General features: G+C 42.6%; 4 protein-coding genes and 14 long non-coding RNA genes across 45 annotated transcripts in view; 7 read left to right on the top strand and 11 right to left on the bottom strand.

The window, feature by feature from the left end:
* Positions 1–20,701, top strand: part of LOC310706550 (disks large homolog 5-like) — a 26,032-nt gene extending 5,331 nt beyond the window's left edge. Inside the window, exons 2-9 of one of the 7 annotated variants that reach the window (XM_083502752.1) lie at positions 5,683–5,952; positions 10,802–10,961; positions 11,867–12,004; positions 13,245–13,428; positions 17,313–17,521; positions 18,242–18,554; positions 18,985–19,100; positions 19,926–20,701. In XM_083502752.1, the coding sequence (XP_083358878.1) occupies positions 5,754–5,952; positions 10,802–10,961; positions 11,867–12,004; positions 13,245–13,428; positions 17,313–17,521; positions 18,242–18,554; positions 18,985–19,086 (1,305 nt within the window). In that variant the 5' untranslated portion in view covers positions 5,683–5,753 and the 3' untranslated portion in view covers positions 19,087–19,100; positions 19,926–20,701. Of the gene's footprint in view, positions 1–3,140; positions 3,695–5,294; positions 5,953–10,801; positions 10,962–11,827; positions 12,005–13,244; positions 13,429–17,312; positions 17,522–18,241; positions 18,555–18,984 lie in introns of those variants that run through there. The other 6 variants (XM_083502750.1, XM_083502747.1, XM_083502748.1 and 3 more) reach the window with 6 other exon arrangements.
* Positions 20,702–24,072: 3,371 nt separating this feature from the next.
* LOC310706580 (disks large homolog 5-like) lies at positions 24,073–46,313 on the top strand. Its single transcript, XM_083502851.1, has 7 exons — positions 24,073–24,228; positions 31,150–31,320; positions 32,499–32,695; positions 33,245–33,388; positions 35,076–35,203; positions 42,225–42,334; positions 45,862–46,313. The coding sequence occupies exons 1-6, from the start codon at positions 24,074–24,076 to the stop codon at positions 42,288–42,290; spliced, it is 861 nt and encodes a 286-aa protein (XP_083358977.1). The 5' UTR covers position 24,073; the 3' UTR covers positions 42,291–42,334; positions 45,862–46,313.
* Positions 33,316–35,066, bottom strand: LOC310706753. The gene is made up of 2 exons (XR_014526148.1): positions 34,453–35,066; positions 33,316–34,082 (listed from the first exon to the last, which is right to left on the bottom strand). It is a non-coding gene; the product is annotated as an uncharacterized lncRNA (long non-coding RNA).
* Positions 46,314–50,541: 4,228 nt separating the features above from the next.
* On the top strand, positions 50,542–106,298 carry LOC310706711. The gene is made up of 3 exons (XR_014526101.1): positions 50,542–51,497; positions 51,717–52,089; positions 105,840–106,298. It is a non-coding gene; the product is annotated as an uncharacterized lncRNA (long non-coding RNA).
* A 1,712-nt stretch (positions 106,299–108,010) lies between these two features.
* LOC310706661 lies at positions 108,011–110,260 on the top strand. The gene is made up of 3 exons (XR_014526024.1): positions 108,011–108,125; positions 108,595–108,721; positions 110,140–110,260. It is a non-coding gene; the product is annotated as an uncharacterized lncRNA (long non-coding RNA).
* A 9,475-nt stretch (positions 110,261–119,735) lies between these two features.
* Positions 119,736–125,266, bottom strand: LOC310706657. Its single transcript, XR_014526017.1, has 3 exons — positions 125,178–125,266; positions 124,675–124,776; positions 119,736–119,993 (listed from the first exon to the last, which is right to left on the bottom strand). It is a non-coding gene; the product is annotated as an uncharacterized lncRNA (long non-coding RNA).
* Positions 125,267–126,343: 1,077 nt separating this feature from the next.
* KCNMA1 (potassium calcium-activated channel subfamily M alpha 1) lies at positions 126,344–684,332 on the top strand. 15 transcript variants are annotated; one of them, XM_083502377.1, is made up of 32 exons: positions 126,344–127,690; positions 267,945–268,112; positions 376,106–376,167; positions 439,457–439,550; positions 442,373–442,484; positions 466,763–466,838; positions 473,717–473,792; positions 476,067–476,237; positions 477,918–478,009; positions 500,360–500,470; positions 503,903–504,008; positions 505,548–505,630; positions 509,747–509,816; positions 511,410–511,565; positions 522,576–522,685; positions 533,356–533,424; positions 537,276–537,287; positions 546,118–546,204; positions 548,304–548,380; positions 561,496–561,669; positions 594,805–594,901; positions 616,093–616,216; positions 620,642–620,866; positions 622,843–623,035; positions 650,327–650,440; positions 651,435–651,518; positions 653,247–653,377; positions 657,564–657,758; positions 662,548–662,666; positions 664,353–664,577; positions 667,264–667,292; positions 677,134–684,332. In XM_083502377.1, exons 1-32 carry the CDS (start codon positions 127,334–127,336, stop codon positions 677,286–677,288), a joined length of 3,954 nt encoding a protein of 1,317 aa, XP_083358503.1. In that variant the 5' UTR covers positions 126,344–127,333; the 3' UTR covers positions 677,289–684,332. The 15 variants fall into 15 exon arrangements, with proteins under 15 accessions (XP_083358503.1, XP_083358501.1, XP_083358505.1 ...); XM_083502379.1 differs by lacking the exons at positions 477,918–478,009; positions 561,496–561,669 and adding an exon at positions 478,103–478,194 and having other exon boundaries at positions 126,349–127,690; XM_083502380.1 differs by lacking the exon at positions 561,496–561,669 and having other exon boundaries at positions 126,349–127,690; positions 677,137–684,332.
* On the bottom strand, positions 352,840–376,099 carry LOC310706665. 2 transcript variants are annotated; one of them, XR_014526028.1, is made up of 5 exons: positions 375,017–376,099; positions 370,917–371,003; positions 370,319–370,365; positions 360,223–360,633; positions 352,840–353,153 (listed from the first exon to the last, which is right to left on the bottom strand). It is a non-coding gene; the product is annotated as an uncharacterized lncRNA (long non-coding RNA). The 2 variants fall into 2 exon arrangements; XR_014526029.1 differs by lacking the exons at positions 352,840–353,153; positions 360,223–360,633 and adding an exon at positions 366,988–367,130.
* On the bottom strand, positions 442,491–451,305 carry LOC310706695. Its single transcript, XR_014526076.1, has 3 exons — positions 451,092–451,305; positions 447,002–447,283; positions 442,491–443,021 (listed from the first exon to the last, which is right to left on the bottom strand). It is a non-coding gene; the product is annotated as an uncharacterized lncRNA (long non-coding RNA).
* LOC310706905 lies at positions 485,315–487,421 on the bottom strand. The gene is made up of 2 exons (XR_014526240.1): positions 487,099–487,421; positions 485,315–486,986 (listed from the first exon to the last, which is right to left on the bottom strand). It is a non-coding gene; the product is annotated as an uncharacterized lncRNA (long non-coding RNA).
* On the bottom strand, positions 502,482–525,547 carry LOC310706691. 2 transcript variants are annotated; one of them, XR_014526071.1, is made up of 3 exons: positions 525,312–525,547; positions 520,376–520,466; positions 502,482–503,733 (listed from the first exon to the last, which is right to left on the bottom strand). It is a non-coding gene; the product is annotated as an uncharacterized lncRNA (long non-coding RNA). The 2 variants fall into 2 exon arrangements; XR_014526072.1 differs by lacking the exon at positions 525,312–525,547 and adding an exon at positions 523,874–524,054.
* Positions 602,462–699,650, bottom strand: LOC310706629. Of its 6 annotated transcripts, none has more exons than XR_014525955.1 (7): positions 699,453–699,650; positions 698,742–698,844; positions 694,903–694,977; positions 672,838–672,955; positions 660,938–661,077; positions 628,770–628,847; positions 602,462–602,585 (listed from the first exon to the last, which is right to left on the bottom strand). It is a non-coding gene; the product is annotated as an uncharacterized lncRNA (long non-coding RNA). The 6 variants fall into 6 exon arrangements; XR_014525956.1 differs by lacking the exon at positions 602,462–602,585 and adding an exon at positions 616,278–616,560; XR_014525957.1 differs by lacking the exon at positions 602,462–602,585 and adding an exon at positions 622,812–622,908.
* On the bottom strand, positions 666,023–672,828 carry LOC310706777. Its single transcript, XR_014526171.1, has 2 exons — positions 671,636–672,828; positions 666,023–671,602 (listed from the first exon to the last, which is right to left on the bottom strand). It is a non-coding gene; the product is annotated as an uncharacterized lncRNA (long non-coding RNA).
* Positions 699,651–745,089: 45,439 nt separating the features above from the next.
* Positions 745,090–792,206, bottom strand: LOC310706771. Its single transcript, XR_014526166.1, has 3 exons — positions 792,188–792,206; positions 792,020–792,053; positions 745,090–745,268 (listed from the first exon to the last, which is right to left on the bottom strand). It is a non-coding gene; the product is annotated as an uncharacterized lncRNA (long non-coding RNA).
* Positions 792,207–809,582: 17,376 nt separating this feature from the next.
* LRMDA (leucine rich melanocyte differentiation associated) overlaps positions 809,583–1,023,885 on the bottom strand; it is a 724,603-nt gene continuing 510,300 nt past the window's right edge. Inside the window, 2 exon segments of the mRNA XM_083502973.1 lie at positions 809,583–812,176; positions 929,377–929,461. Coding sequence (XP_083359099.1) covers positions 812,097–812,176; positions 929,377–929,461 — 165 coding nt within the window. The 3' untranslated portion in view covers positions 809,583–812,096.
* On the bottom strand, positions 895,887–900,396 carry LOC310706757. The gene is made up of 2 exons (XR_014526152.1): positions 899,790–900,396; positions 895,887–896,028 (listed from the first exon to the last, which is right to left on the bottom strand). It is a non-coding gene; the product is annotated as an uncharacterized lncRNA (long non-coding RNA).
* On the top strand, positions 973,339–977,679 carry LOC310706745. Its single transcript, XR_014526138.1, has 3 exons — positions 973,339–973,369; positions 973,944–974,009; positions 977,628–977,679. It is a non-coding gene; the product is annotated as an uncharacterized lncRNA (long non-coding RNA).
* Positions 979,889–987,924, top strand: LOC310706642. Its single transcript, XR_014525990.1, has 3 exons — positions 979,889–980,009; positions 986,560–986,642; positions 987,692–987,924. It is a non-coding gene; the product is annotated as an uncharacterized lncRNA (long non-coding RNA).

The following is a 1,023,885-nucleotide window of genomic DNA, read 5'->3' as shown; positions in this document are numbered from 1 at the left end:
GTCCAACAGTATTAGCAATTTCTACAGGCAGAGTGGGCTCTTAGTTATATGCCCCACTTGCCCAGGCAGTTAACCCTGCAGTGTCTCTCAAAGATTCATTGATATATCTGGAGAGTGACATACCTCCGCTTTTGCTCATTCACCATCAGTAGTACAGGGTGGCTGAATAGTGCTGTACTGTGCTTAAAGTCCAAGAGAAACTGCAGAGATGGCACTCCTGGCATGCTGGCCTCCCTAAGCCCCTGAGCAAGCTAATATCTGACACTTCATAACTGTCTTTGAAAAGAAGCCTTCTCATTCAAAATTGAAAGCACATATTGCACAGTTGAACATTATTTTTGAACATTCCATATATTGATGATGTTTCCTGGCCAGGTTGTATATTGCATAGGTTTTCTGGACTGTCTAGACAAGCTGGGAGCTGGGGACACAATTATACAGTAGTTGCGCTCCTTGCTCCTGGGCCGTGTCCAGAAAGTGGGGGGGGGATGAGTCTTCAGACCCCTGGGCTCTCACTTGTGGGGCGCCTCAGGGTTCCATCCTCTCCCCCATGCTTTTTAACAGCTACATGATGCCGCTGGAAGAGATCATCAGGGGGTTTGGGCTGGGTGTCCAATATGTGGATGATACACAGCTCTACCTCTCTTTTAAATTGGAATCAGTGAAGGCACTGAAGGTCCAGTATGAGTGCCTGGAGGTGGTTGGAGGATGGATGGTGGCTAATGGATTGAGGTTTAATCCTGACAAGACAGAAGTACTGTTCTTGGGGGACAGGGGGCGGGCAGGTGTGGAGGACTCCCTGGTCCTGAATGGGGTAACTGTGCCCCTGAAGGACCAGGTGCACAGCCTGGGAGTCATTCTGGACTCACAGCTGTCCATGGAGGTGCAGGTTAATTCTGTGTTCAGGGCAGCTGTCTACCAGCTCCATCTGGTATGCAGGCTGACATCCTACCTGCCCGCGGACTGTCTCATCAGAGTGGTGCACGCTCTAGTTATCTCCCACTTGGACTACTGCAATGCACTCTACGTGGGGCTACCTTTGAAGGTGATCCGGAAACTATGGTACAACTAATCCAGAATGCGGCAGCTAGACTGGTGACTGGGGATGGCTGCCAAGACCATGTAACACCGGTCCTGAAAGACCTACATTGGCTCCCAGTACATTTCCGAGCACAATTCAAAGTGTTGATGTTGACCTTTAAAGCCCTAAACGGCCTCGACCCAGTATACCTGAAAGAGCATCTCCACCCCCATCGTTCTGCCCGGACACTGAGGTCCAGCACCGAGGGCCTTCTGGCGGTTCCCTCACTGCGAGAAGCAAAGCTACAGGGAACCAGGCAGAGGGCCTTCTCTGTGGTGGCACCCACCCTGTAGAACGCCCTCCCATCAGATGTCAAAGAGATAAACAACTACCTGACATTTAGAAAACATCTGAAGGCAGCCCTGTTTAGGCAAGTTTTTAATGTGTGACATTTTAACGTATTTTTAATCTTTGTTGGAAGCCGCCCAGAGTGGCTGGGGAAACCCAGCCAGATGGGTGGGGTACAAATAATAAATTATTATTATAATTATTATTTTATTATTATTTCTTACTGCCTTTCTCTAGCTAAAATTACTGACATTGAAAGGCCTGTGTGTCCTTCTGGTTTGTTGTTTGAAATTTCCAATTCATATCATTAAAATGTGTCCCTTGGTTGAATAATTGTCCACAAAATACCTAGCATGAGGATCTTAATCTCAGGGTTGTGGGTTCAAGCCCCACATTGGGTGAAAGTTTCCTGCGTTGCAGGGGGTTGGGCTAGATGACTAGTGGTCCCTTCCAACCTACAGTTCTATGATTCATTTAGTCTGAGGCTGTGCAATCAGCAGAAAAAGAGGTGTCAGTCCTCTGTACTGGTTTGTATTTTCACAAAAGAGCCCTGGGTGCAATAGAGGCATTGCATTAGTAGTGGACAGCATGGGTGGTGGTGGAGATGCATACATGACTCCTCTTGCAGCTGTATAGGTGCTATTTACCTGCGGTGGGTGGCTTTAAGGCAGTGGCAAGGTCGGTGCAGTGCAAATACACTGGCCATGTCAGTCCAGTACTTATGTTTGTGCATTTGCTCTGTGCCATTCTCACCGCACCCTTGCCCCCTGCCCTGCGGAGTGTGCGTGGGTGTGATGTGGCAACATGAGAACGGGCCTTTTCTGTCGTGGCTCCCTGACTGTGCAATGCTCTTCCCAGGGAGGCTCACCACGCGCCATCATTACATATCTTTAGGCATCAGGGAAAAACATTTGTCTTTATCCAGGCCTTTGGCCACTAAATAACATAGGGCCTGTTAAAGGTAAGGGGAAAGTTAATATTATTATTTTATTATTAAGCTGCCTATTACAGTGGTACCTCGGGTTAGGAAGCCCAACCGTATTAATAGTAGTAGGCTGACCTTGCCTTGTTCCATAGAGTTACTAGCAACCGCTGCAGTGGAAGTTTATGTATGCCACTGTATGCACTTTTTACGTGATGATGCCATGGCTGAGCCAGATCTTAATTGCACAGGTGGGAAATTGCATGGGTGAGCATGAAGCCTTATTATGCCTTAAATACCCCATCTCCTTTTAATTTCCATTTTGTTTGAAGATAATTTCAATAAAAGTGATAATTGCTGCAGTGCAGCAATCTAATGGAGAAGCACTTGAAGCACATGATAATATGAAATGTAATAGTGGATGCAATGTTAAGTTTTAAAAATGATGCTCCCTGATGACTGCCCTTCAATCATAATAAAAAAAGCATCAGGCAATTAACTTGAAAGGCACAGGCAATTGAGTGATCCCAATTAGGTTATATTGCATTGGAGTAAATGTGTGTGTGTTTTAAAGGGGCAGTTATTGTAAACAAAGCTACTTGGAGACTGTACCCAAGGTTTAAAAGTACCTTGCTTTTTTCAGTGCTGTTACTGGGGGTTTTTCAACCCTTCTTGACTGTTTCCACATTCAGGGTTAAAAAAGAACAAGGACAGCATAGCTTTCTTCTTCAATACAGCCAGTTCAACAATATCAACAGCAAAAGAATAAAATAAATCCTACTAGAGACTTAACACAAATTCAGCAAATCAAAGTGTAGCATTATTATTTTTTAATGAAAATACAGGTTGCTGTAATCCTGCCACACTGAATAAGCTGCCAGTTATTAAAAAGTGATTCCCATAGAAATTAGACACCTGAAGTAGTTGGCTGCCTGTGTGGTGAGGAATTTGTTTGCCACCATCTTTCCCAATCCAGGGAAGAGGCACAATTCACGTACAATTACAATTAGCTCCTCATTGGCTGCATCCCAACGGTGGGATTTTGCTGCTCACATCCCTTGATTTCTAAATTAAATGGCTCAAAGGAAAAATAATAAATGTTTCCCAGAAAAGGGAATAAAGATGAGGTGTGTGCCTATGTGTTTCCCCCCCAATAGTTTGCCAAAGATTTCCCTTGAATGCATTCTTGCTTCAGAGTTTCCCAACCTCGCAGCCAGTGACAGATTGTGCTGTGAGTAGAATTGAAAGCTAACTGTTAAAACTCAAATGTTTTTAAAAGACAACAGCAAGCCCTGGCCCCTTGCTAACGTGACTGTTGGAACCAACAGCCATTTGGCTCCTCCCCTTTCCAGAGCATTCTTCAACGACTATTTCACTTGTTCATCCCATAACAGATGAAAGAGGTTGGTACCTGCTTTCCTGTTCCTGACTCATTCCTTTCTCCCCTTTTTTGGTATTATGTCATTTAGGAGCAGCTGGCATGGTGTGCAAATGACCTGTCACATATTAATTTAATTGATTGTTCTGTCCTATGGACTCAAGACAACTTGCAGCAGTTCTCCCCACCCCACCCCATAAATTTGTAATAGTTCTGTCCCAAACAGGCTTGCGATCTAAGGAAATCGAATGGTTGGGGAATGAAAGAGGTCAGATAAATGAAAATCACATAAACATAAAAAAACCAAGAGCTGCAAAACCAATTAGTCCAATACCGATCCAAAGGACAAGTCCTTTTTGTAGGCAACCACCTGTTGGTGGGGTCTGTGTACCTCTGATACAGTGTTAAGACCAGTGCTAATAGCTGTAGGTGCTGTTACAGAATTAATAATACTGTGGGTGGGCTGGTTGCCTGGAGGTGACAGTTTGAAATGACTAGATGCGTGGTTCTCAAACTTGGGGCGCCACTGGTCCTGCCAGCTAGGGGTGATGGGAGTTGTAGTCCAACAACAGTTGAAGACCCAAGTTTGAGACTCAAGACTCTCATCTGAGTAGGGCTGGGATGCCCATTGAGTAAAAGAACTATGTCTCGTGTGAACCAGTTTTAATAGTGCTGTGTTCCCATGATATGTGGCTTTCAGAAGGTGGTAGGCACTGCCAGATTACACAGGCATTGCAGTAATCCAACCTTGAAATCACCAATGCCACTGAAGCTATCTGGGCCTCCAGTGACAGGTAGATCAAGGTGCACCCCCCCCCAAAAAAAAAACTGTGCAGGAAACTGTCACTCACATTACCCCTGTCTTGCCAGAATTCAAGTTCAGCTTATTTTCCGTCATCAATAATAATAATAATAATAATAATAATAATAATAATAATAATAATAATAATTTATTATTTATACCCCGCCCATCTGGCTGGGCCTCCCCAGCCACTCTGGGCGGCTTCCATGAAACCAAAAATACAGTAAAATCACACGTTAAAAACTTCCCTGAACAGGGCTGCCTTAAGATGTCTTCTGAATGTCAGGTAGTTGTTTATCGCTTTGACATCTGCTGGAAGGGCGTTCCACAGGGCGGGCGCCACTACCGAGAAGGCCCTCTGCCTGGTTCCCTGTAGCTTTGCTTCTCGCAATGAGGGAACCGCCAGAAGGCCCTTGGCGCTGGACCTCAGTGTCCGGGCAGAATGATGGGGGTGGAGACGCTCCTTCAGGTATACTGGACCGAGGCCGTTTAGGGCTTTAAAGGTCAGCACCAACACTTTGAATTGTGCTCGGAAACGTACTGGGAGCCAATGTAGGTCTTTCAAGACCGGTGTTATATGGTCTCGGCGGCCGCCCCCAGTCACCAGTCTAGCTACCGCCTTCTGGATTAGTTGTAGTTTCCGAGTCACCTTCAAAGGTAGCCCCACGTAGAGTGCATTGCAGTAGTCCAAGCGGGAGATAACCAGAGTATGCACCACTCTGGTGAGACAGTCCGCAGGCAGATAGGGTCTCAGCCTACGTACCAGATGGAGCTGGTAAACAGCTGCCCTGGACACAGATCCATCCCACCACTGCCTCTAGTCTTTGGCCCAGGTTTTGCACAGCCTCTCCTGATTCAGACGTTATGAAGAAATAGAGCTGTGTGTCATCAGCACACAGATGGCATCTTGCCCCAAAACTCCTAATCACCATTCCCAGTGGCTCTTTGTAATTGGGGATAAAGGAGATGGTTCTTTGATTGACAATAGGAATATACGTTCCTTGACACCCCCACCCCAAGCTAGTATGCTGCTGTTTTGAGTAACCAGGTGAGCTAGGTCAAGGTCACTCTAGAAATAATAAATGGGTTTATGTTGTTCAGTCACTGTATTGCAGAAAACAGTCTGAATTAACTAGAGTGAGAGAATATCCCAGGTCCTTGTGTCTAGGGCTGCAGTCTAAGCTTTGTTTTGTTAATTTGCTGGATTTCAGAAATGAAGGATCAGCTGTGAATGTCTTCACCCATACTGGTACAGAACACAGGGTGAAGTTTTCTACTGAAAATGGGTCTTTGTCAGAGTTTGGGGCGCGGTGGCACCAAAGCTACAGCAACGTGTTCAGGGAGAGGTGAATGGGTATATTTCTTTGATGACGAGTCACAGCAGGAACTTGATCCACAGTGTGTGCATGGTCTCCATCCACCTGCAGAACAGACCTCCACTCAGTTAAGTAGAAAAGCTGGTTCAGAAACCAGACCTTCAGGTGAGCTGCCCTCCTTTTCATATTTTAAGTGCTGCTTGTTTTACATGCCCATTTGTCATGCCTCTTTTTTAAAACAACAACAACTAAAACTTTTTAAAAACTGAGATTAGGGGCTTCCTATGCCTCAGTGATGTTACAGTCATTTTTTTTCCTTCCAAAAGCTTGTTTTCATTACAGTGGTACCTCGGGTTACATACGCTTCAGGTTACATATGCTTCAGGTTACAGACTCCGCTAACCCAGAAATAGTACCTCAGGTTAAGAACTTTGCTTCAGGATGAGAACAGAAATTGTGCTCCGGCAGCGCAACAGCAGCAGGAGGCCCCATTAGCTAAAGTGGTGCTTCAGGTTAAGAACAGTTTCAGGTTAAAACGGACCTCCGGAACGAATTAAGTACTTAACCGGAGGTACCACTGTATATTCTATAGAACAGGGGTGGGGGACTTGGATCACCTCAACAAATTGGATCCCTCGGTCCCCAGCCTGCCATGGACCAGCTTTGACTAGAAGGCAGGGCCACCCCCTGTCAATCACACAATGTTGTAAAGATGTCAGGTGATTGACACCTATCAGAGTTCAAAGGGGTGTGTGTCTTGTTGCAACAGTTGGCCAGCTCATGGGCAATTATAGCCACCCTCTTTGAAGGTGTGCTTCCAGCATCAATCAGCTCATTGGCAGAGAGAGTGAGAGAGAGCACCCACTTTCTAAGGAGAGGGTTGCTCCGTTAGCTCAAAGTAGCTTGCTAAAATGGGGTGTGGGTGTGTGCTGTTTTAGCATGAAATTTCAATGTAAACTACTTCAAAACACAGCCCTGGTGCACTCAGTTCCCATGGTTCTTCCTGTCAGTTCCAACCAGCTGATTTCTCCTTTGCAAGCAGAGCTTTCCAACAGCACCAATCAGGATTTAAGCTCCTGGTTGTTCCTTTGTAGCCACATTTATACCTGCCCCGCATCTGATGTCGAACAAGAGTGAACGTTAATTCTTAATACCCCTATTTGCACGAGGGTTGAGTTCCTGGTCATTGCACGCATTGGCAGACTTTGTGGGCCAAATTGAGGCTTGTGCTGTGCCTCTGGGCCAGAGGTTCCCCAGCCCTGCTATAGAACCATGGTTTTTCTCAGATCTTCAGCAAAGAAGAGGTGTTCCCTTGTGAATTAGGAAACTTAAATTCAGCTGCCTTGTCAGTTTTGCCCTGAACTTATCCTGAAAAAGGGAAATGTTATTTTACACCAACCACTGTGACTAAATCCAAGTACAGTGGTACCCCGCAAGACGAATGCCTCGCAAGACGGAAAACCCGCAAGACGAAAGGGTTTTCTGTTTTGGAGGCGCTTCGCAAGACGAATTTCCCTATGGGCTTGCTTCGCAAGACGAAAGCCCATAGGGAAATCTCCGGGGACCTGTTTTAAATTGCTGGCGGTCGGGAGCAAAGACTTTCACCCACAGCCGGCCTTCAGAAGAGGTCCTGGACCTCTTCTGAAGGCCGGCGGGGGGCAAAAGTCTTTGCTCCCCCCCCCCTGCCTTCCCGGGACAGCGGAGACTTCTCCGCTGCCCCGGGCGATCTTAAAATGCTGGCGGGCGGGAGCGAAGCGTTCGCTCCCGACCCCCAGCATTTTAAAATCTCCCCGGGACAGCAGAGACTTCTCTGCTGTCCCGGGCGATCTTAAAATGCTGGCGGGCGGGAGCGAAGCGTTCCCTGCCGACCCCCAGCATTTTAAAATCTCCCCGGGACAGCAGAGAAGTCTCTGCTGTCCCAGGGAGATTTTAAAATGCAGACGGGCGGGAGCGAAGCGTTCGCTGCCAACCCCCAGCATTTTAAAATCTCCCTGGGACAGCAGAGAAGTCTCTGCTGTCCCGGGGAGATTTTAAAATGCTGGGGGTCGGCAGCAAACGCTTCGCTCCCGACCCCCAGCATTTTAAAATCTCCCCGGGACAGCAGAGACTTCTCTGCTCTCCCGGGGAGATTTTAAAATGCTGGGGGTCGGCAGCGAACGCTTCGCTGCCGACCCCCAGCATTTTAAAATCTCCCCGGGACAGTGGAGGCTTCGCTCCCGCCCGCCAGCATTTTAAAATTGCCCCGGGACAGCGGGGGCTTTTAAAATGCTGGCGGTCGGCAGCAAAGCCCTCCTGTCCCCGGAGCTTGCGGGGCGGGAGGTGGGGAGAAGGGCTTTTCTTCCCCCCGCCAGCCTTCAGAACAGCCTTCTGAAGGCTGGCAGTGGGAAGAAAAGCCCTTGTCCCCCCCCCCAGCCTTCAGAAGAGGTCGGGGGACAGACTGTCCCCGGACCTGGTCTGAAGGCGGTTACCCTAGGAACGCATTAATTGATTTTCAATGCATTCCTATGGGAAACCGTGCTTCGCAAGACGAAAAACTCGCAAGAAGAAAAAACTTGCGGAACGAATTAATTTCGTCTTGCGAGGCACCACTGTAGTTCACCTTCTCTACTTCTGTGCAAGACCAGAGGCAAAGGTTTCCGTTACATCTGATAGTGAAAATGTACTTGTGTTTTTTTATATATTTTTATTTATCCTTTTCTTATCCGAACAAGATTGAACTTTAATTCTTAAGGCCCCAGTTTGCACAGGGGCTGAGTTCCAGGTCATTGCATGCATCAGCAGAGTGCACATAAGCTCACCCCATTATGCCACATCCCATTCCTCCCCTCTTCATCTCTCTTCCACGTTCGAAAGCGGCACCTGCGTGCACGGTTGTGCATGCTTTGAATGTGTGGAAAATGGGAGTTTCCTGGACCTGATATCCCAAGCACCAATAGCAAGAGGCTTTGGACAAACTTGGTAGCAGTTGAGCTATGCCCTGCTGCTTAGTGGTTCACAAGGAGCCTTGGCCTGCTGTACTCTGCCTTTTTCTAAGTTTTACTCTCTGCTAATGAGATGCGAAGAGCAATTCTTTTATGCATATATCTTCCCCCACTGTTGTGTGCCTCACCCCTGACCCTTGCATAAGTAGTTTTTTAATCACATCGTTCTGACATTCTGATAGAAATGGCGGGAAGAAGGACTCTTGTTTTGCATTTAGGAGCCAAGGTCACACAGGGAGGTACCTTTCTTTAGGAGCAAGAACCCCTGCAACTCTTTCCAAGGTTCTCTGATGCCCGCCAGCCCATATGGCCTTGCACTTCCCTTGCTAGCCATGTGTTGTAACTGCAGGCACCTCTCAATAGGAATACAAGGCTGAGGCAGCCGACACCACAAATGCCCATGAACTGTAATCACAGTGGCACAGATTACAGTCACAGAAGTTCAGGTTACAAGTCAGCTGCATTTTTTCCAGTGGAAGAGGGCCTTACATACAATCCGCCACGCACAAATTGGTCTTCCAAAAAATGGTGGTCCTTACATCATGTGTTCCACCTAAAGCACACCTGGTGCAACTGAAAGCCCTTGATGAGTTGCATCGGGTGTGCTTGAGACAACACCAGTTGTATTTGTGCTGTTGCGAGGAATTCCATTCAAGGGGTTGAATAACAGTGAGGCTGGAGAAGCTGCTTTTTCAGCTGAATTTAGAGAAACCACTTGAAGCATCCGTTGTGTTGAGCTATTTCAATTGCTTTGGTTTGATTTGCTCATTGCAAACAGCTGAAAGTATGTAAATGTTGATAATAACCCTGCTTTGCAAAGGGAATTGAATAATTTCAATTGCAACTGTAGTTCCAGATTTTCCAGGTTTGTGATGAGGGTTGTCTTGGAAATGATGGTTCCCCTGCATACGTCATGAGGGAATGCCAAATCATATAAAAGTGGCTGGAGGATCTAGTCCTTGTCGAAATCTCAGGTTACACATAACTTGCTCCATTATAGCTATATTTCAGAGTGAGTAGTACCAAGCGTTCAGTGTAAGATTTCAGGCTGTTTCCCAATGAGTTGCTTGCTTTCCACGCTGACAAGCTCATTTATCAAGCAGTTTTTTTGACGATATATTTACATTGTTGTCATCAAAATATTCAGCAACGTTAAATTTGGACAACAAACAGTAGTTTCTTCAGTAATACTCTTATCAAAATTAAATTCCAAAAATCTTGCACCAACTGACATTCCCAACATAAATGATATGTATATAGTTTATTGCAATCCTCCCCCCAAAATTAGGTGATATAGAAGAAAGCATTTTTGACATGTGCAAAGGAGTGCAATACTGTCTATGTAGTACAGGCAACCCCTGATTTGTTCGGGGGTTGCATTTCAGGTCATCACACGTGATGGAGGAGCCCTTTTCTTGCTGCTTCCAGGGTTCCTGCAGTTCATGCATGCACAGTCATGCATGGTTAGAACTTGCGCAAAATAGTTGTTGCTTGTAATTTTAAGGAGTTTCCTCTAAGGAAACTGGAAACATATGTTAAGGGTCACGGTTCCCAAAGTTTATTCCTTGGGAAGAATTTGTGTGCCAATGTCAACTGATCAGGATGTCACCAGCACTCCACAAATCAGCATTGGTGACCTCACGCTTCAGTAGGTAGACTACCTACTTTTTTCACTGTGTTGATGGGACACATCCCAGTTAGATGAATGAGCCTACTTTGGTGGCTAGAGTGGAAACTAGCCTAGAAACTTGACAGCAGTTCTCAATATGTTGTGTTTAGATAACTGATTTTAGGGGATAACAAATCAACAAACCCAATTGTTTGTGGAAGCATTGTGGATAGCACCCCAAATGTGTGCACTTGACCACAAGTCTGTCTTCATTGCAGACATGCATGATCCTGGCAAATTTACCATTCATTTCCTTTGGTAGCTTGTTCACATTCCCCCTTTTCCTGGCAAACAGATAGCTTGGTTTTTTGAAAATGCTCTTGTCTAACCCCCTAACTCTGTGCTTGTTTGTGTTTGGCAACAGGTACAACGGATAAACCATCATCACCACCCGCTGCAGTAACCGATGTGAGGCAAATGAATGAGAAACCGGAGACCATTTTGTTTCAGCCATGCCAGGAGCGGGATGAGTTGAGGAAGCGTCTTGCACTGTCGTCTCCTGGGTCAACCTTTGATGACTGCAGGTAAAAGACTGAACGGTCACATGAGGGTATATTCCCAGGTCTAATGCATGTGCACTTGGGCATGGGTCTTTGGCTCTTTTCCACGGCACAGCTGTTTGAGTTGGGTGGGGGGCAGCTAAGGATGCCTAGTATGGCTCAGTCAGAGAGCATGAGACGCTTAATCTCAGGGTTGTGGGTTACAGCCCTGTGTTTGGCAAAAGATTCCTGCATTGCAAGGGGTTGAACTAGATGACTCAGTCTTTGTTAGCTAGTGAAGTTATCTTTGCAAATTACGGTACTTACACCACCAGTGGCCAACTCCATGTGGGCACAGAGGATGCTTAATGTATTCTTTTTGTTTCATATAAAGTAACCTTTATAGGAGGGTGCATGTTTTCTTTCACTTTAATACAATGGTACCTCAGGTTAAGTACTTAATTCGTTCCGGAGGTCCGTACTTAACCTGAAACTGTTCTTAACCTGAAGCACCACTTTAGCTAGTGGGGCCTCCTGCTGCTGCTGTGCCGCCGGAGCCCAATTTCTGTTCTCATCCTGAAGCAAAGTTCTTAACCTGATGCACTATTTCTGGGTTAGCGGAGTCTGTAACCTGCAGCGTATGTAACCTGAGGTACCACTGTACAGTGGAACCCCTATTGTCAAACGTCTCGGGAGCAACTACTTCCATTTTCGAACATGCCTCTGAAGCCGAACGGCTTCCAAGGCGCATTTCTCTCTTTTCTCAATGGGGCTTGCCAACCGCCCCATTGAGCCTCGGTTGTTGAGCATTTCGGAAGCCAAACTGGCTTCTGGAATGGATTATGTTTGGCAACCGAGGTTGCACTGTACTTAAAATGTTTGATGTGTATACACGTGAATTTTATGCTAAGGTCATGCTCATCTGATATCTATCCTGGTGGGCCGCCTAGCCACAAGCCAAACCATGACTCTGAAAGGCTGAAGATTCAGTGCATGAAGTCAATGCCCGATCTGCAGTCTCTACAGAACCAACACACCAAAGCGCTAAAAAGATGTGAAGAATCTGCTAAGGAGGCTGATTTCTATCAGTAAGTAAAGGCACACAGCATATGCACACGGATGCATTTTGGTTTCCTTTTACCATAACTACGTGTCTGTTAAGCTGCCTTAGATCTTCATGTTCGAAGGTCCTTCATAGCTTTTTTCTTATCCCCAGCTTCAGTCAACTTTTAAAATGGCATCATTTTAACATCAATAGAGAGATAATGTTCAGAGCTTTTGGTTGCAGATTTAGGATTAGTTTTAAAAAATCTTTGAAGACAGAGAGCCAGTTTCTGAAAATTATGGTGGGGAGTATAAGCTTAGCTTGGTGTGGAATGAATCGAGTTTAGCAGCTGTTGGGTGACCTCCTCTTCAGCGATTTGATGATACTTGTCCCCTGCTTCCCCCTTTCAGAACCCTGCTTTCACTAGTTCCAAGTTGGAGTCCAGTGCAGTAAATGATACTGCCAAGGAGGATTCTCTTAAGGGCAATTAGGTATCAACAAAATTCACCACACCAAGCAACAGTGCAAAATCTGGTGGTTTCTAATGGTGGATATTTCTTAATTTTTTAACTTCTTTATCAAATTGGAGGAGATGACACTACACATACTAATTTCTGTATTTGATAGTGTATAATGGGGGTGACTGGTGGGACGCGGGTGGCGCTGTGGGTAAAACCTCAGCGCCTAGGACTTGCCGATCGCATGGTCGGCGGTTCGAATCCCCGCTATGGAGTGAGCTCCCGTCGTTCGGTCCCAGCTCCTGCCTACATAGCAGTTCGAAAACACCCTTAAGTGCAAGTAGATAAATAGGTACCACTTTATAGCGGGAAGGTAAACGGCGTTTCCGTGTGCTTTTCTGGTGCCGGTTCGCCAGAGCAGCTTCGTCACACTGGCCATGTGACCCGGAAGTGTCTGCGGACGACGCCGGCTCCCGGCCTCTAGAGTGAGATGAGCGCACAACCCTAGAGTCTGTCAAGACTGGCCCGTACGGGCAGGGGTACCTTTACCTTTAATGGTGGTGACTAAACTATGATCCTCCAGAGAGTCTTGGAACACAACTGATGCATGCTGATGGGGAGCCCAACAACATCTGGAGAGACACAGCTGTATAGAATTAATAAACTCCTCTGAGTCCGGAGGATTTGCTGTATTTGTGGTGGTTCTTTTATGGCTTAACGGGGATGCTTACTCGATAAAGCAACGTTGCTTTTCCACGTTTTCTAAAATGGCTTTTTAATTGCCATTGGAGCATTTTTATATGTACGTTTCTAATATCTGTACAGTACACTGCACAGTCGTCAGCTGAGTGACCAGTCGCAGGTGGAGGAGGACATGGACACTTTGAAGTGGAAGAACAACCAGTTGGTACGAGAGCGTGATCACCTCCAGCAGTCATGTGAGGAAATGAAGAGACTTCATGATGAGGATCTGAAGGATATAACAGACCTGCGCAGTCTGCTGCAGCAGGTAGCCTTTGCTCTGTTTTTGCTTCCTGAGTTCAGCTTCTCGTTTATTTTCTATTCTCTTCCCGCTCCCACTGATTTCTCAAGTGTTTCGGGGGGCACTTCAGAAAAGTGTCTCTTCCATTCCATTTCTTTAATATGCAGTGCTTATTTCTTTTCTTTAATTTCCATAGAGGACCAACCCCCCCCCCCAAAAAAAAACCCCAGCATCTGTGATGTCAACTGCATGTAGAAGACCAAAAGGGAATATTGCAGGTTTCATATCAGAGATGTGAAGGATGATGGGAGCTGTAATCCAACAATATCAAGAGGGTGCCACATTGACTGCCCCTACTACATAGGGGTGTTTTCTAAGTCAAGTGTGGGTAGCTTGAAACCTTGAAATCCCTCTCCTTTCACAGCCTTGAAAACGTATTTTGAATGCAGCCTACAGGTATCTTTAAGAGAGCCTAGGCTTATTCATTTCTTCTTTAACCCTGCCGTCCTTGTATAGCATCCATTTGTCAACACGTGGAGCTGTGTTTTTGTCAACCCATGTAGTTTCAAAGGCTTTTTCAGATATTACTCAATACTAGATGCAGAAAAGGCTTTTGACAGAATATATAAAGAATTCATGGGGTTTGTATTACGTAAATTTGGTTTCCCTATAGAATACTGTAATTGGATTAAAATGATTTATAAAAACCCAACGTCCCGGATTGTTACAAATGGAAGAATTTCGAATTTGATTAGTTTAAATCAATTATTATTTAATCTGTGCCTGGAACCATTAACAAGAGCAATAATTCAGGATGAGTATATCAAGGGTGTAAAACACAACAAAGATAATTACAATATTGTATTATTTGCTGATGATATCCTTTTATTTATTACAAAACCAGAAGGCACAATTCCAAAAATTATGGAGAAAATAAAAACCTTTGGCAGAATATTGGGATATTCTATAAATTGGACAAAATCAGAGATTTTACCAATTGGGCCAGGGGCTGCATTGTATAGAAACCATCAATTTCGGATGTTCAAAGGCTTTATTAAATACTTTGTTAAATTGACTTCATCAGATATGTACCAAATTGTAAAATTAAATGTGAATCAAGTTATAAATGAGATTACTTTTGATATTGAAAGGTGGGGAACTCTAAACCTTTCCCTTTGGGGAAAGGTTAATGTCCTCAAAATGAATGTTGTTCCAAAGCTTTTATACATTCTTAGAGGATTACAAATACATATTCCCAAATTTTACTTCCAAAAAATAAATCAACTGTGGGGTACAAAGCCACCAAAAATATCACCACATAAAATGCAACTTCCAACTAAGGAAGGTGGCTTTGGTCTCCCAAATCTGGAACTATATCACTAGGCCTACCTGCTGAGTAAGACTAATGATTGGAGAGCTAGCAGGAATCCCAATTGGGCTACTCTCGAATATAGTGTCTTTGAACCTCTTGAAGGGTGGACTAAACTCGGCTCTAATTTTATGAAATATCCTATAATTCTGGAGACTATTAAAGCACCTATAAAATTTGGATGAATATAAATAAAAATAATAAGGAGGACCCCTATCAGCATGAGAAATTAACAACATGAGCCAACCCAAAATAAAAAATTGGAAATCAAGTAATAATTTGGCAAAATTGGATGAAAAAAGGTATTTTGACATTGAATCAATTAACTGAAGAAAATTACAAATTTGTGGAATATAAGACTTTGCAAGTAAAGTATGGATTAACTAGTGAAACACAATGGCAACACATCCAATTGAAACGTATGTTGGAAAGGCAGTTTGGCCCTGACGCTATAGCAGCATCAGAAACACCCCTGCTGCTACAAGATTTAATTTCTGCAACAAAAACAAAAAACTCTACACTTGCACTATATAAAACACAACTCAACCGGAAGAAATATGATTTCAAATATGGTAGACAAAAATGGAGTGAAGAGTTAGGGGTACAGATAACAGATGATATATGGGAGTCAAGTATAACATCAACAGAAATAGCCTCTATGAATCTAAGACTAAGACTTATTCAGCAGAAAATAATCTTCAGAGTCCACTGGACTCCAGCAAAACTTTACCAAAAGAAAATAACAAATGCAGACAACTGCTGGAGATGTGGAAGTAAAAATGCAAACTTAGTACATATGATGATTAACTGCCCGATGATAAGATCATTTTGGTGCGAGATGAAGATATATATAGCAAGAGTAATAAAAAGAAATTGTTATTTAGAGGAATTGAATTTAATTCTAAATTATATACTGGAAACGTGGGAGATTACAAGGGGTCAAAAAAAATGGTTGTACCGTGCCATATTAGAAGCAAAAAAACTTGTTTTGAAGAATTGGAAGAGCCACAAAAAGATTCCATTGAGCACATGGATTGACAATATGGACAGACTAGCCACATATGAACGAATTGCATGTCGACGCAAATTAAGAATAGATAAATATGAAGAAATCTGAAAGAAATATTTAAGCGATAAGGCGGACGGTGGTGGGAAGTAGGGGGATGAGAGTTGGGGAAATATTGTTTAAAAGGTGTAGTCATAGGTATATCAGTACTCAAATCTGAAATGTTAAATTGTGTTATTAGTGTTATTGTGGTTTTTGTTGTATGTGTTTTTTGTGGTTGTTATTTGTATTGAAAAAATGATTAAATAATAATAATAAAAACCGGCAAAGGGTTCTTTTGCTCTGAGTAGTTTATGAGCACTCTCTGGAAATAGATGCATGCCTACCAATTGACCCCAATAAACGTGTATTAACATTGACAGGGCCATAAAAACAAGTGTTTGGAAAGCAATCCATTCTCCCTTTGTTGAGAATATATTTTAATGGTCTTAGCTTAATTTTGAGCATTACGCATCTATAATAGGGCTGCAATGGACATTGTAACTGGTGTGCCACCTTGTGGTAGACTTAAACAGAACTGCAGTTGCATTTTGTCTCATAATAGTGGACAGTAGATCAAAGAAAGGAGGAGCTTGGGGCCGGGGGGGGGGATGATTTTGCCATTCAGACTTAGAAGGACACAGTGGGAGAAGATCCATTTTCAGGAGACACCTTTGGGCGGGGTGATATATTGGGAGAAAGCCCCGTGAAGAGACATTGGATTAAAAGTGTCAGAAATCAATAGAAGGGAAGGGGAGAGTATATTATTTTCAAGGAAAAATCAGTAACTGTGTCAGGCAGGGCAGACACTTCATCTTGCTGTCTGCTTTGATGCCCTGTATAGTTTTACATCTTAACATGTACATTACATACATGAGAGGTGTTCTGGGCCTTCTGGTGTCCAAAAGGTATTTAATCAATGATCATATGCTAATAAATTGAGTATAAATCCCAGTGATCATGGAAAGCTAAATCTCTTAAGAGCAGCCACTTGTATACATATGGAGAGATTTCTTTTCAGAAGGGGAGGGAATATGCTGCACAAAGTCTGGGTACTGTTAACTGCTGTTTGTGTTCCTTCCTGGATGTTATGGGCCCTTTTCATTCCTGGAATTCCTCTCCTTCCATTCTATGCTGGAGGTTTTTTTAAGGAGAAAACTGACATTAAATCTAAAAAGGTTACTCGGTTTGTCCAAGAACTTATTCAGCTTTTTACATGAGCAGAACCATGTGTTGTGCCATGAAACCAGCTTTTCAAAGCCCTGAGGATTCTGTACAGTCTCTTTGGAATGCAGCACTAGCAGCTATTTTCCTTCTGCTCACAGTTCTTTGGCTCTAAGCATGTTGTGATTTTTTAAATATGTTACCTCGTCAGCTCTTTTGAGGGCCCTAGTGAGCAGAAAATAAAACCTCCCTGTGTTTTCCCCCTCCTGTTTACAATATGACTGAAGTTTATCTGCCAGGAATTATTATTCAGAATATCTTCCGTTATTCCAGGTAATGAAGCAGAATGGGTCGTCGCAGACACTCAGTAAACCCTACAATAAAGCAATGGCCAAGCTGGAGGGCGTGAAGAAGGATTACGACGCACTGAGGAAGCGGTACAAAGAGAAGATGGCGAGCTACAATACTGATCTGAGCCGATTAGAGCAGAAGGAAGGCGAAAACAGGCGACTCCAGAAGCAGATTGACAAGCTGAACAGAAGGTAGAAGATACTTTGGCCAGAAAGCCATTTCATGTTTTTGTTTTTTACTAGAACAAACTTGACACTCAAGTTACCTCTCTGAACTTTCCTGGCTTTAGTCATGGTTTTTCTGCTTGCTCCCTAGTGACCAAAAATCGAACAAACAAAGTTGACCTGACTGAGTAGCCACATTTTGTTCATGTGTTTGCTCCAGTCACATATAAAGTGCTGTGTATGTGTGCCTGTGTGAGGGCTGCATCCCATGATGCAAAAAACTTTTGTGCCCACACCTTCTCTTTCTCTTCTCTGGAGCACATTTGGGGGAGAGATGTGGAGGTAGAGAGGAAACTGCAGTCCTGCTGCAGAAGTGGATTTCTGCTTGCACGGCGTTCAATATAATTTTATGTTTCCCATGTCTAAGTAGAAACATCATACGTGGGTGAACTATTCCCCTCCCCTGCACCATGGTTTGCGAAGTGAAAGGAGCTCATCTCCTTTCACCAACATTTCTTTTATAATGAGATGAGAACCACTGCTTCTCTCCCCCCTTTCGCTCCCACATTGAAATGTGATCAGGGCAGTAATGTGACAAAGAAAACATGGCTGACTCTCCCACTTCTTATTTAGTCCTTTACACAGTTTAGTTTGGTGTGTAAAAGAGGAAGGAAGCTTTCATAGGGCCCCCTTTCTCTTACAAGTGGTGAAAGGACTTGCTGTGACTCTCCTCCCACCACTCTTTAGGTTTGGGACCGTGCAGCAGGAACTGAGCAAGGCCACTGCCCAAAACAAGGAGCTACAGAGAGAGATTGAGCGGATGCAGGCAGAAGTGACAAGGCTTAAGACAACGCAGCTGAAAACAGTGAAGGTTGCACAGAAGTTCAAGGAAGAGAGGGACGCCATTTTCACCGAGTATTGTCTCATCATGAGCGAGAGGGACGAAGTCCTCAATGAAATGGATAGGCTGGATACAGAGTTGGAACTTGCCGAATCCAAATTGAAAAACATGTACTCAGAGAAAAGAGTGGCTAGTGAGGAAATGGAAGCCTTAAGACAGGTATGGTATTGTATGGCACTTGCTCTGGCCAGAAAGAGTTGTTCAAACCTAGTGGTGTTGACTGTGTAACTCTGCGAGTTTCTAGACCAGCCTTCCTCATCCCGGTGCCCTCCAGATATTTAGAACTACAGCTGGCAAAACAAAAGTCTTAAGTATTATTGCCCTCTATGCCAATCATCCCTTGGTCAGAATTAACTTCTCTGATTTCTCTATTATTATTTTGGGGCTGCACAGTGTTTCAGTTTTTTATGCAAGCAGATATGTGTTGCAGCTTTAAAGATATTTGCTAGTTGCATCTAATGCATGCTTTGTGCTGTATTATTCCTTATGCATGGCATAGGCTTTCAAAAATTCAGTGTGTTTTCATTAACAGAAAGACTTTCTTGTACACTTAATGTACCTCCAATGATGGATTTTTATTTTATTTCAGGAGCTGAACTCGGTGAAGGAAGAGAGAGGTGTGGTTAGGAAGAAAAAGACAGAAGCCATCATCCAGGTAGGGTTAGCTCATGGAATGATAGTGTACAGTTGAGATGCCCAGTTACAGTGGTACCTTGGGTTACAGACACTTCAGGTTACAGACTCCGCTAACCCAGAAATAGTACCTCGGGTTAAGAACTTTGCTTCAGGATGAGAACAGAAATTGCATGGCGGCGGCAGTGGGAGGCCCCATTAGCTAAAGTGGTACCTCAGGTTAAGAGCAGTTTCAGGTTAAGAATGGACCTCCAGAATGAATTAAGTTCTTAACCTGAGGTACCACTGTATTTGCTAGGGGCTGCACCCCTGTTGCATTCAGCTGAAACTGTTCTCAGAATGGCAGTCCTGAACTAGGGGAAGAAAACAATAGGCAGTAATGTTGGCTTTGTTTTTAAGAGGGAAAATAGTGCAGCTGCAATATGAAAATAAGGACCACATTAGCTACTGGTGATTCGTGTGTGCTCCATGCATGTATGAGTGGTGTGTGTTTGTAGCTAAAGACAGCAATTTCTCGATAATACAGGGATGGGAAGGGTCCTATTTTTAAGAATAAAAAGGCTATATGGAGCAAGGAGTGCAGAACCCTTTCTTCAAATGTTTTCTCCCTCCCAGCTGAGCACAGTTCCAATATGTGAGCTCAGCTGAGGAGGAAAGCATTCGGGAGAAGGATAGCAGGGAGGGGACAATGGTGCCCCACTCCTTACCCATACATTCCTTTTGGTTTTTTATTCTTTAAAAAAAGATGTCCCCCATGATTGATATATCTCCATATAACTACCAGGGAATGCAGTTGGATTTTTCTCTGTAGTAAGTAAACTTGTTCCGGAGGAGCACTTTATATTGCTTACAGCAGAAATCTTGCACATCTCTTGTGAAATTCTGGTCCTAAAGGAGTTTTCCCCTTTGTGCCCCGAGGAGGAGTCCCAGCTGCTGCTTCCTCCTTCTCCTCACCTACCGCCCTGTCGCTGTTGATTTCTGGCCAAGCCCTTTGGAGACGAGAAAGAGGACCCGTGCCGCCGCCACTAATGCCATTTGCCATGCAGACTGCTTCCGCGAAGTGGTATGACTGAAGGGACTACGGCTTTATTGAATTTTGTGTTGAAGACAGTAAAGATGTTAATGTAAATTTTGAGGAATCCAAACTTTCGTTCAGTTGTCTTGGAGGAAACAATAACTTCAAGCATTTAAATGAAATTGATCTTTATAATTCAATTGATCCAAATGAATCCAAGCATAAAAGAACTGACAGATCTGTCTTATGTTGTTTATGAAAAGGAGAAAAGGGTGTCTTCAGGGTATGTTCCACTAATTTTCAATGCTGTTCATTTTGTTGTTTTTAATCACTAGTTAGTGTTCAAGATATCCTAGTTAAAACTAGCAATTCCTTTTGAAACTTAAAATGAGTAAAGCCCATACATTTGTATGTTTGTTCCTCAAAGCTCTTACATCTCACTAGGGAGGGATTAGAGCCTAGAGGTTGTTGCTTGCCAATCTGTACATTTAGACCAAATTGTATTTGCACTGTTAGTATGAAAGCGAGTGGCAAAATGTTAATACACTATATGATCTTCTTTTGGGTGTGTTTGTTGTTGTTTTTTGACCAGTTTGTGTTCAGAGCAGTGGGGATTTTTTTTATGTCTACATTATTTCTAATAAACTGTTGAAGACTCCATGACTGTCAATTGGCTGGCTGGCTGTAACTTCATGTATTCTTACTATTTGTTGCAATGGAATACTTAATTTCTAGTCGGAATAAAAGTGGGGGATTATTTCATCTGTTTGAAGTAGGAAAATTCTAATATTCCCAAGCAAGTCTTTTTTTTTTAAAGGATCTGTAAGTTGTGGGTACACTGACAGTTTAAAGGAAAAAAATGTTGTGATTTGACTAAAATAAAAGCAAGTTTTGACTTCCTTTTTTTAAAAAAAGGTAGGTTCTTCCAGCAACTTGCAGTATAGGACAAAAGGAATAAAAATACCATGGACGCCAAAGTACCAGAGGACCATCATAGGCTCCAGTAGGGGTAATATATATTTATATTATTTCTTTCTTGGAAATTAGTGCATAAATGGAGAGTTCGGCATTCTAGCTAGTAGATTTTTGTCAATGTTTAAAGCAGGGCACCATCCCTGCTTTGTGTGGGGGGGTCACATTTGGAAATCTAAGAAACTATCATGGGCACCACAACATAGCCCTTTTGCAGAAGAAAAACACAATAATGGGATGAGAATAGCCTCCTCCTCGAAGCACCAGGTAAAACACCCATGCATGCCCCCTTAACAAATACCACACAGGCGCAAAGAGAGGCGACCCCCAAAACAAGCCAGACCCTGATTTATTTATTTTTTAATTGAGAGGGTTAGGAGGGGGGCTCCAGGGGGAGTCTGAAGGTACCACTGTGTACATTGGGCAGTCCATGTTTTGAGCAAGGACATGCCCCCACCCCATATTTCTAGTGCATGCATATTAAAAGCATTCTCTCTTGCCCCCTCAACCTCTCAGTGTTAGTATGAAATTTTCCATGATATCCTAGTGGTAGGGTAGTCTTTAAATAGTGCATGTAATTGAACATTTAGGTGTTGTTCTTGTTGGAAGCCCACTATTAAAAACACTTGGAAGCCAACGTAAAGGGATGGTGTGACTTCCCTGGTAACTTTTGCAACACACCCAACTGCCATGGCTGCTCCTGTGCTGTTCTATACAGGTTCACTGTCTCATTCCGAATGTAGCAGCCCCAGCCTGGTAACCCCACCGCAGTCACCGCTTAACCTGGAGACCTCATCCTTCGCCAGTAGCCAGTTGCAGAACTCACTTTCCACCCTGCCCAGGTGAGCCCAGTGTCTGTAGGGCAACATCAAAAAGACAAGTAAGTTATTCTGTAAATGTCTTAAGTAGGGCTAGTTGAAATAGCAGTTAAATGTGTAAATGGAAAAAATAGAAAAGGAAAGGGGGTGGGAGAAATGTGCTAAGTACAGAAACTGCTGCCTTTTAGACCAGTAGCCTTCAGCCTTTTTTTCAAGCTGGGACTTGCCTTTGACCCCAATCTGCAAAATTTGACTGATTGTCCCCCACCCCACCCCAGTCCCTGCTATCTGTGCTACCTTTCTGCTCCTCTCTTCCATGTCCCCTGGCTGTCCTTGTGCCCCCAATATTTCTGCTTTGCATTCTGCTTTTGTCTGCTAGGGGAGAGCAGCTGATCACAGAATAAGCAAGATGCCAGTCACTTCAGCTGCTAGCCAGGACCAGGATAGATCTATAGGCTGCAGGGGCAGTCATCCTTAAGCTTTCGGAGCAGGATGTGGATGAAAATCTAAGCACCCATTTAAGTATCTAAATATCTGAAACTGTTTAGATATAATGCAGTTGATCAGCTTTTAATTTTTCTGGTATTCTTCTTCCTTCCTCTAACTTGAGCTCCCGGCTAGAACCCATGAGCAGCCATTCCATTCCACAAGGCAGCGGAGCTGCAACCCTTGACAGCCATTCCATAACTGATACTGTGAACGAACAGGATGAAGGGATCACAATTCTTCCATCCAAGCAGACCACCCCAGCCACCAGTCCTCGCAATTCAGTCAGGTAACCTGCTTCCTCATTTTCCCCCTCTCTCTCTTTCTCTCTCTGCGTCTGTGGGGGTGGGCAGCTGCTCTATATTCTAGGCTGATTAAAGGGGAGTAGGGTTGAAAGCTGAGTGCCAGATTTAAAAGCAAGGGCTCCACTTCTACAAGGAGCTTGGTCCTCACTTTGGCCTTCTCTGGGGCCAAGCAATTCAGCACGAGGGAGTGGGAGTTCCCAAGAGGAACACTGAATTTGGATCCATGGTGGTAGTGCTATTTTTCTAGAAAAACAGGTGCTGGAACTCACCATGAATGCCTCCCTTATTCTTTTATAATGGCAACGGTGCCCACCTGAGAGGTGCTGGTAATGAGTTCTGACAAGTTCTGGCTGGAAAAAAAGCCCTGCATGGTGGAAAGGAGTTGATTCCTTCCTGCCAAATAATGCCACAGAGAACTCAAATTGGGGCAGCTGGGACATCTTTGTGGCCGCTCTTGCTGAGAGCTGAGAGATAGCAAGGGAACGGGGGTTAAGGACTGGCTGGAGCTGAGGGTTTGGAGGAGCAGTGTCTGATGAGGATCAGCTTGTCAAACAGGCCTTGGGTGTCTTCTCTTCTTCCCTTGCCATTGAAAGGAATTCTGTAGACACCAGCAAGAGGACACCTGAACCTAGAACAGTTACCATTAAGAAGTCCCAAGTGGAACTCGGAATCCAGATCTGTGGTGGAAACCTACATGGTTTTTTTGTGTCCGATGTAGAAGATGACAGCCCTGCCAAAGGACCTGATGGGCTGGTGCTTGGAGACATGATACTTGAGGTAAGCAGTAGATATAAAAGGAAGGTGGTTGGTGGTTCAAACACTTGCAGAATCTGTGGATGCAAAAACACATCCATAGTTTCCCCCATGAAAGGAAAAGCAGCTTGGGTTCGTTTGTTTTTTTAGTAGACAAAAATGATTAACAAGGAAAGGGGAAATCATCCCCTGTATTCTTCCTCTTTTCACGCACCCACATAATAAAATACCACATGGAAAAATAATCATACAACTACATATGATACGTAGTCTGGCCCTCAAATATTCTAGTGTTGATGAGGATGGTTTAGATAAGCAGGAAATCTATTAGGTCTTGGCTGGAAAATGTACAAAATTTAAGGTGGAACGTCAGCTGAGACCAGCAAGGATACTTAAGATTCAGAGCAGTGATGCTTGGACGAAATATGGCCTAGACATTCTCCAATGAATGACAGTTCTTAAAACTTGTGCTGCCCAGCTGTATTTTTGGATTTGGGTTGCCATTTCCCCAATTTCCTATTAGCGAAGACGCTGTGTTCTTAATGCAGTGTGAATGTATTCCCCCTCTTTTGGCATAGTCAGATTCTCTAGTCCCACATAACATCATTTTCATTGTTTGGTTTGTTGGACACATGCATCTGATTGGAGATCTCAAGTGTTTTTGTTTCTTCTGCCCCCCCCCCCCCCCCCCGCAGTATGGATCCGTTATCTGTTGACATGCGGAACAAAACAGCCAAAGAAGCTTATCTTGAAATGCTCAAGCCAGGTGAAAATGTTAGAATAAAAGCTCAGTATAGAATAGAAGAATTCAATAAGATCAAAGAGTTACCCGGAGATGGATTCTATGTCAGGTATGTAAAAGTTCAATTGGTAAACTAGGAGACTATTCATCTGCTACAACTGTGGGCTAATTCACACAGATATGAACATCTCTTGAACTTTCAGCACTTGATGGCTTGCAGATGAACATGTAAATGGGCTGCATTGAAAGCATTGTCTACATTGTGTTTGAACTGACTATAGGGAACAGGACAGCACTGTCTCCAGTGCAATGGTAAATCTGCAATGGTTTATTTATACATAAAAGTTGTCACTTGATGCTATAGTCAACAGAAGCGAGCACGCACCTGTGATGGGAAGATGAGCTACTTGTGCATAAAATCCTAGTCCCTCAGAGTTTGGCTAAGTCCGCAAACCTCTGTGTGTAACGGAGCCCCTTAAGCATGGCTCCGTCAGTCACTGGCAGATTCCGACAGTGGTTGCTTCTGGAATCTCTTCCAACATAAAAGCTCCTTGACGGAAATGCGTCTCCTGGACTCACGACGCGACAGTCTCCAGCGCGGAGTGGGTGTCCCTATAGGAGGTCCTGAAACCTCCCCACTACCTTCGCTGGAAGTGTCTCGGAGCCATCCCTCCCGCTCACTTTCCCTCGGAGCTCCTTCTCTCCCCCTGCTGGTTCCCTCTTCAGCTGCTGAGTCTCTCCCAGCCTCTGTGAGCCCTTCCACCTCCTGTCCCTCCGATGGCAGTTCCCTGACATCCACCTCCCCTCCAGGGCCCCCTTCACCCCCCCGTCTCCTCCTCTATGGGCGGTGAGGAGGCGAAGCCCCGGAAAGAACCTCCTTCATCTTCCAATGTCTCGAACATTTCTCTCCACCGGTTGCTGTTCCTAGTCTCCAAGTACTCCTCCTCATCGGAGTCTACTCCTCCTTCCAACTCCGAGCCCATGAATCCCTCCAACTCCTCCTCCTCGTCGGTGGTGCCCAGGTATTCCCTCCGGAACCTCGCTACAGGCTGAGGTTTCCTTGGGAACCTTTGATGCAACATTTCTATTAAGATCTCGTCATTAACATCCTCTGCCATTACCCAAGTGTTTTCTGACTCCGGTTCCTCTTCCCATGCTACCAGGTACTCCACCTGGTTACCCTTCCACCTGGAGTCGATGATTTCCGCCACATGGCTGCTGCGTTCCCTTTCTTCTATGACTGGCCCACTTGGGGACAGCCCTTCACGTCCCCCTGTATACGGCGACAGTAACGACCTGTGGAACACTGGGTGCAGTTTCATGTGGTTGGGTAACCGGAGCCTGAAAGCCACTGGGTTGACCTGTTGAATGACTTCAAATGGTCCCAATCTCTTGGGTCTCAATTTCTTACAACCCCCTTTGAATGGCAACCCTTGGGTTGACAGCCACACCTGATTCCCCACTCTTATGGTTTCATCTTCCCTTCTGTGTTTGTCGGCCTGCCTCTTATATTCTTCCTTGGCTCTTTCTAAGTTGAGTTGGAGCTGACGATGGATCGCTTCCATCTCTTCTACAAACTGCTCGGCTGCGGGGACGCTCCATCTCTCCCCTCCTCCCCCGGGAAACGCCCTGGGATGACACCCATAATTAGCCAAAAAGGGGCTCATCCCTGTGGACACATTCTCCGCATTGTTGTAGGCAAATTCCGCCAGTGCTAACTTCTCTACCCAATCATTCTCTCTATCATTGACATAACACCTCAGGTATTGCTGAAGGATCCCGTTTCCTCTGTCTGAGACCACCCTCAAGGGGGCGCCATGCAACCTGAAAATGTGCTCTACAAACAATTTCGCTGTCTCTTCCGCCGTGACAGCATGCGAGCAGGCTACAAAGTGGCACATCTTTGTTAATAGGTCTACTACGACCATGATGGCGGTTTTCCCCTTGGACTTCGGCAGATCGGTCATAAAATCTATTGACACCGCCTCCCATGGTCGTTCTGGTGTGGGTAACGGTTCTAATAACCCTGCCGGCGCCCGCCTCTCCCCTTTGGCTCGCTGGCATTGGTCACACCCTCTTACATACTCGCGTACATCTTCCCTCACCTTGGGCCACCAAAATTCCCTGGTGACCAACCACGTGGTTTTGTGTTGCCCAAAATGCCCCGCTGTGGGGCTGTCGTGCAACTGCTTGAGTACTCTCCCCCTCAATTCTCCTTCGGGTATATACAGTGCCCCTTTGTAATACAATGCCCCATTTCTCTCCTCAAAACCTCCGGGTTTCTCCCCCTCCCTCCTAAGACCTCTGAGCTTATCCTGGGCGTATTCATTTTCCGTTCCCTCTACCAGTTCTCTTTGCCCCACCAATGCCGCCCCACACACCCAGTGATCCTCTGGGATGATATGTCTCTCTTCGGGTGCTCCCTCCCCCTCCAAATATTCAGGTTTGCGTGAGAGAGCGTCCGCCCTAACGTTTCTGGGCCTGGCATGTAACAAATTTCAAAGTGGAATTTGGAGAACTCCTGGGCCCATCTCACTTGCCGTTGGTTGAGTACTTGTGCCGTTCTCCAATACTCTAGGTTCTTGTGATCAGTGCACACTTGCACCTTATGTTGTGCGCCAACTAGTAAGTGCCTCCATCTCCGGAACGCTTCGTGAATGGCGAGTAGTTCTCGGTCATACACCGTGTAGTTTCTCTCGGATTTGTTCAGCTTTCGCAAGAAAAAGGCACACGGTCTCCACTCCGACTTCTTCCCAGGCTGCAGAAGCACCGCCCCTACCGCCCGGTCTGATGCGTCCGTTTCTACTCTCATCGGTTTTTGTAAATCCACATGCAGGAGCTGCTCTTCAGAAGCGAACGCTCTTTTCAGTTCCTCAAATGCTCGCTCCGCCTCCGCCGTCCAAACAAATTTCTTCTTGCTGCTGAGACAGTCAGTGATGGGAGCCGTCAAGTGGGCAAAGTTCCTGATGAACTTCCGATAGAAGTTGCCAAACCCCAGAAATCTTTGCACATCCTTCTTCGTTTTCGGTGTCTTCCATTCCAGCACCGCTTGGACCTTGCTTGGATCCATGGCCAGTCCCTTGTCTGACAAGCGGTACCCCAGGAAGTCCACCTCCTTGGTATGAAACTGACACTTCTCCAGTTTCACCCACAACTGGTTGGCTTGCAGCTTGCTCAACACTTCCCTGACGTCCCTCACATGCTGCTCCTCATTCTCTGAATATACCAACATGTCATCTAAGAAAGCCACGCAGTTCTTGTAGAGCAGAGGTCCTAGGACGTGGTTCATAAAGGATTGAAAACACGCTGATCCTGCTTGTAGACCGAAGGGCATAACGAGATATTCAAAAGCCCCCAGAGGGGTGAACATGGTGGTTTTCCATTCATCCCCCTTCCTCATTCGGATCAGGTTGTACGCCCCCCTCAGGTCCAGTTTCGTGAAAATCTTTCCCTTCCTCACCCTTGTCAAAATGTCATCAATTCTGGGCATAGGGAAGGCTACTGGTTCTGACAGGGCATTCACGGCCCGGTAATCCACGACAAGCCTGGGTTTGTCTGTGTTTTTTTTGTCCACAAAAAACACTGGGCTGCCCCCCACCGCTCTGGACTCTCTGATGAAACCTCTCTTCAGGTTTTTGTCAATGAACTCCCTTAACTCCTGCATTTCCCTGTCTGACATGGCGTACAGCTTGCCTACTGGGAGTTGGGCCCCAGGGAGTAAATTGATTTGACAGTCAAAGGGTCTATGCGGAGGTAGTTTGTCTGCTTCCCTTTCACTGAAGACGTTGCTCAGGTCGGCGTACTGTCGTGGCACCTTCTCCTTGTCCTTAACTTCCGTCCCTGCTAGAGTGGCTCTGGCCCCTTCCGGAGCCTCCCCCTCTTTGCAGTGTTCTAGACAATGTGCTGACCCAAAGGAGACCACTCTCTGATGCCAGCCCACTAGCGGATCATGTAGCGCTAGCCAGCTCATCCCCAGAATAATGGGAGCTCCTCCCAAGGTAGCCGCATTAAACGCTATCAGTTCGGTGTGTCTTGCCACCCTCATTATCATTGGGATGGTCTGTTGGCTCACTTCTCCCCCCAACAGCTCCCTCCCATCGATCGTGGTCACCTGCAAGGGGTTACTTAAGGGGATAGTCTGTATCTGGTGTTCAGCCGCAAACTCCTTACTCATGAAATTACAGGAGCTGCCTGAGTCCAATAGCGCCTTTATCTTTAGTGGGTGTCCGTTTGGCAGCTCTAGCAACACCTCTATCACCAGGGCGGGTCTAGGAGGTTCCGGCGTGGGCACTTTCATTGCTCTTTGGCCTGGCTGCTGTGCCCCGACGGTGGCAGCCAGGCGTTGGCTTTTACTTGCTCCAGGACTTCTTCCTCCTTCTCCCCAACAGCTCCCGCCATCCCTTGCCATTACTTTCTTTGGGGGCAGACTCTGGCAAAGTGACCTGGCTGTTGGCAGAGATAACATTTCTTGGCGCCCTTTCCCTCCTTCTTCCGCTCCTCACTGGGTTTTGAAACTGCGCGCGCGCGCGCTGTTCCAATTTCCATCGGCTCTCCTGGCGGGAACGGCGGCTCTGGAATCTCTGGTATGCGGAACTCCTTCCAACGTTCCCCCTTCCCGCCGCTCCAAAGCCCTCGCCTCCTGGCGTGCTCCTATGGTCAGCGCGGATTTGGTCAGCTGGTCCATAGACTCTGCCCTGGGCGCCCGGGAAAGTTCGTCTTTCACCTCCGAAGAAAGCCCTTCTTCAAACAGCATTTGTATGGGTTCCGCTGCTCGATCCCACCCCAATTTATGGATCAACATGGTAAACTCAGTCCAGTACTCACGGACAGATCGGCTCCCCTGTTTACAAGCCATTAACTGCCTGCGCACCACTCCCTGCTCAATATCGCTGGAAAACATCAGGTCCATGGCACGAAAAAACTTCCTCGTGTCCTTGAGGATGTCATTATTAACTGCCATCAGGGGCCTAACCCAGTCTTTCGCCCCCCCTTCGAGGTGTCCAATCACGAAAGCCACTCACGATTCCTCGTCGGGAAAGTCATCAAACTGCAGATTGAGGGCATATTGCATCTCTGTCCTAAAGGCATGATAGTTCCTGGGCTCCCCCCCAAATTTCTGCACCAATCCTGGCACCTTTCTGGCGAGCGGGGTGGTTTTTCCCTTTTCTGCATCCTGAGCCCTCCTCTCCTCGAGCCTCGCCGTCTGCAGCGCTAGCTGGACCTCCAACAACCTGTACCTTTCTTCCAGGCTTGGACCTGCTCCAGCTCCTCCTGCTTCTCCAGTTCCGGCTGGGTTGCTTATGATGCCCTTTCCTGCACAAGTTGCTTTCAGGGACTGTCGGAATGCTGTGATGGGAAGATGAGCTACTTGTGCATAAAATCCTAGTCCCTCAGAGTTTGGCTAAGTCCGCAAACCTCTGTGTGTAACGGAGCCCCTTAAGCATGGCTCCGTCAGTCACTGGCAGATTCCGACAGTGGTTGCTTCCGGAATCTCTTCCAACATAAAAGCTCCTTGACGGAAATGCGTCTCCTGGACTCACGACGCGACAGTTTCCAGCGCGGAGTGGGTGTCCCTATAGGAGGTCCTGAAACCTCCCCACTACCTTCGCTGGAAGTGTCTCGGAGCCATCCCTCCCGCTCACTTTCCCTCGGAGCTCCTTCTCTCCCCCTGCTGGTTCCCTCTTCAGCTGCTGAGTCTCTCCCAGCCTCTGTGAGCCCTTCCACCTCCTGTCCCTCCGATGGCAGTTCCCTGACAGCACCCCACTTTTATGAATACAGCTCAAGAACACAACTACAAAATTGGCATCAAAAGTTCAGCCACAATAAGGCAAACTGTATTTATGGTGATTCCATACTTCCTTTTCGACGAATTTAATAATCTCCCCTTAGTTACCTGAAGGATGGATATCCTATGATTAGGGAAGTGGGCCTTAGGCTCAGCACAGCCCTGTTAAGGATTCTTGAATGATTCCATAGCCTATAAAATTGAGTATTATTAATCTACCTCCCAGAGGTAGATTAATTACAATCGGGGGGACTCAAATGCACAGTGCAAGGATAGAAGCGGGAAGAGTAAAGGCTTAATTACTATGCAAGCGACTGAAATTTTCTACGCAACAGTAAAAACAGAAGCTCATTGTAATGGGAATTGGGGTTGCTTGTGCGTAAACTGCAAACTGCTCCAAGCTAGCCGTGTAGCTAAAACTTTCCCCGGTTGACAGCCCTTGAAACGCGACTGTCTTAGTCACTGGCAGAATCCGTCAGTGGGCAGGACCTAAATTTGTGCCAACATAGGAGTTGTTTGACTCCAAGTCTCTGCCTAGATTCCCTGCGTGGAAGCCTTCTGCGCAGCGTGGGCGTGCCAAGCGGAGGTCCTGTGCTCTCTCCGCTGATTTCACTGGAAGAGTCTCTGAGCCTCCCCTCCGCCTTGCTCTCGGCTTCCCCTTTCTCCCTGGTGTCCCCTGGATTTCTTTCCCCCGTGGGAACCCTCTCTCTCTCCTTGCTAGTTCCCTCCCCTGCATCACTGGAGCGACTTTTCTCTCCTCTTCCCTCTGATGGCAGTTCCCTGACACTCATGGACCCCGTTTGGGTTCCAGGGCAAAGTTTGAAAACAGGAACACCTACTTCCAGGTTTGCAGCGTTCGGGTTCCAAGTTGTTCGGAAACCGAGGAAGGGGCAAGCGGAATATAAAATGGAAGAATGGTATAAAGAGATGAGGGATATTGCTATTAATGATAAATTAACACGTGCCATTAAGGTAAGACAGGAAATATGCAGGAGAAATGATTTGAGGAGATATGGAGGGTGTTTGCAGAATTTGTACTGTTAAAATGGAAAGGGGTCAAACCATTGCAAGAGGTGTTGAAATTTTGTGAGGTTGGATAATTACAATGGAATGGTCTCGGTGGTGGGGTGCACATTTTTATTCTTATTTATTTACGATAATTATTTTGTCAAAAAAATAAAGAAAAATAAAATTTAAAAAACTAAATAAAATAAAAAGGGTCTCTTTATTTCTCTCTTTTTACAGGGCACTTTATGACCGGATGGCAGAAGTGGAGCTGGACTTGAGCTTCAAGAAGGATGACATTTTGTATGTCGATGACACTCTACCGCAGGGGAACTTTGGCTGCTGGATGGCGTGGCAGCTGGATGAAAACGCCCAAAAGCTGGAAAGAGGACAGATTCCCAGCAAATACATGTAATTAAATCTCTGAGATACAAATGGCGTTTGCCTCATTGCTAAAAGCGGGCAGTTACGATGAAGTATGAACAAAAGCCAAGCATTTTGTTCTTCAAAGCCTTGCTGTTAATGTTGGAGGGGGTATTGAGTTTCCCAGTAAAGTTACTTGAGAGAGGTGGCATGTTTTAATAACTCTCAATTAAAGAAACTATTCCGTCAAGTCATTTTTAGTGCTGCCGATGGTTGCCTACTTCCTAAAAATGGAAAGGACTTTGTTTTTGTGCTTTTATTCCGGGACAGCCTAAGTGGCTTCCCGTCGTCATGCCGCAGCACTTTTAGACAAGGATGGATGGCATCCATATTTAATTTTGGTCCTTGGGTTGGAACATAAGAGAACACCACATTTTCCCCTTTAATCCACCAAATTAATGCTTGCTTTTTAATAAACATCAAGGAGATTAAGATCAAGGGACAGAATTGGGCACTGCTGCCTCAGCTAAGATCCTGATGTCATGGTGTATATGCAGCCAATTGGTGGAGGGGGATGTCCCTCATTCTGGCTGCCAGCTTATACATTTTTTGGTTTTCACTCACTCTCAGGTCTTTGACTTGATCATATCATTCTCTTTCTCCCTCTTTGCAATAGCATTTCACCAACCTTCTCACTTCATTTCCCTCCATCTTACCTTGGAACTGTAGAATCATGGGGTTCTAGTGTGGCCATACCTGCTCTCCTCTTTTGTATGGGACTCCATTATTCTTACTATTTTTTAATTCTTCACTTTGTGCTTCAAGTTTCTATACCTACCCACTTAGATGACCACCACACACTGAACAGAAGCTCATTATTTGACTTAGGTTGGGCATCTGAGGTTGGGCTCATGGTTTGGCTTCCTCCAGACAAACCATGAGCAGGGAGTCTTAATTACAGCTCATGGTTTGTCTGTAGTGAGACATGCCACAAGCCTAGGTTGGGTGCAGAGGCCACAGTCTTCACCCCAGGAATCCTTGTGTTTGCTCGATCGTGGTAAGTCATGGCTTGGGTTAGCTCAAAACCAAACGTACGTCCTCAAGTCAACTACAAATGACCATATAGTGAGGCCTGATTCAAGATCCATCGTTGGTTTTACTGCTACCTGTATTCTGTTCAAGAGCATTTCAGATTTTGCCTGATTAAGCCCACAATCTCTTTGCAGGATGGAGCAGGAGTTCTACAGGAGGCACAGCATGTCCGAAGCTAAAGATGAAAACAGCTCTGCAAAGACATCATCGGCAGCAGCTCGGAGGTCGTTCTTTAGGAGGAAGCACAAGCACAAACGTAGCGGGTCCAAAGATGGAAAGGAACTGCTAGCCCTTGACACCATCAGCACAGACTCCATCCCTTTTTTGGATGGCAAGTGTCTTAACCGAATTTGCTTAGCCCACAACATAATTATCTAGGTTTATTTGCACATTGGTAAAGAGGGCGTATGACTTTGGGTTTCAGAACAAAACAAAACAGAGGAGTTGAGGCAAGGGTGAGCGGGGGAGAGTCAGCCTGCCATATCCACTGCATGTTCAAAGTTGTTCAGGGCCAGCCAAATGCCATGTATCCCATGTCCCACTCTCTCACACATTTAATCTTTTACATACAAGACTGTCCCATAACCCTTCTTAAAGTATATTTCCACATGTCCCTATAAATCTGCTATTAACAGTAGCTAAGAAGTAGGGGTTTGGATTATTAGCTATAGAATGTGGAGTTTCTCCAGTTGTTCCCAATTATCTTTTTCTGTATTACCTGTTCAGGCTTTTTTTTAAAAAAAAAATTTCAGATTCACAATTTTCAGACAGCGACTGTCCCACACCTCAGTTACCTTCACTATCATGGGCCCTTGAGCTGTTGCATTATTTTCTTTATTTATTTTCCTGATCATGCAAGCAACTCTCCATTTCTCTCCAGATTCTGTAAACCTTGCTTATCAACGAGTCCAGAAAGTGGACTGCACGTCTCCCAGGCCTGTGCTTATTCTAGGGCCATTACTTGATGCTGTGAAGGACATGCTAGTCAAGGAATCTCCAGGAAAATTTGGTCGGTGTCCTCTAGGTAAATATGCCAGCACTTGAAGGTCCTCTAGTAACAAAACGTTGGTCTCCAGAGGGAGCAGTAGAAAAACAATGGTTGCTTAGGTGTTATGGGTAATTCAGGTGACACACACCCTCTATCGGCAAGACTTCCCTTCTAAAATACCTCTTTTCCTTTGCCCATTTGGCCATTGTGCTGCTCTGCGTTCTCAGGTATTCTTTCCTCCTCTCCCTCTTCAGCTTATAATTCTTCCTTCTTTCTTTCCTCTAAGTCTCTTCTCCTTACTGTACTATTCTCCCCTACAGCACACAGAGGAAACAAACCACAATACCCAGTTTAGTGTTATCTCCGAACCAGAGATTGTTGTTGTTTTTCACTCCCAACAAACTTGGATCAGTAATCTAAGAACAAGCATGGGCTATGTATTGTTGGGAGGGAAACAAATAATGATCCCTGGTTTGGGACAGAGCACTTGATCCAAGAGTCGTATTTTGTTTCTTTCCAGTGTGTATAGGGAAGAGACAGGCCAGAAAGACTCAATTGTGGGAAATTGCTAAATATGAGTTTTGAACAATGCCATTACCTTCTTGTTTTCAATTCAAAAGGAAAGTAAATACAAGCCATGATGGCAATCATCAGCCAAGGTACAAGTGCTGCTTCACACTCCTGGTTAAGCAGAAGTACCGAGTGATGGTGCAGCGCTTAGCATCACAGTCTCCCTTCCCTGGGACGCGGGTGGCGCTGTGGGTTAAACCACAGAGCCTAGGACTTGCCGATCGGAAGGTCGGCAGTTTGAATCCCCGCGATGGGGTGAGCTCCTGTTGCTTGGTCCCTGCTCCTGCCAACCTAGCAGTTCGAAAGCACGTCAAAGTGCAAGTAGATAAATAGGAACCGCTCCAGCGGGAAGGTAAACGGCGTTTCCGTGCGCTGCTCTGGTTCGCCAGAAGCGGCTTAGTCATGCTGGCCACATGACCCGAAAGCTGTACACTGGCTCCCTCGGCCAGTAAAGCGAGATGGGCACCGCAACCCCAGAGTCGGCCACGACTGGACCTAATGGTCAGGGGTCCCTTTACCTTTACCCTTACCTCCCTTCCCTCCTGTGCAATTTATTAAACTTTATCTGCTTGCTCCTTTGGGGAGAGCTCTTCCTGACAGCTATGCATGCAGCCTGGAAATCCTCATTTGACAGCACAGACTCATTAAACAGTTGTCCCGGCCTGGATTTATTAAAGCATGGGTTTATGAAGCAGTTGTCATGCTACAGAGCCAACTGGGCAACTGCTGCAACAGCCTCCTTGCTTTCCCCCAAGACTGTGTGTGGTCCTACATTGAATGAGACAGGAGAGACAACAACAGTGCTGCTTCCCCCCCACACCTGGCAATTTTCTCTGCTTTCTCTCTGTCGTAATGTAACATCCCTCTTCCCTGCCCCATTCTAGAAGGGGGGGAAACATCATGGTATTAGCTTGTGCAAATATTGCATTGTGGGGAATGTGCAGCTGTGGGTGCATATTCCTTGATGATCCAGTTAAACCCTTCAGTAGACATAAGGCCAAATGATTGCTTTTAACTGGTTTAAATATTAGTGTGCTTTATATATATACTGTACATGTGCAAAGGAAAACTTGGGTCTGAAGCATCCGAATGCCGCCTTCCTGTGAAAGTAAAAATGAATAAACCATTCTTTGTTTTTGTTCTTCCAAAACAGAAGTGATGAAAGCTTCTCAACAAGCCATCGAGCGGAGTGTGAAAGACTGTTTATTCATAGATTATAAATGTAGGAGTGGACATTTCGATGTGACAACTGTTGCCTCAGTAAAGGAGATAACAGAGAAGGTACTTCTCTCTCTCTCTCTCTCTCTCTCTCTCTCTCTCTCTCTCTCTGGTAGCTTTATTTTTTTCTCTTAAAAAAGGCAGCCACCCACAGTTCTGCTGTAGCTAAACTAGTTTGGGCCTGCCAGCTTCTTGAGTGGGAGACAGTCTGGAACCACACAAAAACTTACCTGAACTCTTTGGAGAAGAGGCAACGCACAAGCAGATAGAAATACAGCCCTTTCCCAATTATGTTTACTTTCTTATATTTAAAAACTGGGTTGATGTGCTGTTTTGATTCTGTAATCCCTAGATTAAAGTGGCTAAGTAGGTGAGCCAGCAAGTCTTGTGTTTCAGTCTAACATTGAGTGTTGTTGACTTCCAGAGCACATGGCAGTAAGTTTCCATGGCACACTGGACAGAATGAAGAACTTACTATCCCTGTTCTTCAGCTTACACTTCACGGGCCAAATTTGATGCAACATGGCAGCCAATATTATCATTATTTAACAACACTTAAATAGTATGGGATTGTAATAAACCTCAAAGCCATTTGTTGTTCGCATGCAATTTACTTGCTGCCCTTCATCGTAAGATCTCAGTGTGGTTCACAGAATAAAATACAGGATAAAAACAAGTAAATAAATAAATCAAAACAGTAAAACTGTTATGTACTAAGTTGAATAGGATCCAAACTGCATCAGTCTGATTGGTCCTAGAACAATAGGATCCAAAATGCAGCAGTCTGATTGGTCCTAGAACAATAGGGTCCAGAATGCAGCAGTCTGATTGGTCCTAGAACAATGCAGCAGTATGATTGGTCAGCAGGAGCCACCCAATCCAGCTCCAGATAGAAGTGAATCCACAACCTGATTGGCCTACAGGAGAAGTCCGGAATTAGCCAATCACGTGCAGCCCATTGTGTAAATAATGTATGTAAAGCAGATATTTTGAGGGGACTTTCATTCCTCCTCACCACTATGAGCTGAATAAAGAGCATGAAATCACTTTGCGACTGTGAGTATATTTCACTGGCGAAATATCCCAGAATCCCACGAAGGTGGGATTCCGCTGAGCTGACTGCCACACACAGCACTGCAGCAGCACCACCTGCCACACCGCTGCCTCGCACCGTGTATCCAGGCTTCAGCTCCGGGACACAAGGAACTCAGAATGGCAACTGACAGCAGCTTCTCGCCGTTCAACCCAGCATCTGGAGACTGGGAAGCGTACGCCTCCCGTTTCACCTTCCTCCTAGAAGCCAAAGGGGTCACCGACGAAGAAGATGCCAAGAAGAGAGCGATATTCTTCAGCGTCTGCGGAGAGGAGACATTTGAAATCGCCTGGGCTCTCCGTGCGCCTGAAGACATCGCTACTGTTCCATACAAAACAATAATGGAACAGCTGAAGGGGCACTTTTCGCCGCAGCCCTCCGCAAAAGGGTCCTCACAGCCCTACACGAGACACACCCAGGGGTAGTGAGAATGAAGGCCCTTGCCAGGAGTTATGTGTGGTGGCCGGGGATCGACGGAGAGATAGAGGCCTGGGTCAAACACTGCCAGGCCTGCCAATAATCCTGCCCAGATCCCCCAAGGGCCCCAGTCCAGTCCTGGGAGTCCGCCCGAGCACATAGGCGCCGACTCCATGGGGCCTGAGGGGGCCCGAGCCCCCTCAAAAATTCGTTTGGGGGGGCTCAGCCCCCCCAATAATCTCGGGCGGCGGTGGGCGTGTCCGCGGCTTTTATAGGGCGCCCGGCGCGCACCAGCTCGATAACGGGCACCGGCAACCCCATTGAGCAGCGCCGGCTCCCCCGGGAGGGCCATCCCCCCGTGCCGCTGATCGCCAACACCGCCGACGCTGTGGCTGCCCGAGCCCGACCCGGAGCCTGAGCCCGAGCCCAAGCCCGTCAGGAAGGAAGGAAGGAAGGAAGGAGAAATGGGGAGGGAGACGAGGGAGGAAAATTGCGCGCAGGGTGAAGAAAGGAGAAGGGCGAACGAGACGAGCTTCCAACCCAAAAAAGGGCTGGGAGGATGAAGGATCGGGAAAGAAAGCGACGCCTTCCCCGCCCGCGACGTCGCCCGCTTGTCATTGGCAGCGCAGCGGGCGCCCAGAGGGGCTGGGCACCGGCGCAGGGCCGCTCCGCAGCCGCGGAGGACAGCTGTGCGGCTAGCAAGGTGCGCCGCGTAGAGCGCGGCCCTTGTGTGGCCCGGTGGCCAGGCAAGCTCGGGCGGGGACCCCCATGCAAATCTAAGATGGGAGAAGAGGGCAGAGCAAAGGGGGTCCCTTCCCCAACCTCCGGCTCTGAGACTTCCCTGCGCCCCAGAAAAGCGAAAGGATTTTCTCTTCTTTTTTTTTATAAATATTTTATTAAGTTTTCAAATACAAAGTTAGAAACATACACTGAAGAAAAAAGTAAAAGAACAAGAAAAAGAAAAAGAAGAAAAGAAAACCAACCATTCAACACATTTTTTATATAACTAACTGGACTTCCTCGCATCTCCCTTACCCTGCATTCTTTATAATAAAGATATCAGCAAATTATGACCTTGTTTCGTACCTTATTTTGTACTTTTCAAATACTATACCTCTAAATTTAACATACTTTTCATCAGTTACTTATATCTTAAATTAAACATAGTATTACCTTAGATTTTGACCTTTTCTTACTTAAAATATAATTTCCTGTTTCCCAAATCTAATTGCTGAAGCTATAGTTTCCGAATCGTGTAAATTTTTAACATTCATACAACTTATATTGTTTTTGTAAATAGTCCTTAAATTTTTTCCAGTCCTCTTCCGTTGTTTCTTCTCCCAAATCTCGGATTCTGCCAGTCATTTCAGCCAGTTCCATGTAGTCCATCAATTGCGTCTGCCACTCTTCCAGTGTGGGCAAATCTTGTGTCTTCCAATATTTTGCAATAAGTATTCTTGCTGCTGTAGTTGCATACATAAAGAAAGTTCTATCCTTCTTTAACACTTTCTGGCCAACAATGCCCAAGAGGAAGGCCTCTGGTTTCTTGGGAAAGGTATACCTAAATACCTTTTTTAACTCATTATAAATCATTTCCCAGAAGGCCTTCACTTTTGGACAGGTCCACCAGAGGTGAAAGAATGTCCCTTCAGCCTCCTTACATTTCCAACATTTATTATCAGACAGGTGATATATTTTTGCAAGCTTGACTGGGGTCATGTACCACCTATAAATCATTTTCATAATATTTTCCTTTAAGGCATTACATGCCGTGAATTTCATTCCGGTGGTCCATAACCTTTCCCAATCCTCAAACATGATGTTATACCCAATATCCTGAGCCCATTTTATCATGGCTGATTTGACTGTCTCATCCTGAGTGATTTTCTCTTCAACCTGCCCTCCATCCTCTTGCAGAAAACTCTTTGCCTGCCCTGCCCGTATCTCGTTTTTGCTTTTTAATTCCACACACGCACCCTTCGAACTTCGTGGCAATCGGGCGCGCGGGTGCGTTTCCTAAGAGAGTGAGGACCCCCGCCTCCTCCCCACCTGCTCCCTCGCCAGCCAGCCAGCCGTACGCCCTAGCCGGAGAGCCCCGGCCGTCCCCGTCGCGCAATCGGCTGGATCTCCCTTCAGCAGGCCGTGCTCACAACTCGGCCCAGGGACCCCCAGCAGCGGATCTCCGGCTCAGCTGAAGAATCTGGCAACAAGCCCCCTCCTCCCCAATCGCTCCGCCGAAATACGCTCCAAAACCCCCCAGATAGGCCGCCGGCCGCCAAGTCTAGTGGCGCCCTGAGCGAGGGTCTCTCCCCAACACCGCCACCTTGAACTGCGTTCTCCCGGCTACCCGAGTGAACCAGCGGCAGGACCCCGGTATGGGCCCCCCCAATATTTTTTATAAGTCGGCGCCCCTGCCCGAGCATCATGGTCACGCCTGCATGTGGACTTCGCTGGCCCCTTTCAGGGGAAAACATTCTTCATAGTGGTGGACTCCTACACCAAATGGCTGGAAGTCGCACTGGTACCATCCACTTCCACGTCCGCAGCCATCCGGGTACTACGCAGGCTGTTTGCAACCCACAGGCTCCCTGACACTCTCGTCTCAGACAACGGGACCGTATTTACGTCAGGAGAATTCCAAACCTTCACAGCGCAGAACACCATCCGCCACATCCGTTCGGCGCCATTCCACCCTGCCACCAATGGCCAAGGAGAACGCATGGTGCGGACCACCAAGGACACCCTCCGCCGCATGATGCAAGGGGATTGGGAGTACCACCTTGCCACATTCCTTCTAGCATAGCACAGCACCCCCAGCCCAACAACTGGCTGGAGCCGCACTGAACTACTAATGGGTCGGCGCCTTGCAATCAGATTGGACCGCCTTCACCCCGATAGAGCTCAGGATGAGGTAGTGGTGGGGGAAGGCAGGAATCCCAGAACCTTCGTGGCCTAGGATCCAGTGTACGCAAAGAATTTTGGGGCAGGCCCAGCATGGGTACCCACCACAGTCACCAGGGTCACTGGCCCCGTGTCGTACGAGGTGCTAACGGATGGGGGGCAATGCTGGCGCCGCCACTGCGACCAGATACGGCGACGATTCCCGGGAGAAAACCAGGAGGAGGACAGGTCAGAGGAGTCCCAAGGAAACAGTGGGGGAATGAGGCCCATAGAACAGGAGGGGCCAGCAGGAGAGGCAGAATCAGTAAATACAGAGAGGCCGCAAGGCCGAAAGGACACCGGAACCAAAACCACGACTGAGCGAGCTGGTTGCACCAGACCAAACGGCCCCATCACAGCCAGCATCCTTGGAACACGAGCCAGAACCTGAACCAGGGAACACCCCAGGCCGCAACGCACACGTAGGCCGCCGGCGTACCTCAAGGACTATGAATGCGACCTCCCGGGCAGGACTGGAACTTAGAGGGGAGGGGTGTTATGTACTGAGTTGAATAGGATCCAAACTGCATCAGTCCGATTGGTCCTAGAACAATAGGATCCAAAATGCAGCAGTCTGATTGGTCCTAGAACAATAGGGTCCAGAATGCAGCAGTCTGATTGGTCCTAGAACAATGCAGCAGTATGATTGGTCGGCAGGAGCCACCCAATCCAGCTCCAGATAGAAGTGAATCCACAACCTGATTGGCCTACAGGAGAAGTCCGGAATTAGCCAATCACGTGCAGCCCATTGTGTAAATAATGTATATAAAGCAGATACTTGGAGGGGACTTTCATTCCTCCTCACCACTATGAGCTGAATAAAGAGCATGAAATCACTTTGCGACTCTGAGTATATTTCAAAAACAATACCCCCCTTCCCACAGATACAATTAAAAGGCAGTAGAATATTAATCTCAGGTGAGGAATGGGAGGTTTCTGCTGCTTCTATCAGGAAGAGCACACATCCAAGCTCCCCACCTCCTCTCTCCATGTCCCATTGCTACAGGAACTTTTATCTCAGGCCAGCTCTGCTACTGGCAGTAAACTAAGCTGATGAGAAAAGTGCTTTTAGGCCATTTGGAAGTTTCAGGTCTGCTCACCTGAGCGCAACTTCCATGGTAAAAAAGCATTCCCTGCCCACCCCACTAATGGAGACGTATGTTTAAATAAGAACGTGCCGCTTGCCTCCATCACAACTAGCTTGGGCATAAGTAAATTTGCTATGGTGTTCAGGTTCTGCATTTGGACATCCCAAAGGCATCTGGCTGGTCACTGCGAGACGCTGGGCCTTTGATCCAGCAGGCACCCCTTCCGTTGTTAATTGGGCAGATGGGAAAGACGGCTTGGGGAGAGGCAGGTTAGAGAATATTAGGCCGGTGATGAGTGTAAAGTCAGGTGTTTGCACTTCCTGGCTCCTTCTGTTGGTATATTTAAATAGTACAGGAACTGTTAGAGAGAGATAGAGGACAGGGTGTTGGTGGTGGAGGGATGGAAATTGAAGGATAGCCAAGCGAGAGAGTGAGAAGTCGCATGGGGGAAGCAAAAAGTACAGAAATACAGAACGTGAATAGGAATGCAACCAGAATGGTGTCTCAGAGCAGTGCTAGAAACAGAGCTATGCTATATAAATAATATATGCTTGGTAAAGGGTGGGGTTTTTTCCATATGAGGTCTACAGATTTGCATTGGATTATATTCATATATAATCATTTGTGGCTACTATTTTTAATGCTTTTAAAATGCCTCGAGGCCAAGGTGTACTGTACAATAATTGCATTAAGAACAGGCCCCCCGGGATTTGCGAAGAAAAGTAAGGCAGTTAGGAAGGGAACAGGGAGAAGCCGGGTCAGCACCATAGAAGCTGTTTAAACCAGGGGTAGCCAGCAAGGTGCCCGTCAGATGTTCCCTGCCAGCGTGATATTTAAACCCTTGCAAGGAGGGAGAGGTGCAAAAGTCAGGAGGCATTGGAGAGAGAATGAAGACGTGAAAATTGAACAAGTACCCCAAGGTTTTGGCAAGATGAAACTGCCAGTGTGGCAGAGGGAAAAGAGAGGGAAGAGATCTCTGTACAGAAGAAGTAACTTTGAAAAGTGGCTCTGATAAGAAAACAGGAATCCAGGCCCAGGTGGAGTGACAGAGGCAAGCCAGCTTTGGGAGCCAAGTGGCAACCACTGGGCTTTGTGGGGCAGCTGCACTCACACTCCATATATCCACCTTGCACAACCATTTTCAACGCTTGCTTCCTTACAATCATGCTTCATAAAAGATAACTGAAATTTAGGATTTTAAGCAACATTTATATATGATGTTTCCTATATATAAAGGTTTTGGACCGCCATCCAGCGCCCTAAGGGTGCTTTCTGGTCACAGTTGACAGCACTGCCTCTGTGTAGGTGCCTGTTGATTAAGGCAGATTGCCTTGCCAGTTGCAGCAGATCAAAGGTTAGCTGCTCCTGCTGCTGAAGTGTATCAAGCAACCTTCCTATACTGGACACCAGATGGCGCTCTGCACACACCATTGTATATCTATGCTGATTAAAACGGGCTGCAAATCTGTTTAGCTCCCTAATGGATTGCCTTGTGTCCCCTGAAAAATTAAGCATTTAACGAGCTTTTTCTACATTTCTGTGTTAGAGAGCAAAAAGACCCTGTCTTTCTGAGGGACAAAGTTACTCAGAAACATTCCAAAGAACAGTTTGAGACTGCTAAGAAGATAGAACAGGAATATAACAAGTACTTCACAGGTTTGTATGCCAAAGGAAACAATAGCAAAGTGGAAGGCTGGCTTCTGATTCCTCTAGCTGGGTCGTGTTTACAGTGGTACCTCGGGTTAAGTAGTTAATTTGTTCTGGAGGTCCGTTCTTAACCTGAAGCACCACTTTAGCTAATGGGGCCTCCTGCTGCTGCTGCGCTGCCAGAGCACGATTTCTGTTCTCATCCTGAAGCAAAGTTCTTAACCCGAGGTACTATTTTGGGGTTAACAGAGTCTGTAACCTGAAGCGTATGTAACCCGAGGTACCACTGTATCTGTGTGTGTATTTTTTTGCAACAGCATTCCCCCCCCTTAGCAGTCACCTGTGTGTAGATCACAGCATAGCACCTGCTTCCCTATAACAACCAGAAGACTTATAAATCATCCCTTTAGTACTAAGCATATTCTATTTCAAAGAAAGGGAACAATCAATAAGTCTGTGTTACATGCTAGGATTTCCCGAATGGTCAGCTCAAGGGATAGGAAACCCAGCAATGTCGGGTGCTAAAAGCTGGCAGAAGCTTCTGGGAGGAGTGGGGGGCAGAGGTTGCAGCTGCCCAGTCTGATCCAGGTAAGCTGCAGTGATGCTACAGTTGGGAGAATGGTGCCATAGCTGTTTCCAACTACACAGGTTGCTGCTGCAAACTGGACCTGCCAGCCCCTGCTCAGTCACTTAGGCACTTGACTATGTCCAAGGGACAGCCTGTGCAACATTTTAACGCAAGACCCTTTTCCAATATTAGCAAGTGAGGACTGCAAGCAGACTGCGGAAGACACTGTGGTGAATGGCTAAGTAGCATTTTACTTGGTTTGAAGAACAAAGCCATTCTGTCTGTTGGTCTGTATCCTGATTTCTCTGATTGCTTGGGACTGTGTGGTTGGTTCATATGCACAGTACAAATCACTATTTTTTAAAAGAATGTAGTCCCTGCCCTCAAGCTTACAACCTTAAAGGACATATCACAAAAGGAAAAGGGGTCGGGAAGGAGGGAGGGAGGAGGAAATAAGCAAGTTCAGGGTCTTGGGTGTCCAATTTTGCCAGAATTCTCAGTAGATGTAAGAACCTACCCAGAGACACTGGACTCCAGTTGGTCTCACAAAAGTAATACTTCACCTCCCAGAGCTCAAAACAATTTTGCAGATGACAAAATCAACCAATAAGTATGATTTTATTTTTTTCTCTCTGGAGGTGGTTCCATTTTCTGTTTGCCCATCACTCCTATGATTCCCCCCGCCCCCCTTTTACGGCTGTCTGTTGACATGCTTCTGGAAGTTTGAGGGGAATTCCCCTCCTCCTCCAAGGTTTAGGGGTGGTGACTACTCTCTCAGCCCCAAGCACTAGCTTGCCCCCCTTCCCTCAAGAAGTACAAAAAGTTCAGTTTCCTGGTAGAATTAGAGATAAGCTGAGGGAGAAACAGGGAACTTCATTTATGCATGCACATCTACTGTGGGATCCTACTAGGGTGTCTCAATGGCATGTTCCCTCTCTGCCTTGGCAATCAGTGGGATTTATGCAGTGGAGACGTGCTAAATAGTCAGGTTTTTTGGATAGCAGCAAGATTATTGGATGGAGTAACCCTGCAACACTTTGCTTGAGAAGCAGGCTTTGCAATAGGCCAATGTATCCTTATTATAGACTCTTGCTGTGTTGGTATTTTTCTGCACTGATACTGCTGTGGTAGAACAGCAAAGCAACTATGACAGGCTTTGATCATAAATGCAGTTTTAACTGTTTAACTCTGAATCCCCCAGAATGGGGTGGTAGGAAATTCCTGGCAATCTCCCCTTGTGCTTTGGATGCTTTGCCTTGCAAATCCAACTTGAATGTCCCTAAAAGCATTTAATAGGCTCTAACTGAGCACCAGTGTTTTGTGTTTTGTGTTAACTTGATCCCTTGAATAAGCCTGCCAGTTATTTTTTTTATTACTATTATTATTATTATTATTATTATTATTATTATTATTAACCAGTCATGCCTGATTTATTAACGAAACCCATAAACGGCCATCTTCTTCTATTTGTAAATAGTGGCTTGTTGCTACGGCCATCATCTCTTTGTATATTTCTGCCTTGCTACTAAACTTAGCCTTCTGTTCAGCCATGAAGGTTTATTATGCTATAACAGGGGTCCCTCTAACCATATTTAGATTTAATATGTAAACTTTGTCACCTGATGCCACTGAAAATAGCTTTTGGAGGGCTCAGTAACAAAACAGTTGTCTTAGAGGATCATACTCGTGGGGCCTGGCTGCTTTCTCCTCTTGCCATGTTTTTGTTAGCTGTATTGCAGCAGCAAAGGCTTTCTTAGCAGGAATGAAGGTTCTCAGAAGCTTGGCTGCTTCAACACTGATTTCTTTTGCTAACCACAAAAAGAACTCTGCTTCCACAAACGGTAAAGAAAAGTGAAAGCCAGAAAGCCCAGTTCCTTTCTCCTTTCCCAAAGCTTAATGGGAGTTACGAAAAGAGATGCCCCCTTATCTTAGGCCTCTCCCTGGGTCACTCTCAAAACTAGTCCCCTGAAAGGAACAACACGCAGTTTCAGTGCCCTGAAAAATTTACATCTTAAGTGTCTCTCTGTGTGTCTCTGCTTTGCCGTTTGTCTCTCTTCTAAGAAGCCAGACGCCATTGCTGAAGCCTCCCTCTTCCCCACCCACCTCCCTGATGTCTTGTTTGTGATCTCTTGTGGCTGTATCTGCATAAGTGCTTCAGTGACAAACTGATACCATGGCCTATGAGAAGCATAGCTGAGCATGCCTGAATGCCATTAAAGATGCTAAGAGTTGGGTCCTACAAATTCCACCATCAAACCCAAAGGCCATACAGTGGTACCTTGGGTTACATACGCTTCAGGTTACAAACTCCGCTAACCCAGAAATAGCGCTTCAGGTTAAGAACTTTGCTTCAGAATGAGAACAGAAATCATGCTCTGGCGGCAGCAGGAGACCCCATTAGCTAAAGTGGTGCTTCAGGTTAAGAACAGTTTCAGATTAAGTACAGACCTCTGGAACGAATTAAGTACTTAACCCGAGGTACCACTGTACAATGAGAACGCATAGAGAGGCACACTCTGTATGCACCTTCCTTCATTTTCCTGATTCCTGGACCACATCAAGAGTGAGGTCTAGTTCATATACCTTCTGGTGGAGATGCTTATAGGTAAACAGGCAGTGAAGGTGCTATCACGCTCCCTCCTTTCGCAGCATCAGTTCCTGTTGCCAAAGAGGCAGGCCACTTTTTGAACTGATAAGTGACAACAGGTGAGAAACCAAACAAAGCCCAACTGACATGCCTGGTTCTCTGCAGGTTGTTGTGAGGATAAGGGAGGGTGTCCTTCATATGACCACCTTGAGCTCTTAGGAGAAAGGGTGGAACATCATCAACACCAAAAAGGGGGGTATTAATCCCCCTTCCTTTTTGTTGATTCAGTGTGTTTTGATTTCTTGGTGCTAGTGCAAATTCAGCTCCCCCCGGTAAACAAGCATGCTGATTGATTGGTGTGTGTGATCCTTCTTTTCACAGGGATTGTCCAGGGAGGCCCTCTTTCGATCATTTGCACTCGGATCATGACAACAGTTGATCAAGAACAAAACAAGGTCCTGTGGATTCCTTTTTCATAAGACTGATGCTGCAAGCAACCTGTTCTGATTCCCCTATCCCAGTCTTTATTTTATCACATTTAGGTAGTCTATGTAACTGGAAACTTACATTGCTCAAGCTTTGTTCTTTTGGTGTGTAATAGCCATAGAGATTTTTATTTAATTAGAATTGCAGCCTCTATTATAGGGATATGACAACCTCTAGTGTGGTCCTGTAACTTGTTAGTTTTGCCACTGTCGAAAAATGTGTCTGTTTTGTTTTGTTTTTTAATTTTTGTTACAGTATATTTTCTGAACTAAAAAAAGTCACTGTATGAAAACAAAAAAAGTTAAAGAAACTGAGTATTGTGTTAAAATAAAGGTCAATTTCTATAACTTGACTTGTATGGAAGTGTTGCATAAATCCCTCTCTGACTCCGTTGTTCAGTTTACTACTATCAAGCAGGTTACAGAATTAAAACAATTTCACAGACATTTGAAATGGTTATTTTACAGTGAGATTCCAAATTGCATTTTGTTGCTAGAGTTGCAATTACCCATGAAGCATAATGACTCCAAAAGAAAATTCAGAGTAAAGCTTGCTTCAGTTTTGATACCACTGAATTTAAAAGATCCAACTTGAGATACCACTCTTTGTGCCCTTCCCATTTAACAAAATACTACATTTTGAGTATCAGTGGTAAACATTTGCCTGATGGAAATTGGGCTTGGTAGATTGTCCTTTTTCTTTCCAGTGTAAGAGGCATTAGGCAAAACGTAAAAATTCTACTACCTCAGCCCTGCAGATTTGGAGTCCTAAACTATGACTTTCCAATGCCCAGTTTGGAAATGGGAGTGCTTTATAAGCTTTTCTCAAGCTAATGTGGGTCAAGCTGACAAAGAAAACAATTTCCCCAAGTTAAGAGAAGGCTTAAAATGGAAAGCCACTGGTTGGGGTTGGGGGTACATATTTTGGACCATGCAAGGGCTTAATTGGATCTGATTTCAGGTATCTTGGGAGAGAAAGAATGTGTTATGAATGCACACTTTATGAAGCAACCTAGCATTTCTTCAGCTACTGAAATATTTGAATAGCTGTCTCCATCCTCTCCCTGGTTAATAATCTGCATGATTTTGTTTTGGTGATCATACTGAAAGATGGCCATAAATTCCACTTAATGGCTAAGTGAAATATTTTCTGCTATTATATGGGGCATGTGGTTCTCTCAAGGAATGAGGTGGTTTTTGTAATTCTAAAAGGAATGCACTTTGACTTGACAAAATGACAGAACTATGGTGGACACTGCAATGAGTTGCATAATTGTTTAGCTAAAACTAACATAGCTAGAAGCTCTCTGATACATTAGATGGATTAATTTATTTCTCCTCCACAGCTTTAGGATCAGATTAAGGGATTCACACACCCATGTTTTAATCTTCTCTTTATTGTTCTTTACAGGGGTATTTGAAATATTATTGAGTAAATGTCCGCTGTAATTTCATTTATTTGTAGTCAACAGTCCTAGTGTACTGAAGAAGATAATTAAGTAATTCGTACTGACTGAAGAAGATAATTAAGTAATTCCAGTAAGTTTAGCCAATGTGGTGCCTTCCAGGTATTTTTGCCCTAGAATTCCTGTCAGTCTCAGTATGGGCAATGATTGGGGATGCTTGGGGCACATAAAGATGAAAATAGTTGATTATCTGTAACTTTTGCTATTCAGGTGGGTGATTTAGGCCTTTACATATCCTGGCTAGGGCATCCCTAGCTAGTGCACTATTCTGCTAGTGCATGATGGAACTGGGAGGGAAAAGGGTTAGCTCCACCCCTTCATTCAATGCAAGAAAGGTTATTGCACATCTACAAGACCAAAGGAATTGGCTAGTCTTCATCGCTTCCTAGAAGGCGCTTCCTGCGAAGGTACAAAGAGTCCTGCCTTACACTGTGAGCCTTCCGTTCTTACTTCCTGGCCAGGACCACCAAAACCCACTTGTGGGGACATCTCTACTTTCAGCCACAGCATACCTTGTTATTGTTTTCCTTTTAATGCTCAAGAAAAAAATTCTCAGGTTACAGAATTCAGGTGATTTGGCAAACTGTGTGTGGGGGGGGGTGCATGCACGCACATGCAGATCAAACATCTCCCAGATTTAAGGATGATCAGTATGTATGGAACTTTGAATGCATTTGAGTATAAGACATATTGCCTGAAAATTCCTACGCAAGCCATTTCAACCTCTTCCCCAACCCCCCATTCAGAAGCGTTTTGAACTGCCTTTTGCTCATGTCATGTTGAAACTATGACTCCCAAGTACTGCCAGAATAAGTTACAACAACTGCATATAGGCCTGTGCTTCTTAACAATACCAAATAGCAGTGTTCGAAGCTGAATCCCAGAGACACAGTCATGTCTGAAAGCTGTCAAACCTGAACATTAGTTCAACTACTGACTTTCAAAATCAGTATGTGATGCAACCTCTGGGGGGGGGGGAGTCAATTTCACAGATGAAAGCCCCTTCCTTGCTTTTCTGTTCAAGGTTGCTATATCTCTACTCTTTATTGTTGACTCTTTAATAATAATAATAATAATAATAATAATAATAATAATAAATTTTATTTATATCCCGCCCTCCCCAGCCGAAGCCGGGCTCAGGGCGGCTAACAACAATAGAACAGTATAAAAGTATAACATAAACAACACTCTAAAATCATTCATTATAAAATTATTTAATTCAGGCCACTGGCAACCATTGGGCCAGAGCTCCGCGAAGATTGCCGGGGGAGGGAATCAGGCTGTGCCCTGGCCAAAGGCCTGGTGGAACAGCTCTGTCTTGCAGGCCCTGCGGAAAGATGTCAAGTCCCGCAGGGCCCTGGTCTCTTTGTAAACTTTCTGCAGTAAATTGCATCTTCATGATAAGCAAATGTTCTGATGTTATGGTCTGGTGTTATGCTTCTTAAGATATGAGTGTGTTCTTGAGAATGCAAGTGTGGCCGACACCACAAAATGGCCATTCTCACCAAAGTGGTAAATGTATGGGCTGCATACGTCAGAATACAGATATAATCTCTCATAATAGGGTGACACCCTCTTCACCCTGCCCCACTTCAAAACAATTCCTGCACACAGAAAGGTAGCATGTTTGAAAGAAGGCAGGGCTAAAACCCTTCTTGTTGAAATGCTAGTTTTCTACGTGCAGATTATTATTATTTTTAATTTGTAGAGAGGCCTCCATCTGAGCTCATTTTATACATTTTGAAGCGACGTTAGCCTAGAGTCAGCTTTGCCACCTCCCAAATAAATAGGACCACGAGGTCATGTCAGATAGCTGCAGTTATTAAAAAATATATATTTTAAAAAATTAAGGGAGCAGCCAGATTGAAAACCTAAGCCGGTCTGAAGGTTTCACTTCCACAAAGTAATCTAGGAAGTGAACAGTTCTGAGAAAGATTAGAATACTTTCTTACAAATCCCAAGCCCTTTGAGACATGACAGTGCTTGAAATTCCTTAGTTTGATAGCCCTTTCAGATCTGTAGTGCACACACATCAATCATATTTAATGGATGAGATGTCATTCCCCTCCATCCATGCTCACAAACCAGGCTTTTCTCACAGGGGCCATAAACTCAGAAGTGGGATATGCAGACTGCTATTGCTACTGCTAGCCATCACCAAGTAGCACACACAGGTTTCTCAAACTTCAGCTTCCTGCTGTGATTGCTCTGCAGCTTGTGTTTCCTTTCTGGTGATGACTCATCAGGTCATCAAAATGGAAAATGGCAGCTCATCGAAATGGAAAAACACCAGCCTTCTCTTGACGCTTTTGCTGTAGTGGAACCTCTTGCCTAAGGTAAACTTCTCTTTACAGCATTTAAAATACAGAGCATTCAAACACAGCATTTTATGTACATTTAAACTTTCATACATAGGGCAAACTGCTACCAGGTGATCTCTGTGCAAGATGAATAAATGGAAACAAATTATGCATTAAGAAAAGTAACACAGAAAATACTGTTTTCATCTTCCTGGCCCTTCAGCTACAGGAGTCTTTTGTTTCCCCTTCATTCAGAAGGGTGACTTGGCAACACAAAACGACTAATTTATAGCATAGGTCATTTATGAGTGTTTGTTGTAAAAAGTTGTTGTTTAAAAGCTCAGTAGAATAAAATATTACATAGATAGAGGAGTAGGCTTTGGCCTAGAAAAGTTTATACCAGAATGGAAACAGTGGCTGAAGCCTCACAGACTCTTTGTTACTGTTTTCCATGGAGACTGAGAGAGACAGAAACACACCACATGGACAAAATGGTTAACTGCCTGTAAAATATGTTGAATATCCTGTTTATATTTCATATTATGGAGGCTCTTGGCTTCCCTAATTCAGCCTTATTTACAACTTTGCCATCTGCTAGGCCCAGCTGAGGCCTTTAATGTCAGTTGCTCCAATGAGGGTAAGTGGAGCCAGAATCAAGGGCTGAAGCCACCTTTTGAGGCCTACAGGCCCTTTTAAGACACCTAATAAACCAAGCAATACTTGTGAATGGGAACAAAACCCCAACAAAACATGGAAATGGTAGTCATGACACAACAGGGGGGGGGGAGTGTTGTGCTGCAGCTGCCTTTTAGCCCTCACAAGTTCCCTCATTCTCCAAAATTTAGCAGGGTCTGATGAAGATGATTTTGACTGAGACAAGAAGGCATTTCTGAGTAGGCCTCAGACACAGCCGATAGTCACAGATGTTTGGGGGGAGGCACATTTTCTCTCGTGAGCCACATTCTGAGGGCCACATGCCTGTGGCAGCTGGGGCCAGAGGTAGAAATGGGTAGAGCTGTGGTTCCCATGCCCCACAGAAGGGCAATTTGATTTTTAAGGGGAGCAATTTGAGAATGAGGTAAACCAAGTTAATGGCCTTTTAGGCTTCCTCCGTGTGAATAGGAGTTCACTTTTTGAATAATAAGAATTACATGTCACTGGGGGAGTGGGGGCATCGGGATTTTAGAGATGCAAAGGTGGGGCATGGCAAAAAAATGGGCTGGGAATGGAATCACTGGGGTAGAGCAGAAGATACAGCTTTTGCATTTCTACACTAGCTTACATTCCAGCCATGGGGAAAAAATCACTAAATTTACAAACACATAACACACAAGCAACAAGGCAGGCAGGGAGCACAATCCCAGTTCAAAAGCACCATCTAGCCAGGCAAAAACACTCAAACAAGGAGAGATGCAGGGTCTGTGACAGGTGTTGCCTGTCACTGTATAATAAATATTGCTCCCCCATTGCCGTTTCACCACAGATCCAGGCCTTGCCAGCACCTGAGGTTTGACTTTAAGATAAAAAACAGAGGAATAGGTACTAAGTCCTTCAGATGCTCTGTCCACCTGTGGTGTTTGCCCCAGTTCTGCAGTCTTGGGTGCAAAGAAGCCCCCCTGGATGAAAAACCTGCTTTTTGCAACTTGGGCCACTCAACAGGGATGACAAATTTCTGGTCTGCATGCTTGCCGCTAGCTCAGAGGCTTACCGGAGCCACCAGCAAATTGCAGCCTTTTCAAAAAATTCAAGCCACATGGACAATTGTGGTGCGTGAGATGCTTCACAAGAAATCCGGCAGTGGGGTGTGTGGGAGAGCCGGGAATGAGATTTAGAAGATGTTGGGTGGAAGGAGAGGCTGGGGTTTGGGGCAAGAGGAGGACCATACAGGAATTGGGCCAATTCAACCCTGAGCCTTGAGTTTGGGGTTAGAGTGGTCCTCCAGATGTCCACAGGGGAACTGACTTTCCTCCTCGGCTTTCTTTTAGGACATTTGGGGACAGCTGGCCTCCATCTCTGAACATTTTCCACTCCATCTCTCCAGCCTTGTGAAGCCAGAATTATCCATGCTGGTTTTACCAGGACAAGGTAGCAACAAGGCAATCAGAGTTGTGGCCAGGACGTCACATAAAGATACTGAAGATTGAACATTGTAATGCAGAACACAAGGCAGTTGTGGGAGGCAATGAGGCAAATCCTTCGCTGACAAAACAAAAACATCATCCAAAGCATCGTGTTGAAACTGATAATGTGTTACGGTGCAGCACATGCATCTAGCCGCCGGAGAACCAAGTTGCTGACGACAGTCCTAGCAAACACGGTGTGTGCAGCAGATACTTTGAAAAGGAACAGAAGCTCCTGGTAAGAATACTAATGAAACTGAAATAGAGATACTTCACGGACAGAATAGTTTCTTGGGCACATCTCATTCTGCTAGTGAGCCGTGATGCACTGAGTGATTAAACCATTATTAGATACACAAGAAGTTATGATAAACTGAGATGCTCATGTGAAGAGAGGTGGGAAGGTGGGAACCCTGAGGTTTACCAAGCAATGTGCAAATGAACGGAAGCGGCAGTGGTTGCCGTATGTTGTGGTGCAGAAAACTTCTCTAATGATAGCAGTTAGGTCCAGAGGCTGTGAAGCATGGCTAAATGCATTCAGGAAGAGCACACATCACATTTGGGTGGGAAATTAATGAGCTGCTCTTCATGTGCAAGGGGGAAGGCATTAGGGAGCTGAATTAAAAGATAAAGCATTGGAGCAGCTTTCAGCTGGGTTCTGGTTGTGCTCACATCCTCTTTAATTAGAGGCAGGCAGCCGTATGAGAAATGCAGCAGCACCTTCCAAGCCTGAACTTTAATAAGCGGAGGGTCGTCGAGAAGAAACTGAATGGGCCATGCTTGCAGGCAGCCAGGCTCCAAATTTGCAGCCACTTACCATTTCAGAACCTTCAGATACTCTGCTTTAGTGTTGGGGATTATCCTTGCATTGAAGCCGGTAATGACTTTAAATAACATTATTGAGAAGTTTTTTTTAAAAAAAGGTAACAATTGGAGGAAGAAGTTTGAGAGGGTGACGATTGCCACTAAGTGTCAGAGAGGCATCTACTGAATGTTGCTATCAAGTTGGTTGTCTGTTGTTTAAGGAGAGGGTGTCCTGTGGCTGCTGAGAACTCATCTCCTCACTTGCCTAGCAGTTGAACTTACCACACACGCTGGCTGGAGGCTCCAGCATCATTTTAGGATTTTAAAAGTCCCATGCTGGTGGGCCCCAATATGAAATTTAAGGGAGCATCATTTTAAAAGTGTTGAACTGTGCCCTGGAGATCAGCAGGCACCGTTGCTCATTTCCCAGCTTTGTGTTGTGGATTCTTAGGCCCCATCTGCAGTATATATGTAAAGCGGTATCATATCGTTTTAAACAGTCAGTTACTTGCCCTTGAAAGAATTCTGAGACCTGCAGTACCATCACAAAGCTACAGTTCTCAGAGTTTCCTAGGACTGGAGATTAGGATTAGAGATTGTTGAACCGGTCTGAAAATTGTAGCTCTGTGAGGAGAATAGGGGTCTCCTAACAGCTCACAGCACATAGCTGTCAATGTTTCCCTTTTTAAAGGGAAATTCCCTTATTGCAAATAGGATTCCTCGCAAGAAAAGGGAAAAGTTGACAGCTATGTCAAATCACCCTTCACAAACTGCAGCTCTGGCCCCTCTTCCCCCCTTTTCTTCCTAATGTACCCTAATGTCTCAACAAATGAAACTGACCTATGGAAAAGGTATTGAAAAAAGAGATATTGTGCATACATCTGTAAACCAAGAAATCTTTAATAATAATAATAAAAACAAACTGCAGCTCCCAGAATTATTTGGAGGACACCATGGCTATTTAAAAGAGCCACTGCAGGATTGTTCTAGGAAGTGCATACAATGCTGGACAAAGCATTTAACTACTTCAGCCAGCAGTAACTTGGTGGTTCTCATGATTATTTAATTGCATTGCCTGTTTTTCCTTGACTAGCCTAGTTAGCTATTGAGACTGTTTTCTCAAGTCTAGGAAGGCTTTGCAGCTTGAGCATTTTCCAGAGTGGGGAAGAACCATAGCTCAGTGGTAGAGCACATGCTGTACATGCAGAACATCTCATGTTCAATCGCCTCCATAGCAAGCAACTATTAAAGTTGCACTCAGCTCCATTCAGGACAAGGATTTGGCAGTCCTTTTTGGTTCCCCAGCTTATTGTTGTGATTGCTGACACACCGGCATTTTGTATTGAAACGACAAAGAGTCTTGTGGCACCTTAAAGACTAACAAATTTATTGTGATGTGATAATAAAAAAGGTAAAAGGTAAAGGACCCCTGAATGGTTATGTCCAGTCAAAGGTGACTACGGGGTTGTGGCACTCATCTCGCTTCAGGCCAAGGGAGCCAGGCGTTTGTCCACAGACAGCTTTCTGGGTCATATGGCCAGCATGACTAAACCACTTCTGGCGCAATGGAACCCCATGACAGAAACCAGAGCACACGGAAACACCATTTACCTTCCCTTACCTATTTCTCTAATTGCAATGACGTGCTTTCGAACTGCTAAGTTGGCAGGAGCAGGGACAGAGCAACGGGAGCTCACCCCATTGTGGGGTTTCGAACCGCCAACCTTCTGATCAGCAAGCCCAAGAGGCTCAATGGTTTAGACCACAGCGCCACCGTCCCATTGTGATGTAGCATTTGTGGACTACAGTCCACTATGTATCTGTGCCAGAAATGAAATGAGGAAAAGGACAGTAGTACAGACATCCTGGCATCATTAAAACAATGAACACGTCTAGTGCAAGAAAAGCCCATTGTGCCACAAGTGAGAGCATTGCCTCTCTTGATGTGTTGTAATACAGTGGGTTTCCCTGTATTACAAAGGTTCCCTTTGAAATGCCATTGCTCCTGGATGGTCAGTCACACAGAGTCCTGCAAGGCAAGGGGTCAACAATGGTCTGAAGGGATTGGGCTGCTTTTGAGTAGCTGTGGATCAGAAAGTACACCAACATGCTTCAGAAGTTTAGCCAAATGGGAGCGATAGATAGAGGAGTTAACCCACTCGTGGAGGAAGAGGGGCCGGGGGGAGCGCACCACCCCTGGCACCACGATCCCGGTGGAGTGCCATCACGGGTGTCCCCCCCCACACGCTGGGTGTCATGCCCCCGCAGGCGGTGCGTCACTTCCCCAAGACGTGCGCCAGCCATGCCCCCGCCTGCTCTCCGCCCCTGGTGCCGAAGCATAAAGCTCTGCCACTGAGTTAACCTCCTGTTTTGGACCAAAAACATAAGCCTGTGCTTATGTGGCTACTCCTTGCCAAATGGCAGCTGTTGCTGCAATAATGCCCATTAGCAGATAGGAAACTTAATTGGCCAGTGATTCATTGTGCTTCGTGCTTGTGAGGAAAAGAGGTGGGCTTTTTTAAGAAAGAAAATAAAACATTTCCCATAACCGGGGCTTTTTTCCCAGCTGGAACTTGTTGGAACACAGTTCCGTCACCTCTCAGGTGGGTGCCATTGCCATTCTAAGAGAACAAGGGAGCTGTTCATGGTGAGTTTCAGCACCTCTTTTTCCAGAAAAAAACAGCACTGCCCATAATTAAGCTTGTGCTATAGCTAACATTAGTTTTGAAATGTGGAAGGAGCAAAAGGAAATTTATCCTCCATAGCTTTAAATCACATTCGGAGCACATTTTCTCCAAAGAATCCTAAGCACTATAGTTTGTTGAGCTCTGTGAGGGGTAAGCTACAGTTCCCAAGATTCTTTGATGGAACGTGCTTTGAATGTGCTTTAAAGCTCAAATCTGTGAGTGTAACACAATAATAGCTTTTACTAAGCCAACCAACATGCCACAGACTAGTGTGCAAGCTTTTAAGATTAATATATAAATATAAAATAGAGAGAAAGCTTTTTGCCAATTTTGTGACATTTCAATGTGCCTAATAAAGGTATTGCTCTAATTTGGACTTTCGTTTTTCCCCACCTTGGGGGTCAACAAGGCTACATTTATTCTAATTCTGTGATGTGGAATACATGAACCGTTTAATGCAGAATTATAACCTGTTCTTTATATTCCCATAATGTCTACTTCAGTCAGCAGTAGCTTGGTCTATCTCAGATTGGCTTCCTCTTAACTAGTTTAGATAGTTTCTAAGAGGAACTGACAATCTCACTAAGATCGGTCTACCAACATTCATTAGTCATCATAGCTAAATGGAACCCCGTGATCAGTAGTAGTGTACGTCTGAATATCATCTATTAAGTATGGCCAACGGAGAAATGGGTTGTTACTTCTGGAACAGTCACTAGCAAGGCAGGAATGTATCTGGTTGGCTGTGGTTGGATTTAGATATATGTCTGGCCCAAAACAGGAGGGGTTTAACTCATCTATCTCCACTCACCCCCAATTTCTTAGCTACAGAACCCCTTCTTCCTCTTGGCTAGGAGGAGTATAGGATTGGAACCCACACTTACATTGACCAAGTCTGGGTTGTTTTTTCAGCTGAAACTTGCTGGAACTCATTTCCGGTGCCTCTCAGGTGGGTGCCATTGCTATTATAAGAGAACATGGAGAGTTCCAGCATCTCTTTTTCTAGAAATATAGCACTGGACAAAGGTACAGTAAAAATACCAGTTTTAACTCATCGAGCCAAACGTTTAGGACTTGCTTCTGCAGCAGCTACTAATCTCCAACAAATTAGTAACTGGGAAGACAAAATACTTGGGCAAAATTTGCTGTTGTGAATCAGTGCTGTAGATAACAGCAAGCTAGGTCTTGTAATGTTAATAGGTCTCTGTGACATATCTCCTGCCTGGTGCATTTGTGATGGAAAACGAATCCCCCTTCAGTCAGATGAGAGTAGACTTGGTCACAAAATTCTTTCCTTTCACAGTCATACCTTTCCTTGACACCCTGCCAGTTGGTGTTGTGATCTTATGGGCTTTCTGCATACTTTAAAAATGGCATACATTGAGTTTTCTGGCCTCTGCTGTTGGCTTTTGCCTTATAAGGATTAGCACGTCTTTGCTCTCTCTCACTCTTTTGTTTAGGATCCCCAGCTTCAAAACAGTCCATATCTGGCTTTGTGTTGACCTGCAGCACTTGAACTAATGGACATTCACATAAACAGTGTACTGGGTTTTGTGTGCACATTAACAACTTGTTTGAAATTTGTTGGCCCTTAAACTTTTAACCTCAGACTCAGTTTTTTAGTGTGTTTTTAAAGTCTGGAGATTCAAGGAACACTGCTTCATCCCACGTGGATGATTAGGCTGCAATTCGAGCCCTGGTTATCTGGGAGTAAGCTCCAATGAATTCCTAGAATAGAATCACAGAATTGTAGAGTTAGAAGGGACAATGAGGGTCATCTAGTCCAACCCCACGCAGGAATCTTTTGCCCAATGTAGGACTTGAACCCATGACTCTGAGATTATGAGTCTCATGCTCTACTGACTGAGCCATCCATCTTGGGTGATTTATTTCTGAGCAGACATAGTTAGGATGGTGCTGTAAATTATCTAGTCTTCTCTGCAGGACCTTTGCGTGTCGAGGTCCCCAAGACACCCCCAATAAAACACATTATTTTTGTTTAAGGTTCTTGGCATAATTTTGGCCACAACTTTATTAAATTACAAGCAATGTGAGTGGTTGCTTAGGCATTAGTTGTGACTATCTGACCCCGCACGGGGACAGTCTGACATTCGCACGCCTGCGAAGTCAGAAAAGGGGTGTCTTGCTAGCCCCCACTGCAACACGTGCTCTCCATGAAGGAGAACATGCTTTATTAGGAGGACTAGCAAGTTTCTGGGATTTGTTTGCTGATAATTGCACTCCAGGTTGTCAGTTTCTGAGTATCAACAGCTGTATGAGAAATGCAGTTTCTCCTAAGCCAGGCAGAGCTGTCCTAGCTACAGCTAAAGTTTACTCACTGGTCCTCTTTGGAAGTGTGTAGTCCACAACCACCATGAGCAACAACAGAACGTTCCAGAATGCTGGAGAGTTAGCTTGTTGTAGGAGTGGAAATCTGGATTTACTGCATTTTAACATGTATCCACATTGCTTATATTCGAAGCATGATAGCCCAGTATCTGAGCTGAAGTTACAGAAGCAGTAAAAGCACAATATCTGTCAATCGGCATTTGTGGGAGGATTCCTTCCGCTCTCCTTGACTTGAGAATTGCTAGCTCTTGCAAAAGAAGCTTCTTGCCTGACTAAGCTGTTTCCTGAACTCTGCAAGAAAGAACTGGCTAAAGGATGCTTGAGTTAAGTTTAAAGTTATCTCCCTTCATGCATTCAAGCACAAGTGGAGCCATGCTGGCCAGTGTTGATGGGAGTTGTAGTCCACAACATGTGGAAGACAAGAGGTGAAAGAAGCCTGCTGTCTACATTGTATAATAATGTGCATTCAATACTTCTTGACCCAGGCTGAGTCTGTAACTGGAAATGGGGTTTTCCAACTCTTGTGCAAATAGAGACCATATATATATATATATATATATATATATATATATATATATATATATATATATATATGCTTTCGTAGATTTTCACGGGTGCAGGAATGCAGGTTTTGGTGTCTTCGGGTGTCTTCCCGTGTAAGAGTTGGGGTGTCTAGGCGACGTTTCGACGAGGTCTCACTCGTCATCTTCAGGCTGGTGCTTACGGCTTCTTGTTACTGGAACAGAGCAGGATCTCAGTGTTTGAGTTCCTATAAATACTGTTGAGGGGGTGTGGTGTATAGCCTCCAACGTTCTGGGCAGAGAGGAAGTTCCCAGGTTAGTGTGCCTTTTCTTCTTTTGTTCCTTAATTACTTGAGGGATATCTTGAGTGATTTCTTGAGTGATATTCTGAGTACCACTTAGGAGGGTCATTAAGTGTGGATTAGTTGCTAAAGCTTTCGTGTCTTGACCTCTTGAGCTTGTGAAGAGTTTTTCTGAGAAGATGGCTGTACTGCACTTAGTTGTGCTCTGGCTTGGCTTCGTGTATAGGGGCGAGCTGTGGTTTTGTGCCCTGTGCCAGCCAGATCTGTGTAGGGATTGCAGGGGGGTGCAGCATCCGGAGGTGCCACTATGGTTTGGCTACTGGATGGTGTCTGTAATTTATCTGTGGAGAGGGTCTGGGTTTGGGTCTGGTGTGGTTGATTGGTGATGGCGTTCTGTGTGCCTCTGGTTCTGGTGTCGGTTTTTGTGGGGAGGGCTAATTTCCAGATGTCTGGCAGGCGGGACGTGTCGTCACGCTTGTTCATGTTGTGAGGGTGTTTCTCTATCTCGATGGCTTCCATGATTATTCTCTTGTGGTGATGTTCCATGTTAAAGAAGCTAATCCAAAAAGAAACACCCCCCAAAAACCAAGACACAGAAGAAACAATGGCATGGCCCTCCTTCCTTATATCAAGGGCACTACAGATAAAATTAGCAAAATCCTCCATAAACACAATATCAAAACAGCCTTTTGCACCAACCAAAAAATAGCCAATATCCTCAGAAACCCCAAAGATAAAATCCAGTTGGAAAACCAAGGGGTCTATGAAATACCCTGCAAAGTCTGCCCAGCCACGTACATTGGACAAACAAACAGACGAATAAATGCACGTATCGCAGAACACAAGAATGCCGTCAAAAAAGAAGAAAAAACTTCCTCTCTTTTCCAACACATGAAAGAAACAGGACACGAAATTAATTTTGCAGATTCCAAATTGCTCTTTAACATGGAACATCACCACAAGAGAATAATCATGGAAGCCATCGAGATAGAGAAACACCCTCACAACATGAACAAGCGTGACGACACGTCCCGCCTGCCAGACATCTGGAAATTAGCCCTCCCCACAAAAACCGACACCAGAACCAGAGGCACACAGAACGCCATCACCAATCAACCACACCAGACCCAAACCCAGACCCTCTCCACAGATAAATTACAGACACCATCCAGTAGCCAAACCATAGTGGCACCTCCGGATGCTGCACCCCCCTGCAATCCCTACACAGATCTGGCTGGCACAGGGCACAAAACCACAGCTCGCCCCTATACACGAAGCCAAGCCAGAGCACAACTAAGTGCAGTACAGCCATCTTCTCAGAAAAACTCTTCACAAGCTCAAGAGGTCAAGACACGAAAGCTTTAGCAACTAATCCACACTTAATGACCCTCCTAAGTGGTACTCAGAATATCACTCAAGAAATCACTCAAGATATCCCTCAAGTAATTAAGGAACAAAAGAAGAAAAGGCACACTAACCTGGGAACTTCCTCTCTGCCCAGAACGTTGGAGGCTATACACCACACCCCCTCAACAGTATTTATAGGAACTCAAACACTGAGATCCTGCTCTGTTCCAGTAACAAGAAGCCGTAAGCACCAGCCTGAAGATGACGAGTGAGACCTCGTCGAAACGTCGCCTAGACACCCCAACTCTTACACGGGAAGACACCCGAAGACACCAAAACCTGCATATATATATATATATATATGCTTTCGTAGATTTTCACGGGTACAGGAATGCAGGTTTTGGTGTCTTCGGGTGTCTTCCCGTGTAAGAGTTGGGGTGTCTAGGCGACGTTTCGACGAGGTCTCACTCGTCATCTTCAGGCTGGTGCTTACGGCTTCTTGTTACTGGAACAGAGCAGGATCTCAGTGTTTGAGTTCCTATAAATACTGTTGAGGGGGTGTGGTGTATTCTGGGCAGAGAGGAAGTTCCCAGGATAGTGTGACTTTTCTTCTTTTGTTCCTTAATTACTTGAGGGATATCTTGAGTGATTTCTTGAGTGATATTCTGAGTACCACTTAGGAGGGTCATTAAGAGTGGATTAGTTGCTAAAGCTTTCGTGTCTTGACCTCTTGAACTTGTGAAGAGTTTTTCTGAGAAGATGGCTGTACTGCACTTAATTGTGCTCTGGCTTGGCTTCGTGTATAGGGGCGAGCTGTGGTTTTGTGCCCTGTGCCAGTCAGATCTGTGTAGGGATTGCAGGGGGGTGTAGCATCCGGAGGTGCCACTATGGTTTGGCTACTGGATGGTGTCTGTAATTTATCTGTGGAGAGGGTCTGGGTTTGGGTCTGGTGTGGTTGATTGGTGATGGTGTTCTGTGTGCCTCTGGTTCTGGTGTCGGTTTTTGTGGGGAGGGCTAATTTCCAGATGTCTGGCAGGCGGGACGTGTCGTCACGCTTGTTCATGTTGTGAGGGTGTTTCTCTATCTCGATGGCTTCCATGATTATTCTCTTGTGGTGATGTTCCATGTTAAAGAGCAATTTGGAATCTGCAAAATTAATTTCGTGTCCTGTTTCTTTCATGTGTTGGAAAAGAGAGGAAGAATGCCGTCAAAAAAGAAGAAAAAACTTCCTCTCTTTTCCAACACATGAAAGAAACAGGACACGAAATTAATTTTGCAGATTCCAAATTGCTCTTTAACATGGAACATCACCACAAGAGAATAATCATGGAAGCCATCGAGATAGAGAAACACCCTCACAACATGAACAAGCGTGACGACACGTCCCGCCTGCCAGACATCTGGAAATTAGCCCTCCCCACAAAAACCGACACCAGAACCAGAGGCACACAGAACACCATCACCAATCAACCACACCAGACCCAAACCCAGACCCTCTCCACAGATAAATTACAGACACCATCCAGTAGCCAAACCATAGTGGCACCTCCGGATGCTACACCCCCCTGCAATCCCTACACAGATCTGACTGGCACAGGGCACAAAACCACAGCTCGCCCCTATACACGAAGCCAAGCCAGAGCACAATTAAGTGCAGTACAGCCATCTTCTCAGAAAAACTCTTCACAAGTTCAAGAGGTCAAGACACGAAAGCTTTAGCAACTAATCCACTCTTAATGACCCTCCTAAGTGGTACTCAGAATATCACTCAAGAAATCACTCAAGATATCCCTCAAGTAATTAAGGAACAAAAGAAGAAAAGTCACACTATCCTGGGAACTTCCTCTCTGCCCAGAATACACCACACCCCCTCAACAGTATTTATAGGAACTCAAACACTGAGATCCTGCTCTGTTCCAGTAACAAGAAGCCGTAAGCACCAGCCTGAAGATGACGAGTGAGACCTCGTCGAAACGTCGCCTAGACACCCCAACTCTTACACGGGAAGACACCCGAAGACACCAAAACCTGCATATATATATATATATATATATATATATATATATATATATATGTCAGGGAACTGCCATCGGAGGGACAGGTGGTGGAAGGGCTCACGGAGGTTGGGAGAGACCCAGCAGCGGAAGCAGGAACCAGCAGGGGGAGAGGTGGGTCTCTGAGGGAAAGCGAGCAAGAGGGAGGGCTCAGGGACACGTCCAGCGAGAACAGTGGGGAGGTTTCTGGACCTCCCATAGGGAGACCCACTCCTCGCCGGAAACTGTCACGCCGTGAGTCCAGAAGACGTGTTTCCGTTAAGGAGCTTTTATGTTGGAAGCGATTCCGAAAGCAGCCACTGTCGGAATCTGCGAGTGACTAGAGGAGCCATGTCTGAGGGGCTCCGTCACAGACAGAGGTTTGTGGACTTGAACAAACTCTGAGGGACTACGATTTTACGCACAAGCAGCTCATCATCCCATCACAATATATAACCTGAATGTTGCTAACTTGTGTATCCTAAATCAGGATATTCACTGGTGCCAGAAGTGTGTGTCGTCCCTCTTTCTCTTTGAAAGGTAGCCCTCTGAAGCAAGCTGGCCAGGCTTTCACTGCTCCATATGAAATCAGCTGCCTGTCTGACTAGCTCTCTTCCATAAGAGGGAATTTTATGCTGTGAGTTCAGTAGCATAAAATCAGGGGTGGGAAAACCATGGTTTTTAAACATTGTTGGACTCCAATTCTCATCAGCCCTAGCCAGCATGGCCAATAATCAGGATTATGGGAGTTGTAGCCTAGGAGGGCCACAGCTTCCCCATCATAGAAGATGGTGTGTTCCTGATTCCCTTCTGACAGTGTATCCTTATTCCTGTCGTCCTGCTAGAAGCTATCAGTGGGGTGTTCACACACAGATGCCTTTATATCAGGCTCCTTTGTAGATCTGAAATGTTGCATGCGGGGTCATTAAACCCTTTTGTAAATCCCAAAGTCCTAACTTCTTCAAGTATTTAGTTCATTTAGACTGGAATGAAATAGGAGGAGCTGACATATGAGAAATGTTAGATAAACAAGATTCACCCCATGAAGAGACCCTGGTGGCAACATCTTGCTATTTTTAAACTTGAGAACACGCAACTTAATTTATATATGTAGTCTTTCCTCCTTTTCAGGGGGCAGGGGGAGAGGGAGATGTCCTGGATCTATTACAAATGTCAGAGCAGAGTCAGCCAAGGTTGTCTTTTCAAAATTCTGCCATTATGGTATTTTTAGCAGTGGTTACATTCATCAGTTCACCTTGCAGCTTCTTATGTTGCACATAATTATCACTGCAGTTATTAAGACTTGTGGGGAAGGAGGTGGAAACGTCTATTTTTGAGTGTGGTTCCAAGCATACAGATAATTCGGAGGGCTGCCTCAGCAATCGTGCTCCATTCTCAGGCGAGGGAGATCTTGCTTGCTTTATTAAGTTCCTCTTAACTGGAGGTGCCAAAACGGTTGCTAGGACGTTGGATACACAAAGTACATGTTCTACCAAAAGCCTAGCAGGGCCATCACTAGTCATCAGTTGGCGCTTTGGATGTGGAGAGTCTCATGCACAGCTGAGGGCCAAAATAGATGTGCTGTTGATGGCGTTCACGCAGTTAACATGGCACATTTTCCATTATGTAAATAACAGCCGCAGGGAAGCCTGAGCATCTTTACGGCTCTGGGAGTATCGGTTGTTGTGAGTTCCAGCTTGTTTTCCCATGGAACAAAGACTGCAAACAAATATTTGCAATGTCCATTACATGTAACACACAGGAACTAGATAATGGATACAACCCGTTATCCAGATCTAGACTTTGACCCTTCACAGCATCGTCCAGTCATTTATCTATTTCTCTCTATTCCTCTCTGATAACCCAGAAGAACCAGAGCTGTCATTGTTCCACAAGCCCCATACCTTCAAATTTGGGGTAAATCTGGTAATCCCAGATTTCAATGCCATGCTAGTAAAGCAGCCTCTAGCTATTGGTGCAGGATAACAGATTTAAATCAATAACCTTTAGTAAGCCTTTTTGTAAAACTGCTGTGCAATTCCAGCCCTCTTTTACATATCCTTCATCTGAAGGTATCTGAAGAAGTGTGCATGCACACGAAAGCTCATCCCAATAACAAACTTAGTTGGTTTCTAAGGTGCTACTGGAAGGAATTTTTTTATTTTATATCCTTCATCTGTGAATCTTAGGGATCTTAGTTATAGGATCGTGACCAAGTGCATTTGCATTGCTCATGGATGATTGGTAATAGAGTTTATTTGCACCTGCTTAATGTTACTTAATGTTAGTAATTGACATATTAGGAATTTAAAGTACAGTACTTGGTGCCAGCATTTTAAAAAGTTAAAAATAACAGCCCCAGATGCTCTGTAGAACAGGACTCCAAATAACATTTCCCAAACAAGAGGACAAAAGTTTTAGATGACTGAACTGCAGAAAATTGACTAATGAAATAGACCTAATGTGTTTAGTGGGAATTTTCTAGCACTCAAAACAATTACTTAACCATCTCTCTCTCGGCTTGTAAAAAGAAATTTATATTGATGGCATAAAAATTGCTGATACATTTTACCTCCTCCTAATCAAATAAATAGCATTTTCTCTCCAGGAAAAATGGTTAATCAGGAATAAGAGACGAATGCAGCCCACCTTGCACTGCAATCACTTCAGATTCAATAAATTAAGTACCACTAGGACAGATTAATATTTGCATGGCAGCCTCTTTGGAAGAGACTCTGCAGAGCTTTTTAATCAGCACAGGGCCTTCCTTTCTTCATGGTGAATTGGTGCCCTGACTGGCCGCCCTGTTTTACTCAACCAGCTGCCCTGCCTGTACGCATATAAAGCAGGAGGGTGGGGATAATTGTTCTGGGTAGTTTCCTATCACTTGTGCTCCTCTTTTGAAGTAAAAGTAAGACAGTCACACCCTCTTATGGGAACTGGGCCAACGTGTGAACCACAGGTGTGTCTGCCCCCATCACATTTAGTTTGGGCTGGCGTGATGTCTCCCATTCCTCCATCACATGGGAACAATCCCTCCAGTACTGTGCTTTTCAGTAGAGCTGGTTCGTCCATTTGGCAGTGAGTCACAGGAGTCATGGGTGATAAATAAATCAGAAGAATGAGCCTTCAGTTTCACAGTCATTTCTTAATATCAGCTCATTTGCATTATAGGTCTTGGAGAGTCTTGGAGATCTTTGTTTTTCCAACACGCCATTTCTAAATTGAATAGATTTAATTGCAGTTCAAGACTGGGCTTGCATTCAAAATATGATTCTTCTGTCCACCCTTTCCAAATATGCGTGTCTTCAGGCCAAAAGAAATTAACTGCAATAGTGTTAACGCTAGTTACTACCGCTGGTAATAACTAAATAACCTATCAGTGTTCAGGTCAGGATTGTTGGTATGCTAGCAATAATAAATTATAACTTGCACATCAGTCCAGCTTTTATCATGTGGAGCAGGCTTTCTGAGTGTTTATTCCCCCCCTTTTTTTTATAGAAAACAGCTTTGTGGACCTGCTTGGTCAAAAAACCAGATCTTAAATTGTGAGCACAGGAAATAAGGTTTTTTCAGTGGTGGCCCCATAGCTAAGGATCTCCCTGCTTAAGTAGTATGATTCCACTCACACGCATACACCGGCATTTTCTTATAAGTGAGCTCTGAAATAGTTTTTATTTCTATCTTCCTTTGACTAGATGTGTGACTTCATTACCCTTCTTCAATGCATGGGAGTTAGGGTTTTTGTATATTTTTGGCTGGCTTGAAATGAAATGGTCTTACTGTTCAAATATTTTAAGAATGAGAATGGTGGTGTTCGTTTTAAAACATTTTTATTGTATGTTGCTTTGGGAAGCTATATGATAGACTAGAAGATTACAAGGGAGCTCCTTAAATAAAACATAAATAAATAACTCTAGATGAATTGGGGATACTAATGATCCGGCAATATATATGTATCCAAAGCGAGATACCGTATTTTTCGCTCTATAACACGCACCTGACCATAACACGCACATAGTTTTTAGAGGAGGAAAATCCGTAGGCATGCCACCCGTACGCATTCCCTCCATAACACGCACAGACATTTCCCCTTACTTTTTAGGAGGAAAAAAGTGAGTGTTATGGTGCAAAAAATATGGTAGTTAGATTGCCACTGATCAGCTGTGTAGGAAGGGACGCAGAGGAAGGGAGCAGAGATTCAGTACCTCTCTTTGTCCTTTCTACCAAACAGGTGATTCCAGCTTTCTTGATTCACCTGTTTTGTGTGCTCTGTTCTGGCTATTTGCACGTGTGCTTTGTTCAATCAGGCCACAGTGTTTACCAAATAAGCCTGATTAAATAAGATGTATTGGCATTAAACTGCATGTAAGTTAGTTAGATATTTTTATCTGACAGCTCTGGCAGTTACTTGTACCAGCTTTTCATTTTGTGACCTCAAAGCCCAGCATTTGTGATGTCAGCAGTGATGTCAGCAATACAGTCTTGGAAGAAGTAGATGATCCCCCCCCCCCACCCAGCTGATTTCTGTGCCTCAAGACTGCACTTCCAGGAGGTTGGCACATTCAAGAGTGGACTTTGGTGCCCTGTGTGAGGCCAAATTTTGGCACCCCCAAATGGATCTTCTCAATTGTGGGTCTTCTCAATTTTGTTCCCCATAGGCTGGGTGCCCTGTGCGGGGGAACCACCCGCACCACCCTAAATCTGGCACTGGGCACATTGGTTCATAAATATTAGAGACTTACACATATGAAAGAGATATCTGCACCATTGGAGTGACAAGAAGATAGAAATGGTCACCATGAAAGGAGGAAGGAGCTGAAAAGCTAGGTAGATGATAATAGGCATCACTGCTTGTTGTGAATATGCTCATACACCACTTTCAGGAAATGGGTTTGGCAGAAGTTCTTGACTTCAATTCCCAGCATCTCCAGGTAAGGCTGGAAGAGCCACAGTCAGTCAGCATAGAGACAATACTGAACTATATCAATCAATACTGTAATTCTGAGCCAGACCATTGATCGATAAAGCTCAGTATTGTCTTTGCGTGCTTCCAATGTTCCTTTGGAAGCGAAGGCTCTATCAAACCACATTCAACAGCTTTAAAAACAGTGTCATCTCCATCCCAAGCTGACATGCTGAATAAAAAGTGTTATGCGTGTCGATTATGGTGGTACCACAAGGACTATGGGCTGTTTACAGATGCTTTTCATATAGGAGCATGGGTGAGTTGTTTAGTGTCTGATGAAGCCACAGGCATGCAGTTATTAAGCTATTTGTTTAATCTGACAAAGATTGTGGCTCAACTTGCCATCGCTCAGCTGACTTTCGGAAGCTGGTAGTGATCAGGTAAACAGAGATTGAGAAATGTGGCAAGACAATAACAATGATGGGGGTACCACAGATTCAAGAACTATCACTTTGTAATCCACATCTTACTCTGAATTCAAAACAAGTGAGTCAACTCACTGGGTGTTTGAGAGACAGGGTGGGGTGATGTCTGTTGTGTCAGTCCAGTTACCCCTTTCTTTTGAAAAGAGAATGGTGCTTACCAGAAAGTATGGAGTGAGAACTTTAGCTGTAGTGGCTTATTGTCTCATTAAACTGCAGTAAATGGCAAGCCTTTAGAAGCGAGATAGAAATGTCTTTTTCAATGTCCTGCTAGCACCGCCTCCCATCCTTGGCAGCTGGCCATTTTGACAGCCCATTGCGTTTCTTTGAGGCTCAGCAGTCCAGGTTCTGAACCTGTCACCAGAGGTCTTCCCCTCCATTTATATCCTGTGTCACACAGAGTTAGAAATAAATTGTATTAAATAACTCCTGTCCCTGCATTGGGCAACACATCGATTTGCTCCTGCTGGTCTCAGATAACCCCTAGACACCAAATCATCACAGATGGGAATTGCTTGGCTAGGACAAGTCTGTACTTCCTCTGTGTCCCTGAGTTAGGTAAAGGTAAAGGGACCCCTGACCATTAGGTCCAGTCGTGACCGACTCTGGGGTTGCGACGCTCATCTCGCTTTATTGGCCGAGGGAGCCGGTGTACAGCTTCCAGGTCATGTGGCCAGCATGATTAAGCCGCTTCTGGTGAACCAGAGCAGCACACGGAAACACCGTTTACCTTCCCGCTGGAGTGATACCTATTTATCTACTTGCACTTTGACGTGCTTTTGAACTGCTAGGTTTTGCAGGAGCAGGGACCAAGCAACGGGAGCTCACCCCATCGCAGGGATTCGAACCGCAACCTTCTGATCGGCAAGTCCTAGGCTCTGTGGTTTAACCCACAGCACCACCCGCGTCCCTGGTGATGTCGACTTCTGCTCAAAAAAATTCTAACATCCAGCCCCAAATTTTATGCTGATGATTGGGCTCAGGGGCAAATAATAATCATAAGAAATGTCCTGGTCAATTTTTCTCCCCTGATCAGTTGGCAATCTTACCTGCCCTTTTAACCAGTGTTTTGGCCCACTCTTTGATAGAACCTCTTCAGTGCATCGAGGGGTGGAGCTACCTGCCCCAGCACCCAAAGCGGTGCAGGGGTGGGGCTAGCCGTCTGCTGCCTGCACCATGAAGGTGGGGGGGGGGCGCTGCTAGCTGCTCGTGGCAGCATCATCCCTAGTGGCCCGCCGCCCGCACAGCGAGTGGGGTGGGCAGCAATGTCACTCGCCCTCACGGCTGACACCCGGTGCGGAGCGCACCCCCCGCACCAGCCTTCCACAGCGAGTGAGTGCATCACACTATCAACATTAGCAAATAAGTTAAGACATGTGAAATAAGAGCAGGTCTTGTCTATCATTTGACAGATTATGCAAGCAAAAGGAATTTTTTTATTTAGGCAACAACAATAGAATGCAAATACCTCCCAGAGGTGATTTTGTGTTTCATTAGTGATCATTATGCATGCTTACGAGACCTCTTGAAATAAGTATCTGCACAATTAATAGAACAAAACGGCTCTTGCAGCAATATATTAAAACCTGAGAACTGCTTGCAAAAATATGTACCTTAGTCAATGCTGCAGACAAGAATGTGGCTTTTAGGCAAAAGCCGCACTAACATTCTGAAGAATTTTTGTGAGGATTCTTTTTGACAAATGCAACTTGATGCAGAAATGCCTATGAAATATCCTAAGCAGACTTGGGCAAGTCACTGTATCTCAACCTAGCCTCTGTTGCAGGGTGATTTTGAGGATAAAATGGAGCAAGGATCAAGCCACCCTGATTTTCTTGAATGAATGCAACCTCATAAATTTACAAAATAGTTTAGGATGTTCTTCAGAGAGATAAGCACACCATGCAAAATGCAGCAGAGGTAATAGATATGCTGATACACTGTCGGAGGCAAGAAACTGGTTCAGGATCAAGAGCCACATCAGAAATATTATTGTGAAACAACTTATATGCATAGTGTGACAGGTATATAAATATTGTAGAAGGAATGTGAAATGTCTACCAACTGTACCTGTAATTAATTAAGTAGATTTGCATATATCCATTAACATGACGTGTGTCAAACTATAAATGCTTTGCCTTCTTTGTACAACAATATTTTTTTAAATTCGGAATGCATTAGCATTAAATAATGAGAGATGATCACCCTGAATGCTGGCTTTTAAAATACATTTCCTGGTTTCCAGCCCTTTAGCAATTATTGCTATCATATACTTTCATGCTTCCCAGTTGCTTAAGCCACGAGAAGTTTCAGGGTCAGAACTCTCTGGGTTTAGGGATGCTTTGAGTAAGGAAGAGCACTGAAGACTTCTGATGAGCATGGCAAATATATAAGTAGAAAATATAAGTAGTGGCAGAGAGGCCCTGTACCCCCCAAATACATTCAGCTTACGCCATTTCATAGCTTTTTCTCACATTCTGCTTCTCCTCAACAGCAGGCTGCTTATTCAAACAGGTACACGCTTCTGCTGCCTCCTCATCTGAGTGTGTGTGTTGGGGGGGACTCTCTGATAGGTGATCAGAGGCAGATTTAGGGCAGTGCAACTGGTTCTGCCACCAGCCTCTGAGCCTAGAGGGCACCCAAATATGACGTAGTGAATTGAGCAGAATGGAAGGTGAGAGGTAGATGTTTGCCAAATTGTGACCTTGCATAGGGAGCCACAGAAATGTAAAGGTCCATCGTCCGCCTCTCAGGTTACCTTATTCCAACACATGGAGATCATCTCATCTGTTTCCCATTAAAGGAACAACAGCTCTCATCCCAGGATATTAAATCACAACTTGCCTAACAAAGAAAATGGTTTGCCAACTGCTGCCATGCCATTTTGAAATGTATCTCCCCAGCCATGAGGGCTAGGGAATTTTTAAGAAGAAAGAGGCCCTTTGGGACCGACACACGAGAAATGCCTTGGAGGTTGCCTGTTCCCCAAACTAACAAGGAGATCAATGTGAAATTGACATGTTTTTGCCCTGTAATCAGTCCTGTGATGCATGTCAGTTTTCTAGACTGTAATCATTTCCATCAAATACAATATTTTGTTCCTCATTAATTACAGGGCCCCAGGGAAATGGATTGGAAGTCTAAAGTTATGTTGATTTTCTGCAGCCACCAGTAGCTTATACAGTGGTACCTCGGGTTACATATGCTTCAGGTTACATACGCTTCAGGTTACAGACTCCGCTAACCCAGATATATTACCTTGGGTTAAGAACTTTGCTTCAGGATGAGAACAGAAATCATGCAGTGGCGGCGCGGCGGCAGCAGGAGGCCCCATTAGCTAAAGTGGTGCTTCAGGTTAAAAACAGTTTCAGGTTAATAACAGACCTCCAGAACAAATTAAGTTCTTAACCCGAGGTACCACTGTACACTGCAATCAGTTTCTTTGAAGAATTCAAGCTTTCTTCTTTATCCTGGGCCTTTTTTTCCACAGAAGGCATCAACCTCACAACAACGACCACCACCATCATCTAGGCATGCCCACCTAGCAGCCTTTTCTCTTTCTTCCTATTTAAATGTGAAGATTTAAAAACAAAAACCTCCCTGCCTCGGTTCTAAATTACAGCTCCACATAGCTCTTGTTGCCAAGGCAACTGGTCAATGCTCACTTTTAAGAATTACAGAAAGAGTAACCTGGTTTCCCAGAATATTGAATTCCTTCACACTTCTCTATACCTTGCCAGTTTAGTTGATTAGAGGAAATTACTGCCCCTTCTCAGGTACCCGAAAGCTCCATAATAGCCTTCTTTTACTCTGACCCGTCTTACTTACATAACACCTGAGTGAAGGATGAAAGCAGCAGTGTTGTGTATTTTGCAAATGGGCTGTACTGTATATAAAATACACTCATTCTATCGGAACTCACCAATACCTTGGCCATGGGTAGGGATAGGTAAAGGTAAAGGGACCCCTGACCATTAGGTCCAGTTGTGGCCAACTCTGGGGTTGCGGCGCTCATCTCGCTTTACTGGCCAAGGGAGCCGGCGTTTGTCAGCAGACAGCTTCTGGGTCATGTGGCCAGCATGACTAAGCCGCTTCTGGCGAACCAGAGCAGCACACGGAAACGCCATTTACCTTCCCGCTGGAGCGGTACCTATTTATCTACTTGCACTTTGACGTGCTTTTGAACTGCTAGGTTGGCAGGAGCAGGGACCGAGCAACAGGAGCTCACCCTGTTGCGGGGATTCGAACCGCTGACCTTCTGATTGGCAAGTCCCAGGCTCTGGGATAGTCAGTGCTTTTTTCTGGGGGGACGTAGGGGTACGCATACCCCTAAACATTTTGTGAATCTAAGTTAGGCCTCATTGAGGGGCAGTATTTCAATACGAGTAGGAAAATGCGAGCACCCCTAAACAACACTGGGGACAGTCTCCTTCCAACAACACCTGCAGCCAAGCTGGTTGCTCTGCTTTTCTTTGGGGCACAGCAGCAAGGCCGAGAGGTCTTGTCACCTGGGCAAGCCAGGACCTCCATGCACACTGCCCAGGCTTGTGCCCTGGACAGGTCACTTTGCTGTTGCTGCAGAAACAATTCAGGAGGCAGCAGTTACAAGTTACCAGTCTTTGAAACCACACCAGGTGCTGTGATTCTCCAGTGGTTTGACTTCACCCTTGGAGGCAGACTCCATTGTCTCTCGAGACAGATGGATGCCAACATGAGCCAACACTAGCTCAGTCAGTAGAGCATCAGACTCAATCTCAGAGTCGTGGGTTTGAGCCCCACGTTGGGCAAACGATTCCTGCATTACAGGAGGCTGGACTTGATGACCCTTGTGGTCCCTTCCAATTCTACAATTTTGTGAATCTATGAATGTTGGTTGGGATCCCCACCACTCTCCCAGGGAGGACGCTTCTAAACAAACCAAACACTTTTCATTTTCCAAATTCAAAATCTTGCCACCGATTTTACTCCTTTGTCTTTCCCCCAAATATTTATTTAACATGGAAGGCGAGGCAGTGTGCATAGAATCCCCAGCTGGTCTCCTAATCCAGGCACTGACCAGTCCCGGACCTGCTAAGCTTGAGCAAGGTGGCTGCATCAGGTGTCCCCAGGCCATACCTTTCCAGGACACTATTCCTCATCTGAATCAACTAATTGCACCAGCCAAGGTTATATAGCAGGCGGAACCAAATGCATCTTCACAACTAGAGTTTAGGTGGAACAGGAAGAATAAAAGGACTCTTAATATGAGAATTACCTGACGGTTGTGCTTCACATGGGCTCGTGTGACTACAGTGGAATACTAATCCCAGGTGGCAATGACATTTTTATTCACAGATAGCAATCTGCATTTCAGAAAGTGATATTTAATACGGTGCTTCTGGCAACAGATTGTTCTCCAGTGTTTCAAGAATATGCTTATTTTTGAGGAGTCCCGTCATGCTGTTCACATTCCTTCCAAGAATAAAGTCTTCAGAATTAGCATGGTATTTATATCTTATTCCCAGAAATAGGGGCCCCTTCTCTCTTGCATACAGCACTCCATAATATTTGATGTGAAATTCTTAGACCTTGAGTAGCTTAGAGAATTTATAGTTCAGTTCTCCAAGGACCGGGGCAGGATACAGAAACCCAGGAGTGGGGCCTTTTCAGTCCTTGGCATGAGTCTTTGGTGCAACCTTGTTGTGGGTATATTTTTCCAACCTTAAATGTTTCCACTTTCGGAAATGCATTGTTTCATAAAATTAATCAGCATCACAAGGAATTGACACAATACAAGTCAAACTGGGCAGCTGGAATGGATGCTAGTCAAATCTAAAATCGAAGTGATAATTAACTTTGACAGACCATATAGTTATGTGCCTAGCTCTGGAGGCATGTTAAAATTAATATATTAACGGAGCCTTCATTTCCCTCCCTTAAAATCTGAATAATGTAAGGGAAGTGTATGTTATTGAGCTGTCATGTCTTAAAATATTTAAAAGTATTCTGATGAAAATAATTCCCTATTGCATTTTATTCAACTCCCCTCCCCCAAGCTAATATTTCAGCTAAACTACTTTTGGCTATTGGAAAAAGAAATTACATAGTTTTGCAGCAAATCTTTTAATAACTTTAGTAAACAATGATGATAATTTAAATAGAAATACCACACATCACACCCTAGTGGGGAAACCTGACCAGGTGATCACATGCTTGCTTAGTCCTCTGTCCTGGTGTTGTCTGTCAATGGGCATCTTTAGCTTCACTCCCTTCTTTAAACAGGACTTGGATGGGATAGCAAGAAAACTTAATATACAAATAGGAGAATATAAAAGTCATGTTCCTACCATAGGACAAGCACCTGGCCAGTGAAGCATTTTCATCTACAAGCCTATGGATTTTACTTTTGAGGCAGTGGAATCAATATCTTTTAAGAATGAAAGGCATATATTAAAAGGGGAAGGCCTTTCTACTTTAAAACTTTCTACTGAATCACCCAGATTTGTTAAATGACGCTTTTATTATGAGAAAAGTCCTTAGCACCATGCATTGACAGTCAGAAATGTGAATCTTGCAATAACTGAGAAGTACAGTTGCAAAGAAACTGTCATGTGTGGAAAGAGTTGAAGAGGGGAAAGTGGGTTAATTGTTTTTGTATTTCTCGATGACCTTGAAACTTTACCAGCTTCATGTGATTTGATTCACAGATTTGCCATCTATTGGGCATAGACCACAGATTGATCCAAATGGGAACGAATGTCTTTAAGCGGCACTCCCAAGGAAGGGGAGCAAAAACTTAAAGTGGCTGATCGCCTCATCCAACACCCTGCTGGGTTCTTGCCCTCAAGGCAGACACAAGACCCAATCAGCACTGTAGTTCCCCTCTGACCTTTTCTGAGTTTTTATTTTCTTAAAGGATTTAGCTGCTGCTAAATGGGAGATAAACAATGCCAGTTCCAAGATTGGAATTGGTTTTCGCACTGGTTTAGGAGTGTGTGAGAGGAATGGGAAGGCACTGGATCCTTCAGATCCAAACGTTTTTCACTGGCCTGCATCTGACACAATCTCAGTAAATTCTCTGCATGGCCCCCTTGCAGTCCTAGTGACAACAGAGTTTTGGTGTTGGTAGAGCAAAAATTGCAGATGCAGCAGGAAGTGGGTTATCCTGGATCTCCTGCTCCCAAAGTCAGAATCCCCTTTCTGCCCTCAGAGAGGGAGATCCAATGCTTCCTATGGCTTCTGAGATGCCCCAAGGCACAGGAAATTTCCCCCATAGTTTTGGTGCTCCAGTATCAGATCCCCAGGGGCTAACACACCCAGGAATCAAAATAGCATGTAATATAGCCTCCATGGTCAAAGACAACAGGGATCATATTGTGCTATAAACTTGACTTGGATCAGTGGGTTACATTATCCAATAGCATCTAGAATAAATTTTAAATAATCAAAATGAATGTGATGCCACACTTAATTTATGTATCGATTACAAATATTCCTATTTTGCACATATCAATAAGCTTTTTATTGCCTTTAGATGGAGCACACAACATCCCATATATTTGTTAAACACATGATTCCAATTTCCTGTCGAAGAAGGAGGCTTTAATTTTCCAAATTTCTTGCTATCCAAGGTTCTCATGTCTCCAGACTACATCCTCAGCCAGCATTCTCATATGAAACACCAGCCTGGGCAATACGAGAACACCTTTCTCCATTGACAGGGTGGACAACCCTTAGTTTCAAACTTATTTATAATTTTGCTAACTTTCTACCATCTCTACCTCTACCCGAGAGACATAGAATATCCCACACCATTAACACAACTTTAACCTGTATGCATATTAAAAAAATGAAATAATTTGACATAAAGTCAAAGGGCATATGAGGCCACCAGGTTGCTGAAACTAACCAGATTTGGGGCTGATCAATGCCTGGGTGGGTGACATTTTGGGAACCTTGGGTTCCATGAGGGAAGGGGAAAAGGTGGATATAAATGTAAGAAAATAAAAATAAACTCAACATTGTTGTATACGTGTTTTTGTGAAACACATGGTCAGTTAATCAAATCTCTATGTTTGAGCAATGAATACACAAGCAAGTACGGTAGTTTTTGCCCCCTTTTGTTACTTTTGAGAATCATATGGACCTCTTGACATGTCCTACTGACACCTCCTGCAATTGAAACATAAACTGGTTCTAAATGTAGTCCTTTTGCCGTCAGTGCATCCAAAAAGTCCACCATAGTAGAGGATCTACTTTGTTGACCAATGCTGCCCAAGCCAACTCATGATCCTGGGGTCAGCAGTCACTCTAAGCTAGTTTGTTTACTTCCTTGCACTAGGGGAGGTCCAAAATCGAAGCAAACCGTGCACATGGCCCATGCACTGTAAGGTTCTTGGCTTATCACTGCATGTAGACATGCCAACTATGTTGTACTCTTGTGTTGTGTGTCAATGCTGGACAGAATTTATTGTCTGTATCAGCTTGTTTCCGGAGACAGACCTAAAACGTGCAGACAAAATAGTATGGATAATGCTTCCCATCTGTATGGAATCTTATCCTCGCCTGGGGGAAATGGATTAGTCACACCCTGTTGATTGCCCAAAATATTGTTTTACAATGCTGTAAATTCAGTCTAGCCATCGGCAAAGGGACAGAAGACCTATCATCACTTGCCATTAGTGAAATCAGGTGCTGCTTAGCTATCTCTATGACAAGCATATGCTGATTTCTATGCCTAGGTGAATGCCAAGTTATTTTGATTATGACACTCCCATAAATTAAAAAAAAACTTGGGGAACAAGTGCTGACCCACACCCTGTCTCTCCACCCTCAACATAAGTTTGTTTTTTTTGTGGGGGGTGAGTGGGTTTAAGGCTATGTAAGTTGTGTTGATATAAATAAAAGCTTAACAAAAAGATTACTTTAAAAAGTGCATAGTTACAGGTAGGTAGCAGTGTTGGTCTGCCGCAGTCGAAACAAAATAAAAAAAATCCTTCCAGTAGCACCTTAGAGACCAACTAAGTTTGTTATTGGTATGAGCTTTCGCGTGCATGCACGAGATATCTGAAGAAGTGTGCCTGCACACGAAAGCTCATACCAATAACAAACTAACGGTAGTTGGTCTCTAAGGTGCTACTGGAAGGAATTTTTTTTATTTTGTTTTTAAAAGAGTGGAGATAAATTTAAACTAATTTTTTTTGAAAACATTTATTTTTCAAACTACTGTTTGCTTTGTTCATTAAATTTATTGGTTCTATGTGATGATTCTCCTATGAAGAAAATGCCAAGAAATATAACCAAAATATACCCCTTAGTTTTAAAGGGAATAGCTTTTTAAATTTAACAAAGCCTATTCAGGCTGCAATGCTCTACCTGCTTACATGGGAGTAAGTCTTATTGAACTCAGTGAATCTTCTGCATCTGTCTCACTGTTTGATAATATAGATATACTGTACAGGTTTTGTATATTTTTGGATGCATTGTATATAACGGTAAGGAGACTAATAATTCAATTGTTATGTGTATGTTTTATATTTATTAATAGTAGTTAAAGTAGTACTATTGTTGTACCCTAGAAAAATAATATTTCTTAGTCAATTTCCTAAAATTAAATTAACCAGGGCATCTTTGAATATCCTCTTGTTTCTTATTTCTGGACCTATCCTCAAACAGAAAGATCATCCTTTTTAAATGGCATTTCCCTGCCTGCACTTATCACTGGGTACTTATAGTTTCCTATAAGAAAGTAAGAGCTGCAGCCTGATACATTGGAACAGACTATATTAAACTATAAATTGGTAATTAATAGCATGACATTTGGACATTTTTTCCAGTGGCAACTAATGAAAAATATGAACCCAAAGCCCTTTTAAAAAATATATTATCATATGCCAATTCTATTTTTGCAAATACTATCATAGAATTCTGGAAAAGTAACATATTTGTTGCACATTTTAAGCAAATATTTATGGTATATAGAGTGCAGTCCTGTACATCAGAAACAAATCCCACTGAGTTCGCTGGGACTTATTTCCAAATAACTTGGTGTATATTGCAGCCATAGTGACATTAAAGTTGCTGTTGCTTTATAATTGCAATTACAATTCTTATTCTAGAAATTAACATGGTGTATTATCAGGTTACTGTACAGGAAGTTGAAGCCTTTTGCTTTGCTTTGCTTTGCTTTGCTTGCAGAAGCAGCCAAAGAATATTAACATTCTGAAGGAGAACATGCAATTGATTGCTTTTATTATGCATAATGCTACAGTTCATTGAAGATAAATTTGTTCTCGCAAAGCCAGAAGACTCCATGCACGCTGGCCTCACAGGATCTGGAAGTGTCCTCAGACTGTACTAGGCACCACTTCATGAGGAGCCTCTGGCTCTGTGGGGTGGCAGTTTTGTGCCTCTGAATATCAGCTGGTGGGAATCACAACTGGGAAGAGTGCTCTTGTTTCCTATTTCTGGGCTCCTCATGGACATCCGGTTGGCTATGTAAGAACAAAATGCTGGACCTGAGGGGCCTTGGACCAAAACCATCAGCACTCTTGTGTTACTATGTTTGATGATATAAATGATATACCCTCCAACATGCCACAGAGGAAAATCGGGATGCACGTCTTTTGGGGCCATGGTCCCATGCAAGTTGGGTGACTCAAGTAAGAGTGTAGCCCCCAAAATGCTCGTATTTCACTGAACTGTCCTCTGCACACACTCAGATAACACTGTCACCTATTCCAGCACCCACTTTACTCTCCTGGACCATGTACATAGCTGTGCTAAGAGAATCATAGACTCATAGGACTGCAGAGTTGGAAGGCACCCGCCCCCCGCCCCGCCGAGTGTCATCCAGCCCAACCTGTTGCAAGGCCCGAATCTCCAGTTTTCCCTGGCAGGATGGGTTTCCTGGAGGCTGAGAGCACATGCTCTCTCCTTAAAGCCAGCCCTAAGCTTCAGATTGGCCATTATTGAGATTTCAAATCTGTTGTCTCCCACCCCTGCTTCCCTACCTGCAAGAGAAAAAAATATGGTCCTCAGGGAGAAAATCAACTTGCTTGCAAAGAAATGATAATGCAGTACCACCCACCAGTCCTCTGCTAAATCCAAAGCCTGTTGTGGCTGCTAAGTTTTCCCCAGGAGGTGTGGGGGGTGTGCCCGCGCCCCCATTTAATGGAATCTCAAAACTACATGCAATGTGTCATTTTGGACTTTAATAGATCCTGCTCGTGCAATTTATTCCGATGATATGGGAAACAGGAGGTCAGAGACTTTCACTGTCAAAGATCAGGTTCCAAGGGACTTCTGGAAATGGTTTCCTTGTTCATGGAAAGTGTTAAAAGGTCTTGTTCAGCTACACCCACCAGCAGCCGTTCTGTAATAACTCACCATGTGCACTAGCCTCCCATGTTAAGCTTTACAAATAATAACCGTGAGCCAAGATAGCTAGCAGAAAGCCATTATGTTAGGCTTCGAGGAAGGCAGAATTTCTGATTTACTGCTGCCTTCTGGGAATCTATGGTTCAGGAGGTCTGAATTCTTGCCCTTGTGCAGGGCAAAAGTCATCATTTCTTGGCAAAGTTGCTGAGGATGTGAATTAGAATAACACAGATTCTTAATCTTGAAACTCCAGGCAGGGGAATTAATCCTCAGGGCAAGCTTATCCCTGGGGAGGCAGGCAGAAGCATTAGGATTTCCTGGCACTCTTACAGGTTTTGGTATGCCTGACCATAAAAACAGATCATCCCTGCTGGATAAACCCCTACGATCTCAGAACACTGAAAGAGATAAGGAAGAGAGAGAAAATTAGCATACAACTAACCTATAATGACTTTGCATGACTCTGTCCTAAAATTAGCAACCTCTAAGGAAGGAAGTAATGGCTTTATCCATATATAAAGTCTCCTCTGTTTACAAGTCAAGGAAGGATTTCTTTATCTCCCCCTGCAGGCTCAGCCTGAGGGCATGGAAACAGGTTGCTTTGAGGAAAAAGCTGGCAAACCTGCTAAAAATGGGAATCTGCAAGGGTTGTGCTGAATGTGTGCCTCTTTCCAATGTAGAACGATGGAAGAAAAATGTCAGTGGCAGCCCAGTTCAGAAGGCAACACATAACAAAGGCATCCTGTTAATTAATCTAGAATAAATTTTCTAACTTCTCATCACCCTTTAGCCACCCTAAGTATTCCAGGTCTCCCAAAACTCAGACCCTGCTGTGTGGACATAGCCAACAAGATATGTTTCCATCCTGGAAGATCAGTGATGGAGTCTGGTGTTGAGATTTGACAGAGTTCTGGGGTGCTTAGTGGAAGCAGCGAGTAACACAGCTGGCCAGTTAGAAAAGCCTGTCTGATGGAGCCTGAAAGACATGGTGGGATGTAGAAAATATCAAGAACACTAAAGGAAAGCAGAAAAGAAAGAGCCCATCTCCTTGGTTCTAGCTTCTCACTCTGAGACCCATTTTTCCAAACACCCTAAGAAGAACACTAGAAATTAAATCCCGAGAGCTGGCAAGCCAACTAGAAATGTTCGTAGAAGCCCTGTACTTGGGGAACAATGAATGTGTGTAGCGGGTAGAAGCAGGTTTGTGGGGGCAGATTCCAGACCTCTCACTTCTCCTTGTTTAGTTGGCCACACATGACATGACATGAGCAGACCTTACACAAGTACAAACTTAGAGGGATAGATTGATCTGCACAATGGGACCCTGCCAGGTCCCTGGTCATGTTTACGGAGTCGACACACATATTTATGTACTATTCATGCAACCAACTGAATGTGCATAGTAGATAGGTAGCCGTGTTGGTCTGCCATAGTCAAAATAAAAAATTCCTTCCAGTAGCACCTTAAAGACCAACTAAGTTAGTTCTTGGTATGAGCTTTCGTGTGCATGCACACTTCTTCAGATACCAATACCAGTATCTGAAGAAGTGTGCATGCACACGAAAGCTCATACCAAGAACTAACTTAGTTGGTCTTTAAGGTGCTACTGGAAGGAATTTTTTATTTTGAATGTGCATAGTTTGGGTTGGAGCTTGCTACTGCAATCCTGCTCCCCCACTTAATCCCATACACTTGGTGTATTCTGACTGACCAAGCAAATAGAGCTAGGGGCTCTATATAGCCAATGTGTGTAATCTGATAGCACCTGGGAAGGACTTAGCCTGCGATCTCTACCTTGGAAATAGTGATGATCACATTTCAAGGTGTTAAGTGTCCATGCTCTATTGTGCCATAGTCTTAAGGTAGTGGAAGTCTATTGGTTGGAGTAGCCTAGTATGGGGACTATGCTCCTTGGTCCCAAATCGATAATACCATGTGCTGCAAGGCAGGTCTGAACCTGCTGGCTTCCTCACTTCCCATTTTGCTGGCTTGGGCGGGTAAGGATCCATTTGTACCCGACTATTTTCTCTTTCCAGTGCCTCCATATGATTAGAAGTATGGCTTGTGTCTGCTCATTCCACTCATCTCAAAGATCAATGACCTTGGCATAGGAGCAAGGAGTGCCACTATTGTTCTCTGGCAGGCTTACTGGGTTAAAGTCAAGAAATATACTGCAAGATTTAATTGTGTTAAAGTGCTGCCTATATAGGGGAGTGATTTATAGTTCTGGAATTTTTCTGGGAACATTGGTGGGGTTTTCCATCTTAAGAGTGATCAGAAAGTTTAACTAAATGTCACATACTGCCAAGCAACTCCTTTCTGGCTACAGTACTGTTGCATGAGGAGAATGAACTCAGTAACCCCATTGCTGCTGCTGCTGTTTTTAAATGAAAACCTAACAATTCTCAGGAAGACTCTTCTGCTCTGGGGACCCCTGCCTTCTGGGGCTGGATGGGCTGGGGCCTTTTTGACAGTGGTGTACCCCATCATGAGAATTCCTGCTCCAGAGATAGTAAATTACCATGTACTATCTTTTAGAGACAAGAGACAAGAAAAGATGTTCCATATTCACCCAGGCATTTTGATGGATGATATGTGACTGGGAATTCTGCAACATGCCCAGAAGTACAGCTTCGAAACTCAAAAGCTGCGCCAAGGAGAGTTAAATTGTGCAATTCTATCATTCATGCAAAGTAAACATTTTTCCTTCCTTTGCATCATTCTGCATTGCTGTGAATCGGCCAAACAAGGGGAGTAAAAATGAGTTCTGCAAGATGTTGAAACCTATTTATTTATTAGTTAATAAAAATTTATATATCACTTGATTGCAGGAAAACCCCCACAAAGCGGTTTACAAAAAGGATAAAACAATAAAGTTATCACTAAAAAATTACAGCCATAATTTAAAACATACAGAAAGTTAAAACCACAATAGAATAAACAAATTAAAACTCATACAAACGTCCTAAACTTCTAGGTAGGTTTGTCTAAATAAGTATGTTTTTAGCAAGTGGTGAAAAGAACACAGGGAAGGCACCTGCCTGGTATCAGTATTCTACCTCCAATTATTGACCGTATTCAACTAGCATGGCCGAGATGTTTCTAAGCACTTATCTGCTACCATGGTGTCTCTAAACTTCCTTTTTTAAAAAAGAAAGTAAGTTGAAATTCACAGGAAGCTGAATTCCACATCCTAATATCACAATTGTTTTTCCATGCTCCCTCTACATTGTTTTTCCATGCTCCCTCAGCATAAGCACAGTCCTGGCTAAGGGCAATAAACCAGTACAATCACACGCCCTAGCTATTTGACTAGAATTACAAAAGATTTCAGAAATAACAACTCTTGCTATATAAGGGAGACCAAAGCAACGCAACAGATGTACTCTTTGGTAACTAGGCTGGGCTGGGGGGGGGGGATGGAAACAAACATCTTTTTACACCCTCCTGCCCATTTTCTGTGTTCCCTCTGCACACCGTGAGATGTAAAGCACAGCCCCTCGTGTGGGTGAGCTTTTCAGAAATCCTGAAGAAATGTCAGCACGCAAATCCCACTGAAAGAAAAAGAGGGATTTGTTTTCCTGATTCGTTCCTTTAAAACCCCCCTGTGGTATACTGGAGGTGGCACAGCTGGAAGAGTGGCAGCAGTAAACCATGGTGCAATTTCACCTCTGTGGGCTTCACAGCATTTGACCCAGCAGGAGAGTTCGGCAGAATCTGGAAGGTGATTTGCAGAGCGTTCCAATATTAATTATTGCCCATCTACTCCCTGCATGTGGTTAGGATCTCAGCAGCAGTGACAATTTCTTCCTGAAGTTAATATGCCTAAATAAGCCTTTCCCCTCTTTTCAGAGCTAAAACAAATGCTCATTCATTAAGCAAATCAAACAATGACAAACAACCATTATTGCCTGCTAGCTTTTAGTTCTGCTGAAGTAGACATCTTGGCAAATGGCTTCCCTCTCTCTAATCACTTTTAAATTCTTTTGAAGAGGAATTGGGATTTCATGGCATGGGCATTGCTCTCAAACGCTGACTTTTTAGTGGGGGATGAAAAACCCAATGCATGAGAGAGGGGTACCCTTCCCCAGGATTATATAGAAAGCTGGCAGTCCCTGAAAGTACTTCAGAGCACACAGGGCTAACCCAAGACATGTTGGCACCTGAGGTGAACCACAAAATGACGCACCCCCTTCCCCGCCAAAGAAGAAGGGGTATGTGAAGATCTACATCAGCAACAAGGATGGAATAAAGATCTACATTGGGGTCTGCTACCTCTGTGAAGCCTCCTGCCCAAGGCAGTCACCTAACCTTGCCTCATGGATGGGTTGGGCTTGAAAGCACATATGGGCAGTCTGTGACCCTCAGATCATCTCCCCTCTGCCCAGCTGATTTGTGCTGGTGTAGCAGGAGAACCCTTGCTCTTCCTGGGTCCAGCCAATCAGACTCAAGAGACAGGAGGAGAGAGTCCAAGATTCTTTATTTCAGCTGTACAGCGAATAGACTCAGGGGGATCACTCCCTAAAGAACTAAGACTCCGCCAAGCAGCGTTTATGGGGCCTTTTCATAACAAATGTAACAAACATCTTATAACAAATCCATATCACAAAGTGCTCTTGAAAATCTATTCTGTTTGAGGAAGGGCCTCTGCCTGAGACCCTGGAGACCTGCCAATACCAACCAAAGCTTAGATCCTGCCTCCAACTCTCCTCTTGGCTTGCCTGCATTTTCCTCCTTGCCCTTTGTATTCTTCTGGTTCTTGGTTCTTTGTCAAAGTGTGCTTTTCGGTTTTGCATCGTCATGCTTTTTCTCTTGGTATTTATTCTTTTACCTTCTGATATTTGTTCAATTGATCCCCTTCCTCTTTCTGAAAGCAACTGTGGAGTCATTTATTTCAGCCAGCCCACGCCTGATTGTTTTTGGCCTTCTCTTCCTTCCAATTTATTACTTTATTTCCCCTTTCATTTCTCATACTCAATTGCCTAAATTAGATTAGAGGCCCATTTGGCAGGTCAGACTGTTTCTCCATCTAACCCCATCTTGTCTACTTAAGGGGTGGGGAGCCTCAGGCCTGGGAGCTGAATGCAGCCTCCCCACCTTCTCTAGCAGGATCTCAGGACTCTTTTCATGTTGCGAACGGGCCTCCATAATGGATCCTGTACCACTGTACATATAAAGCACAGCTCTGCTATTGAAAAATGAGGTACTACTCCGTTGCAATATAGGAAAAACACTTATTAAGGGGTCTAAAAAATTACTACAGATTTTCAGTTACTATATATTCAGAAACAAATGCTTCCCCTCTCCATTACAATTCCACCTTTTTGTATTTTAATAGGGTAGATGATACTAAAAAGACTTTTAGGTTTTGTTCTTGAGGTAATATTGATGATAGCATTACTCTTAACTTTGTCCTTTATTGTGGGAGATGACAGAAACAAGGATATATTATGGTGAAACGCTTGGGGACTTAAAGCCTTAAAGCCTTCCCTGAAAGCTGGAGGCTTTCCTTGTTGTTTTTTGTTTATTTGATGTAGTCCTTTTCTGGCAGGTATTGCAAGGCTGAGATTTCACCTTTTAAGGCTTTGTGAGCAGCACCTCGAGAATCCAAATTACTTAGGCTTCTTCAGCTGAAAAGAATTCTAAGGATGGCAAAGACTCCTTTGAAGGCTCTCAGTATGAAAGATGTTAGTGCCTAAAGGATAGGAGACACAAAAGTAAGGAAAAGCTGGACCTCCTTAGGCTGCGTATGCAACTTTTACAGAATGCTTCATCAAGCAGAGTGGAAAGGATGCTGAACCGACTAAATGGCTCCGATCCAAAGAGCTACCTTGGTTGTGTTATGTAGGATACAGTTATTTTAAATGTTAAACTTGAATTAGAAGTCCCTAGCATGGCTGGTATTCAATTTGAAGGGGGCAGACTTTCTGCTCTGTGTGGAAACACTTGTTTTAAGGATGCACAGGCAAGATGCTTAAATGAGCAGCTACTGCAGAACTCCAGATGCTATTTGATGACACTAGTTATGTGGATTCATTTCAATCTGGTTTCCAGCCCAGATTCTAGCTCTTGAAACAACTTTGTGTAGATGATGACCAGCACTGAGAGAAGGACAGGGGAGCCCAACCATGATCCTTCTCCTGGTCCTCTCAGCAGTTTCTGAAGCAATCAACCTTGATACTCATTTTTGATAAAATGTGTGATCAAATTGGGGGCACTGTGCTTCAGTGGTGGTTCCATGCCTATGTAGGTGGCTGTTTCCACAAGGTAGTGCTGGGGGACTATTATTGTTCTGCCCATGCTATGGTGAGCCTCAAGGCTCTATCTCATCCCCCATGCTGTTTAGCATCTTCATGAAACATTTGTGTGAGGTCCTCTGGAGTGTTGGAGTGTGGGCTCATCGTTACACTAATGATACCCTACTCTATTTCTCCTTTTTACTGCATTTTTACAGAATTCAGGCAAAACACCAGCAGTGCTAAATTTGTAAATTTACTATAGATAATTGACTACTGGAGGTCCGTTCTAATAAGAAGGAGAGTCTGCTGGTAGATGGTCTAGGTATGCCAGGAAAATGATGTGTGGCTTGCATTGGATGGGTATGTCCTCCCCCTGCAAGTCCATGTTCATAGTCTGGGGGTGCTATTAGATCCAGCCAAATCTTTGGTGGCTCACGGCGTTTCCGTGTGCTCTGGTTTCCATCATGGTGTTCTGTTGCATCAGAAGCTGTTTAGTCATCCTTATCACATGACCCAGAAAGCTGTCTGTGGACAAACGCCGGCTCCTCAGCCTGAAAGCGAGACGAGCACTGCGACACCCTTGACAGGACTTAACCATCCAGGGGTTCTTTACCCTTTACCTTTTACCTTACCACCAACTAGGGCTAGTGAACCAACTAAAGCCTCTTCTGGACAGCCTGCTCATAGCTAGCCCAGGACCGAGGGTGCCAAACACTCCCATGAAGGTGGCCTGAATTTCCCCCCCTTGAGCCACACAACCTGAATTCTCCTAAGCCAAACTTCTTTTAAAAAGTCTGAGTGCAAAATACTGTCCTCGGCCTAATTTCATGCAAATTGCATGGAAGTGGAGAAGGAATTAAGAAAATGTCAGGAAGAGATGAATGGCAGGCAGCAGGAAGAGTCAGGGGAAAAGAATAATGCCCATATTTGGTTCTAGCACCACCCACTGCTAGATCGAACCACTCCCACAGCTTTCACTGGCTCCGCCCACAGCTAGGGTGTGCCCCCCCCCCATATCATCCGCAAGAGAAATGTTCCCCACCCCTGGGCTTCAGCATATTACTGCCAGGATATAGCCTTTCGTTTTTCTGTCACAGCCTTTCCTAGGATCTTGAAAGGCAGGAGCTTCAAATGTGATAAGAGACTGATATTTAGTGTTAGGTTAGGAGCTGCCTCTCTTTGTGCCTGTAATACTTTTGGAAAGTCAAGAAGCTTCTGCAACAGATGGCATTGCTTCTAACATAAGCCCAGCCTAGGTAGCTTAGGGGATTTGGTAATGGGATATGGATAGGCAACCTGCCTTTTTCCAGTGTCATTGGTTTACAACTGGTCCAGATATATTGGTTATCTGAATGTTATTAACATTGTAGCATTGTAGCATTGGCACACAATAGCTTATTTACACTTACCTGGAGAATGAGGGCAACTGTTTAGCATGCTCTGGAGAGCCCTGGGCGTCCTCAGTGATAAAATCGGTAAAGAAAGAGAAGCTTTCTTGAAAGACAGCTTGCATACAACTTCTATCTTTCCCTGTTTCCCCCCCTCCCCCAAACTGACTAAAAACCGAATGCCTTTCCTTGTAGGGGAGCTGCTCCACCCCTTTGATCCTTTGCTTGCATTTTTCTATGATATCCTTTTTGAGATGGGTTGATCAGAATGGTACACAGTGTTCCAAAAATCAGCAGCACTAAAGATTCGTATAAGGACATTCTTGCGCTGCAAGTTCCTGCTGTAAAGTGTGCATCTGCATTTTTCACTTGTTGAAGTTTTTTTAGGAGCAGGCTTGGATTAGAGGGCCAAGACCTGCAGCAAGGTTCTTAAATATACTCAACACTGAAATAGTACAGTGTTGTTGTTGTTGTTTGTGTATCAAATTGCTGCGAGTACTTTTTAAAAGGAGGAACAAATGCATGTGGTCAAATTCCCTCCTGGCAGCCTGGCATATATTATAATACATGGTCACTGCAAAGCCTTTCAAAAAAGGTTAATGTTTGAAATTTTGCTGATTGGCACATGGACCTTTTGAGTTGATGGAGCATTGTGTCCCATGTGCAGGTGGGACTGGAGGTGATGCTAATACACAACCAAACTGAAACAGCTCCTTCTTCCTCTACCTCTTTGCACAAGCATAATGGGGATCTCTGGAGGTTTTGCTGAGACAGTTCAGTTGGTAGAGCATTGTTGTTGTTGTTTAGTCGTTTAGTCGTGTCCGACTCTTCGTGACCCCATGGACCAGAGCACACCAGGCACTCCTGTCTTCCACTGCCTCCCGCAGTTCGGTCAAACTCATGCTGGTAGCTTCGAGAACACTGTCCAACCATCTCGTCCTCTGTCGTCCCCTTCTCCTTGTGCCCTCCATCTTTCCCAACATCAGGGTCTTTTCCAGGGAGTCTTCTCTTCTCATGAGGTGGCCAAAGTATTGGAGTCTCAGCTTCAGGATCTGTCCTTCCAGTGAGCACTCAGGGCTGATTTCCTTCAGAATGGATAGGTTTGATCTTCTTGCAGTCCATGGCACTCTCAAGTCTCCTCCAGCACCATAATTCAAAAGCATCAATTCTTCGGTTATCAGCCTTCTTTATGGTCCAGCTTTCACTTCCATACATGTATGGTAGAGCATGGGACTCCTTAATTTCAGGGTTGTGGGTTCGAGCCCCACATTGAGCAAAAAATTCCTGCATTGCAGGGGGTTGGATTGGGTGGCCCTTGCAAAGCAATGCATTCCCTCTCCTTCCTTGGTACTTTTATTCCTCTCTGCCTCCCTGCTCTGTCCTCTGACATTCCTGTGATGGTGCTCCTGCTAAATGCGACTTGGGCGGGCAGCAAGATTGTCCATCAGTAGAGCATGAATCACCTGGAAAGGCTATAAGGAGCATTATTGCTCTTTAAGGCCAGACACTGTCTGATCTTACCAACTGTGTGCAGCTTTTACCTGAGAAAATCTATTCCCTTTCAGCCGGTAAGTTGGTAATATGCTTGTATTGATTTTCAGTTCTCGACTGAGTTTCATTGGTCTTGCACTGATGGCTTAACACCAGTGGGAAGCTGATACTATATTCTTTTCTGCTTTGTTTCTCACAGATTAAGCTACTAATGATGAACAAATCCTGGCTAAAATCTACATGTTCACAGCGTTTCAATAAGGGCATAATAAGAGCCATGCTATATTAAACGATCCATCAATGAACCCTAAAAGCAGAGCATAAAACAACAACTTTCTTTGTGGCTTGCTCCAGCACCCAGTATACTGCCTCTGAATATGGGCTTTCCATTTTTCTATCGTAGCTAAATTTATCTTATGGCGAGTTTGAGACTCCGTTATTAGCATTAATGTTGTCAACATGATGCAGGAAACGCTCCCTGTAAAATCCAGCAGAAGCACCCGTTCACTAAAGTGATGCATTCCAGCTTTAGCCAAACATTTGCTTTGCGCCAAAAATAAGGCCCTAAAGACACGTCACTTACAAATACAGAGTGGGAAGGGACCCTGAGGATCATGTAGTCCAACCCCCTGCAATGCAGGAATATGCAGCTGTCCCATGCGGGGCTCAAACCTGCAGCCTTGGCATCATCACCACCACCCTCTAACCAACTGAGGTTGGCATGTGCAGCACATGCTTTGTGGCTGTGTTCTCCATGGGAAAGTACCTTTGGAAGGGGAAGGGGGATCAGAAAAGAAGGAAGAGAAAGGGAACACTTGGGGAAGGGTTCGTAGCTCAGTGGTTGAGCATCTGCTTGGCATGCCTGTTGCTGATTCAGCCCCCAGCATTTCCAGAAAGGGCTGAGAGAAACCCCAAGGAGCTAGATGAACTAATAAGTCAGCTTCCTATGTTCCTAGCCCTTTTGCTGCTCTACCACTTCTCTGGTCAAAATGGTCTCTGACCACTTGGCCTCTCCCTCTGGCATACGTTGCACCATGGAGGATGGAGTGAGCTTGTTTTCTCCTGCTCTGGAGGGTAGGACTTGAACCAATGGCTTCAAGATACAAGAAAGAAGATTCCAACTAAACATCAGGAACAGCTTTCTGACAGTAAGAGCCGTTCAACATTGGAATGGTCTCCCTTGGAGGTTGTGGACCTCCTTCCTTGGAGGTTTCTAAGCAGGGTGAAATATACTCGGAGTCGAGAGTGGATTTCATGCTCTTTATTCAGCTCATAGCGGTGAGGAGGAATGAATGTTTCCCCAAAATATCTGCTTTATATACATTATTTACACAATGGGCTGCACGTGATTGGCTAATTCCGGGATTAGGCCAATCAGGTTGTGGATTCACTTCCACCTGGAGCTGGATTGGGTGGCTCCTCCGGACCAATCATACTGCTGCATTGTTCTAGGACCAATCATACTGCTGCATTCTGAATCCTATTGTTCTAGGACCAATCAGACTGCTGCATTTTGGATCCTATTCAACTCAGTACATAACACCGGGGCTGGGTGTCCATCTGTCATGGATTCTTTAGCTAAGATTCCTGCATTGCAGGGGGTCAGACTAGATGACCCTTGGACCTTCCTTCCAACTCTACAATTATATGAATCTAAGGACTCCACCCAAAGATTCCTAGAAGCTGTTGTTTGTTTATGGAAAAGTGGAAGGAGAGGGATAATTTGTTTTTATTTCCAGGAAAGCAAATAAAGGGAGCCATAGCAAGTGGTTAATAGCTGCTTCAGTGAGAGGCCCCTTCCTCGACTATGTGTTTTGCTTAGCAATGTGCTTTTATGGTTCTCCCTGCGCCCATAATGGCCAGGAACTTTTAAAATGAAAGCTGAGATTCTCCAGATCATTCTCAGTTTGGCATATTTGTATGATTTCAGGTGGCACACCGGCAGTTCTGCAGATTTTCACAGCTCTCATATATAAGTAGCCTGCGTAATATGGGAAGCAATTTCATTCATAACCTCAAAATACTTTGGCTCCAAGACATGCGGAGCACCATTTGCTTGCTTCATGTCCTGCACTGAGTTTTCCTTGCTGGTTTGGGGTGTTCAGTCTTCATCAGCATTTTCTCTGTTTTCCTTTTCCACCCCTTTTTCCAACCAAAAGGAATATTCCTATTTCTCTGCAATGAAAGTCCTGCGCCATCTGCCCTGTGGCTTTGACCCAGATATCGACTTTATCCCCTTCAAGATATGACAGTGTTGGGAAATTTATGTACCACTTTTAGCCTCGGTCTCCAACTTGCACCATAAACTATAGCAACTACAGCATAAAATGTGCCTCGAGTTAACGACAAGAGATGGTGCTGAAAGTTTCAGATAAAGACACCTTCCCCCTTACTACTTCTTACATTTTATTAAAAATCACTGAGAAGAACAGCAGCTTCCCTTGAAGTAAGGTAAAGGGAAAGGGACCCCTGACCATTAGGTCCAGTCGTGGCCGACTGGGATTGCGGCACTCATCTCGCTTTATTGGCCGAGGGAGCCGGCGTACAGCTTCCGGGTCATGTGGCCAGCATGACTAAGCCACTTCTGGCGAATCAGAGCAGCTCACAGAAATGCCGTTTACCTTCCCGCTGGAAGGTATTTATCTACTTGCACTTTGATGTGCTTTTGAACTGCTAGGTTGGCAGGAGCTGGGACCAAGCAACGGGAGCTCACCCCGTCACGGGGATTCGAACTGCCGACCTTCTGATCGGCAAGTCCTAGGCTCTGTGGTTTAACCCGTGTCCCCCTTCCCTTGAAGTATGCAATGCAAAAAGAGTTTCCTTGGAATTTGATGAGAAGCTAGGCATTACGCCATTATTTTTGCAATCGTTTTTCCTGAACTCAAAGCTGTGACGGTGGGAGAGAAAGTGCAGGTTAGATAAATTGTCTGTTGGGGTGGATTTGCAGAAAAAGTTGTTCTAAGTCAGTAAAGTGAATAAAATACAGACTCAACAACACAAAAGATGCAATATGTGCTAATAGAAGAAAGGGGGAAACAAAACACCATTTTTGATGAATGGAATTTTCCTCTGAGGCTTCTCTAAGAGCCTGGCTGTAAGTAATATACTGTACAGTACCTGTAATGTGGAACTGTTGACTTTATCCCCGTCTCTCTCTCTATTTTCAATAACATAAAAGCAACATATGGGTGGAATCCACACACATATAAAAACCATTTCAAAAATGCTTTTTTAAAAAGCCTTTTTAAAAATACATTGAATTTTCCATAAGGCTCACTATCTCCATCTAGTGTCACATTGTATATTGCACTTAAAATGTTTTATTTGCAGCTGAAATAAATTAAAAACTTAAAAAATTGTCCAGTAGCACCTTAAAGGTAAAGGGACCCCTGACCATTAGGTCCAGTCGCAGACGACTCTGGGGTTGTGGCGCTCATCTCACTTTACTGGCCGAGGGAGCCGGCGTACAGCTTCCAGGTCATGTGGCCAGCATGACTAAGCCGCTTCCAGCAAACCAGAGCAGTGCACGGAAACAGCATTTACCTTCTCGCTGGAGCAGTACCTATTTATCTACTTCCACTCTGATGTGCTTTCGAACTGCTAGGTTGGCAGGAGCAGGTACTGAGCAATGGGAGCTCACCCCGTCATGGGGATTCGAACCGCCAACCTTCTGATCAGCAAGCGCTAGGCTCTGTGGTTTAACTCACAGCGCCACCCGCGTCCCATAGTAGCACCTTAGAGACCAACTAAGTTTATTTTGGGTATAAGCTTTAGTGTACATGCACACTTCTTCAGATACCACACTTAAAACGTTTTATTTGCAGCTGTATAGCTGAGTCCATGGAGATGCTTGACTGGAAAAGCAGATTTCCTTTAAATATTTGGTACTTTACATATTTTGGTACTTTCCTATACTAGTGACATTCTAGCAAAGGGGTCACCAATGTCTTTGAGCTTGTGGGCACATTTGCAAAATCGAGAAACTGTTGTGGGCACACACATCGTGACCAAGGACACAGTAGTCTATTGCTTACAACAGAATGCTTTATTCAAGCTTAATTTAAGCAGGGGGTGGGGGAGCCTGCAGGCACCAGGGAAGGCCTCTGTGGGCACATGTACTTCTGTGGGCACCAGGTTAGCGGCTCCTGAAAAACAAGTATGTGTTCCCAGATAGCTCAGTTGGTAGAGCATGAGACTCTTAATCTCTTGTTGCAATCCTGAGCATAGTTTGCTTGAAAGCAGGAGATGGGTTAGACACAGCATATCGCTTGGTATAGCTGTTCCTGGACTGTACAACTTCAGAATTTAGACTGGGAGAGAGATGCTCACAATCTGTGCTTTCCAGAATACTCTATATGACAATTTAAACTAGGGAACCTGTGGCACTGATGGGCTATAACTGCCATCAGCCCCAGCCCAGCCAATGGTCAGGGATGATGGGAGTTGTAATCTGACAACATATGGAGAACCTTGGGGTGTTTCTTTAGCCATTGGAGCAGAATATGCAATCTGTTTTGCTTGCAGCCAACTAGCAGTGCTGCATTGTAAGTGACTCAAAGACGTCAAGACTTTCAAAAACTCAGGGGCTGCAAGGTAGGCCAGAATGGAAACCTATTGTGAAAGTCATGGTGCCAAGCTCTTTGGCCAATCTGGCACCAGATTCATAAGGCTTATTGTTTGGCCAGTACCTGAAGCCCAAGTCATAGCTGATTGAAGCCTACACCCCCTGTCTGAAACCTGCAGAGCAGTTGCCGGTCAATGTAGTTAATAGATAGATAGGCCAGTCACCTGATTTGGTATAAGACAGGTTCTTATCCTGAGCATGTTACTAAAATGATGTATCAACTGCAATGACTACTTGTCCATTTCAAGAGAGCCATTTCCCTGTATAGGGAAGCTTTTAATGTTTGATGTATTACAGTATTTTAATATTATTATTTTTGGAAGCTGCCCAGAGTGGCTGGGGAAGCCCAGCCAGATGGGCAGGGTATAAATAATGAATTATTATTATTATTATTTCAAGAGAACCAGGAGCAGGGAACCTGTGGCCCCTCCAGATCTTGTTTAACTACAACTCACATCATTCCATTGCTTCCTGGGGCTGATAAGAGTCAGAGAAGACAGATATGACACAATAAAACAGCTCGCTTCACTGTGACTGCACTGCAAATGAGCCTTCATGCCTAAATTAGATTGGCCTGTGTGCCCCCAATCCCCTTTACTGCCGCAACCTTTGCTGCCTCCCCTCTGCTCTGGTTGGTGAAAACTGACGTGGCTTCCTGCAGGTAGTTGCTTGAGACTGGAAGTTTCCTACACACTTGACTGCAGGCTGCTTTGTTAATGTTCTCCTATTGCAGAAGGAAGTAGCAGCAATGAAGGTGAAAAAAAGAGCAGGACTGACAAGTTGAGCCACTGCTCCGTTTGATGGGATGCTTGTCTGTCAGTTCAGCCGTGAAGACAGATTGGCAGTGCATCTGACAAATGCCCTTCTGAGCCTCCTTTTAATATTATGTCCGCCGATGTCTTAGACTCCGGGGCATCAGGCCGTGCAACTGGGTATCCTTGACCTCTTCTAAATTGTGGTCCAATTAAAGAACTTGGACATCATCCACAGGAACACACACTTTCCCTCTGTCACTGGGAAGCAATGCAAGAGTTCTCTGGCATTTCAGCGAGGGAACAGTTGCGCATAGCAAAGCCCTTGCTCGTCCCATAGTTTTGCCATCCACTTTAGGCATCTGGTAGTTAACAGCTGTTTCTCGGGTGGCATGGAAAGGGATATGGAGGCAAAACCTCCCCTAGCCTGAATTCTCCTTCAAGGGAAAAAGTCTTGCTCTAGAGGCAATTAACAGCTTACGTGTCCTGCACAAGGCACACCAGGAATTTCACACTCGGAGAAAGCCAAAGATGTCTTGACAGTGAAAGCTGGCTTGGACCAGTGCTTGCCTGAAACAATATGCCAGTCTGTCGCGCGGCAGTTAGAGGAATGGGTATGCCTGAAATTGACCAGCTACTGAGTGACAATAGGGTATTAAATGAAGCAGTTATTGCACAAGGCAATGTGTGTTTTGTGTGCCGGTGACAAGCTCCCCATTTTCCAAGTGGCAAACCAGGGATGGAAAACCTGTGGCCAGCCAGATGTTGCTAGACTGAAACTCCATTCATCCCTGATCATTTGAGGTGCTGGCTGGGGTTGATGAGAGTTGAAGTGCAGCCATATCTGGAGGGCTACAGGTTCCCCACTCCTGAAGTACAGCCACTACACTTGTGAAAAGAGGGTACCCAGACACTTGCAGAGGTGTGTGTGTGTGTGTGTGTGTGTGAGAGAGAGAGAGAGAGAGAGAGAGACCTGTTTATCTGCAGATGAACAGACTGAGCATGGGAAGCAAGGCAGGTAACGGCAGCAAAGCAGCGTTAGTTTTGCCAAGAGCACAGGGCCAACCCTTTGTTGTCTTCATATTTACCCAGGCTTTTTAAACAGTTGCTGCTGGTGCGGTTTTAGCAGACTGCATTGTTTTCCTTATTGTTTTCCTGTCATCACGAACAGTCTTGGGAACTTACACAATGAAGGGTGAAATAGATATAATATTTAATAAAATAAGGCTGCGTCCTCCTGCCAGCTTGCAAAACCCTGCCTCCTTCCCTGTCCACATTTTGCTTTCTTTCTCTGTAAAGGTAAAGGTAAAGGGACCCCTGACCGTTAGGTCCAGTCGTGGCCGACTCTGGGGTTGCAGTGCTCATCTCACTTTATTGGCTGAGAGAGCCAGCGTACAGCTTCCAGGTCACGTGGCCAGCATGACTAAGCCACTTCTGGTGAACCAGAGCAGTGCACGGAAACACCGTTTACCTTCCCGCTGGAGCGATACCTATTTATCTACTTGCACTTTGATGTGCTTTCGAACTGTTAGGTTGGCAGGAGCAGGGACCGAGCAATGGGAGCTCACCCCGTCACAGGGATTCGAACCGCCGACCTTCTGATCAGCAAGCCCTAGGCTCTGTGGTTTAACCCACAGCGCCACCAGCGTCCCTTTCTTTCTCTGTAGCCCACTCCAATACAAACATGCCAGTCCCTACAAAACAGGGGTGAGCCCAGCTTCAAAGCCATGAACCAGAACTCTGCTGGAGCCTGGAAAGCTCACTTGGTTAGAGTGTGGTGCTGATAATGCCAAGGTTGCAGGTTTTATCCCCTTATGGTACAGCTGCATATTCCTGCACTGCAGGGGGTTGGACTAGATGATCCTCAGGACCCTTTCCAACTCTACAGTTGTATGATTCTTCATGCATCTGACAAGGTTGGCTCTAGTCTAGTTTATGCCATTGTAAGCTGCATGGTACCATAGGCCTCCTTGCTGTCTGAGCTCAAAGAGCAGCTGCTGCGCAACTCTGTGGAATTTCCCCACACTGGCCCACTTATTCATTTGGGTACGTGGAAGAAGTTGTCCTTTTTGCTCACTGTTGATTTTATAATGGGCTTAATTAGATCCTGGAGGAAGGGAAAGCAAAATAAACATGACATAACAAAACGAATCCACAGTACAGGGCGTCTCCTCATATTTTGGCAAAGTCAATTCTTGTCACCTAAGCAGATAATCCTTTTACGCACCTCATTGCCTATAGCATGGCAATGCCAATAAGAGTATGAGCTGGCTGGATTCTAGAAATGTTGATATCTTGGCTGGGTAACCTTTTGGCTTGTCTGATTCCACCCTTTGTAGGAATGTGACCCACCTGCATTAATTCACACCTGTTGTCATGCTGGCAGCTGTTTGCTGAATGCGATTTGTCTAAAATTTGTTCAGACAGTCTTTTCCTCACCCATATAGGGTATGATCACATGTAAACCCTTTAGACTCATGATGCACATAACTTAATGGATACTCCATGTACTGAAGCAGTATACCTTTGAATATCAGGTGCTGAGGACAAACAACAGGGACAAACTACCACACCATGCTCTGGCTGGACCACTGTTGAAAATGGACTACTGAACAAGATAAATGGTGGTCTGATCCATAGCCTATATTATCTTATAAAGTAGGACCATATAATAGCCTGACTCAGTAGAAAATAGCTTCAGTTTGTATAATCATAGATTTAAATATATATCTGCATCTTTATTTATTTATTTCATAAAATGTACATAATGCTGGATTGTAGGAAAAAACCCTCAAAGAGGTTTACAGTACAACAAAGATAAAAAAATAAGATTATCACTAAAAAAAAGTTACAACCATTATTTAAAACACGTAGAAAGTTAAAACCACAATAGAATAGACTAAAAGAAACTGAAACTCATATGAAATTTCTAAACATCTGAGTAGGCTTGTCTAAATAAGAATGTCTTCAGCAGGTGCCAAAAAGAATTCAATGAAGGCGCTTGTCCGATATCAAGAGGCAGGGAGTTCCAAAGTGTCAGTGCTGTCACACTAAACAATCAAGTTCTTACAGATGGGGTGCAGGTATTATGTGGCACCTGTAAAAGTGCCCATTCCGCTGATCGAAGCGGTGGAGTGGGCACATTGGGTAAAGCAATCTCGTAGGCAAACTTAATCGATGGATGGACTGTGAAACCTTTATTAGGTGGCCTTCAGCCTTGGGTCTCAGAGCAAGTAAATCAACAAGGGATAAAAAACTGGTTTCATTTTCAATCCAAGTAAGCTATGATTATTAGAATTAAGAAAACATGCCACTGAATTTAACAGCTGCTGGCACAAGTGGGGAGAGTCTTGTTGAACTCGGGTCCTGATTACAGGCTTCTCATGGGCACCCAGTTGAACCTTGTGAGAATAGGATGCTGGACCACATGGGCCTTTTAAGTTCTTTGAATGTCAACATCCATATCTTCATGCACACCCTCAAGCTTAATCCCCATTCCTAGTCTTCTTTTTGGCTTTAATGCACTTTACAGTTCAGCTAGGGACGCGGGTGGCGCTGTGGGTTAAACCACAGAGCCTAGGACTTGCCGATCAGAAGGTTGGCAGATCGAATCCCCATGACGGGGTGAGCTCCCGTTGTTCGGTCCTTGCTCCTGCCCACCTAGCAGTTCGAAAGCATGTCAAAGTGCAAGTAGATAAATAGGTACCACTCCGGCGGGAAGGTAAACAGCGTTTCCGTGTGCTGTTCTGGTTCACCAGAAGCGGCTTAGTCATGCCGGCCACATGACCTGGAAGCTGTACGCTGGCTCCCTCAGCCGGTAAAGCGAGATGAGCTCCGCAACCCCAGAGTCGGTCACGACTGGACCTAATGGTCAGGGGTCCCTTTACCTTTAGAGTTCAGCTGGCTCACTATTAACTATCAGAAGTATTAGGGTGAACCAGATTTTTAAAGAGGGGACAAGAGTCCTTATCTGGAAAGCTCTCCCTGACAGGTGACTTCATAGCTAACAAGGGATAGATGAATGAAGCTGAGTTAAAAAAAGAGAAAAGATAAATGACTGACGTTTAGCAAATGTTGGATGACTGAAGTCAAATCATCGACAAGTGAACTGGCATGCTATGCTTCCGGTAATACCTTTTGAAGCTGACAATGGGGCAGGTGGTGGGAGAAATCTAACTCACACTTTTCCTTTCCCATTTTCATTCTGATTCTAAGTGTGATGTAGTACTAGTTCAAACATGAGATGAACACTTGGGTCTTTTTTCTTTAGACAGATTTACTAGCATATGTGCTGGAAAGCTTGTTTTCTTACTATTTCCTGCTGCCTTAAAAACCCTATAGATTATGATAATGCCAAACAAGACACGGGAAACTATCCAAATATATTTAAATCTGTACAGGGATAAGCACTGGCTTTCAATATTACCTACATTATGTTTCTGGTTCTGTAGTAAATACCCTGTTCAAATTTGGGGCAAACCATTTATTATTTCTAATACTGTAGGAGGAAGAAGGGGGAGATTTAAACATACTGCACATTTATATAGTATATATATTTTAAACAAAACTGTGGATGCCCAAACTGGAAGTAGACAATTGATCTTTTGGTTGGGAAAGCCAGAGGTTTGAGGCTTTGGTACATATCTAATGGTTCTAGCAGGCACCACAATGAAAACAAGATATCTGCACATTCCTCCTGCAAGAAAGGGGCTCAAAGTATATTCCTGAAGTTATTTGTACATTATTCAGGTGTAGGAAGATTATTTATTTATTTACTAAATCTATGTCCTATCCTTCTTCCCAAAGGAACTCAGGGGAGGCCAACAAGTGATAAAACAATGAAAACACCAGGGCAGACACAGACTGGGAAAGGTCTTCAGTGCCTATCTGAAGCACTGCACAGATCCAGACCTGCTTGGTTTTTGCATGGTTGCGCCACCATGTGTTTTTGGAATGTGCCCTAGGGCCCCACACAAAGCTTATTTGGAGTGCACATATTGACTAAGCCTGCTCCGAGATGATTGGTACCCAAGTACCAGAGCTTTGTCTGTTCTTCAGTAGAGAAGATGAAAAACAGCTGGTACCATGTCCCTGCTAGGAAATTTGGGTGAAGGGAAGTTCATTCCCAAAGCACACTAAATCACATTTCAGAGGCTGCATTTTTATGAGATCCAGAGATTGGCTGTTTCTGGTAAGACTGGCTTTAATGGTCTCTGAATGACTTCTGATCCGCGGTAGTGGAAGGAAAATCACCCTAAACCTCTTTTAAGTCTGTTCCTGTGAATTCATGGGGGGATAGTTAGCTGCCTACACTTTCAAATGGTTTGAAGAATTGAAGCCCTCTCTCACTTGCAGGGCTGTGTATTATTTGCTGCATATTTCTCAGCCTGGGAGCTGACAAGTTGTATTTCATTGTGCACCATAAAATAGGAAGTCTGAACCTTTGGGGAAAGTTAATCATCACTTCAGAAACTGCAGTTCTATCTAGGCATCTAGGCAGATGGTATCTCGGCAGCTCAAAGAGATTAAAAGAGGACACTCATTGACCGCAGGCTTGTGGTTTAAGAGTAAAGATGGACAGGCATTCCCAGGCCCCTTCTGTATTATACATTTAAAGCAAGATCATTCCACTTTAAGCAGTCTTTGCTTTTCCCAGAAATTCCTACGAATTTGCTGTGTGTTGCTGTGTGTTGTTAGGAGAGCCTCACAGTGCTACAATTCCCAGGGTTCCGTGTGGAGAATTATTGATAGTTAAACTACTCTAGGAATTGTAGCTCAGAGAGAGACCCCAAAACAAGCAAGAGACCAATAAGTATAACAGGTACCAGCTAAATCAGTCTTCCCCAACCTGGTCCCCTCCAGATATTGTTGAGCTACAACTTCTGTCAGCCTTGGGCAGCATGGCCAACAGTCATGAACCAGCACAACATTGGCAGGGCTACGATAAGACACTGCCTAATAAATAAATATCAAAGAGGAAACAGAAACAGAGAGGGATTCCTGAGGAGTCCCCAACCAGGAAGGGGTAGGGAGAAGCATGAAAACACAACGTACTTATTTGCCCTCAACCTTTCTTCCACCAACCAAACAATAGGTTGGTCAACCTGTTCTCCTGCTTCTGTACCACACTGGAACTTCAAATCCAACTTTCCATTCCTGACCACAAGGCAAGAGAGCAGACAGGAAAGGGGTGGCCAAAAGCAGTTCCTGGGGAAGGTAATGAAAAAGAAGGCAGGGAACTCTTCAGTTGAGAGAGAGTTGTCCTCCCTCCAATTCCCTGGTGCCATGATGTTCTCCTTGATGCCAAGGCTCAGATAATGGTTCAGTACCTACAGACCTGCCTCTACTGCCCTGGGCACTCATGAGGGCTTGGGAAAGTGTGAATACTGCACCACAATACTGCTACAGCTTGGGGAGGGATTTTGACCCTTCATATTTTTCTGTATTGGTAGAGGGTTTTCATAGAATCATAGCATTGGAAATGACTCCCCCCTACGGCCATCTGGTCCAACCTCCTGCAATGCAGGAATCTCAACACGCGGTTCCCCATCCAATTCAAAACCACACCAGACCCTGCTTAGCTTTGCAAATGTGTGCTAGCATTTTAATAGCTGCCCCGCTAGTTTTCTTCTCCCCTGCAGAGCGCCCTTCCCCAGCTTTGAAGTAAGAATATAAGAAAAGCCCTGCTGGATCAGGCCAAAGACCCATCTATTCTAGGATCCTCCATCATGTCATGGATCAGATGGCGAAGGGGCCTATGTACCTGTGTGAATGCCCACCTGTGTGTGTGTGCATGCACACATGCAAGAGTGTGTGTGGGGGGGGGAAGAGTGGGGTTACCACATGCACCGTATAGCATGTGGTCCCCAGAGGGTTGGCCAAAGACAGAACGGATCCCAGGTTGTGCTGTCTGTGGTCTCTGTGCCCTTTGGAAGTCACCTTATAGCATTCCTTATTCCCCCATTATAAATAAGGATTTGAAAACTACTAGTTCCATAGTGAAAAGGAGTGGGTTGGTTAGATGAGAGGTATTAAAGGAAATAATCTGTATTCCTGACAGGTTAGTAAAATGGTTCAGAACACTTTGTCCTTTTATATATATACGGTATATATATAGAGAGAGAGAGAGAGAAGGAAAAACATTGCCTCTGTACCACTGCCAATGTCACCAAGACCTTGAGTACATCTGTCATTCAAGTGACGGCGAGACCTGTTAAACTTCTCCAGAAAGTCCTCTAAACTTTTGCCTTAGTGACTTGGTGTGACTTGCAGACAAGATTGTATATCCCAATATGAACCCACGTAGTAGGACATAAACATTAAAAAACACATGTCTTAAGAATTTCGTTCTGTATAGTTCCTGTAACTTCTGAAATCACAGTTGCCGTAGTGCAGGACAAGTGGTGATGTTTGAAACCTGAGCAGGCAGAGCCTGATGAACCTGCTGTGACCAAATGTGGCACCTAGAGAATCTGGCAGATTGGAGGTGGAGCCAAGTGCGGCACACGGGAAGTTGGGGTGGAGCCTGAATAGAACCTGGTGGCTTGTGGGTGGAGACTTGCAGAAAATGGTGTGCCTGGGCCTGGCAGAACCTTGAATTCATTGGCATTTCAGAACCCAATGTTTTATAATTGCAATATTTCACTGGTCAGACAAATCAAATACTGAACTGATAAGTGCTCAGATAAGGATAATCAGAATTTGTTTTGAAAGTCAAGTTTGCCTTTATGGGCATAGCCAGAGGGACAAGGGGGCAGCTGCCCCCCAATCATAAAAATGCTTAACTAAAATTAGAAATAATCAGAATATTTGGAATTGAAATGCTCACTGAGTTCACTTGGATGATATTGTGGCGCTTTCTAGTGACACAACTGGAAACCTGACTGAGCAATAGGCGTGGCTTCTGCAAACTGCCCAATTGTGTCACAGGTAGCTCGGTTCTGGAACAGGACAGGTGGGTGTCCTTTCCCCCTCCCCGCCGATATAAATCCTGACCGTGCCCATGTTTGCCTTCATAAGATGACATAGGCAATTTATGTCTTTGGATTTTTAATGTTTTAAATATAGAACTAAAACAAAACTTGAGTGACAGCTGATGTAGCAAAACAGAGCAAATTTATTATTTATTTACATAAATAAATCTGTGTTGATGATGCTTGGAATAGTTATTACAACACAAAGACACATCCCTGCCTGGAAGAGCTTTAGGATCAAAAACTGGCTGGCCAGTCGTCCTCCCTTCCATGACTTGCTGAACATATAGTTTGTACGGCATCGTTGGCAAGTGTGTTAGAGATCTGGCAGGTGTGACCCTGTGTGTCCCCCCCCCCCCATCCCACACACAAAGAGTGCTTGTTTGAACATCGCTACTAGGAGACGTTGTGATGGCTGGCGATGTGTGTGCAGCAATGACCCTAGAGTTGTGTTTACAACAGTGTTTTCTGTGTTTACCTTTATTATCTTGCACACATTTATTTGAGCAAATTGCAGTTGGGGGATGCCCGCTGGACAAGACGTTAAGAGGTTTGTTTTCTGGAAAGCATCTTGTTCATTTTATTTTCTTCGGAGGTTGTTTCCTAGTTGATTATAACTGCCTGAATTCTTGTGAAATGCAATTGGCTTTTACTCTCGCACTTTAATTTAGTCATTGTTTATTGCTGCATGGTTAAATTTAACGTTGACTGCTTATCTGCAAGTCTACCATTACTTTAATGTGAAGGGGGGTTGTTTATATAATAACATCAAATTGGTATGTGTGGGATATTTGGCAAGAAGTAAACTGAGGCGAGAAATGGAGGTAGGAATTGGAGTGTAGCAAGCCTGCACCCATGGAGGAAATGTATGTCTTTTGCTGGATTCTGCTTTTAAAAATCTAAATAAAACAATCCCACCACCCCCAAGATATATATTAGGAAAATTCTCTTGAATGAGACCATGATGCAGAGTATGCTGCAATAGTGTGGTAACCCTGTGGACTGCCAGTTTTTGAAGGAAAATCACTGCAAGGAAGCACTCTATGAATAATAAACTGCAGATCAGAGGGTCACATTCCCAGTAAGCAGGGAAGTGTATTTGATTGGCAAAAATGTCAATTCCACCAAACCAACCTCAATCAGGCATCAGCACTGTTATTATTATATTTATTCATCTGATACTTCATACAAATCTACAGCCTTGTTCCTTGAAGATGAGGAATAGAATCATAGAATTGTAGAGTTGGAAGGGACCCTGAGGACCACCTTAGTCCAAACCTCTGCAATGCAGGAATATGCAGCTGTCCCATAGGGGGATCGAACCTGCAACCTTGGCATTATCAGCACCATGCTGTAACCAACTGAGCTATCAAGCTGATCACCCCAGGGTCATGACACTCCTGCGCCCATCAACCACCTTCAAAACACCTCACCATCCAATCCCCTTTCCAGTGTGCCAGCCTTTCACAGTTTACATGCCAAACCCCCTTTACTGGCATTGCTGCTGCCCCTTCACCAGCTGCCCGCCTTACCAGCTTGTCTTCGCCCCACCCAAATCCCATAACCAGCTTTCCACTTGTCCCCTGAATCCTTTCCAAAATCCCACCACCTGCCCAAACAATTTCTCCCACCCTCATCCTGCCAGTCCCAAACATCCATGTAATCCAAGGATCTGTTGACCCAAGGCTACCTCTTCCATTCGTTCTTCCCTCCCCTTGACTGCTAATGCTGACAAATTGCACATGCTGCCCCAGGTCTTTTTTAAATGAGTTTTCATGGCAGGGGCATGAATTCAAAGGGGCACTTTAGAATCATGGAATTGTAGAGCTGGAAGAGACCACAGGGGTCACCTAGTCCAATGCAGGAATCTTTTGTCCAATGTGGGGCTCAAGCCCACACGTCTCATGCTCTACAAACTGAGACACCCCAACAGTTGTCTTTAAAATCAGGCAAAAGGGCATTTTTAATCTTCATTTTAAATAATTAAACACAGTTCTATATAAAAAGAAACTTCATGGAAGAAATATATTTTAATAGTAATTGATGGCAGTTTAAAGATACTTGGCTTCTAAAACTTGTTCAGAACTCCAAAAGATTTTTTTTAAAAATTATTTAACACAATCCCACTCAGCATAAATCTCTAGAACAGACTGATATTATCTCCTGTCTTGGGTTGGGGGAAAAAAAGGGCAACAGCAGGCCAGGGATCTAATGCAAGGCAAGGAGGGGACTAGGAATTCAGAGCGTGTTGCTGATTAGAGTGGACGCTCGGGTTGCAAACATAATCCGTGTGGGAAGCATGTTCGCAACCCGCAGCGTTCGCAACCCGCAGCGCCGTATCTGCGCAAGTGCGGGTCGCGATTCGGTGCTTCTGTGCATGCGCAAAGTGCAATTTAGCACTTCTGCACATGTGCAAGCATTTGGGTGCACATTTGTCCTAGTATACATACAGTGGTACCTCTTGTTAAGAACTTAATTCATTTCAGAGCTCCCATTATCCCTGGCCATTGCTTCCTGGGACTGATGGAAATTGAAGTTCAGCTTAGCAGGCTCTCCACAGCCTCTGCCCTCAACCCAATGTAATGTCATATGTGTACCATACATTTAAAGCACATTACTTCCTCTGGAGAATCCTGGGAGCTGCGCAGGGCTATGATTCCCAGCCCCCCCATACAAATTACATTCTCAGTGTTTTTTGCTGGAAGCAACACACTTTGAATGTGTGGTGTGGACCCAAATCATGCTGATATTGGTGTTTAGGTGAGCTGTGCAATGTCAAATGCTAAAAGACGTGCAAAACTCTGAGCCTTGGACTTCCACAAAGCGTTTGATGAAGTACTTCACCAAAGACTCCTGAGTAAGCTTAGTGTTCGTTCTGTACATTTCCACTTCTTTCTGTAGTGGCAGCAGCAATAGACAGCAAATAATTGTTTATGATGTCTGCTAATCAGACTTGACAGTCCCAGGCACCCAGCCTTGCCCGAGGTTTTGTAACAGAGTGAAGCTGCTGGTGTACTGAGCCAGTGCAGATGGGGAAGCTCTGGCACTGAAATACTCCAAGGTCTAATTTCTTTGCGTATCTTTATCCAGCTTGCCAATCATAAATTGGCTTCTAACGTGGCTCATGACAATTTAAAGAACAACAACAACAATACAAGTAGCAATGCATTTGGAACAAATATGCTGGGGATGGGATGGGGGTTCCTAACTGGGTGGGGTTGCATCTGCTTTGGCCCCGTGTGCCCTGCCCTCTCAATAAGCACCTTGGCCACTGTCTCCCCTTGGACTCTTAATTGTTCAAGCCTGTGGTCTCTGGAATCCACTTCTGCAATCCACTGCTGCACACCTCTCAGATGCACTTGCTTTGGCTAATGTCTGGAGCCTCAGGGTTATGTTGGGAAAAGGAGGAGAAATGCCAATGGATTTTATGTATTGGTGCTTATTTATTATATCTCCATCCCACTTTCCCCCCAAGGAGGTGAACGTGGCATACATGGTTCTCCCCAATCCAGTTTCCTCCTTAAAACAACCCTGCGAGGCGGACTCAGAGACAGTGGTCACTCAGTGAGCTTCATGGCCGAATGGGGATTTCAACCTTGGTTAAATTTCCTTCTGTTCTCTGGAGAGGTTTTGAGCTACTGTTTCCTGCCTTTGGGTTGGGGCAGGTTATACTTCCCAATTAATAAATAAATATCCCTTGCAGGTTTATGACCTGATTCCTTGGGTATGGCTTGATTCCTATTGGATACTTTATGGGTAGCCCATAAAGGCATCAGCTAGTCTGTAAATAGATGGATTACAGACTTTGCTATGTTTACATTCTGGTTTTTTTAAATAGATATTTATTAAAATTTCAGGAATTATATACAAAAAACAAACAAAACACAGACAAAGAACAAGTATAATTTCCGTCCCTTATTTTCTTATCCTTACTTCGCTGACCTCCTCCTACCTCCCCTTTCTGTATTCCAATTTCAAAATATTTATTCAGCAAGTCCTCTCCCTTAATTTCATTTAGTTTTAACCATTCCTTTCTTTTAACTTAAACATTACTGCTATAAACCACTTAGCTTCTAAACCATCATCATTCTAACATTTATTAATTTTGCCGTGTTTCTCAACCCTTTCTTCATCTTTGGTAACCTTATTTTCATTTGGTTTAGTTCATTTAAAAAAGAAAAATCCAGTTTTACCTTATCCAAACTTAATCATCGAACTCATACCTCAGTTCATATTCTTAAAACATTTTTTCTAAGGTCGACCAAGGTTCCCTTCCACGAATTTCCCAGTTTACATAGCAATAATATAAGAAAATGAAAACAACAAAATAAATTATAATTATGACCCCTTTGGATTCCCCAACTCCTCCCCCCTTCCCGGTTTCAGCCCCCCAAAATGTCCATCAGTCTTAATCTATTATCAGCCTGGAGATCTCACGTCCGAGGCACTGGATTATCTTTCAGATCCTCTCTGCCGGTCTTTTTGATAGACCTTAATATTAAACACCAAATCTATGTTTACATTCTGAAACTGTTGAGTGATTTTGAAAGAGCTACCTTTCCCCTCAATCTAGTGAACTACTTTTAATGACATGGGCCAGTGCTGTGTTTTTTGGCATTCTGGACACTAGCAATGAATGTTAACATAGTGCATCTGCATTAGCACAACCAAACACCTTAACCTGCCCCAGCTGCAACAAAACATATCTTTCCTGTATCTGTCTCTACAGCCACAGCAAGCACATCAACCTCCCAACAGTTCGACTTCACTTCTAAATGTGCACTCCTCCATTGTTTCCCAAGACAGATGGATGCCAACCAACTCAAGAGTGGCTGGGTATGGCCTGCACAGCGATCTAACAATTGATTTTAAACAAGGCTGCTGCCTGGAAGTTTGTGTGTCACAGTGGGGATTGGGGAGAGAGGTTTTTATTTTAATTTGGCCATTAAAAAAGAAAGACATTTAAACATCTACAGCTGGCTGGCAAAATGACTTCTCAGAGTGTTGCTGTTTTGTTTTGTTTGTAGGGGGTAGGATTGAAGCTGATTAGCTGATGCTAATTTAGGCAGATGCTAATACTATCTGCTTTTGAATTATGGTGCTGGAGGAGACTCTTGAGAGTCCCATGGACTGCAAGAAGTTCAAACCTCTCCATTCTTAAGGAAATCAGCCCTGAGTGCTCACTGTAAGGACATATCCTGAAGCTGAGGCTCCAATACTTTGGCCACCTCATGAGAAAAGAAGACTCCCTGGAAAAGACCCTGCTGTTGGGAAAGATTGAGAGCACAAGGAGAAGGGGACGACAGAGGACGAGATGGTTGGACAGTGTTCTCGAAGCTACCAGCATGAGTTTGACCAAACTGTGGGAGGCAGTGGAAGACAGGAGTACCTGGCGTGCTCTGGTCCATGGGGTCACGAAGACACGACTAAACAAAAAATACTATCTGCAGGTATGCTTGCTTCTCACTTACTGAACCTGCAAACAGAATTTACTATAAATGCCACCATATGTATCCAGTCCTCTTGAGCTGATTTGTTGCAGAGAAATCCTTGATGATGAGCCTTAACTGCTTCCCAAGCATACATACATCATCAGAATGGGAGCCAGATACTGCATTGTATCTCTCTTCTATACTACTTGAAAGCTTAAGTTCAGCAGTTAGGGCAGGACCCCTACCCTAAGTTCCTACCCCAGCCCTAAGTTCTCACCATCTGACCATGCCCAAAGCCTATCCAAATGGGTTCTAAGATCAGCTGACCAGGTCAACCACCTGATTCACAGCAGTCTCACAAGGATACCGGCCATGAGGAAGACTGCCCCAAGAATGTGCTACCTTCCAGGAAAGCGATCTTCAGGTATGTTTACACAACTGTAGGTAAAAACAGATTTACACTATGAAGTCATGTTGATTTTACACCACTCTGCGGTATAAGATTCCCCACCCCCACCCTGAACCCCTGAAAACTGTAGCTTGGTGGGGCTGCGCTGTTAGAGATCTCTAGCCTTCTGTGCAAAGTTATAGCTCCCAGGCTTCTGCACTGGAAAGGGAATTATTATGGAACCAGTTTACATCCGTGGTGTGGATGTGTTCTAATTGTAACCAAATACAATTCTGCAAGACAAATCTTGAGGAAATGAACAATAACAGCACTTACTATGCTCCTTTGTAGCTCCCATTCATTTCAATGGGACTCATGCGGAAGAACTTACCACACTTTCCTTGCTGTTTCCCCTCCATTGCAGTGTTTTGACATCATATCAAAACCTATGTGGCTTTCCTAAACTATTCTACTTTTCTGTAAGAGAGCTGTTAAGTTACATCACAAGTCAAGGAGTTCTTCCTGAGTATGTAGAGAGGTTTTCCATTTACTGACATTCTTGCTGATCCTCTCTTTCCATGATCAAAGTGGAAAATCTTCAAGAGTTATTTTCCACGGGATCAACTCTATCGGCTGTTTGTAGCTTATTAAAATGCAATCCAATCTCTTGCTGAATGTCACTTAGCTGCTGGTTTCAGTGTAACAGAATCTAGCTGCTTCCACCATTTCTTAATCTTATGCTGGTACAGTATTCAGTCTATACTGGAAAGGTGACCTAATATCAGCCTTGCAAACATTTTGTTGATCCTGTAGTACAGGGACTGCTACTGAAGCAGCTGCTTTAGCTTCAGCGATGAGGGTAGAATTTCAGTACTGGACAAACGCCATCTCAAAACAAAATCTAGAGGTCTTCCTAGAAGATGTTTGAGATCTGGTGAACCTCTAAAGCAGGGGTGGCAAACTTGGGGAGAGGATTCCACCTCACCTGCTAAGTTGCTCAAGGGCCAGATCTGTGGCATGTGACTAGTTGTGACCTCACAAATGCCCTTTGTTACATAAGCACAGTCCTGCTGTGCCTTTCCTTTGAGAGTTATGCTCTCCTCATCAGTAACCTGTACCAGCAAGGCTACAGCTTCTCTCTCACCCATTCCTTGGTCTGTGGCCCAGTGAAGTGTTGGTTCGTGAGATTATTGAGGTGCAAAGAGGGGGTTCCAGTGGAGCTTTGAGAGCTACCTAGCCATTGGAATATTGGAGTTCTTGTACTATTTTAAGTCAATGTATTCTAATGAAAAGGGGAGGGGGTCTTTTTTAGACAGATGATTTCTCATAATACCTTTACAGTGGTACCTCAGGTTACATACACTTCAGGTTACATATGCTTCAGGCTACATATGCTTCAGGCTACAGATTCCGCTAACCCAGAAATAGTGCTTCAGGTTAATAACTTTGCTTCAGGATGAGAACAGAAATCGTGCTCCGGCAGCACAGCGGCAGCAGGAGGCCCCATTAGCTAAAGTGGTGCTTCTGGTTAAGAACAGTTTCAGGTTAAGAATGGACCTCCAGAACAAATTAAGTACTGTACTTAACCTGAGCTACCACTATATTCCTTTTTTATTGTTTATTTCCTACAAATTCCCATCTGCTATTTTCTTTACCTTTCCTAGCTGACAGCAAAAAGGACATGGCCTTACTGAGAAATGACGAAACTGGTTGACTGTATGTTTCCTGAATCCTGGGGTTGTTGTTTTTTAAGAGGAAGATACTATTGTCTCTGCAGAACCCCAGCAGGAGGTGAAAATTAAGTTTGCTGATAACCTAGGATTAGTGTGCTGATCTTTACATTAAGTATTAAGAGCTCAGAATATTTACCAATGCCTTCCTGGACTCCTTTGAGATAAGGAATTGTACCAGGGTGAAAACAGTTCATTGAGGGGCATATTTTATATCAAGTTATGCCTACCTGACTGATCTGCAGTAATAAACTACAGGAAAAAATCAGACTGACATATGCTATTACAGGGGGCTGCTAATAAGTACTAGGAAAAAGTGCAGGCACCAAGGACCATCTTAAAATAAACCTTCTCCTCCTCTCTTACATGAAAGGAAATGCCATTTGGAAGATGATACCTGTTCCAGCATACACATTAGGACCTGGGAGACCAGGGTTCACCACTGAGCCATGGAGTTCACTGGGTTACCTTAGCCAGGCATTGTCTCTTAGCCAGGCATTGTCTCCTGGTGAGCTCTGACTGGGGAAAAAAACCCTAGTTGTGAGAATAAAAATGGAGGGGGAGTTGTGGAGAGAACTTTGTACACCAGTTTGAGCTCCTTGGAAGAAAGGGGGCCTAGAAACAGTGGCGTAGCGTGGGTTGTCAGCACCCGGGGCAAGGCAAGTAATTTGCGCACCCTAACCCGTGGATTTGCGCCCCCTAATCTGTGGATTTGCGCCCCCTAACCCTAACCCCCAGATGTTGCGCCCGGTGCGGCCGGCCCCCCCTGCACCCCCCACGCTACACCACTGCCTAGAAAGGTAGGAAAGGAAAGGAAACAAACAAACAAACAAACAAACAAACAAACAAACACTAAACACAAAGGATGCTTCTTGCTTCAGAACTATTGTTTTGGTATGTGCAAATATAACTAACTGAGTCACTGACTTGGCATGTTTATCTAGAAGTCCCATTAGGTTAAGTCATGCCACTTACTCCCAAGGAACTGGGCGCATATAATTTCACTGTGAACTCATACACTTGATTGACTGAGAGTTCTTTAATCAAGTGATAGCTCTAAGCATTTGTTGTTGCTGTTGTTTTGTACTGGCTCGTGTTGTCCCCCCCCCCCCATGCAGCTTTGAGGAGTAATGGACTGACAGCAGGCTCAGAAGAATAATGAACTCTCCCAAGTTCAAAATGGGTTGAGGATGGCTTCCAGAGTTCATTTATTACAGAAGCCTCTGGCAGTGGGGGAACTCCAATGGCACAAAGGTGGAGAGATCAAGCTTCCCATGCACAAAGTGCTTGGCCAGAATCTGAGTTTAAGAGTCTCAGGAAGCAGATTCAAACTATCTTTTGAAAAAAAAGCAGGCAAGCAAACTTCAAGATTTGCATTTGGACAACCTTGGAGAAGTGCTACTAACCATTCCTTCATTGCAGGGGGTTGGACTAGATGACCCTCAGGTCCCTTTCAACTCTACAGTTCTATGATTCTAGGAGTAACAAGTACGAGTTACAATGGTCAGACCCCATAAGAAGGCAGCTTCCTATGTTCACAGGTAACTCACCTGGTTCAGGAAGAAAGTCATGACAGGAAGAAACCCTGACTGTCAATAACTTTGAGGCACCATTTGGGGAACACAATTTGAAGAACAAAACAGATATGCAAAATGAAACCAAACAATTCAGGGGCAATGATATGCCAGCCAAATAAAAGCTCAAATAGGTCAATTCTTCTAGAAATTGACTTGAGTATTCAGATCATTTGAGATGGAACAAATATTGCTGCCCCACATGCCACCTTTCTCCCTCAGAACCGATTTTTGGTGTCAGGCAGCCGTGAATACTTCAAAAACACCTAGACGGAGAAATTAATCTATCTTGCAGAGCATATTACTACATTAAGCCCATGTCTGATACAGCAAATAATGCAGCACTGTAAAGCTGAGACTTCTTATAACGATTCTCTCCCTCCCTTTGTAGAAGCACTCCAGTGCAATGGTTTTATAAGAACAGTTTTATGGATGGTTTGGTAGAGCTGAGTTTGAGAAATAGAAGTTTTCACCTTCCACCCTGCAACCCACGTGGATCTCAGAAGCAGGGCTGTACTACTGGAAAGCTCACTCAGTGGCTAAAAGGCATGGCAAGTGGGAAGTCTCACATTTTGCTTTGAGTTGTGGGGTGATAAAGGACTTATTTCACCCTTAAATAGCAAGTATTAACTGGGTCAAGATCCACCCCAACAATTTTTGGTACTCTGAAACAGTGCAATTCTAGACATGTCTCCTCAAAAGCAGGGATGGATGAATCAATCTGTCAGTTTCAGTTTCTCTCAGCTTCTCATTTTTCCAGTCTAAAGTTCAGCTTGCCACATTTCCACATCAGTTTGCATTTAAACAAAAAAACAAAAAAAAGACCCATTGAAAACAGGCATTTCGGTGCACATTTGTCCTAGTATACATACAGTGGTACCTCTGGTTAAGAACTTAATTCGTTTCAGAGCTCCCATTATCCCTGGCGATTGCTTCCTGGGACTGATGGAAATTGAAGTTCAGCTTAGCAGGCTCTCCACAGCCTCTGCCCTCAACCCTTTCCCAACCTTCATGCTTTCTAGAACAAACAAGCAAGAAGCCATGCAGCCATGGCTCCCTGCAAGTGAACTGAATCTCTCTAAAAGAGATTTTATAGCTTGCATATATGCTAACCCAAAGAGTGCATGATCCTTCTTGTAAGGAAACCAAGTTATTTCTTTTTAAGTTGTTTGGAACCTTTTTTCATATTTGTTTTACTGCCAGCAGATGGAGACTCGTTTGCTGCAACTTCTGGAAAAATTCACTTACCGGTATTTGGAAAGCTAAATGTCTGTGATTTATTCTAGCCTAAGTATTTCCACGGAGAATATTTGTTTAAGGTGGATGAGGGCAGATGTAAAATCTAAGCAAATTTTGATATGCTTGGATGAATTGCCATTGGAGAGTAGGAATCTCTCTTCCAAATGTGTCTCTCCAACAGAAAGCAGATGATCTCATAAAATTTCTGCACCCAGTTGAACATGCAGAATGTACTAACTTGGAGGTTTGCTAACATAAAGGTCACACTGAACAAATTAATATAACATTTTACAGTGGTACCTCGGGTTAAGAACTTAATTCGTTCTGGAGGTCTGTTCTTAACCTGAAACTGTTCTTAACCTGAGGTACCACTTTAGCTAATGAGGCCTCCTGCCACCGCCGCACCGCCACTGCACGATTTCTGTTCTCATCCTGAGGCAAAGTTCTTAACCCAAGGTAATATTTCTGGGTTAGCGGAGTCTGTAACCTGAAGAGTCTGTAACCCGAGGTACCACTGTTTTGCCAAATATATGGCTCCCCAAGAGATTCTGTTGAATCTCCTCTCTCAGCTCCGCTACACAAACCCCCAAGAATCACCTCTCAACTCTCATCCCTTTGTTTGCTGTAAGAAAGTGCCTCTACATTACAGCAATCATTGCAGCAATCACTACACAAGGAGACTGAGCAATATCTCAGATGCCAGCGCTCTTCTGGCGTGAAGCACAGGCCAACTTTGAAGCTGTGGTGTTATGAAAGGAAAGACAACTCATTGCAAAGAGCATTATCTGAAGCACTACAATAGCAGCTATGTAACTGCATATTGTAGGATGTAGTGAGTGAATTGTGCAACAATTAAAAATATTGTTAAAATTTGCTCACTTGCCGTATGTGTTTGGATTCTCTACTGGCTGAAGGTAGATAAATAATAGTTGGCACTATCTGTACAGCAACATTACTTCCTGCTTAAGAAGGTGGCAGTGGGAAAACATGGTGGGAGAGATAAGGTAATAGAAAATAAACCGGAGGTGGTGACTTTGGATGACATTTCGCTCAGCAAACGAGACTGCTTGGCTTGCTGTGCTGCAGCTTAATACGATTTCTTGCAATGATTCTGGAATATAAAATGTAGCCACGTCTGCTAAGATCCCATTGTGATAACCTTAATTAAAAATACATTGTAATCATACATCACAGAGATGCATGCTCATAAGAGAATTTAATCCAAAGCTACCTGCAACCTTTCCAGCTGAGATCACCAACCATCAAAAGTGTGATTTCAAAATTGGACCACAGTCTACCGTGTGTGATAATTGACAGAATCATTCCCCCCCCCAACTCTCTCCTGCTCCTTCATTTTTCTGCCTGTGCATCAAATCAAGAAATGTAATGGGTGCTCTCTGACCCCAGAACAGGGGCTCTCATGCTAGCAAATGGGTGAATTTTAACATTACACAACAGAGGAATCTGGTGCAAAAGTTGTGCTAGCAGACATTTGTGGCGTAACAGATGGTGCACTCTGTTGTGCAACGAAGTCACAACGACCTGCCTATTAGTGTTCTTGCACAATGTTCCACTGATAAAGCATTTTGCCACTGGAACAAGTTTTCTGCTAAGTGACTTCAGCTTGGTGCTATATTGGATAGAACCCATGGGGGAAGGGTTGTAATTTTTATTTCCCCATCGGTTAATGGTCCTCACAAGCTGAAATACGATGTTATAGTCTCACAAGCTTCACTTTGGAAATGATTGTGTCAGATACGGTGTTCTCAGACTTTCTTCTCAAACTTGATCATTTCCTCTTCCTCAAGGGAAGAGAAGCAAAATTTCCTCAAGCTTCACCAAGATCAGGAACTTAGAAAAGAATGACATCTCAGTTGTTATATTCTGCTCATACTCGGGAACAATCAGATCCAAATACATAGAATCAGGGCTTCACAATGGTTAATCAGCATGTTCCAATATGAATGTGAATGAATGAAACAAGTGAAGTGTCTCTGAAAAAGAAAAGGTCTCTTAGTCTAGTGGGCTTGAACCATTTCAAATGTCAGGGTCAGGGATTATGTTCTTCCACATAAATGATAGCATAAAGATACTTCCACATGGAAAACTAGAATGTCAAACTAGTCTAGAACCCTTCTCTCTAACATTGGTTTTATTTGGTGCAGGGGCATTTTGTATGGAGAAGCATTTTATCACATGACATTCCCACCCACTGAATTTGAAGTGGTATACACCTGAAACAAGGGATGCGGGTGGCGCTGTGGTCTAAACCACAGAGCCTAGGGCTTGCCGATCAGAAGGTCAGCAGTTCAAATCCCTGCGACGGGGTGAGCTCCCGTTACTCGGTCCCTGCTCCTGCCAACCTAGCAGTTCGAAAGCACGTCAAAGTGCAAGTTGATAAATAGGTATCGCTCCAGCAGGAAGGTAAATGGCGTTTCCGTGCGCTGCTCTGGTTTGCCAGAAGCGGCTTAGTCATGCTGGCCATATGACCTGGAAAAACTGTCTGCGGACAAACACCAGCTAATGGCAAGATGAGCACGCAACCCCAGAGTCGTCCACGACTGGACCTAATTGTCAGGGGTACCTTTACCTTTACACCTGAAACAGGTTGACTACTTCAGTGAGAACCCAGACACACAGCAGTACTGGACAGCACTGCAATATTTGGAATAGTTTTCTGGGAGAAAAAGGTCAGGAGGTACAAAATTTGTACCTTCTTCTAGCACCTCTCAATATTTCAAAGAGAGACTCGTTTCACACTTCGAGAGCCATAACTATTGTTCACCCAGAAACTAATGCCCTTCACATGCATGGTCTCTGTGTGTGTCAATTAGCACTGTTAATCCATGCCTTTGACTGAGAGCAAAGGTAGCCAGATGTTGTAGGCATACAGCTCTCATCATCCCTGACCACTGGCCATGCTGGTTGCGGCTGATGGGAGTTACAATCCAACACCACTTCAAAAATAAAAAAGGCAGTTACCTCGTTGCTGTCTGGGAGTGGGAATGAACACAAGAGATGGTACCCAGATTCCTAATCAAATCAAATCATGTGGAAGTGTTCAGTGAAGAATTGCCTGCTCTCTGTGCCAGCTGCTGTTTCAGGAGGAGTGGTGATTGAGAAACAGAATGTTCTGTGAATGGGAAAGGATAGGCCAGGATCTCAGCAGCTCTACCTTCACACTTGGGAGCTTGGCGGGTGAATGATAAAGAAGGAGAGGGGAAATGGAGAAAGGAGGAGTAGATTACCCAATTGCCTTCCCATACTTTCACTTTCTCGCACATTTCTGTTTCCTAAGTTCCCTCTAGAACCCTTTTTCCTCTGTGGGAAGTGTAGAATCCCACCCAGAGAAATTACGGTAGTTATTCCATTGGACGAAGTCTTCTGTGTTTGTCCCCCCAAAATAAAATAAAAAATACTATTATAGATTCAGCTGTTCCTTAATAGTTCTAGCCTGGTTTCTACTATGACAAGACACAATTCCTCCCAAAAAAATCCCATGTTACAATCTTGTTTCATACTCATATTTATTCCTCTTACTGCATTTACTTCTACTGCGGCATGTGTTTCTATTGCTATGATTCTTTAGAAAATCAATACTGACAGGAGATGAAGTGAATTTCACCCCCCTTCCTATTAGCAGCTTTGCAGACAACCAGCTATGTTTCAGAGGTGTTCCTAGGTAAGCTAGAGGTGTATTAAACAAACAAGTTAAATGTTTTCAACATCAGGTCTCTCACATTCTAAATATTTTTTTTTTAAATTTATATTCTCTTAAAACATCCCCAATTGCTTCCATTTACGTTAAGTGCCTAATGCAGGGGTTCACAACCTGCAGCCATCTGACTAATTCCATGCAACCCTTGGTCTAAACTGCAAGTAAACTATCAGTTCAGACCTCTGGAAAGAGTGATATGACTCTCTCCTGGCAGTATGCTGAGTGGGGGTGAATAGGGGGTGAAGAGAAAGAGAGAAAACAGGGTGGCCTAGAGGGAAGAGGAGTGGCTCTGTCTACCAAAGGCTTCAGTCCTATCCACGACCAACATTCAGCCCTTACGGGGGGGGGGGATTGTCTAGCCATATCTCAATTACTAAGCTTCAATTGACTACAGTACTTAAAACAGTGAGTCATTACTACTCATGAAATTTTCTGAAATTGCACATATTTTCAGTATGGTAGTCAAAACTTATTGCAGAGTTGTGCAATGTGCAGGCTAGTAGGAATAATAATAATAATAATATCAATCTGCAGGTACTTTGGGTTCCAAGTTTATATCTTGCCATCCTTAATAATAATTATTGTTATGATGCATTTTTCTGGTGATCGATTTTTAAATGCAAAAATCGTCATTACATGGGGTTCAAAAACATCCATGAAAAACCCCTCCCTCCCACTCGTTCACATTTTTCACACCCATTGTTGCCCTGATCTGCTGCTACCTTGCTATCATTTTTTATGTGAAAGCGCATTGTTTACACTCTTTTTTTTATATCAGCTCTTTTACTATGTAATAATCTGTATGGTGATGCACCATAAAATATGACTTTTAAATATCTGTGAGTTTTTAATTGCCTTCTGTACCTTTTGAATGCCCCACCCAAATTACCCCAGATTTGCAAAATCTGTCCCACACTCCAGTTTGATTCAGAAAAAGTCATAATATATCCATGTATATGGCATTTTGCAGAGTCCTATAAGCTTCTCTTCCAAATCAGGTTATTGTCTAATTGCATTATTTACTGCTGCACCTGGGTATAATTTCAGTGGCTCCACCTTCTGGTTTAGTTCAAATCTGAAATAAGAGAAAGGACTGCTACTATGTTGAAACATCATGACCATTATTTTGTTTATCAGACTTCTTCCTTCCTTTTGTATTTTTCTTTCCTACTTTTCATGTCAGGGCCAGGCAGTCCAATCTTATGTGTGTCTACTCAGTAAGTCAGTTAAGTGTGTGAGGGATTTGCGGTGCAGCGGACTTTCATGGTTTATCAGCCTAATTGCTCTATCCCTACCCTGCTAGCTATGCTCAAAATTTTCTCCTAGTTATCACATGGCTTGCAACTCTAGGAGTATCTTGGGCTTTAAACCACAGCTACTTTTGGGTTTCTGATCACCCTCTTTAACTGCTGTTTCTTTCAGGTCTCTTAGTGATTCATCTTTCCTTGTGTCTGCTTTTATCTGCTGCATTTGTGTTAGCTAATGGAAATGCCTGAGCAATTAAATCTGCATACGCTTTTGTTTCACTTTCTAAGACCTTTTCTGACTTCACATGGCAAATTACTGCCCTAGACTATGGTAATGCCACTGCGGTATACATAAATTTATTTAGCGCATGTTGCAACCCAATTCTACAATTGCAGCTTATTCTTAACTTGCCGTTTGTTCATTGCCTTTGTAAAAAATGGGTTGTGGTCTATTGCCACAATCGCCATCTAGCCTTATATATTAACTACAGAACATTTATTTGCCACTGCTATGTTAAGGGCACCAGCCTTTTCTGTGATGGTGCATGGGTTGAAATCTTTATGGATGCACCTGAAGTATAAAATTTTATTATGGCTTTTGCATTAGCTTCTCTTTTAAGGCATTCCTGCCTTCTTGAACTGTGTTCGAATTCATTTTATTTTTGATCAACTTTTCTGAACAGTACCATCTAGGCTGTTGTTTTCATGGTGATGTGATTTCACAGTGTAACGGAGGATGAGATCAAATATGACAAAGGGCAGTATACAAGCAAATAGGTTGATAAATTACCGGTATATTTGCTCAGATAATTGATAGCTTCTAGAAACCACGGGCAGTCATTCATTGACTGGGATTTGGCATTCTCTTGATGGTTCAGTGCTATCCCTTTTCACTCCTCTGGGTGAAATGGTTTCTCCCCCAAATGCCATTAAGTAACTTCTCCAAATATAACATGTTGCCAAATTGGGGGGGGGGGGAATCCCGAAAGCTGCAGCAGAGCAATATTTTTAAAACTGAAATGTCACAAAGTAGTGCGCAAGATTTCTCTTTAGGCTGGATTTCAAAATACAGGTAAAGGGTGGGGCAAAGGGGTAGATAGGAAACACCAGCCACAAATGTCTACAAATGTTGGGGCATCAGCACCATGACTAGATTTTATCACATACACAGCCAACCTGAAGAACAGTTCTGGAGCACTTGAAATCATGCTCACTACTTGGTGACATTTCAGCTGGTCCTAATAAAGGTATTGTCCTGCTGCAGCATTTGGATTTTCTCCAAACACATTCCTCTCGGTTTAATTTCCTAATTGGATTTCAAAACAACCTAAGCTTCTTTTATCGTGTTTCTCTTTACTGAGTTCTCCCACGGCCGGGAGGTGTTTCCCTGGGATGACATTATGTGCGTTCTCTGGGGTGGCCAGTGACCTCAACAGCACTTACTGCATCTGGTTAGCTCTGCTTTAAAATTGTCTCGTAACGCGTACGGCACCTGTCCACACGACCAATCAGCAGGATTACCACCTTGTTTCCCCGGATGATGTGCTCACATTGCTCATGTTGTAGGTCTGTGTAAGTACAGAAGCATCCACCGTACCACAGGCGGTCAGGTGGCTTAAGCTTAATTTGGTATGCTCTAACCTCCCGTTGGGACACGGGTGGCGCTGTGGGTTAAACCACAGAGCCTAGGACTTGCAGATCAGAAGGTCGGCGGTTCGAATCCCCGCGACGGAGTGAGCTCCCGTTGCTCGGTCCCTGCTCCTGCCAATCTAGCAGTTCGAAAGCATGTCAAAATGGGAAGGTAAACGGCATTTCCGTGCGCTCCTCTGGTTCGCCAGAAGCGGCTTAGTCATGCTGGCCACATGACCCGGAAGCTGTACGCTGGCTCCCTCAGCCAATAAAGCGAGATGAGTGCCGCAACCCCAGAGTCGGTCATGACTGGACCTAATGGTCAGGGGTCCTTTTACCTTTAACTTAACCTTCCATTGGAGTGTTGATTTGCACCAGGTCATAGCAGCCAACTCCTAGAGCCCACAATAAAATATTTGAGCCCTCCCCCAAGTTAGTGGGCATCACCATTCAAATGATGTGTGTGAACTGTGTCTTGTGATTGATAATGCAAGTCAGGGCTTACCTGGCCCCCTCCATATTTTATTCAAGATGGCACCCTACACCACGTACTTCCTCTGGCTGAGGTCATATTAGGTAAAGGAGATCAATATTGCCATGTGCGGGGAGTGGGGTGCAGGCAGCACTTTGTGCATATATTTATTTATTACATTTATATCCTGCCTTCTCTCTTATCCTTGCAACAATCCTGTGATGTAGGTTAGCCCGAGAGATAGTGATTGGTCCAAGGTGAGTTTCATAGCTGAGTAGGGATCTAATTTACTTAGGGCTGTCCTGTGTTATGTATTTTAGCGCATAAAAAAGAGTAATAATCACATTTTCTCAGCCCTAGCCTGACACTCTAATCACCAAACCACACTGCCTCTCAAGTGAGGAGGCATCAATTTGTGCCATTATGCTTTTGTTTTCAAATGATAACTGAAAATTTAGGGAAGGAGCTGGCATGGTTATGACCCTGGTTATTCAGCAAGACTAATGAATACTTACTGGACAGAAGAACAAATAAATTGATATTATGTTTCTTCATGAGGCTTCTATTTATAGAATAAATATTTATTTATACATTAAAAATGTGTTCTAAAGCAAATATTAATGTTAATATGTGCTATCTTAGATTGGTATTTTCTCCACAACATCCTGGAGTTTATATGATCCAAGAAACAGCTTTTGCAACTTTTAGCTTGACAGTATACAGGACTGCATTTTGAGAAATATTCTTTAAATCCACTGTGGAATTTTTCTGTACACAGAATATCCACAAGAGGGAACTCTAAAGATGAGTTCTTTCCTAACCCTTTCAATGCATCCCAACGTGCTTTTGAATGGGCAGAATGAAATGCAAAACTCATCCTATTTTTTGAACACATGCAGCGATACTATTTTTAAAATCATCCAGCTCTTCTGACATTCAGTAAGAGAATTAAGGTATGTAGGCTTGCAAGAACCCAGGAAACTGACCTATTTGCTCTTGTTCCCCATTGCAGAGCAGTCAGCCTGAGACAGTGCTCAACTCCTAGTTTGAGTTCAGTATTTTTAGCCTGGATAAGAGGCGACTGAGAGGAGATATGATAGACATCTTCAAATATCTAAAGGACTGTCACATGAAGACAGAGCAAGCTAGTTTTTTCTCCTGCTCCGGAGGATGGGACATAAGCCAATGGATTCAAGTTACAAGAAAGGAGCTTTCTATTAAGGGTCAGGTAGAACTTTTGTGGACTCTCCTTCGTTTGAGGTTTTTAAGAAGATGTTGGAAGGCCATCTGCCATGGATTCCTTAGTTGAGATTCCTGCATTGTCGGGGGTCAGACTAGAAGTCTCTAGAGGTCCCTTCCAACTCTACTGTTCTATGATTCATCATGTTGGCAAAGATACCAACAAAGTAGGTGGCTTTTCGGTTCCCTGGGCACATTAGCACTGCTTAGCTACACTGCGAAAAAAAGGAGCAACAGAGAGAAGATAACAGAGAATTTGGTGGAGGACAGTGCATGAAAGAAAGCAGGACAAACTCACATTAGGAAGCTCTAAATTAATTCTAGCATGGCAGAGCTGTGCCCTGCACGCACATTTGACAGATGCCATATTGCACTTAGCACAGAGGAACCGTGTTCTTTGTAGCAAGGAACCAGACCATTCTTCAAACAGTGGTGTGGGGCCCACAAGCTCCCCTTCCCAGTCAATCCCTCCCCTGTCACAGCTGGTCAAGCTCTTTAAACAAAAGCTGGTGCCAGGCATTAAGAGCTAAATAAGGTATGGAGCAAACATTGCTTGGATGCTGTTGGGACATGATGCACAACGTATCAAGGGAGAATTATTATATTGATATGAGATCTTTCAGCAGGGCTCTCAGGTGCCAGGTAACATGGCCACCCCAGATTTAGTTTAATGATGGATCCATTCAGGATATGTGGCACTTAAGACACCAGAAGAGCCTTGCTGGATCAGACAATAAAAGGTCTAGCATCTCATCTAACATTCTTTCCCCAACAGTGGTCTCTGGGAAGCCCACAAACAAGGCATTAAGGCTGTGTCCCTCCTCCAGCAACTGGTCCTCAGAGGTACACTGCCTCAGATCATGAAATATCCATTTAATTATCATTACTAATAACAGTTGGTTCCCCTTTTAAGCCATCTGGGTCAGCGGCACCATATCTTGCAGCAGCAAATTAAATAAATAAATTGTGCCTTCTTTGACTGCCTTGAGAATAGTTCAGCCTGAGGCCCAAAGCCCTAAATACTTGTTATAGTGCCTTTGCGACATTCCCATAACTTCATGGGCTCTGAACTTCTGCATGTGCAGTGACTTGGCTATTGCACCCTAAGGCACTTAATTGTGAAACAGCAATGATTCAGTTACATCCCGAGTATATTGTAAGTAGAAACGTGGATGTTTCTACTGGTTTTATAGTTTCTAGAGTCTAATTTATTTGAATGCTTCTGCATCTAGTTAACATTACTATTTTAAGACATCAGCCAGGTACTGTATTTGAACCCCCAGTCTGGATAGGTAATTTGAGCGTAGCCATATTAGAGTATAAAATGATTTTTCATAATATTAATGCAGAGACTCACATGAGAATAATTATTTTATTCAATTGCTGAAGGGGGGAGAGGAAGAGCTGAGCAAAGCACATTGGCAAACCTCCATGGGAATCTAAAAGAATGATTGAGAAACATTTTTCCATTGTTCACTGGGCTCTCAGCTGAGCCTGATCTCAATACTTCATGGTTTAAGATTTTATGTTTGTAGAAAATAAAGATGGGGAAAACTATTTTACCAATTATCAACTATATATGCCTCTTGTGCGCTTTCATGGCAGATTTAATAGGATTGTTCATCTGTAATATCTGAAGTGCTCAGATGCTACTTAATTGGCAATGAATAATTACTTTGGTAGAGCTCAACCTAGCCAAAGCTAAGCGCTTCCCAAGCTACAGTCTTTCTTGGGAATAAGCCTCAATGAACACAGTAGGGCACGCTTCAGAGTGAGCACCAGGGTTTAAATTAGAAGGATTTAGACTAGACGCTGGGAAGAACCATGCAACTGACTGCCTCCGAAGGTGGCAGACTCTCCTTCATTTGAGATCTTGAAACAGAGGCTGGATGTCCACCTGTCAAGCATGAGGGGGTTGTGGGTTTCCTGCATTGACAGGCGTTGGTTTAGATGAGCTTTGAGGACCCTTTCCAAGCCTACAGCTCCATGATTCAAATGCTTTAAACGTTAATGTGGATTATGGCTGTCTTGAAGCAGCTTTGAACTGAAAAGAAGAGAATCAATAGAAATATGAGGTGATGAAGTTTGCACCCCACCCTTCATCAAAGGAGCTCCATAGTTTGTGTGAGGGAGATTTCACAATGTGTGTGCTATTTCATCCCAGTTACATTTGTTTATTTAAAGAGCATAAAACCATCATTAAAATAGTCAAGGCTTTCCTTCCGCCACTGCTGCCAGTCTAAAGAAGCCCTTGTGAAACCAACACCACTTGTGAAGTTCCCCAGTCTTCCTGCTGTCTTGTTTCGCTCTTGCTTCTTTTGCCCCTTTTTAAATAGTGGCTGGAGTGAGTGAGCTGCCTTTGCCTTTCTGCCATGCACAACTGCATGGCAGATTAGATAGTGTACAGCCTCTGCTGAACAGGGCTACCAGGTTACTACCATGTCAATTTAAAACGAAAATTGTCATCCCGGAAGCCACATTCAAGGATTATAAAAGCAATGCCCTTTTGTCTACTTGCTGCTAAAATGTCCTTGGAGCTGAAGGAGCAGAAGTAGAAGGGACCTAGTTTAATGGCTGGTTATTAATTCACAGTTTATCTCCTTGCATTCCTCTTTTATTGATTCTCAGTCCTAGGGCTCATTAACTGGTGCAGAGGAGAGAGAATGCTCTAGAAATCCTGTAAGTTGGGTCAGCTTTCAGTGTATCAGGGTGGGGTGGTGCTCATTTAGAATGTTAGCCTTATTGGGATTTGCATGTTGTTGTTTTAAAAATCTTGAAATGTTTCTGAGTTGTGTCCTGCACAATCTTATGCCTGTCCTGCTGTGTTTAATGGGCCAGGTGAGTATGCATAGGACTGCAGCTTTATAATGTAATCCAATGGACATCTACTCAGAAGTACACTCCCATTGAATTCAATGGAATTTGCTCTCAAGTTATTGGGTATAATATGGCAGCCACAGAGTTTGAAAATGGTGCGATCAGTTTTGAGTTTTTATGATAGAAGGGCAGAAATATCTAATAAGTGCAGCGCTTCCCAAAACGTGGACTGTGGACCACAAGAATTCACAAGCTTCATTCAGGTGGTTCATGACTTGTCTGTAAAAATACAATTTAGAAGCCAAATCATAGAACATCTAGCACAGTGTGTTACAACGGCTACAACAGGCAGAAAACTCGTTGGGTTATCCGTCAAGACCCTCAGTAATTTTCAAGTGGGCCATGGGTGGGGGTGGAGTTTGGGAATCATTGCAATAACATACCTAATACCAAATTAAACATTAGTTAATTTTTGGGAAAGGCTGGCCCAAACCAGAAGCCCTGCATTTTAAAGTTTACAATGGTACCTCGGGTTACATACGCTTCAGGTTACATACACTTCAGGTTACAGACTCCGCTAACCCAGAAATAGTGCTTCAGGTTAAGAACTTTGCTTCAGGATGAGAACAGCAATCGTGCTCTGGCGGCGCGGCAGCAGCGGGAGGCCCCATTAGCTAAAGTGGTGCTTCAGGTTAAGAACAGTTTCAGGTTAAGAACGGACCTCCAGAACGAATTAAGTACTTAACCTGAGGTACCACTGTATTTGGCTTTCCTTTTCTTTTTGTATGGTCAGTCTTAAAAGTCCTCGCATTGCTGCTCCTTGTCAGCCACTGCTGCCCTACTGGTGTGTCACACTGTCCAAGAGAGCTGAATGACACCCCCCACCCCCCAAAAAACCCACCAAACCAAAAGCAGAAAAATGGGGAAAAGTTTTTAAATTCTGGGATTTAAATTCAAAATCTAAACATGAATTTTAACACAAGCGTTTCACTGTTCTTTTAGACTTGTGAATATTATTCTGATTTTGACAAGCTGCTGAACACCAGATGCTATTGCATGACAGCTATCAATTCATACCAAGGCTATTATCCACCATCTCCACACCCTCTGGGCATGGGAGTTTACTGCTGGCAACTCCATTTCCTACCAATAGCCCTTCTAGGAGTGGTGAGCTGGACATCCTGAATGGTATACATAAAGGACCGACATACATAAGGCCCCAGTTATCCTTACTATTTTTAAGTAGTAACAGTAGGTTGCAGTCGCAGTTTATATATCCTGCCCTTTGTCATAGACCCAGTATAAGTTGCAACATCATAACCATAATGCATACAATATGTAATGAAAAAAAGAGACGTCCCCCCCTCACACCAATAACCTGCTCCTTCTCTGCAAGTGCAGCCCCATTCAGAATAGGCCACCTCACCACTTCCTTGACCCAGGAACCACCACTCTGTAGGATCTCTATCTTGTCAAAATTCAGCTTCAGGTTATTGACCCTCAGCCACACCATTATTATCTAAGACCTGTCTTAGATGATGACAGAAAAAGAGCTGGGTGTCATCATAGTCCCATTATTGAAAAAGGGTAGAGATGAATGGTTCCTTTTGCTAAAACAGCTCCTCTCTACCTGTTCACAATTTCAAAGGCATCACAGCCTTATTAGCTCAGCAACATTATGGGTACCACTATTAGTTGTACTCTAATGAGGCATGCGGGGACATGGGTGGCGCTGTGGTCTAAACCACTGAGCCTAGGGCTTGCCGATTGGAAGGGCGGCGGTTTGAATCCTCTCGACGGGGTGAGCTCCCGTTGTTCGGTCCCAGCTCCTGCCAACCTAGCAGTTTGAAAGCACATGAAAATGCAAGTAGATAAATAGGTACTGCTCTGGAGGGAAGGTAAACGGCGTTTCTGTGTGCTGCTCTGGTTCGCCAGAAGCAGCTTAGTCATGCTGGCCACATGACCCGGCAGCTGTCTGCAGACAAACACTGGCTCCCTCAGCCTATACAGCGAGATGAGCGCACAACCCCAGAGTCCTTTGTGACTGGACCTAACAGTCAGGGGTACCTTTACCTTTACCTTTAATGAGGCATGCTACTGTAAAGTCATGTGATTGGCTCACGATGCAATTCCTTGGAAGTAAGTCCCCTTGAATTCAATGGACTTTACTTCTGAGTAGACCTGCATAGAAGGGAACAAAACAAACTGAGTCAGGGTTGCTGGCAGGATGTGCAATCTCATGGGCAGTTGACCCATAGAAATGAATGGGATTTCAGTGGGGATTGTGCAGGAGAACCCCTCACTGGATTGCACTCCCTGTCTGCGTGGGGGGGGGGGGGAAATTAGATAATATTATTTTATTTTTCACAATAATTCGAAAGGGAACACTGTAAAAGCCCCAAGTGGCTGACAGCTTAGGCGAAAGAAAAAACAACCCGGTGACAGATGCCAAAATGGACACCACTTGTGTCATAGGTTAAGTAACGATTATTTTATAATGGTGGCTTTATGCAGGAGCTATAAACATATGACGAACAGGAGAGCATGTCCGTCAGTGCACAGCCGGACTCGGCGGTGTTTACCGCTGGAGAGAGGGAGCGAGAGGATGGATCTGCCTAGATCTCTGCGGATGGCGCGGAGGGACGCGTGTGCAAATGGTCTCCAGGCGCACTGGCTTTTGCGCTTTGGGAATTCCGCGCGAGGGGAGACTCGGGCTGAATCCAGTCGCTGTGACGTTGACAATGGGCTTTACTTTCTCCTGGAATTCTCCTCCCCTCCCCCTGCATGTCATGTAGGTTTCATTGCCGGGCTGCTTCTGTTGCATTTTGGGATTAAGTCAGTCTCTCTCTCTCTCTCCCCCACCCTGCTGTCTGTGCCAATTTTAAAACCACGAGCCATATTCACGGAGATGTTTTTTGTTAAAAAAAATCCTGGTGGGTGTTTCGCTTTAAAAAAGAGAGCGACAAAAGCCCGCACAAAACAAAACACCCCCCCCCCTCGCATCACGAAGCACCTGTTTCTGCAACTCAACCCTGGCACAAGATCCGGCTCGCTGCTTTCGTTCATTTTCCCAGAACCCACGGCCTCCTTCCCTGCCCTCAGCCAAAGATTGATTTCAGATCTGGGCCGCGATAAAGAACAACAACAACGCCAACCATCCCAGCCGAACGCTGGGTTTTAAGAGCAGCCTTTAATCGGCGGGGATCGTGTCCCTCTCGGGTTGCCCCCTATGTCTCATTGCTCCTCCGATGGAGAACGAAGGAAAACAGAGAAAGAATGAATGGCAAACAGGCGAGCCAGGGTGCGGGGAGGCCGATTTCTACCGCCTTTCCTTCTTGCCATTTGGGGTCCTTCCTCCCCGGCCCGACCATTAGGCATGCAAGTCACTGAGATCTGCTGAGAAAAAGAGAGCGGCTGGGAAAACATCGGTGTATTGGGACTCCAACCGTATTAGCGAGGGGGGGGGGGGAGTGAGCGAGAGAAGAGAGTGACAGCCAGTGCGTCACGCCATTCAGCAAGTGCCAGGATCGCGCAGGGTTTTTTGCGCGTCCCTCTTGCGCCGCCGCCTCCACGGCCCTTCGAATTGCTCCGCGTCCAAGCAACGCGCGGAGCCCTTCGCCTTCTCTCTCTGTGTGGTGCGAGGAGGACTTGTTGAAGCGGCAGGTCACACGGGCCGCCTGCATTTTGGCTCCTCCCGCCGCTGCTGCGCCGCTACCTGTAAAGCGCGTCGCTCTCTCGCTCGCCTCCATCTGTTCGAGGCAGCCTCCGAGAAGCGCGCAGGGCCGTTTGGGAGGAGGCGAGGGGGAGCTTGGAGAGAGCCCCGAGACCAGGCAGCAGCTTGGCCCGGCAGGAGCCGTCCGTGCTCGGCCTCCAGCCGTGAGAGGAGCCCCTTCTTCTTCTTGGGGAGCCGAAGCCGCCGCCGCCTCCTCCTCAGCGGCCGAATCACAAGGCGCCGCTTTCCTCCCGCGCGCCCGGCGAGTCTCTTACGCCAGCTGCCCGGGAAGCTGAGGCGCGCAGCAACGGCGGGCTGGGCGCGTTGCTAACGGGTGGCGAGGAGGAGGCGGCCGTGTAGCAGCAGCAGCAGCAGCAGCAGCCGAGGATGGCAGGCAAGGCGGCGGCCGCCGCAGCGACGACGCAAGCCCGGCTGGGCGAGTGGAGGAGGCTGAATTAGGAGAGAGGAAGGGGCTGGACTTGCCGGAGGGAGACGCCGAACGAGCAGGGCTGCGTGGGCTCACTCTCCGGTCGGTGGAGAGAGAGAGAGGGCGCGACTGACGAGGGGTCGCTCTCCGCCTTGGCGCTCAAATCGTGAGGCGACCAAGGGACGAATCCCGGATCTCGGCCGGGACCTGCGCGCGTCTGCCCGCCTTCTCCCCTTCGTGGCGGGCGTCGTGAGGTGCCGGCGCGAGGGGTGGCTGCTGGCTTGATTTCGGGGAGGGGGGTGGGGGGAAGGGGGAGCCGCTGATTTGGCCACCGGGAGGAGGCGGCGGCGGCGGCGCCTTTATTTCCCGCTCGGTTCCCTCGCGCCGGAATCTTGGAAGGCGGCGGCGAGGGCGCCAGAGCGAGAGGTGCCGAGCGGCGGCCGCCTGCCTGGACGTGCGCTGAGGCTCGGCTTGCGCGCCTCCCCGCCGAAGAGCAGCGCTATGGCTGGGGATGGGCTTGGCCGAGGGCGCTGGCGGCGGCAGCAGCAGCAGCGGGAGCTCCCCGGGGCCCCGGCGGCGCGCCCTGCCCGCTGTTAGCCATGGCAAATGGCAGCGGCGGCGGCGGAGGAGGCGGCGGCGGCGGCGGCTCCAGCGGCTCCAGTAGCTACTACTCGGGAGGAGGCGGCGGCGGCGGCAGCGGCGGCATTAAGATGAACAGCCCCATCAGCGCCAGCAGCAACCTGAACGCGGACTCCTCCTCGGCGCCCGCCAAGGCGATCAACGCGGTCATCATCCCCATGACCATGGAGGTCCCCTGCGACAGCGGGCAGCGCATGTGGTGGGCCTTTCTGGCCTCGTCCATGGTCACCTTTTTCGGGGGACTCTTTATTATCCTGCTCTGGAGGACCCTCAAGTACCTGTGGACCGTCTGCTGCCACTGTGGGGGCAAGGAGAAGGTAACGTTTCTCTTCCCGGGTTCTCCCGCTTGAGGGCCGCTTCACACGTTGCCTAGTGCGGGGCTGGAAGCTGAGGTCGTGCAAAGCGCGCACATCGTGTGTCTTGCAGTTGTCTTCTCCAGGGAGCTGCGAATGGCCGTGGAGTGGGGGGAAGGTGAGGGTTTACACCTGCAGAATGTGTGAAGCGGCCCTTCTATCCCTGGTGTTATTTGCAACTCATTTCAGGGAAACTTACAAATAAACTGTATGTTAAGATTGCAACCGTGCAGCTGGAGCCTTTGCGTGTTGACAGGGAAATGGGTCCCAGTGAGTTCAGAGGCTTCATTCTTGAGGGCATCTGCTTAGGAGAGCAAGTGCTTTTGAATGTCACATGCAGCTCAGTCCTTGGAAACTGCAGCCTTAGTCCCAAGTAAACTGCAAGGGATGGGAAGATTCATTTTCTTTCCTTCACTTCTTTTAGTCCTTTCTGATTTACTGTGTCCCTTCTCCATGTTTTCCCCATGCTCCTTTGTTTACTATTCTCTTCATTTCCCCCTTCCATTTTCCCTTTCTTCCTCTTCTGATACTGTTTTCCATATATTGAGTTTTAGCGTTAATAGAAGTCATAGTAACATCAAAGGTTTATTGTTACTCTAACACAATGACAGTAATTCAACCTCCTGCCTTCTAACCATCATCAGTTCAGCAAGAGTTCTTGTGTGTTTGCTGCCCCAGGTTGCCTCTTGCTTCTTTGGTACTAGGAGAGCAGTGGGCCTTTGTTGTTGTTGCTGCATGAAAAGTTAAATAAATCCCCAAAAGGCAATAGCCTCAGATTCTGGATAAAATTGTGTCGGCCAGCAGTTCAGTAGTGGTCATGGGTGAGCTGAGGTTCAAAGCTTGAGACTTCTTTTGTCTGAAGTGGACAGGGAGTCTTCAGAGCAGTGGTGGTGGTTCCTCTTTTCCTTGTTGAATGATGGCTTCAGCTACTCCTCCCCACCTCACAGGCTGAGAAGGAAACGTTCCTTGGCAGTAATAAACTTGCTACCCAATTTGCTCTATTATTGCTGCCAGGTCTCTCTTGCACTCCGATGGGTTTGACTTTCTAACGGCAAGTACTGTCGATTTTGCTATGTCCAAATCACATTTTGTTTGGTTTAGCCATAGGTGGTAACAAATCAATGGATAAACTAGCTAACAACATGGATTCGGTGGCCCCCAAAGTTACAAATGGTAACTCAGAATATGTATAATCCAATTCAAGAGTTTTACTGCCCATTCATGTTAGATCTAATGACAGTGAATGCGTTTTGGTGAGGAAAGGGGGAATTCGGGATTTGCCATTTGCAATACTTGCCACAAGTGATGGCAGACTGTGAAAATAGATGTAAACAGAACACAAAGAAGACATTTAAATGGGTGAATATTCCTGAAACAATCACACACTGCCCACCCCTTCTCGTTCACCCCTGTTTCTTCCCATTTAATCAAAATCTTGCTCCCTGTAAGGTCAGAATTCAAACTGAGCCACTCTGTATGGCTCTTTCCCGCCTTCTTTGTAAGCAGAATCCATGTGGAATTGTCATCTGCCATGGAGGGAGAATCCCATAAGCACTGTAGAGGCAGAAACATTATAGCTTGCCAGAAGTATTGTTGTGGAAGAGACCTGGCCACATTGCCCCCCTTAAGGTGACTGCTGAAAACTGTCAAGTAAAATAACTGAGCAATAGGTGGTGGGAGGAAACAGGTCTGAATCTACACACAAATGTCGATGGAGCCAGGATTTTGAGATCTCACCCTCTCTGAAATCCATGGGATCCTTGCCCATTGCATTCCATTAACTCAAGACATTTGGGATTTCGGCTGTCCGAAAACACATTTTGGGCAGAATCCTGTGAGGAGTTACTTCCATGCAAGCTCCGTTGAAAGAAGCAGAGAGCTACAGAGGAGCGAAGGCTTCCCACAGGATTGTGCTGATTGATTTCAGTGGGCCGAATATTTTGTGGTCTCTCCAGTTACTTTGGGTGCAAGCCCCCCATTGATTTCAATGGAATTTACTTCTGCATTTGTGTGTTATGCTCCCATACTTGGGCTACAGCCGACCTAGGATTGGTCTTGGAAATATTGTCCCTGATCCAGAGGAAGCTTCTCACTCCTGAGACCCACTGAAATGGCAGCTCACAACTAACTTGTGCTGTTGATTTCAGTGGGACGGAAGCACAACTAGGACTGCAGTCCTAAACCACACTTATTAGGGAGGAAGCGCATGGAACACAGTGATTATTAGCTTTCTGTAGACTTGCAAAGGATTGCTATGTAAATTTCTCTGGACTGGGTCAGTCAGTGGCTATCCTGTGCATAGTTGGGTTACTCCTATCCCATTGACTTTGGTAGGATTTAAGCAGCCTCATTTTGTTCAGGATTGTAGCCCTAGTCCCATGATGTACAGACACCGCCTCTAGAGCCCTCTGCCCTCCACTTGAGCAAAAGAAGTCCCATACCACTTACGCAAAACAAGCCATACTGAGCCATGAGCTACAGTGAGCAAGTCAGCCAGCCGCTGCGTTTTGCTGCCCGACTCCATCTCCTGCTCACTGGCTGTAGGTCTCTGCTGCTGTGAGACTAGAAGTAAAAAAATAAGACTGGAAAACCAACACCTGCAGAAAATCCACACCTCTCACCAATGTTTCATGTGTTATACCAGTGATGCAGAACCTTTGGCCCTCTGGATGTTGCTTAACTACAGCTCCCATCAGCCTCTGCAAGCATTGCCAATGGCCGGGGGTGATTGGAGTTTCAGTTCAGCAACATGTGGAGGGCCAAAGGTTCTCCATCAAATCTGGCAAATGATGGAACATGGTATAAGCAAGATTTCTTGGTTCGTGCTACTTCTGTTCCCCGTACACCTGAGGGCGATGGGGGCGACCACTGCTGAAAGGTGAAATGATAACAAAGTTGTCTCAAGGCAGCTTATTTTTCATATATATTTGTGTGAACCTGTTGACTTGGCTAATCGTTATCCTTCTGCATTGGTGACACTCTCTTGGTTGTCCCTCCCTGGGTCCATTAGCACATGCATGCCATTGCCAGATGTGCAGCTCGGCATGTGAATGGACTCAGTTGCATTTGAGATGTGAAACGTCTCCTTTCTCATCAAGTGATGAGCAGATATGTGTGAATCAGCCCAGTGAATGTGAGCAGCGCCAACCCTGCCATCTCCCTTCCTCCTCAACCTTTAGAGGCCCACTAAAACCTGGAGCATGTCAGCTTTGGCAAAACATCCATCAAGAAAAAGCTCAAGAGGGACGTCTCAGGGAAGCAAAGTGTTGCCTCTTCACTGCCAACTTCCTGTAAAGGGATGACTCGACTCTTGCTAAGGACTTTAACATCATGCCAACTTTTTCGTTCTCACCCCCCTCCCACTTCCCCTTTGCTTAATACATAGCCTGATGAAGATTTCTGGAGAACTCAAAACCTTGATTGTTATTTTGTGATGCTTGGGTAGGTCCTAATAAATATATTTCCCCACTGTGGATTTGAGATTCTTGTCAAGGCAAACAGTGAAGCCAACAGCCATTTCCTGCTCAGTGGGATTACTCCAAACGATGTGTAATGTGGCTTACAGCTGCCTTGTTAGGATTTCCCCTTCCAGTTTTATGTATAGCTACCCAGAAGGTAAAATATGCTTCAAATGCCATCCCATTTTGAAGGTTAGGAAACAGAGTATAATGAGGATCCCCACCCACCCACCCCAGTCCTTGTAAGAATGCTTTTAAGCTAAAACAGTGTTAATGCTCTATATTTGCTAACGTGGCATCTGACAGGCTATTTGGACCCTCCAAAATAGGCCAGCAGCTGGAGTTTCTCCCTTCCCCTTTTCACATTTTTCGGATTACGAATGGAAGAATAGATCTGCTTCAGCTATTCCTGGCACCCAGCTACACAAAAAGCACCCAAACCTTTTAAATATATATGGTTGCTAGGTTGCTGTCATGATTTGACATTCAGCTATCGGCTTCCCCTCCATCCCCCAAGATATGGCATAACCTGGCTGGGCAAACGTGGATTCATTTTTATTTTTAATTTGAAAGTGGTGATGAAGTAGGGATGTATGTGTCTCTGTGTGATGACAGAAATAACACTGCTATGCTGAGAATTATGAATGCAACCTTGAGAAAGTTAGGTGCATCTAAATCCCATCAAAATAGGTGGGGGATCAAGTATGCTTTATGCATTGCATCTTGTGCAATTACTTACTAATTTCTGAATTGGTTTTTTTTTTGGGGGGGGGGAGGGTGTAGTTAGGTCATAGAATGCTCAGAGTTTCCTAAAAGCACCTGTGATCTTCCAGCAGACGAATTGCTATCATTTCAAACTGGTTTTACTCTGGAAAGGATGCTATCATAAGCTATGGGGTAATTTGAAGCTTTAAAATTCATTTTGACTTGCTAAGTAAATAACGGCAATAGCCTTTTCCTGCTGAAGAGATTCTTTTTGTGGAGGGGAAATGGAAATGTGAGTTTTTGGAAAGGAAGATTTGTTGGGGCTGTAACACTCGTCTCTATTTATATGATGACAAATGTATATTTTTGAAGAGAACTGGCTCCTCAGAAAGGAAAGCCAAATAGCTAGATAGGTCTGAAGGAGTTCTCTCTCTCTCTCTCTCTCTCTCTCTCTCTCTCTCTCTCTCTATGTTCAAAGGTAAAGGTAATGGGATTGCGGCGTTCATCTCACTTTATTGGCCGAGGGAGCCGGCGTACAGCTCCCGGGTCATGTGGCCAGCATGACTAAGCCACTTCTGGCGAACCAGAGCAGCACACGGAAACGCCGTTTAGCTTCCCACCGCAGTGGTACCTATTTACAGTATCTACTTGCACTTTGATGTGCTTTCAAACTGCTAGGTTGGCAGGAGCAGGGACCGAGCAACAGGAGCTCACCCTGTCATGGGGATTCGAACTGCCGACCTTTTGATCGGCAAGCCCTAGGCTCTGTGGTTTAACTCACAGCGCCACCCGCGTCCCTCTCTCTATGTTTATATATATTAATAAATATATTCAAGTGCTGTCCTTTGTTTGTTGCAAGAAACATATTTAAGGAAGTCCAGAAGTCAACAAATACCCATAAATTGTTTGGAGATGATTATCAGCACTACCTATATTTCCTTTGAGCACCTGATCCCAAAGTTACAGAACTGGACAAAGTACCTATAGTTCTTCTGTGGGTTGCCAGGTCATCCTGCCAGGTCATCCTTGTGGACTCAGTTGTAGGATCAAGTTTCCACCCTTTGAATGTCCAGCAGTATTAGCAATTTCTAGAGCCAGAGTGGGCTCTAAGTTATATGCCCCACTTGCCCAGGCAGTTAACCCTGCAGCATCTCTCAAAGAGTCGTTGATAAATCTGGAGAGTCACACATCTCCACTTTATCTCATTCACTATCAGTAGTACAGGGTGGCTGAATTGTGCTTTACTGTGCTGTGCTTAAAGTCCAAGAGAAACTGCAGAGATGGCACTCCTCCTGGCATGCTGCCCTTCCTAAGCCCCTGAGCAAGCTAATAGCTGACACTTCATAAACTGTCTTTGAAAAGAAACCTTCTCATTCAAAACTGAAAGCACATATTGCGCAGTCAAACATTATTTTTGAACATGCCATATATTGTTGATGTTTCCTGGCCAGGTTGTATATTGTGTAGGTTTCCTTACTGCCTTTCTCTAGCTAATATTACTGACATTGAAAGGCCTATGTGTTCTTCTGGTCTGTTGTTTTAAATATACATTTCATATCATTAAAATGTGTCCCTTGGTTGAGTAATTGTACACATTTACAAAATACATGGCTGTTGGGTTGTCTTCATATCACCAAAACTTGATTTGTTTTCTTCTTCTTCTAACTCTCCTTCGCCACTGTTCAGCAACATGAGCTTCAGACCAGTATTGGTTGCAGAATGCCTAGTATGCTTTCATGCATTCAGTTTCCTCTCTTGTGAGAGCTCTTTTCTCTAATTTTCTGAATGCTCCATCTTCTCAATATGTTAGAAAGCCCCAACCAGGGCCCTTTAACATTAGGCAAATTGAGGCATGCACCTCTGGCAGTGTTTTGGGGTGTCATTAAAAATCAGGAAATTATATTATTTCATTTATTGTTGTTGTATTTTTTTTGGCCATTAAAGGGGCTACACAAATCCCCGCTTATTTGATTTTCTGCCTTGTTACTGCCCAAATAACTTGTTTAGCTGTGCATACTTTGCACCTTAAGGTTTCTGATGCCATGGTATAATGGAAAGGGAAGAAAGGGAGGAGGGGTAAGGTTTATTTCCAACAGGGGATGGAACAAAGCAAAAACTTTCACTATATTTAGGAACGGTTGGCCCTCCAATGTGTGAAAGGAAATACAAAGTAGGTGAAACAAAAAATAAAAATAAATAAGATTGCTCACTCCTGGGTGACACCCCTTGCTTTCAATCCCACACATCTTAGTTATGTGAGGGTTGGTTTCCGCCGTGTGGAGAAATGATTTTATGCCTGGGAGCAAACAAATTCAGATCTGTGAGTGTCTGTCTGGCAGAGGGTAGAGGAAAGCAAGTGGGAGATTTTCAAAGACACCTGGATTTTCTAAACAGAGTTGTACTTTTAAGGGTATATGTTGGGGCAGGGAGCATATTCAACAATACAAACCTCTTTATAAGCTTTATATTAATGTAACTATCATGGCTCCCTCTACAGAATTTCCCCAACAATTCCTGGAGAGGTGCTAATAATTCCGTGGTGTTGTAGTAGTTGCAGTTTTTGTCATTAGTTAGTTAGTGTCACCCTTCATCTTTAGATCTCAGGGGGGTTCACAGCATAAAAAAATACGTGATAAAAACAGCTCTCATAATCCCCAGGCAGTATGTGCCTAATGGTCAGGGATGATAGAAACTGCCGTCTGAAACATCTGGAGGGCAGCAGGTGGAGGAAAGCTGACTGGGATTTAAGGCACTGCTTCCATACAAGAGGAAGAAGCAGATCAGCCAAAGAAGACCCACATTATCCATTGCTGAGCTGCACCATTTCAGATTGCGAGTGTGTCTGTGGGAAGATGTCAAATGCTTGAATCTCTCCCACATAAAATTCTCCTCCTTGCAAATCACACAAATGAACATACTAGAGAGAAAAAAGAAAGAGAGAAGTTCTGGCCATTTCCCTGGCAAAGCATGCTGGTATTGTATACAGTGTGGGTTTTTATATTATTATTAAAGGAGGCATCATTTTGAACATAAGGGCCTAGTTCCCATGACTTTATTCTCACTGCATGCTGCATCTGGAGATTAGTAGTTGATTAATCTTCCCCTGTTTGCTTTTACTAAATACAGCTATAGTGAGGGAAAGGAACTGCTAATTGGACTTCACATGCAACCTGGAGGCATTTTAACACTTCCCTCCCTGCACTGTTGTCCCAATCCCTTCCCTCCTCACCCATTTATTACATTTTGCTGGTGGGTGGAATGCAGTTGCCTGCATTATCATTTCTTCTCAAATAGCAGCTTGGGGGTATGTGGTTTAGACTGGCACAATAGGATGGGGAAACAGAGTTGAAAATCCCTAAGCCACTTCCCTGTTCAAATTAGCAGCCTCTCTTTCCTTGTGGCTGCATTAAGTTTAAGGATAGACAGAAGATAAACCATTGGTGTGGTATAACATGTAGTTTGGTTCTCACTGAGAGGTGATAAACCTTTGTCTGGAAGTACCACTTCAAACTGCAGGTGGGAGCTCACATAACTGAGCGTTCCTTCCTACAAAAGCAAAAAAGAAACCCAAATTTTTCTTGAACATTTAAAAAACAACAATTAGTATGTTGGGGAGGGGGGAAGAATCTACACAGCCATTCTATGTGCAGGGGCCCCCTACCCCTTGTATAGAGAAGTATTCAATTGTTTGAATCCCTACTTGTAGCTGGGTTAGGGTTAGTCAGCAGAGCAGAGTAATATATATATAACTAGTGATTTCTCTATTAAAGATAAGAATTGAATGATTAATGTCAGTTTTTAAAAGTACAGTATAACTGTGCAATTTTAAGATGTACTGGTTGCTTGTATGATCTAGGGAGAGATATGTATTGTGTTTGATGTTCTTCCCTTAACTTGGGTCCTGGTTTGTATCTAAAAATGGGGGGGAAATATTGGGGAATTAGATGAATTCTTATTCATGGGTTGTTGCTCATGACATTGCGATATAAAGTGTATAAATGCAAGGAATAGCATATCAGATGGCCCATAATCATTCTAATTGTGAGCTTGGGTGATCACATGATCACCCAGGCTGAAGGCAGCCCTGTTTTGGGAAGCTTTTAATGTTTAATAGATTATTGTATTTTAATATTCTTTTGAAAGCTGCCCATAGTGGCTGGGGAAACCCAGCCAGGTGGGCGGGGTATAAATAAATTACTACTACTACTACTACTACTATTATTATTATTATTATTATTATTATCTGTTTGGAAGCAAAACAGGACTACCCAAAAGTAAGCAAATGGTTTCTACCTGGGTATCATTGGTATGCAGAAGTACACACACCTGTAAATTAAAAGAAAAATAAATTTTACCCCAAAGGACTTATGCACTGGCAGGATTTACAGAAAACTGATGGCGGTGGATTGAAGAGATAAGAAAACAGTAGATTAACTTGCCTCTACTGTCATGCCAGAAGCGGCTTAGTCATGCTGGCCACATGACCCGGAAGCTGTACGCCAGCTCCCTCGGCCAGTAAAGCGAGATGAGCGCCGCAACCCCAGTCGTCCCTTTACCCTTTACCTTTACTGTCATGCCACAACTTCCCCTTACTGTGTAGTAATCAAATGCTCAGGTTCACAACTAGTTGTCAGCCCTAAATCTGATCCCACTAATATAGCACAGCAGAGGAAAGGCCTCAAGGTGGGAGGGAAAGGGGGAAAGCCCCCTCCTCACATTCCAGGCATGTGGTTGAAGGTCCCATAAAACACTGCCCGTTTGTACTATTTATGTTCATTCTGCACTGTGGAGTTGGACGTTTTGGCATTGGAAGGAGATGTCTGCGGTTACTGGTTGATTCCATAATCGTCTGAATTTCTTGTGATGTTTCCAGCAGGTCTGTTTGCACTGCACCTTCAGAACCCAGGTCAGGGTGACCTGAGGCGCACCTGACTCTGCTTGTGGCTTGGACCTGCAATGTCCTGGAGTCTTTCCAGTCTTCTGGATAATGTTGGCGGCATCTGGAGTTGATCCAACGTTGCCTTGCTTCAACCAGGCTGTGGGCACAATAAGGTGCTAAAGCCCCACCCTTACCTTAAGTCACTTGATAGCAGTTAACCATTGAAATGGCATGGACACAGTTTGCCCTTATGTAGTAAAGCCCAATACCTTGGCTTGAAGATTGTTTATTTACTTATATCGCAGACCCTCCAAGTGTCCCTGTTTTCCAGGGACAGTTCCTGCGTTGCAGAAGATGTCTGGGTTTATGTTTTGAACTTGGAATACCCTGCTTTTCCTTAGGATGTTATCCCTATTTTAATTGGAGAAATGTTGGAGGGTATGGAGTTACCCAACCTGCCACCCGTATATAGGGATTTGTTTTCATAGTTAATGTTTTATTATGGTTTTATGTATGTTGCAAGCCACCCAGAATGACTGGGACAACCCAGTCAGATGGGCAGGGTATAATAATAATTATAATTATTTGAATAGGACATCCTTATTTTCACTGGAGAAATGTTGGGCAGCATGATATTGGGGTTGGGGGATATGTGGCCCTCCAAAGGTGGCTAAACTACAACTCCCATCATTGTGAGCATTGACTGGGGATGCAGCTGATTGGAACTAGAATCCAGCTACATTTTATTTGTTTTTTGCAGGGAGGAAAAACTTTGGCTGTGTGGTAATCTTGTTGTTCCCCTTGTGTTCCCCTTGCTGGATGCATGTTAGAAGAGTACTTATCTGTGGCCCTCTTGATGTTATTGGACTACAACTCCCATCATCACCGGCAATTTGCCATTGTGGTTGGGCCTGATGAGAGTTTGTCCAACAATATCTAGAGGCTGGTCCATTAGGGTGAATGGGGCACTATCCCACCAGCTTCAGTCAGGCTCCACCTGCCTGTCTTCTTAAAACCAGTTGGGGTTTGGGGTGGCACTGGTTGTCAGCTTCTTCCCCCTTAGTCTCTGTGTTGCCCCTTGCAGAACTCAGCAGGGAAGAGGATGGCTCTTTCTGTCATTGGCTCTGGTGCCCCCTACAGTTGGGCACCCTGCTTTCTAGTCTTAATGGGCAACAGCCACCACTGTTTGGAGGGCCCCAGATTCCCCATCCCAGGCTTATCACATCTTCCTTTTCTGTCAGCACAGGCTAAATAGTACTACAGCTGAATCAAACAGCAAAGCAGGTGAGGATTGTGCATGGCAGTGCCCCTCTTGAATTTGGTGTGATGTGGCAACATGAGAACGGGCCTTTTCTGTGGTGGCTTCCTGACCATGGAATGCTCTTCCCCGGGAGGCTCACCAGGCGCCATCATTACATATCTTTGGTCACCAGGCAAGAACATTTCTCTTTACTCAGGCCTTTGACCACTATATAACATAAAGGTAAAGGGACCCCTGACCATTAGGTCCAGTCATGGCCGACTCTGGGGTTGTGGCGCTCATCTCGCTTTATTGGCCGAGGGAGCCGGCGTACAACTTCCGGGTCATGTGGCCAGCATGACTAAGCTGCTTCTGGCGAACCAGAGCAGCACATGGAAACGGCGTTTACCTTCCCGCTGGAGCGGTACCTATTTATCGACTTGCGCTTTGATGTGCTTTGGAACTGCTAGGTTGGCAGGAGCAGGGACCGAGCAACAGGAGCTCACCCTGTCACGGGGATTTGAACCGCCGACCTTCTGATCGGCAAGTCCTAGGCTCTGTGGTTTAACCCACAGCGCCACCTGCGTCCCTATTAAATAACATAGGGCCTGTTAAAGGTAATGGGGGCAGTTATTATGATTATTTTATTATTACTCTGCCTATTACTATGCTTTGTATAATTTTTTTATGCTCTGTAAAATGTTTTTAATGTTGTAAATCACCCTGGGATCTTTTGATAAAGGGTAATATATAAATTTTGTACTACTACTAATAATAGACAGTTTATTAAGTCATTTATTATATTTATGTATTTAACACATTACTTTTTTTTTAAAAAAAGAAATGTATCAAGGACTGGGTTCTTTATTGACCTATCAGATTTTATGCTATGCCAGCCTTGTGAATCGTAGAAGACCACCTGTATTGCTATCCAAAGTAGAACGGAGATTCTCTCCACTATGAATGTTGGAAGGTGGCCAGCAAGCTTGCAGCTAGACATTTTGGGGCACTTTGGGGAGATCCCTTGTCAGTCAATGTGAAGCAGCAAAAACCTAAATTGGATACATTTACAGTCTTTCAGAGTGCAAACCGATCTCAAAAGTAAGTCTCATGGACGGCTCGGTATAGAATTGCAGCTTAAATGTATCGATAGAACCTGAATTAGATTTCAAGTACCAGGTGTCAAAACGCATGCTCAGGTGCCCTAGGGTGACTGATCACTGGCTGGGCATCCATTTTCTCCTCCCGTTTCCCCCTTCCTTTACCTGAGGCAAATTCATTGTTTCCAGTGGACTCACAGTGCACTAATGTTGACCTAGCTCCAGATTTTCCCATCCCCTGGTCATATTTTGTTGCTGCTGAAGTTAAGGAAGAAAGGAAAACTAACACTGAAGAAGGGTAAAGACAAAGTTTATTTAACCCAGAGAGATAATCGTAGAGTTGGAAGGCCTGAGGGTCTTCTAGTCCTCCATTTCAGGAATATCAACTAGATCATACATGACAGATGGCTATCCAACCTCTGCTTAAAAACCTCCAGGGAAGAAGCATCTACCTCTTGTGAGACTGATCAAACAGATATTACTGTCAGAAAGTTTGTCCTGATATTTAGTCAGAATCTCAGTTCTTGTAACTTGAAACCATTGGTTTGGGTCCTGGTCTCTGGAGCAGGACAAAACAAGCTTGTTCCATCCTCCATATGACAGCCCTTTAGATAGGATATGTTGTCATTGGTGCATATATATAGAGAGAGGGGGGCAGAACTATCAAGAGAGCCACCTCTGCAGATCTCAACACCCGAGAGAGTCTGTAGGAAGGAAACAGTATTTCAGATATTGGGGACCTCAGTTGGATTTGGAAGGATGGTGGGCTTTTATGAAAATAAGTTCAGTCAATGAAGGGTTAATTTTATTCAGGCCCAGAACAAGCTCATAGAATTGAAGAGTTGGAAGGGAACCTCAGGTCATCCCTGCAATACAGGTATCTTTTGCTCCATGTGAGGCTCGAACACACGACCCTGAGATCTACCGACTGAGCTGCTCTATTGACTGATCTCTACTGACTGAGCTGGCCTTTCCTTGCAACTTCCCCTCTCCCGTCCCTTGAAAGGCATTTGGGTGACTGCATATTTTCTCTTATATCACACTTTCATGTGGAGAGAGAGGGAGAGAGACATGAAAATTGAGGAAGGCAGTCTAGTATATTTCTATTTTCTCACTGGCTTTGACTCTGGAGGCCAGCAGTACCCTTAAATGCATGAGGCTTAATATAGAATCTCTCCAAGTGCCAGTGGGCATCATGCACATTTGCCCAAACCCAACTCTGAACCACGTGGCAGCTGTTTCTGTGAAAACAGATGTTTTGGGGAGTCGTCTTGACCCGCCTTTGATTCAAATTACAGGTGGTCTTAGGCTGGAATAACCAAAACATGAAATGAATAACCTTCTATGTTGGTTCTCAAATGAACTAGCCTACTTATTTTGGTTAAAGCTTTCAAGAAAGCGCCAGGGTATTTTAAACATTTTAAAAATGGGTTTCTTAGGGGGTCCATGGCTCAGTGGCAGAAAACATTTTTTGCAAGCAGGAGGTCACTGGTTCAGCTCTTGGCATCTTCAGTGAAAGAACTGTAAGTTGTAGGAGCAGTACAAAGGATGGTCGCTAAAATGCTTCCCAAAACGAAACAAAACACCAAACCTCAAGCAAACATCAAGCATAACAAAGAGAGCACTAGAAATCTCAGTCCTTTACCACCTCAGGAACTGGTCTCTAGAGCCCCTATTCAAGACCTGGGCTGGAACTGTTCCAGCCCTTTGTGAACTGGAATATATGTAAAACATGGACGTGACTCAAACACTACAATGACCTCTGCCTTAGACTTTGAGTAATTGTTGCTGAACGTTGGAGTACACAAGAGTGGACTACATGTTCCAATGTTCTGACTGTAAATTGTAGCTTCGTATAGCTTGAATGCACCAGTATGCCATCAGGAGCACAAATATGCATACTTTCACAATACATCGAATGTCTGGAGCCCACAATACTTGGGGATTGTTGTTATTGTTTGACAGATGCGCATTTCAGAATGGTTACCTGGGCTTATTCATACATGAACATTGCTCCATGTTTCATCTGTTGATGATTCATATTGAGAACTGCTTTCATTGGAAGGAAATGTATTGTGCTTTATATAATGAGCTGATATTTTGTCTGAGGTGTTGTGATAGGGAGTGAATGTTTTCAGCTGCCTCATCCGATATTTGGTGTTGTATCCATCAATCAACCAAGCCTTCACATATTCATTTACCTCACTAAGCTTGCCAAATGTAATTAGCTGGCTGGATCTTATAAATGTATTAGAAATACTTTAAAAATTGTATTTTTTAAGAAGGTTAGTATGTACTGTGTGGTCACAAAATACATATTTGCTCTAAGTGAACTCCAGCTATTCACCAAGAAAAGATGAAATCTGAACTTTGTGCAGATTATTGCAAATCCAAAAATCTAGCATGTCTTACTCTGCTGATGTTAGTCACAGGAAGGAGGTATGACTTATGCAGAATGTTATAACCTTGTCCCCCCTCCCAACTACTGGAAAGTCTCTCTCTGGCTTTTGAGGTTTCACAGAGCATTGCTCTTATATGTTTGCAATTGTCTTTGAAGTTAAATGGAATAGATTTTTTTTTCTCAGCAAGCCTTTCCAGCTAAAATGACAAGCAGCACTAGAGAACACATCTCAGTCTCGGACAGTGGTTTCTGTTCCCAGTCTTGTAGGTAAAAGTAGGGAAAGAGATCAATATATTCATCTTCCTGTGGCTGAAAATGCTGCAGGTGGTGGCTGTCTGCAGGAGGTGAAGGAGAAAAGGCAGATGTTTTCATCTGACCCCAGGTGCTGCCTTGGTTGCATGAAAAGGTTGAGAAAAGTGAGAAAGTCACAGGATAGAAGGTGATAAAGAGGGAAGAAAAGACTGGTGGAACAGGGATATGTATCTATGGGCAGCTGGGTATGAGACTGGGCACGTTGAAGGCAAAAACCTATGACTAATTCATACGTATGTGTACAACACTGGAGTGCTCTTTATGCAGGCCATCATCACCTGATATTCCCGTCATCAAGTGATGAACATTTGCGAGAGAACCATCCCACCAAATAAAGAAGAAAGACTGAGAGGGAAAGAGGCTGCCTAAGTGCTGTGGGTGATTCAGCCAGAGTGGCGGGTGGGCGGGCTTAGGATGTGCCCAGTGGAGGCTTTTCCTGAGATATGACGGCATTTGGGCTTGCAAAATATTTCACCCACTTACCAAGGCTGGCTTTCCCACTCAAGCCAAGAGCCAAATGCTCTCTGCTATGCAATCAAATAATGGATACAAATACGTAAATGTAATTGTAATGTTCTCTGGTCTTTCAATGAGTCAGGTACCAGCCAGCCTGCAAGAGATGAAGCAACCGTGTTTACGCCTCTCACTCCTATCTGTGACAGTTTACAACCAGCTGCCTCCCTGTTCATTTATCTTTTCTCCTGCCTCACAGGGAATGTTGCCTCTCCAATTGCTTAGCCATTTAATAGCACGCAGAGGGAAAAAAAGAATACCTGAGTTACACCAGTGAAGCATGTTGAATGAAACAAATCCATTTTATTCTCCATACTACTAGTCAAATTATGATGCAGAAAGATGATGCAAACTATCCTATTTGCTGAAGGATCACAGAACAGGAGCCTCATGTAGCCACTGGAGTTTTTGATTCCTGGAGCAAAATATCACAACACTAAATAGGTTTCTTAGGGGCAGGGGGAAGCCATGTAAACCTGGGAGGAAAAAGTAAGGAAAGAAAAACATTGTTGCTCAGTCCAGGTAAATATATATAGCAGTAAATATATAGCCGTAAATTACAGTGGTACCTCAGGTTACAGACGTTTCAGGTTACAGACGTTTCAGGTTACAGACTCCGCTAACCCAGAAATAGTACCTCAGGTTAAGAACTTTGCTTCAGGATGAGAACAGAAATCACGCAGTGGCGGCGGGGTGGTGGCGGCAGGGACGCCCCATTAGCTAAAGTGGTACCTCAGGTTAAGAACAGTTTCAGGTTAAGAACGGACCTCCAGAATGAATTAAGTTCTTAACCCGAGTTACCACTGTAATGGAATGCAACTTCCTTACATTTTTGTGTGTGCTTACGGCTGTGAAGTTAGGCCTGAAAATGTGTAGGCAAGATCTGCTAAAATCTCAGAAGCTCCAGGGGTTGCGGAACAAGGTTTTCAGTGGTTGAAGGCAGGATTTCAATGCCCTGTGTAGTGCCTACCTGCTCCCCATGATTAGCAGAACCAAAATCAATGGTGGAATATAAGATGTACATGTACTTAACTTGCATAACTTATGCAGGTTACAGAAACTGGCCTTTTGAAGCATAAGATTATTCTTATTACATTTATATCCCACCTTTCCTCCAGGGAGCTCGAGGTGGCATACACAACTTATCCTCTCTCTATCTTATCCTCACAACAACCCTGCAAAGTAGGTTTGGCTGAGAGATGTTGACTGGTCTGAAGTCATCCAGTGAGCTCCATGGCCAATGGATTTGAACCCCAGTCCCCCAAATCCTAGTGCAGTATGCATACTGGATCTGAAGTGCAGAATTCAAAACTTTTTTTCAAAGAGCCCTGCCACTACAGCTTTAGCTCTGAGCAGCGCAAACAGGAATTTGGCACAAGAAGCGCCAAGCTCTACTGCTCATGTTGATCCTACTAGCTTGTTTGGAGTAGCAAGAGGATTGGTGCAGTCCCCTCGTGGTTTGCAGGGATCAGGTGCACCAATGCAAAGCTTTGCAGGAAATCTTAACAGCATCAGAGCAATACAGGGCTTGAGTGTCTCTTGGGACTTATTGGGTAGGAGATTGTAGAACTGCTCAGTTTCCCTGTCTTATATATCAGTCTGGGGTGTGTGTGCTTGTTTGTTTGTGGGTGTATAGTTGAACATTAGCACCAATTATTATAGACAGACCAGAAACGGTGATGTTTTTCTTTTTATTTATTATGCCACATTTCATTTTTAAAAAGAGTCATTTACAAAATATATAAACAACATCAAAACAGTGAATTCAAACCAGCAAAACAGTCCTATTAAATAGGGGCAGAACCAGCACATCAAACAGAAATTAAGACAGGCGATATCCAAAATTGAAAGTCCAATAAAAAACAACAGCCTTAAACTACTGGAGAGACAGCAGGAAGAAAACTGAAAGACCCTCTCTTGGGAGAGAGTTCTAGACTAGAGCATCAGAGTCAGAGTGTGCCACACTCTTTGTAGTCTCCTCTACAGGACATCCTTAGGAGACCTTGAATGCTGGACAAGGAGGAGAAATTCCCTGAAATAATCAGGACCTCAGCTGTTTAGGGTTTTAAAAATCAGGTCCAGCAGCTTGAATTGGTCCTGCAAGCCAGTGCAAGCTGCTTCAAGATAGGTGAAATAGGAGAAGACCGGGCGACACATTGTCAGTAGGATTGTAGCCTTAAGTAGTTAAACCAGGCCAATATGGTGCTCTCTCTCTCTCTCTCTCTCTCTCTCTCTGTGTGTGTGTATTTTGCCTAACAGCTTTTCTTCATGGTTCCTTTTCCCCCTGGCTCAGGTTTTTCTGCTCTTCTGTACTTTAATGGCCAAGCGAAATCAACCATACTCACCTACTTGTGGTACAACGCTGAGGCATGCTGCGAGAGATGTGAATCTCTACCATGTCAGGATGCAAATTACCGTATTTTTCGCTCTATAAGACACACCAGACCATAAGACGCACCTAGTTTTGGAGGAGGAAAATAAGAAAAAAAATATTCTGAATCTCAGAAGCCAGAACAACAAGAGGGATCGCTGCACAGCAAAAGCAGAGATCCCTCTTGCTGTTCTGGCTTCTGGGATAGCTGCACAGCCTGCATTAACTCCATAAGACACACACACATTTCCCCATACTTTTTAGGAGGGAAAAAGTGAGTCTTATAGAGCAAAAACTATGGTAATTTTAGTTTGGGTGCAGATAGGGTTGGCGGGATAATGCACTTTTAACTTGGGATGGTATCTGCAAAATTATCTCCACATTCCCTGAAATAGTTAAGCTGAAATTAAGGAGGGTTTATTGAGGGTTGGCCATGAGACTTGGTTCTTCTAGTTCATGTTGCGATAGCAGAGCACATGCGCTGTGTGTGCAGATCAATCCGTGGTCTTTATTTATTTCTTTAATTTGCTTGTATACGACTTAATACTTAAGACAATCTCTGTGTGGCTGTCCAGTTAAAAGGATGTTGGAGAGATGGGAGAGTCCTCTGCCGAAGACTGCCAGGCAGAGTAGCACACATTATAAGAGATGGTGGAGCCATCACAGATACAGGATGATGTAAGCAGGGATACGTCTTATTCCTTGACTGGACGTCTATTGATGGTTCACCTAAGGTCATGGGTAGGCAAACTAAGGGCCGGGGGCTGGATCCGGCCCAATCGCCTTCTAAATCCGGCCTGCAGACAGTCCAGGAATCAGCGTGTTCTCACATGAGTAGAATGTGTCCTTTTATTTAAAATGCATCTCTGGGTTATTTGTGGGGCATAGGAATTCGTTCATTATTATTATTTTTTTCAAAATATAGTCCAGCCCTGACAAGGACTGAGGGACAGTGGACTGGCCCCCCGCTGAAAAAGTTTGCTGACCCCTGCCTAAGGAGCATTCAGCCTCTGCATATTGAACATAGCTCTGGTCTGAGGAATTCTCACAGTAAACGCTCAGCTGGTACTAATACTTCTATTACTGCTGCTACTATTTACTGAATTTATTTGCCACTGCCCACAAATAAATCTCAAAGCAACTTCAAAAAGATCCTGGGAACTGCGGGATGCTGAAAATTGTCTGTTGAAGATTCCCAGATCTGCTGTTTCAGTGCTCCCCGTGGTAAGGGGATAAAATCAATTTAAGTCTATAGCGTAGATATGCTCAGAGTTTCTCTGGGCAAGGTCCATGACATCCCAGCTGCAGAAAAAAAGCAACTGAAACAATTCCCTTGACTCCCCAGAGTCGCTGTACTTGCTCCCATTAGTTTGGTCTGCTACATACATCCTTAAACCCTCCTGATGCATCTCACAGCTTTACTTCATCTTCCCAGAGATTCAGACAGGAAGAAAAAGGGCCCCTCAAAGTTTAGCAATGACAAAATCACAATGCAGCCAGAGGTTTCACCATCTGCAGTGCTGTAGGGCAGTGGGATTCTGTCCAGAATCACAGGGCTTGCCATCAACCGCCAGCCAATTATATCCAGGTTTCCATTCGCAGAGGGTACCGATCGTGCTCCCAGCCAGTGGCAAAGGGCTGCTTTCCAAGAAATGATGCCAACCTAGGCCAACATTCTATATGCCGTACAAGCTTTTTCTTAATTCAACACAGACTCCCACAAGCTAGACTTTAGGGTTGAACATTTAATTCACATCTAGCTGTGAATGCATATTCCGACCCCCACCCCCAAATCATGGGAACTAGAGTTTACCCCTCAGAGATCTACAGTTCCTAGCACCATTAACAAACTGCAATTCTGAGGATTCTGTGGGAGAAATGAGACGCTTTCGGTGCGCTTTAAATGTATGGATTGATACACTGTATCAATGCCATTCTTAAAAAATGCATAGCAGTTAGACTACAGTATGTTTCTGCAAATTCCCTAAAACCCTGCAAATCCATCACCCATACCAATGTGATATTTTTCTTCTTCAGGTTTAATGTTTTCATTTGTCATTCCCCTCTGCGTGTTGCATGCCGCCTGCATCCTAAGGGGTTAAGTTTCTTAAAAAAAGTTTCAGCTTTGAAGTGCACAGGCCACTGAAGAACCGAATAACCTGGCTTTTAGATTTCAGAAGGATTTCAGTTTTCAACGGCAGGTCTTGTTGGCAGGGCTATTCTTAGCCCTTTTAAGCAACACATGTTCTCCCCAGCTACCATTTGTGAATGCGGTATTCTGTTCTTAAAAGGAAAATCTCTCAGAGCATCAGCTAGGCTCTCTTGCTATAACCAAGAAAGGACAACAGCAGGAGGCCTGTCCATTGGAGACTGGACCTGAGTCAACGGCTATTAATCACAAAGAATCATTCGTAAAATGTATCTTTTGCCTGGACCTTGCTGCCTTGTGATTCTAGGGGAGGGGATGGGTGAGAGAGAACAGGTGATGTGTTGGGAGCCAAAATAAACACTAAATCCGCTAGTTTTCCTTAAATGTCCTTGTGCGACAGATGGCAGGCTGATTTTGTTTAACGTGTCAAGGCAGCATCTATAAAAGCAAACGAGGTTTCTTTAACAGTCTGACGGAAGGAACTTGGTGTTGCTTCCGTTTAAGGGAGAGGTAAGGATTCTTTCCCAGTTCTGAGGGCCTCTTTCCCTCCTCCACAATCTTCCAGGGGCCATATGCTGATGGTGGGCGGAGCCAGAGACAAACAGTGGGCAGAGCAAGGATCATCTACACCCCCATTGTCCAGCCCGGATACTGAGGTCCAGCTCTGACGGCCTTCTGGTGGTTCCCTCCCTGTGAGCAGTAAAGTTACAGGGAACCAGGCAGAGGGCCTTCTTGGTAGTGGCGCCCTCCCATCAGATGTCAAGGAAATAAACAACTACCTGAATTTTAGAAGACATCGGAAGGCAGCCCTGCTTAGGGAAGTTTTTAATGTTTGATGTTTTATCGTGTTTTTAATATTCCCTTGGGAGCCGCCCAGAGTAGTTGGGGAAACCTAGGGCAGGGTATGTATGTATGTATGTATGTATGTATGTATGTATGTATGTATGAATGAATAGACTTACCATCACACAGTAAGCTACACTCCAGCCAGGCAAAAGTCAGAGGTTTCTGCATGTGCACACGCACAAACATCCACAAACACATTGTCTATCCAGGCAAGCAAGAAGCATTACCACAGTTCAATAAAACAGGGCAAAAACGCTTGAAGAGAGTGTGGAGCTGGGCCAATAAGCTGTGTGAGGTGAGGTGGTTTAGGATGAGAGATAGCAACCACCCAAAAGTCACCCTGTTTGTTTCATGTCTAAATGTAGAATTTGAACCCAGGGCTTCCCACTCTTAGTCCGACACCAGAACCTCCACACTACGCTGGCTCTCATGGTTTATGTGGTGGGTTTTTCATGCAGTTGCAACTTTAGCATTCAGTTTTTATTCTAATGAACCTTTCCGTATAACTCAAACCAGCTCACCATTCCTCCCTCTCAGGAATTTTCTGTGGTTTATTTGTTGAAGTAGCTGTTACAGCATATGCATATGCATAAATTGTAACATAATTGTTACACTTACTGAATTAGGAGCCCTAGGGACGTTTGCTTCTTCTGCTCGGCATTGAAATGCAAGCAAGATAAGAGCAAGATGAGAGCAATGTAGAGCAGAGAATTAGCTAGTATGCAACGCTAGAAAGAGGATGTTGAATCTAATGTAATCAGACCTGGATTAGGAATTGAATATCTCAAGTAGTGATGCTTTTCTAGGTCATCCATTATGTACCTACCCCAACCTTCTCTCCATTCTTCCAGTCTCCAAGTGGACTTTGGATTTAGCCCTTGGGATCCTTTCTCCTCTGTGCACCTTTCCCTTCTGATGCATTCAGAGGCAGCTCACTCCTTAATGCTGCAAATTTCTGCTCTTCAGGTGCATGGAGTGAGGGAGGGACAAAAGGTTTTACCTTCCAAAGCAGTGAATGCCCAACTTAAATGGAAAAGGAATTTCCATGTATGAAAAGCAATTTACATGTACAAATTGGTATGGCTAATTTTACCCAACAACTCCCTCCTCCCCTCTCACACACAAACACAAACAAAACTCACTGCACCCACCTCACAATATCATGTGTTTGGCGAGTGAGCGTCATTTGGGGAAAGTGGCCCCTCAAGCCAAATTGGGCCACTTTGGCCCACAGGTCAGAGATTCTCCACCCCTGCTGCAAGTTATAAAGACCTCCAAGCAGTGCAGTATACTGCCCACTACCAACTTCCCATGTTTCCTTCCTACTAAATTCTCACAATTTCTTGTCTACTGAATAAATTCAGTCTTTGTCAAACTATTTTTGAGATTATTATTTTTTGCTTCCTTAATTTTTTAAAAAATATATATATACAAACTTTGGGGTCCCCCCAAGCCATGCAGTTATCTCCCTCCTGTTTTGTTGTGGCCCCATTTGGGCTTCAGTTCTGCTGGTATCCTCCACCGAATTTGCCATCAGAAAGTGGTACACTTTCAGGGTACACAGAACATCTCACAGCAACACAGGCAGGTCATTGTCTAGAGCAGCCTTTCTCAACCTTGGGTCCCCAGGTGTTGTTGGACTACAACTCCCATCATCCCTAGCTAGCAGAACCAGTGGTCAGGGATGATGGGAATTGTAGCCCAACAACATTTGGGCACTCAAGGTTGAGAAAGGTTGGTCTAGAGCAGGGCTTCCCAAACCTGGATCTCCAGCTTTTTTTTGGAGGACTACAATTCCCATCATCCCTGATCACTGGTTCTGCTAGTTAGGGATGGTGGGAGTTGTAGTCAACAGCAGCTGGAGACCCAAGTTTGGGAAACACTGGTCTAGAGGATAATTACAATATACATTTGCATAGTTTTGGGGGATGAAGGCAGACGTGGGGTGTGTGGGAGAGTACTGAGGTGTAGATGGTTGTAAATGCTGTAAGCGAGCACAGGATTGCAGCCCTATACTTTCAGAATGGGGCTGTAATTCAGGGGTTAAGCCCTTGGTATATTTGATTTTAAATGTCCTTAGGTAGTAGGGCTAGGCAAGGTGGATCAATGGCCTGATTGTTCATATGAATCAACTTCATATGTTCAATAGCAATTGTTGGTGAAGATTTGGGAGAAAGGTGGAAAGTGAGCAAGAGGTTACAAAATAAGCTACAGGGGATTTCTAGGCTGAAGAGGCAGTGAGGGAGAACGGGCAGAATTATTATTATTATTATTATTATTATTATTATTATTATTATTATTATTAGAAGGGGACCTTTGTTCAGCTCAGGAAGGTAGAGCTGGAGGAGCAATTGTCACAGGCAAGAATATATCGGCCAGATGATGGTGGTGATGATATAACACTATCTGGTCATCGTTAGGTGGTCAAGCGTGCTATGCCCTCCCTCTCATTTTTTTTAATAAAAAGTATGTAGACATAAAACATAACAGCCAACTTAATAGCAAACCATAAACTAAATCCAAAAGCTCACAGCAGCAGACAGTTTGTTAATGGTTATTTCAAGAATCGATAATGTTTCTCCAGCTTCTATTAGAAATATTGATATTCCCATATCATTCTCTGGTTTCTCTAATACAAGTTAATTTCTCCCCCTACGTCTTCAGTATACAAAATTATAGACATCCATTCTTTCTCCCTGACCCTTGTGGGATTGCGAACTCCTTCCTCTTCTTCTCTTGTGCAGGCATTTCCCATTTAACTTCAGAGGTTAGCATTATAGCTGTGCTAGCTTTTTAGCCAACTAATCCAAACCACAGTTTGGAAACCTGTTTCTATCCATAAGTAGCAAAGTGCTTTGCCAGGGTTTCATAGAAGTGTGCTGTTGGATGATTTAGTGGAAGAACAACAGGCAAGTCCCATTGTAGAATAAATGCATCTCACCGTTTTTGATCCTGTTTGACTTGCTAAAATTGGGCTTGGCCCCTTTGTGTAGTAATAATGCACACTGGCCATCAGCAGAGATCCATCAAGTTACCCTCTTTTTAATATATAATTATTATTATTAGAAATGGGCTTAGGAAGTGAACAAGATAAAATATTATTGATTTTAAATTTTAAAAGGCTATTTAAAGCCGTTTAAAACGTTACTGATTGTGGGACTTCCCAGGGTGGCATTTTAATGCTGTTCATGAAACCAAATTTCCTCACTCACTCCCCCAAGAGTTGCAAAGAGTCAAAGACAGATGGCCTTGGCTCTTTTATGGGACATGCGTATCTCAGACACCAGGGTAAATGACAAGTTGCCAGCCCAACCATTGGGCAAAATGAGGTATCTGCCTTGGGCAGCAGATTTTAGGCACCATTGAAATGTGTCAAAAATGGTCACTTATTTAATTTATCATCACTGTGTCTGGCACTGCTGAAAGGGTTGGCACCTCCTTTCCCACTCTACCCTGCCATAAGATGCCTGTGTTTGTCAGCTTTTCCTGGCAGGTAGAAATTCAGTAAGTGACATTTCCCATTGCTGTACCTCCAGGGGCGACAGCTGTTTGTCACATGAACCTGGCCAGGAAAAATGGAAAAGTGGCAACCAATGGGAGGGAGACTCATTTGAATTTTTCGCCTCAGGCATAGAGATGTTTTTGGGCTGGCTCTGATAAGGAGCATTGGCTCAGCCATGTGCATTAGGAACTGGGAAGATTGCAGGAGCTCGATGAGTTCAGAAACATCATTTGATATATGGCTCAACAGGATAATGTGATATAGCCCATCTAAGTTGCCTTATTAAAAAAAAAACAAGCAAGCATATTGCCTCTGCATATCACTTAACTAACTGCTTTAACTCTCCCCATCTTAATGGCCCAACCATTTTTTTAAAAAAAGGATTGATTCTATTTCCAATGAAATACTGAGGTTGTCAGAGCCTTAAAAGCCCTATAATTTGCGTAGCCAAGAGGCAATTAAGTTACACATCCATTTCCTCTCCCCATTTTTCTCCTTTGGTTTGCTTAAAAGTGCCGTTCTCTTGATTTCATAAGGCCCAGTGGCTTGAACGGCTTACAACACCTAAGTAGTATTCAGTTGCTAGGCCACTGTCTTAAGCTGGAGTTGGTGCATTAACAGTGCAGTCTGCTGGGTGTACATGGAAGGTAATATTCCTTGTGAGGCTCTCTGGGATTCCACTGGTGAAGTGGAATCCTGGGGATCAACTCCAGTTGCGTGTGCACCTGCATGTACAAGCCCTGTTTAGGCATTCAGCTAGAAATGAGCATCAGGGTTGTGTCTGCTGCTTCCACTGCTGCCCTCTATGCATTCAAGGGTCCCATGCACACAGAACCTATTGCACAATCCATACTTTGAAAAAGAGAGAGAAGTGTACGGATTGTGCACACAGAAGCCTGCACATGCCTCCTTGAGTGCACTGAAACTGGAAACAAGACCAGCAGGCAAAACACTTCTTCATTTCTAGCCAAATGAAGACCTGAATGAGTCATTGAATTTTTACTTCTCCTATGCACCCTCCTGCCAGTACAGACATAAATTAATGGGGCAGAAATGAATGGGGCCATTTTAGTTGTCAGGAGAGCTCCTCTGTGCATGCACGAGAACCCTCATTCTTACAGCAGATAACCAGATCATGGCATCGCAAGCAGACTGTCAAGCCCTGCATAACATATCCTCTTTTGCAAGAAGATTGAAAAGAGGCGCTTATCTGCCTTGTAGAGCAGAATGCCACTTATGGGAACATTCAGCCAGAAAAGGCTCAAGGTGGATTTTTACCTTGTCCCAAAATGTTCTTAGGGCAGTGCAGCCTGTACATTTTGCAATGAGTCACACATGCAGGCCGCAGGCTGCAGCTATAGTTCATAAGTTGTCTGGTGCTGAACCAAGCAGAGGATGATCAGCAGAAGGACCCAGCATCCTCCATGCTCCTATTCTTCCCCTCCACTCTATTTTATTCCTTTCTCTAACTAAATGATCAAAGAAGGCTGGGCCAGACTATTGGTCCAACTATAATCCAGTGGTACTCTATTCTGACCCGCAGTGGCCTTCCAGGACCATGGGCAGCACTCTCTCCCTGCCTTGCATTCATAAGATCAATTGATTTATTTTAACTGAGAATGCAACGGATTGACCCCAGAAGTACCCAGATGCAAAGCATATGCTCTGCCACAGAGCTATGCCCCTTCCCTTTGTCATACATTCCCCAAAGAATCCTGAGAACTGTGGTTTGTTAAAGGTGCCGAGAGTTGTTAGGAGACCCCTATTCCCCTTGCAGATCTACAATTCTTGGAGTGGTTTAACAGCCACTCCCTCTTTTCCCAGAGAATTGTAGGTCTGTGAGGGAAGTACTAACCACTCTCAGAACCTGTATCAAACTACAGTTCCCAGGATTGGTTTTTGTTGGGGGGGGGGGGGAGGAACCATTGCTGCTTGTGAACCAGCATTCATTTAGACCCACCAGATGTCTTGCAAGCAGTAAGGGCTTATTTCACTTTAGGCCTTGAGTGCCAACAGTGCTGTCTTCTAAGGCCACCTCTAATTCCATTTCTGTCTGAAGCATGATTCTCGACAGCATGATGCAGATCCATTCAGCGTGCAGGAACTCCCTTCTCAACTCCTCTCTCAGCCCCTACTTTTCAGGGATGGGACCAGGAGATGGCGCACCAATCCCCCTTCTGCCACCAGTGTATTACAGGCAGTTTATGGGTTCTTTTTCCCCCATCAGTAAAACTTATTTGATGCATTTCATTTCATTTATGAATCTCTTCCCATGAAATGTTTCAATGTGATTTAGCCCTGAAAACAACAGCAGTATTAAATGTATTCAAAGTAAAGGGCTGCCATTAGGGAACACCTGGTGGCCAGAGTGTCTTAGGGCTCTCTGAGTTCTGCTGAGCAGAGGATATGCCATTTCCTCCTTGCTTAAGTCCACATGGGGTTCTAAGCTGCATGACTCCAATTAAAAAGCAGTGGAAGTCAAGCAGATAAAACCCCCAGTCCATTTTCATCATTCAAGAGGCATAAGGTGGTGGTGGCTGCTTCTGCCAGGATTGCGAGTACAGTGAAGGGAATGATTTGCTTGCTAAGGCTTCAATCCTAAGTATTCTGACTTTAAAGTAGGTCCCACTGAACATAGTAAATGTTTCTGGGGATGGACTGTAAACGTTAGCACCTGTCTGTTGGCCCAGGTTGGTTCCTGGTTCCCCCATCACAGTAGTTTTCAAACTTCCCACTTTTAGGAAACCCTTCCACATTAACTTTACTGTCAAGGATGCCCTGCATATAAGCCACAGAACCCTCTGTTTTTGCAGAGAATTATGCGGCAAATTCTTGTTGGCAAATTCATATTGCATTACTGCCGCTGAGTCAACTGAGATCAGCAGTCTTTGAGGGAAATTTGGTCAGCAGTACTGATCTCCTTTTTGGGGAAGCCTTGATGAGGTACTCTCACAATTCTCCAGAACATACCATATTTTTCCGTGTATAAGACTAGGTTTTCTTCCTAAAAAAATAATTTCCAAAATTTGGGGGCGTCTTATACATACATGGGGGCCATATCCCCCCATTTTATTAAAGTGGAGTCCCAAAAAATAGGGGTCGTCTTATACATGGGGACATCTTATAGATGGAAAAATATGGTAGTTTGAAAACCACTGCAATATATTAAGAACACTATTCTCTAGTCTACTGAGACTGCTCCTAGTCATTTCACTAGAAAGGCTTAGCAATGGAAATTTAATCATAACTGGAGACTAGAGGAGATGGACATGGATCTGCTTTGTTGAGGTTCTTGAACCAGACAGTTCTGAGACAGTTGGCTGAAGCCCATGAAAGCATGTAAAGCTATTTTTAAGGCCACAAAGATCTTTGCTGTTTTTGCAGAGAGATAAAAGGGTTTCAGCATGCTGGGTTTTCTGCAACATCTATTCATGTGGTTACAGTGACGTAGGGTGGGGGTGCAGGGGGGGCCGGCCGCACCGGGCGCAACATCGGGGGGTTAGGGTTAGGGGGCGCAAATCCATGGGTTAGGGGGCGCAAATTACTTGCCTTGCCCCGGGTGCTGACAACCCACGCTACGCCACTGTGTGGTTATGCCCTTTTCAGCATAACTACCAGTTTGAAATGAGCCCAGCCACCTTAAATGTGGTGATTTCACAGAGGTGATGCATGTATTTGTGTGCTTCCTCTGGAGAAAAACAACCTCACTTTTTCAATGGCCCAGTTTGCATGCAAGACTATACCAAATCACAGCCAATGTTTGTTTTTGGCTGGCCAATCAGGGTTTGTCTGGGGGAGACAAACCACAACCTGGGTTGGGACATGATGTTAAGCTAAACCATGGGTTGGGTTTGGGTAACACAGCAGCAGGAGGAGGACAGGGGGAAGAAGAGGAGCAATCATGATTTATGCTGTGAGTTCCCCCACATATACATATTCACACCTAGCCATGGTTTGGCTAAGCATTACACAGAATGTCTCTGACTTACTTTGACAAACTGTGACACTGTGAATCTTCAAGCCATCCCTGTTTGGGGGGTCACTTGTGGGCCTTATTCCTGACTTAGAATTCTGATGAATCCTCTTAGTTTTCCATTCATTCTTAAAACCATCACTCTCCTTCAGGCATAGACTATAAAAAAAATTCATGATGCATTCTGGCACAAAGCCATTATTCCAGGGCCAAATTCTCCACCTTTATCATCCCCTGCATTGTAAGTCTTGTGTCACAGTGAGCTCCCAGCACTGAAGATAATCTTTTAGGATATAACAGTGAATTCTGTCTATGGACTTTCCGATTCAATCTCCCACCCTCCCTGGACTTTGAACACAGATGAAAGATGCTCAGTGTTAAAGATGGGAAATGCAAAATACTTTCCTTCCTTCAGCTAAATCTGTGAAGAGGCAAAATACCAAACATAGGCATTTAAATGTGCCTTGAAATGGCTGTTTCATAGCCCTACAAATATTGGAACATTTTATTTTTAGCCTATAAGAAGCTTGAAGGCCAGCTAGGCGATTATAGGATGTTTAAATCCAAATTTTCGTCCCAGCATTTTGAAACTAACCTTTTTATTATTTTCCCAATGAAGTGTACCCATTACGGAAAGCAATAATATATTTCTCCTGCAGTCTAAAAGGAAGTAGCCTGAAGCAAAATATGGCAAAATAGGGGGGTAGTCTGTTGGAAATGTTTATTTTCCAAGATATGCACTTTGTCAGTGGTGGGTGGGATGGAGGGTCTTATTTGAATGTATATACCAGGCATAGGCAAACTCAGCCCACCAGATGTTTTGGGACTACAACTCCATCATCCCTAGTTAACAGGACCAGTGGTCATGGATGATGGGAACTGTGGTCCCAAAACATCTGGAGGGCTGAGTTTGCCTATTCCTGGTATATACAGTTATTAGGACTTTGAACACTAAAGGAAGACCACGATGAACTTACAACAATTACTATCATAGCACATTCACAGTGGATGTGGTCTATGGCCTGGATAAGCACACTATAGACTTTATTGGAACTTTATTTAGCTCAACCACACCTTCCTCTGTATGTAATGCAGTAACTAAACTCAGTATAACAAGCTAATGCTTAGTTGAATTTTATTGCATGGAACTACACTTCAGTAAATAATGTGCCAAAGGTCTTATACCAAATGAATACAAATAATTAATTACAGCTGGTTCCAGGGATGAATTGTGTACCTATGAGAACTTTAGCTCTTCATCAACACACACACTGATTTAAGTTCCAAATGTGTTGAAGTGCGTTGTCTTCTTTTTTAGTTGTTATGTTTACTTGGTCTCCTAAAATGTTTACATGAATTGAATGAGGGGTATCAGCTTTTTCCTCCAAGAACTGTCCCTTCCCCCGGCACTCCACTGGCCTTATGATGGAGATCTGCACGGATGTTTCCCAAAACATGTCTGTGAAATATGTGGTGTCAGCAACAGATATTCCATTATTGCCAAACCTCTGCAGTTTAACATTGAAATACAGGCCATGTAATATTTTGTACCCTTATGTACCACCTTTCTTTTTACAAGAAAACCCAAGGAAGTTTACAACAAATTCAGAATTAGACTGTAACAACCATGAAATACATTCTCCAGAATGTCTCATTTGGATTCTGTTGAAGGACAACTTTTGACTACCTCAAGAAAATAAGCTTAGAAAAGGGAGTATAAAAGCCATCAGTCCAGCTCCTCCAAATTAATTAAATTTATTTTGACTAAAGGATGGTGAGGTCACTTGGCCCTCTCTGTGTGCCAGTGACTAATGTTGCTCGTTGCAGGAAAATTCCACTCCAGCAGTTCTGGCCACCTGGAATGAGAGCAGCACTGTAAGGAGAAACAACTTGGTTGGACGCTGCACTTTGACTTCAGTTCTTTCCCGCAACGATGACAGTATTCTGCCCAGGAAAGTAGCGCTGCGCTCAGTTTTATGCGCTTCCTAGCCTCAGATTAATGACAGTTCTGCGGCACTCTTTGGAACCTCAGATATCTTACTAACAAATAGAGCTTGGGTTTTGTAAGCATGCACACAAATTTTTGGCTACTCCTAAAAGCCCCCCTCCCTAATCCAAATATGAACTTGGTTCAAGCATGTGAAGAGAAAAGGAATTCTCACAGCCCCACATTCCATTCCAGGTGTAGTTTGGCTTGCTGCATACTGGATTGCTCACCTCTGCTTTGATGTAAACATTGCTCAGTTGTTGGAATATGAGGCTCTTAATCTCAGAGTTGTGGGTTCAAGCCCAACATTGGCTGAAAGATTCTTGCATTGCAGGGGGTTCCATCTCTACAATTCTGTGATTCTATGTCCTCAGTCTTAACTATGAGCCGTTAAAAAAATGATCCAATTTATAGTTCTTTGTAGAATTTGGGTTGTCTTGGGCTAGGTGTGTCCATCAAATTTCACCTTTCTGGGTGGTGTTGAAATACCTTAGCCATTTTGAGGGAGAGATGTATAAATGTTGAGGTGCCTTGGACCAGACATGCTTTTATTTCATGATGACCTGCCTGCTTGCAGGGGCCATCCCAAACATCTTTGCATGTCAGGAGTTGGGAACAAGATTTGGCAGGCATTCCCCACCAGCTGCTTGGATTGGTGGGCAAGCCCTCCCACCTGTCAATCAACCACCTGACATCACAATGATGGCAGATGAGTCAGCTTAAATGGAAAGAGTGGAGAGCGCACTTAGAGGGAGACCCAATAAAGCCAAGTGTTTTCCACTCATCACCCTTGTTGCATTAAGTGCTCTGTGTAGGTGTTTTGTTGAACATCATTTTCTGCTGTGTTTTAACTGCATGGTAGCCTGCATGAGTCTTTGGCCATTTGAACTTAGAACTTAATTACTACTTGACAGTCACTTACAGATGAAGGCAGAGCAGGAGTTCAAGTGTTTTTAAAGAAGAAGCAGGTTGCCTAAATTATGAAATAGAGACTTGGCCTGAAGACAAGCAGGGCCAGTAAAAAGGTTGGGAACCCTTTAGATGCAAAATGTTTTCATAATTATTATTATTTTATTACACCTGTATTCCAGCTTTCCTTCAGAAGCTCAGGGCATTTTATCACATCAACTATCTGTGATTTGGAAGATGCTGAGTTTATGTTGACTAGTCCAAGATCACTCACTGAGTTTCATTCTTAAACAGGGATTACTCTGTCCACTGCACTGTGCTGATCTCTCAAGTATAGATTTTATGTAATGCTGCCACCATTTCACTAGGCAAGGGTGTGTCACTAGGCAAGGGTGTGTGAGTAGTGTGATAGGCAGAAATCCAGTAGGTACTGCTTTCTCCATCACTGGAGGGGAAGAAGAGTTGTACCTACTGAATTTCGACATGTGACGCCACTGTTAAAGATAAATAGCCTGTGTCAGGAACAGGGGAAAGTAACCTACCAGAAATCCATGGGAAATAGTATCTGCAGTTGGCTTGTAGACTTTTAAGTCAGATTCACAAATGAAGAATTGTGGCTTCCCTTCTGTAGCTTGTTGGGATGATAAAGCTTTTAACTTTTCTTAGCCTAATTTTAAATACACTACTAGATTTTAATGGATTATTGAATATTGCTTTATTTGATATAAGTTGTTTATTTTAAAGTTATTGTGATTTTTTTGTATGGGATTGGATTGTTATTATTAATTTTTGACATTTTATTATGTTTTAATATGTGTTGGGGGCCCCCAGAGTGGCTGGGGCAACCCGGCCAGATGGGCGGGGTATAAATAAAAATATATATTATAAATTATTATTATTATACAAAGCTGGGGAATGCTTAACTTTTTAAAAATATACATCTCAAGTTTCAAGCTAGGTGGAAAGTTTAACAAGTCTGTCAGCAGATACTGTATCAGGGATTCTGCATTTTATATCTTCTCTTTGAAACAAGATGCATATTTAGCTATCTCAGGATTAGAAGAGGCTTTGGCTTGTCAACCCAGCTTTTAAATTGAGAACCATTTGAACTGGAGACTGCAAACTTTCAGCTTTGCTTCGCAATTTGTGTTGCCTGTTTGCTTTTGGTGTTAATCATGCTTGGGGCTTTGGAAGTCACTCTAGCGATAAACATTTGGTAAGGAAAGATTGCTCATCCGTTGTATATGTCTAGCTTTGGTGTGGAGAAACCTACTTGTTTATCCTAGACAAATTTATGGAGGGTAAGACTCTCAGGGGCTGGCTGTGATGTCTATGAGCTACCTCCCCTGTCTGGGGCAGCCTGCTGCTGAATGCCAGCTGGTGGAAATTGCAAGTTCAGCTGTGCTCAAGGGGGGCTTCCCATGGACATCTAGTTGGCCACTGTGAGAGCAGGATGCTTGATGGACCATTGGTCTGATCCAGCAGGGCTCTTCTTATGTTCTTAAATATTTAATTTGAGAGCATTGGTATACTAATGCATTTCATAATGAGTGCAATACATGGAGCAGAGAATGACAAAACTCTTTCCATCTCAAGGCAAGCAAGAGACTCACTTTGGGGTGGAATTCTCATTCAAGAAGAAACTGCCCACTCCTTCCCCACCTCCCAGAGATGTTATGCAGCTCTGCTATCAATTTTCCATAGCCTGGACTAGTACAGTGTGCTGCAAATACAGTGGTACCTCAGGTTAAGTACTTAATTCGTTCTGGAGGTCCGTTCTTAACCTGAAACTGTTCTTAACCTGAAGCACCACTTTAGCTAATGGGGCCTCCTGCTGCTGCTGTGCCGCCAGAGCACGATTTGTGTTCTCATCCTGAAGCAAAGTTCTTAACCCGAGGTACTATTTCTGGGTTAGCGGAGTCTGTAACCTGAAGCGTATGTAACCTGAAGCATATGTAACCCGAGGTAGCACTGTACAAAACAAGAACTCTAAATAAGTGCCTAGCCAGCAACTAAAGCACACAATCTCATCCACAGACTACACATCCCATCACAGAATATATATATATCATCAAGGAATTAAGCATTTGCGCTTACCCATTTGATTTAATAGTTTACCTAAGGAATGTAATTTACCCTCCACTAGGGAGGCTAAGATTAGTTCCAAGGACACTGAGTGAATCTTTCAGAGAAGTGATTCAAGTCTTATACAGAACAAATTTGCCAAGGAAAGTGTAGCTATAAGATAGGTCAACTTCAGACATATACTTTTGGTCATAAAATGAAACGTGTAAACCCAGAAGCAAGATCGTTGGGGCCTAGTAAATCGGGTCAAACTTTTCATTTCAAGACCTGGTCATTTTAATGTAGAACTCCCATACTAGTTTTGCCGGTCTACCCATTTCCCAACACCTTGGAGAAACAGTAGCCCTCTGCTGCAATATTGCTGTAAGAATAATGCACACGGGAGTGGTTTTAAATGCTGTAATTTATTGGGATAATAGTGAGATAGAGCCATACAAAAATAGGAAGCAAAAGTTAATGCTCAAAAAAGAAGTCTGATGTGACCCTTAATCTGCCCTGGAGTTGTTATTTTCATAGAATGGGTGGCCTCTACCTCCTGTTCCTGTAAGCCTTGGTGATTTTTATTTTTATTTTTACAAAAAAAGTAGCAAGCCTACCTAGGATCAAAGCGTCAAACTTCCTTCAGTACAGGCTTTTAAAGTTGTAATTGGAGAATCCCAAAGAACAACAGACTTCTCTGAGCCAAAGCCTCCATCCTTCCAGGTCCTTGAACCTCTGATGGGCATTTGCTTCTCACTCTTCAAAGTCAGGACTGCTGAGAAAAAGAAAGCATCCCTGCGGGAGGAACTGATGGGAAATGCAAGTTCCTGACTCAGAGTTCTATTGCATTCTTCTTCCAACTTCTAGAAACAGCACTTACAATTTAGAAAACTCTCTCTCTCTCTCTCTCTCTCTCTCTCTCTCTCTCTCTCTCTCTCTTTCTCACTCACCCACCTCTACCCACCCACCCATCCATCCAGTATGCTTCCTTTCTCCAACAGAGAAAATATGAATTTGATAAGAGACTGAGTGAGTAGGCCTGTTTTGCCTTGCATGGCGATTGCATGTGATTAAAAGAGAGATGCAACAATACGACCGACATACAGAGGCCTTACAGAATATTCTCTGTGGAGTTTGTTCTATATTTGGGACTCTGGTATGACAGTATGTGTTGTCAGAGCTTTCCATGCGTCTCAAGCACCATGACCGGAGTACCACGACTTTATAGTCTGACAAAACACACAAAGCAACAAGGCTTGGAAAACATGCTCTGATGGTTAGCAGAGCTCTAGAGCAAAGACTCATTTCAGGAAGGGGCTTCATCTAGGGAAAAAGGCAACAGAGTCATAGGCATTTGACAGTTTTTTTGATCAGGGATCGGTGGGCGATTTGTGTTCCAGACTGCTGACAGCAGCCATTTTGTGTGAAGGGAGACAAAGAGGCAGCTGATGTTCATGGCATAACATACAGTGAACGTCTTGTAGATCTGAGAATCCCAGATCTCCACAGATGGCCAGATGAAGATGTGCCTCACAGAGAAGAACACATTATGCACTTAGAACACGAACTCCAAAATAGATGAAGGACTGTGTGTACAAGGTGTTTTTTATTATTTAATGTGAATGGAGAAGTAGTGCTGGAACTGGTGACGACAACGAAAACACCACCAGTTTCAGTTACAAACATTCTTCCCTTACCGTTGAATAACTTGCTTGCCTACTCTTCATTTCAGCGAATGGACCATCAGTCCAGAAATTTAACCCAACACATTGCATCAAGTGGTGGGTTCTTGTGAGCCGTAATTTAGTGCTAAGCACCCAGACCAAGAGCCTAACAAACTTATGCCAAGGGTGCCTCAAGACAGTCACTAATTTCAACAGCATACCAACAAATTCCGGTTGTGCAATTGGGAGTTGAACCCTCTTCCCCAAAACATTGGACTTTCCACAATAAGGAAAGTGGTAGCAAAATGCAGTGGAAAGTGTGAGATGGCTGCCCTTGGGGAAAATGCAGGCAATTTTGATTTAAATGTAGGATCTCGGGGGGTGGGGTAGGGTGGGGTGGACTATTCTCCTGGGCTCCTGTCCGCTGCTCCTTTCCCCACCCCCAAAGTTTCCCACTTCAGTCTTTGTACAAGAAATTGCCTGTATTCCAGACAGAGAGGAGCTCACTATGGTGCCAGCTAGCAGGCAGGCATCAGTGGCTCACCAGAGCCTGCCTTTGATGTCAGCCCAGGCACATGAAGTAATTGAGAATATTTTGAGTTTTGCAGTGATTCTCAGGAAATAAAAGGACTTACTGACTGATACCCCTTTGGCATGTGCAAAGTGCCCTTTCCTTTAATTTCTACAAAGGCCCCACACTTCTGGGATTAAGGGGAAGATCTTCCTCACTGGATAAATAGGACATTTCCCCTGGATGCCCATCCTAGGCAAATCCAGCGTTCTGTGCATGTGTTGCAAATCCGCAGCTCCAGTTGAGAACCACCTTTTAAAGCCCATAGTCCCAGTTTGCCACTTTGCCCATTGCGCTTGGCAGGATTTGAGTCAGGAGGACTGGGGGAAGTGGCAGCTTAGGAAAGAGAAAGAGGTGGCATTTCCTTGGGTGGGTAGGGGAGCGAGATGGAGAGCCCACTTGGCCAATTCCAACTATACATGTACAGTATGTTGGTGCAAGGAGGGAACCCAGCTTCGAGCTATTCCCATGCAGAGCAGACAAATTCCTACAGCTTGGCCTAAATTCCCTGCATGTCAGAGGAGGAGACACATGTACTATGATTCCGATTGCCTGCCTGAATGATGATTTTCTCTCTCGCTGAAATGAGAAGTTAAGAAATGAACAATTCTATCTCTTATTTATATATTCATAGAAAAATGTCACATCAGAATAGTGAGCCGCTGAGTGGATTATCATAAGCATCATTTGTAATGTAGCTGTCTTGACTATTAGCGGATGAAAATATCTTTGATTTTTATCTTCCCTTGAAAGCTAGACCTGTGCTCAATAACACTGTTTTGTTCATCAGAATGTAGCTTCTGTTCACCTTCAGGAAGTATGTGATTTTTGCATACCAGCTGCAGTGTTATCACGTTAAGCCAAATTTGAGAAAGCCAGGGTTTCTGTTGTTAAAGGCTCTTTCTCAGGGATCTTAGCGCTTGCTCTAGGGATTAGAAGAGGACATGTAGGGTCTGGTCAGGCCTTGTAAAGTGCAGAGATGCTGATGAAATGTAACTCTTAGATTGCAGGGAGAACCTATGCACCAACACTACTCAGAAGCATGGTGTGCTGGTATAACATGTATACATGCCTGGAGATTTGTATACTAAATGCAAATAAATGTAAATAAGTTGTAGTTATGATTGAAGATTCATATATTACAAGTACCAAAATGACATTTGCTCTGCATATTTCCATATACTTTCATTGTGGTGACAAACCCATTTCTGTAGGTTTGAGACTGTTTTGAGCTCTTGTTTTGTTTTACAACCAAGTGGCAAATGCATTTTACTAAATAAATAAATAGAAAGCTTCCTTGTGCTGCAGCAATGAAACTGCTGGCACATTTGCAAAGCTAAGCAGGGTCTGGTATGGTTTCAAATTGTATGGGGGACCACATGTTGAGATTCCTGCATTACAGGGGGTTGGACTAGGTGACTGCTGGGGTCCCTTCCAGCTTTACAATTCTATGATTCTATTGAAAAAAAAATACATTGGCCTATTGTCTTCACCAACTGGCTGTGTCTCTCCATGGGCAGGAGTCTTTCCCGGGAGATGCCAAGGAGTGAAACTGGGATCTTTCGCATACATAGCATGTGTTCTGTTGTCACTGGATTTCAGCCCTTCCTCCTGTTATACAAATAGTCCGGTAGGAAACCAGCTGAATTTCATGTGCTCAGCTCTCACAGTTTGGTGCCTGTCCCCAGTATAACAGTGGCAGAGTGTTCTCTTCTTTCTAGATAAACAAACTCAGTGGTCAGTTGAATTCCACCTTTATGAAATCATGTACAGTTTGATGCAGACTTTCCCCTATTTTTTTATATATTTAAAAAATGCCAAGATGGAAAAAGCCATCGTGACTTGGCAACATGAGAAAAGTTAAGAATGAATGGGCATTCACTGGTGAGTCACCAAGGGCTCCACCAACAGACTGTGTATCACCCTGTTGTCACCTTCTTGAAGTAAATGAGTTGACCTAATAAGGACCAGATCTTCAACCGGGATACATAATTTGTCTCCAGATGCTCATTTATGCAAACCCAGAATGAGATTATGCCACGTTTGCACCATACCACTTCAAACAGTCTCGCATATACACCCATGCATATGCAGAATAATAAGCAGGGTAGGTGAGGTGGTGCATTGCGTGATCAAAGCAAGTCCCTGGGTAGAGCTGGGCTTAGCACAATTCTTGCCACTGGCCCCTCCTGCCCCAAAGCTCCTTGTCGCTTCCTTGGGCTTCTGGTGCTTCCTGCAGTCACCTTGCAGGTGGCCTTGCTCCCCACACATCAAATGTTCAAACAGACATCCTTCCTTTCCCAGACTTGTCCCAGACAGGCATTTGATTTACAACAATCTCATCTGCAGCATCGGAGGAGTGAAACTGCTAACAGGCTTCCCCCAAATAATTCTGGGAGGTGTAGTTAAGGGTACTGAGAGTTGTTAGGAGACCTCCTATTCATCTCATAGAGCTACAGTTAGCAGAGTTCCCTGTAAAGTAGGATTGATTGCTAAACCACTCTGTTTGTTGTAGCTCTTTGAGGGGAAGAGGGCAATCCTAACAATTCTCAGCACCCTTCCACAGCTACCAGAATTAATGGGGGGAAGCCGTGACTTTTTAAAGTAATATCTGAGTGCACTAAATGTATGTAGAATTTCAATTAGTTTTCCATATCCTGTCACTAGTGGGTATGACATAGCCATGTGGGCTGGGAAGGGCACATTCTGTATATAATGAAAAAATTTCCCCCCCCGTTGACTTTTAAAATAAATCATTTAGTGTATGCTAAAGTGCTTGCTTATTTAGGTGCTAGTAAGTGATTACTTTAATAACTCTTTTTTGTTTTGTTTTTAAGTCAACCACGTGATTTGAAAGGTTGGCAAAAATCAACATGGCATTAAAATGACCCTAGTTGTAAAAGCAGTGTGATTTTAAATTTGCAGTAAAACAGGTGCTTTTGCACAAATTTTCACACAGCATTTTATTTTTTTAAGGCAGAAATTTGAGTCGGCGCCAATTTTAAAATGGCACATGGTTAAATAGAACTGGCACAAATAGTGGAGGTGTGCAAAAATAGATGCATAACAATGAGTCTACCCACCTGATACATCACTCCACGTGCCAAAGCACGGCACTGAGGTGATTTATATTTACAGACATTGCACCACTATTCTGTGTCGTCCCCTCCCCAAATAGTTGAATTTTCTGTGATCCGAAAATAGGCGAAAGGTCAAAAACATGGGAGAATGGCAATTGGATAGCAATGTCATGTAGATATATATTTCATATTGAATGGAGTGCTGATTATTTACAGGAAAAACATCAAGGGAGTAAAAAAAGAAGTCATAAATATATCAGCAGGTGTCAACATCGCTCTTCCTTGGCCACCAACTAAAATGTGGCACAGCCAATTCTTGTTTACTTATTTTGCTTCCTGGGTGAGATGACGATTAGAAGGAAGCATCTGTTTCATTTGTCCTAAATTGTCCCACCCTTCAGCTTCATTGGATGAGAGAGGAAGAAAAACATGTATATTTGCGTACACACACACACACACACAGAGAGAGAGAGAGAGAGAGAGCGCGCGCGAGCGAGCTAGCCCCCTGTAGCTATGGCTCTGACTTCTGTCCACTTTCTCTAGAGCAGGGGTAGGCAACCTAAGGCCTGGGGGCTGGATGCGGCCCAATTGCCTTCTCAATCCGGCCTACGGATGGTCTGGGAATCAGCGTGTTTTTATATGAGTAGAATGTGTCCTTTCATTTAAAATGCATCTCTGGGTTATTTGTGGGGCATAGAAATTTGTTCATTTCCCCCCCCCCCCCAAATAGTCTGGCCCACCACATGGTCGGAGGGATGGTGGACCGGCCCACGGCTGAAAAAGGTTGCTGACCCCTGCTCTAGAGTCTTGAAGATGCTCTCGCTTCTAGAACTGGATGTACCAATGAATATATGAAGACTGTTGCTCTGGCTTTCCTTCTCGGATTAGTGTAGAATGATGCATGGAGGGTGTTGTTGATTGCCACGAAATTTAAGGCGTTGCTTTTGGAAATTGTGATTCTTGTGGCACTCCAGCCTATAAATTGTGTTATGTTTCAAGCCTGAAATGGCATATTGTAAAGAAGTGTTTCAGTGCAATTAACTTAATTACCTAGTGAGGACAGACTGTACAGCCAGAAACTGATAGCAAGCAAATAAATGTAAAAGGTGTACTCAGAAAATATAATCAGGCAGCTATCCAATAAGTCAGCTCACCATGTTGCAAATGTCTCTAAAAGCAGTATAAGCAAAGGCTGTTAGAATATGTCTTGTAGACTTTTGCTTTGTTTGTTCTGAACTTATGCAAATCCACCAAGATTTTTATGGAAAAACAAGTCAGTATCCCTGGTAATTTGTGGAGGAAGGAATAGACAGCTCGGCATTATTGTCCACCCAACCTAGAATAGTTTTAGGACTCTAGAAGAGCTATATCCTAGGACAGCTTTGCTGAATATTCCTTCTATGTTTTTGCAGGGACAGCTGTCAGTTTCAGCCTCCAACAGCTTCCAAAGAGATCACAGTGGGGATAAGGTTTTGTGGCTTTCTGCTTCCCCATGCTGTCCTCTTAAAAAATGAGAGGCCTAGACTGCAATCTGAACACTGCTTACCTGGCCACAAGCCCCATTGAATTCAGTGGGACATTTCTGAGTAGATATGGTTAGTAATTGTTTGTGCTTATGTAGCATTTACAGTTGGCTAATATTCCATTTTTTTCCAATAAATCTTGATGGCAAAGGTGCTTGGTTGGTCTAATTCCCTCCTACTCTCCTCCAAATCATGGCCTCTGGGTAGCATAATACATTTGTTGAATGAATGAATGAACTTGATGTATTCATACTGTGTTTTATTGAGGCGTGTGGATAGGGTGGTGCTGTGGTCCAAGCCACTGAGCCTGTTGGGCTTGCTGATTGGAAGTTCGGCAGTTAGATCCCTGCAACAGGGTGAGTACCATTGCTCGGTCCCTGCTCCTGCCAACCTATCAGTTTGAAAGCACGCCAGTGCAAGTAGATAAATTGGTACCGCTGTGGCAGGAAAGTAAATGGCAATTCTGTGTGCTCTGGTTTCTGTCACGGTATCCCTTTGTGCCAGAAGCGGTTTAGTCCTGCTGGCCACATAACCAGGAAAGCTGTCTGTGGAGAAACAATGGTTCCCTTGGCCTGAAAAGCGAGATGAGCGCCGCAACCCCATAGTCACCTTTGACTGGATTTAACCGTCCAGGGGCTTTACCTTTACCTTTTTATTGAGGCACAATGAATTAATTGTATTGCCCCTTAGGATACTTCCTGCTGAAGGCCTATGTTTAGAAACCTACCAGGCTGGGTGAATTAGCAAGTTTCCACAAATAACACACAAGTGGCCTAGGTTCATATATGAAGAACACACAGTTGCATGAGCAGGTAACCATAAAAGGAAATATATAAATAGGCTATATCTCTGAAACCCAATTAACAACCTGGGTGCTGTACTCTTTCTCTTGTTGCTAGTGGTGACAGACAGGGAGTAGGTGGAGCCAGAGCCAATGAAAGGCAGAACCAGGTGAGGAGACAGGTGAGGGCTACCTGAGGGTGATTCTCCATTTGTCCTCATAGACCAACCTCCACTGCTTGAGGCCCACATTTCAGGGATGTGGGCATGTCATTCAACACAGTGGTTTCCAAACTGTGCTGGGGTTCCTTGGTTGCTTACCTGGGGTTCCTCAGTGAGAAGTAAAGTAATGGCAGATAAGCATTCCTGGATAATTGTGTGCCTACCATTGCTGATCATCCTCTGGTTGTCTTTTTAGTTTGCATAGCGGCACAGTGAGGCCAGCTGACCATGTGAACCTAGAGCAGAAGCTCCCAAACTGTGGTCTGTGAACCATACATGATCTGCGAGCTTTATAAAAATACAGTTACAAAAAAAAAAAAAAATCACACAGTATCTACAACAGTGCATTTCAATTGCTACAACAGACAGAAAAAATCGTCAGCCAGGACCCAATTTTCAAGTGGTTTGCAGGGAGGGGGCAAGATTAGTAACCACTGTCCTAGGATATAGTTAAGCAGTTGCTTTTTCTTTTAAAGAAAGTAGTTAAGTTAAACTTAGCATACATTTCATATATTAGTTTTTAATAAATTAATTGTGAGAGATAACTTTTTATATCAGATGCGTAGGTAAAAATGTGTTGGATCGTAAGGTACTCCTATATACTTATGGTCTTAATGGCTTAGTTTTGACATCACACTAAACAAAACCATGGTTGAATGTGAGTGTGTGGGCTCCAGGAAGGAGATCGCAACTGCTTTTCTCAACCAAGGAGGAGAAAAGCATTTGCAGTCTCCTTCCTGGAATTTTCCATCTGTTTTAGCTCTCTGCAGGCTAACCAAGAGCTGTAACCAGTGCTTACCCTATGGCTTATGGCATGCTGTTTGCCCATGAGTCTGGGCTTGGATGACACACTAAACCAAAGTATGGTTTAGCTCAGGGCGATGCAGCAGCAAATGGATTAAGAAAGAGCGAAGCAACTGCAATCTCCTCTCCAGAAGCCTGCAGATTAATGCTAAGCCATTGTTTGACTCTGCATGACAGGCAAATGAGGCAAGCAGGTTTTTATTTTATTTTATGATGAGTGTATGGAGAAAAGTGTTGGGTATCTTCTGTTTGATAATAGATAACAAAGCAAGTGTCCTTCAAGATGAATAACCTGGCCACTTCGAGAGCTTTAGTCTTGTTTTAAATGTATTTGTTGCATTTGTGTTTTTAACTGTTTTTAATTATCTTTTGTGTAAATAACATTGAGACAGCGGTTCAGAAGGTGTTAAAATAATAATGAAACTACGCTTTATAATACTATTTTCCTGACTTTATTCATCCCATTGAATACTACTGTTTTCTTTTTCTCTGAAGAATTTCTACCCCACTTTCCTAGCTATAATCATGAAGGTGGCTTAAAGAATAATTTGCAGAACCTAGCAAGACTAAGACAGACATGTTAGGTCCTGCTAGACAGTCACCATTAGGAGAAAAAATAAATCACTAATTAGATAATTTCCTGGCTTTGGGGAAAATAATCATTTTAAGCAAGACCACTGCGCTGGTTATTTCAGTTTGCTCTCTTTTGGGTCATCTCGCTCTAAATCGCCTTGACCCACTTGCCAGATGTGATGAGCTCCAGAAACCTTGTGCTAATTATTTTGGCCTGGTTTTCTAAGCTGGTTACAGTTTATAGCTGTGCCAACAAGAACTGGGAGATTATTATGGTTATTATTTATTCAAACATGCTGTGCAGACAGGCTTTCTTCACATACTGTCTGCCAACTTCTGTTGACTTTGAAATGTCTTCATTCTCCTGCTTCCTCTTTTCTGTTCTATTCCTTCTCCGAATCCGTTTTCATTCCTTTTCCCTATTTGGGTAACTTTATACCTAAACCGTATCCTCCAAAGCACAGCCGTACCTTTCTTCCCTCACTGTTTCTTACCATTGTACTTCTTAACTCCTCAGGGGTGCCAACTTGAATAAAATATTGTGGGAGCCCAGGTAAACCCCACCCTGGTTAATCATTCACATGACACAGTGCACAGACACCAATTGAATGGGAATGCCCATCAACTTTGTGGGGGCTCGACCCCCTCAAATATTTTTTGAAGACCCCACAGCCCCTAGGAGTTGGCTTCTGTGTAACTCCTGGTTCCTTCCATTCATGTGTTGAGTTTACGTGCCTGTGTAAAACTAACCTCCATTCTGGCATTCTCCAACCGCTCCCCCCATTCCATTATCTTTTGGAGGGTGGCAACACAAGAACGGGGACTTCTCTGCAGTGGCCCCCCATTTGTGGAATGCTCTCCCCAGGGAGGATCGGTTGCCTCCTTCATTATACACCTTTAGGGAGGCTTGCCTGGCATCTTCACTACAGGCGAAAATGTTGGGTTGATTGACATCCGGTGCCCTTTTAAAATGTGTTGTGGAAGGGGGGGGGAATTATTGGGTTGTCTTTGTTTGTATTATGTATTTCCTGTTTCTTGTGGTTTTATGTCGTGAACCACCCTGAGATCTACGGGAATAGGGTGGTATACAAATTTTAATAATAATAAAATAAACCCCTCTGTCCTTCTTTCCTTTGACTGTCTAGCCCAGGGGCACCCTGCAAATGTTTTAGACTATGGACTCAGTTAGATATGGTAAAGAAAAAGCGATTTATATGTGTTGTATGTGCGATGTAACATTGTGCCAGCAGATGGCGACGTGGAGTCCCATTTTTCTCTACCTGTTTTTCCTGTTTCAATTTACAACGCTTTGAACTGGAACACTTCTTTGATGTGTCTTAGATCCGGCCTATGACTCCCAGCGTCCTCTGACCATGGGTAATGCTGGCTCGGGCTGCTGGGATTTTGGAGCCTATAACATCTTGAAGGTCCCAGGTTGGCTACCCCTGGCTTAATCTCATTAGATTGTAAGACTCAGGGCTGGGGCAGCGACTTGTGCAACTCTGACAGCACTTGGCAAAAATGGCAGGTCAGTCATGCTGGAGGCAGAAGAGCTTCACATTGCCCTGACTTGCTGCAGCCATAGGGGAAAATCAGTGGGGGGTTAAGTGGAGAGTAATCCAAACTATTCCCCCCCCCGCTGTTTAAATTGGAACCAAAGCCAAACAAATAGTAATTGTGCCGCACATCCTGAATCTGAAACCGAGCCAAAACAGGATTTCACTACTGTTGTAAAATAAAGACAGGTCAGCTCCCCGCTGAGAGGAAGAGCTGCAGTTCAGCAGCCCATCCCATGCGTTGCACGCAAAAGGTCGTAGGTTTAATTCCTGGCATGGCTAGGCAGGGCTGAGCTTGCCTTCTGTCTGAAACCTTGGAGAGTCACAGCCAGTTTGTGCCGACAGTACTGAGCTAGGTGGACCAGTGGTCTGATTTGGCCATCCTGTGTTCCTAAGAGTGACACATTCCTGCCCCCTATTCATTGTCTCTCTCCCAACCCACCTTCAACTATTTGTTTCTGAAATTGCCTCCTTAAAATCCCACAAAGCAAGCATTCTCCCTGGGCTTTCCTGCACTCTCAGCCTAACCTCATCAGTGATGTGCCTGGAAATAAGAAAATAATTATTATGGGGCCCCAGCATGTGGTGCCAGTTCTTCTGCTGTAAGACAGCAGAATGGCAGCCTTTGTTACCAACTCATACAAACTGCAAAACAAGTGAAAGTAGAGTGACCAGAGGCAAAGGTTCCTGCACCTTTAACCATTGTGTAGAAGAGGGAATTCCAGCAGGTAGAACACCCATATGCTGAAATCCCTTTTTCTGTACAGGAGCCCTGTCCTCTTTTGCACCAACCCCCCCACCCCCGCCCCAGTGGAAGCCTCCATATGGGTCAAATGTGATGTTTCTATTGTCCAGATCTAGGAAACCTTGACATTCTGTTTGGCAGACTGGGTGGCCTCTATTAAGGGAATTCCAAGCAATCAAGCTTTCTGGAAAGTGTGTGTGAAATGGAGGCTATTTACAGACACCACCAAATTTATAAGGGTGCTTTTTCAGAAGGCATTTGATTGCATCTCTCCCCCCCCCAAAGAATGCTTTGTTTCTTCCCCTTAACTCTTGTAGTTTAATATAGCTTTATTCAGATTGTGGCCTTACTAATTATATCCCTACTATGTGCAGATATAAATAGGTTGACTGGCGCTGGAGCAGTTGCCATCCTTGCTCTTTTCCACTCTACTAATTTGGTTCACGGGGAGAATTCTCCATGCTGCAGTTTGAACCAGGAAAACAGAAGCGCTTTTTTATTATCTCTCATCTGTTTTGACTATCTACTTAACAGCTTCCAGGCTTTGCAGGGAAAACCCCTCTGTACAGAGACTCAAGACAGAACTAGAGGTGGTGTTTGACATGCAGCTGCTTCCAAAAATGTCAGCCTATGTGAAGCTTCCCCTTTCTGGTTTAGTCAGCCTTGCCTCTTGCATCTCCCTGCATTATCCAGACCTTGGTTCACATCAATAGCTATCTGTGGTTGGGAAACGAAGGGAACTTGCATGGGCTGATATGACTGTCTGGTACAGAGTGGGGATGGGTGGGATTTGACCTGGCATATTTCAGTAGCATCTCTGAGGCAAAACAACAGCAACAAGAACAACAAGAACAACACTAATATTCATACCCTGCTCATCTGGCTGGGTTGCCCCAGCCAGTCTGGGTTGCTTCCAATACAAAAAAAGCACTGCTAATCTAATATGTTGCAGAATCCAACCAACCAAAGCTTGGCTATAATGTTTCTTTGGGTTTGTGGGGAGATCTGTTTCTCTCCATATTCATATATTCCTGCCCTTCATAAAGATGGGTTTTGATCTGTCGTCTTTGCAGCTGTACAAGTGGCATCGCACAGCTTCCCGTGACGGTATAATTACACTTTTACACTCCTTGATCAGGGGCAAAACTAGGCTTTATTTAATTATCTGTGGATCTCTGTATGTGTGACTATTGTTGTCCCAGCGTAGCTATGACAAGGTTCTGACGCTACTGAATTCTTCAGAATATGTCTGGGAAACATTTACAAGAAATAAAAGAAACTAGGTACAATTCCTGTGTAAACCATTTGCGATCTCATACAACTCCCTGCCTTTTGATTAGGATTTGTACAGAATAAATTCCTAGAAGATTGTGCCTAGGCAATCCTTTTGCTCCTTGCTGGGACAATCTGCCCAGCAGTGGTGTTGGAATCAACATGTCCTGTGTTTTTCTGCTTGACTAAGGGTGGTCCCAATAAGTCCTCCTTCAAAAGGGCTTGAGAGCCTATAAAGCTTTTCAAAGATAACTGGGAGCTGAAACATGTTCAGCTAGAGATGAAACTGTTTCCAGATGGATTCTTGCACTTTGGTCAAACACCAGAAGCTTGCATGTAAAACAGTGGCGTTTAAATTTCTTAGATGCATCTCTGTCCAAAGAGTAGGACATGTGCAGCTAAGAGCGCAATCCTATATTCATTTACCCATTTACTCCTAATGAGTTCAGCGGGACTTACTCCCACATAAGTGGATACAGGATTTTAGCCTGAGAGGCAGTTAGTTCATGCCATGTCTGTAATTGGCTGATATGCACATTGAGCTGCCCATGCAGATGCTCTTATAATTGTGAGCAGTGCAGTTTTGGAAAAGGGGACTTGATACCTTTCATGAACAGTGGGTCCTCCAAAACTATAAATTCTATTCGCAGAAAACGATATGGATCTTCCATGACCATGTAGAGCCCCGTTGTGAGTAATTAAACGCCCCTGTTGGCTCCTCCTCTGGTTTCTACTGCTAGAACTGAGAGTGTGAAACTATTTGCCCTCTTGGGAGTTTTATCCTTACAGCTCCTACTACTAAACATGCTGTGCTTATCTTGGCTGGCTTGATGCAGACAGGCAGAATATGAATGTGGGCATCCACCCCTCCACTCCCGAAATGGCCTTTGCAGCTGCACCCTAATGATGATTTGCTTTGTAAAGTGCTATGCACATAGAAGGCACTATAAGGGGGAAAAAACCCCCACATACACCCATAATCATAATGGCTACAATAATCTGAAACAATTTACAATTGTTTGCTTTTGAGGTGCATGTCATACACCTCATATCTTACCGGAGTTTGAGGCTCCAGGAAGCAAACAGTTAAATGTCTGATGCTAGTACTAGGATTGGGGCTCAGTGCCTCATGCTCCCCAACCTAGATGAGGCAACTCGTACAGATGGTATGTTCTCTCCATCCGTCTTTGACTTTTTTTGCTGCTCTGTTCAAAGTGAGTACTGCTAGGAGGTGGGTAATTCTCATGGTCTCAGGACCCTGGCAAATGCCCAGCCTTGCTATCTTCTGATTCATAGAATCATAGGAAGGAATCCCGAGGATCATCATCTAGGCCAACCTTCTGCAATGCAGGAATCTTAGCTAGTTCATACATGACAGGTGGCTATCCAATCTCTGCTTAAAAACCACCAAGGAAGAAGAGCCCACCAACTCTTTTGGGAGTCTGTTCCACTGTTGAACACCTCTTACTGTCAGGTAGTTCTTCCTGATGTTTAATTGAAATCTCATTGCTTGTAACTTGAATCCATAGGTTTAGGTCCTAACCTAGCAGGAGAAAATAAGCTCACTCCATCCTCCATGTGAAAGCCCTTTAGATGTTGGAAGATGGCTATTATATCTCCTCTCAGTCTCCTCTTACCCAGACTAAACATACTCGGCTCCTTCAACCGTTCCTCATAAGGCATGGTTTCTAGACCCTTGATCATCTTGGTTAGCCTCCTCTGCAGCTTGTCAATATCCTTCTTAAATTGTGGTGTCCAGAAATGGACACTGTATACCAGGTGTGGTCTGAAGCTGGCTTCGTATGCTGCAAATATTTTCTGAATCAGGCCGGAAGGTGGAATTGAAGTTCTCTAGGCTAGAATTCATTTGGGTCTGCCTAATATGTACTTTTAACTAAGTTTTTTTGTTTTTCCACACCCATGTCACAAACAGCTTTTGAGTTCCCCTTGACTTGCTATGTGGCAACCCTGCTGCCTGAGAAGGAGACATCCATAGTCCCCTTGGACATGTGAAAGTATTTCCACAGTTCTTGAGGTCCTGCGTTCTGCATATGACACTGTGGGGAAAACACCATTGTTTAGACAGCAAGTTCCTTTTTTAAAATGTATTTCTATTAAAGATTTTCTTGATTTACAAAAGTATGTGCAATGTCTCTCTCTCATATTCCCCCCCATGTAACATTTTTACAAATCAGTTTCATTTGCTGAGATATTAGGAAGAAAAGGGGGAAAGAGGTGGGGGGGAGAAGATGGGGGGTCAGGTGACAATGTTTCTATTTTACTTAATATATGTAGGGTTTGGTGTCAGGGTTGCTTGTGCAGGTTCTTTGCTGTTCACTTGTGCTCCTTTGGTGGTGAGAGAGGTTGGGGTGGACCTAGGGTGTGGTTGTTCATCTGGGGTTGGCTGTGGTGGTCTTTGTTTTCGTGTGTGAGTGGGGTGGGTGGGTGTTTTGGATCAGGTTAGCCATATTGATTTGTATGTTGTTGGTGGATTTTTGTCATTGTCTTGTTGGGCTGTGTGTGTGATAAAGGGGAGCCATACCAGGGCGAAGGCGTCTTCTTCTATTTGTCCCCATGTCAGTTTCAGTTTATTGGTTAATTTTTCTAGTAAGGCTGTTTCCCATACTATTTGGTACCATTGGTTCATGCTTACTCCTGACAGGCCTCTCCAGTGTCTGGTTATGATGTTTCTGGCTGCTGAAAGTAGGTGGATTATGAGTTCTTTGTGGTGTAAGTGGTCATTATTGTCTTGGAAGATGTTTAGTACAGCAAGTTCTTTTTGATTGGCAGGAGGCTATTGCCAGGAAGTGCTCTCAAAGAGAACAGATAATGCCACCTTGGCATTTTTAACTTCCAGAGTACAATAGAGCAGAGTGTGGAAAATGCTAGGCCACAACAATGCTGGCATTTGACATAAGGCCAAGGTGGAAGGGCTGCTTTAACCTTAAGGTTTTGGTGTCCTTAAGGGTGGCAACGTGAGTGACAGAGTAGCACTCCTTTGCAAGCCATAGTGAAATGTATAGGACTGCACAAAGTTCCATTTCAACAGAGTATGTGCAGATGGAAACTCAATAGTAGACTGTCTTCCCTTGTCTGCTTTAGGGCTGAAGAGACAATAAACTCCAACTTGTGCCCTTGACCTGCCAGATTTCTTTAGTGTCTGCCTTTAACCATTCAAATTTTGCTTAGCAAATCTCCTTGACTACATTAAAAAGGGCCAGTAGTTTGGAGAACCTATTGTAGGAAACTGGTTATACTACAGCTCAGTTTGGACATCATATCAAACTATGGTTTGCACTAACTATGATTTAGAACCCAAGCCAACATTTGAGCTTCTAAATATGCTACCATTTAGAGCTGTTTGCTGATTTAATGTTTGCCTTCTCAGAGTTTCATCCTTTGGGTTCAGTGGGCTCTGAAGGCTGAACATTTACTATAATGAAGGTTTGTCAATTCTGACATTAAACCACATTTGGCACAAATCATGGTTTGCAAACTCATTTAAAAGCCTGGTTTCTGATCGAATTTCCCACCTGATCCCAGACTGTGCTTTGCGAGTGCAGACGTTGCAACAAACCACAGTTTGACCTGACATCTAAACTAAGCTAACAGTTGTTAGAGAAAGCCAAGAACCTAGATCAGTGGCCCATCTAGTTATCAGGGACTGGACACCAGAGGAGGAATGGTGGAGGCAGCCCCCCTCCTCCTCCTGAACCTTCCTGAGAAGAGGAGGGCAGTATAGAATTACAACAGTGGTTTACAGAAGGTCATGAATGTGAGACAGAAAAGGGGGAAAGCTAGGAGATAATGGAAGGGGGGGGGAGCAGCAGAGCCAGAGTATCTGGCTGGCACTTTATCATTAGAAAGCATTTCTGACCACCCCCTTCTCCTAGAACCCAGCGTGCATTGAGAGTAGTAGAACAGAAAGCTCAGAGGCAGAAAGCACAGATTAGCTGGTGCAGGGAAGACGTACAATAGGAGAGGCGGAAGGGGTGTGTGTGCTTTACTTGGAGCAACGCCATTATCTAGGAGAGATGGCATTTCTACATTGTCTCTCTGTAATACTGAATAATAAAAGACCTGGTAAGAACTCTTCTTTTTTTATCTGCTTCTTGGCTGCCACCATGGGAGGGATCGGATTTTCTGAAGCCTGACACTAGTCCAGAATCTTGCTCTTGCAGTGGCTGCCCAGATGCTCGTGGGAAGTCCACAAGCATGATTTGAGCACATGAGCACGTTTCGCTCCTGTGGTTTCCAGCAACTGAAATTCAGAAGCATTGCTGCCTCCAACAGTGGAGGCGGAAGATAGCCATCATGACTAGTAGCCATTGATGGCGCTCTCCTGCACTGATTTGTCTAATCCTCTTTTAAAGCCATCTAGATTGATGGCCATCATTGCTTCCTGTGGAAGTGAGTTCCATAGTGTAACTGTGTACTGCATGAAAAAGATAAATTTCTTTTATCTACCCTGACTCAACATTCAGCTTCACTGGATGTCCAGTAAGTTTCCCTGTGTCATTGCATCTCGATCAACATGCACCCAGCACTACCTACCAGGCCGTCTGGGTGACGGGTAATATCTGCAACATTTGGGTCAGGCAGGCAATTCACATTGCAGTCCGTACGCCCACCACATCCCTAACTATCTTCTAGTGATCAAATAATCCACTACCACAATCCACCCACCCACCAGAGAATTATCCTCAGCACAAGAGGACAGATGGAATTCGTCCCTCAAGGAATGTGCTTTCTAAGGGAATTTCCTCTCCCTCAATACCTAATATGTATCCTAATCCTTAGGACACTTTTGTCCTTGTTCCCATAGCAGTGTAAATGTCAAAAACCCTAAAATTTTAAGATGAAATTATTTCTCCATTGACTTCAATTTTACAATTCCTCCCCCTTTTACTGCTTTGCTTTCCTTTCCTTGGTAACTCAAGCTGCTTCTCCAGTTTGCTGGCAGTGTGGGCGTGAGAAAGACATCTGTGTACGCTAGTTAGCATGGGAGTCTGGGGAAAAAAACATGCTAAGAAGGTAGGCAAAGAAAGACTGCAGCAGCATGAGGCAATCCGCAGGCTGCCTGCTTAGTACAGTTCCAACATAATCTTCCGTGGGCACCTCCCTCTGTACAAATGGTGGCCACCAGGAATAAGCCAGATCACAGTTAATAAGTCAGCTGTCATGTCCCATAGAAATGTAGGTAACATGGTGGCCAGAGGCCAACATGGAAAGATATGCAAGTTGCCACATAGGAAGCATTTAGATCCAGGACAGGACCAATACACTGTGTGTGTGTGTGTGTGTGTGTGCGCGCGCGCGCGCGTGCGCGTGCAGCAACTCTGGAACCTGAAAAGCATAGTACAGTCCCATTGGCCTTTCCCCCTCTGTGGCCCAGAAGGTACACAAACATTCAAATCTGGCTGGTTCTGAAAGATGTGAGCTTTCCTGGGTTTCCCAGGAGGGTGTGCTAAGCACAATCAGTGCCAGGTTGCAGCTGGGCAACAAGAAGCAAAAGGAACCCAGGCCAGCCAACAGACTTAGTCCTGACACCGTCCATGTTCATATAATTAGTATATTCATCAATACCTGTTTCTTTTCAGTGGCTATTTGTTGTCCAAAAATTTCCCAGGGATTCTGCAGTCTTTGAAAATGCCTCTCAAAGAGCACACACAAAAGCAACACAAAGCTTTAAAGCCACCTCTAAGGGTTACAGTGTCCACAGGGACGAGAAATGTTGTTTTCCGTTTTGTCCCCGTTTGGGAAATTTAGCATCCTGTTATTCATTTAATTAAACTGGTTCCTATAAATTAATCAGGGTCAATTGTGTTTATGTATGCCAATAATTCATTTAGAGGCCATTATACGACGAACAGCTAAATAAATATATTTATTTAGAAATCAATTATAGAAATTACATGTTGCATACAGAGATGGAGGCTGATGGCTTTAGTACAGCAGTTTATGTCAGATTAATTGTAGAGAGTTATAATAAAGCAATGGTTATTTGCAGTGAATGGCAGGGAACACCCCTGTTTCCGGGGGGTGGAGAGGGAAACAGTGTGAATTAATGATGCATTTATATGTTGCAATAGTATCCTGAGAGGATTTGAGACTCGTATATGGCAGTACTCTTGTAATTTCTATTTTATAGGTGTAATATACAAAGACCATCTCCCCCTATTTTTTATTGCACATGAAGGACACGATTCAGTGAAAAGTTCTGCTGTGCAAGCCACATTGAAATGAATGCATGTCATGTTAAAGCAATATGCTTGACAGCCATCCCAGCACCTTGGAAGTCAGGCACAGGTTTACTTCTTCCTATTCAGCTATGGAAGAGACAGAGCCAGAGAAGCTGCCTGGATAGCTCAGCTTGTAGAGCATGAGACTGTTAATCTCAGGGTCATGGGTTCGAGCCCCACGTTGGGCAAAAGATTATTGCATTGTGGGGGTTAGACCAGAATACCCTCGTGGTCCATTCCATCTCTAAAATTCTAGGATTCTAAGATCACCCCTGCAATAGCTATTGATTAAAGTGATCCAACCAATCACCTTTCCCGTGCTCTGTCTTATGGTGCACCTTAATGAAAGCATTCACCAATTCTTGTAAGCCTTACAGAGTAAAGCATGATAGTTCTAAACTGGAGGCCTAGGCTGTTTACATCCAGTATTTTTGTCCCGCTTAAAGGCAATTCACTGAGTGCTTGAATCACCTATGCCAACAATCCTGTCCCCGCATTAAGAGTGCCCTCCTCCATTCCATCTGCCAGAGAGATTAAAATGGGAACTGATGGGCATGGAGCAAGCTCTCTGAAAGTGTTTGCCCATGCTCTCTCCAGCTGGTTTCCCTAACTCTTCCCTCATTTGCCTCCTTCATGTGCCTGTCTGCTTGCATGCAAGTGAGGAAGCAGACAGGTTTTCTGTGTGATCTCCTGTGGTTAACCCCCCCTCCATTTTTAGTGTATGTGGATTTTATTCATGTTTTAAATTGTTTTTATTATGTTGCTTTGTTTTCTTAAGTCCCTTTAAATGACAGGGGAGGTTGGATAAATTAGTGAAATGGAAATAAATGGATTGTGGTGGCCCTAGGATAGCCCCTGATTGTGGCGCAGACAGGGAGGACGAAATTTGTCTTGAGTATGATTCGTGAGAAATTAGATACATGTTAAGTACACTTTCAACCCCTCCTAAGAGGGCCTTACAGATGCATCTTTAAATTTGTGGCACCAAAGACAAAAAGGAATGCCTAAGGTATTGCTGCAGGCCACCCCAATCCCTGCTGATCCATGCATGGGCTTCCCAGGGGTCTTAGCCCTCCACCAAGGTCTGTGCTCCTTTGGAGAATTTAAGACAGGGCTTTAAGAAATGCGATTTATTCACGTACTTACACCTGAATTTAGATAGAGGGAGTCCAGATTTTACAGCATGGTCATCTCAAGAGAGGCTTGTTCTCCACAGCAATGCAGCACTTGCGTCCAAGGCATCTCCTCCAGCCTGCCTTCAGCCAGCCTTCCCAATATGGACCCAGCCTTTTCCTAGCTATTCCAAGCCTCATGCCAAAGGCCCCAAACTCTCCTGCTTACCCTGGCAACTGTCCAGATCCCCAGTGTCTGTCCACACCTTATGGCAGTGGGAAAGGACAGTTCCCTTCATTGCCAATGGCCCTCAGTGGCCTTGCAATGTTTCTTAATGGCCCTAGCTTGACCAGGTCCTTTTTGCACAGGGTAGCCCAGCAATTTCTCTGCAGCTTGTATTTCTCCCTTTATTAATTTCTAGGTTTTGGGGGGACCCCCACCCTGTAAACATATAATACTATTAAGTTTCTTTAGGCAACAACATTGCTAACCACCACAGTATCTGCATTTGAGAAGTTACCTTTATCTCCTTCATCCTGCTGTGTTGGATTACAGAAGCATGCACAATTTGTACTACTTGCAACATTTTATATTTTAGCATGGGGCCAAAGGTTAAAATGTGGAAAACTGGATTATAGATTTGGTTGCAAAGGGTTCTATGCTAGTAGCTGTGGCAGCTCCAGTAAAGGCAATGCTTAATTTGTTTCAGTGTAACTGATACTAGAATTACGTGCTGTGTATTGGAAAATTCTGCCTTCACTTGCCTGCTTGTATTATTGATGCCTTCTTTTCAGAGATACAAAAGAAAGGACCCAATGCCTACTTCTAAAAACAGCTCCTAATCATTTGATTATTGCTGTTACGTTAGGCATTAAAGACATAAAAGGCAAATTTCATCTTGAGAGTAAGCGCAGAAGGATCACCGGGCTTATTAGCAGCACTCACGTGTGCGTAGCTGTATCTGAGGACTGAATTTGGCTTCTTGCCTAAGGTTTCAGTAGATCATCATGTAGCTAGGGCTGTGAGCTAACAGATCCATTCTTTATTTACCGCAGGCGAACACAATGAGAGTAACGTTTCATTGAAGCTTCGTTACGTAAAGCCTCTTTGAATAATAGTGTACAAGGATTTTTCTCTGGAAGGCTAAAAATGAAGACATGCCAGAAGGATGGAATCAAGGCCTGTTTTAAAATGGAGCAGCAGCTTTTGAAAAGTAGCACCTTTTAATAGATGATGAATAAGAACATGAAAGCACATTTCCAAGAGAAGTTAGGTTTTCCCCCCTCGTAGCCTTTAGTTCGTCACCTCTGCCCCCACCTCTGACCCAAGCTGAAATGAAACCTAGAAAAACAAGATGAGATGTGCAGATATTTCCAGCCATCCAGATTATATTCCTAAATGGAAGTTACAGGCAAAGGACACCTATTGCCCATTAAGCTCTTTTCCTTTCAAGCTGAGCTAGTGCAAGAGAACTCCCTCCTTGGTTTGGGCCCCAAAGCTTTGCTTCATTGCTCCCATTTGAGCAACTGATTTAATAAAGTCTGAATTCAGCTCTTTATCTTATATGGCTTCATAAATAGTATAGAAAACATTGATTTGGAAAGGAATAATAATTGCCAAACAAAGATGAAGTTTAAAACCGAATGTTCATAAGTAGCGGAGAAAAACAAAGGGGATGCTGTCACATCAGGACTAGTGAAATGGTTAAGGGGAAGTAATTTCAGTTAATTCAGATATAATTACCCATATACAGCCTAATGAACTGTGGAGAATTCTCTCTCCCCCCCCCCAACTCCATGATTGTCCTTGGAGAGGAATTGGATGTGGGCATTAGCTGTTCCTGGAGACAGACATACTGAGAATCGTCTTCAGGATCATATGCATCTCTAGCTGCTTCTCTGCTCCCACCTGCTCCTTTCACAAATGGAGAAGCATACAAATGAATTGAAGATCCAGTGGTTTCTTAACTTGGTGATCTTCCCAGACCATGGAAAAGAAAACCTTCTTTAAAGCAGGGAGGGGATAACTCCTCCCAGATTACAAGGGTTCCTGTGTTCAAATAATCTCCTATTCAGTTATTTATCTCTAAGTGCAGGAACCAAAGCATGAGTAAGGAAGCACCATGGAGTTATTAAATTGTGGTATATCACCCCACATGTGGGTCAGCTAGCGGCTGTTTGCCCGCCATCATTCAATCCCATAAGAGCAATTGTGAGAGAGAAACTAGCGCTATCATCCCTGTTGCCTTCCAGGTACCTCAATTGTTTCTCATTTTGAGGAATGCCACTCATCTTATTGCCTCTTGACAGGCCAAGTAAATCCAGGATCTCATCACTCTCACTGCTGACAATAGTTTGCTTCAGAAATGAAGGCGCTTGCTGTGGAGGTGGAGGGGGGGGGATGAAAATGTGGGGTGAGGTTCTCAAATGAAAAGATCAGCAATGGCAGAATGACTTCCCTGAAAGACAACTTGCTTTGCAGCAGATCATCTATCTCCTAATATGCACAGCTGCAGAGGCATGCCATTTTAATTCCCCGTAATGCCCCAGGACGTCACCATGTTGAGGGAGATTGTGGGGACTCAAAATGGCACCTCAGACTCCTCTGCCCATTGTGAAGGGTTCAGGCAATACAGCCTTGGGCACTGCCAGGTTATTATTAGAGTCCCAGCAGCTGCCTGAGGTTGGCTTATGCTGATGGCTGGGCCAGCTAGCATCCTCTGCAAGACACTGTTATTGTGTGGAAAGTTCAAGGTTTCTTCAGGAGGCAGGTTGATGTGGAAATGGCACCTTGAAGCTAGAAGGTTTTCACAATGTTGATATAAAGGTCAATACAGATGGCATACATTTATTCCGGTTTTGACATCCATGCCCAAGCTCCTGCCAATATAGGTTGACTTCTGAATCACTTGGTGAGGCAATAGAATACCGGAGGATGCCAATGGCTATTACTTTGAATTTCAGCCTTGCAATTCATTGCACACATCATCTTGGATGAGCTTAGCATTGTCGGATTAGAGCATTTCAGCCACTGAAATGGTTTCAAGTTACAGAAACCATTCTAAAGGTATTGAGATAGAGCACTTTTCGTCCAGTGTCTTATTGCAGTCTGTACTGTCCTGTAAAGTGGGTCAGCAAGCGCCTATATAGCACATAGGGAGCTGGAGAAGTTTGGCTTACCTAAGCCCCCTAGTGCATGCATTCTGGAGGTGAATTTGAACTGTGAGCTTTCTGAATTGCAGTTCAGTCAGTCTGAGAGCCACTATACTGCACCAGATCTGTTGGATGGTGCCAGCGTTTCTCTGGGAGATTCTGGCAGAGTTTCTGATGATGCTTGAGGTTCATAATTGCGACACTGACAAATTCAGCATTCCCCAACCTAGTTCCTTTCAGATGTTTTGAACTTAAACCCCCATCAGCCTCAACCAACTTGACTCTGTTGACTAGAGCTGATGGAAGCTGTAGCCCAAAATATCTGGAGGGCACCAGGTTGAGAAGAGTGGTCTCATGGAAATACCTTGCTCTCCTCAAAACATTGTCTTATGTGCAAATTACATGTCAGATCATTCACAACATCACAGTGGACTTTGAAATTCAAATTGGAATGTGTTTAGAGCTGATCCATAAGTATGTCTGTGGCAAATGTTTGAAGAAAAGACAACAACTGTGCAAAACACATTTCTTTCCACATTGGACACACACACACACACACACACACACACACAAGGGGGGGGGGGTTGTAAACCACAGTTCTTGTCCCTGCAGTAGGTATGATAAACTTCATGAATTAAATCCTGAGCAGAAAATAGTTTTCTCCAACTCCCTTGCCATTTTGCCTCTTTCCCTACTTAGATAGTTATATAAATCTAAAAAAAGGTCACAAGATCCTACCAAGATACTCATTTTCATGTAACAAAAAACCCAGAAACTTCAGTGTCTGTCATGGGCATTGTTGTTGTTTAGTCGTTTAGTCGGGTCCGACTCTTCGTGACCCCATGGACCAGAGCACACCAGGCACTCCTGTCTTCCACTGCCTCCCGCAGTTTGGTCAAACTCATGCTGGTAGCTTCGAGAACACTATCCAACCATCTCATCCTCTGTCGTCCCCTTCTCCTTGTGCCCTCCATCTTTCCCAACATCAGGGTCTTTTCCAGGGGGGTCTGCTCTTATGAGGTGGCCAAAGTATTGGAGCCTCAGCTTCAGGATCTGTCCTTCCAGTGAGCACTCAGGGCTGATTTCCTTCAGAATGGATAGGTTTGATCTTCTTGCAGTCCATGAGACTCTCAAGAGTCTCCTCCAGCACCATAATTCAAAAGCATCAATTTTTCGGCGATCAGCCTTCTTTATGGTCCAACTCTCACTTCCATACATCGCTACTGGGAAAACCATAGCTTTATGGTCATGGGCACTAGCTATTACTAATATCATTATTGTGATAATTATGATGTGGGGAGCGGTAGTACCTCTGATAGGGGACACATCATTCTCTTTGGTCCCCACCCTGCACTCAGCTCTCACCTATGGCTCTGGCAGTGGCCACACCCCGGGAAATGGCTTTGACTCTATGGTTAAACCAGGTGCCGGTAGCCGATGGGTCTCGGCGAGTTAGGGACTTCCCCTACAAGCTCTTCGGTGTAATGCCTGACAACTGCCCTGGCCTGGCCTGAGCCCTGCTTAAGCTGGGCGTGCTCACAGAATTCCTTACCATGTGCTGAGGGTGTGGCTTATCCGCAGGTGAGTCAACGTGGAAAGGTAGGCAGTTTGTAAATCACATTTAACACACTTGCTACTTTTATGTAGCTGTACAAGCCTTGTGTAAACACCCCACCACCAAGCCAGTATGAATTTCCCCCAGCCAGTAGCAGGTGTCCAGGGCAAGAGGTGACACATCAATAATTCCCGTTTGACAGTGATTCAGTTATCCATACAGGTCGTCCCCATCTCCCCTCACCAGAGGCACACTATTCTCTTTCTCCCAATCCTTTTTTGCTGATTCATTCGACATCTCCCTCTATCCTGCTTGCTTGTATATATATAAAAAATGCTCTGCACTAATTTGAAATTTAATATAGGCAAAGGCCTGGGATCATGCCTTGAAGAAATGCAGTGGCTGTAGCTTGTTGGCAGCAAGCCTGCACCTCAGCGCCAGTTTTATGGGTTATTGATTGGCTTACGACATGCAGTGCGGTTCCTGTTCTCAAAGCAGACTGTAAGCCAGGCAAGCATCTAGGCTTAGACTTTGTTTTTAATTAATGTTGACAACCTATTGTGTACTTGGTGGTGGGGTTGGGCTTGAATCGGTGGTGCTGGTTTCCCAGGTTTGGGACCATTCTTCAATCATCGGCTTAAATTAGGTTAGTGGACTGTAATACACTGGAGTTGTTAACTTAATTATCCTCATAGGGGAAACTTAGGGGAGGGGAGTGGGGGACATGAGTCAGTAGCAGAATATTTTGCCTAATGAAAGATACCAAGCATCTCTGAATGGGAGGGCAGGGGCAGACTTTGGTCTTTCACATTTCAGTGGCACCCTTAAAAGGCCAAAATTTGGCAACACTGACACCCCCCACCTCTCGCCTTTTGTTCAATTCACTATGTCATAGTTGCAACGCCCTATTGGTACCCTGTAGGCTCAGTGTCCAGTGCGGTGGAACTGGTTGTGCTGCTCAAAATCCACCTCTGGGGAGAGTGGCTAACTGCCCCTGAGGAGGATTTTGATTCACCCCCTCAAAATAAAGTAGTTCCTGTGCACTATGAAGGAGCCTAGCAGGCCACAACCCATGTCTTGTGGTTATGGGTCACAGGTTGTACACAAGCAGGTATAGGAATCATAAATCGTTTTAGGGCCAAATCAAAATAACCCCCCGAGCTCTTTGCAAGAGAAAGAGAATGTGTTTAAAAAGCAAAAAACAAAACCTAGCACCCAGCCAAATTTTACTTTTAGAACCGATTCTGCAAAAGGCAGTATAAAATAATACATTGGAAGCAGTGTCACCAGGGTGGACGATAAGAAGCTTTCGAATGAAGCAGAACTCTTCCTCAGGGTGGATGCTCAGAACAAAATTGGAAAAGGCAGGCATGAGATGTTTCTCGGTGAGAGCCCCGTTCTAAGTGTTTCCTGCAGTTTACTTCAGTCCCAATACGGTGATGGAGGATGCTGTCGCAGTCTAATTAGGTTAAAGGACAGTACATGGAGATTATTTGCAAAACAGATAAAAGTCATAGCAACTTGGGGAAGGAATGGGGAATAAAGCCTGAAGTAAACATTGGTGATGTGCGTCTGTCTGCCAGTGCATCCCTTCGCTGAGCAGCCACGGTGTTGCTAAAGCCTGGAGAGGGAAAGGGGCTGAAAGAGGGGAGGGTTGTTTCCTGTCCGTGGTCATGACTCAAGGAATAGGATCTGTGAAGAGAAGACACTTTCCATAGCAATGACTTTTCAACCCCCTCGTAGCGACATGTCGGCACATGACCTTTGGGCTCTGCAAATTTGATTGCATAACAAATATTGACTTTTTTTAGACAGTCAGATTATCCTCATGTGAAATGAAATGGCTAAAATGAAATCATGGGAGCATGTTGCACATATATTATGCATATTCGCATACATGCAAATAGGAGAACTATAAAGGGTAAGGCAGAATTTCAGAAGCAGGACTTGTGGGGCATGCATGACTTTTCGCCAGTAACATGCATGCAGGTTATGCGAGGCAGAAAACTTTGCATTGAACGAAGGTCATTCAAAAGCAGTGTGGCTTCTTTTTCTGTCTTCAGCTAAATTGAATTCTTGGTGCACGAGTTCGATCATTTTTGTAGCTTCCATTTTTTATTGTGGTATACGCATGCATTTGAAGGCGCTGCATAGATAGCGTACGGTTTTATTCATTTTGCAATGTATAATTTTTGGCTGATGGTGGGATTTTTTTTAAAAAAAAAGAATATAGAAGAGCTGCTTGTGTTTGGCAAGATGAACTGAACTGAACAGTATCCTTCTTCAAGTGGAATATGAATTCTTTGTATTTACAAGCAAAAATTGTTACATGTATTCCTCGACTGTTTCCACCATGGGGTGAACATCAGGGTGAAGATTATATCGTAGGTGGTCTACCCATTTTTAACACATGCCTGACTTCTTTGGTTAGCTGAAAATGAAGAACAGTAAAAGTGGACGTGTACTACTGAGGATGGGGGAGGGAGGGAGTTCCCAAACTGGTATAATCTAGTGCAACACCGTAAAGCATAGTTAATTTCAAAATCAACATTTTGTAGTGTTCTAGAGAATTCTCTTTTCAGTCCCCATGTATTTGATCATGTAGAGCAGTGTTCTTCAACCTAGGTCCTCAGATGTTGTTGGACTACAACTCCCATTATCTCTAGCTATGCCTAATTTTGCTGGGTATGATAGGAGTTGTAGTCCAACAACAAGGGGATCCAACCCTTCAGAATACTCACTTACAGTGTGTGTATGCAAGCTGTAGCCAGCATTTTTTGGGGGGGGTGAGGTCACATGTTTAAAATAATTTAGTGCATTAAATGTTAAAAATGTAGGTAGGTAAATTCAATGTACATAAATACGGCCTGCATGTTTTTCTTTATATCTCTGTAAACATAGGTGCTAGAGGCTTAGGTTTTTTAAAACGGAAATTAAGAAAATAAGCCTGGAATATGCCCATTAGAACCTAGCCCCTACAGGTCATCCCATAAAAGATATTGGATCAAGTTGGGAATTCACTTAATAATAAAAAAGCTTCCACACTTGCTTTCTAACAAATGCTCTATTCTATACACACTTTCCTGGGAATCAGTTCCACTGAGCTCAGGGGGAAGTACTTATGAGTAGACATGTATAAGACAGCACTGTAAGTTAGAAGGTGAGGCTTGCTTATTCTCCTGGTTAATTTTTATAACTTTGAAAGGAGGCACAGGAGTATAAGATGGGGTGCATTTGATTTTAAAATTTTGAAATAAGTTACAGATTCCATCCCTCATACCGCATGTGGTCTGATGGTAATTGCAGAGTGGGTTAGTCATACAATCATCGCTGCAGCTTGCGCACACCCAGCAATTTCCTTCCCCAGATGCTATAGATGTGGCTATCTGTTTTGGCTTTGTGTTTGGTCAGGGTGGGGTAGGGAGAGCTATTCATTCTGCTTAAGTCAACTGTCTGGCAATGGAACCCTTGACATTTAGTTCATGTTGCATGCAGAAAGGAAAGCCACAGCATTTGAGCATGATATATGGGTGTGCCTGTCCACATAATTACTTTTGCTTGGGGGCCAAGTTGTTCATTTCAGTACTGTTCATAGTTCTTTCCTTATGTACATGGGATGTGTATTACAATTAATGCTTTTCTGTTTTATGTCCAAAACCATTTACAGTATTTGCAAAATGGTGCAAATAGTTGCATTTTGTGGTTATTTTTAAAAGATTGCACATTATCTCAGTATTTTATTTATATCGATTTATATAGTCATTATCCAAACTTTCATAAGCTATATCTGGGTTTTTTAAAAAAATCCAGGCCTTCATATATCCATTTGTGGAAGGAAGGCCCTAGTGTTGGAGTTAGTGGATTATGTTTGTATGCCCTTCCAGTCTTGCAGTACCTGTGATTTACTGAACTCAAGTTAAACCCCATGCCTAGCACTGGGAGATGGTGGGAAGACATTGTTAATTAGATTAAGGCAGCATTTCTCTCTGCCAGTCCAGTGCTGCTACATGTTGCTGGCGTGTATTTGAATGCCAGATTCATTGCAATAAACAGGTCATCAAGGAAAACTATATGGAACTCACAAGACCACAAATGGTTATTAGGTGCAATTATAGCTGCTGTTTGTAAGCTAAGATAATCATATGCATAATTAAGAATTATGCAGGAGGGGCTCGGGGTGCTGCCGGAGGTAGTCGAGAGAGAAAAATACCTCGTCTTTTCTTTGTTTGGTCTTTTATGGCAAGGTAGAGCTACTCTGAGATTTTCTTCTGCTAAGGATTCACTTTTGCAATCAGAAGACTGTACATGGATTTAACTGATTTAATAATTCCCTTTCTTCAGGGAATGTTCTTTGAGGCTATCTAGGGATCCATAACAAATAATTCTCAGCATACACACCAAACTATGGTTCCCAAGGAGGGGAAAACCAAGACAGTGAAACTGGCACAAGCCCGTTTGCAGGGCAGATTTGCCAACTCTGACACTAAGAAGCAACTGCCCGCTGCCTCTCATGGAGACATAACATGCAGTCCAGGATAGGGCTGCCAGCTTTGTTTTTACGAGTAAAGCTCCAGCAGAAATGCTTGCCATGTCTCTTTCCACCCCATTTATTTATTACTGTATTTATTATTACATTTATACCCTGCCTTTTCCTCCCAAAGAGACTAGGGCAGCATTCCATTTGAGTCCCATTGCTTGCCCTCCTCCCCTAGCTGTTGTGGGGGTAAAATGAAAGTCTCTCTTGCTTCAGCGGATGGGGAGGAGGGTCAGCAGTGGGACTCGAGACCGGCCAAGACAGTGGCTGTTGCATCATATTGTGGAAACAGCCTTGTAAAAGAAAAACCCACAAAAGATTCCATATACTTAATGCTGGTAATTTACAGCTTGGAAGTAAAAGATTCAAATGTAGAAGAAGATGATTACCAGGTGAATGAGTGGCTGTTTACAGCCCCATGTAAAAGGCAAAGGCATATCTTCTGGGTTTTAGCTATGCAACAACCTTAGGCCATATCTATTAATGTTGTTGAGAGTTTTTGATTGACTTTTGCACCCAGTCAGGGCTTGGTGGTAGAACTTCTGTTGCGCATGCAAAACACCCCAAGTTCAGTTCTCATCATCTTGGGGTGGGGGCTAACGGGGGGGGGGGCTGCTTAAACCCTGGCAAGCCACTGTCAGTCTGTGTCACACATAGCTGTCAAGTGTCCCTTATTTGAAGGGACAGTCCCTTATTCCAGCGCCATGTCCCGCTGCTATCCCTTATCGATGGATGACCCTTAAATGTCCCTTAAATTTCAAAGGAAGCAGCTCCTCTCCCTCCCTCCCTGCCGCCCAGGGAGGAGGGAGGCTCCACCTGTGTTTCTTGGCTGTGTTGCTCACCCAATAAGAAGTCTAAGAACGACTGGGGGGGTGGAGCTTGCATGCCTTGTGTGTGGCTAGTTAATGCAAGCTGAAGGGTTTTTTGAATGCTGGACGCCATTTTGTTGCACGTGCTGCTGCAAACTTTGCAGTGCAAAGCCAGGCCGGGGAGCCATCTTAAGTTGAGGCTGCATAGGCCTTGTGGTGCATGTGGTTCAGATTCTATTCAGTTGAACCTCTGGTTACAAAGTTGGTTGGACAGTGTTCTCGAAGCTACCCAGCATGAGTTTGACCAGACTGCAGGAGGACAGGAAGACTGGAGTGCCTGGAACTGGTGAGGCTGCAGGTCCCTTATTTTGGCTGCTTGTCCCTTATTTTCAAATCTGTTGACAGCTATGGACTCTGTGTAGAATACATATAATACTGAGTTAGATGAACTGATGGTCTGGCTCAGTAATAAGACAAGTTTCCTAATGCCTGGATAGCTCAGTTGGTGGGAGCGTGGTGCTGATAACACCAAGGTTGCAGGTTTGATCCAGGGAGTTGGACGAGAAGGGTACTTTCTGACTCTACAATTCTATGATTCCTTTGTTTCTACTGCAGCCGGCCATTATAGAAGGGGAATTGAAAGATCATAGTTAATACCCTTTTTCTGTATTCTTGAAAGTCTTTGCTGATCACTAGAGGTAGATGAGAGAGCAGATCCTGATGCTCAGTGGCATTACCTCAGATAAATTAAATTTAGTATTATTATGACTTAATGGATTGGTTAGTCTTTAAGGTGGCACCGAACTCATTGTTTTTATTAGAAGGAAAATAATTTTGTGGTTTTGGTTTGTGTCCATCTATTGGACCCCTCCTCACCACACACAAATGTTTAAGAGTGAGGGGTATGTTGAGTTCTCAGGTGGAAAGGCAAGGTATCTGTTCAGGACTTGCTCCCAGGTAGGGCTGTGAGGAATGCTGAGTCATTGTTCTCTGTGATATGCACCTGTTCTGGTTGACGAGGAGGAGCTGAAGGCCTCTTGGCAGTTAGCAGCTCTCAGAATCGGTAAGTGGACCTCAGTAGCACTAGTACAGGTATTTTAGCAGGAAGCAAAATGTTAAGAGGGGATTTTCTGTAGAGAGATAGCAGAGGCAAGCAGTGGGGGTGTGGGTGTGGAGAGAGTACAGAGTCCTTTACACACACACACCATTACTATGGTACACAAACGCACTTGAGAAATGTTGAGAGCTAATTCTGCTGCCCTGAAGGCTTTATTATAATCTTCAGCAAAAGCAGTTTGGAGTTGGAATATGCATAATGGGGAAGAGGAAACAAGCCTCCATCTAAAAATACCAACACTTTGTTCAAGGCTGGGAGTTTACAGTGCCTGAGACACTAGGGCTTTTCTTTTTCCTTCAGGCATGATGCGAAAGTTCGTTCCCCCTGCCTTGGTGAGGATGAGATTTGTCACAAAATGAGCTTTTTGGACACCTGCAGCGGGCATTCAGAATACAGCTTCTGTACATTCTGTTTTCCTTAATGGCCACTGATAAGATTTGCCCTCCAGAAGATTGCCTAATGCTGCTTTGAAGTCGTCACCACGAGACGTTCCACAGAGCTAGTCTCCTCCAACCAGCTCTGTCGCTCTGTGGCGTTAGGTTTTTAAAGGCTATTTCCCTTTTATTTATGCAGTGAACTAATTAAACTGCATCTGCTGATTCTGGCACCCTGCCGTTCAGCCCTAAAAACCACCTGGATGCTTCCAAAGAACTGCTCTTGAAATATATCTTACATGCTTCCTAATTTTTTGAAAGGCTCTCGCACGGTTCTGCAGAGATCAAGATGTATTATTCAGAGAGGTTTGATTCTGGAATTTAATGGCATTTGAACATTAACCGAACGTGCTTCAGGCAGAAGATGGTGTAAAATGAATGGTTGGTGACTAGAGACAACTTAATAGAGCATATTACTGAGTATCTCAGCACCCTTCCACCATTCCTATTTGGCAGTCCTGGATGACGCAGTGATACCACTGTGGGGTTGCAAGTAGGGAGTCATATTCATTTGCCGTCAGATCGCAGGCAGAATGGGATGGATTTCCTATAGGACATATGTGCCACCACCGAGAAGGCCCCAGCTTGTGACATAGCTAATTTCACTTGAATAAAAGAGGAAACATGGAGATGCCTCTTCTGCTGATTTGTGTGAATGAGGAGGCACAAGTAGCTACTAGTCATGTTGGTAGTGTGCTACCTCCAGGATCAGGTTGGCTTTTGATCAGATCCAGGAGATCTTTTCACCAGGCTTTAAATAAACTTTTCAGTATTGAAATAACATGCACCAGCCCTTTTGAGTTGGAAGCATATTGACAGCCAGTACAGTGAGTGTGTGTATCAGGGCACAGTGCTCCACCCAGCTTGCCCTCTTTAAAAGGTGAGTGGCAGGACCCTGTATTAGCTCCATCTCCCTAATTATTTTCAAGGGTGGCCCCATACAGAATGTGTTACAGTAATCAAGAGGGAGGTTATCAGAGCATGATTGACTGAGGTATTATGATAACTTATCAGTAAGTGGGAATTGCAGTTCATTGATTTATTGCAGGACATGGTATTCCCTTTCGTTCATGCGTTCATTCATTCATCTTGTCTGGTAGAGGTATCTGTGCACAATATACGTGCCTGTGGCATCGATTGAGAAGTGAGTATGCAATATATTATTGCTGCTTGCCACTTTTAAAAGGTATAATCATTTCCCTCTTGCAGTATCTGTACAACAAAGGTCAAGCAACTGAAGAGGTGATAACACAATTGTGTACTTGGATGTCACTTACATTTGTTGACTGGATCTGGGTGAGTTTCCCCCCAGAACCAATGGATGTCTGCCTCATATTGCTGAATCTGGTATTTTTTCCATAGGGATCAGTTCCTAAAGGAATTGGTCTCTTTTAGCAAAATCAGAAGACACACCTACTCTGGTGGCACCTTGAATACACTTGTTGCTCAGCTATGCTTTTGGAATCACTCCCTGTGGAAGAAACCAGATTTAACCTTGCGATGTGGCAATCCATTAGACTCCTGAAGAACATTGCCAAGATGCAGGTTTTGTGCTGCATCTTCAGGGTGCCACAAAATCCTCTCTTGGTTTTGCTCCAAGACTGCAGCAATCCTAACCTCACTTACCTGGGAGTAAGCCCCACTGAATTCAAATACGCTTATTTCTGAGTAGGTACGGCGAGGATTTCAGTGTGCACAAACAAATCTGAGAGGTTGCCATTTTGCCATCAAGAGAAACAACTTTGCTAGTGATAAACTGTGTGTCTGAGTCATTTGAGGCAGGTAGGCGTGTCGAGACCATTTCAGAAAAGGGGAGGGCAGAGAGGATCAGAATGCTCATCCCGTTCCAGCTGCATAAATTGTCTTCATCACTTAACTTGTCTCTTTGTTAAATTGCAGCACTGGCATAGGGGAAACTGTGTCATGCCAACTTGGCTTCCCCTTTCAGAAATCCCTGAATGATAATACATTATCTCAAAATAACTTCTGAGAGACATGGAGAAGATTAAAAAAATGGGTGGATGTGTTGTGGGATGGAATAGAAGAGATGCAGTCCTAGTGATTTGAATTTATAGTGTCCAGCTGAAGTAGCAGGTCATAAATAATACAGAATTTATCTCCCCCTGCAAGACTTAAGCAGCCACCTTAACAAATAAAATACATCTATTTCATTTGGTACACAAACAAGTCATAAATACTGGCTGTCAAAGTGACTTTAAATTCCCTTCCACCATTTTAGTGCCTTGTTTTATTTTATGTTTTGCCTTCAAAACCAAACTGGTGGGCTAGACTTCCCTGAGTAGCTGTAAGAGCCCTATGCTATAGATAAGTGATTGAAAGGCAAACTGCTTCATCTAACTAATGGGAGCATTAGAAAACATTTATTGGAAATGGCATACAGTGGGTGGTTTTTGTTTGTTCTTAAAAAACAGATTTATGAACTGTAAGATGTCATATGAAATTGTATTTACATCCTGGAGTTTGGCAGGTGGTACAAAAAAATAATGAGGACGGATATTATCCTCTATTAAATGATATAGCCTTAGGGTCATTTATACATTAATTTTAATTTCTTCTAAGAACCTATTAATTCTATAACCATAACATTTTGTGTTAGACCCGCTGGGTCTTTAATAAAATAAAATTCTTCCCTACACAAACAGAGCAAGTTACCAATTAGTTGTAAACCTGCCAGAACGATAAAGGTCAGCCTGAATTTCACCATTCTTAGCAGGTTGTGGCAAATGAAGGGGCCAAACACTTATCAAATTAAAATTCCAGCTGAGTGATTGTCGCTGGTGCTGAGCTGTAACGCTATGCACATGTTCACTAATGTGTCTCATGTGGTTGGTGGCTGCTGGGCACTGTCAAATGTGAACACATGCTCACTACTATGTAATATAGACAGTTGCCTCTTAGGCTAGTTTTAATCAGAAACATGTGGAGAAGAGGGATCTATCCATGTGTCATTGCACATGCGCAGCGTCTTAAACCTATTAGGCTATACATTCATGGCTGGCATACCAGGGCTCCATAGCCCACTGGTGTGGGCATTGTGCTGGTGTGGCAATATGGCACCCATAAATGAGATGCCAAGCGCATACAGTGGTACCTCAGGTTACAGACGCTTCAGGTTACAGACTCCGCTAACCCAGAAATAGTACCTCAGGTTAAGAACTTTGCTTCAGGATGAGAACAGAAATCGGGTGGCGGCGGCAGCTGCAGGAGGCCCCATTAGCTAAAGTGGTACCTCAGGTTAAGAACAGTTTCAGGTTAAGAACGGACCTCTGGAACAAATTGTTCTTAACCCGAGGTACCATTGTATAATGTGGTGCATTCCACTGGGTGTGTTTATTGTCGGCAAAATTGGAGAGTAAAATCAAATTAACAATTTTTTTTCCTGGAGAGAAGAGAAAAGAATGCATGTGCTCAGAGGCACTTAGTCCAAAGTGCCAACATTTTCAGCAACAAAGGTTGACAAAACCATGAGAGATATATTTGTGGAGGGAATTTTGAAAGGACTACAAAATGAGCTTTTTAGTGGTGGTTAGGCATGAAAGAAAAACACCAAAGGCACAGTAGAGAGGTCTGCTATGCCATTTGGGGCTGTGCAGGAGATTATCTATTTTACTTTCGAGACTTCAGTGGGCTGCTAATGAATACACAGTCTAGATGTTCACCTTTTTTGATGCCTTTGTTTCCCTTAGTTGCTGCTTCCTTCTTGGTACAGGCACATGATAGCAAATTTTCACCACTCACGGGAACCTTCCGCAACTTGATGCCCTCCAGACATTTTGGGCAACAGCTCACATCAGCTCCAGTCAGTATAGCACCAATAGGAGTTGTATTCCCAAACATCTGGAGGGTACCTGGGGAGGACTGAGAATTTTGCAGCAACATAGGGAGGCTGCAGCATGAAGAGAGAACAGGCACCGGAGAGTACGCTATAAACAGGGTGATGTCACAACACTATGCAGCCAATCAGACTTAGCTGCATGATGACATCACCAAGAGAGCATTTTAAATAAATAAATGGCCCCCAAAGTCAAAATACTACTACAAAAAGCAAGGCATTTTGGGCACTGCTGAAAAGCTCAGCAGAATACAGTCATTTTTAGCTCAGGACGACTCTTGCCACATGGTTTCATTTCATTTCCGTTCTGACAACTTTTAAGAGGGGGATACTTTTACAGTCACTCCCTACTCCCTGTACATAAATGCTTGAGGCTCCCATGAAGATTCCTTGTACCTGGTAAGACATCCTGCCAATTATGTTAGAACAGTAAAGTATTACATTAACCTTGTTGCAAATTGGGTATGTACTAGGCCAGCAAAGATTTCACAGTAACGTATTGCAACTTTGATTTAATTTCTAGATGCACTGAGGATTTTGTAAACTGCTTTCTTCTTGTAATAAACATACACTGACAAAAGCAGGAGGCATTGCTCATGTTAAGTTGATTCCATCTTGTCCTGCCTCCCTTCTGACTAATCCTGTAATTTTCCACATTCCTCCACCCCTCCCCTTGTGGATAGTGATTATACGTTGCAAAAATGGAAAGGGCAGTTACCCTTAACAACTTCTAGCTTGGGATGAATATACTGTACATGTTTGTATATTCTGGTAAGCGATGAATGATTTTATTTTGGGCAAGTCCAATATTTATAGGTAGTTAGGCCATATGTATACAATAGACTCACTTGATGTTTATGCACAGTGCCCTGATTTTCCTACTAACTGAGAAGTGTTGGTTATTTAGCTTTAGCACATATTAGGTTCCTGCCCTCGAGTATGCACGATCTCATGGAAAATACAATATAAAGTACACCAAATGCTTATTTCTGCCCTAATCACTGAAATCATTAGACCACAGCTGGACCCACTACTGTCTCCTTGAAACCATGCACACATGCAGACTTGAGGGTGATCACACAAAGGGGAAAGAGTTAGTAAACATCACGAACTCTCAGGTGTGTTGAGCAACTATCATTTATTAACTTGAAACTGATGCTTTTGAATCTCCCCCAATGCCAGCATTTAGATTGGGTGGGGAACTGGATCTGGCCACTTCTCTTACCCCATGTGGGCCCAATTCATCAAGTTGGTGGAGCTGCCCACCCAACACTCAACTGATGTCACAATGATGTCAGGTGATGGGGTGCTCTGAAGTCACAACAATCTTCAAAGCACCATTCAGAGCTCGCAAAGAGCCTTGCATGGTGCTTTGAAGTTCTGTCAATCAGCTGACTATTGGTACTTCAAAGCACCAAACAGTGTTCTTGGCTTGGGGCTTGCAAAGAGCCCTTCAGCTTTGAAGCATTGCCCATCAGTTGACTATTCTCTCTTAAAGGCACTGAGCAGGGCTTTTTACAAGGCAGAATGTGTTTGCAGTGAGCCCAGTTTGGCTGTTTGCAAGCCCTTTAAAGGGTCAGCTGGCTGCAGAGTAACACAGCAAATCCCAGGGAGCTGGATATTAATGCCTATCTGTTGACTTCAAGTTCTGCTTTCTGCTGAGATCAGCTCTGCTACAGAGTCCTCCATAGGGCAGGTTAAGGTCCTATTCACTCCCCCACTATCAATAACTATAATATTCCAATTTTGAATTTGTGCTGCGGAAACATAGCTTTGGAAATCATTCATTCTCCCCTTGTATTTTCAAGGTTCCCAATCATAGGGAGACTTTAAGTTTGTTCAGCCAAATTTTCTTACAAAACCCCTTTTCACCTTGCCACTCAGTGGAAGCAAGCTGGGAATGAGGCATGGGTGGGGACATGGTGGCAGTTTTGCAAAAAGCTATTTACCATATGACCACTTAAACCTAGGTTATGGGCACCTTAAAGATTACAAAGCTGAAAATGAATTGTGTATATTATGAACTCCAGCTAAAATCTGACTCATGTCATAGCAAAGCGGGGGTGGGGGGGGTGGGAGCTGCTGTGCGCCAGCCAACCCAATGGTGGAGGTATAAGGCACCATTGTGGCACCCAGGCATCTTCACTTGGTCGCAAGTGGCCAATAGACAGGTGCAAAATGCGCCTGGTGCCTGGCTAATTTTGAACACTGCATCGTGGGTGGTGGCAACATAAATGTCCCCATCTCACTTTATGCCCTCATGCTTTCTTTGAGGACCTGAACACTGACAGTGTGTCTTTGTCTCTGTGTTGAATTGAGCCTATTTATCAAAACAGTTCTCCTGAGGCTAACTGGAGTAGGAATGGAATTAAATGTGGTGTTGGTTGAGCAGCTCAGCCCCCTCACATCCAGTGGTCAGGCACATATACACATTCTTTATTATAGTCTAACGACCCACTAAAACAATTTTGAAAGCAAGATACAGGGGAAACATTGCTAGGCAGTCATTGTGTTTTATCCAGAGCATGTTGATTTCTAATTCTTATTACCTTCAAGAGGAATTTTGTCACAGCCAGGGCTGCTGAGCTGCAACTCCCACCAGTCCAAAAAAGCATGGCCAGGGCCCAGGGTTTGTGGGAGTTTTTGTTCAGTAACATCTATAAGGCCAAAGGTTTCCCACACTTGTCCTGTCTTACACTATTCCAGAGGAACCACCAAACATCCAGAGATTTTTGGAGACCGCAGGGGGCTGCAATGTTGAAAGGGGAGCAGACATCTGTATTCTGCAAGTGAAACTCTGTTCTCAGAAATCTGGACCCAGTCTGCTTCCTTACAGTTAAAAGAACTGGGCAAAACATCTTTGCTGTATCTTGATTTCAGATTGAAAAGGCTGCTGAGGACTGAGTTGGTTGTTGTTTTAGCAGGCCTAGCTTACATAGGCTGCCAGTTGCCCATTCAAAATGTTGGTGCAGTTGGCAGGAGGTTTGATAATCAAGCTGTGTATATTTTGCTCCTGTATATCTAATTCCTTTATTTTCACTCTTTGCTTTTCATAAACCCGTGACCTCAGATATGTCTTGTGGAATAAATAAGTCACAATCAGGAAATCCTGTGCTTTGAGAAGCACTTGGATAAAGAAGATTTTTCTTCATGAGTAATTCTGCAAGATCAAGATTTATCTAGATGCAAAGGATGACTCATTCCTTTTAGGTCTGGGCTTCAGTGTTTTCCTGTGCCTACTTTCTCCACACATTTCTCTTGCCTCCAAGCAGCAAGCACCACATTGCACCTCATGTGGGTTTGCCACCTTTGTGACAAATCTCAGCCACACTCAAGTAACTAAATGTCCTTGAGGCAAGGCCAGATGTCAGCTTTGTAAACTTAAGGGCTTGGATTATGCATCCTTCCGATTATTAAAGTGAATGCTGCAATTTGTAGACACTCTATGCTGAAAGTTTATTTAAAAAATTTGTTTGCCATTTGTATTCTGTATTTTAACCTTTCATCTTATATGCAAGCTGCTTTATCAGTCTTTCTCCTACCACCAACCTCACATAAATTAGAATTAAAATAGCAACATCCAAAAGCTCCTAAATTACTTTCTGAGTAAGCAGTGCTAGCTTTTACCAGGAATTAGGAGAAATCCTTTCAACAGCGTAGGATGCACTGTGTGCTGTTTCCTCCTCTACCCTTGGACTAACTCAACACCTAAGGTGCCAAGTTTGGACTGCTTTGTAATGATTCCCTCCCCCCTGTTAAAAAAGAAGAAATGGCTCAGAATTTTTCTCATGCAAACCATGGGTGATGCACCCACCTCTACTTTTTAGCAAATGGTTCACAAGCATTACAACATCAGACAAGCATAAACTGGGAATTTTTAGTTGAGCAGAAAGAGTTATTTTCTGCAGTGTAAAGAAGTATGTGCCTGTGATCTGTAACAAAAGGGAGCTGAATTATTCAAGTGCTGGTGTCTCTAGGGAGCAGCAGATATTGTGGCGTTAACTGATTGCTTTGCATATGGAATATCTAAAGTTAGCAATAGACAGAACTTCATTAGCATCTCCTGTGATTTAGAGGGAGTTGAGACATCCTTGTAATCATAGGAGTATACTCAAGGTGGCAGTTTTGTATATATTAAGTGGCTGAGATGTGAGAGGCGAAAACGCTATAATTTTTAAGTCATTTCAGCTTCATATAATAAATGGCTAGCCCAATTGAACTACCCTCTCTTGTCTCGCTCAAAGGATCTCTCAAATGATGGTGTTTCCTGCTTGGCAGGGGGTTGGACTCGATGGCCCTTGTGGTCTCTTCCAACTCTATGATTCTATGATTCTATGAAATAGAGCTTTGGCCTAACCTTGGGAGCCTTGTAGAAACCTTTCTGCATCAGGTCACAGCCCCAGATGTGGTCTACAAGAGAGGTGGCCATGGTTGTATTGCCAGATGTTGACTGACTGACTCGTTGTTTCCTTCTTTCTGGGCCTTTCCTTTCTGTCTTCCTTTGTTTTTGCTCTTGATAGCCCTGACTTCCAGATGCTGACATGCATGTCATTCATTTTGTCACTTGTGTAACTACAATGGTACCTCGGGTTAAGTACTTAATTTGTTCCAGAGGTCTGTTCTTAACCTGAAACTGTTCTTAATTTGAAGCGCCACTTTGGCTAATGGGTCCTCCTGCTGCTGCCATGCCGCCAGAGCATGATTTCTGTTCTCTTTCTGAAGCAAAGTTCTTAACCTGAGGTACTATTTCTGGGTTAGCGGAGTCTGTAACCTGAAGCTTCTGTAACCTGAAGCATATGTAAACCGAGGTACCCCTGTACAGTAATTCTCAAAATGTATTATTTGTATCAATGGGGATTCCACTCCACCATAGTAGGTAGGATTTTCCCTTCAGTTTATCTGTGCAGATACTTGGGTCTGGTAACCAGCCTTCAATGTCAAAAAACTCTTTGTGTGTGTGCACGCACACACACACACGAAATTGTGTTAAGATTTATTTCATTTGTGTCTATGTGTGTAATAAATGTTTGTGCCGGTGTAATATCCCAGAAGGATGGTCCAGCAGATTAGAGGATTTCTGTGCATATTGCAGGAACTGTGCCAACAGAAGCTTGCCTCTGAATCCTAGCCAGGTGTTTTTTTTTTTTTTTTGTTATCCCTGCTGTTTCTTCGCTCCCTTCCCTAGCCCCCAGTTGGCTTGGATCATATTCGACCATTTAGGACAAGCGTGCCTTGTAGTATCTGCACTGTTTTGAAGATAATGGTACCTCAGATGGGTGGCTCCATTGGGTCACGATTTGCATACAATGATTGCAGGAACAACATGGCCACTCAGCAGCCTGAAGTTGCTGTCAAATGCTGTGTTTTAATCCTGCTGGTACATATGTCCTGCCCCCTAGGGTTGTCATATTCCGAATGGGGCATTCCTAGCTTGTGTGTGAGAGAGAAATTATTTGGGTTTTCAAATGCTGGATTTTATTTGCTTTAAACAAAAAAAGAGAGAGAAGCTAAAAAGATACATTTCAATCTGTAAGCTCACCGTTGTTTTAAATATAAAGTGGCCCATTATCTCTGTTACAACCCATTAATTATTGTTCCTGTTATGATAGTATAGAACTATTGGCTTATTCAATGGCATATACTCTCTTTTTTTGGTACCTGTTTTCTTTCTCATTTTTTTTACAAGGGGGTTTTCAGATTATTATTGTTGTTGGATTTTGTTGGCACAATTTGCTAGAATTGCCAGTCTTGGGCTTCCAGCTTTTTTCCTTTAAGTGTAAATAAATTAAATGTTGTGGAGTAGATGGTAGATGCACCATGCATCTTGAATGCTAGGACAGTGTTATTAGCCAGCCTGGTATAGTAGCGTCAGACTTGGACCTGGAAAACCAAGGTTCAAATCACCACTCAGTTGTGAAGCTCGTTGGGTGATCTTGGGCCAGTCACTAACTCACTGCCTAACCTACCTTACAGGGTTGTTGTGAAGACAAAGCAGGGAGGAGGAGAGCCATGCAGAACACCTTAAGTTCCTTTGATGAAAAGCTGGAACTTATTATTGGTTGTTGTTGGCATCTGTCTGTCTCGAGAGACAATGGAGAGCTGTGCCAAGGGTGAAGTCAAACCACTGTGTTAGCAGCACCAAAATGACCTCCTTGGGATGCAAGTTTGGGCAGTTTGTATTGAGGTCCTGGGCTGCTCGGATGATAAGACCCCCCTCTTGGCCTCACTGATGGGGTCCAAAGGAAAGCAGGGCAATACGTGTAGCACCAGATTGGCTGCAGGAGTTGTCAGAAGGAGGCGTACAAGGTGCCACCCAAACGTCTTAAGGACTCCACTCTAGATTTGCATATGGTTTACTCCTTAGTCTTTTCTTCTCCTGAAGATATCTGACAAGGCAATGGAGGTTCAGAATCACAGTCTACCTTTTCCTAGATTGGCCACCTTCCCAAGTTGATGTGCCCCATCTGCCCCCTATAAAAAAGCCAGAACACAAATGTAAGAATAAAACAAATAAGATGCCATGCAGGGTGTGGCTTGACATTTCATATGCTGCTGTGGGAAGTGGGATTCATTTTTAACTGTTGATGGTAGGGCAATTATGCTTGGTATACCTTTACTCAGAAGATCAGGCACCCTCTTTCTTTTTCAGTTGGTTCAAGACCGGCTGATGCAAAATAAATGAACCCAGAACATAGAATTGTAGAATTGTAGAGTTGGAAGGGACCATGAGGATCATCTTGTCCAGCTCACTGCAATGCAAGTGTGGGGCTCAATCCCACAACCCTGAGATTAAGAGTCTTACACTGTTCCTACTGAGCGATTCCTCAGCACCAACAGCTGGCAGTGCCTAATGGGGATAGGAAATGATGGGGTAGTGAGAATGGGGGTTCAATAACTAGAGGAGGGTGACATCCTGGTTTTCTTCTGTGAAATGTTGGAAGGGTGTGTGATTCCTGTGTTGCTGGAGAGGTGCAATGATATTTGTGTCTGCTTTGGCCACTCCTGCAGAGAATACCATTGTGACAGCATGAATACTTGTTTGGGCTCTAAATAGTATCCAGTATATTATGATCCACCATTGATGACGAAACTGAAGGATAAGCTGGGTGATTTTGAACGCCGTCAAAAGCAGCCATGCGCCTGGCAGCTGCTAGTGTGTTAGCTGCACTGTAGGGCCTGCTTAACCTAGATAGTAATCCAGACAGCTACTTCTGTTACGCCCAGCTTCATGGCTGTAGTATTCAGTGAGGCCAGTGCCATTCATAGAGCCCTTTTTAAGGAAATGTGAGACTGGAAGAGCTTGCAGTGAAACTTAATTGGGGCTGAGTCAAAACAGGCTGCCCCAGATTAGAACCACAGCTGTCAACGTTTCCCTTTTTTAAAGGGAAATTCCCTTATTCTGAATAGGATTCCTCGCAAGAAAAGGGAAAAGTTGACAGCTATGATTAGAACAAGAAATAGAACTGAGAGTAGCAGTATACAAAACTATCTCATAATGGAAAAAACCAAACAAATCCAAGTTAAAGTATAGCTGAGACATTACATTACAGCTGAGCATTTGTTTGTTTGTTTATTTAATGTATATCCAACTCCTCCAAGGAGCCCAGAGTATTATATATGATTTTATTATTACAACAACCTTGTGTGGTAGGTTAGGTTGAGACATAGTGAGTGGCCCAGCCTAATGAGCAGAGTATTGATTTGAACCCAGATCTCTCTGGTCCTTGTCCAACACTTTCCTTGGTGTTGAAAAACATAAATAAAGAATGGACACCAGGTTATACCCCTAATTGGCAGCATCACAGAGAAGGCTGTTTTGCTAATCACTGTCCCTCTTTCTTCAGAGGGAGCTTAGAGAAAAGTCTCTGAATACTATTTTAATGTTTGGACAAGTTACTACGAGAGAATGTGGCCCTTCCAGCTCTTGAGTTCTGAATGTAAGAAACAGCACCACAAATTGTGTTTTGGAATAGACTAGGAGCCATTATGCAACTGGTGAGGATATCATCCACAAGACTAGTCCTAGTTAGGAATCCTAGCTGGTGTGTTTTGCACCAACTGAGGTGTCCAAATAGTTCTCAAGGGTAGTCCCAGGACCTTACAGTACTCCATGGGATTTCTCCCCTCAACTGGCCATTATTTCTCAAGCCTCAATTTGTACCCCTCCTCTTGTATAGTCAGAATTGCCTGGGATCTTTTTCTGCTGTAAGGAAACAGGCCCAAGTTGCCACACATTAATCTCCCTAAAGTTATGCTAATCCTTATTTATAACCTAACGCAGGTCCCTGAACACACATCACACGGCACACATTAATCTATATACATACCCATGCTAAGTATTTCCTACTTTGGTGTTATACCACGGGGGAGATTAATGCCATCGCAAGAGAAGAGCGTCTGTTGCTATCAATGGAATGGAGAAATGTGGCGTTCAGACACCACTCAAAGGCATCTTTTATCTCTTTAAAATGCATGTTAGGTTTGTCAAGGAGAAATCGGTGTTTGATTTGCATTTTGTGGTGATGACCACAGATCAATAGGAAGGATTGACTGTCATGAGTCCACAGCATAACCATAAAGCAAAGCAGGTGAGAAGTTTCAAGTTACAACAAACATTTTCCCTGCCATTTTTGGTGCCTTCTATGGGAGTGCTTTACTGCAACTCCAAGGAATGAAGAAGCAGAACAACTTGGCCACTTGTTACCCAGTGCAGGATTCTCACAACAGCCCTATGAGGTGGGCTGAGATGCAGTTTGAATCTGGATGTTCTGCAGTGAGCATCCTGGCTGAGGATGAACTGGAGCCTTAGTCATCCTTCCCAGTTGCTTAACACCATCCATCACAACAAGCTTTCAATTACAGACTGTGCAGCAAGCAATGAATCTTCAGAGAAGCAATAGATTTTGGGTTGTTATTCGGTTAACTTTTACTCAGAGAAGCAAATGCATTGAATTTAATGGACCCTAAAGTAGTCATTTAGGGATGCGGGTGGCACTGTGGTCTAAACCACAGAGCCTAGGGCTTGCCGATCAGAAGGTCGGTGGTTCAAATCCCCACGACGGGGTGAGCTCCTGTTGCTCGGTCCCTGCTCCTGCCAACCTAGCAGTTCGAAAGCACAAAGTGCAAGTAGATAAATAGGTACCACTCCGGCAGGAAGGTAAACGGTGTTTCGTGTGCTGCTCTGGTTCGCCAGAAGTGGCTTAATCATGCTGGCCACATGACCTGGAAGCTGTACACCGGCTCCCTCAACCGGTAAAGCGAGATGAGCACCACAAGCCCAGAGTCATCTGCGACTGGACCTAATGGTCAGGGGTCCCTTTACCTTTACCTTTTAAATTAGTCATGGCCATTAATTCCAATGGGTCTGTTCTGAGTATTAGCTGAATACAACGCTTTATTTTGTTCATTTGGGCATATGACACACCATTAAGTCTTGCCCAGGAATCCACACTTTCTCGTGCCCAAGTGGTCATGTGAATCTTGACCACTTTACGTTAGTGTTATTGTTATTTTAGGTATTGGCATTTAAGTAAGAAATACAAAGGACCTCAGCTCCCCAAGTGCAAGGAGTGCAAATGTACCCAGTCTTCTTGATGCAAAATTCTTCACAATTAAATGCTTCCAGACACTCATACTAACAGAGGTTGGCCAAATAATATTTCTCTGACACCCCTCCCTCCTCTTTTTCTTGAGTCAGTGCCAAGTTGAAACTATGGGACCCAGACCCACATTTAGACCTGGATTCAAGTTCAGGATCCCCAGTGTTTAGTGGCTTGTGCTGTGGTGGAAAAATGGAGCCTGCAGTGAAAAAGCAGGAAAGTCCAATATTTATTCCATGTATGACCAATAAACAAGATTCACATTTCCTGCCAGTTGCAGAGGATGGTGTTGCAAGCCCCCATTCCGTCTATGTTTTTAATAAAACTTTCAGGTCTGCGTCCACAGACAGCTCCCATTTAGGGGTAGAAACCTAACCATGCTTCCTTAGAAGTAAGTCTTGCTGAGACTTGCTCCCGGGTAAGTGGGGTTATGGTTGCGGCCTAAGCTGGAGTCCATGCCGCCAAAACTTGAGATTTCTCATTTAGGCCCTGAAAAATCAACATGAGAGCAATATCTATATCAAACTTTAACCTCCTTGTAAGGATAAGGCAATTGAGGATAATCAAGGGTGCGTTTTCTCTTAGAAGCACAGAAACATTTCGTTGCAACATAAGTGCTTTGGATGAAGTCTCTCTCCCTTCCTCGACTTCTCTCACTTTACTTTATAATGCATAAGTGGGATGCTTTAAATGGGAAATGTTGCCTTTCTTTGCTTGCTTATGACCAGCTGTTGCTAAGAGATGTTCGCACATATTTGTTGTGAGAGCTGAGAGTGCATCTAGGTTCCTGTGCAGATTCTGAGATCAGAGTCTTTGGTGACTGCATAGTCAGTGAGAGGGAGTCCTTGTACCTAAGGTTTTCACCCTCACAGTAGGAAAACCTATTGTTAGTTGAAGGCTTGCCCCATGGTCTTGTTTTTTTAATCCAACCTTGTAAATAAGTCCATGTAAGTTACTAGCCAAAGTTTTCTTTTGTGTGTGTATGTCTGTGTTTTTACTACCCACCGGCTAGATACAGCCATTTATGGCACATTGACAGTTCCGTTATCTCCCACATCTATTTCCAAGCCTGGTGTAATCCTTTGGAATTAATACTTTATACAGAGAAGGTGTGCCAAGTGTGATAATACAAACATTTCACATAGTGTTTTTGCTATGAAGATTTTATTTTACACCCACTAGCAGTACTTGAATATAGTTTATCTGGGTGTTAGGGCTGATTAATGTTGCCTTGATCACTTTAAAAGAGTGCCCAGTTGTCAAGAACAAAACTTGCTTGGAGTTTTTAAAGCAGAGGTTGGATGGCCACCTGTCATGTATGAATTCTTGTTGAGATTCCTGCATTGGACCAGATGACTCTTCCAGCTCTATGAGTCTATGATTCTGTGATTCTTATTTCACATATATGCCTTTCTGAGCTTCTTGGAGGAAGGTATGATACAAACAAACAAAGTGTAAAAGAATAAGACCTGTGTTAAAGAATGAAAATGAGGTGTGTACACATTAGTACATTAGTAGTGTGTTACATGAAAAGCCAAATCTCATGTCAACTCCCAGTTATATCTCCTTTTTTGGACCACCCACCCTCACTGACAGCAGTCATGTGAATAACCAAAGAATTACAGAATCATGCAGCCCACTAGGTGTTTAGCATTTGGCTCCGGACAAGCTCTTCACATTTTAGAAGGCAAGCATACATCAACATCAAAGAGTAATTAGCAATATTGCTGTTAATGCTGTAATCGATTCATTGAAGGGTACACCATTCTGCATCGAGCAGAATCTCCCCCCCCCCCATGTTCCTGGACTACAATTTCAGGCATCCATGACCATATTATTCTATTATATTAATATTAAAGTGGTAATTTTGGGTAGAAATTCAGATTCTTCTGGGGGGGGGGGAATCCTAGCATATGGAAGCCTTGCTCAAGAACAGATGGCAAAATCTTTCTTTAGAATTTGAGCAAGAATCCTGTGAACAATTTTGCATTTATGAAGCTCAGCAAAGACTGCATTTTTCTTAAATGAGAGTAATCCTCAGGAAAGTCAATTGCATCTGAAGGGCCACAGATTCCCCACTTTTGCTCCAAAGTTTGCTACTGAATTTCACCGAACGAGAAAAGACAAGGTGAATGTGGAGGTTTCAGCTTAGCAATCCAGTTATCAAGGAAGCAACATATTCAGATACGAGTCACGAAATTTCTTAGAAGAAGTTGCCCAGTGCTTAGGTACCTCCAGGTTTCTCCCTAAAGCAAAATGTTGATGCAGGTTCCTGCGTTGCAACAAAGAATAACTTCCATAATACTGATTACATTTCTCAGTATGCATCTGTACTTCCCTAGTTATATCCAGGATTTGGCACTGAGAAAATGGCTCACTGAGCACAGTAATATGGCTGGGAAAAGAATGGAGGGGGAGAAATTTGTGCCAACTTAGAAGGGGAAGCAGATAGGATAGGGGAAGTGCTGAATCAAGTTTTGAGCAGTTCCTCATAATACAGGGTCCAGCAGACTGGGGGAAAGGAAGATGAGGTATAGTTCTGGTATTTGTACAGCCAGTCCTGAATATGCATCATACACAAAATTTATAAGCCACAATTCTCTCTCCCTACTTGTTTTCATTTCTAACTGCTTCTTACCAACCTTTTGTAAGGTCATATAAAGACAAAAGGGTAAGGAACTCTTTTTATGATTGAATACCCGTGAGATGTACAGAAAAAAACAAGTTTGATTCCCACCTAGAATTTAGGTTGTGTTTCAAATAACATGAAAGCCTTGCAATGGATTTTGAGTGCACCAATTTTTTGGGGTCTAACGATACAGAAAGGGAGACCTATTGAAAAATGCCTTTTGCCAGAGAATAGAAATGGCCTTGTAACCTTGTCGGTGTGACTTCTAGAAGCCTGTTAAGAGGCATTGTGGAAGGATGGGGGTAGTTAAGATGTAATATTGTACATTTAAAACTTTCCAGTGAGCATTTTTTTAGCCTTCATCTGCTGCACAATTTTAGAATCACCTGTTGTTTGCAAGGCATTTTTTAAAATAATAAAAATCCACTCCCCAGGACAAATTGTAGAATCAAAGTGATGTTTCTCAAACTTGTGTCACCAGCTATTGCTGGACTACAACTCCCATCATCCCTAGCTAGCAGGAACAGTGGTCAAGGATGATGGGAGTTGTGGTCCAACAACAACTGGGGACACACATTTGAGAAACAGTGTTCTGGGAAAGCCTCGCTTCTTGATATTGAGATAGAAAACCAAATGTGTAGGGAAAGGGGGGGAGAGAGAGGGGTGGCAATGGAGCTTGTCAGCAGTCGGAAATCAAGCTTGAATTCTAGTCTAGACGGTAGAATACTATTGTTGGTGCTGTGAAGTCTGCTGACAGATCCCTTCCCCATTCGTTATCATTTGCTAGGGATTCAGACACCAAGCCTTTTGTCCGAAAGAGGGCTCCAAGTCGACACTGTCAACACTCGCAGGTGATAATGTGATCCCTTCCCTGTGTAACTCTTTCTATGGCATTTCCTGTCAGACAACCGAACCACTCTGATTAATGAGAGTGATGTTGCAGCTATTGATTGATGGTATCCATTACTTGATAAGCGGCAAGTCAGGCCTGTCTACCAAACCCTTTCATGTAGTACTTATGTCTAGAAAATTAAACACTATAATGTCATCAAATGCCAGTTGCACCTGCTGGGCCTATTGCTTTCTGCTTGGAAACAGTTTGTAGTGAAACAACATCCTGGGTCAGCTTGCCGTGTCACCACCAACACCACAAGTTGCGATATCCAGCCATCATTGTATACCTTATACCCCACGTTGCAATGGTTTTCATGACTTCATGCTTAACAAAAGCAAGCTCTTAGGCTTAGAAAGCTCAGGTGTTGAATGCACAAGCAATTTGAATCGGATTAAAAGACAAAGGATATGATCAACGCCTTCATATAATGTATCTCTTGCTTCGGTCTGTGGGTGAAGGACTATAGTATTTGAAACCTCCCCAACAAAATATTACCTTAGCAAATGCCCAGCTGGCTTTGTCATGGAAAATGTTCGTTTTGAGGAACAGTTACACACACACACACACACACACACACACTATCGTATTTTTCGCTCTATAAGACGCACCAGACCACAAAACGCACCTAGTTTTTGAAGGAGGAAAACAAGAAAAAAAATATTCTGAATCTCAGAAGCCAGAACAGCAAGAGGGATTGCTGCTTTCACTGCGCAGCGATCCCTCTTGCTGTTCTGGCTTCTGTGATAGCTGTGCAGCCTGCATTCGCTCCATAAGATGCACACACATTTCCCCTTACTTTTTAGGAGGGAAAAAGTGAGTCTTATAGAGCAAAAAATACAGTATATGTTATGTATACAGGGCTTTTTTTCAGCTGGATCTCGCTGGAACTCAGTCTTGGCATCTCTCAGGTGGGCACCATTGCCATTCTAAGAGAACAAGGGAGGTGAGTTCATGGTGAGTTCTGGCACCTCTTTTTCTAGAAAAACCAGCACTGTAAATATATAAATAAATAAATACATGCATTTGGGGAGCTTTCAACCATGCAAGTAGGCAATCTGAGTGAGGATGTCCAAAAATGGGGCTGGGTAAAGAAGTCCTCTCCCACTCCTCCATAACGTAAAGTAAAACAGACATTGGCAGCAAGCAGAGCACACGAACAGGTCCTGTGCACTACTGAATCTCACATGGCTGTGCAGAATGAGGTGCAAGGACTGAGATGCTGGCTCAGTGGAGCCACTTGGGCTGCTGCAGTGATGTTGCTAGCCCACCAAGATCCATTGCATTGCCACAAACAGAGATGTGACTGCACACATGCTGGTGGATCGCAAAAGCTGAGCACAAAGCTGTTGCGTATATCAGTAAACGAATAGAGAACTGAAGCATGGGGAAAGATTGGAGAATTCAGGCCACCACAGACCATCTATGATGAAATATTAAAAAGGTGGCATCGTGCAGAAGGATAGTCCCGCAATCCCCTATAGTTCTGGCAGTGCAATCTGTTCTTTGCTTCACAGCCAAGTTATTTTCCAGGTCCTGGTGTCAGAATGGTGTTTCATGGTTTTGAACCCCACAAAATGCATGTAAAGGTAAAGGGACCCCCGACCATTAGGTCCAATCGTGACCGACTCTGGGTTTGCGGCGTTCATCTCACTTTATTGGCCGAGGGAGCTGGCGTACAGCTTCCGGGTCATGTGGCCAGCATGACTAAGCCGCTTCTAGCGAACCAGAGCAGCGCACGGAAATGCCGTTCACCTTCCCGCCGGAGCGGTACCTATTTATCTACTTGCACTTTGACGTGCTTTCAAACTGCTAGGTTGGCAGGAGCTGGGACTGAGCAATGGGAGCTCACCCCGTCACGGGGATTTGAACCGCCGACCTTCTGATCGGCAAGTCCTAGGCTCTGTGGTTTAACCCACAGTGCCACCCGCGTCCCATACAAAATGCATAAGACATGCTAAAGATAAGAGGTTAGAATCCCTTGCTATTTGTACTCTGAAACTGGTAATGGAGCAGTATTTTTGATCTGACATCCCCTCTCACAAGTGACCTGTTTTCAAACATATCTTTCAATGTGCCCTTAACATAATTGCTGTGGGTGGTAGCAAGGGATTGCCCCCCTCCCGCCAAAAAAATGGGAAGGGAAGAGCATTATCTAACCATGCCCCCACCTCACACAGAGTCTATTTTGTAACCATTCCCTGACGTAATATTTAGAATGAACCAGTCGCCTGCATATTCCCCCGATTCCAATCTTCCCAGTCAGTGAATGGATAATTTATCTTCTAAAATTAGTTTCTCATGGGTTTTAAGGTGGGGAATCATTTGGAATTTACATTAAAGGTTGATAGAAAGGTCATTCATTGCCCTTCTTTCTCTTTCAGCAGGTGGAAATAGAGGCCTTTCCTAGATTAATTTCATTTTGTATCCATTGATTCCCAGAAACTTCGGCAGAACTTTTCCTGTATCTACTTTGAGCGCCCAATAATAAAGACATTGGGAAAGTAGCAAAATAAATCATTGTTTTTGTTGTAATGATGAAGTTCTTATGAGAGCTTATGTTCTTATAATGACTTTCTACTGAATTTGAGGCTTCTGTTGAAATTGATAAAAGTTGTGCCGACTTTCAAATGCCTGTTGAAAACTTGTTTGTACCACCAGGTCTGTGCAGGCAGTTAGGAGTACAAGCCTCACAATGGTAAAGTGGCGTTTATTTTTAATTTATTTTTTATGATTTTATTGTTTGGTTTTATTTTTTTTTAGGTTGTGGTAAACTGCTGTGATAGATCTTTATGATACAGTGGTATATACTGTACATATTTTGAAATAAATAAATAATAAGCCAAATTATTCTTATGTGGCATAAGGTGATTAGGATTTAGACAGGCATTCATACCCCACTTTTCAAGATAAACGCCTCTACATAAAGACAATTAAAACAGTTTGAGCACAATTAAAACATTTAGAAACACAACGGTTAATGTTAATGAGTCTGGTAAAAACATCTCAGTTATAAATAGCTTCCCAAAACTTAGAGGCCTTCCAAGTGTGTCTGAAGGTAAGAGGAGAGAGAGCTTGGTGATTTCCTTGCAAATGAATTCCACAACTGTGGGGCCACCACTGAAAAGTCCAATGTTATTAGCCAATGGTGGGACTGGAAGCAGGGCCTTCACCATTAATATTTAAACTTGAGTAGGTTCATGTGGGCGAAGGTCCTTATGATAGCCTTTAAATCCCTACAGTTTAGCACCAAGTTAACAGCAAGTTTCATCACTGTAAGGCAGCCACTGTGAATATATTTGTGCTTGTGAGAATGGTTATAGCCTTCTTCCCAACATGCTATTATTCTATCTGAAGGAATTTTATTTTGTGGGGGTGCTTTTAAACACACACCTTCAGCCAGAAGAGATACAGTCCTGGAAAAGCTTTGGTGATTGATTCTGCTCAGTGGTATTTAGCACTGATGGCCTGCCATGGCCTCATGTATGGACACATCACAGGGATGTAGTGAGATGATGATACAGGCACAAATGTACTCTGTGGCTGCAGTTTTACACCCAGGGAGAAAGCCCAGTTTTACTCAGTGTGGCTTATTTTTAGTTGACACATTCAGGATTGCACTACACATTAACCATAACACTTTAAAATGCAACGTAGCATAACCATTCACTACGGTGTCCTCTGAAGTGTGTAGATCAAAATGTCCAATAAATGTAATGCTTTATTGTTTCCAGTATTGTTTAGGGACTCCTTAACCCCCCCCCCCAAGCTGTAACATAATTGCTTTATGTTTGAATGCTTGCATTAATGGAGATTACCTCAGATTTTTGCATTAAAATTTCAGTTTGTGTTAATTACTTAAAGATTTAAATGCTGTCTTTCAAAACAGGGGACTTATGAAAGTGGCTTACAATTAATGCATATTTTTAAAAGATTGTTTGTAAAATTAAAACTAGCCAGAAGCAGCAGGATAAAAATAAAATCTTAATTTCTTACATTTCTTAATTTTTAAAAACATAAAGCAGAACCAGTTTAAAGATCTAGCTCAATCTTATTTTTAACCAAAGAAACATAAAAAATATATATTCAAGGCTTATTTAAAAGCAAACATCGAAGGAGCCAAGCATGATTCTGTTGGGAAGGAATTTCATAAGATTATGATCTGTTTGAACAAAATTTACCAGAGAGGAAGCAATAAAAGTGTATACATATAGTCATATAAAAGTTTAGGTAACAACCTACATTGATGTACAAGGGTGTAGATTTCCTCTATTATTCTTTCACCCTTGCTTATTGCACTTTACTGTGTCCAGCTGCACAGGGACAATTATGTGGGTCATAGAAGATGATTAACGTCTTCTTGAGACTCATAATGGATCATTTGATGGAGGTGGTCATGACTCAGATGACCTTGGCAAATACTGACCAGTAGCCGGAGCTCCCCTTTTGAGCAAAGGGCTGGAGCAGTCAGTTGCCACCCAACTCTAGCTGTTTTTGTATGAAACTGAATTCTTAGGTTCATTTTGATTTGGCTTCCATCCCACTTTTGGAAGCCTTGGTTGCCAAGATAGAAAGCCTACTCCAAATTCTTTGTGCTAGGTTCTCGAGGAGAAGGCCAGGAGGAGTGAGAATGCTAGTTTTTCCAGTACTGTCTGTGGCTTTCAGTGCCATTTTCTATGTAGCAGGTATCAAGTATGAAGGGTGAGAATTGGAGGATCCACACTCTGATGGCTCCATTCCTATTTAAACAATTGATTCCAGAAGCTGTTCTGCCCTATGGCATTTCTGCTATAGGGATCTAGGACGCTCCACCTCACCTTCAGTGTGGTGTAGTGGTTAAGAGTGGAGGTCTTGTAATCTGGGGAACCGGGTTCGCGTCTCCGCTCCTCCACATGCAGCTGCTGGGTGACCTTGGGCCAGCCACACTTCTTTGAAGTCTCTCAGCCCCACTCACCTCACAGAGTGTTTGTTGTGGGGGAGGAAGGGAAAGGAGAATGTTAGCCGCTTTGAGACTCCTGAAGGGGAGTGAAAGGCGGGATATCAAATCCAAACTTCTTCTTCTTCTTAATCTTTAAATGACTGTCATATAATATGAGATAATAGTTGAACACTGTTAATGTGTGGTTCTAAATCATGGAGGTGCACAAGTACCACAGGCTCCCTGCTACAGATGTTCACCCTCAAGCATGTGGAGGGTGGCAGGGAGGAGGGCTGGCGAATGCATCTCTGTTCTCCCTCACGCAGTGCTATTCATACAGGGGAACTGAACACCCAAATATGGCTTCGGATTTCTAGATATGTTTAGGCCTTGCCAGTTATTAAAGACCCTCACTCTACTCCCCATTTGTTTCAAGGTGCCATTCACAGTGCTGGTTCAAATTAATTAAACTCCTAAAAAGCTTAAGACCACAGTATTGGAAGGACTATCTACCTCTGTGAGATCCTGGCCTCTGGTTTAAGTCAGCATTGGAGACCTGACTCTGGGGGTTCCACCTTCTGAGATAATGTGGGTGGCCTTTCTTATTGCGGTACCTCAGTACAATAGAAGGACCTGCCCTCCGACATTGCCCAATGATGAATTTGATTGTTTTCCAGCATCAGGCCAAGACATGGTTGTCTTCCCTGATATTTAATATATATTGAGAGCTCTTAATGTCTTTTGAATGGCTCTTAGTGGTCTGGTGGTTTCTAATAGTTATGAAATGAACCTGCTGCTGTTCTTTTAAAGTGTGTGTACACACCTGCATGTGACTGCGTTTTAACTTATATTAGCTGGCAAGGTGATTTTTTTTCCTTTTGTTAAATAGTGTGGAATTCTACATGTCAAGGTGATTGTTCCATCAGTGGGCACAGAACAATCTCCCTCCCCCCTGCTCCCCATGTTGTTCTGGGTTTTTTCTTTACCTCCAGAACTGATTGTATGTGCAGGGGGCAGAGGGAAAGCCTCGTTTTTCTGGCTCCCACAAGTACAACTGTCTAGTTGAATCTGACCCTTAGGGTGGTATTCAAATAAGTTTCAACAAACTTAGTTGAATACTTTCACTTTCAGGATGTTTCTAGATGTGCCTGTTAATTGGGACAACTTATTGAATTAACTAGCCACTCAGATTCATGTTCCTTTTTGAGAATCTGTGGTAGGCTAAAAATGCAGGGGACAAGGTCTTGAATAAATATGGATATAATTTGTGTGTATGGCTTTAATGATCCCAAACGAGTTTTCCCTATCCACTTTTCAGAAATAATTTAACCCGGTCTTCTATCTTCCCTCTTTTACTTCAAGTTCATGATGCTTTCTGCTCTAGCTTATTATTCTTACTCAAATACATATCCTCCTCCCCTTCCCAGTTGGGAGATTATCCCATTTTATCCTCACAAGACTGTGAGGAAGGCTAGGCTGAGAGAGCATGATTGGTAGTTCTTGCAGCCTAACCAATGTATCACTTTTTATCTCAGCTGCCTGAAGCACAGAGATGACATAGTAGGTATTTTCATGCATGCCTAGGAAAGGGTGAAGCTCTGAGGGACAGCCAATCTGAGCCACAGCATGACATAATAAAGGATGAAGGAATCATTTATAAAATGCCTACTGAGACCCATGTCAACTTTCTTATTTCCTATGCCATCGGACTCTCCTACTGAGCATTGCTCTCTGACCACCCAAAAACTCATGTCTGGACATGTCCTTTTCTGCATATTGGTGCTCGCATTTGGCAAATTAGAATATATGCACCGGATGTTATATATGCAGTTGCTAGCATTATGCAACTCAGTGGGAATATGAAGATTTTGTAGGCACACATTCAAATCTATGTGTAGGTAGCGTGAAGTTTTTAATTGCTACACACAAGTACTAGCACTTTTTACATTTTAAGCACAAATGTGTGGGTGCACAAAATTAATAAAGAGATTGATTATGTGTGCACAGGGGTTCTTTTTGCTGTCACATGGGACCTTATTGGATAGCTTGAACATAATTCCAATAGTTGTGCCTTCTGAATAGCGATGCCGATACTTCAAAGAGTATTTGTATAACACCAACATTTGCAATAGGCTGATTGGCCTGGTTTGCATATCAACTATGCCAAATTATGGCTTACTGAAATCGCATGGATGAACTCCAAAGAGGAGCTCACAGTGGCTTTGTTCCTCTTCAACCTTTTCTTCTCCTGTGATGAGCTAAATTAAGGTTTGTCTTAACGTGTTATCTGATCTTGGTCTTGTGGTTAAGCCCTCTCCACACTAACCACAAACTGTAGCTGTGGTTTGTACTCAGCTACAGATCCTGGTTAGCTATGTGAGAGCTCAGTCATAAGCTTGGGTTCAGATGAGCTAACCTTAGCTTAGCTCAGTGCAGCAAGAGAGTAAAAAGCATGAGGAAGTAGCAAAGTACCTGAGTGCTGGACACCCACAAGTTTGAATTGTCCCCATAAGCCATTTCTTGGCTTACTGTGATGTGTGAACCTGACTTTTAAAATGCATTTAGGTCTCTCTCTCTCTCTCTCTCTCTCTCTCTCTCTCTCTGTGTGTGTGTGTGTGTGTGTGTGTCCCCAAATGGAGCATCAGTAATTTTGTAGAGGGAAATAAATAGCACTTTAAATCAAGCAAAATAGGAACATTTCTCCTTTTTATATATAGTATCTTTCACCTGTAGTTTCACCAGAGAGCAAAAACAGAGATGCCAAAGAAGAGTACTGGTAGAATCTTGTCCTAAGTGGGCATTTTATTTTATTCCACAGTCCAATGGCATTTTGCTGCCTGTTTGCTTTTGGAATAAACTCACAAGTTTATTATGTGGGGAACGAAGTCATAGTTTAAATTCCTTGTTAGCTGAATGATGCATTGAGTCTGAAGGATAAGATTGAATTAAGCTGTGTAGTTTCCTTAGTTATGCCACCAACTACTAAAGGCGGGGAACATGGTTTTAAAAGCATTCTTTATGCACCACTAATGGTGCATCCAATTAAAAATAAATTAAAATGTAAATCTCTGCTGACTGCCTGGATTTTTTTTAAGTTCCCTTCTCGGGCCTCTGCAAGTACTTGAGCAAATTAATTAAATATGTGCTGAACTGAGTACCAAGTGAAGTTCACCCATCTGAGAACACGACATCCACTTACCTCTGTCACTCCTTCATGCTTGTCAAATGATGGATCTATTTTGAGACCAACAACATAAAAAAAGAGAGATGAAAAGTAAGGCTGATTTGAACTAGATAATCTTTTTGCAATTATTCCATTCTCCCTTCTCCCCTCAGTGTTACTCTCTTGGGTGTCATGATAATATTGTTAAATGACATTTACAGAAAACATAAAGGGCATTCCTGCTGGATCAGACTTGTATAAGTAGATATGTAACAGAGCAGGTAAGAAAATAACTAAGAAACTTAATTTGTTTAGATATGTACATAAACCTAGTTGTCAAAGTTCCATCATGTCACACTCTGGTCAAGACGTCAAACTTGGAATTTTGTTCTGTTCTGGCCATAGCCAGGGGCTTGTAAGATGATACAAAGACCTCAATAAATTGAAATGGTCATATTTCATCCCATGAGTAGTTCATCATTCAGAAGCAGTTCATCGGAGGAGGAGGAAGCAGGGCAGGCTAGACGATCAGTCAGATTTGGGCTGCAGGACCTTGGACAGTTCCAAGCCCTTCAACTTGCTCCAGCAATGGCCTGCACCTAATCTAACTCTTATGTGTTGGTGCAGGTTCTGAAGTCCAGCCTGGCCATTCCTGAGTGGAATAGTGTTTTCTTAAAGGCATCATGCCTTGCACTCATGTGATGTTTCATGCTCTCTTGGTGAGTCCTTGGGTGTCTCTCACAATGGGTGGGTGCCTGGGTGCCCCCCCTCTCTCTCTCTCTCTCTCTCTCTGTGTGTGTGTGTGTGTGTGTGTGTGCATTTCAAGAGGCTCCTCCTGGCTTTGGGGTTTGTTACGGGTGATATGTCTTCCTTAACCTACAACATTCCTCTCTGAACTAGGCTGATGTTTTGGGTGGCTATGTGGGTCTCTTTGCATGGTCCAGCTGAAGGATCTTCTATTGCTGCTGGACTCAACATCCCAGCTGCTGGAATCAACATTCCTCTTGGAAGCGTCAGCACCACTGTCACCCCACTTTCCCCTCTTATCTTTCCCTGCAATATTCTTCACCACTGCAGTAGTGCTGACAGAGCTGTGGCTTCTCTGTGAAAAGGGGGGGGGGAGACCTTCTGGGTCAGGGATTCTGGGCAAGATGGCCAGCAGAATGCTTGTCCCGCCACCAGTTTTCTGTAGCAGCTAGACAGACTTTTTAGGGGTGCGTGCGTGCGTACGTGTGTGTGTGTGTGTGTGTGTGTGTGTGTGTGTGTGTGTGTAAAATCAAAGTTTAAAGTGATGCAGGCATTTTCTGTGCCACCTCAGCAAAGCATGCATACGAAGGACCCCCATGGCTCTTTCTCAGAGCCCAGGGGGAGGTCTTCTTCTTCTTCTTCTTCTTCTTCTTCTTCTTCTTCTTCTTCTTCTTCTGCGATCACTCATAGCTGAGTAAGATTGTCTTCCATATACATGGTTTTCACAGTGAGTCCATAAGTGACTGTGGAGGCCAATTCTGGCAGGCAGGTGGAGGCAGGTGGCTAACTGGCCACCATGGTTGGAAGCTGAGTTTGGCTCACAAGCGTCATGCTTGCATTTCCACACAAGACCCTGTGGTAAGTGACCAGGTGCAATGTTGGGGCAGTGAGAGGATCTTCTGAGGCCTGGAACTCTTGGCCAATGCCTGACCTGGCTTGCTGCAGGTGCCAGATCTGCACAGCCACTTTGCACTGATCAGTATTACCATCCAGGTGTAGCATCATACTCTCCTTGGGGTCCAGTCTCATCCACTGAGTGGGGCCATGACTACTGGACCTGTGCAAATGGGGTTATGAAAATAGGAACAGGCTTGGTTCTCAGTGGCTCAGGACATCAAGGATGGAAACAGGTTTAGTCCCCAGCGGACATCTTTTTCCTCTTACATTTAGATCCCTTTCATTGCTCTGCAGAAGAGTACTTGGGAACACTGTCATGGTGAAAGGCAAATATGCCTATAATGATGTTGGGCTTTTTCTTTATTTCTGCGCGTATATATATCCAGTGCTTTATTGGCATTGCACTTCTGATACGCTTTAGCTTGGGTATAATGGAAGTAGAGAACTGGCGGTGGGACAGTGTGTCTTCGTGTGAAACAACACAAAGTTCATTCATTCATTTCTTTCTTTCCGGCATTTATAGGCCACTTCTTACTATAAATGTACTCAAAGCAGTTTACAAAACAATCAGTGAAACAGTGCAACAGTCAAATGATGTGGTATTTAAAATGATAAAAACCAAAGGTAGAAATGTGAAATAGGCCTAACGCAACTTACTTAAAATGCTTGCTGGGATAGTCAAACACCTGAAGTTCAACAGGGAGGAGACATGTCTGGCCTCAGTTGGATTTCTGTAGAATTGCATCACTTTTGTGGGCACACAACACTAGCAAGTCTACTGGCAAGTATGAAAATACTCGCATCGTTTCACGAACCCATTATTTTATGTGTATTTTCATAGTTTTTTTTTTGAGAGAATGGTGAGCATCTGAATAACTGCCCCTCCCCCCGGGCTGTATCCCAATCTCTTGCCCGTGGAATGGATGTTTCATCATTATCTTTGAATGTAGACTATAATATAAAAGCTAAACTTCAGCTGGGGCCTGCATTTCAGTGATCAATTGGACCAAATGTGAGCTTTATCCTATCTCAAGTGGCAGATTGACAAATAAATAACCCAGATCATTTCAGAGGACATTCTGAATTCTCAACTAATTAATACATTATTATGCTTTGTGGACGGAGGTGCAGTTCATCAATGAATCGCCTTAGCTAGCCAAGAAGAAATGGAAGGGGGTGGGAAGGGGATTCAGTATAGCCACTGCAAGGCTTAAAGGAAAAAAAGCCCTCATGCAGGGTGCTGGTGATGTCTGGGAAGTGACATGAGATTATAGAGATAAATCGGACAGTCTGGAGCATTCCCAAGGCACAAGGCCAGAGAGGATTATGGGGCAGAAAGGCAAGGTCTAATGAGAAAAAAATACATGGGCAGAGATGCATTCACAACAACAGCTGAATTTTAAAATATATTGGAAGCAGTTTTGCTTTTGAATATGTGAACTTTGCTCTCAGAATTGTTTTCTCTGGGCATTTCTCAGAAAGTGGTGTACACTTAGCACAGGGCCTCTTCACGCAGCCTTGCAAACAAGAATGCAAAGCTACTAACGCACAATGTTTGTTTTTCACTGCGCTGCCTGCCTATGCATATTGTAACCATTTTCTAGCTACTGATGTGCCTCAAGAAGAAGAACAAAACATACTGCTCCTATTCCAAGTTACAAGAAGGCTTCCTGCCTGATTGCCCCGAGGATGTACTCACTCATAGTAAGCCAACAGGCAACTGACTATTTGCAAGCCTATATTCATGCTGCTGAATATGATTTTCTAGCAATTGGCTAGATATGCTTCCTGTAAGGCTATCTCAAAACTCTAAGACGCCATACTGTGAATATTAATAGTTTGTAAAAAGAAGAAGAAAAATTTAGATTTTAGATAACAGAGCCTTTAAAAAATGTAGATATAATGCCCACAAGACCGTTGAAATTAGAGAAACTTTAGTTCCAACTAAGGCTACAGTCCTATACATACTTCTATGGTAGTTGGAAGGACATGTCAACTTCAGTTCTGTCAGTTTCTCATTTAATTCAAATTGCAAATTTGTCTTTAAATATGAACTGAATTGAATTTGCCCCCCTTCCCTAGCTGGAAGTAGGTCTCGTTGACCTAAGTAAGGCTTACACCTGAGCAGAGCTGCACAGAAAGTCTTATTCCACTGCTTTCAAATGCCGCAATTAACTTTTGCTGGCTTGTCCCCCTCAACTCAGTTGATTGAGGATGGGAATCCTTCAACGTGTTGTATCACTATGGGAACAATTTTCAGAACAGATTAGCCAGACTGGAAGATATAGATCAGCAGAGCTTTATAGTGGAGCTTATTTAAGTAACCCGCCAAACACATTTTAAATGCACTTGACCCCTTCCCCTGCTTCACTGGTTTGCCCTTGCAATCCCACCCAGCCAGGCTTATTGTCAGGCATGGAGCCTCATTTGTGACTATTGGCTGCAAGACTGTATGTGTGCGTGAATTGCATTTCCTCAGGCTTTTCCCCCCAGAAAAACTACATACAGATAAAATAAAATGTTGCTGGGTCGCAGGAGGAGTGACAAGAGAAAAGCAGGACAAGGGTTAAGCACCTTCTTCTTGCTGATTCTCTTCTTCAATTGCTTCCAGCTCCTGCATTCACTTTATTTCATATACCGGTATTTATTTAGGAATTGCCTCCCATAAGACACCCTGAAACGATTTGCAATAATACCGTTATACACACACACAGGCACACACACACAGTTAAAAGCATTGCCCATACATCATGTGGAATGGACCTTCCAATAGAATGGTGTCTGTAGGTTGCCCTCTCCTGCAGAAAGCAGTGAACAGTAGTAGGGGATGAAGCAATTTCTTACATATCCTGGTCCCAAGCTGTATAGACCTTTGGGTACCAATACCAGGACCTAGAGTCTTGATTGGTAATTTCCAACCAAAAATGCTTTGGGGCATCCCAGGTTTGTTGTGGAATGTGCAGCTCTGGCTTTCCATCTTTGCCACATAGAAAAGTGAATGTCAAGCCAATGGAAGATGCCTTGCCTTTACTACAATGCAAAGCATGCTAGCTAGGTAGTCGCTTCCGTGTGGGATAATTTTTATAGCAAAAGGTTTTTTTCTAGCTGGTATCCTGATATCTATTGGATGTTTAATAAGCTGTCACGATTTCTATAAATCACTCTGCCTACTCAGTGACCAGTTAACATAATTATTCTAATGAGGGAATAGCTTTGAGGATAATTGTAGTCTCTAGCTTTATTAATTGCTCGTGGCTAACAGAGCTCACTTTGGTTCAGTTTCAGCCCCTCTCCCTGAAGCCCGAACCAGCTAGAAAGCAGGGCTTTCTGACATGCTGTTCCAATTTTTCTATAGCATGCAGGAACCTAAGCAATCCCCATTTTTCCCCTGCCCAAGAAAAACCCTGGCATGAGTAAGCCTCTCCCCAGATTGCAAGCAGAGGCAACCTGGGACATGAGGCTCAATTGCTTGAGGCTGCTGACTTATCACAGCTGCATCCCATTCTGCCTTTTTTGTGTGTGCTTTTGACTGAGAGATGCTTTTGCTCCATGAGAGAGCCACAACCAATTAAAATATATTGTGGTAGGTGAATCTGTGGCCTGACTCATTTTAAGGCAGCTTCATACATTTAAATACATTGACATTGTATGTGTGCAGGGGGTGTTTGTGTGTTGGGGGAAATGTCAAAATCCCTGGGGAGTTGGGCATTTAGTGTCTCCTGTCTCATGCTGTGGATTGTCCGTCCAGCAGAGATTCGGCAGGCATCCTGACTTTTAACTTCCAGGTGTCTCTTGAACCCGTGTTTTTTTTTTTAATGCTGACAGGCCTGTGCAGTTGCTTAACGCTTTATTGAGTAGCCTGTCATTTTAATGGTTTCTAACTGTTTTTATATTGCTGAACGTCACTCTGACAATTTATGAGAGGGTGGTACATAAATGCTTTTATTAATAAATAAAACAAATCAAGTAAAATACCAGTAAGAATTGGTATTTTGAGAACGCAGCTGCAAGGACATGGGATATTTATTTATTATTAATTAAACATGTTTCTCATAAAAGGTTCTGGGAACTGCAGTTTGTTGTGGGTGCTGATAATTCTGTCTTAAGAAACCCTGGTCCCATTCTCTTCCTTATATAACCACAGTTCCCATGGGAGATGGAATGACTGTTGAACTAGGGTGAATCTGTAATTTTACAGATGTAAAATTAGAGATTTTACAGGTACACACAAAAAATGCATTATTTCCTCTATGACACACTCATTCAATAACCTGCTTTGTGTTAGGAATTCATGAGTAATGCCATTAATTTGCATCTAGGATAACAGATCCTGGTTGTGGGAAGGTCGTTTTGATTCTGCTTATTTATTTGTTGACATTTTTGCTCTGTGCCATTTTGAGGAATGGCAGCAGTTTGATCTAATAACAATAATTGTGGAGAAATCTGTATTTAAAACAGCATCCTCTCGAACTGAAATTATGCATTCTTTAATTATTTCTAGCAGCATTCCATGTGGAATATACACAGCTAATTTTTTTTAATTTACATTTTTACGTTCCAGGTCTGACCTATCTAAATGTGTTTTAAAGGGAGGAAATTCTGCCTTATGAGGAGATAGATGCCAGAATGGCCTAGTTCTTTCACAAAGAGAATTTGAAAGTAGCTAAATGGCTTTGACAGAAGGTGAAGAGGGCAAGTAGAGGGAGCCTCATCCTGCCTTCCTTGAGGGCTTTTGAAAAAAACCCAGAAGGTTCAGGGTGGCTGAAATTCCCCAGTTTAAGACTTGCACGTCAATCTACACCAAACATGTAAACATTCTTATACCACCTTAACAGTCATGGCTTCTCCCCCCCCCCCCAGTACTGGGAACTGTAGTTCGTTGATGGTACTGAGCTTTAATAGGAGACAACCCCCCCCCCCCCGACAGAGCTACAGTTCCCCGCAACCTTAACAAACTAACAGTATTCCAGGATACTTTGGTGGGGGAAGCTATGACTGTCAAGGTTGTATAAAGACTGCTTTGCATGTACTGTATGGTGTACTGTAGATGTGGGCATCACATGAGTAAGAGTCACAAGACAAAAGATGACCTCTCCCTTTGTCTATCCCTCCCAAACAATCCACATATTCCCTTGTTCTTCCCACTCCCTCACTCAAGCCCTGCTCTTTTCCTTCCTTTTGCAGTGCAAGATTGTTAGCTTTTGCTAGGGGGGAAAGGGAATTAGGTTCAAGTGTACGCAGAGGCAATGGAACAAGTAAAGTCCAACGCCACATCCTGATTTATTGAGTAGATGCTAGTTATCCTGTATTTGGGGAGGGGGGGGGGACAGAGGAATGGAGAGAAAATGCACATATCTGGGTTGTTTGGGCCCCTCCAGGCTGCTGTTTTATTGTGGGTATTCTGCAACCTGCTCTTGACACAATAATAGTGTTTCTTCTGCTTCTGGTTTGCTCTGTGATGCTTCCACTTTAATTGCTCTTTGATGGGCCCATTTGTGGCATAAAATGTGACAGCATTTCAACAGCAAGTTTCACTATATGCCCTGGCTGGAAATGAAGCACTGTGACACCCCCCCCCCCCAAAAAAGCCCATCCAAAAACATTTGCAGCCACAAATCATATTGAAAATGGGGTCACATCTGGACACCCTGATACCATCATAAGCACAAATAATAAGGAATGCACAGAAAGGGATCTAAATAGATACAACTGTCCTCTTTTCAGACTTTTCAAGTATTCAGGACTCCTGATACACAATAATAATAATAATAATAATAATAATAATAATAATAATAATAATATATTTATACCCCACCCATCTGGCTGGGTTTTCCCAGCCACTCTGGGCGGCTTACAGGACATATAAAAACATCAAACATTAGAAACTTCCCGATTTAGGCTTGCCTTCAGATGTCTTCTAAAAGCCGTATAATTCTTTATCTCATTTTCATTATTATTATATTGACATCTGATGGGAGGGTGTTGCACAGGGAGGGTGCCACTGCCAAGAAGGCCCCTCTGCCTGGTTCCCTGTAACTTCACTTCTCACAGTGAGGGAACTGCCATAAGAGTTGGAGGAAGACCTCAGTGTCCAGGCTGAGTGATGAGGGTGGAGATGCTCCTTCAGGTATACTGGGCCGAGGCCGTTAGGGTTTTAAAGGTCAGCACTAACACTTTGAATTGTGCTTGAAAACATACTGGGAGCGAGTGAAGATCCTTTAGGACCAGTGTTAAATGGTCCCGAAGGCTGCTCCCAGTCACCAGTTTAGCTGCTACATTCTGTATTAGTTGTAGTTTCTGAGTCACATTCAAAGGTAACCCCATGTAGAGCGCATTGCAGTAGTCCAGACAGGAGATAACCAGAGCATGCACCTCTCGGGTGAGACAGTCTGCAGGCAGGCAAGCCAGTCTACCAGATGGAGCTGGTAGACAGCTGCCCGGGACACTGAAATGACCTACGTCTCCATGGACAGCTGTGAGTCCAAAATGACTCACAGGCTGTGCACCTGGTCCTTCAGGGACACAGTTACCCCATTCAAGACCAGGGAGTCCCCCACACTACTTCTGTCTTGTCAGGATTCAGCCTCAATCTGTTAGCCGCTATCCATCCTCCAACCGCCTCCAGACACTCACACAGGAAATTCACTGCCTTTACTGGTTCCGATTTAAAAGAGAGGTAGAACTGGGTATCATCCGCATACTGATGAACACCCAGCCCAAATCACCTGATGATCTCTCCCAGTGACTTCATATGTTGAAACAATTTAATATGCAACTGTTTTCTAGTTAGTTGAAATGCCGTAGCCATTTCAGAGTGCAGCTTGTTAAATGAAATGTGGGAACGGTTGAGGAGGAATACATTGTCCCTGTTACTCATTCCCCATGAATAAGAGAAATATTTGTGGTTTTCAGGACAGTCCAAGCTTGCACATTTCCTGGATAGGTGTCCCAAGATGGCTCAGAATAAGGCTGCTTTAATCTAGCCCTGGAGCTGTTGATATAATTGCCTGCCTGTAGCAATGTTTTCTCATTTGGCTATTATCTGTACTGGAATTTGACCACTAAACAAGCTTTTTCTGAAAGCGGAGATGTATGCGCTGGGTTCATTCCTTAAAGGGTTGTTCATAGTTGAGTGGAAGAACTGCTTTCAGATATGTTCATTAATGATATACTTCCAAAAGGGTTTTTAGTTTAGTTGCATTAATAATGGTCATCAAATAGGCATTTTGTTGCACATGTGAGTATTTGCATTTGATTTTTGATTTATTTATTTTTAAGCCTGGAAATGTATCAGAAAAAGAATCAGGCATGACATTGTAAGGTGACTTAGGGCCAATCTAAGGAGTATAATGTTCTTTTGGTGGTTTTTAATCTTATCTCCACTAGTCAATCCTCCGCCTGGTTGCTTTTCTCCTGTGGACTTTTTGGATCTCCTCCCCGTAAGATTATTATTATTTAAATAAGCCACCAACTCATCAGAAAAATCATGGTGGTGTACAGTAGAATAATCAAAACACCTTAAAAACATTACATACAGATCAAATGACAAGCAATGAATCAAATAAATTATCTAAAAATGCTTGGTGAAACAAAAACATTTTCAGTAAGTGATGGAATATCAAAAGTGTAGAGGCCTGTATGATTGCTCCATAGGGACAGTATTACTGGGGCAGTTACTGGTACCATTATGCTGAAAGGTGATTCATGTTGAAAGTGCTTTTTTTATTTATTAAAAAGTGGCCAATTTGACTCTTAGAAGCAGTAATGTGCAGTGAAAAATTGCGGAAACAGTCCAGCTCCATGGGTTCTTCCCAAGTTGCTAGTACCTGGCAAGATCTGGTATTTGGATCATTTTAATATGCATGCCATCCAGAGTGAAAGATCAAAGATTCCACACTGAGTTCTCACATCAGATTTTTCATCTAAATGCAATTTTTCCACATGAAAATCTGTATTAAGGTGTTAATTTTTGACAGATGTTCTGATAGGGATTTTCCTCATTCGCTTGCACAACTTAAAAAGAATTATCTGGATTCCTAGCAAGTGGATCTGTACTCCCCCCTCCCCCGTCCCCCTATCTCTTTTACCTGACAGGCTATTAAAGATAAGATTGATGGGAAGATAAACTTTGTACTGAAGGTTCAATCAGTGTGATTGTTAGGACTGTCAGAAACCAGATAGTAACAAGGAATGCCATGTTTTGCTGAATTTGCTCAATAAGTGGAGATAATGCTTGAAAGGGGTTTTATAATTAATTTGTTAGTGATGCACTGTGAGAAATATATTGATTGGGCTAATTTACTCACCCTGTGAATGTGAATTTGGGTGCACAAGAGTCATTGTGAAATGCATTGGATGGAGCTTCAAAGACAGAGAAGCTTCTAAAAGTCACATTTTTGACAGAAGCAAGATACTGGACAGGGTGTCGTGCTGTGTCAGGCTATCATTCCAATGAGTTTACTGAAAAAAAGGTATATAGGCATGATTCAATACAGCCAAGGAGCTTTCAGCATGCATTTTTGTAAAGAAAGGTCTATGCTACAAGGTCTATGCTATGTTTTAACAGTCATGTGCTTCCCCCCAAAGGATCCTGGGAAGTGTAGTATGGTAAGAATTCTGTGGTTTATTCATTTATTTCCATACCACTTCCTACCAAACATCACAAACCAATTTAACAATAAAAGCTTCAGCAAGGAGTGGGGTGGGGGGGAACCCATATATAAATGCAATACAAACAATGTGGTTAGAATGAATATTGGGCTAGGACCTGGGAGATTAGAGTTCTAATCCCCACTTCAGCCATGAAACGCGTTGGGTGACCGTGGGTCACCATCTCATAGCCTAACCTGTTATTCAAAGGGTGGTGGTGAGGATAAAATGGGGCAAGGAAGACTGACATGTGCCCCCTTGAGCTCCTTGAAGGACAGGTGGGATGGAACTGTCATAAACAAATAAAACAGAGCCACTTCATGTTATAGGGATAATTAAAAGGATTTAATATATGAAAAACAATTTCAAATCCCATGCAGATATACTGGGAGAAAAAAAAATCCACTGTTGCAAAAGGAAGGTCTTCAAAAGATGTTCCCAAGGCAGTGGAGACAGCACCTGCCTGATTGCAATCGGAGGGTGTTGCAAAGGGTGGCTGCTGCCAAGCTGAAGGCTAATTTCCAACATGGTACAGAACAGACCTCCTGATAAGTTGGTATCTGGTATTAGAGACCCCTAGGCCACTCCTTCTCCCTACTACTCTGTCTCTGAAATCCAGTTCCCTTTGGAGAGGGAATGGATATTACAAACCAGTTTTGGTTTAGCAGGTGCTTATTGAGCTGCTTTCTCTCTGACATCTTTAGTCCATGACTAAATAGAACCTCCTGATTCGGAGACAATAATGCATCTCCAGATGTTGCTGGAGGTCAAACAGCAGGGTAGGGCTCTTGCCTTCATGTCTTGCTTGCAGGCCTAAAGAAATCAGGCCTCAAACAGGATGTTGGCCTAGGAGGGCCCTTGGTCTCATTACACTCCTGTGGATGCTGCTGCTTTGCAGCGACTGAGTAACAACTACACATTGGCCTCCTGTGTTACGTAAGCAAAACCTATGGATTACACTATAAATCTTACAGAGACACATCTCTGCAGCCTAATGTACACGGTAGTTACTTCACACAGTTGTGTCAGTCTGCTTTCATCCATGTGGAATCAGCTGCTGAGATCAAAGCAAAAGGTCAACCATTTCATAAAGCCCCTTTTCTTGCAAACCATTGCATTGCAAGTCCAGCATATCTTTCCAGAAAAGTAGCAGCAGCAGCAGCAGCAGCAACCAGTGTTGCTTTGGCATGGAATCGTAGGTGGGGCCAGTTCAGGTAGCAATGATGGGTATTGTCAGTAGCTGGGGAAACTGCCAAGAGGAATGCTTATTCAGAGCTTTTCAGCCGCTGTTAAAAATAACCAGTACGTGGAAAGGCTTCCTAGGGGCCTATCTAATAGACTTGATTCATGTGTCTGTTCACTGGGGATGAGTGGATGTCCCCAGTTCCACTTTATCTCTGTTCTGTAGGTTGGCTCTGCTTCGTGTTCTGCTCTGCCTACCTTTCAGTTTAATTGCGAAAATTAATTTCAGAATTGGCTCCTGTGCTCTTTAGCAGCAATTTTCACTTCATGTCTGTGTTTTACTTACGGCCACCAATGCACGTGAGTGCAGATGTGCATTGAACAAAACGCTGCCCAAAGGGGAATGTTGGCTATCATTTGTCATGTCAAAATTCTGCTTTTGTGCAGAGTTTTTAATCAGCACACATTAGTAATCTGTAAGCGGGGAGAGGGATTTTTGTAGCAAACTGAGCAGTCTGAATCAAGTATGGAAATTGGCAAGTGTGAACAAATTGTATATCACTAACACAGTGCTGCTGCTCTAAAACCAAATAGATCATTCAGAACCTTAAAGGGCAGGTAGAAATTCAGATGGGAAGAATTTTGTAATATTTGTATTCCACTTTTCCAAATGTTGAGCTCAAAGCGGCTCGCAATAATCACAACAGCAGTAAGAACAACAAACATTTCATTCTCTATAATATCAAACACAGTAGCATATAAAGCAAGCAAGAACAACAAATTAATCAAAACAATTAATACAGTTCAATAAACAACAACAAAATGGATTAGCTGTTGGTTATCAAATGCATTGACTTTCAACACTGCAATAGGTGGAAGCTTCATTCACTGTACATGAATTCAAGCATGTTTGCTTGAAACCCTGACTGTTCACTGCAAAACCCACATGCATAGCAGAGGATGATGGGTAGCATCGCAGGATGCAGTCTCAGTTACCAAATGGTGCCGGCCAGACTGCTTGGGCTTCATTGTTGCTTCTGAAAATTTGTAGCAATGTATACAAGCTGTCTTTAGGAAAGCTCCTTACCGTTATTGAATAACTATTGTTACTATTCTAAGGAACTCGTAAGATATCCTAGGAACACAGTTGGAAAAGCACTGTTTATTATGTTGCTATTTAAGCCCTGAAAGGCCTCTGGAGCTGCTTTGCTCATGTGTCAATTTATTTTTATTTTTAAGTGGGTTAAGCAGGCCATTTTGTATCAAAACTCTGTAGCAACAGTTTTCCTAAGGAACATCTAAACAGGTGGATACATTTTAGATTTCTCCATTGTGTCTTAAGGGGAAGAATTAGAACTTTGGGAGATGATCTTTTTTCAAGTTTTGTAAACTTGTGCAGTGTTAGCTCCCTCCTCCTCACTTTCCAGGAGATCTTTCTTTGCTGCTTTGCCAAGGTAGCTACTTTAAAGTCCTAAACAGCCTTGGCCCAGTATACCTGAAGGAGCATCTCCACCCTCATTGTTCTGCCTGGACGCTGAGGTCCAGCGCCGAGGGCCTTCTGGTGGTTCCCTCATTGCGAGAAGCAAAGCTACAGGGAACCAGGCAGAGGGCCTTCTCTGTGGAATGCCCTCCCATCAGATGTCAAAGAGATAAACAACTACCTGACATTTAGAAGACATCTGAAGGTAGCCCTGTTCGGGGAAGTTTTTAATGTGTGACATTTTAATGTATTTTTAATCTTTGTTGGAAGCCACCCAGAGTGGCTGGGGAAACCCAGCCAGAGGGGCGGGGTACAAATAAATTATTATTATTATTATTATTATTATTATTATTATTATTATTATTATTATTTGCTTTGAAAACATGTCCCACCCTGGGAAAGATATCCTAGCTTAGGGGTGGGGCAAAATTGCAGTGCCTTGGATTTCCCTGACCAGGAGAGGGTCGTTTTTCAGAGCCTTGGGTTGGCTTGGGAAATTACCCAAGTTCTTTTTGGCTTTTCCTTGCCAAGGCCTGGGGGGCAGGAAAGCTCACCCCCTTCTATTCCTCTCTGGGTTGAAGCCTGGGCTCTTTGTTGATCCAGGATTCAAGTACAGTTTCATCAACAAGATGCTCAAAGGAGTCTCCCTCGCATAGTTGCTAGACAAGAGCTGTGCAGCGTGACATTTTGAGTCTGTGCTTATTTCTGCGTTTAATTGGAAGGAAGTTTTTGAGATACCTGTAAAACGGAAAGGGCTTTGATCATGTCTCCCTTCAAATATTCATGGGAAAGGAAAAACCTTTTTTTAATTTTGCAGTTGTGAATCATTGAATACAAGATCTCAGCAGTTTGTTAATTAAACCTCTCCTGTGTTGCTTTCCTGCCTGCCATTTGGCCTTGTTTATATGGACAAGAAAGGCACACCTGCTACCTGGTGCCTAAGCCCTTTTCTTTTATTTATGACACTGCAGCCTAGAATAAGCTGTTCTGTGTACTAAAAGCTGGGAGAGCAAACTAGCCTAATGAAACAATTTATTCTGATTTGGACACATTGATGGTTTGGGAGCTGCGTTGCTGCTAATTCTGATGGTAACGTATTATGGATGACAGTGAAATAATCAATATTTCTGTGATTATATATATATATTACTTTAAACATGTGCACATTGCCTCTCCATGAAAACAGAAAATAAACATTAAAACATTAAACGACAATGAAAAGAAATGGGGGGGGGACTGTCAATAAAATGCAGCACTAGTGGTAGCAGCAGCAACACAAAGTTGCAGCGGCCACTCAGCAACCCTAAGCCTTTTTTGTATCCTCTCCAAAAAAGCTGTAAGAACATGACAGCCATGGAATGCATTGGGGACGTCATTCCACCTCTTTTAATCAATTTCAGGAAAGGGACTGTGCCTTTCGCAGATGCAGAACACACATGGCAGCTGGGTTTGCATGAGGAGAAGACACCTCTGTGGTTCATGTGAAGACTTTTATGAATAATATCTTTTTAGAAAACCTAATTGCTGACCCATGCATTTGCTACAGAATTGATTAACTGTGTTCCCACTTCCAGTGAGCTACCAGGAGGCAGGCTGCAAAATTCTGAACTAGCTAGAAGTTTCTGTGCCATCTTCAAGGCTAGCCCTACACAGAGCACATTTCAGTAGACAATCCTAGATGTTACAAAAACATGGACAAGTGTGCAAATGTTCCCTTTTTGCTGAAAAGGAGCATAGTCTAGGTCAGTGTTTCCCAACCACTGTTCCGCGGCACACTAGTGTGCCGCGAGATGTTGCCTGGTGTGCCGCGAGATGTTGCCTGGAGGGAGGCGGGCGAGTCGGGCAGCGAGAGGCGGGGCGGCGGCGGCGAGGAGAGGCCGCCCAGCGCGGGGCTCTCGCCGTCTGCCTGCCTGGCTGCCTGCGAGCTCGGCGGGCAGCGCCTCCGTCCGCAGCGCCCGCCTCGCGGCTCTCATTCCCTGCCCCTGCCAAAGCTCACCCAGCCAAGCCGCGCTCTCCTTCCTGCCTCGCTTTGCTGCCTCCTCCCCCACCCCTAAAGCTTGGAGGTTCCCCGGCAAGGGGGAGGGAAAAAAATTGAAACTTACACTTTCGTGCGTCCCTCCCGGCGTGACGCTGCGCGCTGACGTCACGGGGCTGTAATGGTGGTGTGCCTCGAGATTTTTTTCATCAAACAACTGTGCCTTTGCCCCAAAAAGGTTGGGAAACACTGGTCTAGGTAATGGATAAGATTACTAAAAGGTACTTCTGGTCATCACCCACGTTGATTCATTCTAAATCAAGGAGATTTTAAATCTGGTTATATATATGGAAGGAATTTAAATCAAGTTTCCAACTTCCTAATTAATGTTTCCTAAATAACCATACACATTGATTGGTTGCTATAACAGTTAAAGTATATCACCCAGCAACCAAATAAATGGGTATAATCCAAAATATCTGCTTATGGAAACAATCAGTTTCTGTATGGTTTTCTCTGTGCACAAAAAAACACCCTTATCAAAGACCTACTTCAAAACCTAGAGGCCCGGGATTCTAATAAAATGAATTAATGACATTCTATGTCACACAGAACACTAGATCGCAAAAGTCAGTATATTTTTGACTTCTTTTTTTTGCAGATTATTTTTTTCAGGTTTTACTCAATTTGACTGCTGCAATAAGGTGGTGCCAGGAATCAAATCATGGGCTGACTTACTGAGTTGTCTGAACGTGCACTCCCCAAGTCCTGGAGCAAAAGGGGGGTTGGGTTGCTGTGTAATTCGTTTATTTATTAGCTTTACCTCCTTTTCTACCCAGTAGACTCAAAGTGGGTTGCAGAAGTGCCTTGGCACACAGTTCCAGAGTCATTGATCTGAAGACTGCAAATCCTGGCTTCTAGACTCTACTGCTCACCTCCCTGAATGCAGTGCTTTGGCCAAAGTCTCTCACTTAATTGAAATGCAGCAGTTTTATAACTTGTTTGCTGCAGTACACGTGAGACATACTCAGGTGCTCCCCAGCCCCTTTCTTTCCGATTATTGATTGCGTAGTCTGACTAGGGGGAGTTGTGATATTGCCTCATTTCATCATGTATACTGTGACATATCAAAACTGTACCTTTCTAATTTTTATTTTTGTTTTCTGAAGCAAAATGTCACTAAAGCATAAAAGCTGAATGGAAGGGTAAAAAGAAACAGAGGCGCATGAATGGAATTATATGGCTTGACCTAGTTTTTCATAACGGACTGAATGGCTGCAGTGAATGCTTTTGTAAATTGAAAAAAAATGGGAAGTGCCACTAATGTATGAATTTATATAATAAATGGAAGCTGAAGAAGTAAACCTTAACGCTGCGGTTTGACTTCACCCCCGGAGGCACACTCCATTGTTTCTTGAGACATACGGATGCCAGCAAAAAGGGTGTCCAGCTGAAAAAGAGGACAGGCCTCCTCAACCTTTAACAATTGTTAAAGAAGAGGGAGTTTCAGCCTGTGTAGCTGAATGACAAGCAAACTGGGCTGCACTATTGAAGCTGCCTCACACTGAGTCAGACCAGGTTGGACAGCATTGCCTGCTCTAAATAGTGTTGACACAAGCCTCCCAAGTTCCCAGGCTGAGGCTTTCCACATTGCTACCAGAGATCCTTTTAAACTGGAAATTGGACCATTTTCTTTGCAGGATGAAGAGTTGTTTTGATTCACAGTTGCATCTGCAGTCCTTACTTGGTAATGAGTAGATGTAGTTAGTATTAAGCTGCAGTAGGTCTGGCATAGGCAAACCAGGCCCTCCAGATGTTTTGGGACTACAATGCCCATCATCCCTGACCACTGGTCCTTATAGCTAGGGATCATGGGAGTTGAAGACCAAAAACATCTGGAGAGCCGAGTTTGCCTATGCCTGCTGTAGGTGTTCCTTTAAAAACCAACCTTGCAAAAGTATTCTCTGTCTATATCAACCTTGGGTAGTATTCTATATAAGTATACACACATACGCACACCCTCATCCTCTCTCAGGTTTATATGCAGCTTCTAAGGTACCATATCATGCAGCAGTTGAGACCAAGCCATAGGCATGGTGAAGAATTACGGGAAATGGTCATCTTTCTAATTCACAAAGGATGGAGGGAGGAAAAAACTCTGTGGAACCAGTTCTTACAATGCAGCTGTAATACCTTTGCATGCTTCTGGCAACGCTTTCATCTTTGGACTTCAAAGTAATCTGTATGAGCCACATATCACTGGGGAAGTCTTGAAACCAGCAGCCCTCAGACACATTTTATCCCTGCGTTCTGCGTGGATATATTAAATAGTGAATATACGGATTTGCCTTATGTACTGAATCAGGACATTGGTCTGCCTAGCTCAGTATTGTGTGTTTTCACTGCACATGGCAGCCAAGTCAATAGGTGGAGGTGTTTTTGTCACTTTGCTTTGTAAAGACCCTTTAAGTGGAGATGCTCTGGATTCAGCCTGGGACCTTTTGTATGGCAATAATGTGTTCTACCTCATATTCAGCCCACTCGTCTTCAGATTGTATTCATGAAGTTCCATCATGAGGCATTTCAAAAGCAAGAAGCTGTATTTATCTCACATCCTTTGTCTAAATGGCATATTCAATTCTGGTTCAGCTTAGTATCAAACCGATGGTCCAGTTATTCGAACATCCTTTTTCCAACTTAGTGGGGTAGGAGGGCTGAAAATAATGTCAATATATTTCACATCTGGCAACCAATGCACCCCTTTGGTTTTAGATGAGTTTAAAAAGCCCAGGACACAAATTTTCATGGCCTTCTAGTAGCTATGGTGGCTCATTTACCCGAAGTAGTATATTAAGTGTTAACTCTGGAAGTGTATACTTGTTTCTGACCAACAAAGACTCCTAACGTATATTTTGCTCTAAGAGGCTTTGTTTGGTCTTAATTGAGTATACACTTACAGAGTTAACACTAAATACTGTACAGCCGTACCTTGGAAGTCAGAATGGAATCCGTTCCAGAAGTCTGTTTGACTTCCAAAACGTTCAGAAACCAAAGCACGGCTTCTGATTGGCTGCAGGAAGCTCTTGCAGCCAATCAGAAGCTGCGGAAGCCCTGTCACATGTTCGGCTTCCGAAAGAATGTCTAAAAACTGGAACACTCACTTCCAGGTTTCGATCATTCGGGAGTCAAAACGTTCGAGAACTAGGCTGTTGAAAACCAAGGTATGACTGCACATTACTTCAGGTAAAAGAGCCATCATACCTGTTAGACAGCTGTGAAAATTTGCATCCCGGGCTTTTGAGACTTATCTATTCATGTACGATCAGAAACCAAAGGGGCAGATTGGTTGCCAGATCCTTTTAAGGACGTGCATACCCAGGACCTGAAAGCCTTCTGGAAAATCCTCTGGAATTTCAGATGCCTCAGCTTCTAGTGGGTGAATTCAGGGAAATGGTTAATATAGAATTTACTGCAGTACATGCACAAGTCATCTATCATTTCTCCTCCAATCCAATTCACAAAATAACTGAAATTATTAAGTAAAAGGGGGGGGGAGATTTTTATTTTAGAAATACACACACACTGTCCACCGTTGCTTGCGATCCCTCTAGCAAAGTCATGAAACAAACGACAAAACAAATGGGGGGGTGGGGTTTAAAATTGCTTGACATTCTCCATGGGAGGGCTGTGTTCCAGCAGTTCTCGTGGAATAAGAAACAGTGAATTAGTGCACACAAATGATCTAGGTTAGGTTTCTTCCATAATTTAGAGCAGTGTTTCCCAACCTTTTTTGGGCAAAGGCACACTTGTTTCATGAAAAAAATCTCGAGGCACACCACCATGCCATATGGGGAAAGGTCACTTTTTACTTATGTAAAAAAAAATAAAAAAATAGTAACAGCATAGAAGGTAATGGTTAGGTTAGCATCCCTCTTCCAAATATGCTAGGTTTTTATTTGCAGGGACTGTTCTACATGGGGAAGCATTCAGCACTGTCATTCTCCCATCTGCCATCTGAATTGGTACTATTCTGGGTCAACTTACTCTGCTGCATGTGTAGATGAAAATGGCACCAAGTGTGGGGGAGGGGGCAGAACAGGTTTCAGATACAGGATATTAAGCATACACGTACTTCAGATTGAACTGGTTGCTTGCTTTGCAAGTTTTCATTTCCCAAATGACTGCCTTGGCAAGCGCAATACCTACCAGGCTCAACGCCGGTCTCGCGCTGCCGCTTCCCGCGCTCTCAAGGACCCGGGAGGAGGAAGGCGTGAAGGGAATCCCGAAGGCGCGAAAACCTCGCGCATGCGCAGGCCTTCCGCCTGCGACAGCCCAGTAGGCCGGCCGAAGCGAGCGGCGATGGGATGTGGGAGGGAGCTCGCTCGCCGCCCCGCGTGTGCCTATGTGGGGCACGTTACAGCCCCGTGACGTCAGCGCCACGCAGGCAGCCAGGCAGGCAGACGGCGAGAGCCCCGCGCTGGGCGGCCTCTCCTCGCCGCCGCCGCCCCGCCTCTCGCCGTCCGACTCGCCCGCCTCCCTCCCACGGCACACCAGGCAACGTCTCGCGGCACACTAGTGTGCCGCGGAACACTGGTTGGGAAACACTGATTTAGAGGGACTCAGTTTACCATTCATGAAGACTTCCAAATCTTATGTTGTAGCAAGCAGGTCATTTAATTTGTTTGATTCTTTCCATATATCTACCACGATTCCTAACAGATTACTGTTTATAAATGTCTGCACACAATATTTTGCTCTTTGTGTTAAGGTCACAAAAAGGAAGATTAACAGAAGACTATGGTTTGTTTACCTTAACTCCAGTTTTCTGCATTTTAGACACCAGCCCAAATGCCTGTTGTAAACAATTCACACAGCATAACAATGGGGACACCTAATCCTCCTCTATAGCCATCTAAGGCAGCAGCTATCATCACATCTGCTGTAGGTAAATTCCATGAGTAAATATGTATTATGTGACCTATAATGTTCTTTTGTCTTGTCCTGAAGCTGCTGCCAATCAATTTAAGTGGAGGAAAGGGAAAAGAGTTGGTGTTGGTGGAGGAGAGAACTTTCTCCATGTCATTCACAATGTTTATAAATGGATCTACACAAATGTGCTTGCCACCTTTGAATTCAGTTGATTACTGTGGCAATATCTCCTGAAGGGCAGCGAGATATTTCAGATTTCCCCATGACATCGGATAGGATCAGAATGCAGCATGTAAATGGTTTTACATGTCAGCTTCCAATTACCTGATTTTAATGGTGTTGCAGATTTTTGTTCAAAGATCAGCAGTTCCACCTTTGAGTTCTTTTAAGACCAGTTGAGTGAAAGCCATTTGGCCCTGCCAACTTGTTGATTTGTAATTTGTCAATCACATCATCTTTTTTCTATAACACCATCTTTCCCTCTCTATTTGACATTGCTCCTCTGATACCTATTCTAAAAACAATGTTCTGGTGGGTTTATGTCTCCAACATCTTCCCCAGTTAGGGCCAACGTAAAGAATTCATTTATCCTCTCTGCAATGTTTGTTATTCAGTTATCTAAAAGTTGTACAGCCCTCTAGGGTGGTTTGTTTTTCTCTGATGCATTTAAAGATTTGATCTTGGGTTGTTCTTATGCCGTCAGGAATTTCCCTCTTCATATTCCTTGCCTTATCGCTGATGTGTTTGCTTTGCTAAAGCTTGTTTGTTTGTTTTCTTCATTTTGGAATAGCTTCCACTTTTGAAAGAAAGTTTTTGGGTTGTTTTTTTGAATTTGCTATTTAGACCATGTTGGCAACCTCTTAAAGGGATCTCTTTTTTTACCTGATTGTATGCATTTCTATCTAGGCCTTTATTAGTGGTTTTGAATAGAACTGCAATATTAAATCAATTCATTAAGTAGATCCATCATTTAAAAAAACACTCTGATAGACTAAAATAATAATCCCCAGGTAAACAGGCAGCAGATTTTTTTTGGGGGGGGGAGGCAATTGATATTAATAACATTCTGTTTTCTCATGCGTAATACATACCTTAAAAGTGTCTTTCCCTCCTGCAGGTGTGAAAGAAGGGGGAATATTTTTCCAATTCTGACACCTCTATTTTGATTCCTGCATCACAGGGGTTGGACTAGATGACTCTTGGTGTCCCTTCCAATTCTACAATTCTATGATTCTGTTTCCTATAACATATGCATGCATCTTCTAGAAGGTGTGCAGATTCAGTCAATTAATTAATCAAAAACTCATACATTTAAAGATTTCTATGAGTGGGTGAGCAAGCCCTGGTTTTGAATAACCTTGGAACTTTTTGGAGGGACTACAGCCTTCCTGAATCTCCTTTCAACTTCCAATTTACTAATCAGCATTTTTTTATTACCATCAACAACATTATCAGCCGCAGCATCCAATTCCTGTCTTTCAGGTCATTTTTCATTCCTGTATATGGTCACACTTCCTAAGCCTTTGGGCAACAGTTGCAACTCTAACGAGATCCTGGCACTGCTCAGTATTAAATCAAGAGTTTTCTCCCGTCTTGTTGGTTCCATGGCTATTATATGACACAGTCATTTATCGTATGTAGAAATGTTGTCCCTTTGTTATGACCTGAATGTACATTGACCCGATCAATGTGAGGATAATTGAAGTCACCCATTATCACTGTATTTCTGCTTCTGGTTGTTTCCCTGATTTCTTTCTCTGTCTTGAGATCACCCATCACTAGAGCTGTGCTCTAGAGGCCCAGTGTTTTATTCCCAGTACTGTATTTCTTTTCTCAGCTGGTTCACGCATGCATCTAGATGACCTAGTATCTCCTGACTTAAATACTGATCACTCAGCTCCCATCTAAATGTGTGAACTGATCCCCTTGAGAGGCTTGTGTTTGGAGCAATGTGAGATCGTAGGTGGTGTGCAAGTTCTGTAGCATGGGTTCTGTGATAGCTGTCAGTTACACAGGTCGTTCATCGTTTGATGCTGCAGGTCTGGTTTACGCATGCAGCAGGATGAAGTGGCAAAATGAACTGCTCTACTTCAGACTGCAGGTTTGGTGATGGTGGTGAAATCACTTTAAAAAAAATATGTTAAAAACTTTGTTTAAAAACTCATTGCAAGTAGAAAACAAGCACAAAGTGTTGGGCTTGAATACTTGTTTCTGATTAGCTGGCTTTCTGTTTGCAGGGAGGTGTTTTGCTTTTTAACAGGGAGCATTCAGGGGTGGCATCCCTCTCTTCAGCATTTCACTGCCCAAGATCCACCTCATTCTGCTACCTGCCTAGATCCATCCAAGTAGCTCCAGTAATGTGTGAAGGAGCCCTTAGATAGAATCTATGTGATGACAGCTGCAGTGTGAGAGTTGTCAGATTGCCCTCTTCTCCAGCAAAGTTATTCCCTTAGGGTATATAAGAAGCTGCATTGGTAGGTGTAAATTGCCCTTGACCTTTTCTCAACATCCAGTTCAGATTTCAAGACCTCAGATCTTTCTCTTGGGTTCTGACTGACAGTGTCATTGAACTAGCTCCCCGACCGAGGGACAGGAACGGATGCTCGCAGTCATTCTGTCTGAAAGAGACCAAAATGTACTCTTCGGAGTTCTTGCTGTCTCTTTTCTCCATTGTACTTAATCCATGAAAAGGGCTGCTTAAAAGGGAAGAACAGGAAAGTTTGTGCCCTGAGCTATTCCACTGCATTTCCTTTTAATATACCTGGAAGTGGTTAGGTTCATAGAAACATCTTCTCAGTCCTTGCATACCTATATACATAAATATCCTGGAATTAAATAGCCTTATGATAGCCATAAATAAATGTGATTGCCACCCATGGCTTTTCCATGCAGATGAAAGAAGTTCTTAGTTCAGCCCTTTCATCCCAGGGAAAAGGTATTCCTCTGGAAAGTTAATCAGAATAATATTTCTCCATCTAAATCATTTTTGACTGGTTGAACTAGTGTGTGGAAGAAAAAAAGGTCAGCTCACCTGTTACCAGGATCATTTGTGTAACCATCCTATAACAACAGAGAATTGTAAGTTGCTAGAAGAATCTCTGAAATCCTGGAATATGGGATTGGAAATTAGGCAATTAGACCAAGGGATGGGCAAATCTGCCAGTTTTTCTCGTAGTTTCTCTGTTTTTCATTCTTAAATCTTAAATTAAATTCTCGATATTCATTTGCATTCTTTTTTAAAGTCATTGAGAAAATTTACCTGCATTTTTGTGTGAATTTATCTTAGTATACACCCAGCCTCCCAGAGTGGCTGGGGAAACCCAGTTGGATGGGTGGTACATAGATATTAAAATTCTTATTCTTATTGCACATATGTCTGTGCAGTTTTGCCTAATATATACATTTTTGCAAACTGTTTTCCTCTACCCTAGTATATGCAGTTTTGTACATGTCACTTGACAGGAGAACTGAACTGCAAAATCTGGAAAAATATGAATTATGCAGGTTCACAAATGATATTATAAACTTCAAACCTGGGTGATTTGAAATAAATACTGAAGTTTTACAACCCGGGAGGTTTTCAAAAGGTCTGCTTTCTAAGGAGGCAAATCGTAGTTGTTCAAACTAAGGGCGAGCATCTTCCTCACATTTTCTTGCCAAGCTCCTCTGCCTTTGGTGCATAAAGCAAAACCTTGCCAGGAGTAGTTCATGTGCTGGTTATTTCAAGACTGGATTGCTGCAACAGTCTATGTGTGGGACTTCCCTTGTGCTTGATTGGGAAGCTGCAGTTAGTGCAGAATGTTGCAGCACGATTGCTGGCAGGAGTGAAGCCTTGTCAGCATATAACACCTGTGCTCAGAGACCTGCACTGGTTGCCAATTTGCCACTGGGCCAAGTTCAAGATGTTACTATTCATATATAAATCCCTTAACAACTTGGGACCGCTTTACCTACAAAATTGCCTTGCCCCACATTTGTCCACTAGACCACTTCAATCAGTGGAATTGGCACGGCTACATAATACCCATTCTGTTTGTGTACTAACTCCAACATTTAGTGTGGCGGTGTCTGCACTTTGGAACTCCCTGCCACTTGAGATCAAGAAGGTGCCTTCACTGTACTCTTTTCGGTGCCTGCTGTTACTGTTAAGACAAGCCAAACCCAGATGCTTAGGAAGTTGAGGTAATTTTAACCTGCTTTAGTATTTTAACTTTTTTATGTTTTAAACTATGGTTGTGAATTTTAATGTTCTATCTTTGAGGGGTTTCCCCCCCCCCCCAGTCAAGCGGTATATAAATATAATGAAACAAACAAACAAATTGCACCATAGTACTGATGGACAATTTACAGGCTAAATAGGACAAACTGGGTAAAGCTTGGATGCCTTTGTTTTCTCTAAACTGTGCTCTCTGAGGTTCTCATTCTCTCTCAAACCTAGGAAACATTACTGTGACACACTTTGAGACAGAGCTGATGTATATATATATATATATATATATATATATATATATATATATATATGCATCGAAAGATGCATTTTCAGCAAAGTAGACAGCTGAGTAGAATAAAATCGATGTTTTTGAGGGAGTTGTACAATCCATGCACTAGCCCCAAGGCGCCATCCATGCTCAAGGAGGTTTGAAATTTAAATGCATGCCTTTTCAGTCCAGTCCCATTTTGCAAACCCCTCTTTTTTTGTTTGTTTCCTCTCCACATCTCCTCCAGTGGCCCCATCCTCTGTGTCTGGAAGTGAAGTGCAAATCACTAAAAGTGTGTGTGTGTGTGTGTGTGTGTGTGTGTGTGTGTGTGGAGGGCAGGGGAGGCTGACTGTAGCAGATGAAAGTCGCTCTGCGTTTGTATGTACACAGCTTCTTTATTCTGCGAAGAGGAGGCAGGCTGTAGTCAGTGAGGAAAAATACTTTTAATATACTCAAAGGCGTTTTGGGGGCTTCCAAGCGGTGGCCTAATTTGCAGATGGGTTACTGAGATGCTACAAGCAGATAGTTAGCAACTGTTTGTTTATCAGATTTTCCCAGGAAAGGGTAAATCCAGATTAAATGGGAGAGGGGGAAATACATACTGGCATTTTGATGCCAATGATGGACTTGTAGATGTTGCAAAATAATAAAAAATGCTTATGAGGATCATCAATCCCACAATAAGGACCTGTCCAGAAGCATTGTCAGTTTACTGTTCTGTATCTTGCCCTATAACACATAGAATCATATGAATGGGAATGTAAGTATTTTCATCTGTGAAATATTAGAGGCAGACATTGTTAGTCAAACAGCAATCATAGAATCATAGTAGAGTTAGAAAGGGGACCCAGAGAGTCATCTAGTCCAGCCCCCTGCAATGCAGGAATTTCAACTAAAGCATCTTTGACAGATGGCCACCCAACCTTCTTAAAAACCTCCAAGGAAGGAGAGTCCACCACTTTCTGATGGAGTCCATTCCGCTCTGACTAAAGCACAAAGGTGCAGGTTGAACTGAGGGGTGCTGGGGCATCATCATCTTCATCATCATGATCATCATCATCATCATTTTAATTGTATGCCGCTTTTCCATAGTTAGAGGGACGTGGGTGGTGTTGTAGTCTAAACCACGGAGCCTAGGACTTGCTGATCAGAAGGTTGGTGGTTTGAATCCCCGTAATGGGGTGAGCTCTCGTTGCTCGGTCCCTGCTCCTGCCCACCTATCAGTTCAAAAGCATGTCAAAGTGCAAGTAGATAAATAGGTACCGCTCCGGCGGGAAGGTGAACGCCGTTTCTGTGCACTGCTCTGGTTCACCAGAAGCGTCTTAGTCATGCCTGGCCACATGACCCGGAAGCTGTATGCCGGCTCCCTCAGCCAGTAAAGCGAGATGAGCGCCGCAACCCCAGAGTCATCCACAACTGGAACTAATGGTCAGGGGTCCCTTTACCTTTACATTTCCATAGTTAGAACCGCACCCGAGGCAGCTTTACCTAATTACAAAAGTCATAAACAACAAACAAACAAACAAACAAACAAAACACATCAAAAAGTAGACAAGAAAAAGGAATGGTTTACACACAAATCATAAGATCTAAAAATAAAGATACAAAAAAATCAATTTCATTAACAGCAACAAAAACCTGCAACAAAAACCCCTAAACAATACCCCAGCACAGGCTCAGAGCCTTTAAAAAAATAATTGTTTTAGTGCATGCCATGTTCCCTCCCATCTGGGTTGCGGGAGTAAGTGGGAGGCTGGTGGCTGCAGCTACTGGCGAGTAAGACCCACTGGCAGCACTGCAGGGGTGTTATGTTGCATTTCGGTAAGGAAGGTGTTCTGAGAAGCTCTCTTGGGCGCCCCTGCCTTGTAATCTCAAGTGTGGTTGCATCACCTACAGTAGAGATGGAGAATACGGGTCCCTTCAGGTGCTAATGGACAGCAACTCCCAACATCCCCAGACAGCACGGCCACTTGCCAGACGTGGTGATGGGGGTTGTGGTTCAGAAACCTCTTGATGGTCCTTGACTCTTGAACTGCATGTTCAAGGAGTTTAAATACAAAGCATTTTAAATTCCATGGCAGCTGGTAAGTTCTAAATGCCCCCACTCCCCAAAACGAGAGCCCAGATCTTCTGTGGATTTGTCTTTTGGAGCAACCTCTGGCCCATCAAACTAAACACAACCCACCCAAGGGCTCAGTAGGCTTATTATCCTTGCTGACTGCCTAGGAATATTGCCATACATGGTTGAGGGATGTAATGTAGCTCATTGAGTGGACCACAAGTTGGGCAGGCTGTTGCACAGGCAGGTCAAAGCACTCGATGTCAGTAACACACTGAATTAAAAACCTTTTATTTCAGTATCTTCCTTACTAACTAAACCAGTTCTCCAAGGCAGAGGAGGACATTGTTCCCTGTCTTCCTTTTGTGTTTGGCCATGGCTGAGTGACTATTAACATATTGTTTATCTTCTCATAGTTTGCTTGGTCTCTTAGGCTCAAACTATATTTAAGTAGACTTCCATGTTCTTTTTTGTTTGCTTGCTGCCTGAGGCAGCTTAAGTGGCAATGACAAAAGGGCAAGGGGAGGTTTAACCCTTCTCTCACTGGTCCTTTTCTTGCTTGAAATCACTCTCTGGAGTTGTTTGGGAGAAGAAAGCTGCTGTGAGTGCAGATACCGTTGCTACTGAGACAAACAGCATAATAATCCCCTTCCCTGGCTACTGGGAACCCCCATCAGGACTGATGCAAACATGTGAAGGAGGAACAGAATTCTTCCTGCCTGACAGCCTGTCCCATGTGTCCAGTGACTAGACTGTGAGGGAAACTCCATGACCTAAGTTGGATTATTAGATGTACAAATGCACCTCTTTTCAGACATACCAACTGTTGTCTCTAACTAGGGTTGCATTCAGACAGCCCTTTATTCCGTTTTCTCTGTGTTTCCTTACCTGATCACTTTTGCATCTGATGTGATCTTTCACAGGACGTGAAAGCCGCTTCCGGAAATCTAGTGGGATAATAGTAATTCCCATGTCCGAATGTACCCTAAGTTCTACTCAAAGTAAACCCACTGACAGTAAGGGGCCCAAATTAGTTATGTCTGTTAATTTCAATGTGCCTACTCTGAGTATGACTCATTTGGACAAACAAGGAGCTCTGAGTCTTGGGCAGCCTTTTGTACCCTATTCTGCTTTCTGGAATTTTGCTGATGTGTCCTATCAATTGTGACTTCCCCATGAGTGAGTGAGGCAGTCAATAGTGAGGCACTTTCCATAGTTATCCATCTAAATAAAATTACATTATGCATAAAATATGTGTTTGTGTGTGATAGCTATAGATTTCACAGGCTGTTACATTTTCCCTTCAAGTACATCAGCAAATCTTTGTCTAGAGTAAATTGAACTCTATATGAAAAGAATTATGATGGATGATTGTGAAGCTACCAAAAGGCCTTTGTCTTTATAGGTATCTTGGCTTAGCCTACCACTCCCCAGAGACTCTTGTATAATCCCGAGGTATTTTTCTTTTACCTGCAGATTTGATTGCTGCCTTCTTAATATTGCCAAGTAAAGATGAGAGGCAGCTAGTGAAGCAGGATGGGAGCAAACCCTTAGAATTCAGTACCCCACCCCCACCCCCTGCCAAGTCCTGTACTTGCAGGACTTGCCATTTAAGGTATAGCCTTGTTTCTATCAAAGTGAATTGCTTTGTGGACTTCCAACTTTGTGTACATAAATGGATTCAGCAGATTTCACATGTGATCAGCCATAATTCCTGAGAAGCAAGTTCTTATGAACATAAGTGTGACTCATAGGATTCCATTTTACTGCATTATTTTGTTGACAGTAATTCATCATTTGGTTCAAATCACTGGGCATAGTGTGGGCCCGCACAAACACTTCCCACCATTTATTGATATTTTTGGGGGGGGGAGGTCATGCAGGCCTAGCTTTACAATACAGTGGTGCCCCGCAAGACGAACGCCTCGGAAGACGAAAAACTCGCTAGACGAAGTAGTTTTTCATTTTCTTAGCCGCTTCGCAAGACGCATTTCCCTATGGGCTTGCTTCGCAAAACGAAGCTTGCCCCGCAAGCTCCGGGGATAGCGGGGAAGCGCAGCGCGTCTTCCCCGCTGTCCCCGGACCTCTTTTGAAGCAAGGGGCGGCGGGGAGAAGATCGCTTCTCCCCGTTGCCAGCCCCGCAATCTCCGGGGACAGAGGGGAAGGTGCGCGCCTTCCCCTCTCTCCCCGGACCCCTTTTGAACCAAGGGGCAGCAACGGGGAGAAGCGATTCTCCCCGCTGCCCCTTCCCTTGTTTTAAACAGGTCCGGGGACAGAGGGGAAGGCGCGTGGCGAGAGCCAGTGTGGTGTAGTGGTTAAGAGCGGTAGTCACGTAATCTGGGTAACCGGGTTCGCGTCTCCGCTCCTCCACATGCAGCTGCTGGGTGACCTTGGGCCAGTCACACTTCTGTGAAGTCTCTCAGCCCCACTCACCTCACAGAGTGTTTGTTGTGGGGGAGGAAGGGAAAGGAGAATGTTAGCCGCTTTGAGACTCCTGAAGGGGAGTGAAAGGCGGGATATCAAATCCAAACTCTTCTTCTTCTTCTTCTTCTTCCCCTCTGTCCCCGGACGGTCTCCATAGGAACGCATTGATTGATTTTCAATGCATTCCTATGGGAAACCGTGCTTCGCAAGATGAAAAACTCGCAAGAAGAAAAAACTTGCGGAACAAATTAATTTCGTCTTGCGAGGCACCACTGTACGTTTTTCTTATTTAACGTGGATTGCTAATGCAAGAAGCATTTTAGATGCTCACCTCCTTTATCCTCACAGCGTCCCTGTGAATTAGGTCGTGTTAAGTTTCATTTGATATTTGGGGAGCTGAAACGGAGGACCTATCTACACTTCCTCTCCCCCCCCCACTGCTTTCCCACAGGGGCAGCCACTCTTTAGCGCTCAATCGGAGCAAACAGCAATTCAGGTTTTCCACAGTTTGCTGGGGGAAACCGCTTGGACTTGCACTTTTTAGTCACGGAACAAGCAGAAATGTGGATAAGGCCTGAGAGATGGCAGCTTGTCTAGGTATTGTGACTCTAAGGATGCTTAATGCTCCATGCCCAAGACTCGTATGGTGAAAGGCCAATGCTGCAGTGCCATCACTGGACCACACAGCATCTGAACTACTTGGGAAAGCATGTTGTGAACTGGTTTGGGGTAGTGGTTAAGAGTGTTGGGCAAGGATTGGAGAGGCCCAGGTTTGAATCCCCACTCAGTCGTGAAGCTTAGTGCCCACTGGGTGACCTTGGGGCGTTCTGTATTTCAAAGCTTTTACCCAACAGGATCCTTATGAAGATTAAATGGAGGAAGGAGGGGGAAAGCACTTTTATCTATTCACTTTATTTGATCCATGCTTAAATTTTATAAACTTTCTGTCATGTCACCTCCATTGCTGCAACTTTTCCTCCCAGGGGAACAAGTAAAATGCCCTCATTTTACCGGATCCAGGATGCCATTATGATTCATACTAGATCAAATCCACCACAGCGAGAACAGACTTGATATAGTCTTAAGGTATTTGTTCCAGAGATTAAGTTAAATAAGATGTAATTGTTACACAAGTCAGAAGCTTTGGGTGATTTAAATTGGGTGATTGGGGTTGAGAGAAAAGGGTTAAAGGTTCCCACCCCACGCAGTGTGGTCAGCCTTGTTTATGCATCTCTCTGGTCATATCTAGCTGTTCATAAGGCAGAAGAAAAACAAGACTCCCATAGATTTTCATAGTTCTGTAAATGGGGGGAGCAGAGTTGAGCATGTCAAGCAGAGGAGGGGAAAGTCAAGCTACATACAACCTGCTAAAATCCCTTTTATGACCCAGCTGAAAATCTGCTGTGCTCCTTTCCATCTGTTTAATCTGCTGAACTCTGTATTGCATGCTTTCTGCCTGCTAAATACTTTTCAACATTTCTGTAAGGAGTAGCTGGATTACAAAACAAGAATAATACCTGGTTTTCTATTCTCAAGATTGTTAGTTAGCCTGAATATATTTGTGCCTCACTTTTCTACAGAAAAATACCCCCCCCCCCACTGAAAGTGGTTAACAAATTCCAACCAACAACATTATTCAACACAGAACCTATTAAAATCATAATCACGTTTAACAGAATCATGCAAAATAAATAGTGTCAGTGGATCAAAAATGTACATAGCAAGAGCCAAAGACCTGCAGAAACAGATAAACTTCAGCTGCCCCTTAGAAGTCAAACTAAGATTTAGGCATGCAGATCTCCCCGATAGGCTGTTCCATAAGGGATACAATACTCCATCCTTAAAACAATCCTGTAAGATGGGGCAGTGCTATGATTACCACATTTGAGGCTTACAAAGGTAAAGGTAAAGGATCCCTGACAGTTAAGTCCAGTCGCGAACAACTCTGGGGTTGCGGCGCTCATCTCGCTTTACAGGCCGAGGGAGCCGGCATTTGTCCGCTCCGCAGACAGCTTTTCCGGGTCATGTAGCCAGCATGACTAAGCCGCTTCTGTCGCAATGGAACACCGAAACCAGAGCAGCACACGGAAACTCTGTTCACCTTCCCGCTGGAGCGGTACCTATTTATCTACTTGCACTTTGATGTGCTTTTGAACTGCTAGGTTGGCAGGAGCTGGGACCGAACAACAGGAGCTTACCCCATCGTGGGCATTCGTGGGGCTAATATTTGTGCATACAATTAAAAAGCTAGATACTTCCTCAGTCACTATATGTTCCCAGGTGTATGTGTGTGCCTTTGATATGTGGCACTTTGATGCATGGAGTAGAGACAAAATAATGCATTTTCTGTACCTCTTGGTTGTTTTATTCCAAAGGGATTAGGGTTTTTTGTGTGAGAAAAGGTGCCTTTGTATGGCAGGGGGCAACGGTGGCCAATTATCTATCTGTCCTCCTTCTAGCTAATCCTGGCGGCTTTTTCAAGAAATAAAGTATATATATGAATGATCACTAATGGGGCAGCCCTTCTAGGGTCAGTGTAGAGCTTGAAAAACCTTGCAAATAGATAGAGACTGTATCCTCTGTTTGTCTTCATGTTGTTAATGTTCAGAGATTCGTCGGCTGGAATGGTGTGATAACTAAAACAAGCAGAGAGTTCTTGTGAGCATCTGAATCGTTACCACTAAGTCTAGGAGGGTATAATTGATTGGTTAGACAATATAGTTACAAAAGAAAGGGATTTTTGGCTTTTATTTTTAGCAGCTAAGCAGCAGGCATAAATCTAAGCTAGTTAGCTTGATATAATTAAATACCGTATTTTTTGCACCATAACACTCACTTTTTTCCTCCTAGAAAGTAAGGGGAAATGTTTGTGCGTGTTATGGAGTGAATGCCTACGGGTGGCGGGGGGGTGGGATCTGCTGCAGTCATGAGCAGAGGATCCATGGTTCCCCTTCCTTCCCTCCTCCGTGGCTCGCTTTGAAACAGCAAAGCGGGAGAGGAGCTGCTTACACAGGTGTAAGCGACTCCTGTCTGGTTGGCTGCTTTAAACCGTGCTCTCTGTCCCTCTCTCCTCCCCACTCAGCTCGCTAAATAGCAGCAAATCTTTTCAGCTCTCTAAGCCGGGGAGGAGGGAGAGAAGCAGAGCCTGCTTGTTTTAAAGGAGCAAAGCGGGAGAGGAGAGGAGCCTTCTCCCCTTATACCCCTCTTCTGCATTATTAGCAGCATCCTTCTCCACACACCCCACGCGTGCTCCTTCTCCCCTTGAATCCCTCTTCTGCATTATTAGCAGCATCCTTCTCCACCCACCCCACGCGTGTTCCTTGTCCCTTGAGTGCTTTTCCTTCTCTCCCCACTTAAAATGTGGTTACAAAGCACGATTCACATGGATCCTCAGGATTTTTGCATTGGGCTACCCCAAACTCACCGTCAGATCACATGTCTGTGGCCACAGCATGAACCACAAAAAATCATACACCCACTGTTTCGTTTAGAATATTTTTTTTCTTGTTTTCCTCCTCTAAAAACTACGTGCGTGTTATGGTCAGGTGCGTGTTATAGAGCGAAAAATACGGTACATTTATTGCCATTGGTCTTCCTATCTGGAATTCCAAATTCCACCAGTTATGAGTAATACCTAAGTTGAGTTGAGTTTGATGTATGAAAAAACTGGGAGCTTTGCAAAAGACAGAAAAGAAAGGGAGCAATTCTGAAGCCATGTCAGCTTCAGGACCAAATTTAGAGGCAAAGTAAATGCTTCAGCTGAACGTACTCCTTACCAGTCCTGGCTGAATAGTGGAATTTAACATTCATGTGTTCAAATACGGTAGCTTGACATTGGCAGGCTGATCCATTAGTTGGGATAAATCATAAGACCTTTAACTTGCCTGTCTTTCCCCAAAACACATCTGCCTCTTATTTTAATCCCAGGACGATTCTGCCAAAGTTTCAAATCTATATGTGCATATGGATCAAAATGGAGATGGGCGATTTTTAAATTCCAGCCCCACCATCACTGATTGCCCCTGGAGCACTTTCAGATGGAGCAGTGGGGGTGGGGGGAGGTTGAAAGCACTGGAAAGTGTTTTCTTCTGAGTGTCATTGCATGCTGAAGAGGCAGGCTATTTTACAGTGCAATTTTTATTTTTATTTTATTTTAAAACTTGACCTAAAAAGCAACTTGCCTCTACAGCGACGTAAATTGATGCGGTGGAAACTTCAAAGAGCGGAAAGATGATAAATGGAATAAAGGAGAGAGAATCAAGTTCCAGGGCAGGAACAATGCCAGAGGAAGGACATTTCATGTGGTCGGCCTCTCGTGTGACAGCCATAAGTTCAGACAATGTGGCAGCCCGCAAAGAATAAGCAGGCCTGAATAATGTTAGCCAGGAATGTTCCGCCTGGTGCAGTATCAATCTTGGTGACTGGCAGACAGCATGAATTTTCTACATTGACCAGGCCTGCTATTACTTAACTGACAAGGGTTCAGAGTAGATCTATGGATTTAGGTTAGTCATCTGACCACTTAGAGCTGTTCGACAGTGGAGGTGGACTCTCCTTCCTTGGAGGTTTTTAAGCAGAGGTTGAATAAAGCATCATGAATACTTTAGTTTGAGATTCCTGCACAGCAGAGTGTTGGACTAGATCACCCTTCCAAATCTACAATTCTGTGATTCCGTGATTCTACTACCAGGAGTCACCCCTCGCCTGGAAAAGAGGTCTTTTCATTTTGCCTGTTTCATTTCAAGCCCCTGGCACTGTCCAGGTCCAGACCCAGGAACTGACCTCAAGGATCTAGGTATGGATTTGATCATTGCCACTCGGGTCCCAGCCAGACCCAGATTTCAGCATAAGTGGAGGTGTAAGGACCACTGGTGTGCATTCTACTTTTAAAACTAACTATTCAGGCATCGAATTTTAGTGAAAAAAATCAGCCAGTTGGGATGATTGGGGAATATCATGTGGGTTGTCATATCAGGCCCAGGAGAACCTGCCCTTCAATTTGGTTTTTATTTTTTATTTTGATCAAGCAGAAGTAAAAACTGTCTGCATTCAAAACTTGCACAAGCTTTAGACGACGACGAAGAAGAAAAGACAGATCAATCAAAAAGTCTAATCTTAAGATCCCATCATTAATCTCTTGCGGCAACAACATTTGGGTATTCTATGCAAATGGCACCTTTTCATTGTAGTCATCTTTATGAAGGATGAACGAGACAAATGCCTAAATGCATACCTAAGAGTATACACATGGTTTAATTAGGTCTTTTACAAATACACCATGTTCCTAGCAGAGCATTTCCAAGTTTTGGGGCATATGGAGAGCCTGTCTGATATAGCATTATGGCACTGTTATTTACGATCTATATTAAGCACTGCACAGCTGCAGTAATGGTTGTGTTAAGCAATGAAAAATCTTCCTACCAAGTGCCGCCTGCAAGAGTTAACCGATTAATCAGCGCGATAAACCAGCCAAATCTTTAATTGCTGCCTGGTTTTAAGCAAACTTCTCCAGGCATTTCTCTAAGGGACCGGACATGCCCGGCAGTCCCTACACTTTGAAAAACAATTTGCCATGTGGCACTGGGCCAGTGGCTGCTGTTTGAGAAAGCCCCCTAGGCACTTGGAGCTAATTGCAGGGTTCTTGGGATCTGTTGGTTTGAAAAGCAGTCAATTTTAAAATCAACAGATCCAAGTCACTAGCCACACAGAGGACTCTTTCTAAATTTTATTTCACCTGGTTGATGTAGGGAAATCACTGTGCTTGGACTCCAGCACTGGATTACTGTAGAGCACAGTGGAAAATTCTGAACGGAGTAACCATGGGAATAGCCAGGGTTTGTGTTGGGGAGGGCAGAAGTGAGCTATCTGTGATGCAATTGGTCAGTTAAGTTTATTGATTTATTTACTTGATGGGGGTGCAGCTGCCCCCTGCCCCCCTCCTGCCTACGCCCATGGGAGTAACTGACAATTATTCTGGCTAAAATTAATAATAATAATAAAAAAACCCACCCAGCAACATCTGTGATGATTCTGAGTAAGAAGGCTGCCCAGATTTAAGATTACAGATCACACAAGTGAGCCCAAAGTGCAACTTAATTTGGAAAAGGCAGCCTTTAAAGTACAGTGGTACCTTGGGTTACATACGCTTCAGGTTACATACGCTTCAGGTTACAGACTCCGCTAACCCAGAAATAATACCTTGGGTTAAGAACTTTGCTTCAGGATGAGAATAGAAATCGCACGTAGTGGCACGGCAGTGGTGGGAGGCCCCATTAGCTAAAGTGGTACCTCAAGTTAAGAACAGTTTCAGGTTAAGAACGGGCCTCTGGAACCAGAGGTACCACTGTAGTGTCCTTGTTGCCACTTTTGCACTTTTGCATTTAAGGTGTTGTGGGGCAATCCTCCGATTGTCCCATTGGTATCTGATACATAACCCGTTTGTTTCATTCTGCCAGGCTGACTTTGACATACAATATATATGCGTTATGCTTTGGTGCAGGCACAGAGCCTTGCGGCTGAACTCCCATCTATTCCACAGGATTGTCACCATTACTCCTGTGCCTTTAGCAGCAACTTGACATGTACAAATCTCACAGGTGATGCTTTTCCCTGGTGTGGACATTTAGGTTTGGTGAAAAGCTTCATTCACAAACGTTATGTACATTAGTTCATTGTTAAAAGCACAGGAACAAGGTCAGTAACAATGGGGCAGCCCTACCACCCAGCCCTTCTTTCTGCACTCCAGACAGTCCTTAGCTCCTCACCTTGTCTAGTCTTCACTAATAGGATAGATTTTCTGGGCACGTGGCCAGAAAGCAAATGGAAACATTTTCTAAATGGGGATTTTTTAAAAATACAAAATTACCCCTTAGCTGTGGCCCCTCTTACACTGTGGTCCTATTATTTAGCATAATGGCTTATCTAGTCCTGTTTGCAGTGAGCAGTGAATGAAATCTTGGAGCCATCATCATCATAGTCTGCCTCCAGAAAATTGGCACTTAATTTTATTTGGTATTTAATTGAGTTGGCCTGTGTACAAGCTGTTTCAGGGGAGGATTCTTGAGTTCTGATTTCAGTTTTGATACAGGACACTTCGTGCTGCCTTAGTGTTTGTCTTTTCAACATTTCCATCTCAAAGAGCGAGGGACTGTTGTGCTGCAGAGCTTATTCAGTTTTTTCTCTCCAGGTCCTTATATGGTTTCCATCTTCTGCTGATGATTGTCTGCTTCATGTTTGCAAACTGTTTTGGGTGGAATCTTTTCGTGCAGCACAGAAAAACCAAATGTCTTTTGTTCTGTTTTTCTGAAGTATAATGCCCCGATGTAATTTTTTAAAAAAATGTTTACCCGGTTTAGGGATTAAATATTTAAGAACCCAAGAAATCAAATTACCTGTCCTGTTTAAGTCCATAAGTGTAGATATTTATTTTATTAACCATGTTCATAGGCCACACTTTGAAAAAATAACCGAGGGTGGTTTTCCAACATAACATCTAAAAGTATTACACAACTTATTCGAGCCATGTAATTCTAAAGAAAAACCTGTAATCTGATATGAAGCCATTACAGATGAAGCAGATCAAACAGATTTCAGATTTTAGTCACGGTTAAAAACAGAATGACTTTTAAGTCTCTCCAAAAGCCTGCGAGAACAGGAGCTTCGTAATGTGGTAGCTACTCACCCGGTCAGAGGGGTGAACTTCATAGCTGGGGAGCCACTGCTGAAAAGATCCTATCTAATGCACAGCAGAGTGTGTCAAACCAAATGGCAAGAAAGCAAGTGGGCCTTCCTTGTGGATCTTAGGACCCAGACAAGTCTATAGAGAGATAGAGGTTATTCGGATAAGTATCTGGGTCCCATTCATCACAAAGACTTTGAATTGGGCCATCCATGGAGATGATTTGCTATCCTTTTAGTGATAGTTCATATTATGCAAAATGGTTTCCTCTGATGTGAAAACCTGGAAACGCAGCCAGTCAGAATCTTAGGTTGTTTCCAAAGGACACTTTATTCCTCAGCTCAATTCATTTCTACTGCAGTGGTACCTCGGGTTACATACACTTCAGTTTACATACGCTTCAGGTTACAAATTCCGCTAACCCAGAAATAGTGCCTCGGGTTAAGAACTTTGCTTCAGGATGAGAACAGAAATCGTGCTCCGGCAGCGTGGCAGCAGCAGGAGGCCCCATTAGCTAAAGTGGTGCTTCAGGTTAAGAACAGTTTCAGGTTAAGAATGGACCTCTGGAACGAATTAAGTACTTAACCCAAGGCACCACTGTATTAGAGTTCAGGTGGGTGAAAAGTGTTTGCCTTGACAGAGCTTGGGGATATAAGGAAGGTGAAGTTTCTGCCGTGCACCCCTTACAAAAGAAAAATAAAGCACCCCAGCCTCCCATTTTATAGGAGAACTGGGCACATGTATAAACAACAAACCTGCTCCCATCATATCTGTTTTGGTTCTCGGGGGACCAGTATAAGAGGAATAGGCTCATATTGTCATATTGCTTTTAGGGATTTCAGTATTTGAATTTATGGGATGGGTAGTCATCTGCTGAGTAGTAAAAAATGTCAATTAACTGATAATGTAGAATTGTAAAAGCCAGATGCATAACTCCCCACCCCACCCCTCAACCATGCATACTAGACAATCTTAGGGTGTATATATCACTGTCTCTCTGTAATAAATCTCTTTGTTACTTAAAGGCTCTAGATCTTTAGTTTCATTTTTAAACTCACTGATAAATTTGCTCTGCGGTGAGTAATTTGCAGTGACAGCAGGATAATTTGCTTGTTTTTCAGACAAATCTAAATTGTCTCACAACAGACCTGCTATCGTTTTAATTCCTTCGAAAGTAGTTTAGTAGGCTAGCTACATTTTAATACCTTCACTTTGGATAGACAAATTAGCAGGGCTTTTTTTCCAGCGAGAACTCTCAGGAACTCAGTTCCGGCATCTCTCGGGTAGGTGCCGTTGCCATTCTCAGAGAACGAGGGAGGTGTTCACGGTGAGTTCCAGCACCTCTTTTGCTAGAAAATCAAGCACTGCAAATAGCTGTGTTGCAACACAGACAAGGTTTAAGTGAACGCATAGGCCTGGTATAACTTTAAAATTGTATATCTTAAAAATCAATCATAGTTACAGTAGAACCAGGTGGTTATAAGCTGGTTTTAGGTCAACTCTTAGGATTCATTGTGTGCACAGTACTCGCAGACACATGTAACAGAGATCTGATGCCTTTTTTTAAAAAAAGAAGGCAAGGAAAGCCATCTTGAGAGGGATACGTTTGAAGCAGAGAAGTAGGACAAGGAAGGGAATGCTTAAGTTTTAAATTATTCACTGCTTCTACGATCCCAATGCTCTTCTGGATGCTTCTTCCCCACACAGGAGTAAACAAACATTTAGTGTGCCACAGAGGGTCTGGCAGGATGGTTCTGGTCATTTTTGGAGTGGAGAAGTAGCAGACAGGGGGAGAGTTCTGTATTTAATTTAATGAGAACGTGTATATTCCTTAATTGTTGAAACATAAAATATATATTTAAGTCATCTTTTTAAATGCCAGTAAGTGTTTTTTGTGTTTTTTTAAAAGTTAAACATCTCTTTGCTCTGTCACTGCTCCACTCCAGATGAATTGCCTCCAAAATCCTTTTCTCCCTTCAATGTTCTGTTACATCTGTTTGCACAGAACATGTGGTTTGTCTGTTAGGGCCATTTCATGCTTCATACACCCTCCTATTTGCCTCCCAGGCATATGCTCAACAGGAAATCACAGCTCTCTTACAACAGACAGATGTGTTTGCAAATATGTGTGTTGACACATTTGCATTACTTTTTTAGGTGTGCCCCCCAAACTCCCCACATAATGTATGACATGGAATCCACGACTGAAGCCATATAATGAACTGCAGGGAGAGGTCAGCAATTGCAAGGCATAAAGGGGAGCTAAGGATGCTGAGAGGAGCTTCTTTGGCTCATCAGCTGTTCAGCCGTGCACACCTGATGGAAATAAAGCTTGAGGCAGGCATGGAACTCCAGGCAAATGTTCTAATCTCCCATAGGCTGACCTATATTATCTACAGCTGTCCACACGTTTTTGACTGCCCTTGATAACCAGCCTGAATTCGTGGCTGCCCTGTGCAGCTCCTCAATTGACTTCACTGAGCTTTGAAGGCATTTGGAAGTCTGCCTCTGAAGGACAAACTCTTGCCCTTTGGCCAGCCAGGAAGGAGGCTCATCATAGCAGTTGCCGGTAAGTTGCTCTTAGGTGATGCTCAGAAGCCACTGGCTTGGAGCAGCTTTGGAACTTAGTGTCACAATAGGGAAGAGCCTCCCTGCACCTTCCCTTGATTCTGAGAACGGCAGAGGGCTCATGCGTCCAACGCTGAGCCTCTCACTTTGCATTTGCCACAGTTCACCCTGGCGGGCACATTTCTGAATCCCTAATTATCTCCAGCAAACTTCCTCCAGGTTTATTTGGGCAGTGAGTGATTGGGAACAGTGCAGACACATTACAACTACCCTGTGCCCTATATGGATGCCTGTATTTTCTTTTCACTTCCCTTTTGGTTTATTTTGCCTCTAGTGCTCGTCACAGTCTGAAGGTCTGATGTGCAGTGCACCTGCTTAAGCCATGTGCTGACAGGCATTACAAATGTGCTCTGCAAACCTACTGCTGTTTCTTTGGGTGTATTATTGCAGTAATTAGCATGATAAATAATGCAAAACATGTGGCTTTTTATAATACCCCTTTTGTAGTAGTTTTCAAATGGTTTCATTATAATGCTTCAGGAGCAGACTCGGTGAGAAGAGCCATATGGAAACAGATTTTTGATTTCCTGCTTCCAGACTTACTAATGCTCCCTCTCGCCTTCACTAATCTACCCTTGTTTTCTTATAATAATTATTATTTCCCCAAGAATCAGCCTGAAAGCTCTGCATTTCAGATCAAGACATCCATTGTGACAGGAGCTCTACAAATACTTCGCATGAGGCATTTCTTTTTGGACTCAAACCTGTAGAGATCTAGAAAAGTATATGAGATCAATTTATACCCATATGCTGTTTGAATGCCTTGACTACAGATTCTAGCCAAACCTTCTGGACTTTAGACAGCCATCAAGGGCCCATGTTGACTCTCTCTTGACCTGCTGTTGCAGAACAGAAATGTGTATGTGTGAACTCTTAAGCTGCCCATTTAATTGTTAATTAGGGGAAGACATACTTTAGGAAAATGGACCCATACCCTTATTGCCTTCTGATATTTTGCCCTACATGCATAATTGTATTGGGTCTTGCTCTGCAAAATGCAGAAGAGGAGAGTTGGAGCTTTGCTAAATCCAGCGTAAGCCACTTGAGGTCTACAAATTAGACCACAGCGTCTCAAGGATCTGTGGCGTTGCAGCTTTGGAGAACCATAGTCTCGATAAGCAGCTAGATCAGCCCAAAGCTAATCAGTACAGTGGTACCTCGGGTTACATACGCTTCAGGTTACACACTCCGCTAACCCAGAAATAGTGCTTCAGGTTAAGAACTTTGCTTCAGGATAAGAACAGAAATCGGGCTCTGGCGGCGTGGCAGCAGCAGGAGGCCCCATTAGCTAAAGTGGTGCTTCAGGTTAAGAACAGTTTCAGGTTAAGAACAGACCTCCGGAACAAATTAAGTACTTAACCTGAAGTACCACTGTAAAAGGCAGCTGGTTGAGATTTATTATTTGGGAGTGGTCCTTATCAAAAGAACAATCAGAAAAGTCATGACATGGGCGACTTCACAGACACCGTATGCTTCGAAAGAGAATGATATGTCAGCTTTCTTAAGGATGTAAAAGTGACAAAAATATCACCATTAATTATGTATCCTTACCCGTGGGAGTTTTTAAGTATTGTCAAGGCAAGCGACAATAGACATTTGCAAGAAGAATTCATGACGTTTGTGAGACAAACTTTGCCATCTTTATGACAGTGTTGCAGTTTGGGGCTAGAAAGATGGAGATAGTTAATCCTGTTGTTTCATGTTATAATCATGATCCAGAAGCCCTTTCCCTTGTGTGCCTGCATGGTTTCTTGGTGTGTTTGTGTCCATGCTCAGGGAAAATAATACCAGCAGTCAAAATTCCTTGGCCAGTTGTTGTTTAATAATAATAATAATAATAATAATAATAATAATAATGTCTGCCCCTCCCACAAGTATCACTGTTCCTTTCACATATCTCTTTGGGCACTTACCGTATTTTTTGCTCTATAAGACTCACTTTTTCCCTCCTAAAAAGTAAAGGGAAATGTGTGTGCGTCTTACGGAGCGAATGCAGGCTGCGCGGCTATCCCATAAGCCAGAACAGCAAGAGGGATTGCTGCTTTCACTGCGCAGCGATCCCTCTTGCTGTTCTGGCTTCTGAGATTCAGAATATTTTTTTTCTTGTTTTCCTCCTCCAAAAACTAGGTGCGTCTTGTGGTCTGGTGCGTTTTATAGAGCGAAAAATACGGTATATACAAAGGCTCCCTCCTCCCCATTACTCAGGCTGTCTCCATGTTTCATCTTCTCCAAGCCTACCTGTTCCCCATGTGTCTTCGGCTGCCCAAATGTTGCTCTATGAAGATGCAACACAAAGCAAGCCACCCAGGGCTGGTGTGTGTGTGGCGGGGAGGGATATAGGATAAACCAGCGGAATGGGATCTTGCCAGGTCCACCAGGAAATGCAATCCAACGAGAATTCACCTGCATAAGCTTCAAGAAATTTGTGCCCATTTTATGCTGAATTAATCATTCTGGAATGAACAACTGCCACCACCTGGCTTAATATTTGCAACCCTCATTAATTAATTTCCATAATTTGTGTCCTCATCTGCCAAAGTATTCCAGACAGTATAACATAACATAATGTTGAAATAATAATTAGACTGCAAACAATCAAGCCAGCAAAAGAACAAAAGTGCATGAAAGCTACCCAGTCAGAGTTGGAAAACAACAATTAAACAGCATTTAACAGGGATCAGAGATGTTTTAAGTATGAGTCAATTAAGTGCTCATATAAATTTGAAAATGTTTTCTGGTCTTTACTAATCAATCTGCAACAAACTGCAGAGTACTAAGGCCAGCAATGAGAGAGCCCTACTCCAAGAACCTTCCAGCTTCACTTCTTGTACCAAAAAGAGCCCAAGTGAGGCCACCTTCGCAATCCAGACCATAAGCAAACAGGAATGGAAATAATGGGAAGAAACCCGCCCCTTTCCCCATGCTACAATTGTGGGTGGGCACAAAAGGTTTCAACATAATTTGAACCTGGTTCTATACTCGGCAGCCATAATTTGTACAAGCACGAAGAAGTAGCTATAACTTTCATAAAGTAGCAAGCCAAGCTCTCCCTCCCTCATACAAAGCTGAGCAATCTCTTTGTGAACAGTAAACCATTGTCTTATGTAACACCGCTAAAGGCCACAGTAACTAGGTCCCTGAAACAATGATAGTTTCACCTTTGATTTAAATAGTGTCCTGACTTTGATCTAATTAAATACTTTTAATTCCAGCTGCAACTTTATAATTGGGTGGGAGCTTTGGGGGGATTATTTTAAGTAATGTGATCTGAATCATCTAATAAACTAGGTTTTGCAGAGAGAGTGGTGCCATCATCCTAGTTCATAAGTATCTGAACTACTTTGAGACCTGAGCCAATTTCAGATATTTGGGCCCAACAATCATGAGCTTTTTCCTGATACAGACAGCAAGTTCTGGGCTGTGGCAACTGCCCTGCCTGGCGGTCTGCAAATGATAGGAGCTAGAGCTGCACTCTGCCAAAGCTTAGCTGTCTGAATTATGCAGAGCACATTACCAAGGAGCTGAATGTCTGACCACAGCTTTAGAGACAGCCCACAATGTCCAAACAAACAAACAAATTGTAGACCACTTTTCGTCTACAATTCTAGTGGATTAAGGCTGCAATCCTAACCATGTCTGCTCAGAAGTGAGCCCCATTGAATTCAATGGGATTTCTCCCAGGTGGTTAGGCCTAATTTGACTGCAGCCTAATTTAATTTGCATTTAACATGGGGCATGGTTGTGGTTGAATACATTTCCATGTAATGTCACAGGATCAACAGTGTGCAAAGCACAAAATAACCTTCTCTGAGGGCATATTCTGACATGAATATGCATTCCTTGACGTGTGAAATTCCTGCTGAGCAGCATTGTGTTGGAGGGAATGGGGCTGATGGTTCATTCAGACGTTCAAATCACTACTTGAAACTGTTGCCACAGTACAATGAACACGGTGAAGTCCATGCAATGGATCACGAGGAACGAGGCTAGAAAGAGCCATGTGTACTTTTTTCCAGTGTCAGAGGCCGTGTGCCTTGATTTACCAGTTACTGGAAACTACAAGTGGGGAGTGTGCTATTCCACACAGATCCTGTTTTTGGACTTCTCACAGGCATCTGGTTGGCCACTGTGAGAACAGGATTATGGACTAGATGGACCTTTGGTCTGATTCAGCAGGCCTCTTCTTGCGTTACTGAAAAGAGAAGTTCAGAGCCAGCCTACCAGAATGTTTTGCTTATTCAAGTCCAACCTGTGGAGAGACGGAGCCATTTATTCAACACCTATGTTGGTACTGCACCATATTCTGGTACAGTAGAAAATACAAAATACGGAGTGTACTTCTAAAAGTGACATACTTTATTTTACCTGCAGTCTAAGCTGGAGTAATCAGAGCAATGGTGGTGATTTTGTTCCATTGAGTTATTAAGGACTATAGCCTTTCTCAAACAGGGACTATCAGTGCATCTAGAGTTTGCTTTATCAAAATGCTTGTTTGGGGTTTCATACATTCCAAATGGCTAGCAGCTTCTTACCCAGTCTTGCTAGGGAATTCTTAAAAAGCAAAATATCAGGGCAGTTTTGAAATCAATGGTTAAAATCATTGCAGTTTTGAAATTTTCAGTCTGCCATCTTGATTTAAAAATGATATCCAATCATCTCCAAGCATAGATGGAAACCTGCTCTTTGATCTCACAAACCATCATTCAAAATTTGGTTATGATATCTTAAGAGATGTCCAAATGCATAGCAAGCAGAAAAGCAACTTTCCAAATCAATGAAGTACATGGCTAAGAATTGCTGTTAAAATAGAGATGGCTCCAAGCACTTCATTTTGGTGAAATCATGCTCAAAGGGTTAAGCTTTTTCTTTTTTACCTGACAAGCAGGCGTAGGCAAACTAAGGTCTGGGGGCTGGATGTGGCCCAATCGCCTTCTCAGTCTGGCCCACGGAAGGGCTGGGAATCAGCGTGTTTTTACATGAGTAGAATGTGTGCTTTTATTTAAAATGCATCTCTGGGTTATTTGTGGGGCATAGGAATTTGTTCATTTTTTTCTTCAAAGTATAGTCTGGCCGACCACATGGTCTGAGGGATGGTGGACCGGCCCACGGCTGAAAAAGGTTACTGACCTCTGCCAAGAAACTATTCCATTAGGGTTTAGCAAGATCCACATCTTTCCATGGCCATAATCCAACACAGAGTTAGGCCCATTGGTTTTAGCTGTGTTGGATTATGGCCCATATTATTTTTTGAACTCCAGCATATATGCAGCACACAACGTTAACACACATTATGCAAACTGCAGATTTATTAATGTATTTACAGCAGTAACAACCTTTTTGCCGTCTGCAATTTGTGACAGAGGGCAACAGACACGTATTGGTACCTAGATATGCAATTCAAAGTCTGAGCTCTTTCGGAATGATAGAACCTCTCTGTCTCTCTGGACAAACTCGAAACTGACATTAGAAGTCACAAACAACTGCTGAGTGGAGATCCAGGAAGCTGAGTCACATTTCAAAACAAGTATTTTGTGTTATTGCATCACCAAATGGCCCTCACACCAGCATCAACAGCAGTCTTGGCAGGGTGAGGCATTGGCATGGTGGTACCTGTATGAAATCAAGGCTCTGAATTATTCCTATAACCATTTTCTTGATGACAGATAGTGAGCAGATGAGCTGGTTCTTCTGTTGCTGTGTTTGTGTGTGTGCTTGTGTGTAGTCCCCCTTCCCTCATATACACATTTCAGGTAAGTTTCTTTTCATGTGGAAGGATATGATATGAGCCATTTAATTCAGTTAAAGCCAAAGACAGATCCTTAATATTTAGATCAAAATAAGTACCATTAGCCAAGGCTTCATATTTTGTCCCGGAACCTTCTGCCCAACTCCTGTTACTTTGCTGGGCTGTCATGGAGCCCCCAAACATATCAAAACCTCAAATCAGCTGTCACCATATAAAAGGCAACACCCTCCCAGCAATTGTTTGCCCTCAAAGAATTGGGGGAAGATGGCAATTGAAGTGGAGGTTCCAAATAGCTGACCTTAGTTGGCTCCTTACACCCTGGGAAGTAGGGCTCCTTGAAAGTGTGACTTTCCGCCAAGTGATTGTGCATGGGATGCATGAACTAAAATCTGTTTTGGGTGCAGGTTTTCTTTAGCCGCCAAATTTGCAACCATTACATAGCCTGTGAATAATTTATAGGGGGAAAACGTTCGGTTGTTTCATCAGATGTGTTTTCCACTTGGCTCTCTGTTTCCCTTTCTGCACTGAAAAGAAGAATGTTTTTCTAGGTATCAATAATTAATCCTTTTAAACCGGGGTGTGGGGGGTGTTACAGTATGATATCTGACGTCAATGCAACCTAATAAGAACATAAGAAATTCAGAGGGAGGCTGGCGGTAACCTAGTTTGTCAGCCAGCAGCCATAGCTGTTAGGTGACATTTGTTGGTTCACTTTTGCTGCTTCTTTTTAAATCTCCATGCTAAAATCTCCATGCAAACACTTCCTTCCCCTGCCTCCTTGCACTTTCTGTGCTACCAATAGACACAGTTTTAATCTGGGTGAGCGCAGTAGACCACCTCCTCACCTGGATGGATTCCATATGTATATATTTTCTGGAACTCTCAGTGACATATGTACCTGGTGCTTTCAGCAATGTCTTAAAAACATTGTTATGGTGCTATTCAAACCTGAGATCTTATTTCTCAGCTTTAGTTTAATTGGAGCTTTCAGTTTCAGGATGAGGTCATTCCCTGTGCCAAAAGATGCAATCAGACTTGGACGCTGAATTATTTAGAGTTCCGTTTAACCGTTTGCATGTGCTCAAGCGGCAATAAACATTGCCTTGCTACCCTGTAGGCAACTGCAGCTGTTATGCAAATGGCAAATACGTAAATGTTCCACAACCTCCTAGGCTGAGGCGTTCTGAACAAAGGAAGGGTGCACTCCAGAACCATTTCCATAGAATCATAGAGTTGGAAGGGACCCTGAGGTTCATCTAGTCCAGCCCCTTGCATTGCAGGAATACACAGCTGTCCCATATGAGGATAGAACCTGCAACCTTGGTGTTATCAGCACCACCCATCAGTGTGTGTTGCTGTTGCAGACTGGAAGGAGGAGTGGCATGGTATAGGAGCTATGGCAGAGCCAATCAGATGCTCTTCTTGCCTTGCCTGCACCATAGCAAGCTCCTGTTACCTTGCCCCTCTCCTTGGCATGTGGCCATGGCGTTTGGAGCTGAGAAGGCAAGTCAGCAGCACAGTCTCTCTCCCCTGCCCCCCTTACTGGCTAATGACTACTCCATTAAGGAAAGAAATCAGGGCATGGAGGTACAGTGGTACCTCGCAAGACGAATGCCTCGCAAGACGAAAAACGCGCAAGACGAAAGAGTTTTCTGTTTTTTGAGTCGTTCCGCAAGACGAATTTCCCTATGGGCTTGCTTCGCAAGACGAAATGTCTTGCGAGTTCTTGCGAGTTTGTTTCCTTTTTCTTAAAGCCGCTAAGCCACTAATAGCCATGCTTCGCAAGACGAAAAAACCGCAAGACGAAGAGACTCGCGGAACGGATTAATTTCGTCTTGCGAGGCACCACTGTAATGGGGTTCATTGCTGAGCTTGGACCAGGAAGACCTCAGTTCAAATCTCTGCCAAGTTTACTAGCTGTCCTTGAGCAAGTTACAATCTCCCATCCTAATCTACCTCACAGGGTTGTTTTGAAGACACAATTAGACCCTCCACCCCATACCCTGGGCATTTTGCAGGAAGCTATTAAAAGAAATGCATTGGCCTTGGTCATTTTAATTCCTTTTGGATTTGCCATGGGTGTAGAATGATAGTAGAAAACTGGAGAATTAAATAAAAATCCCTTACACCTCCCCCTCCCCCAATTAACTGGATTTTTCAGGGTCTGGCACAAGCCCCCAAATGGATTCATCACTGCTTAACCAAGTATTCTGATAAACAGGCCTTTTCTCTTTCCCCATTTATAAATGTAAGAGAGACAACATCACACCAAGCGCTAGAGATATACCACCCTCCCACTTCACTCTATTTATATGTTCCTGTCATCAAGCAATTAAAATAATGAATACTTTACAAAACAACAGGTAAGCAGCCTCCATAAAGATAGTATTAGCTTAAAATGTACCTGCCATGCCTCTAAATAAGGCACCAATTAAAACTTCATTCTAGGTTTCTTGAAATGTCTCTCCCCCTCCCCCCGGGCCTGCTTCCTGGCTCATGGAAGGGCTGCAATGCCATTTACTTACGTACTTCTCTGTCTTTATATTTAAACATTTTCAAGCTGATACAACCACCACAACCAAATAGAAACCTTAAAACTTTTTTTAAAAAAATAGCTGCAACCATAGAACAAATCAAACAGTAAAAAAAAGTAGCTTCAACTTTGCTAAACCTTAACTGTCTGGGGGAAATTAAGAAGAAATCTATCTGGTACTTAAAACTCATTAAATTGGGTGTGAGGCAGACAGGCCTGGAGGGGAGTGTTCCAAAGGAAAAGATTCATTCCCCAGGCACCGTAATGCTCTTTCCCTCTGGTGAGGCTCATAACACGCAGGCAAATTCATGTAGAAGCAGGAGGTTTTTAAGGTACCTGGATCCCAGGTCATGCAGAGTTTTAAAAGTGAAACACTGGTGAAACACTTCATCTCAAAACCGATAATCTTCATGGGAAGTGCCAGCCCACCCAGAACTGTCTGAACACCATCTCCCTAGTCCGATGAAAAGGTAAAAGATAAAGGACCCCTGGACGGTTAAGTCCAGTTAAAGGCAACTATGGGGTTGCTGCGCTCATCTCGCTTTCAGACCGAGGGAGCCGGCGTTTGTCCACAGACAGCTTTCTGGGTCATGTAGCTAGCATGACTAAACCTCTTCTGGCGCACAGAGGACTGTGACAGAAACCAGAGCGCATGGAAATGCTGTTTACCTTCCCACCACAGCAGTACCTATTTATCTGCTTGCACTTCATGCATTCGAACTGCTAGGTAGGCAGGAGCTGGGACAGAGCAACAGGAGCTCACCCCGTTGCGGGGATTTGAACCGCCAGCCTTCTGATCTGCAAGCCCAAGAAGCTCAGTGGTTTAGAACCATCTGCCAACTGCACTGCTCTCTTCCCTGCATTGCACTCAAGTTTGTTTCCCTCCAATCCAATCTGTTGTGGACTATAGGCATCTACAACTTCAGCTGAAATGGATGTAAAGGAGAACTAAAACTGCCTGTCATCAACTTCAGCCTAAACCCCACACATCCTCACATAGAGACTTCATTAAACAGCAAGAGGATGGCTAATTTTTGTGTGGAATGTGTCATTCATGAATGTTGACTGCTGAATATCTGATTCATCAGATCTATATTTATCATATAATAAAGGCTATACATAATTGAAAAGGAAGCATGACTTTTATCCTTGCCACAGATGTTGATTTGTGCATGCATGCATGTGTGCGTGCGTGCACACAGAGTTTTGATTTGAATTATAATTCATTTACTCTGTATGGCAGAAATCTGCTTTGACCACAGTGCAAATGATGGTATATTTCACTTTATCAGTCAGATGCTGCCATTCATATTTCACAATGGAATGTGAACATGAGCAATCATTCTGAATCATAAATTTGTTCTAAATCTAAACAATTTGAATACACATTTGCTGCATTCTGAGCCATTAATTGCTTGTTATTCATTGTTTGCAAGCTGCTTTGGGATTTAGTTGAATGGGAATCAACATAGAAAATCAATCTCTCTATCAATCAGTCAGTCAATCAATCAATCAATCAATCAATCAATCAATCAATCAAGCAATCAGGCATTTTAAAGGCAGAAAATGCTTATTCAAACCAAATCTTACCATGCGTAGAATGCATAGATTTCATCCATCCACAGAATGTGTACCGTATTTGTTTTCACTCTAATATTCTGGATATATCCCCCCAAAAAAAATTTGGGGAGAAAGTTTGGGAAGGAGTCCAACTGTGAATAAAATGTCAATAAAACTTCAAAATCTGAAATATTAGTGTTTTGAAACTTGCAATGTAAAATTTAAAATATGGAGAAGTCAGTAACATTTCAGTGGATGCAATATTGATTTATCTGTGGAGGATGTGACAGGAATGAAGCTATGGCTTGCTGTTCCATGCTCTGAAACCTCTGGTGAGATCCAGAGCTTCCTAAAGCCCTTGGGGACATCTACAGGGGTTGAGGGATGCTGCTTACTTACACCAGGCAACTCAAATGTTTACTATGCTAGGATAGTTAATAAATATTACTGCTGTTTTGTCACCAATGCAGTGGGAGATTCCTTCGAGTTGTGGCTTTTTCTGCATCCTTGTCTTGTGGAAATCTTCAGGAAGCAGTAAAGAGTGTTAAAAACAGCATTGGGAGCTGAACTTCTCTTACCGACCTGAACAAACAAGCTACAGTATTTGGGTGGGTCCACCCCCCAACATCTTCTGTGCTGTTCATGACTGAAGCATATCGAACTTGAGTGTGGCGATGCAGTGTCCTTGCAGCAGCGCCCTGTGAGGAGGGCTGGCTGTGAATGGCAGGGGTCAGTGGTGATTCAGCCGGCATAGCACAGCAAGAATGCCTCCTCTTAATTTGCTTCTTCCTCCCTTCCTCTGGTGACTCAGTGAGGGACAGTGCTTACAGCCAGAGAGGAGTTCCTCGGATTAATCACACAGCTCCGTTTTCAGAGTGGCTCCTTGGCAACCCGGCAGCTTGCTGGAAGATTGGCAGCTCTGCATTCCCATTCTGTTTGGTGTTTAAGGTTCCACGCACTCACCCAGTGTGAGCTTCCTAGGAAAACTCATTCAGGAAACCATAAATTAAAACAACACCTGACTATCGTGCGCATTCACTGTGTGTTGCATCGTAGGTTAATTTTGTCTGTGTGCATACTTTGCATTGAGGTTTGCGTACAGGACCGTACAAATACGAGGCTGTATTGAGATTGCTGACATTCCAGGTGCCAGCTACATTGCATATGAGAACAGAGAGAGGAAACTGGCTCCTGTGCTGTCAAAAGTACCTGCTGCATCTCCCTAGCAACTTTTGAAAAACACCACTCACTGTATTTGCATAGAGCTTGGGAAAGAGAAGTGCCAACCAGGGGAGTTTTTAGGTGGGGGTCACCTTACGTTGCCCATAACTCATCATCATTTCACAGAATGGGCAGAACTCAAAGTTGAAAGCAGTGCCAGGCCTAGACAGTGCCTGAAGCACATCCCAAATGATATCTCCCTCCCTGCTAGGACCAACACTTTAGCACTGATGCACTGTTCAGACAACAGGTCCTACCATCATCTCCTCCCTGCCCCCATCACAGTGCTGCTTGTGGTTGCATTTCTGAACTTGCCATGACTGAAAGTGTGCTGTACCAAAGTTGGCATTTTGATGGCTTGACTTGGGCTTCTTTCTTTCTTTCTTTCTTTCTTTCTTTCTTTCTTTCTTGTAAGAAAGTAAGCACTTGCCATTAACAGGAATATTCTTATTTGTGTATCCCATAGAAGGCAGGCCAGTTTTCTATTTGACAGAAGAACATAATTTTCCCACTCACTGTGTGTTGTGGTGATAACTGTCGTGTGTGTGTGTGTGTGTGATAACTTATATTATTACTTTACCAAAATACAAGCATTATTTATAAAATAGACAAACAACAGGGAAGGGGGGGGGGATCCCCAGTAAAGAGGATATAAAGGCATTGGGTAACTTTACACAGAGACATTAATTGTCAGTAGTATCTTTTTAGCTTCTAATGCACTGAACTGGGAGACCGCAAACAGAGATGATGTGTTTATCTGGTACTCTGTTGCAGTTTAACCCCTGCCATTCTAACTGTTCATCTCTTTCTCTCAATTTTACAGGAGGTCCAGAAGATAACCAGCAATGGGGAGACCCAGGCAGATGGGGACTTGAAACCCACAGACGAGAAAGAAGAAGTTGTGGCAGCAGCAGAAGTGGGCTGGATGACCTCTGTTAAAGACTGGGCAGGGGTGATGATTTCAGCCCAGACCTTAACTGGCAGAGTCCTTGTGAGTTTCCCTATGCTTTCTTCAGATTTTCCATCTACTTTTTTCAGAGGGCTAGCCAATACCCCCCATTTAACAATATGGTAATTTTCACATGAACAACACTTTCTCTCTTTGGTGTCTGCTTGCTGATACATGCAGAAAATGGCCTCATGAGGACAGGCAACCAGGCTATTCCTTGATATTTAAAGTAATTAGGTGAAAAGGTTGGCCATGTGCATCCACTCTAGCTCTTGGTTCCTAAACCTATGTATTTGAGAGTTAGTTCAAATAAGAGAAATGAGATGCATCTTCCAAGTAAATATTGTTTGTATCAGGGTGCCATATTATGTGACAAACTGTCTTCAGAAAACCCTTTCCTTTCCACAGGATCCTGGTAGACTAATTTTTGCACAGGAAGTTAAAGGAGGACAGGTTTGTTCCTGTTGAAGGGAAATGTATTGTTTCTGACACCTAAGGTTATGAAAATTAACTACTAATGTCGGGGAGGTTCTGATACTCAATATAGGCATCGTTTTTGTCATAATTTTGCACCCACTTCCAGGCACAGCAAGTCTTCCCCATAATGGTGCATTTGTGCCACAAAAGCTCCAAAAGTTTCTTGTATTCAGTACTCTAGATCAGTGTTTCCCAACCTTTTTTGGGCAAAGGCACACTTGTTTCATGAAAAAAACCTCGAGGCACACCACCATTACAGCCCCGTGACGTCAGCGCACAGCGTCACGCCGGGAGGGACATGAATTGCTAGCAAATTACATAATCACCTCCTTGAGGGCTGGCTCATCTTCTCCGAAGGCAGAACCCCATTAATTAACAGCACAGACTCACACCATAGCCAAGACGAGGGGGGAAAACCTCAGTCATGCACAGTCATGCACATGTGGGGGCTAAATGAGGACGAAGACCGGGCAGAGAGCAGGGTTCAAATCACCCCACCTGGCCAGGACAATCCCTGGGTGCTCCCTTGGGCCACTAGCCTGACCCACCTCGCAGGGCTGTTGTTGCGAGGATAACACGGGGAGAACCACGCGCGCCCCCGGGAGCTCCTTGGAGGAGGAAGCGGGCGATGAATGCAATGCACGAAATATATGAGAGGCGACCAGGTTTTGCAGGTGAGGGGGCCCCGCCAGCCTCCGCTTCCAACACCCGGCGCAACGACGCCGAAGTTTCCCCCCGGGCTCGGCTCGGGAAGCAGCGCTGTTCCCCCCCGGCTCCCCTTCACCCTCCCGGCTCTCTCTGCCGCCCACTGGGGACCCCCCCTCACCTGCCAAGTCCGGAGCGCCGGTGGAAGTTGCATGCATGCATGCAGGGCGCCGCGTTGCCATTGCATTGCACTGCACTCCATGCAACGCCTGCACGCATGCATTGCCTTGCACGCCCGCCAAGGGGTCTCCCCGCGGTCCGATGCGTCCCCTCCGGCGCGGATGCAGCATTGCAAAAATAAAACCCCCCCGACGCAGCCCTACCTGGGGGGCAGCCTCCGCCTCCGCCGCTCCGCCTCCGCGGGGATCCCCGGGCTCCATCCTGCCGCCCGATCTCCGCGGGGGCGCAGGCAGGCTGCGCGGGGTCTGCGCGGAAGAGCCCCTGCCCGCCCGGCCGCCGCCGCCGCGCTCATTCCATGGCCGGGAGAAGAGCGCTTCAAACAAAACGCCCGGCCCGCCAGGCCACGCTGGGAAACGTAGTTCGCGCACCCCGCGCGGGCGCGGAGCCCAAGGGCGAGGGGACTACGGATCCCGGCAGCCCCTGCGCCGGGGACGGAGGGGGAGAGGCCGGGTGCAGGGATGGGTGGGCGAGCGAGTGAGTGAGTGGCAGCCGCCAAGCCTTGGCCGAGAGCCAGGAAGGGCCTCCCCGGAGGAGGAGGAGGAGGAGGGAGGCGCAGAGCGGGAGGGAGGGAGGGAACCCCAGGGGTCATCTAGTGACGGCGCCCCAATCGAAAATTTGACTTTTTAAAAAAACAAAAACTTTTGAATTTTTTAATTTTTCCCGCGGCACACCAGGCAACATCTCGCGGCACACTAGTGTGCCGCGGAACAGTGGTTGGGAAACACTGCTCTAGATAACTGTTATCCCTGTAGAGTTGTTAAATGGTGGGCAATAGCCAACATTAATCATACTTACAGTAGACCCACTGAAATAATAAACCTCATTACTTAAGTCTATTGATTCCAGTTGGTCTAAGTAAGACTTGGTTCGATGGAACCTTGTGAACGGAAAGAGCGCTAGTTCTATTAGGAAATTAAAAATGTGGAACATTTTTGCCTCCCTTGAGCCTGGTTCTGAGCTCTTCGCCTCCAGGGGAAAGATTTCCCTTATTTGGGTGTAAGTAATTTGGATCCAGGCCCTGTGGGAACAAGGCTCGTTTGTTATGCAAAATGAATTTAGGTAGGCTGCCTGCTAGGACACACTGCAGCCAACAGGCTAATTTGGGTTAATTGCCTAGATTTAATTGAGATTTAGAGCTAGTATTGTTAGATTTGAGTCCAAAGTGCTTATATTATGGAAGTATCATTACTGTGGACTTTTAACAGGTTTTATCATTAAGTTTCATACACCCACACCATTAATTTATTATTATTTTTAAAGAATTGTTTGCAAGTGTTATGGAGCCATTTTGAACCATGTATAGAACAGTGTGTTCTGTACATATAAGGAATCCAGTTGGCTCTATATTGATATAAGCTTAAACACCATGCAGGTAACATGGTTTTATATTTAAAATTTTATATATCAGGAACAGTCAAAGGATGTAATAAGTTTATTGGTCTCTATACACGTTGCCAGATTGTAAATTTAGTTTGGATAAATTAAAAGTAATGGGATTTAGTCTAACAAACAACAAACACTAGATGTAAATAGAATTTTTTTGTGAACAAACACCCCAAAAAGGCATGTCAATATCTTCGCCACACAAGTCGACAAGGATCTGTTTAAAAACAGCCTAGCTCTATGAGATGAGAAAAGATGAGATGGCAAATGTGGTTTTGGTTTTCTTTCTTTTTTGATAGAATATATATGGCCAATATGAATATTCTGCCTTTCATGGTTTTGTCTGTTGCAATGGTTCACTAAAAGTGGGTACAGTGTATTGACATTTGCACAGGTAGTTAGGAATTGTTGTTTTTTAAAAATTGGATCAACATTTGGGTTTGGTTGCTTTATGGCAAAGCAAAACTCAATGTGCATATTTTGCTTTATTAATATGCAATATAATTGAAAAAGATAGGAAGAAAATGTACTTAACCACACATTGTTTTTCTGTCAGTTTAGGAATGCAGCTTACTTTTAGGTAGCATTTTTGCATCCAACATTTCTGTGGACATTTCTGCCAGTGAATTTATGGGTTGTGGCTCTTTTAAGTAAAATCCCAGCTGAAACTGAGGGCATAGTTATTGAAAATCTTTTAAAGATATTTACCCGCCTCTGCTTCTTAGTGACTTAGCACGCCGTGTATTCCTGAAAGGTCTGGTCATTTCCCCTTGAAAGCCAACTGCAGAAAATTCTGTTTTATTGAGTAAAAGATTATGGCTTTTTGTAGGTCAGTTGCAGATCAAAATTAGATCAGCCAGAGTGACAGATGAAGAAATTACAGTACCTTTTCATACTGTAGGCCACAGTTTAAATCAAAATCAATCTTCCAGATTCACAATTAAATAACCTTTAGGAAGTGGTTCACTGAACACTGGTGTTGAGGGAGAAGAAATAGTAGCAATTGATTTTTGGTTTGGCGTGCTCACGCAAAGAAAGCTGTTGTGCAACTGCCGCCTAGATTTATTTGCTAAGCAAAGAAAAAAAAGTTATTAAGGTGTGGTGTGAAAATTGATCTTAAAAACAGGACTTCATTAATAGTTCTTTCTTCAAATCACCCTTTTTTCATTCTCATATGATCAGTTATTTCCTTGGAAAGGGGCTCCAATGAGGGTGGTCAGTCTCTCAATTGTGCAGCCCAGAGCTCTGCCTGCACAACTTTCCAGATTGAGTCCTTGGCCTTTTGGGTTAAGGAAGTCCCTTGCCTGAGGCCTTAGAGACTTGCTGCCAAGTAGACAGTTCTTGGCAAGATGGGCCAACGGTCTCACCCATTTAAGGCAGTACCATATGTTCAATAAGACTCGTTGTAAAAGGGCAAGAGCTTCAAAGGCTAATATTTTCAGGACCCTTTCTCTGTTGTTTTTGTCATTTTTTGCATATTGTTCAGTTTAGTATGGCTCTCATCTTAGTCTTCATGAAATGGGTTCCTACCTTCACCAATCAAAGTGTGAAAGGGTTGGTTTGGATAGCAGCACATATCTGGCAGCTAGTGAGATCTGCCTACCTTCTCGATAGCTAGCTGTGAAAGGAGTGCTCATGGAGTGAGCTAAGACATTTCTCCATCTGTGAAACAAATAACCAGTTGCATTCGTAAATGCTAGAAGAAACCAAAAGTTACCAGATCTCTTTACATCAAGTCCAGTCAAGGAGTTTCTTTTCCATAGAAAAGAAAACTTTGTAAGGCTGCAGTCTGATGCCCATTTATGCCCAATAAGGAGTCAGTGTCACTGAATCCAGAAGGACCAACTATAATAATAATAGGAATGTACATTCTGATTATATGGGACATTCTGGGAACAAATTGGAAACTGGGATGGCTTCTGTAAATCTAGGACTTTTCCTGGAAAATAGGGACACTTGGAAGGTCTGTTAGTATACCCGGGTCAAGTTGGAGAGCCTAGTATCCATCTCCAAACCTATGCTAGCTCAGTCTGCATCCCCAAAATCGAGCTGTTTTTATATCCTTTACGCACCATTCTTCATTTCTGATTTTGTGTTGGCTCAGAGTGCTGCACATGTGCAGCATAAGTTTTGGTTTCCCTGCTGGTTACTAAAGCCACAGGAACATAGGTACACCTTCATAAAAGCCCTTTGCAAAAAGGAACCTTGAAAGGCTCACAATCTCTTTGATTGTGCTTGCATGTCTTGGATCACCTGCAAACTGAAAACTGCACCAGTCTGTGCACGCACCAGTTCCAAAATTAATTCAATTTCTTTCTAAGTTAAGGCAGGCAGGCAGAACCAGAACATGGGTCAGAAGCAAACCATGGGACCAGAATGGGAGGGGGGAAAGGGAAACTGAGGATACCCATCCATCCCTATTCTCTTTCATTTCCATGTTACAAAAATTAGAAAACTTGTCAGCAGCTCAATGTGTGAAAATTATTTAAAATGTGACATCCTTTGCCTGGGCAGCTGTCAAAACCAGGAACAGTTTGTGAAAGCTAATTCGGTTCTAAATTAATCCTGAACACTTTGAAAATAACGCTGTTAAAAGAAAACAACATTTGAGATGCTCCCCTCCACCACCTAATTTGATGGTTGGAAAGAATATATTTTAACATTTCGTACATATGTTTTATGCACTATAACTTTGCTCACTGCCATGGGCTTTACATATATTTTTGTGTTATGTGGGATAGATTGCAACGGACTGTGCCTGAACCATCTTCCAGGGTTCTCAGTATATGTCTAAGGTTTCGGCTGCAGAAGTTCACTGCGATCACCTGAGAATCCTGGAAGTCACATGGCTCTGAGGGTGGAGCTCGCCAGCGCCTCCCTGTGCCCTGCCCTCTAGTTTTACGTGATTCCTGCCATGCATTGCCAACAATCCCTGGCCCTACTTCCCTTGAAATCCACCTGGTTCTTTTGAGCGTTGAGCTAGAACGTTTGCAAAAAAACGTATTCACCACATGGTCAGCTTTGTAACCTCCCGACAGTGAGCAGGTTCTAAGAGGCAAAGTTTGCCAGACCCAGCTAGTGAGCATTGGTGCCCCCTGTTACCTTCCCTCCATCACAGAAGCTTTGAGGTGGGGTTGCTTGCAAAAGTGGAAAGATCTAGCAGGAGCAGTGATAGAGGTTGGGGGTGAACCCCCTTTTGAGATGGAGCTTGACTTGAATGAGCAGAGACTTTCCCAACTGTGTTGGCCATAATTGTGAACTTGGTCAGCATCACTAAACAATGAATTAATATGCCTGCACATTGGCATTCCTGGGATGGTATCTTTGTTTGGCATAATTAAGAGCTGATTGTGGCATGACATATTACATGGTGGTAGAGAAGGGTTTACTGGGGAGCAGAACTGTAGCAACCAACTGTACAATATGCACTGATTTTGGCAAACATTTACTTACTTGTGAACTATTATTTTTAACACACTTCACCACAGTAGCTTTTGAAGTAGAGCAAGACTCGCCCCTTTCCTGCTTTTCTTCCTGTCTCTTCTTGCTCCACACACTCGAAGCTCTACCCTGGCAGGAGGAAAGTAGGAAGCTACAGTCTCTGTTGGGCATACTAGCTCAGGGTCTCTACTAGTGCAATAATTAGCTAAGGAGCTCCTAGTTTGAAATATAATCACCTGGGGGGACGGTGGATGAAATGGATGCTAATTATCCAATGGTAGGTAGTGGTTTGTATTAGGGGAAAAAAAGTCATTTTGTGGAGCAGTTTATTTTGAGCTTTAAACCTCCTCGTGGGTTGCCATGGGGATTAGGTGCAGCCATAAATCCGCTTCCTAGGTGTTCACATGTGTTAAGCTGCCTGCAAACACTTCTTCTTTCCTTGAAATTAATTTGTAGACTGAACACCTTTGCTCGGCTTGGGTCTGTTATTGATGTCCCTGGTTTATGTGCTGTGTGTGTGTGTGTGTGTGTGTGTGTGTGTGTGTGTGTGTGTAAATCGGTGGTAGCTCTCAGCAGGAGAAATTGCTCATAGCTGAATTGGAAGATATTTGCTCCAGTTTGCTTTAATCTCCCGTGACTACAGTGTGGGCTGTTCCCTAGGTTTCCATAGGGACAGGAACAATGCTTCCCGTTGGGGTTCATCAGCCACAGAATGATGATGCTACAAAGTACACAGTGTTGAGTTGGTCTCATTGGTTTCTATGGTAACTGCAGCTTCCTTTAATCCACCATCTCTCTCTCTCTTTCTCTGTTTTTTCCCCTTCCCCTTTTTGCTTCTGCACCAATATTATTGCCAAACCTATGGCGCATTTTTGGAAATTGATTTCGGGCTTGTAGGAGGTATATTCAAGCATAATTCTGAGGATGATGAAGCAGAAATATATTTTTGGCACATCTTGGGTTTGGGTTGTGTGTGTGTGTGTGTGTGTGTGTGTGTGTGCGCCTTCTCCATTCTCTTACGAAATCAAAACCAAAGTGCTACCAGACCTTCAGTAGTGCCATCTGCCTCAAATTTTATGGGATGGTCTGGATTTTTATGCACCTGACTAATGCCAGGATTTGAAAACCTATCCAACTGTGTTTGAATTTAAAAGAAAGAAAGAAAAGGATAAGAGAGGCCATGTAGATAAATAAAACTAGATGAATCATAAAATGATTCAGTATTGTCATTTCAGGATGTTATGTTGTGAAACAGAGATATAAAGCTAGAAAGATGCAATGAACGACTTATTGTACCAATCTCATCTATTAATCATACATAATACATCCATCCACATGATGTCATTTCAGGATAGCATAGTGGATGATTTATATAACTGTACTTACCAGGGGCCCACACATTTGGGCTGTGCTTGGTAGCCGAGCTAAATTTATTTTTTCGACTGGCCCTGCCTTTCTCCTGAGGATTGATGGGGAAGGGGTATCATATATGGCTTTGACTTAAGAGACTCAACAAGACTGAGGGGGAAAGCCCCCCCCCAGTTGTGAAGAGGCTCAGGAAGTAGCAAGGCTGTAAGAGAGCTGCTCCTTTTCTCCAGATCCCATGGACCTCACAGTTATGTTATAAGGAGAATCTGGCTTTGTGGAAGGTCACACCCCATAGTTGCAGTCAGTAAGTTACCAAGCAGCCTGGCAAGTTCCTGGAAGGGATTATATTTCTGTTTGCCCCTCCCCAGTCATGATCCTACCCTTGGTGGTATCATTTACCATTTTAGATGATTTTATAGGGACCAAAAATGATGCACACCTGACTCACCTAATTGGCTTCCATAGGCTGTGACCATGGCTTAGATCAGCCTTCCAAGTATTGTTGGATTCTAACTCTCATAATCCCAGAACACTGACCATGATGGGACTGATGGAAATTGGGAATCTGACAACTTCTGGAGGACATTTGGCCAGGAAAGGGTGACTTAGGTGATTTTTAAAAGGGGGTGGGGAATAGGCAAATTCTAGGAGCAAAGTTCTATTGATGGCTATTAACCATGAGAGCTGAATGGAAGCTCTGTGTTCAGAGAATATCAAATGTAGACGTCAATGAGTGAGGAAGGGCTGTTGCTAATAATAATAATAATAATAATAATAATAATAATAATAATAATAAGGTGCCACAAGAACAAAACTATTTTTAATGGAATGACATTTTTAATGGAATGACAATAATAATAATAATAATAATAATAATAATAATAATAATAATAATAATAATAATAATAATAATAATTTTATTATTTGCACCCAACCCATCTGACTTGATTTGTGCCCTGTTTCTGAGCTTACTGGAAATATTTGGTTAGTCTCTGTTGGGAACAAGGTGCTGGACTTGAGGATTCCTTAGAATGATCCAACCGAACTTTTTTTATGTTCATGCATTTTGACACAAAGTTATAGCATGCAACATGCTATGATAATCTTTAATTGGTTACAGTGTTCTGTCTTTTATTTTTAACCAGGGCCACAATGTGCAAAGCTCAGCATTAATCTCATGATTTCACCCTTTCCTTACTACTGCATATTTTCACACAGGGGAAGCTTAGCTGTGCATGCAAAAACTCCACTTACCTAAATCAAGCTGGAAAAAGATGGCTGCAGTAAGACCAAACTCTCAAGACATTTTTAAAACGCTGCTTAAGAAGGTGGTAGTATGAACATTTGAAATGGGGTGTCAGCAGAAACAAAAGCATCAAGTCCAAATCCTCCTTTTTTAAAAAAGAAAACCTTTTTAATATTTTTGTAAAAAAGAATTGTGATTTTTTAAAAAAGGAATGGGAAAAACACACCTTTCTGTTGCAAGTCTCCATTACCAGTTCAACATCTATAGCAAATGACTCCCTCTAGAGTCCAAATTGCAAAAGAATGTCATTCCATTAAAAAAATAGTTTTGTTCTTGTGGTAGCTTTTGTCCTTGGTCACATGGTAAATCCTACATTGCAAAAGGATCTGAATTGTTCTTTGAAGACTATGGCTGTGCCACAGACATTATCTGAAGGACCACTATGCCCCTTATACACTGGCCAGATCACTGTGATCACCTGGAGAATCCCTCTTGAATGCCCCACTGTGAGCTTATATTCTTTTATAGTTTCTATGGGAGCCAAGGTTTATCAGTGTAGTGGCACCAGTAATTTGGAATACTGTACTAGTTCGTATTGAAATCCTACAGGCACCCTACAACTTTGTTATTTTGTCACCTGCTGAAAACATGTTTCTTTTGCTAAGCAGTTTTAATGCGATGCATTGCTGGTCATTTGTTCTCTATTTTATGTTTTTATGAATTTTTTACTCATTTTATTGTACACCGCCATTTTTTTATATTGAGTTGGCAGTTTTGTAACATTCTTATAAATATAAACATTGTCTTATGCTTTCACATCCTGCCAGTGGGATTCCCAAAAGCATCTGTTTGTCCGCTGCTGAACTAGACAGACTTTTTGCAGGCTTCAACAGCAGGCCATCCATAGGTAGCCTTCCTCGCTGTTTCCGTTCTACCGTTAGGAAACCTAGTGCATAATAGAAATGACTACAAGAAGATGCAGCTGTCTAATTATAGAACAGTTCAGCATTGGAATGGGTTGCCAAGGAAGGCTGTGAAATCCCTTCCTTGAAAGTCTTAAACAAAAGGTGAGAGAGGCATCTTTCAAGCTTCGGCTATAGAAATCAGCAATTTGCACAAGTATGGAAATATGGAATGTAGGATCAAGGTTTTAACGTTATACATGCTTCTTTACAGCAATCAAATTTTATCATGTACCTGCTGAGAATCTTCTTTACCCAGCTGCACAGGATTGCATTTAATGTTAGTCATACTCAGAACAGACCTGTTGAAATTAAAAGACTTCCCATATCTATGGGACTGCCTCTCCTAGTATGCCCCGTGGAGGACCTTAAGGTCCATAAATAACAACACTTTGGAAGTCGTGAGCCCCAAGGAGGTTAGATTGGCCTTAACCGGGGCCAGGGCCTTTTCAGCTCTGGCCCTGGCCTGGTGGAGTGCCCTACCGCAGGAGATCAGGATCCTGTGGAATTTGACATCTTTCCACAGGGCCTGCAAGATGGAGCTGTTCCACCTGGCCTTTGGGCTGGACTCAGTCTAACCCCCCCCCCCTCATTTTTTTTTAATGGAACCCCCCCATATGGGATTTTGTATATAAATTTTTCCTCGGCTTTTTTTGCTGGCCCATATAGGACCAGCATGGATAGTTGGCCCTGGTGAATATTTTATCCCCTTTGATCTATAGGCTACCACTAAAACGAGGCTGTATTTTAAGCTGCATTTTAAGCTGTATTCTAACTTATATTTTAATCAACTGTTTGGTTTGTTTTGAATGTTTTTACTGTATTTATATTCAGTGTTAGCTGCCCTGAGCCCAGTCTTGGCCGGGGAGAGCGGGGTATAAATAATTTTTAAAAAAATTGTTGTTGTTGTTGTTGTTATTAAACTAATGTCTAGAATTTAGCTGGATACAACCCATAGTGGTTTGGGAGGGACCATGTTTTCCTTTATAGATTGCCACCCTAGAGAGATGAAGAAAAGCAAACTTTTTTGGGTGGGGGACCCAGTTGAGATTGCAGTTCTGTACACCAGGCATGGGGAATTTCTGGTCCTCCAAAGGTTGTTGGATTCGCATCAGCCTTGGCCAGCATGGTCAATGGGTGAGGGATGACGGAAACTAGAGTCCTGCAATATCTAGAGGGTCATCGGTTCCCCATTCCTGCTATACACCCCTACCTGAACTCCATGGGTCTCACATCTGAGTAGTTGGATTTCACTGTAAAAGTGGGCTAGAGGCACGTTCAGCTTAATATAGTTCTAATCAGATAATAATATCCTGGTCTTGTGACTTGGGCAAAAGCTTTTAAGTTTTTTTTTTCAAAAGAGAAATACTTTCCCGACATTATTTAATCAAGAGTTTAATCAGCTTTTAATTAAATATACTCTGAACTGAAATACTGCAGCCCTGACAATAATTGGTTCATTAAATCAGTTAAAAAACAAGGTGTGTCATCAAGACAATCTCCTGACTACAAAAAACCTCCTATTTGAAAATCAGCTGTGGAACTGATTTTCTCCTGTTGTTCTTCATTGTTAAAAAGCAAAAGCAAAAAAAGCGAGATCAGTCCATTCACAGGTGCACTTCAGTAACTTCCATTTGGCACAGTGTGTTCCATTACAAGAGGATGAAACAGCAAAGAGAAAGAAAAAACGTGTAGCTTCCGACATAAATTAATGAAAGTCTGTTGATGCAAGGTCACGGATAGCACCAAAATGGTAAAAGCTGAACTGTTCCTTTAAAAACGAAGACTTTATTGTGTTTATTTTAACAGATAAATGTAGACAGTATTCATACCATTGGACCATCTGTATTAGAAGGATATTTTAAGAGCTTGCCTCAATAGGATGTTTTGGGTAAATAATTTGAAACAACAATATACAAGCAAGGCTTTCCACGGCCTGTCATCAGTTCAATTTAGTTTAATGTGTTGGGTGGTTTTTAGATCCATTCTCATCTCAAAGCTTTGGCTTAGTTCTCATGGAAATGGTAAACGTGCCCCAGCTGTATCATTTGAAATTGCAGGTTGATAAAAATAAATAAATCCCTGTGTGTGGAAAACTAGCGTGTCAGGGAATAAGCCTGGCATGCACGTTTTTGGTTGAAATGTAACAACTGTCTTTGTTTGTTTCAGCAAGATTGTATCTGGCTTCTAACACTTTTTGAAAAAAATTAGATTTTGTTGTCTTAATTTTTTGTAATCTGTGTTTCTTTGTGCTTAAAATTACGCATTTGTGTGTTGGAAGCCTGCTTTTCCTAAATGCGGCATATAAATATAAATAAATAAACTGTAACAATAGCAATACTGGGGTTGGGGGACTCTAAGTAGCTTGCACATAGTAAACTGTCAAGGAAAGGAAAGCTTGGTAGGTTATATCACTTTATAGCTTCTGATGCCAGGTAAATGCTTTTTTTTATTTTGCTTTTTATTCTAAAATTCATTGGTGCTGACTGGCATTGCTTTGACTGCTGCAGTTATTTTTTATAATGCCACTTTATTATTTGTGTTGTGATGTTTATTGCTCTTATTGGCATTCTTCTTGCCATGGTACACCACCCAGAGCCAATCTTAAAGCAGAATAGATTCCAATTTACAGTTTGGTGGACATGATAAACTATTTTGATGAAATCATTGCTTGCAAACATTTTAGCCCTTGCAGTGTTTTGCTACACAGAGATTGAGAAATGAGTTTCAAAGTTGAGTTTCTGGAATCTCCATTCCTGAGATGAGAAGGTGTAGCCTGGAACATAAAGGGCATGGCATTGTAGATAATAATAATAATAATAATAATAATAATAATAATAATAATAATAATAATAATAATATATTATTATTTATACCCCGCCACTCTGGCTGGGTTTTCCCAGCTACTCTGGGTGGCTTCCAACAAAATATTAAAATACAATAGTCCTTCAGATATTAAAAGTTTCCCTAAACAGGGCTGCCTTCACATGTCTCCTAAAAGTCTGGTAGTTGTTTTTTCCTTTGACATCTGGTGGGAGGGCGTTCCATAGGGCAGGTGCTACTACTGAGAAGACCCTCTGCCTGGTTCCCTGTAACCTCACTTCTCGCAGTGAGGGAACCGCCAGAAGGCCCTCGGCGCTGGACCTCGGTGTCCGGGCAGAAGGATGGGGGTGGAGATGCTCCTTCAGGTATACTGGACCGAGGCCATTTAGGGCTTTAAAGGTCAGCACCAACACTTTGAATTGTGCTCGGAAACGTGGATCAGGGAAGAAGAGTTTGGCAGATGAAGTGGGGAGCCTAGCTGCTCTCCGTGGGTCACAGAGCAGAACCTGATTGACATGGGAACTGAGCTAATAGCAAAAAGCTCTTACTGAGCCAAGCAGAAAATAACTTTTCCTTCATCTTAAATTCTTCTGGGGGGCCCCTGAGGAGTAGAAAACACTGAAATGTCAGGTCAAACTCAGACTTGGCAGCCCAGTTCTTATACCTACTCACTTAATTTTCCCACAAAAAATCCCGGTTTATTTCTTGCTATTACCTTTTCAGACATTGTTTATGCAGTCAGAAAGGCCTAAAGGTTGTATTTGTAGCTGAAATGAGCCCATCAGCGTTTCCACATCAACTGGCAGGTTGCACAAATGTTTGTGTTGCAACCATGTGTGTCACATGGACTTGGGTATAAATAGCTGCAAGGAAAACAGGCGGCAACAAAAGGAGTAGGGAACCCTCTCCCAATACATATGCTAAAAAAGTTTTTTTTTTAAAAAAAAAAAATCTAGACATTTTCATTTGAATCAGATCTACAGCGAAAAGCCATTTCTTGCTGCCTTCACCCTTCCCATGCCATAAACTGCCATTAATAATTAGTCTGTCTCTATGAAGGGTATACGGAATGCCCTAAACTGTTGCTTCCCATTTTACAAAGAAGCGTATTTGCAAAACCTCACAGATGGCTTTCCCTTGAGGCGCTGTGGCCTCCTCATGCAGAGAGGAGCAGTGCTCTGACCTTGCAGTTAGCGACACTTTGTTTAATTGTTACATTACTATTTTTACTCCATTGAGCGACATGATGCCTGCGTTCTCCAGCACAAAAGTGACAAAGCTGTTGGCAAACTTGGGTGTTCTGCAACACGTATGTAACCTGAGTTGTTGGAGGGGGGAAGAGAGTTGTGCGCAAAGATGGTCAGCAGAATGTGTTGGCGAGCTCTCGGCTTCTGGCAACCTTAAACTCAATAGGGAGCAAACTAAAGATCGCTAGATAACAACAACAACAACAACAACAACAACAACAACAACAACAACAACAACTTTATTATTTATACCCCACGCGTCTTGCTGGGTTTTCCCAGCCACTCTGGGCGGCTCACAGCATATTAAAAAAATGTAAAAATTAGACATACAAAACTTCCCTAAACAGGGTTGCCTTCAGATGTCTTCTAAAAGTCAGATGGGGTGTTTATTTCCTTGACATCTGATGGGAGGGCGTCACTGCCGAGAAGCCCCTCTGCCTGGTTCCCTGTAACCTCACTTCTTGCAGTGAGGGAACTGCCAGAAGGCTCTTAGAGCTGGACCTTAGTGTCCAGGCTGAACGATGGGGGTGGAGACGCTCCTTCAGGTATACAGGACCGAGGCCGTTTCGATTAAACCCATGTAAACTGCATGCTCATTGTTAGGATCTACTCTCAGGAGGTGAAGAGGGAACTGATTCCAGGCAACAACCTGGCAATCTATGCGGTGTCTAGAGTTCCTTTGCTCATGAAATTATGTCCTACATTCTAGCCTAAGTCCTCAACGTGTGTGTGGGGGTGTGTGTGTGTGTGTGTGTGTGTGGTGTGTGTGGTGTGTGTGTGTGAGTGTGGGGGATGTCACTCTAGTTGTCCATCCACAGGGAGGAGTATTATAGTGCAATATAGATATGAACACACACATACATGGTTGAGCTATATAAATAAAGCAAGGATAGTGAACCTCAGAGGCTGGATGCAGCCCTCGCTATCTGGCCCTCAGGACTCCCAAAGGCCACACCTCCTCTCCCAGGCCACACACAGCTTTGCACCCTCCTCAAGTGTTTCTGCTTTGCTGGAATTTGTATTTGAACCCTGATAATGTTTCTTGCTTGCAGGGATGAAGGATGCAGAGGGGTGTGTGTGTGTGTGTGTGTGTGTGTGTGTGTGCACAAACAAGTTTACTGTACAAGGGTAAAATCAGTTCTTTTTTCTGGGGGGACACAAGGGTTTGCATAACCCTAAACATTTTGTGAATCTAATGGAAGAAGAAACTAATTTTTTTTTTAGTTTCTTCTCTAGGATGGTGAATCGTCAGTTCCATTGCTACCCCCGTTGGCGGCCTCATTTCCTGTCACAGTGTTTCCTGAGTCTCAGACGGAATGAGAGTACCCCTAAACACGTTTTTTAAAGAAAAAAAAGCACCGAGTAAAATTGACATTCATTGATCCAACCACTTTCGCATCTGGCCCTGGCCTCCTCTGTCATGTTCGCCCCGAAAAGTTGCCTGGAAAGGAATGCAGTAGCTGTCAAGCTCTGTGGAAAAACCAGAGAGAGACTTGATATGAAGCTAACCACATAGGTGCATATTCTTCCCCTGCTTCTGTTGCTTGTGGCCAGGTCAGTGTTTCATGGGAATAGCTATGGAATGAGGTTGCTAGCTGGTTTTTGTTGTTGTTTTTAACTGGGCTTGCTTTTGGGCCTCCCAACAGCAGAACTGCGGAAATAAGCAGGTTTTACTTCCATACTCCTGCCATTTTTGTGTATGTCTGGCGGCTGTTAAAGCTGCAGGAACAGGGCAAGTTTTGCTTTAAAAAAAAATAAAAATAGTGGCATTTCTTTCTAGGCAGATGTGAATGAGAGGTAAGTTTTTGACTGCAATATCTATCCTTCCAGCCCCTTAGGATTGGCATTACTGCAAAAGAATGCCTGCTTCTGTATGTAATTGGCCATCTAAAGTTATTTTTGGAGTGCCAGTGAGAGATGTGAGCACTTTAGAAACCATAATAATTCAGCCTAATGAATAAGTCTGCAGTCAGCACACCACACATAATATGGTATTAAGCTTACAGAACAGCCGATTCCTTTCCCCAAGTCAGCTGTTGTATGGTGTTGCCAGAGATAACTGGTGAAAGTGACAGATAGCAGAGGATAGAACGATAAATTAAAAGCTAGACTCCAAATATCATTTCAGGTATGACCTGGGATTTTCGATAATTGGGACCGCTTGCACCCCAGACGTTTACTGTGGAATAGTTTAATTTTGTTCACTTTTTTACATAGTGCTGTCATCAAGTTCTTCTGTGTTTCCTCCATGAGTCCACTGTCTGTTTTCAAACTTTGCTTTTTTTAAATTAAAGTGTGTGTGTGTGTGTGTGTGTGTGTGTGTTACAAAGCAAACAGATAAACAGGGAAAGGTACACCTGTTGTCTCCACTTTCAGTTCATAGTCTTTTTCACAGTTCGTTTACTTTTGGTGAGAGACACTTTCATCATAGACATCTTGCAGTTGGGGGCGGGTGAGATGGGGGTATTATTATTTTGTTTCATTGTCTATCATTTGTGTAGTAGGGGTTTGTGTCAGCAAACTTTGTTTGTTTTAAGAACAGAATAGAGTCAGCAGCACGTTCTCCAGAAACACACACCCTTCTTAGCCATTGGTTAGAACAAAATCAATTGCACTTGAAGGGCAAAAATATTTGAATGATTGACTGCAAGACAACTGCATCTTTAAAAGCCACTAAAGTCCTGCCAATTACACAACTGTGTGTCTGGGCAAGGCTGCTTGGGGTGCGCATGTGCACATACTGGCATCTGCGTCTGGAAGATGTGGTCGCTTTTTGGGAATGTAAAAAGTAAAGAACTTCTGGGAAATGATATATAATGAGATGAAAAAGATGTTGAATTTTTTTAAAAAACCAGAAGCATTTTTACTTGGTATTATAGGTCAGGACATTAATAGGCAAGATGTTAAATTGTTTTTATATGCAACAACTGCGGCAAGAGTGTTGTTAGCCCAGAAATGGAAACAAGAAGAAATTCCGACAAACGAAGAATGGCAGACGAAATTAATGGACTATGCAGAATTGGACAAAATGACAGGAAGGATTCGAAACCTGCGGGACCAGAGATTTACAGAAGATTGGAAGAAGTATACAGTGGTGCCCCGCAAGACGAATGCCTCGCAAGACGGAAAACCCGCAAGACGAAAGGGTTTTCTGTTTTGGAGGCGCTTCGCAAGACGAATTTCCCTATGGGCTTGCTTCACAAGAAGAAAGCCCATAGGGAAATCTCCGGGGACCTCTTTTAAATGCTGGTGGTGGGGAGCAAAGCCTTTCCCCCCCCCCGGCCTTCAGAAGAGGTCCAGGAAGGCCGGCGGGGGCCGAAAGGCTTTGCTCCCCACCGCCAGCATTTTAAAAGCAGTCCGGGATAGCAGGGAAGCGCTTCCCGCTATCGCGGACGGCTTTTGAAGGCAGGCGGGGGGGAGCAAAGACTTTCGCCCCCCGCCCACCTTCAGAAGAGGTCCTGGACCTCTTCTGAAGGCGGACGGGGGGCGAAAGTCTTTGCTCCCCCCTGCCTGCCTTCCCGGGAGAGCGGAGAAAGGCAGCGCGTTTCTCCGCTGTCCCGGACGGCTTTTGAAGGCAGGCGGGGGGGGGGGCAAAGACTTTCGCTCCCCGCCCGCCTTCAGAAGAGGTCCAGGACGGGAAGAAAAGTCTTTGCTCCCCCCTGCCTGCCTTCCCGGGAGAGCGGAGAAAGGCAGCACGTTTCTTCGCTGTCCCGGACGGCTTTGGAAGGCAGGCGGTGGGGAGCAAAGACTTTCGCCCCCCGCCCGCCTTCAGAAGAGGTCCTGGACCTCTTCTGAAGGCGGGCGGGGGGGCAAAAGTCTTTGTCCCCCCTGCCTGCCTTCCCAGGGGCTTTTACATCGCCCCGGACAGCGGAGAAGTCCTCCGCTGTCCCGGGCGATTTTAAAATGCCGCCCGCCAACATTTTAAGATTGCCCGGACAGCGGAGAAGTCCTCCGCTGTCCCGGGGTTTTTTAAAATGCTGGGGGTGGGAAGAAAAGCCCTTGTCCCCCCCCCCCCAGCCTTCAGAAGAGGTCGGGGGACAGACTGTCCCCGGACCTGGTCTGAAGGTGGTTTTCATAGGAACGCATTAATTGATTTTCAATGCATTCCTATGGGAAACCGTGCATCGCAAGACGAAAAACTCGCAAGAAGAAAAAACTTGCGGAACGAATTAATTTCGTCTTGCGAGGCACCACTGTATTATTTATTTGAAGAGCAATTGTAATCAACAAATTACGCTAGTAGGACTACAAGAAGTTTTGTACGGAAAAATATCCGAAGTGATACAAAGTAGAAAAAGATAGAGATATTGGTTATGAGTTTGAAATGTAATAGGGAAGATAAGAAATGCATACTGAGAGATTAGATTGGAAAATTTTCAGACAGGATTGATGGAAGTCAAAAATTTGAATAAGATGTAAAAGTATGTTTAATTACTGTTGAAAATGATATGTTAAAAAAAACTAATAAAAATTATATACAAAAAAAAAAAAGGAAGATGTGGTCGCAGGCTTGATGAGCCTGGCCACACCCCTTTGGGTCATTTCTTGCACATTGAGTAAGCAGGGTTTATTGCCTTGTCTGTGCTGAATTCAGTGGGTGTGAGTGTGTAGAGGTTGGTGGTGTTAAAAGGGTTGTTTTGGTTAATTTGGCTACATGGTTAAGTGGGTCACATTGTTCACAGGAAAGTGCAAGAAAGCTGAATGTTAGAGAAGGTGAGGACCCGTTGAAGGTGCAGGGCGTTTTTGGAGGTCAGCTGCTCTGAGTTGTGAGTCTCTTAGCCTGGACATGGGACATTCTTGAGGCTCCGCTTCCACAGCTCTCTGGAGTTGTGGGGCTGGGAGCATGTTGGCCAATCAGACCTCCCTGCTCACTATAAGGTTGGGCCCAGGCTTTGGAGCTTTGCCTTGTCATTCCCCTTGGAATGGGCACCTGACATGATTGAGGATCGCAGAGCCAGAGAGAAGTTTGGAGAGATAAAATCGAGATATGGAAATATGAAAATATTGATGAGAGATGAGAGGCAGGACTGAGATTTGGATATGCTTCGAGATTCAGGCTGTGGGAAGTCGTAAAATCAAGATGATAATTCGGAAGACAATTTGATTTATTTGATTTATTTATTTTTATTGGATAGTGATTTGATATGTTAATTGGATGGTTGCCATTGGGTTGATTTGGATTAATTTTATAATGAATGATTTTAGAGTGTTGTGTTGTGTTGTGTTGTACTGTTGTACTGTTTTATTGTTGTTAGCCGCCCTGAGCCCAGCTTCGGCTGGGGAGGGCGGGATATAAATAAAATGTATTATTATTATTATTATTTGTCAGGGGTTTAGGAGCAGAGGCACGGGCAAGGGAGGAAACAGAGAGCGAAGGGGAGGAGGCAGAAGAAAAGATGAGTGATGACGACGACCCGAGATCTCCTAGTCTTTCCAGTGAATCAGAGGATTCACAGAAAGGAGCACCAGTGGCCAGGGCAAGGGGGGAGTCTAGGGGGGCACCCCAGGAAGATAGAGCCAGAGGGGACTCAGGGGGGAGCAGCTGGAAATCGGGACCAGCGTCACCGCCAGGAAGCAGGGAAGAGGAAGGGAGCCAGGGGGGAAGCGCTGGCAGCTCACCACAGGAGGGAGGACATGAGTCAGGAGTGGCCACACCTCCATCGGGGAGCGAAGAAACGGTTAAGAGGAAAGTGGAAGGTTGGGCGCGCGCGCCAAGTTCAAATGCAGAGGAAGGCGGCGCAGTAAGCAGCCCCGAAAGGGAGCCAGGTCCTAAAGCCCGGCGCAAGGAGGCAGGAGGGTCCGGGTCAGCGTCAGAAGAATCCCGGAAGGAAGAAGCCCCGGGGGGTAGAGGGACCCAGAGGAGGACAGTCAGGCGGAAAAGGTGGAGCAAGGCTAGGATATTAAGTTGGTGCACACGGGGCGGAGACTCAGACGGAGCTTCGCCGATCTAGCTACTAGACGTAGAGTTGCGCGCAGCAGCGTGAGAATGGAAACTGTAATTCAATAAAGACTTTTACTTAATGATCGCTGGCTAGCGTGATCCTCTGTGAGCTAGGATCTTCAAGCAGCTCTGACAGTAAGCTCCGTCTCCCTCTTGTGGGCATCTACAGCCTCGAGGAGGGGAGAGAAACAGGTGCCTACTAGCGAGCTCACGAACGGCAGCCGACATGACGGCTGAGCAGCAGATAGAGGAACTCAGAAACGCAGTGGCACAACTGAACGCCGAGGCTCTCGCATCCAGGAAGAGAGAGGAGGAGGCAGCTGCCGCCTGCAGGGATCTCCAGGTCAGGTTAGACGTGCTGACGAAGCAGACACCCCGGCAGGAGGGGATTGGGTTGGCGAGACGGACAGGCGGGCTGGTCTCTCACTTCGATGGGAACCTGCAACAGTATCCCAACTTTAGAGCCGACGTACTGTGCGCACTGCAACTGCTGCATAAAGACTTTAGAGATGAACAAGAGAGAGTGGGGTTCATCATGTCCCATTTGCATGGGGATGCGAAAGCATGGCTACGCAATTTATGGAGAGATAAGGATCCGGCGCTCCAGAATGCAGATGCCTTTATTAAAGCGATGGATGGGTGTTTTTTATCAAGTATTGACGTGGATCTTGCACGGAAGGAGGTGCATGGGCTGAGACAAGGGAGGGCCAGCGTCAGGCAGTATCATGCCCGCTTTTTCGCCTTGGTCAGTGCCCTGGAATGGGACAGAGATTCGGCTCCTGTAAGAGACCTCTTTTGGGAGGGGCTGCACAACTCGATTAAAGATGAGATCGCGAGGGGGGAGAGACCCCGAACCACCCAGGAGGTCGTTCAGAGGGCACTGGCAGTGGGGGTGAGGCTGGAAGGACGTCCGTGGAGCAGGGACGAAGGGCGTGGAGGGCGCGAACCAGCCAGGGGCCCCTCCTTCCTTCCCAGAGAAGCAGCGCGGGCGCAATCCACGCCTCCGCCAGGAGGAGGAGCCGAACCTATGGAGGTTGGAGGTGCAAGGGCTCAGTCAGCAACCAGAGCCCTAGCACCGGCAGCAGTGAAAGCGAAGCCTCCTAGAGGGAACAGGAAGTGTTACGTCTGTGAGGAGCCAGGGCATATGGCAAAAGAGTGTCCCCAGAGGCTCCACAAGCTTACTGCAGCCTCGGCAATGGTGACTGCAGCACCGCAGCAAGGGGGACCACAGCAGGGAAACGACACAGTCTGGCTGGAGGAAGAGGCCCCGGGGCCCAGCCAGACGTGTTAGTGACGCAGTCCCCAGAGGTTTTACAGCCCGTGAACCCCCTCCCGCCCAAACCAGTGGTGAGGCTCACCGCATCTCTCCAGCTGCCCAATGGAATCACCACTGACGTGCCAATCACCATTGACTCAGGCAGCAATGCGGACTTTATAGGGCAGGACTTTGTCGACAAACACGCTATACAGTTGCTGCCGGCCACACTGCCCCTGCAGGTTGTCACGGTGGATGGCAGGGAGTTGCTAGGGGGGCAAGTGGTGAAGCAGACGCCGCCCATGGCGATGCGACTTGGAAATCACAAAGAAATCATCAGCTTCAATGTCACTCAACTATCGGATACGCCCATTGTATTGGGAATGAGTTGGCTGGACAAGCACAGCCCAACGCTGGCTTGGTACCAGAGGCAGCTGATCTTCGGCTCTTCCTTTTGTGCTGAACACTGCATCGTGCCCCGGCAGGAAGGAGAGGAAGAGGAGTCACAGCTGCTGCTAGGCACGCTGCAAGCGATTCCCCACAAGTACGCAGAATTTTTGGAAGTTTTCTGCGAGAAGGAGGCGGACAGGCTGCCCCCTCACAGACCATATGACTGCAAGATTGACCTGCTGCCGGGGGTGGCGCTGCCTAAGGGGAAACTGTATTCCATGTCAGAGGACGAGCTGCAGGAACTCAAACAGTTCATAGATCATAATTTGGAGCGCGGTTTCATCCGAGAGTCCAAGGCAGCGGGGGGCAGTCCAGTATTCTTTGTTAAGAAGCGAGACACGCCCCAAAAAAGACTGGTCGTGGACTATCGCATTTTAAACAATGGGACCAAGCCGTCGGACTTCCCCATGCCCCGAATCGACGACCTCCTGGCGAAGGTGCGGAAGGGAAAAGTGTTCACCAAGTTAGACCTGCGAGGGGCGTACAACCTCATTCGTATGCGGGAGGGAGATGAGTGGAAGACGGCCATGTTCACGCCACTGGGTACCTACGAATACAGAGTTATGCCCTTTGGATTGCAAAATGGCTCCCACGTTTTTCAAGCTTTCATGCATCACGTGTTGGCGGGACTTCTCTACAAGACGTGCGTCTGTTTCTTAGATGACATCCTGATCTTTTCGGAATCGCAGCAGGAGCATGACAGACACGTCAAGGAAGTGCTGACCAGACTAAAGCAACATAGGCTCTACGCCAAGCTGGAGAAGTGCCAATTTGACGTGACGGAGGTGGATTTTCTGGGCTACAAGTTGTCTGACAAGGGGCTCGCCATGGACAGCGCCAAGGTTCGCGCGGTATTGGATTGGAAGAGTCCACGCAACCGGAAGGAGGTCCAGAGGTTTGTCGGCTTTGCCAACTTCTATCGCAAGTTTATCAAGGGCTTCGCGATGCAGACAGCGGCCATCACAGACACGCTTAGCTCCAAGAAAAAGAAGTTCGTTTGGACAGAGGAGGCGGAGCAGTCCTTTCAGGCACTCAAGCGTCTCTTCGCGTCGGAAGAGCAGCTGCTTCACGTCAACCCCAGCAGGCCGATGAGGGTGGAGACAGACGCCTCGGACAGAGCCGTGGGGGCGGTCCTGCTGCAAAAGGACCAGCAGGGGGTGTGGCGACCGGCAGCGTTTTACTCCAGGAAGCTCAGCAAGTCCGAGCAGAACTACACCATCTGGGACAGGGAGTTGCTGGCCATTCAAGCAGCGTTCAAAGCGTGGAGGCACTTCCTGATCGGCGCCAAGCACACGGTGCAGGTTTGCACGGACCACAAGAATCTGGAGCACTGGCGCACGGCACAGTTCCTAAACCAGAGGCAGATACGTTGGGCGGAGTTTTTTGCGAACTTCGACTTCCGCATAGAGTATGTCCCGGGGGACACTAACATCATGGCGGACGCCCTCTCCCGTAAGCCACAGTATCTGGAGGACGCAACGCCAGCGGCCGCCATGCACATCTTCGCACCAACAGTATGGGCGTGCGCCGCGGCCACTGTGGACCTGGAGGCGGTGCGACGAGCGTTGCAGGATGACTCCTTCGCGCAAGCAAAGATGGCAGAGGTGCAAAGGGGCACGGCTGCGGCCGACGGTTTCCAGCTACGAGATGGTTTGCTCATCCGTAAGGGGGCCATCTACGTGCCGGGAGACGACCTTCGCGCCAAGGTGCTGCAGCAGCTGCACGACGCGCCCACGGCCGGGCACTTTGGCAAGGAGAAGACGGTGGAATTAGTAGCCAGGGATTTCTGGTGGCCTGGAATGAGAGGGGAGGTCGCAGACTACGTGGCGAGGTGTGACACCTGCCAGAGGGCCAAACCAGTGCACAAACCGCCGGCCGGACTGTTGGAACCGCTGCAAACTCCGGTCGAACCTTGGGAGAGGGTGGCCCTGGACTTTGTCACGGATCTGCCCAGCTCGAGGGGCAAGACGGCAGTACTGGTGGTGGTGGACCTGTTTTCCAAGATGGCGCATTTCATTCCGTGTGCTAAGGTGGCCACGGCGGAGCAAACCGCCAAACTGTTCATAGACCACGTGTTCAAGGTTCACGGTCTGCCACGGTCTATTCTGTCCGACCGGGGGCGGCAGTTCATCTCGAATTTCTGGCAGAAGCTGATGGGCTTCCTGAACGTCAAGATCAACCTGGCGTCGGCGAGACACCCGCAGACCAACGGGCAAGCAGAGCGGGTCAATGCCATCATGCAGCAGTACCTGAGATGTTATGCAAATCAACAGCCTGCGACGTGGGTGGATTACCTGCCGCTTGCCGAGTTCGCCTACAACAACACGAAGCACGTGTCCACGGGGGTCACGCCGTTCTTCGCCAACAACGGGAGGCACCCCAGAACCTTCCCGGGACTGGAAAGAATGGGGGAGGGGGAGCCGCAGACAGCAGATGCGTTCGCGTCGGAGCTGCAGGAAGTCCACGATCAGCTGAGGCGCCACCTGGAGCTGGCCAAACACGCATACAAGGTACAAGCGGACAAGCACAGAAGGGTTGGCGAAGAGCTCCACGTGGGAGACTGGGTTTGGTTAGCAGCCCACGCAGTGCCGGCCAGGTCGTTGGCCAAGAAGAAACTAGGGCATAAACAACTGGGGCCCTACCAAGTCGAAGAGCAGGTCAACCCGGTAGCTTTCAGACTGGCACTTCCGGAGGGTTCCAGAATGCATCCGGTATTCCACAGATCGGTGCTCACTCCCTACAAGGCACCGCACAGGTTCCAGGAACCCGGAACAGCGCCGAGTCCGGTCAGAGACAGAACAGGGCACGCGGGAGTGGCACAGAAGGAGCGCATCAACGAAGTCACGGAGATTTTGGACTCCAGATGGGGGGAAGAGGGGGTAGAATACTTTCTCGCCAAGGAGGGCACCCCGGCCAGTGCGAACAGCTGGGTGCCGGGCTACGCCTTGGACGAACCTCTCCTCAAAGACGAGTTTCATGCCCTCTTTCCCCATAGACCTATGCCAGCAGACTTTTTCGACGACTGGCTTTTCACGCCCACGCTTTCGGCCAGCACTTTCCGGGGGTTCGATTCGGACGAGGACCCGACACAAGACGTCCGTTCCCCGGAGGGGTCACCCTCGGGATCTGCATCAGAACCCTCGTATTGGTGGGACGATAGACCAGAGGAGCAGTTCCGCAGACGGTGGCTGGAAGGCCCGGGACGAGCAACACCGCCAGGAGGAAGTGAGGGAGAGACGGACATGGACGTTTTCGGGGACGACCCTGGTTTCGAGCACGGCGGCACAGAGATGGAAGCGGAGGTGACCGTTGTCGACGAGAGCAGGGAGGAAGACCCGCGAGACTTCAGAGGGAGGCCCGCCACGGGAAGCGACCGATATCCGACGTTCGTCCCTTTGCAACAGCAGCCCCCAGCTCCGGCACCGGAAGGAGGGGAGGGGGGAATGGGGGGCTTCGAGGGGGGGATGGATGTCAGGGGTTTAGGAGCAGAGGCACGGGCAAGGGAGGAAACAGAGAGCGAAGGGGAGGAGGCAGAAGAAAAGATGAGTGATGACGACGACCCGAGATCTCCTAGTCTTTCCAGTGAATCAGAGGATTCACAGAAAGGAGCACCAGTGGCCAGGGCAAGGGGGGAGTCTAGGGGGGCACCCCAGGAAGATAGAGCCAGAGGGGACTCAGGGGGGAGCAGCTGGAAATCGGGACCAGCGTCACCGCCAGGAAGCAGGGAAGAGGAAGGGAGCCAGGGGGGAAGCGCTGGCAGCTCACCACAGGAGGGAGGACATGAGTCAGGAGTGGCCACACCTCCATCGGGGAGCGAAGAAACGGTTAAGAGGAAAGTGGAAGGTTGGGCGCGCGCGCCAAGTTCAAATGCAGAGGAAGGCGGCGCAGTAAGCAGCCCCGAAAGGGAGCCAGGTCCTAAAGCCCGGCGCAAGGAGGCAGGAGGGTCCGGGTCAGCGTCAGAAGAATCCCGGAAGGAAGAAGCCCCGGGGGGTAGAGGGACCCAGAGGAGGACAGTCAGGCGGAAAAGGTGGAGCAAGGCTAGGATATTAAGTTGGTGCACACGGGGCGGAGACTCAGACGGAGCTTCGCCGATCTAGCTACTAGACGTAGAGTTGCGCGCAGCAGCGTGAGAATGGAAACTGTAATTCAATAAAGACTTTTACTTAATGATCGCTGGCTAGCGTGATCCTCTGTGAGCTAGGATCTTCAAGCAGCTCTGACATTATTATTATTATTATTATTATTATTATTATTTTATTATTATTATTTTATTTTATTTTTTTATTATTGGAAAATTAATAAACGCTCTAACAACAACAACAAAAAGGAATGGGCACCTTTTGGCTTGCCCATGATTGAAGTTAAATTAGGTTCCCACACATTTCCCCTGCAGATATATTTTGAATAAAATGTGGTCCTAATTCAACCCATCACTTGCATCTAGCCTTTTTATTGGCAGGTCCAGTTGCAAAATGAAAATACAAAGACAAACCCTTAAATTCTCCCTTTATTGGGGACTATAGGAGCTGTAGTAGCAGTTCACTTCCAAAATATGGGAATCTTATTATACTATATGAGAGAACAGAAAGGTCAAAGAACTGATCACGAAAAGTGCCTGAACACGGATTTTAAATTTAGAGGGGACTCGGATCTGCTGTTAATTAAGGTGGAAATGAAAAATGCAGACATTCTTGGAAATTAGGACTGAATTGGAGGGCTATGAGGCTTTGGGCAGAATCCAGGAAAGGTTAGTTGTAAGTCCAGTGTCATTGCTTTCATTGGCATTTAGGCATAACTATTTTTTTTAAGCTTCTGCCCATTGACTGACCGGATTCCTGCTTCTGTAGAATTGTCTAGATGCCTCATATTACTAACAAATGTGAAGCCACAGGTGTGTGTGTATGTGTATGTGTATGTGTATGTGTATGTGTATGTATGACTTGTGGACATGATCCCACTGCCTCCTCAGCCTGGTTACTGAATGCATGAAAGGGTGTTGGAAGTGGTCTTAGCTTGGTTGTTGCTGTTTTCTAGATGGAGTCATTTTCTGGTGCTTTTTGTCCATAATGAACAGCCCCTGTTCCCCTTGCTGGTCTTCTGTTCTTTAGGGTCACAGAACTGGTAGTGCATGTTTTCATGGGTGGTGGTGGCAGCCAAAATACTGGATTCAGTTTTCTTCATCTGACTTTCATCTTCCCAGTGCATATATGCCAGTTTGTATGAATGGAAAAAAGCCTTCTGGTCTTTGGGCTAGGGGTTGCTATCCTCAATTTTTTTTAACAATACAGTATTCTACTTCTTATTCATTCTTGTGTCTTGCATAATTGTGTAAAAAGGTTACTTTTTATTGTGTCAATGTCAGAAAAAAAAATAAGGTGCTTTGTAAGTGAACCTTTGGGGGGGGGGGAAATAAGTGAAAAAGGCTTTTCTAAACAGGCCACCTTTTAAATGTTTTATATATTGTTCAGTTTACAAAGACAATAATTTTTTGGGGCTGTTAAAGGTAGCTGGGCTTGCTCTTGTTTGCCTTTCAAGGCTCCCTTTTTATTAGTTCATGCTTTAAATTGTGTGCTCAGGGGAAGAAATGATTCTCTCCCCATGAATTTTTTTTCAACAGTTACAAATCCTATCAAGAGTTCTGTACATCTTTCTCGTAGTCTTTATTTCTTTGGGGTTTTTGTTTTGATGGGAAAATATGAGAGGGGAGGGTGGGAACCTGTTTCATGGGTTTAAAGATTTCAAAAACGAACTATCTATCTAAAGAATTAGATAGGGATTGGCACAGTCTCTTGGTCTTAGCCCCACACCTGCGGTATAACTGTACTACCTTACATGGTTTCAGTAATTCCAGATTGATTGATTTCATTTTTAGTTTGTAAAATTAAAATTTGCAAAAGCTTTGGAACTTCGTTGGGTTGGATCCTGAGCCTTTAGTTAAAAATTATACCCACTTCAATATGGTTCACAATACTATACAGCAGCCTTCCTTTGTCAACCTAGTGCCCTCCAGATGTTTTGGCGTACAGTTAGAACCAGTTAAGTTTTTTTAAATAAAAACAACAACCCTATCATCTAAGAATATAAAGATACCACCAGCTCTAGCAATTAAACTCTGCCTTGGGGGCTGTCCAAAGCAGGGGAACTTGGGTTTTGGGATGAGGGAGCAGCTCCCTGCACTATGGGGCTACTTCCCTTCTGAATTCTCAGATAGTTTTAGGCAAAAGATCCAGGGCCCAGGACATTATGTTGGCCTGAGGCAAAGTACAATATAGTAATAAATGTGATTAATGGTCCACCCCAGCCCCCAATATTAATGTAATATTAGATCTCCATGGTATGTCTGTTAAACTGCACAAACCTCAACATTCCCCCACTGCTGTCCAGAGGACATCCTATTGCCAGGGGTAGCATTAGGGCTGCATAGAGAAGGGAGTCTGGCTTTCATTTTGTGTTCACTTGCTTGCATTCAGAATACTTGCTGCTCCTGTGAAATAATCCCATTGATGTCAAGCTGAACGGAATTGCTTGCAGTATGGATGAAAGACAACAGCTTGATCCATGTGGAAAGGATAAAAATGTAATGATATTGTTTTCCTGATTGCAAATGATGCAATTCAAAGCAAGACCTTTTATTGGACCACAATATTGATAGACTACAGTAGCAAAGTTTTGCAGAACTTTTAAAAATAAATACGTTTGGATATATGCTCGTTGTAAACTTACTTCTCACTATCAATTGGTTGTTCTTTCAGACTTTTATGCAACCACATCAATCATAAATAAGGGAGGAGGGGAACATCAAAATGAACGTGCAGTTTATTAAACCAGCATGTATGCGCCTTGGATAATAGTGTTAATAGCGAAGCCCTACTCCAAACTTTAATTCCTCTGTGAAAGGTGTACACCATTGAGACAATTAGGCAGAATATGTGCCTTAGCCAGCTGACCTTTCTGCTGTGCTTTCCTCTGTGCTTTGAAGATGTTCATCAGTTTCCATTTTCATGCTGTGCTTACAGGCTGGACAGCTTGAGGAGGAATTAGACCTGCATGTAAATAACATAGCTATGTGATGGGGATTTGAAACGGTCTCATAACCTTCAAGGAGAGAGATGGCAAGGTTATTCTGAAACTGCTCCAAGCAGCCATCTCAAAGTTAAATATTTAGCATACCCTTGCAAAAATGCAATTGTGTAACAGGCAGGAATGTTGCAGGCTGATTGTGAATTCACCGCCTGTCTTGGAACAACAGGCAGTCAGAGGGTATCTCTTGTGGTTCATAGAGCAGTAACCCTTCCATTTGTCTCTTGGATTTTCTTTACGGACGGAGGTGAGAGGGCCAGAGTAGTTATGGCTTTGTGCTGGAACTCTTACATTATATAAAGCTACTCTGGCTCCATGTAGCATTATTTAATCCGTTATTTAATCCATCATGGCACTGAGGATCACTATCTGGCTTGCTTGTCCTCTGCAGATCTCCCCATACTGTACTCTTATCTTAAAGCCACCATATGGGATATGCTTGAAAGGCTGTTTCCTTGCTGCGAACAAGGCAAACCACTTTTCATGGTAAATTTTCGAATTTGCATTGAAAAGTGAGTTGTCTCCTCAGCATGCAGTGGAAGCTCCGAAGAAATGCTTCAGTCTTCAAGTCTTTATTATTTCCATTGTGGGCTTGGAGACCATCTGAAAGTGCCTAAAACAAATGGTCCTTGAATCATACTTTTTAGAATTACTGATCTAAATAATGTAAAATCCTCTGAGTAAGAGTTAACAGTTGTCATGCAAAGCTAGCATGAGTAGGAGACACTTAATACTGTATTTACTCGAATGTAATGCACACCTTTTTTGGTTGAATGATACCACGAAAATTAGGGTGCACATGAGATTTGATGGCACATTTATGTTCTTTGCAATAATTTCCACCATCAAAAACTTTTGATTGCATCATGCCCTGACGCTGAAAATTTAGGTTTTCTAAACCTAGTTTTTCCACCAAAAAAGCTACATTTATACATTTTTAAAAGGCATTTATAAAATCGTTTGAGTGCTGGTGTATTTTTTCCTGAAATCCCCATCATGTTATTGATCTCTGTGTAAAATTTCTAAGAGATCTGATAATTGGTTATGGAGGAAAAAAAATAAAATGCACACAAGGCCGAGGATCTCAAGAGGGACAGAAACACAGATTTCACGAAACTTTGAAGTGCTATAAAATTTGAGTTTGAGATAGAGGGGGAAAAATTAAGGGGGTTTCTTTCAACCATAAGGGAAGGGTGTGCACCAAGTTTCATCAAAATCCGAGGTGGTGGGTGGCATGACTGCGTTGAACTGACATGGAATGACGCACACTCATAATGACAATAAAGAAGGCTATCTAACTTGTTGGATGTGCACATTCGGAAAAAAGGACATAAACAGGATACTTTGCTAATATTTCCACTTTCTTCAAATTATTTTTCGGAAAGTCTGCATCTTTCCCACAATATATGCTAAATTACATTCTTAACTCATTTGGATAGAAAGGTGGGGGGGGACCTCATGAGAACTTGTGAGTGTGCTATGGAAACTGGGAATGACTGTGTCTTAACCATTCTGGGCCTCCTTTGAACAACCGGTTCTGCTGACAATGAAATGGTCTGCTTAGTAAATGTGTTCAATTAACATTGTCTTACAGAGGGAACCTTTTGTCTTGCGCTCATTGTTACGCAGAAGCATTCTTGCTCTGCAGTTTTTATTGCAGCAGGATTTCTTAATTTGCATCTTGCCACTCCTTTGACCCTATTTCAGCTGCCAGTGCCTTGGTGCTTATCACAGATGCTCACTCTATTTTGTCTTCATATGGGGGAAAATATAACCGTAGTCTTGGATTGTGAAGCTACTCTTGGCTGGCATGAAAAAGGCCAATTTATCCGCTACTGTTTCCTTAGCTCCTCTAGTGAATTTAATTTGGTATCTGGCATGTCACTACTGAAAAAGCCCTTTCCGTTATTGTGACTGCTCTGTTTTAAGCAGGAACTGAAAAGAGAACAGCAAAAGTGTCTTCTTGGTGTCACTAGGCAGGGGGTTCCAAAGCCTAGGTAGTTCCACACTAAAATATAAGGTTTTTTTACAACTGCAAAATGAGCATTATGTGGCACCTCTCTAAGAGTGCCAGTTCCTTAGATTGGAGTGGTTGAATGGGCATATGTGGGGTAACCAGGGTGGATAAAAATCAATGATTTTTTTTAAATAATAATAATCAGATTTTTAAAATTTAAATTGGATTTTTTAAATAAAATGCTTGTGGAGGAAACATCTTTCTAAAGATAGTTTTCTATTTAAGTTACATTATAGTCCAAAGGCTATTCATCAGGAAATAAGGATTTGTTTTAAGTTTTTCATGTGTGCTAAAACTCAGTCTAGGTTTTTTTGTTTTTTTTTAAACCCATTTAACTGCATCAGTTAACAAACATGGATAAAGGTAAAGGGACCCCTGACTATTAGGTCCAGTCATGGACGACTCTTGGGTTGTGGTGCTCATCTCGCTTTACTGGCCATGGGAGCCGGTGTACAGCTTCCAGGTCATGTGGCCAGCAAGTCTAAGCTGCTTCTGGCAAACCAGAGCAGTGCACGGAAACGCCGTTTACCTTCACGTCAGAGTGGTACCTATTTATCTACTTGCACTTTGACATGCTTTTGGACTGCTAGGTGGGCAGGAGCTGGGACTGAACAACGGGAGCTCACCCAGTCACGGCGATTCGAACCGCTGACCTTCTGATCGGCAAGTCCTAGGCTCTGTGGTTTAGACCACAGTGCCACCTGCGTCCCTAACAAACATGGATACATATGCTATAATGTTATTGTTTTAGTTAAATAAATTGTTTAAATTGTTATTAAGGAAATTTTTATTTTTCTCCTTCCAATAAAGTACAGCAGAAAAGTTGACCAAATATAAACAGTTAACTTAGTAAACCTCTCAATAATTTCATAATTATCTGTCTATGTATTTCTAATAGTATAGCCAAATCAGTAATTTTTTATATAACTGTAAAAACGACTCTGAAAATTTGTTATTCCAAAAACGAAACCTTCATCTGGTTGTAAAAATTAAGATTATACCATCAATAATGACTCTTTCTGTAAAAAAGAAAGATTTAAATCAAATCTTACTGACTAGTGATTTAAATCAAGTCTTAACTGACTAGTGATTTAAATCATGATTTAAATTGATTTGATTTAAATCAAATCCACCATGAGGGTTACATGATCCCACAAACAAATTGGTCCCAAGCTGTTTTGGCTTTCTGTACTAACAGCAACTCCCTTGCAGTTGGCTTGGTAGCAAATCTCAAACCAGTTCAGATTTCTGAGCAGAGGTGTTCTGTGCTGACAGGGTCTCATTCCTGTCAGCAACTGTGCTGCAGCATTCTGCACTAACTGCAGCTTCTGGCTGAAGCACAAGGGAACCCAATCATAAGAGTGGTGTTGCAATAATCCAGACTCGAAGTCGCCATTGCCTGCACCACTGTGGTCAAGCTTCTCTGGCCCAGGAATGGCCACAGCTGCTGTGCCAGTTGCAGCAGGTAGAAGGTCCTTCTAGCCACAAAGGCTTCCTGGGCTTCCTGTGACAGAGATGGACTCAGAACCCTGCCCCACAAAACTATGTATCTGCTCCTTCAGAGGGAGTGCAATCCCACACAGGGTAGGCCTTCCCTTAGGAAGTTTGTTATGGGAGGAGGCGCTTCTTCAAATGCTCTGGTCCGAAGCCATTTAGGGCATTAAATGTGAGCACCTGGTGGAAGAGAATAGAGAAGAGCAGCCAGCGAATTTTCTGGCAAGATATGACCTGTGTGAGCGGTGCCAGCAAAATCATGGCTGCTGTGTTCTGCAGTATAACTAACGCTTCCAGTTTTTCAGCCCTTCGTAGTCCAAATGGGAAGCTACCAGATAACTGTGGCCGGGGTATCTCTCTTTACAACAGGTTGCAGCTGCTGGAGTTGATAAAGCACACTCAGTACTATCAATCCTCAAGAACATGAGAAGATCCTTGCTGGATCCGGCTAAAGGCCCATATCACCCAGCACTCTTTTCCCACAGTGGCCAGTCAGATGCCCATTGTCCAGCCCACAATCAGGGCCTGAGCACAAGAAGAATCTCCCCACCCAAGATTCCCAGCAGCTGGGATTCAGAGACATATGGCCTGCAACGCTGGTTGCAGAAAGTAGCCATCATGGCAAGCATGCTATTTGTTAAGTCATTTGTGCTGCACTTAAAACATTTGTTTAGCATACAGTGGTGCCACGGGTTAAGAACTTAATTCGTTCTGGAGGCCCATTCTTAACCTGAAACTGTTCTTAACCTGAGGTACCACTTTAGCTAATGGGGCCTCCCGCTGCCACCACGCCGCCGGAGCACAATTTCTGTTTTCATTCTGAAGTAAAGTTCTTAACCCGAGGTACTATTTCTGGGTTAGTGGAGTCTGTAACCTGAAGCGTCTGTAACCTGAGGTTACTGTATAAGCATCAGCCTGGAAACAAGTTTGCTGCCTGCAGAGATCTCTTAACAGGTTTGTCTGCTAGGATCCCCAAGAACTAGCCAGGCTATCATTCTTCTCTTGGGCGCCAGTCTTCAACAAGTCTCATGTGATTTCAAAGAGAAGCCTGACAAGCCCAGTCAAAATCTCTGAAAAAGGCACTTGGAAAGATCTGTACAGTGGTAACCTTGGTTTAAGAACAGCTTAGTTTATGAACAACTTGGATTAAGAACGTTGCAAACCTGGAAATTGGTGTTTTGGTTTGTAAATTTTGCCTTGGAAGCAGAACATGTTTCACTTCCTGTTGAGTGTGTTCCATTTGTAAATTGGGTCCCCCGCTGCTATGGGAACTTTCCCCAAGCTTATTTTCTTTATGGTCTCACTCGCTCTGGGTGTCTGCTCTTTTGTGTGTTTCCCAGAAAGTCCCCGCCAAACAATAATTTCAGATTTTTCTTCCTTGTTCAGAAAAACATTGCACTGGTTTTTCTACAAGGAACAAACATAATCATACTCATAAAGACAAAGCAGAAAAATAAATGGATATAACAGGAACCAGTCTTGATATTGATGCAAACACAATGAATAAGTTAACAATACAGATACTAAAGGTGTTAGTATCGATCCCAAGGCAGGAGTTATATATTCCATATGTCCAAAGAGGCAGTTGGTAATGTCTGTTGCAGTTGTTCAGCATTAACCTGTGAAATAAAGTCCCACCATATCATGTGAAAAGGAGTCCAAATTTGTGGTACCATTAAGGGCTCTAATACGGCAGGCTCTCTTTTCTGGCAATACAGGATTCCATATATTGTTCAACCATGAAGAAATAAGATCAGAAAAAAGGTTTTCCATTTTTGTACAATTGAGTGGCACACGGCCAACAATAAATACATTAAAAGATCTTTGGACTGTGTGTCGTTTTTAGTACATTCAAACAAGGTTAAAGATACAAGTTGTGGGTTGAACTGAATAGGCTCCTTAATAATAACATAAATTTATTTGAAGCCACAAAGTTCTGAAAATCCTTTAAAAAAAAGAAAAAAGCAAGCAAGCAAGCAGGGTCACAATATGTTTTATGTGTTTGTCTCTGCATTCCACACAAATCTTGGGTGTAGCCAGGATTTTTTGTGGGGCAGGCCTTTTATAGGGGGGGCAGAACCTCAGTTTGCTATGTATTTTACTGATTTTTATTGATTTTGGGGGGCAGCTGCCCCTCCCTGCGCCCCCGGCTACGCCCATGTGTGTGTGTGTGCGCGCGCATGCATGCTCAAACCCATCTGGGTGAAAATGTCTCCAACCACAGTCTGTACAGTTCCTTTCACCTGAGGCCCGTTTGCTGTCTTGAATTTTGCAATGCTTCTTTGGATAGAACTATGCTTAACAGGTTGGTTTCATGGAACCGGCATGTTTTATGCCTTTGAATATTTTGCAAGGTGCTTGGCTGTTTAGAAGAATCTGTGTTTTAACACTTTTCCTGTTGTTCCTAGAAAAGCCAGTGGTCCGTTTTGTCACTAGATGTCACTGTTAGTAGTTTGTTTCTTATCTTAGGAGAACAGTACTGTATGCTGTCTCTAGGTGGTCTTTTTGCTTATAAGGGCCAGTGCTGTGACCCAGGGAAGTGAGGAAGACACACTAAACAATACATGGACTCCTTTCATGTGTTTCCATTCAGAGAAGTGGACTCACAATAATATATTTCAGCTGCTGGATCCTGATTTAAACTCCCTATTCCATTGAACTGACATGTACCGTATTTTTTGCACCATAACACTCACTTTTTTCCTCCTAGAAAGTAAGGGGAAATGTCTGTGCGTGTTATGGAGAGAATGCCTGCGGGTGGCGGGGGGATCTGCTGCAGTCGTGAGCAGAGGATCCATGGTTCCCCTTCCTTCCCTCCTCTGTGGTTACAAAGCATGGATCCACATGGATCCTCAGGATTTTTGCATTGGGCTACTCCAAACTCACTGTCAGATCACATGTCTGTGGCCACAGCATGAACCACAAAAATCATATATCCACTATTTCGTTTAGAATATTTTTTTTTCTTGTTTTCCTCCTCTAAAAACTACGTGCGTGTTATGGTCTGGTGCGTGTTATAGAGCGAAAAAATACGGTATTTCAGATGTACCTGGAGTTGAGAGATGAGTGCTTTAGAATGCATGAGTATCTTGTACTTGATTTTACTTAACACACAGCATAAAGGAAGATTCTGGGCACCACGTGGCAAGACAGTCTCAAATAAAGATGTGCTTTCCTAAGCCCACATTCCCAGCATGTTTGCACTTCTGTCTCAGCGATGGCAGGATACCCAAGGACATGCTGGATATAGGATTGATCTGTAAACTTGCGAAGTGATTAGCTTGGCCAGATCTGCATATTAGGTGTTTGCCGTTAAAACAGAAACAAACAAACAAAGAACTGCAGTTATGAAGACTAGAGCATCTCTTTCTAAAAACAACCTGGGAGTTCTATTAGGAGTTTCCAGCTGCAGACCATACTTCCGTGAAAGAAACTAGAACTTCAGTTGCTTGTGGCTAGTACATGTTCATTCCAGTGGTGAATGTGCTTAAGGCATTCCCAATAGAATGTTTTAGCTGCATTAAAAACAGCAACTATAACTGGGCAAGAGGTAAATTGGAATGAATCTGGCATCACTGCTACCTCTTCCCTTTTATAAATATATTAGGGAGTGCCCAGCACTGTGTGGAAAATTTTAGAAACCCCCAAATACTGTGTTTTTTTAAATGGATAGTGTAGAATTGTAGAGTTGGAAGGGATCCCTGAGAGACACCTAGTTCGAACCCCTGCAATTCAGAAATCTCAGCTAGATCATACATGACAGATGATCACCCAACCTCTGCTTATTAACCTCCAAGGAAGGGGAACCCATCACCACCTTTGAGGGAGTCTGTTGCACTGTCGAACAGCTTTTACTGTCAGAAAGTTCTTCCTGTTGTTTAGTTGGAATCCTCTTGTAACTTGAATTCATTGGAGCCCTTGCCTCGGGAGCAGGAGAAAATAAGTTTAGGCCCATCACACCAGAAATGGGGTGAAGTCACACCGAAGTAACATTTCAAAATGGTGCCTGGAATCTAATCGTTGGTGAAGATCCCCACCTTAGAAACCCTCATGCCAAGTTGGCAATGATCTATTGAGAGGAGTCTGGATCTCTGTCAAAAAACGTGCAGTCATGCCAAAGAAATGTTTCAGTCTACCATATTGATTCAAAATGGCAGCTGGTGTCCAAACTTCAGTGAAGTGTGCTGCCCCCACCTTGGGAACCTTTGTGCCAAGTTTGGTGACAGTATCTCAAGAAGCATCCAGACATTTAGGGAACAGACAAATGCGCAGATGGACAAACTATATTTCCAAAATATATAGTATATCTCCTTTTCATCATGTCTGGAAAATGTTTGCTCCAGTTGGAAGCACACTTTTGCCAAGGACCATCAGAATGATTTTTCAGCATGGCTAGAAAAGTCAAAGCCAAGGGGCACAGTGTGCAAAACTTCAGACTAAAAGTGAGGGCTCATATATGATGGAGTAGCCCTCTATACAAAAATATTTCCCATAAATAGAACATTAGGCTGTTAGGGAGAAGGCTAGGTTCTTGACACCTAGATTTCTATTCATCCGGAGGGGTGCATGCTTTCTTACATGGAAGAACGATCTGTAACATACCTGCTGCCACCAATTAACCCCCTCCCCCCAAGTGTTATTCGTGATACAGCTTTGAGTGCAGGATTTTTTTCCTGAGTTCCCATTGCACTGAACAAGGATCAGGTTGACATCTTCTCACCTTCCACCTTCCCCAGTCACTGTCAGCAGCCTGCCATAGATGCCTGTGGTGATGGGAATGAATTAAGATGTTCAAGAATGACTGTCCAATGCCTAGGTATTCTGTGTCATTTTTGCAATTCACCTGTGTGCCTTTTGAAAGGGAATTTGGAAATAGTTTCTAGGAGAATGAGAGACATTCTTCAGATAAGAACCGAGAAAATTATTTGTTTAAATCTCATAATTTACATAAGCCATGTATAATCTCAATGGGATGGGAAGTTGAGAAACTCATCAGGGGATAAAGATTAATAAAATGGGGCATTTAAATGGCAGCGTTTGTTGTACTGCACATAGATTCAGTGAGTGTGTTTTTAAAGGCGGTATATTTCACTATTAATTATTTAGACTGTGAAGAACAGAGACCAGATGGTTGTTTTTGCTTAGGCAAGGTCATAGGCATCCCTTAATCATTGCTATTTTCTGCATTTATTTTTCTTTTACATGGTAATAGGGGGGAAAAACACCTTGGTGTGTTATCACTGTGTTACCACTATTATCTGCTGGCCAACATTTCATTGTGCAAAATACAAGCTTTGGGTCAGAGACCATAATATATGAATCACCTGTTTTGTGACACAGTTAGTGCAAAGTATAGCCAGAGGATTTAATCTCATGCATGGCATGTAGTTGTGGTGACATAACCCACATGTGAAATAATCAAGATGGCTACCACTCTAAAAATAACAAATGCCATTATCTTCTGTTTGACTGATTTTATTGCATAGGTTTTTGCTTATTTTTGTAATTGTAAGTTGTTTTAAACTGTTTTTAATATTGTACTTTAATGTTGTAACCTGTCCTGGGACCTTTGGGTGGAGGATGGGTTATTATTATTATTATTACTACTACTACTACTACTACTACTACTAATAATAATAATAATATAGGAAGGCTATTTACATAAGCTGCAAAACATGCCCTTGTGTGGTCGTTGTTTTTAGGCAAAAAAAATGGTGGTGGTGGGGATTGTGTTGAAAACACCATGATTTGGAGGTATTGTGACTAGAGATCTGCAAGGAAATAAAATCATTTCTGCATTTGTGGACCTCTACCCTAAGATGCATATATGGGCATGCAGATATGCCTGTTGCAGCTATTAAAACTTCATTTATTAATGTTGGGTGCTAAAGTGTGGTTGCTACAGGGCACAACTTTATGACCTTCCAAAACATCATACTTTCCCCTATACTAGAAGAAGCAGCAGAATCAGACAAGTAAACTTCCTTGCAACACTTCCTTTCTTGCAACAACAACAAAACGATTATTATTATTTCTATACTGCCCTTCATCTGAAGATCAAGGGGTGGTTCACAGTATAAAAACATAAAAATACATACCATAATAACAAGCAAAAACAATATCCGCCCCAACATGCTGTTTAAAAGGCCATAAATAGTTTAATTAATCAAAGGCCAGGAAAAGAGGAATGTTTTTGCTTTCAAAACTCTTGAATTTATTTAACAACTTTATTGTTCTCTATGGCCACGTGTAAAAAAGAAAAGAAAAGCCATTTAAAGCTGTTACAAGGTTTCCCATTTTTGTTTAGTTTGAGGATAAGATAAACTTCCATGGTACACTGTCATAGCTGGCGCACTGATATCCTGGCCTTTTAGATCTCTCCACACCTGTAGTACACACTTCTTCTGATCATTTCAGATCCTTTAAAAAGAATGCTAGAAACTGGTTTGTTAGGACAAGCCAAAGGTACCCCATCAACTAACGCTAAGCACTGATTGCCTTCTGCCCGCCTGAGAGATAAGAATAGACAAAACTGAACGCAACACAATGCAATTTGCGGATCTGTTTGAACTCGTAATTATCCTTCAGGGTTACCATTGATATTTTGATTAGATCCCATTACAGCCCAATATGTAAGGAGGGGGTGAAAAGTATTGAGCAGGCATTATCAGCGAGTAAAAGAACAGCAGTAGGAAACTGTATTCTCAATAATCCACTGAGGATAAAGCACACCAAAGCTGAAAAATACATCAGTTTATTAATGTGCTTGCTGCTAACAGAGCATATGAAGCCAGATTCTGGCATGGTCTCACATATTTACTTTACACTCCATAGTTAAATTCTATCCCCCCACCGCCCCCAAATTATGGGGCCCCACTGTGCATTTTTGTATGAAGTTCAGCAGATCCTGCTACACCTCTCTTTTTACTCTTTAGCCTTCTGATATGGCATAGTGCAGGGGTTCCCAGACTGCGGCGCACCAGTGGTCCATGAATTTCATTAAGGTGGTCTATGGCACACCTGTGGATTTGTGGTTGAAGTTGGGGAGGTGGCACCCCCATCACATTTAATACTCACATTGTATTTTTATTGCTCCTTCTATTTCTCGCGCTCTGTTTTATTGTACTGTATTGCAATTTGAATTATGTGGAGCAAAGTAAAACGCAATCTATAAGAAATAAAAGAAGTGATAAAAATCAGTTCAAAAGCATATATCATCCAGCGCAGCATGCTGCATTTGATACAGGCAGGAAGAAAACAACAACACCGTGTTACAAGACCCTTAGCAACTCTCAAGCGGTCAGTAGGGGGGAGTTCAAGAAACACCAGATAGAGCAGCATTCCCCAAACAGATGTTTTGAAGCACAGCTTCCACCAGCATGACTGCACTGGTTGGGCTCAGCGGCGTAGCGTGAGTTGTCAGCACCCGGGGCAAGGCAAGTAATTTGCGCCCACCCAACCCCTAACCTGCGAGTTGCCGCTGGCGCTGCCGCGCAAACAACGCTGCTTGCCCGGAGGAGGATGGAGGCAGAAGCAGCCGCCGCCTGTGGCTGGGCCGAGGGGATGGCGGCGGCGGCAGGGTGCAGAGGCTGCCCATGCCCGGCCAGGCGTCGGTGGCGGCGTCGGCGCTGCTGCAGCGGCTGCTCCTCCTGCGAGCAGTGAGCGAAGCGCAGCCACAGCGACGGCGGGGGGCGCTTGTCCCTTCCCTCTGGGGCGCTTGTCCCTTCCCTCTGGACTCGCGCCCCCCCAGATGTTGCGCCCGGTGCGGTCGGCACCCCTGGCACCCCCCACGCTACGCCACTGGTTGGGCTTGATGGAAGTTGTAATCCAAAAGCACCCAGAGGGCAGCAGATTAGGAAGGCTCGGTTAGAGGGATGGATGGACAGACTTAGGGAGAGGAAGGTTTAAATCAGTATCTCTCAGCCTAATTTGGCTGTGGGACCCATGTGAAGAAGCGCGGAAAGGAACAATCATATATATGCTATCCTGAGCCCTTTAGAAGAATGCTGGGTTTATAAATAAAACCTTATGGTAAATGGGTTTAATTTTTATTTTTAAAGCAAGAAAATAAGTCAAGAGCTAAGAAACTTCAACCATCTGATTTCTGAGGATCAGGAGCGAGCCCAATTCAAAAAGCTTTGGAAAGTTTCTAAATGGTACTTAGGCTGCAGACAAAGAAAGATTCTCCATAATGGAACATCTATGTGAATGTTCTTAATTGATGCAAGATTCCTCACCATATACAGTGGTACCTTGGGTTATATATGCTTCGGGTTACATGCGCTTCAGGTTACAGACTCCGCTAACCCAGAAATAGTGCTTCAGGTTAAGAACTTTGCTTCAGGATGACAACAGAAATCGTGCTCTGGCGGCGCGGCGGCCCCATTAGCTAAAGTGGTGCTTCAGGTTAAGAACAGTTTCAGGTTAAGAACGGACCTCCGGAATGAATTAAGTACTTAACCCAAGGTATAATAATAATAATAATAATAATAATAATAATAATAATACTTGTCATTAGAGAGTTTTCATTGGGGGGGGGAGGATTGGGAACAGCTGCCTTGTGTGCTGAAGGTCTCAGTTTCAATTCTTGGCATTTCCAGTTAAAAACATCAGGTAACAGGGGATATGGAAACCTGTTGCTTGAGGTCCTGAAGAGCTGCTGTCAGTCAGAGTAAACAGCACTGGTCTGGGCAGGCAAATAGTCTCATTCAGAGTTTCCCAAACTTGGGTCCCCAGCTGTTTTTGGACTACAACTCCCATCATCCCTGACCACTGGCCCTGCTAGCTAGGGATGATGGAAGATCCTGGTCTAGTTATAAAGCAGCCCCCTATGCTTCTGGGCTTCACAAACTCTTAAGAAGTGGTCCATTTTCACATCAGGCATTGGGCACCAACACTCACAATGTACCAGGAATCCCAGTAATCTAATCTATTGCTTTCCTCACCACTGTCTGGGGCTGTCTTCCAGACTCTTTCCCATAGAGGCTTACTGGTTCTTCTGCCTACTGGTTATTTTGTTTTGTTGTGCAAGAGGAGGAGATGATTGTTCTTGTATGCAGGCCATGTGTCTGAATAACCATTAATCAGTTTCTTTCAGTTGGCTGTTGCTGAAAGATGACTGCCCAGTCTATTGGTTTCATTTTTCAGGCAGTCCCTGGGGATGACATTGCATGCTGATTGCAGGTGATGCTACGTGCCCAGGCAGAGACAGAGAGGCAGAGGAAAAAGAGAGTCCACAAAAGCATTGTTTTTTTTCAAAACTCAGAACACTAACTGAGAAATACTAGGGTGTTTTATTATTTTTTATGTTTTAATCAACATTTAGTTGGAAGGGACGTAGCTAGAATGGAACATTAGTAAAATATTGATCTCTGCGTGCTAGATAATTGGAAACCTTTTGTTCCTGTGGCAGATGAACATTCCTCTGTTTGCATGAGTGCACCTAAAAAACTGCTCAAAACGCTACATGCCCCTTTGAGCTTTTTAGCTGAGAAATCTTTCATGCCAGAAAGAACATATCAAAATCTGGGTTTCTTTAGTTCACAGTAAACTGCAGCAATCTTTTTTTCTTCTTCTCATTCTGCCCCGAAAAAACATCTGTTTCTTGCACTGTAGGTGGAAGTAAATATCAAGTTTCATTATTAGACAGGCAGACAGATGGATAGATGAAGGAAAATAAAGGCAATAGAGGATGCTGAATCAATTTGGATAACTTGAAAACTTTCCATGCTCGTGTAAATGAGTTGGGCCACTAAATGATATTCCCTAGTAGTACAGTACTTGGATCAGAAAGCCAATGCAAGGAGCCTCCTCCACGTTTACTTGTGGGAAGGAGCAAGATGGGTAGGAAAGGGCTGTGGCGGCTTCCTTCTAGTCTCATCCTGACATTGCACAGCTCCTCTGTCCCTGCTTAGCTTTATGTCCACAGATTAGCATGGGCATCAGAGATAAATAAACCTATTTGCATAGAGGTCAGTGTGCGTAGGCTTCCTTGCCTCATACATAAACATGAGGGAAGGATGGGGGAGCGGCGCATCATCATGGATGGGGCCAGAGGCACAGCCACCCAGCTCCTTTCTATGCTTCAGCCCCTTTCTATGTTGCAGCCCCTTTTTACCAGCATTGCAACACAAATAATAGATTACTGCAATGCACTTTGCATGGGGCTACCCTTGAAGACAGGCTAGAAACTGCTGCTGGTGCAAAACACTGCTGCTAGAACCCTGATAGGGTGATGATCTGGAGTCACATTGCACCACTTTTGAAGGTGTTGCATTAGCTACCTGTATGTTACTGGACCCAATTTAATATATTGACCTTAGAATTGAAAGACATGGATTACTTGGGTCCTGGATACTCGAAGGAGGGTCACTTCCAATGACATGGATCCTAAATCCTTGAGGGAGTGCCTCTTCTCCTTCGTTGTTAAGGGGAGACCCTCTATATGGTTCCACTAATACGTGAGGCTCATTGCGCGGTGATACCCAAGATACAGCCTCTTCCACGATCACACCCTGCCTATGGAACTTCCTCGCTTCTGACTTGGTGTTGCCTCCTGATGTCTTTCAACACAAATTAAAAAGTGTTTTTAATCTAATAAATTTTTATTGGGATGTATCTGCTATTGTAATGCTGTAGAGAAAGGTTTTGGTATTTGCTGCTGAAATTGTTGTTGTCTGGTGTTTTATTGTAATTGGTTTGTTTCAAGGTTGTTAAAAGTTACCTGCTCTTGGATCATGAAGGTGAGGAAGGGCAGGATATAAACCTCAGTAGAAAATAAAGGAATAATGCATGAAGGGGAGTGTGAATGGATTCGCTTGCTGCAAACTTGCAGAACTTCAGAAAAGATTGTTTACCCCACATTTTTTCTTTCTTTTTGTGGCCCAGTTTGCAAACAACAATTGAGCAGCAAGGTAATGGAAAGACTGGGAAATTCTCTGGCTGCCTCACAGTGATGGAACTACCTTCCCATAGAGATACATCAAAGTCTGAACCTAAGTAGTTCCTATTAACCTTTACCATAAAACTGACACACAGAAATCTTGTGTCACCCTGGGACAAGGCCCTTTAATCATAGGAGGCAGTTGCACTTTGAGCAGCACATACCCAGTGAAGTTTTTTGTTTAGCAGGCCCCTGGGCAAGGCACAGTTCTGACCACAGGAAAACAGTATTGGCTGCAGAAGGTATAGGGGGCAATTGGGCTGGCCAGATCTTCTCACTGAGACACGTGCTGCTCATATGGAAAATCAGGCTCTGGATCCAAGGTCTTCCAGAGCTTCATTGGTTCCTTTGGTCACTTGACTGGATTATGCATCAACCGGTAGGACTTCTAACACTGTCTAGGTTTGCTCTGCCTGCAACTCCTTCAGCCGACATGCTTCTTGGGTGATGCAGGAGAGTTCAGGTGCTGGTGACTGGCTTCTGGGAATCCAAGACCCCTGGAATGTTATCGGTGGCTTGTCCGATACTTTGGATTTTAGTGCTGATGCCCTTTGCCAGAAATTGAGGCATGTTCTTGTAAGAAGTTCCTTCCTCCTTGCAGATGGAAGGAGTAATATAAGGAAAACAAATTGCATTTCACAGCCCAAATCTGATAGACCCCCTTTCTTTCCCTTCTCCCTCTTCATTATTATTATTATTAAGCTTGCTTGTTTTTCATTAGTTTTGCTTTTTCCAGACAGAGGCATCTGGAAAGTTGCCTTTGAGTAAAATGGGGACATTGATTCAGTGGGTGATGATTTTAATGTGGTCTTTATTCCTTAATTCGTCCTATAGTATGTTGTGGTTGTTCACATCAGGTTAAGCCAAGAAAATAGATTATGGAATTTGTGTATAGTATATATAAAGATGCTAGCAGTTGGAAAGCATTTTTTTCTTTTTAATGCCAGGAAAGAATGGACTTATGAGAGAACTGACTAGTGAATGTATGAGGACAAAAATATCAGTCTGAGTTGGAAGTAATAGTCCTTTTGAGTAGAGAAGGTCGTTGTTCTATTAACAGGGAACTAATAGGGTGTTCCAAATGAATGGGTCTTATTTTCCGTTTGATGAGAGGTGGGGTTGCCAGGTGAAGCAGTGGAGATTGAAAAGAGCTTTAATCTATGTAACAAGAACCTTTGTCATAGAAAACACACCAAACAGATTAATTCATCTACAAGCTGGAATGAGAAATAATTGCTTTGAAACTTTGCTCTTCTGTCAGTAGTATCTCTCGATTTAGGAACTGAGCTTTCTTTCACACAATTCCTACAAAGCCAAACTCTATTTTTAAATTTGACACATCAAATTAGAGACTGTTTTATCATCAGTGGTATAATGATTGCACCTGTGGATAGTAACCATGGGGAAGAAATTGAATGCTCTTAGAGAATTTCATTCACTTCCTCAGTGAATACTATAGATTTCAGGAGTGTGAAAGTTGTTTGTCACTAAGCCTGAGATGGAGGCTCTACAACCTTTATTAATCACAAAAGACCTTGCACACAAGAAGAGCCACTGTGGTGTGTTCTTGTTGTTGCTAATCCACCCTAAAGTCCCAGAGTAGGTTATAACAACATAAAATGCAACATTAAAAAAATGCAATTAATTAAAATTAATGCAATTGTAAAAAAATAGGATGGGTCCTGAAAATATACACCTCAGGTATCAAAGGCCAGGGCAAAGAGATAGTACATAGTGTTGAACTTTGACTAGAAAACCTACAAATCTCCATTCAGCCATAAGGGTAATATTGGGTTACTCATGCTCAGCCTAGTCTCCTTGTTGTGAGGAGAAAATGGGAGAACCCCATGTTTTAGGTTTCTTGGAGGAAGGGCAGAATACGGAACAGAATACTAAGCACCAGAAATTGGGGGATTGTTTTCCATCTCTTGTAGTGTCAACAACAATAACTGGAGTGAATATGGAGAGCCCTTTTCTGGTGTAACAAGAGATTGAATTTTGGAGGGAGGCTAAAAGAATTCTGATATGATCAGTGAATTTTCTAGGTGACTTCGTCTACTCCCAGTGGAGAAGGCAGTGCTGATAACTAAAACCAGTATGTGGAGATTCTAGTAAGTTGTCCGGCATCATCTCTAGACAGGGCAAGGAGCCTGTAATCCTGGCGAGCCTCTGCCTATCAGTGTAAGACACTCCTGAGCTAGCAGACTGGTGCAGTCCGACTCAGTAGAAAGCAACTTCCTAGCACCCAGTGAAGCATTGGCTGAGCAGGCACTTGAGTGCATGTGTATGTTTCAGAAAGGAACAATCTAGAGATGCACATCTCTGTGGCGTAAGAAAGAGGGGGGTGGATTTCTGCGTATGTGACTATGTGGAAGCGGATGGAGCAAAAGTGGTTGAGAGTTGGGGGATTTCATCCCGTTGCTGTTCTACTTCTCCACGCTCTTTCAAATTCCTCTCAGGTACTCGTCCCCCCCCCCCATTAAACCTGAAAAATGAGCTGTGAAACCTAATGCCGGCTTGTTTCCAGAGTGCTGTTGAGTTGAGGATTTGGTTGAACTGACTTCCACAGAATGTGATGGAGTGAAGACTTATGTGCTGAATAACTGCCATGCAATCTGCACTTGTGATGTCTGAATTGCTCACCAAATATAGGAGTCCCAGTCTGGGTTTTTTTTTTTTTATTATTGCTGTCAGTTAACCCACTTGATCCTTGCAGCAGGTGTCAGATGGTGGTACCACAGCTGTCCTTAGTATAGTGGAGCTTTTCACTTCTCACACACATTTTTTTAGTCTATAGATTTGCTACATTTACATACGTAAGAAAAGACAGCCTACTGCACCCCCCTCCAACTCTGAATTTGGCATGCTCTGTTTCAAACCTTACTTTTACATTCCTCTGCTGCATCCGTCTTGCTTGAAACAGGCACATTGAAATTCCCACAGATGAGTTCGCTGGATGCAAATCTGAGAACTAAGCCACGTCTTTTGGCAATTAGTAGTAAGTGGATGGAGGCAGGAGGCACATTCTCATTTAAATAGCAAAGTTGCATTATCCCACCCCCTCCACAGACCCTGGGGAATTGCAGAGTGCAACTCTTTTGAGCTATGTGCATAATATCTTCCTAAATAACACTTTTAAAAAATAATAATAATGGAATAGCAACATTTTAGAAAATGTAAAAATAAAACTTGGGAGTTGCCTTAATATCTGCAAAGCTGGTTGGAAAGGTGACTTCTAAGGTTATCATCATTTGCGACAAGATCATTTGGCTACAAATAGCAAAATGGACCTAGAAGGCTTGTTTGACATCTCAGAGATAACCTGCTGATAATGGCATTTTTTAAAAAAAGAAAAAGAAACGAAAATCTCCTTATTTTGGAATGTGGCATATTCTTTGCACACCTCGCGAGGCAACATAAATGGTAATTTTTGCACTTTTGGTTGAGGTAGCTACGTGAGATGAATTTGTTCACAGCACTGTCCGTGTTGACACAGGCATTTTCATCGCGCAGTTACAGAAACATCAACTGAAGACTATGGAATGGGCCCTCACAGTTATAAAATAACTTTAATTCCACAGTAGATGCAATGCTTTTTAGTGGAGTTCACACATCCAACTACCGATCAAATCCCATAGGTGCCACAGGATTGTCACTGCAATTCATTCCTTAATTACCACATTGTTTTTTTAAAGGAAATCTTTTGTCCTACTTTCTGGGTTGGTTGTCAGTCATGGTCCATAGCTTTTAGTTGATTAATCCAATTATTTTAACTGATCCCTATTTCTAAGGGGTAATAATAATAATAATAATAATAATAATAATAATAATAATAATTTATTATTTGTACCCCGCCCATCTGGCTGGGTTTCCCCAGCCACTCTGGGCGGCTTCCATAGAAACAAAAAATACACTAAAATATCACACATTAAAAACTTCCCTGAACAGGGCTGCCTTAAGATGTCTTCTGAATGTCAGGTTGTTGTTTATCACTTTGACATCTGATGGGAGGGTGTTCCACAGGCGGGCGCCACTACTGAGAAGGCCCTCTGCCTGGTTCCCTGTAGTTTTGCTTCTCGCAATGAGGGAACCGCCAGAAGGCCCTTGGCACTGGACCTCAGCGTCCGGGCAGAACGATGGGGGTGGGATTGCCATATTGATTATATGTGAAACCTGTTTGTTTGTTTGTTTGCTTACTTGCTGTTTGGGATGAGGTGTTCCTCTGTGGCCGTGCACTTTCTGGTCACAATCCAGCATTCGGTGGTAGTTATAACTGAATCCTATTAAAATCAAGTGGACTTAAATTTGTCTTATCATTGGAACGTTGAGCTTGATCACAACCATTAATCCCACTATTTCAGGTCAAGAACAACAACACACATTTTCTGAATGAGAGAACTCACACGTACTTTAACATACGTATGGCACAATGCTCAGGACAAAAATGACAACAGCAAGAGCAGCAAACTGCCACTGAGACAGTGCAGGCTTAACAGTGTTTCTGTTGGTAGTTGCAGGGATACAATGCCATTGCGAACACATCTTGCAGTAGTTTCCTGCACTCTATTGGAGGCCTGGTTTGGCAGAGTGAAGGACAGTCGTGTCCAAACTTTTTCCAAAGAGGGGCTAGATTTGATGAAGTGGAGGGGCGACCAAAGGGCCGACCACAGTCGTTAACCTTTTTTAAGGATTGAAGTTGTTGAGCTTTTTTTACAATGCTGAGCCTTTTTTAGGATTTCACCTCAGGACATGTACTGCCACACGGGCCAGATTAAATCGACCAGTGGATTAGGCCCCCAAAACGGACTTTGGACATGCCTGGTTTAGGAGGAGAGCTCATGGCTGTCTATGGATTGTGCCATCTGGCTAGCAGAAAATTCTTGTTCAGTGCTTCTAGAGGAATAGGTAAATTCAAGAGCTCCTCTTCATTCCCTGGAACTCACCAGACTTGGCCACCCAAGGGAAGGGTCGCAGGGGTAGATTTTGGAAGATCCACCCCCTGCCACAAGATAGACGGGAAGTGTTCTGAAAGGTACAAATAGATACTTGTGGCTAAACATTGAATCTCTTGCCAGTCTTAAGCTATGGCTTTTACCCCCATGTGAATAACTTGTTCTGATGAGGTGGCAGCTCTTGCCTTGGGTTCCTTGCGCAGAAGTTGTTGTTAATACATGCTCAAGAAAAGACTTCATTATTTTTCTTGAGAAAAAAAGCCACTCTGATCAATAGACCTGTCCCACAGAGAAAACTAAAATAGAAATGAGACCATGCTATCAGCTGACTTTCAGATTGCATTATGCCTGAAAATTGGGAAAATATGTTCTTGAAGCAAGGCTACAGGCCACTAATTTGACTTTTTGAGTGTTGACAGATGACATGCTCCAGAGCCTTGAGGGTTTCCTCTTCTTATACATCTATGTTGAGCAGGAGAGGAGTATGTTAGTGCTCTGCCTTATTAAACAACAACAACAACAACTCTTATAAATAATGGTGTTGTGTTTCCATCACCATGGTTGGCCTTTAAAACAAACATTGGTTGCATGGGTTGAATTGGCCCTTGGGATGCTTTACAGCTGTATTCTGAATGGGTCACTGCAATATAGGGATGGTTGAATTTCACTGAAGGCAGCTCTTTTATAACTAAACGCTGATGGGCTACTGCTGTGTCATGATTCTTGGGTTTATTTTATCCTCTATTTCAAATGTCAGCATACTCAATCTGATAGGATACACATTAATTCTTCTACAATCAGACGCAACAGCTGATGTTGCATCAGTTGGTTAGGAAGAGGGTAGCACCTCCTAAAACTACTCTCTAATGGTGATAAGACAGATCCTTCCAACCTTTGTTTTTCTGTCCTTGCTAAGTTATTGCTCCCTAATTCTGTGGGTTATTTAATATTTCAATACTTTCCTTGAAAGCAGTTTTTGACTTACTGTTTAAATCAGAAATACTGAACCATCTTAGTGGAAGCTGAACCTCCATCTTCTGCCTGTCTTCAACAGAGAAGGATCTCTGTCTTTCTTTGCATACAGGTGGATGTCCTACATCTGAAAGAGAAATTGGGGATGACTAGCAGTTAAAAACATCATGGGAAGGTACAATGTTATGAAGATGGTGCAGCAACACGTTATCTAGGCAATATGAGAAATTGCTAAGCTCTTCATCATTATCAACATTTCCCCCATTGAAACTATAGCCTGTCTGACAACCATTTAAATGCTAGGAAAAAAGTTTAAATCAGAGCAATCAGGTGAGGAGCCAGATAATGAAGAAAGGCCAGGGTTCTTCACTCTGTAGGGTAGTGTTTCTGGACTACAACTCACATCATCCATAGCTAGCAGGATAATGGTTACATATTTTTTTATGCAGTCCATAATGCCATACCTTCCACTACCACCAAGAGGAAAGGGAATTATTTGGGTTCCCCTGAGTCTTAGATTCACCCCATTTGCCAGCTGCTGTGGAGCTCAGTCAGTTTCCAGGTCACTATTTGTGAGCAAGCGTGCGAAACGAAAACACCGCTCGCGTTGCACACCTTCCCACAACAATTATCTTATGGCGAGCAGAACTGGGGTGGCTGTGACTGTTAAAAAGCAAAGGACTGGTAGTGCAGACCAAATAGTAAGCCATGTGAAAGCTGCTTTAATAAATCACAATCTCCATGCATAAAACCTTCCCTTTTTGCGCATACTGCGGCTCGCTCTGCATATTGTGGATGCTCTCCAGATTACTGTTTATCTCATCTTGGGGAACTTGATGGGGAACAGGACCTACTTGAAGTGTTTCAGGGTCGCGACCATTTTAGGGGCACTGGCCCCCTAGGAGCTGTTGCACGAGGGCTAGTTCATAGAGGATTCCTCACCCCGTAATTGCCTTTGGAGGGTTTGTGGCTCCATCTGGGTGCATTTGTGAGATGGTGTTGGTGTTGGTGGTTCACACACATGATGCCTCCATACAGCTCACTGCAAGCCAGTTAGGGTGGCTCCTGCTGCCGTGATGTGGGGGCCTTCGTCACATATGAACCAGGCCAGTGTTACGGATGTTCATTAGATCATAGCCTACATACAGTCTGGAAGAGGTGCCTCAGTGCCTGTGAAAGCCTTAATTTTCTTTGGAGTCCAGTAGTGTTAAATGTCTCCTCCATGCGAAGCAACCAGAACGTGTAAATCCCGTCCATCGTATAATTTATTTGTTTTTGTGTGACTCAGTTGCTTTCCTTATGCTCCAATTAATCTCCACCTTGCACAATAATCTTTCTTCTGTCAGAACTATAAAGAGGGGAAATTATAGTTGCAATTACTCTGGATTCTATATATTATCTGTCAAACGCTTTTAAAGCTGGCTGAGTTTAATGACAGCTCGGTGAATGTGTAGTAGAATTTTCTATTATTAAAAAACAGCATTCTAACTTTTAATCTTGGGCGTAGACTTTTTAATAGCTTCAACTTTCACTGCAAATTGTGGATAGCACTCACAGAGATTCAATTTAAATAGTGTCAGGCAAGACTGATTTCTAGTATTGCTTGCAAGCTCCCCCACCCCCACCGCGCCCAATATGAAGATAAATTTTTATTTCAGTAACCAGTATTTTAAAATGACTTTACTGGAGGAGACAGAGACAAATGTATTTCCAGTTCTTCTTTATCAGGGGGGTGGCAGTGGCCGCATTCCTGCCCCCACCCACCTGACACACAGAGGTGGATTCGTTTCTAGAAGTACTGATTTCATTCCAGCTGGGCAGCGGTTGCCTCTTAGGACAGCAGTGGGCAGAAGGGTGATTGGGATCTACTTATATGCGTCTGGCTGATTTGCAGCAGATCAGAGGTTTCTGACTCCCAATTGTCTAAAGGCAGCAGCAGCTCCTGTCTCTCACAAAAAGAAAAACATAAAAAATGTGCCCAAAGAAAATTCAAGAGTGGAAGAGTTTGTGAGCTTGGTTCTGGTACTGATCACAGATTCCTGGGGTGTGCATGTGCCGAGAAGCACTCTGTCCTGCATCAAACATCTATTCATCTAAGCCACTGTGTTGCACCTGTCTCTGGTTGGTGGAGCTCTAGGTTGCAGCAAACAAACAAACAAACAAATCAGCAGATCCTGCAAGCCTGACATCTGCCCATCCCTAACTTAGTGCATCTTCACAATGCCTTCAGCTGATTTGCTGGGTGGATGGAAAAAGTACAGAATGCCCTTTTGATGTACACATGCCTCTCTTCCGCATTAGCAGTGATCAAACATTCGCACAAATATTGTGAGAGAGGCATTTTCACACAAGAAGCGCTTGCTTTTCAGTCCCTTTCGAAATGCAAATGGGAAACTCACATTAGATAGAATGCTCATTCACTTTACAAATGCCTCTCCGCTGCTTTCTCTTCCGCATCAGCAATAATCACAGTTTCTCATAAACAATGTGAGAGAAACTCAAAAGGCAATTTAAGCCCCGCAAGTGAAAATGTTCTAAGATGTATGTGTTCCATCCAGACTTGCTGTTTCCAAATCATGCCCGGCATAGACAATTAAGACAGCTGAATGAATAAAAATGAGCTGTCTAGTCACCTTCAAACTTAATGTCTAAGGCAAAACCCAGCAGTTGGTTGTTAGGAACAGTAATCAAACTGGACCATCTTCCTGGGCAGACAGACAGTTTATATTTCCAAATATTTCTTTATTGCCTGTAAGCAGTGAGTAATAGTATATGAAGTAAGCAGAATATGGAACCACCGAGGAAGACTAGATAGGGAATTACCTGGACTTTATCTGGCTTCCAAAGCTCTTCTTGGCTGTGCTGCCACCATGTGGCAACTCACCTGTAGAAGGGTCTTGTAAGGGATAGACAGCATACATACAATATATACAAGCTAGTGGTCATATCTAGTCTTATACACCCACACACCCACCCCCCCACACACCCTGTTAGTAGCTTCTCTTACAGGATCTAAGCAGTGCAGAAATGACAGTTGGGAAATAATTTTTGTGTATGCAAAGGAGGAGAGAATAGGAGAATTCTTACCACAGTGAGATCTAGGCCTTAGTAAAAATGCCAAAGAGAGGGAAAATATTAAAAAACAAAACAAAACGCCAGACATTCAGAAGGTACGGTGAGATGAATGTTGTCCCTTTTTTAAACGGCTCAGCTAAGTTAATACTGATTTGTTGAAGTCAGTTGCATGGAAATCTGCTTCAGCTTAGCGCTGCCTCATGGTGAAGTCCCAGAAGCAGTAAGTTCATCCCAAAAATTGAGGAGAAATTATGAATAAGTGGAAACAGAAACAAAGGCAAGCAAATGAGAAAATCTCTAGGGAAAGGTAGGTTGCCCATGCTGTGTGGCCCAAACCAAACTGTACCCAACTAGGGTAGGCTTTAGTACTCTGTCAAGCTTTCAAAGCTTTGGGGGGGGAGGGGAACACCACCACCACCACCAACAACAGCAAGAACAAGAACAACAACTTTATTATATGTAACACACCCATCTGACTGGGTTGCCCCAGCCACCCTACGTGGCTTTCAACACATGTAAAAACATAATGAAACATTAAACATTTAAAAACTTCAGATGTCTTCTAAAGGTTGTATAGTTTCTTATTTCTTTGGACATCTGATTGGAGGGTGCCACTACCGAGAAGGCCCTCTGCCAGGTTCCCTGTAATTTCAGTTCTCGCAGTGAAAGACCACAAGAAGGCCCTCAGCGCTGGACCTCGGTGTCCGGGCTGAACGATGGGATGGAGACACGCCTTCAGGTATACAGGGCCAAGGCCATTTAGGGTCTTAAAGGTAAGCACCAACACTTTGAGTAGTGCTTGGAAACGTACAGGGAGCCAATGTAGGCATTTCAGGACTGGTGTTATATGGACGGATCTTTCATGTCTCTGATCCCAATTTGATTAGAAACTTTATGCTTCCTTAGGCCTAATAATGACGATCAAATATTTCCCAAGTACTTTTCAGCACAAAATGTAATTTTACCATTCTTACTGCCTCTGTTGTGTGTTAGGTTAGGCTGAGAGACAATGATGTCCCTCAGATAAAGCAACAGAATGAAAGGCATTTCTATCAGAGGATTGACTACCGGTAGTTTCCTTTCCTCTGGACATTTCAGCAGCTGGAAAACATGGCACTCTGGGCAGGGTTTTAATGCGGGCTGAAAGGTTTTGTATTTCTTTTATGACAATATTTTATTTGTATTTCTTTTCCTTTCTTTTTAGATGGCTAAGTATTTGTAAGTATAGGTTCTTTTGGCAATGTTTTTTTTTTTTAATTCTGCCATTGTGATTGGTTTGTACAGTTTTTGTTCGTTCTGTATTGCTTTGAGTCCTGCTGCTATGACAACAGAGGAGCAGTACAGAAATGCCCAGCAAACAAATAAATCCAGTGAACTTCATGCTGAAAAGGGTTTTGGAATCAGGCTGCTCTACAATTCAAGGGGTATCTTTATTCAGGTTTAAGTGGGGAGGAGACCATGATTTCAGCAAGATTCACAGCAAGCTTGCTCTTGGGTATGCAAGGCTAAATTACACAGAATGCAAGCAGTAATTTTACTGTCTATTCTAATACCCAGAATCTGTTTTACATGGAATGAATGGTCCCTCAGTGTGTTGCACATGAAAGCAACATGGGGCTGCAGAGGTCAGGTCAGGTACAGGGAACCTCTGGCTCTCCAGGTGTTGTTCAATACAGTTCCCATCATCCCTGACCATGGGCCATGCTTGCTGGGGCTGATGGGACTTGTAGTTCAGCAACTTCTGTAGGGTGAAAGGTTTCCCAGACGTGGGTTAGGTGAAAACATTGGATGGGCCAAACACAGCTGTATTTTGCCTGCCGGTGCTTGGCAGTGTTATGATACCCTTTGGCATATGGGAGAAATAAATTCATTTTTTGCTCCCCAAGGGAGCAATCCATGGATTATATCCATGATGACTTAAGACATTATTTACTCTTTAGCATGGTTGCCTCTTCACTGTGATTAACTTTCATGCTGATCCAGTAAGTTGTAAATACTGTTGTGTCATGTTCATGTTAGCCATGCTCCACCCAGTTGGTATAACAGTATGGCTGAATTCCATGGGTGGATGTTTTGCATGGTACTCTGTAAGTGCAGGAACCAACCCTAGTGAAGAGATCTGGTTATGTCCCTAAAGAACCATGGATTCCTTGACCCTTAGTCCCATTGCTTCCAGCAGAACTTGAGTTGATGGAGGTTAAGTTCCATTTTCTAGCTTTCGATAGGATATCGTCATGCCACTAACTTCTGCTTGGACAGTGCCCAAGGGCTGCAGTGTGGCTCCATCTGCATTAATGAGCCATTTGATTAAGGTGCCATCTGGTTAATGTGCCATTTAGCCCAGCTACTAGATATGGGAATCCAGGCCAAGAGAACAGGACTGCAAATGCAGCCTGGCTCTGCCAACATCCACATTGCTAATATTTATAATCAGTGACACTTCCATCCTTTGGTTATCCTCTGCATAGTTCAGTCTCGCCCACGTTCCTCCTCTCCCTCCCTCCTCCTCACATGGTGTGTGCGTGCGTGCGCGTGCGCGCGCACACACACACACACACACACACACAATTTTAAATAAAGTTTCTAATAAATGTTATCCTTTCAAATGCAAGCTTTAAAAGAAGAAGAAAAATCCCACAGACTAGTTAGAGGAAGCAGGGCAGGACTGTCAGATAATATTTTGTAAGCAGAACATTTTTCAGCAATGCATCAGTTATTACATAACTACTGAAGGGAATTCCAAGGATCTGACCCCTAGGGAAAAAGACACAAAAATTGCTGCAGTCTACTGTGTTCTAAAGATAGCCATATTTACTGTTTAGGAACCAAAGAGGAAACACAGCGGAATAATACGCATATATGCATGTGTGCTATATACACGCTCCATTGAACTCAAAGGGATTTATTCTCAATATAGGACTGCAGCCCAATATGTTAATTTGGATTCTGGATTTGTAATGATCTCAGTATCTCTCAACTGCATTACTTAACTCCTTTGCTTAAGTGCCACTGTTTTTCTTCTTCTAATAAAGGTGATGTTCCCCAGTGTTACATCTGTCTGCCCCTGTTTTAACAGGAATGCAGGCTCCAGGGATTTAAAAACCTCATCATTGAAAGGGAACCTTTATGTGTTCAAGAATTCATTAAACACTGCCTGACCCCAGAAAAGCTTGTTTTGTTTTTGTTTAAATCTATCAGGAAACATTTTCAGATGTTAACTAAGCTGTCTTTGGTTCAAATATTGTCTCTTTCTTTATGCCACTGGCCTTATGGAAGCTAACTGTCTCTCAGCCCACAGTTAGTCTCTGAACGGTATGAGTTTTAGTCAGTTTATTTTCTGGGAGTAAGCTGCATTTAATAAGTAAACCTGTAATATCACTGCACTGTCGAGCAATGAATGGATTTGTTAAATCTGCATGTGAATTAAATAATAGTTCTGAAACAAAGTGGGGGGGGGGGAATACATAGTCAATGTTGTTTATACTGACTGGCAGCTGCTCTCCAGGAATTGAGGCAGGAGATATCCTCAGCCCCACATGGAGATGCTGGGGATTGAACCATGTACCAGTACATGCCAAAGATAACAAGGCCATTCTGCCTGCAAAATGTGCTCCACAATGTGCTGTGTTGTTTTCATATGAGTGTTTTAAGTGCTTTATTCTGTGGTTGGATTGGATTGTGGACATGCCATGCTGGGCTACTTCAGAGAAAGATCAGGATAAAAAAATTATAATAAATGGCTTAGGAAGACAATGGGAAACAAAGTAAAAACTGCTGTGTGCGTTCCACTTTCTATGTTTCTCTTCTGACATGGCACAAGAAGTTCATAGGCTCTGTTGAGATGCAACTCTCAAAGCACAACTCCTCTTTACCATTTGTTGATGTCATGTAATTTTCAAATGAACAAAAACAGGTATAATAATAATAATAATAATAATAATAATAATAATAATAATAATAATAGAACTTTTCATTATACCAATTGTAGATTTCAAAATCTGGAACTCCAGATTATCTACTACTCATGCTGTTGTTTAGAGCGTTCCAGTTGATCGGAGAGATTTCCATTAAGTTCATAATAATTCCATTTGGGAATTTACTAATGAGTGCTATAAAAGGGTTGCCAGTTTCTAATTTCAACAGCACCGGGTCTCTTGGGCCAGGGTCAGGGCGTTGAGCCAGGGCAGTAGAGCAAAGGAGCTCTGTGAGTGGAGCCTGGCAGAATCTGCAGCTTAGTGGCTGGTTGGCAACCCTAGTGGCATATTTATGAATATATGGAAGGGGAAACTTTGCATCATCACTAAGAGGAGCTATTGCTACCTGTTGTGGTCAATGCAACATCTGGAAGGCCACCATTTCCCCATCCCTGATCCAAAAGTTCCCAGCTCCCTCAAATGACGCCACCCTTTCTTTCTTGCTGTCCCTTTTGCAAGGGAACTACCTCCAGCCCTCTTGCTTCTTTCACCTCTCTGTTTAAAACCCATGTTTTCCTTGGTGCTTTTCGCTCCGTTCTTCGATCCACTAATCATATACTGTAACTATTCCTAGGTATATGCAACTGAAATATGCTTTCTCTGATTGCACTTGCCTGTATTTCCCTATTGTTTCCCATATGTTGGATTTTAGATTGTAAGCCTATTGGGCAGGAACTTGCCCTCTGGCACTTCGTAAACAACAATAATAACATGGTATATATTGTCAGTGCTCTCCCCCCACACTTGTTAAAAAGTGTGGCACTTGCTGTAACAACTTCATGGTGAGTACTGGCACCTATTTTTTTCTAGAAAAAAGCTCTGTATATTGTAGTCCAGGCTGCAGCTCCAGCCCGAATAATGGGCAGCTAAGACCTGGGTTGGGAGAAACCCAGTCTTTGGTCTGGATATGGTGAGTAGACAGGGCCGGCCAAAGACATTTTGACACCTGAGGCAAAGAACAAAATGGCGCCCCTCTCCCCGCTAGGGAAGAAAACATGAATGAAGATCTGCATCAGGAATGGGGGAGATAAATATCTACATGGGAATCTGCTGCCCCTGTGGAGCCTGCTGCCTGAGGCAGTTGCCTCAGCTTGCCTAATGGGTAGGCCAGCTCTGTAAGTAGGGATGGAATATTCTGAAAATCTCAGTGATTCCTTCTGCAAACTCTGATCTGCTTTGGGACTTGTGTGTTGTTCAGAGACCCTTCTCCCCCTCCCCATGGTTCTGCCCTTTTAGTGTTTCGCCCAACTCTCTCCCTTATAAACAGCTCAGCCTGTGGTCTGCTGTTGCCTGGCTCCCTGCAATTTGATTCTGCATCTGCCAGGCAAACATCAGCATGTGATTGTGGGCAGAGGAAGTTGGAGGATGTGAGCAATGGAGCAGTAAATTGTCTGCTGCTGTTCTGTGCAGTATAATAAGCACCTAGAACAGAGATTGCTTTATGGCAGCAACATCTGTTGCAAGCCATGTCTGCTTTGAGAGGGTGGGGGATGGCAACCATTGGGCACTTTCAGGCAAACAAATTATCCACAAACAAACAAAAAGGCATATAATGGCTTTATTGGCTTTCCAGTCTCTTGGAAGTGTACAACTGCGTCATGCATGTGTTTGATGAAAATATCACAGATGAAGATCTCTTCCCATACATAGCAATAAGGGCAATTGCTGAACATATGCTATTGCTCTCTTCTTTCATCCTGACAACAGCAGTGAATGTGTATAACATACTTGCATCTATTGGCTAACACATTTATCCTGGTTAGGCAGTTAGAAAAGAACTCACAAAACTGAGTCACAGAACATGAGTTTTACCTAATCCAGCATTTCAGTTTTCAGCACTAGTCGGCACAATACTCTCCAGGGTTACTTTTGCCTGGAATTTCAGGAGGAGACAGCTCTCATTTTGTCCCTGGCAATTCACCAACATCACCAAGATAATTTGCCACACCAAGTTCAGATACCCAGGGGTACAAATAACCAGAAACCTCAACAAACTATACCTCCACAATTGCAACCCCTGGTGACGACAAATCAACAAAGACTTGAGGAGATGGAACAAGACCAACTTCACCCTCTCAGACGAAATAGCCGTGATCAAAATGATCACCCTCCCAAAATTAACCTACCTATTCCAAACCCTCCCAATCTGGATTCCCCCAACCCAACTCCGTAAATAGCAGAAAAAAATTACACTCTTTATCTTCTCACACACAAAAAAACAAGATTAAACCTCATTTTTCCCTTGCCCCTTCCTTTAGACCCACAGCCTCTGATTCACCTCCTGGCTAATGCAGCTCCTGTTAACAAGCAGCTTGGTAGAATCTGTCCCTAGTCCTTGGAGGTTTCACCTTCCACTCTGCTTTTCCACAGCCCCATAGATGTCCAAGCTGTTGGAAGGTAAAAAAGAAAAACCCATCCATCCTGTAAAAGACAGGAGCAGCCTGCATAAACTGTCCCCATGAACGATGGTTCAGAACATGATCTTCCCAATGCAATTTCATGGTGTTAGAAACTGTGTGATCTTCAACTGAGTAACTGCAAGGCAAAGGCACTCATTCAGCTTGAATGAATGAATGAATGAATGAATGAATTCCAACAAGTTTAAACCCTATATTTTGATAATCCTCTGTTTCTTTTAGGTGTGCAATACTGTTGAGAATGGAGCTTTAAAGATTTATGCATTGCAGGGGTTGGACTAGATGACCCTTGTGGTCCCTCTCAGCTCTACAATTCTATGATTCTTTGGCACGAGTCTCTATATACACCATTTTGTTTATAAGCAAAAGCATCCAACAGGACTGTCATCTCGCTGCAGCCAACCTGTAACCTGCACCAGAATCATTATTAATTACATGTTGATCCTGTCCGTCCTTGAAGTAGCTCAGGGTAGTATAAAAGGGCCCTCAAATTTTATCATCTCAACAACCCTTTGAGGCAGGTTAAGCTGAGAGGTATTAACTGGCCCCAAGTTCACCCAGTGAACAACTGGCTGTGGGTGGTATTTGAACCCGGGTCTCCCAGGCCATAGACACCCTGACAACTACACCACACCGGGAATCATGGCAACTCCTTCCCTCTCCCAAGGTTATCTATTACCTCTGAATATAATTTTGTGCTGTCTACCAAACTGGACAAGTGGGGTTGTTGTACTATGGTGGATACCAGTGAGCATTCAGGACCATTCCTGACTTTCCCCTTTTGCACCTATGCATGCATTTAGACTGCCTATTAACCCCACCCTGCAGGCAGTTCACAATGGGTTTAAAACAATAAAATACACACAGCAGTCAAAAAATGTTATGAAAGCAATAAAATAAGTACAGATTTTGACATGAAATCCAACGTGAAGGACACACATTCTAAAACAGCACTTAAAACCCAGCTAAAAATAATTTGCTCCGGGGACTAAAATACATTCCATAATCGAGGCGCTACTGGTGTACAACTTGTGAGCCACCAAGCTAAATACAGTCACATATCCGTATTCCCAGTTCAGGAAGGCTGAAGCTGTTGCTTCAGCAAATGAAAAGCACATACTAGAAGGAAATGGGGGCTTCACCCCCTTCTGGCTCTCAGCCAGGCCCCGGGCAACTTCTTCCATGTGCTTCTGCATCCCCTTAAGTAGACTCACATCCTGCTAGCTGAGCTCTATGGCAGCTTGCTGTCTCCTCGGCTCCTGGGTCTCTGGGAGAGATGAGGGGGAATCTGAGAACTAACCAGGATACCAGACCTAGAGCAGGAGACCCTGGGTAACAGGGGCTGAACCCTAATGTTACTGGCCATTTTTGGCCAGTATGAGGGATCTTATTTGATAAACCTGTTTTTGCTGCCTGAGACTTAGAAGAAAAATAGATTGACAATACATGGCTGCAGGGTGGGGGTTGACTTGGTGGGTTGCAAGATGTGCAGTCCTGGTCTAAGGTGTGGGGGAAAGCCCTCCATTGTAAATCAGACTCTCTCACTGTTAAATTAAAATTGGATAGCTCCTACTCTCCACTTCCTCGCGAGCTATTTTGGTGAATAAATCAATCACTAATACAGAACTTCTATTTTAATAGCGAATTAGTGTCAGATTTGGGACTCCCGAGCCATCCAGCTTCATTGGGCAACTCAATAACCTCTCTTAGAGAATGTACACTCCATTTGTCAAACAAGCACAGAGATGGATTAGTTTGAGTGTTCGCTGACTACTTCACTTAATCTCTAATTGAGCTCTGTATCAACTAATTAAAACCACATTTTGTTGGAACCTGATGGGTTCTCTCTCTTTTAAACAAACCCTGTCCTTACAGTCCAAGGTTCCTATTAAGCACTTGATTTGAGTCTTCCCTTTATCCTTCTCAAATCTGGTGCCAATAAAGAAAACCTTGTGAAAAATGTCACCCAGTCTCCTAGAACTTGCAGAAATACCATTGGCTGGCCTGGAGGTTTGTGAGTAGGGGGTCCCAATATTGACAGGCAGCACGGGTCTCTTATTCTTGCTACGCCAGTGTTCCAGGAAGTTTTATGGAAAGCAAGATGTGTTGCTGCCCCTGTGACGCCTCTGAGATGCACCAGGGATCGTTCCTGGGAAGCCTGCCCCAAGTGCAGATGGCCCTCCCATTTGCCCGTTGTGGGCTTTTCCAGACTGTCACTATTTTTGGATGGGATTTGGTTACATACTGGCAAATTCAGGTTGCAGAGTTGATTTGGAGCTTTTAAAATGCAATAAGGAAAATGTGCTGGAAAGTCTGGGTAACATTTGCTTGGTGCAACATCATCTATGATACTGGAATTCTCCCTTTTCACTAGGTGGCTAGAAAAAATATTGATGGGGACTTGCATTAGTTCTTCACCGATGTGTGTGGGAGTATGCAAAGTGAGGTGGCTGTGCAGTTTGCCTCTCAGAAAGCTCCAGGATCCATCATTTGCCCAAACTGGCTGATCTTTATGGCTGGCCATGTAGGTTCCCATTGCTTGTCATTTGGAAGTTTCCAGGTAGTCCATGAATGAGATCAAGGTGACCCAGGGTGGGATCTACCAAACCAAATTCAACCAGACAGCTGTGTATGGAGACCCAGTTTTAACTTCCTGGGGTTGTTCAGCACTAGACAGGTAACAGTATGCATATTTGGCTCAGAGTGTTGCAGATGTGCAGGACTGGATTAGACTGAAAGTGGAGCTCCCCTTAATCATTGGCCAGTTTAAACAGTGACTCATTTCACCCTCTGCTTGCATGTGTGCCCATATAGCTCCTTGCTTGGAGCTATATTATTGATAGATGTCAGCTGAGGATCTGACCCATTGTTCTTGCCCCAAAACACATGTGCATATAATCGCATGTCATTGCATAAGGAGAGTCTTGTCCTGGAAGCATAATCTGGTTTTAGGGGGAGCTATGTAGTCATTTCAGTGGGTAGGAACTTCATTTGTGTGCACTGGCTTTTGTACAAAGTCAACAGTACTTGAGTTAATGGTGTGACAAAACTGTATAATTTGGACACTTTCCCTCTTAAAAAATAATAGAAAGGAATATTGCTTTTCTTATCCTTTTGCTTTTCTAGGCACAGGGATAAAAAAACTATGTTATGTACACAATCCAGCCAAATTGAAGTTGTAGACTGGAAAGGTGCAGGCATGTAGCTTTATCAAGCTGTCATGATTTGTCATGTCTAGTGATACATACACAATAATAAGATCACATGCCATGAGTATATTTGCCTTATCTGTCAGAAAGCAATCAAAAGGGTCAATGCATTGTTACTCATTTTTTTATTCCTCACTTGCATTGCCATTTTCTCACTGGTAGCTTTAGCGGGATATCCACATATTTCAGAGATGCACAATGTACTAAAATGGGGAAAGGGGGAAAGGAATCTTGTAGTCTAATGTTTTTGCATTGTACGTTAATCTGTGGGGTAGGTCTGGAGCCCAGACAGGTATAATTGTAGAATCTTGGCACTGGGCTTTTAAAAACTAGCTTCCAAAGAGTTGCCAACTGGGAAGAGCTCATCATATGACATAGGCCTTGTTTGTGCCAACTGTTAACTTCAGTTTCTCAAATGCTTAATGTGCTTTAAACTCTTCTGCTGACAATAGGATTACATTTCACATTTACGCATTGTGAAAAAGAGGAATCATGGGATCATAGAATTGTAGAGTTGGAAGGAACCCAAGGGTCATCTAGTCCAATCCCTTGCAATGCAGGAATCTCAACAGGAGACATGTTACTATTTAGTTTAAAAAACATAGGGTGGGATTGTTGCATGCGCAGAACAAGGTATGCTTGTGCAATGGGACTTTCCCCCTCCCCCATGCACCCCACCCCCATAAATCTGATTTGGAGGGTTGGAGAAAACCCCATAACATGTTTAGGAGTGGACACGGGAGGAGGAGAAGGTGGAAAAGTCTCATTCTGAGAGCAGACCTTGTTCCTAATGTACATACTTCACTTAGCCCTCTGTTTAATTCCACCCTTAGATTTGCATGAAATTTACATGTGCTAATTTATGTGTGTATATATATGAATAATTTAGGAATAATTGCTATGATTTAAATAGAAATACAGTGCATCCCACCACCATGGGAGAATACTTTGACCAGGAGGCTTAGTCTGCAGTCCAGGTGATAACTTCATGGGCAACTTAAAGGCACCTGCTATTCCTTCTTATGGTTCTTTTATCTTTGCACAGGAAGACGGGACAACTCCTTCAAACAGAACCCTGTCCTCTTGTGAGGGAGGGCACATGGCCACCCTAGTTATCACTGAGACTGGAGTTTTAATTAGCAGCTTACAAAAATATATACCGGTACTTAGAAAAATATGGTCATGAGAGGGACCATAGCTTAGTTGCAGGCTGCTTATTGTGCATGAAGGAGAACCCAGGTTCAATTTCTGGCACCTGAACCAAAAGGATCAGGGAGTAGGTGATGTAAAGAAACTTTATTTGTGTGAAACTCTGCAGAGCTCCTGCCAGTTCAGATTCAGATCGTTTTATTTGTACCTAATCATCAGGCCACCACAATACAAGGTTTATAACAGTGTGAAAGTAGCACTATGTGACATCAAGAGAAGTTAGCTGAGACCGAAACGAACTACAACATAAACCAACTTAAAATGCTGAATTTCTCTGGCAGATCATAACATGCCCCTTCAAAAAAAAGGAAAGATTGTTCCTCTTTTAACAAATATTAAAATGAAATATTAAAGCAGTAGAGTGGGTTGAGTTTAACTGAATCTGAAAGGTATGCAAATCAGAATAAAATTATGTAAGAACTTAATGAATCAAAGCGTAAAACAAACTTAGAATTCTAAATCTCCCTGGCAAGATGCAGCAGTCTTCCTGAAGAATTTTGTCCTCACGTTGGTTATTGCAGATAGAAAATGTGTAGTCTTCACAGATTTATATTTGCCTTGGCCAACCAGTATATAGATTGCAAGCTCATGGTCAGACCTCTCCCTAAAATTTGTCCAAAGTATTGCTTCCTCAATGCATTATATACAAAGCATTATATAATGATATGTACAAGGACTTTCCTCCTGCAACTTTTTGCTCATGTTGGGAACCCTCAGGTGGAGGAAGATCCCAATGTCCTCTACTAAAGGGACTGTGAAAGGGAGTTTGTTAAATGCTACACATGACATGAAAGACTTTACAGACCATCTGGATCTTCAGGGAAACATGTGCCCCCACTTCTTCCCAAAACAGCATAGAATCGATTGAGTCTTTGGGGAGGGGGGGAAGGAAGGTCAATGCCAGTCACAGTAAAACAATATTGGGCTAGATCAACAAATATTCTGAACTAATATAAAGCATCTAACCCAAAGCAATCTTGGCCCCCGCACCATGGGTAGCTGGGTGTGCCTACATCACAGTAAAGACACATAAGAACAGAAGAAAAGCCTTGGTGGATCAGGCCCAAGGCCCACCCAGTCTAGCATCCTGTGGCCAATCAGATCCCTTTGGGAAGCCCATAAATAGGACCTGAGAGCAACAGCCCTCTCCACTCCTGTGGTTTCCAGCAACAAGCACCCAGATGCCCATTTCCTCCAACAGTGGTAGTAGAATAATGACCATCGGGGTGGTGGCCACTGGTAGCCTTTGTCAGGAATCAAGCCTTATCAGGAGAAACTGGCCACTCTCCAGGCACCCGGCTTGATCTCCAGTTGACCTCCCTGTCTGCGTTTACCGGCAGGATACAGGCTAGGTCGCGATCGGCGATCCTCCTCAGTGTGAGAAGGACACACCACTCTTCCCTGCTCCCTGCTCCCCCCAGGGAGGGGAAAAGAGATAGACAGAAATGTATTTACATGTCTTTATTTCTGTCCTTGCAGCGTTACAGAAAACACTTCTGCTCTCATCAAACTCCAACAACCGAGAGATATTAAACTCCTCCTTCTGTACTTCCTGTACAGCTCATATTACACTCTGAGCTAATTCCGGTGCTCCGCATGAATAGACTGTCCCTCTGGTTCCCACGGTACAGTCCCAACATTCCCATCATGTTTTGCTTTCCAGCTAGCTGCAGCTCGCTGCCGCATTGCATCCATATCGTAACAGCCTTATCCTCTTTTAAAGCCATCCAAGTTGGTGGCCATCACAGCCTCTTGTGGGAGTGAATTCCATAATTTAACTATTGACACGTAGACCCCACTGTGGGGTGGTATTCGAAGGGAAGGCTGAATAGGCAGCATAAACTAGTTCATCTTGCTTGAACCCAACACCTGCTCACAGATATCCCATGGTCACCTTACCCACAAATAGATTAAATTTCACAGTTCCTAACTACACACTTGCTTGTTTCTAAAGCAAGGGGTTGGTGATGTATTCCTTCTTGTTTTAGTGAGAAGAATTGCTTTGCAGTATACTTTGGCTTCATTCTGAATTCCTGCTAGTAATGAAATACTATAGTGGCTACTTGGTTGCTTTTCGTTCTGGACATGATTAAGGTGTTGTGTTCAGTAGTGAAGTGCCTATGGCTATTCTTCTGTTTAAAAGCAAAAGAAAACCCTCATTTCCTCCTCCTCCCTCAAGAAAGTATGTATTTTGAGCAGCAGAAATTAAGTAGTCAAAAATTAGTCATAACAACTGTGCTGTGGGAACATTAATAAGGTGCAGATGAATAACTTTGTTGTTTGATAGGGTACATCCCAGTTACAGAAGACGGTAGCTTCACAATTGATTCATTTCCCAGAAATATACTCTGCAAGGTGTTGAGAGGTAATTGACCTCAGCTCCCATGTTTGCATATTTTTTTAATTGTTTAATTTGGTGTGTGATTTTGTCCAAGGAGCTAAAAATGTTTGGATTATGAAAAGATTGTGGAAAGATACAAGGATTGTAAAAGGCCCTTACGTTTACTGATGAACAAACATAAAAAATTGTATACCATATAGCAGTGCCTTTTTTTCTTAAAAAAAAAAGGTTAGGAGTACTCTCATTAAACGCTCACTTCCATCTGAGACTCAGTAAACACTGCAACAGGAAATGAGGCCTCCATCAGGAGTAGCAACAGAACTGACGATTCACCGTGCTAGAGAAGAAACTATATATATATATATATTAAAATGTTTCTTCTCCCGTTAGCTTCACAAAATGTTTAGGGATATGCGTCCCCCTGCTTCCCCCCAGGAAAAAACAAACACCACCACATAGAGTAAGGAATTCACTGTTGCCTACGTTGAGTCGTTGGAATGCACCAGTCAAATAAAGATACGCACATCATTGAAACTTGCCCATCTAGCCCAGTTTTGTCCATTCTGGCTGGCAGCAGCCCTCTGACGCCCCAGGTTTCGAGATCCCAGTCCTGCTATTTGAGATCCTTGCAGAATGCCAGAGATTTAGCCTCAGGCTTTGTGTATGCAAAACACGTGCTCTACCCATGGTAAAGAAGATGGCGACAATACTGAGCTCCCCCCCCCTTTAAAGTCTCCATTCTTTTAATTATTTTACCCATTTAAATGAGCAACAGTAATGCAGATTTGCTTGGTTTTACGTAAGATGCAAGGCGGTTCAGGAACTAACATTATTTAGAGGATATTTTCAAGGTGAAGGACAGGTAGTAATGATGCAGTGGACAGGTTTTGGATTTGAATATGGTAGATCTGTGTTGAAAATCCCTTCTCAGCCATGTAGCGGGACTTAGGCATGACAACATCTCTAGCCTGATTTTTTCACCCAGTGGAGACATTTTTGTACAACAAACAGAATTATATGATCTGTGTTTTTTTCTTTTTTAAAAAAAGATATCCAGAAGGTGATGCAGATCAAATTCTCAAAGCGAGTGCAGGAAGGATGAAGGGAGAGAACAGCTTTCTTTGACTCTTCGCGTTATTACAGTCATAAATAAAGGCCTGCAAGCTAAAACACCATCCAAGTATCAGAGAGCCGAGAAGTCCTTGGTCAGGGGCACAATCAGGGCAGCTAAGCTAGAGCTTCTGCATTTGTATTCATTTTTAGGTTTATGAAAATGTACTCATCCTTATTTATCCAGGGACTGTACAGGTAACTTGGGGGTGGAGCAAATGATTAAAATTATGAAGGCAAGCTCCTACAAACAAACATTTTAAGTCCTAAAATTATTCCATTTTGCAGAAGCATCAGAACTAATACACAATCAAATATTATACTCTAGTAAATGGGTGATCCGATACCACTGCCTAACTTATTTGAGCAGCAATTTTTCTCTCAAGAGAGAATGATGTTTGGCAGACATGGGCAATTAAAGATGTCTATAGTGGTAATTCTGCTATTTTTTCAAAAGAATCTTGGTTATAGCTATGGGAAAAATCAGTCTTGCATTTTGAGTAATGGGTTGCAATAAGAATCTATGTCATGCATCTTCTCTTTGCTCTCCTCTGCTTCTGGCTGCCATTATAGGATGTTGTAGTGAGGATGGAATACTGTTTTCTAATCAGTGCCCCAAAGATTATATATGTCTGGTACTTAGACTTAGTTTTTAGTTGCCAGAGGCAACCAGGGGAGCCACTGCTACAAAGCCGATCGGTATTGTAGGTTTTCTGCCTTCTGTTCTAAAGATGGCAAGAGACAGTTTGAACAAACAATGTAAACTGATATTTGGGCAAGCAAAGATTTACTGGGCCCTATGATAAAACGGCAGCTCAGTCCTAGGATTTGCTGCACATGCATGTTAGCGATTTAGGAAAAGAAGTCCCAACAGCCACTCCAATGCAAATGCTAAAGCTTGGAGTGTAAGGCACTGCTGTGACAAGGGCACAGGAGCAAATGGAAATTGTTAAAGGTCAAAGTGAGCAAACACACAGCAAGAAGCTAAGGGTCATAATGAAGAATATATTTCTCAACTCTGAATGGAATGTTGATCTTTAAGGGAGTGCGGAACACTGTAACATGCAAAATTAGTCTTGAAAAAATGCTCTCAAGACTGAATTTTGTTGGTTTACGTATGCTCAATTACTGGAACCTCACAACAGTGCAATCCTTTTTTCTTAGCCAGTCCCCTGCCCCTTGATCTCTTTCCAGCTTTACTTCCTCTTTCATCTCAACTGCAAGGTCATTCAGTTGTGTGAAAATGTTGAACGCCTGCCATTTTGACACGCTGAATGCCAGTTCGTACAGTGGGCTGCCAGTTTGCGGTGAGCAGCTGCACTTCCTCCTTGGCCACTCATGTAGCTGGAATTGTGTGGGGAAACATCACTGCAGATGTAGCCAGGACACAGCTATAAAGTTGCAGCAATTCTTGCTCCATGTAAGGAGCTGACCCGATATAGCTAATATTGTTGATGAATCTTAAGGCAATGAAGTATCAGCTTGTCAAATGGATTATTTTGAAATGCACCACCAGTTCTTATTGAAATCACCGGGGGGGGGGGCATTGGAATTTACATGGTGGTTTTTGAAATTCTGGTGTGAGATGTGTTCAGCTTCAACTTCATAGAATCCTCTTCAGCTCCACCTCCATATGACTGTTCTTCTCTGTTTGTCTGTCTGTCTGTCTGTCTGTCTCTCTCTGTGTCTCCATGGACATTACCCAAATGCACCATGTTTTTCTTTGCTGAGTCAAGACTTTTTCTCGGTTTTGTTTTTTGTTTATGCTAAAGAGAAGAGTTAAATAGCTGGTAGGAGAAGCACTGAACCAGCATCTGTTGAATTTTATATAAAGAGCAACTTAAATATTTAATGCATCAAATTACATTTGACAACACCTTCTCCTTGGTTTTGTGCAGATGTGTTTTGCCAGCATATTTGTCTTGCTGTGTAATTAGACAGAGGGAGGGAGAGTATGTTTTGTTGCGTGTAAAGTGTTCCTCCCTAGTTTGGAGAATTTTAACTTGGATGGCGATGATAATGATGGTTATAGAAGTGGTCAATTGCCTTACTTCCAGAATGCAGTATTTTCAAAAATATTCATTTTTTAAAACAACAACAACCCATGAACCTAACCACTGAAAATGCAAATATTTGCAAAGAATTGGGAGGAGGAAGTGGGGTGGAAGAGAGAAGAGACCAACCTTTTTTCTTGGCTAGAAATCTCAAATATCTTAACCCTGGCATATATAATTTGCTTACTGATTCTTTACATTACCTGTGGAAACTGTATTTCACTGGATCATGGGCCAGTTTCTAGTGTACCCATCACCTATCTGGTCCCCTTCCTCAAGTTTTAGACTACAACTCTCATCATCCCAGCTAGTACAGTAGCCCAAACCAAAACTACTAACAGTGCTAGTAGTCTGCTAACATTGGCTGGGGTAGTAAACACATTCCAATGACAATATTCAATGCATTTCTGGGTCTCTTTATACCGCAGCTGTTCTTTTTGTTTCTAGAAAGAAAATGTAAGTAGTAACTTTGTACAAATTACAATTAGTGACAGTGTCCTAGAAGGACCACCCTGCAGGTCTTATTGTGTGTGAATTGAACATTGAAAAGTGTGCCAGGAGTAAGTTTCTTGCCGTATAGAATTGGGTGAAGGCAAGTGAGGCATTCTAAAGCTGGAATTCTACTAATGAAGGGTAACTTAGAATATATTTATGATGTCTTTAAGTAAGCTTTTAACATTATGACACATAGGTGAACCATGGGGTTGCTAGTGGTGCTGGTGGTGTGTGTTGCAGTAGTCCATTGCTGTCAGCCCACACCTAACCTCTAGAGCCTGTTTGAAGCACTGCTGTATATCCGGATCAAATGCATCCATATGAATCTAGCTACAGGATGAAAACGTCTCTCTTGATTTGTCAGCTTGATAGCTTGATAGCTCTGTACAAGCTTGGCATCAACATTTCTTAACAATGAACCCACTCTGTTTTCATTCCACTGCTAAACTGGGAAACAATGTCAGGTGTCAAGCTTTCACTCACATTTCCCCTTGAATTATGTCAGTTGGGTGTCCTAGGATTCTCAACTTGCCAACATTTGGATGTTCAGGAGAGGGCCATGCAGGAAAAGTTTTACGCCATAATCTTTTCAATGTACTGCAGGGTGGTTGCCGCAGATAATCCAAAGCACATTGAATTCTAAACCCCTGGGAAACAGTGTTCGTTTGCTTTTAAAGACTGACCAGGTCCCTGGCTAAGATGCTTGTAATTACATTTCAACAGAGATGAAGACAAGCTGGATGAAAGAGTTATGGGGAGAATATGCACAAAAGGCATTAGGCCCCTAAGGCTTAGACTCAGCGGCGGGCGGCGGAGGGAGGGGGGTTGATGACTAAAGGCACATTCCAACCTCACTCTGCTGGTGGGGTTTTGCAGAGCCATGGCTGGATCCTCAGCCCAGCCACTCATGGTAGCCGTGGGGGTGTGGGTGTGGAAAGGAAACTTTATTATTGTGTTAGCTCCAGGCTAGCCTAGTAAATAGCATTGGATCAGGCCCCAATGCTGTTGTACAATCACTTTGGATCCAGTGGATCCCAGGCCAGCTCAGACCTGCTGCCCTCCTTGTCACCCCCCATTTCAGGACAAGCACCAGCAGCCCTCCTGCTTGCAAGTTTGGTAACTGGTAGGTGGCAGCGTTGAGCAGATGGACACCATAACTCAAACCACATATCCCAAAGGGGCTGGATTGCTCTGTAAGGAACTGGGTCAGAGCCTTGACATAAAAGGTGAGTTTTGAGGAGGGATCTGAAGAAACAGGTGGAGGCAACACCACCGTGTTTTGGAAATGATTGCAAGGTGTAGGAGGCAGCATCATGGGCAGGGCATTTTGGAATTCAAAGGCAAATAGATGTCATGAGGAGTTTTAAAGGTAAAGTATATTTGGGTGCTGCTGTGGTCTAAACCAGGGAGCCTCTTGGGCTTGCCAATTGGAAGGTCGGCGGTTTGAATCCCTGCGATGGGGTGAGCTCCCGTTGCTTGGTCCCACCTAGGTGGGCTCCTGCCCACCTAGCAGTTCGAAAGTATGTCAAAGTGCAAGCAGATAAATAGGTACCGCTCTGGCAGCAAGGTAAACGGCATTTCCGTGTGCTGCTCTGGTTCACCAGAAGTGGCTTAGTTATGCTGGCCACATGGCCCAGAAAAACTGTCTGCGGACAAATGTCGGCTCCCTCGGCCAGTAAAGCGAGATGAGCGCTGCAACCCCAGAGTCATCCACGACTAGACCTAATGGTCAGGGATACCTTTACCTTTTTATATTTGGTTTGTGCTCTCAATAGCGACCATGACACTAGTGATGATGTACAAATGGATCTCCTAGTTATGCCCACCTTGAAATTGGTTCTCCACTCACTTTCACTCTTACCTGCTCTGATCCATAGGCCACAGTTCATTTAAACCACAGCTGGAAGTTCATAACTACCTCTGTTCATTCCCACTTCTAGCCCTCACTCATTTCTTATAGTTCAGGACAAGAGTTTATAGATTTGGGCTCTCTGTGTTAACATTTGCCATATACAATCCAGTGGTGCAGGCTGTGATGCATTATTTCCTAACCAAGAAGTGAAAGAATTTAGTATCCAATGAATGACAACGTGCAGTTTAAGAGCTCAACTCACACAAGACATCGCATGAGGTGGGTGAAGGAGAAGGACTGAACGAGGAAAGTTTCCCATCGCAGAAATGAAAGAGGTTGACAGGGTTCAGTTTGCAGGACATTCCTGGCTTCTCGGTTTGACAGCTGTGTCCCCAGGCTCCCAGTGAGACAGCAAAAACTCCCAATATAGTAACCCTTGTCAATTTAAATACAGCACCAGGATGTTTTGTATTCCTGTTCAGCATCCGGACACAGCAGCTGACACCATGCATTTGGCTGTATAGATCTGATGTTCTGTGCCTTACAAATACAGAGCCTTTAATAGGAAGCTGGATGTTCAGCACTCATGAATAAATCTGGGCTCTTTTTCGGATTTGCACACATGGTGAATGAGTCTCTGATTATAATCAGAGGCATACAGAAGATTTTTTCCCCCTCCTGTGGCTCACTTTATAACTAAAGCAACATGGGGGGTTAAAAATGCAGAGCTAGGCAGATAGCAGTGCTTGTAGCTGGCATTTTGGAGGCAAGTGAGGGGGTGATTGAAAAGGCAGGAAGCTGTGGCCTGCCTGAGAGCAGCTGGTTTGGTCTTCACTCAGGCAACAAGTGGCAGAGACTGTGGAGCCAATAGTCAGTAGCTTTATAGGACCAAGTGGATCCCCAATGGCCCTGGCTGTCACTTGTTACTGAGCTGTTTGCTGCATCTGTGCCAGCTGTGTGGAACTGCAATAGGGAATAGGCAAGAAGCTGCCTCTTCTAACAAGCGGTCATAGTGGCAATGGGAGTAAGGTGTCTGGGTTCTGCTAGAGAGTCTGGTGCAAAGTCCCTTTGGATATGGTTCGCTCTCTTTATTTCTATATAATTTTGCACAATGACTCTTTCCCTTTCAGATTATTTAAATGTTTCTTTTGCTTTCATAAAGGTTTGCCATTTTTCTTGGGGCTCTGACAGACAACTTGCTCATTGGGGATTCATCCTGACTTGCTTGCACAAACCTTAGGTGGAGCATAGATTGTATCCAGGCTTCATTGTGCATTTGCTTCTGATTGGTTTCTGGGGTGCTTATGCAGACAGCAATGGAAATTCATCTTGATTTGCTTGTGGCCTGTTTGCTTGATCGTCCTGTTAAAAGGTTGTTCGTTCCACAATTTTCAAGATATTTTCCCTATAATTTTATTAACTGCAAAAAGTCTGTTTCCTTTTAAAAAGTGGATTTGTTGTACTGGGGCAACAGAGTACTTTAGTCCACTTTACTCTGGGTATCACCCACCCTCAGAAAATGAGGACGCAGGGCTCCACATGTAGCTAATGGCCACCAGAGAAGCTAAAAGAGAGAAGACAATGCATTTTATTGTAGATTTTAACCCATCACAGCAAATAAGAATAAGTCCCCATCCCAACTTTCTGGCAACCAAACAACCTTTCCTTGGCAAATTAGGGGAGAAAAGTTAGGTCCAACTGTAATGTAATTGATCCCTATGGGGAAATGTATCATTAAGCTGTATTCCTGCTAGAAACATTTCATCTGCTGCTAAATGTTTAATTCTAGGAGAAAGCAGCAGTCCGTATGAAAACACACTAGGAACTCTTAGATGCTTTTAAATCACAGTTAATGGCAACATCTTAAAAAACAGTTTACGCTTTATAACATGAGAAAGCAGCGCTGTGGGTACTGGAGATTTGAATAAATCAGGACCAATTAAAATGGGGGGTTGAGGAAGCCTGTGGAGTGATCTTCACTTCAGGCACTGCGGTAGCTCAGCTTTAGTCCTTTATGCCATCGCCATGCTCCAAAGAAGAAGAAAAAGCAAAGCAAAGCTAATATACGGTAGACACCAGGAAGTAGGGAATCTCAATCCAGGGGGAGTTTCCATAATTAGAACTAAGAAGGCTGCCCCCCACCACAAAACACTGGCTCAGTTCAAACATCAGGCCAAGCCATGGTTTGTACTAACTATAGTTTAGAACTTGAACCAGGCTTCGTAATTCCTGATGTTGTATATTAAAAAAATATATCAGTGTTTAGAGCTGCTCTGTGTTTTTTATTTTCTGTCCTCTGAGCTTTTACATTTTCAAGCTTGTTTGTATCTCAAAAGTGAAGCTGGCTCTGGAAGCTGAACAATAGGCATAATTATGATTTGTTTATCAAGGGATAGCATCAAACCAGAACTAGTACAAACCAATGTTGCAAACAAACTTCAAAGCAAGGCTTGTCAGTCTGCTTTGCCAGGCAATCACAAACCATATTGGGACTACCAAATTATAGTTAACTTTCCTTAACTATTGCTGAGTATGATGTCTGAATTGAGCCACAGTTTTGCTAATGTGCTCTTATAGCTCAACCCTGCTTGGATAAAACTAGGGACCCTTCTGTTAACTCACTGTTTCCCAAACTTTGGTCTTTAGCTGTTTTTGGACTACAACTCCCATCATCCCTAGCTTGCAGGACCATTGGTCAGGGATGATGGGAATTGTAGTTCAAAAACAGCTGGAATCCCAAGTTTGGAAAACACAGTGTTAACTGTTCGTATAAATTACCTAGCATTCATGCTGTAGAAGAAAGCAAAATCATCCAACTTTGGGTATAGTTTTGACTGGTAGCTTGTTCCCAGGTTGGTAAATATACTATTTGTATATTTGGTTTGGAAAGGATTACTTTTCTATAGTAAATAAACTATTTGAGAGAAAGCTGGACATTTACTTTTACAAAGCAGGCCCACCAAATTGGGATGCTAATTTTGCATTCAGAATCAATTGTAGCTTGCAGTCCAGCAAAAAGTGCTGCCTAGTCATCTCCAGTCATTTTTAATGGGCCTGTGACTGACTCCAGTGCTTAATGGTGTGTGCTCATAGATTTCAGTGTCAAAGTCACAGCCAAGGCGGGCTGCCCTTGCTTGTCCAGAGGAGAACCATGCAAATGCAACTATAGGAAGGTTACTGGAAGTTGTTTACTTTCCGATTTGATAGAGGTGGGAATTCTGTATATTTTTTGGGGGAAACTACTACTGAAAATCATAGCTTATTACCAGTAAAAGAATGTCACAGTTCCATTAATTTGATGTCCACAAATATAATGTGAAGCTTATTCCATTGCCATCCAATGCAGTATTCTCCCCCCTCCTGCAAGTAGTATAGTCTAGGCAGTGACCTCTAGAAATCCACATATGGGTATAAGATTGCTACTGCTTACCCTGGAAAATGATGGCTAGTCTTGTCTTTCATTACACTTAGGAGAAAAAATGAGAAAAAATACATTGTTGTTGTTGTTTAGTCGTGTCCAACTCTTCGTGACCCCCTGGACCAGAGCACGCCAGGCACTTTTGTCTTCCATTGCTTCCCACAGTTTAGTCATACTCATGCTAGTAGCTTCGAGAACATTATCCAACCATTTCGTTCTCTGTCGTCCCCTTCTCCTTGTGCCCTCCATCTTTCCCAACATCAGGGTCTTTTCCAGGGAGTCTTCTCATGAGGTGGCCAAAGTATTGGAGCCTCAGCTTCACGATCTGTCCTTCCAGTGAGCACTCAGGGCTGATTTCCTTAAGAATGGATATGTTTGATCTTCTTGCAGTCCGTGGGACTCTCAAGAGTCTCCTCCAGCACCATAATTCAAAAGCATCAATTCTTCGGCGATCATCCTTCTTTATGGTCCAGCTCTCACTTCCATACATCACTACTGGGAAAACCATAGCTTTTACTAGACGGACCTTTGCTGGCAAGGTGATGTCTCTGCTTTTTAAGATGCTGTCTAGGTTTGTCATTGCTTTTCTCCCAAGAAGCAGGCGTCTTTTAATTTCGTGGCTGCTGTCAGCATCTGCAGTGATCACGGAGCCCAAGAAAGTAAAATCTCTCACTGCCTCCATTTCTTCCCTTTCTATTTGCCAGGAGAAAATTACATTAGCCATCTTCAAATATTTGAATGATTGTCACACAGATGTTGGAGCAGCTTTGTTTTCTGTTTCTCCAGAAGGGAAAAGGCCTGAAGCAATGGGTTCAAATCTCATGGAGAAAGGGTTTTAAACTAAACATTGGAAAGAACTTTCTGGCAAGTTGTTTGACAGTGGAAGTGATGGACTCTTCTTCATTAGACAGTTTAAGCAGAGTTTGGATGGTGGATTTCCTACATTGACAGAGGGGTTGGACTTACCTTTGAGGTACCTTCGAACTCTATGATACTATTGAAATGTCAAATGACTTGTTGTTGTACATAATCTATGGTATCTAGTTAGCCAGTGAAGCCTTCTAATCATTATAGCCCCTTATCAGTTTATCGAACAAATACTCGCGGCCACATTTAACCTCATCTGATCTTTGGACTGGCTGTCTCCTCTGTGAGCTCACACGCAACACTTGACTTTTGAAGTGCTGTGTTTTCTGGAGTGACCTGGAAAATTAGTAGTGAGAAATCAGGTATATGCACGGGTGAAAGGGAAGAAGCCCCTTTCAACATGCCCAGGAAGATTGACCCCCACCTGATAACTAGAAATGGACTGGTCAAGCCTAGCAATTCTGTGCCCCTTGTGGCTAAATGATCCCAGTGAATGTAAACACTGGACATTTGGTAGCAAGGAGTATTTGTTCCATATGATGAACAAAGCAAAGAGTTTGCATGCAGAATACATCTAAAGAATTAGGTTGAGGGTTTTTCAGGAGAAGCAGAGGACTTTCAGTAATAGAGGTAGTCCGATCACTGCCACTACTAAGTTTATGGGAAAGAGGTAATGGCGAACAAAGCTGCAGGACGTGATTATCCATTCAGACATTTTTTATGTTCCTTGACATCCACAGCCTATGTAGAGCTACATGGTGTCATCATCAGCATCATTAGTCATTGTTGCTGCTGCTGCTGCTGTTTTGTACTTTTCTTGAGTAGTCTGCATACATTATTCCAGTTGGCTTTTTGACACTGCCTGCAAGAGTTGGCCAGTATTAGAATCCCTATATAGGGAGGAAGGAGGTCAGGCCAAGAGAACAGTGGCTTGCCTAACGTTACCTAGTGATCTCTAAAACTGATTTGATTAAGAGACAGAGGTGTCCTTTCATTCAATAAGTCAAATATTACAGTTTGAGTCAAATTTAATATTTGACTTTTTGTATGATATGACACTTCTGTCTCTTAATCACTCAGTACAGTCACACTAACGTTTTGAATCCTAATGCTTAGGACAGAGCAGGTTTACTTCTCTACTAGAATAATATTGTAGAAGCCATTTCTTTACAGAGACCTTGGCCAGTAAATAACGGGGGTTCTTTCCAAGAGGGTGAGAACTAGTAAATAATAGCTATGATAGGACGGTCCTTTTTATCTCAATGGATGGTTGAATTAGATTAGAATGAGCACTACACTGTCACAAAACTTGGCATACTAGATATTTCATGAGCTTAGACAAGGTTTTTATTAGTGGCAGGTGAGCTCTGCTTGGCTTGATTGTGGCACTGATGGTGTATGAAAGCTTTCTTGGACTATGTTCAGAGAAAAGGCTAATTTATTTCTGGGGGTTATCTCCCAGTTTATAATGTAGGTTCATGTGTACTGCTGCTGCTGCATGTATGTATTTTACCACTTCTCAGCACCAGCTCTGCTGAAGAGTTGCTTGGAAATTCAGCAGCCCACCTCCCTCCTCTCCAGAGCAGAAACTTACCTTCCTCACATTTGACTACAAGAAGGGTGTCTGTTTGTTATGGTTTTGATTCTGGTACTGTATGTTGCTGTCCCCAACTTTCTTCAACCCAAATATTATTGGATTACAGCTCTCATCATCTCTGACCATTGACCATGTTTACTGGGGTGCCAACTTGAATAAAATATTTGAGAGGGAGCTAAGTAAGCCCTGCTCTACATAATCAATAACATGCCCATTTGAATGACAATGCTCATCAACTTGGGGGGCAGCTCCCTCCAATATTTTATTTGGGGTGTGTGTGAAGGGACCTCGGCCCCTAGGAGTGCCTCCTATGGAAGGGAGTTGGTGTATGTTAGCACCAGATTGTGGAAGGCTGTCATAGGAAATGAATAAGATATTTATTTTACCAGCAACAATGAGTAGGAATTTTTATGTATTAAATTGTAAGCTATCTTATGCTTCTGTCAGTATTCTAGGAACACAGGAAGCTGACTGATACTGAGTCATACCACTGGTCCATTCACCTAAGTGGCTGACACACTCTGTATGCAGCCTACACACTTCTCTCTCTCTCTGGTCCCAGAGAGGGTTTTGTACTTCAAATCCTTGCTGAACCAAAATTCATTTGCAAGTTGCAATTCCAGTTGCTCTCAGTCCTGCAACTGACAGAGTAGTCTGAGTTTTGAAGTCTGGCAGCTCTCCAGCTTCTTCTCAGGTGATCTCTTCAGAAAAATCTGCATATGAATCCGTAGCTCCAACAGCTAGTCTTCAACAATTCCTGTATTCTCCTACCATGACCCACACTGTACGATGCCGCTTGAGCTTTTTTACACACAAAGCTACTTGTCAAATCTGCCCAGTAACATAGATAAGAAAGCCACCAGATTCAGCCAGGTGCATTGTGGGGCATGAGTCAGCATTACCAACCAATGAGGAATTAACCCAATTACCGCTTTCCTTAACGCACATGAGGTTTTGCTCTGTCATTGAGCTACGGCCGTTCCCGTCTCTATTCCCTTTCTCCTAAAAAGAGTTCTGTTTGAGGTATTGGAAATAATATGCACATTTATTTAAGTTCAGTCGATTCATGGTTGACTACTCACCTGTCTCTCAACCAATTAAGCAACAGAAGTCTCTTTCATCTGTTGATAGACTTGTTGTTAGTAAAGATGCACTGAATTTGCCCCCAAATACAGCTAAGGCTTATTAACAGTGACAAGAACTCAACATGCATTAAGAACCAAACTTGCCAAGGAGCATATCCATCCATCTTCCTGAGCACCGAAGAGGAGTGATAGATAAAACAGCAGGGCTTTTGCATGAGGCTCCTCAATCTGCTGAGCTCTGTGTTTTGGATTAGATGTGTTGCTTACCAGCACTGTTTATCTTGCTCAGGTACTTTCCTAAGTGAAGGTGGCATTTGCATTAGATGAAGGTCATTGCTGGGTATAAAACGTGATTACTTGTCTGCTCTAATCCACAGGCAGGTAATGCTTTTAACTCTGGCTCTTTAAGGGGCTTTCCTGCTCTCAAGATATCTAGGTCAAGATCTATTTATAAAAGCTGCCGCAAAGACATTGGGGGTTTCCAGCCAGAAAGGGTAGTTGTGATTGAAGAGACAGGCTGGCTCTTTGTTTATTTGCCATGCAGCGAAGTTGATTTTAAAGGGGCATGGCTGATGGCATTTCTTCAAAAACCTTTGCCTTTTAAAGGAATAATTTCATAGAGTTCCTTGTTTAGCTTTTATAAATCTCAGTAGGAGGCGGTGGAAGAGAGGGTCTAAGCTTTAAAACATTCACCATTTGTAATGTAGTCTTGGCTTGTTTGTTTGTGCACTGCTATGCAGGTCCATGATAACAGCTGGCACACTGCCCATTTACTTCACTGCCACCATGAAATTTCACAAATGAGGTAGGGAATATTGGGAGAGGGTTGAGAAGGAAGGCGTGGGGAGATCTTACCTCCCACCACCATGGTGGCGATTAAAGGGGGTGATGGTAAGAAAACCACCCTGCCCAGTCCAGAGTTCCCAGCGTTCTTGTACAATATGCTTGTTTTTGGAAACAGACGGCTCCTGAACTGGACAATTGGTTAATATAAGCAGGCTGTCTTTTCCTGCAGTGGATCAATGGGAATCTTTGGTCTTTGACTGCATAAAAATCTGCCACTAAACGTGTTTGCTAATCTGGGGCTCATAATCCTTGTCACATCTGGGGTTGCGCTGGAATTTATCTGTACCTTTTAGGTGCTGCATTCAAACCCTGTCTCCACAAAAGCTGGGATCCTAAGCACACTGAAGTGAGTCACACTGAACCTCAATAGGGCTTGAAGGAAACATATGTAGGACCCAGCTATAGATTGATAGAATGGCTTGTCCCAATATTGAAGAAAATTTCTAGCACTAATATATCTGGAAAAGGAAATCTATGACTCCCACACACTGGCAAGTTATAATGGGGAGGGGGTGTCCATGGAACAGGGTCATGGGGAGGTGGTTCCACAGAGCTGTGGTCATGCATAGTGATAAGCCCACACTAATGAATAATGCTTCTGTATTCTGCGCTTTCTTTGATTTTAAATTTTATTTTATAATATATTAACTTCTCGCTGTAAGCTTCCCAGAGAGCCTTTGGTTCTGGAGCGACATATAATTGTTTTAAACAAATAAGTAATGTCCAGACATGTATGTAGCAGTTTATGAATAATCAAAGCAATTCCTACACACTTTCTTGTGCCACTCACCTTACAAGAACCATGTCAGGCACATCAGTATACATATCCTTATGTTGCAAACTGCAAGAGGGAGGCCTACATAAAGCCACCTACGTGAATTTGTGCCAGAGGTGAAGTCTTTTGACTGGGGGGGGGGGCTCCTGCTGTCGACCACTCTCTTAGCCACTGTGCTACACTGCCAGCAATACATAAACAAATCTAAATACACAGGGCTTCCTTGGTTCCCATATGCTTCATCCTCTCCTGCCCCTGAAAACTTCCAGAAGCTGCTCCTATGAGAAGGTAGACACTAAGCTTACACATCTCAAATTTTAGAAGCAGAATTGTTATGCACTGAAGTTCTCACCCTGGGCCAGCAGGGGGATACTGTAGATAGTTTTCACTCAGGTCCACATATGCAAATAGGGGGACTGAAAGCGACGTTCAGTGATTGGATAGTTACAGAAAATGGTTACAGTTGCGTTGTAGTGGAGCTCTATATAAGCAGGCTGGCTGAACCCTTCAGTTCAGTTCTGTTCTGGTCTGTGAATAAACAAGAGCTGTTGAAGAATCGTTGTGTTGTCTGATATGTTCGCCCACAACTTAACAAGAATCTTCAAATAAACTTGGGGGGGGGGAACGTATCAGAGAGTGTCACAATGTAAAGGTTCGCCGTTGGACATGCCAGTTTTTGTTATGCTGTTATTTGGAGTTTTGTTTTGTTGCAGTGACATTTGAAAACTAATTAAGTATCTGGCCTCCCCCTCCTTAAGCACTGGATGCTCTTTTAGCCATATGTGGCCATGTTTTTTTAATCAAGTCCACAGAATGTTCCTATAATTAAGCTGGCTTCATTGGCATAACCTTGGAAGGGGTTTTGATGGGTAGGTAATAACCTGGTTTCCTTCCAATCAGAAATGCAGATAGAAAGATAGGGTGTTTCAGGTCTTAATGCTACCTGTTTGAGGAGGAATCCAGTCAAAAAATAAACAAATTCCAGCTCATGATTCACTCTAAAATGATATAATTTGTTTAACAGTTGTGGTTGCAAACGTTCTAAATTGATCCCACGGGAGACTGAAACATGCAGCTCACAATTTCTCCTTATCACCAAGAAACTTATAAACAGCAACAGCAACATCCCCACTGATTTCAAAATGGCTTCCTGCCAGTGCACCCCCTTTCAGAATTCTTTATCCTACAGTGTATGTATGCCATGTTGGAAAAGACTTGTTTGCCCACTTATTTTCCATAACAGCTTTTGCAATGAAAATAGCCTCGGTGCTATGTCCGTCATCCATGTTTCATGTATAAATATTCTGAAGAACGAGGTCAAAAAACATCAATGTGTTGAGTTTAGATTCCTGGAACTGGAGACATTTGAAAAAGAATCATTATAATAATTTAAAAGATTTTTAAAAGGATATGAAAACAACCCCATTAAGTAACGAAGCATTCAAATTAATTTAAACAGAGCAATATGGATTGATAATATCTTGAAATTTCAGATTCCTATGACTTATTAACAAACTTTCAGTAAATTTTTGTTATCCGCTTACCCTGTTATCCTAGATCCTTCTTAATTTGGTTAAGAAAATGCTGTTCCAAATATTTATGTATCACTGACTGATATCTGGGCTACTTGAAGATTTCCTCTTACCAGCCTTACTGCTATTAATAATGCTGAAATGTGTCCTGAATCTATCTCATTCATATCTGTCTTTAAAAATATGATAAAGAAGATTGAAGTAATATAATTGTGGAACAGAAAAAAGCCTTGAAAGTAATGCATTGAGTCAGGATCCTCTGCACATCGTGATTTCCCAGTGGAGAGCTAGAGTGATCAAAGGGCATCATGCCAGAGTCCAACAAGCAAGGAATAATGCAATAAAACAATTCTAGACAGTTCAAGCTGTTTAACCAAGACATCCAATATATGGGCAGGTGACATTATGTTTGAAGAGATATTCAGTCTCTGCCTGTAATACTGTTTGAATTGATGGCCTTAGATTTGCGAAGGCCTATTTAAATATAATTTACATAACTTTCCATGGCAGAAAGTGGCAATTTTTGAGGCTGCAAGAATGTCAGAAAACAGTGCTGCTTGAAATCTTAAGAGTGTAAACTTTTTGGGCTCTCTCTGTGTTAATGTGAAATGGTCATGTTAAAAAGCTATAATATATTATTACGAATTTCATGGACCTGACAGTCAAGTCATAGTCAAGTGACCTAGTCGGAAACTCTGCTAAAAATACTCTGTTTCCTATAGATCAGGAAAACAGAATACTGTATTTTTCACTCTATAAGATGCACTTTTTCCCTCCTAAAAAGTAAGGGGGAATGTGTGTGCGTCTTATGGAGCGAATGCAGGCTGCGCAGCTATCCCATGAGCCAGAACAGCAAGAGGGATTGCTGCGCAGTGATCCCTCTTGCTGTTCTGGCTTCTGGGATTCAGAATATTTTTTTCTTGTTTTCTTCCTCCAAAAACTAGGTGTGTCTTATGGTCTGGTGCGTCTTATAGAGCGAAAAATACGGTAATCTTATTAGTCTCAGCCAGCATGACCAATGGTAAATGGGAATTACAGAACAAGAACATTGGAAGGACCGCAGGTTGTTCAACCCCTGATGTGCAATCTTTGAAAATGTGGACCAGGGATTGCCAGCCTTTGTGGACCTGCAGGCAGATGTCAAATTCCAAGAAGTGTTGTGGGCGTCGGTCACAAAATGGTCGCCAATGTGGGTGTGACATGGCTGTTGGGGCCATGGCATAAGACAAAATTAGAAAGCGTGTAGTCATTTCTGCTCTCCCTCAAAACCACATGCAGTCTCTCTTTCACACACCACACACCCTATTTTCATCGGAGAAATATGGGAATGTATGGATTTATCCATCCCCCCAAGCCATATGAAGGCAGCCCTGTATAGGGAAGTATTTTAATGTTTAATGCTTTATTATGTTTTTATATAAGTTGGAGTGGCTGGAGCAACCCAGTTAGATGGTTGGGATCTAAATAGTAAAGTAGTAGTAGTAGTAGTAGTAGTAGTAGTAGTAGTAGTAGTTCTTCTTCTTCTTCTTCTTCTTCTTCTTCTTCTTCTTCTTCTTCTTGACTAGGACATCCCTATTTTCATCAGATAAATATTGGAGGGTATGATACGGGCTATACACAAACATGCATCTCTCTTTCTCGTTCACATACACCTCACAAATACACTTACCCCTCCCACATACAGAACAACCCTCTCTCTCCACCCAAGTGTATCATTTCCTTTCTCTCACAGACAATACATAAACCCCCCCTCCCTGTCTTTGCGCAAGTGCATCTCAATCACACATATGGAACATGCTTGAGCACATTCAGAAAGCTCCTTGATGGGTGAAACCAGTTCCTACTATTCCAACACTAGTAATAGTAATACACGAGGGCAAACAACCTGGTGTGTCTCTGCAAGTGCCAGGTTAGCGACCCATGATGTAGACACATCTGAGGACACAGCTAACGGAGTACATCACCTGCTACATAACATTTGCAGACCATTTGCAGAAACCTTCACATGGTACCTTATCCAACTTGCACGGTAACTTTTATATGCATGCTGATGAATCAGTCACTATACTGAAAGCAGGCAATTGTCCTGATGCTGTGCATTATTCATCAACTCCCTTGCCGTGCTATTACACTCCATTGCACTTGGGACAATAACTACAACCTGCTAATGTGTTCCCCGTTGTGTTGCCTTCCTGACACAACGCCTCAAGCAAATACTCCCTGTTTTCCCCTTCCTTCTCCCTTCATATGCCCCACCCAGATTCTATTCTTTCTCTGTTTTGGAACAATGAACTAAACGTTTTAGAAAGCAAATTCTAATGAGTCCCTTTGCAAAATGGAAACTCGTACAGGAAGGAGTTGCATTTATTTATTTTACTTTTCTGCTAGTTAATAAGCTTGGCTGCCCTTTGGGAGGAAGCTACTTCTGGATGACTTAACATTTTTGGTTATATAAGCAGCTGTATTTTCAAACTATCCAGCATCTGTAAAAGACAGTGAGACAGTTCTTTCTCCCTTTTTTAAAAATCGGAGCTAATGACAGGCTTAGAAACTAAAACGACAGTGTCATCAGAGCTGCATAATGCAATCTTTATAAGGGCTTATGAACCTAATTCCACTTTATTTATTTTTTATTGCTATTCCAAAATGTTTTTTTTTTAAAAAATAAATACTTACCTATGAGCAGCCAAATGACTACTTTTAAGCACTAAATGGAGTGCACGTTGCAGCAATGGGGCACTATGTCATTCCTTTGGATGTTGTTACTCCCATCTTTAATCATCCCCAGCCATTGTGGCTCCTTGTCAGGGATGATGGGAGATGTAGTCCAACAGCATCTGGAGGGCACCAGGTTGACTACCTCTGTATAAAAAGGTGCAGCCTTGCTGCTGTTGGAATGGGCTACTGTTGGAAATGAAGTTAAGCTGTGTACTCACTATACCTGTGAGCACATCTGAAGCACACACCTTTCCTCAAAGAATGCTGGGTGCTGTAGTTAATTGCTGGGAATTGTAACTCTGTGGTGGGTAAACTACATTGCCCAGAATTCTTTGTGGGAAAGAATATTGATTGATTGCATTTCATGCCCCACATTTTTTCTCCATGAGCTCAACCTGGCATACATGGTTCTCCTCCTCCTCATTTGATCCTCACCACAACCTTGTGATGTAAGTTAGAATGTACAACTGTGTGCACAGACCCCAGACCAGGTTCCAGGTAATCCAGCAGTCTGTTTTCAATAGCCGCTGTTCCGTTGCCTCTGGAAGCCCACAAAGAGAGCATTAATGAAATGGCTTTCTGTCCCTTCTAGCTGGTGTTCAAAGATATTCTGCCACTGAACACAAAGATTTAAACATTTACTGAAATAAATGGAATTTGCACAAGTGTTTAATAAGATTCAAAAGTACTTACCATTTGGCTAGCTCATGCTCAGTTTTTTAAAAAATTCATTTTTGATTCAATGAAACATAAGAAACAGAAGAAGAAGGCATATTTAAAGGCTGATTCTGATTAAAAAAGTTCTTCCTCCCTTTCAAAAAACCCCATGTGCTTTTCTTCACACCTGCCATTTCCCTATGACATTGTATTCATGTGAATCACACTCGGATCTTTTAAAAGCTGCAGCTGGCTAGCTGATTTGATTCCCAGCATTTCTGAGATGTATGGAAGAGTAGCAGAAGTTTCTAATGCTAAAACTTCTCTTTTCTTTTGTTCTATTCTGTTGCATTTGTTAGTTGCATATAGAAAAGTGGCTTTGGGATTTTCTTTTTTATTTTCTTTTTTGACATGGAATGCCTAGTGCACTTCTTTTTCTGGCAGCTCTGTGAGACCATTTGCCTTGATGAAATAGAATCCTGTCTAATGTGCTTGCCTCAGCAGGCTGCCAGTGCTTATGTTTTATTTGGCAATAAATTAATATCATTTGGTGCCAAATATAGATAAATAAATAGACAAACTGACAGCTCTGGACAAAGAAAATGCCACTTCCTTGCTTGCAATTTTTATTTAAATATTTTAAGCACCTGGTGTTGGATTAACCCTAGCTGTTTGTTTGGCGGGGGACTACTCCAACCAAACTGGACCCCTTGCTAGGATTATTAGGAATTTTCCTGGGCAGGAAGGTATTTTGGTCAGATGGCCTGCTAAAGCCTTGCTCTCAAGGAATAAGGCCTTCCTGAGTTCTGGTGTATCCCTGTGTCCTTGGTTGCCCTTCATTCCTGACTTCTGTCTTGCTCTTTGCTCCTGTTTCGTGGTTCGTCCTTTAGTCATGGCTTCTGATTTCAATGGCACTACTAGCAATGGAGAAAGAGGAGAGAGAGAGAGAGAGAGAGAGAGATTTGGAATCCTGCATCACCAACAGGAGGGGACACTTTCATCCACCAGAAGTGTCCCTTCCTCTGCTTGAATGAGTGATACGGGGCAGAAAGTTTTCCCAAACAAAAATTTCCCAGTTTGCTTTGTTTTTCCGTGAATTGTTCCCTGATCCATAAGTTCATTAGTAGCAGTGAATGGGTGTCAGGTGGCGAGCCTAGCAGTTTACTAAATGTGAGTAAAAGAAGCATGCTAAATTTGAACACCCTCCAGGGCACTGAGAAATGTTCTGATGCAAAGTACCCTTGAATTTTAATTTTCCAATTCAGCCCCCCCAACCAGAATATCCTCATATCCTACTAATGAACTGTCTCCACTCACCTACCCCTACCTGCTTCTCCTTGCCATAGAAAGCCAGGCAGCCTGCCTGATATCCAGTGTGCTACTTGCAGCAGGGTGCAGCTGGGCACGGAGGGGGAAAGAAAGTGGACCCAGAGTTAGGAGCAGGAACTTCTTGGTTGCTGCTTGCATCCACTTCCCTTGTGCATGCTTATCACGCCAGATGCCACCCTGCAGTGACCTGGCCTCATGCTGCCCCAAGGCCACAAAGGAAGTGCTGTCAGCCTGGTTTGGATCAGAATCTGCCAGGGCCACCTTCATAAACAATCAGCACTTGGCAGTCCCCAGCCAGACTCCCAGTTCCTGCCCCCATTGCTGCCAAAACACACCACTACAATGGAGCTCTGGTGCTCTTAAGTTCCTTTGTGAGGATGGTGGCAGCAGCTGCAGACCAGTGAGAAGGTGGGAGTGATGAGCCACACAACTGGCTCATTTTTAAAAAGTGCTCTTTTAGCAACGCAAGTTAGGCATTGGGCAAAAGATTCCTGCATTTGAGGGGGTGGGACCAGATGACCCTGGTGGTCCCTTAGAACTCTATGAGTCTATGTCTACTCAGAAGTAAGCCTGAGTGCAATGGGACTTTCCCCACTAGGATAAGCATTGGAGAGGTGCAAAGAAGGCCTGGCAGAGTTGAATGGAAATGTTGCACTAGGATGGCTGGATCAAAGTCTATGGAATTAGAGACACCTTTTCTCTTTGTAATTAAGAGCCCATCCTTCAGTGAATGGTCCCAGGGCAGGTTACATAAATACCACCTTTAAAACAAAACAAACCCAAAACTATTAAAATCACAAAAATACAACCATAAGCTAGCTGGTAACAAAGTTAACAAAACAGCACCCCAGAATAGCAGTGCAGCAAGGAAGGAAGACACCCATGGCTGTTGATTTCATTGTGAGGGTGGATGGCAGGAACCTAGAAGAGGAGATCCCATTCAGCTGTGTGGATATGGGATACAGTGGTGCCCCGCAAGACGAATGCCTCGCAAGACGGAAAACCCGCTAGACAAAAGGGTTTTCCGTTTTTGAGCTGCTTCGCAAGACGATTTTCCCTATGGGCTTGCTTTGCAAGACGAAAATGTCTTGCAAGTGTTCCGATTTTTTTCCGCTCCCCCCCATTCTAAGCCGCTAAGCCGCTAATAGTCTTTTAGCCGCTAATCCTTTAATAGCCGCTAAGCCTTTAATAGCCGCTAAACCGCTAATAGCGCTAATCTGCTAAGCCGCTAATAGGGTTGCTTCGCAAGACGAAAAAACCGCTAGACGAAGAGACTCGTGGAACGGATTAATTTTGTCTTGCGAGGCACCACTGTATTTTGAAGTAAGGGGCACTGATCCTAAAAGAAACAATTTTGCGTGCTCTCTTTCTGTTCCTCCATCTTGCTCCTTTCAGAGTGTCAGAACAACCTGTGACAAACACTCAGAAGCAAGCTTTGATGTTTATTACTTGGGCAATTTTTGCACTAAGAGTTCTTGTGCTCTGTGATGCTCTGCTGGCACCCCCTTGCGATCAAATGCCTCCTGAAGTGCCTCTGGTAATGAGTTTTTGTTTAGTTCCTGCCAAAGCTACATGGAACTCTCTCTCTAACACACGGAGTTACTTTGAGTGCCTGCTTTTATTTATTTTTATTTGCAGTGAGTGTGTGGAGTTCTTTTCATGATGAAAGCAGAATTTCTAACCCAGAGAAATACTGGATCTCAAATGTCCCTGAAAATGTCATTTTCTGAACTGGATGTTTCCCCTTTGACTCTCAGAGCAAGCGAGTCTTAAAATGGATGGCAGGAGGCTGTAGTAATGTTGTTTGGATTAGGCAGCTATGTAGATTTCAGATTACTCCAAGGATCAATGACTGAGCCCTTCATTATGTGGAAGAATAAGATGAGCGAGTTTCATAAACAGTCCTGCAGAACTGTAATTCATAGCAGGGTCCTATATTTGTCTACTCAAAAGCCAGTGCCATTGAGTTCAGTGTAGGCTCCCAAATATGTAGGCATAACACTTCAGTTTCAGTCTCACACAAGTAAATGCTGTGCTCACCAGTACAGAACTGAATTGACAGGCTTGCACTTAAGATTCTATTCATCTTAAAAGATTTAGTAACATGTAAATACAAAGTGGGATGCAGAATAAGAGGAGGCATAGAAATGGGGGTGGTCTGTGTGCAATGGGTAGTTGGAAGAACTGGGGAGGGAAAAGGGGTGACGGTAAAAATAAGGAGTGCAATGGGGAGTTGCAGAAAAGGAGGAGGGAGGAGGCATGGAAATGGGGCGAAAATGAAAGGGGTAGCAGAATAGAAGGGGGTGGTGGCTTTGTAATTTGGCATAAGGTCAAGAGGGTGCTTACTAGTTGCAATGTGTGGGAGGGGGAAGATGCAGGTGGCTTACCATGGTTTGGGAGCAAGGGAGGGTGGTTCTGGAAAAGGAGCAGGGAGAAGGGGGCATGGTTGATGGGGTGGGAGGTGAAAACGGACACAAAATAGGTGGGAGAAGCTGGGATGATTTCATGGCTGGGCAAGTAAAGTGTCTTGTAGGGAGGTTGGCGAGCTGAGCAAGCAGTGGGCCCAAGCGCCCCCGCCCCCATGTTGAACATATTATCAGGTTTGTCCAGCTGTTTTTTGTTTGATCAGGAATAGGGCAGTTGTAAAACACAGTCTGAGGGTGAGAGGAATTATTTGTACACATAAAGCAAAGGAGAGTTTTTGTGTGATTGTGTATGAACGCAAGGGAGGATTCAGGCCACGTCAATAAAGGACTGCCCACATTTTAATTAAAAGTACTGGAGGGCGAGTGGGGATTTGCCACACAAAGAACTGGTAGAAGTCCCCTTCACATGTTCCCATTGTGTGTGCATGGTGGGGGCTGCAGGAATGAGTGCTTTGCCTCATGGAGCTGGAGAGCAGCTTCACGAAGTGGGCTGCTTCTTCTACTCATGTGCTTTTGAACCCGTATTTCAAGGGTTCTAAAATGCATGAGGAGCCTCTAGAACTCTTCCCTTGCATATTTAGTGCACACAAAATCTGAACAGAGCTATTGCTGTGATGAGGAGGCAGGAGCACGTGGAGAGTGAAGGATTCCCTTGAGTCCAATGTGAAAGTGGATGAGGGATGTCAAAACAGAGCTGGCACAAGTACAGCAGAAAACTGGAGCCAGGGATAGCTGTCATAGCCAGAGAAGTGGTTAGGCTGAAACAAGAGAGCAAGGTCACTGGTATGATCTGGTCCACAGATTTCCTGCTTCCTGTTTTAGTGCTAAGCTGAAAATGTCTGTCATAAAAACCGAAGACACTAGATAAAAACCACCCCAAACTTAAGCGGCCTTCCCAGTCTAGCATAGACTTCCTGGTGGCATGTTGCTTAAGATTAATGATGTTTCAGTTTTGAGTGTACAGACCATTTGAAGGCAAATGTGCTTCTCAGCATGGAAACACAGAGCGTAAGTATCCAGTGCTGCAGAGCTGGCACTCTTTTTTCATAGTATTTTCGCTTCATCAAGGAAGGAATAACTCACCATTCCTTAAAAGTATTTGCTGCTTAATTTCTGTATTGGATCAGGCCTCTCTGTCCAAGGTGGAGAAGTTTCACATCCATTCCACGTGTATCAACGTGCCTACTCTTAGGGGTGTAATAGAAACAACGGCCGTGGCGCCCCATTTGCAGCTATAAGTTCACATTTGCTTCAGTAAAAACTGTGCAAGTACAGTGGTGCCTAGGGTTAAGTACTTAATTCGTTCTGGAGGTCCATTCTTAACCTGAAACTGTTCTTAACCTGAAGCACCACTTTAGCTAATGGGGCCTCCTGCTGCCACCGCACCGCCGGAGCACGATTTATGTTCTCATCCTGAAGCAAAGTTCTTAACCTGAAGCACTATTTCTGGGTTAGCGGAGTCTGTAACCTGAAGCGTATGTAACCTGAAGCGTATGTAACCCGAGGTACCACTGTATACTGAAAGGTAGGCAAAAAAAGAGAGGAAAATACCACTATGGGGAAAGCTGCTTTTCTCAAAACAAGTGAAACAATTAAGCGCCAGGTGAAGGCAGCACAGACCTCTTATTTTGCACTAACAGACAAAAGGTGGGTTAACAGCATCTAATCCAAAGTTAGAAGTGGGTGTCTCCAATTAGAGGTCAGGGCAGATACTCTTGTTTGGTTTCCAATTATGGAGGCTTTGAATGGAAGCTGGAAGCTGCCAAGCATAATGCACGCTTGCTGCTCAATGGGCTTCCTGGCTGCTGCTGAATTCCTGAATGAAATGTATAATCAGATCTCTGCACTGGCGTCAAAGGTTGTGTGTCAGTGAAGAAGCATCCCCTTAACTCCAGAGAAGGATCATGGCAACAGTGAGCTTCAGAGAAATTCACCATGGGCCACAATCTCCCTTTTAGTTTAATCAGTCTGCAAGAAAACTCACATGTTTTTGCAGTGCTCCTGTTTCTTTTAATGTGGCTTGCATCAGTGAACATGACTTGCTGGAAGATGCTCCTTTAAAATGCCAACTTAAATGCCGCTTTAATGCTTATTCTGTGTTATACCAAGATGGTTCATTTGCTCATCTACAATATCTGGTGGCAGCTTTGTAGTGTTTCAGGTGGTCTTTATCCAGGCCTACCTAGAGCTGTTGGGACCTTTTGCATGCAGTGCTCATGCACTGAGACACCATGCCTAACTTAAACCCATATATATTGCTCTATTGTAAAGAATATGGTACCAGTAATGATGATGGCAAGACACTTTTGGGACTTGATTTCCTAAAAATCCCACCTGCTTTGTTGTAATCATTATCCCTCCTCCATATACTTATATTATACTTATATTTCGAGCTTGAAATCTCTCCTGGTATTCTGCCAAGGATGTATTTTACTGGAAAGACTAAATTCTACTAAAGCTTAATTTACGAGGCAAAAATGTCAAAGTGAAACACAAAGCACTGGGCACCTGACAGCAGAATGTGAGCATGACTCAGGGCTTTTTCTTTTCTTTTTGAGGCTGTGCCATACAATTAAAAATAAAATCGATGGAATGATTTAATCTTTTTGACACCCTGATCCTAAATGCATTGGCCGTGATCCAGAGCTCTGTGTGAGCATGGATCTCTCCCTGTTTGACAGCTTTGTACTGCACAAAAGCTTTCCCCTTTCTCTTGCCATAGACAACAGTTGGAGTGCTTGACATGTGTGCATGGGGGCTGGACCACAGCCATTTGCTCTGGGATTAATTCGTTGGTTTCAGCAGAACTTACTCTATTTATAACCTGCCTTTCTCCTGTTAGGCACTTGAGAAACAACTTCATGAGATCCTATTGGGTTCAGTAAAAGTGTAGTCCTCTTGAGAGCTGGTGTAGCATGGTGTCTCTAAGAGAATGAATTGGGAACCAAGAAGTTTCTTGGTAGATTTACCTAGCAGTTAGAGAAGCCAAATTGAGTAGCTTTGCCTAGTGGTTGGTAAGGCTACCCAATTTGGCTACTATTGACTTTCCTTTTTACCTGGCATCACACCTAAAATATCTAGCTCCTTTGAAATACACGGTTTCTCTTTGTTCCTGTTTTCAATCTATTAAAGGAACCGATCTGTTTTGCCCAAGGATGGAAACAGAACTGAGTAACAGTTGGCTGCTGTATTTGCAGACATTAGGGACTCAGCCATTGTGTGTTTCTTCTTCCCAGAAGGCCATGGTGCAGCTTGGAACCTGAAACCACTTCCTTTGAATGTCTGCTAGCTCATCCCACACTCCATCTTAAAAGTTACCAGATGCAGATATGGATGCAGTAAAAAACACCAGGAACCTTTTCCCACCTCCATCTTGCCCAGGGTTTTAAGCATCTAGTTTGATTAAGAGTTCTAGGGAACACTAAACAGTAGGGAACAGTATTTTGTTATCTTTTGTATGGGCTAATAAAAAGAATATCTGAATATGGACTTTTGGAATTTTTTCTTATAGCAACATGTTTACCTTTGCTCTTTGAGATAATAAATGTGAAACAGTATGAACAACAAAACTGCTATATTATTGCTGCTGTTGTTTCATTCATAAACTTTACTACTTTTAATTTCATTTAGTAAATAGTCACAAACTGCCTCATTTCCTGGCCTTGGCAGTTAGTATTAGTTTTAATCTGGTGTTTCCAGTTGTCCGTGATATGCCGGGAAATTGATAACCCACATATTTAGCAAGTGCACCATCAGTCGTCCACAGTTTTGCTATTTTGGCAATTGATTTTCCTTGTTTAAAATGAAATCTGCCTTTCTTTTTCATCTTAGCTGACATAAATGTCACCAAAGATGCTGTGTTTACATTTCTTAGTAGAAATATTTTTCGTAATTTCTTGTTTAGCTAATGGCTACATTATGTAATTGGAAAAATGAATAATATTGAAGCTGATCATAGACTCTGAGGTTAAGAGTCTTATGATCCACTGACTGAGCTATTCTTCTAAACTCCAGGTCACATTTAGGAACTAATATAGAGATGCCGTGCAATATATAATTTCCAGATGAATTTTATTTGACGGCTTTACTGTTGTTGCCATTGAAGGAGGAGGATTTCCTCTCAACCATTTCTTGCTATTGAAGGTTAAGGGTGAAATGGCTAGAGAAGGAACAGAGAGGAAAACATTCAGCTGCTTTCTCTTCTTCTACCATCATAGTTTTAGGAACTTACCATTCAGCTGCAAGTTGTCAAGTGTACAGGGTACAACAGTCTTCCTCCAGGTCCTGTTGGTCTACAAATCCCATAATCCTTGACTATTGGCCAAGCTGGCTGGCTCTGATGGAAGTTGGGGTCCAACACAATCTGGGAAGGTACCAGGTTGAGAGAGGCTGGTGTGGTAGAGAAATAAGGTGAGAATTCCTCCACTGGTGGGACCACTGTGCCCAATGTGACTTACATTGAAATGGTTCCAGCAGCACATCCAACTCATCATTTATTCCCAACTATTGCTGTTTGTTGTCAGTGCTGGTTTGTTGCTGTAGTTTTTTAATGGAGATCACCATGGCATTTAAATCTCTGAAGCAAGCCTGAGAAATTTCACTAGTCTTATTGGATCTCCTTTGGTACCCACCAGAAAACAGGCTGAAAAAGAAGAAAAATATGAAAAGCATTTTAAAAGTCCAAGTGCTAGATATATGATTTATTCCAGGCCTAACATGTCCTGGAACAAAAATCCATCCGCTGGGGAACTATAAATAAGCAAATACAAAGTTATACAGTTATTCTACCATTATTATACCTAGCAGCCATCCCTTTTATAAGGCAATGAATTACTGGAGAAGGAAGTCCTTCGGGATGCGCTATACAAGCACAGAATCCTCTTTTTGAAGGGAGCACAAAGCCAGATTAGGTACATTAATAGTGTTCGCTTCAAGAATGCTCCATTCAAGTAAGCATTATCTTTTCTGGCACTGTCTATTTAAACATTATCAAATGGAACATTTGTTATGTTTCACCATTTACTTTTTCAGCTGTTAATGCAGCAAAGAATTAGAAGGTCATGGAAAGGTTGGAAATGACGAGATGCCGCCCTGGTTGCCTCTGGAACAATGCCATCTCCTGTCTTGCTACAAATGGGCCCCTTGGTCACTTCTAACGCTACTATGAAGTGGAAATAAGGACTTCTGATGATGGGATTTTGGGGGGGGGGGGTTTTAAAGCTTTTATATTGTTTCATTTTATTTATTTATTTATTTATTTTTTAAAAAACATTTTATTAAGGATTTTCTTGTTTTACAGAAGTAAGTGTAATGCCTCATTTTTTTCTCTCCATGTAGCATTTTTACAAATCCGTTTCATTTGTTGAGGCATTAGGGGGAGAAGAAAAAAGAAAGAAAAAAGAAAGGGGGGTGGAGAGAGGGAAGATGGATGGGGGTGGGGTCGGGTGGCGGTGTTTCTATTATGTTTAATGTATGTAGAGTTTGGTGTCAGCGTTATTTGTGTTGTTCACTTGTGTTCCTTTGGTGGTAAGAGAGGTTGGGGTTGGCCTAGGGTGTGATTGTTTGCTTGTGATTGGCTGTGGTGATCTTTGTTTTCGTGTGTGAGTGAGGTGGGTGGGTGTTTCGGATCAGGTTAGCCATATTGATTTGTATGCTGTTGGTGGGTTATTGTCATTGTCCTGTTGGGCTGTGTATGTGATAAAGGGGAGCCATACTGGGGTGAAGGCGTCTTCTTCTGTTTGTCCCCGTGTCAGTTTCAGTATTATTTCATTTTATAATGCATATAAAACAGAGGAGACTATTACAACAACAGACAAAACTTAAAAGATGGAATGTTGATGATTACTGTACACTGTAATTTGCCTGATGATGATTATTATTGCATGTATCAGTCAGCCCACGTTTTTCAAGTGTCACTAAAAAATGAAGAAAATTGATATGAAACAGCGAGTAGAAAATTCAAGATACCGTATTTTTCGCTCTATAACACGCACCAGACCATAACACGCACGTAGTTTTTAGAGGAGGAAAACAAGAAAAAAAAATTCTAAATGAAATAGTAGATATATGATTTTTATGGTTCATGCTGTGGCCACAGACATGTGATCTGACAGTGAGTTTGGAGTAGCCCAATGCAAAAATCCTGAGGATCCATGCTTTGTAACCACGGAGGAGGGAAGGAAGGGGAACCATGGATCCTCTGCTCACGACTGCAGCAGATCCCCCCCCCCCCCCCGCCGGCATTCGCTCCATAACACGCACAGACATTTCCCCATTTGAATTGTACTAATTTTTATAGGAGAAATTATTAATATAATGTATCCCATTAAGCGGTCAAGCAAAGACAAGAAGCGAAAGTCTTGGGTGGAGTTAATGCGATACTGAGAGGTTCTCTGTGTATTTACAGCATATGTCTATTGTGTGTGGCTGTGTTTGTGTCATTATTTCTCACACTGGTACTTTATTATCATTTTGTGAAGGTCAAATGTCTCCTTTCTGAAGACCCAGTGACCTCATGTTTTCTTGCTGAAAACATATCAAGAATTAGGCTGGAATTCCCTCCCTCCCTCATTACAATAGAACCCTGGGTCATCTAATGAAGCGGAAAGTTTGGAGATTCAGAACAGGCAAAAAAAAAAAAAAAAGAGGCGATAAGTTCAAAGTCAGAGTTAAGTAAAATAATATTAAACTGTGTTTTTTTTTAAGGCCTGGTAGAAGAGAAGAGTTTTCCCCCCCTGGTGGTGAAAATACATTATAGCAGGTGCCAGGCAATCCTATTTGGAGAGAACATTCCACAAATGGGGCCACCACCAAAAAAAACCCCTCACTCTTATTGCCACCCTCCGGGCTGGGTGGATGTTCTTTGGGTCCCGAAAGAATATGTGAAACTAGGGAGAGCCTGGATCAAGATACAATACAGTGGTACCTCAGGTTAAGAACTTAATTAGTTCTGGAGGTCCATTCTTAACCTGAAACTGTTCTTAACCTGAAGCACCACTTTAGCTAATGGGGCCTCCCGCTGCCGCCGCACGATTTCTGTTCTCATCCTGAAGCAAGGTTCTTAACCCGAGGTACTATTTCTGGGTTAGTGGAGTCTGTAACCTGAAGTGTCTGTAACCTGAGGTACCACTCTAAATGTTAAGGCCCTGCAGATACATGACTCAGCATCCAGGGTTTGGAGAAAAGAAAGGGGGCGGGGAAGCCCCTTACCCTGAATTGTTGAGAAAAACATTTGAGGGTCTCATGCTGGAAGCTCACCTTCTTTACTAAGCCCCTGCTGTGCTTGCTGGTTTTGTAGGGAATTAGGGAGAGTGCATTCAGCCTCATAGCAGACGGGGGAGAGCAGAACTGCTCCCATCCTCGTCGGGGATTATTGCAACTCGGATTTTAGAAGAGACATACGTGTATGTGTGTGTGTGTGCGCGAATGCGCGTGCGGTTGCTTGTATGACAAGCATTGCAGAATGTTTGAAGATGATTAAGGTAGCACACATGCACACAAAAGCTTATACCCAGAACAAACTTAGTTTGTCTCTAAGGTGCTACTGGACAATTTTTAAATTAATTTCTTCATGCATTTGCTTGGTATATGAAGTCTTAATTGTGGAAAGGCCTGGTGGGTGGGCAAGCAAACACACACAATCTGCACCTACTCTACAAACTGTGTATAGACTTTATGATGGTTTTCTTGTTCTCTTAGGCAAAGTTATCATTTTTGTCTAAAACTCTAATGAAGAGAGAAAGCTGTTTTGCGAAAAGACCTTCTAAAACTGACCTTCAGACACATTTTATTCAACTGCCTTACCAGCAGATTTCCTACTCTTAATTAGCCCACTCTCCCTTGATTAATTCAGCAATGTAGCAATTCAGTGTTTGCTATTTCAGTTATGTGATCAACAGTACACTGTAATTATTCACGACTAATTTAACTAGGGCATAGTAAATGTATCTCCTCTAGTGTTTATTTTCAAGGAGGCTTACTTACTATAAAAAATGCTTCCCTTAAGTCAGTGAGAAAGGTTTTCCCCTTTAGTAAGAACCAACGGAGTGAGCCGGTTATGGAAGAATCATTCTGTTCATACATTTTTGTTGTTTCCTTACTGAGCCTTGCTGGCTCACAGAATATGCTCTGGCTAGTGTAGAACATTAGCACCTCTCAAGACTCAGGCTTGCAGAAGGTGTTGAGTTGGCAACTGGATGGATGCCATTTGTGGATTCAGCCTGTGTGCTACTAACTCCCCTCATCCCTGATCATTGTTGTTAAAGCTCAGGCTGATGGGAGTTGGAGTGCCAACAATGTCACAGTGCCACAGACTGCCCATTCCTGCCCATATGCCACACAGGTTAGACTTGCTCACTGCCCTGAGTCGGGAAGGGACTTTGGTGTTTCCATTTCCTGAGATAAGCCCTCTTCAGATATTCATAGCTCACACAACGAGGGAACCGAAGGGGCTGGATTCCCTGGTTTTGACCCCTCTGCTACACCTCCATGAGTTTGGTCTCTCTACTGACCATGTGCTATGCATTGCAGTGCTGTGCATTATCTCAGTCGTTCGGATGCCTGGCCAAAGTCTTGGACAAAAAGTAGGCCTTCAACCAAAGACCCATTCTGCATATGTGCCAAATCTCTCTTTCTTCCCTGAGCTGTTAAAATTCTGGGGGAAATGACAGTTGATTCATAATTCATCTGAGCATTACAAGCCAGGCAGATTTGTGTTCTGTATTTGTATTCTGAACAGGGCAGTGATGAAGTTCAGCATGGAGGAAGGTGGCAAAATCCATAGAAATAAAGAGACATGTTTTGCATATCCCTTGTAGTTAATGATCTTAAATTCTGCCTGCTTTTCAGTACTTCACAGTAGTGCTGCTCATGTGATAATCAGACAAATAAAGGTTTTGGAGGGCCATCTTTACAAGTCTTGTGTAAGATTTGAGGGGTCCCTGGGCAAAGATGCCCAAAGTTGCCCAAAGTGCCCTCTGTTGATGGATTGTGGCTTTACCTGGCAGTGATGATGGATGGCAGCAGAAGCAATGCTCAGAGCAGCATTAGGTGGCTGGATCTAGCTGCCATTTAGTTCCCACAATGTTTGTAAGTGATGCTACATTTGGGGCATTGTGGGGAACAAGACCTAGCTGCCTGGTAGCCCAGGGCAAGTGTCAGGGGCCTAGTGCTAGGGATGGCAGAGACTGTGGTTTGGCCCACATCTTTCAAGTAGAGACCTTTAACCTCAGGGTAGTGAGTTGTGTTGGGCAAAAGATTCCTGCATTGCAGAGGGTTGGACTAAATGGCCTTCATGGTCCCTTCCAACACTATGATTCTATTATCTCCAACATTTGTGATACATGTCTCAGCTCGGAACATGTTCTAAAATGCATAAAAATAACACATTCAATGTGTTTAGAAAGGAATACATTGAGTTAAAATATGTATTAAAAATAAACTTTTAAATTTAAATATGTTTTATCATGATAGCACATAAAATAAAATACTTTGAATATAAAATATTTAAATATGTAGTGTGCTAAAATACATATTTTAATGCAAATCTTTTGTATTTTTTTTTAACACAACAACAACCCAGAGTTAAAGATGGAAATAGGATGGAATAGAAATGAATGAACACATGAGAAACAGTCATACACCAGAAACAGACTGATTCATTCGTCCCAACCTACCTCAGACCATGGCAGCTTGATGCCAGCTGCTGATGCCAGGCCTATATTTGGGCATTTTTTTCTCCTCCGCCATCTAGCTTTTAAACCCTACCACTGAACTTCATTTCTTTAACCAACAGTTTTAGAGGACCAACTTTCCTTCCTCGTGGTATTTCTGTTTGGAATCTTACAATGGGTTTATTTGACTGTTAGAACTGATTCTGAATATGCTCAAATCACCCAGCATCACATGGGAGGAACCCAGCATAGCTGTACTAGAGATTAGCTTTCACGCAGTTGGATTTTCCCAGCTTTCTCCTCACGCCCCTGCAAAATGTCATGCCCTTCACATATCACTTAGCTAACAAATGGCAATAATTTGGATGGAGAGGGTGGTTGTTGGAGCGTGGATAAAACAATCCACTATTAGTAAGGTCTCTACAAAGAATCGAAATCAAGAATTGTCTCTGAAAATATAATAGTAATTCTGAGTAAATTCCACATGCTCCCCCCCCCCAAGACATCCAACTTTAACTTGGGTATACAAGTTATGCATGACCCCCTTTGTCTTACATTGGTTTCATTGCAGCCAGTATATTTTCAGCCTCATCCTAAAACTCTGGAAGGGACCACAAGGGTACCCCCCCCCCCAATGCAAGAATCTTTTGCCCAATGTGGGGCTCAAACCCACAACCCTGAGATCAAGAGTCTTAAGCTCTACCAGCTGAGCTAAATGTGTTAAGCACGGCCTGCTGGATTTATTTCCAGATAAGTGTGCATTGAATATCAGCCTAAACATGCATAGAATCAAGTGTGAGCCTGAGTTTTCAAGCTGAGGCCACAGCAGTGTTATTTATAACTTGTTTCGTGAATATATTTGTTGTGAAAATTATTTTGCTTGTTTGAGTGATTGCAAAGAAGCTACTCTATCCATGTCTACAGATGATGTTTGCACAAGGAGTACAGATTCAAACTTAAATTTCTGATCATGATTATTTGCCATTTTCAAAAGCGGCAGGGTGCAGGTGGGTGTCCTGTGTGCAATAATTTCAGATAGCTTGAAAATTTGTTGCAGGGGGTCAGAACATTTTTTTTAGAAGCAATGTATATATCTTAAGCCAGTATATTTCCATGAACCTCTGGTTGAGTTTAGCAAGTGCTTAATATGGGCTTGTAAAAACCACTTACCTAGTTAAAATTGGGTAAATATTTTCTTTAGGCAGGACAGCTTTTTTTTTTTGAGGGGGGAAATGGTTTCTTTTTATGAAAATTAATCTGGGCATGTGACTATCATAGGCATGTTTCAGTGAATAAGCTAGTAAAATGTTATTGGACTCATTACTTGATTTATAAGACATAAGCTGTTGTGCTTGTTGGGGACAGCTCCCCCCCCCAAAAAAATGTGTGGAAATCTGCACAAGTTTATTCTTTCAGTGGAGTTGGGCATATTCATCTGGTCCTGTGCTGAAGGTGCTTCCTTGGGTGCCTGGAAAAGAAATTTAGCATGTTGTGGTCTACTCCTCTAAGAATTTACCACGGTTAAAGACCTGTTGAAGAACGAACAAAATTAGTGCAACATATTGTTTGCACATAAAGCTCATAATGTATAATAGGTTATTGTATTTTAGTGTGTTGTTGGAAGCCGCCCAGAGTGGCTGGGGGGACCAAGCCAGATGGGCGGCGTGTGTGTGTGTGTGTGTGTGTGTGTGTGTATATATATATATATATATATATATATATATATATATAATATTATTATTATTATAAGTAACAGCTTGTGAGACTCTTATATGGGGAAACGGTAAGGACACGTATTGGATATAGTTCAGAAATTTGAAGAGCTTTCATACATAAACCTTAACTCATACACATTAATGTACATATTCCTTCTCTCTCTCTCTCTCTCTCTCTCTCTCTCTCTCTCTCTCTCTCCCTCTCTCTCTCTTGCTCTCTCTCGCTCTCTCTTTCACACACACACACACACACACACACACACACACACACACAGACACACTCAGTGCAGAGGAGTGTTCTGACCACTAGATGGCCAGTCTAGGAGATCAGAGTGACAATGACCAAAGAGTGTAACTGTAGCATCAGATGTGTCATGTTTCTCCAAGTGGATGCAGAGTATTTGCTTCACATCTTCACTCTTAGATAGTATCTTCTGCCCAGGCTCTTATACTGTATTAAGGTTACCAGATTTTTTTCAATGAATCCAGGGACACTTTTCAACTTCAATGGATTTTGTATGGGGACTGATTTGTAAATCCGGGGACTGTCCCCGGGAAACGGGGACTTCTGGTAACCTTATCTTATATTCTTCACCCATAGCTATCAGGGGATAGGTCGCTTAGATCTCCTGTCACACCAGTAGTTGTGGGCCGTATGAGAGGATGGGATCATTGTTATGGTTACAATAGAATACAATCTGTAGAATCTTTTTCTCTCTATCAGCAACATACTCAGAAAGAATAATATGGCTATGTGCTTCTGTACTCACTATCATCAATTATACTCTGGTTGAAATGAAAGGCAGGCTAGGTCTTATTGCATTATGAAACAACTGCACTTCATTGTACTCAAGCAGAAGAACTTTATGTATGATTCCCACTGTCTTTCTGAGTTTGGATTATTTAATCTAAGTGGGGGGTTATCGGAAGTATGGGTGGAATTTTCTGAAAATCTCGACATGGAGCTTATCTGCATGGATTTTTCCATGATGGGATTTCATTGAATGGCTTTGCTAATAGTACAACAAACAACTCTTCCATATTATATCCATTATTATACACATGGTATGTATAATTTTATGTGTATATATACTCCATTTTTAAAAAGTACCCTGCATATAAACAGATGCCTACAATTAATGTAACTGTGTAAAAATACTTAGTGTTAATACTTATAAAATTATGCTGCAGAAATTTAGTCCAGCATGGGGCTTGACTCATACATATTATACATTTTTCACATGTGAATTTGGATATATAATTTTGTTTATAATTAGCTGGGCTTTTAAAAACATATAAATAAACAAATCCTGATGGCTTGGACCTAAGCAGGTGATTGATGCAAGAGGCATGACATAGTTGGGTTGGAACAGTCAGATCCCATGGACAAATCAGGTTAAAATGGATCCCTCAGACTGCATTCCTCCTGATCTACAGCTGAAAGCTGTGGCTATTGATGCCTTCAAGATGAGAGGGGTATTTCTCTTGTCAAACCATTGGACAGCAGAAGAACAATACTGGAATAGCATTTCAGTCTCTCACTTTGCCGAGATAACTCAGAAGAACTGTTGAAGCGAGATTCAGTCAGGCATAGCTTCACATGCAGCTGTAGAGTATGTATTCACCCCAAAACAGGGTTAAGACTCCAATGAAATGTTTTATGTCACCACACTGCAATTCCCAGGATCCCCTGCGAGAAGTGATGTTTGTTACATTGGTACAACTAAAATAAATTATGTAGGGCAGATACATTTCTCAGCCACTTGAAGAGGGATGTAACAAGCTTTTAAAAACCAAGTGGATTGGTAATTCAACATTACAGCAGAAACAAACTCATAGCAGGAGCAAACTATTCCAGAAAGATTTGTTTTGTTGCTAATTAAATTGCAACTTGCATTGGCAAAGCTCTCTGTACGTCTGTTGGTCTGCTCGCTAGGCATTCTCACACACAAAAAACCCTAATTAAATTCAAATACACAATCCAACTAACAGATGGGAGTGTCTTTCTTGTGGATTTGCCACTGACTAGAATGCTTCGAAAATGGGAAAGTAAATGGAAGGCTGGGCTGCATACACACTAACCTGATCGTAGCATAAACATGTAGTTTTTTTCCAATCTGGATTCATGCATGCTCATCCACATTTGAAAACCCTCCCCTTGATTAGGTTACCCATGCCTTTTCTTCCCTGCACATGCCTCAGGTAAATGAAGGAGGAAGTGGTGATTGCAATTTTGGTATATGCCCACCTATAGCGTCACTGGGCAGGAGTAGATAACCCACCCACCATTGTCAGAACCACCTACATCTGTTTTAAAATGGACATATTGAGGAGAAACGCAGACTCAAATCTGCAATGTGCTTTTATTTTCAGAGTGAAACCAGTTTCTCAAGAAGTGCTTTTCAGGGGCAAAAAAATATGCAGTAGATCTAGACTGTGTGTAGACTATGTAGGGGGGGAAACTACAACAAGTACCTAGTCTTAATGGATTCTATAATAAAATGTTGTTTGTACACAGCGTTGACATTTTTTCTGTAGATTAGCAGGGAAAGTTGAACATATAGCAGTAGAAGTACAGCATGGTCCTGTTTTTCAATTTTGCATGGAATTAAGGCCATTGAGTTGAGTGGGCTTGTGGCCAGGAAAGCGTGCATGGAATTCTACTCTACATCAACTGTCTTATGCAAGGCATACTTACCAGAAGTAAATCCCACAATATTCAATGGGGTTTACGCCCAGGTCAGTGTGCATAAGGTGGAAGGCTAGTGCTGCAGTTCTAACTCCACTTAACCTGAGAGTAAATCCCATTGAATGCAATAGGATTTAGTTTTGACCAAACATTCATAGCATCTAACCTGCTTATGTGGGCAAGAAATGTATTGCGCAGTTTCATGTAAATATCCATCCTATCAGGGTTCCATTCTTTGTGTTCCTTCCTTACCTTGCCCTTCACTTTTTCTTAGTTCTCTGCGTTATGTATATAGCACACTAAAATGAAGAAGAAATTGCTTTAATTTGCTTTCCAGACGAGCAGTTGCGCTGATCTGATGTACTGTTTTGGGTTTCTTTTCTTTTCTTTTCATGCTCTTTTTGAGAGTAGGTGTTAAACCCAATGGGGCTTGCTTCTGAGATGATAGATTCAGGACCATTTTTTAAATTCTGGATTAATTAATCCAGAACAAAATTGCCCCTGGCTCCATCTGTGATCAACTAGCTCAGCACTGCACCGGCATGCGACACCCCATGCAGATTATTTCCCAAGGGAATGCCTTCCTCAACAGTTTTGCCCACCCCCTGCCTTAGCACCTTATACTCTTCCCATCTTACTATAGGTAGATTATAAAGCCTCCACCAATGTGGTTTGGCCAGGTTCTCTGACCCTGAACCACTGAGGGTCACCTTGACCATGTCAGCAGATGTTTTCTTTGTGACCTTAGTGTTGTAGGAGCAGTCAGGTGAGCTGCCTCTCCTGGGCTGCCGAAGTATCAATTAATCATTGCAATGCACCAGAATCAACAAAAGTAGAACACCATTTCTACCTGAGAAATGGCTTTCTTCTTCTTCTTTCAGTTCACCAGTCCTTTTAGATAGCACGGCTGCTTCAGATTCTGCAAGAACAGCCTGCTCTGTCAAAATGAATAGTAAAGCATTATTCAAATGGGGGCATAAAATTAGAATGAAAGGGCTCTAATGAGGATACAAATCTGGATAGGAAGACGGCTGAATCTGTTGGCGATTGGGATTTTACAAGCATCTTTGTAAATCATTTCTACCCAGCTGACGTGCACAGAGCAGAAAAGTTGTACACCAAAGAACTAATGTTTTTCTTTCGTTAGACAAAAACAAAATAACGCAAGGCCTAGTTAGCTTTTCTGTGGACTGTGCCTTCATGGAGCTTCAGTGTACCATATATAATAACTGTTATCCCCACTTCAGAAAGTGTTATTACACAGCTGAATGATGGCTTGAAGAACAGAGGTTCTCTTTCCTTTGTTTCCCCCCCTCCATCTCTCTGGGGAGTTAACTGCTAATTATTCCCTGCCTTGTCTTGCAGTCAGTCTGCCCTCTGACAATGCATTCAGAAGCTACGCAGGCTGCAATCCTGAAACACATATGCCCGCGAAAGGAACACTGCCAAAATCAAGTCTTTTCTTCTGAGGAAATGCATTCAAGATAGCAACAGCCATTTTGTAAATGTTTTTGGCTGATAGCCAATCCAGGAGATTGTGGAAGCCATGGGACTTTTGCAGGATGAGACCCATGGGAAGGATGGGAAGAAAGAGAGGCATGCATGAGTATTTAAATATTTAAAAAAATCAGTGGGGAGCAGCAATTTCCTAAACCTACTAGTTCTGGGATTCAATGAAATGAATGGCAATAGCTCAGTGGTACGGAGAACGTCTGGTTTACATACATAAGGCCCAGGATCAGTCCCTAGCATCTCCAGTAGGACTGGGAGAAACCCCGGGCTAAGCTGGCTGACAATGATGGGAGTTGCAATTCAGCAACATCTGGGACTCAAGGTTGATGAACACTGATGTAGAAGATATTGAACTGATGGACCAGTGTTTTGGCTCAGTATATGACAGCTTCCTATGTTCCCCCTTGGCCCAAAACAGGCAGAATTTACCACAATATAAGATCCCACCACACCCACACCCTGTATTGACTATCTCTAAGTATGCCGCTTAAGGGATGTGGGTGGCGCTGTGGGTTAAGCCACAGAGCCTAGAGCTTCCTAATCAGAAGGTCAGCGGTTTGAATCCCCGCGACGGGGTGAGCTCCCGTTGCTCAGTCTCAGCTCCTGCCAACCTAGCAGTTCGAAAGCATGTCACAGTGCAAGTAGATAAATAGGTACCGCTCCGGCAGGAAGGTAAACGGCGTTTCCGTGCACTGCTCTGGTTCGCCAGAAGCGGCTTAGTCATGCTGGCCACATGACCCAGAAGCTGTACGCCGGCTCCCTCGGCCAATAAAGCGAGATGAGCGCTGCAACCCCAGAGTCGGTCATGACTGGACCTAATGGTCAGGGGTCCCTTTACCTTTAAGTATGCTGCACACACTTCTTTGCCGTTTTAACTCATTTCCTGTTTTGTGACAACATTTCAGTCTCTTCCTCATTGCATGGCTGATTTTGTCGATGGTCCCAGATAGCACCCCACAATCCCCTAGGGCTGCTTAACCATGTTTAATGACACCTTGGGGCCTGCAGGGCAGGGGCTACAGAGCTGAAGGAGTTGGCAGGGCATCCTGAGAAGTAGGCTGGTCTAGGTATAGTTGAGGAGAAGCACACATCCCTTCTCTACGTCTGTCTCCTGGTTGACCTGGTATGACCAAGGAGGATGGGTTTGTTTGCTTAAGGCAGGGGTGAGGAAATCTCAGGCCCAACAGTAAAATGCATCTTTCCGGAACTTTCTGTCCAGTGGCTGGAACTCTCACCAGTCCATGTCCACCACACACAATGCACCCCTCATTGTCCCCATGCCACACTCTCCTCTAAAGTTCATGAACCATGGTCATTTCTCTTGCTTGCCTCGAAGGGGGATAGAGATATGTGTCTGTTTTCATGGTGGAAATGTAGCCTCTCAAACAATGGCACACCCATTGTTCTACTGAAAAAGGTTCCCCACTTCAGGGCTTAAGGTATGTAGCTGCCAGGCTCCTCCTCAGGTTGTGTGCCTAAACACTTTTGTTAATGCAGACTGTTTTGTTGACAACATTTTTTAAACTTTTTTTTTTTTGAAGAAGGGAAGCATCACTGAGAAATTGTCTACTACTACTTCTCCCAAGGGAAAATGACCTGAAGGGTTCTGAGTGTGGTGGTTCAATTCTCCATTCTCTGATAGGTTCAGGGTGACCACCAGATATCAGAGAACTGATACAGTGGTACCTCGGGTTACAAACACCTCAGATTACAAATGCTTCGGGTTACAAACTCCGCTAACCCAGAAGTAGTACCTCGGGTTAAGAACTTCACCTCAGAATGAGAACAGAAATTGCGTACTGGCGGCAGTGGGAGGCCCCATTAGCGAAAGCGCGCCTCAGGTTAAGAATGGTTTTGGGTTAAGAATGGACCTCAGGAACGAATTAAGTTCGCAGCCTGAGGTACCACTGTACTGCTCTGCTGGAAGCCCCTCTTCCTATTTGCACTAGGCCCCCTAAATCCTTTCCTGGTTCATTTGTAATTCTGAGAGATTTCTGTAGGGAGAAGAAAAAAGGCAAAAACTTGATTTTAAGCATTTTATTTGTTCGGGTCAATTAAGCAAAATAGAAAATGCACATCTGACTGAGTTACTTTCCTAAGTGGTTGATTTGGCTAAGCAGTTATATAAATCCAACTAATTGATTTAGGGAGTCGAGTGGAAATATTTGTTTCAGATAGGATTCTTTTTAAGCCTTTGTAAACTCACTTGCTGCTCCTCACACTGTTCCACGTATCTTGCAATCAAAGGGGGGGGGGGGCTTGTTGCAAAGATTCACAAGGCTTTTGCGATTTTTAATGACCCTGGACAGTATTTCCTTTTGGGTTTGATTTCCGTTCCCTACCCGACCCATCCACGCCACGCATAAAGTATTGATTTTTGTTAGTCTAAGGCAAAGCTATGTGTGCTTCTCAGTCTCAGCAGCAGACAAATGGCAGAGATGTACGCAGCTGTCAAATTGGCTCTGACGTCTGTGAGATATATAAACTGTAAGGAGCTGCCTTAAACCACAGTCCATTAAGTTTGTCATGCATTCTCTGCTTTGACTGGCAGCATTGCTTCAAGGTCTTAAAGAAGAGTATTTTTTTCCAAGTCTGCCTACCTGAGATTTTTTTTTATCTGGAGAAACTGGGGTCATTGGTCTGCTAAGCATTTGCTCTCCTGCATGAGTTATGTGCCCTTTTCAGAGAGAGGCATGTACAATTCAAAACACGCTCTGGCTTGTGAAACTGGCAATTCCATATGATGATATCTCTACACCACTGGCACAAGTGGACAATTTAAACATATCAGCAAGGCAAGAGACATGCAAGATGGACACTCATGTTCCAGGCCTTTGGGCGCTTCGACCTGAGGGTATGTGACTGGGCAAAGGATATAGGCTAGTGAGAGAGACAGAGCATATTCATTTTTATAATTGATTTTAAATCCACTGGTTGAACATACGTTGTTATAAACAAAACATTTCCCCTGTGGCTTTTCTACCCCCCCCCTTCGAATATTCTATAAGCATAGCTCTGTTATTACCAAGCAGTTTTTAGCTCATTATCATCAAATCCCACATATTTTGCTTCCTTCCTCTACCAAAACAGTTTTTTAATCCTACTTCTACCCAGTGGGGAGTTAAATCTTTAGCTACAGCCTTCTTGCATCCAGCAAGAGATTACGGACCAGTATCCTGTACTTCTCTTTTACTCAGTTGTGCAAATAATTTAGCAGCTCTGCCTGTGGTATATTGATTAATGTGCACACACACACACATGCACATACGTTTTCAAAATTCTTAGTTTATTTTTTATTTAATGAAATTTATACACCGCTTGATTCTAAAAGTGCTCAAAGCAGTTTACAAAAAGATGAAACAGTAAAATCAAGGAAAAAAACCACAGCCCTACTTCAAAACATACAAAAGTCCAAAAATGAAAACAGATTAAAATTACCTCATCTTTCTCAGCACCTAGGTAGGTTTGTCTGAACAGGAATGTTTTTAGCAGAGTCTCAAACCCATAGGTGATCATGCTTATGTTTTGTCTGTGGTAAAATCTGTCCATGGTAGTAAATGTGTGGGTTAAATGTGAAACCACAAAGAAACTGTTTGTATGAAGCTTTATTTGTATAATTGCCTTCGACATTATATTATTGTGAACATAATGAAAAACAAAAAATGTAGTTGACCACTACTCTCTCCAGGAAGTAAGGACCATAAAAAGCAATCTATGGCTGCCTGTTTTATGAACAGAGTGAAACCTATCCTACATACTTCTGGTCTTTACTGTATTTGATGAAATAGTGTGGATTGGTCACTTAGACGATTACCCACAAATAACATTGTTGTTTCTTATTTACCCCACGAGGTTCCGCCCGCAACCTGTCATACCCTGTTGTGTTCTGCCCGTAATCCAATAGGCCACAAAATGGCATACAAGCCCTAGTTGGGAATCCTCTCTCAAAATGTTTAAAAGTCCTCTTGTCAACAAAGAGGTTTTCCCAAGGTGGATTAAACAGAGCAGCGAGGTGCTTTGACAGGTCTTAGTGAAAAGTGTGTTCTGCAGTTGTGGTCATATTTCTGAGAGCGCCATACCCTAGGGACCAAAAGGCTTCACTTCCTGAGAGGATACGGCCTAGAACAAAACCCCAGAGCACATAAACATCTACATAGGGGATGTCTGTATGATTCATATTAGGGCGTGGTAGACTGCCTTAGGTTGCAGATATTAGGACACCATTAAAGACAGTAAATTGTCCATTATTGTGTTTATTATTATATTGCCACCAGTGGATGCCACCTGGATTTTCTTCCTCAGGCCCACAGATATCTTTGGCAAGCTCTGGTTGTATACATTTCCAGCACTGTCCCCAGTTTTGTCAAGCGCTGCAAGCATGATTCATATTTCTGGTAAAGCATAAGGCAATTAAAATGGAACCATGAAATTTCTTGCACTGTTTTCTCATTCCTGTTTGTTTGAATAATGAATGCCTCAGCTGTGGCCCGTAAAGTGATTGCATTTTCTTCTTCTTTACTTTTGCAGGTTGTCTTAGTCTTCGCTCTTAGTATTGGTGCTCTTGTAATATACTTCATAGATTCGTCAAAGTGAGTATTTTAATACATTTCCTGTTCCCTTCCGCCCTCCCCTAAAGCAATTATGAGACTTTGTATTGCTCCATTCATCTACTTCAGCTCAAAGCTTTGTACTCATCACCTGCATACAATAAGAGAAAGGGGGGGAAACACTAACACGTGACACAGTCTCCCAGGCTTAAGTTTCAAAGATAACGGGGGAAGGTCTTATGTAATTTTTGCCATATTTTTATTTTTCATGTTTTGCTGTGGGGTGAGAGAAATAATTCCTGTTTTCAGAATATGAGGAATGTAGACACATTTTATTCTTAGAGTCAGCAGGTTAAATATTCACACACTTTTTTTTTTTTAAATGAGTACAGCATGGCATAAGACAGGAGGAGAGGGGACCTCATGGAAAATTAGATTTGTAAGAATTAAAATAATTGTATGTACCATGGACCAAATTAGACATTCTGGGTAAATGCATGGCTACAACTCAAAAATGCCACCATTGCAACTAATCCCTCCTCCTCTGCACTACCTAGTAGAACTTCCATCATATTGTGATGTTTTAACATTCCACATTTTACTGCCATTGGCAGTTAATGATGCCGAGTAGGAGCCAGGAATGTGGAACACTGTGACATCGCAACACAAGGCAAGTTCAACTGACATGAGTGGGAAGGACACAGCCATTTGCAGTATCAGCAGCACACTGTGGGCATTATCGAAGCCAAACTAGATACTGTGTTGGCATTGTCAGGCCAAACCACAATAACTAACAATAACTAGTCTGGTATTGCTAATGGAACCTAAATGTCAATGGATGAATTCTGCCATGTTGTTGTTTTTCCTGTCTCTTGTGGAATGCAGAATCCTGAAAACAATATAACATTTTATTTTATGGTTAGCAATCTCCACTGATGTCAATCAAGTAAATGTGTTTCAGAAAGTGTCACTGTTTCATCACAGTGCCTTTCTTTAGTACAGTAACTCAAAAGGAGCGCTGTGTCTTTATGTACAATTATATAATTATAATTTATCTTTGATCTAGTTAATAATCACATCTGTAGTCCCACCTGCAAGATGACCTAGCATGGCTATGGTGTTTGCCCGGAACAGCCTTCCCAAACTTGATGTCCTCCTAATGTTCTCAACTGAAAGTCCCATCTACCCCAGCTAGCACAGCCTATGATTGAGGATGATCCCTTCCAACTCTACAATTCTATGACAGAAGTTGGAGTCCAAAATATCTGGAGGGTACCTGGTTGGGGAAGGCTGTTCCAGATGATTGTGTGCACCAAATATTACTCTTAGTTTTGCTTGCTTCACACACAATCCAGCGAAAGCAAAGCAGCTCCAAGTGTTTTGACTTCAATGGGAGAGACTGAAGCAGGTGGCTAGTTCTTCCATTGAACTCAGTATTACTGCTTCAGTTTGGTTGGATCATGCCCGTTGTTTTGTAGGTTCACGCCCGAGATGTAAATGTAACAAACATGTTGCATACATGCCTCTCATATGGATGTATTTGTCAGAGAGTTAGGATTGGTTGCCCTATAATGTGCGGATGTCTGTGTGTGTGTGTCTGACAGGGTGTGCACATGTATTTCCAGATGTGGTTTGATACCCTGCCGTCTGCTGTGCAAGGCAAAAAGCAGGGGGAATTAGGTGCAAAAGCCATGGCACCTCCAGAGCATCGTGCCTCGTAGTGTTCTCCCAGAGCACCCCTCTACGTAGCCCTTGCATTGTATCAAATATTTTGTGATCTGGTTTTCATTTCAAAAGCAGCACATTCAATGCAGTTGAACAAATTACCCTCTCCCAAAATACTTGCCTTTCAGACTTGGCATCTTGACGTGAGCTGGAAATCGGTTGTTCGGGAGTGCCCCAAAAAGGCAAAACTGTTGTTGGTCTAAAACATCAACACCCTCGTGCTTAGCTTGAGGCCTCCTTTCTTCTCCCTCCTTGCTGTGCTCAACTGCATCTGTCTTCACTGCCACTTTATTCTATTGGCTATGGCAACCTACCTGATTTGAATATTTGTCTGTTATGTCATCATGTCAGATGTATAGTGACATCAGCAACAGACTGATGTTGGTCACCACAGCCCACAGGATTCATCAAGTTTGTGGCCAATGAAGCAAAAGTCACTGAGTTCAAAGGGTGGGGGGTGGCGCCAGGAAAAAAAACAGCACTTAAACAATGTGAACATGTCCACAACATATGCAAAAAAAAGTTCCCCCTCCGAGAGAAGGCATGTCAACATTAACAAAACAAAAAAAAAAAGTAACTTGAAGGTATGTAATTAGCTATGGGGTTCCCCCTCCCCCAACCACTATGGAGCATGAGGCTAGGCTGACCACTGGTTTAGCTCTGCCATGAAAGATCAGGCATTAGTCAGATATGGGATGAGCAGGATTGTGACTGGAATGGAATAGTGGTGAAATTATATCCATACCATTCCATGGGCAGGATAAGGGAATTCTCTTATAACACTGGAATGTCACAACCACCTAATATGCAGATTTAATCCATAAATGAGCATTCCAAGACCAAAAACCCCTTTCTGAGTATGGGCAGATGCAGAAGTGGCAAACACCAGTGACAATTCCAAAGACTTCCATCTCATTGACACACATAGGAAGGAGACAAAGGGAAGGAGAGAAAGAAGAATGGAAACATGCTGAACACAGGACCTCATTAGCTAACTTGGGTCTGGCTGATTCTGCAGCACGCCTATATGTGGCAGGAGGGGAAGTCTCCAATGACTAAATAAAATTGCACTTCTGTAGGAAAATGTACTTGCCTTTCTCCTGACTATTGTTCATTTTTTATGTCAGAGCTATTGTGAACTACAGCTACTTTCTTTCGATCAATGTTAATCTTTAGTCACTTTCTTTTTTAAAAAGCATTTTATTTTCACTTTTTAAACAGTATTCTTATACATTCACATCATTTTCAGTTTTTACACTGCTGGGATTATTTAGATCCCTCAGACACCCCCCCAAACCCCCACCCCTGGTTTCCAATTTTTCCCTATATATTTTTTGCACGTCATTACATTTTTCTAAAATAGTTAGTCACTTTCTGTTGTTGTGTTATCTGATGCTTTTGAAAGGAAAGAAACACAACTTGAGGTTCAGCTATTCCAAATTTACTGTTCCCGGGGCTTGCTCAGAGCGGAGAGCAGAGTGCCTAAACCATAATAACAATAATCATTTTGGCTGCAGAAAACCAGGCAGGTGGGCACCCCCAGTGCTCTGGATGCAGTGGCTGCTGGTCCATCCTCTTAAGGCTGCTGCAGAAAGGCAGCCTCCCATAGCATGTTGCGAAATATGTTCTCACACTGAGGATGCCAAAGACGATTGCTGTGGGCAGGTGGTGTGAGGCCCGTTGGAGAAGGGCTGCAGCTCATACAAACGTAAGAACAGCCCTGCTGGATCACATCAATGGCCCGTCCAGCCCAACATCCTATTTCCCAAGGTATCCAATAGCCTAATTCTCCATGAATTTGTCTAAACCCCTTCTAACACTATCCAAGTTGGTGGCCGTTGCTATATGTCACAGGAGGGAATTCCATGGTCCAGCCTTTGCTGTGTAAAGAAATTCTTCGTTTTGACTGCCCTGAATCTGCCAGCGTTCATCTTCATTGTATGACCCTGGGTTCTGGTATTATGAGAGAGGGAGAATTTTTTTTCTTAATCCACTTTCTCCACGATGCCTAATTTTATACACCTCTCACCATGTTTTCTTTTACACCCATTTTTCTTCTAAAATAACAAATCCTTAACCTTTCCTGATATGGGAGTTGCTTCAGCCTCATTATCATTCCAGTTGCCTTTGCTGAAGCCTTCTCAGCTCAACGATAGAAATGAACACCTTATTCCAAGTGTGGTTGCGCCATTGATTTGTGGTGGCGTTATAAAATTGGCAGTTTTATTTTCACTTCCTTTCTGAATGTCCCTCGGCATGGAATTCAGCTTCTTCACTGACAGAAACTCTTCCCCCCCTTTCCCCCCCTCATCTGCTGAGAAGCCCCTGAATGTTTCTCACAAGGCACCATTGCACTGTAGAAGAATTGCGTGTGTGTTCCAGGACACACACTTGTTTTATTCAGGGCACTGGCCAGACAAGTTAAACCTCATTATCTCCCATTTTGGAGTGCGTGTTTGCTCTGTTCCCAGTGGCAGCAGCTAGACTCAAATCAAGACACAGGGTTGGAGGTTTGTTTGAAGCATTTTGGCTGTACCACCTGGCTTCATTAATTGCTGCTGAGATGACAATTTATGTGTACAATTTGATAAGGTCACACAGCAGTGAAGGGTTTGCACCTAAAGATTCCTTTTAGGTCCCAACCAGATGTGATGGTCCAGTAGAAACTCATCAAACCTCCTGTTTCTGCTGCCACGTTGGAACAGCCAGAAAAGAGGATGGCAGGCCAGTTGGCTTGTGTCGTGAAAGGGTAGACTACTCCTGTGCGGGCAGCATGTCTAACTCCATTTTCAACAAACCACTTTTGTAAAATGATATGGATTCATCTCTTGTTTGGATTCTGGCCGAATCCACTGCCGATTGCACTAGAAGCTCCGGGTGTTGCTTTGTAGTACAGCAGACTTATTGCTCATAACTGAATTGTTTTGAAGAGCCTGCTTGCTTTGGAAGCCCTAGCCTGTGGGGTTTCAGAAACTCTTTGATTAAAGCATTTAATTTCCCCTCCTTCAGATAAGGAACTTTCCCTAATAATAAGAGATGCCCCTGGGATAGGTTGAACTTTATATGGGTTTCTTACTCAGTGCTTTACATCCGCTCCTAGTCTTGCTTTTCACCTTCTGAAAATAAGAGAACAGTGAATTAAAGCTCATATTAAGGGGGGGGGGAGCCATCTTGAAGAATGTCAAGCTAAGTTGCTATTGGTATCTACACACCCTTTCCTTTATGAGAGTGGGGAATTGCCATCACTAGCAACACAGAAACACTGTGCTCAGCGCTCTGGAGGGAGACAGTCCAGCTCGATTTCTCACAGTAAGGGCTGTGCAGAGGTCTATTAGGCCAGTGTACAATCAAAGTGAGTGAAATATTATCCTATTAAAATTCCCAGTGAAGTCTGCTGTTTTGTAAAGTCATGCCAAAAATTTCATGCCGGCACATTTTATCAAGTCTACATTTTTGATGGGTGAAAAACTAAAGTATGGAAAGTCAACAAGAAGGGAGAGAAAAAGCCAGGAGAAAGCAGATAAGCCAATAAAGAAGAGCACCCGTAATGGAAAATGAAAACAATAATGGAAAATGAGAACAATAATGACCAATAGAATCTTGTGCAGAAGAATGGAAGATGTGATAATTAATAAGTATGTTGCAAACACTTGGTCACGTTTAATAAACAGTAGCAAAACCATGGACTGCAAATAAAATGTTTTGAATGTGTTGCAAAGTGCAATATACAATTGTGACACTAGATGGCAACTGTGAGCTATAGCTGATTCCATGCATTTTCCAAAACAATTAGAAAAAAACAATTTTCACAAAGTTTTTAACGTATGTAGATTCCACCTATGTAGTCTTATGTGGTACAAAAGTATCACCTGCCAATGAAAAGGCAAAAAATTATGAAGTATCACAGAATGTGACAGTCTTCTTGTCCAATGACAGCAGAGGTTTCTGCCGATGGAAGGCAAGTCAGCTCACCTGTTTTCTCAGGTTGCAACCACAGGCATGCAAAATAAGGCTTAGAGCTATCTTGACTGGTACATATTCCTGCTTGTTGGCCCCTTTGATTGATGGCTGAGTACTAGGTGGCTTCTTCTGATTTGCACTACTAATTGTGAAATAGTGGAAGCTGCAGCTCCATTTCATTACGGGTTAAAATTATTTTGGAAGGGCTTTTCCTTTTTTCTGTTTCTTTGCTTTAAAATACATATTTTTATCAGTGGCTGTCTCAAGGAATCTTTTGAGTGTTTAAGAAATTCATCCATCCTTTCCAAGGCTCATTGTTGAAGTCTTTTCTTCCTTTTGTTTACCTTCCTATGGCGTTGCTCAGGTCAAAGCCAGGTTATGCATGGTACAGAATCCGATCCTACAGCTGATTAGAAGTATCATATGTCTTTTCAGCACATCTTACAGGTTATTGTAAAAAGTTACAGCTGTTCATATATGGCCCAGTGACCTTGGCCAGCAAGAACCAATCCTATTCTTTTGCCATTTATGTTTTTGTTGCAAAAGTACAGTGCTTTATATGACATCTGGGTATCCTATTAAAACATCACGTAGCATTTGACTTTGACTGATTTATGCTACGTATGTTATCTCCAGTGTTTTGCTTTGTTTGTTTGCTTTTTCCAGTATTGTGTTCTTTTTACTTTTATACCTGGAATGTGAAACCTGTGACCTCCAGGTGTTATTTGACTCCAGCTCCCATCAGCCCCAGTCAGTATGACCAGTGGTGAGAGCTGATTGAAGTTGCAGACCAGCAGCATATGGAGGACCACATACTCCCCATACCAGAGAGAGGGGCATATCCTCCATATTTTATAAGTGTTTGTTACCCACCGAGCACATGGCCAGTCCTCATTTAGATGTTTTTGGGATTATCCCTAAATTTATTTTTGTAGTTTTGCAAACCCTGTGGTTCTCTCAAGCTTGCTGCATGATGGAGCCATTTTGACTGCCTAAGGACTGGCACTCAGAGATACGTGTTGTTTTCTTTGAGTTTCTGTGCTGCTGGGACGATGCATCCCAAAACAAGAAACACTCTGCTCTATTTCTAAGCACATCTGAAGCCTATCATGTCTGATACTTTTTGCAACTCCTTTCTCCTCAACATTTTCGTATTTGGAATCTTGCATTTTGGTTCTAAGAGTGCCTTCACAAGCCTTCCTTATTCATTCCCCCCCCCCATGGGAAATGATTTAGTTATGCACACAGAATTAGTGGCATACTTCTTTACACATAAAATTGGTGCAGTGCAAACTGTAAAATATGCCTGGGTGATTTCAGAAGCAAATTTTCTGTGACAAACCATTTGTCAAAACAGGAGGATTTGCAAGGATCACTGCCTTTCAATGTGACAAAGCAAAAAATAATCACATCCCCATTATCAGCTTTCAGCAAACGTGACCTTGCTTATTTCCCACTGCCCCCCCCCCGTGACAATTTGACAGATGTAGCTTTTGGGAGACCCCAGTAGTTAATGAGTCATCTCTAGTTAAAAATAGACTTCCCCACAGCAAGGACACCCATTCCATTTTTGATGCATTTGTCACCACTGATGGAGTCATAGCACCAACTTTGCCGCATTATGGTTGGAAGTCTGAGAGGAGCCTCTCTCTCTTTGCTGTTGTTCATGATTCGAGGCAGTTCTAAAACTACTGCTTTGGCGGCTAAAGACAGACAGTGGGCAAAATGCAGTACATTTAAATAAATATAATTTATCAGTTATGTTAGCTATTGAAATTCTAACCCAGGAAACCCAGAAACTGCCACCCCAAGTCAAACTGATTTGCTAATACAAAATAAAAATCATGAGCTGGGAAAATACATACAGTATGTATGCATGCATGTGTGAGAGCAAGAGAGAGAGAGCGCTTTTCTATCTCTGTCCCTTCGTAACAGTAATGTGAGAACATTTGCAGAGGACATTTGTTGAGCAGGCCGAGGAATACTTTGCCCTTTCCCCACTCATTGCTCCTTCAGTGTGGTGTAGTGGTTAAGAGCGGTAGTCACGTAATCTGGGAAACAGGGTTCGCTTCCCCGCTCCTCCACATGCAGCTGCTGGGTGACCTTGGGCCAGTCACACTTCTGTCAGCCCCACTCACCTCACAGAGTGTTTGTTGTGGGGGAGGAAGGGAAAGGAGAATGTTAGCCGCTTTGAGACTCCTGAAGGGGAGTGAAAGGCAGGATATCAAATCCAAACTCCTCTTCTTCTTCTTCTTCTTCTTCTTCTTCTTCTTCTTCTTCTTCTTCTTCTTCTTTGCAAATATGTTTTGTGCCAGAGTTTCCATTTCTTTCCCCCCACCCTGCCGTAGCTGACTTTGAATGACTGTGAACAAGCTGATGGTAAAGGCTTGTGGAGTAGGAACCGTGGGGAAAATCCCTCCCCCTCCCCCTTCCTGCTCACCTACTAATTCCACCATCTCTGCACGACATGCATAAGCATGTTGTTCTACCTTCAGGAGGTTGCTACTCTAGCAGCACAACTGTCCAACCAAAAAGGCATCTTTGATCTACTTTGATCTTTCTGTGTAGGGCAATTCCTACTACAGATCTTCAAACTACCTTTAAGTTGACTTGGGGACAGATGGCAGCAGCCCAGGGCTAAATGCTATAAAAATACAATATATGCAAAAGCCTTTAAGGAACACCATATGTTAGAACTCCCTTTTAATGTCATAATTAAGACTGAATAGGTTTTGCATGTTCAACAGGAAAACTGAATGTGGCTATTACGATTATATGGTTTTCAATACTGGCTACATGTTATTATGTAATAAAGGCAGTGTCCTTTATAAGCAAACCATCTTGTTCAAAATACATTGGGGAATTTAAAGTCTAGCTGAATTCAATTGGGGTGGGGAGACGATCATTCTCCTTTTTGAGGTGAACAATCACGCCAAAAGGTATTGAAAGAATGTTTAATACATAATCAGGTTCTCTCAGCCCAGCCCCGGTATAGAATGGTGAAGCATGTTTTCAAAAAGGTAGATGGAAAGGCAGATACCAGCTTGCTCAGAGGGTTATTGACACGAGTCCCACAGCCCCATCAAGATCAGACATGGTGATGATTTTTAAAACCCTGACTGGCTTAGGTCCAGAATACCTTGAAAATCACCTCATCACAAGCCAGCATATTTGCTGCCTAAAAATAGGGTGAAGAGGTCCTTCTCCATGTTCTTTCTGCAGTGAAGGCTCTGTTGGGGAAGATGAGAGAAGGGGCTTCACTGTGGCCTTGCCCAAATCGTGGAACAAGGCTCGGTTACCTACTTCTCTTACAATATTTGCCATCCATACAGCAACCCTGTTTTTGTTTTACACAGGCTTTTTGTTCATCTGATAAGATAATTTTATTATCCAATGCCTCTGCTGCACCTGTTTTTATTGTGTTGTGTTTTCATAGCGTTGTTGTATTTTACTGTTGGTTTTAATAGAGTTAGCCACCTTGAATGGTGCAATTAACACTAGAAGGGCAGGGTATAAACGTTTGAATGAATGAATGAATGAAAGAATGAATGAATGAATAAATAAATAAATAAGGATCAGTGCCCTCAAAGTTCATAAACCATGGGTCATTCACCCTTGGGCAGGGTAGAATTTAGAGACTAATCTCAGCATAGAAATAACTCCATACAGCTATGCATCCCTTGAAGTCAACACACTTTCAAGTTACATATTTTTGCATAGATTGCATCCATTGTTGTGCTGTGCAACTATCATTGTCACATTATATCCCGGAACTAAATAATAATTTATGTAACTCTCGGCATATTAATATAACTCTTCGCAGATTGTCAGTGGAACACATGGGAGACATAGACTAATGGGCATAAAGCAGTTGAGGTAAAGAAAGCCTGTTGCTAAACATTATTTTTTAAATTTCAGGTGAGCTATTTCCAGGACTTAAATGGAAAAGTGTCTCTATCCTAGCTAACACTTCAAAATTTCTAATAAATAAAAAAACAAGTTCTCACATGCTTTTTTTGGAGCCTGATGTTTTAATCCCAGATGTTTTACTGCGGGAAATGCAATGTGACAGCAATGCTCCGCTGGTGCAAAGGCCCTTTTTTGTACTGTACATTAAAACTGAGGCAGATCCCGGTCACCTTATTGTGTTTCCTGTTCAGGCATTCAGGTGCATCATTAAAATATGAGAAAGTAGAAACCTTGAATGGTACCTTTAGGAATGAGTCTCCAATTAAAAAGGTAAAGGTACCCCTGCCCGTACGGGCCAGTCTTGACAGACTCTAGGGTTGTTCACCCATCTCACTCAAGAGGCCGGGGGCCAGCGCTGTCCGCAGACACTTCTGGGTCACATGGCCAGCGTGACAAGCTGCATCTGGCGAGCCAGCACAGCACACGGAAACACCGTTTACCTTCCCACCAGTAAGCGGTCCCTATTTATCTACTTGCACCCGGGGGTGCTTTCGAACTGCTAGGTTGGCAGGCACTGGGACCGAGCAGCAGGAGCGCACCCCGCCGTGGGGATTCGAACTGCCGACCTTTCAATCGGCAAGCCCTAGGCGCTGAGGCTTTTACCCACAGCGCCACCCGCATCCCGAGTCTCCAATTACTTCTATTTAAAATCAATTTCCCTTTCTAACTTGATGTGTCCCCTGGTTTGGACAGTCATATGAATACCCTGCTTAATTAGATGCCTATCTTAATTTCGTTATAAAATGGACTTCTCTCAACAGAGGGAGAAGAGGTAATAATTCATCACCTAAACATTGCAAATGCAGACATGAAGCACCCTAATTAGTATTTGGCTGATTTTGCTTTTTAACTTCATGTGTAAGCTGCTGAGAAACATGGCAGGAAAACATCTCTCTTTTTTGTTGTTGTTTAGTCATTTAGTCATGTCCGACTCTTCGTGACCCCATGGACCAGAGCACGCCAGGCACTCCTGTCTTCCACTGCCTCCTGCAGTTTGGTCAGACTCATGTTTGTAGCTTCGAGAACACTGTTCAACCATCTCGTCCTCTGTCGTCCCCTTCTCCTTGTGCCCTCCATCTTTCCCAACATTAGGGTCTTTTCCAGGGAGTCTTCTCTTCTCATGAGGTGGCCAAAGTATTGGAGCCTCAGCTTCATCATCTGTCCTTCCAGTGAGCACTCAGGGCTGATTTCCTTAAGAATGGATAGGTTTGATCTTCTTGCAGTCCATGGGACTCTCAAGAGTCTCCTCCAGCACCATAATTCAAAAGCTCTCTCTTTTATATTTAGGCAAAAGGGATACTGTCATGTTGTGGGTGTGGGTGTGTTTTCCCCTAGTTTATGACTTGACATTTCCTGCTTCTGCATTCTATAATTTCATTGTGGACCATTTCAAGTTTAACTGGATTTTGCTCATCACATGAGCAAAACCCTTGCTTGGTCTTTTCTTTCTTCCATATAACATGGAGATGGGAATCCTGTGGCCCTCGGTATGCCATTAAACTCCATTCCCCATTAGCCCCAGCCACTGGGATATTGACAGCTGGGTTCCCATAACCTCTGGAGCATCACATGTTTCCCGCCCCTAGTATGGTATAGTACCCACAATATACAGACTTCTGCCTACTTCCCCACAGTATACTGTAAAAGATTCTACCCAATTCAAAAGGAGAAGGTGAAAATTCAACAAAGGCATGCTGCTTTTGCAAGCAGCCCTGTGTGTTGTTGCACCCAAAGAAACTTGCTCTTAACAAGAACTGTTTGGCTTTTTTCTGAATGGCAGTTGAACAAATATCTGTAGCAACCTTCCAGAAGACTACAACTCCCAACAACACTACCCAGAAAGGTCAATGGTTGGGAATGATGAACAATTTATGGATGCGCCTTGCTGCATAAGGTACCCATTAAGAAAAACTGTGTGAATTAGGGATGCTGCATTAATATGCAGATTTGAGATTGTTCTTCCAGGTGTGGACAACAAGCCTGAACCCCTCTTATGTCTAATTTTATCACTGGGGGAAGGGGAAATATATCAATGCAGACACTTAAGCAAGCTAGCTTATGAATGGGGGTGTGCATTTGAATATGGATCCCATTGGAAGTAATGGACGGCATCCACATTTGGATACATTTCTGAACATACATCTGATTTATGCTGTCTGCTCCTATAAGCAAGGACACTGTGGGCGGTAGCCAAGACCAAAAGGGCAGAAAAGAAGAAAGCTCCATGGAGAGAAAGGGGCAGTTTTCACACATCCCTTGAAAGAAACAGTATATCGTGTTTTTGTGTCACACTTGTTTATAGGCGAGTAGTCTGCAGCTAGTCAAACAGACTGTGCCCCAAATAAACAGAGAGGTTATCAAGTAAATTGATAGGAGGAAAGAGAGAACTTTCACAGTGAGAGCTATTAACACTCAGCGCTTAGGTAAGTATTCTTCCACTTCCTCCTCTTTTGGCAGAGGGAAACAAACCTCCTTGCCAAGTCCAACATGCTCTCTTAGTGTCCATTGCTCCTGTGTGCCAAGTGCTACTCTCTTTCAAAAGGCAATTTAGGGGTTTTGGGGAGAAAAGCTGGGTGGGGTCAAGGTAATTAAAAATGTGGTTTTGCAGCTTTTGAAATATATTGCATGGTGTGAATGGAGTTGAGCCAGTAGGTTGTTTATTAGGCATGCTTTGCAGTTTATTTGACTAAAAGGGCAATAAATCTGTTGGTATAATCCACATGTCCTGTAACAGTATTGAGGCTAAAAAAAACCCTGAGCCTATTATTCACTTCCTAATGAACATGTGGTGCTCCCATTAATATTAAAGGCCCCTTTGCATCTGCATAAAAAAATAAAATACACTCCGAAGGGAGCATGAGGACAAGATGATGATGTTGGTGATGATTCAGTAGTAGAAGAAGCAAAATTATTAGAGAACTCTGATCTTTACTTTTAAAAAATTATCTATTTTTGCTTTTTTGCAGTTTGAGTAGTTAATGGTGCCATTTTAGTTATGATATTTATTAATGCATTCTTCAGCGATATGTGAGGTGACCCAAGAGACTGTCAGGGACAGGAGAGAGCCATGGGCAGCTGCACTTAAAACAGTATGCAGGGAGGGATGTGTTCTCAAGTACAGCAGAGTCACTGAGCTCAGGTGCTACGATTGGAACAGGAGAGACTGAGTGGTATTTGGGAGCTGGCAACGTGGGAAACAGAAGGAATGCCTGTGTTGTGACCAGGCGGAAGTCCTATCCAGAGACTTCATATTAAAGCAAAGTTTGGGGTGGTGGAGTCCAGGAACAGACTCTGGGGAGGCAAGGCAGGAGAGGGGTCCACTCCTGTTATCTGCACAATCCCTTAGATCAGGGTTTCCAAAACTTGGGTCTGAAACTGATGTTGGTTTACAACTCCCATCATCCCTAGCTAGGAGGACCAGTGGTCAGGGATGATGGGAACTGTAGTAAAAAACAAACAAACAGCTGGAGACCAAAGTTTGGGAAGCTTTGCCTTTGATGCCAAAAAAAATCGGTCTGCATGCCCTGCTGCCTGTGTGAATGGGGAAGACATCTGCACATGGAATGTGACTGCCCATCAGCGTGTCTGATTTGGGGCTGAGACATCAGGGATGTTAGAAAGACTTTCATCCACCATCATTTCCACTAATCTTCCATTTATGAGTGGGGCACATTGGTTAGCAGAAACTGGGAAAGGCTTCAAGCTGCATTGCTTCCATTTATCAGCTTAAATGAGAACTTCCACTTGGTTAAGACTTTCACCTTCTTTGAAAGGAATGATTTCCATTAGGGAAAAATGTGATTTATAGTGTTTCCCCGCCTCCTCCAGCCCATTACAATGTCCTAAGTCTTTGTGCTGTGCTAAAATCTTTGTGCGAGATGAATGACCCACAGTGGTCACGTTGTGGATTTCCTCCCGTCAAGTGTCACTTTTTTTCTCCCCAGTTAAGCGATGGAAATGGAATTATTTGAGACAGGCTGCCTTCATAAATGATTTTTATAGTAAGAAATTGCTTTTCAGTCTCAATCTCAACAGATCTAACCAGACAAGTGGGTTTCACTGGCTAAGGTGTTCTCATCACAGCTACATATTGAAGGCAGCAAGAAGGCTTTGCAAAACAGCTTATAAGCAGAGTAGCTGAAGTTGTTATTCACCAGAATGATGAGAGGACTTGCAATTGGTTTTGTGCTAGTGTTCCTCAGATAATTCCACCCCCCGTTTCACGACTTTGCCCCTTAACCGAGGAATTTCAGTAAGTCATTCTGATTATTTATTTTTATGGGGGGGGGGAGGAGTGTCCTCCCTCAAAATGGAAACCTCCCAATGTGATTTGAGTTCACTTCAGACAAATCTGGTAAAGGCCAAAGAATATATGGATTTCCCTACATACGCTGCAGGTTTTAGGAAGAATCTTCATTGTCTTCTTATTTTTTAGTCTGCCTTGCAATTTCTCGAATGTTTCACCTGTTTCCAAACTTGGGATTATTATTTTTTTCTTTCTTCAAAATTTCAGTGGCAGCTCTAACAAGAGGGGTATTTCATATGACACATTTTCCTGTGTGAACAAAACAAGAAAATGGGGACATGTCCATCCCCAGTTATGTTATTTATATTTTCATGCCTGTTTTCTCCCTACCAGACCTACCCTGAAGTGACATCTAATCTGTAGTGAGAAAAACCCTATGTGAAGCAGGTTGCACTCTCAAACTAGATATACATACCTTAAAAGCAAAACAGGCTTATTCAGGGTTAGATAGAAAGGAGGGAGGGGTGGCAGCAAACAGGCAATGCCTGTCAACAATTGTCTGTGTTTCCAGTGTTGTATTAGAAAATATTAGCCCATTAATTCCATTGCTGTATATTGATCCACACACAGAAAAACAACTCTCAGTATCAACAGCTCTGGAAAAGTGTCGTCTCTGATAAACTACAAAGAGAGTAGTTTGATCCTATGCAAGCTGGAATGTGTATTGATCTTTCAGCATCGCTCCACAGCCAGCTTTCATCAGTTTTAATAGCTGTCACTGTTTCGTGAAAAGATTTAATATGTAGATTTGCATTACTTGCATAGAAATTAAAATATGCTGCACAGGGTGATATGATGCCATGTGAATGTAGGGATTATAGAAGCTGTTACATTAGAAATGAAGAGGGGGAAGGAAGGAAGGAAGGAAGGAAGGAAGGAAGGAAGGAAGGAAGGTAGGTAGGTAGGTCTGACTTTAGGCTTAGACTGCAATACTTACTGGGGTTTTTTGTTTCTGTTTTTACAAAATACATTACATTTCTAATGCCATTTTGTCTTCTATCAAGATTGATATCTAAATGCCACGTAAGCTACCTAGTTATGTTTTTGAACCTGGGTCTCCACCCACTTCAGTTCCGGAACCAAACAGGGATGATACCAAGCAAGGACTTGGTTTGTGGGACTTTGGTGAGAGGAGGAAATGGCAAGAGCAGCCGGACCTAAAAGATACCCATGGACACTCAGTTGTCCAGACCAGGTCACATTATAAGGCTTTACTCTTATGAAAATCTTCTAGGTCATTGCTGCTGCTGCTGCCTTTCCAAATTTGCTGTATTCTGCCTTTGCCAGAGCCTATTCCTATAAACCCAGCATTGCCTTCCCTCGCTACCTAACCATTTTCATTAATCACAAAAATCCAGCATCCAGCTGAGAGCCAGGAAACCTGGTCCAGCTAACTTAGCTGGTGATACTTTAGCCTCTGTGCCCTGGGCACTGCTGGATAATAAGACCATGCCAGCTCTATGGTAATTCCCTGACAATAATGCTATTTCTATGGCTGCTAATGCTTGCAACATTGAGGTTTCCAACGAGTGCCACTACATAGAAACTGTTTCATGATCTGCCTCCCCTTTGGATAAATTAGCTTTACTCTGGAGCAGCTGCTCTATGCCCCCCACATTATATTAAAGGTAGGTTGCAGCTAGGCTTGTGGTGGATTTTCATCTGCTTCTAACAATTGCTTAGATGTAAGCTTTCATCTACCTGCAAAGCTTACTGTGTGCACCCAGATCTCAAAAGCTTAATCCCCGCACTGTGAACTAAGGACTTAGTGGCTGCTACTATATTCACTGTAAAATCAAAATTGAGTTTTTAACATTACAGAAATAGAAACATACATCCAGAGTTATTTCTAGTGATTTGTTGTTGTTTTTAGGTTCCCTGTGTGGTTTAGTGGGGATGCCTCACCATGCTTCCAAATAAGCCACCTGCATTTAATTTGAAGCAGCCATAAGTAGTGGGGGGACGACAGCGACACACAATAAGGTGTGTAGGTTAGAAAACCAAATATTAAAGCAGCAGATCCCGTTCTGGATTTAAAGGTTCCCCAGGCTTAGCTTCTGATAAAAACGGAAGTGTCATTCACTGCTGCGTTTTGCACTCTGTCCTTAAGGCTGCTGGCTCCCACTCACGCCAGCTGCCAGATCGCCCTTTCTCCTCTCCCGCCCCATCTGATGTCAGTGTGTGTTTCCCTGCGATTCTGAGACGAAAATGGTCTGATGGTATATTGCAGGAAGAAGTGGCAGAGGGCAGATCCACTCCATATATCCACAAGACTTTCAGCACATATTTAAAGCACACAAACTCCCCGCCTGCCGAATCCTGGGAGCTGTACTACTGCTACTACTAGTAGTAATTTATTTCTTATACTCTACCCATCTGACTGGGTTGTCCCAGCCATTCTGGGCAGCTTCCAACAAAAAGAAAAGTGGGGGGGATCAAACATTAAAAGCTTTCCAGAACAGGGCTGCCTTCAGATGTCTACAAAGAGTAATATAGTTGTTTAACTCATCCGCTGGGAGGGTGTTCCGCAGGGTGGGTGTGATCACTGAAAAGCCCTCCTGCCCGGTTCCCTGTAACTTCACTTCTCACAGTGAAGGAACTGCCAGAAGGCCCTTGGAAGTGGACTCCAGTGTCCAGGCTGAACGATGGGGGAGGGCATGCTTCTTCAGGTATACAAGGTCGTGGCTGTTTAAGGCTTTAAAGGTCAATGTCAGCACTTTGGATTGTGCTGGGAATTGCAGCTCTGTGAGGGGGAACCTATAGCTCCCAGGATTTTTAGGCCATGTGCTTTAAATGTGCTTTGAATGCACTTTAACTGTACAGTGTGGATCTGCCCAGAGACTCCTTCTGTGCCTTCTCCCCACAATACTGTATAACAAAGAGATCTTACTGCCATTGGCTGGGGAGGAGTGGGCTTCACTGATGTGAATCTCAATGGCACATAAGGGGCGCTGTGATGCCATCTCAAGCTGACATGTGCCTGTCTCTGAGACTGTGCTTGCTGGGGGGAAAAACATATTCTATACAACTGCAATTCCCCTTTACAATTCCTTGCATAGAGACAGGCAGCTGTAAACTAGGGGATGAAATCTTGCCTTCAGATAAACTCTGTCTTGCTGTTCTGCACCTCAACCTCTTTCCTCCAAGCTGAGATATGGGTAAAGAGCTTCCCCTTTCCACTGTGAACTGCCTGAGCTGCAATTGTGGCTCTGGAAGGGTGTATCTTCATGCTCATTGTTTGATCACATTCCCTTGTGTAGGCCATGATACAAATTGTTCTAACTGGGCCACTGAGGCACTTATAAGACAGAACTTTGCAAAACCCTTTCCAAGTTCATACTTGAAAAATTAGTTGCCCCATATACTTTCGCAGCTGAGAGAAGAAAGGCTGGTTGCTGTGCAAAGACTGACCTGTTGCTTTAGCCACAAAGGGTGGAAATATACAACTGCTTTCTCAAAAAAAAAGGGAAAAAAGCAGTATCCCCTCCCTCACACCACCCCCAATGAAGGCCTATATTCTAAATAAACAAGTTGAAGATTTGGCAGTGTGCAGACTTACTCTGTCTTATTATTATTATTTTTAGTTGGCTTTATTCTCTTCAAACTTTTTTTTTAAGACAAGGATAGTAACTGCAGAAATGAAAAGCTGAAAATAATATTGCTGTTAGCAAAAGCAGAAGAAGATAAACAACCCATTCTCCTGGGACTCTGCCACTTCCTAAGTACTGACAGGCTTACATGAGTTCTCCTCTACTTTTTTTTAAAAAAAATAGCTACTACTTTAAGTGTTTGTTGCTCTCTGATCAATTTGTATGTTGTGATGGACCTATGTTCTGGCTCAGTATAAGGCAACTTCCTGAATACATAAAATAGTACTGATGTATTCAAAGACAAAAATAAATTGTGTTTATGTGGTAGGTCGTGGAAGAATCTGAAAAGGTGGCAAAAGGTTAGATACTGAATGTCACAATCCATACTCCAGATCTATCACACACTGGCCCCATACCCCTCCTGAGCTAACGTATCTGGAGTTTTGGAGTACATTGCCAGCAATATGCTGATGACACACAACTCTAATTCTCCTTTATGTCTGCAGGTGTAGCAGTGAATGTGCTGAACTGTTGCCTTGCCTTAGTAATGGACCAGATGAAAGCCAGGAAACTGAGGCTCAGTCTAGATAAGACTGAGGCACTGTTAGTGGGTGGCTGCCTAGACCAGATGGATGGGAGGTGGCCTGCTTTTGATGGGGTTACACGCCCTAGGGACAGTCTTAACCTCTGGGTTAGATTATTGTAATGTGGAGCTGCCTCTGAAGACGGTTCAGAAACTTCAGCTAGTGCAGAATTCGGTGACCAGGTTGCTCAGTGAGGCAAGATGGTTTGAGTATATTACACCAATCCTGGCCCGACTTCGCTGGCTGCCAAACACTTTCTGGGCCCAATTCAAAGAACTGGCTTTGACCTATAAAGCCCTAAATGGCTTAGAGCCGTAATACATCAAGGACCACGTCTGAATTGACTCAGACCCTGTGACCATCATCTAAGGCCCTTTTTTTTCTCCTCTCCATGAGACAACACAAGAATGGGCCTTTTCTGCAGTGGCTCCTCATTTGTGGAATGCTCTCCCCAGCAGGGCTTGCCTGGTACCTTCACTACATATCTTTAGGCACCAGGCAAAAAAATTCCTTGGCCTTTTAAACTGGGGGGGGGGGGTATTATTTTTGTTTTTACTGTGTTATATGTTTTTGTGTTTTTCTATTGTAAACTATCCTCTCACGATCCTCTCATGAAAAGTGATATAGAAATTTAATTACTAATTACATATTTTTAGGTGCCAGGTGAAAATATTGATCTATAACCAGGCCTTTGGCAGATTAAACAATCTATGGCAGTCTATGGCTCTTTGGATGAAATATTTAAATGCATAAATAAACAAACAAACAAATAAATAAATATTCATTCAGCTCAGTGAGTGACACCCTGCAAGCCACTGTCAGGGCCTCCTTGAAGTTCTGGATTCCCCTGTGCATGTTCACAGGCTCAGCTGCAGCACTCTGTTGGTATGGAGACAAATAGTCAACACGCACCCACGCAAACACGAGGGACAGCCCATTTCACGTAACTCCAGGGGTGTGAAAGAACTAGGATATTGCAAGTAAATTTATGAGCAACATTATCACAAACTGTAATGGGGGTATTGTGCAATGCAAATAATAGCTAACCTGGAGTGAATTTGCTGTTAATTTACACCTTTCTGACTTGCCCAGTGAACTCTGTGTTTTGTTTTTCAGTAGAATGTTTAGCAGTGCTGACATAAACAGGAGTCCTCTGAGCCAAACATTAATGCCTGTGAATCACTGCTGAATATAGTTACCATTCCCATCTGCCCCATTATTTGTGTATACCATTCCATGCATAGAAATAGCACAGCGCAAATAATGCTAATAATGTTAGCAATAATACACCGGATCAGCAGTACAGGAGGGACTGTCATTTGTGCTAAAAAAACCCCAACCAAACAAACCTAATGGTTTGTCCTTTTCAAAGTATACAGTGTGATTCAATTTTCACTGCTTTGATGAAGCAAAACTAAATCTTAGAGATGTTGATAATACAATCAAGTTTTGTCTTATTCTGTGGTTTGTGAACTACTCTATATTCATGGGCATCATTCATTATTCCTAGGTTGATTTTCTTTCTCTGATTTGCCCCTAACACCCCCCTTACATCCTACTCCTTTTTCTTGGTATTGTTCCCTTTCAGGAGAGCAAAGTTGCCTCTCTAGGACATTTTACTTGAAGTGGGGCTATTCATTCAGCTTCAGTATAAGTTCAAGTCATTGTCATCACTGTTCCAGGTGTTCTGCTCTGATCATCACCACTAAGACTAGTAGGGGTGCTTAACACCAGTGCAATCATGTCACAACTGCATGGGAGTCCCTGTACCTAGGTAACTTCCACCATATGAAACATGTCTTCTATTTAAGTTGCGGTTTATCACATGAGAACTGTACTGTACAAAAGCTATTTTGTGTGCAGTTGTTCAGCTTGCACTGATGTTAATCCCCCTGCTCATCTCTGCGATGAGATTTACGACTCTGCTAAAATAACCTATGAACTTGAACATATATGAACATATGATTAGCAGGAAACAGGTTTGCTCCATGGAAAATCCCTCCATGGGAAAAGTAGGAAGGGGGCACTGCTCAGTGACATAGATAAGGCCCCATGTTCAACTCTCAGCGGTTAAAGAAGAGGTCACCAACCTTTTTTGGGCCAGTGGGCACATTTCAAATTTTGCGAAAGGACTCTGGGTGCCAGTCACAAAATGAATGCAGTGTGGTGTGTAGCATAACACAAAATGGCTGCCACATCTCAAAAGCACAAAATGGTCTGGACATGTCTCCATCATCCATGGGAAAAAGCACCTATATCGGTGACTGCTCTGCTTACTCACAAAGAAATGCTCTTTGTATCTCTCCTCTGTTCAGCATGGAAGGGATGGCTGGTGTCCAGTCCATGAAATGCGGGCTTTTTTACAAGGATGTGCTCAATGCAGGAGAGGCTGAGACAGCGCATACAGAATCCAAGAAGGAAAAGCACAGCAGTCTCCTGTATCTTGTGGACTTTTGAGGGGATATTTACTGAGAACTTTCATGGATGCCGCAAGAGGTCTTGGTGGGCACAATGGCGCATGTGGGTGCCATGTTGGTGACCCCACTGACTTAATGGATCTCTGGTAGAAATATTGGTCTGAGGTCATAGACTACTGCTGCCAGCTGGAGTAGACAGTTCCGAACAATATTCTTAATGTCAAGCCCCATAGCTCATTGGTCGAGTGCATGCTTTGCTCACAAAAGATTTTGTCCCTGGCATCTCCGCTTAAAATAATCTTAAGCCTGCTCAACAGTGGCACTAAAATGATGGAATTTCCTCCCAAGAGGACTTTACCTCATGCCTTCCATAGTAATATTTAAATGCTTGCAAAATGCAGTACTGTATTGCTGCAGAGGGTTTTGTGGGGCCTCTAATTACATTGATTTTTACTGGCTGGTTTCTTTATCCTGCCCATTTTTTCATTTTTGTTTCCCGGCTTATTTATTTCTGATCTTTGCTTTGTGGCTTTGGGCTGATTTAGTTTTGTTTTAATGTTCTTAATATTCTAATATTTTAAATATTCCTTTGTTTTATCATTGGTGTTAATGTCACCTTGGGGATTTTGTGACTCAGAAGGCTGACTACAAACACTTTTAAACACATGCAAATGAAGGAAGCCTCTACCAGTCATTGAAACATTATTGGGCTAGATGGAACAACAGTCTTGGTAAGGCTTTATCATATCATATATATCATATCATATCATGCACAAAAGGGAAAGGTATCAGCAGGTTTGGGAAACCCTAAGGTTTGCAGAAAAATCAAAAAACTTCACAGGGGCAGAGACTTAGAAGTATGGGGGGGGACAACTCAGTGGAAACTGAGCATGCTCTGTGGGCACTGACCTGCTGACTGACTGTTGAGTAGGGATGAAATTTTGGTTCTCTCGGTTTCTCATTTTTTCCCCATTCTTAAATTCAGTTGTCCACTTTTTGCAGCAATTTGTGAATTTTTCTTTTTTTAAAAAAAAAAAATCCTCATGGAAATCAAGTAGCATTTTGATGTGATTTTCTCTGAATAACCACATTTTTATGTGCATATGTACAGTATACATTTTTTGCAAGCAAATTCGCAAATATGTTGCATCTTTGTATGTTACTTGCACCGATGTCTTCATTCCTTCATCCACACATTTATATGCATCTTTGCAAAACATTGGTTGGAAAACTGTATCCGAAAAGTCAGATAAGTGCAAATTTCAAAGGATGGCTGTGTTTCAGTTAGCATATTGTTTTGGGAAGTGCAATTTTGATAGGTTTGCCTTTAAATGTGCACCAAATAAAATTTCTCTTCCATTCCTGCTGTTGAGGGTAGGGGAACTGAAAACCAGGGGTGAGGAGGAGTGGAATATTGCAAAATAGGGCATGGCTGTCTAGAATCTGGAACCCAAGCATTCCACACAGCATTTTATTGTAGTCCGTGTGTGTATAATAGCTTGGTAGCTTCCAACCTTATTTCACATAGGTGTATAAGGCTCTCATCATTAATAATTCTTGAGCCTGGTGATCTTCATGAGAATCATCTCTAAAGCTTGTGCCAATATCACCTAGTGTCCTTTGACTTTTTATCATTTTTGGCAGACCTCTTTGCTCTCCTGCACCACTGCTGTCAGCCTTAGATTTTATAGCAGTTGCAGCTGATGACAGAGGACTGCAGTTATCTACCTGGCACCTCAAGGATCATTATGAATTCCCACCAGGGTCCTACTGTCATAGAGTTTGTTGTTTTCCTCTGAGAGCTCCTGCAGTTTTAAGAATTGCATTTGAAGGAAAATGGTTGCAGTTCTGAAGTGACAGGAGAAACTGCTCCTGGTGGAATTTAACTTTCTGTGCAAACCACGTAGTGGGGATTTGGTACATTATGCATAATGTAGGAAAGCTGGGGTGGGTGGGTGTGTGTGTGGGTGTTAAACAAACCAGGCTAAATAAACTGACAGAAAAGCTAACCTTGTATTGTTGTCCATGGTGGTTTCACTGTGGTTACAAGGCAGACATGATGTTTACCAGTTTGAATGTTTTTCGGCAAGTAAACTTTGTAATTTTCTTTAAATATCCTAGTAGTGTGTGTTAAAGCTGTGCCCACAGTACAAAATTTATGTTCTGTGGAGGAGGCTTTTCACATTGCTAGGAGAAAAATAGCTGGCCAGTTTGCTGACAAGTGTGCCATATTTCCGTTTGCTTCGCTCTGTACCCGTCCTTGAATATTTCACAGCCAGGCTCTAAAACAGCTGTGACAATAGGTAGTTCACTGTCCTGAAATGCACAGAGCAACTCTAGAAATAAAGAAATAAATCACAGTATGGAACGAGAATGGACTTTCAACAATGCCCCCCCCCTGGATGTAACTGAAATGATCCTAGTGGTGTTCAGGGAGGTATTATGGGAAAGACATAACCTCTGGCTATTTAGGGAAGCACTGCCACCACAGCAAAAACATACAAGATCCTCAGGTTTTAAGGAAGGTAAGAATGGGAAGGAAACTGCTGTCAGTTTTGAGGAACAGCTATCCATCAGAAATTGGCTTTATTCTTCTGCTGCCCTGCTCTGGAAGCTGCATAAAATCCCCTCCTGTTTTGCAACCTGTGAATGGGCCTACCAAAGTGAGAGGGCATTTTTTCAGCACAGCAGCACAAAATATCTAGATATTGATGTAAACAATCCGAGGCATACACTGGAGGGGCCTGATGCGGTCATGACTAACCAGGAAAGAGATCGTAGAGCCGCTGTAGAAAGTTCGGTGAAAATATCAGCTCAGTGTGAGACAGCAGTGGGAAAGACAAATGCCAGGTTGGAGATTCTCTAAGAAAAGGGCCTGAAAATAAATTTTACAGTGTCTGACAATGTCCTCATTTAAATCTCTGGTGTGGCAGCATTCGGAATGCTGAGTGCAATCCGTGTTGTTGAGCTGGAAAAGGTGAAGGAAAGGCAGCAAGCAGAATGATCAGGACATTAATGCACCTCAGCTACCAATGATGAAAGGCCAGAACAAATTTATTTGTTTTTTGTTAGAAAAGATATGACTAAGGGGATAGATGGTACATAGTACAGAGCATGGGTGAGCAGCTCTTGTTCTGATGGGGCTGCATTCCCTTGGGGCTTACTTGTCACATGCCAAGTGTTGACTGTGGGTGGGGCTGAAGCCTGAAGTCAGCCGAAACAAAACATAAATGTGGGTGGGGACCCTTCTCTCTCCACCCCTTCCTCTCTCTCTCTCTCTCTCTCTCTCTCTCTCTCTCTCTCACACACACACACACACACACACACTCTTCCTTGACCAGCAGACTTCCAGAGGGGGAAGAGGTCATTCCTACCAGACGTCTGAAAGGATTGCTTGAAGTGAGCCTTTGAAATTGGGCTGAGGGGCACATAAAATTAGACTGAAGGCCCCAGGTTCTTCACCTGTTATGCAGAGAAAGTGGACTCTCTTCCCCCTCAATCTCTAGAGCACTAGAACTCAGAGCCATACAGTTGCACTACTGGGCATTAGATAAGAAGACAGACAAAAGAAAAGCCCTCCCTCCAGAGGTGGTGTGCCTTTGAATGCCAGCTGCCAGGAATCAGAAGTGGGAAGAGTGCTCTTGCACTCATGTCTTGCTAGGTAAAGGTAAAGGGACCCCTGACCATTAGGTCCAGTCATGACAGACTCTGAGGTTGCGGCGCTCATCTCGCTTTACTGGCTGAGGGAGCCGGCGTACAGCTTCCGGGTCATGTGGCCAGCATGACTAAGCTGCTTCTGGCAAACCAGAGCAGAGCACGGAAATGCTGTTTACCTTCCCGTTGGAGCGGTACCTATTTATCTACTTGCACTTTGACGTGCTTTCGAACTGCTAGGTTGGCAGGAGCTGGGACTGAGGAACAGGAGCTCACCCCGTCACGGGGATTCGAACCACCGACCTTCTGATCAGCAAGCCCTAGGCTCTGTGGTTTAACCCACAGTGCCACCCGTGTCCCTTTGCCACCCGTGTCCCTTTATGTCTTGCTAATGGGCTTCTAATAGGCATCTTGCTGGCCTGTCGGAAAACAAGACTCTGGACTAGATGGGCATTTGGCCTAATCCATCAGCGCCTTTTCTGTTCTTGAAATGCTTCCTCGTGATACATAATTGAGTTATGGGTTCCAGTGTTTCAATATCTGGTTATGCCACTGCCTTAGATGGCTTGAAAAGAGGATTGATAGGGGGAATCATATGTGATGAGAGGTCAAGGAGACTTCCTTTCTGCCGTGCTGAGGCTGGTGTTCTGGCCATTAAGAGAACCAGTCAGACTGCAAAAGGGACATGGCAGGGAGACTGCGCTGAGGATGCCGCGCCACTCATTGGATAAAGGTTGGCATAAGATGCAATGGGTGTGGGTTTTTTGAGGAGGCTGATCACTGAAATTCATCTGTATAATACTTTCCTCTTTTTTGTTGCTGTTATTGTTGTTGTAGCGTGGATGATTGACTACTGAATAAAGTGTTCACACCCACACCCACCCGCCCTACCTATTTCAATGAATCAATGAAGAGGTGGGAGCAGAGTGACCAGAGACAAACACCAAATAGATTATCTTTCACAAGGGTGTTTCAACTATGTCTTGCTTTATTGTCATTCTCCACTAGCAAGTGAAGCTTTCTTTCCACAAGTACAGATACGTGTTTGTTGTTGCAAGTGGAAATGCCCCCTCCCCAAAATCTGTAAATGGGACTCCCACAACCCAGTCTTTTTCTCTGTATCTGGCTTAGTTTGCTCTTGGCCTCTTGGCAAATCTCATACCCCATGTTTTGTCAGGCTTTTCAAATAATCTGTTTGGGGCTTTCAGTTTGACCTGAAAATAGCTTAATCGTTTTCGGACGTGGTACATATGCCCTAAAGAGACAGACAAATGTCTCCCTTTTAGACTTTACTAGTAAACAAAATATATTGGTATAGATATGCTCTGAGTTTACTCTAGCTCAGTTTGGGGGTGTACATTGAATCTTCAGTTTTAAAGGAGAGTTATAACATTTCCACTGGTCTGATACATCACTGGGCACAATTCAAAGTGCCACTTATTATCTATAAAGCCATGAGACCGCGTTATCTCAAAAAGTGCCTCCTTCCAGAGGAGCTTCTCCATGCATTGCATGCATCATCTGAGGCCCTGCTCCATGTTCCACCGCTTTCAGAGGTGTGTTTAGTGAGGATGTGCTGTTTAGGTTCTGAGATGGAGCCCATGGGGCAAGGCCGGTTTGCTGTTGCAGCACCAAGGAGAGCTCCTAGTGTGCAAATGGGACCCCACAAGGGCTGAAGATGGCTTTTGAGCCTCCAGCCCACCTCTCCTGTGTTCTGCCACCCTCTGGAGTCTTTTAAAGGCCTGAAGAGAGATGCTTCTCCTTGGTTCTATGGCCTGCTACCTGGTATACTTCCTGTGCCATTAAATGAGCAAGGTAGCGTGGAAGGATCTTGGACCCAGAGGAAGCTGTCTGTGAGGGTCCTAGCTCTACGGGCCCTAGGGGTGTGGGAGGCTCCTTGTTTGCCAGCCTCAGATTCAGTGGGATCCTGTTCACCAGCACCAGGCTCAGGGCCAGGAACTTAGTCCAGTCCTTCAGCTGATGACACTGTAGCCTCCAACTTGGTGCACAGGTCACTGCTGAACTCTGGAGACATGGCAGACATTTTAGAATGGGAGGAAAGAGCATAAGAAGGTAAGAAGAGCCTTGCTGAATCAGACCAAAGAACCACCTAGTTCGGATCCTGTTCCCACAGTGGCCAAAAAAATGCTTATGGGAAGCACACAAGCAGTCGCCTATGCTGTGTCTTTTATCTGTTTTAACTTCCTGATATGTTTTATATTTCTCGTGCTGCACTTGTTTTAATAATTTAATTCAGGCGTATTTAGCTTTTTTAAAATGTATTTTTATTGTATTATTATCTTTTAAATCTCTGGAAATGGCCTTGAGAACCCTTTCAGGTAGGACACATTTTCTAACAAGCCCCCACAAAAAAAAAGTGAGAGCTGGAACTGCTGAATTCTGGCAAATAACATGACAAATGTGTATGTGTGTGTGTACACACACACACACACACTTGGGAGTAAGCGCTATTGAACTCAGTTTACTTCACTTCACAGTAAAATAATAGGGTTTATCTGTAACTGCAATCCTAAGTATATTGACTAGTGAGTAACTTCTAATGAACTTATTCACTTAGCTTGTTTAGAATTGTAGGATACAAATTCAAACTGGCTGGAATCCTGTATGTTCTTGGGACTCATCCAAACTTCCTTTCACACTGCCCTTTCTAGGCACTTTCTAGGTCCATGTCTGAGCAGTTTCCCCCCTTTTTCTTTTCATCCCACTACTTTGCCCAGGAAAACCTGCTGTTTACAGTTGAATTGGAACAAACAGCAATCAGGTTTTTCACGGATTGTTTTTTGTTCAGATTCAATGGTAAAGCAAATGGGAGTCTGGATGAACCCTTTTTTAGAAGTAAGTCCAATTAAAATGAATAGGCAGTACTCCTAAGCACATACAGTTAAGATGAAAAAGTTTGTTTCAGATCAGACTACAGTATGTATCGCCAACACTCCACTTGGTGTCTAAAGATGTATTTGCAAGGCATATTCTCGCTTCAGAAAATGATAGACTTCCTGTTATGTCCTGTTTAGGACCTCTGGGAATAACCCTAAATGCCACTAAAGCCAATCAAGAGTCCAGTAACATACTTCCAAGGGACAATAGTGTTTTGAAATATATTAGTTGATTATAGCTATTAGCAGTCTCATAATGAGGGCCAAAGTGTGTGTTAGTAATATTAATAAGCTTTCACAGTGCACAAATCAGTCTGTTTATCAACTGCCTGTCTACTCTCAAGCTCCAGAAGGTCCAGATGAGCGGAAAACATCGCCATCTTGTGGTCTTGTGTTTTGAATAAAGAGGAACCCCCCCCCCCCGTATTGTCTCAATTATTAGGCTAAGTTAAACATTCATCTGCTGTGTTTTTCAGGATGAATGAGGTGCTCCTATACCCTTTTACATAGCTACATTTTTAAGATGACCATGTATTAAGAGTGCATCACTTAGACTGGAAATCATTCATACACACTTAACTGGGATTAAATCCCATTGAACTCAATTATTGCTGAGAAGACATGCGCAGAGGATTGCACCAGGACTCGATTTGGCCAGTGAGGATTTGTTGTGGACTGAATCTCTGACAACATGACAGAAATCTTGTTCATTCTTTTAGCTTTAAAGCGTTTATCTTCTCTAGGGACACTGTGAATGTAGTCATCAAAACTGATGTTTGGAACAGGGAACATTTGTTTCTTCATCAACATTCTTCAAAGTAGTCTTCAGTGTCATTGTTTTTGCTTGGTTTGATGTTGACAGAGGGCTTTGAGGACATGGCAAGACTAAGGCACTATTAGTGGGTGTTTCCCTAGTCTGGATGGCTGGAAGGTTGCCTGCTTTTGATGGGATTATACTCCCTCTGAAGGAGTGGGTACACAGCTTGGGGATACTTCTGGATCCATGGATGTTTCTTGAAGCTCAGGTGGCCTCAGTGGCATAGAGTGCCTTCCATCAGCTTTGGCTGGTGGCCCAGCTGCACCCCTATCTGGACAGGGACAGCCTAACTACTGTTGTCTGTGCTCTGGTAGCCTCTAGGTTAGATTGCTGCAATGTGTTATACATAGGGATGCCTCTGAAGACTGTTAGGAAACTTCAGCTAGTGCATACTTTGGCAGTCAAGTTGGTCACTGGGGCATGATGGTTTGAGCATATTACACCGATCCTGGCCTGACTGCACTGTCAGTTAGTTTCTGTGGCCAATTCAAAGTGCTGGGTTTGACCTATCAAGCCCGATGCATTGCTCAGGATTGCAATACCTCAAGGATGCATAAGCTCAAGGACTCACAGTGTGATGCTTGATGATAAAGGGTCTGGAAACCAAGCCGTATGAGGAATGGTTAAAGGGGCTGGTTATGTTTAGCCTGGAAAAGAGGAGATTGATAAGAAATATGATAGCCAACTTCAAATATCTAAAGGGATTACTATTACTACTACTACTACTACTACTACTACTACTACTACTATTACTATTATTAATGCAATGTAATGCAAGAGAAGGTACCCATGCTGAAAGATGGCAGCAGGAACACAAGAAGCCCTACCAATGCTGCTGGAGCACATGCCTTGGAAGCAGAGCATTAATCCTTTCAATAAGGGCTCATTTTCTCCAGGGAAGCAGAAATGAACAGATATCTCTTTGCCACCCTATATAAAATAAGAGCTTGCTAGAGCAACATTCTAGCTACTTGGTTGCCTGTTCGCTTTGCCTTCATTCCCCAATGTTCTGTCCAGGGTCCTGATATTTAATGTGTTCTCTTAGCGTAGGAGAATTGCACAGCATTCCTTGTTGTTGCTGGCCTGCTTACTGACCACTGAACCTACTTAGTGATGGTAGGCTTCAGATGCTATCTGCAGCTACTTTCATATGGCAGTGGCTTTTTAGTTCAGCAGTGGATTCATAATAGCCTGCTGCACAAAGGCTCTGAGAAGTTTCTCCATTTCAAAAGCTCTTTTCTCTCACCCTGTTGCTGCCTAAATTGTGCAGTCTCTTCACCACCATTTTCAGAATGCTTTGTTCACTTTCCATTTAAGTGTCATGTTCATGATGTGCAACGTGGAGCTTTGTTCCAGAAATGGGAGATTTAATAACAGCAACAGGTGTGACATTTGTTATCCTGCAAGCTACCTGTAGTGTGCTTCTCTAGATCCATTGAAGGAGTCTCACAAATGGGAGTTGTCTTAGGGGCATCTAGAAATCATAACCACTGAAGGGCTGGTAGTAGGGCATATGATGGCTAGGCATAATTTGTAGGGGTGGGCAAGTTTCCAAAAGCATTCATTGGACTGATTTGGAAGTAAACAGAGCTCATTCAGGGAAAATATAATCAACCTGTCAAGCACTCAGACATTCAGCATGTATGACTTGAATCCAGTCTGAATTGAACCCAGCCTTACCACCATTCTGCACCTGTGTGTTTTCATTGTACACTTTGGGATTTGAAGTATAGGAATTCAGTGCTGAATTGGGGGCACATGGAATTTTCACAGGGTTGCTACATTAATATTTATTATTATTATTATTTTACAAGTCAAGACATGATTGGATGTGTCCCTGGTGGCCTTATGAAAATCTGCATAGGATTGGGGTGTTTCAAGAACTTTCATATTGGCTGGTGGTCACTAGAATTTCCCTGTCCCAAATGGTTAAAGTCCGAATTTTGCAGTACCTTCATTACGGTGTGTTGGGTGTTTCATGTTTTTATCTTGCTCCCTGCTATGCCTTCAGGATACACAGAGAGAAATATTGACAGTTCAGCCCAGCAAGCCATACAGCGTGCACTCTGGAAAATGATGGTGCACACTGAGTGTGTGCGAGATTAGAACACATGCATAATACAGATATCCAGATAATGCATAGATGTACATATGCACTGAACCAAAATGTGTAGCTGTCCAATTTGGAATATATAATTTTTGTACTGCCTTTTTGCCAAAGCACCCAATACACTTTACAATTTAAAATACTAAAACAAACACATTGTATGAAATGTAGTGTGACGCAGTCAACTTGGGCCAATTGGTAGGCAATGGTATGTGCCTGAACTGGGTACCTGATAAACTAAATAGAGAATGCCTTTTCTAAACAAACACACACACACACACACACACACACACACACACACACACACACACACCCCTATTATTAGTTTGTTACATAAATTCCTAAAAAGTATTTTTATTTAGAACACACAGCTAGTATTACGTTGAACCCATAATAATTTCACAGGGTGATGGAGAAAGCTCCATTTTCTGTCAAGGAAGGGAGATATGCAATCAATTCTAAAAGCTGCACAGAAGAGCTTTTTGACACACATTCAGTGTTCTTTGTAGCAGTCTTTCTGATTATGCTGAGGAGATACTTTTTGCCTTTTCAGTTGTGGAAAGCTGCTGATAGTGGTTGCTTGAACTATTAATATTAAAATCTGATCCCTTAGTTGGTTGAGGAACTCAGCACCAGAGCTGCTGCTAATCAGCTTGATGAACTCTTCATAAGAAGGAGTATTGTGTAGGCTGTCTTGTGATGCTTGTTCACCTGTTCTTTGTACTCTATCTGAACAAGCAGCAACCTTTGCTTGATATACTTGGGATCACTCAGAAGTTCTACCATTGGTTTCAGTACTTTTAATGCAAACATTTCTGCAAGGACTATGTACAAGCAAGGCAGCTAAGCTTTCCTCAGGCATTGAGAGTTATGTCTAAATTCCACTTGCTGAATTTCCCAGCTAAGTGAGTTCATTCCCGAGCGAAGTTCAGGAGAAACCCTGCACATTCCCACCATTGCCAAGAATTTGGCCATATACGTTACATGCACCCTTTTAATAAAAGCATGCTTGTTTTGCATAATTTACTGTAAAGACTAGAACGTATGCCAATGTATGATAACAATGCATCACTGGTAGCTGATTCATTAAGCCCTCTGACATGGTGGTGCTATTATTGAATGCCAGGTCAGCCCATAGTCAACCATGCTTATCCATGACTTGATTGTGGATGAAGAGGCTGACTTGGCAGGTATTTCTGAGGCTTGAATGGGGAGCTAGGTGGGGGTGACTTCAGCATTACATAGGGGTGGTCACTAGGCTGGCATGGGATGTCATGGCTTCTATGACAACCATGGGACCATCTTATATGGTCATTGGTCCAACCCATCAGTCAGGGCACAACCTTGATTTTATCTTCACCCCAAGTTACAGGAGGGATGGACCAAAGATAGGAATGGTGCAATGCACACCCTTGTCATAGTTAGACCAATACCTGGTGAAATTTGAACGAGTAGTGACAGCTTTCTCCAGCAAAGGTGGTAAGCCTACTCGGAAGAACAGCCCTTGGAACTTGATGGAATGTTCCTGAATGTTCTGGGGGATTTTCCAGAGGAGAAAGCGGCCGATCCTGTCAAAAGTCTTTTCTTGCTACAGAATGGTAAAATGCTTTGTGAAGCCCAAATTGCTCCTTCATATTCTTGGAAGCTTTAGACTATTAGCTGGATGAAGACTATAGCATAAGTCTTGCACTGAAGCTGTTAATTTTACTATTTATTTCAATGATATTTCAATGTTTTTAATTTTTAAAAAACCGTTTTTATTGCTAACTTTGATATACAGTGGTACCTCGGGTTACATATGCTTCAGGTTACAGACGCTTCAGGTTACAGACTCCGCTAACCCAGAAATATTGCCTTGGGTTAAGAACTTTGCTTCAGGATGAGAACAGAAATCTTGCAGTGGCGGCGCAGCGGCAGCAGGAGGCCCCATTAGCTATGGTGGTGCTTCAGGTTAAGAATGGACCTCTGGAACGAATTAAGTACATAACCAGAGGTACCACTATATAGTGTAAACAGCTCACTGTGTTCTAGCAATACATTTTGTTTAAAAATGAAACAAAGAAACAGCTCCCCAAAGTTCTGATTTTTGCTGCACTCTTTTCTTTTCACATACTTAATCCATCGAGCATCTATGATGGACTTTTCTTTATTACTGAGCTGCAGTGACAATTTTGTATGCTTAAAATGTTTCCTAAAGAGAAAGTGTAGTTTGTTTATCATAAACCCCATTATATTTTGAGAGCCTCCTGCAGTTCCGCACAGATAAGAGCTAATGTAACATTTTTATTGCACATCTCACCCAAGATTTCATTGAAAAAATCAGTGGTGGAGGTGTCGTTTATTAGTCATTCATCTTGCAAATTGCATTTTTCACTATTTTTTAGTGGAAAAGAAAAGTAAACTGCAGTTGTCAAATGACTAAGGTCCATTCTCCTAAATCACCTCTGAATTTTGTGGAATTCTTACCAGCTGGATTCAGAAACGGGGGTTATACCACACCCATAGCAGGGTCTCCCTTGCAATGTAACAAAAATCATGACATTGGAATAGATTATTTCCTACAATTTGTGACCTTTCCAAACAGTTTTGGCTTAAAGAATTCCAACAGTACAGGAAGAAATGGAGAGGTTCATGCTGTAAATATCTGTAAACCTCTCTGATAACCTGATTGCTTGTTTGACACAGTCAGTTTCCATGAAGGTAATTCACAGTTTATCCTCATGGTAAAGAAAGCCCACTAACCTGACTTAATTACAGACAACCTTTCTTCACTATTACTACCCCATTTACTCCTAAATACCTGACAATTAGCATCTTTGTTATTTATTTGGTCACTTAGCAAGAAACAAATGGCAGCCAGGAGTCCATGATTAACAAGGGCATCTTGTTCTGTATTTCAGCTTACGCTCATTCTGATTGTGAGTGCAAATTACTGAGAAGAAGGGTGGTGACAGGTGGGAGCAGCAGCGAGGAGATTGCAGTGATCTAAGAATGCAATCCAAACCCATTAAAATCAATGAGACTTTGGAATTTGGTCATGGGAGGCTGACGATGCTTTAACCAGAGACGAAATGATACATAAAGAAAAATGCAGATCCTAGGGATGAAAAAGGAGAAGATGCTGAAACTGGTCCAGGGTTGGGTCGAGGGAGGAAGATGACCCCTAGACAGGGTAGCAGAGCAGACGGACAAGAATAGGATACTTCTGGGCCAACTTGGTGGGATGGTTATCAGAAGCACTGTTTCAAGGTGGCTGCATTCTTCCCTGCTGGCTCCTGTCCAAAGAGTAGCATTGGAAAAGTGCTCTTCAGCCCCCTGGTGTTCAACATGTGAGGTCCCACTGGACATTATTTTTTCCACAAAGTATTCATTTTGAAATCAAACCTTTATTAGGCATTATGCAAATAAAAACCGTAAAAAGGAAAATAACATGTAAAAGCCTTGAAGTATATATAAAAAGGCAGCAGTTGGCTACAAACATATATATATATATATATATACATATAAAATCAGTGGTTTTCCTTGTTAACCTGCTCCTTGGAGGACTGCAGCCAAAAACTCGGCTACCCCCGCCGTTATCCTTTGGTCAACGTCAGATAGGCAGAATCCCACACATTCACCTTGCTGGGGTTCCAGACCACCCAAAAGAGGGGACAGCATGCGTTGACGGAGCGTACTGTACAATGGGCAATGAAAGAGAATATGCTCTACAGTGTCCGGGACATTCATAGAGCATCTGCAGAATCTCTTGTTTCTAGGGATGTTTTGATATCTTCCCCAGACAAATGCTGAGGGAAAAACATTCAACCGGGCCAGCATAAAAGCCCTGCGTTGGGCTGGGATTATTAATTTAGTGACGTAATTGACTCTGCTATCTAAGATATTTAAATCATAGAATATGGGGGAGCAAATTTTGTTTACAGCTGCCATAATATTTTGTCTCTCGACATCCTTTAGTCTGGCTAAGATATTATGGAAAATGTATTGCTCATTAGAATTGTACAGGGGCTCCAGCTCGATGCCTAAAGATTCAATCTTTTTTTTGAGGTACTGATACCATCTTGATTTATAGGAGTCTTTGAGCAGATCAGCGAGCAGGCTTGATGGAGAGCAGCGAAAGTGGCAGCGTAACCAGTACTTTATTGAGGTGGACCAGGCCCAGTATTCCATTGTGTGTATGCCTATTTCTGCACACATTGTTTCATATTTGATCACAGCTGGGAGTCCAAGAATACGTCTCAGAAAGCAGGAGTGAATCTTATTTAAATCACTGTTATATGCTTGGACCCATAGCGGGATTCCATAGAATATCTGGGCTTGCACTTTTGTTTGAAATATCTGATTGGCCGCAGGAATAAATTGATTACCTTTCTGATAATAAAAACGGGCAACTGCTGATGAGGTGCACTTTGCCTGTTTTATGGCATTTGTGCGATGATTTGCCCACCCTAAATTGCTCTGGAATAAGATTCCCAGATACCTATAGGTTTTTACTTGTTGGATTTCTTGCCCTCTTATTTTCCATTTCTCTAGTTTCCAGCCGTTCGAGAAGACCAAAATTTTTGTCTTCTCATAGTTTATAGAGAGTTTATTGCATTCGCAGTAAAGGGTCAGAGAAGATATAAGACATTTCAGACCCAAGCTCGTTAATGATAGTAAGACTGCATCGTCTGCATATAATAAGAGAGGAACTGGTTTCTGATTAAGTTTAGGGGCATGTGATTCTATTTTTTGAAGATGATCTGGCAAGTCTGATAAGAATAAGTTAAATAGAAAGGGGGCAAGAATACATCCTTGTTTTACTCCTTTCGAGTTTGGGATATCTGATGAAAGGTGACCTATGGTGTTAAGTTTGACTTGACAGACATTGGAAGAGTATAGATTTTGTATTAGAATCAATAAGCGCTGATCAATTTTTAGTTCTGCGAGTTTCCTCCACAGCTTTGGACGGTCAATTGAGTCGAATGCACCACGAAAATCTACAAAAGCAGCATATATCTTAGATTGCCTTTGGGATCTATATTTTTCAACCAAATGCATAAGTATAAGGCAGTGGTCTAATGTAGAGCAACCTTTGGAGAAACCTATTTGTTCTTTCCCTGGTAAATTTAGATTTTTCATCCATGTAAGGAGTTTAGATAGAAGGTGCTTAGCGTAGATTTTCCCTACCACTGATAGTAAGCTTATCGGTCTATAGTTCCTTGGTTCTTTTGGGTCGCCATTTTTAAAGATTGGGATAATTATTGATCTTAACCATATCTCAGGTATGATCCCATCTTTGTCTATGAGAGTAAACAATTGAGCTAAGGGTTCTGCCCACCAATCTATATAGGTCTTGAATAATTCTATTGGTAGACCGTCTGGCCCAGGCGATTTCCCCGATTTGAAATTTTTAACTATCTCTCTAATTTCCACTTCTTCTACCCTTGGCCACTCCTGGAGTTTATTGATTTTATTTATAGCGGTCTCATTTCCTTTAAGTTCACTGTGTAGATTATTAAATACAGATGTAAAGTATTGGGACCATTTGGATTCTGCAATTGGTGGTTGGATTAGTTGATTTTCGGCTTTCAGTCCTCCGTACACTAGGTTCCAGAACGCTCACAAAGTATTCTGAATCTATATGAAGCCGTTGGGACCAGTCACTATGAATTTTGCAGCAAGATGTGTCAGTATGCCGATGATGTCCAGCTCTGTTCCCCCCCTTTTTATATATAAATATTTAAATACTTTTTATTCATTTTTATCTTTAGCAATTATCATCACGGATAAATCATAATCATGTATACATAGGATTCTCTGAATCCCCGGACTTCCCTCTATGGTTTCCATAGTTATTCTTTTCCAACTGTATCTTATAATGTTCTCTATATTTTCTTAATACATACTCAATTCTCACCATAGTTCTCACTACATTGCAAGTGTCTTTTAGAATCCTGCCAGTGTTTTTAATTATTTACAATGTTCTTTTAAGTAACTTAAAATTTCCCCCCATTCTTTATCAAATTTATTATCTTCTTGATCTCTGATCTTCCCGGTCATTTTTGCCATTTCGGCATAGTCCATCATCTTTATCAGCCATTCTTCTTTTGTAGGTAGTTTATCTTCCTTCCATCTTTGGGCAAGAGGCCCAGCTCTGTTTTTCCATTACTTCTGAGTCAGGAGTAGCAGTGATAATCAACTTGGGAAGGTAGACCATCTAGGAGAAGGAAAACTCTGATCCTAAACCTCTGCTGCCTTGCGGCTATACTTATTTGTGAGAAAGGCTTAAGGAGAAGCCCCACGGAAAAATCCATACCCACTGCTTTGTGGGACATCTTCAGGAGAAGGAAAAGGCTAAGGAGTAAACCCCACACAAATCCAGAGTGGAGTCCTTAACACGGTTGGATGGCTCCTTGTACTCCTCCATCTGGGCTAGCAGAATCTGGGAAAGCTTTGAGTAGAATAGAAGCATTTTATCTTTGAAAATGCTGGTCCTTCAACACTCTGGGCAATGTGGGAGGGCAGTATGCTTTGCAGTCACTACAAACTTGGAAAAGCTCGGTTTATATGCAGCCTCCTCAACTGGAGGCCTCTTGGAGAGAGGGCAGGGATGGCTGATGTAGCAGTTCTTCCAGACTTCTTCCAGCTGAAGCATCTGAAGTCCCAATCTCCAGATTCAACTGCTGATAATGTTTCTTACTTGGCCCCCAGTGTGTCTCAGGTATGTTTTGGTGGTATAGCACTTTCCAATATAGATCCCTTTGTCTTGTGTTCACTATCAACACTGGAGAGCTCAGTTGGCTAGAGCGTGGTGCTGACCATGGCAAGGTTGCAGGTTTGATCCCCATGTTGGACAACTGCATATTTCTGCATTGCAGGGGATGATCCTCAGGGTCTCTTCCAACTCTACAATTCTGTGATTCTATCAGAGGAATCCATGAAGTCCATGGGTGCCTGGGAGGCAATAAATAGTATGTTACATAAACTAGTAAAGCAGTATATAAGAGGCTTTCCTGCAGATGTCTCATTACAGATGATTTCATCCTTTCTGTCCAAGAAAACAAGTGCAGAAAGTGAGATGGTGAATTCTGCTGCAAAAGTTCATAACTATATTCATTGAGATATGTCAGTAGTGTAGTTGGAGAACAGCCTTTACCAAAGGTGTCATAGGCTTTGAAGACACTCAAACTCAGGACGCAAGGGAGAAACGTGCTAAGAGGAAGGCACGCTTGGCAAATCCACACTGTGACCAACTCCTGTCCCAAAACCAATGTCCCCACTGTGGAAGGACGTGTGGATCCAGAATTGGCCTCCACAGTCACTTACGGACTCATTGTTAAAACCGTGTTTATGGAAGACAGTCTTACTCGGCTACAAGTGATCCCCAAAGAAATACCGTTCCTGTCCTCCTTGAAAGTGTGTGTGTGTGTGGTGAGGAGGAAGGATGTTGAACCTAGATTGGAACATGAAAAGTTGAATGATGTGCTGAATGTGCTTGGCAGGTTACAGTGTCTCACATTTTGCGGCAGATATTGCATTACAGCAATCAGTAGCAGTAAACGTGGCTCCCTCCAGATCTTCTGGGACTACAGTTCCCATCATCCTTGAACACTGGGCATGTTGACTGGGACTGAAAGAAGTTGGAGTCATCAACATTTGGAGGGCACTACTGTCCTTGCAATATATTTTGGGATTTTCCCTCACATCTCTGAAAAATGGATGTGGACGTTGGGTAGGCATTTCAGTGTCAGTGAATTATGTTATAAATCTGCATACCAAGTTTCTCTGTGATCTCACAGTCATCAAGTCAGATATCAATCTGCAGTGGGGTTTCCCCCCCCCCCTCCCTGCCCTGCTGCTCCCTTCCATGGATTTCAGCCTGAGGTTCAAACCAGTGTGGTGTTCCAATTGTCTTTCCAAAATTTCAAACTTTAGCTATTGTATTATTATGTATTTCTCTCCCACCCACCCACACTTGAAAATAGGCAAGTTTGTATTTGGACTATTGACATAAAATTGTGTCCTGACCATGTATACCAAATTCATTCCAGCATCACATTATTTGACATAGACGTTGGGTTAAAGGTAAAGGTAAAGGGACCCCTGACCATTAGGTCCAGTCGTGACCGACTCTGGGGTTGCTGCGCTCATCTTGCTTTATTGGCCAAGGGAGCCGGCGTACAGCTTCCGGGTCATGTGGCCAGCATGACTAAGCCGCTTCTGGCGAACCAGAGCAGCACACGGAAACACCGTTTACCTTTCTGCCGGAGTGGTACCTATTTATCTACTTGCACTCTGATGTGCTTTCGAACTGCTAGGTTGGCAGGAGCAGGGACCGAGCAACGGGAGCGCACCCCATCACGGGGATTCGAACCGCCGACCTTCTGATCGGCAAGTCCTAGGCTCTGTGGTTTAACCCACAGCGCCACCCGCGTCCCTAGACATTGGGTTACATACAGGCAAATTATGCCAAGGGCTTCACTTAGCCTTAGCCAGTAAATCCACCAGACTAGATTGAAGGATTAAATAAACTACCAAATGGCACCTGTCTGCCAGTCCTTGTTCTGTTCATAAGAATGAACTTTTAGAGAGAAAACAGTTGCCTGGCATCTTAAAGAACAAATAAGCCCCAAGGCTCTTATATATAAGATACATGTGCATACAAGCCTTTTTTGCAGTGTACAGATGACAGTGAATTGAAAGGAATGGGTAATGGCTTGATCAAGGCCACATTGTGAAATGAGGATTAACATTCATGCTTGCCCTTAGCTATTATGAGACCAAACTGCTCCAGTTGCATTTCTCCATTCCAATCTTTTAAAATTTTAATTAAAAGAAAGAAAGAAAGAAAGAAAGAAAGAAAGAAAGAAAGAAAGAAAGAAAGAGAAAAAAAAACACTTCCTTTTGTCTGGACTCCAGAAGGCTGGGAAAACAAAAGCAATAATCTATTTTTGATTGAGTACATCATTACTGGACTCATTCAAATAATTCATCACTACCTGCCACTTAGTTAAATGGCAACAGAACAGATGTGAAAAATGCAAGGACAATTTTTACATCCTTTATATGCAGTATGTACTATGACAGATTATTCTCAGAACTGCTTCAACAGTCTTTTGTTGCTTGTCAAATGTATTGGCAATCCCAGCTCCAAAGAAAAGCAGTCTTCTTCCTAAAAAGAACAACCCCCCCCCCCCACTATGTTAAAGAGATACATTAAATCCTTTACTCCTCATTAAGGATAGTGAGGGCATTAAAGTCCAAAACGGGGGAGCTGGGTACCAGATTCTAATTACCTGCTCTCTCAAGATCCCCCCACCCCATATCTACTAGTGCCTTCCAGATGTTTTAGACTACAACTCACACCAGCCCCAGCCAGCATAGCCAGTAGTCTGGGATGATGGGATTTGTAGTCCAACAATATCTGGAAGGCGCCAGGCTAGGGGAGTCTTCTTTGGGTTTTCTGGTGTCTGCTCCAGCACAACACAGGTTCAGCTCATCAAGCTGAGGATTGGCCACTCCCTCGCATTTCCTTTTCTTTTTGGAAGCAGCCCAGTGCGCCGTCCTCGGGCGTTAACACTACAAAGCATGTGTAAGTTATGCCTACATACATAATGCCGCCAAATCAATCAGATGAAGTGCTATGATGGCGTGGAATGTTCACAAACATTCCAGCAACTCGAGGAGTAAACTGCTAGAATGTTGTATACAAGTCTCTCTGGGTTTAATGGGTCTGATTCCCAAGTAAACAGGACTGCAGCCTTAGTCACATCCTATAACGCACCATATCGCCATCGCCACCATCATAATTTTATTTGTATGCCACCTTTCCATAGTTAAAGCCATACTCAAGGCGGCTTACAAAGTGAAATATGAGCACAGAACACAACTGCCAAGTAACATACAGTATATTACACTGAATTTATAACAATGGCATGACTCCCAAGTGGCTTCCTGGCCTGAAAGATTGCTGGTGTTGACCTTCAAAGCCTTAAATCTGGGGTGGCCCACATGGTGCCCTCCAGTTTTCCTGAACTGCAGCTTTCAATACCTCTGACCATTGGCCACGCTGGCTGGAGCTGATGGGAGTTGGAGCCCAGCCAACATCAGGATGGCACCACGTTGGTTCCCATTGCTGTAAATGGTCCTGTCTTGTATTAATCTACCTGTAGATTAAGATATGCCTTCTCTGTGTGAATTGCAATGGGTGGTAACACAGACACAGGGCAATTGTGGAGCTCCCTTGGAGGGTGGAACTCACTGGAGGGTGAAATGGCCGGGTGAGAAGAAGACACAGGGAGAAAGGCAGGATTGGGAAGTGCTGAAGCTCAGTGGTAGAGCATGCAGAAGTCCCAAGTTCCAGCCCCGGCATCTCCAGGTAGAGTTGGGAATGGCCCTTTTCTGAAACTCTGGAGAACCTCTTACCATTCAGTGAAGACAATGCTGAGCTAGATGTACCAATGATCTGATCCAGTATAAGGCACCTTACAGAGTCCCCACCCCTGCTCCACAATATCGGTTTTTGGCAGCATTACGATTGAGGCCATAACTGAGATGCTACTTACAAAGAAATATTGCAAAAGTACATATCGCAAGTCCACTTTTTTGCACTTAGTATCTTTATAACTGGTCTTATCCATCCAAACCAGCCCAAAGCAATAGAACATAGAATTATGGTTACTCTAAGTCACTAATGGTGGGTGCACTGCCGTAAATGTGTTTGTGTGTGAGAGCAAGAGAAAGAGAGAATGCCAATTTTGTTTGCTAGCAGCAAAGTGTGTTCAAAGCACTATACAAACACTGCCACTCTTATTATCATTTGCCAATCCATTTCAATGGGGCTTGTGCATTATTATTATTTTTAGTAGTAGTAGTAGTAGTAGTAGTAGTAGTAGTAATAGTAACAGTAATGTTGCTGATGATGGGATTACTTCACTGTCTATGGAAATGGTGCATTGCAGATTCTTATCCAAAGGCCTTTAAGTCTAAAAACAGACATAAGGGAGACAACAGAAGAAGAGAAGATAAAGGAGAAAGAAAATGCAATTATACATGATCTGAATAGATAATGTGCAGCTGTGCTTGGTGAATATATGAATACTTACTGATATTAGAGCCACAGCAGTAATAAGGTTCAAAATTCCACCTATGAGAAAATCACAATTTCTCAGTCTACCTACCTCAAGGGGTTGTTGTGAGGGACTCCCATATATGACACCCTGAGCTGCCTGGTGATGTGTGTATTTATTACGGTAGAAAGATTCCCATCTCCCAGAAGGACTCCAGGAGAGTAAGATATAGTACAAGATAAACCAGTGAACTCAGTTGGTTAGAGCATGGTGCTGATAACAACAAGGCCGCGGGTTCAATGCATTGCAGGGTTCGATGCATTAAGTGATCCTTGAGGTCCCTATGACTCTATGATTCTATAATGATTCTTATGTCCCAAGAACTCTGTCTTAACTGAGGAAAGGAAGGGAAAGGAAATAAAGAACGCGAATTTCCATGGTAGATTATATACATCTAGTGCTAATATTGACAGGCTCTTCTTCCCTACCCACCCACTTTCTTTCACCCTCTTTTCGTGATTTTCTGGCTAATGTGCATCTGTTTGTGAGTGGCTGAAGCTGTGATTATGTATTTAGGGTTACTGCACTCTAATACAGAAAGCTAAAATGAAATTTGTTAGCAATCAGAGAGCACCTAAGTTTCTAGTGATGTGAGATGCAAGCATCCAGACTGCTGGGATGTTACATACCATATGACTCGAGGCTGGCAAAAAGCCATCAGTCCCATATTGTCTTGTAGTCTACCAAAGTGGTGCTTATTTTTCTGGGAGAGGTTCTGCTGCAGTTCTAATACTATTAGATCAAGTCCGGAAGTACAAACCACAACTACATGTCTCATCTATTCTCCCCCCTAACTATTCTCCCAACTTAGCTGTGCCCTGACATCACAGTGTTCTCTCCACCACCAAAAATAATGTACATTTCCCTATCTCTGCCCCACAGCACTATGATGTAAGGACATGATATATATGTTGTACTGGATGCTAGCTAGTCCAACAACATCTGGGGGACCCAATATTGGAAAAAAGACTGGTTTAAACAAACAAACAATTGACAAAAGGGTTCCTCAAGTACAAGAGGTTATTAACATTTAGCCTATGATTTTATTCTGGTTAGTACATTATGGGTATTATGTGCATGTAAGCATTCAGCATAGTTTTAAAGCCATGGGGTTGAGTACTAAAGCGAGTCAACTGCTTCTGCTTTTGGAGTGCTAGTCAAACTCCCACAGAGAACTTTTGTATATTTCCCAAAGGAGTGGGTGGAATAAAATGCCTGTTTCACAGAATAGCAGAAGTATATTATGTTCTTGTTTTCATCTGTATGGTGGGGGGAATAGCTTATCAAGAATGGAGAAAAAGGGGCATTGTTTGGATCATATTATAGCATTTTAATGATACCATATCTGGCATGAAAGAGGGCAATGCCACTCACACTTTGAATTTAATTGGTGTTCTGGGGCTTCATGCAAGTCTGCCAGGTTCTAGTAGGCTGGAGCGTAGATGGCTTTTGCAGGACTGGGGCTGTGGGGAAAGGAGAACCAGGTTTGAACCAGAAGGCAAGATAAAAGAGGAATAATTGGCAGGAGGGAGAAAAACTGGGTTGAGAAGCTGGATGGGGAAACAGACTGATAGGAGCTCCTCAGGGCCAGCCACCAGACTTTGTAGGTAACCATACAGGATACTGAACTTACAAAAACCTAGTGGCAGAAAAGCTTTGCAGGAGAACATGCCTATAGCACTGTGGAAGAGATCAAATTATTCTTTTCTGAACTTTTCATCCTTGGGTTGCAGACTTTCCACCCCAACTTCTCTCCCCCCCCCAACTTCAAATTAGAGGCATGCTTCACTCTTATACACCAAAGTACATGTTAAATTATTCTTGCTCAGCTCCTGAAATAGTGGGTGGACATCCTAGCAGCCAGACAGCTCAGTTGATATGACCTCCTGATGGTTTGTCCTCCTCTTTGCCCAATCGCTATGGTACCATACTTACTGGGTAATGGTGATGCCTCTGTAATTCCCTAACATGTACCAGTTGCAGGGACAAGCTGCACCAGGAAATTCTGGCATATCTTGCTGTCCTTTTCCCTCTGATCTCTATATGGTGACTTCCATGTTTATCAGTGACTTTGCTGCCCTTTTGCAGTGTTGCACTTAATATTTATAGCTTACCCTTACGCATCTTTTTCTTAAAAAAAAATCCCACTGTTTCCTGATTTTAATTAATCAGCATTTCATTTTGAAGAGAAGCATAACCTGAGGATGCCAGTGCTCTTAATCCAAGATATTACAAAGCTGCAGCAGACCAACAGTTTTACTGATGTTAATGTCTTGTTAATACCTTAGAAACCACCCCTTTGCTTGCTTGAAATTAGAACATTGGAATCAGTGGTTCTTTTCCAGGACCTTTGCAAGATATTTGGATTTATTGCAGCTTGCTGCAGACCTCTTGATGTGCTAACAACATACAAAGAGCACCCACCATTTGTAAATGGATGAGTAGAAATTATTTAACGTCATCATCAACAAAGAGGGCACCTCTTAATTTACTTGTGTTTCTTGAGAGCATCAATTTCTATCAGAATCTCTCTCTCTCTCTCTCTCTCTCTCTCTCTGTGTGTGTGTGTGTGTGTGTGTGTATGGTGGAAAACCATGTCTGTGGGTGAATCTGCAATAATTTATAGCCTTCAATTTGTTACTGCTGCTGTGAGAGATAAATGCATCCAATCTTAAAGCCTCGGGGAAATCTGCAGGTCTGCCAGAAGACACTGAATGAATAACAGAAGATTGCCCATTGTGTATGTATTTCATCTAAACAAGAAGCAATATGGAAATATATTTATATTCCTTCTCCATCCCTCTCTGTGCGGCTGATGGCCATTTTTCATAATATGGCCGTTGCATGAAGGCTGATCGAAACTACTTTCATGGTTGTTCCTCCATTTGGTGAGATGGTCATATTGCCTTGGCTTGTTGGTCTCCCCGACATGGTTGTCTTTGTTCTGCTACAAGTTGCCACCAGAAGCATTTGATTACAAACCACAAGGTGGTCACAAGTTGACTGAACGAAGCAGCTGCTAGACATGGGTGGTTTAAATAGCTCCCCCGGGGCTCCCATATCCTGAGAAGCAAGAGTTAATTCATTTAAACCCACATGCCTTGGATTAATTGAATGGTGAGTTGGACTGTAAGTGCAGACTCTTACAAGTAGTTAAGGTGCTGTCCCAAAACTTATTCCTTTCGACTGGCCCCTCTGAAGTCATTCGGACTAATGGAGAAATATCAGATTTGTAAGCCACTGACAGTTGAACTCATTCATTCTAGTGCCTTTTATACATTTTATACACATGTTTAAAAAGGAGAAATAAACACTGGTCTCACGTTTTAAAGCCTAATTTTCAATCCATCTGGTTTCCCCACCACCTCAAAAAGTATATTCCTGAATTGCAGGAAGTTGGACTAGATGATCCTCAGGGTCCCTTCCAGCTCTACAATTCTATGATTCTACATCCTAAAAATGGAGAAGGTACAGAAAAGAACACCTAAAGTGGGTCAAGTGGGGTTACCATTCATATGATGTTTAGTTTAGAGTTTAGAGACATAAGACAACACATGCAACAATATTAGCAACTCAATCAAATAAAACTGATTTGGCAGTAGGTTGAAGCACTGACAGGAGGAAGTTTGTCTTCACACAATGCATAATCAACTTATAGGATCCCTGACATATGATTTGGTGATGATTGTTAGCTTAAAGGTAAAGGGACCCCTGACCATTAGGTCCAGCCGTGGCCGACTCTGGGGTTGCGGCGCTCATCTCACTTTATTGGCCGAGGGAGCCGGCTTCCAGCTTCCAGGTCATGTGGCCAGCATGACTAAGCCACTTCTGGTGAACCAGAGCAGTGCATGGAAATGCCGTTTGCCTTCCCACTGGAGTGGTACCTATTTATCTACCTGCACTTTGATGTGCTTTTGAACTGCTAGGTTGGCAGGAGCAGGGACCGAGCAACAGGAGCTCACCCCGTTGTGGGGATTCGAACCACCGACCTTCTGATCGGCAAGTCCTAGGCTCTGTGGTTTAACCCACAGCGCCACCCGCGTCCCCGTTGATAGCTTAGATGGCTTTAAAAAGAAGTTTGACATGGAAGGTTGATCTATCAACACTAGCCATAAGAGCCAGATTGAACTGCTAAGTTTGACTGCAATATACCTCTGAATGCCAGGGGCAAACAATGTCTTGCTTATGGGCTTCCTGGAGGTATCTGGCTGGCCGCAGTTGGATGCAGAAGATAGGTGCCAAGTCTGTTTCAAATTAAAACATTTGGCTGTCGATATAGCACAGGTCAAAGCTCTTGTGGATTTTATGCCATTTGGAATTCTTTGGGAGTTGTTCTCTGCATTGACAGCAGTAACCCCTAATTGTTGTAAGTCCCCTGGTTACACCAGTTCCAGAATTCTTCCTAGCAACAAAGGACAACACACCCAAGAGCAGTGAAAGCAGAAAAAAGCACCATTTGCCAGGTACAGTCATATCAGAACAGGTCATTTCCTGTATGTTTCTGGGCCCAATTCACTAGTGTTTAAAGCCCTAAATGACGTGGGCACCAAATATCTGAAAAAGGCCACCTTTTAGGTGTTATAACCATTAGAGCAGACCTTCTTGGTAGTTCCACCGCTCTCAGAAGCTTTGGTTTGTGGTGACCTGGGAGAAGGCATTCTCTGTGGCAGCCCATAAGTTGTGGAATTCCCTCGCCAAAGAGGTGTACAGCTTTCACCATATGCTGGAAATGCATCTCTTTACCCTGGCCTAAAGTTTTGTTTTAAATTCTTGTGACCTGCTCTGGGACCTTAGGGTGATGGGCAAGTGATAAATAAATAAACAACAACGAAAACTTGGGGAATAGCTACTCCAGTTCTCATTCTCTAGATAGTCTCTAGATAACACACTTGACCCATCACAGATAGAGATGAACATTCCATTTCATTCTTTCTTTCCAGAGCTTATTTAGCATGCTGCTTCCCTTGTTAGCATAAGAACAGTGTGTTGTTATGCAGTCAGTGTTCAGCCTCAGCCAGAACTGCCTGGTAAAGTCCAGAGAACATAGCAAGGAACAAATACACCAAAGCAAGAGTTTTAAGTTAAAGCTGTTTTTTAGATGGTATCATCCACTGTGTCTGTCTATGCTTACTTTTTTTTATTGTTTTGTTATTATTCTGGTATTGTTTCTCTCTCTCTCTGGTTTTAAAATGTTCTAAGTACTTTGGACGCAGTGGAAAGTCAGAATATACATTTTCTGAAATAGGTAAATTTGACCGATGGTCATGTATTTTCTGGCATATTTAAATCATATTTATCATCTAATATAGCATTCACATAACTGCATAGGTGACCCTTCCAATATCAGCCGAAATGCACTTAGAATCACTCGAAGTTTGTTTGCAATTCACTTACAACTTTTTAATAATAAGATTGCTACTTAAAATAATATAAATTTTAGAAAACTGGCATTACAGGCAAGGCCAGAATATAGACCACAATCCACTGCGGGATGACTGACCGTGTGTTTTTTTTGTTTTGGTAGTGCAGATATTGCTTGCTGTTAGTTATTGCTGGGGTTCTTGCAAATAATATTGGACTAAGTAGACCTTTGGTACAAAAAGACAGTTCTTATGTAAGCATTTTTACTCAGGAGGGTCAGCTAACATAGATTATTTAGGGCTTACTTGTTAAGAGATCCAAAGTATGCACTGTTGCATTTTAATTGAATATGCATTGGTAGACTGTGGGGATTCTATGAGGAAAAAGTAGGCTATGCAAATTTGAAGTCAAGCCACTTCTGGTGTAGCATATAACTTACTAGATTGTGTCATTGTTCTGTTCTAAATTATGGTCTCAGCAGTAGGAGGGCTCCATTCTAAGGAGGACTTCAAGACAAAGGTTCTGATTCCAAGAATCAGAGCAAGAGTTCAGGATCCAAATATCAGCCTGGACAGTTCCATCTGTTGCCCAGGGTAGAGGACTCATAAGAACACGCTTTTCTGAGATCCTTGGAAGATGGGTGGGGAATACAAATGTGAAAGCAGAGACTTGGTTGTTTTTCCTATAACTTTGTGCTACTGTGATACCCAGCTTAAAGACACTTGTAAGCATATTCATTAAAATTATAATAACAAACAAGTAATACTCTAGCAGAACGTTAGTACCGTATTTTTCACTCTATTGGACGCAGTTTTTCCTCTCCAAAAATTGAGGGGAAATGTGTGTGCGTCCTATAGAGCGAATGCAGGCTTGTGCCATAGCCGCGCGCAACCCCTCCGGCAAGGAGAGGCTGCACGGGGCTAAAGGGGAAGCCAAAACAGCGAGCGGGATGGATCCTGCTCGCTGCCTTGCCTTCTTCCATAGCTGCGCGCAACCCCTCGGGTAAGGAGAGGCTGCACGGGGCTAAAGGGGAAGCCAAAACAGCGAGCGGGATGGATCCTGCTCGCTGCCTTGCCTTCTTCCATAGCTGCGCAAAACCCCTCTGGCAGGGAGAGGTTGTGTGCAGCCTGTACGCTGCTCTTTGGGGCTGGGGGGGGGAATAATATTTTTTTCCTTGATTTCCCCCCCTAAAAACTGGGTGCGCCCTATGGTCCGGTGCGCCCTATGGTCCGAAAAATACGGTATACAGTAATGAACATGAAAGCTGGATTTCAGCTGGCCTTGAAACAAAACCTGGGGTGGCTTGCTCCTGTACCTTTGCTAGAGGTTTGATAGAAATCAGCAGATGGAGCTGTTTATGGACTGCAGGTAAGTATAATTACCTGCTCATTGCTGTGGGTCAAGCTGCAGTTAAAAGGACAGCTACAGGGAACAGTTTGAAAGTTGGCAATCTAGATTCTGGCCATGCATTTTATCAGACTGTGTTTCTGTGCAATCCATGGGGCTTGGATATGATACAGCTTGATGGATTGTGCCCAGTGGGTTCCCATTAGTATAAGAGAAATACAATGTGCATTCAACAATTATTATGACAAATGGATGTTTTGTACTTTAGAGTGGAGATTTCTCATTTACCATCATGGCAAAGCTTCATTTTCACTGTCAGCCTTGTGCATTTTAACCAGTGAAATAAGTTATTAATAAGCTAGATGTTTGTGCTTGTATTATTTATCAGAATATGCAAGGGAAAGGAAATCCATTTTTCCTTACCCCATGCATTTAAATCTCTGTTAATGGCTTATCAGACTTGGATCTCTGTTAATGACTTTGTTAATAAAAGAGATGATTATTAGCTGCATGGCATACATTTTTCCAACAGCAGAGAATATTTGTCACCCAAAAACTATCAATAAACACACATTAACTGCTGTTCCAGCTCCTCCTTTAGATGGACTTAATGATGGAGTTTGTAACACCCAAATCATTTGCTTAAGCACATATGTGAGAACTCTGTTTTGTGTGGTGACTTTTTTGAGAATTTTCAGAAGCAATGGACCTTGCTTTGTTCTCTCTCTTACACAGTTCACACTATAATGCATAAAGAAGTTGGACTGTGACCTATGTTTGTGTCTGAATTCTTTGGCTTTACAGCAGGCTTCCCCGACCTGCTCCTCTCCAGATGTTTTGGACTACAACTGCTATCAGCCTGAGCCAGTTTGGCCAATTGTCTGGGATTATGGGAACTGTAGTCCCAAACATTTGGAGGGCAATGGGTTGGGGGAAGTCTGCTTTGGACCACAGGGTGCATTATAAGGAAGAAGCGAGAAATAATGCTTGATGCATAATGGAAGCGGTTAGGACATACATTCCTGAAAGCATTTTCAGTTTCTGGAATGTGTTTCCAGGGTGTAGTGAATATGTACTTAAACCTGCATATATATTATTCTAAAAAACCCTGTTTAAATAGCAAGCTGAATCAGGAAATGTTACTATTTTTTAATGGGCGTTATCCTTCTCCTCTGCCCCCTGCAACTGAAAATTGGCAGATACAACCCATATGTTTTCTTCACTGGATTCATGTTTACAGAATTGAAAAGTACATAATCGTAGGACTCTTTGTTTCCCCCCCAACCCCAGATGTGTGAAATAGTATTCTAAGCAATGTGTAGTTACATATATAATGCCTATGAATAGTGTATATTATATGTGTGTAGCTCGTATTATGTGTATACTGAATGCACTCAACTATTTGGCTTGCGCACCTTAGAAGTTCACAAGCATGACTTCTAAGTTACTTTGCCCCATAGCTCCTTGCCTTGCACAGCTTCAACCAGAACTGCTGGCTTTGTCAGCAGAGCTTATAATTTTATTGAATCAACTAGCGAGCACTAAGCTAACTGTATGCATGCATAGGGCTTGTAGACATACCTGTTCATGTTTGAAAGTGCTTGTATGTGTGTGTGTGGACTTGATCAAATTCAAAAGCTGTTTCTTAGTTACAGTGGAGATCCTTTTAAAAACTGAATGGATACCCTAGTTCTTGTTGAAGGTCATCTGTGATTTAACTGTGCTACAAGGGAAAGAGTTTCAAGCTGCAGGGTTCCATTGAACCGGCTGTCTAAAATTTTAATAGGTTTTTGTAACATTTTCCTGCTGGGCAAATGCTGTCCACAGACACCACTGAACTGTATGGGGCAGGTTTGGGAAACATTTGGCCGTCCAGATGTTGCTATGCTACAACTCACACTGTCCCTGTCCATTGGCCATTCTTGCTAGGGCTGATGGGAATTTTAGTCCAGTGTCAAGACGAGAGGGCCAAATATCCCCCATATCTCGTATGAAGTATAGAGTTTAGGAACCGCTAAACTGTATGTAGTGTTGTATTCAGCATGCTTGGTTTGCAGCCCTCAGAATTAATTTGTTAAAATTCTATCATAGCCTTTCTCCAAGGATTTTTCACTCTCACAACAAACCCATGAGGTATAAGGTTGAGAGATAGTGATTTGTCCAAGGAAGAGATTAAAACCTGGTTTTCCGCATCACAGCCTAGGACTCTAGCCCAGGTCTACACACTTTGTAACAGATACACATATGCTCAGGTCAAACACCATGTGCTGTGGTTTGTCAGGTACACAACCAGTTGTCCCCCCCCCCCACAAAGTCCTAGGCAGACAACTAAAACAGGAGATTTATTGTGCCCCTGGTGAGCCTCCATACATAGTTAATTCACTACTTTCAATTTAGTAGGTCATCAGTTGTGCAAGCCTGCTCTCGGAACATGGTATCACTGTCTTGCGCACTTCTCAGCATTTGGCTCAGGTCCAAAGACCTGCACTGTCAAGGATCATATAATATGGGCAGACAGTTATGAACAAAGAAGTAAAGGTGAGTTTCTGCTAGGAAGTGAGACTAAATAAGTCAAAGTGGGGAAATGCAGAGACAGTCTTTTGTATGTGTGCACATGCACACAAATATACTTGGAAATGTACACTGTTGACTGAGACTCTGATAGCACAGGAATGGCACATGATTTAAAGAAATGCACAGTGCTTTCTGAAGGGCATGCATTTTACAGATGTTCATGTGGGATTTCTTCTTTCAGTTAAGAAAAAAACATTCTGTTCACGCTGCCTCAAGATAAGTTTAAGGATTCCTATAAGGATGGGTTGCTGTTGTTCTCTTGCCAGAGAGAGAGAGAGAGAGAGAGAGAGAGAGAGAGAGAGAATCTGCTCAAGGGATTTCTGCATTTTCAAAGCAATTGTGAAAAAACCAAGTGCTAAATAAAATAAGCTCAGAATTCAGGTCTATGTGGGGCAGAGGGAAATTCTAATTCAGAAGTGCAACTGTGAAAATGAAGCCTGTGAAATATTGAAGACACATGTTTAGGCATGTGGCTTCCAGCAACCTGTTTAGTACTGGGAACCTTCCACTAAAGAGATTGTTTTCATGGCCTAGCCTGGGTGGCACCAGGGCCATGACTTGCTGTACCAGGAACCAAGTGTGAAGTGCATGTTTAGCAACCGGGTTCCCTGCAGTTGGAGAACCAGTGCCTGGAATGCGGCAAGCAAGTGATGTTGCCCTTGTTAACCAATGAAGACTTGCTAGCATTTATACCAACCCAGAGCCAGCAATCAGCCTGCTAAGCGAAAGTGAAATTAGGCACAGATTTCCTTGTAGAAGCTATAGGCATTTCAAGGATTTATAAGCAAAATGTTTCTTCCCTTGAACGTCTTGCTGGGAGCATAATGATCTTCCAAACTTTCCCATGTGATGTTTTCTACGTGTCATGTTTTCCACATAGGAGAGCTTTCGTATCATAACAGATCACCACGTGAAGTGGTTTCTGGTATGGGCACTGGGTTCTAGATGAGATCACACTGGGATAGTTCTGACTATATTTAATGCTATTTCAGTGGGGCTTACACAGGAGAACTCCACTGTGTGTGTGTGTGCTGGTGGGGAGGGGAGCCCACAGATTCTGTTTTTGTGCAAGGAATGTGCTTTGAAGTAACTTGGGAAGTACTGAGATTACACTGCTGTTATTCATTCAGGGATAAATGACTTGTGACTGCCTTTTCCAGTGTGCCCAATTTTAATTGACGTTTAAAGCTCTTCTGAGAAAGGGCTCCCGAAATACTTGCCTCTTGTGAATGGTCCTAACATTTACATAGAGTGACCACCTTTTTATAGAGTACAGCCATAGAGCGCAACATTACTGGTACTATTTACTCGTAAATACCATTCAGTATTTCAGTCATTGAGTGCAACTCCATTGACATAGCCTCACATAATATTTTTGCTGCTAGGCTATCCCACTTCAGATGGGGGAATGTTTGAATATTTCACCCATATAAAACTCATTCAAAACTAATATGATGGAGGGAAAGGTTTTAGCACTCATGATGCAAAGTTTTAAAAATAGGGTTGGGTATTCAAACATGAAATAACCACTCCTCCAACCATCAGTGTGAAAAGCTGCAGTGTATGATATTGGATAATGCGCTTCTGCACTAAGTTGTGGGATTCTGGAGATGTACAGATGAGGTGGTCAAGCAAATAACATTATCTGTGGCTTGTTGGAGTTAGTACTGATTCTTTTCAAGCTGCAGAAAGGTCATTCATCTGCTAAGGAGCAAGGAAAGCTTGAGCACCCTCTAACTTACCTTCCAGTTGGTTCAATACATTGCACATTGATACCTGCGGAAAGTAAAATGCTTTCAGATTTGGCAGGCGCTGTGCTGGGAAGCCACCTTGAAATTTATTTGTTTTAACAATTGGAGCTGTTCCTCAATTGCTTAGTAAGGTGGACGTTTTAAGAATGGGTGTGTGCTGATACCTAATCAATGCCTTGTGGTTTTTTCCTGGATTTTCAAAATGCCGTAAAAAACAACAACAAGGTCTGCTTTTGTGCTATGTACAGTGTATTTTTACATCAGTATAAACTTTACAGCCTATGTCTTCATTGCTGAAATAACCCACCTCTTTCATATCAACTCTTACCTAGGAGCCGCTCTGCAGACTCATTGATGTAGGTTCCCCCTCCCTCTGCATGGCAGCCAAAACCAAGCTGTTGGTTTCACTGCATGATGCAACCTCATATGTTGGGGGTCTTCTAAGACCAATGTAAACTTTGTCCGCATAGTGCTTGGTGCATGCCAACATGCTTATTCTAACAGCCAGTACACTGAATGCGATTCTAAGCATTAAGTGCATGAACCCAATTTGAGACCATGGATCTGTGATAACTTGAGTTTAAATTATGGCTATGATGTTTCATATTTTGATGGGACTAATGAGGCAGTCTGTCTTTCAAGTTAGACCCCTCGTTGGCCCCGCTCTCACTTGATGACTTCCTATTATTGTTGGCTAGATAGTGAATGACGTAAGCAAATATTTTAGATTTCACAGGGGGAGCAGGTGGAAGAGGAAGCATAGAAATCTTGACTCACACTAGCCCTATCTCTTCTGTACTTCATGTCTTTATATTAATCCAAATTTCATTTGCTTAGTTAGAGCCCCTTCCTAAACATCTCTGTTGCACTGAAAGTGAGATGGCTTAAAGGGAATAAATACACATCTTTGGGATGGAGTCCTGTCTTTCTCTTTTGTTCCTCTGTAAAAAGCACTTTGTTCATTGCTGGCACTATAATAAGTAAACATATGTAACATGATAAAGGTCAAATATTTTTGCCAGTTGCCAGACCTGTTATAGGCACCATGCATTCAGCTGCTGGAACTGGGAGGAGGCAATGTATGCTGTTTGGAGGTACAATGATACGAAAAGGAGAAAATAGGGAAAGAGACAGTATTGTGGTCTTTGGAATGAGAAGCAATATAGGTCCTGAAGCAAGAGAGTGGAAGCTGAGAAGTATGTAGGATCAGGTTCCATCAGAAACATGTTGAGTCCTTGAAAAAAGATGGCATTGCCATTGGTTTACTGGCCCTGCTCTTGTACAAGCCTGGTGTACAGAATGCAGCAGTAAGAATTCCCCATCACTCACATCTCCGTGCCAAGGAAAGCTTCACCTGCAACAATTCTGCCTGTCAGGCTGCTGTTAAAGGCATTGGAGGAAAGCCTGTAAAAGAATTAGCAACTGGGCCCAGTTCTTAAATCATCTCTGACCACTGACCTTGCCAGCTATAGCTGCTGAGAGTTTGAATATGCTTGAAAAGTTGTCTTAGTTTGCTTGTTACAAGTACTTGAGCAAAAACAGTCCAGTCCTTACTATAAAAGGGGGAAGGGGTCTTACTCCTTTGAATGGAATGTTTCCAGGTAAGTATACTTAAGACTACAACCTCAATCAGCAAAACAGTGTATGAGATTTGAAATGAAGAATTCACCACACAATCTGGTATGTGTTTGCTTACAAGTATGTCCTATTGTGTTCAATGAGGCTTACTGTCTAGTCACTATGTTTAAGACTGCAGTCTTCATCTCTCAACCATCCTAAAGAGCACTACATTAATTTTCTTTTTGAAAAGCCTTAGTGAAAATGCATTCTAAAAATCAGGAGGAAATGAAAAATTTACCAGCACTTTAGCAAAATGGTTCTTGATTGACTGCTGTCACTGGCTACTTTCAGATCATTGTAAGCCTCCATTTGGTACCAGAGATTGGTCACACAGCTTTTGTCTGCATTCTCTCTTGCAATGTAATAATCTGCCTGTTTTCATTTCAAGATTGATTGCTATTCTGTAGAAGCCCATGACAAATGGGAGGGAGAAAAGTGCATGTTTTAAACTTGCGAAAAGAGCTTTGAATGATGCCAGTATTTTATTGCTATCTTGAGCATGAAAATGAAAATTATGTAGATGGAAAAGATTGCAAAGGTGCAAAGAAAAACATCTTAGTCATTTGTCTTTTACAGAGGTTAGTGGAAATATTTGTTTGTTTATTTAAACATTTATACACCTCATTCTCTGTCACAAAGGCAGTCTATAATCTGCCCTAAAACCATCTAAAAGCCATCTCTCTCTCTCTCTCTCTCTCTCTCTCTCTCTCTCTCACACACACACACACACACACACACACACACTACAATAAAGCAAATACAAAAAACAACAAGAAATGTAGTCTGTAGAAATTCAAGTAAAATATAAATAGAACAGCATCATCTAATAGCTAGCCAGCTGAAAGTCTGATTCTGAGCTTATGGTTGAAGGACAACAATGACGGAATCAATGTGCATTTCAGAGCATGGATGCCAACATAGCAAAGGCATAGTCCTGTTCTTACACAGGTAATGGGTATAGTCCCATTTCACTGAATGGGAAGGAAGTGGTTTTATGCAGGATGGAGTTAGTAAAGTATAAAGGCCATTTCTTTGCTTTAAAATGTTTTCTCTTGCTTTTATTAGACAGCAGGAGAGATGGTGCTTTCTCAGTCCTCATTTAGGACAGGACCGACTAGCCTGTGGCCCAACAGATGTTGTTGGACCAGCTCTCATCACCCCAACCATTAGCCTTGGTGTCTCGATGGGAGCTGCAGCCTAAAACAGCTAAAGGGTGTCATGTTGGGGAAGGCTGCCCTATGAAATGTTTTCACCTGAGTCTCATAGCTTTCCTTTGGATAATGTGTGGAATGATGAAACCTTGCCCCCTCCATATGATTCCTTCGGGCAGGGGAAGATTACTAGTGTTATGTGGCTACTATTTTAAAGGCACTGTTTGTCACATGGCTTTCCATGGAAGCCTGGAATTCCTTGAAAACTTACCAAGGGCTCTCCAGTGAAAAGAACAGTAATAGCACATTGCCGAGAGATAGATGATCACCACTGCCAATGTTCTGCAATAGGCAGATGATGGAGCATTTTGAGTGCATTGTAAGCCATGCTTTCAGAACAAACAGGGATTCCTTGCTGGACCTCAAACTGGAAAAAAACTCCATTTTGAAAGTAGAAGACCGGAAAGATGTGTCAGATCCCTGTTTTAGTCAATGGGATCACTACAGTGAGCCTCTGTGGTTAGCAAGTAGCTTTGCCTGAGGCACGCTTTGAAGGATCTATTTGCCACAAGTTCTGCCCCCTTGCACCCCTTTTTGCATTTTAACAGCCAACGGGGATGGGTAGATCTTGCTGATGAGCTCCAGGTTAAATGACTAGTAACTCATCCTATGTGGTCTGACAGCGGAAAGAGAGTAGAGGGCTACAAGAGTTGAGCCTGAGCAAGTGCATCCGCAGCACCATACATTTAGACTTCATAGTGTTAAATTTCAGGATTTCCACTAAATTCAAGCCTGAAGAGTAAGAGATTTGACAAGTGCATCTTTTTGGTCTTACTGTTGCGCCACTGAAGACCTCAGCGCAGAATGCAGCAGCAGATGACAAAATTACATTTCCATGGAAGGCTGATACATCGTCACACACTTGCATGGTGAAAACAGTAAATCACTGTTCTGCTCCCAAGAACAATTTACTGTTCTGAATCAGCAGATGAGACAGAAGTCTATAATCAATATTTGTTTTGTTATAGCTGAGTTTTTCATGTCAGCCCCAAATTTAGTCTGGTATTGATAATAAACTGACTACCATGAAAAGAAAATATAAAATATTATTAATCAAGTTTGGCAGGCGTAGCCTTTGGCACTCAATCTATAAGAGGTCACCAAGCCTTATTGTTCAGACTCATTAGTCACTTACCTTCTCTACAGAATTAGATATATCATGTGCAACCTACATGAATCACTCTCTCTTTGTGTTCTATATATCTAATCAATCACCTAGCTTCTGGGACATTGGGTAGATTTCAATTGATGGTGTTGTGCTCATGGGAGGACTTTTGATCAAGCAGATCGGAAGAAAAGAGTAGACATACTTTTGTCAATCTGCTCCTGAGGGTGGTGGGGACAAAGTGGAAGGTGGTGTGGGAAGGAGGGAATCTGCATAAATGTCCTCGTCCATTTGTGAAGAAGAAGAGTTTGGATTTGATATCCCACTTTATCACTACCCTAAGGAGTCTCAAAGCTGCTAACAATCTCCTTTTCACTTCTTCCCCCACAACAAACACTCTGTGAGGTGAGTGAGGCTGAGAGACTCAGAGAGACGTGTGACTAACCCAACGACACCCAGCAGTTGCATGTGGAGGAGCGGGGAATCAAACCTGGTTCACCAGATTACGAGTCCACTGCTCTTAACCACTACACTACACTGGTGGATCAAAAGCCCTTTTGGGCATGCAAGGGCACCAAGTGGATTGCACCCGTTCATTCTACAATTTTTAGAGATTTGTCAGAAGTTGCACACCCTGCAGTATTGCCAACTGTTGATTCAGGCTGAGGTCCAAAGGATCATGCAGCTGGTTCTGTGTGCCCAAGTGAGCTTCCCTTGCCACATGGAAACTGAAATGACTTTCTATGGCAAAGGGAGCGTACAGTGGTACCTCGGTTTATGAACTTAATCCGTTCTGGAGGCCCGTCCTTAAACCGAAACCATTCTTAAATTGAGGTGTGCTTTCCCTAATGAGGCCTCCCGCCGCCAGTGTCCTTCCACCGTTCAGATTCCATTCTTAGACCAAGGTAAAGTTCACAAACCGGGACACTACTTCTGGTTTTGCGGAGTTTGTAAACTGAATAGTTCGTAAACAGGGCTGTTCTTAACCCGAGGTACCACTGTAGTTGCTACTCAAAGCCAGACATTTCATTGTGGTGTGTCTGTTGGGTAGGGCTCATGGATTGTTTCCTCTTTGAACTAAACAGTATTGTGATTTTTGTCATGGCCCTTCAGTGATGGAGGAGGAAGGAAAATGGCAGCATTTATAATTAAGCAGGATCATTGAGATCAAAAGGCAACTACTGGACTCATCCTGCTATAGCCACATTTGTTCAAAATAGTCCCAGCCTTACACCTCTCTCTCTCTCTCTCTCTCTCTCTCTCTCTCTCTCTCTCTCTCTCTCTCTCTCTCTTACACACACACACATACTTCTTAATTCTGTAGACAGATACACCCATGTACTTTATAGAGGTAAAAGGAATAAATATCAATGACTTCTCACTCCCTACACTGCAGACATGTGTCCTGAAATATTGGGTTGGGGCAATTGGCCGCAATCTGTGTTCTGCTATTATTACTACTATTATTAGTGTTCTTGCTGTTATTTGAACTTCTTTGTAACTATTTTTAAACAAAAAACCCTGAAAACAACTTACAAACGTACATTAAAACCAGGATACAACTAAAACAGTGTAAAAGCTAAAAAGCACCAGTTGGCTTAAGTGCATGGCTTTGGGTAAGCAAGTAGCAGAAACCATAATAGTAATAGCAGAACAGTGCATTACTCATACCATGCAAATGAATGGGCTCCAGGAGATAAACTTGCAGTCAGTCACTTTGCTCTTCCATGGGTTTTGTTTGTTACTCCCACAGCCACACTGACAAATGCTTTGGCGTAACATGTTGTCTAAATCTAGGTTTGTGGTCAAGCCATAGCCAAGGTTTATACTGGCCATTGCTTTTCACTGGGCAGCTAGATGGGTGTCTCAGATTTGGAGACATCCATAAATTCATCATTGACTTGCAAAGTAACAAATCTAGTTCTCTTGCACGATAGAATTAGAACAGAAGCAAGGAATTGAGGATAATTTGGGACCAAGACTTGTTGGAACCCAGAGGTGGCTCAGTTGTGAGGCAAGGAGAAGTAGCACATTTTGGACACCACTGGATTTTGGATTCTTTAATGTGGAGCCGAGCGGAGGAAGTGTTTATGAATATAATGGTGATGAAAAGGAAAAGCATGTTGGAGGTTTATTATATATTCATGCTATCGTTATTGTTGAATACTGCTTGTAAAACTGCTGCTACTGCTGTTTCTGCTGCTGCTGCTGCTACTCATAAATTTATTGTAGCCAAAGACCATGACAAACATATGTTAAGCGATAGTATTAATAAAATAATACAAAGCATACCTCCATAATACAGGCATACCTTGTTTTACTGTGCTTCGATTTGTTGCTCTTCACAGATATTGCTGCTTACAAGGGCATGGGCGCAGCTGCAGGCAGCCAAACTGCTTCTGTTATGCTTTGTTCTCAAGAGTGGCTACCAAGGGGGAAATTTGGTGTTTCTAATTAGTTGCAGATCCCTTCAGGATTCTGTTCAGAAGAGCTAATACCTTAGCTAACTGTTTTTCAAGGTCAAAGCACATACCCCACAAGTGTCCTGGGAAAACTGGGACATCCAAAGTTGGGGGGGTAGAGAGAGGGAGAGAAAGGCAGTCATTTTGAGTAGCATGATCTTGTGTGATTTCACAGCACTATTGCCCACCATCACCAAAAAAGGGCTGTAGTCTAAGGCTGTGCCCCAGCATAGATTTCTGGACGAAATATGGCAAAGGAGTTCTGGATGCTTTATCTAAGGCACTGCAAGTTTGTGCTTATGTAGTAACCATGTTAAAACTTCAGAGTATCCATATTCAGTCAATATGGCCTTCTAAGCATTTCTTATCAGTTAAAAAAACACCTAGTCTGAACAGCTGCTCTCCCAACACCTGCTCCACACCTGCCCTCCAGTTAAAATATATGGCTTTGAAGCCCATGTAGAAGTTAAATAGATAAAACATGTATGTTCTTTGCCTGTTTGTAGCAATTAACATTAACTGCTGAGCCAACTGGCGTTAAGACTGTTCAGACAGAAACAATCCACTGGCAAGCTCCCGCTATGCAGCAGCGAAATGAACAGAAATTGTGCAACAACATTATTATTTCCCATGGCGCTTGCATAGCAAAGCTTCCTAGTGGAACATAGACCTTGAGGAACTTTTACTCAGAGTTGATGCATTGAAATTAGTGGACTACGTTTAGTTGTGTTCATACATTTCAAAGGGTTTACTCTAAGTATTAAAAAAAAAGTTGTCTACAACCCAGTGACTTGGGTTTGATCTGGTTATGCCTGTGTGGCATCTCATACCACGGTGTTAACTGGGTATACATGTATATGTCTTTGAATTTCAGGCATCTACAAAACCATTTGGGCTTCCATTTGCAGTTAATCTTTCTCTTGATTATATATTAATGTGCTGGTGATATATCTCCTTCTTTCGCATTTGCTGTTTATCAATGCCACCTTCTGCAGTCGCCCCAATTTTCATGTTTCATTTAAGTTTTAATGACAACCCGCCCAGTCAGCACTCTTTCTAATTGTTAATTGGAATGCTGTAGAGGTTTTCAAGACTTCCCCAGCGCACTGCTAATTAATTCCCAGCAAGTTTGTAGGACGGCAGGAAGAAACTACAGAAAACCGCTGTATAGGGCCTTCTGTTTTGTGCATCTTGTCTGGGATACTGTGGTTCATTTAATAGCCCTGTTGATGCATAAATAAACAACTTATTCTGGGTTATTCATGTTATGAGTTGGGCAGGGTGGGATAGAAGGAAAGGTGATCGATTGATGTAGCTGAATTGGCCTAAAGTGGAACAAAACGAAACAAAAATACGTATTTTTTAAATTCTGCTATTCATTCAGCATTCTGTCCTCAGCTGCCTGTGAGAAACCAGGGAGCAGAACGAGAGCACAAGAGCGCACTGCCCTCCTGTGGTTTCCAGAAACTGCTATTCAGAAGCATTCCTTCCCCCAACTGTAGAGGTAGAGCATAGCCATTATGGCTAGTAGCCATTGATAGAACATCAATTTGCCCAATCTTCTTTTGAAGCCTTCCAAGTTGGTTGCCTCCACTGCCTCCTGGGCGAGCGAGCTCCATAGTTCTTGACTATGCACTGTGTAAATAAGTATTTTCTTTTAACTGCCCTAAATCTCCCAGCATTCATCTTTATTGGATGTGCACAAGTTCTAGTGCTGTGGAAGAGGGATGCATAGTTTTATAAACTTCTAGCATGTCACACCATATCCGCCTTTTCTTTAAACTTAAGAAGTTACAGGTACTGTAACCTTTTCTCATGGGGGGAGCCACTACACCCCCTCGACCTTTTCCAACTCTACAATATCTGTACTGAGGTGAAGCAACCTACTGTCAGGATCTTAAAGGCTAAGCTTGTGTTTAAGAGGTGTTTGGTATGCGATGATTGTATTTGTGGTGTCACAGCTTAGCTTTGTGTAACAGCAATCCCACGTCAGGGGTTTGCTGTAACTCTGCGCTTGTCATGGTAAATATGTACAATTAGTGTTTTGGGTTTTTTTTAGAGGAAATGTATGGAAGGCTCATTACTCCACCCTCATTGCCAAGTAATTTCCTGAAGGGAAAAGAGAGAGTGATGTCCCGTGGCAGCCATTTCACTATCCACTCTTGCCATGTGATAATTTCGACTATCACTTCGTAAACACAGGGCTGGATCCAGACTGATAGTTATGCCTAAACCCCATTGAATTCAGTGGACTCTAACTCTCAGTCTGGATTCAGCCCATAGTCTGGGAACTTGACAATAGTTACTTCCACTGCAACTAGTCCTTTGCAGAATGGTTCCATACAACTGTGCTTTTTCATGTGTTGTCTGTTTACCTTCGGTTGACTGCAGATTTCTGTGATGATGATAGTCTGGAATGAAATCAGTATGTGAAAATAAGCCCCTACCCAGTGTCTCTGACAATCTTGGACTACTAGTAGTATACCATTTTAGACTGCACAATATTGGACTACAATACTGGGGCACTTTAGACTGCAGGGGAGGGGAGGGGAAAACATGTCTGAATCATCTTCATTGACAATTCCCCTCACATATCTGAAAGGAGGCTAGCTAGAACTCATCTCCTTACTAGTTTTTGCATTGGAGAAGCTTCTGTTGGAAGGGTTGCTTTGTGGACATCAGAAGAAGCTTACAAAGCAGATGCATTAATGTCTCACACTTCTGCTTTTCCCGTTTCTGTTACAATGACAATGTGGGAGCTTGCACATTTCATCCCTTGCCAGGTCCATGGTTTTCAGATACTTGGAGGACCTGGAAGTGGGTGAGATGCCTGACTCTCATTCTGCATACTCCGGGAAAAGTGTGTGTGTGGGGGGGGACAGGACTGAAAGCAGAAGTTTTCCCCTGTTCTGGTTTCCTCAATTTTCTCTAATGTATTAAAGCAAGATTTATTTTCGGTTGCTTTGCTACCGAGACAATGTGAGATACTAACAACAATACCACAAATATACCGTTTTGTCCTTTATTTATTGCAATTGATACTCTTTCTATAAGACTTGCGTGTTTAATTATTTTGATGCAACATTTGCAAGTAGTATTTCAAAACACTGTGAATATGGCGTTGGTTGCTACCAAGTCTTCTTAGAACTGTGCGTCACTGCCCTTCAGGGAAATGTTGGCAACTATAAACATGCCTGAGGATAAAGCGGGGGCATGCTATTATCGGACTTGTTTGAGCTGCGATGTTTGCAAGTAAATGGGAACCTGGCTGCATGTGTAATACCCTCAAAATCCAGCTAATTTCCTTCCCTGCCTTCAGTTAGGTCAGCAACATTCAGAATGCACAGAACCTTGCTTGTTTAGCAATTTAGCCTTGCACCTTCAGATGTAGCGCTATACTAACTGGTATGATATATGTAGTGATTTATTTGTAAAAAGAAGAGTCATGGAATTTCTCCGTAATTGTCATTTTCCTTCCCGTTACCTCAAGCGTGTATTTTTTACATCTCCTTCCCAGAATTAAGTAACTTCTAAGCATCATTCCTGACCTCTGTATGGTTATGCTGACTGAATGGTAACTTGTCACAAATCTTGGGACATGCTACTTAACCTGGGGACTGTGATCTGCAGTCTTTCCAACCATCTCATAGGACCATCACAAATAAATCACAACACACACACACACACACACACACACGTGCATATTTTTCAATTTGCTGCAATCTGTTTTATTGAAGCATGCCACAGTACCAGTTTGTATAGAGTATGCTAGAGAGTTGGATGTGCCCCTTTTAAAAAAAAGCAAAACAAGATTTTGCAAGGCTGCCTGAGAAAGAGAGGGGAATCTGAAATCTGCATGTGAAAATTAACCCTTAGAGTCCTGCTTCTACTCCTTTAATTTATGTTGGTCTGCATTAATTCTAACAGCAGGCTATGCTCTTCTTTCTACTAGATTCATGGTACTGTATTTGTAAAGAAGCAAACAAGTATCTCCCCCAAGTTGCTAATATCCATAAGCAACTCTTTTTATATTACATTAACCAGAAAGGGGAGTGCGTAATATAAGATGGCATTAATTTGGTGGGGGCTCTTTTTAGAAAACTTTCTGAAATTGTTGGTGTTACTGATTTACAAGATGATGTTTCATCCAAAATACACAAAACTTTTTATAATGAAATCACGTTTGCTAGATTTTGGGTTGCCAGCTAATGGGGTGTGTGTGTGGCATGCTCTTGTACCTTTAGCAGCAGCTGAATCTGCAGGAATTAGCAGATGAAGCTTTTCGCATGCATAGGCACCTACTGTTGCCTGCAGAGCCACCTGCTGTAACAGGCAGAGGAACAAGACCTGCTAAAAAGTTGGCAACCCAAATTTGATGATTGAACTGTTATAGCTTTATGTACCCGGTAGAAAGAAGCCAGTTCTTTAAGGGTTAATGAGGGATTGAGGAATCCTAAGAGATTTTCCTGCTTGTCATTCCTTAAAAGTGCCTGCATGTTTCTGCTCACCTGTTGCAACTAACAGGTGAACAGTAAGAATGGCTGACAATACGAAAACAATGTTCCAAATATTATTATTTCTTTCAATGCCTGCGTGCTTTAGAAATAATGGAAGAGCCAGAAGCAGCGTATAATGACTGAATCCTGTCCATTCTCTAATCGAAATGCTAACAGTGGCCAGCTGACGTTACTTTTGCCATACTTCTGATATGCAAACTTCATTCCCTTTAGTTTACTCTGGTCTTTTTTTCTTTTCTCAAATAGCCCAATAGAATCTTGCCAGAATTTCTACAAAGATTTCACGTTACAGATAGACATGGCTTTCAACGTGTTCTTCCTGCTCTACTTCGGCTTGCGGGTAAGTGCAAATCTCCATATTGCTTGGCTTGAGGGGAGGGTGAGGTGCCACAGTGTTTTTTCCCCAGAGGCACTTGTGGGGATAACCGGGGGGGGGGGGGGGGAGCCAGCGGCCTAAAAGTGTCAAGCAGCAACATACTGCTATGGATGCACAAAAGTGTACGAAGGCCATCATAGTTGCCAGTACCTTTTGAGTAAATTGGTTTTCATGTGTGGTAGGTGGGTTTGCTTTTTATTTTTTGTTTATATTTGGGAAGCCAAGTTTGTCAAATTAAAATACAGTGGTACCTCGATTTTTGAACATCTCGGAAGTCGGAACATTTTGGTTTCCAAACGCGAAAACCCATAAGTAACTGCTTCGGTTTTCAAAAGCTTTTCGTTTGAATGTGCTTCCATATTGAGTTTTCCGTAAGTAAATGCTTCTGGAAGTAAATGCTTCAGTTTTTGAACGTTTCGGAAGTTGAACGGTCTTCCAAATGCATTATGTTCGAAAACCAAGGTACCACCGTACCACATCCATAAAGGTTTTTATAAAATAAAATAAAATAAAATAGGCTATTGCCCTTGAATGGGAAGACTTTTCTCTAGCCGTGTTGAGAACAGGAATTGCTTCAATAAACCTTTGCTCCATGATAAAGAGGTTTATGGATTTATTGTGCAACAGCAGTGCTCTCTCTCTCTCTCTCTCTCTCTCTCTCTCTCTCTCTCTCACACACACACACACACACACACACACACACACACTGTGTTTGTAGCAGATCTTACTCCATCCACCATCAGTCGCTTATAAGAATGATAATTTATACCCTGCCCATCTGTCTGCATTGCCCCAGCCACTCTGGGCAGCTTGCAACACATATAAAAGCAAAATAAAACATTGAACATTAAAAACTTCCCAAAGGTGCTTGCTGCACGCACCACAATCTCATAGCAGCAGGATACTCCTGAGATTCCAGAGTTTGCTTCCTTGGAATGAATGTCTATGAATACAACGGTGATACAGCATGGTTTTGTTTACACATATCTACAACCAGAGCATGGGATGGAGAGGCTCACTGCACTAACATTCCCAAGAGCTCTTATCCCCCGCATTGGGTTTCCTGGGAGGCCCTAAGCCTGCAACAAAGTGAAACAAGCCTTTGTGTCTCCACTTTCCAGCAGTGGTGGAGCTTCATGCTCCGGCACCGGGGGCGGAGAGCAGGGGGGCGGGGCTGGCGCACGTTCCAGGGGCGGGGCGCGCCGCCTGCAGGGGGGCAGCCACAATGGCACCCTGGGGATCGCGCTGCCGGGGGCGGTCCGCTCCCCCTGCACTCTTCTTCCTCCGCCAGTGCTTTCCAGCATCAGCTAATAGCAACAGGGAGCATTCTTCAGTACTAGGAAAAAAATATACCAGGTGGACACACCACACTTACTCTCACTTCACATTTAGAAGGTACCTGCAAATTTTGACCCATAACTTTCTTCCTAGGTGGGCTGGAAACTCCCCCCCCCCCATGAAAGCTCAGAGTCCAGGGCACCTTCCCAGGGGAACCATTGAAAGCCTTTATGGGTTGGTGGCACCTGCTACAGAGTAGACAAATTAATCCCATTGTCTGGATAGGGAGCTGCCTGGTTACTTGATACATTCTCCCCATCCACCCACCCACCCTGCCCCACCCATTCCTTTTGGTGTAACAGATATTTGTCAAAGCATATTATTATTATCATTGTCATTAAAATATTTATACCACCCTGCATCTGTAGATTTCAGGGCGATTCACACACACACAAAAACAAGACAAAAACACCAAGTACATAATAAAAATAAGAACAAAAACAAAGCAAACCAATAACCCCCTACCACTCCCACAAACACATTTAAAAGGATATAGGATGTTAGTCAGCCAAAGGCCTGGTCCCTGGCACTTAAAGGTGTATAATGAAGGTGTGAAGTGAGCCTCCCTGGGCAGAACATTCCACAAGTGGAGAGCCATTGCAGAAAAGGCCCATTTTCGTGTTGCCACTCTCCATACCTCTCACGGAGGAGGCACACGAAGAAGGGCCTCAGCTGACGATCACAGGATCCGGGTAGGCTCATATGAAGAGAGGTGGTCTCTGAGGTTCTGTGGTCCTGAGCAGTAAAGAGTTGGTGCTCAGCTCAAGTCTTATTTCATGTGAAGAATGCCATTTTAACCATTTTATTTTGTTAGCTTTTAAACATTTAAAAATTGCAAGCCAATGGAGTGTAAAGGCTTCCATGTTCAACTGAGCACTGAATTTGAACTGGAGTAAAATGTGAGAAAGGCGATTTAAGTAGTACCCCCAAAGGGTGATTTTTTGTTTGTTTGCATTGGACCAAAAATCCAAACCAGTTTTCACTTTCAACCCAAGGATAGAGGGGTGGGGGGAGGTCTAAAGGCACCAGACAGGGCCAGTCCACCCAATAGTCAGGGTGAGGGTAAGCCCCTTGCCACAGATAACACATCATACAGTTGCATGGGGGGGGGTAACCTTTCACTGCTGGGGAGTTTTTGTGTGCATGTTTGCAATTGTATCTTCATGTATTTTACATGAAAATGTATTTTACAAAGGGTTCTTCGGGTGGGAAGAGTGCACCCTTAAAAAACAGGTTTATTTTTTAAAAAAACACACGAATTAGTCAATTAATTAATGAATTAAAATGAATAAGCAGGTGTATTTTAATTAGAGGTCACGAAACAATGCCTTAATTATTGCCAAGGGACAAACAGAAAATCTGTTGTATCTTTCATAAGGAATCCCCACCCCCCCACCCCACCCCCCTACAAGAACCAGTATCCTTATCCTCTTCATTTCCCTCCCCAGTTCATAGCAGCCAACGACAAGCTATGGTTCTGGCTGGAAGTAAACTCGGTGGTAGATTTCTTCACAGTCCCTCCAGTGTTCGTTTCAGTGTATTTAAACAGAAGTTGGCTGGGTAAGTAAACAGCGTTTTTCTTAATTGTGTGTGGGTTTGCAAGATGCTGGCTACTGGTATTGCGTTCTCGATGACTTGTAATTGGCACCGAGAGAAAGGTACTGAGTCTGCCCCCTCCCTCCGAAAGAAACACAAACCGAGGCAGACTGGTGGCAACTTGGGGGGGGGGTGTTGCGCAATTTCCCCAACACACTGAAGCAAAGGGAGAGAAGCTGTAGCTGGCCCTGGTGTAAGAGAGCCTGCCTGAGGGATGGCCTCCTCTCCTGCAGGGGTGGCTCACAGCTGTCTCCTCTGCCCCTCAAAAGTTCTGCTAGACTGACCAGACCGTGATCACTGGCTGCACCTGCCTAAGCACATATAAGCAAGTCTCGCTGAGTTCCAGAGGTTTTGCAAGACAACCAGTCTAGTGAGCCGTCCATGCTTCACACAAGCAAGAAAAAGGCAGGATCAGGCCGCAGGCAGCTGAAACCTTCTCCACTGTGAGGAGGTGCAATCCTAAGCATCCTTTTTTTATCTGGAAAAGGGAATGGGCTTCCTCTGCAAGAAAGGAGAGGGGGAAAAACTGATTAGGAAATCAGTTTGCTGCCCATTATGATTCTTCATGTTGACACTTGGAGGTTTGTTGCTGTTATCAGAGGAGTTTCTCAGGTACTTCCAAGAAGCTTGCCTTCAAGTGATTCCAGAGTACAACTTCCATCAAAACCATTGCCTCCTTGCTGTGTCCCAACAATATGTTGGCATGGCAGCATGTTGGAAAATGGTAACCGGTTCCACACCAGCTTCATCACTACCACTGCTGCAGGCCTCTTTGGCTCTCAGGAGAGCTCTGAAGCAGGCGCCACTGTGTCTCTAAGAAAGACCCATTTAGGAGGTTTTGTTCCATTGGGATAAAATGGTGTCATTGACTCTGCATTCTGGAAAATGCAGACTGCTGGAACTGGCTGTTGCTGACTCCTCCTTGCATCACCAGCACCATTGTTTGGTGCCTTTTGAATTTTATTGCCCTTCAGATGCGGCTGCACTAAAAACTTCGCTTCCCTAGGCAGACACATAGTGTGCCCCTATGGTTAAACTGGCTCTGTATCTTGAACTTTAGTAGGTGAATATCTCTCCCCCCCCCCCCCAATCCCCATCACTTTATATATCTGTTTCACCTGCTAAATTTCTCTGTGAGTAAAGGTAAAGGGACCCCTGACCGTTAGGTTCAGTCGCAGACGACTCTGGGGTTGCGGCGCTCAACTTGCTTTACTGGCCGAGGGAGCCAGAGTACAGCTTCCAGGTCATGTGGCCAGCCACTTCTGGCGAACCAGAGCAGCACACAGAAATGCCATTTACCTTCCCGCCGGAGCGGTACCTATTTATCTACTTGCACTTTGACATGCTTTCGAACTGCTCGGTTGGCAGCAGCAGAGACCGAGCAACGGGAGCTCACCCCATCACAGGGATTCAAACCGCTGACCTTCTGATCGGCAAGCCCTAGGCTCTGTGGTTTAGAACACAGTGCCACCTGCATCCCAGAAAATTTCTCTGTTAGGTTGCTGTTAAAGAGAGATAATTTTATTCACTGAGCACAGAATTTTTAGCAGCTTTTTTTTTTTTTGGTAGCATCTAGTTTTGTAGTAGTAACACTGACATACAATAATAATTATGAGCTTCATAACATTAATGTTGTATTCACTAGCTTGAGGATCCGTCTTAATTCTGTTCTGCTGATTCCATAGCTGCAGATGTTAGAAGTGGCCACAAAACTTGCTTTTTCCTTTCCATCTTTATGTGGCTTAAAGAATTGTGTGCTTCTGCCATCTAGTGGCCATCCTGAGACATGACTTTGCCACCAGAAACAAACTGCTTTTATCTTTATTAAGTTGTGTAAAGCATGGAGTAGTTGCACTGACACAGCTAATTGCTTGAGACAAAGGGAATAATACTAGCAAGTTGAAATATGAGAAAGCATGTTCAGTGTATGAGGTTCATTGTAGGCTTATAAAGGGCCTGAAAAAGCCTGTGACCTACAAAACAGATTTTAGCTGACAGGTTTCTGTTCCTTTTGTTATGCTGTACTCTCAAATCCCGGTGCAAAAAGATAAAATCCCGCACAATTCTCTGCCCAGGCCTCCTGTCTATGCACATCCTGTAGCTCAGGGATCTAATCAAACATATTCCCAGTGTGTCTTAAAGTTAGGTAGGAAACGAAGAATATTTGCTGGGCTCAGGGCCGGCTTCCCACATCGGGAGGCAGAATCCAATGGGGTGGTGCCTCCATGGGCACCCTACCTGCTACTGCTGCCACTGCCAGGGCCACACAGCTGTGGCTGCTGCTTCCACAAGATCTTGTGAGATCTCACTGAACTCTCGCGAGATCTCACCAGGAGACCCTGCTGCATAACCCTGGAAAGTGAGGCTTGGGCAGGGAGAAGTGGCACCTTCCCATTTTGCCTCAGGTGGTGAAATGAGACAGGCCACCCCTGTGTGGGCGCATGCTTTAGAGAAGAGACATGGTTAACTTTGCAGTGGTGCTATCCAATATTGTCCTTGTAACCCCCCAGAGTTTGTGAGTGCAATCTCTGAAGCAGCTTTGCAAAGCCTGGTTAAGAACCAATATTGGGATAACGCGGTTAGCGTCAATGCACACCTATCAAGCTGAACTCTGGTTAAAGCCAACCACCGAAGTAAAGGGGAAATCATACCCATAAGTAGTGCCAGATCTAGGGTGGTGTGAGCAGTTCCCCCGCACAGGGCACCAAGCCAAGGGGCGCAAAATAATAACAATAACAACAACAATAAATAATTAATAATAATAAAAACAACAGGTTGTTGTTGGCATCCACCTGTCTTGAGAGACAATGGAGTGTGCTTCTGGATATGAAGTCAAACCACTGGAGAATCACAGCGCCTGCTGCGGCTGCAGACACGGGTAACTTGTAACTGATGCCTCCTGTGTTGTGACCTCTCTAAGGCACAAGCCAGGACAGCATGTATGGAGGCCCTGGGCTGCTCAAATGACAAGACACCCCCCTCTCTAGGCTGCACTGATGTGGTCAAAATGAAAGCAAAACTATACATTTGACACCAGCTTGGCTGCAGCCGTTGCCAGAAGGAGGCGTACTAGGCACCACTCAACTGTTTCAGGGACTCCACTCCAGATTTGCTTGGGGTTTACTCATTTGCCTTTTCTTCTCCCAGAGATGTGCCTCAAGGCAGTGGTTATGTGGGTACCTACTCAATATTTTGGGGGGGGCATGGGCATGGTCAGGGGCCAGCTGCCCCCCTTAATAATAACCAATACAAATCTGAGGTTCTGCCCCCTGAACAAAAGACTGCCCCCCGAACAAAAATCCTGGCTATGCCCATGGTGGGTGGTAATCAAATTTTGCCCTCTCTCAGGACGCCATAATGTCCTGAGAGACCATCACTGCCCATAATGAGGGAGCCCATGTTGTAATAAAAAAGGTAAAGGTAAAGGACCCCTGGACAGTTAAGTCCAGTCAAAGGCGACTATGGGGTTGTGGTGCTCATCTTGCTTTCAGGCCGAGGGAGCCAGCGTTTGTCCACAGACAGCTTTCCGGGTCATGTGGCCAGCATGACTAAACCACCTCTGGCGCAACAGGATGGTAACCAGAGTGCACAGAAATGCTGTTTACCTTCCCACCACAGCGGTACCTATTTATCTACTGCACTGGTGTGCTTTCAAACTGCTAGGTTGGCAGGAGCTGGGGCAGTGCTAGTCTCCTAACAACATTTTAGGGAACAGGGAACTTTATATCTTATACCATAAATTATGAGTGGCAAGCTGCTGTTTGGGTTTAAAAACAAACAACTGATATGCTTTATGCCATGTTCCCTTATGTTAGATCTCCTTACTTTTTTTACTCTTTAAACATGGAGGAATTTTGCCATGAATAAGTCTTATAAAAAGGTAAAGGGACCCCTGACCATTAGGTCCAGTCGTGGCCGACTCTGGGGTTGCGGCGCTCATTTCGCTTTATTGGCCGAGGGAGCCGGTGTACAGCTTCCGGGTCATGTGGCCAGCATGACTAAGCCACTTCTGGAGAACCAGAGCAGCACACGGAAACACCGTTTACCTTCCCGCCGGAGTGGTACCTATTTATCTACTTGCACTTTGACGTGCTTTTGAACTGCTAAGTTGGCAGGAGCTGGGACCAAGCAATGGGAGCTCACCCTGTCACGGGGATTCGAACCGCCAACCTTCGACCTTGCCGAAGTCCTAGGCTCTGTGGTTTAACCCACAGCGCCACCCGCATCCCGAATAAGTCTTATAGCCTTCAGTAAAATTAAGTGAAGTATGTGTTCAGAACAAATGCATTCATGAGTCACTTACGGACCTAGAATAGAAGGACTCTGGACTAATCCTAAACTCCAAAACACTTAGGCCAGCTGGCCTGGGATATTGAAACAGTTAGGATACTTCCTAATGAGCTAGAACAAAGACATGTGGCTACATGTAGCTCAGGACATCCTGCTTACTGGATAAATCTGAGAATGAAACATTGTTGTACCTCTTCTTCAAAGCAGGATACTCAAAGTCAGCCTCCAAAGTGGTTCAGATCTTTCCATATGACCCAGAAAACTGAAACTCAGCACACACAGCTTAGTTCGACATGCTGTGCTTATTCTGGCATCATCACACTCTTGCTCCAGCAAACCATGGGCATGCCCCCCCCACTTCTTTCCCCCCATATTGTGTCTTTGACGAGGAAGTTCGTAGCAGCCACATACATAAAAAAAGGAATCAGGCTTGTTTACACATTTTTGTCTACTTGAAGAAGCCATGGTCCGATCTGAAAAATACAAATATTTAGGTTACAAAACTGTAAAAATAAAGAAAAAATAAGTTTGCAAAACAATAATTACCATGGTAGATCAACGTGTCAGTGTCCACTTATCCCCAGTGTAAATATGACATATCGGCAAAAGTTGTAAATTGAAAGATAACTATAGCATGTACACAAAAATCGATTTCAGATTTGAAATCAGCATTGAAAAAACATATAAGAACAGTTGAAAAATCTCATGCAAAAGAAAATGGGGGGAAAATTGTTCCCCGGTATACTGTGTATCCTAAGGGAATATACATTTTTTTGCATACCTCCAACTGTACATAGATATACATGTCATTTTCAATGCTATACATGTTATGTTCAATGCTTTATAAGTCACGTACATTTATACTCATATTGTACTACTTTGGCTATGTGTTTAATTAAATATTGAATTCTTGCATTGTGAAAAACAATGGTTATGGTGAAAAGTGAAAAACATGAATTGCAAAAAAACTAGAGCTTACAGAACAAAACCAACTTCAGATATGAAATCAGCACATCAAAATTAGGTTAGAACAACTGCAGGTGTTCAATGCAACAAAAAAATTGTTCCCCAGTGTAAGTGTTACTAGGGTGGTTTATGCACTTGACAGAAGCTGCTAGATGATTATTTTCTCATCTTTGTGCATTCTTTCATATACAGTCGTACCTTGGTTTTCAAATTTAATCCATTCCGGGAGTCCATTAAACTCCTGGAACAGTTTGAAAACATGGCTTCTGATTGGCTGCAGGAGCGTCCTCTAGCCAATTGAAAGCTGTGGAAGCTGTGCCAGATGTTTAGCTTCCAAAAATCATTCGAAAATCAGAACAATCACTTCTGGTTTTCTATCATTCGGGAGCTGAAACATTCAAGTTCAAAGGTGTTCCACTTCCAAGGTTCCACTGTATAGATATGTGGCTATATCATGACCATCTACAATCTAGATATTATTTTAAAGAGTTGTTAAGAACACCTCATATCATTAATTTCAGGGATTGTTGTATAGATGTTTGTTCTGTTTTTAATTTGGCTTGTTAGATACAGTTTTTGTTCTGACATATGTTTCTGTAAAAAATCTTTGTAATAAGTAATATGGTATTTTGTTTTATATTTATTTCACCTGAAAATGTATTATAGTGTCCCAGTGGAAGGGTAATCCTGAAACAGGTCAGGTCTGAATAATAATAATAATAATAATAATAATAATAATAATAATAATAATAATTTAATTTTTATTTATACTCCACCCATCTGGTTGGGTTTCCCCAACCACTCTGGGCGGCTCTCAACAAATAATAATAATAATAATAATAATAATAATAATAATAATAATAATGCGGTAAAAGATAAAACATTAAAACCCTCCCTATACAGGGTTGCCTTCCGATGTCTTCTAAAAGTCAGATAGTTGTTTATTTCCTTGACATCTGTTGGGAGGGCGTTCTACAGGGCAGGGGCCACTATCAAGAAGGCCCTCTGCCTGGTTCCCTGTAGCTTCACTTCTCGTAGTGAGGAAACTACCAGAAGGCTTTCAGAGCTGGACCTCAGTGTCTGGGCACAATGATGGGGGTGGAGACGCTCTTTCAAGTATACTGGGCCAAGACCATTTAGGGCTTTAAAGGTCAGCACCAACAGGAGTTGCTCGTCTTTCCCCTCCCCCATCAATGTTTTAAAAAATCTAAATTGAACTAATAGAGGGTGAATTTTATGAATTACCCCTCCTCCCAGTTTATTTTGAGAATGCGCATATCAAAGATCACAGATCTAGCTCACTGGAACCTAAGCAAACAATTTCAGTGGGTGAGGGACATTAGCAAGGGGAATTAGATGCTGCAATAGCACTGTGCCAGGCTGCTCTGATTCATAGACTCATAGAATTGTAGAGCTGGAAGGGACCCTGAGGGTCATCTAGTCCAACCCCCTGCAGTGCAGGTATCTCAGCTAAATCACACACAAAAGACCACTCCTGATTAGCTTTCTTCACTTCATGAGCTTAATTTAGATAGCAGGTGTTGATTTGTTATTGCTATTCTTAAACAATTGGGTCTCAGAAATCCTTGACAGTCTACAGTGATACCTCTGGTTACATACTTAATTCGTTCCAGAGGTCCGTTCTTAACCTGAAACTGTTCTTAACCTGAAGCACCACTTTAGCTAATGGGGCCTCCCGCTCCCGCTGCACCACCGCTGTGCGATTTCTGTTCTCATCCTGAAGCAAAGTTCTTAACCCAAGGTACTATTTCTGGGTTAGCGGAGTCTGTAACCTGAAGCGTATGTGACCCAAGGTACCACTGTATGGTAAATCTCCAAAAGATTTAGATTTATAGTGTAGATCATGATCTGCATTCTGGTTGACTCCTTGCCCTGTGCATTCCACTCCACAAACAATCTAGGCAGATCTGGGTAGATTGAGAGGAATCAAATAGTAGTCATCCATTCAGGTCCCCTGTTCATGTTTCTGCAGTAGTAGTTTCAAAATACTTACATCTTTAAGATGAGATCTCTGGGTATAGGGGGGTATATCAATTAAATCAATCAACAAAATAAAATAAAATTTAAACATTTATGTGAGAACCTCTGCATATGTTTCATTTCTGTTCTGCTGTTCTTAAGACTTTGCTTGCTTTTGGCATTTGTGCTCCATACAGAAAGCACCCTTCAGAAAGAGGAGCAATGGAATGTTCTTTCTGAATACTATTTCATAATTTTACCCCAAGAGAGAGCATTAGTGGGAATAAATACAAGGAAAGATTAGAGAGCAGTTAGGCAAACTCTCTCTCTTTTCTGGAAAAAAAAAAGATTATGCAATGCTATAATCCATGAAAGTGCAGACAGCGGATTTTTGTTGTCACCAAACAGCTGAACAACCACTTGAATCCTTTAGGTGATTTAAAAAAGCTATAATGGAGAGAAAGGGACAGAGATGAATGAGAATGAAATGTCCTTTTCAAACTGTCACATATGGCACAAAAGCAGACCCTTTTCATGGAGACAAGAGGGGGGCATTATAATAATCAAAAGGGAAAGAGTAGCTAGCCAGAGAAATTCACTCCCTTTTCTTTTTGTAACTGATCTTGATTGTGTGGAAATTGGTGTCTTCCTCAATGTAAAGGTAAAGGGACCCCTGACCATTAGGTCCAGTCGTGACCGACTCTGGGGTTGCGGCGCTCATCTCACTTTATGTGGCCAGCATGACTAAGCTGTTTCTGGCGAACCAGAGCAGCGCACGGAAATGTCGTTTACCTTCCCGCCAGAGTCGTACCTATTTATCTACTTGCACTTTGACGTGCTTTCGAACTGCTAGGTTGGCAGGAGCAGGGACAGAGCAACGGGAGCTCACCCCATCACGGGGATTCAAACCGCCAACCTTCTGATCGGCAAGTCCTAAGCTCTGTTGGTTTAACCACAGCGCCACCCGCGTCCCTTCCTCAATGTAGTGCCCTTCAAATATTGTTAGACTACAGCTGCCTTCATCCCTGACCATTCCCCATGTTGGCTGGTCCAGGTGGGAGTTGTGGCACATCTGGGTTGGGCAGATGTTCTATGATGGGTCTTACAGTGGGAGGATCCGCAAGGACACTGTGACCATTGATGTTTCCCAGATTCCAGCACAATTCCATCCACTCAAGCAATCCATTAGTTCCCTCCTAAGGATCTGATCCCTGGATCAGCCCTGTGCCTTTGGGCAAAGGCCACATTTTGACCTTGTCTGTTTGGTTATCTGGACACCTTCAGAATACTTCTGCTACCCAACATCCATATTTTCCAGCCTCTTTGTTTGCTTACCTTTCCCATCACGCCTGTTTTCCCCATTGGTGTTCACCTCTATTCCCATTCTCCTGAGATTCATCCCTCTATCACCTTGTGCTCTTGCCTGCTTATGCACCAGCAGTAAGAAAAGCTGGGTAGTAATTAGTCTCTCTCTTGTATCAGTAACAGAGCACAGTACAATATGTGTTCAACTGCGAGTAAGCAGTCAGTAGTCTGACCTGAGATGGCATGTGACATGCCCCGTTTGTGACATCAGACCAGCAAAGATTGTGATGTCAGCAGAGCTAAGCCAATGGCAGCCAGAAAAACTGTGACACTTCAGCACCTGCAGCTGAATCTCTAAGGTCACAAAGAGTTTTGCAGACCTCAAGCCAGGCAGATGTCATAAAGTGACTAATAGCATTGGAGGCAGGGTCTTGGAGGAATTGTTCTCTGAGTCAGACAGTGCTGGTGTCGCTCGAAATTGCCACAAGTTTTGATTTTTTAAGAGTGAAAGTTTCTGGGCTTTTGTTTTTGTTTCATTTTGGTGGGGAGGGAGTCCAGAACCTTTATGAACCTCCTCCTGCCCTCAGTATTTTTGGTGCGCATCCTGGCATTGCTTTCCTGTCCTCTGGCTACTGAGGTACCGTATTTTTCCATGTATAAGACTAGGCTTTTCCCCTAAAAAATAATGTCAAAAATTAGGGGGCATCTTATACTCTGGGTCATCTCCCTTCATTTTCTTAAATCTGAGTCCCCAAAAATAGGGGGTGTCTTATACATGGGGGAGTCTTATAGACAGAAAAATATGGTAATTCGAGAGAAAACACAGCCCCATTCCTCAGCTATCTAGGATATCCCTGCCACATTGCACCGGCAGTTTCATTGCTCACCATGACTGCCTAGATTCAACTCTAGACCTATGTAGTAGCTTCTGCCTGACTAGTTGTGGGAAGAATGTGGTTGAGAGTATGTGTTCAGAATGTGTGTGGTAACGTAAGGTGAATAGACAACATCTGCAGCCACACACACAGGCATTCTGTCTCCCTTTCTTTTTTAACTACGGTGGTACCTCGGGTTACAAACGCTTTGGGTTACATGTTTTCAGGTTGTGGACCCATAGCTGTCAACCATTCCTTTTTTTGCGGGAAATTCCCTTATTCCAGTGCCATTTCCCACTGCTTCCCGCTGCTATCCCGGATTGTTAGATATCCCGTAGACTGTCCCCGGGATAGGTGAGGCTGCTGATCCCTTATTTTCAAATCTGAAATTTGACAGCTATGTGTGGACCTCAGGAAACCCAGAAGTACCAGAAAGGGTTGCTTCCGGGTTTCACTGCTCGTGCATGCACAGAAGCGCCAGATCGCGCCACGTGAGTGCGCAGATGCGCCACTGCAGGTTATGAACATTGCAGGTTGCAGGCATGCCTCCATCACAGATTACTTCCGCAACCCGAGGTTCCACTGTACCTTCTCCAACAGCTTGGAGCTCTCTACACTGATCACAACTGAGTTGTGATCATCGCCAGCAAAATGTTCAGCAAAGTTGCTGAAAACATGCATCTGCCTGAGGCCAGAGCTAACTAGACATGAGAGGGCAATGCTGACCACTGGTCCTGCTAGCTAGGGGTGATGGGAGTTGTAGTCTAACAACAGCTGGGGAACCCAAGTTTGAAAAACCCCGTGTATGTATGCATACATTTCAAACATTTCTATACCACCATTCATCAGATATTTCGAGGCAGTTTCCAAAATCCAAAACACGTAAAACAACACAAATATATGCAAGGCAAGAGAGTAGTGAGGAGAAGATAGGACCATACAGGTGAGAGAAGCCAAACCTTCCTCTCCATTCTGTCTTACCTTGCTGTGCTCTGTTGCTTTTTAAAGTACCGTACTTCTTCCCCAGCTTATCACCGCTACTGCAAGAAAGCTGGACTAGGCAGTGAAAACTGTTGAAGCAACTGAGTGCACGTAGATAGGGACGCGGGCTCAGGTCCCCTCACCCACACTGCTCCTTTTTATTAAAAAATAAAAAAGAAGACACGTGGATGAATTCATGTAGTTGCCCCCATCGTGTCTAGTTTGGCCCTTAAATGCTTTTGACACTGAATAGTTAACTTAACAGGCTCTAATCTAAAATGATTAAGAGTGACAGCTAGTGAACCTTCGAGTCATCTCGCATGATGCTATTGAGGAAGCAGGAGCTAAATAACTGGCCCCATTTCCACCCCTTGCTGCTTCTTGCCTCCAAACAATTCGCTCTGACGGCTGCACACTGTCATCTCCTGCTCATCCTGGGGATAGGCCTCTGGATACTCTGCGTTAATTTTCTACAGCAAAAGTGGGGAGGTCTGAGAAATTAAGCACCAGGACCTTCCTTCATTTGTTCCTGCTCCCTTGCATCTTTTGCATGCACCCCTATTTACATGGACAGGCGGGGTCCCCCCAACCCCAGGCGACTCCCGAGTGGAATAATGACTCAAGACAACGTGCTATGGGATTAAAATTGGCCACAACTTTATTAAGATTCAGATGTGGGGAGACCTTGGCTTAGGCATTGGGCGTTTATCCTTCCCAGTCCCCAGCCGGGGATCTGGGGGATATCAGGGTTATCCAGAATGTGTGGGGATTGGGCTGGCTCTGGAGAACATATGTTCAAGCAGAGAGCCCGCCCCCCCCGCCCCCCGTTTCGCCTCCGTCACAGGGGAGAGCAATGACGACCTCTCAGCCTATGGCCAATGCCTCCCCTCAAAACCCCTTTAATGGGGAACCCTGGGATCGCTGCTGCAGGGAGGGGGTCACCGCTTCACGCCCCCCACCATTTAGGGAAGATAGACTATGGATTCCGCCCAAGGCCTGAAACCATCAAAGTTGTGACGTTTTGCTACAGGAAGGCAAAACCCGCCAATGCAGGAAAATTCCTTTCTGGCCCTTCAATGGCGACCCTGACGTAGCAGTACCCTCATACTTGTGGAGAAGAGGTTAACCTGCAAAAGAAGGCTTAACTGAGGGAGGGCAGGGTGGGAGAAGCTCTGGAGCCAACTGATAATTCCCAGGTAAGATCCACCCTCTACTGTGTGGGCAGGGTGGTCCCTCCCCTTACCTGGCCCGATCCCCTGTCAACACCTCCCTCAGGTGGGATTAGGCAATTGGCTGAGGTAGGCGGAGTTCTCCAGGTATCGAGCCTGGGGAGGGCGAAGCCAGGCTGTACTGCCAGGAGCCGCATAGGGCTTCCAAAGAAAAAACACATAGGTTTGTGGATCAGAACAAGTCTCATTTTCTTTCACTCGTCAGAAACTGGAGGGACTCCCATTCCTACCACCCTGTCAATGGTCTTCAGTACTAGCAGGGTGTTAGCAGTCAGACTCTCTGTTAATAAAAAAAAAAAACCCTTGGTTTTCATTTGCCCCTCTGCTTTTTCTTAATGCCTATCTGTCACTGATTTCCTCTTTCTTCAGCTGCCTCACTACAACAGTAACCAACTGACTTCCACCTCCCTTCAGTTTTCCCTTCACATCCTATGCCCTTCTCTGGATATTGCGATATGGGTAGTGTGTCCTTCAGGACACAAAAATGGTGCCACAACTTCACACTCCAGAAAATGGTGGTATTTACAGAAAAAGACATTTGTAGCTTGGAGATCGTACAATATGCAGACACAGAAGGAATATTTTCTCAGTTGTACGTATGGAAAGGCTTTGGGGAGGGGGCCATCAGTGACCTTAGAGGGCAGAACTACTTCGCAGTGCCAGTTTTGTTTGTAAAAATAAAATAAAATTATATATGTGTGCTTGTGCGTGTGTGTGTGTGTGCGCACAAATTCCTGCAACCACCAAGCATATTGCTTGTTACTCTTCTTTTCTGAGCCCGGACAGTACTGTGCTTTATGGAAATTGGTCATTTCATATAGGTAGGAGAATGACCAGTTCTCCAGGAACACAGTTTTGCCAAAGTACAAAAGTCACATATTTGGAGCCACGAGAAAGCAGGAATTTAAACAGTTGTTCAACCATAATGAATGTTCCTTTTCATAGGAAGTTTTGATGAAGTACAAAAAAGATTTGCCGGTATTTGATTTGTGTATGCTGCTGCAAATATTTCTAAAGTTGAGCTGAGTGTTGCTATGCCAAATGCTGCTTCTAATAAATAATTTAGGCAATTATTAAGTTGATTTGAAAAGAAGAAGAAGCTACCTGCTCAGTTTTACACAAGAGGGAGGAACTTCTTGAAAAGTAGTGCTTGATTCTAATGAATAATCCCTGCAACTCATGGTTAGAGGCAGGCATCCAGCCCTGTTCAGATAAGATATAAATTGTACTATGTATGTGTCCTGAAAGTTTGGAAGGGCAAGACATAATTATTATGTTGTTGAATTCGGTTTCAATTGTGTGCATGTGTAGTTGTGATAAATTCCATTGAACTCAGTGTGAATGAACTTCAGAATAAATATGAAACAGTGTGGGCAGTTTTAAGATGTGGAAGAGCAATCATGAACCCTTAGTGACGAGGGGAGGGTTGCTGGGGGAGGTTTGGGGGGGACACGTAGAATTAGAAAATGGCTATGCAGATTGCATGGATTATAATTTGAATTTGAAAATGTCCAATTCACACTTGATTTTTTTTTTAATGCCCTGGAACATTTGCTCCTCAGCTGTTGTTGGACTACAACTCCCATCATCCCTAACTAGCAGGCCCAGTACTCAGGGATGATGGGAGTTGTAGTTCAAAAACCTCTGGTGACCCAAGGATGAGAAAGGCTGCCCTAGAGGGTGATCTGAAATAAAAGCATGTTTGCTTTACATGAATTCAGTAAATAATACTGAAAACTGCCCAGCTTGCGAAATACTGTATTTATATCTGGCATCTGTTAAATGTTACTAATAACCTTTGTGAAATGGAAAACGTTACACATAACATTTACTGCCCCACTTCATTGCTTAGACCAACAGTATTTTACCTCTTCAGATCCAAGGTTATTGTGGGTTGCTTTATCTATTTATCTATTTCTCTCTTTTTCTCCTCTCTCTCTCTCTCTCTCTCTCTCTCTCTCTCTCTCTCTCTCACACACACACACACACACACACACATCCCTAACAAAAAGGGAAAAGATGATAGTGGCACTAGTAGTGTGATTCACCAGAAGCTTGGAGGTATGGCTCTCTTGTGGGCAATAGCCCACTAACTGAAGAGGAATGCCTTAGGCCACTCATCTGAGTCCATTGTAGAAGTAGGATTGGAACTCCATTTTGATTACAGCCCAGTTTCCCAAGGTATATATCGAACCGACCCAACCACATTGCTCTAATTTGTATATCCATCCATCCATCCATCCATCCATCCATCCATCCATCCATCCTCTCCTTGTGACTAGTTCTCTGTGATTTACAGGAGATGCCTCTGGTCATCTTCATCCGAATGGTGCCTTGTAACATAATCCAGGCTTTGCCCCTGACCTTCGTCCTCCTTTCCTTCTTGACATTCTGTCCTGTCCATAGGTTAAAACCTCTCTGAAGAGCCTGGTCCTGGTTTAGGGCTATGTTGCTGGCAGCAGCCAGATAAAAATAGAAAAGTCATGCTGACGTACGACTTTCTGTGAAGCAAATGTGCTTTCCAGAAAGTTGTACTAGTTGGTGGGTGGCTTTTTAAAAAGACCTACCTCTGTTGCAAGGTTAGCTTGCTGAGAAGGAACATCTCGTTTTCCTTTACTTCCTAGCAGGGGCAGCCTTCCAGATGACATTGGACTCCAGCTCCCATCATCCCCAGTCAAAAGAACCAGTGGTCAGGGATGCTGAGAGTTGCAATCCAACAACTGAAAGGCACCATGTTGGCAATTCCTGCAATTGGAACTGCATTAAAGAAAGAAGTGGGTGTTGGTTGTCTCCGCCCAGCATATCCTGTGCCTGGCTTCACAGCCCTTCATGTGCTAAATGGTGAATTTTAGTGGTGGGGAGCCTTAGAGCCCTGATGGGGGGGGAGCTTCAGGAGTACAGAAGGCTCCCAGCTGCTGATGTTCGTAGTGTAGTGTAGGGAGGTCAGCGGGGCTGGGCAAGAGATATGCAATGGAGGGGGCATGGATAACAGACATGCGCTTGATCTCCTGCAAACAATTCTAATCACATGGGGGAGACAGGATGCCTGAGCTGTCTCTGAACAAGGATGTTTCGTTTAGCTAGAATGTTAAATAGCCACTGATAGACCTCTTTTGCTTTTGCTAACGGAAACAGATGTAAGGATAAGCAATCCTCTGAATTAGCCCAGCTTTTGGGGGTTGGGATGACAGCTTTTATGTGAAAGTGGAGATTAAGAAGAAAAAACCCCCACTGTGTTTGAATTCATAATGGATTGCATAAGCCATAGCATCTGACAGCTGTGGGGAGCCTTGTTTCTTTTCTTTTGTGCAAAACAAGCATTCATTAAAAAATAATAATTTTTCACTATCATTTTCTTAACCTGAATGGGTTGGGGTAAGGCCTTAGGTGGAAACAAGAGATTGCAAATACCATCTATCAAAACTCAATTGAATACTGTTTATTTCTAGCCACTCCTTGTTATAGCTTAAAATATTTGGTATTCCAGTTGTCGTTAACTGAGGATTAGTTGAAGGTTTCCCCCCACAACACACACACAACACACACACATCCCTCCCCAATTCATAAGGACTAAATCCTGTAAGAGTTGGCTGATTACATGACCTCTCTGCAGTGCGCAGGCTTTAACCTGAGATAGGGCATGTAATGCTGTCAAACGAACAATTTCCGTGACAACCAAATACATTTTGTGGCATTGTGGGTGGGCCTGTGGATTTGTGGATCAAAGCATCTCCTTTTTGCCGGAACGGTAATCTGTTCTGTTTTCTCCTCCTGGGGAGGACGCAGGTTGGAGGGGAAACGAAAGAAGCTTATATGGCAATATCCGGATAGGAGATGCCTTTTAAGCCCTGGGGTAGCACACAAACAAGAGGAGCATCTGCACAGCAAGTCTCTCTGCCATAGCAGTTTGGTCCCTGTTTGCGTGATGTTCTCTGCGTTTTAGAGAGCACAATTTGGGATAGAAATTTGTTCTATTTCTCCCTCTTCCAGGCACTACCTCCCCCCTCCTTTCTTTGCTTGTGCCATTTTAAAATTATTTTTGGTAACAATATCAAATTCAGAATATGCAGTCTTCCTAATTATTTCACAACTTAAAATATTCCAGCATGAGTGGCTGATTCTCAGCAACCTCTCTTCCTTTATGCTCCTTACTTTTTAGTGTGTAGTGGGGGGAAGAGACTTTACACTCCGGCAAATTTTGCCCACACCTTGGAGGAAACACCTTTTCGGGTAAATTTTGAATTCCCCTCCCTTAACCCTGAAGCTCTGCTGCGATGATTCCCAGCAAGATTTTGGTCTATCACAACCCCACAGGGGGTACACGGACGGAAACATACAAAACTACCCGGCGTCGTAAGAAGTCTCATGGAGATTTATTCAAAAATGGATACAGAGTCAAACCTGGGCATAGTGCCTCTGAAAAGGAAGAGCAAAATACGTATCGACAGACCTTGGTGTCTTGTTACAAAGTTGGCTCATACTGGGGTAAGGTATAAATTACTGAAATAGTTTATTTACTTCCTTGCCCTGCGTGATTTTGTCTGTGGTTGAATGCATGATGCAAATATTATTGTTTTCCAAGTCAGATTCCCCCCCCCACTAGTTTGTAATGCTTTTGCAAGGATGCAGTGCTTTCATCTATATGCCTAGAGACATTTTCTTAAACAGAGTCATTATCCCACCCTCCCTCCTCGTAATGTATCACCAGATAGATGGCTTTTATGTTTTTGTTCTGTAAAATGGGGGATGTGGTTTTATTGGAAGACCGGGTTTAATGGCAGAAGGGGGGGTCTGGGTGAGGGCTTGATTATTATATTTTCACAAGTATAGATCCATGAACGTTTCCCACAGTTCCTGTCATGCACCTGCTTCCTTTGTACTATAAATTAAATGCAGTTTTCTTTTGACTTTTAAGTACTGCCTTTCGCAAAGCGTTTCATGTTCTGTCTTCTATGTCATACAAACATGCAGTCAAGTGATAGAGTCCTGGCAGAAATGGAATCAAATTGGGCCTCCTAGTGGTGCAGCAATAAAACTGCTAGCACCTTTGCAAAGCTAAACAGAGTCCAGTACAGTTTCAAATTGGGTGAGGGATCCAGCATTGCAGGGGGTTGGATGACGTAACCCTTGGGTCCCTTCCAACTCTACAGTTCTATGAATCTATGAAACAAGAGGTAGGTGTTGGTGTGATCAGGGAAACTTTAAGGTTTACAGCAGCAGCAGCAGCAGCAGCAGCAGCAGAAGAAGAAGAAGAAGAAGAAGAAGAAGAAGAAGAAGAAGAAGAAGAAGTTATTCTTAGTAAACCCTAAGGAGCCTACCACTTCTTCCCCCGTGTTTGAAATTCCCCTTGTTCTACGCGCATTTTGCGACAGGGAACTTTATTAGCGTGAGCAGTTCCTGAGCTCTGGGCGCAGTACTGCGCCTAAGATTTCAGATTAAAACTGAAGAGTGGAAGGAAAGGGGGACCTTTTCTGCCCCCCCACTTCCAGCTACTGTCTGAAGACTGGAGAAGAGACCCTCTTAAGAATATTACAGGGGTGGGCAGGGGAAGGACTAGACCATGTGAAAAATGAACACAATATTTTAGCTGCCATTCATTCATTTCCAGCTTTGTATTCTTGTTTTTTTTTTAAAAAAAGGACGCTAAACATTCCGTTGTTGCCCCCATAACCTAGGTTGAAGGTGCTATTTAGCTCCTAGCTTTCATATCTCAGTTTCTAACACTGTTCTCCCCCCCCCCAAAAAAAAACCTAGTTCTATGAGGGCTGAATGCCCAGCACCCATTGAATGTTGAGTGTCAGTTGGGAAGAAGAACAGAAAAGTCCAGTGAGGGGGTTGGGGAGAGGAGAAGTTTTATCTCTTGCTGCTTCTTCAAAAATTTTAGAGTCCTAGAGGAAGAGGAGTTGGCTGGCTGGCAGGGACTCTGGACAGGGGCACTCCTACTAAGTGGAGGAGGAAATAACTCTACAAATGGAAGGGTCCAGGTCTTGTGTGTATATGGGACCTGCCTCCTGCAACAATAATGTTCAGAGAGCCAGCCTTTTCAGGATACCGTAAGCTGCAAGGAACTCGAACGTATCAATTCCTTCCTTCCGGCTCTTCCACTGTTTTCTGTTTTTGTTTTCCAGCTGATAATCAGTATTTTGTGACTCATGGAAGCCGCTCAGCAGGCTTGGTCTTCACTGGGTTGCGGGAGGCACTGAGATTTTGCTCTTTTGCATACCATGGGGCTCACTTAAGTGTGCTGAGGCCTCCCCTTGTCCTGTGGCTACTCGAGTTTTCTGTTAAGAGAAAACGATGCAGTTTCCATGTACTGGTGGTCCTAGTAACATGAGAATTAGATTGTAGCTAGAAAGGCGGTGGATATATGTCATCTTCCCATTCTCAAAGTAAAAACCAGGTATTTGCTGTGGTGGATATAAGTCCCGAAGTACCTTTCAGCATATTTGAGTATCTTCAGGAAAGTTTTTTTTAAAAAAGCAGTGGTGTAATTGTGCATGCTTTTGAGCGATTAAGCCTCATTCCCTTGTCCTCTTCAGATGGAATAGAACAACAGAGTATTCATCACTATCCCTAGGAGCAAACTCCTAGGGGCTGAGGATTACATCCGCAAGCTCCTTTAGTACCCTTGGGTGCAGCTCATCAGGCCCTGGAGATTTGAATTCATTTAAAGTAGCTAGGTGTTCCCTTACCACATCTTTTCCTATATTGGGCTGCAACTCCCACCTTGCATCGTTTATTCTGTTATCACCAGGTTGGACACTGCTTTCCTTTTGGGGGAAGACAGTCACAAAGTAGGTGTTGCGCAGTTCCACCTTCTCTCTGTCACCCAACAGCGTTTCTCCATCTTCTCCATGAAGAGGACTACTCCTTGCTTGTTTTTCCTCTAGCTTTGAACATAGCCAAATAAACCTTTGAAAGTTATATTTAACCTTTCTTGCAAGCCTGAGCTCATTCTGAGCTTTGGCCTGCCTGACCTCCCTGCAGCTGTTGGCTACTCATATATACTCTTCCTTTGTGATTTCCCCTTTCCTCCATTTATTATACAAGTCCTCCTTAAATCTCAGCTCATCTGTAAGCTCCTTATGCAGCCACACCAGGTTCTTTAGAAGCCTCCCACTTCTCTCTGTTGTTGGAATTGTTTGTATTTGTGCCTTCGGTATTCCCTTCGAAACTCCCATCCATTTTGGACTCCTGTCTATCTGAGTTTTTCTGGCCATGGGATCTCACCCAATAGTTGCTTAAGCTTTTTGAAATCAGCTTTCTTAGAGTCCAGAGTACATGTCTGACTACACCCAGCCTTCCGTTGCCTCTGTATCACAAAACTCAAGAGGACATGATCACTTCCTCCCAAAGTTCCCAGTACTTCCACTTTGTCAATCAGTTCCTCCCTGTTGCATTCTTGGCAGAATTTGAGTTCCAACAGGCACCGGGGTAGCTGAAGTCTCCCATGACTACCATTTTTCTCCTTTTTGAATGTTCAGTAATCAGCTCTAGGAAGGCATCATCCAAATCGTCAGTCTGGCTTGGTGGTCTATAGCAGACACCCACAGTAAGGTCACTGCTTCTCCTACAGTTTTTACCCATATACTTTCAATTTCCCTTCTGTGCTCAGGTCATGGATCTCTTCACAAGTGTACACATCCTTTACATATAATTCTGTTCCTCTTCCCTTCCTGTTTGGTCTATTCATTTGAATAGGTTATACCCCTCAATTTTTACATTCAATTCACGAGTCTCATCTCATCAGCTTTCAGTAATGCCTATTAGGTAATATTTGCTATCCTGTGTATGAGGCAGGGAGAGGCTGCAAATTCAAACCTGTCCTGTGTTTACTGCAGTCAACACTGTTTCTCTTCCACTACAGTTTGGCTTCTGCTAAAACATACGTTATTCATCTGACTATCCACTAAAATAATTCATTACATAGCTAACTTCAATGCATTTCAGGGGAAATAATAATAATAATAATAATAATAATAATAATAATACCAGTGCCAATGTCAATGCTGAAAATAACATTTGTGGACTAAAAAACCCCCTGACATTAGCGAATATGACTTGCATTCACTTGCATGATTTCCCTTCCTGACTTTGGGCAAGCACATAATTTGTGGCAACTCCTAACTCCTATCTCTGTTTCCAGTGGAATTCTCCAACATCCCTAGGTGTATCCCCTCAAAATTATTTTCCCATTTGCAGCTCCATTGCACTGGTCTGATACTAAGAAAATGAAATAGCATATCTGCTTTAGCAGCAAAGCATTCTGAATAGGAATAGAACTAAAGGCTGCAAAAAGATGTGTTATCTGCATTTCTGGATCAAGGCTTAGGAAAATATGAAAAGATGGGGAGGATTCTCCAGACCCACTCTTCACAGGGGACAAAACATTTGCTTTGGTCTGAAAGGAGGAGCCTGGAAGAGTTTTTCACTGATGGATTACATCTGGCAGGCAAAACCCCTGCTAAATTTCCCCTCTTCTTCTTAAGTTGGAAGAGGAAACTCTCTAATAAAAGTCTGGTCTGAGGCTGTAGGGGGCATTAGCTTGTGTTGTTTTGGACCGAACACTCTCCCCAAAAGGGATTTTTCTTTGCACTTCTAAGCATTCAGAGATACACTAGTGTTTTTTCTCAAGCTGGAGAGAATTAAAATGATCTCCAAAATGCTTCGTAGTTAATAAAACCCTCACCACCACCACCCCAAATGATAGTGTTGGAATTTTGTTCTCTTTCATATTTTGATTATTTCATCAGGACTTTCAGCTGCTGGTACAACATTTCCCTACCAACCGGGACATAGCCAAATAAAAAGTTACTGTCTGGTATTTTCAGTTTTGTAGTTGTTGTTGCATATACGCAGTTCAAACATGGCGAATTCTACTTTGCCTTTATTATAATAAAATATACCTTCTCTAAGTGATGGTAGGTTGCACTTCATGACAGTAATTGGAAGTGGTATAAACATGGAAAACATCAATGAAACATTGTTGTTTTTATTAAGCAGCTAATTTGAATGTTCTGAGCACATTTATAATAAAACCGTTTTTCATGCATACAATTATGTAAGCTTACCAGGACCCCTTTCATCTCCACTATTAAATAGAGGAATTAATTACAGCGAAATCAACTAATTATTCAAGACTAGGCTGGAAGCTTTTTCAAATATGCTTTAGGTGAAATAATGGGAATGCCTTAGGGCCTTTCTAGCTTTAGGATTTAGAGTGCTATTAAGGATATGCTAGCTTTTTGCACACAAAACTATATCCTCTGATATAGACATCTCCTGCCCACAGTTGGAGCTGAGAGGAGTATCAAAAGCAGCTGTAAGAATAACATTGGGAGGGTGTCTGCTGCTCAAAAGTTAAAATAAGAAGTTTTATTTTTAAATATCCACTGGGCACTTGGGCCTATCTAATGCAATCTCACTCTAGATCCACTAAGTGTTAGTGGAGTATGGGATGCCAGGTTCTCCCCATCCTTTCTGAAATTAGTAAATGTGGGATTTGATCAATGGATTCAGCAAGGCAGAAGAAGAAGAAGAAGAAGAAGAAGAAGAAGAAGAAGAAGAAGAAGAAGTCAAGTAAGCAAGCATTATCTGGAGACTGGCTGAGAGAGGCGCCAGCAAAGAACTAAACAGGTGATGCAAAAGTCATTACCCTGGCAAAAGCCGACACATCAGGACATTCAGTGTCCTGATTCCCTCCCCCAGCTGTGTGTTAGTTAGCAAAAGAAAATAGGGGGGGGGGGTTGTCAGGGGTTATGTCACCACAGGAAAAAATGTTCTTTTTGCATGAGGCTTGGGTTACATTTTTAGCAAGGGTTTTGGGGAAGAAAGAGGTTGGGGCCAATGCCATGCAAGTTGTGTGGAAGAGACACAGAAATGGCATTTGGGCTGTCTTTGAATCCAGTGCTGCGCTGCTGTTGAAGCATGCCACTCTTGAGACGTGTTGCCCCAAACCCTCACTCTTTATCCAGACTCAAATATGTGCAAATAGACCATATCTCATAAAGACACCACAGCCTCTGCTACTCCTCATTTTTCCCAAAAGGAACAGATGGTTAAGTGCCAAGACCCCTGGAATCTTGGATTGCTCGGCAGAAATTGGAGTGGCCTTTAAAAATAGGCACATTGCAAGTGGGATCTGCAGCAAAATGTTGCAGAAGGCAAGCTCTCCTATTTGGGGCTCTGGCCAAGCTGGACCCAGAAACTGCAAGTGAGCAGGGTGGGTAGCAGCAGTGTGTTGTAACCCCTGTGCTGCAAGGTGTGGTGGTACTGGAAGAGCCCCACCACCTCCAGTAATCCTGTGTTAGGTTGAAGCAGGGGCATTGGTCCAGCAGGGTCATCTGAGAGCACCCTGTCATGCTCTTTCTTTCTGTTTCAAAGTCTTCCCCTTCAGCCCTTGAAGTTGAGGAGTCTGAAACTAGGGTCATGGCACAGCGGTGCCCGCTTGGCAGTGGAACTCTGTTGAGGTAGAGAAGGGGTCGGCAAGGTTTTACCTGCCTGGGCTGGTCAAGTCCTGAGGAGATCTCTCCATGGGCCGGATTGTGCGTGTGTGTTTTTTCTGTCGTCTGGGCATGTGCGGCCATGATTTCTGGCGTCTGGGCATGTTCAGATGTGATTTCCTCTGCTGCACCGCACCGGTTCAGCACAGTGCGCGGGGACTCACCAAGCAGGAGGCTCGGTTCAGGGGTGGCTCATGAGCCGGTTAAACTACCCCCGTGGGCTGCTTGTTGAGGTGGGGAGCCCAAGGCTGGCAGCAGCAGTGCCCTGCAGGAGCGCGCGCACACACACACACACACACACACACCTGCAGGGGAAAAATGCTGCCAGCTCAGAGCTCTCTTCTCTGCCCTTTCCCCATCCCAGCAAACAGCAGTGGAAGGCCACCGCAACTGTCCCACCTGTTTCACATGCCACTGCAGCCTTGAACTGAATCCTTGCGTGCTGTTCTGGCATCTCTCCATGAGGAAAAGGTTGTGGTGGGGTTGGGGGGGGATAGAATGGAACACATGGACAGATACCTTTTTATTTTCCACTGCCATGCTGTCTCCCAAAGACTTTCCTGTGCCATGATATATATATATATATAGTACTAGAAAAGGTCACAAATTGCTATACAGTGGTACCTCTGGTTAAGAACTTAATGCGTTCTGGAGGTCTGTTCTTAACCTGAAACTGTTCTTAACTTGAGGTGCCACTTTAGCTAATGGGGCCTCCTGCTGCCGCCATGCTGCTGGCGTGCGATTTCTGTTTCATCCTGAAGCAAAGTCTTTAACCCGAGGTACTATTTCTGGGTTAGCGGAGTCTGTAACCTGAAGCATATGTAACCTGAAGCATATGTAACCTGAAGTGTATGTAACCCGAGGTACCACTGTATAGTTGGAAGGTCTGCGGAGTGAAAAAGGTAATAGGTTCCCTTTTCACTTATCTTGCTCCTATATAGTGCAGGGATGCTCAACTTCACCCTCTCCAGAATGCCTGTCGTAAGCTGTAAGAGTCTTAGGTTTTTACCTTCAGAAAGTTCACAGGACATTGTTTTCTTTCTCTCTCTTTTTTTGTAGACAAACAAAACTTTTCTTTCTTTCTTAATTTAAAACTTCTATATGTATGCATACCTGGAGAGTTCCCCAATTATATTGGAACTAGTACCTTATTTGTTGATTTTAACTTCCAAACTGATAATGAACTTAGATGGCTGTGTTTCTGCTGGAGCGAACGGTGGTGATACATAGGGAAAATATAATGCACCGTGATTTTCAGCAAAAGCGACACTGAGCACATAATTATGCAGTGCTCTGCACAACTGCACAAAGACACAAATTTGTCCTCTAAACTTCCTTCTTTCCTTTATAAGCTGTATAATACCCAATGTACCTTTAACTCCTGTGAGAGAGATTTGCAGCAGAATTGTTTCCTATCACCATAAGTCTCCCTTAATAATTTAAGCCTTTAATCTTTTACAGTATTTCTCTGTCCCTGTGCAGTCATCCGTAGAGTTGCTATCCATACAACCTGGCTTCACTAATAAAAATGTAATTTCTTAGAAAAATTGCATTGGCTAAAAAGTGGTAGTATAGTTTAACCTATACTAAATTAAGCCATGGTCTATTGGAGAGCCGTTAGAACTTAGGGAGTTTGTTGTGATAATGCAGAATGTGTCAACCAGAGATTTTTACGTCATAAAGTATTATCTTAATCATGAGTATGTACTTTCTGGTTCTCTTTAAAAACAGGTTTCCTGATCACTTGCCCATAATCACTCATTTTTTTCAGGAAGCTTTGGGTGGGTGGGAGTTAAGAGCTTTCAGGAATATATCATTGGAAGAACACATTATCCTCTATGCATTTTATAGTTAAAATAGTTTTAATGCATTAAGTGTTTGTATGGTTCATATTCACTTTTCTCAAAAGAAATCTATACTTTTCTGAAAATTGCTGGCTAAGCTTTGGGGCTGATCAATATGGAGCAACATTTCAGAGGTATTTGATATTCACCATGTTAGTGACTTTTGATTTCACAGCTGCCTTTGGAATTAATATAGGGATAAAATAACCTGATTATTTCTCTCTCTCTCTCTCTCTCTTTCTCTTCCCCTCTACCCTTTTGAAATTGCAGGTTTAAGATTTTTACGAGCTCTTAGGCTGATACAGTTCTCAGAAATTTTGCAGTTTCTGAATATCCTTAAAACAAGGTAAGATAAGACATTAATGTATTTCCCCTTAACCTTTTGCACAGTGATTAATTTCACAGTTTCTCGGGGCACTGAAAGGACAGGTTTAGACTCCTGTCTAATTATATGAACAAAAGTTATGCTTAAATTTCTTCAGCTGCTGCTATTCAGGTAATGGCTAGTTAATTGCTTTATCCAGAGCAGCAATCCTGGGAGTCATCTTTTCTCTACTTCACAGAAAATCCAGGGATTTACAGGACAGTCCTATGCATGTTTACTCAGAAGAGTCTTACTTTCAGTAAACGTGCATAGGATTGAATCATGAATAAATGTGGCAATTAACTGCTCTTGCTAAATTCTGTGAAATACTCTTATTTTTCACTCAGTTTCACAGCTAGTTCTGCCTTACCAAACTTAATACTGAATGGCATTCATTCATTGATTCGATTTAATTGTTTGGTGCACTTTTACCTTTGTAGAGCGCAGTTCAAAGCAAACACAGCTTAAAAGCAGTGTGGCATCACCCCTCTTCCCACATTTTCAAGGACCATTTTGTTTGTTAGATAAACCAACAGTGCAGTCTTACTCCGAATGCCCCAAGGAGAGATTTATGGAACCTTGAGAGTAGGTTAGAACTAGGTGAAGGGTGATAACCATTTGTTGCAGCCCAGTCATGCAACAGCCATTCTGCCTCATTAACATGGCACAACAAGCCTTGTGCTTGTGGTAGATGTTGCACAGGAACGATTATTATTAACTGGTAGCAGTTGAGCCTCTGTGCTTATGCTTGCAGAAGTGCTGGCATTCAGACTTCTTGCACTGATTTAACAATGGGTCTCACCCTAAATTAGTTGAACTTAGGTTCCCACTGGGAATTTATTCATGACTTAAATCCCACTTAGGTGCAAATAACTTAGTCCGGTTCCAGCACTGTGTGCTTGTTGAAACAATATTTGCCTCTGAATTATAATGACAAACATACTTTTCCTTTTGATTCTGGAGTAGATGGTTTCTCAGAGCTCTAAATATCTTAGTCTCTCTTATGTTTGTCTTAAAAGCCCTTACTGCACAACAAGTCTGACAGCAAGATTAAAACCTAGAGATTGTCTTTGTACCTTTAAATTCCCTGATACAGTTGGAGAATTCACACCTTCCTCTAGCCACTTCTTTTCGTTTTGTCTGTCCTGTCCTCTGCCTATTTGTAACACACTTAGAGTGCTGCTCCTAGAAGGGATTAATAATAATAATAATAATAATAATAATAATAATAATAATAATAATAATAATTTAAACCCCACCCATTTGAATATATAAAAAGCAACAAAACACCAAACATTAAAAACTTCCCCAAAGAGGACTTCCTTCAGATGTCTTCTAAAAGTCAGATAGTTGTTTATTTCCTTGGCATTGAACGGGAGGGTGTTCCACAGGCTGGGTGCCACTACCAAGAAGGCCCTCTGCCTGATTCCCTGTATCTTCACTTCTTGCAGTGAGGGAACTGCAGAAGGCCCTTGGAGCTGGACCTCAGTGTCCAGGCTGAACGATGGGGGTGAAGTCGCTCCTTCAGGTATACTGGGCCAAGGCCTTTAGCAAACAAATGGACATTGGGCAGGGCAGAAAGATGGAAATAGCTGCAGTTGCTAAGTTTACCACTCCAGCAGGGATTTAAAACTGTAGTAATGATTTTCAGAGTGCAACCTGTGATGCAGGGTAGAACTTTTCCCAGTGCTTTTTCTGTCCTTGGAATTTTCTCTCCATTTCATAAGTTCATTAGTAACAGTGAATGGGTGCCCATGGCATGTACAAGCTTGCGCAAGCTTGGCAGTTTCATAGTTTCTGCTTGGTTTACTAAATAGAAGTATAATAGGCATACTAAAGTAGATCACTCCCTAAGGCTGCATTCTTTTTTGGTCAATCTGATGTGGGTGAAGGTAGAGGGTGAAGCCAGATGCAAACATAGGTGGAGCAATGTATGCAAATTTTACCTTTGTCCAGTAGGGAAGATTCTACACACAATCAGACACCCTCTATCCTTGCATCCAGAAATAAAAAAACCAACAAGAGTCAGTAGTACAAGGAGTGGCCTGAAGAGAGAGGGTGTGGTCTGGGAAAAGCCCCGAGAGCCAAGTAGAGGCCAGGAGGGTCAGATTTCACCCTTTGCCTCAGGTTCCCCACCCCTGCTACAGACAGTGTTCTTCTAAGGAGAAGATTTTGCCCCTGGTTGTCTCCTATTCTGTCTCCAGTGAAGGGAGCAGATCCTCTAATGAAGACAGTCAGGTTCCTATGAGAGGTGGTGATCCCTTTAGATAACTTGGTTTTTTGCCCAGTAATAGGCTGGAAGCCATATTGTAGTTTGCAGTTGCCGTAAAGCATCTCTAGCATTTCAAAATAATATAATAATCCATCCCAATCCAACCATCCTCAAATAATTAAATAATCTAGGTATTGTACTTTTGCCAGATAACAAGCATGTAGGTGTGTCTTAAAGTGTATCAGTTTTGTTTTTGAATAACAGAAGACTTCCCTCCATTTTTGGAAAAAAGGATGGGGGGGGATCCACTGATAAGTTATGTAATAATGATTCTCCTCCCCCAAGTCCTCTAAGAACCAAATAGTGGAGCATAAGAATTTTAATGCAAAAGTGGCATTCAACTAAGTTTACTAAGAGTAGGCTTGCTAAAATTCATTAACATAGCTACCTTAAGTCCATAAATTTTCATAGGTCCACTCTGTGTGAAACCTAATTGAATATGACCCTATATTTCTAATGTATTAGTGACCCTATATTTCTAATGTATTAGTGACCCTATATTTCTAACATAGCTCTGTTCAGTTTCTTTTCTTCATAGTAAAGGGACATAAAAATTAGGACGTATCTAGTTGATCAGTCCTGTTAGCCCCTGCTTTTGACAGCAGTTACAATCTGATGTGGGGAGGCTGACGGAACCTAAAATAAAAACCTGAGAACACAGTGCAACAGCAGTGCGCGCACACATCCTGGGCAGTGTAATGACACGAGGACATGAAATTGTGCTGCACTAGGGGTTGCCAGTGTGATGCCCACAGGCAGGCAGGCACCCCAGACGCTCCCACTGGTTCCCACCAGGCACCTTGCCCACTGAAAGTAGATTCAGAAGAAGCATTCTGTTGCAGGCAATTGAATAGGTTGCAGCACGCACACAATTGTGATGTGTGCATAGTGCAAATGGTTTGCAAATGTTCCCACCAGCCCAAAAAGGTTGGTGGCCCCCTTAAACCACACACTATGGAAGGGGAGAAGTAATATCGCTTGGGGCCTTCTGTTTTCAACTATATCTGCCTGTCCCTTATCCTAGGGTGATTCCACCCATCAGGAACTGCTCGGTGACACACTGAAAAGTGCAAAACTTGGTGACATTTCTCCCCCTGCCTAAATTCCTGGACTCTTAAAGTGACTGAATAATTGACTTTTAAATAAAACCATTGATTTCCCTTCATATAAAAAAGTGTGTTTTGATCGTGGCTGGTGTAACTGAAGAGAGAGGGGCATCATTTCCTGGAGTGCCCTTTTCTCCTGTGGCTCCTCCTCCTCTTCGCTTGCACTTCAGAACACTCTTCACAAGACACTGTTTTGTAGAGTGTAGAGCCAAAGGGAGAAGCTGTGTGCATCCAGCCTGTTGAAGGATTGCTGGGGCAAACAAATTTATTTCCTGCAATCAGTGCAAGGGCCATTCATATTACTCTGTTGCTTAGAAAATCAGTTAAGCAAATCATTAAGCAAAGAGGGGGGAGACATATTATCAGCTGGTCTTTAGATTTCATGTAATTATTTTAAACATTTCCCCCCATGCTCAGATATTTCTTTAACAGATCCTTCAGGGGCCTTGTTGTTGCTAGGGCTGGATGAACCTGTCAGTTGCAGGTTCTCACAGACTGCATTCACAGAGCAGTTTACAGGTGTTCCCCACTTGCGTAGGGGTTCCATTCCTGCCACCATGTGTGTCATTGGGACACATGTGAGTGGGGATTCCCCTGTTCTGTCCCACCCCCTTTTGGCCCCAAAAGCAGCACTCGGGTTGGCTGGAGTGTGTGTGCGTTGTTAAGGGGAGTTCAAGGACTGCCAGCTGAGCGCTTGAGGCCAGAGACTTCCCTCACAGCCCCTCTTAATGGGGAACCCTGATATCACCGTCGCACAGGGGGTGAGTCACCACTTCCCCCCCTATTGATAGTCAGACTAAAAGATTTCACCCAAAGCCTAAAACTGCCACCCGCGACCGTGAAACTGCAGTCTCGCCACCCAGACTACCTACAACTGAAAAAGCACCCCACCAGGAGCCTCAAGGCCCTAGAGAGGGCATTCCCTGTTAATGTCTTATATTTTTGCTTTCACATCATGTACTAGGCAGAGGGCCTTCTCGGCAGTGGCGCCCGCCCTGTGGAACGCCCTCCCATCAGATGTCAAAGAAATAAAAAACTATCTGACGTGTAGAAGACATCTGAAGGCAGCCCTGTTTAGTGAGACCCAGCCAGATGGGCAGGGTATAAATAAATTATTATTATTATTATTATTATTATTATTATTATTATTAATTTATTAAAAGTGTTGGTGCTGACCTTTAAAGCCCTAAACAGCCTTGGTCCTGTATACGTGAAGGAGCGTCTCCACCCCCATCATCCAGCCCGGACACTGAGGTCCAGCGCCGAGGGCCTTCTGGTGGTTCCCTCGCTGCGAGAAGTGAGGTTACAGGGAACCAGGCAGAGGGCCTTCTCGGTAGTGGTGCCTGCCCTGTGGAATGCCCTCCCAGCAGATGTCAAGGAGATAAACAACTATTTTACCTTTAAAAGAAAACTGAAGGTGGCCCTGTTTAGGGAAGTTTTTAATGTCTGACACTGTATTGTTTTAATTGGTTGGAAGCCGCCCAGAGTGGCTGGGGAAACCCAGCCAGATGGGCGGGGTATTGCGTCCAGGGGAAAAAATCCATTTGCCACCCTATTCACCCAGAAAAACGTGAACATAAAGTGATGAAATGTGGAGCAGTAGACAACCATAGAGTTCTTTCCTGCTATTTTTGTGGGTGAATCATAGTGATACAGAAGGACACGTGTGCAGAAAGCATGAGAGCATGCCAATGTTGTCCAGTGATGTTTATGCTTGTGGCATACCATGGCAACATACCGATCACAGAGCCACAGTTCCATCACACAACAGATACTATAGTGTGAAAGGAACATACAGTTGTACCTTGGTTTTCGAACGCCGCTGTAGTTGAACGTTTCGTAACTCGAACGCCGAAAACTCAGAAGTAAGTACCTCGGTTTTCGAATGCGCCTCGGAAGTCAAATAGGAAACACAGCCTCCATTTTGAGTTTTCTGTATTGAGGCTTGTGTTTTGAGGCTTCCGGTTTTTGGTTTTTGAATGTTTCGGAACTCGAATGGACTTCCGGAATGGATTATGTTCGAAAACCGAGGTACCACTGTAATAAAATTAGACAGAAGCTCTAGTATAATAATCAGGAAATTATAACACAATATTCCCCAGGTTAAAACGAACCCTCTGTTACTCATTGTTTCCAGCGTTAAATCCAGTTATCCACCTTTTTGCAGCAGTTTCAATTAAAAATAAATAAATCCTCATGAACATTTGCCAGCATTGTAGTGCAAATTACTCCTAGTAGGTAGTTTTAACTAATGCACACGTTTTTTGCAATCAGTTTCCCCATTCACTATAATTTCTGTACGGTATTTCCACAAATATGTGCATTTTTATTTGCAGTTTCCACCAACAGATGCATGTCCATGCACGATGGCTGCGTCACAACATTTGGGAAAGTGAAAATTTCAAAGTATAATTGTGTTTCAGTTTATATATATATAAATATGGTGCATTCATTTTCTCATTGAAATGCAAACAAAATCAAATATCTCTCCCACCCTTACTTTTTCCCTACCTGGTCAGATAGCTGAGGTGACAGCGTTAATCAGCTGAGTGGTACAGGGAGGGAATGCAGAGGCTTAATCTGAATTCCCTGCTCCCATTTTTGAATTGCTGATCGGTGTCTCACAGTACAGTCACTGGATCAGACTAGGATTCTTTTGTTCAGCAGTCATTTGCACACAATTTATCATCCAGTGAAGGATATACATCTGTGGGTGCCTGCTTCAGTGTTCAAATGTCTTCTAGCTGGATCTCAGCAAGGAACAGTTGACAACATCCCAATAATTCACCCGGTGCTAGAAAGAACAAATCCATTACTTATTGGCACTTAAGACAGTCACCTCTGCAATTTCACCTAGTTGCACAACTGTTTTTCAGGGGTTGTTGCCCCCCCCAATGACGTATTAAACTGAATAACGTGAACAAATTTGAATTGATTATTTATGTCTCCTCGCTGCTGGTTTAAATGAGGTTTTTAGTACAACTTCAGGGGCTTAGACTGGACTCAGTCAGAATCAGAGATTGCACAGATGTCTCAAAGAGCTTAAAGAGCAGGGAAATGTTGGTGACTAATCCGTCCATCTATATTTAGAACCCTGACTGAAAAGAGAAAAGGCATCTACAGGCAGAAAACAGTTCTGCCTAAAACAGGACCTACACTGCCCCAAAATGAGCCATGAGAAGGATGCAAATGTCCGAAGCATTAGGCTGGTTCATACACCTGTGCTCTTAATAGGAACAACTGAAAAATCCATTGGTGGTTTTCGCATGTGTGAATGAGCCATTGGAGAACTTCCATATCACACCAGGGAGGGGTTTTTTTCATGGAGTTCAACAACAACACCCCCTCAAACAACAACACCACATTTAAAAAGGGGACTCAAGATTGAAGAACACTGAAGTGAAGGATGCTCAGCTAAAACATAAACTCTGAAAACATCTTGTTTGTTTCTGTCTCTCTCCCCCTTCCTTTCTTTAAACCAGTAATTCCATCAAGTTGGTGAATCTGTGCTCAATATTTATTAGCACGTGGCTGACAGCAGCTGGATTTATACATTTGGTAAGTATTTGGGTTGCTTTTTTAAGGGGGGAAAAACTTACTTGGGGATGTTCACATTGCTATTTCCATTTATGTGAAACTTGGCTTGCCCAGGCCAAAGCACTGACATAAATATAGATTAAAGAATTTTAAGAGGCATCAAGAAGCCATTTCACACTTTCTGTGATGGCTCAGGTACACAGCTGGCTGTAAAGGAGAACTGTGTTCCCCGCCCCCCCCCAGACATGTTGTGAGCATGTGCCAATAATCCACAGCCATTTGAAGATTCCTGATACATACCTCCAGATATTTTCAGGAACCTCTTTCCTCTTGGTGAGAAAAGCTGCTTGGGAAGGCAGAGGAAAGGATTAAACCTTCGCTCCCACCCTGCGGGTCCTCCCCCTCTTGGAAGCCATTACTCATTTGCACAACATCAATCCATGGGGGGTGGGGTGAGAAGACATCACAGAGCAACTAGTACTGTGCTGTTTGGTCCTAGAGGTTGAAATAATTGTATAATCACAGGAGTCTTTTACTGAGATTGCCATTAACAAAACGTAACCACTAGATGGTAGTGTTTCCTTAATAACAGCAAGAGGGGGGGGAAATGTCACCGAAGGCAATGCATGAAAAAAACACTGTGTTCTAACAAGCACTTTATATGTTACTAATATTTAAGAGAGAGGGAGAGAAAATATTTAAATGATACTTTAATTGTTATATAAATAATGCTTTAGTTTCTTCCTTAAGTCAGCGTTCAGCAATTCTTTTTGAGGCCAAGGCACAAATCACTTGAGGCACATTACTTTAACAAACATATTCCCTTGGTACGGGCTAAATAAATCTCTTGGATCCTAACGCTCTGTTGAGTCATACATGGCTGAAACTCACATATATGGAAACCTTTTCCAGCTAACAAGTTGGTGGGAATTGATTCATACGGACCATTTCCGTTCACTGAAACGCATCCCTGAGTGACAGTCACTGAATCTTTGTTGCAGCAGTGGCCCGAATGTTTCAAATCCTTCTCTGCCTCTGCAGCCCCAGAAAATCAACACCTGCTACTGCGGTGGGTGGTCAGAACTCTGGCAACGGCTCCCAGGAGATGGGAGCTGCTGCCACCCTATTCCTGCTTAGGAATTTGTGTGACTGCTCTGGTCAGTTGTGAGCAGCACAGTGGCCGATTATTATTGCACAGACAGACGGTGGACGCAGGTGTGCCAAAGTTTGCTATGGCTTGGGAAGCCCTGCAGCTCCGTGATAGAGCATTTGCTGTGTATGCAGAAGGTCTCAATTTCCATCCACAGCATCTCCAGGTAGAGCTTGGAGGGGCCTCTGCCCAAAAAATTGGGGAGCTGCTGCCCATCAGTGTAAAGAGCAATGAGCAGGATGGATTAATGGTCTGACTCAGTAATAAGGCAGCTTCTTATGGGGAAAAGTGCCTTATATTGCAGTAATAGCTCCCCCAGTTGTCTTGTGCATTAGTCATTGCACTTCCATCCTGCGCTCCTCCAGAGTTTTGAGGGTAGGGCTTGAGCCTCTGTTTTATCCTTACAGGCATCCTGTGAGATCAATTCGCCTTAGAAATAGGGATTGGCTATTCAGTGATCTTTGTGGTTGAATAGAGATTTGTGCCTGGGTCTCCCCAGTGTAAATCCAAAACCCACAACTGCTACACTTCCCTGCCTATACACACCAGTCCTGCTTTCTTAACACCTGCTATATGAAAATTCACTTATCCAAACTCAGGGAATTAGTATCTAAACCTCGCTATACACACACAGTGGATTCAGGTATCAGGACAGAGCATTATTTTCTTCCCTCATTGTTTGCCTTTTGCAGGTTGACTGAAGAACAGAGGGAGGAAGAAGAGAGGGGAGCAATCAGACAAATCAGAGGGTTGTTTTTTGCTTTGGGCGGCCAAAATTCCATAGTCGGAAACACATTAGAAATTTCCCCATAGGAATCAAGGGAATTTGTCAACTCATTATGCAAACGCTTGCTTAACAAATGATTTCCAGGGAACACATTGTGTTCAGATAGCAGGACCTGTGTATATGTAAAATCAGGGGAACACTCCTATAGTGTTCTACTGTCTTTATTTCATTCAACATCCCAACAGCCCCCTGTAATGCTGCTATTAATTGCTAGCTAGAAATAAAAGAATTTGTCTTCAGTCACCCAATGACTGCTTACCTTCATGCAACAAAGCTTTGTAAAGGGCTGTTCTGTTCTTCAGCCTTGTGGGCGTCTGTACACCTGAATCATTCATCTGCTGTTATTCTTTCATTGTAGGTGGAGAACTCAGGGGATCCATGGGAAAACTTCCAAAATAACCAAGCGCTTACATATTGGGAATGTGTTTATTTACTAATGGTTACTATGTCCACTGTTGGTTATGGAGATGTTTATGCAAAAACAACCCTTGGTCGCCTTTTCATGGTCTTCTTCATCCTCGGGGGACTGGTAAAATTCTTGTTATTTTCTGCTGGATTTTTTTCTCCTTAGTGTAGTAATTATAATAAACCGATGAGTAACAACACATTTTTATTTTTAAATAACAATAATAATGTATGCACAATTATCATTATGCAGAGCTGTTGACTTATAACTAAACTATGACTGTGGTGGTGTGCTTAAGATTATAATGCATGCAGGTACAGAATGTGCCTTAGGAGTTCTCAGTATGAACTTTCCAGTTAGCGGTTACTGGCAGTGCATTAATTTGGTGATTATGATAGCAATAATGTTAACGTTAGCTGCGGTTTCAAGAACCCTCCCCACCCTCTGTGTTCCTTCCCAATATTCCAACAAACACTGTGGCTTAGGACCACCTTTAAAGAGCCGCTTGCCCGTTCCAGACAATGGCAAAACTGTGTTCTCTTTCATTTCGACACATGGCAACCATACCAGGAGTAACATGGTACTAACTCAGGCAGTCATTGCCAATTACCTAAGAGGAGTCAGTCAAGTATGTCTCTGCTGTGCTTGAGGAGCTGAGTAAGTACGTGCTGAACGGCGAGAAGGAAAATATTTGCATAGATAGGTAGATGTACATATCTTGTATCTAATCAAATTGCCTCTTTATTTTTCTGTCAATGCTAAAGACAATGCGGCAACCGTTGCAATTTTTTGTCTTAAATTGTCTTAAACAGCACCCTTAGCATTAAGATTTTCATTCCTTAAGGTAAGTAACTTATCGACTTCAATCCACAATATATGTAATGTACATATATGCAGTCACTGAAGTATTTTTTAAAATCCTCTCACATATTTTTGTATATCTTGTATACATCTCTTTCTTGGGGATGTTGCATCTGCTAAGTGCATTATAAATGCAGTATTTCATACTCATTTATTTCCAAAAGAGGTGCCATATTTGTGTGCCAAAAAATGAGGCCAAGTTCGCTGGCAGCAGCTCTTAGAAGTATCCAGCCACAAGCAAAATGTTTGTTGGACAAAACATGGCAGATTCCATTCCCCACCATCACCCCCCCTGCTTTTACATCTTTACATGTTCTTATCAACTTTTTTAAAAGACAAACTTTTAAAAATACGTTTTAGTTACATCTTGTTCATTCTCATGTGTGTGGAGGAAAGCCTCTGCTACCATCCTGTTTTCTTTGGTAACGGGGAGGAACCCCTTGTCTTTTTTTTATAAATTAGCACCATCAGCTTAGCAATAATACATATTTTGGTTCGTTTTGTCTTGGTGGAGGTTTTTGGTTTTTTTGGCGGTGTATAATGTTTGAATATCCCCGCTTGCCCCTTTTCAGAAAGTGTTAGCCATGCAGCTGCACTTTATCACTCAGATGCCACTCTGACCTCATTTTGCTCTTGGCTTCTTCTTTTTTTTTGGTTTTTGTTTTGTGTGCCTTTCTCCCTCTTTTGACCATTTTCTTTAGTTGGCCAGACATGCATTTCTTTTGAGACCCAACATTTATGTCAAAACTTATTTGTTTTAATTTTATGGGGGGGAAAAAACCCTTTTTAAAACCTTTTTGAAGGGGATAAAAACACCTTTTGTAGATCTAAGTCTTTTGCATTTTCAGATCTTAAAGATGATATATCTTAAAATATTCATCATCCCCCTTTCTTTGGCCTCTCTTTTTAGTCTTTTCTTCTGTCTCCTATCTTCTTCCTTAGGCCATGTTTGCCAGCTACGTCCCTGAAATCATAGAGTTAATAGGAAACCGCAAGAAATATGGTGGTTCCTATAGTGCGGTTAGTGGAAGAAAGTAAGTATTCCATGAGGCTCTGCTGCCTCTGGTGCAGTAGAACACTCTCTGCATGCCATTTTCTTTTTTTGTGCTTTTGTTTCACGCATGTAGGCAATGTTTGCGCGCTACGTGCCAGAAATTGCTGCTCTCATCCTTAACCGGAAGAAATACGGAGGGACTTTTAACTCTACCCGAGGCCGAAAGTAAGTCCAAAAAGAGACGAAGACCAGGTGTGCTTGTGTGACGTTAAAAGAACCTGCCATGGTGGTGACATCTGACTCACGGACACACCCTGATATGCACTCTCTGTCTGTCTGTCTCTCTGTCTCTCTCTCCCCCACGTGCCATTTTTGTGTGTGTGTCCTGTTGACATCAAATGTCGTTTCCTCCCTAAGTGGTCACACTGCATATTAAGAGACCTGGGCCATGCTAAGGTACAAGTCAAAGTGGTTTCCCCTGTTCGATAAAGGAACTACTAGTAATGCTAGAACTCAGTTAACACAGTCTGGAAGATGACCCTGCTATTATTAATTTGAAGTCAGCATATAGGACTAAGATGTTTGTTGTGTCAAATATCTCCATGTCAGTGAGGGGTTGCTTCTGTGGCTGCTTTTTTCTGAACACTCGCATCCAAGCTAGGGAATGTTGTAAGTGAACCAGCTCCCATGTTAATGTCACAAGAGACCATATGGATCCATCTCCATTCAAGGCATTTGACAAACTAGCTTACATTTTCTATCTCTCCCTGAAAATGTGTTTCATTGGTGATAGTGGGACATACCTAAATATTTTCAAGTGACTCTGACGTTGATGTTGAGATAACTCATGCCAAAAGTACTGTCAGATGCAGCCCTTCACTGATCTGATTTTCTGCTGATAATCTAATTTTTATTTTAGTTGGGTTTTTAAAATGACCGTTATTAACAACAAGCAGAGTTTCTGAAGATTTGTCAGCAGTTCGGCCAGGAAACCAGACCACAACTTGTGTCCGTCTCCAAAACAGAATCAGTGTTATCTATAAATAGAGAATAAATACACAAATAACATCAGCACTAAAGTCCCTTTATGGGTGGCAGAAACATTTAATGATGTCATGATGTGAGTTCTACTAATTTTCAGAAATTAACTGCACTAAATTCACATCTAAGAACTATTGGTTACCGTAAGCATACTGTTAACAAGAATTTGCCTCAGAAAATCTGAACAGGGCCTTAACCTTTCCCAGTTGCACCCTGTTGTATCTTCATTCAGTCTCCTTGTTTCCTTTCGTCTTCAGTCCAATATATGTTCTGCCATTCCATAGCAAAAGATGGAAAGAGCTCGTCTGCTAACCCAACATTCAACTCACCAGTCAACAAACTAAATTCCCATTTGCTGTAGCAGATAGACCATAGAAAAGTGAACTTTCAAACTATTTCCTTTTAATGAACCTTGTTGCCGCTACTCTCAACCCACAAACCACATTTTCCCATTTTGTGGTGTCTTTTTTGAGGGGGGCGGACAGGAGGTGAGAACTACTAGCTCTGTGTCGCTTTTTGATGTGATGTGAGCATGATGATATTGGATCCATCCCTCTTTGCCTCCACATCTGACAAACTCCAAAAGACCTATGATCTTATCCTAACTCATTCCAAACTAGTACTTCTTTGCATTGTCTATGGCATTCCAGGATTTTGGAATGTCCCTCTTTAGATGCAATTTATTTAAATAGTTAAATACTGTGAGATTTTTCGCTCTCCTTTCCCTGTTGAAGCTCATGTGACGAGCCCAATCCATTGAAAAAAATGTTGAATCCTAGTGCTGTGAAGGAAGATTTCACAAGTACAAACCCTGTTAAATTCAGACATTATTTGAGCCCTGAAGTGCATGCAATTCTAAACATGAAATTTAGCTTTGGGATTGAAATGCCTCTGATAGAACTTAAAAACAGTAGGTAGAATCCTGCATAAGTGAGTTACAATAACTTCAGGCTGTTAATCAGAGACTGGGTTTTTGAATGCTCTGCTGCATTAAAACAAAAGCCTCCGCATGTGTAAAATAACATTTTCTATTACTATATAGAACTGTAGAATTGTTGAATTGGAAGGACCCCGAGGGTCATCTAGTCCAACCTTCTGCAATGCAGAAATTTATTACATATTGGAAACATAGGAGAATATTCAGAAATACGGCATTCCTTGCCTGCAATCTGTAGTAGTACAGGCCAGAATTCTATCACCTTATTCTGCACTATGAGAAGAAAAGCTATAAAGTCCAATGGAATGCCGTGACAGGATTATTTCATTGGTTACTTCGAAGTCCAATTCATTTCAACAGGACTTAATCATTCTGAACGTCTCTTCTAGTGTGTTTTTGATGTGTGTCTCACTTCTCATTTTTACAGGACTCATTGACCCAGTTTGCTCGTAATGCTAAGCCAAACTGTGGTTTAGGGCAAATGAGCAAACATAGGTTCCCAGAGACGGCATCATGTCCTCTTTCTTCCTCCTATGGTCCTCCTGCTGCTGTGTTGCTGTAATGCAAGTTAGCCTTACCTTCAAGCCTAGAGCCATTGTCTTTTCTTGCTGCAGACAAGTCATGAAGTTGTAGCCACAGGTTACATGGTTTGTCTGGGGGAGCTAAACCATGATTCCAGGTTCAGAAGTAATGCTAATCAAACCACGGTTTAGCTTACAGTAGCACCAGAGGAAGAACATAATGGTTGTGATCTTCTCCTTAGGAACCCACACATTCGCTTGCTCACACTAATGTGGTTTGGCTTAGTGTTACATGTGAAGAGGGCCAGTGTTAAAGGTTGAAGGTGTTTCATTTTTAATCTAGTTTCCCTCATTGGTAAAGGTAAAGGGACCCCTGACCATTAGGTCCAGTCGCGGACGATTCTGGGGTTGCGGCACCCATCTCGCTTTATTGGCCGAGGGAGCCGGCGTCCAGCTTCCGGGTCATGTGGCCAGCATGACTAAGCTGCTTCTGGCAAACCAGAGCAGCACATGGAAACACCGTTTACCTTCCCGCCGGAGTGGTACCTATTTATCTACTTGCACTTTTACATGCTTTCGAACTGCTAGGTTGGCAGGAGCAGGGACCGAGCGACGGGAGCTCACCCCATTGCGGGGAAATGCTGACTTTTCTTTACTCTTGAACAAGTTCAGGTCTTCATAATGCATCCAGTCAGAAATAAGCCCCTCTCAGTTTAGTAGGCCTTGTTCCCAGGGAGGAATGAATAGGATTGCAGTTGAAGTTTAAATGTTGAACAAAGTACTTTGATGTAACAGGATTATAGCGATATCTCATCCATTTACATTTTGCCCTGATAAATAGAGTTTTCAAGAAGCTAGTCTGTAAGATAAGCTATTTTGTCACTGGTACCCAGCAGTGCTCTGTTTTCTCTAAACCTAGACCTGATCTTCAAATTCCCACTTCCTGCTGATTCTTAACAACTAGCTCATAGGCTTCACTGCTAGCTTGGGGGCTTGCTTAAGTCTGTTTTGCCTCTGGGGGCTTTTGCTTTCTTTTAAACATACTCTATGTTTGTCTCCGTTCATCTGCTTCTATTTGCTTGTATATTTTGTTGACTGAAGCTGAACTCTGTCATCAGTGCACAGACTGTTCAATTTAACTTTATGCATTGTTTCCTGGTTCAAAAAACTAATTTCTAAATACTTTGGAGAAGCCCTTTGCTCACGTACATCTTTCATCAGAGCACATTAGCTTGGGAACGGCACAGTAAAAAACCATTAGCATCTTACGTTTGATATTGGTTTTGCAGTCAGTAGAACAAGATTGATGAAATGTTATGTTTGGCCAAAAATTTGAGTTTTCCTTTGGAATTCAACATTGAGAGAATGGGTTGTCAGAACCAATAAGTTTTCCATTGCATGGGATAGGAGGCATGTGGTAATAATTAGCAATATAAGTCTTTAGCTGAGCAGCTCAGCAAAGATTCTGGCAGCAAACGTAATGAGAAACTACAGTTCTGCAATTTCTAATGTCAAAAAGTTTCCAGATAAAATTGAATGCATTTGCAAAATCTGGAGCCGCTAAACTTTGTTGAAAGATGTTGCTCAGAGTCCTAAAATTATGTGTGCATTTCCTTCTCCCAGGAAGAAACATACATTAAGCTCCTTTGTTTATACATATTATTTAAGTAATATATATATATAAATTGCCATCCAGAGTTTAAAGCATAAAATAGGCTTATATGGCAGCAGGCTGCCGTTCTGAAGACAGTATAGTTTTGATCCATAATGCTTTAAGGCTGTAATACCATGCACACTTACTAGAGAATCTTCAGTGGGGTTTTACTTCTGAGTCAACAGGCATAGGTTCATTCTGCATGTTGGCATAAAAGCAGAGCTTTCCAAACTTTTTATGTCGGTGACAGACTTTTTAGACATGCATCATTTCATGACACAGTAATCCAGTTTTACTAATAAACCAGAGGTTAAACTAACCCCTTTCCAGCCCCAGAAGCAGCACAGGGAGCATTCACGCGACACACCTACACACTGCAGCCGACACACTAATATGTCACGACACACAGTTTGGAAAACTCCGGCATAAAGGCTTAGAGCAGGCCTTCACAACTCAATTACCTACCAAGCCAAATGTAGTTCAGCATTATTGTTTGGTGCTTGACAAGCACTCACTTTCTGCAGGCCATAAAATTAGAGACTCACTGAGCCTCTGGTGGACCATCCCGCATGGCTTGTGGATTGCATTCCGTCTGGTGGGACTCAAGTAATACAGACCTATGTTAGAGACTATTTTTGTCCCTATCACCAACATGATCTACAATTTGTACTGAGAGTACTTAACAGAAAGCTGATTTAGCTATGTGTTGTGAGTGAAGAAGTCTCTGATTCAAACTTTGCCTGAGCCATGAATTCACTTAGTGATCCTCAGTAAGCTGCTATCTTCCAGACTTAGTCCACTCTCATACCTACAGGATAATAATTCTGTCCAACCATATCAGCGTTGTTGTAAGAGTTATGGAAGATTATATATGAAGTATTCTGGATACACTAAAGATTCTTCATTAATAATCAGTCAACAAGAATAATAAAGGATAAGCAGGAATCCTACTAGGTGCTTGAATAGTTAAAGCCAGCAACAGGGCCCAACTTGTCCTTTAGAACTTGATGTTTTCAAATATGGAGAGAGTAGGGTGATTGGTTCACTGGCCATTGATGTCACAATGTTCCACTTCTCTGTATCCAAGGAGTCTGTTTCTTACCTAGGGGATGGGCTGTTTGTGCAGCTCTCCCAGGTGAAAGGGTTACATTTCTGTACCTCTCCTACCAATTGGTGTAGCTGTTTAGAAGGAGGAGATGGCTGGGGCAGATTCACTGCTTGTGGACATTTAGGTTCATATATAAACTACTCCACACTTTTCAGGCCTCCTTCTTGTTGGATATTGTGAAAGACTAGGTATCTTCTTGGAACAATTTGGGCAAAGTTGTGTTTGATTTGGTAGGGATTCTTTTGGTTGATTCTACTCCCTGTTTTACATCCTCATACCGTTATCTATTAGGCTTTTGTTGCCTGCTGTGAATGTTCATGATAGGCCACAATGCAGTTGTTATTGATTATTTCTGGAGTTTATGTGTTGTCAGTAGTTCTTATGAAGCGAGATATATATTAAGTCTTTGCAACTCCCTCTCAATAAATCTGAAATTTGTGACTTTTCCATCAGTGTTTCCATTGGCTCCTGAAGTGAAGCAGGGCCCCAGTCATGTTTTTGGTTAATGCAGATTCTCTCAGCTTCCAAGGCAGATCATGTAGGAATAATGAATCCCACAGTGGTGTGCCTTGAAGCATAGGATACCAGCTTGAGTGAAGCCACTACAAGTGGAGATCATGGTGATGATGGAAAATATTTTGGTCATAGGCAAATGTTCAGTATGTGCTTTGCTTTTATAAGATTATAGATTCTGCTTTTGATATCTCCTATTAAAATATGTGGTAACAAGTTCGGAAGAGTCACTGCATGAGTTCTTGGAAAGCAAGTCAGAACAGATAATCTAGCCCTAGGTGGACAACAACAGGTCTATCTGACAGCCACTGAGGCCTACCACAGTCTGTGTCCCAGATGCAGCCCAGTGGCTAAAATTGTAGCTCTTGCTTTTGCCATCTATCAGGAGAGGAGGATGCAAAGGGTATAATTGATTACCTCATTGACTGGCATATGTGGAGGATCCTGTTCAACTCGCTAAATCATAACTACTGCAGCCCTGATGCAGGGAAAGGGGGAGAGGGAAGAGTAGAGTTTGGAGTTGGCAACCTAAGACTGAAGAAAATTCTGAGAAATTCATTCAGTCTAGTCTACTTTGCAGGTTTGTTAGGATAACATATAATTACCCCAAGTACTTGCTCCTGTAAGACATAATTAATGAAATAGTATCCTGATTCAAGGTAAAGCAGCACTTTATATCCTGTCAGCCCAATGTGGAAGTAGCCCCAATAGTTTTGAAACCAGCCATTTTCTTGAGGCGGAATGTAACTGCCTCCAGTAACATTGCCAAATGGGCCCTTCTGGAATGTTTGTTTAGTTAAAGCAGGAGGTTGGAATTTCCATTGGAGAAATTATGGGATGGCATGTGTCAGAATTATACCAGACCACATTTAAGTAACAGTTTAGTTAGAAGATGCACAAGTCTGCACACTAATCCAGGCACCCATAGAGAGGCAACCACAACCTGATAACGCAAATTCACCCTGACACATGTTCCCCATCTTTGAAGTGTAAATAACAGTAGCCCACCTCAGAGAGTTGTTATGAGGATGAATGAGATTAGGGATATGCAGCACATTTGCACTCTTAAGGGCTTTTCAAGAAAAACATTTCCAATCACTACAGTCACTAGTGCTAAATGACAACCATGTTTCTCATTTCAGTTTTTATTTGTACAGCCAGTCAATGGATTTGAGTAACATGGCTGTATCTTTTCCCTTTCTTAAACCATGCCAAAAATGTGGAATGTTCGGCAACGTTTTGTTCTCTCCTTCAGTCGATTTTTCTGTCAAAATGTGTCCCTTGCATGATAAATCTTGCAAAAGGAGCTTAAGCAAGAATCAAATAAGAGCACATGCATGCAGTCAATCAAACATGAATCTGTGAGCCACACCATTGTAAATGATTTTTTTCCCGGTACATCACCCCAAAAACCTGAGTGAGTTTATTATTGAGTGAGGTGTTGAGGCCTATTTAGACCTTTGCTTCAGAGGAAAACCCTTGGTCAAAGCACACTGGGCAATCTTCCCATAATAAGTGGCTGCTTTCAAGGACTACCTTGAGGGATGCCTCCCCCTTGACTCTTTTTGGCGTTTTGTTGCTGAAAATGCTTTTAAAAGCACTAAGTAATATCAGCATTTATCCTGAGACCTCTTAAGTTTCTGTTGTATGTCTGAATGCCTTTTATTTTTAAGCTAGCTTTGGTTCTCTGCTGCGTAGCACTATGAAGACCTCTCGTTTCTCTCACGGTCCATTATTGCTTCTCAGATATTTATTTTGATTCATCTATGAGCCATAACTTACCAAATCATCAGCCTATCATGAAGAAGAAGAACAATCTGTGAGATTCCTTCAGGAAGGAAACTTAGGGACTTAATAGCAGCATTTCTCAGACATAAAAAAGAACTGAGGAGAGACAGTCAGTGTAAACGAACAGACAAACAGATAATTTAAGTTGACAAGACACCTTGGATAGATTAGACGTAGTATGTTGATTCTGAGCTATAACATGGTTTTATTTTTCTTCTACTTAGCAATTTGCCTCTAGATTTCCCATAGCCGAGGGGAAGAACTCTGTCTGAAAAGGAATAATATCATTTCCTATTAAATTGACTTGGAAGAACAGGCAAATGAAATACATTTTTATTGGAAGAGCATATGACCTAGACTACTGTCCTGTCTTGTGATCTTTTTAAATTTTCTAATAATTCCTCTGATTTTCCTAGGCTTCAAATGACGTTCCACTAAGCAATACTGTATATTGTAGCGGTGAAGACCTTGAGCTATGTGCTGTAGGTTCCCGTGCCCCAGCATAGCTATGATATTCACATTTTATCTTAAAAATGCATATTTTTACATGCATTTCAGTGTTGTTTTTTCAGCCGAGATGCACATAACAAAATTCAGAGAAGTGCAAAAACTGAGGAATAGTTGTGCTTCGGTCCACATATTAGGTCAGGAAGTGCCATTCAGGCCGCTTTACTTAGAAATGCAGACAAACGAAAACCTCACCTGTCTGTAGTATCAGTTGCTTTTTGGTAAAAGTTCACTCAAAGCACTGTACACCACATTAAAACATTGCAAAACAAAAACAATACGATCAAACTAGAATAGCAACAAATCAAATACTTAAACATCAGCAGCATGGGCAAAATTAAATAAATAATGTAGTCACAGTGGATGTGAAGGTCTCTTATATATAAACATGCTTTCACCTGTAGAATGTATACACAAAGAAGCAGAGTGTTGCAGAGTACTGGGGCCACCACATGGAGAGTCCTGTTTTCCTTGCTGTGCTTGATTTACCAGTACTTCACTAAAATGAGGGACACAGAGCAAGCCCATACAATATTGATTTAAAAGGCCTGGGAGAAACATCTCTCAGTGGAAAAGTTCCACTGAAATTAACCTCTTCAAAACCATGTGCATTCATCCACATGTTGCTTAAAGGAAAGAAGAGCCATGCTAATTTAATGTGAATACTGCTGCTTTTTAAATTATAGAAAGCTAAATTTGGATCCCTACTTATTCATGATGCTCAGGGGGTTGTCGTCTCTTAGTCTCCATAGTTGTGAGGTAAAATAAAATAGCTCTATGGGTGTTATCCAGTTGTGGCAACCCACTTGCGCAACTACCACTGTGCTAGTTCTTAGTGTAACACTAATGTTGCTGCACAGCAACTGAATCCAACGAGTGCTTTGCATTTGTGAAAGATGTTGTAACAACTCCTAGCACAATTGTTTTTATTAAGCTTCTGCACTATGACTTGCACAACCCATGTGAAAACAAAAAAATTCCTTCCAGTAGCACCTTAAAGACCAACTAAGTTAGTTCTTGGTATGAGCTTTCGTGTGCAAGCACACTTCTTCAGATACACAGTTCACAACCCATGTGAACGCTCACATTTATTGCATTAGCATTATGGTGGACATTTATTTCCTTCACCTCAAAAGAGGACAGAAATATGATACATAAATATATGGCACTTGAACAAACTGTATTTTACTTTGTCAGTATATTGTGATTCTTGACAATGCAGAAGAATAAATTCAGCAACTTTCAACAGCGACTTGGACCTTCTCCTGGTGATTTAACTGCTTACTGCAGTCTCTTTTCCTCTGAAATTCTCAAGAGAAAAGTTAGAAAACATGGGAAGGCTCTGTTTTCAACCACTCCAAGGCTTCATCTGAAGTGTTTCAGCAATAAATGCCCTTTGCATAGTTATTTCCCAGTCGCTTTACTTAACTCTGGATAAAACACTGATTAAAATAATAGTCTGCTCTCAATCCCCCATCCTCCTTCCTTGTACCTCTTTAACTACTAAATATACATCTACTGTCAAGCCTATAGACAACTTTCTCAAAATACCATACTGTGAACTTCCACTCTGATTTCTTATTATGGTTCTACATCCTGCAACTGAGAATTCCATTTATAGGCTCTCTTCTCCCCCTCCTCTCCTCTCAGAAATTGAGGGCGAATATAATGGACCTGGTATATTGATGCCCTCTCCCCCCTTAGATTAAACACCTCTTAAGAGGTGAAGTTAACACCAGTCGTTTCTCATACTGTTAAGGTTTAGACCCCACCCACCCACCCCAATCATCTTGCGGCAGGAGCCATGCGCAACTGCTGTCCCAGCATCTGTTGAGTTAATGGGGTTCAGGAAACCCAAGGGTGCCATTTCAAATTTTGATATGTGTGGCTTGTCAGGACAAAAAAACCCCACCAGCCTTTAAAAAACCAAAACATTTGTCATTACTCCAACTGATTAAAATGGACCCATACCAAATCATAAATCAATGGTAATAGATAAAAGGTAGCTCTTCAGATGTTGTTGAACCACAGCTCCCATCAAACCTGAACATGGGCCATGCTGGCTGCGGCTGAAGGGGGTTGGAGTCCAGCGGTATCTGGAGGGCACCACATTGACAACTTCTTGATTAATGTACCAGTTAAAATGGTAACCCTAGAAAAGGGTAGTCATCAGTGGTGGAAAGCTTAGTTATAACTTCAAATCATATTGCAAGCTATGCAAAGATCATAAGGCCATTTAATAGGAAAAAAACACTGTAAAATGAGGAGCAGGAGCAAAAACATTGATTGCTTAATAATAGCAGGGTGTCTCTTGTGTGTATTAACTGTTGCTTCTGGAAGCTCAAGAACTGCCGGGATTTCAAAGGATTAGAGCAGTAGACAGAAGTCTGGTTGATGCTGAAACTGCTGGTGCTGGAAGTGTGGTTTAATCCTGCGGTGTCCTATGAATCTGCTGGCTAGCATGCTGTCCTAACTGCATGTTCACAGCTGCTAACATTTTCTTTTTGGGTTTTGGTCTCAGTTCTTAATGACTAAAGATCTAGACACTGCTTGTCCACTTCATCACAGTATGTCATGCAAAAGAAAGACAGCTCACAGTTGAGACAGTGTTTGTATGTCTCAGAGCAAATGAAAGAGTATTTATCCTGGACTGAGTTTGAATTATACTGTTAAGTTTTATTGCTATAGCCTTGGTCACGAGGGGATTCCAGAAAAAAACTAGTTTGGGAAGTAGTCTGGACTACATAGGACCTTGAGACTGAAAGCTGGAGAAGCCAATGGAGTAGTGAGAAATTATTTTGGGGGCATGCCTACTACCCCTTACTATACCTTAGAGTCATCCCTGCTTGGTTAGTGCAAAAGTAGAGCTGCTACTAGAATTTTGGCTAAAGTGAAATTTGAGGTGAATTGTGGGGTTTCTAAATACATCCCTAAAGTTTTGTCTTAAAAAAAATGTTACTCAGGCAAAACTGGGTTTTTTTGGGGGGGGGGTGAACAAAGAAATAACCCTTGCAGTTAGATCAATGACATTTCTCAGCAATCTTGATTTAATTGTACAGTAGCAAATGTCATGGTACTTCCTGCTTCAATAAGGCCACTTTTTAAGTGCCAATAAATGGCTCTCACATTTCTCAAGATGGCGAAATATCCTCACTGAGCAACCTTCCTTCTGTCCCAGGGCTCTGCAGGTAATAGTCAGGATACTTGGTGAGTCTCCTGCCTCCTGGTGCTAGAACTTGCTACAGGGTCAAGGTCAGTAGAGACCAGTGAATCAGCCCAGGTGGGGCCCTGTTGGCTGCCTTGGCTTTCCAGAACTTTGGATCAGTGGCATTTATTGAGACAGGAAGGGTGAGGCACAGGGAGTTTGGCACTGCACATTGAGTTGCAGTGGAGCCAATCCTGCCACACAGTGCTGAGCTCCCCACACCTCCCCTCTCCCCCCCTCTCTCTGTAAGGGCCAGTGACCTGCTATTTTGGGAAGGTGGGAGAGCAGCCTCACAGGCTGCTAGAGGTCAAGGGGCAGGCCTAGAGCTCAAACCTGAGAGCAAACTCAAATGTGGAATATGCACACCAGCTGAGGTTCAAACTTGGGGTTTAAAATTAGAACCAAGAAATAGATTAGGACACAAAAGGAGAAGGGCTCTTGGAGAGACAAGGCTGAAAAAAAGAAAGCTTTCTCAGAGCTAATGTAGCTCTCTCAAGTGGGCTGCTTCTACACATGGCTGGTGATATGGTAGGTGTGGTCAGAAGTCCTGCAGATCTTAGGTTGGGTAAATACTTCATTCTTCTTCTAAATATCCTTGTGCAGCAGCCTTCACAAATGGTGACTGAATTGAAGACAGCCCACCAACCTTACCAGGGGCTGTTTTGTTATCAGCGATAGGCTGCAAAACAAGGTTGACACTAAGCTCCCTGGTGGGCCACTGTTGCCCTTTTTGCGTGTGAGATACCAATGCAGTCATCTAGCTCCATGTATCTGTGGGCAAGGCAGGCTTAAATTAATCCCTGTGTTTAAAAATCAAGTGTTACAACCTTTGTCCTCTTCCATGGCTGCTCCTTTAGAAATCCTAGGCAGGAAAACAGCTTGTGTGTTGTTGTTTTTTTAACAAGCTCTTCAAAGCAGTTATCTTCTGCGGTTTCTTTTGAGCATGACTTTCTATGACTTCTTACATAGGATTTGGGTTCTATTAGTCCTGTTGAAGCAATAGTCTGATCTAACTTTGGTTCAAAAATATAGAACTGTTGAAAGAATGGTGTTTCTAAGAACTTTCTTGAACCAGGTCTGACCCCCCTCCCCTCCCCACCTTAACCACCATGTAATAGAATCTAGGCCCAAGATGGTTAATCTGCCCAAGCTCAATCATACACAGCTTTTATTTATGTGAAAGAGTGTTCCATTATAGGTTTAATGGGGAAAGCAGTTATTAAGAATATTGTTCCACGCACTTAAAAAAAAACGTAATAATGATCTACGTGTGGATTTGGCCTTACGTCAGCTATGTTATACCTTGAGTTTTCTTCAAGCTTGCCAGCTCCTGGAGTGGAGAGAGAAAGAGCAGGGGAGAACCAGAGAGTGGGAGCAGAGATGTTGGACAGCCAGTAGACAAATGCACAATTAGAAAGTTAAGAAGGAAGATGCGGGGGGGTGTGTGTGTGGAGAGACTCCGACACATGTATTTGATATAAATATTGTAGTTATACAGAGACATCTAGATCAATATATGTCATATTTCATTTACTTACTTGACAAAATGAATGCAATGTGGTCAGTGGATGTTGAACAGAATCTTCAATTTACTGCCTGTGATTTAAAATGATGGGATGGCAAGGGTGACTTTTTAAGAGTTTCTTTATATTTGTTCCAAGAGAATGGATGTAATTTTCCTTGAAAATAAACAGCCAGGGGAGCTTTGCATTTTGCATTGTTTGCCTGTGAGTGCACAGAAAGGGAATATCCCACCTCAAGGATTATGCTGAGGTTCCCATTGTTTTAATTTCGAGAGTAGCTTATGTGGGCCCAACTGGTCTTTACTGTACTTTCCTTAGGGTACCTTTGGGCTTGTCACACATCTTGTTGGGGAGGGAACTGGTTTGCTAATTATGGTTGGCAAAGCTACGTACGTAGGGAAAAGAAACAAAAACAATGTCCTATTTTGTTCATATGGATTCATGCTCACTTATTCTAAAATTATACTTTCCAAACTGTTCACTGGGTTACACAAGTCTGCAGTGAAAGAAGTGTGGGCAGCAGGCAATGGAAAATAAATGAATTTAAAAGTGCAAGGCTCCTGTGTGCCCTCAATATCTACCCACAGAGGAGGCAGCCCACTGTATCTCCGCATGATGCATTGATCAGGGCTTGCAGCCACTGCAAGAATTATTGCTCTTGGAATTGCCTCCTAGAAATTGGGGGGGGGGGTATACACAAGCAAAAGATGAGAGTGGGCTCCTCTGAGGACTGGTGAGCCTTACTTGTGCATATTCTAAAAATAAACATTTGATATAATGAGTAAATGTACCTCTATTTTTAACTTGGTGTGTGTGTGTATTGTCTGTTAGAAGTTTAGAAAACCGGAATGTGCTAAATCATAGTGGTGCATCTATTGTATTAACAGTTTTAGTTTACTTTGGAGGATGGGAATTGGAATTAGTGCCATTTGACTTTGTAGACCATGTGTGCAAGCCTGATATAAAATCAGCACCCACATCACCAAACAACTATAAATAAACAATTAACTAAACTAAACTAAACTAAACTCTGCTGGTCTGGGCTAGAAGTAACTGTGGATATTCTAGTATTGGCTGAACTCCTGTTGAGAGATGGGGAACATGTGGTCCTCCAGATGTTATTGGACTCCATATCCTATCATCCCCAGTCAGCATGGCGAATGGTTAGGGATGATGGGAGTTGTAGTTCACTAACATCTAGAGAGCCACCCATATCCCTGCTCTAGCTAAACTGCAACTTTCCCACAGCATCTCAGTATTGAACTAGTGGGGTGCTGATGAGCTAGTTTCCATTCTGGGCCTGAGTTTTAGCAGTATGGTATCATGGGAAAACCCCAAACTTTGCAGCTTTGCCTTTGTTAAATGCTAATACCAGTGGGAAAGGGGGAAGCAGTCAATTCCAGAGGAATTTGGAGTAAGTTTTAAAAAGAAAAACAATAATTAACTAAAGGTCTAGTACTAATAAAGTGTTCTGAGTTAGCCCCCCCCCCCGCTCCACATATAACAAGATTACCTCAAACCAATAACTAAGAATTGTAATAAATTCCGAGAAGACAGTTTATAATTAATTATTCCATGCTAAAGAGATGCAGTGTTAAGGTCCAGCATGGAGCAGTGATTTTGGCTCCAGAATTGCATGTTAATCATCATTGAATAAATATATTTATTTGCTTGTTCTTCTCAAGCAACTCCTAGTCACCAGCCAGGTTTTCAACCTATTTGAGTCCATGGCTCCCTTGACCAACTACATTCTTTCTGCAGCACCCCTGTGGGACTCAGGAGCCCTTTTAAACTGCAACTATCAGGGCAGCGGTGGTGGTGGCAACAGCTGCAGTGAGAGGGATAGTGGAGTTCCTCTCTTCTTTGGCTCAGTGCCAGATTTAGGGCAGTGCAGTACCTTGCACAGGGCACCAAGCCAAGGGGGTGCAAACTATAGTAGTGTTACTAGTAATAATAAAACATACAAATGGGTAAAAGGTAAAGGTAAAGGTACCCCTGCCCGTACGGGCCAGTCGTGTCCGACTCTGGGGTTGCGCGCCCATCTCGCTTAAGAGGCAGGGGGCCAGCGCTGTCCGCAGACACTTCCAGGTCACATGGCCAGCGTGACAAGCTGCATCTGGCGAGCCAGCGCAGCACACGGAAATGCCGTTTACCTTCCCGCTAGTAAGCGGTCCCTATTTACTTGCACCCGGGGGTGCTTTCGAACTGCTAGGTTGGCAGGCGCTGGGACTGAGCAATGGGAGCGCACCCCACCGCGGGGATTCGAACCGCCGACCATGCGATCGGCAAGTCCTAGGCGCTGAGGTTTTACCCACAGCGTCACCCGCGTCCCTATACAAATGGGTAAACTGTACCTAAATGAATTGTTGTGAAAATAAGAAATATTTAGAGGGGATGCACCAAATTTTGTTCTCACTCAGGGTGCCATATTACCAAAGTCCGCTCCTGTTTGGTTTACATTCTCTGAAGGCCCTGGTGGCCCTTGGGAAATAGTTTTTTCAAGGGCTGCTAGCATTGCAGTAAGCCAGGAATTCTTCTCTGACTTGGTTTTTAATCTGAACTGAGAAGAATTCAGGGGTATCCTGATGCTCAGTTATCCTTTGAGGTGAAGGTCTGAGCCCCTGAAGCTCATTTATGGGCCTTGTCATAATGAGCTTTGTCAGCATCTCTAATTTCATTAAGTTGGCCTCTAGAAACATTTTGTTTTAACGAAGCTGAAGTAAGAACACTTAAGACATGAATTTTGGCATGGAACTGGGGAATCTGTAACTCTTCAGATCAGATGATTGGAACAATATGGGTTCTCCAGGGTTTCTGAAATCGTGTCCCTAATAACATTCTTTAAGCATGCAGACAATCTGGTTTTGATCTTATCTGTAGAATAAATTTCACTTATTCTAGCAAGTGAAAAGTGATTCTTTTCGATTCAAGATGACAGTCTAGAACCAGCTGATTTCTTCTTAACATTCTACTGAGCAGCTAAAGTTTGAAGTGAAGCTATTGCACACTACGAGAGCAATCTTAGCTTGGAGATCTGATGGCTGGATAGAGTTTTATGGGTTGGAAGCACCTTTCTGTTGGGGTGGGGCAGAATGATCACAGAGGAGATGGGAAGCTGCATAGGTGTAGATATTCATAGGCATAAGCAGTATGGGGTATTTCTAAGGCAGTTTGTATTTTATTCCCTTGAGAGGCCCCAGGAGCATCCCCATCAACCACTTCAGGCTGGTACTAGAGTAGTTAGTTATTCCAGTTCGTTTCAGTGGGGGGAATGTTAGATAGGTGACAGACAGAGAGAGGAGACTCCATGTTCCACCTCCTGCTTTATCCAACATGAGCTGGTAAGCTTTTGGAAGTGGTGGGTTGTATTCAGGAATCCCTGGCCAATATTTCGCTTTTGAGGCAAGCTGCTCAAAAGCTACTGGATTGGTGTACATCAGCTGCTGGCATTCCTAGATGAATCTAATCATCTGGATGAATTGGGTTGGAAATAAGTGCAGTGCTTGAGAAGGTCGTAGGAAATTCAACAAGTAGGGCTTAACAAGGTTATTATGGTGATTAAGTCATGGGTTGTTCAAAGGAAACCAGTTTTGGACTGAAGCATATGACACAGGCAGATGGCAGTGGATTGTAGGAGAGGTAAAACTAGCCAAGGATAAAATGGTAACAGAGGTCATTCACCATAGACTATAGGTTGTGTTGCTTACAGACAAGAAAACATAGAAGGCATGTATTGGAGACAGGAGGACAGCTGGAGAATGGAGGCAGTCAGGCAAGCAAGTTTTTCCTTAATGGCTACATTGACCTGCTGTGCACATCTTTGAATCGTGCCAAGTGGCATGTGGAGATCAATAGATGCTTGCTGTTAAAATGTTGTATTCTCTTCCATCATTTCCTTTTGGCAATTGAGCAGCACATGGCAAAGAGTAGTCTTCATGGTGGTGACATGGCCACATGGAGAGATTATTGTAGATTTGGTTGCATAAATTAGAAACTGTGCTGTAAGAAGGAGCTTTTAAAAAAGTAAGCCAAAACTCTGTGAGAGAGGGAAGGAGGGAGGGAGACTGGTTATAGCCAATAGGCCAGCTTTTCAGTTTCATGCTCCTTTAGGTATGGATTTGGTTTTGTGATGCTGTCAGAAAATGGGCAATCCTATGGGAATAAGAGAAGGGTGGGGCTGCTGGATGATGTCAACAGCATATAGGGGTTTTTAGTGCCATCCCTGTGCCTGCCTTTCTTATTCAGAATGTGAATGATAAGCCTTCATTGACAACTAATTTTTAACTGGAGTCATATTTTGAACCGAGCAAGGGCTGAAAGGCTTAGCAGCTTTGGTTCTGCCCACTTAACTCTTTCATAAGCCAGGAACTACTCATGGGGAACAGCAAAAAGGCTTGGGCAGAGTCCTGCTCACCTTGAAACACTGGCAAATTCGTATACCACCCTTCACCCATAGATGACAGGGCAGTTCACAACATAAAAATACAAATTGAGAACACAAAATATTTAATAAAACGAGAACAAAAACAAACCAATAAAACAAGAACAAAAACGAACTCTCCCTGTGTTGGTGGAGGAAGAAGACACCCCCACCAGAGAGTAAGGAATTTCCCCCTGCAGGAAAATAGAGGTGGCCTCGGAAATAAATAGGACACCCTCCTCCCCAAGTGACATGCACTGCTCCGCAAAGGAGGTGCTAGCTCAGGGTTCCTCAAACTTCACCCTCCAGATGTTTTGAGACTACAGTTCCCATCATCCCTGACCACTGGTTCTGCTAGCTAGGGATCATGGGAGTTGTAGGCCAAAAACATCTGGAGGGCTGAGTTTGAGGAAGCCTGTGCTAGCTCAATTTATCCTCTGCCAGTCTGCTCACTAACACTGGTCCCTCCTCCTTCCACCCTGTTGTTTCTTCCCTCCATCCTGTCCCAACCCTGCTCTTCCTTTCCGCCATGTTTCTGCCATCTGTCCATCTCTGTGCTCTTCTTCAGAGTCTTCCTGTGCTCTTTCCCCCCTACTGACTCACAATCCCTCTGTGCACCCTAACACATCCTCTGCATTAGATTATGTTAGTGGAGAAACACACATTCTGAGAGTTAATAATAAAAGCCTTGGACTTAGGCATATAGACAGAATCACTATAATGATTTTATTTTATTTTTTGAAAAAGAAACCTTCATTGGGCTAGAAAGAACTTGTTAAATATACAGGGTTTTGTTTTAACTCGTTCTTTCTGGCCCACTGAAGAAAGCAATGCTATATAAGATGTACTGTGCTATATAATGGTGCAATTTCACTGTCACTAATGACGCCACTCCAAGTAGAACCATGTTGGGTGGTGATGTTAATGAAGCCTTTGTGCTTGTTCTCGATTTATCCATTGTTCTGCATTATTATCCTCCCACCAACAAGACCCCCACAATTATTTCTCACATTCTTAGTCAAGCATTGAATTATGAAACAAGGGCAGGAGCTCATAAAGGCCCCTAATGTTAAATTACATGGATGGTGATTGCTTGCTGCCTATCTCTCATAGCTTACAGTCAGTGGTTCCCCACCACCACACAGACACATTTACTGGAATGTGTTCAGAACAATTACAAAGCAGGAGTGACCTGGATGGTCTAAATGTTACCTCTGAAAGTGCTTTGCTCATTATCTGCCACCTGCTGCCAGTTCAGCTGCCAGCTGATGAATACAGTCTTACATTGTGCACAACAAAAGGGGGAGGATTGGTGACCCTCCACGAGACTGGTGTATTGAACAGTGTGGTGCCATTGCCTTAACAAAATGAACTTAAGCCACGCTCTTTTCTGTTAATGAATACAGATTACCATTTAGGAGGTGGTAGGTTTCCAAGGGAGGCAAGTCTCAATTTTGCAAACTGGTCGCTGCCATTGTTTGGCCAAGTAGTGAGGATAATTCCCCCGTACTTTGCACCTGTTGCGGAATTGGGGAAAACATGATGGTAGTCAAATTCTCCACACCAGTTAGCATGACTGGTTCACCAGTGGGTTATATGCACACTGTAGTAGGATATCAGCAAGAGATTGTCTCTGCTCATTCCCATAGATCACCAATGAATATTGGGAGACATGTGGGAAATTAATGGCAGGAAGCATGGGAGTACAATAATTCATATGCAGCAACCTTCTGAAAACTTGTGAGGAATAAAAACGTTAGTTTAATCTGTGTTGTGATGAAAATGTCCATCCCTCAGTTGGCCATTTCAGCTCAGTCTTTGAACCAGTTTACACACTAAATAGTCAGCAAAAACTCAACACTCCGCAAAGATCATAGACTATTGTATTACTTGGAAATCAATCTCATTGATGTCAGTTGGAGTTGCCTGCCTCCCCACCCCACTGTGATCTGCAACATACTTTCTTGAAAAGAAGTTCAGCTGAAATCAAAGAAGCTTACTTCTAAGTAAAAATAATTAGGATTGAGATGTAAGGCACTGGAGGCTGTGTCATGGAACATTATAAAATGCTGTCATATTCGCTACTGTCAAATCTGATTCTTTGGTTGCTCATTTGCAATGGTATGTTAAGACTGCAATCCTAATTATGGTTACCAGGAAATGACTCCCAATGCACTCAGTGGAAATCACTGTTGTGAAAACATGTGTAAATTAAGGATTAAGCTGCAAACTATGCAGTGAATGCTTATACTACATTTAGGAACCCCTTTTTATGTTACTTAAAAGAAGAAGAAAAAGCCTTTGTAATGGAAGCCCAAAGCCCTCACTAGTCATTCCAGTCCGCCATATTCTCTGCCTCTGGAGAAAAAATATTTGTGTATAACTTAAGATCTTACTTATTTGCATGTAAAACAAAATACAGTGGTACCTCAGGTTACAAACGCTTCAGGTTACAAACTCCGCTAACCTGGAAGAGTTCCCTCAAGTTGAGAACTTTTCCTCAGGATGAGAACAGAAATCATGTGCCTGCAGTGCAGCAGCAGCAAGAGGCCCCATTAGCAAAAGCACGCCTCTGGTTAAGAACAGTTTCATGTTAAGAACAGACCTCCGGAATGAATTAAGTACCACTGTACCACTAGAGGTAACACTGTATTTGCAAGGGGATCTGTAGTCTTGCTGCGTTAGCTGTTATGTAAAGGTAAAGGTAAAGGGACCCCTGACCATTAGGTCCAGTCGTGGCTGACCCTGGGGTTGCGGCCCTCATCTCGTTTTACTGGCCAAGGGAGCTGGCGTACAGCTTCCGGGTCAAGTGGCCAGCATGACTAAGCTGCTTCTGGCAAACCAGAGCAGCGCATGGAAACGCTGTTTACCTTCCCGCCGGAGCGGTGCCTATTTATCTACTTGCACTTTGACGTGCTTTCGAACTGCTAGGTTGGCAGGAGCAGGGACCGAGCAACGGGAGCTCACCCTGTCACGGGAATTCGAACCGCCGACCTTCTGATCAGCAAGTCCTAGGCTCTGTGGTTTAACCCACAGCGCCACCCGTGTCCCTAGCTGTTATGTACGATAGGTTAAATGGCTTATCTGCATATAGAGGTGAGGAAGCTGTGACTCTCAAGGGACACAGCAGATTTCTATGTCTATGGAGCATGGTGACTAAGGATGGTTACCTGAGAGCTAGAAAGTCTCCAGTTCAAAGTTCACCATGGGGGGCGGGGGCTTCCTGCCACCTGGGGAAGTGGCCTTACCTTGCCCCTGCTAATGGGACTGCTCACAGTGCACTGGGTCCTTCCTTACGGCAAATTAAACTCACAGGAAGAAATTGAGATAGACACTGTCAGGGCTACACCTTCACGTGTTGTTGGATTCCAATTCCCTCAACCCTAACCAGCGTGGCCATTGGTCGGGGCTGATGGGAGTTGTAGTTCAGCAACATCTGGAGAGTCAATGGGTTTCCAATCCCTGATTGAGATCTTATAAATAAAGGTTGGTGATCACCAGTGCTTCCTTTTTCTAGAAAAATAGGTGCAAGTACTCACCATGAAGTTGTTACAGTAAGTGCCACACATTTTAATAACAGAAAAGAGAGGTGCCGGTACTGCATACCCTTGAGTACCCCCTGAAAGACAGAAAAGGCACCGATCCCAAAATTCTAGAAGATACACAGTTACACAGTAAAATTAAGTGCTGGGTGGAAAAAAATCCAAGGGAAAGAGGAAGGATACTTTTAAACAAGAAGCCTGGATCATGTTTTCTTTGGATAAGCATATTTTTATTGAAATTAAATTATTATTAAATTATTATTAAATTGAGGATATGGTTAAGGAATAATCACTTATTAGCTAAATAAATTTATAGTTTTAGGAAAATAGACTTTTTACATGGTGCTTACCCCAAGCATACCTTTGACCAGTGCAAGATCTGGGTTAAGACTTCAGTTCTTTTACAACTTTAGCTCTTACAATATACAGTGGTGCCTCGCAAGATGAAATTAATCCGTTCCTCGAGTCTCTTCGTCTTGCGGTTTTCTCGTCTTGCGAAGCACGGCTATTAGCGGCTTAGTGGCTATTAGCGGCTTAGCGGCTTAGCAGCTATTAACGGCTTAGCGGCTTTAAGAAAAAGGAAACAAACTCGCAAGAACTCGCAAGACGTTTCGTCTTGCAGAACGACTCAAAAAACGGAAAACTCTTTCATCTTGCGCGTTTTTCATCTTGCGAGGCATTCGTCTTGCGAGGTACCACTGTACTATAATGTAGAATAATCTCTTTTTAGCAAACAGTTTTCAGATGAAGGAACCTTTGATTATCATGGGCAATAAACCTGGTGATTGAAAGAAACCGCCAGCATCATGTTTTCTTCTTCTTTCTTCTCCTTCTTCTTTGGCGATCACTCGTAGCCGAGTAAGATTGGCTTCCATAAACACGGTTTTAACAATGAGTCTGACTGTGACTGTGGAGGCCAATTCAGGATCCACACATCCTTCCACAGTGGGGATATAGGTTCCCGGGAGGGAGTTGATCATGGTGTGGATTTGCCAAGTGTGCCTTCCTCTTAGCACGTTTCTCCCTTGTGTTCTGAGTTCAAGTGTCTTCAAAGTCCATGACACCTTTGGTAAAGCATCATGTAACCCTTTCAGCAAGCATCACTAGAAACTACTAGTTGTAGGCCAAACTCAGATCTGGTTTAAGATCAGGCTAGGTCAACAGGCATTAAACCAGAGTTCCCCTTTTTTGTGTGTAAAGAGGAATTCCTAGTTTAAACAGACCAGGTTTGAAGCACTTAAGCAAAGAGGAAAGAGGTGAAGGATGAGTGAATGGGCCATAGTTAAGCAAGCAGAATTGTTACACCCAAAAGGGCCTGTGTCTCATTATTATGTGCACATAACCAGTTGGCCTTTTACTCATAATAATCTTTTGCTAAATTAGACCGGTGAAGTATTTTGGTGTCTCTGGGCTTCTCAATGTGTCGGTATTTTCCTTTCTCTCTTTCAGGAATGAACTGGAGGCACACACCAGTAGAATGGTGCTTCTTTCCTTTCCCCCTTTCACATTTCTTTCTTTCCACAACAAAGCAGTGATTTTCCTAATTCTCTTGCGCTTGCTTGTGTTCCTGCCTGGTCGTTCCTCTCAGCAAACTTTTAACTGTGCCCTCCCTTTTTTTCCCCCTGTCCCAGGCACATAGTTGTCTGTGGCCACATAACTTTGGAAAGCGTGTCCAACTTCCTGAAGGACTTCCTGCACAAGGACAGGGATGATGTGAACGTAGAAATTGTCTTTCTGCATAAGTAAGTACAAAATTCAAACCTTCAATTACCAGCTTCAACATGCTATTTTAAATTATTTTTTTTTAAAAAAGGAAAGAAAAAATATAAAGTGAAGTTTGTCTGTCAGTTCATGTGGGACAGGAGTGAGAACCAACAATCATGGCCAGCAACCCAGTGGAACTGTGTGTGGTCTTGTACCTAGAAAGATGCTCATGAAACTTCAATAAGAAGCAAACGTTCTGTCTGTTGTGAATGTGCATTGACTCTTCAGTAGACAAGTTAAGATGGACAGGATTGTTAGAAAGTAGGAAGTTTGGAAACCACCAGCCTGCATAATATAGGGTGATACCCAAGTTTCATTCCACTTGCACAATGGCCATTCCATTAGCAGGAGTCTATTTCTTAGTGTACCACAAGAGCTGAATTCAGTGGGTGTCTCGTGCTTGCAAAATTTGTTTCACAACCTATACTGCAGAACAATGCTATAATACTTTGTAACAGTTAAGCTTACCCATTGTCCCCCCGCTTCTTAAAAATAACTATAAATATTATAATGCTTATTAAAGAGGAAATCATTCAGTGTAAGAAAACATGATTATGGCCTCAAATATACTCTATATCTTGTCATCCTATAACTCCCAAGACTTGGAACAAAAAATTCATCACTCTGTACCATGAAGTCAAAAAAACAGTCCAGCCCTAGTCATTAACAAGAGGATGACCACAAAAGGTTTTATATATTTTGCATGTATGGAAGGAATGTCAAAATTCAATCAACAGATGCAAAACTGGCTCAAATTAGTTTGTCATTCCTTATTTCAGATTATGAATTGGCCCCGGTAGTAATGCTTGAATGCATTATGAATCCAAGCATAAATTTCCCTGAGAAGTTATTCTGCAACTCGGAATGTAAAATGAGATTTTGCACATGTACAGAATGGTTTTTTGTTTTTTTAGCATAAGCCTACTTTTTGTCCATGTCTTGGAAACTAATCATTGCTCCGATGGTGCTAAACCAACAGGCTGCCTGGCTCTTAAATAACATTTTGGGGAAGTGCAGGGAATTGCTGGGGTGCTAGAAACAATAAGCTGTGCAGTCTCTAAGACCATCTGGCAAAGCCTCAGAAATCGTCCCAACCCAAATAACTTCTGGCTTAAATAAGAACCTGTTACATGCTCTCTGTTAGCCCTTCCCCCAGGTACTATTGTTTTGATATTTGGGGCTTAGGTTGAGGCTGAAACAGTTCTGAAAAATAAATTTTAAATGCAAATTGGATACTTCTGTGGAGAGCAGGTTCATACATGCATGTGCATGACTTTATTTCTCTATATTACTGTATATAAAAATGGCTGGCAATTGAATATAAGAACAGCAGAAGCATTGTACTTGAGATGATGCATTATGCTATTCAAGTTCTGTTTCTGGCTGTATCCAGCTTTGCAAGTCAATCCACAAGTTTCTAGTCCACAATATTTCTTACTAGCCCACTTGCATACACTTAAAGGTAAAGGGACCCCTGACCATTAGGTCCAATCATGACCGACTCTGGGGTTGCGGCGCTCATCTCGCTTTATTGGCCGAGGGAGCCGGCGTACAGCTTCCAGGTTGTGTGGCCAGCATGACTAAGCCGCTTCTGGCGAACCAGAGCAGCGCACGGAAACACCGTTTACCTTCCCGCTGGAGCGGTACCTATTTATCTACTTGCACTTTGACATGCTTTCGAACTGCTAGGTTGGCAGGAGCAGGGACCGAGCAATGGGAGCTCACCCCGTCACGGGGATTCGAACCGCCGACCTTTTGATCGGCAAGTCCTAGGCTCTGTGGTTTAACCCACAGCGCCACCCGTGTCCCCTTGCTTACACTTACTTAATGTTCAATCATATATGGTATTGATAGATAGGAAGGCTTCCTTCCTTCCTTCCTTCCTTCCTTCCTTCCTTCCTTCCTTCCTTCCTTCCTTCCTTCCTTCCTCTCTTCCAGTCTATGAAAGTGTCTCTTCCTGGTTCCCTGCTTGGAGGCTATCCATGATTGCCACAGGTGGTTAGATGGGTAACTAACTATTTACAAACTTCCAGAGAGGCAGAAGTGTTCCTCTCTTGCAAATATTAATGACTATGAAACAATACACACATAAAAAAGAGAGGCTGGATCTCAGATTCTCTAGACAGATTTTAATAATTCCCCATAAATGCCCTTGCCAATAGTCACGAATGCTCTAAAGTAGTTGCTGTTTGTCATGATCCTGCCATTACAATAAAATCCAACATCAGATCTGACATGTCTTCTAGAACTGACAGGGTTGTTGTTTTTCCTTTTCCTTTTTTTCAAAGCTGCTTGTAAGGCAGTTTTGACCTTTCTCTTATCAGTTAAATGCTGGGAGCAATTTTGAACCGAGTGATATCAGTGCCCTTAACAGCAGGCTACATTAAACGGGGTATAATTATCTGAGAAGTGTGGGATAAAGCAAAGTGCAAATGGCACAGTGGTGCTTTTGTTTTGTTTTTAACAGGTTAGCTCAGTTCTCATGTAACATTAAGCCAAACTTTGGCTTGGCACAAAGGAGGAAATATCTGAGCACTTAGGGGAAGGATCACGGCCGTTGTCTCAAACTGGGCTCATGGTTTATATTTCCCAGAGAAATCACAAGCAGTAAGCCATTACACAACCCACATAGGAGTAACGCCACATACTAAACCAAACCATGGCTAAGCTCACAGCAAGAGGAGCCAAACTACCCTGATATTCTCACTGGGAGTCCATTTGATTGCTCAAGTCATGCAAAGTCACAGTTTGCTTAGTATGGTCACTGTGTTACTCAAAGTGGGGAATGACTATAGAAAGGATCGCCTCAAAGCTCTGAGCATTTTAGGTTGTTCCCGTCTAGCAAGTCACCAAGGATGGCAAAGTGGAAATGGTGAGGCATTAGAGTTTCCAACTTTTGCATAAGACAGTGCTGACACCTAAAACTGTGTGTTTCAGCATAGGTAGATTGTCTCCTGTCTCGTGCTTTAAAAAAAGGGATCTAAATGCAAAGTGAGGGCATCCACAGTAACTCTCCAAATGATTGGAATTGGCCTCCTAATGAAATAAATAGTATGGACGGTCTCTTGTCCTCTGACGAAACCATCTTTTTTTTTTAAAAAAAAAGCTTTTTATAGAATGTAGGGAAATTACAATGACAACAATGCATATATTCTTCTTCTCCTATTCTTCTTTCTTTTTAAATGTTTCTGTTCTGATGACTTGCCAGATTGGACCAGTAAAATTATGGATTGTTGACAACCTTAGTAGAGATAGAAAGGAAGAGAAAATTAGAACATAAACCACTCATGGTTCCTACAGAATTGACTCCATACCTATTAAATAATTTTGTAAAATTAAGGAAAAAAACAGGAGTAATGCTCACAAACTGACTTTATTCTGCTTGTTTTGTCCTTTCTTTTTCAATTTAGTATCTCCCCTAACCTTGAGTTGGAAGCTCTTTTTAAACGACACTTCACTCAGGTGGAATTTTTTCAGGGTTCAGTTCTCAATCCGCATGACCTGGCTAGAGTAAAGGTATTGGTTTCCTTCCTTTTTTTCTACCCTTCTGTTTGGTGTCTGCATTTAACTAAGGGTCCTGCTGTACACTTACAGTTATTTTCTTTCCAGGTGGAAATATGGGATGTGTAGTTTTGTGAGGAAGGCAAGAAAATCTTAGCATCTTTACCAAACTAAACTACAGTTCCCATGATCCTTTGGGAATAGCAATGGGAGTAAAAGTGATACTGGGTTGTAGTACAGATACAACCTCGAAACAATCTGTTGGTTATTCCAACTTCAGAGGGGATCAAAAGGAACCTTTCAATTAATTATCACAGGAAAAGAGGCGGGGGACTTGATGTGCTTGTAAACTAGCAGATCGGGTATAAAGGTATGAAAGCATTTGTTATTTTCAGAATGGGTAGTGACTCCCCGCCCCCCCATGGAATAACATCAAAATATGCCTGCAGATGCCCACAGTTGAGGCAGTGTCTGAGCCAGGATGTCAATGTGAGAGGAAGCTATGGAAGCTAAAACTCTGATTGCATAGAGTTCCAGCTCCCATGGAAACCTTCATGCATAGAGGTCTGAATGTATAGATTTCCTCAGCTGTCACATCCACGTCTAATATATGGATGTCGGAGGTGAGACCAACAACATGACCCTGCTGCTTCTTTCTGTGTGTGGATTCTCTTAATGCAGATAATGTGTGAAGGAGGATCCCGTACCTCATCTATGTAAAGGCTCAGGGTTTGATGTTATGTTACCTGTTCTTTTCAGTTGCTTTCACTCCTTGGGGGTTTTCTGTTGAGGCAACACTTTCAACCGTAGATCATCCTGGCCTGCAGTAGTTTGAAAGTCCCTCTATCCCTGGACTTTTCACAACTCTTCTTCCAATTTGTGAAAACCTCAAAGAGGATTCTTCTACCTCTCCCCACAGCCATGGATATGTGTTACCCCTCCCTGCTTCCTCCCACCTGTGTTTATGGAGTTTACATCATTGGCAGAAGCGACTTGTGTGGTGGGGCAGGACCACAACACTAGCTTCCTGGCAGTGGTGTTGCTGTCGTGCACCAAGAGTGGGAGTTGCATTGGCATTTGTGCCCAATGTGTCCACACAGACCTCCCTACCATCTCTTGGTAAACGGCAGTGACACTCCTACAGTTAAATTGGTGTTGTGGCTCCACCTCACTAAGCAAGCAGTTTCTAATCCTCAGGAGTCTTCCACTTTCTGGAATGCTGTTATTGTGGAAAGGCCAGGCTTTTGAGGCCTAGTCTCCTCTGCGTGAGACAATATGGTGTTAAGAATAGAGTAGTGGAGGACTAGAGATACCCTCCTTGGTTGGCCACTGTGAGAACAGGATTCTGGACTAGATCAGCCTTTGGACTGATCCAGGAAGCTCTTCTTATGTGACTCATGTAGCTCATGGCATGGTACACCACACACACACACACACACGATTCCACAGTCTAGTGCTGGAATGAGGAGATGCCATGAAAGCTGATAAGCGTTGGAGAAAATTATTGTAAACATCAGATTGCTCTTTATGTTTGTTTTCTTCTTTGGTGTCCAGATAGAGTCAGCAGACGCGTGCCTAATCCTTGCCAACAAATACTGCGCTGACCCAGATGCTGAAGATGCCTCCAATATTATGAGGTAATTTAGAAGAGGGCATTTTGATTCAGTTTTACTCCATGAAACAAAGAAACATAGAAAGAACGGAACCAGGCCTATTATTGGGCAAGCGAGGCAACTGCCTCAGACAGCAAATGCTGAGGAGGAGGAGGAGTCGGAGTCCCTCCTGCTGTTCCCTTCCATGCCCCTTTGACCATTCCTCTCCCTTGAAGGACAGAGCTATGTTTGCTACGTGGCATGTCCTGCACCCCTCCCACCTAAATTAGCCGACCGCCTCATGCCTGGTGGAGGACTTAGAGGTAAGATTCGACTGTTAGTCCAGTCAGCTTCTGCATGTTGAATGAAGCTTCTTGCCCGCCTCAGGCAGCAAAATCTCAGAGAAGAAATACTGGGTCATGAACACAGATCTCATACTGTTTCCTTTTATATTTTCAATCTGTTTCTGAGCTCTCGGGATACGTTGGGTTAAAAGTGAGGATAATGATGGTGTTTCTCATAGCATCCTCTTCCTCTCTCTCCTTTTCAGGAATTTATTTGTTTGTTTGTTTCATAAAATTTATGTACCGCTTGATTGGAGGAAAAAGCCACAAAGCAGTTTACAAAAAATAGATAACCTTATCACTAAAAAATAAATAAATCGCTACCATAATTAAAAAACAAAACCAAACCTACAACAGAGTATGCTAAAACAAATTAAAACTCATAAAGCTTTCTAAACATCTTGGTAGGCTTGTCTAAATAAGAATGTCTTCCACAGATGCTGAACAAAATCCATCGAAGACGCCAGCCTGATAGCAAAAGGCAGGGGGTTCCAAAGTGTCAGTGCTGCCACACTAAACAATTGAGTTTTTATATAGAAAAATGGGAACTGGGCAGAACAGGAACTGCTCAGATTCCAAGTCCAACACCCTAGGCAGGAAATGCTGAGACATTCCTCTCCCTTTCCCTCTCAACATTTCATTCACTGAGGCTGCATGCTCCCAAATCTAGCACTTGCCATAGGATCACACTGTTAAAATCTACCCTTCCCTCACAAGTATCTTAGCTAATGTGGTTGCAGTTAGTTGCCTTCATTATTGCTATCACACATTTCTAGAATCTATAATGCTCCCACTAAGTGGTTCCTTCAGCATATCATAAAAATAGCACATAGACTCTTGGGAGATGCATCATTTGTGTGGTAAGCAAATCTCCCTGTCATATGAGTCTTGTAAGAAGGGTTTTTTTTATTCATAATCCATTTAGCTATGTAACAATCTGACTGGTTGGGGACATGTAACACCAGTCTCCTTCCCATAGGAAGTTAGTTCCTCCTTGCTTCTAACCTGTTGGATTTAAGCTTTATTCACAACTGAAAAATACAGCTCCCAATCTAGGTGGTACTGATTTCTAAAGAAAAAAAATGTTATGATTCATCTCAATGGCAGAAAGGTAGCAAAGCAATCACAAATGTAGGGTTATAATAAGACAGCTTTCCTTATTATTTGCATTGTGCTCATATAGATCTTATTTAATGGAACCAATCTGCCCCCTTTTTTTAAAAAAAATCCACAACAACACTAAAATGTCAGAGTGCCATTAAAAATGAACTAATGCAGTGAATTGGCCCATGTTCAGAACCAATTTTATTGGCCTGTCACACACACACACACATGCTGCAAAATGAAGGCAGAGCTATGAGAAGCAGTTTAAATTCAAGGAGCGCTGCATGGGGTGGTGCCCATTCTTCTTTATTTTATTTTTTCCTGAGTGCCATTTTGAGAGGAAGTTCTTAAGGCAGCAGTAGAATAAGTAAGAGCAGCTGCTGTTCTGATGGGGCTTGCATAGGACTATTGTAACAGCCCCAGTGTTGAAACCAACTGAGGTTGAATAGCAGCAGTGTGTCACCCATAATGGCAACAACAGCTCTGGGAATTGAACCCAGAATCTCAAGGTTGTGAGCTAGGATTTAGCCTACTAAGCTACATGGCACTGTGCTTTCTCAGGAGTCAGAGCCCTCTTCAGGAATAGGGGACTAAGAGTATGGAACTTCAAACCCTGAGGTTGGTAGGAGCCTCTGAATTCACCAGGCCTTGTATAAGTCCTATGTGTCTGGCCTTCTACCCTTGCCTCATCAACAAAATATATACATTGTGCTTATTGCGTTTCAGGCTCCAACCCCTACTCAAGCACTCGACCTCCAGAGACTGTGGGTCGGAGATCACAGTCTGGATTTGTGTATAGCCATATGTAGTTCTGGCATGGTGTGATTGATAGCTCATGCCTTCTCTTCTCCCACAAGGCAGTGTGGGGAGGTAAACCCCAGACCAGCTACAAAAGTACCACGGGTGCTTCCCTGTTCCTATTTGGGCAGTTTTGCAAATAACTTGATTAACAGCACCAACTAGGAAATAGGTGACCAAATACCTATGGCAGGGTTGGGGAACCAGCAGGGCACTCACTCAGGCATCCAATGCACAAAGAAAGTTGGCTTTGGTTTTACTCTTGGCTCACACTTCCCAGCAGAAAGCAAGCTTTGACTGTACCGCACACCAGTTGAAGCCTACTGGATCGAGTTTACCTACAGAAAGCAGGCTTTGGCTCTTAGGCCAAATCCATATTTGCTTTAAAGTACCATGCAGGGCTCTCTGCAAGCCTTGTGTGGTGCTTTGAGGTCCCAACTTTGGGATTTCAAAGTGTCCAATCATCTGACATAATTGACAGGTGGCTAGCCCCTCTTTCAAATCTGACTTGCAAGACTAGGATCTGACAAGAACCTCTGTTACTACATATAGCAACAAAGTTGTGGAATATCCCTTTCCTTGCCCCCCCCCCCCAAAAAACACAACCCTGGCTTCTTTAATTTTCCAAAGGCACATTTTAATCTGGTGGGAGAACTCTTGCTTTGATTTTAAATTATATACATAGATTAAAGAGAAATCCAGATGCAGATTAGTGAGCTTTTAAATAGATTCCATGTGTTTAATTAAAAAAAAAGTTATTGGGTGAACAGAATCCTCCTGCGTATTTGCAGAACAAACGAGTTTGATTCAATAAAATTGAATGCTTAATTAAATGCTTCAGCTAAAAAAGAGTTTAAGAAGGAGAATTAAGAGTGGGATAAATATCTTTGCAAATTGCTTCTTGCTTGTCAGAGCAAGCTATGCAACCAATTTTGTCAAGTCCATGCTTGGCTGTGGAATATAGGAGCAATACATTCCCCTCTACTCCCAGTAGCTGACTGGAAATCTTCGCTTGTGGTATTGTTACCATAAGATTTCTTTGTTTGGTGAAGGCTTTGGAGATCTATTTTGTGGGCGGGGGAAAGAAGCAAGGCAAGAGCATTCATATTCACTGCACCCCTTGGGAGCTGAACCACATTGTGAAATCATTCGTTCCTGTTCTGCCCTACATCTGGGACATTGTCCCTTAGCCATTATCTGTACTGTCACAAAATGGTCAATTCAAGGACAGGTCACAAGTCTCCTCCCCCCACCCTTTGTTTGACAGGAGCTACTATTTGTTTTCCAATGAATGTAGTATTGTGTTGCGTCTTCCTGCTTTTTAATAAAGTGGATAGAATATGTATGGATTTTTAGCCAGAACCAGAGGTTCTTGCCTCATTTTAATCATGGGATATAAATTGCAATGTACAAAATGTATTATGGATGGTGTGTATAGAGAAACACCATGTCGTATGAGTGACCCAGGCTAGTCAACAAGGGAATGGGGCCCAAACATATTGATTTATTTATTTTTTGCTAACAGTGTAGACACGACCCAACAGAGCAATAAGTTGTTACAATTCAGGGGCGCAGTGTTTGACCTGGAGCCCAGCAAGTTAGCAAGTTTGAATTTGAACTACACAGTCCTATAGAGTTTTCTGCGTGGAAATGGTGGACATAAAGTCCTGTGTTAACAATTCACAGTAGGCTGTGCAACATTTGCCCCTTTTGATCAAACCATGGTTTGGAGGGAGCCCTTAAGCCATAGTTTCCTGGTTTAGGCATTATGGAAAGCTGTATTTTAAGTAGCCACTGAAGTATACGTGAAGGAGTTATTGAACTGAAAAATATGACATCCTATTTGGCCATGGAGTCATATTTGTGGAATTGCTGTTGAGTGAAAATAACAAATGTTGGTGTATTTTCTTTTCAGAGTAATTTCCATCAAGAATTATCATCCGAAAATAAGAATAATCACCCAGATGCTGCAGTATCACAACAAGGTAATAGAAAGTCTGTGGGATGCTCATCTCCAAACTTTCTCTTGTTAACACCACACTCATAAGCCTCTCTTGTAAATTTCAGTAATGTGCAGGAAATTATGAATAAAGCTAATCTGTAACACAGTTACATTCTGATTAAGATACAGCCTTTAAGGGTGGTTACAGCCATTTTATTGCACATATTACCACCATCTACACTTACCGTATTTTTTGCACCATAACACTCACTTTTTTCCTCCTAGAAAGTAAGGGGAAATGTCTGTGCGTGTTATGGAGGGAATGCCTGTGGGTGGGATGCCTACAGATTTTCCTCCTCTAAAAACTACGTGCGTGTTATGGTCGGGTGCATGTTATAGAGCGAAAAATACGGTAATAAGTGGTAAAATCATCCTCACCACTTGGCAGAATTCTCTGAATGACCAAGTTTACTCCAGGATTTCATCCCAAGGTTACTTGGTCATTAGTATGGGTTCTCTGCAACAGTCTAACCAGTTAAAGCTTGAGGGCCTTCTCGGTTGTGGCGCCCGCCCTGTGGAACACCCTCCCACCAGATGTCAAGGAAGATTTAGAAGATATCTGAAGGCAACCCTGCTTAGGGAAGTTTTTAATGTTTGATGTTTTATCGTGTTTATCTGGGAGCTGCCCAGAGTGGCTGGGGAAACCCAGCCAGATGGGCAGTGTGTGTGTGTGTGTGTGTGTGTGTGTAGTAAAAAAAACAAGACAAAAGAGGTAACCAAGCTATTGGTTGAACTTTTCTTACTGCTAAGCGCTGTGCTGAGTGTTTCCACTCATCAGTTGTGAACGTGTGGTTAAATATGTGGCAAAATTGTAAGTACTTTTTAATGTGGTAAACCTTGATTTATCCAACTATGACAACACAGAGGATGAGACGTGAAGGGGCTGGAGCGGTACATTTCTGTTTTCCAACATTTCTCTGTGGGACAGCTAGTTGTACTAGCCAGCCAGAATATCATCCTCCTGGCCAGTTGCCTGTTAAAAGGACATCAACCAGCAATACCCTGGGTGTTCAGTGTTCTTTTCCTGTAGAGTGGTACCTTGGGTTAAGTACTTAATTCGTTCCGGAGGTCTGTTCTTAACCTGAAACTGTTCTTAACCTGAAGCACCACTTTAGCTAATGGGGCTTCCCACTGCCGCCGCGCCACTTCTGCGCGATATCTGTTCTCATCCTGAAGCAAAGTTCTTAACCTGAGGTACTATTTCTGGGTTAGCGGAGTCTGTAACCGGAAGCGTCTGTCACCTGAAGCGTATGTAACCCGTGGTACCACTGTACCGTCAATAAAATTCATTTCTTGTGCACGAAATATGACACTGTTTGGGCAGGACTCTGCATTCGGGGCCATTCTGCCCTTAGGGCAACTATTTTCAAATAAGAAAAGGCACTCTGCACATGCTCTGGTACACTCATTTATGAGTAGGGTAGAAGTGATTTTTTTAACCGAACAACTAGCAACCCTAGAGCAGTTGCCTGTTCCCCCCTCCTCTCCCCATCCTTTGTTAGCAAAATGCAGATGCAAATGTTTGGTTGGGGTTTTTTTTCTTCCTTTTTCTTTAACCTGTGTTTTTCCTTTGCAGGCCCATCTGCTAAATATCCCAAGCTGGAATTGGAAAGAAGGGGATGATGCAATATGCCTTGCAGAACTCAAGCTGGGCTTCATCGCCCAGAGCTGCCTGGCACCAGGCCTATCGACAATGCTGGCAAACCTCTTCTCCATGAGGTCATTTATAAAGGTAATGTCTCATCTTATTACAGGACATTAGCATGGGATTCAATTTGTCATGGGGCTGAGTAGAGTGCATGGCCTAAACTCAAAACAGAGAGAAATACATCAGTTCTGATGGTTAAAACATTAAACAACATATTCCAAAGGAAAATAAAACCCATAGCCTATTACAAATTGGGCAGTGGGCCAGGTTCCTTCAAAATTATGCTTTTGTTTTTGTTTGGCACATCCATGGGCATTAAAGATTGTTCAAAGTGCATTTTTAATACTTTATTTCTTTCAGATAAACCACATGTTTATCAATGTAGAAAGCCCCCACAGGTTTGTTTTATATATATATATATATATATATATATATATATATATATATATATATGCAGGTTTTGGTGTCCTCGGGTGTCTTCCCGTGTAAAAGTTGGGGTGTCTAGGCGACGTTTCGACGAGGTCTCACTCGTCATCTTCAGGCTGGTGCTTTCGGCTTCTTGTTGAGAGAAGAAGCCGAAAGCACCAGCCTGAAGATGACGAGTGAGACCTCGTCGAAACGTCGCCTAGACACCCCAACTTTTACACGGGAAGACACCCGAGGACACCAAAACCTGCATTCCTGTACCCGTGAAAATCTACGAAAACATATATATATATATATATACACACACACACACACACACACACACATATATAAAAAGTGATCTCTATCCAATCCATATGGCAACAAAGTGCCGAGAGGAAAAAAAAGACACAAAAGTTTTCCTTTCTTGGCTTCTCCACACACCCCATTTCCAACCCATCAAGTGGCCAATGGATCCCTTACCTCAAGTATAAAATACAGAACATGTGTCTGTACAAAAGCCCAAGTCTCCAACAATAATAATTCATTTATCCTCTTCAGTCAACGAGGCCCTCGAGGGTTACGTGAAAATAGTAATAAATTATAAAGCCTAATGATTCTCAAGCATTTGGAGGCGACTACAGTAGGGACTTCTCGGCTAAAACCCCACTAGTTCCCTCAGTGTTAATTTGCTCCCATTTGGTCTTTGGCTGCTCTCCCCAGATTGGGAACTTGGGCTGATTCATTTGGACAAACGGAATGCAAGGAAACAGGACGGCAGTCATGAAAGAAAGGGGACGGAATACTCTTATAATTGTTCTGCACAGCAAACATGGAGAAGCTGCCTAGAGCATAGCAGAGGTAGACAACCTTGTAGGGGCTGAGGGCCACACTCCAATGGAGGGAAGTGGCCGAGGGCTACACACCTGTGGTGGCCAAGGCCAAAGTGAACAGGAAAACCCATTTTTCTCTTCCCCCACTTTCCTCTTTATTAATCCATTCTCCTCCCTCCTCTCTTTCTTTCCCTCCTTCCCTCTCTCATTCATCTGTTCACTCATTCTCTGTCACACATACATGGAGGCTTCCACAGCCCTAGACAATCAATTTTATTAAAGCTTTTCAACCTAATATACCATAAAATTCAAACTAAAGAGAATAATATATATTTTTAAAAAGCAATATAACAGGAAAACTAAGGAAAACTAAACTTAAACTAAAGGGGGGGGAGCAAAATACATTAAGAATAATCCTCATATGATCCTCATAAAACACAAAATTATAAATATATCTATGTAGTGCTCAGTCACCATTTTATCTTAATCTCCACACACAGAGAGCTGAAACCTCCCACCTGGCAGACCTTCCTCTTCCTCAGTCTCCCACCCTAAATAGCGGTTATATACATAATTGGCTGAGAAGGAAACAGAAGTATCTCTTTTTAATCTTCCTGTTCTTTCTCTAACACTACAGATTTCTCAAAGCAGAGGTGAGGGAGGAAGTGGGGATATTTGGGCTGCAGCAGGTACCTCCAAAGGGCCACCTATGGATGGCCCTGATGTGATGTTTAGGAATGCCATAAATATATGTCCCCAAGACACACACACACACACACACACACACACACACACACACACACACAGTATATCCTGTTTTGCAAACAGGAATGCTATTATATAGAATATTTGTTTGTTTTATGCTAGGATTGCTTTAAATTCCGTAAGTTAAGAAACGGGAGTCATTCCCAGAAGATTCTCACCGGGGAATTCATATTTTTCTCCTCTTTTGTTAAAATGAAAGAAGATGGGCGAAATTATTGTTGGAGGAAAGTGGCTTACAATTCTGGTATTAAACAGAGTTGGAGATAGTAAACAGAAGAAAGCCATTTTGGACCAATCTGAAACCGAAGATAATTCTGTTGGCGAAGTAGTTCAGCATCATTCTGAAGTACCAAAATAATCAGATACTGGGGGAAGGAAGCAGGAGAGTAATACTGGGAGAACCCTGAAGTGCATATGTGCCCTTTGAAATCCCCACCCCACCTCACTTTGCACCTCTCCTTCTCAAATCACTGAAAATAACTGGATATTTTTTCATGGGAGATAATTTTTTTCATGAAATGCATCCTCTGCACCTCACTTCTGCCCTTTTCAGTTCAGGGGGTAGAGAGAAAAAGTCACAAAGAAAGTAGAAAATATGCTCACGAGCATATGGGTATCACATATTCCAAAGGGGAAGCTAACAAAACAGGCGCATCTATCTACATGCCACCACAATTCCAAAGTTTATCAGATTTATTTGTGCACATATATTTTGTTGGACCTCAATCTCATCCTGACCCAGCCCCTCTTCCACAAAGTCCAGCGCTTTGTTCTCAGGCTGCACACGCTCTACGTGGGGCTGCCTTTGAAGGTGACCCGGAAACTACAACTAATCCAGAATGCGGCAGCTAGACTGGTGACTGGGAGCGGCCACCGAGACCACATAACACCAGTCTACATTGGCTCCCAGTACGTTTCCGAGCACAATTCAAAGTGTTGGTGTTGACCTTTAAAGCCCTAAACGGCCTCGGCCCAATATACCTGAAGGAGCGTATCCACCCCCATCATTCTGCCCGGACGCTGAGGTCCAGTGCCGAGAGCCTTCTGGCAGTTCCCTCATTGCGAGAAGCAAAGCTACAGGGAACCAGGCAGAGGGCCTTCTCGGTGGTGGCACCCATCCTGTGGAACACCCTCCCACCAGATGTCAAAGAGATAACCAACTACCTGACATTCAGAAGACATATGAAGGCAGCCCTGTTCAGGGAAGTTTTTAATGCGTGACATTTTAGTGTATTTTTGGTCTTTGTTGGAAGGCGCCCAGAGTGGCTGGGGAAACCCAGCCAGATGGGCAGGGTACAAATAATTTATTAATATTATTATTATTATTATTATTATTATTATTATTATTATTATTATTATTATTATTATTCAGGATGTGTGCGCCTGCAACAAAGTGATAAAACATGCAGCACAGTTACTGTTGGTGGTGGTTGTGCTCCTGGGTTCTGCTCAGTGCCAATTCCCTGTCCTGTTCTGCATTTGTTTCAAACCTCCTGGCCTTACTCTGGATTCTTATCAGGTTTTTTTTTTTTAAAAAAAAAAGCCTGTGGGTTTTTGGGTTTTGTTTTGTTTTTAAAGGCGCCCGGCAGCAGTCAAGAATGTGATTACAATCACGAACAGGACCACAAAAACAAGAAGCAAATTTTTTTAGCATTGAAGCTTGCATGCGTTACCTCTTGATTTTGCTGGCGGAGTGTGTTGCCTCCACCCTGCTCCAGCTCTGTGGAGATAGGGGAATGGCGAGGTAGTCTCAGTTGCTCCCAGGCCATATAGAAAATGCTTCAGGTAAATAACTTTAGTGGAAATATACAATGTTAGAAGCTTGCCAGCAAAATCTGAGCAGAAGTCCTGTCATTTTTAGAAAAATAGATTGAAGTGGAGAGTTTCTGCCCCCCCCCTCGCAAGCCTGATTGCAAAGCAGGATAATACATCATAAATGTTTGATCCATCACTGACAACGGTGCATGATCAGTGGTGACATTGCACATACTTAACTGATTATGGCTTAACTTTGCAGCCAAATTATTTGTCTAAACTCTCCACAGTAAAACAAACTTAGAAAACCAAAAATGCTATTTTGCATCTGAATATTTTTCTTCTGCTTTTTTTTTTTTAAAAAAGCAGCATTCTTCATATGGAAACTCTTATTTTGCATCTAACCTGGCCAAAGGAAAACAAAGCCAAGGCAACTAAAGTACATAACATTCAATTGTGCATGATCTGAGCAATTTCTGAAAATACTTAGTGTATGTATGTGTACACACACACACACAGAGAGAGAGAGAGAGAGAGAGAGAGAGAGAGAGAGAGAGAGAGAGTTAGTAATGTGGATTTTAATATCAAAAGAAGAAATAATTAAGCAGAAGTAATTTATAGGATGTACCCACATCAGAGTTATATTACTGGTAAAATAATAAAATACTGATGAGTACAGTGGTGCCCTGCAAGACGAATGCCTCACAAGACGGAAAACTCGCTAGACGAAATAGTTTTCCGTTTTGGAGGTGCTTCGCAAAACGAATTTCCTATGGGCTTGCTTCGCAAGACGACAATGCCTTGCGAGTTCCTGCTGGTTTTTTCCCTCCCCCCCTTTTTCTAAGCCGCTAAGCCGCTTATCAGCTGATCCGATCAGCAGATAAACCGCTAAAAGCTGCTAAAAGTCGCTAATAGCACTAATAGTGCTAATCCGCTAATCCTTCAATGGGCTTGCTTCGCAAGACGAAAAAACCGCTAGACGAAGAGAATCACAGAACGGATTCTTTTCGCGAGGCACCACTGTACATAAATATGTACATATACTCAGGACTAGACAGAATTGTTGCTGTATGCGGAAATAGTATAGCAAATTAAATGCTTATCTACACTTACGTTTTGCCCCTTTCAGACAGAGGTCTGCACACTAACGCTCCGTGTCTTTTTCTTTTCTTTTGCTTTGTTTGTTTGCTGCCTTGCACTGAGCTTTCCCCACGAAAACCCACTCTTTAAAGCTGAATCGGAGCAAATGTCAATTCGGGAGTTCCACGGGTTGACGTTTGTGCTGATTGAGCTTTAAATAGCAGGTTTTTGTGGGGAAAGCTCCATAGGGCCCCCCTCAAAAAAGGTGCTTGGATACAGAACAAGTGCAGGAAAGAATGTGTGCTTAGCTGGCTTCACATGTCATATCAGCTGTGCAGGTCAGAATGCCCATTGTTGGGTCATCAACAATCAGGCATCATCTACCAGTGCCTGTGCACTGACAGGGGGCCCATTGCCAGCTCCTAGACCTCACTGGCTCTTCTGCTGCTGGTCCACCTGGTCGTGTCTGCATTTGCATTTGCCCTTTTGAGCGAGAAATCAGTGACAGGAGAATAGTTCTTGATAGCCAGGGTAAGTGAATGGGCAGCAGTGACCATCTCAGTGAGGAGGTAGATGAACTCAGGGAGAGAGCCATCCAAATTCTGGGGGAAGCGCTGCAGGCAAGTTCCTGCACATGAATGAGCCCACATGAATGGGAGTTAAGGCCATGTGTGCTGCAACTCATGGCCACATTGAACAGCTGCTCTCCCAAGGTGTTGGAGTTAACAAAATCATTATCTTCTGAACTGCCCTGAGATCTTTTGATGAAGGGTGGTGTACAGTTCTACCTCAGGTTAAGAACTTAATTTGTTCTGGAGGTCCGTTCTTAACCTGAAGCTGTTCTTAACCCGAGGTACCACTTTAGCTAATGGGGCCTCCCGCTACCGCTACACTGCCTCCGCGCAATTTCTGTTCTCATCCTGAAGCAAAGTTCTTAACCTGAGGTACTATTTATGGGTTAGGGGAGTCTGTAACCTGAAGCATCTGTAACCCAAGGTACCACTGTATATATAAATGAATTAAATTTGATTGCAAGTTGCACCTCAAAAATACCTGCTCTGTCTGAACAAACATTTATCTCCTCTGTCCTCCAAAGGAAATTCACTATTGGAACTTCCTATTGTATTGGGAAGGGCCTGAGGGTAGAAACCTGCCAAGGTGTTTAATTTCACAAGTGACAAGGATATGAAACACATCAGCTCCTTATAATGTGCACAGGCCAGATTTGTGTCTAGTCGTGCTCTGTACTTTGTACTCATCTTTTCCCTCTGAACCTTCTTGCCTTGCCCATGGTTTCACTTCATGCTGTTTCTCTGAGGTCCTAGATTCTCATGCCCTCTTTTCCCCTATGTGCATTTTTCTACACACACACACACTTTTAGTGTCATACTTTATTCCCGATTGTATCCTTTGGATCTGCTGCTTGCAGCTTGTTGTGTGTAATGAGAAAGCAATTCCACAATTTTTCTCTGATTGTTCAAACTGAACCGACACCGATTCACTGTTGAAACCAAATCGAATTGAGGAGGGGTGGGTGGGAAGAGTTTTGTTTCTCTACCAGAACCTGATGTGGCTCATATTTTCCCTCAGAGGACAGCTGATCAATAAAAGGGAACAATATCTGAACTGCTAGATGTATGTTAAAGGTAAAAGGACCCCTGACTGTTAGGTCCAGTCGTGACCGACTCTGGGGTTGCGGTGCTCATCTCGCTTTACTGGCCAAGGGAGCCGGCGTACAGCTTCCAGGTCATGTGGCCAGCATGACTAAGATGCTTCTGGCGAACAAGAGCAGCACACGGAAACGCCGTATACCTTTCTGCAAGAGCGGTACCTATTTATCTACTTGCACTTTGAAGTGCTTTCAAACTGCTAGGTGGGCAGGAGCAGGGACCGAGCAATGGGAGCTCACCCTGACAGAGGCCCACGGATATGTGTGGTGGAGTTATCACTTTGAAGAAAGGAGGAGATAAGGACAGGGAGGGACTATGCACTATTTGTAAGAAGGAAGGAGGCATGCTGTATATAGAGCGGGTTTGACGGGCTGAGGACTGGGCTAAGGGGTGCTTGGCCTAGAGGTAGGGAAGGGAAACCTGTGGCCTTTCCAGTGATGCTAGACAACAACTGGTCAACATCCCTGACCATGCTGCATGCGGCTGGTGAGAGTTGGAGCCCACAGCTTTTGATAGCTGCAGGTCCACCACCTCTGTTCTAGAACTACCTGAGCTGCTGTTCCGTCAATAATTACATAGAAGTAGAGCTGAGCTAGTTGTGGCTTATGATGTCACTGCTGCACTGTGACCTAACAACCCTGACTGGGCAACAGAAAGACAGGAAGCAGCAGAAAGACTAAGGGCTGAGTTTCACATATTAATATGAACTCATTCGCCAATTCTCAGCCTGCAGACTTTTAGCCCTGGCGAATTTACGACTGATTTGGTTAAAAGACAGAATGTAGGCTCCAGTGGTTGTCCTTGGATCTCCAAAAGTCTCATGAGACATCACCACGAAGTTTAACCGAACTGGAAAGGTTTATAAACAAAACATACATGCCTTGTGAAAAAGCACTTGGAGTACCGTGAGAAACAGACCTTCCCTTTCCTTTTATAAAGACACAATTCTGTCATTGAAGACACAAAGTCTATATTGCTTTAGCTCCATGACAGCTGATTTTCAGTACCTGAGATCTTCAATCTCTGTACAACATGGGCTAATAAAGTTGAGCCAGCAACAATGGATTTCATTTCAGAGCACAGGTTTCAGCTGTAAAACCTTAAGTTTGTTTTGCCGAATAAACTATTCAGGCACTGGGTATAAATCTCTCTCTATTAAGTACTGAAGAGCCTAAGAAAATAGATGTGCTTGTTTCTTTCAGATATCATGTGCCGCAGACCCAGGCTTTATCGCCATTTCATTGTTGTTTCTGTGGATGTGCTAGCTGTTTTAGGGTTTGATAGTTGATATATTCCTCAAAGGTTTTCATACACTTTGGAAGACGTATGACTTCAGCTTGTGAAATGACGAAGTTGAAAAAGCACTTCAGAGTAAAATTCAGCTTTTAAAAAAAATATGACGGTATGGGACAGTTTTTATGTTTCTGATGGTGGTTTTGGTGATGAAAGTGAGTAACAATCCTTCAGAAATCTTTGTAATGCTAAACTAGTTGTTGCAGTTCCGTCCTTGGCAGGAAAAGCTACTCTGCTGGGCCTCTTGGAAGCACCAGCAGATACCACCATTTTCTCCTGACCCAAAAGGTTTTAGAGAAAGGGAACATAGTGGTGGTTTTGATGGTTCACACAACCAGCTTGAGTAGCACTGTGCTCACTTTAAGAACATTAGAAGAGCCTTGCAGGATCAGACCAAAGGCCCATCTAGTCCTGCATCCTGTTTGCTCTCAAGCACTCAAACAAGGGTGCTTGCTTTTGTGAGTGTCCCTGCTTAAATGCTGACAGTATTCTAAGAATGGGGTCACCCAGGTCAAGCATCTCTCCTCCAAAATGAATGTGGCTGTGGGTCCCACTTCACTGTAGTTCCTTCCACACTGTTCTAGCAACATATATGAAATGATGAAATATTCTAGGACAGCATTTGCCAATTTGATGCCCACCAGATGTTTTGGACTATAACTCATTGTCATCCCATGCTGGCTGGGCTGCTGAGAGTTATAGTCTAAAACATCTGGAGGGCACCAGATTGGCAAAGGCTGGTCGAGGAAGTGTGCACACCTCAATTTTTGGCCAGTGGCATGACCCCTCCTTTCTTATGATCCCTCCTCTGATCCCCCCCCCAAACCACCAGGACTACACTCGCCTTTTAGGAAAGGATTAGTGTTCTGCTCCAGCTACAGTGGGATATGTTGTGCTGCAGCCTAAGCCAAGCTGTAAGTTCATGGTATTAAAGTGTGAGATAGTTGCAAGCAAGGCCAGTGTTACTCTAATGAACTCATATCAGTGACTAGAGCTGAAGGACCTGATCAGTGCATTGGAGGGAGCACAGTGGCCAGAATGGTGCCCATCATAAGTTGTTGGACTACAACTCCCATAATCCCTGACTACTGACCTTCCTGGCTTGTGGCTCATGGGTATTGTTGTCCAACATCATGTAGAGGGCATGATGTTCTCTATTCCTGGCATAAGCTGTTCTGAAATATCTGAAGGAAGAGTGGGATATTCAGGTTGCATAATAGTAACAATAATCTTGACATCTCCCCGCTAAATACTAAAATAAAGAGTAGTGTAGTTAGCAGTAGGGTTTTAACCAGAAAATCAGTAAACTGTGTGCATCTTTTGTATAAATACTATTTTAGAATTACTAAAAATTAAGTGGGGCTGAATGATCCAAGGAGAAATATGAAACTAGTTCTGAAAGGCCTTGCAGCCTTACAGTTCATTGATTTAAATCAGGTTGTTTCGAAGTAAGTATTCATAGGATTGCAATCTATCTCCAATGATGCCCTTTTTTCCACCTACAAAGGTCAAACCAAATTGTCTCTATACAAGAGAATAAATTGTGGGGTTTTATTTCTGCAGATGCTTATGTATGTTACCGATTTTCTACTGCTAATCCATTATCAGTTCAGAGGAAAATGCTTGGGTTTTTTAATTTTACTATTTTAATTTACTATTTTAATTTTACTATTGGATTTTTTTTTTTTTTACTATTTTGCCTGGACCTTATTTTGATTTGTGCTCTACATGGTAATATGGCACTTCTATTCCTTGATTGCTAGCTGTCTGACCCGTTTTGTAACCAATTACACACATGCATATCCACCACTCTGCTTTCTTTAGAACATGGAGCATTTCCCCGCCTATATTTGGACATGCCCAATCGTTGAAGCATTAGATTGAAATCGTTGAGCTGCTTCCCATAGCAAACAGTGCTCACTTTACAAGTGGTTTAGCTCTATGACCTGAAAGGCATTTGTATCTGTAGTAAGAAACCATCGTTGAAAGAGTCTTGTGTTTTGTGGAGACACACCGGCTATCACTGATGCTTTTCTGAAGCAGTTTGCCCTTGAACATGACAGTCAGATATAAGTCATTGCCTCAGGATGTTTTCAATTGATTACTGAATGGCTACAGAATTAATTTGGGCATCTTTCAGCGAGTTGCTCCAGTTCAGTGTTTTAATATCTTTGCTTGACTACTGCTGGATACATGCATTCATATTTCATATAAGGAATTTATATGTCACATACATAACAGATAGATTATTATTGGTTGATTGTTTTTAATTTATTGTCTGCCGTTCACCCTAGGGTCCCAGGGTGGGTTACAGCCATTTAAAATGCAACATTAAAATAATATTTAAAATCTACAAAAAAAATTCAATGACAAAAAATAGGGTGGGTCTATAAAATATACATCTTGCACTGGATTTTAAAAAATCAGGAAAAGGGAGAGAGATAAAACTGCTATAAATTGTTGTGCTGATTGAGATGTTTAATCTGAAACCAAGCTGGATTGGAGTTTGTTGGGGTCTCTGGCAGCCTCTGTTTACATCATGGATGTTGGGTAATATTATGTATATATAATTTGTATCGTTTTATTGGTACCGTTGCTGCAGGTTTGTCATGGCCTTTGGCTAGAATAATAAAATTATATTATTAATTATTATTATTATAAAAAACAGAAATACACACTGCTTACATGGCTTAGCCATTCCTTCATAAGACTCAACATCAATTTGCTGTTAAAAAATAATAAAAAATACATGGGTAATCCAAAAGGGGGCAGATAATATTTTCTTGTAGTAGAAAACTGAAATAGATGGAAATTTGTGTATATCTATATCTGTATCAATAGCTGGCAGCCGAATCCTATGTTGGTTTGTTCAGAAATGCATCTAATTTTACTGGGAGAAAGCACTGTGTAATATTGTAGCCTTTGTATACAAGACACATCTGAATATTTTTCTCACTAAACTTTCCAAGTTCCTCCTGCAATTCATAGGACTTAGCTTACTTTAATCTAAGGCCATTGTTCTCCAAAAGTTGCCTATATTATTATTATTATTTTTCCTCCTTGCTGACAATTATAGAGAGAACATTCAATGGAAACTTAACAGACATAATTAATTGGTAAAGCAAATAACTGAGATACCATGTTTAATTACCTCAGAATTGATTTGTTTTTAATCACCTCCATTTGTTTTTGCGGAATGTGGTTGCAAATTCTAAAACCGTCTCTCCCCACCCCCTTTTTTCTCTCTTCTCCTTGCTCTCCCCACCCCCTTTTTTCTCTCTTCTCCTTTCCAGATTGAGGAGGATACGTGGCAGAAATACTACTTGGAAGGAGTTTCTAATGAAATGTATACAGAGTATCTTTCTAGTGCCTTTGTCGGTTTGTCATTCCCTGCAGTTTGTGAGTAAGTATTTATGCAACCATTTATTTGTAAGCCGCCTTCTTCCTCTCAAACGGCACCAGAAGCTCCTTGTTCCAAACCCCAATACAGTTGTACCTTGGTTTTTGAACAGCTTAGTTCTTGCAAGGTTCTGGCTCCCGAACGCCACAAACCTGGAAGTGACTGTTCCGGTTTGCGAACTATTTTTGGAAGCCTGATGTCCGACAGGGCTTCTGTGGCTTCCCATTGGCTGGAGGAGCTTCCTGCAGCCAATCAGAAGCCGCGCTTCGGTTTCCGAACATTTTGGAAATCAAACGGACTTCTGGAGTGGGTTTCGTTCGACTTCCAAGGTACAGCTGTACCATGGGTCAGTGTTAATGCAATAGCATTGCAGGACATCTTCAAATACTAAGGTTTTTTCCCCATGTACTGTAAATGCATTTAGAATTGATGTGAAGTGGGAGTGGGTTTTTTGGAAACAGACTAACGGTAAAGGTAAAGGGGCCCCTGACCATTAGGTCCAGTCATGACCGACTCTGGGGCTGCGGGGCTCATCTCACTTTACTGGCCAAGGGAGCCGGCGTACAACTTCCAGGTCATGTGGCCAGCATGACTAAGCCGCTACTGGCGAACCAGAGCAGCGCACAGAAATGCCGTTTACCTTCCTGCCAGAGCGGTACCTATTTATCTACTTGCACTTTGACGTGCTTTCGAACTGCTAGGTGGGCAGGAGCAGGGACTGAGCAACAGGAACTCACCCCGTCACAGGGATTCGAACCGCCCACCTTCTGATTGGCAAGTCCTAGGCTCTGTGGTTTAACCCACAGCGACTACTTGTGATCTATTTCTTAGAGCTATTTCCCAAGAAGTACGACATTGCACATTTTGTAGACATACCATGAAAGCACAGAAATTGGTATGAAATTCTGCTCCCCATTTTTGATTTTTTAAAAAGGCAGGTATGTAGCTCCTATCGCTGTGAAAATGAGCTTGAAAGTGTCCATGCACATTTGTATGAGGCTTGTGAGCTGAATAGGATTTCCATGGGTCAGGTGGGGCTTGGGTTCCTTCATAACTCCCTAGCACCTCCTCCCATCAATAGCTGAAGCAGAATAAATTAAGTAAATCTAGGCAGAGGGGTATTATTTTGCAATATACACGCAGGTCGCAGAATCATTCTTTTATTTTTCCAGAATGCCGATATCTACTTACTTTAAGTCAAAGTACACAGAGGACTGGTTATACAGGATGGGATTACATGACACATTGCTTCCATTATGAACAATTATAAAAAACTGACCAAAACAAGAATAATTAGTGCCAACCTCAAGTTCAGGCTTATTTTAATTTTCATATAGGTACATTTCACAAAGAAGAGAGCTATGTTGACGGAGACATATTTAGGATACTGACATTTTCTAGGCTTTGCATTGCATATATTTTGGTACTTATAACACAGCTCGACCAAAATAATCATCTACAGAATAAAAACAGCCACATAAGCTGTTGTGCAAACACTTGGATGCTCTAGCAGGTAAATTCTATAGTGGATCTCATGCTTGCATAAGATATTGTACAAGGTCTTCTGCAAGCAGAACATCAGCCTTGGGTTTAATTTTAAACATGCAGCTATCTAGGTATAAATGTCTCTTCCATGAGTTGGTTCTGATTGTGGCTGGGCACTTACAGACTTCCATGAACTTGCAGACAAGCCTCCTGGTTTAATCAAAAGTAGGGGAATTTAACTGTTGAGTAGCTACAACCAGGTGACTGAGCTGTACACATGGTAAAAACGAAGGGTTATGATGGCAGGGGGTGGGGGGGGAGAATTGTTTATAACAATTATGTCAATAGTTGTCTTGCATGCCAGAGAGTTTATTACTATACATCATTCACAATGCCTTCAATAAAAGTGACAAACTGCATCTGTCATCTCCATCATATAATATGTGCAGTGAAAAATTTCAGGATTGTCCAATACAGTAAATCAGCTTAACATGATTAGAACTGAACTTCATTAAAAGAGCCAAATACATTTCAAGCAAAGACTTCCTCTGTGACTGTTCTTAAACTAATCTATGACCTCTTGATTCATATTAAGATACAAGAAATGGCCTCTAGCTAGTACAATAAACATATTGAATATAAACTTTATTGATTAATAATATACATACAGATACTATCAAGATATACAGTGGTACCTCGGGTTGCATACGCTTCAGGTTACATATGCTTCAGGTTACAGACTCTGCCAACCCAGAAAAAGTGCTTCAGGTTAAGAACTTTGCTTCAGGATGAGAACAGAAATAATGCTCCGGCGGCGCGGCAGCAGCAGGAGGCCCCATTAGCCAAAGTGGTGCTTCAGGTTAAGAACAGTTTCAGGTTAAGAATGGACCTCCGGAACGAATTAAGTACTTAACCCGAGATACCACTGTATACTGGAAGGCTTTGGTCAAAACTATTTTTGTGTTTTTAATGAAATTCAGTTAAATCAGTTTTTTGCTTTTCTTTTCCTTAAACGTAGTAAAGTTTAAACCATTAAGAAATATAACAGTGCGTAACCAAACAAAGCCAACACCACATTGGTGAAACGTCATTGGAGATGTCAAAGATGATGACTTGTTTGTTTTTTTGGAGACACCCAACTTACCCTTTGATCCCAACGGGACAGTAGGTCTGGTGGCCAAATGACCAACTGATATTCAGATCCAGGGGGGCAAACATTGTGTGTGATGTCATAATGCCATAATGTCAAAGCTGCGTCATAATCAGGTTACCATAGAGGCAGATGTGAGGGCATCAGGCCATATGTGTGTGTTGGGAGCAGGAAGGAAGTACCCAGACTGAAAGGTGTTGCCTAAAATAGGTTGCCAGGAAGGAACCTGTTGTCATAGTAGGGTAAATAGGTAGAGGTGCGTATTTTGAGGGATCAGATTTTCATGGAGAGAAATTGAGGCTAGAACCCAAGGAAACAGCGAATTGAACATGTTATCAGTAATGGCTCATGTTCACAATAGTGGCTGGCTGCATAACCCTTAGGTAAGTTGCATAAATGTTTTCCATTCTCCTGTGTGCTATTTATTGATCATAAGCAGTCAGGGTTGCCTCCGTCTGGCTATAGTAATAGCAGGGCCACACATAGTTTCTAGGCTTGAGCAGTTTGATCGTAGCATGCTGATTTTAGCTATGCTAGTGCTAACATAGTTTGAATATGTAGCTCAAATCATGTTCTTACTTGCAATGAAAATAAAGCACCATCTATTTCACACTGCAAGTCTTCATTCCATTTAGCCTTCAACCTACACAGACTGTGACAAACTTTGGATAAAACATTTTTATTTCCACATAAAACTGTGTTTTTGTTTTTTCAAAATTAGTAAGATGTTTCAAATACATTTACATTTCTGATGATTTGGCCATATTATTATTTTTTTAAAAAAGAGGTGTTTAATTCCTGTATTAGTAACTATTTCACTATGAGATACAGATTATCACATAGAAATCTAATTCATACTGTCAGGAAACTGACATCAGAGCAACAGGAGAAGGAGAGGCTCTCCGATTCTGCAGGAGAAGGTACCAGCACCAGGGGGAGACGCAGCTTGATAGAGGGGGAAGGAAATCAGCATAACACCAAGGATCCAGGAGAGCAAATGGGGGAAGAGGGGGAAGGGCTCCGGGATTCTTCCCTGGACATCAATGAGGAGAGCACTGGTCCTCCACTACCCACGCCCTCCCTGCGCAGGAGACTCCCGCGCAATGAGAGGCGGAGACAACTGGGTGTGAAACAGCTTTTATGCTGGGAAAGGTTTAAGAAACGCCCACAGACAGATTCTGCTAGCGACTGAGGCAGCCACGCTGAGATGGGCTGTGCAGTCAAGACGGTTTAACCCAGGCAGTTAAGCTCCCAAACGGGGACAGTTTACGCACGAGTAACTCCAAACCACCACACATACATAATAAGGTTACCACATTTTTTTCAGTGAATCCGGGGACACTTTTCAGCTTCAATGGATTTTGTATGGGGACTGATTTGTAAATCTGGGAACTGTCCCCGGGAAACGGGGATGTCTGGTAACCTTAAATTATACCATATATTTAAATTCTCATCACATAATCAAGTGAATCTCAGCAATAATATGAGGATTATAATTTTACTCTTTTTTTAGGGGGGGGGGTACTTCTGGACTCTTTAAGTTGCATGTTAACTTCATTTCCATGTAGCATCATTTCAGAGGCCTGATTCTTTCATTGTTATGAAGGGGCATGAAGATGTGAGGTATAGAAATACGTAAGATGCTTTTCTACTCATCCTTTTTCTAATCACCCCTGCCAGTGTATAAAACTGATTTGTGAGTTTATGTGCTCACCATTAGCAGGGTTTGCAGTAGTTTGCAAAGCTTGGTGCTTGGCTTATTAACGTGGTGAGCAGTCCCCGTGGCTTCATATGAATCTGAACAGAAAATGTCACCTGCTAAACATAAAATCTGAAACGATTCTTGCAACATTTTGCAGTGCAGCTAATCATGCCCCAGTGGGCCTGGTTCACGTGAAGCAAACCCACTGGGAGCAAAAGCTCAAAGCATTTTTCATTGTCAAGGCAGCTGTGCTTCCATATGGTTCTTGAAAACATGCCTACGCTATGCCTGTGTTCAGTCTACGGCTATCATTTGTACCAAGTGCTGAGGTAGAATCGATAAAGAAAGAGGCCTTTAATGAATTTTAGGAGCACCCCCAAAACATTGGCACGCTCCTGAAGTATTTGATTATCTGGAAACTTAATTATCTATTTTCTGATTTAAATTAAAGAGAGGCAGTAACTCAAACTTAACCAACATTTTAATGATAACATGATTCCTCACTTCGGGTTAATTAAAGCTCAGCGGCAATTAGGATGTGGTGCTGTATATCACCAAGCTTGGAGCATGAATATTTTCATTACAGGAAGGAATTTGTGTTTTGTTTCATGGTAACATAGAATACATTAAAATGTGCTTGTACTTGGTTCTTGAAAACAAACATAAATTGCTTGTACATATCGTTTAGTCACATGGCGGCACACCTATAATCAGCTGTTTTGATATAATATACAGAGATGGAGCACTTTAAATAGCCGTTCGTGCTTTAAAACAGTTTGTAATGGATATTGCTCTTTTATAGGGATTGATAATCCGGTTCTTAAATTGCCACCCAAAATGTTGCCTGGAGAGAAATGCAAAGCAAAATGTGCGTGTGTGTTTCTTAGGCAAAAAGTCTGAGGAATTTGAAAGGAAAGGTTCTGATTAAGCTAGCACAGTTCTCAGAGGGCTTTTCACAGGTCTCAACCTTAAAAAAAAGACGAGCAAAGAAAAGATCAGGGCCAACATGTAAATTGCAATTCAGAGCAACTCCAAGTGAAAAAGAAGTAGGGGGAAGTTCAGAGGTTTGAGCTGGCCAAACATGAAAGTGATTAAAACACTGTAGTTTTTCTCTTCTCTTTGTGAACTTTATTTAGGGACATGGACTGATGCAGCTTGTTCCTCCCTCTACTTTCCAGCATCACAGTGTATCCCTATATCACAAAGTTTGGCTGGTAATACATCACAATGTTGAAAAGCTGATATCGCCCAGCCCAAGTCTCCTCTTTTCCAGGCTAAACACACACAACTCCCTCAACCATTCCTCATATGGCTTGATTCAGACTCTTGATAATCTTGGTTGCCCTTCTCTGCACACATTCCAGCTTTTTCAGTATCCTTAAATTGTGGTGCCCAGAACTGGACACAGTATTCCAGGTGTGCTCTGACCAAGAGAGAACAGAGAAGTTAGTACTATCACTTCCCTTGATCGGGACTCTATACATCTGTTGATGCAGCCTAGAATAATATTAGCTTTTTTTTTTTTACTGCTGCATCACACTGTTGACTCATGCTAAGCTTATGGTCAATTAAGACCCCTAGATCCTTTTAACACATACTACTGGTAACACATACTACTGGTAGATCTTGTGCAGCTGGTTCTTCCTGGCCATAGAAAATCATCGTTTCTGAGAGCACTGTTGCATCATGTAACATTGATCATTTGGGATAAAGCAGATATTTTTTCCTAGGGGGCTGGATAGTAAATGCTTTCAGGAAGCTCAAGATAAAGGAATAAAAAGTGTGCCTATTCAGAGCTGTCTTAGACTGAGGACCATCACGTTATCCCTGTTGTTCAAGTCTTGTTCTTCTCCATCAACCTCATGCTGGAATTAATTACTTCCAGTTTATAAAGCTTAATTATATTTCATTTACTTTGTCAAGTGGGATATCTATGGTATCTTCTTGGAATTGAGAGGGCAGCGAATAGAAGGAGGTCTGATTATTATTTTACCCCTTCCGGTTTCCTGCTCTGAGTGGTGGTTAGGAATGGGAACTGGAATCACTTCAGAGTTTTTGTTGATGGTTTGGCGCATCTGATAAAAGGTTGCTGCCACACACAGAGTCAGAGACGTCATTTGGCTGGCTACTAACAAGGCAAAACAATACAGATAAATGATTTGCTACTTGCTGCAAGTCTTTTGCTTATCAGTTCTTCTTCACAGAACCATCCTGGGGCTTCAGTGATTTCCAATTATTTAGGTCCCTAATAAAGGCCTGCTGCACAGGGCCACACACGCTGCCTACCTGCAAACTGTTTGAGGTGAAATCAGCCGGGGCTCAGCTGAATGAATGCCTTTCTATCTACAGATATAGATTTGCAGATTGCACAACTAGATTTTTTCATAACCCCTGAAAATGTTGCATGCCCACAGCCAGTTTTCCACCATGCAAATTGGCTCTGAGTAGGAGCAAAAATTAATGTAGAAAGCCAAACTCATGGAATCATAGAATTGGAAGGAACCTGCTCCTTTCCCCTGCCAATCAAATCATATTAGCGTTTTGGCATTGGCAGAGGGTGTCCAGAGAGTTTTACAGTGTGTGTGTGTGTGTGTGTGTGTGTGTGTGTGTGTGTGTGTGTATGCATGCACATGCATGCATGCAGAAGGGTTCAGCAGTCTCTTGGGTAGTCACACTGATTTTTAGTTAGGATTAGCAATTGAGGAAGCAGAACCAATGAGGGCTTTACCTGCTACTGTTGCCTCTGCCAGTGCTTCCTCCTAACCCTTTCACGATGCAGAGAGAGAGAGAGAAGAAATGAGAGGTGTCACTGGGTTCTGCCATAGACATTATTCCCACTGGGGTCATGTATGACTATACGTGCACCTGTTCCTACAATAAATGGCACACGGGCTAAATTTCCCCACTAGTAATCCTGGGATTTGCAGTCAAATCTGAGTCTGTGGTGGAAAAATACTGTGTTCCATGTGCCTTTGGGAAAGCCCGCCTCCACTGCTGTCGCCTCCACCACCTCCCTTGTAAGGTTCATATTTTATCTTAAGGCAAGCAGAGGAGGAGGAGATAGCAGTGGTAGCCACTTCACAGTAATTATTTGAATGTTCAAACAGAACACCATGAAAACTCCGAGATCTTTTGCGATTAGTAGAAAGGCAATCACCCATTCCTAATACCAGCACTTTAAAAATTGTACTGGGTGGGGGTGGAATTGGCAAGAAAAAGACCTGTTACTAACCCCTGGCTATTTTGAACCAATTGAATTTTCTCATAGTAGAATATAGAGTGCATTAAAGTTCTTGAGCTTTGAAGTTACTCTTACTAACTTCCTGTATGGGCTGTCATAATTAAAAAACCAATTTATACTGAGAAAAGGCACTTTTGGGCTACTGTCATTACCTGTGAACCCAAGATAAGTACTGGGACTTGCAGCATACCCAGACCACATGCTCTGCCTGTGGTATTTTTTTGGGTGTGTGTGTAATGTCCCAATAAGGGGCACTGCCAAATCCCATACCAACTGGGCCTCCCACAATGAACATCTGCATCATATCTGGCTTGAGTTTTAATTCATTCACCCATATCTTGTCTTTTCACTGATGTAAGGCACCTGTTGAGCGCTTCCTTTGTCTCATCTGGCTCCATTGAAAAGGAGAAACGGGAGAAAAGGAGTAACAGAACAGAGCTTACCGATAGCACTTCTCACCAAATCTCCAGACAATTTCTCAGAGCAGTTTCATGTTGATATTAAACACAAAATTAAAAGGAGATGTTTAACATTGCAATGTGAAATATTTTTTATTTCTTACAACTTGGAAACATTATTTTCCTTTCCTTAGAGAACATGAGCCAGGACCAAAATGGGTTCCAAGTGTGCTTAATGAGGTTGAATGTGATTCTTCTTCTTCTTCTTCTTCTTCGTCTTCTTCCTCTTCTTCTTCTTCTTCTTCTTCTATTTTATAAGATCTGTACCTCAGTAGTTGGAATATAGGTGGTAACCATGAAGTCATCATTGTCTTTAAAAAATGAATAAATGATACTGAAGTTGGTTCCTAGTTCCTTATTCAACAAAAAGCTGTGTGAATAGCCTAAATGGTTTATTTGACCCAGCACCACAAAATATGTATTATAATACCCCAGATCATGCCGTTCCATCGTCTGAGAACTCTCTCCTTTGAGATGCGCCATCATTCTGTGGGACATCATTCTATTTTCAAACTATTGACGTATAGATTGTGTCAAAAAACAACAACACGCTTACTCAACACAACTGGTACCAATTCACCATTGGGGTGGCACGACTCAGGAATTATTAAAAGTGAGTGCAAGGAACCATTGATTAAAATTTCGATAGTACAATTTGAAAAATTGTTTCAAGGCCAAAGTTCAGTCCACCACCCCTGTTCTAATTGGTTGATTGAAAATTCACTCCCTAGTTCCAGTATCCTCCCTGCCCCCACTGGCATCTGAAAGGATTGATCCCTTTATACACCAGCACCAATCCTTAATTCTAGCCACCAAGTGTAAAAAGTATATGTGGGGGGGGGGGAATACTTACTTAATTGAGCTAAAATCCATGTGCTGTAAATTAATATTTTGTAGGTTCATAGGATTGGAAGGGACCACAAAGGTCAGCTGACCCAGGGGTCAGGGTAGCTGGAGGTCAGTCCTGCACAAACATAGTCCCCCTCCCCCCAAAAAACAGCACTTCAGTTTTGCTTCCCTTTTTTGATTGTAGCACCTGAGCTTGATGAGGCATGTGACCCTCACCTGTTCTGAGCCTACTCAGGCTTCAGGAATCACACACCTCCTCCCAGAGTTAATGAACCCCACCTGGCCAGCTTATGAGCTGGGCTGTGGGCCCTTGCCTGCCTCAGCCTCCTAAAGTGTCCCTTCTGCTGCTTCCTATGCATCAGAGCCTGCCGTGTTCATGGAGCCAGGGGCCCCTCTGGCTCTGGAGATGGGTCCTGCTGCTCGGGTTCCTGTGCCCTGACCCCCATCCCCTTGCCTGTTACTCTGTGAGTATTTCCTACACCAACTTCTGCTTCCCCATCCTCAGCTTGTGTGCTACACCCCTCGCCAGGATTCTCTTCCTCCTCTCTAACATCCTGCCAGTTCATGACATTTCATCACTTTGGATATTTTTCCCTGTGGTGTCAAATTAGTGAAAGGTGTTGTTTTTTATGGGAACTTCTGTCTACTGCCACATGCTAAAGTGGAGTTTTAATGCTATTGTGGTGGCAGGAATGGTTGGATTCTGTGTGTTGTTTCCTTTTCACAGTTTCCCTAATTTGTGCACTGTAGGTGGAATGGTGCACAGAAAGGGGTGACTAGCCTTTTCTTTTTCTAGTATCCTTCTATTTTCTATATGCATTGAAGTTTCCAAAATACCGATACCAGTCCATGTTTATATCTGTGTGTTCCATGATAATTGCAGGTGTTGGGATGGGGAATGATGCATTCATATTTTAGTGAACTAGGTATACAGAATGTTTCAAATCTATTTTATGTGAGTGGTAAGTTCAATAGCCCCCCAAAATAGAATAATAAATTAGAATAATTTATTTCTCTCTAGGTAGGTGGAAACAGTTGGTCCTCTGTGTTCATACTGCTGTCATTAATAAAATGTTAGCATTTCAAAAAATAGGAAAGAGTAATGTCTTCTTCTTTTTTTACTTTTTCTGAATCTTGCCATAGTACTTACATGGTGAAAAGCATTTATTAGAATTAATGTTTGCTATTGTTGGTTCCTACCTTCAAGAAGGTCCCTATTGCAGCTGCCATTAGGACAGTAAGCTGCGGAAGAGGGTGTAAAAAAACCGGGATTTTTTCATTTATGTAACCCCCCTTCATTGTGTTCCCCTAACTTTGAAACATTGTTTTCTAAAACTGGCTGCTTAGAAAATGTTTGGTCTCATATATATAAAATCAGTGGGCTTGAAACAACATAAAGATTCTTGCTTATGCATTATGTAAAGCAAGGGTAACCAATATGGCAGTCTCCAGGTGATGCTGGACTAAAGCTTCCATCATCCCTCACCACTGACTGGGAGTAGCAGGAGCTGAAGTACAGTCTCATCTAAAGGAACCAAGTTGGCTACCCCTGAACTAAATTGTGCTTGTATCAGCCATGTGGAATAATCTTCCCTTGGAAATAAGAACATGCACTGACAGCTTAGTGTTTGGCACAACGCTGTTTCGCTTACCCAACGCAGGTTTAGCCTCAACAGTGCTGTCACCTTTTACTTCCAGCCGAAATTGTGTCTTGGCAACGTTTGTAATGAAGAAGTGTTCATTTTTACCCATGATAGGGTGACTGTTTTCCTTCCTTCCTTCTGGCAGGCTGGTGTTTGCGAAGCTAAAGCTCTTAATGATAGCCATAGAGTACAAGTCGGAACAACGGGAAAGCAGGTAAGTCATTGTCGACAAAACCATTTTCCTAAGGCACCTTTGATAACTTGGCCCGCTTATATTTCTTCCTTCCTTCCCTTGAATGGATCTTCATACCTATGGAAACATTCCAAATCTCACTCATTGTGGCATCGCTGCACCAGCTCACATAACCCAACCAAATGGCTGCACCATCTCTCTTCTGACTGAGACTCCCATGAGGATGGTTGAAAGGAACAGTGATTTAATTTCTGTTGCTAAACGCGCTCTCTCTCTCTCTCTCTTTTTCCCCGCCCCAAATGCACTGCATATTTAGGAACCAAGGGTAGCAACCCTTCAGATGTTACTGAACTACAGTTCCCATAATCCCTCACCATTGGCCATGCTCTAATCCACAACATCTGGAGGGATCAGTTTTTCTACCCCTGCATAAAATGCTGCAAAAAAGAACCCCAATCTCGATGCAATCGTACATATAATTGCATCAACTTTGTTCTTTTGTTTTGGTTTGCGGTGTTTGTCAGTGTTTATCAGTATTGCAAAAGGTTCTTTTCTTTGAACTAATTCTACAGATGGTTCCGATTAGTCCTTGTAAATACACAGCTACTATAGATGTGTGTATAGTTATCAGTGAAAATAATTTATTGTAAAGATTACATGTAGCTCCATGCTAACTATTGCATAATTCACTTTGAAAGTGTCTCTTCCGACACAGTTAAACAGATTATTGAGGCCGAGGGGGACCTTGCCAAACATTTGTTTCTTAATGCTATCCAGTGATCATTTGTTCCATTGGCTCAGCTTCGTTTTTTCCATCTTCACCTTTGCAGTCCTCTTGCCTTACTTGCCCATAAGGCTTTTCAATACCACTGTCCATGGGGGACTGTAGATGCCAATGAGTTTCTTCCAAGCCAGGCTGAGAGAAGAACATCAAGGGCTTATAGAAGCCCGCCTCAAATGAGAGGCAAGCTTTTAAGACCCCTTGATTCTTTCTCTGCTCGAAGTGATATCCAGATGGGAGAAGAATTGCCAGCTTTCCTGACTGGCAAATGCTGTTTACAGCCTAAGCAAAGCCTTTACCAGACAAGGATTATGGGTGTGTTGGTCTCCAAAGTTGCCCCCCTGCCACTGTGAGCACATTTATGTGGAGAAGAGGCATACAAATAGAATGATTGAATAAATACATAATGGAGCTAGGTTGCTCCACTACCTTTCATAGGGCCAGTTTTATGAGTTGCAGGGGTGAAATCAGAGGGTGGTAACCAAAAGCTGTCCCCACATGGACAACTGCAGCATTTCCACACACCCCAAGCCCCAGGAAAAATTACCTAAGTTATCCCCCTTGGAATTTGAATAATTTCCTAGTTAAGTTGGGGAGGGGGGAACGCTATGGAAAGCTCACCTGTCTCAACCCACAATATATTGTATACAAAAGATTGTGGTGTAATCATGTCAGGTGTAGTGTTGGGATTGGTAAAATCATGGGTTTCCACATTGCTTACAGCAATGTAAACAAATAAAGATGAGGGCAACACAGAAGGAAGGAAAGAACAGGACTGAAACTATGAGAATGTGTTTGCCGCACTTGTTGGAAATGAATGTGAATGGAAGGTGACCTTTCAAACATTCATAAAGCTAAAGATGAGTGCAAAGTAAGGGAGTTCGGTTTTCTAAACAGCCCTGATTGGGTCTGATAAAGACAGCTTACCAGTTGAACTAAACTGTGCTTTCTGATAAGGTTTTACAGTGGGAATTTATTGCGCTCTTTGTTATTTCACCTGTGCACCAACCTCTCCTAGGTTCAGGGTGAACCTAGGCCAGTCATTCATTGGAAAGGAACCATCCAAAATTTGTCACACTTCCTTGGCATTTTAAACAGACAACCCACCCACCCACCCAGGAATTATTGATCTCCTACTTGGTGTCTTACCAGTTTTGCTTTTGGGTGACCTAAGTACTCTCTGAAAACACAGATTCAGCACTCTTTGTTATACTAATGTTTGGAGCAAAAACATGCACGTTTGGTCCTACGTATCTCCTGTAACACTCTCCCGACAAGTGATATGTAGAAAGGGTGTATGTGATCCCAGATGTTTGTTTTATGTTGTCAAATACTAATCTCTGTTTATTTCAAAGGGTTCCCATTTTCAAACATTCACAAACTTGAAAGTTGTTCCAGTTTCAAAATAAATATTGCCATTGAGAAGCCCCACGATGTATTTGCAAACATAAGGTCTATGCTTGATTTTGAGCAGAGTTGTTCATTAGTAGTCGAGCTGACTGTGGCTTTGCTCCCAATAATGGCATTGCTGCAGCTTTCCTGCACAATGCGGTGATGAAGTTGGTGCTGTGTGGGTTCACCAGCAGAGTCAATCTGACGCTTCTGCTGGAGAACCTGCACATCTCTGCTCCTGTCCTGTCCTGTCCAGGTGACAGGACGATGCCTCTGCCCTGCCACCCCAGCTGCTACAATATCCAATACCACATTCTCAACAATTGCTGTCATACATTACTTCGCACATCATTCAATAATTCCTGCTCTGAATATTCACAGTAATTTCCTTTGTTGCCATTTACTAACATTTGCATCAAATGTACATTTCCCACATCCTTTCTTTAGTAACACACTGGGCACTCTCTTCTTTTGAGTTAACCAGAGTGGTTTTCATGATTTTCAAAGGAAACTGGAACAAATCTTTCATCACAAAAGACAAAAAATATATATATCAAGAGCATCCTCTTGGAAATTAAGGCTAGGGTACAAAGAGCTACCTGAAGGTATACCCAAGGATTTGGGCATTTCATTGATCTTTTAAGCTTGTTTTTAAGGGAGTTTTGTGAGAATTTTAGCAGGGAATTCTTGCATAGGTGAGCATCCTGAGTTTGGGTGAATGGAACTGAGGATGGCACAGCCTGAAAGGAGCAGGCTATACCCCCAGTTTCTCCTGCCCCAAAGTTCCCGAAACATACGTTGGAGGTGGCTGCAGCAGCAGGCATTCCCAGCCCATGGCGAAGCTTCTTTTCCCATTCTAGTTAGTAGCCTAGGAAATGCCAACAATAATTTATGGCCAGTTGTGTGAACCATTAAACCAGCTCTCTGGTGACCAATGCCTTGGCATACCCTAACATTTATCAGCTGAGTAATATTAATAGAATCATTATCTGTGGTATACATATTGATTCTCCCCCTGCTCCCAATCCCACCACAGTCACTAGTATTGTGCTTCTAGACCAGAGTGTGTCACCTTCTGGTATCTCACAAGCTTAATTCAGTGGAACTTGATTGCAGGAGTATACATTTAGGGATGAGTGTTAGTATTTGATTGAAAAGGGGACTTCCAGGTGACTCTTCAGTTTAGGTCAGCTGGACCCACATTGCTGAGCTTCCCAACTGGATGGGTTCAGTTTGCTTCTTGTCTTCCTTGAGGCTCAAGGACACCATCATTTGCAACCCAACGCAGAACTGAAACATCTAATCTAAGAGCCCTGCAGAGGGAAAGTTAATCAAGCAACTAGATATTTCAGTACCCTACTAAAAACACGGTTTCCTTCCTCAAATACAACTTTGACAGTGTCTCCCCCACCCCAAACACTTTTCCTCTTTTTTTTGCAAAAGAAAGTAAGAATGGAAAGAGAATCAACACCCTTCTCTCATACACCCCATGTTTACTCCTCCGTTGAACTTTCTCCCTGTCTCTCCATTTTGTCCTCATTCTCAGCAGAAAAACCTTTTTTTCATTGAAAAAAGAAGTGCAAAACATGTTGCAGCCTGTGGAGGACTTGAAATAAAAGGGTTTTTTTGCCTTTGTTTTGGTGTCAGTTGATTTCTTACCAAAGTGTTTGATTTGCATTTTTTTTCTTGTCGTTTGCAGAAGCCGAAAGCGGTATGCCCTCTTCGTTACCTTTCCTTCCAACCTCAGCCCTACCTTCACTCCTCCTAACTTCAGGACTAACCCCTTGCCAAGAGTACAGGAAGATAACACCTTTGTCTATCTTTCTCTCCATATATATACACGTAAATATATGTATATACACGTCCAAGTGTGCATACATATATATATATATGTATCTCTATATATGAGCCCCCCCCACAGTTTCAAAGAGGAGAGAGAACTTTATAGCAACAGTTTGTTTCTTCGTTGGTTCTTGTGACTCTCGCATTAACTTCTTTGCAGGAATATACCTATATCTATATATATATACATGCACACATGTGGGTATATATACAAATGAAATTTTGATTCCAGGCTTCTATATTAAGATGCCAGAGGTGCCTAAGATTATTACAGTAGGAGAACTGCCTCTCCTGTTCCGTACTCTCCCCACCCCCTGTTTTATGTACTTCCCTTATGTTGCCACAGTGTCTGCTCCCTGTCTATTAACCTCTGCACTGCCCCATTGTCTTTGTCGTATTCACACCTTTGCTGAGAGATCCCTTGAGTCCTCCTTCAGCATCCCTGTTGTACACACAGTATTATTTCCATGTCCTAAAGTTTCACCTTCCATTAACAAAGTACAAATGTGTTGATTTTTCTTTTTGTTTACATTTTAAAGTTTGGGATGTATAACATTCAGTCGGGTTAATTGAGAACACGGCGTCACACAGAGAAACAACTATATTGTTTTATCCATGCACAGTGGATGGCTCTTTGTCCTACATGTTCATATTCATACCAACATGGGAGAGGCCATTTACTGGGACCTTTGAATGAGTTGGCTAATTTCTCCACACTTTGCACTGGCATGTTTTGCATACTACTTTTGTGGGCCGATATTCAGTGCCCCATCTCGAGCTTACATGCCATCCTGCTGTTTTGGATCTGAAATAAGTAAGGCATGAACTACCAAATCCCTTTTACTTCTCTATTGCTTCACTAGCCTGCACTTCCGAGGGTGCCCACTGGGACCTCCTCAACCTTGACATATTTTCATTGCTTCTTGCACTGCATACCCCAACCTTAGTTCTTCCTCCTTCTTCTTCCCTTCCTCTCCCTCCTGCTCCTGTTTTCGTTACATCATTCTGTGTAGTTTGTAACATTCTTTCTTTTTAGTTCTTATATCCTGTGGATTTGGAGTAGATATGCGAAAAAGAGAGGTGGCTTCCTGTCAGTTTGGCATTATTCATATGATCCAACTGCAGAGAAGTTACTGCAACACTTGGCATCTTCAAGGATCTGCAGTTGTTGCACCTCTTAATATGGCTTCTTGTTTACCAGTAATGTTAACCTCGTGGTAAAGGCATGCTTGGCAGTGTGAGGAAAGTGTGTGTGGTTTAAAAAGTGCACCGACTTGCTCCCAGAATAGAACAGCTTCGTGCTGCCTTAACGTTCATTTGTCTGCATTATGTGGCTAACCCAATTGATGACCATGAACAATTTGAATGTTTGAGAACACATTGTGTTCGACACCGTTTTACTTGAAACACATTCTTGCTAAAGGAGCAGGTGATGTAGTCTATTGGCAGTTGACATTCTTAGCAAGGACTTTTACTCCCTGGGAGCAACTCTTGCGATTGTCTGCTTTGGTGTTAATGGAGCTTCCGTATTCTGTAATTTTATGGAGCTGCCTTGTTGTCTGCATTCTCTACAGTGTCTACAGTGAATTCCCCCCCCCCTATGTATATATAAAGATGTGGAATCTGTATTAAAATTAGTCAGAGAAGCCCCAAAGAAAGAAGCAGTAGGTGGGAGACACGCAGCTCCCCAAAGAGATGTGTGTGCATGCCTCCCACACTGTTCTGCAAAAAACCGTGAGGGTAAGGGTAAAAAAGAAAACAAAAGCACACCTAGAATTCCCAATTGCTTTAAGGACCACAGTTTAAGGAGCTGTTTGCCACATTACAAGCAGGCCTTATCATGGACCAATAGGCACAGCCCATGGACCAACAAATACTTAAAAAGACAACCAATAGCAGCGGTGTTTTGACTTTGTGATAAACCTAATCAAGAACATCCCATGTCTATTAAATTAAATACAGCAATTGCAATATGATGGTGAATAATATATTTTGTTGTGATCTTAAATTGCCTGGGGAATGGTACAGCACACCTACCTTATAATGGAAGTTACTTGTACTTTTTTTTTTTTGGTTACCCATCCCATCAAAAGTTTGCTCGCTGTTCTATACAAGAGCTCAGAACATATGCACACAGGAATTGTGTGTCTTGGTGTGCATTTGGGCGTAGTAGACATTTTCTACTGACATGGAGCCAGGAGTTGGTCTTTAGCTGGAGATGCCAACTCTTTATGCAAATATATTTACTACTACTGCTACTACTACTAGCTGTCTGATATCCAGAAGTTTGGCAGGAATTGCTTTCCCCAACACTCTTTTTTTTTAATGATACATATGATCTTGCTCTAGAAAACTTGAGAAACTTACTTGGGACTCCCTGTGGTCTCTTGTCCTGGCACCATTCAGGGCTACACGCTCTTAGCTTTCCTGCTCTTCGGTGCCAAATTGATATTGGTGGTTTTCTATTTCGTGGGAAGCTGCATTTGTCAGCAGCAGATTTAGAACCTAATATATAGTTTCAAATTTGAATAGTCTGATGTAAAGACTGAGCAGATGTTTCAGTATTTAACATTTTCCAAGTTCTCGATCAGTTTCCTGCCCACTTCCAGTATATAGTACACTTAGGCATAAATCCTATGCAACAGACCTGGTGGTATGTTCAATTGAGCTAATCAGGGCTTATGTCTGAGAAGGCATGCATAGGATCACACTTTCTAAGGCTTATACACACATAATTGGCAATAAATCTCAGTAGACAAAATGGGCGCTTCTTCTGATTACACATAGATACAGTTGCTTTAGTCCAGGGGTAACCAACGTCATGCCTGTCAGATGTTAGTGGGCCACACCTTCTAGAACACACCTTCTGCCAAATGTTCTAAAAAAGAAGGCCCAGCGACAATGGGGCAAGCAGATGAGGATGTTCCACAAGTCTGACAAGGTGACTGAAAAAGCCTGTTCATTATAATTGCTTACAGAATGGTAGAAGAATGGAGAGAAGGGCCTCCAAGGTTGACTTAAGTATTTGGCTAGGTACATATAAGTGGGTATCTCTGTCCCAGACCATTTAAAGTCTTAAAGATTCTGACTAACGCTTTGAATTAGGCTCAGCAAAAAAATGGCAACTAGTGGAGATGATATAACACCAAAGTAATATGCGCTTTACACTTTGCTCGGACAAAATGCTCCAGTCCAGTTGATGTATCAGAGCACTTCTGAGTGCCCTCCTGTCAGATGTACAAGAGCCTCAGCCCTGTATACCTGAAGGAGCGTGTCCACTCCCATTGTTCAGCCTGGACACATATCTAGCTCACTGTGAGAAGTGAAGTTACAGGGAACCAGGCAGCCTTTGCTATCGTGGTGCCTACCTTGTGGAACACCCTCCAGTCAGATTTCAAGGAGATAAATAATTATACAACTTTTAGAAGACATATGAAGGGAGTCCTGTATAAGGAAGTTTTTAATGTTTGATATTTTATTACGCTTTTATATTTGTTGGAAGCCACCCTGAGTGGCTGGGACAACCCAGTCAGATGGGCAGGGCATAAATTTATTATTATTATTATTATTATTATTATTATTATTATTATTATTATTTATTAAAAGCGGGCTTTCATAGAGCATGTTACAGTAATATAACCTGGATGCTATTAGAACATAAATGACCATGCTTAGACCTGTTGGTGAACAAATTTAAGCTGGTAAAAATACTTATGGCCATTAATGCCTCCTGAGTATCCAACCATGCTAACAGACTCATGATTCTCCAGACCTCCAAACTATGAAGCTGATTCTTAAAGGAAAGTGCAAACTCCAGCCAAAACAGGGTGAACACCCTAATCTGGACCCGCAGAACCCCCAACGAACCATGCAATCTTATCTGGAATAAGGGTTCTTCTTTTCTCTTGGAGAGCCATTGATAACCTCTCCATATTGTTGTTGTTTAGTTGTGTCTGACTCTTCGTGACCCCATGGACCAGAGCACGCCAGGCACTCCTGTCTTCCACTGCCTCCCACAGTTTGGTCAAACTCTTGTTGGTAGCTTTGAGAACACTGTCCAACCATCTCGTCCTCCGCTGTCCTCTTCTCCTTGTGCCCTCCATCTTTCCCAACATCAGGGTCTTTTCCAGAGAATCTTCTCTTCTCCTGAGGTGGCCAAAGTATTGGAGCCTCAGCTTCAGGATCTGTCCTTCCAGTGAGCACTCAGGGCTGATTTCCTTCAGAATGGATACGTTGATCTTCTTGCAGCCGTGGAGCTCAAGAGTCTCCTCCAGCACCATAATTCAAAAGCATAAATTCTTCGGCGATCATCCTTCTTTATGGTCCAGCTCTCACTTCCATACATCACAGAAAACCATAGCTTTAACCATACAGACCTTTGTTGGCAAGGTGATGTCTCTGCTTTTTAAGATGCTGTCTAGGTTTGTCATTGCTTTTCTCCCAAGAAGCAGGCATCTTTTAATTTTGTGACTGCTGTAACCATCTGCAGTGATCATGGAGCCCAAGAAAGTAAAATCTCTCACTGCTTCCATTTCATCCCCTTCTATTTGCCAGGAGGGGATGGGACCAGTGGCCATGATCTTAGTTTTTTTGTTGAGCTTCAGACCATATTTTGTGCTCTCCCTTTTCGCCCTCATTAAAAGGTTCTTTAATTCCCCCTCACTTTCTGCCATCAAGGATGTGTCATCTGCCTAACTGAGGTTGTTGATATTTCTTAATTCTGATTTGGGATTCATCCAGTCCAACCTTTCGCACGATGAATTCTGCATATAAGTTAAATAAGCAGGGAGACAATAGCCTTGTTGTACTCCTTTCCCAATTTTGAACCAATCAGTTGTTCCATATCCAGTTCTAACTGTAGCTTCTTGTCCCACATAGAGATTTCTCAGGAGACAGATGAGGTGATCAGGCGCTCCCATTTCTTTAATAACTTGCCATAGTTTGCTGTGGTCGACACAAAGTCAATGAAGCAGAAGTAGATGTTTTTCTGGAACTCTCTAGCTTTCTCCATAATCCAGTGCATATTAAACGAGATCAAATAAGCCAGGAATAGTAAGGATCAGGCAGGCCCATAGTAAGCCTCACTTTGCTAAGAATTATCAGGCTTTGTAAACTGAAAAGAATCTGCCAAAATATGATACCTAAGAAATTTGTGGTTTATAGCAAGATTCTTTAGAGAGCTTTAATCTCTGCCTAGAATTGTCTAAATTGATATATTAGTTTTTTTCTAGCTCAAGACATGCCTGTGTATTGTGAAAATATCAAGAATTGATATTTCTCAACTTCAGTCCCATATTTTAGAATTCCACGTCCAGCTTTGCTTTCACAATAGATATACTGAGTGTCAACTCTCCTTGTAAGCTACTTTAGTATCGCTTTGGATCCAACATAAGTTTATCATCTCCAATAGACTTTTTAAAAAACCCCAACAACATCTCCCTTCATGAATACTTATTCAAATGTAGTCAATGTTAATCACTCATATACTTGAATATAGCAGAGGTCTGCATGCGGGGCCATAACTCACTATGGATATTCAAGACTCCTTCCCCTGAATTTTCAGATGTTTTTCTTTTTTAAAAGGATCTGTAGCTCTTTTAAATGTGAGGCTATCAGGAAAAACCTGCTGGAGAGATTCCTACTGTGCTTAATGCCTTTTCCTAGAGAAAGTTCTCTAGCTGCATTTAAAATTCATTCTTCCTTTGAAATACCTTGGGCAAGAGCCTCCAAAAGTCATTCTGGAATTTCACTTTTGGCAAACTCTATCCCTGAGTTAAATCAACTTTTGTTTTTTTACCAGCTCCACCAGGATATCCAGTACTGCTAAGTGGCAGACAAGCTTATATAACAACCTGCACTCACATTTTCTGTTTGAGTACAAAGGACCTCTCCTTTGTGGAAAAACCACCTGGGGCATTTTGCTTGTCTTATTTAAATAGTAAAAAATAAGTAGCAAAATAAAGTAAAAATCTCTTTTGGTCCCCCCCAAATTTCTTGGATGTTTTGCCCGAGTGGGAACTTCCAAATTTGATGTTTGCTTCAGGTGAAATTGAGTGGCAACTCTAATTCTACTCATTTGTTTTGTAAGAAGTTAAACCTCTTCCTGTCTTCCAGGATTCTGACCAATTAGTGCAAGTGCACTGATATGATTGGCATGTGACTGAAGCAATGATGTCATCCTTCACGGCTTTCTCTTGCATGTATTGATCAGTGAAGGAGAAGAGGCTGGATGGCTGTGCTTCCCTCACTTGTCAATTATATTAGTCAGTTCGGTCCTGGTTAGAAAAGAGAAAAGACAGTGCAGATACTGGATACTGCAGATATAGCAGTACATACGAAACTAAATCTCTGCTTCCCAACTTTGGGTGGTATCAGTACTCCTGGCACAATGCCTTTTAGCTGCACAATGAAACTTCGCCGTCCCTCCCAAATATGTTCTGGATTTCCACTCCAACAACACTCCAGAGCAGATTTAAGATGGAGGTGGGGGGCATGCAGGGAAAGGAGGAGGTGGGAAGGCTCCATTTCACAGCTAAAAGTCCTTGTATTGGTGGAACTGTCTAGTTAGATACCTCCAGTTATTTCTAGTGATCCAATGTGCTACGGAATCTCTTCCATATACTTCAAGGTTTTCCAAATATACAATTTATATCAGTATTTCTTGAGGGTGGGGGACAACAACTCTGACAGGACAATGCCAGGAAACTGTACCCTTTGTGACCTGCACTGTTTGTGCCATGTGTTCATATGTATGTGCTTTAACTGTCCTATCAGCTTCATCCCTTTAAAAACATGGTTTTCTGCCAAATTGTATTGCATGGATGTCGACTATCCTCTCACCTAACACAGACAAAGCAAAAGAATTAACATTCTTCTCACACTACTTGGAAAAATCTGAGGCTTTGCCACAAACAAAGGATAGAGTCCTAAATAGCTTAGATGGTCCAGTTTATTGATAGGGCAGGTTTCACAGACTTTCCTTAAAATGGATGAAGTGGAGTTATTGAAGGGAACCAGCTATTCTAGGAACACAAAAGTGTCACAGTGATGATGATAGTAATAGTAATAGTAGTAATAATAATACTAATACTAATAATAATAAATAATAATAATAATAATAATAATAATAATAATAATAATAATAATAATAATATCTTACCCATTGCCTATGTTCTGCCCTAGAAGAATTTGGGATTGCCTGATACTTCACAGAACAAGCTGTTCTCCTGAATACAGAAAAAAAACTTAAGAGAAAAATGATTACTGGTGTTAACACAACAGTGTTATATTAATACCCAAGCTCTCTGCTGCTGTTTATGCAAAAGTTAATGCTGGGGAGCTCCTGACCCCACCCCCTGCCATCACCAAATACATTCCTAGTGAACTTTGCATTGGAATAAGAGAACCTGGTTTCTCATGGGTGGGATTTGGGGCGGATCAGAAGGGGGATTCATGAACACCCATGCTCATCAGGATATTAGGATGCAACACCAGAGAAATTCATCCAGTCTTTAGTGTTAATAATATGCTAAAGCCACCACTTAGCATCCTTTAACACAAAGAACCAGTTATTCCTACAATATATTTCACACTAAAAAGGCATGACCATTTATCAAGTGATAAGTTACCACAGCCTGTGTGTATTCAGCTAGTAAGTCAGTTCTCTTGCTGTCCTGCAGTGAAGAGACGTTTACTCTGGCTCCATATTTCTAAGCTGATGTTGAAAGTGAGATAAAATTAAACATTGATTTGGCTTTCCAAATGTTTATATACCTACACATGATGATGAGTTACATACTCGGTAAATGGACTTCTATATTTACCCAACATCCCACCAAACCTCATGTAGTTGCAAGACCCCCTGAGCTGGCATTGTTTAGACTTATGCTGATTACTGCCTGAAACCCAAAATAATTCATTTTGATGACCATACCTGAAATTCACAGAGGTTAGCAAGGAACAATGTGATTAGATCTTTCTTCAGATCTAGCTGATTTCACCCCCGCCCCGAAAGGATGAGTAATTTATTTTTATCCATTGGCAACACATTGAAAAGGAGCTTTGGGATGGAGAAATTATTAACCATTATACTCATTTTATGTTTTCTTTAGCTACAGTAACTGGTTGTCTTGTACCATTCCCCTTGAGTATATATGTGTATTGTACTGTAAGTAATGTGATATATAGAGATAGGGGGCCCATTAATAACGTCCCTATTTCAACAGAAATTGACATGAAGAGGTAAAATGCCTGAGAAATAGAGCCTTTTCCAAGCAACTCTTTCCTTGGGAATCACTTCCTTTCACATCAATCATTATGATTTTGTCAGCCTTTAATGCAGAGCAAAAAAATCAAAGCTTTTCTGAGAGGCTCCATAGACTTTTCCTCTCCTAATTTAAGACACACAACTCCTAATGCAAGTGTTGGGAGTTAGTTGTATGATTATTGCCATTGTTTATCCTTTGAATTTTAGGTATATTTAAAATATGCTTTAGATTGGAGCCCTGGTCAGATTCGAGACCTTCAATAAAAGTAGCTTCCAGGTTTCTGACTTTGATTTTTCTCAACTAATGGGCCCCCTATCACAGAACAAAGATAAAGTAATTAGTTTGATTTCACAACTGAAAAGCAGCATGACCTCATGATGTTGTCTTCTTGGCTTTTGTTTGTTTTTTGTTTGGTTTGGTTTCGTCGGACAGTATATTAATCAATCCTGGAAACCATGTGAAGATTCAAGAGGGTACTTTAGGATTCTTCATTGCAAGCGATGCCAAAGAAGTTAAAAGGTAATACGTTGTCAGATTTTATGTTGTTCTCTAGATCTTCTCCTCCTCCTCCTCCTCCTCCTTCTTCTCCTCCTTCTTCTTCTCCTCCTCCTTCTTCAATGTGGTATATGGTGCAACTTTAAACTGTCTTAGTAAACTGTGCTGGTAACTGTCCAAGGCGTGTTCCAGAAACTAGTCCCACATAAATTTCCTTCATCTGGTGAGGAATGGAGCAAACCCTCAGCAGTGCAGATAAAAGATAGAGAAGGCCTTGCTGGTTCTGACCAAAGGCCCATGTAGTCCAGTGTTCTGTTTCTGCTGGCAGGTAATCAGATGATTCTGAAAAGCCCACAGACAGATACTGTAGTTCCAACTCAGTGGTGGCCCATGTGGTGTGGTGGAACCATGCTCCCGACATCAGCATCACTGCATAAATTCCACATCCAAATGGGGCTGGTGTGAGGCAGGACTGTGCAGGTGCCACCTGTCACCCATCCACCCCCAATTTTATTGTCACTTTGCTTCACCCTAGCCCCATCCAGGTAAGCTGGAGCAAGCACTGCCCCAACAAATGGGCCCAAGGTGGACCTCAAGGCAGCTTACGCTTACTCACATAAAAAAACCTAAAGATTTTGAAATCAGCACTAAAACAGCATACCCATTGAACATCCCCAACATTGCATTGTAAGACTAATCTGTATTATCAGGTGACACCAGCCACATGAGTCTTGAAGGGCCTTTCAGAAGAAGAACACCTTTTGTCAACCTCCTAAAGAGTATAGGGAACTGGCCTAGTGGGTCTCACTTGGGAGAGATCTCCATAAAGAGGCTACTGCAACCACAAAGCCTTGCCTGTTGTAGGACTATGTCTTAGAAATCAGAGACCCTCAAAACATGATCTCACCACATGCTCAAAGTATATGGGTGAGGAGAACCCCAAGCCCCGGCTATCTGTCACAATATAATTTAGAAATACATTGATAAATAATAGTATATTGGATCAGAAGTCCCCACTGCAAGCAGGAAGTTGCCGGTTCTCCCCTCCTTGTTTATACTTTCCTACAATAAGGTGTGTGCACGGGGATAAATAAGTGACCCCCCCCCTTTGTATGAGCAGAAGTACCTTTCGCAGAGGAGTCCTTGAGTAAAGGTAAAGGTACCCCTGCCCGTACGGGCCAGTCTTGACAGACTCTAGGGTTGTGCGCTCATGTCACTCTAGAGGCCGGGAGCCGACGCCGTCTGCAGACGCTTCCGGATCACATGGCCAGTGTGACATCGCTGCTCTGGCGAGCCAGCGCAGCACACGGAATGCCGTTTACCTTCCCGCTATAAAGCGGTACCTATTTATCTACTTTCACTTAAGTGTGCTTTCGAACTGCTAGGTGGGCAGGAGCTGGGACCGAACGATGGGAGCTCACCCCACCAAGGGGATTTGAACCGCCGACCATACGATCGGCAAGTCCTAGGCACTGTGGTTTTACCCACAGCGCCACCCGCGTCCCTAAGAGGAGTCCTTAAGCCAAGCCAAATATTCGTAAAGCATCAGAGGTGTCTGTCTAAGCACTGTAATTGCAAGAATAATTGCTATTGTCCTGCATTTGTTTCATGACAGCATCTGAATTCCTCTAAAACATTAAGCTATGTGAAACTAAGTGGAACAAATGGCCTTATATATCTTCAGCTGTCTGCTTTTTTCAAAAATAATAATAAAATAAAAATAAAAACCAGGGGGCTTTGAGCCAGCAATTCCCCTGCCAAGAACAGTGTTTTCATCTCTTGTGTGTTTGGATAATAAAGTCACTTTGGATGCTACTTTCCAAGATGAAAGCTGGATGATCTGATCCACCGTGTCATATTTATTAACCGTTCCCCCAATTATTTTCAAGTTAAATTTATTAAAAGAAGCACGAACTTGATTCACCCGGCCTTGTGTTTGAAATTAATTGTCTTGTAGCAAACATTTCCTTTTTTAAATGTCTAAACCTTTCAAAGGATTAAAGGAAATTAGTGCTGGCATGTTTCATTAATTTGGCACTTGTAGCAAGGAGGAAATGTGGGACTAATTTCATTTGTATGGATTAAGAAATGTGTCAGTTTTTCCATTCTCCCTCCCTCTCTAGGGCATTTTTTTACTGCAAGGCCTGTCATGATGACATCACAGATCCCAAAAGGATAAAAAAATGCGGCTGCAAACGACGTAAGTAATCTTCCTCCCCCCCCCCAACTAGCTTTTCTATTCTACAGAAACTGTTAAGCATTAAGGGGTCTCTTTTAAATATATTTCTACGTTTTGAATAGTGCTAGAGAGAGGCTAGGAAATCTGTACATACCAACACAGTTCATAACTGTCTCCTGCAATATCTGCTTGCATATTTTGAGATTTAAATTGTTATACTTGCGCCGTTATTAGGACTTATGTGGCATCTTAAGTTAACAAAATTTAGAGAATGATTACATTATGTATAGGTGTCAAAATGACGTATATAGGTTTAGTGTTTCCCCCCACACACACCCCTCCTGCCCAAAAACATTAATAAGGATTTCCACAGATCAGTACAATTATTGCCTGTTTGAAGCAAACACCCACCATGATTTACATGAAGGAAAATACCCTAATTTTAAATTACCTGAACACTGCACGTATTTGTTTTGTTTTGTTTTGCATATACAAATCGTGGACATCAAGCACTGATCAGAAGGAGCTGGGCAGGAAATTTAAAGAGGCTGTGTCCAGCCTTGGGAAGCAAAGCAGATCTACAATCCCCAAGCTGCTCCACAGGGACCAAACTTTGGGAAGCTCCCTAAACAAACTGTGCAAAAGCTCACTGGTGCATTAAAACCTCAGCCAGAGTCCATTTATTTATTCTAGGCTAGCAGGAATAGCTGACCTGTGTCCCGGCCGATGCTGTTGGGATTCCAGCTTGCATCGATTCCAGCCAGCCAGAGTGTTGTAGTCCAACAAAATCTGAAGGGGCACAATTTAGCCACCCCTTCGGTAAACAAGTTAATATTAGGGCCAGTTTATATAATCAGCAGAATCAAGTGATAACACTTTATGTGGACTGCAACTACATGGGCTTGCGTTTGAGAGCTGTGGGTTGCATGTTTGAATGCTTCTCACCAATAACAAAACCGTCTTATCCTTCCTATTCATGTGCTATTTTTTCCTGCACAGGTTGGGGGGTTGGGGGTTGGAAGGGGGAAAGAACATATAGGTAAAGGGACCCCTGACCATTAGGTCCAGTCGTGGCCAACTCTGGGGTTGCAGCGCTCATCTCGCTTTACTGACCGAGGGAGCCGGCGTACAGCTTCCGGGTCATGTGGCCAGCATGACTAAGCCGCTTCTGGCGAACCAGAGCAGTGCACGGAAACGCCGTTTACCTTCCCGCTGGAGCGGTACCTATTTATCTACTTGCACTTTGACGTGCTTTCGAACTGCTAGGTTGGCATGAGCAGGGACCGAGCAACGGGAGTTCACCCCGTCATGGGGATTTGAACCACCGACCTTCTGATCGGCAAGTCCTAGGCTCTGTGGTTTAACCCACAGCGCCACCCGTGTCCCGGGTGAACATAGCCCTTCTCAAAGGCTGAAGTGGTCTACTCCAAGGGAGGAGACAAAGTTTTATCGCAATTCTGCTGATCATATAAACTGCTCCTTTATATGAATACTGCAGATCATATATTTGCATCACTGCCCATACAGAAATATTATGACAGGCAGACAGATAACAGAATGACAAAGGAGAATAAACATTTTGGAGGCCAATAAGAGGAAACTAAAGAACTGGAAATTAATCCTCCAAAATGCCTTCCAGCAAAAGGTAACTCTAAAACTACAGGGAAGCCCTCAGAGGACCAAACTGTCAGCCCTTGGTATATAAGAAATAGTCTAGTGATAGCAAGCATCAGTCACTCTGGCGAATGAAAAACTGTTGGACAGATGCTGAAATAAAATGAAGTATGGCATAGAAGGAAGATGTCAGAAACATTGTCCTGAGCATGGAATCAACCAGACGGGTTGGGAAGAAGGCATGGATAGCAAAATTGGGACCCCCCCCCCGCTTTGAGTATTTTCTCACAGCACAGTCTTATTCAGTCCACTCAGAAGTTAGTCCCACTGAGTTCAACAAGACTTATGCCCAAGCAACTATATATAGCATTGCAGACTAAGAGTGGAGTTCAGCATTGCACTGCTATGAATGTTGTGTCTGTGCGAGCAGTTCAGCTTGCCAGATGGAACAATCCCACTTTCCTTCCTCCATGGGTTGTTCTGGGGCTTCTGCAAAGGGAATGTGCACAAGCAGAAGTTCTGGAGCAGCCTTTATGCTGGTAGGGCTACTTTGCTGCATCCCATCCTAAGTCTCCTTATTTCTGTGTGAGTCCATCTGCCTATGAGTCCACACATTGGCCAGAATTGCATACAACGCACCAAGTTGCATTGTTGCAATGCAAATCTAGGTCTGGAACCTGGAGGGGGAGTTGCAGGAGGAAAGCAGCCAATTCACCTTCTACCGACTGCATCTGCCCTGCAAATTTTCCATACGAAAACCCACTTTGTGGCAGCAGGGTTTGCTCACCTAACTGTGTGGTTCCAGGCACAAACCTAGTATTCAGTTGGCATCTCAACACATACGGAATATAAGTGATCCCTCATTAGAGAGCAACCTGTGCCTAATTATGCATGGCCAAATCCCATTGATTCCAATGGATGTCACCTAGAGCTGGATGTAACCGGGCCGTTACTTGTAATTTGATTAAGGCACTGCCGGTGAACCATGATACCTAAGACTGTTGAGAGTCGCTGGCAGTTTTTTGCATGCCCAGTCACAATGCATGATCATCCCTCAGGAAAGAGCCATGTGTTGGAGTTCTAAATCCCTCCAGTGAAGAGGGAGAGTGCTTGTGAATGCACTAGCTCCAACACCTGTCATCTTCTTGCCATCCCTGTTTGCCTCTGTAATGGAATGGGGATTCTGTTCCACTCATGTAGGCTACCTGTGCGATTTTGAACCCTGAAGTGTGGGGTGAATGTGCTCGATTCCACTCTTTCTTGTCACGTGAGGACTTTAGAATGCCTGGGAACCCTCTGCATGTTTGCCACAATAGCTTTGCATGCCCTAGAGCAGTGGTTCTCAACCTGTGGGTCCCCAGATGTTGTTGGACTACAGCTCCCATCATCCCTGAGCTCTGGCCTTGCTAGCTGGGGGTGATGGGAGTTGTAGTTCAACAACATCTGGGGACCAACAGGTTGAGAAAGGCTGCTCTAGAGGAATTGGGAGGGGGGGCACTTCACTCATTTCATGCTGCTCTGTGTAAGCAGAGAAGGCTCCCTACAGCAGGCCAAGAATTCTCTTGCAGGGAAGATCAGTATCCGTGGGCAAGGCTTTTTTGAAGGCTGCTTATCTGCCCTTCATGTTCTTCTCACTGAAGGACCCCTGGTAAGCTTTAAAGCAACCCCAGGGTTCACAAGAAAGCCAATGACGACACAGCTCAGTCATACTGTTGACAGCTCTTCAATCCAGCCCTCCAGCAGTGAGGCAGAGGTCTTTGTAGTCTTGCTACCCAAGATTCCAACCCTCACCCCAATAATTTCTGAGTCTGGGGGACTGTCTGTTCCGCCATTTTAAACTGTAAATTGGCAGAGGCATAGAGAAGTGTAGCACCACCTGGTGAAAGCTAGGTAAATAGTGCACGTAAATAGACGGAAGGAATATGTTTCATTTCAGTTGAATTTCAGGAGACTAGCAGTAGAGGATTGCAGGCCATGTTAGGAGAGAAGCATGTCAACAGGGACAGGAGGAATGTTGCCTACTTCTCTTCCCCCTCTCCTCTCCACTCCCCATGTCTTTCTGTGCAGCAGAATTTGACTAATCTGCTGTAAAATGTCAAATAGCTACATTAGTACTGACAATGGACTTTGTAAAGCTGCAAGATTTGGAGTTCTACACTCTCCACTCAGTTTGTCAGCTTCATTTATGGATGGCCGTGAGAGCAAACCTTTTCTTTCTCTGCCCTCCCTCTCCCACCCCACCCCCTGCCACACTTTTGCTTTTCGTAATTGATGAGCTTCATAATAAAAATTAGAAACCTTAAATGGAAATTATGCATAAAATGAAAGGGAGGCACGAGAATAAACCTGTGTGCACAGGTGAATGGAATTTGATAGAATATCTTTTTTTACATGGAAATCTTAATTATTGTGGCATTAATTACATGCAGTTTCCTGGGATAGTTGAAAGCCATGTTCTTTAATAATGCATCAGAGGTTTCACGTCCCTTCAGATGCTGTCTGAACATTAGCTTCAGTATTGTCAGGGTCTAAAAGTGAGTCTGACCTACATAGCTGTTTGTCCAAACCTGTTAAGCCTAGTATTAATAATTCAGCACAGAGCTCTGCAGTTCCACAAAGCCAGAGATAATTAGAGTAACCGTGCTTTCCTTTCACAGATATTCCCCCCCCCCCTTCTTACAACCCTCTTCTCCCTATTCCTTGAATAATCTGTAGATTTTCATGTAATGTTGTCCAAAAAGAAATTCTGCTGTGAAAATCCTGTGCTCTGGATTACTGTGGTAGCCTTTGCTTTCAGTTGTGTTCTTGCTTTAATTTCATTACAACTTTCCAGCAGAGAGCCAGTATTAATGCATGTGTACATATTGTGGTTAGAGAAACAAACCTTCATTGAGGCTGCAGTATTTAGTTGATTAATATGTGTTAGGCATCTTTTAAACTGTATATATATGTATATATAATGCAAGCTCTTACAAAAATTGCAGGTGGCACTTTAGCAGAGATGCTTCCCCCTTCTCTTGCAAGGAGGAGAACCCTCTTCTAAGATGGTGCCTGCCTGCTGAGATGCTATGAAATGTTTGCATGGATCACCTAAAAATGAACATTGTTTTTTTTCCCCCAAGCAGAACAATCGTTTGATTTATATTCAGATAATTTGGTGATTGACTTTCTTATTTAACAGAATGATCAATGAAAACTTAACACGGCTGATTCATGTAACAGAACGACAGCTCTAATGTTTATATTTGCCACAGCCAGCCTGAGATGAAAGTTGCAGCAGGGGAGGATGATATACTTACTCTTGTTTCTTCTTGTTGTATTAACCAGTTTAGTATAAATATGCAATGCTTTTCTTCCCCTCCTCCAGCCGCGATGCTTCCTTCCAAAAGGGGGCCATTGAACCCCCGAGGTACAGGTCATGTGTGTGTAGACTGATAATGTTTGAAGGAAATTGCATTAACCTGTGATAATTGACAATGTTTTGATTTATTTTTCCTCTTGCTGCCTTGGAACACGGCCCCTACTATATTTTAACTACACACTGATAGTGATCTATTGTGAGTAAAAACGGGCTCCCTGTAGCCCAGAGTGCAATCCAACCTGTCTTTCTTCCAGTAGAGAGTATTCATTTGTTCAGTATTCCAGTTCTTTTCTTTACACTTTTATGTTGCATGTAGCGGTGGCGTCTCATACCCACACCTTTCCTCATTCTTTATTGACCTTGTGGGTCAGGGCGACGTTGAAGAAAATACAGCAGTCTTTCAACTTGCTTTCCCCTGGCCTCTTCTCATTCCCAACTGTATCTCCCCTCCCCCAATTGTAAATCAAACATTTTTTTCTCAAGCTTTCCTAATTCCTTATGTATTACGAGGCTGAGAGTAATTGCCATCCCTGTTTGCAGCATGTCAGCATCCCAGATTAGGTTAATACTCGTCCCCTCCGCCCAGGAGAACCCTGGGAACTGTTTTCCTACAAGGGTCTCCAACGGAAAACCCACCAGTTCTTAGGGGTCTTTAGTGGAGGGTTGAGGGAAGCCATGTATACTGGTTTTAAACTGGTTTTAAACCAGTATACATTTGTACTGCAGAAATTTCCCTTTCCTCTGTTGTTCAGTTCTAGTTCCCAGTCAAAGATGCACAGAACGTTCGATATAAAATACCCAATGAATGACTTCCGGCATCAAACATTCAAACTTGGCAAATACTCATCTGTGCACCACTTAAGGCACCCTGATATGCTAATACAGTTGTGGTACTTGTACTGATTAGGCACCAGTTCTTCAGTAGGAAGAGGTGGTTCTAAAGTACTAATTATAAATTATTGTTGCTAAGTATTTCCCTCAGTCTGTAGACTTTGCTGAAGGAATGACAATGATCATGTGTGCATGGCCTAAGTATATTTTTAGTGGCATCCACTGTCTCCAATTTTCTTTATCACTCCCCATTGAAATGCTTTTCATACGCCCTCCAAAACACATGAGGAGCAATTCCCTGTGAGTGGTACCCACAAAGCAGGGAAGGCATTTAAATGATCCTGATCACATAGGTAGGGGCTGACTGTACCACTCTTTCCATGTTAACCAAGATTTTGCCTCAAGCAAAGTACCAATTACATGGCCAGGAACTATCACAATAAGCCACCATCTATGTGGTTGTTTAAATGTTGCTCTCAGCTATAAACCACTCATAGATAAGTAGTTCCAAGAAATGTGTAAAAGGACACCACACTGTGAAATTTATCTGGTTTCAAATATTAGCAAAAGTGAGTCCAGGTCAGTCTAGTGTACAGCATCATATGTGCATAGAGTATAGCACTGAGTGGGAGGCAGGAGGGTGGGCAGACTTACTGTAGATAGTTTGGCCTGGTGAACTTAGTCGCCTTCTTCCTGCATTTTTGTTATGTTTCAGAAAGAAAGACTAAAGAATACCTCTGTCAGAAAAAGAATGCTAGCATTGTGGAAATCCTAAATACTACATTTTCTGTAATGCATCAGAGCATAGGGCTGCTTAATTGGTTTGTAACCAATTATGTGTTAAGCAGAGAGCTGCAGCTAATTCAGGATATCAATAATAACAACAACAACAGCAATAATAATAATAATAATAATAATAATAATAATAATAATAATAATAATATATTTATAACAGGCATGGGCAAACTTGGCCCTCCAGATGTTTTGAGACTACAACTCCCATGATCCCTAGCTAACAGGACCAGTGGTCAGGGATGATGGGAATTGTAGTCCCAAAGCATCTGGGGGGCTGAGTTTGCCTATGCCTGATTTATACCCCAGCCACTCTGGGTGGCTCCCAACAGAATATTAAAAACACGATAAAAGATGAAACATTAAAAACTTCCCTAAACAGGACTGCTTTCCGATGTCTTCTAAAAGTCAGATAGTTGTTTATTTCCTTAACATCTGATGGGAGGGCGTTCCACAGCTTCCAAGCTAAACTTCTAATTAGTCTTGCGCACTTGAGGGGAGAGTTAAGTAGCGGCAGGACATGGTGTGGAATATTCTTTTAAGAAATAAAAACACCCAAGAGCCTTGTAGCACTTTAAAGGACTAACAAATGCATTATGGCACAAGCTTTCAGGGAATCAAGTCCACTCTGTCATAGGTGGGGCCTCTGTCCTCCAGAGGATGTGGGGTGCTCAGTCTAAGGAGCGGAGCCATCCTGCTGGCTTTCCTGAAATGCAACCCCTGCCCCCATTTGCAACAGGGTTGATAAGCCTCCTGATAAGCCACTTAAAAATATTTTAAAGTAGTGGAATGGAACTGCAGTTTCAAAAGGCGACACGTGTATGGACAAGAAGCCCCAATAATATGGCACTTTGCCTGGTGGGCCTCCCATCCAGCTTGAGTGCATCTTTGGCACCTCTCAAAAAGCTATTATCACATGGGGTTACTTTGTGTACTCCTGCACTTCAGTAGCCTTTAGTGATAGTGATTATGATACCCATTGTGAGGCAAGGAGGAACATAAATTTTCTGTGGTGTTAGTTCATGTTCACGGCTCGGCATTCGTGAGCAACTCAGGGATCACATTAATTAGCCAGCTTGTTCAAGATGATCAGTGATGGCTGGATAGAACCAAGATCAGGCATGGCCAGACTTGGCCCTCCAGATGTTTTGGGACTACAATTCCCATCATCCATGAACATTGGCCCTGTTAGCTAGGGATGATGGGAGTTGTAGTCCCAAAATATCTGAAGGGCCAAGTTTGGCCATGCCTGGCCAAGATCACTGCCTTGCACAGAGTTCACAAAGAATTCACTAGTATGACTTTCTGGGGTTAAATTCCCCTTGTTGATTTAATTTGGGACCAGTTGCTCAGAACTTAGCACTGTTGGATTTTGCACCACTTGAAAGATTTCCTTCTCACACATACATTTCCCTGGAGTTATATGATTTTATAGCTTTGTGACTTTATAGTTTTATGGCAGCCTTGATATTTATAACGAGCTGGCAGTTTATCAACATCCTTATTAAATTTTTTTGCAGAAATAAGACTTAACCATGGTTAGCAGGAATCATGGATCATTTGCTGCCCCAGCTCGGGTTAAGACCCAGGTGTATTTTAACACTTTGGGTTAGCTTGGCACACTAAACTCTGTCCCCAGATGGCATGTATATGTCGACTAGCCAGCACAGAGACTAGAGCACTGGGAGAGCTAACCATGTTTAAGGAGAACAAACCATATGCCATATTAGAGTTCATTTTACTTTATTAAATTATAATGATTAAATTATAATCCTAGTTTTACTCTTAAAATTAGTTTGGTTTTCTCTAGAAACACTAGTTCTGTAAAACATCATCCCAGTCAGGATCCTGATACTTGTGAATATATTTAACTCTTAAGTAATGTTCAGCAAAATCATTTCGTTACTGGCAGGGAAATAAATCCATAGTCTTTGAAAGGTATAAATTGTGTCAACTGAAATGTCAGTCCCAGTCAACAGACAAGGTCTGAATCAATCAATGAATGCACAATTCGGGTATCAAATTTTAGTGTATTCAAACATTGTTATTTGAAATCCAAACTTGTTACCTGAATATTTGGAGGAGTCAGATTTCGGCAGTCAAAATAAGATCCGTGGTGGGGCTGGCACATACCTTATTTTCAGAGGCGAGTCAAGGTGGGTAGATTTTTCTTGCCAAATCTGGTTACAAAATCCACACCCACAGCTGTTGGTGTGAGTTTATAGGGTGTTATTTTGCCAATGTTTAGATAAAGCAGGAGTGAACAGCCTTAGAGACACATGTGTCCCTCAGCCTAATTTTATGTGCCCCCCCCCAGTTGATTCCTAAAGCCCCCTGCAAGTGGCTAGGTCAGAACTTTGGTAAAACTGAACAGCAAATCAGAAGGAAGAGGGAGAAAAAGAGGGTGGAAGCAGGTGTCAGAAAGGGAGAGAAAGTTATGCTTCCTTTGACTGGCCTTGCCCACTGCTGGCTTTTAGCCCAGGGATCAGCAAGGTTTACCTCTCCTGGGCCGGTGCACTCCAGTGGAGATCCCTCCACAGGCCGGATCGCGCGCTCCTGTGATTTCCAGCACCTGTGTCTGCACAGACACATTTCCGATGCCACGGAAGTGAGTCCCCGCGCTGCACTGGCGGCTTGGTTCAGGGGCCGGTTAAATGACCCCCGTGGGCCACTTGTGCCCCATGGGCCTTAGGTTGCTGACCCCTGTTTTAGCCCCATGCACAGTCAGCATGCGGCACCCAACAGATTATCCCTAAAGGAATGCGGCACTCGACCGAAAATAATACTGCCCAACTTGCCCTAAATGATCTAAAAGTAAAGTTTTGTTCGTTCTTCCTTGCACATCAACACTCAAACTCTGATCTTGGCTAGAACCAGTACTGGCAGGCAATACATTGCTGATGCTTACTGAGTGTGGGAAAGGCAAGACTGTGGTGTGCAGAGGATTTTCAGTGGTATTTAGATTTGCAGTTTAGAATATAATTTTAGTGTAGATACTCACTTATTAATACGCATGCTACTTCCCCATGTTGTATGCTGAAGGAATATAAAAGGCAAGGAATCTAAAAAAGTTGATTGCTTTCTTAGACACCATTAATCCAAACATGCTATGAAACATTAGGAAAAGTACTATATAGTAGAATGATCAAACTGCTTCCTTTAATAACTTATATATAGCTAAGCAATTTTTGACTGCTAAGCCCTGGCAATCTGTATAATCGGAAACAGCTAACACTCTCCCTTTAATATTCTTTAAAAGCCAGAACTTTTCAAAAAAAATATAAAATTGCAGAAGGCTCAGGAAGGCTGTGGTTTCCCTGGCGTACTATGGAATAAGGGAGAAAAAGCTCTGCCTGTTGAGCACAGAGAAAAATCAATTGTCACATCCAGTTTTAAGACACGCTGCTGTATTTTTAAATTTTTAAAATATTTTTTACACAGCTGAAACTGCTGTGGGGGAACCCTTTGCTATTCTCCAGGTTGATGATCTTTTCCAACATCGCCACAAGGCAAATTAAATCAATCTAGCTGTTCCTGTAACACTACAGTTCCTTTGTGACCGTAATTTCTTTGTGAAGTTTTCCTTTGTTGTCATTTACCTCTTGCTGTGGATCATAAGAGAAGTTGAATTGAAATGACATTGTATCCATTTCAATTCATAATGGTAGTCTGGCTCTTTTCCCCCTTTCCCTTTTTTTTTTTTTACTCTACCCCAGTTGACTGACACAGAGTCCAGGTTTTCTTTAGCCAGCTGTTGTTTGGTGCAGTTCCACTAGATGTCCTCATAGATCTACTTTTTGTTACCATTGGTGATGTAAAAGCCAAGCAGAGGAGTGGCAGCAGTTGGATAGACAATGGTAACAAAAACCAGGTAATCAGCAGAGAAGACCTTTATCCCTGTTTGCTTTGCTTGTCAAAGTGAAAATATTGTTTAGTGGACAGATACCTTCTACCGAGGGTATATGATTGAAACTGGATGGCTTTTGTAGAATTTTTAGAGCTGCTCCAAGTACCATGACACCAAAATTAATGAAGTTGTACAGAAGAGTTTCCTGTCTTTCTGCTGATTGCCATATTTAATTAACATTTATGGTGGTTTAATGGGAAACAGTATGTGTCTGGCTGTACCAGCTTTAATCACTCCATCATGTCTTTAATCTGCTCAGCAACCATTATTCCTAATACTCCATCTTGTTATATGTTTGCGGCTGTATTTAAAAATATTTATTTTCCTCTTCTATTTGGTATGAATGCAAAATGACTGTGTAACAGGAATGAAGAGTAATAAGCATGTTGCCTTATAAACTGTGCTGCTCTGATATGTGATTGCTCATATGATGATTGATTAAAACCTTCATAGCAAGTCCTTTTGAGAAGTTTGCTATCAGATTTGAGACTGTTTCCTGCATGTTAACAGAATGTATTATAAAATGATGCATGGTCTCCAGAATAATTGATATTAATAATTAAAAACAGTCCCTGAAATGTATTGGGTCTTGAAATGTGCCTTGCACCAGTTCCATTATTGAACAGAAGAATACAAATTATTGTTGAAGTAAATGGTTCTTAAATATTTTCCTCTTCTGTACCCTCCCTCCCCCAGTGTCTTATTCTATTATTGCATTTTGACAAAATACAACTTAGATGGAAATGAAAACCAGGGACTGTTACTAACCAATATCAAAACATTATACAACTGGCAGTTACTTGGGTTTCACTACAGCATTTGATTAGTAGAAGCTTCTTCAAAGCAGCTGTATATTATGCATGGAAGAACTTTCATTTTTCTTTCACCAAATCAGTGCATTTCAGACCAGATCTTAATTTCCCTTTAAACAAGAAGAAAAAGCCAAATATTGTTATGTTTTGGGGGTTTTTTAATGTAGGAATATTTGGACAAACATAATCTTTGTTGAATGAAGAAATGTTTTCCCTCTTTTTCCTGAATAACCCTTAAATGAGTTATGGAGATGCAAAGAAAAGATGGGGAAAACTGATAAGTTGTCCCGAATAATTTTTAGTAGTCTAAACTGTTACCTATCAAAAGCTGTAGTGGAATTCCAGCTTTCTCCTAAAAATCAAGTTCTGGGGAATGATGTATGGTTTGCTGACTGAGCCTGATTTTGCATGTTGACATATTCAAACAGCTGCAAGATAACTCAAAGAGAATGCTAAGAACACATGCCACAGGAAATGCAAGCAAAGTTTTAGAGGAACAGAATCACTGCTGAAGAGATCACTCATCCATCTCCCTCAGTGCCTGTTTTCCCACAACCATGGTGTTACCCCTTGCTTGTCAGATATACTGTGTATGGCAAGTCATAGAGGCCTTAGAATAGGACTTGACCCATTTTGGGAGATTACTATCCTCCTTTCTCAGTTTAAAAACAACACCAAACCCCAAGTCAATGGCAAATGTTTTAAATTAACATGGGAATTGTGACTGCTTATTTGTAAGGTTACAAGCCTTTTATTTTATTTTATTTAAAAAAGTTTGGGTGCCCATTTGCTCTTACGGGTTGTGCTTTTTGACTACCAGCGACATGCTTCAGTGTCACTAAAATTAAATTAGTTCATGCTAAGCCATTGCCAATAAAATATGGCCCAGTGCAACATGAGAAACAATTATAAGATGTCCTTTGGTTTCACCTTCATGTGTTATTTGTGAATGAAGTCACGTTAGTAGAATTGAACAAATTGGGCTTTCTCAATGACAGCGCACTTGAAGCACTGAAACCTGAAACCATTCCAAGTTGAAGAACTGTCAATTTGCATTGAGCTTCATCAGCCTCACTGAAAAAGGGGGAAATCATTGACTTTATGACATCTGATGGCTTTTCAAATTTATTTCTTGTGGTGGCTACAATACTGAAATCCCGCAGTAGATACAGAAGAGAAAAGATGATGATGATTGGTTCAACATGTTCCAGTGGACCCATATTTGGTGCACTCTGGTGATGTCTTACATGTGAACTGCCCTTAATGTTGAACTTAGAACCATAGAATTGGAGGGCACCCTGGGTGTCATCTAGTCCAGCCCCCTGCGATGCAGGAATCCCAGCTAGTAGCAGCATCTCTTGCAATGGACGTAATTTGGTATTTTGTCAAATTGGTTTTATATCCTCTGAGGTGCGTGCTCAACGAAGCCAACAAACCCAAATTTAGCTTAAGAAGCAATGGCTTTGCACTATTCACCTTTTCACTTTAAAAATTACAGTGGCAACCAGGGTGCGAGGGAAAGTCTTTACACGTTTCTGCCTCTCTTTGGTGGTTCCTATTACCCCCATGCAGAAAAAAAAGTCTTTGTCTTGTGTCACCCCCTAGACAGAACAGAAAGAATCACTTATCTTTCCTCTACATTTGACGTATAACCACAGTGCTATTAATAATCAGAATGATTATATCCCTGGGTCAAGACTGCCATAAACTAAGGCCTGTATCTTAAATCCCTTAAATGACCTTCCAGCTGCATTGTTATATTTAACCTTTCCATTAACCTGCTACTCTTCCTCTCCTCCCATCCAACCCATGGTTATAGCCAAGATGTCCATCTACAAGAGAATCAAACTGGCATGTTGTTTTGATTGCGGACGCTCTGAGCGTGACTGCTCTTGCATGTCAGGCAGTGTGCATAGTAACATGGACACCCTTGAGAGAGCCTTCCCACTTTCTTCTGTCTCTGTTAATGATTGCTCCACCAGTTTACGTGCCTGTAAGTTTTAACACCAGCACATGCTGTTCCATGTCTGTGGTGTCTGTGGTATCATCCCCGTCCTGTGTCGTACATTGTGGTTTTATTGTTTTGGCTTTCTCCCCTCCCCTCCCCTCCCCTCTTCCTTTTCTTGTTCCTTTTTTTTTTAATACCGTGAGTCAGCACGTTTCCTCCCCCCCCTTATAACTACTTTAATTTATACAGATCTATATTTATATATTCTTCAATGTACTTCATTAAAAGAAACAATATTTTGTGTAATTGTTGCTCTCCCTTCCTCTTGTGAGCTTTTCAAAGGAAATGCATCTTGGCAACAGTGTAGTTTCGTGACATTTTGTTTCTGATTCATACACACTGTATAATGGTGGTTAAATGCTTTCTTAATGGCTGTGGTAGACATGCTATGCTCTGAACTAGGCATAGGGACAATGGCTTAGGGAACAAATGCTGTAGCTATTTTGGGCAGATTTGGAACAGTTTGCAGTATGTGTAGCACGCAACCTGTTTAGCATCAAAGGTGTACCTTTGGAGATCTGCAAATGACCCATCTTTTGTCTGAACTAACATAATTTGATTATCATTTAGCACTGCCGGTATCAGTTCATGGTTGGTGGGTGTTTCACAAACTGTTTGCTCTGTATAACTTATCTAATTACATGTTTTGATCTGGTGGTCCATGCAAGCCTTTGAGGGTAACACTTGAGTAGCCAGTGAAACATATTGGGGACAGGTAACCAGCACTGAGAACTGAAAAGTCAGTAAACTTTAGAGCAGAAATAGCAAACTCCTGGAGTTACAATATTCCACACATAGTACACTAACTTCTCCCATGCTTCTCCCATGAGTTGCTAGGTGCTGCCTTACTCTGAATCAGACCTTTGATCCATGTAAACCAGTATTGTCTACTCAGACTGGCAATAGGTCTCCAAAGTCTTGGCTACTACTTTCCCATGCTGTCTACCTGAAATCCATTAACTGGAGGTGCCCATGATTGACCTGACAGCCTTCTGCCTGGCTCTGCCTCCACCTTGGCCTACCTGCTTTGCCTAATACCTACTTCTAGCCCATCTAGGGATCAGTATTTTGAAATAAAAATGAGTCATCCAAAATGGCACAGGTCAAAGTTCAATCTTTCTGGTGAACACCCAAAATATATATCTGCCTGGAGGAACCCTGCCCTGGAGGAACTTGCAGGTTCCAAGGCAAGGGCTTTAATGGTGGCTTGATGTCAGTGGGCTAGATCCAGAGTAAATTGACTTTAGGTGCCATTGAAATCCATAAAGCAGATTACTCATGACTTTAAGTCCCATTGATTTAACCAACTTAATCTACCTTGAACCCAGTCTCCCCCTAATACCCACCTAGCACTTCTTGTATCTGTTGTACTTACCAGTCATTACTGAATTGTGGCTAGCACATCATTGGAGTATCCACAACAACTAGATTTACCCATATATATTTTTTCATAGTAGCATCTGCAAGCAAAAAAGAAACTATAACTTGGAAGTGTGGTGCAACTTTCTATTTTTTACTTCTGCCTTTAGAAGGGAAGGAGCATTAAGGTTTGGGCTGCATAACCTAATCAGCCCCCCAAAAAACAAACCCAAACACGCTACAGGTGATATCATTGACACCTCCCAAAGTACAGCTTTTGAAAAATGCATTAGCCACATATTGCATTCAGTAATAAAAGTGATGTTGATGGCTTAGAAGGTCTCTAGTTCCTCTGCTTTCCTCTCTTACTTTCAACCCGTCATTCACACTGTCACACAAAAACAAGGTTTCATTCTTCTCTCTGTGTGTGAGATCGCCCACCTTTGCTGGTTAATAATAAGAAACAAGCATCAATACCAGTCCATGCCCTTTGTAAACCAATGCTAGTTTATTAGCTGATGTTGTCCCCGATTGTAATATCTGCATCTCCATACACCCACACACCCTTGAAATCCGATTGGCAAGGCTTCAATAGAAGTCAGCATTTTCCTTCCAGTGAGGAGAGGTCAGACAATGCCCATTTTGACAAGAGCTGGTTAGCTCAAAGAACAGTGGTGAGAGTTGGCTTTTCATTAAATATGAGCAGATGTGAAATGTAGAGTGCTTGACAATTAGAAATGGCAGCAGTAAGGCCCTGGAATCAAAGTGAGGTCAGATTGGCGGATCAGATTACCTCCCTTACATTCTTCAGTTGTTCGGGAAATCATTTTGAATTAGTGTCAGCAAAACCTTGATCGGTTTTGCCCTTTGTCTTTCATGCTAGCACTGTATTGTTTCCCAAGACACTCATTAAAGGTCATTATACTATTACAGGGCTGGCTTTGGTCACAGCCTCCCCCTCTCCCCATTGAGTCAGTGTGTGCTTCTAAGATGGCTTAATGTGCTTTTCATTTCTCCCTTTCTCTCTCTCCCACCAATCTCTCTCCCGGCTTTTCATTTTAAAGAGAAACAATCGTACAATAATAATAATAAACAGGAGGGGGGGATTGGTGAAAGAAATCCTTAAAGAAAAAGTGGCTACCACGATATTTTGGTCACCATCCTGTGGGAAATTCTTCCATGTAATGAATGGAAACTGCAAAACCTTTACTCCTCCGCAGCCCCCATCCATTTTAATTTATCTGGCAAAGGAGAACTTCTTGCTAGACTGTGCCCTGTGAAAACATCTATTTTACACATCCATTTAAACTTGGTGTTGTGAATTGCCTACCCTGCTGTAGCTAAAGGCATGGGCCTTGCAATATCTTTCTTTGCAGTAGCTGAAAGGTTCACTGGGTGACTCACAACACCATTCAAAATAGTGACTTTCCCCCCAGGGAAAAAATAGAAAGAGTCAAAGAGGTGTTCTGGGTGCTTACCCAATGGATTTTTTTTACCCATGCACCCTTTGCAAAACCCACCAGTTTCGAAAGAGATTTTCCGTGTAGAATGGAAAGCTATTGCGAGAAGAAGAAAAATTCCAAAGCTCTTTTAGGTGGGCAGGACTAATTGTAGTGTTCTTCAGATCAAGGGCACTATGGTTATGCAGCAGGGATTAAAATGGGCTTGCTAAACAAACAAATGGGGAAGCAGTTCCTTCATTCTGCTTATCTCTGCTTCTCCTGCTCCTGCTTCTCCCACCCCCACCCCCCCGGCAGCCTATGTAGTTACATCAGACAAATCACTTATCTGCAAGGCTCAGTATCCTTTCTCCAGTAGTGGTAAAATTTAGATGCTTCAGCAAGTTGCAACCACAGACTGTGCCAAACTCTTTCTCTCTCTCTCTCTGATTATGGGGAAATGTGTTACATGCTCCTTGTAAAAACTAGTGGATATGACCTCTGTGATGGTTTCTGCCCATCACTACCATTTCTGGGAGGTTGCTGATGATACCATGGGAATTCTCTCTGCCTGCCAGCCACCAATATAATGTCACAGTGAACACTATGACCTCAGTGGATGTCCTGCTTGCATGGAGGATAAAACTATCTACTACTCCAGTTTAAAGACAGGATGCCTCTTAATAATGACGGCCGGGGAATATGAGCTGGAGAGTGCTATTCTGTTCCTGTCCTGCTTATGAGTTTTTCTTAGGCATCTGAAGAGCCACTGTGAGAACAGACTACTGTGCTAGATGGGCCTTTGGTCTGATCTAGAAGGGCTCCTTTTATGTGACACGGACATTAGTTTTTGCCATCATAATGCTCTCCTGCTTTGAATCTCTGTGTAGGTAAGGCATTGGGAATGCTCTGATATTAGTATTGGTGACTAGGTTGTCCAAATAGCTGTTGTGGAGATGGGATAATTTGGATAGAGAGAGAAAAAGGCTTCCTCTGAATTGAGAGGCAAGTAGAGGGTTTTGGGGAGCAATCGTAGCTCATGAACTTATTGGCTGACTTTACAAGTGGGTTGAAAGAATTACTGAGATAGCATACGTGAGATTGCACTGTACCAATGTTAAAAGTATTATTTTTGTGAATGTTTAACCTTTGAAGCACAGGATGAGTTGGATAGGAAAACTATTTCTTAAACTATTTCCTCTGCTGCACATGACTTTCAATAGCTGCAACAGAACAGAAATATGTTGCAAAGAAATAATATAATTTAAATTTGTCCTTATTGTTTACTTTAAAAAAAAAATGTCACTGTTAAGAGTATATCCTTTTCAGCATCCTGTGAACCTGTAGTTATTAGTATCTTGGGGTGGGGTATGGCACCAACAGAAGAAGCAAGGAACCAAGGTTTCTTTGAGAAACTGGAACTTAAGAAACCCTGCAAAGAAAAAGGAGATGATTTCAAGCCCTGCAGGAAAATCTTATTAGGGCTACACAAGAGATTGCAATCAGGCAGCTGTGTTTTCCTAACCCAAATTTTTATGAAACAAGCAAACTGGTCTCTGTTGGAGAGCATTAAGCATTACTTTGGCCTGACATTCTCTTAACGAGACTAATATAAAAAGACAATTAAATCAAGGGCAGAGTGACACAATAAAAAATGTATTAATTCAAGCCCACAGAGATGAGAAATCACACACTATATGTGTCACAAATATCTGACCTTTGTAAAGAAAGCCAGTGTGGTGTACAAAGGATGGTCTAATGGCCTCATCCACAGATTTGCTAAACTAGAAAATAGAAGCTTGGGGAGAGGAATGTCAGCTGTTTTGTTGCTTGCAGAGCAGGGTATTATACCAGCATTGTTAGGACATTTTCAGTATATTATACAGCATGGACCAAATTAGGAGCCATACCTTGCCCTGTTTGGTCCACGGGCTGGAACTTCCCCACTCCTTCTGTATAGGAAACTCTTAATGAGTATAGATGCTTAGGTTGCTTTCTTCCAAAAAACATAAAAGATTTCCTTCCTCTACTGTGACATTCTATTCTATTTCATTAGCCATCACTAATCAAGTCAAGGGGTTTCATCTGCCTTGTAGCACAGCCCTACGCGTGTGTACTTGAAAGTAAAATCCAATGAGCTCCATGGGTCTTACTCCCAAGAAAAAAACACATTGGGCATGTGGTCTTCAGGATTTTGTTTGTCTTTTCCATACAAACCTCTTCCTTCTAAAGTATTTCATTGGCATGGGCAATGAAGAAACAAAAAGCGGAAAGTGAGGGGCTATATTTATGTGAGTGGACGCTCTCTGGAGAAGAACTTCCAGGAACGAAAGCCTCTCGCAATGATAATAATAATAATTTATTATTTGTACCCCACCCATCTGGCTGGGTTTCCCCAGCCACTCTGGGCGGCTTTCAACAAAGATTAAAAATACATTAAAATGTACATTAAAATGGAATAAGGATTGTTGTAGACGACCTGCCTTTCATTCTTTTCTCCTCTTTGTGATGTTTGATGATAATCCTGAATGCCCAAATAACAAGTTTCAACTATGGTAGTTTTCAAGCCTTCCCGTCGCAATTATCTAATGTACAGTTCTTACATGTTGCAAACTCCATGTATTTAAAGGGATACTTTCATCAGGGGTATACTTCGGTAATCTTTCGTAATATGATGTCCTGTTTGAGGCCACAATTTGGTGCCTCCAAATGGATATTCTCAATTATGTGGGCTCTTGGCTCAGTGCCCTGTGCAGCAGAACTGCCCGCACCGCTCTAAATCCGCCGCTGCTTTCAGTATACTTTGTGTAAAGAAAAAAAAAACAGGCAAAAGGGAAGGTATGTGAATAATACACCCTTCCAATAATGCAAAAGCTTGACTTGGGTAGGAACACCAGTGGGATTTTGCTTTTGTCTGAGACCCACATGTTGCTTTATTATTTAACCCCATGACCTGACTGTCATCCCTCTTCAAATTCTTGTGTTGTTATAATCCCAGTACAAACTGCTGGCAGTGTGATGGACCACCCACAAGGCTCCAGCAACCCAGTGGCTGATGCTTTATCCACTATTTAGGAATCACTGGCTTCACTATAAATGCCATGCTGTAGATAGAATAATGAACAAGAAGTCATTGCTTCAGAATGAATTACTGTCAATACTTTATAGTATGCCAACTATGCGATCACTTAGCAGCGCTCCTGCAATATTAAAAAAAAATATTATTCTTATTAGTAGTAGTAGTAGTAGTAGTAATATAAATATTTTTGTTAACTTTATGTTAAATGTGTATTCTGTAGTTGACCTCCTTTGTAATGTTTTATTTTGAAATCTTTAAGATGATATTTTAGTTTTCTGTTAATTATGTTGCTTTGACTGTATACTCTATATTTGACTTTCTTCAGATTGTTTTATTGATTTAATATGCTGTAAACCGCTTTGAGATTTTTCTTAAAAATATAAAGCGGTATAGAAATTAAATAAATAAACAACATATGAAGTCCCTGCCCAGAACAATGTGCAGTCTGACTAACAGCAATACTCATTGCTTTTAGTAAGTTTTTTTCCTAGCAATAGAGTTTGTGTGTTTGGGGAAAGAAAAGTTATTTATGTTACTTATATCTTTACATTCCTTTGTCTGTCTTAACAAATGAGGAGGTAGAACAGTGGCATACAAATAGCTAAGTATTGTGGACTCCCTGTTTTTTAAAAGCCAAGCCATGGACCCCTTACTTCTGCAAATGTGATACCTCCGTGGTAATGTTTGTTATGTGAATGGTGCCACCCAGGGATTTTTCTTTTCCAGCCAGAACTTGCTGGAACTCAGTTCTGGCACCTCTCAGGTGGGCGTCATTGCCATGAGAACAAGGGAGGTGTTCCTGGTGAGTTACGACACCTCTCCCCCCCCCCCGAAAAATAGCACTGGTGCCACCGTACCCTCCAGCATGTCCCAGCACAAAACCGGAACACACATCTTCCAGACCACAGTTCCATGCAAGTCACATGACCCACATGAGAGCACAGTGCCCAAAAACAAGATGTTCCTGACAGCTAATGGATATGTGCCATAGATCCACTGGGTGTGCTACACAGACCCCCGGGGTCCACGGACCACTAACTGGGGACCACTGAGGTAGAGAATTGGAACCTTTCCTGGACATTTTAATTGCTAGGTGAAGGGTGGGGAACCTGTAGTCCTCCAAATTCTGTTGGACTGCAATTCCAACTAGCCCCATTAGTTTGGCTATTAGCCAAAGATGCTGTGACTTGCCAGTCAACATCTGTAGGTCCACAGACTTCTCATCCCTGTCTTCAATTGCTCTGCTTAAGACCGACCATATACAAACTGGTGTTTTTTTCTTGCCACAATCATTTTTTCATTCACATTTCCCCCGTAAAATGTTAATTTCCAAGTCTATTAGTATGTGTAGTTTTATATTTAGGTCTTTAACATGGATATTTCAGTGGATTATTGTGCTTGCTTGAGGATGATATAGATTTGAAGGATGGATAGCTGGAGAAATACAAGGAGTGTGTAGCAGGGAAAGGGGGTAGACTCTCCCATTCAAAGCGGTTGCTGCAATAGAAGAACAAACACAAGACAGCCTGACTAGTTTATTATAAATAGCTAGAATGTATGAAATAGATGGGTTTTGTTGTGCAGTGCAGTGGGTTAGCTTAGATGCTCATCGTTGGGGCTAGTGCAAAGGAATTTGATGTCCTCAACCCTTTGAATATTACATGTACCAGCTTCTGTGCAGGCACCAGATGCTCCCAAGTTTAGCAGCAAATATTTCCGAAGAGTTAGATGGAAAAGGCGGGGAGCACGGAAGAGGCAGAGAGAAGTCTTTTTGAGAAATCGCTTCGGGCCTCTACTTTGGGTAGTGTTTCTTACCAGGGTCACAGGAAAGTGACTAGTGAATGGATTGCCTTGATGGGGACAGGCTAGGGGAAGAAAAGCTGTCTCCAGCCCGTGGAGCGGGTTTCAGAGAGGGCCTTATGAAAGGTGACATGGAAATTATGTTTGCATTTTTATTTCCTGAGTGTGGCTGGTTGTCATGAAACTCACCCTGACAGTTTCTTACCACCAGGCAACAGATTCTCCCTGTTACCTCCTCGGTGTAGGACAGATGCTAGCCAGTTAGCTCTCCGTCTCTCCTTCTCCTGAGCTATCTCAAGCGACAGATGCCAGGACTAGCTCAGTTTCCTCTTGAACGTTTCTGTCGTAGCCCTGCCTTGAGCCCAAATCCTGACCTTTACTTATATGAAATAAAGTACTTATGAACAACCAAAGCCTTGATCCAGAGCAGGCTTAGAGCAAATGTCAAGCCAGACTTCTGCCTCCTTCTTCCACCTGCATTAGGGAGCCCAGATTAGACCTTAGAGTAGAGCGTTGGACTGCCTTAGGCTTTACAGGTCTGGAGAGACATAACTTATTAACAAAGAGCTATTAAATTTTTATCCATTTTTACAACACAATATAAATGCTTCCTATGAATCTACATTGTGTTCATTATCATTTAAAATGTTAATTAAGTCAAAGTTACATTTAATTTAGTCCTAAATGTGCCTTTGGGAGGAAGCGTTTAGAAACAGCTGCAGGATTGAGAAAGTACATCAAGTGTTCTGGGAAGTTCCCTGCACCAATTTCAGGACAGATTATCCCATCCCACCACCCCACCCGCTTCCTTCCAATCCTAAATTGAATGCTGTTTGGTGTCTGAAGCTAATTTGTAGCGATGCGATTGGGCACTGCTTCAAATTAGTGTCATACCAATAACTCCAGGGTTATTAACTCTTAGGAGAATACGGAAAGAGTAATGCACAAAAGAAGAGCTAAAGTGCTCATTCGAATTTTGACAGCTGTTTGAAATGGGGATGCAGTCACGTTCTAAAATGGCTTGCATTCTGCATTTTACAGAGGAGCTTCCCAGGCTGAGATTCCCATAGCACTAGGTTTCTTGATAGGGTCCCGTGCATGAGTGTCTGCATAGACAGCAGTGGTATAGAAATGTTTGTGGTAGATTCAGAGCTCAAGATGTCACAGGAATTGGATATCTGAATCAACTTTGTGGGTGCTTTATTAGCAGCAGGGAGGAGCCTGAGGCCCTCAAGAAGCTGTTGGACTACAACTCCCATCAGCCCCAGCCACTATAGCCATTAGCCAGGGATGATGGGAGTTGGAGTCCAGCAACATCTGGCAGGCCACAGGCTTCTCACCCCTGCTTTATAGTTAAAAGCTGCTTCTTTATATAGAACTGTTTCTCTGTGTATTGTTTGCCTTGTCTGAACCCTTTACTCCTCTAGAGGAAATGGCAAAAGATAATTTCCATGTATTTCCATTCTGGAAGAAAGTTTTACTCTCAGGGTTATTGCTGGGAAACTCAGTTTGAAGAAAACAAACGGCAAATCCTATTTAATTTCCAACAACTTTTAATCTCTAGTTTTAATATAAGCCACAAAAGAGGGGTGCATGGGGGGGTGGAATAAGGGAGATGGAACTGCCACATAAAATCTTAGAAATCATACAGCATCTCTGGGCTTTGTTGTGCAATTTTCCTTGCTTGCTCTTGCGTAAAAGACATTGGTTGCATTAGATGTCACAGTCTCCACGGTGTGCACAGCATTATCCTTATTTTTCTAAACTCAAATTGCTTTGCATTGTCACTGCAGCACAGCAATGCATTTTCCCATCACTGCCTGTGTGGTAGCACAGCTGCTCAGGGATTTTAGTACCAGTCAGAACTGAACAGCAACTTTGTCTTCCGTCAGAAATTCAAGAAAAGGGCTGTTATTGTTGTTGTTTTAAATAAAACTGTTGCTTCTAGGCAGTGATATAACTACAGGTTGTAAGAAACTTGGAGCTGCTATTAAAAAATGCCAGCCCCAGAGCAAGTTCCCCTTTCATTTGCAGTGGCCCACCTTGTCCCGTGCTCTCTGGCCAACGTGTTTTATGGTTCTCTGCCCTCAGTTGTATCAGAGTAAATCTGAGTAAATCTGCAACATTCCCCTCTTTCAGCAAATGTACTGCTTATCACTGAGTTTAGATACTCTCACAACTTAATTGCTGCATTGTCAAATCAAGTTTGTTTCGTTTTCATTCCAGATGTATGGATGCTTTTACAGAGTTAATTACAAAGCCCATCCATTTCAATGGGAGTGTGTCTTCGCATTCAGGGAAAGTCCCTATCTCACTGAGGGCTTGAGACCCTATCGGCTACACTCGCCTGCTTTAGCCAGCCAGTCAAAGCCATTCCCAGGGTGTAGCATTCTGGGAACCACGGGGGAGAGTTGAGTGTAGGGTGGTGTCCAAAGGTAGAGGCAGTATACCTCTGAATAAGAGACACTTGTGAGCATTGAGTGAAAGAGGACTGTTGCTTAATGTGCAGCTTGTGGGCTTACTGGAAGTTGATCACTGTTGGGAACAGAATACTGGGCAAGGAAATGAAATAGGCAGAAGGTACTTTGGCTCTATTGACGGATCTCTTGAGCAATTTGCAGTTGATTATCAAGCATTTTGACTCCCAGTTGTTTAGCAAAAACAGCAACCTAAAGACCCACTCCCTGCTATAAATTATAATGCTGAAATGGAGGAAGCCTGGGGTAACCATGAGTTGGTGTTTGCATGGGTATTCAGCTCTGTTCAGCTCTGGTGCTCAAAACAAAATCCTGGACTAATTCTAAGTGTATGTCTTTTGCACCAGGTGCAAAGTAGAAGTCTGCCCACAGAGGTGGTTCTAGGGTAATGCTACTGGTTCAGCCACACTGCAGGCTGTCGAAAGGAAAGCCTCACAAAAATGTTGTCGAATGGAACATGAAAAGCAGTGGGGCACCAAATCTTAGCATCACACAAGGTGTCGCTGAAATTTGAGAGCCCAAAGTCTGCCCCTGTTGCCTGCTGTTTACTACATGGTCCTTTGTTGCTATCCAAGTATGCTGTTCTAATATTTTCAAAATTCATGCTGTAGTTAAACTAACAAACAGACAATATGTGACATCAGGTGTGGGACAGGTAAATATGTGACTGCCAAAAGAACAACCAGGAGCTTAAAATGTGTGCCTGGTTGTCCCTTGGCAAGCTGTCCCTTGAGGCTGCCTGTTTGAAGGTGCAATTTGGATTTATACTCTACCTGCAAATGGGCATTTTTCCTCTGCATGCCGACTTTGCAGATAGCTTTGCTTGTTGGCAGAGGAAACATGTTTGTAGGCATTGTTTTGAAGCCAAAAAAGTGTCTGCAAATGGACTTCAAAGGGGCTTGCTGCTGTCAGTGCCAATCAGCATGCCTTCAAAGGGGCTTGCTGTCAGCCCTGATCAGCTGATCATTGCTGACAGCAAGCCCCTCTGAAATTGTCACTAGACATCAGAATGACGTCACATGATTGACAGGTGGATATGATGGCCCTGCCCACCTCTCTGATTGGTCTGCAGGGTCAGGGTGGGAAGAGTCCATTTCCTGACTCCTGCCTTATACGCTGTGGTTTTAAGGTAATCAAGTCAATCTGCTTGCAAGTGATAGCATTAGCAAAACCTTTCAACAGGCATCGCAAACCCATTGCCCGGAATCAAGGCAAAAACATATTCCATGCAGATCTTATGGATTTCTCTTTCTTCATAAGCTTTGAATGTTGACTGATTTTATTAGTAATTGCCTTTTTTGGTGTGTTTTTTGCCTCTGCAATTTCCCCTCCTGAGATTCCTTCTTTTGAGACGGGTCAACAGAAAGCATCACAAGTTTTGCAAAGATAGCTTGAGGAATTGCCTGAGAACCCTTCAGGCTTTTAGTCAGCCCCCAGGCTTACGTCTCACATGGCCCTCCAGAGACTGTCCATTGCCTTAACATTTTATCCAGGAGGAATTCAGAAGTCTCTTAGCATATACTGCACAGTAGGGGGGGCAGGTGGGTGTTGTTCCTTTTCGTATCTTCGGTAAACAAGCCAGCTGTTTTTGCTGTCATTGTTCTCCTGTACCTCCATTTCAAAGAACAAATAAATTAGTTGGAGCTAGATGACCCAACATATGATCACATGAAATTAAAATTCTTTTAAAAGAAGGCTCAAGACGAACCTGTATATCCTTCAGGATAAATCAAAGTATACTAACAATTCATCCAATAAACCCCCAATGCAGCACAATCCAGTATTTGCCTCATAGTTTCTGTAGAGGGAGTGCCCATTATGTTCCATGCACACCTGTAATAACCAGACTTTGGACTTCAACATTTGAAGAATGAAGTTTTAGGTGATTGTTCTGACTTAGGTGTTTGTTTGTTTGTTTTAAAAAAAGAGGGAGGGAGGAAAGAATCATTTCCATAAGTTTTAAAGCACATCATCACATTTCACAGATATATGTGAAATGACACTCTCCTTCCTTCATGTCACAATCATAAGTAGTCTGCTGCTACCCTCTGGAGCCATTCTTGTGTTATCGGTGTAATATTTTTGTTAGCGATTGAATCAGTGGAAACGTATAGCAACCGTTAGTTATTTCGCAGAAGTGCCTTGATCCTATTTTGTTTTTATATGGAAAAATGACCTGGGCTGCATACATCCATCCTTTAGAGTACTTTTTCTGTTAGAGATCAAATCGCCGTTGTAAGTATCACTGCCATTAGTTATCACTGCTAGATTTCTTAGCTTACAGTTTATTTTCCACTCATGAAATTGCCAGTCTGGGCTCCCCCATAACAATCAATTCTAGCCAAAGTACTATGTACTTTGGTGGATGTTTTAGAATATATTCTTTATGGAAGAGCTCTCTCTCTCTCTTTTGCAAATGTAATCAGATTTAGCTATCACATACCCATAGCTCCATTTTATTGTGTTACTTTGCCTTTTCTCTCTTGCCGTCATTTACCAAAAATGATAGGCCACACATGTTCTGCTACTCTATATTGCTGAAATATGCTTCAGTTCTGCCTTCCTCTATTGCCACTTTTTACTATTATTTTACAGATTTAATCTTCAGTATTTATAACTGGGGTTATTTGTTGCATTAATACATTCACTGACAAATCTGGTGTTGGTGGGTTTATTTAGAAGAAAATGGAACTGCCTTGCACCGAAGCCTGTAATGGTGTGTGTCAGGAATCAATATAAATATAGAGAGAAGATGGATCCCAATGTTTCATCACACTGTAGTGTCAAACCAAGAAATGTAACTGGGACAATGATAAGGAGATGAAGGAGTGAGGCTGTGCAGGTAGTGGGGTGGTTGAGTTGTCAATGAATTTTATGGGATATAAAGGAAAAAGCCTGCATTCTGGGACACAGTTGAAGGTGGGCAAATCCTGGCCTTCAGGTGTTGGAGGTGCAGTGTGTTTCTGTAAAATGCAAGCCATCTCTTCTGACTTCCTCCTTCCACCATCTTGTAATCATGAAAAAGAAATGTTCATATTTCGTAACATATTTCCGGAGGCCTCTGTGACATGAACAGGAGTGGGGTTTACAGTTCTGTATCTGCTGGTCTTTTGACAGCACTGATGTAACTCAAACTTGGACCGCTGCAGTTCGGCTTTTGTTAACCTTATATGACCTCGGCCCAATTGGGTGGTTTGTGAGAATAGCATTGTTGTTTTCTATCCTCCTGACAGCTGTAATGGATATCATGACCTACAGTACTGCTATAGTTATTCAGTGCCCATCGTCAAGTAGCCATTTGCATGCCCCCAGAGGTATTGTAATTGGTCTGTCTTGTAGTATCACATTAATTTTGATGTGTCCCTTTCTTCTTTCTCTCTATATATTTTTAGGAATTCAGTGAGGCTTGTGTTTGCAGCTGAACAAAGCATATTGTTTTGCTGTTTTTTTAAAGTTTATGCAATTATTGATCTTCAATTGTGTTGTTGGCTCTAACCGTTTTTGGAATTTTTTTGTTTTTGGTGTTGCTGAGGAGCAATGTGTCTGTATAGTTCTACTTTAAACATTGCAATGCTGTGCTCTTCTTCCGTTGACCTTTAGTAGCATAGTGTAATAGTAAAGTGCGACCCAGCCTATAACTGATAATGCTGGGCCCACCACATAACATGGTTATTTGTGGTATAGATAGTATTTTACTTTCCATCTGCCATGCACGTAATCATGATACTTTTTGTCCCAGGGCATAGACTCCTAAGCAACGCTGATTGCGTAAATTAGTGAGGTATTTCATTGATAGGAATCCCCCAGTGCTTTTTCTTAGAAAAAGAGGCGCCAGAGCTCGCCATGAACTTTTCCTTGTTCTCTTAAAATGCTCATTGTGCCCACCTGAGAGGTGCTAGAACTGAGCTCTGGCTGGGGGGGGGGGAGCTCTGAGATTACTTCACATACCTCTGAGAGACGTCCGGAGTATAGAGTATAGTTTTTCCTTTAAAATGTATTTGCCTGTGTATTTACTGTATAATCTATTAGTACTATTAAGCATGGCCTTCTCCCCACCCCCACCCCACCATGTAATATAGAGCTATATTGGTAGGGAGACAGGATGAGAAATCGAACAATGAATCTAACCATCTTTACCTCGCTAAAGCACAGTTCAAGGGAATACACATTTTAGCAAATCAGATCAGACCATAACGCCAAAACAATTACCCCCCCCCAAAAAAAAACCAGAGTATCACTGATATAATGGCCTGTTGTTAAGTGTGTATATTGCTGATACTCGCAAGAAACCTGACTGACTTGCGCAGTTGGAAAAATGAGTGAAGAATATTGCAGAGTTTGCAATAAAGCTCAATTAATGTGAAATTCCCCACCATCTCTTCTCAGGAGCTGTGTTTAATTTCAGTATCCAATCCAATGGCATCTATAATTACAAGCTTTTACTGAAATGGGATAATTCGTGTATCTACTTGTTTGCATGCTTAATTGTTGTGACTTCCAGTCTTTCCATACCAGTTTTAAGTTTCGGAGCTACTAAGATTTTCTTCCTTTCGTGGAAGACATAACTGAGGTAATGGAGTAAGCTATGTTTTCTGTGTTTGAAAGCTGTTAATGAAAGTCCTGTCATTAATGGTGGCCAAGAAATGTGCCTGTTTTAGGGTATATTTCATGAAAGAAGTTAAGGGGAAAGTAAAGAAAAAAGATTGTGGGGGTAGCTTCAGACTACTAGATAATACCAGCAGATGGTGCTGCCACCTTAAGAATCAAACAGAGAGAGAGAGAGAAAGAGAGAGAGAGAGAGAGAGAGAGAGAAGAATTACTCCCCCCCCCCCATTACAACACATTTGAAAACTTAGACATGCCTATCACTTGTCTAAGTGATACACATACAATGTACATACAAGCACATAAATATTTATATTATGCCACATGTAAGCAAATCTTGGGCTGAGCCAAAAAGGGCCATTTTTTCACTGAAACTCTCCTCAGTATGAAAACTGCCCCTGCCTGTGAGTTTTGAGGGGTGGCTGTGCTGAAGTATTAATCCATTCAGAGTGAGGGTAGGAAGCATTGCCCACAGTCTGAATTGCCTTCATGGTGCCACCGCGTAGCTAAATGGAGCACATTCAATATGTGATTTGCTCATTAGTGACAATCACTATACAGCAGGCTTCCTCAACCTCGGCCCTCCAGATGTTTTTGGCCTACAACTCCCATGATCCCTAGCTAGCAGGACCAGTGGTCAGGGATGCTGGGAATTGTAGCCTCAAAACATCTGGAGGTCCGAGGTTGAGAAAGCCTGCTATACAGTGTCTTACATAGAGTTGCCCCTGAAACTTAACAGAGTCAGGGGGTCATCCTTTGGCAGGAAGCCAAAAGAGCTATGCTAAAGGGAAACAAATATTTCAGAGGGTTGTGTGCTCTGAACTGGCAACTTTTACCTTTTCCTTACCCTGCATAACCTTTTAAAGGATGTATAAATATAATTTATATATTAAGATTTGTAGGTGAAAATTGCCAGATCCGCTGAACCTCAATGGCCAGTAACAACCAACAACAGCCTGTATTTCACACCAGTGCTTGCTTTAGAGATGGGCTAACTTCATTGGCCCCACTCTGTAAATAATCCAAACCCTCCAGATTTGTCTACAGTACATCAAAAACTTTTTGCTAAACCAGTGTGCTGATGCTAGCTGGTAATATCCTTGGGAGCTGACTATAGCATCCATTGTCAGGATCCATTTTGTGCATGGTGGGCTGGGCTTTTGAGTGGTTTGCCTCATTTGCTTGTGCGAATCAGCTTTTCTTTTCTTTTCAAGTTCTGAATTGTTTTCACATATAAAATTGCAAACCATAAATAGCAAGGACATATCCCACCCCCTGATAAACTGCTTATCCATCATAGTTTTTGTTTGAAATTTGATTGATCAACAATCACTGTTGGATTCACAAACTGTAGGGCAGGCTTCCTCAACCTCGGCCCTCCAGATGTTTTTGGCCTACAACTCCCATGATCCCTTGCTATCAGGACCAGTGGTCAGGGATGATGGGAATTGTAATCTCAAAACATCTGGAGGGTCGAGGTTGAGGAAGCCTGCTGTAGGGTTTTGTTTTTAATTGCTAACCTACTCCATACTGCTGGCTCAAGTCAGAACGTCACACAGCCAAATGTGTTAGCATTTGTTTCAGTTCCCACACCCCCATTCCATAATCCTGTATTTTTAAAACAAAGAAACATATCAAATAGGTAATGTAACATGGGCTAGAGGCTGTAATCTTCATCAGTGCTTTTTCTGGGGGGATGCAGGGGTACGCATACGCCTAAACATTTTGTGAATCTAAGTTTGGCCTCATTGAGGGGCAGTATTTCAATATGAGTAGGAAAATGAGAGTACCCCTAAACATTTTTTTAGAACAAAAGCACTGATCATCATAATCATTAAAAAAAAAACACCTGACCCTATCTCCTTAATTTTGGGTTCCAGGAGCCAACACATATATAAAGGAGAAGTGCATTGGTTCTAGAATGTGCTGAGGCAAACATCAATGCTACTTCACCGGAAGCTGCTTCAAATAAAGTACTTTAACAACACTTTTCAGGAGATGCTCAGACTTTGCGGAACATATGTGGGAAGAAATTCCCATATCCACGGGGGGTGGGGGGGAATCATGGATACCTCTACTTATGGCACACAGATGACATATAAGTTGGTCTTGGAGATCATGAAAGGATGCTGTGAATAGTGGCAAATAAAAAGTAGCAGAATTGAAAAAAGGGTATTAAAAGCCTAGATGCTCACCTGGGAAGAATAATAGAATTGTAGAGTTGGAAGGGACTCCGAGAGCCATCTAGTCCACCCCCTGCAATTCAGGAATATTTTTGCCCAATGTGGGGCTCGAACGCACAACCCTGAGATTAAAAGTCTCATGCTCTACCAACTGAGCTATCCCAGACAAGAGATGCAGGTTATTACATATCACACATTGTGCAACAAACCCAGGTTTGTCATTATTGATAGACAGCCGCAGATTCCAGCTCATGTACCCTGTTCGGTGTACATATTTGCAAAGACCTTCTTACAGCATTCACATTTTACAGGCTTGGGTGTACATCCAATAGGGCTTTTAAAAAAATGTGTGAAGTGGCCCTTAGCTTTTTTAGCATAAAACTACACTCAATGCCAAAATAATAAGGAATGATTTTGCAAAGCTAAATTAATAAAGTCAGTAAGATATAGATTGCCCGCAAGAGCTGATACAGTAATATAATTGGATTGTCTCATAGGTCTTCATAACGGTGAATTTCTGGTAGCCTCATTTTCCTGCTAAAAAGATCCAGACATTTCATTACTGGTTTGAAATGAAAACTCAGTGGAGTTGTAGATTGAAACCCATAAGTGAATCACACCCAATGTAACAGGGGAGGCCCATTCTGTTTTGCCACCTGATGCAAAACAAGAAGGTGCCACCCCTGCCACTGAAGCATCATGTACTGGGGTTTGTGTGGCAGCAGCTTCTGGTGAGATCTTGTGAGCAATTGTGAGAGTTCCACAAGATCTTGCTGGAAGACACTGCTGCCACTTCTTCAGCGGCAGGCATAGGCGCCACCCCTCAGGATTCCACCACCTGAGACAGCTGCATCAGTCCACCTCATGCATGGGCCGGCCCTGCACTCTTAAGGTGGATTTTTCTGTTTCTTAGATTGTTGTTAAAGAGAGGGAGAAAGGCAAGGAGAAAGACAGAAGGCGATAAAAGAGAGCATGGGGAGAAAAAAGAAAGGCAGGCAGGTGTACATATTAAAAAATGAAAATCAATCATGTGTGTCCTGTTTCAGGCAAGGATGAAAGGTTTAGAGGGGTACATCTTAAAATATGCATCAAAAATTTGTCTGCATCTGTGGTCTCAATGCCTACTGGTATGTTCTCCCAGGCTAGTAGCACATCCTGCACAGTAAGTTAACTCCATTGTCCAGGGTAGAATTATTTCAGTCTCTGATAGTAAGAAAGGAGTTTTGAGCTGGACTCCAGATTTATAGCTAAGTGCTATAGAGAAGTATCCATGTGTGTATTGCTGGACCCTTTCCCTCTCTACTAAATAACTTTAGTTTCCTGTCAAATACATTGTATACAATAAACAGAAGGCTTCTAAATCCAGGCGAACAGAACAATCACCAAGGGCCCTATTCTCTCTCTCCCTCTTCCCCCTCTTTCTTTTTTCTTTTTGGCAACAAGGTACTTGTATATATCTTCATTTATGCTTGCCCACATAAACTTGGTTAGGCTGGGCGAGCATAAATAGTTAACGACACCAGGTACAAGTAACTGGTGGATTGCAGGTGATTCCATTTTAAATATGATCCACCTGTGAGCTCCGCATTTTGAGCGTGTTGGAGGCTTCGCTGACCTTAACGTGATTGATCGTTGTGCAGTCTATTTAGCCACAAAGGTGCAACCTCCATTAGTGTCTAGCAGACAACAGCAGCAGGACAGATCACTAGTACAGTTTGACAGAACTACATAATCGCAGCCCGTTCCCACTAATGCTTTTGACGCTGCAACTCCTTGCTTCCATGTCTCCTGTAGCTGGTGTCAAAACCTTCTCTCAGGCAACAAGACAAAGGGCAGAGAATGTCTTTCTTAGCTATATATTAAGAGAAGGACACTTTGTGTCTCTCAGTTCAAAAAACCCAAATATGTAGGTGCCAATAATCTTAACCCTACAGCTTAGCCTGAGACTGTTAAGCTTTACGAATGAATAACAATAATAGCAATAATTTTATTATTAAATAAATACAGTAAGACAGGTTTGAAAACTTACATTTACAAAAGAGTCTTGGAAAAGAGTCATGGTGCTATTCATTGGGGGGGAAAAAACTATTTTAGATTAAGAAAAAATATTTGCCTGAATTTAAGGATATGATTTAGATATGCACACACTTAATGAGAAATACGGTATTGTTAAGTCTTATTGAAATGTTCTTGATGGCCTTGGAAAGCCTTCATATATTTTCTCTGGGGAAATATATATTTTCTCCCAGCATTGGCTGTGAATTTGTGCATTGTAGAGCACCTTAAGAAATGTAGTTAACCCTCTTGAAATACAGAATTAGGTATCTCGAATTTCCACCCAAAAGACAAACCTTTCCATACTACAAGTTTAGGGAAGGGTAGAGAGGAAAATACTTTATAGTAGGTTTGTTAACTCCTTCTTGAGGGTCCCTGCTTCTAGTCATATTTGTGACCTTCAGATTTTCCTTCCTGTTGGACAATCAAGGAAAAACTTTTTACCGATTGCTATGTAGAGGCCTATTGAGAGATTGGAAACTCATTGTGGAATCAATTGAAATTTTTTTTTTTTAGTTGGTTTTTCTGAAAATATCTTGTGCTTTTGGGAAAAGCAGAAATTGGATCTGATTTACAGCCCAGCTAAACTGTAGGGTGCACAGCAGTGCTTTCATTCCTCTAGGGCTAATTTTCATCCTTTGCCATCTGAAGAAGGGGGAAAAGGGTGTAATGAATTTAAAACATAGGGTAACTTAGGGTAGGCTTTTTCCAGATCACTAAGTTTTGTCTTTATTTCACCCTTTAGCACCCAGTCCTGTTCTTCCGTTCATAATAACTGCAGAAAAAACTAATTTGGCAACCCAGAATGCTGCTTTGTTGGTGACTGCGCAGAGAACAGAACTGAAACTGAACAGTAGAACAAGCGAAAGTCCAATGGGTGGAGTCTAACTGTAGCTCATAATACAAAGTTCTAATATTTAACTTTTCAGGTTAAATATTATGTTACTAGGCAGGCAGCCCCCCCCCCCAGTAATTATAGGGTGATCACTGTAGAAAGGCCTGAAAAGGCAAAATGAAGGAAACAGAGGACAAAAGTCCCAAAATATGCATGGTTCAATAAGGCCATAAAAGTGCCAGAGTGGAAATTGTGCTTGATTCTAATTTCCCACAAATTAGCAGTTAATGTTTAGTGTGGGCATATGTGAGTTAGAAAGCAGAGTGATGGCTGCATTCTTGAGCACCCAGATTTATGTCTCTACCTATAGGAGCATGTAGGCCAATCCAACTATGCGGCAAAAATGTCATTTGTGTACATTTTCGACAACTTGCAACTGGTGCTCTGCTACTGGCACCATCACTTCTGCATGTGCACAACTGTTTCTCACATTTTAGATCGTTTGCTGGAGTACTGGGGAAAGAGAATTTTGGCCGCCTACTCCATGGGTAGGCAAACTAAGGCCTGGGGGCCAGATCTGGCCCAATCACCTTCTAAATCTGGCCCGCAGACGGTCCTGGAATCAGCGTGTTTTTACATGAGTAGAATGTGTCCTTTTACTTAAAATGCATCTCTGGATTATTTGTGGGGCATAGGAATTTGTTCTCTTTTCTCTCTCTCTCCAAAATATAGCCCGGCTCCCCACAAGGTCTGAGGGACAGTGAACCGGCCCCCTGCTGAAAACGATAGCTGACCCCTGGCCTAGTCATTGATATAATGAACATTGTGGGGGAAAGGTCATTTTATTGTTTAACTGATTGCAACAGCCAACCCTGCGTATGAGCAGAAAGGTCTTCCTTCCCTTGGGGAAAGAGCAACCAGGGTTTACAAGGACCTACCACTGAAAGGGGGGCTAAAAAGGGAATAATGTGCAGCATTTGGGATCCTGATCAGGCTACTTCAGATTTGAGGGTGCCCTCAACAACTATTAAGTTGGTGGAAACTATGGCTTTGGGCTTACCTGGTGGATATGTGTCACCATTTAAAATTTCCCACAGTGCCTGACAGCACCACTTGAGGAAGCTCATGGTACTTATCAGTGCCCATGGGCTTTTCTAGGGCACAGATCCCCCAGAGGTCTCCAAGGATTCTGGGGCTGATACCAGACCCAGTCCTGAGCCAGCAGTATACATTATGCTTTGCAAAATTTCAGCAGTGAGACAGCAAATGGAGAAGCGAGGAATGAGGTGAGTCAGACAGAGAAATGCAACAAGAGAAAGTGGAACTGAGGCAGATTATGGCAATGAGAGATGAAGTTAGAGGCCTAAAGGCAAAATAAAAACTGACAAATTACTGTGGTCAGGTGGCATCTACCTGATAGTTCTTAAATCACTCAAATGTGGCTAGAAATTAGCCAACATAGCACCATTTTTAAAATTGGGGGTGGGGGGAGGATCCTGGAAATTACAGACTGGTTAGCTTAATATTTATCACAGGGAAATTTGAGTATTGTTAAAGATAAAATAACCAAGTATATGGAAGAGCAAGCATTACTGAAGTAGAGCCAGTATGGCTTCTGCAAGGGCAGGATCTCTCTCAGGAAGCAATTAGAGTTCTTTGACAGTGTCAACAAACATATAGACAGAAGTGATTGGGTTGACATTGTGTGCTTGGACTTTCAAAAATGTTTCAACAAAGTACCTCACCAGTAAGCTTAGTAGTCAAGGAATGAGATTAGAGGTGAATCAGGAATTGGATAAGTTTCAGGAAGCACAGAGCAGGAATAAATGGACAGGTGAAGAAAGTGGAATCCCCCCAAGGATCAATGTTGGGACATATGCTTTTTTAATTTGACCATAAATGATCTACAGTTAGGAGTGAACAGTGAGGCGGCAAAGGTTCCTGATGATACTAAATTGCTCAGGCAATTAAAACAAAAAAGGGATTTTGAAGAGCTCCAAAAGGACCTCTCCAAACTGAATGAATAGGTGGTCAATTGACAAGTGCAATTCAACGAAAAATAGTGTAAAGTGATGCATGTTGGGACATTTTATTATTATTATTATTATTTATTTTATTATTATTTTTTTATTTTACATATACCCTCATGGGATCTGGTGACTGACCAGGAGCAAGACCTTGGGTGTCATACTGGATAGCTTGATGAAGTTGTTGGCCCAGTATGTGGCAGCTGTGAAAAGGGCACATTCCATGTTAGGAATCCTTAGGAAAGGAGTTGACAATAAAACTGCCAATATAATAATGCTGTTCTGCAAAACTATGGTGCGACTGCATTTGGAATACTGTGTAATGTTCTGGTCTCCTCACACTGTTTTGCTTTCACAGATGTGACAGTATATTTTCAGACCTTCTGACATTGAAGTGCAACAACCGATGTTCCTAGTTTTTCTCATTGGGAAAAGAAATTTACAGATTCTTGCATCAATCCTAAACAAGTCTGCAAACCTTCCCTTTCATTCAGATTAACTGTTTTAGAGAATGAACACTTTATACCGTGACCCTGTATTTCTGATAATCAATTATTTGCTACATATCTTGCTTGGGAAATGGAAAGAAACTGAAGTATTAATGGCCAATGTATGAACAAATAACTGGAAGGGTTTTTTGTGTGTTTTTTTAAGGAACTTGCAAGGAATTTTTATCTCTCCGAACAGAAAATTAAATGTTTTGATTTAACTCTCTTTGAGTATATGATAAACTCCAACCCAGACCGACTGAGTGCATTTTTTTTTAAACTACCTTTGATAAGAAATGCATTACAAACTCATCAGCTCAACTTCCTGTTAACAAAGAGACAGCGGCCGTCTGGATTATTCTAGATCCGCAGTGAAACTGCCATACCACGTATATTCAAAGTAAGGCTGTGTGAGTTTGACAAGGGGCAGATGAATCCAGGAGTTATTGTGCAGGGGTTTAAGTCTATGCGGCAGCTGACGGTTGAAATAATCATCCATACATCGCTCTGAGCTAGCTGGGGAAAGGTTGAAGCTGTATATTTTCAACATATCTAGTCTAATGGTTAATCTGTTGTCTTGTACAGAGGGTGCTGGGTAAAATCACAGCAATAGCTGACAGTTTGGAGGAACCGTTGTGAGTCTTTTCAGATGCCTGATTCACAGAGTCATAAGTAGAGAAGTCTAAATAGGCATTGTCATTGGAAAACGGGAAGACAGGCATTGTTTGCCCACACCTGAATCAAACCGAACTTTGGTCACCAGAAATCTTGATCATGTGTGTGTGTGTGTGTGTGTGTGTGTGTGTGTGTGTGTGTGTGTGTGTGTTTCAGAATTCATAGCTCATCGTAACCCAGCAAGGCACATTCTCTAAGCATGTTAAATAAGATTTGGGGTGTGTGTGTGTGTTAAAGGGGATCAGTGTGCTACCTCTGTCCCTGTTATTGTTCTTATTACCCTCCACAAATCAGAGGTGGATGATTACAGGGGAGGGGCTCCCCACTTCAGTCAGTCTCTGTGCATCGAATGGAGGTCAATGAGAATAGCGGGTGGAGCTAAGGCACGGATTCTCACTGACCCACCCTCCACCCTTGCATGTTTGTTTAACATGCTCAGAGAATAGCTGAAGGGGGATTTTATGTAAACTGCTAGAAAATAGAAGCCTAGTATTTGGTCTTGTTGGTTCCTTAAGAAGAGGTAAGAAACTGTAAATTGAGGGGAGGGAACAAAATATTATTAGGGTGTGGCAAGAAATAGTGGAAAATAAAGCTATGATATGCTATGCTTCGTGGCTCACAATGTTTGAGTAGGATGAGAAATAAATATGAGGTTTTTGCCATTAATACAGATTAATACTCCATAGGCATCTGGAGACACAGTGATTATTGGATGTTGAACAATTCCAAAGAATATTGATGCTGGCAGTGGGCAAGTTCCTTTTTCTTCCTTTTTTAATCATTTTATTTTAAATGCATTCTTGGCGCTGCTTCCAGGCAAATCATGCAGGAGCTAGTTTCAGCCATTTGTTTCAAAATGCTGCGCTGGTATTCTGCCTTGTTACATTTAAATTAAAGCTACATAAAGCCCCCCTTTTTTTTAGTTGTGGCAAGTGCACATTCAAAGGGAATATAGCAGAGAGTGCCACAGGCATGGAAATACCCAATTATCTACATTGGTTACTTTTTAAAAAAATGCTTCGGGACTTGATTATCATTAAAATTAACTTGAATGTAGCAAATAAATATCAAGGAAAGGAAATTCCAATGAAAGTCCAGAGTTGTCTTTACATAACTCAAGCTTTAATGACATCTTTCCCTGGGTGCCTCTGGAACAAGATTTCTGCAGGTGTTATGTAGCCAAAATTAGTTATAACCAAAATTATGTCCCTCTACATGCATGGATTAGACACCTAGATTAGGACTAGTTTCTTTAGACGTGGGCTGCCGCCAAAGACATTGGCCTTGCATCTTGTTCTCCCCCTCTTCCTGGTAATGGCTAGCGACCCAAAATGTATGACATGAACTCATTGTGCTCTTGAGTTTCCTTGCCAAGTGGCAGCCAGTGAAATGGAGGAGAGGCGGAGAAACATGCTGTAGCTGTGATTGGACAGCTGCTGTGCATCTCATACCCCACACCAATAAAAGGCAGACCAGATCGGCAACCGCTGTGAAAAGGCAAATAGAACGTGTATATTTCTCTATATGGCTAGTAGCTATTTATTTTCAAGCCTTGCTCATGCGCTTCCCAGAGACATTTAGTTTGCCACTGGTGGAAATGGTGTTAGATAAAGTGTAAATTTGTTCTGACCCAGCTGAGCTCTCCTTATAGTCTTCTTGAACCTAGGGAGGGCTGTATCTGGTAGGGATGTTCAGTCTTCCCTTGACTGTTCCTGGAAAAGGTTACCTTGGTTTTTCAGCGTTGCTGGGTTCTGCAGCTCCACCAACTCCACCTCTTACTCTTTTTACACCTAGTCCACCGGTGCACACTGTCTTTTCATGGTTAGCTTTGCTTTGCCTCTCTGTCCAAGGGTTTTGTATAAACTAGAAAGGGTACGTGATAGTAGGTATCATTTTCATTGCATTTTAGGTCTTATGCTAGTTGTAGCTCCTGGAGTGATCCCTGTTGGTACGCTCATATGAAACCAAGGTGCCATCTGCGTTATTAACTCTTTGCTAGAAATAAAGGTCATGGCTGATACTGCCATTCATAAGATAATGCACAAGCAAGTCTTTCAGATAACCTTTAGATGAAACATGTTCACATGCATGCACCCTGAGGAATTACTCCTGGAGCAAGGCTGCAGATGCAAAATGTTAACGTTGAAAACTTTGATTCCCCCCCCCTCCTGAATTTGGCGGGCACAGGATTAAGCCATTCATATGGAATTTGTTAAAAAGCAAACCGGAATAACTCTTTCAAGCTTTAATGTATCTGGTGTAGATAGCATATGATAAGCTTTCTGTGATAGAGACATGTTTCCTGTTTCTAGAAAGCAACTGGTTGACATCTGGGTTCTATGTATACATCCCAATCGGCAATTTACTTGTGAGCTACTTATTTGATTGCAGAACTCTGCATACCTTCCTATACATACAAAGATACGTGCTTATCAGCACACAAGTTCCCTGCGCTCCCTTTTCTTTACCAGTATTATAATATATTTATAAGCATGAAAGTTTGCTTTCATTGCTCTGAAATTTCTTCATGTGCTTTATTCGCTTTTTGATGTAGTTGGGTGTAGCATGGCTTTGTACAGGGCTGGCCCACCCATGGGGCAAGGTGAGGAGATTGCCTCAGGCATCAGGAACCAAAGGGGTAGCAGATTCAGACACCAAGGAATAACCCGCTCACTACTGCCACAACCTGATCTGTTGGATCTTCTGTCTCCTCAACAGCCCTTCCCCTTGCCCACCTCTACAGAGGCCTCTTTGCAAATAGGAAGGCTGCTAGTCTCCTCCCACCCTTGTTCCAGATGTGTATTATTATTCACCTGCTTGTTCCTGATGCAGATAATTCATTCATTCTTCCTTGGTGGGTGGGGGATGGCACCATTTTGTGGTTCGCCTCAGGTGCCCAAATGTATTGAGGGTGGTTAGAATGACAAGGTAATCCTATAAATGCTTACTCCATGGGGCCTCCTCCTCTCAAGCAAATATGTACATACCTATGAGTAAGCCACACTGAATACAGTGGGGTTATTTTCAGGTAAACGTGCAAGACGATTGCACCTCAAATCACTTTAATATAGAATTATGCACATGCTGTAAGCCACTCATAGTGGCTGGGGAAACCCAGCTAGATGTGCGGAGTATAAATAATAAAATGATGATGATGATGATTTAAACCATGTCTAAATAATAACGCAACCAAATAAAATAAAATCTAAAATTGTTGTTCCACCGATGAATTTAGCTTATTTATTGGTGATATGGAAGAGGGGGGTTCTTCCTCCCTTTAGAGGTGTCCAGCACTTTCACTACTAGGCTTTTGATGCCATTAGAATACATGTCTCTTCACACAGGCCTGGGGGTGGAATGCTGGGGGAAACTAGCTGAAAACAAAGCTCTTAGCTTGCTGCAATAATATGGCTAATTTTAATTGTGTATAGCATTATTTGCTTGAAGTATTGTTTTAGGATTTATACTATTGCTGTTTTACTATCCCAGTTGTAAACTGCCCTGGGATCCTGGTGGATGTAGGGTGGATTAGCAATGCTGTGCAAGTGTGCATCTTCAAATGGGGGGGGGGGGGAATACATTAGCAATAGTCCAGAAACATTAGTAGTTCCCACCCACCCACCCAGCCAGCCTGAAGATGAAGTTGTGTAGTCCAATACACAACTCAGTTAAGTCAGGACACCAGGATTCAACATCATTTAGTCCCATTAAATAAAGTTTATTTCATGATTAAGTGCCTGAAAACGTTGTAAATGGAGCTACCTAGCTCTGTTAGCATATTCATAGATGCTTCCCCTGTTATTTTGGGTGAGCTGAGAGGATCTGTCTCCTCTGCCATGAAAAGAGAGAGAGAGAGAGAGAGAGAGAGAGAGAGAGAGAGAGAGAGAGAGAGAGAGATATTTTATCAACATGTGGGAAGTAAAGATTGCATTGGATGCACATCCTCTAGGTTAGGATTATTGCTTACAGATGATGATAATATAGTGAACTGAACCTCATATATTTATTTTTGCAAAAGTAGATTTTTAGAATAAATGAAGCTGACCACACACATAGGCCAGGATCCAAAAACCTGCACTCTGAATCTTCCATGGTGACTACAATGCAGCACAAGAGTCCGTAGTTGTGTTGGGGGGGGGGCAAGGTTCACAACCCACCTGCACATGGAGAAAAGGTTTAATGAAAAGCTGGAGGTTTCCAGAGTCACCTGGTGAATCCCTTTTTATGCAGTTTGGAGCCCATGTGGACTGGGCTTTGGAAGCAACTGCTGCAAGCCCAAGATTGCCACATAAACCCGATACATCAATGTAGTTTGGGCAGTCTTTTTAATGCACAAAGCATTAATTTGCACTTTTTCCTTATTGTTTAGAGGAAAAGAATAAAGCTAAACCGAGTTACTCAAACCACTCAGTTCAGTCCAAGAGCTCATGTACCCATGCAGTAGTTGGCATCAAGTCCACTGATGGAGTCCCGGAACCAGTTACGCTTGTTAATAACCGCAAAGGAGCCCTCCTTCTACCCAGCAATCCCTCACTGTTGCCCCTTAACTCTGCTGACCATGGAAAAACCTCCTACTGTAGACTGCAAAGGGCACGCAGCCTACCTTCCAAATGCTGCCATTACCAGAACAAAAAGCCGGGGTTGAACCGAGAGCTCTGTAGGTAGCCCCATAAGCCGGATGCATCAGGCAACCGATACTGCTTTCTGCATGGGTTGTGCAATCTGAACATTTTCAATGTGAAAATGACATTACTAATGCTCAGCTAAGTCCTTGCAGATGTGAGTTTCTCCAGATGTAGTGATTAATACCTTAATCGAGATAGCTAGTCAACTAATGGTTTCTGGTTGGTTTTGTGTTTCCTGTTTGGCTGGCTTTGAAATCTTTACCTTTTTCATCAATAAGCTTGGCAAGTGTACAAGTTTGCATTAATGTTTGATTAATCTTGTTAGCTGTTACAACTTACTTTGGGATCAGCAAAGTTGGGCTTTGTTAAAAGCCCCTGTTAACTGTGTTGTTGGTGACATAGATGAGACAATGAAGGTGACAGATTTATTTTTATAAGCGTATTAAAATAACTTAAATAGCTAAAGACCTTGACCACTGCTGCTTTGAAGTCATTTTCTTGAATGTGCTTAAAGTAAGAATTGAGGATAAAAGCCAAGTAAGATGTTGTTTCAGATGTTCGCCTTTGCACAAAGGCCATTAAAATTACCAGCACATCTTAAATCACTTCATGAAACATTGTCTGGAGGTTATGTCATTGAAATAATGAATATATATATATATATATATATATATATATATATATGAATAATCAAAGATTTTAAAACATCCTTGTGACTTTAAAGCTAAACTGCAGTCTAATCAGAGTATCTGAAGCCTCATTAGCCATTGTCTGATGCTTCTCCTACACCGAGTATTCCTCAAAAGATAAAACAGTTTAATGCCGTGCCTATTACACAAAAGTAAGCTCTAGGTTGTTGTGAGGATGGTACTGTATATTATGTATTACAATCAAAGCTATCTAGAAAACCGAGGTCTTGGATTTTACGGGATGGGAGTTCAGATCCTACAATACAGTGGTACCTCGGGTTACATACGCTTCAGGTTACACACTCCGCTAACCCAGAAATAGTGCTTCAGGTTAAGAACTTTGCTTCAGGATAAGAGCAAAAATTGGGCTCCGGCGGCATGGCAGCAGCAGGAGGCCCCATTAGCTAAAGTGGCGCTTCAGGTTAAGAACAGTTTCAGGTTAAGAACGGACCTCCAGAACGAATTAAGTACTTAACCCGAGGTACCACTGTATTCTGTGTCAAATTCCTGAACACCTGTATTTCAGAATTGATAAAAGGAAGCCTGCATAATTCTGTACATGCATTGATGTCAGTTTATTTTCCAGAATAGTTAAACAAACAAACAAACAATAATAATTTTATCAGTTCAGCAAAAAAGGAACACATTTTCATTAAAAGGCAGTTCAATAAATATGCAGTGTTAACAATTAATTGGGCCATCCTAAGCATAGAAAGCTGGTGTAAATTATGTCAATTTAGGTTAATCCAGGGCTAGTTTATGAAGCTCAGGGCAGGGGAAACACCAGAATGAAACCTGCTTGCCTTCAGTGTTTTGCATTCTTCTTAGCTTTGTTCTTGGGACCAGTTTTCTGAACAAGTCCCACTACTCATGACCAATTAAGAGTTCTCCAGACTTCGGAGATGTGAGAAACTTGAGGTGTGTGTGTTGGGGGGGGGGGGATCTATAGAGCAGGCTTCCTCAACCTCGGCCCTCCAGATGTTTTGAGACTACAATTCCCATCATCCCTGACCACTGGTCTTGCTAGCTAGGGATCATGGGAGTTGTAGGCCAAAAAACATCTGGAGGGCCGAGGCTGAGGAAGCCTGCTGTAGAGGAATCCAGATGTCTACCTTTCCAGGGAGGCCAGGCCAAGTGGTTGAGAGCAAGATCTAGTTCATGTAAATTAAAATTTGGTTGTTATTACCCTTTGCGTTTGAAACCATCTCTGTGTCATTTTAACCACCAATTTCTATTTTGTCTTTGGATCAACATACTTTAGGAAGCATCCTCTCCCTTATACCCCCCCCCCCCAATGATTTACCTAAATAACTATTATCTCACCTGTCTGGTCTTAAGTATCTAAGGTGGCTAAGACATAAATCAAAATACTAAAAAAACTACTGCCCAGTGTGTCAAGTCAATTACTTTGGGATAAGAGGATCAAGAAGAAATCAAGGGAGTTTGCATTCACCCCTTCCCCCAAATGCTTGCCCAATTCAAACAGATTTAATTTGATGCCCAAACAAGAGAGGAGTTGGAGCAAAGTTCTTGTCTGCAAATGCTTTGTCCCATGCCAAGCAAATCTCAGCACTCTTAACTTAGAGGTTTTTGCATCCTGAATAGTGGTGATGAGATCTCGTTGGATAAAGCTCTGCTCCAAGTCCCATCTGAAAGTCAGGTGCAGGTGGCGAAGGCATGGGGCAAGATGTTTTCAGCGGTGGTGGACTTAGTTCCTAGGGCAGGCCACACACCATCTTTGTAAGTGTAGTTAAAATGCATCTGCTTCACCGGGCATTTGAGAGTGCCTAAGTTCAAGGAACAGGTTGCATTGGGCCCTTGGCAAGCTGCCCAGCAGGCCCTTCCCCAGAGCATCTCCCACAAGTACATCCCATAAGCCCGCCAGATGGTGAGGGTGCTGGTATCGCCTGTCCCTGCTTTCTTTTTCTTCCTTTAAAACTTGGTGCTTAGTGGAGGAGCACCAGGCCAAGCAGTTGTAGTGACTAGCCTCTGCTTCCCCCTATAATACCTCCCCTCCCCACTCAGCATTAGGCCCAGCTTTTAAAGGTACAAAAATGGGGCTGGGCATTGCAGGGCCACTGACTCCACCTGCCACTTGCACCCACTTCTGCCATCTGGTAAACCTGCAGTGGGACTGCCTACGGGACCTACGGACCTCGTACCTACAGGACCGCCTCTCCTGGTATGTCCCACAGAGGAACTTACGATCTTCAAACAAAAACATCTTGGAGGTCCCAGGCCACAGAGAGGTTAGGCTGGCCTCAACCAGAGCCAGGGCTTTTTCGGCTGTGGCTCCGATCTGGTGGAACACTCTGCCACAAGAGATTAGGGCCCTGAGGGACTTGACATCTTTCTGCAGGGCCTGCAAGACAGAGCTGTTCCGCCAAGCCTTTGGCCAGGGCACAGCCTGACTCTCTCCTTCGGCAATCTTCACAGAACTCTAGCCTAATGGTTGCCATCAATTTGATTTGAAGTATTTTTTTAATGAAATGATTTTAGAATGTTGTATTATTTTATTGTTGTTAGCTGCCCTGAGCCTGGCTTCGGCTGGGGAGGGTGGGATATTAATAAAAATTTATTATTATTATTATTATTATTATTATTATTATTAGGAAAGTGCCCCTGGTACCCCTGTCCCCTCTTCTTCTTTTTTTTAAAAAGGTAGGTCCTTCACTAAGTAGAGAAGACATATTGTGGGAAAAGGAAAGTACAGGTGCTTCAGCTACCTGGTTTGGCTCTTCTCCAATCACCACCAGCCCTTCAAAATTGTAATAAAAAGGTGGTTTTTTGTGTGTAATGGTGGTGTTTTTAAAATGGTGCCAGCTGCAGTGGGGCTCTGCTGTTGGCTTTTCATGGTCTGCAGTAACGTTTAGAAACGGACGTTTTAATATTATTTTTTAATTCATTTGCAATCCATATGTGCTGCTCATTGCTTCAGTCAGGAAGCAATTAATTGGGGAATCAGTTAATACAGTGGTTCCTAAACCTTCCCCCCTCCCCTGCCATGGGCCAGTTGAAAATTGCTGAAGGTCTTGGTGGACCACTTATTTTTCTGCCTGTTGTAGCAATTGTAATGTGCCGTGCTAGATGCTGTATGAATTTTAGCCGCCTTTTTATTTCTTCTTCAATTTCTTATGTATTGCGTTGCAATTAGAATTCCCTAGAAGCAGTGAAAATGCGACTGAAGTCAAGTGCTTTTATATACCATTGATTTCAGTGGCAACATAAAACACATGCTTAACTCTCTCCCAATCAAACTGATGGAGGTGATGTTTCCTGTGTGATCCCTTTTGGTGGGGATCATTTCGGGAAATTAAGCAATTTGACTTTTGCAGTGCTTGTGCCATGCAGAATGGCATTTCCTTGATTTTGTTTTTTGAAAGATGCATTTTATAATTCTGTGGAAATGGAATAGTATTTTAAATCAAATCTACCTTTTAAGTGGGTCATTGTAATATCCACATAGTTCTTTGTTTCTTTTGTTAATTTTCGTCCTGCTCTTTGGCCACAGTTCTCATAGTGATTCATAACATCACTCTCACTGATTTACTTTTTGCTCTTTTTCTTTTAACTTGGAAGCAACTGCTACCTAAGGCTCAGCCACTTCCGTCATATTTAGTCTTATTTTTATTTTTATGTTACAGGGTGGAAATAAACTTGTTTTATAGAGTGATAAATGGTAGAGCCTTAAACATTAACAATAGTGGTTAAATACCGTTAAATGCCTGGCGTGCTCTGGTCCATGGGGTCACGAAGAGTCGGACACGACTAAACGACTAAACAACAACAACAACCGTATTTACTCAAATCTAATGCTCACCTTTTTGGCCAAATTATGTTGCGAAAATTAAGGTGTGCATTAGATTTGATGGCACATTACATTCGCCAGCAAATACTTTTTTTTGGTTTCAAGGTTCTGAACATTGAGGTGCATATTAGATTTGATGACTTGAGTAAATATGGTACTTACTGCTAGCTTGTAAGGAAACTTGCTGTAATTTTGGGTGAGGTGAAGACCCTCGTGCAGTAGTGTTAGCCAAAGGCGGTTTTGTTTTTAATAATATTAAGGTGGTTGGCTGTTATTGTTTTTACTATTCAGAAGATGATCTTCCACTCAAAGTGCACTTCACCCCCATCAAAAGAACCTCTGCCACAATTCCCATCCTTCGTTATACAGGAAGTTCTCCCGTCATTTGGTCTCGTTCCACCTGCTCCTGTGATAACATCCCCTTTTGTGATAAAGGGTGAAGCGATGAGTTCTGAGTTGTGCTGGAGATCAATGCGCAGCTGCAGAGTTTTTATTTATTGCAAGCATTGAATACCAAGGCATTGAATGCTACACATCTCTTCACAAAGACTCTGTGGTCTGGCATTCAAGGAGTCAGAACCAATGGGTATTGGGTTCTTTAATAAAGTGCAGTCTGGTAACGTTCAGTGTTCGGATTCCGAATAGACTTCATCTTTTGGTGTATGCATCAGGACACTAATTTCCATTTTCCAAAAACGCAGCTTAACTAAAAGAAAAAAGGATGATCTTTTATGAAAGCATGTCATAACTTCTTCAGTCAATACCTTGCTTCTCTTTCCTCCTCCTCTTCCTCGTCTTTCAAACTGATCTATTTTGACTAACACCAGTTTGGTCTTTATTGAACATAGACAAGATAGCAGTGAAGTATCAGTGTGTGAATGGAATTGTGTGTGTGTGTTCTTTGGCTATTTCGCCTGTATGACGTGTGGCGATCTGAGCTGATCCTAACCTCATCATGGGTTGCCTGTATTTCCAGTTGAAGATGAGCAGCAGCTGACGACACTCTCGCCCAAAAAGAAGCAGCGAAACGGAGGCATGAGAAATTCGCCCAACTCCTCACCCAAGCTGATGAGGTAAGACTCTAAGCAACTCGCATCTTTATCTCCTCTTCCAACATATCCTCCTCCCCAATAAAAATGGTGGTGGACGGGGTGGGGGTGTCATGGCAGGGTGGTGGGGAAAGGAGAAGATTGTTAGATGGTTTCTGAAAGGCTGAAGTATTTATTCTGTCAGCTTGTCAGCAGTTAATGATAGAGCTGGAAAAAAAAATCTGTCATGAAAAACAGTTTGAAAAGCTGTTTGAAAAATACATAGGCTTTAAAGTCTTAGCTGTCACCCTGTCCTGTCCATGTGTAGTTCTTAAACAGCAGTGGCACTAATGATAGCACTAACCAATCAGAAGAACTCATGTGGTTAGTTTGCCTTGGGCAATTCTCTTTTTGTCGGAATCCCTCTGAGTACTGTTTTCTGTACTTAAGGCCATATGTGAGATGTATCATCACAATCAAAAATGAACCTGAATATTACCTTCCTTTTATCCTGTCGATTGAAATCAAATTTCCCCTAATTGATTTTGACTGTGGTTTTTTTTTAAGGTCTAGTAATCTTTGTACTTGCCAAAGCAAAGTTCGAAACTAATGCAGTTTTACTGAGGCTAAAAGCAATATTAATTATGAAATAAGGGGACTTTTGCTTTTTTAAAAAAAGGACATTATGAAAGCAGGTGGTGAAAACATATTATGGATGTTAGTGGTTTTCCCTCGCGTGTGTTTTCAGATGTGCAGCATTTGTTTCCAGTAGAGCTCCCCTATAGATTATTTTCGTGGGATGAGCTCTAAGCAAAGGTTTTCTGGAGCTGATATTGCAAGCAAGCCCACCTTAGGCTGTATACTAAGCCTCTGGGAAACTGCTGCCCCTTAGCAGGCTTGTCTTGAAATCTCCCCATGTTACACCCCATCCCCAGTGAAGCCCTCTCTCCTCAGACCACATCCCTCATGGGCCTCTAATCACTTGGGCGTTTCTTCCAGGCTAGAGTATACGTCCTCATACTCAGATAATAACTCTTGCTTGTCTGGATGGATGTTAGGATGGAGTGTCTGAGTGTGTATAGAAACTAATCTACTGTACAAAGCTAAAATTCACCATTGCTGCCCCGCCCAATTTGCCCCTGACTCCACCCACCACTGTCATGTGACTCCTGGGAAGTTGACCAGAAGGGAATGAGGCCCTTGAGCTGACCTCCACCCCTTGCAGTGTAGTGTTAGGAGCAGTGATAAGTTCTGACACAGTTTTCACTCGTCTTATTAAAACTTTCTTGTCCTGAGAAAAAGCTCCACATTACCCTGAGTTTTGCTTTAGGCAAAATCCTGTGGCAAAACAGAGATATCTGGGATACCCACTGCCAAGAAACAAATTGGTAGCCTTACTAAAACCTTCACAATTCCTCAGATGTTTTGCTCTAGTAAAGGTAAAGGTAAAGGTACCCCTGCCCGTACGGGCCAGTCTTGACAGACTCTAGGGTTGTGCGCTCATCTCACTCTAGAGGCCGGGAGCCAGCGCTGTCCGCAGACACTTCCGGGTCATGTGGCCAGCGTGACAAACTGCATCTGACGAGCCAGCACACGGAACGCTGTTTACCTTCCTGCTGGTAAGCGGTCCCTATTTATCTACTTGCACCCGGGGGTGCTTTCGAACTGCTAGGTTGGCAGGCGCTGGGACCGACGACAGGAGCGCACCCCGCCGCGGGGATTCGAACCGCCGACCATACGATCGACAAGTCCTAGGTGCTGAGGATTTACCCACAGCGCCACCCGCTCTAGTAGGAGGTCCCAAATTCACTTTAGATTTTGCTGTTGGCCAAATTCTATTAATGATTCTGTAAGGGCCATTTCACTGAATTTGTAAAAAATATATTCCCCTTTGAAGTCTGTTTCACTTGCCAAGAATCCCCTACCAATGGTGGTGGTGATTTTACAACCACATTTTAAGAAATGTTACACATACAAGCAGAGGAGTACCACAGCTACACCACTGCAACTCTCCAAAACCATGTTACGTGGACATTGTGATGGCACTGTTGCAGAAATTTTGGGACACGATGTTAGTCCCTTTTTCCTGCATGTATTTTCATGTAAAGTTGAACTTTGGGTACAAATTATGACCGATTTAGATCCAAATTATCGTACCTAAATCAGCAGAAAGGCAAGTGGATGCATTTGATTAAAGGAGAACATAAGAAGAGCCTTGCCAGATCATGCCAGGGACCAGTTTAGTCCAGATCCCACTTCTCACAATGGCCAACCAGATGGTTATGGGAGATCCAGAAGCAGAACCTGAGTGCAACATCACTCTCCCTGCTTTTGCTTCCCAGCAACTGGTATTCAAAGGCATGCCTCCTCTGATGAATGCACAAATATTTGCAATTATTTGATATTTCAGCTAGCTGCTATCTTATTTCAGTGGCAATATTGGATGGACAGAGCAGCCTGTTTCTGGTCTGTGAGCCATTTGCATGTGTTCATAGCTCTGCTCTGCCTGTTTTGGTAAACATGTACAATTTTTTTAAAATCTGCATTTAAATTCATATTTTTAACAGAATACACAATTAAAAAAATATTTTCCTCCAAATAATATTTAAAAAACCCCCTGAGAACCACATCTGAAGAATCCAACATCAGGATAACTATGTTTTGATCTTCACATTAGCTTGAGAGGTGCAAGTCAGATTGGATTGTATTGGAACTCACAAAGGTTGAATTCCTACAGGCATCACTACCTGGCAGCGGTCAATGTTTCTCTGATGGCTGTCAACAAATCCATATCTTACTTCCCCTCCCCACACTTTCTATCACTAAATGCAGCTTAGAGAAATATGCATTCAATTGCTCCTGCAGTAAGTCACCTCTGAGACCACCACTGTATCTCCAAGTTGTTTCCATTGGAATAATTTAGGATTGCAGGACCTGGGTTGATTCTTAAAGGGGAAATGCACCTAGTTCTGTCCTTTTTGCCCACTACAGGCCATGTATCACTGTTAAATTGCTGTTCTAAATGCTCCCTGAGTTTCTGTTACCTAAGCCTATGTAAACTACAATAATTGCCTGTTCAATACTGGTTTGCATGCATGTTTATGGGAGGTGGGGGAGAACTTTCTCACTTGTATGGTGCATGTTGTCATTCCATCATTTCCAATCCACTTATCTCTAAGTCATCTCATCTCCATTAGTTTTACCCACTTGAAATTTTAAAGGGGGGGGGAGAGCGCCCCACCTCCCATTCCTTCTATCATCTAACAAATGTAGGGGCATCAATGTGAAATAAAAGGAGAGAGAGAGAGAAAGAGGGAGAGAGAGAAGGGGGCAGAGCAACATTTGGAGTGAAGTGCACTGTCCCTGTTTGCTATGTAAAGTATGCCTCATTTCTTTGATCTTGAGTCATAATAATTCTAGGGAGTTATACTGTTTTCATATGCTTCAAAGCTGTGTCAAAGTTTTGCTGCTTTAGGGTACTTCTTTATTCTACCGGCTCTTGGGTACTGAGATGACAGGTCCTCGGCACTAGGTGCAGGCTTTTTCAAGTCATAGCCTTCAGCAAAACATCAAATTACCAAATACAGGCTAACACACTTCTACACAAATGCCTTTCCTGTAGATATATTATACCATATATATTAAATACTTTAGTGTTACACGGTACATTTTATGTGCAATAGAAAGTGATGGTTTGAGGTAGCCTTAGGGGGACTTCCCCCCCTCCCCTTCTACAAGCCGAAAAAGCTAGTGTATACCATATCAAGTATGGTTTTTACAGGACTTTCTGCCCGAAGGCCTTTGTAAATAAGTAATGATCAACAGATTGGCTGTGGGTTTTTGAAAAGCATGCCTGTGTCAGCTTGCATGATGGGGGAAGAATTTTCAAAGTGGAACCTGCTTTCATTGCCTGCTGAAGAGGGACTAAGGGAGATTACTCATCCCAAGCTTGAGCTGTCTGCTCAGTAACACATCAGAATTGCTAAACATAGGTCAGGCAATGAGTGGGGAGCTTGCCAAAACTGAACTTGTTTTTGCTTCCTCCCCTGTCTTCTCTGCTGGACTGTAGTCACCTGTCCTTAGTGGCAGACCCCTGACCCTGTCCCTCCAGCCTGCGTCTCGTGCCCTTGACCAAGAGAAGCATCATTTGGGGGCTCCATGTTTACGGAGCCCCAAAGATGATAAATCAGAATATTGAAAAAGGCCATTTTGCAAATTTGTATGAACCAGAAATATAATATTTATCTTAAACATCTGCAAATAAATTATTAGACTAACCCCAGCTGATTTTCTCTGCCTAGTTCACTGAGTTTATATGCAACAGCCCCATGAGAAATTTAACTAGTCTTATTGAAACTTTATCTAATCCCTATTGAAATATTGTATGTGGCTGGCTTGTGAATGGGAGCTTCCAAATTGAGCTTGAATTTCATTTTAGGTTGGTAACTTTCAGGATTGACTAAAAGCCACAATGGGAAATGCTTCTAGTCTAATATGTGACTGTTTTTGGCTTCAGGAAACCTCTACAATCCATGCACTTAAGTGGAGGGGAGTTCTCAAACAGTAGCCCCACCCTGAAATGCCTCCCGCCTTTCCTAAATTATTGGATGAAACGGAATATCTGATACTTAGAAATAGAAGGTTAAAATGGAATGCACAGGTCCAAGAAAAAATGATTCAGATCCTGGATTCCCATGACTTTGCTTTATTAAAGGGGGAAATGTTGTTAGAAACAGGAAACATAATCGGACTTTATGAGAACATAATCAACCGAATGCGCCCACTGATGACCACAACTAGTGTGATAAAAAACAAAAAGATTAAAAGACAGACTTGGTTTGATAAGGAATGCCTCATGTCAAAGTGCTTTAGAAACTGACAGGACTTCAAAAGTTGTTTGTGGTATGACACAAGTCTGCCAATAAAAGAAAGAAAAAAATATGTTGAGAATCCCCCTGGCCATTTCACACAGCCTTGGGCACACCTAAAATAGTACTTGGGATCCTGACTGTGGAGATTTATATATGGAACAATTTGACTACCATAAAAATGGAACCACTTACAGTTACTGTATTTATTTATTTATTTGGAAAGTTTCTATTTTTTCAGTTAATGAGACTATTACCAACCCCTTGACAGATTACTGATTTATCTTTACACCCATAAGCAGCTGTATACTTGGAGCACTCCCCCTTTAATTCATTTAAAGCTGATACAGTGGTACCTCAGGTTACATATGCTTCAGGTTACATACGCTTCAGGTTACACACTCTGCTAACCTAGAAATAGTTCTTCAGGTTAAGAACTTTGCTTCAGGATAAGAACAGAAATCGGGCTCCAGCGGCGGGCCGGCAGCAGGAGGCCCCATTAGCTAAAGTGATGCTTCAGGTTAAGAACAGTTTCAGGTTAAGTACGGACCTCCGGAACGAATTAAGTATTTAACCCGAGGTACCACTGTACATTGATAAGATTCATCAGTAAACGTACATTGGTGCATAGTATGTTTTCTTCTGCGGAGGTCCTAAACTGGCTGTTAGTATTAGGGAGGACTCTGCTCTTGAATACAGTGGTGCCCCTCAAGACAAATGCCTCGCAAGACGAAAAACTCACTAGACGAAAGGGTTTTCTGTTTTTGCGTTGCTTCGCTAGACGAATTTCCCTATGGGCTTGCTTCGCAAGACGAAAACGTCTTGTGCTTTTTTTTTAAAGCCGCTTGAAGAGGCACAGTTGCGACGGACCGTGCTTCGCAGGACGAAAAATATCGCAAGACGAAAAGACTCACGGAACGAATTCTTTTCGTCTTGCGAGGCACCACTGTAACAAAATTGAATGGAATCCCCTTTCCCTGTCTTAATTCATAGCATTTGTAGGATAGGGGCCCCATTCAAACGCAATGATCCAATAAACCATGGAGCCAGCGTAGTGTCATGGTTAAAAGCATTGGGCTCAGATGGTGGAGACTTAGGTTCGAATCCCCATTCAGCTAGTCATGATCTCTCAACCCTACCTACCTCGTAGGGTGGTGGTTGTTTTGTGCAGATAAAAAGGGAGGGAGAGCATGTATGCTATCCTGAGCTCTTTAAAAGAAGAGTGGGATAACAGTGGAATGAATAAGCAGATCAGAAATCAGTCTTGTTTCCATGTTCTCCCTCTTCTCTCCTTCCCACACACGCACCCACCTTCAAGGAAGACGATGTGGTTGGTTAAAAAACTGTTTCCTGGGACATTTGAGCCGAGAAATTGTAGTTTAACTACTGCTTATTCTATGAGTTTGTTTTGGTGCTTATTATCACTAATGGCATGCAACGTTTATTTTGAGTACAACTTTGGGATTAACATTAGGATTGATAGTCCTTAGAAACCCCAAATGCCCCTCCCTCCCATCCATTTCCCTGGTAGCTGTTGCTGCTGTTCTGACTCTTCCTCAGAGCAGTTTACCTATTATATTTCTTTATTTTAAAATTACAGGAAGTATAAGGGGGTCAGATGGAATTACCTCCGTGGGCCCTGGAGTTTTAAATTGGGTTTTTTTTGTCACTGTTGGGGAAATTACATTTCCTTGGTCTACTTGTGCCTGACCGATTCATTGCCTAGTAACATGCCAGGCACTGGAAGGAAGAGGGAAATCTCCTTTGCATTCCCTTTCCTTTCTTTCCACTCTGTCGCTTGCTGCTGCCACGGAGCAGTAGTCACATGTATGTGGGTTGGCTGGAGGTGGTTTGTCATCTGACTGGGTAGGAGGGCAAATGAATGAAATTCTTCACCAGATCTGAGTAAAATCTAAGCTCCCTCTCACCCATTCTCTCTCTCTCCAACTCCCTCCTTTCCCCTTTAAATGAATATATAGGGACAGCAATGTGGGGACACTCAGGGAACACAAGTAGAGCACCTGTGTGGTGTAGTGGTTAGGAGTGGTAGACTCGTAATCTGGTGAACCGGGTTCGCTTCCCCGCTCCTCCACATGCAGCTGCTGGGTGACCTTGGGCCAGTCACACTTCTCTGAAGTCTCTCAGCCCCACTCACCTCACAGAGTGTTTCTTGTTGGGGAGGAAGGGAAAGGAAATTGTTAGCCGCTTTGATATCAAATCCAAACTCCTCCTCTTCTTCTCCCCCTGCTCCTCCAGAAGCTGCCATGCTTCTGTGGCAATACACCAGGACAAAATACACCAGGACACAAGGAAATACACCTGGGGCCCCTAAACTGGATTTCCTAAAATAAGTTGGGGCATTCTGGTGGGTGGGTGGGTGCGGCGAGGGGCCTGCCAGCTGGTGGCTGTTGATAAAAAGTAAGGGGAAAATAATGTTTAAAGCAGTAGGGGGGAGGTCCACCATGGCACTCAGTTCTTCCACACAACATGGAAGAATCATAGTTGGAAGTGAGCCTGAGGAACATCTAGTCCAACTCCCTGCACTGCAGGAATATGCAGCTGCCCCTTATGGGAATTGAACCTGCAACCTTGGCATTATCAGCACCACGCTCTAACCAACTGAGCTATCCATAATGAAAGAGGAAAGAGATGTTGTCAAAGACATTTAGTTCCAACTTTAGGCAGTAAGTAAACAGTTACAGACGTATAACACAGTTGACATGCAAAGCGTTAATTTTTTTTATTAATGAGCACAAAACAGTGGTAGAACATAAACTGCAACAGATCTGTGGTGTTGATCTGTAGTTAGCATCACCATCAGAAGGGGTTTAGGTCTCATTCAGGGAGCCTGAAGTCTAAAGCTGTGTTAGAAATCTTGAAATAATGTAGAGTTTGTATGGAGAAGATATTAATATTTCCTTGGATCCCAGTGGAAGGCTGGAAATAAATGTCACATGCCATTATTGACAATAAGAAATGCATTGATTAATGGGATAATCTTTGTAGCAATTGTATGGTTGTATTTAATGTGACCCCTATTGTATGTGACCAAAAAGAAACTGGGGGCAACTTAAGCAAAACTGTGGAACCTACCAGACCCAGACAAGGTGTGTAAACAGATGCTGGCGACACTGAAGAGTATAATCCAACTTCTCATGCATAAAGCCCATTTAATTGAATGGGGTTTTTATCGGAGCACGTTTTGTTCTTGTGTTATATCCTATTTGTTACAACTGGGCTTGCACTGGGGGAAATTCCTGGTGGACTGCGCCTCTAGTCCTCAGTGCTTCAGTTGCTGCAGTTTCATGAGTCCGGAGTACACAGGAAATGTCAGACCTGCTGAGACAATGCCTCTTAATGCAGAAGCAAATAGCATGTGACAGGGCCCAAGGGCCTGAAGAGAAAACAAATAGTTTGTCCCTGTCCACTCCAAACTGAATGGTATACTTGACATTGGCCTCTAGACAAGCAGCATTCTCAGCAAAGGGTCATTCTCATTAGTGTCCCTGATCACACACCAGAATCACAGAGGCTCTGGGTCTGCTGGGTTTCCAGTTTGTTGCCAAGGAGAATTTCATAACCCTGAGGATTTTCCTTGATTTTTCTAACCCCCACCCCCTCACCCCACCACTGCCTTCACTCCCTGCCAACCGAACCAGGACACACTAAACTTGCTCAGAGATTGCCAAGGTCCAGCAAAGTGACTGCCAAAAGGACAGCGCTTCTGCATTGTTTGTGAAAATATAATGAGACAGGCTTATGAATAAATATAAAACACAGCCACAATGTGTATATTTAAATGATGCTCCCCCATGTTAGACTAGTTGTAGTTTGTTGGATGAAGACTACTAGACTTTCCCCCCTTTTCACAGACACATGCTATATTCTGTTCAGTCAATGCAGTGCTGAATTACATCTTTCTCTTTCTCTTTATGACACATAATGCTCTAAGCCAGTTTCCCAAACTTGGGTCTCCAGCTGTTTTTGGACTACAGCTCCCATCAGCACTAGCTAGCAGGACCAGTGCTCAGGGATAATGGGAATTGTAGTCCAGAAATAGCTGGAGATCCAAGTTTGGGAAACCATACTCTAAGATGTTCTTAACCTATGGGATTGGGAAGAATTAGGCACATTAGTGAGCAGAGTTTACTGCTTATTTAAACCAAAGCTTTCCTTCAAGTTGATGACAAACGTTTTGGACATTTATCATTTCACGACACAGTAATTCAATTTTGCATCATTTTGCAACACACAGTAATTCAGTTTTACTAGTAATAATAATAATAATAATTTATTATTTATACCCCGCCCATCTGGCTGGGTTTCCCCAGCCACTCTGGGCGGCTTCCAAAAGAATATTAAAATACTATAATACATCAAACATTAAAAGCTTCCCGAAACAGGGCTGCCTTCAGATGTCTTCTAAAAGTCTGGTGGTTGTTGTTCTCTTTGACATCTGGTGGGAGGGCGTTCCACAGGGAGGGCGCCACTACCGAGAAGGCCCTCTGCCTGGTTCCCTGTAACTTGGCTTCTCGCAGTAACTGTTGGCTTCTAGCTAACTTGGCTTCTAGCAAACCAGAGGTTAAACGAACCCTTTTCCAGCCCCAGGAGGAGCGCGGGGAGCGTTCATGCAACACACCTACACACTGCAGCCACTACACTAATGTGTCGTGATGCACAGTTTGGAAAGCTCTGGTTTACATGGACGCCATCCCAGGGGCTTGGGGCTGCTAACGGTATTGTTACGGGAGATAGTATGGTGTAGTGGTTAAAGCAGGCATCCCCAAACTCTGCCCTCCAGCTGTTTTTGGACTACAACTCCCATCATCCCTAGCTAAGAGGACCAGTGGTCAGGTATGATGGGAATTGTAGCCCCAAAAGAGCTGGAGGGCCAAGTTTGGGGGTGCCTGGGTTAAAGTGTTGGACTAGGACTTGGGTGACCAGGCTTCAAATCCCCACTCAGCCATGAAGCACACTGGGTGACTTTAGGCCTGCCGCTATCTTCCAGCTTAACCTATCTCACAGGATTGCTGTGATGATGAAATGGGGAGAGGATAAACATTGTACTCAACCATAAACTTCTTGGAGAAAAGCTGGGGTATATAAGTAATAAACAAAATAATAAACTATTCCATATCCCTCTTTGTATCTGGCCACAGATTGTTAGAATAAAAACTTAGGCCACCACTTCTGGGATATACACAAGCTTGTCTCCAGGAAAACAGAAATACAAAGGAGAGGGGCAGCCATCAAGGATCCCAAGTGATGAGAAAAATACCTAAGTCAATTGCCATATGTTGATAATGCTCTGATCACATAAAATCCCAGCTACCTCATTCATATACACTTCGCTGCTATAATAATTATTATGTTACACTTGTCTATTATTATTATTATTATTGTCGTTATTATTATTAAATTAAATTTTATAACCATGTAAAAAATAAAGAGAAACTCCCATAGATCTCTTACTTGCACTATTATAACCCTACATCTGTAGGTCTTACAATCAAGCACAAAGTCTGCCATGTATGCAGAGTAAATCTGGATGCTTCCAAATTCATCCTGTTTTTAAACTTCCAGCAGCACCATGATATTTGTTTTTAGAATATCCCAATAAAAAATACATTCAGCTATTGTATGAAATAGGTATCTGAGCTAATCCTTCCTTTCCATGCAAAGCAAACACTGATAGACAAACTAAACTCTTCAAACATTGATCACCTAGACAAGAGGCTCTCACAATTTTTTATTCTTCCCTGCCTGTTGACGATGGCTTTGGTCATTTAAGGCAATATGGGAGTACTTAGCAGTAGAGGATTAAGGCTGTGGAGAACCAATGTGTCCTATTAAGTCTCTGCTAGCTACCCAGAAACTATGATTACTAGAAGCATCAGTGATTACAGTGTGGGGTGTACAAAACAAGCCCCATCCTCCATGGAACGATATATCATCCCAAAGTGTAGATGCAAATTTTCACAGGGTAAGTCAAAGTCATAATACCAGAGGATTATCCTTTGCTTCTAGGCTGGATATTGCTAACATACTGACCTAATTTGGACATGATAGCTATTATGGTTTAATATTGCCAGACTGAGCTTTGCAGTCACTCCTCTTGCACGACTATGAGAAGAAGACAGAAAACTTTAGCTTCTGTTGTTAATTAACTATAGCTTAATGTTATGTCAACCCCAAACTGTGCTTAGTTTTAACCACAGTGTGTTGAAACACACCCACTTCAAACCATGGTTTCTGAAGCAGGCTTATTTTCAATAAACCATAGTTAAGATTAACCACAGTTTAGGGTTTGGCCATAACCATAAGCTCTGGTTCATAGACAGTGGAACTGGCAGCTTCCAGTCTCCTCAAGGCCATGCCACAGGAGGAGAGGGGAGTAGGAAGTATACAACCCTAAGGCTAAGCCATACTTTAACATTATGTCTGATCCAGGCCAATTTGAGCAGCTGAACACTTTTCAGTTCTCATTGTCATAGGTAAAGGTAAAGGGACCCCAGACCATTAGGTCCAGTCGTGGCCGACTCTGGGGTTGCGACGCTCATCTCGCTTTATTGGCCGAGGGAGCTGGCGTATAGCTTCCGGGTCATGTGGCCAGCATGACTAAGCCGCTTTTGGTGAACCAGAGAAGCACACGGAAAAGCTGTTTACCTTTCCGCCGGAGTGGTACCTATTTATCTACTTGCACTTTGACGTAGTTTCGAACTGCTAGGTTGGCAGGAGCAGGGACTGAGCAACGGGAGCTCACCCTGTCGCGGGGATTTGAACCGCCGACCTTCTGATCGGCAAGTCCTAGGCTCTGTGGTTTAACCCACAGCGCCACCCGCGTCCCTCTCATGGTCATGCATGGGATTTAAATCCAGGTAAGCATGGATTGCAGCCTTATAGGAATTAGGTTAAGACTCTTAATAGCTAGTTGCCAACTACATTTGCAGATAACTGCCATTACAATTGTTACCTTTTACTTAGTACTTTTAACATGCAAATTACTTGATGGTATTTCCTCTTTTAAAGAGTGGAGATCAATGGAGAGAGATAGTGGGTTGGTTAAGAGATAACATGAAACAATTGTAGTTCAGATTCTAAGCTGCAATTTGTGTTCCAGGCATACAGGCAAACCGTGGTTTGTGTGGTTTCTGTCTTTTCTCATGTTCCTTGAAAATCCCCAAATGCTTTCTCAAACTGTGGCTTCCAAGGGAGGAGCAACATCCCAAACCATGGTTTGTATGTTTGGATGTAATGCTGGCTGGCTTTTCCCCAAGGTTAACAAAGGCTGGATTATGTAAACTGGGATTCCATTTAGAGTAAAATACGAATTTTAATTTTTTCCAGATACAACATCAAATAGTCAGGCAACTAGAAGACCTTTTCCCTGAATAATGATTCTTAGGCACTCCATTGTACAAATTCTTCTGGCTGGGTGTTAGGTACGCCCTCCCCATGCCAAATTACCTAAATTCTGAAAACAGCAGCTGGTAAAAGAAAATGGAGAGGGACTAAAGGTTGAGTAAACTCATGATATCCTCTTAGAATCCTCATATAAAATGTTCCAAGTAGGAGCCATGAGAACAATTCTTACTTATGTCAGAAACCTTGCTAACCAAATGCAGGCTGCACTTGAGATACCATAATGTTTCAGATACAATGTGCTCAGGTTTGAAACACAAATATAAAACCAAATCAAAACCCTGTTAGGTGCAGCAGATAGCTGAGCAGAAATCTGGGGGAATAGTCCACGGCACATTCAATCTTTTTAGGACTTGGATGAAAAGACTCTCATTTGGTGATCCACTCATGGCAGTTGTCTGGGGCTAAACTCTGAACATCAGAGCGGGAGGAGAAAGGTACATTTCTTTACTCATCACTGTGACCCTTTTTTTGCCTGACAGAGCTGCTTTCACATGTGCTCTGGATCCTTGGAAATTTCATTGCTGATTAAGCTTGTGAAAGTAAAGGTCAGCCAGAAAGTGTCATTAGTGCGACACACACTCACACACAGGGGCTACAAATTCTCATTACAACTTAATGCCATTGGTGCAGACTGGAGAGGGTCACGGGCGCTGGCTAATGCTAGCTGACAAATGTTGGGTGTATTAGTCACAAAACATTTGCCAAGTTCCATCAGAGCGGCGTGACAACCTCTGCAGCCAGTCCCAGCGAGCTGCCGCAGTAGTCGGTGGAGTTTGCCTGTGACAAGCCGTCAGTCTTGGCTTGGTGGAGCTTTGGAGCGCCAGTCAAAGCAGTCAGGGAAGATTGAAGTGACAGAGACCCACTGAGCAAATAGCGAAACATGCAGCACATTATGAAATATTCAGCTGGGGTGTAAAACCTCTAAACGCTTTTTCAATTATTAGCACCTGCATTCTCTGCCTACATCTAACACTAACAGCATGCTAATTGCCACAATTTGTTAGGGTGGCTGTAAGGGGAACCGTGAAAGGCAGGAGATGTTACTCGCTGCATTTAAACATGGTACATTTGCAAGGTGCCTGTTCCCATTTACACCTTTCCAAAATATCCCAAGCCAACCAAATCACTACATTGCTGCATGCAGACAGAAAGCTGCAGATTTATAGAGTCAATGTGTGTCCACCTGCTCCCACAGGGCATACAGTCAATTACTCTCTGGGAGAGCAATTGCTGCTAAATATTTCCCATGCTAATAAGACACGGGCCTGTGCCATCTTCTTGTCTGGCAGAGAATGATGCACTACCTCTCCTGTATAAACCTAGTTACATCAGACAATAGGCATGCATGCATAGCCCTGTGACTATAATTTCCCTTTGAGGAAGAATCATGCTAAGCAGGTCCACCCAAATACCTTCCATGGACCCCTCACATCAAATAATTTCCTTTCTGTGTTGTATGAAGGAGGCATTCCTCTCCAGCAGGAATTGCCTATCCATTATGCAGTGTAAAAAAAACCCAAAGCAGCTTTGGAAGTGGGTTTTGGGCAGAGAAGCAGTGAGCTTGAGCGGATAGTATTTTATCCTTTTCCTGCCTGCTCTTTCTCCTCTCTGGATTATCCCTGTGGAATATGTGGAGGAACAGTATCCAGTCATCCAATTTATGCAGTACAGTGGTACCTCGGGTTACATACGCTTCAGGTTACATACACTTCAGGTCACAGACTCCACTAACTCAGAAATAGTACCTCGGGTTAAGAACTTTGCTTCAGGTTGAGAACAGAAATTGTGCTCCAGCGACGTGGCAGCAGCAGGAGGCCCCATTAGCTAAAGTGGTGCTTCAGTTTAAGAACAGTTTCAGGTTAAGAACGGACCTCCGGAACGAATTAAGTACTTAACCCGAGGTACCACTGTACTTGCCCCTCCAAAACTGGGGAAGGTAATTGGTTGCACATTCATGCCATATAAAATGCTGCCTCCTTATTTCTCACAGCAAATAAAGAAGAATCCCTGGCTGTTTCACAAAACAAATTATTACAGAATAAACAAATAAGCCACTTTTCAAAACTACACCCTCACAAAGCAAAGTATAGAGGAGAGACAAGTTGCATTAGAAAAAAGGGCATAGCATGATGTGCAGATTAAGATGGCGAATTTTTATAGAGAGATGAAGCCGTTGTGAAGAGGAAGGCTTTCAAGGCCTGCCTAAATGCTAGAGTTCAAGGGTCAAGACATAAGGCCACTGGAAGGGAGCTCCATAATTTTGAGGCCACCACTAAAAGTCTGCCAGCCTAACAGATATTAGCAGCAGGCACTCAGGAAGGACCCCTGAGGTGGAACTTAGTGTATATACAGGAGTATATGGGTGACGGCAACCCTTTGGGTAACCTCGCCCCAAGCTATTTAGGGCTTCTAAGATTAAGACCAGCTCTTTGAATTGAGCCTGGAAATCTACTGGCAGCCAGTGCAACTTGTGCAAAATGGATGTTGTGTATTCAGGTTTTCTGGCTCCCAGCAGTACAGTGGTATCTCAGGTTACAGACGCTTCAGGTTACAGACTCCGCTAACCCAGAAATAGTGCCTCAGGTTAAGAACTTTGCTTCAGGATGAGAATAGAAATCGCGTGGCAACTGCACAGCGGCAGTGGGAGGCCCCATTAGCTAAAGTGGTACCTCAGGTTAAGAACAGTTTCAGGTTAAGAATGGACCTCCAAAACGAATTAAGTTCTTAATCCGCGGTACCACTGTATTCATACAGCTGCATTTTGCCCAGAGTGTAGCTTGAAAACCGTCTTCAGAGATAGCCCCATGTAAGCATGTTGCAGCAGTCTTGTTTGGAGGTAACCAAAGCATGAGTAATCAAGTCATTAAAGCTTTTAATCTGCTTGTCATATTAAGAGTTTTTCCCCAATAAGCAAAGCCAACATTGCCTAACGGTTATATTGACTATGATCTTAGCGACTGTCTCTTGGTCTCAGTTATCCATATGTGAAATGGGAGCCTGGAGTGAATGAGGATTAAATGCATCTTTTGCATTCCATTAGTTCTCTTAGTATGGTGATTATGATTCTCAATAACTATGATTATTGGGTAGGAGGGCTTTTTTTAGGTGATAGCCAAAAGAAACCATGACATTTTACTTGCTAACTTGAATAGCTACAAATATTTTTATCCCATCTTTTCCCCATGAGAGTAAGATGCATAGGATTCCTAGATAGCCAAATACTAGTCAAATCCCACCCCTGCTTAGCTTCAGAAAGATAAATATATACTTACAAAACTATTGGCTCATTTGGAAATATAGGAGATGGTTTCCGAGGTGAGGTTATTCTCTGTAGCAACTCCCAAAATGTGGAATTCCTTCCCTGTAGAGTTTCATCAAGCATCCTCATTATATAGTCTTCATCAGATAAACTTTTTTACCCTGGTCTTTGACAGTTAATATTTGTGTCATTTATGTGGGATATATTGCCTGATAGACATTCTTTGGTTTGTTTTAAGCTGTGTTACTGGATTATAATATTGTATGGTTAAATGAGTATAACCCACCCTGGGACCTTGTGGTGAAGGGCAGATACAATAAATAAGTAAAAAAGCTCATGAATAAATAAATACTGGCACTTCAGTATACAAGAAAGGCATCAGCGTATAGGGTGGGATTCCCTTAATGAGTCCCATCAAGAGGAAGTCTGCACAAGGACTGTTGCCCGTGCTATGTGGTTTTCCCCTGTCCCTCCCCGCTCCTCCAACCTGTGCCCACAAAATTGGCCCAGTAGGCCAGGACAACCCCCAGAACAGCACACAGGGGGAAGTGTGGGGGAATCATTTTGTCTGGCAACCTGAAAAGCTTTTGTTGACAAAACACTCAACATAGCACAATGTTGGGAATGGCTAAATTTTGTGGCCGTTCACTCCATATAATAATAATACTCCTAATAATAATAATTTATAATAATAATCTATTATTTAGACCCCGCACATCTGGCTGGGTTTCCCACTAATTCACTAGTTCTGATAATTTCTAGGTGGAGGATAATAACGACAACTCCAAAAGGCTGGAACAACACAAACTCATTCATATGTTGTCAGGCTCTATTCATACTGCCATTTTGCAAGTTGTGCATTTGGTATGAACTTACTGAGAGGGGGGCTGCAGAGTGAAAGATCCTCTTAAGAAGCAGGTGGGTGGTTGTTGTACAATAAAGTAGCTGTACAATAAAGTTTATATAAGACAAACACAATATGTATATTGTAGCTTAAGACTGGATGGGAGAGCTAGGGTAACCATGGGTGAAGCTTGTTCAGCGTCAGATAACATAATAGGCATTTGCTAGCTATGTAGCAACTTAAAATATTTTTATTTAGGCAAGCCTATGTAGATCTTGATGTGTTTTAAGTTCTTTTATTGGCAATTGTTGATGTGTTTTTTAACTCAGTTTTTAAATGAGAACTTGAATATCTCTTGTAACCTGCCTTAGAGGTTTCACAACAGTCAAGTGACATATACATTTCCTTAAATATACTGTCCTAGCAGAGGCTTTAATGCAGGCATAGGCAAACTCGTCCCTCCAGATTTTGGGACTACAATTCCCATCATCCCTGACCACTGGTCCTGTTAGCTAGGGATGATGGGAGTTGTAGTCCCAAAATATCTGGAGGGCCGAGTTTGTCTATGTCTACTTTAATGAAAGAAATCCCCAGCAGATCTTCAAGCAGAGACTGGCTGTCGATCTGTTGAGGATGTTCTAGGTCTTGATTTCCTGCACAGAGCAGGGGAGTTGGAGTAGATCAGTCATCCCCAGCCTGTGGCCCTCCAGATGTTTTGGCCCAACTCCCATGATCCCTAGCTAACAGGACCAGTGGTCAGGGATGATGGGAATTGTAGTCCAAAACATCTGGAGGGCTGAAGGTTGGGGATGCCTGGACTAGATGATTGACTCTCCAACTCTGATTCCATGAGCAAGACTAGACCTTTGACTCATAAAGTGTGAGCTGCCACCCGAAATTTCAGTGGCATAAGAACACTGGACCATCCTTTGATTTATGCCTGCTGTTTATTCAGCAGCAAGTCTTGCTGAGTTGGGGCCACAAGCCTTAATAGCTAATTGCCAGCAGAATTACAAAAGCACACTGTTGATTCCTTATCGTTTTGCATAGCAATTTCATTCACTGTTTTTATGCAAATGAAATTGCAATAATTCCCCCCCCCCAATCATACTGCTATACCCCACACCAGTCTCCAAGCAGATCCTCACCCTGGGTTCAGTTTCCTCGGAATGAGGGACAGCTGAGACTGTGGTGTCTTTAGGATATGTGGTTTATTTACATTTAAATACAACCTGAGCCCACAGGAGGGGCTAATAGCATTAACACTCCAACGAGGTCTTGCTTCTCCCATAGCCACAACCTTGGATTCAAGCAGAAATCAAGCATGTCTCTCCTTCTCCGGCTTCTGCCTGCCGTCTGCTTCTAGCTCTCACACACAACTCTGGCCTTTGTCCTTCTAAACAACAGCCAGTTGAGGAAAGGAGTCCCGCCCATTTGTTCTCTGGCACAGAGTCACTTCCTTTGTTACCTTAATGACCCACATTAAAGCCATTGGCCCACCAAGAAGCTGCCTTTGCTATTCCAGCAATTAAATCCTTGCTGGATCCAGGAATTAGAGGGGATTCAGGCATACAGCCCCCCCTCCAACTCAAAACAATACCGTGATTACAATGTTGCGGGCAGTCTTTTTTTCTAAAAAAAAAATGTTTAGGGGTACTCTCATTTTCCTATTCATATTGAAATATTGCACCTCAATGAGGCCAAACTTAGATTCACAACATGTTTGGGGGTATGCGTCCCCCTAGAAAAAAAGCACACCTTTGTGGGGGCATTTGGCAATTGTCATCTTAAACGAACAGGACCCCCATAATTATTATTAGTATTTATTACATTTCTGTTGAGCCGTTCACCTGAAGATCACAGGGCGTTTTACAATATAAAGACAGTGAAATACATACCAGAGTGCTAGAATTGTGGAGAGCGTGAAAGGAATGAAACGGAATTTGAACTGGGAGCGGGGGAGTGAATCCTTTTCATTCTTTTGACTTTTTCCTCCGTTTCCAGGTCAGTTCAGAAGAAAAGTTCCAGAGTTGAAAACGCCAATTGAATGTGTTTAGAGTACTTGTAAATGGCTGCAAGGGGAGCACTGCTCTTTAAAATATAATGCCGGCTATCTCACAGCAGGTTTGCTGGAAAAGGGATTTGCGGTTTTGCTTTAGGCTGTTGTCTTCCAGGCAGGCTTTTTGGGTTTGCAGCTGTAGCATGGCATTTAGTGTCGCTCTTGAGTTTAATTGATGATAAGTGGCATTATATGCTCCGCAAAACCCTGAAAAGATTGTACTTTCCTCTACGCTTTAACTCAGGCGCACATAATTTTTGCCATAAGAACAGAGAAGCTATTTATATGGCTAGAGATATAGATGTGAGAAAAGTAGCTTGGTAGCTTTTCTGAAGCGTGTACAATTGATTTCTGTTTATTTCCTTGCACGAAATTGTGGATGTTGCAGTGCGTTGAAAACGTACCGCCTCTGGCCATCGGGGTTAAAATAATGATCTTAATTACTTACAAGTGGGGTCTCCTTACCGCACCACCAGTAAAGATATTCACAAGCTCCCACTTTGCAACTTTGCAGCAATGCAAGTTTTACTCTAAGCTGTACTCATTGATGAGCACACTTGGCTTGAGGATGAACACATTCATTTTATTTGGTCAAAATCCGGTGCAAGCATGCAGGGGGTGCAGAGGGGAGATAAAGGTGAATTAAGAGCAACTCCCCAAATGTTATGCGATTACACATTAACCCAGTGGCTTTCATACTTTCCAGCTAGCTTCAGAAACACTTTTCGCATCAATATGTCTACTAAGAAACTTAAAACGATCTGCCACAGAACCTGTGTGTGTTATAGAGCATTTTGTAATAAGTTCTAGGGTGTACACTTAGTTTGCATGGGCCATTGACCAAGCTTATGGGACCCCACTGTATTGCTGCAGGTGAACTTGGAGTATATAATTAAGTGCACCCACCCAATCCCCCCACCCTATGACTCTGCATTGCAGGAGGGAATTCGTCATGGCAGACAATGTATTTTCCAAATAAGCTTTTCCACCGTTACAGTTCTTCTCACTGAAAAATCCTTGCTATGTTTCCAAGGAACCTCGGGACTCCAGAACACAGTTTGAAAACCATTATGCTAGTCCAATAATCTTCAACTCCACAGAAGGAACTGGTGAATATAGAATTAAGTGACTTGAGCCATACCTGGGGGAGTGGGGCCAATTGGTTTCCACAGCCCCCCCCCCATTTTTCAAGTGGGGAGTGCATTAATGTGGTGCCGGTGGCCACAAATAGCAGCCCTACTGCCTGGGAAGTAATCCCAAACACCCAACCAACATCTGGGCAGGACCCACACATTCACCTGGAAGTCCTTTTGCAACTCTTGAAAAAGCAGGCATGGGAGGAGGGGCAGGGATCCTCTGCAGAGTGCATTGAAAAGGTAACTTGCAGCACTGCAGAAGGAAGAGAATGGACTAAAACTGTAAGAACCTGTGGTCGACTACAGCTCCAACCATCCTCATTGACCACGCTGGCTGGAGCTGATGAGCGCTGGTGTCTAAGAACCAAGAGGGCTGCAGGTTCACCACCCCAGCTATACAATTTACAAATCCGATTAGCTCTTCAGAAATCAAAATTAGAATGCATCCTGCAAAACAGAAACGTTATGAATAATGGATGGAACTTAATTTACTCAAACTTGCATTGGTTAACCCCTCTTGTTCATGGATCTAAGAAGTTGGATTAAAGATGTGAGGGATCACATAATGTGCATTCATTGTAAAGTTGACACCTCAGAATTTGCCTAAGGGGTGACAGGGAAGCAGGTGGAAGAGCAACATTGTGCCAGAACACAACTGGAAAACTCATTAGCACATATGACTATGGTTCATACGGCGAGGTAGGGAGTGTACACAGTGTGATTCACCCTGGAGCCCACAACCCCAGAGCCACAGCCCTCTGTGGAGTAAGAGGTACACTTCAACAGTTTTCTCCTCTTCCTTCTGAGCTGCATTGGAGAAGGGGAGGGCTGTCAGGGTGGTAGAATTCTGGAAACTAGCATTAAATCATTAAAGCTGGAGACTCAAGAGGGCATGATCAGTGTGGCATGTTGGGAGTGGACATTGTGGCAGATGTAGCCTGATTTTACAGGCATTTTTTCCTGGCCTCTCTTAAATATGTGAGGATGAAGCACACTATTATTCTTATTACTATTATTATCTGGTTTTGTTTTAGTACAAGAAATGCTTTGAAGGTTGTTACAAATGCTGTAGCTGTTACAGAAAACGGGCATTGTTGTTTAGTATTAAAATCATGTATTCTAGATGTGGGCATTTGTTAGTCAGTTTGCTGTAAAATGACATACTGCTGAATCTTTAAAGGGCTTCAGTTTGGAAAAGCAAAATATGATTGGGCAAATTGCTAAAATATTTAAAGTGCAGCCTGTTAAAGCTTTTACTTCGAAGAGCGTCACGTCAAAAGTTGTATGCAGTAAAAGCAAGCAATTGGCTTCCCATCCTCATGCTAGTCAGTTAGCATGGGGGTTCTGTAGCTATCCCTTCCACTCCACTGCAGATGCTAATAGAGACTCTTGTGATGTTTATTTGGAGGAAAGAATGAGGACTGGGGTGGGACATTCATGGGCCATAAGGTGAGGGAAGGACTTGTATTTCATAAAAGGTTATTGTGAGGTTCTTTCTTCCCCTCTCAATTCCCCAAATTTAAATATAACCTCATCTTTCTGTTATTGTCTTAAAAGCAGGTGTGTCAAACCATATTACAGGCACTGCTCCTAGTTATGGCTTCCATTGATATTAACCGTGACATTTTTCTTCTTCCTTCCTCAGACACGACCCCTTATTAATACCTGGCAATGAACAAGTTGACAACATGGATTGCAATGTGAAAAAATATGACTCCACGGGAATGTTTCATTGGTGTCCAGCCAAGGAGATTGACAAGGTTATTTTGGTGGGTATCTGCAAGGAAGGAGCACTTCTCAAGTCGTATCATACTATCAGACTGCACTCTGTTTTGTTTATTTCCTTGCGTATAACCAATCCAGTGAGTAATGAACTCCAGGATGAATGATTTATGGACTGTAGGCTGTGTGTGCCTTAGCCAACCCATTTTCCTGACTGTTGGTAGGTCCACAGATTTTTGGTGGGCGTAGACCCCTGAGGTTTCCTATTCCTTGTGAATATTCAACAGCCATTAGTCCCACTTTGCTGCCAGGTTCTGCTTTTCAGACTGCCTGGTGTCATAATTTACCCCAGGGTTAGATTGTGCTTATCTTCAGTCCTCTACCTTCATTGCTGGGAGCAAAGAGAGAGAGAGGGAATTGTACATGCAGGTAGGAAATCAAATGACCACATCTTTAGTTGTCCACATGATAATTTGAGGCCATTCAATTATAGGTTTCTTAATTAAATACAAATAAGTCATTTGTTCTACGGAAAACCCATAAGGTCAAGAGATCCTTTAATGCCCATGTTTTGCCACGGACGCTTTATAACTATGCCACTAACATGATTGAGCAACGTTGGCAATATTAAAGCCCAATTCAGAATCAACATTTTAAATGTGATTTATGAGTTAGCTGATTCATCTACAGCTAATCTGATCAATGCTGCAGCCTTGATTACCATAATGCGAATGATTATGTTACACTCAGAAATATCTGTGGGGGCCTTTGAGCTATTCTTCTGCTAAATGCTAGTTGATTGTGAAAGGAAGTTTCCATAGATACAGTACTGAAATTCTCTTTTCAGTCCAGTCCAAGAGCAAAGTTCAAGAACTTTCATTAGATTAAAATAAACAGGCAAAGCCTAGATGTAACAGCCGGCCTTTCAGAATCAGGTGAGAATGCAAAAGAAAATATTTCTGCCTTGCATCTCACAACAGCCAGCGTGTTTATTCAATTTTGGTAAGCTGTGTCCACAGTTTCTCACACTTGCAGGGCCATTTTAGACATTACAAGAAACATGAGGTTGCTGCTGAAAGCATCATTTCCATGTTAAGCAGTACTCCTCTTTATGTTGTGATGTTGTGACATTATCTGCTTGCTTGTCCCTTGGGTGACTTGGAACAAGCGATTCTATACAGAGGTTACAGAGGCAGAAAATTCCAACGCAAGAGTTCCATTTTTGGAAAGAGCCCTGTGTCTTCCGTAACATCAACTTCTGTCCTCAGCCCAACAAGCTGAAGTGTAAAGCTGCTGCTCTTGCTATCTGAGTCCTTAATTTGGGCTCTCTCCATCTTCCTTTTATTCCTTGTGGGGCCAGCCATCAAACTGACAACTAATTAAATATAATCAAAAGGCCTCTTCTAGTTTGTTAGGTTCAGTGAAAGTTTGTGCCGTTTATGTTCGTGTGCTTGAATCAAAGAGTAGCAGCTCCACATCTCATAGACAAAACTGATGCTATGTGAAATGAACTCCCTGGTGTGTCTTCACTTTGTTGTAGTTGATGCAGCTTTTTCCAGCGTCTGCTTCCTCAAGATTTCCCTGTACCACTAAATGGTGCAACCAATAATGGTGACAGCTCTGGTTTAGTCTAACGATTGGGAGACAAAACCTTGTTCCTCGGGCTCCTCGGGGAGTTTGTATAATAACCATGACATTGTCTGGAATTGCAATATTGGCATTTAAGCAATCGATAAAGCAGTCAATTCCACTGAGTAAATTGTTACGAATTTGATTCAAAACTGTTTAAATTGATATGCATTCCACAGTGTTCATTAGACCACCAGAGACAACTTTTCCTTGCGTTCTTAAATAACTGAGGGCGACAGATGTCAGCTAGAATATTTTAAATATATTTCAAACAGATATGACGGTAATGACCTTAATGTTCCACTTCAGAAAGTTTGCATGTAAAAAAAAAAATATGACATTGGGGGTGGCCTCCTGATCAGGATGTGACTTAACATTTATTCATTCTATTTGCACATGGAAAAGGGGTGTGTGAGTGTGAGAGAGTCCTTTCATAGCAGCTCAACAAATAACAAGTTCAGCTTACTATAGTCAACATCTGCAGTGCTAAGAACTTTCATGGGCAATATATCGACACAGGAGACAATGTTAAAACAATGTGTGGTCATACTACACATGATGAGGGCTCTCTCATTCTGCTTTCAACCTAAAGAAAAGAAAAAATGTGTGCCTCAATCCCTAGTTATTTCACTTTAATTCTATAGTCTGATTATGTCCCTCTTTTTGGCAAGGGGTTCACAGTGGAAGAGAGTGTTGCTATGCCTGATTAGCTTGTACAGAGTCAAAAGAATTGGTCCTTGGGGTTGGGGCTATGATCCCAATGGGAGATCCACGTCTGCCAGAGAATGGCTACAAGGAATAACTGCATGTGCAGCCAGGATTACATTTTTGTTGTTGTTGTTGTTTCAACAATTCCATCTAAGACACAGGTTGTGTGCAACCCAGTTGCGCACAATAGATGTGCATGTACAATTCTGTCTTGTGCATCACTTATTGAGATCCTCGCCATGATATTTCCCAGGTCTTATTTCATATAATAAAATTTAATTGTATGTCACATAATTCCTCCCTCCCCCCCAAAAAAAATCCCTCTAAGCGGTCTACATAAAATAGTATTAAAAATAGTATAAAATATTGATAAGGAAATGCCAATAAAGCAAGCAGTCATTAAAAACAAGTAGACATAACAAAATTATAAAGATATAGATGAAATGAACCGTTTTAAAAGGAAATATACATAATAAATTTGCATTTCCGAGTAGGTTTGCTGAAGCAAAAAGGTTTTTAAGCAGGCTTCGGAAAAATATAACAAAGGCAGCTGCTTAATAGTAACAGGAAGTGGTGGGGAGTAGGTGGTATTACACTAGAAGTCTGATTCCTCACAAATGCAAAACAAACATTCCAAATCCCATATCCACAAATCTAAGTGATTGAATGGGCCTGTGTGGGGTAAGCCAAGCCTTTAAGTTAACTGGTCCCAAGCTGTTGAGGACTTTATATGCAGGCAACTCCCCATTTATGCAGGGGTTGTGTTCCGAGGCACCATGTGCACTTAAGCCTGCCATATCCGCTTCTAGTGAAACCAGAGCAGCGCACGGAAACACCGTTTATCTTCCCACCGGAGCGGTACCTATTTATCTACTTGCACGTTGACGTGCTTTCGAACTGCTAGGTTAGCAGGAGCAGGGACCGAGCAACGGGAGCTCACCCTGTCACGGGGATTTGAACCGCCGACCTTCCGATCGGCAAGCCCAAGGCTCAGTGGTTTACACCACAGCGCCACCCGCTGTATCACTAAGCTTCTAAAGGATGAGATAAAGGTGGCAAGTGCCCCATAATCGTCATTGCAACTGTAGCAGTGTTAAGCCAGGACTTCATTGAAAATGTTTTTAGGATAGATTTGAAGGGGAGAAGTGAGAGAGAGAGAGAGAGAGAGAGAGAGAACGCAACATAGCCCCTCCAAGAGATGGAGGAGCAGAGTTACTTAATATTCAAACAGTCATATAAAGCTTTGGGATAGGATTTATCTATCCTAGCTAGGCAGGAGCCACTATTACCGAGTTTTGGGACTGCCCTGTAATTGAAATCATTATCTGTACAATTTTGCGGCTGCTGATTGAGATTGAAATCATGTATTTAGTTTTGCTCTGTGTGTCTGCCAACAATGCAAATATGCGAACTGCAGTAAATAATACATAGAAATGCGGGTGCTCATGCACACACATTCCCTGGCTGGTTGCTCATTAAAGGCAGAAGACATGGGCTAAGGCTACTGTTTGCTGTTCTTTGCTGCCTATGCCACTCTTGCAAGGAACAGGATAACGGTGATCAATGTGGTGTGTTAGTAGAGCAGCAATGGTCCATCAATTCCCATTGAATATCAGATTGCTAGCAATAAATCATGCATTAAACCCTAAGTAATCCCACTCAATTCATAAGATTTATATTAGGGCTGATTTAGACATTTCCTTTTCTGTTGAGGGATCACACTCCTGTGAATGATTCTTATGTCTGGATATGCTTAAGAATATACTGCACGCTTGGAGTTTGTTCATCCAAAGGTGGACCCTGAAATATGTGTTTTGTAGAGAATCAACTATTGCTTGTCACATATGTTAAAGTACCCCACCCTCGTCTTGGTATTCTGATGAGCCCCATTCATGTAGGCCCCCTTGAATTCAATGAGGCTTACCACCAGCAAAATAAGTATAGGAGGCCTAAATATTAAATTCGGAAAGCACGTCTCAGCTCCCAAGGCCAGACTTTACACACACACACACACACACACACACACACACACACACACACACACTTGTTTGTTTGTTTGCTTGTTTGTTTGTTTACCCCTCCTCCTAATTTTATTCTTTATTGTCCTCCTTACTGACTTTGTTTTGCTTTTCCAGACTCGAAGTGAAGCAGCCATGACAGTGTTAAGTGGCCACGTGGTGGTTTGCATATTTGGTGATATGACATCAGCGCTGATTGGACTAAGGAATTTTGTGATGCCATTAAGAGCCAGCAATTTCCACTACCATGAGCTTAAGCACATTGTGTTTGTGGGCTCCCTTGAATACTTGAAGAGGGAATGGGAAACAATGCATAACTTCCCCAAACTCTCAATCTTGCCTGTAAGTCCAAAGCAGCCCACCTCTTTCTTTCTTTCTTTCTTTCTTTCTTTCTTTCTTTCTTTCTTTCTTTCTTTCTAATGCACCAACTGAACAGAACCACACTGGCTTTGATCTTGGGCTTCCTCTTCTTTTAAAACTCCTATTCGGTTATAGGCCTCAGGACTTGGCCTTTTCCCTGTTTGTTGTATCTGTGAAAACTAAGCCCTGGGAGACCTTATTAGAAGAAATTTGCCGACGTGCTCAGTCCCTCGTCAAGGATGAATTTCAGCTGCTATCAAATATGTTAGCTATGTTATCTATTGAACACTTGCTTGAGTGCCCTGCATGCAGCCAATTTTGATGTTATGATTTTTTTTCTGACAGCATGACAGTCATTACTTATGGCATTATTTATGCCTATGAAACCTTTGGAAACATTTTTGTATTATTTGTCTATCTACCTAATCTATCTGCATCCATAAAGACCTTTGAAAGGCTGGCCTGCTGGCTCTGCTTTATTTAACAGCCTGACAGTGGCATTTCATCTTTTTAAGGAGGCATACAGTCAGAAGATATGAATTTCTTCCTAACACAATGAGTCCTGAACTGAAAGGGCCCCAATTCTTCACTACTTGGTGTTGCCATTTATGCCTGACTGCTAACAATAGTGCAAATTTCTATTAGGTTGCTGTTTACACCCAGCAAACAAGGTGCAAAGCAGCAAGAGAATTGCAATGATTTCCACATCAAATGCTTTGCATTAATATTGTCTGTTTTCTTTTATTTCTTCTTTTGTGCCTAAAAGTAACAGGGCTTTAAACCCAGCTTGTCTATCTGAGTTGCTTGTTACTTTTCAAAGCTGCAGCTATCACGAGTGACCTCGCTGTCCCAAAACACAAGGCAACTAATAATTACTAATGTATCGCTCTATCATGCCTCATTTCTCCAAAGTGCTGGGCATGTCTAAATGCACATTCCTGTGCTGCATCCAGGGCGAATCGTGTCACATTTTCAGATCTGTGTTGGCCATCGACCCTCATCCATGCAACATTTGCACACCACTGTGGCTAAGAAGGAAATCATGCTAGACTGTAAACACTATACACTGGCATACATTGTGGCCTGCCAAGTGGAAGCCCCCTCAAAAACACTAACATTTGATCATGCACCAAGTGGCTGGCATTTGGCCCCTTGCTGTGGTTCATATGCATGCATATGTCACTGCATCAGGAAAGGTCCGTCAAAAAATTGATGTCTGCCACTTGGAACAATAAATGCATTTCAGGGGTCGTCTCACAGGAGCCACAATGGTTTTGCGCATCCCTTATTCCCAAGTAAACATCAGTCCGAAACTTATACACATCCATAAGACAATTACATTACAAAATATTGCTACATTCTGATGGATAATTTTGCTCCCAGAAGAATAGGCACTGAGACAATTCCTTTTTCTTTTTAAACGGTTCAATCACACCATTTTAAGTGACAGTTTGTTGAAGTACATGGGGTGGGGGCTGACTAGAATTACACTTTGCTGGGTATTGCTTCACCTAGTGTGTGTTTTCCTTGCATTTGTGTGCGCAGAGCATTTTCCCCCCCAGGTTTAGCATGGCCCAATATTCAAGATACTTGAACACACCCCTTGCTATGCTTGGAAGGCAAGAACTTGCCACACAAGGCTGACTGAAATCAAGGCAATTCTGAGTTGCAGACAAGATGCAGAGCTCTGGCAACGTTCCTGCTTCTTGTTTGTTAGTAATAGCTTGACTGAGTATTGAGACTTAACGCTAAAATGCTGCCATCAGCACCAACTACCCTTTAGATTAGCACATTCCTTCTATTCCCTGGCACATAGTTAGACCAGCTTAATGTCAGAGCATAAAAAAGATACTTGTTAAATAATTTCCCAAAGCTCCTTCTCAGTATTTAATTTGTTTTTTTCCATTTCTTCCTCCACCTCCCTCCCCTTTTCCTCTCTCTCTCTCTCTCTGCCGAAGGGTACACCATTAAGTCGAGCTGATTTAAGGGCTGTCAACATCAACCTCTGCGACATGTGCGTAATCCTGTCAGCCAATCAGAATAATATTGATGATACTTCGCTGCAGGACAAGGAATGCATCTTGGCGTCACTCAACATCAAGTCTATGCAGTTTGATGACAGCATTGGGGTCTTGCAGGCTAATTCCCAAGGTAAGAACTGCCCTATAATACTTCTCTATAGTGCCTACAGGGGACAGGACCTGGCAGGAAGAATATCCCTCACTCAGTAATTCAAAGGGACCTTACATCAGCTTGCTTGACAGTTAAACCTGCTGATTGGTATGATGGGTTTTTAAGGGACGGTCGCAACACCACACTGTTTGCACACATACACAAAGGCAAGTTTTGGCAATCCTAGCAAGGGAGCGTAAATTGACTGAGTGGTAGAATTTTATTTCATTTCCCTCTCAGATGGGTGATTGCTAAATCTGTAGCATTCTGCAGCCTCTAAGTTTATAGCAATGAAGTCACATTGCTACACATCACATAGCCAGAGGTGGCTTGTCCTCACGCTGGATGCAAAATGGGATAATTGCAAATGTTCTCTGACAAGGGTGTTTGCTTTGTCCGCAAGATAGCAGCCAAGTGCCACACGGCACAATAATAACACCTTTTAAATAATGATAATACTTTTTAAAGGCAGGGGGAAAGAGAAAAAAGGGGGGGGGAAAGAATGGAAAGTTTGGCTTCATAGAATGCACATGAAGATTCTCACAATTTATCTACAATTCTACATGATTTCTACATGAATGCAGTCCTTTGTTTTTGACCCCCACACTATTCACCAATGCTTTCCCAAGGTTGGATAAAAACACTTATGAAAGCAAAACAAACACCCTATAAAATTATAATGCACAAATAAGACTGGGCATTTCCTGTGCGCTTCCTATCAGATCCCATTATTGCAACACAGAAAAAAGCAAACCAATAAGAATTATGCAAAACAAGTGAAAATCTCTATATTTTGTGCATTTCTTTTAGATGTGTTTTGGTTATTACCAACTCTGCCTTGAAGTTACCTCTGCTTTCCATCCTATGAAATTATATATATATAATTTCTCCTGAACCCCTGACAATATATATATATATATATATATATATATATATATTTGTTTTCGTAGATTTTCACGGGTACAGGAATGCAGGTTTTGGTGTCCTCGGGTGTCTTCCCGTGTAAAAGTTGGGGTGTCTAGGCGACGTTTCGACGAGGTCTCACTCGTCATCTTCAGGCTGGTGCTTTCGGCTTCTTCGTTCCAGTAACAAGAAGCCGAAAGCACCAGCCTGAAGATGACGAGTGAGACCTCGTCGAAACGTCGCCTAGACACCCCAACTTTTACACGGGAAGACACCCGAGGACACCAAAACCTGCATATATATATATATATATATATATATATATATATATATCTCCACCCTCTGCTAACACTCCAGAAGCAAACCCAAATATATAAGGCTCAGACTGATGTAATATATCAGAAGTGGATATAATAACTGAAGTTTTGATGAGACACCAACAATAGTAAACGTACATAGTAATTGTTATTGTTTTCAATATCCCACTTTTATATTCAAAACAAAGTTGCTTATGGAGAGAATATCTATGCAGCACAGTAGCAAAGGCCAATACTGCTCTGTGCAACCTTATTTGTTCTACTTCCTGGTTCCTATATCTTGCAGTCCCACTGACAGGCTGCTCACAATGTAATTGTATAGAAGGAACCACACCCTGTATGAGGCTTGGGCAGATTAGAACCCTTTCCCTCCACCCAGAGGAATTTGCATTGGTATATTGAAAGCCTGCCAAAACCACATAAGGAAAACTTCCTATGTGTCCTTACCCATTCTGCTGTGTTATGAGCAACCACCAACGCACCTATAAAAGGAGCTGTGGCGTTTGCCTCCTAGGTGGGTCATAAGGAAAGGGTTAAATGAGTGTGATGTGACTGCCCAGTGAGAATGCAAGGGGAGGAGTAAAAGTTAGAGTGGGAGGTTTTGAAAGTCAGTTGAGGTTTGGGAATTGGAGAAGGAAGAGGGAGGAATAGGCAGTGGGTTGGTCGAGGTGTATTGTGAGAGAGTGAGAGGAATTGTTAGGTGGAGTCAGATAGATAGTTGGGAATAATCAGTTTGAAGTTGTTAGGAACTAAGATTTAAGAAACTGTCAAGAAAAACTAACTGAAACCATAAGCTTGTTCCTGCATTTAAAAATAAACTTGATTATTTGTTTATGTTAACAACTGTCTGGACTCCGTGTGTCCCCGTGAGAAACGGAGGCATGAGAAGCTTTTAATGTAATAATAATAATAATAATAATAATAATAATAATAATAATAATAATATTTCCCCAGCCACTCTGGGCGGATTCCAACAAGTATTAAAATACAGTAGTCTGTTAAACATTAAAAGCTTCCCTAAAGAGGGCTGCCTTCAGATGTCTTCTAAAAGTCTGGTGATTATTCTTCTCTTTGACATCTGATGGGAGGGCATTCCACAGGGCGGGTGCCACTACTGAGAAGGCCCTCTGCCTGGTTCCCTGTAACTTGGCTTCTCGCATTGAGGGAATTGCCAGAAGGTCCTCAGCACTAGACCATTTGCAGAATGATGGGGGTGGAGACGCTCTTTCAGGTATACTGGAAAGAGGCCGTTTAGGGCTTTAAAGGTCAGCACCAACACTTTGAATTGTGCTCAGAAACATACTGGGAGCCAATGTAGGTCTTTCAAGACCGGTGTTATGTTTTCTCAGTGGCCACTCCCAGTCACCAGTCTAGCTGCCGCATTCTGGATTAGTTGATGGGCCTCTTTGAAAACCTATTCAAGCCAGTGATGCTGTTTCCATCCCAAGGCAGTATAGCAGTTTGCCACCTGAACATTTGAATTGACTCTGAACTTTCAAGCCGTGCTCTGTAAGAACGGGGGCTAGAAACTTGGAATTTTGCTTTTGCTTTCAGAATATATCAATCTAGAGATGCTTAGATATTCCCACTTCAGTGCAGAAAATCCAGTGTAACACTGAAGAAACTGATTGCTTGCTTGTGCAAGTGGTCCACTCTCAGGTACATTGTAATAGGGGGTAGAACTCACAGAAGACACAATGGTGACTTTCATGAGCTGCAGATTGATTATCCAATCATGTAGAAGTTACCAACAAATCTTCCATAGATTTATCCCATTTTACATTGCTCATAACATGCGTCCAATAGTTTGCCTTGCACCTGTATGTGTTGGAGTTGGTGGATCATCAAAGACACTAATAGCATTCTGAATCTTAAGATGCGGGCTTATGACCCAGCCTAGGGCAGATCACACGAATGGCATTGTCACAATTTTTGTTAAGTTTTTTTAAAGAGGAGAGTGTGAATAATAATAATTATTTTTTCCATGCCAAGTTACAACATAAGATACAAATAAAATAAAACAATCAGAAAACTAAAACAAAGAGGAAAAGAAAAAGAAAAAAAAGAAAAGAAAAACAATGACTATAACAGAACATAACCAAACACACATACATACATACATTTTGACTTCCAGTGTGGTGTAGTGGTGGTTAAGAGTCTCGTAATCTGGGGAACCGGGTTCGCGTCTCCGCTCCTCCAGCCCACTCACCTCACAGAGTGTTTGTTGTGGAGGACGAAGTGAAAGGAGAATGTTAGCCGCTTTGAGACTCCTTAGGGTAGTGATAAAGCGGGATATCAAATCCAAACTCTTCCCTTCTTCTTCTTCTTCTTCTTCTTCTTCTTCTTCTTCTTCTTCTTCTTCTTCTTCTTCTTCTTCCATCCTTTAGTGACTTTTCCATTTTTCTTTTCCGTTGTGTTACATGTATATGTACATTTATTACTTCCAGTTTTATGCCTTTCATAACTATTTTTTCTTTTCCTTAAGCCTGCAAACTTCATTCATCACATATCAACATATTTATTCCAGAACAATGTTTTTTCATATACTCTTTAACACAGTCCCATTCTTTTATTAATTTTTGGTCTGATTGTCCTCTTAAGACTGCCTTTAACCTTGCCAAGTTTATGTATTCACATAGTTTAATTTGCCATTCTCTTACTGGTGGAATTCCCCCCCCCCTACAATCTGCAGCTATAAGCATCCTGGCCGCCGTTGTTGCATATAGGAATACTTTCTTTTTATCACCAGGAATATAATTTGTAATTAAGCCTAGAAGAAATGCTTCTGGCTTTTTAATAAAGGAGATTTTAAACATTTTTTAAAAAAAATTCTCATATATTATTCCAGAATTGTTTGATAAGTCCACACTCCCACCACATATGATACATTGTTCCAGTTTCTTTCTTATATCTCCAACAAGTGTTGGTTTTTAATTGTAAAATTTTTGCCAATTTGCCCGGCGTTAAGTACCATTGGTATAACATTTTCATTAAATTCTCTCTGATTGTATAACATGTCGTAAATTTGATATATTTCCATAGCTTCTCCCATTGTTCCAGCAGAATTGTATAACCTATATCACGTGCCCACTTAATCATGACCTCCTTCACCCCTTCGTCCTTTAAATTCTACTCTAATAACAGATTACACATTTTGGATATATTCTTTTTAGAATTTTGTAATAATTACTTCTGTAATTTTGATTCGTCTTTTTCAAATCCTATTATTTTGTCCTGATTGAATATATGGGTGATTTGGTGATATTGCAGCCATGCCCTATTATCTATACGTACCACTTCAACATTAGGAATGCTTGAGGAATTCTTTGTGACTAGCCTGATTTGCACCTCTGAGGCTAATGTGCCGATCAGAACACAGTTAACTTTCGGATTTCACATTTTGATGCAGTTCTCCACTTAAACCAATGTACAAAACTACATATCTTACAATAAACAATTAAGAAATATTGACTTTGGGTGAAAACAAATTCAGGACAGTGGGTTGAGTGAAAAGATATATTTAAATATGAAGTTTCATACAGATCCTTTGAATTTATAAACTTCACTGTAATACCTAACTTGATTTACATGTGGAACTGAGAGAGGCCAGAAACAGACTGTTCTATTGATCTACAGACAATCTGTTCCTAGGTCACAGTTTTTAAGAGGGCCTGGTCAACAGTTCATGCTCAAAGTTGGGAACAAGCAGTAAGCCATTTGGCTCTGGGTGGGAATGGTGCTGAGATACTTACTCTCTAAAATTCCAAAGTACCCAGTAAGGAAACGCTTAGCTTCATGGAGGTTTGTGCCACTTACGTGTGCACTACTTCTGATCTCGTTATTGTGCTTTCACAACAGAACAGTAGATTTTCTTGAAGGATCTTAAATACCACGGTTCACATTGTCAAAAGCAATTAGATCAAAGGGGTGGCATAAACTTTGCTGCAAATTGTATTTGGAATGACAGTTTTCTCTGTGAGATGCAGTTTTAGTGTAGAACCCAGCAAAAAGCCCTTCTGCGCAAGCCCCGGTTGAATATTAATGTCAATGGAGGGGGGGGGCTTGCTCAGAATAGCTCCCCCCTCCCCACAGATCCTGTCCTTAATATACAGGAAGCACAGTGGCGGCGGCAATATATATATGGTGATCCGATTTCTGCTGATCAGCAAAGAGTGCCTCCACTTTGCAGCTCCTTACTGGCGACTAAGTGCTTTTATTTACAGAGCCGGCTGTCACTTTCCTTTTGCTTAAAAGTTTGTGCATTATTTATCCTGGGAAAACATTTCAATTCACATCATTTGGTACAAACCCTGACCCATCGCTAGGCATAGCTTTCTGCTTTGAAATGCAGGGAAGCTGAAATTGCACCAAAAGCAGTGGCAGTGACCATTGTAGGGCCACCTCCTCCTTATTCTTTCTCTCCAAGCTTCTATGCTTTTAACAGCAGATTGACACCCATAAATATTTTTAGACAGAACCTGGAAAAGCCTCACCTCCTTGTTTTCTGTAGAGAATAACATTGGTGGCAGTCCTCTGGCCATATGAACCTGAGGGTTTACTCATATGTACATCTACAAATATAGACAGAGAGATCAAACTCAAGTGAGTTGATGAGCCAAGCAGTCCACCTGATAGGTTATATCACAAGCCAATTTTTCACTGACAATACATCAGTTTTGTTGAGAGGTATCAGGAGGAAGCAGCAGAGCTAGTGGTTAATTTCTGTCCCTCGCTATCGAATCTCAATGGGCTGTCTTCGATTGTTTTGTTTCCTCAAATCCTATTGCACCCGGCCTTCCCTCTAGCTTTTCACCACTTTTTCTAAGGGACAAACTCAATGTTACATCAGAGATACATCAACAGTCTCCCAAGAGTTTTTCTTTTATGGAACAGCTGCCCTGGGAGGCTGCCGTTTTAAGCAGAATAAAGGGGGGGGGGCAACAGAGTCTCCTAGAGAAGAGTCTCCTAGAGAAGACAGTTCCTATTTGAAAGGAATCTGCCTGGTCCAAGCCCACATAAAAGATAAAGACCCCTAAGAAGTTGAGAACAGGGACATTGAAGTTTGCCCAGTTAGCACCTAGCCAGCAAAGTGAGCTGCTGTACCTGTCCCTCCCCACTATTGTATTGAGATGTATCCTATTTCAATTACAGCTATCATTTAATAATATGCACTTTTTTATTTGTTTATATATTTATTTACAAGTTAGTATATGTAAAGCTGTATAGTTTTTTTTTTTGGGGGGGGGGGACATGTCTCCTGCCACTTATCTATTCCAAATCACCTGCCCCAGCTGCAGGAGAGAAAGATACAGAAATACAGGATCCCACCCCAGCCTTCTAATGTGCAAGAAGGACATAGGGAGAGATGGATTTTGACTGAGCAAGGAGCTGAATGGTTAATCAACCTCTCCACTCCTGCCCTTGGTCATATCTTCAACGGCTGCTTTTCAATAAAACAAAACACCTGTCTGGAGATTGTTCACTTATCTTGGGTGTCGAGGACACAGGGTCGAGGACCCTCAGACTCATGGGCCAAATGCAATTGCAAACTGCTCTGCCTGGCCCTGGGGCTTCTCCCCACACCACCCACTCCCCAGTCTGTACCCCTACCAGTATTCTTCTTGAGTGTTTTTGCCTGGCTGGAATGCGTCTTTGAGCTCTGATAATAACTCTTGCTTGCCTGGCTGGAGGATTAAAATAGTTCTGATGCTGTTCTGAATACCATTTCCTTCCTCCTCCTTTGCCTGCATATTTTTGTCAATTACATCACAACATGTCATTGTGATGTGAGGTCACCTGATGTGAGGACTCCATAGCAACTTGTAAACAAAGGGTAGTGGGCAAACTAAGCTGAAGACTGTGAGGGCAAAGGAGGAGGGAGATGGTGCCCAGAAGTAGCCACTAAGAGAGGGAACAAATGGGTGCCAATAGCATTCAAATAACGCTGGTGTTAAGTGTGAGTATTTTGCAGTAAATTGGCTGCACTAAATGTGCTATTTTCAATGAAATATCAAAATCTGAGAATATTTGCTCCAAGTATTTACAAGATTTTCTCTAGGTTTGAAGCATTAAAGGTAAAAAGGTAAAGGGACCCCTGACCCTTAGGTCTAGTCGTGGCCGACTCTGGGGTTGCGGCGCTCATCTCGCTTTATTGGCCGAGGGAGCCGGCGTACAGCTTCTGGGTCATGCGGCCAGCATGACTAAGCCGCTTCTGGCAAACCAGAGCAGCACACGGAAACGCCGTTTACCTTCCCGCCGGAGAGCTACCTATTTATCTACTTGCACTTTGACGTGCTTTCGAACTGCTAGGTTGGCAGGAGCAGGGACCGAGCAACGGGAGCTTATCCCATCGTGGGGATTCGAACCGCTGACCTTCTGATCAGCAAGTCCTAGGCTCTGTGGTTTAACCCACAGCGCCACCCGCGTCCCCAGGTTTGAAGCATTTAATGATTCTAAAAAGCATTGCATAGACTGAACTGGTGAACTGGTATGAGAGTTCTTTGGCTTCCATGGATTTTCTTTAGATGTGTCACTGAGGAATTTCAAGGAAATTATCTTTTTGCTTTGACTTTACTTAAAATTCCAGTGGAAACAGTTTTCCTGCCCCTGCTGGGTTACTCATCCTCCTCTGCTTGTTTATACTCCCCCCCCCTTTTTTTTTTTTTTTTGCTAAATGAAGGCAGAGGTGTGCCTGTATGTGCACCCTGACAAGTTAAACTGCTTTTATATGGATTGCTGGGTACATTATGTTCTTGTATGATAGTGAGGGAATCTGTCCCAACCATAATTTGTCAGTTCCACCTCTGTTAAACCAGCCCAAAGTTAGCTGGGTTGCCATCAACTGTTTCAACAGCTGTTTATAATCTTAACAGTTTATTCTGAGGCAGTAAATCATTGTCAAAGCCAAATAGTCATTTCAAAGACGTTTTATAAAGAACAACAGGGTTTCTTCAGGCTTTTCAAATGAGCGTTAAGGAACGAACACCTTTGAAACTGAGAAGATCAACTAAGCAAACTTAAAACATACAGTCCCATCTCCTATTTAAAATCACTTCATAAAGGGGGGCCCTTTTGTAACATGTTTGAGAAGCGGGGTCCCAAAGACTAATAAATAGGTTGTGTGTGTTTTTAAGTGGCTAATTATTTCAAAAGTTAATGAGCAACATTCAGTAGAAGAGCTGAATATCCACAGATTGGACTGTTGAAGCATTTTCTTTGCTGATTTATGAGGGACAGCAGAACATCAGGAACTGCGAGGATTGCTGGTGGCCGACATTTGCGCCACATAGTTATCTGCTTTAACTATAGATGTTGTAGATAGAAAACATGGCCCAGAATCAGTCAGTTACCAAGATGATGATGATGATAATAATAATAATAATAATAATAATAATAATGTATGAATTGCCTTTTAAATGTCTCTCAAGATGATTTTCAAACATAATACAAACAGCAAATAATAGTTTTTAAAACTGGGGAAAAACCTGAAGATAGGTTTCTAAACAATACACAATAAACAATGCAGCTTTCCAACAGGTTCTGTAACCACTGCTCTAGTTTGAGCAATCTTGAGAAACAGGCAACGTTCCAGAAAAGATAATTGCACTTAAACTGAAAAGACACATGCCACACAGTTGCATGTTTGTTTTACGCAGGATTTTTAAAAATGAAACGCAGCTACGGGAGGTCAGAGTCATTAGTGGGGAGAAAGGATCTACAGTGGTACCTCGGGTTAAGTACTTAATTCGTTCCAGAGGTCCATTCTCAACATGAAATTGTTCTTAACCTGAAGCACCACTTTAGTTAATGGGGCCTCCTGCTGCCGCCGTGCCGCCGGAGTACAATTTCTGTTCTCCTCCTGAAGCAAAGTTCTTAACCCAAGGTACTATTTCTGGGTTAGCGGAGTCAGTAACCTGAAGCGTATGTAACCTGAAGCATTTGTAAGCCGAAATACCACTGTACTTAACCCTTTCCCCTTGGCTGGTTTTCTTTTTCCTGCTCAAAAGCATACAAATACCCCAACTGCAAACATGTGGGAGCCATTTGTCCACAATGGAAGTTTATGTTGATTGAAACTGCATGCAAGTGTGTGAGTCCTTTCCACGGAATCAGCATCCTTGAGGTGCCATTTCTTAAGTGGGCAAGGCCAGGCTTTTTACTCTGCTCTAAATTTTCACAGCGAAAGGGAGGCTTAGGCCTGATTCACACACTTGTCCCTTAGTTGATTCCTGTATACTTAATTGCGGGCAACAGCATGTGTGAACTGACTCTTTGCGAAGATAACTGAGTTTGAAGGGACATACGCATTCCATCTACGTATATTGTAAATATGTATGGTGGCCTATTCATATGTGCAAGTATCATTTGATGCATCGCTCTCAATCAGTGCTGGCCATGACTGGATGGTCAACAATTTTTAGGGGAAGGGGCTATCAGTATATGAAAAATTTCTTGCTTATCAGATGCTGCAATACTAGGAAACTGAAAGTTTGAAGTATATTGTATGCACTGCAGAATAATGTTGTCAAAAATATAGTGCTTACCACTTTTCTTTTTTTTAGTATTCCTTCTTTAAATTTCTTAGGTGTCTTTGCTTCTCCTCAAACCTGCTGATACTTGCCGTAACAGACCAAATCCAAAACATCACACAAACACCTCAATTGAAATAGAAAGTGCATGGTAGCTTCTTGCCAAACACATAAAGGCAATTATTATACATAACTGTTTAGGAATTTATATGTATAAATAAGTATAAATTTATATGTACAATTTCCTAAACAGTTAAGTATAACAATTGCCTTTATGTAGTGGATTTGCCTCTGAGTCGTAACTCTGAATATTCAGTCCAATAATTTTATTTTATCATCTAATGATTTAAGCTGTGATTTTGAATCCTGCATAATAAGAACAAGGCATATCATTAAAAACTGATTCTCAGACAATAAAAACACCTTATGGCTTTGAACAGTTCTGAAGCTGGGTGGGAGGAGAAAGAGACTGAGCAGCAACATTTTTTCCAAAGGCATCATAAGACAGATTGCAACGTAACAGTTCAGGTACTGTAGTTCAGCCTTGCAATGTTCAGAGAACGGTTTTCTGAATGACTTCAACTTATGGGAGTTTCTCCTGGGAACTGTATTTTAGCCACATAAGTGATCTTGTTGCGAGGTCCATTTTCAATTTTTGTAATGGGACCTGTGACAAGATGGTGTAAAAGTAAATAAATAGAGAAAAATAGAAAATGAGTTTAGGGTTAGACAAACCTATGCCAGCAGTGACTCTAGCACCAGCAGTGTAATGACATAATGTAGTTGAGATCCTATGAGGTCCCAGCAGTGAAGTTGACAATTATACCAGTTTAAACAGGTAACACAGCAGCCCTGACATCATTTCCATAGCATATCGCACACACCCCTCCCAATCCTAGGTGCTGTTGTAGAAAGGTGCTGGGAATTGCAGCTTTGTGAGGGGTAAACTACAGTTCCCTATATTCTTTGGTGGGGGATGTGCTTTAAATGTGCTCTAAAGGTATGGTTTGTGGGCAGTGGAAAGTGTCGGGGGTTTTTTATAGAATATTTGACCTCATGGCATCACTACCACAGTTACTGCAGAACTCTTGGCATAAAAGCATGATAGGTGGTGTGCCAAACACAAGTGAATTAGCCATGCCTCTGTTAGCTTACAACACAGAATTGAACAATAAGCCAGGGAAAACCTTGTAAGCAGTAACAAGGCAGAGTTAACTTCAGCAAAAGTAGCCAGGGTGGGGGGACATAGTGTCGAGATGCCTTTCTTGAAGGCCTTTAAGGCCTAGCTTTTGAAAAAGAAGATAGAGGGGAGAGCTGCTCCCAACATGGCAGAATGGGCCACTTCATGCTAGCTTCCAGACTGGGATCCAACCACCAGACTCCTGGGGAATCCACCTTCCCCATTTAACAGTGGATTGGTCTTTAGCCAGCATTTACGTTAAGCCGAGTTTCTGTTAACCAAGAATCTAAAATGGCAGTATGAAGTGAGTTTCATACCCTGTGTGAAGAGAAACACAAATGTCGGGGGGAAGGGAATGCGCATGCCTGCGGCTGGCTCCTCGGCTAACAGTGTGGCCACATGGTTTCTGCACTGCTTTAGTTGTGTGGAGGAGAAGAGAACCAAGGGTCCTGAAAACAGATGGGCTTTTATGAAAATAGCTGGTTCAGTTAGAGACACCTTTCTCATCTGCCACCACAGCCTCTCTGCTCCTAATTAAAGTCAAGCCAGCTCTGGCCAAATGAACGAGCCGAAAATGGGTAGAGGAGGGATATAATCTACTGCTAAGCATATGGTGGTATACATTAACTGCAAACATAAATAATAGTAGCAGAGAAACAAATTATGGCTCCTTTGTATTATTATTTGTTGTTCTGCATCTCAAAAGGAAAGCAAAACCTTTTAATATGCAGGTGTGTGTGTGTGTGTGTGTGTGTGTGTGTGTGTGTGTGTATATATATATATATGCAGGTTTTGGTGTCTTCGGGTGTCTTCCCGTGTAAGAGTTGGGGTGTCTAGGCGACGTTTCGACGAGGTCTCACTCGTCATCTTCAGGCTGGTGCTTTCGGCTTCTTGTTACTGGAACAGAGCAGGATCTCAGTGTTTGAGTTCCTATAAATACTGTTGAGGGGGTGTGGTGTATAGCCTCCAACGTTCTGGGCAGAGAGGAAGTTCCCAGGTTAGTGTGTCTTTTCTTCTTTTGTTCCTTAATTACTTGAGGGATATCTTGAGTGATTTCTTGAGTGATATTCTGAGTACCACTTAGGTGGGTCGTTAAGTGTGGATTAGTTGCTAAAGCTTTCGTGTCTTGACCTCTTGAGCTTGTGAAGAGTTTTTCTGAGAAGATGGCTGTACTGCACTTAGTTGTGCTCTGGCTTGGCTTCGTGTATAGGGGCGAGCTGTGGTTTTGTGCCCTGTGCCAGCCAGATCTGTGTAGGGATTGCAGGGGGGTGCAGCATCCGGAGGTGCCACTATGGTTTGGCTACTGGATGGTGTCTGTAATTTATCTGTGGAGAGGGTCTGGGTTTGGGTCTGGTGTGGTTGATTGGTGATGGCGTTCTGTGTGCCTCTGGTTCTGGTGTCGGTTTTTGTGGGGAGGGCTAATTTCCAGATGTCTGGCAGGCGGGACGTGTCGTCACGCTTGTTCATGTTGTGAGGGTGTTTCTCTATCTCGATGGCTTCCATGATTATTCTCTTGTGGTGATGTTCCATGTTAAAGAGCAATTTGGAATCTGCAAAATTAATTTCGTGTCCTGTTTCTTTCATGTGTTGGAAAAGAGAGGAAGTTTTTTCTTCTTTTTTGACGGCATTCTTGTGTTCTGCGATCCGTGCATTTATTCGTCTGTTTGTTTGTCCAATGTACGTGGCTGGGCAGACTTTGCAGGGTATTTCATAGACCCCTTGGTTTTCCAACTGGATTTTATCTTTGGGGTTTCTGAGGATATTGGCTACCTACCAACCTATAAAAACAGATCCCACCACCTATCTGGAAAAAACCACCAAATCCAAAATAAAAGCCTCTCCTATCAGTGAAGAAATCCAGCTAAGAATCATCCCCAGAGAAAAATCATCCAGATGCCCCAAACTCTACGGTCTCCCCAAGATACACAAAGAAGGAACACCACTCAGACCAATAGTCAGCTCCATAGGCTCACCTCTACAAAATCTCGCTAAATTTCTCGCTAAGCAACTTCAGCCCTATGCAGAATCCATCGCTTCACACGTTACTAACTCCTTCCAGTTCATAGAAACAATAAAGAAGCAAAACCTACATCCCGATGACCTACTTGTGAGCTTCGATGTTTTATCTCTCTTCACACAAGTGCCCATTAATGAAGCCTTGACAGCCATTCAAAACAAATACAATCCCCCCGAATACATCCTGGACCTGACCAACCACTGCCTAACCAACACGTACTTCATCCACAATGGACAAAGATACAAACAGATAGAAGGAGCACCTATGGGATCACCCCTCTCACCGGTCATCGCAAATTTGTACATGGAACACTTTGAAACCAATGCTTTAGACAAGTCAGAACACAAACCCAAACTTTGGCTCAGATATGTTGACGACACCTTTGTAATTTGGCCACACGGGAAAGAAAAACTAGATAGCTTCCTCACACATCTCAACAGCCTACACCCCAAAATACAATTCACTATGGAAATAGAATCCAACAACCAACTTCCCTTCCTTGACGTCCTAATCTACAAAAAACCTGATGGCTCCCTAGGACACACTATCTACCGGAAAAAAACACACACCAACCGCTACTTACATGCACAATCACACCACCACCCTGCACAAATAAACTCCGTAGCCAAGACTCTCATCTCCAGAACCAAACGCCTGGCTGACAAAGACCACTTGACAACTGAGTTACAGAATCTCTCAAATGTGTTAATCGCCAATGGATACCAGCAAAACAGGGTTACGAAGCTAATCCAAAAAGAAACACCCCCCAAAAACCAAGACACAGAAGAAAACAATGGCATGGCCCTCCTTCCTTATATCAAGGGCACTACAGATAAAATTAGCAAAATCCTCCATAAACACAATATCAAAACAGCCTTTTGCACCAACCAAAAAATAGCCAATATCCTCAGAAACCCCAAAGATAAAATCCAGTTGGAAAACCAAGGGGTCTATGAAATACCCTGCAAAGTCTGCCCAGCCACGTACATTGGACAAACAAACAGACGAATAAATGCACGGATCGCAGAACACAAGAATGCCGTCAAAAAAGAAGAAAAAACTTCCTCTCTTTTCCAACACATGAAAGAAACAGGACACGAAATTAATTTTGCAGATTCCAAATTGCTCTTTAACATGGAACATCACCACAAGAGAATAATCATGGAAGCCATCGAGATAGAGAAACACCCTCACAACATGAACAAGCGTGACGACACGTCCCGCCTGCCAGACATCTGGAAATTAGCCCTCCCCACAAAAACCGACACCAGAACCAGAGGCACACAGAACGCCATCACCAATCAACCACACCAGACCCAAACCCAGACCCTCTCCACAGATAAATTACAGACACCATCCAGTAGCCAAACCATAGTGGCACCTCCGGATGCTGCACCCCCCTGCAATCCCTACACAGATCTGGCTGGCACAGGGCACAAAACCACAGCTCGCCCCTATACACGAAGCCAAGCCAGAGCACAACTAAGTGCAGTACAGCCATCTTCTCAGAAAAACTCTTCACAAGCTCAAGAGGTCAAGACACGAAAGCTTTAGCAACTAATCCACACTTAACGACCCACCTAAGTGGTACTCAGAATATCACTCAAGAAATCACTCAAGATATCCCTCAAGTAATTAAGGAACAAAAGAAGAAAAGACACACTAACCTGGGAACTTCCTCTCTGCCCAGAACGTTGGAGGCTATACACCACACCCCCTCAACAGTATTTATAGGAACTCAAACACTGAGATCCTGCTCTGTTCCAGTAACAAGAAGCCGAAAGCACCAGCCTGAAGATGACGAGTGAGACCTCGTCGAAACGTCGCCTAGACACCCCAACTCTTACACGGGAAGACACCCGAAGACACCAAAACCTGCATTCCTGTACCCGTGAAAATCTACGAAAGCAAATATATATATATATATATATATATATATATATATATATATATATAACCTGATACTGAGAAATAAAATTTACACACACATACACACACACCCTCTCTTTATGAGCATTAATTATATACCAGGCAAGGAAGCAATTGCCTGTGTGTTATGAAATATTAAATCAAAATGCTTCCTGTTTCCCAGATGTCCCAGAGATAAATACAGCAGTATTTTGAAGCCCCTCCCGGAGCTGTTTTGCCTGCAAATTTATAGTTTTGTCTCCGTTTTCCGAAAACCCTGTTTTATGTGAAGTATAGCACTCTTGGTAGTTTTTAAGGAGCAAGCTCCTCTGGAGTGCCCTGTGCAGGCAACAATTCTCATGCAGATGGCTCACAAGGGAACTGAAGTCGAGAGGCTCCTTTAAGATGACAAATGGGTTGAAAGTGTTATTGTCTTTGATTGCATGCCTTACATCATCTGTATGTTGGAATAAGAGGGCTATGCTTTATCTTTAGCCATTTTATAAATATTTAAGCCCTTATAGTTGCCTAAAGATATTAAAGCATATTTTTACAGGATTTGGAATATAAATATTATATGTAGTACCAAAGATACCAAAGTGGTTTTAATGAATTCATAATTTTCTGTTCACTTTTTATTGGAATGTGGTTTATGTTCCAAAAGATCCATTTAAAGAACAGGCCACTGCTCAGTTCCCAGACAACATATTAACTGATGGTAAATGTTATTGGAGCTGTTTTAAAATTATGGGAGGAAAGTTATAATAAAAGGAGGACCGGGAATTCCAAGACGTTCTCTCTCAATCTCCTTGTTTTAACAAATGCAGCTAAATCACACAGAGGCATAAACTCTCCATCTAACACTACTAAATACCTTGACTTGGAAGTAAGAGTGCTGCATCTGATGGAATTTACTTCTATGTGAATATAGGGATGTGGCTTTGTGCTGTTCAATGCAGTGAGACCTCTGAGTAAGTCATTCTTGGGGAGGGGTGTCGATCTATAACCTGCCTATGTTGAGGCAGACAAGTCAAATGTAGACCTGATTCATCAGCATTATCTTTATACAACTAAAATTGACACACATTTCATTAATGCTGGGCTTTAGCACAGTACCAAATCATATTTTCAGATGTCTAGCTATTGTCACAGCCGGCTGCAAATCTTTTCAGTTTTCAATAAAATGTAGAGAGTTTCTTCTTTAATATTTCACAAAGTTTCACTGGTTCCCAGTGGGAGCCTATTCTGGGTAATGCTTGCTAATTATCAACAACAAAACTAGACCTACAAAGCTGGCAAATTACCTGACCCTTTACATTTTAATGAGACAACAAGGGTTTCACGAAGTGATGTTGTTTCAGTGGTTAATGGTGTCAGCAATGTTGTAATTGTAGGTTGAGGCACATTAGCTGAACAACCCCCAAGTAAGAAGAGGGTTCTCTCGACAGGCCCTTTAGAGAATAGGACTAGGTATTATCATTAAGCCTGTGTCGTTTGCATGCCGCTAATCACTTACTTTATTATCTTGTGTATCCATTGTCTTTCTTTAATTGCTCTTTAAATTAAAATTAAAAATAGTTTCAATGCCCACAGCGGCTGTGATAGTATCTTGATTATGAAGACAGCTTCGACAAAATGGAACATATCGATAATATATTACAGGATTATGCGAGAGGTTTGATGTTATGGCTGATAGCCGGCAGCCTCCCGAGCATAATTCCAGGATATTTCCTTGTTTTGGCACATATTGTTTGTTTAATAAATGGTTATTTATGTGCATTTAGGCAATTACTTTAGGAAAGTTCATGAATTTAAAAACACAGTGTTTTCTCTTTGGCTTAGAAGGTTGTGCCTCCAAAGGAATGTTAACTTCAAGATGTTCCCAATGTATAATGGGGGGAACAAAGGGCTAGGGTTTTGTTGTGTCCATGTTAATATTTTAGTGCACAGCTGGCAGTGATGCTGCACAGCATCCCATCCATGTGGCATTTGTTTAGTGCACTGTCCAAATGCTGGTCAATTCTGAATTCTTTTATAGCTGGCATGGGGAATATCTGGCCCACTGTTAAGTCTGCTAGGCCCACATTTGGCCCACAAGGCCATTTTGGCAAAGCAACATGCATCTGCCCTAGACCTGACGTTGCACTGATACCAGGTGTGGGCAGGGGTGCCAAAAGGCTTTACTGGGCCCACTATACTGTATGTAGTGTGGGTCTTCTGCTGCATTCGCTAAAGAGGACACATATTTGCCTAACATTTATGTATACTTTATGTGGCATGCGTGTAGTGGTTAAGAGCAGTAGTCTTGCAATCTGGGGAACCGGGTTCGCGTCTCCGCTCCTCCACATGTAGCTGCTGGGTGACCTTGGGCCAGTCACACTTCTTTGAAGTCTCTCAGCCCCACTCACCTCACAGAGTGATTGTTGTGGGGGAGGAAGGGAAAGGAGTATGTTAGCCGCTTTGAGACTCCTTCGGGTAGTGATAAAGCGGGATATCAAATCCAAATCCAAATCTGTACCTTCTTTCTCAGGTGGCAGTGGAACATTCAAAAATAAACCAGGGGTCACGCGCAAGTAATAAGCAGCCCAACAGACAGAATATATCAACAGGTGGAGCATTCCCTAAAATTGTGGTTCCATACTGCAAAAGGCACATATCTTGTAAGGGCACGAGAGCCTTGCTCTCCTCCAATGCCTACCCTAAACCATAAAAATAATCCCAAGTTTCATGCATTGTAAGCAAGTTGTGTTGTTGTAGGTCTGACTATGCTACATTCAGTGCAAGACCAGGTGTGACATTTCAGATGGAGGGGATCAAAAGTAATTTAGGATTTACTGCAGTTCTGTTCAGATGATCATGATTGGGATAAATTCAAGATTTAATTAAAGCAAGCACAGAATACATTTGTTGTGGTTATTTATTAATACTTAATAATAACTCCAACATCCCTCCCATTTTTGAGCAAAAGAATTGAAATCCCTACTCAGCCATGAAGCTATTTTGGTGTTCCTGGGGCCATCACTATCTGTAAGCCTCATCTAACTCACAAGGTTGTGCAGATATAATAGCAAGGCGGAGAAACCTGTGTATGCAGAAATAAGTAGCATCAATTGCAGTAGTACTTACTCTTAAGTGTGCCTAGGATTGCAGCCTAAGAGAGTTACTCACAGCTAGTTCAAGATGCTTCTTCAATGACTTTTAATGGCCAGAATAAGGTATTTCATTACGGAGGATAGTTGGCTTGTGTTAAATACACCTTCCATCTTTGGGTGAGTTTTGGAGAGCGCACTTGTGAATTGCAACGTGGCCAGTAAAGGGAACACAAGTCCAAGCTTTGCAACTAGCTAACAAAAAGGCAATGTGGTGGGGAGGGATGTTTTTTATTTTGCAAGAAGTTCGTATTATTACTTAGGAGGGAAATGTTGCATTTTTAGTAACGTTAAAACAAATTGATTTATTCCCATCATCTGTGGCCATAGTAAATCAACTGTGAAGCATATTTCGGTTTAAAGAGACACTTACATTTCCCCAAGTGGCTTCAGTTTACATTTACTTTTGCAACAGCAATCAGTGTGGAGAAACCTACTGCAAAATGATGCCGTTTCTGGCTTGCCTTAAAAATTTCTCCCCAGGATGACTCTCCAAATTCACTTCGAAATTCATTTTAGGTGATAGTGAAATCTAATGACAGTCTAAGGATGTTCAGAACCCTCCTGGGAAATTTCACTAGGTGAAGATAAACTCTTGTATCTTCCTTGGAAATTTCTTAGATGATCTCCTTAATCAGCTGTGACCTTCATCTTAGATGGAATTCCAGAGCTGTTTAGCTGAATGATTCTAGTTCCACTGAATTTTTCAATGGTTTGTTGTTTTATTCAATGGAAGACAACTGTGTCTTTTGCACACACACACACAAACGTGTGTGTGTGTGTGTGTGTGTGTGTGTGTAATATCACATCTCACAGGCTTGAGCTTCCACAGCACACCTTTGCTTACTCTGAAAGTGACTAAGGCTGGTGGCTCCTCCCTGCCCCCCAATTGCCTCTGACCACGAAAAGAATTGCCCTTATGCTTACTTATAATGGGTAAAATATATATTTCAAAGATCTTACACTACAGTTTAGATTATCATGATGGGTGATTAGCTTTGAGTCATTCTTTTGTATTTTAAATGCCTTATTAGTATGCTGCATTTTATGGTTATCAAAGGTGCACAAGTTGTAGTTATTAGAGGGAATACAGAAAATTCGTTTTGTGTGTGTGTGTATGTGTGTATTTTCCAAGAATCTTAAGACAGACTCAGAATCACAGTCCAACCCCCTGCAATGCAGGATTCTCAACTAAAGTATCCATGGCAGATGGCCATCCAACCTCTGCTTAAAAACCTCCAAGGACAGACCACCACCTTCCAAAGGAGTCCATTCCACTGTCAAACAGCTCTTACAGTCATGCTAGGAATGTTATCAGGAAGAACAGCAAGACATGATTTTTAGCATTACTTTGCTCCATGTCCAGCTGCGGCGCTCTGATCCTTCCCTGCCATTCTTGCTGCATGGAGGTGTTCTGGATGCTTGCTTCACAAGATTTATATACCACTTGATTGCAATAAAATCTCAAAGTGGTTTCCGGCAAGAATGAAACTATCAGTAAAAAGCATTTGAAAACATCTGTAGTAGGGGGTGGGATATTTAAAATGGTAAGCTGAAGACCATATTAAAATGCTTGTCGACATTCTACTGGTCTGGATAGGCTTGCCTAAACAAACATGCTTTTAGCAGGCACCAAAAAGGGTACATTGAAGGTGCCTTCCTGATTTCCAAAGAGCCCGGCCTCCCTCCCCCAAGCCTGAAATGTTGCCATAGGAACATGGGGAGCTGCCTTATACCATGGGTCCAGCTACATTGACAGGCAGCGGTTCTCCAGGATTTCAGACTGGGATCTCCCCCTGCCATACCTGGGGATGCTAGGGATTGAGCTGGGCCTGCTTTGTTCAAACCAGATGCCTTACCAGTGGGCTACAACCCTTCTCCACAGCCCAGGGTACTGTGTCCCCCTGCTCATTACACCGACTATGCACAAACGAGTCCTTCCTTCTGGTAGGCTTTGTCATCTTAACAGCATAACTGGAAAAGCACTGCCAACTACAGATCTAGAGATAATACGTGTATGGGGAAAAGAGGCTTCCGTTGTTTGGCGCTAGTGGAACAATGCCTCTAACTGCATAAAGAAATTGATGATTAGCCATCATATATAGCATAAAACTCTTGTTCAATAATAACAGTCATTATTATCCATCAGTCTGTACCTATTATCAGGTAACATAAATCCATACTCCCTGTAATACGTTATTGTAAAAGGTATTTATTTTAATGGAAGGCAGTGGCATAATGCAAGGGGCAGTGTAGCATAATGTTTCTGATGTGTTTTGTATTTCAACATAGCCTCATTCCTGCGCAATCTGAACATTCCCTTGCAGACTGTAAGAGATTTTATTAGCTCTTTTCATTCCAATTATTATTACTTATTTATTCTTAAATTTAAATGCAGCACATAAAAAGTGTTTCTTTATAATAAAAAAGTGAAGAAGGAAAAATAAATAAAAGGGGACAATTAACAACTGCAATTTTTAACCTACTGTATTTTGTGTAAATGAGTTCCAAATTTAATTCTATTTGTCCATGCAAAGTTTATGTCTATAAGCAGTCCATTCATCGGTTGGCATGTGTAGTCAGATCTTCAATCCACTGAATAAATGGAGCTGCACATTTATCTTTCCAAGGTATCTATATCAGAATCCATTTTTGTTGCCCAGTTGTCAAATTCCGTATAGTAGGTATGTCGTCCAAAAGAATATTATCCTCTTAAATTTCAGTTCCAATTTATTTCCAATTATGAGGAGGTACTTTTGTTTGTTTATCACACTTCACCTGGTTAATATGTTTCACTTCCTTGTGGCCACTGCGTAGGAATATAACTTTAAGTACTTGCATTGACCAAAGGAAAAACTGGGATGCAGCATGCAAGGTTCAGCCTGCATTCTGCATGCTTTCTCTCAGGGCTGGACCAAGGTCTTACTGGATTGGTCTGCACAGCTGTTGCTTTTTTTTACGAGAAGCTTATCTTTCTAGTATGTTTGCTTCCCCATAAAACTAAAAGCAAAGCATCTATTGTATTCTGGTTATATTCTGGCTCATTCTTTCGGTATCTTCTTTGTCCTGTGTAACTACAAAGACTTCTTGCCCGTCACACAAGTTTAGGGCCCAAACAAATGTGATGTTAAATACACAAATGCCTTCAGCACGCCTGTTTTCCGCATTGTAATAGGAGCAGCTGCAAGAAGGGTTTGTGGAAGAAAGCAGGATCGGGACCGCAGGGAGAGCAATAATCCTTTCCCCTCCCCATGGCATTCTCGTTGAAAATGATGCCCACCCCCACCCCCCACTGAAGCTGTTATTAGCCTCTTGGATTAATAGCAGCTTTGAGGGTGGACAATTTCATAGCTCTAAAACCACATTTCATTCCAATATAGGCTGTCTGCAGTATCCTTACAGCCACATTGGCTGGCCACTATAGCTAAGTAGTGAGTAAGGAGAGGGCTTATCAGCACCCCAATACACTCCCCCCTCCCTCTGTTGCCACTTAACATCACAGCAGCTCCCTCTTCCTGCTTCACTTAATGCTCAGCAATGGCTACTTAACAGCATTTGGAATGTCATATTCCAGTTCCTCAAATATAGGCAGCTGCAATTTACATATTGTACAAATGGTTGGCTAATTATACCAATTTTGCTCTGAGTTTTGTGTGGGGGAAGCATACTTTTTTGGAGTCTTTATGAACAAGTGCAAGGAAATAGGTACACACGTTGATGAATCACAAGGCTTCTGCAGGCCATTGAACATTAGATTTGCTCTGAAAGGGCAAAATATTGGCCCAGGCTATTTTGGGCTGAAAATCCCTACCAGCCCATTGACAGAAAATGACCAGATGGGGCATTTTTTAGTTTTGTCTGCCCATTTGGCTTGCCCCACACCCTGGTTCTGTACATTTGGTGCTCAGAAAATTTGCCGAGCACCGGAAAAAAGTGTTCCACAATTTGATCACAACCCAGAACCCAGAAAGAGGCTGCAGTAGCAGACACCATCCCATTGCAAGGTGGCGAGGTGAGAGTGCAGCGTGCAGGCCTTTTCTCCATGGAGACCTTGCCTGGCACAATGGTGTGCTTTGCATTGGTTTTAATTGTGCCTCATGGCGGTTTTATTCATGTACACATCTGCAGGCCCTACCAAACACACAAAGCTGGTCAAAAACAAGAGAGGGGAGACGGTAGCAGCAGAAAATGTGATGAATGTCGAGGTCCATAAAAGTGCCGTTGAAGCACATTTTAAGGCTCCATTTGCCTTACCCTGTACACCTGACATTTTCATACTAGTTAAAAAGTAATTGTACTCAGAGACCTGGAATTTCCGTTAACATCGTCTGCTAAAGAAATTGTTGAAATACGTATTGCAGAAGCAGGGAGGGAAGACTGCTGTGGTTATTACAGCTGCTGCTCAGGGGAGCTATTCAGATGCCTCATTTATTGGAGCTTAATAGATTAAAAGTCCAAATTGAGTCTCATGAAATAAGCCTAATCAAATTCTAATCTGCATAATTTCCCCATAAGTGGCAATGGGAATTTTTTTTATATAATTTATGTTTGAGCAGTTGCCAGTCATGTGTTAAACAGCATTGTTGTGTTTACTTAACAAAATATGTTTTGTTCTTTGTTTGCACTGATGTTTTTATTTTTGCTTTGCTTTTCTCACTTAAAAAGCCAGGTGCCTATAGAAGTCTTCCCTAAATTGCATTTAAAATTCCCTTTCTGAAACAGTGAGCTTCCGTTTACAACTCATTGGCAACCTGCCTTAGCAAACGTAAGGATTAATGCAGTTTAATTAATTTGAATAGGTGAGCACAGGTCAGAATTCCTTAATACCAAGACTAAATTTAAAACTGGTTTATACCAGAAAGCAAACAGAGGTTGGATAAGAATTTCAAAATCATGATAATTACACTCAGATCTTGTTAAATGGTTCATTCATGCCAAGTGGAACATACCCAGAAATCAGTATTCAAGTCTGCTGCTTGTTGCGTTTGCCCAGGTGAATGTATTTAGGCATGTATGTGATTTCCCAAGAAATTTCTTGCTGAAATTTCTTACCAACTCTGAAAATCCCTTGGATGTTTGACCAAAGCAGGAACCACCAATTTTATCTTGCAATTTCACTGTAATCCTATTTCAATGACAACACTTTTTTTAAAATGAAGGAACAACTAGATGTGATACTAAGAAAGCTATGGTAGGATTTCCCACTGTTCTAAAAGGTTTCAAGAGCAATTCTGCATCCTTCCATCCCTTCATTTTCCTTATGTATCTGCTATTTGTCCTGCAGGAGAAACATAAACGGACCATAACATTGTTGTATCTGCCCCTCTCCACCCTAGAAATAACGGGGGTGGGGGTTATATGGAAACTGGGAGGGGAATTAAACACCTGCTCCTTAAACACTGTCGTTCAGATTGGATTTGAAGCCCCCATAGCAATTATTAAACTTTTAAGAAGAAGCAAGGCTTTTTAACAATTAGCCACAGGCAATCGCTTTGTCAAATGTGAAATAGCTCTGAATGACACATTTTGTGGGGCAAATAGATGAGAAACTGGGTCAAATTTGTGTTCGCTAGCACATCTGTGTATATATGGGGAGGGGTGTCTTTGGATAGCACTGTGCAAAAAAACTGACCTTCCCCTTAACGTTTCAGAAGTCTTTAACCTGAATATATCTGCTAACTGGATTCCCCCACTCCTTCCATTACACATTGGGTATATACGTGAGGGTGCCAGCTAAAATATAGCTATTAGCCCCAACGGTCTGGTTAACTTTAGTTTGGTAAGCGGTAATTTCCACACTGGCTAAATACACGACCAGCTTTTGTCTCTCCTCGAAAATACTGTTAGTCTACTGTGCAGAGTTTAATACCTAAGGAGCACTCTGCCCTGGGGTCTGTTCCCCTTGGTGGTGGGTTAAGCGTTTCCCTGTTTGTAGCCTATGAAATTGGCTTATAAAACTTAGTTCCCCTGCTCTCTTGATGATAGGTGTATGATGTCGGAGTGAACCCTTCCTAAAGGTGTGTTCAGAGGGGTGCCCAAAGAGGTAGCAGACGCCAAAGAGCAGAGGGCCCCAAGGTCAAGCGAGGCAAAAACAAGATCCCTATCGAGCATAAATGCCCTTTCAGTGAAGGGAAAGAATATATTCCTTTAAGACTACAAGACATAATTGTATGTGTGGTTTTTTGTTTTCGTAAGCAGCTTTAGTTTAGTGTGTTGTATAACTGGGATTAAGGGAAAATAATAAAGATGTGCTTGAATATTAAGGGGTTAGATCCAATCAGCCTTTTTTTGCTTGTGTCTGCAGAAGTCACTGCTTTTGTCTCTTGCTCTGCAGCTTCTGATCACCAGGACTGGTTTTTTAGACGCTGCAGTCGGAAGCGGCCAGGAATCCCCATATCCTGACTGGAACATAGACTAAGGGTCCAAGCCAATATCCCCAATACTATTTAAATATAATAAATATGGCAACTCCTTCCAACACTGGGTGCTAGCTATCAAACTGCAAGATGTCTCACACTGCCTTCAGTAGCTCAAATAAGCTTTTGGCACAATTAAAAATTAAATTGATTAAATAAATATAAATTTAATGTCATTATCCCCCCCTAGCAACCTACCAATTAAAGCTGCCTTTTTCTCAGGCCCAGGTCATGTAATTTCCAGAACATGATGATGTTTTTGAAGATGGTGGTGGTGCTGAAGAAGGAAAAAAGTTTATTTATTTAATGGTCCACTGAGAGACTCCCCAGCCATTTTCAAGTGGTTAGCAGAGGAAGGGCTTGGAGTGTGAGAATGACTGTTCTAGACAATAAACTGAAGCAACTGCTAGCATTGTAGCTCCTAATTAATGTGGGGTTATTTTATGAACCAAAGGAAAATCAACAATAACAGTCACCCCTCTTCAGTTTTATGGGCCCTAATATTTAAGCTTGGATGACTGAAAACATGAGAAGGCGAATGAAAATGGATATTTTGAGTAAAGCGTGTCATTTCTGAATGAAGGAGGGCTCTGTGAAGTAGAAGAGAATCTCTTCACATCCCCAAACAGCACTTACATCTCATGACTTAGCCTGTTTCTGGTGCTGTAATGAAATACTGCTTTCCTAATACCCTGTGACCTGAATTCCTTCCTGCTTTGTGGGTGCTATTCCTTGACGTACAAATCTGTATTTTCTCAAGTCAGCATTTGATGATGGATGTCAAAATACAGGCCATGTATTATGCATATATAGCATTACCGATTTAAGGTGTTTACTTGTCAAGTTGAAGAAATTCAAAAACTTCACATCCACTGAATTCGCACAGCTGTCACTTGCAGTTTTTCATACTTTCAAATAAAAGTTGTGATAAAACAGTTTATGTTTCCTTCCCCCCCCCCTTTTTTTTTTGAAGGAAGGAAATAGGCAGCATCTAAAATTTATGCTTTGGGCTGGCTAGAAAAGACTGCAAAGAGGATGTTCCTGGAGGTTGGAAGGGGGCCTGCTGTCTACCTCTCTTCTCCCTGCCAGCTCTCTAAGAGAATGGAAATAATAATAATACTTAACATTTATATATATAAGCAAATTATTTCCCCTGGCAACCCTGGAGTGGACTTGTTTCATTCCTGTTGCTCTAAAGGCGCATTTATTTTATTGAAATATGGCACCCCCAGACTGGCAAACCAGACAACCTTTATTAATTTATTTTGGTGAGGAAATGCCAACCAGCCATTTAATTCCATGCACTGAGTGCTCTGTTTCTGAGTGAAAAAATTATTTCGCAAATGTTTTAAATAAATACATTTGTATACAGTTGTGTAGAACTAGCTTTCCATTCAGGGAGAAAATGCAAGCCATTTAGTACTTCTTTTCTTCTGTGCATTTGCTTTGTGTATACAATTTGAAATTATAAAGCTGCTGACAGTCTCACAGAAATGTCATGTGCGTTTCAAACAAACACTGGAGAGGGGATAGTGGGGGTGGGTGGGTTGAGGCTAAAAGCTGCCATGCTAAGGTGAGTAGGAAGAGTTCATGTATTTATATTGCAGCCATATTCTGCTTAGAGAAGAATGCAAAGGACTACCAGTTCCACTTTGGAGAAGCTCTGAAATATGCAGCCAACTATAGCCTGATTTTCTCCTGTTTCCAAAAACTCTTTCCAAACACTGCTGGTCAGATACACCTAATAGGCAGCAATAGAGCACTTCTCGGCCTTGGCTGCTGACGTATAGATTTCCTCCCTAGGGCAGCATACGGATGTTCAGGGGGTGGAGCCTTGTAGAGCAAGTAAGGACAAGGGTAAGGATAGCAGCACAGCCCTGTTCCTTGTTTTAATTACCTTTTAAACCGATTAACCATTCTGTCGTATGATAAGGTCTGTAAGATAGCATGGCATGGAAGGCATAGGTCAGTACAGAGATTTCAGTCCACTAATCTGAAATAACAATTCCAAGCTCGGTCAATGGTCTGCAGGTTCCATTATTATGTCTGACGTTAATTAGGTCCTGTCAATGCTGCAACTCAGCTAGGTATCCCTTACATACCATTCTGAGCTTCTTGGAGCAATCAAAACCAGCATGGTTCTGATTTTTTTTTAATAGGGAATACATGGGGGGGGGGGGAGAGATCCAACTAGGATTGTCCTCAGTATCACTTGATGTTCTTGCTCTCATTTTGAAAATATATTTATCCACATTCTGTAAATAAAAACAATTCTGTTGATACTGTACCATACTACACTGAACTGGTTTCATTATTTCTTGGATTGTCCTTGAGACTCCTGCCACGCCATTGCCACACCCTCTGAGAACCCCTGGCCTAAGATGATGATCATGGAGATCTGGACAGGCACATGTAGAGACATGCAATCCTTCAGATAAGCTGGCCCCATGCCAAATAAGGGTTTTGAAAGCAAAGTAAATAAAATAATTTTTTTTAATATGCGCAGGAATAGACCAGGAACCATTGAAAGCTGTTAAATAAGTGGTAACCCAGTGTAACGCCTAAATTTTGGCATGATGTTTTCTCCGCAGTGAAGAGCCAGTGTGGTGTAGTGGTTAAGAGCGGTAGTCTTATAAGCTGGTGAACCAGGTTCGCGTCTCTGCTCCTCCACATGCAGCTGCTGGGTGACCTTGGGCCAGTCACACTTCTTTGAAGTCTCTCAGCCCCACTCACCTCACAGAGTGTTTGTTGTGGGGGAGGAAGGGAAAGGAGATTGTTAGCCGCTTTGAGACTCCTTAGGGCAGTGATAAAGCGGGATAGGAAATCCAAACTCTTCTTCTTCTTCTCCGCAGGGTTTTCACCACCAGGAATGGACAGATCATCACCAGACAACAGCCCGGTGCATGGCCTTCTACGTCAGCACTCAATCACAACAGGAATTGATATCCCTATTATAACAGAATTAGGTAAGAGAAATTGAAGGTGATCTGTTCTTGTTTGCTCATTTCTTTACCCTTCTTCTCTCCCTCTTTGCCAGCCTAAGGAAATGAACACAGGTCATACGTAGTACCTTTCATTTAATGTACTGATGTTTAATTATTCTTGTGAAGGGAGGGCGGGGGGAAACCATGATTAAGCAAGCTCTTTCACTGAAGCCTGAACATAATCTTACTTCTTCCCTTATTTGGTGACAGATCTTCAGAATCTGCTCTATAAAACAAAGCTTGGATGCACCACCAGAGGGGAGACAGAAATCAGTGTTAAGAGTGGGGCTGATCCCTACATTCGGACAGAAGTGTGGGTGGGCAACCTGCCACAGCTGGAAGGTCCACCGGCTACTGCCCACCATTACACTCTGTTGTTTGCCTGTTGCCTTTCAACAAAACCACCTTAACACTTCCCTCTCCCCCTTGCGGGTGGTTGTGGTAGTAAGAGCCATTGCATTGAGTGCAATTATCCCCCAGTTTACACTTGCCCGCTGGATTACAGCACCCCTGTGGGCAGATGCAGGATTGCACATCTGTTTATTAGGACTGATGTGCCAGAGTAGGTGTGGCTCTTTGGTTGCAGAGAAAATGCAACCATTTGCCCCGTGTGCTACCTGCATCTTAACCAAAAATAAGTATTTGCTTGTTCATTCCTCTGCTCTTATGCTGACAAATTAATAACTAATTTGTTCCGTAATGGCATTGGGAGTGTTATCATGGAATGTGGCGACCGTTTGCTTGTTTCCCATTTCTGCTGTGGCATTAGACTAGTGAGTGTTGTCAAGCAGTGTGAAGCGTGAAAGCCATTCTGTTTTCTCATAGTAAAGGCAAGCTTGATTTGTAGTCCCTTTGTCCTGTTCACTTTCTTTCCATTTAGTTTTAGACCTTACCTGTCTTATCCCTTACTTTATTCTCTTTCTGTGCCTTCTTTCCCCTTCCACCCCAATCCCCTCCTAAACACTTTACTTATTAGCTAAGCCTGGCAAACTTCTGCCTTTGGTTTCAATCAGTCAGGAAAAAAACAGTGGAACTCACATTCTAATGATAACTGAACTGGGTAAGAAGTGCCTTTTTCCTTCACATCAACTGTCTTTTGTTTTATTGTTGTTCCTACTGTCATCAGCTTTCTCTTTTATTTATCTGGCTGTATCAGAGGGGGCTACCCTCAGAGCACCGCTTTGAATGTGTTTTATTTGTGATTCCAGTTGAAATCGACTGTCTTGTTCTGGTTTTTCTTAATGATTCCCCCCCCCCTCCATAGGCAGCATCAGTAAATCTTTGATCACACTCATCTGACCTGCCGGCTGCTCCCATAGTATCTTCACACCAATTCATTTTTCTTTGGTCTAGACATTTTCGCTCTCTCTGTCTCTTGCTTTGCTTTCCTTTAAAAAAAAAATCTAGCCACCTGTCAATTTGACTGACATGTCTTAACAGCTCTCAGAGGAGTCAAAGAAGAAATAAGAGACATTTTAGGTGGGGGAGAAAGAAACTCCAGCATCAGCTCTTCCCTTAAGCTGTTGGTTTGTTTTGGGGGCCCACTTTCCACACAAAAGCTAAGGGTTCTGATGTCCTGAAACCAGCTAAGCTTCTAAACAGGCTTCTCTGGGAAAGTGAAATTTTGATTAGCACTTCCTATGGCAAAGTCCTGCACTCTTAAACCTATCCTACCTCTAGTCCCATCTTAGCTCAGAGACATTTCATACTAATCCTAGCAGGAGAATGTAGGCCAGAACGATAAAGCTATTGAGGCTTAGCCTTGCAACATTCACATTAGATTTTGCTGCGATTCAGAAATTGTCACCATGTAAAAGGTGGGAAAGCTTTTGTGTCAGGTATTAGCCTTGTGTGAGTTATTAGTCTTTCAAGTCTGCCAGTAGGAAGTGGTATATACAATGCTGCTGAAGATTGTGCCTTGGTTTAATTTAGCATTTGAAAACAGACTCTTGTCTTCCCCAAAGGTCCATTTTTGAAGCGGAATGTACTCTCTCAAATAGACATTTGCTTCAAAAAGAAGAAGAAAAGAATGTTAAACAAAGCAATTTTGTTATTCATTGACTATAAGACACAGAGGGATTTTTATAAATGGAGAATGTTGTGGCCAAAATTTGCCTGGGATAAGGGAGTGCTCATAATAAGGCATGTAAAACACATTTTAGTTTTTTTGCTGTATAATATTAGGACCAGAGAATATGGGTCCAGGACACTGTCTCCATTCCTTTCTGACCATCTTTTTTTAAAAAAACAAACAAACAAAAACAAACCACTTGTACTCTGCTTTGATGGCTCTGGTCATGAAGCGGTTTATAAATCTATTAAATAAATAAAGCAAATCTTCATCACACTGATCCTATTTTTTCAGATACGGTTTAATTTCAGGTGAAATTCCTCAAATGTGCCACACCAGGTCTATTATAAGAAGCCATCTGGGCCTTTGCTTGTCTTTGAGCTGAAACAGTATTTTGTGTGATCTCTATTGTGTAATGTAAAGCTGGAGTTGTTCCCTCCTACTGACAAGGCAATCTTGGCTGTGCTCCTGATGATACCAAGAAACTCCTCATATGAGAAAGTTATTTCACCTTTTGGGACATTCACATTTCATAACGATCAGCTGGTGTTTGTTTCTTTGTTTCCTCTCCCAACACTCATTTCAAACACCCATTTAAACTCCATTCCCACCAACCCGCCTATGTTTCTGGGGACACACACACACTCCCCCCCCTGACACATGTAGCATGATGAGGTCTTCTGCTGGTTTATTTATTTGTAATCATTATCTTTTTAGTGAATGATTCAAATGTTCAGTTTCTGGACCAAGATGATGACGACGACCCTGATACAGAACTGTATCTCACGCAACCGTTTGCGTGTGGAACTGCATTCGCAGTCAGCGTGCTGGATTCTCTCATGAGCGCAGTAAGTATCCAGTGTTTTCTATTTCCTCATTACACAGATGGTTGAAACCTGCCATTTCAACCACAGCTCTGCTGGAAAACAGACTGCTCCTTTTATTTGTATGTCTCACTCTGCCTGTACACCCTTAACTTTTCAATCAGCACTGGTAGAAATAGTACAGTCAGAAACCAGTGGCTCATAGGTTGTAGAGAACACACAGCTTTTCAGCTGGGGAAACACCTCCCAGTGCCTCATTTGCCTTAAGAACTACAGTGGGGACAAACTAGCAAGGTGGTCTGAGAATAGGTTGCTCAGGTGCCCTTGTGACATTAAGCTAAGCCTCTGTCCTTCAGCCCACAACTAGTTGCATGGTTGAAAACACCCACCTCTAATTCTGCTCCGTGCTGTGTAATTCAAATGTTGTCTCAGCTCACGTGTGCAGCCTACATCCAGGATGGAGAATAAATGTTGCATGCACAACAGGCCTGGAACTGCTACTGTAGGAACAAATGGCTGCAGGAGTGGTATTCTGTATGATATTTTGGACCTCCCCCACCCCTTTAAAGAATCCTGTCCAAGATGCAAGGATGTTCCCATATGGCTACAAATAAAGTCACCTAAAACGAATGCAGGTAAGAAGCAGGTAACTGAGGAAGGAGGCAGTGGATAATTTTGGGGGTCTCAAGAGAAAGACAATATGCAGAAGCCAGCCATCCAGCCAAGGAGTTGTGCAGGGATATGGCCAAGTACGGGCCTCACAAGAAACACAGCTGAGGAAGTAAGCAGTTCCCTAATGAGGTAAGTTATCATATTTAAGAGTAAAGCTATCCTTTCATTCACAGTCCTTGAAGTAGTGGATGTTTAGATTTTGCAATATGTGGCTTTACTGTGCAATGAGCACCTTTTTTGACCAAATTACGCAGCGAAAATGAGGGTGCGCATTAGATTTGATGGCGCATTTACATTCAGCAGCAAATACTTCTTTGGTTTCAAGGTTTTGAAAACCGAGGTGCGCATTAGATTCGTGTAAATACAGTGTTTTACTTTAGTCAATTAGTCAAAAACAAGGCAATCTATCTAATAAAATTTTATTTTTTTAACATTGGTTGACAGCCACAATGATTATTTTTGTAACGCGCTTAGAGGTTTCCTTACAATGCAATTTTTGTTAAATAAAATATAACACAAGTCTTATACTTTCCTGCTGTTCAGAAATATTATCAGGTGATAAACTACTCTCTTGGTTTATCTTATGATTAAATCATGCAATACTGTACAAATCTGTGTGGTAGATTTATCAGATAAATACATTAGATTATTTCTGCTCTGTTTAGGGTTCACTCCCTGTAACATCACTAGCTTTAAGATAATGACTTCAATTCAAGACTGTCAGCATTTGGAGATCCATTATATTTTAAATAAACTATACAAATAAAAATGCATTTCTGTAATACTGACAAAAAACAAATACTCCAGCACTGGAGTTTCTCTTTAAGCTACTCTATGCAAACTAGCAAATATTTTAAATGTGGCAGCCTTGACACAGAAAATGATAGTTTTAGAATAATTATAAATGAAAGGCAAAATGCTATTAGAATGTATTAAAGAGCTCTGTTAATTTTCAGTTAAATTTTCTGTAAGAGACCAATTAGTTTAAGAAGCATGACAGCATTAATGGTGAACCATAAGATCTTGTGATTATATTACTTTTAAAAGGGAGGGGGGATTTTACAAAGCAGGCCCCAAATAGTTGTGCTATTTCAAAAGAGTTTTGATGGAATGCAGAAAAAAGGGCTAGGTGGCACTGCAAGCTCAAATATAGAGACCTGTCTTTTGCCCAGGTTATAGTAAGCCAGGGTTGTGCTTACCTTTGTCCCTCAAGCTGGAACAATTGCAGATAGGCTCACATGATTATCTAGTTAGCAACTGTGGCTGCAAATTAAAAGGTCTTTACTCTTGATTGCTACACAGCCAACAGCAGGAATTTGGCCTAAAAGGATTGTGCTAAACTTAATCACCTTTCTAAATGCATTCAGATTTTTTTCCTACTGCGAGTAGCAGATTCAGATTGCGTCACCTCTTTCATTGATCGATCAGAAAATAGTTTTCTAGTTAATTTTCCCACATGGCCTTATGTTTCATGTCCAAAGACCTGACTACATAGTAAAATGTTATTTAGAATGTTCTGAATCTTCTGGAGTTTCAAGCTGCCACAAGATTCCCCCCCCCATTGTTTTAGTAGTAGTAGTAGTAATCTAAGAGCTAAAGATTAGCTCCTACACCCTCAAAGAAAAAACAGGGTTACCAAACATATCCATTGAAATTCAGTCCATGCAATTCCAGGAATTTCAACAGATGCACCTTTTCCTACTTCTACCAACTGTGAAATATGCAGGAGTCCAAGCCACAGTAGGATAAGTAGCAGGCATAGCTCTCTGGATACTAAAATACTCAACCTGGTTCTGGAAAGAGCATCTTTTCAGAACAGGTTGAGGTCTCTGTGATGCTAACTCTAATCCCTTCCTGTTGAAACTCAAACCAGCAACCATCTTCTATCCGAAAGCAGCAGCCTTGCTGTCCATAGTGCGACCAGAGGCCAAGAGGGACGGGGCTTCTGTACCTTTTACAGCAGGGTAGAGGGGGGGGGGTCTGGCAGGGATGCACTTGCCAGAACTCCCTATTCTACATGGCCATTCAAAGGTGCAAGCGCCCCGCCCTCTGTTGAATCTGGTTTCCCTAGCAAGCACAGAAAGTGCTGAAACAAAAGCCATAGGACTGCAACAACAATATATTGATAATCAGGAGTTCACAATCAAGTAGATAAAATATCAGAATTGCAAAATGAACATTTCAGCAAGGCTTTTAAAAAACCCAAAACTATATATCACAAAAATAATTATTATTTCACTGAAGAATGCTCTAAGCAGCTGACAACAGACAGGCTTCTAGATAAGGTCCTGTTTCAAAGATCTTTCTCAGGTGGTAACACCTCAAAAATGTTTCAATGCCCTGATTGCAGTTTTTGTAACTGGGAGGATTCGGAAATGTTTATATCTCTAAAGATGTTATTTGAATCTGAAAGGATGGTATTATCCAAGCCAGTGGAGTAGAGCTGTTAGCAAAAATGTGCCTGCTAAGCACAATTGGAGGACTCTTCCCATATGAATAATTTGAGGGATGCTAAGGCACCATTGATTTGCTTACTACTGAGCAGACATAGGATTGTGCTGTAGAAGTTTTTCCTGGGTTGCCATCCAATTTTTCCTGAAGCAAAATCTGAAGCAATTGCCACATATGTGACCAATACAGCAGTCCTTGTTAGGATTAGAGATAATCCTCTTTAAAAATAAAATAAAATACTGTCCTCCACCAGCCATAGATTGCAGCTACTTAAGGAGGCCTCTTGCAACCCGACATGTGCACTTTTAAATGAACTTCCTTCCGCTGGCGTCTAATTAATATTTAAAATGCCCATTGTTTTGCCTCAGAGACCAGAGCAGCTACTGATGCTGGCAAAATGTCACTGTGGAGAAAATCTTCCCTAATAAACTACACTTACCCCATACCCTAGAGTTTTTTAAAAGGACCAGCAGGACCCTAAACTCATCATACATTTATCTGGAATGAACTCAAAATGTTTAATTGATACATGCTTGTGTCTGAACACTGTCAAGTCTCGTAATAAGATGTTTAGTACAATACAGCGGGAAGACAGCTCGAGTCCAGCAACAGTAATAAGTAATGACACCCGAAGCACAGAGGCGGCTCCCCAATGGATTGGTGACAAGTATAAAAAGGCAATCTAGCCTGTGTAAGCTTTAAATGTGGTCTGGATTTTTACAATTACATGTCCTAAAGGCTGTTATTAGACATGAAGGCAATGAGAAGGAAGGCAGTCATTGCTTCACCACTAACACCAATTATAGGAAACATAAATGATTTACATTTTTGTTCTTTAATAAAAATCAGTCCTGAGTTGGATTTTTAAAAAATAAAATAAAAAAGGGGGGGGGTCGAGCAGAAGCCTAATGGGACAGAAGAAAATAGAGTAATTGGGGGCTGCTGTCTTTTCACTTCCAATGAGAAATTATTTGAAGAGACAAGCCAAGAACTTTAAACAGCAGAAACCCAGAAAAGTTGTAATTTGGATGTCTTCAGTTGTGACTTTAATGGTGTTTGCTTGAAGAGCTTTCTTTTATCTCTGCAGACATACTTCAATGACAATATTCTCACGCTGATACGTACGCTGGTAACAGGAGGAGCCACGCCAGAGCTGGAGTCGCTGATTGCGGAGGAGAATGCGCTGAGAGGCGGCTACAGCACACCCCAGACGCTTGCAAACAGGGACAGGTGTCGGGTGGCGCAGCTGGCCTTGCTAGATGGGCCTTTTGCAGACCTTGGGGTAAGACCAGGACAGCAAAAGGAAAAGTCCGGGAGCTATTCTGTAGCTGCCTTTGTCTTGTCCTCAACAGAGAAGATGTGTAATCTCTAAAGGCAGTGATTCTTTAAGTATCGAATTTTGGGGTTGTTTGCTGCAGTGATCTGAGAATTGGCAGCTAGAAGACTTCACCCATCTCCCAGATATTTCCCAGCTGTCCCCTGTCCTCCTCCCCCACCCCTGGCAAACCCTCTTCTGCATTAGAGCTGCATTGCACTCTGCCCCTCATACCAGTCCTGGGCGATATATTGATAATATTGGCCAGGACTGGTATGAGGGGGCTGAGTGCGATGGCAGTTTCACTCAGGGATATTGCTCATGAAACCGCCTCTGCCTCCGGTGCCCAGCTGAGGGAGAAACAAGGGGAGCCAGGCGTTGGAGGGAAAGGAAGTCAGGAATGGTGGTGGTTTCACCAGCAATATACCGTTGAGTGAAACTGCCATTGCAGTGGGCCCTCGCCTCAGCCAAGCTGTTTTACAGAGCGCCTGACCAGCCCCTGGCTCACATGAGCCAGCAGCGCAGTGGGGTCTCCATTAATGTGCTCTCCCCTTTCCGGCTCCTGCTCATACACAAGTAGGAACGGGATTGTGGTTGTTTAGCTGGGGAGGTGCAGGCTCTGTCACACTTTTCTATTGAGGGGGGCGCAGCTGCACGCCCCTCAATGGAGACGTTTACGCGTCCAGCTTGTGCAGAGGCAGCCTAACTTGGCTACGGCCTGGCTGGCTTTGTTCGGGAGGGGGTGCAGACTTCACCCAGGAGGATGGACTTCGTCTTTCCTCCTGGGGTGAACAACCCGAGGAAAGAGGCAGCATGCTTGTATGGGTGAAGGCAGTTAAACACTACTGTCGCCTGGTCCATATTTGGGGAGTGGAAGGCAAGCGGGCAGCCCCCCATGCCAAGGAGCCCCTGCCACTAACACACAAGTGGCAGGGACCTCAGGGCTGGCTCGGGGGGGGGAGCCTTTCCGCCCCCCCAACTCAGCAGCAGGCTGGGGGGCAGATGCATTGGCCCCAGCCCCCAAGGCACTTGAGTGAAAGGGCCTCAGCTCCCGCAGTGAGAGTTACAGTTTCACCCTGTGCCTTGCCACCTGGGGCCAATGCAGCTTGAAAGTGAATTGCCATTGCAGTGTATTGCCAAACATCACAGTTTGGCAATATATCGCGATATTGGAAAAACAAGCTGCATTGGCCTTTGCCCACGAGGCACCAGATGAAATTGCTTCAGCTCTCACTGCGGGAGCTGAGGCGCTTTCACCCAGGTGCTTATGGGCTGGGACAACACTGCTTAGCTGAGGAAGAGGAAGGTTAGAATAAGAGAAAAAGAAGAACATATTTTAAAGGAGATTGGAAAATGTTTATTGAATATATGGAGGAAAATTGTGTTTAAAAACGTGGGCAGCATTAAGATAAATTCAACAGTGTAAATAAGTTTTGATGGATGTAATATTGATATGCAGGGATTTATATTGTGCAAAATGAATCGTGGAAAGAGAGGAAGGGAAGTCATTGATATCTTAAGGTTGTTTAAAACAGAAATTTAATAAAATTGTATTTTTAAAAAAGGAAGGTTCCCCCTCCCTAGGTGAGACAGCCCTGGTGCTCTCCCAGGACATCAGGGCACCTTTAACTGCTTGGCTGAGGCAAGGCAGCTGCACACTCCTCAGTCGAGCAGTTTAAAGATGCAGAGGAAAGAACAAGCTGTATCAGCACCTCACCAATACAGCTTGTTTCTCCCTCTACGTCATATGAGGGCAGAGTGGGATGTCGGTATCTCTCAGTGGTATATCACTGGTGAAACTGCCACCACTCCTGAGTCCCTCTGATAGGAGAGCCCGCTGGAGGAGGGAACTTGACTCCCTCCAGCGGACACTGCTAGCAGAGGGAGCAGTCAGGAGCCGTGGTGGTTTCACCAGCGATATACCACTGAGAGATACTGACATCATGGTCTGCTCCTCATACCAGTCCTGGGCGATACCGTATTTTTCGTCCCATAGGACGCACCTAGTTTTTTTGGGGGGAAATAAAGGGGAAAAAAATTCCCTTTATTTCCCCCCCAAAAGCAGGTCGGGGGAACAGCGGGATGACGGCGCTGCGCCTCCCTGCTGTCCCCCCAGCTTGTGGGGCTGGCCGATGTCTGCCCCGCGCGAGGGGCGCTCTGCATCAGGGCGCCCCGCCCACCGGGCGGCAGGCTGCTATCCGCAGCGTGGGGAGCCTTGCGGGAACTCCTGCAAGGCTCCCCACGCTGCGGATGTCTGCCTGGCGCGGGGGGCGCTCTGCTTCAGGGCGCCCCTCGCGCTGGGCGGCAGGCTGCTATCCGCAGCGTGGGGAGCCTTCCGGGGAACTCCTGCAAGGCTCCCCATGCTGCGGATGTCTGCCTGGCGCGGGGGGCGCTCTGCTTCAGGGCGCCCGACGCTCCGGGAAGCAGGCTGCTATCCGCAGCCTAGACATCCCTGCGGGGCCTCCCGCAGGGCTGCCTAGGCTGCAGATGTCTTCCTGAAGCCTGGAGAGCGAGAGGGGTCGGTGTGCACCGACCCCTCTCGCTCTCCAAGCTTCAGCAAAAGCCTGCATTCACCCCATAGGACGCACCCAGATTTCCCCTTCATTTTTGGAGGGGAAAAAGTGCGTCCTATAGGGCGAAAAATGCGGTATATTGCCCAGGCCTACTGGTGATACACCACAATGCTGAACACCCAACACCATCCAGCCCTATTCTGCATCACTTGCCATATCCAAGTGGGAGATTTTTATAGAATCGTAGAGTTGGAAGGGACCATGATGGTCATGTATTCCAACCCCAGCAGTGTTGGAATCTTTTGCCCAGTGTGGGGCTCAAACCTACAACCCTCAGATTAAGAGTCTGGTCCTCTATTGACTGAGCTATTATTTTCTTCCTAGAATGGATGCCTCCTACTGGAGGCATCAGGCAGGTTCCTCTCCATCCTTTGGCCTTCTCTTCAAGGGGAAGGAGTCATCCCTCTAACCAGACGAGCCCTCCCTGTGGTCAAAGAAATTTAAACTGGAACTAGGGTTGGCAGTGGTGATAAACGTGAACTGGGCTGTAACCGTGCCAGTAGTTCAATGTGACTGAATGGCCCTTTAGATAAAAAACAGAAAACAAATGTTGAGCAGAAAGGACTCACTGACCTGTCAATTCTTTATGCGCTTTATACATGGCTTTATATTCTTCCATAAGAGCTCCCCATCTGCATCTGGTGTGGTTCAAACTTCACCTCCATGAGAATTAGGCATCTCCATCTTCTTCAAGATTTCTTTACCCAGGCAGGCTGTAAATATAAACAAGCACAGCATAATCTTAGACACGGTTTCTCCATCAGTTCAAACATTGAATTACCAGCCATCCAGTGTAGAAAATGAAGTCATGTACATATAGAATAACATCAAACAGATTAAGTATGTCTAGCCCCAATGGGCATGCACTTGATTCTCCCTCCCCTTATTGTTCTGACCCATCTTAATCAGGTACCCACAGGGACAAGGCAGGCCAGTGGCTGGAGCACTACAAGTCACTCCATACTTGGTTCAACAAAGGCCAGAGGTGAACTTAGGCCTGCTTGGTCTCTTCCACCACCAGTTGGACAGATGGGGTAGCATGGGAAGTGCTGGATTGCTCTGACAAATCAAGCACTGTTGGCTCTGAAACCCCAACATCAAGAGCCTGATCAAATTCCCCAGTTGGTAGCATAGCAGCTCTGGACTTGGCTGACTCCTCCTCTGAGCTTGAGGCGATGACACCTAATTTGTAGAAAGGATAATCCCACAAATGGGAATACACAAATGCCCATGTACTTACTTAAACAAAGGTTACATCCTATGTGAGATGGGAAGCACATGCGCAACCCTGCTGCCCCTTTGCACAAATTGGATCCTTGTGAAAAATACCAGTTTTGACTACCCCCATGGTTCTTGCAGTATGTGGGGTCACATACTGCTGTTACTTATACAGATGATACTGAAGCTGGAAGTTTGATTCATCATATATATGAACCAGTTTCTGTGTCTGCCATACTGAATGCCAGTTGAGTCCCCTAATCAAAACAAATGCTTGGCTTGGAGACAAAAGACAATTTTGATAGGTGGCAACTTCAGTTACAGACAAACACATCCTCCCCTTCTCTAATTTCCATTTTTTTTTCAGGGCTAAAGAAAGGGGGGGATTCTTACCTACTAAGTGTTAATCTCCCCAGTGAAATCCAAACTATCTTGGTGAAAATTGACAACATAGTTAAATAAACTGAGCCATATGACACAGTAATTTGCAAGACCGGAGCAAGTTAGGAAAAGTCACACCTTCTTAATCATCCAGTAGTTCAGACTACATTGCTCTTAATTTGTGGAATAGCTGTTCTCTGGGCCCCAAGCTTACATGTTCAATTAAAATAAGAGTCAGTCACTGTTCCCAGTCCAGGTTGGGGTTTTTGTGAGGGGTTTTTTTTTGGGGGGGGGGATACAATCACTGGGATCGGACACATTCCCATGCACACATTTATTAGCTGGTTTCAAGATTAAATATTTAAATTAGACAGCTCCTTGACTAATTGTTTCTCACTCGTGACAAGTAAACAACAGATTGCCTCACACCTTGTCCCCTTGGCATAGAACTACGGACTTAAAAAATATCCCCCTCCATACATCCTTTCATTATCACTGTTTGCAACGGAGGCTGAAGGGTGGGGGGCTGGGAAGGAAGTGGAGAACAACCTCTTAATTCCTTTCTTCTCCTTTTTGTCTCCTAGGACGGTGGTTGTTATGGAGATTTGTTTTGTAAAGCTTTGAAAACATACAATATGCTTTGCTTTGGAATATACCGATTGAGAGATTTCAACCAAAGCACGCCTAGCCAATGCACTAAGCGGTATGTACAAAACTTAAGCCTCCTGGCCAGCCGTTATCGTTACTGCTGTTTTTCACTGTCCCTGTAAACTTCACCACAGCACCAAATGTTGGTTAATGGTAGTAAGGCAGGTGCAAGCATTCACATTTCCCCAGAAAATCTATGGGATTGGGGGGCTGGATGTTGAAGGAAAACGTTTTGAACACAACGGCCTTGCGCTGGAATATAGCTTTGCCTTATATCTCTGGGTTTCAGATATCTCAGTCACCAGATGGGGCCCAGCTCTAGATGGCCCCGTTGTCAGAGGTGAGGCAAGTAGGGACCAGGGGCAAGCATTTTCTGTAGTGATGCCCTATCTCTAGAATCCCCCCCCTCCCCGAAGCCCATGTGTTTCTCCTTTTCCAGCAGCAGGTAAAACTTATTTTGTTTCTCTGGGCTTTTGAAATGGGAGGATAACTTTTAAAAAAACTACAACACACAATTATTACTGTTAAATTCCTGACATGGCTGTATCTGATATTCTCAACATATGAATGTTGTACGTTTGTTGAGTAGAACCATGAGATATGGGTAAACGAACAAACACCACCGGTGAGCAAACACATACAAGATTTCCCCATTCTATTTCCCTCTTAACAATTGTTTTGCCTCCAAAGTAGGCACAGGATTTAAAGCCCCTGCAATTCTCAGGTTAGCAAATGAGATATAGCAATAGGAAAGAGGGTCAAGGAAGAGAAATGGACGAAGGAAATTAGGGAGAAGGGAAGACTGAAGGTATGACTTACAGCAGATATGGTTCAGAGGCAAACAACAAAAAATATCTGAACTGAACTGATCAAAAGAGCCACAGATTGCAGGACAAGCTGTCTTCCCCAACCTGTCTACTGTGGCAGAGCATATTCCAGCAAAGGGGGCTGCCACAAACATTAGTGTATTATAGGTAACTGCTTCCAAGACAAAATGACTTGTTCAGCCCACTTTTCTTCTCCTCACCTGCCTATCAGCTTTTGGGTCTGTTTCCTACAGATATGGCTGCAGGGCTAGCAAGACACCTTTTCCCAAACCTGGCACCCTCCAGTTGTTTAAGCCACCTCAGTGCTGCTCACCCTTTGAACTGAAAATGGCCTCAGCAGTTTTCTGTCTCTTGTGCTGATGCAAATATCCTTTCCCTGAATGCATTAAAATGGGAGGATGTTGCCTTCTTTTGGTGGTGAGAGATGTGCGGAACGCTACAGAGAAATCACAACAGGTTCATTAAAAATCTTGGGGCATCTCTTGAAGTACCTTAGATGTCTTGCCTTGGGGAGGCTTCTCCGAACTTGCTTCAAATTCCGACTGACAAATATAACTCAGAGATTTGCTGAACCACCACACCAGCACCACCACTACCCTGAAAATGCTTGTTTTGTCTATGGATCCCACCAGCAGCACATTTCAAAGTCAAGGCCCTCACACATGTTGTTGGGAACCTTTACTGTGGTGCTGTGGGATGGATGCATGAAAAAGCAGCTCACCACAACACTACTGCAACCTTTATCAGATACCTATGCAATGACTGTACAATAGAAGCTCACTCCCTTCCTTTCAGCGTGAAAATATCAAGCTGATGATATTTGTCCCATGCAGAACAATGAAATTGATATTATTTGTGTAGAGCATGGAAACCTCATGGAAAGGAAGTAAGACGGCTGTTCTTTTCTTTTTCAGTTTTGTTATAGCCAACCCACATTATGAGTTTGAGCTTGTGCCGACAGACTGGATCTTCTGTTTGATGCAGTACGACCACAATGCGGGCCAGTCCCGGGCTAGTCTCTCCCATTCTTCCCATTCCTCCTATACGTCTAGCAAGAAAAGCTCATCGGTTCATTCTATCCCAGCAACCGCAAACCGACAGAATCGAACTAAGACCAGGGACTCCCGGGAAAAGCAGAAGTACGTGCAGGAAGATAGACTTTGATACGTGTACCCACTCCCACCGTGTGTGAAGCTGTATCCACCACCCATACCCTCCCAATTGGTGTGTCCAATAGTAGCTTTCCCTCTTCTCCCCAGCCCTCCCCTGTGGAGTTCCCATTTTTATACACATATTTTGCATATGTATAACAGTGTGCATGTGGTTGTCATTTTTTATTTCAATACCATAAAACCCTTAAGCACAACAGCAACAAAACAGACAGACCAAACATTATTTATGATGCAGAGCAGGTGGGGGGAAAAGTTAAGAGCAGATGCGAAGAACCCCCCCCCCCCCCACACACACCATAACTGTTCTAACAGAGACTAAACCACATGTAGTGTGACTACTGACTTTGTGGTGTCAGCTACAGAAAGTTATCTAATGCAAGGCTGGTGTGGTAAAAGGGGCACTTGCGTAAAATAATTCACACACATGAAATTCAATCCCAAAGTGATTACTTTTCTAAGCATCAGATAAATGTACTGTAGGGGTGGGGGGGTCAGTTTTTTGTGCTGAAACAGCCTCACATTATTTTATAGAGTTTTGCTGCACCTGCTTTTATACCAAAGCAATATCAGGATGTTTCTTGCACTTAGGACTTAAAAAATATATAGAGAGAGTGAGTGCCTTTTTCACATTAATACAAAAATACTAAAAAAAAAACTAGGCCTGTAGTTCTTCAATTCTAATTATTTAACCTCCCCCACTTTTTAAAACAACGTTCTAATTGCATATTAATTTTTGTCTATACTGCCACATGAATAACTCTATTTTCTCTTACTTTTGACATTTGGGAAGAAAAGCCATGTGTATCATAAATTTAGAATACAGCTTCTTAGAATCTTCCTCCCTGAGACTTTTATATCTATTAAAAGGTGAATTAGTCACCTTATGTACAGAATAAATGGGGTATAAATCCTCCCCGCTATGGCAAAGGCTCATGCTCATTTTATTCAGAAAAGAGCAAGTAACTTTACGTATCAATAAACTCTTATTATCAGCACACTCCCTTCCCATTCTGATAGCTTAATTGTGTGCTATTAAAACCTCCAGAAAGAACTTGCATACACATGAACAGGAAAATCTGGGGTCATGCTTTAGTTGATGGGTTTAGCCAAGGTAAATAATAATATAGCTGTTGCATAGCACCTGCTGAACTTAATGGCAACATACCCTTTAAATCCTTGAAAGGGTTTAAAGAACGCACAAAACAGATTGCCTTGCATTAGTGCCTATTGCTAACTCCTTCAATCGGGGTTGCAAGATTCCACTGCCTTAGAACTAGTAAGCCAGAGTTTCCCAAAGTAGTGAGGAACAATTGTTTCTGGATTGAAACTAGAAATTTGCTTCTCTCTGGCTCTCTTTCTCTCTCGCACTCCCTCAAAAATATATGCATTTTTTTTATATAAACAACAACAACAACAACAACAACAACAATCTGCTCCTAGAGCAGCAGACATGCTTATAACTGGGAATAGCCCTGTTAACATAGCCTTCCAGCAGCAAAAAAATTCCTTTGTCCATTCAGGGAAAGGCTCCATGATGGTATCATCCCCATACTTTCTGGGCCCTGCTGAGGCTTCAGGGATTTCTTCCCACTTACCAGCTGTAATGCAGGCAGGGCTACATGAGGGATTTGCGGTGCGTTCTCGCTTATGCCACTGCCCATAAATTGGCAGGTTGTATGTGGAGAAACAATCCTGCACAGAGCCGCCCCAGTATACTAAGTCTGCTTTTGTACTTGGTGAAGATTTTTGGGGAATCGCTGTACAGTCAGGAAGCTCTCTGAAATGACATCTTGCAACCCTCTGTGCTAATCAGTAGCTCATATCTAGTGCCTAACCCATTTACTTGTCAGTAAGACCTAGTCATTAGTTTCAGAAAAAAAGCGTGCTTTAATAATGTAGTTCAGCAAGACACTGGCCAAGCTAACAACATTGCAGAGAATTAAATGTGGTTCACAGGAATGGAGTCAGGATTGAATGTTCACAGAACATGTTTCTAAACTATCAGGCTTGCACCTTGGAGCCTTGCACCACCTTATTTATCCATTGCAGAAGACTAGTTCCTTGCAACTGCACCTCCTTGCATCCCTACTTCCTCTGTCCTACCCCTTCCCTTTATAGAAATATTAGCTAGCTGGTTGCCTGGCATGTGCTTTATGTTTTAGAAAGTATATTGGGGATGCGGGGAGTTGCTATATAGATATTTCCCCTCCCCTCCCCTCCTCCAGAAAGCATGATGATTATAGAAGCTTGCTGTGTGAATTGACAATGAAGCCAAGCACTTTTACTGACAACCTCTGGTTTGGTGCAATGCCTAAAGCCTTTCCGCCTTACTTGTAATCCTGATTGGGAATTCCCAGTCTTACATACTGAGGGGTGACTGCAAGTTGGCATTACTGGAAAACGTTTCAGACTATTATTGTCCCTACCCCCATCAACCACTCACCCTCTGCCCCGTAAGACCAAAGCAGTACTGCCAACTCATTGTGCTGGACCCTGAAGATAAATTTGCACAGTTTTGCAAAAGAAGGTCCTGATCTTTGCCACCAGGCATTCTCTAACACACACCAAGGATGTGCCAGTTAAAGTGCTCAATGGGACGCGTGACAGTTTAAAGGCATTGTAAAACTTACATAGCTTACTTCTCTTTCTAAAGTGCGACAAGGATGAATAGAATGGGCCAAGGTATGACAATTGATGGTTCTGCATGAGCTAGAAAACTGCTGTGGGGTTTCCTTCTATAACTTTGTCCTTGTGGAAACTTGTGACACATTAAAAACCACGTTACCAAACTTGATTCAGTTTTTTTTTTAATTTCAGATTTGTTGTAATGTCTATTTTAATTTTATTTATTTATTTGGCTTTGTTTCTAAACCCAAAGTAAACTGGCTGTTGTTGCTGCTGCTGTTGCTCAACTCTCATTTGCAATTTCTTTTTTCTACCCTATCACCTGCTTGCATTTCATTTCCAACTGCACGTGTCCCCAAAACTGAACAACTAGGTGCTCACTTGGTGAAACTGTTTTTTTGTTTTTTGTTTTTCCTGTGGTGCCATCTTGTCTTGTCACTCTATCTCCCCACTTCTGTCACCCAGTATACATTCACCACCATTCTTCCCCCTCTCCCCATTTCTAGTGGTGAATATTGACTTGATATTATGTTACTAATTTATTTAGACTCACTCTGGGGATTGCGGGTGGGGATTCCATAAGCTGCTTTGCCATCAGACCTGCTTTTCTGTTAATGCTACAACCTGGTTCCTCCAACCATGGAAGGGATATCAATATGAAAGCAGTTGTCACATGAATTTGATGCAGCAAAGAATGTGTCTGAGGAAATGCATAACTGTATATCTAAAATGGAGACCATTGTAGATTATGTGTTTGTATTAGAGAAAGAAAGAAAAGGGAAAAAAGACCAGAAAATGTTCTGCTTGACACAAAATTATCAATGAAAGCCTTGCTTAAATTGGGCCTCTAAGGAGCTCAATTCAGCAAATACTGCTGCCTTAGGGCCTTTCCATTCTTTTAACAAGATCCAGCACAGGAACACCATACATTCACTGGAATAGTATTCGCCCACTTTGCTTGCTGAATTGTGCCCTAAATCACTACCCATTTTTACACTGCTTTCAATATACAAGTAGATTCACTTAGTAGAGATAGTATGCATGGGGTTGTTTGTTGGTTTCTTTACTCATTTGGAAAACATTGTCTTTGAATAAAGGCCCAGGTGTTTATAAAGTGTTGAAGCACGTAAGGCTTGGTAAACATAAAAACAGATGTGAAAATTATATGAGAAACACACACCAAATAATGTGCTTATTATTCCCTCCTGTCCCTGCCATCTCCCATTTGAAATGGTACTACATCCTACAGGTATCCCTTCAATTAATTTGGACTATAATTCCAGGTGCCCTGGCGTAGCAAATTTGCAGGTTACGGTGTACAAATTACAAAGGGTATTAAGAATCTGAAGTGATACAGAGATGGGATTTGTGGCTGAGAGGGGGCATTTGTTGAACCCCAGGTCACACTCTTTCCCATGACGTTAACCAAAACAGTTTAGCAGAGTCCCTGGTATCCTCTATAGTTATTTTTGGGGCTCAAAGGGGACAAAAACCACTTTCCATATAGGCTCCTCTCTCCAGGGAGGGTGGCAACTGGAAGCATCTTCACAGCCTTGATTAGCTGCTGCTACGGCAGCACCATTAAAAACTCCCATCCCCAGTGAGCAAGCCAAGAAGCATTACCTTCACCCTGAATTAACTTTTGTTTGCCCTCACTGATGTTGACTTGCTTGTTTTGGTGATGGCGAGGAGAGATAGATTTTTTAAAAAATGAGTGGCACTGCAGCAGCAGCCAGCTGACTCTATGTAGCTGCTCCAAACCAGTGGAAAAATAAAAATAAAAGGAATAGTAAGCATGCAAGAACATTTGGGGAACATTTTGGAAGTCCTCGAGCCTTTTTTCATGCTGAAAATGTTATGTGAATGTGCCTAACTTCTAATACTAGGCACATTACACACACACACACACACACACACACACACACACACACACAAAAACCCCCGGGTTTATTCATGCAAGAAGGCAAGTGCAAGTGGTGGCAATGTAACCCCCCCAGGGATGACACCCGGAGCGCACTGCACCCCCTTCCTGTGCTGAAAGATGGGGACATCCACAATGAAAGTTGCACCCAGCAATGTTCACTGAGGCCCAGATGATCAGTGCAGTGTGGTTTCAGGCACTGGCACAGGAAGGGGGTGCAGTGCGCTCCAGGTGTCATCCCTGGGGGGGGGGTTACATTGCCGCCCCGCGCCCCTGGGATGCTCACCGCAGGCAGTGCCCCCCCTCGGATGCTCGCTACTTGCCGCAGGCGGTGACCCCCTGGGATGCTCCCCTGCCCTCCTGGGTGGCTAGCCCTGCCCCCGGGTGCACAGCATGCGTGCTGCTCCGGGTGCCAGCACAGCTAGCTCCGCCTCTGGTTGAAGGTGCACATCCAGGTCAGTGTCCACTGCCTGCTTATGCACATGGATCTCCCTTGCTGGATTGGGTGGGCATTTATGTTGAGATCAGAAATGGGCAACTTGTTCCCCACTGAAGGCAGAACTCTTCATGAGCCTGATGAGCACAGCTGTTTTGCATATTTTAGTAACACGAACATCTATTCCCACATTTTTTCTTTACATGAACGATGGCTAAACTGCGACTGGCAGATGTGTCGCCCAACTGCTTTTATTTTGAAACCACAATGGCACAAAATGCTAAGGCACCAAACATCTCTGAACTAAAACTGGAAAGGCTGGACATGTACCTGGTTTTAAGATATAAAAGCAGGGATCCTATTGAGCTATTACATGCTTAAGTTATCCCCCTCTGAATTTAGAGGATTTAGGCCATGAATTGACTTTAATACATCACAAACAAGTGGTGTCCTTTCACACTTTGTGCAAGTTGCTATTTCAACAAATATGTACACAAGTGAGCCCTGCAACATTATGTTGCTGTACGGAATGCTGCTGTTCAGAGGGTCGAGCCATTAACCCGGCTCCCTGGTTTCCCTCTGCACCACAACAGTTAGTGAGCATTTTGTGCCCACTGAGTATGCATAGACCTCCCCAGCCTGTTTTGGTGGGGAGGAACACACTTGCGCTTTGTTTCAGCTAGATTAAAATTTCTGCTTTCCCTATTGATTTCATGAGCAGCTCTCACTTCCATCCCTCAGGACATTTTAAAATGGCTTTTCAGTGTGAACCAGAAATTGATCTATCCGAACAATGAGATGATTCTTTCTATCCTTTTTATAGCTAGGTCCAAACATTCTACCCCAGACTCCCTTCCATCCAGTTCTGTTTCTCTCTCTCTCATTTCATTCATTCAACATTTCATGCCACTGAGTTATCATGGAGCTGTTTGACAGGGATGGGTTCAACCTCTTAGGTTTTTCTGTAAAGTTTTTGGGGGTATCAGCAAACCTTGGCGTTAACAAAGTCTGATACCTCTCTTGTGTAAGTGGGAGGTATAGCTCTGGCTCCAGCACCACGATTGCAGGAAGATTAGAACTGATGTTAAAATGCATGGTGGTAATAAGAAAGTGTCCATTTGTAAGCTGCGTTTGGAAAACTTGTGAAGACAAAAAGTTGGTAAGCAGGGGACAACGTTATTGGGCTGCACTGTTCACCTGACCTCTGGCCAGCCGCGTAGCTGCAGCAGACCAGGATGGGTGGGTGGGTGGCAACTGCATGGCAGGTGCGATGGAAACCCACCAGTGGAGCCAATGTGGTGCTCATGCCAGCGCTTTTACACTGCCCCAACGTTACTGTTGCCATGCCCCTCTATATCCTGGTATACTGCAGTACCTCTGACAGAGGTCAGGTCAAAGACACAGTCCCAGTACACCAGTGGTTCTCAAAGGGTGTGGCGCGCCACACTTGTGTGGCAGGAGAGGACGGCAAGTGTGGTGGGAAGATTCAAGGACAATCAAAGGAACATTTAAACAGTTCAGCATAGTATAGTATCTATCTATATTATTTGCAGATTTTCAAAATGAGAGCAAGAGCATCAAGTGATGCTGAGGACAAGCCTAGTTGTGTTTTCCAGTGCATTTATTATTAATAAAAAAAATCAGTGTGGCACAAGTACATCTTTATTCTGAAAGTGTGGGAAAAGTTTGAGAACCATTACACCATCCACTACCGAAGGTGGTGGGTGTGGATCCTGAGCTGACTGAGGCACCTTTACGTATACGGCCCTAATCTTGGGTCAGAAAGTCCCCCAATTACAACTTGATGGTTTTTCCCAAGCTCAGGGCTAGACTAGTGGTGATGGTGGTAATCGTGTCTGTTTACTTTGTAAAGCAGGACAGTTAAAGAGGTGATTTGAACATCCAAATGAGTGACCAGGGGAGGGGTTTTGAAACCCTCATCCCCTCCTTCTGTGTGGGACCAGCAAAGCATTCCTTTTTTCTCAACCAGGATCACTTCCTATGTGGAAGCTGGGTAAAAGGGAAGGTTTCAGCTCTCCTTACCCACACAATTCTTTAAAACTGAAGCTACACACCCTGCCTTATGCATGAATTAAGACGGACACGTATAATTCAGGCAATGTGGCTTGCATGTTCACCTCATCTGGCCCACAGAAAACTCAAGAACATAAAATCTTACAAGTGAGATTGGGGTGCAGGAGGAGAAACAACCTAGAGCTGTGAAGCAATGTAGATGAAAACCTTAGCTGGGCATCTTCATTTATTTCAGCCCCTCATCGTTCATGCCATGAAACATGTTTACAGGGAAAAGCAAGTCAGGAATTGTGAAAGCAGTTCAGATATAATGAGAGCACTCTGCCTTCCCAGCAAGCTGATTGGCACCTACTGCATATAAAATACTCCCTGCCAAACAAACAAGCATGGGGGTGGCAGAACTTTTAATATGCCATTTAGAGGGAGTGAAAAAAGGCATGCAAGGTAATCCACCCCACCACAAACACACACATTGCTTTTATCATTGTAAATATTCTGCTATGAAACTTGTTACTTGCAAGGTATTTGCAGCAGATTATATATTTTTCTCTCCCACACGAAAGTTTGTGCATCCAGCGGCATTCTGTACACACGACCCCTTCATCTAGCTATACATTCCTTTTGGGGGGGGGCGTTACGTAGTTTTACTTAGGTCATGTTTATCAATACTAGTTGATCTACTCTATTAGGTCCATTGATTTCAATAGGTCTACTTAAGAGTAAAAGTTGAATACCATCCCAAGAATACAATCTAGTCACAGTTAAGCACAGTAAAGTTCCAATGGTAGCCCATACTTAAATCTCCTCCAGTGACATCAAGGACTGAAGTGGGGGGACATATTTGGATTGTGTTTTGCTCTGGGTTGTACCCAGACTAAGACTGCAATCCTATACCAATTTACTTGAGAGAGAGCTCTGCTGAACTCAGTGGGGATTATTTCTGTGTAGACATGTATAGGATTGTACTGTAAGTTCATCAAGTTTTAACCCCATTGAAATCAGTGAGGCAAATTAGTCATGATCACAACTAACTCAAGTCCCTTTGATTGCTGTGGGAATAAAGTGTAATTTACTCCAACCAATATCAGAAGCCTGAAAAGAAAGTTGCATGTAGGTTTTGCATGAACCACATTTGAACCCCAAACTAATGGGCAATTTCACAGCACAAGTCTAGAATGCAGAGCCTTCCAAAATAATCTAAGCTTGCCTACCTGAGCTTGATTATCTGTGCCCTTCTTCTTGCAGAACTCTTGGAAATGTAGTAGTGTTACTGCCAAACTTCGCTTCAACCAAAATGTGAGGTCAGGCTCTGGGAGAATATTTGAAGAACTGCAAAGGAAACAAACAGGAGTTTGACACAACCATCAAAATGTCCCAGGAAAATTATGCACACATATCATATTTAGACCATGGGAGCAACCACTCCTTTATTTCCGGGCAGCTCATGCTGCACACCTGCCCAAATAGATGCTTCATACAAATTTCAAATTCCAGGAACTGATTGCCCCTTTGTGGGGAGCGAGTGGGAGCAGACTCAGATGACCAGACCAATTGCTCCAGCTATTCTCCCATCTGCAAAGTTTGTAAAGCAGCAGATCTGACGAAAAGTAATGACAAACGAGGGAGATAAAAAGTACACACACTTAACTTCTCTCAATATCATTTTAAATACCAAGTATTTGAAAAACTGTTAGTTTGAAATTGTTTATGTGATCTTGCAAGGCTTTTAAAACATGAGAACCAGTGCATTTTAACACCTCTCTGAAAGGTTAGTTTAATCGTAGATCATACAAAATTGGTTTCCACAAATGCATAATGGTTCATGTGTCACACTTGAACTAAATGGTTTTTAAATGGAGCTGAAATTATTTTGATGTGTACGCATTTCCCAGAATTCCACCCCCTACAACCTTTCTGAAGCCAGCCCGTCAGAAACCCTTCCCTCAGAGCCTCATTAACAATTCAGATATTCTGATGACTTTAAAAGATCTATGGCTATATGTGTGTGTATAAAACCCAGCTTGACAAAAAAGATAAATGAATATAGAAAGAAGCTGTAGGAGTCTGGCAAGCTGTAGATCATCTGAGAACAGACTGTAACTTTATCATTTTGTCAGGAAGAATAATTTAAGGCACTCAATCAGTTAGCTTCACTGTGCAGGATTTAACATTATGAATTCCTATCAGCCAATCTGTTCACATCAGAGCAAACTTAATTAGAGAGTGAAGAACCTGGTTCAGAATCATACATGCTTCTTTTTTTAAAAAAAGAAGGAAACATACCCTACTCTTGAACACATATATGACAGAAAAGGCAAAATGTGCCTTTCTTTAAATAACAGGATATTCTCCGTTTTTAATCTGTTAAGAAAAAAAATTCTACAAGCAACATAAAGTTATACATAACAAGCCACCAGGCGAATAAAACCTCAGCGTGTCAGCTAATTTTCTAGCACATAAATTTCAGCTGGACACCTAACAAATATAACACACATTCTCTAGAAACTATGCTCAGTTCCAAAGTAATATCAATATGTATCTGCAGGAGTGTTCAGGAGTAACTTCTGTGGGCCTCACATACATAAATCATTAAACTGGGCTGACTACCATCATGGCAATTTATTCATGCACAATTCTTTGTGCAGTGGTGCCCCGCAAGACGAAATTAATTCGTTCCGCAAGTTTTGTCGTCTAGCGAATTTTTCGTCTTGCGAATCACGAAATCCCATAGGAATGCATTGAAAATCAATTAATGCGTTCCTATGATCAAAAAAATTCCAAACAAAGCCAAATTTGGTACAACAACAGTTTATTAACTGCTCTTTAAAGTCACACATACTGTAAAGAGCAGTTCAAAAATTGAAGGGAAAATAAATTAACTTTATAAACAAAACATGTCTTTGTTTTTAGACAAAGAAAACAAAGTCGCGAGACGTTTTCGTCTTGCGAAACAAGCCCATAGGGAAATTCGTCTTGCGAGGCAAATCGAAAACGGAAAAACCTTTTGTCTAGCGAGTTTTTTGTCTTGCGAGGTACCACTGTGTAAAGTTTCCAAAGGAAACCAACAGAAGTTCCTCTAAATGGGAACAGTGTGGATACTCCCATATGGGTTAAATTTTGTTTTGGGGTGGGGTGCATTGGCAAGGACCATTGCAGCAACAATCCCCTCAGTGGAGGGGATAGAGGCACCCACCTCCTCACCAAAGTAGGGCTCACTTCCATCCTCCCACAGCTTCTTAGCCATGCCTTCAAATAGTTGCTCCTACCATAAGCGCCCATTTCCCCAATTCCAGGAATTGAGAAAGCAGTCTCTTTTTGGCCTCTGCCACTTGTGCATATGTTATCTCACAAACCCGTTCCATTCCTTTTCCCACCGTAATCTGCCTCCCCCACTGACCCATAATGAAAAGATTATTTTCTCACAAAATATGCATTTTAACAGTCCAGTCTTTAGGGGTGTGGATGAATGACGAATGGCAGCTGAACCAACACCCTCTCCTGGACTCAGGCTGGCAGGGCAGAAGAATGCTTTTTAAAAAATTCCTCCATCCGTCTCCAGGCTTCGAATAAAGTCTTCCTTAACTTCCTCTCTTTCCCTTCCACTGGAAACAATGGGATGCAAAGGGGGCAGAGAAGAGACAGTCTCAGAAGCCTTTCTCGATTTCCTCCTGGTTTGGGGGGCGTGTTAAGGGGCAGGAAACATTTGGGAATCTTCAGATCCAAGCTGCTTCCCAAATCGCCTCCAGAACATCCCCATTAGCTCTCCTCTGCTAATCTCCTTTTTCAATGTCAGAGCTCTCCAGAGTAGGGATGGTAAGATTGCACCCTAAAATGGGTTTGGCTACTTTTTTGAGCCAATAATTTCAACAGAACATTCACAAAGCGGGTAGCTAAGTTCCAAGCTGCACATCAGCATTTAGTAAAATATGAAGTTACACAGTAACAGTCCCACTAATATTATACAAAAGAGACTGTTGAAAAAGCAGGATTCCATATTGCATGGAATGAGCCCTCTGTGTGCATCACTGTATGAGCAGAATCTCCTTCAAACCCGATAGTGATTTTGGAAACGTGTACTTATTTAGAGAATAGGTTATTTGACGGGGGGGGGGGGAGAGAATATCCTGATGGGTTTTGTCAGTGCTGAACGGGCTACTCGTGACTGTATTCAGGGTAAACAAAGCCTGGGATGGCTACCAAGGAGGTCATATAGGAACAGACAGCAGCAACTATTTGTCAAGAAACGCTGGGAAATACAGTAGCCCCAGCCCTGATTCAATTTAAATTTTGCATTTTCCAGTTTTGCCATTCAGATTTTGAGTTGACATTTCACATTTGAAATATAAACCACATTTTGAATGCCAACTTTTAATCTCAAAATTCAAAATGTATGTGATTTGGACATGTTGGTGTCTCTTAATTTGACTTTGGCAGACATAATAAAAAAAATCCTTCCAGTAGCACCTTAAAGACCAACTAAGTTAGTTCTTGGTATGAGCTTTCGTGTGCATGCACACTTCTTATGCACACGAAAGCTCATACCAAGAACTAACTTAGTTGGTCTTTAAGGTGCTACTGGAAGGATTTTTTTTATTTTGACTATGGTAGACCAACACGGCTACCTATCTGTATTTGGCAGACATGAAATACAAGTCTCATGAATTGTCATCTATCTGTTAAATTCCATTATACCTTCTCTACCAGATGCTGTCAGATACTGATATTGTTGCACATCAGCACTGTACTATGTCAGCTATCGGATATAGCCACCATGTGTTAATTCCCCAATAAACACTACATATTTTTCTAATGCCATTGAATAACATGTGTGTTGTCTAATACCATATTTACTCGAATCTAATGCTCACCTTTATTGGCCAAATTACATTGTGAAAATTAAGGTGTACATTAGATTCAACGCACATTCGCATTCGCCAGCAAATACTTTTTTTGTTTTGTTTCAAGGTTCTGAAAATTGAGGTGGTGCATTAGATTTCGTGGTGCATTAGTCTCAAGTAAATGCGGTACTAAAAAATCATCTGTGAAATATTAAACACTGTTCAGATAATCAAGCACTCATAAAGTATCCGGCAAAGAAAGTCACAATGGGGACTCTTTGAGAGTTTCAGTTCAAATTTAAACCAGGCAGTGCTTTTCTAAAAGCCAATCACTAGTCATTTCACTAATCACATTAAAACAGAGGGCAGAACTTCTGACACCAAGTTGAAGGCTCTGGTCACCTTCCACAAATGAGTCAGTCACCTGCCAGTTCTTTTTAACCCTTTGCTTTCAAGCCTGCAAACGTTCCACCCTCTCTTCTAATCAGTGTTCTTGGGTTTATAAAATCTACAGCACTTCACTGCTAGCCATTATTCAAAGTCACTTTCTATTGATTGCTCCCCCCGCCCGCACCCTGCACTTTTCTCAACTGCTTTTGGCATGGCACTAATTAAACTTTTCCTTTTCCTCCTCCCTTGTTCTGTCTCTCTATCCATTTTGCTCTTTAGCAGAAAAGAAATGGTTTACAGATGAGCCGGATAATGCCTATCCCAGAAACATTCAAATCAAGCCCATGAGTACACACATGGCCAATCAGATCAATCAGTATAAGTCTACAAGCAGCTTGATACCACCAATCAGAGAAGTTGAAGATGAATGTTGACTCACAGAAGGCCAGAACTATTTTTTTAAAAAAAACAACAACTTGACAGACTTCATGAATGGTGATGTGACATTTGTTCCTCTTTCATGCCGAACCACTGGTGGGAAAAGTTAAAGAAAGGCAAGTGTTTGCCAGAAAGCAAAGTAGACAGATCTTTGTTTGTCTGCCTTTAATATTTGCTTCCATGTATTTTGGAAACTATTTCATTTATAAAACAACATAATCAAAGCAGTCATGTATAGCCTCTAGCGTTCTAAATTATTTTTATTTATTAGAAAGAAAATATATTTTTTTCTTTATTTCACTGTCAAGTATTTTCCCTTAACAAAACAGCTACAAATGTGGCCAGACTCCAGCAAAATATATATATTATATTCCTGCTCCTTTTCATGTCTTTCAGGAGAATGATGGTCACAAAACAAAGAAAAAAAATGTAATTAGAGAGAAAAAAATATGTATTTTAAAAAGGTCCAACTTGTATTTTAGTAATTCAAAGAAGAAGTAACAAAGAAGAGCATACTAGAATGTTTCTTTCCTGGAAGATGTGTATTTTGTTTAGCATTGACACCAGCTCTTAATAAACTGAAGCATATTTATTTTGGAAAAAAAAGTGGAAACGTCATATTTTTGTAAAATTAACTTCAGTCTGAAATTATCCATTAGATTACTACCATATGGCGCAGTCCTGTGCACACTCACCTGGAAGTGATCCCCACTGAACACAATGGGTCTTACTTCCGAGTAAATATGCATGGGATTGCTCCAATAGTTACTACAGATGTTCATACAGAGCATCTTCCTCACAGGTAAATAGAAAGTCCAATATCACATAAATGGCTAATAGTGGCAATAAAGTAGCGGACGTTAGCATAGCATAAAACAAGAATGCAGCAAATAAATGAGAGTCTAATGGAGACTACCCAGAAAGCGGTAGAAGAAATGCTGCTTCCCTTCATTGCTTCATGTTGACTATGATTAGCACATCTCGGTGCAAAGGGGTCAAGCATGGAAATTTCAAGTTTATCACCAAGATTCAGAGGCCTTTAATCCCAACCTATTTTGTTTTGATTTGTAAGGGAAGGGAGACAAGGAATCAGATCATAATATATGCCAGGAACTGTGTTTAGCAAAAGATAAGCTGGAGTTCCGGTCTTGCAGCCCGAAAGGTGACAAAACTAATTTCCATACCACAACTTGCCAATGGCCTCTCGTGCTTGCAAAAGCCGAATCCAGCCTCCCAATCGCAATACATCCAGATATTAGGTGAGCTCTAATTGTGATGTAAACATTGTAGTTCAGGCACTGCTCATGCTATGCTGCAGCCACCTAATTTCTGTCTTCCTTTGTTAGGTGATAGAAATAAAACTTTTAATTTCCAAGCTTTTGGGACTCTGCCCCTAAAGGTAACAACAAAACAAGCATAACTGTAGTAACAAAGAATAATGAATGTATTCAATAGAATATTTTAAAAAAGGCCTGTAGGAAAGGTCGCCAGGAGCTTTTTCTACAAAACGGCCAACAAGCTTTCTAGCCGTCAGGCAAAATGGTGATGTTTCATATCTGCGCTGCAATATATGGTCACTCCAGCATTTGAGGCTCTAAATAATTTAGCAACTCTCTCCGGTTTAAATTACGAACTGCTGATCTAGGCTGAGCTGGGGCAGATGATCTCCTGAAGTGAAGGGGGACAGAATCAGGCAGAGGGAAGAGATTGGCATCAGGTTCCACTACACAAGCTGATTTTAGGCTTTGTAATTGTGCAAAGTTGTAAAAAAACAAACCAACGCTGAGATTAAACATTCTGTGATATTGTTATCATTAGAGTAATATCAGTGAATCAAACAAGTACTGAGCAGATAAAGGTGTCCACTATATAACCCACTATTTTAAGCTAAAAACTATCTCAGCTTTAATGTTTGTCTACTGGCTGCAGTACAAATATATTCATACTCACACCTAATAGACTTAATTCCGGAGTGACTTCTTGGACTGTGACTACTTTGTCATTATGTTTTGTAGAATTAGCTTTTCAAAAGAGAGAGGAAATTAAGAACTGTGAATATAATGTATGGGGAATTGGATTGCTTATCAAAAGTACTTATTATCACCACTTTCCTCACAAAGAGCAAACGAACAGCAGTTTGTTTTATACCCATATCACAATACCCAAAACCAAGGTGGGTTTTAGCTTTGAGAGGTATAAGTCTACAGGCAGGCTGCAATTTGTATTCTGGATTTTGCTTTAGGTCATTTAAATCCCCCCCCAAGGGCACAAGCCACCCAGACCGTTTGCAAAGGCCAAACTGCAGCCTGTGTAGGTTGTGCAAACGCATGTGGATTGTGCCTGAGTCTGTACTCCTTTTTCATTCATGAACTGCAAGACACAAAAAAGCGAAATATGCCTCAATGCCAAGAGAATTCACTTAATTTGGGTCCAAGTGGTTTTTTGCTTTGAGAGCCAAGAACAGGAATTAAATCAGTTTAAATTACCTGTAAAGAAAAAAAGCTCACCATTCTATTTCTTTGGCCACGTTACATAAAGCAGAAAGTTTTATAACAATGAAGTTGAAATAATAGAGAGTGGCACTCACAGCTCAGCTGTGCAATGCATCTTTATGAAGAATTGGGCAGGTCCAGGTGTAGACTGTCAATAAATACAACACATGGATAAGCCCATGCAAAAATGATCACAGATTGGAATTATAGTGGAAGCTTTCTTACGATTTCCTTCTTGTGACTGCTAATAGCTTTGAATGACTGGATATGGATAGGCAAGGACTTGTGTATGCACTCCATTTCACTCAGTGGGTTGAGAAAAAGTACAAAATGTGGCCTTAGGTATAGATAGAATTTCTTGAGAATCTCAGCTCACTTTCTAGTATGTATGTATGTATGTATGTATGTATGTATGTATGTATGTATTATTTTAATCAAGTTTCTAGCCCTTGTTGCTATGAAGGTATATTGAAAGTCTCTGAGTATAGGTAAGTCTGCTTAAATCTCACTCGAAAGAGAGGATGGCTAAAACAGATTTTCAGAAATCAGCATGGGGTAGGGGACTTTACTGGCCTTTAAGCACAGTTCCTTGCTCTTCTCCAGATCTTGCAAAATTAGAATGCATGACTCAATATAACAAACACTGCAAAATAACATGTGCAGAATGAGGGAAACTGTGGAAAAAGTACTGTACTTGGTTTGCACAATTTGTAAGAAGTTCAGGTTTTTGGTGCAGAATATGGACTGTCTTGAGTGAGTACAAAACTTTAATACATTTCATATAGTGGACACCCAGACAGCCCTGGGGAAGAGGCAATTCAGCCTTCATTGGTAACAGTTTCCATGATAGCAGTAGCATTCCCAGTTGGCCATGCCCGCCTGGATCGCACACTACATTGTTCCACATTAATATGCAGCCTCAGAGAATAGGAACTTTTCATATGAGGGTGGTTTCATTTGCGAACCAATCAGTTCCACAAGTGATATTTTACACCTATATTCCACCTTCCTTCCATAACAGAATTGAAGGCAGGGTACAAGCTGTTTCCAGGCAGTCACTCAGAGAGGCATTGCCAAGAGCCCAACCTGCTTAGCTTCAGCAAAACTGCATCATCAAGTGCCTTCAGACTATGCCCCAGGATAGTATTCCCCCACCCCAACACACACATCAAATACACCAGGCAATGATGACTTCTGTGTGACTGCAACCAGTTATACATGCAACACCAGCCAATCCAGGGCTAAGCCTTTTTTTTTGGGGGGGGGGTCATCATTATGTCTGAACTCAAGCTCATGGTATGCTTCACTCCCGACAAACCATGAACTGTAATCAAGGTTTATTCTTAGCATTACACGCAAACTGGGCCTACAAATCTAGATACAGTGGAGGCTGGTCCCTCAGCCATCCCACATCTGCCTGGCTTTCTTGTTCACAGCTGGTCCAAGAGGCAGCACTTGCCGTCATCCTCATCCTCCTTAGTCTCAGTGTTGCTTTTGTAGAGCTCACCAGGGAGGAAGATGGAAATGGCATTTGTTCGCTCTGCCTGCCATTGGCTCTGCTGCCACCTATTGCTGGGAGCCCTGCCTTCCACCCCCACCAGCCCCTGTCTAGGTAACAGAGAAATTAAACAAAGTCAGATAAGTGGTGTCTGGCTAAAGAGATACCCACAAATTTATATTCAACAGAATGTGGTTTTTCTGCAGCTACGTTGTGGTGGCTCTCATACACGCAGAGTCTACAAGCATTGGCAAGGCAGGACCACAAACACATAGCTATCCTGCAAACATGATCCCAGTTTCTTATCCCCCTGTGCCGTCTGTCACACACTGTGAATATTTGCACACGCTAGCTCATGGGCGGCTTAGTGATAATAATTAGAGAGGAATAAAGCCAAGTCTAAAGATGTTTTTTCTGTGCTTTGAATTGAGGATGAAATGAAAAGCTAAATTTTGGAACTGAAAAATATTGGGAAAGGGTTTGCACATAGGTGAATTGCCTCTAGACAGTCAATCCTCCAGTTCTGGTGGTAGAAAACGACAATTAATGAAGGTAGAGCTGCAAGTCTCCCCCAATCCCATTGAATTATGCATCTGTAATTTCAGAAGTTGTCTGGATTAGCAGCCACATAGCAAAATTCAAGAGACAACCTCTTAATGGCCTTGCACCATAAGGTGTGATGACTCCAAGAGCCACACGATTCTATAATTCAACATTATACCAATGCATATAAGACAAATCTGTCAGTGGCTGATAACCCATGATAGCTAAAACATGGAAGATCTATATTCAGATACAGCATACTTCTAATTAGTAGATGCCAGAGATGAAACAACAATGTCAGATGGTTATCTTCACTGTGCCCTGCTTGTTTTTGTATTGTGTATATTGTAGGGGTTTGGTCACTGCTGGACACAGAAGGCTGGATTAAATGGACTACAAAGAGATTCTTACATTCTTAAGTGCATACTGTGCAATTAGCTGCTTCTTTCACTTTAATTGTTGCACTGCGCTGAGTTGAATTGAATTGAATTTAAGAGTATTTTCTTCATTTGTTTCAGTTCCCTCTAAGCACTACTTAGTAAGAATCACTGGGGAAGAAACTGCTATGTGATCTCTCTCCATCCAGGGTATATCAAAGAGTTAGCCATTCTAGATCTAGAGAAAGAGGCCACAGTAACAGGGAGCCAAGTCGCCAGTTGCCTTGAGGAACTAGTAGGAGCAACACAAGTAAGGGGGGAGTTATGTCGTTTCCCCTCAGCCCCTGCCAATGCAGACTTTTTCTCTGTGCATTTTTCTTACTTTCTTGAGACTCAGCTAAGGATAAAGAGTTAAGCAAGCAGAAGCAAGCGAGAATGCAAGGATGAAAGGTATTTCCTCAAGCACACTATTTAGCAGTGATGCAGAAGGCAACCGCAGAAAGCTTTCACTATATTTTTAAAGGAAATTCAGCAAACAGTATTAGCGTCTAACTATTAATCTGGTGTGGTGGATGCCACTGAGAGGCAAGCAAAATGGGTAAACTTGAGGGCTTTGTTTGCAGAAACACGTGCTTAAGGTACTTTGCAATAATAAGCTGCAGAACTCGCCACATAACAACAGCAATAACTTACAAGTGGGTTAATGATCCATGCTTTCAAAATTGAGCATTCATGGCACTGTCCACAGCCAGGTTGGCCACCTCCTCCTTTTAAATACCTTATAGGGTCTTAAAATATCTAAGTACACCACACATAAGTAGCAGCAGTTTAAGGGCTCCATTTGCGGCATGCACCTGCCAGGGTCACCAGTTGTCCTACACTTTAAAGCATCGCCCCCTTTTGCAGAACCGTACCATTCCATCTACATGGGGAAGAAAGACCAATCGCACCCGTGACCAACGTGGCCAGATGTGCATGATGCAGCTGTGCAAGGGGCAGTCTGCTTCCATGCTGCATCAGGGTAACTGGTTTTTCCTTACTTCCACGCGTCCCATTTCCACAGACTCCACAAAGAAATACCTTCGTCTCAGATACTACTAGACCTAGCCAGCCTTGTTTCCTGAAAAATTGACCTGGCCAACCTACATGCATATGACCCTCGAGAACTGACCAGTGAAGCACTCTTAAGCCTGCCTAGTTGCATTCACTTTGGCAGGCTCCCTCACTCTCGAGTGCTATGCCCATGCTAAAGTGCCTCCCAAGAGCAGGCATAAGCATTAAACCCTGGCAGCAATGCGCTCTCTATGCACTGATCACCCAAACATGCTTCCCAGTGGGTTTGTGAGGCAAGCAAATTTTCGTATTGTTTTGTGGCAGCTATTGTTGCATGTTCCATTTCACCCAGGTTCATTCCCAATTAATTTATGGTCTGGAGGCCTTCAAATAAGAAAAGAAAACTGCACAAATGCATCTAATTGAAATTTAAGGAGAAACGCTAGTTTGGTACCTTAATGCAGTTTAGCAAGATAGACTAGAACAAGAAGAAAAAAATCATTAGAGAAAAGTCATCAGATGATTCCAAGGTGAGGTTTAGTAGACTTGTGTTACATTTTCAAAGCAATCTTTTTGAAAAATTAACTTCTCCTTTGGGATACTGTCCATGACATACATGTGTAGTAGAAGTGGCAAATTTTAAACGGCTTGTCATGAGAACCTTGCAGTCAAGATTTAGAAATCTTGTGAATTATCAAAGGTGGCCTACCCATTCTCCCCACAGCCCAGCAATGAAGCAAATATGGGACTATGACTTACAGAGGCATCTGTCTTAGCCAGCTGTTTCTCCCAAAGGGACAACAGGGGGGGAAACAGGGGTGTTAACTCAAAGTTCATCAAGAAAAAGGAGTGTGGCTTCATCATTTGTTTTGTTTGTTTGTTTGAGTAAGGATTGGAGGGAGAGAAAGAGAGTGCGCAAATGCTGGTGCTCAGAAATGATCTACCTGACTTTGTCATATGTAATATCCAGTGATAAATATATTGTCTTGTAAAAAGGGTTTGTACATAACTTGTACATGGTTTCATTTTGTATTTTTCTCAGATTAAAAATTTATGTATTTGTGTTCTAAAAACCAAGGAGCTATACTTGTGTGGCTTTTTTCTTCCTTCTTTCCCCCATGATATAATGCATATTTAGGTTGGGGGTCATATGCATATAGAAGCAGACGTGTGCATACACTGCCACAGCTTGCCAGGGAATTATGTGTGCAAACAAGTAGCACACGTGATTTCCAGCCCAATCTACCAGCAGGAGCTTGTGCACATAACCATGTAAAACAAGGTACAATTTTGCTAATCATCTATTTAGAAGCTGTAGCAGGGAGCCAAGTGCAATTGCACCTTATTTTATAGGGCTACGTGAACATAGATCTGACTGTTCTGCACTTGTGCAGTGTTAAATCAGAGCCCTAAACCACCATCTTGTAATTGAACGATTCAACTAAAAGTCTCACCCAAAAGTAACCCTTTGAGAGTTTGAAGTACAGTACTCACATAGATTGCCCCAGTAATGCTTACAATAACCTTGGAAAGTGAATCAGCAGTATTATTGTCTCTTGCACCTTTGGAAACCCTTTTTCTTTCCTGCCCCAGAGGAAATGAATTAGGAAGAGAGGGCCTGAGTTTCAACTTGCCAAGAGGTATATTCACCAGAGATCCCTTAAATGCTGAAGTGCCTCATCTGATTCAAGGATCTCTAGACTCCTACTGCCAAGCATCTTGAGACACAACTTGAAAGAATGTGTATTTAGCATGGGGGGATTATAGGAAATGAAAGTTAGGGAGATTATGTATCTCACTCAATGAAAAGCCAGCCAGCCTTAACACTATGTGCTACAAACCAGCTTTTTGTGGGTGTTGGCTTTTTTTAACACCACCACCACAATGTCCCTGGGCTGAAGGAACAATGGAATAAATCTGTTTCCTTTAATCTTCCAAGCTAGTATCTAATATCTTCTAATATCAGCTTGTTCCAGGAACCTTGGAGGTGGACCCTGACTGACCAAAACCAACTGTCCGCTGGCCACAATGCACATGGCCAGGTCTTGGAGAGTCTGTTCCCTGATAGGCTTTCTTAATCGGGTTCTGGATTTCAGGTTCAGAACTTTAAGACCCCAGAGATGGCATCTAGTGGGATAGGGGCAGAGGATGGTGCTTAGTAGATTATGGGAGAACCCTGCTGACCTTTGCACCTCCAAGAACAATCCCAATGTCGATGATGCAATTAAAATGTCCTGATACAGCTAAAATGGCTCCATAGGGTCAGACAGGCTGTTTGTTGACTCTTTATACCAATTACAATAGCTGCATGTTATAACAGACAAAACTATTAGCATATTCCTCTGCAGGGTTACCGAGGTGCATCTGTGCATTCATAAAAAACAATGTATTGCAATGTGCCCTACAAATAGTCAAGGCACATAGACCATTCAAGACCAGATCTTCTGATCCACCACAGACTTATTCTCCCTTTAGGGAGTGAGAGGCCCAGTTGCCAAGAAACATCAGCTGAAGGCCACAGAAATTTGACACAGCATGGCTGCTCTTTTCGGCTTCCTGCCTTGACACGATCAGTTTCTCACATAATCCACTTTGTCAAGGACTTTTTTAATATTTCAAAAACACGGACAACACCATGTCTGTTACACATTTCCCCTCTCAAAACAAGGGCACTTCCAGACTATCACTATTTTGAGTGGGATTCAGTCACATACTGGCAAATTCAAGATATGCAATTATAGTCCATTGGGAGGTGCTGTGCAACAAATCCATCCCACTGCCCCAAAACAGACTTTTTTGTGATAATGGATGGGAAAATGAACTGGAAAGTGTGGGATAATGATTGCTTGACCCAATGTCATAACATCCTTCAACCGCATCAGAATGAATGCTCAGTAAATACCTGACATCGCCTAAGTCCCCTGCAAACAAATCAGGATGGATGCTCAATAAAGGGGCCATCTGGAAGCAACCTAACCTGCCTACTTCATTTTCAGGGGTAAATGGTTTATTGGAATACTGGCACAAAAATAATAAATGCTTGCAGAAAGATGATCAATTCTGTGTTTTAAAGATCACCTGCATGAAATATGTTTAGAATAACAAAGGAGCTCGGGGTGGCCTACTTGTGATGATTCTCTCACAGTAATGCAAGTCGGTTAGGCTGAAAGGCAGTGATGTGTCCAAGGCTAGCTTCACAGCTTAGCAGAAGTTTGACTCTCTTCATCATAATAATATAATAATAATAATTTATTATTTATACCCCGCCCATCTGGCTGGGCCTCCCCAGCCACTCTGGGCGGCTTCCATAAAAACCAAAAATACAATAAAATATCACACGTTAAAAACTTCCCTGAACAGGGCTGCCTTAAGATGTCTTCTGAATGTCAGGTAGTTGTTTATCGCTTTGACATCTGCTGGAAGGGCGTTCCACAGGGCGGGCGCCACTACCGAGAAGGCCCTCTGCCTGGTTCCCTGTAGCTTTGCTTCTCGCAATGAGGGAACCGCCAGAAGGCCCTCGGCGCTGGACCTCAGCGTCCGGGCAGAATGATGGGGGTGGAGACGCTCCTTCAGGTATACTGGATCGAGGCCGTTTAGAGCTTTAAAGGTCAGCACCAACACTTTGAATTGTGCTCGGAAATGTACTGGGAGCCAATGTAGGTCTTTCAAGACCGGTGTTATATGGTCTCGGCGGCCGCCCCCAGTCACCAGTCTAGCTGCCGCATTCTGGATTAGTTGTAGTTTCCGAGTCACCTTCAAAGGTAGCCCCACGTAGAGTGCATTGCAGTAGTCCAAGCGGGAGATAACCAGAGCATGCCCCACTCTGGCGAGACAGTCCGCGGGCAGGTAGGGTCTCAGCCTACGTACCAGATGAAGCTGGTAAACAGCTGCCCTGGACACAGATTTGACCTGTGCATCCATGGACAGCTGTGAGTCCAAAATGACTCCCAGGCTGCGCACCTGGTCCTTCAGGGGCACAGTTACCCCATTCAGGACCAGGGAATCCTCCACACCTGCCCGCCTCCTGTCCCCCAAGAACAGTACTTCTGTCTTGTCAGGATTAAACCTCAATCTGTTAGCCGCCATCCAACCTCCAACCGCCTCCAGGCACTCACGCAGGACCTTCACCGCCTTCACTGGTTCTGATTTAAAAGAGAGGTAGAGCTGGGTATCATCCGCATACTGATGAACACCCAGCCCAAACCTCCTGATGATCTCTCCCAGCGGCTGCATTTCAGACTGCTTTTCACACCGCAGTGTAATAAGGTGTGTGTTTGTGTGTGCTCCCTGCACCCTGCCTTGTGCTGCTTGAATAAAGGGCAGAATTTAAACATAATAATAAATATTATATCCCTGATTTGTATTTTTTGGAATGAAAGTTAAATATTTCCTGAAGTGAGCCTTTGCTACCAAGAACCCTTATAAATTCACTAAGCTGGTTTGCATAACGCGGTCCGCCAAACCATCACTTTCTGAAACAATGTGGACAGTTAGGCTTCGGAGATTAGTTCTCACCTACTTTGGCATTTTTTGCTGCCACATTGCACTGATTTAAGCCAAGTACTGTACTGGTGAGTACTGTAATAAAAGACAATCCCTGGGCTCCCCAGACCACTATCAAATTAGAGTATCTATAGACTGCACAGTAAAGATTAAAGACCCATCACTTCACACGGCTGCCATTGGACATAAAAATGGATCCGGGGCACAGCTCCTTATGGGACCCCAGGATTTTTGGTTTGTGGTGGCGCCCATGGCACTTTCTCAAAAATCCAAATCAGTCAGTGGGCCTCAAGATGATGGGAGACCAGGGGGCATTTCTGAAATCTCTTGATATTGCTTTGTGGCCGGCACTTGCCTGAGGCAGAATCCTTTTCTCTTTCAACTTCACATAATCATCTGGACTTCCAAGAATCAATTTTTATCAACATGCAGTTGAAAGCCAAGTTGATGGGCATTTTGCCCGGAAATCTGCAGGGTTAGCAGCATAAATGTCCCTTTATATTTCCAGACCTTGCTATGCTATGATAGCCGTCCTGGAAAAAAGAGCACTGTCCATTCTTCCCCTTTTGGTGCTCCAGAAGCGGCCTCTTTTGAAGACGGAATAAGCCCCAAACTGGATTTACCATAATGACCCATACCCATGAAAATAGAGGGTCATTCATCTCTTTCATTCAGAATGGTTACATTTGAAGCCCAAAGACTAGTCAGAGGCATGCAGAAAGAATTAAAACTCTAAGAAGAGAACTGATGCAGATCCCAGACGGCATGTTTTAAAGCTGAGCAATCACGTTCCATCTGTCAGATGATGTGGCTGACACAAGGCACAGTCAATGTGTGAACTCAAACAGGCGCTTTCTGAGCCAAGTTCTACGGGGAATTTACCAAACAAAACTACCAAAGAACCAGATGAAATGGTAACACAAAACGTATTATAATAAAACTGCCACTTGTTTCTATTACAATGCCATGGTTGTGGTGTGTCCAGAAATACGGACTCATTATTAAAACCATATTTATGGAAGACAATCTTACTCAGCTACGAGTGTTCACCAAAGAAGAAGTGTGTCATTGCAAAGAAGAAGTGTGACCAAATACTGATCAGACATGGTTCCAACTAAAACATCATCAACAACAACACACAAATGCAATCTTAAATAGTGTGTGGTTCTGGGTAGCAGCTGAATACTGCCCACCATATGCAAATTACACAGAAGCAGAGACCTGCAACCCAACTTTTGTAGGTAAAGGTAAAGGACCCCTGACAGTTAAGTCCAGTCACAAACGACTCTGGGGTTGCAGCGCTCATCTCGCTTTACTGGCCGGGGGAGCCGACGTTTGTCTGCAGACAGTTTTTCCGGGTCATGTGGCCAGCATGTCTAAGCCGCTTCTGGCGAAACCAGAGCAGCGCACGGAAACGCTGTTTACCTTCCCGCTGGAGCGGTACCTATTTATCTACTTGCACTTTGAAGTGCTTTCAAACTGCTAGGCTGGCAGGATCTGGGACCGAGCAACGAGAGCTCACCCCATCGCAGGGATTCGAACCGCTGACCTTCTGATCAGCAAGCCCAAGGCTCTGCGGTTTAGACCACAGTGCCACCCGTGTCCCCTTACAGTACATTAGACCAGCACAATTCATACATGAACTGCAGCACATTCCACTTTTTTCTTCTGTGGTTCACAAAGTTCCAGATGGCTGGTCTTATCATCATAACTGCCCATTACACTCTGTGAAGAGTTCAGAGTGGTATACGTGGTTTTCTGCCATGTTATCTGCACAACCACCCTAGGTTAGGTAGAGAAACGTAACTAGTCCAAGGTCATCTAGGGAGCTTGATTTGAACCTTGCTCCAATTCCAGGACTCTATTCACTAAACCACACTATCTCTCTTGCCAACAATCCACTCTACCTTCCATCCCAAGACCCTGTGAAAGCTGTCATCTAATGGCATTTTCTAGCCTCTCCTCAGTCTCTGGGCAAGAATATAAAAGAGCAGGGGAAGATAAACACAGAACAACTCCTGGCTGCTCCAAATTCACTTTTCCTGAGCCTTCAGTGGACACTGCCCACCAATTCTGAAGTTTTATATTGCAAATGAAAGGGCTGGGGATTTCTCTATGTGTTAAAAAAAAGTACAAAAAACAGATGGCAGAAGTCCCCCTTCTCTACTTCTGATACACAGCAACTATCAGAGGTTAACATGTACACCACTGATAAATTGATCTCACCCGCAACCAGTTCACTGTGTGTGTGTGGGGGGGTGCATTTTCCATCTGCTACTTACATTTATAAAGTTATGTCTAAGTCAGCTGTCAGAGAGATGCCTCATTCTGCATGAACTTGCAGCTCCACAGAATACAGACAGCCCTTTATAATCTATTATGTATGCCTTTGGACAGATTAATGCAAAGACATGTTGGAGCAGCTGGACTGGGCCCCAGATCAGAATGGGCTTCCTGTGCCAACACTGCTAATATAGTAAGGAGGAGAAGCAGATACTAAAATATCAGCCCAGAGAGACCCAAACACAAACTTTAGCAGGCTAGAGCTGTAGCAAGAGGACTTGCTTTGAGAGCCAGGGCTCAACTCTGGAACATTCGAAGGCCGAGCTCAGCTTTTAATAACAAATGAGAGAATATATCTTCATTTGTGCAGAGTACATTTTCCTCACCAGAGAGTAATAACAAACATTAATCAAGGAGCACAGAGTATGAATCAGAAATCCAGAGGTGTCGCTTTCAACAGGTGAAGCTTTCACCAGAATGCAAAGGTGGAGACAGAGGTGGGGAAGTTTTGCTTGCTGTTTAAAAGTAGGAGCCCTGCCAGAAAGCAAGAAAAAAGGCAAATCTTGCTATATAAATAGGACTTCTAGGCCACACCATGTTTTGGCTCCTGAGCTGAAACGGGAATGTGCCACCCCTGTGCCACCGCCCCTGCCTGGAAAGGCAAAAATATGGTGCCCCCGTTGGTGCCTCACCTGCCCCATCACAACAGAGAAGTGGCAATGCTGCCAGTCGTAGAGAGGGTGGGATGAGCACAGGGGCTCCGCCTCTTCAGCTTCTGCCACCCAAGGCGGTTGCTTCATCCTGCCTCATAAGTGGGCTGGCCATGAAAAAACCGCTTCAACTGAGACACTTCAAGCCTAGAAGGAAGTAGGATTATGCTGTATTGGGCCCTGCGATTGGCAAACTATCCAGAGCTCCTGGATCGGTCAGGTCTGCTCAGAATACTCGGCAACAGAAGAATGCCTGGAGCACTTCTGGCTCATACCAAGTGCCCTCATGAACCCTGGAATGGAGAAGACACCTTCCACATCTAGATCTGGATAAAGCTGCCCAGGACTCCAGCTTGGCATCCACACCAGATTCAACACATTTGAGATTTCAGTGAAGGGTGTTCTATATCATTGGGTGTGCCATCTAGCCAGATGCAACAGTTGACACCTCTTCTCACACATTAACTACTGTGAGGTAGAATGCCTTTCAATGGATGACTTTGCCTATTTAGGCTTTTGTTTCCTATTTATAATGGTCTTGTAATGCAAGGGAGGTATCACTGACCCTAAATCAATGGTTTTAACTCCAGTATTTTTAAACTATTCAAATGTCTTATAGATAGTTGCTGGAGAAGATTCTCTTTGAGTATCATTTAACACTGGAGTAGCTAAAGTGTTTAATATTGCTATGAAATTCTGAGTCTTCACAGTGTGGATAACAGAATTAATATTGCTTGATGAAGCTTCAACGATGTACAATTCTGATTTGGGAAGCAAGACAGAATATGATAAACATGTCCCTTATAAAGACAGATTGAAACCATCAGTTCTAATTTTAAAATGAGGGATGCAGATGAGACAAATCAGCAGACACAAGCCATTTTGTTTTTCATATTGTATAGATTGAAAAATATTGTATTTCCCTCCCAAAAGAAATACAACTTTTCTAGTATCTCTCCTCCATGAACAGAAATTCTGGACATTCCTGCTCTTTGGCCAACCACCCTCTGCTTAAGAACCTCTGCTGAAGGAGAGTCCACCACTAATGAAGGAGAGTCCCCCAAAAATGGAAGACTTGTCCAAATGAAGAGAGCGAAAAGGAACAAAACTTTGGCAAAGTAAGTGCAGGCATATAGTAAGGGAAACCAAAGGAGCAGCACATAGCTAAAAATATTACCAACAACAAGAAGTTATTTGAAGACCTCAGTAGCAAGCAGCGGCGTAGCGTGAGTTGTCAGCACCCGGGGCAACGCAAGTAATTTGCGCCCCCTAACCCGGGGCAAGGCAAGTAATTTGCGCCCCCCCCCTAACCCCTAACCTGCGAGTTGCCGCTGGCGCTGCCGCCCAAACGACGCCGCTTGCCCAGAGGAGGAGGGGGGCAGAGAGGCGAGGAAAATGCAACGGCCCAGCAGCTGCAGCAGCACCGGCGGAGGCGGGGCTGTGAGGAGGGGCTGCCTGGCGCGTCCTCCGCGGCGAGCGCTGAGAGCCGCTGCCTGCCGGGCGCCTTCAGCCCGGACGCGCGCACAGCTCGTCGGTTCCGCGAGACATGCGGCTCCGCTACAGCCTGCGACCGAGGCTCTTCGGCGACTCCGGAGGCAGCGAGCGCGCCCCCCCCAGATGTTGCGCCCGGTGCGGCCGGCACCCCTGGCACCCCCCACGCTACGCCACTGGTAGCAAGAAACTAGCTAAAGAAGCTGTTGGTCCCTTGGATGACAAGGGTATGACCGTCCGCAACAGCAAGTCCTATCTCATTAACTTATCTGGGTTCTTTGAGAGTGTCAATGAGCATGTGCAGAGAGGTGATCCCATTGGCAGAGTGCAACTTCAAAAAGCTTTCAACTAGGCATCTCACCAAAGATTCCTGAGTAAGCTTAGCAGTCATGGAATAAGAGGAGAGGTCCTCTTGTTGATCAGGAACTCACTGTTAGGAATTTTTTCTTAATGTTTCTTAAAAACAAAACACTATTCATTATTTGAACCCATTGAAAACAAACTTGCTCCTTCAGACTTAGCTGTTATATCACCTCTTAATCATCTCTTCTCCAGTCCAGCCTAAACATATCTGACTCCTTCAACCTCTCTCCTTAGGACTTGGTAACCTCCAGGCTGGTCCATTAGGGCAAATGGGGCATTGCACCACCAACCTCAGGTAGACCCCACCTACTTGCCTTCTACAGTTTTGGTGTGGAGCTGTTATCTTTCTCCTCCTTAGTCTCAGTGTTGCCATTACAGCCAGCCAGCCAGCAGGGAGGAGAGTGGGGGTAAAAATAGAATTAATGGCTCTGGCTCCACCTACTGTTGGCCTCTCTGGTCTTCTTCTCTACCAATTTCAATAGGTACCACAGCCACCAGTGGTGGCTCCTCACTACCTTTGTTGCACTCCTTCCTCTTCATCGATCTGCTTCTTAAACAGTGGTGCACAGAACAGGATACAGCACTCCAGGTAAAGTCAGAGCAAAGCCAAATAGAGTGGGAACAATTACTTTTCATGATATTGACACTCACTATGTTGATGCAGTCTACAATTGCATTAGCTATGCAATACAGGAGCTAAAAATGCTTAGCTTGTGGTCTACTAAACCTCTTAAGATTGGGGTGGCTAAACCAAGCTGCATCAAGGACCCACCAAGGCCAACCCACCAAGGTTCCTATTCTAGCTGTGGACATTGCCCAAGTAGCCAATGTCCACACTGTATATACAGTATGCACACACAAAGATATTCAGAGAGCCCCCCCCCCTCTCCTGCTGATCCACAGTGGGGTCTATCTTGCTGCATCACTGGGCTGGGCTAGGGTTGGTGGAGATTGTAGTTCAGCAATGTCTGGGAACCCATGGTTGTTCTAAGAGAAGTAGCTGCACCTTCCAGTTTGGTGTCTTCTGCAAATCTAATCAGCGTCTCCTCTACTCCATCATCCAAGTGATTAAGAAACAGGTTGAGCAGTGTTGGGCTGTTCAGAGCTTACTATCAGAACTAGCTGGTAATTCTGCCATTTTTCAAGGTTGTGCACTACCCACAGTGTATAATCTAATGGATATTATAAGGAAAGGTGGGCTGGGCTTGCTATGGCTATTCTGACGTGGCCCTTAATGGCTAAGACACTCAGAAGAACACAATAAAAAATAAGACTGGTGTCCAAAATGCTAGAAAGCAAACCTGACTGGCCCAAGGTCATCCAAAGAGACACCCAAAGTCACACCTTAAATACAGCTTAGAAAGAACAGCACAAGAAATATATGGGGACAGAAGCGACTCTCAAATCTAATATGCTTTTATCAGCCTGGTGTGTTTTGTTTATTTGTTTTTTTAAAAAATACCCAAATAAATAAAATCAACAGATCTACCACATTTCTGCAATGAATGGAGGTTCCCCCACCCTCCCTCTCTTCCCTCCCAGCAAGCCGGATGACTTCTTATCAGATGTGTCACTTGGCGAAATAATTGCCAGCAATAATGGTTGCAATAGCAGCATACTCTGAGCACAATTTATCTATGTCTGTTCTATCTTTCAACTTCAAAGCTTCGGCTGCCTCACAGATCACATCAAAATGACACCCCTGTCGTTAATGACAGTGGTCTAATGCAATACAGAGAAGTCAAATCACTCCTCCGGATAGGCGAGAAATGCTCATACGAAAAACTAAGCATGTGCAGGGTCCTGACATTCATATTCAGATTGGTATTTGAAGCAGTAAGGGGGAGCTCGGTTTGACATTCAGATTTATTCAGATTTGGAAACAGCCTGCTCTTAGGGGAACAAGGAGCTAGAGAGAAGGGAAGAATATGAGAGGACAGCATACAGCTATAATTAATGTAAGGCTAACTCACGGACACAAAGGAAGGCCAGAGTCCACTCAATACATCAAGCTTCAGCCACAAAGCTGAGAAATCCGACAAAGGCCAACAGGATTGCATGAAGCAAATGAGCAACACACAAATCTCCACGTTTCTCAAAGCTGATGCATACTGCTGGATTGTCCAAGCTCTTGTCAGCTATTCAAGAAAGCGTTGTTGCGGGAGGATACCAAACTGCAAAACATACTCACATCCTCCGTCTTTATCTAACATCTATCAAGTTTTGTTCTGTCTGTCAGTGTGTGTGTATCAAATCGATACAATGAACCTAACCAAACAAAACACTTATCCACATACCTATATTGGCTTGTTTGGTTGATGCAATGCAGTCTGTCAGGTGGGAAGTGGTTCTTGCCAGTTTGCTAGGGAGCACTGAAAATAATAATGATGATGATGATGATGATGATAAATATCACACTAGGCAGAAGGAAAACTTGAAGGCAGACTGAAATACATGCAACTTTACCGAGTAGCACCCCACATTTAGCAAGGCAGAAAGAAGGCAGTACACAAGCAAACACTTGTACATTATCACCTCCTAGCACAGCTGGCTCCATGGACAGCTGGCCTGGACAATCCAACTGGTACACCCTCTTTGTGCGGGAAGCCTTTGTCCCCTAAGCAGAACTTTTGTTCAGCACCTCTTCTTCCATGGGAAAGTTGTGAGGCAGTGTGCTTCTGACTAGGTCACCCTGTGCACTGTTAGTTAGCCATGTCAATCATAACTGATGCCTACTTCTCCCAGGGATTTGCTAGAGCTAGGCAATCCACGTGTTACCTAATTTCATGGCATTGTTCACCATTAAATGAGGTGGCATTCTGGTCATGAGGTGGATTTTTGAGGGGGTGGAGCAAAACTTACTGAAGCTCCTCAAAACTGGTGGTTGTCATTTATAGTTTTCCAGAATGCCCTAATCTATTCAGGGGTGGAGAGAGGTAGCCCTCCCAACAACTTTTTTGGGGCAGTTGTCATTCCTCAATCCAGGAACCTCAGGCCATTCAGCGAAATTCAAAATGGTGGCCACCAGCCTGATTAACCATTAAAGAGATCTAGCAAGTTTCATCTCCTTCGAAAATTGAACCCCAAGTTTCAAAAGAGAAAGAAAGAAAATAAGATGCTGCACCCCCTCCTCTGTCACCAAATTCACCCCAAAAATTCAGGTAAGCTTGATGGTCCTTCAACTTGGTTCAAGTCAGCTTGTTTTTCTATGTGGAATAGATTTTTTTGTAGATTTATATGACACATTCATTTAATGTAAGCCCCCACCGGCAATCTGAAACTCAGACACAGGTCTGCCACCTCAATGAGAGCATGCCTTTCACATACCCTCCAACAGGTCATGGGGAGAAAACGGGGATGTGCGTATTCCAGGACATGCTCCCCCAGGAGTCATGCGACCTGCGCAAGATCATGGCACCTCAAAACGTCAAGTCAAACCATTGGAAGGTTACATCGCCTGCTACAGCTGTAGTTGCTGCATTTGCAGCACTGAAGTGACATGCAGTAAACATTTATAGTCAAACTATAGTGTGAGAGCAATTGGCCTCTCACCAATGCTGAATGTCCTTGTGGAGGATTCAGAGACGATGCGGGGGGGGGGGGGACCCTCCTGATGGAGAAAGCTGGTTTTGGTCTGGGACTAAAGTTGCCACTTACTTGAAGTGAAATCTTAATATGAATTTGGCACTTCCTACTATAAAGTTTTGTCGAGAAAAATCAATTTCCTCAAAGAGCCCTTGCGCCTTCTTATAGTTAGCTCATCAATTTTTGTCTGGGCAAACTCCCACCCCCACCCCCTGCATACGTCTCTTGCCTTAAGGAATCCCCTCACAAAAGTAAAAAGAAAAAGCAATTGCTTTTCTTAAACCTCTGTCCAAATACTCCTTGGAGACTGAACTATTAAATAATCGAGATATTCCAAAAATAACAGTCCCTGGATGAGCTTGTCCCTGTAATTCCATATGAGCCATATGGGAACTTATCACTGAAGCCACATTAGTCTTGATTTAAGGTCTTTTGACACATTATTACAGCACTCCAGCATCACTTCACACCTGCCATCCTGTCAATCAGATGGGGAGGGGGGGAACCCATTTTGATGTCAATCAAGAAATCCTGAGGGAAGTGTAACCTGTTAAGAAGTATTACCCTTTGCCCGCAACGATTCTTCAGCTTTGAATTTAAAGGACATATGCCAGAAATAATTAAAGACCATTCTTTTGTATCCTCATATATAAATGAAGGCATTTAGCGCCAGCAGATTTATATTGTCTGGGCTGAGAAGCTAGTTCATGTTCCACAGCTGTTTTTGCTGCAATTAATAGACTGTGCTTGTCCACGACAATGTCCTGCCAATTTGCCCTTGTAGTCACTCTGGAGGCTATCCTCTCAGTTTACTGATGTACAAGAAGCATTGTTTTTGCAGTAGGAAGAAGAGCTTGTGTCAACCTCAAATAACATGAAAATGAAAGCACAAGCCTGGCTTATACCCTTCATGGCTGAAACAGCAATCTCCCTCTGGAATTATAGTTTACACAGCTTAGCTACTATTTCTTAGGAGAGTGGTTGGGTGTGGGTGGGTGTAGACCAGGGGTTGTCAACCTAGTGGGTGTTTCAGGATTCTAGGTGGGCCGTAGGGGGTTCTACGGCACAGGCTGAATCCTACTTCTATCGAGAACTGGTGGGCGGTAAGGAAATTTTACCATCAAGAAAGATGCATTAGTGGGCAGTAGGTATAAAAAGGTTGACTACCCCTGGTGTAGACAGACAGACAGACAGACAGTCCCTCTGGTGAGAGACACAGCATCCTCCTTGTGTGGTAGTTTGCCCACCTTTGGCTCCACCCTGCATTCAGCTCTCTCCTGTGCCTCCTAGAAGCTGCCAGCATGAGACAGAGGTCACACCCCAGAAACAGCTTTGGCCAGCCATACCGCGCGACGGTAGTCAATGTGTCTCAAAGCCTTGTTGAGTTTGGAACTTCCCCTACATGCAAAGACAGGCTCCAGCGGATTGAGCAGACGAGACCAATAATGGGTCCAATGGTCAAGAAGGCTGTTTCTGTACATGCTGTGGAGGGAAGCGAGGGGCAGATGGGGGCTCATCCACCTGGGAAGGTAGCCCATCTAGAAGGAAAACTCTGATGCTAAACTGCCTTGCAGGATATCTTTGGAAAAACAAAAGCCTAAGGAGAAACCCAACACACTCCTTGCAGAGTGGAGTTCCTAAGATGGGAGGATGGTACATTGTACACCTCCTTCCAGTAACGCTTGCAGCCAAGTCAGTGTCAAATGTATTGCCCTGCTTTCCTTTGGCCAACGTCAGCGAGGCTGGGGGAGGGGGGAGATAATTGTTGTCTAGGCAGCCCAGGTCACTTTGGTGCTGCTAATACAGCGGTTTGACTTCACCCCTGGAGGTGCATTCCATCATCTCTCGAGGCAGACAAATCATTTACAGTGGTGCCTCGGGTTACATACGCTTCAGGTTACAGACTCCGTTAACCCAGAAATAGTGCTTCAGGTTAAGAACTTTGCTTCAGGATGAGAACAGAAATTGTGCTCCGGCGGCACAGCAGCAGCAGGAGGCCCCATTAGCTAAAGTGCTGCTTCAGGTTAAGAACAGTTTCAGGTTAAGTACGGACCTCCAGAACAAACTAAGTTCATAACCCAAGGTACCACTGTATTAGTATTCAGTTTAGAATTCAAAATGCTAAAAAATGTAGTTTCGGTGTTCTCTCTTTTTCTTTTACAAACGTAATTTTATTTCAGTGTATTTTAATACCAGGAAAGGGGGACTTGGTGGTCGACTCCAACTCCTGTCAGCCCCAGCCCTAATGCAACAACACCTGGAGAGCCACAGCTTCCTCATCCCTATGCCCTTATAACAGCAAGAGTCGTTGTCAATTTCCACTGAGCACTGGAAATGGGACTGAGAAAATTCTGCATGAAGGGACAATGAAATGGCCGCTACTGGCTGCTGCTCGCTACTCCAAGAAAACTACCTACCCTCCAAATTATTGAAAATTTTCTTCCAAAGTGGGCTTAAATTTTGGCTCCTGTTTTATGACCTATTCACAGTGTGCTTTAGTATTGCCTTAGAATTTCTTTTAGAAGCGTGATAGGTGCAGAGTTGAGCTTACCTTAGCCTTGTGAGGTGCCTGAAGGTCACATGTGTGTTTTTTATGTCCATTGAATATTTCTCCAGCACTCTCCTGGCTCCCCCAGCTGCTCACACTTCCCCACCTGAAAAATATCAATGGGAGGAGCTACCTCATGACCTATTCCCTTTCAGCTTTAATTGAAATACAGGAATACAGGAGGCTGGAGAAGCTGGTTAATGAGCACCTGAGACTGAATAGAGCTTGCTGATTTCCTTTTAATGGAAAATCCTTCCTTTTGAATTAAAACAAAAACAAAACAAAACTGTACTTATTTAAAAGAAGTAATGAACTATAACTATAACATCATGGGGCTTTCAGGAAGTGTGGGCACCCAGGAGGTCTGCAGAAAGCAAACCACAAAAATGCAGGGCTCTCAGAAAACCCCTTGGCCACCTTGAAGGTAAGGCAAGTGCAACAAAAAAGCTCCATACCCCACCCATAAAAATGTCACGGCAATTTCTCTTCCCTTTGATCATTTCTGAATGGAATTTCTTTTCTCATTAACTGATGATGGATACGTGAAAAACTGCAGAAGTCATTTTTGAGAGCAGGGGTGCTGAAAAGCTTATGGGGTAATTAATACTAGAAGGAAGTCCACAAATGTATGTGGATATGTGGTAGTAGTTTTGGCTGTGTTCCTTCCCAACAAGCTTCGCTCTTGTCTTTTGTTTCATCTTGTTTCTGCCTTACCTTCTTAAGCCTAATCCTCCTCCCTCTCATGTTTTCCTGCATTAAGAAATTCAGAGTCAAGTTGGGGGCAGCCTGATGATCTAAGAAAACAGCACAAAGGCTTAGTAAAGTCATGCTGGAATGGAATAGAATATGCAGCAATAATTGCAGTGTTTCCCCAACCATCTCTTCCAGCTTCCTCCTACAGAGCTTTAAGGAGGATGGTTTATTCTGAGTAAGTGTGTTGGTTACTAGGCTTGTGGAAGAAGTGCCTTTGTGACATCAGCAGCCATTTTACCAATCCCATGTCTTGTTTCATACCTCTTGGTAGGCATTCACCTAGATGACAGTGGATTGGTGTAACAGCTACTGATGTAACAGTGGAAGAAGAAAACTACTCATTCCCTCTAGTTTCTAATGGTGGAGGAACATTTCATTGGCTAAGCTGAACAGACCAATGCTTGCTCTTCCTTGATAATGATTACAGTGAAGAGATGGGGGAAAGAACTTTTGTTTGCCTCTCCTCAAGTTGCATTTCCTTGATTATCATATACTCACGAGTAACCCTAACTGATATATTTGTTTTTTTGCCTATTCAAATTTCCTTTCTCTTTCCTCTTTGGTAGAAGTAGGTAACTAGAATGTGAGCTCTTCAGCTTTTTGGACCAGACAAACATAATGGGGCGCGGGTGGCGTTGTGGGTTAAACCACAGAGCCTAGGACTTGCCGAACAGAAGGTTGGCAGTTCGAATCCCCGTAACGGGGTGAGCTCCCGTTGCTCGGTCCCTGCTCCTGCCAACCTAGCAGTTCAAAAGCACATCAAAGTGCAAGTAGATTAATAGGTAGGAAGGTAAACGGCATTTCCGTACGCTGCTCTGGTTCACCAGAAGCGGCTTAGTCATGCTGGCCGCATGACCCGGAAGCTGTACGCCAGCTCCCTCGGCCAATAAAGCAAGATGAGCGCCGCAACCCCAGAGTCGTCCACGACTGGACCTAATGGTCAGGGGTCCCTTTACCCTTTACCTTTAAACATAACATGGATTGCATTAATGTATTTTTGTCCAAAAGACAAGTATCAGATGGGATCAATTTACACAGCATATGCTTTACTAAAAGAACCAAAAGTTCAATCTTCAGCTACATCCACTTAGCATACTGTCCGGGCTTGTATAGCACTAAGTTCAAAATGCCAACAGCAGCCTCCCAATTTTCTGCTCTAGCGTTTTATCTGCTTCAGCTCTGGGCTGCATTGAGAAGGGACTGAAAAATGGTAAGAGGGCAAGGCCCATCTTCAAAGCAGCACCCCTGCAAGTGTCATTCCCAAAGCTGTGCCTTGAGCATAGATTTCAACTTGCAACTGTGCCTTCAACAGCAGCTTGGCCCACACGCAGCAGGTAGCAAGTGAGGACAAGGCTTGCCATCAGAATCTGCTGAAGGTCAGTTGCTACAGCAGGTGTTGAGATGGAGGGGGCAGTGCATGAGTGCATTGGGCTGAGGAATCAGCAGAGGAGCCCTTGGATATGTCTTGCCTAAGCTGGGCATAAAACTTTCTGCTATTGGATGCCATACAGGACCTTGAAGGTTTCCAGTATGTGAGTACATATGCAAGATATCAACCACACAGGGCACCTCCTGGAGAGGAATTTGAAAGTTCCCACTAACCAAACCTCCTTCCTAGTTACTGCCACTTTGTCTGCAGGATTATTATTTTTAGTGCATATCTGTTTTTCAGAGATGGGTCGCTTTCTGTTGCACTAGAGGAAGTGGAAAGAGTGACTGAGAGGAAGGCCAGGGGGAATTTAAGCAGATCCTAGAAGGTCTCCAATGTTTTTGAACCCTCTCTGATGTATTGACGTGATGCTACTTTTACTGTATATTAACTGTGATTGTAAGGTGTTATTTTTTAAACTTTTTGTTTGGTGGTTGTTATTTAATTTTTTTAATATAGCCCTGGGACCTTTGGGTGAAGAGTGGGCAATACATTTAATTAATAAATGCATAAAATTAACTTCAGCCTGCATTTCAGTGGCAGCTGTAACATAAGAAGAGTGCAGGGTCGGGTTCTTCTTGTGCAGACAGAATGAAATAAATCCCACCACAGTCTAGGAAATGGCCCAATGCACTGTGACATTTAATCAACTGTTTGACTGGGGCCTCACCTCCTGTATCTTTTTTCTGAAGAGAACATGATTCTCTGCACATCACTTTTCCGGCGCACAGTTTCTCAAAGCCAGGTTATAGGCCTTTAAAAAAGAAAGAGAGAGGAGCCCAGTAAGAGAGGTCAGCTACAATCATGAATTTTATGAAAGGTTTGCTGGGAAACCACATTAAATGGCAACATCGGTGCACATCAGTTCTGCTGTGCTTCTGCAGCCCAAATGATTTGTGATATCGTTGCACTTGAGAGACATCATTGCAAAGCAGTGTCGCTCGCCTTAGTATCAGGACACTCCTTCAAATGCTTCACAATGCACCAGCCTCTTCCTATGATAAACTACCAGTCAGGGACATGTTTGGGCCAGATATGGGCCAGAGAAAGTTAATTCCTCAATAAAACTCTCCAAAGCCAAACAGCCTTCATCCCTGGATCTGAAGCTTGCAGCTCTGGAGTTAGCTTTAAAGCTATGTGCCATGCACCTTTGCTCTAAAAGGCTGGGGAAGCTTGATGCATCTGAAATTCTATCCATTTGAATACCTCACCAAATATTGAATATTACCTTTTCCTTCTTTCTTTTTTTCCTCAATGCAGCAGATGCATTAGGGACCCCCTATCATTATATATAATTTAAAAATTGTACAAAGCATAGCACATGCTCAATTTCCATTGTTCCTCTCAGATTTCAGTTCCTCCTACCCACATAAACAGAGTGTCAACGATCCCCGAGTTTGTTTGGGTTTGGGGATTTTTTTTGTTCTCATAATGCAAAACTTCTATCTTGAAATGCTTCTACTTATTATCAATATTCTTCTTGTGCAGTGCTTTACCAGCATGCATATGCAGCTGTGCATAGTGATCAGATGCTATAAGAAATCAAATTACAGTGCAGGTTTTATCACTATCATTTTGAATGGGGCACAGGAACATGTGTGTGTGTGTTAGTGAAACACTGCACGAAAAGAACATACACATGATTGCAACTAGAATCAGCCACATCAAGATAAATTGTAGCAGTATTTTTACTATTTTCCATCGGCAATGTGGCAGGGAGCAGAATATGCAAAACAACTGAAGGACTTAAAGCAGTAACAAACTATGCACCTTCAAGTCTGAAATTAATTGTACAAATCCTGTTAATGAAGGGGGTGGGGGAATCTTCCTATCTCTAATTGACTATACTTAGATAAGGTGAAGTAAAGCAATGTGGAATATTATAGCCCATTCAAATCTGGAAGTCATCACTTGATACTGCAGCTATAAAGTGTTGACCCATCCAAAGTGGTGAAAATGATTCCCTCCTTTTCTGCTACAGGTGGTGGCCATTTTGCATGGGGGCTCCACTCCTAGCCCCTGTACACATTGGCAGAGCATGCATAAGCCTGTCCTGCCCCATTACACCCGTTGTGCCCTATTCCAGGTCCAAAAGAATGCACACAAAATGCTCACCGCCTATATTTATCTCATCTATGCCTATCAACTTTATAGCCGTTTTCCATATCTGGCATGACTAGGAATACACACACACACAGAGAGAGAGAGAGGGGGGAGAGAACAGCTGAAACTGTTGAGAAACAATTATTAAGCATTTGCATTTATGTAATTTAAGGAGTAACATAAGCAGAAAAAAAGAACTGACAATGAATTCATTGTTATGAATTTAGAGGCAGGGGAGCAGGCTGTATGCTGAGACCCTTGTAACCTCTGGATCCAGCAAGTGTTAAAAATTAAGCCAGGCTAGCATCCTGATGGGGCGATAGCCTAGGTCAGGCACATCTAACTCCCAAGGGACTGTGATCTACTCACAGTATAAAAAGACTGGCTGTGATCTATCTATTGTAGAGGGGGAAGATTGACCAAGGTTGTAGAGCTTGGGGGGGGGGGTTGACCAAAGTTGATACCGCAATTGACCTGGGACACCCCTGCGATCAATCGGTCGATCAATAGCGATCGACCTGTTGGACATGCCTGGCCTAGGTAATGGGTCATTAAAGGAACAAATGAAGTGGATCTGTGCCAGGCAGCAAACTGGTTGGTAGTTAGAAAGAAAAAAGGTGAGAGTTGAGAGATTTGAGCTAGAAGCTAGAAATGGAAAAGCAACAGGCTAGGAAGCCAGAGAGACAGAGTGATGCTTGATTTCTGGTTGAATCCAAGGCTGTGAAGCAAGGCCCCTCTGGTGTGTCAATGCTGCAAACCCCTCCTTCGTAGCCTTGGGTTGTAAATATGTAAATAAACCATATATCATAAAGACACCACAGTCTTCTCTGTGCCTCATTCCAAAGGAAACACGAACCCTGGCCTGGAACCCCTGGAACCTTGCACTGCTCAGAGACTGGGGTGGTGTGCAACAATATTTTTAAAGCACAAAGTATGTCCAGCCATAGCATGGGGCATCTTCTTCTTGCACAAAATAAAGTACAACCCTGAAGAGTCATGTCTCTCCCTGCCCCCTGCCCCCCCTTTTGGTTGCTTGATGTATGACTTGGCCCTGCCTCATCATTCGAGTATGATTCAAACAAACAGAGGGAATTTTTCTACTTAAATTCTTCACTGCAAGAGAAGTAAATATCTTACTTTTCTAAAACACCATTTCTTAAAGATAAAATAGAATTCTACAACACTCTCTCAGATAGATTTGCCATAAGTCAGATACCCTTGTTCAAATAATGAACTATGAACACCATCCATCTTGTGCCTTCAGCTCGTTGTGAACTAGCTCTTGTTAAGGTGCTCCTGTAGGAGACTCTGTTGACTGATAACAATGAATGGGTTTTTTTGCACCACACTGCAGTTGCCGCTATACGTCTCTGGCTCGAATGGAAAGGCAATTAAGGAGGAAAGTATCGAACAAAGAGGGACCAATGACAGGGTACTGTTTTTTAAGACAAAGCAGGATTATAAAGCTGCAACGAAAGTAACCTGCTTAACTGACTGAAGAGAAAGGGGTAGAAATGGGGGGAAGTGTTCTTGTCCCAAAATCGTTGGATCTTTAATGTAAAGGCACACGTCACACCGCCACCACCCAAAAGTTGAAGAGGAAGCCTGCAACAGAAGAAAAACTACCAGCCTGGTTCTTGAGAAGCCTGAGGTCAATTCCACCCGCTGATACAGGCTTTCTGTGATGTTGCACGTTACTTGCAGAACAGCCCTAAGCACATTTACACAGAAGTCTTACTTATTTCAATGCAACTTACTTCCTAGCAAGCTTATCCATCAGAGGCGGCCCACCTAAAACACAGACTGGGCAGCTTGTTTCTTTTCCACGTGGCCCAATACTGCATTTTTAATGGAAATTGCATAAACATATCTTAGCCAATCTCTGTTCTTGTAGTTTAGGGCCAAGTGCAATATGGATCAGAGCTAGTTGGGTAGTGTAACATATTTGGCTAACTCCCCACTATGCTGTGACCCCATGTTAACTTGATGTAAAGTGAATACTTCCTCTGCCAATGGTCAGAGAAAGTGAGCTATCACGGACATGCTATTTTTCATGCTGGCAGAAGTTTTTATATTTGAGACTGACATTTGCATGCTGCTGGCCATAGCATTTGGACAGGTTGTCGTGGGCATCCTGGGTTGCCTGCCAGTGGAAATAACTCTATAGGTATGACAAAAACTCTGTGTAAGTACCAATCCACCCACCCCCAAATCGTAAATGTTTATGTGATTGATGATGTTGTTTCCTATAGTTGATCAATATTTAAGGACATGTGACAGCTCCCCACACCCACCCACCCTCTGCAGCAAATATTTTTTGGATCAAATGGGTAGCATAAGCATAGAATGCTTTTTATGTGCCCTTATTAACAAAAGGATAAATTTGTAATGAGTTTAATTATTGAAAGGACATAACACGTTGATATGGTGATCTTTTTTTAAAGCTTAAACCGTTAAATGGCAGAAGCCAAAATGCAACTCAGAGTTTCCAAAGCAATCCTACTGCTTGAAGGATTCATAAACCAAGTAAACCTTCTGACATAACTATAAAATGTGGCATAAACCCTTGGAAAAAATAGCCTTCTTGGAAAGGGTAACAGCACTTTTATGAGGATTGCAACTGCACCATGGCAACATCAACCTGTCAAAGCAAATGAAGGGCAGTAAAACTAAAATTAAAAATGATGAAGGGGACCCCAGCTTGCTAACAGCTTTCCAAGCTGTAAAGCTTTCAAATGTTATCTCTTCATTGGTTTGTTCAATCACACATGTCTTTGCTACCAAGCTTTATCATATTATGTATCTTTCCCATCACAGCAGGCTGCTGAATTTGATCGACTTATGCATGAAAAATATATTTTCCCCCAACTTCCTCATCTTGCTAAATTCCTTTCCCTATCCTTATTGGTTCATTTTTATTGGTGCTTGCATTGACACCTGCAGGCTACAAGAATAGCAGTGACACGGACTGGCAATCATGCCGCGTTCTGGGATGTCTGAGGCCTCTGGCATCAAAGTCACTGCTGGGGCCCTCCTACCAGGATTGGAGAGGACATCCATTTTAAGTGGATTTGTACACAGAATTTGGTGCTTCTGGCATGAACAAGATTTCACTGCACTGCACAGCCTCTTTGAAACCACATGCAGAAGCCATTCATGCATCACCAATGTTCCCCCACTCCCTTAAGACCAATTACAGTGGTACCTTGGTTTATGAACTTAATCCGTTCTGGAAGTCCATTCTTAAACCAAAGCGTTCTTAAACCAAGGCATGCTTTCCCATAGCAGTGGGGGACTCAATTTACAAATGGAACACACTCGACAGAAAGCGGAAGATGTTCTGCTTCCAAAGGCAAAGTTCACAAAACAAAACACCTACTTCCAAGTTTGCAGCATTCTTAATCCAAGTTTTTGATAAACTAAGCTGTTCTTAAACCAAGGTACCACTGTATACGCTCTTGTTTGGGAGATGTCACAACAATTAAAGTGGCATGTAACAGCTGCTTTAAATGTATGGTGCGGGTGCAACATGGGAATCCGAAGCAGATTCAGTCCTACCTCTGATCTGCATTAACAGCGCAGGGTTTCTGTATCTCAGCACAGCCCTCCAAACTGAGTAAAATAGAATAAGATTCTATTTTGTAACCCTCTTGGCTTCAGCCTATCCCTTAACTTGCAGGAACTCTTTTCTTTGCTGCTCTGTTTTTGGTATTTTTGTTAGGTGTAGGATGTACTAATGCCCAGTCCTAACTTAATTTCTCCATTGGTTTCTATAGGCAACTCTCACTTCCTTCTATGGAGACGATTAAAAATAGCATCTCAAAGTAAACCAGGGAATGACATATCAAAACAATGAGAAGGTTCTTACACACACACACACACACACACACACACACACACACACACACACACATTTCACTTGGAGAAAAAGACAGAAATGGAGTAAAGGGCAAAGGAGGAATAAATATACAGAACTTCCCAGCTGGTGGGTGGGGACCCACGTGGGTCTCAGCCAGATCCAAGGCGGGTCGCAACAGGAACATTACCACCATGCAAATGTAAGGTAAAAGAATAAGAAATGGGTTCCCCAATGCGTATGTGTTAAAAATGGGTCCTGGCCTGAAAAGGTTGAAGATACCTGAGCTAGTCCTATTCTGCCAACTTGTTTTGAAGCCTCCTGGACCACTGTGGCCATACCCTCCCCTTCACCAGCCAACCCCATTTCCCCTTCTCCATGGGCCCCACCTGTTTTTACTAGCAATTTCAGTGGCTAATTAGCACGCTTTGTTTCCATTGGGTTCTCTTTGGTGTATGACCATTTAGTGGGTGGTATTCAGAGTAGACCCACTGAAATGGATTATGTTCATTAATGTCATGGGTCTAGTCTAAGTAAAACTTAGTTGACTACCACCCTCTGGATTTCCCCCTCCCCGCTAAATAATGTTTGTATTTTCCTAACATGAATGGTGCTATTTTGGCTACATAAGAATCAACACTCACCCCATATATTGCAAATTCAGAACTCCAACAAAGAATTCACTGGACTAACAATGCTAAGATCAAACTCAGCCTCTTATGGACAGGATTGGAAGTTAACTGGCAAGGGGTGCGTGTGTCCCAATACGCTACTTTTAAGACACTACACACCTAATCCTGCCACCATCCCATGATGCAGTCCTTGGAGCTTCATTTTAACACCAGTTCCTTTCAACATCTCTATTTTACTGTTTTCAGACCTTGTCGGAGCATGTCATCTGGGCTCTCACTGTGTCACAGATAATAACTAGGTCTATTTGTCCTTTATGTCAGTATATGGCAAGGCAGTCTCCATGCTGTCTAGATGCATGAATAAAAACCACAGTCTGGTGTCCAGAAATTGGCTTTAATTTCCCTAGGACTGATGTGCGGCTGCTAGATGTTAGACGCCAGTGCCAGTGCCTAGGGGCTAGTCTTTGAAGGACACCCTCGCTGCTGGTTAGGGTGGCCATCTCATGGTTATGGTGGCAAGATTAAACTGGACAGACTCTGAAATATTTCCCCCAACAAGCAAAGTACTTCCTCTTGCTGTTTCAAATTTCAAAACTAATATTCATGGTAAATGTATGGAAATGAAAAGGGAAAAAAGTCTCACAAAAAATATAATCAAATATGACAGTTTTCGTGGTATCGCAGCATGCATGCAAACTCCAGAGAAAATGCATCAAATAAGGAGAAGCACTGATAAGAATTCAGAGCTGGTTTGAAGTACACCCGTTAATGACTATCAAGTAACAGTTTGCATGTGTAAACTGGGTATCTCAAGTCAGACACTAGAAACAAGAGAATTCATCTCTCTCACACACGTTTTTCAGCTGAGATCACTCACACATAATCACGGGATGATAATATTGAATCTAAAGAGGGGGTGAGGCTAAGGCTGGGGCTGGTGGACAAGCTTGGGTGGAGTTGGAATCCTGAGCACTCTGATTTTCATGGGTACCAAGTGCCACTCATGACTCAAATCCTGAGCTGGGCTACAATTATGGCTGGGGTGGGGTGTGTGTGTGTGTGTGTGTGTGAGAGAGAGAGAGAGAGAGAGAGAGAGAATTCATGGAGTATGAATATATGTATGGGGGTGGTATTTATCATTGTCACAGAATGACTAAAGTTAGGAAAATCGTCAGGCTGCCCACTGCAGCTTAACCATCACTGGGAGTGGCAGCAAAGATTTTATTGCTGTTCAAGAAAGGAAGAAAAGGTAGAAATCCTTATAAACAATTGCAGGCCTCCCTGCCCATAAGGAATAGAAGACACCAAGCTCCATTAAATGTCCCCCTTTCATGGGGGACAAATGACTTTCAAAAGAGGAAAGGGATATTCTGGATGTTTGTTTGATTGATAAAGAAATAAAAGAAATAACTCTCCCTCTCCTTCTTCTCTCCATCTCAAGCTGATAATATGTCATTCAGGGTTCAACTCAAGAGTCCATTTGACTACTGAAACCATATGGAAACCAAGGCACGGCTTCTGATTGGCTGCAGGAGCTTCCTGCACTCAGTTGGAAGCTGTGAAAGCTGTGTCAGACATTTGGCTTCTGAAAAACATTCACAAACCAAAATACTTACTTCCAGGTTTGCGGCACTTGGGAACAGATTTGTTTGACAACTAAGCCGTTCGGGAACCAAGGCGCTACCGTAGCTCCTTACACAAACCTTCTCCCACTAGTCTAAGCCAACTCTCCCAAGTCTTGTTAGTTAGCCCTTTGCATATTATTTGTATTCCCTTCCTTTCTCTTTGTCCCTCCTTTATCAGTTCACTAGGGTTCTGTGGCGAATCTTCTTCCTCCTTGGCACACAACAAGAAAATATAGCAAAGCTGTGTATCTCTCTGCTATCCATTCTATGGATAAAAATTCTGTACCAAGGATAGCCACATCCTGGAATAAAACGTTGGAATTTAATGCAAAATTCTCAGCGATTCATAGGCTGCCATTTCTGAATAACGTCTGAGGTAAAACAGAAATCCTTCTTCTGAGTGCAGAAAAAAAGAGAAGCAAAATAATGGCAAGTGTGTGCACATGCACACAAAACTATGGGGAAGAAACTGCTCTGATATCACAATACAAGTTGACATGTGAAGATTTTGTCAAGGACCATCTGGCTGCAGACACAACTCCGGAGCATTTATCGAAACACTGGCAGCTGGTAGGGGACTTGCAGATCATTTTGGCTGGGAATGTAGCGGCTTGATATGGGATAGTGGGATCCAGTTGGATTTTTTTTTATTTTTTTTTACAGGACAGGCTCAAGAAATAGACTTGGCATATGAAGAATTATGGCTCCATGACAGTCCTAAAGACCTACAGAAGACTGCCTTCTAAGAAATGCATGGAATTCAATTTGCAAGCCCTTGAGACCCTCACATTCCAGAATGTGTATCTTAGCATGATAATAGCTTCTGTATAGTGCAAGTCAAGCTCTCCAGTATTCTTTACAGTACCTGTGTAACAGAGGCCAGTTTTATTGACCTCATATTGCAGGGGATGGAGGGGGCAGAAACTGGAAGAACACCTGCCTGTCTAAGGTCCCCTAATGAATTCATAGTTGAGATTACACTTGAACCGAGGGGCTTCTCACTTTTTAGCCTCTATACAACAGCTTGCATAGGTTACCTCTTAATCCAGATTACCTTCTTGGGTTGCTGCCTTTTCTTCAGTGTAGGAGGGTTCCTATGCTTTTAAAAGCTGTGCTATCAACTCTGCTGGTCAAACAACCCTCAAAAATACACAAAACCCGCCCCAAAAGGAAGTAGCAATCCCATTTTCTTCCTGCCAATGGTCATAGACCCTTCCTAGCTCTGAGTGCAGAAATGACCAGACAATTGCCTCTTGGGGTTTATGATACTATGCTATAGTCAGCTAGGAATAAACAAGGTCATTTATTACCTTCCATGCACTAAATGGAAGATCAGGTCTCTTTCTCAGTAGACATGAAGCTACACATTATCTGGTGCCAAGGTGAAACCTGAGGACATGACAGAGTGAGGAATAGGATGCAGGATAAGGAACATGGATCCAGAAAGACAGACAGCTTCCAATGGTTCCATATAGAAAGCATAGGAGGCAGACTGGATCCTTGTGGATCCCCACAGCCCAAAAGCTATTTCCTAGTACAGTTGTACCTTGGTTTTCAAACAGCTTAGTTCTCAAACGTTTTGGCTCCCGAACACCACAAACCCGGAAGCCACTTTTCCAGTTTGTGAACTATTTTTGGAAGCCGAACATCCGACGGGGCTTCCGCAGCTTCTGATTGGCTGCAGGAGCTTCCTGCAGCCAATCAGAAGCTGCGCTTTGGTTTCCAAATGTTTTGGAAGTCGAACGGACTTCCGGAACAGATTCCGTTTGACTTCCAAGGTACGACTGTACGACTTTCTGGTAGTGACACTGCAGGTAGGAGCAGAACTGCTGTAGTACAGTGCCTCCTTGAGTTGTTGCAGAAGAACACCATGGTCTATGGTGCCAAGAGCCACTTGGAGATTAAGGGGAACCAACAGGCTCACATTTCCCCATCTCTCTCCCAAAACCAGGTATGAAACCAGACCAGATATTTTATCATCATCTTCATACTTACTTTACTTGTGGAAATGACTCAAAGCGACTTACAGATACCATAAACATACTACAACCAAGATGTCTATGTTTACTCTGATATAAGTCCCACTGAAACAGTTCAGATCCCTCAGCCAAATAATAAACAGGGCTTGGCTTCCTTTTGAGCCTGTGAATCCTTCTCTGTCCTATCGAGGACTCTGCCTACATCTCTTTCCTTACAAACGGAGGGTGAAAGTCATTGAGACAGAAAACACAAAGCATTTGGTGTCGCTTTTCGGCACTGAGCCTCCATAATTCCAGCCTAGAATGAAAGTGAGTTATAGCAAAAGGCATTCCAAGGATCAGTTGGCAGGACAAGTATAGGCTAAAGAAACCATTTATTTTTTTCGCTGGACTTTCAGCATTTCTGAAGAATGGGCTGACTACAGTGGTAATAAAGTAGAACCAAGAGAGGGGACATGAGAAGGACTGTCAAGTTCTTGCTTCAGTTTCTGGGAGCGGAGGAACGGCATGTAATGGGTGGTGTCCTCTTTCACATTTTGAGCAGCAGCAATTATAAATTAAGTTATCCTGGTAAATGTGGACATTCTTACTTTATTATGTGACAATATTCTTTGGCTTTTGTATTTCTAGAGACGGAGAAATCAGCTACTGTATGCCTCTCATTCCCAAAAGGGCTTGGTGAAACTTGTACTGCAACTACAGATCCTCATAGACCTGTATTGTGCCTCCTCTATTCCCACATCCCTTCTTAAGAGCCTTACAAGATGGAAAGTCCACTGCCTTTCCCCTCACACCTGTTTTGTTATATTAGTAATAGCAGACAAACTTGTGTGAAAGACAGCATATCCATACCCTTTCAATCCTCTCCAGCTGCACAAGAGTGTTGGACACGTTCTGGGTCATGTTCTCAGACTTATCCACCCGTTGAGCAAATGAATGTGAAATTCACTCTGGAACATCACAGAATCATCTGCAATGCACTGGGGTTCTGTGACACATGTGGAGGAGCTCTTTAGCAAATGCATTGATTTCGAAAGAGTTCTGTGACAGTAGGATATTTTAAAGTCACCAAGTTCTTCCTAAAAAACTCCTTCACAAAGGACATAGTTACACTATGGAACTTGCTCTCACAGGAGACAATCATGGGCACCAACTTAAAGGTAAAGTTAAAGGGACCCCTGACCATTAGATCTAGTCGTGACTGACTCTGGGGTTGCAGCGCTCATCTCGCTTTATTGGCCAAGGGAGCCGGCGTACAGCTTCCAGGTCATGTGGCCAGCATGACTAAGCCGCTTCTGGCAAACCAGAGCAGTGCATGGAAACGCCGTTTACCTTCCCGCTGGAGTGGTACCTATTTATCTACTTGCACTTTGCCGTGCTTTCGAACTGCTAGGTTGGCAGGAGCAGGGACTGAGCAACGGGAACTCACCCCGCCATGGGGATTCGAACCGCCAACCTTCTGATCGGCAAGTCCTAGGCTCTGTGGTTTGACCCACAGCGCCACCCGTGTCCCTTTTGGGCACCAACTTAGATGGCTTTAAAAGAGGATTCATGAAAAGAAGGCTATCTATAGATGGCTACTAGCCATGATGACTACGCTCTGCCTCCACAGTGAGAGGCAGTACGGTTCCCAAATACCAGTTGCTGGAGACAACAGGAGAAAAGAGTGCTTGTGTGCTCAGATTCAACTTGGCGGTTTCCCACAGGCATCTGGTTGGCCACAGGATGCTGAACGAGATGGTCATTGGCCTGATCCAACAGGCTCTTCTTATCCTTTTAAGTTAGGGTTTGAATGAAATATTTTCCCTAGCCTTTTTTTTCTTGAGCTGTGGTGCTATGCGGCTTGTAGGACAGAGTATCACATTCTTATAGCCAACCATAACCTGTCTCGAAAAGCACACTTTGGCAATGCAATCGCATTATCTCAGCTAGCATACCCAGCCTGGCATCAGAGTTTAAGGCAGTACATATCCCCGCACCCATCCCTCCTGCATCTATTTGGAAGAGTCTTACACTCTTGAGATACTAAACATGACACAGAGCTTCCAAACATTATTCTCACAGTTTTGTGTTGACATAAATGAAATGCCCAGACACGCCAATTAAAAAAGAAGGAAAGAAAAAGAAAGGGCAGAAAACTAGAACATATCTTTTTCATTCCCTTTTATTTAGGATAGTTTGAACTATCTTAAAGGAAAAGTTGAAAGACCAAACCATATATCTGTGCATCCCTCCTAAGGCAGATTCTCCAACCACTGCCAGTTGGATGAGCCACAATCCCGCAAGGCCAAAATTTAGCAATTCATCATGTCAAAGAAAGAGGAGAACTTCTCTGACTTCTAGGATTGATCTTTATACCCTAGGGGATCAAGGGCAGGACATAAAGCTTCTGAGTTCCTGCTAACATTGGCTTTTAGTAATAAAGGCTAACTGCCCCATCTGTTTGTTAAAATTCTGAACATGTTTTCTTTCTCATGCACATACCAAAAGCCCTTTCTATTGTGATAGCTGGAAACTGCCCCCTCCCCAAATAAGATTTTAAAAACAAACATGATACAGCAACATATATTGCTACAGGTGCCTCTTAAGAAGAGGAAAAATAAACTGTGTAAAGTTGCCCATAATTTTTGAATAAATGTTTGTTGCACTCCTAATTGGCAGTGTGCTCCAGACAGACAGGTCAAATTGATGGCTTGTTAGTGAGGACTGGCCCCTTTGTGAGTTGTTTTCAGAATGATTGATTTACAATAAAGTGGCTCCTGGTGGGAGCACGCAGGTGGAACTGATTCAGATCGATTCCACAGAAGCTGACTAATCAGCTGTTTAAACTGGCAGAGTGCTCAATGACGGAAACAGTCGAGCCATCATTTTCTATCTGGGATTACAAATTAGCTTGTTCTATTTATCCTGTTCCCCATCAATATGGATGCAAGCAGCTGAAGGCGAGAAGTGGGATTCTGGAATGACAAGATAAAAAGAAAAGAAAAAGAGACCCCCCCCCTTCTTGCAGATCTTTCTGTTGTGATGCTGACAATGGAGGCACCAGGAGGGAGGAGGGACAGCTGCTTTACAGGTTTATAAAACTTCGCTGACAGTGCAATCCTACACATAGCTCCTCAGCAACAAGCCCCACTGAGTGCAGTGAGGCTTATTCCCAGGGAGGTGGGTATAGGACTCCAGTCGAAACATCGCTTCTGAGGCTGTGACCTGAAGCACACTTAACAGAGTCTAAGTCACAGGGGAGATGTACTTCTGCATAAACATGAATAAGATTGTGGAGCATTTTAACGAAGTATAAGGGATGTCGGCACTATGACCAGTTCAGATAGGTTAAACCAATGGCAACAGAAGCCAGAAATAACCATACCCAGCCCTTCTTTACACTCTACCCATGCTCTTCTCTCTCTCTCTCTCTCTCTCTCTCTCTCTCTCTCTCTCTCTCTCACACACACACACACACACACACACACTATCACATACACAATATATAGAATGTTGAATATGTGTGCTTCTTTCAGTGATTAAGGTTACATTTGTGGCTGGCCACTACAGCCTTTGAAATGTCACCCAGCAAGGATTTGGTGAAATATACCCATACGTCACAATTTTATGGGCTTCATTCTGATGTGCAGCTGTCAGGCCATAAACAAAACAAAACATGTATATGTATATGTATATGTATATGTATATGTATATGTATATGTGTGTGTGTGTATAGGAGCCATTTGAAAACAAGGGCCTTGCCTAACCTATATTGACTTTGGTGTCCAAAACTGAAGGTGCAAGTTGTCTTGTAGTATTTTGTGTTTATTTACAAATAGATAGGTTGCGTGGAGCATAGCTATATGCTTCAGCAGACTATTAAGAGGGCGTCAAGGTATTTCCCTAGGCAACTTACACCAATAGTCCTACTCACAGAAATCTGAAACAGAAGCCCATAACAACATATACTTATCACAGTGGCTTGGTTTATTTGATTATAAAAGCTGACACCTCTGGACAGATTTTGTTATGGGGTGGGTAGAAGGGTTCCAGCTAAATAACCAGGGACCAGCTAAGAGGAGGAATTGCAAATCAACAAACCAAAGGAGGGAAGGGATAATACAAGTTCAAAAATGTTCAGGTGGAGGGGCCAAGGACCTACGCAGGACATGGAAGCCCCAGTGGAAATGCATTTTAACCAATTCTCAGGCTTCTATGTTTTCAGAAATCATTGTCCACAGTTTCAACATGCATGTGTTCCTGACCATAAGGGCTAGAAACCTGCTTTAAAAATTGTTGAAACGCAATTTTGTTTTCAGTTCTGTGCTGTTTCTACATTCTCATGGAATTACGGCAAAACACAGTCCTGAGCATTGATAGTGATGTGCCTGGCAATTCTTAGGGTTGGCATATAAATGGTCAGTGTGTTTAAACTAACTTTAACTATGAAGGATTTTTGAGCAGCTTCTTACCAGTTTTAGGAATGAATATAAGAATTGTTTCCCCTAACAATGATCACATTGAATATAAAGATCAATCAATACAGCTGCTTCCTGTGTTGAATTATAAATTTAACTAATAACATATGTATTGTGTTTAATTGCTTCTGCAAAATTTTGTCGAATGTTAACCTCAGCCTCCATTATAGTTTGGTCTGCACTGAGCATCCACATTTCAAAATATTTGTTGTTACAAATACAAGCTTAAGCTTCCTTTAGTGTCCTCAAATCCTGACCTGCAGGGCTCAGATTCTGTCTCAAGTTGATATAATTCAGTGTCCCTGGCAGTGTGATTCTAGCCTTCCTTTTAGCAATCTGCCAAAACCAACTGAATTATGTGTTGGTATCGAGATGCGGGCTGCTCACTGCAAATTGAGCCGATAGCTGGCGAAGTCATTTCACTTCACACCCTCACGTTGATGGGCAGCCTCTGGAGGTGAGATAAGCAACCTGGTTCGGATACAGAACAAGATGTGTTTCTTCAAGATAAGATGGGTGATTTAAAAGAAGCAACGGCTCAGGCAAGCGGAGTGTGAGGGTTAGGAGCCATTCGTCATGCAGAACTCTGACTTGTACACACACAGCTTTCTGCGACTGCCTTAGATGCACTAGAAAAGGTTGTAACAAGTGCAGAGGTTGCATCTTTGACAGGTGCCACTCTCAGGCAGTTGCTCCCAGGAAGACGCTTCTGGGGCACACCTAGCTTGAACAAAGGGATGGAGGTGGGCCCTGTATGCTTTGGATCAAGTTTCCATCTCTGCTGTAGTCACACTGAATGACCTTCCTTTGCCTTGATTTCTCCTCTGCAAACAGGAACAGCAGCCTACCTTCTCATAGGGTGGTTGTGCAAATAAATGCTTTGTGTTTGTAACAAACTGTAGTCCATTGGAAGACCAACTCTGCATTACAAAGACGTCTGCAAACTTGACACAAAGGCTGTCAACGTTAACCCCACCATGTGGGAATTCCTTGCAGTGCCTGGAGACAGAAAGACAGGTCACTTCTAGTAGGGCTGTTTCCCATACTATTTGGTACCATTGGTCCATGCTTACTCCTGACAGGTCTCTCCAGTGTCTGGTTATGGTGTTTCTGGCTGCTGAAAGTAGGTGGGTTATGAGTTCTTTGTGGTGTAAATGGGCATTGTTGTCTTGGAAGATGTTTAGTAGGGCCAGTTCTGAGAAAATCCTTAATAAATTATTTTAAAAAGAAAAAAAGAAAGACAGGTCATGAATCCATAGCGGTGACCAGAGAAGGAATGACCACTGGGAAGAGCGCAGAGAAGAAACGCCTTGGTGCATTTGCAGCAGAACAACTGGACGCCTTCATCTGTCCTATTTGCAACCAAATATGTCAAAGTGCAAGTAGATAAATAGGTACTGCTCCGGCGGGAAGGTAAACAGCATTTCCGTGTGCTGCTCTGGTTCACCAGAAGTGGCTTAAGTCATGCTGGTCACATGACCCAGAAGCTGTATGCTGGCTCCCTCGGCCAATAAAGCGAGATGAGCGCCGCAACCCCAGAGTCATCCACGACTGGACCTAATGGTCAGGGGTCCCTTTACTTTACCTTTATGTCTTCCATATTGGTCTCTACAGCCACAACAGGCACTGTAACCTTCCAACAGTTTGACCTCACCCCCAAAGGCACACTTCTTCCATTGTCTCCCAGACAGACAGAGTTTATAACCAACTGTAGTCCATAGGATGGGGAAACATGCAACAGCGTTTTGAAGAATAATTATTGACTCCAAAGTTGGGTTTTACAAGCCCTATTATCTAGCAATGTGAAGGTTTAGAGTTAACCCTTACTCCCGCCCGTTTTTGTTTGTTTGTTTTTTTGTTTTTTTGGTGATTTTTGGTCTTTTTCTTTTATCCCAGCAGAAATATTGGTACACTGCATTTTTCTAAAAGAGGAAAAACCTCCTTTTAGAATGATGATTGAAATACTTTTAGAAGTAGCACGTTGAAATAAATTACTGCCAATTTCACAGATGCAAAACTCCTATATCCTGTATTGAAAGGTAATAAGGCTGGTAATTATAGCATTGCTACAGTATCTGTCTGCATCAGTAAACACATAAGCCTCTTAGCACTAAACTAGGAATCTGCCAGTCATCCTTCTTTTCCCACATGGTGACAAGGCCTTTGGACAACAGGGCCTCTGACATCTCTGCTTTCTCATTCCTCAGGTCACTGCATCAAACAAAACATTTTGATAGAACTTTGAAAATATATATCTACACACAAGGAACAAGCAAGCACGTAAAAGAGCTGAGGAGCGCCACTGAATTCATGCAAGCTCAAAGCGAAAGTTCAGGACCAGAAAATATGTATCTTTAGGACACCAATTTGAGAACTCAGAAATATACATTAGTATTTTCAAGGATATTTCATTTACTGGGATGGAGCAAGATATGAATATATGGGTTCAGGATAGTTATGTTTCTCTGCAGTTAGTATGATGCTTGCAGCCTACTCCTCTCCACACTTACTCAAGAAGCCAACTCAATGGTTTTCTTGGCACTCACATATATTATATATTATATATTATATATTATATATTATATATTATATATTATATATTATATATTATATATTATATATTATATATTATATATTATATATTATATATTATATATTATATATTATATATTATATATTATATATTATATATTATATATTATATATATAGTGGTACCTCGGGTTATATACGCTTCAGGTTACATACGCTTCAGGTTACAGATTCTGCTAACCCAGAAATAGTGCTTCAGGTTAAGAACTTTGCTTCAGGATGAGAACAGAAATCGTGCTCCGGCGGCACGGTGGAAGCAGGAGGCCCCATTAGCTTCAGGTTAAGAACAGAACTCTGAAACGAATTAAATACTTAACCTGAGGCACCACTGTGTATGTGTGTACACATATATACGGTATATAGATGATAGATAGACAGACAGACAGACAGACAGACAGACAGATAGATAGATAAAGACTACTGTGAGAAGCACTGATCATACTAGTATCTTCCACCCTAACCCCAATTTTGCTCTCCCCCCCAGAAAACAACAACAACACTTGATAAGGGGTTTGGCTCCCTTTGGCCCTGTGAATACCCTCAAATGTAAGGCATAAGTTATTAAATGAGAATTCCTATAGCAACATATTGTTTCTAAGCCCAGATAATAAAACTTTCCTCCTTTTACTCCAATATTTATGGTTTCAATTTTCACTGTATTTTTTTTCTTATTTTCCCAACTGGCAAAATCTAAGATATACTTAGGTACCCTTATCGTGCAACAGCTTGCATCTCCATATCTAACAAAACGTATATTGTAACTGAATTGGAACAAAGCATTTATACTTCATGTTTTTATAAATATATCTTAAGAATGGAGGTTGCAAAAGGAAAGGGTTAATGCATCCAGAAGGAGGAGTTGAAACTTATGGAATAGTCAGTGGCAAAGTTGTGATGCACATCTTTTGTTAGGATACTTGCAGGCAAATGGCCCACAAAGACCAGGAAATAGGTACACATGTTGGCAAAAGACATACAATTCTCTCCTCTCCATCTAAGGATGATATAAGCAAGGTGGTGTCTATGGGCACCTCGAGACAGGTCTTTTACTGCAGGTATATGAAGCAGCAACCCACAGATGTGATCAAAGTGTATTCGTAATGGATTTGAAGTAGACTGCATTACCTCCCACTTCATAAATTGCTCTGCAATGTTCCCACATCATTGCCTCCACACTAGTATTGCTTCCCCACAACTTGAAACAATATTTGTAACTCCCATTGCTGTTACCAACACTGACCCCTACCACTGCTTCCCTACCTTGCCAGAGTTGGGGAGCGGAAGGAGTGGCTAGATGAGGAGAAAATTGTTACGCAGGGAAGGATGCCTCACAATACTCAACCCCCCCCCCCAAAAAAATAGGTAGCACCAGGCCAGGAAGAAGGAAGGCACACAGGAAATACCTACAGGTTGGGTGGCTGCTAGAACTGAAGGAGGAAGGGAGCATTGAGGAAGCCTGCCAAGCAAGGCCCTAGGAAAGAAGGTGGGGTGAGTGGAACAATACCAATCAGTACTACTTTATGTGCTAAGTTATACACAAAACATTCCACAATCCTAAACTGGTAAGTTTACATTTAGCAAGAAAATTGTAGTAAGTATAGTAAGAAAGTAAGGTTTTCATGCATTTTTGATTTTGGGAGGTGCTGGTTGTTGTTGTTTTCAGATGGGGAAACAAGGTTTTCATGGCTTCAAAAACTATAAAGTGAATTTTACCTGAAGCCAAATTTTGTGGTAAGTTAGGTGGGTCCTAATCAGATGAAGAGGGACGCGGCTGGCGCTGTGGGTAAAACCTCAGCGCCTAGGACTTGCCGATCGTCAGGTCGGCGGTTCGAATCCCCGCGGCGGGGTGCGCTCCCGTTGCTCGGTCCCAGCGCCTGCCAACCTAGCAGTTCGAAAGCACCCCCGGGTGCAAGTAGATAAATAGGGACTGCTTACTAGCGGGAAGGTAAACGGCGTTTCCGTGTGCTGCGCTGGCTCGCCAGATGCAGCTTGTCACGCTGGCCACGTGACCCGGAAGTGTCTGCGGACAGCGCTGGCCCCCGGCCTCTTAAGTGAGATGGGCGCACAACCCTAGAGTCGGACACGACTGGCCCGTACGGGCAGGGGTACCTTAATCAGATGAAACCTGTGTAGAATTTTCAAATAAAGTTGAGATAGGAGATCACATTGAAGAATGCTTCCCCATATGAGGAAATCCATGCACATACAACACTTATGATGACATGGAGAAGGCAAGGCTAAAATCCCTCACCTCGAGTCTGAAGTGGTATTGCCCAGGAACTGTTCTGATGAGCCTCTAGTGGAAGCTCTCCCATTATATAAAACTAGCAGCACCCCAATTATATTCCAGGGTTTCATGGCATCACTATTCTTCTAATATTTATGCCCTGTGAAGCTACGATTGTACAAGTGAAGCCATGCTAATATGGTATGTGGATGTCAGAGCTTATCTGCCATCAATATTTTGAAAGCTCATTTGAGGAATTAATCACTTAACAACTGAGGCAAATTGATCTCTGCCCATCAAAGATGGAAAGCTTTTGAGTGAATACTATGAAAACATTTTAACAGGGTAACAAGATCATTATAAAGTCACTGTAGATACAATTCTTCCCCCACCCCCCATGTGTAGAAGATGAGAAGCAGACAAAGCAAAGGCCAAGGTTTGGGTGGCATGGAAGGTTTGGTGGTGGGAAGACTGGCCAGCCCAGATTATTGTTCCTTCTCCAGGCATTCTATTCCCTCTCTTTCTCTCCTTTTGTCCAGGCACCAGATGAGAGCTCTGAATGAGAAGTAGGAGGAAGAATAAGCTGGACCAGCCAATCCTCTTCCTCCCTGAATCATCACCTCTCCATTATCTTGCATCTTGCTCTGTCAGCAAGGGATGGATTGAAACCTATTTATGGAACAAAAGATAAATTCTTTCATCAACAGTATCTGGCTGTCTTGGCAAAAGCTCTTCCTGTTTTCTGCTTGATTAGAAGAGTGTTTAGAAGTCATACTGCATTTCAACTTCCAGAGCCCTCTTTTTAGATTCTTCCCCACACTGATGAAAATCCTGTCAGGTGGATTCAAGAAGCCATAGAATCCTAAACCATTTCCTGTAGTGATGCAATGAAGAAGAGAATTATGGGGTGAGAAGGGCTAATATAGTAGGGCCCTTCTGATAATGGGTGGCTTGGGTGTGTAGCACAAAAACAAAACTAAACTCAGTTGTTACCATCATGGACAGCAGAGTGTGGGCAATATGTACTGGATGACTGAATCATGCCCTGTAAATGGTGATGCATATGCTTCCATCGTCCCTCATCTTAATTAAGGGTCAGCAATGACGTATCCCCCCCCCCAGTATTTATTAAATTGTTTTATTTTCAACTTCACCTAATGTATATTTGTTATTTACCACAAATAAAGCACCCTCAAAGAGTGATACTTTTTATAAGACCTTGCACAGCTAAGTAGGCATATCTGCTAGGCGAAGGACCAACCTTACCTGCATATATTTACAGAAAACCTTCATAGTGTGTCTTCCAAATCAAATCAATAGTCTGGACAGGTAAAACCACCCTGGAGTGCAAGAACGCATTTAGCCCAGGGAAGAATGATCTGACATACAATAACAGTAGCTGGACACATGTAGAAGAAGCATACAGAACCAGAGGTTCCACTCTTATTTCTAGTGACTCCTGACATGTGCCTGGCTAGCATTCATCTGATTTGGTATCAGAGGTTGTGTACGCACTCCTGTTAACTCTGCATCCAATGTACTCCCCTCACCCCCAGTTTATGAAGTGGAGTACACACACCACTAGCCACAATCCATATCTATCCTGTACCCATCTTGTCGTTCCTTTAATGTATTTTGATCCATTCCCCCTCAAACCAGCTCCTATCCAAACTGAGAAAAAGAACAACGTAGCTGTGTTTTAAGACGATAAATGCCAGAGACATAAACGCTAGGCTGACCTAGTGTTTAGAAGCAGTGCGGCAACGTAAGAGGTTACCAAAGGCATATTTTGGTACCTGAAAACCTTTCCATAAATACATCCCAAGCAGACACTGCTCTAAAAAGATCTAATCTGATTAAATGGGTAGTAAAAAGGCAGGTGAAATACACTAAGCGTAAAGTGATGCACATTGTGTGGAAATGTTAGGTTCAACTATAACCTGTCAGAGTCTGCATTACCTGTGACTATGTAGCCAAGAGAACTGGGATGTGGGGGGCGGGTGCTGTTGCACTGAAGACCTTTAGCTCAGTGTGCTCCAGAAATGGAAACTAAAGACGTACTGCGGAACAAAAAATAAGCAGCAGGTAACATACTGGTGCTGGGGAGAATTCATCCTCACACTGTTATAAATGGTCCATCTACACAAACATTGCATTTTGCAAGATAGAGCTATCCTCCTTCCTGCCCACTCTGTGCTGTTCAGAGGGTTCTCATGACCTCTCCAGAGCCATTTTGGGGGGAGGCAGGGGAGGGGAAAAGAAGCAAAAAGTCTTACTGCACAAGTGGAAATCTACTGGCTCTAACTGGAGATGCCAGAGGTTGAATTTGGGATTTTCTGCATGCAGAGCAGATTCTCTACCACTAACAGTATATAGAGAGCTGAAGGACACTGTTGGCATTTGATGGCATACACAATGTTAGACGAAGTAGATAGGTAGCCGTGTTGGCAAACATACCAAACAGTCCATTGTATACAGCCAGGCACTACGTTACAGCCGCATCTGTTCCAACTCTACAGACAGAGACTCTCACCTAAGAGATCTACAGCAAACCTTCTCAGAACTAAAATACCCAGCAGATGAAGTTAGACAACAGATCAACAGAGCCAGACTGATACCCAGAGAGAACTTGCTGCAAGACAGACCCAAAAAAGAAAATAACAGAACACCTCTAGTCATCACATACAGCTCCCAAGTTAAAACAGTACAACGCATCATCAGAGATCTACAACCTCTCCTGGACAATGACAGTTCTCTTTCTCAAGCTCTGGGAGGAAGACCTTTCATTGCCTACAGACAGCCACCCAATCTTAAACAACTCCTAACCCACAATAATACCACAACCAGACTTAACACAGACACTGGCACCAGAGCCTGCAATAAACCCAGATGCCAACTTTGCTGCCACATACACCCGGACAACACCATTACTGGCCCCAACAACATCACACATACCATCTCGGGACTATTTAATTGCTCATCGTCTAACATTGTGTATGCCATCAAATGCCAACAGTGTCCTTCAGCTCTCTATATTGGACAAACAGGCCAAACCTTACGCCAAAGAATAAACGGACATAAATCTGACATCAAGAATCACAAAACAGAGAAACCAGTAGGAGAACACTTCAATCTCCCAGGACATTCTATACAAGATCTCAAAGTAGCTGTTTTACTACAAAGGAATTTCAGAAACAGACTGGAAAGAGAAGCTGCTGAATTACAACTCATTACCAAACTCAAAACAATGGAAAAACCTGGGTTGAACAAAGACATTGGATTCTTATCTCACTATACATGACTATACCGTTTCTCACCTTCTCACCCCTTGCCTTTTCCTGTAAGACCTATTACAGTCGTTAAGAGTCGTCAACAGGCTCTCCCAGCTATCTGCCTATCTCCCATTCCCACCACCCTTCTGAGTAACACCCCTCCCCACCTTCTCACTATATAGAAGGATCTGGCAACTTCTGTTTCAGTGTATCTGAAGAAGTGTGCATGCACACGAAAGCTCATACCAAGAACTAACTTAGTTGGTCTTTAAGGTGCTATTGGAAGGAATTTTTTTATTTTGACCTTAATTAAAGTAACTGAAAATCAGTGCTCTTTCCATTGATATTTAATTAACATACAATAAATGTCTCACTGCACTCACCATGTGAAAAGCACCCTGGCTTTGATTCTTCAGAAATCTGAAGGCTCCCACCTGAGGAATGTTGGAGGGCCTTACTTTGAAGTTGAGGAGGGGAATGCCAGGGACCCATTCTGTTATCCTAGTTGGCTTACTCAACTCATCTTCCCTAGCAGTTAGGACGGACAGGGTGGGTGATTACTTCAAAAAGATAACTAGAGAAATAACAGGGCAAATAAACCAGAGTTGTGGACCAATGACACCTCATTTATTCTCTGTAGGATGTCAAGCTCCTCTGGCTTTCCCCACACCTCTTGGGAAGAAGCCTCCAGAAGCCCAAAATCAAAGCTCGGGCAGAGCAGGATTCTCCCGCCATATTCTAATTTGTAGAATAAATCTAAGACACATCAAATTCAATGAGACTTACTTCTGATAAAACTTATTTAGGAGCTGTCTGTATGAGCTGCCCATCTACTCCTCTTAAAACAAACTTAGGTGGTTTGAAAGTAAACCAGGACTATTCAAAATCAATATGGCGGCTTCTGGATGCAGCTGGGATGCATCACCCCAGCTTTACAGAACTATCTGTAAATTAACAGGAAAAAGTATGTTTCTCTCACACACATAAAGTCTGACAAGTACTTCTGAGCTTCTAGGATGTACGCAATGTGAAGGTAACAGCTGAGAGAAAGGAAAAAGAAAGGAGGTGAAAGGTTTTAAAACAAAGAGGGCCTTGGCCTGTTCAAGTCCATTCTAGAAAGTATCTTGAAAAGGAGGGGGAATTAGGATTGGGGAGATATTTTTTTTCCTGAGTTTACATAAGATTATTATAACAGAAAGCATTACAAATATGCCACAACGAATGTAAAAGACTTGTTCTCACTCCCCTCAGATCCAGATGGTCCTTTGGGCACCTCTGAGGGGGCTGTTGGGGGAAGAAGGGCCACTTTGGGAGCTGGGATGTTTGCAGGAATGTTTCAGGAGGAAGGCAAGGGGCAAAGGATACCCACTCTCAACCACCCCATCCCACTGCACAGCTATAAAACACTCAGATTTGTGGGCTAGCAGCCCCTACCCTAAGCTCTCTAGCACTAAATATCACAGAAAGGGAAGCTCTCAAGGGATGGGAAAGGGGGGAAATGCTAATTTCCCACTCCTCACACTTCCATGCCTCCACACGACTATAAGGCTCCAGTTCCTGGCTAGAGTTGTAAACAGAGAGCTCCTCTGAAGGAGTGGGGCTACACTGCAACACTTTGTTGCAGGTGCCACTTATGACTATATGACCAGCCCCATTCCTTCAAAGACTATGTATTTTTATGGATATGAATCATGAATTATTTCATTAGGGTGATGCTGTAATTTTCACACGATCTTGAAACCACATAATACTTTCCCCCATCTTGTTGTAATGAAGAACTGCAGTTTTTTGTTTTTTTTTAGTTTAACTAAGAGCCTTGTCACTCCGAAAGATCTTGAATCTTATTGTTTCACTAGCAATTATTTCAAATCATTTCCAGCAATATAGACTAAATAATTGACATGAATCATAGAGTTGCCAGAATGTGGTGATTAATTCATCAGTTAAACTACTTATCAATATTATTACCCACTATAGTGGGGTGGGGGCACATACTTGTGAGTGTGTGTGTAGGGGGGGGGGGGAAACATGCTATAATATTTTTTTAAACTGAACTTGAGGGAAAATATATTTCCTAAAAACAGCTCCACACTTCCCCCCTCAATCAGCCAAACTTTAGCCTTATTATCTGTGTATTTTTATACAGTCATACAACGATGACAGACCCTTATTATTATTATTATTATTATTATTATTATTATTATTTATACCCCACCATCTGGCTGGGTTTCCCCAGTCACCCAATGAAACAATATTATTTCCACAGTAAAAAATACACATTTTATTTACAGAAACCCAGACTACTTTTAAAGTACATTATAGTCTATCAGGAATGTCTAAAAGCTCAACCAAAGCATATGACAATGTCCTTTTTGAGTGTATAGCTTCAGAATGAAAGTCAGCTATTGTATCTTAATGGTTTTCCACCTAAAACCAAACCAAACCAAAAAACCTCTGGATATAGAAAAGTAACATATCAGGGTGGAGGGCAGATTAAAGAATATTTTGGAGCATTTCTGAAGAACTTTTAATATCCACATTGTGGCCGGCATCTAATGATGCCATAGTGCATGGTTTCAAAGAGAGCCAGCGTGGGGTAGTGGTTAAGAGTGGCGGACTCGTAATCTGGTGAACCGGGTTCGCTTCCCCGCTCCTCCACATGTAGCTGCTGGGTGACCTTGGGCCAGTCACACTTCTCTGAAGTCTCTCAGCCTCACTCACCTCACAGAGAGTGCTTGTTGAAAGGGAGGAAAGGAAAGGAGATTGTTAGCCGCTTTGGGACTCCTTAAGGGGAGTGAAAGGCAGGATATCAAGTCCAAACTCCTCCTCCTCCTCCTCTTCAAAGTCAGAGCACTCTTTAAATCTCACACACCTTCAGCATAGTGCCATGTTTCTCAAACTTGAGTCTCCAGTTGTTGTTGGACTACAACTCCCATCATCCCTAGCTAGGAGGACCGACAACATGGTGAGTGTTGTAGTGCAACAACAGCTGGAGACCCAAGTTTGAGAAACACTGGCATAGTGGTTACAGCAGTGACAATTCTCAACACTCCTACAGCAGCACTTCGATTTGGCCGAGTTATTGCAGCCTCACTGCAATTGTTGCTACCCTTAAACGGCAATACCTTGTCATCTTGCTGCCTATCTTGTGGTTCACCATTCAGAGTTCCTGCCCTCCGAGTATGGTACCCGACACATAATGGGCATAGAAGTGGCAACGTAGAAACCCTCATTTCTCAGACATATATTAAACATGAATGTATTATCCATCCAACAAATGGTAAGGTATATTTACCCCACTTCCCCACGTGATGAGAAGCTCCATGGGCTGTATTACATTGTTTAGTTTCCACTGCATGAAATAGCACTGGACACTCATGGCATTTTTGCAATGTTTGCTTTAATTACAAATATAGAGGCAGAATCTATTGGAATGAAATCAACCGTCTTACTGCAGGCAGCAGATCCACCAACCCAGCATCGGGCCTCCGAAGCGAGCATTTGAACCTAATATATACCCCCATTTTGAGCCCACAGCTATTTGCTCCTCTCTCTCCATCTCCGTCCAAATTGCAATTCTAATTCCAACTCACAATAGGATTTTAGAATTCCCCACCATCTGAATCCCCACCACCATTCCTTGTGTTTTGATGCTGTGAGATCCTTCTGTATTGCAGCCGCTGCTGGTGTAAGGAAATAGATGCAGATAGTTTCACGTTTTTAACTTAAACATTATGATTAATGTGTTCGAGAGGGGGTGATATTTCAGGTGAAGGTTTTAAAACAGGAGCCGTTTTAATTTATACAATTCCCACTATGTTAAAGTGTTTCCAGGTTGTTGGTTTGTCTGTCAAAAGATAGTGCCACTTGACTACTAGGTAGCAAATACCCCTTGCAACAAATAAGCAGCAGTCACATTTAATTGGGCCACAATGCATTATTCATAAAGTATGTTTTCGTGATGATTTTGGCACTCATTAAGGGAGAAGAAGGGCAGTAAACTTTCTTGGTCGAAGGAAACTGAGTTTTAAAACTTAAGACACAGCCACCTTCTAAAAGTGAGCAATTAAGAGCTGTACTGATAAAAGCAGAGGAATTAGAAGGAAGGGAAATAAATTATTCTTGGCCACCTAAAGAAATAAACATGTTGGAAAAGGACAGCAGTATCTGTTCAAAATTAACCCTATTGTCTGCGTGTGGCTTGGGGGTGGGTGGGATAAATACAAGGTTTTCATTATAGATATTATCAAACACTACCCTGGGATCTGCTTGGAAGAAAGACAGTATATAAATTTAAAAATTAACAAACCAACAAGTTTAACTCTAAGGGCTGCTACCTACATTCTTAGACCTACACATGAGCCACAGGGCTTTTCCAGGGACTGCACACTGGCAAGCCCAGGCTTCCTACTGTATGTACACGCAGTACAGAAATGTAGGCAACTGTGACTCCTTGACAAGGGTATCTGTACAAAACTTTTTTTTCAATACCCTGGTCAATTTAGTTAGTAAATCTTGCTAATCTCTTTACCATTTAAATGGGACGGTGCGGGTGGCGCTGTGGTCTAAACCACTGAGCCTCTTGGGCTTGCTGATCAGAAGATCGGCGGTTTGAATCCCTGCGATGGGATGAGCTCCCGTTGCTCAGTCCCAGCTCCTGCCAACCTAGCAGTTTGAAAGTACGCCAAAAAGTGCAAGTAGATAAATAGGTACCACTCTGGCGGAAAGGTAATTCTCCTCCAGCCACTTCTTCCACATGTCCAATGTTACTACAATATTTCATTCCCACTTTTTCACTTACATTTTTATGTTTTATACTTCCACTCTATTCTTTCTCCCCCATCAATTTACATATGGTTGCAGGTAGTTTCCCACTCTAGCAGCTTACATAGTGAGACCTTCTGAACAGCTTTAGCAGAAGAACTGCATTGTGTGCCTTTGAACCATTATCTGGGATAAACATTATCTGCTTGGGAAACACTGAGGACTAAATGGTCTTTGGTTCACCTCAAAACATATATGCAGAATAAAGACTGCTGACATTTCCATAATAGTGCAATTTATTGTTTAAATAGCATTTTTTCTTTGCAAAAGGTTGCATTGCCATTAGCAGTTGTCTTTTTTTCTTCCACTAAACAACCAAAGATGACATTTGTGTCCAAAACCAATTAAATAAAAAATTACTTTTCGTATTTCCTCGGGCTGTCATTATTCATTCTTGCTCTTATAAAAAGAAACTACTGAAAGTGTGTGTAAGTAAGAGAGAAATTAGAGGTGAAACAAATATAGCCCTGGGCTGTCTCTGCTGCAGCTGATTTCGGCAGAACTGCTAAACAACATATTCAATAGAGCTAAATTTAATCTGGTTCAGAAAATCAGATTTCCAATTCTAAAACTCCTAATCTAAATTTAGAGATTGGAAATGATCATATTTGGCAATTTTCAGTACAAATTATAGCTCCTGGTAGGCTGTGAAGGACGCCTTTCCCAACACAAGCCAATACTTGTCCACCACATAAGTTCCAATGACTTCGGTGGTGCTTACTCCCAGGTAAGTGTGTATAGAACTGCACCCTGGCTGAGTAACCTTACAGGGGTTGATGGTGGGGAGAGTCTGTGATGAAGGAGCCACCACTTCAAAAGCCCTGCTGGACACACAGCACCCCTGACAGAAGTTGTGTGAGTTGGGGCAAGTGGCTCGTGTTTAGCCCATTTTTCCTTACCAGTTCCTCTTTCTTAAAAAATGAAAATCTAACAATGCCAGGGCTGATTTAGCCTTCCCCTCTGATTTGAAGGTGTGTCTGGAGAATGAGGCTTCTTTGAATCCGGCTGATCCAAAGCCTTCCCCAGTCTACCTTCTTTTTGCCGTGCTGCCCTCAGAACATTGACAATGATGGTGAAGCTCTCTGCTAAGGAGACGTGAGGGAGGCCTCCAACCTTGGAACTGTGAATGTGGAAGAGTAAACTCTACAGTATCCAAGTGTGTCCCATCCACTCTTAGAACTGCTCTCTTCACAAGCTTCATCATGAAGAGCAGAAGGGATTTCAGGGTGGGTGAAGTTGTAAGTCAAAGCAAATTGCCAATACAGTGGTACCTCAAGTTACATACGCTTCAGGTTACATACGCTTCAGGTTACAGACTCCGCTAACCCAGAAATAGTACCTCAGGTTAAGAACTTTGCTTCAGGATGAGAACAGAAATCGTGCAGTGGCAGCGGGAGGCCCCATTAAAAGTGGTACCTCAGGTTAAGAACAGTTTCAGGTTAAGAATGGACCTCCGGAACGAATTAAGTACTTAACCCGAGGTACCACTGTACGTTTAAAGTATGCAAAATGCTAATAAAAGTAAAAATTAGTAAGATTTAAAAGTGCCCAACAGCTCGTCAGCCATCTCAGTCAACCTCTGTGACCATTCCACCTGGTCATTAAATACTTTTATATCTTCATGAAGTCAGTGTGGGGATTGGCTTACGTTCCTGTTTCATCCCGTCTTTTTTAAAAAAACAACAACAATAAACATTGTCTATATGTTTATTAAACCATGGGCTGCAGACAGGGATTGACTTGGCTATATATATATACTGTGTATATATATATATATATACTGCGTCTCTCTCTCTCTCTCTCTCTCTCTCTCTCTTCGCTTAATGCAAAGAAATCTTGAGGTGGAAATACATTTTTTTCCTTACAAGGAATTTGTAATTTGGCCCAGAGTTGTGACTATAACCTAATTAAGCCTGCAATAATACAAAAATATGCATGCTTTTGAGTAGAAAGGCACATTAGTAAATAAAATATATGAGTTTTAATCAATTAGTTATTTGATGAAATCTGATGAATAAAATAGTTTTGAAGGAAAAGACATTATTATTCACATCATTATTACATGTACTTCTAAAAATAGGGTACCAGAGAAGGTATCTAAATTGAAAAGGTACTACCTCCTGGGTGAGACAGAGTTTGGAATCAGACCTGGACCAAACCTTTGAAAGGCAAATTAGTTCACACTAATAATTGGGGGGGGGGGCTTGATAGCAAAAAAGGGGAGATTTCTTCTACTTTTTCATGCTTTGGAGGGGCATAATTTTCACAAGGGGTGGACACAATTTACCAGAGCTCTTTGAAGCACTGTCCAATTGACAGTTGCCATTTTTAATTTCCCAGAATGTTCTGTACCATGGTGCGTTTGGGTAAACAAATGGCAACACTCACAAAAAACGGTTCTATTATTTTCTAGTGGCTGTTATTGGCCCCTTCCAATATCCACTGGAATGAGGCCTTCTAGGAAATAAAAAATGTTAGTTGCCTGGTTGACATAGTTCCTGAGACCTCTGTTAAATTACATTTGCACCCTGAAAACTGCTGAAATGCCTGCCTCCCCAATTTTATAGTGAATAGAGCTAGGGAACTGGGGTTGGAGGATTTTGACCTGGCCTTGGGTGGGATGCTTTATCTATGTTGATGTCTGTGTTTCTGATCACAAATGTATATTATTAAAAAGGTCTGCTGACCAATTAAGTGGGCCATGTTTTTAATTGATGAAGCAAAATGAGCATTCCACTCAGAATCACTCCTGGAAGTCAGGGAATGCAGTGAGTGGGAATTTGAGTCTATTGGTGATAACTGAACATCAACTTTAAGAATTCAGGTAACTGAACAATTAAGCATTTTGTGAGGGAATGGAGAGTCACAGATTGAACCACACACAAATTTCTGGGACCGATGGGGAAAATAGAGAAGAGTGATACATGACTGATGATAGTCTATGTGGAAGAATTATAAACCATATGAACAGAAAAGGGGAATACAGGGCATAATTATTAAAAGGAGTAAAGATGAAAACATTGTACATCCACAAAAAGAAGGGAATATTATAAGGAAGTTAGAATGCCATAGACATATGTCCGAGTTAGGAAAGGAGCATTTTTTAAAGACAGAAAGTGAACTGTAGGAACACAAGAAAGGACAAATGAAAGATGAATGAGCACAAAAATAGAAATTTATGAGGATAAAATGTTGACAGTAGTGCCTCTAATTAAAAAAGGCACCACCAATTTAGAAAGCTAATAGAATATACTCAAGGAAGTGGGTGCAGGGAGAGAATTGTATAAAAAAGGTGCTTGCATAAAAGGGGTAAGTTATATTAAAAAGTGGAAGTACAAAGAGGGGGGTCAATTTTATGTGCCAGACACTAGTAACCTTTTTAAAAAAACCCAGCAAGATAAAGAAGTATGGAAAAAACACAGGTGGGGGGAGAATATTTCTAGAACAGAATGGCAGCTGGGTTGTAACTGTCATACTGTATTGCCCGATCATTACATATTATAATAGAAAGGTCACTGTTCCTTTAGTACATCCTTTCCCAACCTGGGGCTCTCAAAACAATGCTGTACTACAACTCCCCAAATCCCTGCCCACTGGTCATGCTGGCTGAGGCTGATGGGTGCTGTGGTCCCAAAAATCTGGAGGGTAACAGGGTGGAAATGGATGTTTTAGTAGAATAGCCAAATTCTAGTAACTGGTGAGCAGAGAATTATGTTTTGCTGAATTCCTAGTTAATATTCATAAGCTTAACAACACTTTCTTTAAAAGTTAAAACTGACAGTGCCAGCCTATGAACAATTATTTATTTTAGATAATTCAAAAACAATTGAATTATGACTGTAGTTAGAAAGTTCAAGTCTAAGTCTATAACTGCTATACAATTTTACCTTGAAAATAAAATAAAAAATCTCATACACAGACATTTATAGTTACAGATAGGTAGCCGTGTCTATAATGTCTATAAACAGACTATAATGTCTATAAACAGACATTTATAGGCATCGATGAGTTCGGTATTACATTTAGGGGGAAACCTAGCAAAAAAAGGATACCCAATAAGGTTTTACCATGATCTCAACGAAGACAGAAGATGTTCTAACAAAGGACAAGTGAGAAAAAGTGTATGATGGCTCAGGTCTTCCATAGCATCTCACAGAAGAGATAATGGTGGACATCATTCTGCACACTGATGACACTGCATTCCCAGTCTCCCAGTGGGTTTGTGTAGATGTTGAACTGCACCTTTGTCTTTCCTTGTTTCCTGCTTCCTCCCTCTCTCCATCCTGTGGGACTCTTGTGCCCACAACTCCTGTTTCCTTCCCCTCTTCCTCTTCAACTGTAGCCCATCTCTGTTTCTGTGTTACTAGGAGATGACATCTGTACCTTTGTGATGCCAGCAGCTTTGGCAACAATCCCCATTGTTGGCTCAGACGTCTGCCTCTTTCCTTAGGTGTGTTGGTTTCTACCCACATCCAGGTCTGGGCTGAAGGCTGGGGATGGGTACTGATGAAAGTCACATGGGGCCATCTTTCAAAGTGGGGCGGACCCAGTTTGAATATGCCCCTGCTGCATTCTGAGACATTTGTTCTCAGAGCAGAGAATGTAGATTCCAACCACTTTTACAATACTTGGAATGTCTGGCTTCCCTTCATGTATTGCCCACATGAACAGAGTCCAAAGAGCAGAAGAACATCATTGCTGTTAAGGTTGCCCTTAAGCTTGCACAGCTTAATCTGACTGACACCAGTATTAGGCATGGGATGTCTGAGCTGGGGAAGCCAGTGTGTGAAGGCTCCAACAACTTAGCCATACATGTCTAATGCATGGGCACCTGTGGAGAGGGAAACTGCCCCACTGCCCCCTTTTCTATGCATGGGCCCCCTTCACACAAGCAACACATGAATAGTGAGAACACAAAATACGTAATAAGAACAAGAACAAACCAATAACCCCCCTCCTACAAACACATTTAAAAGCGCATGGAATGTTAATCAGCCAAAGGCCTGGTTATAGAGAAACATTTTCACCTGGCATCTAAAGATATACAGTGGTACCTCGGGTTAAGTACTTAATTCGTTCCGGAGGTCCGTTCTTAACCTGAAGCACCACTTTAGCTAATGGGGTCTCCTGCCGCCACCGCCACACAATTTCTGTTCTCATCCTGAAGCAAAGTTCTTAACCCGAGGTACTATTTCTGGGTTAGCGGAGTCTGTAACCTGAAGCATCTGTAACCTGAGGTACCACTGTATAATGAAGGCACCAGGTGAGCTTCCCTGGGGAGAACATTCCACAAACAGGGAGCCAACTTAGAAAAGGCCCATTGTTGTGTTGCCGATCTCCAGACCTCTTGTGGAGGAGGCACACAATGCAGGGCGTCAGATGATGATTGTAGGGTCCAGTTCATATAGGGAGAGGCAGTCCTTGTGGTACTGTGACCCTGAGCCATTTCAGCACTCACTCGCTGACTTAAAAACAAATGCCTCTAATATAACGATGATGATGAGATGATGATGTTTATTTCTATACCACTTTATATTTTTAAGGGGGGGAATCTCAAAGCGGTTTACAATATATTAAATGCAGTAGGTGTATGTTCAAATCACTTCCAGCACACTTTTGAATGTTGGACTGTCTTCAGGCAAAAACTAGCACTTTTACTGACAGCTAAGAAAACTGGCCCTATTTCCTCAAGGAGTTTCGCATGTGAAAAAGTTTCAGGCTCCTTTCAACAGTGTCCTCAACACTGAACTCTGTATTCCTGTGAGGATAACAAGTTGAGGACACAAAAGTGAGTGTGACCTCTCTCTCCCTGCTTCCCCCATCTCTCTGACATGTTGGGATGAGGAATATATTATTCTCCAAAGAATGAGACCACTCAAGGGAAGAGAGAAAGCATACCGGGCTCCAGTTTTCTAGGGTGTTCGCTCATGTTTCTTCTCTAGGGAGAACCTGTTATTCAGCTATTTGACCAGGGCTTCCTGCCCAGTGCTCAGATCATGACACCCCCCAAAAAATGCAGATGGCAAAAAAATTGATACCTGATATCTACCCATTGACCTAGCTTCTGATACCACTGACTATATCCTGAAAGTCACAATGTGAAACTTCAGAAATACCATTGGACATATGGTTGCATAAGCATGCCTTGAGTAGATTCCATTTTAGAAGAACCAGGCAAAGTTCAATTTAAATAGAAGGCAAGTAGCAAACAGAAAAGGACAGAACAAGGCAAGTAAAGGCTGTAGCGTGCATATTCCATGCTAGCCCTGAGGGCCTTCATTCAAGGAGCTAGTCAGGAGCTAGTCCCCTCCTAATTTGGATGCCATTTATTACTATTTTTCTCTGTGTGCTGCATTTCTCGTGGCTAAATGTATTATAACAATAACATGCTGATGCTAGATAGGTAATCTTCCATTATGCCCATGTACATTGCCAAAATGCATTTCGATTTAAAGTGACGCACCATAATCCAGCATTGCTCCCTCCTTAATTTGAATCACTGGTAATGTACTATGGAGACAACAGACAACATACTGTCTATTAGCAGTTTTAGAGTGCATCGTGGTTGGAGTCTTGTCATCTTAATATAAATTTAGCCAAGTCCCTATATGATCTATTTGAACATAGCACATATTCCTGTCATTTCCTTTCTAGCATCATGCGTATCAGCACACATCTTGTGCTGTATATGAAATATGCACACAAAACATATTTTTAAATGCATGAGGTTAACCCCAGAAGAATCAGATGAATGCCACACAGTATTAATAATATTTATTTATGCATATTATTTTCCCCTTTGGCAACCCAAGGGCTGTATTTTTAATGAGCTGTTAAGTGTTAAGCTGTTAAAAGAGAAGCAAGGAACAGCAGCGTGGATTGGGGCAGAAGAGGTTACGGGTTTTTCACCAACTCAAAGCTTGAACCAGCAGCATATAGTGCTGGTGCCCAGCAGCAATAACTAGGATGAAATTAATGATGGCCATAACTTTATTGATTAAAGCCCACTGAGTTTAGCATGGTGTAAATCAACAATCCTCTCACTGGACAGCCTAAGTGCTGGTCAATATCACCGCCCCAGTCCATATGATCCCAGTCTGTATGTACAGTGCAATGTGATCATGTGGGTCTATTCTGAAACCAGTACATTGGCTGATTGGCTCTTGGGACCTGAGATCTGTGCCCCACAGAGTTTGGCAAGCCAGCCACTCATGGAAATGAGGATCTTCCACAACACACAGAATTATAAAAGTGTTCCAGCCCAATAAAGTGACGATGCCATATCAGGTTGTGGCCTTGGATCCTCCTACCCAACAGTGTGCTATAACAAGACCTGACAATGTCACCCACAATTTCAGGGGTTCATTCACCCGCTCACCTTCCAATGGGACATATGATACGATCTGCCAGCAGTGGCATTTTGCATTCTACATAGCACAAGAAGACCAGTTTTTATGCAAAATAATAAATGGATAGAAATCTGGCATCAGAAATGGCATTATAGAAAATCCAGTGTGGGGACATTTCAGCCTCCCAGGACACTACATAATGGATAGAGTGAAGACTACAGCTATGTACAGATTGTTGACTTAAAACACTGCTAGGTGTTCAATTGTGGCTTGATGGGAAATGTATCAAAATGCAGTATTTCTAAGAAATGACAGGATAGATACAGGGTAGATGTGTGTTGTTACTGCCATGTGTACAACTGCTTCCCAAAACAGTGGTGGGTGCACATTGGATGCAGAGCAAATGGAAGTGTGTACACTGTCTATGATGTGAAACAGTTGCAATGCACAAAAATATTAAATGCTATCACAGGTATGCTGAATCAGCACAGCAGATTTTTCTCACTTTACTTGTGCTAATTGGCTAGCTAATGTCAGGATGTCTTTGTTATCAGCTGCTGGGTTTGTGTGTGTGAGTGAATGGTGACTGTTATTAAGGTAATTATGACCATTTGTAGTTTTCTGTGTTTTATTTCCTTCCGACATCAATGTTTACAATCCCCACCCCATCCCAAGTCGTGTATATACGCACCTACAACTCAGGATAACACTTCATGCATCTGATGAAGTAAGCTATGGTCCACTAAAGCTTCTTCCATAATAAATTTGGTAGCCTATAAGACTCTTTGCTGTATTATCTATATTCACTTATTAGTTGCAAAAAAGAAATCCATGCTTAAACTGAATGCATGTTCTAATCAATGACTCCTTATATAATTCAATTTGGAGATGAATATCAAAAATGAGCGTTAAGGATCATTCGTGAAAATAAACCACCAAATAGCACTTATATACCTCCTCTTGGTTCAACCACGGGGAAAACTCCTTGTGGATTGTGTAAAGCCTGATTAATGGGGAGAGATTAGTGTTATTGAAGTGGCCTGAACTCCATTGAAATATTCAGTGTCTCATATCAATGTCACACACCATGGCGTTAATGGGATTGAGATGCAACAATAATAGTTTCCATGACAATGCGGTGCATTTAGTCCCAGGCACCTCCCTGGGTAAACAGTAATCCTTCAGAAAGAAGGGGGGGTGGGGAAGCAAGAAGGTCATTACAGCAACTTGTCAAATCAATGCAGAGAGTGTCTGAGGCGATTAAGGCATCTACTCTCAGCCCTGACATGGTGTCAATAGTACTGGACCGCTAGAGCTCAGTCAGATGATTGAAATGAAATGCCCATCAGTCAGGGAGCCGAGGTGGACTAATGATTCCCTGTGCTGCCTATTAGGACTACATGACAACTCAATCCTGTTTGCTAAAAAAAAGAGGGGGGGTAGTGACCTTGTTGCTTTGTTTGAAGCTGAATTAAATTGACAACAGCAGCTAATCTTTACCTAGGGCGATTAACAGAATTAAAGCGCAACAACAAAGACACACAAGGCATTGTTTTATCTTCTGGGTTTGATGTACGCTTCCCAACCTAGGGAGAGTGTATTTCTTTCTAATCAGGTGCAAGGTAAAATGTATATTCAGCCAAGGGATCTATGCAAATATGAATGATTTTGGAAGCTATAAAAACCAAAATGAATGGTAAATTTGGGGAGCAATAATAGGAGAGACAGAAGTTATTCCAGAAATACTCCAAATCTGTGGGGTGGGGGTGGGGTTAGAAATAAACTCTGATTTATTTATTTATTTTAATAGTTTGGTGAAAACTGCAGCTGTTTCTTTAGTAATTACTCGGGAATATGATGCATTCAACCCCATTAATACAAAATTCTACCCTGGGTATATCAAGACCCAGTGGTGCTATGGCAACATCAAAGTTATAGCAATAGGTTTCAAATCAATATGTCTCCCCATTGGATTTCACTCTGCGGCCAACTCAGGTGGTAAACCCAGGTCTGAGCTGCATCATTTTAGACTGAAATGTTATACACGGAGAGTTAATCCCATTGTACTCAGTGGGGCTTACTTCCAACTAGACACATATAGGATTGTGTTGCTAGTGGTTAGAGCCACTAGCTCATAAGATGGAATGTTCATATACATGGGAACCTTGATTGTCAATGCTTCAGAAGCCAAACAATTCGGAACCCGAACGCTGACAACCCGGAAGTGAATGCTTCCGTTTTTGAATGCGCCTTGGAAGTCGAACAGCTTCCGAGGCGCATTTCTCCATTTTTTCAATGGATTTTGCCAACCGGTAATTGCGCCTTGGTTGTCGAACGTTTCAGAAGTCAAACGGTCTTCCGGAACAGATTATGGTTGACAACCAAGGTTCCACTGTATAGAAAACTATCATGCCTGGGGGAAGACTGTGCTTGAATGTTTCTCTTCCATATTGAATTTTCTATGTGTGCAAACTTAAATCCACATATAGTGCATGCAGATGTTTCTGTTCTGGAAAAACGTATGTAAGAATTTTAGCCTATCTGAAAAGGATTAGGAGATTTTTTTTCTCCTAGAGGTTTACTGATGCTGTACACTTTTTCAGCACAAAATGCAACTTTTTAGACTAAAGCAAGGATTCAAGTTCAGACATCTAGGAATATCTCTCTTAACTTCCCCCGCCATTTTCCCTTTTTAACTTGAGGGCTATTCTAAAACGATGTGCTTGATTAAAGTCTTCATGTCCAGATCATGTTTCCCTACTGTTTATCAGTTTACATTACTGACCTACTCAATCAAAAAAAGCAAAAATGGGGCCGAGAAAGAGAAAGGAATCAGAAGTGGAATGTTTTTCATCTTTACAGCAGCTAATAAGAAATGGTTGAGATGGTAGAAAAAAGTAAATATCCTGCCCCGCCCCTCACCATTCCAATCATGAATATATTGCTTTAAGATGTGCCTTCATCTCTGAAATTGTCAGGAGGTCATTCTGGCATCCCTAAATATGAAGCCCAAAGTAACACATCACTCTGAATTGCTCAGTTACCAAAAAAAAAAGATGAAAGATTAAGGAAAATTTTCAGGGACAATAAAATACGTGACACCCTACATTTATCTCATGAAGTGGACAACTCCCCCTTTCCTTATTAGTAATTGGGGAAGGTTATTCAGAACTCACTTTGGTTTGATTACATTTGGGTACCAAAACCCCACTTTAATGCAGGACAGTTCTATCTATAGGTGGCAGAGGGCACATTTGTCTACAGTGTATGGTAAGGATGGCCTGTATTTAACGTTCCACTATTCAGTCTGTTGCATACCATGAGTACCATATGTGAACAAAAGCTGGTGTATTTTAAACACATCATTCCCTCCTGTGGGCATTGCAGAAACATCTATATGGCCACTGCTGGGAGCAGGTTGCTCATCTAGATGAATCCTTGGATGACCCAGTAGTGCTCCTTATTTCCTTTTTGACAGCAACACCAGCTATTACAAAGTACATCACCATAATGATGATCTGAAAATAAATGGCACCTCAGTCTCAGGTTTCCCTCTCATTTTAGTCCTTTCCCTGCTATCAAAATAATGTGTGGTTCCTCAGCCCTGCTTTACAGCTGATAAGGATGGGAACATAGGCAGCTGCCATTGGTTCATCCAGCTCAGAATTATTAACAGTGACTGCCAATGGCTTTCCAGGGTTTCAGAAAGAGGTTTCACTAGCAGGAGATACCAGAGATTGACCCTCAGATTTTAGTGAGTTGAGGCTGTTCAGGTCTGTGCTCTCAAGTTGCCATAGTGGGGAAAGGGAAGACTGGGACAGATGAAGGATGGAATAACTGGCACCAGGCCCTGAATTTAACCTGTACTTCACCGGGGATGCGCTGCACTGTTTATTCACAGGTCCCGCTCGCGCAGTTTCATATCAACACCTCGGTGGTACAACTGCACACGGCGCTTGCTTTAGCATAATTCTTTTAACATTAGCGAGGTTCTGCAGTATCTATTTTTCAACAGCATGTGACAACTGTGCTGTTACCTTGGCTAGTTTACATTGTACAGGAGGTTCACATCCCCATGTCTGTGATTTTTACATAATTGGGCAGAACAGACACACATGAGTAAATGTGTGTGCTTTGCTTACAAGCCAAGCTTAAAATTTACATTTCCTCTGTGAGATTATCGTTGTAGCATGAAATTCCCATTAATATAAGTAATCACATGTTGTTATTTTTGATATATGCAGTTTAAATGTTCCCTCATAAATTACTTAAAAGGTTGTGCAGACAGATCCACACTTTAAAAAAAAGAAACACCAGATATATTGTTAGCTGTGTCCCACAGTGCCTGCTGGGAGGTTGACAAAGTACAAGCCACACATTCTGGGTCCCCATTGACCAACTGTGTAATAGGTATTGAGATCTGTGCTGTCCAACAGAAAGAATTAAAAAGTGTTAAGTTCCTTCATTTGGGGATTAACTTAATTGGGGGCCGTTAATCAACCTGACCAGCTTCCACCAATCTTGATTTACTTTCCATTCTGACATGGAGAGCAGGGTAGGAATAATGCATACTTATGCACACATATTCATATTAATCTTTAGAGATGTACACGGAGAACAACAGTATAAACCTAAAGTACAAAAGAAAAAGGGGGAAAATGAGCTGGCTTGTATTTCAAAGTTGAGGCAGTATAATTCTGGAGGTCAGCAAATCATAGGGTTGCTTGCTATGTTTCATTATCTATTCACTACAGTGGTGCCTTGCAAGACGAAATTAATCCGTTCCGCGAGTCTCTTCGTCTAGCGGTTTTTTCGTCTTGTGAAGCAACCCTATTAGCGGCTTAGCGCTATTAGCGGTTTAGCGGCTATTAAAGGCTTAGCGGCTATTAAAGGCTTAGCAGATTAGCGGCTAAAAGGCTATTAGCGGGTTAGAAAAAAGGGGGGAAGCAAAAAAAAATCGGAACACTCGCAAGACATTTTCGTCTTGCAAAGCAAACCCATAGGGAAAATCGTCTTGTGAAGCAGCTCAAAAACGGAAAACCCTTTCGTCTAGCGGGTTTTCCGTCTTGCGAGGCATTCGTCTTGCGGGGCACCACTGTACTTTATTGTAGGTTGTTTTTTGAGGCTCACATTTTCAGGCTCAGAAAGATGGCTCTTGGGGGCAAACAACGTTCAATTCAAACATGAATCCAGACCCGCTAGTAAAGAATGCCTATTGCAATGGCGTTGTTACCTCCACCTTGATAGCATGATATTGGTTATTGGCTGAAGATGTATGATAGCCCATTCAATGTGGCTGACCAAGATGCTCCCACCTTGATGCTTGAAGGATGCTGCTTGTCAACAGGGATGGGCTACTACCCCATGGATACTCAACCCTCTTGTGCAATCATTTCTTCACCATACTACACATTTTTTTGCCAGGGTCCAGCTATCTATCCAGCAACAACAACAACCCCATACAGTTGTGGAGTCTGGATTTGGGTAAGGGTTTCAATAAGCCTTGAGATAGTTGCTTGAGTGAGTTTCACATATCTTATGGATGCCATCAAAACCCTTTTAAAAGTAGGGTTGCCAGGTCAGGAGCATCCCAGAGCCTGAGATTTCAGGGTCCAGACCTGAGACCTAGGTCTGATAACACTACTTAAAACAGAGGTCAGTTTGGAGACACCTGGCTCAGCAAAATGTGAGGAACTCTAGAGCAGCTGCAAAAGTTTTACCAGGAGTAATGTGTGTTGTGCACATCCCAGGGTAAATACATCGGGAGTCTATGCTCGTTGATATGAAAACAAATTAAAGAATAACAGGAGAAGTGCTGGATGGGGGAGGGGGGGATTTTGCCAAACCCTGAAATCTAGATGCAACCATTCCCAAAGTAAACGGGCACGTTGCAGATAGAAAACAACAAGAGCTAAAGGCAAGTTAGCTAGTTTAGTTTAGGTTCTGATGTATGTTAACAACAGTACTTTACCAAATGAAGTAAACAGAGTAATGAGGGACAATTAAGAAAATATTCAGAGTAATATTTTAATTTTAAAAGTGGGGGGAATATCTTGCCTGAAAGGGTGGTCTACAGTAGCTGTAGCTTTGAGCCATTGAAACCTCTGGAGAAATTTTCGTAATGACAGTATACAAATATAATTTATTTACAATTTGAGAAAACTTGCCATCCACTCCCTTGTGACAATTTGCTGCTTACATTAAAAGTGGAGCTGTTTCTCATAAAGACATGAAGTCAATAGCAACAAGCCAACCCAAAGTCAGCCTGCAAATAAATTAAAAATGGTTGCCATTTGCAACACCATAGGAAAGCTAAGCAGCTATCTGGAACTCTTTTTATTTTTCAGTCTCACAAATGCTTGCAAGACTTCAAAAAGCCCAAGTCACTTCTGTTGCCCAAGAAATAAGATTGAGCTCTATGACTGTGCTTCCCAAATCAGACATGCGACAGGCCTGCCCAGATTCAGATTTCCACCTCATAGTTCACTGGCAGTATCAAAGCTAATGGAGGGGCCCTGGTATTATGGGGAAGTACAAAAGAAAAAGACATATGAGTGGGTAGAGGTGCTTGTTCTGCTTCAGGGATGGGGAACTGGTGGCTCCTGAAATGTTGATGGGCCATTGGTCATCTGGCTGGGGCTGATGGGAGTTGAAGTTCAACAATAACTGAAGGGTCATGGTTTTCCCTTCCCTGCTCTATGTAGAAATTTTCTGCCAGTATGACAGGGTTGTTGGCATCTGTCTGTTTCAAGAGCCAATGGGATGTGACTCCAAGGGTGAAGTCAAAACGCTGCATTAGAAGCACAGAAGTGACCTCCCCAGAGTGTAAGCTTTTATGGAGGTCCTGGGCTGCCCAGATGACAAGACCCTCCCTCTCAGCCCCACTGATGTGATCCAAAGGAAAGCAGACCAACAGGTTAGGCACCATCTTGGCTGCAGAAATTGCCAGAACAGTTCAACAGTCTTAGGGATTCCACTCTAGTTTACTCCTTAGCCATTTCTTCTCCTGAAGATATCCCACATAGCAGTGAAGGTTTAGGATCAGTGAAGGTTTAGGATCAGTTTTCCTTCTCCTAGATGAGCTACTTTCCCAGGTTGACGGCCCTCATCTGCCCCTGTACTACACTGTCATCTTCTCTTTGGCAGTCTGCAGGCCATGACAATAGCAGAAGGCCTTTATGGTCCATAAAGTGAATGCTGCTTTCCTTGCTTCTGTTTTACCAGAAATGCTTACCATTACCACCTATGTAACCTGCAGTTATAGCGTAACCTCCGAGCCCATACAGAGCACTGTCTTTGGAGTACCCACTTCTCCAAGTGGCAGAAGAGCTCATAGGTTTGTTAACGAGGAGAAAAGTTTGCCTTTGGTAATCAGCTGTTTATTTACAAATGTACCAGTTTAGCAGATGGGAAACAGACTATGAACACAAGTAGCAACAGACCGAAAAAGCATCAATCACCGAAAGGCGACAGCAGTTCCCTATGCTGTTTTTTGGTCAGGCAGCTGTAAAAATCTGCATTATTTATTTTCCTCTGCCCATGTTCAATATTGCCTCTTTATTCATTTGGTACAGATAAGGGCAGCTCAGAGGCCTCAGTACCCATCCTGACATGTAAGTTAAGTTTGCATTTCTAAGTGACTGCAGCTGCCCATCTATCAATCAGCGTTCATTGTCATTAGGCAAGGCACTAAGTAAGATGGCATACAGCTTACAAGAATGCATATATATTTCCTTGTTTTATTTCAATGATAAAAATGCATTTTATTTGTTTGTTCCAAGTCTGTCCCCCCACCCATCGTATCAGTATCACAGGATTTAGACAAAACTTTTGCAATCTATCAGATTAATGTTCATAGTTTTGCCATCTCTGTGATCACTATGATGCTTGTATTGTTCATTTGATGCTTTTTGGTTTAGGTGCAGATAATACATTTTTCCTTTGGGTTCCTTATTTTTCTTCTTCTTGGTTTCTATCAAAGGTGATGATTCCTCAGGCTTTTATCCTTCCATCTATTATATGCATTACTCTGCACATAAAAGCAACAATGGATGTACATTCTGCACTACACCCTTATGGGAATTCAATACCAAGGGTTATGGCAGACTGCCAAAGGTGCAAGAAAATAATAATTCACACTGTTTGAAAGAAACAGACGAAAATAGTAATAGACAAGAGGTGAAAAGTAGGTTTCTTTTAGCTTTGCAAAATATATCTTGGTTAATTTACGAATGTGCTGAATCCAGGTGCCCCTCAAAAAAGCAAGGGTACAAATTCCATTTTTTTGACTTCACCAAACATCCTGATTATACACACACACACACACACACACACACACAACTTGTTGGGACAAAAATATAACCTGAGCTTGTGGAATCTCCAAAGGCCTGAGAACATGTAACATTTAACACAAGACGCAAGATCTATCCAAAGTTAAATGACTTTTCAGGCCTAATTTCCATAACAGGGGCTTACCACACAATCCTATAAAGTAGAAATGTAGAACTTTTTCCTGCCAGAGACTTGCATTCTCTTCTGGGCAACCTTCTGGGGGCCACAGGCCAATGTCTGGCAAGGCCAAAGGCAGAAGTGGGTTTGGTCAGGCAAAAATGGGCAGAGCAATGAACACAAATTTTACTTTTGTACAACTGTTGTAGAGACTAAGCTCCCCTTTCAATCCAGGCAAGGAAGATGAGTTGTCAAGAGTTCAATGAGAAATTCTAGCCAGGCAAGAACACTAAAGAAGAGTGCAAAGCAGGGCTGGAGGGAAGTGTGGCTTAGGGAGACTCCCCAGGGACCGAGAGGCTTGGAGAGTTGCATCCAACCCTGTGGTTCCCCATTTCTGCTATAAAGAATTAAGCATATTAAAGTCAATTACTTTTGTTTTTTAAAATAATAGTAATTTTTTTATAATTTTTTCATTACTAACAATCCAACGGAGGCCACATTAATACAATGCCAATCATAATACAATCAAAAGAGCCAATTAAACAGTTCCAAATTAAACATTTTTGGATGACTTCCCCTGTTCCGGCTATCAGGGGGTGATGTTATTCCTTGATCCTGCGCCAATTCTCTTAATTAGTCCAAGTTCCACAATTCCAATCTTAATCCTTTGTTCTAGCAGCTACTAATGTCATGACTTTCGATTGTGTTTAATAAATCCAAATCCATTAACTTGCAAAGGGAATTTATATCCTGTAGCTGTGTGAAATATTTGTTTACAACATGAAGGAAAAGAAGAAGGTAAATTTTCTTCAACATTGCCCCTCCTTCGAAAACTCATTTGTAGGTATGCCACAGTTCCATTTTGCCTCTCTGAAACTGAAAGCAATCCAGCGTCCAGCTGCGACTTCTGGTTAACTTCCGGTGTTTATCTCTTTGCTTCTTCTAATGAGCAGGCATCTCACCAAAACCGTAATAAATCAGAACTAGAGGTCTCTTTAGTTGGCAATGTTACAAATCATCACAGTATTTCACACAATCTATTCTTTCAAGCACTCCATAAAGAAAATTATAAGTTCTTGTTGAATCCCTCTTGCATTCCCTATATAGTTGTAATCCATTAGTAATTTCACTCCATTAATAATAGATTCTTTTTCAGTGAAGGCTTGCCAATTCATAGCACAGCAAAAATAATGTAAAAAAAAAGGACAAAGGCTCCCCTTCACTTACGCAGCATTCCAATCACAATAACCAGAGTCCTCTCCAGATCAAAACCTTGGCACTCAGTGGCTGATTCATTTAGAAGGTTATCTTTCTCCTTCTTCCAAAACACATCTGTTTCTTAAGTCCAAATTCAGATACATCTTAAAAGAAACAGAGATACCTCCGCTCATGGCGACCGCATTGGGGAGTTTCCAATATGTGCAGTGCTATGCCCTCTGTATCCTTGCCCCTACATTCCATCAGAGCGAGAAGCAGTTATCGGACGATCTGCGAGAGAAAACTCTCACCCCCCAACCCGGGGGGGGGGGGTGCTTACAAGGATAATTACTCCCAAATTATCCTTAATTAACTGCATGGCTGGCATCCGCTACCATGGGATCGGCAGTTCGCCATAGCAGCTTCTCCAGAAGTCAAATACTTTTGGGCCCTCCCTGCTGGTGCCAGGCAGCCAGAAAGTAAGAGGATAATAAATGAGACAGGTTTTTTTGGGGGGGGGGGGAGTTTTGCTCCGATGTCTCCCAAAACATACTGGCAACAATACACACCGATGAAGGAGATGCGGGAGAAAAGTGAAAGAAGTGTGTATTATATATCTGCAGCTGATTATACAATCAAAGACATAAAGATGGTAATAAAGCTTTTGAGCAAGAATATATATAGATATTGATCTAAGCTCTATACTTTGGGCAAAGAAAATGGATCATTAAGTTGAAATAAATAAATAATTTTACTCTTTCAAATAGTCTATGGGACAAATGGGGATCTATCAATTCCAGCTAAAGCTCCAACAGCATCTGTAGTTGATAATATGGAATTTAATTCTATGAGGAGGCTAGATAACTTTGATAAATGGGGGAAAAACACGGAACATAAGGATATGAGGATCTCATCAGAAATTCTGAATTTTATCATTTCATGTGATTAAAACTAAAATATTTTTGAGATTCCCCTTTGGTTTAAAAATCTTAAAGAAAGAACATGTTTGTAAAGCTGGATAGCAAAAGGAGAGAGAAATGGATTTTGAAAAAATTGATCTCTAGTACTACCGAACACAAGTGATCAAAAGTACATATTATCTTGTTTAAATTAAAATATCAGTCAAAAAAGTAAAAGAAACTATTAATGCACACAGGATTTTAATGCTGTCATATCTTTTACAACCTGGGAATATTTATGGTTAAAAGACCGCTACTTCTCAAAAAGTATATAAAAAAGTTTTACCTCAGTGACACACACACACACACACACACACACACACACTCACTCACTGAACTTTACAAAAATAATAGGAATTATAGCAAGATGTGCTGGAAATATATTTTTTCCTCCTGAACATTTTATTGTTTCCACTTATTTATACAAAGAGTAACAGTCAACATTCAACAATCCAACCCACCCCCAGCAAAAGCAGCAAACGTCTGTTTAAGTACATTAAACTTTAAAATCATTTCAGATTTGTAAACAAATGTATCAGTTCACAATTTGTTATATGTCCTAGTGATTCTGCATATGTAATAAAACTATGCAAGGTTGATTGAAATGTAGTGGTTATGTTTTCTGTTCAACTCTCTTGGACATGGATGGTCAGTTTGCCCATTAAGTCCCAAAGTTCTGAAATCCAGATCTCAAATACCATAGGTCTGCATTTGGAATCTTCCAAAACCTTGCACAGTACAGTGGTGCCCCACAAGACAAATGCCTCGCAAGACGAAAAACTCGCTAGACGAAAGGGTTTTTCGGTTTTGCGTTGCTTCGCTAGACAAATTCCCCTATGGGCTTGCTTTGCAAGACGAAAACGTCTTGCGCTTTTTTCTTAAAGCCGCTTGAAGAGGCACAGTTGCGACGGACCGTGCTTCACAAGACGAAAAACATCGCAAGACGAAAAGACTCGGGGAACGAATTATTTTCGTCTTGCAAGGCACCACTGTATGCCGTGAGAAAGTTGTGAACAGTTTCCGAATAGGAGTGCTATTTTAGGATCCAAAGAGATACATCACTCTTACACTGGTACATTGATTCGTTTATTCATCTCCAGGTGTTGATATCTCCCATCATCACTGACCACTGGCCATGTTGGATGGGGCCGATGGGAGATGGAATCCGACAACATCTGAAGGGTCAGTTTCCCTACCCCTGTTATTTTAGAACTGTTGTGCTTTTAAAATTAGATAATGACATTAGGTGTGCTTCACATGGTAAGATTTCTTAAACATTACTTGGGTTGTGTATGGAGAACTCACCATGGGCAATTCAATTTGAGTGGCATCCACATGGTGTGTTCTCCTGCTTCAACAATGCCTTGTACCAGTTCCAAGTAGGACTGAGCCAAAAGGCTCATTAGTGTCATTAGTGAGTCATTCTGGACTCACAGCATGGAGGCACAGGTCAATTCTGTGTCCAGGGCAGCTGTTTATCAGCTCCATCTGGTACGCAGGCTGAGACCCTATCTGCCCGCAGACTGCCTCGCCAGAGTGGTGCATGCTCTAGTTATGTCTCACTTGGCCTACTGCAATGCACTCTATGTGGGGCTACCTTTGAAGGTGACCCAGAAACTACAACTAATCCAGAATGCAGCAGCTAGACTGGTAACTGGGAGCGGGAGACCATATAACACCGAGACCATATAACAGCAGTCTTGAAAGACCTACACTGGCTCCCAGTACGTTTCCGAGCATAATTCAAAGTGTTGGTGCTGACCTTTAAAGCCCTAAACAGCCTCGGTCCAGTATACCTGAAGGAGCGTCTCCACCCCCATCATTCTGCCCGGACACTGAGGTCCAGCGCCGAGGGCCTTCTGGCGGTTTCCTCGCTGCGAGAAGCCAAGTTACAGGGAACCAGGCAGAGGGCCTTCTCGGTAGTGGCACCCGCCCTGTGGAACGCCCTCCCACCAGATGTCAAAGACTTTTAGAAGACATCTGAAGGCAGCCCCTGTTTAGGGAAGCTTTTAATGTTCAATAGGTTATTATATTTTATTGTTTTGTTGGAAGCTGCTCAGAGTTGCTGGGGAAACCCAGCCAGATGGGTGGGGTATAAATAAATAAATAAAAAATAAATAAAATGTCTCTGATTCATGAAAGAGGCTGACAATTTGTGCTCATTCAGTGGGCAATGCTGATCCAGGGAGTATCGCCTTCAGTCTCCGTCAGCTTTCTTTGTCCTCAATGCTATCCAATGCTATTTCCGGGCTACATAGTGAATATGATGATGTCCTAGCACAATGTGATCACTGGTTGACTGGGACCAGTACAAGGAAGAAGAAGAAACCGTGAGCATAAACAAGTATAGTGAAGAGCAAAAAGGACGGATGAAATGAAGAAACAAAAGGAAAGGACTTGACTACTAAAGGGACATTCACAAATACCCTCAAAGTTGTATTTCTGGTCCAAAAAAACATTCAGTGCAGCCTTAATTCAACTACACCTGTTTAGACAAAGGACAAAACTAGCAATCCCAGCAAAACTTCAAGAAAAGGTCTGTGATGGTTCATAAAAGGGTTCCTGGATGAAGTGGATGTCGCCTCCAGGAGCAGCAAGTCAACAAGAAACAAGTGGAAAATTTTATTTGAAGCTATAAAAAGTGAAAATAAGAAATACTGTAATCTTGCCCATCCATCAGAAGATAATTGTTGTTTTTCCGCTTAGTGGCACAGTATGGCTTTCTAAGGGTCGCTGGAAGAGCTGTAGTTTCTCAAGGACAGCTCTGATTATGAAGGATGGTCCCAATGTCCCAGTAAGATGCTTTAATATCTTTTTCTTCCACTTCACTCTTTCCTTTTCCATGCCATGCTGGCAGCTGTATAAAAGCTTGCACTAATCCCCAGAGCCTCTAAAGAAAGTGAATGAGGCAGAGAGAGGGCAAGGTGAACACTGACACTGGCAGCTGATGTGAATGGAAGAAAAGGTCATAGCCTGAACCCTATTTGGGGCAGTGGCAACTGTTCTCTGTTTCTTTTGGTTTTGTGGAACCTAAGGCTAAGAGGTGTGAAAAGGCCAGAAGTAGTTGCTTGCTCTCCTTATCCACTGTTCAGTCTGGATTAAGGGAATCTCAAGGTTACATAAACTGGACGTCAGAAAGAAAGACACCTTGATACATAGCTGAAGTTCCTCTAACCAAAATGGAAGCTTCTGTTGTTGTGTTTTCTTCTAAATGTAGGTGGTGAAATGTCCTCCTGCCTGCAACGTGGAGGAGGTGGAGAAAGGCACTCAATCTGCTTCCTAATGCACGTTTAAATGCTTTTAAAATATGGCAACCACTTTTGTTTATATATACCGTATTTTTCGTCCCATAGGACGCTCCGTCCCATAGGACGCACCTAGTTTTTTGGGGGGGGGGGAATAAAACCAAAACCAGGTCGGGGAAACCAAACCAGGTCGAGGAACAGCGGGATGGCGGCGCTGCGCCTCCCCGCTGTCCCCCAAGCTTGTGGGGCTTGCTGATGTCTGTCCAGCGCGCGGGGTGCTCTGCTTCAGGGTGCCCCGGGCGGCAGGCTGCTATCCGCTGCGGATGTCTGCCCGGCGTGCGGGGCGCTCTGCTTTCAGCACGCCCGGCGCTCCAGGAAGCAGGCTACTATCCGCAGCCTAGACAGCCCTGCGGGAACTCCAGCAGGGCTGCCTAGGCGGCGGATGTCTTCCTGAAGGCTGGAGAGCGAGAGGGGTCGGTGTGCACCGACCCCTCTCGCTCTCCAAGCTTCAGCGAAAGCCTGCATTCACCCCATAGGACGCACCCAGATTTCCCCTTCATTTTTGGAGGGGAAAAAGTGTGTCCTATAGGGCGAAAAATAAGGTAGTTATATAATTCAGAAGAAATAAGAAACAGCAAGTTGAAGCAAGATTTGTGCTTCACTCAAAGGACGTTCCTGTCAACAAGGGAAAGGCAACCATTGTTGATTCCCCGATTTAGAGGGTTGGAGGGCCCCCAAATAGTGTGGGACAGCAGGGGCAGGTGGAGTTGGCAAAAGCAAAAAAAAAATGCTCCCTATATCTGCCAGTGGTATCTTTCCATTGGCTTAAAAGCCTTCTACAGATGAAGGAGCTTTCCAATCCACAGAAACCAAAGACTGGATCCATCCCGCTGAGATTTATATCAGCGCTAACTAAATTGTGTTTAGTAGTGCTGAGAGTGGGTCACTTTTTAGTACTTCCACTTGTGGCGAGTTGCTTTGTTCAGCAGGAAAGTGGTATATAAAGTTTGAAATAAATGAACAAACTGGACACAAAACAGGACAGTTGGCTGCAGAGGTCAAAGTCATTGTTGTTACTCCACCATCGCACTTCAAATGCATAAAAGGAGATGGACAACTAAGAAACCGCTCATTGCAGGGGATCAAAACCTTGCATATGAACCTGCTCAAACCAGGCATTTCCCCATTGATTTCCTCCTTTCACATATGGCCAAAGAGCATCCATCAAGCAGGCACAACTGAAAGCACTGGATGGGATACTGAAAGACTGTAATCCATCAGCAGACACGTCTGAGAGGGTTTTTAAATGTTGAAGAAATCAAAGTGCTACACACAGCCACAACGTTCATTTGGTGTATTTGAATGGTTACCATATGCAATGCTACAAAGTCAACATCAATCTATAAGCGGAACAAAAGTGCAATCTATTCTTAGGAAGTGATTTATTACATGTGAAATAACTTTCATCTGCAATGCTGTCCTGGATATGTTCTATGTGAAATTATCAACCCTTCTTCTAGTGACAATGATGCTGGTGGTGTAACCAAAATGGCTATATATCCACAAATGACCAAATCTGGTAGCTCATTAATCCTGTCGGTACAGTCCTGTGATTTGGTGGGAATGTTAATGTATCAGAACATGCTCTGCCTTCTTTCTTTCTTTCTCTCTTTCTTTCTTTCTTAAGAGAAAGATGTTAATCCTGATAGAAAAATCCTACACATTTTATGGGTTAGTCAATATAAATTCATTAACTTCATGCCATGGCTACAATATAGTCTGCCCTAACCCTGCCGAACAGATAGTATAGCATTAATTAAATCTATGCCGGACCAAATGAACATAAAACATATTTACCCTTGCCTTCAGCCAACCAAATGGATGCAAATTAGCTTCAAATTGTAATCTGTTCTAGAACAGCTGGTGCAGCTGGTACTGCAGCCGGCTAACCCATTACTCACCCTAGGTGACTAGCTGTTTACAAGTCTGCACTGGGCAATTTCTGCTCTCAAATCTTGGCTGAAGCCAAATTTCAGGTGAATTTGGAGATTCCTTATTGTGCGGAACATCCGATACATTCTGACAGAAGCACATAGTAATAAAACTAGATAAATTTCTCAGGAGGCATTCTACATTTCATTCTACATTCTACAAATTGCCACGCAATTTGACCTATAGTGAAATTTAAGGGAGAATTTTATTTCTGCTGATGCTAAACATCAGAGTTATTTTTAGGACATTTAGTTATGTCTGGGACATGGGTGGCGCTGTGGGTAAAACCACAGTGCCTAGGACTTGCCGATCGTATGGTCGGCGGTTCGAATCCCTGCGGCGGGGTGAGCTCCCGTCGTTCAGTCCCAGCTCCTGCCCACCTAGCAGTTTGAAAGCACCCTTAAGTGCAAGTAGATAAATAGGTACCGCTTTATAGCGGGAAGGTGAACGGCGTTTAAGTGTGCTGCGCTGGTGCAGGCTCACCCGGAAGTGTCCTCAGACGGCGCCGGCTCCCGGCCTCTAGAGTGAGATGAGCGCACAACCCTAGAGTCGGACACGACTGGCCTTCGGGCAGGGATACCTTTACCTTTTAGTTATGTCTAGCAAACTTTCTCTGAGGGCTTCTGCATTTCCTTAGGACCACTCTGTTTAATAGTAGACGAATAAATGTTTTAAAATGTATCAAAATGGTTCCCATATGCAATGTTATGTAGTCAACAACAATCCACAGGCAGAACCAAAGTGCAATCAATGATTGGGAAGTGATTTATTACATGTGCAGTAACTTTCTCCAGCGCTGTTTTGGACTCCTTGTGTGTAATATTAGCAGACATTTTCCCATTGACAGCTATTATCCTGAAAGTGTAACCCAAATTGCCATATATTTGTTTATTATTCTATGACAATGACTTTAATTAGTGGGTGTTAAGGGTACATGTCTACTTTTTGTGGAGGAAAATCGGAGGAGTCAAAAACTATTCACTGTTCATGCTTGGCCACAACACCACACAAAGGTTGTTCTCAACATCCATTATGAACATATAAAATTCTTGTAATGCACAAAGGAAACCAGCACTCAAACTGGTAAAACAGCATGTCACTATGCTATGGGAAAATATTAACTTCACTGTATGACACCTAGTCATTTTTGGTGTTTTAGAAATCTAAGTCTATCTAATACCTATTCTGGAAAGTTGTTTTTTCATTGCGCATTTGAACACCTCCTAAAATATCATAACCAAATTTTGCATGATTGTTCCTGCAATCAAAGAGATTTTGTCCATGTTTGGATACAACTGGGTGCCATTTTAAATCAAGATGGTAGACTGAACCTGTGAAAGCTGCACTGATTTTAACCACTGATTACAAACCAGCCTGATGTTTTGGGTTTCTTAGGATTCCTAAGCACAGCTGGCGAAAAGGCTGCTAGTGTACAATATGAACAAGTGAATACTTAACATTCCACCCCATACTAAGACCACAAAGAAGGAAGGAAAGAGAAACAGGCCAGGGTTATGCAGAAAGACCAGGGCTTGGTTCCCAATGGGCCCCTTTGAGTTTTATGGGACAAAGTACATGGGCAGCAATCTGGGGTACAGCTGAAAGAAAGCAAAACTGGATTGCCACTTTAGATACTGGTAACCAAGGGATGTCTTAGCCAAATGCAGCTTTTTTATTTCTTCCATATAAGTGAATTGTTGTCCATTACTACCAGAAAAAGTGAAGGGAAACATTTGGGGGCAATACTGAAGTGGAAGAGCACCCACACGACCCAGATGCCAAGTGGCTGGCTTCCATCCATGGTTGCTGGGCCTCAAAGAGTTTGACCTAAAGTTTCAGGGTTTAATCCTCTTCTCAGGGTCTCGGGGGGGGGGGAGAGTAAAATCTTAGGGTGAAAGTGAAGAGCAAACAATAATATTTTCAAGCTTGGTTCGAGAACTTTTGCTATGTGCTCCACCAGCACACCCATCGGATGCTACACTTAGGCACCACACACAGCAAGGATCTTCCTCAGACATGCCAAGAGCGATTTTCTGCCTTTATCAGGCACCATTAAGTTTTGCTACCAAGCGTCATCCAAGGTCTGCCCCCTAAATCTGATAGTCTAAGCCTCAAGATACCTGACAATGGCAACAAAGGAGACCTGTTGGAGGGCCCCTCATAAATGTAGACCCCCCCCCCCCGTACACACACTGATCATTATCATGGCAAACATTTTGTAAGCCATAAATAAAAATAATTGCTTGTGGAGATGTTGCTTACAACAATGTGTTGCAATATTGTTTCATTAAGTTCTTGGTTATCACACTACATCAAAACTCATGTTTTCAGCGAATTATGTTTAGCTTTGCCCTTTTAGCAGTTCTGGGACTGGGAAACTCCTGGGATGATTCCCTCCCCCCCTACACACATACACACACTCCACCCCTGCTCCCTGCTCCTTCCATCTTGCTCAGTTCATTTTTATTTGTTTTCATCTTCCTTTGCAAAGTTTTAAAGCAGCCCCGTGCTGTCTATATGGCTGTTTATAGATTATATTTCTAGCTGACGGCTGTGCTTCTAATGTAATTTCTATAACTTTTCACTTGTTTAGCAGTTTCCCTTTCAGATGAATGTCTTAATCCCCCAAGTGCATTGTTTTCCACAAATATTTTGTGGTTTATATTGGCACTCTACGCACTGTTCTGTTTTAAACTGTGATTCATGTGGAGTTTTGCCTGCGAGGGTTGAAATATTACGAGGATTGAAACTTTCATCTTATTTCAAGGTTTGTTTTGCCTTCAGAAAAGGGCTGAACCCGAAGAAATCCAAGCAATACTGAAATCCAAGAAATTTAATTCTTCCACATTCATTAGCCTGGTTATTTAGTTCCATATGCATCCTTACATGATTATAGTCATATTAATCACTGCATATGCATTAGCTTCAGACAGCAGCACATTAGCCCAAAGGTTAGCTATGAAGCAAGTTCCCTAATAAACATGAAAGCTGTCCAGCAGAAGAAAATGGCGTCATTGGGAGTGTTGTTTGGATGTTGGACACATTCAGAAAAGGGTCTGCTGGGCAGGATGTTACAGAGGCCAGCAATGCAGAGCAAACTTTGGGCAAATAACTATATACATAAACAAAACTAAATAATTTTATTCCGCAGTGCCATTGTATCAGAATGCATCTGACTCAAAGGGTTAAATGAAAGCAGTAATGAATTATTAGCTTGGGGGTATTACGTTTTGTTGTACGTTTTGTTGTAGCTGTTATGACATAATTCTTCAAGGGAAAATGCTCACATTTTGAATGTTTTTCAAAGAATCAAAAGAAATATATATGAAGTTTTGCAACATTTACATATATGAACATTTGATTTGTTAAGACATTAAGTCTGTGTTCTCATGATACTGGAATATTTAAAAACAAAAAAGTAAGCTCATTTAAGATTTTGTTTTGCTGTTCTACCTCAATCAATTTAGGAACTTGGCATCCTTATGTTCAGAAAACACAAGGGAATGTTGAAATATACAGATTCTTCTTTGCTTATGTGGAATGTGTCAACTAGCTTATTAATATTTACACATTCATAGGTCTGACATCTGTCAGCATTAAACATTATTTTGTTTTTAATGAGATAATTGATAGATTTATCATTCTGTCCTCAAAACAGCAGGGACAAATTCTTGGGAGGGATTAAAAAAAAAGTCTCTGAAAAGTTGTGGCAGATTGTAAAGTAGCGGGATTCCCCTTGTTTCTGAAAAGGTTGTATTTGTAGTCTGAGAATACTTTAAGAACATAAGACTATCCTTATGTTCTGTTGGATCAGACTATAGACCCATCTAGTCTAGCATCCTGTTCTCACAGTGGCCAACCAGATGTCTCTTGGGAACTCACAAATAGGACCTGAAACAGCCACTAATATACAGAGGCACACTGCCTCTAATTCTGGAGATATCACACAATCATCCTGGCTAATAGCCACTGATAGCCTTCTCCTCCATGAATTGATCTATCCCCCTCTGTAAGGCCATCCAAGTTGCTGGCCATTGCTACATTTCGTGATTCATTCTAGTAGTGCAGAACAACATTACTGACCTGCTTAAGGCACGATCCATGATTCAGCAAATAATTTTTAAAACATACAAATGCTATTAGCTGTTTCTGGTTTATGTCAATTTAATGTAAAATAGCAAAGAGAAGGCTCCAAAATTTCCCACTGATATAGTTCATTTCAAACCATTTACTATAATGAACTATTTTGCACTATGTTCTACATTTCCCCAAGGGATAAGAAATTAATCTAAGAGGAGACTTTCCCTTGGAAGGTGGGAATACTAGAGTCTACTTTGTAGTATCTGTTTATTTACAGCTATAGCAGTTCGAAAGCACATCAAAGTGCAAGTAGATAAATAGGTACCGCTCTGGCGGGAAGGTAACTAGTGTTTCCATGCGCTGCTCTGGTTCGCCAGAAGCGGCTTAGTCATGCTGCCACATGACCCGGAAGCTGTACGCCAACTCTCGGTCAATAAAGCGAGATGAGCGCCGCAACCGCAGAGTCATCCGTGAGTGAAAGGGTCAGGAGTCCCTTTACCTTTACGCCGAGCAGGAGATGGGGATGGAGTAGGGATATATTCAAAACCAGGAAAACAGTGCTCATTTCAAAAATAACCTAATTTCCTAATGGCTCCTTGAGACTCCTTGCTAGATACCTACAAAACTCAAACTTTTGCCTGCTGCACTGGTTACATTCCTAATGACAACTGTTTATCTCCAGCCCGACCTAAACATGGAGGTGGGGTGTTTGGTACCTAAAAAGGTAAGAGCCATAAATGCTCATTTATGCAAATTTTATTCCATCCTTCAGTGACCATTAGTGAGTCATCACCAGCTATTAACTTAACAAAAGTCTTGGGATAAAAGGTTGTCCTCTCATTTGATGTGTGTAACAACATACAGGAATTGGGAATATTTAGCATGAAAGAAGATGACTTGAAGTGGGTTCAGGTACTTGAGAGAAACTAGTAACAAGCTTATTGTGGCTGAGCTTTTGTGGGTAAAGTCATCAGGCCATTGAGGGCCAGTGAAGATGATGAATGCACAAATACTGGTCTGCAAGCTGTGAGTAAACATATCCACAGATTTTATACATTCATCAATCCAATTAAATTAATGAGATTCAGTCACTAGGGGTCAATAAACTTATGGATGTAGATCAGACAAGGTACACCAAAGCTTAGAAGCCGACTGCTCACTTTTCACAACACGACAGGGTGATCCAGACATGTGCTTCTCCATGTATACTAAATGTGTGGAGGTCAAAGTGAAACCCAATCTCGTGATCAATTAGCACAACATGACAGGGTCACATGGAAATCTGCCTCCACATTAATACTAAAGCTATTGTTTACTCCTTATCCAGAGCACTCCCACTGTGGGTTTGGAGAGAGGTGTACGCAAGACATTAGTGACAACCCATCTGCATCCTGAGTGGTCACCTCACTTTACCTGATTGTAGGGCTGACACTGGATGGACCAGTCTTGCACATTGAAAATATAATCAGTGCTTTCTGTAGTGCTTTTAATATGCTCATTTGATATTGTGGAATTTTATCTCTTGTGTAACACAAGTCCAGTAATTAAATGTTTACTCAGTCTAAAATACAGCATTCACAGTTAGGCTAACTAAACAAAATTGGAAGTGATTTCCAGTACACAGTCCAAGGCTCCAGTTCTGGATATGAAAACAAAACCAGGGTCCTAGGCTAAATTCTCCTTTCCAGGCCTTCAAACATTTGCACATGTCCAATTACTATACCATTTGTAACAGCCACATCATTTCTCAGTAACAGTTTAGACCCTGAGCTTAGAGAAGGTTTTATGGCACTCAATCAAAAGGAGTGTTTATTGTTTATGAGCAACTAATGTGTTTCTGCTATTCACACTTTCTTCTTGGCAAGAGAAAAGTACTTTGTACTAAATATACAATTAGGATAACGTGTTTTGCTAGCTTGCAGTAAGTCACGTAGCATGAAGAATCCTAAGGTATCTAAAGCAATCCATTATACCCCCTCCCTTTAAGAATATGGGCCTCCTAGAAGCACATTATAAGAAAGAAATGATATTTACCCATCTAAGACTGAGAGAGCATAAGAATGATATTGTTGAAGCAAGCCAAGCTCCTTCAAGTCCAGCACTGTTTCCAAGAGTAGACAACGAGTTTTGTCCCACTGGAAAGCTGACACATGCCATGGGGAACAATTTTATTTATTTACATGTCTGATTTCTGTTTAAACCATGGGCAGGCAAACTAAGGCCCGGCGACCGGATGCGGCCCAATTGCCTTCTCAATCCAGCCCACGGATGGTCCGAGAATCAGCGTGTTTTTACAGGAGTAGAATGTGGCCTTTTATTTAAAATGCATCTCTGGGTTATTTGTAGGGCATAGGAATTTGTTGTTTTCCCCAAAAAATATAGTCCAGCCCCCCACAAGGTCTGAGGGATAGTGGACCTTGCTGAAAAAGTTTGCTGACCCCTGGTTTAAACAGTGAAGGCTCAATTCACTCGCTCCCCGGTTCAGCCACATTTGCTACCAGATGAATTCAGGAAATCTCAGTTCCTGCCAGTCACACTGACTGGCAAATCCATCCTGGCTCAGAGCACTGTATCCAGGGCTGGTGGAAGCAGGTGGCAAGCCAGGTGGAACACTGGCCAAAGACCCAGGAAGTCATGGGGCTCCTCACTCTAGGTAAGGTATGGTAAGGGTGGGTGGGTGTGTGTGTGTGTGTGAGAGAGAGAGAGAGAGAGAGAGAGAGAATATGCAAGAGAGATATGAGCCTTAGAATGGAAGGAAACTATTCCTGGGTTTGTCAAGCGCACAGCATACTGCTACTGCCTTTCCTCTATTCTTAGCTTCTCTTCCTTCTATCCATTGTCTGGTTACCTTCCTTGTCCCCTTCTTTTTTCTCTATCCTCAGCTTCCCTTCTTCTTCCCTTAAGCTCATTTCTCTCCATCTGTTCACTTTCTCCCCCCCCCCCCAATTTCCATTTGTCCCTTCCTTCCCTTTTTACAGTTACATTACTTCTATTTCTTCCATTGTATAAATCAGAGGGGCTTGCTCCCTTTCGTGTTTGTGGGTCCTCCTTATTTAGCAAGGGGTTATTTTATCCAGACATCAGGTGTGTGGGTAGGGGTGTGCTTAAACTCCACTCACTATCTTACATGCTTGCTTCTAATTGCCTCAGTAAGCAGCCACAGTTAAAAAGGGAATACAGTGGTACCTCAGGTTAAGAACTTATATTGCCAAATATCGCAGGCTTTAAATTAAAGGCAATTAAAGTAAAATGGTGCAACAAGTTATCTCCAGTTACACTGCCCCCCCTGTACAGTGGTACCTCGGGTTAAGTACTTAATTCATTCCGGAGGTCCGTTCTTAACCTGAAACTGTTCTTAACCTGAAGACCACTTTAGCTAATGGGGCCTCCCACTGCCGCTGCGCCGTCGGAGCACGATTTCTGTTCTCATCCTGAAGCAAAGTTCTTAACCTGAGGTACTATTTCTGGGTTAGCGGAGTCTCTAACCTGAAGTGCCTGTAGCCCGAGGTACCACTGTATAGAAAACATGGGGGTGGGGGGGACAAACCCTGGACAAAACAGCTTTTCAACACCTTTCCCCCTTTGGCCTCTTCCAGCAACTTCAAATCACCTGTTTAAGATTTGATTTTGGATCCCACTGAGAGGCTTCTGGTCCTTTCAATACATTTGTTTGAGGATTTTGCTTTCCTTTTGTAATTACTATACTGCAGTTTTAATTATTCTAAATGCTTTGAGTAGCTCTCTCCGCCACTGAGCAATACAATAAATGGGAGAACAAAACTGGAAGGCTGGGGATAGGAAAGTGATTTATAGAGTTTACAAAGAATTGTAGAGTTGGAAGGGACCCTGAGGATCATCTAGTCCAGGGATCAGCAACCTTTTTCAGCCGTGGGCCAGTCCACCGGCCCTCAGACCATTTGGTGGGCCGGACTATATTTTTTTTGGGGGGTGAACGAATTCCTATGCCCCACAAGTAACTCAGAGATGCATTTTAAATAAAAGCACACAGCCTACTCATGTAAAAACACGCTGATTCCTGGACCATCCGTGGGCCAGATTGAGAAGGCAATTGGGCCGCATCCGGCCCCCAGGCCTTAGGTTGCCTACCCCAGATCTAGTCCAGCCACCTGCAATGCAGGAATATGCAGCTGTACCATAAAGGGATCGAAACTGCAAACCTTGGCATTATCAGCACCGCACTCGAACCAACTGAGCTAGGTTTTGTGGAAACAAAGTTAACTTTGGCTAACTTTGTTTGGCTTGGCCGCAATCAGGCACTTCAACTGGGGCCCAGAAGAATGGTTTTCATGTTGTCTGAATAGATCAAGGCAGTGGCGTAGCATGGGGGGTGCAGGGGGGGCCGGCCGCACCGGGCGCAACATCTGGGGGTTAGGGTTAGGGTGCGCAAATCCACGGGTTAGGGGGCGCAAATTACTTGCCTTGCCCCGGGTGCTGACAACCCACGCTACGCCACTGGATCAAGGCTGGGCATTACCCCCTCCCTCCCCCGTCAGTTGGGCAACACCTAGAGAAATGTTTATACGGTACTTAGGTACTTAATTCATTCCGGGGGTCCATTCTTAACCTGAAACTGTTCTTAACCTGAAGCACCACTTTAGCTAATGGGGCCTCCCGCTGCCGCCGCGCTGCCAGAGCACGATTTCTGTTCTCATCCTGAAGCAAAGTTCTTAACCCATGGTACTATTTCTGGGTTAGCGGAGTCTGTAACCTGAAGCGTCTGTAACCTGAAGTGTCTGTAACCCGAGGTACCACTGTAAAGTTACTATCACAATTTGTCTGTGGCTGGTAGAAAGGATTGGGGGGGGGGGACACCGGGAATGAAGCACATACTGCAGATGATGAAGCCAGACATGCTTGCAATCAGTGGCATAGGAAGCATGTGGGAACCACCCAGCAGAGTTTGTGGAATTCCTGGAAATGGGAATACTTAGCCAAGTTCTAAAACTTAACATAGGATGTCACTGGGGCAGAAAGCTTAGAATACGCTTGGATCCAAAACTGGTACGGACACCCAGACCACTACCGACATGTTGGTAAAATTCTGCCCATAAATAAAGTTGTGCCCTAGCTGTACTCCAAGACTCTAGCAGCTCTGTTACAATGCAACAGTTTTCAGGACTGTGGAGTTTGCCATCTTTCCTCTGCTGATGGTTTAATAGTTTCCACTGGGGTTATTATTTGCTGAAAGGAGGTTGCCTTATTTATTTAGCCTTTGCTTTATAAGACTGCTTTATATATTAGATAGATATATATTGTATAATTCCATTTTAATTGTAAGTTGCATTTTGCATTAAGTGGTGAATAAATTTAAGAAGCAGAGGAGGAAGCGCTAGTTCCCACCCCTTTCTTGCAGATCACAAACTCTAATTTTTCTGTGATTCTGTTTGACTGAAACATAAAGGTTAAATCAGTACTAATGGGCCAATATAGATCTATCTGGAAAAGAAATGCTAATTAGATCCATATTGACTATGAGTGCTTTGCTGAGTGAAAGCCATTAAGAGCAATGCTAAAGGGCAAGAGTTGCATGCACCAAATTGAGAACACTTAGCTACTGCATGCAAGATACTCAGCGTGCCTGTGTGATCTGATAATCAATTTTGTTGTACACAACAGTCACAGTGAAGGGGTTTTTTTTTAGGGTGGGATGCAGGGGGTAGTTTGAAAATGTATTGTCAAACAGCATTGAAGGTGATACCTTCATATATACACATAATACCAATATTTAGGTGAAAATAGGAAAGCCGGAGACAACTGCACACAGTTTTCATTGTGTGCAATACAAAACCTAAAGACATATATACCATGTACTCGGTCAATGATATTTCAGCCTCTATGGGAAAAGGCAATCAGCTCTCAAATGAGCAATAGTTTTGTCTACTTGTAGTTTTGGATCCTACAAGTACTAGTAAATTTCACATACACCTCCAAAATAGTCCAAATGGCTTCCCCGTGCTTTCTGCGGGGCAATGGTAAGACAGTCCATCACTGAAGCCAATAGGTCAAAGTGGCAGCCACAAACCACTCAGCTTAGTAATAGCTCACTAACTTCCTCTGAGCTGGCAGTAATACAGCACTGGCCTACATCCTTCATTCCAGTTGGAACTTAAATTGTCTGCAACAAATGGTAAGAACCTTGAGTTTCCTGCCGTGTTGCCTTATTTGCTCTGGTCAGTATCAGGGCAGCATTAGCTAGGCAATAGAGAAGGAGATCAATGGTGGATAATGGAAAGGGGGGCTGAATTGCATAGGGCTGTGCTGTATGGCTCATTCCACTCTGAGACAGCCACTAGGAACCACCACCATCCCTTCTGTCCATTAGTTGGCCCAGCCTTTGCCCTTATAAGCCCAAAATCTAACTAGTCCTCCCAGTCTAATGACTGCTGCCACACATCAACCAGATGAACACTGTGTCCATTTAGGTTGAAAACAAGAGAATGTTAAGGAGGGTAAATAATCACACTAGAGGCAGGATGGTCAAACTGAAGAACCCAGCCAAACGTGAATTCATCAGAGAATGTGAAGCACTATAGTTTCCTTCCACCACTTGATAATCTGCATCATCATCAGCAGGGTTATCCTAATGCATCAGAGATCCTGTCAACTCAGGGAGGTGGCGGCGGCTGTGCTAAGAGGGTAGGAACTGAAGCAATGAGTTGGTGCTGATCTAGAACAGAAAAGATTCAGGAAGTTGGGCAGGACGACAGCTCCTGACCAAGGGATTGTTGGCATGAGATAAGTACCACATCTTGCAATTCTGCTGCTAGAGTAGGAGGCGAGTTACCTAAGTCCCAGCCAGAAACAACTATCAGGGTTTATGGACTGGCCAAGGGTATGTGTCTACATGGTTCCATCCCCCACTCCCACTCACCTTGCCCCACACAGATGCTGCATCTGACTGTTTTCAAGAGTCCATATCTTGCTTTGCAGTCTTGAGATCATTTTGGAAAGTGAATGCCAGAGCAGTGGTGACTTGATTGGGAAATGTTTTCCAGGGACTCCTTTGAAGGCCCTACTTGGAAAGGACTAGGGAGATGGTCTGGCTCCTCCTCTGAACCAGAGAACTCAGTCTCTGAAGATTCTTGGGCCAGGCCACAACAAGACTATAATACATCCTGGCCAGCTGCATCAGTGTTATCCAAGATACTGAATGTCACCCTCATAGCTGTGCAGGGAATCAGATGCTGGAGCTGACGGACTTCCTTGATTGAGAACCATAGTGCATATCAATAGAGACAGAGGTCAAACATAAAATGTTGCTACCACAGTAAGTCCTGCAGAATATAAGTAGTTCATTGCTTTTGGCTTTGTGGACTGTGGTAGTCATTTAGGGCCAGCATTACTATTAGGAAATTTCTTCTCCTCTGTAATGATAGCTAGCTTTTTGCTTGTGCATAAAATTGCACTCAATTCCTCAACCTTCGCTCATATCAGGCTATCTCCATTTAAGTAATACATCTTCAGTGCAGTTCACTTCATTGATGTATTACAGTAACATGTCATTAGTGCAACAGCACTACAAGGTGCTTTGATGATGTATTAATAGAATACATCATCAGAATGAGTCACTCTGTTGATGTATAACTCAAAAGATGGTACTATCTAGGGTAATGTGCACATTTAATTTATCAGAAAAACATTAGGATCCAAGATCAAAGACACCCTTTAAGGGGAATCAATGGGTTGAAAAAGCCTGAGATTCCTATGGATTAAGACTTGGGATTGCTATGGTTTTATTTAAGGAATAATTTGAAAATGTATTAAGCATGGAGTGGTTTTTTTAAAAAAGGAAACAGCAATCAAGTCAAACAAACACCACTGCCAGACCAAGTTCATAGCAATTATCTTTCATTTTTTGTTCTTTAGTGTCCAGGGCAGAGCCCATAACCCCCCACTTGCCATACAGTGTGATAGGTTGTTTGTTTCTTTACATTTAGAACCTGCCATTTCCTTGATGTCTCAGGGCAGATCACAACCATTATGAAGCAGAATATATTTCGGGTAGGGTTTAATGGCTGCCACCTAAGCATAGTTACCCATTAAAGTCTTATTTAACTCAGTGGCAACTTAATAGGACTTGCTTCTGGGGAAACACACACAGAGCTGTGCTATATATCATGCTTAATTTATTGCTAGACTGTGCCTATTATGGATTTTAAAAGAAACAAAAAAAGAGATGGTGCTGATTGAGAGAGATCATTTTATTTATTAAGCCACCTCTGTTAGTTATCATTCAATTCTTTGTCATTGTAACTGTTTGATCTTCTGTTTGACTGTATTTGAATCAAATACATTTTGATAAAAGTGGGAAAGTTCTTAAAAAAAAATAGTACTCTTGCCCACATAAAAAGGTCTTATGTTGCCTCCAGAAGATGGCCTTATTGTTCTAGCGTGGGTGGTATGCTCAAAATGACATTACCAATTAACTTTAGAGATCTGTAATCAACTAGAATAGCTAGTATAATCTATCTTGATTATATCATCTCTTTCCGATAGGAATAAATGTGAACACAAGTAATACAAAACAAAGAGTTTTTGTAACCCACAAACCCATTGTCTGATGTAGATATTTTAAGATTGCTGTATGAACAGAGATATCTAACTCACCTATCCTATGCAGCTGCCATTGGGAAAAATAAACAACAGCTGGATGTGCAAACCGTTACACAGACTAGCTGGAGGTTTAAGAACTAATGTGCTTCCATATGTATATTACATGAAAGCAACAAATTTAGATGCTGTTTCCAGTGTCCACAGTTTCTGCAGATATCTAAGACTGTAAGGCAGAAAAATGTGAAACTCCTTTGAAATAAAGAGAGGTTTTCCATATCCCTGATGATCATAAATTATTGGAGGAATTATTTCCTTTGCCAGTAGTCTTAAAAGCCGGAGAAATTTATTTGTCATCCCCCCCAAAAAACATGTGTCTGGTGGGTTGTGTTTAACATAATATTTCAATTCATTCCCACCTTCGCTTGCCTGCTTTTGGTTGCAGAATATGCAGAAGTCTGTAAGCGTTTCAGATAAAGATGTCGGATGATGTTGGACATCACTTTGAAACAGATGGTCTTTTTGTTGACATTGGCCTATATTTGTAAAACTTGAAGAGCTGTGAATCTTCTGTAACATGAACTGTGGTATCCTGAATCATTTGGAATTACAGCATGTAGGCCATTACACAGCATGAAGGATTTCAAAGTCTTTCAGTTTGCTGTCTTAAGTCATTTACAAGTGGCAATTGCGACATTGTTCCATTTTTGTGGGCTGAATTCCCTGACAGTTTCGGGTGAGGAGTGATTATCAGTGTAGAGAATTGCCTCCATATTCAGACTATCTGTTTTTACAAGCATCTTCAGTTACCCAAGACAAACTTCCTTTTTAACTACTTTTTTTGTTGAAAACCCTTATAATTTGGTTATAATCATAAAGGACACTTAGAATGTGTTTCTTATAATGTTCCAGAGAGTGCTCTTTCAATAATCTGGATATTATTATTATTATTATTATTATTATTATTATTAAAAGCATACTGAATTTGAAAACAATGTTTGTGTTCTACTACCAAAGATACTTAAGAAACACATTTTCAAAAATCCTATCAGGGGACTGGTGTTTCAAACTTCACTCACCAGACAAATGATAATTTTCAACATATAAATAACCCCGTCTCTCCTGTATTATGTGAGGAGTCTCAGTTGAAGAGATTCTATGGGAAGTACTCATCGCAATTGCATGTAGGGTCTTCCTTAGGCTCAAAGTCCTCCTTGTAGCTCAGTCTGCCTATACCCTTTGACCCAGCTTGTTTCTGCTCTCTGCATCTAGCATCTAGATCAAGGGAAGTAATAGTGCCACTGTATTCTGCTCTGGTCAGACCTCACCTGGAGTACCGTGTCCAGTTCTGGGCACCACAGTTCAAGAAGGACACTGACAAACTGGAACGTGTCCAGAGGAGGGCAACCAAAATGGTCAAAGGCCTGGAAACGATGCCTTATGAGGAACAGTTAAGGGAGCTGGGCATGTTTAGCCTGGAGAAGAGGAGGTTAAGGGGTGATATGATAGCCATGTTCAAATATATAAAAGGATGTCACATAGAGGAGGGAGAAAGGTTGTTTTCTGCTGCTCCAGAGAAGCGGACATGGAGCAATGGATCCAAACTACAAGAAAGAAGATTCCACCTAAACATTAGGAAGAACTTCCTGACAGTAAGAGCTGTTCGACAGTGGAATTTGCTGCCAAGGAGTGTGGTGGAGTCTCCTACTTTGGAGGTCTTTAAGCAGAGGCTTGACAACCATATGCCAGGAGTGCTCTGATGGGGTTTCCTGCTTGGCAGGGGGTTGGACTCGATGGCCCTTGTGGTCTCTTCCAACTCTATGATTCTATGATTTTATGAAATGAGTTGCTTCTTTTCAATGGTATGGATCAGGGGTTGTCAATGGGCCCACAAACTGGAATCCATTTTGATATCCTTTTGATCTAGCAGTTGTACAAGTTTCCAGTCAAGAGGGGAAAAAACTGTTTCACTAAAAAGAATAAGGATATGTTCACAACTTGTAGGAATCAGAGATATTGCCCACTTTAAATCAGGGGTGGTTAATTCCCATCCAGCATGGCCAAAGGCCACATATGACAAAAATTGTAGTTCAGCAACATCTGGGCAGCCATAGTTTAGCCACGTCTCCTTTAAATGTTATCTATCTTGTTAAAGTCTTTGTATGGAACACAAATACAGTGTGTGCGTGCGCGCCACAGCTCTCAAATGGGAAGAACAAGGGGTGCCTCAGAGATCCTGCACCAAACCCCAAAGAAACTACTGGCTGAATTGGGGCAGCCCACAGCTGCCCTTCATAATCATGGCAGTCCAAAATGTCTTGTCAGGGGCCCCTACAAATTTCCTGCAAACGAAATAATTGGGTGGCTGTTCCCCACTGCTGCTGGGTAAGGAATAGAGGAGGACTCTGAGTGAAGCAAACCCCACTCGCTCCAAATCTGAGGCTGCTCAAGAACGTAAGATGATACAACCTCCTCCCTCCCGCTATTTCCTGAGAAATGTTGCCCCTACAGATGTTGGCCAGCCATCCTTGGTCTAGCCATCGCTATCAGAAGCATTACCACTATCGCTACATCAGCCATTAACAGAGAGGCGTCCTGCAACATCTGAGTAATCCCAGCCACCCTGTGTAAACGCATCACACTGCTGAATGCCTTTTAATTAACTTCAAGCAGTACTGACTTGGAAGCACTTTTAAAGCCTGTTTGGAGACTTGTAAAAAGAAAGAAGCAAAAAATGAGGCTATCTGGGGAAGGGGTGCATGCAGTGTCTTTTAAATGGAACATTGCTGCTTGCTGCTTAATTCAGCTCACAGCCGTCAATTCATAATCATACGGCCACATGCTCCTTCCCCCCCCCCCAAGTAAAAGCTATAGGTGCTCTTCGGCTGGCAAGTATCATAGAACAGTTTCCGTCAGGTGGGTTCCATTACAGAAGCTACATCTACCTCCAGGGGGCCTCCCCCGCTCCTCCTGCAGTTAAAAGAGAAAGCACTTTCTTTCTTTGTGACCCCTCTGTCTGGTGATAATAATATGAATAAATGTCATTGTTTTCAGTGAGCTTTAGTTTTGCTGCTTGTGTTTAAAGTCAAAGCATATAGGTTCAGAGCTCCGGGCCACTTTTGTATTAAGTACTGAGCAGTGGGGTTAGAGAAGTGTACACTCCATCAATAACACACAATGGGGGAGAGGGAGGGAGGGAGGGGAGAGGAAAAATGTGTAGGGCTCTTAACCATCTCAAAGAGAGAATAAGCGGCCTCACTGTTTTGAAGCACCCATGCCTTCCTGTGTCCTTTTGTGGCTTAAGAAGAATATTAAAACAGAACTGGTGCATTAATTTTAAAAGGGAACTGGAAAAAGCAACCAGATTTCTGTAGCAGTTATTTTAGAAGTGGGGTATATTATGTTTAACAAACTGCCAATTTGCTTATGCGGTGCTTTTCCTTTTAAGTCATGCTACCAAAAAATAAATAAAAATCCAGAGATATCTTCCTACATCTCAACAACAAATGCACATGCAGAGTGAATAAGCAGTTTCTGACAAACATGGGTATGCCAAAAATACACAACTTCCTCGGTGAACCAAAGAACTAGTTGACCGGGAGAAACAGCAGGCAAACACCATCATTCATGTAACTTCAAGCTGGAGACTTATCCTGCCCAAATTCATCCCATAATTCACAGGAGAGCAACCTCCAGCCCAAGGACTATATCCAACACCCCACTTCCGCGTACATCTGGGAAGGAGGCAGAAAGAATGTTTCATAGAATCAGATCATATAACTGTAGAGTTAGAAGGGACCCCAAGAGCCATCTAGGTTCAACCCTCTACAATGTAGGAAATCTCAACACGGGGTCCCCCGTCCAATTTAAAACCTTACTGGACCCTGCTTAGCTTTGCAAAAGTGCTGGGTGGATGGGGAGGAGGAAAGAAGGGGCATCACACGCACTTTTTGCTGTGGCCCCATCCACCACCCTGGCCACTTTACTCCAAGGGAATGTAGCCATCTACTCCTAAAGTGTTGCCACCTCTGTTCAAATTATAGTGGTACCTTGGGTTAAGAACTGAATTCGTTCTGGAGGTCCGTTCTTAACGTGAAACTGTTCTTAACCTGAGGTACCACTTTAGCTAATGGGGCCTCCCCCTGCCGCCATCGCACGATTTCTGTTCTCATCCTGAAACAAAGTTTTTAACTCGAGATGCTATTTCTGGGTTAGCGGAGTCTGTAACCTGAAGCGTCTGTAACCCGAGGTACCAATGTAAATTCACAAGCTAGCAATATACTTAATAACTCAATAACATTACATATATATATATATATATAAAGTTAAGCACACCAGAGGAAAATCACAACTAAAAACAACTGTTTTATTCAATCCATCGTGTTCAATGTGCAAATCCAATGCACAAATTGATTTGAGGCCAACGGTAAAGTGGCAGGTCTATCTCTCGGCTATCATAAATCAGAAATAGTCTACGTTCTACGTTCACATTGGTCCCAGAAGTCATCAAGGAACAAGTGGCCCATCGGGCAGCCCCTTGTCATAAGATTATTAAATACCTAGGTGTTTGGATCCCAAATAACCTACACAAATTTCAGGAAAGTAACCTTGCGGTCCAGGAAGCCAAATTAGATATTAAAAGTGGTTTCCTGAAATAATGTATCTTTGTGGGAACTCATTGGATCAAACTGATGTCAATGCATCTACTTTCTTATTAATGGGGAAGATGAATAATGGGTGACCATAGAACAGGACAACGGAACATTGGATAAATTTATGCTTCTCTCTTTGACAGGAAAACAATGTGATTTAGTTAAGAATCCTTCTTTGAACTGCACCATGCAAATCTGGTCTAGATGGCAAATCCCACTGTCTCTGCCACTCACCCCTCTTCTTCCCCTGAGGTCATTCTCTCTTTAACAACAGAGATAGAGCCCAACAACTGTCCACCTGCAGGAAGTGGGGACAATATCGCACAAGAGATTTCTATAACCGTGGGCTACCAGTGACACAGGATTACATTAAAGCAACTTTGCAGAATCCTCAAATTCTTGGGCTACTGTTACATCAGGTTACTCGCTTTTAAAAAGATCCTGTTGTTAAGTAACAGGACTGGGGCTCAGTTTGAGGGACTGGGGCCAACTGCCCAGAGTTCCTGGAACGGCCTAGTTTCAAACATATATGATAGCCTATTAAATACCAGGCCTACCAGTCCATCTGGTGTTAGTATAGCCTGGGAATAAGGCACTGGTTAAGTGCTGGGAGCCAGAAACTGGAATATATTATGGCAGGGAAATAATTTCCACATTGTATCTGCTGAGAATCAGGGGGAAAAAAATTAAAACCACTGCATCACTGGCAATATACCTGGCCTAATACATTTCATGGAGGACAATGGAGGGGTGGAGTTAATGTATTTGGAATACCCTCACTAAGTGGTGGGGGGTGGGCAAAACCAGCCCCAAGGGGATGCTTTGACATGGAAAACATCTGGTAAATAGATTGTCTTCTTGAGAAGCCACACAACTTTTATTCTGATTACGGGAGAATGTCTTTCAATCGCTTCACAATGGTCTACACATAGATCTTATAAGCGGATGAGCACTTTTTTCTGTGTACAGGGTGGGGGTCAATGCTAATTCAACTATAAGTAGAGGGAAAAGACTAATCTCCGAAGGGATACCACATTCTGGAAAATGCCAAATTTCCTTATTAATATGCAAAATCATGAAGGCTGGGCCAGAATTGTTCTGCTTATATATTGTGAGGAATTCAGTATTTGAGAAATATATATACTCACCTGATCTGCACCTGTCAAACTGATGTACAGATAGGAATGCAGTTATGCACCAGTATTTAGAACACCCCCAATTCCTGCACCGCAGGGGGCTGGACTAGATGACCCTCAGGGTGCCGTCCAACTCTATGATTCTATGAAAAGTCCCAACAGGGCTCATTGGCAGCATCGGCCAGCTCCTCAAGGCGCAGGGTGCAATCCATCCCAGAGCCTAGAGGAGCGGGGCCCACTGCTGCTGTTGTCTTGCATCTAGTAAATCACTAAGTGTCTACTCAGAAGAAAGCCACACTGAGTTCAGTGGGCCTTACTCCCATGCAAGGGTATGTGGGACTGTAGTGTTTTATCTAGGCAGCCAGGGTTTCTCTGAGTGACAAGGTGTTTTTGCTTTTTAAAAATTCACCCATATATACAGAATTCCCTGTGCACCTTTTGGACTTTATCTGTTTCCCCCTCTGTGTCAAATAACTGGGGTCAAATAAGTGTTGTTTACTTTTTATAAAACATGGAAGATGGATCTCCCTTGGGAGGTTGTGGACTCTCCTTCCTTGGAGGTTTCTAAGCAGAGGTTGGATGGTCAACGGTCATAGATGCTTTAGCTGAGTTTCCTACATTGCAGCAGGTTGCACTAGAAAGATGACCTTTCTAGCAGTAGGATGGGGAGGGGGAGGGCAGCACAGGAAGAAAACAAGGTGGGAAGGGTCCATGTTCAGAAAAAGGTTGAGAAACACCAGTTTAGGGAATGCAGGGCATAGCTCTGTCCTCCAGCACCCCGGGATCTTCTGCCTGAGGTGGCCGTCTCACTCCCCTTAATGATATGGCTGGCCACATCTCAACTCATATTTGTAGCTAATCAGAATGGTCAGATTATGGCCTTAAAAGTAACATTTGAATCTTGGTGTGTCATGAAGCCGCTTTCAATCATTCCCACCCCCACCCCCACCACTGAAAATTGTGACACTAAGTAGCTGGAAATGGAAATGGCTTCCAAATCCAGCCATCCTCCAACAGTAATGGGACCCTGTCCTACGCAGAAACCTCTAAGGTTGTTGGTTCCCCTATGATTTGCTTTCTTGCTCTCTGGTGCCATCTGTTGGCTGAGAGTAGCCCATCATTAGTGGAAAATATTAAGAAAAAAAATCATGCTGCATGCAGTTTCTCTGGCACTGACTCTAACATAAATAAAGACCTCCCTATTTCCACCCCCCCCCCCAAGAAGAGCAATGTATACTTTTGCAAGATGGAAGTGCAAGAACTAATAAAATATATGGTTTAATTAACTAAACTTATGCTACAGTATACACTAGAAGTAAGTGATTTACTGAGCGTTATCCTCTTCAGGACAGAATAATGTAAACAGCATAATTAAAAGTTGATGAGAAGTATATTTATTGAGCGCAAAGGATGAACAGACACTTAGATTTATGGTACACAAAGTGTACCTTTAGTTTACAATATTATTAACGTTTTAAAGTCCAAAGCCTGTGCGTAATGAATTCAAAGTGCTTTGTTCCATGTAGAGATTATTTCAGCAGTGCTAATACCTCACACTTTGGATAGTAAATTACATCTCCGGTCATATCCTAATGCAATATGATCTATTATGATCAAGTGATTACATTCATTGAGACATCTATGGCTACAATATATCAAGTTGTCTATAAAGTCACATGGAATAGATGAAGAACCATTTATTCATTTGTGACGTGGGTTTCAGAGCTATTCATCATTGACTGTACCACAAAATGAATACCCACTGTTTAATTTTAATTAATCTGTAGATCCATCTTAGTTAACACTAAAGTCTTTTTTTAAAAAAAGCCCAAAGGAGTGTGTGCACAGTACCTTTGTGTGTAATGCTTGGATCACACATTATATTATGTAGATAAGTATGATACTTGGGAAGCAAATGTGTAAACCAGCACACTTATACACACTAAAACAAACTTTGGTTAAGTTACGTTTTGTTGTTGTTGTTGTTGCTGCTGCTGCTTAGATAGCCAATAAGAACATTATCATTTACTTCTCTGAGATGGACCATCTGGTATGAGGGCGCTAAGCCAAGATGGTGGGTAAGTTTTCAGGGATCATTATAAAAGGGTTGAGAAGTAACTGAGTTCTGAGAATCAGTCCTATTTAAGCTAGGGCTAGTCATGTGACCAGTATAGGAAATGTTGCCCTCTCTGTATGGGCTTCATTTGTCCTCAGTGACATCAGGACATTGCTAAATCTGATTGGCTATATGACATTGTGGTGTCATCATGTTCAGAATGTGATCCTGATCAGTTGGAACTTTGCACTACTTTCTTTCCACTACACATAATTTTACTCGCCTCTGTTATGTCCCCACTTATTCACCTTTGCCCCCCAAACTAAAAAGGCTAAGATACTGCTACCTTCCCTCAGAATATACGGTAGTTGTTCCATTATTCTGATTATTTCAGCTGCTCCTTTCTGCACCTTTACCAACTCCACAACATCCATTTTTAAGGGGGCGAAATCGCCATCACTCCTGAGTGATAACGCCATCACTCCGCGCAGAGGTGGGAACAACAACAACAATAATTTATTATTTATACCCCGCCCATCTGGCTGAGTTTCCCCAGCCACTCTGGACGGCTCCCAATTGAGTGTTAAAAACAGTACAGAATTATATATTAAAAATTTCCCTAAACAGGACTGCCTTCAGATGTCTTTTAAAAATAGGATAGCTGCTTATTTCCTTGACATCTGATGGGAGGGTGTTCCACAGGGCGGGCGCCACTACCGAGAAGGCCCTCTGTCTGGTTCCCTGTAACCTCACTTCTCACAATGAGGGAACCGCTAGAAGGCCCTCAGCACTGGATCTCAGTGTCCGGGCTGAACGATGGGGGCGGGGTGGACAGAGGACCAAGGCCATTTACAAGCGGCAGCGACCCCAGCCCTGGCAAAGGGGGCCAGGGTGAAATTGTCACCGCTCCAGCCAAGGGTGCAAGGGACCCTAGTTACACTTCACACCTCTGCAAACCAGATCTGGTTTCAAGGGAGTCAGGAATAATGACATAATAGAGTGAAATTTGATGTGTATGTTCAGAACACTACACTTGAAGGCCAGCTTCAACCCCACAACTATTTTTAAGGGTGGGAGAAGGTACAAGTAGTTTGTAAGGGAACATCTGAAGTGCGTAATCCCCTCCAATGTTGTGCTTTGCCTTTATTTTTTATGGCCACACCATTATTCTCCCGAGACAAAATTTCAGTCCATATGAGTGTGGGGGTTTTCACCTGTTCTCGTGATTATTCTTTTGTGGCTTAGATGAATCAGGAATGTGCAAAATAAAGGAGAAAGGGCCTAACCCAATGGGATGTTCTCCTGTGAAAGCTCCAATGAAATGTACAAGGAGGACTGCACAGTAGTTTGTGCACAAAGTGGGAAAATAAAATACGAGCGCCTATTCATTACCCGGTTCATTACACTTTTTAGTGCTTATTAAATCATTGTTAAATGATTTAATTTGTATTTGAAAAAGTGGAGGGTAGAGATTAAAGGGATAAAACGCTGAGCTTTCTGTTTAGGAACTAGCTACAGACTACATGTTAAAGTCTTGAAAATTAATTTGTCTGTCTCTTGTAAGGGTTAGCCTCCATCAGAATCCACATTACACAGTTTGGCTTATTTTTGCTTAATTGGAAAGGCTTTCTCTGGGGAGGACCAGGTCTAGGCAATGGATAAAATAAATCAGCTAATCTGCCAGTTCATTCAAGTTAAGATTCATCTTTCTTTTTCTTTTCTTTTTCAACAGAGGTACAATAACAAAATGTAGAGAAATTAATGCAGCACCTAACCACATAACATCAAAATATTGAGATTAGTATTATATTACACATGCATATTAATAAGATACAACACACACACACACGTATACATGTGCACGCGGACAACTGTTAGGCTCCATAGCCTGCCCCCTATTAAGACAGAAGCCGGGATTCTTATAATACGTGAGCCAACATAATAATGGACATATTATGTTATGTTGGTAGTATATTATGGGATGGGGAAGCTTATGTTAGCACATAAGCATGAAACAAAACAAGGCAAACATTTTCAGATTTCAGTTGTGCACATCCATTGCTTAATGCTACGTTGTTCTTTACATCTATAGTAGTCCAGATGTTGATGGAATCCAACTCCCATCAGCCCCATCTAGCATGGCCAACAGTCAGGCATTATGGAAGTTGGGCTCCAGCAACACCTGCAGGGCCACAGGATCCCTGTCCTTGACATAACTGTTAGGCACATTTTCATCAGGTGAAATGGGGTTTGAACCAAGAACCTTGCTGGTTGGGCTCCAGTTCCCTACTTCTCACATCGGTGGAGTGACCAGTCAGAGAAGATAGTTTCAGGCAGCTGAAACCAAGCTGCTAAAAATGCAGGCGAGAGTACTCCTCATACTAGGTGATTTTCCCAGAGAACAAATCCCAAGCCACTGCCTCCTATAGAACCCCGCTGTTGGGGAATAATGAGTCTGATCACCAAGGGAGGCCATTCTCCACACCCTTTCCTGGCCTGCTCCTCCTCTTGCTCCTGGTACCACTTCTACAGTCAAGGAGCTAATGTAGCCATTGGGCTAGGCTCAGACCAGACTATGGCACCTGACAAAAGAGAATACGTCTATTTTTGCAATATATTTCTTCTTGCTAACTGGAAATCAGTGTCTTCGTTTTGCGTTTACTGTTTTATTTTTTCATTTCTAATTATAGGTTCTAGAGAAAGCCACCTCCAGTCCCAAAGGGTGGAATCATAAGCGGTGGCACACTAACTTGAAAGAAAGTCCCATTGAAATAAATGGAACTTATTTCCATGCAAATATGTTGTCTGTAAAATACAAAGAAGAGTCAAAGCAATATTTATATGTTTGCTCTTTGTCTTTTTTGTTTTTTGTAAGAACCATCTCTGTGTTTAGCAGCAGGATACAAAAAATAACAATATGTATATGTACACCACTCTGAGCTTTTTGAACCAAGGGTAAAATTAGATCAATTGATCGATCAATAGATAGAGAGACTCACCAGTGTGGCTAGTTGGATGTGTCAATCTTGCAAGTAACTCAAGATACTATAGGAGATAATTAAAGAACAGCAGAGATATTATCAGGGCAATGCGATGGAGTCAGATTCTTACAGTCTATTCAGATCGTGTAGTCAAAAATAATCACAGCTGAAGAGAGGTCTAGACAGTAAAAAAAGGGGGGGACCACACATTATTCCCAAGCCAAAGGATGCAATGGTTCACTGATTATCCAGATTAGATCCAGGTAGTTTGGCATTTCCACTGATAGATATACGGTTTACTGGTCTGCTACTACTGGAGTTTGCCACATGGCACAAATATCCTCTTGCAGTATTAGTACTGAGGGGGCAATCTATGAATTGAACCATACAGAACAATTCCAGCAAAGAACAGTTCTCAAATAAGATTACTTATGCAGGTAATCATCTAACATGAAGCAACTGAAATCTGCATCCTTTTAAGACTCAATGAGTTCTTTCAGCTTTCTAGGGAGCACTTGGTAATCTGCAGAATTTTTTTAGTAGTTTTCATTCTAGATTTTGGATACTGTTCTCTAGACTAGAATAACTCTAAGCAACGTATCACACAGCTTCAAACCCCAAGAAGCATACATAAGAAGGTAGCTATAGAATGAGTGAGTCACCTTCAGCCTTTGTTTTAAAAGCAACAGGACTGCAAGAAACATTTGGAATTATGTCCACAAGAAGAGCCAGAGGCTCATCCCATCCACTGCAGCTTTGGACAGCACTGTACTCCACCAGAAGTAATAGACTTGTAGTTTGGGAGTTTTTTTTCTGGATATAGCTTTGCTCCTGGATAAGCAAGTTGTTGTGGTGGTGGCCAAGAGCATCTGATGTCCCAACCACAATCTTTTACAGACAGAGCTGATCTTGCCAGAGTTGTACATACCCTGGCCACTTCAAAATAAGATTACTGCAATGGCTCTATGTGGGGCTGTCCTTGAAATCATGTCCAGGAGCTTCAGCAGGTGCAGGATGCAGTGACAAAGCTACTGACAGGAACCTGACCATGTAACAAGTTTTATCTCAATTGCACTGGCTCCTGGTTCCAGTTCAAAATGATGGTTATCACATTTGAAGCCCTAACAGTTTGGGACTAAGTGATCTGAAGGACCCTTTCCTTCTGCACATAGGAACACAGAAAGCTGCCTTATCAGAGCAATGGTCCATCTAGCAGAGTATTTTCTACACTGACTGGCAGTGGCTCAAAAGGATTTCAGGCAGTCTCTACCTGGAAATGCTGAAGACTGAACCTAATACCTTCAGCATGGAAAGCAGGTGTTGTACTACTGAGCTACAGACCTTTCTCTTCCTGTACACTGTGATAATCAGAAGTGGCCCTGCTGCTTGCGAAGATGTGCAGGATAGGGGCACAGGACCAGGCCTTCTCTACGGCAGTACATAGGAAATGGAATACATTGCTCCAGGAACTTTGGCAGGCCTTCCTCGCTGTGTGGATATAGGTGACAAGTGAAAACAGCTTTGTTTAGGCACACATTTTCTCTCTAATGCACTTTCTCGTTTTTGAAGGTTGTCGTCATCTGTGGCTGCTGCCATGTGTGCTGCAGTGGAATTAGTTTTGTGCTTCATTTGATACTGTTCATTTTACTCTTAATGTGATTTGGTGTTTTCATATGCTCTGTTGGCTACTCTGAGACCCCTTTCTAGGACTGATGATGCAGGTTATCCATGATAATATAAACAGATAAATAAAACTTCTATAAAAAAGGACTAAGTGCTTCCATTCCAACTTCTGGGATAGTTTCAGAGAATAGCAAAAGTAGGTGCAGGGTTCATGTGGTTAAACTGGATCTACACATACCTTGTTTCCTACATAGAAGTAACCATGCATTCACCATTCAGGGCCCTGGCAGTAACTGTGCTGCAAGGACTGGGCCTACGTATGAATTGGGCCCCAGGGAATGATGCTTGCATACTCATTTGGGACAAGAAATAAAATACAAGGCATATGTTACCATAAAATAAATCTGTTGGATTTATTTTTTGTCTCAGGCAACAGGTAACACACAGAAAAGCAAGAAATTAAAAGTGCAACCATCAACAATTAATGACACAATATCCACCAGGAAGAATATAAGCATTGCCCCCAGTCTCATGGACAACTGTACTCCAGCCACTTTCCTCCAATTAAGGCATAGGGCTCTCAGTCCTTTCTCCCTAAACAGCAGGAGACAATGGCAGCGCGTCTCAGCTGTTCATACCCACGGACAAGTGGAATGGAAGTGAACAGCTAAACTTCATCATAAGAGGAGGGCTCTGCTAAATCCTTTGCTGTGTTCATAGTGACAAAGAGGGATTCAGGAGCCTTTTGCCTCTGCCATACTTCATATGGGAGTGTGTCTATAAGTACAGCCTTGTTTTGCTGGCCCTTTGGCTCCTGCCCTGTCACAGATATGACACCTAGTAAAATAAGTTGCTGACTAGGGACTGAAAACAATCTCACCGCCTCACATGAAGGTCCCCTACATAACCTACCTCGGTCTGGTTTAGGAAACCTATATTTTCAAATCAATGTTTCCTTTCACTGTATTATTAAGGGCACCTTGGGAAGCCCTTGGGAAAAGGGGCAAGTGCGTTCCCCTTTGTTTTCTCCAAGCAAGCTCTTCCAGCTCTACTCTTAACAGATGGTAGCCTACCAGAATTTCCCCCCTTTCCTGCCTGTGATGTTAAGTATGATTTACAGGCCTGAGTTATTATTTATCATTATTCATTTCCTGTCACCAGTGCATTGAAGGTTAATAGAAATGCCAGCATGCTCACTGATTTACTTAGTAAAATATTTGTTCCAAGGTTTTAGGTCAGATGATTGGTGTCTGAGAGAGCTTCAAGTTTATGCATTATGAAAAGCAAGCTGACTTGACCTTGAGCCACCAATACTGGCACTATATATTACTTTAGCAGAGTGACCTTCAGAGACCCAAGACACTCGAGATGTATTCAACACATGCTTTTTCCATCCATATTGCTGCCAGCATTGTATACATAAGCAGCTTAACTTATGCCATGAAAGCCAATACTGGCTTTCCCACCTAATGAATCTGAGCAGGGCGATTTAAAATAAAAATAAATAAATACAGCAATCTTGCTTCTGGGTCTACAAACCGTCTTAGAATTCTAGAACCCCCACATGCACGGAACGTCAGCAAAAGCTTTAGACTAATTGAGACTCATTTATCAAGTAAGAATGATCTATGTAGCAGATTGGGAGAGGAGGGGTCTTACTCAAAAACTCACTTTGCACAGCTGTAAATCATATCTAATGTCAATGGGGAAAGTAAGAGGACAACTGAGGATGTAAGTTGATCTTTGAAGAAAGCTTCTCACCTCAGCTGGGTGTTCAAAGCTAAAATTTCCACTACCTATTTATCACTGTAACTCTTACAAACTGCCCCCAATCTCTTGGAGGCAAATATGCAGGCAGCCCACTAAGTGATGCACCTCACCAAAAGAAGTTACCCAAATTATTATTTTTATTTATTTATACAAGCAATTGTATACCACTTTTCATCAAGGAAAATGATCACCAAAGGGTTTCCAAAAACCCAACAATAATAAATAATGTCAGTATAAATGATACATTTTGAACAGGTGCAATAGAAATTATGAAATGGAATAAAACACCAAATAATATAAGAATACCATAAAACCTACAGAATAGGGCAGCATCAAAGCTTTAAAATCCATAAATAACAGCCAACTAGATCTACCATAGGTCTATGTGGATAAAAACTTATTTAGGTAGTGACAAAGGCTCATCCATGCCACTAGGGGAAGTTCCATTAAATGGAGTGCCACCACCGAGAAGGCCCCATCTTGGGTTCTCATACAGTGAAAAAGATTTGCTGGGAGTGCTGATATAACAGCCCAGGCAGGTTGGTATTTGCAGATGTGTTCTCTCAGATATTCAGGTCCCAAGTGATTCAGGCTTTATACATCGCCATAAGAACCTTAACTTGGGACTGGTAATATATGGGCAGGTAATGCAGATTCCACAAAACTAGTGTTATGTGACTATTCACTGAGGTGTCAGTATTCAGCTCTAGCTGCAGTATACTGGCTATTTTCAAGGGCAGCCCCATACAGAGTGTATTACAGTAGTCAGGATGAGAGGTTAGTGGAGAATCAAAACTGTGGCCAGGCTATCCCAGAAAAGGCCAAAGCTGTCAAAGCAGACTTAGCTAGAAAAAGGTGCTCGTAGGCACAGAGGCCACCTGGCTCCCTAACAACAAACACAGATCAAGGAGAATAATCAGGCTACGCACATGGTACTTTAGGAGGCACATGACTCCATCCACAACAGGTTGAATAGTGTGTTTCCTGATGCAAGAACCACCCATCAACAGTGTTTCCATCTTACCGGGATTCGGCTTCAGCTTACTGGCCCCCACCTTGCCCACCTCCAGGTTCCGATTCAGCACCAACAAAGCTACATCTGGTTCTGATGTAATGGACATACAGAATTGGATGGCATCAGCATACTGATGAGACCAAGCTCCATACCCCAAACTTTATGATGACTGCACCCAGCAGCTTCACTAGGGACAAGATGGAACCCTGCTAATCAATCAGCACTGGGCTGTGGAGAAGTCAACCAGTGCTACTCTCTGGAGATAGCTCTTGATAAAAAAGGAACTTTGTGGCTCCTACCACCATTTCAAAATGGGCAACCCCAGTAGACGGTCTTTGTTGAGAACCTCTCTCAAGTCACCATGTCAGCAGAGCAGGCCAGCACCTTGTTTGAACAGAGAGTACTGGTATATCCTAAAACATGACCCCAGAATCTTGTGCAAGTCACAGAATTCTGTGGCAGACAATGAGGCGGTCAACTTGACATACATATGGGGGGGCAGAGAGGGAACATTTGGGAACATGTACATATATAGATTGCTGTGATAAAAGTGAATGTTCTAGTCTGGATGAGAAAATCTGCCTGTATACTCTTAAAAATGAAGGCCCTGGCCGATTTAGAATCATGATAACAATGTGATCCCAGACAAATTTCCCCATCCTGTGCGTAACATCCTAGTGACAACTGCAACAATAATAGAATCATAGTTAGAAGCAACCATGAGGGTCATCTAGTCCAGCCTCCTGCAATGCAGAAATATTTTGCCCAACGTGGGGCTCAAACCCATGACCCTGAGGTTAAGAGTCTTGTGCTCTACTGACTGAGCTACAACAACTTAAGAGCGCTTGTCCCAAGACTATGGTAACTTCAATTGGGGAACTCCTCACCCAAATCACTCCAGCATCTCAAGGCTTCCATGAAAGCAAAGGAAATCAGAATCTACTTGAAAATGTGACTTGCAGAGCCCTTTAATTTTTCAGAAACAATACGATTTACTCCTTCAAAAGGGTTAAAAAAAATTCTGTCTCCAATTAAGGTAAAAGCACCTGCTCACTTATTCTCCTCCCCTTCATCCTTATACACAAGCCTTCCTGGAGAGATGAGATTTATTCACCCGGATTTGACAGCCTTTTCTTATTTATTTATACTAAGAGATAAATCAAACCTAGGCCACTCTGTCCAAGAATAAGTTATTCATTATCTGCCTAGTAAGTATGTTTGCGGATCAGATGTGGTAAAGGTATGTCGGTTAGAAAGTGCATTGTTCAGGCATGATTTACAACCACAGAAGTTATGACTTTTCATTGGTGATTACTCACTATGTTCTTATTGTTTTTTATGTATTTGATCACAACTGACTTTGGGGTTTTGTTAAATGGAGAGGGAGAGAGAAAGGAAGAATACTAGATGGTAATTGTTGGATGATGAAATGAAGAAGGAAACTCATATTTTTCTATGCAGGAGGAACAAATGCGGTCATTTGGAATCTGTCAAGGAAGAGGTGTTGTCTTCAGATATCTACGAAAAATTGCTGAGAGGTAGCTTGGAGAGTGTGTAGAATTACAACATTCTACTGAAAATAATTTGAAATAAAATAGCAAACATGATTTTGGGATTTATTTATTTTTAAAGTAAGCCTAAGGTGATTTTTCCAAAATCAGGATGGATCCGCAGAAAGCACCCCAAAGGGATAACAGGGCAGCCAAGCCTTTTAAATGATACATATACCACAAACCCTGAATCACAGCGTGATCAAGTATAAATAATCTTAAGCCCCACAAGTCTCAGTTGCCTAGGTAAGCCCTGAAAAATGGTGCCAACCAACCACAGCACTGAAGAAACACTGAAAAATCAATCAACAGGCTCAGGAGAAGTCTCTGGGTCTCCTCAGGACTCATCCTTCTCTCAAAAGCAATGTAGGTTTTGGTGCCCTGAAGCTCACTAAATCTAAAACCAGTGAAGAGCCCAGCAGTGCAATCCTACATATGTCTATTCAGAGGTGAGATCTGCTGAGTTTAATGGGACTCACTCCCAGGTAAAAGTATTTCCCAATACAGAAGGGCCACCAACCTCTTACCCATGAGTGCTGGGTTGGTGATCCCTGTGATTCCCCTGCTTATAATCCAAGAGTGGTACAGTGCCTTGAGGGCGTATAAATTTTGTGAAATAAACAACAGCGCCAGAAGGATTTTTACATGATTTTGCTATGCATGCACACATATTTTACTTGTATGCCACCTTTCCATAGTTCAAGCCGTGTGCAAGGCGGCTTATAACATGGGGGGGAAAATATATGTAGCTTCAACATAACAAAAGTAGCCGTAAATAAATAAAACCTTAAGAAATACACAACCAAACTGAACAAATTCCACATAAATCACAAGATCTAAAATGAAGATGCAAAAAAACCCAACAGCAACAAACTCCAGCTAACAACACTGCAGCCGAAGAGTCTGTTCAGCAGCCTCAGCTGTTGTAGCTGCAGTCAGTCAGGGTCCCACCCTCCCAGGCCAGGTGAATAAAGACCTGCAAGGCAAGGAGTAGGTATTCCAGGCCTCATAGTGAAGCGCTGGCAGGAATCACGAGCAGGGATGGTGCTGTCGTGTTCATGTCCCAGAGGTACCCAATTTGTTAAGAATATTAATTATTCTCATCGACAATAATGTGGCTTCTAGGTCAACACACCCAGCAAAAATTGCCTTTCCATTTATTCTTCACCAGCAGTCATCATCACAAATCCCTTCAGTGACTAGACAAACTTCCATTCCTTATAGAAACAAATAGCTTTTATTACTACATGGGGAGATAAGCAAAATTTGGCTAATTGTTCCAAACTGACATTGAATTTGTATGCCGCATTTCAGTTTCACTTAGGCTGGCTGGCTTGCCAGGTATTCACAGCAATTTCAGCCACTAAAGTAACATTAAAATGTGCAGAGTTTGCAAGAAGAAAAAGCAAGTAAATTGGGGGAATATATAGACAGCAAAACAGAATTTTTAAGCTCTCCTATTTACTAAATCCATAATATGTGACAGCTGCTGTGAAGCTAAATGCATGTCAGACTGATTGTAGGAGACACTCCTTGGCAGATAAAACAATATTCCCATCTCTAATAAAGGCTGTGAGAGAAGCAGCCTAGATTGGTCTAGGCCTGTTGCTGCTGCAATCCCCACCCGCCCACCCCCACAAACACACACACCCCAACCTCCTCTATGCTGTTGTTAACTTACTATATCCCTGGAAGTGAAACTTAAAAGCTGCTACGCTAAGTTGTGCACAAATACTGAAAAGAAGTTGGTTCTGGCCTATGAAAGGTGCCCTAAAACTTTTCTGCAACAGATCCAACACAGCTTACCCTCTGGAATAAATTTTCAAAAGAGAAACTCCCAGGACATGCCAAATTTGATCCACTATATAGAGAACTTTTTAAAAAACAACCCAAGACTCCAAAGCATATCCAGTACCAGGGATGCCTTTTAAACAGTATTTCATCTGGTACAAAATGCAGTGGTCATATTACAGGGTGAGGTTCAATTTAGAACTGATATAATTTATGTTTTTAAACAGCAGTGCTGGTTGCCAGTTTGTGGGACTCATTCCAGGTGTCTTTGGTAAGGCATTAGTGTTTCACGCCCTAAATGACTGAGGACCTAGATAAATGAAAGACTACCTCCTTCCCGCCAGACCCTCTTAGGTGCTAAACAGAGGGATTCTTCTTGCTAATTCCACTGCCATCTGAGAATTGGTCTCATTTACCCATTTCCTCCCAAGGTAAAGGGAAGTGACCTTGCTAAGCCTGGCAGGAGAGCTTACTCCACGGGTCCTCAAACTTTTAAAACCGGAGGCTGGTTCACTGTCCCTCAGACACTGTTGGGGGCCGGACTATATTTTGAAAAAAATATGAACCAATTCCTATGCAACGCAGCGCAGAGTTTCATTGGCAGAGTCGCCGCCACTTGAGGAGCTTGTTCCCATTCAGAGCCTCAGTCAGTCCCCGCTTGCTGAGGTAAACCCTGCGCGGCGTTTCTGTTGGAAAGAATCCTCATGCACGTTCTTTTCAATGGAAACTCCTCGCTGTGCCGGATTTACCTCAGCTGCGGAAGCCTCGCCGCCCACTCAGTCAGTCCCCGCCCACTGAAGTAAACCTGGCATGGTATTTCGGCCGGTGGGCCAGATCTACAAGCCTAGTGGGCCAGATCTGGCCTGGGGGCCGTAGTTTAAGGACCCCTGGCTTACTCTATAGCATTAACACAGGGGTCGGCAACCTAAGGCCCATGGGCCACAAGCAGCCTACGGGGGTCGTTTAACTGGCCCATGAGCCACCCCCGAACCTAGCCGCCCGCTCGGCGAGTCCCTGCGCACTGTGCTAAACCGGCGCAGCGCGGCACGAGGACTCACTTCCGCAGCGCCAGAAATTGCAGGTGCGCAATCTGGCCCATGGAAGCATCTCTGCTGGAGTGAACCGGTCCAGGCGAGGTAAACCTTGCCGACCCCCGCATTAACCCCTTCATGCATTAATTAAACTTAAGCACACTGGTTGTATGAAGCTGGTTATCCTACAGCCCTGGATCAAACAAACTCAAAAAGCTCTTCTGCAGGAGGAAGAAAAGGAAGGCTCATAGCTCAGTGATAGAGCATCTGCTCTGGATGCAGAAGTCCCATGTTCAATCCCCAGCATCTCCAGGTAGGACTGGGAGAGAACTTTGTCTGAAATCCTGGAGAGCAGCTGCCATTCAGTGCAAACAATGCTGAGCTAGTTGGACCAACTATCTGAGTCACTATAAGGCATCTTTCTATGTTCCTATGGGGGGGGGTAAAGGAAATCACAAGACCAGAGACTTATGGGGACCCAACATTCCAGCCATTCTAGAAAATAACTAGAGAACATTCTTCCATGGATTACCAAAATTGGAATCCTCTCCAGAAATTCTAGTCCAGCCTAATCAACACCAAGGAACACCTGCCTTCTGATGTTCATAGATGCTACAATAAATCCCTTTGACTCCTGGCATTATGCCTTCATACGTTCACATTGCCCAGAGGTACTGTACCCAGAGGCAGGGGGCTAAACTGACCTACAATGGCTATCCAGGAAAGAGAATGCTTAAATGTGATGGTGTCATGCCGTATCTGTAGAAAGTAAGCATGCTTTCTCTTTTTTAAAATATGAACTAGGAATATGGTGTTTTCAGCATATCCATATAAGTGGGCCTCAAAGCCTCCACTCTTCAGAGCCTGTGCTTTATTTGCAAAAGAATTCCCACTCCTCAAACTGCCTGACAGAGCAATGGTCTGTATTATAAAATAAAAATATGGAAACACTTTGCTCCTTTGCAAGCTTGATTAAAGCAGTTGTGCCTCTTGCTGCAGCCAGAGACAAGGCGCAGACACGGCAGACATGGTTTTGCATTTGAAAATATGGTCATTTTAAGCGTTTAAAGCATTTGCCGGTTTGGCCAAATGATCCTGCCTCCTCTGCAACCATCTACTGTAATTATCAGTCATGGCAGTGACACCTCCTGCTACAGAGAGGGGCTGATCAGGTTACAGGGTCTTTCTCTGCTTCAGAACCCAACAGCCAAAACAGAGTGCAATGCCAGCAGATGTTTCCAGTTTGAAAACAGTGGGAACTTCATGAACTGTTTCCCCCAACCTCCCAGGAGTATATGCCACCATGGCTGTGAAACTGGAAACATTTGTCAGGCTCTAGGAAGCAAAAGGTTGTGAAAGAACGCAGCAGTAATTTGCTGCTTCCACAATGCTTTTTTATTGACTAAAAAAAAAAAAGCCAACACCAGCTATATCCATACAAAACAGGTGGAGGATGAGGCCTGTGTCAGAGGCAGCCTCCACCATCCAATTGTTTGATATATTGCAGGAATGAGTAGGGGTGGGTAGTGATGTTACTGCTATCCTCCCACCGGCTGCCTTGCTAGATGCCATGGCCACTGTTCTGTAGGATGACCCTCCCAAAGATGCTGAAGGGACATGAGCTGGTGCAGGCAGCCGGCGACGCAATTGGGTGCAGGACTCAACGCAAGGGCCAGTCTACTCATACCAGTGCACATACTGTTGCAACTGTGAGTCCCTCTGCCTGTGGTACTGGTGTAGAGCACCGGTGGCCAACCTGAAGGATCCTCCCTTGGTATTTGTTGTGCCTGATCTTTGCATCAGGCCTCAACTCATGTGGCCTAGGGATGAACAGACATACCCCAGCCTGCTCCAACATTCATTTGCATTTTCTGGTACTTTCCATTTTGCTGCAATTCATTTATTTTGCAGAAGCCTTTCTTTCATTCCATTGTCCGCTGATTCAGAAATATATGCAATTTCATACATCTGTTGTAACGCATGATAGAGGCATGCATTTCTCATCCACTGATAGATATTTACAAATCAGTTGCCTCCTTGTTTGTTCCCCTTCAAAGTTGATGAATTTCCAGAGGAGTACCTCTCTTAGTATTTTGCAGCAAAAGTAAAGAGCCTGGCAGCACCTTAAAGACAAAGTTAATGAAGTGGCTAATAGGTCATCAAAAAGCTATCTATTCTAACCATGTCTCTGAGAAGTAAATTCTTCTGAATTCAACTGGGGTTACTCCCAGGTAAGTGGGACTAGGATTGAAGTCTCACTATCTGGATTTTACAGTGTGGTATAAACTTAACCCTGCCTCTTTTCCCCCATTCAGGCATCAAGGAAGGATACGTTCGCACCCTGCTGGTATTTTGCTGTGTGTGTCCTGGACTGTAAGAATTCCTGTGGGCATATTAAACATTGTGCACTTACACAAGCCCTTTCTGTAGTGCATGATTTTATTCCATAAATGTGTATTTTCTTCAGAAAATGACCGTATGTGTGCATCTCCTGAAACATAATGTTCAAGCTAATTTATTTTCAATGTTTGTAGTAAACACGATTTGTATCTGACTGCTTCAAATCCTCAGACTTCTAACTGAGGAACACAAATAAAGTCAACAGATGACAAAAGAAACTAATATACTTCTTTCTGTGACAAAGAACAAGAATAAATGATGCATTTCATTGGTTTTTAAAATTCACAGTGGGAAGCAGGTAAAGGCTACAACCATAACTCCACTTACATGGAAGTAATTCCGTGAGACTTACTTCTGAGTAGACATGGTTAGGATTGAAGCCTTGGTGACTATAGGCTCTGTATGTACACAAAGTCAGCATGCAGTATTTAAGAAAAAAAGACATGCAAGACCCATGTCAGGACAGTGACAATTGTACATCAATGAATATGTAAATAACGTAAATTGCTATGCAATTTACGTAGCTATTATGTATAACGTGTACATAATTTTTTTTTAAAAAAACACAGCAGTTGTAGAGAACCAAGATGAAAATCATTCTTAGCAAGAGACTGTTACGTGATGGGAGTTGAACAGGTGGACAGAAGGAAATTTCCTCTGTCATTCCTAGTGTGGCTCCACCTTCCCATCACTTGCCGGCTCCTTGCTATGTCTATCTGTGATCATGGGGTGCTCAGTTTGGGGTGTTTTTGCTGCTGTGAAAGCTTTCCCTGCCTGTTTGGGCTGTGTACTCTTTTCCATCATGACAATAAATGGCCATTGTTCTCTCTGGTTCTGTGTCTTGGTGTGTATATGTGTGTGAGAGGGGGGGGGGTACAGAGATGGGGTGCAGAGACCCTAAGGGTCTGGGTGGTAATGAGGGTGCATGCTGATGATTAATACTGATTTATCAATACCTTCTAGGCCACCATCTCAAGACAATTTGGGTGGTGTGGGATATAGCCATGCATGCTGCATCCAAATTTCCTATGGATACCATGGGTATGCCTACACTCTTTCTGCTGCAATTGCTTTCCTTTTCCCAAAACACCAAACCCCTCATTGCCGAAGGAGGCTAGAGTGCAGCAAACTCAGCACAAGTGGATTACCGGTGTATCTTCCCCCTAGAAGACTTCCTCATTTTGAATTGTTCTATATTAATTAATTAACAACATTGAATTTTGGCCAAAAATATCATTTAGTTGTAAATAGCTAGGTTTCTTTCAGGCGTGGGGTGCTTGTAGAGGACTGAGGAACTAAACTATATGTTGCCGACTAAGCAAATGACCTGTGAACCAGGAGACCCCACCACCACCACTTCAACCCCTGGCAAAACTGATCCTGATCAGACTCTCCCCAATTGTCAGGATTCTCAGATCATTATACATTAAGCACTTCAGTTCAAACATTCTGAACTGCTGTCGCTGTTGTCACTTTAAAGTACGAAGCTGATCCCAGCCACAACTTCTCAAAATGCACATCAGGACAAAACTACAAACGGGCCTGGCTGTTCTCCCAAACCTCATTTTAAAGTTCTCTCTTTCAAAAGTGCAGTCAGCCCAACAAAAACACACCATCATTCATATTGTTTTCTCCGTCATAGGCAGGAGATACTAGAAAGGGTTACAAGACCATTGTTAAGCTTGTAGTAAATTGTGTTTGCGGCACAGAGGGAATAGCTTGGCTCACATTCTCCGGTTGCAACTGTAGTGGAGAAGGAGGAGGCCAACAAAAATCGATAGGTTCAGTGTAAGCAAAGTCAGAACAACCTTTAAAATAATAAGACAAATCAATTTATTTCACAAATGTCTTCATTTCCAAATGCCATTGTTTTGGTGTTCTCCGCTGTCATTGCTCATGACATTTGAGAAAACTGGGCTCTTAATCATTTCGGTGCAGAGGGAGTTATCATGTAAACAGCCAGGCTCAAAGATTATGTGCTCACCCAAAGATATCCTGTAACAACCGAGTCCTGGGGGAGCAGGAGGGCGGAAAGGGACACGGTGGGGGCTGGGGAGAGAAACTGGGGTGGAAGGGAGTTTAAAAATATGGACAGAAGAAAAAGACCCTACTTTATGGCTATATACAATGAAAAGTAATTACAGAGAAAAATGAAAGCTGGGGCTTGCTGTTAGCGAAGGAGGAGGAGGAGGAGAAGGGAATTCTGATCTTTTTTTAAGCTCAGAGTCCATTTTGATATAATTGGTTCCAGAATTATTTATGACATTAATTGCTGCATTATCGACTACCTGTCAGCGGCTCTGGCAGTTAGTCCATCTTTCTTAGCGCAGAAAGCCAGCTCAGCCCAAACGAGACTGACAAGCTAATTATACCCATCTCCCCTTCAATGACAAATGCTGCTCATCGGAAGCCTTTTCTAGAAATAAGCTTTCATTCTTTCCCCCTTTTTCCCTGAGCCAGACACAGCCGATATCTCAAGGTACAGATCACAGCTAAAACTCCGCTCACCAGGGCTATTAGCTCTGAACATCTCACTTGAGCCAAAAAAACCCTAAGCATCTTATGTTATCAAACTGTATGTCATTCCCTGATACTAGTTTTCAGTGAATGTGCACTGGGCCATGCACGTCACTCAAAGCGGTGGCAGAAAGAGCAGACCTGACTGAATTAGCCGGCCCCATCTTTAGCAACACAGCCAGGATGCTGACAGCAATTCCGGGACTTGGCACCCAGGCTTTTGCATCTGATGCAGTTAAGCATCCAGAATCAATAGTGTTGTGGTTTTGTGTTGTGGCTCCTGCTGAGCAAATACATGGAGGTGGAGGCCTGGTGTGGGGGAAGGGGGCAATGCTGGGTAGATGCATGATGTCTAGATGGCATGAGACAGCTGGGATACCTGACAGGTGAAGGGCTGTATTAAAAGCTAGGCTTCTTGAAGCAGAATGCCCAGAAACAGCCCTACGGGTGTTGCCATTTTCATTGGAATCCTAACATGTCTTCTGCCTGCCTGTAGTCCCTCAGTAGAGAGGCACCTCTTCAGTGACCCATCTGTCCATGTGGTTTGTCAGTCTTCTGTCAGACCCTTGCAGGACACACACTCTGTAACCCCACATTCTCTTGCTCCCAGCCCAGTTCCCCAACCGTTCTCAGTAGGAGGACCTGTGATAGGTGAGCATTTACCCTCGTATTTGACCACAGGTTTTGATGTTCACCCTAACCCAGGGGGCAGCAACCTTTTTTAGTCATGGACCACTCCACTGTCCCTCAGACCATGTGGTGGGCCAGACTATATTTTTTTTTGGGGGGGGGGGAATGAACAAACTTTTATGCCCCACAAATAACCCAGAGATGCATTTTAAATAAAAACACTCATTCTACTCATGTAAAAAGACCAGGCAGGCCCCACAAATAACCGAGAGATGCATTTTGAATAAAAGTTTTTAATGTGTGACATTTTAGTGTATTTTTGGTCTCTGTGGAAGCCGCTCACAGTGGCTGGGGAAACCCAGCCAGATAGGCGGGGTACAAATAATAAATTATTATTATATTATTATTAAAAGGACACATTCTACTCATGTAAAAACACACTGATTCCCAGACTGTCCGCGGACCAGATTGAGAAGGCAACTGGGCAGCATCCAGGCCATGGGCCTTAGGTTGCCTACCCCTGCCCTAACCCTATTCAGGAGCTTGCCAGAATGTATTTGCACTAAAAATGGGAAAAAGGCAAGGGTACGTACACACAAAAAACATCCTCAATGTGACACTCCCAAACCCCAGTTGCCTTTCTGTCTTTGTAGCTGTTATTGTTTATCAAGCTTATTTTCTTATGAATCCAGGGTTTGTGGGATCAAAAGGAGAAAGAGTTGACCACCCTGGCCTCCACTCCACTGCTGAATTCACCCTGCCTGTCTGCTTAACTTCAGTTTATCTTGACACTTCTCCCCTGGCACTGAGGTGCTTCATCAGCTGGGTGCTTCGCCTCCCTCTTGTAATCCAGGAATTGTTACCTCACTCATAACTGAAAGCGATTGGCTACATACTGTGATTGGTCACTACAAGATCCGTGAATGGCTGGAATCGTCCATGTGAATAAGAAAAGTAGCAGCCATTGGAGAAATTGTGGGGAAATGTGATGGCAAACAGGGTGTGGGTGTGGGTGTGTGAAAGAGAGAGAGAGAGAGAGAGAGTCCCCAAAAGTATTTTCCAGGAGGGAGAGGAATCTATCTCCATCTGTTTATTTATTTTTTACGTAGCTTCAATTTATGGTTTATGCATTTTAAGAATATTTTTGCATTTGTTATTTTCAATGACAAATGGACTTGGAACTGTGTTGAACAGGCCCCTCTCTCTTTGGTTAGTTGGTAAGGTGCAAGAGGAGTAAACAGAATTGAAGCTTGGCACATTTTACACTTTTATCAACGTAAATGCCGGGGGGGGAGGGGAAACCTAGCACATAAATTGAGTCTGAAGCTTTTACAAATTGGCTATTTAAACCACTCCACACCTATAAATTGTACAGTGCTAGAGGCCATCTTTCTATGGCTATTGTTCTTCATGAAGCAAGACAACAAAACCTGGCAGGAGAGAACTAAACCCCCATTATATTGGAAAATGTATTAAACTGAATATTAAAATACTGCGAGGAGACAGAGGAGCAGGACCAAAAAAAAACCCCACAGTAAAAACAGAGGAGACTGCAAGATACAATGATGATTTTGATTTGCATACAAGCAAAACCCATGGATATGGTGCATTTTCAGAAACTCTTCAAAGCAGGCATTAAAAACACACAGCATACCTATAGACCTATCATAGTCTATTAAAATCAGCCAAGTTAGGACAAACAATGAGGATCAGGAAAGAGGCATAAAGAAGTCAGGGCTTTGAATACATCTAAAAAGCAAAGCTAGACATATTGCTTACCTGGTCACGTTGGCCTTTAGACTGTCTCATTACTGGCTAAAAACCCCAGAGTTGATCAGTAAGAGATTGTACATAGACATGAAAGAGACTGAATGGGGAGTCATTTAAAGCAGCTGTTTTCATCCACTGCCTCTCAACCAATCAAGGATCTGGTGGGTGGAAGGCCTAAAATTAAGTGCTGCTGGGGAAACTCAAAACAGGCTGATTTGGGGCCTTGTGCAGCTGTGCAGATTCATGTGGCAAAAAAACAGCCCAAGGCGCCTTGGACTTCGAACAGCGGCAGCCTACATAAAACTACAAACTTTCCCCAAATTACTTTGCTGTTTTCTAACTTTGGTAGACAAATTATGTATACCTCAATATTTTATTGGTCTGAAGCCTCAGAGATTTGTTAAAATGAGCCTGTTCCATCATCCGATGTTGCAGTGCCCTGAGAATAATGCACATTTGGCTGTTAGTTACCGATACAGCCCGCGTATAATTTAGCATTTGTCTAACCTATTCAGAAGGAAAATATTGTTCTCATTAATTTACATTAGCAGCTGAAGAGAGTAGGGAAGGGATTGGTATCCCTAGTGCTCTAGAATGTGTTGGAGAGAGGTTTGCAAGAGAGATTCCTGACTCTCTTGTAGCCAAGCACATTAAAATTTGGTTAGTTTTTACATGTGACCCCCATGGCCACCTTTAAACCAACTTCCTCCACAAAAAACCACTTAGGCTAGAGTAAATCATAGATACCAAAATGTAGATCTTACTCACAGAGTTTCAGACGTTTCAGCAAACAAGTATCCATCTGTTGGCAAGTAAAATAAAGAAAGTGGTTCCAAACGACTTGAAAAGAAAGAGCTTTGCTTCCTTACTAAAGAACCATGCAGACTAAAGAAGCGGGCCATAAAAAATCTCCTTTTGGAGAGATTTCTCACTCACCTGCTTTTCCTCACAGGTGGGAGCCTTTAATTGGCTGCAGCTTCTTTGAGGAAGCAGAGGGAAAGAGGGAGCAAAGGCTGCTGGGAAATTGCTAAATCCCACCCACAGTAACTTGAGGGAGGGGCTCAGGTTAACCCTTTGATGCACGCAAGTGTGAGTCAGCAACTGTATACAGTGGTACCTCGGGTTACATACGCTTCAGGTTACATACGCTTCAGGTTACAGACTCCGCTAACCCAGAAATAGTGCTTCAGGTTAAGAACTTTGCTTCAATGAGAACAGAAATCGTGCTCTTTCGGTGCAGCGGCAGCAGGAGACCCCATTAGCTAAAGTGGTGCTTCAGGTTAAGAGCAGTTTCAGGTTAAGAACAGACCTCCAGAATGAATTAAGTACTTAACCCAAGGTACCACTGTATTTACCAGCAGGAATGTTCTTGGGAAAGCGATTTGCACGTCAGAGCTGAGTTAAAACTGCTCACGGTTGTTTGCAAACATTTATTGCCGGTGCCGAACAACCCATTTCAGTGATTTAGGCGCTCATTGAGAAAACGCTAAATTATTTCTGATGCCCTCATTCCCCCATAGTAACATCGCCATGAATCTGAATCTGATTGGCTAGGTCCTTTTTTTTGTACAATAAGCTCCACAACCTATGTACATTTATCTTATGTGTATTCAACTTTATGTATGTGGCTTTTTAATAAAAAAACTAATAAAAGGGCAGAAAGGGAACGGGGTTCTGGGAAAGATGACTCTGGCAACTGCACTCACCATTGAACCCAGTGTGTTTTGACTATACGTGATTTTAGCTTTAGGCACAATCCCTGGAACGTAAACGCCACATAAATTGTGGGCTTATTGTATTCCATTCACTGGGTGATCCCTGATTGAGTGGGACCATCTATGAGTCTCATCCAGGAAAGCAGCAGCAGCAGCAGCCGCCAGGACAAATATGACCCCGTACCCAAATATAATAATGGGTTGTATCCAATGTGAGTCACACTCAGAGTAAATGCTGCAATTCCCAGCACTTTTAAAAAAACTATAGCTACCGAGTTTCTCCATAACAGTTAAAGTGGTATAAGAGTGTTTTAAATGTTTGGTGTGGATATGACCCAAGGGTCCATATTTAGTTTTTGCTCCTTTGATAGTCTTTGAAAGATATATGATGATATGGCAACAATATGCTGAATGTGATTAGGCAATCCTGAACACCCTAGTATTCCTGGAGAAAAAAAAGGAGGTAGTGATATGGATAGTATTGATACCAGTGCTCTTTTTCTAGAAAAAGAGGTGCCGGAACTCAACACAAACGCCTCTCTTGTTCTCTTATACAGTGGTACCTCAGGTTAAATACTTAATTCGTTCCGGAGGTCCATACTTAACCTGAAACTGTTCTTAACCTGAAGAACCACTTTGGCTAATGGGGCCTCCCGCTGTCGCCACGCCGCTGGAGCACAGTTTCTGTTCTCATCCTGAAGCAAAGTTCTTAACCCAAGGTAATATTTCTGGGTTAGTGGAGTCTGTAACCTGAAGCGTATGTAACCTGAGGTACCACTGTAATGGCAATGGCACCCACCTGAGAGGTGACGGAACTGAGTTCCGGCGAGTTCCAGCTGGGGAAAAAAGCCCTGATTTATCCTATTAGCGAAAGCTAAGCAAGAGAGATGCTGGCAAGAGGTTCAGTGCTTATCAGCAAGATGATTGTATCCTGGATTTAAGAACATAGGAAGGTTGATCAGAACAAAAGGCCTTTATTGTCCAGAATCCTTTCCCACAATGGCCAACCAGATGTCTATGGGCTTCCCATAAGTAGTAGATGAGCACTTGTGATTCCCAGAAACTGTTATTAAGAGGAGAGCTGCTCTTGTAATGGAGACAGGACATTTCTGCAGCAGGGTCTTTGCTCCTACATAGCAATTTCCCTACTTTTGCAGACATTTGGAGGGACAGTATTATGAAGGGACGAAGCTGAATAGGTACTGAACTGGTTTTGACATTTGAAATTGTTCATAAAAATATGTGAGTGGCTTCAGCTCAGCCCTGTCAAAAAATGTTGAACTACTTTCGAAATGTCTGCATGTACTTCACCTCCAAATTTGTCTCAAAATTCAGTTGTAATTCAGTTATCAGGCAGAGTCTGGTATTCTGAGGTGTGGTTTTTGTTCACGATCGTAAGAAAGAAGCCCTACCTGGGGAAATAAGGTGAGGAAGGTGAACATTTACAGCAAGGCGAACATTATCATGGCACTTGGTTCATCTCCTTCTTGTCGAGAGTGATCCTTATTTGAAATATAATAAAGGATGAAATGGTTAAATACATCACTATTTTGCCAATAATAGGTGTTCGTATATAAGTCTAAATGGCAGTCAGGCTGCCCAGCCTATTGATTTTACTGTCTAACGGCTGAAAGAGATGTTATCTTGATTAATTAGAAGCCAAAAACAAATGCATCTTAGTTCTGTTAAATCTTCTCACATTTTCTCTCTCCCCCCTTTTTCTGTACTAGTGGTATTGTGCGGTAGACCTGCAGATGCCTAAACTGAAATAGGAAATTAACTTCAACACGGAAGGAGCTAGCTTGGTGACTTTATTTCAGCTGTCAGTAAAACTCACCCTGACAATATTATTTAACCCCATAATGCTATGGTCCTAGGGAGGATGTAAAATCTTTCCCAACACAATTAACATATAAGGCAGGGATGGCTAAATGTTGTTGGACTCCAATTCCCATCAGCCCAAGCCAATGGTAAGGATGATGGAATCTGTAGTCCAACAATACCTGGAGGCCACAAGTTAGCCACCCCTGATGTAAGGGAAATGTCAGGATGTGGACAGGCATGGAGTGCAGTTTTGTGGCCGACAGGTTGCCAAGGATCTCCAGCCACGGTGCTTTGGAGAAGGGATGTTGACTTATCACCTTATGCTTGTCTGCTCTGTATTTGTTCCCTGTTCTGCTAAGTGGTGCATGCTTGGGAATTGCTGGACATTCAAGTCCTGCTGCCTCTCTGCCACATGCCCACACTTCCATTCCTGTCAAATCAGCTTTGCACTTAGTTTCTATGCCTTGGTGTCAATTCAGCAGAACACAAGCCTGAAGCTGTTCTTTTCATTTATCTTAACTCTCTAGCCCCTGCACCTACCCTTCTGAATTTTTACAGCTTACTTTCCTAGGGGCATCTCTGCAATGTATGCCGCATTCATATTAAAATCATTACGCACAAAAAACTACAGGGAGGGAAGTCAATCGCTTTTAGTTCTCCCTCACAAAATCTATTTTAAAACTGCCTAGCAACAACAACATCAAAATCCACCCTACATCTATCCTTCTGAATTTTGGCAGGTTTCTTGCCAAAGGGCACCTCTATGATATGTACTATTTTCACACAAATTGCCCAGAAGAAAAAAATAGGGGAGATGAAGTAATGCTTCGTTTAATCACTCACAAATTGCAAAGCCTGCCCTTGCAGTACACCCACTGCAGCTGATCCTTCTGAACTTTGGCAGAAGGGAATACCATGCCTGCACATTTCTCAAAGTCTGCCAGAAAAATAAAGAAATAAAGAAACAAAAAGTTACATGGATACTCTCCTCTTTTTTGTCAAAACGTACACCAGCCAATGCTGCAGCTGACAAGGGATGGAGCTCTTCCAGTGGGATTAATCCACTGAGAGGGGGTGCAGAAAAGAGCCTTCTTATGGTGTCCATACTGTGAAACCTCCCCCCCCCAACTTGGGATGGTGTCAACCAAACTGGGCTTCCATCACTAAGTTAACATATATCTGGGGTGGGGAGGGGACATTCAGAATTCTGTATTTTAGGGAGGAAATACACATAAAATGCATGCAAAAATGTGTACAATTTAAGTGCAAAATTCTAATGTGCTTTAAACAATATAGTCCACAAAGCATGGGGCAGAATAGACCTATGATTGCACATATGGGAAACATACACAGAACAGAAATAGGCTAATTTCCCCATTCCCAATTCAAACCAGATTGGTGAAAGGTGTCATAATACTGTCTCCTAATGAGTCGCTCCATTAAGGAAACAAATATCTACCATCTAGGAACAGAGGAAGAATTTGTTCCAGTCCAACGCTTCTGGACTTGCTTATGGGGATCAAATCACAACTTCTCTGAATTTTAGAATGTGACTTCGGTGAACGAAAAGTGCTTGCAAATTGTATATCTTATGGGAAAGGCATTGAAACACTTTGAAATACGCGTGCTTTCATGGAGAAAATGAGTATTTTGGCTAAAACTGTGTACAAAATGCATACCATTTCATTGTGGACTCTTTGGGCGTCGTTTCAAAAAGTCTACACAAAATGGACAAATTCCTTCCAGTAGCACCTTAAAGACCAACTAAGTTAGTTCTTGGTATGAGCTTTCGTGTGCATGCACACTTCTTCAGATACACTGAAACAGAAGTTGCCAGACCCTTCTATATAGTGAGAAGGTGGGGAGGGGTATTACTCAGAAGGGTGGTGGGAATGGAAGATTGGCAGATAGCTGAGATGAGATGATATCTGCCAATCTCCCATTCCCACCACCCTTCTGAGTAATACCCCTCCCCACCTTCTCACTATATAGAAGGATCTGGCAACTTCTGTTTCAGTGTATCTGAAGAAGTGTGCATGCACACGAAAGCTCATACCAAGAACTAACTTAGTTGGTCTTTAAGGTGCTACTGGAAGGAATTTTTTTATTTTGACTATGGCAGACCAACACGGCTACCTATCTGTAACTGTACACAAAATGGGACAGACCTGGGCTTGAGCACCAGTGAGACTGAAATTGGATCGAATAAAGCTGCTCTTTCCATCCCTACAACCGACCACTCTGGAATATTTACGAACAGTTTCCTTAACAAAGACTGCTAATGCAACAGCCTTTAATACCAGCTTCACTGTATTCAAAGGTAATATACTAATTGCGAGAGAGGGATGATGCTGTCCTACTTCGCTGCAGACTTCTTGGAAGTTCCTTGGTAGAACAGGATGCTTGACTTTACACACTTTGATCTGATCCAGCCAGGGTCTTCCTTTGTCCATTTGGGCTGGGTGGGATGGATCAAAAGAAGTCTACAGTGATTTTGTGTAATAACATATCCAGCAATTGCTTCTCCTTGCCAAGTACTGAGACTTTCAATAGCAGCCATCCCTGAGAGCCCATTGCTGCGTATCTGCAGAGCTGCCTATTCTTTTGCCCTTAAACTGAACATTTTGCTCAAAATGTTAATTCTGCCAAGTGTGGGGGACACTCCTCCCATGTTGTGTGTGTTTTGTACACCAAATTGTTCCATGTTAGTGTATGGGCAGGAGGGAGGGTGTCCAGAAATGTTAAGGAATTCATGTGTAGCCGAGTTCTGCACATCAGTTTTGAATGCAGCACATAACAAAGGTCAGAGATAGCCTGGCGCTGTGTTTTGTGTGGTGCATCTGTTCTATGAGAAAATGTGCCCAAGTTTCTTTTTTAAAAAAAACCAAAACAAAACAAAAACATTGCTGTAAAAGCCTGGTTACTGCTGAATATATTTCTAAATGACAAGGTTTATTTGGCTGCCTTTTGATATGTTTAGGGGAAACTTGGGCTGACAGTTAGAGGAGGCAGGAAGAGGGGACCGCAGCAACTTCCACCCAAACAGAAAATGTCAGCTCTTCCCTCGCAAGGATGCAGAAGCATCCTGATGAAAAAAAGAGCAGACGTTTAAAAGTTTCTGACATGTGTCACGAACGCAGCCATTGAGCCAGTCCTGCTGATGTGGCTCAAGATGACAGCATCCGAGCCACTGAAGCTGGCTGCGGGACATTCAAAGTTTGGTGTGTGTCACATCGAATCCTTGTCATGTCACACTGGAAAGATAAGGGGGGGGGGAGAGAGAAGACAAATGGACGCAGGCAACAGCAATAGTTCAGAAACTTAAAACAACACGCTCCCCACTCGTCTAATTGATATTATGAAGCAGCCATAACATTGGACCAGCCACCCAACATCTGAGTTCATAGAAGGTCAGGGTGGATTTTTCTTTTTGGATTAATTCCTGCAAGACACAGACAGTAATTTGTCAAGTTCTTGACCCAAGCACATCTCCTCTGCATTCCAGAAAGGATATTTTCAAGCAAGAGATGGTCCTTGATGTTAGTCACTGAGCCATTGCCCCAGCTGCTCCCGAGGTGTCTCTAAGGAAACCACATGTGTTCACTCCAGATGGTCACCTGACCCCTAGTGACCTAGACTGGATGTCAGTCATACAAAGGATTTGGATTGTTCTGTTTGAGTATCTTCTCTTCCTCCACAGGATCAGAGTGCTTTGTTGTGATCAGGATGCAGCCTTAATACTTGGGAACTTTTGTTGCAATTGGTGGGAGGGACCTGTCCTTTCCCAGAGCTGACTTTGTGCCCAGATTTATAAACAGTAGCTGTGAGAGACCAGTGGAAGCCAACTCTTAGGGGTTGAGGTCCCTTTGCCCCTCCATAAAATATTTGAGGGGCTCAGGACCCCCACAAGGGTGCTGGGCGTTGCCATTCAAATGGGGTGTGTGTGTTATGCAGGGCAGGGCTTACTCCCCCAATATTTTATTAAAGTTGGCACCCCGCTTAGGACCGAAGAGCAGGGTGTGATTTGCAAACAACAACACACCAATTGGGGATCCCAGAAAAGCACAAATGGAAGTGTGGGTGCCTGTCAGAGACCCTAAAAGGCTGCCATTGCTATGAAAATGGGGTGAAGAGTGAGGGTAATATAGATCTGCATCATACTCTAACAATCTGCAGAGCTAAAGGAAAGGGAAAGAGGGGAACATGGGACCAAAAGTATCACAGTCGCAGTTGGACGGGATCACAAGGGTCATCTAGTCCAACCCTCCGTCCCCCGCAATGCAGGAATCTTTTTGCCCAATGTGGGGCTCAAACCTTTGACCATGAGATTAAGAGTCTCATGCTTAACCGACTGAGCTATCCAGTTGCCCAGTTGCTTGAGGAGACTTGGAAGAAGCAGAGAGGTATCAATCTGAAATTAGGAATAGTGGTAAAATGCCTGATGCAGAATAGGAATGCATAGAAATGCAACAATCTACAAGTAATGCAAAGGTGTGCATGTACTGCAGCTTCTGGCTCTGGTGAAACATTTCTAGTTTCCAACAGGTTAGGCCATATGCTGAGAGAAATGTAGCTAGAGAAGGGGAGCCTGAAAGTAAAAGGTTTGGCAGGAGAAGGTTCATGTGAAGCAAACGTTCTGTGTTCTTTTTGCTGTGCCAACATCATGACAGTACTTTATAGAAAATAATTTTGTATGCCATAAACATATCTAAATAGCTCCCTCCCCAATAAATTGCTTTCATTGCACATATTACTGAAAAGCCCCAATTCAGAAGAGGTGATGGGGTATCCAAAGAAATATAGTTAATAGTTATTCACTTGTCATTGATTTCTGCAACTGAGGGTGTGCTCTCTGTCTACCTTCCAGTTTAATATGAGCAGCACATTTTTTTTTTAATCTAATGGCCTTGGAGGTGAAATTCTGTGGATTTAATTTTAGCATTTTCCAAATACAATCAGACTGTGATAATGTGACTCCTCTGGCAAGTGGCATTTTTACAAAAATCCCTCTTATTAAAAAGTCAGTAGCACCTACAGGCTATGAGGCTGGTTTCCACTTAAATCATTTGGCTACCTAGACAGAGTGATAAATCAAGCACAAGGCAGGGGCTTACAGATTTGCCTCATATGTGCTAAGCCAAGCTTTGAGAGAGGGGCACAGGGACATGACAGTGGGGTGGTGTAAATGGGGAGAGAGAATGTACAAAAAATAGCAATCTCCCCCTCAAACGCAGGTAAATGTTTTAGTTTGTTCCTTTTCTTTCCTTATTTGCTGTTGAACATTTTGACGCGCAGTTAAAGACACAGCCCCGCTCCCAGCCTTAAATGTGTTGCCATTTAGCAGAGGAGACCCTGAAGGAAAATTATTTTCAGATCCAAGAGAATAGGAATTGTTCATGATAAAAGCTTTGGGGATTGTTATTTAAGCAAGGAACACAAGTATTTTCCCCTTCCCAAACTAAGTGCAGGCTTTGTTTCATTTGCACCCAGTATCCTGTCCCTAATTCTGTGTTACAAGTAGACTTATTTTGGGATCTGACCCCAACCTAATGAAGTCAGCTTCCTGCAAGCCAAGCAGCCAGCTGCTCCTAAACAGTGGACTAAGAAACAGTGCTAAATTCCATCTCAAATAAAATGTAATCTGGGATGGATTCCTCAGATTTGTGAGATTGACTTCCATATCAAAGGCTGGATGAATCTACTGGTTGCTGGTGAGTTATGTGGCCTGCCTAGAAATAATAAGCAAGGTGAGTCATGGAACAGCTTAGAGATGTCTCCATGTTATGCTAGGCCTCATCAGCCATGGACCTGAGCATTCATTGTGGTGCCAGATTAGCAATGTCATTACCAACCCAGTCCCTTTGAGTGGTATGCCTAGAGAGTCTCCTGTGGCCTAGGAGTATCCCTCAGCTGCTGCACGCACAGATACCCCCAGTACTGATCGTATCATTGCTTCTCAGGTAGGGTTGCCATATGTCCAGAATTTCCTGGACATATCCAGAATACTGCAGCCGCAAGCATTGTCCGGGCAGAAATTGGTGAAATCTCCAGGAAAATCTGGACGTATGGCAGCCTGTATCGGCAGTGTCGTTTTTGCTGATTTCCCTCAGAAATACCTCAGAAACGTCCAGTGTTCCTGTGCTGTGCTAGGTAGGCTTCTTTGTGCCTGCCCAATGGCTTGTGGAATCAATTCTGCTTTCAAGATCCAGTCCAATTTATTCTGGAGCAAAATAATCTGAAGTGAAACTAGGGAGGGGGGGTCCTTTATCTCTTCTGTGAACTAGTGAAGGCTTGGCTACTATCATGACAGGTTGCTACAACTCAATATGGACCTACCCTGCAACACTGGGTGGCGGCGGCGGCGGGTGGGGGGGAGAATCACATAACTTGTTTCAACAAATGACCACCCCCCTACACACAAAAATAGCTGAGCAGTTTTATAGCATTTCTTCATTAGCTACCACTGAAACCTGCTGGGGGGAGCAGCCAGAGGAGAACACAATCCATGATTGTGGTGGTGATGACAATGACCACACACACATACCCCCACCAATTATGCATATGCTTTTTGTGCTCTGCATTAGAATGGTTATGATGGTTGTACAGCTACTTGTATTTCCAAATGGGACAAGGGTTTGCACTGCAGACAACGAAGCTAAGAGATTCTCTGTGTAATGCGAACAGAAAATGTAAGAAGGTGTCAGTTCTATATGCCAATGGATGGAGACATGGGCAACTGACAAGCATGCCTGTTTGGGAAAGCAAGGCTAAGTCCCTAGTGCAAAATCCTTGCTGAAGCCAACTCTATGGGGCTGACGGTAGCTCAGTCCCCCCAAAGTATGTGGGGATGGGGCTGAGCTCCTCCCCACCCCTATCATGAGGGGCCGGGTCCCACCAGGCCTCCAATCATAGTCCCTAGTGCCCCATTGTGCTTTCTGTTCTCTTCATAATAATTTACCTAAGCCCAAGGAATTGAGGCCATGACACCCCTTGTGTCTAGGCTGGTGCCAATACCTGAGCAAACTTAGGGCCAATCCCTGCCTGCTTGGTGGACAAAATAAAACCCAAGGGAGGAGGAGTGAAAGTGCGCAAACCATGTGTGAGTGGCTGCCTAGCAACTACTACATAGCTTCCAGTGTTAGCTTCACTCGCAGGATGGAATGTTCTGGAAGGTATGACTAGGACAGTGGCTGACAGTGATGCTGCCAGATCCTTGATGACATAATCTGGCCTCAGAATTGTCCTCAGCACTGTTCCCGTAAGGCCGGCGACAGCGTTCCCACTCTCAAAAGAAGGGTCTGTTTCAGGACACAGAGGCCACAAACTCATCAGGCATCACATATTACTTTAGAACTCAGGTGCCCTCATTTTTTATCCTCCCTTGCCATCGTATAAATGGAAGAAAAGCACTGGCTGGCAAAAAAAGAAGAGCGCCACAACTGAAAGAAATACGGCTCCGCACAAGGCAGACCCAGAATTCACTGCAGCACGGGGTCAGAGGGCTAAATAAAGCAGCTAGGTTATTAAAGAAGGCTAGGGTGAATTTATGATCCCTCACTAGCATGTGCAGCTCTGGGCAATAGGATAAGGACAACCGGATCACCAAAGCTTCAAGGGTTCTACCTCCCTCATCTCATGAATCAGAGTGAGCAGCCTGGAGGCAGGAGATGAGAAATGGCAAGAGCAATAATCTCAGGGAATGGAAGAAAATCCTTGAGTTTGTCATTCTTGATGCGCATTACATCACACCAGCAAACTGCTTATTTCTTATGGGCATGGGGTCATTTCGTGATCTCTCATACGCCTGCCTAGTGCCTTGATGACAGGAAGAAAGGAGCCACCGCACAGACTGTTTACAAAAGGAATACATGAATATAAACACAAAGACGACCTGTATGTCTACACATGTGTGTACAACACACACACACACACACACACACACACACACACTGCTTTGACCTCTAGGCACCCATCCCCCCCCAAAAAAAACACCACACTCATGAAAACACACACATTTTTTAAAAATAGTGGGTAGAAAGGGAAATGATGCTATAAACGTGGAAAAATCCCAAAGCTCATGCGACCCCAAATGTGTATTTCGTTATTTGTTTTGCTTATGTCCCATCTGTCTGTATCTGTACTAGATCTGAAATTGTTTTACATATGAAATTGCTTTAATTATTCTGATTAGTGAAATTGTATTTTTGTATTATTTTTGCATATGAAAGTGTTTCTCCTCCTCATTGTTTTTATATATGAAATTTTGTAAAAAAATAAATTGGTGATTACCGTATGTTTTCTATTGTGAAATTGCTTCAGGATATATTATGGGAAGTGATTCATAAACAGAATTCAGCAAATAAACATACTCAAAGTGACTTAGAAAATAATAAAAAACCAAAAAACTGATTTGAAGCTGTGTACCCACAACATTATGCACAATGCAAAGCTATCCTAAAGTTTATAGATAAACAGTGATGTTCAGTGTGCTAGCATTGGAACTAGAGATGCTAGAGAAATAGTGATGTTCAGTGTGTCAGCATCAGTTCAAACTAGCATCAATCCAAAAGGAAAACTAAACCACATTTACTTCACAGTTAAGCAGGGGTGTGTGTACTGAAGGAGCCATTGTGCATGTGTGGATATCAGCCTCACGAACAGGACTTGAAGGGTGTGTTTTCCTGTTGGGAAACCAGACAGGTAATGTGCATTGGGTAAAGACATCCTAGCCCATTCTGGTGCATACAACAGCATGCAAATGCAACTTGAAACATGGGGAGTGGCCTTACTGCATTCTAAGCTGTTAAGGTGTCCAAGCATCAAAAATGACAGAGGGAAGAGGGATAGCCAAGCAGAGAGCTACTTGAAAACAAATTTGGGGGAGTGGGGACTCAGTAAAGACCCTCTGGGGAGATGGAGTCCATCTGCAATCTACCACTCAAAGGGGGCCAATTCTATTTACGTTAGCCAGTCAGGATAACCAGAGAGTGTGGACAGGGAAGGGCCAGTGCCAGCATCCGCCCCGCCCCAATATTGGGAGTTTCCCCTGAAACCATAGGAACTTAGGGGCTCCATTAGTTTCTGTGGGTGTGTAGTGGGGGGGGGGAGCTTTGGGGACAAAACCAGAAGCTGGAGGCTGAAATTCTTCATCCTACAATTCCACCTCTTCCCAAGGACCCTTTCCCACCCAATAAGACTCCATTAGTTCTCACAGTGGCATAAAAAAGTAGTAGTTTGGGAGCAAAATCTGCTGATACAGATGCAGTTGCAGAAGTGAATGCACCTCTATATCTGCATGAGGACTCTCAAGACAAGTTTGTTCAGTTTGCATCTTTTTTTTTTCTTTTTATAGGGCTGGCCGGATTGGCATTTCCTGGACTAACAGACAGATCACATCCCTGTTCTCCTTCAGTTACTGTACATTTTCCAAATTTTGGAGTATTGTTTTCAAATGGAAATTTTATATATATACCAAAATGCATATAAAATGTCAATTTTTAATGTTAAAATGTGTACAGAAATGCATCCTTTGGCACAATGTGCATATAATGATGCTATTTTAGGATACGGTGGTTGGCTCCTTACGATCAGGAGTCTAAGAGTTCGTGTGTTAAACTCTCCTTCCACAGGGAAAGGCTGATCTTTCAGCTTTAACTGTGAGCTACTTTGTGGATGTAACAGGAAGAAGCGCTAAGTCCACAAATGGCTGACTCAGGTTTAGAGTTTCCAGTTGCGCCTTGAAGTCATCACTATGGTAAAGGGATTTATTTTGTGTGAATAAACAGCTTGCCTCCTTTTGGTGCACCATGGAGACCAGCCGACTATATATGTCCTCATTGTAAAGGGAGGTGTTGTTCCAAGCTAGGCCCTTACATCTCGGCTATTTCCCTGAGGTGTTGTAAAAATAATTGTGTTAGAGCACAGAGGAAGAGGTGGGGGGGACACTCCAAGCTAATGAAAGCAGGTCTTTCCAAAGGTGTCTGTGCTTTTTAATTTTTTTTTTTTGTTGCCCTCCCCACCAGCCATGATCATCTCAAGTCAGTTAAAGAATGAGAAACATCTAGGCCCTGCTTCACCGGGGCAGGAGTGTAGAATATTAGGTAGAGATTTAAAAAATAAAAAGTGTGGTGGAAGGTGATCTCTCTCTCTCTCTCTCTCTCTCTCTCTCTTTCTCTCTCTCTGTCCTCCTATCAAACTAAAGATGGGTGAGCTGAATGCATCTGCCTTGCAGATAAGCCTGCCTTACAGAAGAATGAACAAAAACACATTTTCCTCAAACAATTTTGCCTTGGTCACATTTTGACAAAGCCCATGGAGGGAGGGGAGGGGCCGGGGGAGGTGGAGGTATATTGTTCATTTATTATTAGATTTGTATCCTGCCTTTCTCCCCAAAGGAGCCCAGGTTCAGCAAAGAACCACTGATAAAACACATTAAGAACTCCTTCAAAAATTCCAGTACAGATGCAGACTGGGGAAAATCTCAACTTAGAAGGCTTGTTGAAAGAGGAAAGGTCTTCAGTAGGTGCCAAAAAGACAACAGAGATGGCACCTGTCGGATATTCAAGGGGAGGGAATTCCAAAGGGCAGGTGTCCTTTCCTACATTGTGTGGATAAGATGGTGTCTTCAAAAGGCCCTCACTTTCAGAGTGCAATGATCAACTGGGTATTTAAAGGGTGAGATTATCTTTTCAGGTATCCTGGCAGTACAAGGTTGTATACACCAAAATTGGCACCTTGAACTAAGCCTGGTAGCTAACTGGTAGCAAGTGTAATTATTTCAAACAGTGGGGTAATTTGCCAGCAGTATCCTACCCATTTGGGTGGCAGCTTCTGGGCCAACATCAAGGGCAGCCCCACACAGAGCACATTGCAGTAATTCATCCCAGAGGTTACCAGCTCATGCACAACAGTGTTCAGGCTATCTCAGTCCAAAAACAAGTGTAGCTGCCTCACCAGTCCAAGCTGGAGTCTAAAAGTTTTTGGTATCACTTTTATAAGGGTGAGGATTATGGCAAAAGGATCGTGGAGAGCTTGCATGGTGGTGTATGCAAGGACATGCATATTGCATCCTTGGGCAGATGCCGGGACCCACTGCTGCTGACCACAGCATCTTCCCGGTTTATGGATCCTGGGCATGCTAAAATGAAGCACTGAATATGTGGGAACTACCCATGGTTAAGTTCCCCTTTCCCAAATGCCTGATGTTTTCAAGCCTTGTAGAACAGCTGTTAGTCTCAGCTAACACTGTGGGGGCTAATAGCCAGTGATGCTTTTTTTTGTTTTGTTTTTAGAGTGGGGGGTTGGAAATGTCCACTCAAGCCAGGATTTGGGAATCAGAAAGGCATTCCATATGATGTCATTCTTCTGATTCACTTGGACTTGTATGTGACATTGGAAGAGCTCCCATTAAGACGACAGTGTCTCCAAGCAAGGTTGAGAGGTATCAGCTTGAAGGTTTGCGTAGTCTGTTGGGGTGGGAGGTGGGGGTTGGCCAAAAGCACATTTTTTTCTACTTAGAAGTGTGGTGGGTGAAGCTGCTTGCCTCAGCGTCTTGGAGTTTAATTTCAACCCTTAAAAGTGTGCCAAGAGTTAATAGCCTTAAAAGTCACAAAGTATAACTGGCCATCCTTTTGTAAAAACGCCATAAATGCCGCAGCAGTCAGAATGACTTCACAGCAGTACAATAGGTGCCTTCATGGCGATCTGAATCCTGCTGCTTTATAGTTTGCAGCAGCCACACTCAGGCTCTTATTCCTTGGCAATTTCCCTAAGCTAAATAAGTCTGTGTCCTGCCAAGGAGCTGACACTTGGTGTAGCTGAGACATCCAGCTCTTTCAGGAGAAAGATTAGGCTACAAATCAAAGTCAGAGCCAGCCACCTAAAAGGGCTGCAGAAAATGACCAACTTTGTATGCAAAAATGTGGCTTGGGGGGTGTTGTTGTTATTGCACTCATGCGCCAAGTACCCTGGGCTGCGTGCACAGCATTGGGAATGTTGCAGCGTGGGGCAACTAAAAATGATCAAGAGCCTGAAGCACCTCTGTGAGGAAGGACAATATTAAAAATAATAGGCCCAATTCTAGTCCACTTTACTCTCTGCTCCAGAGTTTCAGGTTCCCTCTCTTTTTTGTGATCTTGCTGTCCTGTAACAATAACTGTGTGGAACTGTTTTGAGATACTTTGCTAGCTTTCTTGAAACCATTTTGACTTACCTTGAATTTCCATTTTCTTTTTTGATGTTTCACCTGAAGAGGAACCTCTGAATTCAGCCTCAGGCATGGTACTTGGCCCTGATGCTTTGTGATTTAAAAAGAAAAGCAAAAAAAGATAAAGAAACATGCACAGAGACTGCACAGAGTCTAATGCCTTAGCATAGGGTGGAATATATATCAGAAGGTTTTTTTGTTTTGTTTTAAGTCCTCAGAGCAGATTATTTAACCAGTTTCATTTTGTTAATGACTCAGTGGCCGCCAAGGCAAGGCTTTGAATGGGACAAATGGCCTGCTATAGCGATACTACTAGCCTTCCCTGAGAGACCAGGCATAATTGGTTATGCAGAGGTCCTGGGAACACAATCTAAGAATAATTCTCCATGGGCCAGCTGAATCTGAAAGAATTGAGGAAGTGACAGTTTCACAGGGAAGCAAAGGCTATAAACACTGCCACTCTTTCACAAACCAGATAAGTGTCAGAAATATTCCCCTCACCCTTCAGCACAGGAATGTGCTAAGTACACAAAAGGGAACCAAAGGGAAATGGGGAGGGGAAGTGGGGGCAGGAGGGCATTTTTCCAATGGGAAATTGTGGGTAAAAAGGAAGGGGGGCACGTTCAGGGTTTAGAAAAAAAGCCTTATTCTGGGATTGAAATGTATCATCCGAACTGACCATGATGGGATGAATCACCTTCCCTGGTGTACTTTACCTGCACAATTTGTTTTGGCAGTGAAAAGCACTACCACCTAACCACTGGATCCCCAATCCAGACAGTCAGTGTTTTGCCATTTAAAGAAATGGAATTAAACACACGGAGTGTTGTGCAAGCTGTTGGCATTCACGTGGTTTCACCACTCCTCTCCAATTTCTCATCTACCATTGGGATAATATTATTCACCAAAGCAATTCACAATTAAACAGAAACAGTCCCATGCATATACTGAAAAACCCTGCAGTTGGAGTTTCCAATGGCACTAGCAGAGGTCACAACAGAAACATCAAATGCGTGACACAAGGGAAGCATGATTCCTAATTGGTCCGTTAAGAATTGATTAAGTGGGTGTCCAAGGTTAATTGTTATTAAACTGGTCGATTATGATTTGGCAAGGAAGGCCTGGAGGTTCCAGTGTGCTTCTCATTTCTACAGGAGAAGAACGGGGGCCTGAGAGGGCCCCACAGCAACTGGGGCTCCTCCTGACCTAGATGGGCACGCTCCCTGCTCTGCCACATTCCAGGGCAGCTCAAGAGAGTCTTGTCTGGGTTGGAAAGGATGCAAGTTGTAGGGAGGCTTCTTCCAAGGGTCGTAGAGGACATGTGTGAAATATCTGAGGCCTCTCAGCCACCTGCGCTCCTCCAAGCCTGAAAATACTTACTCCTCCAAGTAAGTAATGCAAAGTGTGTGTGTGGGGGAGCAGGGGGTCCTGCTCAGATTGGGAAGAGTTGCTACTGCCACCTCCCAGTGGCATGCCCACAGCAAAATTCTTCCTTTTCCTGCCAACAGCGCCTGCTGGGCTGGACGCAGCTTTACCCAGCTATGCTTGCAAAAGACAGTTGGAACAAGGCTGTCGCAAGCTAGGTGGGTGTTGACTCAAAGAATCATGGGGCATAAAAATGAAGGCTGCCCAGCTCTGATTAAGACAGGCAGCCACTTAGTCTCTTCCAGCAAGTGAAGATAGAGGCGGGGGGCTACAACCAGTGGCAGAGGAAGGGAGTGCGGGCTGCGCCGGGTGTCATCACTGGGGGGGGTGTGTGACAAAATGACAAAAATATGGGTTGTTTTTTTTAAAAAAAGGGCTCACAAAACTTTTTAGTTCAGTCAAAAAACGTAACGAAACATGGCTGGCACTGGGCGCCACACCGCAGGGGCTGGCAATTATCGTGGGGCCTGCAGTGTGCCCAAGCTACACGTCTCTCCTGTGAGTGACATGGTGGCTTGGGCACCTGCAGGCTCAGCGCTGCCTGAAACGGCAGCGTGGGACTTGCGTCTGCCCTCCACCTCTCCCTCAGCCGTCCTACAGCTGAGGGGGAGGCAGCGAAAAGGCTCCATGCAGCGTTCCCCACCCTCGGCTGCAGGACGCGCGCGCCGCCCCTGGCACCCGAGCAGCTAGCTACGCTGCTGGCTACAACAGGCAGAGAGGCAGGATCCGGCAGGCATCAGCCTCAGTGGGCCCTGCCATTTGCCCACCATGCCGGAGGCTGAGAACAGGCTTGAATAGCAACAGAACCTTTGCATACTATTTTATTATTTCTTAGCAAGGAAACTGTATATATGTACTGATTTTTAGCCTGCCGCAGCCAAACAAAATAAAATAAAAAGGTATGCCAGACTTTGTGTAGCTGAAGCGTTATATAATTATGCTGATTTTAATTAAAGTTGCTATATGCAACATTGAAAAAGCAAACAAACAAACCTCAAAACAAATTAGGCTGGGAATAATACCACGCTTTGGTCACAATGCATTCTCAAAATACTTCTGCCTCCAAAGGGTGAAAAGGCATTTCTGAGAATGATACATATGGTTTTGACATAACAACATACCATTGCAGTGGGAGAGGGGGAAAAACACCAAAGTCATGTGGTCAGTTTGCAAGTGCATTTTATTGTTTGAGGCAGGGTTAAAAAGTCCTTGATGTAGACAAGAAGAGATATCCAACCAGACTGAATGTGACACAAGGTGATTTCAAACACCCCTGCTTTGAACTCCACTGCCATGGTCAAAACATGTACTTACGATTCAAAACAGCCAGTCAAATGTAAATCTGTACAGCTCGCGGTTGTTTTGGGAAAATGGGTTCAAGTTCCCCCCCAAATTTTTTTTTTGCATGTGTTAATGTCATACCAATTACCCTCAAGCCTCTAATTTTAAGCCTTTTGGGTCACAATTCAGTTTAATAAACAATTAATAGTTCCTGAAAATGGATTCCTCTTTTTGACCCACTGTAAAGCAATTCCTTTGCAGTCAACTCGTGGTGTAGAATTCTCACGTTGATATTCTTCTACATTTTCATATATACATATCTGTATGTATTAAAATGCAGACAGAACATGATACTGGAATGGTCACAATCCTGATATACACTCAGGAATGTAACTGCAGGAGTCACGCACTTGCATCCAAAATATAGGACTTTTTTAAAACTTAAATTGGCTCCCAATGTTAAACCTGGATTCAGTCTTTCTCTTGACCTATTGCTATGTGAACGTGGAAATGGAGCTCAATGGGACTTTATGTATGTATGCAGATATAGATAGATAGGTCTGGTTAGTTAAGGTGTAGCCAAATTGCTGCCCAGTGGTTGGATTTGAACTCCTATTTGTCAGGGATTATGAGAACTGGAGTCCAACAAACAGCTGGAATAAGTCAAGATCTGCTGACTACCCTGGGTGAGATGCTCTATGACTTTGTGTGGTATAAATGACTGTATTGAAAGTATGGTAATCAGCTAGTGACCTGGTTTAGTATTTGCAAACACTGCTTCCCCCTCCACATACAAAAGTTAACATATGGGTGGATAAGACCACCCTTCACATAAGGCCATGTGATCTGCCTTTCCACACTGTGAGCATGTCCTCAATCTAGAATGTGAATGGGGGTCGGAACCAGATGTTACAAGGCTGCCACTGAAAACAGCAGCCCAAGACCTTATCTGCCTCTCCTCTCCACTAGTAATGTCAAGATATACGAAGCATACAATGTGAACATCCCTCATACTTCCCTGCAAGGAGCACAGGTGGAGAAGGGAAACCCAAAGCATGATCACGGTTTGTACTGCTACAGGTTACAGAAGCAGGAGAAAGGGGCAAGATATCTGCCCTGGCTGTTTTCAGTTTCAAACACATGTCTACTGTAATGGCTACTTTCAGCCTGAGACCGCTAACCCATTTCACAGAAGACTTTGTGGTCCCTCAGATGGTAATAGCTTTCATTACACAAACATGAGTTGGTTTTATATTTAGGGGATTTTATATCTATCCAAAAAAAACAGAATACGAAACAATCCTTTCAGAAAACACTTTAAAAAGACAATAGTTTTAGTTCACAAAAAGGCAAGAGGTGTGGTTAGCTCCATTTGGATCTATGCTGATGAGTAGTTAATAAAAGGACTGTCAATACTGCTTAAGGACATACAGATACATCTTTTGTGGTTCTGATTTCCACAAGTTAAGGTTAGGGGAGAGGACTTTGGCTCTTTTGTCCCTTCTGCTTTCCCAAAATTAATCCGGATCAGCAGTTTTTGTTGCTGTTTCCCTGCTCTTTCCATTCCTGCACTTTTACCTCCAAATCTCCTCTTTGAAAAAAAAACCTGACAACTATGAAACCAACTCCTGCCCAAGGAGCTTAGAATTAATATTAACACTTCCGCATGTTATCAAGTAATTTCCACCACCCCTCCAGCATTTGAAATTAAATCACATTTCTGACAGCTTTTGTTATTTCCCCCAATAAAGAAACACAAAGCCTCATACGGCATGGCTGCATTGTTTGTGCATCTACCATAAACACTTAATTCCTGAGAAAAAATAAAGGCAGGTAAGGAGGGGGTGCTCTTTGAAATTTCAAGCAGCAGCCAGGTTAACTGTTGTTGTTTGTGTGTGTGTGTACGCGTGCACTCTCCCTCACACACACACTCTCACACACATGCAGACACAGTCACACACAGAGCTTTCTTACTCAACAGGCAAGCTGTAGATAAAACAGGGCTGGTTTTGTTAAAAGCAGCTGAGCATGCTCAGTGAGGCCCCAGGTGTGACCTTTGCTCTTCTGCAAGCAGCAATTGGGCCAGGCAATCCATCATGGTGTTCTTCCTGTCAGGCCTGGTGCTTCGCTGCAGCTGTCTGTCACACTGGTGGATGGGACCTGCTTAGAGGCAATCATGTCAATCTCTATGTGACTACTCAAGCTAAAGCAGAAGGATGATTTTGACAGGTCTGGCAAAGTCAGCAGAAGGTACTGGAGGACTTTGGTTTACACAAGCTTTTTTTTTTAACCCCTTTTAAAGATGTGGATGAAGTTTGTGCTTTTGTGTGTGTGTGTGTGTGTGTGTGTGATGTGTGTGGCTAACGTGGATGGTTTTGCTGATGCGGAGTTCGCCTCAGAGCTGGTCGTCACGGATGAACCGGTTGCCTTCAGATTGCTTCCCGTAGTAGACATAGCGGCATTTCCCTAGGACACCTGCAGCAGAAGAGAAACGAAAAGGTTAGCGCTTAGTGCATCGGTGTAATGGTTGCATGTGCAAGGAGATGGGAGCAGGAAAAGGTAAAGCTAGGAATTCCGTTCCGTAAAAAGTACTGTATAAAAATAAGACACCCATCCATGTGACGATGAGAACAAAAAACTCCACTCATATATTATGCAAATAAAGTTTAATGCCTCCCTCATCTCCCCCCTCACTTTGTCTTCCTCTCCTTCCCTCTCTCCCCCCACCCCTCATTAACTACAACCAAAAATGTCTCAAACTGACTGTAATTGATTGATATTAAAGATGCCAAGACTTAAAAACAGAGATACTGAATGTACTTTTGTTACCTATGGAGAATCTTTCAGTAAACTGCTATATGCTTAACAGCTCTCAAGGTGGAGGAAGAAGCTATTGGCCTGGATTGGACTAAACTCCCCAAACTTTTATATATGTGTGGGTTGGGGAGCAAAACTGGGTCTTTCTGCCCTGCCCACTGTGGATATCTGTCCTGCAGGGAGTTCGACAGCTTAGGATCAACAGCCCCCCCCCGGCTCCCTTCAAATACACTTAGCACACTTGGCTTGAACTTACACCATTGAACTCAATGGGAGACTTATTATTGAGTCAACATGTGTAGGTGCGCACTAGAAATACATTTTAAAATAAGTATTTTTGGAAGAGTATGATTTGAAATGCAAATTTTTATTTTACAATTACACTTATCTACTTATTTAACTGCATTTTTAAAAAATAAATAAATCATATCAATGCATGAAATTGGAAAAGATGTATGGGTGAATCGAGTAAAAGTGTCAGGACCAAGAAAAAGACTGATTTACCCATTCCTCAGCCATTTCCTAGGAGTCAGCATCTACGGAAAACCAGGCTTTTATCTTTAGAATGTCATTTTCCCATGAACACTGTGGATATCATTACCCCTTTTCATAAGGCTGAATGTGCTTTCAGATTCTAAGTATCAAAATTTAAAGACCACGAAGTGTGTTTTTTATTAGCAATAGTTTTGTTTTGTTTAATTAGCAACATTCCTCAGACTCCTTTGGCAGACGGCACTGATAAAAGCCCTCTGCGAGGGCTGCCATGTTTCTCAGAAATTGGGACTAAGGCTGTTTATGGAAATCCTGGTGAGAGAGTGCTCTTTGATGAATGCCGGAGACTGCAGCTAGGTGTCAGCGCTTAGAAAATGAGGCAAGGACATGAGGTATTAATATTGTCAATGATCTCTTGACAGGAAAACAGATACTGCATTCACCATCAGATTTTAAATAGACATCAAGTGCGTTAATGACAAAAGGGCAGGCTTCAAACAAAGGGGGCTATCTGGCGGTGTGCTGAGCGAGTCTTTGGGCTGGCAATAACCTGATCTGAAAAGACACTGTCATGGCTACAGACAGGCCTGGAATTGTGTGCGGTGACAGAAAACAGAGATGCTGACAGAGATACCGGTGCCATATTATGCCACGTATATTCTAACACTGTCTCCAGCCCTAACGAAACCTGACATCCTTTCCTATCACTTATAGTATTCTCTGTGGTTCCTGCAGAAGATTTCTCCCCAGACATCATTACAAACTCCACTGTAGTTTTAAAGTTCCTGGCAGGCCTGTTCTGTCATGGAGGTTGGGTCCTAGAGGCCTAAGGATAACCTCAGTCAATCTAAATTTGGAGTTTGCCGCAGAAGTGCTCTCATTTTCACTGAGATCTCAGCTACTTGAGGTGATCTGAACGCTAAAGTGTGAGGAGCTGTCACCTTGAATAAAATCCTTAAAGTAAAGGCGCTCAGTTCCTGGGATGTTCAGCAAAGATGTCGGACAGTCTGGCAGCAAGAAATGAAATCCAGCTGCTGCTGCTCGCCTGGGGATAAAGGTGCTTGGGCTAGTGACAGTTAAAGTCAGCTGATTTCGTTTTATTTTTTTTATTTTTTGAACTCCTGCAGCCTACAATTGTTTAAATTAACGAAGTGTTGTCTCCACCGAGAGTCCCTACCAAGACGCACAGCTGTGATTCGATTGCCGGGCGTATTGTGTACACACTTCTGCTCAGAGGGTCCTGATAAAAGCACAGTTGAAAATGGTGCCATGAGACTTTATTTTTATCATGAAGGTTATTTGTAAAACAATAGGCGTCCTTATAATTTAAATGAGGTGACAGTGATTCACCCCTTCTTCCCACATACACATACAAAAGCCTTTCTCTCTCTCCCCCTCCCTTAAACACACACACACACACACACACACAGAGCAACTGCAGAGAACTGTGAAAATTATAGGGGGCTGTGGGCTATAGTCAGAGCATTTCATGATCAGATACAGCATATGTGGATTAAGGAAACCAACCGCTTCTGTCTCTGTAGGGAATATAGCTCCCCTACCCCAGCATGCTGTGTATGTGTTTGTGCGCCCACAATTTGTTCATTTGGTTGCACCTTCAGAAAATAATTCCCAAAACACGTATTTTAAAAAGAGAGGGAATGAGACCCCCCCCCCACCCTATTTAGTGGCATTTTTAATTAAAGTATCCAGCGCTGGTCATAATAAGCTAAGGATATTTCCAATGCATCAGGAGCCGTGAGCTCCCTGATCAGGCTCTTGAAAAATGACAACAGGAGGTCTCTTGAGGGATCATCTTTCCCCAAATGAGGCTCCTAATTTTTCTTAAGTAGCCGCTTCCACCATCACCATAAGATGTTAAAACTATAATTATGAAAAAATTGCATTGGGAAGATTCATTTTTAAATACACCCTTTATCTTTTAAATGTTTTCCCTCTGCGGAATGGATGTTCTAATTATAACGGCTAAGTAACAATCTTGCAATCGCTCGCATGCACTGAGAGATCGGTCTCACTTGAACACTACATTGTAATGTCAGCACGATAGACCTTCCAGAGCTGGGGTTGGGGGGGGGGGAGGGAGGACCAATTATCACCATAAATAAAGACACACATGCATACTAAAGCAGGTTTTTTGTTTTTTAAAGCATTGGGTGTGCATTGCTCAGAACTCTTGGATAGCTAGGTTACAATATACACATTTTTCAAGATGTGAGACTCAATTTTGTAAATTTATTTTCTTGACTAGTTGGGAGTGAAAAGGTCATGGGATATAGATACTTGTGTATGTGTATGTATATATGTATCTATATATATATATATATGTGTGTGTGTGTGTGTGTGTATCTGTGTGTGTAATGTTTAGGAGGGGATTCCACCTTACCTTACTTAAACCTATAAAGCAGTTAAGGGTTTTTCATTCCTCCTCACCAGCAAATTGTTAACTTTAACAATGTCACAGTGATGCAAGGTTCTGTCCTCAGCTTACCACGGTCTGTGCACTGCATTACAAGGCTTTCCACAGCTTCCCACCAGCCACACTTCCTGGTGAGATCTGCTAAGGTAAGTGGCAACCCCTTCCCACCAAAATCAAATAGATTTCTCTCTCCGCCCACCTTGGGTGGGAGTAGGTTGCCGATTTTGCGGAAAGACATCTGCATTCCGCAACAGAGCAGAGTAAAATACCCAAGTCGCTGCTTATTTCCGAGGAACTAGGAGGGAAATTTCAGCCAAGTTCTTCCCTTCTGCCAAGGATAATCTAGTGAAATAGAACATTTTAGAGCATGGCAACATCGCTTCCTGTACAGACAAGAGCAAGCGCCTCAGTGCAAGCAGCTGGTATAGACAAGAACAGCAGCAAATCACACCTCACCACCATGGCTGCAAGAAAGGCCTGGAGGTGGGGTGGGTGGCGGGAAGAAAGAGGTGAGATTGGAGTCAGCAGGGAACGCATGTTGGGAAAATCTGCAATGAAGATTATAGGAGGAGAAACATGTGAATTTTCCAAACCAGGCCAGGAGAAGCTGCAATAATGCTCAGTTTAAACTATCAGTCAAGCTGATGTGTGATTAAATTCGGTCTGGTGTAAATGTACTTCAGAGTTCCCACTGCAACTGTGGATGAAATGTGTGTTCTTTTTCAAAAGGGAGGAAATAAAGGAGCAGGAGGGGGCAGAGATGCACTGCAAGCCTATTTTTAAATAACTAAAATTCTCACAATATTTTCCCGGGTTCGGGGGGTGGGGAGTGGATTTGCCCAAATCCTTGGGAATAAGCAGACAAGCTGATATGTAATAATAAGCTGTATTGTTCCAAGGTTGTATTATGTCACTATGATCTAGTCAGGCCACAATCTAGAGGTTGCTTTATACGACCCAGGCTGATATATAGTTAAAAAAAAAAAAAGATTTCAGAGCTAATGTTTCCATTATGCATATCCTGGCAGTGGAACAAACAACACACTGTTCCTTAGATGTCATACTTCGTTTGTGTAAAAAAAAAAGGGGGTGGGGAGACAGGGAGAATCTCTTCCTCCTTGAATGACAGTGACATGATGACCTTTGATCTAGGCATATGCTATCTACAGATCCACTCCCTCTGGTGAAAATGAGCCCATTTACAGCATATTACCTTAAATCATTCAAAGTAGCTGTGACCCTTGAGTGTGAGTAGGTTGGTGACTTTGCAGAAAGACATCTGTATTGTAAATGATGACAAACTGCAATGTGGAAGGCCTTACTTACTTACTTACTTACTTACTTATTTTCTTATTAAGAAGAGAGCTTGGGATGTTTGGTTTTATAGGCTAACAGAGCTGGAAGAGAAACAACAGCTGAATACGGATGACCATTTGCCAAGTGGACAGTTGCTGTTTGGTGAATGCTCTTCTGCATTTACTCAGAGTCACATGTAATGTGCATGGAATCACTGAGTTAGCCAGTTGTTGTTACCAATTCTGCCAAGCAACGAGGATCATTTTTTGTACTTCCCTCCCCGCTCCCCAATTTCTAACTGGATGTGGATGTGTCTTAAGAGTATTAAAATGGGCACCTTACCAAGGGATGCAAATTACACTGTGGTAAATGTCAGTTGGGACAGTGGTCATCTATATTCACACAATAGGTCAGCAAATCCAGCACCCACTCACTGAAGATCAACAGCTTGCTGTATCTACTGAAAGCAAATTAGCAACGGTAGTTGAAGGAGGACTTTGAGTGAATGTTAGAAAGAAAACACTCTCCTAATTACATCAAGATGACTAGACATGATCATGGAATTTTCCCTCCTGGTAGCTTTTAGGAAAATTTTGAGAAGGCATTGTTTGAAGGGTGTGTTTGAAGGGTGCTTTAGGCACAGAGTACAATGTATTAAAGTACTGCTTAAGTAATGCCAACTCCAAAATGTTCTAGGAAACCACCAAGAGGGGAAATTCCATGACCAAGTCTAGCTATCTTGATGCAATTAGGAGAGTGTTTTCTTTCCCTAATGTTCACCCTCAGTTCAACTTCCAGCTCCATTACCTCGAGTTTGCCTTGAGTAGATGCATTAAAGCCATTGTTTTTCAATGGGTGGATTCTGATTCCATAACTGGATTGCACCCCAACATTAGTTAGGTCACATCAAAGGTACCACCACTCTTTTCTTTGGTATAAGAGAGAGAAGAAGAAAAGGAAAGAGAAACACAGAACAGAGGAAGAAGGGTAGGAAAAGACATTAGAAAATGGACAAAGAGCCACTTAGGATATAATTTGTTATGCACCTAGAGGCTGTCCTAGGAACCATAAGATAGATCCAATGTACCCCTTTGACACTGGGGAGAGAGAGGGGAGAGAGAGAGAGAGAGAGAGAGAGAGAGAGAGAGAGAGAAGGAGCTCTGCTGTCAAAGAGGGAGACCTGACTAAGTTCCAAAAAGGGGGCGTTCCAGGAAGCAGATGGGATCCAATGGAGAGAAAGAGTTTGGATTTGATATCCCGTTTTATCAGTCTCCCTTCAGGAGTCTCAAAGCTGCTAACATTCTCCTTTCCCTTCCTCCCCCACAACAAACACTCTGTGAGGTGAGTGGGGCTGAGAGACTTTAGAGAAGTGTGACTGGCCCAAAGTCACCCAGCAGCTGCATGTGGAGGAGCGGGGAATCGAACCCGGTTCACCAGATTACGAGTCTACCGCTCTTAACCACTACACCACACTGACTCTGAGCCCTCCCAGTTCTCTGTTTATGCACACTTCTTAGCATGTTTAATTCCCCGTTCTCCTTTCCTTTCCATTGTTTCTGGTGGGTAAAAAAAATGTTGGTGAGGAGCTTAAACATTTTGTTGGTAGACTGGAAATAGATGGCAAAATGCAGAGCATTTCAAGTCAACCTTGCTAGCAGAGATATGCACTGTGTCAAATGAAGCAGTTAAACTGCCATAGTCACCCCTATTCCACATGGCCCAGTTTAGGATTCCAGCCTAATTTAGTAACAAATAAATTTAAAAGTGAGCTCCCAGACGTGTTTTGTTCTTGACCTTCGCTACAGTATTTTAAAATTGCCAGCCATGCCCAACCCTGATATGGTGGCCATTGTAAGCATGAAAAGAAAATTGGCTAGGCATAGCAATTGTGATTAATATTGAATTGTTTTGTAGATGGATGAAAAAGAAAATTAGGATACATTTAATGAACAGGAAAATTAGTCAAAATCTTAATAAAGACACTGAAATACTGGTCATATGTAATCACATGATATTATGAGGAGGGCTGATTTGAAGAGCGAAATGATTTTAATTGGTTCAAGATTATGACACTGGGTTGCATCTATTAAGATTGCTGTGATCTTTTGACTGGTGAATAAAAACCATGTGTGTAATATGGAAGTGTATTAAAAACATTGCTTTGGATATGGTTCTTTACAGCCTCCTTATTTTTGAGGCTGTCCCTATGCTCATTTGGAGAATGCACCATTTTCTTTTGGGTTTCTGGGAGGTATACCTCCAGGAACCTCTTTTTAAAATTCTCCAACAGTGCTATGCTGTATGCTGTTGTTTTTCCATAATAACAATATACAAATGAGGGGGGGCATTGCACTATTTAGGGCTGGGGAGCATGTGCACTGCATGCAAAAGATCTGGCATCTCTAGCCCAAAACAATCTCAAAAATATGCATTGTGAATAAATGAAAGAGTAGCCCAACTGGAAGGGGACGCGGGTGGCACTGTGGTCTAAACCACTGAGCCTAGGGATTGCCAATCGGAAGGTCGGCAGTCGAATCCCCATGACGGGGTGGGCTCCCATTGCTCAGTCCCAGCTCCTGCCCACCTAGCAGTTTGAAAGCATGTCAAAGTGCAAGTAGATAAATGGGTACCGCTCCGGCGGGAAGGTAAACGGCGTTTCCGTGCGCTGCTCTGGTTTCGCCAGAAGCAGCTTAGTCATGCTGGCCACATGACCCGGAAAAATTGTCTGCGGACAAACATCTGTTCTTTCAGCCAGTAAAGCGAGATGAGCACCGCAACCCCAGAGTCGTTCGCAACTGGACTTAACTGTCAGGGGTCCTTTACCTTTACCTTTTAGCCCAACTGGAGTGTAATGGGAGTTCAGATATACCAATAAATTCTCAGGATGAGACCCAAAAGAGGCCCATAGGTACATGCAAGCACATCCTTATGTTTCCATATGTCCTTCCCCAAACACAGCTCTCCCCCCCCTTCATTGGATGCCTCTCCTCAATTGCCTTCAGCCTTTTTGAATATAATGTGGCCTGGGCTGTTTCAGGAAAAGAATCCTCAGAAACACCTCCGCATGTGGCCACTTGGATCCCAAATAAGGTCTGAGTTTCTGCAATACAGGTAGGGGTCACTAGAGCATACAACTGACAGATGGCATAATGTGCAACTTAAAGAAACGGTACATGAAAGGGTACCCCAGCACATCTTATCTCATTGGCAATGCAAATAGATACTGGGGAGAAGCAGGCCAGGTTCTGAAACACACAGCACCAAAGATGAAACAAAATTGTATTCACATTTGACTGATGTTACTATGTAAGTTTAAGGTTAGCATTAATAATTATAGCACAAGACACGGCCTTGTTGTTTCCAGTGGAATGGAGAGCGAGTTTCCAAAGCTAAGAAATCTATTCCCACGTTAGCTGCTTTGCCTCTGAAGTGAAGGTCTTGACCACTAGAGGGCAGCATTAATTTGTCAAACGAAGAGGCCAAAGCCAGCAAGCGAAGTATTCTTTGAGGACAATTAAAGCAATCCTGTTTACTTCCTTCGCAGTCCACTTTATGTTTTGTAAGGATCAGTGGTTTGAATTTATAAGTGCAATGCTTTCAGCCTTCTGCATTGAAACTTGCCTTCTGTGAGGCTGAAAAAAATCCCACTTACCATCAATATGCGGGCAAAGCTGACAGTAACAAAAATACGACCGTATCTTGTGTAGTCCAAGGAGAAAGATCAAAGGTGTGTGTGTGTGTTTTAACATAGCCACCAAATTGTAGCCGAATAAAATGCAGAGGGCAACATTTGGGTCAGCAATTACTACTGAATTTCACCGAAAGCTGTATTTTGAAGCAAAATTTGAAGCTCCCGATTAAAAGAAACACCTGGGAATTTTGAGGGAAGCAAAGTAAGTATTTTGATAAGACTTAACACCATTTCTCAGGTAGGTTCTGCCCCTGCCCACCTGACATTTGTTTAAAAGGGAGATAGCTGCCATAGAAATGCAAGCAACTGCTTTGATGTTCATGTTATTTCCGCCATGTGTGATAGGACATAGAATTTTATTGCGGAGGAATTCCAGAAGATCAACCCTGTTAGTCTGTTGTAACAAAACCAATGAAGTGTCTTGTGGCACATTAAAAGCTAACCAAGTTTCAGAGGCAAAAGCACACTTTATCAAGCAACATCTTTTTTTTTTTAATTTTTGGAGGGGGGGGCGTCTTGTCTTTGAAAGCTCATGCCAAGATTAATCAGTTAGTCTTTAAGGTAAGATGCCGCAAGACACTTGGATAAAATTTAAACCAATTTGTGTGCTTCTCCATGAATTTTTGCATGTGAACATTATGAAACCTGTTCTATCTCTGCATTTAGAAAAATATATGCACAAAATACTTATCCGAAAATATATCTATTTACACTGCATTCTTTACACTGATTGCCCTTTCAAACTTAAAAAAACAGCAACAATAAGCAATAGCTACTCCAATTTAGGTCATCCGATAAATGACTGTAAAATCTTATGTTGATTAGAAAGTAAGCCCACTGTATTCAATAGGATCTACTCCCTAGTCAGAGTGTTTAAGATTGCAACACAATTTTAATTCTAAATACAGTGGTGACTCGGGTTAAGTTCCGGAGGTCCATTCTTAACCTGAAACTGTTCTTAACCTGAAGCACCACTTTAGCTAATGGGGGCTCCTGCTGCCGCTGCGCCGCCGCTGCACAATTTCTGTTTTCATCCTGAAGCAAAGTTCTTAACATGAGGTACTATTTCTGGGTTAGCAGAGTCTGTAACCTGAAGCGTATGTAACCTGAAGTGTATGTAACCTGAGGTACCACTGTACTGGGTTCTGAATTGGTTGTGAACTCTCAGGAAAGCGTTTTTTGGAATGTGGTGAGCAGCTCACTGAAAAATTAATTCACTGTGTACCTGAAGTGGGGAAAGCAACACCTATAGCCCCTTCTGGGCTTTAATCACAAGAAGGGGACCTATGCATTGAAAGGGGAAAGTGGGGCGGGGGGCACATGATGGTCCATTCCCAAATGCCACATGGCCTTCTCGCCCCTGATGAATTCTGAGCGGGGAAGCTTGTGCATGCAGTTGAAATCCCACATAATAGGTGTGAATATCTGAGGAAGGGAAGTTATTCATGTAGAAAGCTGGCACAGAGGCAGTGGACCTGGCAAAGCTGTGTGATGTTGCCCGATGAGCAAGAGCTTTCAGTGGACCCTCTTCACACAATTAGCATGTGAAGGTGGGGTTACATTAAGGGTAATTGGGAAGGGGCTGAACATAACATGTCCAGTGTTCTGAATTTCACTGAACCCGAATTTTATTGCTGCTGTATCTTTATACTTATGACAAATGCTGTTGATCTGTTCTGCTTATTGAAAAGTTATGTGGAACTAGATTTGCATAAGTCTAAAGTGAAATTAGGGGTGAAAGAGAATTTTATTTGGCCCCCAATTTCTAAGTGAAGTGACTACTAACACACTTTATTACACAGTGTGTAATTATTATTTAGATTTCACACTTCTCTGTATTTTACAATACAGTTCTGAACTAAAGAAACATGTAAAAAAATACATACTTTAGGGTAAAGTACATCTTAAAATGTACACAGAGATAAAATACAGTTAAATGTTTGTTTATTTATTCAATCAATCAATCAGATAAATGTAGAAATGTCATGAAACAGACTTATCAACATGTGCGAAATTAACACAATCTGGAAATAGACATATTTGTCCTTCCCTAGCTGAGATAGCGGCACTTGTGTAGTTTTCTTACAAACCATCACAGCTACTTCAAACTTTCCTTGTTTGTGGCACCTACCTAGGGCTGCCATATTTCAAAAAGTAAAAAACTAGGACAATAAGCCCAGTCTGACCCACCACCTTCTGATGGGGCAGAGAGAGGAAAGGCTGCTGCCCTGTATTTAGTGGGTGTGGGTAGCCAGGGACTTTGTCAGGGGGGTGGCTGATTGGGCCCCATGGCTCAGGTCTTTTGTACTAGGCCCTGATCTCCTGTCCAAACTCCCCTCTTTAAAATTACCCTCAAAGCTTGCTTACAGAGCCAGTGGGCATGATGCCAGTGAGACCCGCTGCCCCACTTGACATGAAGAACTCAATCTATGTACACTATACTGAGTCCAGAATATTCTGTGGTATCCCATGAGCCCTGACAGCAAGAGGCACAAGTTTTAGGTGACTTTGAAAGTCCGTAGATATAAATCAGAACACCAAGATTTGTTTCATGGGCCCGTGACCACAGTCTTTGCTGTTAACCTGACGGCTGGTGGTTCAAACCTACCCAGGGACAGTTGTAGGCAGGATTCCTGTATTCCAAGGGGTTGGGCTAGATGAACCTTGGTATTCCTTCCAACTCTACAATTCTCTGGTTCTATGACCACCACCAGCTACCCCATCCTTCCTTACAAGAGAAGACCATGAACATCAACACACCAATATAATTATTACATGCAGGTTACCTTAAGCCAAAGCAATCCACTTGCTAACTGTTCATTTTTATGGAGTGTTCATATGTTAGGGTCCCTGTCCACTATAATTAGAAAAGTTAGAAAGCTTTGCCCATTTTATTTAATTGTCAGAGGGTTGTTTTTTCCTCCTAAGAAATTAAATCCCAATGGAAAATAAAATATTTCACACAGACCACAGATAGTGGTGCCTTTGCCACTCTGTATTAATCAATGTGTCCTCCGTCAATAATAGCACAACATTAGTGACCTGGGGCAGGATCTCAAGACCCATAAGACTAGTTTCATGAGCCAAACAGGCTCCAGGCATGTTCTTTTCAAACAGGAGCTTGCCATCCTGCATGATAAATTTCTTCTGAAACTGAAAGGCCTTTCAAAAAAAGGAGTTTGTGATACGGCATGGGTCTGTTTCTATGCACCTGCTGTGTGTGCTAAAACAACCACAAAGCAGCCCATTAGATTAGCACAATTGCATGAGACTTAGTAACTTTTGGATCCTAGACCTATATTTCAACCCTATTTTTAATATTTAAAATGATGTAAATAGACACTGAACAACATACTATATTCACACTAAACCTCTTGACATCTTAATGGTTTGGCCTTCCTGGTACAACAGATGACTAGGATGTCCATATTTTGCCAGGTTAAAAAAGCGCGTGTGGGGTGTGTGTGTGTTTGTTCTACTGACACTTTCCTCTTCTAACAATCAAAGTGTGTTTCAAACAAGATGCTGGAACTGAGCTATGAAATGTACCACAAGAAAGCACACACCCTATGGCATGTTCTTCCAAGGCCCCATTGGTGCATGGCTATGTCTGCGAAATACTCAATATGCATGGTGTTCTAGCCAGGCATATGCTGTGTGTGAGAGAGACTCATGACTTGGAGTTGCCACCAATACAAATTTGGCACAGTGGCAGCTGCTCATGGATTCATGTGCTAATTGGTAAGAGTAATTGCTACCTTGATTGTGTTCCTACAAAAAAAAACTTAATTAAAACAAATGCCTGTGTAGCGAAGACAGTGCACATATACATGCATCTCCAACGGCAAACAAACAAATTACTCAGTTTGTCCAACAGCAACTGCTTTAAGAAGTTTTAATTTACAGAAGTAAGTTTATGGGACACTGCTGCCATAAGTCCACCAACTTGAAGCCTTCCTGGACTGGACTGGACACTTTCTCAAGTGCATGTGCCAACATGGTATCACCAAATAGGCTGACCTCACCATGCTCAGTCAGGAGTAAAAAAGCCTATGTTGTGTTACTGACCACAGTACAAACTTGAAAGCAGACTTTGGGTGCAAAAAGTGTAACAGATTAAACAGGAGCACCGATTCTCTGCATTAGCCCCTTTTGAAAAAGCTACCAGTAGGTAACCATGCCCCACTGAAGCAACCAAATACTCAAACACTCAAAGATGGAACTTCAGTAGGATGTTATTGTAGGCAGAATTCTAACTGTAGTCAGAATAAAACATTTTTGTCAGATTTTCCTAATCTAAATTAAAGGGGGCTTCTCACCTAACATTACTGGTAAAGAAATGGTTGGGGATAATAATGTAAGAACCTTAATACATGTGCCACACAGAAATCTGTATGAGAGAGGCCACAAGAAAAGTAAGATTCTGGAAGCAGCATAGTTGTGTAGGTCTTCTCATGTAAGATACTTGTGTGTTTGGTGAATCTCACAGTATATTTTTGGTTCACCTCCATGTACTCTTTTTTCCCCCCAGCACAAAAGTAAACCTGATATAAGGAAAACCCAACCATGAAGCATGCTGGGGCAGAAACCTCAAGGTAGCAGATTTTTGGCACCATTAAGGGTGACTGAGTGGGAGTCAGACAGAGAATACTACTGTATGCTTGAATGGGTTCACTCTTTAGTCCCAACTAAATTTGCACTGGTGGATTGTGCCCCTGCTATTAAGTGGAGGTGGGAGATGACATTTGGATTGTTCACACCACAATATTTCGGCCAGTTCATGACATGAGAAATAGCCCCTAACACATCACTCACTCACACACACACACACACACACACACACACACACACACATATATCCTTTCTACCATGAGAGGGTTAAAGAGTGCTCTGATAGCTGGGAAATGGCTGCTGTTGATACCAGTGAGGTCTTCTCTTTAACTAGATCCTTCAGGAAAAAAAAACAAATTAATCAAGAGCTAGCTGAAGTGGGTTTAATGATTGCATTCTGCATACAATCAGCTTTTCCCTTTTCAAGGGCCATCAATATGTCAAGGGAAGACATATCTGAAGGATATAGCTCTTAACATCAAGGTTATCTATTCTCCGCAAGGCTCCCACTCCTTACCGGGGCTGATACTTTACGCTGCCTGTGTCTAACATTTTCATCAACTCGGCAATCAATCAAGGTAATAATGTTGTGCAAAAAATCAATTAACAACGCAATTAAACTTTCCTTATTATCTCAAAGGGCTGAAATAATACCTGAAGGGGAGATAGACTCACTGAATGCAGACATCCATAACCCAATGTGAAAGTGAATTATGAGGTTAGACAGATGTAGGCATGTACCGGCGCGGTTATTTTCAATGGGGTATAGCTCATCCAGGCAGCCTATCAGTCACTGCAAATCCTATATCCTAAAATTCCAAATTACTTTTAAGAAATATATGATGTGCAATACCCAATTCATATTCCCTTTTAAAGATAACACACACATCTACAGCAGCAGTGCGTGCATGCACACACACACACACACACACACACACACACACACAGCCTACCCAACCCCCGGAAACCTGAACAAGAATATTATTCAAAGACAAAATGATATTTCAGAGAGAACATAAAATATAAAAGCTATAATAACATTTACATCTGTATACCACCCATGTCAGTAAATGCAGGCCATCAATTATACATAATCTGGAGCATATATAAAGGAGCTAAAAACGATGTGGTACAGCGTTTTAAAACCTAGAGGCTTAAATTCGCAAACACCTACATCTGTGGTGCCATCAAACACCATGAAGGAATAGCCCCAGTTTAGACATAATACGGCAGCATCAGTTACGATTCAAGTATTACTCATTTAAAATAAGACAGAGCGACTGTATTATTTAGCAATTACACTCAGCTCTCGCTGAAATACCGTTCCCCAGAGGCGGGATTTTAAAAGTGCATCAAAATAAGAACTATTAACCCATTGCAGAGGGGAAGATAATTCGAGATCTCATAGAATTAAAGACTGAATTTTTTTTTAATGCATGTTGGATATAGCAGGGGGAAAGGGAGCCAGCATTCCAACGCACCTAATTGTAAACTGGCATGTGAACGCTCCTTCAAAACTCAAAGGAGACGTTAAAAATGAAAGGATGTAATACAAACAGAATTAGGCGGCTTTGTCTGAAAGTGGCCCTTGTTTCCCTGTATTCTACAGATGCTCATAGCTACACTGACACTTCTTGATTAGGAATAAAAATTAACAAAGCAACCTAGAAAACTATCTGAAGAGGAATAAATCCATCTTTCCGATAATCATCTGGGGTACCAAATACTGACAAACAAGACCAAACAATAAAACCACCACACATGCCCTCTGACATTGCCCTCTTGATTCTCTTTATTAAGCATCTCTTGATGTCTTCCATAACAGAAGAGCACTACAAAGCAATTCTCCCAGCTGCGGTTCCTTAAGTACATAGCAACTGCATTTTCAAAATGGTCTGTTTTTACAATTAGCACATGTAGGGCAAAGATACTTATTTGCACCAACAACCCCTTCCTCACCCCCCCCCTCCACTCATCCTTGGTTTGCAATTCTTCCTGGTTTTGTCCTCTGTTATCACCACGAGTTGTTGACGCTGCCAGGAAGCATATTACAATTACAGGATTAGTCCAAGACAATCCTTGCCATTTTCCACCATTTCTGAAGCACCATACATGCCCACCTCCCACAACAACTTGGAGTTTTGAATCACCAGCATTACAGGACAATTAGGGAATTCCTATATTAGTCTTAAATGAACATAATTAATATGTTTTTGTCTGCAATGACTTCATTGTGCGCCTATCAACTGGAACCATTCCTGCTGTGTACTTGATTCCACAGACGATGGCGGGGGGCATGTAGGATTTTAAATGATGTACTGGTGTGTCTGCTCTTTATATGCTGTGGTTTATGGGTTATTCATGGGTTACATTTCGAAGCATGGACGAAACACAGATGTAAATGTTATTAAAGCTTTATGCGACTTAGGCCTTTTGTGAGATATGTCTTTATTTCCAAATAATTCTTTTAACTATCACAAATAACCAGCAGTACATGACAATGTCTTGAGAGGGGGGCTTTTTTATTGCTTTACTAAGCCTTTGTGATGAAAAGTGACTCCCCCCCCCCCCAATGCTCTCTCTTTGTCAAAATAAAATGCAGTATGATTTGGCAGACAACAGAGTTATGTCTGCAGGGTAATACTGAAGAAGACCCCATTTTTAAAACATGCTTGTTATACAGTATCAGAACCAAAAGTTACTTGATTTCTGACTTAGCTGTCAAAGATAGGGGTTCAAACACCAGAGGCCTAAGACTGGCATGCTTCTCAACTTGATTTCTCTCCATACTGTCATTAACATTTTTATTCCAGGAATTCGAGATGGACGTGGCAGTTGGACAATGCCCTGACAGATCACAGTACATCACTTTGCCATCCTCTACGTCAGTGTGTATTCCGACAATTTTCAAATTAAACAACTTGTCCATTGGCTGCTCTGTCCAGATCTGAACTAAAGGCAGAGACTCTTAACCAAAGTCACAGAATCTTCAGTGTTGCTCTGTAAGAATGAACAAAGAAACAGAAGTACTGCCATGTGATAACATCACAAGTCTTGCACCAATAGGCCCACAAAGCTTATTTCTGGACCATGAACTATGGCCCCTGCAGGATAAGTTTGTACCACAGTGACACAGTCCCTTCTTGGATGCCAAAGCAAACTTGCCTGATCAGATCCAAGTGGATCACTATGGCCCAAACTAGATCAGTGATTCATTTCATAATCCACAGTCTGGTGCATGCCACTATGAGGTTCTCTAAGGGTTGTGCACAGCATATGTTGGCTCTCCCAAGTCCCCCCCCCCAAATTAAATTCCCCACGCAAGTGATATGACCTCAAGTCCCATTGCTCCTAGGGGGAGCCCCACAAGTTACCGGTAACTGCTCAGGCAGGTGGCTGGCTGAATACACTGTTTCCAAAACCTTACAGGGGGTGGAGGCGGTAGCACCAATTTCATAAGTACTTTTAATATGCTTTCCCAGGCAGACTTAGGGCTCATCCCACTTGTCCAGTACTTTCTAGGCACGACTCCAAGAGGTTTTCCTTTTGTGCCTCAGCTTTCCACTGATTTCTTAAACAAATCTTTGCGGAGGTGCAAAAGAAAAACCTTCTGGACCCATGCCTAGAAAGCATGGGGTAAGTGCATAGCTGTCAACTTTTCCCTTTTCTTTCGAGGAATCCTATTTGGAATAAGGGAATATCCCTTTAAAAAAGGGAAACGTTGACAGCTATGGGTAAGTGCAAGTGTGAATGAACCCTCAGTCCTGCCCCCTTTGAAAACTGGGATGGGCCAGACTTTAATGGGTTTATATTGTAAAATTGCTTTGAGATGTTTCATAGGAAACAATTCATAAATGGAATTAACTGATCAGTTAGTGCTGCAGGGAAAGGATGTGCTGCCTTCTTTTGTTAGTGCTTTTGGATGCAGGGTTCAAATTCACACTGGATGCTGGCCTCGAGTTACCACCTTTCGACCTGACAAATCATGAACACTCCAGCCATTCTCAGCAGCAGCCCACGTGAAAAATGACAGTAAAGTACGGGGGGGGGGGGCAGTGTAACTGGAGATAACTTGTTGCACCATTTTACTTTAATTGCCTTTAATTTAAAGCCTATAATATTTGGCGCTTGAAACTTTATCAAATGATGCTACAGGAGACCAGTGTAGAGCAAACTAACTTTTCTCAACACAGTGCAACTCTTTATTAATGGCTCACAGTGGCTGCCACCCTGGGTTTCAGTTCTCCACAGGTTATCCTCACAACTACTTACACCCCCCCCATGCACCCACTTTCATTACATTTGCTATCATTACAGTGTCCCTTATTAGCTATTGCAGCAATCACATAATAAGGTGATCAAGCAAAGCAACTTATGGAAAACAATTCTTGCTTTAAATGGTGTTCCTCTTTGCTGACTTTTCTCAAAAAACAACAATGAACCAACACTTGTTCCTGATTAAATTAAAAGCACAACTTTGAAATGGTTATGACGCACAATTTGGCCTTAACTAAAAATATGGACGCTCTCCATCCACAATACATTTTCCTACTTATTACAGACAAAGCTCCCTCAAATATGAAGACCTTCTAAAAGTTAAGAACCAGTAGCAGCAGCAATCCTTAACCTAGAGGAAAGAAGGGAATTGTAAGTGGTCAGTTTCAGCAAGTAAGCCCTTTGAGACAGCAGCAGGCCAGAGCAAGCCATGTGATAAGATTTCCAGGTTCTTGGTCAAGGCTGTCTTCTCACCAGCTCACCAGAGAGGACATTACGGATACTTGTTCTTACTGCAAACTGGCCTCCTTGCCCTTTGCTGTTGTGACTTTGGCCAGGTCTGACCTTTTATAGTTGATTTCATGTCCTGCCAAAGTGGAGCACAGCTGCATAGAAGTGGATGGCTCCCACAATTTTTAGCTTTATTTCACCTTTAAAAGTATCCCCCCCCCCAGCCAGCTGTGTTATACAGTGGCACCTCAGGTTAAGTACTTAATTCATTCCGGAGGTCCATTCTTAACCTGAAACTGTTCTTAACCTGAAGCACCACTTTAGCTAATGGGGCCTCTTGCTGCCGCCGCGCCGCCAGAGCACGATTTCTGTTCTCATCCTGAAGCAAAGTTCTTAACCTGAAGCACTATTTCTGGGTTAGCAGAGTTTGTAACCTGAAGTGCATGTAACCCGAGGTACCACTGTAAACTGATAAGCAAGGATGATCCCCCTCCTGCAACCTACACACACACACACACACACACACACACAGAGAGAGAGAGAGAGAGAGAGAGAGAGAGAGAGAGAGAGAGAGGCATTTCTGTTTATAGCAAAGATGAATAGCATGATGGCTCTAAAATTTATGGACTCGAAGTGCAATTAATATCAGAGTGTTTGGAAAGCATATACACAGCTATTACTCTACTCCAAAGGAAAAAGCCTGTGGAAACGCAGGTTCCAAAAGTCATTTCCTTGTTTCTACTTGTCTCACCAAGTGGCCGGGGTGGGGGTTTCAGGGGAGAGGGGCTAATTATAAATCTTCCCAAACTGAAACTTGCAAAAGGACACTGGAAATAATATGCTCACAGGAAAAAGAGTATCTGGCAGCGGTTGGTTCTTGTTTTTCCCTAATACCCATTAAAAGCCTCCCCCAGTAAACCGGTTTACAGCAATGCTAGAAATGGAGTCAACATTTTTATTTAATGAATGGTTGTGGAGCATTAAAAACAGCACGGTGTGCTTGCAAATGTGGCTCCTTATCCTTGGCTTTGTCTCTATTGGCATCCCTCCCCCTTTCATTTTCAATGACATGTCAGCCGTCTCTCACCAACCACAAAGGAAAGTTGAATGCAGGGCTTACAAAGTTAGGCTGACATTTGCTCTCTTCCAATAAAAAATATTTAGTCCATTAAACATAAATACCTGTCATTATGATACATGGACTGGGTACAAGCCTCCCGTTTCCCTCTGATGTTTATTACATCCAAACAACTGCAGTGCCTGCATGTTTTCAACTTTAGTGTATTGATTAAACTTTTAAATGGCTGCCATATAACCCAGGGACATCAGGAAGATTAATTTGCGTCAATGTTCATCTGTAATTCATTAGCCATTTATTCTTTACAACCACATGGGCTATCAAGAAAATGCAGGCCATTTTTCACTCTGCACAGGCTTGGGAACAGATCCTGAAATTGCTGCTGCATACCAATCAGTTCCCCAGGCCCGGCCTCTTAAACTGCTTGGCTTTTCAAAAGTTAAAAGTTGGGAATAGCGGCGGCAGGAGGGGAGGGGAGGGGAAGGGACATAAAGAACCAGAAAAATGGACAAAATATATGTCCTCGGGGTACTCGAGATTTAACTGAGTTTGTCCACTGTCTTTTCATCCATGGATTATGGTTTCTTATTTCAGTCAGATTAAAATAACTGAAACTTGTTTCGGAGCAGGGGCCGTAAATAAAACGAGTCACACACATCCACTGCCCCCCAGTAATTTTTTCCTAGACGTAGTTACTGGGGGAAAGCAGCAGAGAGTGGCAGAGAAGACTTTAAAAAAACACACAAAAAACCCCACCATGCTAGTGCCTTAAGAAAGTCATAGCTGCAAATGCGAGGATACACATTTTTAAACCAGCTCTTGCATTTACTCTGGATTCTAGTCCGGGCTTTATTTGGTTCAATACCCAGCTAAGTATCACTATGTTTCCTTAGGGGAGAGGTAAGACATCTGGCTCCTGGATTCGCCCTGCTGACCCTCTGACATGATAGGAAGTGAATATTAACGCAGGAAAGGGAACAAATGCAGCTGCAAAGCAAACATTCCATGCATATAGTTCTTGCACAGAGCATGGAAAGATAAATGGCATGCAACCTGCATTTCCCCCCTGCTTCCTAAATACCCATTAATCAATTACTGTCACTGGTCTTCCTGCACTTAACTCACCAGTTTATGGGTGCATTTCACTATTGAAGCCTCAAGGGGGCATACACTGTTGTAACCTCTCACAACAAAGGGGTAACTTGAGCCCATTTATGTCAATAGTAATTAAAAGTTTTGTTGTTTTGTTGTTTTCATTTTGCAGCACAGTGTCCTGCCAGGCCTGCCACCCTCACTTAGTTTCTAGGGAAGCAGTTATCTGGCTTTTGATGTACCATATTGAGAATATATTTAACAAGTGAGACCTGCAACAAAATGTTGCAGCGTTGAATGCTCCATCCAGCCATGCTTATTCCAATATAGTTCATTCAATCCCCACTCCCCACTCCAGCACATGGCCACTGTAGATTGTTTATTGAGTGGTTTGGGGTCCTTTCCCCCTACTTCTGGAAACCTTAAGATTCTTCTGAACATGCTTACTGCATGAAAAGCTAGTGTCCCTATTATCCTACCATTGTTAAATTTGCAAAGTAGCAGCAAAGCAAAACCTTCAAATTCTAATCCAGGAACTAATACAATTAAAAACACAATTAAAAAACAACAACAACCTTTACTTTGGATTAAAATTGGGGGAAATTATGCTTTGAATGCATACTTTGTTTTAAAGTTACATCTTCTATTCATATTTCAACACAGAAAACAACAGAAGGCTGCATTAACAGAACACCAGTTTTCAAAACAAGATGCAAGGTGTTTTAAAACACATTTTGGTTTTATAAAAGCACAAAACAAAACAGGTAACAATGAACTAAGAAGAGAGACAGTGTTAATACTTTTTGTTATTTATATACACACACAAACATGCGTGCGCGTGTGCACACACACACAAACGCAGTTCCGGGTTTTATAAAAGCACAAAACAAAATAGGTAACAATGAACTAATACTGTCTGTTTTATACACACAGAGAGAGAGAAAGTGTTCTGGGTCATCACGCATGACAGTGGAGCATGTATAAGGCAAGGCAAGCCTGCCCCATTTTCCTGCCACTTCCGGGTTTGCGGCGATGCAGATGCACACAGTCGTGCAGTCTTTGAACGCATGCAAAATGGGTCATTGCCTGGATAGAAAGATAGATAGATGATAGATAGATTTAAATCTGTTAATGTTTAATTGCTTTTTAATGATTGGTCTCTCCTCTCCCCGTGCGGCCTTTCCTGCCCCCCAAAATTAGCTTGGCAGGTTGGGGAAAACCCCAGAACAGCATATGGAGGAAGAGGAAGGCTCATTCAGTCGGGCAAGCTGATATGCTTGTGCAGACAGGATGTTTGTAACAGTGTGACACTGCCGGTGAATTCCACTCACACAACTTATTTAATACGCACTGATCACATGAAAGCACTGTAAGTAACATGGGAAGCTGTGCAAAAGAGCAGGTTCATGTTGCAAGTTCTGATTTTTATTTTTAGTGTATTTAATGGCAAGCTGAAGAATAAGAATACTCAAGTGGTGCGGCTACAGACTGTTCCAGCAGAGGCCATGTTTATGACCTAAAGTTTAAGACCACTTCACCGCTGGGCACACACAGCTGCATCTTTCTCACTATCTTGTCTGCAAAGCGCTTTTGTGATGAAAGACACAGTAACACATGTAAAATATTACCGCTACAATTGCAAAATGAAACTTCTATGAGGAAAAAAGGCAGACCCCGCCAAGAACAATAAAGCAATCAGTGACGAAGGAACACAATAATGGGTTCTCTCTGCTTTGCTCCGCAGACATGGATTAAATTGTTTCAGCACCAGTCACCCAATCCAACTTAACAAACAAAGGGGGGAAAGTGGGGGGGGGGGAGAAATGAGAAACATTTGCTTAGAAAGCTCATAACTGCCGGTGTGTTCACAACACCAGCATGTCCTGTTACACCTAATACCTTTGTCAAGGTGGCCTCGTCTGGAACTACTCACTCACAATCTCTGCAGACGTTCATTGCAGAATTTCCCCCCCCACAGGCCCGCAATGTATTTGACAGCCCTAGATCTCTGCTTGGGGTCTCTATTTGAGACAATCCAGATCCACCCAATCTCTCCCACCCCCAAATATCACTCATCACGGCTTAAGCTTGTCTGGTTTGCACTAGCTGTGACCTGGATGTTGCACACGCTACAAAGCAATAAGGGAACAATACCAGAAAGAGGACTGTTTGTACAATGCCGGCTTTTCATAAAGATGTGCTTAACCTTCTTCCAACAAAATTATTGTTATAATATTTTTTCCGCACAATGGTTCCACAAATCAGCCTTAAATTATAGTGTATAAAGGGCACGCATGGTCTTATTTCCTAGTACTAAACATCCCCTTTGAACTAAGGCTTTAAGAGCCTTAGTTCGCTATCCCCCCCAAAATCTTTTAATAAATCAGTGTTCCACTTCTTAATACTCTTCTCCTCCCCGATAAACACATGAAATTGCAACCTTCCCTTCCTTGCCTAGTTTTCTATTTTGTTTAAGGAATATTACGTCTGTGCCTCAGAATCATAGGATCAATGATAAATTTTAAAATACACTGTGTTATTTCCCTCATAATCTTTTCTCCTTGTAAATATGTATGTTTTATAATAATTTCCTACACCCTTGGCAAGTCTGTCTGTCTCCTTCCTTCCCCTAAACTGCTTTACCAATGTGGGTAGAAGAGATACTTGTTAAAAGAGCTGATACTGAGATAATAGACTGCAAACTCCCACCTGAGGCAGAACCCCTCCCCACAATGTCCCTCACACCAAAGTACTACAGAGGGAATGCTAACAACAATAACAACAACAACAACAACAACAACTTATTCATACCCCGCCCATCTGGCTGGGTTTCCGCAGCCACTCTGGGCCGCTTCCGGCAAAAGATTAAAAATACATTAAAACATCAGTCATTAAAAACTTCCCTAAACAGGGCTGCCTTCAGATGTCTTCTAAACGTCAGATAGTTGTTTATTTCTTTGACATCTGATGGGAGGGCATTCCACAGGGCGGGTGCCACTACCAAGAAGGCCCTCTGCCTGGTTCCCTGTAACTTTGCTTCTCGCAGTGAGGGAACTGCCAGAAGGCCCTCGGAGCTGGACCTCAATGTCCAGGTTGAACAGTGGGGGTGGAGAAGCTCCTTCAGGTATACTGGGCCTGTTTTGCCTTTGTTGTGTACCATTTATAAAGCACCTAAATGTGTTGCATGAAGATTTTTCAAAATCCAAGATAATCCAACAAAGGGAAAAATGAGTGATAGGGAACAGAAAAGCCATCTTAACTCAGTAGCCAATGGTCAAAGTTATCAGGGCCAAACAGGGTGGCAGTCCTAGTGGAAAAGAGGCTGAGATGCATACGTGTGGAGTACTTGGAGCTGTGTTGAAGACCACATGGCAGGAATCTGTGGCCCTCTAGATGTTGTTGAACTCCATCTCCTATCAGCCCCAGCCAGTATGTCCAAAGGCCAGGGATTATGGGAATTGTAGTCCAAAACATATAGAGGACCAGAGGTTTCCATCCCTGCCATCTGGGAAGTTCAAGCTGGATGGATTGCAGCCAGCAAGTGCAGATCATGATCATACATTCATTTGTATACCACTTTTTCACAAAATTGTGGTCAAAGTGGCTTACAACATATCAATAACAGTTCAAAAACATATACTGTTTACCGTGTATCCCTATCATATATAAAGTTTACTTATCTTAGTGAAAAGTATTAATGAAGAGAACCAACAGAATACATTTCTAGCTTGAAGTTTGGAGAATTAACTTACAGTAGAATTCAGCAAAGGGGGGGGGGGTTGCCCTGTTGATTTTTCTCCTCACTCGCCCCTCACTATAGGCTGAACACCATGAACATCATTTTAGCTAGGATTTGACAGGACGAATTTACACCTTGAATTCAAAGGTTTAAGCTCTCAGCAATCTTTTTAAACAGGATAACTGATGCATTAACTACATAGGAAGATTACTTAAGAGTAGTATACAGTGCATTTTACCTTCACTGCAACAAAGCCACACTACCATCACCCAGAGGCATTAAAGTGCAACTCTCAAGCTATGTTACTAAAGAGCATGTTTTTGAGTACATAGAAACTGTCACCCTGTAAAATGCAGAGAGACAAGCAGCCTGGTGTAGCCAGGGACCCCACACTTTCATTAGCTTCACAGAAGCAAGTGTTGTGACTGACAGGAAACAGAGAGCAGGGGAAGCAGTTTCCTCCATATCCTGTTTGCCACCGTTGGAAGATGGAGGAAGAGGGCCAGAAAGATGACCACCAACGGTCTGTGGGGGTGAGAAGGGCAAGTTGGAGAGTTTGTAAGATGTGGAAGCAAAGGTGCAAGGCAAATATCACAGTTTGTTAAAAACATGCCACAGTTTGCAAACAAATAATTTAGAAAATAGAATATATTTTTGATGGGGGAATTTGAGATTCTCTAGACATGTGTTCAAAAAGCAGCATGTGAATAATATAATTATATTAGATCCACATGGGCTGCAGGGAGGGGGTCCTAAAAGATGCCTCAATGAGGAATTTTCTGCACATTTCTTGGTCTGAGGACCAGTGGCGGAGCTTCATGCTCTGGCACCGGGGGGGTGGAGAGCAGGCGGGGGCGGGGCTGGCATGCATCCTGGGGGAATGGTGCACTGCCCGCAGGGGCATCCCACGCGTCCTGGGGGCGTGGTGGCCTGCGGGGGTGTGGCGCCCAGCACGGGCGGGGGAGGTAGCTGTGATGGCACCCCACCGGGATCGCGCTGCTGGGGGCGGTATGCTCCCTCCGCACTCCTCTTCCTCTGCCAGTGCTGAGGACAGGCTTACATGTCAGATTCCTCCTTGCGGTCATGCAGCTGCATTGAGAACTGCATTGAATATCACTTCATCCAGAAAGCTGGCAGATATCACTGTAACCATAGTTTTCAGGGCAAGTCAGGATGTGGATGGCACTACAAGACTGAAGGAAAGCGAAGGACAAATTGGAAAGGAACAGGCAACATGACTGGGGCAGGATTCAGGGAGAGATAGGACACAGCAACTCACTCTAACCTCCACCATGGGATACAAAGAAGAAGAAGAAATAAAAGGAAAAGAGTGTTGAGCAGATTTGTGTCAATCTAGTACAGTGGTACCTCGGGTTACAGACGCTTCAGGTTACAGACTCCGCTAACCCAGAAATAGTACCTCGGGTTAAGAACTTTGCTTCAGGATGAGAACAGAAATTGTGCGGTGGCGGTGCTGCGGTAGCAGGAGGCCCCATTAGCTAAAGTGGTACCTCAGGTTAAGAGCAGTTTCAGGTTAAGAACGGACCTCCGGAACGAATTAAGTTCTTAACCCGAGGTACCACTGTATCTAGATTCACGCACTCTGCCAGAGTTCAAGTTCTAGTTCCTTTCAGTGCAGTTGAGCCAGGCAATGTTGAAACTGTGAGTCAAAAGGGGCCTGCTTATCGTTATCATGGAGCTGAGTATTAGAGCCCAGGGCAGGGGAATGCATGCTGTGAGGTTAAAAAGAATATTCTCTTCTCCCCTTTGCTGTATAGCAGTATAGCACCCAAGTTAAGAGTTGAAAGCTGGTCCTCATTAGCTAATCTTTTAGTACTATATAGCACAACTAGGAAGGGTGTGGAAAAGAGGTCTCTTGAAACCCAAGGAGCACTAAAAGCTGTGGTTCCACACTGGTTGGAGCACTCAACAGGAATACTACTTTTAGAGAAGGCCCCTCTAGACATCATTTGTACATGCACATATTTCTGTTGATTATTACGCTAATGATGCAATCAGGGTTGTCTCAAACAATTCTGTTTTCAATACTGTTTGTGCCTGCAAAAGTTTTGGGGCAGGCACACTGCTTCATTTTCAATCAGGGTATGTCGTGTAACGTGCTGAAATCCCATAACTTTTTGTACCACCAATGTTTTAGTTTATTTTCATCCTGCTTGTGTTGCGCTGTAACTCTTCCAGACAGCAGCAATGTGCTAGCATTGGGGAAGCATTACAAAACAAACTAAAGAAGAATAAATTCACCACATTCACTATTATTTTCTTAAGAATATATTGAATACAATAAAACAAGCAAATACAAAATACAATTGAGTATAATAAAATAATAGCCTAGAGAGGCCCAGATTGGGGATAAACTGCAACGTTTTGTTGAAAGGCCGCATTTACACAGTATGGAATTTACTCAAATAGGTGAATCTTAGCTTCAGACAGGTGAATCCTTAGGTTCTCAGGGAAATCAAAGGAGTCTTGATGACTAGCAAATTTTGTAATCTATTACCAGTTCCACACCTTTCTGTGTTGCCACTGGATTTTACCTCAACTGGATCTAGAGGTTCTTCCTTAGGCAAACATCTGGAAAATTTCAGGAGAAGCTAACAGTTTCAATAGCATTAGCAACATTTCTCAGGAATGTTTCACATAAAACTGAAAGACATACCTGCTTTGTTACTTTGAAATACGTGTAGACCGTTCTAGAAGTACTCATAATGCAAGTTTTTTCACCATCAGAAATAAAAATATATAATAATAAATCTTACAAAACAAAACAAAATGTTATTCTCCGTATTATAGAAACAAGAAACTAAATTGCCTTAGTACGGGGTGGTAGGATGCAGAGCTGCTGGTTGTGTGGGCTTGCATTTTCATGTAATTTGTTTTCATTTTTACTAAGTTTTGTGGTGGGGAGCAAACGGCAACAGTCCCGAGACATACTGGCCAAGAAGAAAGAAGAGTATGTGTCTGGTAAAAATTATGACAAGAAGGATGTCACAAAAACCTGAGAGAGATAACAGAGAGATGTGATGAGCTGATTGCTGCTAAGGTTGTCAGGCAATTGGAAGCAGAGGACGGCCAATTTTGAATTTAAGAGTGTCAGCACTGATGTTGCCATCATCCCACACCCCCAATATTTTTCTAATTAATGTAGCGATATTGCTCACTGCTTCTGGGAACTACAAATAAAAGTGGTTGTGAGGGTGGCTAGTTAGATTAATGTGAGGGTCTGAAAAAATGAATATGAAATAAAATGGAGAGAAGCTGCTATGACGCATACAAGCAAGTCTCTCACACCTAAGGTGGACTGCCACAAATGGATAATCATAATCATGTTTAAAATTTGAATAATGGAGCTTTTTTATTTTATTTTTTAAAAGAAAGACAGGGAGGAAAAAGTCCTCATTAAAGTTTAGCTGACAATTTTAGTAGAACCATTTTCTAGCTTCAAATCCAGGCAACTTTCAGCTTAGTTACAAATACGCTGTACTGTTTTAAACACTTGATTGGGAGCCACCCAGAGTGGCTGGGGAAACTCAGCCAGATGGGCGGGGTATAAATAAATAATAAATTATTATTATATTATATTATATTATATTATATTATATTATATTATAGGATTTCAAAAAATGTAACCCAACATTCTACACAGAGGAACACAAACTACTAAAACTCAGTTTTTGGAATCCTGATCATTGTTTGCATTTTCAGCACTTCCTGTAGATTTTTTAAAAAAACTTTCCTCGTTCAAAGAGCAATTTACGATATTACACTTCTTGGATGAACAATTTATACACACTAGGAAGATACTGCCAACGAGTGGAAGTTAAGGGGATCAATATGAAATATATGGTTATAATCCATTTTATACTGTTAATGGAGTGTACAAATTATATATATATGCAACTAGAGGACAAAATCTGTGTACCGTTGAATTCTATGCACACTTACTGGGAAGTAAGTTCCACTGAATCCAGTGTGACCTACTTTTAAGTAAAGATACATAGGATGGGGCTACTCATGCAATTTACAGATCAGAGTTACACAGAATTATTTTCTCTGTACATACTAATGTGATAATATACACATCATCACACCCAGTCACAATTTTTGCAGCAGATTTTTAGGGCTTCTCTCATTTAATATTTTTTATTAAAAGTTTTTCTTAAAATCTCCAAACATTCACTTTTCACATCACATAGTTTCACTTATTGGACCTCCCTCAGTTCCTCTGGTAATCTTCCGTAGTTATACCTCTACCTACGCACTTCTTAATTATAATATCACCTTTAGGTAAATTTTCCTATCTTCATTTTCTTTCTTGCAATATTTCTTATTTTTTTCACAAAGCTTCTTTAAAGCACACTAGCGTTGTGTGATCCTCACATACAGTTTTCAAATATTTTTCAAAATATTTTTTCAAAATTTGAAAACAGATTTTTAGGGCTTCTCATTACTTTTCAGTATGATGACTGATGGGTTTTCATCCTTGATATTTTGGTACCTGGGTATACCAAATTTTGGTACCTGGGGAGGTTGTGTCGGAGGCAGTGGCATAGCGTGGGGGGTGCCAGGGGTGCCAGCCGCACCGGGCGCAACATTTTGGGGGGCGCGTTTGGCCGGCCCCCCTCAAGGAAGTGGGAACCTCTCCAAGGCACAGCGCGCCGTTGGTAGAGGAAAAAAGCTGCGCAGCAGCAGCAGCAAGGCACAGCGTGCTGTCGGTAGAGGAAAAAAGCCGAGCAGCAGCAGCAGCAAAGTCGGGAGGAGGAGGAGGTGGAGCGAGCCTGCTAATTCCTTGCAAAGTCGGGAGGAGGAGGAGGTGGAGCGAGCCTGCTAAGAATTCCTCGCAGCTGGCCATCCAACCTCCAGCGAAGGAGGGCCCCGCTCCACCTTCCGAGGGAGCCTGCTAGGACCCCCGGCTCCCTGCAGGTGGCTCACAACCCCCGCTAGCCTGGCCGGGGCTCGGGGAGGATGGGAGCCGCCTGCTGGGCTGGCACAGCTGCGTGTGAAGGCGCGGAGGGAGGCGCTCCCAGGGCTGCCGGCGGCCTTTCCCCGCACGCGAAGGAGCAAGGGCGGCGGCGGCGGCGAGGCTGTGCAACAGCCGCTGCGTGAGAACGAGCCCTTGCCCAGCCCGGGGGACGATCCGGAGGCCCTCTCCGAGCGCGTCGCGTGTAGCCAGCCTGCCAGCCTGCCTGCCAGGGTGGAGCAAAGCGGCGGAGTGGGGAGAGGTTGCCCTTCTTCGCACGCAACCCCCCCCGCGTCACGCCTTAAATCCACCCTCCCACAAACTAGGAGCGAGCAGCTGAGAGGGAACAGCTGAGAGCCACGAGCAGCTTTTTCTGAAAATGCCCTTTAAAAAAAAAATCCTAAAATTTATAAACCACTTGACAGCTACAAAAGCGGTTTGCCAAGAGAATAAAACTGCCAGGAAGCAGTGGCGTAGCGTGGGGGGTGCAGGGGGGCCGGCCGCACCGGGCGCAACATCTGGGGGTTAGGGTTAGGGGGCGCAAATCCACGGGTTAGGGGGCGCAAATCCACGGGTTAGGGGGCGCAAATTACTTGCCTTGCCCCGGGTGCTGACAAGCCACGCTACGCCACTGGTCGGAGGAGCTACCTAGGTTAAAGGACACAGAGTTCAGTAGGAGGTGTCAATCCCAGTGGTTTTTGGTGGGTTTGGGAGGTAGAATGGAGCAATTTTTAGCCAGTCTAGGGGCAGAACCTAGGTGTGTTCAGCAAATCGGGATGGAGCTTAGGTTATAAAATTTCTGCTAACCAAAGTCATGCAGCTAAAAAATATCAGTTGTCTTGATTTTCTGGCAACTGATAGAGAAGCATCATAACTAATCAAGTTGTTTTATTTCCTGGATTGTTGGTAATCTTTTAAAGAAGTTTTCATGAACTGGACACCCCAACATTTGAGCTTGCTTATATCTTGGTGGAGATAATCCAGACTTTACTATCTATTTGTAAATATTAATGGCTAATAAGTTGAATAAATTTGGCCACACAGGAACTGAAGGATGCATAACAACAAACCAAAGGGTCTTTCTCCACCTGTCAAAAAGGCTGTATTTAGAAGCTAAGCTTAAATTCCAAAGAAGACTGAGATCAATCAATTTATTTATTTATTTTTTTAAAAAATGTAACCTGCTTTTCAGCATTATGCTTTCAAGACAGTGCAATGAGTAAACTGATGCAATCAAACAAATGAATGTGATGGAATAAATTGGATGGAATCCTCACCATCACATCTGCCCCCTTCCCCTAAAGCAGCCTTTCTCAACCTGTGGGTCCCCAGATGTTGTTGAACTACAACTCCCATCATCCCTAGCTAGCAAGGCCAGAGCTCAGGGATGATGGGAGTTGTAGTCCAACAACATCTGGGGACCCACAGGTTGAGAACCGCTGCCTAAAGCTTAGGTGCTTCTCCTAGTGATAATGGGAAGGCCTTACCATCCTGGCATCTTGAAGGCTGAAATGCCAGTATTCCAGAGGTCAGGGACCCTGAGCAACGTAACTTTTCAAGGCTCTTGACTACTTAGTGAAGAAGTCAGGAGGCCTGAAAATTACATGTTCCAAAGTTTCTGTGTGAGTCAAAATACACATGATTCCCTGTGGCACAGGTTTGCCATGCCAGAGTATGTCCTTTCATTTTAAAACATTTACATGTCACATGTCCAGGCAAAGTGTAAATAAAGCAAACCAAGTATCCTTGGTTGTAGTTCATTTACTTTATTCCATAGCACTTGGTGAGATCCATTAAGTGCCAAAGCAGTCCTTGTCTGTATAGCTTAACTCTGGGTCCTTTCTTGGTCATGCTAAAGTGTGACAGAATGTATGCAACAGAATGTTGAGAACTGGAGGGAGAGAGATTAGATCAAGACTACAGAGCACTTAGTATGTCAGGATAGAAATGGAAAGTAGTTAATGCATTGTGTGCATCATTTATTAATTTCTTACACACAACCAGAGATGGGAGGACTCTTCAAAAACTGGAAGACATTAAGGAAAAATGAGGACTAAACCAATTCCTCACAATTTCACCTGATATTGCTGATTTTATTCATCTACAATAAGAATTTTCCACATTCATTGGAATGACATAGCTTTTTAGCAGCAGATCAGACAAAGAAGCAGTTCCATCTCATACTCAGCCATTTCTGTGGGAGGATTCTATGCCCCATTGTGATGATAGTTTCCTATCTCAAAAAGTACAGAACTAAAAAGAAAAGGAAATTGCAAACAGGATGGTTTGTTCTGGTTGGAATTCCCTAATAGGTATCTGGAAAATGTGTTTCATACCCTGAAGGAGAAATTTGCCTACAGTGCCTGTGGTTTCTTTACAGTTCTCTTCAGCAATATTTCTGGAGTAATAAGCTCTTTTCATTGGTAATGAAGTATATTTCCGCTCCCCTAACACAGTTCCCAGTTATACTATGACTTTAAAGGTATATTTTTCTGTATCTGATTAAAAACTTGTAAAGGCAGCCACATTGTCTAAAGCTGGCTCATCCCTGAGACGGGGAACTTGGCATTTTTAGGGCTAACCTTCAGCATTCCTTGTGCGCAACATTTCTCACAACTCTCATTTATGGCACATCATGCTTCCAAGGAAACACATGTGCAAGGAACTGACCGCAAGGTTGTGGAAGGTATGTTCAACAATGACAAGCACAAAGAGAGGCAAAAGGCATCGAAAGATGGCTTGCACATGAGGTGAAAACATGAGTAGAAGTGCTGTTCAAACCATGTGAATGTTGTGCCATTAAAGGGCCTTGACAAGGGGCTGTTTGGGGCTGTGGACTGATCCCTGGCTCAGCTTGTAGTTTTACCTTAACAGGTCCTCCATACGTAGGGACAGGGGAGCATGAAGTCTTAAATGGTCCCAAGATGAATGTAACACATATGTCACACTGGATTAATAATATATTCCATTTTTATGTGGGAGAAGTGTTCTGTGGATCATTCAAGAGAATGAAAATACTGACACATTCTGCATCATCATACATATTCTATATCATACGGTATAGCCCACAATCTGAAATTCAACACAGCAGTGGCAACAGAAGGAGAGGAAGATGGTGGCTGAGGTCTATAGGGGAAATATGTCTATATTTCAACTGCACACACTTATTGGGGGTGGACTTTTGAGGAGGAATTTGAAGGAAATGAGAGACAGCATCACACAGGTGTTCTGAGAGGCAGTTCCAGGCATAATGGACAAAAAAGGAAAGTGGTCAGGTTTTAAAAGGCAGGGAGTGAACACACTGTCAGAGGTTTGATCTTCTACAAGAATTTTTTATGCTGGAATTTGAGAGGCTCTCCCGTGAAACAAGGAGGACTCATATTTCTCCAAAGCTATAAAGTTCAGCAATGGTAGCCCTTAATAGGGCATAACTAAGACAAAAACAAAAAACAGAAAGTTTGGGGTCCTTTGAGTGTTGCACTTTTATTATTATAACAAAAATATATTGGTAAATGACAGTAATAATAAAGATGACTATTAGCCAGCTATCAAAAACAGTCAATTCCTCTTTCTAATCATATATTCCCCCAAACCGTTCCCCCCCTTCTCTCATCAACACAGACTAAAACTCTTATTCCCTACAAGTTCATCTCCAAGACTCCCCAGCATCCCATCTTCACTTGGTTTATGTGATTCTGATGCCAAAAAGGCAGCAAGGAATGAAGTCACAAGTGAGAGGCCTGTTGCTCCAAGGCAGTGTAGAAAGTAATATGGAAGCAGGGCTGGACCAAAACATGTTGGCACCTGAGGCAAACCAAAAAATGGAACAACGGGAGAAGACGTCTACACCAGGAACAAGGGTGGGAGGAGACCAGCAGTGCCTCCTATTTGCCAAGAGGACACCGTAGAGGTGGTGTGGAGGAGGGAGGCTGTTGAAGAGGTAGCAGACCTGGCCTCCAAGGATCTGTTGTTCCAACTGTGGCAGCAACAGCAGCACCGGGTGATGCATTCCTTGGAGGCCAGATCTGTTGCCCCAGTGGATTCTGCCGCCCAATGCAGTTGCCTCACCTTGCCTCATGGGTGGGCTGGTCCTGTATTCAAGGCATTTCAGCAATAGTGGGAAAGGCTAGGTATTAAACTTGGTAACCCTGTGCTTTGGAGGAGGAACGAAGAAGTTAAAAGTAAGCAATAGTTACCAATCAGAGTATCCTTGGCAAGACTAAAGTAGAATAGTAAAGCTGCCAGACTTCATACAAGGCTCATTCACTTACAACAATGAATAACAATTAGCATTTGCATAGCACTTTTAGAATGCTTAGAGCACTTCACATATGTCTTCTTGTAATCTTTTCAACAGCAGTGTATTATCTCCATATTGCCAATGAAGGACTGATGCAGTGAGAGTACTTCGCCTAAGGCAACCTAGTGAATTTATGGCAGAGGTGAGATTTGAAAAGGAGATTTCCTGATTTGTAGTTCAGTTAATTAGCTGCTTTTCTATTAGCAGTTGAGCAGAAAGAAGAATTGCAGTGGGTTCACTTTTTCATACCATAAACCCACCTGAGCAGCTATTATGGGCATGGGAACCAATGTCTCAAATTTAATTTGAAAGCCCCAAGAGTCACTGAGGGAAGGAGAATGAAGTGTACACTCCAGATGTGAGGATAAATGTATCCAAAGGAGATCTTGCCAAAACTTGGCAAAAAGGGCCAGGAGGATGAATAGAGATGGGGGCAAGAGCTGATGCCATACCCAGGTGAAGAACCAGGGTGCCAAAAATCGCAGGTTGAGACAAAGCTCCCTAGCAACTCTGATGCACATACAGACCTCCTGGAAAGCAAGTGTCTTCCTATTCATGTCACTATTGTGGACAGTTCCGTATCCAGGAATATTGGTCTGGAGCAGTCTCCTGATTGTAAGAAATGGACTAACCACTTCATGGGAATACAGTATATACCCGCTCACATACACATGCCTTTCCCCAGATAATTCAGAGTGACCATGCCATTCTGGGTGCACATCTCAATTCGTAGCTCATAGTGGCTGGATTTGGATCTATTGAACGTTCCTGTTCTTGCACCATCTATTCTTTAAGAAGAATAAAAGTTCAAAGCTACTCAAAGAACGAATTAAACAGCATTTGTTCCTTAACGTTCTCCTCACCCCTCCCCTCAACTCCCTCTTGCAAATAAAAGAGATTACGAAGGAAATTTAATTCTGGTGGGAAATAAATTTTTGACTGAAGTGAGAAATCACACTAAGAAGCTAATTTAAGAGAGATGAAATTAATTTGGGTGACATTTATTCTATTTAGCAAAAATGGCGACAAAACATATAGTGGCTCTGTTACCAGCAGATAAGAGGCTAGTAATTTAAGGCTGGGCACAGCTACCGTCTCCAACGATTTAATCCTTCTGATACAACATCCCTTGTGACCTATCATTAAAGGTTTAGAGTAAAACTGACAATTATTATTAGCTGGTAATTGGATTTTAGAGATTCAGTACAAAGTTAGGATAATTTAAATGACTGCTGACATTGGAAAGATTATGTAAACGTTCTGAATCAGCGGTATTTATCAATATATTAGAACTGAAAAAAAATGCAAGCATTATCACTGATGTGTGCAACGAAAAGGGTGGAAGTTACAAGGTTCACCAGAGAATCGCTAACAAAACAAAGACAAAAATTATGTATTGGAAGGGCTAAGTGGAACATTATCCTTAACTGGCACATTTGCCTCAGAAGAAGAACACTCACATCAAGTTAATGCAATGCCATGCAGAGTTAACACAGCTGTTGGTATTTCCTATCCTAAGCTTTTAGCGGCTGCAACAATCACATGGTCATTTCCCATTTTATGTTTATTACTATTTTTAGAGGCATCTTTGGTAGAGTATTTATTATGGTCATAGAAAAACCAATGGGGTACCAGTTTGAAGCACAGAATACTTACTAATTTTGCCAATTTACCTTGCAAATAAAATATACTTGCCAAAGTAAAACAACAACAACAACAACAACAACAACAACAACAACGTAAAAGAAGGCAGGCTGCAGTGTTGTTGGGAAAGATATACAGTATATATTATATTATCCCACCCAACCAAAAGATTAACACCACAAATAGTTAGAAAAAGATTCCAACCACATCAAGTGCTTGAGAGAATGACTAGTGCTACATTGGCACTAGGTGAACTTTCCTGTGGAGACGCTTCCACAACTGAGGAGCCACCAATGAAAAGCCACAATATGCAGTGGATCCCTTCCCATTTGTATCTTGCCATGACCTGCCTTACCCATCCATTTCCAGCCTGATAGCATTGACATTTCCGTATCTCTCTCTGCCCTTTCATATGCACCTTCTAGACTTAATAGAATTTATCAGTAGACACGCACACATTATGACAACATGTTTCCACATGTAACTCCCAGTGGTCTCCCATCCAAGACAGTGATATACAGATATATCAGTTTCAGTGCTGTTGCATCATTAACCAGGGACAGAATCACACTCATAAAATGTTTGCATTGGCATGTCTGCCAGAAGTATAAATTATGGTTGAAGAGGTTATGTTGGCAGAGCAATCAGAATAACCCCTTATTGTGCATTTATTTTCTAGGGCACCTAATCTACAAATTAGTCTGCTATGATACCAGGTGCACAGTGTTGAAGAGACCTTGATTTGATGCATGGATACTCATAGACATGTGCACAAAGATTCACATAATCTCATCAATTCCTTTTGTTCCTTTTATCACCACAGACTCCCCACTCTGAAGCTCCTTCCCCTATATGTTCTCGTTTCTGTTTTGTGCCTGTCTCCTCTTCTTACATTACTAGCTAGCATCTTTTCTTCATATACGGAAATTAAAATGGACCAAGTTGCTGGGGTGCCATAAATCATATCTGTCCTCCAGGTAGCAAGTGCACCGTTGAAAGAATGCCTCCCGTGTGTAAAAATTGTCAAGACTGAAGATTCCAAGTCCAACCACTGCACAATTCTGAGTGCATGTCAGGTGCATGAAGTCACTGCACAAATGCTAGTTAATCTCTTTAACATTTTTGCTTTTGGAAATCATTGTTCTTTTGTTCTTGTTACACAACGACAGGGCAGTGGAAAAGTGCGTCCATGGCTGACACACTACCAATTACCCACAGGTATCATGTGGCAGGAGGAGGAGTGGGGGTGCAGGGCAGAGCAAATCCATGGAACAAGAAAGGAATGGAATAGGAAATCTGCCCATTTCCAGTCACATGTAAGGTTCCAGTCACTCAGCAGGTTTCCTGTATATCCAACACGGGAATTGCCGCATGTGGGTCTGGAAATTTTAACTTGCAAGTTAACCCTTACAGTCACTGATCAATGAAAATTGGCTTCTGAATATGATGAAAGTCAAAATAATTACATTATAATAATGCTTACGGTGACATACATATGAATATAGCTATTTAGAGGTCAAGGAGCTTAGCTCACAAATACACAGCCTTTTCCAACCTTGTGCCCTCCAGAGGTTGCTGAATCCAAATTCTCATCAGTCTCAGCCAGCATTTCCAGTGGTGAGGATGATGGTTGAGTTGTTGTTCAGCAACATCAGGAGGGCACCAGGTTTGGGAATGTGAAAGTACTCTATTTCTGTGATATCCACGCTATACATAAAACATATTCAATGCACATTTAAAGCACATTATTTCTGCCAAAGAATGCTGGGAACTGTGATTTCCCCCTCACAGAACTACCATTTCCAGTACACTTAACAAACTGCAGCTCTTTTACTGTGGTATTATTTTACATACTTGTATTTATGGGATGGGGCTGTGGGTAAAACCCCAGCACCTAGGACTTGCCAATCGCATGGTCAGCGGTTCGAATCCCCGCGGCGGGGTGCGCTCCCATTGCTCGGTCCCAGCGCCTGCCAACCTAGCAGTTCGAAAGCACCCCCGGGTGCAAGTAGATAAATAGGTACTGCTTTATAGTGGGAAGGTAAACGGCATTTCCGTGTGCTGCGCTGGCTCGCCAGATGCAGCTTGTCACGCTGGCCATGTGACCCGGAAGTGTCTGCGGACAGCGCTGGCTCCCAGCGTCTAGAGTGAGATGAGCACACAACCCTAGAGTCTGTCAAGACTGGCCCGTACGGGCAGGGGTACCTTTACCTTTATTTATGGGATGCGGGTGGCGCTGTGGCCTAAACCACTGAGCCTCTTGGGCTTGCTGATCAGAAGGTCGCCGGTTCAAATCCCCGCGACGGGGTGAGCTCCCGTTGCTCGGTCCCTACTCCTGACAACCTAGCAGTTCGGAAGCACATCAAAGTGCAAGTAGTTAAATAGGTACTGCTCTGGCGGGAAGGTAAACGGTGTTTCCATGTGCTGCTCTGGTTCGCCAGAAGCGGCTTAGTCATGCTGGTCACATGACCCAGAAGCTGTCTGTGGACAAACGCCGGCTTCCTCGGCCAGTAAAGCGAGATGAGCACTGCAACCCCAGAATTGTCCACAACTGGACTTAACAGTCAGGGGTCCCTTTACCCTTACCTATTTATCTTTTAATCTGTCTTGTAAACTTAGAAGATACAAACATTCTAAGCAAGTAAACATTCTGTATGTGCATTTGTTTGTTTTAAAAACTAGGGTTTTTAAAATTCACATTATCCCCTTAAGGTTCAGAGGTTATTTACTTTTCAAAATTATCCTGCGTTTCTCTTATGAGGATTTTTTTTTTTTTTTTTTTTTTTTTTTGCTACAGAACCCAAAAAGCTCCCTTGTGTGGAGGCCTGCAGAGAAAATATACAGGCTTCCATGGAAAACAGGTTCAATATGCCTGGGGAGTGGGGGTGGCTAGGACCCTTTGGGGGCAACCATACCCAGTGGTAGAGGACCTGATTTTTATGCCGAAGGATCCAGAATCAGTCTAGGGACATGCAAGTCTGTTTCTGATCCAAATTACTTTTTGCTCATCAATGGTTCCTCTTCATCCTGGAGAAGAGTGACTAGCGGAGTGCCACAGGGTTCTGTCTTGGGCCCGGTCTTATTCAACATCTTTATCAACGACTTGGATGATGGACTCAAGGGTATCCTGATCAAATTTGCAGATGACACCAAACTGGGAGGGGTGGCTAACACCCCAGAGGACAGGATCACACTTCGAAACGACCTTGACAGATTAGAGAACTGGGCCAAAACAAACAAGATGAACTTTTACAGGGAGAAATGTAAAGTATTGCACTTGGGCAAAAAAATGAGAGGCACAAATACAAGATGGGTGACACCTGGCTTGAGAGCAGTACATGTGAAAAGGATCTAAGAGTCTTGGTTGACCACAAACTTGACATGAGCCAACAGTGTGACGCGGCAGCTAAAAAAACCAATGCAATTCTGGGCTGCATCAATAGGAGTATAGCATCTAGATCAAGGGAAGTAATAGTGCCACTGTATTCTGCTCTGGTCAGACCTCAACTGGAGTACCGTGTCCAGTTCTGGGCACCACAGTTCAAGAAGGACACTGACAAACTGGAACGTGTCCAGAGGAGGGCAACCAAAATGGTCAAAGGCCTGGAAACGATGCCTTATGAGGAACGGCTAAGGGAGCTGGGCATGTTTAGCCTGGAGAAGAGGAGGTTAAGGGGTGATATGATAGCCATGTTCAAATATATAAAAGGATGTCATATAGAGGAGGGAGAAAGGTTGTTTTCTGCTGCTCCAGAGAAGCGGACACGGAGCAATGGATCCAAACTACAAGAAAGAAGATTCCACCTAAACATTAGGAAGAACTTCCTGACAGTAAGAGCTGTTCAACAGTGGAATTTGCTGCCAAGGAGTGTGGTGGAGTCTCCTTGTTTGGAGGTCTTTAAGCAGAGGCTTGACAACCATATGTCAGAAGTGCTCTGATGGTGTTTCCTGCTTGGCAGGGGGTTGGACTCGATGGCCCTTGTGGTCTATTCCAACTCTATGATTCTATGATTCTATGTGTTCACCCAGAAATCCACTCCATCCTGCTTTTGCATGTGATAATTACTTGTTTGAACTGCATGGAAATGTTTGTTTCATTATATATTTAAATACATATTTTAAATGTATTATTTATCCAAATACACATTTCTAAGCATATTTAGAAATGTGGTAGCCCCACATCAGTAGAACACCCCCCCCCAAGAGGTACAATTAGCACCCTCTATTTTCTTTTAAGTGAGCCCTGGAGATTTGTTTTTCTTTTTCTTTCAGTGTGCTTTTTAATTAAGAGGGTAGGCTTAACTTTCTTTCTTTGCTATATGCCTCGTCAATGACCGAGTTATAGTTTTAGACTGTGTAGCTTGAAATGCTCTCTCTCTCTCTGTTAATTATGAACTCCCAGGTTTGTTTTAAAATGTGTTTATTACATTTTGTACACTGCTTTGGAAAGATAATTATACTTTGAAAGCTGTCTTAGAAGTCTGTTAAATAAATTAAACAAATGATATGCTAGATATTCCTACAGCAACTCAACTATAACTGAAGCCCTGGCAACATCAGCATTCTTGGTGATGATAGTAATCAGAACACTGTTGCCAAAAAAAGAAGAAGCAGATGACAGCAGCAGAAAAGCTGTAGGGGGGGGGGGTCACATACATTTCATACTTAAAGTAAGGCAGAATCTCAGAGTGCCAAGCAGTCTTAAAGTTAAAAGGAGGAAATTTAAGTCAACATTTACAAATGTTCTTCCCTTAGCAAATGCAATTAGTGTCACTTTGATTTTATAAGCAAAACATTTATCAGCAAAACATTCACACAGTGTCTGGGACATTAAGGATGCCCTGAGATACTGCTTGCTTTTCATTACATCATAACCAGAGAAGGCACCTGGAGCAAGGCCCCATTAGAAGATCTCAGTGCTCAAACGTGTTACTTGACATGTACACTATCACACAGAACAAACTGATTCCACTGAGCACATGGTAGGACACCCAAGATGAACCATGGGTGATGGCAAGACTCCACAATATTGCTGCCCATAGCCAGGGAACAAATGCTATTAATGAGCTGCCAGCAGCCTCAGGGTTGATAACCCAACCCAGAACCTTAGGGTAGATATGCCAGTCTAAACTCCATCTGAAACATAACCAGAATATTTCTATAGGCCATTATGGATGCCTGGCTCCTAAACAAAAATTATTAGTGCTCAAGCTTTTTCCACCATGCTATTTCTGATTTAAATCATCCTCCTGAAGCTCCTTTTAGCCCCACTAAGAAAAATAAATAGGTCCCTCTATCATCCTGCCCTCAGCAGGGCTAATAACAGCTTTTGGGGGCCAAATGAGGAAATGACGTGGAGGTAGGTTTTAATCCCCCCCCCCACTTAAAAATGCTTTGACTGAAATGTCCACAGCAGCTGCTAGGAAGGATGGAAGAGTGATGAGATACTATCACAGATTTTCCATCTCATATTTCCTTTGATCCACAGACTGTGCCACTTGTTTCATTCACTTCTCCTCATCATAGACCATTTCTTGCTACCATGCTACTCTTTCTTGCCACCCACCAAACCCTTCAAGCAATTATTTATAAAAAACTTACTAGTTGTTTTTTTCTTTGGGGGGGGGAGCATGTAGCAGAAATTCAGCATCTTTGAATCTACCATTATTCAAGCATTTGTTTTTACAACAGAAAATAGCCCCCCTTTGCCTTATTATCTACCGTTATTATTTTCCCACTCTAAACAAATCAATGGAGCTATTAAGAAGGACGAATATTATGAAATCTGACAAAAGTATCAATAAACCATTCTGTGTATAGACTATCAATAAGTTAGTTTATATTCAACTAAATGTTTACATGTAACTAAAAAAGAGAGAGGATTCTTTAACACTGATCTGTATTGGTAATGTTGACAATATTAAATATCTGATATTGGGGCAAAGAAGCCGAGATTTATTTCATCTGTCAGAAGTTTAACCTGGAACTCAATAAAATCCATTCCAACTTCTCTCAAAGATACAGCCAACCAACACAACATCCAACACATTTCACAGCATTCATATTTCAGATAGGCCATGATCATGATACAAATTGTGGAAACAAACAAAATATATTTATTTTATGATGAGAAACTGTCAAGAAAGTGCAAGATCTGCGTGCGCGCACACACACATGTCAGCACTGTTGTAAACAAAATGCTGAACTGGGGATGCTGGATTTGAAATCTTAGCTTAGTCATGAAGGCCAACACAACATTGGGCCAATCACACATTCTCGCTAGTGACAAACAACAGGGGTTGTTGTTGTGACGATAAAGAAGAAGTATGCTAGATGAACAGCATTTCCTCCTCAGTAGTATACTCAAGAGAAAAATAACAGATTATGTCCTTATGTTGTGATGGGCCCCATGAGTGTCTCCTGTGTTGGAGAAAGATGATTCTTTGGAGGATCACAGAACTGAGTTTAGTGCATTTTCTGTATAAAATACCCAGAGCAGTGGACAATAAAATGACAAGGGCAAAATATAAAATAATCATAAAAAACAAAAAAGAAAGAAAGATACAATGGAATGCTGATCCTCCAGCTCCAGTGAAATTGGGTGGCCCGTTGACAGCGTGGTTGGAAACACATTCATAGGCCCCACTCACATGTTGCAGTAACCCACAGTCTAAAACAAACATATCCAGCTTCACAAGCTGTAAGGAAACACACCACACGACACTGGTTTAGCAACTTTGGTCAATGAAGAAGTGTTTGCAAGCCAGACAACCGCCACCCACCCCTGCTGTCCAGCTGACAACCTCCTCGCCATCTTTGGAAGGCATGTCTGCTCCCCCAACCTCCTGAACTCCCTTACCTGTTCTGATATGCTGTAACCCAGGCATGGCCAAACTTGGCCCTCCAGCTGTTCTGGGACTACAACTCCCATCATCCCTAGCTAACAGGACCAGTGGTCAGGGGTGATGGGAATTGTAGTCCCCAAACAGCTGGAGGGCCAAGTTTGGGGGTGCCTGCTGTAACCCCTCTCATCTCTCTCTAATGGGCCCTTCTTCAGCACTCCTCCACCTGCCAGGTTGTGATTAGAATGCTTTTAACTCAGTTTTAACTTTCCCAGTTTGCCCTCTCAAATTACCCCATTCCTCAAACAGCAGCTCTTCTCCCAGAGGGATAAGAGATTCAAAGAACAACCACATGCAATCGGAAATATTGGACGGGTGGTGGTGGGAATTGTGCTCTCTCTCTCTCTCTAATTTACAAAAATTACCTCTTCTTTAAATATTGATGTGCTCACCCTTCTGCATCTCGTAATGAAATAACTTTGGAGAAGATGCAGAGGTGCTTAATCAGTTGCCCTTAGCCTCAAGGAGGGAATGGTGGTGGGTGACCAAGTATGGCTGACTGCCACCAGGAGTGAGGACAGTGCAGTCTTTTGGGTATGAGAAGATGGCAAGAACAGTGAGGCATCTGGAAAGAGTTGCTCCCATGCCAACTGAGTGTTTAAGAACAAGGGTGATTAGAAAAGTTGTTTAGGGGGGGGGGGGAGAGATGGGAAAAGATTCACATAATGTTGTTGCTGCTGCTGCTGCTGTTTTAAAGTGGGGAAAAAAGATACGATTGCGATAATACTGTATTTTGAGAAGTAACCCAGTTGTCACATTATGGCTCTGAAAAATCTGTGTCCGATGAGAAGGTTCCTTTCCAGCTCTGAAATGGACTTGTTCCAATGCAGAATGCTCTCTTTGCTCTCTCTCTCTTCTGTATCTCTCCATTGTCTTGGAGTAACTGACAACCATGGCACTGATGTGCCATAAAGAATACCAAATGTTATCTCTAAATAGGAGCTATTCAGTTGTAGGTAAAATGTGCTTATTGTGCTCATAAACTTCATAAAGCAGAAAGGGAATAAAAGAAACCAAAATCATTTCTTTTCTTTTCATCTTTAAAGGCAAACTCAGTATGCCTGAATACACTTGTAAAGGAAATATATATATATATATATGAGAAAATAACAGAGGAATGTCACAATTTATGTTCTTATGTACTTTATGTATCTCAAATACTTCCCTGACCTCGGCACCAAAATCACCTGCAATATTTTTAAAAAATGAAATTTCACAAATGATTGATTCTATGGAGAAAGTCTTATTTTATCACTGTTTTAGCTTTCCTCCTTCCTTTTTTTCTTTTTGCAAAACGAAGATAAATAATGTTAAAAAATAAAGGTGGCTGGGCCATGAACATTGATCACTAATTTAATAAGGGTTATTATTATGATTCCTGTAGCTTGACTTTCCCAATAAATTTCCCTCAGCATTTATGTACGAGAGAAGATATTATTTTATTTCCATTAAGCAAAAACTCCTCCCTAATCATTTTAGCAGCCTCAGCTATGCTACTTCAGAAGAGTGTGATGATAGTGCTTTTCTGTAGCTCCTGTTTGTTTTGTTGAGGGTTGCACAGGAGAACTTCCTAGTGGTTTGTATCCTGGTCAGTTTCCAGGAAAACTGTATGTTGGGAGGGTGTCCATTACATGACTTGTATCTTTGGCTCAAGAAACATTTTTTCTTGAAAAGTCATTAGCTGACCGAGAAGAGCAGGGAGAGAGATCATTGGAAACATCTGTCATTGAATCTGCTCTAGAAATGGAATCTGTGACCTCTGTAGTATTATTGCTTTTTAATGGTGGGACCATTAGGTCCATATGCTTCAACCAATATTTTAATTTACTGCAAACAACAAGTATCCCTAATTCAGCTATAATGTTCCACCAGAAATAATAGCACCTAAAGTAGTCACAAATAACTTGTTCTGTTGGTTTCAGTATGATACAGGCAGCTATCCTATACACACTTACCTGGGCGTGCATAGGATTCCACTGCCGGTCATTTATTTGTTTGGGAGATGGTGACTGGCTCAAGTAAACCCAGTGACTTTAGTTGAATTTGGGCCAACTATGTTTAATCTGATTGTTTTTAATTAAATATGGAGTGCATGTTTGCAATGGAATAGATCAAGTGCTTGTTATCAGCACTACATGAAAACTCCACTGGTTTGGGTCACTGGTAGATGATTCCTATTTCAAGGCTTCCGTAATCAACTATAATAATAAATAATAATAATAATAATATTTATTTATACCCTGCTCTCCCCAGCCAAGACCGGGCTCAGGGTGGCTAACAACCGATAATAAAAACAAGTTGATTGAAATACAACTTAAAAAACAAAATTAAAATACAACATTAAAACATTAAAACATTAAAACACAGCTTCATCACAGGAGGAGAAAGGAAAAAAAGAAAAGGGGGGACAACATTTATAAATGTAAATGATAAAAAAAAGAGCAGGCAAGCAGTATGGATTCAAAAGGGAGAACTATGGTATCTAGCACATTTCTTTTTCTAACTTCTCACTTACAAAGTGTGACATGTTCTGAGCTTCTGCCTATTGCAGTGGTGAGGAACCTTTGGTCCCGACATCATTGTGATGTCAGACAATTAGAAGGTGGGCAGCCATGAACACCTCTCAAAGCGGCTCGCGAGAGGAGGGATGGTAGGAAACTTAGCTTCATGATTCAGGAAAAGTGAGATTTGTGAGGATGCAGCTGCCACCTGTGGCATCTGCCTTGCATTGCTAGCATCTTCAGATCAGAACTAAAGCCTGAAAAATAGCCAAATCTGTGTGTACTGCAGGGCAGCCATACTCCAAGCAAGTGGCGTTTAGCTTCAGGAACATCTAAATACATCTTGGACCAGGAGTAGAGAAAGTATTCTGAAGACCAAATACGATGCATGAAACTGTCAAGTTACAGTCTGCATCAAAAGTGGATGGCCAAAGGCAAGGCTGTTCACCCATAGAAAGGTTCATAGTAGATTCATCACATCTCATTATATAATTTAATGCTATACCTGGACTCACATACTTTTCACTCTGATCCAACAGGAGGAAACGGATGTGCCAATCAGAAGTGTGTATGTATGTGTGTGTGTAATTTTTATTTATTTAGAAATTTATTAACTAAGCAACCATCAACATTTTCTGGGCTGTATTCTCATTTACTGGGGAATAAGCACAGCCACAAGCAAATTGTCCTAAAATAGCATTATTCATTAACATGTTCATGAGATGAGCTACAGAGAGGAGTTCAGTGGTACCTCGGGTTACAGACGCTTCAGGTTACAGACTCGCTAACCCAGAAATAGTTAAGAACTTTGCTTCAGGATGAGAACAGAAATTGTGCTACGGCGGCACGGCGGCAGCGCGAGGCCCCATTAGCTAAAGTGGTACCTCAGGTTAAGAACAGTTTCAGGTTAAGAACAGACCTCCAGAATGAATTAAGGTCTTAACCCAAGGTACCACTGTTGAGTATTTGATCCAGTCTTTCTCCAAAATGCATTACTGGAGAATGTGACTGCGACACACATGTATAGTGGTGTAGGCCTTTCAGTTAAAATAAATGTATCTATAGAACCTGATTGTGCACCTTTTGAACTGGGGCATTTGTATACTTAAAGAGATTTTCCTCCACTGTAAATGTGCATTACATATGCACTACCTTGACTGTGGCCACTTGTTTAATATACAGTATAGCTAGTTCTGGAATCTGTAAACCGGAAGTGTGTTGAAACACACTGGTTCTTTTTTAAATGTAGTCTTAAATTTAGGGTAACACCAACATTTTTGATGTTAACTAAGTTTGAAACATGCTAATATGGTTGATAGTGCTGATCCAACCTTTATGATTTATTCGTGAAACAGCACAAGTCTAGATAATCCATAACTCCACAAATGAATGTGGTCTGGTTTAATTCATACCTTCCATGGAAACAGATGCTCATCATAGTTTCGTCAAAATGAAACAGATGTTCCACAGTTAAAATCCTGGGCATAAAGATTATTTTGAAAATCCATCTTGCAGCTTGTGACATAAAGGGGGGAAAGACTGAAGGTACTTAAAAGCATCAGTGATAATCAAGCTGGAATTAGTTTTGTTTTTCCCCCCATGTAAAGATTATCCATTATTTTTGTTCACAGGCATGACAACTGTGGGTTGAGAAATACTCCTAGCCTTCTTTTTTTTAAAGAAAATAAAAGAAAAAGTTAAAGGGACTTAAGGAAAAGCGATTAGAAAATTACAGACCCGAAAAGATAAAACCCAATTCGTTGATAATCTATACCCTTTACTGCTGTTTCTGGACTACATCAATTTGTGTGTGGATGGTCAAGAGGAGAAGTGTTATAAAGGGGTCTTTACCACTGGTAGAAACTTTTTAAACCTGGCTCTGTCTGTATAAAAATTGGTTCAACTACATAATGCTCAGCTGCATAATGAACAGAACAACATTTTCCAGACATCCTTCTCCTCATGCCTCCTTTCATTGATGGCTTCACAAACACTGCAAAGGCAGCATTGCAGGGCTCCTTGTACCAAGGATGCTGTTATAAGCATATTCACCACATTACAGGTGCAAGGTGCTCCGGAACATGCAGTTTCTAGGACACCTGATTCATGGGCCCTGGAAAACCACATTTCCAAAGGCATCTGGAACAGTGTTGTTCAAAGCAGGCAGGCAGGCAGGGAGGGAGGGAGGAAGGAAGGAAGGAAGGAAGGAAGGATGTTCCCTTGTTGCTGTCAAGTAAGTGAGAAGGGCAGAAAGGAAGGTATGAAGGCTGTTTGGACCCTGGCATGCTACCAACCACACAGGGATCACAGTGGGAATTTGGGGATTGGGATTCGTTGAGTCTAATTCCAAACTGAACTAGAGGTGTCGACTCACCAGTAAGGTGAACCACTTTTTCTTGCAGAAAAGAGTGGGTAGTTCAATTGATTTCTCTGTCCACTCAATAAATGCCCAGGCAACACTTCTGCCTTGGCTGCAAATATGCTTCCAAAATCCTCTTCCCTTCTACAGTAAATGACTGTGTGTCCCCGGTTATAGTAACTGAATCATGAAACCTACCATTGAATTTGGGGGGAACTGCAAGTCTGGATGAGCCCCAAGATAGTCCACGACCATGGCTGATGAGTGCAGTTGATGAGTGCACATGAGGAGAGGGGGATGTTCCGCTGTGGCTGTCTGTTGAGACAGTACTGCCCACATGGAGCTGCCTTTGTCCTTTCCCTGGGTACCCTCCATCAACTCATGGCACAAGGTTGGATATCCTCCCTGCCACTCTCTAAGGCCAATCTACCAGGTAACCCATTCCTGTCTACTCTGATACCGGCTTTCCAGAGTTTTGGGGAGAGATGTTTGCTAGACAGTGTTAACTGGAGATACCTGAAACTCATATCCTCCAACATTTCTCTGATGGAAATAGAGCCATCCCCTCCAACATTTCTCCAATGAAAATAGGGACGTCCTAAGAAAAATTGAGAAATCTCTATGTGGGACAAGAAGCTACAGTTAGAACTGGATATGGAACAACTAATTGGTTCAAAATTGGGAAAGGAGTACGACAAGGCTGTATATTGTCTCCCTGCTTATTTAAATTATATGCAGAATTCATCATGCGAAAGGCTGAGCTGGATGAATCCCAAGCCAGAATTAAGATTGCCGGAAGAAATAGCAACTACCTCAGATATGCAGATGACACAACCTTGATGGCAGAAAGTGAGGAGGAATTAAAGAACCTTTTAATAAAGGTGAAAGAGGAGAGTGCAAAATATGGTCTGAAGCTCAACATCAAAAAAACGAAGATCATGGCCATTGGTTCCGTCACCTCCTGGCAAATAGAAGGGGAAGAAATGGAGGCAGTGAGAGATTTTACTTTCTTGGGCTCCATGATCACTGCAGATGGTGACAGCAGTCACGAAATCAAAAGACGCCTGCTTCTTGGGAGAAAAGCAATGACAAACCTAGATAGCATCTTAAAAAGCAGAGACATGACCTTGCCAACAAAGGTCCGTATAGTTAAAGCTATGATTTTCCCAGTGGTGATGTATGGAAGTGAGAGCTGGACCATAAAGAAGGCTGATCGCCGAAGAATTGATATTTTTGAATTATGGTGCTGGAGGAGACTCTTGAGAGTCCCATGGACTGCAAGAAGATCAAACCTCTCCATTCTTAAGGGAATCAGCCCTGAGTGCTCACTAGAAGGACAGATCGTGAAGCTGAGGCTCCAATACTTTGGCCACCTCATGAGAAGAGAAGACTCCCTGGAAAAGACCCTGATGTTGGGAATGATGGAGGGCACAAGGAGAAGGGGACGACAGAGGACGAGATGGTTGGACAGTGTTCTCGAAGCTACCAGCATGAGTTTAACCAAACTGAGGGAGGCAGTGGAAGACAGGATTGCCTGGCGTGCTCTGGTCCATGGGGTCACGAAGAGTCAGACACGACTAAATGACTAAACAAGGAAAAGTGGGACATTGTGGGATCAAATCAGAAAGCAGGGTTGGCTTCTGTAAATCCATCATGGTCCCTGGAAAATAGGGACACTAGGAGGGTCTGAAAACTTGGGGTCTTCTGTATGCTATGTAGGTGCCCTACTGCTGATCTGTGGCCCCTCTTTCATACCTGCCTTAACAACAGCTGAGCAGTTTTGCTTTTATATATATATTTTTTACAAATGTTTAGCAGTGTTGAAAAATGCATCCTCTTTTCTGGAATTTTGGCAACTCTTGCAAAAATGTTTGTTTGTTTATAAATCACACTCTTCCTGAAGAAATGCAAGGTGATGTACAAGCTTTAAAAGCACAATAAATGCTTCCTTGTAAGAAGGCAATAAATAATGCTTATTCATTTGCATTGCTTTCAGTGACGTCACCTTATAGCCAAACCTGCCAACATAACGTTGTGAAGCCTTTCCTGGAAGCTGTAGTATATAGCATAAACAATGGTGTCAAAAAGGATAGGGGAAAAAGATGAATATTCACACAATTTGTGTTGAGGGTAAGAACAGATTTGTACCCTACAAAAATGCTTTGTTTCTACCTGCAAAACATTCAACACACCTCTAGCTTTAACCCTGGAAAACATGCAAGAAAAGAAATATCTTGTGGAAAGTGGCCCTAAGTGTGACTTTGGCACTGCAAGAGATGTTTCAAAACAAGTCTGAAAATGTGAAGTGCAAAAGGATTGAAGGCTTGATCAAGACGACTAGTCAATTACAGGTCCCACAATTGAACATTCTTGTAAATAATACACACCTGTCTGGAACTGTAGATTTAACATTTGGCAGATTCCTTTAGACATGTGTGATGAAAGGCAGGCACTGAAGGGCATATTCCTAAGAACAATAAAGTCAGCAAATCTTAATGCATTTGAATTGCAGTGCTGTACAGCATATTTAGCAGAACTTGAAAGGCTATGAAGTGTCTCCTTTTATTACCTTCTTACAAGGAAGTGTTTACTGAAATACATTCAAAGGCAATAAGGCATATTTAAAGTTGTGTCAGGAACTAACATCGACGGAGAAAATCGCTTGACTTGAGGCTGGCAATAAAGGTTTCAACACCCTCTCACCAGAGGCTCAGGTTGGAGGGAGGGGAGGGAGGAGAAGACCCAAAGAAATACAAAAGAAATGAGCAAATGTCATGAGCCAAATTGCGAATCACTGCAGCACAACAACACACAAGATGGGCTAGTTTGGGTATGGCTGAACTCATCTCAGAGCATTCACAAACAGTGGAATGCTCAGGACAGTGGAAGAGCCATTACACTGACTGCAGGCACAGAGGAACATCATTTATGTAACCATCCTGCTTCCCCAGGGTTCCATCCTTACATGGTCCTCACACTTTTCTTTTGAGCCATCCACTCCTGAGCTCAGTTAAAGCTATTTCTTTTTCATTTCATCAGCTATGGTGGGGTTTTGGAGAACCCTAGGACTACTGTCTTGGGGCCTTCAATATCCATGCTGAGGCTGCTCTCACTGGTCTAATTCCTTGGTTTGCTGCATCAGTTTCAGTTTTTGCATCCTGATGATGTTGGCAAGGTGGTTGTGAGTATGCGCCCAATGATGTGCCTTCTCAACCCTTGACAATTGTGGTTGATTAAAGCTAGCCAATTACTGGGTGAGTCCAGGGTGACATCAAGATTGGACCACTGAAAGGTTGGACTACCCTTGAGGTTGGTCTGAAAGCAGCAGCTAGTACAAGGCACGCATCAAGCGCACTTCACAGTCAAAGGAATGCACATGGCGAATCGTTTACTCATTATTGTCAAAGATAACACAGTTGCTTCTACATGCACTGATCTAGCATCTAGGCAGATATTCACAGGTCTGTACTCAATGGAGCAGTTGTCACAAAATATGATCACTCCCCCTCCGCCAGTTTATGTACCTTCCCCTGACAAGCTGCACGCACACAGCCAGAGGCTGTGCCTGCACAGAAACTTCCTCTGCTCATCCCTTTTCAATCCCCTCCTGGTTCTGGGAGACAGTGGTGCAGGAGAGCATGGAGAAGCACCTGGCCCTTCACTTGCCTCACCTGGCTATTTCCTCCTCTTCTTCCAATCCACCCTGTGTCCCACCCTCCAGCTCTGAACCCCTGACTCCGACTCTTGCCTCCTAGCTGGTACAGTTCCTCACAAATCACTGACCCCCTTTCCAGAATGAGACTCTAGCTCCCCTGCCCCCAGTGCACACTCATCAGCGTCCTGCTGGTCCCTGGCATTGCAGGGGCTCAGTTGCTTGTGTGGGCAACTACCACCAGCATATAACATCTTATCTGTGGCATCTCCATTGGCTGCCAATCTTCTGCTGGGCCGCACTCAAGATTTTGGTACTAACATACAAGGCCCTAAAATATCAGATAGCTGTTCCACAGAAACTCAGAGCAGGGTTTTCTGTGTGGCCTCTCCTATAGCATCACTGTAGAGATGTGACAGGTAGCCACTATTTCTTATTTCCAGAAACAAGTGAATACATTTTTGTTTCAACAAGCTTTTCCAGCTAGTTGCAGAGTTCTCTGCCTCAGGTGTTTATTCTGTATTGTTTTTAAAACCTGTCTTTAGTTGTTGATTTTGGATTGTTCTAAAGCTATTTTAGTTGCTTTTATGTAAATCACCTCGAGACTCCTTTGCAAGGCGATTCACAAATTAATAAACAATATACAGTGGTACCTCGGGTTAAGTACTTAATTCATTCTAGAGGTCCATTCTTAACCTGAAACTGTTCTTAACCTGAAGCACCACTTTAGCTAATGGGGCCTCCTGCTGCCGCCGTGCCACTGCAGCACAATTTCTGTTCTCATCCGGAAGCAAAGTTCTTAACCTGAGGTAATATTTCTGGGTTAGCGGAGTCTGTAACCTGAAGCGTATGTAACCTGAAGCGTATGTAACCCGAGGTACCACTGTAAAGCTAAAATTTGGTATACACACATAACCCGACATCCTAATTACTTTGACAGAGTAGGTGTTTAGTTCCCCCCCCCTCCATCTAACAGTGAAAACGCATTGCATAACAGAGGGCAGTACCCTAATAGAGGGCAAGAAAATAATATATGGGAGAAATATGTTGGGTTTAAGTGGGAGTTCTGTTGCCCCCTTCACACATTTGCATTGGCCTTAATAGCAGCTAGAAAGCTGAAGTAATCAGTACATCTGTAAGAATATAAAACTCCCAATTCTCAACTTTTAAAAACAAAAATACAGGAATAGGGGGATTAACAAAAAGGAGAGAGGGCAAATAGAAATGTACAGTGGTGCCTCGCAAGATGAAAAGAATCCGTTCTGTGATTCTCTTCGTCTAGCGGTTTTTTCGTCTTGCGAAGCAAGCCCATTGAAGGATTAGCGGATTAGCGCTATTAGCGCTATTAGCGGCTTTTAGCGGCTTATCTGCTGATCGGATCAGCTGATAAGCGGCTTAGCGGCTTAGAAAAAGGGGGGGAGGGGGGAAAAACCAGCAGGAACTTGCAAGACATTGTCGTCTTGCGAAGCAAGCCCATAGGAAATTCGTTTTGCGAAGCACCTCCAAAATTGAAAACTCTTTCGTCTAGCGAGTTTTCTGTCTTGCGAGGCATTCGTCTTGCGGGGCACCACTGTATGAATATTTATATTCCATTACTATCACGGCTGTTTATTCCAGGTCTTTTGTGCTTCTTCCCAAAGTTAATTTGCTAACCCCACCAAACGCATCAGCCTTGGAATATTCAAAGCAAAAGCATAGGGTCATTCTTTGTTTCTGAGCACATCTGTGGTGGGTTTTGTTTTGTTTTTGTCAGTCTAACCTTGCTTGAAAAACACTGCTGGTACTTTTCAAACTCCCCAGGAGATGTACCCCATCAGCAATTGCCAAAAACACTGCATGCACGTTTTGTTTCAAGTTGCATACCTGTTAATTTACACAGCAGGGAGAGAGGTTATGTTTTTTTTTCTTGTGTTATAAATTCCAGTTTCTATATCATGTAACTTGAAAATTATTTGTCGTAAGGAGTTTTATTAGTGAAAGGTGGATTCAAAGCAAATCACACTCCTACACAACCACTGATTCCTTTTGAAACAATTCAAGGTTTCTTCCTTAATGAGCCGACATGATTATACAGCTAGTGCTCACACTTGCCTTGGTTTTGCACAGAACTACAGGGTGAATTAAATGGAGAGGAACTTTTGAAGAGGTGATCACAGTAGCATATCCTGTGAATATAATTTGATAGTGGTGGGGGCATTTACATTAGGAACAGTCTGCCTGGATTACAGACATCACAGAGTAACCATCATTGCAACTCCCCACAGCATCCCCACTACTATGTCTCAAAGCCAGTAATTTCAAAACTGTGTGCCACGAGAGACCCATTAAAATGCCATGAGAAATGCATTACATCCCTGTGAACCTGAAGTATACATTTGCAGAGTAGGCTTCCTGCTGCATCTCTGAATGATTCACTGCCCTGGCTTTGCATTCTTCTAGACAAAGAATTTCCTGCTCCCTTCTGCTGGGGAAACGCAACCCTGTCACAACTCCACATTGTATGCAAATGACTGGTTAAAATATTACTTGGATTATAGAGATGCAGCAGAACTAGTAAAGGAGGTTGACAATGGCAGCTCTGCGTGAGTTGTTTCTCTGACTCATCTCCTTCCACTCCGGAAGGATGCCCAGAGCAACGCCTCCAGCAGAAACATGAGGGGTTTAGGGTGGCCCAGCAGTTTAGGGTGGGTCAAGGGGCAGAGTCCAGTGCAAAAGTTATGTATTTACCTAAGTTGTGAAGAAAAAACACAAAAAAGCAATGGGGGTAGGAAAAGGTCAAGAGACAGGGGAACATGCCCTTGCTTTTCTGTACACTGACTTTAAAGCAAAACCGAAACGGTTGTTTTTTTTCCTGGTTGGTTGGCAATCCTACCAAAGAGACACCTAGATTAATTTTGCTGAAGCCTTTGGAAACATCCTGCACAATCTCAAGATCATCTTTACTGCAGCTTTCCAAAACCCTCCTTTTACATTTAACATTTCCAAAACAAACACAATGTATGCACAGGTATCAACTGACTAATAAAAGTGATTCTTTTCATTAAAAATTGCATAGGAAATCAAAACAATCTGATTTCATGTTAAAATGGATACTTTCGAGTCAAGATTTCACATAATAGCCTGAGAAATTGCTTCCTTAACTCTGCTGTAATGAAAAATCAAGAAGCAGATATTTTTCTCAATTTCTATTACATTTTATGTCTACCTTCGGATGTATCGGGCAAAATCTTAAACGTGACACCAATATGAACATCACAAATATAATTTCCTCGCCAACTGAATCCAGAAGAGAAATAGGGAAAGTGTGAACTGTTATAAATTTGAGCTAATCTCTTCATGCTGTAGTCTAAAACTGATCTTCAGCAGGCCAGGTAATCTTCCAGTTTTCAACATTTTAACAAGCACTCATCTCCCTCAAACTCAGAGGCAAGTAAGAGAAGAAAGCGTCTTGGCATCTTCCAAAACTCATGTACACAAAACTGGCTTTTCTGCATTTCAATTCCACTGCTTAAAAGTAATTTACTGTAGTATTATGGAACTTCTCACGTTTTAAATCGATCATCAGAAACAACTGCCCTGGGAATTTATTTGAAAGGCAGTATATTAGGTAATTCCTGGGATGCGGGTGGCGCTGTGGTCTAAACCACAAAACCTAGGGCCTGCCGATCAGAAGATCAGCGGTTCAAATCCCAGTGACAGGGTGAGCTCCCGTTGCTCGGTCCTTGCTCCTGCCCACCTAGCAGTTTGAAAGCATGTCAAGTGCAACTAGATAACTAGATACCGCTCCGGTGGGAAGGTAAATGGCGTTTCCGTGGGCTGCTCTGGTTTTGCCAGAAGCGGCTTAGTCATACTGGCCACATGACCCAGAAAAACTGCCTGTGGACAAATGTCGGCTCCCTTGGCCAGTAAAGCGAGATGAACACCGCAACCCTAGAGTCATCTGTGACTGGACCTAATGGTGAGGGGTACCTTTACCTTTACCTATATTAATTCCTATAAAAAGCAAGCAAACAAAAAAATCTCCTTAACATAATTTCAGCGTGGAAATAGAGGGAGAACAGGGATGGGACTGCTAAATTTAACTTTGGCCACCTGAAGGTGTTTCTCAGGAAAAGAAAATCACTAGATGCATTACCTTTAACTATGAATTTTTATTCAGGAAAGTGCCTTGGGACATATACAGAGCGCATTTCCCCCATTACTGCAAAACCAAGGTGCCCACCATGCCCATTCAGGCATCATGTGTACTAAACCATCATGTGTACTAAAATACAGCTGCTCTGAATAGTGAGAATAATTCACTCGCTCTCATTATTTAACTGCCTCAGCTATAAGTTGAGAAGATGGTTAAGAGACAATACCTATAGCTGACACACGGACTATGACTACCTCAAATTAGGTGTTAAAGCAATCAATATGAACTTTTTTTGTTATGCAAAAAGCAGCTCAGGGGGAGGATTGCCGGGGATGGTGAATGTAAACCTATCTCCATCACTGTGGTTCCAGTTAAAACAGACCCCTTGTAGCTGCTGTTTGCATTGGGAAGGGAGTCTCCATTTTATCCAAATACCTAGCATCATGCCTAGGTTGGTGCTGGTATTATATCTGAAGAACAGAAAAGGGGTACAGAACTAGCAAAATAATACCTTTATCAAGGGGAAAAAATGTTTACAATGCCCTGTGTGTGCTTTAGAGTTACCCAGAACTCTTTCCTCAGCCTGCAAACAATTTTAAAAGGGGAATTAAAAGCCAGGGAACTAACTTCAGGTTGGAACTTTACGGGGTAGGGGGTATGAAAAACGAGATGCTTCAGATTCAAAGCCTGATCTGCCCAAATCCCCTCACCTGTGGAGCATGTCCCTGTGACAAGGGCTGTCACAGGCTACATTGTCAGCAAAGAAAGTTACAGTGCAGTAGCTACCATCCTGCAGATAAGGGATGCATTGGATGACTGGGAAACAGAGCGTTTCTATGTCTTTTAGCGACAGGTGCTTAACTCAGTAAATATAACTGCAGTATCATAATCTGTCAAACTTGAATAAGCCGGGCCCTTAGAGGGTGTTTTGTCATTTTAATATGCAAGAGGATAAGCAAAGCCTCAAAAGAAACAGTCTAATGGAACTAAATAAAAAATAACATTACAATAACGATATCCCAATATAAGATTTACTGTGAAATGATGTGCAAAAATAAACACAGGAAGGAACAGAGGAGGAAGTAATGACACACTTTTATGGAGTAAAAATAAGACTTAATTTTTAGTTCATTATATCCTGCATGGCTTACAACCTTGAAAAAGATCACACCCTTTGCCACCATTTTACCATTGTATTTTACTACAACGTGTTGCAGAGGGCAGAAAAAGTCTATATCTTATGGGGAGCCTCCACAGACAGAGGTGGCTCCTTGCTCCAGACCACCCGCACCCTTGTAGAAGTCAAAGTGACACACTGGGTGGGAGGGGGTGGAGCTTGGCAACACGCCCCTTCTTCCTCATGTTTATTTCAACCAGAGTACATTGAATGCCCAAACACAGCTAACTACATGTTGAAAACAGGTAACAAATGGAGACCAGTTTTGCTCCATCAGTGGAAATAAAGAGAGAGAGTATGTATAGGGGGGGCACCACCCAGGGGCTACATTCCTATGCATGGTGTGGATCTCTCCCTCCATGAGTAGAGAAGGAGATCCCTCCCCTATTCCAATTCATTGTCTGCTTTGCCAGGGGGCAAGGGAACACACAACTTAACAACATCACATAAAGTGATTCATTCCAATTCATTACGGGAAAGGAGGTGGAATTAGACCCGGAAACACTGTTTTGGTTGGCAACCGAATGTTCTGAGTAATATTTAGTTCTACCCTCACTTGCACGCTGGACTCAAAGACATGTGGAATGGAGACAGCCCTGCATATGTGGTCTACACTTTACTCAACACACTGCTTTAAGTATAAAATGCTTTGTAATTATTTGGTCATGAACAGCAGCAACTGATTTTCCTCTTATGTGCACTAAACTAATAAGCAATCCAGTGCTTTCATATTGCAACTTGTTATAGGCTCATGAGTTCTGCCTCATTATATAGATTACATCCAAGAGTTGTTGCAATGGCTAATAGACTGACTGCCCTTCTCTCGGAGTATGACATTCGTCAATTGAATACTTCCCTGTGCAAAATAACGAATGTCGATGAGAACTGGTGGAATGAAGGAACCTGGAAAGGGCATCAGTATATATATTTGGGGAAATGTTGATCCTTTTAAGGAGGATAACCCAATACATATATATTAAAACCTTTGATGTTGTTCCTGCTTTGTCTTTGGCAATTATAAAGGTTACAACAAGATACTTGGAATACTCCAAAATATTGTGTAATTGCTGTTCCCTGTTAGTATTCAACATTTTACGTTCTTGTGCAGGTGTTGGCCTGACCTTTAAAATTCCACCCTAGTGTATAATAGCAAAATTTATCTCTTCCATTCCTGCATAACAAAGGGATGCCTCCTCCCATACAACCCCTGGCCGCCTGGTCTGATTGCCTGCCAAAAACCTTAAGTTCAAGTGGCCCAATCTGACGCCCTTATTCCTGGCCAGCACCTCACTGGTTGGCCAGGCATTGTCTGCTTTCATGCCCGACTGGCCAGCAATGCATTTAAGACACCTATGCTGAGTGTAATACCAAGTACTACACTGTACATTGAATGTACCAAGGTCTTTCCTACATCTGAAGGAGTTAATGAAGTTGTGGCCAATTTAATCCCATAACATGTTGTCATGAGTTATTCTTTCCTTCTGGTGGTCTCTTGGGGGTCTCCGCCTGGGCACACAATGCATTTAAGACACCTACACTGAATGTGGTCAGCAGAAGAAGCAAAAGTAGAGGAAGAATGTATAGATCAGTGCTGCGAGTACTTCACAGAGGGCTTTGCTAAGTCTTTGTCTGGCGAGTTAATTTCTTACATGCTCCTGTACATAGGATAATATATATAAATATGACCTGAAGTCTAAGATGGTGCAAGTCAAAATTCTACACCTCATTCTGCTACTTCATTCTCAATGAGACATTACAACAAGGAGTTTCTCTCTTTAATTGCAATTTAATTATTCCAAGTACTTTAAGCATTAAACTTCCTCTTGAGATCTATGCCCAGAGTATTTTCACCTCTGCTCCACTACTGGTAGTGGGAGATGCTCTTGTAACATAGCATTACTACTGAAATTTCACATAAGAAAAAGCATACTTGGGTTTGAATGCTATAACAGATGCAATTAATATACACCAGACATTTTGTTTCAGAAATAGCCTGAGTTGTGTTAACACTGACAGGCTCAAAAGTAAGTCCAAATTAAATCTGACCTTTGTTGGTCTAGATAAAAAAATAGATTACCCTTCCAAGCACTAAAAAGGCGCTGGAGAGAAACAGATGGTTCTGAGAAACACATTGGTAAGCCACCAATCACTTTTATTTTCAGTTACAAACTAATTATGTTAAATTAAAGACCAAAATTCAAGGCAGTCTGTCAGTTGATGGGAAGAAAAATAGACAGAAGGGAACTGGAGAACAGCAGTTAAGCTAATGAAGAAGAGACAAATAGGTTTGCATCCTATTAAATTAATACAAGGACAGTATAGCATTCCATACTGCATGTGCTCTTTCTCACACACAGACGAACAGAGGCATACCTGGTAGCAGTGGCTGATATTCCTATGTATTGTTCAGGAATGAAAGCAGATGTCTAAATTTTTAGGCATATCCACAGCCTATGGTTGATGGAGAAATTCAATCAGTCCGTATTCTGGTCACTGGCCAACCAGAATGGATTATTTCCACTTCCCTAGATTTTGTGAGGAACTTTTGATCTGCAAAATGTTCTCACAAAAGTATGTATTTTACATAGAAAATGCCTATTTTATGGGGAAATTATTGAGAAACGCATATATTATGTTAGAAGTGTAGGCAAACTGCTTAAAAATTAAATGCAGTTTTTCACGCATCCTTTCAAAAAGCCAACACACAACAAGACAGAACAAAGCTCTGATTCAGCACCAGCAAAACAGAAATGAGATGGAATTAGGCTGCTTGGTCCATCTCTAACCTGCCCTGCTGTCAAAAGTCATGAAGTGGTAATAAAGGTGCACCCCCCTGTACACTCTCAAAAACCCTTCTGGATCATTGGGGGAACCTTCCAGAGCAGATCTGGGGAGTGCATGGAAGTGAGGAGAGGAAACGGAAGTCTCACTGTACCAGCAGAACCTTGCTGGTGCAGCGCTGTATACAACCCTAAGAAAGCAGCATGCAAGTCACTAGCACCATCCTCTCTTGGAGGAAGCAGAGATGGTTCCTCTACTTTCCTTGCCAGGTTGCCTTGGAACTAGAGGCTGAGAATTATGCATTTTGCTTCTGCAGTCAGCAGGTTTGAGTCTCTTGTGTGTTCTCTCTCCTAGAGCAGTGGGTGAGGCTACACCTTTGGAGAGGGGAAGAAGCAAATAATACATTTTACATGTTGAAGGTCCTGGGTTCAGTGTATGGCAACTGTAGTTGAAAAGGTTATATGGCAAAAGTGTATGTTTTATATAAAGCTGTACAGAGAGAGAGATCACCAAACATTCTCCATATTGTGTGCAGTCAAATTTTACAGATTAATCGGCAGTACTAGGATAGCAATCCTGATCTACAAGGGATAAGCATGATGCCCCAAAAATAATCTTCATGCACGTGGAATTTTCTTTTTAGAAAAGGTCAGAATTTTTGTTGTGTTTAACACTGAGAAAAAACTGTTCTAAGATCCAGAAGTGTCTATTTCCTTGGAAAATCCATAAGCTTTATAACATCAGCAGGGGAAACTGTTGATACAGTCATGAGATAAAAGGGAATTATGTGCATATATTGGGGAAATGTATAAGAGCTTAAAAGTTTTGTAGCAAATTCAATTTATACAGTACTGCATATTCATTTGTCTTTGGATTCTACAGTATGCAATATCTGAAGACTATCACAATTTAGTTGTGGTTTTTTTTGTTAGCTGTTGCTAGATATTCATATTGTAAACATTTAAAGTCACATACAGAACATTTCAAGCAGGAATCATTGAAAGGAAATAATGGAACTGAAAATCTTCATGTAAGCTACAAAAAATTAATCAAATGTGTCAACCAATACAGGAATAGGAACTTGATGACAAAATCCTATTATGGACTCATTTGTGGGTAACTGTTCAATTTGTGAATGTTTTGATTAGTTATATATATTCTGTACTATATATAAAACTATTCATCTAGCCTCTAACATACACCAAAAACTACTAAAGCGTGACACCCAGGAAGTGCTGTATTCCTTTTATTTACAATCACGTACTATACAAATTTTGTAAAATAATATATAAAAATTTAAGAGCCAGGGATCAAGTGTTGTGCTTAAGAGTGGGGAGACCTGGGTTCCAGGGACTGCAAAGTTAACCTGGTGACACTTTATCTAAGCCTAATGTTTCTCAAACCGAGGATCTCAACCCACAAAGAGTCCCAACTTGTTTCTGGGTGGATCACACAATGGAGGGGGAGCCCCCCTGCCCAATTTTAAGGGGTTTGCTTTCTTCCACTAGGCCAACAGCACACACCATTGCTACGGCGAAGCTCCTTTAAGATACAGGATCACTTTTCCTTCCTTATATACTCTGTTTAAGTTCTATTTAAACACATTGCATGGCATATTTTATTCAAATATAAGCATCCTTCAAGAACTGGTACCTTAATATGCTTGCTTTCTTCTTACTACCCTAGCCTTCCCCCCCTTTTGTAACAGCAGGGTTTGAGTTATCTTTTAACCTCTGTAAACAGCTTAGAGAATTTTAGGTGAATAGTAGTAGTAGTAATAGTAGTAGTAGTAGTACTATTTGCTGTAGTGGAGTCGGGAAATACAGCTTGAAAGATAAGAGTTATTTCACAAGTGAGTTACAGAAGGCTGATAAAGTTTACAGATGGGCTCCACTTCAAAATGTCTGAGACACTTTAACCCAAACTGTCTTATAGGGTTGAACAGCAATAATAACAATACTAATAATACAATACTTCTTGGAAGAAGTGGTACACTATAAATGCAATTAAGTATATGTGCATGCATGTCTGTCTGTCTATCTGACTGTCTCTCACTCTCTATATTTTTGCTCATACATATACAGACACATATACACAAACATCTGTATATCTATATCTACACACACCCCTATCATACAGGAAGCACCAACAGTTACCTGCTTCAGAAGATGCATTTTTCTCCCAAACTTTCCCTGACCTCTTGTTGTCATTTATTTTTTACCACATTTTATCGCTTTTTTTACCATTGTTTTGATGGTTTTACTATACAGCGGTACCTTGGGTTAAGAACTTAATTCGTTCTGGAGGTCCGTTCTTAACCTGAAACTGTTCTTAACCTGAGGTACCACTTTAGCTAATGAGGCCTCACGCTGCCGCCATGCTGCTGGAGCACAGTTTTTGTTCTCATCCTGAAGCAAAGTTCTTAACCCGAGGTACTATTTCTGGGTTAGTGGACTCTGTAACCTGAAGCGTCTGTAACCTGAAGCATCTGTAACCCAAGGTACCACTGTATATTTCTAATATTGTGTTTTTACTTGTTGTATACTGCTTAATATTTTTTATACATTAAGTGGTAGAGAAATTATCTTAAATACAGTAAATAAACTAAACTATAAATGAATAGTAAGCATTTGTAACTGGAGATAGCCCAATATATGTTTGTGAACAAAGATCACATCCACACCTTACATTTAAAACAAATTTAAAGCACATAGCTTCTCCCAAAGAACCATGGGAACTGTCGTTTCCCCTCATAGGGCTACAGTTGTGTCTTACTTATACTTTTAATACATGGTGTGGGTGTGACCTGGACTTTTGCTCTTTTGCAAAATGTAACTTTAAGCTTCTGGTGGGATAACGTTTAACAACAAAGAAGTCTCTTATAATGATGAATTGAATAGATAAAAAAGGCATAAAATATACATATAAAAGGATCACGGAAATAATTCTAGTTAACTTTTTTTATAGGCATATATGCTAGGCTTGTTCAAAGAGAGAAAACAAAAATTCAGAATGTACTGAGGAGGAATACACAGCAGAATGGGCTAAGGGCAACACCTAGAAACCCCCAGGAAATAGTATTTCCATACCTTCCTTCCCCTTTCTGAGGAGGGTTGATTACTGGATAGGATAACCACTGCCTTTACCATTTTCTCAAATAAACAGCTTGACAGGCTCAACGTGACAGACATCAATACTAATCTTCCCAGCCTGCCTGTAACCGGACCCTGAGACAAGGCAAACTGCACCTGCCTGTCCACAGGATGTACTTCTAACTTTACCCTCACAGAAACCACTAACAACACTTATTAGCGGCTTCCTTCCATGATAAGTGGTTTGTGCTACTTTTCTGGTTCCCATTATTATATTCATTTCATTGCAGCTCTGTGACGCCTGATACCTCCCTCCAAGTACTTTAGGGGTCCCACATCTGCCACCACACAGTGATTTGACATGACACAGTGACAGAAAACAGGGGAAAGGGATAGAAATAAAAGAACAAGGGATCAAAACAGCCTCATTTGGCTCTCTGTGCAGAGTGCGCCTATCAACACCAATAACTGTTAACAAAGAGCAAGGTGTCACACTAATGGAGGAGACGGATCACTCATGTCAAGGCCCCATTTGACTGGAAGGGATCAATCTTCTTTCCTGATGTAAAAGGACATATCAAATATTTAATGGGCTAGTAACTTTGGCTTTTGCATAACCATTCAAGTATTTGTACCTTGGAAAGATTCATTGCTATATTTCTTTTCCTAAGCCACATTGTGGTAACTGTATTTTTCTATTTCTTTCCCCAGCTCCAAAGCCTCCCAAAGCTGTCTGCTAAATCCAAATAAGTGAGCAAGATATGCTATCTCTTAGATGGATTCCTATGGGAAACTAACTTAATTTCATCATCACCTACCTAAAGGAGATTTTGGGGGGAAATGATATCAATGAAATATATCACATCACTCTAGCGTTTTTTGAGGAACACTATGGTTCAGTATTTTCAACACACATCTTAGGTGTGTCACTGCCAGGACCAGGCTGGAATGGAGGGCAGTTGCACGTACCCAAACAAGAGGTTTCAACTGGAAGCTGACACCTCTACATCAGTAGGCACTGCTCTGTTGAATGGGCAATGGGAGGAGACTAGGCACTTAGTTTTTAAACTAGGCTGACCGTTCCATAGGCCTCCTACTGCCTGTCTGTCAAAAGGTCTGATGGGGAACACCCCATTCCTTCTGAGTAGACTGTATGGCACACAAATAGGCAGTGACCCTGCATATCATGTTCTAATTATGATGCAATAGTCAGAGAACAAGATGTTGCCTATCACTATTCTAGAATGAACTGGCTTGAAGCTGTACTCTTCCCATTGTTTGTGCCAAAGGAGCCATTCGTATCACCAGCCAGTCTTGAAAAGATGCTGCTGCTAATTTCATATAATAAATTGCCACCTTAATGTGTACGCTCAAAAGTGATATGATAGGCTTTTTCTGCTTCAAGGCTGTTATATCTCAGTCAGTTACTTAAGCATGAAGATTTAAAGACTTCTAAGGCCAGTTCCTTATGAGAGATGTACTTCCAATTAAAATGTTCTACTCCCTAAATGAACAATAAGCTCCTTTATATAATAACCCAAGCTCCCCTTGTATATTAAATATTTTCACCATACAGAACTGCAAATAGAATAAGCATTTTTTAAAAGTCCAGTGAACAGATAAAACATGCCACAGTTTTTAAACTAAATGATACTATAAATTATTTTCCTTAATTTATATTGCAAAGCATTGTCAGTGTGGCATGAAACAAAATAAGAACAGCTTACACTGACATAAAGAAATATACTGCATTTGCACATATTTAAAGCTGTTTAAACATGAAACCATGCTTTGTCGATGTACATGTTTCCAGCTGTTATGACATCCTATGGCAAATTTACAAGAAGAAAATACAATTTTGTGAGGTGGGAGTAAGTGGAAATATCAGAATGGGCTTGTACTGTAAGAACTGCTCGACAGTGGAGCAGACTCCCTCAGAAGGTGGTGGTGGACTCTTCTTCATTGGAGGCCTTTAAGCAGAGGTTGGATGGCCATGGGTCACAGATGCTTTCAGGCCCATGGGAGAGCAGCTGGGTCTACTTACCCTGGGCCTCGGAGGATTAAACTGGGGGGGGGGGGGGCACCAACGGCCTGCCAGACTTACTCTGTTTTAGTTTATGACTTTATCTTAACAAGACTTCTGCCCTGGGCCTCAGACAAGCTCTGCACAGGCTTAGCTACTTTTGCTGAGATTCCTGCATTGCAGGGGGTTGGACTAGATCAGTGATGGCCAAAGTTGTCCCTCCAGCTGTTTTGGGACTACAATTCCCATCACCCCTGACCACTGGTCCTGTTAGGTAGGGATGATGGGAGTTGTAGTTCCAAAAGAGCTGGAGGGCCAAGTTTGGCTATCACTGGACTAGATAATCCTCAGGGTACTTTCCAACTCTACAGTTCTGTGAGTTACTATTCTATAAATGTATCAAGTAATACAAGTGTCTAGTCAAATCAGTGCAAGTAGAAATAGTTTAGCCCACCAATACCAATTGGTGCTCCATTCTTGTTTATTGAAACTGTTTAAACATTTAGGCAAAATATAGCTTTTAAGCTAGTAGGCTGGAACATCATTACATATTTAAATTGAATCATTAAAAATACACCTCTGGGCTTAGACAATCTATTAACAAAAGCCAGGATCCACCCCAATTTCTTCTCCCCTTGATCCATTTTGGGATCACACTAGTTCACACATCACAACACCACGGCACAAACAGAGAGCTGCAGCCAGGTCGGCCGGCGGGCGGGTGTGTGTGTGTGTGTGTGTGTGTGTGTGTGTGGCTTGCAGTATTTAAACAGCTGCACAGCCAGGGGTTCTTCCTCTGGCTTCCTGGCTTCTCTGGATCTCCCACCCTCCTGCCCTTTTATTATGGGTTTGCTATATTGGCCTTGCTATGGAATACGGTTGGTCACCTGCTGAGGGGGCCTGGTAGGAATTTTTCCACTTGGCAAATTGGCACCAGCCGTGTGGTTTTCGCCAACCTCAAAGCAATCGTCACAACTTTGTACGGTTTGGCGGTTAGGCACTGGTAAAACCTGGTTTATGGGAGGGGAGGTTGTGGCCATCACCTGCCCCTCCTCTTTAAGGGTATTCCATTAAAGGGATCCGGGGGTGTGGATCTTGTCCAAAGCCTGGGTATGGGCTAGGGCCATGCCACGACCCCATCAGGGACCCTGGGGGAGCTCTCAGTTGATGTACATCAACAGGGTTCCCCCTACTGGTGGTTGACCCTTACTGGACTACCTGTATGGTGGGCAGGAGTCAGATATAGTCAGTTCAATACCAGTGCCTAAGCCAGTACCACTCACATTCTGTAACCAATAAAGTTGTGGCCTTAATCATCCCCTTAACCAAAAATACTGGTGTCCATGTGTTTTATTAGTCAACACATGGGGGGGGGATCGGGGCCTTGACATGCAGATCCTTTTGGTTAAAGATCATTGATGTGTCCATGTGTGTTTATTTGCATGCATGGTGCACCATGTAGATTTTGTGCACCATGTTGATATCAATTGGCAAACATGAAGTTCTTGGATCCCTTTCAGTCCATCTAAGCTAGTCTGCACCACACCATCTTGCGACAGTGATTTACATCAGTTAAGTTTGCATTATGTAAAGTACTTTCTTTCATCTGCCCTGAACCTACGGCTCATCAGTTTTGCAAGGTTTATTCCATGCTGCAGTATTATGCTTTGCCTTGCTCCGCTTGATTTCTGCTCCTTCTCACGTTGACTTTGCCCCACTCCCCAACCTTTCTTAGTCCCAACAACCTGTCCCTCCCCCTGCAACATGGCAGGAGATCTATGCCTGACAGGTACCCTTCCCAATTCAAACCTTCACCCACAAACACAAATCCATAATTCTTTAAGATGGTACTTGACACGGATACGGATTCTTGGCGTTAAACAACTCCCCGCATCTCAGTTTAAAAAATAAATAGCGGTCCTGATCCAAGTTCACCAAACTAGATGACTTGCAGTGCCACTGGCTTTGAAAAACCCCTGTGTCTGAATTCTCTCCCAGGGCTAAAATGAAAAGGAGTTTCTTTTCTCAGTGACTTTGAAAAGAATGGAGTGGTGATTAACAGCAATATTTTTTTTTTTAATGAAACACAACCCTTCATCCTTGCCATCTTCTGACCATCCTCGCTCGTATGCAGCTCCCTGACAAGTAGAATAATAACGGTCATACATCACTGCCCTGAAAGTCCAATCATCTAAATCTTCACTCGCTCCAGCCTCTGAGACTCAATTACTTTATTGACATGCAATCTTCATAAGGGGAGAAATATTGTGCATGTAAGGTCACTTGGTTATGAAGACATATTATCATATTATCTGCATGAGGGTTGCAGGGCTAAGACCTGACAGAGCTAATTATAATGGTACATGATAGAGTGCTCAGTACATATTATTTGCTTGGCTGCAGCTAAAGGTGAGCTAAGACCCAACATCACACTGGCTCACATGAGAGTAAAGCGCTTCTGCCTCAAAGGCCGTAACTTTTCAGAGCTTAACGTTTTGCACGCAGTATATCCTGGCATTTTGTTTCTTTGTGTAATGTGTACGATACAGGAGGCACAATATAAACTACTCCTAGTATTTTGCATAAGCAGTTTGCCAAAGTATAATATGCACTAGAACCCCACATGTGCTATAATCTGAGCATACCCACTGTATAGTGAATGTCCCTGTATCATTCACAAGGAAATGGATGAGGGGGAAATGTGAATGTTGTAGCCCATACAAGGAAGAGCAATAACTGCTTCCTAGGTGCTCAGACAGGTAAGTGAGCAAGCTCTACCTGAAAGCCCTTACTAGGGTAACACAGAATGCCCTGGCGTATCCTTGATGAGGCTTATGTTTTACCACAGCTAACTTCCCTGCTGTATCCTCCTTTCATCAGAGTCAAATTGTGGCACACAAGCTGAATCCCTTTTGGCTAAATTCCTTCAGGTATCCGGTTCAGGATTAAGCACTGAGTCCTATGAGGTGTACTCTATTGTATTATGGCTTTGGTGCGAGGTCAATGTTTTTGTGGATGGGCCTACCAAAAGATGGGTCCTGAATAGAGACTTTCATTATTTATAAATTCCTAAGCTCCTGCAATGTACAAAGTTTGTAACTCTGAGCTCAGTAATTTATGTACCTTTTGCGTAGATTAAAATAAGGCAGAATTACATCATCATCATTATATCACCCTTCATCCGAAGACCACAGGGTGGTTCACAGCATAAAAAATACAAAATGAGAAAACAAAATACATAAAAAAAACCATTAACCTCCCTCCCACAAACACATTTAAAAGGTCATAGTGTTAATCAGCCAAAGCCCTGGTTATAGAAAACTGTTTTTGTCTGGCACCTAAATACCTGTAATGAAGGCGCCAGGTGAGCCTCCCTGGAGAGAGCATTGCACAAATTACAGTTACCTGGTCAGCCTTCCACCAAGCTCCTTGACTGAATATGGATCTGAATCTCAACTCCAGATGCAACACTGCATTCCCAACAGTAGTAGTAGTAGTAGTAGTAGTTTATCAACTGTGTTCCAAGGAATCCCAGGTTCCATTGGAAGTTTATCAATGAAGATCACAAAAGGCTTCCATACCACAACCAACTGATTCTCTCTCCCGCAATTTGCCGCTATAAGGGAGTTGAATGCATGTTTTGCAGCATGCACTCAGTCCAAACTAGAGAAGAATAAGGCTCAAGGGACAATATCTATGTCTCACTGTAGAACATACTTCAGGATCCCATGCACTGGGTAGGGGTTAGATGGCTGACAATGTAGACATCATGTCCTTAAAGCTCAAAGTCTAAGAACAGCAAAATGGTATGAAAACATTAATGGATTCCTTTCTTCTCCCTGGTTTGGAAGAAAGTGACTGGAATCCCCAATTGCCCCCTACAATGTTTAACCTAAAATCTGTAAGTCACTGACTTCTTCCAATTCAAGTTTCCAAAGCACAGTTTTCCTTCTTTCGGTTTCCTTCAGTACCCACATTTTAGTTTTTCTATTGTACTGATGCCACTGCTTAAACTGACAGTCAAACTGTGTCTTTTTGAACTACTGGCATAACATAGAACAGATTATTCTCTGATGTTCTTCTTTTCATTTTCCCCTCAGCAAGGAGCAGCAGCCATAGGAAACAAAGATAATGGAAGGGATACTGTAAAAAAAATAGGCAGTTAACTGGCAATGATATTGTCTGTGTTTCACTGTGGAATGCTCAGAAAGTGTGAATTAACAGTCCAATACGTGTTAACCTATTTCCTTACATTCAAGTTTTTCTTTTTTTCTTGTTGTTATTGAATAAATCTCCCCCCCTGTTCCATTTGAAAGTCTAAGTCGTCTTAAAGAACATAATTATAAGTCCTGCATATACATTTTTATAGTAACCTTAAAAATTCGCAGACAATATATACTCCAGTGCTCCATGTTTACCAAGGACAGCTACAGATGCTCTCAAATTTCCCTTGAACTACAACAAAATTATATTGTCTACCTCACAGTGGCTCCATGGCAGAATGGATCCACATGCAAATGCCAACATCAATTTCTTATGTGTTTTTGCCAATGAAATAAGCATTTCTGTATGCTATTGTATTTGATTACCAGTCCATTTATACATCAACCCAATTCCTGTCTGTGTGATCTGGCTAGCTGAGTTCAGGGCTCTGCTTCAGATGCAGTTATAACAACACGAGAAGAGTCTTGCTAGATTAGGCCAATGGCCCATCCAGGCTAGCATCTTGTTCTCGCTGATGCCAACCAGGTGTCTAAGGGAAGTCCAAGAGCAGGACCTGGCTGCTGCAGCATTCTCCCTACCTGCAGTTCCTAGCAACTGATATGCAAGGTCATAGTGCCTCCAATACAGGACATAGAATATAGCCATCATGGCTAAAAGCCATTGAGAACCAGTCTGAGGTGAGACCAGGCAGTTCTGGTCAACCACCTGTAGGCCTACTAGCTGAGTTGGGGAAGTTGCTTCAGCAAAGGTATAAAGTCACCTGAAGCCTTTAAGAACCTGGCAGGACTTGATCTTCCTGTGGTTCTGTCCCCTCCCCCCATGAGCTGCTTGCAATATTTAAAGGATCTGTGGCCTGTTCTGTAGCTGCATGCTCCTGTGTGGCTGTGGAGCAGGAAAGGCTGCAGGGAAATCATCCTCGGTGTAGGAGGAGGTAGTTGGCGCATCCTCTGAACCAGAGTCCTGCTAGGGCCAGTGTTGGCACCCTGAGGCAGGGGACATAGGGCAGTTCTTAAACTGGTTGCAGAGAGATTTGGTGCTGGATAAATTAAGGTTAAGCATATTTCAAATCAAGAGACAATACCATAATTCAATTTTTGTTCTGCTAATTGTTGTTATTCCTTAAAACTGTAATTGCACGTTGTTTTATAAACAGGTTTAATACAAATGTGGTTACATTCATCTCCCGCCCATGGCCTCCTCACCCTGCTTTGAACATGTGTTTTGCCAGTGAAAAAAGCGGCCTGAAGGCAAAGCAGAGTATGTAGTAGATAACACCACACCAGGGAAGCCAGAGAGAGATCCAGATGCTGGAGTAGAGGTAAGGTAGAGTGCCCAGTCAGGGGTGATGAGAAGAAAGGGGAACAGATCCTTTCCAGTGGGAGAGGAGGGGAAAATGACTCTTGAGGAATCTGGAGGAGGGAAGTGTGTGAGAGAGAGAACCCATGGTCAGAAGAGTGTCTTCCTAATATATGGAGGAACTGATGCTCAGAGTGAAAAGATGCTTGAAGGTCTGGCTCATCAAGGAGTGGTGGATGTGCCAGTCGGCAACAATAAGCCCTATGACCATTTACTGTAAGTCTTCTCCCTACCCAAGTGCCCAACCCTTAACCCACAGTAAACACGGATGCTCCCCCACAGGAAATCAATACTGTATGAAGTTTCCCAAGTTGGACACCAAAGCTTGACAAAGACTACACAGCCAGCCCTATAATTCATATCTTAGATACTGCAACGTGGGATGCACTGGGGCTTACTATCAGAAGTTGCCAGTAGCACCAGAGGACATCTTTGAAATGCTGCTGAATGTGTGGGAAAGGTGTGAGTGATCGCAACATTGGTAGGATGAAATCATCCATCCTCCCTGGAAAGCCTGCAAGCTGACAAATTTTGGTCAGACTTGTTGTGCTCTGAAGTGTGGCTTCCCAATTATGATGTCACCCAAACAGCAAGCCTACCACTGTCACTAGGTGTTGGGGCTTTGCCATTTAAAAAACCATATTCCAATGTGAATATAATGAAATTTTATTCCTGCTGTCAGCTTTGGGAGTGAGGCAAATGAAACTGAGGGGTACAAGTGGAGTTCAAAGGCTTTTTGAAATTTCCATCTCTTCTTTCTAGAGACAAAGTGTTGTGCTTTGAACTCATGAGTGGGGAGTGTTACCTACGTTGGTTTACATTAATTAATGACCTGTTTTTGAAATCTATATATATTTTAAAACACTAACTAATGCATGTCATTTCAGCTTAGTTGCAACTGTTGTGATTAATCATAGTCCCCGGTTTAATTTGTTACATTTTTAAATTATGTAATTTGAAGGGATGTCTTCATCATAAATGCTATATTGCCTGTCTCTTACAAAAGCAGAACAATATTGTGTGTGTGTATCTCCTGGTGATGCTGAGCTGAGGAAAAAGAGGCAAACAACCCGACCAAACGTAACAATTTTGGGGAGAAAGGTTTTGCAAATTGTGTCCCTGTACTGGCTGATTAGACAAGCAGCAAAACCAGCCAGTCAGTTATTGCAACAACAAAACCCTTGAAAGCCATAAATCTCTGTCTAATAAAATGAGCTGTTTATTTAAACTTTGCTGTGCAGTGATGGCCTCTTGGAACGAAGGAAAGAGCATTCACAGCACAGACCTTGGCAAGCAAACAGGCAGAACAAAGCCAATGAACGACAGCAACAGTAGAGAGAACAAGATGTGGAATGTGAACAGGAAAAAGCTACATATGTAGTTTTTAAAGTGACTACATGAAATTTTGTTGATGGGAACACAAAGGAAAAGGTCACCCCCTCGGGCCTCAAAGCCATTTTATTAAGGAAATATGAGGACTAAAAAGGAAACAAATGCTAATGGCATGCCCCAAACCATGAAACCATATATATATATATATATATATATATATATATATATATATATATATATATAGTCAAAGTAACTTTGAAGCTAACAAGGCCAGGCATGCAATTTCAGGTCCCTGTGTTTTAGATGAACTATGGAATGTAAGGCATTCAATACATTTGGCTGAATTGTGAAGTGTACGTGACTAGGTGTCACCCACCTAGCTATAATGCATGTGGACAGCATGACAATGCTGATATCACCCATAGTGCAGACACAGCTGGGACGATCTCCAGAGAATGGGTGCTGGGCAAAAATAAAATGAAAATGAGCAGCAACAGCCTTTGGGAAAACAAGAAACATGTGCCAAAAAGGCCACAACCAAAAGGGGATGACACAAAATACTTGGGAGGCCAAAGCGGGACTTTTTTGTCAATATTAAGGTGCAGGCTAAGCAGAAAAGGTATACAACATTTTTAAAAGGTTCTCCCCACCCCACATCATACTCAGTATGTTTGGCTATAATGAGTATTATGTGTATCGAAGGCATTTTGTCATGTTCTTTGTGAAGGGCAGAACACATGTCACTGACTGGGGCAAGAAAAAATATGTCAAGAAAATGTATCCCACTGGTTTCAAATGCTGAATATATTACTTCATGAGGAATGTAGGAAGCAAGCACTAAAACTAACCCTTTTGATAAGAATAGTAATTGTTTGCGAATCTCTAGCATGCAGGTCACACACTGAGGAAAAACCTGGAGAGGATTCCTCATGTGCCTGGAATTCAGAGGCGAGGAGGGACCTCCCTACTGTCACCTTTCCGGACAGGATAGGCTTCAGGGACTGTCATGACATTGCCGCAGCCAACATTCTCTGATGTGAAATATTATTTATTTATTTATTAAATTTCTGTAGAGCCCTTCATCCGAAAACCCTTTTTTATATTTTACAATGTAAAAACAAAATACATACCGTAATAACAAACAAAAGCAATATCCCCATCCCCACCATACACAATTTAAAAGGCCAGAGATTGTTTAGTTAGCCAAAGGCCTGGGAGAAGAGGAATGTTTTTGCTTGGTGCCTAAATATATGTAATGAAGGTGCCAGGTGAGCCTCCCTGGGGTGAGCATTCCACAAGAGGGGAGCTACCGCTGGAAAGGCCTGTTCTTACATTGCTGACCTCTGGACATCCCAAAGAGGTGGCACATGAAGAAGTGCCTCAGATGGTAATTGTAGGGTCTGGGTGGGTTTATATGGAAGAGTAGAAGGATCCATCACTGTCCCTAGAGAAGGAAGGGGAACCTGTGGCTCTTCGAATGTCAGGCTCCCATCAGCCCCAGACAGCATGGCCTATCAAGACTGATGGCAGGGTTTGTAGCCCAACCCATCTGGAGGGCCACAGGCACCTAATTTCTGCTCTAGAGCTTTATTTTGCTTTATGTTCCCTGGAAAAATCTGCTAGGCTAGCAGTACGTTATAAAAGCAATGATGAACCCAGCTGATGAAACATGCTTTTCATCCACTGGTAAATCATCTGTCATCATGCTAAGGCCAAGCATCACTGACCACTTCAGTCTCCAAAGTATCCTGCTCTAAATATAGTTTAATAATGAAAGCATTCAGCTTCCCAGTGGAACAGATGACTACTGTCAATAAATCAAATGAGCACTAGTAAAATGCAGGGTCTGAAAGGTCTTGTTTCACTTTTTAATCTTGTTTGCATCTTTCATCTTTGCCCCCAGTAAAACAGATGTGTGTGTACAGGTGGGGTGGGTGGCCAAGCAAGTATCCCAACTGCCAATGAAAATTATGTCTTGAAACGACACAGTCAAGTATATCAAATATGGCTGTAGTCTCTTATTCTTCAAGTCATACATTGCACTGAAGGGCATTTTGCATTTGTCCCAGCTCCCTTGAACATAGACTGTATGGGTCCGTGGGGAGTTCAAACATGAAACACAGAATGGTATCCTGACTGTGTGAATGAGCAAAAATCTCATTTCAATGTCTTCCTCCCCAAGGAAGAGGGCACATGGAATTGTGTTTTATATTTTTCCTGGCCTCCTTGAATCGGGTGTCAAATTGGCTTTCATCCTTGAAATTCAGAAGGTTGTCCATTGGTTGGCATTGGTGCCTCATTATTCAACACAAATGTTCACATTCAGTTGTATTTTGCACCCCCCCCCCCGAAAATGGGAGAAGAGTAGGAGAGAGCATCAGCTCGGGGGGCTCAATAATGTTGAATTGGGATGATTCTGGAGAGTCAAAGCGCCATCTTAATAACACCCCCCTTTAACAAATCAGATCAGAGCCCTCCCAAAGTCTCATTGTGTTGTTGTTTCTGTAGCTTACAGCTGATTTTTAAAAGTCTATTAACGTAGCAAGAGGACTGAAATAAAACTAAACCGTTCAGGGAAAAATTATTTTAAAACAACATGCTCAGAATTGTCCCTTCCCTACCCACTTGGGTATGTCACATCAACAAATGTGGATATGTTTGTACTTAAGATGGCTATGTCTCTGGTTGTGTGAGAATTCAACTGGAATTCCACATGTAGCTTACAACAGAAAAGCAGCAGTGTTTGTTTCCTGGGAAATGATTCAGAAATGAAACAAACATGTAACTGGTTAAGTTCACAACTCAAAAAAGCAGCAAAAAGTCTGATCATAAGCCTGAGGCACAGAGACAGTTACTTAACAGCATTCATAAGGCGGGATGAGACCAATATTTAGTTGCAGAGCAGGATGAAAATGCTTAAATGGTCCATAATGGGGTACAAATATGGATGAGGCAGCTGAAAATTCATCAGCCTCAGCAAGCATGGCCAACAGTTAGGGATGGTGGGGTCATTGTTTTGTTGGTTACTACTGTATGTTATATATTTTTTGTGTTTTTATATTGTAAACCATCCTGTGATTCTCAGAGGAAGGGCGGTATATAAATTTAATCAATAGTAATAAATATAATACTACAGATGATGGGGTTATAGCTCAACATATGGAGGGCATCGGGTTGGGGAAGGTGCCTAATGAATAATTAAAACCAGAAAACCTCAAATATTAACAATGTTCAAGAGTACCTGCATTACAGACGGCCCAATGATAGTCTTTTTCAAAACTATGTTCTTATCTGGACTACTTTGGGGTTTATCATATGAAATCAGGAATTCCTTAATAAAATGAGAAAGGGGGACAAATATCTCTGAAAGACTCTGTGCTCACCAGTACTGAATTCTCCCTTGCAAGGGGCATCCTACAAGAGGATAGAGAGCAGATCCGATGCCACAGTGTCCATTTAAGCAAGAAGACAGTGAAGGCCAACAAGCCCAAATGCACTCCATGAGTGTGTCCTAGTATATGCCAGAAAAAGAAGCCTTTAATGACATGGGTTCTATGGTTGACGTGTGTGGGTCCTCAGCACATGTATCAATGTAGAAAGGGCTCCCCAAAGGAAAAGGGTTTACAAACCACCCCTCCATTAATTTAAGCACTGAACAGAATGCACATAAAAGGTACACACAGTTGGTAGCATATAGCGCATTATGAAGTACGCTATGGAGTAGCATTCCCAGACCTTTTCTATTATCATTAACATTTATTTAAACAGTGCCATCAATGTACATGGCTCTGTACACAATTAAAATAAGAAAGTATAACTCAAATCTAAAATACTTTCTCTTCTGATAGAACTGATGGTTAGTCTATTTCAAACCGTTAAGTCAAAGCAGGCTCCCTTTCAGCATGTCAAATTAATGCAAGTGAATGCAAAGCATTAAGGACTCCCCACCCTCCTAAAACGACACCAATATTTCTTAACCCACAGAGTCAGCAGTTCTCCAAAACCATCCAAATTTTAAATAAATAACATATGTGAATATAAACTAACTCTACCCAGCTTCATTTTATTATTTTTGCCTTGTAATTTATTGAGTTCCATCATTAAACAGATTGGGGGGGGGTATATACAGGAGATAAAAGAAAAACCTAAAGCTTTTTGGCTGTTTTGATCACCTTCTTATATTACAAGTTTTTCAAAGCCTCCCCCCTTCACTTAAATACTAAGGTTAGCCACATAATTGCAGATCTTTTTTTTCTTCTGGTTAACATCAGTCCATTACTAGGCTAAGTAACAGGATCTTGGAATCAGCTGCTGGGTCTGACCTCTGCAGCTCACTCATTTGAACGTTCTTGAAGTGACATTGCCTGTCACAACTCATCAACTGATCACATTCTTAAAGTGAGTTATCTTCTTAAATTGCCATGATATTTTCCCCCTCCACCCTATTTAAATATATGGTTGTACACTTTGCCTTTCCTAGACCAGATTCATACTTTGCCCTGGAAAGAGTAACAGATTCTACTATTTTTGCAAACCATTTCCACTCACAATGTAAATCAAACTCTGCTTCAAGTTGCTAAAGGGTTTGGCATCGGCTATAAAAAGGTGAGAATGTTTCTAACGCATCCAATGATTGTTTTGAAGCCAGTTTAAACACAGAGAAGAAACTCAACTTAAGTATTTGATGACATTTTGGAAACTCATGATGAGTGTATGTTGGGGAGTTAAGGAAAGTTCTGGTCCAGTAAAATGTATAACCTTAATCTGTTTTTTAATCTTATTCTGTGGGACTGTGGCAAAATGAACTCGGCCACTGGCTACTTTTCCATGGTGTATCACTCCATTGAGCTTGTCCCGCCACTTACCTCTTCAGAGTTTTGTGCCGCCCCTCAGAGTCTTGGTTTACCTTCACCTCTGAGTGTGCAATTTCTAGTTCACTAAGTCTTCTCATAAACATGTGCAATAGCAACTCGCTTTCTGTCACCTCTTTAGGTTGGTGATTAATTATTAGGTGTGAGGGTTATCAAGCTATTCTGAGTTTTTACACCTTAAAAACAAATTATTAAGCTTTTTTTAAAAAAAAATATCCATAAGCAAAACACTCCTTGAATTTGCCTCAATAATAAGAGCATTGAGATTAAAGAAACCAGTTAGAAATCATCTATTTCAAATTCATCAGGTTTTGTTACACTAATTGGTTCTATATTCTTTACTGTAGCCAATCCAATTTTTATCTTGCAAGTTCCAAAAGTGACAATATGTTGAAATCACTATTGTGGAAAAAACCTCAGGGCAAAGAGGAATTTTCAACACTCTTTTCAGATATCAGTTTGAAATTATCGAAGTTTTATTGGATTCACAATAGATTCTTGCTTTAACCATTGTTGTTGTTGCTAAATGTAAGGTAACTTTCAAGTCCACACCTGGATCTGTGGAAAGGAATTGAAGCATGTGCATCGTAAAACTGCCAGTGGAATCAGACGGGCGAGGGATACATCTTGATTTAAATCTTGGAATAAGAACTTTAATCTTTGGAACTGGTAGAAGACTACCATTTCTAAATTATGAGGAATTATTCTATTATTCTATTTGCGGGATACCTTAAAACCTTCTGGGGGTGGCTGTGCCAGTTCATAGTATGAGTCAATGTCTGAATGTTAGGGGATAGTTTGTTTTATCTAGGGTTTGTACTTCTTGGGCTGGTCAATTTATCCCCTCCTCCGCCCCCGATTTCTCCCTGGTCACAGGACACACTAACAGGCACTGAGACATCAAGTCTTACAGACGAAAGCCTGTCTAATGTATAGTAAGGCTCATCTCCAAGAATGAAAATGGGTAAATATTAGTAAAAAAAAATTACACAAATCACTTTCCCAACTTACATAGCCTTTGGATCCAGAAATAATAAAATGTGTATCTGTTTACCTGGGGCAAACTTGCAACAATTCTCAGACACAGTGATTTTAGAATATGAATTCATAACATGCTGGCTTTTAGTGAACTGAAGTCAGCTGAAAATTATGTTGATCTCAGGTCAAGCTGGCTGCAGGCCAGCCCTTATTGTACAGTGACTGGCTGGTGTGAAACACAGATTCATATTCAAACAGTGAAGATTGTCCCAAAAGTCTGGCAGCAATGAGGACATTCTTGGATTTGCACACCCCTCTGACTAGCAAACACCAGGACTACTCTGAGTACTGAAGGAACATCATTCTTTGCAAAGGATGAACAAAGGATGTTTCCTTCCATAAAGATTTGAGAAATTGGAAAATAACACTGCATAGGTAGATAATATTTTCTAAGTATTGTCTTTTCAGGAAACATTAGGCACTACTGGGGAGCGGGGAGGTTGCCTCTGGGCTTTTGCTAGTACTAGATACGTCAAAGGAGGTTTTCACTAGTAATTTGGGAAGCTTACGCCTCTGGGAGTCACTGCTGTGATTTCAAAATAGAATTATCCGATGCTGTGTGATTTCTTGAATCATTAGTTTCCCATCTCATCCACCTTATTTCTTCATTTCCCCTTTTACTTTGCACGATCCAGCAGCAAAGGAGATGTAAGAAGAAAGGCACCTTAGGGAACAAAGGGAGTAGTGTACTTATCCTCCCCATTAATACATAAACAAATTTACATGTAATTATCTGATTAAGCTGCCAAGTGATTAACTCTGTGGAACATTCTGTATCTGTGAATTTATGCAGGTCTATCTATGTAGTGGCATATCTGGGAATGTTATCTACATTTTTTAAAACCTGTGTTTTAACTTGTACTACATCCTTCACATAGTCAAGCTAATACTAATATACATTTTTAAAGCATGCAGGCTAGTCTTGTATAAAGTGAAAGTTGCTCCCAAACTAACCCTCCAGGGAAACTTTATCTTCATCAATAGAGGAATGATAATACTGATCAACCCTACAGTGCTATCATAAAAAATCCTGCTTTTTCTGCAATTTCTGAGATAATCCATAAGAAACAATTAGAACATTTATTCTGAAGTACTTCTTCATGCTAAGTACTAAGTAATTTTGCTATTGCTCACTCAAGAAAAGATGCAGCATTGCAAGTAGTTGTCAGCTGAAAGGCCCCAAATTTCCACTCCACAGGCTTTCCTGTTCCACATTCAGTGCTATTTTTCTAGAAAAAGAGGTGTCGGAACTCACCATGAACACCTCCCTTGTTCTCTTATAATGGCAAAATTGCCAGGACAGAGTTCCAGTGAGTTCCGGCTAGAAAAAAAGTCCTGCATATTATTGAAGGATGAAGGTCCCTTTGCAGGCCAGTCTGGAATCAACTTGTACTTTGTGGAGGACTAGTCTCCATGTGTTTTAGATTCATTTAAGTATTTTACTGCGTCACTGTATTAAAAGCATACAATAATGGTGTAACACGTGGGACAGGGAAAAGGTCAACATACATCTTCATAATGATCAAGCAATAGTGGGAAAGGGGCTACCTGAAAAATCTGCCAGATCTTTATTAAGGTTTTCTGGGGGCACACAGACTGCAGAAAGAACATGGGGATCTAACCATGGTGTTTACGGTATCTGATCACAGAGCTGCTCTGTAACCACAAAAAGAGATTGCTAATATTATCTGCTAAGCGAGAAGCAACAGAGTACATAGGTGGTTTTACCAAGGCACCATACACTTGGATCTTCCCCTACTTTCTCCTACCCTGCTTGTCTTGCTTGGCAGGTTTTAGCCCAGAATGTTTATGTGGCTGCTGTCACTCCATAACTTAACGCAGTGGTGGCTGTGGAAGTGCCAAGGACGCCACACTTCTCATTACCACCCCGTTTGGGCAAGCTGGAAAACTTCCTCTGGCTGGATTCTTCCCAATGGCTGCCAGTTTCTGGTCCTACTTTAAAGGGATTTATATCTCCTAAATTCTTCACACCTTGGAACTGTGTGCAGCAGAACTTAAAGGAAATTCTTGTTTAACAATGCACTTTAACTGATCAGCACACTGTGGCATGAGTTCAACATACTGAAAGTCTGAGCAAGCTCTTCCAAAGAAATCCAAAGTGTGCTGTGTGCGTTTGGAAAGTATTCCTTCCAGCTGAATTTGAGCAGGCCTGGCAGAATAAAAGCCTTTGATCTGAGGGGAGAAAATATATTTAGGATTTTGCAATGGGCCCTTTGAGGGTCATTTATTGTGCATACTTTTCAGCAGTACGTCTGAAATTAACATTGCCTCTTTGCAAAGCAACAGGAGGTCATGTTATTATGAGAACACAATCAGTAGAATTGGTTATGACTAGGTTTTCTTTCTGAAAATGACAGTCTATGCTACAGCAGCCGTTATATTAATATTTTCTTTTTTTACTTAAAAACAAAACAAAACAAAAAAACCCTGGAAATTTTACTGTGCAGCTGATGGAGTTGTTGTAAACTAAAATATCGCATGATCTGATCAAGACCCAAAGAACCCATTTTTTAAATACCCAAACCATCTGGCTGGCTGTCCCATGATAAATCTCTATGATAAATGTCTTCGTTTTGATGTTACAAAGGAACCACAAACCTGCTCAGTTTTTGGCACAGCTGAACACTCACTGGCAACAGTAGAATAGAACTCACATGTCCAAAAATAGAGAAATAAATCATTTTGACCTGTGGGGGTGTAATAGATTTAGAAAAAAAGCTGATTGTAATTAAAGGGAAAAAAGGGTTAGCCATTATAATTCATCTCTGGAGGGAAGGTGTATTTTTAAAGTTCATTCACTGCATTATTCTGACACATAGTTCCATACCAGTATATTTCAGCATAACTGTATATTTACAGTTTGATTCATATAACCACATGCAGGATATTTGGTGGGGGGAAACACAAATTAATTGCATTCCCAACCCCCAATATGCTGAATGCACACGTACTATTCTATTAGTGACTGAATTTATATTCAGGGCCATTTCACACATTACCCAAAGACAAGCTTGTGTTTGAAATTGAGTGTGCATTCAACAGGAGCTTGTAAATAGTCTTAATGAGTGTATCTGCATCTATACATTTTGCAATCATACTTTACGTTTTTAGGTGTAGCACAGCTGCAAATGTAATGTATAAAGTGGTCAGTTCCAGGGGAGATCCTCTGGATGCCTGGGAACATCCCCCTCTGCCACTGTTACTTTCCCCTTCCCCAAAGGTAAGATTTTGCAGACAAACAGTAGTGGCTTGCAAGAATGAAGAGAGCAGCGCTGCCGGCAACAGCAATCTTCCAATGCATCCTAGTCCGGAATCCAAAGAACCACAACCAGGATCTCAAGAACCACGTAGCTATTCCTGCCTCTCCACCACTTGCTATACAGTGGAACCTTGGTTCCCGAATGGCTAAGTTGCCGAACAAATCAACTCCCGAATGCTGCAAACCCAGAAGTAAGTGTTCTGATTTGTGAACGTTTTTCAGAAGCTGAACATCCGACACGGCTTCCACTTGAGTGCAGGAAGCTCCTGCAGCCAATCAGAAGCTGCGCCTTGGTTTTCGAATGCTTTTGGGAGTCAAATGGATTCCTGGAATGGATTAAGTTTGAGAACCAAGGTACCACTGTATTGCAATCCACTTCTGAAACAAAAGGGAGTCCTAACAGCACCTTGTATCGAGTGTAATTGTAGAAGTCTACTATTCAAAAAATACAAAAAAACCCCACAAACAAAATCCAACTAGACAAACTGACAATACCCCTCATCAGAATGGAGGAGGGGAAAAATGTACCCCAAAGAGCCAGTCAGGGGACATTCAAATTCCTATTCAGCCCTCATAAAGTGTGACTGGTTAATCCCATACTACTACAGAGCAGGTGGGCAGGATTCCACAAAATGCAACAGATGCCAGTCCAAGGGTGCTACTGCCCCTTGTTCCCCTAATATGCTTCCTCCTAATGGGATATGGGGCAAACTCATGGGGCTCCTGCTGTAAATGTGGGACAATCCTTGTGGGAACTGTTGGCTGCTTCAGTAAATTGATTTGATTACATCTCACCAAGATTGCAAAAAAACAGTTTGCAGTATGGCATACCCTACACCATTTCACAGATGAAAATAGAGATATTCTTGTGCGCTTCTACTCCCACAAGTATTAGTCACGACCATTTGCACTAGAAACACATTGCTGAAGGCTCTTTTCCACCTGGTGTACCGAGTGCCCAGAATGTGTTATTTTAGCCAAAACAACACAAGAAAAACGAAATTGTGTTTTGTGAAATGGCAAATGGCAAATGATATGGGCTTTGTTATTCATTACTCCCATGTGTACTAGAAACAAGATGTATCTGAAAGGGTCGACCCTAAATGACCACTTTCATCACCTTATTTGGAGGTTGGAGGACTAGGCCTGCAATTGCTGAAGAAGAGCATCTATATGGTGCTGGAAATCTTCATGACTGCTGCTGTTTTTATTTCCCACAATTCTTCTGTATATTTCTATGTCGATCTAGCAATGCACTTGTGTGAATTGCAATGCACTTTTCCAGTCTCATTCTGGCACATGAATGTCTGTTTTTAAGTACAACTAAAGCCATGTAGGGCAAAGTACAGGAATCTAAATAGCTTGGGAATCAGGTGCAGAGACAGCTAGGTTCATTGATTTGTGAACGCATATTAGAAAGTCAGGAATTAAATACAGTTGTAGACTCATAATAGCCATCATTTTACCGAGACATAAATCTACCGATAAAATCATAAAATACCAAATATGTATAGATTACATGCTAAAATGATCTATATAGCCTGGACTCTTCACAAAAGAGCAAGGAAAGTGTTTTAAATTACCGTACAACTTTCAATTACACATATTGAATCAACTCTTGATGAATTATAATGTGAACTTCTTAGAAAATGACTGCTAAGAAAACAATTTGATTATATCCCTTTCTTTAGCCCACAAATAAAAGCAAACTATTCTCCACTCAATAAGTGGATAATTTTTGTTTATCAACATACCTTTCTCTCAAAATTCTGCAATGCTAAAACCTGTTTCTTTTCTCTGAATTCACTTGTGCATGGAAATATTTTAGTGGGCTGGTTCACTTTGCTCATGTACACACAACAAATAGTTTGAATAGGAGGATGAATAATCACAGATTAAATACTGCAGGAAGAACTGTCTTCACTCTGGTGCACCATGAGGTATAGAAGCCAGTCAGAGGAGGGATCTGAAGATGGTCCAGAATGCAACAGAAGGCATCTAAGAGGGGCCCAGCATAAAGGAAATGCAGATAAGCAAGGGTTAAAAGCAAAAACCACTCAATGGGTACAAAATGGAAGAGACAAAACAAACTGTGGGGAGGAGGAAGCCCAGAAAGAAAAGAAATGGGAAGCCCAAAAAGCAGGAAATAGAGTGGAATGCACTTTGGACTGGAGTGCTGAGACCATGGCCAACTTGGCCCATGGATGGAGGCATAGGGTGTGGTAACAAGATGCTGCTATATTGTTCTTGCTGGGAATCTCAGATAAAAAATAATAATAATGCTTAGCGGCAACAAGTGCAACAAGCAAGGAGGCTCCTGGTACAACTCTGTGCCCTCAGAAGCTGGAAGGCAACCAGGGACAAACCTGGTATGTGTTAATCCATAATAAATCCCAGGTTTTGTTTGAAGTACTTGTCTTGCAAGGTTCTACTTACCGCAAATTCTTATTCCTTCACATACAGTGCAATTCAATAGTTCACACTCTTGGCTCCCCCTCAGCAAAGACTGGTTCATGTAGAGGCACATCAGTTAATTCCTCTGTATTTAATTAATGTACCGTATTTTTCGCTCTATAACACGCACACAACCATAACACGCACATAGTTTTTAGAAGAGGAAAATCTGTAGGCATGCCACCCGTAGGCATTTCCTCCATAACACGCACAGACATTTCCCCTTACTTTCTAGGAGGAAAAAAGTGAGTGTTATGGTGCAAAAAATACAGTAGTTTTGATAGCTGGGCAGTCGAATATGTGAACCAACCCCATGGAATAACATATGCAACACAGACAGATATGAAAGTTCTGGCTTTATCATTAGATCTGTGATGGTCGGTTCATTGACATAAAAGTTAGCATTTTGTATTCCAGTTGTCAAGTAAGGAACATGCATGTGTAATCAGTCAATCAACACATCTGGAAGTATTAGATGGTGACTTTCTTTTTTTTACATGATGCTCTCAATGAGGTAGTGATGGCATGTAGAAACATAGTGTATATACTCAGACACACTTGGAAATAGGGGATGGGGATAAATTTGATTCAGTTCACATTTAAGCAAACCTAATTAATTCACACTTTCTGAAACAATACACAAACTGAAACAGTGTCATTCTTAAAAAATGACACTTCTCTGAATATTGCAATGCAGCTATTCAGTCAAATAACCTGTACAAAAATGCTTATACCAGGGGAATGTGCACAGAAAGGCAGCTGTTAGTGAAAATAATGTACAGAAATCCATTATACAGCTGTAACCTTGGTTGTTAAATGCCCTGGAATTCAGACGTTTTGGCTCCCAAACGACTGAAACCCGAAAGTGACTCTTCCGGTTTTCTGACTTTTTTTGGAAGCCGAACATCGGACAGGGCTTCTACAGCTTCTGATTGGCTGCAGGAGCTTCATGCAGCCAATCAGAAGCTGCAATTTGGAAGTCAAAAGACTTTGGAAGTCAAACGGACTTCCGGAACGGATTCCATTCAACTTCCAAGGTACGACTGTATTAGGTAAGAATGCTTTGCAAAATTGTGCATATTCGGTAAAATGGCATACAAAATGTGCTTGTTAGGAGAAATTCACATATCACAGACTGATGCAGAAATGTGGAGAGCTGAATTTAACATTAGTTAAATTAGAAATTGAGTGAAATCAAAATTCAGATTCACCCATCCCTACTTAAAAGATATTTCTGTGATCAAAGGTGTCCCCCAAATGTTCTGCTCTGATTGTGAAAATTCCACCCAACTGTACCAGTCATACTGAAGCTTCATGTGGCATTGTTTTTACTTGATTGAGGGCTTGCACATACAGTGATACCTTGGGATGCGAACGGGATCCGTCCCGGAGCCCCGTTCACATTCCAAACGGAATGCAAGACGCAATAGAACGTCTGCGTGTGCGCAGGTCGTGTTTCGCTGCTTCCACACAAGCGTGTGATGTCATTTTGACCGTCTGTGCATGTGTGAGTGGCGAAACCCAGAAGTAATGCGCTCCATTACTTCCGGGTCGCAGCAGAGCGCAAGACAAAAGTGGTCAACCTGAAGACTATTTATCCCGAGGTATGAATGTACTGAAGGATGATCGCATGGAGAAAATTCAGTAGCGAAACACAAAATGTGAGCGGGTCTATAACGACATCTGTGAATTGATCCTAGTTAAAAACAAAAACAAAAAAACACAGGCCTCTCAGTCTGGAAGAGTAAAATGGGGAGGGGGGCAGGATATCATGTGTGTTGCCCTGAGGTCTTTGAGCAAAGGGAAAGATAAAAATGTTTTAAAAGTGTAAAACAATGATCTGTGATGACCCATTCATTCAGAGTCATCACTCGATATTGCTGGAACAGAGTAATAATGGACATTTGTCTGAGAAGGCACTTAAAGTGATGAAATAGTCTTCAATTGATTTAAATCAATTCCAGCTATTTATGCAACATGAGCTTTACTTTTTAAAGTGTATATACACTCCTTTCTATTATTCTTTTTGAAATTTTGTTCAGAAATGTATTCTTTTTTTGTGTAAAACACCCAGTGCTATGTCAAACAAAATTAAAGAACAAAAGTAATTTGTTTTAACAACAAATATATTTTAAACTCTTGAGTTAAATTTTATTTTGCCACAGAATACAATATGCGATTTGTGCTGTCCTTTGTCCCTATGATTCCTTGTTGATTTTTCCTCTTTTGTGTGTGTAATGTTGTTTGTTTCTATTAAAATCAATAAAAATACAAAAAGTGGGGGAAATGTGAGAAACAATGATTCATCATCCACTTAGAGAAAGATCAATAAACTACATTAAAAATTCAGGTGGAAATATTTAAATATTATGGGCACAATCCAGAGGGAACTTCTCATGCGAAAGCCCCTTTAAAATGATCAGGAGCTGCACAAAGGTTCTACCACACAGAGCTCATTTTAATGCCGCTTGTACAGGAGTGCTTTCCACTGACTGTGGCCCATTTTTAATTACTTTCACTTGTTTCTTGCATGTTCCTCAAAGTTGTGGACACTTAGTAACCTGGCCCACAGGTCAATCCTATACATGTCTGCTCAGAACAATGTCTTGCTGAGTTAAAGGGGGATCACTCCCAGGTAAGCAACTAAAGGATTAAAGCCTTAAAAACAGATAAACATGAAGCTGTCTTAGTCAGACCCTTTGATTCGTCTAGCCCTGTATTGTCTTCTGTGACCATCAAGGACTCTCCATGGCTACAAGTCGGAGACCAGCCCAGCTTGTCTATCAGGGAATCTTTGTAAGCAGAGCAGAAGATTGAACTTGGGACGTTCTGCATTTAAACCATGTGTCTCTTCCTGAACAAAATACAACAATAAACTCATGTATATGCCTAACAAGCCAACACCTGCCACAGAATAAAGATCTTATAATGTTTTAGGAAGTTTTCAAAGGCTGGCCACGCTCCCCCCTCCCCTTGTATGTGTTTTATTGTATTAATGTCTTTTGATTTGTTCTTAGCAGTTTCCAGTTTTCTTCCCCGAAATAAAAGTGGAAAAATTAAAATATATATAAATAAATACCCACGCTGGTTCCCCACCCAGCATCCTGGCTGCTGACACTGGCCTGAGGAGCAGCCATGTGTTCAGAAAGCCCACATGGTGTAGCCTCCAAATGTTATTGGAGTATTGTGGTCATGGGAAAGGGGTATGCATATCCTTTCCAGTAGCAGATGAACCATGCTTCAACATTTACCTCAGAAGTATGCAAATGGTTTGGAAATGTTATTAGTGAATACGAACTTGATTACGAAAACTTATTTCCTGCCCCTTTTTACTTATCCTAACAAATTTATGATATTTCCACCCCTACCATCCCACTGAAAAACAATGATGAGTTTCTCCCTCTCCATGGTACATCCATGGATAATTCAGAACAGGTGTGCAGAGACTGCAGTATTATCAGACATACGTACGTGTGTGTGTTTGTGTGTGCATATCTTTGCTCTAGGCTCTGGGAATGAAGCCCAGCAGAAGGCAATAGAGAAATGAATTACATCTCTCTTCATGTTATTTGAATTTCATGGTGTATACCGTGTGGGAAAATGGCTAGCATCCCTCAGAAAACCACAACAGGGTGACTCCATAGGGAGATTAAGTCATTACACTGTTTCAGTGATTACGGCACGGCTGCTTAAACGGCAATGCAAATTGGAAAACACTTCCCTGTTAACATTCATTGTAGGGAGATGGAAGCCTAGTGTTTCTATTGATGCTCTGTTTAATCAAATCTTATCTCCATTTTCATCACACTGTAAAGTGCCAGTATCTGTCAGAGCCCAATCAAGCACCAAGTACCGCTAACATGTTTTGCTTTGGAATAAAGGCATTTAAGCAGATTGTAGAATTGTTTTAAAGTTCTCAATAAACTGAACAAAATACAAGACTTAGGAAGGAGGGAGGATGCCTTAGTCTCACAGATTGTTCAGTTCATCAATGGCCCACCCATACTGGCTCTAAAGCTGCTTGTGTCTCCATTGTTTGTTTGAATGCATATTTATTTATTTAATAAAATTTGTACTCTGTTTGATAGTACAAAACCTCAAAGCAGTTTACAAAAAGATAAAACAATAAAATTGAGAGGGGGGATCACAGCCATACTTTAAAACAAAAATGAAAATACTAAAACATGCACACAGCTCAAGTCCATATGATTTGAAAGCGAATGAAATTATTCCGTAATATAATGGTCTTGGTTACATATAATACTAAGCATGAACGAGCAAGTATACTGATGGCAGAGCAAAGAGTGCAATGGGTTCATTTATTTCCCTAGACCTGCTACAAGGAACTATGCCATGGTTTGGTTTAGTGCCACTGGAGAACCCAAGTATGTGGTTTCTTCTCCTTTAAAGAAACCACGAGGGTAAACCAAGAACAAACCTTGGCTACAGTGCTTGGGATATTTGGAGTGAGAAAAACCATGAGTCCTGGTTCACACGCCATCCTAGGCCAACCAAGACTTAGCTCCTTGTAATGTGGCAGCAGTAGAATCAGGGGAGGAGCGGAGCGGCCATGATTTTTGCTCCATGCAACACAGCATGCTTGCTTGTTTACACTAAGCCACAGGTTGATTTGCGTAGGGCTTGCCATCCTTTTTGAGCCTGTGGACGTAATTGCAAACTGGAGAAATCACTGTGGGCACCACATACACTACAACCAAGTTCACATCATAACCTCATCTGAAGGTGACAATGTAATGCTTCTTTTAGTGGGGGAAGGGGCCCATCTGAGTGAAAGAGAAATCAGCACCCACAGGCGCTATATTGGTGACCCCACCTTAGTGTTACATTTGAACCAGGCCAACTCTGCATGTGGCCAAGTCGTTAAGAAAAAGGGTTATAGTTGCAACTGAATTTAAACCTAAGACAAAATTTCAACTGAAATTTTAATGAGCTTGCTTTTGAGAAAAATCCCCCAAACTTCCATGTAAGCAAAAGCAGCACTGATAACGCTTCAGAAATTTATCAGAAGGCAACCTGGGTACTTCTAGCTGGATCCCAAGTCAGAACCTGCATGTTTTCCCATCGGCACTTACTCATATAAAGTGATTGAGAATCTCCTTCAGGTAATCAAACAACTAACTGAGCCATTCAAGTACTGGGAGGACAAAACAATTTTTTTTTTTGCTTTCTGCATTGCAATGGACAAATGAAAACAAAACCAGGAAAGAATGTAGATGAACTACTGCATTGCTTTAAAATTACCCGAGAAAGACACTAAGGATGCATTACATTTGCCAAGAGAAAGAACGAGTTGTGTTATGAATTGCCAGCACTGGCAAACAGTGCGAGATGATGGAGCACATATATTCTATATTATATTGACTGGGGGTGGGAGTGGCTTTAGGTCAGTACTCTACCCTTTAGTTCTACTCATGATACATTCTGCAAGGGCTGGATAAGCAAGCCTTTCTCCTGGCAAAAATACACAGTCGTGGAAGGAAGGCCTGCTTCCAGAATTTCAGGCATAAATGCATAGCTATAAAGGATGGGATGCCATCACTTCCTATTGCAAACTGTTGGCTCTCTCTGCTTTGGCCAGCTAATGGTTGCCTTCATGCTATCATTACAGAAACAACATTCTGACTGCCCTGAATTTATTGCCCTGAAGGTTTCTTCCAAGAGTGGTTTATAATTTGTTGAAGCCAGGATGTCTCATGAAATTAGATATATTCAGACACAGCAGAAAGTGATACAGGAACACACTTCAGTGGTTGGCTGCCCAAGAGCTCAACCCTTCAGGTTAACTTACATAGGCTGATGAAGAAAAACATGTGGCTGTCATAGATGAACAAAACTTTCATCTCTAAAACACTGGAGGCATGCCAAAACCAGGTGGATGAGGAAATAGGGGATGGGAGGAAGTATAACCCCAATGGTAGATACTGGTGTAACCTTTTGTCAATAGAAAAATCAACCAATGCCACCTGCAAAATAATGTGTTTTACATTTACCTGCTGTAATGCTCTCCACCATTATACTTAGGTAAGATAGGTCATCCCAAGTCTGGGATGAATATTGGCTGACTGAAATCTTAGTAGAATTTAGAGCAGCATCATATATGTCTAACATGTTCTAGAATAACCTTAGCTTTGGCAAATGCATCTAACAGCTGGAGAGAGACACCTCCTTTTGCCCATGGTAGTATTCCCTCTAGATCAGAGGTTGTAAGACAAGGGAGTCTCAGAAAACTACTAAGATCTCCATAAAATGACATTTTTGAGAAGCCAGGAGCCACAAACCCCCAGTCTTAAGTACTTTTTAAATAACTCTTAGACCTATTTATATATGCTTCACCTCTCTTGAAAACTATATATGATGCACAATCCCATCAAAAAAGCCTCTCTCAGGGAGGCAGAATCATCATGAGGTCACAGTGGCCACCCTCTCTCCTTCCGGGAGGCATCATCATCATGAGGTCACAGTGGCCACCCTCTCTCCTTCCGGGAGGCAGCATCATCATGAGGTCACAATGGCCAGCCTCTCTCCTTCCGGGAGGCAGCATCATCATGAGGTCACAGTGGCCAGCCTCTCTCCTTCCGGGAGGCAGCATCATCATGAGGTCACAGTAGCCACCCTCTCTCCTTCCGGGAGGCAGCATCATCATGAGGTCACAGTAGCCACCCTCTCTCCTTCCGGGGGGCAGCATCATCATGAGGTCACAATGGCCAGCCTCTCTCCTTCCGGGAGGCAGCATCGTCATGAGGTCACAGTGGCCACCCTCTCTCCTTCCGGGGGGCAGCATCATCATGAGGTCACAGTGGCCAGCCTCTCTCCTTCCGGGGGGCAGCATCATCATGAGGTCACAATGGCCAGCCTCTCTCCTTCCAGGAGGCAGCATCATCATGAGGTCACAATGGCCAGCCTCTCTCCTTCCAGGAGGGAGCACCATCATGAAGTCACAGTGGCCAGCCTCTCTCTTTTGCTTTTGGGACTCTACACTTTTCTTTCCTGGTGTGGCTACTGCTGCTGCCTCCATAGTTTGCTCCCACATCCGTCCAGTTATGTTTAAAGGATTCTACTTATGCAATTTCTCTTCCATACATGTTTACAAAATATAGAAGCCATGCATGTCACAAGGGGCTGGGTTCCATGTGTATTTTGTAAGTACACATGGAAGAAGAAGAAAAAGAAGAAGAGGAGGAGGAGGAGGAGTTTGGACTTGATATCCTGCCTTTTACTCCAATTGAGTAGTCTCAAAGTGGCTAACAATCTCCTTTCCCTTCCTCCCCCACAACAAACACTCTGTGAGCTGAGTGATGCTGAGAGACTTCAGAGAAGTGTGACTAGCCCAAGGTCACCCAGCAGCTGCATGTGGAGGAGCAGAGACGCGAACCCAGTTCACCAGATTACAAATCCACCCATCTTAACCACTACACCATGCTGGAAAATACAGTGGTACCTCGGGTTACAGACGCTTCAGGTTACAGATGCTTCAGGTTACAGACGCTTCAGGTTACAGACTCTGCTAATCCAGAAATAGTACCTCGGGTTAAGAACTTTGCTTCAGGATGAGAACAGAAATTGTGCTCCTGCAACGCGTTGGTAGAGGGAGGCCCCATTCGCTAAAGTGGTGCTTCAGGTTAAAAACAGTTTCAGGTTAAGAATGGACCTCCGGAATGAATTAAGTTCTTAACCTGAGGTACCACTGTAAACCATATGGGTGGAAACAGTCACTATGTAAGCAACTGTGGAGGAGGTGGTAGCTGTGCAAGCCAAAGTGCATATGCAAAGGGCTTGGACAGATTGTTAGAGGCAAGCCACAGTGGTATTGCCATTCTGCCACCCTATTTGTAGGTAGCAAAATCATTGGTGGGATGGACACATTTTAGGATGGACACAACATTCATTGTTGCTCTCAAACTGCCCCCTGGAGTTCTTCCAGGTGACCACCATTTCCTCCAAAAGCCCTCTGACACAAATGCTACACAATGATGTAGTGCTGCTCTGAAAGGGGCTTCTGGAGTAACAGGACATCCCTCCCCCCTCTCCCAAAGATTACATCATCATGCAACATTATGCTAGTGGGCAGTGCTGGATTTACGTATAAGCTAAACAAGCTATAGCTTAGGGCCCCACTCTCTTGGGGCCCCACAAAAAAAAATTCAAGGGAAAAAACCTGGATGTACATATCCAAAATATAAGATAAGTTCAGCAATTACTTTTATAAAATACATATTTTGTTATGTGCAAATGGCTTTAGATACCTATTAGGTTCATAAATTACCATATAGCATATATGCAACACAAAAACAGCGACAATTTGTTGTTGGCAAAGGACAGCTGGACATATAAAGGGCCCCATTACCTTCTGTAGCTTAGGGCCTCATCAAACCTAAATTCGGCCCTCCTAATGGGCTCTGGAAGACAAAGTGGCTCTGGGGTGGGAGTACGAGGACAACAGTGAATTTCAACCACTCCTAAATCTCATCCCTAATGTTCTATACAAGGAGCATTCACATCAGTATTAGATTGCACTATTATATATATCATGCTGGCAGTGCCTGACACACTACTAAAATGTACATCTTAGTAAGGACTCCAAAGTTCACAATTACCTGGTTCAGATTGTAAATTTTGCCACCTTGCAATACTTGACTGACATCTGAATTGAGGGCCATATATCTACAGTTTGGAATGCTAAACAAGCTTCTGTGCATGTATGGTCTGCTTTAGGTATGGCACTTAAACATCAGCTGCTTGGCAGCTCCATGCATGGAATTCCTCCACTCTCACCCCAACCTCAGCCTTAAATGAAACCCTCACTAATTGCTGGTTGAAATAGACAGATGTGTGTGCTTCCTCACTGGTTCTTAAGCTAGGCAAGCAGTTGCAAAACAGCAGCATCCATGGGTGCTAAAAGTTCAAGCACTTCTTTATTTAAATGTTTATACCCTGCCTTCCTGCCTGAAAGGGCCACAGAGAAACAAAATGGCCTTTATTGTGTGCTGCAATGCCAGTAAGGAGAAGATCCACTGGGTCTCTTGAGGCAGGGATCACCACAAGCCACAAATGTAAAAGCCTTGTCCTGGGACTCCTCTGTGAATGGGCAAATTCAATGTGGGGAAAGGTAGTCCATTAAATATTCTGATCCCAACCAATAATAATAATAATAATAATAATAATAATTTTTTATTTATATCCTGCCCTCTCCAGCCAAAGCTGGGCTCAGGGTGGCTAACAACAATAAAAAAATAAAACATTCTACAAATAAATAAATAAATAAAACATTCTAAAATCATTTCATTATAAAATTAATTCAAATCAAATTAATGGCAACCATTGGGCTAGAGTTCTGTGAAGATTGCCAAAGGAGGGAGTCAGGCTGTGCCCTGGCCAAAGGCCTGGTGGAACAGCTCTGTCTTGCAGGCCCTGCGGAAAGAGGTCAAGTCCCGCATTAAGAGCTTTGAAATAAGCTCAGGAAACAAACAAACAAACAAACTGGAAGCCAGTGCAGACTGAATGGGCTCTAGCTCAAACCCTGTCAGCAGCATTTGCACCAGCTGAAGTACAAGCAAGGCAGCAGCAGCATGCATGCACCAACACTAGGAATCAAAGGAATTCTGGGATGCTAGGGACAATGGAAGTTTTCTCTAAGAACTCATCAAGCAAGTTCAGAAACACGGACAATTAATAATTGAGCTGGTGGGGGTATGTGTTTCACATCTATAATATATTCTTGTTGAATAGTATTATTTTAAAATAGATTGTAGATTTGAAAGGTTTGTGTCTCCTCCCATATATTATAAAAGACAGGTACTTTTCCATTTTGCTTAACAAAGTTTCTGTGAAACTTGAAAGTCTGCACACATTTTCATCTGTATAAATTGGTCCAATAAAGATGTCATGCACCCAAGTCCATACTACTTGATTACAATTGGCAATTTATAAAAACAGCATAAAAGAATCCCTAAAAGGTACAGTAAGTCTTTACAATCATTCACGTAAGATAATGGATTCCATTTCGAAAGTAAAAATAAAGAACTGAAATAAGATCTCTGGATATTTTATTGTTCTCCTTGTGCATTAATGGTGTAGTTTAATATTTCCTGCACTTATCGATGGAACCTTGCATCTTCGAAATATAGGAAAGTTTAAACTCATGATTTCCTTTAATATCTCAAATTAGTTGGCTACCATTGCTTTATGGGGATTATTAATGCATCTGTTCTTGGCATTTTGCCCTACACCATTTGTCTTTGAGATCTTGCTCCAAATTCAATTTTTGCTGGATTTTAGTTACATAAAACTTCCAAAGAGCATTAACTCTTATTCTTCTTATAGGTTCCTATTTCGGCATACAAAGGGCTTTGAAAAATGCACCCCTATTCATCAAACGACATACTTAATTTTAAATCCTGCTGGATGTAAGCACATCTTAAATTATTTAGTCATATGGTGGTAGTGGCCAGTTTGCGTAAGTTACATACTGTTGGGATGTTATGGGAAAGTCTTTCAGTTACTCATAAATGATGCAGAATCACACTGCCAAATTGTTGTGTGTCTGAATGCACGTTTGGAGTCAATTTCATATCCAATTGTATAAATTTAAATTGCTAAGCTACCATTGCCAATGAAAATTTATTAGTCATATTTTTTTTCTTTTTTTATTTAATAAAAACCCTCAGAATCTTCTAAGCACTAACTTCCATTTTTTCTACAAAATCCCATTGTTTTCCCTCCAGGATGACCTACCGTACATGTGCTTTCCCATCAACCCTTTGAGGTAGATGATGTCTCTCACATCATCACCAAGATCTCACCAAGATCAGACAGTTAGCTGCATGGCTTAATTGGGTTTGAATCTAGCTCTCCCTGATCCAGGTCCAAAACTTACCATTAAATTCTAACTGTTACCGTCATGATACCTCATGATGACTTTACCACAACAAAAACCAATCGTTGGATCCTACTTTGCTGGCTGAAATATATTCCAGAATGGTACATGCGTGAGTCTTCTAAATCTTGCTTCCATCTTTCGTGTCATGCTTCAGCTCTGCTCAGTTCTGCGCCACATCTAGCCCTGGACTAGCTGCTGGCAGAATGGAGTGTCTTTCCCTGTAGCCGCTGTGTCACATCCTGCCTTGCATTATAAGTGCAGTGCATCATAATTGGTAGTTAGGAACACATACTCTTACTCTCTCTCCCCAAGCCTTCTTTGGGTACATGCAAAAGGGACGTTGTTGAACATCCTTCTCTCGTCTGTGCCTGGCTCTGCAGTATACGCACGGTCCCTCACAGATCGCCCAATGAAGCCTTTTATTAGAGGTTCTAGAATCTTTAACAATCAGAATAATGGATGATACACTTCTCTTATGAGCCAAGCCATGATGTCACACAGGTACTTCAGGGAAGGAAAACTCCACTCTGTCAGCAATAGGAAGAAGTGAACAGAGATGGAACATAACATGAAAGATGGAGACAAGCCTTTGGAAGACAAAATCTGTCCCTCTGAAAGCTTTTCAGCAACATGTAGCCTCCAGATTGGCCAGTCCTGGGGTGAAGAATAGAAGCCTGGCCTTCTGCTCAACAGAGCACTATCTTCTAATTGCTACACTCCAGTTTTACTAGCTCAAGCCATTATCAGGGGCCGAGTGTTGGAACCCACACTCCACAGTGCTGCTTCCCCAGCTGTCCCCAACAGTGAATTTGCACAGAGGTAAGTATAGAACTCTATCCTGTACACTGATTGTAGGCACAAAGAACCCATAGTTCAACTTTAATGGATGGTTCAAAGAGGTGAAATAACTGTCTTGGGGAGGAGGGAATCCCTCTACCATAAAACAAAGCAGGAACAACATTCCTTCCAGATGTGCAATAAGAAGTGAAAGTCACAGTATTCCCTAAGGATGTAAGAACGCTTAGAATTTCAAAGACCAATGCCAAGGAACGCCGCCAGATTCACTCCACAAAAAATGTTTGATGAATTACCACCACGAGCACTGACTTTGCAGATAAATGACTATGAGTAGACTACTTTTATGCCTCAGTGGAGGGGGATAAATTTCCCTTTTGTTTGAGAAGGGGAATGTTGTTGGCTATTCCTCTTTTCACCAAACTTAAAACACATTATTAGAATTTGTAGCATTCTAAATGCAATTTGAGGATATTTGAACAGCTTTAGATAAACAAAATGTATCATGACTTGTCCACTCTCTTGGGCTTGGAGCAGTAAATTACAAACAAAACAAAACTTATGCTTTCCTTGCCTGTGTGAGAAACTTCAATATTTTAAACTGGGAATCCCCAGAACCTAAGGTTAAGATTTAAGAAGTGAATTCAGGGGTCCTGCTCTCTTCAGGGTGTCTTGGGACTTTAGAAGGCCACAAATAACACAGAAGACCGTAAGAGGGGTGTACAACTGTGACTGGTAGGCAAGATGAAAATGAAGACCTTTTATTTCAGTCCTTGCCTAGTCAACCAAGAAGTATCATCTGCCTGCTACTTCCATCCATAGCTCAAGTTTCAGCAACTGATCTCATGGACCCTGGGGCTGGAGAACAGGGCTGTGAACATCAGCTTAAAATGTAGCCACGTTGTGCTTTTTCTCAGTTCAGATCTAAGTTGGCTTGGGGAAAAACACATCAAAACACAGTATTTCATAAGAAACAATAGGATAGATATGCACTGTAGCTAACGTGTGTATTCTACTTCCCAAACCAGTGGTAAAGTGCACTGGATACAGAGTAAACAGGAATGTGTACGTAGCTTAGGTGTATCTAGACTCATGAATAATTCCCCACAGCCCTGACATGGCTCTAATATCCAGTTCAGTAAATGAATTCCATACAAAAAAAACAAAAAAACTCAAACAATATATGTTTTCTTAAATCCTTCAAAGGCCAAAATTCTTTCATTAAAAATGTTTGCTGGGCATTCAGAAGTGCTTACCTAGTTGTGCGAAAAGAATCCTCCTCTAAAACCTGCATGTGACTTGGAGGTCACCTTCCTCTGTGTTACGACTATTAATATATGGATCAAATATACCACTAATGTCCAATGGATTTGTTTTGGAGAAACAGAAGAGCCAGGAGCATAAAGAACAGAGGCAATAGATGCATGTGCAGCCCAACAAAGAACATGTTGTTCCAAGGGCTGCTCAATCCATCACACTCTGTCGTTTGGGTAGCATGTGCACCTGCCTGCCAGCTCTTCTCTTTCTCCTTGCAGTAGTGATGCATGGGAGCATAAAGGTACAGGATCATCAGGGGCTGCACAGCAGGAGCCCATGTGCATCATGGGATGCAGTAGATGCTTTAAGCCACAGCCTCTGGGAATGAGAAGCACACATGTGGAGACATGGAACAAATGGCTCTTACCCATGTGGCAAAAAAGTACTCAGAAAAGCAGCAGTTACATTGTTTTGCCTACATGCGATTAAAAAAAATCTGCTTGTATATTACACTCAGCAGAGATTACAAGATGACCACAGCTACCTCAGCTCTAAAGTATCTCCATCCCACAACTGATCAGTGTGTGGAGAATTGCCTCAAACTGGAAGCAGACTCTTTAATGATGCCTGCCCCTTATTCCCTTTGTGAATATTTTCTGGAACCCTAAACCCCTTCAAAACAAATGAATTTTTATGTTTAAGAAATTCTCTTGGCAAAACCTGCATATGCTTATTACCACATTTCTTAACTGGCACAAAATCCAAGCAAAGTCTTGAGGTGCAAATGATATGCAGTCTATTTAACATCATGGCTATTTATTTTTATGGGCTCTCATTATTGCTCTTTACCCTAAATTATAGGTACATTCCTAGCTGCAGTTTCTCTGCTCTGCAAACTCCACAGTGCTTTCTTATTTAATTTCAAAATCATCCTTAATACCTAATTAGTCAAAAATGCAGTGCCACATATCCAAATGCTTAGAATGAAATGAAGAGACCATACTGGATTTCCTACCCCCTAGCACAAAATGGGGCTCACTAAAGTCCTAATTCAGCTCTAGAGTAAATGCAAACTGCAAAATAGCCTCAATCTATTTTGTCAAACTCCTGATTGACTAAAAAAACAGAAATCAAGATGGGGCTATGCAAACTCATGAGCCATCTTGACTCTTATTTGTTGGCATAAGCTGAGGCAATAAACAGGTTTATACACCACCCTAATAGTTTCCTGTGCATTATTCACTTTCTTCTAAGTAAGTTAGGGTTGTCATATTTCAAAAAGTAAAAACCAGGACACCCCAAAAGTTGTTGAGCTTTTTGTACAAAAACGCCAAAACACCACGATTTTTCGATTGACTTGCCTAAGATCCAGGACAAAGTGCCACCTTTCAGAAATTCCCCCCGGATGTCAAGTTCACATTTGAGAGTCCGGTAATGTCTGGGAAAATCCAGACGTATGGCAGCCCTAAAGTAAGTAGTGGGCTGTCATTACATAAAGAACATACTTTCGCACCCTGCTGGATCAGACCAAAGGCCTACCCAGTTTAGTATTCTGTTCTCATACCGACCACCCAGGTGCCTATGGGAAGCCCACAAGCAGGACATGAGCAAAATAGCTTTCTCCTGCAGATTGCCCCCAGCAGCTGGTATTCAGTGGCACAACGCTGCAATAATTGAGGTAGTACATGGCCACTGATAGCCTTACTCTCCATGAATTTGTCTAATCCCATTTTAAACCTGTCCAAGTTGATGGTCATCACTACTTCCTGTGGAATTCCATAGTTTAACTATACAATGCATGAAGAGCCAAGATTAAGATTAAGCTATCAGAAGTGGCTATGTGGTGATTGTTATGTACTGAGGTTCTCACCCTGGGCCAGCAGGGGGGGTACTGTAGATAGTTTTCACTCAGGTCCACATATGCAAACAAGGGATTGAAAGTGACGCAGAGTGATTGGATAGTTACAGAAAGTGGTTACTGTTGCGTTGTAGTGGAGCTCTACATAAGCAGGCTGGCTGAACCCTTCAGTTCAGTTCTGGCCTGGCCTGTGAATAAACAAGAGCTGTTTGAAGAATCGCTGTGTTGTCTGATATGATCACTCACAACTTAACACTGATATCACAATGCCAAATCAGAGCGAGGTCACTGCTTCCTGCTATCATTCTAAAAGGCAACTTGTTTGGAGGCACCCTTCCCGCAAAACTGAAAACAACAACAACGCGATATATCTGTACACTTTTCCACAGAACATTGCCCCTTCGTGCAAAGGGATGGGGAAGGAGATACAGCTCACCCACCTGTGAAGTTTCACGGGTCTTTTAACTACTTTGTAATATCTTTTAAAAAGCATCTTTGCCTACAAACTGGCATGTTTAAATGCCACAATTCATATTTTATTATGGATTATGTGCTGAACTAGTTCTGTCAAGTTTACAACTGAATGTCATAATTTTGAGCAAAATCTAAGCACATGCATCTTTTTCTCCTCCATGGAAACAGTTTGACACACATGCCTATATCTCCTGTCACAGGAAATATCTATGAATATTCTGATAAACAGCCATTATGTTGCAGCACTTCGGAGCTATAACAAGATTGAAAAAAAGAAATGACAGAACATCATAAACAATCGTGCAAAGCTTAATTGTTTTTTTAAAGAACTCTGCAAAAGTTTAATATGGACAATCTGAGCTTCAGCAAAAATGGAGGGAAAGGAAGAGTGAAACTTGCACTGATTCCACACTTGCACTGATTCCACATTATCTCTCATACGGTCACTGTATTTTGGAATGAGTCTGATAGAAAGCCAATGTTGCAAAGCTGGAGAAAAGAGTCTTACAATATCTATTATTTACTCCTCAACAAGGGAGTTTCATTAGCCTAGCTAAAGCCTTAGGATGGGAGAAGCCGAGTTCTAAGTCAGTTTTGCTTGAGTTTTAAAGTATGTGCAGTATTGTTGTGATGATGTTTCATGATACTTCCTATCTTTTTATGCATATGTTGTAAGCCACTTTGAGATTGAGGGATGGGAAGCAAAACATACCTTTGTGAATGAATGAATGAATATTTTATTTCACTGATCCTCTATAGATAACCTTTCCCAAACCATCAGTATAACAACATCCTACACTTCCAAGAGCCTCATCCAGCTCCTGCTGCCATTCACTAAATCCCCTCCCTTTTACCTCTCTGTGATTCCTCAACACCTATCTCCACTTTGTTCCCACAAATATCCTTGTTATGTACTGAGTTGAATAGGATCCAAAATGCAGCAGTCTGGTTGGTCCTAGAACAATAGGATTCAGAATGCAGCAGTCTGAATGGTCCTAGAACAATGCAGCAGTATGATTGGTCTGCAGGAGCCACCCAATCCGGCTCCAGATGGAAGTGAATCCACAACCTGATTGGCCTACAGGAGAATTGCGGAATTAGCCAATCATGTGCAGCCCATTGTGTAAATAATGTATATAAAGCAGATACTTTGAGGGGACTTTCATTCCTCCTCACCACTATGAGCTGAATAAAGAGCATGAAATCCACTCTCGACTCTGAGTATATTTCAATGCTATTTATTTCCGGATAGCAAATTCACACAATCGCCCCTGTTCCTGCATTACGATTGATTTATGCAATCACTCCTATGGGGATGGCCTCATGGTGGCAGCCTTGGGGATGGGTCCACAACATTTCCCATTCCTGGTCCACTGTGCAAACAGCAACTAGCTGTAGGTGTTGTTGTTTCTTTTTAAATGCATCTTGTCATTTGGTGGGGATAGCAACTTGGAGAGCAACTAGCTCTAATGTCCAATTTAGTGTGATGAGCTGCATGGATGTACAACGAAGAAGTGGGACCCTCAAATAAGGCACTAAGCTTGAACACCTGGATTTTCAGACACCAGAGGTGCACACGGAACATTAGAGCCCAGTTGGATTGGGCCAAAGGCTCACCTAGTCCAGCATTCTGTTATCCAATTGGCCAAACAAGCCCGCAGGAAGCCCACAAACAGCTCTTGAGTACAAAAGTGCTCTCCCCACTTGTGATGCATAACAACTGGTATTCAGAGGCAGACTGCTCCAAAAGTAGAGGCAAAGCTAATAGCCATTGAAAGCCTTGTCCTCTGTGAATTTGTCCAATCCTCATTTAAAGCCTCCAAGCTTGTGGCCATCACTACGTCTTCTGGAAGCAAACTCCACAGTACGTCCTGTCCTGAATCTTCCAACATTCAGTTTCATTGGATGACCCCAAGTTACAGTCTGACAAAGTCTGCATCATGCACAATTTTATACAACATTATCATGCACCCTCTATCCTTCCTCACCTTTTCTCTAAACAACCTTTCTTCACAGGGGAGTTGATCCAATTCCATGATCATTTTGGTTGTCTTTTCTGAACCTTTTCCAACTCTGAACTAATTGCAGATTAACTTTCTTTGTAAGAGTACTCTTTAAAAACTGAGATTTTAATGCTGTTCACAAACCGTCCCGCAACTTGTTACAAAATGGGGTAACTTGGAAATTGGCACAAACATGCCTCCATACAGTGTGAACTAGGGCCCAAGAACTGACTGAGCTGAACAAAGGGCGGGGGGCGGAATAGAGGCTGCTGCTCACAGGGTTATTTTTGGCATTTTTTTTAAATAAAAGTGCTGCTTCATACAACCAACCAGTGGACTGCTGTCAATCCCAAGTAGGAATTACACTGCTAGGATAATGTATGAAATAAGCCTATGACAGACTCATGAATTGTTAAGTTATTGTTACTTGTTTTTGTATTACAGGATTTTGGGGTAGATATTGGATACATTAGCTCCTGGTGGAACAATTCTCTGTGGATTTGTATAATATCACAGCTATGAATTCTACAGGTTAAATATGTGCAGTAGTACAAGAAGTACTTTTCTTTGAAATAAAATCATTTCCCTCTCTCATTTTTCATCTGGAACTGTAAAACAAGCTATTTGTTTCCCTTTTTCACATACTTAGCCTAAAACTCGAAGAACAATTCAGAACTGTTTCATTCACATTCACATTTGCTGTGTGGATTCACAATTTTCATTGGGGTGGGATTATAGGCTACTACCAAGCTGTTTAAGGGGTTGCTCCACAACTATTTGCCTGGCTCCAGGGTTACAAGGACACACACAAACTACCAAGGAAATGTTGTTGCATGAAGCCTCTAGAAAAGGGGAACCTTGAAATAGCTACAAAGGACTTCGTCTCTTACTAGTGAGCTTAACAGCTGTCATGGACTCACTTGCATTCCATCTGGAAATGAACATTTAGGACAAGGGTGTGGAACAACACTTGTACATAAAGATGTATGTGCATTCTAAATGCTGTGCTCTAAATGTTTAGAATGACTTAAGTTTTCTTTTAAGGCTGAGCAAGTTCCATCATGGAACTGAAGGAGCATGGGACTTTTTGATGTACCACGCACAACTGCAGATATCCTAAGTGGGGTGTAAATGTTTTAAACAAACAAACAAAGGTGTGTCCCCTTCCATAATCTCGCCGCTCCTTAAACAAAACAGATGGAAGCTTTTCTGTACCTTTGGGCTGGGTTAACAGTACATTTATTCACCTGTTTCTTTTATGTAATAAATGTATCAGAGAAAATGGCGTTTCTTTCATTAATACTGTGGTTTAAAAACAAAAGGCATTGTGAAGTGGACACTAAACAAAAATCCAGATTTTTTAATTTTTTTAATAAATGAAATTCTTGGCTCTGGAACTGAACATTATGCAGGTTTTGGAGAGAATGGCTTCATTGAAGTTTCCCACATTATATTTCTTATCCTCGGCAGATCCTATTTCTTACGTCAGTCATTAGACTGCACTAAATTGCCCTTGACTGAACCTGATGATCAGATGGGTGCCATATTTCTCTCTCTTCTTTTTTAAAACTCTTAATGCAAATTCCTATTGTTACTCCATCCAATCCTCTAGCACTTATAAATATTTCTATTTAAAGGTAAAGGGACCCCTGACAGTTAAGTCCAGTCACGAACGACTCTGGGGTTACGCCGCTCATCTCGTTTTACTGGCCGAGGGAGCCAACATTTGTCTGCAAACAGTTTTTCCAGGTCATGTGGCCAGCATGACTAAGCCACTTCTGGCAAAGCCAGGGCAGCACTCAAAAACGCCATTTACCTTCCCGTCGGAGTGGTACCTCTTTATCTGCTTGCACTGTGTGCTTTTGAACTGCTAGGTTGGCAGGAGCTGGGACCGAACAATGGGAGCTCACCCCATCGCAGGGCCTCGAACCTTCCAATCAGCAAGTCCAAGTGGCACAGTGCTTTAAACCACAGCGCCACTCATGTCCCATCCTTAATTCAGGTAAAGCTAAATAATTTAGATCCTAACTTCCAAATTTGCATCCAAAAAAATGCAAGTTGAGAAATTTGAGATATGTATTTTAATTTTTTTGAGTTTTCTGTTTGAAAGTTCAAGTTAAGCTTTATGTACAAGATTTGAAAGGTTAACACTAAAACATTTGGATTACTCTTCATCAGACTACTGCTCAAAAATCGTATTGGATTTTGGACTTTCAACATTTCAACACTGATAGCATTAAATGTCAAAATCCTTGAGAGAGTGCAAAATGTATGCATACTTCTGTCTCAGCTTCACTTCCACCTCAAAGTGCCCTGCTTCTGCATCAAGTACAAAGCAATGAAATAAATCTCTTCTTGTTCATCCCCATCATTGCATGAACCTCAGAAGGGAACAGTTTTCATAGTAGTTGGATCTTGTTCAGTTTTCTTGGTTTATCCTGCTAATTATACAAGGTGGATAAAAACTACAAAATCTCTTTAACTCGAGAAGTAACTCTAGCATTCTTGAGTTTCAAAACAGAGAGCTTAAACAACTAATATACGGATTCTTCCCCCTAGTGCTCACTAATGTGACGGAAAGTGTCTGTTTTCCCTAGTGGCACGTAAGTACTAAAATTGCACTGCATTGCATTTTGCTCTCAGCAGGCAGCAAAGTGCAGAGTCAATGAGTTATTTTCCATCCTTTCTTTCAGGTTTCTCCTGCCATGGGCTGGGGGTGGGGGTGCAGAGAATGAGGGTCTCAAGCGATTCCTCAAACCTGGCAGATACTTAAAAACCACCCCTGAGTTTAAAAACACTCTAAAAGATACCAATATCACCAGTTGTGCAAGAAAAGTGTGCTTCATTACAACGTCAATAGAGGCTTATTTTCACACAAAATCAATACTATCTGCAGCTCTCAAACTTCATAAGATGACATTTCTTGAGAGTAACAAGAAGGGATCAAGTCCCCCCACCCCACCCGCTACTTCTGCAGTTTGTGGAAGTAAACTATCATTCTCCAGCAGAAAATAAGGGTCTCTTTCTTGGCTTTTTTTTTTGTGTGTGTTTCTTTCAGAACAGACAATTTGAGCACTCCTACCTACCACAGGAAGCATGAAGCCAAGGGAGAATTGTCAGGGCCACTGGCCACAATCAATCCTGCTGTCTAACATAGCAAAATGCACAGGATGGGGGAAAAGAAAAAGATGAAAGATGCTTTGGAGGAAACTTTGATAAGCAAACGTATCATTAGATCATGAATACAATAATTTATATCGCATAACATGTAAGCAAGACTCCACAACCACTCACTTTCTGGTATTAGAGGAGAATCAGAGATATCTCTCCCTCTCCAAAGACAGAAACAGAAACACACACACACCATGAAATGAATAACCTCTTTTGCCTTTACGGAAGAAATGGCCACAGACTCAGGAATAGGGTTGCCAAGCTGCCCAGACTAGTATTGTAATGTAGTGTATTTAATCTACATTTAAAGTGGGACCTGCAACTAGAGGTGAATGGATTAGCCTTTCTCTAGTCCACATCAGTTTTACATGTGCTCAGTCATATATTCATTCTAACCCATTTTTTGTGGATTAAAAAAATGCACAGAAAATGTATTTAATTTGTACACATTTCATATACATCCCTCCTTCAAAATACTCATTTTTAAAATGCTTTCCCCTATAAAATGTGCATTTTTCCACAATGTGCACATTTGGTGCCATTTTCTTTTTTTACCGAAACTGCACCGTAAAATTTGGAGAAGTGTGTAGTCTGCACTTCTGCTGCATGTCGACCCATATACAAGTCTAGGACCAATCAATTAGGTAGGTTTGTTTTAAAACGCAGGCTAAATAAAAATTTCCTCTACCTCTACCTTTAACAAAATGTGCAGCATGGAATACCCCACTCCATTCCAGTCCACTCCCAAACAGCCTGTCACCATTCCATGCCCACTGAGCATGCTCAGTCCCTAGGGCTTCGCCATTCCATGCTACCCTGCCCTTTTTTGTGATGTTTTTGGGTCCCTTCCTGGTTCAGGATGATGTGTATATCCGGTCACATACATATTGAACCCACCTAAATGGGCGGGTTGTTAGTGGACGGTGCCATCTTGACTACATAAGGATAGGCATTCTAAGGACTCAGGTAGATTGGTAAAGAAAAAGTGATTTATATGCGTTGTAGATGCGATATAACATTGTGCCTCCAGATGGCACTGTAGAGTCCTGTTTTTGCCTACTGGATTTCCTTGTTTAAATTTACAACACATTTAACTGAAATACTTCTTTGATGTGTCTAGATCCAGCCTAAGAATGTACTATGCAATAAATGTCACTCAATTACAATCATGGGGTGCCTATCCAGACCTATAACTTCCGCTACCTGCTCTCACTCACTAAACCACCTCTCAGATATTTACTTGTCTTCCTAGCTCCTAACTGTTCCTGACTCAGCTTATTTCGCTACACTAACTCAGCCTACCCACAGACTCTATCCCAATTCACTCCCACTCCAACCAACCACCCAACTCCCAACGAACTCCCCCTTTGCCCCTCCCAGAGTTGGTTTTATACTCCACCCCCCTGGGTTCTGATTGGGTAACCTGTTTAACTATTTCACCTCCAGAACTGTATCACACCTGTATCTCTGCCAAGTTCATTGTGCTCAGTTCAGACATCACGCCCAACCATGGTTTGTGCTAATCACAATTTATAATGCAAAGATGATTGACGCTTCCAAGCATACAATAGTCTCTCTTCATTTTATCTCAATACACCATTTGATACATTCATTCCTATCTCTATGGTACAGAATCTTACAGAATATCTTGAGGCAGAATCTTAGCTGTAATCATGGCTTGACCATACACACGGGACACCAAAGCATAGTGCAAATCATGGTTTGCAAAACCACATAAAACAGTAGTTTTATTTAAAACCATAATTTCCAGCTGTTTGTCAATTTAAACATCACACCAAACAATAGTTAAGGTTCCTTAATCAGTTGTGTAGACCCCTCTGGGAGAAGATTGGTATTGAACTTGACCTAAATTAGAATTTTCTGCAGTAGAAGCTTTACGTTCTAAAAATGAGCTATCCTCTTTCATTCCTGGGTACAAATGTAATTCCTGTGCACACACACGCATGCATGCATGCACGTCCACACACAAACAAAAAACCAAACAACCACACCATTAGAAGTTGCTGTCAAGAAATCACGAGCAATATTTATTGTAACAGCTGTCTTTGAACTTTGAGGATGGATATTCAGATTCTAGGAATTATGCCAGTCAGGTGTGACTTTTTTGTGTGATTGGCTATACTATCTTGTTATTTAATTCACACACATGTACACGTGCACACAGAGCCATTGGGTGGGTGTGGAAATGGAACCTGAATCCAGGTGGAAATCAGCTTTTGCTGTTAGCTGGATTCTAGGAATAAAAGCTGCCCACAAATGACAATCAGAAATAAAAAATAAAAAGGCTAGTAAACTGGTCCTGTGGATTAATAATCCCAATCTTCAATTAAAGATTAAATTTATGTGCATCCATGCTCCTTCACCTAAGTATAGAACCACTGTCCACTGAGAGAGTCAACTTTAGAACAAAAATCCAGAGACAGACTCCTGAGAATTTCCATGCTTTTAAAAATATTTCAGTCCCAACTTCTCCTCCTCTTTTTTCTTTTTCAAAAATCACCAATCTGATCATGCAGTTATTTTATAGCATCATTGGAACAAATACACAAACATCTGGAATCATAGGGTATATTTAATTTTAAAGGGTTCATTTGGCTGAAATGGTAAAATCATGAAAAATTGCCTGTCTACAAGCTTTGAAAAACCAGATGATGAAGCTGTTTGGCTACAGACATTTACAGTCAATTGAAATTTATTGAGGTGCACACCTGCTACAGTCTCCCTACACACTCATATAACACCCATCAGCCTTAATGATTAATTTTTTTGTGTACTAACTGCAGCTATTGTTTCAGTAAAAGGTACAGATTGCTCACCAGAGTTTAATTCCATGTATAGAGGCATGCTGTGGTTACTTAAGACTCCCCTATATGATGGCTGTTCTTGGAAAGAAAGACTAGTTCAGCCTAAATATTCTCAAACTGAGTGTTATTGAACAACCCCACTATTAGTCAAGATACATTTTTAGCATAAGGTTATCAGGCGTCCCCGTTTCCTGGGGACACAGTCCCCGGATTTACAAATCAGACCCCATACAGAATCCATTGAAGTTGAAAAGTGTCGCTGGATTCATTGAAAAAAAAAATCTGGTAACCTTATTTTAGCAGCCCTGCAGATGTTGTTGTACCCCAGTTCCCACAGCCCCAGCCAGCATGGGTAACAGCCAGGGATGATGGGAGTTGTAGTCCTGGAACAACTGGTCAAAGGTTTTAAAATATGTTTATTCACTAAGAGTTGCTCACCCCTGTTTCAGAGCCTCCCCAAGAATTAACAATATGAACCAAGAGCAGCAGCAAAAAAATCTGAAAGGGCAAGGAACAAGCCACACCCCCACTCTACACACACCAAGAAGATAACATTTATCCCACAGCAACGCTGTGGTCTAAATCACTGAGCCTAGGACTTGCCGATCAGAAGGTCGGCGGTTCGAATCCCCGCAACGGGGTAAGCTCCCGTTGCTTGGTCCCAGCTCCTGCCAACCTAGTAGTTCGAAAGCACGTCAAAGTGCAAGTAGATAAATAGGTACTGCTCTGGTGGGAAGGTAAATGGTGTTTCCGTGCACTGCTCTGGTTTTGCCAGAAGCTGCTTAGTCGTGCTGCCTATATGACCCAGAAAAACTGTCTGCGGACAAACGTCGGCTCCCTTGGCCAGTAAAGCAAGATGAGCACTGAAACCCCAAAGTTGTTCATGATTGGACTTAAGTGTCAGGGGTTCTTTACTTTACTTTAGCAATGGTTCACTACATAAAGTGAATGAACTATGGTCCTTCCTGGCAATCACCCAAACTTGGAGAGACTCATCTCACTTCAGGACAGACCAGTCATGGGGGAATCAGAGTGGGTGAGTGCTGTTGAATTCATCTCCTGCTTTGGGGCTCTGCATGGTATGCCACCGTGAGAAGCAGAATGATGGACTAAATGGGCCTTTGGCTTGATCCAGAAGGGCTCTTATACATGTGTGGACTAATAGCAAAATTGCCATCTGAAGTGACATTCCTTATAGCATGTTTTGCCCTGTATCCAGTGTGAGGCTTCCAAAAATGCACTTTCAACCAACAAAAGTGAAAACACCCAAAAGATTAAGGTGGGACATTGCTGGGGAAGGCATGGCATCTCTTTTTGTTCCAATGCATCTGTTGACTTGACCAAAAGATTGATTTCCAACCTTTTCCTTCCTTGCCAATGCTGTTTATTTAGCTTTGCAACTCATGTGATGAACTCATGCTAGAGGCAGCTTTCTGCTTTAATATGCCTTCCTCATGGTCTAGATACTTCCCCCACTCTTCTTCATCAGCAGGACTACACAACAGTGACAGCGTCCTGAGCTTCTATGGCTGTCCTGAATGTCCACGAGAAATATTTCAGAAAGGGTTTCAAGAGGCCTAAAATGTTTTCCGAAATACACCTGAAACCATTATGTTTTGCATTGTTTCACTTGGTGCCATTTAAAAACAACCAAACACAGTGTTGTTCTTGCTGGCTATTATGATCCAGGAAAAGTAGAGAGCACATGATCAATATGGCATCATGACACCATGCAGCCTTTCAGATGTGACTACATGGTGGCACCAATTTTAGGAGCACATAGGAATGAGGGAAATGCTTCTTGCTTTCATTCTGAATGTGAAAATCCTTTCATAGTCTGCCTGGAACTGTCACCAAAAAGGTACATATTTCACCAGAAGAGGAGAGTGTGGTGTGTGTGTGTTTGTTTGCTAACTGCACTCACTCATGTCACCTCAACCTGAAACTTTATCCACTACACTTCTGCAGCATGGAAGAAATCCTGCAAGTCAGTCACTAATCTAAACATGTCGTATGAATTAAGACCTAGAAGAAGGTACTAACTCTAGCAAACTGCTTCAAGAACCTTGGCATTCCTGTGTCTTTCATAGATAGTAACATGTGTTCACCTCTTTCCCATATAATAGATAAGACATGGGAGTCATGAGCAGAGGGGAAATTCCTGTGCTGTAAAAACTCAGGGGCTATTCAAATGATACTTTCCCAGTCTCACTTCTGTGTTGAGTGAGATAAGAAGCAAAGCATGTCAAGTTCCTGCACTTCTCCACAAACTTATAACAATCCACTGCAATAATGGAGAGTGGCAATACGAGAATGGGCCTCTTCTGCGGTAGCTCCCTGTTTATCGAATGCCCACCCCAGGGAGGCTCGCCTGGCACCCTCATTACATATCTTTAGGTGCCAGGCAAAAACATTTCTCTATAACCAGGCCTTTGGCTGATTAAACCATCTAAGGCCTTTTAAATGTGTTGTGGGAGGTGGGGTATTGGTTTGCTCTTGTATTTTGTGTTCTCGTTTTGTATTTTTATATTGTAAATCACGCTGTGATCTTCAGATGAAGGTGGTATACAAAGTTAATTAATAATAATAACAATAATTTGCAACCCCTGCTTTTTCCTGCTGCTGTACCTAGTCCTGCAACACGTCTGTATACCACTAAATATAACTGTAAATCTTGCCATCTCCCACTACTTTATCAAATTGCTCTTGCACCTTAATCCTAATCTTTTGTTAGCATTGCGTTCATTTTGTGGCAGTATGCACAATCTTGCACACTTAATTGTAAGTCTCAGGAAAGGTCCATTAACTTGCTTGGCAAGCGAATGCGGATCATCTCTTCCTTTTCTCAAAATGTCAAGACTCATGGCTGAAATTCAGGAAGGTAGATGACTTCACCAATTGAAAGCATTTTCCCACTTCAAATCTATTAACTGGTTTTCTTTCCCGAGTGCCTAAAGAAACATTTCATCCAAGCTCTCAGCAAAGCCTCTGAGAGAGTTTATGTACAATTCCGAGCTCGTTCACCCATCCCTCATTCCACATGACTTCCTGCTCCCATCATTATTATACACAAGACAGTGGTACATTTCTATGCCAAAGTTTTAACAGCCTACAGTATCCTGATAGAAATCCAACATTCCTTTGAAGCACAGACGAGAAATTGTTGAGCTTAGAAAGTGACAGCAACATGAATTCAGTGACCCAGATAAATGTATGTTTTGAACCATATTAAGTCAAGGGTCAGAATCAAAACTAACAGCAATGTATTAAACATTCAGTAACATCTGTGTGGTTCCTAGAAAAATGCAGGCACAGAAAACGACTCACACCATTGTTGCACAAGAAAAGGAAGCTCAGTTAAAGCTGGGTTCAAGCTAACAATTCATCCTGAGCAAAGCATACTTACTACACGATATACAATATACAGCCAGGTGACTCAGCAGGAAAAGAGGAGAGAGGGAGGTGTGAATTGGCTGGATTTCATAAGTCACCTAGTTTTTAACTAACCATTTTTTGCCTGTAGGTAAAATTATTGTTTTCAGATACTTATATGCTTTGTTATGTTTGGAATGGCCTAATTTTGCTAAGGAAGTAATTCATGAAAGTCTACACTAGATTTATCACTGGCTTATACTGTATTTTGTCATGCTGTTTTCAGTGGTTGTTGCAAATGGTTAAACCCTTGTTGTTTAATGGGTGTGTGCAAATCCACGCCCATAGAAAACTACCACCTCAGAGAGAAGGCTAAGCTAGAACACGTCTCCCTGAAACCTACCATTTTTATGCAGAGAGTATTGTATAAATGGAAGAACACTCAGTCATGTGAGCAGCCTGAAGTGCTACAGCCCAGGCACAGGTTTAACAACCTCTATGAGAACTAGGCCATGGTGCAAGCAGGCAAGCATCCACTCACTGCTTCAGACTGGTATTGTATATAAGGTGGTTGGTTGGTAGTGTTTTTGCCATAAATTAAGCTGTGAAGCATGGAAACAGACACGAAGGAACCCCTTTTTATTCCCACCACTCTGGGCATTATAAAGCTTCAGAACAAAAAGTGGTCCACAGCCAATATAGAGACTTCTAAACAAAGGGATAAAATAGTTGTAACAATGGAAGAAAAATATTATTTTATCAGGGGAATTCTGAAATACAAGCTGAGAGAAATGACAGGAGGGGTTGCATGCATGCAACGGATGCTCTGTGAGAGCAAAGAACATGGCACTGGGTGCAAAGTTCAGTTTCCAAAGGATCTCGGCTTTCATTAAAAAAGAACACACAAAGATTGTCTTACACTTCGAAAGATGAAATACAGTAGGCAAGGCCTGTCGAAATCTCAAGACTGGATTAGGACATACACTGGATTAGAATGCACATTTTTACATGCGGCTGAAATGGTTAGAATTCGCATTCACTGCCCTGGTAACAAATGACGCAGAAAGCAGTTCAAATCACTTCTATGACACTCCTTAACATATACAAAGTGTCCCAAGGGTTGGGGATGAGACTTCTGCTTCACTCCTGCCCCACTATGAATGCGAGAACTGTAGAATAATTGTGCAAAATTAAAGCGCTTAGCAAATTTTATTGAGAGGGGTGGAGATTCTGATGTTGGAAACCCTTCAGAAAATGAGGTTGAGGACTCAGAAATGGGAAGGCATGCAGGGGCAGGCAGGGCTAATTATTGGGTTGGAGCTTCAGACACTATATAGGACTCAGTTTCAGTTTGTTGTTGAAGAACAACCTGAGCTTTTGGCAAAAGAAGGGTTAAAGTGATAAGATCTGATTGCAAGACAGGGGAAACAGACCATAGAAAAGGAAATAGTTAGAACAAAGTTCTACTGGCCAGAGTAGCAGCACAACATGACATCTACACCTGGAGACATTGCGCAGTTTTCCACAGAGCTTTTTAAAGTCAAGATTATCTAAGCTCTTTTTTAAAAGTAGGAGATGGTAAGGGAAAACACAGGAGGAGATGGGCATGTTTTGATCATGACGCTATGTAGATGCCCCATAAAAAGTGAGTGAACAAAGAGCTCACTTTCTATTCCACAGAGAATACCCAATGGGAAACTTCCTTGATGACTTCATGTCAATTTGTCTGCCATTTTGCAAGGTATTATTTTAGTGCACACAAAAATGATGAAGTTTGGTAAATACAGTGGTACCTCAGGTTACAGACGCTTCAGGTTACAGACTCCACTAACCCAGAAATAGTACCTCGGGTTAATAACTTTGCTTCAGGATGAGAACAGAAATTGCGCAGCGGCGCAGCAGCAGCAGCAGCAGCAGCAGTGGGAGGCCCCATTAGCTAAAGTGGTACCTCAGGTTAAGAACAGTTTCAGGTTAAGAACAGACCTCCAGAATGAATTAAGTTCTTAACCCGAGGTACCATTGTATACAACAGTAATGTACAGGAAGAAATAGTCTGGTAAGAGTTCTGGTTGAATGGATAAAGAAAATGCAAAGTTTATAACCTATGGCAATCAAGCCATTCTAAGTACAGTGGTACCTCAGTTTAAGAACAGTCCTGTTTATGAATGATTTGGTTTACGAACTCAGCAAAACCAGAAGTAGTGTCCCGGTTTGCGAACTTTACCTCGGTCTAAGAACAGAATCCGAACGGTGGAAGGGCACCGGCGGTGGGAGGCCTCATTAGGGAAAGCATGCCTCGGTTTAAGAACAGTTTTGGTTTAAGTTACAGATAGGTAGCCGTGTTGGTCTGCCATAGTCAAAATAAAAAAATTCCTTCCAGTAGCACCTTAAAGACCAACTAAGTTAGTTCTTGGTATGAGCTTTCGTGTGCATGCACACTTCTTCAGATACACTCAAGAAGTGTGCATGCGCACGAAAGCTCATACCAAGAACTAACTTAGTTGGTCTTTAAGGTGCTACTGGAATGAACTTTTTTATTTTGAGTTTTGGTTTAAGAACTGACTTCCGGAACGGATTAAGTTTGTAAACCGAGGTACCACTGTATATGTTTTACATTGGCCAAGGTGCCCCCCCCAAACACATTCTGACTCATACTGATAGCTTCTGAACTTGGAGAAGAAGTAGGAAAGACGTAAAGCTTGGAAGGAAGTGATCTCCTTTACTAACAAGTAGTTACTGAACAGAGAAGGAATCCTTGAGGAATAAGAACAGGCTACTCTTCCTGTCAATCAACCCTCACATGTTCAGCTTATTGCAAGCACTATTGCTTTACTCCCAACAAAAATGGTTTGCTTGCTTGTGGGCATGGGGGTAAGCTCTCTGAAGTGTTGCAAATACACTATGGAAACCAACAAAACGAAAAACCTTGATATTCATAACCACTTCTGCCTGAAATGGAACTCCAATATATTTTAACCACTTACATTTCCCCCCTTATTCATCTCATTGCACCATATTAAATGCGTTAAAGCAAGCACTTCCTATTTATAGTCCATGATTAAACATATTTTATGATTCCTCAGGTTAACTAAATGATAAAAAAAACTACCCACAGGGTTTTTTTTTTAGATGGTTCACATTAAGAAGCTTCACACAGATATACAGAAAAATCAATTGCTAAGCATAAAGTGCAGCTCACATTAAGGAAACTACAAACTCTGACTAATTATGATAAGTTGCTATGTAAATTACTCTGTGACATTCCCAGCAATCAATTTCAAGTTTAAATAGATGAAGCCTCCGGCTGTAAACTGGGATAGGAACCTAACAACTGTATCAACCACCATCACCACAGTAAAGATTTGCAGTGATAGCATGAGCCAAATAATTACCTTTTGGGAAGCAAAAACTTATCTCTTTTTTATGCCAACATTTTTTAAAAAAAGGAATTCAGTTTTGAAGTGTGGAAGAGGTATATTGTACCCAATGCACATCCTTTGAGCCTAGTCCATCCATACACCCCCATTTTAGCAGTGATGTGGACTTCTGCCCCCCCGCCCCCCTGTGCTATCAAAAGTTTCTTTGAAACAAGATGGGTATCCCATTCGTCACCTTTTCCCATACAAGTTCCTGCAAAGATGGCACATCATCATTCCACTTGTGGCTGCATTTGGAAAGCTTGGAACATCTGCTATGTGTTGAGGATGGGGGACTGCTTTTAAACTTCAGGTGCAGCCCTTGGTCCACTTTCTAAAACTTTAATTTACACCTGTGACAGAAAAGTCCTACAAAACCATGTTCTGTTCTACACAATGAACCAGGAGGCATGGATCAACTCAGTTTGCTACATATCGCAGAGCAAACATAGTTTAGAGAGATCCTTTTGTGTTGTTGTGTGCTTTTATCACCTGCAAATGTGGACTCACTTCTTACTCCTCAATTAGGGACAGATCCAACTGGGAACAGGTTACATGGCATTTATTTTTTGCCATCCACTTCTTACTGTCCTGCCCTGTGAATAGTCATGGTCCTTCTAACCACTGCCTGTTCTTTAACCAGTTTATCAGGACACACACTCTTTATCTCATAACAGCTAAGTGAGGGGCTTCATCAAAAGCTTTTTGAAAGTCCGTCCAAGTACATAGTATCTAGTGGAAGAACGCATCTACATGTTTTCGACAGACTAGGGAACAACTCTAGGACTAGTGACGCACGACAAAATTCATGAAGACTAAATATTGCTGAAGACTTTCAATTGTTTGCAGCAGTAAGAAACAGGAATAAGCAAACAAAGGAGAAACAATTCATCCTTTTAAGTCAATGTCTATTCTAACTAAGATTCCATACAGTTTACTTTGCTTCATCAACACTAATCATTCTTGATCAAGAAGCACTTTATTTTCTTTCTCCTGCAGGATATCCCTGCGATAAAGCAATAGGTACGGTAGTTGAAGATGAGGTATAGGAGGCTAATGTACATGGAACCTTTACAAGTTTTAACAAGGTCGCTGGTTACTTCAGCAATTAACCTTCTGCCTGTACATTTAAAGAAAAATGGCATTTCACTATTTCTTCTTACAGCAGAATTACTGTAACAGAATTGCTGATAAATATCAGAGCTTGAACACTGAAATTTCTCCATGTTCAAATGCAACAATTTCTTCCCATTCTTTTGTGCACAACATATGCACTTAAACCCCTGCAAAAACCTGAAACTTGGTAGGAAAAAAAATGGACATTTCAAAAGATTCACCAGTTTGGATGTAGCTCACTGTTTCTAATGCCATGAGATAATAGGGGAAGGGAACATCATGGCAGAGGACATACCTACCAGGCCGAGATGACTATAGGTAAAAGCTAAAGGTAAAGGACGCCTGGACAGTTAAGTCCAGTCAAAGGTGACTCTGGGGGTACGGTGCTCATCTCTCTCCAGGCTGAGTGAGCCGACGTTTGTCCGGCTGTTCTAGGTCATGTGGCCAGCATGACTAAATCGCTTCTGGTGCAACAGAACACTGTGACAAGTGCCAGAATGCATGGAAATGCCATTTACCTTCCCTGCCGCAGTGGTACCTATTTATTTACATGCACTGGTGTGCTTTCGAACTGCTAGGTTGGCAGGAGCTGGGACAGAGCGACAGGAGCTTACCCCGTTGCACAGATTTGAACTGCCAACCTTCTGATCAGCAAGCCCAAGAGGCTCAGTGGTTTAGACGACAGCGCCACCCGTGTCCCCAAGATCACTATGCAGTAGTCTGAGTTTATTGTCAAAAAGAAAGAAATAGGCATCTTTAAATGGTCAGAAACATTAGTTCTTTTCAGCGTTTATACATAGAATATGCTGAAGGGGAGCGGGGATACATGGCTAGTCAATTCCCAGTGTCAGCAAGCCCTTCTGGCATGCCCCCAACACCTGTATACTTTGAAAAGGTTTCCAAATGCTTCCACTTTGGAACATGAGCAATTGAGGTTCCCAGTGGAGAGGAACACCTTACAAGCACTGTGCATAGTATAGCTATGACTGCCTGCCTGCCTGCCTGCCTGCCTCCAGCAGCATCTGAAATTTAGTCCTGAGGCATGCAGTTCTTGAGAGTTCTCCCTGTCACCACCTTCACTCTGGTAAATTAACTTAGGGAAAGGAGGGAGGAGTAGCGGCAGCAAGAAAGCCTCTTGGTGTTATCATGCTCCTAGTGATATCACTGAAATCCATTTGCAGTGGGGAGTTTAATAGAAACAAATTTCGAATGAGGACCTGAAGTATAATAATTAGGTGAAAATAATTAGTTTTAATCAGTTCCATTCAGTAATGGGTTGGGGACAGTTCACCAGATTGCTTCCAAAGATCCCCTTAGTTTTTTTAAAAAATGGGATTTCATTTGGCATGGGGAGAGGGCCTGTGTTCAGGAACCAAACATTTAAACTGCTTGGGCACATACAACTAGTTGCTGGTTCTTTGGATCTACGACAAAGATTGCAAAGTAAGCTGAGTAGGAAAAGCATAGCTTCTGTCATATTTTTTTCCTTTGTTCTAAACGAAGGAAAAAATGAAGTGGAAATTGTGAAAATGTAGCCAAACACAGATGAGTTGGTTCTGTTTTTCCTCTTTTTGAGCCCCAAGCAGAGTTAATTTACAGCTGCCTTAAGTTGCTCACAAGAGATTCAGTCTTGTAAACAAGCCCCTCTGGAGATGAACAAAGGCAGTGGTCATTCTCTCCCTTAGCTTCAGGCTGCAAAGAATTCCCGAAAAGCTGCCAATATTTACATATGCAATAGCTGATTCAATCTTTTATGTGAGACTGAGACCATTCAGGGAATAGAAAAACCTTAGGAGTGAGATTCCAAAATGGCATGTTTATGTGTTTCATTCTTTTCTTGGTACACTCTTGACTCCAATTAGGTTTTGTGAGCTCAGAGAACTTCTTTGCATTCTAAAGAAAAAGTTGATGGCTCACATACAGTCTTCCAGCAGGATGTTCCAAACTCAATTCACAACACCTGGATTTCTGGAAAACATCCCTTAATTACTATTTCCTTGAGGATATATACACGTTAACTGTCAAAATGAGCCAATGGTATCTTGCTAAGAGCCAGTTTTACCTGACCCTTGGATAATTTCCCCTCTCCTTATTCACACAGGGTGAAATCTGGCCAAACTTAAATATTTTTAACTTCATCTCAGACCTGCTTAGCAACTTCCCACTGAAATCTCAGGGACTTGAAACTTTGACTAAATTGCCTCCTTTTCCCTGCCCACATGGCTATGCAATTCAGCTTGAAATACAGAGAAGAATACTCAATGGTTTGAACATTTATTTTAAAAATGTATCTTTAACCCTTCACAGGAGGGTTCTAACAGGGGTTACAAAATGAGAACATTCTGATTTTGTATTGGCTCCATTTATATGCTGTATAAATAAAAATAGTGCACTGCATAGCCCCGCTCCCCAACACAAGTCTCTATTTGGTAAGGCTACCTTGTCGATATACGACTCAAATTCTCCCTTCGAGGAATCTATTGTATTATGCTTTCTGCAGAAGTGTGCTACTCTTCTGTTTATTTTATTCCAATGGCAACAATGCGCTCCCCCCTGTTGTTCTTTGTTTCTTTATTGTTTGTCTTGTTTGTATATATTTTTTTAAATCAAGCAAAATGAATCATCACAAGCTATAAACCGTTTAAAAACTACCAGCTCTCGGGATAGATTTACAAGTAGATTTATTTTTTAAAACTACTTGTATCTATCATCCATCTTTCCCGAAGCTAAACTAATGCACAACTAAGTAGTTTCTTATCTATTAATAGTATCTCCCTCAAAAGGCCTTCAAAATCTTTACGCGCTTCCTCAAATGGTGTAAACTCTCCTCAGAGTCTCAGCTTTCCTTAGTAATGTGTGCTCAGTTTTCAGTAATTGATAAAACGGCAGTCTGAAATTCATCTAATCAAGTTAAGGATGTTTCTCTTATCAAAATAAAGAGCTACATGTAACATAGCATCTAAGACAATAAAGCTCACAATTTCAACCTGCCATTAACTCACCGAGAGGCCTAAGGCAAGCCACTGACTTAGTTTGCCCTCCGATACTTGGTGAATAATAGTTGTCCACCTAGCAGTTTTGATTGCAACATCATGAATAAGAAACACTTTGAAAAATAACCCATGGATGAATACAGATGACCAACTCACCAAGTGGTAAATGCCGGTATGTTTGCCCATATCTTAGCAGCTAAAATGCAATGAAATAGACAGCCATGGCTGGCTCTGTAGGATTCCGCAGTTGCTGTAGTTCTACCCCTATTCACTTACACTGTTGCTATGGAGTTTCTTGAATCAGTTGCCAGGAGCAACTTCACATCATTGGCTCCATGTTCTCTCCTGTAGCCCTTACAGATGCATCAGCGCCCTACTCAGGTTGCAACAATTTATAGCAGTCAAACAACAAATGGAGGGCCACAGGTTCCCTATTGCTATCACAAAGCATGACTACAGTTCTTTGTCTGGTATATTTAGTCACTTACTTTACAGGACTACCACGAGAAAGGAGACAAGATTGGAAACCTGCATAGTGAACAACTAAGGCTACAATCCAAAACCACAACCCACCATGCTGGAGTGAAGGGTGGGGGTAAATGGGGAAAAGTCTCCATGCAGCCCTACGCCACTCTAGTGGCCTCACTCCTGAGGTGGAAATCTTCGCTTTCTACCTGCCAAAAGAGCATCCCATGGAAATCAGCAAGACAGGACATTTTACAGAGTGACTAAGTCAGTACTGGATCCATTGAATTTCCAGCTGACCTCACTGTCAACACTTGATGATATCAGGCCTGACCTAGGCTGGCATAACATGGAACAAAGTTTTGCCTGCCCCCCCTCTTCTGCCCCGACCATTCAAAATACTTCCTTTACTGCAATTGTTCATCTCCTTCCTTTTTATATGAATACAGCATTTTTAGTTTTCAATGACCTGTGAGATAGATGGATAGATAGATAGATAGATAGATAGATAAGATTCCTACCCTTTAATGGTAAACAGAGAATGGTAAGAAGAAGCATATGCCAAGTAAATGTGTACTAAAGTAATAGTAAATCACAACTTGAACTGTTAATTGGAAAATAAACATATTTTAGTATTTTTATCATTTACAGATTTCTTTTTAAATAAGGGGAGACTTCAGTTGTCAATTTAGCAATATGTAACATAATTGTTGTTGAAACTGAAGCAAATGTTATTTAATAGATTATCTCCCAGTAGAATACCTGTAAGGCTTGTTGAAATCTGTTAAAAACTAATTTTGCCAAATACATTGTTCTTCTCAATATCTCAAAAGTTTGGTGCATTGTCTCCAGGGTCTGATGGCCTTACAGTGAAGTTTTTCACCTCACAGTCGTGAATGACAAAAGTTCCTTTGTGTGTGTGTCCATCTGAGTACAGTGGTTCTTTTATTTCTTACCTCTGTGGTTGGTGAGGTCCCTTGATCCAGTTGGCAGAGGTGTATAGCTCATCTGAGGAGAAATGGAGGCAGCATCAGTTGTTGCCTGGGGGGAAGAAAGATAAATATGATTGATGCTAGTATGTATATTTCATTAAGAGGATACACTCACACATGTATACACAATGCAAAGTGCAATATTAGAGATAAAATTAATTTTGCCACGTACCCAGAACTTTGATTGGATTTGGGAAAACGTAACTTTCAAGTGACTGACATGGTGAGCAAACTCTTGTTCACTTTTTGGGTTTTAATTGTTTTCATGCCTTGACTGTACCACTTCAGGCTGCAGGCAGGGGTTGATGTGATGCTATGCTTCCCCCCCCCCAAGCAGAAGCAAGCTGTTAAACCATCCTTTGAAACTTGCCCCAGGAGTACTGAAGTCTTTATATCACCCCTCCACCCCGCCTGAACACTAAAATGGCACTCTGGCAATCTGCAAGTCAGCTCCAGGAAATGGGGTATGGAGCAGGCTTGATTTGGAGAGCATTACGGTATGCTGCCCAGAGGGTATCAGCACAACCAGCTCCCACAAGCTACCTATGGAGAGAGCTCCACCTCTACCAACTGCAGTTTTGACCACTGGATGTGGCCATCCTGCCTTGTAAGCAAGATTCACTACTCTCAAAATCCAAACTACATGGAATATATTAAGTAAAACAAACTATAAGAGGCGAGTATGAGTTTTTAAACAATAAATCTCAAACTCTGTTATGGAACATACTTAACTGTCCCATAACAACTGGAATATCAAATAAACCTATAAACCTTGTAATAACAGGTCTAAATTAATTTCGAAACAACCAAGCACACATTTAATTATTTCCTACTGGAGGGTGAGGAATTTTAGGCCTTATTATATTTACGACTAGGCATTCTAGGAAGCAGTAGCTTTGCTATTACTAAATCTTACTTTTTCAAATGCAAGAGACAGGTCTTGTTTGTAAATCTGTATTATTCTAACATATATTACTTTAAAACATGTTTTAATATTAGGCGAACTTTTGTAGCATATTAAGCCAACTGCTGTAGCAGTACCTTCCGACAGGAGTTACAAGTTGAGTTCAGAGCAACTAAACCCAGGTAACTACTCACAGAAAGATAACTACACCTACTGATCATTAAACCCATCTCAACTTAAAGTGTGAAAGCATGCATTTCAATTTAAAGAAGACACACTTTTTTTTTGTTTTTGTTCTGTAGGCAAAAGACTAAACCTACACAGGAAGAACTGCACATGCCAACTGGCACAACCAACATGGCTTTTTCCCTGTTCCCTACATACAGTGTAACAGTACACATAGCAGAAGAGACAAGCCTGTCTTCCATTCCCACACTCTTCCCAGACAGGCATGTGAATTACACCAATCACATCTGCAGCATCGGAGGCATGAAATACTAACAGGGTGCACACATGCACGCACACAGGAATATTTTCTAAAGGAATCTGCAGTATCTTCCCAAAGTATTAAGTATAAGAAGCATTTAGTAGTATGGACTGGCCCTAGCAAAAAGGGAGCGACAGTTGACACATGTGCTTATCTTCACCTTTAGCAACCAAGGTGAATATAAGACATTCAGCCCATTCCAGCTTTGGACAGCTCCAGCAGACAAGTCTGATGTTTTCAGTGACTCTGAAATGGTATGCAAAGCACAGGTGCATACACTACACTATATTTTGACTTTGTCTGCAAATCTAGGTAGTATGTTTAAGCTTTTGTCACTTATTTAAAGAATGACCTACAAACCCCCACCCCACCCCCCAGTTTCTCCAATGGATAAAAAAAGATGATGCGGCTCCATTTTAGACCTTTCAGATATTTTCTGTCTGCACAAGGGCTCTTAGTTGAAACCCTGATAATAGCAAAGATTTCTCTTCGGTACTTTTAATCTCAATTTAGGCTGTTGACAGTTTGATGATAGCTTTTCTTAAAATTACTGGAAGGAAACTCTGCCTTTTCAGCAAATACCACTGACAGATCAAAATTCAAGAACTTCCAAAAAGGATACTGGTGTGAAGGGACAATTTAGCTTTATTTTCCATGTTAAGAAAAGGAAGAACAGAAGGGTTTCAGATAGGTCTTTTCGTGCTCTTCTGTGCATAATTCCCTGTCAAGGGTACAAGAGTCTCATTACCTCTGCACTAAGTGTTCTGTTACAAATGCTAGTTAATTCTACATCAGGACTATCATGCACAAGTGGTGACTGGCTGAAAAATTCACATAATGCGAATAAAGTCTGCGTAAAAGAAAAAAAGAGCGTCAATCGTTTCTCATTTTTAGCTACTGAATGACACCATGCCCTTACCAATTTTCCAAAAGTGAATTGTAAAGAATTATGATTCTTTAATATTTGCCACAATATTTTGATACTGAAAGGATTGATGTGCGACAGCTCATGTCTACAGATAGTTCTGACAGTCATATCTGAAGTTTCAGTTACATTGCAAAAAATGACCTTGAATGGATCTTGCTGACAGATACAAAAAAGAAAGAGAAACAAAAATGAAGATATTTCTCCTGCCTAAGAGAAAACTGGCAAATGGTTTATAGTGTGAATGTGTTAGCTACTGTCCCTGCCAACCACCATTCCATATTCCAGACAAACTGAATTAATTTACCAAATGTACTTAAGACACCCAGAAAACATACTATTGATTAGCTTCATATCCTTTGCTGCTATTCTCGTGCCACCTCCAGTAAGTAATGGAAAGGAGGGATCAATTGAACAGTCTGATCCATGTCCTGAAGCAGGGGTGGAGAACATTTTCCAGCCTGAGAGCCACATTAACTCATGAGTAACCTTCTAGGAGCCACATACTGTGGTGGGAGGGCCAGATACAAACATGGATGGAAAAACACCTCTCCATCCTTCTTTCAGGCAAGCCAGAGCACTCTCACAAATACACATTACAGCCAGATGAAAGCACTTAAGTGTGGTCTCTGGGAATGGGTGTGACATAGAAAGTCTCAGGGGCAAAACAGAGAAGTCTGGAGGACAGCACTTGCCCTCTCATTCTTAGGTTCCCCACCTCTGAGCTAGTGCACCAGTGGGGAAGCTCTGTCTCCTAGGTCTGATTAGTCCTACCAAGCCTTGGAGGTTGGTCAACTTGCAAAGGAGGAACCAGGACTGCACCAGGAAACTGGGCATCAAGGGACCCACCCTAAACACAGTGCATAGATGTGTGAGTGTTTGTGATCCAAGATCTTGGTGCAGCTTTTTGTCCATACAATGGGCAATGGAGAGGGCCCCTTTCTCAGCTTGAAGATCACACCACGATCACAACTTCCAAGCTGTAGTACAGGGTGATGATAGAACTGGCTTGTCATGCTCTGGCATGACAAAAAGCTTAGAAGAACCAAGTGATCTGAAATTGACCAATTTGACCACCCCTAAAAGAAACTGAAGTTCACTATGTCTAGGCAAGGAGGAAAAAAAACTGCTATGGAAGCCTTAGAAGAAACATCAGTCAGAAAGTTAGACAAGAAGTTGTATTGTCTCTTTTTAAAGAATACCGAATAGCAATAAGAAACTCCTGGCTCCACCCAGATACAACTACATCTTGTGCCACCTCGTGAGCCACCTTGTGCCACTTGTCACATAATCACTGCCTGCAACATTCAATGTACATGCATACAGGCATAGGAACAAAACAGGGGGTCAGGGTTTGGCCCTGCCCAGACCCAGAATTTGAGGTCCACCAGTAGATATCCATGCTATCAGTGACCATGAAGAGCCACTGAACCTATGCATCCTGCCCCAGGGCTGGAGATCAGAATACAAGCAGCCTAGATTCATGGTTGGCTCTCAGACCCCCACCCATTTCTCCAACAGCTGGAGGAGGGGAGACAAGAAGCCAGGCAGGAGTTTTAGGGAGCCTGAGTCTACTTGTGGCAGATAAAGTAAAAAGTAAAGGTGATTATTTTTCAGCTCTTCCACCCCACTCTGACTGGCAACCAGGAGAGGGTGAATTATCCAGCTTATCCATTTTTATTATTTGTTAGATATATAAATCTAACACCCTTCATCATAAGATATCAGGGGGTTCACAGAATCAAAAAAAGCTCCCAGTCTGAGCTGCTTCTTGGTGAATCTATAGCTCCAAGCTACAGCCATCCTGAAGTGGTGGTGTGTGCAACACTCCTAAAAAAATTTCCACTAGAAGAAGAAGAAGAGTTTGGATTTGATATCCCGCCTTTCACTTCCTTTAAGGAGTCTCAAAGCAGCTAACATTCTCCTTTCCCTTCCTCCCCCACAACAAACACTCTGTGAGGTGAGTGGGGCTGAGAGACTTCAAAGAAGTGTGACTGGCCCAAGGTCACCCAGCAGCTGCATGTGGAGGAGCGGAGACGCGAACCCGGTTCCCCAGATTACGAGACTACCGCTCTTAACCACTACACCACACTGGCTCTTGAAACACTGGCACTACTGATATTATTTCCCATTTCACTTTTTTGGGGTGGGTGGGGGATGGATAGAATCTGCTGAAAATGCCATGAGAATTAGTAACAGCATTAAGGTAACGCATGTAATGTTGAGACCTTCAGACATCCAGCGTGCCTAAGTGCATACACACTTAAGCAGCCTTTAGATTTCTGCAGGAGCACTATGCAAAGCAGGGCTGGAATTAACTGTTAAGGCAGATATGCAAACATTGCTGCAAGAGCTGCTACCTTACCTTCTCTACCCATAATGTTAAATAAGGCAAAGTTTTACAACTTGTGCCATCCCACTGAAACTCAACATTCTTGCTTTACCCAACCTCAATGGAGGAGGAAATAGGAACAGGCAGCCTGGAGCCATTGGTTTCAGTGGCAGTCCTAGTGGGTAGTCCTAGCCTTGATGTAATGAGCAAATTAAATGCTAGCCTTGAATAAATAAGACTCTCAAACGGCTGCTTTTTCAACAACGCTGCAATACCTGAAACGGAAATATCCTTTAAAAACGTTGTGATCGTTTTATTTTCACTTCAGCAATGGCAATTGCTTATGAAAAGTAGGATTCTGTCAAACCGTTTGTCTTGCTTTATAGGATGCAACGTTGCTGTATTCCAAGGAGACTTGTTAACAGTTGGTATCCTTCCATGTGCCGCAGCTAGCAGTTATGCCTGTTGAAGGCGGTGTTCCCCTACCTCTGACTCTTTAAATATTTATCCAGGATATGTGAGAAATTGTGCTCATTTCTATCGCATGCTATAAATTCTTCACACATGCACACACATCAATAACCATAATAGTCACTAATATATTGCACCTGACAAAATTTTACAACACAGGAAGAACAGCAGTAAGTCAACATCCTCTCCGAAAAGGATTCAGAGCGTGCAATGAGCACTTACAAAAAGGACACTGAAAATCGTTAATTGCATGCACACACACACACACACACACACACCTCATTTCCAACACTGAATATATTAACCATGACATACAGTTAATTAAAAGGAGCCAGTGCGGTGCAATGGACAGTGTCCGACTGGGAACACTTTGATTCATACTGCTACCTACCCAGTGGCTCTGCTTCTTGAACCAGGAATACAGGGGTGCCGAGACAGATGGCACAGGCTGTGTATTCACTTAGGCTTCAGAATCCCTTTCAAGCACAAAAATGTATAAGTTCAGACCCCATGATTGCCAGGCCGTATGAAGCATCTGTCTTGGCCAGCACAGTATAGGTCTTCCGTCTTCGCCAGGCAATAGGAAGTACTTCCTGTTTGCTGTACTCTAGCTTCTAGCTCTAACACCTGACCTCCAGGAATTCTGAGTTTTGAACACCGCACCCTCAGCTTGACCTTGACGCCTGGTGCCCTTTCACTATTGATCAGCTTAGTTTGGCTCATATGGTTGTTAGAAGACAATTAATCTATACATCGGCTCCGATCTCTCTCTCTCTCTCTCTCTCTCTCTCTCTCTCTCTATTTCTGGGTGGCTGCAAGAATACAAACGTGACGAATAAAATAAGCATTGCTGATAGCAGCTTAAACCCAAGAGCGTAAGACAGTCAAGATAGCTGGCCTATTTAGAAAAGAGATGTAGTAGTTACAGACGGATTCTAGGATAAACATTTGTCTAGAAGCCAAAGTCTTGCAATTCAGGTAAACAAGTACCCTACAAGACAATAGTTTCACAATACATTCAAAGGTGCATGTTGCAGGCTGTGTGCTTATGTCGCATTTACTCATTCTTAATGTGGATAGCTTATGTGAGGGCCCCCAACTGAAAATTCCACTGTCTTGTTTCAGCATCATGTAGTCCCCCCCCCTATTTTTAATGAAAAATAGAAAGACTCTAGCCGTCACCTCTTGAAATATAATACAATAATGGCTTGATCTTTTGCTTATGATATAAATGCACACTTTACATCACCCCAGGACAGCACATCCATTCCATGTCATTTCTTCCTCCCATCTATAAAGTGAAGGTGAATAGATGTTTACCAGTGCAAGGATATCCAATCTTTTCGGGCTCATTGATGAATTTGCAAACCAGATAATAATGGTGGGCGCAAGACCCATGCCATCCACAACTAATGCAAACGTTGACAATAGTCACAAAATAGCCATTCACATTTTTATTGGTCACATTTGCAAACTATGAATGTGTATGAATGTGGGATTTTTCAGTTGCTATTAACTGGAGTTTTTTATGATATTTGATAAATACAGTATGCATTCTCATCATTTTCCAAAAGGAAAGCCCTATTGCCCAGGGTTGGAAAACTTTTTACACAGGAGGGGCACAAAGGAGGATGGCAAGTGGCAGGGTAGGTTTCTCCCTCAAGAAAAAATACAAATCTCCCCAGTACTTGACTTTTATACTGACTTTTATAGGTAAAGGTAAAGGGACCCCTGACCATTAGGTCCAGTCATGACTGACTCTGCAGTTGCGGTGCTCATCTCGCTTTATTGGCCGAGAGAGCCGGCGTACAGCTTCCGGGTCATGTGGCCAGCATGACTAAACCGCTTCTGGCAAACCAGAGCAGCACACGGAAACGCTGTTTACCTTCCCGCCGGAGCGGTACCTATTTATCTACTTGCACTTTGAGGTGCTTTCGAACTGCTAGGTTGGCATGAGCAAGGACTGAGCAACGGGAGCTCACCCCGTCGCGGGGATTTGAACCGCCGACCTTCTGATCGGCAAGTCCTAGGATCTGTGGTTTAACCCACAGCGCCACCCGCGTCCCTACTGACTTTTATACTGGGCCATAAACAGACTTTGGTGGTCATCACACAATAACCTCAGCATCAAAATACAAGTTCCAAGTGAGAATGAACTATCAATTCCGTAGCTACAAATAAAGCTTGTACATCACCTGAAACACGCTATTTTTCAATGGTGTTCATTCATTCACTCATTCCTATATCAGGCATTCAAACCACCTTCAGGTGTTCATTCATCTGAACATCCTCCAACAGCATATATACTAACAATGCTCTTCTGCTGTTTACATAGCACAAACAGGTTACTGTCTATGCAAAAGAATAAATGGACACAAATCCAACATCAACAATGGCAACTTTAAAATACAATGGTACCTTGGTTTACAAACTTAATCCGTTCAGGAAGTCTGTTCTTAAACCAGAGTGTTCTTAAACCAAGGCGTGCTTTCCCATAGCAGCAGGGGACTCAGTTTACACTCAGCAGGAAGCGGAACATGTTCTGCTTCTAAGGCAAAGTTCACAAACCAAGACACCTACTTCTGGGTTTGCAGCGTTCTTAATCCAAGTTGTTCATAAACTAAGCTGTTCTTAAACCAAGGTACTTGTGGGAGGATATTTTAGTTCCTATGATACTCCATTGTTGACCAGAATACCACAGGTCAGCAAAAAGACTTCAACAAAAAGATTTCAAAGGAATGCTTCAGTATGAAACTGCCAAGCTATATCAGATATTTGAAGCTTTTCAACTTGAACTTAATTGAGATTGAAATTATATTTTTTGCAGCCCAGAAAGTAACTGTCTCTCTTTCAGTGTAAAATTAATATAGCAAGAAATACAATATTATCGGTCATTGCTGTAGTGAATGGGAAAGGGTCATACTATTCTTACTTTGTATAGATTTGGTTCTGCAAAGAAATGCAGCAATCCTATTGCTACCCAGAAGTGTAGTAGAGGGCAAATTCAGGACAATACATGGGTGACAGGGTAACTGACAGACCTGGATTCTCTATGCCAGTAGTTCTCAAAGGGTGTGGATTGCCACACTTGTGTGGCAGGAGAGGATGACAAGTGTGGAGCGAAGATTCAAGACCAATCAAAGAAACATTTAAACATTTCACTGTGGTATGGTATAGTATCATTTAAATAATAATAATAATTGCAGAATATGCATAGATATCTTTTCAAAATTAGACCCAGAGCATCAAGTAATACTGCAAGCTCACATCTCTCATTGAGATTGTATACATACTTAAGGTACATATGTAAGTGGCTCATTTACAATAATATTTTGGGAATGAGTCATTTTCTTATGTAGTTGCATTGTTTTATACTTTTTGCATGTCCCGTGATCATATTAGAAAATAGCTGCGTTCTTTGTTATCTATCAAGCACTGCTAGGAGTTGTTTCTTTTTGTTTTTCAAATTATTTCTTATCAATAAAACATTTGGAGTGGCGCAAGCCATTTTTTATTCTGAAAGTGTGGCCCAGAGAAAAAAGCGTGAGAACCGCTGCTCTGTGCACTGGCAAGTGAGTGAGGTCATAATGAAGCTTAGCACAGAGGAAATCAGAATGTAGGAAAATAATCAAGCAGAGACTTCATACTTCTTTCATTTTTGAGGATAGACTAACACCTATTTGCAAAATTGTTTCCATATCCCATTATAAATTAATGGTTGCATTTCAGCTGGTTGAAGCTCACAATGTTTTATAAGTTGAACCTATGAAATCAGAAATTCAGTGCAACATACTCCCAGAAAATTAGGCTTAGCAGTCATGCTGAGCCTAATACAGTGGTATCCGTTCTGGAAGACCGTGCGAGTTCTGAAATGTTCGAAAACCAAAAACTCAATACGAAGCTGCGTGGCACGTTCGACTTCTGAGGCGTGTTCTAAAACCAGAGCATTTACTTCTGGGTTTATGGCGTTCAAAAACCTGAAATGTTCGTAAGCGGAGATGTTCGAAAACCGAGGTACCACTGTAAATTGTTTTTTTGTGCTATGTACTGCTTTTAAGCTGCTGCCTTATGCCTTTTGTTCATCCAACTCAGAATTGTCCTACTGGCAGTGGCTCTCCAGGGTTTCAGGATCCTTTTTCAACTCTACCTGGAGAAGACAAGGGACGCACCTGGGATCCTCTGCAAAGTAGATGTTTGACCCCTGAACGACATACAGACCTTCCCTTTCAGCTTTGGCTTTTTGAGGGGTGTGGCTCTTTGGGTCTATCACGATGAGTTCCTGCACATCAAAATTTACCACCACACCACTTCTGCTTCCCATTGCAACTCATGGTATTCTGACCACACTGTTTACAAACTTTACTGATCATTCTTATGTCTCGGCTTGAGGATCACACTTCTTTCAACTGAAAAGCTAGGCTTTAATGCACAAAAGCAATGCCACAATAAATTTGTTAGACTTTAAGGCACCACAGGAATGTTGGCTGTTTTTGCTGCAAGAGGGAAATAAAGTGGCCATGCTGGAAAGGTATGATGTAAAAATTGTACGCATGACAATGTTATTTATCAGCTTGAAAGAAGAAAGACTTCCTCTTAAGGAAGGTACATACAGCTTGCCTCCTACTGCAAAGTGGGTTTCAAGTGAGAGGAAGATCCGGGCTCCTGTGTGATTGATTTATAACCAGTGACTGTTATGTTTGAGATGATCCAACAGGTGGCATGCCATCCCTGCCCAGTCCAGTAGCTTGGAGACTTTCCTTGCTAATGGCCCCAGGAGCTTATTTTTCATTTTAAACATTGCAATGGCACAGTATACTTTGGGGGGCATCCATGTTGGTAAACTTGCAGAATAAATTAGTCATAAAGAGTTATTTTAATTAGGACGAAATACCATCTGTATGGCATTATTGCAAGTGGACTAATCTTTACCAGCTTAATGAGATGACCTGTTAAGTAACCCCACATAAAAGCAGCAACTTGTTTCAAAAAGTGGTTTCTCAGACATTTGACCATGGCCCCGAACAACAGACAAGCACTTCATTATGGGTGAAAAAACCTTTACTTTTCACTTTATCCACCACAAGTAGACTCAAGATGCGCCCTAAACAGACCTTATTGTTGCAATCTGCTGACGATTGCAGGAATTATTATAACAAATGTATTAAAATGAATGGGAACAATATTTTTAAAGGCAATAAATAGGGCCCTGATTAATCTCAGAAACTAATGGTTTATTCTGGCAAATCATTAGCAATTATATTGTGAAGGAATGTATTTGTTACCACTATAACTTTATTTCCAGCCCAGGAGAAAACAACTATGTTAAAAACCTATATTCACGATAAAACTTTTAGCTTTCTCTTCCATCATTTTATTCCACAGCCTGAGAAAAGCCTGAAGAAAACTAAAAACAGAAGCAAACATCAGGATGTGTTAAGGTTATTCTGTGCAACAATTCAGAGAGAGGATCAGTAAAGAAAACCTGATCCATACAACCATAGCTATGGAAGGAAATGCTAAGTCTTTGGAGAGCAAGTACATCATAGTGGATAGAGACTTGGATACAGAGACCAGGTTTCAAATATGCAAAGTTCATTAAGTTCATTGTGTTACCTTGGGTCAGTTGCTAACTTACAGAATGTTTGGTATATAGCTAAATCATGTTTAGAGAAGACCTATTGAAATCAATGGATTTAAATTACTTTTTAAGTCCATGGATTTAAGTGGGCCTGCACTGAATATGACTCATGTTGGATATCACCCAATACACTACAGAGACTTTTCCTCCTGCTCAGTTGCTACAGGCTTTATATAACACTTTATAATACCGAAACTGAATTACATTTGATCCAAACATTCACATCCTCTTTATTTATAAAATTTCTTAGGTTGCCTTTTTGTTAAAAAATTGGACTCAAAGCCACATATTAGCCATAAAAAATGCAATAATAAAATAAGGAAAGGAGCATATTAAAAACACACCATTATTAAAAGCAGATTAAAATCACATAAAAGTTAAAATGAGGGTTGCTGGGTTAGTCTTTATTAAAGAAAAGTTTACTAAAAGAGTCTAGCTTAAGAAATTACTTTCATGGGACGTTTCCTAGTTCATCAGATGCTAAAGCAGAGCTGGAGGCTGAAAGTCACAGAAATCTGTACAGCTCATACTATAGGTCCCCACAGAGATCAGCGAAATATTGAAATAATTAACTGATTTCACTCTAGAACCTGATGAAATGGGTGAACACCTATGAAATCTCATGCTCTGTTGGGGGAAAAAATCATTTCTGTAAATCTGAAATATCCAACTGGACTCTTCTAGTTTTGATTTATCTCACAGCTGTGAATTGTAGAGGTGGGTAAATATTCTATAAAGAGTTCATTATTAAAACCTGACCCCAAAGGAAAAGTGGAAGTAATGGAGACAGCTGAGTTGGAGAGAGAACAGGAGTGTGAGAGTGAAAGTAGGAGAAGGGAGGAAACCTTTCCATAAATGAATGAAGACTTGTTAGTTCCTCTGAATATGGATAAATAGTGGGCACCAGCAGGGACCACTATGACTTTATTCTCTTCTTCTTCAGGCACTTTTAAGACAGGGCACTTGGTCTTAGGGTGAAGGCACACAGAAAATGTTAAGTATGGTGGTTTCTCAATGACACATTTGCTGCACTGAAAATAAATGCATCAGAATGCCACAAATGTGTCTTAAAAGTTGTCTTCCAAACATGGAAAGTTGTGTTTGTTTTTATCCTTCCACATTTCCCCCAGGGGTAGCCATTTGAGTGTGCTGCAGAAAAAAAGGAGGGGTACTGCAACACCTTAAAAACTAACAAGAGCATCTAGTCCGTTTCCACCAGATTCATAAAGTGTTCTATCTAGGTGGGGATGGGGAAGATATTTGATTCAGTATTCATTTAAAGCTATCAAATCCACACTTTCCAAAGTAATATGCAAACCAAAACACAGTTTATCCTTCAAAATTCGCACTGAACTGACTTTGCAATGCAGTTCTCCAACCAAACAGTGATTACAAAAATGCATATATTAGGTGAAGCTGTGCATAAATAGGAATATATTCATGAAAACAACATACAAAACTGCATTATATATGGGGAAACTGCTTGCAAGGATGTGTACATTAACTAAAACTGCATATTAAAATGTGTTTATTAGGAGAAAATCACAATACAGTGGTACCTCGGGTTACATACGCTTCAGGTTACATACGCTTCAGGTTGCAGACTCTGCTAACCCAGAAATAGTGCTTCAGGTTAAGAACTTTGCTTCAGGATGAGGACAGAAATCGTGTTCCGGCGGCGCGGCGGCAGCGGGAGGCCCCATTAGCTAAATTGGTGCTTCAGGTTAAGAACAGTTTCAGGTTAAGAACCGACCTCCGGAACGAATTAAGTACTTAACCCAAGGTACCACTGTAAATGCTGGTGAATTTTCATGATTTTTAAAAAAATAATAATCACGAATTGCTACAAAATGTGGAGAACTGTACATATCTGTAGGTTTCTTTTCTGAGTTAAATGCAAATTCCATGTAGAGACAGGATATATCTTCTATAACTACCACATCCATCCTGATTGGTAGGGGCCAGTGGTTAAAGACAACACAAAATAGGCCTGTTATGCTTGGAGACCGACCGCACTCCTCCAAATGCTTCACCCTCTGATGGAAGCAGAGAGAGGCCTGTGGTCCATCTTAGCCAATCCGCTCTCAACCACAGCTGTTTTTTCAAAAAATACCAAGTCTTAAATGATGCTCTATTCCAAATGACTCTTTTTCTTTTTTTTTTGCTCTTGTGAAACCTAAATGCCAGTGTAAACTAAACATTTCTAGGTAATTTATTTCAGGATTTAAAGAAAATAACAGTTCGACATTTCAGACATTCTTCAGCTTAATGAATAGTGCCATTGTCTTACTTGCAATCAAGAGTGCGAACTTTACATTTTACAACAAGCACATCAGTGTTGTTTTTAACATATTTTCATATAAGATGCTACTTTAAAATAAAGCGCGCACACACACACACACACACACAAACAAACAAAAACAAAGCTTTGTTGGCATTGGCTGATGGGGGAAAGAAGGCATAGGGCTGTTTTTTCAAATTTTATTATGAGTATAGTTACAATTGAAAGGAAAGTTTATACATACAAACACAGCAAGGAAAATGCAAAGTTTGATATGAAAAGTATTGTTCTATCTTTACTTCTCATTGGTTTATACAGTACGGGCTTGTCAGGGATAAGCAAAGTTTAAAATGGCCTGAGGGTACAGCCTCACTTAGAGAGGAACCACATCCTATGCATGATCATGCTTCATAACCGAATTCAGGTGCAGAAGGAGAAGTCTCTGGATTGTCTGGTAATAGTAGAAATACTGGGAGTCTTGCCCTGGGGCCTTTGCCATGTACTTTCCTGCCAGTCTCTGAGCTCAGGCTTCTTCAGCTCAAGCTGCAGACTCGAGAGGTCCTAACTATATCTTGGCAGGCAGGTCACTGCTGCTTACCAGGAGGAGTGAGGTGGCTGGGAATTTAGCATGGTGCAAAGGTATTTGCGGTGCCAATCTGTCACACCTGCCAAGGCATGTGCATGGTGCTATATTCCTTGTTGCCTTGCCTCTCTCACCCCTGGTAAGTAAGAGCAACCCACCTGCTGGAAGCTAACAAACTGACTCTGGCCAATCCAGCAAGCTGCTCCTGGCATTCTATGTAAAATCTTATGAATTGCCAATAAACCTATTTGCAACCTCTAAATGACCTGTTTGCAATATTAACACATCTACAAGCAGTGCATGCAGTGACAATGAATAATGTTGAAACCAGGCACTGGGAGATAGACATTCATCGGTCTATATCTATTTTCAGACATTCACCAGATTATGAGGGATTCACAGCATTCCCTTGTGACTGTGTACATCTTTCCAATTGTGGACATATATTTCAATGCTCATGAATCTGATGAAGTAGGCTATTGCCAACAAAAGCACTTACTGCCATAAACCAGGTAATTTCTGTAAGTAATGCAGCACTGTTTCAGAACTAAGAAGGCACCAAAAATTCTACTTGATTGTCATATGCAAAGGAGTCTTTGTCTGCTGAAGGCCACCCCACCCCATCTCTTTCTTCCACCTTACAGAAAAATGTGTGGTTGAGAGCTGGGTGTAGCTGGATCAGAAATGTTAATCAAGGCAAAAGATTTCTTATTCATTTAAGCTTAATTGAGTGAAATCGATAAGCGCCTAATGTATGGACATTATTTTGGGGGGCTCCTGAATGCCAAAAAATTATGAGCCAGCAATCTGCTTTGGTGAATCAGACCTTGAATTTCCATCTAAAAGTAGCTTTGAATTATGACTGGAGATAAGGTGTAAATGTGCAAGGGAATTTTATCCATGCTTCTCCCATGAATCATAAATGAGGGGGGGAAATTACAGTCTAAATTGCACTTAAAAGGAATAAAGTCTTTTCATGTCATACATGATTTATCAAAATGATCTCATTTTAAGGGTACTGTGGTTATCTTGATTAATAACATTAGTAAGCATGATGAATAGCCCCTTTAATGGTAACACAGAATTTATCGGCAAAAAAAATCTACTTTTATCCAAAAGGGTAGGAAGTAAAATATACAAAGAAACAATTCATTGCAGATACTGCTTGAGTAAACTTTCTACAAATATATTTTGATTCAGTGTGTGTGTGTGTGTGTGTGTGAGAGAGAGAGAGAGAGAGAGAAAGAGAGAGAGAGAGAGAGAGAGAGAGAGAGAGAGAGAGAGAGCAGGGCGGGGGGGGTGTTGTTAAGTTTATTCATCTAACCATGGTTTTATGTGCTGGCAATGGACAAACAATTTATTGTCAAGCTCGTTTCAAAATGAATAATGAATTTTCTTAGGCAAAACCACTGCAAAAGTCAACAGGTCATGAGCTGGCCGCAAACAGATTGAAGAGATTGACGGTGCTGTAAAAAGGGCACCAGTGTACTGAGGTTTCTCAAGCTACTTTTGGAAAAGGGCAGGCTTCGCCTTTCAGGAAGGCTAGCGCTTCCTCCTCTCCTATGACCTACTTTAATATCCTCTCCAGTGCTTTGCTTTAATATCCTAAATGCCTCCCTTCTAATTTCTTCCTTACCCAGCCCCCTACCTCCCTTCCTATAATAAAATAGGCCTGATTCAGTCTGCCCTGACTAATTTCCTTTTGGAATGACAGATCAGAGGCCTTATTACCACTGTTCCTTTTAGACACATGAAGCCCCCCTCATAACCCTGCCTCTCATCCACAATTAATCTTTCCAGTTGCCACACTATTAACACTACCACCCACAGTCAGAGGATGCCTTAGCGTAGCTGGACCCCCGTTCCCCACTGAAGCATCAAAGATGTCAATCACATGCTAGTCAGAAAGTTGCCTGCTGTCAACATCAGAGGTTTTCATCCTCTTCTGCTCACTGATCAAACATTTCCCCCCCTCTCAGAAGATTAATTCAAAGTCCCCACCCATTTCCTCTTACTCCTTTCAGTTTACTCAATGACCCATCTTTCCTGTATGAAAAAGGGAAGCAACAAATAATAGAAACCCTTTCAAAACAAAAGAAAGGCAAAAGTAAAATTTAAATCCCAGCTGTTATCAAACTTACTCTCTCTCTCTCTCTCTCTCTCTCTCTCTCTCTCTCTCTCCTCTTCCCACTCCTACTGCTTAAACACCTCTAAAAGCTGGGATTAAGGACTAGTCTTAAATGCCTTTCTATGATCAAAGGCCACATGACTTCACAAAATCATAAGGCAATGCTGGTTCCTAAGGAGATCAAAATTGATTTGTTTTACTGTAATGTATTGCACATTTATAAAGCCAGTCCATTTGCTTCCTTTGATTTTCAAGGTTTTGCAATTGTTGGCTGATTGCATTTCTGCCCCACTCTTCAACTCAAGCCTCATAGGGTGGTTCATCATGATAATAATACAGGCTGAAATATCACTCATGACAATAATTCTGAGAATTATGCTAGAAATGAGATCTCTAAATACAACAGAATATTACATTAGCTGATTTTGATTTCTATCATTGCTTCACACAGCCATTTGTCTCTGTAGCAAGTTGTCTTTGTGTCGTCACTTTGCAGCACAGGTCTTGTCCAACATATGTTGGGCTCTTGGGTTAGCACACACTCAAGCTTAATTAACACATACTATACTGAAATTTGAGGCTGGCCAGGTCATTGTAGGCCTGGATTATCAAAGTTTTTGTAGCCCACTGTCATAGTGATTCTCACAATGGGGTGTGTGGAAAAACAGCTCTTTCGGGAAAGAGAGAGAGTGTGTGAATATCTGACTGAATTGACCTTATGTGCATTTCAAATATGTTAAAGTACTTTCTTTCATATGAACCACCACCATTATTTTTTTCATCTTTAAAGGAAGGGTGATGCAAAGTGCAATATGATCCCTCGCCTCTCACTTGCAAGTGCTCTTCCATGAGAAGTGTCTTACCTTCCTTAAAATGGCCAACTGGAACGATACGATGTTTCCCACCCCTGATTTCAATTTATCAGAAGTCCTTTTTGGAGAGAGTAAGGTTTAATGAAAGGAAGATCCCACATTTCAGTTCATGCCTAGAACCTCCCAGCTTTTTCAAGTCACCAAATGAAGCCTTGCCTCATAATCCTTTTTTTAAGATGAGCAGTCAATACCATTGTGCACAACAGGACTTTAGGAGATTCCAAATAGCAATTTCTTGATTCTTATGGCATAGCTTCTTTGCTGTTATACTCATCATATTTTGCCTTTATTTTGCTAATAATTGTAGGCTGTTTTGCAACTGTTGGGGATCTTAATAATGGCATTTAACCACTTGTGTTAAATTTCTTTCTTGTTTTACTGTGTAAAGGTGACATATAAATATAAAAATATAATAAACCCATATTGAGTATTTATGGAAAAGGTCTAGTTCAAATACTACCTACGCTACACAAAGAGACCACGATCTAGCAACTATACTAGCAGTGGAGTTTTGTTTTCTGACATTAAGTAAATCTAGGATGTCTTTACACTATGTTTAGGGGGAAAAACTGAGCTGAACCTGAAGCTTCTTGCCACACAGCTTAGTTAGCAGAAGGGGGTGCTACAGCGTAACCTTTTAAAAGATGCAAATGGATAAACGTCTTCTACATTTAAGATAGAAATTTGGGCACCAGGCATATTCAAAATGATTGGACATGTATTCAGTACAAGAACCAGGTTATTACTGCACTCTGCAAAGTTTTAATAGAGGTTAGAACAAGGCTGATAAGCATGCAGGTTTATGAACTTACACACAGGATTTATTTATAATGTTGTTTCTTATGAAAATAGAACTAGGCCTGCCCTGCTCAGAACTTTTTCCTTAAGTCCACTAAGACTCCAAAGTTTTGCAGTTCACAATGTGATTGGCAACCACAAGTCTACCACTAATACCAGGATAGATAATGTACAGGGAATTTGCCATTATATTGACATTTTCAGACTCAGTAAAGAAATACTTTATGCATTACAGTTGTTTCTATTTTGCTTTGTTTTATATGAGCACTTTGTCCTCTCTACCATTTGGGCCAGGAAAGCCAAAGCCAAAAACAATTCCCAAACAGCGCACCACGGCACACTAATGTGTCAAAGAGAGAGTTGCCAGGGTGTGGGGAGAGACACATTCTTTGAAGAATTCAAGGGTCCTGTGAGCCAAAACAAACCACCCACAGAAATGCATTGCCCCTGCTTCTTCGTGATTCATTACTTTCTTCTGGTCTTGCCTTCTTCCAGTCAGCTCCCACTGGGGATTAGTAATTCTGCTAAATTAGAACATTCACAGAATTTCCTTGTCCACAGTGAAAGTTGCCCACTCTGTCTCTGCCTGAGCTGTTGCTCAGGGCTTCCTTATTTATAGTCAGATGGCAAGATCATGGCATGGCAGAGACATAGGCATGGACTGCTTTGACATCAGGAAATATATTCTTCATTGACTAAATATAACCCCTTGTACGCCTAAGAGTGAAGTGTCCCTCCAACTAGCCAACGTTTGGGGAGCAACAGTCTAAGTCTCCAGCAGAACCAAATCAACCCACAGCCTCATGGCTTAATTTTTTTCTCCCCCTAATGTGTCAGGTGTTAGGCTAGCAACTGAGTTTCCTCCCGTTTACTCCAGCCAATTCCTGCTTTCTGTTTCATCTCCAATCTCCTAGAGACTCATCAAAACTGCTATTTAATTACATCTTAAGGGGGGAAAACGGAGTGTAAACATGACTCCTTTTTATCTCCTGATACATCTGGACAAGTAGACAATGTGCTAAAACAAAATAAATCTGGCCTGACAGTCACTTCAAAGGGTTCAGCAAGGGGCTTGCAGCTACTTAAGGAATGCTGTTGCTAAGCATCCTTCTCCAACCTACAAGCCCTTAAAAAGAAGAGCCTCCCCCCCCCCTTCTTTCAGGAGGAGACGGGGAAAGGAGAGAGTGGGAACCAGTCAGCAGAAAGGGAGATTGGGGATTTGGTGGGGATTTTGAAGCCAGCAGTGAAATTGAATGAAGAAAAACAGTGGGTCTTTAAAAGACAGTTTTGCAATGAGATGTGAGAAAAACATGGATACAATTTATTTATTGTTTCTAACTCTCCTGTATGAAAATAAAGGTACTAAACATATGTACTTTCTTCAATGTTACACGTTAAAAATGAAAGCGCTTCAGGCTGCCAGCTTTCTCCACGAATCCTCATGGCTTTGCAGTGGTAGAAACTAGGTGGTTTAAATGAAGCCTGGAATAAAATATTGACTCTGCAGCCATGATGATACTTTGAACAAGGTGCAAACTCCAGCTTATTCAAAGCTAACCCATCAGTTAACATTATTTCACTGGATTCTAGCTAACTTATGGCTGCAACAGCAATAAAATATTGCAATCCAAAGTGATGATTTAACACCATGGAAGAAGAAGAGAAACAGGGCTAAGGAATGGGGAATGTGAGTGTCAGTTTCTAATGGCACAGTGTGTACTGATAGATTTCATTCTATTTTATAAATATATTTTATAAAATAAAAAACCTGGGGGTGGGGTGCACCATCTGCGGGGGTGGGGCGCCCAGCATGGGCAGGGGGGCAGCTGCGATGGCACCCTTCCGGAATCACGCAGCTGGGGGTGGTGCGCTCCCCCTGCACTCCTCTTCCTCCGCCAGTGCCCAGGAACACTGGGAAACTGTAACTGCCCTTCCTCAGACTTGGTGCATTAAGACATGCATCTCTTGATAGGGGTAATTTCCTGATGACATACAGTTGCAGCTCATGAGGAGACTGCATGTGAACCTGCCTGCCAATCAAAATCATCTTCAGAGGCTCTTCTCTATCAAGAGAGGGGTCTTTTCTGCGGTGGTGTCCAACTTATAGACTGCTCCCTCTAGAAAGGTTCAGTTGGTGCCAACTTTATTATTTGTTAGGTTTGTCCTGCTTTCCTGTTCTTTTAATGGTTTTTGAGGTCATTTTAATCAGTATTGGCAATTCTTAGTTGCTGTCTATCTGTAGACCTACTTCCTTTAGCTTCATGTTCTGGTACTGTAGTTTAATTGTATTTTATTATGTACATTAATGTTGTAAGTTATTTGAATCCAATCATCCTGAAAGGTAGGCTATAAAGGCAATAAATAAACAGGGCTAAATCCAACAATTCTGTTTTGCTGATGGAAGACTTCCATCTGTATGATGGGGGGCCCTCCCCACTGCAGCCCCCCCATGTGCCCCCTAAATCAGCTCCAGAGGGTCCTCCTACCCTCTGAAGTAGATATGGTGGGGAGATGGGGGGCTGCACAGGGAGCTGCAAATGACACGTATTTGCTCCCTTGCCTGTACTCTTGACAGATTCCTTCTGTCAGCAGATGGACAATACCCTAAATGACCTGGGTGTTAATTTTGTTGTGGCTTTGCTTATGTACAACTTGTTACAAGGACACCTAATGGCATAAAACACACCAGCAGAGTTATAGGCTATGAAGTTTTTTTAAATAGCAAGTTTTCCCATCACTGGGATTGATGAAGAGTTTAACTTTGTATTGCTGCAATATTTATTGTTTCCACAGGCAAAATGCCCTTGTGGGGATGCAGCTCCTGTCAGAACATTTTGTGTTGAAGCCATGTTGCTCTGCACCAGCCAGTTTCCTATATTTCTGGTACATTTAAAAGCAATAATAGATCTGGCTTGGCAACCTGGCACATCTTGCAATAAATACCACTACTGAAAGATGGACTTCCTTAAAGATAACAGCAACATGGTGATATCTTAGACTGCATATAATTCTGTCACTTCCAGATTTTTCCTTAGTTCTCAATAAATCTCCCCTTTTACAATGTTTCATTCCTGTTAAAGCAATTCCAAGTATATCATCAGAAACAGGTCCTCTCCTTCAAATCCCTCTATTCTGAATTCCAGAGCAATTGGGTTTAATGCTATGGAATTGCCCATTTGACAAGTTGGATTTGATATCAGGGGGAAACTGTCACTTCTTAAATAAATATTACCATCTGTAGGCTTCCTGTGGAGATAGACTCCTGGTTTGCTGATAAAAAGATCCAGACATTCCATCATTTATTTATCTACATATCAAATAGGATACTGTCATGTCTAGTGCTGACCCATTCATTCAGTTCTATCATGTAACCCTTCCATATGATAAATATGTCACTGAGGAACCATCACTAGTGTTTAATCTGTTCATGGAACAGTCTGGAAGAAGAGAAAGCATGTGCATCTTTAAAGGATCAAATTAGATGTGGGAGAAGTGTGAAGTGTCTCCCAAAATTACTATTTTTTTTTTTTTTTTGTTAATGAAGTTTCAGGTGGCTCAGAATTTGACTGGAGTCGCAGTGAGATTAAAGCAGTACTCTAATTATAGAGGGCTGGGTTACATTAGGGTTACCTTTTCCTCATGGCCTCTTGCTTCTCAAAAATGATTGGAGCAAGGAGAGGGTCCTGCCGTCCTTGCTGAAAAGTTGTCAGTAAAATGTCCCTAGAAGCAGCTGTACATTATGTCACGACTTCCTGGGCAATTGTATGGTGGGGGGGAATGGCTACTTTCGTGTACCTTTTGGTTTTCAGTACAAGGACCCTTGCAGCTTAAAATTAGGAGCTGTATTTGGCATACAGTTCTTTCCTGCTATTTTCATAGGGGAACATGGGAGAACATAAGCATAAAGAGTGGTGACATGTCCAATGATATTGTTGTTGTTTCACACCACACCCACTAGTATAAAATAAGATTAGCACAACATAATGATATATATACATACATACACCCCACACCCCCAATTTATTATTATTAATTATTATTATTATTAATTTATTCATTTATTTATACCACGCCCATCTGGCTGGGTTTCCCACAACAGGTAATGCAGCACATTAGAACACAGTTCTAGAACACAACAGGTAACGGAACATTAGAAACCAGGACAGAAGCACTAGTGTTACAGCCAGGAAAGTTAGCACAATAATCCCCACTTCGCACCCTTAAGACACATTTTTAGGGTTAAAGCCTAATCAACAACCGCTGTGTAACAGGCATACTTGCTGGTTTAGCTTGCTGTTCCCTGCTTTGGGTTGAGCTTGGCGATAGCACAAAGAGTGCATACACACTAACCCATTCGTAGTTTTTCTTAATCCAGAATCGTTTGAGCTAATCCTCAACATGCTGCTTTCAATCTAAATTGATTCTAGATACCGGCGTCCACAAGTATAGGTGTGGTTACATTTGAATACCCTCCCCTAGATTAGGTTGTTCACCTACCTTTCCCCCCCTGCACATATGCCAGGCGAATGAAGATTGCATTTTAGGGATTCACCCACCCACAATGCCATTGGGCAGGTGTGGATACACACACACACCATTGCTGGGACTGCCTACATACTATGTTTGCAAATGGATACACTTCAGGGTAATGCAGAAGCAATCTGCAATGAGCTTTTATTTTCAGAATGAAACAGTTTCTCAATCAAAAAATTTCAAGAGCAAAATATGTGCAATAGATCTAGGTTGTTGTGTGGACTATATAGAAAAAAAACCTAGTAAATAGTTAATAAATGTTATAATTATTATAAGCTCTGTCTTCATTGATTCTTGGATACAATGTTGTGTGTACACATTGCTAAATATCTACCAGGCTTCAAGTTCAGGACTCTCTGCAGGCACATGTCCCAATTACACTTTTTGCCCAGGAATATGCATTCTAAATTGACCATGGTCCAGGCAATCAAAAAGCTCAGCTCAACATTTGCAAGCTTGCATATTCCTGCTGTTGAGTCATGTGCATGCTTATCTGGATTGCTTCAGCCTCATCGATCAGCTGCTAAATATGAATGGTAGGATACTTAGAAGGGACAAAAGAAAGCAATTTTTCATGCAGTGCATAGTTACACTATGGAATCCCTTACCAAAGGATGTAGTGATAGCCCCCAATCTGAAAGGCTTTAAAGGAGGATTAGACAAATTCATGGGATATAATTTATCATTCAGTTAGTATTTTGTTAAAAGCAGCTTTATTCTGCATGTCTGAAAACTATCAACATTGAAAACAATTACAAAGCCTATGATATAGCACAAATAAATAATGCTTAGAATTATCTCCAGCACAATCATATTTCCTAAACAGAGACTGAGGGCAGCAGTAACCATTTTTATTGTCCTATATAGCTCTTATGCTCTAATTAAACAGGAGGTTAGTTCCACTGCTAACATAGCCATTTATCTTATTTGAGTATTATATATTTATCCCTTTGTCAACCCAAGCTTGTGTGTGTATGTATGTGTATGGGTGATATGTTTATATCCATCTATCTAAGAACGAATGAACGAACACACACACACACACAAAACTAGTCTTCAGTATGGTGACTTGCTTTGTCACTGGCAATAAGAGAATGGGTCATTTGCAAAGGGTCACTAAATAAACTTTTTTTGTTTGCAATTGCCCCTAAAACAAGATAAAGCAGACACTTTCCTTTTCCCTCAAGCTTTAATAAAAGGGCAATGAGCTGTATTATTAAAGATATAGGTCAAGTAAACCTGATGATTTCAATCCTGTAGGGTGCTTTAAGACTCTGTTGTCATATTACCAGGATTGTTCTGTTGGCTCCTAATTATTCCTCTTGGTTGCTTCACATTTTCATGTGATTTCTCACACACTTAATGTCAAAATTGATAAGCTGCTCTGTGTAAAAACACTACATTATTTCCTTACTTGTTATGTTAATACTGTGCAGAAACTGCAAGAATGCTTTAATCTAGCTGACAAGGATAATGTGGTCTAGAAATGTAATAAACTTTGTATCTTACCAAGGTGTTCCTGCCCTGAAACATTCCACAGAGATAGACATCTTAAATACAAACATACATTCACACAATATAGGCTCCTATCTGTCTTTTTTTTTTTAAAAAAAAGAAAAATCTGATACAAAATGTTTCTGTGCTAAAAGTGCTCAATCCAATAATTTATGACCCATTTTACTCCCCATGAGTACTTGCGGTTGCTGACAAGACAGCAAGATGACTTATTAGAGATCCCATCAACGTTCATGAGAACATTGCTTAAGGGACAGCCAAATTCTTTGGTAAAAATACATGTCCAAAGTAATAGTGCTAGTCTAGTCTGTACTACAGTACATATGAAACCACTCTGTACATTACACGTCAGCAAACCTGGGTTTGTAATCGAGTGTTCACTTGACTGAACTGTAGCCTGGCTCTCTAATGAGTGTATCTATGATTGGCTATAAAGGGGGAATTAGAGAAAGTCATGCGTGATAAGGCCATCAGTGGCTACTATTGATATTTCAGGTATCAAAGACAATATGAATCTGAATACCAATTGCTGAGGATCTTGAGGAACTCATGTTCTGCTTATCAGCTGCTGGCCACTGTGGGGAAAGGATGCTGGCCTAGACTTGTCTTCTGATCACATTTCTCCCCCCAAAATTGTTTGTCTTATTCATGTTACATTTTTAGGTGTGTGCTTGTACACTTTGGAGCATCCAGAGCCCTTCACATAAATCACATTGCTGACTTTAATTCTTAGAACAACCGTATAATGTATGTCAGTAGTATTATCCTCATACTGCAGATGTGGAGATGGTCTGCCAAAGAAGGTGATGGTCACCTACACTGAATCAGTCCTTATAGACCATCAGGGTTGAGTGCAGATCCTCATAAAGTCTACACTGGCTGCAAACCTGAAAAGGCTGGTAAAGGTAAAGGTAAAGGTACCCCTGCCCGAACGGGCCAGTCTTGACAGACTCTGGGGTTTGTGCGCCCATCTCACAAAAGGCTGGTACATAGTGTGTAATGTGGCACTTAGAGGCCTGTACATAGACACACAGGCAACAGGTTGCCCCCAAGATTTTGGGAGGGGGTGGCTGGCATGCTCATGTGACATCACACGTATCTTCCAATGCTGTGCAGGCCATTCAGGAACAGACTAGCAGCAGGCTGAACTGGCCTGCGAAGTGTCAGGAGATGCTGCGTGCAACCTCACTCAACAGTTGGCCTCCTCTGCCCCCTGAATATTTTGGGGGGTGAGGCTGAGCCCCCTGATAAGGAATATTGATGGGACTGACAACACCTCTTCTCCCTAGAGTTGGTGCGCTTGCGTTGGCAGGAGAGGCATTCTAAAAGTTGACTACCCTAGTGCTCCACTTCCTATTTCCCCATATATCCTGAGTCTAGTTTTGAATTCATTGCCTTCTTGGCTGTAACATTTCTTGAGTCATTAAGATAGAGGCAGCTACGATCTGAATGGTATAAATGCACATATTGGCATGATCATATTTACAAATTTCTACAGATTTTTGTTTGCACTTAATTTACCCCGTGATTGCAAATAAATAAATAAATATATAAGGATTCTATCCCCTTATGTATAAATGGCCTATGTCTGCTGAACATGCAATACTCTGATTAATGCAAAGGGCTGATATGGATCTTATTTCACTGTGGGCTCTTAATTTGTTGGCAAAAATGTAAGTACAAAGAGCAGGATACAGTCAATGCAACATTATAACTCCTGATTCATGCCGAACAGTATAACTGTTCATGCCACAATGAAGTGTAAACTCTATGTAAACATAGGAATTTCAGAATGTTTGCTACATCTGTATTCTTATCTTTTTTTAAAAAAAAAGGTGAAAGAAAAATGAGCTAAGATTCACTTTCTGCATATGCACTTTTTTGCAATTACCCATGTAAAGTACTACTATCATCCAAGTGCCAATTCAAATATGCAGAAACTGACAATGCACACACCAAGAAAGTCCTGAGCATCTTGGTATTGAGGTAGAAAATCCAAATGGTACCCTCCCTCCTCCCTCTTCTAATTTTCGTGAGATTATTCTTTACATACACTTTGTTTTTAGAACGTTACCCTAAACATGGGTGTAGCTGGGGGGGGCAGCTCTACCCCCCCCCAGATCATGTAAAACAATAGAAATACTAACTGACCAATCACATCAGTTCTGTGCTCCTCAACAAAAGTCCCGCCCCTCCCTAGAAGAAGAAGAAGAAGAGTTTGGATTTGATATCCCGCCTTTCACTCCCTTTGAGGAGTCTCAAAGCGGCTAACATTGTCCTTTCCCTTCCTCCTCCACAACAAACACTCTGTGAGGTGAGTGGGGCTGAGAGACTACAAAGAAGTGTGACTGGCCCAAGGTCACCCAGCAGCTGCATGTGGAGGAGCGGGGAAGCGAACCCGGTTCCCCAGATTATGAGACTACCGCTCTTAACCACTACACCACACTGGCTCTCAAAGTCCTGCCCCCCCCCAACAAAAATCCTGGCTACGCCCATGACTCTAAACTTGAATTCACACAGTGGAGTTTCTCCCACTTGTAAGAAATCTGGTTCCAAAAGCTAGATTATCATTTTTCCCCCTAACAAAAATTTCTCACTGTTCTTGCACAGCATCTGCTTCTTGAAATAACTGTTTAAAAGAAAATTATCCAAATGAATAACCCATGTACACACACAATTTAGGCCCAGATGCAGAATTAAATTGAATGGAATAACAAAATGAAACAACAATATTTTTTGCATTACCCTAATTACACATAAGCAAAACATTAAATTCAATGAAATTCCTCTTTACTTTGGTTGCTGGTATTTAATTTCATTGATTTAATCTATATGTTATGAACAAAAACAACTTGATAAGATTCTGCAAAGTCTAAAAATCTGTATGGCTGAGATCAAACAAAATTTTCGCTCCAACCTTCTTCCTACATTCAATTCTTCCCACATCCCACTTTTCCGCCTCATCAGATATCCAAGAATGAGGTTGTGGTTGAGTAGGGCACAGGTACAAAACAACCAGGGTGCCAAAGATCACTTCCTATGCAGTGGTACCTTGGTTTACAAACTTACCATAGTTTGTTTTGGAAGTCCGTTCTTAAACCGAGGCGCACTTTCCCTACTGAGGCCTCTCACCGCCAGTGCCCTTCCACCATTCGTCTTCCGGGGCAAAGTTCGCTAACCGGAACACCTACTTCCAGTTTTGCAGAGTTCATTGTCCGAAGTGTTCGTTAACAGGACTGTTAACAGGACTGTTTGTATCCGAGGTACCACTGTACTGCATAAGAGGACCAACTGCATTTTTCAGGCCTGAGCATATTGGGAGTTGGGTCCTTTACATTGTGCCCAATTCAAACATTAGCTGCAATTTAATGCATGCCATGGTACCCATTCAGACATTGGCTTGGGATTGGGGTACCAACTTTGGAAATAAATTTGTAGTGGGTGGTTCATTCTAGGGTCACCAGTAAGGGAGAGACTAGTGGAGTCTGGGGGCAGCAAAGATGGAATCCTGTTTGTTTGTTTTTTAAATAATCAAGGAGGAGAGGAAAGGTACTGCTCAAGAAAACTGTACCCTTCACCCCCTATATGGATATGTCACACCCACAAGTATGGATGAAACATTACATGATGTTCACACACAAAAAGCACAATACCTTTGGCAGAAAGCCTATTTTATTCAACATATAAATTACAGCAGGAAAGCAATGAATGGACAGCATTGGGAACTGCCCATATGGAACTACCCTGGAAATCTAAAAGTTCTTAATATGGAGATCTTTCAAAAGTAGTACCACTTTATGTGTTTTGGGCTAGGGTTAAATGAATGGCAGAAGTGATCAGAGAAACCCTGGAGAAATTTCACGAATCTTTTTCAAACTTTTATCGCTGTCCTCAAAATTCCTCAGTTGCTTCTACTCTGCAAGTGTCTACAAATTAGCCTCAGAATTTCCTAACATTAATTACAACACCTTCTTATTCTAAAATAATGTTAATCTATATTTTAAACTGTGCTTTTGTGCAAAGCATCCAAGCTCTTGAAACCAATGGAATCCAGTTGCACTGAATGATAAACCATTCCCCCCTAACTTAAATAGTAAACACCCAATGAATTCCTTGTATTTTGAAACGAACCTGTATAATCTGTAAATGTATTTGAAAATACGCTGCTGCACCATCGAGATCTACTAATAACATATCGCGAGCTACTTAGGGAGATTGGGGGAAATTATGTTAGCATGATGTTCTACTCAGCAGGAAGAGTGTGGAGTGCATTTTTTAATGATTTACCAGTTCTACTTGACTGAGCCTGCACCCTGTAAATGGATCATATGATCACTGATCACAAGTTAAACGGCCTTTTTTATTTGCATGGTATGAGCTGAAAGCCTCTTGTACAAAACCAGAGGCTCGTGTGCAGCTGTGTGTAAGACATGGCAAGGTTACATCCAACAGGCGGTTAATGGCTCACGCCAGCAAGCCTCCAGCTGAAAGGTGGCACATGAGGTTGAATATTAAAGATGTAGATAACTCTGCAGGTTGGAAGTTTGGAAGGTTGGAAGTTGTGTTAATCATCACTAAACACTCTATTTTAACCAAAGGCAAAAATTAGTATTCTCTATCAACAAAAGAAGTCCAAAGAAAACACTTATCTACCTTCAGTAGTTCAAAGGTGAAACTATAAAAAGGATGTGCATATAATGTTAACTTTTAAACTGCACAACCTGCCGCTTTTCTGCAAAACAGCACTATTAATATATATACAGGCTTGACTACTGTAATTCGCTCTATGCGGGGCTGCCCTTGAAGCTGTCCCAGAAACTCCAGCAGGTGCAGAGTGCTGCAGCGAGGCTCCTCACAGGGTCTCTGCCATGGGAGCATATTCACCCAGTGCTTTTCCAGCTGAACTGGCTCCCGGTGGAGACAGTACAGGGTCAGATTTAAGGTGCTGGTTTTGACCTTCAAAGCCCTTCACGGCCTAGGACCCTCGTACCTACGGGACTGCCTCTCCTGGTATGCCCCACAGAGGACCTTAAGGTCCATATATAGCAACACCCTAGAGGTCCCGGGCCCTAAGGAAGTTAGATTAGCCTCAACCAGAGCCAGGGCCTTCTCAACACTGGTTCCGGCCTGGTGGAATGCTCTGTCTCATGAGACCAGGGCCCTGCAGGATCTGATTTCTTTCCGCAGGGCCTGTAAAACAGAGTTGTTCCACCTGGCCTTTGGCTTAGAATCAGTTTGACTGTCTCCCCCCCCCCTTTCTTTTTCCTTTTTTCCTCCTATGAAGAGATTGCACCCTAATGTTTTAATGTTGTACCTTAATCTTTTAAATTGTATTTTAATCAACTTGTTTTTATTATTGGTTGTTAGCCGCCCTGAGCTTGGTCTTGGCTGGGGAGGGTGGGGTATAAATAATAATAATAATAATAATAATAATAATAATAATAATAATAATAATTGTTATTATTATTTATTATTATTATGTGGTGTCACTTACATCAATCACTTAAGTCAGTTTTCTGCCTCCAGAGACCTATTTCCATATCAAGTTCTCTGCAATAAAATTATGCAAATGGTGGAGAATTCTTGGGCATCATGTAATGGGCATATTCAGTTCATGAGGGGCACTGATCAGTAGGGAAACTTGAGGAATGTGAGCCTCATAGTAACTGACTTGACCCATACCTCCTGGAATAATATGTTGATCAGAACTTAGTTATCAACAAGCCTTCTCAATTCCTGATTCCCAAATGTTTTTCCTTACAGAATTTGGACTTTGATTCTTTTGTTGCTGTCAGCTTTGTTCCCTGAGATGATAGAATGTTCACGAACATGCTATGTCATCACACCAACTCAACCAATCAGTGTTAGAGGCTTCCCCGTCACTAGCATAATGCAATATAATTATGCCATTCACAATTTTAAATAATAAAATGTTAAAATATTTAGAAACGTTTTAGTTGCTTGGAAACAGATTCTTTTTCTAATGTAATTTTTTAAAAAAATAAATGCTAATAAATTTTAATTGATCTGTATGCAAAATTAGGGTTGTTTTTTGTTTTTTAAACAATTCAAACTGATCCTTCTAAATGAAACTTCAACCCAGTAACAAGAGAGGCAAGAAAAACAACAGCTGTAAGGTTATTAACACATTAAGCCGCTAACAAATATTAGATGCAACAGTTTGATTTGAAAAGAGAGCCAAATAAAATGTCTTTGGACACTCAGTAAGTTCCAGTGTGTGTGATGATGCTTACTGCTAGATATGTGTGCAGAGGATGGCAGTCTCACATTTTGTAGGACATACAACCAGGATTTGTGGGGAAAGGTAGCTGATCAACTAAGTGGTGGGGTAGAACTGAAAATAATGCCAATATATTTCACATCTGCCAACCAATGCACCCCTTTGTTTTCAGATAGTACATGGATAGATGAGTCTAAAAAGCCTGGGATACCATTTTTCATGGCCCTCTAGCGGCTATGGTAGCTCATTTACCAGAAGTAATGTATTTAGCATTAACTCTGGAAAGTGTACACTCAATTCTGACCAAATTAAGCCCGATGGGCACACTGGTTGCCAGATGTGAATCCCCCCCCCAGCTTTCCTATCCTACCTTAGCACATAGGTGAGAACTAAGAGGGCACACTACCATTGTTTAACCTAATATGGGCCAACTCACTCAGGTATGATTGCGATTATTTAATTTCTATACTACTTAAGGTATATAGCCTAAGGGCCAATTCACACAAATCTAAGCTTTATTTAAAATATCCATACCTGGGAGCTGAAGCCAATCATTTTTCACTGGTGAGTGCATCTCTATGGTGTAACTGTTTGCTGAAGTCTTGTTTATATTTTTTTGAATACAATGCAGGTGTAAACAGACAGAAAAAGGAGTAATAGGTTAAATGGCCTGAGCTGCTCTGGTGAGGAGTATCCATGTCCAAAGAGACGTGCAATCACATATTTCACATTAGATAGAATTCAGGAAGAAAAGATTTGTGAATTCCAAAGCTGCTTCTGGAGTCGTATCATTAATGTTTTTTTCCTCAGAAGTAGCTGGGTGCATTTTAACACTCCTGTTACATTTGCATCTATCTTAAGAAATTCCTACAAGGTCACCCAAGAGAAGCAGCCTTTAATTTCCAAAGGCTTATTTGCTTAAAGTAGGGTAAAGAATGTAATTAAAAGCAAATTAAACATAACTGCCTTTAATTCCCCAATTATATAGATATACTTTGCAGATACATAGACACAGTCATTGGTTGCTATCATTTATATTCACACAGAAGCCTCCTACCTCACAACTTCCTGGGCCTAGCAGCTGCAAGCCAGCCTGAATCTTGGACCAAAGATGAAACCTGAGGGAAAACACTTGATTGCGTACGCTGCAACTTCTCATTGTTCACAATTTCGCAAGCAGCAGAGGAAACGGGAGGGCACTGGGCTAAGCTCCCCATTCAGTTTCCCCTGCCATTTCTAACCCCTCTGCCAGAATGTCCTTCACCCCAGTTTGGGGCTAGAAGAGCTGTAACTGTGGCCAGTTCTCCAAAGAATGCAGCTCAGTTTCCAGGGGATTAATGCAGGTGTGAAGAGAAACAGCTGTGGGAGTTCTTCCCCCTCACAGTTTTGGCTCTCACCTTGTCAGCTGCTGCTGCTGCTGCTGCTGCAGTTCCCATGCCACTTGGCTAACATGAGACCTGAGTGATAATGAATACAGTGGTACCTCAGGTTACATACGCTTCAGGTTACATATGCTTCAGGTTACAGACTCCGCTAACCCAGAAATATTACCTCGGGTTAAGAACTTTGCTTCAGGATGAGAACAGAAATCGTGCTCTGGCAACGTGGCGGCAGCAGGAGGCCCCATTAGCTAAAGTGATGCTTCAGGTTAAGAACAGTTTCAGGTTAACAACAGACCTCCGGAACGAATTAAGTACTTAACCTGAGGTACCACTGTACATGGAACCAGGCTCCTTGTGGTCATGTCCAAGCTCCTTGAGGCCATGAAATTTTGATATCCTTGTGTGTTTTAACTTTTGTATGTTTTAATGTAGAGTTGTAGGTTTCCCCCCTGATTTTATGGTTACTTTTTTTTTGTAAACGGCTTTGAAGTCGTTTTTTTTTATAACAAACAAGTGGTGTGTAAATTTTATGAAAAAAAGTAAAACATTAAATTGTCATTCAATCGGGATTCAGGCCTCATCATGGGACTGAAACTGCCTTGGTCGCGCTGGTCGATGATCTCCAGTTGGGCTAGGGACAAGGGTGAAAGCTGTTTCCTAGTCCTGCTGGATCTCTCAATGCCCTTTGATACCATCGACCACAACATCCTTCTGGACCGGCTAGAGGGGCTGGGAGCTGGGGGTACTGTTATACAGTGGTTCCGCTCCTTCCTCCTGGGCCATGTTCAGAAAGTGGTGGTGGGGGATGAGTGTTCAGACCCTTGGGCCCTCACTTGTGGGGTGCCTCAGGGTTCCATCCTCTCCCCCTTGCTTTTTAACATCCATATCAGTGGTGTCCAAACTTTTTTCAAAGAGGGCCAATAATTCAGTAATTCAGCTTTACTAGTAAACCGGAGGTTAAACTAACCCCTTTCCAGCCCCGGGAGGAGTGTGGAGAGTGTTTGTGTGACACACCTACACACTGCAGCCAACACACTAATGTGTTGTGACACACAGTTTGGAAAGCTCTGGTCTATGTGATGAGGCAAATGGCCAATTCAGAGTGAGGCAAATGAAACCAACTCTGAGTGAGAACAATGATTACTGAATAGGCAGTATGATTTCACTTCCCTTTGAAGCAGTTGCCTAAAGATTACCAAAGGGGGAGGTACTATTTGAAGCCATCTAAAATATTCACAAAAGTGCCCCCTCATCCAAATGCTGGGAGGGAAATGTGAACAGTACATAACCCAATATGCCTCGATTCATTAATACTATCAGCATCACTAAAGGAAAAGTAGAAAAACTCAAATAATTTATCTCTTGAAACAAAATTTAAAAATTACTTTCAGTAGCACCTTAGAGACCAACTAAGTTTGTTATTGGTATGAGATTTTGTGTGCATGAACACTTCTTCAGTGCATGCACACGTAAGCTCATACCAATAACAATCTTAGTTGGTCTCTAAGGTGCTACTGGAAGGGATTTTTTTTATTTTGTTTTGACTACGGCAGACCAACACGGCTACCTACCTGTAATTTATCTCTCGGTCACTCCCTACTTCAAATATTTGTTTGGCAGCATTCCTTCTTTGAAATGTTACTAACAAGGGAGGAGGTGAGTTTGTGTGGTCCTTACAGCATTATTTCCCCCCAGTTCCCTTAACAATCACAAACTACATAAGTGCAACCAGCAAATAATATATTAGCAGAAGGCAAGAAATTATCATACAACAATCAACACAGATTTAAGTGCAGTTCATAAAACATAAATGTGCAGGGGAAGGGGAAGTTTGGTCCCCCCCCCCCTTGTAAGGATACAGAAGTTAAGGAAAAGGGTTTTAGTTTTCACAATTAAATTTAATCCAGTAAGTTTCAAGGAAATATCTAAAAGGATGGGTGAGCAGATATCTCCTGTTTTATTTTTCTATACTTTTTCTTAATCTTTCTCTTCCCTATGTTCTGCTCTTCCTAAATTCTGGCACAACAAGCTGAATTTCTCAAATTAATTATGGAACTGGAGCATGTTATGCTTTCCATTCTTTGCTACATTGTTCAGTTCCTTCAGATTTTTGTGTGTCTCCGACCACCACCTCTGCATTGTCAACATCACTGATTAAATACTGTGTTCCCTGTGATGATCCCCACCCCAGCCCCACCATTCTGATGTGATATAAATGCATCAATGTTCTTCTCATGTGGTGCATGCAAATGCACATGAACATTAATAAATAGTAATAGTAATAATAATAACCTTGAGTCAAAAACTGGAAATGAAAATAAGACTTTAGTCCAAAGCATGTTTACTTGAAAGACATACCCTAAAGAAAACCAAAAACCAAAAACCAGTAAGCTTTACTTTAGAGAAAATAAATTTAAGGTGAGAGTGTTACTATTTCCCTCAGAAATCCCATCCCAGATAAGCACTTTGGCCCCTCCAATATTTTTTCCTGCTGCTGAGCATATGAAAGGGGTGTTTATGTCTGTGTGTGTTGCATAAAGGTTCTGAGAAGGAACTCCAAGGCAGACCTTACAGGATTGTATGTAATTTTGCCTGGGCAACAGTGTGTGTGTGTGTGTGTGTGTGTGTGTGTGTGTGTGTGTGTGATATTCGATACAATTCAGCAGCTCGGCAGGAGTTCCTTTGAATTGTGAGCAAGTTTATCATCACTAATATCAATTTCTTTGCCATCCCAAAGCAGTTCTAGACGACTATTTAAAAATATTTCTCTAACCCACACCAAAAATGCCATCTAAAAACATTTGGCTTCCTAATGCGTGGTGTGATGTGCTACAAATGCCAGTTTGCCCATGCTCTGTATGTTAATCGCTAGCATTCTGAAGTGTTGCTGCCTGATTCACAATTGCTTAAAGTGAGAAAGACTCCCCCCACCGACATTTGACACAGAAGTGAGCCAAGAAATGCAGCTGAAGCCAGTTCAATGACAGTAGGATCCAGTAAAAAGCTGCTTCGAAATGCCTCAGTGCTTTCCATAAGTGAGCACATAAGGCTTGAGGAACATCCGCGAATTCAGTCTTTTGGCCTCCCAACCAGGGGAAAGGACTTGTGAAGGTGAATGGTTAGCAGACGAAGAGGTTATAAAAGAGACAAAACCAGGATAAAAATTAAATAAAAAGTAGCTGTCTTAAACTGTAATTGCACTTCTCTGCTGAGCATGCTTTCGGATATATAAATGTGATTTACCATCAGCTTGCAACTACAAATCAGGTCTTAAGAAACACTTGTGCTATGAAATTGTTTAATCTCATCAAGCTCTGCTTTCACAGCAAGCCATAAATCACAAAGTCTTTGTTATCATAGACCTCCATGAGCGCCTCTCAGGCAGGCAATGGATCGTGGGTATATATAATCCTGACTGCACAAACAGTGGGGTCGTTGCAAGCTGAAATACTTTCATAATAGCCACTGTGCAGCTGGTGGAACACAAGCCTATGATGGATATCTCATTTCCTACAGTCGGCATCTATTTCGAGCAAATTATTACCACATAAATTTCTTGTCAACAGAAACGGCCAATTAATTAAGTTAAAAATTTACTCGTGATCACATCTACAAACCAAATAGAACTGCAAGGCAATTTTCCAGTTACTGAATATACTGCAGGTCAGTTTAATGAATAATTTTTAACTTTGTCATAAACTCAAAGACAGGCTAATATCTGGAGGAACCTGAATGGAAAGCAGCTGCTGAGAGATTTACACATAATATATTTATGCAGATCCCGATTGTCGACATCTGGGGACAGGAATAAAACTTTATACAAATTATAGCAACATCTTCAGAGGAATGCACACTACCAGAATAATCACCCAAAGTTTCCCCTCAAAAACCATTGCATTTCAAGTGTGTAACATGTTCAGGAAAGAACACTGGGTTGTTTCTATAGAGAGAGAAAAAATAGCTATAATTGCATTAAACTCTTAAGCTGAATGGTTCATTATTGAGACTGAGAACTATAATGCGTAAAATGCTCACGATTATGCTCAAATTTACTTAACTTCCTGACATCTAATAGGACACTTTTTACTGAAAGTTATCACATGCAAATATCATTAGATAGCTGTTACTGTTAATAGGCGGGGAGATAACTAGGAATGCTTTTGTTTCGTCAAGATTAACAGAAATGTGCTTTTGCATTCTATAATCACAGTCATTTGAACATTTCCAAGAGTGCAAAATGGGACTGAAATTTAGAACGGTGGCCTCCATTTGAGCCCAAGGAGGCAAATTGATAAGAGCTATGAGTACAGCTACTGACTTTGGGTTATTATAGACATAAAACTGGCCTGCATGATAACAGGCCTCATTTGAGAACACTTCATAATTTTTATTTTAATCTTTTCCCAGAGTGAAAGCCCACACATATCTCCGTCACACACGCCATGTGATAACAAAAAGCAGGAGAAAGCTAATGGGATAAGGAGACTCTCACCTCCAGGTCAATGGTTCAAATTTATCCTGGGTAGCTACTGACAGAAAACAATTACCATCTGAAGGTTTTCTCTCTCTTTCTCTCTTATTTTATTTGCAGCCGTAGCTAAACACAAATTCTAGGAACATCTCGGTAGTTTATTAACTATACAATATATAATATCAACATGTACTATCTCTTGGATATTGAATTACTGTACTAGCCTGCAGTTTCATACGCATCACCCAAAGGGCATTCAGATAAGCCAACATTCAAGTGGAAAAGAAACAAGTAGCAATGACAAGAGGCCACATGGTGGAAGCATTTGGCATGAATTGAGCCCGTAGGGTGAAAATGGCTTTACCTGTCTGTTTTATGCCCCTAACTCTGGGGCACTCCTCTAGGGGACACGGATACATGAATATTCCCCTGGGGAGCTGCACATTTGCCCACCAATGGAAATCATGGCCAAGCTACCAGACTGAGGGATAAACAGAGTTTGCTTGAAGCTGTGCTCTGTGCTGCATCTCAATAGGAACTCAGCCCACATTTCTTCTACTTCACATTCTTACCACAAGAAAGGCCAAACTGGACATAACATCATTCATGTCATTTGGCTTTTTATGGCTGTCTTTTTATTGGGGGGGGGATCTGGTATGGGGAAGAGAGGAGTCAGGCTGAGACTGGCATGTGAAATGGGGGCCTAAACTCTTTGGTCTGCCACATTCCTGAGTGGAATCATCCCTGCACTGCCTATTTGTCATGGGAGGTAAGCGTCCATTGGTGGCAATGACAGCCTTTCTTCCATTTTGAGCAACAGGCACAAAAGGGGTTAATTCCAATAGGTGCCATTTTGGGGCGAAGTGTTAAAGTTCCCAACCCCTGTGCCAGCTGCTTCAGCCTGTCACAATAAATATATGTCTCAACCTGTCACGATTAAGCTACCCATAGCCTTAGAATTACCGTATACAGTAGTAGCCTGGGTTACAGATGCTTCAGGTTACAGACTCAGCTAACCCAGAAATAGTACCTTGGGTTAAGAACTTTGCTTCAGGATGAGAACAGAAATTGCGCGGCGGCGGCAACGGGAGGCCCCATTAGCTAAAGTGGGTTAAGAACAGTTTCAGGTTAAGAACGGACCTCCGAAACGAATTAAGTTCTTAACCCGAGGTACCACTGTATATAAAAAACAAGTTGACATCTAAAGAACTCCTTCAGGTGAGCCCAAGGAATCAAGTGTACCCTTTGGACAGCTGTATTCCCCACCAGCCCTGCCCACTGTCCCTTTGGACGTACCGCATGTGGTTGGCGGACGTTCTTTTGGCCAGCTCTGTAGTGCTGTTGAAGAAGCAGCATAAAACACATGGATGAGGTGTGCTGTAGCTGAACCAGTGTTTTATCTGTGGTTGCTGGTGAATTCAGTGGTTTCTCAAATATAATTTTTTAAAAATACACTGCGCATAGGCATGATGCAGTGCCAAAACTTAAAATAAGCATTAAATACAGGGCTGAGAACAATAATGAATAAACAACCCTACAACCAATAAAGCAGGAGGATCTCACTGATGCAAGGGAAGTTTAAGGACATGTTGATGATTTACACTGAGATGGGTTGACATTCCTGTAAGCATGATACTCAAAAGCTCATTTCAGAAGCTTTAAGTTGTGCGGTCATTTCTCCTGATTTATGGTTATTTTATAGCATCGAGAAATGGGCACGGCAGAGTCGGCCATAGTTCTAAATGAAGTTAAGTGATGTCCTTGATACAGAATCCAGCTGTATAATCTAGCTTTATCACACAGATAGGGATAATTATTTAAAAGGCATTGGTTTTACTTAATGTCAACCATAAATACAAACATAGGCGTGGGGAGACTCACCGTGCTAAAGCATTTGGGTAGATCAACTAGATTACAAGTAAATAGTTCCATTAAATACACGTGAATATTTAATATTTGTTGTTGATTTTTTAAAAAAACAACTGGTTACAGATCTTCCCATTTCATTTACACTCCTGACACACTAGGTCACAGACTTAGGAACTAGTTATATATTATGTTTATTGCATGCCTTGCAGCTATATCAGGGGATTTTCAAAAATTATTCCTATGGGGGCGGTCAATTTCCACCAGGTCTGCTGTATGCAGGAAGGAGAGGTTTACATCTTCACTCCCCAGCCATGATGTAAAATTGCAACAGAAAACTGCAGCGAGGGAAAGGTCCCATTGCCATGAGTAATACTATTTCAGGAACCTATGTGAATGGAGATCAAGCTCTGATCATGGACCTCAGGTTCATATGCACCTCCCACTCTGACTATTCTGTGCATAAAACGTACTGCCTGAAATGGGAGGTACCATGTTTATTTGAATTCAGGGCATCTCTCTGACCCTGTAATATGAATCCTGCTTCCAAGGAGAATTACAGATATTGTACATTCAAGTGAGTGTACTCCCCCACTACTCAGGAATTACATAAACATGGGAGGGGTGGATCCAGGAGAATCTGCTCCTTATCACCCCACGAATAGACATATCTGAGTAAGTGTTATTCTGACACGCACACTCCCCAAAATGGCAGTGTAACTTTGGGTTATGCCTCAGTTTTATCAGGAATTATTCTGCATTTTCCCTCTGGTTTCAGCCTTAATGGAAGACAGCCACCTGTCATTTCTCAATTTGCACATGGTTATCTACTTGTTACTTAACAACCACATAAAGGAGGTCCCTTCCTTTAAAAAGGCTCTTTTACTATGCAAGCACCTTTACAGACATTGTTAGCTCTTCTCCCTATCATGGGGTCTACTGTTTGCTTCCCAGAAAAGTGTAGATTACACTGAAAAGTATAGATTACCATAGTCCAATGGTAACTGCAAACCTGAAGTGACAAGTCAAGTGGTTGCTTCCTTTGGATCTAAGAACACAAACAAAAAACCAGTCACAATAAACCGGTGCGGACTGCAGTTGACAACTTGTTTACTCTGGGTTAATTTCATACATGTCAACTGGAATGTTCTTCGGGTCTCAAAATTTGACAGAAAATTTCAAGAGTTTCTCAGGGTCTTCAAGGGAAGAAGCAAAGGGGCAGGCCAGAAGCCAGGAGGCAGTCTATTTTCCATTTCTCTTCACTTCCCATGTCCTTCTAGCTTCACTCCTGAAGAACTCAACACTGCTAGGCACTTCTCCTGACCCTACAAGACCTGCCCTCTGCTCCTACCACTAGGGTATGCTTCTACCATACTGTCTCTACCCTCTGATCTGGCAGGCACCATCTTGGAGCTGCCAGATTGTGCCTCCACAGTCTGAGAAAGGCCTAAGTGCTTTGCATGAGTGGTATGTGGTGGCCTTATGTCACAAACCATGGCTATACAAGCCAATGCAGATGTAACATGGGCCATGAGACGACTTGCACTTCCCCCCAGCTCCTCCCTTCTTGTACACAACTCCCCCGCTGGCTAAGATCATACATGATGCAGGATGTTCCTGATGCAACCCCTAACCAAAGACAAAGCATGGGGAGGGCTGGGAAATATGTGTGAGCAAAGTAAGGGAGTACCTGGCCCCACAGCCTGCTCCCAGCCCCTTGTTCCTGGGTTCCTAGTCTGGAATGTTAGTCCAGCATAATTCTAGGAGAGCCCATTAAAAATAAGTATAAAAAGGCAGACTAGTTTGAAGTTCTCAACAAGCACAAAGTTCCTTATAATGAACCAGCACACACCATTCAGCACTTGGCCTCTGAGGGTATCAAGCATATTTTTAACTTATATAAAAAAATAGTCCATGGGTGCAGACCTGGGCGCGAACACACATACATGTACATACACACATTGCTTGAAAGCTGTGAACACTGAAAAAAAAAGTGCAGCTGCCTCAAGTGACATAGAGGATAACTGTCATTGGAATTAATAGGATTTGAATGTTTCGGAATTGCCAAAAGATTCCTTCACTTTTTGAAGGGTGTCTGATTCCTGCTGTGAATCAGACTAAGTGCCTGATTATTTGATGGAAACGTTGAGGATATTTCAGTATATGGTTGACTAACGCTCATTTAAATGCATGGAATATATATATTAGTCTGACAGAGCTGCAAACACAAGGCAGGCATTGGGCGTTTTTTCTTTTGTTCTGTTCTATTTTCTTCAGCTGTTCCCCATTACCCCCACTACACCAGACAGCTGACGTTGCATCACGGCTAAGCAAATGAGCTCTGAATGAAGAGATCCCTCACTCAAATGCTTAATTTCAGCCATGGACTTAGTAGACGTCCGTAGGAAAATCACAACACGAATACTGACCAACCTTTTGGAAACACCACTGAGACAAACATTTTATGCTCTAAAAATGTTAATTGCAATTATTATCCTCCATTCTCAACCACAACGAGGGGGAACTTACTGGTAAACCATGTGAGAAGTTCTACTGCAAATAAGAATACGGTAATTATGATTATTATTATGGAAGGCGACAAGAACTAGAAACAGACTGACAGTCAGAAAGGTGGGATGTTTTCATTGGATGTTTTTAAGCAGAGGTTGGGGGGTATTGATTTAGATGACCCTTGGTGTCCCTTCCGACTCTACAATGTTCTATGTTTCTATTGCCCTTTTACCCCTAGCCTTCTCAGGGCAGGCAAAGTCCAATACTAGCTTTAGAGAGGCTTTATCTTTACAGCGTAGTTGTGTTTGCAGTAGGTATTCCATTCTTACACCAGGGTTTCCTCTAGTCAACCCTCCAAAAGAGAAAAAGTAGGTGTGCCCTAAACACTAGCAACCTGTGCCTGGGTACCCTGATTGGTCACAGCTTCACCGTCTACAAATATGCATATAGCCTACACATTTTACACACTAGTTTAGGAGATGTGCATTAACAGCCGTACTTCCAGATCTACCGGAACTTTGGAGCCTACCTCATATCCAGGCACATAGGCGTACCAAAGAGAATTGGTTTTGCATGGTTTGATCTTTCTAGTTACAGTAATAGGACTGGGCCTCATGTTGCCTCGTCCTGGAACTCAAGAGGCTCATCTTCCCAACCACCAGGCATGCAGGGAACCCAGGAAAAGTGCACGAAAAGCCCTCCCATGCTGGCTGCCAGCCCACTGTAAGCTGGCCCCATGCATCCATGGCCATGTATTCAGGTTTTGGCATGAATAGCTTTAATGCAGTGGTGTGTAAAATACTGAATCCCAAAGTGTGACGGTGGATGCAGACAACCTGCTCATACTATTTCATAGTGAAACAGTGGGAGGGGACCATGCATGTAACAGAAAGAAAGCAAACACATGCAGCGTTTCCCATTTTCTCTCTGCATCCCAAGGCAGAAATTCTTCAGCACATATGAAAAACAAAACCACACACTGAAAACACTGGATACAAATCATTCTAACAGCATGAACAATACCAGGCTGAAATAAGCCAATAATGTTTCCTCAAAATAAACGACATGCAGTTTGAAAATCAGATTAAAAACATATGAACCTGAAATCATTTTATTGATGACTATTCAGTATATATTCCAACATTCCACTCTCTGGGGAGCAAGCAAGAAAGAAGACAGGACAACGAAAGAATTTGCTGGACAAATCCCAGTGTGCACTGTGAATATGCGGCTTAATTTTCTGTTTACTAAAATTGAGCATGTAAAGATCAGACCATTGTGACCATCGGCACGCACACATACATACACAGACACCTCCTGAAACACAATCAGCCCTTCTCCAAATGGGAGATCTGGAGGGGGGGACTCTAGCATTCCCCTCCCAAGGCCATGAAGAGGCCAGTGTGCAGTTGCCATACACTATACACAAAACATTTAATTTATAATAGTTAGAATCTGGCTCTTGACCAAGCTGAAAGAACTATGTCTTATTTCACTTGCTCTTGAGTATGTCTCTTTTGGAGATAAATGGCTGTGCGGTTTGCCAGTTCTCTCTTCTGTTTGGCGTTTTGTTTAGCTCCCCTTGTGACAAGCCAAGAGTTGATGCATCTGCTTGAATGTGTAATATACATCTTTGGTCAACTTAGCTTTTTTCCTTGACAATATTATGTCAAACAATCACATCACAACTGGCTCTGATCTCTTTGTTGTTAGCTAATAAATTAAAGACTATTTATTATCTGCAATCCTTTTTTCCCCCTTTTAATGGTGACACATTTGTGGTGAATTATGGGGCAGCTTTATAAACTAGGCTGTGGGCCAGAATCGGCCCCGGCGTTCATGTGAATGTTCCGTCTCCCACTTGGCCTCCCAGCCTGGTGGTAAATCAAGGCAGCTGTCACAGCACACTAAGTTAGTGTGCGTCATCGGGGAAAGCAGGAAGCACTGGGGGTATAATTCTGTCCATCAAACTAATATGTTATATCAGTAGCTTTGTAATCTTCAGCAATAAGTTATGGGAAGTGACACCTAAGAATTCACTTTGAAAGCAACATGTTCCTCAGACCTTAAGCCAAAACAGACCCATTCCGCAGCAAGGGATTCTCTGTTTATATGAATGGATTTGTTGTTGCAGCTACAAGTCCTGTCCCATATCAATGGTTGCCATATTGTAGACATTCCACAGCAAACTCTTCCCTCTACTCAGAGTCTTTCCAGTAGACTCCGTAAAGCCTGAAAACACAAATTCCTTCTTTTCTTTCTTGGTCTTCATCTTTCTTTCTCTTCCTCCACCCCCACCCCCCAATTTAAAAGAAAAATCATCTCCACTCTTTCTGTAACCTCCAGTAGCAGGCTAGATAAATATACCACTTGAATGTTATCATGACAAACTGAACTTCTGACATACAGGAATGAATGGGTGGCCTATTTCTCCTGTCCGTCCCCCTCTCCCCCTTTTCAACCTTTGCCTTGACAAATGTGGGAAATGACTGAGGACAACAGCAGAAAACACACACACAACATATAGAGAACTGGCAGTTTTTGTTTTTGTTTTTAATGCCCATTGTTCACATGACCCTGAAATAAGAAAAATACAAAGCTTCACAAGAGTTGAAGTTTGCTCTCTACTACTTCTATTATTTTTAGTGAGTTATTTAACATGATCACTGAAGACTGAGAAGATAGGGATGTAGTAGTAGTAGTAGTAAAGGTAAAGGAACCCCTGACCGTTAGGTCCAGTTGCGGACGACTCTGGGGTTGCGGCGCTCATCTCGCTTTACTGGCCGAGGGAGCCGGCGTACAGCTTCCGGGTCATGTGGCTAGCATGACTAAGCCACTTCTGGTGAACTAAAGCAGTGCACGGAAACACTATTTACCTTCCCACCAGAGCAGTACCTATTTATTTACTTGCACTTTGACGTGCTTTCAAACTGCTAGGTTGGCAGGAGCAGGGACCGAGCAATGGGAGCTCACCCCGTCGCAGGGATTCGAACCGCCAACCTTCTGATCGGCAAGCCCTAGTAGTAGTAGTAATAATAATAATAATAATAAGTAATCTAAATTGACAAACAGATTACGTGATGTCTCAATTCAAGCTAGTGTGTCCTATGCAGCAAAAGAGAAAATTAGATGTACAAAATTAGATGTACTGGAGCTGTTAAAATAAGAAAGAAAGAAGCAGCTTGCTGTGCATGTTTTGATATAGTTAAGCCAGCTGCCCAGACTGTACTTCTGAATGGAGAATGTGAGCACATTTTGGTTACTGTGTTTTCAACAAGCAAAAGACAATGAGCATAGTCCAGGATAAATAGCCAATGAGTGCTCAATAGTGAAAATGCATATATGCAAATCTTGAAAAATGTTATGTGTAATGCTGTGGAAGGAAGAAATATTGGGGTGGCTGGATAGGAAACTGGGAGGTACACTGTGCCTCTGCAGCCTTCCCCTGCTTACAGCAGCCTCTGCAGGTCCAACTGAAGGAGCTCCAGAAATGCATATTGCTAGCTGACAACAGATGCTGCTGCCAAAAGAGAAAAATGGCAAACAGTCTCCTGCCTGTGTATGCAGAGAAGTGCTCTGCGTGCACAGACAGTTCCTCTGTGGATCCCAGCCAGCATCATTTAATGTGGCATGTGCCAAGAAGATTCAATTTTTAAAACCACATAACAATGACCAAACTGTGTGGCCCCCACCTCTAAAGGTAAACACTCTGATAAAACAGCAATGTTAACTGAAGCTATTGCAAATTTAAATTCAGCCCAAGGGAAGACTTTGAACCATTCATGTTTTAAAACTTGCAATAAAAACCCCCCAAAACAAAACCCAAAAGTATCGGCTTAATGGTTAGCCAACATCTTGTTTCGTAAGGTCAGAAATAACTATCTGGAGGTTAATGTACTGGACCTGAGACTTCTATTAAATGCCAAGCTTTGAATTACTTTGTACAAGTGATTTGGCCTCCCTGTGCCTAGATTTCCAGCTTCTAAAACAAGAATGAAGAATAACTGCAGCTTTGAAAGGTGAGACATTTGACTCACAAGAACAACTATGGCCCCACTAAGGCTTATAGATACATTTAAAGTCATTTGCAATGTCAGATTTCAGAGTTTTAAGTTCTTTCCCTAGAATTCACAAAAGGCAGAATTTTATTGAATAGAGAGATCCCAACAAAGCCAAATATTACTCAGAATATTCTGGCATTTATCATCAAAATGTGCAATTTTTGTCAAACCAACTGTGAATATTCATCTTGCAACTGAGTGCTGCAACCCTCTGTGCCTGATTTCCACTGCAATGATGAATGTGCCAGCAAAACCTACATTCTACGTGAACATTTAAACCAACATTTAGAGGAGTTTTGTTTATCACAAAAAGAGCTTGGGGTCAAATTCTTGATTGTGTCCATAGAAAAGCAAGTCACTTAGAAATGCAAACTGAGATTTATGATGAATTTCTTTAAGATCAAGTTGAATGGGCTCAGTTTTCAAATGTTCACAATGGTGCTTTTCCAGTTGGCCAACAAGCAGCAGGAGTAGCATTTTGAACACCCTACTTTACACCTCTTCCTCCATTTTACTTGGTCTTCTGTTTTAGAATCATGGACCATAGATCTCCAGGGTATGGCAGGACCCATATGAAGATATTGCTGGTCAGACAGTTGTGAGTACTGAAGACGTTGATGAACTATAGACTGTGTGAATATCAACACACTCCAGGTGAAGGCTGTGGGATGATACATACTTCCTGAACAATGCTCTGATAATTTATTTATTCTCAAATATAAGTCCTAAATGGAAATATGACTAATTAACAAAATACCAAACAAATGGTTATACAAACAGCAAACTCAACAAAAACTGTGAATAAGTGTGCATGAATCGAATATTTTTCTATTGTTTATTACTATAAATCATGGCTTGAGTAAAGGTTATAACTTAATATGACAGATCGCCATTTTGAACTTTACTGACACCTATACCAGTCTTATCTCATTCTGAATTCCTAATACTTTATGTATAGATCCGCACTTGTAACCTAGCTACCAGCAAAATCTTTATCAACACCTGTTAAAGAGTGGTTGCTACCTGGGGTTGCCAACTTGAATAAAATATTGGGGGGGCAAGTGAGCCCTGCCCCACATAGATGATCACATGATACTGCACCCCCCTATTTGAATGGCACTGCCCATCAACTTTGGGGGGCATGGCCTCATCAAATATTTTATTGGGGGGGGCTGAAGGGACCGCAAGCTCTAGGAGTTGGCTCCTATATGGTTGCCACTAAGATAGATTAGTCATTGCCAATTTGGATTATTTTATTTCAACTTTTAATGAAGCAGAATAAAAATAGGAAAATATGCAGGAAACTCTAGGGAGAGACAACAGAACGATAGAAATATTGGAAGTATAGGATTTGCTCATCTCAAGCCCATTCCATTAGGATGTATTGGCTAAAATTAGTACAAAAACCCTGGATTTTCAATGGCTCAAAGCTGCAACAAGAAATTTCACCTTACTCAACTCAATCAAGGAACCAACACACACTTTGCCTTAAGGACAGGTATACGCTTCCCCCTCCGTTTCTTGTCTTGCTGTTAGTGTGGGTTCTGTGGCAAAATTGTCACATACACTTTCTGTAGGCTTTTAAGAAGAGTTAGGGATTCTTTCACTCTTCAGATCAAGGGGTGTGTGTGTATATATTCTGTAGGATTTGCTGTCTGCTTAAATTGTAATTTTGCTGTTTGAAGCAACACACACACACACACACACACAGAGAGAGAGAGAGAGAGAGAGAGAGAGAGAGAGAGAGAGAGAGAAAGAAAGAGTACTAAATTAATCTTTTACTCCTTTTGTGTGAGAACTTCTTGTGGGCATAAGGTTACATGTAAACACATATTTATAATGAACACACATCATAACTCTAGCAAAAGATCCTAAACCTCTTGGTAGTGTGCGTATGAATACATGTGACTGCTGGACACGCATGTGGGTTTAGACACATGCATAATAACACAGCCTTAACACAAAAACAACACACACACCCAATGAAAACTTTCTGAAGTATAAAAGTTTTTTTTCCTCTCTCATCTTTCTGAAAACTTCAGTAAACTAATTAGGCAGGTGGTAGGTCAAGGAGGGGGCCACCACAGAAAAGCCTCTGCTCCCCATTGCCATCCATTTTACCAAGAGCAACAGCACTCGGAGCGGAATCTACTCTCTGTAGTTCTCAGAAGCAAGAAGGGAAGGCATGGTTTGTAGGAATCCCAGTTAATAAGAAGTTTGGGCAACCCAGCACGGTTTGAAAGGAAAGAAGTAAATCTAACTATTTCCACAACAGGGACTATACTTGGCTTCCTCAAAAGCATATTGTTTCAATCCCATACACGCTCTGACACTGTAATACAACTGTCAACTTCTCCTTTCTGTCTAATATAAACAGAGAGAATTAGAAAGAACAAACAGCAGTTGAGTTAATCCTTTGCTTCATAAGTCTTCTGCTGACTTCATGATCTTCAGCTAGTTCTTGCGTATTTGTAAATGTTGTGAGGGCTAAACTGCATTGACACAACAAGCTGGACCACAATTCCATAGAGAGCTTTGGGATTAGAGTGACTTCCACTCTACTCATTCCTGCTAATTTCTTTCCTGTAAATAATGAAATGTATAAGACCTGCGAATTTGCGCCAAGTCAGACACACAATACCCAGCCCATATTGTTTAAATAAGCCTCACAGAATGGAGGCTACACACAAGTCCTGAGAGGTTTTCCATTTCATTTCTCATGTAAGTTTTCATTTTCCACTGCCCAGCCACTTCATAAAGTATTGCAACTTTGCTTTAGTGAAAAGGTTAGCTTTGCTAGCCAAGAAAGTTTGTGCAGTGGTTAAGAGACTGAGCTATGAACCAGAAAATCTCAGATTCAAATCTTGGCCCAGCCAAGAAATCACTAACTCTGCGCCAAGGCATACTCTCTCGGTCTGCTCCTCCTGTCTGCCATGTGAGCACAACACTGGCTAAATTTCCAGAGATGTAAAGATTACTGAGGATATTATATGTTTGAATTCTATAAATATCAAAAGTTTACACATCATAGCATCCAAGATACAGCTATTGGTTACTGTCCTGTAATCATAACCAGATATGTCAAATTGTGTCCAGACAAAACAAAGTCTGACATTTGTGCTTGACATTGAAAACTACAATTGTGTGGCATGGATAAGTGCAGCCGCACGCACTGGACCCACCTCCATTGCTGTGCCCCCTTCATCAAGGGCATGTATGCAGAGGGGAGCCTGCTGGGTGCACACAGGAATCTCTGTAATGTAGAACTACATGAACCTCACATCCAAACAGAGCTAGACTAACAAGCCTATTGCCTATACTGAGCTTCTGGTTATAGGATGCGAACAGAAACAACATAAAGATTATTTAGATTGGTTAACAGGCAGGTGCTGGTTGACAGAAATGGATTAATCAGTGGACATTCCAGCAGAAAGGTACATGTTAAACATGGAGCTTACATACACTCTGCTATGTCTCAGAACTGAAATGCTTTTCAGGAAAAAGAGAACCTAAAGTCTTTTGTGGTGTTCTGTATATTTCACATTTCAAGGCCCTCTGTTTACACATTGCTCCTCATACTGGAAATCCACTGTCCTTCCAAGGGGTTATGGGTTCACCCACTAAAGGAGATCTGGACTCACATGGTGAGATGAACCTATTGTTTTATTTCTTTGAATGACAATGCAGACTATGTTGTTGTGGTTAGGGTGAGTTGAAAGAGGGATTGACATTAATACTGGCAGGATGAGATTGACATCTTGCATATCCCATTGCCCAGTAGACATGTATAATATCCAAGGGATTTTGGAAAAATGCACAGGGCAGTATCAATTGGTTAGTGTGCCCATAGGCTGGTCAACGCACTCTTGTGGACTGCTCAAAGAACATACAAAATGCATTAGAAGATAATGTATTACACTAAGTATTGCTGAACTGAAGTATTCAGTCTAGCAATTTTCAGACATTTCAGTAAGGTGTGAATTAATTGTCCTCTAAAGGTTGGGTTAAACTTTAAGGGGCAAAAAATATTCTTACACTTGGCGGGGCAGCTGTTTTTTCACATTTTCTATAAACAAGCAGCGTACCAACTGTGCATTTTGAGTCTAGGCATGTGGATCCTTACACACTCATTTTGATCAACACACAATGGATGAAGCCTGTAAGCATTCTCCTCCACACATTCATTTCTACTCTGTTTAACTACGTATCTCCACAGATTTACAATCTTCAAGGAACCATACATCATCTACATAAAAAATGAAATTCCCTAGCAACACTTTTTTCCCCCTAAAAAAAAAAGCTGCTTTACTTTTCCAAACCACTGTCCATTATTCATGTGTTAAGTGGAGGACAGATCTGAAAGTAAAATGAAACAAAAAAAACACCTTGAAAGACAATTAGTTTTAACTAATTCACATCTGAAGACAGAGAACAAACTTTTGTTACAACAGCTTTCAAAAAATAAATTTCTTCAAAACCTTGTCAGAGACCAGATGTATCCTAGTTACCATTACATAATGCACAATGTTTCACTTGTATAAAATAGAAGATAAGGGCCAGGGGAAAATACACTCCTTTAAAGTTGTTGCTAATGCCTTCAGATTGGGTGCCTGAGTGAAATAAGTGTTTTCAAAATGTAGAAATGGGTCGAAAGGCAGGGTTGGGCTGTCACTGCTGGACTCAACAGAGCCTTGTTTCAAACTTTTTCCAGAATTGATGAAAATTGCAGCCATGTTAATAGAATTCCATCTACCAGCAGTAATGTTCTGAATGCTCTTCCCACACAGGTCCACTAGTTTGCATGGGGACACTGGCAAGTTGATTCCCACTCAGTCCAGTAAACCCATGCCAGGAGAGCATTAAAACATAATAAATGCATGAACTGGAGCCCAATCATGTGGTTAGGATCTCTTTCACACAGAGGATCATTTGAATCAGTTCTTCATTTGTTATGCATCCAAGGCTGGATTTGGACATATCAAAGAAGCGTTTCAGTTAAACACGTTGCAAACTTTGAATGAGAAATCGGGTAAGCAAAAACGGAACTCCACAGCGCCATCTGGTGTCACAGTGTTAGAATGCATAAACAATGCATATAAAGTGTTTTTGCTTTTCCAGTGTAGCTGAGTCCTATGCCAAGTGTGGAGAACCTTTGGCCCTCCAGATGTTGTTGAACTACAAGACCTGTCACCCCTGGCCATTGGCTGATGGAAGTTGTAGTTCAGCGACATCTGGAGGGTCAAAGGTTTCCCCACTCCTGATCTAAATGGTATGTAACATCAAAAAAGGAGTGAGAGACGTATGGAATGTTTGCATTTCAGAACTGCCTTTCTGGTTCCAGCCAGTCCAGACACGTATTCTGTTTTCCAACAGGGAGCACTTACAAGTCTGCTTCTGAGATAACTGAGGGAATTACCAAGGAAAACATGGACTTCCTTTTGTTTGTCTCTAGTCCCTGATGTTCAGAACTATACAATTCTATACTGTGGAAAGTGGAAATTATCTGACCAAGAGTTCATTTACTTTGTGCAAATCCTATATAAACCAGGGCATGAACTTTAAATTAAGAGGGTATTTTTAGCTAATTTATGAGGTTTTAATGGGAAAGCAAGGGACCCGGGTGGCGCTGTGGGTTAAACCACAGAGCCCAGGACTTGCTAATCAGAAGGTCGGCGGTTCGAATCCCCACAACGGGGTGAGCTCCCGTTGCTTGGCCCCTGCTCCTGCCCACCTAGCAGTTCAAAAGCACATCAAAGTGCAAGTAGATAAATAGGTACCACTCTGGAGGGAAGGTAAACGGCATTTCCGTGTGCTGCTCTGGTTCGCCAGAAGCGGCTTAGTAATGCTGGCCACATGACCCGGAAGCTGTACGCCGGCTCCCTCGGCCAATAAAGCGAGATGAGCGCCGCAACCCCAAAGTTGGTCACGACTGGACCTAATGGTCAGGGGTCCCTTTACCTTTACCTATACCTAATGGGAAAGCAAGTGATAAGTTTTGTTATGTGATGTTCAACGTATTATCAGTTTAAACCTGTTTTTCCTCCAGTGAACTCAAGGCAGAATATCAGCAGCAGAGTGATAAAATTTTGAAGGCAGGAGTTTGTCCCTGAAACCACACTAGCAGAGAAAGTCCATAGCCATGCCCTCAAGGAGAGCCCGCAACTGCAAGCAACTGTTAAATATGTATATGCATATGTATATGTATATGTATATGTATATGTATATGTATATGTATATGTATATGTATATGTATATGTATAGATAGCATAGTGCCCTTTTTATTAGGATCAGCTGACAGTGACAGAATAAGAAGCTAGTAAAAAATGGTTTAGTGGTTATGACATTGGGCTTTGGCTGGAGACCTAGGTTCATTTTCCTATCAGCTATGAAGTTCATCTTGAGACAGTCACTGCCTGAGCCTAGCATACCTAACAATGGGATCATGTGCCAAACCAAACCTGTCTTTAATCACTATCACCACCACAAGCCTACAACAGTGGCAAATTCTGCTGCAGCAGATGTCGTCGTCCTTCCCCCACATTCCTGTTCCTTGATGCCACTGAAGAAGACAATGGTTTTATCCATTTTATTCTGTGAGGTATGCTAGGTCAAGAGGTGGGCTAAAATCATTCCATGCTGTTGGTGGAAAATCCCATATTTGCGTTCTCCTATGTGTAATATCTCTCTAGAAGAAGAAATAAAAACTAGCAAAGAGTTGAGGTTCATTGTAAGATGAAAGTCCCGTTTTAAATTGGTATTTTCCGCTGACAGTCTGGTACATAGTCTATCACTTCATCCTGAGGCATGCGTAGAGTAGATCACAGGGACTGACCCAAGTCATCCCACGAATTTCATGGTTCAGTAGGGATTTGGACCCATATATTGCAACAGTCCAATATCCCACTACTCCACACTGGCTCTATATGTGTATATGCTATATTCTGTTTTCTACCCCGTCCACAAACTCCTGCTTCAGAATTAAAGGGAGAAAGAGGATTTTCTGGGAGGGGGGGAAATGTTTCGTAGGGTTGTTTTTTTAAATATAATCCCAGGTAATTCTAATCCATCCTTCTATTAAATGGATTTATGCAAATAACATGCCAGCCGCTTCAAATGAATGAGCCTAATGCTAGTTCCCTGCATTATCTCAATCAACTGATCCTCAGCACCAAAGTTAGAAAATGATCCCCATTTAAAAGCCTACAACTAAAATGGTATACCCCCCCCCCACTAATTTGTGGCAGTCATCTTGATGGTGGGGAAGGTTGACAGAGAAATGTGTTCGAACAAATAACATAATACCACAACTTGCCCTCCAAGCACGCTGCAGCTTTAATCTCTGATGGCGAGAGAAGAGTAAACAGCGCAGGCAGGGGGTTCTCCTTAACCCACACATGGCTAATAAGTTTAAGATAGCAGGCCAGTGCATTTAAATAAAAACCCAGAGTCAGTTTAATAGTATTTGTTATAAAGCTATATCTAATTATATTAGTCAATCTTTATTAGAAGGCTCATAAGTGCAGAGAACTCTATTATAATCCGTCTTTCTAATGATCTCTTCACTATCATAGTCATAAAAGTCTGGGATAAATTAATCATCTGTTTGCAATCATGAGTAAACATCGAGTCAATTAACAATTGATAAATAAACAGCAGACTCCTGAGGCTACTGCTATTAGAAATGCAGGCACTGCTCATCTCCCACACAGCAGCACAGTTCCGCCATTTAATTTCAGTGTGTGTTTCAGAGCTAGGCCAAAACTATTTATCTAACTCTTGGTCACATGGACTGGGGGAGAGTTTAAACAGAGGGATAGATAGATATACAGAGACAGATTAGATAGATAGATAGATAGATAAATAGATAGATAGATAGATGATAGATAGATACACACACACACACACACACACACACACACTGCTTGAGCTTTTGCTCACATCCACGCTACACAGTCATATGTAACTTTCCCTTTCTAAGCAAACAAACAAAAATCCATTTTGGAAGGGCAGGAGATGCTTAAACAAAACAAATGAACTATCCTCTACTGGGTGAGAATACAGGTCTGAGCTTTTCTCTTTGAAGGAGAAGAGCAGTTTAGGGGTGATGGTTTTGAAAGGAAAAACCTTCCTGAGGAGAAAGGTTAAAGCGCTTCTTTTCTACCTGTTGATCCATCACCCTTTGTTGCAAATTTCTATGACTGTTTTTGTTCTGTAAATTCCCCCGGAAACTGCATGGAAGAAACATTTTGGACCTTCCTTTGCCATCAGGGACCTTCTCCAAGCTTGGACATTGTGATATACAGCCCCAGCACTTATTTAAGCCATACTTGGTACCCAGGACTTGAACGAAGCACACACAAATACTTTCAATAGTTAATCAGTATCTTTCAATTGCCACCTAAGTTCCACAATCATGCTGCCAAGGAAGATTATCTCTTACAATAAATTCAAATTTTGATATTGAAATGGGGGGGTGGGGAGTGGGGATAGGTAATTTCAGCTCAACAATCCTAAAGGATGCTGTTATTACACCCAGGCAATAGCTAACTGACAGCTCACTTTCACACAACATTTTATTTATTTGTTTGTTTACATTTATATCCCAGCTTTTCTCCAAGAGTTCTATGTGGGATCCAGGGTTTCCACACACTCCCAACCATATTACCATCACAACAACCCCGTGGGGTAGGTTAAGTTGAGGGTTAGTGGCTTGCCCAATATCACTCAGTGAGCTCATGGCCAAGTGGGGATTTGAACCTTGGATTCCTGGTGAAGCAACAGCTATGAATGTGAATATTTGTCAGCAGAGCTCGCAGAGCTTCACTAGCAAGTTTATTTTACTATCCAAATCCCTTTTTCAGAAAGTCCAGCGTTTGCAGAAAACACAAAGCAATGCTAGATGAAAGGGTGCAACCAAAAGATGGGGGGGGGGGGGAATGCTCCTGAAATATTTGGTAGCAGAAAAGGAGGTGCGAAAAAGGCAAGGCTACATAAAAATCTTATAATCCATGAGCAGCCTTGATTGCAATTTTTCCACGGATAGCAATTAATGTATAGCTTCAAACACAGGAGATAGAGAATCCTGTTAATCAAGAAAAAGGGAGCCATTTATTGCAACTGTTCTTTTAGAGCATTTAATAACATTGCATCAGCTTGCACACAGCAAAATAAAAATTGAGGATGGGAGGAGGAAGGTTAACAGGAGACATGCCAGAATTAGAAAATGAGGTTCAAGGCAATATTTCAACTGTGAATTTTTAAACTTTAATGAAGTTGGCACACACTCCTGGTGTTAGATAACAAATCCTGGTGTCAGTACTATAGAAATAATCCACTTGCAACCCTGAGCAATTTTATATTTCTGACATTCTAACACCTTATAAACTGTATTGATAGCCCACATATACCATAATACTTAGGAGCTCACCCATAGGAAATATTTTTATAAGGCAGAACTGTGTAAAAGCACATAAAAGCAACATGAATTCTGAATAGTAACTCAAAACTCCATATTGATCGAGGATGCTTCCATTGTTTAGCCAAAGGCTAAACTGACCCTAGCTGCAACCTAACATGCTAAATACCAGTAAACTATTCCATCAAAGTTCCTACAGGTTCCAGTTGTGATCGCGTCGCTATCCTGCAGACTTGGAAATCATGGCCATGTTGATACATAAAGATAAAGGGACCCCTGACCATTAGGTCCAGTCGTGGCCGACTCTGGGGTTGCGGTGCTCATCTCGCTTTATTGGCCGAGGGAGCCGGCGTACAGCTTCCGGGTCATGTGGCCAGCATGACTAAGCCGCTTCTGGCAAACCAGAGCAGCGCACGGAAACGCCGTTTACCTTCCCCCTGGAGTGGTACCTATTTATCTACTTGCACTTTGATGTGCTTTCGAACTGCTAGGTTGGCAGGAGCAGGGACCGTGCAACGGGAGCTCACCCCATTGGGGGGGATTCAAATCACCAACCTTCTGCTCGGCAAGTCCTAGGCTCTGTGGTTTAACCCACAGCGCCACCCGTGTCCCATGTTGATACACAATGGACAGCTTTTCTTGTCCACATAGTCAAGGCCTGAAAGGTAGTTACTTCAGTGATAGTGTCCCAAGGTGATAACTTCTGCCCAAGCAAGGACTTCCAGGGTGCTTGTGCCAGTCACTTGTTGCCTTCTTTAGGCCATTCATACATGACTGGGTTTCTCTGTTTGACAGTCTGGTACCAGAAGCTATCAGGCCTCAATTTCCGACACACTAGGTCCACCAGCAAAGCTGATGATAGAAGGGAATGTAACATTAGAGCATCCTTAATTAATATACACAGTAAAAAATAAAATAACTGCATAACAATTTAATACTCTGTGAAAAAGGTGTGTCTTTAGGAGCTGCTGGAATGCCAACATTGATGGGGACTCTCATGTTTCAGCACAAGAGTGGTGCCACCAGTGAAAAAGCCTGCCTCTGCATTACCACGCCACGTACATCCTCGTTTTGACTATAAAAGAGCATGCAAGATAGCTAACAGCATTCAAGAATTACAAGCAAACTATCATAGTAATCAAAAATTAAAACAATTCTGAAATAACAATAAGAGATAACATGGCAGGTTCATCAATCAAAGCCATCAGAGTCAGCATAAAAACTCAGGTTAATAATAATAATAATAATAAAGCCTGCCTTAAAGAAAAGGTATTCAATGAAATAAGGGGAGGGAGTGAAATAAGCCCATGGGGGAGAATTCCACTCCTGGGGTGCAGCCATAGATAAGGCCAACTTGTGTGACCTGATCAACCTAGTATCAGGCCAATGGAAGGAACAAGAAGTACCAACAAAAGAAGAGTGGCAGATGAAGGTGATGGACTTTGCGGGACTGGCGAAGCTGACTGGGAAAATCCGAAACCAGCATGATCAAGCATTCCAAGCAACTAACAACACAGGCAGGGTTGTAAGAAGACTTGCAACATTATCTATATTTACCTTTTTTATATTTATTTAAAATTAAGACACTTCAGATGAGTGAATTGTAAATTGGAAAATGTATAAGTGCTATGATATAGAGGTTAACTTTGAAAATCACGAGGCGGGCGGGAGGGGAGTCAATATGCTCTTAAGAGCTCAAGAAGAACTATAGTGAATAATGATGATGTGATTAAATATTATAAAATGGAAAATCAATAATAATAATAATAATAATAATAATAATAATAATAATAATAATAATCCTAGTAGTATCAGGCCATAGCAGAACACAGAGAAGGGCTCACCTTAGATAGGATGTATCACTATGGATAGGATGGTAGCAATATCACTTATCATCTTTCTATTTCCATCAAGGATGGATCCAAAGTAGTTAGATAAAAATAAAAGCTCAACCTGTCAGCTCGGATTAAACCCCAGCACTCAAGAATCTAGAGGGGGAAATCTTGCACCCAGGGATCTGTTCTCCCACTAACCTGTAACAATATTTTCAGGGGCTACTTTCAGTTTCCAGGCCTCCAGCTGATTACTCCAAAATGTTTGGACATTTCTTCTCTCTTTTATTACTGGCAGAACTGTTCTTCTCGAGAAGAACAGAAAACCCCAGAGAACTCAGAAATCTTGCCCAAAACTTGGAGTGAATTATCCATCAGTTCAATCAGTTTCTTTTCAGCAACTGTTAGACACATTCCTGAGTAAGAACCACCTTCTCCTATATTGAGCTGTAACTTATGACAGCAGCTTTAATTAAGATCTACTACATAACATGGAAGTAGAGCACATGTATTTGACCATGCTAAGTGTAATTGGTTGACTGCTTTCTTTGTCATTTGATTGAGGACCTTGATCATATTCATTTTAATAAAATTAAGTATCATTTCAGAAAGAGAAGTAATTATCTCTAAACTGTAATCTGCTTTCCTTCGAAACGTATGACATGAAGAGTTCTCCTTAATGGCAAACTTATAGTCGAAAGACTTAATTAAGCATCTTTTCTAATCAAATTAACTTTCATTTCCTAAGTGGAGGTTTCTAACCTCAAAGTGGCTTTAAACCATTGTTTCTTTCAGCCATTACCTTTGAAGAGAAAGATAATATCCCCTTGATGTGATCCTCTTAGAATGAGCTATTATGCACTGACTACAAATACAGATATAAAGCTGAACTAACACACACAAACACATACTGCTTCACCAGCTATTTCAAGCTAAGTTTGAAAGCTTTGGAATTAGCTCTGATGCCAGCAGGAAGTCACAAACAATATGTTTTGTCCATTTAAAATTAAAAACAAGCTATTATGCAAAAGCATTTCTACACGAGGAATCTGCAAATGAAAAGGTGTAAAATGGCACGTTATCATGCACCCTTCTGCTGTTTATAACTGGCAGGGGCTGTTTAACGTTAACGAACAAACTGCAACACTAAAATTTAAATACACAACAAAAGTCTAGTATTTCAAGCATTTGCTTTGGTATACACTTTGAAAGTTGATGGATAAAGGTAAAGGTAAAGGGACCCCTGACCATTAGGTCCAGTCGTGACTGACTCTGGGGTTGCAGCGCTCATCTCGCTTTACTGGCCGAGGGAGCTGGCGTACAGCCTCCGGGTCATGTGGCCAGCATGACTAAGCTGCTTCTGGCGAACCAGAGCAGCGCACGGAAACCCCGTTTTACCTTCTCGCCAGAGAGTGGTACCTATTTATCTTGTTGCACTTTGACGTGCTTTTGAACTGCTAGGTTGGAAGGAGCAGGGACCGAGCAACAGGAGCTCACCCCGTTGCGGGGATTTGAACCGCCGACGGTTTTAAGAAAAAGGAAACAAACTCGCAAGACGTTTTCGTCTTGCGAAGCAAGCCCATAGGGAAATTCGCCTTGCGAAGCAACTCAAAAAACAAAAAACTATTTCGTCTTGCGAGTTTTCGTCTTGTCGTCTTGCGAGTTTTTCGTCTTGCGAGGCATTCGTCTTGCGAGGTACCACTGTATCTGTTTCAAGGTGTACTATCACAAAAAAGCATTGATAATAACAACTGCTGCTCCTGCTATTCAGGAAGCTGAAATGAAAGGCACAACAAGCAGACTGAAAATCAAGTTTGGGACTCATTTTATCCAATAATTTAAGCAAATGGGGTGGACCCAACTCAGCATACTTGCTCCAATATGCTGTTCACTCTTTCCAGATCAGGTATTCAGTGGTGTTTGCCCAGACAGGCCAACAGCCAAGGGAAGGTGAGGAGAAGCCATACAGCCATAAGGAATGAAGGTCTGTGACCCTGACTGTAGGGAGCCCCTTTGAAGTTTGGTTTTGTTTAGCAGAGACTACTCTGCAAGCCATTTTGCCTATATAAGCACTTTCACGGGCTGAAAATGAAGGTTCGGAGCTGGATGAGTTTGAGAAGCCGAATTCCAAGATTGATGGTAGTCATCATGCCATGGAATTCCAACCACATTTGCAAAATTTATTAAAAGCCCCATTCTGTTTAGAATTTCTAGCCATTTCTCCAGAAAACATATACACACATATAGCGTGTATATAAGTGTCTGTGTCTATGCATATAAAGGTGACTCTCAACATGTTCTGGAAATCGCACATAAAGCCAAAAAAATTCCCCGGACACATACCCCCCTTTTTGGCTAAATGTATAAAGCTGAATCCATGCAGGTTAAATGTGCGCAAGTTACACTTCACAAGTGTGTTTGTGTGTAGCCGAAACATTTCAAGAATGTTCCATCTTGAATCCTACTATGAGCATGCCCCAGAGGCAATTTGTCTTGTTGGTACCTCCAACATGAAAATTATGTGCATGTAAGCAATATGGCTACTCAAGTGAACATAGGCCCATTAATAAATGGATGAAGTTTGATTGGCTGGTTTACTGTGATAATATAAATTTACTTTTGCAAAAGCTTCTATGGTATAGCACAGCGGATAAACCGAACAACAGCCTTTTGCTTAGACTGCATCCAATTAAAAAAGTATGCAATAATAGCCTAACTCAGTGGTAGAACACATTCTAAGCATGCAGAAGACCCCAGACTCAACCCAGAGTATTTCCATTTAAAACCCTATTTGATTTTTGGGTAGACATCTGCCTAGGATCTTGGAGAGGCAGGGCCAATCGGGCTAGGCCGAATCCAATGATCCAACTCAATATGCTGGATTGGTTGCAGCTTCCATTACATCCCGCCCCTCCCCATGACCCCATGGAGATCCCTTATGGGACCTCAGAGGGCACTTATGCATAGGCCAGCCCATCTCAGAAGTAGTAGTTTATATAACTGGATATCCTAACCTGGCCTTTTTTTTTACAGACTCCTCTCTGAGCAGACAGGCTGTTGGTTCCGCTGTAAGCAGAGAAGCTGTTTCCAGATCAGGACACCAAGCTGTAATTGTGGCCATTTTAACTTAACCCCTGCAGCAATTTCACTCCTCTCTCTTCATGCTGCGGGCACAGGACAGCATCTTGTGTAATGATCAAAATGCATGCTACTGAAAATGTGGCAGAGAAATGTGTCACCACGCAAATATATTATTTAATGCCCAAGGTTATTGTTATTAGCGCTATGGTTTTGTTCCAATGTTTTGCATTTTGCTTTCTCTAAAGGAAATTGCTTGGTTATTTTTCATCATTAGAGTTTTGCAGGTACAACATGACTTACTCCTAGTATGCGCATGGTCGTTAGATTTAAGAGCAAAACAGCAGGGAAATAGTCAGAGGAACACACCATTAAGTCCTTTCTTTATCATCCTTCTCTTGCCTCCCTTCACTAAGCATGCTGATTCCCCCCCTATTTTTGTTAAATTGTGATAGACATCCAAACATCGAATGTGCAGGTTTTGTTCATGGTTGATCCAGGCTGTTTGCCCAGCACCATGACAAGCACCTGTGTTTGAAGTGGAGTCTGCTATTGTAATATTTAGTGAATAGGATTTCATTGGGAACTGATCTGTGTGCAGTGAGGAAAAAGGTCCTTTTACACACTACTTGTAATGGAGTGGAAAATTACATTTCCCATTGCAAGAACATCCCCATTAGTGGGAAAGCATATTCTTTAGCAGAGAGCTGGAATGCACCTCAGGCAGTGACGGGGTGACAGCCCAAGTAATGGAGGCTTGGAAAGACCTGGAAGATACTGAAATGAAAAAAATGTTTTTCTTTATACATTGTGGTTGCTTCATAAACGTTCTTCCCTGATACATCAGAAGCAATTGGATTTGGAACACTGAGGTAAAACACAAATTTAAACAAGCATGCTTGTCATTTCTGAGAAGGAAATATACCCTTGTAGAATAGAAAATGTTATAATATTCTCCTTAAGTAACTGTCCTAACCACTCAGTTTATGGTAGAGATGCTCCATTGTTTTAGTCCGCTGCTATAACTCTGCTACAAGGGAGATTTCATAAAGTTTGATGGCTTAGGGCCAGTTTATGCATTATGAAAGCCAAGTGGAGACCGCTTGAAACAGGCTGTACTGGGCCATTGATCCACAATGCAAAGCCATAATGAGAACAATGGCTTCCCTCATGGATTGCTGTGAACAAGTGGAAAGTCTCCATGGCACATTGACAGACATTCCTGACAGGAGCTGATGGTAGCTCACATCCTATGTTAATGGCTGCCACTAGTGATGCTCCTTACGTTTATCCATCTCACAACATGTTAAAAGTATTGCAAAATCATGACCTTTGCCTTTGAAACTAGTCTTCTGCCCATAATTCATACTGAGCGTGTCATGAGTTTACACACCTCTGTTAGGTTCATGTACAAGCTGAGTTCCTCAGAATAGATGCTTAAAAAGGTAGCTCCTGTACTGGTGTTTGGCAACTGTTTGTTCCTTGCTGACAGTGACATGAACTTTTAAAAATGGACATCCAAATTTCTCCCACACACTCCAAAGGCAGTGCAGGCATTGTGTAAAGGGGATTTCTATAAAAGCAAGTCACAAGTCACAAAATATAAGAAGAGCCCTGCTGAATCAGACCAAAAGCCTATCTAATAGTGACCAACCCAGTGTTCATTGTTAACAAGCGTCCACACCATCAGTTCTGTATTTTTTATTTTATTTTTTCAGGACCTTAAATTTGCATCAGGTCATGGTTTTCTTAGAATGCATTGAGCTTATGCAAATTTCAAATACTGTACACCTGAAATGTGCACAAGTAAGTAAAATAAGGGTGGTCAGTTACATATCAAAAAAGAGGACACATCTCCATATGCTACATTTTGTGTATATTTTGAAATAATAACAATAATTTAAATAGAAATCTCATACATCTCAACCAGTGCTATTTTTCTAGAAAAAGAGGTGCCAGAACTCATCATGAGCATCTCCCTAGTTCTCTTAGAATGGCAATGGCACACACCCAAGAGGTGCCAGAACTGAGTTCTGGCAAGTTCCAGCTGGAAAAAAAGCCCTCATCTCACCATACGGAAGAAGGCTGAGATCAGATCACTTGTGCGCCTGATCTTTTGGTGGCATCTTTTGAAGGGCAACTTCAAAGCCCCTGCTCTCCCTTCCTCTAATTCTTTATCTTTAATCCAGACCTCAACCAGGCAATTTTTCAAAGAGAGGACTTTTTCCAGAGACCATCCTCTGCCAGATCCTTCAAACAGAGGACTCTTCACTGTAAAGGATAAACATGACCACCCTAACTCAAACTTCCAAACAAGCACCCCATAGTCTGCAATACCACAAGACCCATCCATCACATATCTTTCAACTAGACTATTGCCCTTGTTGGATGTGTAAATGTTATAAAGTTCCTCTGATGTGTACCAAGGCTCATTATCATGAATATTGCACCTAGCAAAATAAAAAAGTTCCTTCCAGTAGCACCTTAAAGACCAACTAAGTTAGTTCTTGGTATGAGCTTTCGTGTGCATGCACACTTCTTCAGATACACATGCACACGAAAGCTCATACCAAGAACTAACTTAGTTGGTCTTTAAGGTGCTACTGGAAGGAACTTTTTTATTTTGACTATGGCAGACCAACACGGCTACCTATCTGTAACTGCACCTAGCAAATTTAGTCTTCTTGTGATTTATTACAGCACATGCAAGCATTTTTTGCTTTTTTTTGTTTTTTGTAATTGCATCACTTTGAAGTAATAACTGTAGTCACTAACTGTAGGCAGATACGGCTTGGCACTTTACTTGAACAGATCTGTTGCTAATATATGGCACGCAGCTCCTGCTGGGTGGACTCCTGATTGCCATGGACTTTTTGCAATTCTGTCTTCAGTTTGCACAATAGTCACAGTTTTGGACTATATCTTCAATTTAGGCCTTTAAATTGGACTATCACATTGTATTCCTTGTCCATCATTCGCAGCCTACCATTCCAATATATCCTTGGTGAATCCCACCCAGCATCTCTGGGCACATCTTCACTCCTTTGAACACCATTACATTTTCTACAGATACATCAGCTCTGTCATTCCAGAAGTCACTGTGTGTGCCATCTGTGCATGAGCCTCCCTGCTTTATGGTGAGTCAACGCACCAACACTATCTGTTGTCTTCTACCAGCATATGTGAGGATGCAATAAGTGTTGCAGGACCACGATCCCTCAGATTTGCACAAAATCAGAAAGCTGTAAAAGTGCGCACTAAGCATTTACAATTGTTGGTATGCTTTTGTATACTTCCTGGACAGGGATATTTTTTATAACCAAGGTTATAAAAAAGCTATCTGTCAGTATTTAATCAGCATATTGAATCAACGAATCAGAAGTTGGGACAAAAACAAACAGGAACACCTACTAGTATGAACAGGGAAGACCAAAGTTAGTCCACATATACCAATTCAAATACTCTGGCCTAATGGGTGAAAAGTGGATTAACAGCTAAATAATGCTCATATGTGAACAAGTCTTAAGGCTTTCTTTTCTTTTGTTCACCACCCCCAATACTCTCTCTCTCTCCTTGCTCTGGCTCTAGTTAGGAAGGTTTTTGCTTGTTGAATTTCCTTCTTCTGACTAGCTGTTCCGATGGCACAGAAAAAAAGGATATAGTACTAATTCCCAAGACTCCTGGTCTAAATCAGATAGGATATTGTATCCAGTGATACAATTTAGTTACCTTTATAAAGGTTTATTGATTTCTATCTTTGTTTTTCATTATTATGGTTTTATGCATGTTTGTTTTTTAATTGGTTTGTGCATTTGAATTGAGTTTCAGCTTCTATTTGTATTTGTGCACTGCTTGGAGAGTGATCAAGCAGTTTATAAATCTTCTAGATAAATAAACAAACAAACCCTTCATCATCTAACCCCAACACTGCAATGGCAGCCAAACGCACACTGACCAAGCTACTGTGGGTCAAAATTATCCATAACCCAATTAACACTGGATGTTCAGCTATTTCCTCTGGTCTCAGGACAGTCTAGCAGATGTTGGCACTGAAGAGGAGGATTCCATTTTGTTACATACTTTCTTTTGCTTCAGGCAAGCATTCCTGATGAATAACCTTGTGAAACCTAAACAGAAAAGAATCCCGTGGCTAAGAAATATACCACAGCAGAAACTTCTGTGGACCACAGCTCATTGAGTCAGATGTATAAAAAGACAAAAAGCATTGAGGACATTTTAAAACAAACTAGATTTTGTTGTTTCCATATCAAGTTATAGACCACCCCATCCCAAAGGCTTGAGAAACTGGTTATGATGCTCACTTAGCTGAGCCACTGCCCCTCCCTTAATCCAATAAAAGGAGCAATTCCATGCAACCCAGAACTATAAACCAGTGTGATATTCACCATTTACGCTAAACGAAATATGCATTCCACTCCATTTTTATGCATTCGATCTAAATGTACACAATATCTATGGTATATGATTATCTGCCTTAGAGAGTTCAATTTATTGTTTAAAAATAGAATAGATATTATAGAAAAGAGCAGTGTGGTAAAATGATCTAAATTATATTGGAGCGGTGGGAGGTGGGTGGGGGGGAACTTGCTTAGAAACCCAACAGGAAAAAAAATAATCTCAATAATACTCCTGATCATATTTTCCACTGCTAAGTGAGCAAAAATTGTGTGGGTGAGAAATAAATATAAATTTCTCGATGGCACCATCATTGGCATTTCTAAGCATTCTTTTTCTAAATATATTCTTTATCTGAGCTGTCTTGAAGTACTTTTAATATAATTAAAGGCACAAAATGAGTGCCAGACTTGTCAATTTCGACAACAAAGTGCTGAAAGTCTTAGTGAAACCGAAAGATCCATCTCCCACACATTGTAATGAATAGGTTCATAAAAGGAAAATAGTTTAATTACATTTTAGTTCATGGATTGTTAATAGGCTGGAGTATCTAAATTGAATAATGTGATTCTGGTATAATAATTATGTGTAAATGAACTTGTTTAAATGATATTTTACAGCTTCTTTATAAAATTACAGCTAGAGGCAATGCAGTGATAGACACACAAAGGCCGTGCAAAAATTATCATAAACTATTAGCTTGTTTGCAAAGGGTTTTATGTTAATCTTTTAGTACTTAAAGCACTCTGCAATTAACATATCACGGGGAGCTGCCTTGAAGCAAAGCCATGCAAATTGAAGTACTCAGATAAAAAGCCATTCACATTTTCTTTAAAAAAATGAAAGAAAAAGGGTAGTGTAGCACTCAAAGAAGACTGGTTTTATATTTGAGATTAAGGAGGTGTAATGATTGTGTTATCTAACGACGGTTGTAATTAAAGCTTTTCTCCTGAAGACATGACAATAGATACGGCATTGATTTCGCTGTTTTAATTGTGAAAGTCATTTCATTCCAGGGCAGAAGATATGAATAGCCTAAAATCAAAGGGCTAAAAGATGGCTTTGTTGATATTACTTGTTCAACAGCTGCCTTGTGGCTTGATACACAGATGAGAGGGAATGGTGAAAGAAATCCGGGAGGTGCTCTGTATTGTAATTTTCCTGCTGGTTTCCTTTCCTTTTATTGAAGGGGGGAAAAGGCAAGCTAGGAATCTGGATAGAATCGTAAACAAGCAGCCTTTTCACATCTCAGCGCTGTTTTTCCTCCATTAGATTCTCCTGAACAAAAGGAGTCATAAAAGGACCAGGACTAAGGCTTTTATGGCTGCACTTCACCAACGACAAAAGTTTATGCAATAAAGCCATCATCTGTTCTCAGAGATATCACACTTTTAGTGGAATATAGAACTCTCCGTGTGACAATAATTCCGGTTATCAGAAGCACTACAGAGGCGAAACAAAACAAAGGGCAAAGAGCACAACAGTTGCTGTGTTTTATTTATGTTATGTGTACATATGCCACTGTCTGCAACGATAGCAGGAACCAGAATTTTCTATGACCAGGTTCTATGGAAAGAATCAATTCTGTGGAACATCACCAGAGAATTGAAACAACCTAGGGAAAGAGCCACTTTGAAACCAGTCATTGGGCAACTCTTACAATGTTAAGAAAAATGCATGTGTTCTAAGTTTAACCTCCTGTTGCATCAAAGTTTCTTTACAACAATTTTAACAGATTTTACCTCACATTTCTATCAGATTTGATGCAAGTTCTTATGATTTGCCATTCAGTGTAGCACTAAGTAACTCGTTCCATCAGTGCAAGGATTCATGCTTGCACAATGAACAACATGCTCCTTAAATTTGTTCTGCAGGTTTTCCCAACCCTCCATAAGATTTGGAGGGGGTGCAGGGGGGCATTGGCGGGGGGAGCACACCACCCCTGGCAGTGCGATCTCGGCTTAGTGCTATCGCGGCTGCAACCCCGCCCGTGCTGGGTGCCACGCCCCTACGGGCAGCGTGCCACACCCCCAAGACGCATGCCACGCCCCTACGGGCGGTACGCCCTGCCACTGGGACGTGCACCACCCCCGCCCTGCCTGCTCTCCACCCCGCCCCGGTGCTGGAGCATGAAGCTCTGCCCCTGGCGGTGGGGTGTGTGGCTTCTGTTGCACAAGCATAAATCCTTGCACTAACAGAACGAGTGCATTGGAGTGTGTGCCCTCCTGTGTGCTTTATGATAAAGCATAAATCAGACTCAAGTCATGAGATACTCAATGGGGGGAAAAACCTCTGATGCCAGTTGGCTGGACACAACATTTGAAATCTCAAAAGGTTAATTAAAACCTTGGTCCAAAACATTTGTTTGTTTGCTTGTTTGTTTTTCTATCTGGCTCCAGGTATTCCCCCCGCCCCAGCTTCTAAGTTTTGCACAAAGTTTTCCACCCCTCCCAATAACTGAAGCGTACACTCAAATGAAGAGTAAAGACAATTAATCCCTATTCAATCGGAGGATTAATCTCCTGCTGTTTCAGTTTACCTCTGAATCTGTGATCCCCATGATTGTGAAGGATTCTGATGCTGAATTATGCAGTTCTCCTCACTTACACAACACTTGCACACTTACACAAAGTTACTACACATTTGACAAAAAAAGGAAATATCCTCAAAGAAGACCAAATTCCCCCCAACTTAAATTTGTGCAGCTGGTTCTTACTGCCTAAGTGTAGACCCTAATATTTGTCCCTACTGAAATTCATTTTGTTAGTTTGGGCCCTGTTCTTCAATCTGTTAAGGTCATATTTATTAATTATTTATTACTGAATCCTGATTCTGCCTTCAGTGGCATTGGCTACTGTCAGGGAACTGCCATCAGTGCCGGAGGGAGAGAGCAAAATCCAGAGGGATCCCAGAGAGCGTCCCGGGAGTGGGAGAGGCAGCCCATCTTCTGGGGAAGAGAATCAGCGTAGCACCAGTGGAGAAGGGGGGCAGATGGGGGAAGCAGCGAGGCAGTCCCATGACTCCTTGCCGGGGACCAGCGGGGAGAGTAGAGGTCCTCCGCTGCCTACGCCCTCCTTGCGCAGAAGGCTTTCGCGCAGAGAGAGTAGGAGGAGACTAGGCGTCAAAGAGCTTCTTTGCTGGAAGAAGTTTAAGAAATGCCCACTGACGGATTCTGCCAGTGATTGAGACAGGCACGAGAGAGTGGCTGTCCGGATAGAAAAGGTTCACTCAGGCAACCCAGCCAGGTGTTTGCACCGGCTTACGCACGAGCAACCCCTAGAACCATTACAGCTACCTGTCCCAGTTTGGTATCATCTGCAAATTTGATTAGCATCCCCTCAATACCTTAATCTAAGTCATTTTTAAAGATGTTGAACAATAATGGGCCCAGGACAGAACCTGCAGCACACTACTTGTCTCTCTCCTCTCACCCCCGGATGACAAGGAACTGTTAGTGAGCACTCTTTGGGTTTGGTCTTTCAACCAGCTACAAATCCACCTAACAGTTACCTTCCAGTCCCCATTTTACCAGCTTCTCCACAAGAATATCATTGCAGATTTTGTCAAAAGCCTTACTGAAATCAAGATACACTATATCACCAGCATTCCCCTAATCCACCAAACTTGTAACGCGCGCGCTCTCTCTCTCTCTCTCTATATATATATGTATGATGAGATTTGTCTGCTATGAAAAAAGAGACACCTTAAAACAGAGGCCTGTCCTCTGTTAAGCTGCCCTACCTTGGCAATAGCCTGCAAGCCCCTTATCCCTCTCCCAAACTTTTTTTTGTGGGGTTGGGTGGGGGGCAGCAGGCTCATTGACCAACACAGATTCAAAGCAGTTAGGCAAATTAAGTACAAGCAAAACGACCCTTTTGAAACTTGAATGCGCAGCCTGATTTTTGAAAATTACTCTGTTGCTCAAAGCCCAACAGCCAATGTGAGAACATTTTGCTGCAGAAAAAGAATGAGTGAATGGGTGGAACAGAAGGAAGCATAAACTTGAATTATTTATTTATACAAATCACTGCTACTTTAGGTTTTGCTAATAATCTTAATTTTAGCACAAGCCCATTCTATTCAGACTCATTACTTACTAGAATCCATTCCATCACTACTCTCCCCCACCTCCCTGTAAATAGCAAATGCACTAAACTACAGTGTAATTAATATAATTAAAGTATTAATAAAGATTGAAAGGGTTGGACACTGTGTGAAGTGCTTAATTTTGTGTATATTTTTCTCTGATTGACTGTTTAGGTTTGTGTTTCGGCTGTCACCGAGATTATGTGTAATTAAGCCAAAGGAAAGATGTGCCTCTCTTTTTCTTTAATGAGAGAGGATGGCAGACAAATTCATGGCTGTTTGGGTAGTGGGTGGTAACTCTGCCCACTCTTTTGTAGCTGCTATAATTCCACATTGTTCTTTATTCATGCATTGCACGTTCCAGTATATTTTGGATACTTCTATTTGTATGCAATGGAGAACAAATGATTACACTGGGAAAAGCAAACATATGAATTTTCGACCTCCTATAGCAGGCTAGGTGGTGGAGATGGCAGTGAACTTCTGGCCTTAAAGCTGCTGCAGCACAGTAGCTAAGACACTGAGCTGTAAATCAGGAAGTCCTCAGTTCAAATCTGCCATAAACTCATTAGTTGGACTATGGAAAAGACTCTCTCTCTCTCTCTCTCTCTCTCTCTGGCTGCATTTCCACAATATAGGCTAATAATGTTAACCTATCTCAAAGAGTCTGTATAGCATAGTATATAGTATAGTATAGTATAGTATAGTATAGTATAGTATAGTATAGTATAGTATAGTATAGTATAGTATAGTATAGTATAGTATAACAAAGGTCCGTATAGTTAAAGCTACGGTTTTCCCAGTAGTGATGTATGGAAGTGAGAGCTGGACCATAAAGAAGGCTGATCGCCAAAGAATTGATGCTTTTGAATTATGGTGCTGGAGGAGACTCTTGAGAGTCCCATGGACTGCAAGAAGATCAAACCTCTCCATTCTTAAGGAAATCAGCCCTGAGTGCTCACTGGAAGGACAGATCCTGAAGCTGAGGCTCCAATACTTTGGCCACCTCATGAGAAGAGAAGACTCCCTGGAAAAGACCCTGATGTTGGGAAAGATGGAGGGCACAAGGAGAAGGGGACGACAGAGGACGATATGGTTGGACCAACATGAGTTTGACCAAATTGTGGGAGGCAGTGGAAGACAGGAGTGCCTGGCGTGCTCTGGTCTATGGGGTCACGAAGATTCAGACACGACTAAACGACTAAACAACAACATCTCAAAGAGATGTAAGAATGAGAAAACAATGTATATGGAGCACTTTCAATTGCCTATAGTGCTAAGTATTACATTGCTGTTGTTAACACTGAAAAGCAAAATTTGCAGGAGCAGGCCTGGAAGAAGCACATGGCATGGGACCTGTTTTATTTTTTAAAAAGCTTAATGTGTAAAGCTGAGAGGGAGGGAGGGAGGGAGGGAGGGAGGGAGAGAGAGAGAGAGAGAGAGAGAGAGAGAGAGAAGTACTAGGCTAGGCAACTGTAGCCACCACAATTTTCAGTACAGTGGTACCTCGGGTTAAGAACTTAATTTGTTCTGGAGGTCTGTTCTTAATCTGAAACTGTTCTCAACCTGAGGTACCACTTTAGTTAATGGGGCCTCCTGCTGCTGCCACCGCACCACCACGTTCTTAACCTGAGGTACTATTTCTGGGTTAGCGGAGTCTGTTACCTGAAGCATCGGTAACCTGAGGTATGACTGTACCCCCCAATGCCTGGTGACAGCAGTCGCTGAAACTACAGGACCTTTTGTCCCACCTGTCCTGATGCTGCTACCCACTGCAGGTACCCATTACTGCCCACTCTGTGACTGCAGAGACACATAACTCGTAACTGCTGCCTCCGCATTGACCTCCCCAAGGGGCAAGCCTGGGCAGTGTATATGGAGGTCCTGGGATGCCCAGATGACAAGACCCCCCTTCTCAGCCTCACTGATGTGGTCCAAAGGAAAGCTGAGCAATATGTTTGGTGCCAGCTTGGCTTCAGGAGTTGCCAGAAGGAGGTGTCCAAGGTACCATTCAACCATCTTAGGGACTCCACTCATCCTTTTCTTCTCCCGAACATGTCCTGCAAGGCAGCGGGTAGGATCAGTAGCAGCCTCTGTAAGATGACATACTCTGCCCAGGGAAGCTTGACTGCAACCAACACAGATATCTTTTTGGCACTAGGCAAAGACACTTCTGTTCTCCCAGGCATATGATTGTCTTTTGTTTGTTTCGCAGCAGTTGCTGGTGGTACATTTCTTTCTATCTTCTGGGGCTGTAAGTGATGGTTAGACTAATGGTAGCGAATGGAAGGGTTGGTTTTATAAATACCTCGTACCATGTTTAATTTTACATTATCTTGCTTTTTCTTTGCTGCATTGTCCCTACCCAGGTCAACAGAAGACAGAGATCAATGAGATCAGAATGGTGTTTAAGGATTACTGAGAGTGTTGTTACACAATATGGTCTCAATACTGTGATGTGGAAAGCAGTTGAAAACTACCACATCCAGTTCCTAAGGCCTATGAAAACTCTAGTGCAAGGAGATGACATCTGATATTCGGGAAGGGAAGTCAGGCTTAGTAGGAGGAAAGGAACCCACCAACCGCCCGACCCAGGTCATCAGTTTGCTAAAGATTTCCCAGAGAAAGGATAAAAATGAACACAAAGGGCGAAGCGACAAGCTATATTATTGCATATGTTTAGCAATTGTATTGACCACAACAGCACCATTCCCAAGACTGCTGAAATAGCTTCCCAAACTCTTGTCCTTTAGTGATTCAGAGTGTGTGTTTCTTGCCTGAACTTAATATGGCAAGAGAAATGAGAAATTCGAAGATAAGATCTTAGCCATCAACTATTTGTTTCCTAACTTGCTGGCAGTTCATGTTTTCCTTTTTTTCTAAGCCATTAAAGAGAGAGAAAATAGATATACTATGACTGCACAATGGATCAAGCACACAGATATTTTGCATTGTAAAGACATTGCTTGAGATATGTGCAGAGCTTGGTTGAAATATGAAATCTTCTGCAAACTTCAGGATAACCTTTTTTGTTTCACAGAGGGAGTGAATAAAATAAATCCTTAACACGCACTCTTTGCTTGCCTACTAAAAAGCTTTATATAAACAAACAACAAAATGGACTCAAAATGGCAGTGTCAGTCTTTTCTAATGGCCAGAGGTGTGGACAACACTTACATTAAAATCAAAATCAAAAGGTTGGCAGGTCTTAAAAGTCCTCCTAGCTGTATCTGCCCTTAAATGTGAATGAGGTATTCTGGGCAATCAAAGAAACTGAAGATGGACTGGATATCTTTGCAGGTTTGGTTTAAATGAGACCAGTGATTAATCTTGTTTACAATAGAACATTAGAATATTGTTTACAATAGAACAATATTACAATTAGCAAAATAAGTTCAAATAAATTATTTTTTTCCAGTGACCTCTACTCTTAGCTAAACATTCCTTTATATCTATACACCTAAAGAACCAAATGGCATACCTGCCCTGTTCAAATGAGGACAGCTTTCTAGCAATTATATCCACATTATTCCTTTATAATGATTCTTTAGCTGATGGATTGACCTTGCACAGGAGATGGAGGAATCACCCACACCACTAGCACACATGGAAGAGTAGAAGCAGAAAAGGGAATCCCATTCCATCTGTGGGCTGATAATGTAAGAAGAGAACATTGTATGTTACAGTGGTGTATGATAGTTGATGAAAGTAAACATGCATATGGATATATGTAATAAGACTTGATGTTTTTGTAGGTTGGTGTTCTTAAATCTCAATAAAAAGCATTTGAAAAAAAGAAAGAAAGTAAAAATGCGAACGAGAATGTCAACAACTCCAAACAGATTTTTGAAGTATTAGTTAGATATATTTACTAAGGGCTCATCAACATTTTCACTTGCCCCATGTTTCCTAGGCACAGGTCCCCGGGAAAACCCACTGTTTACCACTGAACGAAGAGAAAATCCAACTGACATTTGTTATTTGACATTGGTGTTAATTTAAGATGGGAGGATGTTTAAAGAGCCTGAGAGAAGAGATAAGTCTTTACCAGATGACATGTAAAGTATGCAGCAGCTCAGCTTTTTTAGGAAAAGCATTCCATTGCCAGGGGGGCCACCACTGACAAGGCTGTGTCCTCAACTCTCCACATTGCTTATTGAGGGAGCACTTGAAGAAGAGCTTCCATTGATTATCTTAAGGCATGGGTTGGTAAATATGGGGGAAGGAGTCCCTCTAGATACTAAGCTCCTAATCACCCAGGGCTTTTTAGGTCAAACTCAGCACTTTCAATTAGATCCCAAAAAGAAATGGAAGTAAGTGATAAAATAGTCATCTAAATGTGAGCATCAACATTTGCTGGTATGACGATCTAAAAAACAAGAGCAACATACATCATGTCTTTGAGCATTCACAAAATTCATCTGGGATTGTCAGCACACGCATATGATCACTGAGAGCAAATGATAAACATTCACTGTAAGTGGATGGCATGATGGGGCTGCCCCACTCACCTGACCTTTAGCCACCTGAGTTGCTGCAGAATACCAGCACAGAGAAGGGAGGGATGTGGCGGTGGCAAAATTAGTGCCACGGAAATCTGCCAGCAGAGCCTATCTGGAGCTCCTGATGGTGTATTTGCACTTTGCTGACCTTATTGCTGCACCCCTTCCTTTCTCAGTAGGCTGCAGAGACTCAACCAGCTGATGGTCAAGTGAGCAGTGTGGTACACTACTGCTGGATTTATTGTTCATTTGAGCTAAATGAGGAACAAACTGCATTTGTTGTTGAATTCTTGGGAGGAGGTCTTTACTGTGGCGCAATAAAAAGTAAACTCATCACCTACACAGCCATCTCAACACTAACAGCGCAATGTCCCTCCACAACCTTTCTAAGGTAGAAAGGACCTTTTCATTGAGTATTTCCTGTTTAGCAATCCGTTGCATGCCATAATGCAGCGACAATGTTGGCCCCAATCCCAGAGCAAGAATCCCCATGACTTTGAGTGAGATCTCTTTTGCAGGGAAAATATTGACTCTCTGCCGTGAAAAGCTAGCTTGTGATAGAATTATTTGAATGATAGCCTGATGAAATAGCCATTAACTGGAATTATTACTCTTGGTGGCTATTTTCTCTTGTGTGCTTTTCTTTCCCACTGTATCTTTCTTTCTGTCTACTTTTTAGAAAGTATAAACACATTCAAGATAACAAAACTGGTATCATGAAAGAAACAAAAGTCCCTAACACGAGCCATTAACTATGAAAAAGAATAAGGCTTCTGCACAATGATAACAATGCTCATATAGCCTCATGGAAGCCACCTACTAGAATATGGAATACAAGTTTCACTTGTATTTTGTTATATTAATCAGCCATCATAGACAATCCCCTACATATTTGGCTTTAGAAAAGGCGCTTCTGGAATCTGAGAGTAATTTTTCCAACAGGACGGGAACAAATGTTTGTTTCAGTTTCACCATTTAAAACACTGAACATAGCACTTGCATGCTTTCAAACCAGAAGTTTTAGATCCATGCAAAGATTTCCAAATGAGCTTCCAGTTTCACTCCTGGTGTCCCAAAATAGGAATGAGAAAAGAATCTTGACTGAAGCCCTGTTGCTAGTCAATGTGGGCAATATGTTAGAACACGGGTGTCAAATACAAGGCCCGTGGGCTGAATCCGGCCCGCCAGACCTCGTCATGTGCCCCATGTAGCCGCCGCCGGCCGCCAGCCTTCACCTTTTATTCTCGCTTTTTTTTGGACACAAGAAAGCCGCCTCTTCAGTGCATGCGCGGCAGCCTACAAGCCAGAGAACGTCTGCCCTCTAGCGGCGCCGGCCGTTCTACACAGGAAACCTCCACTTTACGTGCATTCAGGAAACCACTTCCGTGTCACTGGACACATAGTCCTACAGATACAACCGGCCCTTTGAGGGTGACCAAACTGCTGATGCGGCCCCCGGTGAATTTGAGTTTGACACCCCTGTGTTAGAAGGACCAATGGTCCAACTCAGAATAAGGCAGATTCCACTGTTTCCAACAGGAAATAGAGAAATTATAGTGCCCTGGGATATGTATACATTCTTCCCCCACAAGAAAAATAAATATTTTGTTCATGCTACTGAAATCCTTTGTTTCCCTAACACTCCTCAGATGCTTTGCCTGAGAAGCCTCCAAATTTGCTTCAGCTTTTGCTCTAGGGGAGATTTGGGGCAACCTAGCTATGTGTGAGGAAACCACAAAATCACTTCAAGTTTCAGTGAATGAGAAATTTCCAGTGCCAGCTATTGTGCAAGAGATGTTGGAGTTTCATTTCAGGAAACAGCTGAAGATCATGACCCTAACCTGCTACAACACAGTACTGGAGGGTGTATTGTTCCTTTGATAATGCCAGAGATAACTTCACATTAAGTTGGGGGAAAGGCCATCACGTATTTCAATTAACATATAGAAAACCATATCAATAATGCCTTGACATTTTGCTCTTGGAAGTAAAGTATTTCCCCCTGTAAAGTGTAAAGCTGATAGAGCTGTCAACTTTATCTACTAAGAGGCATCCAAAAAGTCACAAACATCTCAAGAATTTAAAATATTCTTTTTCATCTGTTCAGAAATTATCAACGAAAGACTCATCTCTGGCTCCTCTGGCTTCCCACATCATTAAGAGTTACCTTATACAAGTGAAAATCTTTTGACACACACTTTCATGAAAGAAGAAAAAGGAAAAAAAACCAAGTCATTAAATGTGTGTTTAGATTTCTTTCATTTAGCAGTTGTTTTAAGTGAGTTTCAGCTGCCGGCTGACTTTCTTGGGTGCAAAGAAAGCACAGACCTTCCATTAACAAACCCAACACTTTCAACTCAACTCTTTGTTTAAAAAAACACCAAAAAACCTCCCTCTACCCCCCCCTTTTATATGGCTATGCAAATTCCTAAGCAGGAAAACTGATGGAGGAAAGAAAAGAAAATACTTTAAAAGAAGGAAGAAAACTGCTGACTAAGTGCAGTATTTTAAATCTGGGGTGTTGCGGGACAGTTGCATGGTATGCTAATGCTATATATTAATCCTGGAACAAAACAACATAGGGATGGTATTGTGCCAATAGAAACCAAGATAAGTTTTTGGGGTTTTTTGGAGTCTACTCTTGACAGTCATAAATTTGTTCCTTTAAACAGCGGGTGCCAAACCTTTGGGACCTGTGGGCACATTTGCAAACTGAGAAGGGTAAAAGTTGTCATGGGCACCACACACTGGCTGCGGCCAGCCACACACGCTTTGCTGGGTTACAATAGAGCGCTTCTTGTAAACCTCATTTCCGTGCTGAGAGGGTATCTTGTGGGTGCCAGGCAAAGGACTCTGCAGCTGCATGCCCTTGCTGAACCTTAAAAGTCCTTCCATGTATACGTTAAAAAGCAATACAGTGGTACCTCGGGTTACAGATGCTTCAGGTTACAGACGCTTCAGGTTACAGACTCCGCTAACCGAGAAATAGTACCTCGGGTTAAGAACTTTGCTTCAGGATAAGAACAAAAATTGTGCTCTGGCGGTGCGGCAGCAGCTGGAGGCCCCATTAGCTAAAGTGGTGCTTAAGAACACTTTCAGGTTAAGAACGGACCTCCAGAACGAATTAAGTTCTTAACCCAAGGTACCACTGTACTGAACGATAAACACCTTCTTAATGACTGCCCCAACAAATGCATCTGTTGTGGTATTAAATTTGACCCCCCCACACACACATGGTGGGGTCATTCAAACCTTTAAACCTTGGGTGTGCAGTGTCTTCTCTCCCCCCCCCCTTACACTGTGTCAGCTCTACCTATCTCTGGGGACTGACCATTTCTTGCTTTTTGTGTTTTAAAAACTTCACTAAAAATTGGTATTATGAGAGTTTTGAAATGGTGACAAGGCTCTCATAATTGCAAGTGATGAAAGCCAATAAAAGCTGTTTATTTCTCAGTTAACTCCCCCCCCCCCCCCCGATTTACACCTAACATATAAATACACATTATTTTATTTTATTTTTAAAAATGTAAAAATCTGCAAGGCAGTTGGCTCTTTGTGTGAGCCAGTGCCTTGGAGGATTATGAAAAATAAACAATGAAAAAAGAAGATTGATTTACTTGGTGTTGGAATGTGATTTCCGTACCATGTGCTTGGATTTCATATAAAGATCTTAGCATAGTTCTGTTTGTACCAAAAGATTAATATGATGAATTTTAATGGCTCAGCAGCAGCCAATTTAGCTTGGAAGAAGTTAACTATTTGTTCAGTGTATAGCCATTTGTGCTAATCTCTACAATCATAACAGGATTTACTAATTCCATTTTCAATTTTTAAAACTTGTTTTGATGCTTTTTGTGTTGGGCATTGTTACACTGCTTTCATGATTATGAAGCAAGTAGCTTTTCTTGTTTCTTAAAAACAGTAATTCTAGTTCTTGGAGAAAATCCCTCAGTCACACATTTGTGTGGCCAGGTGGGTTAGCCACTCACTGGAACTGAGCTATGAAACACTGCATAAATGCTGTGTGATGGTTGTAGGCCTGTGGTTGCAAATACATGGTTGGTGAGGCCTGAATACCTGATCTGGATCTAGACACAGATCATCTTACCAGATACAGATTCCAGGCAGTCTGGAGTCTGATCTAAAACGTGTCAGTTGGAAACACACCTGTGAAATCTGATTTACAGTGGTACCCCGCAAGACGAACGCCTCGGAAGACGAAAAACTTGCTAGACGAAGGACTTTTTCATTTTCTTAGCCGCTTCGCAAGACGCATTTCCCTATGGGCTTGCTTCGCAAAATGAAGCTTGCCTCGCAAGCTCCGGGGATAGCGGGGAAGCGCAGCGTGTCTTCCCCGCTGTCCCCGGACCTCTTTTGAAGCAAGGGGCGGCGGGGAGAAGATCGCTTCTCCCCGTTGCCAGCCCCGCAATCTCTGGGGACAGAGGGGAAGGCGCGTGCGCCTTCCCCTCTCTCCCCGGACCCCTTTTGAACCAAGGGGCAGCAACGGGGAGAAGCGATTATCCCCGCTGCCCCTTCCCTTGCTTTAAAACAGGTCCGGGGACAGAGGGGAAGGCACGCGGCGCTTCCCCTCTGTCCCCGGACGGTCTCCATAGGAACGCATTGATTGATTTTCAATGCATTCCTATGGGAAACCGTGCTTTGCAAGACGAAAAACTCGCAAGAAGAAAAAACTTGCGGAACGAATTAATTTCGTCTTGCGAGGCACCACTGTAAATCCAAGTAATCCCAGATCTCATTAGAATGTCTACTAGCTACTTACGTCAGATATGGAGAAGAGGTCAGTTGTGGTAGCATTTCAATTCTACAGCTATTTTACAGGGCTTAATCCCACATGCTTATGCAATGTTGAAAAGACCCACTACCATATGGGAGAAGAGAACCATGTCAGCCATAACATTAAATAATTGCTCCTGAACTTGGTTGGGTGACATCTTTGTGTGTATGGATGGGACACTGCTCTCTCTACTGCTTCCTATTCATCCTGCATCACTTCATCCTGAGCTGCTGGGCTGGCAGTGAGTATAATCAGAATCTGTGTGGTGTCTTGATTAATATTGTTTGACTAGAACTTGGAAAATCTAGGTCCAGATCTCCATTCTGTCACCTGGGAAACCTTGGGACAACCACTCTCACTCAGCCCAGCCAGTCATGGAATACATTTTTTTTTTAAACCAGGAAGATAAGATCTTAAAATGAACACATATCCAAAAGTATGTAGACGTATTATACAGGTGTCTATTACTGTACTGCAGCTTGTGTTTAAACATTTTCCCTTTCAGTTGCCAATTATGGAAATGCTGTTCTCTTCCATATACAGGTCCTCACGCACAAAGAAGACGTTTGTATTTGTATTTTATTAGGACGTACAGTTCTGTAATCAACTAAAATTGCTGGCAGTTATCATGAAAGCGTGTGACACTGTGTGCTGGGCACAATTGCTCAGATCCATCATGGGTGGTGCTCCTTTGCTTTCCTTAATGCACAAATGACTTTCCAAGCTAGTACTGCATGGTTTGAAGGCAATTCTGTCACTCACCCAGCTTTCAGCAATCTTTATCTAATTCTGTTCTAAATGTGTAGCTGTATAAAACAGAACCAAATGCTCTTCTTTATTTATTTATCCACAATGCCCTATCTCCCGTGCCCATGTCTGTCAGTCATCACTCCTCCAACTCCACCACCCTCTTGTCTCCTGCTCCTTTTAAACTGACCCCATTCTTTCTTTCTTGCCTCCTCTCCATACCTGGAACTCCAAGTGGTGCTTCTACGCAAAGATGGCAAAAAACCAAAACGAAACAGCAGAGGCAATGTCATATTGAGTGTGAGGCATGGCTGCAGCACTTCAATCAGTTTGTTGTCTTCCCTGTTCCTTAAATCTAGATTGTAAACACTTCGGGGTAGGGAATTTATTGCTAAGATACTGTGTGCCATGTATATAATTGTTGTTATAGAATAGAACAACAGTCGCCATGATCTCCGCAATAATCCAGCCTACAAATTACAAATGCATTGTATCTCATGCCACAGAAATGGCTCACTGCCTCCCACGAACCTTTATTAATTGGGTTGTGCATGCAATTTCAGCTCATAGAGCAGAAACTCAAGAAATGATCATACATAGGGATGATCAATGCTGCCTTTGCAATTCTAAAAGTTTGGAGGTTGGCAGGGTTTTTTGGGTGGTGGTGCTTAGTTCTTGTTGCTGCTGCTGCTCTTCGTTGTTTTTTTAAACTCAGACATTCAATACTGCCCTATAATGGCTTCCGAAAAGCAAACTTCTTCCCTTCCATGAAAAAAGGAAGTTCTGAAACTTGTTTCTAAAATTCAGATGTCAAAAAAGAGAGAACCCTTTAAAAATGTAAGTAATTGTATGGCTTTTTTGTTTTGTTCCTGGATTGTCTTTCATCGGTTGTTTCTTAGAGTTAAAATGAAGCACTTTTTGATGTGTGTGACAAGTGACAAAACGGAGACACAAAACAAAATTATAGGAGGAAGTTTCAAATCATGTGGAAATAACTTCTTTTGTATGAAGTAGTTTGTATAGGATTTTTAAAATCCAATAATACTCACAATACTATGTAACATTAACCACTTCAGTGACATAAGAACATAATAAGAATCCTGATGAATCTGGCCAAAGGTCCAACTAGTCCACAAGCCTTTTCCCACAAGTGGCAGCCAGGTTACCTCTGGAAAGCCTAAAGATAAGAGCAAGTAAGTCATAAGAACCCCGTATAGTTTGTGGGTTCCATCAAGCCATTACAAGCTATTACCTATCTCCCATGAATTTGCCTTATCCCCTTTTAAAGCCTTCTAAGCCAGAGGCAGCTGCAATTTCCAATAGTTAATTATGAGTAGAGGTTCAAGAAACAACTTCAGGAGCTTGTTATATTCTGACTCAAAGGAGATGTGTGCTTTACTGGGCACCAAATTCTTCTATGGCTCAGGTTAAAATCTGAGCCAGAGAAGAAGATGCTGGCTTTCCTGGCCTCACAGTTTTAGCTACTGAATGCAAACACTGCTCCACTCCAATCAAAAGGGGGAAGGAAATTCCACAGAGGCAAAACCTCTGCATGGAAAAATCTGCAGGGGTGGGATCACCAGCCATCTTTAGGTTTGCATCTTAATTTCTGCTATTTCATGTTAATGAAGTGACATGGCTTCATTATACACAATAGAGTGAAAATGCTGCAGGAATAAAATCCAGGGGTTTTGGAAACCCACCCTCTGCAGATTGTTTGTGTTTGTGGGCTCCATTCCCTTGAATTTTGCCCATTCAGTATTTTACACCCACCCATATAATCTAATAGAGTGACTTTATGCCGTTTCATGAAATAAGGTGCAGACTGGTAGGCAATTTTTCTGAGTTGTCAGATTAGTCTGGGTAAAATATAAGATTCTGTTACTACAGATGGGGATTTGAGGTAATTTCTCATTATTCCAAGGGGAACTTTAAAGTGCTCCTCTCTAATTATTAATTTGTTTGCCTTGAATTTACTGCCTATCAATTTTGGGAGGTGAATATAAGTTCTAGTAATTTGTGTTGTGGAGAAAAAAATATTTTTAATTCTTTTTGCCATACAATGCATAATTTCATAAACATTGAAAAGGTCTGCCCTTCATTGTCTCCCTGCCACTTAAACTAAACAGAATTCAGGTGCCCCCCCCCCAATCAATCTCAAGGTAAAGGATCTGTTTTTTCTTAATTAAGTATCTGTGTTCAAATATACAACTACTTCAGAATGCAGTTCTGATTTTCATCAGGAATCTGAATCTAACTGGGAAGAAGTAGCTTCTTCTGTTGCTCTCCAGCACTCAAGAGAGTCAAACTCCACATTATGTAGCTTCTCTTGTTTTTTTACCTCTGTAGTTTTGTTTTAAAGTCAGAATCCGTATATGAGTCATGTTGTGCTTAACCCTTCCCTCAGCAGTCATTTTTAAGCTTGAGAGTAGCAATCCTATGGAACAGGAGGAATCCCTGGCAGAGATATCACTTCTTATAGTCTGCCACGGCAAAAAGTGGAGTAGGGTAGCATTGCCCCATTTTTTCTTCCATTTTTTTTTTTTAAATCCCTTCCATTGACATAATTGGGAAGTAAACTATGTTATCCCCAAGGCTGGTCTCAGTCATCTGGGAGGAGCAAGCTGGGAAAACAAGGGTGCTTTGTATCATGAGCATCCATGACTGTTTCAGACCCATTTCAGACCCCACTGCTGTACTGAAATTCCACAGTACCTCCATGTAGAAAGAGCCTTCCCTTGGCATACTGGGAGCTCCTCCAAGGCACCAGTGGAGCTCCTCTTTGCCATTGTAGCACTTACATCAAAGGCCCGCTAGGCAGACTCCTGGTGCAGAAAGGATTGCTCTGGAAATCATCTATCCCAAACTGCTATTTCATTCACAGGAAGAAAGATACAGGATTCCCATATCTCTCATGTTGTGGGTGACAAAGCATTTTAGAGATGGGGATTTTGAGAAGAGCTGGCATCAGCATGAGGTATGGTCAGGTAAACGCTATGGACCCTTTGAAAAAAGAATGCCAAATCACCCAACATTGTGGAGATGAGCTGGGCAAGGCAGTTACAGATGCTTCCACAGCCATTCAGTTTATCATTTCTTATTGCCTTGGGGCCTTCTGCCAATGTCAACATCAGAGGTCATGAAGTGAAGACGGTGACAGCACTGGGTTCAGCTAGGCCAGCAGCAATGGAGGGAAGCTGCAGGGGTGGACCAGTGGTCATCTTGGCCATCACCACTTCTGCTGCTCCACTCATATAGTGTTAGACAGATTTTCCTTGTTTGTATCCAATGACCATTACAATGCAACTCACACACACAAAAATAAGATAATTCAGGAGCAAGTTAAACATACAGGGTGGAATTCAACACCACACTCTTCCTGTCATTCTGTTCACACAGGTATTCCAAACAGAACTATACACATACACACTGCATGCTGTTCTATGTGTTCTTCCAATCCCCCAAGCTAATTCTGGGGGGCATGGGGACATGCAGGAGGAAGAGAAGGTGGGGAAGCCCCATTGCGCAAGTGAGGGTCCTTGGGCAGGGCTTCTACTGATGGGGCTGGTAAAGTGTATGCTGCTCAGTGCTTTTCAGAAATGCAAGATGTCAAAACTTAGTTGTGCAAAGCCCCCCAAATCATTTAAATTTAACTGATCCTCTTAGGAGCCAATGAAGTAGGCCATTGATTTCTCACTGTTAACACACGTAAAGTTACCGTGTAAATACTGATCCTCATCCACCCAGATTAGCAGGTATGGCAGATACAGCAGGGTTAACTTCAGGCAGGGCCAGCCCACACATGAGGCAAGGTGAAGCAACAGTTTCAGGAGGCAGGATCCACAGGAGCAACAGATCCCTGATGGAGATCTTCATTTCCCCACCCTTGTTCCTGATGTAGATCTTCATTCACCCTTTCTTCTCCAGAAGGGAGTAGAGCACCATTTTGTGGTTCGCCTCATGTGTCAAAATGTCTTGGGCTGGCTCTGACTTCAGGCCTAGGGCAAGGAGTCTGTTGGTCCATTCTAGTGTACAGTCACCCCTACCCACCCACTGGGACAAAATAAAGAAGTGAGCTCCACCCATCAATGGAAAGCACCAGTTTGGGGCATGAGCCAACCTCAGAATGAACCAGATACAAACTCTGGAAGGGGTTGGGGCTCATGTCATAATGGGCTGAGGAATTCCAAAACAGAAGTTTGTTTCTCAGTCCCCCAATTACAGAATTCACTGTGAACACTACTAGAGAGCATGATAGTTCTTCGTATTGTGCAAATGGCCTCATAAGCAACAAAAGATTAAGAGCCTCTATGCCAAAACAGCCTTCCTGAGTAGGTACAGTTACATGAATTAGAGCCATTTTCGGCAGGGTTTAACAATTATTTCAGCTGACAAACATCCTTTCAAACCTAACTATGTTTTAATGACTTTTTAATTGGCAGTTTTTAGACTTCACTAGAGACGCATAAAATTGCACTCTTTAAAAAAAAACCACAGTTCAGTTAACCAACTGATGAAGTGGCTTTTTCAATTTTAATTGTTCGGCTAATTTTATTTCTGTGGTTGAGATGGATTAACTTCTGAGCAAAGCTGAAAACAGTAAGCCTAGTCAGTGTTTCAAAAATAATAATATTTTGCTTAGGTTCAACTCTGCAAAAAACCTACTGTTTTTTTTAAAAAAGAAAGTGATTTTTTAATAAAAAAATCAAAAACCCATGTGACTACTAAATGTATGTGTATAAGATAAATTATACAACAACTGATGAAATGAAAACATACCTCATACTGTACATCTACAAACTCTGAAGTTTGCATATTCAATCCTTCATATTAGGCTAATAAAATTTTGCTGTTAGATAAACAGACTTTATTATGTGTGACATTTGTAAAATAACACACACCTTGAGTCTGGATGTTTTTTAAACCAGGGAGCTATCAAAGCATAAATGTCTGCAGTTTAGCACTGTAATCGGAGAAGACATATATTACAATACAGTGAAGCTTAGCTGTTGCTAAATGTGTTAAATGGCGGCCCGACAGTACCCCTTTCAGATGGTTGGTAGGCCTCACTTGGCATGCTCTCAATCAGAGAACACAACAAACAAGAAAAAATTCCCAAAGAGAGAAAATTAGCACGCCAGGGAGAAGGTTAGGCTACAATCTTTATCTCTGATATGCTAGATTTTGTGTATGCAGGGAATGTTTTACTACTGTTCAATCACAGTCCAGATACAGGATTTCCATCTCAATGAGAACAAGGCCTTACCCTTTCCACATACTAGTAAAGGATAGAATGCCTATTCAGTAATTCTCAGAGAGTTTCATTCCCTATAAAAACAAACAAACCCAACAATAATAAAATAAAGCTTGATCAAAATTCATAATATGAGGTGTGCAGAAAAGAACCCCTTATTTTCCGTGGGTTTTTATTTTCTTTTGCTGCTTTTTTGCAGTCCTCTTTTTTAAGAAAAAGAGGTGCTGGAATTCATTATGAATGCCTCCCTTGTCTCTTAGAATGGCAGTGGCACCCACCTGAGAGGTGCCGGAACTGAGTTCCAGTGAGTTCCAGCTGAAGAAAAGCCCTGGTTTTTGTTTTTTGCAAGATGACATGGCGTATCTATGACACTCAGACATTTCTCTTTTTCTTTTCGTGTTGAAGGATTGAATCATGTGGTGCATCCTGCAATCCGCAGTTGGCTTAATTCAACACCCAGTTCCCCATTCAAAAGCACAAGCATCTCTCTAAACAAGGTAATGCAGGTCTACAGTCACCAGACCTGTGGGAAACAGCTTTACTTGCTATATTTTGAGATTATTTATTGTGATTCTATTAATGCATTTTCATGGTTCTTGTAAGCTGCCTTGGATTTGCATCCTGAAAGGTGGGCTATAAATAACTGCAATAAACGAATAACTCTGTGAGCTCCCCCACCTCACCACAAAGGGACATGGTTGGATTGTGGAGTTTTCAGGGGTTCATTTGAAATGGAGCTCAGCCCCAAGGGAAGCAATAACAGAACACATCTGAGCATATATAGAGTTCATTTCCTTAAATAACAATTACCTACAGCCACATTCTACTCATCTGGAAGTAAAGAAACAGGGCTTCTAAGTGCAGAGAAGGAAATTGCAAGCAGACACTCTTGAACACCAGTCTTAACACAATTTTGCTAGGGATGAGGAAATTCCACGTGCAAATTTCATTTTCAAGATTCAGCTTCCCCCCTCTCCGCCCACATGCATTTCCTTGGTTGCTACAATGCCCTAAGTTACTGAAAATGAACCCAGGGAGGTGGGGAATAAAATATGGGGTGGAAGACCTTTTCTCAACATGGATGAGGAAAAGGTTACAGTTCCCCAGACCCAGGTTTGCAATTGCATAAAAAGTTTAGAGACTGAATCGGGATTCCTCGGAAGGATAAAAACCCTGTTAGCTCTATAACCCTGACAGGGTAATTAAAGCAAATTTCCCTTTGGTGTGTACTCCCTGACACTTCCGAGAAAGTTAAATTTATTTTATTCTTATATAAATGGTTCAAGCAAATCCACCAAGCACATATTAAAACAGTCACTTGATTCTCAGAGTTATTTACTGCGTTTGCCCTTTAGGAACTGTTGATTCTGTATTTCCATTTTGAAAAGCTAAATGCCTCAGATCAATCAGTCAAAATTATGCTGGCTGCTCCCTGCATCCAACCTTCTGTTTTTTATAACAGGGACCACAGTCTTATTTCAAGAAAAGGCTGACAAATTTACAGCCACAGATGGAGAATTTATGACATTCTTTGTGGCAGGAATGAAAGAAAACAGGATTGAGGAAATGGGCAGGAGAAGGCAGGTATAAGTGGAAAGTCCTATCATAGTTACAGACAGAGGGCCAGATTCTAATCTCAGATGTGCAGTGTCCATCATAATGCAGCTATAAAAAGTGTCCATCCTTGGAAGAAGAAGAAGAAGAAGAAGAGTTTGGATTTGATATCCCGCCTTTCACTCCCTTTAAGGAGTCTCAAAGCGGCTAACATTCTCCTTTCCCTTCCTCCCCCACAACAAACACTCTGTGAGGTGAGTGGGGCTGAGAGACTTCAAAGAAGTGTGACTGGCCCAAGGTCACCCAGCAGCTGCATGTGGAGGAGTGGAGACGCGAACCCGGTTCCCCAGATCACGAGACTACCGCTCTTAACCACTACACCACACTGGCTCTTCTTCACACTGGAATCATTTAAATGGAAAAATATACTCATTGGATCAACACAAGAGAAGATATCTTAATGGTTAAAACAGGCTGCAGTGGGAGTGATGTGCATATTCTAAATCAGGTTCGGAGACTCCACGTGCATCTTATCCATATGCAGCTCCTTTGGCTGGGGGGGGGTGCCCTTTGCTTGTCCCACGGAGCACAACACAAATGCCTAGATTGTAGTAATAATTGCAACATGGCAGTGGTCAATGGTTTTGACTGCTTTAAAATTGGTTTGACAAATTAAGGGATAGGTCTATCAGCAGCTGTTGGCCATGATACCTACCGTATTTTTCGCTCTGTAAGACACACTTTTTCCCTCCTAAAAAGTAAGTGGAAATGTGTGTGCGTCTTATGGAGCGAATGCAGGCTGCACAGCTATCCCAGAAGCCAGAACAGCAAGAGGGATTGCTGCGCAGCACTCCTTCTCACTGTTCTAGCTTCTGGCTTAGCGTGCAGCCTCTTCAGGGCAGCAGGGAGCCTTCATCTTTGGGATTCAGAATATATTTTTTCTTGTTTTCCTCCTCCAAAAACTATGTCTTATGGCCTGGTACGTCTTATAGAGCGAAAAATACGGTAAATAGGATACTTCCACAGTCAGAGGCAGTATGCCTGTTACCAGCAAATACCAACAGCACAACAGGGGAGGGCTGATGCTTCCATGCCCAGTTGTGAGATGGCCACTTTTGGAGCCAGGTTGCCTGCACTAGATGATCTGACCCAGTATGTATTCTGCTCCAAGCAACTGCTTCTCAGCTGTATAGAGACAAGGCTTCCATGGCACCCTGGACAGCTCTATGAACCCCTGCCTTCCTTGAGAACCTTTAAAGAGATTCAGCTTGTTTTGCAGTAATTGACTCTGGCAGAACAGTGAAGGGGGGAGACTGTGGTGCTACTAGGACTTCCAAACTGAAGTCCTCAGAGTCCGTGGATGACAATACAACCTCCTCTGACAGGAAAGGCACTGGTGCAAAAGGCAAGGAAGAAGGAAAGAAAGAAAGAAAACCTCTTCTCTCCCCTGAAGAAAGGAAAGGGGAGCATTATGAATTTGTGGATTTGACAGGGAAGGCTTTTGGCTACAGGGAAGGATGGCAGAGATGTAGAATGGGAGTAAGTTAGAAACTGCTTTCTGGCTCAGGTTTTAACTCGTGTTGGAGTAGAATTTAAGTTTTAAAAGTTCACCATTCATTTGAGGTGGTATTTTAAGAGCCCATGAACCTGGCTCAATATATATTTGCCAGCTTTCCTAATAACTATGCAATGCATTCTCAAATAAGCATTGGAAAATCTAAATCTTCCTGATACCCCCAATGCCACAAGAGGTCCAAAGGGTGGCTTCACAAGAATGGGCCTTTTCTGCGGTGGTTCCCCATTTGTGGAATCCTCTCCCCAAGGCGCCTTCATTATAAATTTTTAGGTGCCAAGTGAAAGCAGTCCTCTTTTGGCTGATTAACACTCTATGCCCTTTTAAACCCACACACCACTTCAGTTCATTTCCATGAGAACAGTCCCCCCCCCCCCCCGCCGAAAAAGATTTAAAACATAGGACGCACTTCAGTCTTTCACTATAGAGCTATGAACATGCATTTCCATACACAGGTGACCGGCAAAATTGTTCCCCTTATTTATTCTGAGCAGCTTCATACTACCTGTGGCTCAGGAACTCTGAGAAGTAAAAAAAACTGTTCAGTTTTGAAAGCAGGAGTTTAAATTGGTGCAGTTTTGAAAGGTTCAGTCTAGCATCTTGATTCAAAATGGTGTCTAATTATATCCACACATAGATGAAAACTTGCTCCTTGATCTCAGGAGCCATCATGCGAACTTTGGTTATGATATCAAAAGAGTAGACCAAATGCTACCAAACAAACAACTTTCCAAAATATATAGTTGTTATCATTTATCATCATTATTATTTAAAGTACAGGAGTTTAAGTTTGGAGTGAGGAATCTATATGGTTTCAAAAAATTGGTATAATTCTAGATGCCTCTGAAATTACCTAGATTTGTAATGCCATATTTTTATATAAAAACGTCTATTACAAGTTTCATAATAAGGAATTCCATTCCATAAGATCTCAACAGTGCAGCTTCACAGTCAATAAATGCTACCCAAATCATTCAAATAAATGATCAAAGTGTGGAATATTACTATCTATATGTATAAATGATTATGTTTGCAAAAGCAAAGACTTTGTTCAATGAGTCTCTTGTAACTTCAACCGGAAGTTAAGCCAAATAAATAAATAAAGATCATCAAACCACGAGCATGAGAAAGATTGCTACTATATTCAGTGAACCTTTGCCCACACATACACTGAAACTCCCATGGGAGAAAGAGCTTTGCACGCTAATCGTAAAAAAACTTTCTGACTTGCAGAAGAAAACATTTTACTACCCTTTAAAGTTTTATTTTCCCAGCTGCAAAATGACTTTATTAAGAGAGATAACTTTATGTCTGCCAAGTAACTTGGTAGTGCCTGGTAAAGCTCTAGCTGGAATGATTATATAGTTCACACTGCTTCTTTAGAATGATTTGTAATAAAAAATGGATATAGACTGGAAAATATTTCCTATTTTAAGCTTTTAGTCTGTTCAGAACTTTTGGTAATTGTTGAAATAGGCTTGTTTGATGTACTAAGTGGCCTACAAATTAAGCCTTTCAAATATTAGAAGGGAATCAGAGCAGCACCCTGTGTGACCCCAAAATTTGGTGCCCACTCCTCACCTCTTGCTTTCCATTCGGCATCATAGTTGTGGGGCCCCCTGCAGCACCCCAAGGCTCCACGCCCAGTGTGCACCCCTGTAAACCCACCTTTGACCCACCTTAAGTGTGGGTGTCTGTCACCATTACAAATAAGAGTTCTCTGTACTGCTCAAAATAAATCCCTGTTGTGATGTGGTGTTTCTAAGCACGTTGCCGCTGAAATCCAATCATTTCTCTCTCCTTCCCTCTCCATCTCTCTCTCTCTGTCTCTCTCTCTCTCTCTCTCTCTCTGTGTGTGTGTGTGTGTTTGTGTGTGTGTGTTCATGTGTTTGTACACAACACATTTTCTAGAAGGCCATCTATAAATGCACCAACCAACAACAAACATGCTATTTTCTTTTTGGTTTTGGATCGTTCTGCTTTGATTATTAGCCAGCCAAGAGGATGAAAATCAGTTCAGGCCATTAATACCATCAGTCTAGATATATATATCCTCCCTGATTCCTTTAAACTTTTTTTAAAAAAAGAAAGAAAATGAAAAAGGGGTATGCAAGCGGTCTTACAAGAATTGCTTTAGCTTTTGTACTTAACATGTCCTCAATCTTACCTCCATTATAACCCTGACAGAATCATTAATTTTAGTCAGTCAGTCATTTAACCAAAACAACTCTCAGGTGACCTCAAAATAACATATAATCAACACAGAACTAGTCACAACAACAATCTTTAGATCCTCTTGGAAAGAAAAATTAAGCCAGCTATGTGTGGCTTGGGGCAAACTAAGCTGTAAATCTCCCTTTTCTGATCTCTTCATATAGATGAAAGAGCACAGCCGCCCTGGATTGCACTGAACAATTATATGTTCTAAAAACTCAGGGAATCAGCTTTCAGACAGCCCTAATCACTACCAATTAACCACATTTTCTGACATCCTGTAATAGCTGCACCATGCTTCTGAACACCCAGGCCAGACTCTAGGCAGCCAGTCCTTATAGTATGGACTTATGGGGCATTGCTGTTTTTCTAAAACTCAATCTGTTAATATTTGCCAACAATTCCAAATAGTTGTTGCTTTTATCATTGTGCCACTCTTACTTTTTCACCTCCAAACAGTTTACAAAAATAAGTGGATGAGGAAAGCAATTTTATCATTCCTAATTACATTTGGATCCTGCAATTCCATCAATTTAAGCTTAGGTACAGAGGAATTCCTACCATTTTTCTTTATAACCAACTTACGAGGTAGGCTAAGTTGTGATTGGCTGTATGTCAGTGGTGGAAGACATACTATGCAAGAATAATCCTTTGTATCTCCAGTTAAAAGGATTTCAAGTAGCAGAGCTATAAAAGATGCCTGCCTGGTGCTTTTTTTCTAAAAAAAATAGGGGCTGGTACTCATCATGAAGTTGTTACAGTAGGTGTCACACTTTATAACGCACCCCCCAAGAGGTGCCAGTATTGCCTGCCCTTGAGTACCCCCTTAAAAAACACACAACACTGCACCTGCCTAAAAACGTTGTTGCAGTCAGAATAGACAGCACTGGTCTACTGATAGATATCTTAGTAGGTTCCCAGCCCCAGGATCACCAAGAGAGTTTCATGGGTGAGCATAGCTTTGAATCTCAACAAAGTCCAAACTATCTGCTACACCACAAAAGCTGTACAATTCGAAAGTGCATTTCTACTTCAGAAACACTTGAATGCCTCAGATTTAGCACATAGGCTCAATCTAGGCATCATGGCAGACAGTAGTTTGCACCAACCACAGTTTAGAACTCAAACCACGGTTTACATTTCCAAACCTAAAGGCAAGCCATATTTCAGAGCTGCTTAGTAGGTTTCATTTTTCTTGCTCCTTCAGTACTCCTAAATCTATGGTGCACAGAGCATCTGGAGGAAGAGCTATTTTGGTTTCTGAATTAAGAGAGCATGCCAAAATATAGTTAAGCTTTCTGAATTGCGGTTTGGTTTCATCAGAATTAATCCAATAGTAAACTAGAGCACAGTATGACAAAGGTCCAGAACAGTATAAAGAAGATAATAATAATAATAATGTGTATGTGTGTTGAAGTGAACTCCAGAACTCTAGTAAGTTGTGTGTGTGTTTCAAAAAACTCAAATAGGGATGGGTATCTGGCATTTTAAATCTCTATTTGGTGACGATGATATCAGTTACTAGGAATGTAAATTCAGCATTGCCCCCGAACTGCTCTGTTTAAAACAAAGTATCCCCGTAACACCACCCAATTAATATTCCACACCTCAGGCTAAACGTAACTGCTACTTTATAAGGAACTGCCTGGATATGTAGAAAAGAAACAATACAAAATGTCTTGCAGTAACATTAAAGAGATCCATTTAATAAATGTTGCATTATCTGTAGTTATTTTTAATAGCTGCATATTGTATTAATAAAAACTACACAGAGTCCGAGATTAAAGAGTGTGTTTTGCTAAGCTGACAATAAAACCCGTTTTTAATAATAAGTCATATTACACGAGAGCCCTTGGCATTATTGGATTGCACACATTTTCATATTTTTGGCAGTCTAGCAGCAATAAGCCTCACTTTATTGGAGAATTCTGAAGTGTATGCTCAGTAAACTATGTGCCTGGAAACAGTAATTAGAAGCACAACTGAGTGTAACCAACAGATTTCACAAAACATCTGGGCAAGCGTGTGCAGATGCAGAATGTGTGTGTGTGTGTGTGTGTGTGTGTGTGAAACTGAAAAGTGTGGGGTTCATCCAACTAAGCTGCACATGGAATAGACCTATTAAAATTAATTGAGTTAAGTTAGTCATGTCCATTAATTTCAATAGGTCTACTCTGGGCATGACTACCCATGGCTCCAAGCAGCGAGAAGTTCTAGGAGGCAATGCTACCCCTTGGTCTCCAATGGATTGGGGAAGCCAATGTGGTGCCCTCCAAAAGTTGTTGGGCTCCAACTCCCACCAACTGTAGGCTGCACAGCCAATGTTCAGGGGTGCTCTTATTGCTTATTTTATTTAAACACTTTATGTCCCTAAGTGGCATACAATAAATAAAATAAAGAAAAGGTAAGTCAGTACAAGCTTTTGAACACTGGAGTTATGTGCTGGCGATAGTCTGTACCCACGAACAGTCTAGCTGCAGTATTTTGCATCAGCTGGAGCATCCTGTCAAGGATCAAGGGTAGCCCCCTATACAGTAAAGCATATTGCAGTAGTCAAGTATTGAGGTTACCAATGCATGAATCACTATGGACAAGCTATCCCTGTCCAAAAATGGCTGTAGTTGATGTACCAGCAGTAGCTAGTAAAAGGCACTGAGGTTACCTGAGCTTCCAGTGGTAAAGATGGATCCAAGAGCAACCCCCGAACTCTGAACCTCTTCTTTCAGAGGGAGTGAAACCGCATTCAGAACAGGCAACTGGCCAATTTCCCAGGCACAGGAACCATCAATCTACAGTGCCTCTATTTCCTCGGGGTTCAAGCTCAGTTTATTGGCCCTCATCCAGTCCACCATTGTGCCCAGACAACGGCCCAGATCATACACAGCCTTTCCTAAACCAAATGTTATGGAGAGGTAGAGCTGCGTGCCACTAGGGTACCGATGACACTTTAATCCCAAACTCCAAATGATTGCACCCAGTGGAAAGTGGTTTTCCTTAATCACATGACTTTCTGGCTTGAGGGCACTGCCAAAATTTTCTGCCCATTGGCTTGAAGGGATGCATTTTTCTGTCTGACCAGCTGCCCTGGTGGTGCAGTGAGAAGTCTGTTCAAGTCTTATAGAGAATGACATGGTAGAGTCCTGGAGTTGACAGAATGGATGGTACCATCTCAGACTGCAAATGAGGAATCACAGTTTTGAAAGCTCCCTTCGGTTTTAAGAAAAAAACCACAATACTTGCACAAGAAGGAATGTAGCACAATGATGAGAATAATAGGCTAAAAAGGAGTTTGTTGTTTACATGCAGGGATTTCCTCTCCCCACCCTGCAAAGTAAGAGGGTTTTCAAAAATGGCATTTCCCACCTACACCCTGAAGTAGAACAGTCCACTCTACCTTCTCTGGAATCATTTATCTTATTTTGCTTCATGTTTAGACTAAGTACGCTTAAACCCCCATTTGAGTCCAGTGGTGCTTGACCCCCTCTACCTGCCAATAATCTAAGGTCCACTACAGATATATGAAATAGACATCCTTCTGCTACATTTGAAATGTCATAAAAGCATGATAAAGGATATTAAAAATAACAAGCAAATGCTCTTTCAACACAACAGCAGTTTTAGACTGTTTCTATTATGTGGGTCTTCTTCCATGCAATGTATGAAACTAAGCCACAGGGCTACAAAGAGCACCCCCAGTCTGTCCCTCCAAGCAAAGCAGTATTGACAATTCTGTCAGTAACCTTTGTTGTGCACGCTGCATTGCTGTGCCCCAAAGAGCAATGCGTGACTCTTAAGTCTGAAGCATCTCTTTTACTGTCATCCATTTTCATTAGGACCCTTTGATCTCCCCTCTATTCTTTGTACACAAGACGTCATCACCTTTATTTTCTATCATAATTGCACGTGAAAGATTCTCCCTTTTGATACACCTCGAATGCCAAATCATTATCGAAAGAGAGTGTTGAAAAGTGTCATGTGTTGCTCTCCTCTGCCTCTTGCTGGAGATGGAAACCCATACACCTGTGGAAGACAAACAGCTTTTTTCAAAGATGTGACACATCTATCATCCGTCCACAGGATATGAGCTGCTCTGTCTGCTTAATAGCAAGGGGCTGTGCATAGCAAAAAGACTAACTGCTGAAAGAAATTTGTAGCACATTGCAAACTGTCTGGCAGCCCTCCCGAAGCCTGAGCTCCATCCTGGCCTGCTGATAATTCGCAGACTGTGTTCCCGTGTGCTCATCACTCTGGCAGTAAGAGTGGCTAGATGGGGCCCCCCGTCTCTGCTCCTTGTCACACTGTCATTCAGGTACGTCTGTCTGCCATCACCTGCTGACAGCACCGCATGTGTCTCAATTACAGCCCAGGCCTCCACTCACATGGCTGATGAAGATGTTCAGCCTGCTCTGGCTAATAGCGCTTGCTCTCAAAATATGCATCTTTGGGGGTTTCGTGAAGACAGGCGCCAGGCAAAGCCTATGGGACATTGCACATAGGACTCATCCGAGTATCTGGGAATGTTAGCAAGGGCCATATAAACCCCCTCCAAATTTATTTTTTTACTGTGTCCATTCCTATAATGTATAACAGAAACATAAAGGATTTCTTCCATCTCTGCCTAGGCATGAAAACAACTGATTAGACAGCAAAACCCAACAAAGAGTATTTCCCCCCCAATGAAGAATAATTGACAACCTACTGCAAGGGAAGACTTCCTGGAAAAGACCCCGATGCTGGGAAAGATTGAGGGCACAAGGAGAAGGAGACGACAGAGGACGAGATGATTGGACAGTGTTCTCGAAGCTACCAGCATGAGTTTGACCAAGCTGCGGGAGGCAGTGGAAGACAGGAGTGCCTGGCATGCTCTGGTCCATGGGGTCATGAAGAGTCGGACACGACTAAACGACTAAATAACAACAACTGCAACATATTCAGGGCTTGGATCACTGCAAGACAATCCTAAGTGACTGTTAGGGTGGTTGTGTGTTTTATTTTATTGAGGCTCATCCTCTGTTTGAAGAACTGTCCAGCCCAAGTCCAATTTAAAGAAAAAGAAAGATCTCATGATGCCATAGGGCTTCTGACTCTTAAATGGTGAAAGTCTGAAACTTAAGCAGGGATCAGGGATGCAGCCTAGGAATCAAGGGATTAACCTAGAGATCTAAAGGCCTGGGGAAAGCTGGGGTAGGGGGTCTGGAAATAAACAATGATTTTTCTTTTGGGGGATTCCATGTGCCCCAGTTAGTCCAGTCTAAAAACTGGATATTTGAAAGAAAAGGGGAAAAGAGGAGCAGCTCTCATCCAGTATTTTATATTTCAGGATGAATTGATTTTTTTTAGTGTTTTAAATCATTACTAATGCAATATTGCAGTACACCTGTCCCAGGACAAACCTGTGAATCAACACCCAAACCTAAGGCACCCCCTAGACTCAGCAGTAGCCCCTAGACTCAACCCCCAGTGCGGCGGAACCAGTTGTGCTGCCCTAAATCCGCCTCTGACACCAACAGGAAAACTCAGCCTCACTAGCAGCTCAGAATTCATCTGACTCTGTGCCCCCACCCCTAGGTTTCCCCCAAATGTGCACTGGGCATGGGGAAACATTTGGTGAAAGGACCAGGCCTGCTTCATTGGAAAGGGTATTACTATCACAGAAAATGTCTAAATCTGTGGCAGAACCATGCAAAGTCCCAGATGGTTCATGAGGCTGGATTTTTGAGATGTAGCAATGATAAAGAAGTGGTTAAGCCTCCAAAGCCCAAGAACAGGGATGGGGAAATCTGTGCCTCCCTAACCATTGGCCATGCTGGCTGGGACTGGTGGGAGTCGAACAACATTTGGAAGATACCAATTTCCCCACCCTTTCAAATAGGCTGATTTTAAAAAACAACAACAGCTATAGACTTTCAGTAGTAGCTGATCACTCAAGTTTAAAACTCAAGTTTAAAAATGCTATTCTTTCATGATTCCCTTTCTCTAGAGATGTTTCACCATCACGCAATCTAAACCATGTAAGCCAATGTGCACGAGCCAGAGAAGGGTATAGAATCATTGCAGGAGCTGTGAAAGAGATGCAGCTTTGATGCTTCTTAGAGCAGGTTTTGTTTTTATTCTTGCTCCTCCACAGCTTATTACTCAGCAATTGAGTCTGTTCTTTTTATTATTATTATTATTATTTTATTATTTTTATTGAGTCTGTTCCTAAAGATTTAATCAAACCAGGACAAGTATGTACATTTGGGCCTGAAAGTCATGGAAAACATATGGGATGGAATTCAACAGCATGTTCTTCCAAATGCTCCATCTGCACAAGCATTGCAGCTTGCCAGATGCAACAATCCCCTCTCTCCCCCACCCTGAACTGTTCTGGGGGGTTCTCCCAACTCCCCCCTCTAAACTGATTAGGAGGGGCATAGGGGGCACACAGAGGGAGGGGGAAACCCCCCATGGCACAAGCAGCTGTCCTTGAGCAGCGTTTTGCCCAACCAGACACATTAGGTGAATCCTACCCAAGGTTGATTCCCCACCCCCCGTGCCCTTCCCCCACTTAGCTTTCTGAATCTCATAATAAAAATGCTATATCAAATTAACTCCAGGGACATCTGCATGACATACATTATCCAGAAGACAGTTGGGGCTCCCATGACGCCTTTACAAAATGCACCAGCAACTGTGCTGCAAAGCCTAATGCAACTGCTAAGTCACCCACTGTGCTCAGAAAACTGAAACCACGTGAGGCCCAGGAGAGTACGGCTCTCCTATCAAGAGCGCATCCTTACAGTATGATGATACAAGAGCCAGTTCAAGCCAGTGAGTGCTCCACCGTGTGAGAAACTAAACTGTGCAGTATAAGATTATATTCACAGCTGCTTACTAGATAAAGTGATCGTAGCTCTTGTTTCCTTCGGGACAAGCATTGCTTCCTCCCCCTCCCTCCAGCAATAAATAATGTTCACTCACACATTCATAGAATTGTAGAGTTGGAAAGGACCCCAAGGGTCATCTAGT

The sequence above is a fragment of the Podarcis liolepis genome (assembly GCF_965112155.1).
Source record: "Podarcis liolepis genome assembly, chromosome: 5".
Classification (NCBI taxonomy): domain Eukaryota; kingdom Metazoa; phylum Chordata; class Lepidosauria; order Squamata; family Lacertidae; genus Podarcis; species Podarcis liolepis.
This window is presented reverse-complemented; position numbering and strand designations above follow the sequence as displayed.

Excerpts from the sequence above, each read along its gene's own strand:
- LOC310706580 (XM_083502851.1), top strand. The coding sequence starts at position 24,074 with ATGGATCCGTTATCTGTTGACATGCGGAACAAAACAGCCAAAGAAGCT. Across the intron at positions 32,696-33,244 it reads CTCCATCCCTTTTTTGGATG|ATTCTGTAAACCTTGCTTAT; the intron begins GCAAGTGTCTTA and ends ATTTCTCTCCAG. Across the intron at positions 35,204-42,224 it reads TAAAGGAGATAACAGAGAAG|AGAGCAAAAAGACCCTGTCT; the intron begins GTACTTCTCTCT and ends TTTCTGTGTTAG.
- KCNMA1 (XM_083502377.1), top strand. The coding sequence starts at position 127,334 with ATGGCAAATGGCAGCGGCGGCGGCGGAGGAGGCGGCGGCGGCGGCGGC. Across the intron at positions 511,566-522,575 it reads CCATGAGGTCATTTATAAAG|ATTGAGGAGGATACGTGGCA; the intron begins GTAATGTCTCAT and ends TCTCCTTTCCAG. Across the intron at positions 664,578-667,263 it reads GACTCCCGGGAAAAGCAGAA|TGCGACAAGGATGAATAGAA; the intron begins GTACGTGCAGGA and ends CTCTTTCTAAAG.